Source organism: Ranitomeya imitator, chromosome 4, assembly GCF_032444005.1.
Source record: "Ranitomeya imitator isolate aRanImi1 chromosome 4, aRanImi1.pri, whole genome shotgun sequence".
Lineage (NCBI taxonomy): Eukaryota > Metazoa > Chordata > Amphibia > Anura > Dendrobatidae > Ranitomeya > Ranitomeya imitator.
Genome location: NC_091285.1, coordinates 232,174,237 through 233,022,998, shown reverse-complemented (window position 1 = coordinate 233,022,998; position 848,762 = coordinate 232,174,237). Strand labels below are relative to the sequence as shown.

The following is an 848,762-nucleotide window of genomic DNA, read 5'->3' as shown; positions in this document are numbered from 1 at the left end:
TCTGCCAATTTGCAGACAACAAAAGAACTACTTTTTCCTCGAATCACAATGTTACTTATAATATAAAATCATTTATTAATTGTGATTCTGACCACGTCATATACTGCATAAAATGTAAGGCTTGCAACATTTGCTATATAGGTTACACCACAAGGAAAATCAAAAAAAGAATTTCAGAACACATAGCAAATATAAATAACAATAATTCAGGCTATTCTGGGGCTACGAAACATTTTATTTCTGTACATAAAGGAGACCTATCAGATTTTTCATTTTTTTGGCATAGAAAGGGTTAGTCAGTCACCTAGAGGTGGAGATTGGAAGAAACAATTAGCACTGCGAATTGGTTGACAGTTGCTTCTGTGTGGGAAATTGCCTGAGCTCCTTTCCACTCTCCCACCCCCACTCACCAACACCTCATTCCCACCTTGAGATTTAGGATTTGGATCAGAAAGCTACTACCACTGGCAGAGCCATCAACACAGCTCCATAATAATTTCATGTGTTCCATCTCTTTGTCATCTGGAAAACAAAAACCTGATTCCTCATATTTTTCAATAAATCAACTGGAAGATATTGTTTTGGTGTAGTATATTCCAGAGCCCCCAGGATGCCGTGGGCTAGGAGACTATGAGAAAGAACAGAAACGTGTCATTGACTGAATGGAGGTCCCACTCTGTATAACATTAAGTGTTATGGCGGTGCAGGAGATGGACCGGGCAGAACACGGACTCCAGCTGATGGTGTTGGCTACATCATCCTGCTTTGACTAAGATGAGTGGTTTGAGAGATATTCCATTACGCCCTCCACTTCCTCACCAGTTGCCAAAGGAGACTAAGTGTAAGGCTGCCGTCACACTATCAGTATTTGGTCAGTATTTTACATCAGTATTTGTAAGCCAAAACCAGGAATGGAAGAATTAGAGGAAAAGTATAATAGAAACATATGCACCACTTCTGCATTTATCACCCACTCCTGGTTTTGGCTTACAAATACTGATGTAAAATACTGACCAAATACTGCTAGCGTGACGGCAGCCTAACCTGTGTTTGGTACTACCGTTGGTACAGCTTCTGTCGGCAGTGACCGTAGTGTTGCTGCTGCTAGTGGCTCACGTTTTTTTTTTTGCAAATCATTTTTTTCATCACTCTACCACATCCCATGCCCTACCATAATTTGGTTTAACATATGTTTTTGACACAAGGATAATCTTTAATTTTTGTTCAAAACATTATCAGGCCTCTGTATTCATATAGCATATACAGGTGTACTATTGGAGAACTACAGCCAAATGTGCAAACATTTTTTTTTTTTTTTTATAAATGCGCACAGTTTATGACGTAGCCAGTTATGTTTAAATTTCGGGATTTTGGAGATCTTTCTTTGGATGTCAATGGGTCCGTGAAAAAAAATTGGACCGCACTTGGTTGAAATCCGAATGTGGTCCGATTTTCACATCCTGTCAGAAAGGGAAAGGTGATGAAACTTTCTTAAAAGAAAAGCTCTCCACATACTAGAAAATCAGGTGAGACTCGGACCACACCCTGTTCAACTCTGATCAGAGTGATCTGTCCATTTTTTCATATGTGGAAAAATCAGACCACTGAATGAGCCCTCAGGCTGTGTGCACACGTTGCGTTTTTTTCACGTTTTTTCCCGATATAAACGCTATAAAATCGCATACAATAAGCATCCCATCATTTAGAATGAATTCCGCATGTTTTGTGCATATGATGCGGTTTTGCCAGCGAAAAAAACGCATCGCGGTAAAAACCGCAGCATGTTCATTAATTTTGCGGTTTTTTTTTTCGGATTTCCCACTACAAAATGCATTGGGAAATGTCTGGAAAAAACAGCGACAAAAATGCATGCGGATTTCTTGCAGAAAATGTCCGTTTTTTCTCAGGAATTTTCTGCGAGAAATCCTGAACGTGTGCACATAGCCTTAGTCAAGAAATCCGCAAGAAATCTGCATGCGGTTTTGCCGCATTTTTTTCCGGACACTTCCCAATGCATTTTGTAGTGGGAAATCCGCAAAAAAACCCGCAAAATTAATGAACATGCTGCGGTTTTTACCGCGATGCGTTTTTTTCGCGGAAAAAAAACGTATCATGTGCACAAAACATGTGGAATTCATTCTAAATGATGGGATGCTTATTGTATGCGTTTTTTTGCGGATTATGGCGTTTTTATTGGGAAAAACCACAAAAAAAGCGAAAAAAAAGGCAACGTGTGCACACAGCCTTAATGTTTGTTCTGTTGCAATTTCCAATACAATTTCTGCAAAATTACAGCACTAAAAAACCTTGCATGCGTGACTAAATGTAGCAAACAAATCTACTCAATTAAAGAAAGCCCTCCCATCAGAATTTGTGTCCTCTTAATATATTGCAGTTATCATATTATATAGCACTGTGTATTTACAATTGCTCATTTTGCCTTTACACAGCTAATTTCCTGTTTTCCATTAGGTCTATGAATCACTTGATTAAAAATTGACTAGCAGAATCCTTCTAAACTTTATGTAGAAACAGGAGGTCAGTTTTCTCTGCATGAGTTATGGGTCACTGCAAAAGTCTATGGGGGTGGGGAAGGAGGGAGCAGCTGGGTCAGGAATTGAACAGAGGAAAGAGTCGTACTTGGACAAGAGACTTCCTATTTCTACAAAAAAAGAGAAGAATTAGCTGGGTAGAAAGTCAAAATGAGCAATTGTAAGGGTACAGTGCTATATAATATGATGACTGCAATATATTACGAGGATGAGAACTATGATAAAAGTGATTCTTTTATTTTTTTTGCACATCCGGCATAACAGCCATTTTATTTAGTGATCATTTTTATCGTCTTTACAAGGGGGCGTTGCTTACAGCAGGGGTGTCAAACTGCATTCCTCGAGGGCTGCAATCAGGTCATGTTTTCAGGATTTCCTTGTACTGCATCACACAAATAATGAGTTGGTGATTAAATTATCACCTGTGCACTACAAGGAAATCCTGAAAACATGACCTGTTTGCAGCCCTCGAGGAATGCAGTTTGACACCCCTGGCTTACAGGATTATCTGGGGGCTTTTCTTTAGGCTGCTCGGTATTATAACACTTTGAGCAGCATCCCCTTGATAAAGACCATAACAAATTAGCACTTAATAAAAAGGCCCATATCTCTGGAACCATATGGCAGATTTAAAAAAAAACAAAAAAAAACGGAATACTCAGGGGAGCAGAATGAATAAAATAAGAGCAAAAACTGGTCACTTTTTACGTGGTTACAGTTTCATTGGTAGAGCTCCGCTCCATCTGAAGATGTTTGAGCAGATCTTGGCCGTGTGTACAGCGGATGTCAGTAAGGCATTACGGAAAGTATCAAGAAAAGCTAAAGGCCTCAGCACTGGGATTACAGTTGTAATATGAAACAGGTTCCAAAAATAGTGTCGTTTCAGTATATAAAATGAAAAACATTACAAACCTTCTCCTAGATTTATTGTATGTGTGATCTTTTATGAACAATGTGTTTTATCTAGTGGTCTCGTTTCACCATAGTCATGCCGGTTGGTCAGGTTCATGGGCTATGGAAGATGTCAGCTTTTCATCGTATTTCATAATGTTACTGACAGCCTGTGCTAAACTTTACTATTCTGACAAAAATTCCGAATCTCCATGGAAACTAGTAGAGTGTATTACGAGCCTAGAGCACTCTCCAGTGGCCATCTTGAAGACACCACCTTCTTCATCCAGAAAAATCTTCATTATCAATATGGACATATAAAAACCAAAAAAACAGAATTTAAGATATTTTTTTTCCCTTTTTTTTATTGACAATGGAAGGAAAACAGTTTGTCACCATGAACTTTCAACTTTCATTGGATAAAAATGAGATCTGACAATAAAAGAAATCTTTCATGAACGTGCAGTTTTTTTAACAGAATAACTAAAAGACAGTATTGAAGCGAAAAGTCAAGAAGCTTGAAGTTGGCAAATTGTTTCAAATAATCTTAACTTAGCTTACTTAGAAATGTCCATAGAAACTATTAAGGAAGCAACGGTTGCGACAACAAATAAAGCCACAGCAGGTAATAACATTTCGGATATGCCTATGTATTATACCGGTGGTCAGATATAATATTTAAGCATATGTCACACTGTCTTTCAGTTATGCCCTCTGAATTCCGAGGAAGTCATTACAAAGGCCATCGTGGCTAAGAGTAGAACAGTAAATAGGTTTCCTAACGCTCCGGGCAAATAAAGGGATGAACTCAGGTTTGTACATAGGAAATAGATCTATTAAGACTGCTAGATTGGTTTATCCAGCAGATGCCGGCATCTAAACAGATGAAAGAAAGCAAAAGTCGTTCTCGGTAAAGCAAAGTGTTTTCTTGGTCCATAGGTTACATTAATTCATGACTTTGTTTTACAAAGACTGTTTTGTTTCGGTGATTGCTATTGACTCATGTAAACAGTTCGTTACTCGAAGAGCCTTCACAGTGCTTCTCTGATAGTATGTGACCTATCGGGCGCCTTCGACAGTCCTTTTGGGCTCATCATCCAGATGACATCATACAGAGCCAGAGGCAGGTATTCAGCTGTATGTTTAGAGGTTCTTAGGAGAAACATGTTGAGGCATCTAACTGCTAAACATACTAGATTGACTGTTACAATCCAAAAAACTGTAAAAACAGTGAAATGGAAAGGTACAAACATTAGTGACATTTTTTTTTTTTTAGGTCTTCCCACATAGACTTATTGAACTTTAACTTTTATTTAAAAAAAATCATATTTATAACCATTTACACTTGAGAAAATAAAAAGACTTACACTTCATAAAATAAATACACGTTAAATACTTAAATATTTCTAGTATTTTACAAGGAAAACAGATGTAAAAGAACATAAAAACAATTGGTTCCATCTCAGTAAGTTGTGCACATTGAAGCCTCTAAGGATCATGGAAACCTTCGTACAATTAATAGTTTTTCTTTTCTCTGTCGTCAACTAAGCAAACGATAATGCAGTACATAAAAATATCTTCACATTTTAGTATTGTAAATCAGTGCTCATTCTGCCACCCGGGCACCCGCCAGTTGTTCTCTTGCTGCAGTTCTCCTAGGTAGTGCACTTCAGGTAGATAGTTAAAAGGTGACACCTGCGAGAGCAAATATAGAACACTGATTAGTTCAAGCAAAAAGGGATTTGTTTCTTAAAAACACCTTAAATATTAAATCCACTGTCTAGATAACAAAATAAATTTTTGCAATTCCCATTGTTTAAAAAATAAATAAATAAGAATCCAGTGAAGAATTGTGCTTAAGAAGTCCGACACCATTGGTGTTCAAAGTGTAAAGCAGGGGTGGTGGACCTCAGGCCCCAGGGTCATTTACGGCCCTTGATGACCTATTATCAGGCCCCCGAGCAGATTCTCAGGGACCGCATTCTTGGCAGGGAGGTGTATTTTGATTGCAATCAGCTCATTAATTTCTTCTTGCTCTGTTAGCACACACACTCAGTGTTCACTACTGAACACTGAAGGGCATGCAATGAAAGATTACGTCCTGAAACCAGTGCCAGAGTCAGGATGTACTTTGTGGGTGCAGTTTGTACGGCCCCCTAAGGATGGAATAAATATCCAAATGGCCCTTGGCAGAAAAAAGATTCCCCACCCCTGATGTAAAGCAATGCACGTCGATCTGTCAAGTGCTTACTCCACAGTTAATTGTCTGCATAGTGGCCCCCTGTAACTTCCAAAGAACCAATAGAAAAAGCTTTCTGTCCTGCCTTGTAATTGCTGTTGGCTGTTCTACACAGCATAAAAATTCACTATTAAAAGGGTTGTCCATTGAACAAAGTACAGTTTAATCAATAGATCATGGAGAAATAATAAGTTCCACAATTGGATGTGTTAAAAAAATGTTCATATGCTGAAATAATCTTATTAATGTGCCCCTGCTGTGTCCTGTGTAATAGAGAGCTGGAGGGAGAGACAGAATATCTCTCTGAGAAATGATTGTACAGGCCGTATGCACCAAACCACAAGTATCAGTGGTTGCTGTTTTGTTTGACCGAACTGGGACTAGCTCAGCCGTGAGTAGCCAGGGACTATTTTGTTTAGTTAGCACCTGGACAAGGCTTGGGGTTTTGTGTTTATGGTTTTGTTTTTCGGTGCTGCGCAACCTGTGGAGATAAATGTCACACACCGCCTTCCAGCCAAAGTAAAGGTATCTGTGTGAAGCGAACACTTCGCGTGGCCTTGCACATAATTATTCTGCAGGACGTTGAGGCTTTTCAGACTGTCTTTGAAAGAGTGGCAGATAGGGAGAAACTGCCTCCAGAGAAATTGGCAGAGGTTTAGCTTCCTGGGAAATCGCAGAAAGCATACTATGACCTTGCTATGCAGGATGCCAAGAAGTTTGCCTTGTGCAGGCGTGTACTATGGAGGACAGAGAATGAACTTCAATCCAATATTGCAGCCAGCATGCAGCGAGCGGGTAAGGAAAGGGTGAATCAAACACCCGAAAACCCCGCCTCTATGGCTGAAAATTGTTCCCTCCAAATTCGGGTGACAGAGTCCCTTTAAGCGTCCTCACTAGTGGTGCGCAACAGAAGCCAGTACACGCTTGAAGCCTGTGGTGCTGCAGACGCCGAACAGGAACTTGCGTGACGTAGGCAGTCACGTGACCATCCGGAGTAAGGAACGCTGTGTGGACCAGTTCCCTGACGAAGAAGACCGCGATCTTCGAAACGCGTATTTGGTAACCCTGAAAAGGGCCACACTCCTGCTTGTGCTAGTCCCTGGAAAGGGGGTGAGGATAAGGTGTATCTGTGGAGATGCCAAGAACTATCACATAGCTCAGGTTGACATACAGTGGGGCAAAAAAGTATTTAGTCAGTCAGCAATAGTGCAAGTTCCACCACTTAAAAAGATGAGAGGCGTCTGTAATTTACATCATAGGTAGACCTCAACTATGGGAGACAAACTGAGAAAAAAAAATCCAGAAAATCACATTGTCTGTTTTTTTAACATTTTATTTGCATATTATGGTGGAAAATAAGTATTTGGTCAGAAACAAAATTTAATCTCAATACTTTGTAATATATCCTTTGTTGGCAATGACAGAGGTCAAACGCTTTCTGTAAGTCTTCACAAGGTTGCCACACACTGTTGTTGGTATGTTGGCCCATTCCTCCATGCAGATCTCCTCTAGAGCAGTGATGTTTTTGGTTTTTCGCTTGGCAACACGGACTTTCAACTCCCTCCAAAGGTTTTCTATAGGGTTGAGATCTGGAGACTGGCTAGGCCACTCCAGGACCTTGAAATGCTTCTTACGAAGCCACTCCTTCGTTGCCCTGGCGGTGTGCTTTGGATCATTGTCATGTTGAAAGACCCAGCCACGTTTCATCTTCAATGCCCTTGCTGATGGAAGGAGGTTTGCACTCAAAATCTCACGATACATGGCCCCATTCATTCTTTCATGTACCCGGATCAGTCGTCCTGGCCCCTTTGCAGAGAAACAGCCCCAAAGCATGATGTTTCCACCACCATGCTTTACAGTAGGTATGGTGTTTGATGGATGCAACTCAGTATTCTTTTTCCTCCAAACACGACAAGTTGTGTTTCTACCAAACAGTTCCAGTTTGGTTTCATCAGACCATAGGACATTCTCCCAAAACTCCTCTGGATCATCCAAATGCTCTCTAGCAAACTTCAGACGGGCCCGGACATGTACTGGCTTAAGCAGTGGGACACGTCTGGCACTGCAGGATCTGAGTCCATGGTGGCGTAGTGTGTTACTTATGGTAGGCCTTGTTACATTGGTCCCAGCTCTCTGTAGTTCATTCACTAGGTCCCCCCGCGTGGTTCTGGGATTTTTGCTCACCGTTCTTGTGATCATTCTGCCCCCACGGGGTGGGATTTTGCGTGGAGCCCCTGATCGAGGGAGATTATCAGTGGTCTTGTATGTCTTCCATTTTCTAATTATTGCTACCACTGTTGATTTCTTCACTCCAAGCTGGTTGGCTATTGCAGATTCAGTCTTCCCAGCCTGGTGCAGGGCTACAATTTTGTTTCTGGTGTCCTTTGACAGCTCTTTGGTCTTCACCATAGTGGAGTTTGGAGTCAGACTGTTTGAGGGTGTGCACAGGTGTCTTTTTATACTGATAACAAGTTTAAACAGGTGCCATTACTACAGGTAATGAGTGGAGGAAAGAGGAGACTCTTAAAGAAGAAGTTACAGGTCTGTGAGAGCCAGAAATCTTGATTGTTTGTTTCTGACCAAATACTTATTTTCCACCATAATATGCAAAAAAAATGTTAAAAAAACAGACAATGTGATTTTCTGGATTTTTTTTTCTCAGTTTGTCTCCCATAGTTGAGGTCTACCTATGATGTAAATTACAGACGCCTCTCATCTTTTTAAGTGGTGGAACTTGCACTATTGCTGACTGACTAAATACTTTTTTGCCCCACTGTACGCATGGTTCCGGGTCCCACCAAGTGGGAGTGTTCAAGGACTTGTTGCATGCTATTGTTATTGGTCAAGATTTTCCTTTCTGCTGGGACTTTTAGGCTAAAGTTGCAGTACCCAGTAGTCCAGTATGCCACCAGGAGTTGGTTATGGTTACAAAGTCACATATTGTAAATGGTGAATTTCCGTTCACTGTACTGGCTAGAAAGGAGGATGAGAAAGCATCCATTGAATCCATCTGGAGGAGTTCCTGGACAAATATGGAACTGCCCAGCTGAGGAACTTAACAGCAAATGGTACTCTGGAAAATGTAAGTGAGACAATGATCTGTTTCTGCAAGAGGTCAGGCATAATCATTTGTTGTATCGTGGGACCAAGGTGAAGGAACAGGTAAAGTAAAATAGTGCCTGCTCGAGGCCCAAGAGATAAAATTCAGGGGGGTAATCAGTCAGCTCGAGTGACATAATTTAAGCCAGGGGATCTGGTGCTGTGTTAGTGCCCACAGTGTAGAGCAAGTTCCTAACCCAATGGCAGGGATTCTAAAGGGTGGTGGAAAAGGTGGGAGAGGTCAATTATAAAGTACACTGACCAAGAAAAAAGAAGTCCTTTCTCATATATTATGGCAACATACTAAAACATACTAAAAAGGGTAGGGACCCACTTGTAACTCCTTGTCAGAAATCATCATGGTGGCTATCAAAGAGGCTGGAACTTTGCCACTTTCCCAAAATCAGCACGGCAAAAATTGGTACCCCAAAATAGGGGCAGGTTCTTGGAGGAACTTGGTACTCTCGTGTCCTCAAACATTAACCTCATGTTCTGGTCAATTTAAAACCCTGCAGGTTCTGAGTGTTGGCAGATATCATGGCTCGGTTTGGGGATCTAATTTTTCTATTACCCGTGTGTGAGTTTGTGCTACGTTCATAACAGCTGCTTCGAGTGGTGCGGGTATGTAGTAAAGCAAGGTAGGTTAGGATTAAATCCTAGCTTTACATGTTCTGATTACGTGCATGTGGCTAGCTCTGCATATACCCAAGGTAGGTGAATGACTTAATCAGCTGGGGAAGCTGACCAGAGTGGTTTGTATTAGAGCTGGAGAGACTACACAGGCCGTGTACACCAAACTCCCAATATCAGTGGTTGCTGTGGACAATAGCTTTTTGTTTGATAGAACTGGGACTAGTTCAGTTGTGTATGAAGAGCCAAGGTATATTTTCTTTAGTAAGCGCCTGGACAAGGCTAGGGATTTTGGGTTTATGGTTTTGTACAACCTGTTGAAATAAATATCACATTGTTTTGACACAAGAATCAATTGCCTATGTGATTGCTGCCTACTGGTGAGCGTGAATCGCTACACCATGCAGGAACATCGTTGGCACATACCACAGCTCCTGGCCAAAGAACAAAGCAACAGAAACTGTAAAAACAGGACAGCATGGAATTGCAGCTGATTATTTGGGCTTGTGCACACGACTGAATTTCTCATCCGAATGCTATACATAGTTTTTAAGAATTGCACTTGTACCTATGATATTCTATATGTGCACATGTCAGGTTTTTTTCCTCTGACCAAGTGGTTAAAGAAATTTAAAAAAAAGTGACATTTTAATCCTACTCTTTTGTTTCCTCCCGTACCGAGGAGCTGTGGTGGTTCAGACCATGTCCCTGCATGGTGAGACCCAACCATTACACAGTGCATAGCAGGGTCACATTTATAAGAATATTTCAGCATAGGAATATATATATATATTTTACACATCCCATTGGAAAGCTTAATTTTATTCTAAGATCTATGAATAGGGATGTTCGGGTCGGTCGGATTCAGCTGTACTTTATAAAAAAAGGTTCAGTCCAGGTACCAGAATGGTAACCAAACTTGATCTGGACCTGAACCTCATTCAAGTGAATGGGGGGCCTGAACATCCGTCGATTCCCTCGCTGTCATCTGTGTGATTATGTGGGAAACACCGGCTCTGACCGGTGTAACCTTACTGAAGACACCACCGGTCACAGCCGCTGGATATCACGGATCACTGCAAGTTCCCATGATGTCACGGAGGACAGCGTGTGAGCCAACCGCTGGGACCGGTGGTGACACAGTTACCGCTGGTCAGGTGTCAGCTGATGACTACTACTCTCATCAGCATCGCCTGTTCTCTCCGATAGCATTGTGAGCAGGCGACGCTGATGAGTGTATTCACAAGCTGGTGCCTGTGCATAGTAAGAAATATGTCAGTGAGATATATAATTAGTGCAGTGCGTGTGTAGCTTACTGTACATGTATTTAGCCAACACATAAATAAATGAAAAAAAAGCAGACAGATGGTGTTATTATTCTGGGAAGAGGCCAATATCCATGAAGTTTCCCAGGCTACTAATGTCAGCTCACAGCTGTTTGCATAGCCTTTACTGGTTATTAAAAACATGGGACCCCTCAAAAAATGAAGTGGGGTCCCCCCTCCCCCCTATTTTTAATAACTAGAAAAGGCTAAGCAGCCTTTGGATATTTGCCTCCTCCCAGACTAATGACACCAGCCCCCTAGCCTCCCCAGATAAGGCACACCCTGTAGTCAAAAGAAATAAACACACACACAGAGAAAGATGCTTTAATTGTAAAAAGCATTCCCCAACCCTTTTTTTCCCCCTTTATTACCTTTAAAAAGTAAAATAATCCAAAGAGGTCTGCTGTAAACCATCCCTCATCCCACGATGATCTCCGACTCTGCTACATCCAGATGCAGTGCTGAGCGGTAACATCAGCAATGTGACCACTCAGCACGACAACTGGAACACAGTGACAGCGTGTGAATCCGGCTACTTCGACGAGCGCTGCCATCAGTAAGGTTATCGCAGTTGAACAGCCGATGAACAGCGTTAACCTTACTGACGTCACCGCTCGCAGGGTGAGAACATTTCTTGGCTGGTTATTAAAAATAGGGAGAACCCCACGTAGTTTTTTTACATTATTTATTTAAATATTTTTTTAAAAAAAACAGCGTGTTGGCCCCTCTATTTTTGATAACACAAAATATTTTAATTTTACTTATAGTATGATTCACATCAGACAAATGACATCTTATGGTAGATACCTTGCCGTATATTTTCAGCTACCTGCATAATGTCCAAGCTACTGAGCTGTGGTAGGACTCTTCTCGTCATTTAACTCTTTCTCTCGTGATTTCTAGGAAATTTCTAGCTGAATAGTTGTAACCAGCTTTGACCAGTGTACAGTTTAGATATAAGCTTTATAAATATTTGATTTACTCTATGAAATCACATTAACCCATACTAGAATGGTCCTGAGCATTCATTATTAGATTCACAATTTTTTTTGTCTATTATGGGAATCAATAGTCACCAATCTTAATAACTTGACTGAGCTCATATAACACAGTAAGACCAATAGGTAAACAAGGTCAGTACAAGGTAAGGCCGGTTTCACATTAGCGTTGCGGACGGCTGCGGACTTCCTCCGTGAAGCCCCGCCCTCGGCCACACCTCCGCCGCTAGCTCCGCCTACTTCTGCATGCGGCCGGCATACCTATCTTTAACATTAGGTACGCAGGTCGTGTGCGGCTGTATGCGGATGCTTCCGCATGCGTCGTTTTGACGATGCGGCGACCAGCATAGAATCAGCTTATAGCAATTTTTTTTTTCTCTGCATCGTCAAAACGACGCATGTGGAAGCATCCGCATACAGCGGCACGACCTGCGTACCTAATGTTAAAGATAGGTACGCAGGCCGCATGCAGAAGTAGGCGGTGCTAGCGGCCAAGGGCGGGGCTTCATGGAGGAAATCCGCAGCCCTCCGCAGCTCCTCAAAATGCTAGTGTGAAACTAGCCTAACATGTTCATTTTCTTTAGTACAGTTTAATATACTATTAATCTACAATCATATTCAATAGTTAATATAAAATTCAGTGTAATCAGACAGGTTTACCAGCAATTCTATGGTTAACTCCAGATAGTAGGCTATGACTTGCCAAGAGTTGGGACAAATAACATAAAGAAATCTATTACAACTGGACGAAACTATGAGCAGCTAGATTTTCATTTTTATGAAGAAAACCTTTAAATATCAGAGATAGGTTATAAATATCTAGTTACTGGGGGTTGCATTGCAAGGAGATCCACCATTCATGAAAACATGGGTTCCACATTCCTGTTCCTCCTCTCTGGTGGCTATGAATACAGAAGCACAGTTGTTCATGAGCCATGACCAATCATTGTCTATGGGACTGATGAAGGTAGTAGAGCATAGCATTTTGCCACCTCAGTCGGTTCCATACACACAATCTAGAGCAGCAGGGGTCATGCATGATTATACTGCACAATTCAATTCCTACCACCATGATGAAATGAGGATCAGGAGTGCTGTTCTTGTGATCAGTGGGGGTCCGGCAATCAGACATTATTCACTATGATATGGATAGGTTATGGATGTTTTCTTGCTGGAAACCCCCTTTACATGTGGAACAGTAATCAAATGTAAGATGACTGATTGGTGGTCAAATTACAAGAAAATGTGTGAAAAGTTGAAGTATACTCACTGCAACTCAGTGCTTTGCTCTTTTTAGATTTGTCAACATGAGTATGTCCGGACTGTAGAGCTGTCTAATCTCTGCATTGCTGAAGGGGCAGCAGCTGATAAATACAGAAGAGAAAACCAGACTTAAGTTTATAAAGTAGAAAGTATCATTTCTCCTTGTGGAGACTGACATGCTATCCTAAGTCATGTGACAAGGCTGGTTAAAGGGTCGACATTGACTTGTAGGATTGCTACCTTCCAATAGGTGGCACTAGAGTTCTAATTCTCTTCCTCTCTGAAGAGACTATTTGCATAAAGTAGAAAGTGTAATGCAAGCACAGCAACGATCTGCAGATTGATAAACCAGCTTCAGATGATAAACAGGTTTACTGCAAAAGACAAGCTCTTCAAATAATACAGTTCTTGCCTTACAGCATGCCACCTGGTGCAGAGGATTTCAAGATTCATTCATTATCCAACCATGGAATGAAAATCATATTGTGCTCCACTGTTACACTCAGTAGTGAGTGAAGCAGAGCACTCATTGGTATTAAAGGGGTTGTCCAGTGGATGATAAATAGTTCTAAAAGAGCTCAGACAAGTATAAAATAAGAAAAGAATCAACGCTCACTCAAACATTGCCCAAGGATCCTATTCTACTACTTACCTGGTCCCTGCTGGCCTTGGCTTACTCATCTCATCTCAACACACTGGAAATAGTAGAAAAATCCAAGTCAGCCAGTTGCTTGGCCAATGAATGGCGGAGAGGATATTTCTGCCCATTTTCAGTGTTGATAAATGGGAGAAGATAGCCGAGGCCAGCAGGGACCAAGTAAGCATCAGATCGGAAGTGAAGTGGTGGGAGAAACAGGGTGAGTATAGATTCATTTTTTTTAATTTCATAGTACTCTGACTCCTTTAAATCATATCTAGTAGACAATCCTTGATTGAAATGTACTTTCAGGAATCTTTACATTGACATTTTCCCCACCCTGAACCTCCAGATAAAAAGCAAAGGGAATGAATACTTTCGCCAGCCCCTGTAGGCACCGCGTACAAATGACTGCTGGGGCCCCCCTTCATTATTTTGTTTATGCCAGAGACACATTTACACTAAAGCTGTTCCCCACTGAGGACAGTTATACAAGATAATCATCATGCAGTAAGTTTGTTTTTGCCATTTAATCCAATATGTTTGTTTATTACGGCTTCTCTATGTTGGAATGTGTTAGAAGCTGGAACCATTATTATTCTGTAATGTTTACAGCACGATTGTTATGAAATGATCTTATCCTGGAAAGATACAGCATGTTATTTTGACATAATAATCTATTTAATACAGTTATACACAATAGTATGCCGTCTTGCTGCAAGCGCAGCTAAAAATAAAGAGGTACCATCTGTTGTCATTTTTCGTGAGTGCCCGGATGTTGTTGTTAATCTAAATCCTGCTGGCAGTGTTTCTGAGGAGCCTGGCATCATGCTGATTCCATGGACCTCTCGTGGTGGAAATTGCCTCCTCCAGGAGGGCCCACGTCTGAAGTTTTTGTCATCGCTCTGGAAATACAAAGCATGCCAAATTACATTGGGAAAGTATTTATGTCAAGCTATTACTTTTACATAATGGTTTCCCTTTTCATTTTATATTTCTAACATGCATTTCCTTTTTTACACTATAATCCACAAGCAACTTGTCCTTCATGTTCTTCTTTGAGCGTTTGGATTCAGACAGTAGATAAAAGAATATGTTCATTGTCTGTACCATTGTCTGGGCACTAAACAATTACGGTAGTTATTTTTTTTCTATCTGGCTGTCCCTGTACTATGTCCACAAATTCCAGTTACATTTTATGCAGCTTTTTTCCGCTCCATTTCAGGCTCATGGAGCCTTTTTTGTGGTCTGCTGGTGGTTACATCCTGAACTTCCTGCCAGCTCTCCCTCTATGTCTCTAGACTACATTTCCCAAGACGCTTCCCTGCAAGAGCTCACGCTTTCCCACCCTCTAAGGAATAGTACATCACTTACCGCAGGCCTCCACAACAACATTATTAATAATAATATTATCCAAGCTCTACATCTCTTCTTAATGACATATCTTTCAAAAAGTTAAATTTTCGAGAGGTTTCTGGGCAGTTGGCGTCTGTCTATAGCTCACATATGGAAATATCGAGATTTTCCTGAATTTAAAGCATCACTGCAGTGTTTTTTTTTTTATTTCAGTGCTGGAGTGGTGCTACTAAACTAGGTTCCCTGCCGCCGGTCTTATACTTACCAGCCGCCATCTTCATCTGTTCCCACTGCTGGTCTTGTCGGTCTCCAGCAGATGTGACCTGTCAGATCACTCCAGTGTGTGCTGGGGGATCCAGAAGTCAATCCTCAATGTATGTCTATGAGAGCCAGAAAGACGCCCTTATAGACTTACAATGGGAGCTTGTGGCTGTTATCTCTGACTTAACGTCAGTCAGAATTTGGGGTCACAAGATGACTGCTTGGGACTAGAGTGTCACCGATAAAAGATGGATACTAGATTGTGGCCGTAGTATATGGACAATGATGATTCCAGAATTTGCGGCAGACTGTGCCCGTTGCGGATTGGTCGAGGCAACCTTTATGACATCATCGTCGCCATGGCAACCATTATGACATCATCGTCGCTGTGTCCGTCTCTGATTGGTCGAGGCCTAGCGGCCTCGACCAATCAGAGACGCGGGATGTCTACGTCCTTTATGACATCATCGTCGCTGTGCCCGTCGCTGATTGGTCGAGGCCTGGCGGCCTCGACCAATCAGAGGTGCGGGATTTCTACGTCAATGCTGTGCCCGTCGCTGATTGGTCGAGGCCTGGTGGCCTCGACCAATCAGAGACGTGGGATTTCCAGGACAGACAGACAGAAAGACAGACAGACAGACAGACGGAAAAACCCTTAGGCAATTATATACAGTGGGGCAAAAAAGTATTTAGTCAGTCAGCAATAGTGCAAGTTCCACCACTTAAAAAGATGAGAGGCGTCTGTAATTTACATCATAGGTAGACCTCAACTATGGGAGACAAACTGAGAAAAAAAAATCCAGAAAATCACATTGTCTGTTTTTTTAACAATTTATTTGCATATTATGGTGGAAAATAAGTATTTGGTCAGAAACAAAATTTCATCTCCATACTTTGTAATATATCCTTTGTTGGCAATGACAGAGGTCAAACGTTTTCTGTAAGTCTTCACAAGGTTGCCACACACTGTTGTTGGTATGTTGGCCCATTCCTCCATGCAGATCTCCTCTAGAGCAGTGATGTTTTTGGCTTTTCGCTTGGCAACACGGACTTTCAACTCCCTCCAAAGGTTTTCTATAGGGTTGAGATCTGGAGACTGGCTAGGCCACTCCAGGACCTTGAAATGCTTCTTACGAAGCCACTCCTTCGTTGCCCTGGCGGTGAGCTTTGGATCATTGTCATGTTGAAAGACCCAGCCACGTTTCATCTTCAATGCCCTTGCTGATGGAAGGAGGTTTGCACTCAAAATCTCACGATACATGGCCCCATTCATTCTTTCATGTACCCGGATCAGTCGTCCTGGCCCCTTTGCAGAGAAACAGCCCCAAAGCATGATGTTTCCACCACCATGCTTTACAGTAGGTATGGTGTTTGATGGATGCAACTCAGTATTCTTTTTCCTCCAAACACGACAAGTTGTGTTTCTACCAAACAGTTCCAGTTTGGTTTCATCAGACCATAGGACATTCTCCCAAAACTCCTCTGGATCATCCAAATGCTCTCTAGCAAACTTCAGACGGGCCCGGACATGTACTGGCTTAAGCAGTGGGACACGTCTGGCACTGCAGGATCTGAGTCCATGGTGGCGTAGTGTGTTACTTATGGTAGGCCTTGTTACATTGGTCCCGGCTCTCTGCAATTCATTCACTAGGTCCCCCCGCGTAGTTCTGGGATTTTTGCTCACCGTTCTTGTGATCATTCTGACCCCACGGGGTGGGATTTTGCGTGGAGCCCCAGATCGAGGGAGATTATCAGTGGTCTTGTATGTCTTCCATTTTCTAATTATTGCTCCCACTATTGATTTCTTCACTCCAAGCTGGTTGGCTATTGCAGATTCAGTCTTCCCAGCCTGGTGCAGGGCTACAATTTTGTTTCTGGTGTCCTTTGACAGCTCTTTGGTCTTCACCATAGTGGAGTTTGGAGTCAGACTGTTTGAGGGTGTGCACAGGTGTCTTTTTATACTGATAACAAGTTTAAACAGGTGCCATTACTACAGGTAATGAGTGGAGGAAAGAGGAGACTCTTAAAGAAGAAGTTACAGGTCTGTGAGAGCCAGAAATCTTGATTGTTTGTTTCTGACCAAATACTTATTTTCCACCATAATATGCAAAAAAAATGATAAAAAAACAGACAATGTGATTTTCTGGATTTTTTTTTCTCAGTTTGTCTCCCATAGTTGAGGTCTACCTATGATGTAAATTACAGACGCCTCTCATCTTTTTAAGTGGTGGAACTTGCACTATTGCTGACTGACTAAATACTTTTTTGCCCCACTGTATATAGATGTGAACACAATGCATTTTTGATGCATCTTTGCGGCATTTTATTACGTGCGTAAATGCTCCAAAACCGCAATGGAATACTAAAGCAAGGTAATTCAATGACAATCCTGAAGTGTTGCACACATGATCAGTAAATTTCCATCCGTATTTGCAGTGTTTTATTTTATGCAGCATGTCAATTCTTTTTGTGTTTCTGCAGTGTTTTTACATAGTAACATAGTTATTAAGGTTGAAGGAAGACTTTAAGTCCATCTAGTTCAACCCATAGCCTAACCTAACATGTTGATCCAGAGGAAGGCAAAAAAAACCCATGTGGCAAAGAGTAAGCTCCACATTGGGGAAAAAAATTCCTTCCCGACTCCACATACTGCAATCAGACTAGTTCCCTGGATCAACGCCCTATCAAGGAATCTAGTATATATAACCTGTAACATTATACTTTTCCAGAAAGGTATCCAGTCCCCTCTTAAGTTTAAAGTAAAGAATCACTCATTACAACATCATACGGCAGAGAGTTCCATAGTCTCACTGCTCTTACAGTTAAGAACCCGTGTCTGTTATTATGCCTAAACCTTCTTTCCTCCAGACGTAGAGGATGCCCCCTTGTCCCTGTCTCAGGTCTATGATTATAAAGATCACCAGAAAGGTTTTTGTACTGTCCCCTCATATATTTATACATTAAAATAAGATCACCCCTTAGTCTTCGTTTTTCCAAACTAAATAGCCCCAAGTGTAATAACCTATCTTGGTATTGCAGACCCCCCAGTCCTCTAATAACCTTGGTCGCTCTTCTCTGCACCTGCTCCAGTTCAGAGACCAGAATTGTGCACAGTATTCTAAGTGTGGTCGAACTAGTGACTTGTATAGAGGTAAAATTATGTTCTCCTCATGAGCATCTATGCCTCTTTTAATGCATCCCATTATTTTATTTGCCTTTGTAGCAGATGCCTGACACTGGCCACTAAATGTGAGTTTGTCATCCACCCATACACCCAGGTCTTTTTCATTGACGGCTTTGCCCAGAGTTTTAGAATTAAGCACATAGTTATACATTTTATTACTTCTACCCAAGTGCATGACCTTACATTTATCCCCATTAAGGCTCATTTGCCATTTATCTGCCCAAGCTTCTAGTTTACATAAATCATCCTGTAATATAAAATTGTCCTCCTCTGTATTGATTACCCTGCAGAGTTTATTGTCATCTGCAAATATTGAAATTCTACTCTGAATGCCCCCTACAAGGTCATTAATAAATATGTTAAAAAGAAGAGGGCCCAATACTGACCCCTGTGGTACCCCACTGCTAACCATGACCCAGACCGAGTGTGCTCCATTAATAACCACCCTTTGTTTCCTATCCCTGAGCCAGCTCTTAACCCACTTACACATATTTTCCCCTATCCCCATTATTCTCATTTTATGTATCAACCTTTTGTGTGGCAACGTATTAAAAGCTTTTGAAAAGTCCATATATACTACGTCCACTGGGTTTCATTGGTCAAGTCCGGAACTTACCTCTTCATAGAAATTGATCAGATTAGTCTGACAGGAACGGTCCCTAGTAAACCCGTGCTGATACTGGGTCATGAGGTTATTCCTCTTCAGATACTCCAGTATAGCATCCCTTAGAATGCCCTCCAGGATTTTACCCACAGTAGAGGTTAAGCTTACTGGCCTATAATTTCCGAGTTCAGTTTTTGTCCCCTTTTTGAATATTGGCACCACATTTGCTATACGCCAGTCCTGTGGTACAGACCCTGTTATTATGGAGTCTTTAAAGATTAAAAATAATGGTCTATCAATGACTGTACTTAATACCTGAAGTACTCGGGGGTGTATCCCATCTGGGCCCGGAGATTTGTCAATTTTAGTGATTTTTAGACGCTGCCGTACTTCCTGCTGGGTTAAGCAGGTGACACTTAATGGGGGATTTTTGTTATCACCGATCATATTGTCTGCCATGGAATCTTCTTGTGTAAATACTGATGAAAAAAAGTCATTTAGCATATTGGCTTTTTCCTCATCTTCATCCACTATTTCACCCAGACTATTTTTAAGGGGGCCAACACTATCATTTTTTAGTTTCTTACTATTTACGCAGTTAAAGAATATTTGGGGATTATTTTTTCTCTCTGGCAATGAGTCTCTCTGTCTCAATCTTAGCTGCCTTGATTTTGCTTTTTACAGGATTTATTTAATTTTCTGTATTTATTTAATGCCTCCTCACTACCTACCGTATTTCCCGGCGTATAAGACGACTTTTTAACCCCTAAAAATTGTCCCAGAAGTCGGGGGTCGTCTTATACGCCGGGTACGGCATGTGCAGGGAGCGATCCTGCATTTCGGCGTGTGGTTCCCAGGGTCTGGAGGAGAGGAGACTCTCCTTCAGGCCCTGAGATCAATATTCATGTTAAAAATAAAGAATAAAAATAAAAAACATGGAACCACACGCCGTATAAGATGACTGGGCGTATAAGATGACCCCCGTCTTATACGGCGGGCATATCCCAAATTCCATATTTTATATGGAAAAGTTGGGGGTCGTCTTATACGCCCAGTCGTCTTATACGCCAGAAAATACGGTACTTCCTTTAATTCTCTAAATGCTTTCTTTTTGTCCCTTATTGCACCCCTTACAGCTCTATTTAGCCATACTGGTTTCCTATTTCTAGTATGCTTATTCCCATATGGTATATACTGTGCACAGGTCCTATCCAGGGTGCGAATAAATGTCTCCCATTTTCTTTGTGTATTTTTATGTCTCAGGATATCGTCCCAGTTAATTGCACCAAGATCATCTCTCATCCGTTGGAAATTTGCCCTCCTGAAGTTTAGTGTCCTTGTAACCCCTCTACTACACATCTTATTAAAGGATACATGAAAACTTATTATTTTGTGATCACTATTCCCCAAGTGACCCCTAACCCTTATATTTGATATGCGGTCTGGCCTGTTGGTTAATATTAGGTCTAGCAGTGCCCCCCTTCTTGTTGGGTCCTGAACCAGTTGTGAAAGGTAATTCTCTCATAGTTGTCAAAAACCGATTACCTTTGCTGGAACTGCAGGTTTATGTTCCCCAATCTATTTCAGGGTAGTTGAAGTCCCCCATAATAATGACTTCCCCTTGAATCGCAGCTTCATCTATTTGCTTTATGAGGATATTCTCCTTTGCTTACATTATTTTTGGAGACTTATAACAAACCCCTATCAGTAATTTATTATTTTTTTCCCCCTCCCCTTATCTCCACCCACAGGGACTCGACATTTTCATTAGATTCACCCATATTATCACGCAGGATGGATTATAAGGATGATTTTACATATAGACACAAACCTCGCCCTCGCTTATCCATTCGGTAATTTCTGAACAGACTATAGCCCTGCAAGTTAACAGCTCAGTCATGGCTCTCATCCAGCCACGTTTCAGATATCCCCACCATGTCATAATTATGCTCAAACAACATTAATTCTAATTCCTCCATTTTGTTGGCGTGGCTTCTAGTATTAGTATACACACACTTTATGTATCTCTCTGTACCTCTATTCTTTCTTAAATTATTAACTGTTCTAACCCCACCCCCCATGCCACCGCCACCCCCAACTTCCTTATTTGTGCCCAGGTCTCTATCTGCACTATCTTCCCCTCCTATAAAATGAATACCCTCCCCCCAATCCCTAGTTTAAACACTCCTCCAACCTTTTAGCCATTTTCTCCCTCAGCACAGCTGCACCTTCCCCATTGAGAGGCAGCCCGTCCCTAGCGTAGAGCCTGTTGCCAACTGAGAAGTCGGCCCAGTTCTGCAGGAACCCAAACCCCTCCTTTCTACACCAATTCTTGAGCCACTTATTAACCTCCCTAATCTCTCATTCCTCTCTGGCGTGGCACGTGGTACAGGCAGTATTTTGGAAAATACCACGTTGGAGGTCCTTGCTTTCAGCATGCAGCCTAATTCCCTGAAATCATTTTTAAGGACCTTCCACCTACCTCTAACTTTTTCATTTGTGCCAATGTGCACCATGACCGCTGGGTCCTCACCAGCCCCTCCCAGTGGTCTGTCAACCCAATCAGCGATGTGTCGGACTCGAGCGCCAGGTAGGCAGCACACCGTTCGACTATCCCTGTCTTTGTAACAGATTGCCCTATCTGTTCCCCTAATAATTGAATCCCCAACTACCAGCACCTGTCTGGCCTGCCCTGCTCTCCTATTTCCCTCCTTACTGTAGCAGTAACTCCTCCGGCTTTCAGAGGACATGCCTGGCTGCAGCAGTGCTACCTTTGTACTGGCACCCCCCTCATCTGCCAACTTAGCAAACTTATTGGGGTGTGCCAGATCAGGACTAGCCTCCCTGGCACTCTTCCCTCTACCCTGCTTTCTAACTGTCACCCAGCTTGCTACTTCATCGTCCTGCAGCTCCATCCTACCATCTCCCCCCTCATCTATCCCATTGAGCGTCTGCTCCGTGAGCAGAAGACTCCTCTCCATATTGTCAATGGATCTCAGTGTTGCCAGCTCCACATTTAGATCCAGAAGCTGGGCTTCCAAATTCACAACGTGCTCACATCTCGCACAGCAGTATGCACCCTCGACTGGCTGCTCAAGAATTGCATACATGTGGCAAGATGTGCACTGGATGGCATTAACAAGAGTGGAGCACATTTCCTAATGGAGATTGCACCACACAGAAAAGTTAAATAAAAAATAAATGCAAAGTATTAATAAAATACAGACAGAAATTCAGTAATTCCTCCCTTGGAAACTTCCTGAATCCACAGTCACACACTTACCGCCATTCGCACTTACGCTCAGGTCACACACTTCTCTTTCCACTCAGCAACAATCCACCTTGCTGTTCAATGCACTTCCAAAAAGGACTTGAGCCCCAACCAGCTGCCCCTTATAAACCCCTGATTATGAGCCCGCACCCTAAATTAACCCCTTGTGAATAAAGCTATTCCCAATTCAGCAACTCACACCAATTCACACAGGTATTTGTTAAAGGTTTTCCAAATACCTCTTCACTGAATTACAAGTCACACACACTTACCGCCGTTCGCACTTACGCTCAGATCACACTCAGCTCATTCACACTCGCTATGCTGAAGACTTAAAGTTTTTTTTCTCTTTCCCCTCAGCAGCAATCCACCTTGCTGTTCAATGCACTTCCACTGAGTCAGTCAAATCTGCAGCAAAAATGCAGGTGTAAAAAGGTTTGTGTATTTGCTGCAGATTTGCTGCCAAAAACGCTGCAAATTATCACAGGGAAATGATGTCAGAAGGAGGAAGAGTGTGTGGGTGGAGAATATGTGTGTCTCTGTGTGGGCAGAGAATATATGTGTCTGTCTGTGTGTGTGTCTTTGTGTGTCTGTCAGTCTGTGTGTGTATCTGTGTCTGTCTGTGTTTGTATACCCATGCGACGTGTGTAAGCAGGCGTCATCTGATGGGAATACTACTCCCATCCAGACACGTGTTTTGTCACATACAGCTCTGGCAAAAATTAAGAGACCACCACATCAAAACCCAGTCATGGGCAGCCCAATCTCCAGACCTGAACCCCATTGAAAACCTCTGGAATGTAATCAAGAGGATGATGGATAGTCACAAGCCATCAAACAAAGAACTGCTTACATTTTTGAGCCAGAAGCAGTGAGAAAGACTGGTGGAAAGCATGCCAAGACGCATGAAAGCTGTGATTAAAAATCATGGTTATTCCACAAAATATTGATTTCTGGACTCTTCCTGAGTTAAAACATTAGTATTGTTATTTCTAAATGATTATGAACTTGTTTTCTTTGCATTATTTGAGGTCTGAAAGCACTGATTTTTTTTTACATTTTGACCATTTTTCTTTGTCAGAAAAGAATAAAAAATGTATTGCTTGGAAATTCGGAGACGTTGTCAGAAGTTTATAGAATAAATGAACAATTTACTCAAAAATATACCTATAAAGAGAAAAATCAGACAAACTGAACATTTTGCAGTGGTCTCTTAATTTTTGCCAGAGCTGTATAACAGAGACAGCATAAGCCGATGATGGGATAATAGTCTCATCATCCGGCGCCTGTGTTCAATTGTAAAAAAAATCTAAACATTTACATATTCACATACAAAATACATACTCACTGAATGCCTAATCCCCGATTCCCCTTGTCTCCTGCAAACAATCAAAAATAATAAACCAACATATACTCACCTTTCTGCCGTAGTCCATTTAATACCAAGTGTCCCACATCGATCTCACCCGGCCACCAGCGATACACTGACAGGAGGTAGTCGCTCCCGCAGTGTATCACTGAGCCACTGTGAGAGTTCACCAGAGTTCATCAGCTGATCAGCTCTGGTGCTCTCACTTACGGCACTGCTGCGTGAGAAAGTTCTCACACAGCAGTAGTGCCGTAAGTGCAAGCACCGGAGTTGATCAGCTCATGCACTCCAGTGAACTCTCACAGCAGCTCAGTGAGACTCTGCGGGAGCAATTACCTCCTGTCAGTGTATTGCCGGAGGCCGAGTAGAGCGGTCTCTCCCGATCTGAATGTTCTACATGTGAGATCGCCGTGGGACACTCTGTATTAAATGGACTACATCGGACGTGATAGTATTATATGTTGGTTTATTATTTTTTGATTGTTTGCAGGAGATGAGGGCGTTGGGGATTATGCGTTCAGTAAGTATGGTAAATTTAGATTCAATAAATGAGTGTGTGATTATTTCAAATAAAGGACTTTATTCTGGACGTGTCTTTATTTACCATGTAACTATAGGATTAGTAATGGATAGGTGTCTTATATTATTATTATTATTATTTATACTTATAGATGCCTCTCCATTAATAACCTGTGGGCTTGATGTCACCTGACAATACAAAGGTGACATCAACCCCACAAGTATGAACCCCACTTGCCACCACTACAGGGCAAGTGGGAAGAGCGAGGCTAAGTGCCTGAATTAGCGCATCTATAAGATGCGTAATTTCTGGGGTGGCTCAGAGCTGATGATTTTAGCCTTAGGGGATACCAATATCCATGGCCCCTTCCCAGGCTATTATACCAGCCTGCAGCTGTCTGTCTAGCCTTTGCTGGTTCGATTTTATAGGGGGACCTCATGTCAATTTTTTTCTGGGGTTCCCCTGCAAACTAGCCAGTAAAGGCTAAGCAAACAGCTGTGAGCTGATATTAATAGACTGGGAGCTATTGGCTCCCAGAATATTAACATCAGCCATTGGCTTTCCCTCTGCTGGCTATGAAAATTATGAGGGAGCACACGCAATTTTTTAATAACATTTTTTGAAAAATAAACACATATTGGATTTCACGCAGATTTCTGACAGTTGCTTTTTTGTTACAGCATATGTAGGTTAACTATGTTAAAGCTCCTACATAGGCTAGTGTGTGTGTCTTTATTTAATATTGAGCGTATCTGGCTGAAGAGGTTGAAAAACGAAATTACATCACAATTCTTTTTTTTTTTTTAATACATCTATATTTAGCTTTATGGATTTACAAAAACGCATGAAAAACCAAGAGATGCAGAAACCTTGCAGAAACTTCTGCGAGCAACTACGCAACGTGTGCAGATAGCCTAAGACTAGAAGCAAAAATCTTAAATTAGCAGCACCTTTGCTGCACTGAAATAAAAAAAAATCCTGGAGTGGTGCTTGACTTCATAACATCAAATACATGAACGTGTGGATCAGCATTGAAATTCGAGACTGAATTGTACTGTCTGTGCCCACCATATTATTAATTCCTCATCTTACCTTATTATTACACTATGTATAGAAGGAATTATTTCCTTCCACTACAACTATTACATACAAGTTCAAGAGTTAATTTGCCTCCATGTATCTGAGATGCATGGAGTCTTGTCTGAGCCTAAAAATTGGCGCACCACTGAGACTAAACGCAGTGTTACCTCTTTTGAGTTATACTTTTTCAAACGTATTTTCAAGACATTTAAAATAGTAAACGATATGACTCGCTATCACTGCCATGTATGAGCGGCATCAGAACCCAAACCACCGCAGGACGAGAGGAGAATCTCCCAGGTTAGAACTGACTTGGGAAAAAAGCAGTATTACCTCATCAAGTCTTCTTTCAGTTCCAAGTGCCAATAAATTATTATATTCTCTTTCTAAGATTTGTCTTGCCTGAAAATAAAAAGTTTAGAAATTGTTTATTAACTGACAAATATTCAAGCACTTAAAGTGGTTTCTCCACGAATAAAGTTGATTTTAATGAGTAGATCTTGGAATAATAATAAGTTCCACAATTGGATGTGTTTAAATAAAATGTTCCTGTGCTGAGATAATCTTATAAATGGGCCCCGGCTGTGTCCTCCAGGACAGGGGAGGAAGCAAAAGAGTATACAGACAGGACAGCAGGGGATCACAAATGATTCTTTCTGTGAAGCAAAACATTTCATTGACTGTTTTTAAATATGTTTTACCTCACAGCATGTCTGTTGTAATATCTGCTTTCTCATGTTATATTTTCAGCCACATTGATGTGTTATTTGCTATGTTATAAAGTGCACCAGGTAGAGACGAGCAGGTCTGCCAAGATTTAAATCCAACAAATCACATATATTTTACAGCGAAATTAGATTTGCAGCACAGTCGTTCGATGCAAATTGAATGTAGCTCATTGTGCTCTGGGGACTTTCCAGATGCCAGGGGATGATACAAAGTAAGATGTAGAAAAAAAAATGTCATAATAATAATAGCAAATACCGTAGCTCTAATTATAAATATAGTATAGTTCTCCTGATAACCTATGCCGTTACCTCATGTACAGGGTATTGTAGTAGCTTATATAGCCATGGTTATGATCACTAGCAACTAATTAACTGTCACTATATGAGTGGCTGTATCCATGTATTCCTAAGCTACTGCAATGGCCTGCACATGGGGTAAGTAATATAGTGAATCAGAAGAACTAAACTACATTTCTAATTGTCGGTATTTGCTAATATTATTATTATTTTTATTATTACGCCTACTACATTTTGGGATAGGATCTTGGAGATGGGAATACCCCTTTAAGGTGCGCATAAACGTTAAATGGGTCCTCCGGGAATAGAAAAGAAAAAAATTACTGAAGAAAATATCATAAATAATGTCCTAGATACATTTAATTATCAAATCACTATAATTTTGACATTTTTTCTAGAGAGAGAACCACTATAGAATTAACCCCTTTCTGCCATTGGACGTAATATTCCGTCCATGTGGGGTGGGCCTTAATTCCCAAGGACGGAATATTACGTCCAGCGCGATCAGCCGCGCTCACGGGGGAAGCGCGGCCGATCACGCAGCTGACATCCGGCACTATGTGCCAGGAGCGGTCACGGACCGCCCCCGGCACATTAACCCCTGGCACACCGCGATCAAAGATGATCGCGATGTGGCGGCGGTGCAGGGAAGCATCGCGCAGGGAGGGGGCTCCCTGCGGGCTTCCCTGAGAACCCCGCAGCAACGCGATGTGATCGCGTTGCTCCGGGGGTCTCTTACCTCCTCCCTGCAGCAAGTCCCGGATCCAAGATGGCCGCGGATCCGGGTCCTGCAGGGAGGGAGGTGGCTTACCAAGTGCCTGCTCAGAGCAGGCGCTTGGTAACGCTGCAGCGCTGTTTGACAGATCGGTGATCTGTCAGAGTGCTGTGCAAACTGGCAGATCACCGATCTGTGATGTCCCCCCCGGGACAAAGTAAAAAAGTTAAAAAAAAAATTTCCAAGTGTGTAAAAAAAACAAAAAAAACAAAACCTAAATAATGAAAAAAAAAAAAATATTATTCCCATAAATACATTTCTTTATCTAAATAAAAAAAACAAAACAATAAAAGTACACATATTTAGTATCGTCGCGTCCGTAACAACCCGACCTATAAAGCTGTCCCACTAGTTAACCCCTTCAGTAAACACCGTAAGAAAAAAAAAAAAAACGAGGCAAAAAACAACGCTTTATTATCGTACCGCCGAACAAAAAGTGGAATAACACGCGATCAAAAAGACGGATATAAATAACCATGGTACCTCTGAAAGCGTCATCTTGTCCCGCAAAAAATGAGCCATGATACAGCAACATCAGCAAAAAAATAAAAAAGTTATAGTCCTCAGAATAAAGCAATGCAAAAATAATTATTTTTTCTATAAAATAGTTTTTATCGTATAAAAGTGCCAAAACATAAAAAAATTATATAAATGAGGTGTCGCTGTAATCGTACTGACCCGAAGAATAAAACTGCTTTATCAATTTTACCAAACGCGGAACGGTATAAACCCCTCCCCCAAAAGAAATTCATGAATAGCTGGGTTTTGGTCATTCTGCCTCACAAAAATTGGAATAAAAAGCGATCAAAAAATGTCACGTGCCCGAAAATGTTACCAATAAAAACGTCAACTCGTCCCGCAAAAAACAAGACCTCACATGACTCTATGGACTCAAATATGGAAAAATTATAGCTCTCAAAATGTGGTAACGCAAAAAATATTTTTTGCAATAAAAAGCGTCTTTCAGTGTGTGACGGCTGCCAATCATAAAAATCCGCTAAAAAACCCGCTATAAAAGTAAATCAAACCCCCCTTCATCACCCCCTTAGTTAGGGAAAAATTAAAAAATTAAAAAAAATGTATTTATTTCCATTTTCCCATTAGGGTTAGGGTTAGGGCTAGGGTTAGGGTTAGGGTTAGGGCTAGGGTTAGGGTTAGGGCTAGGGCTAGGGTTAGGGTTAGGGCTAGGGTTAGGGCTAGGGTTGGGGCTAGGGTTAGGGTTGGGGCTAGGGTTAGGGTTAAGGCTACAGTTAGGGTTGGGGCTAAAGTTAGGGTTAGGGTTTGGATTACATTTGCGGTTGGGATTAGGATTAGGGGTGTGTCTGTGTTAGAGGTGTGGTTAGGGTTACCGTTGGGATTAGGGTTAGGGGTGTGTTTGGATTAGGGTTTCAGTTATAATTGGGGAGTTTCCACTGTTTAGACACATCAGGGGCTCTCCAAACGCGACATGGCGACCGATCTCAATTCCATCCAATTCTGCATTGAAAAAGTAAAACAGTGCTCCTTCACTTCCGAGCTCTCCCGTGTGCCCAAACAGGAGTTTACCCCAACATATGGGGTATCAGCGTACTCAGGACAAATTGGACAACAACTTTTGGGGTCCAATTTCTCCTGTTACCCTTGGGAAAATACAAAACTGGGGGCTAAAAAAAGATTTTTTATTTTCACGGCTCTGCGTTATAAACTGTAGTGAAACACTTGGGGGCTCAAAGTTCTCACAACACATCTAGATAAGTTCCTTGGGGGGTCTAGTTTCCAATATGGGGTCACTTGTGGGGGGTTTCTACTGTTTAGGTACATTAGGGGCTCTGCAAACACAATGTGACGCCTGCAGACCATTCCATCTAAGTCTGTATTCCAAATGGCGCTCCTTCCCTTCCGAGCCCTCCCATGCGCCCAAACGCTGGTTCTCCCCCACATATAGGGTATCAGCGCACTCAGGACAAATTGCACAACAACTTTTGGGGTCCAATTTCTCCTGTTACCCTCGGGAAAATACAAAACTGGGGGCTAAAAAATTATTTTTGTGGGAAAAAATTTTTGTTTTATTTTTACGGCTCTGCATTATAAACTTCTGTGAAGCTCTTATTGGGTCAAAGTGCTCACCACACATCTAGATAAGTTCCTTAGGGGGTCTACTTTTCAAAATGGTGTCACTTGTGGGGGGTTTCAATGTTTAGGCACATCAGTGGCTCTCCAAACGCAACATGGCGTCCCATCTCAATTCCAGTCAATTTTGCATTGAAAAGTCAAATGGCGCTCCTTCCCTTCCGAGCTCTCCCATGCGCCCAAACAGTGGTTTACCCCCACATATGGGGTATCAGAGTACTCAGGACAAATTGTGCAACAATGTTTGTCGTCCAATTTCTTCTCTTACCATTGGGAAAATAAAAAATTGGGGGCGAAAAGATAATTTTTGTGAAAAAAAAAGATTTTTTATTTTTACGGTTCTGCATTATAAACTTCTGTGAAGCACTTGGTGGGTCAAAGTGCTCACCACACCTCTAGATAAGTTCCTTAGGGGGTCTACTTTCCAAAATGGTGTCACTTGTGGGGGGTTTCAATGTTTAGGCACATCAGTGGCTCTCCAAACGCAACATGGCGTCCCATCTCAATTCCAGTCAATTTTGCATTGAAAAGTCAAATGGCGCTCCTTCCCTTCCGAGCTCTGCCATGAGCCCAAACTGTGGTTAACCCCCACATATGGGGTATCAGCGTACTCAGGACAAATTGTACAACAACCTTCGGGGTCCATTTTCTCCTGTAACCCTTGGTAAAATAAATCTAATTGGAGCTTAAGTAAATTGTTTGTGAAAAAAAGTTAAATGTTAATTTTTATTTAAACATTCCAAAAATTCCTGTGAAGCACCTGAAGGGTTAATAAACTTCTTGAATGTGGTTTTGAGAACCTTGAGGGGTGCAGTTTTTAGAATGGTGTCACACTTGGGTATTTTCTATCATATAGACCCCTCAAAATGACTTCAAATGAGATGTGGTCCCTAAAATAAAATGGTGTTGTAAAAATGAGAAATTGCTGGTCAACTTTTAACCCTTATAACTCCCTAACAAAAAAAAATTTTGGTTCCAAAATTGTGCTGATGTAAAGTAGACATGTGGGAAATGTTACTTATTAAGTATTTTGTGTGATATATCTCTGTGATTTATTTGTATAAAAATTCAAAGTTGGAAAATTGCGAAATGTTCAAAATTTTCGCCAAATTTCCGTTTTTTTCACAAATAAACGCAGGTAATATCAAAGAAATTTTACCACTATCATGAAGTACAATATGTCACGAGAAAACAATGTCAGAATCACCGGGATCCGTTGAAGCGTTCCAGAGTTATAACCTCATAAAGGGACAGTGGTCAGAATTGTAAAAATTGGCCCGGTCCATAACGTGCAAACCACCCTTGGGGGTAAAGGGGTTAAAATGCCATCACCTTGGTATACTGACATGCCTATGTGCATGTGCAATAAGAAGCCTCTCTGCTGTGACCCGGAGGTTCTTATATTGTTAGTCACATAGACACAGACGTTCGTCGGCATCTTCGGGTATGTTACCACGGTCATTAAACGCTGCGGGTTAGACACTGCGTACAGCCGCAACGTTCAAACTGCAGAGGCCAAATGTAACAGCATAATGGATGGGATTTCAAGAAACCCCATGCCGACTATGCGTGCTGGACGCCTCCGGCTTACCTTCGGAGATGAACATGCGGTACGTCTTTCCAGACCGCAGAATGTCTATTTATGTAGCGGAGACGTTCAATCTCCGCTGTGTAAATTACCCATACACTTTTATTAGATGAGGTAAAACCGCATTATCTTCCTAGACACATGCTTATTAAGTGCGGGAACACAGCTTACTACGTATGTGTACCAATTTAAATAATGGTGTACCTTGTTTAAGCCAGAAGTACACGTACAATGCAGTTCTCATGATCAGCTGATTGTGAGAACTGCAGTGAACATGACCACCAGGGACGGGTTATCTGCGGTCACTAGCCAAGTTCTCATGATCAGTTGATCGCGAGAACCGCAGAGCAGGTGACCGCCAGGGATGGGGTTATCTCCAGTCCTCAGCTTCAAACTCAGCTGTGTTCTCGATGTCAGGTTGAATGGTGGCATAATGTAATCGCTCAGCCAAAGATATCCAGGTGTAGCAGAGCTGGACTCATCATGGGACATTATGTATATTTTCTCGGCAGACAGGTAAGGAATATTGCTGCTTGTTTTTTTAATTCTCTTCCAGGAGACAAGGACGTCGGTGGAATAGGTGATGCAACAAGTATGGTTTAATTAAAATTTATTAAAGGAGTCAGCGTCATTATTTCAATTAAAATACTTTGCTCTTGGTGTCTATGTGTTTGTTTACAGATGCCTCTCCATTACTAAGCCGTGGGCTTGATGTCGTCTGACAACACAAAGGTGACATCAACCCCATAAATATGAACTCCACTTGCCACCGTTACAGGGCATGTGGGAAGAGCTGGATAAAGTACCACAATTGGCACATCTTTGGATGTGCCAATTGTGGGGTGGCTGCAGCTGCTATTTTTAGGCTGGTGAGGAAGGGCCAAAATCCACGGGCCTCACCAGCCTTAGAATACCAGGCTGCCACTGTCTGCTTTTTCCTTGGCTGGTTAACAAAAATAGGGGGCCCCCACGCTATTTTTTTGGGGAGGGCATCCAACTATTTTTGCTAACCATCTAAGGTAAGCAGACTGCTGCGTCCTGGTATTATCAGACTGTTAAGGTTCATGGATATTGTATTCTTACCAGCCTGAAATACCAGTTCCAGCAGTCTGCTTTACTCTGGCTGGTTAACAAATATAGGGAGACCCCACGCCATTTTTTTAATATTATTATTAATTTATTATTAAAGGAGGGGAGGACATAACATTAAACTGACCTCTCTCTGTGCTTTTCTCCATTTCCTGTGTCATGTACTTCTGGCTGTGTCACAAGATTCACCTTTATTTAAATTAGTACACATGCGTTTCCACACTTAATACGCATGTGATTAGGAAGATAATGCAGTTTTACTGCATCTAATGAAAGTGTATTGGTAATTTACGTAGTGGAGACTGAGCGTCTCCACCGCATAAACTGACATGCTGTGGTCTGGAAAGATAAGTAGAGCACTAAAGGCCCCTTCACATTAAGCGACGCTGCAGCGATACCGACAACGATCCGGATCGCTGCAGCGTCGCTGTTTGGTCGCTGGAGAGCTGTCACACAGACAGCTCTCCAGCGACCAACGATCCCGAAGTCCCCGGGTAACCAGGGTAAACATCGGGTTACTAAGCGCAGGGCCGCGCTTAGTAACCCGATGTTTACCCTGGTTACCAGCGTAAAAGTAAAAAAAAAAAAAACACTACATACTTACCTACCGCTGTCTGTCCCCGGCGCTGTGCTCTGCACTCCTCCTGTACTGGCTGTGAGCACAGCGGCCGGAAAGCAGAGCGGTGACGTCACCGCTCTGCTTTCCGGCTGAACCGACGCTCACAGCCAGTACAGGAGGAGTGCAGAGCAGAGCGCCGGGGACAGACAGCGGTAGGTACGTATGTAGTGTTTGTTTTTTTTTACTTTTACGCTGGTACGTTAAGGTACCTGATGGTCGCTGAACAAAGTCCAGAACTTTATTTCGTCGCTGGATCTCCCGTGGACATCGCTTGATCGGCGTGTGTGACACCGATCCAGCGATGTCTTCACTGGTAACCAGGGTAAACATCGGGTAACTAAGCGCAGGGCCGCGCTTAGTAACCCGATGTTTACCCTGGTTACCAGTGAAGACATCGCTGGATCGGTGTCACACACGCCGATCAAGCGATGTCCACGGGAGATCCAGCGACGAAATAAAGTTCTGGACTTTGTTCAGCGACCAACGATCTCCCAGCAGGGGCCTGATCGTTGGTCGCTGTCACACATAACGATTTCCTTAACAATATCGTTGCTACGTCACAAAAAGCAACGATATCGTTAACGATATCGTTATGTGTGAAGGTACCTTAAGGTGGAACAGTGTAAGGTCACCAGCATCGTAATAGAACCCAAATAGGGTATATTCAATCCAGAAAAAATGGGACCAAAGGAAGGACCATATTGGACCACTGCACTCAAATCGACAAAAACCAATAGAAAGGAAGCAGCATAAAGTCCAGATAAATATGTAGAACAAACTTTATTAATAATAATACCAGGTTTAAAAACGACAGGGGGAAATAATCCCCGTGCTGTACCCAGCACGCACCTACATGAACAGGGGACAGGTGCCTACAGTATAAATATATCCACATTGTAACCGAGACACGTATCACAGAAAAATCAAAGTGACTGTGCAAGTAAATAAAGTTCAAACACCTGCATTAAACACACAGGTCCAGAGGATTGTATAAAAGAGCACATACACAATGAGTAAAACTAATATACATACCAGTCAGTGTAGAAAGAATCCCGGCGTGGACTGGCACCTCACCCCTGTCCCCCCCGACACGCGTTTCGGCTATTGCCTTCAAGGGGTGAGAAAGGCAATAGTTCATGTAGGTGCGTGCCGAGTACAGCACGGGGATTATTTCCCCCTGTCGTTTTTAAACCTGTTATTATTGTTAATAAAGTTTGTTCTACATATTTATCTGGACTTTATGCTGCTTCCTTTCTATTGGTTTTTGTCGGTCTGGAAAGATGCCAGGCATGTCCGTCTCTGCGGGTGAGCCACAGGCGTCCGTGCACAAATAGTGGGCATGGGATTTCTTGAAATCCCATCCACTACTGTATGCTGTAACAGCTGGACGCTGCAGGTTGGACGCTGCGGATGCACGCAGCAGCAAACCCACAGCATTTACTGACCGTGTGCACATACCCCAATATATCTGCAACCAGGAAATCACTTTTTTTTTTCATTCCCAAGATCCAACTTTCAATTAGATTCATTTCAAGTGACAAAAAAAAAACACATGCAAAAACGCATCAAAAACGCAGGTGACCTGCCAGTGACCTCAGATGCAGATTTGCTGCAGATTTCACCTGCATCAAATCCTGCACAAACACATTCCAGATCCTGTGCACGTACCCTTCTTAGCTCAGCACATCTGCTTCCCCCAGTAGTATTAGTGGATCACATCTTCCTACATAGAAAGGAGTAGAAAGGAGGACGGACGCTCTTCCTGCACTTGCTCGCAGGCACCTCTCCCAACATTCTAGGACAGGTTTCTCTCAGCGAAAGAAGATGGCGGCCATTTTAATTTTATACTAGTTACCTCTCCCCCCAAAAAACTAATGATTTGCTAATTAAATGTATTTAGAGATTTATAGATACTGATATTTCCTTTAGTTGTTAGGGTTTTCTATTCCCGGAGAACCACAACAGCTTTCTCTCGCAAATTCACTATACTCAGGAACATTCAGCTTGAGCAAACGTTTCTGTGTCTTCAAAGAGGAGAGGGAATACTATAGCGGGCAGACACCAGCTTACCTCCATAGAGAACAAAAGGATTTATAACTCAAATTAACTAATCCTCCCTTCTAACGTCTTCTGTATGAGAAGAATTGGTGCTCCTGTACACACCTCAGATGGCCGGCTGAACGTTTATGCCTTTGGCCACTTTTAGATTCCCCCAACCAGTTACTCAATGTCAAAGGTAATGATGGACACATAATAATTAACTGTTGATTAGCCCATACTGTCTAATATGTACAGATGGGGCGGTCTAACCTACATGCTGAGAATAAGGCCGGTGTCACACTTGCGAGTGCAATGCGAGAAACTCACGCGAGTCTCTCACATCAATTCCTGGCACTGCGGCCGGCACTCGGGACCGGAGTGTGCGACTCCATGTGTTTATATGCAGATGAACGCTCCGGTCCGAACCACCGGTGGCAGTGCCAGGAATTAATGCGAGTTTTTCACATTGCAGTCGCAAGTGTGACACAGGCCTAAGGTGACTTATTTTCCTCTCCCTAGAAAACACTCGTGCATCAGTGGCCAATGTGTGGGCAAATCAAGGAAGATGGTTGTTCAATTAAAGGGAATCTATTACCACATTTATGCTACCCCAGCTGAGAGCAGCATGATGTAGGGACAGAGACCCTGATTTCCAGTGATATGTCACTTATTGGGCGCTTTAGAATGCTGAGCTCTGTGTAACCTCACCCACACCACTGGTTGACAAATTGATGTGTACTCTTTGCATAGGCAGAAAGCTATCAATCAGTGTGAATATATGAGAAGGGGTATATACAGAGCACATAAATACGGAGGACTACATGGCAGTAGGTTTACTATTTCGCTAGTGATAATCTTCTGTTGACAACACAGTGATTTTATTGAAACTACAGCAAGTAGTCCAGTAAGAGACACATTACCAGAATGAGGGTCTCTGCACCTACATTATTCTGCTCTCAGATTAAGTGGCAAAAAAACAGGTGACAGATTCCCTTTAACCAGACAAAAATGTAGTCAACCATCTTATGTGCATTACCAAAGTATGGTAAAATTATCATTCATTGTCAATTAATAAGTATATGGTCCATCTGTCACTCATGCCTGCACAAGGAGACTTACCTGAGTATTTTGTGTTGGAATTTGTAGTAATAGTGCTAAACTTGTGTAATCAAAGTTTTCATCCAAAGCAATGAGAGAACCGTGGACGCCACTTTCTAATATATTGTTTGCATAATCTCGAAGACCTATTGTTTGGATCCAACGGATCACGCGGTCATTGCTCCACACCAACACATCTGCAACCAGAGAAAGCAGGGAAAGCTCATCTTCAATATATCTGCATCTACTTTCATCAAATACTCACACTTCTAATGGACACAGTTTACAATTGCTTTTGACTTGGCATAAAAATGCACAACCTTTTTGGACAAATAGTTGTATCTATACTGATTTGTGCCTGACTTGAAATAGTTGCATGGTTTGCTAAGGTTATGTGCACACGTCAGGATTTCTTGCAGAAATTTTCCTGACAAAAACCGGACATTTCTGCCAGAAATCCGCATGCGTTTTTACCGCGATTTTGACGCGTTTTAACACGTTTTTGGTGCGTTTTTTCCCAAATGCATAGAATTGTGGGAAAAACGCAGAAAATCCGCAAAAATAATGAACATATTTTTACCGCTATGCGTTTTTTTCGCGGAAAAAAACACATCCATGTGCACAAAACATGCAGAATGCATTCTAAATGATAGAATGCATAATGTATGTGTTTTTAATGAGTTTTTATAGCGTTTTTAGCACGAAAAAACACGAAAAAACCTGAACGTGTGCACATGGCCTTAAGGGAAGGGACATGAAGAGATGTGTGGCTTGTCCTTATCGGCTGATTCTTCTCCAGTTTTGCTAGCATCTTTGTAATTACTGATAGCATGAGGCTGTACCTAAAGCCCACTCAGCTTGCTCCTCCCGGGTGACACATCCACACATGCAGTCGCAAGATTCGTGTTGTCTCACGGCTCAGTCTACAGAGCATGGAAACTGGTCATTACCAGGACACAAGCCGTTACACAAGGAGAGCTGCACATAGATGGAAATGAACCCAGCAGCTGTCCGAAAAAGACTCCATGGCAGTGTCATAAGGTCAGAAATCCTATAGTTGGACCTTTAGCTACAGGTCAGGACCATTCGGCTCATTCGGCATTCGGAAAAGAACACTAGGATAGGCAGTTACACCATTAGCTCCTTGTTTTCTTCATAATGGAGGTTTTGTGACTGCAACATCATCTAGCATAAAAAACAAGCTAGGCTTCATAAAAAGAGGCTTTCTCTGGTTCCCTCAGCCAAATCTCAGCTTGATTGACAGGTCTCTTTGTTGCTGACTGTGGAGAAACCAGATGGAGCAGCCCAATATACTCCCCTTGCCATGAACAGCTCATTTTCTGAAGAGGAGATAGTCTAGTTGTTTGTTCCTTTAAAATCTATAATTTATTGAAGCCATACTTAAAAAGTAAGACATCGGATCACAGATATCAAGGTATAATGTTATTCAGCTTCCTAGGACCTACATGCCCATATAGATGGCTTAGGAGGATTGATCCTACTGACAGATTTCCTTCGAAGGAATACCAACAAAAGTTTATAGCACATGAGAGGACTACTGCTGTATCACGTGCATTAATCTTGAAAGCGGTTGTTTAACTTCTTTTCATCAACAGCACATCGCTCCTAGCCTCTGACAGGGGCTTGTAATATGCTCACGAGGAAAGCGCGTCAATAATCCCACCCATCAGCGCCCATGTCAGATGACTGCAAATCTCCAATGGGTTGGCATCTGAGGTCTACAAGAGACCCTTGTGGTTGTCATTGCCGGATACCTATGAGAGCCGCCCAATGGTTGGCACTCATAGCAAGTGAGCATTTCTAGTCTCCCATGGAGACTATCGAAGCAAGTGTAAAGTTAAAAATTAAAAATATATGCGGGGGCGTGGCTATGTAAGCCAAGAGAGAAGACGCACCTTTTGGAGGCTCCCATTATCCTGATCTGAATCCGGCCATTTATCCCCCTGAACTGCAGCTGCACCGGCTGAGGCGGTGCTCTGAAAGCTCGGGAGACCGGCGACCCCCCCGGGTGGCGGCGGTGGAACGCTGGAGAGCCGATATCTGTGGCGGCCTGGAGGAGCGGCGAGGTCCCTGGGCTGCGGCGGCCATCTTTAAGCGCGGCTCCGACGGGCGGGACGCAGTGCCGGCGGCGGCTGAAGCCGGGTGGATCCCCCGGGGGGCACGGCAGGCACTTACATACAGCGGGGACGCTGTGGAACATCGAGGAGCAGGAGACAGGTGCCGGGTCTGGAGCGGCGGGCGGGCCCTGGGAGACGGCGGCCATTACCACAGCGCACTCTCCAGCAGCAAGGAGAGAGGCGCTATATAGCAAGACTGCGGTGCATTCAGGAGGTGAGCTACCGGCCTGAAACACTAAAAGGGGCAGAGCGGTGTGCGCCCTGGAAAATTGGGCCCTGCACTCCCCTTATCAAAACCCCTGCTTGCACCATTACTTTGGAGGGATCGTTCCCCCCTCCCTGCTGTTCTTCCTGGGGAACTGTGGCTGCTCTGGGACACAGTGCCTGGGCAAACTCCTAAATTGATACATTTGCAGATATCTGAGACTCTTTGCTTGGTTTGCTGCCTCTCGGGGGTGCATCCCGGTGTTTGGCCCTGTCCGGTCTGCTAGTGGAGAATAGACTGCCATAATAATAAATTTGGTCATTTGGTGGGGATCTTCTGCCAATCACCATGCATCATCCTAAAGGAGCGGGGGCTGCTGACAAGTTGAGGAAATATGCCAGAGAAGATGCCCCAGATAATACACGCTCTCTCAGAAATAATCCCACGCAGAGTCAACGCAAAAATCGTCTTTCTGACAGCAATGAGGAGGGAGAACAAGACGAACTGACTCTTAAACAAGCATCTGAGCAGTTGATGCAGGCTATATCTCTCACCAGGTCCTCTCTCACTGAGAAAATAGAAGACGTGCATACTGAAGTGGGCCGTCTGCGACAAGATATACAAACTATGAGAGGGCGTATTTCAGAGGTTGAAACAAGGGTGTCTCAGATAGAGGACACCATTGCCCCAATGGAGGCTAAGTTATCAAAGGCCACTGGCTCTGCGAATGCCTGGAAGCAAAAGGCAGATGACCTGGAAAACAGGCTGCGCCGTAATAATATCCGAATTATTGGCCTACCAGAACGCTCGGAGGGTCAGCAACCTGAGCAATTTCTAGAGGACTGGCTTAAAACCTCCCTGGGAGACGGATTCTCCTCAACATTTTCTGTGGAAAGGGCCCATAGGGTCCCAACGAGACCTCTTCCTCCTGGAACTCCGCCCCGACCCTTTCTGGCACGTCTCCTTAACTGCAGAGACAGGGATGCAATTCTTCGCTTGGCAAGGCAGAAGGCCCCTATTAAATTCAATAACGCCACTATATCAATCTTCCCGGACTTCTCTATGGAACTTCAAAAGCAGCGAGTTCGATTTATGGAAGTCAAAAAGCAGCTCAGGGATAAAAACATCATTTACTCCATGCTTTATCCAGCTCGACTCCGTATTGTTCATGAAGGCTCCTCCCTGTTCTTCACTGACCCGGCGGGGGCGGTCGAATGGTTACGGTCATACAAGGGGCCTAGTACCCCGGACTCTTGAGTAGCTCTTTCTATCTGATGGCAACACAATCTAGAGCTCTCTATGTGGGTGCTGAGTTTGTCAACTATACCGGACGCTGATTCCAGTGAGGGTATCCCCTATTCTACTCAACTATAGGAGTGTAGGATTACACTCCTCCACTGTTCAAATGTTGTTTGGTTTGGTATTTTACACCAGTTTCAATTTCAATTGTTTGTTATGTTTATTAGTCGCCAGTGATAACCTTATGCTCTGTATGATGTTCCTGATTCCCGCCCAGGCTGTGGTGTATGTTATGCCTTTTCCCGAACGTAGATATGGGATCTGAGATTGTATGTATGACGTGGAACATACGGGGTATTAAGACTCCTCGAAAGAAAATTAAGGTATTTTCACAAATTAAAAGGTATCATCCACATATTGTAGCACTTGTGGAGACGCATTTGACCAGAGACACAGCTAAGTGTACGCAAAAGCCGTGGGTGCAGTGGTCCCTTCACGCATTTCACACCAGTTACTCCAGAGGGGTCTCCCTGTTGGTACATGGGAATGTCAGGTGGGAGGCTAGAGAGTCACGACGCGATCCCGAGGGTCGCTTTGTTTTTGTTCATGCCTTTATTAATATGAAGGAATATGTGATATTATGTGTTTATAACCCACCCCCGGCCGGCATATCGGTTCTCCGCATGGCACTGGGTTTCTCCCTAAATTATCCTAATGCTAGTGTTATCTGTATGGGAGACTTTAATTTAGTCATGGATAATCTTAAAGACAGACTGAGACTAGACGGCGAGATGTCAAGGGGGTCCCTTTCTCAATCTCCCTCTCAATTGGCATCATTTATGAACGGTAGCGGATGGTTAGACCTATGGAGAATACGTCACCCTGAGATAAAGGAATATACTTGTCATTCTTCAACTAGACAGTCTCTATCCCGTATAGATTACATATTTGGATCTAGCGACCTAGCGCTGTGGGTGAATAGTGTCGAACATGGTAACAGGGGGATATCAGATCACAGCCCAATTGTTCTCAAACTTAAATACGGTCAGTCAAATAATAATATACCTTGGAAATTGAATCCCTTCTGGCTGAAACTAATAGATGCTAGTGATAGAACGGTTGATCAGTTAAACTGCTTTGTCTCTACTCACCCAGACCCCTCGAATCTCAATCTGTTCTGGGACACTCTAAAGGCATATTTGAGGGGATGTCTGTCCTCTACAATCTCCTATATAAAGAGGGTGACGGCGGGGGAAGATGACGAGATTGAGCGACGGCTGAAGGACTCGGAAGCCGCCTATGTGGCCAATCAAACTAACCGCAACAGGGTGGAGTGGCTCACTTCCCAAAGATTATACACCCAAAATATAGACACTAAATCAAAACGTAAATTATTTTTTACCCGTCAGTCTTATTTTGAAATGGGGAATCAGGCCAGTAAACTCCTAGCTTTTTTGGTACGTCAGCATAACACCTCCAACACGGTACTACAGATTCGGACACTCGATGGTTCGTTGGTATCCTCCACCGAGGAAATTCTTCAAAGTTTTTGTAATTACTATAAGTCACTGTACAAATCGGGTAGTGGTCTTGGGGTCCCTGAATGTATAGACTATCTATCAGACATGGCATTCCCCTTACTGAGCCCAACCCAGCAAGCTTTTATGGAAGCCGAGTTTACTCTGGAGGAGGTGGAACAGGCTATAATGGATATGGCCACCGGGAAGGCCCCTGGACCTGACGGGTTTCCCGTTGAGTTCTATAAAAAATATCGGGACCACCTGGCACCACTCTTATTGAAGGTGCTTCAGAATATATGGGAGGGAGAAATTATGCCTGAAACATTTTATGATGCAAATATCATTGTACTTAAGAAGGAGGGAAAGGACCCCTTGGAATGTGGATCATATCGCCCCATATCATTGGTGAACGTAGATTATAAAATCTTCACTAAAATATTGGCCACTAGACTAAATACAATCATATTAGATCTTATACACCCAGATCAAACAGGCTTTATGCCTGGGAAAAGTACCTCTATTAATATTCGGCGGGTCCAATCAGTGATTCAATATAGCTCCCTAGAATTGGATAATAACTGGGCTCTGGCATCCCTAGACACAGCTAAAGCGTTTGACTCCCTTGAATGGCCTTTTCTTTCTGCATGTCTGCAGAAATACGGTTTTGGAGATAAATTTATTAGAGGGATAGATACACTATATAGGAATCCTAGGGCACGGGTAATTGTGAATAATTCTATCTCTGATTCTTTTACTTTACATAGGGGAACCCGTCAGGGATGTCCTCTGTCCCCGGCCCTCTTTGCCCTCGCGATAGAAGCATTGGCAATACGCATAAGGTCTTCCACGGATATCAAGGGAATAAGTATTGCGGATCGTGTAGACACCATCGGTCTATATGCTGATGATATGATCATATTTATGGATAAAACAGAAGAAACACTACCGCGAGTAATAACGACTATAGATAATTTTAGCAAATTCTCTGGTCTCTATATCAATTGGGATAAGTCTGCTCTGATGCCTCTGTCTCATGCGCCGATGCCCCGTCTCGAAAATCTCTCGTCACTACCTGTAGTCTCCAATTTCAAATATCTAGGAATACATATGTCTCAATATAGTCAGCTGGACCTACGACTTAATATTTATCCACTATTGGACCTGGCAAAATCTAAATTCATAGCTTGGAGCAAACTCCCTCTCTCCGTTGCAGGTCGCATTAATTTAGTTAAGATGATATTGCTCCCCAAATTTAATTATTGTCTCCAACATAGTGCTGTGCCAATACCCAAATCTTTTTTTGCAAACTTAAACTCCCTGACCACGTCCTTTATATGGGGGAAGACTAGACCCAAACTCAAGCTATCTACTCTACAGAGACCGACAAGGGGGGGAGGGGCAGCCTTACCAGACTTTTATCTATATTATCTTGCTGGGCAGGCTAGGGCGATAAGCAAATGGATGCCTAGCAACTCCCTACCTAATTCAGAAAGCCATATAATCCATTCTGCCCGTATTGACTGTCCACTGGGTTTTTTGGAAATGGAGAAAGTCAGTGCTCCCCGTTTGCTGCCATTGCTTCGACAAGCGAGATTAATATGGAGACAAATTAAAAAAGTTATTAAATATACAGATATAATAGCCGAAATGCCACTGTGGTATAATAGTTATTTTCCAGAATTACTAAATCACCCGTCTACTGAGTTCTGGATCTCATGTGGTGTTCTCTCGGTAGGTAATTTGTATAACCAAGATGTTTTTGTGTCCTTTGAACAATTGCGGGATACCTGCAATATCCCAAGATCTCAATTCTTCCGTTATTTACAGCTGAGGTCAGCTTTCCAGTCACATATGCGAAATGCAGGTGCAGGTCGAGCAATTTCATCTTTACCCCTTATAGGCATTCTCAAATCACAGGGTCCTCAGGGGCTCATTTCCTCTTTATACACATACCTATTATCCGTGGGAGATGGGCTCACTATTAACACCTTAAAAAAGAAATGGGAGGGACTCCTTCCCGATACACTGGGAGAGGAGTGGGAAGATATTTTGGAATCTCCAACTAAAGTTTCTCCCTCAGTTAACAATAGGATGACCCAGCTATATATTACATATCAGACTTATCTGACTCCGACACGACTTTTTAAAATGGGCCGCCTTCAGACGTCAGACTGCTTACGGTGTCACGCACATGATGCGGATTTTACCCACATGATATGGCGGTGCCCGGTAATCCTTCATTATTGGAAAGAAGTCACGACATTGTTAACGTCTTTATTGTTAATCCCTGTCCCACTTGAACCATTGACTTGCCTATTTGGGGTGTGGGATACAGAGACCTGGGATCACCATACTGGGATCTTCCTTCGAGAAACGCTCTTCTTAGCACGAAAGGTACTGGCATTAAGGTGGATGGGTAGCTCCTCCCCGTCTCTCAGAGCTTGGATTGACCTGGTGAACTCGGTTATCCCATATGAAAGAACACTGTACCATAATAGAGGATGCCCAGGTAAATTCGAAAAAATTTGGGGTAGATGGAACTCATCTCATCATACTCTGTAGTCTGCGTGGATTAGATATATGCACGGGGAGGAGGGCATGGGGTTTGGGGACATCGTTGCAGAGCAAACTTGAATCTGTTTTCTTTTGGCGACTTATTACTAAAGGTTAAAGTTGTTTAAGTTGTATAGTAGGTATTTTGTAGGTACTAGTGATTCAACATGCACAGTCTATTGCCTCTGAACTTTGGATGCGATGATGTTTGTAATCATTTGTATCTGATGGTATGTTTAATAATGATAAATGTAATATGTGCAATGTTTGTCTATTCTGAAATTAATAAACGAATTTAAAAAAAAAAAATTAAAAATATATGTCTAAAAAAACATTTAAAAATAAAAGTTCAAATCACTCCCCCTCCTCATTTGCCCAATTCAGAATAAAATAAAAAAACACCTATTTAGTATCGCCGCGTTCAGAATTGCCCAATCTATCAATGCATAAAAACAATTAATCAGATTGGGAAATGGCGTAACGAGAAAAAAAATCAAAGCACCAGAATTACATTTTTCTGGTCGCGGCAACACTGCATTAAAATGCAATAACGGGCGATCAAAATATTGTATCTGCACCAAAATTGTATAATTAAAAACATCAGGTCAGCACGCAAAAAATAAGCCCTCACCCGATCCCAGATCACGAAAAATGGTGACACTATGGATCTCAGAAAATGGGGACTTATTTTTTTTTAGATAAAAAATAATCTATAAATGTTTGGTGTCTACGAACTTGTAATGACCTGGAGAATCATAATGGCGGGTCAGTTTTAGCATATAGTGAACAAAAAAACAATTGTGGAATTGCACTGTTTTTGCAATTTTACCGCACTTGGAATTTTTTCCCCGTTTTCCAGTATACTATGGCAAAACCAATGATGTCGTTGAAAAGTGCAACTCGTCCCGCAAAAAACAAGCCCCACATGGCCATATTGACAAAAAAATAAAAAAGTTATAGCTCTAGGAAGAAGGGGAGTAAAAAACGAATACTCAAAAATGGAAAAACCCAATGTGGTGAAGGGGTTAAACACAGATTTGAGCAATGCCTCTCTTATCAAGCTCTGTGGTTTTCTTTACCTGCAGTGTTGTTTTAGCACCATGAGATTATCATAGCTCAGACACAGCAGCATGTGCCTGGCAATCTGACATGCCCCCTGCTATGATAATTAGCTCAGGCTCTATAAGGGTACCGTTACACTATACGATTTACCAACGATCATGACCAGCGATACGACCTGGCCGTGATCGTTGGTAAGTCGTTGTGTGGTCGCTGGGGAGCTGTCACACAGACAGCTCTCCAGCGACCAACGATGCCGAGGTCCCCGGGTAACCAGGGCAAACATCGGGTTACTAAGCGCAGGGCCGCGCTTAGTAACCCGATGTTTACCCTGGTTACCAGCGTAAAAAAAAACAAACAGTACATGCTTACACTCCGGTGTCTGTCCCTTGCCGTCTGCTTCCCGCACTCACTGACTGCCGGCCGTAAAGTGAAAGCACAGCACAGCGGTGACGTCACCGCTGTGCTCTGCTTTCACTTTACGGCCGGCAGTCACAGTGCGGGAAGCAGACGGCAAGGGACCTGACGGACACCGGAATGAAAGTATGTACTGTTTGTTTGTTTTTTACATTTACGACGGTAACCAGGATAAACATCGGGTTACTAAGCACGGCCCTGCGCTTAGTAACCCGATGTTTACCCTGGTTACAAGCGAACGCATTGCTGGATCGGTGTCACACACACCGATCCAGCGATGACAGCGGGAGATCCAGCGACGAAAGAAAGTTCCAAACGATCTGCTACGACGTACGATTCTCAGCAGGGTCCCTGATCGCTGCTGCGTGTCAGACACAGCGATATCGTATGGATATCGCTGGAACGTCACGAATCGTACCGTCGTAGCGATCAAAATGGCACTGTGGGACGGTACCCTTAGGCCGGTTTCACACATCAGTGGCTCCGGGACCTGTGGTGACAGTTTCCTCACGTACCGGAGACACTGACTCACGGAGACATATTAAAATAAATGTGTCTCTGCACATGTCAGCGTGTTTTCACGGACCATGTGTCCGTTTGCAAAACACGGAGACATGTCAGTGTTAGTGGGAGAGCATGGATCACACGGACCCATTAAAGTCAATGGGTCCGTGTAAACACGTACCGCACATGGATGCTGTCCTTGTGCCATCCGTGTGCCGCCTGAGGACCACACGGAAGAACGCTACTGTCCCCTGTGTGTGGTGCTGAAGCCGCCATTGATCCCTTCTGTCCTGCTCGGCTGAAAGCAGTGCTCGCAGGAGAGAAGGGATGAAAAGTATTTCTCTGCAAGCGGGCTGGCGCACGGGGGGTGAGAGGCGGGAGGTGACCCCAAACTTTATTTTTAACAAAACAAAACTTGATTTTTCATCCCTTCTGTCCTGCAAGTGCTGCTTTCAGCCCACCAGGACAGAAGGGATGAATGCCGACTTCAGCACCACACACAGGGGACAGCGCAGTCTCTCCTGCACGGTCCGTGTGGTCCTCAGGCGGCACACGGCTGCCGCACGTGTGCCACACTGATGTGCCACGTGAGCAGACGGACACGGATAACTCCGGGTACCAGAATTATCTGGACGTGTGAGACTGGCCTAACTGTGTACACTGAGGGCCTGGTGTGGGCGGGGCTAGCTTTCTTAGCTCTGCAGCAGTGCTAAATCTAAAAACTCTGATTGTGTGAGAACGGCTGCACATAGTAAACTAAGTGATACATTGTTGGATTCAGGTTCTCTATGCCTACATCATGCTGCTTTCAGAAGAGGTAGCAAAAACCTGCTGACGGATTCCCTTTAAGAAAGTGTGTGTGTGCGCTTGTGAATTACATATGAGCCAGTAGATTCTATTCTTCCCATGTAGTCGGTGCTTATGGTAGTATGCCATAGGGTAAAGAAGCTGCTATCTTACTCTACTACGTATATAGGTATGCTGTGAACATTTTGAGCTATGGTAATATATACCTTTGCTTGAATACTGCACAAGTAAAACACATCTAGCAATATTGCTATAAGAACAGTGGATACCTTTGATTTCATGCTGGCTTACTTCTCTTCTTCGTTCCAGTTCTTTTCTGTCATAATTTAACTTTTTTAAGCACATAATTCCATACTGCAAACTTGTTCTGTAATAAGGTAAATAAATGTCATAATCATGCTCCAGTAGCAATCTATAATATACAGTGTATGTTTTTGTATCATTTTAATTGGAACAACTTGTAGAAAAATATTTTTTATTATTTTTAGTCTTCAATTAACTTAACTTACAAAATATTTTTTTCTCAGAATTTGTTTTAATATAGAAATATATTTGTGCTCAATAATTTACATCATATCCTGGCAAAATAAAAAAATAAATAAGGAATCATAGTTATGTGTACAAATGGAAAAGAAGAGGGAAAATCATTGATCAACGAAAAACGCAATTAGTGAGCACCTGTACAGTATAAACATACCGCATATGTTCTGCGGGACACTGTTTAAAATAATAAAGCTATGGGCGCACGTCGAGTATTTGCTTGCAGACATTTCTGCAAGGTTTCTGCATCTCTTGACAGCAAAAATACTGAAGCAAAAACGCGTGTTTTGCTGCTGTTTTTTTGCACGTTTTGAGGCTTTTCTGAGCTAAACAGAGACATTTAAAAAAAAAAATTGTGATGTAATTTCTTGATTCAATCAACACCACTTTTTTTCATTCTGATGCAGTAGCATCAGAATAAGGGGACTAGGGGTTGGTGTCAGGAGCTGTGATTGCCACCAAGCCCTAGGTTTAGTAATGAAAAGGTGTCTTGAGCATTTTTAGGGTATCTTCTTTATTGACATTTTTTGCCCATTTTTTTTTTAAACTCCATTCAGCAATGGCAGTTTTTCAAGGAAAGTTGCTGGCAAAATGCTCAAAAGATGCCGGGGCAACTTCCACATGTCTTTTTAGCCTTTTCATTCACTTTATCGCAAAGCATAGTGATTCTTCAGAGCGGAAAACCCCTGAAGAATGGTCAGGTCACTTCATTTACCCAGGTGGCATCTTTGGAAACCTGAAATGCTAAAGACATTTATAAGACTGAACATATTAACAGCAAATCGTTTTTACATTGCTTTGTGTGTTCATTCTCTTGAATGTTTAATTAGCACTTTTTAAGCAGGTTTCAGAGTGCATTAGCATGAAAATGTGTGTACATATACTCTTAGAATAATTCCTGACTATGTGCTCTTAAACAGCATTTTTTTTCATGTTCTTTTCCTATTCCTGCCTTGTCCGGTCCAAAGTAAGTATTTGTACCTGTAATAAGATGTAAAGAACATTCAAAGAAAGGAAGTTTCTGACTGAATTGATAGCATTAACACCAACAAGGGTGACTAAGCAACTACTTAAAATGGTTTTCTCAACAGCAATCTTCAGGAGCACACCGCTCCCCAGCCTCCTCCGTGCTGGGCCAGTCTGCTACTGCTTGATTGACAGGTCGGGCCAGCGGCATACTTGCTATGCTGTTCCTAATTGTGCACCCTTTGATGTTGCAAAGGCATCGGAGGAGTGCAGGGGCACCGCAGCTGATCAGATCCAAGTTCGATCCAGCCAGCTTCAGAGCAGTGATCCACATGCTATGAAAGGAGATTAAAAGCTCAGTGCTCCTTGCTGAAGAACCTGGCCATTGTTGACAGACTGCAGAGGTGGCCGGTAACTTAAGTAACCAGAAATTGAAATTAAAAATCCTTACATTTATGAGAATTGGAGGGATTTGTTTGTTTTTACCAGCAGTTTCATTTGAACAATTTATTTGGAGGAGAATAACATGTATACCATGTATTCTTTGATGGGTTTGCTTACTTCAATCATTTTGTGCTATGTCTTCTGTATGCCAACAGCATGCATATATGTCTACAGTGTGAAAAGTCGCATACCTATGAAAGCTATCCACCATTTTTAAGTGCACTCGAAGGTCTTTCTTTGTAAGATGATCCAACATCCTAGCGTCTACTAGGCATTCCATGAAATAACTCCGATACTGAGGTAAACCCAAACTAGGCAGCCATTCATTACCGATCCATTCATGATTCATATCCCCATAAGCCAGGGTCTAGTGTGTGCAAAATGTAAAGAGTTATAAAAATGAAGCGTTGTGCAACCAATTAAACATTACATTTTCTCTAACATAACCTTTTTCTATTATGATCAATTAAAAATGTGCAATCCTTACTACTTATAGCGCCCCCTGCTGTTCTTTTGATTTCATATTATAAAGTTCACCTAATGTGTCCAGTGCTTGGGATAGGGGGGATTTTGTGTACCGGTTCTCACTGGCTAGCTGAAACAATAGCAGAAATGAGTCTACCACCAGTTTACAAGAGGATATAGATGGTGGTATAAAAGGGATATTCCCATCCTCATAGATGGATATTGTCAGATAGTGCATGTAAAAACAAGCACTGTTGTAATTTACTGCTTATTACAATTTGTAGCCAATCTTGAAATATTCACACTTTTTTTGTTTACAGATCGGTGCCAAGAAGACCAACCACCGCTATGTATCTTGTAAACACTTAATGGAAGCATGCCATGTGCTTACAAGCTCAATAGAAAAGAGCTTGTAAGCACTGCACATGTTCTGCTGCCTAGCAGTGACGGACGGTCTGCAAGGCAATAGGGTTGTAAACAAAAGTAAAGAAAAATGTTACCAACTCAAGAATGGCTGAAAATTTAAGAAGCATAAATTGCAAAATTGCTTGTATTTACTAGCATTAGCCAATATTATCCATTGATGAAAATGGTAATAGCTATTTATGTAATTAATTATGCTTGTCTTATTATAATAATATAATTGTATAATATGTGGACACTCAAAGAAAGGATCAAGAGAACACCAGGGGGTGCACAATATTTAACACTAGTGGCTAAAGGTGGGAAAAGTCCTCTTTAACAGAAAACATAGTGTGAATGGATTGTTCTCATACTTAATGTTTAAAGGATTAAATACTTTTTGCACCAGGTCAGTTCATACCTGCGCCCAACTTCCTTCTTCTGACTCTTTCTATGTGGTCATAAAAAAGCAATAAAACAATTAATTTGTTAGTTTAAAGACTAGTAGTAATGTAAATTAAGTTAATCTTGCACATATTTACAAAATGCAACATCCAACCCTTATCCTGGGAGACTTCAACATCCCCATAAACATCCCCACTTCTACATCTGCATCCCAGCTTCTATCACTAAGCACTTCCCCAGGCAGCTCTCAACCTCTGAAACACACAAAGACTGTAACACCCTTAATCTGGTCTTCGTCCGGCTCTGTTCAATCTCCTACCTAGATAACTCACCGCTTCCCCTCTCTGACCACAACATTCTCTCCTTCACACTCAATTCCTCGCCCACCCCAGCAAACTCCTACCTACCACACATTCAGAAATCTACATGCTATCAACCCTCACACACTTTCAGACTCCCTACACTCATCATTGTCCCCAATTTCCTCTTTTTCCTGTCCTGATCAGGTTGTAAATCACTACAATGACACTCTTAGAAGCACCCTGGACCAAGCAGCGCCGTACACCCTCAGAACCTCCAAGCACAGAGTAAAACAGCCCTAGCTCACATCGCAAACCCGATTTCTCCAGCAATGCTCTAGGAGTGCTGAACGCTTATGGGGGAAAACTCGCACACCAGAAGACTTCATACACTTCAAATTTATGTTAAAAACCTATAACTCTGCCCTTCGCCTCGCCGATCAGACCTACTTCACCACTCTGATCTCCTCACTATCCAACAACCCCAAGAAACTTTTGACACCTTTCACTCCCTCCTCAGGCCAAAAGCACAAGCCCCTTTCACAGACATTTGTGCTGATGACCTGGCCTCCCACTTTATAGAGAAAATAGATAACACCAAGCGCAGTGACTCCCATCCCTCCCTGCATTTCCCCTGGCTCACACTCCACATTCGATCCTATCACAGAAGAAGAAGTCTCCAGGCTCCTCTCTTCATCTCGTCCGACTACATGCACTACCGACCCCATTCCCTTACATCTCCTCCAGTCTCTCCAGTCGTCACAACTCACCTAACTACAATCTTTAATCTCTCCCTCTCCTCTGGCATTTTCCCCTCCTCCTTCAAACACTCTATCATTATTCCATTTCTAAAGAAACCCGCCCTCCACCCATCCTGCACAAACAACTACATACCATTCTCCAATCTCCCCTTCATCTCTAAACTGTTGCAGCACCTGATCTACTCCCGCCTTACCCGTTACCTCTCCACTCATTCCCTCCTAGACCCTTCACAGTCTGGTTTCCGCCCCCTACATTAGACACTCCTCCATTTGACCAATGACCTTCAGACAGCAAAATGTAACGATGACCACTCTCTGCTCATTCTTCTCGACCTTTCTGCAGCTTTCGACACTGTTGACCACCCTCTACTACACTCTAGGCTCCAGTCACTAGGCATTAAGGACTCTGCTCTCTCCTGGTTATCCTCCTATCTTTCTGACCGCTCCTTCAGTGTTCTGTTTTCTGGCTCCATTTCATCCCCTCTTCCTCTCACTGCTCACTGTCGGGGTACCTCAGGGCTCAGTCCTTGGCCCCCTTTTCTTCTCCTTCTACCCAGCCCCAATTGGACAGATCATCAGCAGATTTGGCTTTCAGTACCATCTTTATGCTGATGACACACAACTATGCACATCATCCCCTGACCTTACTTCCGCTGTACTACAGAACGCCAGTGACTGTCTGTCCGCAGTCTCCAACATCATGTCCGCTCTCTATCTGAAACTCAACCTCTCCAAAACTGAACTTCTTCTGCTCCCGCCATCTACTAACCTCCCTAAACCTGACATTTCCCTCTCCGTGGGTGGCACCATAATAACACCCCGACAGCAGGCGCGCTGTCTGGGTGTTATGTTTGACTCCAATCTCTCCTTCACATCCCATATACAATCTCTTGCCCGCTCGTGCTGCTTACACCTAAAGAACATCTCTAGAATCCGTTCTTTTCTCACCATGGATACAACAAAAACCCTCACTGTCACCTTGATCCACTCCCACCTGGACTACTGCAATGCTCTACTAATTAGCCTCCACCTTACTCGACTTTCCCCTCTCCAGTCTATCCTTAATGCAGCAGCCAGGGTTGTCCATCTAGCTAATCGTTACTCGGACGTGTCCGCTCTTCACCAGTCGTTACATTGGCTGCCTATTCATTACAGGATACAATTCAAAGTACTTGTTCTCACCCACAAGGCTCTCCACAGTGCGACACCCCCTTACATCTCCTCCCTCATTTCTGCCTGTCGGCCTAACCAACCACTGCGCTCTGCAAACGACTTTCGACTAACTTATGCACTAATCCGTACCTCCCACTCCTGACTCCAAGACTTCTCCCGTGCTGCGCCAATCTTCTGGAATGCTCTACCCCAAGATATTAGAACCATCCACAATTTGCATAGTTTTAGGCACTCCCTCAAAACACATTTGTTCAGAGCGGCCTAATACGTTCACTAATCAAAGTCATTTTATGCTTGTGTGTGTAGCCCATTCACAATCTCCATCTATCCCCCACCCCCTGAAGATGGCTGGACCATCATTGTAAATACATCATTGTAATTACACACCTGTACTTTTTATCTCCCCCACCTCATTGTAGATTGTAAGCTCTCATGAGCAGGGTCGTCTTATTTTGCTTTAATTATTGTATTGCTAACGTTGTTACTTATGACTGTTGTGTTTGAAACTGTTGAGCTGTAAAGCGCTGTGGAATATGTTGGCGCTATATAAATAAAGATTATTATTTATTATAATTACATGGCAGGCATTCAAATGAGTTTGTTATAAAATAATCCCACCAAATCCTCCAGAGCTGTAGCAGATCCTACTAACGTGGTTTCTGCCACTCACCCCCCTAGACATACAAGCCTCCCTGACTTACCCTCACCTCCATGATGTCCATATATCTTAGTAAGACATCAGCAAAGGAGATGGTCTGAGGCGACAACAACCCTTTAATAAGTGTCCAAGTTGGCACTTGGTTAGAGGTGCACCTCCCTCTGACCTCACTATAGCTAGAACTAAGTGGTCTGGCACTATATTGATATATAAATGTTTTGATTAAAAATATTTTTATATGCTATGTGTGATACTATTACACAGTGGCATGTAAAAGTTTGGGCACTCCTAGTCAAAATTACTGTTATTGTGAACAGTTAATCAAGCTGAAGTTCAAATGATCTCTAAAAGGGCTAAAGTTAAAGATGCCACATTTCCTTTGTATTTTAGGCAAAAAAAATTGTCATTTTTCCATTTTAAAAATAAAAAAGGAAAATGGGCCAATCCAAAAGTTTGGGCATCGGCATCTTGCATGGATAGTATTTAGTAACACCCCCATTTACAAGTACCACAGATTGTAAACACTTTTTGTAGCCAGCCAAGAGTCTTTCAATTTTTGTTTGAGGGACATTCATCCATTCTTCCTTGGACAATTCTTCCAGTTCTGTGAGATTCCTGGGTCGTCCTGCATGTACAGCTATTTTGAGATCTAGCCACAAATTTTAAATGATGTTCAGATTAGGGGACAGTGAGGGCCATTGTAAAACCTTCAGCTTGCGTCTTTTGAGGTAGTCTATTGTGGATTTTGACTTGGGTTTAGGATCATTATCCATTTGTAGAAGCCATCCTCTTTTCAACTTCAGCTTTTTTTACAGCTTGTGTTGTTTGCATCAAGAATTCGTTAAAATTTAATTGAATCCATTCCTCCCTCTACCTGTGAAATGTTCCCCGAGCCATTGGCTGCAATACAACACCAAACCATGATTGATCCACCCCCATGCTTAATAGTTGGCCAGATGTTCTTTTCCTGAAATTGTGCCCTTTTTTCTCCACACATTCCTTTGATAATTGTGGCCAAAGAGCTCTATTTTAACCTCATAGGTCCACAGGAATCGTTTACAAAATTTATCAGGCTTGTTTAGATGTTCTTCTGCATATTTTTTACGCTAAATTTTATGGTGAGGATGCAGGAGAGGTATTCTTCTTATGAATCTTCCATGAATGCCATGTTTGTGCAGATGTCTCTGAACAGTAGACCAATGTACCACAACTCCAGAGTTTACTAAATCGTTCTGAAAATCTTTTGCAGTCAAGCAGGGATTCTGATGAGCCTCTTTAGCAATCCTAACAGCAGCTCTCACTGAAATTTTGCTTGGTCTTCTAGATCTTACCTTGAACTCCACTGTTCGTGTTAACTGCTATTTCTTAATTACATTTTGAACTGAGGAAAGGGCAACTTGAAAATCCTTTGCTATCTTCTTATAGACTTCTCATACTTTGTGGGCCTCCAACATTTTAATTTTCAAAATGCAAGGGAGCTACTTTGAAACACCCATGCAGTTTTTTGGCACAAGATTACAGGTGGCTAGGTTTTTATAATTCGGGGAAATTTGCATCACCTGGTCTTTCCTAACAATGATAGTGACCAAGCCATAACCCTAAAAGGCTAATTAAGGTCTGAAACCTTGGCCAAAGTTATCTGAGCACACAAATCTCCAAGGGTGCCCAATTTTGCATGAGCCCATTTTCCTTTCAGTAATTTTTAAAAAATTTAAAAAATGGCAATACATGTATATTTTTTGCTTAAAATACAAACGAAATGTATAATCTTTAACTTTAATCCTTTCAGAGATCATTTAATCTTCAACTTGGTTAACTGTTCACAATAACAGTAATTTTGACCAAGGGTGCCCAAACGTTTATATGCCACTGTGTATACACAACAGCTGATGTTATTACAAATGTGCATTTCAGCCAAACTACTGAGTATACAAATGACATAGGTGTAATGGGTCAGATACTATAATTTTATATTTAACATCATCACCACTAAATGGCTCAGTAGTAAAAAAAATGAAAAGTATTGACCAACCGTTTTGGCAGGAGCTGCAAGATTTTCCATTTCTTCATGGGTAAGCCATACATTACCAGATGGCTATTGAGGAGACCCATAAAGTGGGTGGTGACATCCATATTTTGTAAGCAGCATTAAAGAAGAAAGTCAGCACCACTGTAAGTTAATAGTGTAATAACATCACAATCAGCAAATACACATAAAAGTGTCACAGGTGTCCCAAAGCTCCCATCAAAGCTTAGAAAGGAAAACTATTTACAATCAATGAGACATGACTCATACCAGCCAAAGTATATGTACAATAACTTGACTTAAAGGGGTTTTCCAGTATTCGGACAAAAATCTGCAGTTACTCTACATGATTACAGACTTCTGTTTCCTGACAGTGTGTGGTATTGCAATTCGTATACATGAGGTCACATGCCGACCAGACGTTCTCGACGTCTCTCAATTTACTTCTATTGGGAGAAGCTAGGCAAATCTAGTCAGAATGTGGCCAGATGTTTGAAAATCATATAGTTACAGTTACATGACCGCCATCTCTCACTGGCAATACCGGTGAATCTTGACTGTGCACACGGAACACTGTCTGGATTAAAAAGTCTGCAGTCACATACAATGGCTGCAGACGTTTATCAGAAGACTGGACAACTCTTTCAAGATATACAAACTCTATTCCACAGCACTCTGCAAAAATGAATCCATTATAGTCAGATGGGCTCACATAATTTGATCAAATGTCTACAAAGAACATCAAAATTTTATGAGAGCAGTAGAGATGATGGAATAGCTATGTGCATCCTGGCTCCACGCCAGTGTACTCTGGTTGTGGACAGGAGCTGCTCAAATTTCCTGAGCTTACGGGTCCCAAGGCATGACTTTTGATTTGTTGTCCTGGCATGATGTCAAATGTGCGATCCATAGGTGATGGTGCACAAGCCCGGCAAATCATAAGCAGAGCCTGAGATCCTGGAGAGTAATGTCATTCGGGCAGCTCCTGTCAATGGCCAGAGAGCACTGCCCTGGACCATTGACCAGGGTTGCACTAAGTAATCAGCCCATCTCTAGTGTGTAGCAATAGTGGAATTGATGTACATAATATTTGCAGAGTGCTGTTGCATATACAGTGGGTAAGGAAAGTATTCAGACCCCTTTAAATTTTTCACTCTATGTTTCATTGCTGCCATTTTGTAAATTCAAAAAAGTTCATTTTTTTCTCATTAATGTACACTCTGCACCCCATCTTGTCATAAGTATTCAGACCCTTTGCTCAGTATTGAGTAGAAGCACCCTTTTGATCTAGTACAGCCATGAGTCTTCTTGGGAATGATACAATAAGTTTTTCACACCTGGATTTGGGGATCCTCTTCCATACTTCCTTGCAGATCCTATCCGGTTCCGTCAGTTTGGATGGTGAACTTGGTGAACAGGCATTTTCAGGTCTCTCCAGAGATTCTCAATTGGGTTTAGGTCAGGGCTCTGACTGGGCAAGTCAAAAATGGTCACAGAATTGTTCTGAAGCCACTCCTTTGTTATTTTAGCTGTGTGCGTCTTGTTAGAAGGTGAACCTACGGCCAAGTCGGAGGTCCAGAGCACTCTGGAAGAGGTTTTCATCCAGAATTTCTCTGTAATTGGCCGCATTCATGTTTCCTTCAATGACAACTAGTCATCCTGTCCCCACAGCATGATGCTGCCACCATCATGTTTCACAGTTGGGATTGTATTGTGCAGGTAATGAGCAGTGCCAGGTTTTCTCCACACATACCACTTAGAATTATCACCAAAAAGGTCTATCTTCGTCTCATCAGACCAGAGAATCTTATTTCTCATAGTCTGGGAGTCCTTCTTGTGTTTTTAGCAAACTCTATGGGGGCTTTCCTATGTCTTGCACTGAGGATAGGCTTCCGTCGGGTCACTCTGCCATAAAGACCCGACTGGTGGAGGGCTGCAGAGATAGTTGACTTTGTGGAATTTTCTCCCATCTCCCTACTGCATCTCTGGAGCTGGGCCACAGTAATCTTGGGGTTCCTCTATACCACTCTCATGAAGGCTGTTATCCCACGATTGCTCAGTTTGGCTGAATGGCCAGGTCTAGGAAGACTTCTGGTGGTCCCAAATTTCTTCCATTTAAGGATTATGGAGGCCACTGTGCTCTTAGGAACCTTGAGTACTGCAGAAATTCTTTTGTAACCTTGGCCAGATCTGTGCCTAGCCACAATTCTGTCTCTGAGCTCCTTGGCCAGAGACAAGAATCCAGAGCTCCTTTGACCTCATGATTCTCACTTGGTCTGACATCAGTTTCATTAAATACAGCTGGACTCCAATGAAGGAGTAGAACCATCTCAAGGAGGATCACAAGGAAATGGACATCATGTGACTTAAATATGAGTGTCTGAGCAAAGGGTCTGAATACTTATGACCATGTGATATTTCAGTTTTTCTTTTTCAATAAATATGCATAAATTTCTACATTTCAGTTTTTCTCCAGTCAAGATGGGGTGCAGCATGTACATTAATGAGTAGTGTTGAGCATTCCGATACCGCAAGTATCGGGTATCGGCCGATACTTGCGGTATCGGAATTCCGATACCGAGATCCGATATTTTTGTGGTATCGGGTATCGGTATCGGAGGTGTAAAATAAAGAATTAAAATTAAAAATATTGTTATATTCACCTCTCCGGCGGCCCCTGGAACATCACCGTGAGTCACCGGCGTCCGGCAGGCTTCTTTGTTCAAAATGAGCGCCTTTAGGACCTGCGGAATGACGTTGCGGCTTCTGATTGGTCGCGTGCTGCCCATGTGACCGCCACGCGACCAATCAGAAGCCGCGACATCATTCCTCAGATAAATTCCTAGAATGAGCGCCTTTAGGACCTGTGGTATGACGTCGCGGCTTCTGATTGGTCGCGTGGCGGTCACATGGGCGGCACGCGACCAATCAGAAGCCGCGACGTCATTCCGCAGGTCCTAAAGGCGCTCATTTTGAACAAAGAAGCCTGCCGGACGCCGGTTCCTCGCGGTGATGTTCCAGGGGCCGCCGGAGAGGTGAATACAACAATATTTTTTTATTTTAATTCTTTATTTTACACCTCACTATGGATCCCAGGGCCTGAAGGAGAGTTTCCTCTCCTTCAGACCCTGGGATCCATCAGAATACCTTCCGATACTTGATGTCCCATTGACTTGTATTGGTATCGGATATCGGTATCGGCGATATCCGATACTTTTCGGGTATCGGCCGATACTATCCGATACTTTCAAGTATCGGACGGTATCGCTCAACACTATTAATGAGAAAAAAATGAACTTTTTTGAATTTATCAAATGGCGGCAATGAAACAAAAAGTGAAAAATTTCTGTACTTTCCGTACCCACTGTTTATCAGCCATAGTATACTTATGCCTGTGTATTAATTTTACTACAATAAGTAGTCCTCACCAACTCTATTTCTTACATTGTGCATTAGGGGAGTAGCTAAAGCCAGGCCTTGCACCCTATATACCCATATTTCCTAGACTGTTTTTACTTAAAACCAATCATTGCAGAACCGAAGTCACCTTGTCATTGGCAGATGGGCTGACATAATTTGATCAAATATGTACAAAGATCCTAACATTTCTATGTGTGTAGAATTCATCTATATAATGTTTGTAGAGTGCTATTGCATAGTGGTGTTTGTATATTTCTGCCTATATGGTAGCCACTGTGTACTTGCACCGCATATTCATTAACTACTGTAAGGAACGCTAGCGGATTTCTATATTTCTCAACATTGTGCATTGGGAAGAGGGATACTACGTGGCTGGGCAATATACTACGTGACTGGGCAATATACTACGTGGCTGGGCAATATACTACGTCGCTGGGCAATATACTACGTGACTGGGCAATATACTATGTGGCTGGGCAATATACTATGTGGCTGGGCAATATACTACGTGGCTGGGCAATATACTACGTGACTGGGCAATATACTACGTGACTGGGCAATATACTACGTGACTGGGCAATATACTACGTGACTGGGCAATATACTACGTGACTAGGCAATATACTACGTCGCTGGGCAATATACTACGTGACTGGGCAATATACTACGTGACTGGGCAATATACTACGTGACTGGGCAATATACTACGTCGCTGGGCAATATACTACGTGACTGGGCAATATACTACGTCGCTGGGCAATATACTACGTGACTGGGCAATATACTACGTCGCTGGGCAATATACTACGTGACTGGGCAATATACTACGTGACTGGGCAATATACTACGTGACTGGGCAATATACTACGTCGCTGGGCAATATACTTCGTGACTGGGCAATATACTACGTCGCTGGGCAATATACTACGTGACTGGGCAATATACTACGTGACTGGGCAATATACTACGTGACTGGGCAATATACTACGTCGCTGGGCAATATACTACGTGGACATGCATATTCTAGAATACCCGATGCGTTAGAATCGGGCCACCATCTAGTGTATATAATATTTGCAGAGTTCTGGTGCATAGTGCTTGCATATACTGTATAAGAGTATTTTGCAGCCATCGCATACTTACACCTGCTTTTCCATTTAGTACTATATGTAAATGCTGGCAAAGTTGTATGCATATTTTCTGCTCATGAATTTAAATCTGCAAAAATATTACAAATTGTGCCACATTTATTCTAATGCTGCACATAGCATATACATTTTTTTTGCATTTTGCCAAGTATATTGGACACTTATCAAGTTACAAAAGAAAAAGTTAACAAACTCACGGTTCTTGATGTTGGGGGGGCTGACGGACTTGTAAGCGACACCATTTCCTGTATAGCAAGGCGTAGTTTCAAACGATGCAAGGGATTACTGATCCCAATTTCTCTCTGGATTTCTGTGTCTGACAATGCAGACATAATGGCACCACTCTTAACATTGGCACGACAAGCTGCAACATACCAGGCTGGCATTCCTAGCCATAACTGGGAGAATAGGAAGAAGATAAACTTACCAAAGAAATACAATCATTTTCTTTCAAAATGCGATCATTTTCTAAAGTACAGCAAGTTCATTTTAAGGTCACGAGACTTCAAAATTTCACAAACTAAATGTATTTACCATATGTAAGTTTGCATTTAATAAGGCCGTCTATGGGGTCTTATTTATTGCATGTTTTGTTCCCGCGTAATCAATATGGAGCTAGTATGTAGTAACTTTACAATGTTGTATTTTTACACATGTTGGATATTTGCTGAACGTTATATTATTTTACCATTTTCTGCAGAAGTCAAAGGAGCCTAACCAAATGTCCACTTACGGTACATTATTACATACAAATTCATTTATGTAATAACCTATTTTTTTTCAAAGTGCAACATAGCAAGGTATGAAAATGTAAATTAGTCAACTAATACAGACAATATATGGAAATACATTTAAGGTGCAACTCAAGGAAGGGAAAAAACTTTGGATATATTATAGAGACATTGCAGAAGTTTCGATCGGTGGTGGTCCACATGTTGAATTCCCCTATTAATCGAATAAAACGTTAAAGGGAACCTGCATGTCCCCAAACACTATTAACCTGCAGATAAGGGATTAATCTGCGGGTTAATAGTGGTCAAAAGCCATGGGCCATCGCACAGAAAGCCAGGTTGCCGGAAAGGCATTAACTTTATTCCTCCTGGCAGTCTTGGGCTTTCAGTCATAGAGGCATGGCCATCACAGCTTTAGTCACCGCTCAGTACAGTTCTGAATGGTAAATGAAGGTGCACCGCTGCGCTTCTGTGACTGAAAGATGGAGGTTGCTGGGAGGAATGCAGTTCATTTCCTCCTTGTAGCCAGACCTCCAATGCGGAGGCATCAGGGCTTCAGAATGCTGTTAAACTGCAGATTAACCTCATATCCCCAGGTTAATAAATGTTTGGGGATGTGGAAGGATCCCCTTAAGGCTGAAGCATTCAGCTGAGCACCAGGTCTTCCCAATGGAAAGTCTTTGAGACTGTCTTCAGTATTGAAGAAGAGCAGCTCTGAGCTCAGCAATTCTGCCAATTTATTTTAGTGATTAGCTCCCAGACCCACACTGATCACAACTTCAGAAATGCCTCTACAACTTTTCAAAAGGATTCTAAAAGTGCCAATACATTTTAAACTGTAGTGATCTAGAGTGAAAGATCTGAGTGAAATGATATATTCTTCTGGAGAACTGTTGAAGTGGCCCACTGGAGAACCAGGGCATCCTTCTATGGGCCCAAATATGACTTAATAATAGTCCCAAAATTTAGCAGAGCTGACTTGGGAGCCAATCACTTGCCAACAAATTCAGTTTCTTACAATTGATTCACAAATATCATCTTATAGGAGACATAACCTGAGTGCAATTATAACATTTACTCTAATTAAAAAAAGTGTACAAGCTTTTTTGATAGCTTGATAGCATAAAGCAGTATTTAGAGTGTGGCCTGATTTTACCTCAAGCCAAGATACCACAGTTGGCCCATCCCACTGTGCAAATGGTAGCCCTTTCCTTCTGGCCTCTTCTAAAAGTTCATGTCTAAGAAAAAGAAATGAGAGCAAACACGTGCACATTAATTCAATGTCCAGATGCCAAATATCGTCTCTATTTGGACAGTATTAAGTTCAATAATGACAATGCTAAAGTTTCATAAATTTATTAAAAGCTATTCCAAAAAAAAAAATTGTCTCTGGTCTATAAGATAGGGGATAACTTGCTGATCACAGGACCACTGGTAGCCTAGGCAATCCTGAGTTTAGAGCTCTGAAATTTCGAGAACCAGGCTCTGCAGCACAGTCCTCACACATGCACACCTCCGACCTTGAGAACCAGGCTCTGCAGCACAGTCTTCACACATGCACACCTCCGACCTCGAGAACCAGGCTCTGCAGCACAGTCCTTGCACATGCACACCTCCGACCTCGAGAACCAGGCTCTGTAGCACAGTCCTCGCACATGCACACCTCCGACCTCAAGAGCAAGGCTCTGTAGCACAGTCCTCGCACATGCACACCTCCGACCTCAAGAACCAGGCTCTGCAGCACAGTCCTTGCACATGCACACCTCCGACCTCAAGAACAAGGCTCTGCAGCACAGTCCTCGCACATGCACACCTCCGACCTCAAGAGCAAGGCTCTGTAGCACAGTCCTCGCACATGCACACCTCCGACCTCGAGAACCAGGCTCTGCAGCACAGTCCTTGCACATGCACACCTCCGACCTCAAGAACAAGGCTCTGCAGCACAGTCCTTGCACATGCACACCTCCGACCTCAAGAACAAGGCTCTGTAGCACAGTCCTCACACATGCACACCTTCGACCTTGAGAACCAGGCTCTACAGCACAGTCTTCACACATGCACACCTCCGACCTCGAGAACCAGGCTCTGCAGCACAGTCCTTGCACATGCACACCTCCGACCTCGAGAACCAGGCTCTGTAGCACAGTCATCGCACATGCACACCTCCGACCTCAAGAGCAAGGCTCTGTAGCACAGTCCTCGCACATGCACACCTCCGACCTCGAGAACCAGGCTCTGCAGCACAGTCCTTGCACATGCACACCTCCGACCTCAAGAACAAGGCTCTGCAGCACAGTCCTCACACATGCACACCTCCGACCTCGAGAACCAGGCTCTGCAGCACAGTCCTTGCACATGCACACCTCCGACCTCGAGAATAAGGCTCTGTAGCACAGTCCTCGCACATGCACACCTCCGACCTCAAGAGCAAGGCTCTGTAGCACAGTCCTCACACATGCACACCTCTGACCTCAAGAACAAGGCTCTGCAGCACAGTCCTCACACATGCACACCTCCAACCTCAAGAGCAAGGCTCTGCAGCACAGTCCTCACACATGCACACCTCCGACCTCGAGAACCAGGCTCTGCAGCACAGTCCTCACACATGCACACCTCCAACCTCAAGAACAAGGCTCTGCAGCACAGTCCTCACACATGCACACCTCCGACCTCAAGAACAAGGCTCTGCATCACAGTCCTCACACATGCACACCTCCAACCTCAAGAACAAGGCTCTGCAGCACAGTCCTCACACATGCACACCTCCGACCTTGAGAACCAGGCTCTGCAGCACAGTCCTCGCACATGCACACCTCCGACCTCAAAAACAAGGCTCTGCAGCACAGTCCTCACACATACACACCTCTGACCTCAGGAACAAGGCTCTGCAGCACAGTCCTCACACATGCACACCTCCGCTCAATTCTGGATGGGACGCCATAGCCCACGTTCTCCTGAGTTCTCATGTTCAGTTCCTGGTATTTGACATATAAGGGACCACTTGTTTATTGGGAATAACCTTTTAAAGCCTCAGAACTATAACTAATCCATGATTATAATATGTGCTTTTTAAAATTTGTACTGAATACATGGTCAAATAATAAAGCATTTCACCCATGTCACAAAGTCACAATATGATTTATTTAATTGAATTCAGAATATATATGATTTACACAAGGAAGCACAGCAAACAAACAAAGATCCGGTGTGATTGTCTCCTCAAGTGAAAAGACCAAATAGGGCCTTGCCTTACATATGTGATTTAGTAGGTAGCTGTGATTCCTTGTTGTTTTGTTTAGTGTTTCATGTCTTAAAATTCACCTTACCCTTAATGAACACATTTTTTTTATGTACTATATAATAAAATGATTTCCGCCATTCTGCGAAATTGGCTAACACTAAACGTATACAGTCAACAATTTCATACTGGTAAGTTGTATAAGTAGAGATTTATTATTATGATAAATGTCCTTATTACGGTATATTAGAAATAAAGTTATAGGGCTGTTATTTCGTATGTCATTATCACCGAGTTCAATAGTCTTTGAAACACACTCTTCAACATTGATATTGCAGCACCAAAAAGGAAAAGTCAAAGGAAAATCACAGGGTCAATAGGCATATTAAAAATATGGACATTATGAAAAAATGTAACAATATTTTTAAAAGATCTTGATTTATTCCTATAATATATGAGCACCACTTGCAGAATTACACGCACTTATATGCCTTGCCATGCTATCAATAGATATTAATGGCTGCCGGAGGAATGTTCAGCCATTCTGAATGCACTTGGGCTCTGAAATAATCAAGATCCGCTTCTGGCAACTCCCTTTGCAATTTCCGACTAATGATGTCACAGATGTACTAGATATACGTAATTCACATACTCAATAGTGAATAAATCAACAGGTTTTTTAAATTTTGTTTCCATTTTTTTACTATTTGCATATCGTTAACATCCTATGATTTAATGATCCAGTGTATATATGGATCATTAAAAAAACTATTTGACCTTGTCTCTAAAAGATGTCAGGATTCCATGCCATTCTACTGCGACTATAAAGTTACTACACTCTATTCTAACCCCTTATAAAATACTTACCTTTGAATGTGGAAACTAGCTTGCCATGCAACCTCTAATTGTTGGGGCTGGATTTCTGGAAAGTGTTCCCATACAATACTTTTTTCCATTTCTGACATTCATTACATTTTATATGACAAGTTTTATTTATGAAGCAAATAACACGATAACATGATTTGAAATATGTCTAGATCATATCTGGTCAAAGTGAAGAATGGAAACCTGTGGTGCCAATGGTTGTATGAAATCAACAGGAAGGCTACTTGTGCAATTTACAGCTCAATGGGACACGTAGATTATGCAGTAAATCTCATATAAAACAGCTACAACACTACCATATCTCAGAGTGCTGAGGATTAACTACAGCGTGTATCACTTTTAGTTCACCTTGCTCATTTTAGATTGGCTGGTGTATGTTCAAAGTAAGTCAGGCTTTGCACGTTTCTCTTCATCTTCAATTCATTCTAAAGTTTTAATGAGAATATATATATATATATAATATCTTTTTCTTTTCTTTATTTGTATATAGCGCTAACTTATTCCGCAGCGCTTAACAGTTTGCACACAATATCATCGCTGTCCCCATTGGGGCTCACAATCTAAATTCCCTATCAGTATGACTTTGGAATGTGGGTGGAAACTGAAGTATATAAGAATAGCTAGAGCCTATACACAAACTGGCCCCGTCTCTATCCTCAGGAAAAATACAGGAATTAGCTATGGAGGATATCCACTAGATTAAAACATAACCTTTAATAAATGTTGCTAAAAAACTCGGATCCTAATAAGACACATATAACAGCAAAAACAAAAAGTGCTCAGGTGAACCAGTGCTCAAAATAAAAATTGGATCGGTCTTACCAATTCAGACGGACATATGGAAACAGTCCCTCATAGTCCATGAGGCTGGTGGTTCCAGATAAATGAGGGCCAAGGATAGGGAAGGGTACACCGCAGCTATCTTCCCTGTAAACCCTTAAAAGGACTCCTGTCCTAACAAGGACAGGCCCCAAGTGAGCCCTGCTATGGGAATCCACCAACCAACGTGTAGTCCTAAAGATATTTCTTCTCCCTACGCGTTTCAACTCCAATGAGGGAGCATCATCAGGGGAGTTAAATAGTCCGAAGAAGATACCAGTGGGTCCCCTCCGTAGTCCCAGAAGGACAATCCAGAAAGGTCCAAACACATTCGTGTATGTATCAGTCCGTATCGCCTGGGTCCCGCAGTGGCTGGGAAATTCCAGGGAGCTTCAGGAATTCTAGCTGTGTCTAGCTGTGTCTGAAGTTAGAGTAAGTCCTGACCTGCTGACCACACACGTCCCCCTTATATAGGTAACTTACTTTACAGCTGAAGAGAATACCCCTCTAATCGGCAGCAATAGCGTTCCTGCGTGGCGAGCGCGCATAACAGGAAGTGCCGGCCGCCTCGCCCGCAATAGCGTTCCCAAACAGCGAGCGCGCATGACCGGAAGTACCGCCGGCGTGTCCCTTCCGCCCACCATACTCATGGAGCCCCATGTCATAGCGACCAGCAAGAGTGTACTACCGGAAGTAACGCCGCCATGTCCGACGCGTCACTTCCGCCCACCATTTTCCCGGAGCATAGTGTGAGATGAAAATAAACAATGCACGAATTGCCCCGGTCTCCCTTCCGCCCACCATACTCATGGAACCCAGTGTCATAGTAACCACAGGGTGTGTATTGCCGGAGGTGACGCCGCCATGTCCGACGCTCCACCTCCGCCCGCCATTTTACCGGAGCCTAGTGTGAGATAAAAATAGACCCTGCACACATTGTCCCGGTCTCCCCATACGTTAACAAGAAGGTACAGGCGCCGCAAACTTCAATGACACCCACCCAGTACTGTGCCCCAGTAACAATATGTATAAGGCAATGATGATGTATTCTATAGGTTATATATATCCTGGGTAACCGGCGCCATATTAAAGAAATCCAGATTGTATATATTAAATCCCGGCGCCATGATGTATATGCCATGTGTACCAAAGAGATACCCCAATCGCCAAACATGTCAACGGTGTACATGGGGGAGACATCAAGGTCATACGATTCATGGGAATCGATAAAATGGACATGCCTAACAGAGGCGGTGACTTGGATAAGCTGCTACTGCAGAGAGAGGCCAGCTGGATTTTCACGCTGGATACTTGCCACCCTCGAGGCCTGAACGATCAGATTAATTTTGGGTGCTTTCTGTGAGAGCAAAGTCCTCTCTGAAAAAGTTGTTTGGGGTTCTCCCCCTTCTTTTCCTCTTTTCTTCCCCCCGTGTCCCCTGTCTTTCTTCTCTTTTCTTTCCTTATTTGCACCCTCCCAGGGTTAGCTCTCGTACCACTTATAGTCTGAGTATGTGGACATTTCTCTTTTTATTATTTTCTGTAACATTATATTATCTAGACTCTGTCTGATGGTGCCCCTAGCTACAGGGTTGGCCAAGGAAAACAAAACAAGTCTTATTTCATTTTCTATCAAGTAGTAGAGGAGCCACTGTTCCCTACTAGTTGTTCCTTCAGTGGCATATCTAATGGGGACCTGGTTATGGGATGTGAAACCCAGTATTTTGCCCTGAGGGGAATTTTCTTCCTTCTTCGGACCTAATTTTTATTTCACTTAGTTTGTCGTCCACGCTGATTCCCCCCCCTGATTAAGCTGGAGCCCTTTCAGGACATGCTATACTTTTGGGTTATCTCTGCTGTCAGTATGTATATGCCTTAGGGCATTATTTTCCATCTTTCCGCCTATTTTCCTCTCCTTCCCCCCCGTTATGCTATGATGTTGGTACTTACAGTAATTGGTACACATGGCATATACATCATGGCGCCGGGATTTAATATATACAATCTGGATTTCTTTAATATGGCGCCGGTTACCCAGGATATATATAACCTATAGAATACATCATCATTGCCTTATACATATTGTTACTGGGGCACAGTACTGGGTGGGTGTCATTGAAGTTTGCGGCGCCTGTACCTTCTTGTTAACGTATGGGGAGACCGGGACAATGTGTGCAGGGTCTATTTTTATCTCACACTAGGCTCTGGTAAAATGGCGGGCGGAGGTAGCGCGTCGGACATGGCGGCGTCACCTCCGGCAATACACACCCTGTGGTTACTATGACACTGGGTTCCATGAGTATGGTGGGCGGAAGGGAGACCGGGGCAATTCGTGCATTGTTTATTTTCATCTCACACTATGCTCCGGGAAAATGGTGGGCGGAAGTGACGCGTCGGACATGGCGGCGTTACTTCCGGTAGTACACTCTTGCTGGTCCTTATGACATGGGGCTCCATGAGTATGGTGGGCGGAAGGGACACGCCGGCGGTACTTCCGGTCATGCGCGCTCACTGTTTGGGAACGCTATTGCGGGCGAGGCGGCCGGCACTTCCGGTTATGCGCGCTCGCCACGCAGGAACGCTATTGCTGCCGATTAGAGGGGTATTCTCTTCAGCTGTATAGTAAGTACCTATATAAGGGGGACGTGTGTGGTCAGCGGGTCAGGACTTACTCTAACTTCAGACACAGCTAGACACAGCTAGAATTCCTGAAGCTCCCTGGAATTTCCCAGCCACTGCGGGACCCAGGCGATACGGACTGATACGTACACGAATGTGTTTGGACCTTTCTGGATTGTCCTTCTGGGACTACGGAGGGGACCCACTGGTATCTTCTTCGGACTATTTAACTCCCCTGATGATGCTCTCTCATTGGAGTTGAAACGCGTAGGGAGAAGAAATATCTTTAGGACTACACGTTGGTTGGTGGATTCCCATAGCAGGGCTCACTTGGGGCCTGTCCTTGTTAGGACAGGAGTCCTTTTAAGGGTTTACAGGGAAGATAGCTGCGGTGTACCCTTCCCTATCCTTGGCCCTCATTTATCTGGAACCACCACCCTCATGGACTATGAGGGACTGTTTCCATATGTCCGTCTGAATTGGTAAGACCGATCCAATTTTTATTTTGAGCACTGGTTCACCTGAGCACTTTTTGTTTTTGCTGTTATATGTGTCTTATTAGGATCCGAGTTTTTTAGCAACATTTATTAAAGGTTATGTTTTAATCTAGTGGATATCCTCCATAGCTAATTCCTGGAAACTGAAGTACACAGAGGAAACCCACGCAAACACGGGGAGAACATACAAACTCCTTGCAGATGTTGTGCTTGGTGGGAGTTGAACCCAGGACTCGAGCGCTGCAAGGCTGCAGTGCTAACCACTTAGTCCACCATGCTGATTATATATATATATATATATATATATATATATATATATATAAATGCTCAAATCACCCCATAAAAAATAAAACAATAAAAAAATACACATATTCGGTATCGCTCGGCGCACAAAAAATAGACACTCACCCAACCCAAGATCACGAAAATGGAGACGCTACAGGTCTCAGAAAAAGGTGCCTTTTTTTCTTTACAAAATTTGGATTTTTTTACTACCACCTAAATAAAAAACAACCTATACATGTTTGTTATCTGCAAATTTGTAATTACCCGGAGGATCATAAGGGCAGGTCAGTTTTGGCATTTGGTGAACATGGTAAAAAAAAAAAGGAATTGTGGGATTGCACTTTTTTAGCAGTTTTACTGCACTTAGATTTTTTCCCATTTTTCAGTACATTATATGGTAAAATCAATGGTGTTGTTGAAAACTACAACTCGTCCCACAAAAAAACAAGATCTAACACAGCCATAACGACTGAAAAATAAAGTTATGGCTCTGGGAAAGAAGGGGAACAAAAAAATAAAAGCACAAAAACAGACAATCCCAAGGTCATGAAGGATTTAAAGGTGCAAAAAGTTCTGAAACAATTCTTCATGATATAATTTTGCTACATGACAAAAACCTAACATTTGAATAGGGGAGTGTAGACTCTCCACTGTATATTGGAAATGGATACGTCATAGTTGTCATGGATCTATTACGAATATTTATTTTATTAAGCTATCATAACTAATTTTCTACAGCTATTAAAATGCAATAAATAGCCTAAAAGTACTAGTTATGTGTCTGCTAGTGTTGAGCATTCCGATACTGAAATATCGGTTATCGACCGATATTCGCTGCATCAGAGTTCCGATACTTTTAGAATATCGAATACCAGAATCGGAAGTTCCCATAATGCAATGAGCCGTTTGATTTTATTCAGCCAATGAGGATCCTAAGAAGTGTGGGCACATCCTGTTATAATAAATGAAATGTGGATTACATCTGCGCTGCTGCGACAAATAATAGATCCAGATATACTGTTAGGGTGTTCGGGTGGTTTATTCAACGCGTTTCGAAGCTCAAAGGCTTCTTCTTCAGGAAGTTTTCACACAAAGATATGACACATGCTACTATTGCCCCGCTTATATACATTCTGAATTCAAATAACGGCGCCAAGCAGTCTTCTGGCATGTGACAGGCAATGTCAAAGTTCAAATAAAGCCGTATTACATAGAAACAAGTTGTTTTTAACATATATGTAAATCATTACTATTATAATTATAATCGATGAACAATATACTTAAATTGCACCTCTTTTTCAGATTCCAAGGTGGAAGGTATAAAAAATAAAAAATAAAAAAATGTGTGCGAGATCCCGGGACACGGCAACGCCGACCTGTGGATCTGCAGCAGCTGACAACTACACGCTTGTACTGTGTACTACCAGGTAAGCAGTTCTCTCACAATTGATTAAGAACAATCCTGGGGATAAGACCCTATTTGCGCTTTTTTTGTCTCCTATCTTTCAATACTAGTGGCACATCCTGTTAGGCATGTTATCTAATGGCATGGCTGTGATTGGCTGCTGAAATGATGTCATGATGCACTATAAAAGCCACCGCTGCCATTTTGGGTTCACTCTACTGTGAATTTAGTTAGGGACAGGACGCTGCTGTTCTGAGGGACAGTTTGAGCTAGCGATTTGCTTTATTGTGCTTTACCCAGGCTACTTTATCAACCGCTGTGTGAGAAGGGAGAGGATGTGGGGATTCTGTGCCTGCTGCGGGCACCAGTGACTCAGCATCCCCCAGTTTTACCAGGGAACAGTCCTTTATGTGCAGCTTTGTAGGAGCTCGCTGCACACCACTGCTGCGGGAGGACCAAATTGAAGCTGTGGTCGGATAGATGGCAGCTAACACATCGACTTCGATTAGTTCCAGATCCTCTCAGGTCCTGAGCACTGAAGAGCACCCATTTGTCTCTTCACCACCTGCCAAATTGCCCAGCCAGTCAGAGAGCCCTGGACAGGAGCCATCTCTACTTCTGTTCTCTGAATCTCTTGGCCTGGAAAGAGGGGGTCACCCAAGCAGCATTCTAGAATTTGAAGAAGAGGTAGTATGCAGTGATGCGCAACCACTTTGTCTCTCTGAATCTGAAGAGGCGGGTGGGCCAGTGCCTATGGTCAGCACACCTCAGTACGCATCTGATGATGAGACTCAGGTGCCACTTTCTGGTGCATACTGTGCTGTCGAGACTACCCAGGAGAAGCAGTTGTTTGAAGAGGGTAGTGTAGATGATGAGGTCCTTGACCCATCATGGCGTGAGGTACAGGAAGGTGGTGGGAGCAGCTCTGAGGAAGAGATTCCCCGAACGGCCCAAAAAGGAAGGAGAAGGAGGGGGGCAGACTTGGTTGCCTGTAGCCTCCACTTCAGCACCCATTAGGAACATGCATCTTCCTAAACCCAAAACGGGTGCTCCCAAGACTTGCAGTGCCTGGTCCTTTTTTTTACACAGTTGCAGATGACATTTGCTTTGTCAAATGCAAGCTGTGTAATCAGAAAGTGAAAAGCGGGAAAAGAGTCAGCAACCTCAATACCACAAATATGTGGAAACATGTGCGGACCAAGCACGTGGTGGAGTTACAAAGACACACTGAAGATTTAGACCAATCTACAGCGCCACCTACCAGCTCTTCAGCTCATGTTGTAGCCTCTTCCTCCAGCTCACACACAGCTGGTTTGGCTTCCTCATAGGATCGCCATGGAAGAACCTCTGGCACTGTTGTATAGAGACACAGTGTAATTCCACCCACAGCACCACGTTCCCTGTCATCCTCACACTCCCAGGCCAGTCTACAGCCATCAGTAGCACAGGCATGTTAGAAAAGGTGCCCATACTCAGCAAATCATCCCTGAGCACAGGCTCTGAATGTTGGCATTGCAAAACTACTGTCCCTTGAAATGCTATCATTCTGGCTGGTGGAGACTGACACCTTCCGTAACTTCATGGCATTGGCAGTTCCACAATACAACGTGCCCAGCCGCTTTAATTTCAGAAGGCAAGCCATCCCTGCCCTGCAAAAGCATGTGGAGGGAAAAATTAAACATTAATTAAACTAAACGCCGTCAGTAGCAAGGTCCACCTGACCACCGATGCGTGGACCAGTAAGCAAGGACAGGGACGATACATTTCCCTCACTGCCCATTGGGTAAATTTGTGGAGCCGGGTACAGATCTTGAGAGTGGCGCTGTATGTGTTTTGCCAACTCCAAGGATTGCAGGAATCCAGTCCGTACACATTGACTCCTCCTCATACTCCAATTCCTCTGAATCAGCGCTGCAGGAGCCGTCACATCTACCTCCACATGGACCCATGAACGCTTGCCTGTTATGACCGATATGAGCACAGCCATGGCCAAACGTCGACAGGTCGTATTGAAATTAATTTCTTTGGGGAAACAAAGCCACACAGCGCAGGAGCTCTGGAATGCCATCAAGCAGCAGAGCAACGTGTGGTTTGTGCCAGCGAATCTCCAGCCAGGCATGGTAGTGTGTGACAATGTCCGAAATCTGGTGGCAGCTCTGGGCCTAGGCAACCACACTCACATCCCATGTCTGGCACATGTGCTCAACTTGGTCGTGCAGAGTTTTTTCAGGGACTATCCAGATCTTGATGCACTGCTGCACAAGGTCCGCATAGAGTGTGCTCACTTGCGGCGTTCAAGCATGGCAAGATCGCGCATTGCTGCTCTGCAGCACCGATTCCACCTTCCGGAACATCGCATCATATGTGACCTACCCACCAGGTGGAATTCAACGTTACATATGTTTGAGAGGTTGTGTGAGCAGCAGGCAGCAGTAATGAAGTACCAGCTGCATCAGGCGCAAACAAATCGCACTGCGCGCCGGTCACACTTCACCACCACTGAGTGGGCCTCTATGAAGGACATCTGCCACGTTTTGCGTGCCTTCGATGATTCCACGCGGATGGCGAGTGCAGATGATGCACTAGTCAGCATGACTATCCCCCTTATCTGCCTGCTTGAAAAAACACTGCAAGCACTAAGGGAGGAGGTTTTGGAAGAGGTGGAGGATGAGGAGTCACAAATGCCATCTGCTTCTGGACAGTCTGTGCAACATGGTTTCTCACAAAGGCTTAGGCAGGGGACACTTTGTGAGGAGGATGAGGAGAGGATAATGGAGGAGGAAGACATCTGTCCAGAGGAGGGAAGTACACAAAGCTCTAGTAGTCAGTATGTAGAGCGAGGGTGGGGTAATGCAGATCAGGCAGAGATGACGCCTTAAGCAGGGGACAGCATTTCTTGGACAGTTGGCAGTCTGCAGCACATGGTTGATTTCATACTTCAGTGCCTGAAAAACGACCACCGTATCACCCACATTCTCAACACGGCTGATTATTGGGTGTCCACCCTCCTAGATCCTTGCTACCATGACAACTTACAAAGTCTCATAACACCATTGAACCAGGAGCGTAAAATGCGGGAGTACCAAGACACACTGGTGCATTCCATCATGTTCTCCATTCCACCCGAGAGCAGTGCTGCTAGTGCTTTACAAAGCAGCTCAGTGCGTGAAGGCAGTGGAGGAAGCTCTGCACTCTGCACAAAGAAGGAGCAGAAGCAGCGCCTCAGCACAAGGCAAGACCAGTATGGCCCAAATGTGGCAAAGTTTTGTGTCCCCACCACAAATGTCTACACCATCACAGACGGCTCCAGTCAGCAGGAGGCAACGTTTCCGTCAGATGGTGAGAGACTACATGTCTTGCCCTCTCAGTGTACTCCCAGACGGCTCTTCCCCCTTCAGGTTTTGGGTCTCTAAGCTGGATACATGGCTAGAGCTTAGCCAGTATGCATTGGAGGTGCTGGCTTGCTCTGCTGCTAGTGTATTATCGGAACGCGTCTTTAGTGCTGCAGGTGGTGTACTAACAGACCGTCGCATGCGACTATCCTCTGATAGCATTGACTGGCTTACTTTTCTGAAAATGAACAAGGCCTGGATCTTGCAGGAATTTGCCAGTCCTCTTCCAGATTACATAATTGGTTGGCAAAAGTATCCAGGTCTCCTGTTGTGTTCATGTTTCTACCACCTGAACTGTAATCCCTGGGCTCCAACACCGCCAGTTGCTGCTCAGAAGTGCCGTCTGCACAGTCAACACTTGCTCCTGTGTTATTGGGGTTCAGTAACGTCAGCTGATCTCCTGCTGTGTGTCCGGCAATGTTTCCTGCTCTGTCCACATTCACACTACTAATGATTTTAAACTAGCTCCAATTAGGCCTCTGGCTCCACTCAGTTTTTAGTATTTACCCTGGGTTCCAGCACCGCCAGCTGTTTACCTGCAGTGTCTTTGGCACAGGTACACCCTCCTGCCCAGCCTGGTTCCAGCACGCCAGCTGTTTCCGGGTAGTGTCAACGTCACTTTGCCTCCAATACGTTGTCCTGTCGTGTTGCGGTCGGGTTAGCCGACCCTATGGTGCCTGCAGTTTAGGTGCTTCCTATGCAGGCAGCGGGATCTGGCAATGAAGGCTGGTTTTGTAGTGCCAATAGGACAAGCATCCCCTGTAGGACTGTGGGTTTCGGTAACTCCGGCCGGCTCGCGGCCTTGCGTCTTTTTTTTCATGTGTACCTTCTGCTGCCTATCAGTTTTAGTACCATTAGCTGGTTCTTTGGAAGTCAATCTTGAATAGGTCCCCCTGAGTTCCAGTAACATCAGCTGGTTCCAGGCAGTGCCTATGTCTTAGGTGCCTTCTTCTCGGTATCTGAGTTCCACCAACGTCTGCTGGTCCTTGGTAGTGCTTTCTGGCACAGGTACCTCCTGCTTAGTAACTGGGTTAAAGTACCATCAGCTGGTCCTTGGTAGTTCCATTGGCTCTTGTACCTTATACTACCCATCCGGGTTCCAGTACCGTCAGCTGGTTCTTGGCAGTTCCTCAGCCTTCTTGTACCTTCTGCTATATTTCCAAGTTCAAGCTTTTTGAAATGGTTTTTGGTAATCACTCTGGATCTCCCTGACGACGACCCTGAAGATGACGACCCTGAAGACCACCCCGAAGAAGACGACGATCCCGAAGACAACGACCCTGAAGACAACCCCAAAGAAGACCAAGAAGATGACCCTGAAGAAGATGACCAAGAGGACAAAGAACAAGAAGACAACCACCAAGATACAGAAGAACAAGAGACAGAAGACCAAGAAGCAGAAGAACAAGAAGGTGCAGAACAAAAAGCAGAAGAACATTAAGCATAAGACTAAAAATCAGAGCAAAATATATTATCTAAATTATAAGCAGAAGAAGACTAAGCAGTGTATGGGGGTGAGTCCGTTCCTCCTCGTGGTGCCCCTGGAAAATACCTGCTGCTGCAGGCCAAACTGAACGCGGACAAATCCTGTTGTAAATCTTTTGTGACAGGCAGAACGGAAGGTGTAATCTTCAAACTTTTATAGATAACAACTACAGGAATGCCTGTCACACATAAGAATATGATGAAGAAGAAGAATATGAAGAAGATGAGAAGTAGAGTATGAAGAAGAATAATAGTTGAATAAGAAGAATATGAAGAATGTAAAAAAAAGAATGATAGGAAGAAGGTGAAGAAGAAGAAGATGAATAAGGTGAAGAAGAAGTTGATGAAAAAGATGCTGCTGAGGATGATGAAGGAGAAAGTGTGGGAGAAGTAAAAAAGAAGGTGAAGAGCATGGAAGTAGTGAAACATAAATATCTGACAAAATATAAAAAAGCTTAACATAGTCAATAACTCTAACTCCGAACGTCTTAAAAAAAAATTAAATCCAGCTATTCTATTTGATTGGGCTACACCTCTATGCCTTTAATGTCGCCTCTACCTCCCCCAATACATTCTACATTATTCTTAATTGTTTTCCTTCATGTAGAATTAACCTACAAGGAAAGAAAGGGTTTATTTTCATTCCGATATTTGTGTCCTATTGACTTGCATTGGTTTCCGGTTTCGGAATCGGCGATATCCGATATTTTTTTGGGTATCGGTCCAATCCGATCCGATATTTCCCGATATCGGAAGGTATCGCTCAACACTAGTGTCTGCTTGTGTCAATCCATCATGCTGATAGAAGCCTAAAGACTTAAAGATATTCTTCAGAAATGAAGAGCAAACCCTCTGAAACACATGTCCGCAAATAGAGTTTCTGGTTTGTCATCTTATCCTACCTAAGTCATCCAGCAAGGCCCTTTAAAGCAGTCAATAGTGATTTTTAGGATTGCAATTTTCTATAGAGTTCAAGTCCCCTTTTTCTAAGGCTATTTGCGTATTAAAATACCCGAGGGAGCATTGCATGTCTATAAGCCTCCCTAAGCTACTTTATTCCTTGGATTCCAAAAACCCTAAGAAGCATCTTATTTAAGCAAGGGTTTGCTCACAAGAGCTTCTTGTATATTCAGTTGACCAATGGTGCCTGAGATTTTGTACTGGAGTAGTATAGAGGTAGACAATCACATTTCCACTAGTTTTCTGTCACAGGCTTGAACCTAAATCACTTGTATATTTTATAGGTCAGAAGTGATGAAGAAAATCAATCTTTGGCACAGATTACAGATTGACAATCTAGAATTGAGCCCGACCAGCTTTGTTGATCGTTAAAAAATATTTTATTAATCTGTAGAAAACATTGCAGTGCTTTGTTGTTGGCTCTAATCATGTAATATTCATTTTTGGATGCAGTTTCAGAAATATGCTAAATTCCCTACAGGAAAAATGTTAAGAAGTAAATTCAATTTTTAAATGTCTAGTCTTTGATATTTCTTTCAATAGTGACTATGTTCCTTTGATTGTGTATTTTTGATGTATTATTGAGTTATTATCCTCCCCCCCTTCGTAACACACTACTTTAGCCATTTCTGTCCACAACTATATGCTGCTTTATTGCAAATTGCTGATGATTTAGCAGTAAACTTTTTGGCCACACAGACTAAACAGATGAATTCCATGGTTTTTCAGTCTTATGTGGTTGTGCTTTGTGTGTGTGTTTTTTTTACTGTTTATTCAAAAACGTCTCATGTAAATGTATCCTTATGCTTTTCAAAAATATATATCAACCTTCTTGAACATGATGGGGCTGGGGAAAACAAGCGGTCATGGTACACATCGGTACTAATGACAAAATTAGAGGGAGTTGGAAGGTCTTTAAAAATGATTACAGGGAACTAGGGAGATAAATAAGTGGCTTAGAAAATGGTACAGGAAGGAAGGGTTTGGGTTCATGGAGAACTGGGCTACAGGTGCTGGGGGAGAAAATGGTCAGATGGATAGATGATTTTTTTTAAATAGGATCTAGGGGGAGGGGGTAGTTGTGCTAAAAAGGGGATATACAGTATATATATATATATATATACATATATACATATATATATATATATATATATATATATATATATATATATATATATATATATATATATATATATATTAGACAGAGAGAGTGAGACAGTAGGAGTCAATGAGGATTTAGGGGGCTGGGTTATGCAAGGAAAGTAGGGAGGTGAGTAGGAGTAATAAATGTGATAATAGTATTAAATGCCTGCTAGCAAATGCAAGAAGTCTTGCAAACAAAATGAATTAATTGGCAACTCTTATAACAGCCACAGATTACAATGTGGTGGGCATCACAGAAACTTGGCTGGATGAAAGCCATGACTGGGTGACAAATGTAGAGGGTTACACTACATTTACAAAGGACAGGAAAGACAAAAAATGGTGGAGTGATATGTATTTTCGGTACATCTAACTTAAGACCTGTGCTCAATGATAACAGTGGGGGGAGCTGTGACAATGTAGAGTCATGGTGGGTAAATATATATGAGGATGGCAATAATGAAAAAATGCCAATTGGAATTTGTTAGAAGCTTCCTAATATCCAGTGGGGAAAATAGGTATTTGATACACTGCCGATTTTGCAAGTTTTCCCACCTACAAAGAATGAAGAGGTCTGTAATTTTTATTGTAGGTACACTTCAACTGTGAAAGACAGAATCTAAAAATAAAAAAAAACCAGAAAATTACATAGTATGATTTTTAAATACTTAGCTACATTTTATTGCATAAAATAAGCATTTCATCACTTACCAACCAGTAACAATTCAGGCTCTCTTCAGACCCATCAGTTTTCTTTAAGAAACCCTCCTACTCTGCTTTCATTATCTGCATTAATTGCACCTGTTTGAACTCATTACATGTATAATAGACACTTGTCCACACACTCAATCAATCACAATCCAACCTGTCCACTATGGCCAAGACCAAAGAGCTGTCTAACGACACCAGGGACAAGATTGTAGACCTGCACAAGGATGGGATGGGCTACACGACAATAGACAAGCAGCTTGGTGAGAAGGCACAATTATTAGAAAATGGAAGAAACATGGAAGATCTCGCCTCATGGGGTAAGGATGATTCTGAGAAAGGTCAGGAATCAGCCCAGAACTACATGGGAGGACCTGGTCAATGACCTGAAGAGAGCTGGGACCACATTCTCAAACATTACCGTGAGTTACACACTACGCCGTCATGGATTAAAATCCAGCACATGTCCAGGCCTGTTTGAAGTTCACCAATGACCCACTGGATGATCCAGAGGAGGCATGAAGGTCATGTAGTCAGATGAGACCAAAATAAAACCTTTTGGTATCAACTCCACTCGCCGTTTTTGAAGGAAGAAGAAGTATGAGGACGACCCCAAAAACACCATCCCAACCATGAACCATGGTGGGGGAAACATCATACTTTGGGGATGCTTTTCTGCAAAGGGGACAGGGCGACTGCACTGTATTGAAGGGAGGATGGATGGGGTTATGCATCTCAAGTTTTTTCCCAACAACTTCCCTCCATCAGGAACAGCATTGAAGATGGGTCATGGCTGGGTTTTCCAACATGACAATGACACAAAACAGACAGCCAGAGAGGCTAAGGAGTGGCTCTGTAAGAAGCATTTCAAGGTCCTGGAGTGGCCTAGCCAGACTCCAGACCAGAACCAATAGAAAATATTTGGAGGGAGCTGAAACTCAATGTTGCCCAGCAACAGTTACAAAACCTGAAAGATCTGGATATGATCTGTGTGGAGGATTAGGCCAAAATCCCTGCTGCAGTGTGTGCAAACTTGGTCATGAACTACAGGAAACGTCTGACCTCTGCAACTGCAAACAAAGGATTCTGCACCAAATATTAAGTTCTGTTTTTCTATTGTATCAAATACTTATTTCATGCAATAAAATTTAAATTAAGTATGTAAAATCACTGACATGTTGGGTTACTTGGAGGAGGTATGTTCAAATATGAATGTTGGTGATGCGGCTGATGTGATTTATCTGGACTTTGCAAAGGCATTTGATACTGTTCCACATAACAGCCTTATGCTCAAGCTGAAGAAACAAGGATCTGTGCTAGGACCGATTTTTTTTAACCTCTTTATTAATGACCTACTGAATGGGATTGAGAGCAAAGTGTCAGTATTTGCTGACGACACAAAACTACGTAGGATATTAAAATCTGACCATGACATTACAATACTGCAAAACGATCTGGATAAGATGTCAGAATGGGCAAACATTTGGCGAATGAGGTAATGTAGATAAATGTAAAGCAATGCACTCAGGACAAAGTAATCCTATTGCTACATTAATGGAAGTATACTGGGGACTGCAGAACAGGAACAGACTTGGGTATTTTTGATACAAGTAAACTGAGAAGCAGTACTCAATGTCAAGCAGCAGCCGCAAACCCAAACAAGATTTTAGGTTGTATAAAAAGGGAGATAAAATCCCGCTATCCCAACCTCTTCTTAAATCATTTATGAAGCCACATCTAGAATAATGAATCCAGTTTTGGGCTCCACATTTTAAAAAAGATATTCAGTAGTTAGAGTCAGTTCAAAACAGGGCAACTAGATTATTACAAGTGATGGAAGGCCTCTCATATGATGGGAGGATGGAAAAGTTGTCTTGTTTAGCTTAGAAAAAAGATGCCTCAGAGGAGATCTCGTTTATATATATACAGTTGTGCTCAAAAGTTTACATACCCCAGCACAATTTTTGCTTTCTTTGCCTTTTTTCAAAGAATATGTATGATAACACCAAAACTTTTTCTCCACTCATGGTTAGTGGTTGGAGGAAGCCATTTATTGTCAAACTACTGTGTTTTCTCTTTTTAAATCATAATGACAACTCAAAACATCCAAATGATCCTGATCAAAAATTCACATACCCCATTTCTTAATACCGTGCATTGCCCCCTCCAACATCAATGAATGACAGCTTGAAGTGTTTTGTGGTAGTTGTAGATGAGGTTCTTTATTTTCTCAGATTGTAAAGCTGCCCACTCTTCTTGGCAAAAAGCCTCCAGTTTCTGTAAATTCCTGGACTGTCTAGCATGAACTGTGTGTTTGAGATCTCCCCAGAGTGGTTCAATGATATTGAGGTCAGGAGACTGAGATGGCCATTCCAGAACCTTCAGTTTGTTTTGCCATAGCCAATGACAGGTCAACTTGGCCTTGTGTTTTGGATCATTGTCATGTTGGAAAGTCCAAGTACTTCCCATGTGCAGCTTCAGGGCTGATGACTGCAAATTTACCTCCAGTATTTGCTGATACCATACTGCATTCATCTTTCCTTCAACTTTGACGAAGATTCCTGTGCCTTTGTAGCTCACACATCCCCAAAACATCAGCGATCCACCTCCATGCTTTATAGTAGGAATGGTGTTCCTTTCATCATAGACCTTGTTGACCTCTCTTCAAATGCATCTTTTATGGCTGTGGCCAAAAAGTTCAATTTTGGTCTCATTACTCCAAATGACCTTGTTCCAGAAGTTTTGAAGCTTGTCTCGGTGCTGTTGTGCATATTGTAGGCGAGATACATTGTGGCATTTGTGCAGTAATGGCTTTCTTCTGGCGACCTGACCATTCAGCTCATTTTTCTTCATGTGCCTCCTTATTGTGCATCTTGAAACAGCCACAACACTAGCTTATGCGTGCAAATTTACCTCCAGTATTTGCTGATACCATACTTCATTCATCTTTCCTTCAACTTTGACGAAGATTCCTGTGCCTCCTTATTGTACATCTTGAAACAGCCACAACACTAGCTTTCAGAGAGTCCTGCATTTCAGCTGATGTTATTTGTGTTTTTCTTTGCATCCCAAACAATTTTCCTGGCAGTTGTGGACGACATTTTTGTTGGTCTACCTGACCGTGTTATTGTTGTTACAGAGCCCCTGATTTTCCATTTGTTAATCACAGTTTGAACGCTGCTGACTGGCATTATCAATTCCTTGGATATATTTTTTTTTTATCCCTTTCTTGCTTTATACAGTTCAACTAACTTTTCCCATAGATCCGTTGACAATTTTTTTGCTCTCCCTATGACTCACAATCCAGAAATATCAGTGGCTGGATGAAAGATGCAAGAGTCTGTCTGGATCCCAGAAACTCACTCAGGTCTATGCACACACTGATTAAAAGCAAACAGGTCACAGGTGAGGATGTTACCTTTAGTAGCGATTCAAACCCATTTGTGTCAACTTCTGTGCGTGTTATCAGGCCAAAATGACCAGAGTTTGTTAACTTTTGATCAGGGTCATTTGGATGTTTTGGGCTGTCATTATGATTTAAAAAGAGAAAACACAGTAGTCTGACAATAAATGGCTTCACTCAACCACTAACCATGAGTGGAGAACGTTTTGGTGCTATCATTCATATTCTCTGAAAAAAGGCCAAGAAAGCAAAAATTCTGCCGGGGTATGTAAACTTTATCCCTTTCTTGTTTTATACAGTTCAACTAACTTTTCCTGTAGATCCGTTGACAATTCTTTTGCTTTCCCTATGACTCAGAATCCGAAAACATCAGTGGCTTGATGAAAGATGCAAGAGTCTGTCTGGATCCCAGAAACTCACTCAGGTCTATGAACACACTGATTAAAAGCAAACAGGTCACAGGTGAGGATGTCACCTTTAGTAGCCATTCAAACCCATTTGTGTCAACTTCTGTGCATGTTATCAGGCCCAAATCACCAGAGAATGTAAACATTTGATCAGGGTCATTTGGATGTTTTGGGTTGTCAATATGATTTGAAAAGAGAAAACACAGTAGTTTAACAATAAATGGCTTCACCCTACCACTAACCATGAGTAGAGAAAGTGTTGGTGTTATCATTCATATTCTCTGAAAAAAGGCCCAAGAAAGAAACATTTCTGCCAGGGTACGTAAACTTTTGAGCACAACTGTGTGTGTGTGTGTGTGTGTGTGTGTGTGTGTGTGTGTGTGTGTGTGTATATATATATATATATATATATATATATATATATATATATATACATATACATACACATATATATACATATATATATATATATATATATATATATATATATATATATATATATATATACTGTATGGGTATATGTTCTAAATGTATTATATAAATACACATAAATGCACATATTACATTTAATATGTATTAGAAGGTGACCCATACTATAACATTTACTTAATAATGTTACATTTAAATCTTCTACATTGAGATGGAAGTAATTACATTTTAATATCATGACTTTCTAGTCAAAGGGGTTTTATGAAGGAAGTAATAGTCTGTAGGGAATTGTTGGCTTTAATCTGAGACTGATATAATTATGCTCTCAGTGCTCTTAGATTACAGGCTCCCTACTTCCAAGAAATTGATGAAGAAGATAACGAGAAAAATGGTCCTTCTGAGATGAAAAAAATGAGATTGTAACAGAAGCTTTACTGTATTAAGCACATTAAAGGAAAACTCCACTTCCGCACACCATATCTACAACTTTCCACAATTTAAACTTTTGATAGGGATTTAATTTCTTGGACGGTTTTGCTTCTTTTTCTTTCACAGCTATTGTTGATGACAGATAAATCCTGACAAATTCCCAATAATTTGAAAATAAAAAACGCAGATGCTCAAGAAAGAATCGACACTATTGTTGTGAATGGCATTGAAAATTAGATGCAGCTCAAGTGAGCACAGAAAAAGTAACAAAGTTTTCATTTTTGTGTAGATTCTAAAGCGGATCTCTCACTAGATTACACAATATAAACATTGCGGAAAGGAACCTTGGGCAGGAAGAATCAGGGACAGGATCACTAATTGTAAACATTCAAGCTTTTTCCATAATAAGAGATCTATCAAACAAGTAGAGCCAAGCAGAACAAAACCGATGGAACCCTCTCCAGTGACTAGTCCTATCATTACTAGCTCCTGGTTAAAATATGTTTTCTCTAAAATACTGCTCAGTTTATGAGTAAAGTATCAATATTTGTAATTAGACAGCCTGATTGTAATTCATGCTGCCCGTGATTTGTACTGCATGAAAACCAAAGGGTTAAATATAAAATAGATTGTTTTAGACCTGATAAAACTGGTAAACTCACTGTGAGTACCTTTCAGAATAGCCGAATCATTTTTTGTGATTCAAATTTTATGTTTATTTAATTTTTTAAAACATTTCTTTTTACATTCCTATAGGGGACTTGAACCTGTGGTCAATTGTATTGTAGTATACAGTAAAAACCATGGTCTCCACTGGTAGGTCTTTATAAAAGCACCATCAGGGCAGGTACAGGGGTTTTCAGCAGACCCCTGACTGTAACAGCAACCCATTGGCATCCCGCAATCATGTCCCAGGCAAATTAAGCCATATGAAGCCATTACCTGTATAAAAGACATCTGTCCACACACTCAATCACACTCCAACCGCTCCACCATGACCAAATCAAAAGAGCTGACTAAGGACACCAGGGACAAAATTGTAGACCTACACAAGGCTGGGATGGGCTACACGACAATAGGCAAGTGGCTTGGTGAGAAACAACAACTGTTGGCACAATTATTAGAAAATGGAAGAAAAACATGATGACTGTCAATCTACCTTGTACTGGGGCTCCATGCAAGATTTTGCCTCATGGGGTAAGGATGTTTCTGAGAAAGGTCAGGAATCAGATCAGAACTATATGGATGGACCTGGTCAATGACTTGAAGAGAGCTGAGACCCCAGTCTCAAACATTACTGTTAGGAACACACTACACCATCATGGATTAAAATCATGCAGGGCATGCAAAGTCAGCCTGTTCACACCAGCACATGTCCAGGCCTGTTTGAAGATGGCAATGACCAACTGGATAATCCAGAGGAGGCATAGGAGAAGGTCATGTGGCTACACAAGACCAAAATAGGACTTTTTGGTATCAACTCCACTCGGTGTGGAGGAAGAAGAAGGATGAGTACAACTCCAAGAACACCGTCCCAACCATGAAGAATGGTGGGGGAAACCTCATACAGCACAATTGCACTATATTGAAGGAAGTATGGATAGGGTCATGTATCGCCACGAGACTTTGGCCAACAACCTTTTTTCCTCATTTAGAAAATTGAAGATGGGTCATGGATAGGTCTTCAAGCATGACAATGACCTGAAACACACAGCCAGGGACACTAAGGAGGGGCTCCGTAAGAATTATTTCAAGGTCCTGCAGTGGCCTAATCAGTCTCCAGACTTAAACTCAATAGAAAATCATTGGAGGGATCTGAAATTCAACATTGCCCAGCAACAGTCCCAATTCCCGAATGATATGAAGAATAATCTGTATGGAGGAGTGGGCCAAAATCCCTGCTGCATTGTGTGCAAACTTGGTCAAGAACTACAGGAAACGTCTGACCTCTGTAATTGCAAACAAAGGTTTATGTACCAAATATTAAGTTCTGTTTTTCTATTGTATTAAATAGTTATTTCATTCAATAAAATGCAAATTAATTATGTAAAAATCATATAATGTGATTTTCTGTTTTTTATTTTTAGATTCTGTCTCTTACAGTTGAAATGTACCTACGAGAAAAATTACAGATCTCTTCATTCTTTGTAAGTGGGAAAACTTGCAAAATCGGCAGTGTATCAAATACTTATTTTCCCCACTGTATATACGTTAGACTGAAAGCTTGCTTAATTGTCTGAACTCTCCTTCTGTTGTCATTTACTATCCATGTTCGGGGTTTGTTTGTTTTGTTTTTTTGCTTTATTATAGGCCAGGATCTGGTATCTCAATAGTCTTTGGATGGTTTTAATGGTTTTTAGATGTCTATGTACTTGTCTTTGAATTTTTATAAAGATTTATGCTTTTTCATCAGACGTGTAGCCTTAATGTGCATTTTTTTTGTCTCTTATTGTATAGTTGTTCACGTATAATGGCCAGCACTCTTAAGATCTTTTGAGGTGTCCACTTTATATATACTCTTATTACAGGACTAGATGGTGGCCCGATTCTAACGCATCGGGTATTCTAGAATATGTATGGTACAGACCAAAAGTTTGGACACACCTTCTCATTTAAAGATTTTTCTGTATTTTCATGACTATGAAAATTGTACATTCACACTGAAGGCATCAAAACTATGAATTAACACATGTGGAATTATATACTTAACAAAAAAGTGTGAAAAAACTGAAATTATGTCTTATATTCTAGGCTCTTCAAAGTAGCCACCTTTTGCTTTGATGACTGCTTTACACACTCTTGGCATTCTCTTGATGAGCTTCAAGAGGTAGTCATCAGGAATGGCCTTTCAACAATCTTGAAGGAGTTCCCAGAGATGCTTAGCACTTGTTGGCCCTTTTGCCTTCACTCTGCGGTCCAGCTCACCCTAAACCATCTTGATTGGGTTCAGGTCTGGTGACTGTGGAGGCCAGGTTATCTGGCGTAGCATCCCATCACTCTCCTTCTTGGTCAAATAGCCCTTACACAGCCTGGAGGTGTGTTTGCGGTCATTGTCCAGTTGAAAAATAAATGATGGTCCAACTAAGCGCAAACCTGATGGAATAGCATGCCGCTGCAAGATGCTGTGGTAGCCATGCTGGTTCAGTATGCCTCCAATTTTGAATAAATCCCCAACAGTGTCACCAGCAAAGCACCCCCACACCATCATACCTTCTCCTTCATGCTTCACGGTGGGAAGCAGGCATGTAGAGTCCATCCGTTCACCTTTTCTGCATCGCACAAAGACACGATGGTTGGAACTAAAGATCTCAAATTTGGACTTATCAGACTAAAGCATGGATTTCCACTGGTCTAATGTCCATTCCTTGTGTTCTTTAGCCTAAACAAGTCTCTTCTGCTTGTTGCCTGTCCTTAGCAGTGGTTTCCTAGCAGCTATTTTACCATGAAGGCCTGCTGCACAACGTCTCCTCTTAACAGTTGTTGTAGAAATGTGTCTGGTGCTAGAGTTCTGTGTGGCATTGACCTGGTCTCTAATCTGAGCTGCTGCTAACCTGCGATTTCTGAGGCTGGTGACTCGGATAAACTTATCCTCAGAAGCAGAGGTGATTCTTGGTCTTTCTTTCCTGGGGCGGTCCTCATGTGAGCCCGTTTCTTTGTAGCGCTTGGTTTTTGCCACTGCACTTGGGGACACTTTCAAAGTTTTCCCAATTTTTCGGACTGACTGACCTTCATTTCTTAAAGTAATGATCGCCACTCGTTTTCTTTTACTTTGCTGCTTTTTTCTTGCCATACAAATTCTAACAGTCTATTCAGTAGGACTATCAGCTGTGTATCCACCAGACTTCTGCACAACACAACTGATGGTCCCGACTCCCAACCCCATTTATAAGGCAAGAAATCCCGCTTATTAAACCTGACAGGGCACACCTATGAAGTGAAAACCATTCCCGGTGACTACCTCTTGAAGCTCATCAAGAGATTGTCAAGAGTGTGCAAAGCAGTCATCAGAGCAAAAGGTGGCTACTTTGAAGAACCTAGAATATAAGACATAATTTCAGTTGCGCCTCGGCAGACGACGGCATGTGAGAATAGCAGGTTTTTTGTTTTTTTATTATTTTTAACATTAGATCTTTTTACTATTGATGCTGCATAGGCAGTATCAATAGTAAAAAATTGGTCACACAGGATTAATAGCAGCGTTAACGGAGTGCGTTACCGTGGCATAACGCGGTCTGTTAACGCTATCATTAACCCTGTGTGAGCGCTGACTGGAGGGGAGTATAGAGTGGCCGCCGGGCACTGACTGGATGGGAGTAGGGGGGACTAATTCTCGGCCGGGCTGTGCCCGTTGCTGATTGTTCGGCGCAGCCAGGACAGGCAGCTGGTGAGACCAATCAGCGAAGCGGGATTTCCATGACGGAAGTTGCAGACAGACAGAAGGACAGACAGAAAGATGGAAGTACCCCTTAGACAATTATATAGTAGATACTTCTATGTTCCTGTGTATAACGCCAAACCTAAAGTATCAGTAGCTTTATCATTAGCTATATGGCCCTATATTCACCAGATACTCAGTATACTTCACTGAAAACTACCTCTCCTACAGAGGTAGAACTACTTCCCTAGCACTAGTGCCAGCTGTAACAGGACAGGCTATGCCACTGAAAATATACATGCATAATTCAATGCTTGCATGTACAGAACTTATTTAACGTGGGATCTATGGGATAAAAAGGCTTCTTCCAGACAAACAGCACAATGCCAGCATCTTCTGACACTATAAAGTTAATGATTCAACCTACAAATTCTTGCATCTTTTTTACATGGCATTGTATTAAGTGAAGGTCAACCTGCCCGCAGTAACCTGACATATACATTGAGGCATGCTGATAGCGTCTGTAAATGAAATACATGTTTTGCATTACAGGGCAATGTGGAGGACAGTCTCAGTAATTTTGACACTATGATACTGGCTGTATCATGGGACCACTGAAAAGTATGTTCACGGGTTCATTTTCTGCATGTGTACATCTCTACATGTATATACCGTATATATGAATTACCGTAATACAAGTGCAATTGTCAGTATCTTCCTGGGGTTATTGTATTGTCCTGCTATGCATCTGTGCCTGTGGGAAATTTATTCATTATACTCAGGGTTGCCAACTTGAATTTTTTTTTTTTTTTACTGGACGACTTACCAAAAAATTGACTACAGACGATATTTTTTGCTGACACATTGGAAAACCATAAGTGATACATGTCTACATATACAGTAATTTTGATATGAAGACACCAGCTGCATTCACTGCCAACTGTAAAATGATAAATACAGTCAGAATAATCTGTATAAGTTTTTCAGTTTAAAAAAAATTATGGACGTCTTTAAAAAAAATTTACAAACAGGGCAAAAAAGTTACCATTTTTTACAGACGCTCCTCGAATTTCAGGACAGTTGAAATAGACATGGACGTTCACAGTAAGCCAGAGCACTTACTTTTTCAGAGCACTTACTTTTTCAGAGCACTTACTTTTTCAGAGCACTTACTTTTTCAGAGCACTTACTTTTTCAGAGCACTTACTTTTTTAGAGTACGGTACTTACTTTTTCTTAAGTCTCCTGTCTTTTTCTGCTTGAGTTCCAAGTTTACCCAACCCCAGAGAATCTTGTGCTGCAGGATCACTATCCATGAACGCTCCTGTTTTGGGGTAAAACAAAGTCATTTTATCTGGGTAATGAGTGTGTAAATGTCTATAGACAATTTTAAAAATAGACAATATTTGATGTGATTAAGATGCTTTATAGAATTTAGAGTGGAAATACTATTTTACCACTGAAATATATGGTGTAACCATTGGACAACTCAGACATTCCTGATAGCTGAGCTCTTCATTAAAGTATAGTTGTGGGAATGGTCGAGCATAATGGTCACAGTGCCCTCTTTCGGTCAATAGATGACACAATGGAGAAATATACTTTACAGATTTTCAATTTTTTTTTAAAGGCAGTAAAATTGGTACTACATATGCTCAAAAACACTAATCTCTGTTGTGAAACAAGATATTTTATTACAGAAATACAGTAGATTTAGTGCTGAGATGCGGACTGAGAAGTGAGCAAATTAACAACAAACAACCTTTTTCACTCACTCCTGATTTTGGCTTAGGTAAAAAAAAACTCACTAAATACTCAACGTGTGCACAGGTGTACTAAAATGCTTTGTTATTTACATTCTTAATATGTATTTTTAGTGGGGGGTTTTAAACAAAGCTCCAAAACCCAAGCGTAGACATAGACAAGACATAGACATAGACCAAGCATAGACATAGATATAAAGATAACATACGGGCCATAGGTGGACCCTTAGGCCGGCTTCACACTAATGTAGAATACGGGCGAGTGCTATGCGAGAAAACATCGCAAAGCACTCGGCCCAGTGTTAATCTATGGGGCAGCTCACATCAGTGTTTACTTTCTCAGGCGTATTCGGTGTGTGTAAAATTGCAAAATGCTGCGATTGTCACCGAGACTTGGTCGAGACTCGCAAATGCAAGGCTATGTGTTCGGACCATGCAACCGCTGTCAAATTTTTACGTACCAATGTCCTTTGAAAGGCCGACAATTCATGTGCCGCATATAGTAAAATCACACTGACTGGTCAGAATAGAATAGAGAAAAAAGATATATACACATAGAACACATAGATATATAGATGTCAGTGACACACACATATATATATATGTATGCGGGGGAAAAAGTGCGTCTTACAAAGCGAAAAATACGGTATATATCGATGTGTAAAGGACAGAGAACTGCTGTATGTAAAAGCTAATGTTAAAATCGCATTGCAATTGGATAGCAATCGCACTGCATTCGGATGTAAATCGGATGCTAGGTGTGAAAAATCGGATTGTACTCGCATGACACTCGTGCGAATCTTGGCAGAGAGACTCGGACCGATTTTTCATACGCTTAGTGTGCCTCCGTCCTTACAGTCAAAGGCTCCTGTGCAGGAATTGTATCTGGATCCCCTCCATCATACACCACCAGTGTACACGCATGTGTTATACACATACACAAGCTTACAAGCATTTCGCACTTAGATACACACATGTAGAAAATATGCACATGCATTACACACCCATTCACAAATTACAGATGCACATTACATGCATTTACATACTGTATTATGCATAAATATATAAGAGGCTGCAATATAATTTACTTTAATTTTGCAAACAACGCAAACAAAAACTAAAAAAAAGAAGTTGCTTTATGGTGAAAAGCTTGCAATTTTATCTTTCTTTCCTTTACCCATAATATACTGTTTATCTCAGTACAATATACCAATAAAGAAGAAAAGTAACAGTTAAATCTTTAGATTGAAAATAAATCTATCAGAAACAACAGTGCAGCCTGTGGCTCACTATTAGTGTTCCTGCCTCCCAAACTACAAGTTCTGAATTAGAGGCCTGACAAAGATCAGTTACAAAACCAAAGTGTTAATTACATTTCTACAGGTATAAACTTAGAACACAGGAAGAATGATGAAGGCCCCATAGGAGGCCCTCTGCCTACCCCTGTGACACCGGAAGAGATGCCAGAGCAGCGTTTCTGTGTTTTCAAACTTGTACTATGACTGGGCGCCCCTCCCTGAATCAGATGTACACCCTGTATGCCCGTCCCTGATACTGGCTATATGCATTAACCACTTTGAGGTATGGATTTTTTTACTGCACATTATTATACATCAGAACTCAGATTTTATGATAAAAACTCTGTCTGGCTGCTATGAAGATTTGTCAAGTAATAAGCTCAGAACTTTGGAAGCAATTTAATTTAACTGAAAGGGAGAAGATACAGATTAGATATTAGAAAAAACCTTTTGACAGTTAGGGTGATCAATGAGTGGAACAGACTGCCATGAGAGGTGGTGAGTTCTCCTTCAATTGAAGTCTTCATACAGAGGCTGGACAGACATCTGTCTGAGATGAATCCTGAATTGAGCAGTGGGTTGGACACGATGACCCTGGAGGTCCCTTCCAACTCTATCATTCTATGATTCTATGGTAAAGAGCAGTGCCACATATCACTGTGCCACCAGTGTGGTGATTCATTAGATATATAACATATATAACCATGGTATTATAAAGTAACATAATCCTAAGAAAGAACAATGACCTTGGAGGCCAAATTCCTTACTGAGTTGCCCAAGTCTTGCCTTCTCTTTTTTACCAAACAATCTGCCGATGGAGGACTTAATTCCTTTCTTCTTTGGAGCTTTGTGGAGAGAGTCTTGACTGCTGTTGGCACTCACTAAACCGAGGACATCAGGCTCAAGTGTTGCAGTCAAACTTCTGTAAAATAGTTATGGTAATTTTATAACAAAGCAGCATATATAGCAGTAGTATTTATTACACACATCGAAATCCATTATATGTACATTGTTGCAACATTATCGTTCTAAGATACAGAGCACACTATTATCGAGCCTGTAGTAGAGTTCAAGGTTCTTGTGAGGAAGGTATAGATGGCTGCTATTTTAAATAATTAGCAAAAGGGAGAACACATGGAGTTAGTTCTTAAATTGGAAACTTTATTCAATGCTATAGATTATCCAAGTGAAAAATATAGAAAACAATTTAAAAACAGAGGAAAGGTAGCATAATAGGGTCGATCATATTCATTGACAAATGTAATCATGTACAGATATATATAATTACAAGATTGAGTACAATAAGACATTCTCAGTACTGTACATAACATGCACCAATATGGTGTAATCCTCACCGCTAACATAACTAGGTTCTGTGCAGATTATTATGTTTAACGTGCTTATAGTGCTTTAGATTCCAGAGGGAAAGACTAACATACATTTCATAGGTTCATACCCATAGTGCTAGTTCATATAAGTGCCAATGGTCAGATCCACCAAAAGAGGTGCCAACACACGTTTCACAATCTTTCAAGCATAATACTTCATCAGAGGGAGATCCACTGTCTTCGAACCCAACTTGTCCATTTAAATACTTTCAGTGTTACTCACCTAATCAGAGTTCAGCCAATAGAGTCGAGCAGGGCGGTGCATGCTTACGCGAACCCAGCCGCCCTCCAAGCAGCATGCACTCCAGTCCTCAAGAGCCACCAACAGATTGTTTTCAAGATTTCCTTAATATTGGTGGTGGAATTCTTTCTGGCAAGGTGATGCAATTATAACCTGGAGAATGCTAAAGAAATCCTTAAAACATGACCAGTTGGTGGCTCTTGAGGATTGGAATTGAGGAACACTGATCTAGAGGCACGGAACAATAATAATAAATAGTCTTTATACTGCACATTTCTATTCAATCCAAATATGCATGTAATGTTCTTATATGGTATAGATATCTGTTCCAAAAGCATTCATTACACTTTGAAGAATATCTCAGAGGGGAAAGGTTGTTATCACTGCTCTGTTACCACTGCACAAATGTAAGAATACGTACATGTAACCAAACGCCATGCTACAAAATATCAAACAATGAGGGGAGATACTAGTTAGAAATTCAGAGCAAAATAGAAAGAAATATAAAATATCAATCAAAAATTATTACAAACTGTAAATATACAACGGGGAAGATAAAGAACTGGGAGTGGATGCCTACAGAAAGGATGAGAAGCTAAGTGCCTCTATACCCCTGTGGATGACGTCAATTCCTCTAATTTTTAATGACCGGGGGTGGCATCCATGGTGTTTTTTTAAGTGACATAGTTAGGTTTTCAAAAGTGAATTGTCAGTCATTGTCCTGGCCGCACCAATGTCCCTCACACACTCCCTTACAAGAATCTTCAGCTCCCTTGAAGTCAAACCTCCAAAAATCCTGGAAAAAGCCGCACTTTGCATAGTAGATAACATATGGTGTGCCAAAGGAGATATGATGTTTAATATCAAATTTATGCTTTCAACGGAAGCACAGCAAAGCATATTGAAACAGGCGAGACAGTGACAGCAAGGAAAACAGCCCAAAATAGAGCCTCTTGAGGAAAGTTGGTTAGCTAAGTTTGGTACATTGTGGCTATTCACAAGGATATCGTTAAGGTCTTTTTGCCCGTCGTAAGGTCATTAATGGAGATTCAGAGAGTGATTGTGCTAGAGCTGGATCCATCTTTAACACTGACCAATGTTTATCCAAAATGGATCTCATCGTGTGCCACTCATGGTTATATGTTAAAATAAAAGGTATCTTTTAGTCACGGTTTTTCGATTTTACAGGAAATCTTAAATTGGTACTTGGGGACATCTTTGCTTTACTATATCCCTTTTTGATGCACCTACCACCCCATCACCTTAAATCTCAGTTTTGAGATCCTTACTCTGTACTTCAAATCTCTCCTCAGATGAGCAGATCTGCCTCATCCTGGCCAATTGTCCAACCGGGACAGCCTTACTGGTGGACGCATTATGGCCGGACGTTGTGTGCAGCAAGGAATTTACTAACATAGATTTCCTGTATATATAAGTTTGTAGCGACTGATTGTCATCCAAAACAATGCTTATGTCAAGAAAATCATTTTTTTGGTATTATATTTATAGGTCAATTTGATGTTGAAGTGATTTGGCTTGAATTGACCAATGAATGTCTCGAGCTGCTCCGTGGCAATAAATCATCTATATATCTTAGCCAGCACTAGACATGGCCCGTGGTCTCCACGTCCTTGTCACCAAAAACACCCCTTTCCTAGAACCCCAGTAAAAGGATGGCATACGAGGGGGGCCAGGCCCCATCCATGGCAATGCCGCATTTCTGAATATAACAGAAAATCTTCATAATTTTCACTAGTATAATAATATTCACTCATATGCATAAGACAAGGGGGATAGCGTAGATTTCTAACTGGATTGCTGCAATGTGTGCAGCGTACACATGGGGGCAGCAGGATACAGTGAAAATGTACATATACAGGTACATAGATGTGTTCATAAATTGTAGGAGCTAAAGATGAACCATCAAGAGTACCAAAAGTAGGAAGGATGTGGGGAAATTATTTTGTTAAGTGCACAAATTGGGTACAAACCCACCAATAAATACACACCCCAATAATCCTGAAAAGTGCAGTGGCATAGAAATTACCTAAAACATCACTTCCTCATGTTTAAGAAATATTAAAAATACCAAACTACAATATGTATCTGTCCTGGTACCAGGCTTCCGTCACATCCCATGCGTGTTTCGCTTCAAATGCTTCATCCTGGGAATGAAGTAGTTAAAGCAAAATGGGTATCAAGTGATAAATGATAAATGAAGTAGCAAAATGTGCATCAGGTGTTCTGTTTGTTTTGGTATGTGTTTCTGGGTCCCTGTCCAACATCACTGAAGGGGAGCTAAATTGTCTCCTCTCCAAATCGCACCTCACCACTTGTGCACTAGACCCCATCCCATGCCACCTCCTCCCCAGCCTCACCACCACAATTATCCCAATCCTAACCCATCTCTTCAACCTATCACTAACTTCTGGTACCTTCCCTTCTGCTTTCAAACATGCCACAATCACGATTATCTGTAAAAAACAACCCTTGACCTAAACCCTATGTCCAGCTATCGCCCAATATCGCTGCTCCCTTCGCTTCCAAACTCCTGGAGCAGCACATCCACGCTGAACTTTCCTCCCTCCTCTCATCTAACTTGCTCTTTGACAGTCTGCAATCTGGTTTCCATCCCCATCATTCCACTGAGACTGCCCTGACCAAAATTACTAATGACCTAATTACAGCCAAAGCTAAAGGACAAAACTCTATACTCCTCCTCCTAGACCTGTCCTCTGCTTTCGACACAGTTGACCATTGCCTCCTATTGCAGGTCCTCTCCTCTTTTGGCATCAAAGACCTCGCCCTATTCTGGATTTCCTCATCCCTTTCCAACTGCACATTCAGAGTCACCCACTCCCACACTACCTCCTCATCCCACCCTCTCTCTGTTGGAGTCCCCCAAGGCTCTGTTCTAGGACCCCTACTCTTCTCAATCTACACACTTGGCCTGGGACAACTCATGAAGTCCCATGGATTCCTGTACCACCTGTATGCAGATGACACTCAGTTCTACTTCTCTGGCCCAGATGTCACCTCTCTGCTGTCCAGAATCCCGGAGTGTCTATCAGCCATATTACCCTTCTTCTCTTCTCGCTTCCTCAAACTAAATGCGGACAAATCTGAACTCATCATCTTTCCTCCATCTCACAGATCTTCCTTACCTGATCTATCTATCACAATTAATGACATCACGCTTTCCCCCGTTCCGGAAGTCCGCTGCCTCAGAATAATCAGCTCTTTCCACCTCCTGTCGCCTCCAGCTCAAAAATATCTCCAGAATCCGTCCTTTCCTCAACCATCAATCTACTAAAATGCTTGTGCACGCCCTCATCATCTCCCGCCTCGATTACTGCAACATCCTCCTCTGTGGCCTCCTTGCTAACACTCTTGCACCTCTCTAGTCCATCCTTAACTCTGCTGCCCGACTAATATATCTATCTCCTCACTACTCCTCCTCTTCTCCCCTCTGAAAATCTTTTCACAGGCTCCCATTCCCTCAGCATATCAAGTTCAAATTACTAATACTGACCTACAAAGCCATCCATAACCTGTCTTCTCCATATATCTCTGAACTAATCTCCCTATAACTTCCCTCACGTAATCTCCAGTCCTCCCAAGGCCTCCTTCTCTTCTCCACACTTATTAGCTCCTCACCCAACCACCTCCAAGACTTCTCTAGAATATCCCCCATCATCTGGAATTCTGTGTCCAACACATCCAACTATCAACCATATTCGGATCCTTCAGACGGAACCTGAAAACCTACCTCTTCAAGAAAGCCTACAGCCTGCAATGACCCCGCTGCCTCCTCACCACTACGGGAACTACCGCCTCACCAACACCGAAGCTCCTGCAACCAGTGGCGTAACTACCGCGGTCGCAGCAGTCGCCACTGCGATGGGGCCCGGCAGGTCAGGGGCCCGCCGCCCGGCAGGTCAGAGGCACCGGCCGACACCATGTTGTAGTGCAGGAGATCCTTCCCGCACGGCAACAGTCCGAGGCGTATCTAGGGGGGGGCAGGGCGCAGCTGGCGGGGGCGCAGTCGGGCCGCCTAATGTGGCGGCCTGCAGCGTCTCCCCCGGCGGCTGCATTCTGCCGCCCCCGCACTGGGGGTCAGCTGTTCTCTGCGCCGACTGTCAAGCTGACAGCCGGCACAGAGAAGCTGCAGAGCGCCGACTCCCAATGTGAGCAGAGGTGGAGGGGAGCCCCTGCAGAGTGGCTGCGGCAGGCAGGGAGAAATCCCTGCAGCGCCGCTGCCCAGCGATCTGTCTTCCTGCTTCCTCTCACACAGACGCGCCGCTGGATGACGTCATCAGCCAGCGGCCGGCTGTGTCAGAGGAAAGCGATGAGATGCTGCGGTAGAGCGTGAGGAGAGGTTAGGTGTGTGTGTGTGTGTTGCTCTCTGCAGGGGAATGTGCAGAGAAGTAAATGGTGTGTGTGTGTGTGTAGAGGGAGGTGAGGGCATGGATGGGGATGGTGGTGGAGGAGGAAATGATGGAAGTGGTGGAATGGGCAAGGATGGGGATGGTGGTGGAGGAGGAAATGATGGAAGTGGTGGAATGGGCAAGGATGGGGACGGTGGTGGAGGAGGAAATGATGGAAGTTGTGGAATGGGCAAGGATGGGGATGGTGGTGGAGGAGGAAATGATGGAAGTGGTGGAATGGGCAAGGATGGGGATGGTGGTGGAGGAGGAAATGATGGAAGTGGTGGAATGGGCAAGGATGGGGATGGTGGTGGAATGGGCAAGGATGGGGATGGTGGTGGAGGAGGAAATGATGGAAGTGGTGGAATGGACAAGGATGGGGATGGTGGGGGAGGAGGAAATGATGGAAGTGGTGGAATAGGCAAGGAGGCGTATCTAGGGCAGTGGCGTATCTGGGGGGGGGGCAGCCGGGGCATGTAGGGAATTAATTAATAGGGAATTAATTAATAGGGAAAATGTGAATTTGTGTGGAAAATATTTTGGCATGGTGGGGGGGCCCATTTGAAAGTTCGCACCGGGGCCCATAACTTTGTAGTTACGCCACTGCCTGCAACCCTCAACCTATTGTCTCCTTCCCCACCATTCTGTAGAATGTAATCCCGCAAGGGCAGGGTCCTCGCCCCTCTGTATCAGTCTGTCAATGTTAGTTTGTTTACTGTAAGTGATATCTGTAATTTGTATGTAACCCCTTCTCATGTACAGCACCATGGAATCAATGGTGCTATATAAATAAATAAATAATAATAATAATAATAATAATAATAATAATAATGTCACGAGGCTTTGATTTGAGACTTAATGCTTATAGGTGCTTTAACAGATAAACTAATATAAACAAATGGTTAAAAAGTGGTTTATTTTTTACTTCAAATTTCAAGTTATAATTTTTTTATTTATTATAATTTTTTACCACTTTTGCAATGTTGTGATAGTGACCTAATCAAATTTTTGATCATGTCTGGGTATTGATCCCGCTCCAACCCATAGATTACTCAGCTGGGAGCTGCCCTTCTTCAGCTTTGGGTTCGTTCACATTAGCGTATACCACGGTCGAGTGCTATCTGGTGTTTTATCGGATAGCACTGTGACCAATGTTATACTATGGGGCAGTGCGGATCAGCTATTTTTTTTCTCATGGCGATTTCATTATGAGAAAAAAAAAAACTGCAGCATGCTGAGAGTGGCTCAGGAGTTCAGATCACACACAGCCATACAGGTCTATAGATGCGTGTGAAACACTGGACTGCACTCGGATGTCATTTGCGTGCAGTCCGGTGTACGAGGCCACAAAGAATGGAGAAGATGGAGAAATTAGGTTCCCCATCTTCTCCACGCCTGTGCTGCGATTTTTTCATGCGAGAGAATCGGATCACACTAAGATGACACTCTGATCAAACTCTGATAGAGCTTGATCTGAGTTTCATTAGCATTAATCAATCCGATTCTCTCGCAGGATTTTGGCAGATCCTATGCAAGTCTCTATGAGACAACTCAAACAAAGATGATTGTTCTATACATATAACTCTCAGATCTGCTATTCTCCTATTCTGTAAGCGTCTATCAGGTACTTTGACAGTATAAAAGGGTCTGACTGTTGTGATTTTTTTTTTAATCCCTATGGTTTTGTAAATACCATAGATGACAAGTATTGTTACACTATTTAATTCCATATTCCATGGGTACGTTGTTCAATAAAAAACTGTAAAAAAACAAAACAATATAAAAGCATTAAACTTTTCCTTAAATTGTTAAATTTTGATAAATGTGGACTTTTACTTCATATTTGAAAGCAAAAAAGAAAAAGCAACTTATTAAGCCTGAAAATGTCCATATCTCACCCTCTGGCATCATTGTGATATGAAGATGGTAGAGTATGAGTCATCCTGAGAGCACGCGGTGTTGAAGGAGGGGAGGTTTCACATTTTATCGTGGCTTTATCTTCCCGGCCATCTTCCTCTACAATTGCAATCTAGACGAAGAACAAATTCAATAAAGCTTTATTTATGGAACCTTTATTATTCTATCAAAATGTCAGGAGATACATGATCATGTTTCAGTGATAAGGACCTACTGTTCTTGTGTTATAATGATTTCAAATAAATTGTATATATATATATATATATATACACACAAGTGCTAGAATATCATTAAAAAGTTTATTTATTTCATTTCTTCAATGCAAAAAGTGAAACTGATATATTCTATAAAGCCATTACAAACAGAGTGATCTATTTCAAGTGTTTATTTCTGTTAATGTTGATGTTTATGGTTTACAGACAATGAAAACCCAAAAGTCATTATCTCAGTAAATTAGAATACTTTATAACACCAGCTTAAAAAATTATTTTAAAATCCGAAATGTTGGCCTACTGAAATGTATGTTCAGTAAATGCACTCAACACTTGGTCGGGGCTCCTTTTGCATCAATTACTGCATCAACGTGGCGTGGTATGGAGGTGATCAGCCTGTGTCACTGCTGAGGTGTTATGGAAGCTCAGGTTGCTTTGATTGCAGCCTTCAGCTCGTCTGCATTGTTGGGTCTGATGTCTCTCATCTTCCTCTTGACAATACTCCATATATTATCTACTAGATGGTGGCCCGATTCTAACGCATCGGGTATTTTAGAATATGCATGTCCACGTAGTATATTGCCCAGCCACGTAGTATATTGCCCAGCCATGTAGTATATTGCCCAGCCACATAGTATATTGCCCAGCCACATAGTATATTGCCCAGCCACATAGTATATTGCCCAGCCACGTAGTATATTGCCCAGTGACATAGTATATTGCACAGTCACGTATTATATTGTCCAGCCACATAGTATATTGCACAGTCACGTATTATATTGTCCAGCCACGTAGTATATTGCCCAACCACATAATATATTGCCCAGTCACGTAGTATATTGTCCAGTCACGTAGTATATGGTCCAGTCACGTAGTATATTGCCCAGACACGTAGTATATTGCCCAGTGACGTAGTATATTGCCCAGACACGTAATATATTGCCCAGCTACGTAGTATATTGCCCAGTGACGTAGTATATTGCCCAACCACGTAGTATATTGCCCAGTGATGTAGTATATTGCCCAACCACGTAGTATATTGCCCAGTGATGTAGTATATTGCCCAGTCACGTAGCATATTGCCCAGTCACGTAGTATATTGCCTATCCACGTAGTATATTGCCCAGTCATGTAGTATATTGCCCAGTTACGTAGTATATTGCCCAGCCACGTAGTATATTGTCCAGTCACGTAGTATATTGTCCAGTCACGTAGTATATTGCCCAGACACGTAGTATATTGCCCAGTGACGTAGTATATTGCCCAGACACATAATATATTGCCCAGTGATGTAGTATATTGCCCAACCACGTAGTATATTGCCCAGTGATGTAGTATATTGCCCAGTCACGTAGTATATTGCCCAGTCACGTAGTATATTGCCTAGCCACGTAGTATATTGCCCAGTCATGTAGTATATTGCCCAGTCACGTAGTATATTGCCCAACCACGTAGTATATCACCCAGTGACGTAGTATATTGCCCAGCCACGTAGTATATTGCCCAGCCACGTAGTATATTGCGCAGCAACGTAGTATATTGCCCAGTGACGTAGTATATTGTGCAGCCACAGAGTATATTGCCCAGTGACATACTATATTACCCAGTGAAGTAGTATACAGCACAGAGCCACGTAGTATATTGCCCAGTGACGTAGTATATTGCGCAGCCACATAGTATATTGCCCAGCCACGTAGTATATTGCCCAGTGACGTAGTATACAACACAGAGCCACGTAGTATATTGTCCAGTGACGGAGTATATTGCCCAGTGACATAGTATACAGCACAGAGCCGCGTAGTATATCACACAGCGACGTAGTATATCGCCCAGTGACGTAGTATATTGCCCAGTGACGTAGTATATTGTCCAGTGACATAGTATACAGCACAGAGCCGCGTAGTATATTGCCCAGCCACGTAGTATATTGCGCAGCAACGTAGTATATTGCCCAGTGACGTAGTATATTGCGCAGCCACATAGTATATTGCCCAGTGACGTACTATATTGCCCAGTGACGTAGTATACAGCACAGAGCCACGTAGTATATTGCCCAGTGACGTAGTATATTGCGCAGCCACATAGTACATTGCCCAGCCATGTAGTATATTGCCCAGTTACGTTGTATACAGCACAGAGCCACGTAGTATATTGCCCAGTGACGGAGTATATTGCCCAGTGACATAGTATACAGCACAGAGCCGCATAGTATATCGCACAGCGACGTAGTATACAGCACAGAGCCACGTAGTATATTGGCTAGTCACGTAGTATATTGCCCAGTGACGTAGTATATTGCCCAGTGACGTAGTATATTGCCCAGTGACGTAGTATATTGCCCAGTGACGTAGTATATTGCCCAGTGACATAGTATACAGCACAGAGCCACGTAGTATATTGGCTAGTCACGTAGTATATTGCCCAGTGACGTAGTATATTGCCCAGTGACGTAGTATATTGCCCAATTACGTAGTATACAGCACAGAACCACATAGTATATTGCCCAGTTACGTAGTATACAGCACAGAACCACATAGTATATTGCCCAGTGACGTAGTATACAGCACAGAGCCACTCCACTTCCCATTCTCCTGCTGAAGATGCATTAAGCATTGAAATAAGCCTTGGATTTTACAGACCAGTGAGTGCCATCCATTTCTTTTATTTATTTGGACTATTAGTGCTGTTGATTTCTGGCACCCGAGAGTCCAGGTACACATGCCTGCACCGTTATTGATATAAAAGTGGATCTTTATGCCTTGGGTGCATTAGTGGTGCGGATCGCTTTGTTGTTTGTGTAAACACTTGAAATAGTTTGAAATGACTCTATATAATATATGAGTTTTCACTTTTTGTATTGAAGAACTAAAATAAATTAACCTTGTGATGATATTCTAATTTTGTGAGAAGCACCTGTATATTGCTTATTTATAAGTCCATGACAAAAACTAATCATGCCTTTCTAAAATTAGGTAATATAACTTCAGATAAATAACAACGCATGATAAATTTTACCATGTCATTATTTATCAAAATCTAGGCCAAAATGCAAAAGCAGTTTGCGAAATTGAAGTACGCCCCATGAGTAGCGTGCAGAGCCCCCATTAGCAGCAATAACTTAAAGTAATAATTTTCCAGTACTGTAATTTATATTGGTAGCTTTTTAGGGTCCACACAACTTTCTGATCGCTTTTTATTAAAACCTTTTAGGTTAAGTGAATTACATTTACTCGGCCATTTCCATTTTTTTTTTTCATTTCTGCTCAAACAGCTATGCACACAGCGATACCAAATATGCAAATGTATTTGTATTACTTACGTTTACTTATGTTTGGACAAATGGGGAGATTTAAACTTTCACAATTGACACCTAAGGTGTCGCCGAGGGGTTATAGATAACATTAGGGCTGCCTGCATCCACCACTTCAGCTTACTGCATACTATTCAAGTCATGGTCCACTTCAAAACATTTCTTTTGATGTGTTAGCATTATAAATATATAATTTATATATTATATATTTCATGTTCAGCTGACAGTCTAATGTGTATGGGAGCCCTGGAGATTTTATTAACGGGAAGTTAAGGATTTTGCATGTCCAATGTCGGATCGCCAATCCTTTTGTGCTCCCTGAAATATGCCGTCACCAGACATGTCTCATAGAGAACACAGGTGACCGGACAATCAAGTGCTCCTGTATATGGGAGAGACGGCCGAGATAGCTGCAGGCTGAACGATCATCTTCACCATCATTTGGCCTACAGTCATCTAATGTACTGTATATGGGGGACTTTTCAATTTACTCATCGGTGCTGTATGTGAAATGTAAAACAATAATGGCAGATTTCAGCAGCTAGACATCAGATGCATAGACAGAAAAATGGAATTACACCAGTAACTGAAATACGCCAGTCAAGTATTCAACTCCTAAAACAGCACTGGCCAATTGCTGACAATGGAAACTCTCTCCTGTGTCAATCATAGACTGGAAATTGAACTCGAAAACCTCAAATCTTGAGATCAGGGCGCAAATCTTAAAATGATTAAAATATATATATACGGTATATATATATATATATATACTAGATTGTGGCCCGATTCTAACGCATCGGGTACTCTAGATAATGCATGTCCCCATAGTATATGGACAATGATGATTCCAGAATTCGCGGCAGACTGTGCCCGTCGCTGATTGGTCGACGCAACCTTTATGACATCATCGTCGCCATGGCAAACATTATGACATCTACATCGATACTGTGCCCGTCGCTGAATCAGAAACGTGGGATTTCTATGTCCTTTATGACATCATCGTCGCTGTGCCCGTCGCTGATTGGTCGAGGCCTGGTGACCTCGACCAATCAGAGACACGGGATGTCTACGTCCTTTATGACATCATCGTCGCTGTGTCCCGTCGCTGATTGATTGGTCGAGGCCGCAAGGCCTCGACCAGAGACGTGGGATTTTCAGGACAGACAGACAGACAGAAAGACAGACAGACAGACAGACGGAAAAACCCTTAGACAATTATATACATACTAGATTGTGGCCCGATTCTAACGCATCGGGTATTCTAGAATATGCATGTCCCCGTAGTATATGGACAATGATGATTCCAGAATTCGCGGCAGACTGTGCCCGTCGCTGATTGGTTGAGGCAACCTTTATGACATCATCGTCGCCATGCTGTGCCCGTCTCTGGCGGCCTCGACCAATCAGAGACGCGGGATTTCCAGGACAGACAGACAGACAGAAAGACAGACAGACAGACAGACGGAAAAACCCTTAGACAATTATATATATAGATTCTAACGCATCGGGTATTCTAGAATATGCATGTCCCCGTAGTATATGGACAATGATGATTCCAGAATTCGCAGCAGACTGTGCCCGTCGCTGATTGGTCGAGGCAACCTTTATGACATCATCGTCGCCATGGCAACCATTATGACATCTACGTCGATACTGTGCCCGTCGCTGAATCAAAAACGTGGGATTTCTACGTCCTTTAAGACATCATCGTCGCTGTGCCCGTCGCTGATTGGTCGAGGCCTGGCGGCCTCGACCAATCAGAGACGCGGGATTTCCAGGACAGACAGACAGAAAGACAGACAGACAGACAGACGGTTAAACCCTTAGACAATTATATATATATATATATATATATATATATATATATATAGATATTGTATATACCGTTTTTTTTCAAGTGGAGAACCCCTTTTAGAGAAATACCATTATTAAACCTCATTGTGGGAGCAGAGAGCAGCAAGAAAAAGAATTTCTCAGCATATGGGGTCAGGCAAGTATGTTAATTTACACTGCCATCATTCTAAAATCTAACTATGTGGTAACAGAAAATGTAACGCACATACCTTTCTCCGGTGTTTCCGCAAGTCACTAGGCTAAATAGGGAAGAAATAAAAATAAGGTTTAAAAGATCAATAAGGCAAAATGTAAATACGACATATTTAGATTTGTAGATTGTGAGCCCTCGCGGGCAGGGTCCTCACTCCTCCTGTACCAGTCATGACTTGTATTGTTTAAGATTATTGTACTTGTTTTTATTATGTATACCCCTCCTCACATGTAAAGCGCCATGGAATAAATGGCGCTATAATAATAAATAATAATAATAATACAGTCGGGTATTCAAAATTTAAAGATTTCACTCTACAAAAATATTGCACTTCTGCATACATTCCTTAACTCCTTCATGACTGGACAATTTTTTTTTTTTTTCGTCTTAGTTTTTCCTCCAATACTTCCAAGAACCACAACTTTTTTATCTTTCCATCCACATTAATCATAGTTTGCTGTATTGTTGGAGATTTGTGATGTATGATCTGTCCAGTACAGGGCAGCGGCCAGTAGATAGTTTATATAGTTTTTTGTTTTTTTAATTCACCATGTAAATACGGTAAAACCGGACAATATGATTCTCCTGGTAAGTATGATTACGGAGATACCAAACATGCATTTTTTAAAATTAAAATGGGGGGGGGGGGAGGGAATTTGGAAATTTGTGAAACAAAACAAACAAACTTTTTTTGCTTGTGATGACATTTTCTGCCACCCATAACGTTTTAAATTTTCAGGTTATGGAGCTGAGTGAAGGACTTCTGTTTTGCGCCCTGAGCTGACCTTTTTACTGATAACATTTGGGGTAGATACAATGTTTTGCTAATTGCCTCTTATTGCATTTTATTGGGGTCACAAAATCAAAATTCTGGTTCTCAATTTTTTTCTTGTTACGCCATTTACCAATCGGATTAATTTATTTTATACTTTTATAGATCAGACTTTTACAAACACAGCAATTCCAAATATGTGTATTTTTTTTCTTGTAATTATTCTATTTTTAATGGGACAAAAGGGGTGATTAGAAATGTTGTACTTTTATTTTTTTAAACTTTTTTTTTTTACTATTTACTGTACTTAATTGTCCCGTGAGAGGATTTGAAACTGCGATCATCTGATCTCTTGTACTATACATAGCGGTGCACCAGCACCGCTATGTACAGTGAAAATCACGATCTCCCCTATGATCACCAGCTATATATATAGGTAGCCTTTTACAGGAGAATCGTTATGACAAGCAGAGGTCTTCAGCAGACCCTCGGCTGTTATGCAAACCATCAGCGTTCTGTAATCATGTCACGAGCGCGCCAATGGGAGCGTGGAATGACGCGCCAACCTGCCGGCGTGTTAAATGCCGCTGTTAGAGGCACATTATGGCTAATAAAATTAGCAACACAATAGATGATATAAATGTTCATCATATGTATTATGTTGTTAAAGGGAATCAAACAGCAGGATCAACCCTCATACGCTGTCGATAAGGGTATGTAGTTCAAAGAGAGTGGAATAAAATGATACATTTGTATCTGATATCTAATGTGTTATTCTCAAAAAAGCCACATTTTTATTTATTTATAAATCAGCTGGTAAGATCTATGGCTGGACAAAGATCTTCTTGACAATCTGCCTCCAGAGCTTATTTTAAATTAACAGTGGGCATTACTAGTGTGAGACATGTAGAAAGTAGAACAGACTGTCAGTCATTACATGTCTCACTCTGGTAAAGCCCCCTTTCACATACAATAAGCCCTGGTGGCAGATTCTCAGCGAGATCTCGGTCAAGACTGCTCTGCTCAACGGGGTCGTCACTGCAGACGTCGTGCTGATTGACAGCCGGCTCCCCGCAGTTAGGCAGGCAGAAGCAATCCATCAACAAAAATTATATCAGCAGAATCACCCTGTCAACAACGCAGAAGAGAAGATGTTGCTCTGTTGATGTGACATCAGTGGAAGGCGCAGAATCACCAGCATGAGCGGTAGTAACTATCTGCCTATAAGATCATAGCCCCATGCGCAAAAGTAATACAGCCACTGATAACTCCTGTAAATTTGTTTTTGTCTTTTAAGCATTTTTTGTAATAGGGTTTTTATTTAAAATTTTATACTGTTTTGTTTTTACTGCCGGTATACATCACTGTACATTGCAGACTGAAGAAAGAGTTAACAGTCAAACCCATCGATTATTTTGTTCTGACCATATGGTTTGTAACCTCTTATCTCTTAAGGTAAAGTTACTATAAAAAGTGACCTAATATTTCACCCCTTAAGGACCAGAGGTATTTTTGGTTTTGCATTTTCATTTTTTGCTCCACTTCTTCCCAGAGCTTTAACTTTTTTTTTTTTTGCAAAATGGCCATGTGAGGGCTTGTTTTTTTGCGGTACAAGTTGTACTTTTGAACACCACCATTGGTTTTACGATGTCATGCTTTTGAAAGCGGGAAAAAAAATTACAAGTGCTGTAAAATTGAAAAAAAAAACTGCAATCCCACAGTGTTTTTTGGTTTTTCTTTTTTACCGTGTTCACTAAATGGTAAAATTGACCTGCCATTATGATTCTCCATGTCCTTACGAGTTCATAGACACCAAACATGTCTAGGATCTTTTTTATTTAAGTGGTGAAAAAAAATTCCAAATGTTAAAAAAATAAAAAATTGCGCCATTTTCCGATACCTGTAATGTCTCCATTTTTTGTGATCTCAGGTTGGTTATTTTTTTGTCTGATGACCTGAAATTTTTAATTATACAATTTTGGTGCAGGTATGATATTTTGCATGTTATTGCATTTAAATGCAATGTTGCAGCAACCAAAAAAACATAATTCTGCCATAACCAGATCGGCTCTGCTACATACAGATGATGATCAGATCGCCTGTATGTAGCAGAATTGCTCACTTGCTATGCGAGCTGACCACCATGCAGCGTTCATAGCACTTTAGCAGCGATAACCATAAAGGTCTGCTGGAGACCTCTGGTTGTCATGCCAACCAATCGGTGACCCACGATCACGTGACGGGACCACCGATGGGCGGAATTTAGAGGAAGCACGTGTTAAATGCCGAGACATGTGCCTCAAAAGATGTGGGCTCAGCGACGGCGCCCACATCAAAAGGGAAGGAGTCCTACATCGGAGTAATATTATACCCGATGTCAGAAAGGGGTTAAATACGTTTTTGTGCTACAAGTATTTAAAAAAATCTTTTTTTTAAATTTTATTACATACCACAATCTTTATTAATAAAACAAAATTGGTAATATTGAAATTTTCACACTGGCCAATGAGATGAGACCTTTTTATCTCATATTTCCTGTCCTTTCGAGAAGAATGTTCAGCAAGGCTCCATGTTATCTGTGGCAGTATCATTATGGGAGACAACACATATATGCAGCTGATAACACAGGATCCTCTAATTACAATAAGCAATGTCACAGCTGACCATGTTCCCCTTCCTTTCACAATGACCTTTGCACACCTTTATTAGACTCTTTACTACAAAAGATTGGGTTGATATCTGACTACTGTGGCTATGTACATATGTTGTTTCCTGAAACAATAGGATTTTGAAGCCTAAAAAAGCCCCAGTGGCCAGTGTGAAAATTACAAGGTTTCTATTATTTATATTTAATACAGATTGTTATATGTTAAAAAATAAAATATTGCCAATTTATTTTTTTAAAATACAATATGAAACCCCATTCAGCTTTGATATTGCACTTTCATGTTAAAACAAGTAACTTACTAGCGTCATTACTCCCATACGATCCATCTCTCTTGCAGGGCTGCGTGGTGTGAGCTTGGGAGTGGAATGTCCACTTGGAGGTGATGAGCTGGCTAAGGAGGAGGCAGTCACTGAACCAGTAATCGAAGTACCTGGGTGAATTCTTGCCAAGTTAAGACCTTCCAAACTAACGCTGGCCACTCTGTTCTCTATCTCCTCTGCCCTTAGTTCTGTAGATTCCTTTTCTTCCTGAATGAGCCTGGTGGAAATCAGAATGAATCACGATCAAGAAAAGACAAAACCCTGAACTTCACCCCGACATTAACAACAACAGCACAGTCTCATTTCTCTTTCGAGCCGCTTCTTACGAGAGGTTTGTACATAATTCAACATTTTTGTCTTTACTTTAATGTCATCCACGGTCTTTCTACTCCCTCCTCCACTTTCAGTTCAGTATCATAGCATGCCTTGTTCAACTGTGCTAAAGAGATACATGCCAAGATTTCATGCCCACTTATCTCATTACTATCCCTGAGGAGCATGTGTCACTACTGTCTGCCGTCTTCACATTCACTTCACTTACTTTGTATTCAGTGCAACACCTACACGTTATTATCCTAGATCTTCAAATATGATTGGGCAAACTGTTATCTCTGAGGATTTGGAGGGGATATAAACCACACAGATTTTGCTGTCTACTAAAGGTATATTTTATACATATTTTATATATTTATTATTAATCATTTTATATATTATATATTTTACATTTTTTTATTATACAATATGCATATTTTTGCATATGGTACCAAAGCATACCTATTAGAAATATTGGTTGTAACAGATTCCACCCCTTTTTGAGTAGTGCACAATTCAGTTTTGTTCCTAGTCTATCACAATTATATAAAAAGACTTTTTGGCAAGTTCAACTTAGGGTACCGTCACACAGTGGCATTTTGATCGCTACGACGGCACGATCCGTGACGTTCCAGCGATATATCCGTGACGTTCCAGCGATCTCGCAGTGTCTGACACGCTCCTGCGATCAGGGACCCCACTGGGAATCGTACGTCGTAGCAGATCGTTTGAAACTTTCTTTCGTCGTCTAGTGTCCCGCTGTGGCGGCATGATCGCATGGTGTAACATATATCGTATACAATGTGCGCATAGTAACCAACGGCTTCTACATCGCACATACGTCATGAAATTATCGCTCCAGCGTCATACATTGCAAAGTGTGACAGCAGTCTACGACGCTGGAGCGATATTGTTACGATGCTGGAGCGTCACGGATCGTGCCGTCGTAGCGATCAAAATGCCACTGTGTGACGGTACCCTTAGACACAATGACTCATTTTCCCTGATTTCAGGATTTCCTGAAACAATACACTTATGTGAGAACAGCAATTCAGGTTAAAAAGGTCTGAGAACTGTCAGTGCAGTGCCACAATACAGGCGCGAACAACTGCTGTTGAACATTTTTAAAACATCTTGATTATTTAATTTTGAGTATGAGCGCCATTTGCGGAAATACATGCAGTTACACGCCTTGGCATTCTATCATTAAAGTTATTAATGGTTGTCGGAGAAATGTTCTGCCACCCCGAATGCACTTAGGTACACAAATCATCAAGATCTTATGCTGCCAGCTTCATTTACAATTGCTGAGCAATGACTTCCCAGATATGCTCCATGAGAAACACTGCAGGCCATGGGATAGGCCATAAAGGCTCATCATAGTAGCACATGCAACATGGCACAAGCAACCCGGTTCCTGGGACTCTTTGGCAAAATAGCGATACCACTGGTTCCATGACTAAATCAATGTAATACTAAGCTATAAGTGCACCTGAAATAAAGATTAGAAGGGTCTGGCTACTGTACATTATGTGGTCTCACATCATAATCCCAGGAGAAAAACTGGTGTGATGTTCCCTTTTGAAGGCCTCTTCATTGACCTCATATCACTGCCTTCAAGTACTATCATTGTCTACAGCAAAATGGCTCTTATTAATTATTATACTTATTTATTATGACGGCCGGACCACACATAATGGCACATTCTACCTATTGTGTCCCTGCTATTTCCTAATAGACTGTAAGCTTGCAAGCAGGATCCTCACTCCTGTAAATGTTGAAATGTGTTACATTGTATTGTTTTTATTGTCTGTACATGTCCTTGGTTAATTGAAAGTGCTCCGGAATATGTTAGGGGCCAGGGCTATCTAAATAAACATGATTATTATTTATTAAGATGGCAGTAAAAGTTGTACTAGAAGTCGGTATTCTTCAATGATTAGTCCCTTTCTTGGCCTAGATGCAGTGACAGTGGAGATTGGTCTGAAGACCATGTACACAGTGCATTGAAAAGTGTATTTCTGCACATGGTACTCATACTCAAAACTGAATAAATTGAGATATTAAAAAAATGTTGTTTCCATTTAGTTATCATAAACGTGTCTAACGATCCTGTGATTTCCATAACTCCACAACTTTTCGCTCTTGGTGTTGCAATTGCAGTGTTAAAGAGTGTAGCTTGCTTTGGACAAGGCATTTAATTAGGTTGCTGAAAACATCCTTCTGGCCTCTCCATTTTATTGATTGACTAGAGATTTAATAATACATAATAATAAATAAGCATTTGATGTATGGTGCTTTTCACATTTATAATTTTTTCTTATTGTTTACAGGCATTTTTGCATCTAAAAGTTACAGGAAGACTAGCTAAGCAAACATATCTTCACATAACTTCTTGTGTCATGTGTACCTAGCCTCTCTCCGAACAGGACAGAAGCAGGATGTCTTTGCACTGTAGCCACAGGCAAAAGAGCTGAAATGCAATAAATAGAAATGGCTCAGAAACACATCACAGTAGTTTAGCTTTCTGCGGAGAAAAAAGTATAATTTCAGATGTCACCAGCTTGTCTTGCTTCCACATTTGTTTCAGGTTATACTGGTGCTAGCAGACATGACATTTCAGTCACAGTACATGTATTCTGCTAGTCTGCTTCTCATGCCTGCTGAGATCTGGTCTAAGTAGTGCTGTACATAGTACTCATGCCCAGTCTGTCCTATAGTTTTAGGAGTATTGTTTGAAAAGTACATGAAGAACTGCCAAGCCCATGGGGTATAGAGTGATACAAATCCATAACACTGACTGTAGGAAACGTACGCTGACCAGACAGAACAATGAACCACTGACAGGAAACGTTAATAACCTTTATTATCTTGATTCAATAGTATGTATCCAGAAATGGGGTATACTTATTCTATATATCAAGCACCAGGTGAACTGAAACTTTTATAGTTGATGTTTTGGATGCAGAAAAAAATGGCAAGTGTACAGACAAGGCCCAACTGTGATGAGATGGTCAGATCGGGTGTTTCCAGTATTCAGGGATCAAAATTTTTTTTCATGAAGGACAACTGGTAAACAAGCAACAGAATCATAGAATCAAAGAATGTTGGAGTTGGAAGGGACTGAAAGGGTCATCGTGTCCAACCCCCTGCTCAATGCAGAGCAGGATTCACTAAACCATCTCAGACATGTCTGTCCAGCCTATGATTGAAGACTTCCATTGAAGGAGAACTCATCAGCTCTTGTGGCAGCCTGTTCACTCATTGATCAGCCTCACTGTCAAAAAGTTTTTCTAATATCTAATCTGTTTCTTCTCCCTTTCAGTTTCATGCCATTGTTTCTCGTGTTTCCATGTGCAAATGAGAATAAGGATGATTCCTCTACACTGTGACAGCCCTTCAGATATTTGTAGAGTTATTCAATCTCCTCTTAGTCTTCTTTTTTAGAAACTAAACACTCTCAGATTCTTTAATTGTTCCTCATAAAACATACTTTGCAGTCCGCTCACCATCCTGGTAGCTCTTCTCTGAATTTGCTTCAGTTTTTCAATGTATTTTTTTAAATGTTGCGCCCAGAACTGGACACAGTATTCCATATGAGGCTTGATGAAAGAGGAGTAGAGGGACACTCTGTGATTCTCCTAATACTTCTTAGAACTGTGTTTGCCTTTTTTGCTGCTGCATCACACTGTTGACTCATGTGCAGTCTGTGATTAGTATTAGTATACCCAAGTTTTTTCACACATGCTGTTGCTTAGTTCTATTTGTCTCATTCTGCAGATGTAATTTTTGTTTTCTTTTGATACGGTGCCACGCAAAAGGTTGATACATAAAATGAGAATAATGGGGATAGGGGAAAATATGTGTAAGGAGGATAAGAGCTGGCTCAGGGATAGGAAACAAAGGGTGGTTATTAATGGAGCACACTCAGACTGGGTTGCGGTTAGCAGTGGGGTACCACAGGGGTCAGAATTGGGCCCTCTTCTTTTTAACATATGTATTAATGATCTTGTAGGGGGCATACAGAGTGGAATTTCAATATTTGCAGATCACACTAAACTCGGCAGGGTAATCAATAAAGAGGAGGACAATTTTATATTACAGAATGATTTATGTAAACTAGAAGCTTGGGCTGATAAATGGCAAATGAGCTTTAATGGGGATAAATGTAAGGTCATGCACTTGGGTAGAAGTGATAAGATGTATAACTATGTGCTTAATTCTAAAACTCTGGGCAATACCCTCAATGAAATAGACCTGGGAGTATGGGTGGATGACAAACTCACTAAATGCTCATGAGGAAAACATAATTTTACTTTTATACAAGTCACTAGTTCGACCACACTTAGAATACTGTGTACAGTTCTGGTCTCCGGTGTATAAGGAAGACATAGCTGAACTGGAGCGGGTGCAGAGAAGAGCGACCAAGGTTATTAGAGGACTGGGGGGTCTGCAATACCAAGATAGGTTATTACACTTGGGGTTATTTAGTTTGGAAAAACGAAGGCTAAGGGGTGATCTTATGTTAATGTATAATTATATGAGAGGACAGTACAAAGACCTTTCTGATGATCTTTTTAATCATAGACCTGAGACAGGGACAAGGGGGCATCCTCTACGTCTGGAGGAAAGAAGGTTTAAGCATAATCACAGACGCGGATTCTTTACTTTAAGAGCAGTGAGGCTATGGAACTCTCTGCCGTATGATGTTGCAATGAGTGATTCATTACTTAAATTTAAGAGGGGACTGGATGCCTTTGTTGAAAAGTATAATGTTACAGAGTATATATACTAGATTACTTGTTAGGGTGTTGATCCAGGGAACTAGTCTGATTGCCGTATTTGGAGTCGGGAAGGAATTTTTTTCCCCAGTGTGGAGCTTACTCTTTGCCACATTGTTTTTTTTTTTTGCCTTCCTCTGGATCAACATGTTAGGGCATGTTAGGTTAGACTTAAAGTCTTCCTTCAACCTTAAAAACTATGTTACTATGTTACTATATTTTCTTGCCCAGATGAAAAATCTTGCATTTCTCATTGTTAAATATCATTCTATTAGTCGCTGCCCATTGTTCCTTCTGAATTCTTTCTGTCTTCTCTAGCTATCCCTCCTAGCTTAGCATCATGTGCAAATTTGATTTGTTTATCTTCAGTTCCCTTATCATTTTCCCTTATCAGGTATGCGGCGATCTTGTCCCCTCTGGCCCCTGCTGCTCCACCAGACACACAGATCTCCCCAGCTGCTGCAGGAATCCAGTGTTGTGGAAACCATGTGTGTCAGGTGGGCGGGGAAGTAGCTAATGAATACTCACTGCACTTTAATGACCTGGACCATGTGGTTTCCCCAGCGCAGATTCCTGAAGCCTAGCAGGGACATTTTTCTGCCTCCTGCCTTCCAGTGCAATCCCACTCACTGCTGCCCCCTCCCCACATTACATCCCTACCATAAGACGCACCCACACTTTCCTCTCAAATTTGGAGTAAAAAAAGTGCATCTTATGGTCAGAAAAATACGGTATTTTTAATCTGTCATTTGTGGTAAAATTAGGTAAGTCTGATTAATATATGGTATATTTTCAAAACTTTAAGGATCTTCTGCTGATATCTTGATGCAAAGTACTACAATATACCGTTAAAGAACCCGTGAGCTGCATACTTTGGGGACTTACACAATGTTAGATAAGCTTTTTAATGTTATAGCTCATTGGTGCATTCAAGTTTTATTCTGCGTTTCCATTATGCAAAAGGCTCAGGACTAGTCTGGTCGGGTATTGATTTTCCTGGACTAGTCCTGCCTCCAATCTTGTAAGCATGCTTCTCTCAGCACAATCAACATTTAAGGGAGTAACATCGTCGGAGACAGGACTAGTTCTGGGGAATCAACGCCCTACCATAGTAGTCCAGAGACACTTGCATAGAGAACACAGAATAAAACTTGCCTTTGAAAATGTATAGAGATAGCTATGACACAAGAGGGTTGTTGGAGTGCAGAAATAACATGAAGTAGAGACATGCTAGCCATTTAAGGACATTTAAGGAAATTTTGGTAATTGCCAGGTTCCCCTTAAATAATGCTTCAGCATAAAATATATAATACAATAAATTGACAATTAATAAAATAGTACCTTATTTCTTTATTGATAGCATCTAGCTGCTCTTGAAGCATCATGGCTAATGTCTGAGCATCAGAATGTCCTCCTGGTGACAAGAGGTCCATGGAACTGAAAATAGTTTCACGGTCATCGTCATCTATGTCAGACATTTCTGTGTCACTTTCAAAAGGATGACTGCTAAGGACTCCAATTTGCTGCGTTCGATTCCATTCATGATCACCAAGCGACTTTACCTTTATGATTTGAAAGAAAAGGGGAAATTTTAGTCTTAAGTTGGAGTAGCTTGTATTACATTGATCTATTCTTAACTAAATATACAGTTTCTGCTGGATGTGTTATTCATGAAGTGAGTAACGATAATATTGATTACAAAGAGGATTAAGGTAATAATTCTATCCAAGTGGGAATGAGTAGCTGAACAGGTAGATATATAATATCATGGAAAAAGCTTAGAGGTATAATCCCAAATTAGTAAACTATCACCTATCCACAGAATAATAACTTGCTGATCACATGGGGTTGCGTTGTGGTTGCGGTACTTGACTATCCCTGGCAGTTCCATAAACAATAAATGGAGCATTGGTGTGACTGCGCAGCTACGTCAGAGCCCTGTTCTCGGGATTGATGGGTGTCTCAGTGGTGGAATCCCAATTCCCAAATTAAAAACTAATTACATCAATTCATATGGTACATGTACAAACAATATCAGTCATTACATAGTAGAACATAATTCTACAATTCAAACAAAAGGAGTTGGAGCCATGCTCACAAGCTTACAATATAAAAGATGTTGAGCCAAGTGTCATTAGCATAATCGTCTAGATAGTCAGTCATGTGAGAGAATCATCGCTCGTGTTACCCCGGTCAAAGGGGCATTTTCAAGTTGTCTCTTGAGCAGTTTAGAACAATGCAATCTCCTTACAGTTTATTACCTCCTCATTTCTAGCAATAGTTAATAGTACAAATGTAATATTAGTAGACCTATAAGTCCAGCACAAGTTCTGCTATAATGCAGTTAGCTATCAGTGGTTTGTTCTGAGTCTACATTGATATCCCTGTATTTACACATAGAGATAAAACGGCTTGAACAAGCACACAGGTCTCAGAGAAGAGAACTGAGATTAGGAAATCTGCTTTAAAAGTTGTGGACTGGTGACTTATACACCTATCTCTTCAGCAAATGAAAAAGAAACAGGGAGACAGCACGCTGTCCTGCTGTATGAAAATCAATGCACTAGAGAGATGACTGGGATGATCAAAGTTAACCCCTCTCCAGAAATGTATCTACAGTGCACTTTTGGCCTGATGCTAGAGGAAGGCTCCATGGAAATGAGCTGTATACTATCTACTATATAATTGTCTAAGGGGTACTTCCGTCTTTCTGTCTGTCCTTCTGTCTGTCTGTCGGCAACTTCTGTCACGGAAATCCCGCGTCGCTGATTGGTCTCGCCAGATGCCTGTCCTGGCTGCCGCGACCAATCAGCGACAGGCAAAGTCCGGCCGAGAATTAGTCCCTCCCTACTCCCCTGCAGTCAGTGCCCGGCGCCCGCATACTCCCCTCCAGTCAGCGCTCACACAGGGTTAATGCCACCGTTAGCAAACCATGTTATGCCGCGGGTAACGCACTCCGTTAACGCTGCTATTAACTCTGTGTGTCCCCAACTTTTTACTATTGATGCTGCCTATGCAGTATCAATAGTAAAAAGATGTCATGTTAAAAATAATAAAAAAACAAAAAACCTGCTATTCTCACCTTCCGTGGTCCTCTGAGGCGCGCGCAGCTGCCTCCATCTTCCGTTCCCAGAGATGCATTGCAAAATTACCCAGAAGACTTAGCGGTCTCGCGAGACAGGTAAGTCATCTGGGTAATTTCGCAATGCATCCTGGGAACAGAAGATGGCAGCAGCCGCGCACGCATCGGCACAGTTTCGCTGGATCCCGGCGGGTGAGTATATAACTATTTTTTATTTTAATTATTTTTTTAACAGGGATATGGTGCAGACACTGCTATATACTACGTGGGCTGAGTTATATACCGCGTGGCTGCTATATACTACCTGACCAGTGTTAGATACTATGTGGGCTGTGTTATATACTGCGTGGGCTGTGCTATATATTACATGGCCAGTGTTATATACTGCGTGGGCAGTGTTATATACTGTTTGGGCTGTGTTATATACCGCGTGGCTGCTATATACTACCTGGCCAGTGTTAGATACTATGTGGGCTGTGTTATATACTGTGTGGGCTGTGCTATATATTACATGGCCAGTGTTATATACTGCATGGGCAGTGTTATATACTGTTTGGGCTGTGTTATATACTACGTGGGCTGTGTTATATACCACGTGGCTGCTATATACTACCTGGCCAGTGTTAGATACTATGTGGGCTGTGTTATATACTGCATGGGCTGTGCTATATATTACATGGCCAGTGTTATATGCTGCGTGGGCTGTGTTATATACTGTTTTGGCTGTGTTATATACTGTGTGCTATATACATACACACATATTCTAGAATACCCGATGCGTTAGAATCGGGCCACCATCCAGTAAAACATAAAAACTCTCAGTGAAGAAGAATGACATTAGGTAGAAAAAGCAAGTCATTGGCCAAATTATTTATTTTCACACTGTCTAAGTAAAGCAATTTAAGAACTTAAGAACACCTCTTTAAGGTAAAAATTATTATTATTAGTGTCACAACTCACAAAGATCAAAGATTTTGAAAGTATATCTAATGCACAGCAAGAAACCATTTCAAATCCATACCTTAGGCTCTTCCCGTCTTATTCCCATTCTTCCTCTGCGTGGCCTCCTAATAACTTTAGTAGAGCGATAATCTGGCTGTGAATCTACCAGTGAACTCACAGAGTACCTCAAATCTGCTGAAGTGTCTAAGTGAGGCCTAAGAGAAAAACAAACATCCTAAAAAATTGGCTACATTAAGAAAAGAGAAGAAATGGAAATCTGAACTGATTACTGCATGGCTGAATAGTTAAATCAAAGATCAAAATGATTGCCCAATTAAGGGTGCACACTGTTACATAACCGTACTGGTAACCACTATAAATAAACAGATATCTCATTATCCTTTTCTCCAAAAATTACCTTGTTAAAGTTGGTTCTATCAAGGACCCAGTTCGTATCTTCATCTGGTCAAGTTCCACTCTAAGCTTTTCAATTTCTTCTGCTAATCGATCCTTAGAAACAAAAGGTAAAAAAAAAACAAAAAACAAAGTTTAAACATCGCCTACGAGTCTTATATTCTGAATATTAGTCATTGAGGAGATACAAAAATCAACCCAAGAGTAACGCCTAACCCATCTAACCTATCACACGGAAAAAGGGAGGCCTTATACTCCCTGGACAATAATCTAAATATTATCAGCAAACCATCTGATAAGGTGGGAACCTTGTAGTTATGGATAGGAAAGAGTATGTTTATATAGGTAAGGCTGCCGTCACACTAGCAGTATTTGGTCAGTATTTTACATCAGCTCCACCAGAGCTGGTGGTGGAAACAGTGTTGTTCCAGGACAGGGATGTAGTCCATGGTCCCTAAATTCAAATTTGAGAATGCTATATAGATAATATCCTCGTCTTATTGTCGGGATCTAGGGTGTCTTTTGAATCTTTTTTTGGCCCACCTTAACAATAATAACAAGGGTCTTACCTTCACATGTGGGCAGGATCTCTTTTCTGGACCTATTTATTACAAAGGAGGCTGATGGCTCTCTGAAAACTTCTATCTATTGGAAATCTAATAACAGCAATAGCCTGCTAAGATGGGAGAGCCATCACCCTCACTATTTGAAAAGAGCCTGAGGGCCAATTTCTGAGACTCCGACACTGATGGACTTCAACATCCAGGTACGTACTCCCAGAAATGGGTTCTTACAGAAAGGCTACCCACCTCAGACTGTGAATTCGGCTTATAGACATGCTCTAGGAAACAATAGAACCACACTACTTATGTCTAAACAAAAAAAACACTGATGAGTCGATAACTCGCCTAATTGGTGCCATCGTTGACCAGACAATAAAGGTCATGGATATATTGAGGAAACACTGGGGATTCTCCGAAGTGACCCCAATATTTGTGATCTTATTAATTTCACGACAGCCGTAATATTCAGGAGAGAAAAAATAATTTATGACCACGTGGTCGATAGTTTATACACCCCACCCAAAATCATCTGGAACATGGTTGGATTGTAGGGAAGTGGGAATTGTAAATGAGGGTAATGTAGCTTCTGTACAAACAGTGAAGTAAATAATTATTTGATCTCTTGCTGTTTTTTAAGTTTGCTCACTGACATGAACAGTCTATAATTTTAAGGGTTAATTTTAACATTGAGAGATAGAATATGTTATTCCTCTGGCAAACAAGACTTAATACTTGGTGGAAAAACCCTTGTTGGCAAGCACACAGCAGTCAGACGTTTTTTGCAGTTGATGATGAGGCCTGCGCACATATCAGGAGGAATTCTGGTCCACTCCTCTTTGCAGATCATCTCCAAACTGTTAAGATTTTGAGGCTGTCGCTTGGCAATTCAAAGCTTTACATAGTAACATAGTAACATAGTTAGTAAGGCCGAAAAAAGACATTTGTCCATCCAGTTCAGCCTATATTCCATCATAATAAATACCCAGATCTACGTCCTTCTACAGAACCTAATAATTGTATGATACAATATTGTTCTGCTCCAGGAAGACATCCAGGCCTCTCTTGAACCCCTCGACTGAGTTCGCCATCACCACCTCCTCAGGCAAGCAATTCCAGATTCTCACTGCCCTAACAGTAAAGAATCCTCTTCTATGTTGGTGGAAAAACCTTCTCTCCTCCAGACGCAAAGAATGCCCCCTTGTGCCCGTCACCTTCCTTGGTATAAACAGATCCTCAGCGAGATATTTGTATTGTCCCCTTATATACTTATACATGGTTATTAGATCGCCCCTCAGTCGTCTTTTTTCTAGACTAAATAATCCTAATTTCGCTAATCTATCTGGGTATTGTAGTTCTCCCATCCCCTTTATTAATTTTGTTGCCCTCCTTTGTACTCTCTCTAGTTCCATTATATCCTTCCTGAGCACCGGTGCCCAAAACTGGACACAGTACTCCATGTGCGGTCTAACTAGGGATTTGTACAGAGGCAGTATAATGCTCTCATCATGTGTATCCAGACCTCTTTTAATGCAACCCATGATCCTGTTTGCCTTGGCAGCTGCTGCCTGGCACTGGCTGCTCCAGGTAAGTTTATCATTAACTAGGATCCCCAAGTCCTTCTCCCTGTCAGATTTACCCAGTGGTTTCCCGTTCAGTGTGTAATGGTGATATTGATTCCCTCTTCCCATGTGTATAACCTTACATTTATCATTGTTAAACCTCATCTGCCACCTTTCAGCCCAAGTTTCCAACTTATCCAGATCCATCTGTAGCAGAATACTATCTTCTCTTGTATTAACTGCTTTACATAGTTTTGTATCATCTGCAAATATCGATATTTTACTGTGTAAACCTTCTACCAGATCATTAATGAATATGTTGAAGAGAACAGGTCCCAATACTGACCCCTGCGGTACCCCACTGGTCACAGCGACCCAGTTAGAGACTATACCATTTATAACCACCCTCTGCTTTCTATCACTAAGCCAGTTACTAACCCATTTACACACATTTTCCCCCAGACCAAGCATTCTCATTTTGTGTACCAACCTCTTGTGCGGCACGGTATCAAACGCTTTGGAAAAATCGAGATATACCACGTCCAATGACTCACCGTGGTCCAGTCTATAGCTTACCTCTTCATAAAAACTGATTAGATTGGTTTGACAGGAGCGATTTCTCATAAACCCATGCTGATATGGAGTTAAACAGTTATTCTCATTGAGATAATCCAGAATAACATCCCTCAGAAACCCTTCAAATATTTTACCAACAATAGAGGTTAGACTTACTGGCCTATAATTTCCAGGTTCACTTTTAGAGCCCTTTTTGAATATTGGCACCACATTTGCTATGCGCCAGTCCTGCGGAACAGACCCTGTCGCTATAGAGTCACTAAAAATAAGAAATAATGGTTTATCTATTACATTACTTAGTTCTCTTAGTACTCGTGGGTGTATGCCATTCGGACCCGGAGATTTATCTATTTTAATCTTATTTAGCCGGTTTCGCACCTCTTCTTGGGTTAGATTGGTGACCCTTAATATAGGGTTTTCATTGTTTCTTGGGATTTCACCTAGCATTTCATTTTCCACCGTGAATACCGTGGAGAAGAAGGTGTTTAATATGTTAGCTTTTTCCTCGTCATCTACAACCATTCTTTTCTCACTATTTTTTAAGGGGCCTACATTTTCAGTTTTTATTCTTTTACTATTGATATAGTTGAAGAACAGTTTGGGATTAGTTTTACTCTCCTTAGCAATGTGCTTCTCTGTTTCCTTTTTGGCAGCTTTAATTAGTTTTTTAGATAAAGTATTTTTCTCCCTATAGTTTTTTAGAGCTTCAATGGTGCCATCCTGCTTTAGTAGTGCAAATGCTTTCTTTTTACTGTTAATTGCCTGTCTTACTTCTTTGTTTAGCCACATTGGGTTTTTCCTATTTCTAGTCCTTTTATTCCCACAAGGTATAAACCGCTTACACTGCCTATTTAGGATGTTCTTAAACATTTCCCATTTATTATCTGTATTCTCATTTCTGAGGATATTGTCCCAGTCTACCAGATTAAGGGCATCTCTAAGCTGTTCAAACTTTGCCTTCCTAAAGTTCAATGTTTTTGTGACTCCCTGACAAGTCCCCCTAGTGAAAGACAGGTGAAACTGCACAATATTGTGGTCGTTATTTCCTAAATGCCCAACCACCTGCAGATTTGTTATTCTGTCAGGTCTATTAGATAGTATTAGGTCTAAAAGTGCTGCTCCTCTGGTTGGATTCTGCACCAATTGTGAAAGATAATTTTTCTTGGTTATTAGCAGAAACCTGTTGCCTTTATGGGTTTCACAGGTTTCTGTTTCCCAGTTAATATCCGGGTAGTTAAAGTCCCCCATAACCAGGACCTCATTATGGGTTGCAGCTTCATCTATCTGCTTTAGAAGTAGACTTTCCATGCTTTCTGTTATATTTGGGGGTTTGTAACAGACCCCAATGAGAATTTTGTTACCATTTTTCCCTCCATGAATTTCAACCCATATGGACTCGACATCCTCATTCCCTTCGCTAATATCCTCCCTTAAAGTGGACTTTAGACAAGACTTTACATAGAGACAAACCCCTCCTCCTCTCCGATTTTTACGATCCTTTCTAAACAGACTGTAACCCTGTAAGTTAACTGCCCAGTCATAGCTTTCATCTAACCATGTCTCGGTTATTCCCACTATGTCAAAGTTACCTGTAGATATTTCTGCTTCTAGTTCTTCCATCTTGTTTGTCAGGCTTCTGGCGTTTGCGAGCATGCAGTTTAGAGGATTTTGTTTTGTTCCAATCTCCTCACTGTGGATTGTTTTAGAAATGTTCTTACCTCCCTTCTGAGTATGTTTTCCTGGGTCGTCTTTGTTCGAGTCTAATGTTTTTCTTCCCGTCCCCTCTTCTTCTAGTTTAACGCCCTCCTGATGAGTGTAGCGAGTCTTCTGGCGAATGTGTGTTTCCCAGGTTTGTTGAGGTGTAGTCCGTCTCTGGCGAGGAGTCCATCATACCAGTAATTCACACCGTGGTCCAGGAATCCAAATCCTTGTTGTCTGCACCATCGTCTTAGCCAGTTGTTTGCATCAAGGATCCTGTTCCATCTCCTGGTGCCATGCCCGTCTACTGGAAGGATAGAAGAAAAAACTACCTGTGCATCCAGTTCCTTTACTTTCTTCCCCAACTCTTCAAAGTCCTTGCAGATTGTCGGTAGGTCCTTCCTTGCCGTGTCATTGGTGCCAACATGTATCAGAAGAAATGGGTGGACGTCCTTGGAGCTGAAGAGCTTTGGTATCCTATCGGTCACATCCTTGATCATCGCACCTGGAAGGCAGCATACTTCTCTTGCAGTTATGTCCGGTCTGCAGATGGCTGCTTCGGTGCCTCTCAGTAGTGAGTCTCCCACCACCACCACTCTTCGTTGCTTCTTGGCTGTACTTTTTGCTGTCACTTGTTGCTGTGTGCCCTTTTCTTTTTTGCTTGCTGGTATTGCTTCATTCTTAGGTGTGCCATCTTCATCCTCTACAAAGATTTGATATCGGTTCTTCAGTTGTGTGGTTGGTGATTTCTCCATGGTCTTCTTGCTTCTTTTGGTCACATGCTTCCACTCATCTGCTTTTGGAGGTTCTCTGACACTTTTTGCACCTTCTGTGACCAGTAGAGATGCTTCTGTTCTGTCTAGAAAGTCTTCATTCTCTTTGATGAGTTTCAAAGTTGCTATTCTTTCTTCCAGACCCCGCACCTTTTCTTCTAAAAGGGCCACTAGTCTACACTTCTGACAGGTGAAATTGGATTCTTCTTCTGGTCGATCTGTGAACATGTAGCACATGCTGCAGCTCACCATGTAGGTTGTCACATCTGCCATGTTGCTCCTAGATCCTGCTGACTTGCTGTGTGTTTTCCTTCTTGTGTAATCTACTCAGCCAAGCTCTCTTGCAATAATGTCCCACAGGCAAAAATTCGCGCGCCGTACGGCGCGCGGTTTGGTGATGCTTTCGAAGCAGCTGGTCCCGGCTGTACCCAACGATCTTCTAGCTTAGGGAGACTTCGCTTCTCCCAGAAGGCACCTGGAATATGCAAATTAGCCTCCTGAAGCTTGAATCCCTGCTTTAATTCCCTCCATAAGTTTTCTATGGGATTAAGGGAGCGGAAACCTTCACAACCACTAACCGGAGGCCGTTTTGGGTACATATATAGACAGGGCCAGGTGACATGCACACTGCCTGTGTCTACTATGCTTGCAGACTGGAGAGTTGTTGTGCTCATTGAAGCAACGCTCTTGCTCTTTTTCCCCACTGAGGCATACCCCTGAAGAAATCCAGGATGACCATAAGAAAGGAAAAACGTGTCGGGACTAGGCTGCAAAGTTACAAGTGTTACAGCTAAGTACTATTTCATTACAGGCCATTCAGTCTCAATTTAGGCTTTGTTTCTTGTACATATGTTAATCATGTATAAACTATTGAAGTCCACTATCGATGACATACTTATCTACTGGGATGATACTGCAAAGTTAAAAGCCTAGTATCTATTGATAGGTTACCTAGGCCCCATAAAGAACTTGATTAATATTTGATGTCTTTCACGTGTATCATCTTATTGATGTCCAGCAGTTAGGACTTATGCCTTTGTTTCCTTGGGATTCCACACGGTCTTATTGTGCTTATTGAGATCTAATAGTATTACTTATGGATATTTAGTGCTTGTTGTATTCCTCTGCACTAACAACCTAAGCTCACATCAGTACCCAACCAAATGGTTAATTATTGGTTTGTACATCTCCTTGGTGGCCTTATATTAGTTTGCTTGTAAGGATTCCATTCACTTCTTGGGTGAATTTCCCAGATAAGTGGGACATTTTTGGTTTTAGGTATGGTCAAATAGTTACATTCTTCGTTGAGCATTGGTGCCACATTGAATTATTAGGGTGCAACCTCCGTGGTTAGAAAGGGAAAAATGTAGGGCAAATTCAGGCTCTAACACTCTCTCTTCCCTTCCATTGCATTGACCTGAATGAGAAATTCTTTATACTTTTGCATCTACATTTGTTTGTACCTCTTATTAAATTAATATTTAATAAAGCTATGTTTCTAGGTGTTTGTTTTTTGGTTGTATATTTATAAGGGCCCCATATGTATATATACTCCATTGGTTGCTCTCCATTCTCAATATTAGCATTGTGCTTATGATTTAAATTGTGGCATGCAAAATAGAAAGGCGAACTACGCATCCTTGATTAGTCTTACCTTGTCATGTAAACATTCCTCTAATTGTTTTCTATAATTTTCTGAATCCTGAAGTAAAATGTTCTGCAAGAGATCAAAGATGTAGAAATATAATTGTTGATCATAAACATGCTTATCTAGCTTGTCAAACTTGCATATTTCTTTAAAAAAGGAGATGGAGATTACACATTGCCAGGCATTAAAGAGGTTTTCCCACGAACCAATTACATTTTAATGGATAGATCTCGGAATAAAGAAAATTTCCACAAATGGATGTGTTAAAAAATGTTCCTGTGCTGAGAATCTTATATAAAAAAATCAAAACGAAAGAATTACGTTTTTTTGGCCACTGCAACATTTCAATAAAATGCAATTAGAGGCAATTACAACATCGTACATAAAGTATTTTTCGGACTATGAGATGCACTTTTTTCCTCCGAAAATGTAGAGTAAAATGGGAGGTGCATCTTATAGTCCGGAAGTATGACCTCTGGCTGTGGTGGGGAGGTTGGGGAGCGGTCACAGGAGGTTGGAGCTGGTGGCTACGGCTAACTCCTGTGCCCGCTGCTAAAGAGAAATGAATATGCACTGCATTACACGGCCATGGGCATGGATGGCAATGAATACTCATTTCTTTCTAGCATCCTGGTATGATTGGCCCCTTCCTGTTGCAGGTATGATTGGTACCATCAGAAAAGATTAAAAAAAACAAACATTAGACTTACCTTCCTCCGCTCCCTCGCAGTGTACTGCTCCGGTGCCAGCAGCTGCCGGAATACTCACCGGGACCATTCATTGCAGAGAACGGTGAGTATCCATTCCTCTTCAGTAGCGTGCAGTGTCAGCCGGAGCCTTCCTGCTGCTGCCGGCGATCACGTGTGCCAATAAGAGAAATGAGTATTCAGAATATTAAATTTCTCTTAAGTACCAGCACACGTGACCGCCGCAGCAGCAGGAAGCTGCTGGCTGACACTGAGCACTACTGAATAGGAAGGGATACTCACCGCTCTCTGCGATGAACGGTCCCAGTGAGTATTCTGGCAGCTGTGCTCTGCTTGTGAGCAGCACATGACGTCCCTGCCATGTGCTGCCTACAAGCATTAGGCAGCTGCTGGCACTGGAGCAGGACGCTGCGACTGCGAGGGAGCGGAGGAAGGTAAGTGTAATGTTTTTTTTTCTAAATCTTTCATGATGGGGCCATGCATACCAGGAACGGGCCAATTATAAAATAAAAAGGATGGGACCAATCATACCAGGAAAAGGATGGGGACATTTATACCAGAAAAAGGATGGGACCAATCATACCAGGACCTTGATGGGACCAATCATACCAGGACCTTGATGGGGTCAATCATACCAGAATAAGGATGGGACCAATCATACCAGGAACAGGATGGGGCCCATTATACCAGAATAAGGATGGGACCAATCATACCAGGAATGGGATGGGGCCAATTATACCAGAATAAGGATGTGACCAATCTTTCAAGGAATGGGATGGGGCCAATTATACCAGAATACGGATGGGACCAATCATACCAGGAACAGGATGGATCCATTTATACCAGAAAAAGGATGGGACCAATCATACCAGGACCTTGATGGGAACATTCATACCAGGAATGGGATGGGGCCAATTATACCAGAATAAGGATGGGACCAATCAAACCAGGATTGGGATGGGGACAATCATACTAGGACTGGGATGGGTCCATGTATACTAGGACCGGGATGGTGCCAATCATACCAGGATATGGATGGGGCCATGCATACCAGGATAGGGATGAGGGGGGCATGCATACCAGGATAGGGATGATGGAGCCATGCATACCAAGATAGGGATGAGGGGGCATGCATACCAGGATAGGCATGAGGGGGCCATGCATACAGAGATAGGGATGAGGGGGCCATGCATACTAGGATAGGGATGTGGGAGCCATGCATACAAGGATAGGGATGGGGAGCCATGTGTATCAGAATCGGTATGAGTGGACCATATATACTAGGATAGGGGATATTAAGCACAGAAGTGATCATTTTTTTGCTTCAATTTTTTTTCCTAATTTCCTCCTCTAAAACCTAGGTGCGTCTTATGGTCTGGTGCATCTTATCATCCGAAAAATACGGTACCCCAAAATAGTATCAGGAAAAAACATCAGCTCATGGTGCAAAAAATAAACCATCACCCAGCCCCATATCCTGAAAAGTTAAAGTGTCACGGGTCTCAGAAAATGTCGATACAAGCAAAGAGGTTTTATTTTTACAAATTTTGGATTTTTTTCCACCAATAAATAAAAAAAAAACTATACATGTTTGGTATTTGCATAATTGTACTGAACTGGAGAATCATATTGCCCAGTCAGCATTACCGTATAGTGAACATGGTAAATGGAAAAAAAATGTAATTGTGCCCATGGGGTTACAGAAGGGAAGCCTCCTCCATCTGTTAACCTTCTAAATCCTAATGTCACTATTGACAGCAGCAACTACAGGGTTAAATGGCGGTGATCGGAGTCAACACCGGTCGTGCAAAATGCAGCACGGTGTCAGCTATTGTATACAAAAAATTCCAGTTTTATTTTCACCCTTTGAGGGATGCTGTTCTCTTATTTCTGAAGTCAGCGAAGGGGTTGAGGCTCAACCTCGTTCAAGAACAAATCAAGGGAAGAAGTAAACAATCACCCATAGTAAATAGAGATGAGCAAATAGATTCATAAATAATACAATTCATTACGAATTTCCCTCAAACTTTAGATTCTGGTGAATCTGAAATTTTATAGGTTTTGATATTCAGCAAGTACGCATTTTGCCGTCTTCTTTTGAAGGATGGAGAGCTGTCAAAACTATAATAAACACTATATACTCATCTGTCCTATGCACAACCCCCACTATATGTAGTGGCAGCCTCGATTATCCACTTTAGTCTTCAGATCTTCTGGTGCTCCATTCGGGTGTCACAGCCTGGGGTTGTCTTCACAGTCACTTGGTGGTTGAAAGTATATAACTGACGTGTATCGCCCCATGCAATAATGTCAATGACAGACGTTCACGCCCTAGTTATCGCTTGGAGCAATACAAGTCTTTGACATTAATAATGTAAGTTACCACCCGTGTGACTGTGAGGCCAATCGCAGACCTCAGCATTGGAGCAGATCTGAAGACTGGTGTAGTTAATGGGGGAATTGTGATGGCATAAGGATAAATGAACGGTGGGCCTAGGACTGGTGAGTATATAATGTTTATATAACGTGAATTACACTACCTCAGCAATCCTGCATTGCGTTTGGCAGCAAGGAGCTGACTATCAATCAAGATGACGTCAGCAGTGATGTCTGTCAACAACCGAGTGGAAGAGAAGGAATTACACTATCGATGTGACACTATGGGCAATAATAATAATAATAATTTTATTTATATAGCGCCAACATATTCCGCAGCGCTTTACAAATTATAGAGGGGACTTGTACAGACAATAGACATTACAGCATAACAGAAATCACAGTTCAAAATACAAGTCCTTCTCAAAAAATTAGCATATAGTGTTAAATTTCATTATTTACCATAATGTAATGATTACAATTAAACTTTCATATATTATAGATTCATTATCCACCAACTGAAATTTGTCAGGTCTTTTATTGTTTAAATACTGATGATTTTGGAATACAACTCCTGATAACCCAAAAAACCTGTCTCAATAAATTAGCATATCAAGAAAAGGTTCTCTAAACGACCTATTACCCTAATCTTCTGAATCAACTAATTAACTCTAAACACATGCAAAAGATACCTGAGGCTTTTATAAACTCCCTGCCTGGTTCATTACTCAAAACCCCCATCATGGGTAAGACTAGCGACCTGACAGATGTCAAGAAGGCCATCATTGACACCCTCAAGCAAGAGGGTAAGACCCAGAAAGAAATTTCTCAACAAATAGGCTGTTCCCAGAGTGCTGTATCAAGGCACCTCAATGGTAAGTCTGTTGGAAGGAAACAATGTGGCAGAAAACGCTGTACAACGAGAAGAGGAGACCGGACCCTGAGGAAGATTGTGGAGAAGGACCGATTCCAGACCTTGGGGAACCTGAGGAAGCAGTGGACTGAGTCTGGTGTGGAAACATCCAGAGCCACCGTGCACAGGCGTGTGCAGGAAATGGGCTACAGGTGCCGCATTCCCCAGGTAAAGCCACTTTTGAACCATAAACAGCGGCAGAGGCGCCTGACCTGGGCTACAGAGAAGCAGCACTGGACTGTTGCTAAGTGGTCCCAAGTACTTTTTTCTGATGAAAGCAAATTTTGCATGTCATTCGGAAATCAAGGTGCCAGAGTCTGGAGGAAGACTGGGGAGAAGGAAATGCCAAAATGCCTGAAGTCCAGTGTCAAGTACCCACAGTCAGTGATGGTGTGGGGTGCCATGTCAGCTGCTGGTGTTGGTCCACTGTGTTTCATCAAGGGCAGGGTCAATGCAGCTAGCTATCAGGAGATTTTGGAGCACTTCATGCTTCCATCGGCTGAAATGCTTTATGGAGATGAAAATTTCATTTTTCAGCACGACCTGGCACCTGCTCACAGTGCCAAAACCACTGGTAAATCGTTTACTGACCATGGTATTACTGTGCTCAATTGGCCTGCCAACTCTCCTGACCTGAACCCCATAGAGAATCTGTGGGATATTGTGAAGAGAAAGTTGAGAGACGCAAGACCCAACACTCTGGATGAGCTTAAGGCCGCTATTGAAGCATCCTGGGCCTCCATAACATCTCAGCAGTGTCACAGGCTGATTGCCTCCATGCCACGCCGCATTGAAGCAGTCATTTCTGCCAAAGGATTCCCGACCAAGTATTGAGTGCATAACTGAACATTATTATTTGATGGTTTTTTTGTTTGTTATTAAAAAACACTTTTATTTGATTGGATGGGTGAAATATGCTAATTTATTGAGACAGGTTTTTTGGGTTATCAGGAGTTGTATGCCAAAATCATCAGTATTTAAACAATAAAAGACCTGACAAATTTCAGTTGGTGGATAATGAATCTATAATATATGAAAGTTTAATTGTAATCATTACATTATGGTAAATAATGAAATTTAACACTATATGCTAATTTTTTGAGAAGGACCTGTAGATACCAGGAGGAATGAGGGCCCTGCTCGCAAGCTTACAAACTATGAGGAAAAGGGGAGACACGAGAGGTGGATGGTAACAATTGCTTTAGTTAGTCGGACCAGCCATAGTGTAAGGATCGGGTGTTCATGTAGAGCTGCATGAACCAGTTAACTGCCTAAGTATGTAGCAGTACAGACACAGAGGGCTAATGACTGCATAAAGTGTATGAGAACATGTTGCGAGGAACCTGATTATGTTTTTTTTTTTTTTTTTGAATGGGCCACACAGGGATAGTTAGGTTAATGCGTTGAGGCGGTAGGCCAATCTGAACAAATGAGTTTTTAGGGCATGCTTAAAACTGTGGGGATAGGGGATTAATCGTATTAACTTAGGTAGTGCATTCCAAAGAATCGGCGCAGCACGTGTAAAGTCTTGGAGACGGGAATGGGAGGTTCTGATTATTGAGGATGCTAACCTGAGGTCATTAGCGGAGCGGAGGGCACGCGTAGGGTGGTAGACTGAGACCAGAGAGGAGATGTAGGGTGGTGCTGAGCCATGGAGTGCTTTGTAGATGAGGGTAGTAGTTTTGTACTGGATTCTGGAGTGGATGGGTAACCAGTGTAATGACTGGCACAAGGTAGAGGCATCGGTGTAACGGTTGGTGAGGAATATGATCCTGGCTGCAGCATTCAGGACATATTGGAGCGGGGAGAGTTTTGTATGAGGGAGGCTGATTAGTAGAGAGTTACAATAGTCCAGACGAGAATGAATAAGTGAAACAGTAAGAGTTTTTGCAGAGTCGAAAGTAAGAAAAGGGTGAATTCTAGAAATTTTTTTGAGATGCAGATAAGAAGAGCGAGGCAGTGATCGGATGTGGGGGGTGAATGAAAGCTCGGAATCAAGTATGACCCCAAGGCAGTGGGCATGTTTGGGGTAGTGGGAGAATTGGGAAGTAGTAGCTCTAAGCTGGGTGAGATCGTCAGAAAAAGCAGGTATTTGGCAATTACCTTCCATTAAGTGTTGAGTCTCATAGTAAAAAATAGTGATGGATAACCCTTTAACTGAAGCAATATATAAGGCTTAAAACAGGGTAAGGGAAGTTAAACTGCTACAAACTACAAAGGTGAGGTTGTGAAAGACGGTGTAATGTCACAGGTCAGAAGTCATGGCAAGACTGTATACAGCAACAAGAAAGAAGGTAGTTATACTGCATCAGTTAAGTCTCTACTGGGCAAAAACTTCAAAGCAAACTGAGGTTTCAAAATGTGTTGTTCAAGTTCTTTTAACCCCTTAGCGACCACCAATACTCCTTTTTACGGCGACAGTTAAGGATACTTATTACTCAGCGCCGCTTTTTAACATCACTGACAAAAAAGGGTATAGTGCCCCCCCAGTGTTGGAAAATCTTTGGGGTGTCAGCTCCCAGGGGTAGTTGAGACCCCATAGAACATGATCAAGTCCGGTTTTTACAGTTCTGTCATGTGATTGCTGTTATTCACCGAATTAAGGCGATAACATAAAAAAAAAGTCCAATTTAAAAACCATTTCTCTCTCGTCTGACATGATCTAACACAGTGTTCCTCCCAACTCGGGTCCTCAAGAGCCACCAACAGGTCATGTTTTCAGAATTTCCTTAGTATTTCACAGGGGATAATTGCATCACCTGTGCAATACTAGGGAAATCCTGAAAACATGATCTGTTGGTGGCTCTTGAGGACTGGAGTTGGGGAACACTGATCTAACATATCAGAGAGGAGAGAAATTAGGTCCCTGAGCCCCTCACGGTACCTTAGGTACCAGATCCGTGATCCCCCGGTCCCTTTCCTTCTTCTGCAGAATGAGAATGGCATGAGCATGCAAAGTACGCCCGCCAAGATCTGCAACCCTGTACCCAACAACTGCTGTTCATTTTCTGAATGGCTGCTCACTTTTTATTACTGTGATAGACCCTATCACAGTGATCAAAAGCCCCCAATATTAGTAAATATGGCAGCAATTGGGCTGTGCCTCTCTCTTCTCTCCTTGTAGTTGTTTTGGAAGTGAAGATAGAAACACTACATTGGAGTGATGCCCTGTCAAAGAATAGAAAATGAAAAAAAAAATCACATTTCTACCTCCGAGTCTGTAAATCTCCTAAACCGAAATGATCACTCCCCTTTCTGTGTCATCCCCCTTGTCAGATCACATTTTTTTACTTTATATTTTTTTTTTCATTTTTACCAGTTAGGGTTAAGATTAGGATTAGTCAATTTTTTTCAAAAGGAAAAAAAAAATACTAGTGTTAGTTTAAGTTTAGGGCTAGTAGTGTTAGATTAGGGTTAGTTTTTTTCTTAGGCAGGCGAATAAAGCAATGGCCTGCAGAACATTTAGCACAGAGCAAGCGTACAGCCTGCTTTGCTCCTGCAGTGAAATTGATTCTGCCTCTGAATCTGCCTCGGAAGTAGAACAACTTTCAGACAGTGATGGCGATTCTTACTCCATGGAACACCATAGCCTGACGGTAGAGGAGTCAGTCGTCACTGATGAAGCTTCAGAGGCAGGACCAAGTACTGCAGTCCTTTCACTGCTATGGTATCACGACAGACCATCTTCCACTCAAATTCACCCATTTTTTTTAGCAGGCCCTGGAATAAAATTAGATGTCAATTCTACCCATTTTGATTTTTTCCAAATTTTCGTTACCCGGAAGTACTACAATTGATTGCTCACCAAACCAATTTATATGCCTGACAATATATCTCCCAAAAACCCATTGCCTTTCATTGCTGTTCCAGGATCCTCACAAAAAAATGTTGGGGCATGACTCTGAACATAGGATAAGTAAAAAAAGCACATTCCGTTCCTACTGGGCAACAAAATCTGTCCACAGTACCCCTGTATTTGCTGTCATGTTGCAGGTGTGTTTTCAAGCCCTAATAAAATTCCTCCATTTAAGCGATAATTCCCAAAGAACTGACCTCAACTATGATCGGCTAAACAAATTGAGACCCTCAATTTCCCTCCTACAACATTCATTTCTAAATTCCTATACCCCGGAGCAAAATGTGGCAGTTGACGAGTCCTTGATGAGATACAAGGGCCATCTGACGCCAAGATTGCCTTGTGCAGGCATATACTACGGAGGACAGAGAATCAACTTCAATCCAATATTGCAGCCAGCATGCAGCCAGCAGGTAAGGAAAGGGTGAATCAAAAACCCCAAAACCCCGCCTCCATGGCTGAAGATTGTTCCCTCCAAATTCAGGTGACAGTGTCCCTTTAATATGTGCATGTGCACTTTTTGTATTGCATTCTGACCATAAGCAGCGCTGGCTTCTCCCTTTTTATTTTAACAAATTGTGGGGTCCACTTTTTGGTATGATCTCTGGCAAAAGAAAGCAAATTTGAGCTAAAGCAAGATTTTTGTGAAAAAAATTAACTTTTTCAATATTACGACCTAATTTTATCAAATTCTGTGTCGTACCAGTGGGTTCAAAACTTTCACTATACCCATGGATAAAATCCTTGAGGGGTGTAGTTTCCAAAAAGGGGCACTTGTAGGGGGTTTCTACTGTTTAGGGGCTCTCCAAACCAGACATGGCGTCCAGAATCGATTCCAGACAATTTTGTGTTTAAGGCTATGTGCACACGTTCAGGAATTCATGCAGAAAATTCCTGAGAATTCCGGACATTTTCTGCATGAAATCCGCAAGAAAACCGCATGCGTTTTTGCCGCGATTTTGCCGCGGTTTTGACGTGTTTTTGCCGTGGTTTTGATGCGTTTTTGACGCGTTTTTTTCCGGACACTTCCCAATGCATTTTGGAGTGGGAAATCCGCAAAAAAACCGCTAAAAGATGTCCGGATTTTGTGCGGTATGCGTTTTTTTTGCGGAAAAAAAACGCATCATGTGCACAAAACATCCGGAATTCATTCTAAATGATGGGATGCTTATTGTATGCGGTTTTATTGCGTTTTTATCGGGAAAAACCGCGAAAAAACCGCAACGTGTGAACACAGCCTAAAAGTCAAACTGTGTTACTTCCCTTCAGGGCTAAAACACTTCTTGAATGCATTTTTGAGCACCTCGAGGGGTGTAGTTTTTAGAACGGTGTCACTTTTGGGTATTTTCTGTCGTAGTAACCCCTCAAATGTAAGGTGGGCCCTAAAAAATGGTTTTGTATATTTTGTTGAAAAAAATAGAAATTGCTGGTCAACTTTTAATCATAACTTTCTAAAAAAAATGTTGTTTCAAAAATTGTGCTGATGTAAAGTAGACATATGGGAAATGTTATTTATTAACTATTTTTGTGTGACATAACTCTCTGACTTAAGGGCATAAGAATTCAACATTTTGAAAATTGCTAAATTATTATTATTAATAATATGTAAGGAAGAAACTAAAGGGCACTTTATACAGACTTTCTACTTCTGTAACTTGATTGACTGATAATAAGTATATGTAAATACCAGGACCTCTGGGGTAAATAGGCACTTGCACTTTATTTTATTACCATATGTGTGAATGTGAAGTCGGCATGTATCTCGGCTACCACCCCGACGTTTCGACAACAATTAACATTTCTATTTTTTAAAGCATTCTTACTTTGCAGCATTTTTTCCACAACTGCCTAAAACTTTGGCACAGTACTTTATATTTCATGAAATTCATCAGAAACAAATCATGCATCTATAAGGCTATGTGCACACGTTGCGGAATAGGCTTAGGAATTTCTGGTGCGGATTCTGCATCTCTTGGCAGAAAACGCAGGTGCGGATTTGTCGCGTTTTTTGTGCAGATTTTGTGCGTTTTTGTTGCGGATTTGCTGCAGATTTTTTGCGGATTTCTTGAGTTTTTTACCCCTGCGGATTTCTATAATGGAATGGGTACAAAAACGCTGCAGATCCGCAAAAAAGAAGTGACATGCTACTTCTTTTAATCCGCAGAGTTTCCGCAGGGAATTTTCTGCACCATTAGCACAGCATTTTTTTTAGCATTGATTTACATTGTACTGTAAATCACTTGCGGATCTGCAGCGTTTCTGCACCGCAAAAAACGCTGCAGATCCGCAGGAAATCCGCAACGTGTGCACATATCCTTAGGACATGAACACTTTAAATCAATCTGTCAATTCCTTAGTGAATTGATTTTGCATCAGCATGTTTGGCACTAATATATTGGTTCCGGCATCCAGTGGCAACTGGAAAAATGGACCATTATAACATCAGAAAACAATTTCACTTGAAGCTCTTTTGATGAATACTTTACAAACATCTCAATATTTCACTTACTCGCACCGACCTGTTCACATTAATCAGTGTTTCGTGTGATATTTAGCTCGCATGCTTCATCAAATAGCAAAAAATAGATTATTCCAGGTGTATCCACCCAACTGAGTTTGGATTAGATGTGACAAGTACATATTGGCCGGATGTTTTCTGTATACAGCAGTGCACTAATATGTTGCTAATGGATCTCTGAATGCCTCGGCTTTGTGGTTTGTTTTGGCTATTATGAGCCAGGAAAATGTTATCTAAAGTGTAAATGAATGCGCAATGAACAACTGGATACCAAGGGACCAAAACACTCTAGATTTAAAGCAGCAGTCATTGTCTCTGATGTTTGGACAGGTTTTCTTACAACTTCTCTATATATTGTGCCATTGCTCTGTTGATCTTCCTTAAAAGGAATCTGTCACCAGGTGTTTCCTACCTCATCTGAGAGCAGCATAGTGTAGGAAAACAGACCCTAAATCCAATGATGTATAACTTAGTTTACTGGGTGCAGCCGTTCTGACACAATCTGAGTTCTTAGATGCAGGATGAAGCCGAGCTGAAAAAGCTAGCCCCGCCTACAGCAGGCTCTCCATGTACAAAGTCCATACACAGCGAGCTGCTGATCAAAAGAGGAGGTGTGGTTGGCCAATGAGGCACGCCCTAGCTAGTCACAGCAATGATAATGTCCTAGTGATAAAACCTTCACTGTAATTAAACAACAGCACACAGCTTTAAGACACAGTGACACATCCCTGAATTTTGAGTTTCAGCCTCTACCTCATACTGTCTCCAGATTACATAGCAAAAATCTGCTGACAGTTTCCCTTTAATATGTATTAAAATTGAATGCGTGTTGTAGCTCTTCCTCTTTTCAATAAAATGTCAGTATCAGGAGACTCTCCAGGGTCAGAGAAGAATAATGGAGGCATGACACAATGCAAAGTTCCAGCACAGATACTTCAGAATTGTTATTTTATGGGGAATGCAAGTGTATGTACTAAAAAAATGATATGTAAGAAAAGCTGACAGTTTTCCTTAAAGGGAACCCGTCATCCCCAAAATCAAGGGTAAGGTAAGCCCACCAGCATCAGGGGCTTATCTACAGCATTTTGTAATGCAGTAGATAAGCCCCCCGATGTAACCTGAAAGATGAGAAAAAGAGGTTACATTTTACTCACTCAGGGGCAGTCCCGGTTCCGGTCCAGTCCGATGGGTGTTGTGGTCCGGTCCGGCGCCTCTCTTCTTCATAGGATGACGTCCTCTTCTTGTCTTCACACTGCGGCTCCGGCGCAAGCGTACTTTGTCTGCCCTGTTGAGGGCAGAGCAAAGTACTGCAGTGCACAGGCGCTGGGCCTCTCTGACCTTTCCCGGTGCCTGCGCATTGCAGTACTTTGCTCTGCCCTCAACAGGGCAGACAAAGTACGCCTGTGCCAGAGCCGCAGCATGAAGACAAGATGAGGACGTCATTGTAAGAAGATGGGAGGCCCCGGACCGGACCGCGACGCCCATCGGATCGGACCGCCCACCTAGTTGAGTATAATCTAACCTCTTTTTCTCATCTTTTAGGTTACATCGGGGGCTTATCTACAGCATTCCAGAATGCTGTAGATAAGCCCCTGATGCCGGAGGGCTTAGCTTACCGTCGATTTTGGGGGTGACAGGTTCCCTTTAAATACCCATGTAGTATATTCAAATATTGCAACATTGCTCCCACCTTGTCTTCAAGTGCAGCCATTCGTTCCTTCAAGTGCAACTGCAACCGTTCATTGGATTCTGTTAGAAGCCTATCCACTGTATCAGAAAGTCTTTTGTTGTGTTCTTCATTCATTTTTTCTCTTTGGCGAGCCTATGTAATACAAACAATAAAAAAGCAACTTGTAATATCTTGTACCAATTTTTTGTATCCTGGCAAAACTTGAATGGGGTTGTTTGGATTAGAAAGATAAACCTGCCTTTACCCCCGTAAACACTGCCACTCCTGTCTAAGGGCTGAGTCTACTACTGTGCAGCTCAGAAGTGTGAAAGCGGTTAGGCTGCAATACCAGACACAGCCTTTAGACAATAGCGGCACTGTTTCTGTATAGTTAAAAAAAACTACTCATTTTTCCTAACCATGGATAATTATTTTAAATAGGACCGTTTCCAGAGTCAAAAGTGGCCAGTTTTTGCTCCTATTTTATTCCCGTTGCTCCTCTCAGTATTACAGTTTTTTTTTAAATCTGCCATATGGTTCCAGAGATATGGATCTTTTTATTAAGTGTAAATTTTTACCGTCATTGCCATAGAGTCATTACACAAGATTCTCTTGGGCGGGTCTTTAGGCTCTTCTTCATTATTAACTTGTCAGGATCACCCCCTTGGTAAAGACCATACAATTTAGCACTAATTAAAAAGTGCCGTACCATAAAGCGGATTTAAAAAAAAAAGGAATACTCAGAGCAGCAACGAGAATAATTTAAGAGCAACAACTGGCCACTTTTGACCTGGAGATCTCATCAATCACTTGTTATTCCTTGCATAGATATATTATTATTATTTATTGTTATAGCACCATTTGTTCCATGGCGCTTTACATGTGAGGAGGGGTATACATAATAAAAACAGGTACAATAATCTTAAACAATACAAGTCACAACTGGTACAGGAGGAGAGAGGACCCTGCCCGCGAGGGCTCACAATCTACAAGGGATGGGTGAGAATACAGTAGGCGAGGGCAGAGCTGGTCATGCAGCGGTTTGGTCAATCAGTGGTTGCATATATGCTATTTTTACTATTAACATATAAAGATTCTTAGTGTTCTACATGCAGTATTACATTCTGTCTATTGTTGTCACTGGAAGACTTTTGTTATCAAAAGTTGTAGTTTTTCAACAATGGCAGAGCCTATGTTTATTGCTGACAAGGATAATACATTGACAAGCTGAGTGTTCCAGAATGAGAGCTGTTCTACTCAGTGACTAACAAATACTATTGATAAAATAAAATCATCCATATCAGCTTCATACACTCAGATATAAACTTTCTGGAAAGTGAGCCCCAAACTCTGTAAAATAGCTAAAATAACAAAATCGGCATATGCTCACCCTACTTGGATCCAGTGTCAACTCTCCGCTGTTGCTCCAGTGTCAGTCTATTGGCTGCAGCAGTAATGTCATGTCAACATCGTACATCACTCTAACCACTCAATGAGCTCAGCAGCACACTCACTGAGCTCAGCGGCACACTCACTGAGCTCAGCGGCACAGGCTTTCATCCTCATCAGAGCTGCTGAGCTCTGTGACTAGCAAGAGCAGTAATGCGTGCTGTTGAAGTGATGTCACTGCTGCAGCCAAAACATTGAGACCAGATCAATGGGGGGGAGTTGGCACTGGACCCATGTAGGGTGTCTTGGTATTTGACACCCAGGTATCTCTATTGATGACCTATCCTGTCGGGAGGTCATCAAATCTCTATGTCTGGACAACCATTTTAAGTGATGTATTACATACTCCTGTCTTTAAGTGATGTTAAATAGTTAACTGGAGATATAGTGAGAACAATATAAGAAAAACTTCTGCACATACATTTCCATACAGCCATAGTGGGAACAATATAAGCAATGCCTCTGCACATACATTTACATACTGACATAGTGAGAACAATATTAGAGATGCTACTTCACATACATTTACATACAAACATAGTGAGAACAATATAAGAGAAACTTCTGCACATACATTTACATACAAACATAGTGACAACAATATAAGCAATGCCTCTGCACATATATTTACATACAGACATAGTGAGAACAATATAAGAGAAACTTCCGCACATACAGTACAGACCGAAAGTTTGGACACACCTTCTCATTTAAAGATTTTCCTGCATTTTCATGACTATGAAATTTATACATTCACACTGAAGGCATCAAAACTATGAATTAACACATGTGAAATTATATACTTAACAAAACAGTGTGAAACAACTGAAATTATATCTTATATTCTAGGTTCTTCAATGTAGCCACCCTTTGCTTTGATGACTGCTTTGCACACTCTTGGCATTCTCTTGATGAGCTACAAGAGGTAGTCACCGGAAATGGTCTTCCAACAATCTTGAAGGAGTTCCCAGAGATGCTTAGCACTTGTTGGCCCTTTTGTCTTCACTCTTCGGTCCAGCTTACCCCAAACCATCTCGATTGGGTTCAAGTCTGGTGACTGTGGAGGCCAGGTCATTTGGCATAGCACCCCATCACTCTCCTTCTTGGTCAAATAGCCCTTACACAGCCTGGAGGTGTGTTTGGGGTCATTGTCCAGTTGAAAAATAAATGATGGTCCAACTAAACGCAAATCGGATGGAATAGCATGCCGCTGAAAGATGCTGTGGTAGCCATGCTGGTTCAGTATGCCTACAATTATGAATAAATCCCCAACAGTGTCACCAGCAAAGCACCCCAACACCATCACACCTCCTCCTCCATGCTTCACGGTGGGAACCAGGCATGTAGAGTCCATCCGTTCACCTTTTCTGCGTCGCACAAAGACACAGTGGTTGGAACCAAAGATCTCAAATTTGGACTCATCAAACCAAAGCACAGATTTCCACTGGTCTAATGTCCATTCCTTGTGTTCTTTAGCCCAAACAAGTCTCTTCTGCTTGTTGCCTGTCCTTAGCAGTGGTTTCCTAGCAGCTATTCTACCATGAAGGCCTGCTGCACAAAGTCTCCTCTTAACAGTTGTTGTAGAGATGTGTCTGCTGCTAGAACTCTGTGTGGCATTGACCTGGTCTCTAATCTGAGCTGCTGTTAACCTGCGATTTCTGAGGCTGGTGACTTGGATAAACTTATCCTCAGAAGCAGAGGTGACTCTTGGTCTTCCTTTCCTGGGGTGGTCCTCATGTGAGCCAGTTTCTTTGTAGCGTTTGATGGTTTTTGCAACTGTACTTGGGGATACTTTCAAAGTTTTCCCAATTTTTCGGACTGACTGACCTTAATTTCTTAAAGTAATGATGGCCACTCGCTTTTCTTTTCTTAGATGCTTTTTTCTTGCCATAATACAAATTTTAACATTCTATTCAGTAGGACTATCAGCTGTGTATCCACCAGACTTCTGCACAACACAACTGATGGTCCCAACCTCATTTATAAGGCAAGAAATCCCACTTATTAAACCTGACAGGGCACACCTGTGAAGTGAAAACTATTTCCAGTGACTACCTCTTGAAGCTCATCAAGAGAATGCCAAGCGTGTGCAAAGCAGTCATCAAAGCAAAAGGTGGCTACTTTGAAGAACCTAGAATATAAGACATATTTTCAGTTGTTTCACACTTTTTTGTTAAGTATATAATTCCACAAGTGTTAATTCATAGTTTTGATACCTTCAGTGTGAATTTATAATTTTCATAGTCATGAAAGTACAGAAAAATCTTTAAATGAGAAGGTGTGTCCTTACTTATGGTCTGTACTGTACATTTACATACAGACACAGTGAGAAAAATATTAGAGATGCTACTGCACATACATTTACATACAATAAATGATGGTGAGATGTTGCTGCAGAAATAAATGCATGATAAATTATGTTACTCAGTAAACCATTATTAACCTGTTAGATACATGGACAAGGTTACCTGGATACCAGAGGTCTCAAGATATGGGCAGGTCACATGACTGATATGTTACAGTTAGGTCCATAAATATTTGGACAGAGACAACATTTTTCTAATTTTGGTTCTAGATATTACCACAATGAATTTTAAACAAAACAATTCAGATGCAGTTGAAGTTTAGACTTTTAGCTTTCATTTGAGGGTATCCACATTAAAATTGGATGAAGGGTTTAGGAGTTTCAGCTCCTTAACATGTGCCACCCTGTTTTTAAAGGGACCAAAAGTAATTGGACAGATTCAATAATTTTAAATAAAATGCTCATTTTTAGTACTTGGTTGAAAACCCTTTGTTGGCAATGACTGCCTGAAGTCTTGAACTCATGGACATCACCAGACGCTGTGTTTCCTCCTTTTTGATGCTCTGCCAGGCCTTCACTGCGGTGGTTTTCAGTTGCTGTTTGTTTGTGGGCCTTTCTGTCTGAAGTTTAGTCTTTAACAAGTGAAATGCATGCTCAATTGGGTTGAGATCAGGTGACTGACTTGGCCATTCAAGAATATTCCACTTCTTTGCTTTAATAAACTCCTGGGTTGCTTTGGCTTTATGTTTTGGGTCATTGTCCATCTATAGTATGAAACGACGACAATCAGTTTGGCTGCATTAGGCTGGATCTGAGCACACAGTATGTCTCTGAATACCTCAGAATTCATTCGGCTGCTTCTGTCCTGTGTCACATCATCAATAAACACTAGTGACCCAGTGCCACTGGCAGCCATGCATGCCCAAGCCATCACACTGCCTCCGCCGTGTTTTACAGATGATGTGGTATGCTTTGGATCATGAGCTGTACCACGCCTTCGCCATACTCTTCTCTTTCCATCATTCTGGTAGAGGTTGATCTTGTTTCATCTGTCCAAAGAATGTTCTTCCAGAACTGTGCTGGCTTTTTTAGATGTTTTTTAGCAAAGTCCAGTCTAGCCTTTTTATTCTTGATGCTTATGAGTGGCTTGCACCGTGCAGTGAACCCTCTGTATTTACTTTCATGCAGTTTTCTCTTTATGGTAGATTTGGATATTGATACGCCTACCTCCTGGAGAGTGTTGTTCACTTGGTTGGCTGTTGTGAAGCGGTTTCTCTTCACCATGGAGATTATTCTGCGATCATCCACCACTGTTGTCTTCCGTGGGCGCCCAGGTCTTTTTGCATTGATGAGTTCACCAGTGCTTTCTTTCTTTCTCAGGATGAACCAAACTGTAGATTCTGTCACTCCTAATATTGTAGCAATTTCTCAGATGGGTTTTTTCTGTTTTCGCAGCGTAAGGATGGCTTGTTTCACCTGCATGGAGAGCTGCTTTGACCGTATGTTTACTTCACAGCAAAACCTTCCAAATGCAAGCATCACACCTCAATCAACTCTAGGCCTTTTATCTTCTTAATTGAGAATGACATAATGAAGGGATTGCCCACACCTGTCCATGAAATAGCCTTGGAGTCATTTGTCCAATTATTTTGGTCCCTTTAAAAACAGGGTGGCACATGTTAAGGAACTGAAACTCCTAAACCCTTCATCCAATTTTAATGTGGATACCCTCAAATGAAAGCTGAACGTCTGAACTTCAACTGCATCTGAATTGTTTTGTTTAAAATTCATTGTGGCAATGTCTATAACCAAAATTAGAAAAATGTTGTCTCTGTCCAAATATATATGGACCTAACTGTATATGCTATTCAGTTGATGTAATAAAGGTTTGTGAGGAAAACTTTACATCTATGTATATTACTAATGTTTATGATTTCCTACTGTAGAAAAGAATGAGAAAATATAGAAAACACAGTAAGTTTATGAAAGAAATGATCCACACTAACTATTTTTCAGCTTCCATTACCGTCTTCTAACCGTAAAGATTCTTTTAACTAACTTTTCACATGTTTGCAAAAGGTAAAAAAAAAAAGAATATTGTAAAAAGATGTTAAAGCATATCTAGAAACATATTAAGCAGCCAGCGTCTGTGATGACACCCAACAACCAAAGATCTGGAGTCCCTGTCACAATACAGAATGTGCTGTATTGTAGCTGAGTCATGCTGAAGGGACAACAAGCTATAGGGACAATAATGGTTGATGGCTTAAAGGTAATCTGTCACCTCATTTTTGCTAGCAGTATAATGTAGAGATAGTCATCCTGAGTCCAGTGGTGTATAACTTACTGGGCTGGTAGCTGTAGCTGTGATAATCTCCTGCTGATAAAAATGTGATTTTATCACTACTTGTCTAGTAAACCTGCTACTAGGTAGTCCAAGCCCACTCCTACGACTGATTGGCAGCTTTCTGCCTATGCACAGTGTCCACAGAAAGCTTCCAACCAGTGGCATGGGCAGGGTTATACAGCTATACATTCAGAGACCTAGTAGATCTGCAGCAGATTAAAACAGTGATTATATCAAACTGACAGCAGGTAGCCATGTATGTGATACTAAAATCAGGGTCTCTGCACTTTTACTAAGCTGCTCTCAAATGGGGTAGCAAAAGTCTGGTGACGGATTCAGTTTAAATAGAAGCATTTTTTTTTATATAAATTTGGTGGTGATTTGGATCCACAAAATGTTGCAATGGTCACTGCTGAGCATAAAATATATTTGCATGTTCCCTAAATGGCATTTACAGTATATGGTTTTCCTTTAATGCTGAGGGATTGGTGATGAGCGAATATACTCATTGCTCGGGTTTTCCCTAGCACGCTCGGGTGACCTCCGAGTATCTGTAACTGCTCGGAGATTTAGTTTTTGTAGATTTAGCTGAATGATTTACAGCTGCTAGCCAGCCTGAGTACATGTGGGGGTTGTCTGGTTGCTAGGGAATTCCCACATGTATTCAAGCTGTCTAGCAGCTGCAAATCATGCAGCTGCGTCCACAGAAACTAAATCTCCGAGCACTAACAAATACTCGGAGGTCACCCGAGCGTGCTAGGGGAAACCTGAGCAACGGGTACACTCACTGATCACTATGAGGGATCAAAATTCAGAAGTAACTTATGGAGCAACATGTGAATCACTACGTCTTCATTGACAGTTATACGCACCCTCTGAAGTTCTTGGTTCTTTTCTTCAAGCTGTGTTTCCAGGTGCCTCATTCGTTCTTCGATATTCCCATGTCTTTCTTCTGCCTATGAAAAAAAATACAAGAAGCTGATCTGAAATGTGTGCACTCAGGTTAGTGACGTGTTCCTCAAAGAAGGTACAAGACAAAAGCAAGCTACTACTAACCGCAAACTTACTCTACTAAAATAAATAGTATAGAATCAGGCAGCTGGACAGCATTGCTTGAAATGTGTCAGCTAATCGAGGCCTGCTACATCCAAGCGCTAGCAAAACTTCGGGTTTATTTATGAGCAATGAAGTCAGCCAAATGTAACATGCAGTCTGTGCATGGCTTGAAAACAAACCTCATATTGGAAATCATAAGCCCCTGAAGCACTAAACTGCATGATGGTTGATTATCAATAATTAAAGCAACAAAAAAACCAAGAGATTAAAAGAAAATAAAATCAGATGGATTCTAGTCAGCAATAGAAAGTAAAGTCCTGTAGGACTACCTTCCTACGTATGGAGACCATTTCTTGTAGATTAGCTTCCATTACATATTGATAATCATCAGATGAAGTAGAAGAACTTGGATCAGACTAACAAGTCAAGGAAAAGGAGAGGGACAAAGTTGATAAAACCAGAATAAAAGGCCACAAACGGCTAAAGAAAAAACACAAAATGCTTAAAAGTAAAATATGTGACAATGTAAATTTTAGGGACAACAGACTAAAAAAAATAAACAGCAAACTGAACTAATCCAAGGCTAAAATAATGGAATGATGTGTGCTCCTGCTTATGTTGACAGCCAAGTTCCTCAAGCTCTGTTCACACTAGCGTCACAGCTTTCACTTAAGGAGCCTATAATTAAAGGGAACCTGCCAGCTTAATTGCCAGCTTATGTTGTCGACCTAAACCGCCACCATCTAAGCATAGCAACTAGTGATGAGAGAGTGTACTCGTTGCTCAGGTTTTCCAGAGCACGCTCGGGTGACCTCCGAGTATTTGTTAGTGTTCGGAGATTTAGTTTTCATCCCGGCAACTGAATGATTTACAGCTATTAGACAGATTGATTACATGTGGGGATTCCCTAGCAACCAGGCAACCCCCACATGTACTCAGCCTGGCTAATAGCTGTAAATCATTCAGCTGAGGCAATGAAAACTTGATCTCTGAACACTAACAAATACTCGGAGGACACCGGAGCGTGCTCAGGAAAACCCGAGCAACGAGTATACTCGCTCATCACTAATAGCAACCTTTCCCTGAATTCTAAGAAGCCCCTTCATGTGGTTTAGCAATTGCTGAATTTATCTAAAATGAACTTTGAAGCTACACTTGTGCTAAACAAATTAGCGGTTGCCTAGTCGGGGAGGTGTGGGAGGCGTTGATCACCTGGACTAACTCTCCAACTAATCATGTAAGAACGCCCTGGAGGCTGGAGCCACATGATTTGTAAGAACAACATCTACTGTTTTCGAATATCGCACATGGGTGTGAAGTTCTTCCTCCCTGGATTTGCGCAATTAAGCTGGATGTATGTCCCTAGCTTCATCGTTGCCTTCCTTATGCATGCACAGGGAGGCAGCAGTGACACAGAACTTGGAAAACTTCGGAGAAGCTCCACATCTACTGCCCGAAAATGCTCCCGTAAATATAACTATTATTGGTGATTGTTTCGTTGGTGGCATATGAGGTGTGCAGACCGTGACGGTCTTATATTTTTGGTCAGTAGTAGTCTGTTTATTCCTCTTAGTCAAATAGCATGATTTTTTTGTTCTGTTTTTGGCTAAAATGAGAGTAGACCTGTTCCCATGCTACACTTCTCTTACATAGGGCAGCACAGTCTTATGAAAGATTCACTTTAATGGGATTCTTTTGGGCTCCAGTCCTTTTAATGGCAACAGAAGAATTATCATCTAACTAATAAAGATACAAAAAAAAACTGAAGGTAACTTAGAACGAATCCCAAAAATGCAAATGTGAACAGGACCTAAATTAGATTAATTAAATGAAAGATTTTTTTTATAGCAAAAAATGCACATGCTTAGCATGTATTAGCTACTTTAAAGGGCAACCATACTTTCAGTTAACTTTTCAGAATAAGCAGTCCTGTGCGTACACGAGCAATAACACTATTTCTGGCCATTATGTGACTTGTAAGCTGCATATTATATATCACATCACACAGAGATGGATTCCTGCACTTCTTTCTTTTTTTTTAGCACACTGAGAGAAGCAGCAACAACATAGAGGAAATTACACAGCAGTACTAATCAACATAGATATGAATGCCGCTCTGGGATGAGCTAAAATACTTGTTACAGAGCTCCACACAATCTTTCTTTTGCCTGTTTCCTCTCCCTGCTCTTCACCCTTCCTCTCCACTCTGCTCTCCATTGAATATAATGTGCGGTGTCACAGTGAGCTAGTAGTCCTTTTCTTATCTAAGAAAATTGGACTTGAGCTGATTTTTCAGAGTGGATGGTGAGTTCAGGAGGCAGGGTGGAGAGGAAGGAAGCAAATTTCTCTGATAACATATTATAACATTTCGTATAATCACAAGTAGTATTGACGTATAAGGTTTGCGAAAAGTACAGTTCTCATTTCATTGCAAAAGAATATATATCAGCTACAGTTACGGATAAGAATTGAAGTGAAAATTTTGAGAAAAGTTAAAAAGCAAACATAAAGAAGATACTTACAAAACTAAACACTATGGTTTAATGATCAAAAATTAAAAAGCCTGGCCACAATAGGACAATCCCTTCTTAAGGCTTCTTTTACACTTAACGTGTTTTTTGCGAGCCGTTTTTGCACGCCGCATTGCCACAATTTTCATGGCCTGCCGCAATAACGGACCACAAAAAACTTGCGGATCGCCGTTTTTCGAGTTCCCAATACTATAGCAAAAGTATTGGGGAAAAAAACGTCAGTCCACAAAACCGGAAGTCACGGTGCACCGCAAAAACAACCTTCTGTTGTTTTTGCGGCCCCATTTATTTACAATCAATGATTTACAATGAGGGCCGTGTGTGTAAGCCGTGAAAAAGATCAAGAAGACTCGATCATTTTTCACGGCCGTAAATACTGCCCTCACGGCCATACAGCGTACAGCGCTCCGTGGATTTATTGCGGCCCATAGAAATCTATTGGGGCCGCATAAATGGGCCGCAAACACAGTAAGTGTAAAATAAGCCTTATAGTTACAGTCTGCTGCATAAAATAAAAAATAACGCGTACGGACTTCCTGGACCAACGCCACTCCTCTGATCGACACACTGTGTCTCCCGAAGGTCATGTGACATTGTTATAGACTTCTACTCTGAGGGAATACAGAAAGGTTGCGGCTGGAGACACTGCAATAGGAGGAGTGGTGTCTGTCTGAGAAGTAGGGATGCATTTTTTTCTGCTTCAGAATGGATCTATGAAGAAAGGCTTGTCCTGAATGGGATAACCACTTTAGTTTATTTCAATATGATGGTCCTGATAGGAAAGTTTACTATCAGGAATAACGCAACTGACTGATTGTCTCCTATAAACGCCAAGGGAGACATTTTCTCAAGTTCTCTAACTATATCTAGACACTAGGATATACTGTATATTTCTTATTGCACTATTGGTTACATTTGAAAACAGAATGGACTTAGGGAAGCATGACTTTATTTTACAGTGAAAATAATAATAGAATTGATTTTTTGTTTTGCTTTTATGGGTCTTTTATATGAGAAATGTAAAATATCGCCAATACCTCTATAATTCCTTACATTCCATTATATTGATTTCATGCTATTTAGAAAGTGCTTACATTCTTACTCATGACCTTGTCCCCCAGTGGGATTTACATCTAATTTTCCAATTTCATACCATGGCAGGTATGAAATCTGTGGCAAATGCCATCAGCAGTTTTGGAGTTCTATATGGTAATTATCATAGCAATTCTAAATGCCGTATTGGAAATTTTGATCAAATTTCTTTTGGCTCAATAAAAATTAAGATGAGACATCAGAGATCCCAAGTAGGCATTCGGATGCTACTCCAAAAAAAAACTAATTAATACCATCCTAGGTTCTATTTGATTTTTCTACAGCATCCCAGTCTATCTTGATTTGTTGGATTTATTTACCAGTCCAATCTGATATTTCAGTAAGTGGTATGTGGATTGTCCTGGTAATTAAGTGGTTGCCTTGGAGAGCAGTTCTTGGCTCATTCCACAGACTTAGCAATTAGATCTTTACAGGCATAGCATGAGACGCAGCATCGTGACCTTTAAAGGCTTATTGCCTCAATGAACTGCTAGAGTCAAGAAGTTTTTTGCTTTTGTTATATAGCGAAATATGATAAAATACCAAGAAAAAGTTATTGGTAAATTTTTCGGCTTAATTTCTTGTAGTAGTACTGCACTACCGCACCATGTGCCTACCTGGTTCAGTCATAATGACATTAAAGTGAACCTGTCACCGGGTTTGGCCGATTCTATATTGCAAGTAGGAGGGCGGCATCGAAAGAAGAAGGGAGGCACCGGACCAAGAGGAGAGACTCCCCCCGGACTGGACTGCCCAGCAGGTGAGTATAATAAAAGTTATTATTCTACTCATGCAGGTTGGGTTGGGGACAGATATCAAGCATTATAGAATGCTGTATATCAGCCCTGAAAGGTGATGGCCGTATCTCTTATCGGCCAAACCTGGTGACAGGTTCCCTTTAAATATATTGGCAAAATGATACTTCTCTGTACATTTAATTATAGTTGTTTTGAATAGACATCTTTAAGTTTGTATACACAAGTTAAGCATTGGATTAGCCATTCATTTATTAATAGGGATAGTTTAATGCTAAGTTTAAGCTGCTTAATAAAGTATAGAATCCATAACAATAAAAAAAAACAGGGATAGTTATTTACTACGTAAAATGCAGACAAAATTCTTGCACAACTTGATCAAAAAAGTGAAGACCTGTACCAAATGTATTCTTTGGTTTACACACTTTTTAAAATAAAACCTTTTGAACACTTTTAAACATTGCCTAGATAAAGGGTAAAGAGGATTGGTTAAATGCAACAAATTTAGTAATCATTCCATCATGGGTGGCAAAATTATTCCTTCTGTGCCAATTTGATAAAATTGGTGAAAATTTCACCATTAATGCCACCAAATTTGGTTTTGAAAGTAAAACTCCTACTTTTTAACATAGTTTTGTCAAACTTTCACATGCACAACTCAAAATAAAGTAAAATAAAACTAAGAGATAATACATCTCATGTGCAAAGTAGGCAAAAACAAGCAGTCATTGTAAAAATAAAAAAAGCTCAGTGCAGCTTGCAGTCAATGAAATATGTAAAATAGGTAACTAGTATCTTCATATTTAAATCTTTACCCCCATAAAATCCATTTATTAGGACAATGCAAATACTCCAAAGTTCTTATTTGGAACTTTACATCAGTTTAGTACCTTAGTAAGGGCTGCTATTCTCTGAGCCAGCTCTGCTTCCACTTCCGGCAACGTTTCAGCTTTTCTCATAGTCTGCTGCAGTTTCTGTTCAGCCAGTTCCAAACGTTCTTGCAATTGTCTATTTTTCTCTTCCATCTATACTTCAGAAAAGGAAACATTTTCGTTTAAAAAAATGTATCTGTTAAATCAATATACACAAATGCTAGTTTCGTGAAAAGTTGCACACCTCGTAAGTTTAACCAAAAACTTCCTTGCGTATACAATTAAAAGGGTTCTCCGTTATTAGGCTGAGCCATGCAACTAGCTGACAATTCTTTAAAAATGAGAATACAAACATAATTCACCTGTGGAAGCCACGGCTGGAAGTGCTGGAAATGCAGTGGCTTCCAGGTAAGTGATCCTTATGCTATTTTTAACATTACCAGCTTGTGGACCACCTTCACCTTAAGAAGGACAACCACTTTTTTTTCTGAGATTCTACAACATTTTCTCTAGAGTGGGGAATGTTATGAAAAATGTTATAACAAAGAAATAACAATTATTTGTTCTTGAATCTCCTGTTGCTTCAGCGCTTGCACTTCAGTTGCCTTTGCTAAACTTTCAGTAATGACGTCTTAGCCACAAATCACCTATACACTGTGACCAAAGTTTGTCTGAGTTGTCACGTTGCAATTAAAAACTGGCTTCAACAACAGGGTGACTGATGGATGGGAACAAAATATTCAAAACATCTCAATTTATATAGTAATTACAAGTCTTGGTATGATATAAAAAAAATGGCTGGCAGCTCGGTTTACAATTACCAATAAATAAAATCCATAGATGTACTCAATAGGAGAAGTCTACAGACGCTGTGGGCCATGGTAGCACATAGAGGTTATGCAGACTGTTAACAATAGCATGCGCAAGGTGTTATCGTGTTGAAATGGAGCTCCTGGGACACTTTGGAGAAATGAAGGTACAACAAGTTCCATGATAAATTCAACGTAACGACGAGTTGTTATTGTACATGGAATGAAGACTAGAGAGGTCCCATTACCATACGATATGCCACATTCCCTCAAGAAGGCCTCTTCATGGCATGGCCAATGTAATGTCCAGACCAATCTCTAGCCATCATTGCAGACAAGATCAAAACAGGACCCATTGCTGAAGAGGGTAGCCCTCCATTCAATCTTCCATTGCTATGCTCTATGATAGACTTTGAGACCAAAGGCGTGAGAGGTAATGGAAGACTTGTGTCTGAACATCTGGATTGCAGCTCAGTGTAGTGCAAACCCTTTCTGATGGTTCATGTTTGATGCCTTAGTTTTGGCAACATAGTTTTGTGACGTCCAAATTTTCTTGCAGTACAGAATGGATCATTAGTGAAACTATTGGTGCGGCCTGTTCTCCAAAGTTTAACAGGAGCTGGATTTTAGCCGGACAACATGTCAGCCTGCGTGTCCTAACTGTACGGCCATTGTCTTTAGCGTCTTCGGACTTGCCTCACGTCGAGAACATCTAGGACATCATTGGTCGGCAAATGCAAATGCAAAGGACACTGCCAGTAGCAGATTCCGATAATTTGTATGCCAAAGTACATTCACCATGGCAGATCATTCCTCACACAACCATTAATGATTAATGCTCACTAATAGCATGCCAAGCCATGTAAGTGTGAGTATTTCTGCTCATAACACTCACATTTGATATTGAATACATCAGGATGTTTTGAAAATTTTGTTTCCATTTATTCATCATTTGCCTACGAGTAACATGACTATCCACCCTGTGATTTCCATAATTCCACAACTTTTTTCTTCATGGTGCTGCAATTTTGATATTGAAAAATCTATTTAGATACATATACTGTATATTTGTATAAAATCTAAAGTAGTAACTAGTATCATAACTAATTAAAATTTTAGTCTGTGTCATCATCCAATAGTCAGAATCTAAATAACACATATTAAATCATAATTATGTTAAAATATAATGACCCAAAATATGCAATGTCTCAGGCATCATCTGAATAAAAATACTAATTAGCATTTATTCTCCATACATTTTCTTTTCATGTGGAAGAAGTTCTAAAGAATTACAAATGAACTATGCAAAAACAAGACTAATCATAAACAGTCCTTTCACAGAAAACAAAAAAAGCTTTAATAAGCTGAATGCTAGATCAGAAACTCTGAATGTTATTGATGTTTGCGCACACCTGGGACTTAGTTTTCGGCTGCCAGCACAACAAAGGTAATGTGCTATTATTTAGGAAAATCAATTAAAATAATGAGCAAAACTATTACTATACTGTATATAAAGTAAGACAGCCCAAACACCCTGATCATAGACACACCAGAGATTAGCACCACACCAGGAATAATATTAAAAAATCTGCTTTTATTACACAATTCAAGTAGCAACAATTAATTCATTAAAACATGTATCATATAAAATCAAATGCTAGTACGCACCACAGGACATATAGGAATGGTACAATAACAGCAAACCCAATATTACATCAATAGATCCCGAATCAAAATAAAAACTGTACTTTTTAAATGTGCTATATAAATGAAAAAATATATATTTCACAATTCACACAATATAAAGTGCAACATATTAAAAGGATTAGATTGCATATATAAAAAGTGCATGCATGTAACCAGCAATCGTAAGCCCTGCTGAAAAGTGCTATGTGCCAAAAATAAAATACATATGCTCCTAAAGGTGCTTACATGCTCCAACAGTCCTGAGCCCAAAAAGTGCTAAGTGCTATGCATATAACCAGCAATCATAAGCCCGGCTAAAAAAATGCTTTGTGCCAAAAATAAATAACATATGCTCCTAAAGGTGCATTATGTCACCCCCCTGACAAAGGAAATTGTCCGAAACGCGCGTTGGGGTGCGTTACCACAGGACTAAGCTACCCAAAGGTACTTTTTTGGGCTCAGGACTGTTGGAGCATATAAGCACCTTTAGGAGCATATGTTATTTATTTTTGGCAAGGAGTCAGGCACAAGGAAATGAAAGACGATAAAATGTGCAATGAAGGAAAATAGTGAAAGAAAAAGTAGACAGTGAGCTAAAAAAAATAGCAAAAGAACATGATGAATGAAAAGAAAAAAACTAACAGTCAAAAAAAGGAACGCTAAGAAAGTAGAAAAAAAGCATTTAAAAGGTTTTCCAATCTTTACAGAGGATACTGTCAGATAGTATTTGTAAAAACAAGCACTTTTGCAATATACTTCTTAAAATTTGCAGTTGTTCTTGACATATTAAAACTTTATTTCTCTTTTGTTTACAGCTTGTTGCCTATGTAAGGAGGTTGCTTTCCCTGCTCCTTGCCTGGAACCACTTAGTCAGACAGCTGGGTTGTTGGGGGGAAGACTTTCTGCCCTGGACAGAGGGGACCAGGTGACTGCTGGGAAGAGAGAGGGGTGTGGTAAAAAAAAGAGCGGGAGAGGAGAGAGAGGGCAGCGCGCCAGAGAGGGCAGGCTGCAGCGCTGTGCTCCCCTAAAGGTAGTGCTCCCCGTGAGGGCACTGAGGCTGAGAAACCCACCATAGTGAAGGCTGTATGTGAGGGTGTAGAAGCGGAAACCTCCTGAATAAGAGAAGACTCTTCCCCTGACAGCTCAGAGACAGTGACCCGGGCGCAGCCCCGGTGACCGCAGTGACAAGCAAAGATCCCTGAGTGTGATAAGTAACTGCCCAGTGTGTGTGTGACATCCTTACTACAGAGAAACTGCCAGGCTAACATACAGAGGCTCCTGCAGCAGTGACTGAGACTGTGCTACTTCCTGATTTCAGTTTCACTTTGAGGATAAAGGGCTGCAGAGGCTTAATCCCGGAGTCTCCAGTTCCTAGGAGACAGAGAAGAGACTTCAGGATCTTCAAGCGCTGCTGGTGACTGTATCCACGTTGGAATAAGGACCCTCAAGTCAGGACCTCCCTGGATTGATAAGTTACCAGAACATTCGTTAACCGTTTGCGATTCCGCTTAGCTGTTTACTGTTTGCTTTATCTCTATTAACCCCCTGTTTAATCCCTGCGAGGAGAATCTTACTCCTGTTAATAAATTCCCCTCAACAGTTGGTCTGTCTGTCCCGTGGTGACATACTCAACCCTGCACTCTATTACACCTAGGAGACTGACCACCTGTGTTGTGTCGCTTGTAAGCACTGCGCTGAAGCTGGCCAGGATTATGAGGTAACAGCAAGCTCCAGTGATCCTTGCCAGCTTCAAATTAGTACATAAAAGCTCAAAAGAATAGAACAGGAAAGGTCATCACTATCTGATCAGTGGGGTTTCATTTTTGTTGGGGGTGGATCTTCAGTACCAGACGCTGCCACTATAGAAATGACAAAGCTGCTGTGTTCCAGCAGTTTTCGAAAACTTCCCGCTGGTGCCAGTAACAGCTTATTGGCAAGGGTATGGGTGTCGATAAGATTTTGGCTTATCCTATCCCCTTTAATGAGATCACCAATATGATGTAGGGAAACTTATAGTTCAAGCAATGCTCCCTTGGAAAAAAGTATGAAATTACCCAGATGAAGACAACAGGGTATTTAGTGCCTCCTCTAGCAATCCTAGAAGTCATGATTTAGGATATAAAGCCAAACCAGAATCTTCTCCAAAAGAAAATTACTTCTTGAAATCCCAAGTCATATGGCAAAGCCTTTTAAAGGGTTAATATTGACTACAAAGATTGCTACTTCCAGTAGGTGGTACCAGACCTTGTTCAGCCTATGTGAGCAGACTATTTGCATACCTTTTATCCCAGGGACTATTACTTTACCTATAAGTCTCCCTACACCAGCTTGGTGGTCTCATTACTTAGAGCCAGCTTCAGCACAGTGCTTAAGACCTAGACAGAAGTAGTGGTTGGTCTATTGGGCAACAAGCTGTAAATAAAAGGCAATTCACAAATCGTTTTCCTAGGAAGAATTGCATGGTCAGAAGGCCCACTAAGGAAGCGTGGAGGTACCTATAATAAGAAACTTTACCCTTTAAACCCTCTGTCAACAGTCCCTCATCCAGCCAGCAAGTCTCCTATTTGCACTGCTGAGGAACGAGAACCACAAAAAGCAATCTGCAAATGGAGGTCTATTCCTTATACAGAAGATTTTGGTTTGGCTTTATATTCTACATCAGGTGGTAAAGCTCTTGAACAGGTCGATGTTAACTTCTAGGATTACTGCCTCCCACAGGTGGCACTGGAGACCTAGTTATCTTCCCTGTGAAGATGGTACTTGCCCTCCACAGTCAGGATATGTTCACTTCTGTTCCACTAGAAGCAATCGACATTAATAGCTAGAAGTTCCAACAGAGCAATGGTTGAAAAAATATACAAATAAAGGAATATGATTAACCCCTTCCCAACATGACGATTTTCAGCTTTTGTTTTCTCTTCCTCTTCTTGCAAAAACCATAACCAGTTCTTTTATATTTCTGTTGACATTTCTGCATGAGGACTTATAGGTTGTATTGATGACACCATCAATTTTATTATGTGAAGTAATGGAAAGTAGGAAAAAAATTCCAAATCAAGCAAAATTGCGAAAAAAGTGCAATTATGCAAATGTTTTTTGGGTTTTGTTTTTTGAGTTTATTATACAGTAAAAATTACCTAGCAATATGATTCACAAGGTCAAAACAGTGATTACAGTGATACCAAATATGCACAGTTTTCTTTTTTTTAACTTAAGTGGTAAAAAAAATCTGAAATGTGCAAAAAAGAAAATGTGCTTGTGTTGCCACCATCAGAGACCCATAACGTTTTACATTTTTGGTCAATGGAGCTGCGTGAGGGCTTGTTTTTTGTGCCCTGATCTTACTTTTTATTGATAACATTTTGGAGTAGATGCAATGCTTTGATAGTATCTTATTGTCTTTTTTAGGTGTTGCAGCGGCTGAAAAACTGCAGTTCTCATGTTTTATTTTTTTTCTCAATTAAGCATTTACTGATCGGATTAATGAATGTGATATTTTGATAGATCTGACTTACCAAATTTTTATATTTATTTATTTCCATGTATTTATTTCATTTAATTCTCAGCTGTTAGAGGTAAATGATGGCTGAATAATACAGCCATCATCTGCCAGCAAAGATGCGGGCTCTGTTGCTGAGCCTGCATCAGTGAACGGGACCCAACATATGATGTATCCTTACGGCATATGACTCATAGGCGTTATTGGATATTTTATATAAATCTATGCATGTTTTTGACATGTTTATATGATAGGCAAGACATTGTGAAATTTGGATGCATTTCCAGGGTTACTAAAATACATGCAGTAAAATTGTAAAATATACTGAACCTGACGTAAAATAGCTTCTTTATTTGCCAGCTCGTTTTCCAGCTTATCATTCATATCATGGATGGATGTTGATTCCCTCTGGGCACTGAGATATCTCTTCTCAAGTGTTGTGATTCGTTCTTCCATATCTTCTTTCTGAGCCATAGCCTAAAATTCGCAGAAGTACAAAGTAATATTCATAAATGCAGACCAAGCAGTTAAGAGCTTCAGCGTTTTAACGTAAACATATTTTGAAAGACCGACCGGGGACTATGTGTCTTGGCTGACTAGTTCACTGTGGTCCCTGTCCGGCTTCTCTCCGCACTCATCCCCATGGCTGATAGGTCTCTTCCTATGTGTGTGTATAGAGAGAGACCTGATAATCAACTGGAGTGGGAAGGAGAGACGTTGAGTTTTTTAGAGTACAGTCATTTCTGGTTGCAATCGTGAAGCAAATGTTTGATTTAAGCTGCACGTGATTTGGGCAGCATGATAGGTTGTCTTTAAGTTCATCATTCTATGATTAAATAGACATTTTAGGACACTGCATACACCTCTAAGACCCCTAATATGACTAGGAATATTACAGTGAAGTATTCATGGGCTTAATGCTTATTTTCCACCTGCCCTTATTGGAGAGAAGAGAAGAATTCACCCATTCTGCTATTATAGAAGAGGCAATTAAATGGGAGTCCTATCATAGATTTGTATTGGTGCTGAGTAATTGTTTGAGGTCCACTGGACAAAGATGAAGAATCTATTATCATTTTATGTACAAGTAATGTACGAACATGCACAGATACTCATGGGGACTGTGTTATATGATGCAACAATTCAAAAGTACGTAACCTTACCTCCCTAATGTCTCTCTGATATTTTGTATTCATTTCCTCTGTTTTTACAAGGTCTTTTCTTGCAGTTTCTGCTTCCTGTTCAACCTCCCCAACCCGAGCTGACAATGATGATAAGCGTTCTTTCATCTGGGTCATTTCATAATTTTGCTTCTCCAGCAGCTCTTGAAGTTCCACCATCTGACTGGCTTCATCATTCGAATCAATGGAGCCGTTTGATAACCTCTGTTGAGACAGTGGATGACAAATACACTTTTTAGATGAAATATGAGAAACAGATGTCAAATGCAGGTTTAGGTCTCAGTCAAATGTCTGTTTTTCACATATCTGTTCAATCCATGGGTTTTTTTGCAGACCGTGTGACCGCAAACAATATCATGGAGACATGGACTGTATCTCTTTTTTTTCTTAATGGAATCATTGTATAACGAATAGCAAAGTAAGTTTCTTGCTGCTGGTGAATGAAAACATTTTATATTTATACATTTATAGTTCCTATAGGTCATTATACAGTATTTTGCAAAACAAACAAGGGCATAGCTCATAAAAAACAACTCTAATATACTGTACTTAAAGTGGTTGTCTACTACTTGTCCCCTTGTAAAATAAAAATAACATATACTTACTTTTCACATTGGCCATGTTCCAGCGATCTCAGCATCGGGTCTTTGATGCCATTTTTATGCTCTGTGAGCCCTGCAACCAATCAGTGGCCTTACTTCTTCCATTTATCCAAGGTTCCTCCAAAGGAACTAAGAACACAGCAGCCCAATATCGGCCGAAGATTGGGTGCGGGGCTCACATAGCATAACAATGTCACATGAGCCCTGGGAGACCCGCAGTGGGAGATGAGTATACTTAATTATTTTTTAACAAGGTTGATTACTTCATTTAAAAAGGGGTTGTCCAGGCAGTGAAGTACACCTTTAAAGGGAAGTTGTCATCAATAAATGACCTATTGTTACATTTAGGTTTTTGTGTTACATGCAATTTTTTTAAATGTTGGAAACATATTTTTTCATATCACAATCTTTATTAAAAAACAAAGTTAGTATTTTTTCACAGTGGCTACTGCAGCTTGTTTGAAACTCATACTTCCTGTCCTTTCAGGAGATGTTTTTTACAACACCCCTGTGAGCCAGTGACGGGTGTTACATGTGAGGGTCGTAAGTGTTAGTCTTGGGCAAACTATATGTCCAATGTAGATTTAAGAAAACCTGCTCTGGACTTTTGTGTCTTTAAACGGACTACAGGATGGTAGTGGGGCAGTCCATTTCATTCTCGGCCCAGGTTTTCCATGTGGCCCTGGCCACAGATTCCAGTTAAAAGCCCTGCAGTAAAGGGTTTGGGTGTGTTATGGTCAGATTCAGCGTCAGTCCGGTGTCTGCAAGAGTACAGAGCAGAAAGCTCTGCAGTGCTCAACCTGTGTGAGGCAACACAGGCAAGGGGAGCCAAACAGTCGAAGGAGCTGAAAGGCCTAGCAGCCACAGCATACACGGCGGTGCAGTCGCCCACGGCAACCGGTCTTGGAGGTGGACTGTATTGTGCCAGGCTGTGAACCGGAAGTAGACTGTTCCATGTGATGTGAAGGTGGACTCGCGTGGTTATTGACTGCAAACTGGAGGATATGGTTCCCGGCTGCGATCCGGAGAATATTGTGTACTGTGTTTTGCTGTGAGTTGAATGTTAAAGAGACTTTTGTTTTGAACTTTGCTGGGTCACTTGCTCATCACTGCACAGCATGGATACCGCAGCACTACACCCCTTATTAGGATAGTCAGGTTTACAATGGAAGGCGATGGCACAGTTAACCTTGCTCCCTTTTTTTCACAATGGTCTTCACACAGGCTCATTAGACTAAACAAAAGATAGAGTCGGGATATGATCATTAGGCTATGTACATATGTTGTTTCCTTAAACAAATGGAAGTTAGAACCTAAAAAAGTTCCAGTAACCAGTGTCACGCCATACTGATGACCTGTCATTAGAATAAGTGGAGTACAAGACCGGGCACCCCTACCGATCACCTGAAAACACCTTGTGTGGCAGCAGGACGAAAACACATGACACAGAGTTGCAGAGCACATCTCCATTCAATGTGTAGCTGTTTTCAGCTGATCCGTTATTATACTAAATTATAATGCTTTATAAGATGGTTTTGTATATAAAACAAGTACCGTAATACTGTTACTGAGAGAAAGAATAAAAAAAATTAAGATGTTTAGCGATACCTTCTAAGTAACCATGTGAGGATTGGAAACAAACATAACAATATTGTCAGACAGGAGATAAAAAAGGGAAACAGAATGCCAAATAAATAGGACAGGAAACATATCCCAAGGAACTTGGCTGCACTCTGTAATATTGTAGCAGGGGGTAGAGTTATAAAGAATTTTCTGCCCTAGAATAATCTGGCAATAACACCTATACTAGCAGAAGACACAGCTGTCACTCTGTTCAGCATTTTACAGATCTACAGCTATATCAGAATGCTTTTGTGATTATTGTTTTTGTTGCTTTAGAGTGAGGATTTGATATAGGAGTTCAATAAGTTCATTACTATAGCTGTATAGATGTAGCAAACGTAATATGTAAGAAAATATTTTTTTTCTGTCAGTTTCATTGTAAGAAATTCAAAGCTGCTTGCTATCTTAGATTATTTTTGACAGCAACATTAAAAAAGTTTTAATACAATTTCTGTATATCACAAATATGGGATTATTTTTGGATACTTAGGGCTCATTCAGACAATTTTTTTTCTTGCATATGAAAAAATAATCAATTTCCACTTGCATATGGTCAATTTATAAGTTTTTACCATCATTGATTTTCTGAGATGCCACGCTAAAAAATGTTTGCAAAGCTTTTCCTACTACCCATTGCAATGTTAAAAAGGACAGGACACAGATTACTCGCAGGTGGTAATGTATACTCACAGCACCATAGACTACGGTACTTTGCGTAACTTTACATTAATGGCTTTTTGGTCAGTGCGGTCCGTGAAGAAAATCGACAGCACATGGACAGCACTCAGACTTTTGCAGGTGAAACTTACATTAAGGCCAGGTACAGATAAGGACATGTAAAATAGTTTTGAAAAATGAACTATTTTTGTCCATATTATGACATGTCATCTGTCTGTGTGGTTTTTTATACATCCGTATGACATCTGTTTTTTTCATTAACAAGGTGTTAAAAAATTGGAACAATTATAGCCTTGGTATTCTTAACTAAGAGAGAAAAAATGTATTAAAGCGTCACTCTAGCATTCTGTTTTTTTTTTTTTTCATTTTACCACTAATCTACATTTTGTGCCCCTAGTCTAATACTCACCAGCAGCTGCCTTCATCTTTTATCCCCACTGCTCCAGGTTGTCTTCTGCAGGTTGTGACCTGCCAGATCACTTCAGAGTTTGCTGGGTGAGCCAGAGGTCACTTCTCAATGTAAGTCTATGAGAGCCAGAATGAGGCTTCCAGTCACTTAGAAGTTGCGGTGACAAGATGGCGGATCGGGAAAGGCAGAAGGTGTCAGCTGGTAGGTAAATACTAGTCAGGGAACTTAAATTAATAGCACCACTACAGCGCTGAAATAAAATAAAACTCTGGAGTGGTGCTTTAGCATGAAAATACACACTATGTATCCAAGTTTTATCTACATCCTACAAATATTCAAAGTGATTTACAACGATGACACAGCAGATGTCTAGGCGGTGGTCCAGTTCTGTCAAGACGAATGCCAACTTATTCTCTGATATGGATTCCAATGTTTCAGGGATGTGTCGTCTCAGGTTGTTCCTGTCCTGTGGCTGCAGGGGCAGATACAATGAATCCTTGATGTAGCCCCATAAAGATTCATACATCCACATTTTGTGGTCCATACTTGGATTTCGATCCTCAGACCAGCCACAAGTCTCCTGACCAGAACTTAACAGCTTCATTTATGCTGACTACAAAACACAAACATGTGAATCGGGGAACAGAAAGCAGTGATCTGTTGAGATGCCAGTATTGTAAGGCTAGGTTCACACTGCGTTCAGTGTCCCCATTAAACGGACTACGTTACACCGCGGCATAACGCGGTGTAACGTAGTCCATTAACGCCACCATTGAATGCAATGTCGGACACCCACAATACGGCCACATATGCGTTGAATGGACTGCACTAACGCAATGTGAACCTAGCCTAACCGCTTGTGACGGGAAAGGTAGAACCCAATGGTGCTGTGGCTTAATTTTAAATATATGAATAATATGACCTCTATAGATCTTAATGTTTATTTATTCAAGAGTAAAACACTTTTTGTAGTCATGGTAATGCATATGCACCATACATTGTACACAGTGCAAACATAGCTGCTACTTTCAGATACTTGATCCCATCATTATTTCTAGCATGGCTGAGCCAACGTTCCAGTATAGCTTCATCTTGCTGATATAATACGCTTGACAAATCTTCCTATATCAGAGGCATACGTGTCACGACTCTGATGTCGGGTGTCCCAGGACCAGGGTCTCCTCCCCTGTCTGTAACGCTAGGGGTACCCTGGATTTCTTCTGATGCTGACGATGCCACATGCCTTGCCTTAGCTATTGAACTCGCCCTCAGTCTGTACCCTTCCCTCACCCAGTGAAAAGGGGAGTAGTAGTGTAATATACCAATTAGACTAACATGGTAATACAAACAGGACATAAAAGAAAATACTAATCATACAAATATACATAGACAACAGAGGAATGAACCGGGGAGTGGAGAATGGTGTTAAACTAAAATGGAGAAGGAGAAGAATTATCACACACTGAAAACCAAGCAACAGATAAATCTACCAAATGTCTTCTCCAACAACAACCAACAACAACCTCCAGCCATGCAGCATAAGCTACTCTGACAATGAGTGCTAGCCAGGGCCCAAATTATATAGGAGATGGGAGCAGCTAACAGTGTGCAGCTGAGAGCCTTAACACGGGAAAGCTTCCAGGAGCTCTTAACTGATGCAGATCAACACCTGCACTACTATAAGAAAATTACACCATTTAATATGAAGGTGAAGTGCTTCCAATCAGTGGAGGAGTAGGAGAAATCAGATGCAGCAGTCTTCTGGCTCCTCACTGTCACGGTAAACCCATGACAATAAGTAATTCCTTTAAAATGTCCAGCTAGTAGTGGCCAGTGACAGTATCCTCTGCAAAAAAGGCGGCACAGTAGACTTTGCATTATCTCATTCCACTTAACATGTTTATCTTGTCCCTCATGTGCTCAATAAGGACATACGTTTTTTCTGAGCTTCGAATTCTAACGTTGTGGAGATTGCCCTTCATCCTGAGGTGAATGGTGGCTTAATCACTGAACAGCAGCCTGTCAGTAAATTCATCCTCTTTCTTTCTTTCATTCAATTGTCTTTTTATTGAAATTTTTTAAGAATAATAAAACAGCTTCCGGTGAATATAAACAAAACAGGTTACATAGATTTAAATGTAAGATTTGCATAGTAGACATTAAATATCCACTTTAAAAGAAGACATTTTAGAATTATTATTATAATTACATGTATTTTTGGATTCTCTTATTTTAACTAACCAAGGTAACTTTTATTATTAAATAGAAGAGATAAAAAGAGATAAAAGAAGGAGGAGCTTGGGAGAGAGAGTGTGAGAGGATAGAGGGAGGTGAGGAAGGAAGTGAGGAAAGCAGGAGGGGGAGGATCGGCAACCCTCTGGGACAGTTGTTTATTTATGGTGATATTGTAGAGTGGAATGTTGATTGAGTTCTGAATTGGGTCCAGGATCTCCAAATATTATGAAACTTACCAGTGGTATGATTGATTCTCGAGGCCAACTCCTCTATGTGATATAGCTGTTCGATCTTGGAGTATATTTGTTGTGTGGTAGGTATTGTTTTAGAGTTCCAAAATGCCGGTAATAGGGATTTTCCCGCCTCCAGGATAAATTGGGCAAGTTTAGAAGCATTCCCATCTCTTGGCCAGATTGGAAGATTTAGAAGGACAAATTCCAGTTTCAAGATCATATATTTACCCATTATTTTGTGTATAATAGACGTTAACGCTTTCCAGAAAGTGGAAAGAAGTGGGCATGACCACCATATATGTTTGTAGCTACCTTCATCCACTCCACATCTGCAACAATTGGTGGTCGAGGAGCGGCTCCATCTCTGCATTCGTTTGGGTGTCACATACCATCTGGTGATAATTTTAAAGGAGTTTTCTTGAATGCGTACGCATTTAGAGGGACCATGCGAATGTCTATATATATGATTAATTTGTGATTCAGAAAAGGAGGTACTTAAGTCTTTTTCCCATCGGGCTATATAGGCTCGTTTCAGTGATGTGTCCATTTTTAGTATAGATTGGTATATTATTGAAAGAATTCGAGTTGGTGGTTGCGTTCTGGCACATAGTGTTTCATAGGGGGTCAGAGATCTATTGATATCGACCAAGTGGTAATTCTGGCGGGAAAGATGTGAGGGTTTGCCATATTGCAAAAATGTTAGGCCTGAGAGTTCGGGGATTTTGCGTATTTCTTGTAGGGGAAGAAGGGCTCCATCTTTAAATAGCTGCTCCAATGGAGTATGTGCAGCTCGGATAGGAAGTGAGACCAAAATGTCTGTGATTTTAGTTAATGGGGATAGGGAGGGGGTCAGAGCATGGTGAAGGTTACCCCATATCTTTAATGTAGCTAGTGTATGAAGGTTTGTTGATTTAGTTATAGTCGGATTATTGTTTTGCCCTAGTGAAATGGAGCATAGTGGTAAAGTGGACATTGCTTCTTCTATTTTGAGCCACTGTTTGTCTTCTGTGTTTCTGATCCAGTGGATCGTTCTAGATATATGTGTTGCTTGCTAGTATTTTGCAATATCTGGTGCACCCATTCCACCCATGTCCTTTGGCAGTGTGAGAGTTTTAGAATTAATACGCGGTTTACTTTTTTGCCAAATATATCTAAAATATAGGGAGTGTATTTTAGCTAGGAAGGAGTAGGGGATTTGGATAGGGAGCATATTAAACACATAGAGAAATTTTGGTAGAATTAAACTTTTTAAAATGTTTTTCCTTCCTATCCAGAATAAAAAATTGTCTTTCCAGGACCCGAAGCATGTAGTCGTGTCTCCCAATAGATGATTATAATTAAGAGTAAAAAGGTCTTTATCAGAAGCACATATCTGAATGCCCAGAGAGGTGGATTGCATCAAATCTACATATCCCTTTCCCTGGCAACAGAAGTCATCCTCTTTCAATCAGTTCTGCTTTGTCGTCTGTTTTCAACTCCTGAAGAATATGTAGCCTGTATGGCTTACAACGCAGATGTTTTCGTAAGACACACACTGTGGTTTGTGGCACATGTACAGTTAGGTCCAGAAATATTCACTCAATTGACTCAATCTTGGTGATGGGGGCTCTACATGCCACTATTTTTTATTTAAAAATAAACAACTGAGACACAATTGAAGTGTTGACTTTCAGGTTTCATATAAGAGTTAAATAAAAATATGCAACCATATTCTACAAAACCTCCTGATTTCAGGGGCTTAAAAATATTTGGACAAAATAACTTTATAAGAAATAAAATGTTCATTTTTAATACTTTGTAGAGAATCCTTTGCAGGCAATGACTGCCTGAAGTCTGGAAGCCATGGACATCACCAAACGCTGGATTTCCTCTTTTGTGATATTTTGCCAGGACTTTACTGCAGCCGACTTCAGTTGTTGCTTGTTTGTGGGTCTTTGTGCCTTAAGTTTGGGGTTCTGCATAAGAAATGCATGCTTGACGGGGTTGAGATCTGGTATTTGACTCAGTCATTGCAGAATATTACACTTCTTTGCTTTAAAAACTCCTGTATTGCTTTCACAGTATGTTTTGGGCTATTGTTCATCTGTACTGTGAAGCGCCATCCAATCAACCTTGCTGCATTTGGCTGAATCTGAGCAAGAAAGTATAGCCCTGTACACTTCAGAATTCATCCGACTGCTTCTGTCTTCAGTCACATCATCATTAAACACTAGAGACCCAGAGCCATTGGAAACCATGCATGCCCATGCCATAACACTGCCTCCACCATGTTATACACAGGATGTGGTTTGCTTTGGATCATGAGCCGTTCCAACCTACCTCCATACCTCCATATCTTCCCATCACTCTGGTACAAGTTGATCTTAGTTTCATCTGTCCAAAGAATGCTATTGTAGAACTGGGCTTGTTTCTTAGATGTTTTTTGGCAAAGTCTAATATGGCCTTTCTATTTTTAAGGTTGATTAATGGTTTGCATTTTGTGGTGAACCCTGTGTATTTGCTCTCATGAAGTCTACTCTTTATGGCAGACTTAGATACTGAAACTCCTGCTTTCTGGAGAGTGTTCTTCACTTGGATGGATGCTGTAAAGATAATTTAATTCACCATGGAAAGGATTGTATGATAATCCACCACTATTGTCTTCCATGGAGGTCCATGCGTTTTAGTGTTCACAAGCTCTCCAGTGCACTTTTGTTTTTTTGCAGAATGTACTAAATTTGGCCACTTCCACCATTTCTGCTATCTGTCTGATAGATTTCTTCTTTATTTTCAGCTTAATGTTGGCCTGTTTCTCTTCCATTGAGAGCTCCTTTGACCACATGTTGTGGATTTACAGCCAGAGCTTCAAAATGCAAATGTCACACCTGAAATAGGCTCCAGACCCTTTATCTGCTTATTTGATGATGAAATAATTCATGCAGCCCAATAAAGGGTGTTTGGTTCATTTAAAAGGGGCAGCTACATATTAAAGAGAAGTCATTCCTAAAGCCTTACTCCAATTCAATTAGAGTTTATTCATTTATTTTACTCACATATATAGCGCCATTAATTCCACAGCTCTTTACAAACATTATCAGCACTGTCCCACTGGGGCTCACAATCTACAATCCCCCTATCAGTATGTCTTTGGAATGTGGGAGGAAACAGGAGAAGCAGAATTTTTCCAGAAGAGCAACCCAACCATGCCTTGATGGACCTTGGTTTGTGCTCTGTTCACAGTCATTCTGGAACAGAACAGGGCTTTCAACAAACTGTTCCCACGAGTATGGAAGCACACAATTGTCAAAAATGTCTTGGTATGCAGAAATATTATGATTTCTTTCAATAGAGCTAGGGGTTGAGGTCAACCCAATAAAAAGAACCCCATAGTGTTATCTCCTCCACTAATATTTATAGTTGGTACAATTCCATCAGGCAAGTCATTTTCTGGCATTGACTAAACCCTGACTTGTCTATCAGGCTACCAGATAGCGAAGTGCAAGTCATCACTACATAGAATGTTTCCACTGTTCCTAAGTCCAGTGGTGGTGTGCTTTTTAACACTCCATCCATTGTTTGGCATTGTGATTGGTGATCTAAGAATTACATACAGATGCTCAGCCATTGGAACCCATGCTAATAAGCTTGTAGCACACAATTTCTTTAGTGTCAAAGGAAGGTGGGACTCAGTTTCTATTGATTTAGCTTTTACTTCCTCTGCACCTGAGCACTTGACTGCAGCCCCAATATTCTTCCACAGTTGTTTGTAGAATATTTAGAAAGGAAGAAATTACATGAACTGACTTGCTACAAACAGGACCACGCTTGAACTCAGTGAACTCTGTAAAAATACCCATATTTTCACAATTGTTGGAAAATACAGATTGTATGACCAGGGGCTGATTTTATAGGCCTCTGACAATAGTACTGAATGGAAAACCTAAAATTCAATGATTACGAACTCTGCAAAATAGTGAATGTATTCCTCTAGTAAATTAACCTTTTATGCAACTATATTTTCCTATAGTAAATTAACCCTTTCTATGCAGATATGTTCTTCTACACTACATTAACCCTTTAGAAGTTACATTCTATATGTAATACAGTTTAGGCTCCTGGTGAGACGTGAGTAAAATTTATGTGTAAATTGTGTTTCATAAATTCCTATTGGGACTACGTTGATGAACTCACCATGTTTACACTGCAGCTTTGGCTTCTGAAAAATAGGTGCATGGTTTCTCCAAGAGTTGAGGATATCTCTAAAAATTTGATTAATTCACATTTTCTCCTTTTGGGCGGGGAGATTTGATTTACAGTGAAAAAATTTGGTGCAAATCGAATCTGATCGGAAGAGGATGTTAAAACAATAAACTATTATACTCACCTCTCCTTCGCCCTGCTTTACCTGTCCCACTGCCAAAGCTCCTGATTTGATCTTCTGATCATTCCTCTTCAGCCTTCTTATCACTTGGGTCTCCAGAATGGCCAATGACTATGCCCTACATCAGTGGCGGCGAACCTATGGCACGCGTGCCAGACGGGGCACGCAGAGCCCTCCCGGTGGGCACGTGAGCCATCTTCTCAGGACTAGTGCCGCCACCACTCTTTTCAACCCTCTCGCCATCTCTCTCATCAGCATTGTGGACACTCTCCTCTGCATGGGTGCCGTCCCATCAGTTCACAGGAGGCAGGCTGCTGCGGCTAAAGTCTGTGCCTGCTGCTAAAGAGAAATGAATATTCACTGCCAGAGCTCTGGCAGTGAATATTCATTTCTCTTATAGCGCACACTGTTACAGCTGCAGCCACCGGCTACCAGAAGCTGCCGGGCTATCAGGGGTGACCGATCATTAAGGTAATCAATATTCACCTCTCTCCACTCCCATAGGCGTGGAGAAAAGTGAATATTCATTACCTTAATGAGCGGGAACATGAGATCGCTGGGCAGCAGATGCTGCCGGCAAAAGAACAAGATGCTGTGAGGGTGCACAGGGAAGATAAGTATGATTTTTTTATGCTTTTCTCATGGGCGCTATACATACAAGGATAGGGATGAGGAACCATGCATACAAGGATGGGGATAAGGAGCCATTCATACAAGGAGAGGGATAAGGAGCCATGCATACAAGGATAGGGATAAGGAGCCATGCATACAAGGATGCGCATAAGGAACCATGCATACAAGGATGGGGATAAGGAGCCATGCATACAAGGATGGGGATAAGGAGCCATGCATACAAGGATGGAGATAAGGAGCCATGCATACAAGGATGGAGATAAGCAGCCATGCATACAAGGATGGGGATAAGGAGCCATGCATACAAGGATGGAGATAAGGAGCCATGCATACAAGGATGGGGATAAGGAGCCATGCATACAAGGATGGGGATAAGGAGCCATGCATACAAGGATGGGGATAAGGAGCCATGCAGGCAAGGATGGGGATAAGGAGCCATGCATACAAGGATGGGAATAAGGAGCCATGCATACAAGGATGGAGATAAGGAGCCATGCATACAAGGATGGAGATAAGGAGCCATGCATACAAGGATGGAGATAAGGAGCCATGCATACAAGGATGGGGATAAGGAGCAATGCATACAAGGATGGAGATAAGGAGCCATGCATACAAGGATGGGGATAAGGAGCCATGCATACAAGGATGGGGATAAGGAGCCATGCATACAAGGATGGGGATAAGGAGCCATGCATACAAGGATGGGGATAAGGAGCCATGCAGACAAGGATGGGGATAAGGAGCCATACATACAAGGATGGGGATAAGGGGCCATTCACACAACGATGGGAATAAGAAGCAATGCAAACAAGAATGGGGATAAGGAGCCATGCATACATGGATGGGGATAAGGAGCCATGCATACAAGGATGGGGATAAGGAGCCATGCATACAAGAATGGGGATAAGGAGCCATACATACAACGAAGGGGATAAGGGGCCATTCACACAACGATGGGAATAAGAAGCAATGCAAACAAGTATGGGGATAAGGAGCCATGCATACATGGATGGGGATAAGGAACCATGCATACAAAGATAGGGATAAGGAGCCATGCATGCAAGGATGAGGATAAGGAGCCATGCATACCAGAAAATGGATTAGGGGACAATGCATACCTGGCTTATACTTGAGTAAATAACTTTTCCCAGTTTTTTTGTGGCAAAATTAGGTGCATCGGCTTATACTCTGGTCGGCTTATACACGAGTATATATACAGTATTTTTTGTTTTATGTGAGGCCATTATACTGAATTGAGCATTATGCGGGCACATTAAACAGTATGAAAAACTATGCGGGGCCATTATACAGTATGGAGCATTGCGTGGGGCCATTATACAGTATGGAGCATTATGTGAGGCCAATATACTGTATGGAGCATTGTGTGGGGCCATTATACAGCATGAAGCATTGCTTGGAACAATTATACAGCATGGAGCACTGTGCGGGTCCACTTTATAGTATGGAGCATCGTGTGGGGCCATTACACTGCATGGAGCACTATGTGGGACCCATTACATTTTATGCAGAACTATGTGGGGGTCATTACACTGTATGGAGGACTATGTGGAGCCATTATAATTTATGGAGATCTATGTGGAGCCAATGTACTGTATGGAGGACTTTATGTGCCTGTTACACTGTATGGAGGGCTGTATGGGATTTCAGTTGAAGAATCATACTGTGATGGGGTCACCATTCTTTGTTGGGGGAACTGAGTGAGGGGGTAGAGTAAGGTCACTGTGGGGGTATCATACTGTGTTTGGGGGCACTTTTGTTTCCATCATACTTTATTATCTGATTTATACAAGTTTTTTTATCCTTTGTTATTACATATTTAAATTAGGCCATTGGGCCATATGCTTTTACTGCTGTTACATAACATATTATATTATTCCACTATAATTCCAAAAGTTAAGCGTTTTATTTGATAAGGAAAAATTTCCTCAAATGTAGACTTTTTTTTAACAAATATCAAGGTTGACCTGCAACTTTCTGCAAGCTTTTAACTTTAGCCCTTTGTGTATTTGAGCTTGATATGCCTGCCTTAAAGGGTTTGTTCTCATGATAAAGGCCTACAATTGCAAAGAGGTTGTAAAAACAAAAACTTTGCAATTTTACTTTTGATTCGAAATCCTCTCCATTCTCAAAAACAGGCCTCCATTGCAAAAGGTGGCTAGTATCTTAGGCTTGGAGTGCAGCGCTTACAAGCTCTTTGATGCAAAATTGACTCTATAGCGCGCTAATGTGCGAGTTGTCTTTCTAATCTAAAACCGCCGTATTCAGGTAAATTGCCGTGTTGGCACTTTGCGAAAAATAAGTGGGTTATGGATTGCAGTTTGGGCACTTTGTCTCTAAAAGGTTCGCCATCACTGCCCTACACCATCACGTGGGACCTGCCAAGTCATTGACGTCAATTATGTGCATTGCACCTCCATGTGACCTAGTCTGTGGCCATGCTGGCAGAAATAGAAAGAACTAGAGGAAGGCTGAAGAAGAACAATAGAAGGTGCGGTGGTGGGACAGGTGTGAAGAAGGCCGGCAAAAGGCGAGTATTATAATTTATTTTTTTTAACCCTATCCTTCAGAATACAGCAAAATGGCAGCTCTCAGGCCACTATTTGATGTATTCAAACAAACTAAGTCCCCCAAAACTGAATTTTTTTTAGAATTTGGATTCTACCGAATTGCACTTGTTAGAATCCAAATTGTTAGGCAAATTTGTAATGTTACTGCGCTCCTCCGCTGCTCCAGAGGCAATGCTGCTTTTTCCTAGCACCATCTGGAAGAAAACTGTTTGGGTCAGTGACTCAGCCATGCTGCTGGCCCAAACTATCAGTCTTCAGGTGTACACTGCTTCCCAGCAAGTAGGAAATCGGGAGGCAGAGGAAGAGTAGTTCTACAGTAGATAAGATACATGCTAAATACCCACAAAGATGGCGATTAATGACTTAATTACCTTTAGAGAAAATCAAGATGTTGCACATTTATATTATTTGTACCTTACATTGTTTTATATTGAGACTATTACTACTTTAGACAAAAAGGGGAAACTTAAAAAATAAATATAGAAGCTTAAATCGAAATCTATTTCTAATGTCTGGTGTGTTCCAAACACTTTAAACCCTATGCTGGTATCATCCAAAACCTTCCCACAACCCAAGTAAATAATAGGCTTTGTACCATTATTACTACGGTAATTAGAAATAAACCGTTCTCCATATATATATATAAAGCTCTCCCTAAGAAAAACACCTAATATAATAAACAGTAAGAACAAAGAGTTGTAATGTGCCAAGAACAAGAAGAAAAAATGTTATGTATTTGGTTCATGAACTGGATAATCTGTTAGAAGTGTAAAACGAAAGGCTGTGAATAATCTTTTATAGGTATTAATATACGTAGCAGTAACCTACAAAGCGAGCATAATTACAAGGTGTAAATGAAGGAATATTAAAGTGGCGGCTTTCTCTTGAATAATTCCTTTCAATTAACAGCTTGAGCTTGTTGACTCCATAGCTACAATCCACTATTTTGATACATATTTTGGCGCACTTTTAGCATTGTAAAAGAGCTTCTACAGGCCAGCATCTGCCCAGAACTGGAACCATGGTAGTGATTGATAAATGCCGCAGTTAATCTCTGACAGCAGCATTTAAGGTCTGCATTCCCAGGGTTTGTTAGGCATCTTTTCTCTTGCATCTATACATGTGCATCTTGGGAAGATGTCATATAGGTAACATGGACAGTTTTGACGGAATACTTGACCCCCTTACAGAAACTGCCATTACTGCTAAAATATTCAGATGTTTCCAGGCTCAAAAAGACTTTCATACAAGTTATATGGTCAGGCAAAATTGAGTCTAAACTTTCCAAACATTAGATGCTATGACCCGGATAGTTTATTAAGGCATGTCATACACATGGATACATGGCTCAAACACTGAATTGTTGAGGGCCTGAGCAGTCTTCTCCAAATCGCACCTCACCACCTGTGCACTTGACCCCAACCCCTCCCACCTGCTCCCCAACGTCACTAACATGCTCATTCCAGCCCTAACCCATCTCTTCAACTTATTGCTATCTTCTGGTACCTTCCCCTCGGCCTTCAAACATGTCACCATCACACCCATCCTCAAAAAAACTAACCTTGACCCAACTGCTATGCCCAGATACCGCCCCATATCACTGCTCCCGTTTGCTTCAAAACTCCTTGAGCAGCATGTCCATGCTCAAATTTCCTCCCACCTCTCATCTAACTCTCTCCTTGACAACCTCCAATCTGGCTTCCGCCCCCACCACTCCACTGAAACTGCCCTGACAAAAATTACTAATGACTTACTCACAGCCAAAGCTAAAAGACAGTTCTCATCCTCCTCCTTCTTGACCTGTCCTCTGCTTTCGACACAGTCGATCACTGCCTTATGCTACAGATTCTTTCTTCCCTTGGCATCAAAGACCTTGCCTTGTCCTGGATTGCCTCATACCTTTCCGACCGCACATTTAACGTTTCCCACTCCCACACCACCTCCTTATCCCGCCCTCTCTCTGTTGGAGTCCCTCAGGGCTCTGTCCTAGGGCCCCTACTTTTTTCCATCTATACTCTTGGCCTAGGACAACTCATAAAGTCCCACGGCTTCCAGTACCACCTGTATGCGGACGACACTCAGATCTACCTCTCCTGGCCCAGATGTCACCTCTCTGCTGTCCAGAATCCCGAAGTGTCTGTCAGCCATATCCTACTTCTTCACCTCTCGCTTCCTAAAACTTAATGTAGACAAAACCGAACTCATCATCTTTCCCCCATCTCACGTATCCCCCCTACCTGACCTACCCATTATGGTAAACGGCATCATGCTCTCTCCCGCACCTGAAATCCGCTGCCTCGGGGTAACTCTCGACTCTTCCCTGTCCTTCAAACCGCACGTCCAAACTCTTGCCACCTCCTGTCGCCTCCAACTCAAAAATATTGCCAGAATCCGTTCCTTCCTCAGCCCACAATCTACCAAAACTCTTGTGCATGCCCTCATCATCTCCCACCTCGACTACTGCAACACCCTCCTCTGTGGCCTCCCTGCTAACTCTCTTGCACCACCCCAGTCTGTCCTCAACTCTGCTGCCCGGCTAATCCACCTCTCTCCTCACTACTCCCCTGCTTCTCCCCTCTGCAAATCCCTCCACTGGCTCCCCATTCCCCAACGAAACCAGTTCAAACTACTAACACTGATCTACAAAGCCATCCACAACTTGTCCCCTCCCTATATCTCTGAACTAATCTCCCAATATCTTCCCTCACGTAATCTCCGATCCTCCCAAGACCTCCTACTCTCCTCCACACTTATTCGTTCCTCACACAACCGCCTCCAAGATTTCTCCCGAATATCCCCCATCCTCTGGAATTCCATGCCTCAACACGTCCGACTATCCACCACCCTCGGCTCCTTCAGAGGGAACCTGAAAACCCATCTCTTCAAGAAAGCCTACAGCCTGCAATAACCATTCTGCCGCCTCACCATTGCCAGAGCTGCCGCCTGGCCATCGCCAGAGCTGCCGCCTCGCCCCTACCTTCTGTCTCTTCCCCACTTTCCCATAGAATGTAAGTCCGCAAGGACTGGGTCCTCTCCCCTCTGTTCCAGTCTGTCACTGTAAATTTGCTTACTGTAATCGATATCTATAACCCTGTATGTAACCCATTCTCATGTACAGCACCATGGAATTAATGGTGCTATATAAATTAATAATAATAATAATAATAATAATAATAATAACATCATGATGGCACTACTACATAAAAAGGTGACTAGTGGTGTAAGAATTGCAGTTGCAGAGTGTGTGACCGTAACCAGGCCTTTGCGGGAGGCGTGCCTGACGATGCCAGAAGCTATCTCAGATGGATGTGCATCCAAGGACACACATTTAGCTCAAATTATATTGCACTACCGAGACCCATCGGGTCCTTACACTGGCAGCTAATCAGAGGCCAGCAGCTGATCTTGGCATGCAAGTCACTAGTGGCGCATGGTAGTGATGTCATGCACTGACCGCCGCTTGCATGCGGAAGTCCGCTGCCGGCTATGGAAGCGGACGCAGCACATCATGGAAGCAGAGGAAGGTGAGTAGAATTGTTTATTTTTTTAGATTTGTTGGAGCAAGAAAAGAGTTGCAGAACAGTGACATTATTACTGGAAAAAGCCCAGAATAGGGCACAAAATACCAGGATTGGGGACATATATTACTGGAAGTGGCTGAGGATGGGGCACATTATACCAGGATGGGGGACATATATTACTGGAAGTGGCCTAGAATGGGGGACAAATATTATTGGAATAGGACCAGAATGTGGGGCATTATAGAAAGATGGGGGACATATATTACTGGAAGTTGCCCAAGATGGGGGCATTATACCAGAATGGTGGACGTATAGTACTGAAAGATGTCCAGGATGTGGACATTATACCAGGATGGGGGATATATTACTGGAAGCAACCTAGCGTGGAAGGCATTATACCAGGATGGGGAATATATTTTAACCCCTCTGTGACCTTAGACGTACTATCCCGTCGAGGTGCCCTGGGCTTATCTGACCCTGGACGGGATAGTACGTCATAGCCGATCCCCGTGAGCGCGGCCGATCGCGGCCGGGTGTCAGCTGCTTATCGCAGCTGACATCCGGCACTATGTGCCAGGAGCGGTCACGGACCGCCCCCGGCACATTAACCCCTGGCACACCGCGATCAAAGATGATCGCGATGTGCCGGCGGTGCAGGGAAGCACCGCGCAGGGAGGGGGCTCCCTGCGGGCTTCCCTGAGCCCCCCGCAGCAACGCGATGTGATCGCGTTGCTGCGAGGGTCTCCTCACCTCCCTCCCTGCTCGAGCCCCGGATCCAAGATGGCCGCGGATCCGGGTCCTGCAGGGAGGGAGGTGGCTTCACAGAGCCTGCTTAGAGCAGGCACTGTGAAGGCTGCAGCGCTGCATGTCAGATCAGTGATCTGACAGAGTGCTGTGCAAACTGTCAGATCACTGATCTGTGATGTCCCCCCCTGGGACAAAGTAAAAAAGTAAAAAAAAATTTTTCCAAATGTGTAAAAAAAATAAAAAAAAATATTCCAAAATAATGAAAAAAAAATATATTATTCCCATAAATACATTTCTTCATCTAAATAAAAAAAAAAAAACAATAAAAGTACACATATTTAGTATCGCCGCGTCCGTAATGACCCGACCTATAAAACTGTCCCACTAGTTAACCCCTTCAGTAAACACCGTAAGAAAAAAAAAAAAAAAACGAGGCAAAAAACAACGCTTTATTATCATACCGCCGAACAAAAAGTGGAATAACACGCGATCAAAAGGACAGATATAAATAACCATGATACCGCTGAAAGCGTCATATTGTCCCGCAAAAAAAGAGCCGCCATACAGCATCATCAGCAAAAAAATAAAAAAGTTATAGTCCTGAGAATAAAGCGATGCAAAAATAATTATTTTTTCTGTAAAATAGTTTTTATCGTATAAAAGCACCAAACCATAAAAAAATGATATAAATGAGGTATCGCTGTAATCGTACTGACCCGAAGAATAAAACTGATTTATCAATTTTACCAAACGCGGAACGGTATAAACGCCTCCCCCAATAGAAATTCATGAATAGCTGGCTTTTGGTCATTCTTCCTCACAAAAATCGGAATAAAAAGCGATAAAAAAATGTCACGTGCCCAAAAATGTTTTCAATAAAAACGTCAACTCGTCCCGCAAAAAACAAGACCTCACATGACTCTGTGGACCAAAATATGGAAAAATTATAGCTCTCAAAATGTGGTATTGCAAAAAATATTTTTTGCAATAAAAAGGGTCTTTCAGTGTGTGACGGCTGCCAATCATAAAAATCCGCTAAAAAACTCGCTATAAAAGTAAATCAAACCCCCCTTCATCACCCCCTTAGTTAGGGAAAAATAAAAAAAAATGTATTTATTTCCATTTTCCCATTAGGGCTAGGGTTAGGGCTAGGATTAGGGTTAGGGTTAGGGTTAGGGCTAGGGTTAGGGCTAGGGTTAGGGCTAGGGCTAGGGTTAGGGCTAGGGTTAGGGCTAGGGTTAGGGTTAGGGCTAGGGTTAGGGCTAGGGTTAGGGCTAGGGTTAGGGTTAGGGCTAGGGTTAGGGCTAGGGCTAGGGTTAGGGCTAGGGTTAGGGTTAGGGCTAGGGTTAGGGCTAGGGTTAGGGTTAGGGTTAGGGCTAGGGTTAGGGCTAGGGTTAGGGCTAGGGTTAGGGCTAGGGTTAGGGCTAGGGTTGGGGCTACAGTTAGGGTTGGGGCTAAAGTTAGGGTTAGGGTTTAGATTACATTTACAGTTGGGAATAGGGTTGGGATTAGGGTTAGGGGTGTGTCAGGGTTAGAGGTGTGGTTAGGGTTACCGTTGGAATTAGGGTTAGGGGTGTGTTTAGATTAGGGTTTCAGTTATAATTGGGGGGTTTCCACTGTTTCGGCACATCAGGGGCTCTCCAAACACGACATGGCGTCCGATCTCAATTCCAACCAATTCTGCGTTGAAAAAGTAAAACAGTGCTCCTTCCCTTCCGAGCTCTCCTGTGTGCCCAAACAGGGGTTTACCCCAACATATGGGGTATCAGCGTACTCAGGACAAATTGGACAACAACTTTTGTGGACCAATTTCTCCTGTTACCCTTGGGAAAATACAAAACTGGGGGCTAAAAAATAATTTTTGTGGGAAAACAAAAAGATTTTTTATTTTCACGGCTCTGCGTTATAAACTGTAGTGAAACACTTGGGGGTTCAAAGTTCTCACAACACATCTAGATAAGTTCATTGAGGGGTCTAGTTTCCAATATGGGGTCACTTGTGGGGGGTTTCTACTGTTTAGGTACATTAGGGGCTCTGCAAACGCAATGTGACGCCTGAAGACCAATCCATCTAAGTCTGCATTCCAAATGATGCTCCTTCCCTTCCGAGCCCTCCCATGCGCCCAAACGGTGGTTACCCCCCACATATCGGGTATCAGCGTACTCAGGACAAATTGGACAACAACATTTAGGGTCCAATTTCTCCTGCTAACCTTGGAAAAATACAAAACTGGGGGCTAAAATATAATTTTTGTGGAAAAAAAAATATTTTTTATTTGCATGGCTCTGCGTTATAAACTGTAGTGAAATACTTGGGGGTTCAAAGCTCTCACAACACATCAAGATGAGTTCCTTAGGGGGTCTACTTTCCAAAATGGTGTCACTTGTGGGGGGTTTCTACTGTTTAGGTACATTAGGGGCTCTGCAAACGCAATGTGACGCCTGCAGACCATTCCATCTAAGTCTGCATTCCAAATGGCGCTCCTTCCCTTCCGAACCCTCCCATGCGCCCAAACGGTGGTTCCCCCCCACATATGGGGTATCAGCGTACTCAGGACAAATTGGACAACAACTTTTGGGGTCCAATTTCTCCTGTTACCCTAGGGAAAATACAAAACTGGGGGCTAAAAAATAATTTTTGTGGGAAAAAAATTTTGTTTTATTTTTATGGCTCTGCATTATAAACTTCTGTGAAGCCCTTGGTGGGTCAAAGTGCTCACCACACATCCAGATAAGTTCCTTAGGGGGTCTACTTTCCAAAATGGTGTCACTTGTGGGGGGTTTCAATGTTTAGGCACATCAGTGGCTCTCCAAACGCAACATGGCGTCCCATCTCAATTCCTGTCAATTTTGCATTGAAAAGTCAAACGGCGCTCCTTCCCTTCCGAGCTCTCCCATGCGCCCAAACAGTGGTTTACTGCCACATATGGGGTATCAGCGTACTCGGGACAAATTGGACAACAACTTTTGAGGTCCAATTTCTTCTCTTACCCTTGGAAAAATAAAAAATTGGGGGCAAAAATATAATTTTTGTGAAAAAATATGATTTTTTATTTTTACGGTTCTGCATTATAAACTTCTGTGAAGCACTTGGTGGGTCAAAGTGCTCACCACACCTCTAGATAAGTTCCTTAGGGGGTCTACTTTCCAAAATGGTGTCACTTGTGGGGGGTTTCAATGTTTAGGCACATCAGTGGCTCTCCAAACGCAACATGGCGTCCCATCTCAATTTCTGTCAATTTTGCATTGAAAAGTCAAACTGCGCTCCTTCCCTTCCGAGCTCTCCCATGCGCCCAAACAGTGGTTTACTGCCACATATGGGGTATCAGCGTACTCAGGACAAATTGGACAACAACTTTTGAGGTCCAATTTCTTCTCTTACCCTTGGAAAAATAAAAAATTGGGGGCAAAAATATAATTTTTGTGAAAAAATATGATTTTTTATTTTTACGGTTCTGCATTATAAACTTCTGTGAAGCACTTGGTGGGTCAAAGTGCTCACCACACATCCAGATAAGTTCCTTAGGGGGTCTACTTTCCAAAATGGTGTCACTTGTGGGGGGTTTCAATGTTTAGGCACATCAGTGGCTCTCCAAACGCAACATGGCGTCCCATCTCAATTCCTGTCAATTTTGCATTGAAAAGTCAAATAGCGCTCCTTCCCTTCCGAGCTCTCCCATGCGCCCAAACAGTGGTTTACTGCCACATATGGGGTATCAGCGTACTCAGGACAAATTGGACAACAACTTTTTGGGTCCAATTTCTCCTGTTACCCTTGGTAAAATAAAACAAATTGGAGCTGAAGTAAATTTTTTGTGTAAAAAAGTTAAATGTTCATTTTTATTTAAACATTCCAAAAATTCCTATTAAACACCTGAAGGGTTAATAAACTTCTTGAATGTGGTTTTGAGCACCTTGAGGGGTGCAGTTTTTAGAATGGTGTCACACTTGGGCATTTTCTATCATATAGACCCCTCAAAATGACTTCAAATGAGACGTGGTCCCTAAAAAAAAATGGTGTTGTAAAAATGAGAAATTGCTGGTCAACTTTTAACCCTTATAACTCCCTAACAAAAAAAAAAATTGGTTCCAAAATTATGCTGATGTAAAGGAGACATGTGGGAAATGTTACTTATTAAGTATTTTGTGTGACATATCTCTGTGACTTAATTGCATAAAAATTCAAAGTTTGAAAATTGCGAAATTTTCAAAATTTTCGCCAAATTTCCGTTTTTTTCACAAATAAACGCAGGTACTATCAAAGAAATTTTACCACTATCATGAAGTACAATATGTCTCGAGAAAACAATGTCAGAATCACCAGGATCCGTTGAAGCGTTTCGGAGTTATAACCTCATAAAGGGACAGTGGTCAGAATTATAAAAATTGGCCTGGTCATTAACGTGCAAACCACCCTTGGGGGTAAAGGGGTTAAAGGAAGGGGCCCAGTTTAAGAGGCATTATACCAGGATGGTGGATATATATTACTGGAAGAGGCCACGATAGGAGATATTATACCAGGATGAGGGACATTATTACTGGAAGTGACCCAGTATGGCAGACATTATACCACGAAAAGGCCCAGGATGGAGGATATTATACATGATAGTGACCCAGTATGGGGGATATTTTTACATGAAGAGGGACATTATTACATTGGCGTGAACACATATGTCTTTATAGAATCTGGGACACTACAAGGGCCCATACATCTCTCCAACATGCAGGTGGAGACTCCGGTCGAAATTTTGTACTGAGACCGTTGAACTCTGGCACTGGGAGAGAAACAACAGAGCTTTAAAGCCAGGATGGAGGACATTATTATAGGAAGGGACCAGGATGGGGGACATTATTACAGGACAGGGACACAGGATGGGGACATTATTACAGGAAGGGCCAAAATGGGGGACAATACTACCGGTTGGGGGACACTAGTACATGAGAGGGTGAACAGTTATGTTTTCATAGGCTCTAAAATGCTACAAGGGCCCATACATCTGACAAATATGTAGGTGGGGCTCAGGTTCAAATTTTACACCATGGCCCACTGGACTCTTGTTATGTAACTACTAAATGCCCACAATTAGGTAGATGTTTGTCGCTGCTCAGAGACACTATCGTTACAGGGAAAAAAGTCCAGAAAGTATTTAAGATTCCTTTCTCCATTTCAAAATGCATGCAGCTGTGGTCTCGCCCAGAGCTCTCATAGAGTGACGATTCTGGAAGGCTTACTGAGTAGCAAGATAAAGGTATCAGGATAGTAAAAGATATGATTAATGTTAACGAGAAGTGATGGCTTTCTCTTACAGAGAGAAATAATACATTCTTGCTCCCGAACAGCCATTTCTTACATCTCTTATGAGCATACTTCTTTTGTGAGTAAGAATGGAGGCACTGACACACACATTAGATGAGATTGTAGGCCAAAACCTACTGAAAGTATCTTTTATCTACATTATACAATGGCCTGAAGAATTACCTTCTCAAAGTAGATCCTTATACGCTGTGCAAAACCTGGGCAAGATGAACTAGACATCAGGATATTTCTGAACATATATTAGATGGATGGAGCAAGGTCAGGAAATTATTAATAAATGAACACTGGAGGGAAACCTATTTTTAATTAATGCAAAATGCATTTTATGGCTTTAATTTACTTATCTCCCTGGACAAGATCACAGAAGGTCCAAAATGATTGGGATAATTGTGGATGTTCCTGTGGTGTTTCCTAATGAAGGAGTCTTGAACTCTGAAATGCGCAGAATAATAAAGCCACATGTACTAATAATTCTGGAATTCTAGTGATTCAGCAGCACAGAGATTTACCACAATTATCCTAATCTGTATCTAACGGCAGGTTCTTCCTGGACTCGTGGATCTGCTGCAGCGAATCTTTTAAATGCTTTAACTCAGCTAGATCTGGTGAGTGCAATCTTCTGGATTAACCTTTTAACCTTTTAAGACACTATTTGCGCTCTTTCCTTCAACAGTTTTCATAGAATGTCCAAAATGTCAGAGCTGTCTTACTAATCAACGGCATGGCGTTTGGGAGTGTCCACATCCTCAAAGCTATTGGCAGATTGTCACATGATATGTCCACCAGTACAAGAAACTTTGTGTCCCTCTGACTCCACAGGCAATTCTGATATTATAACAGACCTAGTGGGAATGATCTGGAAGGCAAGAATTTGGCTCCTCAGATGATTCACATGATGCAAGACGTGTCTCTAAGATGTTTATTTCATCAGTGTCTTCTACAAGAGAGTCCTGAAATTGCAGCCATCACTGTACAGCTCAAACTATTATTTGGTAGTATAGACCATCTTGATACAGGAACGTACAAAGAGTGAGCTATGGGCAAATTCTTAAAGAAATGGAAGACAGTGAAACCCAATATTCCAGGGAAGAAAGTCAAGATCTTGTTTGCCCATTCACAGACAGAGAGGACTCCACTGACCCATAAGAGCTTACATTATACAGGACAGCGATAAAGAGAACTTTGCTGATCATAAAAACGTACATTCTACAGGAGAGAGAGAACTCTGCTGACCATAAGAGCTTACATACCACAGAAGAGAACGAGGACCCTGCTATTCAAAAGATTTAACACTGCACAAGAGAAAGAGAGGACTCCGCTGACTATAAGAGTTTACACACCACAGAAGAGAACGAGGACCCCGCTTTTCAAAAGATTTAACACTGCACAAGGGAAAGAGAGGACTCCGCTGACTATAAGAGTTTACACACCACAGAAGAGAACGAGGACCCCGCTTTTCAAAAGATTTAACACTGCACAAGAGAAAGAGAGGACTCCGCTGACTATAAGAGTTTACACACCACAGAAGAGAACGAGGACCCTGCTATTCAAAAGATTTAACACTGCACAAGAGAAAGAGAGGACTCCGCTGACTATAAGAGCTTACACACCACAGAAGAGAACGAGGACCCCGCTTTTCAAAAGATTTAACACTGCACAAGAGAAAGAGAGGACTCCGCTGACTATAAGAGCTTACACACCACAGAAGAGAACGAGGACCCCGCTTTTCAAAAGATTTAACACTGCACAAGGGAAAGAGAGGACTCCGCTGACTATAAGAGTTTACACTCTACAGGAGAGAGAAAAGGAGAGAGAACCATGCAGATCATAAGAGCTTACAATCTACAGAAGAGAGAAGGCCCAGCTTTTCATAAGATTTTAGACTCTACAGGAGAAAGGAAAACAACTCTGCTCCACAAACTGTGCTCCTCTGGGAAATGCGGATCTGTGATGGCTCAGGTACTGAACCCCCCATGCACGGTAGGATAATCTGTAAGAGGCCATAGTTGCAGGGCACTATGGGGAAGCCAGCAAGGCCACGCAAAATGACATTAGCCCACTTTGTTGATGCTTCAGCAGTGTGAGAAATTGTACCAGACAAGTTTTTATTTTTTTCCTAAAAAGCAAATTGAATCAAATCTCAAAACGTTTGCATTCAAAAGAAACCGTGAAGTTCACGAAATTCGACTCAAATTCAATTATTTTTGGATAGGACAACTTAGCTGTAATTGCATCATTTTTTCTACATATTTAAAATGTACCATACTACAGTTCATAACAATATTGAAAACTAATAAAAATAAAGTAAAATAAAAGAACTTTTGGTACTGCAGCTTCAGATGTTCACTGAACGATCTGTAATATCTGTCTTTTCAGTGTGCATAGGCTGCTACTGTTCTTGGCAGCAGGAGTTCTGCTTACACAGGGAAGTGTGCTGCCGAAAAATTATCTTTTGTCCAAAGTATCATTTCGCTTGACAAACAAATTTTTATCGTTTGTTGAGTGTTCAGTAGCATGTATAGACTGCACAATTGTACATTCCTAGGAATGCTTGTTCACACTTTAATACACATAGTAAATTCATATAAAGTATTTGTTAACTGAGCTTCCCAGGCCCCACAGGCAATCAAATAGCAACTTTCCCAAGGGGCATCTGTAAATGAAATGTGCATTAACCATCACTACACTTAAGACGCTGCCGGCTCTTACCTACGATATATTGTACATTCATTGCTGTAGAACAGACATAATATTTACCGCTTAACGCAGCATTCCCAATTCAGACAGTTATTATTATCTATAATATAAGGCTGGGAGCGTCACTCCGTCCAAAGCCTTTATAGACTGCGCAAGCGCCGGCGCGGTCTGGACCCCACAGAGTGACGCTCCCAGGAGATCGCGGTATGCGTAAGCACTGAACACACACCGCGATCTCCAACGGATAGCAGGGACGCGCCAGGAGGGTGAGTATGAGCTATATTCACCAGTCCTGTTCCAGCGCTGCCCGCCGCTCTGTCCTCCGGGTCCTCTGCCTGTAACGTTCACAGTTCAGAGGGCGCGATGACGTGCTTAATGCACGCCGCCCTCTGACTGAACAGTCACAGCCAGAGGACCCGGAACACGGAGCGGCACGCAGCGCTGGATCAGGGCCAGGTGAATATAGCAAGTGTCGGGGGCCTGAGCTAGCGGCGACTCCGGCACCTGACCCCCACAGCGCGCCGGTTTTCCCCCATGCTCAGGCCCCCCAGCACTCGGCGCCCAGCGACCATAGGGGAGTATGATATTTTTTTTATATATCGCAGCAGCATACGGGGCATATACTATGGAGAATCTTATGGGGGCCATAAACCTTTATGGAGCAGTGTACGGGGCATATACTATGGAGCATCTTATGGGGCCATAAAGCTTTATGGAGCAGTGTACGGGGGCATATACTATGGAGCATCTTATGGGGGCCATAAACCTTTATTGAGCAGTGTACAGGGCATATAATATGGAGCATCTTATGGGGGCCATAAACCTTTATGGAGCAGTGTACGGGGGCATATACTATGGAGCATCTTATGGGAGCCATAAACCTTTATGGAGCAGCGTATGGGGCATATGGATGGGAGCAGCAAATTACAGAACGGTGGCGCAGGATGGGAGCAGCACATGACAGAACGGGGGCGCAGGATGGGAGCAGCACATGACAGAATAGGGCAGCACATGACAGAATGGGGGTGCAGGATGGCAGCAGCACATGACAGAACGGGGGTGCAGGATAGAAGCAGCACATGACAGAACGGGGGTGCAGGATGGGAGCAGCACATGACAGAACGGGGGCGCAGGATGGCAGCAGCACATGACAGAACAGGGGTGCAGGATGGAAGCAGCACATATCAGAACGGGGGTGCAGGATGGCAGCAGCACATGACAGAACGGGGGCGCAGGATAGAAGCAGCACATGACAGAACGGGGGCGCAGGATGGCAGCAGCGCATGACAGAACGGGGGTGCAGGATGGAAGCAGCACATGACAGAATGGGGGCGCAGGATGGGAGCAGCACATGACAGAACGGGGGCACAGGATGGGAGCAGCAAATGACAGAATGGAGGCGCAGGATGGGTGCAGCACATGTCAGAATGGAGGCGCAGGATGGGTGCAGCACATGACAGGATGGGGACGCAGGATGGAGCAGCACATGACAGGATGGGGGCGCAGGAAGGAGCAGCTCATGACAGGATGGGGACACAGGATGGAGCAGCACATGACAGGATGTGGGCACAGGATGGAGCAGCACATACCAGGATGAAGACCATATACCAATATAAATGCTCGCCACCCGAGTGTAGAACGGGTTCAATAGCTAGTTTATTTATATAGCACCATTGATTCCATGGTGCTGTACATGAGAAGGGGTTACATACAAATTACAAATATCACTTACAGTAAGCAAACTAACAATGACAGACTGATATAGAGGGCGAGGACCCTGCATTCTACAGGATGGTGGGGATGGAGACAATAGGTTGAGGGTTGTAGGAGCACTGGTGTTGGTGAGGTCGTAGCTTCAGTAGTGGTGAGGAGGCAGTGAGGTCAGTGCAGGCTGTAGGCTTTCCTGAAGAAGTGGGATTTCAGGTTACGTCTGAAGGATCCGAATGTGGTTGATAGTCGGACGTGTTGGGGCAAAGAATTCCAGATGATGGGGGATATTCTGGAGAAGTCTTGGAGGCGGTTGGGTGAAGAGCGGATATGTGTGGAAGAGAGAAGGAGGTCTTGGGAGGATCAGAGATTACATGAGGGAAGATATTGGGAGGTTAGTTCAGAGGTATATGGAGGAGACAGGTTATGGATGGCTTTGTAGGTCAGTATTAATAATTTGAACTGGATACGCTGAGGGAATGGGAGCCAGTGAAGAGCTTTGCAGAGTGGGGAAGCGGAGGAGTAGCGAGGAGAGAGATTAATTAGTTGGGCAGCAGAGTTAAGGACGGACTGGAGAGGTGCAAGGGTGTTCGCAGAAAGGCCACAGAAAAGGATGTTGCAGTATTCAAGGCGGGAGATGATGAAGGCATGCACAAGCATTTTAGTAGATTGACGGTTGAGGAAAGAACAGATTCTGGAGATATTTTTGAGCTGGAGGCGACAGGAGGTGGGGAGTGCTTGGATGTGCGGTTTGAAGGACAGGGCAGAGTCAAGGGTTACTCCGAGGCAGCGGACTTCCGGTACAGGGGAAAGCGTGATGTCGTTAATTGCGATAGATAGGTCAGGTATGGAAGATCTATGAGATGGAGGAAAGATGATGAGTTCAGATTTGTCCACATTGAGTTTGAGAAAGCGAGAGGAGAAGAAGGAGGATATGGCTGATAGACACTCTGGGATTCTGGACAGCAGAGAGGTGACGTCTGGTCCAGAAAGATAGATCTGAGTGTCATCAGCATAAAGGCGGTACAGGAATCCATGGGACTTTATGAGTTGTCCCAGGCCAAGTGTGTAGATTGAGAAGAGTAAGGGTCCTAGAACAGAGCCTTGGGGGACTCCAACAGAGAGAGGGTGGGATGAGGAGGTAGTGTGGGAGTGGGAGACGCTGAATGTGCGGTTGGAAAGGTATGAGGAGATCCAGGAAAGGGCGAGGTCTTTGATGCTAAAGGAGGAGAGGATCTGTAGTAGGAGGCAGTGGTCAACTGTGTCAAAAGCAGAGGACAGGTCTAGAAGGAAGAGTACAGAGTATTGTCCATTAGCTTTGGCTGTAAGCAGGTCATTAGTGATTTTGGTCAGGGCAGTCTCAGTCGAGTGATGGGGGCGGAAACCAGATTGTAGATTGTCAAAGAGCAGGGTAGATGAGAGGTGGGAGGAAAGTTCAGTGTGGACGTGCTGCTCCAGGAGTTTGGAAGCGAATGGGAGCAGCGATATTGGGCGATAGCTGGACATAGCTGTTGGGTTGAGGGTTGGAACAGTTTACAAGCATCAATATGAAAGATATAAAAGCATAACACAAAAAAACGCAACATAAGTATAAAGATCAGATTTTCTTTTCCCTTCTTATTTTTTCTTTAAACAATATATCAACAAAGATGAGAGCTATCACCCTGAAGTCCAGGACAGGAGACAGTTCTCCACTCTTGGTGTTTTTAGCTTACATCAAATTGCTTAGGCCGGTTTCACACGTCAGTGGCTCCGGTACGTGAGGTGACAGTTTCCTCACGTACCGGAGACACTGACTCACGTAGACACATTAAAATCAATGTGTCTCTGCACATGTCAGCGTGTTTTCACAGACCGTGTGTCCGTTTGAAAAACACGGAGACATGTCAGTGTTCGTGGGAGCGCACGGATCACACGGACCCATTAAAGTCAATGGGTCCGTGTAAAACACGTACCGCACACGGATGCTGTCCGTGTGCAGTCCGTGTGCCGTGCAGGAGACAGCTCTGTCTCCCCAGCTTGTGGTGCTGAAGCCCCATTCATTTCTTCTCTCCAGCAGCGTTCGCTGGAGCGAAGGAATGAAAAATCTTTTTTTTTTGCGGTGTAAATAAAGTTCCCTGTAACCAACCCCCTCCCAACCCCTGTGCGCCCGCCCGCTGGTATTAAAATACTTACCCAGCTCCCTCGATGCTTCTTCTCAGCGTTGCAGCTCTTCCTGTATGAGCGGTCACGTGGTGCCGCACATTACAGTGATGAATATGAGGCTCCATCTCCCATAGGGGTGGAGCCGCATATTCATCACTGTAATAAGCGGCACCACGTGACCGCTCATACAGGACAAGCAGCGACGCTGAGAGGAAGCATCGAGGGAGCTGGGTAAGTATTTTAATGCCAGCGGGCAGGCGCACAGGGGGTGGGAGGGGGGAGATTACCGGGAACTTTATTTTAACAAAAAAAATAAAAAAAACAATGATTTTTCATTCTTTCTCTCCAGTGAACCTGCTGGGAAGAAGGAATGAATTCCGGATTCAGCACCCAAAGCAGGGGACAGTGCTTACTGTAGCATTGTCTCCTGCACGGTCCGTGTGGTACCCAGTCGGCACACGGCTGCTGCACGTGTGCCACACTGATGTGCCACGTGAGCACACGGACACACGGACAACTCCGGTACCGATTTTTCCGGTACCGGAATTATCTATACGTGTGGGACAGGCCTTAGACTGTAATGGCAGTCACAAATAAAAGGACCGCGTTATTACCAATTTTTCAAATTAAATGCAAATAAGAATATTTTCATTCACAGATAATAAGAAGGAATCATAAACATGTCAATTAGAAAAGCAAAGTATATTAGATGCTATTAAAATGATTACATTTATATACCATCATAGCAACCCCATGTATATGAAATTGATGAATTCCAGATCAGCGGCTAGATGTAAACTCAGTGTGTAGGGGCTGTTGCAGAGAACTGGCGATGTTCACCTATTCAATAGAAAAGGAGCTGATCTACAGTGTGATTATCAGTATGATCATGAGGTATAATTGTCATTTTCTGTCATTTTTTGTCTAACACTGTGGTGAATCATTGTATTATATGTGATATATTGGAAATATAAATATTATGGTGCCAATACTCAAACAATATTCCGATGTAACCTATGAATTAGTTGATTAGTTTACATTGTAAAAAAATATATAAATATATAGTATATATTTATTATGCTGACCTTGTCATGAACCTTTTGTCCTTGCTCCATTGCATCCATAGGCTCCTGATCCGTCGCTTCCCCAGTGACCATCTTTCTCTGAATATGAGCATTTTGTTCCCTTAATGCAACAATCTGTAAATAAACATAAATGGTATTACTAAAAAAAAATAGAAAATACCATTTGATTTGTAAATTGCACGTAGAGAATTAAACTTATCAACTGCATGGATCTGTTGACCCAGACAATATATATATATATATATATATATATATATATATATATATATATATATACAGTGGGGCAAAAAAGTATTTAGTCAGTCAGCAATAGTGCAAGTTCCACCACTTAAAAAGATGAGAGGCGTCTGTAATTTACATCATAGGTAGACCTCAACTATGGGAGACAAACTGAGAAAAAAAAATCCAGAAAATCACATTGTCTGTTTTTTTAACATTTTATTTGCATATTATGGTGGAAAATAAGTATTTGGTCAGAAACAAAATTTCATCTCAATACTTTGTAATATATCCTTTGTTGGCAATGACAGAGGTCAAACGTTTTCTGTAAGTCTTCACAAGGTTGCCACACACTGTTGTTGGTATGTTGGCCCATTCCTCCATGCAGATCTCCGCTAGAGCAGTGATGTTTTTGGCTTTTCGCTTGGCAACACGGACTTTCAACTCCCTCCAAAGGTTTTCTATAGGGTTGAGATCTGGAGACTGGCTAGGCCACTCCAGGACCTTGAAATGCTTCTTACGAAGCCACTCCTTCGTTGCCCTGGCAGTGTGCTTTGGATCATTGTCATGTTGAAAGACCCAGCCACGTTTCATCTTCAATGCCCTTGCTGATGGAAGGAGGTTTGCACTCAAAATCTCACGATACATGGCCCCATTCATTCTTTCATGTACCCGGATCAGTCATCCTGGCCCCTTTGCAGAGAAACAGCCCCAAAGCATGATGTTTCCACCACCATGCTTTACAGTAGGTATGGTGTTTGATGGATGCAACTCAGTATTCTTTTTCCTCCAAACACGACAAGTTGTGTTTCTACCAAACAGTTCCAGTTTGGTTTCATCAGACCATAGGACATTCTCCCAAAACTCCTCTGGATCATGCAAATGCTCTCTAGCAAACTTCAGACGGGCCCGGACATGTACTGGCTTAAGCAGTGGGACACGTCTGGCACTGCAGGATCTGAGTCCATGGTGGCGTAGTGTGTTACTTATGGTAGACCTTGTTACATTGGTCCCAGCTCTCTGCAGTTCATTCACTAGGTCCCCCCGCGTGGTTCTGAGATTTTTGCTCACCGTTCTTGTGATCATTCTGACCCCACGGGGTGGGATTTTGCGTGGAGCCCCAGATCGAGGGAGATTATCAGTGGTCTTGTATGTCTTCCATTTTCTAATTATTGCTCCCACTGTTGATTTCTTCACTCCAAGCTGGTTGGCTATTGCAGATTCAGTCTTCCCAGCCTGGTGCAGGGCTACAATTTTGTTTCTGGTGTCCTTTGACAGCTCTTTGGTCTTCACCATAGTGGAGTTTGGAGTCAGACTGTTTGAGGGTGTGCACAGGTGTCTTTTTATACTGATAACAAGTTTAAACAGGTGCCATTACTACAGGTAATGAGTGGAGGAAAGAGTAGACTCTTAAAGAAGAAGTTACAGGTCTGTGAGAGCCAGAAATCTTGATTGTTTGTTTCTGACCAAATACTTATTTTCCACCATAATATGCAGCGATCCTACAAGTCACTATCAACTCTTTAACGGGCCTTAAAATGTGACTTAGGATAAAGCCAAATAAGAATGTCAATTTGGAGACATGGTGTTTTGTGCTATTGCCCCTCGACAGTGCAATGTATGAGAACTGATTTGGCTAGGTCAAAGGCTCTGGACTCCAGAGCCTCGCACGTAGCCAAATCAGTTCTCATAGGATGTGTATGGACTATTTTGCCTTTTTATGGGTGAAAAAATTGTCCAATGCATGGATCTATAAAAAGACAATAGTCAGGATAAAATGACTATATGTTTATGCATGAGAATGATTCTGTAAGCTAGACCTCTACAGGGTACCTATTTTTCTCTATTTGTACAAGTAAAACACAACCGGCACACCTTCAGGAATCTCACTATTGCATATGGTACTAATACTGGTCTTTCTGCACTTGATATGAAACATTAATGAAAAAGAAACAATCCAACGAAAAGGTTAAACAACATACATTACATTACAATGAGACCACTGTGCCTACCATATGGTAGGCTGACAAAGACAATAACTATGTCAGAGTTGAAAATTTGTTAAGATAACAAAATATATAAAGTACTGAATGTTTTAAGATCAAATCTAGAAAACCCAATGGATGCAAGGCTACATCTGAAATGTAGAAATGATGGCATATACTTCACCAATGTCTTGGTATCGTCAACTTGAAGAATGTTGTTTAAGAGCAAAGCCACAGTAAACACTGCATATCTGGTATGCTTTTATGTAGATACTACCAACGTTACCTACACAGAAATAATTGATTTTTTTTTTTCAATTTATTTCAAGAGAAAAAAAACAGCTCTTTTGCATATACAGAATTACTGTAAATTGGAGTGAAAAAAAATTTTTTTTTCAGCATTACTATAGTATAGTAGAAGGCGTTCGAGAAAGCTTAATGTGGAAGAGTGGATTAAGGCTTAAAGGAACGCTAAATTAATATAATGCCCTAAAAAAATCCCAGCACTTATTCCCTAAATCCAATCTTTTCATTTGATCCTATTTTGCATCATATTGCAATCAAAGCTTTGAGAAATAACCTATATGGCCATAAGCATGTGGACACCTGACTATCGTACCTATAGGCAATTGCTTGATTTCTGATTGCAAGTTGAAAGGCATTAATATGAGGTCGGTTCTCCTTTCGATGCTGCAAAAGCTTCCACACATCCAAGAAGGTCTATCACAAGATATATGAGCATAGCTTTCAAGATTCTATTAACTCTTCCCTAAAAACAATTGTGATGTCAGGCACTGATATTGGAAAAGATATTCGCGATAAGAGTTCACCCCAAATGTGAGTGACGGGGTTGAGGTCAGAACTCTGTGCAGACCACTCCAGCTTCACTATACCAAGTTTGCCAAGCCACGCCTTTGGACTTGCTTTGTGCACTGAGGCACCGTCATGCTGGAACAAAAAAGGACCTTCAATATACTATTCCCACAAAGCTGGAGGTATACACTTCTCTAAAAAAAAACCTTGAGAAAACACTGATAAAAGGCCTATACCACTAATTCTTCCCCAACAAATTTTATAACATGCAACTAGCATTCCCGTAGATAGCATTCTCCAGGCATCTGCCAAACGATTGTCCATCAGACTGGAAACATGTAATTTATTGCTCCAGATATCAAGATTCATTCACTGCTGTGTCCAACGGTGGCGTGCTTGATACTATTTTAGAATATTTTACACAATATTGCCCCCAACTGAGTCAAACTGTTTGGACAGAGAACTCAACTTAATAATAGAACTGCAACCAAAAAAGAACTAAATGCTCAGAGTATAATCCTTAAATATCAAATTTTATTAGACAAAATTAAAAAATTGATAATTAAACTACAGAGGCTGCTAAGCTTCAAACAGACTGACCAAATAAAGTGCAAAATACATGACAATATAAATAATTATTTGTGAAAAATAATACAATAATTCAGTCATACAAAATGCCTGGAAAAAACAAAAATAAAAAATAAAGAAAAGAAAAGAGAAGAAACACCACTTTGTATATACAGCAGGGATGAAAGTCCAGGAAATCACGTGCCCCCCGATGAAGTAGCAACAAATCTGCGTTGGGGTGATGGGGCACACAAAGACTGACTACCACTCTATAAGTATCTTATATACTTTTCTTTCACATGCTCATACTGTTTCATTACTTTAACCCCTTAGCGACTGCCGATACGCCTTTTAACGGCGGCCGCTAAGGGTACTTAAACCACAGCGCCGTTAATTAACGGCGCTGTGGAAAAAGTGAATAGCACCCCCCAGAGTCGGATTTTCTCCAGGGTCTCGGCTGCCGGGGGTAGCCGAGACCCCAGAGAACGTGAATTGGGGGGTTTTTAACCCACCCCGCATTTGCGATCGCCGGTAATTAACCGTTTACCTGCGTTTGCAAAAAAAAAAAAAAAAAACGCGATCTCTTTTTAATTTCTCTGTCCTCCGATGTGATCGCACATCGGAGGACAGAGAAAAGGGGTCCCAGGTAGCCCCCCAATACTCACCTAGCTCCCCCGGTGCTCCTCGTGTCTCCCGGTGGGCGCCGCCATCTTCAAAATGGCGGGTGCATGCGCAGAGCGCCCGCCGGCCGGCCCCGCGAGAATCTTTGGGGTCTCGGCTGCCGGGGGTAGCCGAGACCCCAAAGAGCATGATCGGGGTCAGTTTTACCGACCCCTGTTTTGCGATCGCCGGTAATTAACTGTTTACCGGCGACCGCAAAAAAAAAAAAAAAAAGTAAAGTGTAATTCTCTGTCCTCTGATGTGATCGCACATCAGAGGACAGAGAAATAGGGGGATTTGGGGACCCTATCATACTCACCTGTGTCCCTGGATCCTCTTGCTGCTCCTCCTAGCCGCCGGCAGAAGAAAATGGCGGGCGCATGCGCAGTGCGCCCGCCATCTGTCTCCATCTGCCGGCCGGCAGGAGAACAGCAGTTGGGGCTAAAAGTAGGGTTAGGGTTAGGGGTAGGGTTAGGGGTAGGGTTAGGGGTAGGGTTAGGGGTAGGGTTAGGGGTAGGGCTAGGGCTAGGGTTAGGGGTAGGGTTAGGGGTAGGATTAGGGGTAGGGTTAGGGGTAGGGTTAGGGGTAGGGTTAGGGGTGGGGGTAGGGTTAGGGGTAGGGTTAGGGCTAGGGTTAGGGTTAGGGTTAGGGCTAGGGTTAGGGCTAGGGTTGGGGCTAAATTTAGGGTTAGGGTTGGGGCTAAATTTAGGGTTAGGGTTGGGGCTAAATTTAGGGTTAGGCTTCTTTCACACTTACGTCGGTACGGGGCCGTCGCAATGCGTCGGCCCGACATACCGACGCACGTTGTGAAAATTGTGCACAACGTGGGCAGCAGCTTTAGTTTTTCAACGCATCTGCTGCCTAATCTATGTCCTGGGGAGGAGGGGGCGGAGTTACGGCCATGCATGCGCGGTCAGAAATGGCGGATGCGACGTACAAAAAAAAGTTTCATTGAACGTTTTTTTGTGCCGATGGTCCGCCAAAACACAACTGATCCAGTGCACGACGGACGCGACGTGTGGCCATCCATCACGATCCGTCGGCAACGACGCAAGTGTGAAAGTAGCTTAGGGCTAGGGTTAGGGTTGGGGCTAAAGTTAGGGCTAGGTTTGGGGCTAAAGTTAGGGTTAGAGTTGGGATTAGGGTTAGGGTTTGGATTAGGGTTTGTATTAGGGTTAGGGTTGGCATTAGGGTTACGCTTGGGATTAGGGTTAGGTTTGGGATTAGGGTTGATATTAGGATTAGGGGTGTGTTGGATTTAGGGTTTTGATTAGGGTTATGGTTAGGGTTGACATTAGGGTTGTTTTGGGGTAAGGGTTGTGATTATGGTTAGGGTTAGTGATTAGGATTATGGATCAGGTTGGGATTAGGGTTAGGGGTGTGTTGGGGTTAGGGTTGGAGCTAGAATTGGGGGGTTTCCACTGTTTAGGTACATCAGGGGGTCTCCAAACACGACAGCCAATTTTGCGCTCAAAAAGTCAAATGGTGCTCCCTCCCTTCTGAGCTCTGCCGTGCGCCCAAACAGTGGGTTACCCCAACATATGGGGCATCAGCGTACTCGGGATGAATTGGACAACAACTTTAGTGGTCCAATTTCTCTTGTTACCCTTGTGAAAATAAAAACTTGGGGGCTACAAAATCTTTTTTGTGGAAAAATATATATATATATATATATTTTTATGACTGCATTATAAACTTCTGTGAAGCACTTGGGCATTCAAAGTTCTCACCACACATCTATATAAGTTCCTTGGGGGGTCTAGTTTCCAAAACGGGGTCACTTGTGTGGGGTTACTACTGTTTAGGTACATCAGGGGCTCTGCAATTGCAACATAATGACCACAGACCATTCTATCAAAGTCTGCATTCCAAAAAGGCGCTCCTTCCCTTCCGAGCTCCGCCATGCGCCCAAACAGTGGTTTACCCCCACATATGGCGCATCAGCGTACTCGGGATAAATTGGACAACAACTATTGCAGTCCAATTTCTCCTGTTACCCTTGTGAAAATAAAAACTTGGGGGCTACAATATCTTTTTTGTGGAAAAAAAAATATTTTTTATTTTCACGACTCTGCATTCTAAACTTCTGTGAAGCACTTGGGCTTTCAAAGTTCTCACCACACATCTAGATAAGTTCCTTGGGGGGTGTAGTTTCCAAAATGGGGTCACATGTGGAGGGTTTCTACTGGTTAGGTACATCAGGGGCTCTGCAAACGCAACATAATACCCGCAGACCATTCTATCAAAGTCTGCAGTCCAAAACGGCGCTCCTTCCTTCTGAGCTCTGCCGTGCGCCCAAACAGTGGTTTACCCCACATATGGGGTACCAGCATACTCAGGACAAATTGGACAACAAATTTTGGGGTCCAATTTCTCGTTACCCTTGTGAAAATAAAAACTTGGGGGGCTAAAAAATCTTTTTTGTGGAAAAAAAAAATATTTTTTATTTTCACGACTCTGCATTATAAACTTCTGTGAAGCACTTGGGCATTCAAGGTTCTCACCACACATCTAGATAAGTTCCATGGGGGGTCTAGTTTCCAAAATGGGGTCACTTGTGGGGGATTTCTACTGTTTAGGCACATCAGGGGCTCTCCAAACGCGACATGGCGTCCGATCTCAATTCCAGCCAATTCTACATTGAAAAAGTAAAACGACACTCTTTCTCTTCCAAGCTCTGCGGTGCGCCCAAACAGTGGTTTACCCCCACATATTGGGTATCGACGTACTCAGGAGAAATTTCTCAACAACTTTAGTGGTCTAATTTCTCCTGTTACCCTTGTGAAAATAAAAATTTGTGGGCAAAAAGATCATTTTTGTAGAAAAAATGCAATTTTTTTTTTCACGGCTCTACGTTATAAACTTCTGTGAAGCACACGGGGGTTCAAAGTGCTCGCCACACATCTAGATAAGTTCCTTAAGGGGTCTAGTTTCCAAAATGGTGTCACTTGTGGGGGGTTTCCACTGTTTAGGCACATCAGGGGCTCTCCAAACGCGACATGGCATCCAATCTCAATTCCAGCCAATTCTACATTGAAAAAGTAAAACGGCGCTCCTTCACTTCTAAGTTCTGCGGTGCGCCCAAAAAGTGGTTTACCCCCACATATGGGGTATTGTCGTATTCAGGAGAAATTGCATAACAAATTTATGGTTACATTTCTGTTTTTACACTTGTGAAAATATAAAAAATGGTTCTGAATTAAGATGTTTGCAAAAAAAAGTTAAATGTTCATTTTTTCCTTCCACATTGTTTCAGTTCCTGTGAAGCACGTAAAGGGTTAATAAACTTCTTGAATGTGGTTTTGAGAACCTTGAGGGGTGTAGTTTTTAGAATGGTGTCACACTTCATTATTTTCTATCATATAGACCCCTCAAAATGACTGCAAATGTGATGTGGTCCCTAAAAAAAATGGTGTTGTAAAAATGAGAAATTGCTGGTCAACTTTTAACCCTTATAACTCCCTAACAAAAAAAAATTTTGTTTCCAAAATTGTGCTGATGTAAAGTAGACATGTGGGAAATGTTATTTATTAACTATTTTTCGTGACATATCTCTCTGATTTAAGGGCATAAAAATACAAATTTTGAAAATTGCAAAATTTTAAAAATTTTCGCCATATTTCCGTTTTTTTCATAAATAATCGCAAGTAATATCGAAGAAATGTTACCACTAACATGAAGTACAATATGTCACGAAAAAACAATCTCAGAATCAGCGGGATCCGTTGAAGCGTTCCAGAATTATAACCTCATAAAGTGACAGTGGTCAGAATTGCAAAAATTGGCTCGGTCATTAAGTATCAAATTGGCTCTGTCACGAAGGGGTTAAAACCCTAGTTGATTAAATGTGGCTTTTTACCACAGGCTACATCTTTGTTTGGTTACACTTTTGTTATTTTCTGACATCAGCATTAAAGTGACACAATTTTGATTGGGCATCCTTATTAGCACTTATGAGTCCCCCATCAGTCCAGCTTTTAGCTAAATTCACAATATACTGCAATATTTTAATACTGTTGTATATAGTACAAGAGTTCAAGATTTCTAGGGAGACTAAGAAAAAAAGTAATACAAATGTACTTATTTCTAAAAGAAATAATATAAATTGTTCTAAAAAAAATACAAAACATACAAGGTTGAATCTACCTATTCTCAAAAAAAGAAGAAACATTAAAAAAGAAACAAAGTCTGATCAATCCAAATACACATGTCGTCAAAATTGTTGGTACCCCTCGTTTAATGACAGAAAAACCCACAATGGTCACAGAAATAACTTGAATCTGACAAAAGTAATAATAAATAAAAGACCTATGAAAATGAACAAATGAAAGTCAGATATTGCTTTTCAACCCTGCTTCCAAAAATTTTTAAAAAATAGGCCCGGACAGAAATGATGGTACCCCTGAAAATAATGTGACAAAAGGGACATGTTAAATCAAGGTGTGTCCATAGGGCTACAGAAACTCACTGTGCTGTTTGGTGACATGGTGTGTATCACACTCAACATTGACCAGAGGAAGCAAAGGAAAGAGTTGTCTCAGAAGATTAGAAAGAAAATTATAGACACAAGACACACATGTTAAAGGTAAAAGTTATAAGACCATCTAGAAGCAACTTGTTGTTCCTGTGACTTCTGTTGCACATATTATTCAGAAATTTAAGATCCATGGGACTGTAGCCAACCTCCCTGGACGTGGCCGCAGGAGGAAAATTGATGACAAATCAAAGAGACGGATAATACGAATGGTGACAAAAATGCCCAGAAAAACTTTTAAACAGATTAAAGGTGAACTTCAAGCTCAAGGAACATCAGTGTCAGATCGCACCATCCGTTGTTGTATGAGCCAAAGTGAACTTCATGGGAGATGACCAAGGAGGACACCATTGTTGAAAAAATCATAAAAAAGCCAGACTGGAATTTGACAAACTACATGTTGACAAGCCACAAAGCTTCTGGAAGAATATCCTATGGACAGATGAGATAAAAATGGAACTTTTTGGCAAGTCATATCAGCTATATGTTTACAGATGGAAAAATGAAGCATATCAAGAAAAGAACAGTGTCCCTACTGTGAAGCATGGAGGAGGCTCTGTTATGTTCTGTGGCTCCCTTGCTGCATCTGGCACAGGGTGTCTAGAATCTGTGCAGGGTACTATGAAATCTCAAGACTATCAAGGGATTCTAGAGAAAAATGTGCTGCCCAGTGTCAAAAGCTTGGTCTCAGTCGAAGGTCATGGGTTTGGCAACAGGATAATGACCCAAAACACACAGCTTAAAACAAGAATGGCTAAGAGGAAAACATTGGACTATTCTGAAGTGGCCTTTTATGAGCCCCGACCTAAATCCTATTGAGCATCTTTGGAAAGAGCTGAAACAAGCCGTCTGGAAAAGGCAACCTTCAAACACGAGACAACTGGAGCAGTTTGCTCTTGAGGAGTGGGCCAAAATACCTGTCGAGAGGTGCGGAAGTCTCATTGACAGTTACAGGAATCGTTTGATTGCAGTGATTGCCTCAAAAGGTTGTGCAACAAAATATGAAGTTAAGGGTACCATTATTTCTCTCCAGGTCTATTTCATGAGTTTTTGTTTTTTTTTATTCTGTGGAAACATGGTTGAAAAGCAATGTCTGAATTTCATTTGTTCATTTTCATAGATCTTTTATATATTACTAGATGGCAGCCCGATTCTAAAGAATCGGGAGTCTAGAATCCATATATACTTTATTTATTCAAATGTAAGAATAATACAATTAATAAATAATAGTAAGAAAGAACAAAAATAATAGGCAGTATATGGAGAAAACACCAAACAAAAGTTCAAAATTGGTGTGAAAATGTCACTGAACCACTTCACAACTAAATATATATAGTTTTGGTAAATTGTATTATCATTTTTTTGACAAAATTCGGCAGGAGCTTGAAGAGCAACGTCACTGGGCCCGCCTCCACGCAGTAGAAACTTGCTGTGAGGTAAAAATTCAAAAATCACACCAAAATGGCGGGCGGAGTGTGTCACAGTACGGCACATTTCTGATTGGTCGCTCGCAGCAGGCGGCAGCCAATCAGACACTGGACACTGTTGACGTCACTTATCTCCGGACATTAGCTCCGGACATTAGCTCCGGACATTAGCTCCGGACATTAGCTCCGGACAAAGCCACGGAAGTTGGCACAAATTGCAGGAAGTAGTATTCTAGGCAATTATATATTAGATTACTTTTGTCAGATTCAAGGTATTTCTGTGACCATTGTGGTTTTTTCTGTCATTAAACGAGGGGTACCAACAATTTTGACCATGTGTGTATATAAAAAATACTTAATCCATATGGTAAACATAGCAGGAAAAAAAATAAAAACTGCTGTATTTCAGCAGTTGCACCTTCACCCAAAGATGTGTTAAAATGCAATCAAAACATTGTATACCCTCCAAAATGATACAATTGAAAACAGTAAAAACAAAACCACACACAGCCCCATTGTCAAAAAAATTAAAAAAAAGGTATGGGTCTCAGAAAATGGTAACACGAGTGAAATTTTACTTTCTGACATTTTTTTTTATAGATAAATGAAAAACCATACTAGCTTGGCAATTTTTTTTACTGTATACTGAATGCCATAAACACAAACCCCCCAAAATAATGGATGAATTTTTAACCCATTAAACCCAATTTGGTACTTTCCTTCTTGTTATTCAATTTATTCCACGGTAAACTGAATGGTGAAAGAGGGAAGGATTACCTCGGCACTTCCATCCTATAAACTACAAATAGTCCTTCCAGAATACAAGCCCTCGTATGGTTGTGTCGCTTGGAAAATAGTTATGGCTCTTGGAAGAAGGAGAGGAAAGACAAAGGAGCAAAAATGAAAATTGCCTGTCGTGGGAAGGGTAAGGATATGTGCACATGTTACGTTTTTGGTTCAGAATTTTCAGCACCATTTCTGCATATCTTGACCGGAAAAATACAGCATAAAATGCGCTAATTTTGCATAGTTTATTAAGCTTTTTATATTCAATTTTGGTGCAGATTTTTCCCCACTCATTAGTATTAGCGAAATCTGCCGCAAAAACGGTGAGGGTATGTGCACAAGATCAATAATTGCATCGAACGAGCAGCATCCAGATGTTATAGTATAGTGTATAGCTTACCTGCGGAGACGGACATGTGGTGCGTCTTTCCAGACCGCAGCATGTCTATTTATCTTGCGGAGACGCGAGACTTGGCAAGATAAATGTCACCCGTACAATATATCTTCAATATGATTCAATGAACACATGTGGATTCACCTGGGTTCAATAGCCAGCTGCGCTTTGGACATAGCGGACATGTGCTGCGTCCAAAGCGCTGCCAATTACTGATCGTGTCCACATACCCTAAAAGAATTGACATGCAGCAGCTTTAATTCTGCACAAAATCTGCTAGTCATAAATAAGCAACGTGTCTATGAAACTTCAGTATTGTCATTCACTGTGCTGGCATCAGGAAACCTTTCAGATTTTTTGACAAATCTGTGCACAAAAAAATACGACAAATCTGTGACAAATCCGCAAGGTGTGCACAGGTTCTTAAAGTCACTAAAGCCTTCAGTGTGACCCAAACTACTACTACTTTTTCTATAGAGATTGCTTGGCGGATTTTGGACTCTTTTGACTTCCTGTCTGCCGTACGATTCGGTCTCTGATTCTGTCCTCCTACCATTGACCTTGGCTTCCTCCTGACCTTGTGCCTGACTTTAGATCCTGTTCTCACTCGGCTCCCTCTGCTTCTGACCTGGCACGTCACACACTATCCTTGGCCAACAGCTAATCCTTGGATGAAACCCAATAGGCCCTGTTTAAGCTCAGTACCCTGAATAGGAATTAAAGTGTGAAAGACACGGTGTCTCTGGGACCTACTAAGTGTAGTGGCCTAAGCAAAACTTACAGAAGCCATATTAAGGGATGTGGAGCCACGTGCACACATTGAGCATTTGGTGAGTTTTTTTCAACTTTAGTATTTATAAGCCAAAACCAGGAGTGGATGATAAATCCAGAAGTGCTGATGTGTCTGCTATTTGCGGACATGACTGGCTTCTAGTGATGAGCGAGTATACTTGTTGCTCGGGTTTTCCAGAGCACGCTCGGGGTCCTCCAAGTATTTGTGAGTGCTCGGAGAAATAGTTTTTTCCGCCACAGCTGCATGATTTACGGCTGTTAGACAGCTTGAATACATGTGGGGATTCTTCCCTAGCAACCAGGCAACCCCCACATATACTCAGCCTGTCCAGCAGCCATAAATCATGCAGCTGTGTCAACAAAAACTAAATCTCAGAGCACTTACCAACACTCGGAGACCACCCGAGCAACGAGTACACTCGCTCATCACTACTGGCTTCAGTTTTACTACGGCCATTTGAGCCCAGATTTAAAGGAAATCTGTCACCAGGATTTTTCAACCTCATTTGAAAGCAGCATACTATAGGGCAAAGACCATGACTCCAGTGATTTGTCACTTACTGGGCTACTGTTTTATCTAATGCAGATCTAACTGTTCTTTGAATGCTGAGCTGTGTATAATCCCATTTACAACACTCATTGGCAGCGAATCTAGGGTCACACAACCGTCTTTTCTCTCATTCAAGAAAATTGGCCCGATTATGCTATTTACAATCTGATCATACTGTGATACGATATTCTCAAATGTGGAGAAGACGGACAAAAAACTTCTCCATCTTCTCCATCTTGTCACTCCAAATTCGTTTTCCACTTAGATGTCATCTGAGTACAGCGGGTTGTTTTTTTTTATGGATTCACTGTCTTGCATGGCCCAACATGATCAAATTTACAGATACTAATCATGTACAGTATGCTGCGTTTTTTTTTCCATGGACAGACTCAGTCCAAAGAAATAATCTCACATGTACATGACCCATAGAATGGTATCCGATGTTTTGCACAATTGCAGTCAGACCGAATATACAGTCGTCTGCATGAGCCCTTATGTGTACACTGTGCATAGGCAGAAAGCTGTCAATCAGTGATGGCGCGGAGTTATGCAGACCTCATGAATATGGAGGACTAGATGGCAGTAGGTATACTAGTCCTCTAGTGTTACTCTCCTAATAAAAGGGTGATTTTAACAACATTTCAGTAAGCAGCTGAGTAAGTGACACATCGCTGGGATCAGGGAGTCTGTCTCTACATTATGCTTCTCTCACATTAGGTGACAAAAACCTAGCGACACATTGCTTTTACTTTTCCTGTTCATATGTCCCAGGATATAAGCTACAAGTGCTTCTCACTAATTTAGAATATCATCAAAGATTGTAGGGTTTGCATTGGCTCTAAACTATAATCATCAACATTAACAGAAATAAACATTTGAAATAGATCATTCTGGAAGTCTGTTGCAAAGTTGGAAATTCAGGGAGAAGAGAGAGAATTTTTTCCAGATCCAAAGTTTGGATCTCCATTGTTTCCAGTGGGGTTCGGGTTGGGTACAATTCTGTTACCCGTTCCGAACTTTGGACTAAAGTTCGGGTTGGGTGCCAGCGAGAAGGAGAGAATGGCTAATGAAATCAATTATTAACCTTACATAAGCTAGAAATATAAGTGGTGTGGCAAGATGGCGTCTACATCCTGGAACTAAGTCCTGGAATTCTTGGAATGTGAGGTGGATACACTGAAGACCATATATGGAACAGACCTACCATGGACCTATTACAGACTGACATGATGGCTGCTCAGAAGCTGTGCAGCGCCATCTTCCTGTCTGCTACATGATCTTTTGTTTATACTAATAAAGTTCAGTTCTGGACCAGCTCTTGCCGAGAGAGGAGCGCACATCTGACCCTGCGTCCGTCGTCTTTCTTTTATGCATGCACTTGGCTCATATTTATCAGGTCAGGGGCATGCAATCACTAAGATCTCACCTTAAGAGATCACCCCAGCACCAGAACCCGACCTTCCATGGGTCCACTCATTCCTAATGTTTACCAAAGAGCACCTCAAATTCTGGCAAAGCCTTATAATCTTATTTCTACCATTTGCTGAACTTCACATATTCCAAATAGTCAATATTGGAGAATTCTGCTAAGAATAGCTGACATTTATGACTCTACAAGTATTCCAAAGTGGTATTTGTACGTAAAAATTATGTAAACTAACGGTGAAACATATTATACCCAGTGGGATGGAGTACCCTATAGGCAGCTCTCATGCAATTGAAATTACCATAGCCTACATTTTGACTTGAGGCATGCTGACTGCCTAAGGTCCTATATTAAAATGACGTTTATTCAGATTAATACATTAGGTGGCATTTGCAAAACAACTTGTTACAAATTAAATAGAAATGCAGTTTAAACACTATTTGCCAAAAGTCTCATAACCATGTCTTTAATAATCCAGAATCTGGTGGACTCTGAACTGCTCGTCTACATTTATTGATTACACGGGAAACTGAGTGATGCCTTATTTGCCCTGTAATGATGCTGCTGGGGTACTGAACACTTAATAGTGGGTATCCACACAGATTACTGCTGATAGCTAAGGGTCGCAGTAGCAATAGACTCCGTGATCAATCTGTCATCGAGGGACTCTTCCAAAGAAACTCAAAAACTATTATCCAAGGCAGTCAACCTCTGTAATCCCTTCACCCAGAGACCATTTTACATTTTTAAAAATTTTCGTTTTCCTCCCCTTCTTCCAAGAGGCATAACTTCTTTATTTTTCAGTCAGTAAAGCCATATGAGGACTTGCTTTTGGTGGGACAAGTTATACCAGTGGCGGCCGGCGCGAGCGCATTGTCGGACTACGGAAGGTGAGAATAGCAGGTTTTTTGTTTTGTTATTATTTTTAACATTACATCTTTTTACTATTGATGCTGAATAGGCAGCATCAATAGTAAAAAAGTTGGGGACACACAGGGTTAATAGCAGCGGTAACGGAGTGCGGTACCCACGGCCCGTTACCGCTGGCATTAACCCTGTGTGAGCGGTGACTGGAGGGGATTACAGAGCGGGCGCCAGGCACTGACTGCAGGGGAGTAGGGGAGGGACTAATCGGACTGTGCCCATCGCTGATTGGTCACGGTAGCCATGACAGGCAGCTGTCGAGACCAATCAGCGACGCGGGATTTCCGTTACGGAAGTTGCCGACTGAAAGACGGAAGTAACTCTTAGACAATTATATATATAGATTACATAATGTGTCTGGTATCTGATAGTATACTGCAAATAAAAGTATGGCATAGTGTAGTAGACTGCATTATTCCATACAACAGTATCATGTAAAAGACGTACTACAGGGAGAGCCCCCACACAGCTCTCCCTATATACAATATGTGCCCTCGCAGAGCCCCCTATATAGAGCAGGAGCCCTCATAGAGCCCCCGATGACATCTGGATGCAGGTCAGCTGTATATTGCGACCTGCGGACCTGTGTTTCTGGGTGTTTTGTTATCACAGATAGCCCGGTCCGATTTCCACATTTTGCCCAGGTCTGTGATATATGAGCCATATACTAATCTGTGTACTGAGTGTTATGTACTATACCACTGATGGTGAACATTTTAGAGACCGAGTGCCCAAACTGCAATCTAAAATCCACTTATTTATCGCAAACTGCCAACATAGCAATTTAACCGGAATACTGTGGTTTTAGATTAGAAAATCTCCTACAATAGTGCGCTATAGCGTCAATAGCAAAGAGCTTGTAAGCACTGCACTCCAAGTCAAAGATACTAGCCAACGATTGCAGTGGAGGTCTGTTCTTGAGAATGAAGAGGATTTTTATTCCAAAGTAAAATTGCCAAGTTGTTTGTTTTTTACAACCTCTTTGCAACTGTAACCCTTTATCATGATGAGAATAACCCTTTAAGCCAGGGAAGTTAACCCCTTCCCGATTGCCACCGATTGCAGTGGAGGTCTGTTATTGAGAATGAAGAGGATTTTTATTCCAAAGTAAAATTGCCAAGTTGTTTGTTTTTTACAACCTCTTTGCAACTGTAACCCTTTATCATGATGAGAATAACCCTTTAAGCCAGGGATGTTAACCCCTTCCCGACCTGTGACGCCACGTAGGCGTCATGAAAGTTAGTGCCAATCCGACCTGTGACGCCTACGTGGCGTCATGGAGGGATCGCGTCCCTGCAGATTGGGTGAAAGGGTCAACTCCAATTTCACCCGATCTGCAGGGACAGGGGGAGTAGTACTTCAGCCCGGGGGGGGTCGCTTTGTCCCCCCCCCCACGTGGCTATGATCGCTCTGATTGGCTGTTTCACTTTCAACAGCCAATAAGAGCAATTTGTAATATTTCACCTGTGAAAAGTGGTGAAATATTACAATCCAGCCAGGCCGATGCTGCAATATCATCAGCCATGACTAGAAACCCTGATCTGCCCCCCGCCACCACCACCGATCTCCTGCCCAGTCCTCTGTTCTGTCCCGTACTGTGGTCCGCTCCTGTCTGCTCCCCCATCCTCCTGTCCGCCCCCCGTGCTCCGATCCACCTCCCCATGCTCCGATCCCACCCCCTCATATTTACCGAGCCTCCCGGTGTCCGTCCATCTTCTCCATGGGCGCCGCCATTTTCCAAAATGGCGGGCGCATGCGCAGTGCGCCTGCCGAATATGCCGGCTGGCAGATTCATTCCAGGTACATTTTGATCATTGTTATAAAACCTATCACAGTGATCAAAATAAAAAAAAATAGTAAATGCCCCCCCTTCCCCCTTTATCACCCCCATAGGTAGGGACAATAATAAAATAAAGAAAATATATTTACTTTTATTTTTCCACTGGGGATAGGGTTAGAACTAGGGTTAGGGCTAGGTGTTATAAACTTAGTGCTAAGTGCAGTGGAGATCAGTATCATGGGTCAGAAAAGAAGACCAACAGTTTAAAAGTTCAATAATATTTATGATGGTATGCAGGTAAACAGCTATGACACAGCAAGTTAGTAGCAGACAGAGCTGGATAAGCAGTAAGCACGTGTACAGACCGTGGAAGTCCAAGTATGTCAGATCCAGAGACCTGGAGACAAGGCCAGGCCTCCTAGCAGGGAACAGTCCAGCAGCAGAGAGGGGTGCAGAGCAGATCCAGGGAAACAAGTCTTACGATGAAGAGATGTAGATCCGGAGACAGATGGGGTATCCCAAGGTAATGAAGAAACCAGCAAGATAGCAGTTCTTCCAGCTTGATCACAAGTCCAGGAACAAGATACTCAAGCAATGAGTAATATACAGAGCTCCCTTATATACACCACAGACAGGAACAAGGAAAGTCTGACAGGAAGCAAGATGGCCCCCGTGAGGCCAGTGACTCCATCTTAGGTAAGGGCAAAAGTAACCGAACTGAGGGCTACAGCAGACAGGAACAGATGTACAGTCCAAATCCTTACACTAGGGTTAGGGTTAGGGCTAGGGTTAGAATTAGGGTTAGAACTAGGGTTAGAACTAGGGTTAGGGTTAGAATTAGGCTATGTGCACACGGTGCAGATTTGGCTGCGGATCCGCCGCGGATTGGCCACTGCGGATTTGTAGCAGTTTTCCATCAGGTTTACAGTACCATGTAATCCTATGGAAAACCAAATCCGTTGTGCCCATGGTGCGGAAAATACCGCGCGGAAACGCTGTGTTATATTTTCCGCAGCATGTCAATTCTTTGTGCGGATTCCGCAGCGCTTTACACCTGTTCCTCAACAGGAATCCGCAGGTGAAATCCGCACAAAAAACACTGGAAATCTGTGGTAAATCCGCAGGTAAAACGCAGTGCCTTTTATCTGCGGATTTTTCAAAAATGGTGCGGAAAAATCTCACACGAATCCGCAATGTGGCCACATAGCCTTAGGGTTAGGGTTGGAATTAGAGTTAGGGTTGGAATTAGGGCTAGGGTTGGAAATAATGTTAAGATTAGGCTTGTGGTTAGGGTTATGGTTAGGGGTGTGTTGGGGTTGTGGTTAGGGTTGGGATTAGGATAAGGGTTAGGGTTGGGATTAGGGTTAGGGGTGTGTTGGGGTTAGGGTTATGGTTAGGGGTGTGTTGGGGTTAGGGTTGTGATTAGGGTTATGGCTAGAGTTGGGATTAGGGTTAGGGGTGTGTTGGGGTTAGTGTTGGAGTTAGAATTGAGGGGTTTCCACTGTTTAGGCACATCAGGGGTCTGCAAACGCAACATGGCACCACCATTGATTCCAGCCAATCTTGCGTTCAAAAAGTCAAATGGTGCTCCCTCCCTTCCGAGCCCCGACGTGCACCCAAACAGTGGTTTGCCCCCACATATGGGGTACCAGCATACTCAGGACAAACTGGGCAACAACTATTAGGGTCCAATTTCTCCGGTTACCCTGACAAAAATAAAAAAATGCTTGCTAAAACATAATTTTTGAGGAATTAAAAATTATTTTTTATTTTCACGGCTCTGCGTAATAAACTTCTGTGAAGCACTTGGGGGTTCAAAGTGCTCACCAAATATCTAGATAAGTTCCTTGCGGGGTCTAGTTTCCAAAATGGGGTCACTTGTGGGGGGTTTCAATGTTTAGGCACATCAAGGGCTCTCCAAACGCGGCATGGCGTCCGATTTCAATTCCAGCCAAATCTACATTGATAAAGTAAAATTTCCTTCATCTTGTGATGCAAATGAAAGCGGGAAAAAATTACCAAGTGCGTTGGAATTGCAAAAAAAAGTGCAATTTCCCAATTGTTTTTTGAGGTTTTTTTTATATACGTTATATACAGTATGTTCACTATACGGTTAAACTGACTTAGCAATATGATTATTCAGGTCAGTACAATTACGCAGATACCAAACATGCATAAGCTTTTATTTAACTTAAGTATTAAAAAAAGATTGCTGCGAGTTCTTCCAAAATTCATTGCACAGTCAACTATGCTCCAGACGGACAAATCTGGAAAAGCAGAGTAGCAACATCATAAATACCACCTAACATCACAGGCACCTCAAAGAGAAACAGCTCCAGCCATCACATTAGGGGTAAGTTAATGAAAGGTTTGACCAAATATAGTAGGATAAATTTTAAGTTGATAATTTTGTATGGCCCCCGAGTGATGGTGTAAATATCCAAATGGCCCTTAGCAGAAAAAAGACTCCTCACCCCCCGATTTAAGAGGTGAAAAAAATTAACAAATTTGGAAAACAAATCCCAACTTTTCTTGTGTCGCCATTTTCCCAGACCCGTAACGTTTTCATTTTCTAGGATCTGGCACCTTAAGCTGAAGTTTTTATTGATACGACATTGGTGTAGATACAATATTTTGATCGCCTCTCATGGCATTTTATAGCAATGTTGTGGTGGCCTGTGCGGCATCAATAGTAAAAAATCTAATGTTAAAAATAATAATAATAAAAAAACCTGCTATACTCACCCTCCGTTGTCCGCAGAGCCGGCCATCATCTTCTGTTCCCGCCGATGCATTGCAAAATTACCCAGAAGACTTAGCGGCCTCGCGAGACCGCTAAGTCATCTGGGTAATTTCGCAATGCATCCTGGGAACGGAAGATGGCTGCAGCCACGCGCTACAAGGAGCCCTCAGATCCGAAGGTGAGTATGTTACAACTACAAGGGGCCCTCGGATCCGAAGGTGAGTATGTTTATTTTTTATTTTTTAACCTGTTACATACACGGCTGGGCAATATACTACGTGACTGGGCAATATACTATGTAGCTGGGCAATATACTACGTCACTGTGCAATATACTACGTGGCTGGGCAATATACTACGTGGCTCTGTGCTGTATACTACATCACTGGGCGATATACTACGTGACTGGGCAATATACTACGTGACTGGGCAATATACTACGTGGCTCTGTGCTGTATACTACGTCACTGGGCAATATACTACGTCACTGGGCAACATACTATGTCGCTGTGCAATATACTACGTCACTGGGCAATATACTATGTAACTGGGCAATATACTATGTGACTGGGCAATATACTACGTGGCTGGGCAATATACTACGTGGCTCTGTGCTGTATACTACGTCACTGGGCATTATACTACGTCACTGGGCAATATACTACGTGGCTCAGCAATATACTATGTGGCTGGGCAATATACTACGCCGTGCAATATACTACGTCACTGGGCAATATACTACGTAGCTGGGCAATATACTACGTCACTGGGCAATATACTACGTGACTGGGCAATATACTACGTGGCTCTGTGCTGTATACTACGTCACTGGGCAATATACTACGTCACTGGGCAATATACTACGTGGCTCAGCAATATACTACGTGGCTGGGCAATATACTACGTCACTGGGCAATATACTACGCCGTGCAATATACTACGTCACTGGGCAATATACTACGTAGCTGGGCAATATACTACGTCACTGGGCAATATACTACGTGACTGGGCAATATACTACGTGGCTCTGTGCTGTATACTACGTCACTGGGCAATATACTACGTCACTGGGCAATATACTACGTGGCCATGCAATATACTACGTCACTGGGCAATATACTACGTAGCTGGGCAATATACTACGTCACTGGGCAATATACTACGTGACTGGGCAATATACTACGTCACTGGGCAATATACTACGCCGTGCAATATACTACGTCCCTGGACAATATACTACGTAGCTGGGCAATATACTACGTGACTGGGCAATATACTACGTGGCTGGGCAATATACTACGTGGCTCTGTGCTGTATACTACATCACTGGGCAATATACTATGTGGCTGGGCAATATACTACGTAGCTGGGCAATATACTACGTGGCTGGGCAATGTACTATGTGGCTGGGCAATATACTACGTGACTGGGCAATATACTATGTGGCTGGGCAATATACTACGTGGCTCTGTGCTGTATACTACGTCACTGGGCAATATACTACGTCACTGGGCAATATACTACGTGGCTCAGCAATATACTACGTGGCTGTGCAATATACTACGTCACTGGGCAATATACTATGCCGTGCAATATACTACGTCACTGGGCAATATACTACGTAGTTGGGCAATATACTACGTCACTGGGCAATATACTACGTGACTGGGCAATATACTACGTAGTTGGGCAATATACTACGTCACTGGGCAATATACTATGTGGCTGGGCAATATACTACGTGGCTCTGTGCTGTATACTACGTCACTGGGCAATATACTACGTCACTGGGCAATATACTACGTGGCTCAGCAATATACTACGTGGCTGTGCAATATACTACGTCACTGGGCAATATACTATGCTGTGCAATATACTACGTAACTGGGCAATATACTACGTAGTTGGGCAATATACTACGTCACTGGGCAATATACTACGTGACTGGGCAATATACTACGTCACTGGGCAATATACTACGCCGTGCAATATACTACGTCACTGGGCAATATACTACGTAGCTGGGCAATATACTACGTGACTGGGCAATATACTACGTGACTGGGCAATATACTACGTAGCTGGGCAATATACTACGTGGCTGGGCAATATACTACGTGGCTGGGCAATATACTGCGTGGCTGGGCAATATACTACGTGGACATGCATATTCTAGAATACCTGATGCGTTAGAATCGGGCCACCATCTAGTCTACTATATAATTGTCTAAGGGTCACTTCCGTCTGTCTGTATTTCTTTCTGTTTGTCTTTCTGTCTGTCTGTCACGGATATTCATTGGTCGCGGCCTCTGTCATGGGGGTTAATGCTAATGTTAATGGACCTCGTTATGCTGCGGGTAACGCACTCCGTAACCGCTGCTATTAACCCTGTGTGTTCCCAACTTTTTACTATTGATGCTGCCAATGCGGCATCAATAGTAAAAAAATGTAATGTTAAAAATAATAAAAAAACAAAAACCTGCTATAAACCTCCGTAGTCTGCCGAGCCGCACGCGCCTGCCACCATCTTCCGCTCCCAGTAATGCATTGCGAAATTACCCAGAAGACTTAGTGGTCTCGCGAGACCGCTAAGTCATCTGGGTAATTTCGCTATGCATCCTGGGAATGGAAGATGGCGGCAGCCGCGCGTGTATCGCCGGAGCTTCGGTGGATCCCAGGGGGTTAGTATATAACTATTTTTTATTTTAATTATTTTTTTAACAGGGATATGGTGCCCACGCTGCTGTATACTACGTGGGCTGTGTTAGATACCGCGTGGCTGCTATATACTACATAGGCAGCGTTATATACTATGTGGGCTGTGTTATGTACTGCGTGGGCTGTGCTATATATTAAGTGTCCACTGTTATATACTGCGTGGGCAGTGTTATATACTATGTGGCTGCTATATACTGCGTGGGCAGTGTTATATACTACGTGGCTGCTATATAATGCATAGGCTGTGCTATATATTACGTGGCCAGTGTTATATACTGCATGGCCTGTGTTATATACTACGTCGCCTGTGTTATATACTGCGTGGCTGCTATATACTGCGTGGGCTGTGTTATATAGTACGTGGCTGCTATATACTGCGTGGGCTGTGTTATATAGTACGTGGCTGTTATATACTGCGTGGCCACTGTTATATATTGCGTGGCCTGTATTAACGCATCAGGTATTCTACAATATGTATGTATATAGCAGCCACATAGTATATAGCACAGGCCACGTAGTATTTGTCTGCTATATACTACATGGCTTCTATATACTACGTGGCCTGTGCTATATACTATGTGGCTGCTATATACATACATACATACACACAGACATATTCTAGAATACCCAATGCGTTAGAATCGGGCCACCATCTAGTTTATAATGAAAGCCTTACTGCTATTGCTTACGTCATGAATCCAAGAGAAGAGTGATGGATATTATTGACTTATAATGAAGTCTATTTGGGCTCTATTGCTTTTGTTGCCATGTTGTTATGGATAGCTATGTATGCTGTGCTACTCTTGCCATCAAAGGTGACCCAATTCCTGAATGAACCCTCAATGAAATGCCTAATGAATATACCAGTATACTGTGTGTGTATATATACATACATATACCCGTGTGTGTGTGTATATATATATTTAAATATATATATATATATAGTAGTCAAAATTTTTCACTCTTTGTTTTATTGCAGCAATTTGGTAAATTTAAAAAAGTTCATTTTTTTCTCATTAACGTGCACTCTGCACCCCATCTTGACTGAAAAAAGAAAAAAAGCAGAAATGTAGCAATTTGTGCAAATTTATTAAAAAAGAAAAACAGAAATATCACATGGTCATAAGTATTCAGTCCCTTTGCTCAGTATTGAGTAGAAGCACCCTTTTGAGCTAATACAGCCATGAGTCTTCTTGGGAATGATGCAACAAGTTTTTCACACCTGGATTTGGAGATCCTCTGTCATTCTTCCTTGCAGATCCTTTCCAGTTACGTCAGGTTGAATGGTGAATGTTGGTGGACAGCCATTTTCAGGTCTCTCCAGAGATGCTCAATTGGTTTTACGTCAGGGCTCTGGCTGGGCCAGACAAGAATGATCACAGAGTTGTTCTGAAACCACTCCTTTGTTATTTTAGCTGTGTGCTTAGGGTCATTGTCTTATTGGAAGGTGAACCTTCGGCCAAGTCTGAGGTCCAGAGCACTCTGGAAGAGGTTTTCATCCAGGATATCTCTGTACTTGGCCGCATTCATGTTTCTTTCAATTGCAACCAGTCGTCCTGTCCCTGCAGCTGAAAAACACCCCCATAGCATGATGCTGCCACCACCATGTTTCACTGTTGGGATTGTATTGGGCGGGCAATGAGCAGTGCCTGGTATTCTCCACACATACCACTTAGAATTACCACCAAAAAGTTCTATCTTCAGCTCATCAGACCAGAGAATCTTATTTTTCATAGTCTGGGGGCCCTTGATGTGTTTTTTTTAGCAAATTCTATGCGGGATTTCACATGTCTTGTACTGAGGAGAGGCTTCCATCAGGCCACTCTGCCATAAAGGCCTGACTGGTGGAGGGCTGCAGTGATAAGTTGACTTTGTGGAACTTTCTCCCATCTCTCTACTGCATCTGTGGAGCTCAACCACAGTGATCTTGGGCTTCTTCTTTTTTACCTCTCTCAGTAATGCTCTTCTCCCACGATTGGTCAATTTGACTGGATGGCCAGGTCTACGAAGACTTCTGGTGGTCCCAAACTTCTTCTATTTAAAGATTATGGAGGCCACTGTGCTCTTAGGATCCTTGAGTACTGTAGAAATTCTTTTGTAACCGTGGCCAGATCTGTGCCTTGCCACAATTCAGTCTCTGAGCTCCTTGGCCAGTTCCTTTGACCTCATGATTCTCATTTGGTCTGACATGCACTGTGAGCTGTGAGGTCTTACATGGACAGGTGTATGCCTTTCCAAATCAAGTCCTATCAGTTTAATTAAACACAGCTGGACTCCAATGAAGGAGTAGAACCATCTCAAGGAGGATCACAAGGAAATGGACAGCATGTGAGTTAAATATGAGTGTCTGAGCAAAAGGTCTGAATACTTAGAACCATGTATTATTTCAGTTTTTCTTTTTTAATTAATTTGCAAAAATTTCTACATTTGTTTTTTCAGTCAAAATTGGGTGCAGAGTGTACATTAATACGAAAAAATGAACTGTTTTTGAATTTACCAAATGGCTGCAATGAAACAAAGAGTGAAAAATTTAAAGGGGTTTAAATAAGTTCCGTACCCGGTATATATATATATATATATATATATGTGTGTGTGTGTGTGTGTGTGTGTGTGTGTGTGTGTGTGTGTGTGTGTGTATGTTTAGTCAGCCACCAATTGTGCAAGTTTTCCCTCTTCAAAGGATGAGAGAGGCCTGTAATTGACATCATAGGTAAACCACAACTATGAGAGTCAAAAGTGGAAAACAAATCCAGAAAGTCACCTTGTCTGATTTGGCAAGATTTATTTTGCTAATTATGGTGGAAATAAGTATTTGTTCATTAATAAAAGTTCATCTCAATATTTTGTTATATATCCTTTGCTGGCAATGACAGAGGTCAAACGTTTTCTGTAAGTCCTCACAAGGTTGGCACACACTGTTGGTGGTATGTTGGCCCATACCTCCATGCAGATCTCCTCTAGAGCAGTGATGTTTTGGGCCTGTCGCTGGGCGACACGGACTTTCAACTTCATCCAAAGGTTTTCTATGGGATTGAGATCTGGAGACTGGCTAGGCCACTCCAGGACCTTCATATGCTTCTTATGAAGTCACTCCTTTGTTGCCTGGGCGGTGTGCTTGGGATCATTATCATGCTGAAAGACCCATCCACATTTCACAAATATAAAAAAAGGTTATGTTTCAAAAGTTATGCTGATTGTAAAGTAAACCTGTGGGAATTGTTATTTATTAACTATATTGTGTAACACAGCTCTCTGGTTTATAGGTATAAAAATTAGGCCGGAGTGACACTTGCGAGTATAATGCGAGAAACTCGCACAAATTTCTTGCATCAATACCCGACACTGCTGCTGGCACTTGTTCAGCTGCATATAAATACATAGAGCCGCACACTCTGGTTCAGAGTGCCGGCGGCAGTGCCAGGTATTGATGAGAGAGACTCATGCGAGTTTCTCACATTGCACTCGCTAGTGTGACCCCAGCCTTAAAAGTTTGAAAATGGCAAAATTTTCAAAATTTTCAGATTTTTTTCACAAATATACACAAGTCATATCAAACTCGGAATCAGTGGGATCCGTTGAAGTGCTCCAGAGTTCTTACCACATAAAGTGACAGTCGTCAGAATTGTAAAGTTTGGTCTGGTCATGAATGTAAAAACAGGCTGGGAGATGAATGAGTTAATCCGACACTTGACTCAATATCAGACAAAGCTCTGTGCTTTTGTGATCAGGAAAAAAATCAGACCTGTAAACTTCCCCATAGATTATCATAGAAATGTGTGCTATCCGTGAAAAACACAGATCCGTATGAAAAAGACTTACCGTACATCTGAATGAGCCCTTGCAAAAATATAAAAGCCTAAGCCAATCAATGGCGGATTCAATGTACATTGTTAATAGAAGGCCGAACCCTTGTTTAGAATAGTGAATGGTAAATGAGACACAGTTAATGGTGCGTGAACCTGTTCAATGTTTACTTGGAATATGACGAATACCGCTGCAGGGCAAATCTGTATCACAAACTTCGGGACTGAACATTCTGATTAATAGTGCAAACATAAACATAATACTCTGCTGACCACTGGAATCTTTTAAAATACAAAGGATTAAAATGAATCTAGCTGGAGAAGTCTTTAATACTCAAATGTCCTACATTTCTTCTGCATTCTGTATATTTGGTTTTCAGCCTATTCATTCAGTGATTCTACTAAATTAATGCAATATATTCTGAGGACAATTCAACAAATCAGTAAGAAAAAAAACCCGCACAATTTAAATGTAAGTAAGATGTTATGTACAATTTAGTTATATAATACCAATTATTTAAAGGAGTTTTTTAGGACTCTGATCTAGATGGTCCAATCTTAAAGAATTTTAACCCCTTAAAATCCAATGACAGATATATCCAACATTGGACGCCTCCCCCTGTTTGGTGTGGGCTCCGGCGACAAGCCCACATCTTTTTAGGCACATGACAGCTGATCTGATCAGCTGTCATGTGCCCCTAACAGCCATGGGTGGAGTCTCAATTCACCAGAGGCTGTTAACATGTTAAATGCCGCTGTCAAACTGTGACAGTGGCATTTAACATGCACACGCAGGAAGCGCACCATTAACCCCGGCCATCGGCTCCCGTGTCACATGACCACGAGTCGCCGATGGATTGGCATTATAAGCAGCGGTCGGTGCTCATAGCAAGTGAGCATTTCTGGTACATAGAGCAGGGTTGCAGCTGAAGTTCAATTCACCCCCATTCGTCCAAATCAAAATAAAACAATTTTAACAAAATCAAATATACACATATTTGATGTCACCGTGTTCAGAATCGCCCAATCTATCAATATATAAAAAGAATTAATCCGATCGGTAAATGGTGCAGCGACAAAAAAAAAATCAAAACGCCAGAATTACAGCTTTTTGGTCGCCGCAACATTGCATTAAAATGCAATAACAGGCAATCAAAAGATCATATCTGCACCAAAATGGTAAAATTAAAAACGTCAGCTCAGCACGCAAAAAATAAGCCCTCACCCAAACCGAGATCATGAAAAATGGAGATGCTACAGGTCTGGGAACATGGCAACATTTTTTTTACCACTTAAATAAAAAAGGCCCTATACATGTTTGGTGTCTATGAACTCGTAATGTCCTGGAGAATTATAATGGCAGGACAGTTTTACCATTTAGTGAACAAGGTAAAAAAAAATCTTATCTATTTTCTAATACACGGTACTTTAATTAAAAATTCCTTATCTTTCCCTCACTATGCTATCTAACTGCTTCATTTTTTTTTACTATTTCCTCTTTGATGACATTTTTTGACAATCCCAGTGCATGCTTATATAGTTAAAAGAGTCACCATTAGGGGCAGAGGCTACGGTCACTGTCGCAGTATCTGTCCACTCACTGAAATGAAGTGTCATCAGTGACCACCATTTCAGGGGCTGGGATGTTGTACTGAGCATGTGTCGGTTGTCAATTCCAATGTACGCTGAGTAGATTTGTGTCATAATGCAATATGCACAGTGACAGTGCGCTTGCTCACCAGATCTGATCTCAAGTACAGATCCAGAAAGAGAAGGCACTGTCAGTGCATATTGTTAGAAGAATACAAACCATTCTTAGTCCTTCCTAGCATCAATCAGCTTGAGGCTTATAACTCTTTTGCTGTCTCACCTAGGGTCATTATTTGGGCTACTTTTGGTATGTACTAACCACTGCATACTAGAAACACTCCACGATACCCTTGTTTTGCTCGGTTTCAGTTGTCTATCCTTCACAATTTAGCTCTTGTCAAAGCCGCTCAGATCTTTACGCTTGCTCATTTTTTCTGCTATCAACACATCAACTTTAAGAACTGATTATATCCTTTCACTTGACAGGTGCCATTGTCGTAAAATAAATGTTATTCACTTCACTTGTCAGTAGTTTTGGCTGATTGTTTCATACATTCTTGGTCACTGCCTGTGCAAAAGTTTCAGGCATGTGCAGATAGAATGCTGTAAAGTAAGAATGCTTTCAATATAGAAGTGTTGCTAGATTATTTTTATTAATTAAAATATCCAGGGAATTAAAAAAAGAGAAATCTAAATCTCAAATATTTGATGTAGCCATCCTTTGCCTTCAAAACATCATCAAAGCATCAATTTGTGTAGGAACATATACACAGTGTTTTTGAAGGATCTTGGCAGTATGGTTGGTTCAAACATCTTAGAGATCTACTGTGGTAATTCTTCTGTCTCTTTATGTTACCCCAGACAGACTCGATAATGTTACGATCAGAGCTCTTTGGTGGCCATCTCACTTCCAGGACTCCTTGTTCTATTTTACTCTGAAGATAATTCTTAATTAATAGGAGGACTCCATCTCAATCAGAATGTTTGCCCCTGTAAAAACACTTATCCTCACCCCTAGATGAATTCATTGAGAGGTGGAGTTTGTAAAATAGGGTCATTTATGGGGGGATTCTGCTGTTCTGGCACCTCAGAAGCTTTACCAATGTGACATCAAACTCTCATACCAGTCCAGCAAAATCTTCTTCCCTTCTAAGCTTTGCACTGTGCCTCATAAGTAATTTTCAGCCACATATGGGGTATCGGTGTACTCAGGAGAAATTGCACAACACATTTTGGGGTCCATATTTTAATGGCTATTCTTGTGAAAATAAAAAAAAAAACTTTGGGGATAAAACATTTTGGTTGAAAAAATATGTTTTTCTTCATTTTTACAGATCAAAGTGGTAAAACTTTTTGAAGCACCTGTGAGTTTAAGGTGCTCACCAAAAGTCGAGATAAATTCCTTGAGGGGGGCTAGTTTACAAAAATTGGGTCACTTATGGGGGGTTTCCACTGGTTAAGCACATCAGGGGCTTTCCAAAAACTACATGATACCTGCAGACCATTCCATTAAAATCTAGTTTTCCCCCACATGCGGGGTATGTGCATACTCCGGAGAAATTACACAACCAATTCCGGGGCCAAAATGTTACCCTTGTGAAAATAAAAAAGGCTATATGAACATTTTTGTGAGAAAAATGTGATTTTTTATTTTTGCGGCTTAACGTTATAAACTTCTGTTAAGCACCAGGGGGCTCAAGGTGCTTACCACACATCTAAATAAGTTTGTTGAAGGGTCTAGTTTTCAAAATGGGGTCACTTGTGTTTTGTTTTCACTGTTTCAGTCCATCAGGGGCTCTCTAAACACGTCCGCTAATGATTCCAGCAAACTGTGCATTCAAAAAGTCAAATGGCGCGCCTTCCCTTCCGAGCCCTGACAAGCATCCAAAAAGTAGTTTTCCTCCTCATGCGGGGCATCAGCGTGCTCAGGAGAAATTGCACAACAAATTTTGGGGTCCATATTCCCCTGTAACCCTTGTGAAAATAAAAAAATTGGGGTCTAAAGTAACATTTTTGTGAAAAAAGTTAAATGTTCATTTTTTCCTTTCACATTGCTTCAGTTCCTGTGAAGCACCTACAGAGCTATTAAATTTCCTGAATGTGGTTTTGATCACCTTGACAGGTGCAGTTTTTAGAATGGAGTCACTTTGGGTATTTTCTGTCATATAGGCCCCTCAAAGTCACTTCAAAAGTGATGTGGTGCCTAAAAAAAATGTTGTTTTTAATTTTTTTTTTAAAAATGAGAAATCACTGGTCAAATTTTAACCCTTCTAACTTCCTAACTTAAAAAAAAATGTTTCAAAAATTGTGCTGATGTAAAGTAGACATGTGGGAAATGTTATTTATTAACATATCCCATATCTTTCTGATTTAAGGACGTGAAAATTAAAAGCTTGAAAATTGCAACATTTTTAAAATGTTCAACAAATTTCAGACTTTTTTTCACAAATAAACGCAAGTGATATCGAAAACGTTTTACCACTATCATGAAGTACAATAGGACATGAAAAAACAGTCTCAGAATCAGTGGGATCCGTTCAAGCATTACAGAGTTATTACCACATAAAGTGACATTGGTCGGAATTGTACAATTTGGCCAGGTCGTGAAGGTGAAAACAGGCTCAGCGGTAAAAGAGTTAGTACATATAAACTATCCCTTCTATATTTGAAAGCATTCTTACTTCGCAGCATTTTTCCACAAATGCCTAAAACTTTTGAAGTGTACTTTATGTGTGACCCAATAATTTTCTGGGCCATCAACACCCAATGGACCCAATGATTACACTTTTAGTGCCTATTAGAATAGCTAGTGCTTAGGTCTCATTCATAGAAAAAGAAGGAAAAAATCCCTCATTCCGAGCCTCTTCAGTACTAATGTTTAGAAATGTCTGGATGCCACTTATCTCCTTCCCTGATTAAAATAACGTGACTGTTCTACTCGGCATGTCCATCACTCTGCTATCAGATAATACACGTCTCTGGCTAGCATTAGACACGTACAGTCTGCAGTTTATACTGAAGTGCAGATGTCTTTTTGAACATTTTAATGGAAAGAGAAGAGAATAACTATAAAACAGAGTTACAAGTAGTACCAGATTATAAAGATGAAATCAAACATCATCATTAAAACCGATGAGAGCATAAGAGAAAATAAGCTTAAACATATGCTTTCCAACTGCTGGTTGCTAGCACTTTATTATGCCCACAGCGGTTTATTTCATTTATGTCGGCTTCAGCGCACTGAAAGCTTTATTCAATAGCTTGAGCTCTGCCCACTTGTGAAAGCACCAAAATTCTTTACAGTTCTAGTTTAAAAAAGATGTAATTTCGCAAAAATGAAAGAAGGCTTCAGGTACTGTTAGAACACAATCTTTAGGCTATAACAGAGAAGACAAGTTTGCGTATTGTGCAAGTAAGAATATCTACCGCAAATGCAAAAATTATCACAATTTGGCAGGAGCTAAATAACGTTTCATTAAGATCAGTCATGAAAACCAAAAAATGCCTGTTACAATAAATGGAAACAGCCAACAAGACGATAATTAGCATCATTAGTACCGTGACACTCCCAACTACTCGTTTCATTAACATATATTAAAGGGGTTGTCTACTTTGTCTTAACCCCTTTACCCCCAAGGGTGGTTTGCACGTTAATGACCGGGCCAATTTTTACAATTCTGCCTGTTATGTCTGCTAATGAAAGGTGTAATGAAGGCAATCCAGAGACACAGTGTGCCTAGCGATCAGAGCGCACACAGTGATCTGACAAATACCCAAAAACAAAAGAACGAGCTCTGAGACGTGGAAACTCTGTAGACTGCACACCTGATCCTATCCTAAACACAACTAAAAGTGACTGTGGATTGCGCCTAACCACTACCTATGCAACTCGGCACAGCCTAAGAAACTAGCTAGCCTGAAGATAGAAAAATAGGCCTGACTTGCCCCCAGAGAAATACCCCAAAGGAAAAGGCAGCCCCCCACATATAATGACTGTGAGTAAGATGAAAAGACAAAACGTAGGGATGAAATAGATTCAGCAAAGTGGGGCCCGATATTCTTAGACAGAGCGAGGACAGTAAAGCGAACTTTGCAGTCTACAAAAAACCCTAAAGCAAAACCCACGCAAAGGGGGCAAAAAAGACCCACCGTGCCGGACTAACGGCACGGCGGTACACCCTTTGCGTCTCAGAGCTTCCAGCAAAACAAAAGACAAGCTGGACAGAAAAAAGGCAACAAAATAGCAAAAAAGCACTTAGCTATACAGAGCAGCAGGTCACAGGAACAATCAGGAGAAGCTCAGATCCAACACTGGAACATTGACTAGGAGCAAGGATAGCAGCATCAGGTGGAGTTAAGTAACGAAGCAGCTAATGAGCTCACCAGAACACCTGAGGAAGGAAGCTCAGAAGCTGCAGTACCACTTGTGACCACAGGAGTGAATTCAGCCACAGAATTCACAACAGTACCCCTCCCTTGAGGAGGGGTCACCGAACCCTCACCAGAGCCCCCAGGCCTACCAGGATGAGCCGCATGAAAGGCACGAACAAGATCGGGAGCATGAACATCAGAGGCAAAAACCCAGGAATTATCTTCCTGAGCATAACCCTTCCATTTAACCAGATACTGGAGTTTCCGTCTAGAAACACGAGAATCCAAAATCTTCTCCACAATATACTCCAATTCCCCCTCCACCAAAACCGGGGCAGGAGGCTCAACAGATGGAACCATAGGTGCCACGTATCTCCGCAACAATGACCTATGGAATACATTATGTATGGAAAAGGAGTCTGGGAGGGTCAGACGAAAAGACACAGGATTGAGAACCTCAGAAATCCTATACGGACCAATAAAACGAGGTTTAAATTTAGGAGAGGAAACCTTCATAGGAATATGACGAGAAGATAACCAAACCAGATCCCCAACACGAAGTCGGGGACCCACACGGCGTCTGCGATTAGCGAAAAGTTGAGCCTTCTCCTGGGACAAGGTCAAATTGTCCACTACCTGAGTCCAGATCTGCTGCAACCTGTCCACCACAGAATCCACACCAGGACAGTCCGAAGACTCAACCTGTCCTGAAGAGAAACGAGGATGGAACCCAGAATTGCAGAAAAATGGAGAAACCAAGGTAGCCGAGCTGGCCTGATTATTAAGGGCGAACTCAGCCAACGGCAAAAAGGACACCCAATCATCCTGGTCTGCAGAAACAAAACATCTCAGATATGTTTCCAAGGTCTGATTGGTTCGTTCGGTCTGGCCATTAGTCTGAGGATGGAAAGCCGAGGAAAAGGATAGGTCAATGCCCATCCTACCACAAAAGGCTCGCCAGAACCTTGAAACAAACTGGGAACCTCTGTCAGAAACAATATTCTCAGGAATGCCATGCAACCGAACCACATGCTGAAAGAACAAAGGTACCAAATCAGAGGAGGAAGGCAATTTAGCCAAGGGCACCAGATGGACCATTTTAGAAAAGCGATCACAGACCACCCAAATGACTGACATCTTTTGAGAAACGGGAAGGTCAGAAATGAAATCCATCGAAATATGTGTCCAAGGCCTCTTTGGGACCGGCAAGGGCAAAAGCAACCCACTGGCACGAGAACAGGAGGGCTTAGCCCTAGCACAAATCCCACAGGACTGCACAAAAGTACGTACATCCCGTGACAGAGATGGCCACCAGAAGGATCTAGCCACTAACTCTCTGGTACCAAAGATTCCAGGATGACCAGCCAACACCGAACAATGAAGTTCAGAGATAAGTTTATTAGTCCACCTATCAGGGACGAACAGTTTCTCTGCTGGACAACGATCAGGTTTATTCGCCTGAAATTTTTGCAGCACCCGCCGCAAATCAGGGGAGATGGCAGACACAATGACTCCTTCCTTGAGGATACCCGCTGGCTCAGATAAACCCGGAGAGTCGGGCACAAAACTCCTAGACAGAGCATCCGCCTTCACATTTTTAGAGCCCGGAAGGTACGAAATCACAAAGTCGAAGCGGGCAAAAAATAACGACCAACGGGCCTGTCTAGGATTCAAGCGCTTGGCAGACTCGAGATAAGTCAAGTTCTTATGATCAGTCAATACCACCACGCGATGCTTAGCTCCTTCAAGCCAATGACGCCACTCCTCGAATGCCCACTTCATGGCCAGCAACTCTCGGTGGCCCACATCATAATTACGCTCAGCGGGCGAAAACTTCCTGGAAAAGAAAGCACATGGTTTCATCACTGAGCAATCAGAACCTCTCTGTGACAAAACCGCCCCTGCTCCAATCTCAGAAGCATCAACCTCGACCTGGAACGGAAGAGAAACATCTGGCTGACACAACACAGGGGCAGAACAAAAACGACGCTTCAACTCCTGAAAAGCTTCCACAGCAGCAGAAGACCAATTGACCAAATCAGCACCCTTCTTGGTCAAATCGGTCAATGGTTTGGCAATGCTAGAAAAATTACAGATGAAGCAACGATAAAAATTAGCAAAGCCCAGGAACTTTTGCAGACTTTTCAGAGATGTCGGCTGAATCCAATCCTGGATGGCTTGGACCTTAACTGGATCCATCTCGATAGTAGAAGGGGAAAAGATGAATCCCAAAAATGAAACTTTCTGCACACCGAAGAGACACTTTGATCCCTTCACAAACAAAGAGTTAGCACGCAGGACCTGAAAAACCATTCTGACCTGCTTCACATGAGACTCCCAATCATCTGAGAAGATCAAAATGTCATCCAAGTAAACAATCAGGAATTTATCCAGGTACTCACGGAAGATGTCATGCATAAAGGATTGAAACACTGATGGAGCATTGGCAAGTCTGAACGGCATCACTAGATACTCAAAATGACCCTCGGGCGTATTGAATGCAGTTTTCCATTCATCTCCTTGCCTGATTCTCACCAGATTATACGCACCACGAAGATCTATCTTAGTGAACCAACTAGCCCCCTTAATCCGAGCAAACAAGTCAGATAACAATGGCAAGGGATACTGAAATTTAACAGTGATCTTATTAAGAAGGCGGTAATCAATACACGGTCTCAGCGAACCATCCTTCTTAGCTACAAAGAAGAACCCTGCTCCCAGTGGTGATGACGATGGGCGAATATGTCCCTTCTCTAGGGATTCCTTCACATAACTGCGCATAGCGGCGTGTTCGGGCACGGATAAATTAAATAATCGACCTTTAGGGAATTTACTACCAGGAATCAAATTGATAGCACAATCACAATCCCTATGCGGAGGTAGGGCATCGGACTTGGGCTCTTCAAATACATCCTGATAATCAGACAAGAACTCTGGGACCTCAGAAGGGGTGGATGACGAAATCGACAAAAATGGAACATCACCATGTACCCCCTGACAACCCCAGCTGGATACCGACATGGAATTCCAATCCAATACTGGATTATGGGTTTGTAGCCATGGCAACCCCAACACGACCACATCATGCAGATTATGCAACACCAGAAAGCGAATAACTTCCTGATGTGCAGGAGCCATGCACATGGTCAGCTGGGCCCAGTATTGAGGTTTATTCTTGGCCAAAGGTGTAGCATCAATTCCTCTCAATGGAATAGGACACCGCAAAGGCTCCAAGAAAAACCCACAACGTTTAGCATAATCCAAATCCATCAGATTTAGGGCAGCACCTGAATCCACAAACGCCATGACAGAAAACGACGACAAAGAGCATATCAAGGTAATGGACAGAAGGAATTTGGACTGTACAGTACCAATGACGGCAGACCTAGCGGACCGCTTAGTGCGCTTAGGACAATCAGAAATAGCATGAGTGGAATCACCACAGTAGAAACATAGCCCATTCAGACGTCTGTATTCCTGCCGTTCCACTCTGGTCATAGTCCTATCGCACTGCATAGGCTCAGGTTTAACCTCAGGCAATACCGCCAAATGGTGCACAGATTTACGCTCGCGCAAGCGTCTACCGATCTGAATGGCTAAAGACAAAGACTCATTCAAACCAGCAGGCATAGGAAATCCCACCATGACATCCTTAAGAGCCTCAGAGAGACCCTTTCTGAACAAAGCTGCCAGCGCAGATTCATTCCACTGAGTGAGTACTGACCATTTCCTAAATTTCTGACAATATACTTCTATATCATCCTGACCCTGGCACAAAGCCAGCAAATTTTTCTCAGCCTGATCCACTGAATTAGACTCATCGTACAGTAATCCGAGTGCCAGGAAAAACGCATCGACACTACTCAATGCAGGGTCTCCTGGCGCAAGAGAAAATGCCCAGTCTTGAGGGTCGCCGCGCAAAAAAGAAATAATAATCAAAACCTGTTGAATAGGATTACCAGAAGAATGAGGTTTCAAGGCCAGAAATAGCTTACAATTATTTTTGAAACTTGGAAACTTAGTTCTATCTCCAAAAAACAATTCAGGAATAGGAATTCTTGGTTCTAACATAGATTTCTGATCAATAGTATCTTGAATCTTTTGTACATTTATAACGAGATTATCCATTGAAGAGCACAGACCCTGAAAATCCATGTCCACACCTGTGTCCAGAAACACCCAAATGTCTAGGGGAAAAAAAAAAAAAAAAGTGAACACAGAGCAGAGAAAAAAAAAAAAATGATGTCAGAACTTTTTCTTTCCCTCTATTGAGAATCATTAGTTGGCTCCTAGTACTGTTATGTCTGCTAATGAAAGGTGTAATGAAGGCAATCCAGAGACACAGTGTGCCTAGCGATCAGAGCGCACACAGTGATCTGACAAATACCTAAAAACAAAAGAACGAGCTCTGAGACGTGGAAACTCTGTAGACTGCACACCTGATCCTATCCTAAACACAACTAAAAGTGACTGTGGATTGCGCCTAACCACTACCTATGCAACTCGGCACAGCCTAAGAAACTAGCTAGCCTGAAGATAGAAAAATAGGCCTGACTTGCCCCCAGAGAAATACCCCAAAGGAAAAGGCAGCCCCCCACATATAATGACTGTGAGTAAGATGAAAAGACAAAACGTAGGGATGAAATAGATTCAGCAAAGTGGGGCCCGATATTCTTAGACAGAGCGAGGACAGTAAAGCGAACTTTGCAGTCTACAAAAAACCCTAAAGCAAAACCCACGCAAAGGGGGCAAAAAAGACCCACCGTGCCGGACTAACGGCACGGCGGTACACCCTATGCGTCTCAGAGCTTCCAGCAAAACAAAAGACAAGCTGGACAGAAAAAAGGCAACAAAATAGCAAAAAAGCACTTAGCTATACAGAGCAGCAGGTCACAGGAACAATCAGGAGAAGCTCAGATCCAACACTGGAATATTGACTAGGAGCAAGGATAGCAGCATCAGGTGGAGTTAAGTAACGAAGCAGCTAATGAGCTCACCAGAACACCTGAGGAAGGAAGCTCAGAAGCTGCAGTACCACTTGTGACCACAGGAGTGAATTCAGCCACAGAATTCACAACATCTGCCCTTTGTCCCTTTATGAGGTTATAACTCTGGAACGCTTCAACGGATCCCAGTGAATCTGACATTGTTTTCTCGTGACATATTGTACTTCATGACAATGGTAAAAATTCTTTGATAGTACCTGCGTTTATTTGTGAAAAAAACGGAAATTTCGCGAAAATTATGAAAATTTCGCAATTTTCCAACTTTGAATTTTTATGCAATTAAATCACAGAGATATGTCACACAAAATACTTAATAAGTAACATTTCCCACATGTCTACTTTACATTAGCACAATTTTGGAACCAAAATTTTTTTTTTGTTAGGAAGTTATAAGGGTGAAAAGTTGACCAGCAATTTCTCGTTTCTACAACACCATTTTTTTTAGGGACTACATCTCATTTGAAGTCATTTTGAGGGGTCTATATGATAGAAAATACCCAAGTGTGACACCATTCTAAAAACTACACCCCTCAAGGTGCTCAAAACCACATTCAAGAAGTTTATTAACCCTTCTGGTGCTTCACAGGAATTTTTTGAATGTTTAAATAAAAATGAACATTTAACTTTTTTTCACAAAAAATTTAATTCAGCTCCAATTTGTTTTATTTTACCAAGGGTAACAGGAGAAAATGGACCCCAAACATTGTTGTACAATTTGTCCTGAGTACGCCAATACCCCACATGTGGGGGTAAACCACTGTTTGGGCGCCATTTGACTTTTCAATGCAAAATTGACTGGAATTGAGATGGGACGCCATGTTTCGTTTGGAGAGCCCCTGATGTGCCTAAACATTGAAACCCCCCACAAGTGACACCATTTTGGAAAGTAGACCCCCTAAGTAACTTATCTAGAGGTGTGGTGAGCTCTTTGACCCACCAAGTGCTTCACAGAAGTTTATAATATAGAACCGTAAAAATAAAAAATCATATTTTTTCACAAAAATTATCTTTTCGCCCCCAATTTTTTATTTTTCCAAGGGTAAGAGAAGAAATTGGACCCCAAAAGTTGTTGTACAATTTGTCCTGAGTACGCTGATATCCCATATGTGGGGGTATACCACTGTTTGGGCGGATGGGAGAGCTCGGAAAGGAAGGAGCGCCGTTTGACTTTTCAATGCAAAATTGACAGGAATTGAGATGAGACGCCATGTTGCGTTTGCAGAGCCCCTAATGTACCTAAATAGTAGAAACCCCTCACAAGTGACACCATTTTGGAAAGTAGACCCCCTAAGGAACTTATCTAGATGTGTGGTGAGCGCTTTGACCCGCCAAGGGCTTCACAGAAGTTTATAATGGAGAGCCGTAAAAATAAAACAAACATTTTTTCCCACAAAAATTATTTTTAGCCCCCAGTTTTGTATTTTCCCGAGGGTAACAGGAGAAATTGGACCCCAAAATTTGTTGTCCAATTTGTCCTGAGTGCGCTGATACCCCATATGTGGGGGGAAACCACTGTTTGGGCGCATGGGAGGGCTCGGAAGGGAAGGAGTGCCATTTGAATGCAGACTTAGATGGAATGGTCTGCAGGTGTCACATTGCGTTTGCAGAGCCCCTAATGTACCTAAACAGTAGAAACCCCCCACAAGTGACACCATTTTGGAAAGTAGACCACCTAAGGAACTTATCTAGATGTGTGGTGAGCGCTTTGACCCACCAAGGGCTTCCCAGAAGTTTATAATAGAGAGCCGTAAAAATAAAACATTTTTTTCCCACAAAAATTATTTTTTAGCCCCCAGTTTTGTATTTTCCCAAGGGTAACAGGAGAAATTGGACCCCAAAATTTGTTGTCCAATTTGTCCTGAGTGCACTGATACCCCATATGTGGGGGGGGGACCACTGTTTGGGCGCATGGGAGGGCTCGGAAGGGAAGGAGCTCCATTTGGAATGCAGACTTAGATGGAATGGTCTGCAGGTGTCACATTGCATTTGCAGAGCCCCTAATGTACCTAAACAGTAGAAACCCCCCACAAGTGACACCATTTTGGAAACTAGACCCCCTAAGGAACTCATCTAGATGTGTTGTGAGAGCTTTGAACCCCCAAGTGTTTCACTACAGTTTGTAACGCAGAGCCGTGAAAATTTAAAAAATAAATCTTTCCCCCCAAAATTATTTTTTAGCCACCAGTTTTGTATTTTCCCGAGGGTAAGAGGAGAAATTCGACCCCAAAAGTTGTTGTCCAATTTGTCCTGAGTACGCTGATACCCCATATGTTGGGGGGAGCCACCGTTTGGGTGCATGGGAGGGCTCGGAAGGGAAGGAGTGCCATTTGGAATGCAGACTTAAATGGAATGGTCTGCAGGCGTCACATTGCGTTTGTAGAACCCCTAATGTACCTAAACAGTAGAAACCCCCCACAAGTGACCCCATATTGGAAACTAGACCCCCAGGGAACTTATCTAGATGTGTTGTGAGAACTTTGAACCCCCAAGTGTTTCACTACAGTTTATAACGCAGAGCCGTAAAAATAAAAAATCTTTTTTTTCCCACAAAAATTATTTTTTAGCCCCCAGTTTTGTATTTTCCCAAGGGTAACAGGAGAAATTGGACCCCAACAGTTGTCCTATTTGTCCTGAGTACGCTGATACCCCATATGTGGGAGTAAACCACTGTTTGGGCACACGCAGAATTGGCTGGAATTGAGATCGGACGCCATGTCGCTTTTGGAGAGCCCCTGATGTGCCTAAACAGTGGAAACCCCCCAATTATAACTGAAACCCTAATCCAAACACTCCCCTAACCCTAATTCCAACGGTAACCCTAACCACACCTCTAACCCTGACACACCCCTAACCCTAATCCCAACCCTATTCCCAACTGTAAATGTAATCTAAACCCTAACTGTAACTTTAGCCCCAACCCAAACTGTAGCCCTAGCCCTAACCCTAGCCCTAACCCTAGCCCTAACCCTAGCCCTAGCCCTAACCCTAACCCTAGCCCTAACCCTAGCCCTAACCCTAACCCTAGCCCTAGCCGTAATGGGAAAATGGAAATAAATACATTTTTTTAATTTTTCTCTAACTAAGGGGGTGATGAAGGGGGGTTTGATTTACTTTTATAGTGGGTTTTTTAGCGGATTTTTATGATTGGCAGCCGTCACACACTGAAAGACGCTTTTTATTGCAAAAAATATTTTTTGCGTTGCCACATTTTGAGAGCTATAATTTTTCCATATTTTGGTCCACAGAGTCATGTGAGGTCTTGTTTTTTGCGGGACAAGTTGACGTTTTTATTGGTAACATTTTTGGGCACGTGACATATTTTGATCGCTTTTTATTCCGATTTTTGTGAGACAGAATGACCAAAAACCAGCTATTCATGAATTTCTTTTGGGGGAGGCGTTTATACCTTTCCGCGTTTGGTAAAATTGATAAAGCAGTTTTATTCTTCGGGTCAGTACGATTACAGCGACACCTCATTTATATCATTTTTTTATGTTTTGGCGCTTTTATACGATAAAAACTATTTTATAGAAAAAATAATTATTTTGGCATCGCTTTATTCTCAGGACTATAACTTTTTTATTTTTTTGCTGATGATGCTGTATGGCGGCTCGTTTTTTGCGGGACAAGATGACGCTTTCAGCGGTACCATGGTTATTTATATCAGTCCTTTTGATCGCGTGTTATTCCACTTTTTGTTCGGCGGTATGATAATAAAGCGTCGTTTTTTGCCTCGTTTTATTTTTTTTTTCTTACGGTGTTTACTGAAGGGGTTAACTAGTGGGCCAGTTTTATAGGTCGGGTCGTTACGGACGTGGCGATACCAAATATGTGTACTTTTTTTTTTTTATTATTTATTTAGATAAAGAAATGTATTTATGGGAATAATATATATTTTTTTTTCATTATTTAGGAATATTTTTTTTTATTTTTTTTTACACATTTGGAAAATTTTTTTTTAACTTTTTAACTTTGTCCCAGGGGGGGACATCACAGATCGATGATCTGACAGTTTGCACAGCACTCTGTCAGATCACCGATCTGATAGCAGTGCAGGCTGCTTCACAGTGCCTGCTCTGAGCAGGCTCTGTGAAGCCACCTCCCTCCCTGCAGGACCCTGATCCGCGGCCATCTTGGATCCGGCCCTGGAGCAAGCAGGGAGCATTGCTGCGGGGGGCTCAGGGAAGCCCGCAGGGAGCCCCCTCCCTGCGCGATGCTTCCCTGCACCGCCGGCACATCGCGATCATCTTTGATCGCGGTGTGCCAGAGGTTAATGTGCCGGGGGCGGTCCGTGACCGCTCCTGGCACATAGTGCCGGATGTCAGCTGCGATAGGCAGCTGACACCCGGCCGCGATCGGCCGCGCTCCCCCCGTGAGCGCCGCCGATCGCGCTGGACGTACTATCCCGTCCGTGGTCATGGGGGCCCACCCCACCTCGACGGGATAGTACGTCCGATGTCAGAAAGGGGTTAATATAACAAATGTATTGTGATCAAGACTTTACTAACATATAGGTAACATTGGATTATTTCTGTTCTCCTCATTTGTGAAGCGTCATCCGCTTGTTAGAGCTGCCTGAGTAATGCTCCTTTTCTGAAAATGGAAGGTGATAAAAAGAATATGTGACCAGATGTCAATCATCTTCCTACTGAAAACAGTGCACACGGGAAAACGGTTCTTAAATTCGAGGTCTAGTCACATGCTCCTTTGTCTACTGCCGTTTTGAGAACAGAAAATCTATGGGAAGGCAGCACGAGCCAGCAGGAGGCATTTAAAAAAGAACCTGTCATCACAATTTTGTACAATAAAGCCATGGCTGTAATAGCACAGTAATACAGATGAAATTGACACCTTCAGTGAAGAAAGATACATTGTTGTTCTTCTTTAACCCCTTCAAGACCCAGCCTATTTTGACCTTAAAGACCTTGCCGTTTTTTGCAATTCTGACCAGTGTCCCTTTATGAGGTAATAACTCAGGAACGCTTCAACGGATCCTAGCGGTTCTGAGATTGTTTTTTCGTGACATATTGGGCTTCATGTTAGTGGTAAATTTAGGTCAATAAATTCTGCATTTATTTGTGATAAACACGGAAATTTGGCGAAAATTTTGAAAATTTCGCAATTTTCACATTTTGAATTTTTATTCTGTTAAACCAGAGAGATATGTGACACAAAATAGTTAATAAATAACATTTCCCACATGTTTACTTTACATCAGCACAATTTTGGAAACAAAATTTTTTTTTGTTAGGAAGTTATAAGGGTTAAAATTCGACCAGCGATTTGTCATTTTTACAACAAAATTTACAAAACCATTTTTTTTAGGGACCACCTCACATTTGAAGTCAGTTTGAGGGGTCTATATGGCTGAAAATACCCAAAAGTGACACCATTCTAAAAACTGCACCCCTCAAGGTACTCAAAACCACATTCAAGAAGTTTATTAACCCTTCAGGTGCTTCACAGCAGCAGAAGCAACATGGAAGGAAAAAATGAACATTTAACTTTTTAGTCACAAAAATTATCTTTTAGCAACAATTTTTTTATTTTCCCAATGGTAAAAGGAGAAACTGAACCACGAACGTTGTTGTCCAATTTGTCCTGAGTACGCTGATACCTCATATGTGGGGGTAAACCACTGTTTTGGCGCACGGCAGGGCTTGGAAGGGAAGGAGCGCCATTTGACTTTTTGAATCAAAAATTGGCTCCACTCTTTAGCGGACACCATGTCACGTTTGGAGAGCCCCCGTGTGCCTAAAAATTGGAGCTCCCCCACAAGTGACCCCATTTTGGAAACTAGACGCCCCAAGGAACTTATCTAGATGCATAGTGAGCACTTTGAACCCCCAGGTGCTTCACAAATTGATCCGTAAAAATGAAAAAGTACTTTTTTTTCACAAAAAAATTCTTTTAGCCTCAATTTTTTCATTTTCACATGGGCAACAGGATAAAATGGATCCTAAAATGTGTTGGGCAATTTCTCCTGAGTACACCAATACCTCACATGTGGAGGTAAACCACTGTTTGGGCACATGGTAAGGCTCGGAAGGGAAGGAGCGCCATTTGACTTTTTGAATGAAAAATTATTTCCATCGTTAGCGGACACCATGTCGCGTTTGGATAGCTCCTGTGTGCCTAAACATTGGCGCTCCCCCACAAGTGACCCCATTTTGGAAACTAGACCCCCCAAGGAACTAATTTAGATGCCTAGTGAGCACTTTAAACCCTCAGGTGCTTCACAAATTGATCTGTAAAAATGAAAAAGTAATTTTTTTTCACAAAAAAATTCTTTTCGCCTCAATTTTCTCATTTTCACATGGGCAGTAGGATAAAATGGATCATAAAATTTGTTGGGCAATTTCTCCCGAGTACGCCGATACCTCATATGTGGGGGTAAACCACTGTTTGGGCACTCGGCAGGGCTCGGAAGAAAAGGCGTGCCATTTGACTTTTTGAATGGAAAATTAGCTCCAATTGTTAGCGGACACCATGTCGCGTTTGGAGAGCCCCTGTGTGCCTAAACATTGGAGCTCCCCCACAAGTGACCCCATTTTGGAAACTAGACCCCCCAAGGAACTTATCTAGATGCATATTGAGCACTTTAAACCCCCAGGTGCTTCACAGAAGTTTATAACGCAGAGCCATGAAAATAAAAAATAATTTTTCTTTCCTCAAAAATGATTTTTTAGCCTGGAATTTCCTATTTTGCCAAGGATAATAGGAGAAATTGGACCCCAAATATTGTTGTCTAGTTTGTCCTGAGTACGCTGATACCCCATATGTGGGGGTAAACCACTGTTTGGGCGCACGGCAGGGCTCGGAAGGGATGGCACGCCATTTGGCTTTTTAAATGGAAAATTAGCTCCAATCATTAGCGGACACCATGTCACGTTTGGAGAGCCCCTGTGTGCCTAAACATTGGAGATCCCCCAGAAATGACACCATTTTAGAAACTAGACCCCCAAAGGAACTAATCTAGATGTGTGGTGAGGACTTTGAACCCCCAAGTGCTTCACAGAAGTTTATAACGCAGAGCCATGAAAATAAAAAAAAAAATTATTTTCTCAAAAATGATCTTTTAGCCTGCAATTTTTTATTTTCCCAAGGGTAACAGGAGAAATTGACCCCAAAAGTTGTTGTCCAGTTTCTCCTGAGTACGCTGATACCCCATATGTGGGGGTAAATCACTGTTTGGGCACATGCCAGGGCTCGGAAGTGAAGTAGTGACGTTTTGAAATGCAGACTTTGATGGAATGCTCTGTGGGCGTCACGTTGCGTTTGCAGAGCCCCTGATGTGGCTTAACAGTAGAAACCCCCCACAAGTGACCCCATTTTGGAAACTAGACCCCCAAAGGAACTTATCTAGATGTGTGGTGAGCACTTTGAACCCCCAAGTGCTTCATAGAAGTTTATAATGCAGAGCCCTGAAAATAATAAATACGTTTTCTTTCCTCAAAAATAATTATTTAGCCCAGAATTTTTTAATTTTCCCAAGGGTAACAGGAGAAATTTGACCCCAATATTTGTTGTCCAGTTTCTCCTGAGTACGGTGATACCCCATATGTGGGGGTAAACTACTGTTTGGGCACATGCCGGGGCTTGGAATTGAAGTAGTGACGTTTTGAAATGCAGACTTTGATGGAATGCTCTGCGGGCATCACGTTGCGTTTGCAGAGCCCCTGATGTGCCTAAACAGTAGAAACCCCCCACAAGTGACCCCATTTTGGAAACTAGACCCTGAAAGGAACTTATCTAGATGTGTGGTGAGCACTTTGAACCCCCAAGTGCTTCATAGAAGTTTATAATGCAGAGCCGTGAAAATAATAAATACGTTTTCTTTCCTCAAAAATAATTATTTAGCCCAGAATTTTTTATTTTCCCAAGGGTTACAGGAGAAATTGGACCCCAAAAGTTGTTGTCCAGTTTCTCCTGAGTACGCTGATACCCCATATGTGGGGGTAAACCACTGTTTGGGCACACGTCGGGGCTCAGAAGGGAAGTAGTGACTTTTGAAATGCAGACTTTGATGGAATGGTCTGCGGGTGTCACGTTGCGTTTGCAGAGCCCCTGGTGTGCCTAAACAGTAGAAACCCCCCACAAGTGACCCCATTTTAGAAACTAGACCCCCCAAGGAACTTATCTAGATATGTGGTGAGCACTTTGAACCCCCAAGTGCTTCACAGACGTTTACAACGCAGAGCCGTGAAAATAAAAAATCATTTTTCTTTCCTCAAAAATTATGTTTTAGCAAGCATTTTTTTAGATTCACAAGGGTAACAGGAGAAATTGGACCCCAGTAATTGTTGCGCAGTTTGTCCTGAGTATGCTGGTACCCCATATGTGGGGGTAAACCACTGTTTGGGCACACGTCAGGGCTCGGAAGTGAGGGAGCACCATTTGACTTTTTGAATACGAGATTGGCTGGAATCAATGGTGGCGCCATGTTGCGTTTGGAGACCCCTGATGTGCCTAAACAGTGGTAACCCCTCAATTCTACCTCCAACACTAACCCCAACACACCCCTAACCCTAATCCCAACTGTAGCCATAATCCTAATCACAACCCTAACCCCAACACACCCCTAACCACAACACTAACCCCAACACACCCCTAACCCTAACCACAACCCTAATTCCAACCCTAACCCTAAGGCTATGTGCCCACGTTGCGGATTCGTGTGAGATATTTCCGCACCATTTTTGAAAAATCTGCGGGTAAAAGGCACTGTGTTTTACCTGCGGATTTTCCGCGGATTTCCAGTGTTTTTTGTGCGGATTTCACCTGCGGATTCCTATTGAGGAACAGGTGTAAAACGCTGCGGAATCCGCACAAAGAATTGACATGCTGCGGAAAATACAACGCAGCGTTCCCGCGCGGTATTTTCCGCACCATGGGCACAGCGGATTTGGTTTTTCATATGTTTACATGGTACTGTAAACCTGATGGAACACTGCTGCGAATCCGCAGCCAAATCCGCACCGTGTGCACATAGCCTAATTCTAAAGGTATGTGCACACGCTGCGGAAAACGCTGCGGATCCGCAGCAGTTTCCCATGAGTGTACAGTTCAATGTAAACCTATGGGAAACAAAAATCGCTGTACACATGCTGCGGAAAAACTGCACGGAAACGCAGCGGTTTACATTCCGCAGCATGTCACTTCTTTGTGCGGATTCCGCAGCGGTTTTACAACTGCTCCAATAGAAAATCGCAATTGTAAAACCGCAGTGAAATGCGCAGAAAAAAACGCGGTAAATCCGCCATAAATCCGCAGCGGTTTAGCACTGCGGATTTATCAAATCCGCAGCGGAAAAATCCGCAGAGGACCAGAATACGTGTGCACATTCCTAACCCTAACCCTAGCCCTAACCCTAGCCCTAACCCTAACCCTACCCCTAACCCTACCCCTAACCCTACCCCTAGCCCTACCCCTAACCCTACCCCTAACCCTACCCCTAACCCTACCCCTAACCCTAACCCTAACCCTACCCCTAACCCTAACCCTACCCCTACCCCTAACCCTATTCTAACAGTGGAAAAAAAAAAAATTCTTTATTTTTTTTATTGTCCCTACCTATGGGGGTGACAAAGGGGGGGGGGTAATTTATTATTTTTTTTATTTTGATCACTGAGATAGATTATATCTCAGTGATCAAAATGCACTTTGGAACGAATCTGCCGGCCGGCAGATTCGGCGGGCGCACTGCGCATGCGCCCGCCATTTTGGAAGATGGCGGCGCCCGGGAGAAGACGGACGGGACCACGGCTGGATCGGTAAGTATGATAGGGTGGGGGGGGACCACGGGGGGGGGGATCGGAGCACGGGGGGGGGGAATCGGAGCGCGGGAGGGGTGGAACGGAGCGCGGGGGGCGTGGAACGGAGCACGGGGGGGCTGGAATGGAGCACGGGGGGGTGGAACGGAGCACGGGGGGGTGGATCGGAGTGCAGGGGGGGTGATTGGAGCACGGGGGGTGATTGGAGCACGGGGGGAGCGGGCACGAGCACGGGGGGGAGCGGAGCACTGGACGGAGGGGAGCCGGAGCAGTGTACCGGCCAGATCGGGGGGGTGGGGGGGCGATCGGAGGGGTGGGGTGGGGGCACACTAGTATTTCCAGCCATGGCCGATGATATTTCAGCATCGGCCATGGCTGGATTGTAATATTTCACCCGTTATAATGGGTGAAATATTACAAATCGCTCTGATTGGCAGTTTCACTTTCAACAGCCAATCAGAGCGATCGTAGCCACGAGGGGGTGAAGCCACCCCCCCTGGGCTAAACTACCACTCCCCCTGTCCCTGCAGATCGGGTGAAATGGGAGTTAACCCTTTCACCCGATCTGCAGGGACGCGATCTTTCCATGACGCCGCATAGGCGTCATGGGTCGGAATGGCACCGACTTTCATGACGCCTACGTGGCGTCATGGGTCGGGAAGGGGTTAATCACCATTTGAAGTTTTCTGCTAATTAGATTTCAGTGCACAGGAGCCGGGCTGTGCACTGGGTCTTCTCCTCCTGGTCTGTGGTTCCGATGACAAACAGCTTACATTCCTTGAAAGGCACTATCAATGTTGAGCATTAAATAAAGGTTTTATACTAACATATTCTCCTATCCAGACATTGTCTATTTCAGAGAAGGCCTTGCATATTTCAGGAAGACAATGCTAAGCCACATACTGCATCCATCAGAACGGCATGGCTTCACAGAAGGAGAGTTCGGGTGATGAACTGGCCTCCTGCAGTCCAGACCTTTCATCAATAGAAAACATTTGGTTCATTATGAAACAAAAAAATCTGACAAAGAAGACCAGAATGGGACAACATTCCTCTCCCAAAACTCCAACAATTCATTTCTTCACTTCCCAGACTTTAAGGCTAAGTACCCATGATGAGTTTTTGAAGAGTTTTTTGATGCTGCATATTTAAAAAAAAAAACGCTAGCAACTTATCTTGATTAAGGGATGCAGAAAAGCTGTAGCTAATCTACAACAACGAAAACCCACTAAAAAGCTCATCGTTGGAACTTGGCGTTATAGATTTTAGCAAAAAGAAGAGGGGGATGTTACGCAATGATAGACTTGGCCCTCTGCCTTCAATTTGAAAAATTAGTTCATCTTTTCAAATGAAATGGAAAAATGTCTAACTTTCAAGTTCTGCCCTGTAATCTATGTTCTCTTGTGATTAAAATATGTCTATAAGACATGGCATTCTTGTTTTATTACCTTCATATGTTCTGTGTTCCACCCAGGACTGCATGTTGCCATCATGTGATTTCCGGTCACATGGCATGCATATGACCCCACATCCTGATGATTGCGTTCTATCCTGGAGCGCAACATTAAGCGTGCATCACAGCGTCACTTCCCGTCACATGGTCTCAGCTCATTTCCGGTCACAAGAAACAGGCATGTGAATACCAGATATTGCTCCTAAAGAGGGTTACACCCTGGAGCGCAAGTTCCTAACCCTTTTCTCCAACCCATTCTCTTATTATCCAAGGTTACTGCTTTGTTTACATATTATCATTATTATGTGGACCATCTCCTAACGTCAGCAAATAATTAATAGGTATGGGAAATATTAGAAAATACCTAATCATTTTAGAACATACAGCAATTAAAGCACCTCAAATCACTCTCTGTATATTCTTAAAGTGACCCACACCCTATTTTACATTATCATCATATACTACACAGCAGCTAAGTTAGCTGTGAGTATTTTATGGGTGAGCTTCACGGACAAAAGTGGCTTGGATTATTTTCTGACCCTAGAAGATAGTCTAGCTAATAATGATAATATGTAAACACAGTTGTAACCTTGGATAAAATGATAATAGGTTGTAGACGAAGCGTTAACCATCCCTCATGTTGTTATGAACTTTGTTATCCAGGGTGGAACACTCTGGAGGAGCAATTTCTGGTATTCACATGTTTGTTTCTCGAGACCAGAAAAGAGGTAATGCTGAGACCATGTGTCCAGAAGTGACACTGTGATCAGCAGTCATACTTGCAGAGCCATAGGAAGGGGAGACATACAAACAGCAGCAATATGGTTTTTGCAAGTATGAAGTGCAAGTGTTATGGGTTTTCCATGGCAGAGAGAAGCCTGAAGACCCCATAACCTGATTTGTTCTACTCCTGCACTGATTAGAAGTGCTTCACCTTCATATTAAATGGTGCAAATTTATTTGAGCAGTGCATGGGTTAATCGGCTCAGTTTAAAGTTCCTGGAAGCTTTTCTACATTAAGGCTCTCAGCTGTGCACTGTTAGACACTCCCATCTCCTATATAATCTGAACCCTGGCTAGCACTCATTGTCAGAATTAACTTATGCTGCATGGCTGGAGGTTGTTGGTGGTGGTTATTGGAGAAGGCGTTTGTTGGATTTATCTGTGACTGTTGCTAGGTTTTGAGTGTGTGATAATTCTTCTACTTTGGTTTAGCCCCATCCTCCACTCCCCAATGCATTCCTCTGTTATATGTGTGAGTATATTTGTATGATTGGTATTTTCGTTTATCCCTGCTCATATTACCTTGTTAATCTGGTTGGTGTATTACGGTACACTACTACTCCCTCTTCCCTGGGTGGGAAAAGATACAGACTGAAGGTGGATTCAGGAGCTAAGGCAAGGTATGTGGCCCCAGTGTCTTCACCATCAGAAGTAATCTGGGGAACAGGGTGAGCTAGGACGCCCCTAGCGTTAGGGGCAGAGAAGGAGCCCTTGGTCCCGGGACACCTGACAACAGAGTTGTGACACCAAAAATTCTGCACATAAGGTAATTACATTTTGATCAATAGACATTCAATACACCTGGAGATAATACACATTTATATAAATAGAACCAGTAAGAGGTTGATAATATAAGCATTGATGTAGTTACTGGACTGCTGTTTGAGAGATTCTTTTTCATTATACCCTACAGACTAATCAAGTCATACATGTTATTCCCCTGAGGAATCCAAGATAGAGGAAACGCATCTGGAGGCACATAGGGAATATCAAGATATGAATCGGTAACTGAGGGTGAGGACTGCCTTTGTAAGGGTGGGAGTTATGGGGCACAGGGGCAGACAGCATGAAAAGTATTCCCTGTTTGATACTAGCTACCAGCTACTCCTGTTTCTCTTATCTGTGTAGGTACCAGATAAAGAGTTGAGATCTTTCTATTTTTTGAGTCACCACAATAGGGCTGGTTCAAGTTGAACATACATATTTCACAGGTAAAGTTAAATGTTTATGTGCACATTGATAAAACAGATGAATACATGCACAATACTTGGAGATGTCTATTGACAATTGAGGTCTATTTACAGGTTTGACTATATGGATCTATATGTGATAAGCTGTCCTATTGACCACTGCCAATATGGATTTCTATATGATCCACATGTATCAGTGTTCCTATTGACTACTGTTGATGTGCAGTTCTGCTCAGAATGGATATGTGCATGGACCACTGTTGATACATATACAGTATTTTGTGCTATTTTTTGATCAAAAAACAGTATTACTAAAAACTCTTGTGTTATTTAAATGCACTTTTGCTTTTTTACTTAGTTACATCAGGGTTTTCGTTTACTTTTTTCTCTTGTAGGTTTCAATGTTTTGTGGCCAATGTGAACATGCGTTTAACCTCTGCATGTGTACCAACTCAATTTAAGCTCAATTTTGTGTTTTTTTTCTCTGTATTGTTGCATTCTGTGCAAGCCAGGGTGTGGCCTCCCTGTTTCTGAGCTAGAAACTATATAAGGCTTCCCCAGTCTAGTGTTTCACTGGTTGGGCCTAGTCCTTTTGTCTGCCCTAATTCACACTGAGGTCAACATTGACACAATGTAAGGTTTTAATATTAGACAGTGTAGGACTGTCCCGATCAGAGTTACCGTGACGAGGTGGGATGGCTTTTGTGCTATTTTTTGATAAAAAAAACAGTATTACTAAAAACTCTGTGTTATTTAAATGCACTTTTGCTTTTTTACTTAGTTACATCAGGGTTTTCGTTTACTTTTTTCTCTTGTAGGTTTCTATATACAGTATTTTCGTCTAGTTACCTCAGCCACACCTCTGTTTTTGTTACATAATCTATTAGGGAGGTGTTTAGTAGAAGCTTATTAGCTCCATTTACGTCTCATATTGTAGTAAGTAGGTGGACGGAAATACACACTGTTCAACTTATTATTAGGAGTACGTGTCTTTATAAGAAATCATTACCCCACTTTTTGTCTCTCTAGGTTTTCATATTTTTAAGAATAAAAATTTGCTTTTGAGTCCTCTTGTGGAGCCGGCAGCTGACTTCAGCGTGCAACGGGAGCATGTGACTTCACTGTCATGCGCCCCATCACGTGCATGTCGACATCAGATGCTGTCCTCTGATTGGCTGGAAGGGCGTATTGTGGCACGCGGACCCGATGTGTCTGTGTGCTGCAATACACTTCAACTGGATGTGTGTCCAAGGACACACATCAAGTTGAAGTTCCTCTTGGTGTCGGCGGACCCCTGACCCGTTCGGTTACAGCGGCGACCGCAGTTGTTATGCCACTCCAGGTATACTATACCATAAATAGATTTTTTTTTTAAATATCACTATTTTAAATGTTCTTTGCGTGAATAATGTACTCATGCAATACCAGTTCAGAAGCTGGTGACAGGGTGTCCTGCTGAGACTCACATGGATCACTGGTATTCTGAAGTGGAACTTGAAAGCAAGAGCTCAATTGCCATTAGAATCCATGTCTAAAAAAATGAAGCTTTGCAAAAGACCATTTAAATTAAGGGGCTTTGCAAAAAGTGTATAAATTTATCTTCAAGAGAGAAATGTCTATGAACTCAAAATGCCCTTTCATTTACACCACATGAATGTTTCCACAGGCTTTTACATTACACCCACAAACTTAAATGTTTTTGTTTTTGATTTTATGTGATATATCAACATAAAGTAGCAAGTATTTGTGAAGTATAAAGTAAATGATACACAGTTTTCTACATATTTAAAAAAATATAAACCTGAAAGTTGTGACGAGCATTTGAATTCGGCCTGCCTGAGTCAATACTTTGTAGGATCACCTTTCACAGCAATTACCGCTACAAATCTTTTGAGCTATATCTCTACTAGCTTTGCAGATCTAGAGGCTCAAATTTTTTCTCATTGTTCTTTGCAAACTAGCTGAGTGAGATTAGATAGAGAGTATCTGTGAACATCAATTTCCAAGTCTTGCCACAGATTATCAATGGCATTTAGTCCTGGACATTGACTGGGCCATTCAAACACATTAATATGCTTTGATCTAAACCATTCCATTGTAGCTCTGGCAGTGTGTTTCTGGTTGCTGTCCTGCTGGAAGATTTATCTACGCCCAAGTCTTCTGTCTTTTGCAGCCCCATAACAGGTTTTCCTCTAAGATTGCCCTGTATTTAGCTCCATATATCTTCCCATCAACTCTGACCAGCTTCCCTGTCTCTGCTGAAGAAAAGCATCTCCGCAGCCTGATGCTGCTACCACCATGTTTGATGGTGGAGATGGAGTTTTCTGGGTGATGTAGATCATCACTTTGCAGCCACATATAACATTTTACATTTAGCCCAAAAAGTTCTACTTTGGTCTCAACTGACCGGAGCACCTTCTTCCACATGCTAGCCGATTCTAGTACATGGCTTTTGAGAACTGCAAAAGAGACTTCTTATGGCAGTCATTCTAAACTGGCTTTCTTACCACTTTTGCATAAAGGCCAGATTTCTGGAGTATGCGACTTGTAGTTAAACAGACTCTCCCACCTGAGCTGTGGATCTCTGCAGCTCCTCTAGAGTGACCATGGGCCTCTTGGCTGCTTCTCTAATAAGTGCTGTCCTTGTTTGGGATGTCAGTTTAGGTGGACAGCCATGTCTTAGTAGGTTTGCAGTCGTGCAATAGAACTTCCATTTTTAATGATGGACTGAACAGTGCTCCGTGAGATGTTCAGAGCTTGACCTCATTTTTTTTTTTATAACCTAACCCTGCTTTACTATTCTCCACAACTTAATCCCTAACCTATCTGGTGTGTTTCTTGGTTTTCACAATGCTGTTTGACCCCTAATGTTGTCAAACAATCCTCTGAAGCCTTCACAGAACCGCTGTAGAATAAATTATACACCGGTGAACTCAACTTACTAAATATGTGACTTCTGGAAGCAATTGGTCACTCAAGATTTTATTTAGGGATATCAGACTACAGCAAGCTGAATACAAATGCATGTCACAATTTTCATATTTATATTTTTTTTAATTTAAAAACCATTGTATGATTTCCTTTACACTTTACAAATACTTGAACTATTGTGTTGGTATATTACATAAAATACTAAAAAAAATACAATTAAGACTGTGGGTGTGACGTGAAAAAATGTGGAAAAGTTCACGGGGTATGAATACGTTTTTAATACATTGTATTTTTATTTTATTAATGGAAACCTGATATCTGATATATGCTTCCCAAACTAAGAGCACCATGTATCAGACACTGGCTAAGAACGCAGCTATGTTTGACTCTGCGGCAGTGTCGGACTGGGGTGACAAGGGCCCACCAGTAACACTGACTTTGGGGGGGCCATCTTTTCATCTGCATGCAAATATTATACTACCTTAGTTCCCAAAATTACCTATATCTCTCTATAATAATAAACTGGGTAGCGCGGTTAATGACTGATGAGATGCTGCTTTTTCTGTACAGAGTGAGTCAAGTGAATTATGCCAAGTACTGCCCATACAGTGGGGTTGGGGGCCCAGATCTACACAGGGGCCCACCGGGGGATTCCCCTGTTACCCTGTGGGCCAGTCCAAGCCTGCTCTGCGGTGTTTCAGAGAAAAAAAACCCCAATGGGACAATGATCCAAAGCACACCTCACAATCCACCAATGCTTGATTTCATAAGGGGGCGGCTGTCACAGTAACCTGATTTATGCCCCAAAGAATGGATTTAAAAAAGGTAGTTCTAACATGCAAACCCAAGAATATTAATGAACTCTTCCAAGCATCATGTTTATAACAGGTAATAAGAGCCAGAGAGTGTTCTTCTAAGAATTAAAAGGAACCCGTCACCTGAAAAAATGCATTAACCTACAGATATGGGGTTATTCTGCAGGTTAATAGTGTTATGAACCTGCCCAGCACCGGCACTTAGACCCACGCTGTTGAGAGGAAATTAACTTTAGTCATAATGGCGGTGGTCAGATTTCAGTCAAAGGGGCGGCACCAGCGTGGCTTCAGTCGCTGCTCTGTGTAAAGAGAGCAACGCTTGTATCCACACCCCTGACACTGACTGACAGCAGCTCAGCATTAGGGTCGCCTGTCAGCCAGTGCCGAGGGCGTGGTTACACACAGAGCAGTGAATGGACCCGCGCCGCCGCCCCGTGACTGAAATTAGAACGCTGCAGGGGGAATAAAGTTAATTTCCTCCCGACACCATGGGTCTATGTGTCGGTGCCGGGCAGGCTCACAATGCTATTAACCTGCAGATTAACTCTATAGCAGGAGGTTAACAGCGTTTTTTTCAGGTGACAGGCACTTAAAGATGCTTTGTCATGAAGGGGGTTCAATGACTCTGAGACTGCAGTAATCATTTATAAGTGGCATTTTGTGATGAATTTGGAGAAACCAAGGGGTTTTTTTGCAAAAAAAAAAGTTTGTACATTTTGCTAATAAATCTAATTTGTAATGAGGGGTAAGCTATTTTGATTGTAACCTATCTGTCGTGTCAAAGTAACAGAGACTTCAATAAAGGTACCGTCACATTATGCGATGCTGCAGCGATCTAGACAACGATGCCGATCGCTGCAGCGTCGCTGTGAGGGCCGGCCGTAAAGCAGAGCACGGCGGTGACGTCACCGCTGTGCTTTACGGCCGGCTCTCACAGTCAGTGCGGGAAGCTGATGGCGAGGGACGCGACAGACACCGGAATGTAAGTATGTAGTGTTTTTTTTTTTTTTTTTAGGTAACCAGGGTAAATATCGGGTTACTAAGCGCGGCCCTGCGCTTAGTAACCCGATGTTTACCCTGGTTACCAGTGAAGACATCGCTGGATCGGCGTCACACACGCCGATCCAGCGATGACAGCGGTTGATCCAGCGACGAAATAAGGTGCTGGCCTTCTAGCTCCGACCAGCGATGTCACAGCGGGATCCTGATCGCTGCTGCGTGTCAAACACAACGATATCACTATCCAGGACGCTGCAACGTCACGGATCGCTATCGTTATCGTTGTTAAGTTGTTCAGTGTGAAGGTACCGTAAGCTATGTTAAGGGAGAAAAGCACGTTACAGGTGTGATAACACATATCCGTTAATCTTGTACTTTTACATTACGAATGGAATAGTATTCATTATTCATTGGTGTCTATTTGAAAACTGATTTTTCACAGGTCAAGAGTATTTAAACAAAGCAGGATGTTGGCAACCCATGCAGATAGACAAGTAGGTATTACGTCCCTCAATATAGGTGGTGATGGATGCTTTGGGAACTGTCACACGGCTTCACAGTTTGCTTCCACCTGGTATGATCTAAATGAGGATGAAACTCAGGAAACTGACAATTCTGACATGAAGTTCCAGTGGACTGAGCTCAGTGGTCTATACAGAATGCAATTCATCTATTTGTTGACAGTTTCCAAAAAATCTGTCCATAACCTAATGCCTCAAAAGTTAAATATGGCAAACTTAAATAGGAGAAAGTGTTTGATATTTACCTCCTGGTTGGCAACGACTAGTTCTTCTTCCAGTGCAGACACTCTCTCTAAAGAAACTCTTAACCGTTCCCTTACCTAGAAGAAAAATAAAAATTGGTAGTAATAGGTTTTCTAGTTTCCTTTGGCAAACAACAACGTATATTTAAATTCACTAATATACAAAAAGTTAATAATTAATTATGGATTGTAGATTTAGTAGAAAAAAATTTAAACTGAAAATGAAATTAATAGAAGTCAGCTATGAAGCCATTTTCTAAAGTGGCAAATTTTCTTCTTTTTTAGTTAACTGAAAATAAGTTCCATACATTACAATGGGAATGTCTGTGAGCAAGTACCTAAGATTTCTGCAAGCACAATGAAAAAAAACAAGTCAGCAGCTGAAAAGTTTGCAACAAAAAGGTCGTAATTGAATTCCCCACCAAAAAAGGGTTGTAAAAGCTTTGATAAGTTGTTAGATTTTGGCACAGCTTCTAGTACGTTATTCATTTTTTTTTCTTTTCTCTTTTTTTTGCTATGCCAATATTTGGATTAACTGATACAAATGATTACTAGGATTCCTGCTTTTGAGATCCCCAAGATTCTGGCAACCTGTCTCTCACAACACGCAATCTCGATGAAGAGAGTTTGTATGTTATGGTGGACAAGAATACAGGTTACCTCTCCAAACACATTCTCTAGAAACTATACAGACAGACAATTCTATGCTAGTGATTGCTGGTAGTCCCCTCCCAAAGTTTCTGACTGGAAAACCACACATGGGGTATTGCTTAGAGTGTAATAATGCAAAGCAGTTTAAAGACTTGCCCCCAAAGAATCCTCTGGGTATCACTCCTTTGTAAAGACTATAGAAATTAGCATATTGGGTGCACTAAATAAAAAGGCCCATCCATATCTACGAAACCATATGGCAGATCAAAAAAAGAAACAGTAAACTCACAGGAGCAGTACTGTCTAAATATGCAAGTCAGCTTTGTATCTCTAGCATGTTGCTGCCTGTTTATGATTCCTTAATGGGAATTGTTGAGGGCAGAGCAAAGTACTGCAGTGCGCAGGCGCCGGGAAAGGTCAGAGAGGCCCAGCGCCTGCACACTGCAGTACTTTGCTCTAACCCTCAACATGGCAGACAAAGTACGCCTGCACCGGAGCCGCAGTGTGAAGACAAAAAGAGGACGTCATCGTAAGAAGATGGGAGACCACAGACCGGACCGCGACGCCCATCAGATCGGACCGCCCGCCCAGGTGAGTATAATCTGATCTCTTTTTCTCATCTTTCAGGATACATCGGGGGCTTATCTACACCATTACAGGATGCTGTAGCTAAGTCCCGGATGCTGGTGGGCTTAACTCATCTTCGATTTTGGGGGTGACAGGTTCCTTTAAGAAATGACATGTTGCATTTTTTCCCCCATGAGAAAAAAGCACAATTTGCCTTAGTTAGGTTTTCCTATTAAAATAAACTCATGAACCCTGATATTGCAACACCAATAAGGAAATACACATAAGTATTGAAATCACATGAATAAATAGACATGTTAATGGTATGCAAATAATGAAAAAATTGGAACACAAAATGTATACATCTTGATTTATTTAGCATCACATGAGCGCCACACAAAGAAATACACACACACACACACACACACACACACACACACACACACACACACATACATATATGCCTTTGCATGCTATCTGTGAGGTTACTAATAGTGTAAGGTGGTTATCCTACTCATAGTGGTTGGGAGATAAACTTGAAGTAATGCTTTAGTAGTTATAGGACTCAAAGGGGTTAATTGGTCATGCCAGATTGATTGTGAGGAGCTGATGAGTTAGGAGAGATGGCTGCTCACCCTATCTCCACCCCTGCTGTAAATTGAGAGCTGTTTGTCTTACACATGCCTGTGTGTATGGAAGTGTGCAGATCTCCTGGATTGAGTGCCTTTTCTAAAGGACAAAGAAGCTGAACTCTAAGCCAGGTGGGCTAACCAGCACCATTGTATGGACTTTTTGCTTCATGTAATACTTTGAGCCAGACAAGGGCTGTAAATGAGTTTTCCTGTGATGTGGTTTATGATGAGTGAAATAAACCAGCTGGACTTTTAAATAGAAACAGTTCCTGTAATACCTTATATCGCTTCTAAGTGAGTAGTGTTGTTACATTTGGTGGAGAATGCGTGCAGCATTCCCAGGGAACATGTATGACTGACACAAAAATGCTACATATTGTTGGTACAAGCAGCTATAGGCCAGGGAGCAGCTTCAGAAAGCATGGACGGCCTGATTAAACACCTGGTTCAAGTCCAACAGCTACAGCAACAAAACTTACACCAGCATTAGCTGGCAAAACAGGAGAAAAGTAAGCTGCTTATGCAACAGCTCCAGCAGCAGCACCAGACACAGATCCAGCAGCACTGACAACAGCAGCAGATTAATTTACTCACAGAGGCAGTTCGTGGCTCAGTGGCTGCTACAACTCCAAGGTCAGATGATGTTTTTTCTATCCAGAAAGTGGTGAGGAGAGCTTTGCAGAAAATCATCCAGGGTGATGATATAACCTATAACCATTTTTGAAAGGGTCGCCGATAGAAACTCGTGCCAGAGCAGTGGGCGGAAGTCATGGGACCATACTTAACGGGGCAGCCTCGAAAGGCCTACTATGATTTAGTCTTACAGGAAGCCAAAGAATATACAAAATTGAAAACGGAAATGTTGCCACCCTTGGGGTTGGCAATGTCTGGCAGGGAACAACAGGTCCACCACTGGGCATATCACCGTGACAAACCATGCCAGCTTTACTAGTCCAGTTTGACAACCATACATGCCACCACATTACTGAAGTCTATTGCTGCATTTTTGGCCTTGTCACGAAAAGTTAATAGTGATAAAAAAATAGAAAGTAAAGAAAAAAATCTACACATTTTCATTTTTACACTCATGTTTTACTAGTCCGATTTCACAACTCTACATGCCACTGACACTAGTGCAGGCTGTGGATACATTTTGCTACTGGGGCATTTTCTTAGCAACAGGTCATTTTTTGTTATGGCTTTTTTCACAAGGGGTGCTGTTCCATTTTGCTTTCTGGAAGTATATCTACCTAACATTTTTTGTTATGTCCGTTTTGGGGAGGAAGGGATTACATTTTGTAAAAAAAAAAACAGAAAAAAAAACATTAAACTAATTCTACATATTTAACTGTAGAGGTCTATTTTAGCATCCTTGTTTAGGCAAGCAAATTTGAAAACCGTACATGCCACATCAGTACTACAGATGGGCTGTGGCATTAGTATTTCTGGGTGTTGTGTGTACACTACCTAACATATCTTCTTCATTCACTATTTTTCCAAAACACACATCTGTTGCACTTCTGAAGAACGGGGCGAAAGGGATTCAGAGGCCAAGTACATCTCTGGATTTGAACCCAACCAAAACACTTAAGGGGAATTCTGAAGAGACAAGTTGAGCATCACTCTCCATCCAGCATCAAGGCTATAAAAGAGGTTGTTCTTGAAAAATGGTACAAGATGTTGCAATATGTCATCAATTTGTTAATTTGATGCCTAGAAGCCTTGGTGCTGTCCTTACAAATAATGGAGGCCATACAAAATAATAGATGTAGTGGTTTTTGATGTTGGGTGTATTCCTTTTTTGCATCAACTAATTTGAACAAAACTGAAGATTTTGTGAATAAAGCTATATTATTAACCTTACTTTCAAGTTATTGATAAAAAAGTTCTATGAAAACTCAGTCTTTTTAAAATTTTGGAAATTGTTATTATGTTCAGTAAGATATTGTATAAAATCTTACTTTTCAGTGGGGGTGTATTAATTTATGCTGAGCACTATGTATAATAAACATAGTACATACATACAGTATTTCTCTTGGACAGTCTGATCCTCTCCATTATTCACACTCACACTTTCTAGCATGGTAAGCGGCAGCCTTAGTTGTGAAGCACTGGCTGTGTTGCTGAGATTAGGAGTATTTTCTGTAGCTACTGTACATCTCTACACGCTGGTTTTCTTTATAGGCACGATGGTTGTACTGGTATACGGAGATGGCATTATATGGAGTCCCTTCACTTTAAAAAAAAAAAAAATAGTGCTCTTATTCTTTGCTATGCTTTATTATTGAAAGTCCAAAGGAACAGATATTTTTCAAAAATACCGTAGTTATTCTCAACAAGGCAACTGTTACTAGGAATGTTCTTGGAGATCTGGCAACGCTTAGGAGGGAATCTCCAGAAAGTGTTTGTGTTAGGCATTCCACTTAACAAGTCCTAGGGAACATGTGAAAGGAAAGATGGATGGCACTCACCGGTCTGTAAAATCCAGCAATTATTTCAACGACTAAAACATCTTCAACAGGAGAATGGGAGAAGGAGTGCGAGAGCGATGACGGCCGTTTCGCGCTATTAAAATAAATACTGGATTTTACAGACCGGTGAGTGCCATCCATCTTTCTTTTCACATGGACTATTAGTACTGTTATTTCTGGGCAGGCACCCGAAATTTCAGGTTTTATGCCAACAGCATCTTGGCACACCAATGAATATTATGCCTAAGGTGTATTAGCGGTGCGGATCGCTTTATTGCTTGGAGGACAGTGTGTGTTTGAGAGAATAACATGGAGGACAGTCTGTGAGGGAGAGAATAACATGGAGGACAGTCTGTGAGGGAGAGAATAACATGGAGGACAGTCTGTGAGGGAGAGAATAACATGGAGGACAGTCTGTGAGGGAGAGAATGACATGGAGGACAGTCTGTGAGGGAGAGAATAACATGGAGGACAGTCAGTGAGGGAGAGAATAACATGGAGGACAGTCAGTGAGGGAGAGAATAACATGGAGAACAGTGTGTGAGGGAGAGAATAACATGGAGGACAGTCTGTGAGGGAGAGAATAACATGGAGGACAGTCTGTGAGGGAGAGAATAACATGGAGGAAAGTCTGTGAGGGAGAGAATAACATGGAGGACAGTCTGTGTGGGAGAGGATAACATGGAGGACAGTCTGTGAGGGAGAGAATAACATGGAGGACAGTCTGTGAAGGAGAGAATAACATGGAGGACAGTCTGTGAGGGAGAGAATAACATGGAGGACAGTCTGTGAGGGAGAGAATAATATGGAGAACAGTGTGTGAGGGAGAGAATAACATGGAGGACAGTCTGTGAGGGACAGAATAACATGGACAGTATGTGAGAGAGAGAATAACATGGAGGACAGTCTGTGAGGGAGAGAATAACATGAAGGTCAGTCTGAGGGCGAGAATAACATGAAGGACAGTCTGTGAGGGAGAGAATAATATGGAGAACAGTCTGTGAGGGAGAGAATAACATGGAGGTCAGTCTGTGAGGGACAGAATAACATGGACAGTATGTGAGAGAGAGAATAACATGGAGGACAGTCTGTGAGGGAGAGAATATCATAGAGGACAGTCTGTGAGGGCGAGAATAACATGAAGGACAGTCTGTGAGGGAGAGAATAACATGGAGGACAGTCTGTGAGGGAGAGAATAACATGGAGGACAGTCTGTGAGGTAGAGAATAACATGGAGGACAGTCAGTGAGGGAGAGAATAACATGGAGGACAGTATGTGAGAGATAGAATAACATGGAGGAAAGTCTGTGAGGGAGAGAATAACATGAAGGTCAGTCTGAGGGCGAGAATAACATGAAGGACAGTCTGTAAGGGAGAGAATAATATGGATAACAGTCTGTGAGGGAGAGAATAACATGGAGGTCAGTCTGTGAGGGACAGAATAACATGGACAGTATGTGAGAGAATAACATGGAGGACAGTCTGTGAGGGAGAGAATATCATAGAGGACAGTCTGTGAGGGCGAGAATAACATGAAGGACAGTCTGTGGGGAGAGAATAACATGGAGGACAGTGTGTGAGGGAGAGAATAACATGGAGGACAGTCTGTGAGGGAGAGAATAACATGGAGGACAATCTGTGAGGGAGAGAATAACATGGAGGACAGTCTGTGAGGGAGATAATAACACAGAGGACAGTCTGTGAGGGAGATAATAACACGGAGGACAGTCTGCGAGGGAGAGAATATCATGGAGGACAGTGTGTGAGGGAGAGAATAAGATGGAGGACAGTCTGTGAGGGAAAGAAAAACATGGAGGACAGTGTGTAAGGGAGAGAATAAAATTTTTCCCTGTTTTTAAGTTTATCATATGGTAAAATAAACGGTGTCTTTGAAAACTATAAGTTATCCTGTAGAAAACAAGCAGTCATACAACGATAGATGACTAATAAAGTTTTGACTCTTAAAATAAAGACAGGAGAAAAACAATGGCAGTGTGTCCAATGGGTTAAAACATAAATGTAAGCACCAATGTTTATATGAATACTAGATGGTGGCCTGATCCTAACGCATCGGGTATCTACTATATAATCGTCTAATGTTTGTCTGTCTGGTTGTCTGTAACAGAAATCCCGCGTTGCTGATTGGTCTCGCCAGCTGCCCGCGACCAATCAGCGACAGGTGCAGTCCGGCCGCAAATTTGCCCGAGATTTGAACCACGTTTCACTGATTGGTCGCGCCCGGCCAGCCGCGACGAATCAGTGATATTGGCGCGGGATTCAAATACCGCTTCACTGATAATGTATATATTTTACCCGGAAAATCCTGTGTATTCATTGCATTATTCTTAAATCTTCATAAACAAACTACATACATATTCCAGAATACCCAATGCGTTAGGATCGGGCCACCATCTACTAGAAATATAACTTGCCCCACAAAAAAAATTACTAGAATGTGATTTACCCTGTAGTGAATGCCATTTAAAGAAAAAAAGAAACAATGGTAAAAATTAGCAAATCTTCCCATACCACCAAAAACAAATGACAATACTTTATAAATTAAAATTATGACTCAGTGAAGGTGGGGATGAAATAAAACCGTACATAAGTATCCAAGAGGCGAAAATAGGCCATAGAATTACGTTAAGGCAATGACTAATGATTTTACCACCTTCGTCCTACTACTCTGAGAACTACACTTCCATAGCTTGGTCCCTGGTGCAGTTAGCAAGACACCTCATGGCCACATCAGAATCCCCAATGCCTCTTCAGATTAGGAGACCCAGTATGAAATCATCAGAGTGGTGTGACTCAATATCATGTTGGACCTACTAATTAGAAGAGATGCTGAGATGATGACAGGCAGGAGGTTTGCAGAACTCATGGCTGCTCCACTGTGGTCCTACATATCTATGTGCTCCATTCTACCATTTTAAAGGGGACCTGTCACCCCCAAAATCGAAGATGAGCTAAGCCCACCGGCATCAGGGGCTTATCTACAGCATTCTGTAATGCTGTAGATAAGCCCCCGATGTATCCTGAAAGATGAGAAAAAGAGGTTAGATTATACTCACCCAGGGGCGGTCCCTGCTGCGGTCGGGTCTAATGGGTGTCGCGGTCCGGGGCCTCCCATCTTCTTACAATGATGTCCTCTTCTTGTACTTATGCTGTGGCTCCGGTGCAGGCGTACTTTGTGTGCTCTGTTGAGGGCAGAGCAAAGTACTGCAGTGCGCAGGCGCCGGGAAAGGTCAGAGAGGCCCGGTGCCTGCACACTGCAGTACTTTGCTCTGCCCTCAACAGGGCACACAAAGTACGCCTGCACCGGAGCCGCAGCATGAATACAAGAAGAGGACATCATCGTAAGAAGATGGGAGGCCCCGGACCGCGACACCCATTGTACCGAGACTGCTCGCCCAGGTGAGTATAATCTAACCTCTTTTTCTCATCTTTCAGGATACATCGAGGGCTTATCTACAGAATTAGAGAATGCTGTAGATAAGCCCCTGATGCTGGTGGGCTTAGCTCATCTTTGATTTGGGGGTTGACAGGTGTTAGGTCTCGAGTTCCCGCTTCTGCACAGGGGAAATCTCGAGCCATCTCCACCGGTCAGACTCCATTCCTCCTAAATTACGGCCAGCATCCGCGTGTTCCTGTGCCCATGCCCGTGTCTTCTGCTGACTCCAGGGTGGCAGACTGGGCTGTGGAGGCACGGGACATTTGGGACCGCATGCAGGATGCCATTCGGGCCTCCAAGGAGAGAATGAGGTCCCCCGCTCCGACCTTTGCTCCTGGCGACTTGGTGTGGCTCTCCGCCCGTAACATCAGGCTGCGAGTTGAGTCCACTAAGTTTGCTCCTCGCTACTTGGGTCCCTTCAAGGTTCTCGAACAGGTTAATCCTGTGGTCTACCGTTTGGCTCTTCCTCCACGCTTGGGTATCACCGACACCTTTCATGTGTCCCTCCTGAAACCCGTATACATGTCCCGGTTTTCCGAGTCATCTGCCGGGACATCGGGTTCGTCTACGGACGATTACGAGGTGAACGCTATTTTGGGGTGCAAGGTGGTACGCGGCAAAAAGTTCTATCTGGTGGATTGGAAGGGTTATGGCCCAGAGGACAGGTCATGGGAGCCTGCTGAAAACATTCGGGCCCCACAGCTCATTGCTGCCTTCGAGCGTAGCGAGGCCCAAGGAGGGGGGGGGCCCTAGGAGGGGGGGTAATGTTAGGTCTCGAGTTCCCGCTTCTGCACAGGGGGAATCTCGAGCCATCTCCGCTGCGGTCTCCCGTTCTTATCCAGCCGCAGTGGAGTCTGCTCAGCAGGGACGTCGGTCCCAGCGTCTTGCTCAGTCTCACTCTGTACAGAGAGTTACTGCTGCTTCTTCAGCTTCTGCCATTAAAGCCAGTGCTGGTCAGCAGCGAGCGGACTTCTCTGGGACTAAGTCCTTGTCTGCACACACTGAGCATGCCCAGGGCAAGATCTCCCGTTGGAGATCGAGGGTCATGTGCTCAGGCCCTGCAGCACATTCCATTGGTCCTCTTGGCAGGTCTTGGAAGGGCAAAGTTTCTGTGGCCACTTCCTGTGCTGCAACTATATAAACTGCGCATGACCGCACGGCCATGCGCTAGTGTACATTTGCTTACGTGTGTTTGTTGTGAGTGCAAGTCGTCCTTGGATACCCCTTCCCTATTGAATGTCTGTTCGCGGAAGGTGTATGGTTGCTATCTAGCGCCCGACTTAGCCTACAGCACTAATCACACATTACAGCGTCCAGTTGCTGTGACCGCCAGTACGGCGCCGTGTACTTCCTCTGTGCTTTCCTTACCCAAGCCTGGGTGGTTAGTGGCGTTCGTCAGTGCGGCACCGCATGCACTCTTGTGCCCTAATATTGTTATTGAGCTTCCTTACACACCCAGTTGCGGTGTTGTGCCAGCAAGGGTCTAATCGGACTTCAATCCTAGTTGGGGTTGAGTTCGCTGACTACTTGCTCGCCTTCTATGTGCGGCACCGCGATCCTGTGACGCAACAGGATCGCTTCCTTCACGCTGGGTGAAGTTTAACCCACGTGTGTATACTTATGAGTACCGCCATATAGTCCGTCATTACTTGGCAGCAGGTTCCATCTCTGCACGGTGGACCCCGGGCTGCGAACGCACCATACTCTATCTTTCTTATTATTTGGTGCGTTCCGCTAGCCCTAACAACAGGTTCCCTTTAATATACCCTGGTGTACTCCAAAGCACCTTAATTGAAGTGTTGCCTGTGATGATAATTAAATGATTGCTTAAAGGGAACCTGACAGCTGATACATGCTGCCAGATCCACATGCAGTATGTATGAGGCACTGGATGTCTGATTACAGCCATATCTACCGTAAGTAACTTTGAAACACTGCAGATTATCAGAGAAGAACAAAGCTAAGTCACGGGGGACAGAGCCGAACAGGATATTGGTCAGAAAGGTGGATCCCTGGCGGAGCCTCCCCATGCCTGCTACCCTGGGGTGACATATTATTCCTTACATGCGGAAAGAGAACTGTCAGTCACTGGCAAGGGGGATGTGGAATGCGCCTGAGAAGCAGCCATGCAGGAGTCCAGCCCGTCAGGGGGATGTGCAACACATGTCAAGTTCCCTTTAAAGCTAATCTCTCCCATACAGGGACAGTCAGGTTGTAGATGACGAGGAAAAAGCTAACATATTAAACACCTTCTTCTCCACGGTATTCACGGTGGAAAAGAAATGCTAGGCGAAACCGGCTAAATAAGATTAAAATAGATAAATCTCCGGGTCCGGATGGCATACACCCACGAGTACTAAGAGAACTAAGTAATGTAATAGATAAACCATTATTTCTTATTTTTAGGGACTCTATAGCGACAGGGTCTGTTCTGCAGGACTGGCGCATAGCAAATGTGGTGCCAATATTCAAAAAGCGCTCTAAAAGTGAACCTGGAAACTATAGGCCAGTAAGTCTAACCTCTATTGTTGGTAAAATATTTGAAGGGTTTCTGAGGGATGTTATTCTGGATTATCTCAATGAGAATAACTGTTTAACTCCATATCAGCATGGGTTTATGAGAAATCGCTCCTGTCAAACCAATCTAATCAGTTTTTATGAAGAGGTAAGCTATAGGCTGGACCACGGTGAGTCATTGGACGTGGTATATCTCGATTTTTCCAAAGCGTTTGATACCGTGCCGCACAAGAGGTTGGTACACAAAATGAGAATGCTTGGTCTGGGGGAAAATGTGTGTAAATGGGTTAGTAACTGGCTTAGTGATAGAAAGCAGAGGGTGGTTATAAATGGTATAGTCTCTAACTGGGTCGCTGTGACCAGTGGGGTACCGCAGGGGTCAGTATTGGGACCTGTTCTCTTCAACATATTCATTAATGATCTGGTAGAAGGTTTACACAGTAAAATATCGATATTTGCAGATGATACAAAACTATGTAAAGCAGTTAATACAAGAGAAGATAGTATTCTGCTACAGATGGATCTGGATAAGTTGGAAACTTGGGCTGAAAGGTGGCAGATGAGGTTTAACAATGATAAATGTAAGGTTATACACATGGGAAGAAGGAATCAATATCACCATTACACACTGAATGGGAAACCACTGGGTAAATCTGACAGGGAGAAGGACTTGGGGATCCTAGTTAATGATAAACTTACCTGGAGCAGCCAGTGCCAGGCAGCAGCTGCCAAGGCAAACAGGATCATGGGGTGCATTAAAAGAGGTCTGGATACACATGATGAGAGCATTATACTGCCTCTGTACAAATCCCTAGTTAGACCGCACATGGAGTACTGTGTCCAGTTTTGGGCACCGGTGCTCAGGAAGGATATAATGGAACTAGAGAGAGTACAAAGGAGGGCAACAAAATTAATAAAGGGGATGGGAGAACTACAATACCCAGATAGATTAGCGAAATTAGGATTATTTCGTCTAGAAAAAAGACGACTGAGGGGCGATCTAATAACCATGTATAAGTATATAAGGGGACAATACAAATATCTCGCTGAGGATCTGTTTATACCAAGGAAGGTGACGGGCACAAGGGGGCATTCTTTGCGTCTGGAGGAGAGAAGGTTTTTCCACCAACATAGAAGAGGATTCTTTATTGTTAGGGCAGTGAGAATCTGGAATTGCTTGCCTGAGGAGGTGGTGATGGCGAACTCAGTCGAGGGGTTCAAGAGAGGCCTGGATGTCTTCCTGGAGCAGAACAATATTGTAACATACAATTATTAGGTTCTGTAGAAGGACGTAGATCTGGGGATTTATTATGATGGAATATAGGCTGAACTGGATGGACAAATGTCTTTTTTTGGCCTTACTAACTATGTTACTATGTTACTATGGAATGAGAGTAAGTGGTCAGAGTGAAAACTGCAAAGTTTCAGGATTTGTTATTTATCATATATAATAAAATAGAAATTTTGAAAACATGTTTAATTTTTGAGCAATATGTCATTGACACCAGATCAATGATTATCAGGATACATCAAATGAGTTTATAATCAATGATCTATATATTTACCTCTATGTTACTAAGAAAAATCATGAAGATGGAAGAGTGCTCCGCTGGTCAAAGCATTTGCTGCCTATGCTTCAAAATGTTTCTCATGTATTAGTGGTAAGTACCACAATCATAGTATGTACAATGTTTCCCATGATATGAATAATTTATCATAGAAATATAGGTTTAAATGGTGTTAAAAAACAGTTTTGATGTACAGTATTTTCCTCTTCTCACTTTTCACCACTCCTTCAATGACTCCCATGTGATTTAAACAGTAACCATAGTTTGTTTTTTCATAAATCAATAAAGGAAATGAAAATGAGAAACTATGTAATATTTCTTATCAGAGAAATCTGCTTCTTTCTCCTCCTGGACAGATCTTGCATTCTCAGATTTCTCAATTTATGGGTAAAGCCAATTTTTAACGAAGATAGATTTTCCTGTTACTGAGATAGTTGACGGCAGTTGGTGCCCATAAAGATCTATGGAGAACTATATCTGCAGTTTCAGGAGAACTTGCAGCAGAATGTGTGTATCTGCCTCCAGCTCATCCTCCTTTTTCTCTCTTCATAGAACATTTACAGCACAAACTGCCGTTTCCTTTCTCAGTAATTGGAGAGTCTGTCTTCACTGAATGTCGGTTTTATCCATGAATCCAAGAGGAGAAAGAAGCAGATTTCTCCATTATAAATGTTGACACGTTCAGTGTCTTACATCAGTATTTGTAAGCCATAACCAGGAGTGGAACAATCAGAGGAAAAGTATAATAAAAACACATCAGCACTTCTGGATTTATCACCCACTCCTGGTTTATGAGCATGCAGCAGAGCTCATAAAGCTAACCCGGCCCACATCACAGCTTCCTGTGACCGTTGTCTATTGACAGTAAGCAGCTAATTAGTGGTGTGGTCAGACCAGAAGGCACGTGTGCAGCTAGTCCTGTAGTGTTAATATCCTGCTGATAAAACACTCATTGTATTGAAACAACATTACATGGCCTAATAAGTGACACATCGCTAAAATTTGTGTCTCGGCCCCAATCTCATGCTGTCCTCAGATTATATAGCAAAAACCTGATGACTGATTACCTTTATTAGAAAATCAATGAATACAATATTAGTAAAAATTAGGGTTGCAGAAACCTTTTTTGTCAAACTGTAAAGAAGCCTCACTTTAGTTAGAGACTGGGTCAGATCTTTACTATAAATGTATGGTCTACAAGTGTTTTACAGTTTATATGATGACTAATTGAAGGTAGTTATGGAGAAGGAACAGATTGTTAGGTTGTTGTTAGTGACTGCTGAGCATATGCCCTGGTTTCATAACGCAGCTAAATATATCCTCCCTACCTCCTAATGTTCCCGCCTGTGAAGTGTGATTTCCATAGAGCGCCTTTGTTTCCAGCCAAGCAGAAACGCTTCTTGGATAGTTTGGGTTCAACATTACTAACCACAAAATCACAAAGAATTATGAAAGTTTTCAGGTACGTTCCCGCGTGTGGAAAGTCTTCCGCATTTATCAGTGGCAGCATATTCTAAGAAACCTAATGCACACACTGTGAAAATTATCCACAGCGTAAACTGACAAAAGATGTGGATTTCAGATCCGTAGCTCGTGAATGTCAGTGCGAATTCCATCCTCGGCAATCAAAAGAGTGAAATGTTCACCAAATTACCCTATATTATTTACACGTACTGTTGGTATTTACTTACTACAGAGCATTTGCTTAGTTTGTTTTTATCCTAGGTTTAGTCTGTTAATGGCCACAGTGTGAACGTGCACCTACACACTGCACTTATTCCAACAGGTGTTCCGGCTCATTTCCTTGGTTTTGTATTCATTTTTTCTTAAGCAGTTAAAATTATGAGTGGTTTTACTTTTACACTTGCATGTAATGTCATAGCTTGTTGTGCTTATTTTGCAAACTGGCTACAACAATACTCATGTACACAATATAGATCAGGGGTGTCAAACTGCATTCCTCGAGGGCTGCAAACAGGTCATGTTTTCAGGATTTCCTTGTACTGCACAGGTGATAATTTAATCGCCAACTCATTATTTGTGTAGGTGATTAAATTATCACCTGTGCAGTACAAGGAAATCCTGAAAACATGACCTGTTTGCAGCTCTCGAGGAATGCAGTTTGACACCCCTGATATAGATGAAAAGATAAAATATTATGCTTCAGTTTCTGGTTTTATTAAGTGAAACAAACCTAGGAGATACAAGCTCTGCAACAATAAGTTCCCACAACGCGTTTATGGAGAGTTTTTGACATTGCGTATATTTTCACAGCATCTTACAGATCCAGCAAAGTAGATGGGAATTATAGAAATCTCGTTTTTATATACAGTGTAAACTTATCTGTGCTGCGTTTTTTAAATCTGCAACATGTATATTTCTCCTATGTGCATGCTGAGTTTTGGCTACGGATATTCCCCACAGAATTGCATTAGATATGGAAAAATCTGCAACGCATACGCATTTTTAGCGTGTTTCCGCTGTAACAATAACGTTTTGTTAAAGTCAAATACCATAACGTATCAAAATCAAAGTAGGTTAATTTAAAACATAGTAGAGAGAAAACTGGGAAGCAAAGAAAATGCAATATCTGGTGGTGAGCAATGGTAAGTGTGACAAAACACTTGCAACAGTATTAGATCTTGGAAGTAATCCGCTGCTGCAGATCCACCAATAAAACCAGAAATGCCAAGGGAATGAAACTGGGAAGCAAAGAAAGCACAATAGGGTCTTATCTGGTGGTGAGCAATGCTAAATGATAAAAAAGTTGCTCGCCTGGTACAGTTGTGTATTACACAACAGTATTAGAGATAGGAAGTAATCAGCTGCTGCGATCCACCGGTAAAACCAGAAATGCCAAGGGAAAGAAAGTGGTTTCTCTGCACTGATGGTGAAAATCCACAGGGATGATACAGGAGATTCAATAATTGACATGCACTGTGGTTTTATACCGATGAAGAAGTCGGTGGACTTTGAAACGAGTAAATAATAAAAAATGCATAGCAATTATTGCATCTCCTGGATCATTCAAAAATGCAAAGAAAATATTGCAAGTAACCTACAGTAATTAAGCTAATAGAAATGCTGCAGAAAACCTGCAACATCAAAAATTCATGAAATGGCCATCGTGGGAACTTTAACTTTAAAGTTATTTTGCCCTATGTTTTATTAACATTTATTTTTCTTTATAAATTACCAAAGGTTTAGGACACAAAAGAAACAATCTTGGATTGATCACACTTGTAAGATATGGACAGACAGAAAGACAAACAGATAGGTACCATATTTTTCGGACTATAAGACGCACTTTTTCACAAAAAAAATTGGGAGCAAAATGTGGGGTGCGTCTTATAGCCCGAACGCAGGCTTACCGGGGGGTTGCGGCAGTGGAGTAGCAGTGTCCATTAATCAAGGAACCGGCCATGGCAGAGGTGTGGCGATGCTGATGCTCGGTGTCGGTGGTGGGTGGTGCGGAGAACATCGTTGGTTTCCCTGCGGCCATTTTCCTGAAGCCGTCGGCCGCCGGGGGTGGTGAGTGCGTGGATTGAGATCTCGGCTGACCTCTCGCGTTCCATTTTCCTGAGGCTGTGGGCTTGAGATCTAGGTGGTCCTTGGCTTCAGGAAAATGGCCACCGGAGGCCGTGCATGGGCAAATTGAGATCTCGGCAGCCATTTTCCTGAAGCCGAGGGCTGCCAAGATCTCAATCTGCGCACGCGAGGCCTCAGAAAGATGGCTGCCGAGAAACCGGTGATGCACTCTGCTCTGCTCGCTGTGGACACCGGCCCACGGCATCGCCACATTTCTGCCACCGGCATCCTGAGGAAGGGACCCTGCTCCATGCTCTGTCTCACCGCCGACACCGGACCCACAGCATTGCACCACTGGGATACCTCAGGATTGCAGCATTGCCCCACTTCTGCTGCCACCGGCTTCCTGAGGAAGGGACTATGCCTCCTGTGACCCCTGTTATGAAAGGCAATTCAGTACTACAATGGACATAGCGGTCAGAGCACATACAGTGATCTGACAATAACCCAAAATCATAGAACGAGCTCTGAGACGTGGGAACTCTGCAGACCGCAATCCCTAATCCTCTCCAAACAACACTAGAGGCAGCCGTGGATTGCGCCTAACTCTGCCTATGCAACTCGGCACAGCCTGAGAAACTAACTAGCCTGAAGATAGAAAATAAGCCTACCTTGCCTCAGAGAAATACCCCAAAGGAAAAGGCAGCCCCCCACATATAATGACTGTGAGTTAAGATGAAAAGACAAACGTAGAGATGAAATAGATTCAGCAAAGTGAGTCCCGACTTTCTTAACAGATCGAGGATAGAAAAGGTAACTTTGCGGTCTACACAAAACCCTAAAGAAAACCACGTAAAGGGGGCAAAAAGACCCTCCGTACCGAACTAACGGCACGGAGGTACACCCTTTGCGTCCCAGAGCTTCCAGCAACAAATTAGACAAGCTGGACAGAAAAAATAGCAAACAAATAGCAAAGAAGAACTTAGCTATGCAGAGCAGCAGGCCACAGGAATGATCCAGGGAAAAGCAAGTCCAACACTGGAACATTGACAGGAAGCCAGGATCAAAGCATAAGGTGGAGTTAAGTAGAGAAGCACCTAACGACCTCACCAGATCACCTGAGGGAGGAAACTCAGAAGCCGCAGTACCACTTCCCTCCACCAACAGAAGCTCACAGAGAGAATCAGCTGAAGTACCACTTGTGACCACAGGAGGGAGCTCTGCCACAGAATTCACAACAGACCCCGTTCTACCACCGACGGTCCTCAGGTAAGATACCTTAAACTCGGACAATAAGATGGACCCCTATCTTATAATAAAAATTTCTGCTACTTTCCACCCCAAAATTTGGGGTGCATCTTATAGTCCGGTGCGTCTTATAGTCTGAAAAATCAGGTAATATATAAAGACATCAAACAGCACTCCAAACATTATCCAAAAAATGCATGTGAGATAAGTAAAAAAAGTACCCCCCACTTTTTAGACACTATTTGAAGTGCTGCTTGCTTTTTTATTTTATAAAGTGGATAGCATTGTTTCCAGGTTTTGCAGGTATAGCATTGTTTCCTGGTTCGGCAGGTATAGCATTGTTTCCTGGTTCGGCAGGTATAGCATTGTTTCCTGGTACTTTGCCAAAGAGAGTTGTTATACTGCCTTCCTAACTTCATCTTCACTGGGTAGAACATTGAAGTCCTTATTGATTTCTACCTCAGGCAGCCGAGCAACGGGCTTGTCGTTGATATTAACAGTGCGATTATGGACATTGTTGAAGTGCTCAGTTACCAAATCTGTTTCTTTTCTGTTAGCAGCTTAGTTCTGTCTGCATAGAGGAGAGATGAGGAGTTAGCTGACTGGGGTCCATATACAGCCATTAGGGCATCATAGAAGCACTTGAGGTTGTGGCTTTCTGCATAGCTCTGGATTTCAACAGCCTTCTTGCTAAACCAGTTGTCCTGCATCTCGCGTAGCTTTATATGTACCTTTCTTTTTGTATTGATAAAGGTATCCTTCTTGACTAGCGACGTGGGGTCATTTTGATGTGCTTATACTGCTGATGTTTATCTTTAAGGGGTGCCTCCTATTCGGTCTCCCATGACAGCACTACAAGAGAGGGGAAATCTACATACATAAAAGGGTGGCACCTCTCTCCCGCATCAGTTGGTTTCCCGTCCTTGTCGGACGAACCTCAATCAGACATACCTGCAAGAAGAGGAGTCATTCCTAGGCCCGACCAGTCAGTTCAGACAGCGGGGGTCCCCTGCCTTGGCCGGCGTGGGGTGCCTGGAAGTGCCACAGTGGGTCCAGTGAAACTGCACGATAGTGAGCGGAGCAGGATTAGCAGCTCGGTCATGGTAGCAGGTGCAGGTGAGTAATTTCCAGCTCAAAGCCCTCTGGTTTTTGTGTCGCTATTGCCCCATGGGTCTTTACGAAGGTGGTCGCAGAAGTCATGGCACATCTCCATGAACCAAATGTCATGATTGTCCCTATTTAGATGATTTTCTAACAGTAGGCAACTCAGTTCTTCATTGCACTAGACAGATGGAGAGTATAATGTCCATTCTAGGAGGCTTGGTGTGGCTACTGAACCTTAAAAAGTCACGTTTGCAGCCCCTGAAGGTGCAGGAATTCCTGGGTCTCATGTTGGATTCCGAGACTCAGGAGTGTTGGCTACCAGTGGCTAAATTAGAGAGCATCCAACTTCAGGTGTTGAAGGCAGTAAACAATCCTTAGGGGTGCGATGTCTTTTCTAGGGTCACTCACTTCCTGTATTCCAGCTGCCTGGTGGGCCCAATTCCATATTAGTGCCTTACAGTGGGAGATTTTACATAACAACCATTTGCTTAGGGAGTGCCTGGAAAAAAAGGTTTCTCTGTCCACATTTACGATACAAATCCCTTCTTTGGTGGCTAAATTTGTCAAACTTGTCAAGGGTGGGTCCCTGGGTAAACCATATTTCCCGAATTGTCACTATGGATGCCTGCCCCAGGGGTTGGGGGGTCCAACTTGGTTAGGTGATGGTCCAGGGAACTTGGACAGGGATGGAGATTGGTGGTTCATCTAATGTGAGTTATTGGCGGGGAGCTGGCAGTAGGACGGCTCCTTATGTCCCTACAGGGTCAGCATGTCAGAGTCCTCTCCGACAACAAGGTGATGGTAGCCTACATCAACCACTAAGGGGGGACCCGATCCAGGCCTTTAATGGAGGTGGTGGATTGTATATTCCAAATAGCCGAAGCTCATCGGCTGTCATTAACTGATCTGCACATAAGAGGAAAAGAGCACATCAAGGCAGAGTTTCTAAGCAGCAATCGGCTCGGGCAGCGAGAATGGGTATTAAATCGTTCCATTTTTGACAGGATTGTGCAGATGTGGGGTCATCCAGATATAGACCGCTTCACCACCAGGGGAAACAGAAGAGTGCATCAGTTCTGTTCTTTACACCCCAGAGATGGTCCAATCTTCCATCCACGAGTGACCAGCCTACATCTGACAGCATGGAATTTGATAGGGCACTGTTGATTGTGAGAAAAACCTTTCCCTATCTAGTGGCCACTATACTTCAGAGTAGGAAGGTAGCCACGACAAAGATATATGCCAGAACCTGGAAGAAGTTTCTATCTATCTCAAATGCAGAAATTAGGGGGGAGGTCCCGATAGGGCGAGCTCTGGAATTCCTACAAAAAGGTCTGGACTATCTACCAGCACTCTCAAAGTCCAGGTATCGGCTCTGGGAGCCCTGTATAGTTGTAATCTAACTGGGAATTATTGAGTGGCTAGGTTGATTAGGGCATCGGCTAGGTCTAGGTCCATCCATAAAGAGGGAATAGTGACTTGAGATCTCAACCTAGTTCTAACGGCGTTGACAGAATCTCCCTTTGAGACCATCGATTCAGCCTCAATAAACGTTATTTCCCTTAAGGTGGCCTATCTGGTTGCATTAACATCTGCCTAAAGGGTTAGTAAAATGCAGGCCCTTTCCAGACTTCCACCATATACCCAGTTCCTGGAGGAGAGGGTTATCTTGAAGCTGGATCCGTCTTACCTACCAAAAGTAGCCTCCAAATTTCACAGACTGAAGGAGATAGTTCTTCCTTCCTTCTGCGCCAACCTTGGGAATCAGAAAGAAGAGAAGACTTTGGTCTTGATAAAATACAGTGGACAAACACCAGCAGATGACATGGCTCCTGAAACCATCATTGATTGTGGATACTTCACACTAGACCTTGGAAATCAATGTCTCAGAGTCTGGAGGAAGAGTGGAGAGGCACACAATCCAAGCTAATTAAGGTCTAGTGTGAAGTTTCCAAAATCAGTGATGGTTTGGGGAGCTATGTCATCAGCTGGTGTAGATAGACTGTGTTTTATCAAGATGAAAGTCAGCGCGGCCGTCTACCAGGAAAATTTAGAGCACTTCATGCTTCCCTCTGCCGACAAGCTTTTTGGAGTTGGAAATTTCATTCTCTAGCAGGACTTGGCACCTGTCCACACCTGTCCTGTCCCTGACCTTAACCGCATAGAGAATCTATGGTGTATTGTCAAGAGGAAGATGAGAGACACCAGACCCAACAATGCAGACAAGCTGAGGGCTGCTATCAAAGCAACCTGGGCATCCATAACACCTCAGGAGTGTCACAGGCTGATTGCCTCCATGCCATGCTGTATTGATGCAGTAATTGATCCCAAAGGAGCACCGACCAAGTATTGAGTGCATTTAAAATCATTTTTCAAGCTTGTGTTATAAAGTATTCTAATTTACTGAGATAATGACTTGAAATACATCACTCTGTTTGTAATGACTCTATATAATATATGAGTTTCACTTTTTGTATTAAAGAACTGAAATAAATTACTGTATATACTTGAGTATAAGCCAAATATTTCAGCCCATTTTTTAGGCTGAAATTGCCCCTCGGTTTATACTCGAGTCATTCCCAGGGGTCGGCAGGGGAGGGGGAGCGGCAGCAATCTAGTCATACTCACCTGCTCTTGGCGCGGTCCATGCACGTCCCTGGTTCTCCGGGCGCCGGCAGCTTCTTCCTGTGTTGAGCGGTCACATGGTACCGCTCATTACATTAATGAATATGGACCCGACTCCACTCCCATAGAGGTGGAGCCGCATATTCATTACTGTAATGAGCGGTACCATGTGACTGTTAAACACAGGAAGAAGCTGCCGGTGCCCGGAGAACCAGAGATGTACAGGGACCGCACCAGGAGGAGGTGAGTATAACAGGGGCATTGCGCGATATTCACCTGTCCGCGTTCCACCACCGGGCTCCATCTTCCACGTCCTCTGCAGTGACGCTCAGGTCAGAGGGCGCGATGATGCAATTAGTGTGTGCCGCCCTCTGCCTGAGCTTTAGTGCAGAAGATGCAGCGGCGCCCGGCGGTGGAACGGGGACAGATGACTATAGCAAGTGCCGGGGGCCTGAGTGTCGAGAGGTGAGTATGTGATGTTTTTTTTTAATCTCAGCAACAGCATATGGGGCAAATGTCTATGGAGCATCTTATGAGGCCATAATCAGCATTTGTGCAGCATTATATGGGGCAAATATCTCTATGGAGCATCTTATGAGACCATAATCAGCAATTGTGCAGCATTATTTTATTGGGCAAATGTCTGTATGGAGCATCTTATGGGGCCATAATCAGCATTTGTGCAGCATTATATGAGGCAAATGTCTGTATGGAGCATCTTATGGGGCCATAATCAGCATTTGTGCAACATTGTATGGAGCAAATGTCTGTATGGAGCATCTTATGGGGCCATAATCAGCATTTGTGCAGCATTATATGGGGCAAATGTCTGCATGGAGCATCTTATGGGGTCATAATCAACATTTGTGCAGCATTATATGGGGCATATTTTAATATGGAGCATCTTATGGGGCCCATCATGAACTGTATGGAGCATTATATGGGACTCCTGATTCAATGTGGATATTCAAAAACACTTAACCTACTGATGTCTCAATTAATTTTACTTTTATTGGTATCTATTTTCATTTTTGACATTTACTGGTAGCTGCTGCATTTCCTACCCTAGGCTTATACTCGAGTCATTACGTTTTACCAGTTTTTTTGTCGCATAATAAGGGGTCTCGGCTTATACTCGGGTTGGCTTATACTCAAGTATATACGGTAACTTTTTTATGATATTCTAAATTTGTGATGCACCTGTAGGTTTTAAGATAATAGACTTCACCTCACCCTTGAATTAAATGACCATTAACTCTGTCTTTAAATACAAAGCGGAAATTTTTTTTCATTATAAATACTTTTTAGTTGGATGGATTTTTGCATTTTTTGTTATGAAACTTAACAATCTGTTTTCTTAAATACTATGGTCCCAATTCATCAAGACCGGCCCTATGCACACCACTCTCGGTGAAGGGTATACTGGAATAACATGTTCCTTATACACTATGTAGTGTCCTCTTAATGAATTTGGTGTATCTTTTAACTTGAGTATATTTGTGCTGTAATTTACGCTACATTTGTGTTGTAAATTATGATGAATTTGTCAGCTGAGCCCTGCAGTGCCCCAATCCAGCTAAACTTGGCCAAGTATTAAAAAACTATCTGGGAATGACATAAACACACCGAGTAGAAGTTGGGCAAAAATATTTAGACATTTCAGTTTTAAATAAACTTTTTTGCAAAAACTGTTTAATGAATTAAAGCCTACAAAGAAAAATGTGTTGCAACCGTATGGTGGAAGACCTAAAATGACAAATGTGTACTTACAAGATAAGAACCATGAGATAATAACCATGAACATATATACTTTAAATATGGTTGAACAGTATAGTACACGATCTATAAGGTAAGTAATCGTACCTTTTCATCTAGAGCTTTATGATGCTCAAATAGAGATTTCAGAGCTTTAAGAACTTCTACTTCACTGGAAACACCAGAGGGGGACTGTGCTTGTCGTTTAACCACGGTCATCCTCAACGACCTCTCGTGTCTTGAGACAAGGCACTCCAGATGCTCCAGTAAAAGCTGTTGTAGAAAAAAAAGAAAAATTCTAAGCTACAGCACCGCTACCTCAATACAAAGAACTTCACCCCAAAGGATGCAAGATATTCATTACAACTGCAAGAACTGTATAATTTAAAGGAGTTGTCCAGGACTTTAAAATTGGCCTATACTTAGGATAGGTCATCAATGTCAGATTGGTTGGGGTGTGAAACCCTGCACCCCCACCAATAATCTGCTCCCAGTTTCGGCAGCTGCACAGCTCCGTCATCGGAATAGTGGCCGTGGCCGGGTATTGCAAATCCACCCCCTATTGATTTGAATAGGTGGTGGTTGTGCAGTAGCTGGCCGTGGCCACTTTACAGCCAATGAAACTGTTTTGTGCAGTTCCGTAACAGAGTGATTCCAACCGACACTGGGGACAGCTGATTGGCGGTGGTGCCAGGTGTCGCACCCCCAACGATTAGACAATGACCTATCCTACAGATCAATGTTAAAGTCCCAGACAAACCCTTTAATTATATAATTGTGTTACAATAAGTAGAACCTTTGTAGCTCAGAAACAAAAAAAAAACAGAGCTTGAATACTGTAAAGGTATATTACAAAAAAAAACAGTACAAAATTTTGCAAAGAAAAAAAATCTGATGTAATAATGTGGACTTTTACTTTTATAGGATTTTCAGGCTTACAAATTATTATTGTCCTTAGGTGTAAATACTATCATTACATTATTGCTGTGTCACTCCCTGTCCATGGTCTCCCTAATGTATCCAGTGCTGATAGTTACACTCCCAAAAGCTAAGTCCACCTCTCAGACCTTATTGTAAATGGATGGAGGTGGCATTCCTTCTATTGTATAGACCAGCCATTAGGAACTGGCACACTTAGAAGCGGCTTATCTGGCCCTAAACACTTTAAAGTGGACGTTCCGAGAAGGAATGAAAAGAACACAAGGGGGAGCCAAAACAGTCTGTAATTTTATATTTTAATAGTTCCAATAAAAAAATGGGCACATTATAAAATTGAAGCATTAGTTCTATCCCTTCCAAATATCATGCATTAGAAATAATGGACAAAAATGGCAAGCAGACAGTAATGGGCAGTGTACTTACTCGTGTGTTGTTCCTTTCCGCTTTAAGTTCTGAAATCTCTTCCTCCTTTTCTAGAAGCTGCTCCCTGCAAGCATTCAGTTCTTTTGTCAGTGCAGCAAACTCCTATAGAAAAAGAGGTAGAAATGATTCAGTTATTGCGTTAAAGAGATACGTGAGCTACATTCAGCACAAACTGGAATAATTGAGAGTCATTTTTAAGGACGATATCTTCACTGAAGAGGAGACCTAGCACACCATATGGGGAATGTGAAAATGTTTAACTTGACCAAGAAAAGAATGTCATTATCCCAGAAAAGGTATACATTTCTAAGTCAAAAGCATATCTGTTTGTCAGGGTTTATACACACAGATTTAGGAGGCAATATACGGTAAATAATGGGACTACATTGGTCATACATTCATATTTGGTTAGTATAGAACCAATTTAGATTTTTCCACCAAAAAATGTTCTACTCCTTATTCCTTAAAATTCAGTTATCATTCAGATGTTTTTTGGGTGCTTTTTACAAGCTAAAATTGTATGCATAATATTTATAATCAGACCAAAACTGTAACACAGATAAAAAAGACTCTAACAAATAGCTGTTGGCTGACCAATAGTTCGACTATCTCTCGCAACTCCTGCCAAGCGCTCCTGTGCTCTTTATCAGAGCGCGACTGATGGATTCTCCGCAAGAACAAATGGATGGTCAGTCCAAAATCGGACATTCTGCACTTTTATCTCCCCTGACATCAACTGTCACGCAAGTCGGGAGGCCCCATACACATTAGACTGCTGGCCAAGCCCACTGATCTCAGCAGGTTTGGACAATGTTAGTGTAATTTATATGGGGGCCTTAAAGTACATCTTCAAGATATAGATTTTTATCATATTAAAAGACCTATTGATGACTGGTACCAATACTAATAAAAGTTTATTATCATAATAAATTATGGATAATATTATGGACCACACGTTTAAGAAACAGCGCTATTTATTGTAGACAACATGGCTCTGCAATAGCCATCAGCTCAAGAATGACATCCAAGTACTGTCTGATTTTTTCACGGACCCCTAGACTTGCATTGGCGATTTAGATCCAACACTCGGATCCACTGTCAGACAATGTTGGACATGTCTCAGTGATTTTGCAGGGATCAATCAGTCCAACAAATAAATTGGATATGTGATTAGCCCCATAGACTATCATAAGTGTGAATTATATCCATGAAAAACAAAGTCAGGACTCGTACATAAAAAAACAGACGTCTGAATGATGCCTTATTCTAATCATTATGTATTATTTTCAATATTCCAAACTGGTACATTACACAAATAAAAATTCAAGAGACTATTGATTTAGCCAAGTTACTGCACTTTACAATATGGAAGGTGGGATGGTTGAACTGTCCAGATGAAGACACCGCATTAACTACATGGATAAACAGTATATGTGTATCATATTTCACAGTACAAATTCTCCTCTTATGTAATTATTACACTCAAGAACAGTGCAGTATCACCTTCCCCACCAAACATCAAGGAAGGCTAAATTTTCTTCCTCCTTTCAGATTTTGTCTGGCCCATTTTTAAACTTTTGTGTGAAATCATGCCCAATTTGCCTTTTTTTCAGTTTTTTTTGTGTTGTCCCAATACACGCAAAGGAAATAAAGATATAAACAGTATAACATAAACATGAGTCCACCCCTCACATTTTTGTATTTTATTGTATCTTTTCATGGTGTAACATTGAAGATATGATATGACACTTTGATACAATGTAAAGTAGTAAGTGTACAGCTTGTATAACAGTGTAAATTTGTTGTGTCCTCTATATACCTCAACACACAAGCATTAAGGTATAAACCACTGGCAACAAAAGTGAGTACACCTCTAAGTGAAAATGGCCATACTGTAGCCAAAGTGTGAATATTTTGTGTGGCCAGGATTATTTTCAAGCACTGCCTTAACTCTCTTTGGCATGGAGTACAGTAGAGTTTCACAGGTGGCCATTGGAGTCCTCTTCCACTCCTCCATGGCGACATCACCTTCCATTTGAGGATGGCCAGTCCAGCACCTTTATCCTCAGTCTCTTTAGCAAGGCAGTGGTCATCTTGGAGGTGTGTTTGGGGTCGTTATGTTGAAATACTGCCCTGCAGCCCAATTTACAAAGGGAGGGGACCATGCTTTGCTTCAGTATTTTACAGTACATGTTCCCACAATGAACGCATGTTTCGCCCACGTGCTATCTCAAGGGGAGTGTCCCCTTGAGAAAGCACGTGGGCGAAACGCGTGTCGGGGCGTTCTCTGCAGTGGCACTTTAACTCAGAATGGGAAAGCATTGATTTACTTTTAATATTTTCTAAGATGTCCCTAATGTTAAGTTCTCATCATCTGGGTAACAATACATCATACATCAAATGGTAACATTAAAGGATGTCTTTGTGAGCCTCATATGGGATAAGTATTGATAAATATAAACTTACAATGCTAGGTGATAGGTGCTGATAAGTTACCACTGCTATATATGGAACTTTGATTGAGTCTTTTTGAGATCCTCACTTGGTATGATATGTATTTTAGATGAATTTTCAATAAACTTTATTGATTTTATTTTGTCTGTGTCATAGTGGTCTGTGAGTACTCTGTACTCATTTTTGGTAGTATAGTATATTTTCCCACTATCTTTTTGATTTCTTTTTGAATATTATTGATGGAGAAGTAGGCACAGCAATGCTTCTGGCTGAGATTAGTTATTTATGCTTTTTGAATCTGTATCTTGATTTTTTTTTCTCTTGACAGTAAAGGAGCTGCTTGCAAAAAGCAGGTTTTGCTGCGTATTTCAGGATCCCAAAGTTCAGTTTTGTTTCCACCATAAAACCATGAACATGAACACAGCTCACCAATGCAAGACATACAGTACAGACAAAAAGTCAGTGCGGTGTTATGGTCAGGTGGCCTTGGAGCAGCATGAAATGACCTTCGCTGGAGCAGTGGTAACTTTACTGTCCGCAAACCCTGATCCTATCACTACAACTAGAAGTAGCCGTGGGGTGTGCCTAACCAGACCTAGACACCTCGACACAGCCTAAGGACTAAATATCCCTAAAGATGGAAATAGGAAAACTCTCTTGCCTCAGAGTAGACCCCCAAAGGATAGGTAGCCCCCAACAAATAATGATTATGATTAGGAGAGGAAAAGACACACGCAGACAGAAAACAGGGATAAGCAAAGGAGGCCACTTCTACCTAGATAGGAAAGGAAAGTACAGGATACTATGCGGTCAGCATAAAACACTACAAAATATCCACAGCAGAAAAATACAAAAACTCCACCACCTAACTAAAGATGTGGAGAGTATATCTGCGACTCCAGCAAGTCCAACTAGACTGAGAAAAACATCTGGCACAGTCTAGCAGGAACAAAATAGAAACAAGATAAGCCCAGAAAACAAACACACAGCAGTGTGTCTAAAAAATGAAGCAAAACACTTATCTTTGCTGAATTGGCAGCAAGCAGGGGAGGCCAGGCAGAGGACCAACACTTCCAAAGGAACATTGACTACTGGCAAGGACTAATGAGTCCTGCACAGCTAAATACCCCAGTCAGAATTGCAATTAGCCGAAACACCTGTCCAAGACTGCTGCTCAGGAACAACTGCATTACCATCAACAACCACCGGAGGGAGCCCAAGAGCAGAATTCACAACAGTACCCCCCCCCTTGAGGAGGGGTCACCGAACCCTCACCAGAGCCCCCAGGCCGGTCAGGATGAGCAACATGTAAGGCACGAACCAAATCAGCGGCATGGACATCAGAGGCCGAAACCCAAGAATTATCCTCCTGGCCATAACCCTTCCATTTGACAAGGTACTGAAGCTTCTGCCTCGAAAAACGAGAATCCAAAATCTTCTCAACCACATATTCCAACTCCCCATCGACCAACACAAGGGCCGGAGGATCAACAGAGGGAACAACGGGCTCCACATATTTCCGCAACAAAGATCTATGGAAGACATTATGGATAGCAAAAGAGGCCGGAAGCACCAGACGGAAAGACACCGGATTAATAATCTCAGAAATCCTATAAGGACCAATAAACCAAGGCTTAAACTTAGGAGAAGAAACCTTCATAGGAACATGACGGGAAGATAACCAAACCAGATCCCCAACCCGAAGCCGGGAACCAACACAGCGACGTCGGTTAGCAAAACGTTGAGCCTCCTCCTGAGACAACACCAAATTGTCCACCACCTGAGCCCAAATCTGCTGCAACTTGTCAACCACAGAATCCACACCAGGAAAGTCAGAAGACTCAACCTGCCCAGAAGAAAAACGAGGATGAAAACCAAAATTACAAAAAAAGGCGAAACCAAAGTAGCCGAACTAGCCCGATTATTAAGGGCAAACTCGGCCAATGGCAAAAAAGCCACCCAATCATCCTGATCAGCAGACACAAAGCATCTCAAATAAGTCTCCAAAGTCTGATTAGTACGCTTGGTCTGGCCATTTGTCTGAGGATGAAATGCAGAAGAAAAAAACAAATCAATGCCCAGCCTAGCACAAAAGGCCCGCCAAAACCTAGAAACAAACTGGGAACCTCTGTCGGACACAATATTCTCAGGAATACCATGCAAACGGACCACATGTTGAAAAACAATGGAACCAAGTTAGAAGAAGAAGGCAATTTAGGCAAAGGCACCAAATGAACCATCTTAGAGAATCTGTCACAAACAACCCAGATAACCGACATCCTCTGGGAAACAGGAAGATCGGAAATAAAATCCATAGAAATATGCGTCCAGGGCCTCTCAGGGACCGGCAATGGCAAAAGCAACCCACTAGCACAGGAGCAACAAGGCTTGGCCCGCGCACAAGTCCCACAGGACTGCACAAAAGACCGCACATCACGCGATAAAGAAGGCAACCAAAATGACCTACCAACCAAGACTCTAGTACCAAAAATACTAGGATGACCAGCCAACACAGAACAGTGAACCTCAGAAATCACTCTACTAGTCCATCTGTCAGGAACAAACAGCTTCCCCACAGGACAACAATCAGGTTTGTCAGCCTGAAATTTCTGAAGAATCCGTCGTAAATCAGAAGAAATGGCAGAAAGGACCACCACTTCTTTCAGAATACCGACTGGTTCTAAGACCTCAGGAGAATCAGGCAAAAAACTCCTAGAGAGGGCATCAGCCTTAATATTCTTAGAACCCGGAAGGTACAAGACCACAAAATCAAAACGAGAAAAAAACAAGGACCATCAAGCCTGTCTAGGATTCAACTGTTTGGCAGACTCGAGGTAAATCAGATTCTTATGATCGGTCAAGACCACAATACGGTGCTTAGCTCCCTCAAGCCAATGTCGCCACTCCTCAAACGCCCACTTCATAGCCAACAATTCCCGATTGCCGACATCATAATTGCGTTCAGCAGGCAAAAACTTACGGGAAAAGAAGGCACACGGTTTCATTAAGGAACCAACAGGATCCCTCTGAGACAAAACAGCCCCTGCCCCAATCTCAGAAGCGTCAACCTCAACCTGAAACGAAATAGAAACATCCGGTTGACGCAACACAGGAGCAGAAGTAAAACGATGCTTAAGTTCCTGAAAGGCAGAGACAGCCTCAGGGGACCAATTCGCCACATCAGCGCCCTTCTTCGTCAAATCAATCAAGGGTTTAACCACGCTGGAAAAATTAGCAATGAAGCGGCGATAAAAATTAGCAAAACCCAAAAATTTCTGAAGGCTCTTCACGGATGTGGGCTGAATCCAATCATGAATATCCTGAACCTTAACCGGATCCATCTCTATAGACGAGGGAGAAAAAATAAAGCCCAAAAAGGAAACCTTCTGCACCCCAAAAAGACACTTAGACCCTTTCACAAACAAGGCATTGTCACGAAGGATCTGAAATACCATCCTGACCTGCTGCACATGAGACTCCCAATCATCGGAAAAAATCAAAATATCGTCCAAATATACAATCAGGAATTTATCAAGATAATCCCGGAAGATATCATGCATGAAGGACTGAAAAACAGATGGAGCATTAGAGAGTCCGAATGGCATCACAAGGTATTCAAAATGGCCCTCGGGCGTGTTAAACGCAGTTTTCCATTCATCACCCTGCTTAAAACGAACAAGATTATAAGCCCCCCGAAGGTCAATCTTAGTAAACCAACTAGCTCCCTTAATCCTAGCAAACAAATCGGAAAGCAAAGGTAAAGGATATTGAAACTTGACCGTGATCTTATTCAAGAGGCGATAATCAATACAGGGTCTTAAGGAACCATCTTTTTTAGCAACAAAAAAGAACCCCGCTCCCAACGGTGAAGAAGATGGCCGAATATGCCCTTTCTCCAAAGACTCCTTAATATAGCTCCGCATGGCGGTATGTTCAGGTACAGACAGGTTGAAAAGTCGGCCCTTAGGAAACTTACAGCCTGGAATCAAGTCAATAGCACAATCGCTGTCCCTGTGTGGTGGAAGGAAACTGGACTTGGGCTCATCGAATACATCCTGAAAATCAGACAAAAACTCCGGAATTTCAGAAGAGGGAGAAGGGGCGATAGACATCAGAGGAACATCATTATGAACCCCCTGACAACCCCAACTAGTCACAGTGGACTTCCAATCCAAAACAGGATTATGTACTTGCAACCATGGAAAACCCAGCACGATAGCATCATGCAAATTATGCAACACCAGAAATCGACAATCTTCCTGATGGGCTGGCGCCGTGCGCATGGTCACCTGTGTCCAAAACTGGGGCTTAATTTTAGCCAAGGGTGTAGCATCAATGCCCCTTAAGGGAATAGGGTTCTGCAAAGGCTGCAAGTGAAAACCACAATGCCTGGCAAACTCAAAGTCCATTAAGTTCAAGGCGGCGCCTGAATCCACAAACGCCATGACAGAAAATGATGACAATGAACAGATCAAGGACACAGATAACATAAATTTAGGTTGTACAGTACTGATGGTAAATGAACTGGCGATCCTCTTGGTCTGCTTAGGGCAGATAGAAATGACATGGGAAGCGTCGCCACAATAATAACACAACCTATTCTGACTTCTGAAACCTTGTCGTTCCGTTCTAGACAGAATCCTATCACACTGCATTGGCTCAGGAATTTGCTCTGAGGATAACGCCATAGCGCGCACAGTTCTGCGCTCCCGCAAGCGCCGATCAATCTGAATGGCCAGAGACATAGAATCACTCAGATTGGAGGGTGTGGGAAACCCCACCATAACATCTTTAACGGATTCAGAAAGACCCTTTCTGAAAATTGCCGCCAAAGCATCATTATTCCATTTAGTCAATACAGACCATTTTCTGAATTTCTGACAATACAATTCTGCCGCCTCTTGACCCTGAGACAGGGCCAACAAGGTCTTCTCAGCTTGATCCACCGAATTAGGTTCATCATACAGTATTCCTAACGCCTGAAAGAAGGAGTCTACATTAAGCAAAGCAGGATCCCCAGATTCCAGGGAAAATGCCCAATCCTGTGGATCACTACGCAGCAGGGAAATGATGATTTTAACTTGTTGAATGGAATCACCGGAGGATCGAGGTTTCAATGCAAAAAACAGTTTACAGTTGTTTTTAAAACTCAAAAATTTGGACCTGTCACCAAAAAACAAATCAGGAGTAGGTATCTTAGGTTCTAAAGCAGGAGTCTGAACAATGTAATCAGAAATACCCTGAACTCTAGCAGCAAGCTGTTCTATACGAGAAACTAATTCCTGAACATTCATGCTAGCACAAGTCTCTTCAGCCACCCAGAGATAAAGAGGGAGGAGAAGACAAAACAGACTGGAGAAAAAAAAATTGCTCAAGATCTTTCCTCCCTTCTTCTGAGATGCAATTAACTCATTGTTGGCCAGTAGTACTGTTATGGTCAGGTGGCTTGGAGCAGCATGAAATGACCTTCGCTCCAGCAGTGGTAACTTTACTGACCGCAAACCCTCATCCTATCACGGCAACTAGAAGTAGCCGTGGGGTGTGCCTAACCAGACCTAGACACCTCGACACAGCCTAAGGACTAAATATACCTAAAGATGGAAATAGGAAAACTCTCTTGCCTCAGAGTAGACCCCCAAAGGATAGGTAGCCCCCCACAAATAATGACTATGAGTAGGAGAGGAAAAGACACACGCAGACAGAAAACAGGGATAAGCAAAGGAGGCCACTTCTACCTAGATAGGATAGGAAAGTACAGGATACTATGCGGTCAGCATAAAACACTACAAAATATCCACAGCAGAAAAATACAAAAACTCCACCACCTAACTAAAGATGTGGAGAGTATATCTGCGACTCCAGCAAGTCCAACTAAACTGAGAAAAACATCAGGCACAGTCTAGCAGGAACAAAATAGAAACAAGATAAGCACAGAAAACAAACACACAGCAGTGTGTCTAAAAAATGAAGCAAAACACTTATCTTTGCTGAATTGGCAGCAAGCAGGAGAGGCCAGGCAGAGGACCAACACTTCCAAAGGAACATTGACTACTGGCAAGGACTAATGAGTCCTGCACAGCTAAATACCCCAGTCAGAATTGCAATTAGCCAAAACACCTGTCCAAGACTGCTGCTCAGGAACAACTGCATTACCATCAACAACCACCGGAGGGAGCCCAAGAGCAGAATTCACAACAGTGCGGGAAGCTGAAGGTGAGGGACGTGACCAGACACCGGAATGTAAGTATGTAGTGTTTGTTTTTTTTACATTTACAATGGTAACCAGGGTAAACATTGGGTTACTAAGCACGGCCCTGCGCTTAGTAACCCGATGTTTACCCTGGTTACCAGTGAAGACATCACTGAATCGGCGTCACACACGCCGATCCAGCGATGTCAGCGGGAAGTCCAGCGACGAAATAAAGTCCTGGACTTTCCCCAGCGACCAACGATCTCCCAGCAGGGGCCTGATCGTTGGTCACTGTCATACATAACGATTTCGTTAACGATATCGTTGCTACATTACAAAAAGCAACGATATCGTTAACGATATCGTTATGTGTGACGGTACCTTAACTGCCATTCTCTACTGCCATTAACAAGGAGACAGAAATGCTGAAAGAAGTGACATGCAGCAGTTGTAATAAACACAGTTTTCAAAATCAGTCAGGAAAATAAAACCAACTTTCATGCATGCAATTTCGTAAATCTCATAGGCTTTGCTGGTGCTGTAAAACACAGCTTAAAATTTGCTTTAAAAAATGCAGCAAAAACGCAATGTGTGAACATAGCCTTTTACAAGCTGTACACCGACTATTTTAAATTGTATCAAAGTGTCAGACATTCAGTGGTGTCCCATGAAAAGATATAATAAAATATTTACAAAAATGTGAGGGGTGTACTCACTTTTGTGATACACTGCATAAGAAAACATGTCTAACTTCAATAATTTTCTGGGAGAAATATCTTCTTTTCTGGAACAATTCCAATGGGGCCAACACTTTCGGCCATGAATGTATATCGCATATGACCTGATATTTGTGCTCTGTACCATAAAAATATCTCATGAGTCCCATACAGTATATTTCCAGAACACTACTGGTAAATTAGACTCATTAACCTCTGTTGCTTATATACAATGTTGCTTTATGAATAAACTAATAAAATGTAAAATACTTGTATTTTCAGCTGCACAATAAAAATAATTAAAATGTATAAAAAAATAAAACAAAAAGGTTGCCTGCCTAAATCTATACAGCAAAATATATATATATCCTGGAAAGTTCAATGATGAAATTACATATTAGATTTACATATTAGATGCCAATATGAATTTACAAAACAAATACCATTAAGGTTTCCAAATCAATCCACATGACGACTTGTATTGTTTCACAGAACATACTTTTGACATAAGTGGAAGCATTTTGCCTTCCCCTTTGTACTACTGAGTTATGCAATGGCACTGGATGCTAATTGCCTATGCTCTCATGTTTGCCTTCCAGATGTACATGAACCAGGGGAATTCTGTCATCCACAATCATTGTTTGTAACAGAAATGTTGTATGTTTGGTCATAGTTTACAAGCCCAGAAGTAAAAAAACCCTTTCCATAGTTAATGTAATTTGACAAGCGCAACTGCACTCTTAAAGTTAGTACACAAGTTACTCATCTGGGAAACTGGTGGAGAAGGCAATAAAATCTACCTAAAAATTAAATAGTCTTTTTATTTCAAGCAGCAGCAAGGGAGGGATTGGGATTAACTCCTTCCCACCAAACCTGTTTTTATCATCCTGACATGGTGAAATTTTTCAAATCCGACACATATCACTTTATGTGGTAATAACTTTAGGAATGCGTCCATATATTTCAGTGATTCTGAGTTAGGGACTTTTCATGACACATTGTATTTTATGTCTGTAGTAAATTTTGGTTGATATGACAATTTGAAGAAATTTTTGCAAAAAAAATAGCAATTTTTGAACTTTGAATTTTTATACCCTTAACCCCCTTATGCTGATACCCCATATGTGGGGGTAAACCACTGTTGGGGCGCATGGCAGAGCTCGGAAGGGAAGGATCGCCGTTTGACTTTTCAATGCAAAATTGACAGGAATTAAGATGGGACGCCATGTTGCGTTTGGAGAGCCACTAATGTGCCTAAACATTGAAACCCCCCAAAAGTGACACCATTTTGGAAAGTAGACCCCAGATTAATTACCCATAAATGTCCAAAATGGCCCGTCTGGATTCCAGGATCCAGATGGGCCATTTTGGACACTTATGGGTAATTGTTCCCTTTACCTTTCTACTAACATTTTACATGTTGCAGGGTGTTTGTGTATGATGCGTTATATGGTCAGTGCTATTGTGCTAGCGTAACACTTACTCTAGCTGCCATGCATCAGACCTAATTGCACACATGCAGAGTTTATAAGTACTCGCTGCCGCAACATTCAATTTATTATTGCCCCGTCCTGTGAACCTGTAGCACTGGTTGCACTTACGGATATAGTCACAATTTATTGTTTGTAACATGGTTTTCTATTATATATGATGTGTTTTTAGGTGAAAATTGAATTTTCAATAAACATGTTTCTATGTTACTTTTTTGGCCAGTTTTTGACTCTTGCTTCTCCGATATTAGACAGAAGTTTATAATGCAGAACCGTAAAAATAAAAAATCATATTTTTTCACAAAAATGATCTTTTTGCCCCCAATTTTTTATTTTCCCAAGGGTAAGAGAAAAAATTGGCCGCAAAAGTTGTTGTGCAATTTGTCCTAAGTACGCGGATACCCAATATGTTGGGGTAAACCACTGTTTGGGCGCATGGCAGAGCTCGGAAAGGAAAGGAGCGCTATTTGACTTTTCAATGCAAAATTGACTGGAATTGAGATGGGACATCATGTTGCGTTTGGAGAGCCACTGATGTGCCTGAACATTGAAACCCCCAAAAGTGACACCATTTTGGAAAGTAGACCCCCTAAGGAACTTATCTAGATGTGTTGTGAAAGCTTTGAACCCCCAAGTGTTTGACTACAGTATATAACGCAGAGCCGTGAAAAAAAAAATTATTTTTTTCCCACAAAAAATATTTTTTAGCCCCCAGTTTTGTATTTTCCCAAGGGTAACAGGAGAAATTGGACCCCAAAATTTATTGTCCAATTTGTCCTGAGTACGCTGATACCCCCATATGTGGGGGGAACCACCGTTTGGGCGCATGGCAGAGCTCGGTAGGGAATGAGCATCATTTGGATGTAACTAAACAGTAGAAACCCCCACAAGTGACCACATATTAAAAACTAAACCCCCCAAGGAACTTATCTAGATGTGTTGTGAGAACTTTGAATCCCCAAGTGTTTCAGTACAGTTTATAACGCAGAGCCCTGAAAATAAAAAATCATTTTTTTCACACAAAAATGGTTTTTAGCCCAAATTTTTATTTTCCCAAGGGTAGCAAGAGAAATTGGACCACAAAACTTGATGTCCAATTTGTCCTGAATACGCTGATACCCCATATGTTGGGGTAAACCCCTGTTTGGGTGCACGGGAGAGCTCGGAAAGGAAGGAGCACTGTTTTACTTTTTCAACGCAGAATTGGCTGGAATTGAGATCGGATGCCATGTCGCGTTTGAAGCCCATGATGTGCCTAAACAGTGGAAACCCCCAATTATAACTGAAACCCTAACCCTAGCCCCAACCCTAACCCTAGCCCCATCCCTAAGCCTAGCCCCAACCCTAACTCTAAAGCTAGCCCTAGCGCTAACCCTAACCCTAGCCCTAACCCTAGCCCTAACCCTAGCCCTAGCCTTAACCCTACCCCTAAGCCTACCCCTAACCCTAGCCTAACCCTAGCCCTAACCTTAGCCCTAATCCTAACCCTAGCCCTAATCCTAACCCTAGCCCTAAGCCTAGCCCTAACCCTAATGGGAAAATGGAAATAATTTTTTTAAACTTTATTATTTTTCCCTAACTAAGGGGGTGATGAGGGGGTTTGATTTACTTTTATAGCCTTTTTTAGCAGATTTTTATGATTGACAGCCGTCACAGACTAAAAGACGCTTTTTATTACAAAAAATAGTTTTTGCGTCTCCACATTTTGAGAGCTATAATTTTTCCATATTTTGGTCCACAGAGTCATGTGGGGTCTTGTTTTTGCGGGACAAGTTGACGTTTTTATTGGAACTATTTTCGGGCACGTGACATTTTTTGGTCGCTTTTTATTCCGATTTTTGTTAGGCAGAATGACCAAAAACCAGCTATTCATGAATTCTTTTGTGGGGGGCGTTTATACCAATCCACATTTGGTAAAATTGATAACGCAGTTTTATTGTTCGGGTCAGTACGATTACAGCGATACCTCATTCATATAATTTTTTTAAGTTTTGGCGCTTTTATACTATAAAAACTATTTTATAGAAAAAATTATTATTTTTGTATCGCTTTATTCTGAGGACTATAACTTTTTTATTTTTTCGCTGATGATGCTGTATAGCAGCTCGTTTCTTGCGAGACAAGATGACGTTTTCAGCGGTACCATGCTTATTTATATCTGTCTTTTTGATCGCGTGTTACTCCACTTTTTGTTCAGCGGTATGATAATAAAGCGTTGCTTTTTGCTTCGGTTTTTTTTTACCACATTCACTGAAGGGGTTAACTAGCAGGACAGTTTTATAGGTTGGGTCGTTACTGACGCGACGATACTAAATATGTGTACTTTTATTGTTTTTTTATTATTTAGATAAAGAAATGTATTCATGGGAACAATATACTGTATATATTTTTTCTTTATTTAGGAATTTTTTTTTTTTTACACATGTGAATATATATTTTTTAATTTACAACATTGCCTCAGGGGGGTATCATGTTATAGGATCAGATCGCTGATCTGACACTTTGCACAGCACTGTGTCAGATCAGCGATCTGACATGCAGGGCTGCAGGCTTGCCAGCGCTTGCTCTGAGCAGGTCCGTGACCGCTCCTGGCACATAGTGCCGGATGTCAGCTGCGATAGTCAGAAGGGTAAAAATGTATCAGTATTTTTTCATTTTTTTTGCAAATTGTCTCTTCAGAGAGAAAGAGGACTAGAACTCTAGTGCCACCTATTGGAAGTAGAAATCCTAACAATCAATGTCGACCCTTTAACGAGCCTTATCACATGACTTAGGATAAAAAACAAATCAAAATCTCAGTTTGCAGACACTGTGTTTCGGGGTACTGCCCCTCCTCAGTGCAAAAGTGGAGATCTGGTTTGGCTGAGCGAGAGGCGTCTGATCGGGATCCAAGAAGCATCGTTTCTCCTTGTGAAAAGTGACATGTTAAGCATGTCAAGTTTTTATCCTAAGTCATGTGACAAGGCTCGTTAAAGGGTCGACATTGACTGTTAGGATTGCTACTTCCAATAGGTGGCACTAGAGTTCTAGTCCTCTTCCTCTATAAAGAGACAATTTGCATATTTCCCAGAGGAGCATTGCGGCTTTAAGTCTCCTCATCTTGACATGCTTAACATGTCACTCTCCGCAAGGAGAAACAATACTTCATTTTTTTGTAAACCTATTTTTTAGAGATGACTTCACTTTTGAAGTGGCTTTGAGGGCCCCATGTGCCAGAAATCCTCTAAAAAAGACCCCACTGTAAAAACAGCTATCTTCCAGTTATTCAAAACCAGATTCAGTTAATTTTATAAGAGGTGCTTTACAGAAATTAACGTAAAGTGGAAGCAAAATATTATACATGACATTCTTTTACTAAATTTTCTTTTTCACAAGGACAACAGGAGAAACTTTATTGAGAAATTTCACTTCACCCTATATGTTGACGGAAACTACTATTTGGGCAGAAGGTAGGCTTTCAAGCACAGGAGAGCTATTTGACTTTTGGAGTACAGATTTACCTGGAATTGATTGTGGACGCAATGCCGTTGCTGAAGAGATCCTGTGGTACCACACCAGCATGCATGTGCAATCTGTTGTTCTATGTCTACTTTATTACACCAGTAGCCTATATGCTGTTGGAAACTACTGTTTTGGCACATGGCATGGCTCGGTAGGAGAGGAGCACTATTTGACTTTTATAGCTAAATTTTGGCTAGAATCGATTGCGTGCTCAATGTTGCATTTGTAGAGCCGATGACATGCCAAAACAGCAAAAATTCTACAAAATGTAGCGCTCTGTAGAAATAACACCCCTCAAGGAATTCATCTATGGGTGCAGTAAACATCTTGAATTCACTGGTGCTTCATACACTTTTATAACATTGGGCAATAAAAATTAAAAATATAATTTTTTTCAACAAAAATTTTACTTTTTCCACAAATGTCTTGATTACACCAACACCCTGAAGGTGAAACTACTTTTCAGGTACACTACAAAGATAAGTTGGGAGGAAGAGACATTCTGGGTTCATTGTTTTCTGGAATGGTTTTTGAATAACGTACCACATTGCGAGAGTTTCTAAAGTGCCAAAACAAGAGACTCCAACAAAAGTGACACCATTTTACAAAATACACCCCTCACTGAATATATATAGTGGTGTAGTGAGCATATTGATGACCCAGGAGCTTCACAGATTTTTAGAATGTAAAATAAAGAAAAAAAATACATTTTTACCACTACAATGTAGTTTTAGCCCCAGATTTTTCATTTTCACGTGGGGTAATTGGTGAAAATAGACCCCGTAATTGGTTACGTAACTTTTCCCAAATGCAGCAATACATCATATTTGGTCATACAGTAATGTTTGGTAACAGGGCAGGTGTTGGGATGGAAGGAGTGTTTTTGTTTTCTACTTTTGGGGCACAGATTTTCCTGGAACAGTTTGCAAACGCCATTTACAAAGGCGGCAGAACTTCAAAAATCCCCTTCAAGTGACTCCTTTTTGGAAATTACACCCTTCCTTTAATTCATCCACGGGTGTAGTGATTACTTTGACTCCATGGGTATTTCCAAGAAATAAGCATGCAGTTTGTAATGCAGATTGATATTTGCAAATATTCCACCTCAATACCGATATATAATGCCCAGCTTGTGCTTCTGGAGATACACCAGCCATAAAATTGTTAAGTGGGCTCTCCCTGCTACAAAAATGGCAAGCGTCAATGCTAACTGTGATTCAGGCACACAGGCTCAGCAGGAATGGCAGCATTTAGATTTGGAAGTGCAGCTTTTGCTGGCTTTTTTTTTTTTGAAAGGGGGTATTCATGTAGTTTTGTCCTACCATTAATATTGAAATCCTCTATATTTCCATTGACAGATGGTGGGCCTGAGCAGGGGCTTGTTTTTTGTTGGGTTGAGTTGCAGTTTTTATTGGCATCATTTTGTGATATATAATATGTTGGTGTTGCTGTAATTACGTTACTTGTAATCTAATGTTCCACCGCTGAGAAAGCAAACTTTGAATCTAAGTGAAAGTTAACCTAAATCTTGCCTTGCGCAGGCGTGTACTACAGAGGACACAGCATGAACGTCAACCCAATATTGCGGCCAGCATGCAGCCAGCGGGTAAGGAAAGGGTGAATCAAACACCCGAAAACCCCGCCCATATGACCGCAAACCTGTCCCGCCAAATTTAGGTGACAGGTTCCCTTTAAGATCACCCTTGTATAAATAAATGCAAGTAAAGCCAGTTTCACACCATTACTTTTGCAAAAAAGAAAAAAACTATAGATATTGATCAGTGTTCTTCATCTGAATGTTGTCCCTGTTATTTTTTACTATACAAGCTTCTCCTACCCAATTAACAATCATTGACTTGATCAGGTGATCTTGATCTGAAATTCAGATCAAAATCTGAAGTTTTCTACTGTTTTTGGTCTGAAGATGAAAAAGACATGTGAACTGCACCAAAGTTTATCATGGGTACATGTTCTGTCTGTGTAAACATGCAAAGAACACGTACAAGAAAAGAGTACTAGAAGATCTGTCCCAATCAGTAGTGTAGCTACAGGGGGGGCAGAGTGTGAGGGCGCGCTCCGAGGGGCCCACCTAGAGCTACACTACTGTAACTGTATCGGTGTGCAAAGCACACCTATACAGTTAGATTCTACCTGCTCTGCCACAGAATATATCTCCCTGCACTGCAGCCTGGCCGCTATGGGGCCCCTGAGGAGCAGGGGGGTCCGATGCCAGCAGTGGGCCCCCCTATCATAGCAAGTTCAACTGTATCTGCTGGATGCCGATACAGTTGACTGCACTGATGAGAGTGGGAGTGTTACACTTCCACTCTCATCATCCCCCTCTCAGCGTTTGACATCCCTGATGCAGACACTGACAGAGGTTGCGATGATGTCACTACTCGTCGCCTGCTGTCCAGAGATGTGAGGGCACTCGGAGCAGCAGAGGAACGAGGAGGAAAGGTGAGTGTTGTATTTATTTTTTATGGGGGTGCATTATATTATATAGAGTCTGCCTATGGGGGGTGCATTATATTAGAGTCTGACTATTGGGGGTGCATTATGCAATAGAGTCTGCCTATTGGGGATGCATTATAGTATATAGAGTTTGCCTATAGGGGGTGCATTATACTATATAAAGTCTGCCTACAGGGGTGCATTACACTATAGAGTCTGCCTTTGGGGGGTGCATTATATTAGAGTCTGCCTATTGGAGGTGCATTATAGTATAGAATCTGCCTATGGGGGTGCATTATGCTATATAGCGTTTGCCTATGGGGGGTGCATTATACCATACAGAGTCTGCCTATATGTGGTGTATTATACTATAGAGTGTGTCTATGAGGGGAGCATTAAGGTACCGTCACACTAAGCGACGCTGCAGCGATACCGACAACGATCCGGATCGCTGCAGCGTCGCTGTTTGGTCGCTGGAGAGCTGTCACACAGACAGCTCTCCAGCGACCAACGATGCCGGTAACCAGGGTAAACATTGGGTTACTAAGCGCAGGGCCGCGCTTAGTAACTCGATGTTTACCCTGGTTACAATCGTTAAAGTAAAAAACCAAACACTACATACTTACCTACCGCTGTCTGTCCTCGGCGCTCTGCTTCTCTGGTCTGGCTGTGAGCACAGCGGCCGGAAAGCAGAGCGGTGACGTCACCGCTCTGCTTTCCGGCTGCCCGGCGCTCACAGCCAGAGCAGAGAAGCACAGCGCCGAGGACAGACAGCGGTAGGTAAGTATGTAGTGTTTGTTTTTTTACTTTAACGATGGTAACCAGGGTAAACATCGGGTTACTAAGCGCGGCCCTGCGCTTAGTAACCCGATGTTTACCCTGGTTACCAGCGAAAACATCGCTGAATCGGTGTCACACACACCGATTCAGCGATGTCAGCGGGAGAGCCAGCGACGAAATAAAGTTCTGGCCTTTCTTCCCCGACCAGCGACATCACAGCAGGGGCCTGATCACTGCTGCCTGTCACACTGGACGATATCGCTAGCCAGGACGCTGCAACGTCACAGATCGCTAGCGATATCGTCTAGTGTGACGGTACCTTTATATTAGAGTCTGCTTATGGGGAGTGCATTATACTATAGAGTCTGCCTATAGTGCATTATATTAGAGTCTGCCTAAGGGGGGTGTATTATACTATAGAGTATGCCTATGGGGGGTGCACACACTGCAAACAGGTCACAGGTGAGGACATTACCTTAAGTAGCCACTCATACCCATTTTTGTCAACTTCTGTGCATGTTATCAGGCCAAAATCACCAGGGTATGTGAACTTTTGATCATGGTCATTTGGATGATTTGGGTTATCATTATGATTTAAGAAGACAAATCACAGCAGTCTCACAATAAATGGCTTCAACCAACCACTAACCATGAGTGGAGAAAAAGTTTTGGTACTATCATTCATATTCTCTGAAAAAAGGCCAAGAAAACAAAAATTCTGCCAGGGTATGTAAACTTTTGTGCACAACTGTAGAAACAGTGTACCACCTTTGATTGTCCCACTCCTGGTTTCGGCTTACAAATACTGAGGTAAAAAACTCTCCAATGTGGGCACATGGCCTTATCAATCGGTGGTCGTTTGAATGTCTACTTGTACATTATTATTATTAAAGTAAATTATCTATACTAGTAGCCTCAGTGCACATAGCCTGCCATTGTTCTCAGCAGCGAGAGAACTGGTTATACCAAACTTTTACTTTTAATTAAAGGAAAAAATCATTACCACCCATCGAATAAGTGTTTTGCTCATTCATTGAGCAATCAGAAACCTGTTTAAGCTGCAAGATAATCATGAAACAAGTTTTTTTAGAGACTCATTCACAATTTTCTTGCATTGTAAATGCACCTTTCGATAAACCTATTTACATGCCCCACAATGAGCACCGCTGTGCCAAAATGATGCCCTGTGATGCACCTTTATTTGTGTTTAAAATCTTATTAAAAAAGGTGACATACATAGACATTAAATATTTGTTATAGTTTGCAAAAATTCACATGGTATTAAATATTGTGAATAATCCTCATTTACAAGTACTCTACAGGTCATATCATGGTTTGCTTAATGTGTCCTAATAAGGCTAATTTCACACTAGCGTCGGCGTTGGCCCGTCGCAGTGCGTCGGGTCGAAGGACCGACGCATCCTGTGACAACGCAGCACAACGGGGGCAGCGGATGCATTATTACAACGCATCCGCTGCCCCATTGTGAGTTGCGGGAAGGAGGGGGCGGAGTTCCGGCCGCGCATGCGCGGTCAGAAATGGCAGACACGACGCACCAAAAAACGTTGCAAGCAACTTTTTTTGTTCCGACGGTCCGCCACAACACGACGCAACCGTCGCACGACGGTTGCGACGTGTCGCAATGCGTCGCTAATGTTAGTCTATGGGGAAAAAACGCATCCTGCAGACAACTTTGCAGGATGCGTTTTTTCTCCAAAACGACGCATTGCGACGTGCGTTGTACGACGCTAGTGTGAAAGTAGCCTAAATTGTCTGACATTGTGTTTGCCAATCACCGTCTGAGAGACACCAAAGATTAAAGTACTGTCTTCTCTTAATTATCTTTACAACTGCAGGTTATCTACAAATTCAACAGAATCAAAATCATTTCAGTTTAGAAAACCAGAACAACTCAAGAGTGTACAATGGGCAAGAAAATAGCTCTCTTATGTCAATCTAATTAATGTAATTTTCTGTACTCAATGCGAGCTCCCAAACTGTTTCTATGGAAACAAACTTTAAGAATCTACAAATGTGGGTGGTAAGCTATTGGTACTATTAATACAATCATCAGACATTAGCATCTACTCCAAAAAAAAAAAAAAGTTAAAAATAATTATAGAAAATAATACATTTTTTAATAGAAAATTAAAGTCACAAAACTAAAAATTAACTTTAAAGGGAATCTGTCACCCTCAAAATCGAAGGTGAGCTAAGCCCACCAGCATCAGGGGCTTATCTACAGCTTTCTGGAATGCTGTTGGTAAGTCCCCGATGTAATCTGAAAGATGAAAAAATGAGGTTAGATTATATTCAAACAGGGGCGGTCCCGGTACGATGGGCATTGCGGTCCGGTTCCGGACCTCCCAACTTATTACGATGACGTCTTACGGGCTTCTCTGACCTTTCCCGGCGCCTGCGCACTGCAGTACTTTGTTCTGCCCTCAACAGGGCAGACAAAGTATGCCTGTGCCGGAGCCACAGCGTGAAGATAAGAAGAGGACGTCATCGTAAGAAGATGGGAGGCCCCGAACCGGACCGCGACGCCCATCGGACCGGACAACTCTGGGACCTCCCCTGGGTGAGTAGAATCTAACCTCTTTTTCTCATCTTTCAGGATACATCGGGGGCTTATCTACAGCATTCTGGAATGCTGTAGATAAGCCCCTGATGTTGGTGGCAGCAGCTCACCTTCGATTTTGGGGATGACAGGTTCCCTTTAAGCTGAAATGTTTGTTAAATGTTTCCAATTTCACAAGCCTTATTATTGTTTTTGGATTTGTTTGGGATGACAAAAATGGAAATAAAATGGGGGTGGAAATTTCCTAAAATGTAATCTGTTTGACTGCAATCCAGCTTCAATCTGTTTTCTTTTTAGCTGGATGAAAAAACGTGGTCTATGCAACTTTTGCCCCCCCAAAACAGATCACAACTGGATATTTTTTTTTACATTAAAGTCTATGAGAAATAGATCATGGATGGTTATCTGTTATGTAGTTTGTTAAACAATCCGTTTTTGAGCATTGCGCATGCCGTGAACACAAGAGGTGCCCAGAGACATTTTTCCACCTCTAGTAAAAACAGATCTGCAACAAATGGAACAAAAAAGGCAAATAAAACACAATATGTGCGTCCAATTTCGCTCTATCTGTAACTAATTCAGATTTTTTCATACTCTGTTAAAAAAACGGACGACAACTGGACATAAGAACAGAGCCTCACTTATATTAAGTGCACATTCTGACCAAGCTAACCAAGTTATCATGACTGTCAGAAAAAAGTATTTTACCACATTAGCACTAGGTGCTACCAAGGACATATACTATTTTACATCAGTTCTCTGGCATAAAAAAATTCACAGATATTCAAGTATACCACATTTTCTCTGCAATTTGAGACTTTTGCATTTTTAAACTTTTCTCCCCACTTTTAAAAAGTAATAAGAAAAAGTGGGCTAAGAATAAAGAGTGATCAGTTTATGTTTCCATTCGTTGTTGCACTACTGCCGAAAGATTTATGCTAAACAACAGAAAGGTCCCAATCTGTAGGGTTCCAGCAACATGTGGTACTCACTCAGTGTCAGACTGGAATGCCAAGGGCCCACTTTTCAGCTACACATAAATGTGACATTATCCTCAATCTCAAATGTATATAACAATGAATTGGGTAGATTGTTAAATGAATAAGATGCTGCTTTTATCTGTGCATAGTAATTCACGTATATTTTGACAAATACAGCTCATATAAGAAAGTGATGGTCCATTCTTGAATAGGAGCCCACCGGAGGATTCTCCTGTTCTCCTGTGGGCCAGTCCAAGCCGTAACTCACTTATACTACCATCTAAGCAGGAGATGCCACGAGAATGGTCCAGGAATGGTCGCAACTCTTAAGTGCACCATGTGTTGTCCCTAGAGGAAAGCAAATTCATACGGCACTAGAGTCGCACTCACAAGGTTGCCAAATTATTCTTTTACTTTTTTTTACAGGATAATATTCCAAAAACACACTACTCTGCACAACAATGCACAGGCTAAAAAAATTCACACAATTTTTTTATAGATCTTGGAAAAATGTTCATAGTTTCAGAAAATATATAGGAATTAATGAATCTTAATAACCCTGGTTCTTAATTTCCTTTCTGCTAAATGTTAAACACAGAGCAATTACTCCGAGTTTTCCTGGGCTGTCTTATGCACTATGGCAGTGATGGCGAACCTTTAAGGGCCCAAACTGCAACCCAAAACCACGGCAATTTAACCTCAGCACTGAGGTTGTGGGTTAGAAAAAACAACTCTTACAGAATGCAAGTGGGTCAGCATAGAGCAGCCACATACAGAAGCAGGGGTACCAGACTGCAGATATAAAGGAATATGCTCCCTATCCAGGTATATGCTCCCCATATCCTGGTATATGCCACCACATACTGGTATATGCCCCACATCCTTGTATATGCCCCCACGTACTGGTATATGCCCTCATATCCTGGTATATGTCCCCATCCTGCTGTTGTTAAACGCATAGAAAAAAAAACCAAAAAAAAACACTGCTACTCACCTTCCCTACTCTCCCCTGCTGCGCCACGTCGTCTTCTCAAGCTGGCAGCTGACATCAGTGTCCAAGCAACAGGTATGCAGGACGTCACTGCCATGCGCCCAGTCACGTGTACATTGAAATCAGCTGCTGGCCTCTGAATGGCCAACAGTGTGTATTGTGGCGCATGGACCCGGCAAGTTCGTGTGCCGCAATACACTTCAGCGGGATGTGTGTCGAGGACGCACATCCAGCCAGATGAAGTAGTGGCTAGCGTCGCCGGGCTCCTCACCCTCACTGGTACGAAACTGCGCTATTGCTGAGGTGATGGCGAGCATGCCCACAGGAAGGGCTCTGCGTGCCCCCTCTGGCACATGTACATAGGTTCACCACCACTACATTATGGTATCTTTGACATTTACAATGTTTTTGCTTATGTGAATTTATCTATGCTTAACCCCTTAACGACCGCCGATATGCCTTTTAACGGCGGCAGTTAAGGGTACTTAAACCACAGCGCCGTTAACTAACGGCACTGTGGAAAAAGTGAATAGTGCCCCCCAGAGTCGGATTTTCTCTGGGGTCTTGGTTGCCAAGGGTAGCCGAGACCCCAGAGAACATGATTCGGGAGGTTTTACCGACCCACGGGTTGCGACCACCGGTAATTAACTGTTTACTGGCGGCCACAAAAACCACAAAAACGTGATTTCCCATTTAATTTCTCTGTCCTCCGATGTGATTGCACATCAGAGGGCAGAGAAATGGGGTACCCGATAGCCCCCCGATACTCACCCGTCTCCCCTGATGTTCCTCGTGGCTCCCGATGCGCCCCGCCATCTTTTTCCGGGGAAAAAAATAGCAGGAGCATGCGCAGTGCACCCGCCGGCCGGCACCCAGCAGATCTTTGGGGTCTCGGCTGCCAGGGGTCTGCTGGAGACCTCTGGTTGTCATGCCAACCCATCGGTGACACGCAATCACGTGACAGGGTCACTGATGGGCAGGATTCCTGGCGTGCTTACCGGAAGCGCGTGTTAAATGCAGCTGAGATTGACATCGGCCCTTAGCAGCCGCGGGTGGATCACGATTCCACCCACAGCTGTTAGAGGCACATGTCAGCTATTCAAAACAGCTGACATGTGCTGTGAAAGATGGGGACTCACCGCCGGAGCCCATATTAAAGGGAGGGAGTCCGACGTGGGTGTATTATTACGCCCAACATCGGAAAGGGGTTAACTCATAGTAATAAATGAAAATAAATAAATAAATATCTCTAAATATGTGTATACACATATCAAAATAGAGCTTCAAACTGTATATAGTAAGAACAATTATTGAAGTATAAGCTCTCAGCATGGTTCAGACAATTCTGGGTTTTGATAAAAGATCACACACAGAATGGCAGGGATTAGCAGCATTGTAAATTAAGCTCTTCGGTTATTTCTGTAGAGGTTAAATCAGGCTAAATGTTGACTGTGACTGAATATGTTATGCATAGTAATAGTACAAAACGTAAAGTTTGACAAAATAGACAAACTAGACTAATGCTCAAATTGATGTTATAAGCAAATGTCCTCTAAAAATGCAATTGAGAATGACACTGTAATTCGTACGTAATTGTGGAAAAAAATTCTCACATCTGTATGGACAGTCGAATTGCCTCACATCTAAATCAAGAAAAATAGAAAAGGCACAAGTTAGATATTTCTCATTAGAAAAGCAAAGCTGCAGTAAGCAAAGCTACAGTAGAATGATAATGAGACAGTCAAGAAAGAAAGCTGTTAGGCTGTGTGCACACATTGCAGATTTGGTGCATTTTTGGTGTGTTTTTTCCTTGAAGATTTTCTAGATAAATCTGAAGCATTCCTGATGCCAGCAAAGTGAATGAGAAACCTGTGTCATGCACACGTTAAGTAGTTTTGACTTGCAGATTTGGTGCAGAAAATAATCTACAGCATGTCAATTCTCTGTGCACTTTTGCCCTGTGTTTATCCCCATTGACTTAAATCAGTCAAAAACACAGGACAAAAACACAGGCAAAAATGCAGGGCAAAAATGTATAGAAAAAATGCAGGGCAAAAACGGAGGCAAAAACGCTGCAGACATGGAGCAGAAATTTTACTCAACGTGTACATGTGTAAGTTGGCACCGGTCCGCTAGCCGAAACTGCATGGACCTGGGATCATCCCACAGCACGCCCGAACTCCTTTCACCGTGGGCATAACACTACTCAGACAACACAGGGTGGAGGTAAAACAGTGTGGCAATACTTTATTGAACCACAAAAAAAGCAGATAACACGTAGAACAGTCCCAGAAAAATACCCCAAGATGGTGCACATTAGTCTCACACTTCCGCTGACTCATCATGATAAGAGCAGCTGTTACTTCAGAGCTCCAAGGGTCGACTACCCCACCTGTGACATGCACACAGAGAGGAGGTAATGACAAGCTAAGAAAGATGACAGTACATTCAGGTACAAAGCCAGTTGACTGGAGGGTCACAACCTGGCTTCTCTGGATATCTCCATGGAGCCAGGCGACCAGCAGGTCTCAATCCTGGCTTTCTCCAAATGTATCCATAGGTTCCAGGTGACTGACAGTACCCAACCTGGTTTTCACAAACGTATCCATGATTCAGCGATGGTCAATGGAACAGATCTGTATTCTTCCAGCTGGGGTTGAGGTTCCTTAAGCTGGCATCCTGTAGAATGACAAATCTGTGTCCTTCGCAATGGAGCCATGATGTCTTGGCTGCAATCCTGTAGAGTCTCTGGCTGTTTGGATGTCTTGGCTGAATTTCTGATCCTTTCATACAGAGGCATATAACCTATTTTTAGGATTAACAAGTGTCCTTCAAGCCAGCATTCACAGATAAAGAGAAGAATGGTGAGGACCAGCTCACATTGTTTGATTATGTAATCTATTTGCATAGTTTTCCTCCTCTGTTTTGGAAGACAACAAACTAGCTTGCATGGACAATGTGTAATTAGCATATCAGCAAACATCACTAGTCATCAAGGATAAGAGCACAATATGCTACGTCAAATGTCAACTTACAAATCAATATTACAGGTTTACACAAGCAGAAGTCTGTTTTCCGGACCAACCAGAAAGAAACACATAAATTCAAAAATCCACATATAATTAAGTCTATTCTTACTGGCTTGCTAAAAATAGACGTCTGGTTAATTAAGATACAATGCTGTGTCTTCTCAACTATAGCCACCAAAATGTCTATTTTTGCTCTAGGTTAAGGAGTTATACTACACCCACATCCATTTCCACCCCCCATTCTTCCATTTTTCTTCAATGATCTATTCAAATGTAATAATAATAACAGAAAAATCTACAGATTGAGAAACAATTTTGAAAAGTAAATATGTTGACTGGATCTCTAAAGGACATATACATAATTTTAGAGAAAAAGTCAAAAGAAAATTGATTTTTCAACATGACAGGAATGTTCTTTTACACATTCCTATAACCAAAAGACACACCTACATAATATATCTTTTGAGAATACAGCAGGGCTTGGAAGGGAAGGAACATCATATGACTTCCAGCAAAATTTTTGGTAGAACCATGTCACATTTGGTAAGCGTAAATAGTGTACACCTCCTCACAAGTGACCCATATTGTAAACTGTCCCCCTCTGCCTAATTCATATAGGGTTGAAGAGAAATTTTTGAACCCACGGATGCTATGTAAAATTTTATAATAATGGGCTGTGAAACTGAAATATTATGTTTTCTCCACCATAATGTTGCCCCCAATTTCTCAATTTCACATGGGTAAAAAAGAGAATTTGTTGTGCAACTGGTCCTGAGTACACCGATACCCCATTTGTGGTCAGAAACTACTGCCAGAGAACACAGCAGGACTGATAAGAAGAGGGGCAATATTTGAATTTTTGAACTGAGATTTGGCGAAATAGATTGCAATGCCAAAGTTGCTGAGTCCCTGAGATGCCAAAACAGCAGAAACCCCCTTATGACCCCATTTTAGAATCTACACCTCCAACTAACTCATCTAGTTTGTGATTAATTTCTTGAACCCACTAGTTCTTCATATAATTAAATACTACTATTTCCAAGAAAATGTTGCTTTAGCCATAAATTTCTCATCTCACAAAGGTAAAACTAGAAAATGGACCCCGCAATTTGTTGTACAATTTCTTCTAAGTATGCAGATGCCCCTTATGTTGTCAAAAACTACTATAAGGGCAATAGTTTGCAGACGCCGTATTACATTTAGAGCCCTGTGGTGCCAAAACAGCAAAACAAAACACAAGTGGTCCCATTTTAAAAACTACATTTTTACAAGAATATATACCACACAATTTGTTTCATTTCTTCTGAGTATACGCCGATACCCCATATGTGGTCAAAAAACAACTGTTTGAGCACATGGAAGGCCTTGGAGGGAAGGAGAGTCAATTGACCTTCGGAGCGCATTATTTGCTGGAACAGATTGCAAACAAAATGTTGCTTTAATAGAGCGACCCCCGTGATGTCAAAACTGCAGAAACCTTTTTCCCCACTACACAAATTACCCGTTTAGGAAACTACACCCTCAAGGAAAAGGTATAAGTGACAAGGTCAGCATTATTCTTCAGATCAGTGTGATTACAATGATACCACATCTATATAGGCTTTTTTATATATAGCTATTTTTCCACATCAACCCTTTTTTTACTGAAAAATGTTTTGCATCACCGTATTTTGAGAGCTATAATTTTTAATTTTTCTGCAGCAAAGTCATGTGAGGGCTTTTTTTGTGGGAATAGTTGAAGTTTACATTGGTACCATTTTTTGGGGAATATAGAACTTTTAATCACTTTGTATTCCGATTTATGAGAGGCAGAATAAACAAACAACAGAACTAAGGAAATATTGCATATACCGTATATATTTTTAAACAGTTAAATGACTGTTAATGCCTTTATGTCTCAACTTCACGGGCGTCACTCTCATTCCTCATTTCCGTTGTAGTCTCTATAAACACCTCTGATGGTTACAATGGCCCTAGCAGGTCACCGGTATTTCTGGTTAGGCCGCAAGTCCTAGGTATGTGAGTCACTGGGTATATAGTGTGCTTGTCGCACTGGCCTTCTCCATTCCCTGAGGCACGTCCCCAGCCCACACCCTATAACATACGTCTGTGATGCAATGGTCCTCTACTGCAGTCAGATCGTCTCCTGAGCTACTCGTGGTTTTTTATTGGCGCTGCTTATGAATTTTCTACTGGTGCTGCTTACGGACTTCTACTCTAGCTGGTCACAGACTTTTACTGGCACTGGCCACAGACTTCTACTGGCGTGAGGCACGTATCTTTCTCGTAGCTCAGGTCTTCTCTGGGATCACGAACCCTTCTGTGGTGGTGGCTGTAAGCCCACCTAACAGTCACACAACCTGTCCTGGTACAAGTTTCTGACGCCAACTGCCTCTTCCTGGCCCGGCCTTTCATAATTAGTAACTGCGACACAGGTGTCACCTGGCCTGGAGTCGTCTTGAAGCTCGTGCTATTAGAAAATAGATTCCCACTATTCAGTTCTTACTACTTCCATGATTTTCACTTTCGCCTTTGAACATCAGATAGCGGTGTTCGCTTGCAGTTACTCAGTTAGGTATCAACTATACTCATCTTCTCTCTTGTCCACTTTGTTACACAATCAATATTGATCGACAATTTACAGAATTAAACAGCCAGCTGCGGCCCTGACTGTTACAGCTGTAAATCCGTGTAAGGCAAACCTTTTTACTTGGAGTAATCGCGTTGGGCACAAACTCTGTTGTGCAATGATCACTAGGACATCATGTCAGTATGTCCATTTCTGGAAACTCTTTGCTAAATAGGATATGCCAGTCCAATACATCCAATGTCGGAAAGGGGTTAAAGAGGCACCGTCATTTTCCTTCCCCCACCCCAGAAATCAATAGTACAAGCGAGGATAAGAAACTGTGTAATATAACCACCTTGTCTAATCATTCATCCTCAACTCAACATCTGTCTTCAGTGAACACAGATTTTACCATTACTTAGATAGGAGATGACCATCACAGGCTATAGGAGATGACCGTCACAGGCTGCAGCCAATGAACAGCTCTATGGCTGCAGCTCATCAATATTCTATCAGGGCGGAAGTTCACCCTGTCAAAATAGTAATGGCTGCAGCTGATGAGTTGACATGCATTATTGGCTGCACCCTGCACATGACATAAGTCACATCACTCTTTGGGAACGGATACGTCACCATAGCTGGAATAGCGCCAGGGCCTACTGTTTACATTTTGATTGAGGTCCCAAATTGAGTAAGATGGGGCTCTCAAGTAGTGGACAATCACATTAAGGGTAAGTTCAAATGACTGATGTCTCCTCATCCGAGAAAAGCGGTCTGATTTTTCCGTTCAGAGTGGATTCCGTTTTTCTCAGATGTGGAGAGAGAAAAAAAGTTTCTTCACCATCTCCATTCTGTCAGTTTGTGAAAATCGGACAGATGTCATCTGAGTGGGGTCCAAATTTTTTCACAGACCCATAGACTTGCATGGCTGATTTTGATCTGACACTCAGATCAAAATCATACATGTCTCTGATAAAAAAATCGAATATATGCGCAGACCCATAGAATATTATAGGTTCAAGTGTTATTTGTGAAAACCATGGAGAGCATTCATATAAGAAAACTGGTGTTATGCACATGCCCTAAAACAAAGCAAAGCAATGTGCCATGTTGAAAGAGAAATAAAATTACTATAAAAACAAAAAAACAATAACACAAAAGCACACGTAGACCATTTCCATAACACTTACAGGACAAGGAAAATGTTATACTGTTTATAAGGTTAGGTAGATTATAAAGTATAATTTATATGCATCTACTTCTGATTTATGCAGAATGAATTTTAATGTTATGCCCGCTTATTCCCATTAATAAATATTACATTTTACCATTTGCATATTTAAAAAAAATCTGACTGTGTTGATATTGCTGTTACATACCACTACCCCCATGTTTGATTCCCTCTCAGAAATTGCATCTAATACTATATGTCAAGTGTTAAGGCACGTTCCCAGTGTTTATTCAGGCAATCATGTATCTGAATTTCTGCATAAATCTCACACCTCAGCTCACTTGTGTTTTTCCTTGCGTTTTTGTCTCCCTTTGGTAGATAAATAGATAGCTAGATCGATAGCTAGATAGATAGAAAATAGAAAAGTAGGAGCAGCACTAGTAATGGAGAGGTATCTATCAGACAACCTCATTAATAATCCAGTAATAAAAAATAAAACACACGCACAGAAAAAAAATATGTTACCGGAGAATATGAATATCAGTGAAGTGGCTCACTACCCACTGCCTGTGAATAGTGGTCACTTTACTGCTATTCATATTCGCCAGAGACATTGAGGAATGCTGATTACCTTATATACTTGAGTATAAGCTGAGTTTTTCAGCCTATTTTTTTGTGCTGAAAATGCCCTCCTTGGCTTATACTCGAGTGGGGGGCCCAGAAGACGGAGGGGGAGCGGCAGCAGTGGAGCAGTAAGTCACAGGAGGCAGTAGATGGATGCTGTGGCTAAATCCTGTGCCCACTGCTAAAGAGAAATGAATATTCACTGCGCTGGCCAACTTCCAGCAGCTGCCGGGCAATTCACTTCTCTTCACTCCCATAAGTGTGGAGGGTAGTGAATATTCATTCCCTTAAGTAGCGGGCACATGTAATTCCCCGGCCGCTGCAGCAGCTGGCACTGGAAGAAGATGCTGCGAGGGAGCGCAAGTAGGGTAAGTAGGATTTTTTTTTAATGTTCTTCTGATGGGAGCCAAGCATACCAGGATGGGGATGAGGGAGCCATTCATACCAGGATATGGATGAGAAGCCATGAATACCAGGATATGGATGAAAAGCCATGAATACCAGGATATGGATGAGGTGCCATGCATACCAGGACATGGATGAGGTGCCCATGATACCAGGATGGGGATGAGGGGGCCATGCATACCAGGATGGGGATGAAAGGGCCATGCATACCAGGATGGGGATGAGGAGGCCATGCAGACCAGGATAGGGATGAGGAGCAATGCATACCAGAATAGAGATGAGGGGGCCATGCAGTCCAGGATAGGGATGAGGGGACAATGCATACCAGACTTATACTCGAGTTAATAAGTTTTCTCAGTTGTTTGTGGTAAAATTTGCTTCTGCTTATACTCAAATATATACGGTACTTCGGAGGACCTAACATTTTTTGGAATAAATTGGTGAAAGAGGGAAAATATGGGGGTGTCTTTATTCAAATAAAGTATTTTTTCTGTGTATGTGTGTTTTATTTTATTATTACCGAGTAAGTAATGGGGGTGTCTGATAGACACCTCTCCATTACTAACCCCAGGGGTTGATGGCAGCTATGTGTTTATTGACCTGTCTTTAAGCACAAATACTATTACCCCGATTGCCATTGCACCAGGGCAATCGGGAACAATCTAATGAGATTCACCAATTCTGGAGTGACTGGTGATTTTAGGCTGGGAAGGACACAGTAACAAGGGATAATATAAGCTTGCGGCTGTCTGCCTTACGTTGACTGGTTATCAAAAATAGGGGGGACCCCACGTCATTTTTTTAAAATGATTTATTTATTAAAACCAAGCTAAAAACACCTGCATAAACACACTAACAATTCATGTGCCTTTTTTTGTAAACCACAGACTTACAGCATCTAATGCAAGTCTATGGGGAAACTATACACAGGAGACGGAGCATCTCCTCTACAGAAATTGATGTGCCTTGGCTAGAAAACCTTGCACCGCCAGTGAGTTTATGCAGCATTAAAAAGAAGCATAGTGGACATGGGATTTCTATTAACCCCATCCACTGTGCTTGTACTGTACAACGCAGCATTTTGGAAGCAGCAAAAATATTTTTTGTATAATAAAGTTAACTGGTCATTTTACCGCACAGTGGACATTGTACACACAACCCCCCCCCCCCAAAAAAAAACATTAGTGGAATTGCTGTGTTTATCTTTGTTCAATTCTACATTGCGACCATATATCTTGATTTCCAATAATAAAATGGTGATATAAATAAACAAAACAAGAAAGCAAAATAGAGCTATGGCTCTCGTAACACGGGCAGCAGTGAGAAGGTGTTAAGCTTTAAAACAATCAGTCATATACATTACAGATCAGCAGCCAAAATAGCGCGAGAAGAAGAAACAACACATAAGAAGGTTGTTCCTAATATTCATAACAAAGCTCACATTAGATATACCGGTATATGGTAGAACCATTACATACAGCAGCTTAAACCGTTCATACAAAGCGCATTATTCAACACATCACATTAGTCCCATGTGCACTCCTAAATACAAAAGCGTTACTACTGCTAGGAATGGATGAAAAAGAAGAAAACACTAAGGGGATTGACACTAAATGGATCGCTCTACGGCCTACAGTCTCTTCATAAACAGTAAGAGCACACAGAAGGGAACACATAACTATTTTTTATTTGTATGAATCATTTTCTTGATACTAAATTAACTTGTTTTTAATGATGCCGTTGTTTTGAAATCAGTGTCTTACACCCCATGAAATCCTTCAAAACGTCCTTTTACTTGTTATCCATCTATCTATTGTGGCAGAGTCACTGGTAAAGTGATAGAGGGAAGATACGTATCACTGCGCATGAAGACGTTAGTGATGTAAAACCAGAATCATTTCCTCCAGCACACTATGTGTTGGGTCGGTTCATTGAGAGTTATGTTATGGGCTGGTTTTAGTGGATTTCCATAGTGTGGGTGGGAGAGGGTCCGCCGTATCTCCGCATGCAGAGTCCTGACAGGACCTGTGTGATGTCAGGATCATGTGATCAGTCACATGATGGAGAGTTACATGGTCTGGCTTTAAATAGCTGAACTCCAGGGTTAGTCTGGGCTGTTTAGGGCCTGGAGAGGAAAACTCCAGGAGAGTGTTTGTGCACATAGTGCTTGTGCAAGGACATTGTTAACCCTGAGTGTAAGTACTGCACGAAGTGTTACCATTCTGTTTTGTTGTGCCCAGAGGGCCGTTGTTATTTTTGTGCTTAAAACCTTGGTTTATGATGTACTAATGAACCAAGTGCATCCATAAAGGCACAGTGTTCCATTGACTACGTCCGTGTGTAGCCAAGTGACCCGATCTACCTATATATATATATATATATCTATATACACACACACATTATATATATATATATATATATATATATATATATATGCACACAGTATATATATAAGCTTTTAACTTCTTAACCCATTAGTGAAAAAGTATAAATTGTTTAAAAAGAGGTGGTCACCAGAATGGTAGCTTCAACATTAATAGGTCATGTCCCACCAGGTTTTCCCAATATTAACTACGGTCATCACCCTTTAATGCCTCTTTTATAGTATTCCAGCAAGATGTATATAAGTCCCCAACCACCTCTACTTAGCCCAAAATACCTTTTATAATCCCCCTATATGGCGTGGTTCAGTCAGATGGGCGTCACTGGTCTTGCTTCAGCGCCTTCCCTCTCGTAGTCATTTCCGTCCTGCTTTCTTTATGTGGATGAAGTATCTAATGTCCTCCACAAAGTGTCCTCAGTCGCGCTCCCGTTCAGGCGTACTTCGCTCAGCCCTGCTAAGTACAGTCATTCACATGCACTGGGAGAGGCCATAAGGCACCTGATGACATGGTACTTTGCAGTGCCCTCTGCAGAGCATAGCTAAGTGTGCCTATGCAGTAGTGCAATTGGGGGATACCGTGTGGATGACATTGGATGCTTAATCCGTAAGTAGGTTGACATCGATTGCAACATGAGGAGGTGCCAAAGCAAGGCCAGCGATGCCCATATGCAAGACAGCGCTGTATAGGGGTATTTTGGGATATGCAGAGGAGTTGGGGACTTCTATAAAGTTTGCTAGAATACTGTCTTTACAGCCATTAAATGTTGCGGTTGTAGTTAACATTGGGATAGCCTGGTGACAGGTGACCTTTAAATGAAACCTGTCATTGAGGAAAACTTTATATTCCAGCACATATAGGGTAAATCTGAAGGTAAATGGCATTAAAATCCTGTTAAGTTAAGTTTACATCATGAGTTTTTGGTGAGTTATTAACGCTTCAAATTCTTTTTTCACAAAAATTACAGGGTCTTACAGTTTGAGAAAAGTGGATGGGATTTACAGAGATCTCATGCCCACTGTACTTTTTTTTTACCCAGTGTAAACTGCGGAGCGTGGTTCAAATCCGCAATATGTCAACTTCTATTGTGAGTAAATCTGCAGGTAAAAGAACACATTTTTCCTGTACATGACTATATCAATAAAGTTTTGTGAAATCCAAATAACAGGAAGTATCAAAAACAAAGCAGTTTTATTTAAAACATGACATACTAAAAAGAGACAAAAAAACACAAAGTCAAAAATGCAATAAAAAGGCAAGATAAAAAAAATCGCACTCAAAAACGCAATAAAAAAAGAACATGTAACCTAACTGATGGAATAGGTACAGAAATTATGCAGAAAATCTGCAACATCAAAAAAAATGTTCCAGCATTTTCTTCTATGAAAAAACATAGCATTTTACTGTCATAGCAAAGTGAATGAAATCTCATGCACTTAGTGCTCATTGTTTGGGGGGGAAAAAGCATTAAAATCACAGCAAAAATATGCATATGCTTTTTTCATGCCAATACTCCAGCATTTGCAGTAGAGCTGAAAATACTGAACATTCACATATAGCCTTAGTGAAGATAGTGGCTACAAAGAGGAAGCCACCTTATATCCACCCTGTGATATTCACTTCCAGTTATAGGGCTGTTGCAGGGAGCGGTTACAGTCAGCACTCACTATGCTGTGAACCGTGGGTGAAATCAACGCTCGCTTTGATTGACAGCCCACACTGCAATTGTAGCGCAATTTCTCCTGTATATACCAATACCCCATGTGTTGTCAGAAACTACTGTTTGAGGCGAGCACACGACAGGGCTAAGAAGGGAAAGAGCGCCATTTCATTTTCTGACTGGAAATTTGGCTAGAAAAGGTTGTGGACATGATGTTGCATTTCCAGAGTCCCCTAGGTGCCGAAATAGCAGAAGCTCCTCACAGGTAACTTCATTTTGAAACTAAACCTCTCAAGGAATACATAGACCTTCAGGTACTTCACAGAATTTTACATTAATAGGAAAATTAAATATTATTATTTTTGTTCATGAAAACATGGCATTACCCCTAAATTTCTCATTTTCACAAGTGTAACAATAGAAACTGCACAATAGATTGCAGGTTACATTTTCTCCTGAGTACGCCAATAACCCTTATTGCAAACTACTGTTTGGGCACAAGGCATGGCTAGGAAGGAAGAAGCAACATTTGAATTTTTGAGTGCAATGTTTGGTGGAACACATTGCGGACACCATGTTTCATTTGGAGAACCCAGGACGTGAAAAAACAGCGGGAACCCTCCAAAACTGACCCCGTATTGGGAACTACACTCATCAAGGAATTAATCTGGGGGTATTGTAAGCATTTTAAACCAACAGGTGATTCACGAATTATAACACTGGGCGTCTGTGGAAATGAAATGTGTTCCACAAAATTGTTGCTTTAACTACAAATGTTTCAATTTTCATAAGGGATGAAAGGAAAAAATGAACTACATTATTTGTTACACAATTTCTCCTGAGTAAACCAATAATCTATATGTGGTCGGAAACTACTTTTGAGGCAAAGTGCAAAAGCTCAGAAAGGAAGAAGCGTAATTGTTATAGTGCAGATTTTGCTGTAAGGGTATGTTTCCACATTCAGGAAACCCAGCGCTTTGGATGCAGCGGATACCCCGCTCCGCCCAAAGCGCCGCCTCCTGTTGTACGTGCAGAGATTCCTGATGTGTTCATTGAGGACATGCAGAATCGCCGCATCCTACAAATAGGATGGTGATCTTTATCTTGTGTAGACTGAGCGTCTCCACAAGATAAATAGACATGACGCAGTCTGGAAAGACGCGCCGCATGTCCGGATACGCAGGACCACCGGATGCGGCCATGCGCACATAGTGGAGACGGGATTTCAGAAAATCCCCTCCACTATGCTGTAACATCTGGATGCTGCGGATTGGACACTGCGGCTGTACGCAGTGTCCAATCCGCAGCAAATCCTGATGTAATCTGGCACATGGAAACATACCCTAATGGTTTGAGTGTGCCATGTCACATTGACAGAGCCTCTGAGGTGTCAGAACAGCAGAATCCTCCCATAAGTGACCCCAATTTACAAACTAGACCCCTCAATGAATTCATCTAAGGGTTCAGTAGGCACATAAACACCACAGGTAGGTAACAGAATTTTACACCACTGAGCAATGAAGAAAAAATCATTACAATTTTACTACTAAAATGTCGTTTTAGTCCAAGATTTTACATTTTCACAAGGTGAAATCTGTAAAGATAGACAACTTCCCTAGAATGTGTCAATACTTCATGTGGCTGTAGAGTATGGATTGGCCACATGGCAGGACAAGATAGGGAAGGAGCACTATTTGGCTTTTGAAGCACAGATTTTCCTAGAATAGTTTGGATTCCATTTGCAGAGTCTCTAAGTTTCAGAACAGCAGAAACCCCTTCAAGTGACTCAATTTTACACTTCTCTGGAAATCAGTGTAGAGCGTAGTGACAATTTCAACTCTATGTATGTTCTCCACAAACATGCATAAAGTGGATGTTGCAGAGTGAAAATTGCAAATATGCTATCATAGTGCCTAATACAATGTGCCCAGCTTGTGATTCTGGACATATCCACCCCGTTAATCCCTGCTACAATAATGCCAAATATGAGGGGCTCAAAAGGAAGTGGGGCATTGGATTTAGGAGCACAATTTTCACTGGATTATTTTTGATGGAGGAGCCATGTCATTTTTTAAGAGCCTTCATGCTACCAGTAACGTGGAAAACTCCTATATTTTCATTAACAGATGACAGTCCTGATGTGTTTGTTTGGATCAGTCATTGGAATTGAAACAACTTTCATAAACCCAAATTTTGCATACCTGTGTAATTTTTCTGCTGACATAGTCATATGTGCGCTTGTTTTTGTAAGCTAAGTTACAGATTTCATTTGACGAATTTTCAGGTATTTTACCTTTTTTGATCACTTTCTATTCTGATTTTTGGGAGCAAGAATAATAATAATAATAATAATAAAAAATACAGTTATTCGATATTTTTTTTTTCTGTTTTATTTTTCTTACACTGTTCACCATGTTCTAAAAGTTATTGAACAGCTTTATTTTTCCAGTAAGTGCGATTACAGTGATACCACATTCATATTTTTTTTTTTAGGTTGTGCTGCTTTTACATAATAAAGACAATTTTAAAGGTAAAAAATGATATCTTTGTTATATCCTACACCAATACAAATAAACAGGACCTCATTGTAAAAAGAATAAATATGTGGAGGCAGTGTCGGACTGGGGTGCCTAGGGCCCACCAGTGGAACTGACTCCAGGGGCCCACTCTACATTTCAATGCTCAGGCTAGGTACATTTTTATGTTGTAGTATTGGTTATGAGGCTCAGTAGTAAGTTTCATTTATATTCAATACAAAAACAGATCCAACAAGCACATTTTGTCCTCTAAAAAGATGGACACTGTAACAGAAACAACAAAGACCTGAGTACTGTACAGGGCCGGCTCCAGGTTTTCGAGGGCCCCGGGCGAAAGAGTCTCAGTGGGCCCCCCCCTTTAACACATACCCCGATTTATGATGCACAGATACGGCAGAGAAATGTATAGTACAATGCCAGATTTCACTTCTTACATGAGTGACAGCTATTGTAGATTCTGCAGTGTATATATACAGGAGAGGTGCTGTGCAGAGTATATATACAGGAGGAAAGGTGCTGTGCAGTGTATATATACAGGAGAGGTGCTGTGCAGTGTATATATACAGGAGTAAAGGTGCTGTGCAGTGTATATATACAGGAGAGGTGCTGTGCAGTGTATATATACAGGAGGAAAGGTGCTGTGCAGTGTATATATACAGGAGAGGTGCTTTTCTGTTTTGAGTTTTTCTATGAAACAAAGACTTTTCTACATAAACAACGTTGTTTGGTTTTGCGGCCCCAACAGATCTGTGCTACAAAGTAACAGGCGGCTCGGGCATTAATGAGGGACCTGATGCTGAATCCTTTCCACAAACCTTAATGACCCAATTAGTGCCCTGTCATTAGAAGCTCATTAAACGCCTCCCTGTCCCGAGCAGTCATGTACAGTATGGGGGGATCCTGCAGCCCACCCCCTGACTGCTCCATACCATACACTACCCTCTGTTGCTCTCACTATTATCCTGTGCATTTCTCTGTCATCGTTACCCCATGTTACACTTGTCACCCCCCACTACAGAGTAGCAGGGCAGCCAATGTCACCCCCTCCCGGACCCTAATGGCAGCAGGAAATGTCTGCTCCTCTATTGGGTTGGAACCTGATTTAATCAAGGAATAATGTGGATTTGTTGCCGGTGGCTGCAGGGGAAGGGTTAAGTGATGCCATGTCCTTGGTGGGAGCAGTGGCAGCTGCTGGGACCTGGACAGAGACAACCAATGTTGCTGTGACTGCACAGTGTGATGTGGAGGAGAGAAGCTGAGACTCCGGAGCAGAAATCACCCACATGCCAGCACTGGGCAGAGTCCCTCCAGTCACCAGCCTGGGGTCACGGGGCCCCAACCTACAGCCCACAGCTCAGATTTATCCATGGCAGCAGCTCCCCTTCCTCCTGGCATCTGGTTAACCCCATTTATGCGGGTCGGATTGTTATCTTTAAGGTTCAGCAATAACCTTCATACAGATGGGAAGGGGTTAAGCTTCTTCCTACCCCACTGGTGCAGGTTTGGTGCAGCATGCATGTATTCTGGGTGAGCTGGGCGGCTACAGGCTGCACCCCACCAGCTGCTCCTCCAGACATCACCCACATTTTTAGGCAGTGGAGAAAGACAGCAGCATACTGAGCCACAATTGCAACCACTGCTGGATACCTTTGCACTAGTAGGACGGAGCTCCTCCGGAATCTGCCTGATAAACTTCAGCACTGTCTGCAGCCACCCAGGGGGGAGAGCAGAGAACGTGCTCTCTCCGCCCACAATGTCACACTGGCTGCCTTCTGTTAACCTCTATGTGTGCCTGCCTGGCTGCACTGACTGAGTGAGAAGATGCTTGTGTCAGAGCTGGCACATAGGGGTTAAGAGAACGCAGCCAGCAGTGACTTTGTGGGGGGAGAGAGCATGTTATCTCCTGCTCTGCTCTCCCAGCTGTATCTATGACAGCATGAGTGGGCCCCCCCCTCTCCCCAGGGCCCCGGCATTTGCCCGCTGTGCCGGGTGCTGACGCCGGCCCTGGTACTGTATTTAATTGGTTCTGTCCGTTGCCATTTTTGTCTGTTATGTGACAGATCCATTTCTTTAAGGCCACGTTCACACGTTCAGTGTTTTGTCAGTATTTTACATCAGCATTTGGCAGCCGAAACCAGCAGTGAGTGATAAACACAGAAGTGGTGCCATGTTTCTATTAATACTTCTCCTCTGATTGATCCTTTCCCGATTTTGGCTTACAAATGCTGAGGTAAAATACTGAACGTGTGAACGTGGCCTTTGCTTAATTTTTTTACTACTATTAAAAATTAAAAAAACCTGCATACTGATGTGATCCTAGCTACACCTGTTCACTTTTAGGCCGTCAAGGTTCAGTATTTTTTTTTTAGTTTCCCAGAGACCAATCTTTTTTATTTTTAAGTTTACATAAGGGCTTGATTTTGACAATGCCGTCAACAGAGGATGCATATAATTTAAATGGGTTGTCCTGTATAAGGCCGGTTTCACACGTCAGTGGCTCTGGTACGTGAGGTGACAGTTTCCTCATGTACCGGAGACACTGACTCACGTAGACACATTAAAATAAATGTGTCTCTGCACATGTCAGCGTGTTTTCACGGACCGTGTGTCTGTTTGAAAAACACGGGGACATGTCAGTGTTCGTGGGAGCGTACGTATCACACGGACCCATTAAAGTCAATGGGTCCGTGTAAACACGTTCCGCACACGGATGCTGTCCGTGTGGCGTCCGTGTGCCGACTGGGTACCACACGGACCATGTAGGAGACAGCGCTAGAGTTAAGCGCTGTCCCCTGCTTTGGGTGCTGAATCCAGAATTCAACCCCTATGGGAGGTGGAGCCGCATATTCATCACTGTAATGTGCGGCACCACGTGACCGCTCATACAGGACAAGCTGCGACGCTGAGAGGAAGCATCGAGGGAGCTGGGTAAGTATTTTAATGCCAGCGGGCGGGCGAACAGGGGGAGGGGGCGGGAGCTGACCGGGATATTTATTTTAAACACACACAACCCCCCCCCTGATTTTTCATTCCTTCTCTCCAGCGAACGCTGCTGGGAAGAAGGAATGAATTCTGGATTCAGCACCCAAAGCAGGGGACAGCGCTTAACTCTAGCGCTGTCTCCTGCACGGTCCGTATGGTACCCAGTCGGCACACGGACGGCACACGGCTGCCACACTGATGTGCCACGTGAGCACACGGACACGGATAACTCCGGTACCGATTTTTCCGGTACCGGAATTATCTGGACGTGTGAGACAGGCCTAAAAGAATATATGTATATGTATGTATATATATGTATATATATATATATATATATATATATATATATATATATATATATATATATATATACATACACATACACACACACACATACATACTTACATCAGTATTTGTAAGCCAAAACCAGGAGTGGGTGATAAATGCAGAAGTGGTGCATATGTTTCTATTATACTTTTCCTCTAATTGTTCCTCTCCTGGTTTTGGCTACAAATACTGATGTAAAATACTGACCAAATACTGCTAGTGTGACGGCAGCCTCACATTGCAGATCACTTAGTTTTTTGTTGTTTTTTTTCAGCCGTTTTCCGTTCTCCTGAAAAAGACAGAGACAAAATGTCTACCGTGCTGTAATCTATCACCGAACTCCGTGGATTGTGACGGCTACATCAGACACTGGGTTCAGTGATTGTCTGCAGCGCTGCAGACAATTTCACTGGTGCAGCCAATCAACAAAGCTAAAGAGAGTAAGGGTATGTGCACACGCTGCGGATTTTGCTGCGGATCTGCAGCAATTTTCCATGACTTTACAGTACCATGTCAACCTATGGAAAACAAAATCCGCAGTGCCCATGCTGCGGAAAAAAACACGCGGAAATGCAACGGTTTATATTCCGCAGCATGTCAATTCTTTGTGCGGATTTCGCAGCGGTTTACACCTGCTCCTCAATAGGAATCCGCAGGTGTAAAATTGCAGGTGGAATCCATACAAAAAGCACAGAAAATCCGCTGCAATTCCGTGGTAAATCCGCAGTGCGGATTACCTGCGGATTTACCAAAATCAGTGTGGAAAAATCCGCACACCTTTCCGCAGCGTGTACACATAGGGTATGTGTACACACTGCAGAATGGTGTGCGGATTTTTCCACATTGATTTTAGTAAATCCGCAGGTAAACCGCACTGCGGATTTACCGCAGATTTTCTGCGGTTGTTTGTGCAGATTTCACCTGCGGTTTTACACCTGCTGATTCCTATTGAGGAGCAGGTGTAAAACACTGCGGAATCCGCACAAAGAATTGACATGCTGCGGAATATAAACTGCTGAGTAACCGTGCAGTTTCTTCCACAGCATGTGCACTGTGGATTTTGTTTTCCATAGGTTTACATGGTACTGTAAACTTATGGAAAACTGCTGCGGATCCACAGCAAAATCCGCAGCGTGTGCACATAGCCTCAGTTGTCTGTGGGCTGTTTTTTTTTTATGCCTCGGAGTTTATGGAGGAGTAATTTTTGAAATGGGACAACCCTTTTAATTATCTACTTTTATTAACTTCTTGGGGCATGAGAGGTGGCAATTTTTTTTCCGATTATATTTTTGCTATACATAACATTATAGATATATTATTCATTCTGCATATAAAAATGGCAGGTATTTTTTTTAAAGGTACATTTTTTGTGGCGCTTTTAACTAAACCATGTATGCTTTTTAATGTCTGACTATCACTAGAAATGTCACAAGTATTCACATTCACTTATGCACATAAATGCATTGCAGACATACACTGTACTTAGTTTTATAGTGTATATTTGCGATTTGTACACCTTAGGGTATGTTTCCATGGTCAGGAAATGCTGCGGGTGGGAGGCTGCATACATCCAAAGCCTCTGGATGTTACAGCATAGTGGAGGGGATTTTATGAAATCTCATCTCTACTATGCATGCAGGGACGCCTCCGGCTTCCCTGTGTAAACGGACATGTGGCGCGTCTTTCCAAACCGTAGCATGTCTATTTATCTTGCGGAAATGTGGTGATTCCGCATGAACACATGCGGAATCACCGTGCGTACAAAAGTGCTGCCAATACTGACTGTGGAAACATACCCTTCTACGCACAGAAGATGGATCTCTGGCAGCAAGCGCCATGAAGAAAATGGGACCCCCAGTCACCATCACAGAATAGCAGTGGAGGAAGGTATTGTGATCTCATCAACTACAAGGCAGGGTAGATGGGGCAGGGAGAGCAGCTGTGTGGGGCAAACAGGAAAAAGCAGCTTTTGTTGGGATGGAGGACAGGAGAGAGTCAGGATAGAGACATAAACAGGAAGCTCCAGTAATCACTTCAGGCCAGCGTTCCTCATGAGCCTCCCCTCCCCCTCATGACAGTGCCGACGACAGAGCTTGGCTGACAGCAGTGCCGCAGACAGAGGTCATCATTCACATCCATTAGCACTTTCTTCAGGAGCAGTGATTGCACGCATGCTCCATCAGCCTGACCCAGTCCGTGCTGGTGGTGGGGCTTAATGCTGTGAAGCTCCAGGAACAGCATAGTGAGTACAGATGGGGGAATGGCTGTGCTGAGCATCCCCCTACATCCTAGCTAGCCAGAGAGGGAAGAGATCCAGCCCGCACACTCCTATGCTGTAGCTGAGCCTCTGATTCCCACCCTACGTTATACATGGCAATACAGGGGCTCAGCTTTTCTCTCCTCTTCTGTTGAGCGGGGATGGGCGTGGCTTAAATTGTGCATTCAGCGATGCTGAGAAGCCCTGTTGAGGGCAGAGCAAAGTAATAATAATAATAATCTTTATTTTTATATAGCGCTAACATATTCCACAGCGATTTACAGTTTGCACACATTAACATCGCTGTCCCCGTTGGGGCTCACAATCTACATTCCCTATCAGTATGTCTTTGGAATGTGGGAGGAAACCGGAGAATCCGGCGGAAACCCACGTAAACACAGAGAGAACATACAAACTCCTTGCAGATGTTGTCCAAGGTGGGATTAGAACCCAGGACTCCAGCGCTGCAAGGCTACAGTGCTAGCCACTGCGCCACCGTGCTGCCCAGTGCCCAAAGTACTGCAGTGCGCAGGCACCGGAAAGGTCAGAGAGGCCCGACACCTGCGCACTGCAGTACTTTGCTCTGCCCTCAATAGGGCAGACAAAGTATGCCTGCGCCGGAGCCGCGATGTGAAGACCAGAAGAGGACGTCATGGAATGAAGATAGGAGGCGCCGGAGCGGACCCAAGACACCCATTTGACCGGACCGCAGCGGGACCGCCCCTGGGTGAGTATAATCTAACCTCTTTTTCTCCTCTTTCAGGTTACATTGGGGGCTTATCTACAGCATTACAGAATGCTGTAGATAAGCCCCTGATGACGGTGGGCTTACCTCACCATCGATTTTGTGGGTGACAGGTTCCCTTTAATGTAGAGGAAACTACCCCAAGAGATATTCCTTATTTCTGTTTTCTAGCATACCTGTTGGTAACTACCGGTAATAAAAATGGTATAATGCAAACATATCTGGAATTATGTTAATTATTCTTTATCTGGCAAATTATTTCAACTGGTGGAAAAGTTCATGCTGCACATCCTTGGTGTAGATATGTAATTTTGGCATTTTAATTTTTTTTTACTCTTTACGCCATTTAGCGATCGGATTAATTCTTTTTTTATATTGTTAGATTGGGCGATTCTGAAAACGGCGATACCAAATATGTGTATGTTTGATTTTTTTTATTGGTTTATTTTGAATGGGCCAAAAGGGGGGTGATTTTAACTTTTATATTTTTTAATTTTTTAATATTTGCAAAAACTTTTTTTAACTTTTTGCATAGTGTCTCCATGGGACACTAGAAGCTGCAGTTGTCCAATCGGCTCTGCTACATACAGGCGATGATCAGATCGCCTGTGTGTAACACAAATGCTCACTTGCTATGACAACCATAGAGGTCTGCTGGAGACCTCTGGTTGCATTCCAACCCATCGGTGACCTGCAATTACGTGACTAGGTCACCGATGGGCAGGATTTCTGGCACGCTTCCAATAGCGCGAGTTAAATGCCGCTGTTAGAGATTGATAGCAGCATTTAACAGGTTAACAGCCGTGGGTGGATCACGATTCCACCCGCGGCTATTAGAGGCACATCAGCTGTTCAAGACAGCTGACATGTGCTGGAAAAGATGTGGGCTCAGGGCTGGAGCCCACATCAAAGGAGGGAGTCCGAAGTGGGCATATTATTACGCCCAACGTCGGGAAAGGGGTTAAAGATTTGTCTCAGAGCAATATTTCCTTTCTATATGCCCTATTAGGATTTTTGAGAATCAAAATGAGGCGTTCAAATTGGGGTCCCCCGTATGATATGCTGCCATGTAATGTTATGCGCACACAATATCTTTTTCAGTCCAATTCCGCCTGGAAACTACATGTAAAAACCCAAAAAGAATGACAAAAATAATAAAAATATGCACAGCAATGTAAGGGTAAGTTTAGCAAAACCTGATCATCTTGGCAGGAAAGAAGCTGCGCCAAAAACGCCGGTTTAGGTGCGTTTTTGGTGTGTTTTTCACGCTTTTTTTCTCTTAATGCATGCCAATAAAGTTGAGTGCACAAGGAGAAAAAACAACAACTTCCTATAGATAGATAGAATGAATAGATAGAATAGATAGATTTATAGAATGAATAGATAGATAGAATGAATAGATAGATTAATAGAATAGAGAGATTGATAGAATAGATCGATTGATAGATTAGATCGATAGATTGATAGAATAGATCGATACATTACCTGTGATAACCTCTTTCCTGGCATTTTCCCACGGTGCAGAGGTTACCTCAGGTCAGGCTGTGTGGGAGCGCAGGCTCGGTGACATCACCGCTCATTACTAAGCCTGCACCCGCCCGTCTGATTCACTGCCTAGTAGCTTACAGCCGGGAGCGGTCACATTAGGTTGTAAGCTTTATCGCCCCAGATACTGCGTGGGACACTCGTTATATTGGTCTGCGATGGATCAGGGAGTATTTATGTTGGTTTATTATTTTATTTTTATTTCAGAGGATTGATGGCTTCGCTTGGAATGGCAGAACAATAAAAAGATTGCAAAACTGAGCGGTGTTTTATTTAATTAAAATACTTTTTTCTGCATGTGTGTTTATTTATTCCTTTAATTACTATAGGATTAGTAATGGATAGGTGTCTTATTGACGTCTCTCCATTACTAATCCGGCTTAATGTCACCTTTCAATAGCAAGGTGACATTAACCCCTCATTACCCCGCTTTTCCCTCTTGCACTGTAGCAGTGACAAGTCGGGCAAAGCGCCAGAATTGGCGCATCTAATAGATGTGCCTTTTCTGGGCAGCTGCGGGCTGCTATTGTTAGGCTGGGGAGGCCTATATCAATGGCCCCTTACCAGCCTGAGAACATGAGCCCCCAGCTGTGAGCTTTAGCAAGGCTGGTTGTCAAAAATGGGGGGGACCCAAAGGCGTGTTTTTTTATTATTCATTTAAATAATTTTAAAAAAAGCGTGAGAACCCCTCTATTCTTGATAACTAGCCTTACTGAAGCTGACAGCTAGGGGTTGCAGCCCCCCAGCTGTGAGTTTTGTGTGGAAGGTTATCAAAATTAGAGGGAAACCCACGCCGTTCTTTTTTTAATTATGTATTTATAGTGCAGGAGCGGCAGATGAAAACTCCCATCCGTCGCTCCTGCTGTCACTGTAATTAGTGACTGTAAGTGTCAGATGATGGGAGCAGTAGTCCAATCAGCTGACACCAGTGATCGGAGGTGAAGTTTATACCTCCGATCACAGTTGAGCGGTCCCGCTGTCTTCTGACAGTGTGGGAAGCACGGCTCTCTGACCGACAGGGATGACTTCCCCGCTGATCAGAAGCAGTGTTTGTGGAGCTGTCATGCATATGACCACGTGTCAAACACTGTAATGTCGGACCCGCCATTCAAGTGAATGGGGATTGGGTCCGCTCTGCTGGATGACAGGCTGCATGGACGCACCATGCAGCCTGCCATATAGATGTAGCAGGGCCGAGTGTGACGTCACATTATTATTATTATATTATTATTATTAACAACATACATTTTAAAAGTGCCATTAATTCCATGGTGCTTTACATGTGAAAAGGGGCAAATATAGACAAATAGATTAAACATGAGCAAAAAACAAGGCACTAACAGGTACAGAAGGAGGGAGGACCCTACCTGCGAGGGCTCACAGTCTGTAAGGGATGGGTGAGGATACACTAGGAGAGGGTAGAGCTGGTTGTGTGGTGGTTCAGTAGGTTCAGGATCACTGCAGGCTGTAGGGCTTGTCGGAAGAGGTGAGTCTTCAGGTTCTTTTTGATGGATTTATGGTAGGTGAGAGTCTGATGTCTTGTGGTAGAGAGTTCCAGAGTATGGGGGAAGCACAGGAGAAGTCTTGGATGCAGTTGTGGGAAGAAGAGATGAGAGAGGAGTAGAGAAGGAGATCTTGAGAGGATCGGAGGTTGCGTGTAGGTACATACCGGGAGACCATGTTGCAGATGTATGGAGGAGACAGGTTGTGGATGGCTTTGTATGTCATAGTAAGGGTTTTGAACTGGAGTCTCTGGGTGATAGGAAGCCAGTCAAGGGCTTGGCATAGGGGAGAGGCTGGGGAATAGTGGGGAGACAGGTAGATTAGTCGGGCAGCATAGTGTAGGATGCATTGGAGTGGTGCCAGAGTGCTAGAGGGTACGCCAGGGAGTAGGAGCTTGCAGTAGTCAAGGCGGGAGATGATAGGGGTGTGCACTAGTGTTTTTGTGGTGTCGCGGTCAAGGAATGCGCGGATCTGGGAAATATTTTTGAGTTTGAGATGGCAGGAGGAGGCAAAGGCTTGGATATGTGGCTTGAAAGAGAGGGCAGAGTCGAGGATCACCCCGAGGCACCGGTCGTGTGGGACTGGGGAAAGTGAGCAGCAATTGACATTGATGGATAGGTCTGGTGGAGGGGTAGCATGAGATGGGGAAAGATGATGAATTCTGTTTTGTCCATATTCAGTTTTAGAAAGCGAGCAGAAAAGAAGGCCAAGATAGCAGACAGACAGTGTGGGATTTTGGTAAGTAAGGAGGTGAGGTCAGGTCCGGATAGGTATATCTGCAAGTCATCAGCGTAGAGATGATACTGCATACTGTGGGATTCTATGAGCTGTCCCAGGCCGAAGGTGTAGATGGAGAAGAGTAGGGGTCCTAGAACAGAGCCTTGAGGGACACCAACAGACATGGGGCGAAGTGAGGAGGTGGGGTAGGAGAAGGAGACACTGAATGTTCAGTCTGTTAGGTATGACGAGATCCAGGATAGGGCCAAGTCTGTGATGCCAAGAGATGAGAGGATCTGTAGCAAAAGGGAGTGGTCCACAGTGTCAAAGGCAGAAGACAGGTCCAGGAGAAGGAGGACAGAATAGTATCGATTGGTCTTGGCAGTTAGTAGGTCATTGGTGAGTTTATTTATGGCAGTTTCAGTTGAGTGATGGGGTCGGAAGCCAGATGGTAACCAGTCAAAGAGGGAGCAGGAGGAGAGGTGGGAGGACAGATCAAGATGGACATGTTGTACCAGTAGTTTTGAGGCATAAGGGAGAAGAAATATCGGGCGATAGACACAGAGGATGGGTCAAGGGAGGGCTTTTTGAGGATGGGTATGATTTTGGCATGTTTGAAGGATGAGGGGAAGACACCTGTTGTGAGTGAGAGGATGAGGGGAAGACACCTGTTGTGAGTGAGAGGTTGAAGAGGTGTGTTAGGGTTGGGATGAAGACCGTGTTAAGGTTAGGGATGAGGTGGGACTGGAGCGGGTCAAGCGTTCAAGTGGTGAGGTGTGATCTTGACAGGATGGTGGAGAGCTGATCTTCTGTCATGGTGGAGAAGTTAGTTTTGGAGGAACAGGATTGAGCAGCTAAGAGGGGTATTGGGTGCTGTGGGCCAAAGCTTTCTCTGATTGTATCGATCTTCTGTTTAAAGAAAGAGGCAAAGTCTTCAGCAGAAATGAGAGGGGGGGGAGGAGGTGCAGGGGGATGGAGTAGAGAATTGAAAGTGTTGAAAAGCTGTTTAGGGTTGTGAGACAGGTAGGATATGAGAGATGAGAAGTTTGTTTTGTGGCAGTGAGCATGGACTTGAAGCTGGTGAGGGACTGCTTGTATGCAGTGAAATGATTGATAGAGCGGGATTGCTTCCATCTCCGCTCAGCAATCCTGGAAGCCCGTCTCAGTTCTTTGGTCAGGCTGGTCAGCCAGGGCTGCCTGTTGATTGTACGAGTTTTGCTATGCATGAGCGGGGCGGCCGAATCGAGTGTTGCTGTTATTGTGGTGTTATAAAAAGTGGCAGCAGCATCTGTGTCATGAAGGCAGGCTATGTCTGTAAGAGGGAGAAGGGACTCAGAGAGTGATTGTAAATTGAGGTGTTTGAGATTTCTGCAAGGGTGAATGAGTTTGTGGAGTGGAGAGGCACACTAGGAGAGGAGAGGCAAATACGCTGCAAGAAAAGTCAACCTTGCGTATTTGCAGCGTTTTTTCACCATCCATTCAAGTCAATGGGTGGAAACCGCTGAAAAAATGCTGAAAAAACACTGAAAGAAGTGACATGCCCTATGTAAAAAAAAAACGCTGCAAAATACAAAATACTGATCATACAAAAACCCAATGTGTGTGCATGAGATTTCTGAAATCTCATAGGCTTTGCTCGTCCAGTAAAAAGCAAAAATTTGCATACAAAACAGCAAAAAAAGCAGCAAAAATGCTTTGCTGTACATAAGGTCCGCCTTTTGTAACTTCTTTTAACTACTTCAGAATTTGAAAGTCGTAAAGTGTCTGAAAGAAGTGACTTGTCCATTCTTCTGTTCGCTTTCAAGAAAGATGTCCAAAAAAAAGTCATAAAAATTTCAGGGAAAACACTGTCGGTATTAACCTTGTAACTGTCTGTTCAAGGAAAAAAAACAGACATCTGAATTACTTCATAGAACATCACAGGTACGAGTGCTAGAAAAACAAAGATGGCACTCATATGTGAAAAACGGAAATATTCCAGCTCCTTTCCCATGTCACAGTCTGAGCACAAACTCAGGTTTCCTGATCCACTGTGTACTTATTGAAGATTTTTTACCAACTGGTTTACCACGTGGTGCAGATTTTAAAATCCGCACCATATGAGTTGTGTTAGGGAACTTTATGCACGCACACAATGGCATAGTGTGGGATACAGGCATTTGGGGCTTGGCAAATATTTTGTCCGTCTAAGAGCACATTTAGACAAGCTGGCACAAGCATTCCTAGGGACACTTGTTTCCCAATTATCAACTTTTTAAAGAGGTCACTAGTGATGAGTGAGTGTGCTTGTAAGGCCGGGATCACACACAGCGAGATACGGCCGAGTCTCGCTGGTTAAAACCAAGCTCTGGCACCGGCACTCCGGAGTGGATCGTGCGGCTGCACAGCAATACATGGAGCCGCACGCTCCGCTCCAGAGTGCTGGTGCCAGAGCTTGCTTTTAACCAGCGAGACTCGGCCGTATCTCGCTGTAGTGTGACTCCGGCCTAATCCTCATCCTAGTTAGTGTCTTTAAAAGTATGTAAAAATGAAGCGTTTTATAATATTATTAGTTTGTTAAAAAAAATTGTTTACTATGTTAGGATTTTTTTTTTTAAATTGTTCAGCTTAGGCTTATTTCACACTTCCGTCTTCCAAATCTGCACAGGATCCGTCAAGACGTTGAAATGACGGATCCTGTGCAGATTGTGGACCTGTCGAGGCTATGTGCACCTGTTGTGCATGCGAAAATGCATACACAACACAAACCAGGTTAAAAAAAATAAAAAAAATCGCAGTATTCTCACGTACCGGCATTCCCACTCAGCGATGCTCCCGGCAGCTAGCGTTCCTAGTAATACATTGTGAAATCTTGTGGTCTCGTGAGACCACGACTTCTCGCGAGATTTAATGTATTACTAGGAAGTAACGCTAGCTGCCGGGAGCATCGGTGACACTGCGCGGGTAGGTGAGAATACTGCGATTTTTTTTATTATTATTATTTTTAACATAACAGAGAGCGAGCGAGAGAGAATTTCCCTGATGGGAAATTCTTCCACGCATGCTCTGTTTGAAAAGACGGGACCCGTCGCTGGATTCCTGCTTTTCACAGTCAGCGACGCATCCTGCGCCCATAGGCTTCCATTGTAGCCAGTGACGGGCAGCGCAGGATGCGTCGCTGACCGATTTTCCGACGTGCAGAAAAAACGTTCCTCTGAACGTTTTCTCTGCCCGACGGACCATTTTTTTACGCCGGATCCAGTGCACGACGGATGAAATGGATAGCCACCCGTCACAATCCATCGCTAATACAAGTCTATGGGAAAATGCAGGATCCTGCAAATTTTTTTGCAGGATCCTGCATTCTCAAAAATCGATGGATTGTGACGGGAGCTGAAAGCGCCCTCTGCTGGATGTCCTCATATGAACTCGAGCCTGGGAACTTTTCAGAATATTTTCCCAGGCTCGAGTTCATATGAGGACATCCAGCAGAGGGCGCATCACCGCAAGTCGAGGTAACTGCAAAGTCATTCATCTACATTCCATTCATTCACGGGGTTTTTACAGACAGGGGCGGCTGCATTAGCAGGCTTCTGCTTGTAAAATTAGTTAACCCTTTCAGATGGATTTACAGCGTGGGACTTGACTGATCGCCGGAAGGTATGGAATATTGTTGTTTGTTTTTTTACATTACCAGTATAATAAAATATTACAACAACCTGTGTATTTATTTCATTAAAATACTTTGTAATAATGTGCGTGTGTTTTTTTTAACCATTTCATACTATTGGATTAATAATGGATAGGTGTCATAATTGACGCCTCTCCATTATTAATCTGGCTTAATGTCACTTACAATAGCAAGGTGACATTAACCCTTCATTACCCCATATCCCACCTCTACACGGGAATGGGAAGAGAGTGGCCAAGTGCCAGAATAGGCGCATCTTCCAGATATGCCTTTTCTGGGGTGGCTGGGGGCAGATGTTTTTAGCCAGGGGGGGGGGGGGGGCAATAACCATGGACCCTCTCCAGGCTATTAATATCTGCCCTCAGTCACTGACTTTACCATTCTGGCGGAGAAAATTGCACGGGAGCCCACGCCAATTTTTTCCGCGATTTAACCCTTTAATTTAATAGCTAGAGCGCCCAAATTTTGCACATACACACTACTAACATTAGTAGTGTGGAATATGCAAAAAAAAAGGGATATGAGATGGTTTACTGTATGTAAACCATGTCTCATATCACGTCGGGTTTGGGAAGGAGATAGGAAAAGCCGGCAATTGAATTAGCTATCTAGCGCTGTATGAAATATTAATATATATATACGAGTTGTGTCTCACTGACACATATATATATATATCTAGAGAGAGAGAGAGCGTATATATGTTTTTATGATTATTTGAGCCCATGGATCGGTTTTGCAAGCCTGCGAGAAAATCTCGCAGTACGGATGCCATACGGATTGCATACGGAGGATGCCATGCGCAAAATACGCTGACACACCCTGCCTACGGAGGAGATACGGATCACTATTTTGGGGACTTTTCTGTGTATTACGGCCGTAAATAACGGACCATATTTTCATACACTGAGTGTGAGGCCGGCCTAAAGCAAATTAATTTGGCCTAAAGCAAATTAATTTAAAGCAAATCAGGAAAGCAATTTGTTACCATCTTTTCAGTTAGCCATTAAAAGGTATCAACCACTGAGGACTCTCAATTCTAAATATTTTTTTAAAGCAAATCAGTAATTGCTTTGTCTTCTCAATGGCTGCTGCAAGAGCAGTGAGCAACAGTTGTGTGTGATTTACCATATGATTTCTGCTCTCTGCATAGACAGAAACAGGAGACGATAAAGCTGTAAGTGAAATGAGCTTTGTCATCTCTGTCATTCTCTGTGCAGAGAACAGCAACCAAATACATGACTTTTGGATATGGGATGGACCCCACTCCTTCTTAAAACCACCATAACTACTGTAAACCTAGGTACTAAAATAAATACACAAAACACATTATTTTGGTTGTCAAAATGGCCACAGCTTTTATTCAAATCACAGGATTAAATAATCACAGTAGGAGTCAGGTGGAGTGCTAGTACATTGGGATTCACAAGTACTGCGATATCCCCAGCTGTCTGACATACAGCACCAGGACAGACAGCCATAAAGGGGCGGCACGCACTGGCTTGCCATTCAAGCAGAGCCAGTAAACTTTCAGGGCACCAATGACCCTATTATCCTCACTCCTGTGCTTAACCACTGTGCCCGCCCCTGATTAATGTTACCATTACAACGTCCTTAAGGCTGGCCACCAAAGCCGAGCCTGCTCACCACCATGAGGTTTTACATCCTCTATTAGTTAAAATGAGTCCACCTTAACTTGTCTGCAACTTCCACCTGACTCCTAAACCGCAAAGCCGTGACGGGTTATAAATTCCAAGTCTCATTTGACACCTTTTTTTTTTTTTTTTTTTATAATTAAATCATTTTTGCAAACTTAAAAATTAGGAGTCCCTGCAAAAGCATTAATGGGACTAAACTTGGCAAACCCCCGACTCACAAAGAGTCATCCTACAGCGCTCAGGAGAGGAAAAACCCCCTGTGGAGGAAACCTCCAGGGAACCATGGCTGAAGGATTGCCCTTCCCTTGGGCTTAGAAGGTTACCGCAAATAATAACTCTTTATAGCCAATATACAATTGAACCTGGTACAAGATATACAATGACAAATTCAAAAATACAATAAAGCATTTATCATTATACAAGCAATAATTAAAAAGTTTAAGGACAGAGATTATAAACAGGGCGGGAGGGCGGGTAATGTTTCCTCCTGTCCATCGTGTGAGAGAAAGAGGGAGAGCCAGAGTTGCCTCCCCTATATAAGCCCCACCCTCCTCACAGTAATACACCAGGCACAAACATCTAAACTCCTTCCTCTTAAAGCAACATCACTCTTGTTTAAAATCTACACTGCAATACAAACAAAGGCTGCAGGAGTTCTCAGTCCACCCATCCCCAAGTCATGTCCACCTCCGTCTAGTCTCCGGTGGTTTCTATCTCATCACAACTGTTTCTCTATGCACTGGCAGCAGCCATTGAGAAAACAAAGCAATTACTGAATGCATTACTGATTCAGCTCCCCAAGTGGAAGGGCAGGGAGCAAAGCAGTGGGAAGTAAAGCAGAAAGTATTCTATGTGGAAGGTGTAGGAAGGCTGAGCTGTGGCAAGAAAGGAGGAGATGAATCAGTTAGGCTACGTTCACACTAGCGTTCGGCTAGTGTGCGTCGCACTAGCGTCGGGCGACGCACGCGTCATGCGCCCCTATGTTTAACATGGGGGACGCATGCGTTTTTGCTTGTTGCGTTTTCCGACACGTGCGTCTTTTTTGACGCTAGCGTCGGACCAAGAAAACGCAACAAGTTGCATTTTTCTTGAGTCCGATTTTCGTCAAAAAACGACACACGCGTCGAAAAACGCAGCGTTTTTGCGTGCCGACGCAGCGGCGCACAACGCTAGTGTGAACGTAGCCTAAAGTCATCAGTAAGGCTATGTGCACACGTTGCGGAATGGGGTGCAGAAATTTCTGCACAAAATCCGCATCTCCTGGCAGAAACTACAGGTGCAGATTTGCCGTGGATTTTGTACGTTTTTTATGCCGAATTGATGCGGATTTTGTTCGGTTTTTCTGCGGTTTTTACCCCTGCGGATTTCTATAATGGAAGGGTGCAGAAACGCTGCAGATCCACACAAAAGAAGTGACATGCACTTCTTTTAAATCCGCAGCGTTTCCGCACGGATTTTTCCGCACCATATGCACAGCTTTTTTTTCACTATTGATTTACATTGTACTGTAAATCACAGAGCGGATCTGCAGCGTTTCTGCGCAGAAAAATCCGCTGCGGATCCGCACTAAATCCGCATTGTGTGCACATAGCCTTAGTGTTTTGTCTTCTCCATCACTGCTGCAAGTGCATACAGCAACACATGTGATGCTTTTGGTTGCTGGAGTCTGTAAAGCCAGTGACTGAAATAAACGAGCTCTCAGAATAAGGCCTGTTTCACACGTCAGTGTCTCCGGTACGTGAGGTGACAGTTTCCTCACGTACCGGAGACACTGACACACGTAGACACATAAAAATCAATGCATCTGTGCAGATGTCATTGATTTTTTGCAGACCATGTCTCCGTGTGCCAAACACGGAGACATGTCAGTGTTCGTGGGAGCGCACGTATTACACGGACCCATTAAAGTCAATGGGTCTGTGTAAAACACGTACCGCACACGGACGTTGTCCGTGTGCAGTCCGTGTGCCGTGCAGGAGACAGCGCTACATTATGCGCTGTCCCCCCCACTGGTGCTGAAGCCGTGATTCATATCTTCCCTGCAGCAGCGTTTGCTGCAGAGAAGATATGAATAATAGTGTTTAAAATAAAGATCTATGTGCCAGACCCACCCTCCAACCCCCTGTGCGCCCACCCGCTGTTCTGAAAATACTCACCCAGCTCCCTCGTTGGCTGTCGCTGCTTCCTGTTCTGGCCGCATCTTCTCCTGTATGCGGTCACGTGGGGCCGCTCATTTACAGTAATGAATATGCGGCTCCACCTCCCATAGAGGTGGAGCCGCATATTCATTACTGTAATCGGGTTGGGCACAAAGATCTTTATTTTAAACACTATTATTCATATCTTCTCTGCAGCAAACGCTGCTGCAAGGAAGATATTAATCGCGGCTTCAGCACCAGATGCTGGTACGTGTGGTACCCAGCACGGTGCGTGTGGTACCCAGTGGGCACACGGGCGGCACACGTGTGCTGCACGTGTGCCACACTGATGTGCCACAGAAACGTAGGGGCACACGGACACGGATAATTCCGGTACCACTTTTTTCCGGTACCGGAATTATCTGGACGTGTGAAACCGGCCTAAAAAAACTGTCATCTGGAACACTGGCTATGTACAGAGCAGAAACCAGATGCCTTTCTCCCCACAAATGTTCTGCCCGCATTGGCAGCAGACATTGATAGAACACACACTGAGAGATTTAGCTCCCCTCATGAAGAAGGGGACAGAGGCACAGGGACTTCCTGCCCTAACAGCTTTCAGTCAGCTGAATGAGATCCAGCTGGCTGATGTGCAGAGGGGTCCACCTGCTTTGTTGAGGTGGACTGTTGTGAATTCTGTTGTCAAGCTCCCTTCTGTGGTCGTGAATGGTACTTCGGCGAGTTCCGTCTATGGGCTCCCTCTGGTGGCTATGAGTGAAGCTGCGGCCTCTGAGGTTCCTTACACAGGTGACGTGGTTTATCCTTTGGTTGGCTGTTCTGTTTAACTCCTCTCAGATCGTTACTCTAGGCCAGCTGTCAATGTTTTTGCATTCGTTCAGTTCGCTCCTGGATCTCTCTGGTGACCTGCCTTCTCCTGCAGAAGCTAATTTCCTTATAGTCTTATTTTGTTCTCTGTTTTCTTGTCCAGCTGGTTTTCATGATTTTGTCTTGCCAGCTGGAAGCTCTGGGATGCAGGGTGGCCCCTCCGCACCGTGAGTCGGTGCGGAGGTCTTTTTTGCACACTCTGCGTGGTCTTTGTAGGTTTTTGTGCTGATCGCAAAGTTACCTTTCCTATCCTCTGTCTATTTAGTTAGTCTGGCCTCCCTTTGCTGAAAACCTGTTTTCATTTCTGCGTTTGTGACTTTCATCTTTACTCACAGTCAATATATGTGGGGGTCTTCCTTTACCTTTGGGGAATTTCTCTGAGGCAAGGTAGGCTTTATTTTCCTTCTCTAGGGCTAGATAGCCCTTAGGCTGTGACGAGGTGCCTAGGTCTGGTCAGGAGCGCTCCACGGCTATTTCTAGTGTGTGTGATAGGATTAGGGCTTGCGGTCAGCAGAGTTCCCACATCCCAGAGTTCGTCCTGTATGTGGTTTAACTATCAAGTCAATCCGGGTGCTCCTAACCACCAGGTCATAACAGTACAGCTGGCCCGTAAGTATTAATGCATCTCAATAGAGGGATAAGAAAACTTCTGAGACCATTTTTTTTCTTTGCACTGTGTTTTGTCTTTCTTATCCCCTAGACCTTTGGGTGGTTCAGGACACAGGTGTAGTTATGGACATTCAAGGTTTGTCCTCTTTTGTGGATCATCTCACTGCAAGAGTACAAAACATTCAAGATTTTGTGGTTCAGAATCCTATGTTAGAGCCTAGAATTCCTATTCCTGACTTATTTTCTGGTGATAGATCTAGATTCTTGAATTTCAAAAATAATTGTAAACTGTTTCTAGCTTTGAAACCCCGCTCCTCTGGTGACCCCGCTCAACAAGTAAAAATCATTATTTCTTTGTTACGTGGTGACCCTCAAGACTGGGCATTTTCCCTTGCGCCAGGAGATCTGGCATTGCGTGATGTTGATGCGTTTTTTCTGGCGCTTGGATAGCTTTATGATGAACCAAATTCAGTGGATCAGGCAGAGAAAATCTTGCTGGCTTTGTGTCAGGGTCAGGATGAAGCGGAGGTGTACTGTCAGAGGTTTAGAAAGTGGTCAGTGCTTACTCAGTGGAATGAATGTGCCCTGGCGGCAATTTTCAGAAAGGGTCTTTCTGAAGCCCTTAAGGATGTCATGGTGGGATTTCCCACACCTGCTGGTCTGAATGAGTCTATGTCTTTGGCCATTCAGATCGATCGGCGCATGCGTGAGCGCAAAGCTGTGCACCATCTGGCGGTGTTCTCTGAGCATTGGCCAGAGCCTATGCAATGTGATAGGAATTTGACCAGAGCTGAACGGCAGGAACACAGACGTCGGAATGGGCTGTGTTTTTACTGTGGTGAATCCACTCATGCTATCTCCGATTGTCCTAAGCGCACTAACCGGTTCGCTAGGTCTGCTACCATTGGTACGGTACAGTCTAAATTTCTTTTGTCCGTAACTCTGATTTGCTCTCTGTCGTCCTTTTCTGTAATGGCATTTGTGGATTCAGCGCTGCCCTGAATTTGATGGACTTGGAGTTTGCCAGGCGCTGTGGTTTTTTCTTGGAGCCCTTGCAGTATCCTATTCCATTGAGAGGAATTGATGCTACGCCTTTGGCCAAGAATAAGCCTCAGTACTGGACTCAATTGACCATGTGCATGGCTCCTGCACATCAGGAGGATATTCGTTTTTTGGTCTTGCATAATCTGCATGATGTGGTCGTTTTGGGGTTGCCATGGCTACAGGTCCACAATCCAGTGTTGGATTGGAAATCTATGTCGGTGTCCAGCTGGGGTTGTCAGGGGGTACATGGTGATGTTCCATTGCTGTCAATTTCGCCTTCCACTCCTTCTGAGGTCCCTGGGTTTTTATCAGATTACCGGGATGTATTTGAAGAGCCCAAATCCGGTGCCCTACCTCCTCATAGGGATTGCGACTGTGCTATTAATTTAATTCCTGGTAGTAAGTTTCCTAAGGGCCGTCTGTTTAATTTATCTGTGCCAGAGCACGCCGTTATGCGGAGTTATGTAAAGGAATCCTTGGAGAAGGGTCATATTCGTCCGTCGTCATCACCGTTGGGAGCAGGGTTCTTTTTTGTGGCCAAGAAGGATGGTTCTTTGAGACCTTGTATTGATTACCGCCTTCTTAATAAGATCACAGTCAAATTTCAGTATCCTTTGCCGCTGCTGTCTGATTTATTTGCTCGGATTAAGGGGGCTAGTTGGTTCACCAAGATAGATCTGCGTGGTGCGTATAATCTTGTGCGAATTAAACAGGGTAATGAATGGAAAACGGCATTTAATACGCCCGAGGGCCATTTTGAGTACCTGGTTATGCCATTCGGGCTTTCTAATGCTCCATCTGTGTTTCAGTCCTTTATGCATGACATCTTCCGAGAGTACCTGGATAGATTCATGATTGTATATTTGGATGACATTTTGGTCTTTTCGGATGATTGGGAGTCTCATGTGGAGCAGGTCAGAATGGTGTTCCAGGTCCTTCGTGCGAATTCCTTGTTTGTGAAGGGGTCAAAGTGTCTCTTTGGAGTTCAGAAGGTTTCAATTTTTCCCCTTCTACTATCGAGATGGACCCTGTAAAAGTTCAGGCCATTTACGATTGGACTCAGTCGACATCTGTGAAGAGCTTGCAGAAGTTTCTGGGCTTTGCTAATTTTTATCGTCGCTTCATCGCTAATTTTTCCAGTATTGCTAAACCGTTGACTGATTTGACCAAGAAAGGTGCTGATGTGGTCAATTGGTCCTCTGCGGCTGTAGAGGCTTTTCAGGAGTTGAAGCGACGTTTTGCTTCTGCCCCTGTGTTGTGCCAGCCAGATGTTTCGTTCCCTTTTCAGGTTGAGGTTGATGCTTCTGAAATTGGAGCAGGGGCTGTGTTGTCGCAAAGAAGTTCTGATGGCTCGGTGATGAAACCCTGTGCCTTCTTTTCTAGAAAATTCTCGCCTGCTGAGCGCAATTATGATGTGGGCAATCGGGAGTTGTTGGCCATGAAGTGGGCATTCGAGGAGTGGCGACATTGGCTTGAAGGAGCTAAACATCGCGTGGTGGTCTTGACTGATCACAAGAATTTAACTTATCTCGAGTCTGCCAAACGGTTGAATCCTAGACAGGCTCGATGGTCACTCTTTCTCCCGTTTTGATTTTGTGGTTTCATACGTTCCGGGATCTAAGAATGTGAAGGCTGACACCCTATCAAGGACTTTTGTGCCTGACTCTCCGGGTGTTCCGGAGCCGACGGGTATTCTTAAAGAAGGGGTAATTTTGTCTGCCATTTCCCCTGATTTGCGGCGTGTGCTGCAAAAGTTTCAGGCTGATAGACCGGACCGTTGTCCTACGGAGAAACTGTTTGTCCCTGATAGATGGACTAGTAGAGTTATCTCTGAGATTCATTGTTCAGTGTTGGCTGGTCATCCTGGAATCTTTGATACCAGAGATTTGGTGGCTAGATCCTTTTGGTGGCCTTCTTTGTCACGGGATGTGCGTTCTTTTGTGCAGTCCTGTGGGACTTGTGCTCGGGCTAAGCCCTGCTGTTCTCGTGCCAGTGGGTTGCTTTTGCCCTTGCCGATCCCGAAGAGGCCCTGGACGCATATTTCCATGGATTTTATTTCTGATCTCCCTGTTTCTCAAAGGATGTCGGTCATTTGGGTGGTTTGTGATCGCTTCTCTAAGATGGTCCATTTGGTACCCTTGCCTAAATTGCCTTCCTCCTCTGATTTGGTGCCATTGTTTTTCCAGCATGTGGTTCGTTTGCATGGCATTCCAGAGAACATCGTCTCGGACAGGGGTTCCCAGTTTGTTTCGAGGTTTTGGCGGTCCTTTTGCGCTAAGATGGGCATTGATTTGTCTTTTTCTTCGGCTTTCCATCCTCAGACTAATGGCCAAACCGAACGAACTAATCAGACTTTGGAGACATATCTGAGATGCTTTGTCTCTGCTGATCAGGATGATTGGGTGTCCTTCTTGCCTTTGGCTGAGTTCGCCCTTAATAATCGGGCCAGCTCGGCTACTTTAGTTTCTCCGTTTTTCTGTAATTCTGGTTTCCATCCTCGTTTCTCTTCAGGGCAGGTTGAGCCTTCGGACTGTCCTGGTGTGGATGCGGTGGTGGACAGGTTGCAGCAGATTTGGACTCATGTGGTGAACAATTTGACATTGTCCCAGGAGAAGGCTCAACGTTTCGCTAACCGCCGGCGTTGTGTTGGTCCCCGACTTCGTGTTGGGGATTTGGTTTGGTTGTCATCTCGTCACGTTCCTATGAAGGTTTCCTCTCCTAAGTTTAGGCCTCGGTTCATTGGGCCATATAAGATTTCTGAAGTTCTTAATCCTGTGTCATTTCGTTTGGACCTTCCAACTTCTTTTGCCATCCATAATGTGTTCCATAGGTCGTTGTTGCGGAGATACGTGGCGCCTATGGTTCCCTCCGTTGATCCTCCTGCCCCGGTGTTGGTCGAGGGGGAGTTGGAGTATGTGGTGGAGAAGATTTTGGATTCTCGTGTTTCGAGACGGAAACTCCAGTACCTGGTCAAGTGGAAGGGTTATGGTCAGGAAGATAATTCCTGGGTTTTTGCCTCTGATGTTCATGCTGCCGATCTTGTTCGTGCCTTTCATTTGGTTCATCCTGGTCGGCCTGGGGGCTCTGGTGAGGGTTCGGTGACCCCTCCTCAAGGGGGGGTACTGTTGTGAATTCTGTTGTCAAGCTCCCTCCTGTGGTCGTGAATGGTACTTCGGCGAGTTCCGTCTATGGGCTCCCTCTGGTGGCTATGAGTGAAGCTGCGGCTTCTGAGGTTCCTTACACAGGTGACGTCGTTTATCCTTTGGTTGGCTGTTCTATTTAACTCCTCTCAGATCGTTACCCTAGGCCAGCTGTCAATGTTTTTGCATTCGTTCAGTTCGCTCCTGGATCTCTCTGGTGACCTGCCTTCTCCTGCAGAAGCTAAGTTCCTTATAGTCTTATTTTGTTCTCTGTTTTCTTATCCAGCTGGTTTTCATGATTTTGTCTTGCCAGCTGGAAGCTCTGGGATGCAGGGTGGCCCCTCCGCACCGTGAGTCGGTGCGGAGGTCTTTTTTGCACACTCTGCGTGGTCTTTGTAGGTTTTTGTGCTGATCGCAAAGTTACCTTTCCTATCCTCTGTCTATTTAGTTAGTCTGGCCTCCCTTTGCTGAAAACCTGTTTTCATTTCTGCGTTTGTGACTTTCATCTTTACTCACAGTCAATATATGTGGGGGGCTTCCTTTACCTTTGGGGAATTTCTCTGAGGCAAGGTAGGCTTTATTTTCCTTCTCTAGGGCTAGATAGCCCTTAGGCTGTGACGAGGCGCCTAGGTCTGGTCAGGAGTGCTCCACGGCTATTTCTAGTGTGTGTGATAGGATTAGGGCTTGCGGTCAGCAGAGTTCCCACATCCCAGAGTTCATCCTGTATGTGGTTTAACTATCAGGTCATTCCGGGTGCTCCTAACCACCAGGTCATAACAGTGGCGTTTGAAAGGGAGAAGAAACTGCACATTCTCGGCCTCTAGAAGAAAGAGTTGGATGGATGGACAAAGATACCAGTAATGTCATCACTACAAGGTGCCATACTGAACATCAAAGGGAAATCATTTTTAATAGGTTTAATTTACAAAAGCAATTATTTGCATGATGTCTGCAGCATTATCTATATGTTTAGTGGTGGCACAGCTCCTTTAAGAGGCACATTTCTCTTAATGAATCAGGCGAGGAGCAAAATGTCATGCACCTCTGTGTGCACTTCGCCGTGACCTTACTTCAATTGAGGACAGGCGTAAGATCTGCAGTGTAGCTAACGGTGCTCTTCATCATGAATTTCACAAGCGGGGGTCATCACGCCATGAGCCCATCCAGCCCCAGGTTCGTCCATTTTTGGAGTAGTAGGTGAAACAGGTGTGAAATCACCAAAAGTCACACCCTTTTTGTGCAACTCTACATTGTGCAACCATGTGGTGACTTTTCAATGCTTTTTATGCCAAAATTCTGGTGTAAAAGCTTTGATGAATCGGGTCCTTCATCAGCACCATTTTTTCATTGATATTATTCATGTACTTTATCAATCTACTTGACTTTAAATGATCACTTACAATTACACAACTTATGCATATTAAATGACCAATCTAGACATAATCAAACATTCAAACCCTTCCAACCGTGGCCAATTTCCATTTAGAGCACAGGTTTCCTCCTCAAACTCACAACTTTTTAATTTTTCTGTCCAGCTTGATTTTTGTAGGAAGAGTTGTTGCTTTGAATGATGCCATTCATTGTACTAACAAAATTCCCTGTGCTGTGAACTGGTGAATAGTATGGGATTATCTGTCTGCTGTCTGCAACCTCACCCAACTGAACCTCTCCAAAACGGAACTTCTCATGTTTCCCCTCCTTACTAATCTGTTTTTATGGAGTTCATTATGCAGTAGAAATAACCTGGCAGCATAATTCTCCAGGTTAGATTACAGTTTTGACATGACTCCACAAAAGTAATCATTTTGTTTGTGTCACCATCTACTGAGACCCGGTAACCTACTTCAAACCTAAATCAATGGAGCTCCCTGTGCTCACCTCACACAGGATGGACCTCTGGGTGAGATTCTTCTGCTTCACAGACCTGAGTGAGTGCGGGAAGCATCTGTCTACAATCTCGCTCATACAGGTCTGTGAAGCAGAACGATCAGCAGATGATAGCTTGTTATTTTTTGAATGGAGCATAGTTTTTAATAACTGTAAATTATTTCAATGTATTCTTTATGGTGGCACAACCCCTTTAAGGATTTAACTATACAGTTTAAGATATGTTATATTTTGACAGCTGGGAACATTATGGATGCAGAGATACTAAACATGTTCATTTGTTACATGTGTGTCACACGTTGTGAAGTAGTAAAGATACTTTCATTGAAAAAATAGTCTATTGAGTGAAAATTGCTCTAAACTTATGACCAGTAGGTATCTCCCTTCTGATCAATTTGCTGTCCATTGCCTGTTGTCTAAACTGATGTAGTTACAGACAAACAGGATGAATTGCAGAATGTTGGGGAATGGCCTTACAAGTCTGGTCTGATCCTGACTATAAGGCGATGTTCACATGTTCAGTATTCGGTGAGTTTTTTACCTCAGTATTTGTAAGTCAAAACCAGGAGTGAAAGAATCTGAGGAAAAGTATAATAGAAACACGTCACCACTTCTGTATTTGTCATCCACTCCTGAATTCCCTCCCCTTAGTTAATCTTAGGGGGGGTCGCATGATAACACAACCCCCATAACTCTTTTCAATATACGGGTTTAATTAGTTTGCAGCGAAGGGGTTAATGAATTTAACAAGTATGCTGTGCAGTGCACCAGCAGGTTATAACTGGTTTATGCTAGATCTTCCTCTGTATTCTTCCCGCTCTTTTTTATGCATTTTGATTGGCCACCTGGTTCTGAGCGGGAAGAATTTTTGTGTATAAAAGCAGCTGTTTTGGGACCGTGTCATCAGTCGACCTCAGGAAGATTTGAAGATCCCACCCTCCCTCCCATTTGCTTTGTTAACCCCTTTGTCATGTTGTTTATTTTGTGGGAAAATCGCCTGGATTTGGGTGGATTTGGCCGGTTCATGGTGATTGTTATTCAGTTCATGGAAAGTTTTATAAAGATTTGATGGTTATAATTTATTTAAATTCTTATTTATGTTACTCAAAAATAAACGCCACAGCCAAATTTTTATTCCAAATTAATTCCGGTGTCTTTGTTTTTATTTTATCATTGGGTAAGTGGGGCTTGTGTTACCATGGTTTTGTCTTACAAATTCTGAGGTACAAAACTCACCAACTACTGAACGTGGCCTTATGGAAACACGTCACCACTTCTGTATTTGTCACCCACTCCTCGTTTACAAATACTGAGGTAAAACACTGAACGTGTGAACGTGGCCTTTGGGTAGGTTCACACAAGCCTATAAAAAAAATTGTTCATTTTTGTCCAGAAAAGTAGAATAGCACAGGTATCATGTGTTAGATAGGATTGTGCATTTATTTTTAATTTTCATACAAATGACAGATGCACTTTAACATATTATGTTTCACAGGTACAATTACACCACTGTTATGGGCCACAAAATGGAAAACTACACAGGACAGATGTCCAATCTGGGAGTACAACAAAGGAGAAATTGGCAGAAGGCAAACAATTGTCATCATAAGGATATAAGACGTGAAGACACTAACCGAGTGGACAATGACAAAGGTACTATTCTCTACCACAGTTCCTCCCATAGGAGAACAGGAGGTACGGACATTTTCATCATACCATCACTGGAAAGTCATGCAGAATATTGCTGGTGCGGTACTGTCCCAAATGAAAGTCTATCAGTTTCAGTCAAAGTAGTTTTAGTCTTTTCGAGCGTGGCAACATCAGCACACTACAAGAGCAGAAAACAATGTTTAATGATGTCTATAATGAGGATGGCATAATGAACAGTCATTGTAAATGTAATAGTGGAGATCAATTAAGCAATGAAACATTTACCAACACGATTCATTAACCATCTTACATGACAAAACTTTTTAAACTAGATGCACATAATGCTATTTTATAGACCACACAATTCCATTTTTATTTTCCTATATCCAATGAATAATAGTCATGACATAACGTAATAGAAATAGTCCACTCCTGACGTGACATAACCCTTCCAAAGGGCCTATGACAGGTTTGACCATATTCATCTAAATGATTATTAATATAAAACAGAACAACCCTACGTATCAACATTTGAATTGAAACAGCTCGGACCTATTGCACCCCCCAAAATAATGACTGGAAAATGGATCATGCACATTTGTTAATCCGTTATTCTTATTAAAGACCTGCTTGAAAGTCTGAAAATATCAATAGAAATTACCAAAAATACCTGCAATAGAAAATGTATAGTTTCTATTAAGATACCACAAAGTCCTCTAAGACAGTGCTTAAAATGGCTGTCTGGTATTAATCTACAAGTCTGCAATCAACTTATGCGACTGCAGACTTGTGAATCCTCACATCGCGTGCTGTGGGGATTCTCCTATGCCGGAAGCGGGCAGTCACGTGACTGCAAGTAGGTAATATGATTACTCCTGGGCACATTCCAACTAGACTGTTTCTGGCCTCACTCAATTCACTTGCATTGAGCGAGGCTGCGCCCATCTAGTCAGAATGTCTTGTTTATCCTTGCCCCTGTCAAAGTCTCTCTCTCTCTGTCAATATAACTGGATCCCATTGTGCCCAGTTCCCAAGTGCAGCGGTATAGGTATTTCTCCTGAATTTGCCATTTTTCTTTTGTTCCTGTACCTCACTGTTCCTCAGATATGTACTTCTTCGATGTATGTAAATCTATTTTTTGTGGGCATGACCCTCACCTCTTCTCTATGGGAGGAATATGCCCCAATGGTTAACGCGGTAGAAATTATCAAGTTGATTCAATGAAGATCAAATTTGAGATGAAGTTCATTAAACTTGCAGGTCATAGTAACATAGTAACATAGTAACATAGTTAGTAAGGCCGAAAAAAGACATTTGTCCATCCAGTTCAGCCTATATTCCATCATAATAAATACCCAGATCTACGTCCTTCTACAGAACCTAATAATTGTATGATACAATATTGTTCTGCTCCAGGAAGACATCCAGGCCTCTCTTGAACCCCTCGACTGAGGTCAAATTCAAACAATTTGCGATTTTATTCGCACAAATCGCTCAAAAACATGGAAACAACTTTTTACATATTGCAGAAGATTGCATCAGTTATAGAAAACTGACATGATCTCAGGCGTGGGCGGTCCCATAATACTTTTCAGGTACCACATCACATGTTATAACGCAGTGTATCAGGAAATTTGTGTCGAAATAGCCTGTAAAAATCCCAATGCAACATCCTCTTAGGGTGATTTTAGCATATTGTGAGGACAACAGCTTAGCAATAAAAGAAGAAAAAGCCTTAAAACATTAATAATAATAATAATAATTTTATTTATATAGCGCCAACATATTCCGCAGCGCTTTACAAATTATAGAGGGGACATGTACAGACAATAGACATTACAGCAAAACAGAAATCACAGTTCAAAATAGATACCAAGAGGAATGAGGGCCCTGCTCGCAAGCTTACAAACTATGAGGAAAAGGGGAGACAGGAGAGGTGGATGGTAAGAATTGCTTTAGTTATTCGGACCAGCCATAGTGTAAGGCTCAGGTGTTCATGTAAAGCTGCATGAACCAGTTAACTGTAGCAGTACAGACACAGAGGGCTATTAACTGTATAAAAAGTGTATGAGAACATGTTGCGAGGAACCTGATTATGTTTTTGTTTTGTTTGTTTTTTTTGAATGGGCCACACAGGGATAGTTAGGTTAATGCGTTGAGGTGGTAGGCCAATCTGAACAAATTAGTTTTTAGGGCACGCTTAAAACTGTGGGGATTAATCGTATTAACCTAGGTAGTGCATTCCAAAGAATCGGCGCAGCACGTGTAAAGTCTTGGAGACGGGAATGGGAGGTTTTGATTATTGAGGATGCTAACCTGAGGTCATTAGCGGAGCGGAGGGCACGGGTAGGGTGGTAGACTGAGACCAGAGAGGAGATGTAGGGTGGTGCTGAGCCATGGAGTGCTTTGTGGATGAGGGTAGTAGTTTTCTACTGGATTCTTGAGTGGATGGGTAACCAGTGTAGTGACTGGCACAGGGTAGAGGCATCGGTGTAACGGTTGGTGAGGAATATGATCCTGGCTGCAGCATTCAGGACAGATGGGAGCGGGGAGAGTTTTGTAAGAGGGAGGCCAATTAGTAGAGAGTTACAATAGTCCAGGCGAGAATGAATAAGTGAAACAGTAAGAGTTTTTGCAGAGTCGAAAGTAAGAAAAGGGCGAATTCTAGAAATGTTTTTGAGATGCAGAAAAGAAGAGCGAGCCAGTGATCGGATGTGAGGGGTGAATGAAAGCTCGGAATCAAGTATGACCCCAAGGCAGCGGGCATGTTGCTTTGGAGTAATGGTGGACCCGCACACGGAGATGGCAATGTCAGGCAAAGGTATGTTAATACAGGGAGAAAACACGAGGAGTTCAGTTTTTGACAGGTTCAGTTTCAGATAGAGGGATGACATGATGTTAGAGACAGCGGTAAGACAATCACTGGTGTTAACTAAAAAGGTCGGCGTGATAACAGGAGAAGAAGTGTATAATTGGGTGTCATCAGCATAGAGATGGTACTGGAAACCAAACCTACTGATTGTTTGTCCAATAGGGGCAGTATACAAAGAGAAAAGGAGGGGGCCTAGGACTGATCCTTGAGGAACCCCAACAGAAAGGGGAAGGTGAGAGGAGGAGGAACCAGCAAAAGATACAGTGAAGGAGCGGTCAGAGTGATAGGAGGAGAACCAGGAGAGAACGGTGTCCTTGAGGCCGATGGAGCGGAGCATAGTGAGGAGGAGCTGATGAACCACAGTGTCAAATGCTGCGGAGAGATCCAAGAGAATTAGCATGGAGTAGTGACCATTAGATTTAGCTGTTAGTAGGTCATTAGAGACTTCAGTGAGGGCAGTTTCAGTAGAGTGTAAAGAGCGGAAACCAGATTGAAGAGGGTCGAGAAGAGAGTTTTCTGAGCGATAGCGGGTAAGACGGGAGTGGACCAGGCGTTTGAGGAGTTTAGAGATGAAGGGAAGATTTTCCCTAAAATCTAGACATTTAAATGTGACTATTCACTTAGAAAAGTGTTCAAGTTAAAAGCTTTTTTTTTTTTACTAACAAGACTAAAATTTATATACAAGAAATAAGGACCACATATCGAAAAACAGGAGAGGCACAGAATGAAATACTAACCAAACAAAAAAAAATACCACAGAACAGCAGCTCTTAGGCTGGGTTCACACTTGCGTTTGGCTGGTCTGCGTATGGCTGCATACGTCCTCCCTTAGGGATCATACTCACTTGCGAGCAAAACGGACGAATGCAATCCAATAAAAAATCTGATTGCACTTGGACCAATGTTAGTCAATAGGTGACATCTCATTTGTGAATTTTTTTTTTTCAGCCGAAATCGGACTGAGAAAAAACACAGCCTCGGGCTCCCGGTGCCCGATTCCTGCGCTTCGGCTCTGAGGGTGCCTGGTCACAGTTCCCCTCTAAGTGCCTTTCTTGCTCCTGTGCTTCTTTCCTCAGATGCTCACTACAATTCAATCATTCAGGCTATCTTCCTTTTCCTGGAGCTGCAGCTCAGTCCTGGCTGCACGGCCACACTTTCTGCCCTCAGTCCTTCAGACTTCCTTCTCTCTTTGTCTCCCTGGACCAACTAACTAACTCCTCCTCTAGACCAGAATACTTAAAGCTGGGGAAGCTCCCCTTAATCCGGGTTCAGAGCTCCCCCTTCTGGCCTGGATTCAGAAGGAGTTGTATGTAGATGCATTACCTGATAAAGGGAATCCTCCTTGCCTCCATGCTTGCTATCACCCTCCCCGAAAGGAAGGCAACATCACTGTAACAACCAGTTACCTGGCGTGTTACAGATTCGCTTTTACATAGCCCTATATATTACCGACACAGATGAAAATAGAACCAAGTATGGACAATTCATTTCTCTTTCCATTACTATATGTAGGCAGGAAAAATGAAATCATGGTTAAAAAAAAACAAAAAAAAACAAGACACACAAACGCCCAAGAGACCTATTAAAATACAGGAACAACTGTCTGTCTAGATTGAAGTTCAATTACATTCTGCAGAGCCAATTTTATCTCGAGGATTAACTTATTAAATCAGGTTTTCAGATAAAATTATCTACCAATTGATATAATTCCATTAGATTTCTTGGCACTTGTGATGTTAAACCTGTGACAGATGTGAAATGGAATTGGATGAACTCTCCCAAGATGACTAGAACATTTCATGAACCATGACAGTGAGTTCATTGTCCTTCTCACCAACAGCAGGTGAATGTTCTGTTTGGAAATACTATGTCACCATCATTTCATGAATGCAAATTTCATAAACTGTTAATGAGCTTCTCCCCACCTGGCCAGAACAATCAGAAGAAGTAGTCTTTTTAGTAGTACGATATATACAAAGATCTGCCAGTTCTTTGCAATTAAACAATCAGCAATAAATAATAACAAACATGTGAGCAATAAGTTTCCTGAAGATATTTTACATACAGTCCAAATGCAGATCTATGACCTTGATTCATCAAGACTGCTGTTTTCTATGCCAGACCTGACGAAGTATGCACTGGAGTAAGATGTGACAAATTCATTTAGAGATGTGTCTCTTAATGAGGTTGGCATATTGTCACAAATGCACTGTTCGTGGTCACCTGGTAGCTCCAATATGGCTACTACAAACAGGCTTGGTACTAGCTACTCCATTTTTCAGATTCCAGGGGTTGCCCTGGCCTTCCCGCGTTAACGCCTGGATCTGGACTTACACAGGGACCACTAGGCTGGGCCACGGAGTCAGCTGCTGCTTGATGTTGCAGGCTGGCAACATGAAGAGTCAGGTGGCTGGGTCAGAACCAGTAGGAAGTGGAGGTACAAAATTGTCAGGCAGGAGAAATGTCAATAACCTAGTCAAGATCAGGAACGGGATAGGTCGGGATGAATAAACAGAAGCAATGACTGGCAGTGAGAACGGGCTGTCAGGGATTTAGATAGTGAGCAGCCCCACACAATGCTGGCAGCAGGAAGAACCCCAAACTAACCGGATTAACCCCATAGCTTCTGGACTGGCTAAATAATACAGGGCTGCTGAAAAGTCACCCAGCATCAGCCGCCAAACGAAGCAGGAGTAGTGGAGACAGGCAAACGCACGGATGTCACACATCCTCCAGCTTCAGAGCACTACTGTATAAATTGTAAACCAGAGAAAAAAGACACTGCATAAATGTGTGCACACCTATGTATCAATGAATAACAACTTTATTATCAGGCAAAAAAAACATACAAAATGTAAAAACATTTAAAACCATATCCAATGAGGATACTGTATAAATTGTACTCCACTCATGGGTTAAAAAAAAAGGCCTTGATGCCTTTCGAGATAAATATTACAGGTTATGGGTGCTAGATTCTTTGATGGGACACTGCCTGCCTCTGGATCAACATGTCAGGTTATAGACTGAATTCTAGGGCTTCTGACTTCCTCCAGTACATATCTGTCGTAATTTCACTTTTTTAGTTAAATTATGATGGATTTGTCAGCCGTGTTCAGTTATTCCCACTTGGGCTAAATGTCACCCACTTTATGCCAGGACTGGAGTGAAAATGCCAAGTTTCAAAAATTGTCGCACTAATTACTAGTGCACAAACATTTTGCAACATTGCCCCTATTAATGAAACCATCAGTAAATTAGGTTTCCAGAATCCTCTCTATGCTGATGACACCCAGTTATACACCTCTTCACCTGACATCTCCCCCACTTTAACATAGAATACCAGGGATTGTCTGTCCATTGTCTCTAACATCATGTCCTCTACCTGAAGTTGAATCTCTCCAAAACTGAACTTTATGTTTCCTCTATCTACTAACCTATCTATACACAACTTTCCAGTTTCCTTGGAAGGTACAGTACAGACCAAAAGTTTGGACACACCTTCTCATTTACTAAAGCTCATCAAGAGAATGCCAAGAGTGTGCAAAGAAGTCATCAAAGCAAAAGGTGGCTACTTTGAAGAACCTAGAATACAAGACATATTTTCAGTTGTTTCATACTTTTTTGTTAAGTATATAATTCCACATGTGTTAATTCATAGTTTTGATGCCTTCAGTGTGAATGTACTATTTTCATAGTCATGAAAATACAGAAAAATCTTTAAATGAGAAGGTGTGTCCAAACTTTTGGTCTGTACTGTACGTTCAGAACTCCCAAGCGGCACGCTCGCTGTCTTGGTGTCATATATGACACACAACTTACCTTTATTCCTTATATTCAATCACACTACTTCCTTATACATAAGCTTGTGAGATCGGCCCTCACTCCTTCTGTGACTGTTGAAATGTGTTACATTGCATTGTTTTTAGTGTCTGTCTCGACTTACGGTAATTGTAATGTGCTGTGGAACATGTTGTTGCTATATAAATAAAATAATTATTATTTATTATCATTAAGACAATGGCTCGATTAATAAGGGAAGATGTGTTTCCAAGGAAACCAACAAAAATCAACCTGCATGTAGTGCATAAAACTGAGGCTGTGCCAGTTGTTTAATAGTATGCATATGTGTTTCTTGTGTGTGCACTGTAGATCGTGGGAGTTTAAAGGGAACCTGTCACCCCGTTTTTTGAGATTGAGATATAAATACTGTTAAATAGGGCCTGCGCTGTGTGTTACAATAGTGTATGTAGTGTACCCCAATTCCCCACCTATGCTGAGAAATAACTTACCAAAGTCGCCGTTTTCGCCTGTCAATCAGGCTGGTCAGGTCGGGTGGGCATGGTGACATCGCTGGTTCTTCCTCAGCTTTACGTTGGTGGCGTAGTGGTGTCCGCATGTTGAGGTGACTAATCCACTGTGGGCACGTGAACAAGCAGCGCGCGATCTGCGCTGTCATCCCTTTCGTCGGTGGGGTTTGCATCTCGGCTTCAGGAAAATGGCCGCGGGATGCCGCGCGTGCGCATTAGAGATCGCGGCGGCCATTTTCCCAAAGCCGAGATGCAAACCCCACCGACGAAAGGGATGACAGCGCAGATCGCGCGCTGCTTGTTCACGTGCCCACAGTGGATTAGTCACCTCAACATGCGGACACCACTACGCCACCAACATAAAGCTGAGGAAGAACCAGCGCTGTGAACACGCCCTCCCGACCTGACCAGCCTGATTGACAGGCGAAAACGGCGACTTTGGTAAGTTATTTCTCAGCATAGGTGGGGAATCGGGGTACACTACATACACTATTGTAACACCCAGCGCAGGCCCTATTTAACAGTATTTATATCTCAATCTCAAAAAACGGGGTGACAGGTTCCCTTTAACTGAATTTAATCATTTATAGTATTACTTGCACTTATTTATTTACACTTTTTTTCAATTTATTTACTACTTTGAGCCATTTTATATGAAATTGATATGCTATACTCCACACAATGCCATGATAGATTTGGTGTATAAAGCGATCCTCTACTCTGACGCTGAGAAGTGACCATATATTTGACACTTATAGTCACTCTACCTGTGCTCGCTGTTTGCCTCCTGCTACTTTCTCTGCTTCCATGATGGCAACCTCAGTGGCATGGAAAGGGCGGTGGGAAGTGTAACCCCCATGTCCGTTGCCTTTCTTGTGCCGTGAGACAGATATAACAGAGCGAGGTGTGATCTAGACTTACCACTGCACTCCCCGTGCCACTAAGGCTGCCATCTTGGAATCTGGGGAACAAGAATGCCAGTCTGAGCAGAGGAGGTAACTGGAGGGCACCAGGTAGCGTGACTATTAGTGATGAGCGAATATACGCGTTACTTGAGATTTCCCGATCACGCTCCTCCGAGTATTTTTTAGTGCTCGGAGATTTAGTTTTCTTCGCCTCAGCTGAATAATTTACACCTGTTAGCCAGCATAAGTACATGTGGGGATTTCCTAGCAACCAGGCAACCCCCACATGTACTTATGCTGGCTAACAGATGTAAATCATTCAGCTGCAGCAAGAACAACTAAATCTCCGAGCACTAAAAAATACTTGGATTACCCCCGAGCGTGCTCAAGAATTCTTGAGTAACGAGTATATTTGCTCATCACTAATGATTATACATGACAAATATATTGTATTATTTTTCAGTCCTGGAGTAGTAATAATGCTGCCAAACATAAGATGTGCCAGTTGTCAATAATTTGCAGGTTCCAACTTTACATGTTTCAAAATAAGATGAGAAAAAAATGTAACGTTTTCCCCTTCCAGTATAAATGTACTAATTAGATGGTTGCTAAGAGACCACTGTGGTTACATACAAATAACACGCCTCACACCTCCAAGTGTGAAAGTCACAGCTCTATGCTAAAATTGTAACTTTGTATAATGCAGGAGAAGCTTGTGTTGGGCTTGGCTTGCTCCATGCAGCGATGTTTTCTGCATTTGTGGGTGAAAAACCCAAATTGCCAGAAATATTCGCATACATGATGGAATGTTCCAGTGCGTAAGAAAGAATGCATTATACTGGACATTGCTCTGAATCCTAAGTGTTAAAAATTGTAACTAACCACTGACACAGAATCTGAAGGGATACATGTGGAAATAACTCTTTGGAAGCAGGGGCGGATTATCAGAGGGTCAATATGGGCGGTAGCCCAGTGGTCTGGGGGGGCCCTGGGCTACCGCACAGATTGACCCTCTGATAATCATCTGTGAATGCCGGCGGCCGCCGCCGGCATTTATGTGCCTCCGCCGTACCCGGTGGGCAGAGAGAGGGGGCCCGCATCGGGCCCCTTCTCATCTTTTCACCGGACCCCTTCCGGTGCTGCGGCAGTTTCCTATTGATGTGCGGGCAAGCGCCCGCACGTCAATAGTTAACAACAGCCGCAGGCGCACACGTCGCCGGCGTCTGACGTCATTGTCAGTCGCCGGCGAGTGTGCTCTGTTGGAGGGAGCTCATCGCTGGAGCGCGGACAGGTGAGGAGACTTTGTTTTTTTGTTTTTTTGTTTTTTTTTTATAACGGTGGACACACTGAGGGCAATGCTGGAGGACACTGGGGCAATGCTGGAGGACACTGGGGCAGATTGCTGGAGGACGACACTGGGGCAGATTGCTGGAGGACACTGGGGCAGATTGCTGGAGGACACTGGGCCAGATTGCTGGAGGACACTGGGGCAGATTGCTGGAGGACACTGGGGCAGACTGCTGGAGGACGACACTGGGGCAGATTGCTGGAGGACACTGGGGCAGATTGCTGGAGGACACTGGGGCAATGCTGGAGGACACTGGGGCAGATTGCTGGAGGACACTGGGGCAGATTGCTGGAGGACACTGGGGCAGATTGCTGGAGGACACTGGGGCAGATTGCAGGAGGAAACTGGAGCAATGCTGGAGGACACTGGGGCAATGCTGGAGGACACTGGAGCAGATTGCTGGAGGACACTGGGGCAGATTGCTGGAGGACACTGGGGCAGATTGCTGGAGGACACTGGTGCAGATTGCTGGAGGACACTGGTGCAGATTGCTGGAGGACACTGGGGCAGATTGCTGGAGGACACTGGGGCAGATTGCTGGAAGACACTGGGGCAATGCTGGAGGACACTGGGGCAGATTGCTGGAGGACACTGGGGCAGATTGCTGGAGGACACTGGGGCAGATTGCTGGAGGACACTGGGGCAGATTGCTGGAGGACACTGGGGCAGATTGCTGGAGGACACTGGGGCAATGCTGGAGGACACTGGGGCAGATTGCTGGAGGACACTGGGGCAGATTGCTGGAGGACACTGGGGCAGATTGCTGGAGGACACTGGGCCAATGCTGGAGGACACTGGGGCAATGCTGGAGGACACTGGGGCAGATTGCTGGAGGACACTGGGGCAGATTGCTGGAGGACACTGGGGCAGATTGCTGGAGGACACTGGGGCAGATTGCTGGAGGACACTGGGGCAATGCTGGAGGACACTGGGGCAGATTGCTGGAGGACACTGGGGCAGATTGCTGGAGGACACTGGGGCAATGCTGGAGGACACTGGGGCAATGCTGGAGGACACTGGGGCAATGCTGGAGGACAGTGGGGCAGATTGCTGGAGGACACTGGGGCAATGCTGGACGACACTGGGCCCTGGGGCAATGCTGGAGGACACTGGGGCAATGCTGGAGGACACTGGGGCAGATTGCTGGAGGACACTGGGGCAGATTGCTGGAGGACACTGGGGAAGATTGCTGGAGGACACTGGGGAAGATTGCTGGAGGACACTGGGGCAATGCTGGAGGACACTGGGGCAGATTGCTGGAAGACACTGGGGCAATGCTGGAGGACACTGGGGCAGATTGCTGGAGGACACTGGGGCAGATTGCTGGAGGACACTGGGGCAGATTGCTGGAGGACACTGGGGCAGATTGCTGGAGGACACTGGGGCAGATTGCTGGAGGACACTGGGGCAATGCTGGAGGACACTGGGGCAATGCTGGAGGACACTGGGGCAGATTGCTGGAGGACACTGGGGCAGATTGCTGGAGGACACTGGGGCAGATTGCTGGAGGACACTGGGGCAATGCTGGAGGACACTGGGGCAGATTGCTGGAGGACACTGGGGCAGATTGCTGGAGGACACTGGGGCAGATTGCTGGAGGACACTGGGGCAGATTGCTGGAGGACACTGGGGCAATGCTGGAGGACACTGGGGCAGATTGCTGGAGGACACTGGGGCAGATTGCTGGAGGACACTGGGGCAATGCTGGAGGACACTGGGGCAATGCTGGAGGACACTGGGGCAATGCTGGAGGACACTGGGGCAGATTGCTGGAGGACACTGGAGCAATGCTGGAGGACACTGGGGCAATGCTGGAGGACACTGGGGCAATGCTGGAGGACACTGGGGCAGATTGCTGGAGGACACTGGGGCAGATTGCTGGAGGACACTGGGGAAGATTGCTGGAGGACACTGGGGAAGATTGCTGGAGGACACTGGGGCAATGCTGGAGGACACTGGGGCAGATGGCTGGAGGACACTGGGGCAGATTGCTGGAGGACACTGGGGCAGATTGCTGGAGGACACTGGGGCAATGCTGGAGGACACTGGGGCAGATGGCTGGAGGACACTGGGGCAGATGGCTGGAGGACACTGGGGCAGATGGCTGGAGGACACTGGGGCAGATGGCTGGAGGACACTGGGGCAGATTGCTGGAGGACACTGGGGCAATGCTGGAGGACACTGGGGCAATGCTGGAGGACACTGGGGCAGATTGCTGGAGGACACTGGGGCAATGCTGGAGGACACTGGGGCAATGCTGGAGGACACTGGGGCAGATTGCTGGAGACACTGGGGCAGATTGCTGGAGGACACTGGGGCAGATTGCTGGAGGACACTGGGGCAGATTGCTGGAGGACACTGGGGCAGATTGCTGGAGGACACTGGGGCAGATTGCTGGAGGACACTGGGGCAATGCTGGAGGACACTGGGGCAATGCTGGAGGACACTGGGGCAATTTTGGAGGACACTGGGGCAATGCTGGAGGACACTGGGGCAGATTGCTGGAGGACACTGAGGCAGATTGCTGGAGGACACTGAGGCAATGCTGGAGGACACTGGGGCAGATTGCTGGAGACACTGGGGCAGACTGCTGGAGACACTGGGGCAGACTGCTGGAGACACTGGGGCAGATTGCTGGAGACACTGGGGCAGATTGCTGGAGACACTGGGGCAATGCTGGAGACACTGGGGGAAATGCTGGACATATTGGGGGAAATGCTGGACATACTGGGGCAGATTGCTGGACACACTGAGGGTAATATTCTGGACACACTGTCTGGGGGCAATGCTGGACGCACTGGGGCAGATTGCTGGACACACTGTCTGGGGGCAATATGCTGGACACACTGGGGCAATATGCTGGACATACTGGGGCAGATTGCTGGACACACTGGGGGTAATATGCTGGACACACTGGGGCAGATTGCTGGACACACTGGGGCAGATTGCTGGACACACTGGGGGCAATGCTGGACACACTGGGGGCAATATGCTGGAGACACTGGGGCAGATTGCTGGACACTGGGGCAATAAGCTGGACATACTGGGGCAGATTGCTGGACACACTGGTGGCAGGACTGGAGGCATGGGCAGAATGTAGACACAGGGCATGATTGGAGACACGGGGCAGAATGAAAGACATGGGGCAGGATTGGATCATGGGGCAGGATGGATACGATGGAGACATATGGGGCAGGATGTGGAGATCATATGGGGTAGAATGGATACTCATGAGGGCAGGATGCGAGAACATATGGCTGGAGCCAGGAATGAGACACACGGGGCCAGGATGTGGAATATTATTACCATAGGGGCTAATTAAGGGATATTATTACTGCAGTGATGTATTTATTTTATTTTTTGAGTATACTGTTTTAAATGGGGGTCGGTCCTGTTACTGTGCAGAGTGACACTATATCGCCTTTTTTTCTTCATGTGGTGTAATGTAGAAGTTGTGAAAAATTAAGTAATGTGTTCTGCAAGCGGAGCTCGAGATAACTGTGTTATTTCCTGCAGAAACGAGTCCTGGCTGGAAGAAATGATGGCGGTCTGTGCTGGATGAAAGATTAAGGACTTCACCTAGAGACGTCACTGGTGAGTCAGTGTTACCTATACACTGACACTATACACTGTATACTATATAGAGGTCCTGTGTATAATACCACCAGTGATCTCTGTATTACCTCTACACAGACACTGCATACTAAGTACAGATCTCCTGTGAATACTGGCACTTATGGTGATAGTGATAGTATTGTGTTGTTGTTTTTTACTGATCAGTATTGTAGTATTCAGTCACTATGTGGTGGTAATATGTGGTCTGGAAATGGTGTTGTGATATTTGTCCCTTGTATGTGATATTTGGTCACCAAGTGGTGGTAATATGTGGTCTTGACATGGTGCGGTGGTATTTGTTCCTTGTATGTGATATTATTCGATCACTGTGGTTGTAATTTGTGGGCTGGTCATGGTGCGGTGGTATTTGTTCCTTGTATGTGATATTATTGGTCAAAATATACCTAAATTGTATTGCAGATTCTAACAAATATTTAATAGGTTACAGTAGAGTAGGGCCCGGCCATTTTTCTGGAATAATCTGGTTCGGGTATATCATGACCCCCGTCACATGACCCCTGTCACATGACCCCCGTCACATGACCCCCGTCACATGACCGGGGGGGGGGGGGGGGGCCCACAGTGTCTGAACAGCCCGGGGCCCTGGCTACCCTTAATCCACCCCTGTTTGGAAGCCACAGTAAACAGAAAACCATTCCAACCAAAAAGCACCAAAGAGCAGCACAAGGTAGAGAGAGACATTGGTTCCAGCGATGTGTCACTTACTGGGCTACTTAGTGTAGTTCTTATAAAATCACTGTTTTATCAGCTGGAGATTATCATTAGAGGTCCAGTAATCCTGCTGCCAGGTAGCGCTCCATATTCATGAGCTCGGTATAACCCCGCCCTTACCAGTGATTGGCAGGGTTCCACCTATGCACAGCATACACAGAAAGCTGCCAATCAGTGGTGTGGGTTATACAGAGCTCAGCATTCAGAGAACTGGTAGATCTGCAGCAGATAAAACAAGGATTCTATCAAAACTGCAGTAAGTAAGTGATACATCACTGCAATTGGGGTCTCAGCTCAACAAAGCATGCTGCTCTCAGCTGGACTAACAAAAACCTGGTGACAGATTCCAGTTAAGGCCATTTTCACAGTATTTAACCTTTATCATTTTATTGCATTTTATATTTTTTCACAAATAAGCTAAAATTTAATTTCAATTGAAAAAAAGAGAAAAACCTTTCCTGTAAGAATATATTGATCTAAAATCTGTAAGAAACAATAATGTAAACTCCGGCTTTATTGATTACCTGGTACAGTGGTGTTCAAAATAATAGCAGTGTGTTCAAAAAACATGGAGTTAATCACAAAATCTTTGTACTAGTTGTTATTTCCGTGCATTGGGAACATTGCACACTTTGTTATAATTCAAAATATGAAGAGAAATGTAAATAATTTATAACTACTTTACAGAAAATAACAAAAATGACTATTGGGCTGTTCTAAAAACAATATCAGTGTCTGTATTTGTCTTTACAAGCTCACAATATGTCCTATTTTTTTTGTGGATTTAGCATTCCTATGAATCACTAACCTAATATTTAGTTATATAACCACAGTTTTTCAAACTGCTTCATATCTATGTTGCACAGAGTCAACCGACTTCTGCGCCTGTCACCTGTTATTCCAGCCCACGATGCTTGGACTACATCCCACAATTTTTTGGCATTTGTTGGCCTTGCCTCAAACAGAATTTTTGATGTCACCCCTAGTGTTGAGCATTCCGATACCGCAAGTATCGGGTATCGGCCGATACTTGCGGTATCGGAATTCCGATACCGAGATCCGATATTTTTGTGATATCGGGTATCGGTATCGGAAGTGTAAAATAAAGAATTAAAATAAAAAATATTGTTATATTCACCTCTCCGGCGGCCCCTGGACATCAGCGGGAGGATCCGGCGTCCGGCACGGCTTCTTTCTTCAAAATGCGCGCCTTCAGGACCTGTGGAATGACGTCCCGGCTTCTGATTGGTCGCGTGCCGCCCATGTGACCGCCACGCGACCAATCAGAAGCCGCGACGTCATTCCTCAGCTAAAGTCCTAGAATGAGCGCCTTCTAGGACCTGAGGAATGACGTCGCGGCTTCTGATTGGTCGCGTGGCGGTCACATGGGCGGCACGCGACCAATCAGAAGCCGGGACGTCATTCCACAGGTCCTGAAGGCGCGCATTTTGAAGAAAGAAGCCGTGCCGGACGCCGGATCCTCCCGCTGATGTCCAGGGGCCGCCGGAGAGGTGAATATAACAATATTTTTTATTTTAATTCTTTATTTTACACTTTAATATGGATCCCAGGGCCTGAAGGAGAGTTTCCTCTCCTTCAGACCCTGGGATCCATGAGGATACATTCCGATACTTGATGTCCCATTGACTTGTATTGGTATCGGATATCGGTATCGGCGATATCCGATATTTTTCGGGTATCGGCCGATACTATCCGATACCGATACTTTCAAGTATCGGACGGTATCGCTCAACACTAGTCACCCCACAAGTGTTGTATTGGATTAAGGTCTGGGGATTGGGGCTGGCCACTCAATAACCTCAATTTTGTTTGTGTGTAATCAAGATTTTGCTTGTTTACTGATGTGTTTAGGGTTGTCTTGTTGAAACGCCCATTTCAAGGGCATATCCTCTAAGGTCCCTTCCAAGTTCCAACTCTAGCATTCTATGATTCTATGACCTCTTCAAGTATTTTAATATATGCAAACTGGTCCATGGTCCCTGGTTTGCGGTAAATAGGTACAGCACCATAGAGAAACATGCCCATATCATGAAGCTTGCACCACCATGCTTCACTGTCTTCAGAGTGTACTGTAGCTTGAGTGCAGAGTTTGGGGGTCGTCTGACAGTGTCTGCGGCCCTTAGACCCAAAAAGAACAATTTTACTTTCATCAGTTCACAAAATGTCTCTCCTTTTCTCTTTAGGCCACTTGATGTGTTCTTTGGCAAATTATATCCGCTTCAGTACATGGTTTTTTCTTTATTTGAACAGTGGGATTTTGTGGGGACTTCTCGCTAAGAGATGAGCTTCACACAGGCGTCTTTTGTCACAGTGCTCACGGGTAACATGAGACTGTCTGTGATCATCCTGGAGCTGATCATAAGCTGAACCTTTGCCGTTCTGTCTATTCTTCCATCCATTGGAATGGTAGTCTTCCATTTTCTTCCACGTCTCTCTGGCTTGGCTTTACATTTTAAAGCATTGGAGATCATTTTAGCAGAACAGCCTATCATTGTCTGAACTTCTTTATAAGTTTTACCCTCTCCAATCAATTTTTTAATCAAAGTAGGCTGTTCTTCCGAACAATGTCTCAAATGACCCATATTTCTCAGGCCTTCAAGGGGAAATACATGTACAACATGTCCTGGCTTCCCCCATAAATATGGGCCACAGAATGATTGACCTCACTAATTGACCTCACTAATTGAACTCCACATTGCTATTATTTTGAACACTCCCCTTTCATTAATTATTCTAATACACAGACTCAAAAACATGCAGATCGTGAATGTGGAGTCTGTTGTTTTTTTTTATAGAATCTACTGCAACAACTGGTAAATTGTTTGACATGTGGCAATATAATTTAGATGAAAACCAGTGATTAATCTGGTTAGTCGTATTGGACTGCTATTATTTTGAGCACTACTGCACATGTCTAAAACACATACTACATGCCTTTCCCCACTAAGATATGTACAAGAATGAAAGAATCCAGAGTGCATACATCAGTGGCCCCCAAACTTACTGACCTTGAGAGCCACATTCAGCTCTGAGAGAGGTTCATGAGCCACACCCAGCTGCTGCCCCCTCACAGTAGTGCCAACCAAAACCCCCATGATTGGTTTAATGATGCCCAAAGCTTTTCCACAGAAATAAGCCAGAAACAAAATACCAAGATCCAAGGGTTCCCACAATAACTCCACAATACCTCCATTCAATATTCTCCCATCAAGCATCACATCCAGCTTCATGCACCTCCTCTGACAAGTCATATCATCCTGTTTCCATTGTACCATACTTAAATTACGTCTAGACCCCTAAGACCAGTATATATGCACCCAGATCTGCTCTTCTGTGCGGGCTACTCACAAAAGTCACCATTTTGAGATGTGCTCTTCATACCTGTTTGCTAGACCTGGAGCTAATTCAGAAGCTGGAAGACACCCAAGAGCCACAATTCTTGGGACCATGACCCTCATGTGGCTCCTGAGCTACAGGTTGGGGAACCAAGGTATACATAATGCTCAGTTCAAATATTAACGCTGTCTGATTTGGGGGAATGAGCATTCCTAAGGACATTTATTCGCGATGATTGTGCTGGCAAAATGCTTGTTCATTGGGGAAAATTATCTTTACGCTTTCTTACAAATCATCATTCTTAGCAGCGCATTGTCATGTGTAAACAGGACCTGTCATGTGTAAACAGGACCTGTCATGTGTAAACAGGACCTGTCATGTGTAAACAGGACCTGTAGTGTAAACAGGACCTGTCATGTGTAAACAGGACCTGTGAGAATGACAGCCTATGCACAGATTGGCTATATTACTGATAGTTCTGCGTGCATAAGAAAGGTGGCCTGCCTTTCTAAATAGATATTAACCCCTTCACCCCCGGAGCTTTTTTCAGTTTTGCGTTTTCGTTTTTCCCTCCCCTCCTTACCAGAGCATTAACTTTTTTATTTTTTTGTCAATATGGTCATGTCAGGGCTTATTTTTTGCGGGACGAGTTGTACATTTGAATGACACCATTGGTTTTACCATGTCGTGTAAATGGGAAACAAATTCCAAGTGTGGTGAAATTGCAAAAAAAAGTGAAATCCTACACTTGTGTTTTGTTTGACTTTTTTCCTAGGTTCTCTAAATGCTGAAACTGACCTGCTATTATGATTCTCCAGGTTTTTACGAGTTCATAGACACCAAACATGTCTAGGTTATTTTTTAAGTGGTAAAAAAAAATTCCAAACTGTGCTATAAACAAATTGAGCAATTTTCCGAGACCTTTGGCGTCTCCAATTTTCATGATCTCGGGTTTTGCGTGCCAAGCTGATGTTTTTAACGATACCATTTCGGTGCAGATACGTTCTTTTGATCGCCAGTTATTGCATTTTAATGCAATGTCACGGCAACCAAAAAAAGTCATTCTGGCGTTTTGAATGTTTTTCTCCCTACGGCGTTTAGTGATCAGGTTCATTTTTTTCTATTGATAGATTGGGCGATTCTGAGCATGCCGATACCAAATATGTGTAGGTTGGATTTTTTTATTGTTTTATTTTGAATGGGGCGAAAGGGGGGTGATTTGAACTTTTATACATTTTTTTTATTTTTTTTCATATTTTTAAAACCTTTTTTTTTTTCTTTTGCCATGCTTCAATTGTCTCCATGGGAGGCTAGAAGCTGGCATAGCCTGATCAGCTCTGCTACATAAGGGCGATCATCAGATCGCCTCTATGTAGTAGAATTACAGCATTGCTACGAGAGCCGACCGGTGGTGCTCACAGCAAGCCGGCATCAGCAACCATAGAGGTCTAAACGGGGAGGAAGGAAAGATGCAAAACAATAACCTGAGGTCTATACTTAATACAATTGCTTTATTGTGGAAGGCAAGAGACAGTAACAACTGCAGAAAGTCATCCAAACAGATAAAAAAGGAACACAGTGAACCTCGGATGCCTAAATAAATATAAGATGCTAAAATATTGAACACCAGTTATGGCAATAGTGAATGTAAGAAAGATGTATCAAAGGATCTAAATACAAGAGTAAGATGAAATTGGATAATAGGCAGTGCTATGGTTAATACCGGGTACAAAGTATAAGTATGCTAAAACATACAGAACAAATAGCATGAATACATCACCTAAGGTACAAGCAAGTGCAGGCGAACCGGGGGTCAGCGTGTCCGCCCCAACGCGCGTTTCGGAACACCTATCATCAGAGGGCGCCAGGTTGTTATGCTGACGCACCGCTGACCCCCGATCACGTGAGGGGGTCAGCGGTGCACGCATGTCTGGCCTGATGGCCAGAAGTGCTTGTTAAGTGCCACTGTCAGTTTGACAGCGGCATTTAACTAGTTAACAGGCACGGCCTGTGTGACTATAGAATTGCTATTGATAAACAGAGGAGAATATGTTCTTAAAGGCACAGCTGAAAGAAATACACTACACAACCTACCTAATAAATACAAAATAAATAGGACTCGTTCAATACAGCACATAAAGGACCAAACATTAAAAACAAAAAGAGCGGATAACGTCCAATAATACCCACAGGGCTGGACCCTGATAAGTGCTCTCCCAGACACCCTTCTCCCCACACACATACAATAATAAGCAATCTATGTACCATTAAAGATGTGTATTTAATACGATAGCAAAAAAGAGCATACAAATATACCCAAAGAAATATCAGCAAGTGAATGCAAATATTACTCCAATACAATACAACCAGATCAAGGGTCTCTGGTGATTGTCACGTTCCTTCTCTCTATAATTTATGTATTTAACAACTCTATACATATGAAAATAAGAGCACAACCCATTATTGTAACAGAGTTTTAAATGATTCACTGGGTAAAATGGCATTAATAAGAAATCTAACAATAGTGACACTTTAAATATACAGTAGGTTGACAGGTTATACCATAAAACAATGTCATGTGAAGCTCTCCTAGTATATGGCAATATTAGTATGGGTTACTGAAAATATATAGGCCCTATTATAAGATCATCATAATAACAGTAATAACAATAATAGATATGATCAAAAACATAAAATATATGTAATAGATATAGGAAAAGAGGTGATACGTACAGTATTATTACACACACTTAGGTTGAAAGACATTATTTACTACAAGGAAACTTCATATCAATGTCTGTGCTCCAAAAACTGCGAATATATTCTAGTTATCTAAAACCCCATATGAAGAGAAAGATAAATGTATTGCTTGTTGTGCATATAAAATTACCATACTGAAGAGTGACTGGGAAAAACAAGCACGCTCTTAAGCCCATGAACAGCAACATTCTGCATCAGAATTATAATTGTAATTGTTAAAGGTCCAAATTGTCTCTTCAGACAATTTGTCAAAGATAACAGCCAGTGGGGTCATATCTCAGATCCACCCACTATATCTTTTGAGCAAAAGCTCTCTGCTGCCCCCTATCGTCTGGACAATTACGCGACTGATCGACGATCAACAGAGGAGGCTGCAGGCTGTTTCCACTAATAGGCTGGTTATTGGGAAGCTAATAGTGAGCAGATGGTATTTACACCTCCGATTCCCACGCATTGGAATATATGTATATACCCCCATACAATCACTGTGAACTCCACGATAACCCCAGACTACTCGCTGCCACCACTAGTCATTTATACAGGCTGACTGGAGGCCTGGTTCTGGTTGCGTATGCCTTCAGGGTGCGGGTTACAGAACAAAAGGATCAGAACTATTACATTTTTTATTTAATCCGAAACGAGGCAGTGTTTATAAAAAAAAAAAATACAAAAGATTTTAGAAAGGGGACAAAACAATACAGCATATATGATTACAAAAAACAAAAGGGATTAACAAAAGAACTTGCTTGGCCGCTCACAGGGATGATGTAGCTTAGTGGATGGAAGCAATTTGTTTGAAACCTCTGGTTATGCAATCAAGCCTGCACTGGTATGTATCTTCCTTGGCAATTGTTAAAGGAAACTGGTTACCATGGACAATGCTATTTAGCTCCTGATATGGGGTTAATCTGCAAGTAAATAGTGGTAGAAAGCTGTCGGTCTTACTGAAAGTGTGGCTACCGATAGACAATGAACTTTGTTCCACCCAATAGTCACCAGCTCTGTCATAGAGGCTGTGCCCATAGCGCTTTCAGTCACTGCTCACAGCACTATGAGCGGAGGCCGTAATCATGCCCCGGGACATGAAAAACAGATGGCTCTACACGTATACTCTGCAGACCTGGTGGTCAATCTAAGTGCTGGGTGTGATTAAAGCCTCTGGACTCAATATATTGAGTATAGTGCCACCACACAAGCTTCTAGTAATGGGGGTGTGCACAGATCGGCTATTGTCACTGCTCACAGCACTGTGAGCGGAGGCTTTAATCACATGGCAGCTTACAGGAATAAAGTTAATTTTCTCCCGGAAGTTACACTTTCAGTAAGGCTGCCGAAAGCTTTGTAATGCTATTTACAGGCAGATTAACCCTACAGTATATCTGCAGGTAAATAGTTTTATCCGAGGAGACAGGTTCCCTCTAAGTGAAAAAGCTCTTTGACAAAGACCAAATTGTCATGGTTAGACGACAAAGTGAGAGCAAGTCCCAGTTGGCAGGTCTTGTGAATTGTTCCCAGTATGCAGTGGTTAGTAGCTAAAAAAGTGGTCCAATGAAGGAAAAACTGCTAGCAGGGTCAAGGGTGCTCAAGGCCAAGTGAAGTGCATCTTAATGGAAAGCTAATGCTGTCTGGTCCAATTTCACAAAAGATCTAATGTACCACATATTGATGGAAAAATTAATGCTGACTATGGTAGAAAAATATAAGGAAAGGCATTTCAGCTTGATATATATGGGGCTGCGCAACTGCAGCTCATCCAGAATGCCTATGGCCATCGTCCACTGCTAAAATTGCCTGCAGAGGGCATGTGAGCTTAGGAACTGTACCACGCTATGAAGGAATGGAAAAAGTTATCCTAATGAATTATGTTATGTTTATGGGTGGTCAGTTTATAATATACTAGATGGTGGCCCGATTCTAACGCATCGGGTATTCTAGAATATGCATGTCCACGTAGTATATTGCCCAGCCACGTAGTATATGGCCCAGCCACGTAGTATATTGCCCAGCCACGTAGTATATTGCACAGCGACGGAGTATACAGCACAGAGCCATGTAGTATACAGACTTAAAATAAAAAATAAACATATACTCAGCCTCCGTTGAAGTCCTGGCCCTGTGTGCGGTGCACGCGGCAGCTTCCGGTCCCAGGGTTGGCATGGGCGCAGGACCTGTGATGACGTCGCGATCACATGACCGTGACGTCATGGCAGGTCTTTCTCGCAGGACCAGTGATAACGTCGCGGTCACATGACCGTGACGTCATGGCAGGTCCTTGTCGCATACCATCCTTGCCACCGGAACCTGCCGCTTGCATGGAGCGGTTACCGGAGCGTCGCGAGGAGTGGGAAAGGTGCCGGAATGTGAGTATATGATGATTTTTTATTTTTTTAATTAGGGTACTTTCACACTGGCATTTTTTGTAATATGTCGCAATGCGTCGTTTAGGGGAAAAAACGCATCCTGCAAAGTTGTTTGCAGGATGCGTTTTTGCCCCATAGCGTAACATTACCGACGCATTGCGACGTATTGTGTTATGATCCGGTGACCTTGGAGCTGCATGAGAACTTTCACTGGAGAAAGTGGCCACTACACTGACCGCAAGCCTGAACTTAACACCGCAACTAGAAGTAGCCGTGGAGTGTACCTAAGACACCTAGACACCTCGTCACAGCCGGAGGACTAAATACCCCTAAAGATGGAAATCGGAATACTGTCTTGCCTCAGAGAAAATCCCCAAAGGATAGACAGCCCCCCACAAATATTGGCGGTGAGTCGGAGAGGAAAAAACATACACAGGCAGAAAAAACAGGATTTAGCACAGGAGGACACTCTAGCTAGATAGGACAGAGTTCTGTGCGGTCAGTATTAAAACCCTTCAAAAAATCCACAGCAGAATATACAAAAATCTTCCTACATCTACTAAAAGATGTAGGAGCGTAAATCTGCAACTCCAGTGAAACCAACCAGACTGAGAAAACACAGACAGTCTAATCTGGACAAAAGAAAAACAAACGAACAGTACTGAAAATAAGCACACTGCATGTGTGCCACAGGAAAAGAAACAGACACTTATCTTTGCTGAACTGGCAGATAAGCAGGAGAGGCCAGGCAGAGATCCAACACTTCCAGAGAAACATTGACAACTGGAAGGGTCTAAAGGATCCTGCACACCTAAATATCCCAGTCAGAATTGTAATTATCTGATACACCTGGCCAGGACTGCGAGTCAGAGACAACTGCATTCCCACCAACAACCACTGGAGGGAACCCAAGAGCAGAATTCACAACAGTATTGACACACGTCGCAACCGTCGTGCGATGGTTGCGCCGTGTTGTGGCGGACCGGTGGGAGCAAAAAACGTTAAATGTAAAGTTTTTTGCTCCAGACGGACCGCTTTTTCCGACCGCGCATGCGCGGCCGGAACTCCGTGCCCACCTCCCCGGACCTCACAATGGGCAGCGGATGCGCCGGAGAATGCATCCGCTGCACCCGTTGTGCGGTGCTAACAACGCTAGCGTCGGAATCTCGGCCCGACGCAATGCGACGGGCCGAATTCCGACGCTAGTGTGAAAGTAGCCTTATTTTTAACATTAGATCTTTTTACTATTAAGGCTGCATAGGCAGCCTCAATAGTAAAAAAGTTGGTCACACAAGGTTAATAGCAGCGTTAATGGAGTGCGTTACACCGCGGCATAACGCAGTCCATTAGCGCTGCCATTAACCCTGTGTGAGCGCTGACTGGAGGGGAGTACGGAGCGGGCACTGACTGCGGGGAGGAAGGAGCGGCCATGTTGCCGCCGGATTGCGCCCGTCGCTGACTGGTCATGGCAATGGCTGTGGGTGTTTTGCCACGACCAATCAGCAACTTGGATTCCATGACAGACAGAGGCCGCGACCAATGAATATCTGTGACAGAAAGAAAGACAGAAGGACAGATGGAAGTGACCCTTAGACAATTATATAGTAAATAATCTATCACCAAGATAGGTCATTAATATCAGATTAGTGGGGTTCTGATATCCTACTGATCAGCTGTTACATGGTCGGGCAGGTGCCACATGCAAACACATGGAACAGAGCTACAAAGCTCCTAAAAGAAAAACTGTTTTGCTGTGCAGCTTTATTTCATGTGTTTACATTTAGCCACCTTCAGAGCTTGTGTTATGTGATCTGTGGGGGCCCGGACACCAACCAATCTAATATTGATGACCTTTTACTCGACAAGTCATCATTATCTTCTGAATGGACAACCCCTTTAAGATAGTATGAATGACCAGGTGCATGTGCTTTGTTTTTCTTGAGGAAGAGATGACTATAGTCCTAAAGGAAGATGGTGAAGATGTGATGCCTGGGCAAAGTTCTGCAGGGAATTCTTGAGTTAGGTCCTAGACCTCATGTTGAAGGTACTATGACACAACACCTACAGTACCTAAACATCATTGGAGATCAAAGACAACACTTCCTTAGAAAGGTTTTCCCTAATGACAGTGGCCTTTTTCAGCAGGATAATACATCCTGACAATCTGCAAAAATTGTTTAGGAATTGTTTGAGAAACATGACAAATTCTTCAAGATGTTGACTTATTTTCCAAATTCCTCAGATCTCAGTCCAATCAATTTGTAAAACAAACCTAATCCATGGAGGCCTAACCTCACAACTTATAAGATTTAAAGGATCGGAAGCTCATGATTTTGTGCCTGACACAACAGGTTGTCTTTCTTAACAAGCCTTTCAGAGTATATGCCTTGAAGGGGCAGAGCTACATTGGTGGAACAAGATTTTAATGGCAAGGCTGGTGCATGTCTTTATGAGACAACTCCTTTAGAGAAAGTATTTAAACAACTCAAAATGACTGTTTAGTCCTAGTAGTCTGTCTAGGTTCCCCATGTACTGTATAAAAAAAATTATACAAATGGTGGTCTTTCTGCTACTAAGTTCAGAATGGAACAGCTAGGTAAAAACACAGAATTTTAAATAGGAAACTGTAAATGGTCCTGTAAATGATTAATAGCAGCTGCTGTAAACACCAGGAAGTACACGGACAGCGCATGGATGAAAAGTGAGACAAAAAACATCCTAGTTTTCTGGAAGAAACTGAATGATTTTTTTAATACACCTGTGTATGCACTTTTTATACACTTGTGTGAACCTACCCTATAGGTTAAAATCAGTTTAACTGTTGATTTGAAAATAACTTGCAGCAGTAAGTTCTGAACACCGAAACATATTACTCTGCATGTCTCCTCACAGGGCAAAATCCAAATGTTACATTACCTAACCCAAGCAGTTGGGAGCCTGCAGTATACTCACCACATAGGGGTCTCTGACCCTGCTCTATATACATCATATAGGATACACTGGGGCACACACATCACAGGAGACGCTGGGACATGTATACTGTATATATATCTATCACAGGAGGGGCTGGAGGCATATACATCATAGGAAACACCAAGGCACATACATCACAGGAGGGGCTAGGGACATAAACATCACAGGAGACTCTGGGGCACATACAGCAGAGGAGGGGCTGGGGACATATATATCACATGAGATGCCGGGGCACATACATCACAGGAGGAACTGTGGAGCAGGGATGGACATACCATTGGTACAACCTGTGTGGCTGCACAGGGGGCCAAGACGTAAGGGGCCCATGTCTACCTCCAAAACAAGTAAAATGTTGCCTTTTTTAAGAGTTCTTGGGCTGAAAATGGTTAATTTATTATTATTCTTGCACAGAGGCCCTTTTCTGCCTGTGTCTGTCAGTGGCTGGGGGCATATATATATCACAGAAGGGTCTGTGATCATATACTTTAAACATCACATGGGGAGCTGGGGCAACAACATCACAGGAGAAGCAGGAGCAACTATGTTACAGGCGACGCTGGAGCCACATACATCACAGAAGGGTCTGGGTGCATATACTTTATACATCACATGGGGAGCTCGGGCAACTACATCACAGGAGACTCCGAGGGCACATGCATTACAGGACACGCCGAGGGCACATACATCACAGGAAGGGCTGGGTGCATATACTTTATACATCACATGGGGAGCTCAGGCAACTACATCACAGGAGACTCCGAGGGCACATGCATTACAGGACACGCCGAGGGCACATACATCACAGAAGGGTCTGGGTGCATATACTTTATACATCACATGGGGAGCTCAGGCAACTACATCACAGGAGACTCCGAGGGCACATGCATTACAGGACACGCCGAGGGCACATACATCACAGAAGGGTCTGGGTGCATATACTTTATACATCACATGGGGAGCTCAGGCAACTACATCACAGGAGACTCCGAGGGCACATGCATTACAGGACACGCCGAGGGCACATACATCACAGGAAGGGCTGGGTGCATATACTTTATACATCACATGGGGAGCTCGGGCAACTACATCACAGGAGACTCCGAGGGCACATGCATTACAGGACACGCCGAGGGCACATACATCACAGGAAGGGCTGGGTGCATATACTTTATACATCACATGGGGAGCTCAGGCAACTACATCACAGGAGACTCCGAGGGCACATGCATTACAGGACACGCCGAGGGCACATACATCACAGAAGGGTCTGGGTGCATATACTTTATACATCACATGGGGAGCTCAGGCAACTACATCACAGGAGACTCCGAGGGCACATGCATTACAGGACACGCCGAGGGCACATACATCACAGGAAGGGCTGGGTGCATATACTTTATACATCACATGGGGAGCTCAGGCAACTACATCACAGGAGACTCCGAGGGCACATGCATTACAGGACACGCCGAGGGCACATACATCACAGGAAGGGCTGGGTGCATATACTTTATACATCACATGGGGAGCTCGGGCAACTACATCACAGGAGACTCCGAGGGCACATGCATTACAGGACACGCCGAGGGCACATACATCACAGGAAGGGCTGGGTGCATATACTTTATACATCACATGGGGAGCTCAGGCAACTACATCACAGGAGACTCCGAGGGCACATGCATTACAGGACACGCCGAGGGCACATACATCACAGAAGGGTCTGGGTGCATATACTTTATACATCACATGGGGAGCTCAGGCAACTACATCACAGGAGACTCCGAGGGCACATGCATTACAGGACACGCCGAGGGCACATACATCACAGGAAGGGCTGGGTGCATATACTTTATACATCACATGGGGAGCTCGGGCAACTACATCACAGGAGACTCCGAGGGCACATGCATTACAGGACACGCCGAGGGCACATACATCACAGGAAGGGCTGGGGGCATATATACATTACAGGAGGGGCTGGGTCTGCCACAGCTGTTGTCACTGGTGGGACTGGAGCGCCAAACGCACTGACTCAGCCCACAGAGTAGATCTTGATGCAGGACATAAGCCTTTATTCCATGCGTCCATGTTACTTGAGTTAAATATTTTTTTTACATTTCACAAGACGTGACATCTGGTTTCTTACATCTGAAAGTCATATTTTCTAGAGGAAATATATCGAAATTGATGAATCATCATTTGTCATTAGAGACCAGCCTCCGAGAACTTACTCACAAGTTGGAAGACTTGAATGCAGATCAGACAAATGTAAATAAAACCAGAATTACCCTGTGAGCATAAGGACAAAATAAGTGATAATTTACAGATCTACAGCAAAACGTATTAAAAGGAATCTGTCAGCAGGATTTCACCACCCAAACTATTAATATATGCATGTAGCTCTTTCAAAGACAAGTCTAGCAATATCTTTACAAGACAATCCATAGACCAGAATCCTCTGTCACTCCAGCTCTATTCCCCACTTTACTGCTCGGATTCGTCCATCAATACTCCTTACACCTTACAAGACCTTCTCTTTTGAAGATACTCTGATCTAATTTTCAAGCCATCACAATTTGGTCTATGTCAAAGTCACTCAGATATTTAAGTTTGCCCATTTTTACTTCATCAACCTCAAGAACTTAATGTTCACTTGCTGCTGTGTAATATATCCTACCTCATGACAGGTGCCATTGATATGAGATAATCAATTTTATTCATTTCATCCATCAGTGGTTTTAGGGTCACCCATGGTGAGCAAGTGCGTGTACAATTTGGTTTCACAATTGTTCATCCATTTACCCACCACGGTTGGGCGGAGTCTGATTTGTGGCTAGCCACATCGAGTGTCTGCATCCTAAATGTTATGATGATGCATCATGTATATTTTCCTTTACTTTTTTTAACATCTTACACAAAAGAAACACAGGGTTCAGTGATAGTGAAGGTCTTAAGATTTCATTATTCCGTGTTTTCAATGTAAATTATTGATTTTAATTCTCTTTAAGGCATCTCTTGCATATGAAGAAACAGCAGGTTGTAGTCAGGCCATTCTAAGCACTAACAGTTTATGAAAGTATATTAAGTGCTTATATCATGTAGGTACCTTGCTGAGATGCTCCACAATATATTCCCATAGAGCAAATACAGAAATGCTGATCATTTAAAACATGAGATTAAATTGTGCTTGACTTTCTGTCACTGCATTTAGTAAAAAAAAAAATACATAACATAACATTACTGACATACTGGACAAAAAGTAGAAAAACTGTAGGGAAACAAAAATGCAAAAGACCCGCGGGCAATACCCTTTTAGCTGCAAGGGAAAGTAAAAGGAACGCGCTCATCTGAGTAGGTTCTGTGCAGGCACAATTTCTATGAACACTTGAAGATATCAGTGTCAAGCTTTGACGGTTTTCAGTAAGGAATAGAGGGCCTCAAACTGTCCCTGGAACTGGGTCCCTAACTATCCCTGTCCCAGGGGTACTCTTGAAGGTAGACAGGCCCGAGTCCCCTACCTTACTATGCTCCTATTAAACCCTCATCCAGGGCCGTATTTGCCACTAGGCACTCGAGGGCACGTGCCTAGGGCGGCGACATTGCGGGGGGGCGGCACCTGGGCAAGGATTTTTTTTTTTTTTTAAGTCACAAATGCGACCGACGCAAAACCCCGCCCCCCCCCGCCTGCCTCCCCGTGCCCCTCCCCGCCTCCGCATCCCACCCACCCTCCATGAAGAGAGACGATACTCACCTCCTGCTCCAGCCTCCAGCGATGCCTGTTTTCACCGTCTGTAGCGCGTCCTGAGTGAGCGGTCACATGGTACCGGTCATTAAGGTCATGAATAAGCGCATATTCATGACCTTATTGAGCAGTATCACATGACCGCTCACTCAGTCAGGAAGAAGGCGCTGCGGCGGGACAGAGCGCCAGAGGGATGTCGGCGGCTGCGGCGCGCGCAGTGTGTGGGACAGGCAGCTGAGCTGAGTGACAGGTGAGTATGAGGACAGACGGGGGCGATGTTCTGCAGGGAGGGGGGGCGATGAAGCTCTGCAGGGAGGGAGGGAGGGAGGGAGATGAAGCTCTGCAGGGAGGGAGGGGGGGGCGATGATGAAGCTCTGCAGGTAGGGAGGGGGGGCGATGATGAAGCTCTGCAGGGAGGGAGGGGGGGCGATGATGAAGCTCTGCAGGGAGGGAGGGAGGGGGGGCGATGATGAAGCTCTGCAGGGAGGGAGGGGGGGCGATGATGAAGCTCTGCAGGGAGGGAGGGAGGGGGGGCGATGATGAAGCTCTGCAGGGAGGGAGGGGGGCGATGATGAAGCTCTGCAGGGAGGGAGGGGGGGCGATGATGAAGCTCTGCAGGGAGGGAGGGGGGGCGATGATGAAGCTCTGCAGGGAGGGAGGGGGGGCGATGATGAAGCTCTGCAGGGAGGGAGGGGGGGCGATGAAGCTCTGCAGGGAGGGAGGGGGGGCGATGAAGCTCTGCAGGGAGGGAGGGGGGGGCGATGAAGCTCTGCAGGGAGGGAGGGGGGGCGATGAAGCTCTGCAGGGAGGGAGGGAGGGGGGGCGATGTTCTGCAGCTGTCACGGTCCTGTAGAGTTATCGGACATGTTTGTCTTCTCTGTTGGGCTCAGATGGAGCAGATAACGGCAGACGACCCCCATCCTCCGCGGAGTCCCGTCCACACTGGGAGATCCCGCGTCCGCAGTCGCTTGTGCCGGTGTCACCCGCGCGGATCAGCGCCGTCCTCCCGCGGAAATATCCGGTGATCAGACAGCAAGGCTTCTACTCTGATATTCTGACCTATAGCGCCGCTCCTCTGGTGAAAGTGAGTGCAGGCGTCACATGACCGGCAGCCGCGTGCTATACTGCACGTGTCCACGGCTACAGAGCGCTCTGTCCCCGCCGTTCTCCGGTGTCTCCTTGTGCTGCAGCTTCAGCCGCCATTTCCATTATATTGCAGGATGTCAGCGCCGGACCGAGCGTTCAACCGAATCTCCTGAGACAAGTGGACGAGGAGCGCAACACCCCCGAAAGGTGAGCGGAGGATACTTGTAACAACCACAGGAAGGTAGACCCCGGCAACCAGATCCAACAGTCACAATAGGAGATGTCACAGCTCACCTCCTCCTCCTCCTTAAAGGGAACCTGTCACCGCCAAAATCGCGGGTGAGGTAGGCACATCGGCATCAGGGGCTTATCTACAGCATTCTGGAATGCTGTAGATAAGCCCCTGATGTATCCTAAAACATGAGAAAAAGACGTTATATTATACTCACCCAGGGGCGTTCCCGCTGTTGGTCCGGGTCCGGCGCCTCCCATCTTCATCAGATGACGTCCTCTTCTGGTCTTCACGCCGCAGCTCCGGCGCAGGCGTACTTTGCCTGCCCTGTTGAGGGCAGAGTAAAGTACTGCATTGCGCAGGTGCCGGGAAAGGTCAGAGATTTTGGGGGTGACAGGTTCCCTTTAACACCCTCCCATAGAAGTGAATGGTCCCCACAATACAGTCTGATGTTACTTACATATTACAGTGTCACCCGGGCTCAGTACATGGGGTGTCTCGCCCGTCACTCGGGCTCAGTACAGTCATGGTCAAAAGTATTGACACCCCTGCAATTCTGTCAGATAATACTCAGTTTCTTCCTGAAAATGATTGCAAACACAAATTCTTTGGTATTATTATCTTCATTTAATTTGTCTTAAATGAAGAAACACAAAAGAGAATGAAGCAAAAAGCAAAACATTGATCATTTCACACAAAACTCCAAAATTGGGCCAGACAAAAGTATTGGCACCCTCAGCCTAATACTTGGTTGTACAACCTTTAGCCAAAATAACTGCGACCAACCGCTTCCGGTAACCATCAATGAGTTGCTTCCAATGCTCTGCTGGAATTTTAGACCATTCTTCTTTGGCAAACTGCTCCAGGTCCCTGATATTTGAAGGGTGCCTTCTCCAAACTGCCATTTTTAGATCTCTCCGCAGGTGTCCTATGGGATTCAGGTCTGGACTCATTGCTGGCCACCTTAGAAGTCTCCAGTGCTTCCTCTCAAACCATTTTCTAGTGCTTTTTGAAGTGTGTTTTGGGTCATTGTCCTGCTGGAAGACCCATGACCTTTGAGGGAGACCCAGCTTTCTCACACTGGGCCCTACATTCTGCTGCAAAATTTGTTGGTAGTCTTCAGACTTCAGAATGCCATGCACACGGTCAAGCAGTCCAGTGCCAGAGGCAGCAAAGCACCCCCAAAACATCAGGGAACTTCCGCCATGTTTGACTGTAGGGACCGTGTTCTTCTCTTTGAATGCCTCTTTTTTTCTCCTGTAAACTCTATGTTGATGTCTTTGCCCAAAAAGCTCTACTTTTGTCTCATCTGACCAGAGAACATTCTTCCAAAACGTTTTAGGCTTTTTTAGGTAAGTTTTGGCAAACTCCAGCCTGGCTTTTTTATGTCTCGGGGTAAGAAGTGGGGTCTTCCTGGGTCTCCTACCATACAGTCCCTTTTCATTCAGACGCCGACGGATAGTACGGGTTGACACTGTTGTACCCTCGGACTGCAGGGCAGCTAGAACTTGTTTGGATGTTAGTCGAGGTTCTTTATCCAACATCCGCACAATCTTGCGTTGAAATCTCTTGTCAATTTTTCTTTTCCATCCACATCTAGGGAGGTTAGCCACAGTGCCATGGGCTTTAAACTTCTTGATGACACTGCGCATGGTAGACACAGGAACATTCAGGTCTTTGGAGATGGACTTGTAGCCTTGAGATTGCTCATGCTTCCTCACAATTTGGTTTCTCAAGTCCTCAGACAGTTCTTTGGTCTTCTTTCTTTTCTCCATTCTCAATGTGGTACACACAAGGACACAGGACAGACGTGGCCATTATACAGTATGGAGCACTGTGTGGCCATTATACAGTATGGAACATCATGTAGGGCCATTATACAGTATGTGGAGCACTGCATAGCCATTGTACAGTATGAAGCACTGCGTGGCCATATTTTTTTTTTGTTTTAATGTATATGAAACAGTGTGATCAGCAGTGCTAAATGGGTGTGGTTGGGACTTGGATATGGGTGTGATTAGTTGTGAAATGGGTGTGGTCAGAGGCGTGGCCTAAAATTTGCCGCTGCGCACATAGTGCGCCGCAACCTTTAGACCTTTTTCCCTTCAAAAGTTGGGAGGTATGGCACCGCATTTCCCAGATCACATCAAGTACCACAAATCCCATAAGGAATGAATGAAACCAAACGCAGTGTTGCCGTAAGTGATCCGTTACGTGTCAGATGCAGAAAAACTGCCTGATCTGCTGCAAACGGCAACTTTCACATCAGTGATTCTTCCCAAAGTCACTGCCGATAGTGTCATACTCACCAGAGGGGGAGGCAGCGCTAAAAGTGCCTAGGGCAGCAGAAACTCTAAATACGGCCCTGCCCTCATCTGTCCCTTCTCCCACCCCATGAGGCATGGGACAGAAATATAAGGTAAACAAGACACAAAGGCAAAAGAGGGAAAACAGAAAGCCTCTATCATAGAAAAGCACTAACCAACAATATGGAGGAGCATAGGAATGTACCAACCAAATGGGAATAGGACTATGAGGAAACCATACACCCCAAAACAGCACGCAACAATCTCCAGAAGCAACAACGATCTCCAATTCAGGCCAGTGTCTCCACGGAGCTAGGAAGCAAAGCTTTCACTGGCAAGGAAGAGATGGTCTGACCAAGTTTTACAGAGAGAGGAAATCACCAGGTCAGGAACAGCTGTGAGATGAAGCTGGAAGTGTCTAACCAGAATAGAAAGGGTGGTTAACCACTTCAGTACCAAAAGAAATGGAATCCAAATAATATGAAACACAAACACACCGGCTAAATGGAAGGTCTGCTATTCACAATACATAGTGATTTTATAACCCTAGATCACCAAGGAGGAGGACATGCTACTCTCATGACAATCACCTACTGCTGCCGCCATGTGACTGGGGGGATGATCTCCTCTAGGATAGTTAAACAATCTGGACAATAACACAATGTCAGGTTGTACTGCTGTAACAAGGAATTTTTAGCACTTGAAAAAGACGTTAGTCCAACGTTGAAATGCGTTGTGGAAATAAAAACTATTCAACTCATCTTGGTCTTAAAAATTCTTTATTACAGCAGCACAGCCCGATATAGTGTTATCGTCCAAATTGGTCATACTACACAAAAAGACATGCTAATGTTAGTCAAAACCTAGTCTTTGCTGTATGGCTAGGAGCAATAAATATACATATGTAAATGACAGGTTATCTAATTCCTATGCAAAGTCTATAGAACTTCAATGCTCAATATTGATCAAAACATGGTAATCCTATTTATTTACTCTGCTTTCTGTACTTGGCTATTGTAATTAAAAGGTTGCTCCTATCACAGAATGTCATAGCATGCCCCTTTGATAGGCATTAACAACAACCACCTTGGGGACCCCACTAATTCCGAGAACAGATGGACCAGGCTCCATTTAGCTTTTTAACGTGTACAGTGGTTCTCCCATACACTTGATAAAGGTGTCGTGCGATACATAAAATGCCATGTGTAAATATGTTCTTTTAAGCCATAACCACTATTGTATTTTGCTTTCTATGAAAAAGTTCTTACTGTAATCTCTATACAGCTAATCTCAATAGGTTTTTATTTTACTTTACTTTCTGTGATGTTCCATTTGTCTGGAGTCTTGAATGAAATCTCATCATGATGGCCCTGTAGTACCTTCACCACAGCTTCTATCACCCCCACATAAACAGGACATTTTTATGGAGCAGTGCTGCTGTCACCACCAACCCATGATGACGTCCAGAATCAATTGTGGTGACAGAGGAAGAAAGAAGTGACCGCAGCACCATGTCTATTTTCACCACCACACTTCTTCTGAGATTGAGACGTCATCAGGAGGTGGTGATGGAAGAATGGTGAGTGACAGCAGCGCCACTCCCTGATGACCATTAATTTTAGGGCAGTGACAGAAGCTGTGGGGTGGCAATGCTATCAGTAGACACCCCACAGCTTCTGTCACTTCCCTGCTTCTATCACGATGCCCTTGATGACATCGCATTCCAGTGAAAAACAATGTTAGGTGTCGAGTTCCCGCCTCTGCACGGGGGGGGGGGGGGGGGGGGGGGGAGGGGGAAATCTCGAACCATCTCTGCTGCGGTCTCCCATTCTTCTCCAGCCGCAGTGGAGTCTGCTCAGCGGAGACGTCGGTCCCAGCGTCTTGCTCAGTCTCAGGCTGCCGTCACACTAGCAGTATTTGGTCAGTATTTTACATCAGTATCTGTAAGCCAAAACCAGGAGTGGATGATGAATACAGAAGTGGTGCATATGTTTCTATTATACTTTTCCTCTGATTGTTCCACTCCTGGTTTTGGCTTACAAATACTGATGTAAAATACTGACCAAATACTGCTAGTGTGATGGCAGCCTCACTCTGTGCATAGGGTTACTGCTGCTTTTCCAGCTTCTGCCATTGAAGCCAGTGCTGGGCAGCGGTGAGCAGACGCTTCTGGGGCTAAGTCCTATTTTGCACACACTGAGCATGCCCAGGGCAAGATCTCTCAGTGGAGATCTAGGGTCACATGCTCAGGTACTGCAGCGACTTCCATTGGTCCTTCTCACGGAAGGTCCTGTAGGTACTAGCACTAAGTTCTGCTTTGCACACTGAGCATGCCCAGGGTAAGATCTCTCAGTGGAGATCTAGGATCACATGCTCAGGTACTGCAGCAATTCCATTGGTCCTTCTTTGAAAGGTCCTATACGTGCTGCAGCTATTTAAGGCTCACATGGCCGCACGGCCATGCGCTAGTGTACATTTGTAAACGTGTGTGTGTTGTGAGTGAAAGTCGCTCTTTACAAAACCCTCCCTATTGGATGACTGTTCGCGGAAGGTGTATGATTGCTATCTAGCGCCCGACTTACCCAACAGCATGTTACACACCAATACAGCGTCTAGTTGTTGTGTCCGCCAGTGCGGCGCCGTGCGCTTTCACAGCGCTTTCCTGACCCAAGCCTGGGTGGTTAGTGGCGTCCGCCAGTGCGGCACCGCACGCACTCTCGTGCATTCTTTTGTTATTATTTTGGTTACGCTGACACCCCAGTAGCGGTGTCGACCGCAAGTAGTCTACACAGACTCAGATCCCAAGTCATAGGACTGAGCTTGGAGACTCCTTACTTGTGCTCTTGTGTGCGGTACCACGGCCCTGTGACTTAACAGGGTTCGCTTCCTTCACACAGGGTGAAGTCACATTGTACCGCCATATAGTCCGTCATTACTTGGCAGCAGGTTCCATTTCTGCACGGTGGACCCCGGGCTGTGAACGCACCTTATTCTACCTATCTTATTATTTGGTGCGTTCCGTTAGCCCTAACAGACAGATGTTGTGTTGCAGCGGGGGCACACATTTTGTGGCAGCAAGAACAGAAACTATAAGCAGTCATAGAAAGTGCGTGGTAGTAGAGTAGGAGCACAGAGGCAGAAGATCAGGTGCTGGGTTCAATTCTCTTTGCCTCTAACACCATGATAGATTGTGGACTTCATCAGGGAACGGCGGTGAATAAAGCTGTTGTAAGTGACATCAGTGCCGACCCAACCCACGATAACGTCCTATTTTAGGGGGTTTGAAACTCCTCCCAAACGAAATGTCACATTCAGTAAAGTAAGAAAACAGATTTACGGATTAGATGTATAAGTTTAATTTTCAAATCAAGCAAATTACAAAAGTGGTTAGGGCATACAATATTTATACAGTTACTTTTATGTATCAGGCAACGACTTTAAGCTAAATAATTGTGCTGTATTGTAGTTTTTGCAGTGTGTAGGGACTACTGTGTTAGCTAGAATTATGCTGGTTCTGGCAGGAAAATCTTTCTGATTTTCACTGTCATATCCTAGAAATATGTTATCACTTTAAATCATGGGAAAACCTGTTCCACATTATGTACTGTTTTCATTTTTTGTTCAATTGCACCCAACGACCAGAAAGGAACTTTTCCTCTTTATGCCACTTTGGTCTATGCCAGTTAAGGATGGTTTTTGCACTACTTACTATACAGTGGGGCAAAAAAGTATTTAGTCAGTCAGCAATAGTGCAAGTTCCACCACTTAAAAAGATGAGAGGCGTCTGTAATTTACATCATAGGTAGACCTCAACTATGGGAGACAAACTGAGAAAAAAAAATCCAGAAAATCACATTGTCTGTGTTAGGGCTAGCGGAACGCACCGAGTAGAAATAGATATTTATTATAAATGGTGCGTTCGCAGCCCGGGGTCCACCGTGCAGGGAGAACCTGCTGCTAGTGAATGGTGGCACTGTTTGGCGGTATAGACTAGCTCTGTTACCTCACAGAGCAGCCGCGAGAGGAAAGCACTGCGCCCTGTTAGCCTCACAGGAGCACAAGCTTACTGCCAAGCTGATAGCAGTCTGTGGTTATACAACATGCAATCTCCTCACCGGAGAAGCCGGTATTCTAGGGGCTTATTTCAGCCGGGTCCCTGAACACTCTCATACAATCTCCTCACCGGAGGTGCCGGTATTCTAGGGGCTTATTTCAGCCGGGTCCCTGAACACACTTATGCATAACCACACTGGCGAAAAGCACATATGACTTGATACTAGCGCATGGCCGTGCGGCCATGCGAGCCTTAAATAGTTGCAGCATGTTTAGGACCTTACAAAGAAGGACCAATGGAGTGCTGCAGCACCTGAGCATGTGACCCTGGATCTCCACTGAGAGATCTCGCCCTGGGCATGCTCAGAGTGCAAAGCAGGATTTAGTCCTAGCAGCTACAAGGACCTTAGCTGTAGTATCTGATCATGTGACCCTCGATCTCCACTGAGAGATCTTACTCAGGGCATGCTCAGAATGTGAAAAGCAGGACTTAGCCCCAGAAGCGTCCGCTCACTGCTGCCCAGCACTGACTTCAATGGGAGAAGCAGGAAACGCAGCAGTAACTCTTAGCACAGAGTCAGACTGAGCGAGACGCTGGGATCGACGTCTCCGCTGAGCAGGCTCCACTGTGGCAGGAGAAGAATGGGAGACCGCAGCGGAGATGGCCCGAGATTCCCCCTGTGCAGAGGCAGGAACTCGACCCCTAACATTACCCCCCCCTGCTAGGGCCCCCCCCTCCTTGGGCCTCGCTACGTTCGAAGGCAGCAATGAGCTGCGGAGCCCGAATGTGCTCAGCAGGCTCCCAGGACCTATCCTCAGGGCCGTAACTCTTCCAGTCCACCAAATAAAATTTTTTGCCACGTACCACCTTGCACCCCAAAATAGCGTTTACCTCGTAATCGTCTGTAGACGAACCCGATGTCCCAGCAGATGACTCGGAAAACCGGGACATATACACGGGTTTCAAGAGGGACACATGAAAGGTGTCGGTGATACCCAGGCGTGGCGGAAGGGCCAAACGATAGACCACAGGATTAACCTGTTCGAGGACCTTGAATGGACCCAAGTAGCGAGGAGCAAACTTAGTGGACTCAACTCGCAGCCTGATGTTACGGGCGGAGAGCCACACCAAGTCGCCAGGAGCAAAGGTCGGAGCGGGGCGCCGATGTGCATCGGCGGAAGACCTCATTCTCTCCTTGGAGGCCCGAATGGCATCCTGAGTGCGGTCCCAAATATCCCGTGCCTCCACAGCCCAGTCTGCCACCCTGAAGTCGGCGGAAGACACGGGCATAGGCACAGGTACCCGCGGATGCTGACCATAGTTGAGGAGGAATGGAGTTTGTCCAGTGGAGTCAGCTACGGCATTGTTCAGTGCAAACTCTGCCCACGGTAGCAAGGATGCCCAGTCATCCTGTCTGGCAGAAACAAAATGTCGCAGATATGTGACCAAGGTCTGGTTGGCCCTTTCTACCAACCCATTCGTCTCGGGATGATATGCCGAAGAGAGATTTAACTCAATACTGAGTAGACGACATAGCTCCCTCCAGAACCGAGACGCAAACTGGGGACCCCGGTCACTGACAATTTTGTCTGGCATACCATGTAGGCGGAAGATGTGTTTTATGAACAACGCTGCCAAGGCCCGTGCAGAAGGTAACCGTGGTAGCGGCACCAAATGCACCATTTTTGAGAAATGATCGGTGATGACCCAAATGATGGTACAGCCGCGAGACTTGGGTAAACCCACAACAAAGTCCATCCCGACCATCTCCCAGGGCCTATCTGCCACCGGCAAGGGATAGCGTAACCCAGCTGGCCTTTGACGAGGAGATTTATTTTTGGCGCAGGAGACACACGCTTGAATATAATCTCTGACATCCCGGACCATATGTGGCCACCAGTACGTCCTCGCCAGTAGCTCAGATGTCCTCTTTGTCCCAAAGTGTCCACCCACCCTGGACGAATGAGCCCAAGAGAGAACCTCCGGTCGCAAATTAATGGGCACAAAAGTCTTGCCGGGAGGCACAGACTCAAGCGAAACCGGTGCTACGGTTCTCAGGCTCTCTGAAGGGACAATAAGCCGAGGCTCCTCCTCCTCCTCAGATGACACAACAGAGCGAGAGAGAGCGTCTGCACGAATGTTCTTCTCCCCAGCGAGATAATGAAGGGTGAAGTGGAACCGGGAGAAGAACAAGGACCATCTGGCCTGGCGAGAATTTAGCCGCTGGGCTGTCTGCAGGTATAACAAATTTTTGTGGTCCGTGAAGACCTGAAAGGGAAAATGAGCCCCCTCCAAGAGATGTCTCCACTCCGAGAAAGCCAGCTTCATCGCTAGCAACTCCCTGTCCCCAATGGAATAATTCCTCTCCACAGGTGTGAAGGTCTTGGAGAAGAAGAAGCACGGATGCTTCCGACCTTGAGCATCCTTTTGGAAGAGGACTGCTCCTGCACCAACGGAAGAGGCATCCACCTCCATTATGAACGGCTTATCAACATCGGGACGATGCAAGATGGGAGCGCTAGCAAAACGGGATTTAATAGAAGAAAAGGCCCTGGAGACCTCTTCAGACCACAATTTGGGATTCGCTCCCTTCTTGGTGAGGGCTACCAAGGGAGCTACCAAAGTTGAGAAGTGGGGAATGAACTGGCGGTAATAATTAATGAACCCCATAAAGCGCTGCACCGCTTTAAGAGAATGGGGTTCTTGCCAGTCCATCACAGCCTGTAGTTTGGCAGGATCCATAGCCAATCCCTGGGCGGAGATGATATAGCCCAGGAAAGGTAAAGACTCCTGCTCAAACATACACTTCTCCAACTTTGCGTAGAGAGAATTTGCCCGTAAGAGGTCGAAGACTCTGCCAACATCTCTCCGGTGGGAGTCAATATCTGGAGAAAAGATGAGAATATCATCCAGATAGACTACGACCGAGGTGGAAAGCATATCCCGGAAGATGTCGTTGACAAAGTCTTGGAAAACGGCTGGGGCATTACAGAGCCCGAAGGGCATCACCAGATACTCATAGTGCCCATCTCTGGTGTTAAACGCCGTCTTCCATTCGTCCCCCTCACGGATGCGAATCAGGTTATAAGCACCCCGCAGATCCAATTTGGTAAATACCTTAGCTCCCGTTAGCCTATCAAAAAGCTCAGAAATCAGGGGCAGCGGATACTTATTTTTAACGGTGATGGCGTTAAGACCCCTGTAATCTATGCAAGGACGTAATTCTCCATTCTTCTTCTGCACGAAGAAGAACCCTGCCCCTGCTGGTGACACTGACTTCCTAATGAACCTTCTTGCCAAATTCTCCTGGATGTATTGGGACATGGCCTCCGTTTCCGGAAGAGAGAGGGGATAGACACGTCCCCGAGGAGGTTCTGCTCCAGGCAAGAGGTCTATAGGACAGTCATAGGGGCGGTGAGGTGGAAGGGTCTCCGCAGCCTTTTTGGAAAAGACGTCTGCATAGGACCAATAGTATTTGGGGAGAGAAGAGAGATCTGCGGGTATCTCAGTGGTGGAAACCTGAACGCACTCTTTCACACATCTGCCCTTACAGGATTCACTCCAACCCAATATCCTCCCAGAGGACCACTCAATATGTGGGGAGTGGAAACGGAGCCAGGGTATTCCCAGCAGAATCTCATCCATTCCCTCGGGAAGGACAAGAAGGGAAACTATCTCCTGGTGGGATGGGGACATAGCGAACGTGAAAGGGACAGTCTGGTGTGTGATCTGAGATGGAAGTGTTGACCCGTTCACTACTCTGACAGTCACCGGTTTGGCGAGCATCACCAGAGGTATTGCATGGCGCAGAGCAAAAGCCGAGGACATGAAATTCCCCTCAGCTCCGGAGTCCACGCAAAGCTCGACTGTCAGAGAGTGAGAGCCTAATATGATTGTCCCCTTGAAGGACAGCTTGGAGGAAAAAGCCGCTGTGTCTAGAGAACCTCCTCCAAGGGTCACTAGACACGGTCGTTTACCCAACCGCCGTGGACATTTATTGGCATAATGTCCCTCTTGTTGGCAATTTCTGCAAACCACGGGTACTCGAGCGGTCTGAGACTTAGGTCCCGCTCGAGAGACCTCCATGGCCTCATGGGAGTCGGACGCCTGAACGAAAGATTCTAGAGGTCTGGCAAAGGTGGGAGCCAGCCGAAACCTCTGCCTACACTGGGCCCGCTCCAACCTCCGCTCGTTAAAATGGAGGTCGATGCGGGTAGATAGAGAAATAAGCTCCTCCAGTGTGGCGGGAATCTCCCTGGTGGCCAAGGCGTCCTTCACATGGTCTGCCAGTCCTCTCCAGAACACCGGAATAAGGACTTTATCCGGCAACTCCAGCTCCGAGACCAGAGTCCGGAATTGAACGGTGAACTGGCTGACCATGGACGAACCCTGGGTTGTAGCCAACAATTGGAGCGCGGTATCGTGGGTGACACGAGGTCCCAAAAAGACCTGTTTCAGGGCGTCCAAGAAGAGAGGAGCACTCTGTACCACACGATCATTGCGCTCCCATAGCGGCGTTGCCCACTCCAACGCCCTGCCCGATAAAAGGGATAAAATAAATCCCACTTTCGCCGGTTCCGTAGCAAAACGTGCAGCCAGAAGCTCCAGATGTAAGGAGCACTGACTTACGAATCCCCGACATTGTTTACTGTCACCAGCAAACTTGTCTGGAAGCGGGAGACGGGATAAAGTCGGAGCAGGGGTGGCAGAGGACAAACTGGCTGCAGCTACACTTGCAGCCTGAACAGCGACTGCGGTAACATCCACAGCTGAGGTTGTGCGCTCGAGAGCCGCCAACCTACCCTCCAGCTGCTGGATGTACTGCTGTAAACGCTGACCGTCCGCCATTTACTAGCCAGACCCTGGCGCTAGTATACTGTTAGGGCTAGCGGAACGCACCAAGTAGAAATAGATATTTATTATAAATGGTGCGTTCGCAGCCCGGGGTCCACCGTGCAGGGAGAACCTGCTGCTAGTGAATGGTGGCACTGTTTGGCGGTATAGACTAGCTCTGTTACCTCACAGAGCAGCCGCGAGAGGAAAGCACTGCGCCCTGTTAGCCTCACAGGAGCACAAGCTTACTGCCAAGCTGATAGCAGTCTGTGGTTATACAACATGCAATCTCCTCACCGGAGAAGCCGGTATTCTAGGGGCTTATTTCAGCCGGGTCCCTGAACACTCTCATACAATCTCCTCACTGGAGGTGCCGGTATTCTAGGGGCTTATTTCAGCCGGGTCCCTGAACACACTTATGCATAACCACACTGGCGCAAAGCACATATGACTTGATACTAGCGCATGGCCGTGCGGCCATGTGAGCCTTAAATAGTTGCAGCATGTTTAGGACCTTACAAAGAAGGACCAATGGAGTGCTGCAGCACCTGAGCATGTGACCCTGGATCTCCACTGAGAGATCTCGCCCTGGGCATGCTCAGAGTGCAAAGCAGGATTTAGTGCTAGCAGCTACAAGGACCTTAGCTGCAGTATCTGATCATGTGACCCTCGATCTCCACTGAGAGATCTTACTCAGGGCATGCTCAGAATGTGAAAAGCAGGACTTAGCCCCAGAAGCATCCGCTCGCTGCTGCCCAGCACTGACTTCAATGGGAGAAGCAGGAAACGCAGCAGTAACTCTTAGCACAGAGTCAGACTGAGCGAGACGCTGGGATCGACGTCTCCGCTGAGCAGGCTCCACTGCGGCAGAAGAAGAATGGGAGACCGCAGTGGAGATGGCCCGAGATTCCCCCTGTGCAGAGGCAGGAACTCGACCCCTAACAGTCTGTTTTTTTTAACATTTTATTTGCATATTATGGTGGAAAATAAGTATTTGGTCAAAAACAAAATTTCATCTCAATACTTTGTAATATATCCTTTGTTGGCAATGACAGAGGTCAAACGTTTTCTGTAAGTCTTCACAAGGTTGCCACACACTGTTGTTGGTATGTTGGCCCATTACTCCATGCAGATCTCCTCTAGAGCAGTGATGTTTTTGGCTTTTCGCTTGGCAACACGGACTTTCAACTCCCTCCAAAGGTTTTCTATAGGGTTGAGATCTGGAGACTGGCTAGGCCACTCCAGGACCTTGAAATGCTTCTTACGAAGCCACTCCTTCGTTGCCCTGGCGGTGTGCTTTGGATCATTGTCATGTTGAAAGACCCAGCCACGTTTCATCTTCAATGCCCTTGCTGATGGAAGCCCTCACATGGCCAAATTGACGGAAAAATAAAAAAGTTATGGCTCTGGGAATGAGGGGAGTGAAAAACGAACACGGAAAAATGAAAAATCCCAAGGTCATGAAGGGGTTAATTACTTGCACCATATTTATGATGTGTTATAGGCTTTTCCAACCAGGGGGTGTGATCTCACCAAAAAGGATGTGGATTGTCAGAAAAAGGCATGGTTTAACACGCAACACAATAAGCTTAAAATTGTGTGTGGCACAAAATAAACAAACTAATCATTTTAAAGTTCTAATATACAGTCATAAAAGTAGATTTATCAAAGAGCATGAACCACATGAATAAATCTGGAACATTTGATAACTTTCTAGTCTAATCTGAAAAGTATTAGCAGCAATGTCCACATATAGATTAAGATATGGCACTTTTATCAATATGTTAATAACCAATTTTCCTCAGATATATATGTCTTAACTAAGAAATAGAAGAGATCCATAAAGATTAAAATGTAAATAGTTTATTCGACAAATCCAAAAAGAACTTTAAAATTGTGTATAGGGAATGCCTAAAAAAAGGGACACGCTACATGTCTGACATAAATAATATAATGTAGCATAGTGTAAGGACAGAGGGGATAGTCATATAGTAGACCAAGCATCCATTAATGCTTTAATGCTATAGTTCCCCTTTATAGACACTGTCACAACTTAGGATAAATTACCATCAGCGTCACCAATGACGTACGTGGCGCATGACGCACCTCATCATGTGATATGGAGCTTCCAGGAAGCACATGGTGGCACTCCGAGAAGCTCATTGAGGCTAGAAAGGTGCTCTTCCCAAGGCCGCCCCGCTGAGTCTGCTTCTTGCAGCATTGCTGCTTCTGCATACGACATTCATTTAGCCTTAAGTGAGCATGGCCGGTCTCTGCAGAATTTAACCCTTCTGTGTCCTGCAGAGATTAGCTTCCCCGGTTTATCCAGTGCTAGCAGGGCCTTTATTAGTCAGCTTCTACTATCATGCCCCTCCCAAACGTTGGTTCCTATCCTGATAGCATCCGTTTATGCATTCCTCTGTATTCCGCTTCCAGTTAAGGACCCAGCTTGTTCACCAGTCTTGCCTGACCTCTCTGGTCCTAACATTGGCTACATTTACTGATCCTGTGGTGCCTGCCCTGACCTTGAACTGTCTGACTATACCTCTGTCTCACCCCTATCTTGTATCTGTGTCTCTAACCTTCCGGTCAGCTGTGCATCGTGGTCCGTACTCGTATCATTATATACAGACGTGTGAATACAAAGTAAAGAGGTATGTAGAGGGGTGGTGAAATATCTTTCGCATTAAGGCTTCGTTATGTATAAGACCCCTGAGGAAGCCACATTGTTAGCAGCGAAACGCTTGAGGCTCCTCTTACCCTTCTTCATTGCTGAGTGCTCCTTCTTTATGACTTGATAGCTTATGTTATGCCTTAATAGAAACAATACTTCACCACCTCTATACCTCTAGTATTATGTCATGCTTTATTTGTATATTTTTTGTATTTTCCATAATTTGGTGTAATGTTGGACAACTTCAATATCTGCTTTGCTCTTTTGGACTGTTCTGATACTTTCACAATGTGGGGGGTTTGCTCCGGATCATTTATCAGGGTGACTAGTTTCATGGTTTACTACAAGTGATGAGCGAACATGCTCGGATAATGTGTTATCAGAGCATGCTTGGGTGTTATCCGAGTATCTTGGATGTGCTCGGATAATATGTTCAAGTCCCTGCTGCTGCGGCTGTTTGTTAGTCAGTTGCAACGCACGCGTGGATTGTCTAACAGTCGCCGCAGGAACTCGAACATATTATCTGAGCACAACCAAGATACTATGATAACACCCGAGCACGCCTAGATAACATGTTATCAGAGCACGTTCACTATTTACTACATATATGCTGTATAGTCAAGTTTTAAATGTTTTAACACTTTGTGCCAGTTTGTGTTCTATTTGGCCAATAAAGATGCGTAAGAGTATAGTGTTCTTAACCTATTGAACATAACCTATTTTTCTTCTTTGTTGTTTTGTACCAAAGTTACTTGTAAAGCAAGACTAATACGTAACTTATTATCTATTCCTCTACAGAACAGTTTGAGTAGCTTGTACAAACCATGCCTTTCAGCAGAATGTCGGAAGCTTGTAAGAAGTTTGTGCGCTCTCACTAGGTATTAATCTACTCTATGGGTCCTTTGACAGTTGCCCATCTTCAGAAAACCCTGAAACAAATCAGGACGTCATTAATATGCATGGACTTGGTAATATGTGGAGAAGAACTTCCTGAGTTTGCACTTGCTGATTTTTTTTTTTTTTAATTAAAGTTCTGAAACATTATTTTCTTTTAGTGTCACCAATAGCAGCTAGCACTTCGCACGGTCTGTGTAAGTAGTCATCATTTTTTTTTTAAGGTAATGAATATTGCAGACATGTTCAGTGTGTATTACTAACTGACCAATTTCAAAAATGGACAATTTAGAAAATGGTCATGAATTCATCAATCTTATATTTAAGAGGTGTTTGCTTTGGACAATCTCAAAGTCCCTAACGATAAACTGATCTCCCACTGCTGTGACTCTCAGAAATCATTTATATTCCTGTACCAAGTGTTTCATTTCCCTGCAGCGCCACCGCAGGGGAAATAAAGCATTGTGCACTTCTCATTAAAATCAATGGCAAAGCTAATGAATGAACATTTAAAGGACACTCTTGGTAGGTGTTCTCGCTGGCTAATAAATGAAGGTAATGATTAGTATAAATGTAAAATTCCTTAATGATTTTTTTTTTTTAATAAAACAACCCTTCTTATGATCCTTCTTATTCAGAAGAAACATCAAGCTCAGGTTATTTTAGATTTTTTACGGTTCTATATTTCTCTGCTATATAAACATGGATAGTTTTTATAGAAATGTATTTCTTCATTGCGTGCACATGAGCATTTTTAGCAAAAAATCAATAAGACAAAACAACTTATCAGAAATAGATCTAAGCAATTATACACATTACTTTTTCTTTGTTTCGGAAGGAAATGGCTTATTGTGAGTCAGCCTTGACTGTCATATTGCATTTACTCATTTTGCATAACATTTTCTAAAAAAGAAGTGCTGTATTTTAATTGCTTTGATGAACTATACACAGGGGATTGGAGCTCAGAGACTTGTTCAAGTGATGAGATGCAGCTAAACTGAAGACTGCGGCCTAATTATAGATGTGATATTGTCAGAATTCTAAACCTTGTTAATATATGACATGCATATTCTTGAAGTAATAGAGCTGAGTTATCTATAAAATGTCAGGAAATCGGATAAATGTCATATGCTGCTAAAAACAGCTCTGCGCTCCTGCGGTTTAGCATTACCTGTGACTCCGATTACCCAACTCCTTAACCTCCATATGATTGAATCACGTTCAGTTAACACCTCCTTATCTAAATAAAAATGCTGGAACATGAATACTATGTCCCAGTTTTAGCTAAATAACTGAGATTAAAAGTCAGAGTAGAGAGGGAAGAGTCGGAAGTAGAATTTTTCTGCAACCGGAACCTTCTAGTTATATTCCAATCCCCGTTTCATATTGCAATACCCCCAAAATAAACAGTAGTGACCTTTTTGATGTTAAGAAGGTTGTCCAAGATTTTATTGTTTGTTTTTTTTTGCGATAGGGCTAGGAACTTACCGGCAAGTAGTTGCTAACTTCCTGCCAGTTCTACCCAGGGCTGATCTCTGATGGCTCAGAGCGGTCACTGGCCAATCCTGCCGGGGATTCTGCTGCTTCATTTGACCTCACATACAGAGCAGTTCTTCCTTTTCCGGTCTGCCCTGTTGATGGAGCTTCATCACCGATGTCATGCTGTTCCACCGGAAGACCATTCCAGAAGAGCTGCATTGTTGACGTGAGGTCAAAGGAAGCAGCAGAATCGCCGGCAGGAGTCACCTGTGTCCTCTCTGGGCTGCAGAGATCGGCGCCAGGTAGAACGGTCAGGTAGTTTGCAAATACCTGCCAGTGAGTTCTTTGCCCCAAATGAAAAATGTACAAAAGTCCCGGATAACCACTTTAAGCCCAATCCGCCAACTTTTTCCATTGAAAAATACTGTAAAAATGGCATTGCAACCATTAGCTTAATTCTTGGACATATAGGAAGGTCAAAAAAGTTACTTTTCCCAAACTAATTATGTTTTCTAATAAGAATTTGTATTAAGACCATTAGATACTCACAAGGCGTGCTATGGTTCTAAACATACAACATTAATTACAATAATTCAAAACAAGTGAAATTCTATCGTGGTTATAAGCAAGCAGCACCAGAGCTGAAATCTTTACTGATCAATAAGGGCCATTTTCCCGATTTCCCATCTTGTCTCTACAGACCTATATGGGGCAGCTCGTAGTACTTTTTCTATTCAAACAAAAGTAAAAACAATTGATATAATAAACTCCAAAAGCGGTTATCAGCTACTGGTATAATTACTGCGTTAAGTGTCAGGGTATGTGCACACGTTCAGGTTTTTTCGCGGTTTTTTTCACGATAAAAACGCATTACAAACTGCAGACATATGCATCCTATCATTTAGAATGCATTCTGCAATTTTTGTGCACATGATGTGTTTTTTTCCGCAAAAAAACGCATTGCGGTAAAAAAAGCAGCATGTTCATTAATTTAGCGGATTTTCTGCATTTTCACGCTATTCTATGCATTTGGGAAAAAACACACAAAAACGCATCAAAAACGCATGCGGATTTCTGGCAGAAATGTCTGTTTTTTGTCAGGAAATTTCTGCTAGAAAATCCTGACGTGTGCACATACCCTCAAGATGCTAAATTTTAGATTTTGAGATATATTTTAGGTTTAATCACGTTCTTTAAAATTGGAGCAAGAAAGTAACATAAACTGGTCAAACTGTGGAAGTCTGAAAATGTACTGAAAGAAAGTCAGAAATAGATCCAAATGTCAAATCAAAGGTCAAATTTCTCGCACACACAAAAAAAATGGCTTGATTTTCATCAGTGTGCTAGATTTGTGGGGAAAGAATTGTAGTAGAAGCCAAAATCTATCTATTTCGGGGCACCATAGGCAAAAACTGCAATCAAAACGATCTGGTTTTGGATTTCCACATACCATCTGTGCTGCTTTTTCTATGTTGTGCACTTATACCTTACATTTCCAACACTTGAGTTGTCTGACTGTGGAATTTACAGATGGAGCCTTTCTTAAAATGAGAACAATGTCAGGATGCAGAAACGTGTAACTCAACGCCTAACGACAAAACATCGGAGCACATCTGGAACCAATGTTAGTCTATGGGACCGTCCACGCGTCCGATTTTTATCTCGAACAGAGTCTGTCCGAGGAAAAAGATGCTGCATGTCAGAGTTTGATCCGATATTCAGATGGCACTCGGCTTCTAGTACTTCTGTAACAATGCAGATATGTAGGCTATACCTGGTGTATATAATGAGGGTGACGGCCGAGCTGCGGAGCTCACTGATTGGCTGCAACAGTGATGTGTGCTGTCGATGTGATGTCACATAACAATGCAGATATGTAGGCTATACCGGGTGTATATAATGGGGGTGATGGCCGAGCTATGGAGCTCACTGATTGGCTGCGACAGTGATGTGTGCGGTCGATGTGATGTCACATAACAATGCAGATATGTAGGCTATACCGGGTGTATATAATGGGGGTGATGGCCGAGCTATGGAGCTCACTGATTGGCTGCGACAGTGATGTGTGCGGTCGATGTGATGTCACATAACAATGCAGATATGTAGGCTATACCGGGTGTATATAATGGGGGTGATGGCCGAGCTATGGAGCTCACTGATTGGCTGCGACAGTGATGTGTGCGGTCGATGTGATGTCACATAACAATGCAGATATGTAGGCTATACCGGGTGTATATAATGGGGGTGATGGCCGAGCTATGGAGCTCACTGATTGGCTGCGACAGTGATGTGTGCTGTCGATGTGATGTCACATAATGCAGATATGTAGGCTATACCGGGTGTATATAATGGGGGTGATGGCCGAGCTATGGAGCTCACTGATTGGCTGCGACAGTGATGTGTGCGGTCGATGTGATGTCACATAACAATGCAGATATGTAGGCTATACCGGGTGTATATAATGGGGGTGATGGCCGAGCTATGGAGCTCACTGATTGGCTGCGACAGTGATGTGTGCGGTCGATGTGATGTCACATAACAATGCAGATATGTAGGCTATACCGGGTGTATATAATGGGGGTGATGGCCGAGCTATGGAGCTCACTGATTGGCTGCGACAGTGATGTGTGCTGTCGATGTGATGTCACATAATGCAGATATGTAGGCTATACCTGGTGTATATAATGGGGGTGATGGCCGAGCTGCGGAGCTCACTGATTGGCTGCGACAGTGATGTGTGCTCTTGATGTGATGTCACCCCTGCAGCCAAAATGCAGAGACGGAAGCAGCAGCAAAAAGCCAAAATTGAATCCCGGGAGGGCGAATAACCACTCTGTTTACTATTTTACAAATATAAAAGCATTAGGGGTGCACTTTAATTAAAAAAAACCTTTAAAGACATGTTTGGATTCAGTAAATGTAATCAGAGCTGTAATAAGGCACCCACAGACTTGTATTGGTCACACTGCACCTCTATAGGTCTTTGATTTCTTATAGTTTTTTCCTGACTCACATACTTTGTAGGGAGGAATATTTCTATAACACACCTAAGTATGGAGGCATCACACAGGAATCTATGTGTGAGGCCTAATGGTTGCAATCACCTGGAATTTATTATTAGTGGAAAGTTCAGGGAACAGTACTTAGAAGAGACATGCCTAATTAGATAATATATAATGAGCTCCATCAGGTCTATGATGCTGACTCGTTAACTTCCAGTGTACACATTATTAGACATGCTGACAAATCCACTTTTCTGATAAGTATTGTGTAGTAGTGCGTACCATAATTTACAGAAGTGTATGATTGAGTGTTCTCCCTGTGAATTGCCATTAAATAGATTGTCCACTACTGGACAACCCTTTATTAATGGGCACAGGGAGGTGAAAAACATAAAATAATCTACGGACAAGCGTCGCACTCTCAACGTAAATATTCGCTGGGGGCTTCATGTGAGCTCTGCTGCCAATAAGCAGCTGCTTATGTGTTGCCCCTGCCATAAGACAGTTGGGGTACATAACGCTGAGTACAGAAGAGTGGTGCCAATATGTGGCATTTTTTTTCACCTCCAGTAGTGGACAGCCCCTCTAAATAGCATGAATAAAGCAACAAACATATAAAATCTGAGTAGATACATTAATTTGTCATCAAATTATAACTGAAACAGAACGTCAAAAGGTCAATATTTCTACTTAAGCATGTAGCATGTATTACTTTAAAAAGTGGCACTTTTTATACTTAAAGGGGTATTTCCATCTCCAGGATCCTATCCCAATATGTAGTAGGTGTACTAATAATAATATTGGCCAATACCTCCGATTAGAAATGTAGTATGGTTTTTTTGATTCACTATATCTCTTTCCTCATCTGCAGGGCATTGCAGGACCTTAAAGGGAACCTGTCACCCCGTTTTTTCAGATTGAGCTATAAGTACTGTTAAATAGGGCCTGCGCTGTGCGTTACTATAGTGTATGTAGTGTACCCTGATTCCCCATGTATGCTGAGAAATACATTACCAAAGTCGCCGTTTTCGCCTGTCAATCAGGCTGGTCTGGTCAGGTGGGCGTGTTCACAGCGCTCTTTTCTTCTCCAGCTTTCCGTTGGTGGCGTAGTGGTGTGCGCATGTCCAAGGTCCGAATTCCCTGCGCCCACGTGAAGACACAGCGCGCGATCTGCGCTGTTATCCCTTGCATCGGTGGGGGCGGCCATCTTCCTGGGGCCGCGCGTGCGCAGATGGAGTGCTCTGCTGCACAGGGCTTCAGGAAAATGGCCGCGGGATGCCGCGCGTGCGCATTAGAGATCGCGGCGGCCATTTTTCCAAAGCCGAGATGCAAACTCGGCTTTGGGAAAATGGCCGCCGCGATCTCTAATGCGCACGCGCGGCATCCCGCGGCCATTTTCCTGAAGCCCCGTGCAGCAGAGCACTCCATCTGCGCACGCGCGGCCCCAGGAAGATGGCCGCCCCCACCGATGCAAGGGATTACAGCGCAGATCGCGCGCTGTGTCTTCACGTGGGCGCAGGGAATTCGGACCTTGGACATGCGCACACCACTACGCCACCAACGGAAAGCTGGAGAAGAAAAGAGCGCTGTGAACACGCCCACCTGACCAGACCAGCCTGATTGACAGGCGAAAACGGCGACTTTGGTAATGTATTTCTCAGCATACATGGGGAATCAGGGTACACTACATACACTATAGTAACGCACAGCGCAGGCCCTATTTAACAGTATTTATAGCTCAATCTGAAAAAACGGGGTGACAGGTTCCCTTTAAGTATCCAAGGTGACAGTTGGCTAGCTAGTTGCTAGTGATCGTAACTTGGGTTGAGCGAAACGGATCGGACAAATTAAAAAATCGCCGACTTTCGGCAAAGTCGGGTTTCATGAAACCCGACCCGATCTAGTGTGGGATCGGCCATGAGGTCGGCGATTTGCGCTCAAAAGTCGCGTTTTGTATGATGCTTTCAGCACCATTTTTCAGCCAATGAAGGAGGACGCAGAGTGTGGGCAGCGTGATGACATAGATCTCGGTCCCCACCATCTTAGAGAAGGGCATGACAGTGATTGGCTTGCTTTCTGCGGCATCACAGGGGCTATAAAGGGTCGTGCACGCCGACCACCATCTTACTTCTGCCGATCGTAGCAAAGGGAGATGTTGCTGCAGCTATATCAGAAGAAGGGATATAGTTAGGGAGGGAAGATTAACCCCCAAACTGCTTGTGCTGTAGCGATTTCCACTGTCCAACACCACCATTTTTTTGACTAGTGACTAGTGTCACTTTATGCGGTAATAACTTTGGAACGCTTCAACAAATTCCAGTGATTTTGAGAATGTTTTTTCGTGACACATTATACTTTATAATAATGGTAAATTTAGGTCAATATGTTTTGTGTTTTGTTTTATAAAAAATATCAGAAATGTGACAAAAATGTAAAAAAAAATTAGCTATTTTCAAACTTTGAATGACTATCCCTTTTATTCTGATAGTCATACCATAGCAAAACATCAATAAATAACATTTCCCACTTGTCTGCTTTATATCGGCACCATTTGTAAAATGTTATTTTATTTTGTTAGCATTTTAGGAGGTTTAAAAATGTAGCAGTAATTTTTAATTTTTTCATGGAATTGTACAAAATAAATTTTTTAGGGACCTCTCCAGGTTTGATGTGGCTTTAGGGGTCCTATTTTTTGGAAAACCCCCAAAAGTGATACCATTTTTAAAACCGCACCCCTCGACATTAAAATTAAAATTTGCCATCATGTAGTTTATTAACTCTTCAGGTGATTTTCAGGAATTAATGCAAAGTGACATGACAGGAATGAAAAAGTGTGATTTTAACACCTAAATGTCGCTAACTTTTGAACAGGCCCCTGGTATCGGCAGACTCTAAGGCCACGATTTGCTCTTGAATTGCCATGGCAAACATCAGGACTAGGGTTGAGCGAAACGGATCGGACAATTTCAAAAATCGCTGACAAAGTCGGGTTTCGTGAAACCCGACCTGATCCTAGTGTGGGATCGGCCATGAGGTCGGCGATCTTCGCGCCAAAGTCGCGTTTCGTATGACGCTTTCAGCGCCATTTCTCATCCAATGAAGGTGGACACAGAGTGTGGGCAGCGTGATGACATAGGTCTTGGTCCCCACCATCTTAGAGAAGGGCATTACAGTGATTGGCTTGCTTTCTGCGGCGTCAGAGGGGCTATAAAGGGGCGTGCACGCCGGCCGCCATCTTACTTCTGCCGATCTTAGCATAGGGAGATGTTGCTGCAGCTTCATCAGAAGAAGGGATATAGTTAGGGAGGGAAGATTAACCCCGAAACTGCTTGTGCTGTAGCGATTTCCACTGTCCAACACCACCATTTTTTTGCAGGGACAGTGGAGGCTATTTTTTTGTGCATCAGCTCTGTAGCTTATTAGGCTGCCTTATAAGGCTCCCTGATAGCTGCATTGCTGTTTCTACGCCGCTGTGCAAACCAACTGCTTTTTTAAAAGCAAAAATCCTGTTGCTCCTTCCTTTCTGCACACTTATCTTGTTTATTTGACCACACTTTTGTGTGCAGCAGTCCTTTCTATTGCTGCCATACTTGTCCTGAGATCATTGTAGGGAGATTGAAATTGTACTACAGTCCTTGCATTTTTTCATATATCTTCCAGCCACTTTCTGCCACTTACATTGTGTTGTTTTATGCACAGGGCCTGAGTTTTGGTTCAGTCTCCCCCCCCCCCCCAAAAAAAAAAAAAGAGAGATTTAAATTCTCAACAAGTTTATATACACCTTCTACCTTGCTTTACAGTACCATATAACGGTTGTTATTTTGGTTAGATTTTCCAAAAAATGTCTGGTGCTATGAGGGTCCCTCATAGTACAATGAAGTGTCTCTGACGGTGGTGGTGCACAACCAATGTCAGACACACCGTCGTAATATTTAGGGCCGTGTGCCAGTACCGCCGCCCAGGAGAGAGTGTTCCCCCCAGCTCGAACAGTGCTCTACCACTTGCAATACTTACCTCTCCCTGCTCCACCACTGTGTAGTCTGTGCTGTTAAATCCTTCAATGGCACTGCCAATACAAATTTGTTGAAATGATAGATGATAGTTAAAATATACAGGGGCCCTGGCCTCCATTTAGACCAGTTAATACTTTGCGCCTACTACCACTGTCTGCTACTCAGCAGAGGAGCCCACCCCAGTACCTAGCTATGCCGCCTGTTTATTTATGAACAATTTTTTGGCAGACATTTGGCCCACTTTATTATTTGGGCCTACTAACTGTGTCTGCCACTCATTACAGTTTTCCTCCACTGAACAAAGCAATGCCGCCTGTTTAGTCCTGTTACCAATTTTGAACTGCATTTAGCCTACTTTATAATTTGGGCCTATATCTGTGTTTCCTCCTCATCCTGCCCATTGCCCAGCCACTGATAGATGAGTCTGCTGATACATTGACCCAGACCACTACATTCTCCTTGAACGCTACATAGCCAGAATCTGACCCTGCTGAAAGTCAGGTTCCCCTTCCCGCATACTATACCACCTTACACGGGGACAAAGAGGAAGGTGCAGATGAAAGTGCAGGTTCCTTCAACAGGTGGGGGGAGGAATACTCGTTGGCGACGTCACTGGCACAGGGCCCCTCACAGTACGCAAAAGTGTCTCTGCCAGTGGGAGGCGCCACCTGCCGTCAAACACACCGCCGTACTATGAGGGGCCCTGTGCCAGTGCCAATGAGTGAGCCCCCCCTGCTTGCTCAGGATCACAGCACTTGCAAAGTTGAAATACTTACCTCTCCCTGCTCCACCGCTGTGACGTATTCCACGTTTCCTGGGCCCATGAAAATCTTGAGCCAGCCCTACCCCCCCACAACTTTAGCCAAATGACCCCCAGTTTTCAATGCCTAACTATTGTTATAAAGTAAATTAAGATTGACAAGCTTAAGTAATAAGAATTGATGTTTTGGCATTAAAATGGGCACTGTAGGTGTTTTCCTGTCCTCCACTCACTGCCGACTTTGATTCCCCATTGACTTGCATTGGGTTCCGTGTTTCAGTCGGCCCCCGACTTTTCGCAATAATCGGCCGATTTCACCCGACCCGACTTTTGACAGTCGGGTTTCGCGAAACCCGACTCGATCCGAAAAAAGTAAAAGTCGCTCAACTCTAATCGTAACCATGGATATCTAAGATCCTGCAGTGCCTGCACATGAGGAAAGAGACATCGCAAATTAGAAAAACTATACTACATTTCTAATTGTAGGTGTTTGCTAATATTATTATTATTGCACCTACTACATATTGGGATAGGATCTTGGAGATGGGAATGCCCCTTTAAAGGGTTTAGGTAAGTGAGCCAACTTTCGTCCATATGCTCATTTGGGCCACATAGATGTAAAAAGGAATAGAAAGACTAGATCTCCATTGTTCGTAGAAAGAAATCTACCTGCTGATCTCACATCATCAAGGATGTCAAGAGCTACTGACCTTCATTGTCAATGGTCTCAATCAAAGGTTTAGAGATTTTGCATATTTGCTTTAAGATGAAGATTTTTTTTTCTCTTTTCGACATATGTCTCTTGTCCTACTGTAGCGCTTATCAACAATTCCTCTTTCACAGTTTGTTAAGCTTTTATCTTCAGACTACAGCCGTGTCCTACCTAATGACAATATCTATAATTCATTAGGGATACATAATAAACGTCCATGTAACTTACATTTTACAGATGTTATCGGGAAGTGTGGGCTAAAACGCTTCTACTGATACAGCTGCATACACAAATAAGGTGAACATGCTTTTGGTTTAACCATTTAACTAAGTCAGGACCAAACCAAGAATAACCTGTTAAATGTACTAATTAAAATTAAAAAAAAATTAATTGTTTTATGTGCTGTTAAAGGACCAGGCAGAAGAATATGGGTGGCGGTCCCCAGACACCTATAGCACAAAGCACAAAAACATCCATACAAGTATTCCTGTGCTTAAGACAACACCCCCCCCACACACACACACACACTGCTCAAACCCATTCACGTTAACTGCCTAAGCTATAGCATGAGTGTGAATTAAGTGCCAAGTGTCTTGTGGGCGGTCCAGCCAAGTGCTCTGGGGGGCATCACAAATCCCTCCCAAAATACACACATATGAGGGTGTTGGGCATTGTACCACTGTTTCTTTATTGTGCCAAGTATTGCAGATCCCGATAGTTTTAGAGACTGGCCATTTAATATTATCCTCTTAGAGAGAACCTGTCACCAGAAAAAAAGGCGAATAACATTGAGGTTTCAGTCATGGGCGCGTTGCCGGTCCAGTCACCGCTCTGAGTATACAGACTGCTCCAGACTGACACTGGCTCTGCATTGTGGCCGGCTCTCAGACAGTAACGGGGGCACGGTTACACCCACCACTCTGTAGAGCGATGACTGAAGGCATGACGGTGCTGCCCCCGTGACTGAAACTGGAAAGCTGCTGGGGGAACAAAGTTAATTTTCTCCCTGCAGCGTTCGGGTAAGTGCGGGCGCTGGGCAAGTTAGTAAAGCTATTAACCTACAGATTAACCCCATATTTGCATGTTAATAGCTTTTTCTGGTGACCGGTTCCCTTTAAGAAAACCTCTACCCCATATTCGATCACTCATCATTGTGTAATACTCACAAGAAGGAGAAATAAGAGCGGAGAAATGCAGGGCCTTCACAGAGGAGAGCTTTGTTAGCTGTTCATGTCCCTGCCTGAGACATGAAGGGAACAATGTATGCAATGGTGAATTTATTAACTAAATACCCAGCAGCTCCACAGGGCTATGGCATCGATGGTACATTTTTGCAACTTTGCAGATCTACCCTTTTTGAAGTTTTTGCTACATCATCTGAGAGCAGCATTAAGTAAGGGCAGAGACCCTGATTGCAGCAGTGTGACACTAAGGCCTGCGTCACACTGCCGTATTGCATTCGATGCGAGATAATCGCATGTGATATGCTAATGACACTCGGCTCCTGATCGCAGCAGAGCAGGAGCCGAGTGTCATGCGTCTGTGCTCCGATTCTCTCGCACAGGGAGGATCGGAGCACAGCTGCGGAGGAGGCGGAGAAATTATTTTCTCCATCTCCTCCATTGCTGGGGTCCGCTTATAAAGCACATCACTCAGATGATATCCGAGTGGTGTGCGCTGTTTCACTCGCACCCATAGGTTTATATGGGTGCGAGTGAGCCGAGAGTTTTCCTCTGTCCGAGACAATCGCAGCATGCTGCGATTGTCTCGGACCGAGGAAAACGGCCGACAAAAAGTCGGCTGATGGGAGCTGCCCCATAGCTTAACATTGGTCCGAGTGCAATGCGATTTTTTTATCGCATTGCACTCGGCCGTTTTAAACGCCAGTGTGACGCCGGCCTTACTAGGATGCTTGGTGTAGTTTTGATAAAAATCACTGTTTTATCTGCTGCAGCTCTACAAGTTCTCTGAATCCTGAGCTCTGTATAACCTGGAGGACTATATGGCAGCAGAGTTACTAGTAATAATCTCCTGCTGATAAAAGGGTGATTTTACAAAAATTATGATAAGCAGCCCAGTAAGTGACACATCACTGAAAGCAGGTTCTCTCTGTACATTATACTGCTCTCAGATTAGGTGGCAAAAACCTGGTGACAGATTCCCTTTAAAACCAATATATTTGCACTAGTTCCAAGTATACAGCATCCCATATTATTTTTCCATGGATTTCCACACTACAGTAACCAATGCAAGTTACAATAATTGCATAATCATTAAATTTGGAGATCACACACAGTGACATTCTGCCATAGTACTTTTATTTCTATGCTACTAAACTGTATAGAAATGTAAGAAACAGGACAACAGTCACTTGTTAGCAGCCCTAACGCCTCATTAAGAAGAAGCAGCCAGATGTCCTGCTACTTATGCCGTGAACATAAAACATAAGAAACTGACGCAGATGCCGGAGACAGAAGCGAGCAGCAATACTTACAATTCACATGATATACAACAAAATGGAAACTAGGTGGAAATAAATATTTTTCTGCTCTTTTAGCAAGAATATTTTAATTGACTGTACAAGTTGGAGTTTATTTTTGAGGGCAGAGACAGACTGTCGTATTTCTCGTGCGAGAATCCCATCGCACTGCACGGACTGGCTCGGACCCTCTACTGCCCTGAGCAGGACAGCGTGATGGATTACTATGCAGCTGTCAAGCTCAGGTCATGAGAGCTGACGGCCAGTACGAGTTTACCACACGATTCTCGCACAAGAAATACAGCAGTCTGTCTCTGCCCTAAGTGTTAAATCTTATGATCAAAGTCATGTGATCACTCACTGTAGGATCTGTAAAACCAGTTTACATGTCCCTGCTGGGATTGCCATATCTGATCCTACTGCCTTCTAGGCCTACATGAGGTAGTCAGCGCTGCTACGCACACCGGTGGTTGGACAGGGTATTGCAATCCAAGCACGGTCTGCGTGTTATCAGATATGGTACCGTGGCGCCCCAGGGTCCTGGTCGTTACAGTGACATTGCTTTCCTCACGCGGAAAGTGATGTTACGCTTGGAGGCAAGAAAGGACAACTTTCACCAGGTAAACACAAGCATGCAACATGTTCACACTCCAGGCCACAAGGGGGAGTTTTTGATCCTATTTTCTAGGTGACTCCCCTATATATATTGTGGTTTGGAGAGAAAGTGAGTCAGTTCCTGTCAGAGAGACAGAGGGAAAGGAAGCAGAGGGGACGTGCAGCCACGAGAAAGTGCTGTAGCTCCTGGACAGAGACAATATCGAAAGCAGAACATATTGCAGTGAGCGTGTAGGAGAGAGAGGCACAGGCGGTGACACCAGGGGGAGGACAGCAGCGAGCAGACTGTCTCCCTGGCCAAGCACAAACACCGGTAGCCAGAACACTGAGGTTGTAAGGGACTCTAAGACTTACAGCAGAGACCGGCAGGACAGCTGAATTGCAAGTTACCTATCCGCCACACACACCTGAAGACACAGTAACACATAGAGCCCGGGGCGTGATAGAGTCCTTGTAAAAAGGCTCGAATTACCAGTCATACAGGTATTGTCCTATCCTATATGGGGGACAGAGAAGAACTGTGAGGACCTTATCTGAAGCCATAGGCATTAAGGGACTACAACACCACCGCACTAGATGAAGGCTTTCATCTCTACCTGGTAAAGGGACCTCCCAACTTGCCTTCAAGCCGGACGGACTCTACCTATCCTGTGATCTGGTACCCTGGACTGTGGCTGCCTGAAGTCTTCAATAAACAAGGTAAAGAAACTGCAAACCTGTGTCCTCGTTCTTTACTTCACCATTCACCATCTTCCATCTACACCCGGGGAGCCCTGGGGATACTCTTCACCTGTGGGAAGTTATACCATCTAACTACCATAACATCACCCCAGAGGACCCCTTAAAGCAGCGTCGGTCCTCACTGACCGAATACCACAGGTGGCGTCACGAACACAAACTATACTCAATATCCCTTTTACATGGGCACCCAGGGCCACGGACTGGGTCGCCACCGTGACATCCCCTTGTGAACACCGGACCCGGTACCGAGTACCCCATGGACCTACGGGCGACTCAGTACTGTATCAAAGTATATATGTATTTATAGTTATCAGATCAAAGAGCAGTGGATTATAGCATTCCCCTAGGCACCACCTCAAACGTAATTTCAGGGAGATCTTCCCCCCAGCTACTAATTTAAAAAATCTGCCTGGCAATTAATGACTGAGTGCTGAGCTGCACGTCTCAGTGTGCTTGCTGCCCCTCGGAACGCCATACGATTGTGGAGGACTAGCTGTGTCACGCATCTTCAGCAGAGGTTGCTGCAAAGCGACAGGGAGCTTATTAGCGCACAGCAGGGATAAACGGCTATACAGAGAACCTGTCCGCTGGTTTTTGCTGCCTGAACAATCAGACATAGTTGCAGCATTTCAAAATAAAAGACATTATTGGAATACAGGAACTGGTCTCTGATTCATGCTGCTCCTGGTTTCATCTGCATGAATTAACTGAAAAGTTCACTTTAAAGGGAACCTGTCAGCAGGATTGTGCACAGTAACCTACACACAGTGTCAGGTCGGGGCCATTATACTGATTAAAATGATACCTGGGTTGATTTAATCCGTCTTGCAGTTGTTGTTTAATCTTTATTTTAAATTTTCAGTTATTGATATGCTTGTTCTCCGGGGCGGCCTGTGGGGGATGGGGGGTTATGTGGTGCTCTGCTTAGGTATTCACCAGTATGGCTTATAACAGGTCACTGGTTCCTCAGTCACCTGTCCCCTATTTTACATACTGCATAGAAATGGTGCCAGCAATGGCACCTATGTAGTAGCATCTATCAGAATGTGAGAGATGCTACTGCGCCGGCGGCCAGGCGACTGAGGAAAAAAAGGACAATTTCTGAAACAAAATTCTATGTCTATAAAAAATGAAAATATGCATATTATCCCCCGTATTATGTCACAGTGCAGGGCGCCTGCCTAAAGAATGTGATTTTTCTTCAAACTATATTATTTTCAGTATGTAAAATAGGGGGCAGGTCAGTGAAGGATCAGTAACCTGTCATAAGCAATCCTTCTATATTATTTCAAAACACTCTTTTTCGGTGATTCTTTTGTATCTCCGTTCATACTGCACCCACACACACAAATGATACACCATTTGAAAGGTAAACTTGATACACTATTTGAAAGGTAAACTTGCCCCCTTTAGCAATAAAATAGCCAAACAAACCACACATCCACGATGTTATCACAAAATAGATATAAATCATTCATTTTCATAAAACTGCAGTAAGAAAAAATGACCTGCAGGTGGCACCACAATACCACAAAGCACAATACCACAAAGCTGAAACAAATCCTAACATTTGCCTTGGGGGCTTTCCAGCTTGCCAAACTCCTTGCCCAGCCGATTTCAGGCAGGTAAAAAAATATAGGTATACAGGTATAAAATATTTGCTACATTTGTGGAAGTAGAATAAAAGTAAAACTTTACCTGTTTAAGACTTCAGCTTTAAAACTGAAGATATAAATGAATGCAGCCTAGAAAGGACCGGACAGGTTCTGAACCGTCAGATTTTCCGTATTAGGCCGGTTTCACATTTGCGGGTTTTTTTGCGTTTTTGCGGTAAAAACCTAAACCTAAACACAACCTAAACCTAAACCTAACACAAACCCTAACCCAAACTTTAACCCAAACCCTAACACAAACCCTAACCCTAACCCAAACTCTAACACAAACCCTAACACAAACCCTAACACAAACCCTAACACAAACCCTAACACAAACCCTAACACAAACCCTAACACAAACCCTAACCCTAAGGGATCCTAACCCTAATCCTAAGGGATAGGATCCCTAGGGTTAGGGTTAGGGCTAGGGTTAGGGTTTGTGTTAGAGTTTGTGTTAGGGGTTGTGTTAGGGGTTGTGTTAGGGTTTGTGTTAGGGTTTGTGTTAGGGTTTGTGTTAGGGTTAGAGTTTGTGTTTTAGGGTTAGGGTTAGAGTTTGTGTTTTAGGGTTAGGGTTAGAGTTTGTGTTTTAGGGTTAGGGTTAGAGTTTGTGTTTTAGGGTTAGGGTTAGAGTTTGTGTTAGAGTTTGTTAGAGTTTGTGTTAGAGTTTGTTAGAGTTTGTGTTAGAGTTTGTTAGAGTTTGTGTTAGGGTTAGAGTTTGTGTTAGAGTTTGTTAGAGTTTGTGTTAGGGTTAGAGTTTGTGTTAGAGTTTGTGTTAGGGTTAGAGTTTGTGTTAGAGTTTGTTAGAGTTTGTGTTAGGGTTAGAGTTTGTGTTAGAGTTTGTTAGAGTTTGTGTTAGGGTTAGAGTTTGGGTTTGTGTTTTAGGGTTAGGGTTAGAGTTTGTTAGAGTTTGTGTTAGGGTTAGAGTTTGGGTTTGTGTTTTAGGGTTAGGGTTAGAGTTTGTGTTAGAGTTTGTGTTAGGGTTAGAGTTTGTGTTAGAGTTTGTTAGAGTTTGTGTTAGGGTTAGAGTTTGTGTTAGAGTTTGTTAGAGTTTGTGTTAGGGTTAGAGTTTGTGTTAGAGTTTGTTAGAGTTTGTGTTAGGGTTAGAGTTTGTGTTAGAGTTTGTTAGAGTTTGTGTTAGGGTTAGAGTTTGTGTTAGAGTTTGTTAGAGTTTGTGTTAGTGTTAGAGTTTGTTAGAGTTTGTGTTAGGGTTAGGGTTAGAGTTTGGGTTTGTGTTTTAGGGTTAGGGTTAGAGTTTGTGTTAGGGTTAGAGTTTGGGTTTGTGTTTTAGGGTTAGGGTTAGAGTTTGTGTTAGAGTTTGTTAGAGTTTGTGTTAGGGTTAGAGTTTGTGTTAGAGTTTGTTAGAGTTTGTGTTAGGGTTAGAGTTTGTGTTAGAGTTTGTGTTAGGGTTAGAGTTTGTGTTAGAGTTTGTTAGAGTTTGTTTTAGGGTTAGGGTTAGAGTTTTGGTTTGTGTTTTAGGGTTAGGGTTAGAGTTTGTGTTAGGGTTAGAGTTTGGGTTTGTGTTTTAGGGTTAGGGTTAGAGTTTGTGTTAGAGTTTGTTAGAGTTTGTGTTAGGGTTAGAGTTTGTGTTAGAGTTTGTGTTAGGGTTAGAGTTTGTGTTAGAGTTTGTTAGAGTTTGTGTTAGGGTTAGAGTTTGTGTTAGAGTTTGTGTTAGGGTTAGAGTTTGTGTTAGAGTTTGTTAGAGTTTGTGTTAGTGTTAGAGTTTGTTAGAGTTTGTGTTAGGGTTAGGGTTAGAGTTTGGGTTTGTGTTTTAGGGTTAGGGTTAGAGTTTGTTAGAGTTTGTGTTAGGGTTAGAGTTTGGGTTTGTGTTTTAGGGTTAGGGTTAGAGTTTGTGTTAGAGTTTGTTAGAGTTTGTGTTAGGGTTAGAGTTTGTGTTAGAGTTTGTTAGAGTTTGTGTTAGGGTTAGGGTTTGGGTTAGAGTTTGTGTTTTAGGGTTAGAGTTTGTGTTTTAGGGTTAGGGTTAGAGTTTGTGTTTTAGGGTTAGGGTGTCATGATCTGGTAATTCAGTACCACAATGGACATAGGAGTCAGAGCACATACAGTGACCTGACAATAACCCAAAAACATAGAACGAGCTCTGAGACGTGGAAACTCTGCTGACCGCAATCCCTAATCCTCTCCAACACAACTAGAGGCAGCCGTGGATTGCGCCTAACGCTCCCTATGCAACTCGGCACAGCCTGAGAAACTAGCTAGCCTGAAGATAGAAAATAAGCCTACCTTGCCTCAGAGAAATACCCCAAAGGAAAAGGCAGCCCCCACATATAATGACTGTGAGTTAAGATGAAAAGACCAACGTAGAGATGAAATAGATTTAGCAAAGTGAGGCCCGACTTTCTGAACAGAGCGAGGATAGGAAAGGTAACTTTGCGGTCAACACAAAACCCTACAAACAACCACGCAAAGGGGGCAAAAAGACCCTCCGTACCGAACTAACGGCACGGAGGTACACCCTCTGCGTCTCAGAGCTTCCAGCAAGCATGAGAAAACAAATAAGCAAGCTGGACAGAAAAAAACAGCAAACAAAAAGCAAAAGCGGAACTTAGCTATGCAGAGCAGCAGGCCACAGGAACGATCCAGGAGGAAACAGGTACAATACTAGAACATTGACTGGAAGCCAGGATCAAAGCACTAGGTGGAGTTAAGTAGAGCAGCACCTAACGACTTCACCACATCACCTGAGGAAGGAAACTCAGAAGCCGCAGTACCACTTTCCTCCACCAACGGAAGCTCACAGAGAGAATCAGCCGAAGTACCACTTGTGACCACAGGAGGGAGCTCTGCCACAGAATTCACAACATAGGGTTAGAGTTTGTGTTAGTTTGTTAGAGTTTGTGTTAGGGTTAGAGTTTGGGTTAGGGTTAGAGTTTGTGTTTTAGGGTTAGGGTTAGAGTTTGTGTTTTAGGGTTAGGGTTAGAGTTTGTGTTAGAGTTTGTTAGAGTTTGTGTTAGGGTTAGAGTTTGGGTTAGGGTTAGAGTTTGGGTTAGAGTTTGTGTTTTAGGGCTAGGGTTAGGGTTTGTGTTAGGGTTTGTGTTAGGGTTTGTGTTAGGGTTTGTGTTAGGGTTAGAGTTTGTGTTTTAGGGTTAGGGTTAGAGTTTGTTAGACTTTGTGTTAGGGTTAGAGTTAGAGTTTGGGTTTGTGTTTTAGGGTTAGGGTTAGAGTTTGTGTTAGAGTTTGTTAGAGTTTGTGTTAGGGTTAGAGTTTGTGTTAGAGTTTGTTAGAGTTTGTGTTAGGGTTAGGGTTAGAGTTTGGGTTAGAGTTTGTGTTTTAGGGTTAGAGTTTGTGTTTTAGGGTTAGAGTTTGTGTTTTAGGGTTAGGGTTAGAGTTTGTGTTTTAGGGTTAGGGTTAGAGTTTGTGTTAGTTTGTTAGAGTTTGTGTTAGGGTTAGAGTTTGGGTTAGGGTTAGAGTTTGTGTTTTAGGGTTAGGGTTAGAGTTTGTGTTTTAGGGTTAGGGTTAGAGTTTGTGTTTTAGGGTTAGGGTTAGAGTTTGTGTTTTAGGGCTAGGGTTAGGATCCCTAGGGGTACTAGGGATCCTAACCCTAACCCTAGGTATTTCTGTTTATAGTGAGTTTTCTAGTTGATTTTGATGATTTGCAGCTGTCACACACTTCTCATCATGCATTTCAAAAACGCAAACGCAGGAAAAAACGCTTGTAAACACGTCAAAACACCGCGTTTGCGTTAAAACATGCAAAAACGCATGCGCCTAAAAAAACGCAGCGTTTAAACACGTTTAAACGCGTTTAAACGCGTTTTTGCACCAAATGCGTTTAAATGCGTTTGCGTTAAAAATGCTGCAGATCAAAACGCAAGTGTGAAACCAGCCTTATTGTACAGTGATTGAAAAGTCTATCTTCTTCCTAAGGTTGCAGCTTATTGGTGACCTAGAGTCACCTCTGGTTCCAAGTAAAAAAAACTGCAGCGTTGACATAAATCAGACAGTACATTGTTTCCCAATGGGAGAGATTGGTGGAAACAACTGTTAGGGCAAGCAGAACGCACCAAATAATTAGAGAGAAGGTATGAGGTGCGTTCGCAGCCTGGGGTCCACCGTGCAAAGATGGACCGTGCTGCTGAGTAATGACGGAGGACTATATGGCAGTACAATGTGGATACACACATGGGTTAACTTCACCCTGTATGAAGGAAACGAACACTGTTGCGTCACAGGGCCGCGGTACCGCACAAAGAGCGTAAGCAAGGAATCACAGAACTCTATCCCAGGACACAGGATTAGAGTTCCTGTAGATCTCTTGCGCTTGATACCGCAATTGGGGTATCAGAGTAACTGAGAAAGTAACTTAAATGCACAAGAGTGCGTGCTGTGCCACCCTGGTGGACGCCACTAACCACACAGACTTGGGTAAGGAAAGCGCTCAAATAGCGCACGGCGCCACACTAGTGGTCACAGCAATTAGACACTGTTTTGTGTGTTATTGTGCTGATAGCTCAGCCGGGCGCTAGAGAGCAGACATCCACCTTACCTGAGCAGTCATACACAAGGGAGGGGATGTTTAAAGAATGACTTGCATTCATCAACATACACACGTTTTCAAATGTACACTAGCACATGGCCGAGCGGCCATGCGAACCTTTTATAGCGGCAGTGCTACAAGACCTTCCAGATGGACCAATAGGAGCCGCAACAAGACCTGAGCATGTGACCCCCGACCTCCAATGGGAGGTCGTCCCGTGGGCATGCTCAGTATGAGAAAAGCAGGACTTAGTCCCAGAAAGACCTGCTCACTGCTGATCAGTGCTGGCTACAAAGACAAAGCCTGGAAGGGAAGGGAAACAGTAACCAGACGTCCAGTATCAGCCTGAGCTAGACGCTGGGACTAACGTCTCTGCTGAGCAGGCTCCACTGTGGCTGGAGAAAAATGGGAAACCACAGCGGAGATGGTTTGAGATTTCCTCTCTGCAGAGGTGGGAACTCGACACCTAACATTACCCCCACTCCTAGGGGCCCCCCCCTCCTTGGGCCTCGCTACGCTCGAAGGCAGCAATGAGCTGCAGAACTCAGCAGGCTCCCAGGACTTGTCCTCTGGGTCATACTCCTTCCCATCCACCCCCAAAAAAATGTTACCACGTACCACCTTACACCCCAAGATAGCATTCACCTCATAATCGTCCATAGACGAACCCGATGTCCCGGCAGACGACTTGGAAAACCGGGACATGTGTACGGGCTTTAAGTGGGACACATGAAAGGTGTCGGTGATACCAAGGCGTGGAGGAAGGGCCAGACGGTAGACCACAGGATTAACCTGTTCGAGGACCTTGAAGGGACCCAAGTAGCGAGGTGAAAACTTAGTGGACTCAACTTGCAGCCTGATGTTATGGGCGGAGAGCCACACTAAGTCGCCAGGAGCAAAGTTCGGAGCGGGGCGCCGATGTGCATCGGCAGAGGACCTCATTCTCTCCTTGGAGGCCCGGATGGCATCCTGAGTGGGGTCCCAAATGTCCCGTGACTCCACAGCCCAGTCTGCCACCCTGGAGTCGGCGGAAGACATGGGCATAGGCACAGGAACCCACGGATGCTGTGAGGAATTAAGGAGGAATGGGGTCTGACCAGTGGAGTCGGCTACTTGTTTAGCGCAAACTCCGCCCACGGTAGCAAGGATGCCCAGTCATCCTGCCTGGCTGAAACAAAATGTCGCAGATATGTGACCAGAGTCTGGTTGGCCCTCTCTACCAACCCATTCGTCTTGGGATGATATGTTGAAGAGAGATTCAACTCAATGCTGAGTAGATGACAAAGCTCTCTCCAGAACAGAGACGCAAGCTAGGGACCCCGGTCATTGACAATTTTGTCCGGCATACTGTGTAGGTGAAAGATATGCTTAATAAACAACGCTGCCAGAGCCCATGCAGAAGTTAGCTGTGGAAGAGTCACCAAGTGAACCATTTTGGAAAAATGGTCGGTGATCACCCAAATAATGGTGCAGCTACGTGACTTGGGTAAGCCCACCACAAAATTCATCCAAACCATCTCCCAGGGCCTGTCCACCACCGGCAGGGGGTAAAGTAACCCAGCTGGCCATTGTCAAGGGGACTTGTTCTTGGCGCAGGAGACACACGCCCGAACATTGTCTCTGACATCACGGGTCATATGCGGCCACCAGTATGTCCTCACCAGCAGCTCAGATGTCCCTTTGGTCCCAAAATGTCCACCCACCCTGGACGAGTGAGCCCAAGAGAGAACCCCTGGACGCAAATTAGTTGGTACAAAAGTCTTGCCCGGGGGCACAGACTCTAGCTAAACCGGAGCCATGGTTCTCAGGCTCTTAGAAGGGACAACAAGCTGAAGCTCCTCTTCCTCCTCCTCAGATGATACAACGGAGCGAGAGAGAGCATCGGCATGAATGTTCTTCTCCCCGGGGGGGAAAATGGAGGGTGAAATGGAACTGGGAGAAGAACAGGGACCATCTGGCCTTGCGAGAATTTAGCCGAAATCCCTTCAGTGAATACTTGGAAGGGAAAGCGAGTCCCCTCTAAAAGGTGTCTCCACTCAGAGAAAGCCAACTTCATTGCTAGCAACTCCCTGTCCCCGATGGAATAATTCCTCTCAGCTGGTGTGAAAGTCTTGGAAAAGAAGCAGGGATGCTACCGACCTTGAGCATCCTTTTGGGCGATGTAAGATGGGAACGCTAGCAAAATGAGACTTAATAGAAGTGAAGGCCTTGGAGACCTCCTCAGACCACAATTTGGGATTTGCTCCCTTCTTGGTGAGGGCTACCAAGGGAGCTACCAAAGTTAAGAAATGAGGGATGAACTGGCGATAATGGTTAATGAACCCCATAAAGCGATGCACCGCTTTAAGAGAATGGGGTTCTTTCCAGTCCATCACAGCCTGTAGTTTGGCAGGATCCATAGCCAATCTCTGGGCGGAGATGATATAGCCCAGGAAAGGTAAGGACTCCTGCTCAAACACCTATTTCTCCAACTTGGCGTAGAGGGAATTTGCCTGTAAGAGACTCTGCAAACATCTCTGCGGTGGGAGTCAATATCTGGAGAGTAGATGAGAATATCATCCAGATAGACTACGACCGAGGTGGAGAGCATATCCCGGAAGATATCGTTTACAAAGTCTTGGAAAATGGCTGGGGCATTACCCAAAGGGCATCACTAGGTATTCATAGTGCCCATCCCTTTGTTTTAAAAGCTGTCTTCCATTCGTCCCCCTCACGGATGCGAATCAGGTTGTAAGCACCCCGCAGATCTAGTTTAGTAAAGGGCTATGCAGCCCTTTTGGAGAACACGTCTGCATAGGGCCAATATTGCTTGGGGAGAGGATAGATCTGCGGGTACCTCAGTATTAGCAACCCACAAAAATTATTTTTTATCTATTTATTTATTTTTTAGCCTTATTGACACCTCTCCATTTTTAACCAGGCTTAATGTCACCTTACAATAGCAAGGTGACATTAACCCCTTATTACCCTACATGCCACTGCTACAGGGGAGTGGGAAAAGCGTGGCTAAGTGCCAGACATATAAAAATATAACGGATATGAAATGGCTTACTGTATGTAAACCATGTCTCATATCCTGTCGGGTTCGGTAGTGATTTAGCAAAAGCCGACAATTGAATTACCGGCTTTTCTGCTATCTAGCTCTGTAATAATAAAATATATGTACCTCAGTTACAAATATACACCTACTCTATGTGTAGAGATTTATTTGATCTATTCTATTCTGTGCTGTCAGTGTGATTTTACTGTACATCGCACTGAATTGCCGACTTTTCTAAAGGACACCGGTGCGTATTTCTCACAAGTCACACTGATGGTCCGTGTGGTGTGCAAGTTTTTCTCGCACCCATAGACTTTCATTGGCGATTCTCGGCCGATATACGGTGAAAACCACACCATGCTGTGATTTCTCTCGCACGTATAATATGGCCAAGAAAACAACGGATGATGGGAGCTGCCCCATAGATTAACATTGAGCCGAGTGCTATGCGATTTTTTTTATCACATAGCACTCGTCCATATTACACTCTAGTGTGACTCCGGTCTAATCAATATATCGGCGCCGACCTGACACTGTCTGTAGGTTACTGTGCACAATCCTGCTGACAGGTTCCCTGTAAGTATTTGGAAAAATATTAAACTTTTGGTAAGTAACTTTACAATCAAAACTGTGCTGTAATGATATTATCCATATTTCTTAATACACTCTCACTTCTAGATTTATTGAAAATAAAATCAGGACACTCACTTGAAATTCCCACTTCTGATTGTAGACTGCTATTAATTGTACGGCAGGGTATACACAGGCATCTATAGTGACCCACCTTGCAACACTTACCAGTCTCTTTCTGTACACACAGAAAACTGGCAGCCTAGCTGAGCATGCAGGAGAACCAACAGTGACCTACCTACTGTTATCTCATTCCTGGCCATGCGGTCAACTATGTTTTGAGAGTAAAACAGATATTTAGCCCGCAGGGGCCAGTCTCCGTAGTTCAGGTGGCATGATTCATCTAACAGGATCCCTATAAATGTATTGTAATCTGTAAGGAGCACACAAATCAACGATAGGCAGTTTTTTAGGTCAAGTCAGTTTAAGTTCACATGTCCAGCAATCATCTGTTAGAAATGGATCCATTAGCAATCAGATATCTTAGAAGGAAAAAAAAGTTGTGCAGACACAACTTTTTTTGTCTGGCTAAAAAAACTGATTGCAAATTGATCCATTTTTTACATTGATGTCTATGGAAAATGGATTTATTAAATGGACATTCCTTTTTCTTCCATTTGGAACGGATCGTTTTTTTCCTAACGATATGAACTGTCATCAAGTAAGGCTATGTTCACATGTCCAGTAATCATCAGTTAGAAGGGATCCAGCAGCAATCCATTGACAAAGAATTTGTGCAGACACAACATTTTGTCTGCCTGAAAAAAACTGATTTCAACTGGATCTAAGTTTTTTTCTATCATTAAAGTCTACGGAAAACGTATTCGTTAAATAGTGATCTGTTTTTCTCCTATTTGAATAAAATGGAATTGTGGCTTACTGGATCAGTTTCAAATGAATGATGATTATTTGAAACTTCACGTGTCCTATCGTAGATGTTAAATATTTATTTTTCCACCTCCAGTAAGCTAAAAATGGATCCTTTTTCAAATGGGAGAAAAACAGATCACTAACACATTCGTTTTCCATAGACTTTAATGATAAAAAAAATCCAGTTAAAATCCGTTTTTTCAGGCGGACAAAAAAGTTGTAAAGTTGTGTTTGAACAACATTGTTAATGGATTACTGCTGGATCCGTTCTAACTGATGATTACTGGACATGTGAACTTAGGCTAATCATCCATTTGATTACTGATAACGGATTGCTCCTGGATCCATTTTTATCCGTTCTAACTGATGATTACTGGACATATAAGCTTAGCCTGACATAGGACTGACTTCTGCTGGGACTCAATAGTCTCTGTCATCGATAGACAGCAATATTGTGATAGTATCTAGAACCGAAGTCTGTAGTAGATCACTCTGATTGTAATCTGCAGGGAGAATTATGGTAATTTCTTATTTTTCATTTCCTGGTGAAATAATGGGCATACAATGAAGTATAATAAATATTATATAACACGTACGTCTCCGAACTTAACCACCTCCCAGTTTATGGTGCGTAAAATATTTTGAGTTCAATGGTGTAATGTACAAAGTGTCAGTAATAATGGTGAGCAAAGGGATTGTACTTCACACAGTGCCAAGAATTGTCATTATAATGTATTATTCATAGTCTACGACTGTAGATCACGAGGATAATAAAAGGTTCAGAGAAGAGAAATTGGTTAATTAAATCTGTAAATAAATTAAGTTTGCCTCTCAAATACTATGTTTTAATAGCTCGAAAATTTTAGAAAATAAAGAAAATTAATGCAGCCTACTTTCCTACGTGACCACACAAATCATGTATAAAAAATCCAAGTGAAGTGCCCCGCATTGATTGTACGATAGCACTCTGCCAAAAAGTGACACTCTGCCACTGTCAGCTAATCAAATGTTAGAGCAAATTTGGCACCCGACATTTGACTCCGCTCTTACCCCATAGATTAGCTAATGAGCAGGAACGTTTCTAAAGAGTAATATAGCCAAGCATTAACATAAATAACATGTCAACAAGAGAAATGCAGGTCCACCTGATCTACGGAGCATTAGTTATTTTTATGCTCCGTGCTTACGTCAGATGATAGAATTTGTGACTTCTGCAATTTCACAAAAAATAGTTTTTTTTTCACACCGGTATATTTTTAGAACTGCTTATTCAGAGCCTGTGAACGGCCAGGATTCAGTGGTTGGTTATGTAAAATTAGAGCTATTTCTGGGTTCTCATAGTGACAATACAGGTCCATCCGAGATCATCGTAAGGGGTCGCTAACGAACTTGTTGAAGCACTAGCTGGCCTAGTAAGATGGTGCTGCCCACTGCTGTGCATACACAAAACATCACAAGGGATGGGAGTGTTAACGTTGATTATAAACAGCACTGAACTTAGTTTCCTTATGTGATCCCTTACCTTTAAGATAAAAAAAGCAGACGATTTATCATACATATGATGCAATGAATTGGTTTTAAGTGACAAAGCACCATTCCGGCTGTAACTCCATTAGACCAGTCAGTAAGAAGAAGCGTGGATGGGCTTATTCTACGTACCTGAAAAGTGTAATACCTAGTCCCATTCGGAGGGTGCACTTTCGGAGAAGCAGAAACTGTGTTCATATCCGAGAAAATCATTTCTGATCCCACAGGCAATACAATCCACAAATGATACAGATGCAGGCAAGGGAGTTAAGCTTCTTTATAAATCCTTTCATGCATTACGAGAGGCTACTGTACAAAATAAAATCTGCCCCATCTCTTCATATAGGAGCTCAAGCGTTTAAAAGCTTCCAATGCTGGCATATCTGAGCCGGCACAAAGCATTCGTAGCCCCTGCTCTCATTTGAGCCTTAGAGGGGCTTGGAGAGGCAAAATAAAACCACATAGGGACTCAGCTGTGGGAAAAAGAGAAGAAGAGCCATAGAATGCATGGAGCTTGTACGGAATCTGGCAATGCTTTGGTCCTGCCCATCTGTTCTCAGTGATTACCACCTCCCCTCAACCAGCCTAGCTAAGTGATTATGCTAAGCATCCAGGCTAACCAATAACACTCACTTCATTTACAGCATGAGTGCTTGGAGCAATACAGTCAGGGGACACAGAGACTGCACAAAGTGACACTTTTCCTTCATTCCGGTAGAGTCCCGGTAACCGCACAATCCACCGCAGTCTTACTTAATATCACTTATGACATTCGCCGGTTGCTTTAAATCTATTTTATTTTCAGCACTTATGCTAAAATGCTTCAGAATATAGATATGAAAAAAAGTGAAATTAAAATTCTAGAATTCTATTTTCCAGAATGTCGCAATAACATAGCGGAGGGTGAATATTTTATTAATCGCTACTAAAACTTTACAGCCAAGTATTATAGTGTATTAATCTGGCTGGCAGTAAGAAGGCAGCTGGCAATAAAGTTCTTGGCAAATAAATGCAAGAATTTGTGATTTTTCTTTTTTTATGGGTAGGGGGATTTTGGATGAGTTTAACATTTTGTTCAGTAAATTGCATATTGAAAAAAAGAAGAAAAAAAACAACTTACAGTTCCGAGAACAATCAAACAGAAAAGTGTTCATTATCCGATTTTAAGCAGGACATTTAAGAAAAGTAACCAAACAACCTGACAATTGCTGTTGTCATAATGTGAGGTTGACGGCCATATCCGCCTTCATGTAACTTTGTGATAAACAAGAATTCAGTTAAAATGCATTAAAATATACATTTCTAACATTCACATAAAAGCAAATGTTTTAAAACATAAACGATGTTGAAATAATTCAGAAAGGTGTGAAAGTGCACATGTACCACATTTGTCACATCAATGTTTCCCAAACTCCAGTCCTCACGTCCCCCAACACGCAGGTACGGACTGGGACTGAAATTCAGCCCTGGCATTTAAAATCACACAGGCCCATGCTGTCCCTATCACCCAGCACCAGATGGAATATATTACTAATATTACCCTGGATGGACGAAAGCAAGATTTACTACAAGACCAATATTTCTAAATAGATGGAGGGCGGTAATGTCACGACGGGGGCAGGCATGCAGCCTGTGATAATCTAATGACTTTTGCATCAGGGGACTCATTTGCTTGATGACTACGCTTAAATGCATTGTTTTTGTCCCAGCAATGCTGTGGCTCTTTAAGAGTCTCATTTGCCCTTTGCTGTCTTCGACGTTTTTAGGAGGAGCCATGTTGGCGTTGGTATTTGCTTTTTAAAGGGGTTTTCCCACGAACAAAAGTTAATTTTAAAAATAGTCTGTGTCTGGCCGTGTACAGAACATATCACAGCTCCTGGGCAGGGGGGGAAGCAAAAAACAATACTGACATTACAGCAGGAGATCGCAGAGGATGTAATGTCAGTATTGTCTTTTGCTTCCTTCCCTGCAAAGGAGATGTGGTATGCTCTCTACACGGTCAGAAACCGACAATATTTAAAATGAACTTTCATTCGTGGGAAAATCCCTTTAATGTGACCGGCTTCCTCTGCCTGTAGACACGTCGCGCATCGGCCGCGCAGTAAATCAGACCACCTCCATCTTTGTGCAGACAGATAGCGGCAGTCACATTAAAACTGCGCATGCGCTCCTCCTGTACAAAGATGGCGGTGTTCCGCTGGTGGTATCATGCAAAGACTGCGTGAGTGTGTGAGTGTGAGAGCGTGTGTGTGTGTGTGAGAATGTGTGTGAGAATGTGGTGCGTACGGCGTATAGAGTGTGTGTGTGTGGTGTGACAGTGTTCAACTGGTGGTACTGTGCAATAGGTTGGTACCAGCAGCAGTTTCCATATTGACACTCATCACTTGGGTGTCCCAATATGGCGGTCGGTGAACTTCCTCCGCTTGGAATTCTGAGATACAGTGACATCTGGACAGAACCGGAAACAAAAACATTACAAGTCAATTATATAAATAGATAATTCCCGTGGCCTGCTGGGGTAACTGACAGAGTCAGTGACTTTGTGCAGTAATTCCTTTTATGTAAATTATTAGTGTTTTAAAATGAATCTTGTATTTAATAAAATTGATAAATCTTTAATATATATGGACATTGTACAGTTTTGTCATTCTAATAATAATCTTTATATAGCGCTAACACACTGTGCTAACCACTGCGCCACCGTGCTGCCCATTCCTTGCTTTACAAAAGTGAATAGTGACTGTTTTGGATTTTCAGTATAGAACAATGATAATTGTGGGATTAAAAAGCTGTTTGATTTAATTGCTGTACACTATAGCTGACAACTTGCTGCATCACCCACAATCAGTGTTTGCACTGTCCAAATCTGTTTAACCCCTTAGATGCTGCTGTCAATAGTGACTAGTACATCATATAGATGGTTAACAGAGTGTGGGTGCTTCCTCTTTGTCTCAATTGGTGCCCTCAGATCATGACTTTGTGGTCCAAATGTTTGCTGTGGCAATTCACCACCAAATATCGGCCTTAGATTCTGATTGCTGTAGTAATCTGTTCAGAAGTTAGAGGCATTTAGATGGTAAAAATTCACATTTTCATTTCGGTCACGCCACTTTGCATTAATTCCTAAAAAGCACCTGAAGGGTTAATAAACTACCTGACTTAAGTTTTCAATTTGTCAGGGGGTGCGGTTTTTAAAGTTGCATAACTTTTGGGGGTTTCCCAATATATAGGACTCCTAAAGGCACTTCAAACATGGATAGGTTCCTAAAAAAATAAATTTTGTAAATTTCCTTGAACAAATGAAAAATTGCTGCTACATTTTTAAACCTCCTAAAATGCTAACAAAATAAAATAACATTTTACAAATAGTCCTGATGTAAAGCCGACATGTGGGAAATGTTATTTAGTAATGCTTTGCTATGGTATGACTATCTGGATTAGAGGGATAATCATTCAAAGTTTGAAAATTGCTATTTTTTAACATTTTTCTCAAATTTCTGACATTTTTTAAATATAAACACAAAACATATCGACCTAAATTTACCATTATCGTAAAGTACAATGTGTCATGAAAAAAACAGTCTCAAAATCACTGGGATCTGTTGAAGCGTTCCAGAGTTATCTAATATATAAAGCTGAATGTGTGTGTGTATGTATGTATATATTTATGTATGTCCGGGATTGGCATCTGCACCGTCGCAGCTACAGCTACAAAATTTTGCACAGTCACACGTCTGGACCCCGAGAGCGTCATAGGCTATGTTGTGAGGCGAAATTTTAACCCCGCGCTTTCCAATTCACCAAACAATTTTGCCCCTATCTACATAATGGGGAAAAAAGTGAAAGGAAAAGTGTTGGAGGCGTCGCAGCTACAGCCACAAAATTTTGCACAGTCACACAGCTGGACCCCGAGAGCATCATAGGCTATGTTGTGAGGTGAAATTTTAACCCCGCGCTTTCCAATTCACCAAACAATTTTGCCCCTATCTATATAATGGGGAAAAAGTGAAAGGAAAAGTGTTGGAGGCGTCGCAGCTACAGCCACAAAATTTTGCACAGTCACACGCCTGGACCCCGAAAGCGTCATAGGCTATGTTGTGAGGTGAAATTTTAACCCCGCGCTTTCCAATTCACCAAAAAATTTTGCCCCTATCTACATAATGGGGAAAAGTGAAAGGAAAAGTGTTGGAGGCAAATTGACAGCTGCCAGATGTGAACAAGGGGGACTTAAAGAATGAGAGCAATGGTGCCAAAGAGTATATACCGTACAGTTGCTAAGGTGGGGCCCCGACATGGGATACTCACCACACACTGGGATATGAACACACACACAAAATTTGCTTGAACACATATCACCCTCAGCACACATTTCACCACACATACACCAACCTCGCCACATAAAAGTCGAAACACAAAAGTCGCCGCTCAAAACTCGCCACGCGCAAAACTCGCCACATGCAAAAACTAGGCTCATGCAAAACTCGCCACAAATGCAAAACTCACCTCATGGAAAACTCGCCACACGCAAAACTTGCACACGCGGAAAAATTGCCACATGCACAAAAGTTGCAACACATGCAAAAGTTGCCTCACACAAAACTTGCACATACTCAAAAGGTACTACACATAAAATTCACCACGCGCAAAACTCGCCATGCACAAAACTTGCTGCACACAACTTGCTACACTAACCTGTCACATGCAACTTGACACACAAAAAGTTGCTACACGCATGTTGCCACACGCAACTTAACACACACAACTTGACAAACGAAACTCGCCCTAAAACACACACAAGTCTGGTATTATCCTTCAAAAATAAAAATCTGATTAATAAGCAGACAAACTACAAGAGCAACAAATGTTCCATATAGGAAATACGGCAGCTGTCAGTCACATGACCTGTCTATTATGTGTATGTGTGAGCTAATATATACTGCCAGGGGGAGGGCTTCCTGTTGGCTGGGGATTTATCAGGCTGCCAATTTAGCTTACAAATACTGAGGTAAAAATACTGACCAAATAACGTGTGAATGCGGTCTAATACGGGAGGAGATGACACACAGGTATATACTATATACAGGAGAGATGGCACACAGGTATATACTATATACAGGAGGAGATGACACACAGATATATACTATATACAGGAGGAGATGACACACAGATATATACTATATACAGGAGGAGATGACATACAGGTATATACTATATACAGGGGAGATGACATACAGGTATATACTATATACAGGAGCAGATGACCTACAGGTATATACTATATACAGGAGGAGATGACACACAGGTGTATACTATAAACAGGAGCAGATGACCTACAGGTATATACTATATACATGAGGAGATGACACACAGGTATATACTATACACAGGAGCAGATGACCTACAGGTATATACTATATACAGGAGGAGATGACATACAGGTATATGCTATATAGAAGATGACATACAGGTATATACTATATACAGGAGGAGATGACACAGATATATACTATATACAGGAGGAGATGACATACAGGTATACACTATATATAGAAGGAGAAGACATACAGGTATATACTATATTGTTGTGAATTCTGTGGCAGAGTTCACTCCTGTGGTCACAAGTGGTACTTCGGCTGATTCTCTCTGGGAGCTTCCGTTTGTGGAGGAAAGTGGTACTGCAGCTTCTGAGTTTCCTCCCTCAGGTGATCTGGTGAGGTCGTTAGCTGCTTCTCTACTTAACTCCACCTGATGCTTTGATCCATGCTTCCTGTCAATGTTCCAGTGTTGGACTTGTGTTTCTCTGGATCATTCCTGTGGCCTGCTGCTCTGCATAGCTAAGTGCTTCTCTGCTATTTGTTGCTATTTTTCTGTCCAGCTTGTCTATTTGTTTTGCTGGAAGCTCTGGGACGCAAAGGGTGTACCTCCGTGCCGTTGGTTCGGTACGGAGGGTCTTTTTGCCCCCTTTGCGTGGTTTTCTTTACGGTTTTGTGTAGACCACAAAGTTATCTTTCCTATCCTCGTTCTGTCTAGAATATCGGGCCTCACTTTGCTGAATCTATTTCATCCCTACGTTTGTCTTTTCATCTTACTCACAGTCATTATATGTGGGGGGCTGCCTTTTCCTTTGGGGTATTTCTCTGAGGCAAGGTAGGCTTATTTTTCTATCTTCAGGCTAGTTAGTTTCTCAGGCTGTGCCGAGTTGCATAGGGAGCGTTAGGCGCAATCCACAGCTGCCTTTAGTTGTGTTTGGAGAGGATCAGGAATTGCGGTCTACAGAGTTTCCACGTCTCAGAGCTCGTTCTATTATATTTGGGTTATTGTCAGATGACTGTATGTGCTCTGATCGCTATGTACATTGTGTTACTGAATTGCCTTTCATAACAGTACAGGAAGCCAAAAGTACTAATGATTCTCAATAGAGGGAAAAAAGAAGTTCTGAGACCATTTTTTTTCCTTTGCACTGTGATTTGTCTTTTTTTTTCCCTAGACATTTGGGTGGTTCAGGACACAGGTGTTACAATGGACATTAAAGGTCTGTCTTCATGTGTAGATCAGCTCACGGCAAGAGTTCAAGATATTCAAAATTTTGTGGTTCAGAATTCTTTGTTAGAACCGAGAATTCCTATTCCAGATTTGTTTTTTGGAGATAGAACTAAATTTCTGAGTTTCAAGAATAATTGTAAACTGTTTCTGGCTTTGAAACCTCGCTCCTCTGGTGACTCAGCGCAACAGGTTAGGATCGTCATTTCTTTTTTGCGTGGCGACCCTCAGGACTGGGCATTTTCTCTTGCGTCAGGAGATCCTGCATTGAGTGATCGCTTTCCTGGCGCTTGGATTGCTGTACGATGAGCCTAATTCAGTAGATCAGGCAGAAAAAAATTTGCTGGCTCTTTGTCAGGCTCAGGATGAGATAGAGCTATATTGCCAGAAATTTAGAAAATGGTACGTGCTCACTCAATGGAATGAATCTGCGCTTGCAGCCATTTTCAGAAAGGGTCTCTCTGAAGCCATTAAGGATGTCATGGTGGGATTTCCTATGCCCGCTGGTTTGAATGAGTCTATGTCTTTGGCCATTCAGATCGGTCGACGCTTGTGTGAGCGTAAATCTGTGTACCATTTGGCGGTATTACCTGAGATTAAACCTGAGCCTATGCAGTGCGATAGGACTATGACCAGAGTTGAACGGCAAGAACACAGACGTCTGAATGGGCTGTGTTTCTACTGTGGTGATTCCACTCATGCTATCTCTGATTGTCCTAAGCGCACTAAGCGGTTCGCTAGGTCTGCCGCCATTGGTACTGTACAGTCAAAATTTCTTCTGTCCGTTACCTTGATATGCTCCTTGTCGTCGTATTCTGTCATGGCGTTTGTGGATTCAGGTGCTGCCCTGAATTTGATGGACTTGGATTATGCTAAACGTTGTGGATTTTTATTGGAGCCCTTGCAGTGTCCTATTCCATTGAGAGGAATTGATGCTACACCTTTGGCCAAGAATAAGCCTCAATACTGGACCCAGCTGACCATGCGCATGGCTCCTGCACATCAGGAGGTTATTCGCTTTCTGGTGTTGCATAATCTGCATGATGTGGTCGTGTTGGGGTTGCCATGGCTACAAGCCCATAATCCAGTATTGGATTGGAATTCCATGTTGGTGTCCAGCTGGGGTTGTCAGGGGGTACATGGTGATGTTCCATATCTGTCAATTTCGTCATCCACCCCTTCTGAGGTTCCAGAGTTCTTGTCTGATTACCGGGATGTATTTGATGAGCCCAAGTCCAATGCCCTGCCTCCGCATAGGGATTGTGATTGTGCTATCAATTTGATTCCTGGTAGTAAATTCCCAAAAGGTCGACTGTTTAATTTATCCGTGCCTGAGCACACCGCTATGCGCAGTTATGTGAAGGAATCCCTGGAGAAGGGGCATATTCGCCCGTCATCGTCGCCATTAGGAGCAGGGTTCTTTTTTGTAGCCAAAAAGGATGGTTCGCGGAGACCGTGTATAGATTACCGCCTTCTTAATAAGATCACTGTTAAATTTCAGTACCCCTTGCCATTGTTATCTGATTTGTTTGCTCGGATTAAGGGGGCTAGTTGGTTCACTAAGATAGATCTTCGTGGTGCGTATAATCTGGTGAGAATCAGGCAAGGCGATGAATGGAAAACTGCATTTAATACGCCCGAGGGTCATTTTGAGTATCTAGTGATGCCGTTCGGACTTGCCAACGCTCCATCAGTGTTTCAATCCTTTATGCATGACATCTTCCGTGAGTACCTGGATAAATTCCTGATTGTGTACTTGGATGACATTTTGATCTTCTCGGATGATTGGGAGTCTCATGTGAAGCAGGTCAGAACGGTTTTTCAGGTCCTGCGTGCTAATTCTTTGTTTGTGAAGGGATCAAAGTGTCTCTTTGGTGTGCAGAAGGTTTCATTTTTGGGGTTCATCTTTTCCCCTTCTACTATCGAGATGGATCCGGTTAAGGTCCAAGCCATCCATGATTGGACTCAGCCGACATCTCTGAAAAGTCTGCAAAAGTTCCTGGGCTTTGCTAATTTTTATCGTCGCTTCATCTGCAATTTTTCTAGTGTTGCCAAACCATTGACCGATTTGACCAAGAAGGGTGCTGATTTGGTCAATTGGTCTTCTGCTGCTGTGGAAGCTTTTCAAGAGTTGAAGCGTCGTTTTTCTTCTGCCCCTGTCTTGTGTCAACCAGATGTTTCTCTTCCGTTCCAGGTCGAGGTTGATGCTTCTGAGATTGGAGCAGGGGCTGTTTTGTCACAGAGAGGTTCTGGTTGCTCAGTGATGAAACCATGCGCTTTCTTTTCCAGGAAGTTTTCGCCTGCTGAGCGAAATTATGATGTGGGCAACCGAGAGTTGCTGGCCATGAAGTGGGCATTCGAGGAGTGGCGTCATTGGCTTGAAGGAGCTAAGCATCGCGTGGTGGTATTGACTGATCATAAGAACTTGACTTATCTCGAGTCTGCCAAGCGCTTGAATCCTAGACAAGCTCGTTGGTCGTTGTTTTTTGCCCGTTTTGACTTGGTGATTTCGTACCTTCCGGGCTCTAAAAATGTGAAGGCGGATGCTCTGTCTAGGAGTTTTGTGCCTGACTCTCCGGGTTTATCTGAGCCGACGGGTATCCTCAAGGAAGGAGTAATTGTGTCTGCCATCTCCCCTGATTTGCGGCGGGTGCTGCAAAAATTTCAGGCTAATAAACCTGATCGTTGCCCAGCGGAGAAACTGTTTGTCCCTGATAGGTGGACGAATAGAGTTATCTCTGAACTTCATTGTTCGGTGTTGGCTGGTCATCCTGGAATCTTTGGTACCAGAGAGTTAGTGGCTAGATCCTTTTGGTGGCCCTCTCTGTCGCGGGATGTGCGTACTTTTGTGCAGTCCTGTGGGATTTGTGCTCGGGCTAAGCCCTGCTGTTCTCGTGCCAGTGGGTTGCTTTTGCCCTTGCCGGTCCCGAAGAGGCCTTGGACACATATCTCTATGGATTTTATTTCTGACCTTCCCGTTTCTCAAAAGATGTCAGTCATTTGGGTGGTCTGTGATCGCTTTTCTAAGATGGTCCATCTGGTACCCTTGTCTAAATTGCCTTCCTCCTCTGATTTGGTGCCTTTGTTCTTCCAGCATGTGGTTCGTTTGCATGGCATTCCAGAGAATATTGTTTCTGACAGAGGTTCCCAGTTTGTTTCGAGGTTTTGGCGAGCCTTTTGTGGTAGGATGGGCATTGACTTGTCTTTTTCCTCGGCTTTCCATCCTCAGACTAATGGCCAGACCGAACGAACCAATCAGACCTTGGAAACATATCTGAGATGCTTTGTTTCTGCTGATCAGGATGACTGGGTGTCCTTTTTGCCTTTGGCTGAGTTCGCCCTTAATAATCGGGCCAGCTCGGCTACCTTGGTTTCGCCGTTTTTCTGCAATTCTGGGTTCCATCCTCGTTTCTCTTCAGGACAGGTTGAGTCTTCGGACTGTCCTGGTGTGGATACTGTGGTGGACAGGTTGCAGCAGATTTGGACTCAGGTAGTGGACAATTTGACCTTGTCCCAGGAGACGGCTCAACTTTTCGCTAATCGCAGACGCCGTGTGGGTCCCCGACTTTGTGTTGGGGATCTGGTTTGGTTATCTTCTCGTCATATTCCTATGAAGGTTTCCTCTCCTAAGTTTAAACCTCGTTTTATTGGTCCGTATAGGATTTCTGAGGTTCTTAATCCTGTGTCTTTTCGTCTGACCCTTCCAGATTCTTTTTCCATACATAACGTATTCCATAGGTCATTGTTGCGGAGATACGTGGCACCTATGGTTCCATCTGTTGAGCCTCCTGCCCCGGTTTTGGTGGAGGGGGAATTGGAGTATATTGTGGAGAAGTTTTTGGATTCTCGTGTTTCAAGACGGAAACTCCAGTATCTGGTTAAATGGAAGGGTTATGCTCAGGAAGATAATTCCTGGGTTTTTGCCTCTGATGTCCATGCTCCCGATCTTGTTCGTGCCTTTCATGTGGCTCATCCTGGTCGGCCTGGGGGCTCTGGTGAGGGTTCGGTCACCCCTCCTCAAGGGGGGGGTACTGTTGTGAATTATGTGGCAGAGTTCACTCCTGTGGTCACAAGTGGTACTTCGGCTGATTCTCTCTGGGAGCTTCCGTTTGTGGAGGAAAGTGGTACTGCAGCTTCTGAGTTTCCTCCCTCAGGTGATCTGTTGAGGTCGTTAGCTGCTTCTCTACTTAACTCCACCTGATGCTTTGATCCATGCTTCCTGTCAATGTTCCAGTGTTGGACTTGTGTTTCTCTGGATCATTCCTGTGGCCTGCTGCTCTGCATAGCTAAGTGCTTCTCTGCTATTTGTTGCTATTTTTTCTGTCCAGCTTGTCTATTTGTTTTGCTGGAAGCTCTGGGACGCAAAGGGTGTACCTCCGTGCCGTTAGTTCGGTACGGAGGGTCTTTTTGCCCCCTTTGCGTGGTTTTCTTTAGGGTTTTGTGTAGACCGCAAAGTTATCTTTCCTATCCTCGTTCTGTCTAGAATATCGGGCCTCACTTTGCTGAATCTATTTCATCCCTACGTTTGTCTTTTCATCTTACTCACAGTCATTATATGTGGGGGGCTGCCTTTTCCTTTGGGGTATTTCTCTGAGGCAAGGTAGGCTTATTTTTCTATCTTCAGGCTAGTTAGTTTCTCAGGCTGTGCCGAGTTGCATAGGGAGCGTTAGGCGCAATCCACAGCTGCCTTTAGTTGTGTTTGGAGAGGATCAGGAATTGCGGTCTACAGAGTTTCCACGTCTCAGAGCTCGTTCTATTATATTTGGGTTATTGTCAGATCACTGTATGTGCTCTGATCGCTATGTACATTGTGTTACTGAATTGCCTTTCATAACAGTACAGGAAGCCAAAAGTACTAATGATTCTCAATAGAGGGAAAAAAGAAGTTCTGAGACCATTTTTTTTCCTTTGCACTGTGATTTGTCTTTTTTTTTCCCTAGACATTTGGGTGGTTCAGGACACAGGTGTTACAATGGACATTAAAGGTCTGTCTTCATGTGTAGATCAGCTCACGGCAAGAGTTCAAGATATTCAAAATTTTGTGGTTCAGAATTCTTTGTTAGAACCGAGAATTCCTATTCCAGATTTGTTTTTTGGAGATAGAACTAAATTTCTGAGTTTCAAGAATAATTGTAAACTGTTTCTGGCTTTGAAACCTCGCTCCTCTGGTGACTCAGCGCAACAGGTTAGGATCGTCATTTCTTTTTTGCGTGGCGACCCTCAGGACTGGGCATTTTCTCTTGCGTCAGGAGATCCTGCATTGAGTGATCGCTTTCCTGGCGCTTGGATTGCTGTACGATGAGCCTAATTCAGTAGATCAGGCAGAAAAAAATTTGCTGGCTCTTTGTCAGGCTCAGGATGAGATAGAGCTATATTGCCAGAAATTTAGAAAATGGTACGTGCTCACTCAATGGAATGAATCTGCGCTTGCAGCCATTTTCAGAAAGGGTCTCTCTGAAGCCATTAAGGATGTCATGGTGGGATTTCCTATGCCCGCTGGTTTGAATGAGTCTATGTCTTTGGCCATTCAGATCGGTCGACGCTTGTGTGAGCGTAAATCTGTGTACCATTTGGCGGTATTACCTGAGATTAAACCTGAGCCTATGCAGTGCGATAGGACTATGACCAGAGTTGAACGGCAAGAACACAGACGTCTGAATGGGCTGTGTTTCTACTGTGGTGATTCCACTCATGCTATCTCTGATTGTCCTAAGCGCACTAAGCGGTTCGCTAGGTCTGCCGCCATTGGTACTGTACAGTCAAAATTTCTTCTGTCCGTTACCTTGATATGCTCCTTGTCGTCGTATTCTGTCATGGCGTTTGTGGATTCAGGTGCTGCCCTGAATTTGATGGACTTGGATTATGCTAAACGTTGTGGATTTTTATTGGAGCCCTTGCAGTGTCCTATTCCATTGAGAGGAATTGATGCTACACCTTTGGCCAAGAATAAGCCTCAATACTGGACCCAGCTGACCATGCGCATGGCTCCTGCACATCAGGAGGTTATTCGCTTTCTGGTGTTGCATAATCTGCATGATGTGGTCGTGTTGGGGTTGCCATGGCTACAAGCCCATAATCCAGTATTGGATTGGAATTCCATGTTGGTGTCCAGCTGGGGTTGTCAGGGGGTACATGGTGATGTTCCATTTCTGTCAATTTCGTCATCCACCCCTTCTGAGGTTCCAGAGTTCTTGTCTGATTACCGGGATGTATTTGATGAGCCCAAGTCCAATGCCCTGCCTCCGCATAGGGATTGTGATTGTGCTATCAATTTGATTCCTGGTAGTAAATTCCCAAAAGGTCGACTGTTTAATTTATCCGTGCCTGAGCACACCGCTATGCGCAGTTATGTGAAGGAATCCCTGGAGAAGGGGCATATTCGCCCGTCATCGTCGCCATTAGGAGCAGGGTTCTTTTTTGTAGCCAAAAAGGATGGTTCGCGGAGACCGTGTATAGATTACCGCCTTCTTAATAAGATCACTGTTAAATTTCAGTACCCCTTGCCATTGTTATCTGATTTGTTTGCTCGGATTAAGGGGGCTAGTTGGTTCACTAAGATAGATCTTCGTGGTGCGTATAATCTGGTGAGAATCAGGCAAGGCGATGAATGGAAAACTGCATTTAATACGCCCGAGGGTCATTTTGAGTATCTAGTGATGCCGTTCGGACTTGCCAACGCTCCATCAGTGTTTCAATCCTTTATGCATGACATCTTCCGTGAGTACCTGGATAAATTCCTGATTGTGTACTTGGATGACATTTTGATCTTCTCGGATGATTGGGAGTCTCATGTGAAGCAGGTCAGAACGGTTTTTCAGGTCCTGCGTGCTAATTCTTTGTTTGTGAAGGGATCAAAGTGTCTCTTTGGTGTGCAGAAGGTTTCATTTTTGGGGTTCATCTTTTCCCCTTCTACTATCGAGATGGATCCGGTTAAGGTCCAAGCCATCCATGATTGGACTCAGCCGACATCTCTGAAAAGTCTGCAAAAGTTCCTGGGCTTTGCTAATTTTTATCGTCGCTTCATCTGCAATTTTTCTAGTGTTGCCAAACCATTGACCGATTTGACCAAGAAGGGTGCTGATTTGGTCAATTGGTCTTCTGCTGCTGTGGAAGCTTTTCAAGAGTTGAAGCGTCGTTTTTCTTCTGCCCCTGTCTTGTGTCAACCAGATGTTTCTCTTCCGTTCCAGGTCGAGGTTGATGCTTCTGAGATTGGAGCAGGGGCTGTTTTGTCACAGAGAGGTTCTGGTTGCTCAGTGATGAAACCATGCGCTTTCTTTTCCAGGAAGTTTTCGCCTGCTGAGCGAAATTATGATGTGGGCAACCGAGAGTTGCTGGCCATGAAGTGGGCATTCGAGGAGTGGCGTCATTGGCTTGAAGGAGCTAAGCATCGCGTGGTGGTATTGACTGATCATAAGAACTTGACTTATCTCGAGTCTGCCAAGCGCTTGAATCCTAGACGAGCTCGTTGGTCGTTGTTTTTTGCCCGTTTTGACTTGGTGATTTCGTACCTTCCGGGCTCTAAAAATGTGAAGGCGGATGCTCTGTCTAGGAGTTTTGTGCCCGACTCTCCGGGTTTATCTGAGCCGACGGGTATCCTCAAGGAAGGAGTAATTGTGTCTGCCATCTCCCCTGATTTGCGGCGGGTGCTGCAAAAATTTCAGGCTAATAAACCTGATCGTTGCCCAGCGGAGAAACTGTTTGTCCCTGATAGGTGGACGAATAGAGTTATCTCTGAACTTCATTGTTCGGTGTTGGCTGGTCATCCTGGAATCTTTGGTACCAGAGAGTTAGTGGCTAGATCCTTTTGGTGGCCCTCTCTGTCGCGGGATGTGCGTACTTTTGTGCAGTCCTGTGGGATTTGTGCTCGGGCTAAGCCCTGCTGTTCTCGTGCCAGTGGGTTGCTTTTGCCCTTGCCGGTCCCGAAGAGGCCTTGGACACATATCTCTATGGATTTTATTTCTGACCTTCCCGTTTCTCAAAAGATGTCAGTCATTTGGGTGGTCTGTGATCGCTTTTCTAAGATGGTCCATCTGGTACCCTTGTCTAAATTGCCTTCCTCCTCTGATTTGGTGCCTTTGTTCTTCCAGCATGTGGTTCGTTTGCATGGCATTCCAGAGAATATTGTTTCTGACAGAGGTTCCCAGTTTGTTTCGAGGTTTTGGCGAGCCTTTTGTGGTAGGATGGGCATTGACTTGTCTTTTTCCTCGGCTTTCCATCCTCAGACTAATGGCCAGACCGAACGAACCAATCAGACCTTGGAAACATATCTGAGATGCTTTGTTTCTGCTGATCAGGATGACTGGGTGTCCTTTTTGCCTTTGGCTGAGTTCGCCCTTAATAATCGGGCCAGCTCGGCTACCTTGGTTTCGCCGTTTTTCTGCAATTCTGGGTTCCATCCTCGTTTCTCTTCAGGACAGGTTGAGTCTTCGGACTGTCCTGGTGTGGATACTGTGGTGGACAGGTTGCAGCAGATTTGGACTCAGGTAGTGGACAATTTGACCTTGTCCCAGGAGACGGCTCAACTTTTCGCTAATCGCAGACGCCGTGTGGGTCCCCGACTTCGTGTTGGGGATCTGGTTTGGTTATCTTCTCGTCATATTCCTATGAAGGTTTCCTCTCCTAAGTTTAAACCTCGTTTTATTGGTCCGTATAGGATTTCTGAGGTTCTTAATCCTGTGTCTTTTCGTCTGACCCTTCCAGATTCTTTTTCCATACATAACGTATTCCATAGGTCATTGTTGCGGAGATACGTGGCACCTATGGTTCCATCTGTTGAGCCTCCTGCCCCGGTTTTGGTGGAGGGGGAATTGGAGTATATTGTGGAGAAGTTTTTGGATTCTCGTGTTTCAAGACGGAAACTCCAGTATCTGGTTAAATGGAAGGGTTATGCTCAGGAAGATAATTCCTGGGTTTTTGCCTCTGATGTCCATGCTCCCGATCTTGTTCGTGCCTTTCATGTGGCTCATCCTGGTCGGCCTGGGGGCTCTGGTGAGGGTTCGGTGACCCCTCCTCAAGGGGGGGTACTGTTGTGAATTCTGTGGCAGAGTTCACTCCTGTGGTCACAAGTGGTACTTCGGCTGATTCTCTCTGGGAGCTTCCGTTTGTGGAGGAAAGTGGTACTGCAGCTTCTGAGTTTCCTCCCTCAGGTGATCTGGTGAGGTCGTTAGCTGCTTCTCTACTTAACTCCACCTGATGCTTTGATCCATGCTTCCTGTCAATGTTCCAGTGTTGGACTTGTGTTTCTCTGGATCATTCCTGTGGCCTGCTGCTCTGCATAGCTAAGTGCTTCTCTGCTATTTGTTGCTATTTTTTCTGTCCAGCTTGTCTATTTGTTTTGCTGGAAGCTCTGGGACGCAAAGGGTGTACCTCCGTGCCGTTAGTTCGGTACGGAGGGTCTTTTTGCCCCCTTTGCGTGGTTTTCTTTAGGGTTTTGTGTAGACCGCAAAGTTATCTTTCCTATCCTCGTTCTGTCTAGAATATCGGGCCTCACTTTGCTGAATCTATTTCATCCCTACGTTTGTCTTTTCATCTTACTCACAGTCATTATATGTGGGGGGCTGCCTTTTCCTTTGGGGTATTTCTCTGAGGCAAGGTAGGCTTATTTTTCTATCTTCAGGCTAGTTAGTTTCTCAGGCTGTGCCGAGTTGCATAGGGAGCGTTAGGCGCAATCCACAGCTGCCTTTAGTTGTGTTTGGAGAGGATCAGGAATTGCGGTCTACAGAGTTTCCACGTCTCAGAGCTCGTTCTATTATATTTGGGTTATTGTCAGATCACTGTATGTGCTCTGATCGCTATGTACATTGTGTTACTGAATTGCCTTTCATAACAGTACAGGAAGCCAAAAGTACTAATGATTCTCAATAGAGGGAAAAAAGAAGTTCTGAGACCATTTTTTTTCCTTTGCACTGTGATTTGTCTTTTTTTTTCCCTAGACATTTGGGTGGTTCAGGACACAGGTGTTACAATGGACATTAAAGGTCTGTCTTCATGTGTAGATCAGCTCACGGCAAGAGTTCAAGATATTCAAAATTTTGTGGTTCAGAATTCTTTGTTAGAACCGAGAATTCCTATTCCAGATTTGTTTTTTGGAGATAGAACTAAATTTCTGAGTTTCAAGAATAATTGTAAACTGTTTCTGGCTTTGAAACCTCGCTCCTCTGGTGACTCAGCGCAACAGGTTAGGATCGTCATTTCTTTTTTGCGTGTCGACCCTCAGGACTGGGCATTTTCTCTTGCGTCAGGAGATCCTGCATTGAGTGATCGCTTTCCTGGCGCTTGGATTGCTGTACGATGAGCCTAATTCAGTAGATCAGGCAGAAAAAAATTTGCTGGCTCTTTGTCAGGCTCAGGATGAGATAGAGCTATATTGCCAGAAATTTAGAAAATGGTACGTGCTCACTCAATGGAATGAATCTGCGCTTGCAGCCATTTTCAGAAAGGGTCTCTCTGAAGCCATTAAGGATGTCATGGTGGGATTTCCTATGCCCGCTGGTTTGAATGAGTCTATGTCTTTGGCCATTCAGATCGGTCGACGCTTGTGTGAGCGTAAATCTGTGTACCATTTGGCGGTATTACCTGAGATTAAACCTGAGCCTATGCAGTGCGATAGGACTATGACCAGAGTTGAACGGCAAGAACACAGACGTCTGAATGGGCTGTGTTTCTACTGTGGTGATTCCACTCATGCTATCTCTGATTGTCCTAAGCGCACTAAGCGGTTCGCTAGGTCTGCCGCCATTGGTACTGTACAGTCAAAATTTCTTCTGTCCGTTACCTTGATATGCTCCTTGTCGTCGTATTCTGTCATGGCGTTTGTGGATTCAGGTGCTGCCCTGAATTTGATGGACTTGGATTATGCTAAACGTTGTGGATTTTTATTGGAGCCCTTGCAGTGTCCTATTCCATTGAGAGGAATTGATGCTACACCTTTGGCCAAGAATAAGCCTCAATACTGGACCCAGCTGACCATGCGCATGGCTCCTGCACATCAGGAGGTTATTCGCTTTCTGGTGTTGCATAATCTGCATGATGTGGTCGTGTTGGGGTTGCCATGGCTACAAGCCCATAATCCAGTATTGGATTGGAATTCCATGTTGGTGTCCAGCTGGGGTTGTCAGGGGGTACATGGTGATGTTCCATTTCTGTCAATTTCGTCATCCACCCCTTCTGAGGTTCCAGAGTTCTTGTCTGATTACCGGGATGTATTTGATGAGCCCAAGTCCAATGCCCTGCCTCCGCATAGGGATTGTGATTGTGCTATCAATTTGATTCCTGGTAGTAAATTCCCAAAAGGTCGACTGTTTAATTTATCCGTGCCTGAGCACACCGCTATGCGCAGTTATGTGAAGGAATCCCTGGAGAAGGGGCATATTCGCCCGTCATCGTCGCCATTAGGAGCAGGGTTCTTTTTTGTAGCCAAAAAGGATGGTTCGCGGAGACCGTGTATAGATTACCGCCTTCTTAATAAGATCACTGTTAAATTTCAGTACCCCTTGCCATTGTTATCTGATTTGTTTGCTCGGATTAAGGGGGCTAGTTGGTTCACTAAGATAGATCTTCGTGGTGCGTATAATCTGGTGAGAATCAGGCAAGGCGATGAATGGAAAACTGCATTTAATACGCCCGAGGGTCATTTTGAGTATCTAGTGATGCCGTTCGGACTTGCCAACGCTCCATCAGTGTTTCAATCCTTTATGCATGACATCTTCCGTGAGTACCTGGATAAATTCCTGATTGTGTACTTGGATGACATTTTGATCTTCTCGGATGATTGGGAGTCTCATGTGAAGCAGGTCAGAACGGTTTTTCAGGTCCTGCGTGCTAATTCTTTGTTTGTGAAGGGATCAAAGTGTCTCTTTGGTGTGCAGAAGGTTTCATTTTTGGGGTTCATCTTTTCCCCTTCTACTATCGAGATGGATCCGGTTAAGGTCCAAGCCATCCATGATTGGACTCAGCCGACATCTCTGAAAAGTCTGCAAAAGTTCCTGGGCTTTGCTAATTTTTATCGTCGCTTCATCTGCAATTTTTCTAGTGTTGCCAAACCATTGACCGATTTGACCAAGAAGGGTGCTGATTTGGTCAATTGGTCTTCTGCTGCTGTGGAAGCTTTTCAAGAGTTGAAGCGTCGTTTTTCTTCTGCCCCTGTCTTGTGTCAACCAGATGTTTCTCTTCCGTTCCAGGTCGAGGTTGATGCTTCTGAGATTGGAGCAGGGGCTGTTTTGTCACAGAGAGGTTCTGGTTGCTCAGTGATGAAACCATGCGCTTTCTTTTCCAGGAAGTTTTCGCCTGCTGAGCGAAATTATGATGTGGGCAACCGAGAGTTGCTGGCCATGAAGTGGGCATTCGAGGAGTGGCGTCATTGGCTTGAAGGAGCTAAGCATCGCGTGGTGGTATTGACTGATCATAAGAACTTGACTTATCTCGAGTCTGCCAAGCGCTTGAATCCTAGACAAGCTCGTTGGTCGTTGTTTTTTGCCCGTTTTGACTTGGTGATTTCGTACCTTCCGGGCTCTAAAAATGTGAAGGCGGATGCTCTGTCTAGGAGTTTTGTGCCCGACTCTCCGGGTTTATCTGAGCCGACGGGTATCCTCAAGGAAGGAGTAATTGTGTCTGCCATCTCCCCTGATTTGCGGCGGGTGCTGCAAAAATTTCAGGCTAATAAACCTGATCGTTGCCCAGCGGAGAAACTGTTTGTCCCTGATAGGTGGACGAATAGAGTTATCTCTGAACTTCATTGTTCGGTGTTGGCTGGTCATCCTGGAATCTTTGGTACCAGAGAGTTAGTGGCTAGATCCTTTTGGTGGCCCTCTCTGTCGCGGGATGTGCGTACTTTTGTGCAGTCCTGTGGGATTTGTGCTCGGGCTAAGCCCTGCTGTTCTCGTGCCAGTGGGTTGCTTTTGCCCTTGCCGGTCCCGAAGAGGCCTTGGACACATATCTCTATGGATTTTATTTCTGACCTTCCCGTTTCTCAAAAGATGTCAGTCATTTGGGTGGTCTGTGATCGCTTTTCTAAGATGGTCCATCTGGTACCCTTGTCTAAATTGCCTTCCTCCTCTGATTTGGTGCCTTTGTTCTTCCAGCATGTGGTTCGTTTGCATGGCATTCCAGAGAATATTGTTTCTGACAGAGGTTCCCAGTTTGTTTCGAGGTTTTGGCGAGCCTTTTGTGGTAGGATGGGCATTGACTTGTCTTTTTCCTCGGCTTTCCATCCTCAGACTAATGGCCAGACCGAACGAACCAATCAGACCTTGGAAACATATCTGAGATGCTTTGTTTCTGCTGATCAGGATGACTGGGTGTCCTTTTTGCCTTTGGCTGAGTTCGCCCTTAATAATCGGGCCAGCTCGGCTACCTTGGTTTCGCCGTTTTTCTGCAATTCTGGGTTCCATCCTCGTTTCTCTTCAGGACAGGTTGAGTCTTCGGACTGTCCTGGTGTGGATACTGTGGTGGACAGGTTGCAGCAGATTTGGACTCAGGTAGTGGACAATTTGACCTTGTCCCAGGAGACGGCTCAACTTTTCGCTAATCGCAGACGCCGTGTGGGTCCCCGACTTCGTGTTGGGGATCTGGTTTGGTTATCTTCTCGTCATATTCCTATGAAGGTTTCCTCTCCTAAGTTTAAACCTCGTTTTATTGGTCCGTATAGGATTTCTGAGGTTCTTAATCCTGTGTCTTTTCGTCTGACCCTTCCAGATTCTTTTTCCATACATAACGTATTCCATAGGTCATTGTTGCGGAGATACGTGGCACCTATGGTTCCATCTGTTGAGCCTCCTGCCCCGGTTTTGGTGGAGGGGGAATTGGAGTATATTGTGGAGAAGTTTTTGGATTCTCGTGTTTCAAGACGGAAACTCCAGTATCTGGTTAAATGGAAGGGTTATGCTCAGGAAGATAATTCCTGGGTTTTTGCCTCTGATGTCCATGCTCCCGATCTTGTTCGTGCCTTTCATGTGGCTCATCCTGGTCGGCCTGGGGGCTCTGGTGAGGGTTCGGTGACCCCTCCTCAAGGGGGGGTACTGTTGTGAATTCTGTGGCAGAGTTCACTCCTGTGGTCACAAGTGGTACTTCGGCTGATTCTCTCTGGGAGCTTCCGTTTGTGGAGGAAAGTGGTACTGCAGCTTCTGAGTTTCCTCCCTCAGGTGATCTGGTGAGGTCGTTAGCTGCTTCTCTACTTAACTCCACCTGATGCTTTGATCCATGCTTCCTGTCAATGTTCCAGTGTTGGACTTGTGTTTCTCTGGATCATTCCTGTGGCCTGCTGCTCTGCATAGCTAAGTGCTTCTCTGCTATTTGTTGCTATTTTTTCTGTCCAGCTTGTCTATTTGTTTTGCTGGAAGCTCTGGGACGCAAAGGGTGTACCTCCGTGCCGTTAGTTCGGTACGGAGGGTCTTTTTGCCCCCTTTGCGTGGTTTTCTTTAGGGTTTTGTGTAGACCGCAAAGTTATCTTTCCTATCCTCGTTCTGTCTAGAATATCGGGCCTCACTTTGCTGAATCTATTTCATCCCTACGTTTGTCTTTTCATCTTACTCACAGTCATTATATGTGGGGGGCTGCCTTTTCCTTTGGGGTATTTCTCTGAGGCAAGGTAGGCTTATTTTTCTATCTTCAGGCTAGTTAGTTTCTCAGGCTGTGCCGAGTTGCATAGGGAGCGTTAGGCGCAATCCACAGCTGCCTTTAGTTGTGTTTGGAGAGGATCAGGAATTGCGGTCTACAGAGTTTCCACGTCTCAGAGCTCGTTCTATTATATTTGGGTTATTGTCAGATCACTGTATGTGCTCTGATCGCTATGTACATTGTGTTACTGAATTGCCTTTCATAACAGTACAGGAAGCCAAAAGTACTAATGATTCTCAATAGAGGGAAAAAAGAAGTTCTGAGACCATTTTTTTTCCTTTGCACTGTGATTTGTCTTTTTTTTTCCCTAGACATTTGGGTGGTTCAGGACACAGGTGTTACAATGGACATTAAAGGTCTGTCTTCATGTGTAGATCAGCTCACGGCAAGAGTTCAAGATATTCAAAATTTTGTGGTTCAGAATTCTTTGTTAGAACCGAGAATTCCTATTCCAGATTTGTTTTTTGGAGATAGAACTAAATTTCTGAGTTTCAAGAATAATTGTAAACTGTTTCTGGCTTTGAAACCTCGCTCCTCTGGTGACTCAGCACAACAGGTTAGGATCGTCATTTCTTTTTTGCGTGTCGACCCTCAGGACTGGGCATTTTCTCTTGCGTCAGGAGATCCTGCATTGAGTGATCGCTTTCCTGGCGCTTGGATTGCTGTACGATGAGCCTAATTCAGTAGATCAGGCAGAAAAAAATTTGCTGGCTCTTTGTCAGGCTCAGGATGAGATAGAGCTATATTGCCAGAAATTTAGAAAATGGTACGTGCTCACTCAATGGAATGAATCTGCGCTTGCAGCCATTTTCAGAAAGGGTCTCTCTGAAGCCATTAAGGATGTCATGGTGGGATTTCCTATGCCCGCTGGTTTGAATGAGTCTATGTCTTTGGCCATTCAGATCGGTCGACGCTTGTGTGAGCGTAAATCTGTGTACCATTTGGCGGTATTACCTGAGATTAAACCTGAGCCTATGCAGTGCGATAGGACTATGACCAGAGTTGAACGGCAAGAACACAGACGTCTGAATGGGCTGTGTTTCTACTGTGGTGATTCCACTCATGCTATCTCTGATTGTCCTAAGCGCACTAAGCGGTTCGCTAGGTCTGCCGCCATTGGTACTGTACAGTCAAAATTTCTTCTGTCCGTTACCTTGATATGCTCCTTGTCGTCGTATTCTGTCATGGCGTTTGTGGATTCAGGTGCTGCCCTGAATTTGATGGACTTGGATTATGCTAAACGTTGTGGATTTTTATTGGAGCCCTTGCAGTGTCCTATTCCATTGAGAGGAATTGATGCTACACCTTTGGCCAAGAATAAGCCTCAATACTGGACCCAGCTGACCATGCGCATGGCTCCTGCACATCAGGAGGTTATTCGCTTTCTGGTGTTGCATAATCTGCATGATGTGGTCGTGTTGGGGTTGCCATGGCTACAAGCCCATAATCCAGTATTGGATTGGAATTCCATGTTGGTGTCCAGCTGGGGTTGTCAGGGGGTACATGGTGATGTTCCATTTCTGTCAATTTCGTCATCCACCCCTTCTGAGGTTCCAGAGTTCTTGTCTGATTACCGGGATGTATTTGATGAGCCCAAGTCCAATGCCCTGCCTCCGCATAGGGATTGTGATTGTGCTATCAATTTGATTCCTGGTAGTAAATTCCCAAAAGGTCGACTGTTTAATTTATCCGTGCCTGAGCACACCGCTATGCGCAGTTATGTGAAGGAATCCCTGGAGAAGGGGCATATTCGCCCGTCATCGTCGCCATTAGGAGCAGGGTTCTTTTTTGTAGCCAAAAAGGATGGTTCGCGGAGACCGTGTATAGATTACCGCCTTCTTAATAAGATCACTGTTAAATTTCAGTACCCCTTGCCATTGTTATCTGATTTGTTTGCTCGGATTAAGGGGGCTAGTTGGTTCACTAAGATAGATCTTCGTGGTGCGTATAATCTGGTGAGAATCAGGCAAGGCGATGAATGGAAAACTGCATTTAATACGCCCGAGGGTCATTTTGAGTATCTAGTGATGCCGTTCGGACTTGCCAACGCTCCATCAGTGTTTCAATCCTTTATGCATGACATCTTCCGTGAGTACCTGGATAAATTCCTGATTGTGTACTTGGATGACATTTTGATCTTCTCGGATGATTGGGAGTCTCATGTGAAGCAGGTCAGAACGGTTTTTCAGGTCCTGCGTGCTAATTCTTTGTTTGTGAAGGGATCAAAGTGTCTCTTTGGTGTGCAGAAGGTTTCATTTTTGGGGTTCATCTTTTCCCCTTCTACTATCGAGATGGATCCGGTTAAGGTCCAAGCCATCCATGATTGGACTCAGCCGACATCTCTGAAAAGTCTGCAAAAGTTCCTGGGCTTTGCTAATTTTTATCGTCGCTTCATCTGCAATTTTTCTAGTGTTGCCAAACCATTGACCGATTTGACCAAGAAGGGTGCTGATTTGGTCAATTGGTCTTCTGCTGCTGTGGAAGCTTTTCAAGAGTTGAAGCGTCGTTTTTCTTCTGCCCCTGTCTTGTGTCAACCAGATGTTTCTCTTCCGTTCCAGGTCGAGGTTGATGCTTCTGAGATTGGAGCAGGGGCTGTTTTGTCACAGAGAGGTTCTGGTTGCTCAGTGATGAAACCATGCGCTTTCTTTTCCAGGAAGTTTTCGCCTGCTGAGCGAAATTATGATGTGGACAACCGAGAGTTGCTGGCCATGAAGTGGGCATTCGAGGAGTGGCGTCATTGGCTTGAAGGAGCTAAGCATCGCGTGGTGGTATTGACTGATCATAAGAACTTGACTTATCTCGAGTCTGCCAAGCGCTTGAATCCTAGACAAGCTCGTTGGTCGTTGTTTTTTGCCCGTTTTGACTTGGTGATTTCGTACCTTCCGGGCTCTAAAAATGTGAAGGCGGATGCTCTGTCTAGGAGTTTTGTGCCCGACTCTCCGGGTTTATCTGAGCCGACGGGTATCCTCAAGGAAGGAGTAATTGTGTCTGCCATCTCCCCTGATTTGCGGCGGGTGCTGCAAAAATTTCAGGCTAATAAACCTGATCGTTGCCCAGCGTAGAAACTGTTTGTCCCTGATAGGTGGACGAATAGAGTTATCTCTGAACTTCATTGTTCGGTGTTGGCTGGTCATCCTGGAATCTTTGGTACCAGAGAGTTAGTGGCTAGATCCTTTTGGTGGCCCTCTCTGTCGCGGGATGTGCGTACTTTTGTGCAGTCCTGTGGGATTTGTGCTCGGGCTAAGCCCTGCTGTTCTCGTGCCAGTGGGTTGCTTTTGCCCTTGCCGGTCCCGAAGAGGCCTTGGACACATATCTCTATGGATTTTATTTCTGACCTTCCCGTTTCTCAAAAGATGTCAGTCATTTGGGTGGTCTGTGATCGCTTTTCTAAGATGGTCCATCTGGTACCCTTGTCTAAATTGCCTTCCTCCTCTGATTTGGTGCCTTTGTTCTTCCAGCATGTGGTTCGTTTGCATGGCATTCCAGAGAATATTGTTTCTGACAGAGGTTCCCAGTTTGTTTCGAGGTTTTGGCGAGCCTTTTGTGGTAGGATGGGCATTGACTTGTCTTTTTCCTCGGCTTTCCATCCTCAGACTAATGGCCAGACCGAACGAACCAATCAGACCTTGGAAACATATCTGAGATGCTTTGTTTCTGCTGATCAGGATGACTGGGTGTCCTTTTTGCCTTTGGCTGAGTTCGCCCTTAATAATCGGGCCAGCTCGGCTACCTTGGTTTCGCCGTTTTTCTGCAATTCTGGGTTCCATCCTCGTTTCTCTTCAGGACAGGTTGAGTCTTCGGACTTTCCTGGTGTGGATACTGTGGTGGACAGGTTGCAGCAGATTTGGACTCAGGTAGTGGACAATTTGACCTTGTCCCAGGAGACGGCTCAACTTTTCGCTAATCGCAGACGCCGTGTGGGTCCCCGACTTCGTGTTGGGGATCTGGTTTGGTTATCTTCTCGTCATATTCCTATGAAGGTTTCCTCTCCTAAGTTTAAACCTCGTTTTATTGGTCCGTATAGGATTTCTGAGGTTCTTAATCCTGTGTCTTTTCGTCTGACCCTTCCAGATTCTTTTTCCATACATAACGTATTCCATAGGTCATTGTTGCGGAGATACGTGGCACCTATGGTTCCATCTGTTGAGCCTCCTGCCCCGGTTTTGGTGGAGGGGGAATTGGAGTATATTGTGGAGAAGTTTTTGGATTCTCGTGTTTCAAGACGGAAACTCCAGTATCTGGTTAAATGGAAGGGTTATGCTCAGGAAGATAATTCCTGGGTTTTTGCCTCTGATGTCCATGCTCCCGATCTTGTTCGTGCCTTTCATGTGGCTCATCCTGGTCGGCCTGGGGGCTCTGGTGAGGGTTCGGTGACCCCTCCTCAAGGGGGGGTACTGTTGTGAATTCTGTGGCAGAGTTCACTCCTGTGGTCACAAGTGGTACTTCGGCTGATTCTCTCTGGGAGCTTCCGTTTGTGGAGGAAAGTGGTACTGCAGCTTCTGAGTTTCCTCCCTCAGGTGATCTGGTGAGGTCGTTAGCTGCTTCTCTACTTAACTCCACCTGATGCTTTGATCCATGCTTCCTGTCAATGTTCCAGTGTTGGACTTGTGTTTCTCTGGATCATTCCTGTGGCCTGCTGCTCTGCATAGCTAAGTGCTTCTCTGCTATTTGTTGCTATTTTTTCTGTCCAGCTTGTCTATTTGTTTTGCTGGAAGCTCTGGGACGCAAAGGGTGTACCTCCGTGCCGTTAGTTCGGTACGGAGGGTCTTTTTGCCCCCTTTGCGTGGTTTTCTTTAGGGTTTTGTGTAGACCGCAAAGTTATCTTTCCTATCCTCGTTCTGTCTAGAATATCGGGCCTCACTTTGCTGAATCTATTTCATCCCTACGTTTGTCTTTTCATCTTACTCACAGTCATTATATGTGGGGGGCTGCCTTTTCCTTTGGGGTATTTCTCTGAGGCAAGGTAGGCTTATTTTTCTATCTTCAGGCTAGTTAGTTTCTCAGGCTGTGCCGAGTTGCATAGGGAGCGTTAGGCGCAATCCACAGCTGCCTTTAGTTGTGTTTGGAGAGGATCAGGAATTGCGGTCTACAGAGTTTCCACGTCTCAGAGCTCGTTCTATTATATTTGGGTTATTGTCAGATCACTGTATGTGCTCTGATCGCTATGTACATTGTGTTACTGAATTGCCTTTCATAACACTATATATAGGAGGAGATGACATACAGGTATATACTATATACAGGGGAGATGACACACAGCAGATATATACTATATACAGGGGAGATGACAAACAGGTATATACTATATACAGGAGATGACATACAGGTGTATACTATATATAAGGGAGATGACAAACATGTATATACTGAGGTGAAAATGAGAGGTGTGAGGTGAAAATGAAAAGGTGTGATTGCAAAATGAGAGGAGTGAGGGAAAATAGTGGAGTGATCGGAAAATGACAGATGTGAGGTCGAAATGACAAGTGTTAGGAGGGAATGAGAGGAGTGAGGGAGAAAATGAGAGGTGTGAGGGAGAAAATGAGAGATGTGAGGGGGAAAATGAAAGATGTGATTGGGAAAATGAGAGGCATGATGGGAAAATAAGAGAAGTGAGGTGCTATAACTAACCACAGATATTTACTATGCCCAGGCAACGCCGGGCTCTTCAGCTAGTTAGCACATAAAGTGACACTGATCAGATTTAAAAAATGTGGCTCTGTCACTAAGGGGTTAAACATTTGCTTTTATGTGAATATTGAAATAGAAATGTATGTTTTAATGCATTTTTTAACTAATTCCTGCTTGTCACAAAGTTACATGAGGATGGATGAGGCTGTCAACCTAGGCCTTGTTTCATGGATGTCTGATTTCGGTCTTAAACAGAGGCTGGTATTTCTACCAATATTTCCATTTTTTTGAGATTGTATAACTCAACAAAGCGGTATTCTAAAATTTTGAGCAGTTCACAGGTCTGCAGTCTCCTTACTTCCTGGTTGCATCAGAGTGGATGCTCCTTTTTGAGTGACAGTTCAGTCGAGAGCTTCATCCTGATACAATGGTCTGACAGTGACGAGGCATTTGAACAAGCATACAGCTCAGGAAAGTGAGAGCCATGATTAGGAGAACTGCTGATGCTGGGTGCTAGAGGATTGTGTACTTCCCAAATTTTACAGAATAGAAAAATGGACAAAAACTATTCAGCACGCATAATCAGCCACAGCAAATTTTTAACACGCCCCTAGCCACACCCATTTACCATTTCTTTCTACACTGTCAGGAGGACATATTCGAAGGGGCCAGAAAGCAGTGAGGGTCGTTCAGCGGACTGCCCAGAACTGCAGGGCGTAGACCCAAATCCGTTACTGTCCCGCTGTATCCGAGTCAGTAGGGACTTATGGATATATTTTTTGAATATTCATTCATAATCGTAGCAGCCATAACTTTATTATTTTTATGTAAGCCTCATGATATGAGGTCTTCTTTTTTGCATCTGTAATGCCATATTCACGTGTAGTGTAAATGTTTTTTCTTTCTGTACAGTTTCTGAAGGTGTCTGCACCAAACTATGCAATAAAAATCTTCTCTGGTTACTGTAGTTTTGGAGCGTTTTTTTAATTTGTTTTCCCACTTATTTGATGCTTTTTAGTGCAAATGTTAAGCCACGTTTTTAATGCTTTTTTTATAGCACAGAAAAGCTTTGATACTTCACTTAACCCTTTAACGATCAGAGGTATTTTTGGTTTTGCATTTTCATTTTTTGCTCTCCTTCTTCCCAGAGCCATAATTGTTTAAATTTTTTGTCAAACTGGCCATGTGAGGGCATGGTTTTTGCGGAACGAGTTGTACTTTTGAACGACACCATTGGTTTTACCATATCATGTACTCAAAAATGGGAACAAAATTCCAAGTGCGGTGAAATTGCAAAAAAAAGTGTAATACTACAACTTTTTTGGGGATTTTTTTTACCATGCTCACCAAATGCTAAAACTGACCTGCCATTATCATTCTCCAGGTCATTACGAGTTCATAGACACCAAACATGTCTAGGTTATTTTTTTATCTAAATGGTGAAAAAAAATTACAAAGTTTGCTTAAAAAATAAAAAATTGTGCCATTATCCGAGACCCGCAATGTCTCCATTTTTCGTGATCTGGTGCTGGGTGAGGGCTTATTTTTTGTGTGCCGGACTGACATTTTTTAAATTACCATTTTGGTGCAGATACTATCTTTTGATCACCCGTTATTGCATTTTAATGCACTGTTGCGGCGACCAAAAAAACATAATTCTGCCGTTTTGACTTTCTCTCTTGCTACCCCATTTAGCGATCGAGTTAATTTTTATTTATATTGAGAGAAGGGGCGATTCTGAACGTGGTGATACTAAATATGTGTATGTTTAATTTTTCTTATTTTATTTTGAATGGGGCAAAATGGGGGATGATTTGAACTCTTATATTTTTTTTTTTAAATATTTTTTAAAAACTTTTTTTACTTTTGGCATGCTTCAATAGTCTCCATGGGAGACTAGAAGCTGCCACAACCCGATTTGCCTCTGCTACATACAGGCAATGATCAAGTCGGCTGCATGTAGCAGAATTGCTGACTTGCTATGAGAGCCAACCACTGAGCAGCGCTCATAGCAATCCGGAAGGGACAACCATAGAAGTCTACTGGAGACCTCTGGTTGTCATGCCAACCCATCGGCGACCTGTGGTCATGTGACATGGGTGCCGATGGGTGAGATTTCCAGCGCGCTTGCTGGAAGCGCGTGTTAAATGCCGCTGTCTGAGTTTGACAGCAGCATTTAACAGGTTAACAGCTGAGGGTGGTTCACAATTCCACCCGTGGGTGTTGCGGGCACATGTCTACTATTCAAAACAACTGACATGTGCAGGAAAAGATTTAGGCTCAGCGCCAGAGCCCACATCAAAGGGAGGGTGTCCGACATTGGCGTAATATTACTCCCGATGTCGGAAAGGGGTTAAAAAAGCAAGTGCATTTTTTACATGAGTTTTTTCATACTCCCCTTAGAAGCCTATGAAAAGAAATAAAAGCACCATAACCGCACAGTTCAACAGCGCCTTCAGACGCATAGTGGGTACCAGTTTTCATGAAATCACATTCAATTTGCATGGGCAGTTAAACAGCAGAATTTCAGTGCAAATAAACGCAGCAGAAAAAATGTAGAGTGTGAAAATGGTCTAAATGTCCAAGTAAAGTGGATGAGATGTCATGAGATTGTGCATCTAAAGATGCTGCTGAATTGTATAGTTAACGTGTATTTTTTCTCTATAAGCTTTCATGTGAAGTCTGAAAAAAACACTTGTAAAAAAGAGTTTGTTATTGTGTTGCATGGTGTGCAGAAAGTGGGCAGATAAAATGCAGCATTTAGGTTACGTGCAAATACTGCCACAATGTTACATTTTTTAAATATTTTTATGCTTTTAACCCCTTAGCGACCGCCGATACGCCTTTTAACGGCGGCCGCTAAGGGTACTTAAACCACAGCGCTGTTAATTAACGGCGCTGTGGAAAAAGTGAATAGCGCCCCCCAGAGGCCGATTTTCTCTGGGGTCTCGGCTGCCGGGGGTAGCCGAGACCCCAGAGAACATGATTCGGGTTTTTTTTAACCCACCCCGCATTTGCAATTGAAATCGTAATTAACCGTTTACCGGCGATCGCAAAAAAAAAACAAAAAAACGCGATCTCTTTAATTTCTCTGTCCTCCGATGTGATCGGTCCCAGGTAGCCCCCCAATACTCACCTATCTCCCCCGATGCTCCTCGTGTCTCCCAGTGGGCGCCGCCATCTTCAAAATGGCGGGCGCATGCGCAGTGCGCCCGCCGGCCGGCCACGCGAGAATCTTTGGGGTCTCGGCTGCCGGGGGTAGCCGAGACCCCAAAGAGCATGATCGGGGTCGGTTTTACCGACCCCTGTTTTGCGATCGCCGGTAATTAACTGTTTACCGGCGACCGCACAAAAAAAAAAAAAAGTAAAGTGTAATTCTCTGTCCTCTGATGTGATCGCACATCAGAGGACAGAGAAATAGGGGGATTCGGGGACCCTACAATACTCACCTGTGTCCCTGGATCCTCTTGCTGCTCCTCCTGGCCGCCGGCAGAAGAAAATGGTGGGCGCATGCGCAGTGCGCCCACCATCTGTCTCCATCTGCCGGCCGGCAGGAGAACAGCAGTTGGGGCTAAAATTAGGGTTAGGGGTAGGGTTAGGGGTAGGGTTAGGGGTAGGGTTAGGGGTAGGGTTAGGGGTGGGGTTAGGGGTAGGGGTAGGGTTAGGGTTAGGGCTAGGGTTAGGGCTAGGGTTAGGGCTAAATTTAGGGTTAAGGGTTGGGGCTAAATTTAGGGTTAGGCTTCTTTCACACTTACGTCGGTACGGGGCCGTCGCAATGCGTCGGCCCGACATACCGACGCACGTTGTGAAAATTGTGCACAACGTGGGCAGCAGCTGTAGTTTTTCAACGCATCCGCTGCCCAATCTATGTCCTGGGGAGGAGGGGGCGGAGTTACGGCCACGCATGCGCGGTCAGAAATGGCAGATGCGTTGTACAAAAAAAAAACGTTTCATTGAACTTTTTTTGTGCCGACGGTCCGCCAAAACACAACTGATCCAGTGCACGACGGACGCGACGTGTGGCCATCCGTCACGATCCGTCGGCAATACAAGTCTATGGGCAAAAAACGCATCCTGCGGGCACATTTGCAGGATCCGTTTCTTGTCCAAAACGACGGACTGCGACGGAATGCCAAACAACGCAAGTGTGAAAGTAGCCTTAGGGCTAGGGTTAGGGCTAAAGTTAGGGCTAGGGTTGGGGCTAAAGTTAGGGTTAGAGCTAGGATTAGGGTTAGGGTTTGGATTAGGGTTGGTATTAGGGTTAGGGTTGGCATTAGGGTTACGCTTGGGATTAGGGTTAGGTTTGGGATTAGGGTTAAGGTTAGGGTTGTGATTAGGGGTGTATTGGGATTAGGGTTAGGTTTGAGGTTAGGGTTGAGATTAGGATTAGGGGTGTGTTGGATTTAGGGTTTTGATTAGGGTTATGGTTAGGGTTGACATTAGGGTTGTTTTGGGGTAAGGGTTGTGATTATGGTTAGAGTTAGTGATTAGGATTATGGATCAGGTTGGGATTAGGGTTAGGGGTGTGTTGGGTTTAGGGTTGGAGCTAGAATTGGGGGGTTTCCACTGTTTAGGTACATCAGGGGGTCTCCAAACACGACAGCCAATTTTGCGCTCAAAAAGTCAAATGGTGCTCCCTCCCTTCTGAGCTCTGCCGTGCGCCCAAACAGTGGGTTACCCCCACATATGGGGCATCAGCGTACTCGGGATAAATTGGACAACAACTTCTGGGGTCCAATTTCTCTTGTTACCCTTGTGAAAATAAAAACTTGGCGGCTACAATATCTTTTTTGTGAAAAAAAAAAAAAATTATTTTCACGACTCTGCATTCTAAACTTCTGTGAAGCACTTGGGCATTCAAAGTTCTCACCACATATCTAGATAAGTTCCTTGGGGGGTCTAGTTTCCAAAATGGGGTCACTTGTGGGGGTTTCTACTGTTTAGGCACACCAGGGGCTCTGCAAACGCAACGTGACACCCGTAGACCATTCCATCAAAGTCTGCATTTCAAAAGTCACTACTTCCCTTCTGAGCCCCGACGTGTGCCCAAACAGTGGTTTACCCCCACTCATGGGGTATCAGCGTACTCAGGAGAAACTGGACAACAACTTGTGGGGGGTTACTACAGTTTAGGTACATCAGGGGCTCTGCAATCGCAACATAATGCCCACAGACCATTCTATCAAAGTCTGCATTCCAAAAAGGCGCTCCTTCCCTTCCGAGCTCTGCCGTGCGCCCAAACAGTGGTTTACCCCCACATATGGCGCATCAGCGTACTCGGGATAAATTGGACAACAACTTTTGAAGTCCAATTTCTCCTGTTACCCTTGTGAAAATAAAAACTTGGGGGCTACAATATCTTTTTTGTGGAAAAAAAAATATTTTTTATTTTCACGACTCTGCATTCTAAACTTCTGTGAAGCACTTGGGAATTCAAAGTTCTCACCACACATCTAGATAAGTTCCTTGGGGGGTCTAGTTTCCAAAATGGGGTCACTTGTGGAGGGTTTCTACTGGTTAGGTACATCAGGGGCTCTGCAAACGCAACATAATACCCGCAGACCATTCTATCAAAGTCTGCATTCCAAAACGGCGCTCCTTCCTTCCGAGCTCTGCCGTGCGCCCAAACAGTGGTTTACCCCCACATATGGGGTACCAGCATACTCAGGACTAATTGGACAACAACTTTTGGGGTCCAATTTCTCTTGTTACCCTTGTGAAAATAAAAACTTGGGGGCTACAAAAACTGTTTTGTGGAAAAAAAAAATATTTTTTATTTTCACGGCTCTACATTATAAACTTCTGTGAAGCACATGGGGGTTCAAAGTGCTCACCACACATCTAGATATGTTCCTTAAGGGGTCTAGTTTCCAAAATGGGGTCACTTGTGGGGGGTTTCCACTGTTTAGGCACATCAGAGGCTCTCCAAACGCGACATGGCGTCCAATCTCAATTCCAGACAATTCTACATTGAAAAAGTAAAACGGCGCTCCTTCACTTCCAAGCTCTGCGGTGCGCCCAAACAGTGGTTTACCCTCACATATGGGGTATCGACGTATTCAGGAGAAATCGGACAACAACTTTTGTGGTCTAATTTCTCCTGTTACCCTTGTGAAAATAAGAATTTGTGGGCGAAAAGATCATTTTTGTGTAAACAAAAGCGATTTTTTATTTTCACGGCTCTACGTTATAAACTTCTGTGAAGCACTTGGGGGTTCAAAGTGCTCACCACACATCTAGATAAGTTCCTTAAGGGGTCTAGTTTCCAAAATGGTGTCACTTGTGGGGAGTTTCCACTGTTTAGGCACATCAGGGGCTCTCTAAACGTGACATGGCGTCCGATCTCAATTCCAGCCAATTCTGCATTGAAAAAGTCAAACGGCGCTCCTTCACTTCTAAGTTCTGCGGTGCGCCCAAAAAGTGGTTTACCCCCACATATGGAGTATTGGCGTATTCAGGAGAAATTGCATAACAAAATTTATGGTTACATTTCTGTTTTTACACTTGTGAAAATAAAAAAAATGGTTCTGAATTAAGATGTTTGCAAAAAAAAGTTAAATGTTCATTTTTTCCTTCCACATTGTTTCAGTTCCTGTGAAGCACGTAAAGGGTTAATAAACTTCTTGAATGTGGTTTTGAGAACCTTGAGGGGTGTAGTTTTTAGAATGGTGTCACACTTCATTATTTTCTATCATATAGACCCCTCAAAATGACTTCAAATGTGATGTGGTCCCTAAAAAAAAATGGTGTTGTAAAAATGAGAAATTGCTGGTCAACTTTTAACCCTTATAACTCCCTAACAAAAAAAAAATTTTGTTTCCAAAATTGTGCTGATGTAAAGTAGACATGTGGGAAATGTTATTTATTAACTATTTTTCGTGACATATCTCTCTGATTTAAGGGCATAAAAATACAAAGTTTGAAAATTGCAAAATTTAAAATTTTTTTGCCATGTTTCCATTTTTTTCATAAATAATCGCAAGTAATATCGAAAAAATGTTACCACTAACATGAAGTACAATATGTCACGAAAAAACAATCTCAGAATCAGCGGGATCCGTTGAAGCGTTCCAGAGTTATAACCTCATAAAGTGACAGTGGTCAGAATTGCAAAAATTGGCCTGGTCATTAAGTACCAAATTGGCTCTGTCACTAAGGGCTTAATGGAGAAAAAATACATCACGCCATTTTGTTACACTATTTACCAATTACTGTAATTAATGTGATCACTGTCTAATACTGTTACGATTACAAGAAGACCAAATGTCTGTTATTTGCTGATTTCTGATGCATAATTGTTTAAAGTGCTTTAAAAATGACATTAATTTAATTATCGTCAGTATTTTTGTAAATTTCCTTGTAAGAAAAATCCTCACCTTTATTTTGCCTCTACATTTCAGGGACATAGAAATACACTGGAATATAGAGATGTATCTCTATATATCAGTACCATCAGACTGTAATTTGAGAGCCTTAACTGCATATAAGTATAGAAAATTCTCCAACACTTGTCAGAGTAGGATTTGGACCGCAGTTTTGCTACTGCCTACAATGAGGCAGGTTGTGGGTTTGAATCCCGGTGAGATCAAAATCTCAAGAAAAAAGAGAAGAATTGTTTATTTAATTTAATGGAAGCGAGGGGAGGACAGCCTACTGCCCTGAGATCCCTGGACAGCGGGACAGTGCTGCTTGGTCCAACACCGTTGCAAAATCTATGCGATTGAGATTATGTAGGACTGACATGAGGCCTATCAGGAGCTGAGAAAGAGGGGGAGGGAGTTGAGCTGCTAAATGCTGTATAGAAATCAACCATAAAATATGCAATAAATCATGGTGACATGTCCATTTTTTCTTAGTCATGCATCAAAAGGAGTCATACAAGTTTATGGGTTTACTAAGATCAAGTGTAGTATCTTTTGAAAAGGCGGCTTAGGTCTGGGCGCCCTGGTAATTAAAAAAAGGCACACTGGGGTTTAGCGCTTGTTAGTACATCATATGGCTCATATAATCATCTGGTGGAAAACATGGCCCCCCAGGATCGACGCCATTGGGTCGAGGAAGATCGAAAGTCCAAAGTGTGAAGTGCTCCAGGAGTGGTGACCCTGGGGAGCCTTAACTCACTGGGATTGGGAACCCCACCTGAGTTTTGACCCTTTTGCACAGTAACTTATTTTTCTTTCTCTTGTACATAGCCTTATTCCGGGCATTTTGGCCTTAGGATGGGGAATTTTTTAAATTCCCGCTTTGAAGGTCTGGTCAGTATTATAGTGTAAAACCTTCACTTATTTATATTTATTATATTTTTGACACTCTCTGTCACCTATTCATGTGTGTCCACTTCGTCACTAGGATTTTTGTTGTGATGCGGTTCCCTCACGGGTTCCCTTCTTGACAGGTCTAGGGGAAGGAATGTGTGGCCATTAGATTCTTCTCATGCCCGACTCCCCTGCCTCTCCTCTTCTGGGAGGAGAGCGTTGTTGGCTCCCCTCTTCCGGGAGAGGAGCACAGTCTTAGGCTTCCAGTGTCTTGCTTGGGTGAGAACTCAGGCAGATGCTAGGGGTAAGTGGAATCCCCGCCTGGGCAGTGGGTTACTTGGTACCAGGTCCGGTCTTAAAGGGGATGTTGCAGTGGCTGCGAACCGGTCCATGGCCCTGGGCACCCAATAAAAGGGGAAAAGTCTTTTAAGAGGAATTGTGAATAAAGTCTATTGTTCGTGACGCCACCTGTGGTTCTTGGTCAATAGGGACCGACGCTGCTTAAAGGGGTCCTCTGGGGTAATGTTGCAGCAAGATGGAAACGCTTCCCACAGGTGAAGCAGGGTCCCCAGGGCTCCCAAGGTGTGTGGCAAGGATGGTGTATACCGATGAATAAGTGGAGGACACAGAGTTGTAAAGCCTTTACCTGGTTTACTGGTGGTAGTAGTCCACAGTCCAGGGTACCAGGTACAGGTGTCCTGTGGCACAGCTGGCTCGGAGGCAATGGGAGAATCTCCTTCCAGTTGAGGTCCGTGAGACTTTCCTCTTTGCGCTGTTTTGTGAGGTCCCTGCTGCTTGAAGCTTTCTAACAAGGTCCTCGCTCTTTCCCCCTGTCCTGGGACAGGTACCTGCATGACGGGCAGCTTGAGCTGGTTTATGGGGACTCTATCATGCCCTGGGCTCTTCAGGTGCTGCTGCGTCTCAAGTGTGGTGTGGGCCAATTACATACTGTTCTTGGCCCTCCGGTTCTGCTCTGTGTCTTAGAGTCCCACAAAAGCCTTGGGCTCCCGGTACCTGGCTGCCGCGCTCTGGCTCTGAGGGTGTCCGATCGCAGTTCCCCTCTGAGCCCTTTTTCTCTCCTTTGCTTCTTCCCTCTGTAGCTCCACCACATACAACCCTTCGGGTTATCTCCCATTTCAGAGGCTGCAGCTCTCACGTGGCTGCTCGGCCTGTCTGTCTGCTCTCAGTTCCAGACTTCCTTCTCCTTCAGTGTCTCTATCAGACTGTCATTGTCCACTGTCTCTCTCAGACTGGCTAACTCCTCCTCCAGACCAGGACATATATCCATATTTGAGGGAAGCTCCTTTGAATCCGGGTCCTGAGCTCCCCCTCCTGGCCTGGATTTGGAATGTGTTGTGTGTGGGTGCCTTACCTGGGAAAGAGAACTCTATTGCCTCCAAGCATGATATTACCCTCCCCGAAGGGAAGGCAACATCACTGTAACAACCGGTTACCTGGGGTGTTACATAAGATTGGGTCTCCTCTTGCTTTGGCTGAAGGAAGCTAATTGTCCCTGCAGGGACAGGTAATCACTTGGGAGACCGTTTTCCTTTTGGAGAGGGTTTCAAGATGACCAGCATCCTAGTGCACTTTTTTTGTGGCACTTAGTCACTTTTTAAGCGCACTCGGGTTTAGACACAAATTCTGTGCTGCCTGTGATTAACATAATGGATAACAGTTTTGCAATTTATTTCATTTTCCATATGTGATCAACTCTGATGGAGCACTGTTGGTAAAAACTAAAAGAAAAACTGAAACACTGACCAAATACTGCTGAAAATCTGATACAAAACACTGATGAACAACGTTCTGTGTTTTTAACCATTTGAAAAATCACAGAACTATGATTGAGGACTTAAGCTAGGATTAACCCCATCATTTTTCTTTTTTTTTAAGAAAAACGAGTTTTTAATTTAAAAAACTACAAAAACAAATAAAAGAAAAATTCTATGAGTATAGAAAATCCAACCCTAAGCATTAATGGCATTTACAAAGGATACTGTATGTGCGATCCCACTTCTAGGACCTTTTCCCTGCAGGTACAGACAATACAGTCTTCATAGAGTTCAATTTGTGAGTGGTCTCCGGGAGGGAGGTGGTTTACTTTGAAAATCCATGTTACTATGTATGTAAAATCCTTTTTGAAAGTTTTCATGCTTAATATTAAAACAAACATTTTATGAGTTTAGGTGGCAAAAATTACTGCATGTTTATAATATGACAAAATACGCTTAATAAACTTTAATTATGAGAAATAGATTCTCTAGTTTGGCAGACCCAAGATTGAACTTGTTTGCCCCCGAATGTTAAGCATCATGTCTGGAGCAAAGCAGGCTTAGCTCATCACCCACCTGTATCTCTCCAAAGACATATGGTGGTGATAGCATGTATTATGCTATAAGGATATTTTTCCACTGCATAGACTTGGAGACTACTCAGAATCAAGTCAGATTCAAGGGAAGATTATAATCTATTTTAATTTGGATTTTTGTAACTATTTATTATTTATATTGTTATTATATCACTAGATGGTGGCCCGATTCTAACGCATCTGGTATTCTAGAATGCACAGCCACGTACAGTAGTATATAACACAGCCCATGTAGTATATAGCACAGCCATGTAGTATATAGCACAGCCATGTAGTATATAACACAGCCCACGTAGTATATAGCAAAGCTACGCAGTATATAACACAGCCCACGCAGCATATAACACAGCCTATGCAGTATATAGCAAAGCCCATGTAGTATATAGCACAGCCCACATAGTATATAACACAGCCCACATAGTATATAGCATAGCCACGTAGTATATAGCATAGCCACATAGTATATTGCATAGCCACATAGTATATAACACAGCCCACGCAGTATATAACACAGCCCACGCAGTATATAACACAGCCCACGCAGTATATAACACAGCCCACGCAGTATATAACACAGCCCACGCAGTATATAACACAGGCCACGTAGTATATAACACAGCCCACGCAGTATATAACACAGCCGCATAGTATATAACACAGCCCACGCAGTATATAACACAGCCATGTAGTATATAGCACAGCGATGTAGTATATAACACAGCCCACGCCGTATATAACACAGCCCACGCAGTATATAGCACAGCCCACGCAGTATATTACACAGCCCACGCAAAAAAACAATTAAAATAAAAAATATATGGCTCACCTTCCGTTGGCTCCCGGATCCAGCTGAGGCCTTTACCGATGCTCCTCGCGATGCTCCGTTCCCAGTAATGCCTAGCGGCAATAACCCGTGATCATGTAGTGGTCTCGCAAGACTGCCACGTGATCTCGGGGCATTGCTGCAATGCATTCTTGGGAGCGGAGCGCAAGGAGCGGGAAAGGCTGCGGCGGACTTTGGAAGGTGAGAATATAAATGTTTTTATTTTATTATATCTTTTTACTATTGATGCTGCAAAGGCAGCATCAATAGTAAAAAGTTGGTCCGGGATGGTCGCTGATTGGTCGCACCCGGCCGGCTGCGACCAAATCAATGAAGCGTGGTTTAAATCCCGTGCCCATTCGCGGCCTGACAGAGCCTGTCGCCGATTGGTCGCGTCCAGCCGGCCGCAACCAATCAGAGAAGCAGTGTTCAAATCCCGCGCCAATGTCGCTGATTGGTCGCGGCCGGCCGGGCGCGACCAATGAGCGAAGCGGTGTTTAAATCCCACGCCAATGTCGCTGATTGGTCACAGCCGACCGCGACCAATCACCAAAATGGTGGGACCGGAGCATCGTGAGAAGCAGGAAAAGCTGCTGCGGACGCCGGAAGGTGGGAATATCACGATTTTTTAAATTTATTATTATTTTTAACATTATATCATTTTACTATTGATGCTGCATAGGCAGCAATAATAGTAAAAAATTGGTCTGGGATGGTCGCTGATTGGTCGGGGCCGGCCGGGCGCGACCAATTAGCGAAGCGGTGTTTAAATCCCCTGCCATAACCCGTGATGACTAGTGTTGAGCGATACCGTCCGATACTTGAAAGTATCGGTATCGGATAGTATCGGCCGATACCCGAAAAGTATCGGATATCGCCGATACCGATATCCGATACCAATACAAGTCAATGGGACACCAAGTATCGGAAAGTATTCTGATGGTTCCCAGGGTCTGAAGGAGAGGAAACTCTCCTTCAGGCCCTGGGATCCATATTAATGTGTAAAATAAAGAATTAAAATAAAAAATATTGATATATTCACCTCTCCGGCGGTCCCTGGACATCACCGCGGGTAACCGGCAGGCTTCTTTGTTTAAAATGAGCGCGTTTAGGACCTGAGGAATGACGTCGCGGCTTCTGATTGGTCGCGTGCCACACATGTGACTGCGACGCGACCAATCAGAAGCCGCGACGTCATTCCTCAGGTCCTAAATTCCTAGAATGAGGAGTTTAGTGCCTGAGAATGACGTCGCGGCTTCTGATTGGTCGCGTCGCGGTCACATGAGTGGCACGCGACCAATCAGAATCCGCGACGACATTCCTCAGGTCCTAAACGCGCTCATTCTAGGAATTTAGGACCTGAGGAATGACGTCGCGGCTTCTGATTGGTCCTAAATTCTGATCGCGCTCATTTTAACCCCTTCCCGACCCATGACGCCACGTAGGCGTCATGAAAGTCGGTGCCAATCCGACCCATGACGCCTATGTGGCGTCATGGAAAGATCGCGTCCCTGCAGGCCGGGTGAAAGGGTTAACTCCCATTTCACCCGATCTGCAGGGACAGGGGAGTGGTAGTTTAGCCCAGGGGGGGTGGCTTCACCCCCTCGTGGCTGCGATCGCTCTGATTGGCTGTTGAAAGTGAAACTGCCAATCAGAGCGATTTGTAATATTTCACCTATTATAACGGGTGAAATATTACAATCCAGCCATGGCCGATGCTGCAATATCATCGGCCATGGCTGGAAATACTAATGTGCCCCCACCCCACCCCACCGATCGCCCCCCCAGCCACCCGATCTGTCCGGTACACTGCTCCGGCTCCCCTCTGTCCTGTGCTCCGCTCCCCCCCGTGCTCTTGTCCGCTCCCCCCGTGCTTCAATCACCCCCCCGTGCTCCAATCACCCCCCCTGCACTCTGATCCACCCCCCTCCGTGCTCCGTTCCACCCCCCCGTGCTCCGTTCTACCCCCCCGTGCTCCGTTCCACCCCTCCCGCGCTCCGATTCACCCCCCCATGCTCCGATCCCCCCCCCCCCGTGCTCCCTCCCCCACCCCATCATACTTACCGATCCTGCCGGGGTCCGTCCGTCTTCTCCCCGGGCGCCGCCATCTTCCAAAATGGCGGGCGCATGCGCAGTGCGCCCGCCGAATCTGCCGGCCGGCAGATTCGTTCCAAAGTGCATTTTGAAATAAAGAATTTTTTTTTTTCCACTAATGTTAGAATAGGGTTAGGGGTAGGGTTAGGGTTAGGGTTAGGGGTAGGGTTAGGGTTAGGGTTAGGGGTAGGGTTAGGGCTAGGGCTAGGGGTAGGGTTAGGGGTAGGGTTAGGGGTAGGGTTAGGGGTAGGGTTAGGGCTAGGGTTAGGGGTAGGGTTAGGGGTAGGGCTAGGGTTACGGTATGTGCACACGTATTCTGGTCCTCTGCGGATTTTTCCGCTGCGGATTTGATAAATCCGCAGTGCTAAACCGCTGCGGATTTACCGCGTTTTTTTCTGCGCATTTCACTGCGGTTTTACAACAGCGATTTTCTATTGGAGCAGTTGTAAAACCGCTGCGGAATCCGCAGAAAGAAGTGACATGCTGCGGAATGTAAACCCCTGCGTTTCCGTGCAGTTTTTCCGCAGCATGTGTACAGCGATTTTTGTTTCCCGTAGGTTTACATTGAACTGTAAACTCATGGGAAACTGCTGCGGATCCGCAGCGTTTTACGCAGCGTGTGCACATACCTTTAGAATTAGGCTATGTGCACACTGTGCGGATTTGGCTGCGGATTGGCCGCTGCGGATCCGCAGCAGTGTTCCATCAGGTTTACAGTACCATGTAAACATATGAAAAACCAAATCCGCTGTGCCCATGGTGCGGAAAATACCGCGCGGAAACGCTGCGTTGTATTTTCCGCAGCATGTCAATTCTTTGTGCGGATTCCGCAGCGTTTTACACCTGTTCCTCAATAGGAATCCGCAGGTGAAATCCGCACAGAAAACACTGGAAATCCGCGGAAAATCCGCAGGTAAAACGCAGTGCCTTTTACCCGCGGATTTTTCAAAAATGGTGCGGAAATATCTCACACGAATCCGCAACGTGGGCACATAGCCTTAGGGTTAGGGTTGGAATTAGGGTTGGGGTTAGGGTTGTGATTAGGGTTATGGCTACAGTTGGGATTAGAGTTAGGGGTGTGTTGGGGTTAGTGTTGGACGTAGAATTGAGGGGTTTCCACTGTTAAGCACATCAGGGGTCTCCAAACGCAACATGGCGCCACCATTGATTCCAACCAATCTCGTATTCAAAAAGTCAAATGGTGCTCCCTCACTTCCGAGCCCTGACGTGTGCCCAAACAGTGGTTTACCCCCACATATGGGGTACCAGCATACTCAAGACAAACTGCGCAACAATTACTGGGGTCCAATTTCTCCTGTTACCCTTGTGAATCTAAAAAAATGCTTGCTAAAACATAATTTTTGAGGAAAGAAAAATGATTTTTTATTTTCACGGCTCTGCGTTGTAAACGTCTGTGAAGCACTTGGGGGTTCAAAGTGATCACCACATATCTAGATAAGTTCCTTGGGGGGTCTAGTTTCTAAAATGGGGTCATTTGTGGGGGTTTCTACTGTTTAGGCACACCAGGGGCTCTGCAAACGCAACGTGACACCCGTAGACCATTCCATCAAAGTCTGCATTTCAAAAGTCACTACTTCCCTTCTGAGCCCCGACGTGTGCCCAAACAGTGGTTTACCCCCACTCATGGGGTATCAGCGTACTCAGGAGAAACTGGACAACAACTTTTGGGGTCCAATTTCTCCTGTAACCCTTGGGAAAATAAAAAATTCTGGGCTAAATAATTATTTTTGAGGAAAGAAAACGTATTTATTATTTTCACGGCTCTGCATTATAAACTTCTATGAAGCACTTGGGGGTTCAAAGTGCTCACAACACATCTAGATAAGTTCCTTTGGGGGTCTAGTTTCCAAAATGGGGTCACTTGTGGGGGGTTTCTACTGTTAAGCCACATCAGGGGCTCTGCAAACGCAACGTGACACCCACAGAGCATTCCATCAAAGTCTGCATTTCAAAACGTCACTACTTCACTTCCGAGCCCCGGCATGTGCCCAAACAGTGATTTACCCCCACATATGGGGTATCATCGTACTCAGGAGAAACTGGACAACAACTTTTGGGGTCATATTTCTCCTGTTACCCTTGGGAAAATAAAAAATTGCAGGCTAAAAGATCATTTTTGAGAAAATAATTTTTTTTTTTTTTCATGGCTCTGCATTATAAACTTCTGTGAAGCACTTGGGGGTTCAAAGTCCTCACCACACATCTAGATTAGTTCCTTTGGGGGTCTAGTTTCCAAAATGGTGTCATTTCTGGGGGATCTCCAATGTTTAGGCACACAGGGGCTCTCCAAACGTGACATGGTGTCCGCTAATGATTGGAGCTAATTTTCCATTTAAAAAGCCAAATGGCGTGCCATCCCTTCCGAGCCCTGCCGTGCGCCCAAACAGTGGTTTACCCCCACATATGGGGTATCAGCGTACTCAGGACAAACTGGACAACAATATTTGGGGTCCAATTTCTCCTATTATCCTTGGCAAAATAGGAAATTCCAGGCTAAAAAATCATTTTTGAGGAAAGAAAAATTATTTTTTATTTTCATGGCTCTGCGTTATAAACTTCTGTGAAGCACCTGGGGGTTTAAAGTGCTCAATATGCATCTAGATAAGTTCCTTGGGGGGTCTAGTTTCCAAAATGGGGTCACTTGTGGGGGAGCTCCAATGTTTAGGCACACAGGGGCTCTCCAAACGCGACATGGTGTCCGCTAACAATTGGAGCTAATTTTCCATTCAAAAAGTCAAATGGCGCGCCTTCCCTTCCGAGCCCTGCCGAGTGCCCAAACAGTGGTTTACCCCCACATATGAGGTATCGACGTACTCGGGAGAAAATGCCCAACAAATTTTATGATCCATTTTATCCTACTGCCCATGTGAAAATGAAAAAATTGAGGCGAAAAGAATTTTGTGAAAAAAAAGTACTTTTTCATTTTTACAGATCAATTTGTGAAGCACCTGAGGGTTTAAAGTGCTCACTAGGCATCTAAATAAGTTCCTTGGGGGGTCTAGTTTCCAAAATGGGGTCACTTGTGGGGGAGCGCCAATGTTTAGGCACACAGGAGCTATCCAAACGCGACATGGTGTCCGCTAACGATGGAAATAATTTTTCATTCAAAAAGTCAAATGGCGCTCCTTCCCTTCCGAGCCTTACCATGTGCCCAAACAGTGGTTTACCCCCACATGTGAGGTATTGCTGTACTCAGGAGAAATTGCCCAACACATTTTAGGATCCATTTTATCCTGTTGCCCATGTGAAAATGAAAAAATTGAGGCTAAAAGAATTTTTTTGTGAAAAAAAAGTACTTTTTCATTTTTACGGATCAATTTGTGAAGCACCTGGGGGTTCAAAGTGCTCACTATGCATCTAGATAAGTTCCTTGGGGCGTCTAGTTTCCAAAATGGGGTCACTTGTGGGGGAGCTCCAATTTTTAGGCACACGGGGGCTCTCCAAACGTGACATGGTGTCCGCTAAAGAGGGAAGCCAATTTTTGATTCAAAAAGTCAAATGGCGCTCCTTCCCTTCCATGCCCTGCCGTGCGCCCAAACAGTGGTTTACCCCCACATATGAGGTATCAGCGTACTCAGGATAAATTGGACAACAACTTTCGTGGTTCAGTTTCTCCTTTTACCATTTGGAAAATAAAAAAATTGTTGCTAAAAGATAATTTTTGTGACTAAAAAGTTAAATGTTCATTTTTTCCTTCCATGTTGCTTCTGCTGCTGTGAAGCACCTGAAGGGTTAATAAACTTCTTGAATGTGGTTTTGAGTACCTTGAGGGGTGCAGTTTTTAGAATAGTGTCACTTTGGGTATTTTCAGCCATATAGACCCCTCAAACTGACTTCAAATGTGAGGTGGTCCCTAAAAAAAATGGTTTTGTAAATTTCGTTGTAAAAATGACAAATCGCTGGTCAAATTTTAACCCTTATAACTTCCTAGCAAAAAAAAAATTTTGTTTCCAAAATTGTGCTGATGTAAAGTAAACATGTGGGAAATGTTATTTATTAACTATTTTGTGTCACATAACTCTCTGGTTTAACAGAATAAAAATTCAAAATGTGAAAATTGCGAAATTTTCAAAATTTTCGCCAAATTTCCGTTTTTATCACAAATAAACGCAGAATTTATTGACCTAAATTTACCACTAACATGAAGCCCAATATGTCACGAAAAAACCTCTCAGAACCGCTAGGATCCGTTGAAGCGTTCCTGAGTTATTACCTCATAAAGGGACACTGGTCAGAATTGCAAAAAACGGCAAGGTCTTTAAGGTCAAAATAGGCTGGGTCATGAAGGGGTTAAACAAAGAAGCCTGCCGGTTACCCGCGGTGATGTCCAGGGGCCGCCGGAGAGGTGAATATATCAATATTTTTTATTTTAATTCTTTATTTTACACCTCAATATGGATCCGATACCGATACCCGATACCACAAAAGTATCGGATCTCGGTATCGGAATTCCGATACCGCAAGTATCGGCCGATACCCGATACTTGCGGTATCGGAATGCTCAACACTAGTGATGACGTAGCGGTCTCGCAAGACCACTAAGTCATCTGGGTAATTTCGCAATGCATCACTGGTAACGGAAGCTGCCGAGAGCATAGCGAGGAGTGGGAGAGCTGTGAAGGCGACGGAAGGTGAGAAAAGCATGATTTTTTTTTTATTAGTTTTAACATCTTTTTACTATTGATGCTGCTTAGCCAACATCAATAGTAAAAAGTTGGTCCGGGATGGGGCGACACACTGGCGCTGACTGGAGGAGAGTAGGGAGGGGGCACTGACTGGAGGAGAGTAGGGAGGGGCCAATTCGCCGGACTAAGCCTGTCACTAATTGGGCAATTAAACCGCGACCAATCAGCGACACGGGATTTCTGTTACAGACAGACAGATACACAAACAGACGGGAGCTACCCCTTAGACGATAATACAGATAGATTATTTATTTATGTTTGCACAGCGTATATATGCATATATAAATGTGTGTCTGTGTGTGTGTGTATATATATATATATATATATATATATATATATATATATATATATATATACACATATATATATATATATATACATATACTAGCTATTGAACCCGTTCTACGCCCGGGTGGCGAGCATTTATATTGGTATATGGTCTCCATCATGTGCTGCTGCCATCCTGCGCCCGTTCTGTCATGTGCTGCTGCCATCCTGCGCCCGTTCTGTCATGTGCTGCTGCCATCCTGCGCCCGTTCTGTCATGTGCTGCTGCCATCCTGCGCCCGTTCTGTCATGCGCTGCTGCCATCCTGCGCCCGTTCTGTCATGCGCTGCTGCCATCCTGCGCCCGTTCTGTCATGTGCTGCTCCCATCCTGCGCCCGTTCTGTCATGTGCTGCTCCTATCCTGCGCCCCCGTTCTGTCATGCGCTGCTGCCATCCTGCGCCCGTTCTGTCATGTGCTGCTCCCATCCTGCTGCCATCCTGCGCCCGTTATGTCATGTGCTGCTGCCATCCTGCGTCCATTCTGCCATGTGCTGCTGCCATCCTGCGCCCGTTCTGTCATGTGCTGCTGCCATCCTGCGCCCGTTCTGTCATGTGCTGCTCCCATCCTGCTGCCATCCTGCGCCTGTTATGTCATGCGCTGCTGCCATCCTGCGCCCGTTCTGTTATGTGCTGCTGCCATCCTGCGCCCGTTCTGTCATGTGCTGCTGCCATCCTGCGCCCGTTCTGTCATGTGCTGCTGCCATCCTGCGCCCGTTCTGTCATGTGCTGCTGCCATCCTGCGCCCGTTCTGTCATGCGCTGCTGCCATCCTGCGCCCGTTCTGTCATGTGCTGCTGCCATCCTGCGCCCGTTCTGTCATGTGCTGCTCCCATCCTGCGCCACTATTGTATTATATGCCCCCCATAAGACGCTCCAGTGTGTATGCCCCCGTATGCTGCTGCCATATAAAAAAAAAAAACACCATATTCCCCTATCGTCCGGCTCCACTGCAGGTGTGTCTTCAAGAAAATGGCGCCGGAAAGCGCGGACTGCGCAGGCGCCGATTCCGGCAGCAGGAATCGGCGCCTGCGCAGTCCGCGCTCTCCGGCGCCATTTTCTTGAAGACACACCTGCAGTGGAGCCGGAGTGTGTCTTCAAGAAAATGGCGCCGGAAAGCGCAGACTGCGCAGGCGCCGATTCCGGCAGCAGGAATCGGCGCCTGCGCAGTCTGCGCTTTCCGGCGCCATTTTCTTGAACACACACTCCGGCTCCTCTGCCTGTGACTGGACTCTGTCACAGCAGAGGAGCCGGGAGACGGAGCCGCACGCAGCGCTGGAACGGAGGACAGGTGAATATACTTACCCTCCCTCCTGGCGCGTCCACGGTCCCTGACTCTCCGGTGCAAATCGCGGTATGCGTTCAGTGCTTACGCATACCGCGATCTCCTGGGAGCGTCACTCTGTGGGGGCCAGACTGCGCCGGCGCTTGCGCCTGCGCAGTCTATAAAGGCTTCGGACAGAGTGACGCTCCCAGCGTTATATATATATATATATATATATATATATATATATATATAATGTACAGTACAGACCAAAAGTTTAAACACACCTTCTCATTTAAAGATTTTTCTGTATTTTCATGCCTATGAAAATTGTACATTCACACTGAAGGCATCAGAACTATGAATCAACACATGTGGAATTGTAAACTTAACAAAAAAGTGTGAAACAACTGAAATTATGACTTATATTCTAGGTTCTTCAAAGTAGCCACCCTTTGCTTTGATGACTGCTTTGCACACTCTTGGCATTCTCTTGATGAGCTTCAAGAGGTAGTGACAGGGAATGTTTTTCACTTCACAGGTGTGCCGCGTCAGGTTTAATAAGTGGGATTTCTTGCCTTATAAATGGGGTTGAGACCATCAGTTGTGTTGTGCAGAAGTCTTGTGGATACACAGCTGATAGTCCTACTGAATAGAGTGTTAGAATTTGTATTATGGCAAGAAAAAAGCAGAGAAAAACGAGTGGCCATCATTACTTTAAGAAATGAAGGTCAGTCAGTCAGAAAAATTGGGCAAACTTTGAAAGTGTCCTCAAGTGCAGTGGCAAAAACCATCAAGCGCTACAAAGAAACTGGCCTAACCCCAACACACCCCTAACCCTAATCCCAACCCTAACCCTAATCCTAACCCTAATCCCAACCCTAACCACAACCCTAACCCCAACACACCCCTAACCCTAACCATAACCCAAGCCACAAGCCTAATCTTAACCCTATTTCCAACCCTAGCCCTAATTCCAACCCCAACTCTAATTCCAACCCTAACACTAAGGCTATGTGCTCACGTTGCCTATTCATGTGAGATTTTTATTTTGATCACTGTGGTAGATTTTATCCTGGAATGAATCTGCCGGCTGGCAGATTCGGATGGGCGCACTACGCATGCCCCCGCCAATTTTGGAAGATGGCGGCGCCCATGGACAAGACAGACGGACACCAGAAGGCTCGGTAAGTATGAGGGGGTGGGATCGGAGCACGCGAGGGTGGATTGGAGCATGGGGGGAGCGGACAGGAGGACGGGGAGAGCGGACAGGAGGGGAGCGGTGGCGAGGGCAGATCAGGGTTTCCAGCCATGGCCGATAATATTGCAGCATCGGCCATGGCTGGATTGTAATATTTCACCACTTTTCAAAGGTGAAATATTACAAATTGCTCTGATTGGCTGTTTCACTTTTAACAGCCAATCAGAGGGATCGTAGCCACGTGGGGGCAAAGCCACACCCCCGGGCTGAAGTACCACTCCCCCTGTCCCTGCAGAACGAGTGAAATTGGAGTTAACCCTTTCACCCGATCGGCAGGGACGTGATCCCTCCATGACGCCACATAGGCGTCTGTTATGACCTGGTGGTGAGGACAATAATGGACCTGGTGGTTGAGAGCACACGGAATGACCTGATAGTTACTAATAATACAGGACAAGCTCTGAGACGTGGGAACTCTGCTGACCGCAATCCCTAATCCTATCACACACACTAGAAATAGCCGTGGATTGCTCCTAACGCTCCCTATGCAACTCGTCACAGCCTAAGGAACTAGCTAGCCCTAAAGATAGAAAAATAAAGCCTACCTTGCCTCAGAGAAATTCCCGAAAGGAACAGGCAGCCCCCCACATATAATGACTGTAAGTTAAGATGAAAATTACAAACACAGAGATGAAATAGATTTAGCAAAGTGAGGCCCGACTTACTGAACAGACAGAGGATAGGAAAGGTAACTTTGCGGTCAGCACAAAAAACTACAAAAAGACCACGCAGAGGGCGCAAAAAGACCCTCCGCACCGTGAGTCGCTCCCTCTGCGTCCCAGAGCTTCCAGCAAGCAAGACAAAAATCAAAATAGCAAGCTGGACAGAAAAAATAACAAACAGAGAAAAACAAGCAGGAACTTAGCTTCTGCTGGGAAGACAGGTCACAAGAACGATCCAGGAGCGAACTAGACCAATACTGGAACATTGACAGGTGGCATGGAGCAATGATCTAGGTGGAGTTAAATAGAGCAGCCAGCTAACGAATTAACCTCGTCACCTGTGGAAGGAACCTCAGAAGCCGCAGCCCCACTCACAACCACCAGAGGAAGCCCATGGACAGAACCTGCCGAAGTACCATTCATGACCACAGGAGGGAGCTTAACAACAGAATTCACAACAGTACCCCCCCCCCCCTTGAGGAGGGGTCACCGAACCCTCACCAGAGCCCCCAGGCCGACCAGGACGAGCCAAATGAAAGGCACGAACCAGATCGGCAGCATGAACATCAGAGGCAAAGACCCAGGAATTATCTTCCTGACCATAACCCTTCCACTTGACCAGGTACTGGAGTTTCCGTCTCGAAATACAAGAATCCAAAATCTTCTCCACCACATACTCCAACTTCCCCTCAACCAACACCGGGGCAAGAGGATCAACGGATGGAACCACAGGCGCCACGTATCTCCGCAACAACGACCTATGGAATACATTATGGATGGCAAAAGAAGCTGGAAGGGTCAAACGAAATGACACAGGATTGAGAACCTCAGAAATCTTATACAGACCAATGAAACGAGGCTTAAACTTAGGAGAGGAAACCTTCATAGGAACATAACGAGACGACAACCAAACCAAATCCCCAACACGAAGTCGGGGACCCACACAGCGCCGGCGGTTAGCGAAACGTTGAGCCTTCTCCTGGGACAATGTCAAATTGTCCACCACATGAGTCCAAATCTGCTGCAACCTATCCACCACAGTATCTACACCAGGACAGTCCGAAGACTCAACCTACCCTGAAGAGAAACGAGGATGGAAACCAGAATTGCAGAAAAACGGCGAAACCAAAGTAGCCGAGCTGGCCCGATTATTAAGGGCGAACTCAGCCAAAGGCAAAAAGGACACCCAATCATCCTTATCAGCAGAAACAAAGCATCTCAGATATGTTTCCAAAGTCTGATTAGTACGTTCGGTTTGGCCATTTGTCTGAGGATGGAAAGCCGAGGAAAAAGACAAATCAATGCCCATCCTAGCACAAAAGGATCGCCAAAACCTTGAAACAAACTGGGAACCTCTGTCCGAAACGATGTTCTCCGGAATGCCATGTAAACGAACCACATGCTGGAAAAACAACGGCACCAAATCAGAGGAGGAAGGCAATTTAGACAAGGGTACCAAATGGACCATCTTAGAGAAGCGATCACAAACCACCCAAATGACCGACATCTTTTGAGAGACAGGGAGATCCGAAATAAAATCCATAGAAATATGTGTCCAGGGCCTCTTCGGGACCGGCAAGGGCAAAAGCAACCCACTGGCACGAGAACAGCAGGGCTTAGCCCGAGCACAAGTCCCACAGGACTGCACAAAAGAACGCACATCCCGCGACAAAGACGGCCACCAAAAGGATCTAGCCACCAAATCTCTGGTACCAAAGATTCCAGGATGACCAGCCAACACCGAACAATGAACCTCAGAGATAACTTTATTCGTCCACCTATCAGGGACAAACAGTTTCTCCGCTGGGCAACGGTCAGGTCTATCAGCCTGAAATTTTTGCAGCACCCGCCGCAAATCAGGGGAGATGGCAGACAAAATTACCCCCTCTTTGAGAATACCCGCCGGCTCAGGAACACCCGGAGAGTCGGGCACAAAACTCCTTGACAGGGCATCAGCCTTCACATTCTTAGAGCCCGGAAGGTACGAAACCACAAAATCAAAATGGGAGAAAAATAGCAACCAACGAGCCTGTCTAGGATTCAACCGTTTGGCAGACTCGAGATAAGTCAAATTCTTGTGATCCGTCAAGACCACCACGCGATGCTTGGCTCCTTCAAGCCAATGACGCCACTCCTCGAATGCCCACTTCATGGCCAACAACTCTCGATTGCCAACACCATAATTGTGCTCAGCAGGCAAAAACTTTCTAGAAAAGAAGGCACATGGTTTCATCACCGAGCCATCAGAACTTCTTTGCGACAAAACAGCTCCTGCTCCAATCTCAGAAGCATCAACCTCGACCTGAAACGGGAGCGAAACATCTGGCTGGCACAACACAGGGGCAGAAGAAAAATGACGCTTCAACTCCTGAAAAGCTTCCACAGCCGCAGAAGACCAATTGACCACATCAGCACCCTTCTTGGTCAAATCAGTCAACGGTTTAGCAACACTAGAAAAATTACTGATGAAGCGACGATAAAAATTAGCAAAGCCCAGGAACTTTTGCAGACTCTTCACAGATGTCGGCTGAGTCCAATCATAAATGGCCTGGACTTTAACAGGGTCCATCTCGATAGTAGAAGGGGAAAAAATGAAACCCAAAAATGAAACTTTCTGAACTCCAAAGAGACACTTAGACCCCTTCACAAACAAAGAATTAGCATGAAGGACCTGGAACACCATTCTGACCTGCTTCACGTCAGACTCCCAATCATCCGAGAAGACCAAAATATCATCCAAATATACAATCAGGAATTTATCCAGGTACTCTCGGAAGATATCATGCATAAAGGACTGAAACACAGATGGAGCATTGGAAAGCCCGAATGGCATAACCAGGTACTCAAAATGGCCCTCGGGCGTATTAAATGCTGTTTTCCATTCATCGCCCTGTTTAATACGCACAAGATTATACGCACCATGAAGATCTATCTTGGTGAACCATCTAGCCCCCTTAATCCGAGCAAATAAATCTGACAGCAGCGGCAAAGGGTACTGAAATTTGACTGATCTAATTAAGAAGGCGGTAATCAATACAAGGTCTCAAAGAACCATCCTTCTTGGCCACAAAAAAGAACCCTGCTCCCAATGGTGACGACGATGGGCGAATATGACCCTTCTCCAAGGATTCCTTTATATAACTCCGCATAGCGGCGTGTTCTGGCACAGATAAATTGAACAGTCGTCCCTTAGGAAACTTACTACCAGGAATCAAATTGATAGCACAATCGCAATCCCTATGAGGAGGTAGGGCACTGGATTTGGGCTCATCAAATACATCCCGGTAATCCGACAAAAACTCTGGGACTTCAGAAGGGGTGGATGACGAAATAGACAAAAATGGAACATCACCATGTACCCCCTGACAACCCCAGCTGGACACAGACATAGATTTCCAATCCAATACTGGATTATGGACCTGTAGCCATGGCAACCCCAAAACGACCACATCATGCAGATTATGCAACACCAAAAAGCGAATACCTCCTGATGTGCAGGAGCCATGCACATGGTCAATTGGGTCCAGTACTGGGGCTTATTCTTGGCCAAAGGCGTAGCATCAATTCCTCTCAATGGAATAGGATACTGCAAGGGCTCCAAGAAAAAACCACAGCGCCTAGCAAACTCCAAGTCCATCAAATTCAGGGCAGCTCCTGAATCCACAAATGCCATAACAGAATAGGATGACAAAGAGCAAATCAGAGTAACGGACAAAAGAAATTTTGACTGTACCGTACCAATGGTGGCAGACCTAGCGAAACGCTTAGTGCGCTTAGGACAATCGGAGATAGCATGAGTGGAATCACCACAGTAAAAACACAGCCCATTCCGACGTCTGTGTTCTTGCCGTTCAGCTCTGGTCAAAGTCCTATCACATTGCATAGGCTCAGGTCTATGCTCAGACAATGCCGCCAAATGGTGCACAACTTTACGCTCACGCAAGCATCGATCGATCTGAATGGCCAAAGACATAGACTCATTCAGACCAGCAGGCATGGGAAATCCCACCATGACATCCTTAAGGGCTTCAGAGAGACCCTTTCTGAAAATCACAGCCAGCGCACACTCATTCCACTGAGTGAGCACAGACCACTTCCTAAACTTCTGACAATATATCTCTACCTCATCCTGACCGTGACACAGAGCCAGCAAGATTTTGTCTGCCTGATCCACTGAATTTGGTTCATCATAAAGCATTCCAAGCGCCAGAAAAAATGCATCAACATCACGCAATGCCGGATCTCCTGGCGCAAGGGAAAATGCTCAGTCTTGAGGGTCGCCACGCAACAAAGAAATAATGATTTTCACTTGTTGAACAGGGTCACCTGAGGAGCGAGGTTTCAAAGCAAGAAACAATTTACAATTATTTTTGAAATTCAGAAACTTAGATCTATCCCCAAAAAACAAATCAGGAATTGGAATCCTAGGCTCTAACATCGGATTCTGAACCACAAAATCTTGAATGTTTTGTACCCTTGCAGTGAGATTATCCATACAAGAGAACAGACCTTGAATGTCCATATCTACACCTGTATCCTGAACCACCCAGAGGTAAAGGGGAAAAGAGAGACAAAACACACTGCAAAGAAAAAAAAAATGGTCTCAGAACTTCACTTATCCCTCTATTGAGATGCATTAATACTTTTGGCCACCTGTACTGTTATGACCTGGTGGTGAGGACAATAACCTGGTGGTTAAGAGCACACGGAATGACCTGATAGTTACTAATAATACAGGACAAGCTCTGAGACGTGGGAACTCTGCTGACCGCAATCCCTAATCCTATCACACACACTAGAAATAGCCGTGGATTGTTCCTAACGCTCCCTATGCAACTCGTCACAGCCTAAGGAACTAGCTAGCCCTAAAGATAGAAAAATAAACCTACCTTGCCTCAGAGAAATTCCCCAAAGGAACAGGCAGCCCCCCCACATATAATTACTGTGAGTTAAGATGAAAATTACAAACACAGAGATGAAATAGATTTAGCAAAGTGAGGCCCGACTTACTGAACAGACAGAGGATAGGAAAGGTAACTTTGCGGTCAGCACAAAAAACTACAAAAAGACCACGCAGAGGGCGCAAAAAGACCCTCCGCACCGACTCACGGTGCGGAGGCGCTCCCTCTGCGTCCCAGAGCTTCCAGCAAGCAAGACAAAAATCAAAATAGCAAGCTGGACAGAAAAAATAGCAAATAGAGAAAAACAAGCAGGAACTTAGCTTCTGCTGGGAAGACAGGTCACAAGAACGATCCAGGAGCGAACTAGACCAATACTGGAACATTGACAGGTGGCATGGAGCAATGATCTAGGTGGAGTTAAATAGAGCAGCCAGCTAACGAATTAACCTCGTCACCTGTGGAAGGAACCTCAGAAGCCGCAGCCCCACTCACAACCACCAGAGGAAGCCCATGGACAGAACCAGCCGAAGTACCATTCATGACCACAGGAGGGAGCTTAACAACAGAATTCACAACAGGCGTCACAGGTCGGATTGGCACCGACTTTCATGATGCCTACGTGGCGTCACAGGTCGGGAAGGGGTTAAAACCACATTCAAGAAGTTTATTAGCCCTTTACGTGCTTCACAGGAACTGAAGCAATGTGAAAGGAAAAAATGAACATTTAACTTTCTTTCACAAACATTTTACTTCAGAACCAATTTTTTTTTATTTTCACAAGTGTAAAAATAAAAAATAAACCACAAAAGTAGTTGTGCAATTTCTCCTGAATATGCCGATACCCCATATGTGGGGTAAACCACTGTTTGAGCTCGGAAGGGAAGGAGCGCTGTTTGACTTTTTCAACGCAGAATTGGCTAGAATTGAGATTGGACGCCATGTTGCGTTTGGAGAGCCCTTGATGTGCCTAAACAATGAAAACCCCCCACAAGTGATGCCATTTTGGAAACTAGAACCCCCAAGGAACTTATCTAGATGTGTGGAGAGCACTTTGAAACCCCAAGTGCTTCACAGAAATTTGTAACGTAGAGCCGTGAAAATAAAAAATCATATTTTTTTCACAAAAATGATATTTTGCCCCTAAATTTTTATTTTCCCGAGGGTAAAAGGAGAAAATAGACCCCCATAGTTGTTGTGCAATTTTTCTTGGGTATGCAGATACCCCACATGTAGAGGCAAACCACTGTTTGTATGCATGGCAGGGCTCAGAAGGGAGGGAATTCCATTTGACTTTTTGAACGAAAAATTGGCTGGAATCAATGGTGGTGCCATGTCGCGTTTGAAGTCCCTCTAATGTACCTAAACAGTGGAAACTCCCCAATTCTAACTCCAAAGCTAACCCCAGCACATCCCTAACCCTAATCCCAACCCTATCCATAAGCCTAACCGCAAACCTAACCCTAACACACCCCTAATCCCTACCCTAACCAAAATCCTAACCACAACCTTAACCCTACACATCCCTAACCCTAATCCCAACCCTAACCATAACCCTATTACAACCCTAACCCCAACACACCTCTATACCTAATCCCAACCCTAACCATACCTGCAACCACAATTGTAACCCTTTCACACCTCTAACCTTAATCCCAACCCTAACCACAACCCTAACCCCAACACGCCCCTTATCCTAATCCCAACCCTAACCATAACCCTAACCACAACCCTAACCCCAACACACCCCTAACCCTAATCCCAAACCTAACCCTAACCCTAACCCCAACACACTCCTAACCCTAATACCAACCCTAACCAAAACCCTAACCACAAACCTAACCCCAACACAACCCTAACCCTAATACCAACCCAATACATATATTGCAGAGAATCCATTCTCTTGGGCAGCAGTTAAGGTAAAGTCTCAGAGAAATCTGCTGAAAGGTTGCTGGAACAGTAAAGCCACTTTTTTTACTTTTATTTTTTGGAGTGCTGCCTGTTTTTTTTTCTTCAGATTATCTATCTATCTATCTATCTATCTATCTATCTATCTATCAATCTGTGATTCTGATAGATAACTTGCAAAATCTTTGAAAGGGAATCTGTCACCACATTTGACATATCTAAACTATTAATATGGGCATACAGGTAATAGACTCCTGAAAAAGCCTTACCTACTGCATGTGTCTCATATCAGATGACTTGTTGCTGAGAAATCATCTTTTATCACTTTATATAAATGACCTCTTTCAAGCTGTGGGGAAGATGTTGTCTGGAAGAAAACTCTGCCTCCAGAGATTATTTTACATGATGGGGGGTTACCAGTGTGAGACAAGTAATTAACACAGAACAGGAGAAATTATAGCCCTTTTTAGATGTACTGCCATTTAGTGTTTCACACTTTCCCCCCCCCCCACCTTTGCTGCTGTATCTGTCCCGTTTATGTATTAATATTATATTGTGCATTTAATAAAAAATGTACACATTTTATGGGATTCTATGACTGCGTGGTTGTGGTGTTTGATGATTGTAACACTATTGCAACCCTGTATGCCTGTGAGATAGAAGCTGAAACAACCTGCAGATGTGTTGGGTATAGTTACACACAGCTCTGCAGTGAGATTAGGAGAGCAGAAAGGAGCAATCACGCATCACTTTGGTAATCATTACACATCACACTGGTAATGCCTGTATTTGAAATGATCTCTGGAGGCAGAGTCATCTTCCAGGGAGCATCCTCCCCATAGCCTGCAAGAGGTAATTTACATAAACAGATAAAAGATGATTTCTCCACAAGGCATCTAATATGAGACATACAGACATCGCTCTCCTCAGCAGTTTATAACTTGTATGCACATATTAATAGTTTAGATAGGTCAAATGTGGTGACAGTTTCCATTTAATAGTCATTCACTGTAAGAAATTTGAGTCTTCCCTGTACACAAACAAGGGCAGGGATGACAGACTATGATGGGTAGAATGAGGCAGGTAAAACAAAAAATGACAGCCTGTTATCAGTTTGCCCTTGACATGCTGTATATTAAGTAGATGTCAGTTTAAGGGTAGTGTTAAATCTTGATATTTTTATGTCATTCTGTTGACATTTGTCTTAATATAGCCAATGCCTGCCAGTAAAAATGACTGAGAACCACAGTGTTAGATTCTAATTCTCCGAGGGGACTCGGCCTACAACATCAAACCATTGATGAATATGAAGGAAGTGTCAGTAGTGGAGAATATTGTCAGCATGATTATTTCATATTTAAGGAAAGTGAGATTTCAATAAAGCCAACAAAGAGGAGACAAAAATGTCAAGTAAGAAAGTCGGGCAAACGTAACATGTAGACTGAAACGGTTTTCATCACCAACAGGACTTTTTGTAAATATCTTTCATTTATGCCAGAACAGCTGATCAATAAAAAATCATTGGCTCCATAGTCAGCTATTTGGCAGCTTCTTTTAGATACCAACAGTGTTTATCTCTTTCACTGCCAACGACATATGTAAAACATCATGACTAAACAATTGTCGAGAAGACTACGAGTCAAAATGCTTTGTATGTAGTGTGCTTTATAATCTACTACAGACTTTAAAGTTACATGTGGCAGCACCACTTTTCACCTTAAAAAAATAAATGAAAAAAAATGACAGAATTGGTGGTTGGTGATCAGCGAATATACTCGTTACTCGAGATTTCTCGAGCATGCTAGGTGGTCCTCCGAGTATTTTTTAGTGCTCGGAGATTTAGTTTTTCTTGCCCCAGCTGATTGATTTACATCTGTTAGCCAGCATAAGAACATGTGGGGGTTGCCTGGTTGCTAGGGAATCCCCACATGTACTTCTGCTGGCTAACAGATGTAAATCATTCAGCTGCGGCAAGAAAAACTAAATTTCCAAGCACTAAAAAAATACTCGGAGGACCCCCAAGCATGCTCGAGAAATCTCGAGTAATGAGTATATTCGCTCATCACTATTGGTGGTTTATTCGCATGTCCCATTCCTTTGGCCATGATAGTTGTCTGTGGCCACTGGAATGAGGGACTACCGCCTGTAAATTGACGGCATCCGCCTCCTGACGAGACATCGCTGTTGTGATGAAACACACGTGTTGTTGGTCCAGGTCAGCTAATCAAAGAGACAAAATGCCATCAGGTGAGGGGTTGTGCTCTGTCTCCCATTCCAGCGGCCACAGACCACTGAAATGGGACTTGCGAATTGATTTAAAACCAACTCTAATGACAAACAATAAGGCCCTGATTAATCAAAGCAATTTCATCAAACTGCTTTGTAAAGTTGAAACTTGGAGCTGCAAAAAAAAATTGTCAGTTGGTGCTTTCACTTCAATTTGTCACTTCTGCACCAAAATGGACATAGCTAGGGTGCATGGACAGAGCTAGGGTGCATGGACAGAGCTAGGGTGCATGGACAGAGCTAGGGTGGGATGGTGGTGCAGTACCAAAGCTTGTCTAATTCATTCCAAGCCATGCCATGCCTTAAACTAGGAGTCTTACTCCAGGCCCTGACTGACGTAAGATTTGTGGCTGGGTGCATGGAGGCGCACACCACTTGTAAGAAACTCATGATTCATTGAGAGGCATGCACCTTTTAATAAATCAGGATTTTATTACTCTAACACACCCCATCATCAAGAGCAGCATGTACATCATTCCTTGATGAAACAGGATTTAAGAGTAAATCCAGCCTTAGGTGGTCTTGATTTTCTATTAAAACCAGAAAATTAAAACCAGAAAATGTGCACATAGACATAAGTGGTATATAATTTTAAATTGGCTTTTCCCAAGACTGATAGAAATCCCCTATCCATGTGATAGGGAATAACTTACTGATGGCTGGCGATCCAACCCCTGGGACTCCCACCAATTGTGAGAACAGGACTCTGAGGAGTCTCATCTAAAATGAGCAGAGGTTGATCATGCCAATCTTAGCTGAAATAACTGTCTAAGGGACAGCCGGAGAAAGCCAAACACTATACTCGGTTTCCTTTGGTAGTCCCATAGACAAGTCGCTTCATTCAGATGGTGCTTTGCTGTAATCTGTGATGAATAAATGATCCCCTATTCTGCCTTTAAGTCATGGAAAAAATCCTTTAAGTTTTGTTTTTTTAGCCATGTTACAGTTTTTCAGCGACCTGAGGAAAAACCTGTTGGTGTGGCAAAATTCCGGATCGGGATACATGCCTTGTAGCCTGCCCGAGTCCAACATTGGGGGTTCGTAACGGGTCCGTCGCTTCACGTCACTTATGTTGCTAAACTGACTTGAAGCTTGATGTGATTGATTGTTTGCACTACCTCATTGAAAGACTTGAATGTTATTTGAACCCTTAAAGGGAATGTTGAATCGTTGCACTTTGTTGAACTCACGTTTAGAGTTAGTTTAATATGCTAGTTAGTCAGTATATTTGAAAGTTTATATATTGAAGGGAGCTTGTCATGGAACATCAGCTAGGTGCAGCTGGTACGATAGGAGAATAGCTGAGTAGACGTGGGAGCCTGTAGCTACTAGCTGAAAGAGGAAACTGAGGAGGAAAGAATACCATTCAGTAGTTAGATAGTCTGATATGATAAAGCACTTTGAATAAAATTGAGATTAAGACAGATAATAGAAAATGCTTAATGATGCACTTTTGAATAAAACAAAGAGAAGGAAATGCAGTGAGCCTGTGGGGGTTGATAGACAGTCCTGCATGTGAAGGAGAATGAAGAAAAATGTTGATTTGCACTTTGAAGTTTTGAGATAGTATACCTGTACAGGTAATTGTGTTTCATAGTTAAAATACTGCTTTGCTAAATTGTTCCATTTCCCAATGTAATTATGTTTATTATGCAACGTTCAAGTGTTCTCACCTCCCATAAAGGGAAGGACAGTTTACATTAACTTGTTTTACAGCATTTCAAAAATTTATATGTCTTTTATCAATGTATTGCTGCTTTCTTTTCCCAGTCCGGGAGTACTGGATTTAACGGGGATGGGGGGGGGGATGGCAGCGCCCCAGGGGTCGTTGCAGTAATATCATTCTCCTCTGGGGGGGTGATGTTACGTTTGGAGGCAAAGAAGGACAACTGAAATCCAGGTATCCAGGGGGAGCTATGCTCCTATTTATTAGGGCACTCCTCACACTTAGGTAAAATTGGTTGCCTGGGGAGGAAGTTAGTTAGTTGCTGGCTGAGCTTTGCTCAGGTAGTTGGTCCTGTTATGATTAGGTAATTCAGAACCACAATGGACCTTGAAGTTCAGAGCACACAAAGTGACCTGACAATAACCAAAAGACATAGGACGAGCTCTGAGACGTGGGAACTCTGCTGACCGCAATCCCTAATCCTATCCAACCACACTAGAGGCAGCCGTGGATTCATAGGAATATGACGAGATGACAACCAAACCAAATCCCCAACACGAAGTCGGGGACCCACACAACGTTGAGCCTTCTCCTGGGACAAGGTCAAATTGTCCACTACATGAGTCCAAATCTGCTGTAACCTGTCCACAACCGTATCCACACCAGGACAGTCCGAAGACTCAACCTGCCCTGAAGAGAAATGAGGATGGAACCCAGAGTTGCAGAAAAACGGCGAAACCAAGGTAGCCGAGCTGGCCCGATTATTAAGGGCGAACTCAGCCAAAGGCAAGAAGGACACCCAATCATCCTGATCAGCAGAAACAAAGCATCTCAGATATGTTTCCAAGGTCTGATTGGTTCGTTCGGTCTGGCCATTAGTCTGAGGATGGAAAGCCGAGGAAAAAGACAAATCAATGCCCATCCTAGCACAAAAAGCTCGCCAAAACCTCGAAACAAACTGGGAACCTCTGTCAGAAACGATGTTCTCTGGAATGCCATGTAAACGAACCACATGCTGGAAGAACAATGGCACCAAATCAGAGGAGGAAGGCAATTTAGACAAGGGTACCAAATGGATCATCTTAGAGAAGCGATCACAAACCACCCAAATGACCGACATTTTTTGAGAGACGGGGAGATCCGAAATAAAATCCATAGAGATATGTGTCCAAGGCCTCTTCGGGACCGGCAAGGGCAAAAGCAACCCACTGGCACGAGAACAGCAGGGCTTAGCCCGAGCACAAATCCCACAGGACTGCACAAAAGAACGCACATCCCGCGACAGAGACGGCCACCAAAAGGATCTAGTCACTAAATCTCTGGTACCAAAGATTCCAGGATGACCAGCCAACACCGAACAATGAACCTCAGAGATAACTTTATTCGTCCACCTATCAGGGACAAACAGTCTCTCCGCTGGGCAACGATCAGGTTTATTAGCCTGAAATTTTTGCAGCACCCGCCGCAAATCAGGGGAGATGGCAGACAAAATTACTCCCTCTTTGAGAATACCCGCCGGCTCAGACAAACCCGGAGAGTCGGGCACAAAACTCCTAGACAGGGCATCCGCCTTCACATTTTTAGAGCCCGGAAGGTACGAAACCACAAAGTCAAAACGGGAGAAAAACAGCGACCAACGAGCCGGTCTAGGATTCAACCGTTTGGCAGACTCGAGATAAGTCAAGTTCTTGTGATCAGTCAAGACCACCACGCGATGCTTAGCTCCTTCAAGCCAATGACGCCACTCCTCGAATGCCCACTTCATGGCCAGCAACTCTCGATTGCCAACATCATAATTTCGCTCAGCAGGCGAAAACTTCCTGGAAAAGAAGGCGCATGGTTTCATCACCGAGCAATCAGAACTTCTCTGCGACAAAACAGCCCCCGCTCCAATTTCAGAAGCATCAACCTCGACCTGGAACGGAAGCGAAACATCTGGTTGACACAACACAGGGGCAGAAGAAAAACGACGCTTTAACTCTTGAAAAGCTTCCACAGCAGCAGAATACCAATTGACCACATCAGCACCCTTCTTGGTCAAATCGGTCAATGGTTTAGCAATACTAGAAAAATTACAGATGAAGCGACGATAAAAATTAGCAAAGCCCAGGAACTTTTGCAGACTCTTCAGAGATGTCGGCTGAGTCCAATCATAGATGGCCTGGACCTTAACAGGGTCCATCTCGATAGTAGAAGGGGAAAAAATGAACCCCAAAAATGAAACCTTCTGAACACCAAAGAGACACTTTGATCCCTTCACAAACAAAGAATTAGCACGCAGGACCTGGAACACCATTCTGACCTGCCTCACATGAGACTCCCAATCATCCGAGAAGACCAAAATATCATCCAAGTATACAATCATGAATTTATCCAGGTACTCTCGGAAGATGTCATGCATAAAGGACTGAAACACCGATGGAGCATTGGCAAGTCCGAAAAGCATAACTAGGTACTCAAAATGGCCCTCGGGCGTATTAAATGCAGTTTTCCATTCATCACCCCGCTTAATACGCACAAGATTATACGCACCACGAAGATCTATCTTGGTGAACCAACTAGCCTCCTTGATCCGAGCAAACAAATCAGATAGCAGCGGCAAGGGGTACTGAAATTTGACCGTGATTTTATTTAGAAGGCGATAATCTATACAAGGTCTCAGCGAACCATCCTTCTTGGCCACAAAAAAGAACCCCGCTCCCAATGGCGACGATGACGGGCGAATATGACCTTTCTCCAAGGACTCCTTCACGTAACTCCGCATAGCGGCGTGCTCAGGTACAGATAAATTAAACAGTCGACCTTTAGGAAACTTACTACCAGGAATAAAAATCGATAGCACAATCACAATCCCTATGCGGAGGTAGGGCATTGGACTTGGGCTCATCAAATACATCCCGGTAATCAGACAAGAACTCTGGGACTTCAGAAGGGGTGGATGACGAAATAGACAGAAATGGAACATCACCATGTACCCCCTGATAACCCCAGCTGGACACAGACATTGATTTCCAATCTAATACTGGGTTATGGACTTGTAGCCATGGCAACCCCAACACGACCACATCATGCAGATTATGCAACACCAGAAAGCGAATATCCTCCTGGTGCGCAGGAGCCATGCACATGGTCAGCTGGGTCAAGTACTGAGGCTTATTCTTGGCCAAAGGCGTAGCATCAATTCCTCTCAATGGAATAGGACACTGCAAGGGCTCCAAGAAAAACCCACAACGCCTAGCATACTCCAAGTCCATCAAATTCAGGGCAGCGCCTGAATCCACAAATGCCATGACAGAATAAGATGACAAAGAGCAGATCAAAGTAATGGACAAAAGAAATTTTGACTGTACCGTACCAATGGTGGCAGACCTAGCGAAACGCTTAGTGCGCTTAGGACAATCGGAGATAGCATGAGTGGAATCACCACAGTAGAAACACAGCCCATTCTGACGTCTGTGTTCTTGCCGTTCAACTCTGGTCAAAGTCCTATCGCACTGCATAGGCTCAGGTTTATGCTCGGATAATACCGCCAAATGGTGCACAGATTTACGCTCACGCAAGCGTCGACCGATCTGAATGGCCAAAGACATAGACTCATTCAGATCAGCAGGCATGGGAAATCCCACCATGACATCCTTAAGGGCTTCAGAGATACCCTTTCTGAAAATAGCTGCCAGCGCACCTTCATTCCATTGAGTGAGCACGGACCACTTTCTAAACTTCTGACAATAAATCTCTATCTCATCCTGACCCTGACACAGAGCCAGCAAATTTTTTCCTGCCTGATCCACCGAATTAGGTTCATCGTACAGCAATCCGAGCGCCAGGAAAAACGCATCAATATTACATAATGCAGGATCTCCTGGCGCAAGGGAAAATGCCCAGTCTTGAGGGTCAGCACGTAATAAAGAAATAATGATCCTAACTTGTTGAACTGGGTCACCAGAGGAGCGAGGTTTCAAAGCCAGAAACAGTTTACAATTATTTTTGAAACTCAGAAATTTAGCTCTATCTCATCAAATCAGGAATAGGAATTCTTGGTTCTAACATAGAATTCTGAACCACAAAGTCTTGAATATTTTGTACTCTTGCAGTTAGATGATCCACACATGAAGACAGACCTTTAATGTCCATCACTACACCTGTGTCCTGAACCACCCAAATGTCTAGGGGAAAAAAAAGGCAAAACACAGTGCAAAGAAAAAAAAATGGTCTCAGAACTTCTTTGTTCCCTCTATTGAGAAGCATTAGTACTTTGGGCCTCCAGTACTGTTATGATAAGGTAATTCAGTACCACAATGGACATAGAGGTCAGAGCACATACAGTGACCTGACAATAACCCAAAAACATAGAACGAGCTCTGAGACGTGGGAACTCTGCTGACCGCAATCCCTAATCCTCTCCAACCACACTAGAGGCAGCCGTGGATTGCGCCTAACGCTCCCTATGCAACTCGGCACAGCCTGAGAAACTAGCTAGGCCTAAGATAGAAAAATAAGCCTACCTTGCCTCAGAGAAATACCCCAAAGGAAAAGGCAGCCCCCCCACATATTATGACTGTGAGTAGAGATGAAAATACAAACGCAGAGATGAAATAGATTTAGCAAAGTGAGACCCAACTTACTGAACAGACCGAAGATAGGAAAGATAACTTTGCAGTCAACACAAAACCCTACAAACAACCACGCAGAGGGGCAAAAAGACCCTCCGCACCGACTAACGGTACGGAGGTGCTCCCTCTGCGTCCCACAGCTTCCAGCAAGCCAGAAAAACCAATTAAGCACGCTGGACAGAAAAAATAGCAAACAAAAATAACACAAGCAAAACTTAGCTTATGCAGAGCAGACAGGCCACAGGAACGATCCAGGAGGAAGCAAGACCAATACTAGAACATTGACTGGAGGCCAGGAGCAAAGCACTAGGTGGAGTTAAATAGAGCAGCACCTAACGACTTCACCACATCACCTGAGGAAGGAAACTCAGAAGCCGCAGTACCACTCACCTCCACCAACGGAAGTTCATAGACAGAATCAGCCGAAGTACCACTTGTGACCACAGGAGGGAGCTCTGCCACAGAATTCACAACATGGTCCCTGACATGGGTGGGAGCTTGTCAGAGGCCGAGACAGAAAGACATGGAGCTTTGCCTGCCCTAAGTGCGGCAGTTCCTAAGAAAGGACTCAAAAAGAGTACTGTATTGTAGAGATGGTGAAGAAGTCATAGCAAAGGAGTGGATACCAGGAGGAGTTCTGCCCTACACAGGCTGTCTCCTTCTGAGGCGCAGGATCCTGGCACCACTTAGAGGCTGGGGCATGATACAGTCCCTGTAAAACGCCTCAAGCCACCGATCACACGGGCTTGTCCTATCCATCTGGGGGACAGAGAATAGCATAACATCTACAACATCTGTGAGGACCTTATGAGATGCTTAGCAGTAAGGTACTACAACACCAAGGCGCTAGAGGAAGGCTGATTTCTACCTATACAAGGGGACTCTTGATTTGCCTCCAAACCGGCCGAACCCTGCCTGCTCTGTGATCTGGTGCTCTGGACTGTGGATACTGAAGCCTTCAGTAAAAGGTAATGAGACTGCAACCTTGTGTCCTCATTCTTCACTGCGCCTCGCACCATCCACCATCTACACACTGGGAAGCCCTGGGGACATGCTTCACCTGTGGGAAGGTATATCATCTAGCTGCCATAACATCACCCCAGCGGACCCCTTAGTAGCGTCTGTCACCCTGACCAAATACCACAGGTGGCGTCACTAACATTTCCCCTTTAAAGACCTTTCCCTTTAACTCAGACGTCCCGAGGGCCACGGACCGGGTCAGCCACCATGACATCCCCCTGAGAACCGAAGGACCAGGTACCGAGTACCCCTAGCCCGTGGGGGTGCTCCATTTGTAGCACCTTTTTCCTTTTGATTTATCTTTGTCAGCAGATACTTTTTTGATTTTGAGGAATATTGGTTGATCAGGATAGCTTTGTTTTATGCTGAGAAAATGTTAATGTCCATTATTTTACTAGTCATATACAGTCTGCAGACTTCATAAGATGTTTGCAATCCGACACATTATAAAGGTCACTATTTAGAGGGGCATTTGGAGGTTTCCATAACTCTCGTTCATCATAAAGGACAGCTTTTTATAATCATCCTAAACTACATTATTAGTGGGGTCCTAGCTGTTAAAACCCACCAGACTTTTATAATATATTTCATCACAATTTCCTAAGTTTTGCCCTGAATTTTTTTTAATGTCCAAGTTTAAATAAAAACAGAGAGCTGGTCATTCATGTTCTTTTTATAATGTACCATAATTCTTGAAAATAATAAAAAGTAACAATAGTAAACTGATGAAACAAAATCGTAAGCCTCATGTGTGATGAAATCCATATATGCTATTGAATAGCACAAGACTTCCGTACACAACCTGGATGAGATATCCTAACAGAGGGAACCCATTATACACAAGCCTTGCCCCGGGATCAGTGCTCAAAGGCAGAATCAGGAATGGGTGATTAATAGGCTTTGGGTGCAGTCCAAACTGTAGCTTTATATAAGAGAAAACACTATAGATTATAAATTTAAAATATGAAATAGAATGTTTCCCAATCTGTAGACCAAACTTGACCATGTACAATATGGGTGTCCATTTCTTTGTAGTAGAAGTACTGCAAAGTGACTTCATACAGCTTTCAGTAACAGTTAAGGAACCTATACACACTAGACTAACGTCGGCCATTATTGGCGGGCTCACACACCAGTCTAATGTGGTCTATGAAGGCCTTCTGACTCTCCCGAAAGATGATGTGCTCCCTGAAGATAAGCCGCTGCCACACAAGTCTGAAAGAAGCTCTCTTAGAGAAAAGAAGAGTGCTCACTAGAGCGAGAGCTCCTGTGGATGGAGGTTTCGGGAGAGATGGCTGCTGCCCGAACGACTGACCAAACTGATTTTTATTGTTTATGGGACACCTAACCATTAAGATCAGAAGGTTTCAGGCAATATTTTTTTGAGAAATGAAATAAATTGGATTATGCTTCCCATGCGTCAATTATTTAAAAAATTCTATATGATACTAAATAATGTGATTCATGTACCTAAATACTAAAGAGGCATTTAATATCTTTCACATTTTGTTTTACATGTATTTGAGTAGAATTGTCTCCACTTACAACTGTTAAGAAGGCTACCATAACCAAAAGATATAGAATAAATCATCGCCGTATTACGGCAAGAATGACCTACATTCTGGTAACACAGAGATTGCTTCTTTAGAGTCATCAGCTCCATCACTGTTATTTTTTACTACGGCAGCAGCGTGAGCTTCAGATAAAACACTGGTTACACAGCGTCACTTGGTGGCTTAAGAATGAAAACAATCTAAAAAAATAAATCCTGCAAACAAAAGCATTAACAGCCTGAGAAAGTGAAGGGCTACTGAAAATGATTATTTATATACTGTCAAGGCCGAACATGTTGGCACTCTTGAAATTGTTCCAGAAAATGAAGTATTTCTCCCAGAAAATTATTACAATGTTTTGTTACACGCATGTGTATTTCCTTTGTGTTTATTGGAACAACACAAAAAAGCAGAGAAAAAAAGGTAAATTGAACATATGGTAATTTCCCAAAAAAAAACAAAATAGGCCAGGCCAAATTTCTGGCTCCCTCAACTTAATATTTGGTTGCACACCCTTTGGAATAAATAGCTGCAGTCACTTCCTATAACCATCTACAAGCTTCTTCTTTCACCCCTCAGCTGGAATTTTGAACCACTCTTCTTGGGCAAACTGCTCCCGATCTCTCATATTTGGAGACTGTCTTCTCCCAATAGCAATTTTAAGATCTCTCCTCTGGTGATCAATGGGATTTAGATCCAGGCTCATTGCTGGCCACTGCAGAACTCAAGTTTGAAAAAAGGTTCTCAGTTGAACTGAAGCAACACTGAGCCTCAAAGGCTATTAAATCACGTTTTTCTATTTTTCCAAAAATGGTGTGCTGCCTTCACTTTTTTATTATATTGTGAGGATTGGCCCATGTCTGGAACCTACAGCACCCGACTATTGAAATTTTTTGCTAGTTCTGCTTTCAAATCTATATAAAGTATATACATATAGGCGGATTATAATGAGGGCAATCTGGGTTACTGCCTGAGGCCCGAAGCTCCACAAAAATGTTTTGTGTGCCGCCATTGGCTTTCCTGGTGCTGCGCTGCCGATACAGAATTACAGCATAGCTCCAGGGGAGCTCCCGTCGCATCTGCTGTGACGTGCCAGCATGATGATGTCATCAGCTGGCGCCAGTGCGATGACATCATCACGTTAGCATAAACACACTGGCCAGTAGAAGTGGAGCCTCAGGAACCAGAGCAGAGTGCCAGGGGAACGGAAGCGAGGGGAGTATATGTGTATGTGTTTTTTGTTGTTATTTTTTTATGAATGTGTATGGGATGTGCAGGCTCACAATATGTAGGAGGCTATATAGAGGCTCATACTGTATATAGGCTTTATGGGGCTCATACTGTATATAGGAGGCTATATGGGGGCTCACACAATATAAAGCTCTGGCAAAAATTAAGAGACCACCAAATCAAAACCCTGTCATGGGCAGCCCAATCTCCAGACCTGAACCCCATTGAAAACCTCTGGAATGTAACCAAGAGGATGATGGATAGTCACAAGCCATCAAACAAAGAAGAACTGCTTACATTTTTGCCTCAGAAGCAGTGTGAAAGAGTGGTGGAAAGCATAACAAGACACATGAAAGCTGTGATTAAAAATCATGGTTATTCCACAAAATATTGATTTCTGGACTCTTCCTGAGTTAAAACATTAGTATTGTTGTTTCTAAATGATTATGAACTTGTTTTCTTTGCATTATTTGAGGTCTGAAAGCACTGATTTTTTAAAAACAATTTTGAACATTTCTCATTTTCAGAAAAAAAATACAAAATGTATTGCTTGGAAATTCGAAAACATGTCAGACGTTTATAGACTAAAAGAACAATTTACATTTTACTCAAAAATATACCTATAAAGAGAAAAATCAGATAAACTGAACATTTTGCTGTGGTCTCTTAATTTTCCCCAGAGCTGTATAGGAGGTACATAGGAGGCTATGTGCAGGCCCATACTGTATATAGAAAGCTATATGGGGGCTCAAACTGTATATAGGAGGTTATGTGCAGGCCCATACTGTATATAGGAGGCTATATGGGGCTCATATTATACTTTATAGGAGGCTATGCGCAGGCACATAATGTATTTACAGCATCGGACTGGAGCACCTTGGGCCCACCAGAGAAAATCATTCTTGGGGCCCACTATGTAGCTACATAGAAATAGATACAAGACCACCAATTGTGCGGTAAAAAGCGCTAATATCAGGGTATAATATAAGGTAGTTCACGTCTTAATAATGTAGCAAGGGTTGGGGTAGCCCCCTCACAGAATATAATGTAGCCCCCTCATAATATATAATGCGGTCCCCTCTCATAGAATATAATGCAGCACCCCACAAAATATAATGCAACCCCTTCAGGTATGACAGTCCCCACCATAGAATATAATGTAGCACCCCCATAGGGTATAATGCAGCCCACCTCATATAGTATAGTGCAACCCACCACAGTATATAATGTAGTCCCCTGAGAGAATGCAGTTCCACCACAGAATATAATGCAGCCCCCCCATAGAGTATACTGTAGCCCCCTCATATAGTATGATGTAGCCCCCCATAATATAATGTAGTACCCTGAGTATAATGCAGTCCCCCCACAGAATAGAATGTAGCCCCCAAGGGCATTATTTAGAGTTTCTGCTGCCCTAGGCACTTTTAGTGCTGCCTCCCCCTTTGGTGAGTATCGGCATAGACTTTGGCAAGAATCGCTGATGTGGAAGTCGCCTTTTGCAGTAGATCGGGCAGTTTTTCTGCATCTGCCGCGTAACGGATCACTTACAGCAATACTGCGTTCGGCCTCATTCATTCCCTATGGGATTTGCGGCACTTGCCGTGATGTGGCAAATGTGGTATCATACCTCCCAACTGTTGAAGAAGGGAAGGAGGTATAAAGTTTGCGGCGCGCTTAGTGCGCCGCGGCAAATTTTGGGCCACGCCTCTTACCACACCCATTTCACAACTAGTCACACCCATATCCACGTCCCAACCACACCCATTTAGCACTGCTGATCACACTGTTTTATATACAATAATTATAAACAAAAAAAAATATGGCCACACATAATGCTCAATACTGTATAATGGCCACACACATGATGCTCCATACTGTATAATGGCCACACAGTGCTCCATACTGTATAATGGCCACACATAGCGCTCCATACTGTATAACGGCCACACACAGTTCTCCATATTGTATAATGATCCCACATGATGCTCAATACTGTATAATGGCCACAAATGATGCTCCATACTGTATAATGGCCACAAATGATGCTCCATACTGTATAATGGCCACACATGATGCTCCATACTGTATAATGGCCACAAATGATGCTCCATACTGTATAATGGCCACAAATGACGCTCCATACTGTATAATGGCCACACATGATGCTCCATACTGTATAATGATCCCACATGATGCTCAATACTGTATAATGGCCACAAATGATGCTCCATACTGTATAACGGCCACACATGATGCTCCATACTGTATACCGGCCACACATGATGCTCCATACTGTATAACGGCCACACATGATGCTCCATACTGTATAACGGCCACACATGATGCTCCATACTGTAAAACGGCCACACATGATGCTCCATACTGTATAATGTCCATTGGCCACACATGACGCTCAATACTGTATAACGGCCACACATGATGCTCAATACTGTACAATGGCCCCACATGATGCTCAACACTGTATAATGGCCACACATGATGCTCAATACTGTATAATGGCCACAGATGATGCTCAATACTGTATAATGATCCCACATGATGCTCAATGCTGTATAATGACCCCCCTCCTGTATGCATGGCTCATATTCCCCCTCCTGTATGCATGCTCATATTCCCCCCCCCCTGAATGCATGACTCATATTCCCCCCCCCCCTGAATGCATGGCTCATATTCCCCCCTCTATGCTTGGCTCATATTCCCCCCCTGAATGCATGGCTCGTATTCCCCCCCGAATGCATGGATCTTATCCCCCCCTGTATGCATGGCTTATCTCTCAGCCCCCCCCCCCCCAGCTCCTATCTTGCATGGCGCGCCGGCTTATGTCCTCCTTCAGAACCCCCATGTGTGTGACAGCACCCCCTCCTTCCCCACAGACCCCTCCATGTGTGTGACAGCACCCCCTCCTTCCCCACAGACCCCCCCATGTGTGTGACAGCACCCCCTCCTTCCCCACAGACCCCCCTTGTGTGTGACAGCATCCCCTCCCTCCCCGCAGACCCCCACGTGACAGCACCCCCTCCCTCCCCACAGACCCCTACGTGACACCCCCTCCTTCCCCACAGACCCCCACGTGACAGCACCCCCTCCTTCCCCAGACCCCCACGTGACAGCACCCCCTCCTTCCCCACAGACCCCCACGTGACAGCACCCCCTTCTTCCCCACAGACCCCCACGTGACAGCACCCTCTCCTTCCCCAAAGACCCCCACGTGAAAGCACCCCCTCCTTCCCCAAAGACCCCGACGTGACAGCACCCCCTCCTTCCCCACAGACCCCCATGTGACAGTACCCCCTCCTTCCCCACATTCAAAAGTCACCTGGTTCTCTGTACAGCCCCCATGTAGGAACGTCCGCTTATCTGTGCCCCCACATCCCTCAGATCAGCCCCATGGAGTACGCCTGTCATGTACAGAGCCCCCACCATTGCGCTGCTCCTCAGCCTCTCTCCACAGCACAGGAGATCTCTGTTATGGCTGGCAATCAGGCAACACAGTGTGCAGTAATCAGCGCACATACAGAGATCTGGCAATAACCAAAAACAATAGGACGAGCTCTGAGACGTGGAATCTCTGTAGACTGCAGTACCTGATCTATCCTCACACAACTATAAGCAGCAGTGGATTGCGCCTATCACTACCTATGCAACTCGGCACTGCCTGAGGAGCTGACTAGCCTGAAGATAGAAATACAAGCCTGACTTACCTCAGAGAAATACCCCAAAGGAATAGGCAGCCCCCCACATATAATGACTGTTAGCAAGATGAAAAGACAAACGTAGGAATGAAATAGATTCAGCAAAGTGAGGCCCGATATTCTAGACAGAGCGAGGATAGCAAAGAGAACTATGCAGTCTACAAAAAACCCTAAAACGAAAACCACGCAAAGGGGCAAAAAGACCCACCGTGTCGAACTAACAGCACGGCGGTGCACCCCTTTGCTTCTCAGAGCTTCCAGCAAAAGTTAATAGCAAGCTGGACTGAAAAAACAGAAAACAAACTAGAAGCACTTATCTAGCAGAGCAGCAGGCCCAAGGAAAGATGCAGTAGCTCAGATCCAACACTGGAACATTGACAAGGAGCAAGGAAGACAGACTCAGGTGGAGCTAAATAGCAAGGCAGCCAACGAGCTCACCAAAACACCTGAGGGAGGAAGCCCAGAGACTGCAATACCACTTGTGACCACAGAAGTGAACTCAGCCACAGAATTCACAACAGTACCCCCCCCTTGAGGAGGGGTCACCGAACCCTCACCAGAACCCCCAGGCCGACCAGGATGAGCCACATGAAAGGCACGAACAAGATCTGGGGCATGGACATCAGAGGCAAAAACCCAGGAATTATCTTCCTGAGCATAACCCTTCCATTTGACCAGATACTGGAGTTTCCGTCTAGAGACACGAGAATCCAAAATCTTCTCCACAATATACTCCAATTCCCCCTCCACCAAAACAGGGGCAGGAGGCTCCACAGATGGAACCATAGGTGCCACGTATCTCCTCAACAACGACCTATGGAATAAATTATGTATGGAAAAGGAGTCTGGGAGGGTCAGACGAAAAGACACCGGATTGAGAATCTCAGAAATCCTATACGGACCAATAAAACGAGGTTTAAATTTAGGAGAGGAAACCTTCATAGGAATATGACGAGAAGATAACCAAACCAGATCCCCAACACGAAGTCGGGGTCCCACACGGCGTCTGCGATTAGCGAAAAGCTGAGCCTTCTCCTGGGACAAGGTCAAATTGTCCACTACCTGAGTCCAGATCTGCTGCAACCTGTCCACCACAGAATCCACACCAGGACAGTCCGAAGACTCAACCTGTCCTGAAGAGAAACGAGGATGGAACCCAGAATTGCAGAAAAATGGAGAGACCAAGGTAGCCGAGCTGGCCCGATTATTAAGGGCGAACTCAGCCAACGGCAAAAATGACACCCAATCATCCTTGTCAGCGGAAACAAAACATCTCAGATATGTTTCCAAGGTCTGATTGGTTCGTTCGGTCTGGCCATTAGTCTGAGGATGGAAGGCCGAGGAGAAAGATAGGTCAATGCCCATCCTACCACAAAAGGCTCGCCAGAACCTCGAGACAAACTGGGAACCTCTGTCAGAAACAATATTCTCAGGAATGCCATGTAAACGAACCACATGCTGGAAGAACAAAGGCACCAAATCAGAGGAGGAAGGCAATTTAACCAAGGGCACCAGATGGACCATTTTAGAAAAGCGATCACAGACCACCCAAATGACCGACATTTTTTGAGAAACGGGAAGGTCAGAAATGAAATCCATCGAAATATGTGTCCAAGGCCTCTTCGGGACCGGCAAGGGCAAAAGCAACCCACTGGCACGTGAACAGCAGGGCTTAGCCCTAGCACAAATTCCACAGGACTGCACAAAAGCACGCACATCCCGTGACAGAGATGGCCACCAGAAGGATCTAGCAACCAACTCCCTGGTACCAAAGATTCCTGGATGACCGGCCAGCACCGAACAATGAAGTTCAGAGATAACTTTACTAGTCCACCTATCAGGGACGAACAGTTTCTCGGCCGGACAACGATCAGGTTTATTAGCCTGAAATTTCTGCAACACTCTCCGCAAATCAGGGGAGATGGCAGACACAATGACTCCTTCCTTGAGGATACTCGCCGGCTCAGATAACCCCGGAGAGTCGGGCACAAAACTCCTAGACAGAGCATCCGCCTTCACATTTTTAGAGCCCGGAAGGTATGAAATCACAAAATCAAAACGAGCAAAGAATAACGACCAACGGGCCTGTCTAGGATTCAAGCGCTTGGCAGACTCAAGATAAGTAAGGTTCTTATGATCAGTCAAAACCACCACGCGATGCTTAGCACCCTCAAGCCAATGACGCCACTCCTCGAATGCCCACTTCATGGCCAGCAACTCTCGGTTGCCCACATCATAATTACGCTCAGCAGCAGAAAATTTCCTGGAAAAGAAAGCACATGGTTTGAACACTGAGCAACCAGAACCTCTCTGTGACAAAACCGCCCCTGCACCAATCTCAGAAGCATCAACCTCGACCTGGAACGGAAGAGAAACATCAGGTTGACACAACACAGGGGCACAGCAAAAACGACGCTTCAACTCCTGAAAAGCTTCCACGGCAGCAGAAGACCAATTAACCAAATCAGCACCCTTCTTGGTCAAATCGGTCAATGGTCTGGCAATGCTAGAAAAATTACAGATGAAGCGACGATAAAAATTAGCAAAGCCCAGGAATTTCTGCAGACTTTTTAGAGATGTCGGCTGAGTCCAATCCTGGATGGCCTGAACCTTAACCGGATCCATCTCGATAGTAGAAGGGGAAAAGATGAACCCCAAAAATGAAACTTTCTGCACACCGAAGAGACACTTTGATCCCTTCACGAACAAGGAATTAGCACGCAGTACCTGGAAAACCATTCTGACTTGCTTCACATGAGACTCCCAATCATCTGAGAAGATCAAAATGTCATCCAAGTAAACAATCAAGAATTTATCCAGATACTCACGGAAAATGTCATGCATAAAAGACTGAAAAACAGATGGAGCATTGGCAAGTCCGAACGGCATCACCAGATACTCAAAATGACCCTCGGGCGTATTAAATGCCGTTTTCCATTCATCTCCCTGCCTGATTCTCACAAGATTATACGCACCACGAAGATCAATCTTAGTAAACCAACTAGCCCCCTTAATCCGAGCAAACAAGTCAGAAATCAATGGCAAGGGATACTGAAACTTAACAGTGATCTTATTAAGAAGGCGGTAATCAATACACGGTCTTAGCGAACCATCCTTCTTGGCTACAAAAAAGAACCCTGCTCCCAATGGTGACGACGATGGGCGAATATGTCCCTTCTCCAGGGACTCCTTCACATAACTGCGCATAGCGGTGTGTTCAGGTACGGACAAATTAAATAAACGACCCTTAGGGAATTTACTACCAGGAATCAAATCGATAGCACAATCACAATTCCTATGTGGAGGTAGGGCATCAGACTTGGACTCTTCAAATACATCCTGAAAGTCCGACAAGAACTCTGGGATGTCAGAAGGAATGGATGACGAAATAGACAAAAATGGAACATCACCATGTACTCCCTGACAACCCCAGCTGGTTACCGACATAGAGTTCCAATCCAATACTGGATTATGGGTTTGTAGCCATGGCAACCCCAACACGACCACATCATGCAAATTATGCAGTACCAGAAAGCGAATAACTTCCTGATGTGCAGGAGCCATGCACATGGTCAGCTGGGCCCAGTACTGAGGCTTATTCTTGGCCAAAGGTGTAGCATTAATTCCTCTCAACGGAATAGGACACCGCAAAGGCTCCAAGAAAAATCCACAACGTTTAGCATAATCCAAATCCATCAGATTCAGGGCAGCGCCTGAATCCACAAACGCCATGACAGAATACGATGACAAAGAGCACATTAAGGTAATGGACAAAAGGAATTTGGACTGTACAGTACCAATAACGGCAGAGCTATCGAACCGCCTAGTGCGTTTAGGACAATTAGAAATAGCATGAGTAGAATCACCACAATAGAAACACAGTCTGTTCAGACGTCTGTGTTCTTGCCGTTCTACTTTAGTCATAGTCCTGTCGCACTGCATAGGCTCAGGTTTACTCTCAGACAATACCGCCAGATGGTGCACAGATTTACGCTCGCGCAAGCGACGACCGATCTGAATGGCCAAGGACATAGACTCATTCAAACCAGCAGGCATAGGAAATCCCACCATTACATCCTTAAGAGCTTCAGAGAGACCCTTTCTGAACAAAGCCGCTAGTGCAGATTCATTCCACAGAGTGAGTACTGACCACTTCCTAAATTTCTGACAATATACTTCTACATCATCCTGACCCTGGCATAAAGCCAGCAGATTTTTCTCAGCCTGATCCACTGAATTAGGCTCATCGTAAAGCAATCCCAGCGCCTGGAAAAATGCATCAACATTACTCAATGCAGAATCTCCTGGTGCAAGAGAAAACGCCCAGTCCTGTGGGTCGCCGCGCAAAAAAGAAATAATAATCAAAACCTGTTGAATAGGATTACCAGAAGAATGAGGTTTCAAGGCCAAAAATAGCTTACAATTATTTCTGAAGCTCAGGAACTTAGTTCTGTCACCAAAAAACAAATCAGGAATCGGAATTCTTGGTTCTAGCATCGATTTCTGATCAATAGTATCTTGAATCTTTTGTACATTTACAACGAGATTATCCATTGAGGAGCACAGAGCCTGAATATCCATGTCCACAGCTGTGTCCTGAAGCACTCTAATGTCTAGGGGAAAAAAAAGACTGAAGACAGAGCTAAGAAAAAAAAATGATGTCAGGATTTCTTTTTTCCCTCTATTGGGAATCATTGGTTGGCTCCTTGTACTGTTATGGCTGGCAATCAGGCAACACAGTGTGCAGTAATCAGCGCACATACAGAGATCTGGCAATAACCAAAAACAATAGGACGAGCTCTGAGACGTGGAATCTCTGTAGACTGCAGTACCTGATCTATCCTCACACAACTATAAGCAGCAGTGGATTGCGCCTATCACTACCTATGCAACTCGGCACTGCCTGAGGAGCTGACTAGCCTGAAGATAGAAATACAAGCCTGACTTACCTCAGAGAAATACCCCAAAGGAATAGGCAGCCCCCCACATATAATGACTGTTAGCAAGATGAAAAGACAAACGTAGGAATGAAATAGATTCAGCAAAGTGAGGCCCGATATTCTAGACAGAGCGAGGATAGCAAAGAGAACTATGCAGTCTACAAAAAACCCTAAAACGAAAACCACGCAAAGGGGCAAAAAGACCCACCGTGCCGAACTAACAGCACGGCGGTGCACCCCTTTGCTTCTCAGAGCTTCCAGCAAAAGTTAATAGCAAGCTGGACTGAAAAAACAGAAAACAAACTAGAAGCACTTATCTAGCAGAGCAGCAGGCCCAAGGAAAGATGCAGTAGCTCAGATCCAACACTGGAACATTGACAAGGAGCAAGGAAGACAGACTCAGGTGGAGCTAAATAGCAAGGCAGCCAACGAGCTCACCAAAACACCTGAGGGAGGAAGCCCAGAGACTGCAATACCACTTGTGACCACAGAAGTGAACTCAGCCACAGAATTCACAACAGATCTCCTGCTATCAGCGCCGCACTGGAGGACGCCCCGCCCCCGTCCCTCATACTCACCTGACCTGACCCGTCCCTCAGACTCACCTGTCCTGTCCCACACACCGCGCGGCCACGTAGACATGGCTCCAGGCTCTGTCCCGACTTCCGATGCAGCACCTTCTTCCTGCTTGAGCAGTCATGTGATACCGCTAATTAAGGTCATGAATATGCGCATATTCATGACCTTAATGAGCGGTACCACGTGACCGCTCAAGCAGGAGGAGCTGAGCTGCAGACGCCGAGACCAACCATCGCTGGAGCAGGGTGAGTATCGTCTTCAAGGAAGGAGGGTGGGAGGGAGGGAGGTGGGGGGGGCCCTGGAGCAGTGGGGGCCCACACAGCAGGTGTCAGTGCCTGGGCCCACCGGAGAATCCTCCGGTTCTCCGGTGGGCCAGTCCGAGCCTGTGCATATAGGAGGCTATATGGGGGCTCACACTGTATAAAGGCAGTTACATGGGGGCTCATGCTATATATAGGAGGCTATATGGGGGCTCATACTGTATATACAAGACTATATGGGGCTCATACTGTATATAGGAGGCTATAAAGGGGCTCATACAGCATACAGGAGACCACAGGCTCATGCTGTATATAGGAGGCTATATGGAGGCTCATACTGTATACAGGAGGCTATATGGAGGCTTGTACTGTATATAGGGAGCTATGTGGGCCTTATACGGTATATAGGTAGTTATGTGGTGGCTCATACTGTATGTAGGGACTGTGTGTGGACTCGTATTGTATGTAGAGGGGGGGTGTGGGCGCTCATACTGTATGTATGGTGCTATGTGGGAGCTCATACTGTATATAGGAAGGCTGTGTGGGGCTCATATTTTATGTAGGGGGCTATATGTGGACATATTGCCTGGGCCTATGAGCTGTTATCCTCATTGCAGTACGGCTTATGGTCTCCTTGTGGTGATTGAAGGAATTCCCTGATGAAGCCCTGTGTGAACAGCGCCACATACAAGTCTTTTATGTGCAGTCATATGCCAAGCAGCCACCCCCTCCATTAGTTTGTTAGGTTGTGAGTGGTTGCCTCATCATAATCTTTGCATCTGTGTTGCCGCCATCTTAGCCACATGGGTCCACTGCATCCTGATGCATTTGTTTGGAGGCCTAGGCAGGTATGCATCTCTGCCTTTTTGTTGTTTTTTTCTGAATTTTTGGAAGATCTCTGAATCCTCTTTTTGTGCTATTGCTGTTTAGAATTAGAAGCTCTGAATGACTAAAAAGGAGGGAAACACATCTGAAGAATATGCCATTAAGCTAAATACACAACTGTTCAGGTCATATAGGGTCTATACAGTATATATAGGATAGTCCATGTCCATAGAAACGTGACTATGAGGCATATGGGTGTTTTGTGGTTTTGACTGCACTGCCCCTTGACTGGACAATTATGACCTGAAGGGTTATTGTTTGTTTGACAATGACATCATATACAGTACAGACGAAAAGTTTGGACACACCTTCTCATTTAAAGATTTTTCTGCATTTTCATGACTTTATTATTAAGGGAAAAAGAAATCCAAGCCTACAGGGCCCTGTGTGAGAAAGTGATTGCCCCCCTGCCCTTAAAACATAAATTAACTGTGGTTTATCACATCTTTGGGCAGGGGATATAAAATTTACTAACCACACCCGGGCCTGATTAGTGCTGCACCTGCTCTCAGTCAAGAAATCACTTAAATAGGACCTGCCTGACAAAATGAAGTATACCAAAAGATCCTCAAAAGCTAGACATTATGTCATGATCCAAAAAAATTCAGGAACAAATTAGAAACAAAGTAATTGGTATCTATCAGTCAGTGAAAAGTTTTAAAGAGCCATTATCCACAAATGGCAAAAATATGGAACAGTGATGAACCTTCCCAGCAGTGGCCAGCCAATGAAAATGACCCCAACAGCGGAGCGATAACTCATCCAAGAGGTGCACCTTAATGCGATTGAGATGCACTGGCATGACCTTAAAAAGGTGGTTCATGTTCGTAAACCCTCCATTGTGGTTAAAGTACCATTCTGAAAAGATGATTGGGCCAAAATTAATCCAGAGGGTTGTAAAAGACTCATTGCCAGTTTTTGCAAACATTTAATTGAGGTTGATGTTGCTAAGGGTGGCCCAACCAGTGATTAGGTTTAGGGGCCAATCACTTTTTCATACAAGGCTCTGTAAGTTTGGATTTCTTTTTCCTTTAACCCCTTAATGACTGAGCCAATTTTTACAATCCTGACCACTGTCACTTTATGAGGTTATTGCTTTGGAATGCTTATAATAATAATAATAATAATTTTTATTTATATAGCGCCAACATATTCCGCAGCGCTTTACAAATTATAGAGGGGACTTGTACAGACAATAGACATTACAGCATAACAGAAATACAGTTCAAAACAGATACCAGGAGGAATGAGGGCCCTGCTCGCAAGCTTACAAACTATGAGGAAAAGGGAGTGCTTCAACGTATCCCACTGATTCTGAGACTGTTTTTTCATGACATATTGTACTTCATGTTAGTGGTAAAATTTCTGTGATAAGACATTTATGAAAAAACTGAAATTTGGCAAAACATTTGAAAATTTAGCAATTTTCACACTTAATTTTTGTGCCCTTAAATCACAGAGTGGTCTCACAAAAATAGTTAATAAATAACATTTCCCACGTCTATTTTACATCAGCAAAATTTTGGAAACATTAATTTTTTTAGGGTTTTTTAGGGTTAAAAGTTGAACAGGAATTTCTCACTTTTCCAACAAAATTTCCAAAATTAATTTTTTTAGGGACCACCTCACATTTGAAGTGACTTTGAGGGGTCAATATCAAAGAAAATACCCAAAAGCGATACCATTCTAAACACTGCAATCCTCAAGGTGCTCAAAATCGCAATTTCTACTGAGCACACCGATACCTCATATGTGGGGGAAATCCACTGTTTGGGTGCATGGCAGAGCTCAGAAGGGAGGGAGCACAGTTTGACTTTTTGAACAAAAAATTGGCTGGAATCAATGGTGGCACCATGTCGCGTTTGAAGAACCCCTGATGCACCTAAACAGTGGAAACCCCTCAATTCTAACTCCGCTAACCTCAACACACCCCTAACCCTAATCCCTACCGTGGCCATAACCTTAACCACAACCCTAACCCCAACACACCCCTAACCCTAACCATAAGCCTAACCACAAATCTAACCCCACCACACCTCTAAGCCTAATCCCAACCCTAACCGTAACCGTGAGGATATGTCCACTTACTAAAGACAAAAGGACGAATGGACGTAGAGTGGAGTCCACAGATCTAAGAGATAGAGACTTTTGTCAGCACGGAGCACCGGTTGTGTCGATATTGTTGTCAATTATTAGATATTTTCTTGCCCTGTTTTATTAGTTATTTTCTTGGTCGTCCGTTCATCCTCAGGGATCGATTTTTACATTCAGTGACTGTAAGCAGAGGAAGACTTCCTGAAATCTGACCAGTGTCACTTTATGTGGTAATAGCTCTGGAACATTTCAGCGAACCCACTGATTGTTTTTTTTTCTGACAAATCGTACTTCATGTTACTGGTAAATTTTGGTCAATATGATTTACATATATTTATTAAAATTTCACCAAAAATGTGAAAATTTCGCAATTTTCAAACTTTACATTTTTATACCTTTAAATCAGATACTTAAACTACAGTACACAAAATAATTAATAAATAATGTTTCCCACATGTGTACTTTACATTAGCACAATTTTTGAAACATGATTTTTATTGTTAGAAAGTTAGAAGGGTTCAAAGTTGACCAGCAATTTCTCAACAAAATTTACAAAATGATTTTTTTAGGGACCACATCACATTTGAAGTGACTTTGATGGGTCTAAATGACAGAAAATACCCAAAAGTGACACCATTCTAAAAGCTGCACCTCTCAAATTCCTTAAAACCACATTTAAGAAGGTTATTAACCCTTCAGGTTCTTCGCAGAAATTTGTGGAATGTGGAAGAAAAGAAATGAACATTTTACTTTTTTTTCACAAAAAATTTGCTTTAGCCCTATATTTTTTACTTTTCCAAGGATAACAGGAGAAAATGGACCCCAAAATTGGTTCCACAATTTCTCATGAGTACGTTGATACTCCATATGTGGGGAAAACTAATATTTGGGCACAGAGCAGGGCCCGGAAGGGAAGCAGACCTGTTTGACTTTTTGAATGCGAAAATGGCTGAAATCGAAAGCAGACGCAATGTGCCTAAGAGTGGAAACCCCCCACAAATGACCCCATTATCAAAACTATACACCTCAATGATTTTATCCAGGGGTATAGTGAGGAATTTTAATCCACAGATACTACACAGAATTTGATAACATTATGTTGTCATATTGTATATGTCGTCATTAGTGTTCAGCGCTATTGCTCGCTACTTAGTTTAAATCAGGGTGCTCGGGTATGCACCAAGTATCACAGGTGCTCAAGCCACCCCAATGCAAACTCGAACAGCAAGTACTGGCGCTCAACACTAGTTGTCATATCGTCAGATTTTGTTTTTACTTTTGAAAAAACCCTAACCCCCAATGCCAACCCTAGCCTAACACAAACCTTAACCGTAGCCTAACCCAAACCCTAACGGCGATCACGCGATTGAGGACCATAAAAACTAGCCCCGATCGTGATCTCCAGAGTCTCAGATACCCTCGACGCTGTATAACCTTATTCCCGATTGCTATTTTAAAACAGCAATGAGGGAATAAGGCCCCTTAACAGCCTCTGTTTTAATGTGTATCGGTGGTTGTTAAGGGGTTGAGTCAAAGTTAGAAAGAAAAGAAAAACACATAGGTATACAGTTGTGCTCAAAAGTTTACATACCCCTTTACATAACCATGGCCTTTTTTCGGAGAATATAAATGATAACACCAAAACTTTTTCTCCACTCATGGATAGTGGTTGGATAAAGCCATCTATTGTCAGACTAATGTGTTTCCTCTTTGTAAATCATAATGACAACATCCAAATGACATCTGGTGAGAATTTCATGTCACTAGCACCTTTAGAGATATACTTCGAAAATTGGTGACATGTTCAATATTTCTCTCTCTCTCTCTCTCCTACAACCTGCAGTAACCATCGATCCACCAAACAACTGCATGACCAGCTCTACCCTCACCTACTGTATCCTCACCCATCCCTTGCAGATTGTGAGCCTTCGCGGGCAGGGTCCTCTCTCCTCATGTACCAGTCGTAACTTGTATTGTTTAAGATTATTGTACTTTTTTATTATGTATACCCCTCCTCACATGTAAAGCGCCATGGAATAAATGGCGCTATAACAATAAATAATAACAATATACATACTCTGTATACTATATACTCTATAAATCTATATAATCTGGAAAAACTACTAAACATGTCCTAGATTTATCGACATCATTCTAGATCTTAGAGTTGCCCAGCTTTGGGGACCTGGAAACCTGTAACATAGTAACATAGTAACATAGTTAGTGAGGCCGAAAAAAGACATTTGTCCATCCAGTTCAGCCTATATTCCATCATAATAAATCCCCAGATCTACGTCCTTCTACAGAACCTAATAATTGTATGATACAATATTGTTCTGCTCCAGGAAGACATCCAGGCCTCTCTTGAACCCCTCGACTGAGTTCGCCATCACCACCTCCTCAGGCAAGCAATTCCAGATTCTCACTGCCCTAACAGTAAAGAATCCTCTTCTATGTTGGTGGAAAAACCTTCTCTCCTCCAGACGCAAAGAAGGCCCCCTTGTGCCCGTCACCTTCCTTGGTATAAACAGATCCTCAGCGAGATATTTGTATTGTCCCCTTATATACTTATACATGGTTATTAGATCGCCCCCCAGTCGTCTTTTTTCTAGACTAAATAATCCTAATTTCGCTAATCTATCTGGGTATTGTAGTTCTCCCATCCCCTTTATTAATTTTGTTGCCCTCCTTTGTACTCTCTCTAGTTCCATTATATCCTTCCTGAGCACCGGTGCCCAAAACTGAACACAGTACTCCATGTGCGGTCTAACTAGGGATTTGTACAGAGGCGGTATAATGCTCTCATCATGTGTATCCAGACCTTTTTAATGCACCCCATGATCCTATTTGCCTTGGCAGCTGCTGCCTGGCACTGGCTGCTCCAGGTAAGTTTATCATTAACTAGGATCCCCAAGTCCTTCTCCCTGTCAGATTTACCCAGTGGTTTCCCGTTCAGTGTGTAATGGTGATATTGATTCCTTCTTCCCATGTGTATAACCTTACATTTATCATTGTTAAACCTCATCTGCCACCTTTCAGCCCAAGTTTCCAACTTATCCAGATCCATCTGTAATATCATGAAGCTAAAGAAAAACGAGTAAGTGTGAGTTAAGGCTGGAAAGTCAAATTGCTCGTTCTAACACTATTCTACTAAGTTGATTGCTATATGCAAGGAGCTATTGTCACCTAAGGGTGCCCAAAAATACACATACCCCGCATGTCCAGTATACACATGAACTTGCTGGCCAAGCATTCTCTCTCTCTATGGAAAGCAAACTGCTGGCGGAGGTATCTAGTTGGAGAACAAAAGGATTTGGTGTATGAATACAAACTGCCATATTCATATGAGCTTTTAGAATCAGGATGTCCTCATATTTATAGAATGGTCAGCCGATCCCATCAAAGCAGGCAAGTTTGACGCACTCTAACGGGATTTTCTATGCTTGCGCTAAATTTTGCAGATTGGTAAATCCTGACAATAGAACACTGAGGGAGGCAGTTGAGAATCTAGTCAGCACGTGATGGCCAGTAAGCATATTGCATACTGACAGTCACGTGACTGCCCACTCGATCTGGCGATTAAATCACATACAGTGACTGCAGATGTTTAGCGCAACCCTGAAAAAAACCTTCGTACTGCCCAACGTCTTACAATGTTGAACTGGTCTGATTATGACTCTGCAATGTGATTATCAATATCAGAAGTGACACAGAGCACATACAGTGGCAAGAATGGAGAGATGGCTCTCCGATATGACGCTTATTGCCATCTCCGCCTTCCTCATCACTGTATACACAGTATACAGATTGGGAATCTCTGAAAGTGCTCCCTCCTCCTGGAGAGGCAGAAACTGCTAGGTTTCACAAATCCAAATCATCTCTGCCGTGCAAACAGGGGGATGAATTTGTCCTATTAGGGCTAATTTGGGGCTAACATGCCATCCCTAGTCAAAGGGGAAGTCACTAATAAAAATATATTAAAGGGGTTGCCCCATGAACAAAGTACATTTTAATCAATACATCTTGAATAATAATAACTTCCACAATTTCTGCTGTGTATGACCATACAGGAACATGGTCTGATCATATCATTTTCATATCAATTCTTTATAGTATTCAAGATCTCTGCTTGCTGTTATTCAAGAAAAAAAAAGTGTTTCTACATGAATCAGTGATCTCCTGTGTAAGGACTGTATGTCACATGGCCAGGACAGATCTGTAGTCACTGAGTGGCTGCAAGCAGAGATCTTGACACAGCAAGCATATTGCAACATGGTGTATATTTTCATACGATGAACATTCTTTATTTTCTTTGAGGTTGTATTGTGTTTCTTAACAGCTTCTTAAGCAGCATGTCCAGAAAATTACAGGTTTTCTCAAGATCTAGCTTCCATGCACAATATGTCAGCAAAAGCTCAAAAACAGCATCCTCCTTTGACAGGTGCAACAGTTGCTTCATTTCTACTGTCTTGATATAAATAAAAAAAAATTTTTTTTGCATTTCTTTCAAGAACATAACATACGCATGTGCCGCCATCTAGTGGCCCATATCAATACTGACATTAGGTATAAATGAGAAACGTCATATGTGACCATTGTGATCACATCCCTGTACAACTGACCATAGACCTTTCCATGCTACTTGCCATACTGCAAATTAAAGAGGTTCTCCGCACTCACACTTTTACTGAATGTAACACTGGGAGTGAATAATCCCTCAACCATACAATATTTCCTTCCTTGTAATCCTGTGCTAGTACCATTTATAACAGCCGCAAGAACGCACATGAGCAAGTTCACATATACGAGAAACACTTGGGAGGCTTTTGCAAACCCCACTGCAGTGAAAATATCTTATATAATAACATCTAACAACTCAGTAAAATTAGAAAATATATCAAGTGCAGCCTGATGCACGTTATTATGGGTTTTATGTGTTATTTGCTTATTTCAAACGTTCACCTGGAATAAAAAAGTAAACATGTTTACATGATCCGTCAGCAGGTTTTGCTATATCTGAGAGCAGAATGTTGTAGTGGCTGAGACCCTGAGTCCAGCGATGTGTTACTTACTAGTCTGTGTTTTGGTGTTGCAATAAAATGAGTTTTATCAGCAAGAGATTATCACTACAGGACTAGGTGTCTCATGCCTCCTAGTTCAACCACACCCCCACCACTGATTAGATACATTAAACACATAAAGCTTCCAATCAGTGGTGTGGGCGGGGTTATACAGGGCTCACCTTTTATAGCTGTGGTAGATCTGCAGCAGAGAAAACTGATTCTATCATGAGTGCTAAGTGATACTGTACATTCTCTGGAATCAGGGTCTCTTTCACTACATCATGCTGAGGTCAAATTTCATAGCAAAAACCTGATGACAGATTCACTTTAACCTCTTGCCGACATCGGGCGTAATAGTACGCTGATGTCGGACACCCTCCCTTTGATGAGGGCTCCGGGGGTGAGCCCATATCTTTCCCAGCACATGTCAGCTATTTTGAACAGCTGACATGTGCCCAGAACAGCCGTGGGTGGAATTGCGATCCACCCAAGGCTATTAACCCGTTAAATGCCGCTGTCAAATGTTGACAGCAGCATTTAACATGCACTTACAGCAATATCGCCAGAAATTCAACCATCGGTGACCCCCATCATGTGATCGCGAGTCACCGATGGGTTGGCATGACAACCAGAAGTCTCCTGGAGACCTCTATGGTTGTCACCACTGGATTGCTATGAGCGCCACCCGATGGTTGGCGCTCATAGCGAGTGAGGAGTTCGGCTACATACAGGTGATTTGACCATCGCCTGTATGTAGCAGAGCTGATCAGGTTATGGGAGCTTCTACTCTCCTATAGAGACTATTGAAGCATGCCAAAAGTAAAAAAAAAAAAAAATTTAAACATTAAAAAAAATAAAAAATATCTAAAAGTTCAAATCAAACAAAATAAAACATACACATATTTGGTATCGCCAGGTTCAGAATCGCCTGATCTATCAATAAAAAAAGGGATTAACCTGATCGCTAAATGGCATAACGAGAAAAAAGTCAAAATGCCAGAATTACGTTGTTTTGGTCGCCGCAACATTGCATTAAAATGCAATAACAGGCGATCAAAAGATTGTATCTGCACAAAAATGGTATCATTAAAAATGTCAGCTTGGCAAAAAAAATAAGCCCTCACCCAACCCGAGATCACGAAAAATGGAGACGCTACGGGTATTGGAAAATGGCAATTTTTTTTCTTTAACGAAGTTTGGAATTTTTTTTAACCACTTAGATAAAAAAGAACCTAGACATGTTTGGTGTCTATGAACTCGTAATGACCTGGAGAATCATAATGGCAGGTCATTGTCAGCATTTAGTGAACCTAGTAAAAAAGCAAAAAAAAAGACAACTGTGGGATTGCACTTTTTTTTTGCAATTTCACCGCACTTGGAATTTTTTCCCGTTTTTCAGTACCTGATATATTAAAACCAATGGTGCCGTTCAAAAGTACAACTCGTCCCGCAAAAAAAACAAGCCCTTAAATGGCAATATTAATGGAAAAATAAAAAAGTTATGGCTCTGGGAAAAAGGGGAGCAAAAAATTAAAACGCAAAGACGAAAATATCTCCAGTCATGAAGGAGTTAAAGGAAACCGGTCCTGTTTAACATATTGTCTCATCAAGTTATAGAACTGACCATACATCACCAACACCGGAGCTACCGCCTCACCAACACCGGAGCTCCTGCAACCCTCAACCTACTGTCTCCTTCCCCATAATCCTGTAGAATGTAAGCCCGCAGGGTCCTGGCCCTTCTGTATCAGTCTGTGATTGTTAGTTTGTTTACTGTAAGTGATATCTGTAACTTGTATGTAACCCCTTCTCATGTACAGCACCATGGAATCAATGGTGCTATATAAATAAATAATAATAATAATAACTGACTGATAAATAGTTTTGTGGTAAAAGACCAAGTGTGATTTAAAATCTATTGATAGAAATTCTTGCCTTCCCTAAAAGATAGTGGTTAATGACTTATAGGACCGCCCACTGGACTCATAAGCCCTGAGGGAGAAGGGATAAATGAATAATATGCAAATTGGCCTGAATCTTTTATAACACCACTAAAAATATATTTTCTCATCTCAGTGGCGTATCTGGGGGGGCAGCCGGGGCATATGCCCCGGGCGCAGCCGGCAGGGGGGCGCAGTCATGCCGCCTAATGCGGCAGTCTGCAGTGTCTCCCCCGGTGGCGGCATTCTGCCGCCCCCTGGACTAAGAGTCGGCTGTTCTCTGTGCCGACAGTCAAGCTGACAGCCGGCACAGAGAAGCTGCAGCGCAACGGCTCCCAACATGTGCGAACATACCGCATGTGCAGCCTGTGCAGCTGCAACGGAGCCAGGAGGTGGAGGGGGGCCCCTGCAGGGTGGCTGCGGTGGGCAGGGAGAAATCCCTGCAGCTCCGCTGCCTACAAGAGAAAATAGCAGCGGAGCTGCAGCGATCTGTCTTCCTGCCCACGCTTCTTCTCATGACGTCATCATTCAGCGGCTGGCTGTGTTAGGGGAAGGCTATGGCAGAGCATGTGGAGAGGCGAGAGGTTGTGTGTGTGTGTGTGCATGCATGCGTAGCGCTGCGGGTGAATGTGCAGAATGCAGAGAGGTAAATGGTTTTGTGTTTGCCTGTGTGTGTGTTGACGGGGAGAGGGCAATAATGGCGATGGTGGGGGAGGAGGAAATGATGGATGTGGTGGAATGGGCAATGTGGGGGTGGGAAGGAGGAAATTATGGAGGTGATGGAATGGGCAAAGATGGGGGTGGGGGAGGCAATGATGGAGGTGGAATGGGCAATGATGATGGTGGGGGAGGAGAAAATGATGGAGGTGGTGGAAAGGGCAATAATGGGGGTGGAGGGGGGGAGGAAATGATGGAGGTGGTGGAAAGGGCAATAATGGGGGTTGAGGGGGGGAAGGAAATGATGGAGGTGGTAAAATGTACAAGGATGCTGGTGGTGGAAAGGACAATGATGATGGTGAAGGAGGAGAAAATGATAGTGATGACGGAAAGGAGAATGATGATGGTGGCGGAAAGGGCAATAATGGGGATGGTAGGGGAGGAGAAAATGATTGATGTGGTGGAAAAGGCAAAGGAGGAAATGATGGAGGTGGTGGAATGAACAATGATGGGAGTGGTGGGGAAGGAGGAAATGATGGAGGTTATGGAATGGGCAATTATATGGGGTGGTGGGGGAGAAAGCAATGATAGGGGTGGTGGAGAAGGCAAAGATGGAGGTGGTGAAGAGAGCAATGATGGGGTGGGGTAGAGGACAATAATGGAATGCGGGGGAAGAGGACAATGACAGGTGTTGGGGATTGGGATGGGAGGAAGGGGGCCTTATAATGGACTTAGGAACAGGGGGAGGAAGACATTATTATCGCTTATTATGTCTTACTCAGTCCCTTAGTATAGAGTGTACCACTTATCATGTATAACACAGTTCCTTAGTATATAGTATACTCACTTATATATAGCACAGTCCCTTAGTATATAGTGTACTCACTAATTCTGTATAATGCCATCCTTAGTTACATAGTTTCCTCTTTTATTATGTATAACATCATCCCTTATTATGGACCATTCTCTCTAGTAATATATGGTGCCGTCCCTTATTATATAGCTTCCTCTGCTGTTATGTACAGTGCTGTCTCTTACAGGGGGATTATGTATGGGGAGAATTTGAGTGGGGATGGGGGGATTTATTATGTGTGGGGTGAGATTTGGAGTGGGGATGGGGGGATTTATTATGTGTGGGGTGAGATTTGGAGTAGAGATGGGGTTATTTATTGTGTGCAGGGAGATTTGTAGTGGGGATGGGGATATAATGTGTGGGGGAGATTTGAGGACACAAAATGAAGAGCAAAGGAGGAGATGGGGGGCATATATGAGGAAACCGTAAGGGGAAATTGGGGGCATGTATGAGGAAACAATATGGGGGAATTGGGGGCATGTATGAGGAAACAATATGGGAGAATGAGGGCATTTATGAGGAAACAGTACTGGGGAATGGGAGGCATGTATGAGGAAACAGTATGGGGGAATGGGGGGCATATATGAGGAAACAGTATGGGGGATGGGTGCAGGCAGTATGAGGAGCAAACGGGGGAATGTATGCGGACACAGTATGAGTAGCGATGTGAAAAATGTATGTGGACAGAGTACGGGGAGTGAGGATGATGGGATGTGTGCAGACACAGTATGGGGAATCAGGTGAGCAGGGTGTATAGAAAGTGAGGGGGTAAATATATGAGGAGACAGTATGTCAACAGGGGGATGTGAAAGGAAACAGAATGAGGAGGGAGGGGAATAGTGTGAGGAGACAGTATGGGGGAGAAAAGTGAGTGGGCACAGAATAGAAACTGAGTAGTGGGGGCGTAGCATGGAGGAACAGTGTAAGGGCACAGCCAGGAGGGGACAGTATACCAAGGAGGGGGAGTGTGATGAGAGAGTACAGTATAAATACTGGGCCCTATAGGGGGGACACAGTATGAGAGGATAGTGTGAAGAGTGGGCCTGTATGGAAAGGAGAAGTCAGTGTGAAGAGCATGAACCATAAGAGGGACAGTGTGGGGGTCATATTTTGTGCAGACAATATAGTGAGGGGCAATTTCTTATTCACGAGCATTATAATGACACTTCTATCCTTAAGGGCATCATGTGGAGATTTTCTGCAAAAGAGTGGAGTTGATGGAAGTCTGCAGAGACGAGCTGTGGATGAGAAAACTCGTCATGGGGTCTGGACAAGATGAAGAAAAGGAAAACGGCTCCAGAGACAACGTCATCTATAAGGTACCTGGATGTAAATGTTATTTGTGATATTAACTAATTCTCATGTTTTTATTTATGTTAGGAGCATTAAAAGGGATGTCCAGGTTTGTAATGAGTCTGCAGTCATTCTTTGTAACTGCAGACTTCTGACTTCTCACAGTGCAACTGCACGCTGTCAGGATTCTCTCGTGCTGGCGATTTACATACATGCGGTCACGTGCTGACTAGACGTGTGGCCTCACTCAATGAAAATGAACTGATCGAGGCCGGACACGTCTAGTCGGAATGTGGCCAGAAGTATACAATCACATGCTTGTGCTGACATGACTGTCCCCCGGCCAGAGAGAATCCTAAAAGTGTGCAGTGCATTAGCTGTGAGAATTCAGAAGCTGCGATGTCAGGATTCAGCTCTGCAGGTTCCAGTAGTTGTCACATGGACAATTCACTCATGTGTGATTTTCATACTTATGGTCCTGTGAAAACGAGCTTCTCTTCTGCTTCTCTGTTTTTCATTGATCATTGAGAGCATTAGGGAGAGCGGCTCGTGGGTACATGACTAAGTGTGCAAATCACATATGTGCTGGGGGGGCACCAAAATAAATTCTTGTCCCGGGTGCCAGAAACCCTAGATACACCTCTGCATCTCCTCCAGCTCTATAATGTTCTGTATGAAGACAGGACACCATGTTCAATGTGCTTCCTTTTAAATGTATCAATATTTGTCATGCTTAGTCAAGAAAGTGTGAGACCAAATCTAAGAGGACCTTAAATATTGTAGAAAATTTGACTTTAAAACCATGAAAATCTGGCGGCTGTAACCTACCAGCTATAAGATGGTACTTCACTTCATTCAATGGTGGATGTATAGGTTTCCAATGGAGTTACAGTGGGGCAAAAAAGTATTTAGTCAGTCAGCAATAGTGCAAGTTCCACCACTTAAAAAGATGAGAGGCGTCTGTAATTTACATCATAGGTAGACCTCAACTATGGGAGACAAACTGAGAAAAAAAAATCCAGAAAATCACATTGTCTGTTTTTTTAACATTTTATTTGCAAATTATGGTGGAAAATAAGTATTTGGTCAGAAACAAACAATCAAGATTTCAGGCTCTCACAGACCTGTAACTTCTTCTTTAAGAGTCTCCTCTTTCCTCCACTCATTACCTGTAGTAATGGCACCTGTTTAAACTTGTTATCAGTATAAAAAGACACCTGTGCACACCCTCAAACAGTCTGACTCCAAACTCCACTATGGTGAAGACCAAAGAGCTGTCAAAGGACACCAGAAACAAAATTGTAGCCCTGCACCAGGCTGGGAAGACTGAATCTGCAATAGCCAACCAGCTTGGAGTGAAGAAATCAACAGTGGGAGCAATAATTAGAAAATGGAAGACATACAAGACCATTGATAATCTCCCTCGATCTGGGGCTCCACGCAAAATCCCACCCCGTGGGGTCAGAATGATCACAAGAACGGTGAGCAAAAATCCCAGAACCACGTTGGGGGACCTAGTGAATGAACTGCAGAGAGCTGGGACCAATGTAACAAGGCCTACCATAAGTAACACACTACGCCACCATGGACTCAGATCCTGCAGTGCCAGACGTGTCCCACTGCTTAAGCCAATACATGTCCGGGCCCGTCTGAAGTTTGCTAGAGAGCATTTGGATGATCCAGATGAGTTTTGGGAGAATGTCCTATGATCTGATGAAACCAAACTGGAACTGTTTGGTAGAAACACAACTTGTCGTGTTTGGAGGAAAAAGAATACTGAGTTGCATCCATCAAACACCATACCTACTGTAAAGCATGGTGGTGGAAACATCATGCTTTGGGGCTGTTTCTCTGCAAAGGGGCCAGGACGACTGATCCGGGTACATGAAAGAATGAATGGGGCCATGTATCGTGAGATTTTGAGTGCAAACCTCCTTCCATCAGCAAGGGCATTGAAGATGAAATGTGGCTGGGTCTTTCAACATGACAATGATCCAAAGCACAGCGCCAGGGCAACTAAGGAGTGGCTTTGTAAGAAGCATTTCAAGGTCCTGGAGTGACCTAGCCAGTCTCCAGATCTCAACCCTATAGAAAACCTTTGGAGGGAGTTGAAAGTCCGTGTTGCCAAGCGAAAAGCCAAAAACATCACTGCTCTAGAGGAGATCTGCATGGAGGAATGGGCCAACATACCAACAACAGTGTGTGGCAACCTTGTGAAGACTTACAGAAAACGTTTGACCTCTGTCATTGCCAACAAAGGATATATTACAAAGTATTGAGATTAAATTTTGTTTCTGACCAAATACTTATTTTCCACCATAATATGCAAATAAAATGTTAAAAAAACAGACAATGTGATTTTCTGGATTTTTTTTTCTCAGTTTGTCTCCCATAGTTGAGGTCTACCTATGATGTAAATTACAGACGCCTCTCATCTTTTTAAGTGGTGGAACTTGCACTATTGCTGACTGACTAAATACTTTTTTGCCCCACTGTAGTTAACCAGAGGCAATACATGACTAGTTATTGGAAATGTGATGAAACAACACTTCAAGGAGCATCTAAATCCGGTGAGCGAAACCCTAATGTAATATATGTGGCTCCCTGTTGGGGAGATCTAAGAGAATAAAAGGAGGGAAACTTGTATCTAAAATACCATAATGATGAGCTGATAATGATTCTAAGGGCTCAGTGTAAATAAAATTAGTCCAATATTGTTCCTGAAAAGTAGGAGGAGCTTCAGGCAAGTACAAAGTGACTGTTCTCACCTAGTATCTGCATGACATGCATGTGCAATGCGTTTTCAAGATCCGCTTTTACATACCGTAAATCTCTGTCATTTCAAGCTAGCTCACTGACTGATAAAACAATTTTAGATACAGATATAGATAGATGTAATCGAGATAAACAGTTCAGTGTAGCTTACTGTACATGTATTTAGCTCATAGTTAAATACGTGAAAGAAAAAAACGGCGTGGGGTCCTGCTAATTTATATTAACCAGCTGAGAGAAAGCCGACCGCTGGGGCCTGAAATATATAATCTGGGAAGAGGGTCATACACATGGAGCTTACCAGGCTATTAATATCAGTTCACAGATGTCTACTTAGTCTTTCCTGGTTATTAACAAGGTGTGACCCCCCCCAAAAAAAATGACGTGGCGTCCCCTATAACTAATGCCAAGCAAAGGCTAGGAAGACAGCTGTGGGCTGATATTAATAGCCCAGGAAGGGGCCACGAAAAATCTCACAATGCAAGTGGTCACATGAGTAAGGTGACCGGGGTTCGTCGGCTATTTACACCGGTGACCTTACTCACATCAATGCTAGACACTGGAGAAGCGTAATTATGCCCCTGTTTCAGTGTGTTCTGGCTGGCTTGCGGAGTGGTCGCATCATGCCACCACTCAACAAACCACCCAGATGTAGCAGAGCTAGAGTTACTCATGGGACATAATCACATAGGGATTATCTGTGGACAGGTGAGGAATATGGTGTATTATTATTGTTAATGATATAGTAATAAATGGGAAAAAAGAGAGTCAGGGAGTATGTATTTCAAATAAATGACTTTGAGTGTTTCTTTCAAATAAAGGAATTTACTCGATCTGTGTCTTTATCACATTTTTGATTATGGGGTTAATAATAGGGGTTGTCTTATAGACGCCTTTATATTACTAACCCCTGGGCTCCTGGGCTTGATGTCAGTTGATAATACAAAGTTGACATCAACCCCAATACTATTACCCCACTTGTCAACGCACCAGGGCAAGTGGGAAAAGCAGAGACTAAGTGCTAGAATTGGCGCGTCTAATGGATGCACCATTTCTGGGATGGATGAGGGCTGATGTTTTTAAGCCTATAAAACAAACATGCTGGTAGATGCGCTGATCTTTGGCAGCACAGACAGCTCTTGCCTATGATTAAGCGGCATTGGCTTCTGCTGACGTCACATCAACAAGGTAGAAGCTTTTTTTCCAGCTCTTCTCTGTGGATAGGGCGTGACTTCTGAGGTCATGCTGATTTACAACTGGCTCCCCACTGCCTAACTGCAGGGAGCCAACTGTTAATCAGCATGACTTCGGCAGTTAAGCTCCATTGACATGGAAGCTCTGTTGATGTTGAGCAGCTGAATCACATCAGCAATTTGCAGATGTGACTGGTGCAATAAACTTAGCGTCTGTGTGAACTAACCCTAAGGAATAGGATCTGCTGAATGCTAAAACTAAACAACTTCATTGGTGCAGTCCGGCCAACCATCCCTCTCTTCTCACTCTCTGTGTATCAAGCCTTGTTGCTCTCTGATTGCACATTTGCAGCATCTCTCATACAGTCACAAAGAAAGAAGTGGCTGTTCTGTGTCGATGTATTCATACTGATCTTCTTTCAAACATATAATATGCATTTTCTGTAGCTTTAGGACCCAATAGACATGTAGAGGGATAGATGGTTGACCCATCAGCATCTAGTATGAAAATACTGTAAATACCCCCTGTAAGGGCTCACCAGGTGAGGAGGATCCGCTAAGCCTCTGGTCCGGATGGGCACACGGACCCCAGGCGTTGGTGCAGCTTCCAGAGGACACATGGAATCGTGGGGACTAGGACTAACTGGAAACTCAGGTGCAGACGGACAGACGGAGTGGAACCCAGCAGGGATGGATGCGAGCTGAAACACAGTAGTACAAATAATGGAGCATACCAAACAAGGAACACTAACTAGAGTCAAAATCCCTAGACACAGGTACGTGTGTCAATGGGCCTTAAATAGATCTAGGGAGATTAAATCAGTGATTCACTCTGGGTAACTTGTAAAGCCTGATGTGGAGCACAACAGAGGGCAGTGGACAGAGGAGAAGGAACGGAGCCTGTGGTACCTGGGACAGGTGTGTATCACCCCCACAATGAAACTACACACAGTATTGGACACACTACTCACCCAATTCTCGTCACATCATTTAAAGATAGTTATTATCGATATTAATTTTACAATTAAGCAAGGTAAAAAAAACTGTTGCCTGTCAAGCACTGATTCTGAGCTTATAGGCTTAAAGGGAACCTGTCACCCCGAAAATCGCGGGTGAGGTAATCCCACCGGCATCAGGGGCTTATCTGCAGCATTCTGTAATGCTGTAGATAAGCCCCCGATGTTACCTGAAAAAGGAGAAAAAGACGTTAGATTATACTCACCCAGGGGCAGTCCCGCTGCTGGTCAGGTCGGATGGGCGTTTCCGGTCCGCTCCGGCGCCTCCTATCTTCTTTCCATGACGTCCTCTTCTGATCTTCAGCCACGGCTCCGGCGCAGGCGTACTTTGCTCTGCCCTCTTGAGGGCAGAGGATAGTACTGCAGTGCGCAGGCGCCGGAAAGGTCAGAGGCCCGGCGCCTGCGCACTGCAGTACTTTGTCTGCCCTCAACAGGGCAGAGCAAAGTACGCCTGCGCCGGAGCCGTGGCTGAAGATCAGAAGAGGACGTCATGGAAAGAAGATAGGAGGCGCCGGAGCGGACCGGAGACGCCCATCCGACGTGACCAGCAGCGGGACCGCCCCTGGGTGAGTATAATCTAACGTCTCTTTCTCCTTTTTCAGGTAACATCGGGGGCTTATCTACAGCATTACAGAATGCTGTAGATAAGCCCCTGATGCCGGTGGGCTTAGCTCACCAGCGATTTTCAGGGTGACAGATTCCCTTTAAATTCTGAACATCCCATTAAAAATTTTGCAGCCAATTCTGTTTCTGAATACAACCGTCTCCGAGAATCAATAATCCCAGAGGCACTTGGCATTCTTGTCACAAACACCCAAGTGGATTAGTGCTAAAGCCAAAAACAATTAACCTGGGAGACCTGCGGTACACTGCTAGATGTAATATACAGTATATATACAAAACCTAAGGACAGCACAGCTCATAAACTGCTATTGATATTACTAACGTATCAGAATGAAAGAGGAAGATTGCGAGCCTTACCAAACTAGAATTCAACAGCAATGTTTATAAGCCACATGTAATAGCCTGTAACGATTTTTGTGCAACATTCAGAAGGGTTTGACAATTTGTATCTTGGTCACATACACAACCTTTACTTCATATGACCTGTGACAGTGAGATATGTCTCCCCGAGGCACAGCAAATCACTGGGACAGTCAAATCAATGTTATACTGTCTCACTCAATAACTAAAGGGTGCTATGTACTACTTGTTTAGGGAGTAACTGGTGCAAATAATGTGCTAGGCTTAGGCTTAGATAAATGGGATTCCATTCGTTGTTGACAGTATGGTGTACCTCATTTAAAAAGCATATGCACACTATGCAAGAGTAGAAGAAGATGGCTATAGAGATAATCAATGCAAATGTTGCACAGTAACCCAACATATTTTTATATGGATTTTCAACCAAATAAGTATATAGTGTAAGCGACAAGAACAATTTAGTTTCCTGTGCACATATTTGTAATGGATCCAAAGTAAAAATAAAACAAAATCTGGGTCAGTTGCAAACGGTGAAAAATGAAAATTATGCATTATAATCCAATATCCCCCCACCCCCCTTAAAAAAAAATTGGGGGCTAAACAAAACAAAATTGTACAAACTACTTTTCCGACTGTGGAGCAAATCACTTTGTAAAATTGCTAAATTTGTGCACAACTCTGAATTGTACACAAATTTTGCGATTTTTGGATGGAGTGGAGAGGGAGTGGGGGTGGAAAGGGCCTCTTTCACACATCCGTGTCTCCATTACGTGTGGTGACAGTTTTCACACGTACCGGAAACACTGACACACGTAGACCTATTCAAATGAATGGGTCTGTGCACATGGACCATGTGTCCGTGCGCCCTATACGTAGACATGTTCGTTTTTTACCATCAACATGGGCATCAAAATGTCCCACACATGTACACATGGAGAACACACATTGATGTCATCTGTGTGACACGCATCGGCACCGGGAAAGAAGCGCTACAGTAAGCGCTGTTCCATGGTGGCAGGTGCTGAAGACGGCTCTCATCAGAGCTATATTAAAGTCAGAACGATGACAGCAGGTGAAAGCTATTGGGACTATTACTCCCATCATCTGACATCTGCCGATGTCTAGAACAGTGACAGTAGTAGTGGATGGTCAGGTTGGTTATCAAGAATAGAGGGGTACTCACGCTGTTTTTTAATTAATTAAATAAATAATATAAAAAACAAACGGTGTGGGGTCCCCCCATTTTGACAACCAGCCTTGCTAAAGCTGGTATTCTCAGGCTAGTAAGAGACAATTGATTTAGGCTCCCCCAGCCTAAAAACAGCAGCCCACAGCTGCCTGAAAAGCACATCGATTAGAGGCGCCAATTCAGGAGATTTGCCCGGCTCTTCTGACAATAAAAAGGTGACATCAACCCCACAAATATGAACTCACTTGCCACCACTACAGGGCAGAGCCGGGCAAAGTGCCAGAATAGGCACATCTAATAGATGTGCCGTTTCACGGGCAGCTGCGGGTTGCTGTTTTTAGGCTGGGTGGGCCTGTATCAATGGCCCCTTACCAGCCTGAGAATACCAGCCCCCAGCTGTGAGCTTTAGATAGGTTGGTTGTCAAAAATGGGGGGACCTCATGCCGATTTCTAAACAGCATGGGGACCCTTCTATTCATGATAAGCAACCTTGCAGAAGCTGACAACTGAGGATTGCAGCCCCTAGGTGTGAGTTTTGCCTGGTTGGTTTAAGAAAATAAGGAAGAACACACGCCGGGTTTTTCATTAACTTATTTCGTTATATCGCAGGCGGCGGGTGAGGAATACCCCGATCATTCGCTCCTGCTGTCACTGTTATTAGTGGCAGCAGGTGTCGGATGATGGGAATAATAGTCAAAACAGCCCCCACTTGCTGTCATCATTCTGACTTTAATATACCTCTCATCATTCTCTTCTGCTCGTGCCGATCGCCAGCAGAGCAGGGGGGAATGATGAGAGCCGTCTTCAGCACATGCCGGGGAACAGCGCTTACCGTAGCGCTTCTTCCCCGGCGGCCATCTGTGTGGTACTGATGCGGCACACGGTTGCAACACGTGTACCGCAAGTATTACACACATGGACACGGATATCTCCATTACCGTTTACAGGAAATATTGGTACAGGAAATATCAGGACAGCGAAAGAGGCCTAAAAGCCGGGAAACAAGTTGCACGGGTGATTAGTTGGACAGGCAGGTCCACGGTGGCTTCTCCCAGCCCACTTCCCTGGATAGACAGGTCTATCACAACCAGCACATGCAGGGAGAGACTTGTCAGTCACTGGCTGCGGGGGACCCACCTATCCAACAAGTCTCCCATGCGCCTTTTAACGTATTTTAAAATAATGGTGGAAATCACACAGCCAGAGCCTGATACATGCTGCCCGTGGATCAGTCATCATGTATCAGCTGTCAAATCCTTTAAAAGGCACGTGGCTCTTAATGAATCAGGATGGTTTGACTCCAACATGCCCCCTGCTCAAGACCGGCGCTTTTGTTATTTAACCACAAAACAACAGCAGCTGTAAAGGAGGCAAAGTGAAGGCATTTTATGAGATGTTCAGTGCCATTCAAATGAATGGATCCTGTGCTGAAACATTTAGATACCATTTTTATGATCCCACAACAGAGCCAAAAACAGATATATGGTAACTAATGTGCCTGTGAACATAATTGTAGACCTTTCTTACAAATCTGCCTCAACGTGTACTTCAATAAACCTCATTGTTTCCAAAATTCTTGCATACACCCCTACATTTTATGGTTACATTCCCAAGGTGATATTTGCTGCAATTTAAATATATATATATATATGTATATATATATATATATATATATATATATATATATATATATATATATATATATATATATATATATATATATATATATATATAGCCACTGCATCTTTGGAAAATTGCTGCAAAAAAATCCAAAACAAATACTAATGCATTGTGTCAATGCAGCCTTAGGATGGAAGTGTGGACCTTGCTGTTGTGATATCTACAAAGTAAAGGGAATTGTTATGTTTTATAACTGGCAAATTCCTGTTCCTGAAATATGCAAACGATCAGCATTATGGAAAAGGTCTCAGTGGAGGATACACACCGAAGTACCCCCATATAATTACTGCACTGACCACCGAGTCATGAATTTCTCATGACCCCCATTTCTCATGTATATTCCCAGAAAAGGGACCTGTTTAGTAGATGTGTAAGCAGACACTGGAAATTGTTGCCTAATTTACACACAGGCTTCAACGCATCATTAAGACATTCCATCCCGTTACGAAAGCAATTCTCATTCAGTATTTTCCAGGTTTTCCAGGCTCTCCTGAGCTACTCCACTTGAATTATTGATGTAAAGATGAATCAACCAATGCTGTATTTTTAGATACTCCATACTCCAGAGAATTTGGCAGTTTCCTGCTCTGGGTTTTATCAAGTGATGTACCAGAACGAAGTGCAAACAGAAAGATCAATTCAGAAAACATCAAGGCATAAGAGGAACTGAAAAGTCACGCACAAAAAATGCTCAAATAAAGCAATATTTAATATACCACGTACATTTGAAGTATTACACGTGTTGTACGAGATTAGAAATATCGACTCAGCATTTGTCCCCAGGAATAGCACCACTCTTGTCTATGGCCAGGCTTGGTATTACAGCCCAGTCTTGTTCACATACAGAGTCATGCTTTAAACTGTCTAAATACTCACCTCTCTTCGTTCCCCGCTAGCCGGAGGTCCGGTCTCTTCCGCATCTTCTGACTTTGTTACGTCTCAGGACAGAGGGCGAGATGATGTCACTACAGCACGCCCTCTACTCTGAGCAGTGCAGGACCAGAATAGGCTGAAGACACCGGAGTTGAAGAGACCGGAGATGGAGCCATAGGGGAACAAAGAGAGGTAAGTATTTGATTATTTGTTTTTACGTATGGAGCCCATTCTGTATGAAGCATTGTATGGGACCTATTCTGTATGGAGCATTATATGGGGTCCATTATTCTGTATGGAGCATTATATGAGTCCCATTCTGTATGGAGCATTATATGGGGTCCATTATTCTGTATGGAGCATTATATGGGGCCCATTCTGCATGGAGCATTATGAGGTTCATTATTCTGTATGGAGCATTACATGGGGTCCATTATTCTGTATGGAGCATTATATGGGGCCCATTCTGTATGGAGCATTATATGGGGCCCATTATTCTGTATGGAGCATTATATGGGGCCCATTCTTCTGTATGGAGCATTATGAGGTCCATTATTCTGTTTGGAGCATTACATGGGGTCCATTATTCTGTATGGAGCATTATATGGGGCCCATTCTGTATGGAGCATTATATGGGGTCCATTATTCTGTATGGAGTATTATATGGGGCCCATTCTGTATAGAGCATTATAAGGGGCTCATTTGCATACACAGCAAACTCTCAAGCTTGTGCACACACCGTCCAAGAGATAGCCATGGTTTTCACGATAGCACTAGTACCCATTATATTCTATGAGGCTGTGCACATTTCCGATTTCTTTCCTCGGACTGAGTGGTCAACAGAAGAAGTTGAAGACATGTCTGATTTTTACCTGAGTGTTGGATCAAATGCGGCAATGCAAGTCTACGGGTACGTGAAAAAAATCTTGCATGACATCCAAGTGCGGTCATCAACTCTCATCAAACCCTCATCCAAGTCTGATCAGAATATTAGGATCGTTTTTCTCAGATGTGGATAAATCTGTCATGTGAACACTTAGCAGCGTAGGGAAAAGCAGGGGAAGCGCTCACCTCATGGATACATCAGACTCATAGACTAAGGGGTTGGTTTTCTTTTCCTCCTCATAAAGACCTTCATTTAAAAACTGCATTTTGTGATTATTGTGTTTTCTTTGTCTAATATTTACATTTGTTTGGTGATCTGAAACATATTTGGAATTGAGTGTCCTCAGTGGTTGATACCTTTTAATGGCTAACTGAAAAGATGGTAACAAATTACAAGCTTTCGAGACTACTCAGGTCTCTTCATTAGGCATAGACTAATACAACATCTGAAGAATCACATATTTATACACAACACAGCACAGAATTGTCATTATGGGAGAGTGATAAACAGTTGTGTCCATAAATATTGGAGCAGTTCGTAGATAAGGAGTGAATATTTTGTTGTCCTCTGGTACTGTTATGATGCCCCATGGGGTCTTAAGAGCAAATTCCTTAATTGATGTAAAAAGATATAAATCCATGAGACACATTCATTCCTGCACTAAGTGTGTCAAAGGTTGTCGCAAGTATATCAACCACTGAGGACTCTCAATTCCAAATATTTTTCTATCTACTGGCTAACACGGTACGAAGATATATATATTTCCTGTATCATTTGGTGATCTGAAACATTTAAGTGTGACAAATATGCAAAAGAAATCATGAAGGGGCATCCCTGGTCTAAATTACTGTTATTGTGAACAGCTAAGCAAGTTGAAGATGAAATGGTGTTTAAAAGGCCTAAAGTTAAAAGGTAACACATTTCCTTTGTATTTTTGGCAAAAAAAGTCATTTTTTACATTTACAAAATTACAAAAAGGAAAAATGGGCAGATGCAAAAGTTTGGCACTTTTGGAAAGTTGTGTGCTCACATAACTTTGACCAAGGTTTCGGACCATAACCCCTTAATGACAGAGCCAATTTTTACAATTCTGACCACTGTCACTTTATGAGGTTACAACTCGGGAATGCTTCAACGGATCCCACAGATTCTGAGATTGTTTTTTCATGACATATTGTACTTCATGCTAGTGGTAAAATTTCTTTGATATGACTTGCATTTATTTATGAAAAAAATGTAAATTTGGAAAAAAATAAAAAAAAAATTTCAATTTTCAATCTTTTAATTTTTGTGCCCATAAATCAGAGAGTTATGTCCCACAAAATAGTGAATACATAACATTTCCCACATGTCTACTTTACAACAGCACAATTTTGGAAACATAATTTTTTTGTTAGGATGTTATAAGGGTTAAAAGTTGACCAACGATTTCTAATTTTTTCAACAAAATTTACAAAACCATTTTTTTAGGGACCATCTCACATTTGAAGTGAATTTGAGGGGCCTGTATGACAGAAAATACCCAAAAGTTACACCATTCTAACACTGCACCCCTCAAGGTGCTCAAAACCATATTCAAGAAGTGTATTAACCCTTCAGTTGGGATGCACTGTAGTGCCAGTGTCAGAAAGCTTGGTTTGGGTCATGGCATTTCGAACAGGACAATGAAGCCAAACATACAGGTGCTTCTCCCAAAATTAGTATACCATCAAAAAGTTAATTTATTTCAGTTATTCAATACAAAAAGTGAAACTCATATATTACATAGAGTCATTACAAACAGAGTGATCTATTTCTAGTGTTTATTTCTGTTAATGTTGATGATTATGGCTTACAGCCATTGAAATAGGGTACTTCCATTTCTGGACCAATTTCAAGGGTGCCAACACTTTTGGTCATGACGATATATACAGTTATATGAAAAAGTTTGGGCACCCCTATTAATCTTAAGCTTAATGTTTTCTAAAAATTGTTTTTTTGGCCAACAGCTATTCCAGTTTCATATATCTAATAACTGTTGGACACAGTAATGTTTCTGCCTTGAAATGAGGTTTATTGTACTAACAGAAAATGTGCAATCTGCATTCAAACAAAAAATTTGACAGGTGCATAAGTATGGGCACCTCACCAGAAAAGTGACATTAATATTTAGTAGATGCTCCTTTTGCAAAAATAACAGCCTCTAGTCACTTCCTGTAGCTTTTAATGAGTTCCTGGATCCTGGATGAAGGTATTTTTGACCATTCCTCTTTACAAAACAATTCCAGTTCAGTTAACTTTGATGGTCGCCGAGCATGGACAGCCCTCTTCAAATAATCCCACAGATGTTCAATGATATTCAGGTCTGGGGACTGGGATGGCAAATCCAGAACAGTGTAATTGTTCTTCTGCATGAATGCCTGAGTAGATTTGGAGCGGTGTTTTGGATCATTGTCTTGCCGAAAGATCCATCCCTTGTGTAACTTCAACTTTGTCACTGATTCATGAACATTATTGTCAAGAATCTGCTGATACTGAGAGGAATCCATGTGTCCCTCAACTTTAACAAGATTCCCGGTGCCGACATTGGCCACACAGCTCCAAAGCATGATGGAACCTCCACCGAATTTTACTGTAGGTAGCAAGTGTTTTTCTTGGGATGCTGTGTTTTTTGGCCGCCATGCATACCGCCTTTTTGTATGACCAAACAACTCAATCTTAGTTTCATCAGTCCACAGGACCTTCTTCCAAAAAGAAATTGGCTTCTCCAAATGTGCTCAGCCGACTCTGTTTTGTGACGTGCTTGCAGAAACTTCTTCTTTCGCATCACTCTCCCATACAGCTTCTCCTTGTGCAAAGTGCGTTGTATAGTTGACCGATGCACAGTGACACCATCTGAAGCAAGTTGATGCTGCAGCTCTCTGGAGGTGGTCTGAGGATTGTCCTTGACTGATCTCACCATTCTTCTTCTCTGCCTTTCTGATGTTTTTCTTGGCCTGCCACTTCTGGCCTTAACAAGAACTGTACTTGTGTTCTTCCATTTCCTTACTATGTTCCTCACAGTGGAAATTGACAGGTTAAATCTCTGAGACAGCTTTTTGTATCCTTCCCCTGAACAACTATGTTGAATAATCTTTGTTTTCAGATCATTAGACAGTTGTTTTGAGGAGCCCATGATGCCACTCTTCAGAGGAGATTCAAACAGGAGAACAACTTGTATGAAGTTCAAAGCTCAATGAGGTTAGAAAACCAAAAAAAAGTGCTTTAGTAAGTCAGTAAAAAGTAGGTAGGAGTATTTAAAACAAGAAAATGATAAGGGTGCCCATACTTATGCACCTGTCAAATTTTGTTTGAATGCAGATTGCACATTTTCTGTTAGTACAGTAAACCTCATTTCAAGGCAGAAACATTACTGTGTCCAACAGTTATTAGATATATGAAACTGAAATAGCGGTTGCCAAAAAAACAATTTTTAGAAAACATTAAGCTTAAGATTAATAGGGGTGCCCAAACTTTTTCATATAACTGTATATAAATATGGTGATGTTTGAAATTTAATACATTTTTGGGGGGTTGCGTTATACCATTACATAAATCTATTTAAAACACGATGCCCATCCTATCACGTTACATTTTAAGCATCACTGATTCTAACAAAGCCACAATGTAAAATATATGTAGACATTTTTAGATTCCTAGCAAACGTATTGCTAAAGTGTTTTGGACCACCAAAAGAGAATGAAAAATAGTACTGAATGCTGTGTGCAAAGGCACCCCAAACCAGGGAACATTGGCACGCAGAAGTGATGGTCTTTCTTGTCCATTCCTCAATACTGAAATATCTTGTTAGCGATTAATATGCAAATTATCCACAAATAAGTGTAAAGTTGCCCTTATGCACTCATCCCTTTTTATCCAAATCCCAAAGATAGACGCAGCTTGGCAGTCAATGTGATTGCATTATGTCTAATTGATTCACCCACCACCAGTTGTGGTGTCTTTGTCTGTAAACCGCCGAAGTTGCAAAAACAGATTTCAACTGATTGGAGGGGGGTGCAGGGTGTAAGATCTTCACCAATCCCGTATCAATGACCTACCTTATGAATGGATCATCAATGGTTGGCCCAATGTTATTCAATGGGGCAGTGCAGATAAGTGATTTCTTTACTGACCGAATCTGCAGCTGAAAAAACTCTCAGCGTGCACTAGTTTCTCACGTAAATCACATGAGACTCATCCATTCAAGTCTGTGGGTGCATGAAAAAGATCTGATGCCTTACGGAGAAACAATATATCACCTGCTATTTACAGATACATTGCAATTCTGTAACATAGGAAACTGTAAATGATCCTGTAAATTTTTAATAGCTGTAAAAAAATGGAGTCTATACAGATGACAAACAAATCGTCTGAGTTTTCTGAATGAAACGCTGAACAATTTTTTTACACGCTTGTGTGAACCTACCCTAAGCAGAACACTTAGGCTATGTGCACACGTTGCGGATTAGACTCAAGAATTTTTTTATGTGGATTCTGCATCTCTTGGCAGAAAACGCAGGTGCGGATTTGACGCATTTTCGTGCAGATTTTGTGCAGATTTGCTGCGAATTTACTGTGGATTTTTTGCGTTTTTGTTACCCCTGCAGATTTCTATAATGGAATGGGTACAAAAACGCTGCAGATCCACACAAAAGAAGTGACATGCTACTTCTTTTAATCCGCAGCTTTTCCGTGTGGAATTTTCCGCACCATTAGCACAGCATATTTTTTCCATTGATTTACATTGTACTGTAAATCACTTGCGGATCTGCAGCCTTTCTGCACGGCAAAAAATGCTGCGGATCCGCAGGAAATCCGCAACGTGGGCACATACCCTTAAAGGTGTTGGTGCTTTCCCTGTAATCATATGAACTACAAATGAGTACATTCTGATATCAATGTAGATAACAGCAGGAAACAGACTAAAAAAAGCAGGGTTTGTAAGACACATATGCATTTTTTACTTAACTACAGTCATGGCCAAAAGTATTGACACCCCTGCAATTCTGTCAGATAATACTCATTTTCTTCCTGAAAATGATTGCAAACACAAATTATTTGGTATTATCTTCATTTAATTTGTCTTAAATGAAAAAACACAAAAGAGATTGAAGCAAAAAGGATCATTTCACACAAAACTCCAAAAATGGGCCAGACAAAAGTATTGGCACCCTCAGCCTAATACTTGGTTGCACAACCTTTAGCCAAAATAACTGCGACCAACCGGTTCCGGTAACCATCAATGAGTTTCTTACAATGCTCTGCTGGAATTTTAGACCATTCTTCTTTGGCAAACTGCTCCAGGTCCCTGATATTTGAAGGGTGCCTTCTCCAAACTGCCATTTTTAGATCTCTTCACAGGTTTTTTATGGGATTCAGGTCTGAACTCATTGCTGGCCACCATAGACGTCTCCAGTGCTTTCTCTCAAACCATTTTTTAGTACTTTTTGAAGTGTGTTTTGGGTCATTGTCCTGCTGGAAGACCCATGACCTCTGAGGGAGACCCAGCTTTCTCACATTGGGCCCTACATTATGCTGCAAAATTTGTTGCACATGGTCAAGCAGTCCAGTGCCAGAGGCAGCAAAGCAACCCCAAAACATCAGGGAACCTCCGCCATGTTTGACTGTAGGGACCGTCCGTGTTCTTTTCTTTGAATGCCTCTATTTTTTCTCCTGTAAACTCTATGTTGATGCCTTTGCCCAAAAAGCTCTACTTTTGTCTCATCTGACCAGAGAACATTCTTCCAAAACGTTTTAGGCCTTTTCAGGATAAGTTTTGGCAAACTCCAGCCTGGCTTATTTATGTCTCGGGGTAAGAAGTGGGGTCTTCCTGGGTCTCCTACCATACAGTCCCTTTTCATTCAGATGCCGACGGAGAGTACGGGTTGACACTTTTGTACCCTCGGACTGCAGGGCAGCTTGAACTTGTTTGGATGTTAGTCGAGGTTCTTTATCCAACATCCGCACAATCTTGCGTTGAAATCTCTTGTCCATTTTTCTTTTCCGTCCGCATCTAGGGAGGTTAGCCACAGTGCCATGGGCTTTAAACTTCTTGATGACACTGCGCACGGTAGACACAGGAACATTGAGGTCTTTGGAGATGGACTTGAGATTGCTCATGCTTCCTCACAATTTGGTTTCTCAAGTCCTCAGACAGTTCTTTGGTCTTCTTTCTTTTCTCCATGCTCAATGTGGTACACACAAGGACACAGGTCAGAGGTTGAGTCAACTTTAATCCATGTCAACTGGCTGCAAGTGTGATTTAGTTATTGCCAACACCTGTTAGGTGCCACAGGTAAGTTACAGGTGCTGTTAATTACACAAATTAGAGAAGCATCACATGATTTTTTGAACAGTGTCAATACTTTTGTCCACCCCCTTTTTATGTTTGGTGTGGAATTATATCCAATTTGGCTTTAGGATAATTCTTTTTGTGTTTTTTCATTTAAGACAAATTAAATGAAGATAATGATACCACATAATTTGTGTTTGCAATCATTTTCAGGAAGAAAATGAGTATTATCTGACAGAATTGCAGGGGTGTCAATACTTTTGGCCAGGACTGTAACTTGATTTGCAAAGTTTTATATTTCATGCCGGGTAAAAATGTAAAAAAAAAAAGTTTAGTTACTCTGTAGCAGACAGACAATTTTACAAGAGAGCATCTAGAAATTCATTTCACAATGCTGCAATTAATCTAATTTCGATTTATGCTCATCCAAAATCTCACTGACATGATGCAATAATAGAATCAGGAAGTGTCACATGCGGCACAATACACGCTTGTACACTAGATGGCGCTGGTACAATTAGATATATAGCTACTATCCCTACATGTAATGGCCAATATCACGCTAATAAAGCAGTATTAATAAACAGCAGGACTCCAGGACAACTGGAGCAGAGGTCCACTCACTGAGTCAAAGGCTATCGTTTCTGACAACAAGCATTCTACCTAAGGCACAGCAGAGTCAGTCATAAAAAAAAAACACTGCAAGCTGCAAGGAGGCCACTGGGAATTTAATTTCCCAGCGGCTTCCCTGCTCTATTTTTATATTGCTCCAACTCATAAGGTGAACGATTCCAATACCAGTAAAATACAGTTCTGAGGGACCGAAATTTCCTCATTTGCGACAGTGAACCCCCACTTTAAAGTGAGGCTCCAACGATTAAAATGTGACTTGTCACATGTAATAATGATGTCTGAAGTCATTGTCTCTTGTAGATTTCTGTCAGCCAGAATGTGTCCGAGTCTCTGCATAGCAACAATCCAACAATATACATGGTGGCAGCTGCAAATCTGTCCAGCCCCTTGTGCATATATTGTTGATGTCAGCATCTCCTGTACAGGATATAAGGGTTTTTTTTTTATCTTACTCACATAGCAGCAGACATTATCATCACTGTCCACATCGGGGCTCAAAATCTAAATTCCCTATCAGTATGTCTTTGGAGTGTGGGAGGAAACCGGAGAACCCGGAGGAAACCCACGCAAACACTGGGAGAACATACACACTCCTTGCAGATGTTGTCCTGAGCCACCATGCTGCCCCATGCCTTCTTTTGTGGTACGAAAGCATACACAAGATAGATGAAGGCCAAAAGGACATTATCTTGGCACTTGTTGGACTACTTAGAATCCTAAGTGTTGTACTTTACTGGCATCACACTCGGGGCTGCACCAAGTCGTCAGTAGTATGATGCCACTGATGCCACCAGTGTATTGCTGTGATGGTCAAATGCTTGCTGCCAGTAAACAAAGACTAAGAGAATTACTGGTATGTCAGTGCTTGACTGCAGGTGAAAAAAAGGTTTATTTTTTATTTTAACCACATTTGCATTTTTTCGATTTTTGTTTTTTGCCCAGAAAATTTTTTATTTTTTAATTTTGTACAAATTCACTTAAGGTCATCTTGCAAAAATGAGTACACCGGGCAGAAAGTCTGAGGAGTAAAGATAAAGTTTAGCTACAAAATTCTAATTAAGATTTCAAACACAGGTAAGTTTAATTACTCATTAAACAGGTGTCCAGTAGACAGTTGACTATAACAAGGCATTATTTAACAAAGAAAATCCTGTCCCATTTCATGCTGTCAGCAATAGAACCACACGGACAAGAAATGGGACAAGACCTGAGGAAAAAAAAATTTCTTTACACAAAAAAATGAAGGCAATAATAAAAGCTTTAGTTATCAGTCAGAATATTGTAGCAAACATGGTACAAAAATTAAACAAAGATGGAATTGCAACCATTTCACAGAGAGGTCCATGCCAACCACGGACGTTATCACCTAAACAGGAACAGCTTGTGATGAGAAGGGTTGATGAAATGAACATGCAAGTTCACTGCAGTTAGCTGAAGAAGTAAAAAAGCCAAACTGTAGTGACTGTTTCCTGTGACACAATACAACATAAACTACAGAGGAATGGCACGCAAGGGTGTCGTCCACAAAGGGAGCCTCTCCTAAAGCTTATGAACAAAAATGCCCGCCTACAAATGGCCAGGGCTCAAGCTGAAAAATATGAAGACTATTGAGACTCTGGAGTGATGAGACCAAGATAAATTTTTTATGGAACTGATAGCTTCAAAGATGTACTGAATAACAAAGGTGAGGGATACAAAGAAAATTGCATGGTGCCTACAGGGACACATGGTGGTGGCAGTGTATTTATGTGGGGATGCTTGAATGCTGCTGGTGTCAGGGAGCTACATTTCATTAATGATATCATGAATTCACAGATGTACTGCTGTTGTTACGGATCTGCAACACAGGATTAAGGTAGAAGGGGGAAAACTGACCCTTAACTATGACTAGGCTGAAACCATACGATGGAGTGGGCGACCCATTCCTTGCAAATAGACCCACCGACGATCCTAGGTTAATCTCAAGCGAAGACCTATAGATAAAGGGAAGGGGTTCCCTAAAAGAACTAAGGAGTGGGTACAAAAAACAGGTCACCTCCTAATAGAAAGAGAAAGAGAAGGCTTCAGAAACCAATAGAAAACAGAAAATAAGGCTAGCAGAACCAGAGGTACCAGCACTGATCAAATAACACACAAAGAAGACAAAGCAAAGCACCAAGCTAGAGCTCAAGCAGATAAACACAGTTGTCCAGCAAGGACTGGGAGGCAGGTGCTGGTTAATAAAGAGTGAAACAAACACCTGACCCAAGACAAACCCAGCACCAGAGGAAAAAGACCAGCAGCCAGAACTCCACAAGAAAATGGCGGATAGTCACAAACTAAACAGATTCTATCATAACTCACTGCCCTTGGTAGATGTCCACTTTTCCAACATGACAATGATCTAAAACAAACATGTGTCGCATCTCGGAAGAACCAGGTGAAAGTGATTCAGTGGCCAAGTATATCTCATGATTTGAACTCAACCAAAACACCTCAGGGGAATTTTGAAGAGAAAAGTTGAGTATCACTCTCCATCCAACATCAAGGCTCTAAAAGAGATAGTTCTCGTAGAATGGAAAAAGATAGTTGTTGCAATGTGTCCTTAAATTGTTAATTTCATGACTAGAAGACTTAGCGCTGTCCTTAAAAATCATGTAGGTCATACAAAATATTAAATGTTGTACTTTTTGATATGGGGTGTATTCGTTTTTTGAATCAATGAATTTCAGTAAAACTGAAGATATTGTAATTAAAGATATATTACTAACCTTACTTTCATGTTATGGGTTAAAAAATGTTCTACGAAAATCAGTCTTGGAAATTGTTCTTGTGTTTAGTGAGATATTTATTAGATTGGATACTCATTTATTTATATAAATTTATATACTCACTAGCTGAAGAGCCCGGCGTTGCCTGGGCATAGTAAATATCTGTGGTTAGTTATAGCACCTCACTTCTCTTATTTTCCCATCACGCCTCTCATTTTCCCAATCACATCTTTCATTTTCCCCCTCACATCTCTCATTTTCTCCCTCACACCTCTCATTTTCTCCCTCACTCCTCTCATTCCCCCCTAACACTTGTCATTTCAACCTCACATCTGTCATTTTCTGATCACTCCACTATTTTTCCTCACTTCTCTCATTTTGCACTCACACCTTTTCATTTTCACCTCACACCTCTCATTTTCACCTCATCACCTCAGTATATACATGTTTGTCATCTCCCTTATATATAGTATACATCTGTATGTCATCTCCTGTATATAGTATATACCTGTATGTCATCTCCCCTGTATATAGTATATACCTGCTGTGTGTCATCTCCCCTATATATAGTATATACCTGAATGTCATCTCCTTCTATATATAGTATATACCTGTATGTCATCTCCTCCTGTATATAGTATATACCTGTGTGTCATCTCCCCTGTATATAGTATATATCTGAGTGTCATCTCCTCCTGCATATAGTATATACCTGCATGTCATCTTCTATATATAGCATATACCTGTATGTCATCTCCTCCTGTATATAGTATATACCTGTGTGTCATCTCCCCTGTATACAGTATATATCTGAGTGTCATCTCCTCCTGCATATAGTATATACCTGCATGTCATCTTCTATATATAGCATATACCTGTATGTCATCTCCTCCTGTATATAGTATATACCTGTATGTCATCTCCTCCTGTATATATATGTACCTATATGTCATCTCCTCCTCTATATAGTATATACCTGTGTGTCATCTCTCCTGTATATAGTATATATCTGTGTGTCATCTCCCCTGTATATAGTATATACCTGTGTGTCATCTCCTCCTGTATTAGACCTCGTTCACACGTTATTTGCTCAGTATTTTTACCTCAGTATTTGTAAGCTAAATTGGCAGCCTGATAAATCCCCAGCCAACAGGAAGCCCTCCCCCTGGCAGTATATATTAGCTCACACATGCACATAATAGACAGGTCATGTGACTGACAGCTGCCGTATTTCCTATATGGTGCAATTGTTGTAGTTTGTCTGCTTATTAATCAGATTTTTATTTTTGAAGGATAATACCAGACTTGTGTGTGTTTTAGGGCGAGTTTCGTTTGTCAAGTTGTGTGTGTTGAGTTGCGTGTGGCGACATGCATGTAGCGACTTTTGTGAGATGAGTTTTGTGTAGCAACATGCGTGTAGCAACTTTTTGTGTGTCGAGTTACATGTGACAGGTTAGTGTAGCAAGTTGTGTGCAGCAAGTTTTGCGCATGGCGAGTTTTGCGCGTTGCGAGTATTGTGTGGTGCCTTTTGAGTATGTGCAAGTTTTGTGTGAGGCAACTTTTGCATGTGTTGCAACTTTTGTGCATGTGGCAATTTTTCCGCGTGTGCGAGTTTTGCGTGTGGCGAGTTTTTCATGAGGAGAATTTTGCACTTGTGGCGAGTTTTGCAAGAGCCTAGTTTTTGCATGTGGCGAGTTCTGCGCGTGGCGAGTTTTGAGTGGCAACTTTTGTGTTTTGACTTTTATGTGGCAAGGTTGGTGTATTTGTGGTGAAATGTGTGCTGAGGGTAATATGTGTTCAAGCACGTGGTAGTGTGTGGCGCATTTTGTGTGTGTTCATATCCCCGTGTGTGGTGAGTATCCCATGTCGAGGCCCCACCTTAGCAACTGTACGGTATATACTCTTTGGCGCCATCGCTCTCATTCTTTAAGTCCCCCTTGTTCACATCTGGCAGCTGTCAATTTGCCTCCTACACTTTTCCTTTCATTTTTTCCCATTATGTAGATAGGGGCAAAATTGTTTGGTGAATTGGAAAGCGCGGGGTTAAAATTTCACCTCACAACATAGCCTATGACGCTCTCGGGGTCCAGACGTGTGACTGTGCAAAATTTTGTTGCTGTAGCTGGGACGCTTCCAACACTTTTCCTTTCACTTTTTCCCCATTATGTAGATAGGGGCAAAATTGTTTGGTGAATTGGAACGCGCGGGGTTAAAATTTCACCTCACAACGAAGCCTATGACGCTCTCAGGGTCCCGACGTGTGACTGTGCAAAATTTTGTTTCTGTAGCTGCGACGCCTCCAACACTTTTCCTTTCACTTTTTTCCCCATTATGTAGATAGGGGCAAAATTGTTTGGTGAATTGGAAAGCGCAGGGTTAATATTTCACCTCACAACATAGCCTATGACGCTCTCGGGGTCCAGACGTGTGACTGTGCAAAATTTTGTTGCTGTAGCTGCGACGCTTCCAACACTTTTCCTTTCACTTTTTTCCCCATTATGTAGATAGGGGCAAAATTGTTTGGTGAATTGGAACGCGCGGGGTTAAAATTTCGCCTCACAATATAGCCTATGATGCTCTCGGGGTCCAGACGTGTGACTGTGCAAAATTTTGTGGCTGTAGCTGAGACTCCTCCAACACTTTTCCTTTCACTTTTTCCCCATTATGTAGATAGGGGCAAAATTGTTTGGTGAATTGGAAAGCGCGGGGTTAATATTTCACCTCACAACATAGCCTATGACGCTCTCGGGGTCCAGACGTGTGACTGTGCAAAATTTTGTTGCTGTAGCTGCGACGCTTCCAACACTTTTCCTTTCACTTTTTTCCCCATTATGTAGATAGGGGCAAAATTGTTTGGTGAATTGGAACGCGCGGGGTTAAAATTTCGCCTCACAATATAGCCTATGATGCTCTCGGGGTCCAGACGTGTGACTGTGCAAAATTTTGTGGCTGTAGCTGCGACGGTGCAGATGCCAATCCCGGACATACACACATACACACACACACACACACATTCAGCTTTATATAGTAGATGTTGAGCATTGTATATAAGATTATAATGTTGTCCGATTTTTTTTCACAGATTCAAATACTTGCATTCCCGATTTTTATCCGATACTCGTGCCTGTGCGTACAGAAAGCTGCCAATCAGTGGTGGGGTTCTACAGAGCTCAGCATTCAGAGCTCGCCTAAATTTGCAGCAGATTAAACAGTTTTTAATAAAAACTACAGCAAACAGTAAAAGCTATGATACAGAAAGTATGATTGAACATTTGCACAGGCCATTTATTAGTAACAAGCAGGGATGAGCAGACCCATGGAAGTTCGGGTTCTGGCACCTGACCCGAACTTTAGTCCAAAGTTCAGTTCGGGTACCAGAACAGTACCCAAACCAGAACCGGAACTTTGGAGCAAGAAAATATTCTCTCTCTCTCCCCCCAAAACTCTGAACATTTCAACAGAAGAAGTCCGTGTTCAGCGTTTTTTTACACCCGACACTAACTGTCCGGTACGAACCACAAAGTTTTAAGTTAGGGTTCGTTCATCTCTAGTAACAAGTGTTCCTAGAAATTCTTGTTTCCTGATGATTTGCCAGTTTAAACAGGCTGCCCATCACTTAACAAAGTAGCAAAAGATTGGTTTGTTGGGTGAAATGATTTTTAATCTTTTTTGTTTAATCTTCATTGTCACATCATTCTGTGTAAATAGGACATGTGATGCTGAGATCAATGACAGTCTATGTTGATATAGTAAAGTGATTAGGCTTTATAGGGTGTTTCAATTTATAAGCATTAAAGGGGTAGTCTATTACCTACAAAACCATATGTCAATTACAATATACCCCCACTTAGAAGTAAGACAACTTATACTCATCTTTGGTGCAGACGTCATTCCAGCGTTGCTGTCATTTGGTCTCTTGTTACTTGTGTTACGATATGCCATGTGAGCCCTGCAGCTAATCAGCACCCGCTAATGGGCAACTTCACTCTCACTTCTTTCCAATTAAACTGACATCGGGAAAAAGTGGGAACTGCCTACTCCTGTTTGAGGATCTGTTGTTTTAAGATAATATGTACTATATGTCCACTAGTGATGAGTGAACGTGCTCCAAAAAGATGGTATCCAAGCATGCTCATGTGCTCACCAGGTGTCTTCGGTGTGCTCAAAAAAATATGTTCAGGTCACAGTGGCTGAGTGTTTCTTTGGGCAGGCAATATGGTACCTTGTCACTTGTGTCTGTGTGCTTCTCTGCTTCTCACAGGCTATATGGTACCCTGACACATGTGTCTGGGTGCTTCTCTGCCTCTCACAGGCCATATGGTACCCTGACACTTGTGTCTGTGTACATCTCTGCCTCCCAGAGTTGATGCCTGTCCAATCAGGAACAACTTGTGTGAGTGAATTATGTGTACAACTCAGAACTCACCACTCCAACCATGTGCGCAGAACAATTGTAGTACCAATTGATTTATGTGCATGAGAAATGTGTGTAAGAAAGCTATTAAACAAATATCAACCAGTTTCTATGAAGCTGATCCTCACTGGTTTAATGGCTGTCACTGGCCAGTGAAACACACCATATCACTTTTCTTACAACCATTACTTCTTTTAACACTAATCTTGCAGTGTACTGCACTGACAGCATTGCCGTTAATAAAAGTCAGGATATATATAATATAATAAATAAGAATATTCATCTACAATCTAAATCTGGTTTGCTTCCAAAAATCCCCTTACACTGCCGCCTCCCTGCTGATACCTTCAGAGAAAATATTCACAGAAAAAAATTTTGTTACAAAATTTGGTTATAAAAGGGTTCAAATTAACATTCTGGCAAAAAGCAAGATGCATTATATAAAACCTTATTCCAACTGAACAGCACAAAAAAGTCTTTATATTAGCAGTCAATAATTTGCTATAATTAGCCATGCATACGTTTGTTCAGAAGTGATTTCAATAAAAGGGTTCAATTTCTACAGACCTTGGCGATTTCATACAATGGACTTCCTCCTGCCACCGGTAAATGTGTATTCTAACACATAATGGGTTATTGATTGAATAATTGTGTTCCACTACACTGTCAGGGTCTCAGCTTGAAAGGACAGAATAATTCCGCCTGTACATTGCTAATAGAATGATCAAGGCAATTTCCCTTCAGCAGCCCAGGATCTTATAAAAAGGCATGAAATAATACAAAGTAAATGCAGGAAAATTACTAACATTCAATTTTCCTTATATGTTGTTTGTACTGTAAATGCATCATCTGTAAGCTTTAAGGCTATGTGCACACGTTTCAGATTTGACTGTGGAATTTTCTGCGCAGATTCAGCATTCCTTGGCAGAAAACACAAGTCAGAATCTTCACCTTTTTTTGGTCTGTGCACACGTTGCAGATTTTTGTGCACATTTCTTCCTTTTTTCCCCCTCCAGATTTCTATTATGGAATGGGTGCAGAAACGCAGCAGATCTGCAAAAATAATTGAAATGTTCCTTTTTTTAATCTGCTGCGTTTTCGGTGCAGATTTTTCCGCAAAGTGTGCACAGCATTTTTTTTTTGCCATTGATTTACATTGTACTGTAAATCACTTGCAGATCTGCAGCGTTTCTGGGCGGAAAAAAAAGCTGCAGATCTGCAGAAAATCTGCAACGTGTGCACATACCGTTACTTCTAATGAGTAGTAATATACACTGTATATAAAACACATATCCTTTTCTTGCATTATTAAATGCTCTACTGCTGTGGAATAAAACAAGCTAATAACATCCAAGATTAGTTGTATAGCGCCTTTAAAATACAGTAGTTCACCCTTATTTTGTAATAATCTGGCTGCAAGGAAATATATTATATGCTGGTCATTCAAATGATGTGCCACATCCACCAGAATGGGAGCTTCTCTCCATCTTGGTACAAAAAGGGAGATCTTTGAGATGCCCTCACCCTAAATGATGTCTATATGCCAAAATAGGACATAGGGATAAAGGCTGTCGTACAGAGAATATTCCCTTTAACCCAGGGGTGGGGAATCTTTTTTTTGCTAAGGGCCATTTGAAAATTTAGACCATCCTTCAGAGGCCGTACAAATTGCGCAACAACTCAGCCCAGAAAAGTACGTCATGCTGCTGGCACTGGTGTCAGGATGTAATGTTTCATTGCACGGGTCTCAGCGCTCAGTAGGGAACACTGTGTGAGCTTGCTCACAGAGCAAAAGTAATTAATGGGCCGGCGGCCATCAAAGTACAAATACTAGACCAAGTAGTTCGGTCCCCTGGAATCTGACAGGTAACAGGTCATCAAAGGCCATAAAAGGCCCGAGGACCTGAGGTCATAATGCAGAAGAACCAGCTTTCATTGTGGTGAACTGTCAATTATGGAATTGACCAAAAGTACAATACTAGTGCCAAACGAAATTCTACAAGACTCAACCAATGGCCTGCATAATATATTTCCTTTGTGTTAACTACCAAAAAGGCACAAGTAACATATCTTATAATAAAAAGTCTGAATAGCACACTCAAAATGCTTAGCTTTGTTTTCTAATCTATAGGTTTTAGGGATATAGGAAGGACTTGTCAATGTTGTCAATTAGGCTATGTGTTGAGTTGGAGATGAAAGAAGGAAGACAGGTTCATCGGTTGTGAAACTACAGGGCTCAGCATAGAAATAAGTAAGTTACAGAGATGGCAGGACAAATCAGGCAAGTGGGGATTCCTGCAGAAAGGAAAGCTTAGAAGTCCAGGAAACATACAGTCCAGCAGAAAAGTGGGACCTTACGAAAAGGTAGCGCCCTGCTGTGAGTACTAAAACATTAGTACATTGTCTCAACGAGCAGCCTTTGAGACTGATATAGGCAAAGACTCCGGTTACTGGGATCATAGCGATACATGTGGACCCGTATGACCCTCCCCTTAAGAAAAAAACAGTCAATTCCAACTCCCCCCATGCCCGCTGTGGGACCTGTTGCCGGGAACAAAATGCAAAATGTAACACAGGAATGGAGCCGGTGTATTTAGTGGAAGAGGGAGAAGGAAAATGTATTAAATGTTACCCCTTGTTCACCAGTCTGGTTGTATGTAAAATGAACACTGTTTTTAAAGACTGGTCTGATTTATTGATTGAAAAAGTAAAAGAGAGTGGGATTGCACTAAGTGCATAGGAGACGACAATGGAAGAAGCAGATCCTGGTACAATGTCGCACGCACTCACCAACAACACTCAATTCTCTTTAGTGTGCCAGGGTGTCGGACACTTGACATTCACCTATGGCTACCGTCCAGGACACAATTACAATAGTAGGGATTCTTAAGGAGTCGAAAAAGGAGTAGATAAAGTTAGAGGGTTATTACTGATTTATATTGTGTATTTTTATAATACCATAATGTAGAAAGTTGAGAATACTAAGCACAAGTGTTGTAGACAATATCTAATTCAGTATACTTTTATACATAAAGGGTTATTCCCATCTTTATAATGTATCACCTATCCACCAAATACGTGATAACTTGCCGATCAGTGGGGTCCAACTGCTAAGGCTCCACTCATCCCAAGAGCAGACATGGGCTTCAGGGCTCCATCCATTCTCTATGGCATTGCTGGAGATGAAATGGGGTTCTGTAGAGCCCTGTCTGAATGGAGCAATGTGCACGACTTTTCCATTCAGACAAGACATTGCATAGCACCTTTCTCAGGACCGGTTGGGGTCCCAGCAGTCAAATCTGTTCTGAGCAGCCAATTTTCGGTTCTATGGAAAGTAATAACTTCTAAATATGGAAATTGCCCTTTATTGAAGCTCAAAACCTCATTCAACATCATATGCAATAACCTTGCTCCCTGCAAAAGCAACTTAATTTGATCTAAGCCCAGAAGTGAACTTATGAGTTGTTTCCTTGGAAACAAAATGCCAAAGAACATTTCACTTAGTGTTCTTATATAACTAGAGGAACAAACTGTACCAAGAGCAGTCACATATCTATGAACTTTTACCATATGCCTAATTCCATAAAGGTTACTTAAAATAAAAAGAGGTTTGTCAAACAATAAAGAAAAAAAATGATCAACAAAAGTTAGAGGTGTTGTCCACTACTGGAGCGGCAGGGGCTGAGGATGGCACCGGACTGAGAGGCAAGTATAGATATTTTTTATTTTATGCTGCAACACAGGAACATTAACCCCGATCAGGCCATTTTTCAATTCTGATCACTGTCACTTTATAAGGTAATAACTCTGGAGCGCTTCGATGGATCCTACTGATTCTGAGAATGTTTTCTCAAGACATATTGTACTTTATGATAGTGGTAAAATTTCTTTGATATGAATTGCGTTCATTTGTAAAAAAAAAAAAAAATTGAAAATTTAGTGAAAATTTTGAAAATTTAGCAATTTTTGAACTTTGAATTTTTATGCCCTTAAATCAGAGAGTAAGGTCACACCAAATAGTTAATATATACTATTCCCCACATGTCTACTTTACATCAGCACAATTTTGGAACCAACATTTTTTTTGTTAGGGAGTTAAAAGGGTTAAAAGTTGGGGGCGTTCCCGGAAGTGATGGAGTAGGAGGCATGGTGCTGAGTTCTTCTCCCTGTCAGCCTTAAAATAACGTTTTTTTATCTGAAAAGGCAGCCCCAGGACCATAAATTATGGTCAGAAAGACCGCACAGTGTGCACAGACAAGAATGATGACACTTAGTGCCGGCACCGTGACCCAGGGACCGCTGGATGTTTATTTACAGCCAGACACATCAGCCTCAGTAGCTGCCCACGGAGCAATGGCGCCCAAGGCCACTATACAGGAACAAGAGGGCAGCGGCAAGATCCTTGGAGCATTTGAGGGGAACCAGAGGGAATTATGCACAGCGGTGAGTGAAGCTTCCCCTGAGACACTGGAGGGTTATATGGATGTGAGACAGGAGCAGAAGAGTCCACCCCTGCACCCTTCCCAGAGTTACACATGCAAAAGGAACTTTCCAAGCAGAGCTGTGTACTAGATCAGCCAGCAGCACAGGAGACATCTCCCATCCCAGAGCCAGGTCAGGGCTCTAATTACAGGCAAGATCCATGTGTAGCAGATTCAGAAGGGAATAAGGCTGATGTATCAAGTACTCCCTGCCTGTCTCAATTGGCTAGTAATACAGACCAGGAAGTCTGGTGGAGGTGGAGCCGCATATTCATTACTGTAATGAGCAGTAACGGTGACCGCTCACTACAGGAAGAAAATGTGGCGCCGGGGAACAGACATGCAGCAACGGCGCCGGGAGCAGGTAAGTATGATGGGGGGCAGTGCGCGATACTCACCTGCTCCTCGTTCCACCATCGGCGTCGCTGTGTCTTCCGCAGTGACGCTGTGGTCAGAGGGTGCGGTGACGTGATTAGTGCGCATCTCCCTCTTCCTATACATCGGCGCACAGGATGGGAAGACACAGTGGCAGTCAACGGTGGAACGGGAAAGGTGAGTATAGCAAGTGCCGGGGGCCGGAGAGGCGAGTATGTAATTTTTTTATTTTTTTAATCGCAGCAACAGCATATTGGGCAAATATCTGTATGGAGCACCTTACGTGGCCATGTGCAGCATGGTATGGGGGCAAATATCTGTATGGGGCATCTTATGTGGCCATGTGCAGCATGATATGGGGGCAAATATCTGTATGGGGCATCTTATGTGGCCAGGTGCAGCATGATATGGGGGCAAATATCTGTATGGGGCCATGTGCAGCATTTTATGGGGGCAAATGTCTGTATGTAGCATCTGTATGGCGCCATGTGCAGCATGATATGGGGGCAAATATCTGTATGGGGCATCTGTATGACCTATATTTACCTGCATTTGCGGTGAGGCGCCCTCTACTGGCTGTTCCTAGATCATGGGAACTTTCCTAGAAAGCTCCCTGGCTCGAGTTCATATGAGGACAACTAGCAGAGGGCGCCCTCTTATGTTTTCGAGCCAGGGAGCTTTCTAGGAAAGCAGGTAAATATAGGTCAATGACCTACTTTACCTACATTCTCCGGGGTTTTGCAGACATGAGCAGCTGCATTAGCAAAGCTCGTGGCTGCAAAATATTTTAACCCCTTCAGATGGATTTACATCGTTGAACTTTACAGATCTGCGGAAGGTAAGGATATTGTTGGTTTATTATGTTTTTTTTGTTACAGAACGAGGGTCTTCAGTGATTGGATTGGGCGTTCAATAAAATATTAAAACAACCTTTTATTTCATTAAAATAATTTTTAATAATGTGTTTGTGTATTTTTTTAACCCTTTACTAGTATTGGATTAATAATGGATAGGTGTCATAATTGACGCCTCTCCATTATTAATCTGGCTTAATGTCACCTTACAATAGCAAGGTGGCATTAACCCTTCATTACCCCATATCCCACCGCTACACGGGAATGGGAAGAGAGTGGCCAAGTGCCAGAATAGGCGCATCTTCCAGATGTGCCTTTTCTGGGGTGGCTGGGGCAGATGTTTTTAGCCAGGGGGGGCCAATAACCGTGGACCCTCTCCAGGCTATTAATATCTGCCCTCAGTCACTGGCTTTACTACTCTGGTGGAGAAAATTGTGCGGGAGCCCACGCCAATTTTTTCCGCCATTTAATCCCTTAATTTACTAGCTAGAACGGCCAAATTTTGCATAGACACACTACTAACATTAGTAGTGTGGGATATGCAAAAAAAATGGGGATATGAGATGGTTTACTGTATGTAAACCAGGTCTAATATCATGTCGGGTTTTAGGAAGGAGAAAGCAAAAGCCGGTAATTGAATTACCGGCTTTCTGCTATATCGCGCTGGATGAAATATTAATATATATACATATATGTGTCTACTGACATATATATATATATATATATATATATATATATATATATATATATATATAGACAGTATATATGTTTTTTTGTTTTTTTTTACACATGGATCCCTTGTATAGCCGTATGTCGGTTTTGCAAGCCTGCGATAAAAACACGCAGTACGGATGACATACGGATTACATACGGAGGATGTCATGCGCAAAAAACGCTGAAACACCCTGCCTACGGAGGAGCTACGGACCACTATTTTCGGGACTTTTCAGCGTATTACGGCCGTAATATACGGACCGTATTTTCATACGCTGAGTGTGAAGCCGGCCTTACTCTAAAATGCTACATCGTTTTAACACTGGGATGATACTAAGATCTGGGCTCCGGGAGGAGCATATGTGGGTCATCTTTCCTTGCAATGCTTAGACTTGTTGATAGAACTCTACTTATTTCTGTGGGAAGCCTGAAGAAAGCCATCCAGCAGACATTTCTCTGCATGTCTGGCATTTATTCATTGTAATCAAGGCTCTTATCACTGAATAAAGCTGCCCGTTATGTGATGCTGCCTGATAGGGATAATTCCCTAGAATTATTTTTAATTTTGCCTGTTTAATAATTGACACTAATATAATGTAAATTTTTTTTGTGTTTACGTTGTGCTTACTTTATTTTATTGGGTAATTATAAAAAGCCATTTATGTGTATTTAGGCTATGAATGCTTTCCACTTTTGTATATATTTTTGTTATTCTGCTTTTTTTTTTTTACTTTGGATGTATACTCTTTTCTCTTAATGCACGGTTTTGATGGCTTACCACCAGGACCTATAAACCTAGGGCTTCTTCTCAGATGTTGGTTATTAAATGAGTTATATTAATAACCTATTCATAGGTAAGATGATCAATATGAGATAGGTGTGGATCCGACACTGCACTTTATCACAGCTGTATGGGAAATAAACTGCAGTACCTCGAAGCTACCAATAACCAATGCACGTAACCCCAGATTACGAGGAGTAGAAAGTAGGGTCAACAGAACAAAGGGCTGATTCCCTACAGGTCTGCATTATGGTCCTACAAGCACTTAGCCAGTGGTAACATGGTGACTTTGCACAACAATTTGTTTCTCCCTGGAAGCCATCCATTTAGGTGAGAATATATCTGTAACATGGCACATGCTATGACATGCCCAGTCAAAGCAACCAAGTTACACTACAATCCCACTGTAGACCAAGGCACCAACAATAATAAGTGTGCTCAAGGTTAAAGCCTTTTTTAATATCTTTTTCTGTTATGTTACCCTACGACTTAGTCATCAAGACGAAATATCATAAGGTGATTTTTCATAAGCTACATTCCTTTGCTCACAGACTAGGAAATGTAATCTATTAGTTTGCTTCCTATCAAGAACATCTAGCTTTAAGCAACAATGTCAAGAGTGATCATTTCAAGCCAAGAACACTGAGCAAAACCTGAAGCTGGAACAAAAACGGAGAGGCATTCTACTTTAAAAAAAAAAAAAAATCAATTTTTATTGTACAGAATTTCAGTTGAAAAGAATTCAAGAGTCTGAAATTAAATTGTGCCATCGCGGTTACAAGGTTCGGGAGCACAAAACAGATTGAAGTACAGTACAAGTTTATAATGAAAGCCCTAATGCACATTTTTATCTAATGGAAATTTAATGAACATTTTAGTAAAAGTTTATTGCCAGCGGATGTTGGCAGCTCATTAATTTTAATCAAATGCTGAGGAAACATAGAATATATCATACGAAGAAAAGGTTGGTTTAAAGCAAATCAAGTATGCCAGTTACATGTACATAGATACAGTTTATAAGTAGATTTTTATAGCTTTAGAGCATCGAAAATAGTAGAAAATTGAAGCATATTCAAATTCCACGAGAAAACGATTATAGGACAGAACTCTGCGGTATAATCATTTTTCTATATCGCTCTATTAGCCATTTTTGCAGACAACTCGCAGTATAATCCACCCAATGTCTGTGCTGCGGGCTGCACTAAACTACACAGCGTTCTTCACCTGCTGGTAGCCCACCGTCTTCAGTGTAGGAGTGAGTGTCATAAAATGTTACCGCACTTGCTCCCAAGTGATGAGCGGCCTTGTTTAGGGCAGCCAGCTGTGTTGCCGATTATTGGCAAAAATGGCTAATGGAGTGATTTAGAAAAATGTTTACGCTGCCGAGTCATGCACTATAATCATTTTATGTGAAAGTTGAGGTAGACTTAAAAACATCTATTAAATGATCCTACTGTTTAGTATTTAAAAGGAATCTAATGGCAGGATTTATCCCTAGAATTTATTAGGAGCGCTTCATCAGCCTTCTAGTACCAGTTTTAATTATCCCGGTATCCTCCCTACACATGGCTCCTCTAGGTTTTAAAAAGATGATTGGGTGTGCGTTTAACCAGACTAGTCCACTGTCCATCATCCCAACATCGCTCTTCTTCTCCTCTTCTTTGCTATTCCTCCATATGCTGTGATGTCAATCATACTAATGTTGGCGTGACACCAGCATACTGGTGAAATAGGTGACAGCATTCTTGGACTAGTCCCGGTAAACGCATGCCGGCATTAAATATTTTTTTAAGCATGCTGCAACAACTCTAATGGGAAGTACAGTAATAATTAAGAATGTATTAGGAGGCTGCTGAAGCATTCCAAATGCCTTTTAAGGGAAAATCCTGCTGTCAAATTCCCTTTCAGCATGTTAAACTGACCACATCATGGAATATGGGCTGCAGAGCTGAATAAAACAGTTTTTCTATCTTCATTTTTCATCTCCATTGAAGAGTTATTAGCTTATAAAGTTTAGGTTATAATTCATGTTATAGTTAAATTGGGAATTATCTAAGATTTTTCTCTGGGAGCATGTACTTCTTCTCCTGCATAAGGTTAACCAATCATAAGCAGGCAGCCTCATGCAGGGGAGAAAAGAATGTGCCCTTCTCTCCTCATTGATCTCTGCAACTACTGTATAAAGATAAAGCAGAGGTGAGTACATTTTCATAAACACTTCTAGATCGCATCTAAATAATAGAGTAACAGAACTATGGGTCTTAAAGGGACTCTGTCAGCATAGAATGACTGTTCAAACCAAATACAGGAGCTCGGTACATCATGATGGAGCCAATTATTTAAATACACCTCCCATCTACTTGGTTTCCAACTATCTTCGCCCTTCCCTGGCTTTATGAAGCCTGAGCAGTTAATCAAAGAAGCCTCTTCCTGCCACCGCCAATTTTAGTTATTGTGCTTTAGATATGTCACTCCTTCCATGAACCATAAGCTTTGGCATTATTCTATTGACATATCTGTATCGTGGCTTGTGTTTTGTCAGGCGAGCAGTAATTTGGGATGGCATTATTAATTTTGCCATAAAATGTATTGTAGAATGAGAAAAAGGTACCAAAATTGGTGAAATGGTAAACAAAGTAATTCCAATACTGTTTTTTTGGTTTTATGGTGTTTATTGTGCTGTATATATGACCAGGAAACATGATTCTCCATGCCGTATGATTATAACTATCCCAAACTCGTATAGTTTGTTTTTTACTTCAGTGGAAAAAAAATCAGAAATTAATTTAAAAAAAAATTGTGTCCCTTGACCAGGGGCTCCTTTCCTGTCCCTAAGGCTAGGGTCACATTGCGTTAGTGCAATCCGTTTAGCGCTAGCGGATTGCGCTAACGCAATGTTTTTAAAGGGTCGCGTTTCGGGGTCGCGTTAACGTCCCCGCTCTCGCAGATCCCCGATCTGCGAGAGCGGGGAACGGACCTCGGGCGCGCCGCGGACGCTGCAAGCAGCGTCCGAGGCGCGCTACAAAAGACCGGCGCGTCGCTAGCGCGTGCCGAAAATGACACGCGCTAGCAATGCGCTGGTACATTGCGGGCAATGGGAGCGCTAACGGACGCGTTGCATGGCGTTAATTTCGCCGTGCAACGCTGTCCGTTAGCGCTCTGACCAAAACGCAATGTGACCCCAGCCTAACACTAGGGGCACCCAAGCTCGCTCTGCTCCCCAGTGCAATGCGAGAAACTCGCACGAGTCACTCGCATCGATACCCGGCACTGCCAGTGTATTTCTATGCAGCCGGGTATTGATGTGAGAGTTTCTTGCATTGCACTCGCAAGTGTGACCCCGGCATAAGAGATTTGGCTCCTACAGACCAGTTAGGCGATCCTAATCATCTCGTTACCTTCGTTAACCCCTTCATGACTGGAGCTTTTTTCGGTTTTGCGTTTTCACTCCTCTCCTTCCCAGAGCTATAACTTTTCTATTTTTCAGTCAATATGGCCATGTGAGGGCTTATTTTTTGCGGGACGAGATGAACATTTTAACGACACCATTGGTTTTCCCATGTCGTGTAGTAAAAGACGGGAAAAAAATTACAAGTGTGAAATTGCAAAAAAGTGCAATCCTGCACAAAGAAAAATTGTGCAATTTTCCGATACCCATAGCGTCTCCATTTTTCGTGATCTCAGGTGGGGTGACGGCTTATTTTTTGCGTGCCGAGCTGACGTTTTTACCATTTTGGTGCAGATACGTTCTTTTGATTGCCCATTATTGCATTTTAATGCAATGTCTCGGCGACCAAAAAAACATAATTCTGGCGTTTTGACTTTTTTTATTGATAGGCCATTTAGCAATCAGATTAATGCTTTTTTTATTGATAGATCCGGCAATTCTGAACTCTGTGATACCAAATATGTGTAGGTTTGATTTTTTGTAATTGTTTTATTTTGAATGGGGCAAAAGGGGGGTGATTTAAAATTTATTTCTTTATTTTTTCATATTTTTTAAAACTTTTTTTTACTTTTGCCATGCTTCAATAGCCTTCATGGGAGGCTAGAAGCTGGCACAACTTGATCGGCTCAGCTACATAGAGGTGATGCTCAGATCGCCTCTATGTAGCTGAATTGCTGAGTTGCTATGAGCACCACTGGATGCCGCTCATAGCAATCCGGCACTGTCAACCATAGAGGTCTCCAGGAGACCTCTGGTTGTCACGAACTGATGACCCCCGATCATGTGATGGGGTCACCAGTGTGCGTATTTCAGTCCCGATGGCCAGAAGTGCGATTAAAATGTCGCTATCAGACAGCAGCATTTAACTAGTAAATAGCTGTGGGTGGATTGCGATTCCATCCGCGGCTATTGTGGGCACGTCAGCTGTTCAAAACAGCTGACATGTCCCCAGAAAGATGTGGGCTCACCGCCGGAGCCCACAACAAAGCAGGGAATACTGACATCGGCGCACTAATAAGGAGTTAAATACAGCTGTCTTACATAGTCACCTTTATAAAAGACTCCTGTCCACAGACTCTATTAATCAGTCAGACTCTAACCTCTACAACATGGGCAAGATCAAAGAGATTTATAAGGATGTCAGGGACAAGATCATAGACCTGCACAAAGCTGGAATGGGCTACAAAAGCATACATAAGACGCTGGCTGAGAAGGAGACAACTGTTGGAGCAATAGTAAGAAAATGGAAGAAACACAAAATGACTGTCAGTCCACATTTATTTCTGACAGTGAGTGCTAGCTGAGGACCTAAGTGCTAAAAGAGCTCTCAACAGAGCAGATTAACCCCTGCACTGTCAAAAGAATTCTGCACTGTGTAATATGAAGGTGAAGTGCTTCCAATCAGTGCAGGAGTAGGAGAAATCAGATGATGAGGTCCTCTTGCTCCTCTCGGTCGCAGTAAACTCGTGACAGATTGGTTGGCGTTGCCATTTTCTGTGACCAGTTACATATTTTTCTGTTGATGAACAGGCTTGTTTTTTCTGTGATGACTGTGGCTTTTATTGGTGCCATTTTAGGGTACATTCTGTGTGTTGTTTTTTGATTACTTGTTATTTCATTTTGAGGAAGGGACTTTAAGCCACCAGAAGACAGTAATTCAGGAGTTTCAATGTTTTTACTTTGCACAACTAGAAGGCTGCCTTCACATTATCAGTATTTGGTCAGTATTTTACATCAGTATTTGTAGCCAAAACCAGGAGTGGAACAATTAGAGGAAAAGTATAATAGAAACATATGCACCACTTCTGTATGTATCACCCACTCCTGGTTTTGGCTTATAAATACTGATGTAAAAAACTGACCAAATACTGCTAGTGTGACAACAGCCTAAGAGTTAAATAATTTTATTTTCTGATATATCAGAATTTTGCAGGTATGGCAAGACTGAGTATGTTTTATTTTAATTTCTTCATTTTTAAAATGCAAAAAGAAAAGGGACTACATTTTTAATGGGGGTTTTTTCAGTTTTTTTTTTTTTTTTTTACTTTTCTTTCTCCTTTTTTAAGCCCCCACAGGGAACTTGAACCTACAATTGTTTAATCACTGTTGAGTGTCTGTACAGAAATAGTGAGGTGTGCTCGAATGAAGAAGGTTCAGTCAGAGACTCCCACTCGTCAGCATTAATGCCTCGGAGAACCCCTTATTACTGCAGGGCCAGCACTGGGCTCCGTTTGCAATATCCCTTATTTTTCCTAGGGAAAAAAAAAACACTTTTCTTTTCTAAAGGCAATTAACCAGATAACAAAAGCAATTTCTAGGATTTGCAACTGTCAGGCACAAGGACTGTGAGAATGGAATTAATTTGTGGTTGGCTAATTGGATTCAGTTAATTTCATTATAATCTTCTGCTACCCCACCATAAGCACTGGGCAAAGTAACAGATGGAGGGAAAAATGCACAGATTCACAGTAAGGAAAGTTTGTAAATGTGAAACTGTCCTTCACTGTAGGTCAGCACAGAACAGCAGCTGAGAAGCACATCACTGGTAACTGGGCTGCAAAGACGTGTCCATTAGGACAACTCCATCAGAAACAACTAGAAAGGAAGACTGTGTATGGAGCTTTTTGGTCACTTTTTTAACATGTTCTACAGTAATTCTACTTTTTACTTAATTTAATAGGTCTTCCATGAAAAAACCTACTGCAACCGTTTTAATAGGAATCAGTATTGAAGGGAACCTGTCACCCCCCTAGGCGTTTTTAACTAAAAGAGCCACCTTGTGCAGCACTAATGCTGCATTCTGTCAAGGTGGCTCTTTTAGTTTGGGTCCCTGCAAACGCTGAAATAATCGCTTTTATAATGTGCCCCTCATACCTGAATTTGTCAGGGGGCATGTAATTTCCCCCCTGACACAAACGCCTCCCAACCGTCACTCAGGGCCTCTGTGTGCTGGGCACCGCCTCCATTTCCTTCATAAACGTCCCCGGCGCCTGCGCTGCGAGAATGAGACAGCTCTCATCATTCTCCCCTGCTCGGGCTGCAATCAGCGCTAGCAGGGGAGAATGTTGAGAGTTGTATCACAACGAGAGCAGGCAGCAGCTGATGGAAGTATTCATCAGCCGTTACCTGTGCTATGAATAAATAAATAAACACCGTGGGTTCCCCTGTATTTTTGATAACCAGCCAGGAAAAACTGACAGCGGTGGACTGCAACCCTCAGCTGTCAGCTTCAGCAAGGCTGGTTATCAAGAATAGAGGAGTCCCCACACTGTTTTTTTAATTATTTAAAATGGGTGTCCCCCGATTTTTGACAAGTAGCCAACCAAAATCAGACAGCTTGTGGTTGGTATTCTCAGGCTGGTAAGGAGCCATGGATATTGGCCCCCCAGCCTAAAAATAGCAGCCTGCATCCATCTAGAAAAGGCACATCTATTAGATGCACCAATTCTGGGGCTTTGATCAGCTCTTCCCAATTACCCTGTGGCAGTGGCAAGTGGGGTTCAGATTTGGTGAGGTTGATGTCACCTTTCTATTGTCCGGTGACATATAGATGCCGCTCCATTACTAATCCAGGTTTGATGTCACCGGATAATACAAAGGTGACATCAACCCCACAGGTATGAACCCCACTTGCCACCGCCACAGGGTAATTGGGAAGAGCTGGTCAAAGCCCCAGAATTGTCGCATTTAATAGGTGTGCCTTTTCTGAGCAGCTGTGGGCTGCTATTTTTATGCTGGGAGAACCTGAGAATATCAGCTCCCAGCTGTCTGCTTTAGCAAGGCTGGTTGTCAAAAATGGAGATCCTACTTTTTTAAATTATTTATTTAAATAATTAACAAAACAGCATGGAGACCCCTCTCTTCTTGATAACCAGCCTTGCTGAAGCTGACGGTTTCAGCCCGCAGCATTAGTTTTGCCTGGCTGATTATCAAAAATGCAGGGGAACCCATGGCGTTTTTTAAAATTAATATATTTATAGCGCAAGCGGCGACTGGTGCCTGCTCTCGCTGTTATCAGTTGAATATAATTCTCAACATGCTCCCCTGCTAGCGCTGATCGTAGCGTGAGCAGGGGAGAATAATGATAGCGGTCATCAGCATCCAGCACCAGGGAACAGAGCGAACTTTACCACTGCTGCCGAAGCCCCACTACATGTCACACTGATGACATCCGTGTGCTCATGTCCGGGACGTTCTGCTATTAAAAAACGAACATGTCAGTGTATTTTGCCCACGGACACACGGTTCATGGAAACACACAGACATGTGCAAAGACGCATTCACCTGAATGGGTCTACGTGTGTAAGTGTCTCCAGTATATGTGAAAACTGTCACCACACATACTAGACACACTGACGTATCAAAGAGCCCTTATGGTGATTCCATGATCACTTGTTTTTGGATAAACAAAAATGTAAGGGACAACATATCCCCATCATATCTTTTTCATGGAGTATTTAATAGAGGCAAAAGCAATGATATCTTTCCTCCATATCATCTGGCACTGGCATTTGTGAAAATATGTAATATATGAGTTTAAGAAACAGGTTTTATCCTAACAGAAAATACATCAGATGTAGGTAGTTCTTATAAGCACACTTATCTGCCTCCGGCAACCGTAATCATTCAGACCCCCACACATAGTTCTGCCAATGAGCTCATGTCTTACAATGAATTGCAATCCAGTGTTCTTATTTATAAAGAATTTTTATTTCCTAAATATATCATTTTTACTTTTGCACCCCGTCAGCCAGAAGTTCTTGCTCCTTTTGCTATGCTGTGCTTAGGCTACGTTCAGACTAGCGTTGTGCGCCGCTGCGTCGGCGACGCAACGCGCAACGCACAACGCACCGAAAAACGCGGCAAAACGCATGCAAAAACGCTGCGTTTTGCGACGCGTGCGTCGTTTTTTGCCAAAAATCGGACGCAAGAAAAATGCAACTTGTTGCGTTTTCTTGGTCCGACGCTAGCGGCAAAAAAGACGCACGCGTCGCAAAACGCAACAAACAAAAACGCATGCGTCCCCCATGTTAAACATAGGGGCGCATGACGCGTGCGTCGCCGCTGCGTAGCCCGACGCTAACGCGACGCACACTAGCACAACGCTAGTCTGAACGTAGCCTTAGTGCGTGATTAAATGACGAAAGGGAAGTTTTCTTACCATTTACCAGAGAGAGCAATGCACTACTTCCCCTAACAACTCATCCACCTTATTACAGTAACACTTAAGGAGGGGTCACATTGCAGTCAAACAAATTGGAGCCTGCAATCACTATAAGTGCAGGCATCACTTGAAAATGTATCAAAGAAGTTAAAATCTGATATAGGCTTTGTACGTAAAAAAATGCCCTGAATGAAACACTTCCAATTAAAGCATCAGAAAATCCCTAAGTTAACATCGCCCTGAAAGTACACAACATACTGTACCTGTGGCAGTGCAGAATTCAACTGGCGTTGCAAGGAATCTCTATCGTATATGACATCTTGAAGTCGTTGCTGGGCAAGTCCAAGACTCTCCTGCGTCTCACGTAATGTGTCTAGCAGTCGATCGCGCTCATCAAGCATATTAACCATCAGCTGTTCAAAATGAGAGTCCGAGTCTGAGCCACTGCTTTGGGACCCCCTTTGGCTCATAGGGGTGTCCTCATTTATCGTTGGCATTACTTCACACATCATTTCTAGGAGAGGAAAAATGAGAGTCAGACAGCAGTTTTATTTTTAATAAAAATGAAACAATACAAAAAAGGCAACCACATTTATAAGTATAATAAGACATCAGTGCTTAACATTTTCCACAAACTACTTATGTCCATAATTATTGATATAATGTATTAATTATTATTTACCGCTAGAGTTAATATAAAAGATTTGCAGGACCCTGGTCGAGTAGTCCGGTTAGGAGTCCAGAGCCACCAAACCAGAGCCCTACGAGACTCCTTGTACCTGCAGCCATCGCCTTCCTCCGATAAGTAGGCCCGGCTCGTTGTCATGCATCAGTCACATTTCATTGATGATGGCGCGTTGGGCCTACTGCGCCTGGGATGCTGGAAGATATGGGGGAGACTCGCAGGCCCTGGACAAGCGGCCACAGACTACCGATGTGGCTGATGAACCAAAGATCTAAAAATGTTTTGCTCAACTCTATTCACCACTAGTCTTCTATTAAAAAGATTGTACAGATATTTCTCAATCTTAGTTCTTGGCAACAGTCATTTTCATTTTAACTTGTATTTCCAAAGTCAATACCACACACGAAAATAAGCAACTTTGTAATTTATAGCATGAGAGAGATTTGCTTCTTTCTCTGCCAGAATTGACCAGTCATTATCAAATGTCTCAACTCTGAGGTAAAATCTGTATTCAGTGAAGACAGACTTTCCCAGTAGCAGCTGCCATCTCCTATCTCAGTAATGGGAAAGTGTCTTCACTGAACACAGATTTACCTCAGAATTGAGACTTTTGATAATGACTAGTCAAATCTGGCAGAGAGAGAAGCAATTTTTTTCCGATAAGATCTATTAAACAGTAGTTTATTTCCATGTGTACCGTTAGTTTCTGAAAGAAAAACTAAAACAACGGTTCGAAAAAGTATATCGACTGGATTCAATCATAAGGTTTGTTTAAAGGGAAACTGTGGCATAAAAAAATGCTATTAACCTTGTACATGAGGGGTTAATCTGTAGGATAACAGCATTCTGAAGCTGCCTGGCGCCCACCCTGAGAACTTCACTGCCGGGAGGAAATAAACGTTATACCTTCTGGCAGCCTTGGGCTTTCATTCATAGGGGTGGGCCGACGTGGTTTCAGTCACAGCTCTCTGAGCAGCAGCAGTAACCACACCCCAGCAGTGACTGACAGCCAGCTCTTATACTGAATCAGCTATCAGTCAGTGCCGCGGCGTGGTTAGATCACTGCTCTCTATGCACTGAGAGGAGACTATGACTGAATGAAGTGGCGCTAGTTGCGCCTCCATGACTGGAAGCCTGAGGCTGCCAGGAGGAATAAAGTTAATTTCCTCCCGGCAGTGGAGCTCCCAGTGTCAGTTGCCTGATAGCTTCACATTAACTCCACAAACCTGCAGATTAACTCCACATCTGCTCTCTAATATCGTTTTTTTATACAGTGGGGAAAATAAGTATTTGATACACTGCCGATTTAGCAAGATTTCCCACCTACAGGGCATGGAGAAGTCTGTAATTTTTATCGCAGGTACACTTCAACTATGAGAGACAGAATCTAAAAAAAAAAACTGAAAATCACATTATATGATTTTTAAATACATAAATTGCATTTTATTGCATGAAATAAGTATTTGATCACCTACCAAAACAGCAAGAATTCTGGCTCTCACAGACCTGTTAGTTTTTCTTTAAGAAGCCCTCCTACTCTGCATTCATTACCTGTATTAATTTCACCTGTTTTAAGTTATTACCTATATAAAAGACACCAGTCCACACACTCAATCAATCACACTCCAACCACTCCACCATGGCCAAGACTGAAGAGCTGTCTAATGAAACCAGGGACAAAATTGTAGACCTACACAAGGCTGAGATGGGCTACAGGACAATGGGCAAGCAGCTTGGCGAGAAGGCAACAACTTTTGGCACATTTATTAGAAAATGGTAACACAAGATGTCAATCTTCCTGGATCTGGGGCTTCATGCAAGATCTCGCCTCGTGGGGTAAGGATTATTCTGAGTCTGAATCAGCCCAAAACTGCATGGGAGCATCGGGTCAATGGCTTGAATAGAGCTTGGACCACAGTCTCAAACATTACCATTAGTAACACACCATGCCATCATGGATTAAAATCCTGCAGGGCACGCAAGGACCCTCTGCTCATGCCTGCACATATCCAGGCCCGTTTGAAGTTTGCCAATCACCATCTGTATGATCCAGAGAAGGCAAGGGAGAAGGTCATGTGGTCAGATGACACCAAAATTGAACAACTCCACTCGCAGTGTTTGGAGGAAGAAGAAGGATGAGTACAACCCCAAGAACATCTTCCCAATCGTGAAGCGTGGTGGGGGAAACTTCTTAGTTTGGAGGTGCTTTTCTGCAAAGGGGACAGGACGATGGGACTCATGTATTGCAAGATTTTGGCCAGCAACCTTTTTCCCTCAGTAACAGCATTAAATATAGGTCATGGCTGGGTCTTCCAGCTATGACCCGAAACACATAGCCAGGGCAACTAAGGAGTGGTTCCGTAAGAAGCATTTCAAGGTCCTGGAGTCACTTAGCCAGTCTTCAGACCTGAACCCAATAGAAAATCTTTGAAAGGAGCTGAAACCCAATGTTGCCCAGCGACAGCCTGGAAATCGGAAATATCTGGAGAAGATCTGTATGGAGGAGTGGGCCAAAATCTCTGCTGCAGTGTGTGCAAACTTAGCCAAGAACTACAGGAAACGTCTCACCTCTGTAATTGCAAACAAAGATTTCTGCACCAAATATTAAGTTCTATTTTTCGATTGTATCAAATATGTATTTCATGCAATAAAATGCAAATTAACTATGTAAAATTCTTACAATGTGATTTTCTGTTTTTTATTTTTAGTTTCTGTCTCTCACAGTTGAAGTGTACCTACGATAAAAATGACAGACCCCTGCATTCTATGTAGGTGGGAAAAATTGCAAAATACAAATTTTCCACACTGTGTGTTCTAGTCTATAAAACTGAAGCTAGGCCATCAATAAAGGTAGGGCTCCATCCCTCCACTTGAGGAGGCCACGGCACTCATACGAGTACTGAATCCTTCTCCGTGCACCAGAATTTCATTATTGGTGTCTACCTTGAGTATCACAATTTTGCCCCCCAAAACTTGATTTTGTCTGTAATGCAATATTGGGCACGGTCCACTGACAAGAGCAGTGCAGTTTTCGAGAGAGCTGCCATGTTTTTCTATACACACACTGCAGTTTTTATTAAATTCACACGTCAGTGTAATACTGCAATGTTTAAAATAAGGAATGCTCTAAAAAGAGCAGAGTACGCTGTGAGGTCAACTGGGAAAGTAATGCCATAGAAACGGAATAACTAGTATGGCCAAGAGGAAGAGTCTGCACCGGTAAGAAGAGAGATTTGTTACCTTCCTCCGCTATATTATCCAGGGACCTGCAATGTCTCCTGTTGGGTGAAGCTTAGGTTTTTATCCTTAGGCTTCATTCAGACGTTTGTGAATCACATACGTGATCTGTGATTTTCACAGACAGTACATATACTCATTAAAGGGAACCTGTCAAGTGATAGATGCTGTCCAATCTACATGCAGCATGTACCAGGCACTGGCCGTACGATTTCTGCCAGGTAAGTTTGCTGCGACGTTTCAGAGAAAAGCATATTTTAATTGCCGCCGGGGAAGCAGCTGCACAGGAGACTAGTCTGATAGGCGGGTTCCCGGTAGCTTGCCAATGACTGAAAGGTCTCTCTCCATACAGGGACACAGCGAGAGGCCTGTCACTCAAGGGCAGAGGGCGGGGAGAAGCTGACTAGTTTCCCGTGCAACGTTTAACGTAAGATACATGACTGAAATCATACAGAAAGTGATGCATGCAGTCTGCGGATCAAGAAACATGCATCAGCTGTCAGGTTCCCTTTAAATTCTATGGTGCTAGTCATATGTCTGTGTATTGCTGTGTATGTTTTTGATTGGAGTCAAAATGACCCTCACAAGTGTATGGGTCCATGAAAATCCCAGACAGCACACAAGTGGCAATCTGTGTGCTGTCCATGATTAATATTGTTAGGCTTAGAAGAAGTTTTTTAATGAATTTATTTTTTCATATGTGAAAATCACTGACAAACTAATGTACCGTAATACTGATTGATGACATTTTTTGCCTAAGTGAGAAATCACGGACATCTGAATGAGGCCATAGTGGTATGAAATCTGATCTGCCTTATATAGAAAATATTGTCCTGTGCATTAATATCAAGGACTGTATGGGGAATCCGTCAGACAGGTATGCAGCTTGACAGCTCATGAGAAATCGGATCTGAATACCCTATGTGTGTCACATCAGAGAAGATACATAGACATCATGCTCTGTGACATCTTGCTTTCACAGAGTGCTATTGCCTTAGAGCTAGAAAGCTGACTAGCAGGCCATTTTATAACAAGGTATACTTAATTTCTATATATCAGATTCTCATTTAAAATCAGAACAAATAAGTAGGTTTTCAAAATTCTTATTTTTACTTACAGTACATATAACCAAAGTCAAAATAAAGTAAACATATGAAACATATTCCTAGTTTATGGGAAAACCTGGTTTGGTCCAAAAACATGGTTGGTAGGTAAAACTTAAAACTGCAGTACCACATACCACCTGTGGGCAAGTCTGGCGCTGTTTTTGGAAGAATGTAGCCAAGATTTTCTAGCTTTGTTCAACCCCTTTAAAACATATTGAGTGTTCTAAACGTAACCACCCAAGATAACTGCGAATTAGACCACCATATTTAATAGATAATCACAACTAAAGGAATTAGCCATTACCTGCTAGACTACTCAAGAACACCATGAATATCACAGGAATAGCTTTAAAAGTATGTTAGAAAAGTATATAAAAAATGTAATGGGAACATTAACCCCTTCATGACCCAGCCTATTTTGACCTTAAAGACCTTGCCGCTTTTTGCAATTCTGACCAGTGTCCCTTTATGAGGTAATAACTCAGGAACGCTTCAACGGATCCTAGCGGTTCTGAGAATGTTTTTTCGTGACATATTGGGCTTCATGTTAATGGTAAATTTAGGTCAATAAATTCTGCGTTTATTTGTGATAAAAACGGAAATTTGGCGAAAATTTCGCAATTTTCAAATTTTGAATTTTTATTCTGTTAAACTAGAGAGTTATGTGACACAAAATAGTTAATAAATAACATTTCCCACATATATACTTTACATCAGCACAATTTTGGAAACAAAATTTTTTTTTGCTAGGAAGTTATAAGGGTTAAAATTTGACCAGCGATTTCTCATTTTTACAACGAAATTTACAAAACCATTTTTTTAGGGACCACCTCACATTTGAAGTTAGTTTGAGGGGTCTATATGGCTGAAAATACCCAAAAGTGACACCATTCTAAAAACTACACCCCTCAAGGTACTCAAAACCACATTCAAGAAGTTTATTAACCCTTCAGGTGCTTCACAGCAGCAGAAGCAACATGGAAGGAAAAAATGAACATTTAACTTTTTAGTCACAAAAATTATCTTTTAGCAACAATTTTTTTATTTTCCCAATGGTAAAAGGAGAAACTGAACCACGAAAGAAGTTGTTCAATTTGTCTTGAGTACGTTGATACCTCATATGTGGGGGTAAACCACTGTTTGGGCGCACGGCAGGGCTTGGAAGGGAAGGAGCGCCATTTGACTTTTTGAATAAAAAATTGGCTCCACTCTTTAGCGGACACCATGTCACGTTTGGAGAGCCCCCGTGTGCCTAAAAATTGGAGCTCCCCCACAAGTGACCCCATTTTGGAAGCTAGACGCCCCAAGGAACTTATCTAGATGCATAGTGAGCACTTTGAACCCCCAGGTGCTTCACAAATTGATCCGTAAAAATGAAAAAGTACCTTTTTTTCACAAAAAAATTCTTTTAGCCTCAATTTTTTCATTTTCACATGGGTAACAGGATAAAATGGATCCTAAAATTTGTTGGGCAATTTCTCCTGAGTACACCAATACCTCACATGTGGGGGTAAACCACTGTTTGGGCACATGGTAAGGCTCGGAAGGGAAGGAGCACCATTTGACTTTTTGAATGGAAAATTAGCTCCAATTGTTAGCGGACACAATGTCGCGTTTGGAGAGCCCCTGTGTGCCTAAACATTGGAGATCCCCCACAAGTGACCCCATTTTGGAAACTACACCCCCCCAAGGAACTTATCTAGTTGCATATTGAGCACTTTAAACCCCCTGGTGCTTCACAGAAGTTTATAACGCAGAGCCATGAAAATAAAAAATAATTTTTCTTTCCTCAAAAATGATTTTTTTAGCCTGGAATTTCCTATTTTGCCAAGGGTAATAGGAGAAATTGGACCCCAAATGTTGTTGTCCAGTTTGTCCTGAGTACGCTGATACCCCATATGTGGGGGTAAACCACTGTTTAGGCGCACGGCAGGGCTCGGAAGGGAAGGCACGCCATTTGGCTTTTTAAATGGAAAATTAGCTCCAATCATTAGCGGACACCATGTCACGTTTGGAGAGCCCCTGTGTGCCTAAACATTGGAGATCCCCCAGAAATGACCCCATTTTGGAAACTAGACCCCCAAAGGAACTAATCTAGATGTGTGGTGAGGACTTTGAACCCCCAAGTGCTTCACAGAAGTTTATAACGCAGAGCCATGAAAATAAAAAAAAAATTATTTTCTCAAAAATGATCTTTTAGCATGCAATTTTTTATTTTCCCAAGGGTAACAGGAGAAATTTGACCCCAAAAGTTGTTGTCCAGTTTCTCCTGAGTACGCTGATACCCCATATGTGGGGGTAAACCACTGTTTGGGCACATGCCGGGGCTCGGAAGTGAAGTAGTGACGTTTTGAAATGCAGACTTTGATTTAATGCTCTGTGGGCGTCACGTTGCGTTTGCAGAGCCCCTGATGTGGCTAAACAGTAGAAACCCCCCACAAGTGACCCCATTTTGGAAACTAGACCCCGAAAGGAACTTATCTAGATGTGTGGTGAGCACTTTGAACCCCCAAGTGCTTCATAGATGTTTATAATGCAGAACCGTGAAAATAATAAATACGTTTTCTTTCCTCAAAAATAATTATTTAGCCCAGAATTTTTTATTTTCCCAAGGGTTACAGGAGAAATTGGACCCCAAAAGTTGTTGTCCAGTTTCTCCTGAGTACGCTGATACCCCATGTGTGGAGGTAAACCACTGTTTGGGCACACGTCGGGGCTCAGAAGGGAAGTAGTGACTTTTGAAATGCAGAATTTGATGGAATGGTCTGCGGGCGTCACGTTGCGTTTGCAGAGCCCCTGGTGTTCCTAAACAGTAGAAACCCCCCACAAGTGACCCCATTTTAGAAACTAGACCCCCCAAGGAACTTATCTAGATATGTGGTGAGCACTTTGAACCCCCAAGTGCTTCACAGACGTTTACAACGCAGAGCCGTGAAAATAAAAAATCATTTTTCTTTCCTCAAAAATGATGTTTTAGCAAGCATTTTTTTATTTTCACAAGGGTAACAGGAGAAATTGGACCCCAGTAATTGTTGCGCAGTTTATCCTGAGTATGCTGGTACCCCATATGTGGGGGTAAACCACTGTTTGGGCACACGTCGGGGCTCGGAATTGAGGGAGCACCATTTGACTTTTTGAATACGAGATTGGCTGGAATCAATGGTGGCGCCATGTTGCGTTTGGAGACCCCTCATGTGCCTAAACAGTGGAAACCCCTCAATTCTACCTCCAACACTAACCCCAACACACCCCTAACCCTAATCCCAACTGTAGCCATAACCCTAATCACAACCCTAATTCCAACCCTAACCCTAAGGCTATGTGCCCACGTTGCGGATTCGTGTGAGATTTTTCAGCATCATTTTTGAAAAATCCACGGGTAAAAGGCACTGCGTTTTACCGGCGGATTTTCCGTGGATTTCCAGTGTTTTTTGTGCGGATTTCACCTGCGGATTCCTATTGAGGAACAGGTGTAAAACGCTGCAGAATCCGCACAAAGAATTGACATGCTGCGGAAAATACAACGCAGCGTTTTAGCGCGGTATTTTCCGCACCATGGGCACAGCGGATTTGGTTTTCCATAGGTTTACATGGTACTGTAAACCTGATGGAACACTGCTGCGAATCCGCAGCGGCCAATCCGCAGTGTGGGCACATAGCCTAATTCTATAGGTATGTGCACACGCTGCGGAAAACACAGCGGATCCGCAGCAGTTTCCCATGAGTTTACAGTTCAATGCAAACCCATGGGAAACAAAAATCGCTGTACACATGCTGCGGAAAAACTGCACAGAAACGCAGCGGTTTACATTCCGCAGCATGTCACTTCTTTGTGCGGATTCCGCAGCGGTTTTACAACTGCTCCAATAGAAAATCGCAGTTGTAAAACTGCAGTGAAATGCGCAGAAAAAACGCGGTAAATCCGCCATAAATCCGCAGCGGTTTAGCACTGCGGATTTATCAAATCCGCAGCGGAAAAATCCGCAGAGGACCAGAATACGTGTGCACATACCGAAACCCTAACCCTAGCCCTAACCCTACCCCTAACCCTAGCCCTAACCCTACCCCTAACCCTAACCCTACCCCTAACCCTACCCCTAACCCTACCCCTAGCCCTAACCCTAACATTAGTGGAAAAAAAAAATTCTTTATTTTTTTATTGTCCCTACCTATGGGGGTGACAAAGGGGGGGGGGGGGGTCATTTATTATTTTTTTATTTTGATCACTGAGATATAATCTATCTCAGTGATCAAAATGCACTTTGGAAGGAATCTGCCGGCCGGCAGATTCGGCGGGCGCACTGCGCATGCGCCCGCCATTTTGGAAGATGGCGGCGCCTGGGTAGAAGACGGACGGACCCCGGCAGGATCGGTAAGTATGATGGGGTGGGGGGGGGAAGCACGGGGGGGGGATCGGAGCATGGGGGGGTGAATCGGAGCGCGGGAGGGGTGGAACGGAGCATGGGGAGGGTGGAACGGAGCACGGGGGGGTGGAACGGAGCATGGGGGGGTGGAACGGAGTACGGGGGGGGGGTAGATCGGAGTGCAGGGGGGTGATTGGAGCACGGGAGGGTGATTGGAGCACGGGGGTGAGCGGACAAGAGCACGGGGGGAGCGGAGCACAGGGCGGAGGGGAGTGGGGCAGTGTACCGGACAGATCGGAGGGCTGGGGGGGCGATCGGTGGGGTGGGGTGGGGGCACATTAGTATTTCCAGCCATGGCCGATGATATTTCAGCATCGGCCATGGCTGGATTGTAATATTTCACCCGTTATAATAGGTGAAATATTACAAATCGCTCTGAGTGGCAGTTTCACTTTCAACAGCCAATCAGAGCGATCGTAGCCACGGGGGGGGTGAAGCCACCCCCCCTGGGCTAAACTACCACTCCCCCTGTCGCTGCAGATCGGGTGAAATGGGAGTTAACCCTTTCACCCGATCTGCAGGAACGCGATCTTTCCATGATGCCACATAGGCGTCATGGGTCGGATTGGCACCGACTTTCATGACGCCTACGTGGTGTCATGGGTCGGGAAAGGGTTAAAAAGAGGTGAACAGGAGGAATATGTAGCTGTGGTGGTGTACACTAACGCACTTGGAAACCACCCTTAAAGGGAACCTGTCACCCCCAAAATCGAAGGTGAGCTAAGCCCACCAGCATCAGGGGCTTATCTACAGCATTCTGTAATGCTGTAGATAAGCCCCCGATGTATCCTGAAAGATGAGAAAAAGAGGTTAGATTATACTCACCCAAGGGTGGTCCCGCTGCGGTGGGCGTTGCGGTCTGGTCCCTCCCATCTTCATAGGATGATATCCTCTTCTTGTCTTCACACTGCGGCTCCGGCATACTCTGTCTGCCCTGTTGAGGGCAAAGCAAAGTACTGCAGTGCGCAGGAGCTGGGCCTCGCTGACCTTTCCTGACGCCTGCGCAATGCAGTACTTTGCTCTGCCCTCAACACGGCAGACAAAGTACGCCTGCATCGGAGCCGCAGCATGAATACAAGAAGAGGACGTCATCGTAAGAAGATGGGAGGCGCCGAATCGGACCGCGACGCCCATCGGACCAGACCACAGCGGGACTGCCCCTGGGTGAGTATAATCTAACCTCTTTTTCTCATCATTCAGGATACATCGGGGGCTTATCAACAGCATTACAGAATGCTGTAGATAAGCCACTGATGCTGGTTGCTTAATTTACCTTCGATTTTGTGGGTGACAGGTTCCCTTTAAAATGTCAGTGTTTGTCACTGTACACTGCACTATTCATACAAAAAATGCTTGACCATGGCTCAATGTTGGAGCTGAAACATAGCCCATGAGGCTTGGGAGATTTTTTTTTTTTAAGAGGACCCGTATCCAGGTCAAATGTGGCCAAATTATGCTCTTATTTTATTCTTGCTGCTCCCCTAAATTTATTTTTTTCAGTTCCTGACAGAATGGCATTTTTGTTTAGTGAGCCCAATATGATAATTTTTATGGTCTTCCCCACAGGAGTGTTGCTCACATGATAATAATGCAGAAAACCTAAACATCCTGTGATCAAAACAGGCTTGGTAAATTAAAGACCATACAAATTTTCTTACTGGACCCATAGAAAAAAAAAGGAACAAGATAAAGGGAAAAGGGGCAATTTCTGACCTGGTGGCAGATCCTGTTTAATTTTTGGTATGCTGCTGCTATCTTTTTTCTTGAGTTCTGACAACATGCATCCATTATGCAAGGATAAGATTTCAGTACTTTTCATATAACCTCTTTAAAGGCCTAGACCATATCTTAGAACTATGGCTGCATACCTTCCAAGTTACCCTCTGTCCCATTTTTCTCCCTAAAGAGAACTTGTGTCTGATCTCCTAACAAGTCTGTTACTGCTTCACACACGCCTCTTCATGAATCAGGAGCGTTGGACGAGTCTCGAGCACTTCTGTGTGCGCCTTACCACCAATCCTACTCCAGTCCTGCCACTCATCATGAATTTCACAAACGGTGGTCTCCACGTCCAACTCCCGCCCCAGATCTACCCACTGTGTCAGAGCTGGGAAAAATGGTGTGAGAATGCCAAAAGTCACATAATTGCACCAAAATTATGTGACTTTTCAAAACTTTTTACACCAAAATACTTGCATAAAAGCTTTGATGAATCGGACCCATGGTGTTTCACAAACAATATACTTTGAAAATCTGGATGTGGCTAAGGCAGCATGAATCATCTGCCAGGTTCCCATCAAACAAACATGTTAAAAAGGCCAAAAGATCCAAAGGCAGGGAACTTAGATTAATGACACCCCTCTACTGCTGAAATAATGCTAGAGTGGTGTTTTAATGATTTTATGCAGTTTGCTAAAATGTCTATGCTCAGATTTGGGGGGGCTAATGGGAAAGTGAAAAACATTTTTTTTACTTTTTTCTATTTTTCTTTAGATTTGTGAAATCACGTATGTCTTTTTTAGAGCAGGAAAAAATATGTAAAATGCTAAAAATGGCAAATTTCATATTTGTAGCCTTAAAATTATATTTGTGCCATTGACTCCAAAGTAACATTAAGCCATTGTATAAAGTTTACCAGCAGCCAGAGAACAGTGCTAGTTCTTCAACTGTCTAGTTAGCCTGGTATTTTTATTATTAACTTGATTTCATACTCTTGTCAGTATTTTAACTACAATACCCAAATATTATACAGAATAGCCAGAAGCTGGCAAGGCATCATAAACGCTATGTTCTATGCCGTCCATGGGGAGATGCAGGTTTCACATGTCTGATGCTCACATAATTCTGCATGTTCTATAGTTTATTCTGAAGCTCTTTTCCTCTATGTACAGTAATGTAAATTGGATTCAAATGATGAGAAAAAGCCTTTGGGCTGAATGTGACCTTTAGAGCCATGTCAAGAATCTAAATATACAAAGAACTGACATTTTAATTGAGCTTTGAGGGATTCCATTGTCACACATCTCAAAAGCATTTTCACTGCTCCTACTCAGTCGCACAGCCTTTAGCAGCCCCCCAAAAAGCAGTGTGCGCTGAAATATCTTCCCATTCTGGCATTTAAATCTTTTTATTTATTTTTTCCAATCTCTGTGATGTAAAAGTTATTCACTTAAATGTATCGATGGTGCAGTACCAAGGCTTTAATATGCCCACCATAGTGCCTCTCTCTCTGGCTTGATGGCCTCAGGAACTTGGATTCGTTAGTCAGGCCCTAAAAGGTCCTGTGACCTTGGGCTCAACAAGTAGCTACAACAATTATGTTCCTGCTGTTTGGTACTCAGCTCGTAATGGCATCACAATAGTAGGAGTACTCTAAACCAGGGGTCCCCAACTCCAGTCCTCAAGGCCCACCAACATGTCATGTTTTCAGGATTTCCTTAGTCTTGCCCAGGTAATAATTGCATCACCTGTGCAATGCAAAGAAAATCCTGAAAACATGACCTGTTGGTGGGCCTTGAGGACTGGAGTTGGGGACCCCTGCTCTAAACCCAAGGGATAGGAGTATTCTAAATGGGCAGAGAAGGAGCATTTAATTGGCTGTTAATGATGGGCGAACGTGCATACATAAGGTGATATCCGAGCATGCTCGTGTGCTAACCGAGTGTCTTCGGCATGCTCGAAAAATATGTCTATCGGCTGTTCAACAGCCACAACACATGCAGGGATTGTCTAAACACATGCTAAATAGTAATAATGTACGCATTTTTTTTCCATTGGTATTCATTATACAAGAGTCCTGAAGAAGCCGGAGTTCTGTTCCTAAAGATGTCCAGAAACACTTGTATATGAAATCCTATTGCACAGATAGTCAGATCTCCATTGGTTTTCAGAATAGAAGGGACACAGTGCTGGTTTAGAGTACCCAATTTAATGTGCAGGGTAAAAATAGTGACTGGGATGCATGACTAAACCAGTGCTGTGTACCCTTATAATTCACGATCATTGGGTGTCCCAGAGGTGTAAACCTTCCATATAATAAAGTAATGTCATAGCATTTTGTGCCATATCACTATTACCAAATGTGAACAGTGCTTTTGGCTTTTACCTGGTGTGTAAAATATTGTACTATGAATACAGGCACATTTGAGAAATACTCGCTGGTAGAAATCAAACGCCATGGCTAAAAGAACATAAGGCATAAAGAACTTCTAACCAATCATACCAATGCATACAAAAAATATACTTTTAACAGGCAAATTACAATTATAGTATCTCAATAGAAAAAATAATCAAAGTGATTACTCCAGTTTCCACAGTAAAAACAATTTGAAAAGTTGCAATTTTTTTGCAACGCAGTTGGAACTTTTTGTGTTTTCACTGCAATATTAGGCATGTCTGTCAAAGTCGCTGTTCTTGGGAGGATTAGGGCGGGGCATAGGTACGCCGATCTGTCAAATTCTTCAAGAGTGCTGGAGTTTCCCATACTTGTCATCTTACTCCAGTCCCGTGACAAGTCTTTTTCAAACTTTTTTGCAACTTCTGGTGTTTTCACGCCAGTTTCACGCCAGTTTCATACAGCTCGGCAAAATGGGTGGATCTGAGAGGAGCCAAGGTGGGAGAGGGAGTGGCTAAGATTTATTACCGTCTGTGCCTTCTCCATCGCTGTATACAGATGGCTAAAGAAGCGCTGTGTACACAGGAATAAGAAGCGCTGACTGTGCTTCCTCCTCCACATACAGCGGTCAAGTGATCGCTATGTATAGGGAGAAAGCAGGATTGCGGAGTAGTAGGAGACTCAGACGACTCCAATATAGCCAGGAGGCTGCATTCCCATTGTAACTGGGGCTAATATACCAGTCTCAGGTACAAGGTAAATAAAATGAATATAAAAATATTTAAATGCCCTCCCCTTGCCCTCCAAAGTCTTTTATTAACTTATGGGGGACACAATGTGTGAAATAAATGAAAAATAAAAAGTAACAAAGAAATTAAAAATAAATGCCTCTGTGAATCAAAATTGCTGTTACTAGTCCAGCCCCCATAAAATAAATAAAATGTCCAATATACCAGTATATAAAAATGTTTGTCACAGAATGGGGAACATATTTTTAATTGTAATTTAGTGCTCCTGTGTGGTTAAAAAAATGGAAAAATAAACACTTATTTAGCTAATTTTTCTAACAATATCACCCGATATCAGCAAAAAGAGGGCGAATATAACAGTGACATAAACATTTAGCCCCATGTATGATGAAAAATAGACATAACAATTACTTACTGAAAATATCTAAACTAGAAACTATTTTTTTTAGCTCTATAAACCGAATGTATGAAAATAAATGAAAATGTGTATGGGAAGGAACCGGGGTAAATGGTCTGGGCTAGAACTGGTTATTGATATCTATGGTCACATTATTAGGGCCAATGAGAAAATGAAAAACAAATATACAGTATATACAGTTGAAACCAGAAGTTTATATACACCATATAAAAAGACACATATGCATGTTTTTCTCAATATCAGACATGAGATCAGAATAAACAGTTCCCGTTTTAGGACAATTAGGGTTAATATAATTAATATTATTTGCCAAATGCCAGAATAATGAGAGAGAGCGAATGTTTTAAGGCATGCTTATTACTTACTGCAAAGTCAAAAGTTTACATACACTAAATTACTATGCCTTTAATCAATTATGGACTGCCCATAAGATGATGTCATGTGTTTGGAAGCTTCTGATAGTTTTTTTGGCTACATCTGAGCTAAAGGGAACTTGTCAGCATCATTGTGCACAGTAACCTACACACATGTCAGGTCGGCGCTGTTATACTAATTAAAATGATACCTTGGTTAATGAAATTCGTCATGCTACATATCAGCCCTGAAAGGAGGTAGTCATAACTCATATCATCCAAACATGGTGACAGGTTCACTTTAATCTTTATTTTCAGTTTTTAGTTAATGATATGCCCGTGCTCTGGGGCAGCCAGTGGGGTTCAGGAGAGGGGGGTGTTCAGATGGTGGTCTGATAAGATATTCATAATGCAGACTGCTGACAGGTCACTGATCCCTCACTGACCTGCCCCCTAGTTTACATAATTAATATATATACATATTGAAAAAAAATATGCACCTGGCGCTGCAGCATAATCGCATATGCACAGTGTATATAATTAATATGTTCGATGTTCTCCTGATATTCCAAAAAAATCAATTTGAAATGGCGCCCACCACGCCTGCGCAGTAGCATCTGTACAAACAATTATACGCGAGTACAAACAGGATGGGAATGTCTAGTCATCGTACCGCTCAGGTAGGAGACAGGTTCTGTGTCCCAGAGATGAACGTGCTTAGGTCTGACATGTGCATATCAACCCAAGGACAAAAACATTAAACCTTGCGAAAATGATGGCAGAAGCTGGTAACATTGTGTCAATATTCACAGTGAAAGGAGTACTGTATCAACATGGGCTGAAAGGTCTGCCAGGAATAAGCCTTTACTCTAAAAGAAACATAAAAAAGCCAGATTAATGTTTGCAAATGCACACAGGAACAAAACCTTTCCTGTGGCTTGATAAAACTAAAATTGAACTTTTTGGGCATAATGAGTGACCATCGTTACGTTTGGAGGAAAAAGGGAGAAACTTGGAAGCCTAAGAACACCATCCCAATTGTGAAACACGAGGGTGGCAGCATCATGTTGTGAGGTTGTTTTGTTCAGTATGGACTGGTGAACTTCACAAAATAGATGGCATCATGAGAAATAAGATTATGTAGCAATACTGAAGCAACATCTCAAGACAACAGCCAGAAAGTTAAAGCTTGGGCGGAAATGGGTCTTCCAAATAGACAATGACCAGAAGCATACGGCCAAAATGGTAACAAAGTGGCTTAAGGATAACAAAGTTAATGTTTTGGAGTGGCCATCACAAAGCCCTGATCTCAATCCTCTTGAAAATGTATGGGCAAAGCTGAAAAGGCAATTGTGAGCAAGTCCACCTACAAACCTGGATCAGTTACACCAGTTTTGTCAGCAGGATTAGGCCCAAATTCCAACCAACTATTGTGAGAAGCTTCTGGAAGGATATCCCCAACGTTTGACCCAAGTCATTCAGTTTAAGGGCAATGGTACTAAATAAAAATGAAATGTACGTAAACTTTTGACTTTGGAGTAAGTAATAAAAATGCCTTAAGACATTCTGTTGAGGGCAGAGCAAAGTACTGCAGTGCGCAGGCTCTGGGCCTCTCTGACCTTTCCCGAAGCCTGCGCACTGCAGTACTTTGCCCTGCCCTCAACAAGGCAGACAAAGTATGCCTGCGCCGGAGCCGCAGATGAAGAGAAGAAGAGGATTTCATCTGATGAAGATAGGAGGCACCGGACCGGACCGCGACGCCCATCGGACCAGGACCGGAACGGGACCGCCCCTGGGTGAGTATAATATAACCTCTTTTTATCATCTTTTAGTATACATCGGGGGCTTATCTACCGCATTCCAGAATGCTGTAGATAAGCCCCTGATGCTGGTGGGCTTAGCTCACCTTCGATTTTGGGGGTGACAGGTTCCCTTTAAGGCTACGTGCACATTTTGAGTATTTGGTGAGGTTCTTACCTCAGTATTTGTAAGCCAAAACCAGAAGAGGTACAATCAGAGGAAAAGTATAATAGAAACACATCACCACTTCTGTATTTATCACCCACTCCTGGTTTTCCTTGGCTAGATGAAGAGAATGGGGCATCAGACTGCGCTGCTTGCCTGTCAGGATAATGTACCAGAGAAGTCCAAATACTTTAGATGTAATAGAGAATAGACTTTATTTCTACGCGTTTCGTGGTAATCACACCACTTCCTCAGGACAGTCAGGTATAGACTGTCCTGAGGAAGTGGAGTGATCACCACGAAACGCATAGAAATAAAGTCTATTCTCTATTACCGTATATACTCGAGTATAAGCCGACCCGAGTATAAGCCGACCCCCCTAATTTTGCCACAAAAAACTGGGAAAACTTATTGACTCGAGTATAAGCCTAGGGTGGAAATGCAGCATTTACCGGTGAATTTAAAAAAAAAAAAAAAGATCATTCTTGCCCCATAGCTGTGCCATATAGTGCTCTGCACCATTCATTATTGCCCCATAGCTGTGCCATATAGTGCTCTGCACCGTTCATTATTGCCCTATAGCTGTGCCATATAGTGCTCTGCACCGTTCATATTTCCCCATAGCTGTGCCATATAGTGCTGTGCCATATAGTGCTCTGCACCGTTCATATTTCCCTATAGCTGTGCCATATAGTGCTCTGCACCGTTCATATTTCCCCATAGCTGTGCCATATAGTGCTCTGCACCGTTCATATTTCCCCAGAGCTGTGCCATATAGTGCTCTGGACCGTTCATATTGCCCCATAGCTGTGCCATATAGTGCTCTGCACCGTTCATATTGCCCCATAGCTGTGCCATATAGTGCTCTGCACCGTTCATATTGCCCCATAGCTGTGCCATATAGTGCTCTGGACCGCTCATATTGCCCCATAGCTCTGCCATATAGTGCTCTGCACCATTCATATTTCCCCATAGCTGTGCCATATAGTGCTCTGCACCGTTCATATTTCCCGATAGCTCTGCCATATAGTGCTCTGCACCATTCATATTGCCCCATAGCTGTGCCATATAGTGCTCTGGACCGTTCATATTGCCCCATAGCTCTGCCATATAGTGCTCTGCACCGTTCATATTTCCCCATAGCTGTGCCATATAGTGCTCTGCACCGTTCATATTTCCCCATAGCTCTGCCATATAGTGCTCTGCACCGTTCATATTGCCCCATAGCTGTGCCATATAGTGCTCTGCACCGTTCATATTTCCCCATAGCTATGCCACATAGTGCTCTGCACCGTTCATATTGCCCCATAGCTCTGCCATATAGTGCTCTGCACCGTTCATATTGCCCCATAGCTGTGCCATATAGTGCTCTGCACCGTTCATATTTCCCCATAGCTATGCCACATAGTGCTCTGCACCGTTCATATTGCCCCATAGCTGTGCCCCACATAGTGCTCTGCACCGTTCATATTTCCCCATAGCTGCCATATAGTGCTCTGCACCGTTCATATTTCCCCATAGATGCTCCACATATATCTCTGCCATTGCTGCTGCTGCTGCAATAAAAAAAAAAAATGCCATACTCACTTTTCTTGCTTGCAGCTCCCAGCGTCCGGTCCCGGCATCTCTCCGCTCTGACTGATCAGGCAGAGGGCGCCGCGCACACTGTATGCGTCATCGCGCCCTCTGACCTGCACAGTCAGAGCGCAGAGACGCCGGGAAGATGGAGCGGCGCCCGGCGTGTGGATCGGGGACAGGTAAATATGCGATACTTACCTGCTCCCGGCGTCCGGCTCCTTCTCCCGGACAGCTGGTCTTCGATGCCGCAGCTTCTTCCTCTATCAGCGGTCACCGGCACCGCTGATTAGAGAAATGAATAGGCGGCTCCACCCCTATGGGAGGTGGAGCTGCTTATTCATTTCTCTAATGAGCGGTCCCACGTGACCGCTGAACAGTGGAAGAACTGCAGCACCGAAGACCGTGGGACGGGCAGGGAGCGCCAGGATCGCTGGAAGCAGGTAAGTATGCCTCAGCGCCCTCTCCCCCTCACCCGCCAACCCTGCCACCCACCTTGACTCGAGTATAAGCCGAGAGGGGCACTTTCAGCCCAAAAATTTGGGCTGAAAATCTCGGCTTATACTCGAGTATATACGGTACATCTATTTGGACTTCTCTGGTACATTATCCTGACAGGTGAGCAGCGCAGTCTGATGCCCCATTCTCTTCATCTAGCCAAGGATCATCACATCGGAGCTTGCAGCAGCCGCCAATGCTAAGTGCAGTGGTTGTGTCTTACACAACCATAATAGGTGAGTGAATTTATACTATCTCTCACGAATATTCCCTTTATCTCGGATAAGACCCTATGTGCGCTCTATATTCCTTCTAGCTACCACTCCTGGTTTTGGCTTACAAATACTGAGGTAAAAAAACTGATCAAATACTGAATGTGTGATTGTGGCGTAAGATTATGTTTGTCCAGTCCCTGACTAGAGCACCATTTCTGGCAAAGTGCATGCCACTGATGAGATGTGCCAAGTTCATTAAGTGGCTTAATTACTGATGAAGTTGGCGCGTTTTATCCCTGAACACCCCTCATTAAGATTAGTGTATGAAATAACAATCTTAATGATTCGGGGACATTGTATTTTTAGTTTTTCATACGATCTTTCACAGAGAGTAATTGAAAAAAAGGGTGTTGGTGCTGGAAACATTTTGCACATTTATATGTATAAAATAAAGACCATGCATTTTGGAAATATGGATATCTAAGAATCAAATGCTTTTTGCATACTTTGCCTTACAGCCATGTTGATTTAAAAGAGGTAGATCCGACATAAGGCACACTAGGCCTGTGTCTACAACTGACACACTTATAGTCTGCCAGCTATTAAATGTTTAGCCAACAGTCTGGATAATGTTGATGAAATAGCAACACTCAAGTTGAAATTATACATTTGGAAAAATCATTTTGTGATACGTTTTGGGCAAACTAAAAATCAAAGCGAATTCCTAAAAATAATGTTTGGGAATTTGAATAAACTATGTCTTAAGGTACCGTCACACTTAGCGACGCTGCAGCGATACCGACAACGATCCGGATCGCTGCAGCGTCGCTGTTTGGTCGCTGGAGAGCTGTCACACAGACAGCTCTCCAGCGACCAACGATGCCGGTAACCAGGGTAAACATCGGGTAACTAAGCGCAGGGCCGCGCTTAGTAACCCGATGTTTACCCTGGTTACCATCCTAAAAGTAAAAAAAAACAAACACTACATACTTACCTACCTCTCTCTGTCCTCCAGCGCTGTTCTCTGCACTCCTCCTGCTCTGGCTGTGTGAGCACAGCGGCCGGAAAGCAGAGCGTAAACATCGGGTTACTAAGCGCGGCCCTGCGCTTAGTTACCCGATGTTTACCCTGGTTACCAGTGAAGACATCGCTGGATCGGTGTCACACACGCCGATTCAGTGATGTCTGCGGGGAGTCCAGCGACCAAATAAAGTTCTGGACTTTCTTCCCCGACCAGCGACAGCACAGCAGGGGCCTGATCGCTGCTGCCTGTCACACTGGACGATATCGCTAGCGAGGACGCTGCAACATCACGGATCGCTAGCGATATCGTCTAGTGTGACGGTACCTTTAGACTATATAGTAGCACATGATCTGCCTAATCTATCTCTCATAAGAATTTTGAATCATTTTTTAATTTACGTGAGCAAAAAAAAGTTTTTTTAGACATTTTTTGCTTTTCTGGCACTTACCCCGCAGGATGAATATTTTTATGTTTTATCTTTTTAGCCTGTCATAGTCTTTTGTGAATAAATTTATAGTGAATTTAAATTTGTATCTTGTTTTTTAAATATTTGTACCAGTTTTAAAACGTATTTTTCTTTTTTTAAGTCCTACTGTGGGACTTCAAAATGTGATCATTTAATACACTGCAATAATTCTATGTAGCAGAGTATTGTCCTGTCTTATCCTGTGTTCTCCTGTTAAGCTTCCCCTTTCTTTCAAACCACTTAGTTGCCACAATTGTTATTAATTGACGCATCTAAGGGTTTCCTCTGTTAGGATCACAGAGTCAAATGTATAACACAGCTGGTACCAAGTGCAAAGGTGCAAACACCCTCCATATATGTCCGATTTTTGTCATGCGAGTGCTCTCCTTGCTTTTTAACTGATAACACTTGTACCTCGGATATTCTATCGGGCTGCACACATGTCCGATTCGTTCCTTGCACCGAGTGATCCGCGGAAAATATAGGAGACATATCCGATTGTAATCCGAAGGTCAGGCAAAAATCGGCAATGCAAGTCTCAACATATGAGAAAAATTGATAACATTCAAAACACACTCTGATTAAAGTCTGATCAGAATAATCAGACCATTTTTTTCTTACGTGTAAAATGTGGATGTCTGAATAAGGCCTGAGGGTATGTGCATACTGAGTTTTTTGAGGACTTTTTTAGTAGCGGGTCAGCTCCTAAAAGCACCAAAAAAATCACTTCAAGAACGCTTGAAAGACTTTTCCTATTCACTTCTATTGTATAACTACTTTGCTGTTCATATGTTCAGTCTTTCGAGCATTTTTTTCAGCTTCGGATTTTAAAAAATGCCTGGTGAGAAATAAAAAACGTATGCCAATTCTTTTAACCAGATTGTGATGGAATCTGCTCAAAACTAGGCACTGTCCCATCAAAAGGCTGCAAAAATGCTTCAAGAAAAAATACTTTTCCAAAAACTATTCAAAATTTCTTCAGAAAAGAAAATCTCCAAAACCTCTCCAAAGGAGTATGTCCTCAAGCGCTTTGCACCAAGAAACTCATTATTCATGACCACCACAAAAACTATGAGCACATACCCTTTCATACCATTTCTAGAATTCGCCCTTTTCTTATTTTCGACTCTGCAAAAACTCTTACTGTTTCACTTATTCATTCTCGTCTGGACTTCTGTAACTCTCTACTAATTGGCCTCCCTCTTACCAAACTCTCCCCTCTCCAATCTGTCCTGAATGCTGCAGCCAGGATCATATTCCTCACCAACTGTTACACCAATGCCTCTACCTTGTGCCAGTCATTACACTGGTTACCCATCCACTCAAGGATCCAGTACAAAACTACTACCCTCATCCACAAAGCACTCCATGGCTCAGCACCACCCTACATCTCCTCTCTGGTCTCAGTCTACCACCCTACCCGTGCCCTCCCCATCCTCAATAATCAGAACCTCCCATTCCCGTCTCCAAGACTTTACACGTGTTGCGCTGATTCTTTGGAATGCACTACCTAGGTTAATATGATTAATCCCCAATCCCCACCGTTTTAAGTGTGCCCTAAAAACTCATTTGTTCAGATTGGCCTACCACCTCAACGCATTAACCTAACTATCCCTGTGTGGCCCATTCAAAAAAAACAAAAAAACAAAAACATAATCAGGTTCCTCGCAACATGTTCTCATACACTTTATGCAGTTATTAGCCCTCTGTGTCTGTACTGCTACATACTTAGGCAGTTAACTGGTTCATGCAGCTTTACATGAACACCTGAGCCTTACACTATGGCCGGTCCGAATAACTAAAGCAATTCTTACCATCCACCTATCGTGTCTCCCCTTTTCCTCATAGTTTGTAAGCTTGCGAGCAGGGCCCTCATTCCTCCTGGTATCTATTTTGAACTGTGATTTCTGTTATGCTGTAATGTCTATTGTCTGTACAAGTCCCCTCTATAATTTGTAAAGCGCTGTGGAATATGTTGGCGCTATATAAATACAATTATTATTATTATTATTACTTTATTTACATGAACCACGACCCCCTGGAAGAAGCTACGTTGCGAAACGCGCGTCGGGGTTCATCCTGTCCCACGGCAAGTCCTCCCTCCAGCAGGTATGCATACCACGTTGACATTATGCTCATGACCCGCCTGATTTGGCTCCCATATGGATGTATATGGCCTCTAGCGTTATTTGCACCATGCACTGACACTTTATCCTTTACCTTTTGGCTACTTTAGCACCGTGCATAGGTATAATTATATGGTTCTATATCCAGTTTACTTCAACAAGTCTTCAGGAGGCATATTTCCTCTCATTTGTCACTCATAGACATTTTTGTTGAAATATAATTACATATATTATATTACTTATATGATTCTTTGAGACCAATCCCAGTGGTTACTATTGCACTATTCTGTGGTCATTTTTCTCTGTAATCCAGAGCCTGCTGGTGCATGTGTATTGATTTAGCACATTTTCTTTATTCCCTTATATATATTTACTTGTATGGATTGCTGTGGGTTCACCTTGCCCTGTTTCCCCTTGTTTTGTGTATAATTATATATTTGAATTGCATTTTTGTCTTTTAACTACATTGAATAAAACTTCTTATATTTTAATCTTGGTTTGTTACTTCCCCTCTTTTTTTGGATATATATTCTTTTCGAGGTACACCTCATATACTGTTTGGTCTAATTTTTCGGTACAATGCATGTGAAATAAGTATTGAACATGACACCAATTTTCTAAGTAAATAAATCTCTGATGGTGCTATTGACATGAAATTTGCAACAGATGTTAGTAACAACCCATTTAATCCACACAGGCAAAGAAATCAAACCATAAATGTCCATAAATTAAGTTATGTGTAATAATGACAAATGACAAAGCAAAAAAGTATTGAACTCATGAAGAAAGAGAGGTGCAAAAAAAACATGGAACGTCATGACACCAACTGAAATCTATCAGTAATTTTTTTTAGTCAGATGTGACATCATTTAAAGTGACATCTTTTTAAGTGTATCATCAGAAATATACCACAATGGTAACCCATGGTATACTCTCCTTTATGCTGTCATGCCCTGATCCATCTGCTTTCATCCACAGGTACGTCTGAAATGTCTCCTAATCTGGAATACCCACTGCACCCCAGAATTCCATGTACTTCTCTCCCTCTGTTCTAACTGGTACACTGCTACTTTTTCCCTGACTTATTCCATGTATCATACTTCAAATTTACTGCATGCAGATTGATACAGTATATCCATGCTCTTCACACCTAACACTATCCTTCCATCTAAGGCTATGTGCACACATCAGGATTCTTTGCAGAAAATTCCTGAACAAAACCAGACTTTTTCCTCAGGAAATCCACATGCGTTTTTTGCGCAATTTTTGTGCGGATTTTTCTCGTTTTTTTCCGGAGCTTCTCAAAATCCGCAAAATTAATGAACATGCTGCATTTTTTGCCGAGATGTGTTTTTTTTTCGTGGAAGTGCACAAAAATTGCGGAATGCATTCTATTAATAGGATGCCTAATGGATGCGTTTTTAGCTTAAAAAAAACGCGAAAAATCAGGAACGTGTGCACACAGCCTTATTCTATCTTTCTTCAGCTTTGATGGTAGTCAAATGTTTTTAACTGCAATCTGTTAATTGCTCCCTGCTGTGAACTGTCCTCCACCTCCTTCCTACTCCCCTCCCTCACCTGGCTTCATTTCATGGACACTTGAATGGTATAAGTTGAATGGAGCTGGTCAGATATGACTTTAGTCAGATGTGACATAATTTAAAGTAACATCTTTTTAAGTGTATCATCTGAAATATACCAGAAATAGTCTAGAAATCGGCCAGACGGTAAGACTAATCACTGTATTCTAATTTTACTTGCCTTTCTTTTCTTCCCCTGCTCTTTAACCATGCTCACATTTGCCCTTACTGCTTTTGCTTCAATAATCCTCACTCTCCTTCGCTAACCCAAAACCCCTGTACCCTCGAGCCACATAACTATCTCCCCCTCTCTTTTACCCCCCACCTTGCTTCATCTGCAGACCTGCTCTTTAACCTCAGACCTCTCCTACCAAAACATAATATAAGCCGATCGCTCTCCTTCACCCACCTTCTTTCCCTTTCTCTACTCATTCTCACTGCTGGCGACATACCCCCCAATCCTGCCCCCCGCCTCATGCATCCCACTAATCCTCACCCCTATCCTTCTCACACTAAGAGAAACCACCGCAACCCCTCACACTTAAAATCTGTGCCACTGACCCCCACCCCCCTGCTTCCTCTCTCTGGGGCACTTTGGAATGCTGGCTCCATCTGCAACAAGCTCCACGTGATACACGATCTCTTTACTTCCCTCAACCTTTCCTTCTTGGCCCTCACTGAGACCTGGTTGACGCCCAATGACACAGCCTCCCCTGCTGCACTGAGTTACGGTGGCCTCCACTTTACCCACACTCCTCGTTCTGGCAACAGACATAGCGGAGGAGTGCGTTTCCTTCTTTCTAAAAACTGCTACTTTAACCCTATCCAACCCCCACCCTCTCGTATCCTCCGTTCTTTCGAGGTTATTATTATTATATATTTATATAGCACCATTACTTCCATCGTGCTGTACATGAGAAGGTTTACATCAAAATACAAATATCACTTACAGTAAACAAAACTAACAATGACAGACTGGTACAAAGGGAAGAGGACCCTGCCCTTGCGGGCTTACATGTTACAGGATTATGGGGAAGGAGACAGTAGGTCGAGGGTTGCAGTAGCTCCAATGGTATTGAGGTGGCCGTGTTGTCTTTACAGGCTGTAAGCTTCCTTGAAGAGGTGGGTTTTCAGGTTTCTTTTGAAGGATCCAAAAGTAGTGGATAACCGGATGTGTTGGGGCACTGAATTCTAGAGGATGAGTGATATTCGGGAGAAGTCTTGGAGGCAATTGAGTGAGGAGCGAATAAGCGTGGAGGAAAGGAGGACGTCTTGGGAGGACCGGAGATTACATAAGGGAAAATATTGAGAGATTAGTGTGGAAATATACGGAGGAGAAAGGTTATGGATGGCTTTGTAGGTCAGTGTTAGTAATTTAAACTGGATACGCTGGGAAATTGGGAGCCAGTGAAGAAATTTGCAAAGAGGTGAAGCAGGAGTGTAGCAAGGAGAGAGATTAATTAGTCGGGCAGCAGAGTTAAGGATGTACTGGAGGGGTGCGAGAGTGTTAGAAGGTAGGCCACAGAGGATTATGTTGCAGTAGTCAAGGCGGGAGATGATTAGGGCATGCACGAGCATTTTGGTAGAGTGTGGGTTGAGGAAAGGACAGATTGACCAATTCTCCACCTGGCTTCTTCACTTTCTCTCTTCTGACATCCCCACCATCATCATGGGTGACTTTAATATCCTTACTGACACCCGCCTGCCAGCAGCCTCCAAGCTCCTGGCCCTTACTTCATCCTTTGGACTTGCTCAGTGGTTCTCCATAGCCACCCACACAGATGAACATACACTAGACCTAATCTTCACCTGCCTCTGTTCCTTCTCATCCTTGTCCTACTCACCCACCCCCCATGTCCAGCCACTACCACATCCTCGCTGAAACCTTGCACACCTAGACATTCACAGACTCTCAGACTCTCTTCTACCTCTGTCCTCCATATCTTCACTCCACGACACGGACAGTGCCACCGCTTTCTATAACTCAACCCTCACATCAGCCATGGACTCAATCGCCCCTCTCATGCATGGCAAAGTGTGACAAATCAATAGGCAACCCTGGCATAACAATCTCACCAAAAAACTCCAACAAGCATCCAGGTTTGCGGCGCGGCATTGGAAGAAAACACGCCTGCCAGATGAGTTCACTGCTTTCAAACAAGCTACACTTGCCTTCAAACTAGCCCTCACTTCTGCTAAACATAGCTATTTCACAAACCTTGTATCTTCATTATCCTACAACCCAAAACAACTGTTCAGCACAGTTAACTCTCTCCTCCATCCACCACTGCCACCTCCAACTCCCCTCATCTCTTCCGAGAACTTTTCCACCTACTTCAAAAACAAGATCGACCAAACAAGGCAAACCTTTACTGTTCCAGCACCCTAACCACTCCATATACCAGACCTCTGCCCTTCCCTAATAACCTCCCTCTCCAACATCACTGAAGAGAACTTACCTCCTTTCCAAATCACACCTCACAACCTGTGCACTTGACCCCATCCCTTCCCACTTGCTCCCAACCTCATTAACATGCTCATTCAAGCCCTAACCCATCTCTTCAATCTATCGCTATCTTCTGGTACCTTCCCCTCTGCCTTGACCCAATTGCTATGCCCAGCGATCGCCCCATATCACTGCTCCCGTTTGCTTCCAAACTCCTTGAGCAGCATGTCCATGCTCAACTTTCCTCCCACTTCTCATCTAACTCTCTCTTTGACAACCTCCAATCTGGCTTCCGCCTCCACCACTCCACCGAAACTGCTGTGACCAAAATTACTAATGACTTACAGCCAAAGCTAACAGACAGTTCTCTATCCTCCTCCTTCTCGACCTGTCCTCTGCTTTCGACAGTCGACCACTGTCTACTGCTACAGATCCTTTCTTCCCTTGGCATCAAAGGTCTTGCCCTGTCCTGGACTGCCTCATACCTTTCCGACTGCACATTTAGCGTTTCCCACCCCCACACTATGTGCTCATCCCGCCCTCTCTCTCTGTCTCTCGTCCCATGGCTTCCAGTACCACCTGTATGCGGGCGACACTCAGATCTACCTCTCTGGCCCAGATGTCACCTCTCTGCTGTCCAGAATCCCGGAGTGTCTATCAGACATATCCTCCTTCTTCACCTTTGTTTCCTAAAACTTAATGTAGACAAAACCGAACTCATCATCTTTCCCCCATCTCGCGTATCCTCCCTACCTGATCTATATATACCTGAAATCCACTGCCTCGGTGTAGCTCTCGACTCTGCCCACCCTTCAAACCGCATATCCAAACTCTTGCCACCTCCTGTCGCCTCCAACTCAAAAATATTGCCAGAATCCATCCCTTCCTCAGCCCACAATCTACTAAAACTCTTGTACATACCCTCATCATCTCCCGCCTCGATTACTGCAACACCCTCCTCTGTGGCCTCCCCGGTAACTCTTTTGCACCACTCCAGTCTGTCCTCAACTCTGCTGTCTGACTAATCCTCCTCTCTCCTCGCTACTCCCCTGTTTCTCCCCTCTGCAAATCCCTCCACTGGCTCCCAATTCCCCAACGAATCCAGTTCAAACTACTAACACTGATCTACAAAGCCATCCACAACCTGTCCCCTCCCTATATCTCTGAACTAATCTCCCACTATCTTCCCTCACGTAATCTTCGATCCTCCCAAGACCTCCTACTCTCCTCCACACTTATTCGTTCCTCACACAACCGCCTTCAAGATTTCTCCCAAATATCCCCCATACTCTGGAATTCCACACCTCAACACGTCCGATTATCCACCACCCTCAGATCCTTCAGACGGAACCTGAAATCCCATCTCTTCAGGAAAACCTACAACCTGCAATAACCATTCTGCCGCCTCACCAACCACCTGACCTGCTGCCTCACCACCACCCGAACTGCCACCTCACCACCACCCGAGCTGCCGCCTCACCACCACCAGAGCTGCCGCACCCCTGACCTTTTGTCTCTTCCCCATTATCCCGTAAAATGTTAAGTCCGCAAGGACAGGGTCCTCTCCCCCTGTACCAGTCTGTCATTGTAAATTTGTTTACTGTAAGTGATATCTATAACTCTGTACGTAACCCCTTTTCTCATGTACAGCACCATGGAATTAATGGTACTTTATAAATAAATAATGATAATAATAATAATTAGAAAACAATCCTGCCACTTAGTGAAAAATAATATTAGCTGGTTCAGCTGTTGGCCTATAAAAAGGTGTTTCATTACCAAGGTTTAATGCAAAAAGACAAAATTGCTGCCCACCCAGCTTAGGGCATTAACAATAATTACAATTTGCCAATGAAAGCAACTGATTCCTAACTAAAGATTGTTAAAAATTAACTTTTAGTGAACTATTTAAAGAAAAAGATTAAAAGATATTACAGTCAGTGTGTATAAGGGGACACAGTGATATTACCCCTTTTTCTGCTATGCTCACAATACAATAATTCCCTATTTCCCACACTTGTACATATTGATAAGTATTAGCATTGGTACGGTCGCTAATTAGCACTGGTGAGGCCTTTAAGCCTCTGTCCCCTGATGACGACAGATTACTGGTGAAACATGTTGGGGAGGTTTTAGGCTTTACTTGCTTAAAGGGAACCTGTCACCTGAATTTGGCGGGACTGGTTTTGGGTCATATGGGCGGAGTTTTTGGGTGTTTGAACTTCAATCCAATATTGCAGCCAGCATGCAGCCAGCGGGTAAGGAAAGGGTGAATCAAACACCCGAAAACTCCGCCCATATGACCCAAAACCAGTCCCGCCAAATTCAGGTGACAGAGTCCCTTTAAGTCAGTCTGTGTTATTGGCAACAATCTTAGAGAGCAGTTGGTAGTGGCCACACCAATGCTAATACTTATCAATATGTAGTAGTGTGGGACATATGGAATTATTATATTGTGAGAATGGCGGAAAAGGGTTTATATCCCTGTGTCCCCTTATACACACTGACTGTCGTATCTTTTAATCTTATAGTTTAAATAGTTCATTAAAAGATCATTTCAACCATATTTAGTTAGGGATCAGTTGCCTTCATTGGCAAATTGTAATTAATCATTACTAAGGTTTCACATAAGAAACATGTCATGATAGGTAAAACCAATGAGCTGTCTCAGGACCTTTGCAACCTTATTGTTGCAAAACATACTAATGGCATTGGTTAAAGAAGAATTTCTAAACTGCTGAAGGCTCCAGTGAGCGCTGTTGGGACCATAATCCACAAGTGGAAAGACAGATGAATGAAAATAATAATCAAAAGAGTTATTCAAGGATCACCCGTCGAGAGCTAAAGAAAACCCTGGAATAAGCAGGTACAATTGTTTTAAAGAAAACTATAAGCAACACACTCAACCTCCATGGCCTGTATGCACGCTCACCATGCAAAACTCCATTGCTGAACAAAAAGCATGTTCAAGCACGTTTAAAGTTTGCTCAACAACATATAGACAAGCCTATGAAATACTGTGAGAATATAGTCTGGTCAGATACAACCAAAATTGAACTCTTTGGATGCCATAATGCACACTATGTTTGGAGGCAAAAAGGCACTGCATATCACCCCAGAAACATCATGGTGGGGTGGTACTGTTTTTCAGCATATGTCACTATTAAACTTCCTATAAATGAAGGAAGGATGAATGGACAAATGTAGCGAGCCCGTCTTGAAAAAAATCTGCTGCCATCTACCAGGAAAATGAAGATGAAATGAGAGTGGACACTTCAGCAATATAATGATTCCCAACACACAGCCAAGGAAACTCTCAATTGGTTTCGGAGAAAGAAAATACAGTTGCTAGAATTGCCCAACCAATCACTTGACCTGAATCCAATACAAAATTTATGGAAAAAAAGTAAAGCTCAGAGTTAATAGAATGAGCCCATGGAACCTTCAGGATTTGAAGAGTGTGTGAAAGAATGGGCCAAAATCACACCTGAGCAATGCATGCGACTAGTTTCTCGATTCAGGAGGCGTTGTCATCACCAACAAAGTCTTGTGTACAAAGTATTAATTAAATTTCAGTGGACGTCTAAGGATTGATTTATTTATCTTTGTGGATTGGATGGGTTGTTACTGACATTTGGAGAGAATTTCATCTCAATAGCACCTTTAAAAATATTTTTACTTAGAAAATTGGTGATGTGTTAAATATTTGCTTTACCAGCTGTACCAATTGAAATTAATGTGTACATGTTATGACTGTTAAAAAATGTATAGAACACATGTAACAAAAAGTAATGGGTGACTGAGCCCTAACCATACCCAACCAACTTGTAATTGAAAACACAGACCAATAAAGTGATTATTATATGGATACAATGGCACTCATAAAGATGTGGAACATATTAAGATATAAATGACCTGTCAGTGACATTGATCTATTGGTCACGGCACGATGTTGTGATGTTACTACCTAACAACATGCAGTGACCCCCAAGGCCTAAAGTCCTGGCCTACAGCAAACGACGGAAAGAAGAAAACGAGACAACAGGCAGTGATTGCATTTGTTTTTTTTTGTGGCTGGTTGCCATTTGTCGGCCCTAAATGGTTCACCAAAATAGTTTTTGGTTTTTTTTTATGTGAATCGAATTGGAAAAAGGAAATTTATTTCAAACTTCATCCTTGGCAGATTTATCCACTCATTGCTGGAAAAGATGACACCTTGAAGTACTACAGCTAGGAAACATGCTGGTTTCTTCTGGGAAACTTTGGTCCCTAGCATTATGTGGATGTCATTTTGACAAGCACATTCAATGTAAACATTGTTGCATATAAAATACATCCCTTGCTAGGACTAAAATTCCTAATAGCAGTGGACTCTTTCAGAAGCACAAAGTTCCCTACTAATCTCCAATAATTGTTCTGAGATATAGTGATATAGGAATAGGAACATGACAAATTGCTAAACATTTAAGAGTTCCACTACTGAACAACCCAAGCTTAATCAAATCCATACCTCAATTAAAATAAAAACCGTATATATTCACCTCTTGCAGCGGCCCCATTCCTGCGATATCAGCACCGTTCCTGGAGAGTCACATGCCTTGTTGTAGCCAATGGCCAAAGACCACAGCTTAACATTGCATCAGAAAGGATGACCACTTTGATGGATTGGAAAAGGCTGTAGCTGACAAGTGGGGCCACTCATTGGTTGCAGCCTGCAGGTGACACAAGTCAAGTCACTCACTGTAGACAGTGGCGCCAAAATCACTGTAATGGCACCACTGCAGGAAATGAGTATGCATGGTTTTTATTTTAATTGAGATCTTGAAGTGATTAATCTGGGGTTGTTGAGTAGTGGACAACCCTTTTAGGGTGATGACATAGTTTTTAAATTCCCCATTTTTCAGTCCAGTTGAGCACTTGTGAGATGCCCTTGGAAACCAATTATAAGGCTATCTTCCTCCTATGAGCATTTGGTGAGTTTTTGTTCTTGCGTTTTTTTTTTCATTATTATTTTATTGCATTTTATTTTACATGCGTTTTTGTCGCTGTTGTTTTTGTCTCTATTTAATTATGTCATGTTCCAAATAAAGCTGCTTTGTTTTAGATATTTCCTGGTATTGGGTTTTGACAAAACTTTATTGATTCAATTGTGTGCGGATTACATGCATTTTTAGTGCGTTTCCATAGTGAAAACACATTAATAACACATACAGTTACGTAGGTCCAGAAAAATTTGAACATGCCACTATTGTTTACTTAAAATGAAACAACTGAGATGCAATTGAAGTGGAGACTTTCAGGTGAAATTAAAGGGGTTGTATAAAAATATCCTGTGAAACGTTTAGGAATTGCAACCATTTTTCTACAAAACCTCCTGATTTCAGGAGCTCAAAAGTAATTGAACAAATAATAAAATGTTCATTTGTAAAATTTTGTAGAGAATACTTTGCAGGTAATGCCTTCCTGAAGTGTGGAAGCCATTGGTGTCACCAAACACTGGGTTTCCTCCTTTGTGATGCTTTACCAGGCCTTAACCGCGTATGGCGAATACGGGTTTCCTACCTTGCAACTGCCCCCCTTTCTGCACCCAACCCGTACGACCATTATACCCCTTGAAAATAAAAACATTATTCATCAGTTCTTTGGATAATATTGGCCACAGCGGCCAGTTTATTAACAAACAATAACATATAACAAATATATAGCAATTATTGATATAATCTCTCTGTTCAACATGAGGGGAGGGTTCTTGAAGCTAAGAAATCTGGCTTTTATTTAGTAATAACACCAACGAACTTCAACCACCATGTTACTCTCAGCCGTAAACCACCAGCTCGAGGGCACCAAACAACCCGTTCAGGGAAGACTAACCACCAAAAGCTCCCAGGGTAAAAACCCAGTCCAGAGCCCATAACCAAATGCTAGATCAACCCCACCTCATTTTAACTGTCCGGAATTTACTCACAATTCCTTCCCCGACGAATCAGCGTCAACTCCACGAACCCCACCCCCCACCAACTTAGCCACTGTGACAAGGTGCCACTCTACTCCTTCTTCTAAACCATCCATCATTCATGTGAATGTCCCACCCGGCTCCACTTCGTAAACATTTTTTTTTATATATACTGTATATATATAATAAACAACCCCTAAAAAGATACCTGTAAATAAATTTTTAAAAAACACACGTTAATCCAACCTACCAACAACCAAAATTTGGGAAGGGTGGGTGGGTCTTCACTCTCCGAATGCTTTTTGAAAATGGCAATATTCCCGCACTTTTTCTTCCCAAACTACTCCCTAAGCCCGCCCCTATAACACCCCCTCTTCACCTCCACCAATCCCTATCCATCCTATGAACCATGATAAAACCCCTCCCTTGCCAACTCCAGTCATGGGGGTGCTTCTTCTAGCTATTCCTATTCCAGCCCGCATCTTTACTGCAGCTGACTTCAGTTGTTGCTTGTTTGTGGCTCTTTCTGGTTCAAGTTTTGTCTTAAGCATGTGAAATGTATGCTCGGTGGTGTTGAGATCTGGTGATAGTCTCGGTCGTTGCAGAATATTCCAGTTATTTTCCTTAAAAACTCCTGTGTTGTTTTCGCAGTATGTATCGGGTAATTATACAACTGTACTATTAAGCGCCGTCCAATTAACCTTGCTGCATTTGGTTTAATCTGAGCAGAAAGTATATCCATGTACACTGCAGAATTAGTCCGGCTGCTCCTGTCATCTGTCACATCATCAATAAACACCAGTGACCCAGTGCCATTGGAAGCCATGCATTCCCACGCCATCACATCACCTCCACCATGTTTTACAGAGGATGTGGTTCTTGTAGATTGTAAGCCTTCACAGGCAGGGTCCTCTCTCCTTCTGTACCAGCCGTGACTTGTATTGTTTAAGATTATTATACTTGTTTTTTATTATATATACCCCTTTTAACATGTAAAGCGCCATGGAATAAATGGTGCTATAATAATAATGTGGTGTGCTTTGGATCATGAGTAGTGATGAGCAAATATACTCGTTACTCGAGATCTCTCGAGCACGCTCGGGGGTCCTCTGTTAGCCAGCATAAGTACATGTGGGGGCTGCCTGGTTGCTAGGGAATCCCCACATGTACTTATGCTGGCTAACAGATGTAAATCATTCAGCTGCGACAAGAAAAACTAAATCTCCGAACACAAAAAAAAAACTCGGAGGAGCATGCTCGAGAAATCTTGAGTAACGAGTATATTCGCTCATCACTAATCATGAGCCTTTTCAAGTCTTCTCCATACTTTCTTCTTCCCATGATTCTGGTAATCTTAGTTTGCGGCACTGGGCTGGCTTCTTTAGATGTTTTTTGGCAAAGTCTAATCTGGCCTTTCTATTTTTAGGCTGATTAATGGTTTGTTGCACCTTGTAGTGAACCATCTGTATTTGCCCTCATGAAGTCTTTTCTTTATGGTAGACTTAGATACTGAAACACCTACTTCCTGTTCTGCTCTTGGGTGGATGTTGTGAGGGGGTTTGCAGCACAATGATCAGGCCAATAATTTGCAGCCATAATAAAAGTATACAAATGTGCCAGTATTATGCTTATGTGAAATGGTCTATAAGGCTGTTTCCACAATCAGTAAACGCTGCAGGTTTAATGCGGCGTGCATCCGAGGCGTCAAACCCGCAGCATCCAGATATTACAGCATAGTGGATGGGATTTCATAAAATCCCATCTCCACTATGCGTTCTTTTTACAATGTGAAGACGCTCGGTCGCCGCAGCGTAAACTTCCCATAGACTAACATTGGATGCGGTAAAACCGCACCTAATGATTAGTCACATGCATAATAAATGTGAAAATGCAGCTCACTGCGCATGTCTAATTTAAATAAAATCTTACCTGTCACACCGCCGGAAGTCCGCGTCCACTGCAGTTCTCGCGATAACTTAGCTTACCGCAAGAACTGCCATGCACGTGACCGGGGGTTATCTCAGGTCACCCTGGCTAGTTCTCACGGTCAGCTGACCGCGAAAGCTAGCGTGTAGGTGGATGCCGAAGATCTCCGGTGGTCATCTACATGCTCAGCTATCTCTGGATGTCAGTCATCCAGATGTAGCAGAGCTGGACTTATTGTGGGACACTCGTTATTAAGGACTACATTGGAACAGGGAGTATTTGTGTTTGTTTATTTTTTTTTTCAGGACATCGAGGGCGTTGCATGGATTACCAGTATAATAAAGTGGGAAAAATGTGTGGTGTTTTTTTTTAATTAAAATACTTTATTCTGAATGTGTGTATTTAACCCTTTACAAACTATAGGATTAGTAATGGATAGATGTCTTATTGACACCTCTCCATTACAAAGCTGGCTTAATGTCACCTTACAAAGGTGACATTAACCCCTTTTTACCCCATATGCCAACACTATAGGGCAGTGGGAAGAGGGAGGCTAAGCGCCAGAATTGGTGCATCTTAGAGATGCAGCATTTCTTGGGCGGCTGTGGGCTGGTGTTTGTAGCCAAGAGCGGCCAATATCCATGGCTCCTTTCTAAAGGTATGAATATTAGCCCGCAGCTGTCTGCTTAGCCTTTTCTGGCTATAAATAATAGGGGGACTCCACGTCATTTTTTTTTTGGGGGGGGGGGGTCCCCCTATTTTAATAGCCAGTAAAGGCTAAGCAGACAGCTGCGGGCTGATATTCATAGCCTGGGAAGATCCATGGGTATTACCCGCTTCCCAGGCTATAAATATCAGCCCACAGTCGCTGGTTTTCCCTGTCTGGTGCAGAAAATTGTGCGGGAGCCCACGCCATTTTTTTTTTATTAAAAAGATATTGAATTTAAGGCTGGGATCACACTTGCAAGAAACTCGCACTAGTCTTGCACCTCAGAACCCGGTACTGCCGCCAGCACTCAGACCGGAGCATTCAGCTGCATAGAAATACATGCAGCCGCACGCTCTGATCCTGAGTGGTGGCGGCAGTGCCGGGTATTGAGCTGCCAGACTCATGCGAGTTTTTTGCAAGTGTGACCCCGGCCTAACGCAGATTTCGTGTGTGTGTGTGTCTTTACTTAAGGCTGGGGTAACACATGCAAGAAACTCGGACGGGTCTCACATCTTAATACCTGGCACTGCCGCCGGCACTTGGGAGCGGAGAGTGCGGCTGCATAGATATACATGCAGCCGCATGCTCCGCTCCCGAGTGCAGGTGGCAGTGCCAGGTATTAAGATGCGAGACTCGTCCGAGTTTCTCGCATGTGTGATCCCGGCCTAACTCTTTATGTACCATTTTATTATGTTCATTACTAAACATCGGGCTTGGTATTATCTATAGATAGATGTATCTATATATACATCTATCTATAGATAATACCAAGCCCGATGTTTAGTAATGAACATAATAAAATGGTTAGATACATCTATCTATCTATCTATATATCTACCTATCGATAGATCTATCTAACGATAGATATATCTATCGATAGACAGATATCTATCTATATATATAATTGTCTAAGGGATTTTCCGTCTGTCTTTCTGTCTGTCTGTCTTTCTGTCTGTCTGTCTTGGAAATCCTGTGTCTCTGATTGGTTGAGGCCGCCAGGCCTCGACCAATCAGCGACGGGCACAGCATCGACGTAGAAATCCCGTGCCTCTGATTGGTCGAGGCCGCCAGGCCTCGACCAATCAGCGACGGGCACAGCGACTATGATGTCATAAAGGACGTAGACATCCAACGTCTCTGATTGGTCGAGGCCTGGCGGCCTCGACCAATCAGCAACGGGCACGGCGACGATGATGTCATAATGGTTGCCATGGCGACGATCATGTCATAAAGGTTGCCTCGACCAATCAGCGACGGGCACAATCTGCCGCGAATTCTGGAATCATCATTGTCCATATACTACGGGGACATGCATATTCTAGAATACCCGATGCGTTAGAATCGGGCCACAATCTAGTCTATATATATAATTGTCTAAGGGTTTTTCCGTCTGTCTGTCTGTCCTGGAAATCCAGCGTCTCTGATTGGTCGAGGCCAACAGGCCTCGACCAATCAGCGACGGGCACAGCGACAATGATGTCATAAAGGACGTAGACATCCCGCGTTTCTGATTCAGCGACGGGCACAGTATCGACGGAGATGTCATAATGGTTGCCATGGCGACTATGATGTCATAAAGGTTGCCTCGACCAATCAGCGACAGGCACAGTCTGCCGCGAATTCTGGAATCATCATTGTCCATATACTACTGGGACATGCATATTCTAGAATACCCGATGCGTTAGAATCGGGCCACAATCTAGTCTATAGATACAGTGGGGCAAAAAAGTATTTAGTCAGTCAGCAATAGTGCAAGTTCCACCAATTAAAAAGATGAGAGGCGTCTGTAATTTACATCATAGGTAGACCTCAACTATGGGAGACAAACTGAGAAAAAAAAATCCAGAAAATCACATTGTCTGTTTTTTTAACATTTTATTTGCATATTATGGAGGAAAATAAGTATTTGGTCAGAAACAAAATTTAATCTCAATACTTTGTAATATATCCTTTGTTGGCAATGACAGAGGTCAAACGTTTTCTGTAAGTCTTCACAAGGTTGCCACACACTGTTGTTGGTATGTTGGCCCATTCCTCCATGCAGATCTCCTCTAGAGCAGTGATGTTTTTGGCTTTTCGCTTGGCAACACGGACTTTCAACTCCCTCCAAAGGTTTTCTATAGGGTTGAGATCTGGAGACTGGCTAGGCCACTCCAGGACCTTATAATGCTTCTTACGAAGCCACTCCTTCGTTGCCCTGGCGGTGTGCTTTGGATCATTGTCATGTTGAAAGACCCAGCCACGTTTCATCTTCAATGCTCTTGCTGATGGAAGGAGGTTTGCACTCAAAATCTCACGATACATGGCCCCATTCATTCTTTCATGTACCCGGATCAGTCATCCTGGCCCCTTTGCAGAGAAACAGCCCCAAAGCATGATGTTTCCACCACCATGCTTTACAGTAGGTATGGTGTTTGATGGATGCAACTGAGTATTCTTTTTCCTCCAAACACGACAAGTTGTGTTTCTACCAAACAGTTCCAGTTTGGTTTAATCAGACCATAGGACATTCTCCCAAAACTCCTCTGGATCATCCAAATGCTCTCTAGCAAACTTCAGACGGGCCCGGACATGTACTGGCTTAAGCAGTGGGACACGTCTGGCACTGCAGGATCTGAGTCCATGGTGGCGTAGTGTGTTACTTATGGTAGGCCTTATTACATTGGTCCCAGCTCTCTGCAGTTCATTCACTAGGTCCCCCCGCGTGGTTCTGGGATTTTTGCTCACCGTTCTTGTGATCATTCTGACCCCACAGGGTGGGATTTTGCGTGGAGCCCCAGATCGAGGGAGATTATCAGTGGTCTTGTATGTCTTCCATTTTCTAATTATTGCTCCCACTGTTGATTTCTTCACTCCAAGCTGGTTGGCTAGTGCAGATTCAGTCTTCCCAGCCTGGTGCAGGGCTACAATTTTGTTTCTGGTGTCCTTTGACAGCTCTTTGGTCTTCACCATAGTGGAGTTTGGAGTCAGACTGTTTGAGGGTGTGCACAGGTGTCTTTTTATACTGATAACAAGTTTAAACAGGTGCCATTACTACAGGTAATGAGTGGAGGAAAGAGGAGACTCTTAAAGAAGAAGTTACAGGTCTGTGAGAGCCAGAAATCTTGATTGTTTGTTTCTGACCAAATACTTATTTTCCACCATAATATGCAAATAAAATGTTAAAAAAACAGACAATGTGATTTTCTGGATTTTTTTTTCTCAGTTTGTCTCCCATAGTTGAGGTCTACCTATGATGTAAATTACAGACGCCTCTCATCTTTTTAAGTGGTGGAACTTGCACTATTGCTGACTGACTAAATACTTTTTTGCCCCACTGTATATCTATCTAGATAGATCGATAGATGTAGATTGTGAGCCCTCGTGGGCAGGGTCCTCTCTCCTCCTGTACCAGTTATGACTTGTATTGTTTAAGATTATTGTACCTTGTTTTTATTATGTATACCCCTCCTTACATGTAAAGCACCATGGAATAAATGGCGCTATAACAATAAATAATAATGATAATATATCGATAGATAGATATATAAATATATCGATAGATAAAAGTTAGATAGATAATAGATGCATAGATAGATAGATCTATCTACGGTATATATTATCTATGTATAGATAGATCTATCTATTATCTATCATCTTACTACAGTATCTATTATCTATCTATCTATCTGTTTGTGTAAGCATTATTCTTCAATGGAGTATGTAAAAGAAGAGGTTGGACAAGGAGATTACATCACAATTCTTTTTTTTTTGTATATCTTTATTTAGCTCACAAAACACATACAAATCCGCATGAAAATCTTCATCAAAAAAGGATAAAAAATGAATAAAAAACGCATGTGACCTGCCAGTGACCTCAGATGCAAATTTTACCTGGGTCAAATCCTGAGCAAATACTGAGCGATTCCTGACCATGGAAACATACCCTAAGATAGGAGACAACATTACCTTCATGGCTGCACTGCATACAATAGGAATAAGAAGCTTTTATGGTGATTAAAGTAAGACAAAACCACAACAGTAAAACAAATTCACACCCATCAGGAGAAATAATACAGTACTTTATCAAGGCAAAGACATTTCTGCATAGAGTGAGAAAACAAGTAGTCTGTTACCTAGGCAATTAAACAGTCAAATCACTCCCCCATGATTAAAAACCTATAATTACACAGCAGGCCTCCCACAGTTTAGGGGGATTTTTTTGAGAAACCAAACAATATCATTAACCTTTTAATGTCTTTTTTTCAGGCATAGCACCCGACATGCCGACAACATTTAATGTATTTACAAATTTAGGGCACTTCCAGTATTCATGGTCCGAGTATGGCCTATGACGTTTAGACCAATAGCGGGTATCCAGACCCAAACTCAACATGCAATCTACTTGAAGACATCACTGGTCCATCACCAGTGGATCTTGATGTTAGGTCACACATGGCTATTCTGCTGGCTACAATGCAGAAGTAAAACAAACTGGTTCCTCACAGGCTTGTGCTTGTGTGTCTGTCATCAGCCTACTCTACTAAACTACTTATTGCCTAATCATATAGGGACTTATGAGTCTAGACCAGTTCTATTAGCTTAAAGCTGGATAAAATGTCGATTGTATACTGGAAAATTGTGGCCACTCCTAACATTGGATATACAGTGGGTACGGAAAGTATTCAGACCCCTTTACATTTTTCACTCTTTGTTTCACTGCACCCATTTGGTAAATTCAAAAAAGTTATTTTTTTTCTCATTAATGTATACTCTGCACCCCATCTTGACTGAAAAAAAACAGAAATGTAGTAATTTTTGCAAATTAAAAAAAAAAAGAAAATCTGAAATATCACATAAGTATTCAGACCCTTTGCTCAGTATTGAGTGGAAGAACCCTTTTGAGCTAGTACAGCCATGAGTCTTCTTGGGAATGATGTAACAAGTTTTTCACGCCTAGATTTGGGGATCCTCTGCCATTGTTCCATGCAGATCCTCTCCAGTTCTGTCAGGTTGGATGGTGAACGTTGGTGGACGCCATTTTCAGGTTTCTCCAGAGATGCTCAATTGGGTTTAGGTCAGGGCTCTGGCTGGGCCAGTCAAGAATGGTCACAGAGTTGTTCTGAAGCCACTCCTTTGTTATTTTAGCTGTGTGCTTAGAGTCATTGTCTTGTTCGAAGGTGAACCTTCGGCCAAGTCTGAGGTCCAGTGGACTTTGGAAGAGGTTTTCGTCCAGGATATTTCTGTACTTGGCCACATTCATGTTTCCTTCAATGACATCCAGTCGTCCTGTCCCGGCAGCTGAAAAACACCCCCATAGCATGATGCTGCCACCACCATGTTTCACTGTTGGGATTATATTGGGCAGATGATGAGCAGTGCCAAAAATGTCTATCTTCGTCTCATCAGACCAGAGAATCTTATTTCTCATAGTCTGGGAGTCCTTCATGTGTTTTTTAGCAATCTTAATGCGGGCTTTCATATGTCTTGCACTGAGGAGAGGCTTCCATTGGGCCACTCTGCCATAAAGGCCCAACTGGTGGAGGGCTGCAGTGATAGCTGACTTTGTGGAACTTTCTCCCATCTCCCTACTGCATCTCTGGAGCTCAGCCACAGTGATCTTGGGGTTCTTCTTTACCTCTCTCACCAAGGCTCTTCTCCCACGATGGCTCAGTTTGGCTGGACGGCTAGGTCTAGGAAGACTTTTGGTGGTCCCAAACTTCTTTCATTATGGAGGCCACTGTGCTCTTAGGCACCTTGAGTACTACAGAAATTCTTTTGTAAGGCCGGGTTCACATTGCATCAATGGCAATGCGCTGACGGCATCCGTTACATAGCAGCACAAACGCTATGTAACGGATGCATTAGCGCACCCAGTGACTGCCACTATGGCGTTAGCGATGTGCCGTCATTCTGTGAGTAACCCTCGGACGCGGGCTGCAGCGTTTCCGGGTCTGTCACCGATAGCGTAGGTGGAACATCTGCGCTATCGCGATCGCATAACGCGATATTTAAAAGGCACTAGAATTGGTGCAGTCCGTTTAACGCATGCATTGAACGGACTGCACCAACACAATGTGAACCTTGCCTAACGTTGGCCAGATCTGTGCCTTGCCACAATTCTGTCTCTGAGCTCCGTGTCGAGTTCCTTTGACCTCATGATTCTCATTTGGTCTGACATGCACTGTGAGCTGTGAGGTCTTATATAGACAGATGTGTGCCTTTCCAAATCAAGTCCTATCAGTTTTATTAAACACAGCTGGACTCCAATGAAGGAGTGGAACCATTTCAAGGATGATCAAAAGGAAATGGACAGCATGTGACTTAAATATGAGTGTCTGAGCAAAGGTTCTGAATATGAAAATTTTATGGCACTGAGTCATCTGAATGTGGTCCGATGGATATCATGGCCTCAGAGACTGGCATTGCCAATTTTGATCTGACACAAAATTGGACATGTGCACAGCCCCACAGAATATCATGGGTACGAGAGCTACCCATGAAAACCATGGATAGCACTTGTCCGATTTAATCCGATTTAATTACAGTGTGTGGGTTACACATTGCAAGGATTCAGCAGGCTGAGGGGCTTGCTGAAAAAAATTTCACTGTGCTAAACAACCCCTTTAATCACTGTCTATAGCCTTCAATTGATGCATTATATCTGTAAAACAGGTTAAAATAGCACATGCTGCTTTTTAACAGGAAAAAACGGGAGTGTGAATAGCTATATTGGTTTACACTAGCACCACATTCCATTCTGCAAAAAAGATAAAAAGGATGAAATCTGAATTACATATGTGTAAACGACCTGTATAAAACGGTATAAAAAGTTTTTATTTCTCAAAACCTGATTCAATATGTATATCTAGGAGAAAAATTCCTTTAATTCAGCGTTAATGATATGTGCTGGAGTATCAGGCAGTATAGTGGTATAACACACCGCGCTCAGTAAAGTCAGACTGCCAAAAGGAAAAAAAATGTATACCACATAATATACAGTTAACATCATACAAAAAAAGAGTACACCTTAATACTTCTCTATTCAGTCTTCTGCAATTTGGGAATTCCAGTATTTTGCAGATCTTTGCAGGAAACAAATACTAGGTTACCAGACTCCGGTACTAGGTCACAAAATACTGGTACTATGTCATCAGACTCTGGTATTAGGTCACCATACTCCGGAACTAGGTCACCAGACTCCAGTACTAAGTCACCAGACTCCAGTACTGGATCACCAGACTCCAGTACTGGGTCACCAGACTCCAGTACTAAGTCACCAGACTCCAGTACTAAGTCACCAGACTCCAGTACTGGATCACCAGACTCCAGTACTGGGTCACCAGACTCCAGTACTGGGTCACCAGACTCCGATACTAGGACACAAGATACTTGTACAAGGTCATCAGACTCTGGTACTAGGTCACCAGACTATGGTATTAGGTCACCAGACTCCGGAACTAGGTCACAAGATACAGGTACCATGTCACCAGACTCTGGTATTAGGTCACCAGACTCCGGTACTGGGTCACAAAATACCGGCACTATGTCACCAGACTCTGGTATTAGGTTATCAGACTCTGGTATCAGGTCACCAGACTCCGGTATATAGGTCACCAGACTCCGGTACTGGGTCACAAAATACTGGTACTATGTCGCCAGACTCTGGTATTAAGTCACAAGCCTCGGGTATTAGGTCACCAGACTCCGGTACTGGGTCACAAAATACTGGTACTATGTCACCAGACTCTGGTATTAGGTTATCAGACTCTGGTATTAGATCACCAGACTCTGGTACTAGGTCACCAGACTCTGCTACTTGGTCACAGGATTCTGGTACTAGGTCACCAGACTCTGGTATTAGGTTATCAGACTCTGGTATTAGGTCACCAGACTCCGGTACTAGGTCACCAGACTCCGATACTGGGTCACAAAATACTGGTACTATGTCACCAGACTCTGGTATTAGGTTATCAGACTCTGGTATTAGGTCACCAGACTCCGGTACTGGGTCAACAGACTCCGATACTAGGTCACAAGATACTGGTACTAGGTCATCAGTCTCTGGTACTAGGTCACCAGACTCTTGTACTTTGTCACAGGATTCTGGTACTAGGTCACCAGACTCTGGAACTTGGTAACCAGACTCTGGTACTAGGTCACAAGATACTGGTACTACGTCATCACACTCTGGTACTAGGTCACCAGGCTCTGCTACTTGGTCACAGAATTCTGGTACTAAGTCACCAGACTATGGTACTAGGTCACCAGACTCCGATACTGGGTCACCAGACTCTGGTACTGGGTCACAAGATTCTGGTACTAGGTCACCAGACTCCGGAACTTGGTAACCAGAGTCTGGTACTAGGTCACAAGACACTGGTACTACGTCATCAGACTCTGGTACTAGGTCACCAGACTCTGATACTTGGTCACAAGATTCTGGTACTAGGTCACACAATGAGGACATTAATTGGATTTGTTGGCTTTCTGCTCAAATTAAAAAAATGTTTATTAAAGATAAAAACTAGATCCTAAACAAATCTAGTCCTTGACATCTGCTCTCAGGGATCCGTTTTCTCTTTTCTTACAATCTCTCTCTTGGCAAAACTTATAAAACACTGTTCCCCGTAGCATCGCGCCACGAGTTTTTACATGAGTCTTTTCCATTTCAAAGCTGCTCTTGACAATGCACACTTCATGTGGATATTACAGAAACCAAAACGCAGGGACAAAAGTAAAATAATACCTATTAAGTCCTAGTATCAATAGTGCCGTGGGCAAGGATGCTGGCACCATGTGGCTCAGCGGAGTATTCGGGGGTATCGCTGCCAATCTATAATTGCACATGAAATATTTAGGGTCCGTACCGGACTTTCTGCGTGTGGATTTGGCACTTTTCATCTGCAGCAAGTTAGAGATGAAGTGATGTCTGGGGTGTAATGGCTCCTCTAGGTGGACATGCTGCAGGGGCCAATGCACACACAGCCAGCGACAGGCACTGGTGCCATGACATGGGCAGAGCCCTCCTGCAGATATGGACACTTGATGCCCTGCACCTGGGTAGGAGCCTGGCCAGCCACACCCTCATAGGACACCTATGTGCCACACTGACCAGGGTGACCCTGCCACCCTCCAGCCCACTGCCAGGCTGACAGGTGCCACCTCCTGCAGTGTGTGCCCACCTGCTGCCACAGACCCCCTCTCTGGACACCACCCCACCATTTGCACCTTACAGTAAGAGCCGCACGCTTTTATTCTTGCAGGAAAACGCTTGCCATTGTCTCAATTGCATTACATCATGCACAGTGCTCCTCCCACTTAACTCCTGCCTGCCGGCGCACTCCATGCACTGACGCCAATGACTGTAGTAAGTGGTAGAATGATCCAGCAGAGCACACACCTGACATGCAGTGTGGCCAGTGCTGACCGATGGGCACACATCCATGCCCAGCTGCAGGGAGGGATCTGCAGGCATTGGCCAACTTTCCTGCCTGAGAAGGAGAAGACAATGCCCTTACCTGATCTCCAGCTGCTGCTCCTTCCTCCAAGAAATCAATGAGCTCAGTCTGCAGTCTCACACAGAAGACCCCTCCTGGACCATGTCCCCATCAATCCCAGCACTATATGCTGGCCTCACAGCAGGCACCAGTGTGCAGCCAGAAGCAGCTGGGCACCTGGGCATGTCTGCCTCCCCTCTCAGCACCCAAATGGAAAGGCATCCATGGCAAAAATGGCACATTACAAATTTTGCAATGGGAAGCAGAGCTCGGGTGAAACCATTGTTTAGAGCAGAGGAGGGGAGGAGGTGTCTCTTAAAGCTCCAGCATCATCTGACAGCTGCCTGGGAATGAGAGCTGCTGCCTGGCACTGTGCTGGGGCATCGTGTGTGCAAGGTGCCAGGTGTCATGGATGTGTGGCTCCGAGATGGCTGGCAAGGAACATATGACATGCAATTATCAGCTCAAGAGAAACACTGGCCAACAGCCTTCCTCCAATATGGCTCACTACCCAGCTTTCCCAGACCCCTGATTCCTGAGAGCATGGGATGAATTATTGGAGAACTAAGCAGAATTGCCATTCAGGGGCCAGGAAAAGTTGTGAGGCCAATTACATGGTTGTCATCTATTCTTTTCCAGGCAATAGAAAGATAAGCAGTTGATTATATATATGCAGATATATATACGGTAGATATATAATGTAGTAATAATAATATTAAAACCATTCATGGTCATACCATTATACTCATACACCATTAATATTCAGTGTTAGAAAGCATTTTCCTGTAAGTAAAACAATATTATTATTAAATGTAAATATTGTAATTTTTCACAATCTTTTAAAGAAGTATTATAAAATGTTATGTAAATTGAATTATTTTGATTTCATTGCGTTTTTACTTGCAGGAAAATGCTTTTTGACATTGAATATTAATGGCGTATTATTATTAATGAATAGAATAGGATTATTGCAAAGCACATAAATCTTAATTGACAGAACTATGACCGGGAATGTGGATGATGTGAAGGGTCCGCGGGAAGTTCTTCCACCATCATTCTGCTCCCTGGCTTGACTCAATGGTTTCAACCAGTCCCTAAATAAATTCTGAGGTAATCCCACCCCCTCTTGCGTGCAGATATCCCCAGTTGCCTTGAGATGTTTGTGCCTGTTTGATGTGAGCATTTGCTTCACGCAAGGGTTAACCTTGTCTTACTCTGGGGAGTCAACGCAATATAATTCACAAGGTATCTGAGCCATTTCACTCAGCCTGACTCCATGTGATGTCAAGTGCATGGCCGATGCTCCATTCATGGTGAATGTCCTTCAGGGCTTCATCCTGCAGGCATTCAGGGCCAATAATACGGAGGGTAGTCAGTAATGCCCAGAAACGCTGGCACTACTCATCTGCTCCTCTAAGAGAAGGTCTGTGCTTAGAAGGAGCCTTCCTTAATAGGATTATTGCCCTACACGAATACTGAGAAAGCCTGGTGTGCGTTTGACATTTGGACCATAGTTGGGTTATTAAGATCATTAATCCCAGCACACGGAGAACCGTCATTAGGGCAGGTCCCTCTACATTAAGCTCTATGTTCGCCTTCACAACCTGATTTTTTTATTACCTCATTTCATCTAAAATTGCACAGTTACTTTGAAAAATCCTACTGCTCTGTTCAGTGAATTCTTCTGGCATGCCAAAAACTGTCTGAGAGTCCTCAGTGTCTTTCATCAGTGTTTGGTCATTGTCATTTTGCGCCATCAGTGTGTGGTCAGTGATTTACACATATATGGAAAAATCAATAAATGACAAACCTTCTCCCATCCATTACAGTGTTAATGATAGGCTGCCTGCGATTTGCAGGGACTCGTATACTTGTATGGGTGATTTTGATCCGTGACTTCAATCAAAAACAGATATGTATCTATGATTTTTATAACAGACACATGGTCTACAAAAACACATAAACATGTGATCAGCTCCATATATTATACTGGGTACATGTTCTATTCATGGAAAATGGTGATTGAACACATTCTTCAAAAATAGACGTCTGATTGAGGGCATAGAGCCTGCTCGCCCTGCTCTGAAGATGGTCAGATACCGCCGGAACCCACCAACCTCGGCGCTGGCTTCTGATATGCTGCAGAGGGAAAATTTCCTTTGCTAGCAGCATGGGAGGGCACACAGTTCAGACCGGTGCCCACCCCATGCCATTGGACAAATCTGTCAGCTTTAAATGGGTTGTCCACTACCCCTTCTTGAACTACAGGTTTGGTCCAATAAAATAAAAAACCTATACTCACTTTCAGTGTCGGACTGTGGTGCTAAGGGCCCACCAGTAAAATTGACTTTGGGGGGTCCACATTTCATCTGCATACAGATATTACATTACCCTCATTCACAAATTTACCTATACCTCTATATAATAATAAACTGGGTAGTTGGGTTAAAGGGAACCTGTCACCCCCAAAATCGAAGGTGAGCTAAGCCTACCAGCATCAGGGGCTTATCTACAGCATTCTGTAATGCTGCAGATAAGCCCCCGATGTATCCTGAAAGATGAGAAAAAGAGGTTAGATTTTACTCACCCAGGGGAGGTCCCAGTCTGGTTCTGGTCCGATGGGTGTTGCGGTCCGATCTGGGGCCTCCCATCTTCTTACGATGACGTCCTCTTCTTGTATTCACGCTGAGGCACCGACACAGGCGTACTTGGTCTGCCCTGTTGAGGGCAGAGCAAAGTACTGCAGTGTGCAGACGCTGGGCCTCTCAGACCTTTCCCGGAGCCTGCACACTGCAGTACGGGACCGCCCCTGGGTGAGTATAATCTAACCTCTTTTTCTCATCTTTCAGGATACATCGGGGGCTTATCTACAGCATTCCAGAATGCTGTAGATAAGCCCCGATGCTGGTGGGCTTAGCTCACCTTCCATTTTGGGGGTGACAGGTTCCCTTTAATGAATGATGAGATGCTGCTTTTTTTGTACAGAGTGAATCAAGTGAATTATGCCATATACTGCCCATACAGTGCAGTTGGGGGCCCAGATCTGCACAGGGACCCTCTGGGGGATTCCCCTGTTCCCCTATGGGCCAGTCCGAGCCTGCTCACCTCCCACACTGTCACCTTTCTAGCGGTGTCAGCACCCGCTGTCCCGTGACACATGGTAATCGGCGCCCAATCAGCGCTGGCATCACTCGTCCCGCCTTTGCATGAATTGAACATGAAGAGAAGTCAGAAATCAGCTGCAGCCTGGACCTCCTCTTCATGTCCAATTCGAATGGTGCCGGAGACAGTGACACCAGCACTGATTGGGTGTCGGGCACCACGTGTCACAACAACCACACAAGAGCTCCAGAACTGCGAGTGCTGACACCACTGGAATGGCGCCACCACGGCAGGTGAGTATAATTTTTTCTAAAGCAAACTGTTGTTAAAGGAATTGTTCACTAGTTGGACAACTCAGTCAGCATATTTGCTCTGTGTAAAATAGCAACACCTATACTCTCTTCCAGTGCCAGTGCCATTCCGGTGCTGTGGCACTCACTCTCTCGCCTTTGGACACATTAAACTTTAACCCCTTAATGACTGAAGCTTTTTTCGTTTTTCCGTTTTCATTTTTTTGTTCCCCTTCTTCCCAGACCCATAACTTTTTTATTTTTCCATCAATATGGCCATGTGAGGGCTTGTTTTTTGCGGGATAAGTTGTATTTTTGAATGACATCATCATAGGTTTTAACATATCGTGAACTGAAAAACGGGAAAAAAATTCAAAATGCATTGAAATTGCAAACAAAGTGCAATCCCACACTTGTTTTGTGTTTGGCTTTTTTTACTGTGTTCACTAAATGCTAAAACTGGCCATTATGATTTTCCAGGTCATTACGAGTTCATAGACACCAAACATGTCTAGGTCCTTTTTAATCTAAGTGGTGAAAAAAAATTCCAAACTTTGAAAGAAAAAAAAAATTGTGCCATTTTCCGACACTCGTAGCATCTCCATTTTTTGTGATCTGGAGTTGGGTGAGGGCTTTTTTTTTGCATGCCGAGCTAACATTTTTAATGACAGCATTTTGGTGCGATGTGATCTTTAGATCGCCTGACCAAAAAACATAATTCTGCCGTTTTTACTTTTTTTTTCTTGCTATGCCGTTTAGCGATCAGGTTAATCCTTTTTTTATTTTACCAAATATGTGTATGTTTGATTTTTTTTATTGTTTTATTTTAAGTGGGGTGGTGATTTGAACTTTTATTTTTTTTTATATTTTTAAAAACATTTTTTTTTTCACTCTTGGCATGCTTCAATAAACTCCATGGGAGACTAGACGCTGCCATAACCCGATTGGCTCTGCTACATGCAGGCAATGATCAGATACCTCACTTGCTATGAGTGCCACCGGGTGGTGCTCATAGCAATCTAGCAGTGACAAACAGAGGACTCCAGGAGACCTCTGGTTGTCATGCCAATGCATCGGTGACCCGCGATCATGTGACGGGGTCACCGATGGGCGGATTTCCGGCGCAATTGCCGGAAATGTGTGTTATATGCCACTGTCAGCATTTGATTGCAGCATTTAATGGGTTAAAAGCAGGGGGTGGATCGCGATTCCACCAGCGGCTGTTCCAGGCACATGTCAGCTGTTCAAAACAGCTGACATGTGCTGGGAAAGATGTGGGCTCACCGCCAGAGCCCACATCAAAGGGAGGGAGTCCGATATGGGAGTATTATTACGCCCAATGTTGGACATAACAATATGGCGCAAGTGTCAACACCACCGGAATGGCGCCGGCTCTGGAGGTGAGTACAAGTGTGATTTTACTCGAGGCAAACATGATAATGGAGACAGGGTTGTCAGAGTAGTGGACAACCCCTTTAAAAGGGTTTTCTGGTGAAAACAAGTTTTCATCTATTCACAGAATATATGCTAACTTATGAAAAGGTGGGTGTCCAACCACTGAGATCCACACCAATCAACAGAAAGGGGAACTTTTATCCCAATAGAACAGTCTTATCTCTGTTAGAAAGAAGTGGTTGTGACACCCCAGGAGTTCGGTTGTCACAGTGGTGTTGACTTCCTCACGAGGAGGGTGATGCCATGCTTGGAAACGAGGATCTCTTTAACAAGTAACCAGTATATACAACACTGTTCTGACTCCCGGCCAGAAGGGGGAGCTCGAGACCCGGTTACAGGGGGACTTCCCTAGATATATTCTGGCTGGAGGATGAGTTAGTTATTCTGTGAGAGAAAATCTGAGAGTAAGGAGTGAAGAGTGGAAAGCTGGGGCCGTGCAGACACAAGGTTCTGCAGCTCCTGGAAAGAGAAGAGAGAGACAAAGCAGATTGTAAGAGACTGAGAGGGGAGAAGAGGTGAAGGAGAGAAAAGATACTGGGAGTGGAGCTACGAAAGGACTCACCCCAGAATCAGCGCAGAATACTGGAGGCCGGAATTCTGAGGTTGTGGGTGTAACTGTATGCCCCACAGCAGAAACCGGCGGGCAGGAGATTTCAAGTCGCCTGTCCACCATTACATCCGAAGGTAAAGCAGCATATAGAGCCTGGAGTCGCCGCAAGAAGGGACACCTGTAAAAAGGCTTGAGTTGCCTGCCATATGGATTATTGTCCTGCTAACAGGACAGGGAGAAAGTGAGGACTTTGTGTGAAGCCTTAGGTAGCAAGGGACGACAACACAGCGCATTAAGGAAGGCTTCCAACCCCACCTGGCTAGGGAGATTCCAAATCACTTCTAAGTTGGCTGGCCCTCACCAGCACCTGTGATCTGTACCCTGGACTGTGGCTGCATTACATCAGTAAAAGTTAAAGAGACTGCAACCTTGTGTCCTCTCATTCTTTCCTGCACGTCACCATCTACCATCTTTACCTACTACACTGGGAGCCCTGGGGACTAAGCTTCACTTGTGGGAAGCCATACCATCCCTGCTGCAATAAGATCATCCCCAGTGGACCTCTTTAAGCAGCGTCGGTCATCCCTGACTGAATAACACAGGTGGCGTCACGAACATTCTTTATTCACAACAACCCCTTTAAAGACCTTCCCTTTAACTCGAACGCCCAGGGCCACAGCCTGAGTCACCACCACCGTGACTACCCCTTTAATGACCACCGGTCCTGGCCCGAGTACCCCAGGGTCCTAGCGGGCGCTCCATGGTAAGTCAGATGCTCGAATGCTGATCCATTCATTTTCTTCGGAGTTACTGGAAAAAGCTGAGCGCAACGCTCAGTAGCCACATAGGGATTGAATAGAGTAGCAGTCAATCATACGCATTGTCAATCCATTCTTTAAAGGATAGCCGGAGCCCTGGGCTTGCACAGTGGGCGGAGGCAGGCATGACGAGCATTTGGAGGGAGTGGGGCAAGGGTTAATGGGAGGTGTTAGTGAGGGGGCATTTTTAAAGGGGGTTGGGGGAGTCACAGAGCAAGTCACCCTTGTCACAGAGCGGCACCCTAATAGATCTCGGACACCAATGCGGTTGTCCCCTGACCAGGCTCCATGGGCTGGGTGTCAGTGCAGGAGCCACTCAAGGGACCCTCCAGTCCGAGAGCCACACCCCAGCCTCTCTGCCAGGTCTTGGACCTCGAGGAATCCAGGTGCGTGGCTTAGCTCCGCGGTGGTTAGTAGGCCTCCGCTGTTGATGGGGTGGGGCTTGCTACTGCTGAGACAACAGGAAACACGTCATTAACAGTGGGCCATAGCGGCGATGTGCCTATCGGGCTTCCTGCTTCTGCCACCAATGACGACCTGCTCCAGAACCAGGTCTTGGCGGTATCGGACGGTGGGCTGATTGCCAGAGGCTCCCCCTCCTGGTATCTCAGCCGGTTGGTTCACCCTCTACATTAGTGTAATTCCCTCAGGGCGTTCTGCATTTTTCAGGATCTCAGGGTTATGGCACCCCTCCACCTCCACCTGCTGAGGATCCATTTGTCAGGAGCTCGGGAACCGATGCACATGACAGCCGTCTGAATGCTGGATTTCTGGCAGGTGAGATCACAGCTCACTAGCAGCCTGGTCAGTATTATTCTTTGTCTTGTCTATTTCCTCCTATTATGTCGCAGGGTGTATTCGGTGTGTTAGGCGCACTGTCGGGTACAGGTTTCTCCTTTTCCCCCTTTCATTTTGTCTCGGTGTGTAGTTCTTGGTCATGATGTGTCACAGGGTGGATTTAGTAATCAAGTATGTTGCAGAGTGAAGTCGGTAGTTAAAATGTGAGCGGTAGTTTGACGGGACGGGGTTACAGATATATTAGCTAATGTCAAGGAGCTTTTATAGTGGCTGGAATGTGGGGGATGACCCCCGGCACAATTGTTGGTATGGGTCACGTCGGGTGGGGATGTTAACCCCTTCACGACCAGAGGTATTTCCATTTTTGCGTTTTCGTTTTTTGCTCCCCTTCTTCCCAGAGCCATACCTTTTTTATTTTTCTGTCAGTATAGACATGTGAGGGCTTGTTTTTTACAGGACAAGTTGTACTTTTGAAAAACACCATTGGTGTTAACATATCATGTACTGGAAAATGTAAAAAAAAAATTGGCGGTGAAATTGCAAAAAAGTACAATTCCAATGTTTTTTTTTTTTTTTACCATGTTCACTAAATGCTACAACTAATCTGCCGTTATGATTCTTTTTTTATTTAAGTGGTTAAAAAATCCAAAGTATGGTACAAAAAAAACTGCACCATTGTCCCAGACCTGTAGCGTCTCCTTCTTTCGTGACCTGGGGCTGAGTGAGGGCTTATTTTTTGTGCGCTGAGTTGAGGTTTTTATTGATACCATTTTGCTTCAGACCTCTAGTTGTTTGTCATGCCTACCCATCGTTGACCATGTGTTGGGGTCACTGATGGGCGGGATTTACGACATGCTTCTCGTAAGCGCGATTTAAATGCCGCTGTTAGAATTTGACAGCAGCATTTAACTAGTTAACAGTCGGGGGGTGGATCAAGATTTCACCCACGGCTGTTGCGGGCACATGTCAGCTGTATATATCAACTGACATGTCCCTGGAATGGTGCGGGCTCAGCGCTGGTGCCTGCACCAAACGGGAAGTCTGACATCGGCGTACTATTAAGCCCAATGTCAAAAAGGGGTTAATAGTAGTTTGGATGGGGTGGCACAGGCAGCGGCCCCGGTGTCAGTATCAGTTCAGACAGGAAGTGATAAAGGTGATAAGATTAATTTGGATGATAAAGCACGGGGTAAAGTTTAAGTTTGCTTCGAAGGCAGTTAGGCGCCCACCTTATAAACAGGTAAGGGAAAAGATTAGGAAAGATGAGTACGTCTACATTTTTTCCCTTTTGACTCTTGATAAATTTAATTTGGACAAAAGTGAAAACGGTTGATAGTAAAAAAGGGGATGAGTAAAAGCACAGATGGTGCTTGATTGCTCAAACCTTTACTAATTGGTTGCAAGCATTTGCGATTTTGGTGACTGTTATAGGTGAGAAAACGCCTGAGAATTGTTCCCCTCTTTTTTTATTATTTTGTTTCCATATGTGAAGCATATAGGATTTATGGCGGTCAGGAATGACTGAGATACGACAAACAATTTTGTCAGCAAAAGGCTTTCAGGCCGACCATTAGGTGGGATTAAAAAGATACTGGGATTCGGTTAAGAGTGGTATCCCCATCTAGGTACAGGCATCCTTTTCAAAGCAGAGCTGGTTCGGCTGGTCAATCAGGGAGCCAGGAAATGGGTAGTCAATCTGGAGGGTCAGAAGGGCAGAAGACGGGTTTGTGTTGGCAATTTAATGATGGCCAATGTAAATTTGGATCCAGGTCATCTCTACTCCTATTATAGCAGGTCTTCGCATGGGGCCGGATGATGTTTTAAGAAGGTCTAGGGAAAGGCCCCTGCAAGTAATTCCCAAGGGAGCAACACAGATGAAGTTAACCGCTATGCTTCCCTATCTAAGTAGGTTCCCCGATAGGGAGAAGGCTGATTTATTGATGTCAGATTTTGATGTTGGTTTTCAGTTTCTGCGCCTTCATTTGAGATTCCCTGTCATTTATATAATTTGCGGTCTGCTTATCAGCATACTGCAGTGGTGTCATAAAAACTGGGAAAGGAGGTAGCACTTAGCCAGATAGCGGGGCCTTTTGATAATTTGGCAATTCCTGATTTGTAGGTTTCCCTTCTAGGGATTGTACCTAAAAGATGTCAAATAAGTTTCAGTTAATTTAGCATCTTTCTTACTCCCGAGCTATGTCGGTATCCCACCTGAGCTTTGTTTGGAAGTTTATGCATCTTCTGATGAGGCAGCTAAATGGGTGAGGAAATTTGGTAAAGGTGCGTTGATGCAAAAACAGACATCAAATCTGCCTTTAGGTGTCATGGGTGTGTCAGAGGCTGCATCTGGCTGCAGAAGCTCTCTTTGGTTGACTTTGCAGACGCCTTACTAATCCTTTTAACTCTTGAACCCAGTGGCAACCTCCCCCCAGCTCTAATTAACATACCTGGACTGGGTGTTTATAGACTTCCTGCCTGCTTCTGGGAGTCGATGGTGATATTTACATTTTCCCCTGTTGAGGCTTGGAGCTATAGCAATCAGCTATCTTCCTCTTTGGTGTTTGGACGATGTCTGTTACGTCTCTAAGTCTACTCTAGATAACTGTTCCCCTTGTTTGTCTATCCCATCTGACTTTAGTGGGGATCGTCTAGTGGGCAGAAGACGGGTTTGTGTTGGCAATTTAATGATGGCCAATGTAAATTTGGATCCAGGTCATCTCTACTCCTATTATAGCAGGTCTTTGCATGGGGCCGGATGATGTTTTAAGAAGGTCTAGGGAAAGGCCCCTGCAAGTAATTCCCAAGGGAGCAACACAGATGAAGTTAACCGCTATGCTTCCCTATCTAAGTAGGTTCCCCGATAGGGAGAAGGCTGATTTATTGATGTCAGATTTTGATGTTGGTTTTCAGTTTCTGTGCCTTCATTTGAGATTCCCTGTCATTTATATAATTTGCGGTCTGCTTATCAGCATACTGCAGTGGTGTCATAAAAACTGGGAAAGGAGGTAGCACTTAGCCAGATAGCGGGGCCTTTTGATAATTTGGCAATTCCTGATTTGTAGGTTTCCTGTCATGATCCCAATGGCAGGGGATCACAAAAGGACAAGCACAAAAAACAAACTCTGAGGGAAAAAAAAAAACAAAAAAAAAAAACACTTCCTCAGACTACTTTTCCTCCTACTTCAGCCAATACGATACCACTTTTGGGCCGGCTATACTGTCATTATCCCAATGGCAGGGGATCACAAAAGGACAAGCACAAAAAACAAAACAAGCTCTAGGGTGATGGAAACTGAGCTGACCGCGATCCTGAACCTAAACACACAACTAGCTGTAGCCGGGGAACGTGCCTACGATGATCCTAGACGTCTCGCACCAGCCGAAGGACTAACTTCCCCTATTAGAAGAAACACAGACCTCTCTTGCCTCCAGAGAAACACCCCACAGAAATAGCAGCCCCCCACATGTAATGACGGTGAAATGAGAGGAAATCACATACGTAGTTATGAAAACAGATTCAGCAAAATGAGGCCCGCTAAAGCTAGATAGCAGAGGATACAAAAGTGAACTGCGCGGTCAGCGAAAAACCCTACAAAAAACCATCCTGAAATTACTTGAACTCATGTGCCAACTCATGGAACATGAGGAGTAATATCAGCCCACTAGAGCAACCAGCAAAAAGGAATCACATATCTGCAAGCTGGACTAAGACAAAAATTAAGCAAAACGTGGAACAGGAAAATCAAAAACTTAGCTTGTCCTGAAGATTACAGAAGCGGGAAGCAGAGGTAACAAGACACACTGATTACATTGATAGCCGGCGAGGAAATGACAAGAAAGCCAGGTTAAATAGGAAACTCCCATATCCTGATAGAATAGGTGGACACCAGAGACCGCAGAAAACACAAGTCACCCAGTACCATCAGTAACCACCAGAGGGAGCCCAAAAACAGAATCCACAACAGTACCCCCCCTTGAGGAGGGGTCACCGAACCCTCACGAGAACCACCAGGGCGACCAGGATGAGCCCTATGAAATGCACGAACCAAATCAGCAGCATGAACATCAGAGGCAACCACCCAAGAATTATCCTCCTGACCATAACCCTTCCACTTGACCAAATATTGGAGTTTCCGTCTGGAAACACGAGAATCCAAGATCTTCTCCACAACATACTCCAATTCTCCCTCCACTAGCACCGGAGCAGGAGGTTCAAGCGAAGGAACAACAGGTACCTCATACTTCCGCAACAACGACCGATGGAACACATTATGAATAGCAAACGATGCCGGGAGATCCAAACGAAACGACACAGGGTTAAGAATTTCCAAGATCCTATAGGGACCGATGAACCGAGGCTTGAACTTAGGAGAAGAGACCTTCATAGGAACAAAACGAGAAGACAACCACACCAAGTCCCCAACACGAAGTCGAGGACCCACGCGGCGACGGCGATTAGCAAACTGCTGAGCCCTCTCCTGGGACAACTTCAAATTGTCCACCACATGACTCCAAATCTGATGCAACCTATCCACCACCATGTCCACTCCAGGACAATCAGAAGGCTCCACCTGACCAGAGGAAAAACGAGGATGAAACCCCGAATTACAAAAGAAAGGAGAAACCAAGGTAGCAGAACTAGCCCGATTATTAAGGGCAAATTCGGCAAGCGGCAAAAAGGTAACCCAGTCATCTTGATCAGCAGAAACAAAACACCTTAAATAAGTTTCCAAGGTCTGATTAGTTCGTTCCGTCTGGCCATTCGTCTGAGGACGGAATGCAGACGAAAAGGACAAATCAATGCCCATCTTAGCACAGAACGTACGCCAAAATCTAGACACAAACTGGGATCCCCTGTCAGAAATGATGTTCTCCGGAATCCCATGCAAACGAACCACGTTCTGAAAAAACAGAGGGACCAACTCAGAGGAGGAAGGTAACTTAGGCAAGGGTACCAGATGAACCATCTTAGAAAAGCGGTCGCACACAACCCAGATGACGGACATTTTTTGAGAGACAGGGAGATCCGAAATAAAGTCCATGGAAATGTGCGTCCAAGGCCTCTTCGGGATTGGCAAAGGTGACAACAATCCACTGGCCCGAGAACAGCAAGGCTTAGCCCGAGCGCAAACTTCACAAGACTGCACAAAAGAACGCACATCCCTCGACAAGGAAGGCCACTAAAAAGACCTGGCCACCAAGTCTCTAGTACCAAATATTCCAGGATGACCTGCCAACGCAGAAGAATGGACCTCGGAGATGACTCTACTGGTCCAATTATCCGGAACAAACAGTCTTTCAGGCGGACAACGATCAGGTTTATCCGCCTGAAACTCCTGCAAAGCACGTCGCAAGTCTGGGGAGACAGCCGACAAAATCACCCCATCCCTAAGGATACCAGTGGGCTCAGAATTTCCAGGGGAGTCAGGCACAAAACTCCTAGAAAGAGCATCCGCCTTCACATTCTTTGAACCTGGCAGGTATGAAACCACAAAATCGAAACGGGAGAAAAACAGTGACCAACGAGCCTGTCTAGGATTCAGACGCTTGGCAGACTCAAGGTAAATCAGATTTTTGTGATCAGTCAAGACTACCACACGATGTCTAGCACCCTCAAGCCAATGACGCCACTCCTCAAATGCCCACTTCATGGCCAAAAGTTCCCGATTACCAACATCATAATTCCGCTCAGTGGGCGAAAACTTTCTAGAAAAGAACGCACATGGCTTCATCACTGAGCAATCGGAGCTTCTCTGCGACAAAACCGCCCCCGCACCAATCTCGGAAGCATCAACCTCAACCTGAAAAGGAAGCGAAACATCTGGCTGACGCAACACAGGAGCAGAAGAAAACCGGCGCTTAAGTTCCTGAAAGGCCTCCACAGCCGCAGGAGACCAATCAGCAACATCAGCACCCTTCTTAGTCAAATCCGTCAAAGGCTTAACAACACTAGAAAAATTAGTTATGAAACGACGATAAAAATTAGCAAAGCCCAAGAACTTCTGTAGACTCTTAAGAGATGTAGGCTGCGTCCAGTCACAAATAGCCTGAACCTTGACGGGATCCATCTCAATAGTAGAAGGGGAAAAAATATACCCCAAAAAAGAAATCTTCTGGACTCCAAAGAGACACTTTGAACCTTTTACAAACAAAGAATAGGCCCGCAGGACCTGAAACACCTTCCTGACCTGCTGAACATGGGACTCCCAGTCATCAGAAAAAAACAAAACATCATCCAAATACACAATCATAAATTTATCCAGATATTCACGGAAAATATCGTGCATAAAGGACTGGAAGACAGAAGGAGCATTAGAAAGTCCAAAAGGCATCACCAAATACTCAAAATGGCCCTCAGGCGTATTAAATGCGGTTTTCCACTCATCACCCTGCTTTATCCGCACAAGATTATACGCACCCCGAAGATCAATCTTAGTGAACCATTTAGCCCCCTTAATGCGAGCGAACAAATTAGTCAACAATGGCAAAGGATACTGATATTTGACTGTAATCTTATTCAAAAGACAGTAATCTATACAAGGCATCAAGGAACCATCTTTTTTGGCCACAAAAAAAAACCTGCTCCCAAAGGGGACGAAGATGGACGGATATGTCCCTTTTCCAAGGACTCCTTAACATAATCCCGCATAGCAGTATGCTCTGGCACTGACAGATTGAACAAACGTCCTTTAGGAAATTTACTGCCAGGAATCAAATCTATAGCACAATCGCAATCCCTGTGAGGAGGAAGCGAATTGAGCTTAGACTCCTCAAAAACATCCCGATAATCAGACAAAAATACAGGAACCTCAGAAGGAGTAGATGAAGCGATAGAAATCGGAGGTGCATCATCATGAACCCCCTGACATCCCCAGCTTAACACAGACATCGTTTTCCAGTCCAAGACTGGGTTATGAGTTTGTAACCATGGCAGACCAAGCACTAAGACATCATGTAAATTATACAGTACCAGGAAGCGAATCACCTCCTGATGAACGGGAGTCATACGCATGGTCACTTGTGTCTAGTACTGAGGTTTGTTCATAGCCAAAGGTGTAGAGTCAATTCCTTTCAAAGGAATAGGGACTTCCAGAGGCTCCAGACTAAACCCACAGCGGTTGGCAAATGACCAATCCATAAGACTCAGGGCAGCACCTGAATCCACATAGGCATCGACGGAAATGGCTGATAATGAACAAATCAGAGTCACAGACAGAATGAACTTAGACTGTAAAGTACTAATGGCAACAGACTTATCAACCTTTTTTGTGCGTTTAGAGCATGCTGATATAACATGAGCTGAATCACCACAATAAAAACACAACCCATTTTTCCGCCTATAGTTTTGCCGTTCACTTCTGGACTGAATTCTATCACATTGCATTGTCTCAGGTGCCTGTTCAGAAGACACCGCCAAATGGTGCACAGGTTTGCGCTCCCGTAAACGCCGATCAATCTGAATAGCCATAGTCATAGACTCATTCAGACCTGTAGGCGCAGGGAACCCCACCATAACATCTTTAATGGCCTCAGAAAGGCCATCTCTGAATCTTGCAGCCAGGGCGCACTCATTCCACTGAGTAAGCACCGACCATTTCCGAAATTTCTGACAATATATTTCTGCTTCATCTTGCCCCTGAGAGAGAGCCAATAAAGCTTTTTCAGCCTGAATTTCTAGGTTAGGTTCCTCATAGAGCAAACCCAATGCCAGAAAAAACGCATCCACATTGAGCAACGCAGGATCCCCTGGTGCCAATGCAAATGCCCAATTCTGAGGGTCACCCCGCAGGAAAGATATAACAATTTTGACTTGCTGAGCAGGGTCTCCAGAGGAGCGAGATTTCAAAGAAAGAAACAACTTGCAATTGTTCCTAAAATTCAGAAAACTAGATCTATCTCCAGAAAAAAACTCTGGGATAGGAATTCTAGGTTCAGACATAGGAGCATGTACAACAAAATCTTGTATATTTTGAACCTTAGCAGCAAGATTATTCAGGCTGGAAGCCAAACTCTGGACGTCCATGATAAACAGCTGAGGTCAGAGCCATTCAAGGATTAAGAGGAGGTAAGACGCAGCCAGGCTGCAATTAATGCTAGGCAGCAAACTCTGAGGGAAAAAAACAAACAAAAAAAAAAAACACTTCCTCAGACTACTTTTCCTCCTACTTCAGTCAATACGATACCACTTTTGGGCCGGCTATACTGTCATGATCCCAATGGCAGGGGATCACAAAAGGACAAGCACAAAAAACAAAACAAGCTCTAGGGTGATGGAAACTGAGCTGACCGCGATCCTGAACCTAAACACACAACTAGCTGTAGCCGTGGAACGTGCCTACGATGATCCTAGACGTCTCGCACCAGCCGAAGGACTAACTTCCCCTATTAGAAGAAACACAGACCTTTCTTGCCTCCAGAGAAACACCCCACAGAAATAGCAGCCCCCCACATGTAATGACGGTGAAATGAGAGGAAAGCACATACGTAGTTATGAAAACAGATTCAGCAAAATGAGGCCCGCTAAAGCTAGATAGCAGAGGATACAAAAGTGAACTGCGCGGTCAGCGAAAAACCCTACAAAAAACCATCCTGAAATTACTTGAACTCATGTGCCAATTCATGGAACATGAGGAGTAATATCAGCCCACTAGAGCAACCAGCAAAAAGGAATCACATATCTGCAAGCTGGACTAAGACAAAAATTAAGCAAAACGTGGAACAGGAAAATCAAAAACTTAGCTTGTCCTGAAGATTACAGAAGCGGGAAGCAGAGGTAACAAGACACACTGAATACATTGATAGCCGGTGAGGAAATGACAAGAAAGCCAGGTTAAATAGGAAACTCCCATATCCTGATAGAACAGGTGGACACCAGAGACCGCAGAAAACACAAGTCACCCAGTACCATCAGTAACCACCAGAGGGAGCCCAAAAACAGAATCCACAACAGTTTCCCTTCTATGGATTGTACCTAAAAGATGTCAAATAAGTTTCAGTTAATTTAGCATCTTTCTTACTCCCGAGCTATGTCGGTATTCCACCTGAGCTTTGTTTGGAAGTTTATGCATCTTCTGATGAGGCAGCTAAATGGGTGAGGAAATTTGGTAAAGGTGCGTTGATGCAAAAACAGACATCAAATCTGCCTTTAGGTGTCATGGGTGTGTCAGAGGCTGCATCTGGCTGCAGAAGCTCTCTTTGGTTGACTTTGCAGACTCCTTACTAATCCTTTTAACTCTTGAACCCAGTGGCAACCTCCCCCCAGCTCTAATTGACATACCTGGACTGGGTGTTTATAGACTTCCTACCTGCTTCTGGGAGTCGATGGTGATATTTACATTTTCCCCTGTTGAGGCTTGGAGCTATAGCAATCAGCTATCTTCCTCTTTGGTGTTTGAACGATGTCTGTTACGTCTCTAAGTCTACTCTAGATAACTGTTCCCCTTGTTTGTCTATCCCATCTGACTTTAGTGGGGATCGTCTAGTGGGCACCCTGTCCTTTCCTCAGCAGGGCTTATAGCCAGGGTCAGGCAGGGATTAGGTTCCTGTTCAGCGATAAGTGCAGAACCGATATAGGGACGTTTAGGGCAGACAGGGTGACTTTAGATTAGCCTAGGGGTCTCTAGTCCCCCCTTCCCTAGTGTTGGGCTCCTTTCTTCTCTTTCCTTCATGTTGCACTTAGTCTTCCCACATTGTGTGTGACATTAGGTTGTTATCAGTTTATCTTGACGGTGTTCGGTTACTTGGCTGTTTTTGAAACAGGGCTTACTTTGTTGACCCATGAGTTGTTCACTTTCTTGTTCTTTTGTTTCAGGTGTTTCGTACTTTTTGTAGTGGGTGGTCCATGATGTTTCAGGCGGGGCATCCAACATTCATTATTATGATGATTTTTTGGTTTAAATTTTTTTGATGTGTTGGTCCTAAGGATTCCCCATTGTATGGGTCCATGCTGCATACTATGGAATGGGTTGCTAAGCTTTTTGGAGTTCCTTTTGCCCCAGGTAAAGGTACCTTCACACATAATGATTTCCTTAACGATATCGTTGCAGCGTCACGCTTTTTGTGATGTAGCAACGATCCTGCTAACGATCTCGTTATGTGTGACAGCGACCAACGATCAGGCCCCTGCTGGGAGATCTTTGGTCGCTGGGGAATGATCAGGACCTTTTTTTGGTCGCTGATCACCCGCTGTCATCGCTGGATCGGCGTGTGTGACGATGCCGCGGTGTAACGTAGTCCGTTAAACGGGTTCACACAACGCAGTGTGAACCTAGCCTTATGTTTGCTAGTTTTTCATTGGCTGCAAACCATAATCATCAACTTTAACAGAAATACACACTTGAAATAGATCATTCTGTTTGTAATGACTCTATGGCTATGTGCACACGATGCGGACTTGCTGTAGAACCGCAGCAGATTTTTCTGGCCAGAAACGCTGCAGATCCGCACTGTGATTTACAGTACAATGGAAATCAATGGGTAAAAAAAAAAGTTGTGCAGATGGTGCGGAAAAATCAGTGCGAATAGCTGCGGATTTAAAAGAAGTGCATGTCACTTCTTTTGTGCGGATCAGCAGCGTTTCTGCACCCCTCCATGATAGAATTCCGCAGTGGCAAAAACTGCATAAAATCCGCATCAATTCCGTGGCAAATCCGCACAAAATCCGCATAAAAACCGCGGCAAATCCGCAGCTGTGGATTCTGCCAGGAGATGCGGATTTTGTGCAGAAAATTCTCCACCACATTTCCTACGTGTGCACAGAGCCTATATAACATATGAGTTTCACTTTTTGAATTGAAGAACTGAAATAAATTAACTTTTTGATGATATTCTAGTTTTGTGAGAGGCACCTGTATGTGTACCTAGGGCACATGCATACGATATTCATTTTTTTTTCTTGTAGGCATAATAGCTGTTGGCATAATGTTAATGGATAATTTCCTTGTGTAAGTTATAGTTCTTGTACTATCATTCATACCTATTTACTTAATGTGTAACCTGGCAATCATGTAGCTTTTCTTTGCAGACATTTAGGATGGATTGCAGACAGTTTTCCCGTATTACAGAAATGTAAATTATGCATGTACACAAGAACTTCTAAGATACATAATGCAGAGATGGACAATATAGGGGTTAGGGAACCTTGGAGTCTACCTAGTATCCTGCAGGAAGAAATTGTTTCACTGCCTGCACTAGTAATTTACACTCATTAAATGAATATATTCAAATCCAATCGTGTTCCAGTGCTAATGACGCATCACTTAAAATTAATCTTTCACCAGATTCCACAAGACAAAACTATAGATCCCTTAGACCTAATGAGAGTAGTGTTCTTACTTTGGAGATCTAAGGCTACGTTCACATTTGCGTCTTTCGCCGCAGCGTCGTCGACGCATATGAACGCATGCGTCGTGCGCCCATATCTTTAACATTGGGGACGCAAGGACATGCGTTTGTATGCGTTGTCATGCGTTTGCCGACGCATGCGTCGTTTAGCCACACCTGCCGGGGCGCGGCCGACACTACATGTTGCATTTTTGTAGCGTAAATTTTTTTTCAAAAGACGCATGCATCGCCCTTGCGTCGTCAATGCGTTTTTTAGTCCATAGAAACCAATTGCGACGCAGGCGCGTTTTAATTAAAAAACAAGATAAAGTGTCTAGACAGTGTCTAGACAGTGACAAAAACAACCCAGATATACAGTGGGGCAAAAAAGTATTTAGTCAGTCAGCAATAGTGCAAGTTCCACCACTTAAAAAGATGAGAGGCGTCTGTAATTTACATCATAGGTAGACCTCAACTATGGGAGACAAACTGAGAAAAAAAAATCCAGAAAATCACATTGTCTGTTTTTTTAACATTTTATTTGCTTTTTATGGTGGAAAATAAGTATTTGGTCAGAAACAAAATTTCATCTCAATACTTTGTAATATATCCTTTGTTGGCAATGACAGAGGTCAAACGTTTTCTGTAAGTCTTCACAAGGTTGCCACACACTGTTGTTGGTATGTTGGCCCATTCCTCCATGCAGATCTCCTCTAGAGCAGTGATGTTTTTGGCTTTTCGCTTGGCAACACGGACTTTCAACTCCCTCCAAAGGTTTTCTATAGGGTTGAGATCTGGAGACTGGCTAGGCCACTCCAGGACCTTGAAATGCTTCTTACGAAGCCACTCCTTCGTTGCCCTGGCGGTGTGCTTTGGATCATTGTCATGTTGAAAGACCCAGCCACGTTTCATCTTCAATGCCCTTGCTGATGGAAGGAGGTTTGCACTCAAAATCTCACGATACATGGCCCCATTCATTCTTTCATGTACCCGGATCAGTCGTCCTGGCCCCTTTGCAGAGAAACAGCCCCAAAGCATGATGTTTTCACCACCCTGCTTTGCAGTAGGTATGGTGTTTGATGGATGCAACTCAGTATTCTTTTTCCTCCAAACACGACAAGTTGTGTTTCTACCAAACAGTTCCAGTTTGGTTTCATCAGACCATAGGACATTCTCCCAAAACTCCTCTGGATCATCCAAATGCTCTCTAGCAAACTTCAGACGGGCCCGGACATGTACTGGCTTAAGCAGTGGGACACGTCTGGCACTGCAGGATCTGAGTCCATGGTGGCATAGTGTGTTACTTATGGTAGGCCTTGTTACATTGGTCCCAGCTCTCTGCAGTTCATTCACTAGGTCCCCCCGCGTGGTTCTGGGATTTTTGCTCACCGTTCTTGTGATCATTCTGACCCCACGGGGTGGGATTTTGCGTGGAGCCCCAGATCGAGGGAGATTATCAGTGGTCTTGTATGTCTTCCATTTTCTAATTATTGCTCCCACTGTTGATTTCTTCACTCCAAGCTGGTTGGCTATTGCAGATTCAGTCTTCCCAGCCTGGTGCAGGGCTACAATTTTGTTTCTGGTGTCCTTTGACAGCTCTTTGGTCTTCACCATAGTGGAGTTTGGAGTCAGACTGTTTGAGGGTGTGCACAGGTATCTTTTTATACTGATAACAAGTTTAAACAGGTGCCATTACTACAGGTAATGAGTGGAGGAAAGAGGAGACTCTTAAAGAAGAAGTTACAGGTCTGTGAGAGCCAGAAATCTTGATTGTTTGTTTCTGACTAAATACTTATTTTCCACCATAATATGCAAAAAAAATGATAAAAAAACAGACAATGTGATTTTCTGGATTTTTTTTTCTCAGTTTGTCTCCCATAGTTGAGGTCTACCTATGATGTAAATTACAGACGCCTCTCATCTTTTTAAGTGGTAGAACTTGCACTATTGCTGACTGACTAAATACTTTTTTGCCCCACTGTAAAATAAAGGTTGAAGCATTGTTTCAGTTTGCCTCAAGCATTGAAGACACACCAGACAACACCAGACAAGCTCTTCAAGAGATGTAAGTATAGCATGGAATCTACGCATTTTCTTTGTGTTTTATTTTCTAAAAATGTTCATTGCAATTGGTGGATCTCGTACTGTACTTTATTCCGGATATACTGTTGTTGTTTAATGGAAATGTTTTTTTTTTATTCTTGTTGCGATGTATTTCTGCCGTTATATGGTGGCGTTTCATTGTCTCCGGCCTTGTTGGTTTTATTGTAAAGCATGGTGGTCTATCCAGGATTTACTTTTCTTTTCCCTTTTTAGTTTGTGTGTTTTATTTTGGGTTTTTTCTATGAGTTTGTGGCGCTTAATATTTACAAGAGATGTAGAGTGGATTCTGTACATTTTCTTTGTGTTTTATTATTTAAATATGTTTATTGCAATGTGTGGATGTATTCCTGATACTGTTGTTGTTTAATGGAAATTGGTGTTTTTTTATTCTGGTTGCGATGTATTTCTGCCGTTATATGGTGGCGTTTCATTGTCTCCGGCCTTGTTGGTTTTATTGTAAAGTATGGTGGTCTATCCAGGATTTACTTTTCTTTTCCCTTTTTTTTTGTTAGGTGTTTTATTTTGTGTTTTTCAATGATTATATGGTGCTTAATATTTGTTTGGGGTTGTAATGTATTGCATGCGGTTGTTCCACTGTTTTTTTTTTTTTAATACAAATGTATTTTTTCTTATCAGGTTCAGATGTATTTCTGGGGTTCTTTGTTTACGTTATCTTGGATTTCTTTATTTCAAAGAAAATTGTAAAATATGGTGTACTATTATGGATTGCCTTGGCTTGTGCCTTTTTTTCTTAAAATAAATATCTATATATATATATATTTTTTTTTAATTTGTACATAAGGGCTGTTGTCTGTTTTTTTGGTATCTTTTCTGGGACTGTTGTGTTCTGTTTTTGCTATACTCTGCCATTGTGTCGTCTCTGCCATTGTTTTTTTTTTCAGTGTATGGCAGTGTTGTTTGCTCAGCGTGTGTTCAGTTGGCTTTGTACTATGAGTGCTCTGTTCGTTGTGGTCGTAATGTTTATGTATGGTTTTTTAAATATTTTCTGCTATGTGGCTAAGTATTGTGCATTCTGTTAATGTAATATTTTTTTTAATTTTTCCTTGCAGAATTTATCTTGACCATGGCCAGCGACTCGAACCACTCGAACCACACAACACCGCAGGGGAGTTCGGTGAGTACCTGATCTACTGTTGTTAACTATTTGTTGTATTTGTACACGTGTCAGTATATTTTTTGTAATCTATTTTCTAGGCTTCTTCAAATGAGGAGGAAGAAGAGAACCAGCAGGAGCAGCGACCTCAGGGCCAAGCTGTGGTGGCAAGCCGGCGAGTAAGTATTATTCAAAACAACATAGGAATGTTTTTAATGGTTAAACCTTTTTTTTTTTTGGGTGGTGCGGGGTGAATATTTGTATTTAGCTTGCAAACATTAATGTTTAACAATTATTCTAGGTTCCATGACGGGACCCACAGGAGTCTATAGACATCGACATGATGGTTGCCTGTATCCAGGAGCGAGGCCCGTTGTGGGACAGCCGTAACCCTTGGTACGTGGACCAGGTTGTTTTGAGGCGCCTGTGGAATCAGGTGGCAAAATCGCTGTGGGATGGCTTTGACAGCGCTTCACCCACGGACAAAGGAAACTTTGGTAAGTATTGCTGAAACGCGGCTATGACCCTACAGGCCAGGATACACAACCGTGTGCGATGTGATCAACTCCTGCAAGTTTGTTGCATCGCACACGGTTGTTTGATCCTTTGAAAAGGTACAATCTTTAAATTTTCTTTTGCCTTTTTCACAGTCAAAAAATTGAAGACAAGATGGCGTTCCATGAAGGACCGTTTCAATAAATTCCTGCGGAAGGAGGAGGAACAGGCTCGAAGTGGTGCTGCTGTGGCAAGGACAACAACATATAAGTTCGCAAGACTATTACAGTTCATGAGACCGATCCTTGGCCGCCGAGAGTAAGTATTGACCTATTCAAACACATCGGGTATTGTACAACACATGTTCATGTAGTATATTGTCCATCCATGTAGTATATTGCCCAGCCACTTAGTATATTGCCCAGTGGCGTAGTCTACATCCCAGAGACACATAGTATATTGCCCAGTGACGTAGTCTACATCCCAGAGACACATAGTATATTGCCCAGCCACGTACAATATTTCACAGTGGCGTAGTCTATTGACCGTGACGTCATGGCAGGTCCGGCGATAAGCGTAAACCATGACGACCGTCACAAACGTCTACGGAGGGTGAGTGTACCCAAGTTATTTTGGAAATCTACATTTTTTAATACTGATGCGGTTTAGGCAGCATCAATATTAAAACGTTGGTGACATCTAGGTTTAACGTTGGCAACGGATTTAACCCGCGTGGAGGGGAGTATGCGGGCGACAGGCATTCACTGCGTGGAGTAAAGAGCGGCCATTTTAATCAGGACTGTGCCCGTTGCTGATTGTTCGCATCAGCCATGACAGCCAGCTGTACAGAACAAACAGCGAATAACGGTTAATGAAGGACACACAGACTGACAGACAGACTCGACCCTTTACAATAGTGTTGTGTGATGCTATGTTAACTTTTTCTTACACAGGAGGTGGCGAATGTAAAATTTTAGATTTTGTATGCTAATTTTTGGATTATGTTTTCACAAAACACACAGCAGCACCCTCGAGCATTTTCGTCCACCTGGAGCGGTCCTTCAGGAATCGCCATCAGACCCGTCACAGCCATCCCACAGCGTGAGCAGGCTTGCACCACCATCTGGAGAACCGGCAGCCGGTACATCAGGTGTTCCCCTGGCCAAGGCCTCTGTCGCTCCTTCTTTCGGGTATTCCCGACAGCGTCAGCGGGCCTCGGACAGGCCGCTAATATTTTCACTTAGGCACGGTTTTCCAAACTTGCTTCAAGGTGCTGGGAGATAGGATGGACACTGCTCTGGCCACTATCGACCGGTGCCTTGAATCAATGGAATCCGAGCTCATGAAGCCGGCAAAACATTTTTTTAGCACAATAGCAAGGGGCATGGTGGAACACCTTACGCCGGAACTCCAGATTTCGGTGATGCAGGCCTGCAACAATGCCTATGTGAGTGCTCTGCAGCAGGCTAGGATGATGCAGTCAGCAACTACAATGCCAGTAGTTCCAACGCTGGCAAGCATGACTCCTAGTCCTGCTGCAGAGCCACTCTACCGAGGTCCGGGGGCTGAGGGATGCCGCCACCGACACCATCGCACCGAGCCGCCGAGGCCTGCTCCTGCCAGGCCCTCAAGAACACAAAGACGGCCTGCGGAGGAAGAACAAGAGGGAAACCGAAAAAAGAGAAAAACACGTACAGCTACGGCGGCTCTGGCAGTTCCTACAACAACACCGAGCTCTTGGCTTGGTTCAAGCCGGAGCTGGAGTAGCCAGAGCCTGTCTACCAGAACGCGGACACTGGTTGTGCAACCTCCCCCCCTTCATGAGTTGACAATGTCACCACCAAGGGCCACAACACCGAGGATCACACCACCGACGGCCACAGGGTGGTCGGAGATACCTTCGAGCATCCTCGATTATGGTTCGACCTCCTCCTACTCCACCCCCTCCCTTACATACTCCCAAACCAGTGGTTATGAGTCGCCCTTAGTAGCGGACGTGGATACCCCTTAATCTTTCCCCTTTTTTTCTTTTGTCCCCCAATAAAAAAGTTTATGTTTCAAAATAAATTGATGTTTATTGTTGTTGCCGTGTACACATCTAAGGTTTTTCACACCTCATATCTGCAATGTCCGAGACACTTTTTTATAAATTTTTGAAATTTTTTATTTTTTTTTATTGTCTCTCATTGTACTATGAGGTGTGAAACACAAACAGAGAAAATATTACAATTTTTAGGCTGCCGTCACACTCGCAGTATTTGGTCAGTATTTTACTTCTGTATTTTTAAGCCAAAACCAGGAGTGGAACAAACAGAGGAAAAGTATAGAAACATATGCCCCACTTCTGTATTTATCACCCACTCCTGGTTTTGGCTTACAAATACTGATGATATTTACTGAACAAATACTGCAAGTGTGACGGCAGCCTAAACATACTTCAAGGTAATGGGTCAGGTGAGGTGGTAGCAATTGTCACACTTGGCCACATTTCCTCTGTTTGTTCCAATCCTGGTTTTGGCTTAAAAATACAAAAGTAAAATACTGACCAAATACTGCGAGTGTGATGGTACTATTTGAATCAGGATGTTTTCCATCATCCAGAGTCCAAGAGTGTGAAGTCACTAGAGTAGAGCAAACATGATCGGCTCCCTCCTTAGCAAAAAACACTTGCCAACTACTAGCATATGGAAGCCAGCTTCCTAGGTTGAGGATTTTTTTCATCCACCGCAGCTGCATGTTCCGAGACTGTGTGACAGCCAGAACACATGCACAACCCAAGACTATTTGTTGGCCTCGCCATTCATGTGTATTGCCTGTCACACAGCCGCGGCACATGCAGATGCGGGGGAAGAAAAATGCTTCAACCAGCGCGCTACATGAAGCCGCGTTCCATATGCAACTAGTCTGCAAGCTTGATAGCTTGACAAGGAGGGAGGCGATCATGTTCGCTCAACTATGCAACACACGGATGTGAACATAAGTGGGGTGGTTAGGCAGAGTGTGTTTGGGAAACGGTGATCACCGTAGTAACTTTTTTAGTGGTACACACAGTTGGTATAAAAATGGGCATTGTAATATTTTACAAAAAATTTTATTGACAAAAAAATTTTTGTTACAAAAAAAGTGGAACCGTTTTTATAAAGGAAAGGCACAATAGAAGGTACATTTGTTTAAAAAAAAAAACAGTAGATATTCCAGGTACCATTCAAAAGTAGACGAACATTACATTAGGCACCCAACAGGTTAAATTTTATGGGCACAATTGTGTTAAAATAGTAAAATGTCAGCGTTTTATTTGACTTTAATCACAATAAATGATTGGTGAAATAAAAGCAGGATAAAGTTGAAATGAAACATAAACACTACACCATTTGATCTTGCCATGACACACGGCCAACATCAGAAACAAAATAGGAAGCAAATCGGTCCCTCATCTGCCCAATTTCAACACTTGTCCTCAGAGGATGATTATGGTAGTCGGGCAAAGGGTTTGGTATTGGTTCATCAAGTTCCACGTTCAGTCTCTTTTTAGCAATAACATAATTGTGTAGAACCACACAAGCCTTCACCACCTCATCCACTGTCTCAATTTTCAGATTGATGGCGGATGCTAAAATACGCCATTTGGACACCAGGATCCCAAAGGCGCACTCAACAGTTCTTCTGGCCCTGGACAGTCTGTAATTAAATACACTTTTGGTGTGGTCCAAGCCACAACTGGAGTAGGGTTTCACTAGGTTGGCATTCATTTGAAATGCCTCTTCCCCAACCACAACAAATGACATCGCCGGGCCTTCGGTGTTGGGAAGAGGTTGTGGCTGGGGGAAATTAAAATTGTTCCCATATAATCTTCTGCCCATATCAGACTCTTTAAATGTCCGCGAGTCATTTGTCCGGCCAAAAGCTCCAATGTCCACAGCGAGAAACCGGCAGTCCGCACCTGCAATTGCCATGAGCACGGTGGAAAAGTATTTTTTATAATTAAAAAAGAGAGATCCACTTCTTGCAGGCTTTGTAATCTGAATGTGCTTCCCATCCACTGCTCCAATACAGTTAGGGAAAGAACACACTTGATCAAATTTCTTGGCGTTGGCCTCCCATATTTCACTTGTAGGGAGGGGTAAAAATTCTTCACGGAGATTGTCCCACAAAGCACGGCATGTGTCTGCAATAATTCCCGAAAGTGTTGACACTCCAATCCGGAATTGGAAATGCAGGGATCTCAAGGTATCTCCAGTAGCCAGGAAACTGCCAAGAAGATAAATAAATACATTTAATTGAAGTACATTGTGATTAAAAAAACAAAAAATGCCATACCCACTCACCCAAACAAAAATTTAAAACAAAAAAAAAATGGCAGAACAGATCACAGTCGTTCAAATACAACTACATTACGTACCGTAGAGTCACCAGCAGCCGTTCCTCTGCGGAAATTGATCTCCGGAGCTGTGTGTCCTGCCTGGTAATGGCACCTTCCACCCGACGCAGAAGATAGCGGAAGCTGTCCTGAGACATCCTGGTATATTCATAATATTTTTCCTGGTTCTCATTTAGCTCGCCAAACAAACAATGGTAGGCTCCACGGCTCTCCCAGACTTCCACGATAGGGTGTAGCCAAAAGCGCCGATGACTCCTTCTTCGTTTATCCCTTTTCCTTTGCTCGTAATAGGCAATAGCATAGGCATTAGCCAAGGCAAAATCCATCTCCATATCCATGTAGATACTCTCCATAGGACGCGCCATCATGATGAACCACAGCCAAATCTGAGGAAATCAGCTCTGCCAAGGTATATATACACAGTTACAATCATACCCACCCTCTTCTAGCCATTAGTGGTCTTTAGTGTCTAGACAGTAATTGTGGCTTTGAATGACATCACTTTAAGAAAACGCATGCGTTGAAAAACGCAGCGTTTTTTGACAAAGACGCACCTTATTTTAAAAAAAAACACTGCGTTTTCCGACGCATGCGTTGAACGCATGCATCAAAAAAATCTCTGTTTTACATGCGTTTCACTTGCGTCGTGCGTTGCGTCGACGATGCTGCGGCGAAAGACGCAAATGTGAACGTAGCCTAAGTCAGAATGGCTGCATGATCCTTTGTCAAAGTTTTCAGCTCTAGATGTACTCGTAAAATGCTCATTTTTTTAATAAATGGCCTGAAGCAATGTTACATGTGTGCCTCTGTGCAATGATGAAGTGGTGCCATGCATACTATCAAAAAAATAGTTTGAGAGTGCCGTCAGGTAGGAGGCGTTCACTGGGCTCCCATTTGACATCCACAAATAACTGATATGGCTGCTGGACCAGGTTCTGCCAATTGATTTCCACCGTATCTACTGCTAACATCTCTCCAAGTAGTTATGAGATGACTGTGTAAAGTGACCGAAAGTGGTAGTCATGATGGAGCTGCTGCTTCACATTGCCCCGGCCAGCAGCGCAACGACCGCAGTCACCAGCAGAATCTTCAACTTGATGTGCATCCTCCGACGCCCGTGGTGAGTATAATGGTTTATTTTCTCCAATATATTAACAAACAGCGGCAGAGCGGAGGACATATACCAAGATGGGGTATATATACCAGGATGGGGCCGAGGATAAGGGACATATTTCAGAATAGGTAATATATATATATCAGGATGGGACCAGGATGAGGGACATATAAACCAGGATGAGGACGCATATAATCAGTGGGGAAGATTAGTATTGGTAACACTGCCGATTTTGCAAGTTTCCCCACCTACAAAGTATATATAGGTCTGTAATTTTTATTGTAGGTACACTTCACCTGTGAGAGACAGAACCTAAAAATAAAAAAAAACTGAAAATCACATTGTATAATTTTTAAATAATGAAATTGAATTTTATTGCATGAAATCTACTGTATAATTGTCTAAGGGTCACTTCTGTCGCTCTGTCCTTCTGTCTGTCACGGATATTCATTGGTCGCGGCCTCTGTCTGTCATGGAATCCAAGTCGCTGATTGGTCTCGCCAGCTACCTGTCTTGGCTGCCGCGACTAATCAGCGACAGCCAGAGTCCGATTAGTCCCTCCCTACTCCCCTGCAGTCGGCGCCTGCTCCATACTCCCCGAAGTCACCGCTCACACAGGGTTAATGCTAGAGGTAATGGACCGCGTTATGCCGCGGGTAACTCACTCCGTTACCGCCGCTATTAACCCTGTGTGACCAAGTTTTTACTATTGATGCTGCCTCATCATGTGACCGCGACGTCATCACATGTCCTGCGCGCCTGCGCGAGAAGGACCTGCCATGACGTCACGGTCATGTGACCGCGACGTCATCACAGGCCCTGCGCGACTGCGCGAGAAGGACCTGCCATGACGTCACGGTCATGTGACCGCGACGTCATCACAGTGCCTGCGTGCCTGCGCAAGAACGACCTGCCGTGACATCACGGTCATGTGACCGCGACGTCATCACAGGTCCTGCGCGCCTGCGCGAGAATGACCTGCCATGACATCACGGTCATGTGACCGAACTACAAGGGGACCTCGGAAGGTGAGTATATGTTTATTTTTAATTTTTTAACCTGTTACATACGTGGCTGGGCAATATACTACGTAGCTGGGCAATATACTACATGACTGGCCAATATAATACGTGGCTGGGCAATATACTACGTGGCTCTGTGCTGTATACTACGTCGCTGTACAATATACTACGTGCCTCTGTGCTGTATACTACGTCACTGGGCAATATACTACATAACTGGGCAATATACTACGTCACTGGGCAATATGCTACGTAACTGGGCAATATACTACGCAACTGGGCAATATACTACATGGCTGGGCAATATACTACGTGGCTGGGCAATATACTACGTGGCTGGGCAATATACTACGTGGCCGGGCAATATATTACGTGGCTGGGCAATATACTACGTGACTGGGCAATATGCTACGTGGCTGGGCAATATACTACGTGACTGGGCAATATACTACGTGGCAGGGCAATATACTACGTGACTGGGCAATATACTACGTGGGCTGTGCAATATACTACGTGGCTGTGTAGTATACTATGTGGCTGGGCAATATACTACGTGGGCATGCATATTCTAGAATACCCGATGCGTTAGAATCGGGCCACCATCTAGTAAGTATATAATCACCTACCAACCAGCAAGAAGTCTGAGTTTCACAAACCTGTTAGTTTTTCTTTAAGAAGTCCTCCTACTCTGCACTCATTATCTCTATCAAATATACCAGTTTGCACCTGTTATAAAAGACACCTGTTTACACACTCAGTCACAATCCAATCTCTCCACCATGACCAAGACCAAAGAGCTGTCTAAGGACACCAGGGACAAAATTGTAGATCTGCACAAGGTTGGGATGGGCTACAGGACAATAGGCATGCAGCTTGGTGAGAAGGCATTAACTGTTGGCGCAATTATTAGAAAATGGAAGAAACACAACATAATCTCAGTCTTCCACAGTCTGGTGCTCCATGCAAGATCTTGCGTCGTGAGGTAAGGATGATTCTGAAAAAGGTCAGGGATGAGCCCAGAACTACATGGGAGGACCTGGTCAGTCTTCCGCAGTCTGGTGCTCCATGCAAGATCTTGCGTCGTGAGGTAAGGATGATTCTGAAAAAGGTCAGGGATGAGCCCAGAACTACATGGGAGGACCTGGTCAAGGACCTGTAGAGAGAGCTGAGCTCACAGTCTTAAACATTAAGTAACACACAACGCCGTCATGGATTAAAATTCTGCAGGGCATGCAAAGTCCCCCTGCTCACGCCAGCACATGTCCAGGCCCATTTTGATTTCGCCAATGACAATCTGGATGATCCAGAGGGGGCATGGGAGAAGGTCATGTAGTCAGATGAGACCAAAAAATAACTTTTTGTTATCAACTCCACTCGCTGTGTTTGGAGAAAGGATGAATACAACCCCAACCCCAAGAAGATCGTCCCAACCGTGAAGCATGGTGGGGGAAATTTGATACTTTGGGGGTGCTTTTCTGCAAAGGGAACAAGACGACTGCACTGTATTGAAGGGTGGATGGATGGCATTATCTATCGCGAGATTTTGACCAACAACCTAATTTCCTCAGTAAGAACATTGAAGATGCGCCATGGCAACTAAGGAGTTCTCTAAGAAGCATTCAAAGGTCCTGGATTTGCCTAGCCAGTCTCCAGACCTGAACCCAATAGGAAATCTTTGGAGGGAGATGAAGCACAATGTTGCCCAGCGACAACACTGAAATCTGAAAGATCTAGAGAAGATCTGTATGGAGAAGTGGGCCAAAATCCCTGCTGCAGTGTGTGCAAACTTGGTCAAGAACTACTTATTTCACGCAATAAAATGGTAATTAGATATGTAAAAACCATACAGTGTGATTATCTGGTTTTGACTTTTAGATTCTGTCTCATAGTTGAAGTGTACCTAAGATAAAAATTACACACCTCTCCATTCTGTGTAGGTGGTAAAACTTGCAAAATTGGCTGTGTATGAAATTCTTATTTTCCCCACTGTATATATAATTAATACATTTAATTTATTCAAACTCTAGTTATATCACTGGTCCCAGCACTTTACAGGAAAATCATGTCCCAGTCCCAATGTGCTCCTCAGTGTGGAGTTCATCACACTCACGTGTAGACCACAGGCCTCTGCTGTTTCCAGGATTCCATCTTCCAGAGTCACCACACATAGCTCAGGGGATACACAGTTTGTATTAACCAACAACAGTTTACTGGACAGTTCAAGTTCATCAGCTTGTAACTCTCAGTATCAGGCACAACCTTTCTTGTTCCTTGTTTCCTTAACACAGTACGTTTCCTTAACACAGTTTGTTTCCAGCATTACTATAAGTTCCTCATGGACAATACCTAGATTGGCTATTCCTGTGTGCCACGTGGATTTCTTGTCCAGTATTGCAGTGCACTCGGAATTCATTACCGGCCCTTCTCACGGTTCTGCATCCATCGTCACTTGTACGCCAGAGGATAAGGCACTCTGCCTAGTACATGTACTGAACTCTGAGCTTCGGACATTGTAGGAATGTCTACAATGGATTCTAGTAAGGTCTCCCACTGCCATGAATGATAGTTCCGTGCTGCCATCAAAAGTCCACTGCACTTGAACTTGACCTTGGTTACTACACTTCCCTGTCCGATTAACTATAAGGAAGTAGTCTGTTTTATATTATGCTTTCTACACTTGGAGAGTCTCCCACATGTCTCTTTTCAAACTCAAAACGGGCCTTACAATTGCTGTGTGTAAGTAAAGACTTTTCTGCCCACTCTTCCATAAAAGCCACCTATATTGAGTGTACGGCTTATTGTGGTCACGTGGACAGATACTCCACTTTCCTCTTGGGAACTCTGCAGTTCCTCTAGGGCTACCTTTGGTGTCTGTGCTACCTCTCTGATTAATGCCCTCCTTGGATTTGAAGGTGTTCTGGTGATCATCAGAGATTGGGATATTTTTTATACTTGTGCTTTTCAACAAATTTGTCCCTTTGTCCATATCAAGATAGTGCACCACCACATTTTGGGTGGCAGGGCCGAGCATTTCTACATGAACAGTTTCCTGGAAAGTGGATTGGTCATCGTGGGCCAGTTGAATGGCCACCAAGGTCTCACAATCTGACCCCTTAGACATTTATCTTTGGGGTTCTAAAGGCAATTGTCTGTGGTGTGAAGATATGAGATGTGCAGCATCTGAAACAACGGAGACTGGAAGCCTGTGCTAGCATTTCTTCTATGGTGTTGCTATCAGTGTGTCAAGAGTGGGAGAAGAGGGTTGCATTGACCATATAACACAATGGGCTGCACTTTGAACACATTTTATAAGTGGTCATAAACTTGTAAATAACTCATGAAAGAATAAAGTTACATTAAAACCAAGCACACCATTGCTTTTCTGGTGAAATTCTCAATAAGTGTGATGTGTCACATGACCCTTTTCCCATTGAAAAAAATAAAGTTGGATCCAAAATGGCTGACTTCAAAATGGCCACCTTGGTCATCACCCATCTTGAAAAGTTTTTCCCCTCCCATATACTAATGTGCCACAAACAGGAAGTTGATATCACCAACCATTCCCATTTTATTTAGGTGTACCCATATACAGTGCCTTGCGAAAGTATTCGGCTCCCTGGAACTTTTCAACCTTTTCCCACATTTCATACTTCAAACATAAAGATATCAAATGTAACTTTTGGGTGAAGAATCAACAACAAGTGGAACACAATTGTGAAGTTGAATGAAATTTATTGGTTATTTTACATTTTTGTGGAAAATCAAAAACTGAAAAGTGGGGCGTGCAATATTATTCAGCCCCTTTAACGTAATACTTGGGTGCACCACCTTTTGCTGCAATTACAGCTACAAGTCGCTTGGGGCATGTCTCTATCAGTTTTGTACATCGAGAGACTGAAATTCTTGCCCATTCTACTTTTGCAAACAGCTCGAGCTCAGTGAGGTTTGATGGAGATCATTTGTGAACAGCAGTTTTCAGCTCTTTCCACAGATTCTCGATTGGATTGCGGTCTGGACTTTGACTTGGCCATTCTAACACCTGGATACGTTTATTTGTGAACCATTCCACTGTAGATTTTGCTTTATGTTTGGGATAATTGTCTTGTTGGAAGACAAATCTCCGTTCCGGTCTGAGGTCTTTTGCAGACTCCAACAGGTTTTCTTCAAGATCGGATCATTCAGAGATCCACATTGATCTTCTGGAGTGAGTTTGATGCACTGAAAGTAAAGGGGCCGAATAATATTGCACGCCCCACTTTTCAGTTTTTGAATTTCCACAAAAATTTAAAATAACCAATAAATTTCTTTCAACTTCACAATTGTGTTCCACTTGTTGTTGATTCTTCACCAAAAGTGTACATTTGTTATCTTAATGTTTGAAGCGTGATATGTGGGAAAAGGTTGAAAAGCCTCAGAGAGCCAAATACTTTCACGAGGCACTGGAAATGGCCCACTCTATATAATGCAGCCTCATGGTATAATGCAGTCCCTTTCTCTTTCTCCCCTCACCCCATAGTATAATGCAGCCCCAAAGCGGTATAATATGTCCCATACCGCGGCTTTACAAATAAAAAAATAAGTTTTTCCTTACCTGGCCGAGCTCCAGCAGCGGCCTCTTCTCTGATTCAGATGAGGTGCGCATTGTCGTTACGGCATATAACGTCTTACGTCGGCAACGTAAGCGCTGACATCAGTGTACATGGCAACAGATTTTAACTGATCGTGTTTCGGAGGACGCACGATAAGTTACTGAGCCGGCAGGGGGCCACTGCCGCTGGGGCCTGGTGAGCAGAACAGAGTGGGCTCGCTGTGGGCCCCCTTTGCTCATCGGGCCCCATACGTAAGTATGGCAGCCCTGTGTGATTGCAGAGTAGTGAAGCCCCTAAGCGCACGCACTGTTCGCTGCAGGGATTTGGCGATTTTTGAGTAGGGACCAGAGGGTATATTATTATGAACTGTTGGTTTAGGAGCAACATGGGACGAGCTCTGAAGGAGGTGGTACCTGTACTGACTGCAGTCCCTAAGCTCAACACAACACTAGAAGTAGCCGTGGGATGCTCCTGTCACTCCCTAGGCACCTCGTCACAGCCTGAGAATTAACTACCCCTAAAGATAGAAACAGGAAAACTATCTTGCCTCAGAGAAAATCCCCAAAGGATAGATAGCCCCCCACAAGTAATGACTGTGAGTGGAGAGGGAAAAGACATACACAGAATGAAACCAGGATGTAGCACAGGAGGCCAGTCTAGCTAGATAGATAGGACAGGATAGAATACTGTGCGGTCAGTATTAAAAACTACAAAAATCCACACAGAGTTTACAAAAATCTCCACACCTGACTAAAGGTGTGGAGGGTAAATCTGCTTCCCAGAGCTTCCAGCTTAACTGAATTAATCCATACTGACAAGCTGGACAAAACATAGAATGCACAGAACGAATAAGTCCACAACATGTGGACAGAAAAGAGCAAAGCAAGGACTTATCTTTGCTGAACTGGTCAGGATATCAGTGAAATCCAAGCAAAGATGTGAATCCAACCAGGAACCATTGACAAGTGGCACTGGCTGAAGGGAAGAGCCAGGCATAAATAGCCGAGCAGAAAGACAATCAGTGGAAGCAGCTGCAGACTGCTAAATCCAAGGAGCAGCCATTCCACTTAAAACCACCGGAGGGAGCCCAAGAGCAGAACTTACAAAAGTGCCACTTACAACCACCGGAGGGAGCCCAAGAGCGGAATTCACAACAGTATATATGAGTTATACATATTTGATATCTTAAATGAAATTTATGCCTAAGATTTTGTCATTTCACTTCACCAACTTGAACTTTTTAGTGCTGATGCTGATGCATCAAACATAAATCAGATTAGAAAAATATTTAAACACAGCTTGCAATGTATGGTAGCAAAATAGGTAAAAAGCCAAAGGTGTGAATACTTTGGCAAGCCACTGTATATTATGAAATTATGGCAACACTTTCTTTACAGATTTGGTAAAGCTCTTGGTGGCATATGTAACCTTGCAATTTAGTAATCTGTACTCTGGAATAAGTATTAGGCCGGCGTCACACACAGCGTATGAAAATACGGTCCGTATATTACGGCCGTAATACGCTGAAAAGTCCCGAAAATAGTGGTCCGTAGCTCCTCCATAGGCAGGGTGTGTCACCGTTTTTTGCGGATGGCATCCTCCGAATGTAATCCGTATGGCAGCCGTAATGCGTGTTTTTATCGCAGGCTTGCAAAACCGACATACGGCTATACAAGGAATCCATGTGTTAAAAAAAAAAAAAAACATATATACTGTCTCTCTCTCTCTCTATATATATACAGTGGGGCAAAAAAGTATTTAGTCAGTAAGCAATAGTGCAAGTTCCACCACTTAAAAAGATGAGAGGCGTCTGTAATTTACATCATAGGTAGACCTCAACTATGGGAGACAAACTGAGAAAAAAAAATCCAGAAAATCACATTGTCTGTTTTTTTAACATTTTATTTGCATATTATGGTGGAAAATAAGTATTTGGTCAGAAACAAAATTTCATCTCAATACTTTGTAATATATCCTTTGTTGGCAATGACAGAGGTCAAACGTTTTCTGTAAGTCTTCACAAGGTTGCCACACACTGTTGTTGGTATGTTGGCCCATTCCTCCATGCAGATCTCCTCTAGAGCAGTGATGTTTTTGGCTTTTCGCTTGACAACACGGACTTTCAACTCCCTCCAAAGGTTTTCTATAGGGTTGAGATCTGGAGACTGGCTAGGCCACTCCAGGACCTTGAAATGCTTCTTACGAAGCCACTCCTTCGTTGCCCTGGCGGTGTGCTTTGGATCATTGTCATGTTGAAAGACCCAGCCACGTTTCATCTTCAATGCCCTTGCTGATGGAAGGAGGTTTGCACTCAAAATCTCACGATACATGGCCCCATTCATTCTTTCATGTACCCGGATCAGTCGTCCTGGCCCCTTTGCAGAGAAACAGCCCTAAAGCATGATGTTTCCACCACCATGCTTTACAGTAGGTATGGTGTTTGATGGATGCAACTCAGTATTCTTTTTCCTCCAAACACGACAAGTTGTGTTTCTACCAAACAGTTCCAGTTTGGTTTCATCAGACCATAGGACATTCTCCCAAAACTCCTCTGGATCATCCAAATGCTCTCTAGCAAACTTCAGACGGGCCCGGACATGTACTGGCTTAAGCAGTGGGACACGTCTGGCACTGCAGGATCTGAGTCCATAGTGGCGTAGTGTGTTACTTATGGTAGGCCTTGTTACATTGGTCCCAGCTCTCTGTAGTTCATTCACTAGGTCCCCCCACTTGGTTCTGGGATTTTTGCTCACCGTTCTTGTGATCATTCTGACCCCACAGGGTGGGATTTTGTGTGGAGCCCCAGATCGAGGGAGATTATCAGTGGTCTTGTATGTCTTCCATTTTCTAATTATTGCTCCCACTGTTGATTTCTTCACTCCAAGCTGGTTGGCTATTGCAGATTCAGTCTTCCCAGCCTGGTGCATGGCTACATTTTTGTTTCTGGTGTCCTTTGACAGCTCTTTGGTCTTCACCATAGTGGAGTTTGGAGTCAGACTGTTTGAGGGTGTGCACAGGTGTCTTTTTATACTGATAACAAATTTAAACAGGTGCCATTACTACAGGTAATGAGTGGAGGAAAGAGGAGACTCTTAAAGAAGAAGTTACAGGTCCGTGAGAGCCAGAAATCTTGATTGTTTGTTTCTGACCAAATACTTATTTTCCACCATAATATGCAAATAAAATGTTAAAAAAACAGACAATGTGATTTTCTGGATTTTTTTTTCTCAGTTTGTCTCCCATAGTTGAGGTCTACCTATGATGTAAATTACAGACGCCTCTCATCTTTTTAAGTGGTGGAACTTGCACTATTGCTGACTGACTAAATACTTTTTTGCCCCACTGTATATATATATGTCAGGGAGACACATATATGTATATATATTATTACTTCATACAGCGCGAGATAGCAGAAAGCCGGTAATTCAATTACCGGCTTTTGCTTTCTCCTTCCTAAACCCGACATGATATGAGACCTGGTTTACATACAGTAAACCATCTCATATCCCCATTTTTTTTGCATATTCCACACTACTAATGGCAGTAGTGTGTATATGCAAAATTTGGCCGTTCTAGCAATTAAATTAAAGGGTTAAATGGCGGAAAAAATTGGCTTGGGCTCCCGCACAATTTTCTCCGCCAGAGTAGTAAAGCCAGTGACTGAGGGCAGATATTAATAGCCTGGAGAGGGTCCATGGTTATTGCCCCCCCCCTGGCTAAAAACATCTGCCCCCAGCCACCCCAGAAAAGGCACATCTGGAAGATGCGCCTATTCTGGCACTTGGCCACTCTCTTCCCACTCCCGTGTAGCGGTGGGATATGGGGTAATGAAGGGTTAATGTCACCTTGCTATTGTAAGGTGACATTAAGCCAAATTAGTAATGGAGAGGCGTCAATTATGACACCTATCCATTATTAATCCAATACTAGTAAAGGGTTAAAAAAAAACACACACATTATTAAAAATTAATTTATTGAAAAAATCACAAAGGCTGTTGTATTAATTTATTCTACTCTCAATCCACTCACTGAAGACCCTCGATCTGTAAATTAAAAAAAAATAATAAACCAACAATATACATACCTTCCAAGGATCTGGCACGTCCAACGATGTAGATCCATCTGAAGGGGTTAAAATATTTTGCAGACACGAGCTCCGCTAATGCAGGATGCTCATTTCTGCCAAACCCCGGCGAATGAAGCTAAATATAGGTCAATGATCTATATTTAGCTTCATTTGCGGTGAGGCGCCCCCTGCTGGCTGTTCCTAGATCGTGGGAGCTTTCCTAGAAAGCTCCCAGGCTCGAGATCATAAGAGGCGCCCTCTGCTGGTTGTCCTCATATGAACTCGAGCCTGGGAACTTTCTAGGAAAGTTCCCACGATCTAGGAACAGCCAGCAGAGGGCGCCTCACCGCAAATGAAGCTAAATATAGATCATTGACCTATATTTAGCTTCATTCGCCGGGGTTTGGCAGAAATGAGCTGTGGAGGATATCCACTAATAAAACATAACTTTTAATATTAAATGCTAAAAAATGCACATCCTACAGGACACAAACGAAAAAAAAAACACATACAAAGTGCTCAGGTGAACCAGTGCTCAATTAAAATGAAAGGTTTGATCTCACCCAAGCTGCCGGACACTGTATACTTCCGTACGACACAGTAGAGATCCAATTAGATGAGAAGGGGCAGGGCTAAAGTAGTACAGTCTACCCTGTAACCCCTATGTAACTCCTGTCCTAACAAGGACAGGCCCCAAATGGACCTTGCTCTAAGGAACCAGCCCACCCAATATGTATAAAGGCAGAGTCCCAAAAACCTCTTGAAATGTGGTATCTTCCTCCCTACGCGTTTCAACTCCGATCATGGAGAATCATCAGGGGAGTCATATGGAAAGAAGTGCCAACGGGCACAGAGATGTAAGTCCGTCTAAATTGTGGGGCCTGCAGTGGCTAGGCAACCCAAGCTGGAAACGACCGTCTGTGTCCACAGTCTCTGGTAGAGTACGACCCACCTCTGTCAAGCCTCTCTATATACCCAAAGCCCCTCCCCCTAATTACTGATATACTGGGAATTGGGAAAAATCCGGAACGGATCAAGCTGCCTAATAAACCATGTGCCACAGATATAAATATACACTGTATGCCCCAGATAATAATGGATCGGGTTGGGGCATTCCAAGGGGGCATAATTAATGCCCGTGTGCCCCCATAATTATGAATAAAAAAGTTGTCATAGCCGAACAAGGCCAGAACTAGCCATATGCGGCTGCATGGTTACCAGTTTATAGATAATGACACATAGAGAGCACGAGCACCAGAAGTTACGGCGCCATCTCATGTGCGCTGACGTGCTTACCCGGCGTACATAGTAGGGGGCATGATTAATATCGGTAAAGCCCCACTGTCATAATCGGTGGTAAAGCCCCACTGTCATAAACAGCCATGTGACATAAGTACTCACCATCTATGTCCACATGGATTATATACAATAGCGCATAGTAAAACGCGTGCACCGGAAGTTGCGGCGCACCTTGTGCGCGTCACATACTCCCGGGCGCCTACATAGCGTGACGCCGAGTGCGCTCCAGCGGTGGAACGCAAGCCGACTCACTCGGCGTGGTGAGTGCAAAAACCGGAAGTTGCGGCGCCATCTTGTGCGCGTCATTTCCTGTCCGGCGCCCACCTGTTGCCATAGTAAATGCGTTTCAAGGGTGAAACGCAAGCCGTCTCCCTCATCGGTAACAGTAAAGCGCCGGCCCTTGTAAGTTAAACAGAAGGGAGGGGGGGGAGGCATCCTAGAATGTGTCACAATAATCGAAACGACCCATGATATTGACATATAAGATTCTATACGGTACCCATATCTATGCATAATAGAAAGCAAACTGGCAGAAATAGATTATAAACCCAGACAGGGAGGAGGGTTAGAGGCTAACATAAATGGGCAAAGATAGATTTAACAAAATACCATAAAACAGTTTACGTGAAACGTGAATAAAATTGGATGCACAAAAGCAAAAAACAGAAGCACATACTAGACATACAGATGTCAGTAATTGAGGTCAAAGTGACACCCGCTACATAATAACCTAGATGGCCATACGGAACATAGCTGTGGCTAGTCTCCAAACAGATCCAGAATGGATCATAACATATCTTGCTTCCTTTGGCATGGAAACTGGAGAAGACCCATCAGACAGACAAATAAAAAATAATGAAAAGTAATAAACCAAGGAGGGAGAGAGAAGGGGAGGAGGAAGGACAGAGAGGGAGGGAACAGACAAAGAGACATGGGGGGAGGGGGGGGGGAAAGAAAGAAGAGACTAGGCAAGGAGAGGGGAGAAAGCCACTAATAGGGTGATTCAAGCCTAAAGGAAACAACTATAATTGAGTTGTTCGTTTAAACCATGGGGTTGGCATGTATCCAGAAGAAAGATCCATCTCGCTTCTCTCTGAAGAAGCATTTTATCCAGGTCACCCCCCCTAGGCGGAGGGTGCACCTTGTCAATCCCCATAAATCGCAAGACCTTGGGGTCACCCCCATGTATATCATAGACATGTTTTGCAATCGGGGTGTCCCTTCTATTTCGTACGTCCCCCAAGTGTTCCCCCACTCGTCGTCTGAATTCCCTGATCGTTTTTCCAATATATGTGATTCCGCAGGTACAGCTCACCCTATAGACAATCCCTGTTGTTCTACAATTGATAAAGTCCCTGATGGTATAGGACTGCTGTGTATGCTCATTATGGAATTCCTTCCCAGTAAGGACAAAGTCACACGCCACACAGGCTCCACATTTAAAACATCCTGCTGGTCTTTGAGGGAGCCATGTCTCCTTTCTTGGTGTAGTAAAGTGGCTATGCATGAGTCTGTCCCCCAAGCTCCTACCTCTCCGATAGGTAATCCTTGGTTCCCTACCAATGATATCTTTAACATCCTCGTCCATCCCCAAAATCCCCCAATGTTTTCTCAAAATGTCCCTCACGGGTCCTGCCCCATTATCAAAGGTGCAGATCACCCTAGTCTCCTTAGGGATCTCTTCTTCCCTATTTCGGGGTATTAGCAAGGTCCCCCTCTCACATGCATTCGCATGGCGAAATGCTTCCCTAAGAATCCAATCCGGGTAGCCCCTAGCCTGGAACCTCTGCCGAAGATCATCCGCCTTCATTTTGAAATCCCTTTGATTAGAACAGTTGCGACGCAGCCTAAGGTATTGGCCTTTAGGGATGCCCTTTTTAAGAGAGAAGGGATGATGGCTATCCCACCTTAAAAGGGAATTGGTTGCGGTCGGCTTCCTATACACAGTGGTTTCAAGACACTCCCCATCCCTAGACTTAGAGATGAGGACATCCAGAAACGGTAGTCTCTCCTCCTGTATTTCAAAAGTAAAGCTGAGGCCAATCTCATTGTCGTTAAGTGATGCCACAAACTCAGCAAAGCCCTCCCTGGTGCCCCTCCACAGTATGAAAATATCATCTATATATCTGACCCAAAGGTCCACAAGGGCCAGATAGTTCTCATAAGTCTCGGAAAAGGCAATACTGTCCTCCCACCAGCCCAGGAACAAGTTTGCGTAGGTGGGCGCACAAGGGCTGCCCATGGCAGTGCCCCTGAGCTGGTGGAGGATCTTGCCATCAAAGCAAAAGAAATTGTTGTGAAGTACAAATTCGAGAAGAGATATGATAAGTTCATTGTGAGCCCTGAACTGACACCCCCTTGTGTTCAAAAAGTATTGCACCCCCTGAACCCCACACTGATGCGGGATTGAGGAGTACAGGGACTCAACGTCAATGCTGGCCAGGAGGGTGCCAGGTTCAAGGGAAATACCCTCTAGTCTGCGAAGCAGATCCATGGTATCCCTAACATACGATGGGAGTGCGGTAACAAATGGTCTAAGGACATTGTCGATGTAAATACCCACATTTTGTCCAACACCTCCCATCCCAGAGACAATAGGTCTACCTTTTAGCGGATCCAGGCCCTTGTGGACCTTTGGAAGGGCATAGAATGTGGGCATCACCGGGTGGAGGGGCAACAGGAAGGAGAACTCATCCTCATTAATCAATTTCTCAGTTTTGGCTTTAAGTAAAATGGCCCTAAGTTCTGACACACATTTAGTAGTTGGATTCGTTGTTACATGGGCATAAGTGGTCTGGTCATTAAGTAGCGACAAACACATTTTCCTATAACTGTCGATCCCCATAACCACCACATTGCCACCTTTGTCAGATGGCTTGAAAATAAGGGATTTGTCATTTTCTAAACCCCGGAGAGCCTCCATCTGTACTCTACTGAGATTGTGACGAGACTGGCAGTGTGCTAAATTCTTGATGTCTTGGGTACTCAAATTCAAGAAGACATCAATTGCGGAGAGATCTCCACCTACTGGGGCCAATTTTTTACTAAGATTTTTGAGTTGAGTGAAGGGACCAGTTCCTTCATTTGTGGCTGATGTGGTGTCCAGACCTGCCAGAAGTTGTATATCAGGTAACATATCAAGAGAGATGCCCAATTCATGACAGGTTTTTTTGTCCTTTTGTTTAAAAAATTTATGCCACTTGAGTTTTCTTACAAACAGATTCAAATCCTTAACCATATCAAAAGGGACAAAGTCAGAACTGGGTATAAACGATAATCCTTTTGAGAGGACCGACATTTCAACCTCCGTAAGCTGTCTGTCTGATAGATTCAAAACCTGTGACTGCGGAGCTGGTACGGTCGATCTAAAAAACCAGTCCTCGGTATATTAGTCTGAAATCTATCTCCTCTACGGTAGTTGCTACCCCTCCCCCTCTGTCGGTTTTTAGGAGTGGGCCTTCTACTCTCTGTATCTGACAGATCTGTCTCAGTAGAAGACAGATCTGTCTCTCTATCTCCTCTTTCAGATCTATCCACCACAACTTGATATATTTTGTTGTCCTTGAAGTCCTGCAGGTCCCTGAGATATTGTTTATGTTTTCTTTCTTTGAGATTATACTGAAACTTCTCAATGGAGTTTTGTAACTCAGTCTCCTTCACAATGAAGTCTTTCTCAGACTCAAATTTTTTGGTAATCTCTATCTGTTCTTTGAGTTTAGTATTTAGTCTCTCCAAATTGATCTTTTCTTCATTGACTAGAATCTGCATAAATCTCAGGGAACTGCAGGTAGCTTCCTTCTCCCAAAGACTCATCAACTGGGGGTTTCTGCACCGTGCTGCTGGGGTGAGGGAAATACGTAGTCCTCTTGGAACTATACCATTTTTGATATAGTTCTCAAGGCTCTGTAGTTCCCACCAAGAAACTATTTGTTCCCTGTACACTCTATTCAAATCTTTAAAGACAGAAGCATAAGTGGGTGTATATTTCTTTTGAGAGAAAGCCTTCTCTGAAAAAATGTCTTTGGCCTCAGTAAGCCATAGGTCTGTATCAGGGCCTGCTGCCAGAAACCCAGCCATAGCAAGAACAATCAATAGCAGAAAAAGCTATAGTGTGCAAAAAACACACCATACATGTACCCTCTGGCTAAAGACAGAATCAGCTGTGGAGGATATCCACTAATAAAACATAACTTTTAATATTAAATGCTAAAAAATGCACATCCAACAGGACACAAACGAAAAAAAAAACACATACAAAGTGCTCAGGTGAACCAGTGCTCAATTAAAATGAATGGTTTGATCTCACCCAAGCTGCCGGACACTGTATACTTCCGTACGACACAGTAGAGATTCAATTAGATGAGGAGGGGCAGGGCTAAAGTAGTACAGTCTACCCTGTAACCCCTATGTAACTCCTGTCCTAACAAGGACAGGCCCCAAATGGACCTTGCTCTAAGGAACCAGCCCACCCAATATGTATAAAGGCAGAGTCCCAAAAACCTCTTGAAATGTGGTATCTTCCTCCCTACGCGTTTCAACTCCGATCATGGAGAATCATCAGGGGAGTCATATGGAAAGAAGTGCCAACGGGCACAGAGATGTAAGTCCGTCTAAATTGTGGGGCCTGCAGTGGCTAGGCAACCCAAGCTGGAAACGACCGTCTGGGTTTATAATCTATTTCTGCCAGTTTGCTTTCTATTATGCATAGATATGGGTACCGTATAGAATCTTATATGTCAATATCATGGGTCGTTTCGATTATTGTGACACATTCTAGGATGCCTCCCCCCCCCTCCCTTCTGTTTAACTTACAAGGGCCGGCGCTTTACTGTTACCGATGAGGGAGACGGCTTGCGTTTCACCCTTGAAACGCATTTACTATGGCAACAGGTGGGCGCCGGACAGGAAATGACGCGCACAAGATGGCGCCGCAACTTCCGGTTTTTGCACTCACCACGCCGAGTGAGTCGGCTTGCGTTCCACCGCTGGAGCGCACCCGGCGTCACGCTATGTAGGCGCCCGGGAGTATGTGACGCGCACAAGGTGCGCCGCAACTTCCGGTGCACGCGTTTTACTATGCGCTATTGTATATAATCCATGTGGACATAGATGGTGAGTACTTATGTCACATGGCTGTTTATGACAGTGGGGCTTTACCACCGATTATGACAGTGGGGCTTCACCGATATTAATCATGCCCCCTACTATGTACGCCGGGTAAGCACGTCAGCGCACATGAGATGGCGCCGTAACTTCTGGTGCTCGTGCTCTCTATGTGTCATTATCTATAAACTGGTAACCATGCAGCCGCATATGGCTAGTTCTGGCCTTGTTCGGCTATGACAACTTTTTTATTCATAATTATGGGGGCACACGGGCATTAATTATGCCCCCTTGGAATGCCCCAACCCGATCCATTATTATCTGGGGCATACAGTGTATATTTATATCTGTGGCACATGGTTTATTAGGCAGCTTGATCCGTTCCGGATTTTTCCCAATTCCCAGTATATCAGTAATTAGGGGGAGGGGCTTTGGGTATATAGAGAGGCTTGACAGAGATGGGTCGTACTCTACCAGAGACTGTGGACACAGACGGTCGTTTCCAGCTTGGGTTGCCTAGCCACTGCAGGCCCCACAATTTAGATGGACTTACATCTCTGTGCCCGTTGGCACTTCTTTCCATATGACTCCCCTGATGATTCTCCATGATCAGAGTTGAAACGCGTAGGGAGGAAGATACCACATTTCAAGAGGTTTTTGGGACTCTGCCTTTATACATATTGGGTGGGCTGGTTCCTTAGAGCAAGGTCCATTTGGGGCCTGTCCTTGTTAGGACAGGAGTTACATAGGGGTTACAGGGTAGACTGTACTACTTTAGCCCTGCCCCTCCTCATCTAATTGGATCTCTACTGTGTCGTACGGAAGTATACAGTGTCCGGCAGCTTGGGTGAGATCAAACCTTTCATTTTAATTGAGCACTGGTTCACCTGAGCACTTTGTATGTGTTTTTTTTTTCGTTTGTGTCCTGTAGGATGTGCATTTTTTAGCATTTAATATTAAAAGTTATGTTTTATTAGTGGATATCCTCCACAGCTGATTCTGTCTTTAGCCAGAGGGTACATGTATGGTGTGTTTTTTGCACACTATAGCTTTTTTTGGCAGAAATGAGCATCCTGCATTAGCGGAGCTCGTGTCTGCAAAATATTTTAACCCCTTCAGATGGATCTACATCGTTGGACATGCCAGATCCTCGGAAGGTATGTATATTGTTGGTTTATTATTTTTTTTTCATTTACAGATCGAGGGTCTTCAGTGAGTGGATTGAGAGTAGAATAAATTAATACAACAGCCTTTGTGATTTTTTCAATAAATTAATTTTTAATAATGTGCGTGTGTATTTTTTTTTAACCCTTTACTAGTATTGGATTAATAATGGATAGGTGTCATAATTGACGCCTCTCCATTATTAATTAGGCTTAATGTCACCTTACGATAGCAAGGTGACATTAACCCTTCATTACCCCATATCCCACCGCTACACGGGAGTGGGAAGAGAGTGGCCAAGTGCCAGAATAGGCGCATCTTCCAGATGTGCCTTTTCTGGGGTGGCTGGGGGCAGGTGATTTTAGCCAGGGGGGGGGGCAATAACCATGGACCCTCTCCAGGCTATTAATATCTGCCCTCAGTCACTGGCTTTACTACTCTGGCGGAGAAAATTGTGCGGGAGCCCACGCCAATTTTTTCCGCCATTTAACCCCTTATTTTACTAGCTAGAACGGCCAAATATTGCATATACACACTACTAACATTGGTAGTGTGGAATATGCAAAAAAAATGGTGATATGAGATGGTTTACTGTATGTAAACCAGGTCTCATATCATGTCGGGTTAAGGAAGGAGAAAGCAAAAGCCGGTAATTGAATTACCGGCTTTTCTCTCTAACAGCGCTGCGTATTCCTCGCAAGTCACACTGCTGGTCCGTGTGTAATCCGTATTTTTGGGGCTTCCATAGACTTTCATTGACATTTTATTTGCGCAATACGGTGACAAACGCAGCATGCTGCGATTTTCCACGGCCGTAGAAAGCCGTATAATACTGATCAGTTTAATACGGCAGATAGGAGCAGGGGCATAGAGAATAATTGTGCCGTATTTTTTGCGAGTTTTACGGACGTAGTTTCTGTGCTCTTACGTCCGTAAAACTCGCAAGTGTGACGCCGGCCTTAAAGAGAAACTGTTATGAGGTTGTCAAATAATAGCTTTATTAGTGCAATGGTCATGTCCGGTGAATGTATCATTATAAAATTCAAAAAATAACAAATTATATTACATTCTTATATACTTTTATATTAAATGTTATACTTTTTATTAAACATCATTATAATATACAAGATAATGGTGAAATTGCCTTGTCTCATTTGAAAAGCAGTTTCTGCAATTAGTTCCTGATAAAGTCGTAGCTAGAAGAGTATCATTGCTAAAGCCTAGCTTAGACAGAGCAAAGCAAATTGTGAGAAGAATAAATCAATCATCTAACACCCCACTAAACTGTCCATCAATTCTCATTTCACGGAGCGTGAATCATCATGTTCCTATTTTTTCGCTATATGTGATTCAGAGTAGAGATCACACGTGAGAATAGCAGCTCCAGCATAAGCGATTCTAAAAATGATACTGACAAGTCACACGGTTACTTTATTTTACAGCGCTATGACATTTTTGTAGTTGTTATCCAGACTTGTAATACAATACAATAGACTTATGCAATACAAGGTGCATTTTCTTGTTGGCTATAAGTAATGGTGGCTGTGAAATATGAATGTAATGTATGAAATATTACAAACACAAACATACATTATGAATGCTGCAAATACAATAAATATATAAAAATGTAGAGTAAGTATGAATACCCACGCTTGTCCAAACTTCAAGGACAATATCAAAAAGCGGCAAGAGACAATATATACCTGTGGTGGTGAGATTAATTCATATAGAACACTACTTGATAAATGTCTCTGTGCTGTTTAGATATACAGTATGTGGTAGCTACCTTTAAAACAAAGTATTAGTGACTAGGGTTGAGCGAATTTTACTTTTATAGGATCGGGTCGGGTTTCACGAAACCCGACTTTTTCAAAAGTCGGGTCGAGTGAAATCGGCCGATCCTATAAACAAGTCGGGGTCGGCCGAAACACGAAACCCAATGCAGTGCATTGGGTTTCCAATGGTTCCCAGGGTCTGAAGGAGAGGAAACTCTCCTTCAGGCCCTGGGATCCATATTTAAGTGTAAAATAAAGAATTAAAATAAAAAATATTGCTATACTCACCCTCTGACGCGACCTGGTACTGACTGGCAGCCTTCCTTCCTTAGAATCAGCGCGTGAAGGGCCTTAGATGACGTCACGGCTTGTGATTGGTCGCGCGACCGCCCATGTGACCGCTCGCGCGACCAATCACAAGCCACGACGTCACCGAAGGTCCTTCAAGCGCTGATTCTTAGGAAGGAAGGCTGCCGGAAAGAAGCAGGGCGCGTCCGAGGGTGAGTATATACCTAATATTCCTATTAGGTATATACTCACCTAATATTCCTATTAGGTATATACTCACCCTCGGACGCGCCCTGCTTCTTTCCGGCAGCCTTCCTTCCTAAGAATCAGCGCTTGAAGGACCTTCGGTGACGTCGCGGCTTGTGATTGGCCGCGCGACCAATCACAAGCCGCGACGTCATCTAAGGCCCTTCACGCGCTGATTCTAAGGAAGGAAGGCTGCCGGTCAGTACCAAGGCGCGTCAGACGGTGAGTTTAGCAATATTTTTTATTTTAATTCTTTATTTTACACTTAAATATGGATTCCGATACCGATTTCTGATATTGCAAACATATCGGAACTCGGTATCGGAATTCCGATACCAGATTCAGAAGATCGCCGACCTCATGGCCGACCCCACACAGGGGTCGGGTCGGGTTTCATGAAACCCGACTTTGCCAAAAGTCGGCGACTTCTGAAAATGGCTGACCCGTTTCGCTCAACCCTATTAGTGACAGTTTATTCAAATGAAGCTAGCATTAAATGATTCAGAAATACATTCTGTTAGGTGTCGAGTTCCCGCTTCTGCACAAGGGGAATCTCGAGCCATCTCCGCTGCGGTCTCCCATTCTTATCCAGCCGCAGTGGAGTCTGCTCAGCAGAGACGTCGGTCCCAGCGTCTTGCTCAGTCTCACTCTGTACAAAGAGTTACTGCTGCTTTTCCTGCTTCTGCCATTGAAGTCAGTATTGGGCAGCGGCGAGCAGATGCTTTTGGGGCTAAGTCCTGCTTTTCTCTTTCTGAGCATGCCCAGGGCAAGATCTCCCATCGGAGATCGAGGGTCACATGCTCAGGTACTGCAGCACATCCCATTGGTCCTCCAGGAAGGTCCTGAAAGGGCAAAACTTTGGTAGCAGCTTCCCATTGGTCCTTTATTGGAAGGTCCTGAACGTGCTGCAACTATGTAAGCTGCGCATGACCGCACGGCCATGCGCTAGTGTACATTTGTAAATGTGTGTGTGTTGTGAGTGAAAGTCGCTCTTTAAATAACCCTCCCTATTGGATGACTGTTCGCGGAAGGTGTATGTTTGCTATCTAGCGCCCGACTTAGCCATCAGCACGTAAACACACAATACAGCGTCTTATTGCTGTGACCGCCAGTGCGGCGCCTTGTGCTTTCACAGCACTTTCCTGACCCAAGCCTGGGTGGTTAGTGGCGTTCGCCAGTGCGGCACTGCATGCACTCTCGTGCTTCTATTGCTGTCACTCTGACACCTCAGTAGCGGTGTCGAGCACATGAGGTCTATGTACTCAAATCCTGTGTCTTGGGAATGAGTTCTGAGACTCGTTGCTTGAGCTCTTGGTGCGGTACCACGGCCCTGTGACGTAACAGGGTTCGCATCCTTCACACAGGGTGAGGTTAGCCCATGTGTGTATTCACTTTGTACCGCCATATAGTCCGTCATTACTTGGCAGCAGGTTCCATCTCTGCACGGTGGACCCCGGGCTGCGAACACACCATACTCTATCTGTCTTTGGTGCATTCCGCTAGCCCTAACACATTCTATATATTGATAATGTGGTAAATGACTATTCTAGCTGCAAACGTCTGGTTTGTGATGCAATATCTTCATAGGTGTATAGAGGCCCATTTCCAACAACCATCACTCCAGTGTTCTTATGGTACTTTGTGTTTGCTAACTGTGTAAGAAGGCTAATGGATGGTAAGAATACCCTTGAAAACCCTTGTGCAAGTATGTTAGCACAGCTGAAAGTAGTTTGGCTGATTAGAGAACCTATAAACGTGACCTTCCTATGAGCTAGTTGAGAATCTGGAGCATTACATTTGTTAGCTCCACTAAACTCTCAAAATGGCCAGAAAAAAAGAAATTTCATGTGAAACTCGACACTCTATTCTTGTTCTTAGAAATGAAGGCTATTTCATGTGAAAAATTGCCAAGAAACTGAAGATTTCCTACAATGGTGTGTACTACTCCCTTCAGAGGAGAAAACAAACAGGTTATAACCAGAGTAGAAAGAGAAGTGTGAGGCCCCGCTGCACAACTGAGCAACAAGACAAGTACATTAGAGTCTGTAGTTTGAGAAATGGACACCTCACAGGTCCTCAACTGGCAGCTTCATTAAGTAGTACACACAAAAAGTCAGTGTCAATGTCTATAGTAAAGAGGCGACTCCGGGATGCTGGCCTTCAGGGCAGAGTGGCAAAGAAAAAGGCATATCTGAGACTGGCTAATAAAAGGAAAAGATTAATATATGCAAAAGAACACAGACATTGGACAAAGGAAGATTGAAAAAAGTGTTATCGACAGACGAATCTAAGTTTGAGGTGTTTGGATCACACTGAAGAATATTTGTGAGACGCAGAACAACTGAAAAGATGCTGGAAAAGTGTCTGACGCCATCTGTCAAGCATGGTGGAGGTAATGTGATGGTCTGGGGTTGCTTTGGTGCTGGTAAAGTCTGAGATTTGTACAAGGTAAAAGGGATATTGAATAAGGAAGGCTATCATCCATTTTGCAACACCATGCCACCCTGTGGACAGCGCTTGATTGGAGCCAATTTTATCCTACAACAGGACAATGACCCAAAGCACACCTCCAAATTATGCAAGAACTAGGGAAGAAGCAGGCAGCTGGTATTCTATCTGTAATGGAGTGGCCAGCGCAGTCACCAGATCTCAACCCCATTGAGCTGTTGTGGGAGCAGCTTGACCGTATGGAACGCAAAGAGTGCCCATCAAGCTAAACCAACTTGTGGGAGGGGCTTCTGGAAGCATGGGGTGACATTCCTCCAGATTACCTCAGCAAATTAACTGCTAGAATGCCAAAGGTCTGCAATGCTGTAATTGCTGCAAAGGAAGCATTATTTGACGAAAGTAAAGTCTGACAGAGAAAATTATTATTAAATAAAAATCTTTATTTTGAACCCATTCAATGTCTGGACTAGATGTTAAATTTATTTGGCAACTCATTTGATTAATAAAAGTGTGAGTTTTCATGGAAAACACACCATTGTCTGGGTGACCCTAAACTTTTGAACGGTAGTGTATATTTTTAAGTAAAATGTAAATTGTTCTATTACTCTATAAAGTTCTGACAACAGGTCTCCGAATTTCCATGCAATAAATTTTGTATTTTTTTCTAGCAAAGAAAAATAGTCAAAATAAAAAGCCACATTGCTTTCAGACCTCAAATAATGCAAAGAAATTAATTTCATAATCATTTAGAAACAACAATACTAATTTTTTAACTCAGGAAGAGTCCAGAAATCAATATTTTGTGGAATAACCATGATTTTTAATCACAGCTTTCATGCGTCTTGGCATGCTTTCCACCAGTCTTTCACACTGCTTCTGGCGCAAAAATATAAGCAGTTCTTCTTTGGCCTGTCCCACACGTCCAGATAATTCCGGTACCGGAGAAATCGGTACCGGAGTTATCCGTGTCCGTGTGCTCACGTGTGCCATCCGTGTGCCGACTGGGTACCACACGCACCGTGCAGGAGACAGCGCTAGAGTTATGCGCTGTCCCCTGCTTTGGGTGCTGAATCCAGAATACATTCCTTCTTCCCAGCAGCGTTCGCTGGAGAGAAGGAATGAAAAATCTTTTTTTTTTTTTTGTTAAAATAAAGTTCCCGGTAATCTCGCCCCTCCCACCCCCTGTGCGCCCGCCCGCTGGCATTAAAATACTTACCCAGCTCCCTCGATGCTTCCTCTCAGCGTCGCAGCTCTTCCTGTATGAGCGGTCACGTGGTGCCGCTTATTACAGTGATGAATATGCTCAAGCACTCAAATTATGATATAGTCTTTATGTTTATTTAGTGAAATCCACAGCCGATGTTTATTACAGAAAAAAAAACTTTTCCCAACGTTTCGGCCTGTCATTGGCCTTTTTCAAGGGTATTTTTCTACATTCAAAACATAAAAAATACAGAAATTTACAAAACTAGCAAGAAACACCATTTACAGTGAAAAACTTATAAGTCCATTCTATAGGACATAATGACATCATATTTATAACATAAAAGAAAAATTTCTTTATTATAAGAGAATATTGAACATCAAACCAGCTAGTGAATGGGTTAAACTGCTTTCCAAGAATCTTTAACTAAAAAGACCAGTCATAGATTTTAATTACACACCTTTGGAAAACTATATCCTGTGGCTGTCTATGAAGGGGTAAAAGGCACCACTCAGCAGAAGAATTACATAAACTGAGAAAGGCTAACCAGACTCCAAAAGAAAAAGACATGTCCTAAAAGATCGCCAAGTAAGAAGTATAAAGATTACCAGAATGAAACAAACCAGCCATACCTGTGGGTGAGAAGATCGGCGAGTGTACCGTGTGATAACTCCGGTGTGGAAAGGAGTGTGCGCCATGCTGGAGGGAGCTCCTTCTATGTGCCGTGACTGCTACAACTTCCGGGTGCACCATGTGACCGACGGCAGCTGAGAACTGCCGAAAAAGCACGAGTGAAAAGAGGGTAAGTGCGCAATCGCAAAGAGAGGCACAGTGCGCATGCGCTAACAGTAAGGACCGGACAAAGCCGAATTAAGCCGAGACTAAGGCAGAAAAAAGGGGAATATGCAATCGCGGTGGTAAGAATTAGTGCGTTAATGTGCAAATACGCCGGTAAAGACTGCAAAATACAGCGTGCATACCACTATCCAGTCGCAAAAAATAAAAATAATCCTGCCCTAGTAAAATTAAGATGAGAACAATAAACATAATAAAGAAAGAAAAAGATGAAAAAGATGAAAAAGAAGATGGGGACATTAAGGAGGAGAGCATAGCCAGATTCACTAGGTGACCTAAAATAAGAAAATAAAATTTATTAATATCTCAATGTAACATTGAAAAAAGCACAAAATGTCAGTATATCAATATCCAATATATTTATGAACGGATCACTTCGTATTCTCTTTTGAGACCCCATGGCTCCAGGGTCTGCAACGTATATATCCAAAAAGCCTCCCGTAGCTTCAACCTCCTGATTCTATCACCCCCGCGTCTTAATAAAGGAGTTTGCTCAATCACTTGATACTTTAGCTGGGATATGTTGTGTCCCATTTTTATAAAATGGGCTGGATTGGGTAACATGAGCCTTTGACATCTTATCGTTGACTTGTGTTGTGAAATGCGGTCCCGGATATGCTGGGTGGTTTCCCCAACATACTCGAGACCGCAGGGACATTTTATGAAATAAACAACAAAAGATGAGTCGCATGTAAAATAACCATTGATTGTAAAAATGTTTCCAGAACGTGGATGAGAAAAGGTATTTCCTTTAGAAATATTAGAGCACTGCAAACAATGCAAACATGGAAACGTACCACGTTTCTGTGTTACCAATGTTCTCTGAGTTATTGTCTTACTAGAACCAATATCGGCTCGAACCAAAATGTTCTTGATGTTGGATGGTCTCTTATAGCACATCATAGGTAATGTGTTAAATTCTTCAACCTCTGGGTATGACTGACTGAGAACATGCCAATGTTTGTAAATACAATTCTTTATAATCTGAGTATATGGATGATACGTATTCACAAAAGGAATCCTACATTTTTTCTCAGTTCTAATCGTATCAATATCGGTATTTAATAAAACCTCATCCGGATAGCCACGTTGTTGAAATTTATACGTCATTTCCTTCATGCGTATGGACCGTTTAGACGTATGTGATACAATTCGTGCGACTCTCTTAAACTGAGATTTAGGCAGAGATTTTTTTACATGTTTAGGGTGGCAACTGGAATAAAACAACAGACTATTCTTGTCCGTTGGTTTGGTATACATGTCGATATCCAAAGACCCATTCTCATCAAGACTAATGTATCCAAGAAATGAATCTGGACAGTACTCTTCTGTAAAGAAAAAGTCAGGCCAGGAACACATGAATTGATCTCATTGAAAAACTGTGTTAAAAGAGACTCATGACCATTCCAAATTAAAAAAACATCATCTATATACCTTTTCCATAGAAGTGAATGTGCCTGAAACAGAGGATTAGTGTAAATATACATTTTTTCAAAAACTGACATGAAAATATTGGCATACGGGGGTGCCATGTTAGATCCCACTCGTGCTTTTTCGGCAGTTCTCGGCTGCCGTCGGTCACATGGTGCACCCGGAAGTTGTAGCAGTCACGGCACATAGAAGGAGCTCCCTCCAGCATGGCGCACACTCCTTTCCACACCGGAGTTATCACACGGTCCACTCGCCGATCTTCTCACCCACAGGTATGGCTGGTTTGTTTCATTCTGGTAATCTTTATACTTCTTACTTGGCGATCTTTTAGGACATGTCTTTTTCTTTTGGAGTCTGGTTAGCCTTTCTCAGTTTATGTAATTCTCCTGCTGAGTGGTGCCTTTTACCCCTTCATAGACAGCCACAGGATATAGTTTTTCAAAGGTGTGTAATTAAAATCTATGACTGGTCTTTTTAGTTAAAGATTCTTGGAAAGCAGTTTAACCCATTCACTAGCTGGTTTGATGTTCAATATTCTCTTATAATAAAGAAATTTTTCTTTTATGTTATAAATATGATGTCATTATGTCCTATAGAATGGACTTATAAGTTTTTCACTGTAAATGGTGTTTCTTGCTAGTTTTGTAAATTTCTGTATTTTTTATGTTTTGAATGTAGAAAAATACCCTTGAAAAAGGCCAATGACAGGCCGAAACGTTGGGAAAAGTTTTTTTTCTGTAATAAACATCGGCTGTGGATTTCACTAAATAAACATAAAGACTATATCATAATTGAGTGCTTGAGGTTACATTTTTTCTTGATATTGTTTTTTTCCTCTGAGCACCGTCTTATATTTGATATGTGAGTGCAATTGCAACCTTATTCCATATTATATATATATACACACACACATGCGACCATGTGTGATGGTATGATACACTTCAAATTATTGTGCCTGTAGATCATAATAAAATGTGATCTCATTTATATTTGATAGACACCGTTATAAAATAATGGTCTGATGTCTCTGTATGTAGCTATATAACTTGTATGTTGGCAAAATAACCTGTTTGCAGGTTATAACCAAGGTCTCCTCATACATGGAAATATCCAATAACAAAATTGTCTTTTTCTCCATAGCAATGCATACTCTGTGTGCAGAATAATTTGAATTATTAGTATTTGTATTTTTGAAGCTTAATTTTATTATTGAACAACTACAGAATTGTCGGCAGGATTAGAGAATGCTCTGGGGCCCCGCCTCAGCCCCAACTCCAGCCTCCTTCATTCATGCCTGCCCTGGAACTAATAGCTTGGACCGTGCGGTGCACACTTTAGTCTATAGCCGTCACCGATGGGCAGGCTGCACAAGTGATGTGAAGTGCTGTGCAATCGCCTTCACATCACCTGCTGTCGCTGCTGGCTTCTATTAAAGAGTGGTGTGTGCCAACCGTCATTTCAGCCAGCACAGCTGACTGTGTGAGGCTGAGGCTGAGGCTGAGAGGAGACATGGGCAGTCAACAGCTGACCTGCAAACCACAGTCACCTGTTTCCTGCACTGAGTCCTCAGCTCCTCTTCAACAACACCATGGACAGCGGAGGACTAGAGATGATTGGCTGGAATGCAGCCAATCAGCGTTTGCTTTCTTTGTGTGACCTCACAGCACAACTCCAGCAAGGAGCTGTGTTGTGGTAGGCTGACTGTCCTGCCCAAGCAGCACAGCAGTATTGTATAGAGGAGCAGAGGGACAACGTTGATGGCTGCAGTGTGAGGGTCTGTACATCTATATGTACAGTATAAGAGGCATCGTGATTACTCGCTAATCCCGCCCCCTGCACAGTAGCTCTGCCCCCCACATCACCACACACAATCCTGCCCCCACCACATTACCACACACAATCCCGCCCCCCACCACATTACCACACACAATCCGCACATCACCACACACAATCCCGCCACCACATTACCACACACAATCCGCACATCACCACACACAATCCCGCCACCACATTACCACACACAATCCGCACATCACCACACACAATCCCGCCACCACATTACCACACACAATCCCACCCCCACATTACCACACAATCCCGCCCCCACCACATTACCACACACAATCCACACCACATCACCACACATAATCCCGCCCCTCCACCACATCACCACACATAATCCCGCCCCCACACCACATCACCACACACAATCCCGCCCGCCCCCCACATCACTACACACAATCCCGCCCCCCCACCACATTACCACCCATAATCCCGCCCCCCCACCACATTACCACACATAATCCCGCCCCTCCACCACATCACCACACATAATCCCGCCCCCACCACACATAATCCCACCCCCCACATCAACACACATAATCCCGCCCCCCCACCACATCACCACACATAATCCTGCCCCCCACCACATTACCACCCATAATCCCGCCCCCAACCACATTACCACACATAATCCTGCCCCCCAGCACATTACCACACATAATCCCACCCCCCACATTACCACACACAATCCCACCCACCACATCGCCATATATAATCCTGCCCCCACCACATCACACATAATCCCGCCCCCCCACCACATTACCACACATAATCCCGCCCCATCACATTACCACATAATCCCGCCGCCCACATTACCACATATAATCCTGCCCCCACCACATCACCACACATAATCCCGCCCCCCACATCAACACACATAATCCCGCCCCCCCACCACATTACCACCCATAATCTTGCACCCCCACCACATTACCACACATAATCCTGCCCCCATCACATCACTACACATAATCCCGCCCCTCACCATATCACCACACATAATCCCGCCCCCCCACCACATCACCACACATAATCCTGCCCCCCACCACATCACCACAGATAATCCCGCCCCCCACCACATTACCACCCATAATCCCGCCCCCCACCACATTACCACACATAATCCCGCCCCCCCACCACATAACCACACATAATCCTGCCCCCACACCACATTACCACACACAAACCTGCCTTCCACCACATTACCACACACAATCCGCACCACATCATCACACATAATCCCGCCCCCCACCACATCACCACACACAATTCCGCCCGCCCACCACATCACCACACACAATCCCGCCCCAACACATCACCACACATAATCCTGCCCCCCCACATCACCACACATAATCCCACCCGGCCACCACATCACCACACATAATCCCTCCCCCAACACATCACCACACATAATCCCGCCCCCCAACACATCACCACACATAATCCCGCCCCCCAACACATCACCACACACAATTCCGCCCGCCCACCACATCACCACACACAATCCCGCCCCAACACATTACCACACATAATCCCGCCCCCCCACATCACCACAGATAATCCCACCCGGCCACCACATCACCACACATAATCCCTCCCCCAACACATCACCACACATAATCCCGCCCCCCAACACATCACCACACATAATCCCGCCCCCCAACACATCACCACACATAATCCCGCCCCCCAACACATCACCGCACATAATCCCGCCCCCCACATCACCACACATAATCCCCCCCACCACATCACCACACATAATCCCGCCCCCACCACATTACCACCCATAATCCCGCCCCCACCACATTACCACCTATAATCCCACCCCCCACCATATTACCACACATAATCCCACCCCCCACATCACCCCATCACCACACATAATCCCACCCCCCACCACATTACCACCCATAATCCCGCCCCCCACCACATTACTACACATAATCCCACCCCCATCACATTACCACATAATCCCACCCCCCACCACATTACCACACATAATCCCACCCCCAACATTACCACACACAAACCCACCCACCACATCACCACATATAATCCTGCCCCCCCACAACATCAGCACACATAATCCCGCCCCCACCACATTAACACCCATAATCCCGCCTTCCACCACATTACCACACATAATCCCACCCCCATCACATTACCACACATAATCCCGCCCACCACCACATTACCACCCATAATCCCACCCCCCACTACATTACCACATGTAATCCCGCCCCCACCACATTACCACACATAATCCCACCCCCCACATCAACACACATAATCCCACCCCCCCACCAAATCACCACACATAATTCCGCCTCCCCACCACATTACCACACATAATCCTGCCCCCATAACATTACCACATAATCCCGTTCACCACATCACCACACATAATCCCGCCCCCCAACACATCACCACACATAATCCCACCCCCCCACTTTACCACACGAGGCTCTGTCCCCGCACATTACCACACGAGGCTCCGTCCCCCCACATTACCACACGAGGCTCCGTCCCCACACATTACCACACGAGGCTCCGTCCTGCACATTACCACATGAGGCTCCGTCCCCCCACATTACCACACGAGGCTCCGTCCCCACACATTACCACATGAGGCTCCGTCCCCACACATTACCACACGAGGCTCCGTCCCCACACATTACTACACGAGACTCCATCCCCGCACATTACCACACGAGGCTCCGTCCTCACACACTAACACACGAAGCTCCATCCCTCCACATTAACACACGAGGCTCCGTCCCCACACATTACCACACGAGGCTCCATCCCCAAACATTACCACACGAGGCTCCGTCCCCACACATTATCATACGAGGCTCCGTCCCCACACATTATCATACGAGGCTCCGTCCTCACACATTACCACACGAGGCTCCGTCCCCACATATCCACATGAGGCTTCATCCCCACACATTACCACATGAGGCTCCGTCCCCACACACTAACACACGAGGCTCCATCCCCACACATTACCACACGAGGCTCCATCCACACACACTAACACACGAGGCTCCATCCCTCCACATTAACATACGAGGCTCCGTCCCCACACATGCGTCAAGGAAAGATTTTTGAAAATGATGAAAATTACTATACATTTAATTGTGTTTACAGAGAAATTTTAACTTCATTTATGTTTCGTTATGAAATTTGTTTAGATGCAGGAATGAATAAAAAATGCATATCTTACTGAATCCAGTTTGTTTTTGATTTAACACTGTGAATAAATTGTATTATTAGTATTATTCAGATTTTTAATTATTATTATTGTTATTAACTTCATTTTAAGTTAATTTACCACCTGCATAAGTGCTATTGAATGTTGTCATTATTTACATTAGTTTAATCACCAACAGCGTTAATTAGATACCAATGAGCGTGCCGAGCGTTAGCTGGCTGGAAACAGCTAGTAAAATATATGATGCCTGCAGCCTGACTAGTTCTCCAGCCACTGAGGCAGTCTAATCTAAAGGTGAAACAGGGGAGGGGGCCCTTGTGATGTAGTATATAGAGGATCTGTCAGCTTTCCTGTATGGTGTAGTATATAGAGAATGTGTCCCATATGGTGTAGTATATAGAGGATGTGTCCTGTGTGGTGTACTATATAGAGGATCTGTCCTGTATGGTGTAGTATATAGAGAATGTGTCCCATATGGTGTAGTATATAGAGGATGTGTCCCATGTGGTGTAGTATATAGAGGTTGTGTCCCATGTGGTGTAGTATATATAGGATGTGTCCTGTGTGGTGTAGTATATAGAGGATATATCCTGTGTGGTTTAGTATATAGAGGATGTGTCTTGTGTTGTGTAGAATATAGATGATGTGTCCTGTGTGGTGTAGTACATAGAGGATCTGTCAGCTCTCCTGTGTGATATGGTATATAGAGGATCTGTCGGCTCTCCTGAGTGGTGCAGTATATAGAGGATGTGTCAGCTCTCATGTATGGTGTAGTATATAGAGGATCTGTCAGCTCTCCTGTGTGGTTGTCACAGGTGTGTCAGAGGCTGCAGACAGTTGCACTGCATCTAGCTGCAGAAGGTCTCAGCGGTTGGCTGTGTAGACTCCTTCCTAGTCCTTCTGACTTTAGGACCCAGTGGCTAACTCCCCCGACTCTAGTTGACACACCTAGACCAGGGTGTTTATAACTCCTAGTTGCTGCTGGGAGTTGCCAGTGATATTCCCATTTCCATGTTGAGGCTTGGAGCTATAGCAGTCAGCTATCTTTCTCTTTCGTGTTGGGAGGTTGTCTGCATTTCTCTCTGAGGCTACTCAAGCTAAGTGTTCCACTTGTTTGTGTATCCCATCTGTCTTTAGTGGTAGTGGGGATTGATTAGTGCTCATCCTGTCATTCCCTATGCAGGGCTTATCTCCAGGGTCAGGCAGGGGTTAGGTATCCTGCTCGGCAATAGGTGCGGAATCTATATAGGGAGGCTTAGAGCAGACAGGGTTACATTACATCTACCTAGGGCTCTCCACTTCCGCCTTTCCTAGTGTTGGGTTCCCTTCCCCTTATCCCTTTGTGTTGCACTTAGTCTTTTCTACACTGTGCGTGACATTATCACTGGCCGTGCATAGTTCAGTAAAAAAAAAACCGAGACACATTTTTTGTGTGTGTTTTTTCTCTTTTTCTGGATCTGGTTGCAGGATTAACCGAGCAGCTGCAATGTTTGACTCTGGAAATAAATGATTTCCGCTAGGAGGTTCAGTAGCAGCGACAGCGCTGCAGGTCGCTGATGTTGGAGTCTCTGCAGGTAGGTTGCCTTCCCAGACAAGTTTTTTGTGTTTAAGGAAGCTTGCAAACTTTATTTTAATCTTTGTCCTTACTCCTTCAGAAATGAAGAGCAACGAGTGGGTATCGTGATCTCTCCGCTACAGGGAGATCCAAAGTCCTGGGCGTTCTCTCTTTGCTGAAGGATATAGTTTTTCTCCAGTCTGTGGAGGGATATTTTTGGGCTCTTACCTTTATCTATGATGACCCTGACCGAGTTGCCTTGGCTGAGACCAGGTTGCGTTGCCTTCGGCAGGGGATCGGTCAGTGGAGACGTATAGCTCCGAATTCCGCAGGTGGGCAACTGAAACTAAGTGGAATAACCCGGCTCTCAGAAGCCAATTCCTTCAGGGTTTCACTGGGGTTTTGTACAATGCTAAAGCATCCTTCAACCTTTCAGAGTCCTTGGAGGCCTCTATGTCGTTGGCTATTTGTGTGGATACAGTAGATGTGTTCGGGATAGGTGGGTAAGACCACCTTCTCTGCAGCCTCTTTTCCTTGGTATTGACCCTTTGCCAGGGGAGCAGTCTAGTGGTAAACAAGTACTAAGGAGGAAGGAGGAACCCATGCAGTTAGGGGGTGCCTCTGCATTGGACATTTCACTGGAAGTTCACAAGAAAAAGGGTGTGATTTTTTTGTGGAAAAAAGGGACATTTTATTGGGGCCTGGCCTTTGATGCCTATACAAAGGGAGACTCATTTAGCTCTTGGTTGTCTGGAGTTAAATTAGCAAGGTGTGCATTTTTCATCAACCTGCAGTTCCCGGTTTGTCATGACAGCAGAGGTGGTGCTGGAGAGCAAAATCAAGGAGATTTCAGTGTTTGTTGACAGTTGAGCTGGAGTCAGCATGGTTAATGCTGAGTTTGCCAGAACTCACGGGCTGGTTTGCTGTGCTTTAGCTAAGCCCATTTCCACCTTTGCCATTGATTCAGTGCCACTTGCACATAAAGCTTTCACTCACATTGTACGTAATATAAGACTGAGGGTGGGATCGATTCATTGTGAAATAATTCCTTGCTGTTGCCTGGATGGGCACCCCACTCCAATTGTATTGGGCCTTCCTTGGTTGGTGAAACATAATCCGTTGGTGGATTGGCAAGCAAGGGAGGTTGTAGAGTGAGGGTTTACTGCCAGGAGAACTGTTTAAATGTTTCACTTTCTTCAGTCTCTACAGAAACCTTAACTGCTTTTTTGTCAGGGTTTGAGGACTTTTTCTGAGAGGGGGTGTCAGGATTTGCCTCATCGTAAATATGACTGTCCTGTTAATCTTGTCCCCGCAGCTAAACTTCTGAAGTCCAGATTGTATAAACTTTCCGGTCCAGAGAGACAAGCCATGGGGGATTTCATTGCGGAATATCTGCAGAAGGGACACATCAGACCCTCACCTTTGCTCATGGTGCCATGGTTCATCATGAAAAAGAAAGATGGCGGTCTAGATCCCTGTTTAGATTTCTGGGAATCAAATCAAATTACCATCCGAGATCCATACCCTTGTCCTCTGATTCCTGATATGTTCAACCAGGTTGTGGGAGCTAAGGTGTTCTTCAAGTTGGATGTAAGTGGGGGACAACAACCTGGTTAGAATCAGAGAAGGGGATGAATGGAAAACAGCATTCAATACCCCTGAGGGTCATTTTGAGAGTCTGGTCATGCTTTTCGGTCTGACCAATACACCTGCGGTATTCCAGCATTTCATTAACAATATTTTCCATCATTTGGTGGATAGGTTTGTGGCGGTCTATGTAGATCATATCTTGGTTTACTCAACTGATTTGGAGACATATCAATGGCAAGTTAGAGAGGTGCTGTAAATATTAAAAGATAACAAATTGTATGCCAAACTGGAAAAATGTGTTTTCACCATCCAGGAAGTGCATGTTTTGGGGTACCTGTTGTCATCTTCAGGTTTTTGGATGGATACAGAGAAGATCTGTGCTAGAATCATAAAATCCTAGAATGGTAGAGTTGGAAGGGACCTCCTGGGTCATCTGGTCCAACCCCCTGCTCAAAGCAGGATTCACTAAATCGTCACAGAAAGATGTCTGTCCAGCCTCTGAAGACTTCCATGGAAGGAGAGCTCACCACCTCTCGTGGCAGCCTGTTCCACTTATTGATCATTCTGTTAAAAAGTTTTTTTCTAATATCTAAACTGTCTCTCCTCCAATTCAGTTTCATCCCATTGCTTCTAGTCTTTCCTTGTGCAAATGAGAATAAAGATTATCCTTCTACAATGTGACAGCCCTTGAGATATTTGTAGACAGCTTTTAAGTCTCCTCTCAGTATTCTTTTTTGCAAGCTAAACATTCCCAAATCCTGTAACAGTTCCTTTAGGACATGGTTTGCAGACCGGTCACCATTCTGGTCGCTCTTCTCTGAACTTGCTTGGGTTTGTTGATGTCTTTTTTTAAAATGTGGTGCCCAAACCTGGACACAGTATTCCAGATGAGGTCTGACTAAAGAAGAGTAGAGGGGGGATAATGACTTCACGTGATCTAGACTGTATGCTTCTGTTAATACATCCCAGAATTCCTTTTGCCTTTTTTGCTGCCGCTTCACACTGTTGACTCATGTTCAGTTCATGATATATTAGTATACCCAAGTCTTTTTCACATGTGCTGTTGCTTAGCCCTATTCCTCCCATTCTGTATATGCCTTTTTCATTTTTATTGCCCAGATGTAGTACTTTGCATTTTCCCTGTAAAAAACCATTCTGTTAGTTGCTGCCCACTGTTTATTTATATATTTTTTAATCTTCTCTCTCTCTTCTATGATATTAGCTATCCCTCCTAGCTTTGTGTCATCAGCAAATTTAATCAGTGTACCCTCAATTCCTTTGTCTAAATCATTGATAAAGATGTTGAACTATACAGGGCCCAGGATAGAACACTGTGGTACCCCACTTGAGACATTCTTCCAACTGGATGTGCAGCCATTTATGACCACTCTTTGGGTCCGATCACTAAGCCAATTACAAATCCACCTAACAGTTGCCTTGTCCATTCCACACTTAGTCATTTTTTCAATAAGGATGGTGTGAGATACGTTGTCAAATGTTTTGCTGAAGTCAAGATATACTATATCTACAGCATTTCCTTGATCCACCCAGTCAGTGATTCTGTCATAGAAGGAAATTAAGTTAGTCTGACATGACTTATTAGTTAGAAACCCATGCTGACTCTGGTTAATCACTTCATTCGTATCCAGGTACTTACATACATGTTGTGTAATAATTTGTTCTAAGATCTTCCCTGGTATAGAAGTCAGACTCTCCGGCCTATAGTTCCCTGGGTCCAACTTCTTCCCCTTTTTGAAGATAGGAACAACATTTGATCTTCTTCAGTCTTCTGGGACTTCTCCTGTTCTCCAAGAATTTTCAAAGATTATGGAGAGTGGTTCAAATATTTATTCTGCTATCTCCTTCAGTAGCGGTCCTTGATTGGAATTGTCCCGACAACCTGAAAGCCCTACGTTTTCTGGGTTTTACAAATTTTTACTGAAAATTAATGCGTAATTATTGTGAAACCCTTACTGACAGAAGGTGTCTGACTTTTCCAAATGGTCAAATGCTGTCCTGCGAGCATTTTCATCCCTAAAGAGCTGTTTTGCCATGGCTCCTTTACTTAGTCAACCCAAGGTTTCCTAACCCTTTGCTATAGAGGTTGATGCGTTGGTGGCGAGGGTTGGGGCAGTGTTGTCTCAAGGTCCATCCCCTGGTAAATGGTGTCCATGCGCCTTCTTTTCTAAAAAAAATGATTTGGCTGAGAGAAATTATGATGTGGGCAATAGGGAGTGCAGTGAATATTCATTTCTCTTTAGCAACGGGCACAAGCTTTAGCCACAGGAGCCGGCTCCTGCCTCCTGTGACCCACTGCTCCACCGCTGCCACTCCCCCTCCATCTTCTGGGACTCTCACTTGAGTATAAACTGAAGAGGGTGTTTTCAGCACCAAACAATGCACTGAAAAACTTGGCTTATACTCGCGTATATACGGTACTACGGTACTATATATACGCTTCTCCATTAATAACACCTGGAATTGATGTCAGCTGACATTACAAAGTTTACATCAACCCCACAAATATTACCGCACTTGCCACTGGGCAAGTGGGAAGAGCAAGGCTATGTTCCAGATGTGGCACATATTATGGATGCTTAATTTCTGGTACAGCTCAGGGATGATGTTGGTAGCCTGCAGGGGATCAATATCTCTGGCCCCTTCTCGGGCTATTAATATCAACCCACAGCTGTCTATTTAGCCTTTGCTGGTGTGAATTTATACGGGGACCCTACGTATTGTTTTCCTGGGGTCCCTCGTAAATTCACCAGGAAAGGCCAGGCAAACATCTGTGAGCTGTTATTAATTGCCTGGGAACCTTTTGGGATATTATACCTTTTCCCAGATTATTAATATCAGCCCCCAGCTGTGGGCTTTCCCTGTGCTGTTTATCAAAATTATGTGGGAGCCCATGCCGTTTCTTTAAATTTAATTCTTTATTTTACACAGGAGGTACACAGCGAGTGCTAAATAAAACTCCCATCACCTAGTCATGGTGGTCTCTGGGAGTCCAAATGACAATGACGAGAGCTGCCTTCAGCAGCCAACGCCTGGGAACAGCACGAACTGTACCACTTGTTCCGAGTTGCCGGTACTTGTCATGCTGATGACACATGGATGTCATCCATGTGTCATCAGTGTTCATGTGTGCAGCACACATTTTGTTCTTGCTGCTGACAAAAACTGACATGTCTGCGGGTGCTTCACAGGGACACACGGTCTGTGTGAAAAACCTGACGTGAGCACGACCATTGAATACAATGGGTGTGCATGTGTGTCTGTATTTGCGGCCCTTAAAAACGGACCACATACGGGCACAAAAAATGGGCGTGTGAAGGGGGACTTAGCCAGTAGATAGAAAAATATTAAAATTTAAGAGTCCTCAGTGGTTGATATGGCTAACTGAAAAGATGGTAAAAAATTGTAAGCTTTCGATACTACTCAGGTCTCTTCATAAGGCATAGAATAAAACAAATCAATAAACCTTCAAGTTTATACAGCTTGGAGTTAAAAAATCTGCATAAAAATGATGATGTGGTCAAAATACTCCCTTGCCTAATAATTGTCCACACAGTGTAGAGTAGTGGCCAGTCATTTAAAGCAAATCTATCCCCTGATTTGGCCAATATGAGATACGTCCACCACCTTTCAGTGCTGATATACAGCATTCTATAATGCTGTGCATAAGCCCCCAACCCGAACTGTAAGTGAAGAAAATATAATTTTTATTCTACTCAGCTGCGTGGCGGTCTGGTCCGAGGGGTGTTGATGTTCTTGGTTTGGTGCCTCCCATCATTTACGATTGTCATCCTCCTTCTTGCTTCGTGTGGATGATGTGTCCCTGCATCATCCACACAGTGATCCCCTTCAGGCTCCTGTGCAGGCGTACTTCTTTGCTCTGGTACTGCAGTGCATATGAGCAGGGCTGCCACTAGAAATTTCGGGGCCCCATACTGGCAAAATTTTCGGGGCCCCCTTGAGACTTCGCCCAGGTTCCACCCCAGCCCCGCCTCCACGCTCCACCCCTCGAACTGTCCACAGTCCCACCGCCATCTCTTGGAAAATCTCCACTTCTCACCTATCACACATTAACAGTTCCCATCACCAGATCACACATATAGCCAGCAGCTTTTGTTTTGGCCAAAATATTTTTTAAGCCGCCACCAGAACACGGTAGACACTTTTGTCCGGGCCCTACTCTACTGTAACCTACTAAATATTTGTTAAAATATGCAATACAATTTAGGTATATTTTTATTTTTTTTTCAATTTTTAAAATGACCTATAATACTACATACAAGGAACAAATACCACAGCACTATGACCAGATGACATATTACCACCACAGTGACCGAATAATATCAAACACAAGGAACAAATACCACAACACCATGACCAGACCGCATATTACCACCACATAGTGACTGAATACTACAATACTGATCAGTAATAAAAAAAAAAACCCACAATACTATCACCATCAGTGCCATTATACACAGGAGATCTGTAATTAGTAAGCAGTGTCTACAGGTAATACAGTGATCACCGGTGACATTATACACAGGAGCTCTGTATATAGTATACAGTGTATAGTGTCAGTGTATAGTTAACACTGACTCACCAGTGACGTCTCTAGGTGAAGTCCTTCATCTTTCATCCAGCACAGACCGCCATCATTTCTTCCAGCCAGGACTCGTCTCTGCAGAAATAACACAGTTATCTTGAGTTCCACTTGCAGAATACATTACTTAATTTTCACAGCCTCTACATTACACCACATAAAGAAGGTGACATAGTATCACTCTGCACAGTAACAGGACCTCCCCCCATTTAAAACAGTATACTCAAAAAATAAAATAAATACATCACTGCAATAATAATATCCCTTAATTAGCCCCTATGGTAATATTCGCCATCCTAGCCCCCGCGTGTCTCATTGCAGGCTCCAGCCATATGTTCTCCCATCCTGCCCTCATGAGTATCCATTCTGCCCCATATGATCTCCCCATCCTGCCCCATCTGTCTCCATCGTATCCATCCTGCCCCCTCTGCGTCCAGCACACTCTGCCCCCTCTGCGTCCAGCACACTCTGCCCCCTCTGCGTCCAGCACACTCTGCCCCCTCTGCGTCCAGCACACTCTGCCCCCTCTGCGTCCAGCACACTCTGCCCCCTCTGCGTCCAGCACACTCTGCCCCCTCTGCGTCCAGCACACTCTGCCCCCTCTGCGTCCAGCACACTCTGCCCCCTCTGCGTCCAGCACACTCTGCCCCCTCTGCGTCCAGCACACTCTGTCCCCTCTGCGTCCAGCACACTCTGCCCCCTCTGCGTCCAGCACACTCTGCCCCCTCTGCGTCCAGCACACTCTGCCCCCTCTGCGTCCAGCACACTCTGCCCCCTCTGCGTCCAGCACACTCTGCCCCATCTGCGTCCAGCACACTCTGCCCCCTCTGTGTCCAGCACACTCTGCCCCCTCTGCGTCCAGCACACTCTGCCCCCTCTGCGTCCAGCACACTCTGCCCCCTCTGCGTCCAGCACACTCTGCCCCCTCTGCGTCCAGCACACTCTGCCCCCTCTGCGTCCAGCACACTCTGCCCCCTCTGCGTCCAGCACACTCTGCCCCCTCTGCGTCCAGCACACTCTGCCCCCTCTGCGTCCAGCACACTCTGCCCCAGCGTTCTTCCCTGGGCCCCCGGATCGCCGCTCTCAAGAAAAAAAAAAAAAAAGTTCTTCTTACCTGCCGCGGTCCTGCGGCGGGCGAAGTCTCCACCTGCCGGGGACTGACAATGATGTCAGACGCCGGCGACATGCACGCACGCTGCGGCTGACGTCAGCGCCTGCCAGCCTCAGATTGGCTGGCGGCGCCGCGGCTGTTAACTATTGACGTGCAGGCCTGCGCCCGCACGTCAATAGCTTTAAACAGCTGCAGCGTCGGCGCTAAGGGCCCGGTTCAGCCTGCGGCTGCCGGTAGGGGCCCGGTGAGCAGATAAGACGGGGCCCGATGCGGGCCCCCTCTGCTCACCGGGCCCCATACGCCAGTCACGGCCGTCATGCCCTGATGGCGGCCCTGCATATGAGACCGGGCTCTTTGACCTCTCCCGGCACCTGGGCACTGCAGTACTAAGAAAATGGGAGACGCAAGACCAAGAGCAACGACGCACCTTGGACCACTCCGCAGGTGAGTATGATAAAAGTTCTTTGTCTTCTCTTACAGGCAGGGTTGAGGGCTTATATATAGCATTATAGAATGCTCTATATCAGACTTGAAAGGTGGTGGCCAAATCTCATGACAGGTTCGCCTTAAGGGGCAGTACTGTACTATATTGTTTATAAAAAATAAATAAATACAAAAATAAATAAATGGTCACTGGCTGCATTCCCTCACTCATCTTTTGTAGTACCTGTGATTGTGCCTCCTGTGATATGGTAGCTGCAAAGCATTATAGGGAATCACATGCAGCCATGCCTGACATCATAAAAGCCCAATCTCTTTTCAACAATGTGTGAAAAAGTGCCTAATTTCAAATTGTTCAAATTAGCTTAGACCTGTGAATTTCCGGAAATTTGACTTAAAGTTAATTCTTAGAGGATCTGTCTGCTCAACTTTATTGTTATGTAAGGTCGGCAATCATTCAGCTAGATTCGAATATTTAGTAAAGTAATTTTAACCCCTAACTAACCACCAATTTGTCTTTTGACTGACCTGAGATGTAAACATCCCTTGATAGGTAAAGGTAAGTTCGCACATAACGATATCGTTAACGATATCGTTGCTTTTTGTGACGTAGCAACGATATCGTTAAGGAAATCGTTATGTGTGACAGCGACCAACGATCATGCCCCTGCTGGGAGATCGTTGGTCGCTGAGGAAAGTCCAGAACTTTATTTCGTCGCTGGATCTCCCGCTGACATCGCTGGATCGGCGTGTGTGACGCCGATCCAGCGATGTCTTCACTGGTAACCAGGGTAAACATCGGGTTACTAAGCGCAGGGCCGCGCTTAGTAACCCGATGTTTACCCTGGTTACCAGCGTAAACGTTAAAAAAACAAACACTACATACTTACCTTCAGCTGTCTGTCCCCGGCGCTCTGCTTCTCTGCACTCCTCCTGCATCCTGTGTCAGCGCCGGCCAGCCGGAAAGCACAGCGGTGACATCACCGCTCTGCTTTCCGGCTGACCGGCGCTGACAGTGCAGAGGAAAGCAGAGCGCTGGAGGACAGACAGCTGAAGGTAAGTATGTAGTGTTTGTTTTTTTAACGTTTACGCTAGTAACCATGGTAAACATCGGGTTACTAAGCGCGGCCCTGCGCTTAGTAACCCGATGTTTACCCTGGTTACCGGGGACCTCGGGATCGTTGGTCGCTGGAGAGCTGTCTGTGTGACAGCTCTCCAGCGACCAAACAGCGACGTTGCAGCGATCGACATCGTTGTCGGTATCGCTGCAGCGTCGCTTAGTGTGAAGGTACCTTTAGAATGCAGCAGCTGTCAACTGTACACTATAGCCGACACCCTGCTGCATCAGCTACGATAAGTGTTGGCACCAACTATGGCCGTTTTACCTCTTAGATTCTGCTGTTAAGGCCGGGGACACACACAACGTATAAAAAAAGGTCCGTTTTTGACGGACGAGAATCGCACAAATTTTTACAAAACAGTGATCCGAGTGCAGTGCGAGGATGCGATTTTCTCGCATCAAATGATCCGTTTGACATCCGTGTGACATCCGTATGGCATCCGTATGGCGAGAATTTCTCGCAGGCTTGCAAAATGGACATATAACGGTTTTTCCACCTGAAAAAATTTAAATCATCACCAAGAACATTATTTAATGGCCCAAAACACAGGTGCCACCCACCAATCTATGCAGTAGAGTCCCTGCTTGTGTTGATGCACTTCGGATTGATGAGCAACATGTCTGATCGACTGACTTTCAACACCACAGAGCGTGTGCTTTTCAACTGGGTACTTTCCCAACGTTTTGGCCAGCCATACCCAGTTATTGTAGATCCGAGGAGGCGGAGACGGATGTGGGTACATCCACTTATCAAACAACGTATCAATAAAGGCCATTTCAGCCGTCTGTATGCTGCTCTGAGGACTAATCCGGACAAGTTCTTCAACTATTGTCGGATGAGGATTCAAACCTTTGACATTTTGTTGGAGATTTTGCGTCCAGGGATCACGAAGAAGGACACCAGGATGCGCAAATCTATTTCAGCTGAGGAGCGCCTTATCCTTACCTTGCGGTATGCCTTAATACTAATTGACCCAATATGTTACTCATTTTTTTGTCGATACCCCTTCTTCAAATTATATACTTAAATGGTTAAGTAACTTCAACATAATTTTTACTTATTTTCTTAATGTAATTTTTTTAAAAGATCAAAGCCATAGCTTTTTTTTTTTTTAAATTTAAAAAAAGTGTTTGATTGCCCCATATCACCCTGTATTGTGTTAATTTTATCTTTGATAAAAATATTATTTTGTCTTTTAGCTTCCTTGCCACTGGCCTATCATATGCGGCCCTGCATTTAAAGTTTTTATTGGGCAAATCTACAATTTCTGGGATTGTGCGGGATACATGCACGGAAATCTGGAGAAGACTCCATCAAGAGGTGATGCCTGAACCAAAAATTGCAGACTGGTTACGTATTGCTCAAGGATTTCAGGACACATGCCAGTTTCCGCACTGTATTGGGGCTCTTGACGGAAAGCAAATCCGTGTGCGTAAGCCGCCAGGTTCAAGGACCCAATTCTATAATTATAAACAGTTTTTCTCTGTAGTGCTGTTGGCCCTAGTCGACAGCAACTACAGGTTTATAATTGTAGATATTGGGGCCTATGGGAGAACTGGAGACTCTAGAGTCTTCAGTTCTTCCATTATGGGTCGGCGGCTGCGCAACAATGAATTGGATCTCCCACCCCCAAGTCACATACCAGGTGCTAATTTGGATGTGGTGCCTTACATGATGGTAGCAGATGAGGCCTTTCAATTATCAAGGAACGTCATGAGACCCTATCCACGGAGAGGCCTGGACTACCGGCGCAGAATCTTTAATTTGCGTCTTTCCCGTGCCCGCCGTCTGGTCGAGTGTTCATTTGGCATTCTCAGTGCAAAATGGTGGGTCCTTTAGTCTGCAATCCAACTGAGTGAAGGCAATGTAAATGGTGTGATAAAAGCATGTGTTGTTCTTCACAACTTTACAAGAGACCATGATTGCCCATCATCTGCTGCAGATGACATTGATTATGCAAATACTGTCTTGACAACTACACGTGTTCGTCCTTCACGTCGTCAGCCCTCTGGCCTAAAAGTTCGTGATGTTTTAACCAATTTTTTTGTGTCACCAGAGGGATCAACGGTTTGGCAATACAATGCTGTTTTGCCTTAATTTTTGTTTAGATTCTAAGTTAATAAATCACATAATTTCCTTCAGAAATTGGTGTAATATGTATCTGATGATGAAAAGCTGTAAGTGTGTAAAGCTGACAAATCATGTATGTAGCTGGACCAAGACATAAGACTCTGTTTTCAGAACAAATTTTTACTGCTCTGCGCATATATATATGCATTCCCAAAACATATTTCAATTTTCATATGTAATTTAAACAAAACAAACAACACAGCTTTACATGCCATGGTCACAAAAAACTAAGGCCAACAAAAGGCAAAAATGACAGGCAAAATCTAACATCCAAAACATTACAGGTTATGGTAGGTTGGGGGTGGTGATGGTGATGGCGGGTGTCCAGCATGTGCGGAACTTGGCCTGGGTGGTTGACCAACCACTCTGTCTACCTGTGTTATTGCAGATAGAAATTGCGGGTGTTGCTGCAAGCTGCGATCATGTGTATGACCTAACACTTGATGTGGAGGGTAGAAGGGCATCAAGTCCTGGCTACTGGCTTGACCCATTTGTTCCGAACCCCCAATATGACCATGTCGAGCAGACACATGTTGGGACCAGCCTCCAAACATGTGTCTGTTCAAGTGGTCAGATTGGGGATGTGCTGCAAAATCATAAATACCCCTGTTTTGGCCTTGTTGTGTGGTTTGTGCAGGCGGTTGTTGTGGAGCTATAGGTTGCGGGGGTGGTGCTGACACAGTTTGTGATTGGTCCTGTGGAAGGTCTTGCACCGCCAGAAGGTTGGTAGATGACATTTGCCACCGTTCAAGATAATTAAAGATATTAGTCGGGTTGTTTGGGGGTGTTGCCGCATCTAGCAAAATTTGGATGCAACCTCTGGTCCGCAGCCTGAGCGAGCGGGGAATGGGACGTAAATAGCGGGCAAGACTGCGGAAGTAAGCTTCCTCCCCATCATCATTGGTAGCTCGGGACAAATAGTTCAACACCCCGGTATCAACTTGCCTCCTGGTGCCAATGTTCAAAGCCACCCTTCTGCGACGACCACGGTTTGGTCTGGTAGTAGGCTGTGGTGATGTATCCAGAGCCAATGTTGGACTGCTGCTCTGGCCTCCTTCATCAACCTCAGGATTTGCCTCCTGTGGAGCGGTAGACGCTGCTGCTGGTTGTGGTGGTGGGGGAGGGTGGTTGCTGCCTGTTGCTTGCCCAGATGGTCCAGCCAATTCTGCATCTTCAGCAACAGGGTCAATCAGCAACTCGGAGTCAGATCCAGTCTCTCTTTCAGTCAGATTTGACTCTGTTCTGTATTTCACAAAACATTATTTATATTAAAAAATACATACATATTCACATCATAAAATGTGTTAAATATTTGTACACATGCATGCACTTACGGTCGTAGCTCCATCACCGGGGCAAGAAAATTTAGACGGTCATAATAAAGGTATTTCCTTTTTTTGGGGGCTGCATCACCACTCCGCCCATGAACTTGACGCTCACGCCGGTATTGGTCCCGGCAACTCCGCCAGCGTCTATTTACATCATTGACTGCAAATATACAAAACATTTGAGATAAATATCACACACAAACAGTTACAGGCTTTGCAAAAACACATGGGCTAGGGGGACATAAAATTCCTTTGGCCCTATATTAACGGACTATAGCTAAATTAATTTAAAGCCATATTTGTGTCTCTTGGGAATGTTTTGGCATCTTCAACCAAGAGCATGGATGATTTACTAACATCATAAGCAAAACACATATGATGCTTTCAGGCTTACATGAAAAAAAAAAAATTTTGAAGAATGGTACTTACATATTTCTTGCTGAACCTCTTGAGGTCGCTCATCAAAATCGGGGAACATGTGGCGACATATTGCCCTCCATGCTGCGTCTTTACGTGCACGGTCTGCATAATGTGCGTCGCGTTGGTCCCATAATTCGGGCCTATCATGGACCAGAGTAATGAGCATCTCCACATTAATATGCCTGGCCATGCTGCTACTACAGAACACTCCGTGGAGGCGTGCTTCCTGGTTTGCAATCCAGCGTGGGCCTGAAATTAGCATTCCAAAGCTTCCTGATAATGGATGATTCAATTTCCTGTCACCTGGAGAAGTCTTCCGTATTTCTCGCAATGCACACGCATGGTCCGTATGTAATCCGATGTTTTCTCGCACCCATAGACTTTCATTGGCGAGTCTCGGCCGAGATACGCTGACAATCGCAGCATGCTGCGATTTCACTCGGATCCTGAATACGGCCGAGAAAATATCGGATGATGGGAGCTGCCCCATAGATTAACATTGGGGCGAGTGCTATGCGATTTTTTATCGCATTGCACTCGTCCGTATTACAGTCTAGTGTGACCCCGGCCTAATAATGACTATGGCATCAAGATGATTAAAAGAGCATGGGGGCTCCCTCTTCCACCCCATCCTCATTTTCAGATTGTGATTGTGTGGTCCTGATTGTTGCCATGGCAATCCAAACCCAAGTCATGACCATAAGGTCTGCCAGCTATAGTGACCTGTTCAGATGTTAGCAACATTTTAGTGGTAAAAATACAATTTTTTATTTCTGACATTCTACTATGCACCATTTATTAAAAAGCACCCGAGGGGTTAATAAACTACCTGACAGCAGTTTTGAATTCGTTGAGGGGGGTGCTTTTTTAATCCCTTCATGACCCTGGGATTTTTCATTTTTGAGTTATCGTGTTTTGCTCCCCTTTTTTCCAGAGCTATAACTTTTTTATGTTTTGGTCAATATGGCCGTGAGAGGGCTTGTTTTTTGCGGGATGAGTTGTACTTTTGAATGACATGATTGATTTTACCAGATAGGGTACTGGAAAACGGGAACAAACTTCCAAGTGCACTGAAATTGCAAAAAAAGTGCAATTCCATAATTGTTCTTTTTTTTCTTTTTTTAACCATGTTCACTTAATACTAAAACTGACCAGCCATTATGATACTTCAGGGCATTATGAGTTCGCAGATACCAAATATGCATAGGTTCTTTTTTAATTAAGTGGTGAAAAAAAATTACAAAGTTTGTAAAAAAAAAATGGCGCCATTTTCCAAGACCCGTAGTGAGTCGCCCACCAGGGCAGGGTTCTCCGTACCGGGTTCGGTCGGCTATTACAGGGGATGTCACAGTGGCTGCGACCCGGTCCGTGGCCCTGGGACTCACTGTAAAAGGGAAAGGTCTTTAAAGGGGAATTGTGAATAAGTCTGTCGTGACGCCACATGTGGTGTTCGGTCAATAAGGGGAACCGACGCTGCTTTAAAGGGGTCCTCTGGGGGATGTTGTTGCAGCAACGATGGTCAGGGCCGCCATCAGGGCATTACAGCCGTGACTGGCGTATGGGGCCCGGTGAGCAGAGGGGGCCCGCATCGGGCCCCGTCTCATCTGCTCACCGGGCCCCCCCTGCAGGCGCTGCGGCACACTATTGACGTGCGGGCCCGCGCCTGCACGTCAATAGTTAACAGCCGCCAGCCAGTCTGAGGCTGGCGGCTGAATAGGGCCGCAGTGCGCACTCGCCGGCGTCGCCGGCGTCTGACGTCATTGTCAGCTGCCGGGCCCGGCGAGTGCGTCTGTGTGGAGCCTGGAGGGAGCTTCACCCGGCGCAGGAGCTTGGCCAGGTAAGAACTGTTGTTTTTTTTTTTCTTTGCGAGCTGCGATCCAGGGGGCCCGGGGGGGGGGGGGGGGGCATAAATGCTGGACTCAGTGGGGCAGAAATGCTGGACTCAGTGGGGCATAAATGCTGGACTCAGTGGGGCATAAATGCTGGACTCAGTGGGGCATAAATGCTGGACTCAGTGGGGCATAAATGCTGGACACAGTGGGGCATAAATGCTGGACACAGTGGGGCATAAATGCTAGACTCAGTGGGGCATAAATGCTGGACTCAGTGGGGCATAAATGCTGGACACAGTGGGGCATAAATGCTGGACTCAGTGGGGCATAAATGCTGGACTCAGTGGGGCATAAATGCTGGACTCAGTGGGGCATAAATGCTGGACTCAGTGGGGCATAAATGCTGGACACAGTGGGGCATAAATGCTGGACACAGTGGGGCATAAATGCTGGACTCAGTGGGGCATAAATGCTGGACTCAGTGGGGCATAAATGCTGGACTCAGTGGGGCATAAATGCTGGACACAGTGGGGCATAAATGCTGGACTCAGTGGGGCATAAATGCTGGACTCAGTGGGGCATAAATGCTGGACTCAGTGGGGCATAAATGCTGGACACAGTGGGGCATAAATGCTGGACTCAGTGGGGCAGAAATGCTGGACTCAGTGGGGCAGAAATGCTGGACACAGTGGGGCATAAATGCTATGGACACAGTGGAGCAGAATGCTGGACACACTGGGGCAGAATGCTGGACACAGTGACAGGAGCAGAATGCTGGACACAGTGACAGGGGCAGAATGCTGGACACAGGGGCAGACTGTGAGACCCGGGGGCAGAATGCTGGACATTGGGGCAGAATGCTGGAAATTGGGGCAGAATGCGAGACACAGGGCAGAATGGAGATACAGGGCATGATTGGAGACATGGGGCAGGATGAAAGACATGGGGGCATGACTGGAGACAGATGGGGGAGGATTAGAGACAGATGGGGCAGAATGGAGACACAGGGGGCATGATTGGAGACAAGTGGCTGGATTTCAGACATGGGGGCATGGTTGGAGACATAGGGGGCAGAATGGAGACATGGGGCATGATTGGAGACAGATCGTGCAGGATCATGGGGCAGGATGGATATTATGGAGAAAGATGGGGCAGGATGGAGAGATCACATAGGGCGATCATATGGGGCAGGATGGGGAGATCATATGGGGCAGAATGGATACTCATGAGGGCAGGATGGGAGAACATGTGGCTGACGCCAGGAATGAGACACACGGTGGCCAGGATGGGGAATATTATTACCATAGGGGCTAATTTAGGGATATTATTACTGCAGTGATGTATTTATTTTATTTTTTGAGGACACGGTTTTAAATGGGGGGGCGGTCCTGTTACTGTGTAGAGTGACACTATGTCGCCTCTTTTTCTTCATGTGGTGTAATGTAGAAGGTGGGAAAAATTAAGTAATGTATTCTACAAGCGGAGCTCGAGATAACTGTGTTATTTCCTGCAGAGAGAAGTCCTGGCTGGATTAAATGATGGCGGTCTGTGCTGGATGAAAGATGAAGGACTTCACTTAGAGACGTCACTGGTGAGTCAGTGTGTTACCTATACACTGACACTATACACTGTATACTGTATACAGAGCTCCTGTGTATAATTTCACTAGTGATCACTGTATTATCTGTACACAGACACTGCATACTAAGTACAGATCTCCTGTGTATAATGGCACTTATGGTGATAGTATGGTGCTTTTTTTTAATTACTGATCAGAATTGTAGTATTCAGTCACTATGTGGTGGTAATATGTGGTCTGGTCATGGTGTTGTGGTATTTGTTCCTTGTATGTGATATTATTCGATCACTGTGGTGGTAATATGTCATCTGGTCATGGTGTAGCGGTATTTGTTCCTTGTATGTGATATTATTGGTCATTTTAAAAATTGAAAAATAAATAAAAATATACCTAAATTGTATTGCATATTTTAACAAATATTTAGTAGGTTACAGTAGAGTAGGGCCCGGCCAAAAGTGTCTACCATGTTATGGTGGCGGCTTAAAAAATCTTTTGGCCAAAACAAAAGCTGCTGGCTATATTTATGATCTGGTGATGGGAACTGTTGATGTGTGATAGGTGAGAAGTGGAGATTTTCCAAGAGAGAGCGGTGGGTCTGTGGACAGTTCGAGGGGTGGAGCGTGGAGGCGGGGCTGGGGTGGAGCCTGGGCGGAGTCTCAAGGGGGACCCGAAAATTTTGCCAGTATGGGGCCCCGAAATTTCTAGTGGCAGCCCTGACGATGGTAATGCTTCCCACAGGTGAAGCGGGGTCCCCAGGGGTCCTAGAGTATATGTGATAATGGTGTTTGCCGGTCAATGAGTAAAGGACACAAGTTGTAAAATCTTTACCTAGTTTATTGTAGCTGGCAGACCACAGTCCAGGGTACCGGCAACAGGTACATTAGGAGTCCAGGCAGCCTGGAAACAAGTGGAATCCCCTTGGCAAGTCTGGTTGGGAGCCTTCCACTTTGCGCTTGCTATAGTCCCTTGCTTTCTGTAATGTCCTAACAAGGTCCTGGTTCTTTCCCCTGTCCTGGGACAGGTACCTGTATGGTAGATAGCTTGAGCCATTCCTTCTGGGGTCTCTGCACGGTGACTCCAGGCTCCAGGGTGCTGCTGTACCACAGGCTTAGTTTGGGCAGTGTACGTGTAGTTCTGTGCCCTCTGGATCTGCTAGGTGTCCTACATTTCCACTCTAGCCTCGGGCTCGGGGTACCCGGTTTCTGCACTTTGGCTCCTCAGAGGCCCATTTATAGCCTCCTTGAGCCCTTAAATCTCTCCTCTGCTCCTTTCCTGTCTGTTCTCCAGACTGTCTGATCCAGACTAAACTGACTCCTCCTCCAAACCAGGATCTTTATCCAGGGAAGCTGCCCTAAAACAGTTTTGAGCTCCCCCTCCTAGATTCAGAACGTGTTGTGTGTGTGTGTGATTTACCTGCCAAAGAGATCCCTCTTGTTTCCAGGCATAGCACTACCCTCCTGAGAGGAAGGCAGCACTACTCTGTTTTTTGGGATCTGTGGCTGGGTGAGGGCGTATTTTTGCATGCCGAGCTGACATTTCTGTTGTTACCATTTTGGGGTAAATACAATGTTTTGATAGTCTGTTATTGCAAAGTTGCAGCGAGCAAAAAAACTTAATTCTGGCATTTTGATTCTTTTTGCTCATTATGCCGTTTACCGATCGGATTAACTTAGTTTATATTTTGATAGATCGGGCAATTCTGAACACAGTGAATAAAAAAAATACAAAAATTTTTGTTTTATTTTGAATGGAGCAAAAGGGGATTTGAACTTTTATATTTTTTTTTAACTTTTTTAACCCCTTTACCCCCAAGGGTGGTTTGCACGTTAATGACCAGGCCAATTTTTACCATTTTGACCACAATCCTTTTATGAGGTTATAACTATGGAATGCTTCAACGGATCTCGGTGATTCTGACAATGTTTTCTAATGACATATTGTACTTCATGTTAGTGATAAAATTTCCTTGATATTACTTGTGTTTATTTGTGAAAAAAATGAAAATTTGGCGAAAATTTTGAAAATTTCGCAATTTTCCAACTTTGAATTTTCATGCCCATAAATCACAGAGATATGCCACATAAAATACTTAATAAAATAACATTTCCCACATGTTTTCTTTACATCAGCACAATTTTGGAACCAAGTTTTTTTTGTTAGGAAGTTATAAGGGTTAAAAATTGACCAGCAAACACCATTTATTGGGGGGACCACATCTGTTGTGAATTCTGTTGTCGAACTCCCTCCTGTGGTCGTGAATGGTACTTCGGCGAGTTCTGTCTATGGGCTCCCTCTGGTGGCTATGAGTGAAGCTGCTGCTTCTGAGGTTCCTTACACAGGTGACATGGTTTATCCTTTGGTTTGCTGCTCTATTTAACTCCTCTCAGATCGTTACTCCATGCCAGCTGTCAATGTTTTTGCATTGGTTCAGTTCGCTCCTGGATCTCTCTGGTGACCTGCCTTCTCCTGCAGAAGCTAAGTTCCTGATAGTCATTATTTGTTCTCTGTTTTCTTGTCCAGCTGGTTATCATGATTTTGTTTTGCTAGCTGGAAGCTCTGGGATGCAGAGTGGCCGCTCCGCACCGTGAGTCGGTGCGGAGGTCTATTTTGCACACTCTGCGTGGTCTTTTGTAGGTTTTTGTACTGATCGCAAAGTTACCTTTCCTATCTTCTGTCTATTTAGTAAGTCTGGTCTCCCTTTGCTGAAACCTGTTTCATTTCTGCGTTTGTGACTTTCATCTTTACTCACAGTCAATATATGTGGGGGGGCTTCCTTTACCTTTGGGGAATTTCTCTGAGGCAAGGTAGGCTTTATTTTCTATCTCTAGGGCTAGATAGCTCTTAGGCTGTGACGAGGCGCCTAGGTCTGGTCAGGAGCGCTCCACGGCTATTTTTAGTGTGTGTGATAGGATTAGGGCTTGCGGTCAGCAGAGCTCCCACATCCCAGAGCTCGTCCTGTATGAGGTTTAACTATCAGGTCATTCCGGGTGCTCCTAACCACCAGGTCATAACAGTACAGCTGGCCCAAAGTATTAATGCATCTCAATAGAGGGATAAGAGAATTTCTGAGACCATTTTTTTTCTTTGCACTGTGTTTTGTCTTTCTTTTCCCCTAGACCTTTGGGTGGTTCAGGACACAGGTGTAGATATGGACATTCAAGGTCTGTCCTCTTGTGTGGATCATCTCACTGCAAGGGTACAAAACATTCAAGATTTTGTGGTTCAGAATCCTATGTTAGAGCCTAGAATTCCTATTCCTGACTTCTTTCTGGGGATAGATCTAGGTACTTGAATTTCAAAAATAATTGTAAACTGTTTCTAGCTTTGAAACCCCGCTCCTCTGGTGACCCCGTTCAACAGGTAAAAATCATTATTTCTTTGTTGCGTGGTGACCCTCAAGACTGGGCATTTTCCCTTGCGCCAGGAGATCCTGCATTGCGTGATGTTGATGCATTTTTTCTGGCGCTTGGATTGCTTTATGATGAACCAAATTCAGTGGATCAGGCAGAGAAAATCTTGCTGGCTTTGTGTCAGGGTCAGGATGAAGCGGAGGTGTACTGTCAGAAGTTTAGAAAGTGGTCTGTGCTTACTCAGTGGAATGAATGTGCCCTGGCGGCAATTTTCAGAAAGGGTCTTTCTGAAGCCCTTAAAGGGGTTGTCCACTACTTTCAATTAACCCCCCAATGTACCCCCCCGGGGCCCCTAATTAATTGTGCCATTACCTTCTGTTGACGTTTTCGCCTGTGAGCGGCGCTATGGCTGCAGCTGGGTACGGGTCACATGACCCCCAGACTGCAGCCGCCGCTCATTTCCGCCGACGTCACGTCAATTTCCAGGCTCTAGAAATTGACGTGACGTCAGCAGCAGGCGTGACCAGCCCCCACAGTCTGCAGTCACTCAGCAAGAGTGACTGGGCTGGGGGCGGGGCTGGGGGCTGCCTGCAGGGCTGTGCTGAGGGCGGGCGGGGCTCTGTGTGTGCTCACTGCTCAGTGGCATGCTGTGATCTGAGGACGGGGCTGTGCTGCGGTCGCCGGGGGTCTGCCCGCCGGCGCTGGTGTTTCTGCCCGCCGTGCTTGTGCCCGCCGGCGCCGGTGTTTCTGCCCCCGGTGCCCGCCGGTGCTTGTGCCCGCCGGTGTTTCTGCCCGCCGGTGCTTGTGCTGTGCCTGTGTGTGTGTGTGTGTGCCGGCGCTGTGCCTGTGTGTGTGTGTGCCGGCGCTGTGCCTGTGCCTGTGTGTGTGCCGGCGCTGTGCATGTGTGTGTGTGTGCCGGCGCTGTGCGTGTGTGTGTGTGTGTGCCGGCGCTGTGCGTGTGTGTGTGTGCCGACGCTGTGCGTGTGTGTGTGCCGGCGCTGTGCGTGTGTGTGTGTGTGCCGGCGCTGTGCGTGTGTGTGTGCGCTGGCGCTGTGCGTGTGTGTGTGTGTGTGTGCCGGCGCTGTGCGTGTGTGTGTGTGCGCCGACGCTGTGCCTGTGTGTGTGTGCCGGCGCTGTGCGTGTGTGTGCCGGCACTGTGCGTGTGTGTGCCGGCGCTGTGCGTGTGTGTGTGCGCCGACGCTGTGTGTGTGTGTGTGCGCCGACGCTGTGCGTGTGTGTGTGTGTGCCGACGCTGTGCGTGTGTGTGCAGGCATCGTCCGATGGGATTACAAGTCCCATCGGGCTCTGCCTGCTACACTGACAGTGAGTGACACATTAGCCAATGATGGGACAGTAGTAGTCCCATCATCCGGCTAATGTGTTGAATGTAAAAAAAAAAAACACAGTACATACACACATACATACAACACACACCATGCGACTACATGCACCATGCGACGACATGCACCATGCGACATGCTGCATGCACCATGCGACGACATGCACCATGTGACGACATGCACCATGCGACGACATGCACCATGCGACAACATGCACCATGCGACGACATGCGACATGACCATGCGACATGCACCATGCTACATGCACCATGCGACGACATGCACCATGCGACGACATGCACCATGCGACGACATGCGACATGCACCATGCGACGCATGCGCCATGCGACGACATGCGCCATGCGACGACTTGCACCATGCGACAACATGTGACATGCACCAAGCGGCTACATGCACCATGCACCGACATGCACCATGCGACGACATGCACCATGCGACGACATGCGACATGCACCATGCGATGACATGCACCATGCGGCGACATGCTACATGCACCATGCGCCGACATGCGACATGCACCATGCGACGACATGCGCCATGCGACGACTTGCACCATGTGACGACATGCACCATGCGGCGACATGCACCATGCGGCGACATGCTACATGCACCATGCGACGACATGCACCATGTGACATGCACCATGCGACGACATGCGACGACATGCACCATGCGGCGACATGCTACATGCACCATGGGCCGACATGCGACATGCACCATGCGGCAACATGCGACATGCTACATGCACCATGCGCCGACATGCACCATGCGCCGACATGCACCATGCGACGACATGCACCATGCGACGACATGCACCATGCGACGACATGCGACATACAGTACATACATACTACAGACATACAGTACATATAACATAGAGTACATACTCACCATCACTTGTCACTTTGTTCCCCGAAGCCATTGTCACCTGTAAAAAATATTAAAATAATAAACAAACAATATACTCCCTGTCCGCAGAAATCCAATTAAAACGAGTGTCCCACGACGATCTCCCGTGGAGAGCAGGAGCATCAGTTGATGCGACCACTCTCCAGAGGCTCCAGGAACACAATGATGGAAGGTATCCTTCCATCATGTATTCCTCACAAGGTATTCCTACGCCCCTGTGAGAAAATAGTCCCTAGTCTCACTATTGGCATTGCTGGGTGAGACATTTTCCCACGCAGCAATTGCCATAAAGTGAGACCAGTGAACTAGAGTAACCTCAGTGATGCACTGCAGGAGCCATTGTCTCCTGTCAGTGTGTCACTGAAGGTCCTATAGAGCAGTGACATCACCCGATGTCACTGTTCTATAGGGGAGATCGTCGTGGGACACTCATTATTAATTGGACTGCGTCGGACAGGGAGTATACGGTTTATTATTTCACTTTTTTTTGCAGGCGCTGAAGTATGGTAAGTATGGTTTAATGAAGAATATTAAAATACTTTTTCCAAATGTGTGTGTGTTTTATTAAACCTTTCTTACTATTGGATTAGTAATGGATAGGCGTCTTATTGACGCCTCTCCGTTATTAACCCGGCTTAATGTCACCTTACAATAGCAAGGTGACATTAACCCCTTATTACCCCATATCCCAGCGCTACTCGGGAGTGGGAAGAGAGGGGCTAAGTGCCGGAATTGGCGCATCTTACAGATGCGCCATTTCTGGGATGGCTGCGGACTGGTATTTGTAGCCGGGGGGGGGGGGGGGGGCAATATCCATGGCCCCTCTCTAGGCTATGAATATAAGCCCGCAGCTGTCTGCGTAGCCTTTCTAACTATAAAATATAGGGGGACCCCACGTCATTTTTTTGGGGGGTCCCCCTATTTTAATAGCCAGTAAAGGCTACGCAGACAGCTGCGGGCTGATATTCATAGCAGGCTACAAATATTGGCCCCCGGCCGTCGGCTTTCCCCCTCTGGCGCAGAGAATTGCACGGGAGCCCACGCCGTTTTTTTCTTTATTTTTAAAGAATTCAACGCTCATTAAGGCCTCTTTCACTCTAGTGTCGGTACAGGTCCGTCGCTATGCGTCGGGCCGACGTACCAACGCACGTTGTGAAATTTGTGTACGAAGTGGGCAGCGGATGCAGTTTTTCAACGCATCCGCTGCCCATTCTGAAGTGCGGGGAGGAGGGGGCGGAGTTTCTGCAGCGCATGCGCGGTAGAAAATAGCGGGCGCAACGGCCAAAAAAACGTTCACTTGAACGTTTTTTTGTGCCGACAGTATTCCAAAACACGACTGATCCGTAGCACGACGGACGCGACTTGTGGCCATCTGTCGCTAATACAAGTCTATGGGTGAAACGCATCCTGCGAGCACATTTGCAGGATCCGTTTTTTTCCACCGGAACGTTTTTTTTTCCCGCCGGATCCGTTTTTTTCCGCCGGATGTTTTTTTTTCCACCGGATCCGTTTATTTTCGCCGAATCCTTTTTTTTACGCCAGATCCGTTTTTTCTCATAGAGTTGTATTAGCGCCGGATTACACCTGATGCCCACACGTTTCATCCGTTTTTTGCAGGATACGTCAAAAAAGCTGTTTCCGCTGGACGGAAAACACATACAGAGAAACGGTTTTTCGGTACGTCGAAAAAATGCACAGCGACGGATCTAGCAAAAAACGGATGAAACGTGTGGCCATCAGGCGCACTCCGGCGCTAATACAACTCTGAGAAAAAAACGGACACGGCAGAAAAAAAAAGATCCGGCGAAAAAAACCGTATCCTGCAAATGTGCTCGCATATAGTATATAAGACAGCCTCCCCCATAGAATATAATATACCCCCCATAGTATATAAGACAGCCTCCCCCATAGAATAGAATATACCCCCGCAGTAGTATATAACACAGCCACATCTATAATATAACACTAGGAGCGTCACTCTGTCCGAAGCCTTTATAGACTGCGCAAGCGCCGGCGCAGTCTGGACCCCACAGAGTGACGCTCCCAGGAGATCGAGGTATGCGTAAACACTGAACGCACACCGCGATCTCCAACGGAGAGGCAGGGACGCGCCAGGAGGGTAAGTATAAGCTATATTCACCTGTCCCCCGTTCCAGCGCTGTGTGCGGCTCCGTCTCCCGGGTTCTCTGCCTGTGATTTTCACAGTTCAGAGGGCGCGATGACGCGCTTAATGCGCGCCGCCCTCTGACTGAACAGTCACAGCCAGAGGACCCGGAAGAAGTGGCGTGCTGCGCTGGAACAGGGGACAGGTGAATATAGCAGGTGTCGGGGGCCTGAGCTAGCGGCAATACCGGTACCTGACCCCCACAGCGCGCCGGTGTCCCCGCCTGCTAAGGCCCCCCAGCACTCGGCGCCCAGCGACGATAGGTGAGTATGTTATTTTTTTTTTATATATATCGCAGCAGCATACGGGGCATATAATACTATGGAGCATCTTATGGGGGTCATCAACATTTATGGAGCAGTGTACGGGGCATATACTATGGAGCATGTTATGGGGGCCATGAACCATAATGGAGCAGTGTACCGGCCATATCCATGGGAGCAGCAAATTACAGAACGGTGGCGCAGGATGGGAGCACATGACAGAACGGGGGCACAGGATGGGAGCAGCGCATGTCAGAATGGGGCTGCAGGATGGAGCAGCACATGACAGGATGGAGACCATATACCAATATAAATGCTCGCCACCTGGGCGTAGAACGGGTTCAATAGCTAGTAGTATATAACACGGCCTCCCCCATAGAATATAATATACCTCCCATAGTATATATCAAAGCCCGCATATAATATAGCACAACTTGCATAGTATATAGCACAGCCCGCATAGTAGTATACAGCACAGCCCATGTAGTAGTAAACAGCATAGCGCGGGTCGTAGTATATACAGCACAGCCCGCATAGTAGTATACAGCACAGCCCGTGTAGTAGTATACAGCACAGCCCGTGTAGTAGTATACAGCACAGTCCGGGTCGTAGTATATACAGCACAGCCCGCGTAGTAGTATACACAGCACAGCCCGCGTAGTAGTATATACAGCACAGCCCGCGTAGTAGTATACACAACACAGCCCACACAGTGGTATATACACAGCACAGCCCACACAGTGATATATACACAGCACAGCCCACACAGTGATATATACACAGCACAGCCCACACAGTGGTATATACACAGCACAGCCCACACAGTGGTATATACACAGCACAGCCCACATCTCATCCCCCCGATAATGGCTCCACACTCTCCTCACCTTTCCTCTTGCCCGCGCTGCTCCTGTCTCGGCGTCTGCAGTCTGCCCGGGACACAGCAGGTCTGTGATGATATGACATCATCGCGCACCCGCAGTGTCAGAGGCAGAGCGGGGAATGATGGGAGAGGGAGCGTCAGCAGACGCTCTCTCCTCCATCATTGCATTGAACTATACCGGCGTCATAGACGCCGGTATAGTTGAATGCGGCGGCGGCACTGGCGGAAGGAGGGGGAAAGAGTGCAGCGGCCCACTACTGGCACCGGCCCTTCTGGCATTTGCCAGAAGTGCCCGATGGCCAGTTCGGCCCTGGTCACCACCCACACACTTCCCTCCTCCTGAACTGCAGCGTTTCTCGGACCCACATCCGCAGCAAAACTACAGATATGTTTTACATCTCAATGAAAGTGTAAGGCCGGAGTCACACTACAGCGAGATACGGCCGAGTCTCGCAGGTTAAATACAAGCTCTGGCACCGGCACTCCGGAGCGGAGCGTGCGGCTCCATGTATTGCTATGCGGCCACACGCTCCGCTCCAGAGTGCCGGTGCCAGAGCTTGATTTTAACCTGCGAGACTCGGCCGTATCTCGTTGTGTGTGATCCCGGCCTAAGCGTGCAGAAACGCTGCAGTTCGGCACAAAAGAAGTGACATGCTGCGGAGAAAAAAAAAAGCTGCGTTTCGGTGCGGCCTTTTCCGCAGCATGTGCACAATAAGTCTGAGGCTCCCATAGACTTGCATTGGTTGTGCACAACACTGTGGATTTAATGCAATTCCGTACTGCAAAAAACGCTGCGGATCTGCAATCAAATCGGCAACGTGTGCACACAGCCTTAGCATTTAGTGAGCCTAGCAAAAAGGCAAGCAAAAAACAAGTGTGGGATTGCACTTTTTTTGCAATTTCATCGCACTTTGAATTTTTTTCACATTTTCTGTTACACGACATGGTAAAACCAATGGTGTCGTTCAAAAGTAGAACTTGTCCCGCAAAAGATAAGCCCCCACATGGCCATATTGACGGAAACATTATGGCTCTGGAAAGAAGGGGAGCGATAAACGAAAAAAGCTCCAGGGGTGAAGGGGTTTAGAAACATGGATATGGACATATCTATGGAAATAGATATATAGATATATAGATCTATCTGTATGTATTTATCTCATATCTATCTAATTCTATCTATCTGTCTGTCTGTGTCTATCTATCTATCTATCTATCTATCTATCTATCTATCTATCTATCTATTATCTATCTATTATCTATCTATCTATCCCATATCTATCTATCTATCTATTTATCTATCTATTATCTATCTATCTATCCCATATCTATCTATCTATCTATCTATTTATCTATCTATCTATCTATCTATCTATTATCTATCTATCTATCCCATATCTATCTATCTATCTATCTATCTATCTATTATCTATCTATCTATCTATCCCATATCTCTCTCTCTCTATCTAATATCTATCCATCTATCTATCCATCTTATATCTATCTATCTATCCCACATCTATCTATCATCTATCTATCTATCATCTATCTATCTATCTATCTATCTATCTATCTATCTATCTATCTATCTATCTATCTATCTATCTATCTATCTCTGTGTGTAATGGAGTGTGGGTTGGACAAATGTAAAAGAGGAGTTGGACAGAAATGACATCACAAATCTTTTTGAAGAGAGAGGAGGGAGGGGTTTGGGTGTGTTTTTGGAGTGGGTGTGCTAGGTTCGGGCTTAGTGGCAGTGCAAAGCATCATGGAACTTGTAGTATTAGGTCACAATAAGGAAGTTGTCGATTAACCCCATGAGAGCTGAATCCAGCACTGAAGATGTGCTGCTACAGCATGATAACAGCTAATATTGCTAAAATAAACACAGTAGATGTTTTCAGTGGCACATAATAGCAAGATTTATGAAAAAAAAAAAAACTTTATAGTAGTGGATAACTTCTTTAACCCCTTTCTGCCATTAGACGTACTATTGTGTCCATGTGGGGTGGGCTTTACTTCCCAAGGACGCAATAGTACGTCATATGCGATCGGCAGCGCTCACGGGGGGAGCGCCGCCGATCGCGGCCGGGTGTCAGCTGTTTATCGCAGCTGACATCCGGCACTATGTGCCAGGAGCGGTCACGGACCGCCCCCGGCACATTAACCCCCGGCACACCGCGATCAAAGATGATCGCGATGTGCCGGCGGTACAGGGAAGCACCGCGCAGGGAGGGGGCTCCCTGCGGGCTTCCCTGAGCCCCCCGCAGCAACGTGTGATCGCGTTGCTGCGAGGGTCTCACCTCCCTCCCTGCTCCCTCCAGCCCTGGATCCAAGATGGCCGCGGATCCGGGTCCTGCAGGGAGGGAGGTGGCTTCACAGAGCCTGCTCAGAGCAGGCACTGTGAAGCAGCCTGCACTCCTATCAGATCAGTGATCTGACAGAGTGCTGTGCAAACTGTCAGATCACTGATCTGTGATGTCCCCCCCGGGACAAAGTAAAAAAGTAAAAAAAAAAAATTTCAAATGTGTAAAAAAAAATAAAAAAAAATATTCCAAAATAATGAAAAAAAAATAAAAATATTATTCCCATAAATACATTTCTTTATCTAAATAAAAAAAAAAAACAATAAAAGTACACATATTTAGTATCGCCGCGTCCGTAACGGCCCGACCTATAAAACTGGCCCACTAGTTAACCCCTTCAGTAAACACCGTAAGAAAAAAAAAAAAAAAACGAGGCAAAAAACAACGCTTTATTATCATACCGCCGAACAAAAAGTGGAATAACACGCGATCAAAAAGACAGATATAACTAACCATGATACCGCTGAAAACGTCATCTTGTCCCGCAAAAAACGAGCTGCCATACAGCATCATCAGCAAAAAAATAAAAAAGTTATAGTCCTGAGAATAAAGCGATGCAAAAATAATTATTTTTTCTATAAAATAGTTTTTATCGTATAAAAGCGCCAAAACATAAAAAAATGATATAAATGAGGTGTCGCTGTAATCGTACTGACCCGAAGAATAAAACTGCTTCATCAATTTTACTAAACGCGGAACGGTATAAACGCCTCCCCCAATAGAAATTCATGAATAGCTGGTTTTTGGTCATTCTGCCTCACAAAAATCGGAATAAAAAGCGATCAAAAAATGTCACGTGCCCGAAAATGTTACCAATAAAAACATCAACTCGTCCCGCAAAAAACAAGACCTCACATGACTCTGTGGACTAGAATATAGAAAAATTATAGCTCTCAAAAGGTGGTAACGCAAAAAATATTTTTTGCAATAAAAAGCGTCTTTCAGTGTGTGACGGCTGCCAATCATAAAAATCCGCTAAAAAACCCGCTATAAAAGTAAATCAAACCCCCCTTCATCACCCCCTTAGTTAGGGAAAAATTAAAAAAATTTATTTATTTCCATTTTCCCATTAGGGCTAGGGTTAGAGTTAGGGCTAGGGTTAGAGCTAGGGTTAGGGCTAGGGTTAGGGCTAGGGTTAGGGCTAGGGTTAGGGTTAGGGCTAGGGTTAGGGCTAGGGTTAGGGCTAGGGTTAGGGCTAGGGTTAGGGCTAGGGTTAGGGCTAGGGTTAGGATTAGGGCTAGGGTTAGGGCTAGGGCTACAGTTTGGGTTGGGGCTAAAGTTACAGTTAGGGTTTAGATTACATTTACGGTTGGGAATAGGGTTGGGATTAGGGTTAGGGGTGTGTCAGGGTTAGAGGTGTGGTTAGGGTTACTGTTGGGATTAGGGTTAGGGATGTGTTTGGATTAGGGTTTCAGTTATAATTGGGGGGTTTCCACTGTTTAGGCACATCAGGGGCTCTCCAAACGCGACATGGCGTCCGATCTCAATTCCAGCCAATTCTGCGTTGAAAAAGTAAAACAGTGCTTCTTCCCTTCCGAGCTCTCCCGTGTGCCCAAACAGGGGTTTACCCCAACATATGGGGTATCAGCGTACTCAGGACAAATAGGACAACAACTTTTGGGGTCCAATTTCTCCTGCTACCCTTGGGAAAATACAAAACTCGGGGCTAAAACATATTTTTTGTGGGAAAAAAAAAGATTTTTTATTTTCACGGCTCTGCGTTATAAACTGTAGTGAAACACTTGGGGGTTCAAAGTTCTCACAACACATCTAGATTAGTTCCCTGGGGGGTCTAGTTTCCAATATGGGGTCACTTGTGGGGGGTTTCTACTGTTTAGGTACATTAGGGGTTCTGCAAACGCAATGTGACGTCTGCAGACCATTCCATCTAAGTCTGCATTCCAAATGGCGCTCCTTCCCTTCCGAGCTCTGCCATGCGCTCAAACGTTGGTTTCCCCCAACATACGGGGTATCAGCGTACTCAGGACAAATTGGACAACAACTTTTGGGGTCGAATTTCTCCTCTTACCCTCGGGAAAATACAAAACTGGGGGCTAAAAAATAATTTTGGGGGGAAAGATTTTTTTTTTTAATTTTCACGGCTCTGCGTTACAAACTGTAGTGAAACACTTGGGGGTTCAAAGCTATCACAACACATCTAGATAAGTTCCTAAGGGGGTCTACTTTCCAAAATGGTGTCACTTGTGCGGGGTTTCTACTGTTTAGGTACATTAGGGGCTCTGCAAACGCAATGTGACACCTGCAGACCATTCCATCTAAGTCTGCATTCAAATGGCACTCCTTCCCTTCTGAGCCCTCCCATGTGCCCAAACAGTGGTTCCCCCCACATATGGTGTATCATCGCACTCAGGACAAATTGGGCAACAAATTTTGGGGTCCAATTTCTCCTGTTACCCTCAGGAAAATACAAAACTGGGGGCTAAAAAAATAATTTTTGTGGGAAAAAAATTTTGTTTTATTTTTACGGCTCTGCATTATAAACTTCTGTGAAGCACTTGGTGGGTCAAAGTGCTCACCACACCTCTAGATAAGTTCCTTAGGGGGTCTACTTTCCAAAATGGTGTCATTTGTGGGGGGTTTCAATGTTTAGGCACATCAGTGGCTCTTCAAACGCAACATGGCGTCCCATCTCAATTCCTGTCAATTTTGCTTTGAAAAGTCAAACGGCGCTCCTTCCCTTCCGAGCTCTCCCATCCACCCAAACAGTGGTTTACCCCCACATATGGGGTATCCGCGTACTCAGGACAAATTGTACAACAACTTTTGGGGTCCAATTTCTTCTCTTACCCTTGGGAAAATAAAAAATTGGGGGCAAAAAGATAATTTTTGTGAAAAAATATGATTTTTTATTTTTACGGTTCTACATTATAAACATCTGTGAAGCACTTGGTGGGTCAAAGTGCTCACCACACCTCTAGATAAGTTCCTTAGGGGGTCTACTTTCCAAAATGGTGTCACTTGTGGGGGGTTTCAATGTTTAGGCACATCAGTGGCTCTTCAAACGCAACATGGCGTCCCATCTCAATTCCTGTCAATTTTGCATTGAAAAGTCAAACGGCGCTCCTTCCCTTCCGAGCTCTCCCATCCGCCCAAACAGTGGTTTACCCCCACATATGGGCTATCAGCGTACTCAGGACAAATTGTACAACAACTTTTGGGGTCCAATTTCTTCTCTTACCCTTGGGAAAATAAAAAATTGGGGGCGAAAAGATAATTTTTGTGAAAAAATATGATTTTTTATTTTTACGGTTCTACATTATAAACTTCTGTGAAGCACTTGTTGGGTCAAAGTGCTCACCACACCTCTAGATAAGTTCCTTAGGGGGTCTACTTTCCAAAATGGTGTCACTTGTGGGGGGTTTCAATGTTTAGCCACATCAGGGGCTCTCCAAACGAAACATGGCGTCCCATCTCAATTCCAGTCAATTTTGCATTGAAAAGTCAAATGGCACTCCTTCGCTTCCGAGCTCTGCCATGCGCCCAAACAGTGGTTTACCCCCACATGTGGGGTATTGGCATACTCAGGACAAATTGTACAACAATGTTTGTGGTCCATTTTCTCCTGTTACCCTTGGTAAAATAAAACAAATTGGAGCTGAATTAAATTTTTTGTGAAAAAAAGTTAAATGTTCATTTTTATTTAAACATTCAAAAAATTCCTGTGAAGCACCAGAAGGGTTAATAAACTTCTTGAATATGGTTTTGAGCACCTTGAGGGGTGTAGTTTTTAGAATGGTGTCACACTTGGGTATTTTCTATCATATAGACCCCTCAAAATGACTTCAAATGAGATGTGGTCCCTAAAATAAAATGGTGTTGTAGAAATGAGAAATTGCTGGTCAACTTTTAACCCTTATAACTCCCTAACAAAAAAAAATTTTGGTTCCAAAATTGTGCTGATGTAAAGTAGACATGTGGGAAATGTTACTTATTAAGTATTTTGTGTGACATATCTCTGTGATTTAATTGCATAAAAATTCAAAGTTGGAAAATTGCGAAATTTTCATAATTTTCGCCAAATTTCCGTTTTTTTCACAAATAAACGCAGGTACTATCAAATAATTTTTACCATTGTCATGAAGTACAATATGTCACGAGAAAACAATGTCAGAATCACCAGGATCCATTGAAGCGTTCCAGAGTTATAACCTCATAAAGGGACAGTGGTCAGAATTGTAAAAATTGGCCCGGTCATTAACGTGCAAACCACCCTTGGGGGTAAAGGGGTTAAGGATGTCATGGTGGGATTTCCCACGCCTGCTGGTCTGAATAAGTCTATGTCTTTGGCCATTCAGATCGATCGGCGCATGCGTGAGCGCAAAGCTGTGCACCATCTGGCGGTATTCTCTGAGCATAGGCCTGAGCCTATGCAGTGCGATAGGACTTTGACCAGAGCTGAACGGCAAGAACACAGACGTCGGAATGGGCTGTGTTTTTACTGTGGTGAATCCACTCATGCTATCTCCGATTGTCCTAAGCGCACTAAGCGGTTCGTTAGGTCTGCCACCATTGGTACGGTACAGTCTAAATTTCTTTTGTCCGTTACTCTGATTTGCTCTCTGTCGTCCTATTCTGTAATGGCATTTGTGGATTCAGGCGCTGCCCTGAATTTGATGGACTTGGAGTTTGCCAGGCGCTGTGGTTTTTTCTTGGAGCACTTGCAGTATCCTATTCCATTGAGAGGAATTGATGCTACGCCTTTGGCCAAGAATAAGCCTCAGTACTGGACTCAATTGACCATGTGCATGGCTCCTGCACATCAGGAGGATATTCGCTTTTTGGTGTTGCATAATCTGCATGATGTGGTCATTTTGGGGTTGCCATGGCTACAGGTCCATAATCCAGTGTTGGATTGGAAATCTATGTCTGTGTCCAGCTGGGGTTGTCAGGGGGTACATGGTGATGTTCCATTGCTGTCAATTTCGCCTTCCACTCCTTCTGAAGTCCCTGAGTTTTTATCAGATTACCGGGATGTATTTGAAGAGCCCAAATCTGGTGCCCTACCTCCTCATAGGGATTGCGACTGTGCTATTAATTTGATTCCTGGTAGTAAGTTTCCTAAGGGCCGTCTGTTTAATTTATCTGTGCCAGAGCACGCCGCTATGCGGAGTTATATAAAGGAATCCTTGGAGAAGGGTCATATTCGTCCGTCGTCGTCACCATTGGGAGCAGGGTTCTTTTTTGTGGCCAAGAAGGATGGTTCTTTGAGACCTTGTATTGATTACCGCCTTCTTAATAAGATCACAGTCAAATTTCAGTATCCTTTGCCACTGCTGTCTGATTTATTTGCTCGGATTAAGGGGGCTAGTTGGTTCACCAAGATAGATCTTCGTGGTGCGTATAATCTTGTGCGAATTAAACAGGGTGATGAATGGAAAACGGCACTTAATACGCCCGAGCGCCATTTTGAGTACCTGGTTATGCCATTCGGGCTTTCTAATGCTCCATCTGTGTTTCAGTCCTTTATGCATGACATCTTCCGAGAGTACCTGGATAGATTCATGATTGTATATTTGGATGACATTTTGGTCTTTTCGGATGATTGGGAGTCTCATGTGAAGCAGGTCAGAATGGTGTTCCAGGTCCTTCGTGCGAATTCCTTGTTTGTGAAGGGGTCAAAGTGTCTCTTTGGAGTTCAGAAGGTTTCATTTTTGGGTTTCATTTTTTCCCCTTCTACTATCGAGATGGACCCTGTTAAAGTTCAGGCCATTTACGATTGGACTCAGCCGACATCTGTGAAGAGCTTGCAGAAATTCCTGGGCTTTGCTAATTTTTATCGTCGCTTCATCGCTAATTTTTCCAGTATTGCTAAACCATTGACTGATTTGACCAAGAAAGGTGCTGATGTGGTCAATTGGTCCTCTGCGGCTGTAGAGGCTTTTCAGGAGTTGAAGCGTCGTTTTGCTTCTGCCCCTGTGTTGTGCCAGCCAGATGTTTCGCTCCCTTTTCAGGTTGAGGTTGATGCTTCTGAAATTGGAGCAGGGGCTGTTTTGTCGCAAAGAAGTTCTGATGGCTCGGTGATGAAACCCTGTGCCTTATTTTCTAGAAAATTCTCGCCTGCTGAGCGCAATTATGATCTGGGCTATTGGGAGTTGTTGGCCATGAAGTGGGCATTTGAGGAGTGGCGACATTGGCTTGAAGGAGCTAAACATCGCGTGGTGGTCTTGACGGATCACAAGAATTTGACTTATCTCGAGTCTGCCAGACGGTTGAATCCTAGGTCGCTCTTTCTCTCCCGTTTTGATTTTGTGGTTTCATACTTTCCGGGATCTAAGAATGTGAAGGCTGACGCCCTGTCAAGGAGTTTTGTGCCTGACTCTCCGGGTGTTCCGGAGCCGGCGGGTATTCTTAAAGAAGGGGTAATTTTGTCTGCCATTTCCCCTGATTTGCGGCGTGTGCTGCAAAAGTTTCAGGCTGATAGACCTGACGGTTGTCCTACGGAGAAACTGTTTGTCCCTGATAGATGGACTAGTAGAGTTATCTCTGAGATTCATTGTTCAGTGTTGGCTGGTCACCCTGGAATCTTTGGTACCAGAGATTTGGTGGCTAGATCCTTTTGGTGGCCTTCTTTGTCACGGGATGTGCGTTCTTTTGTGCAGTCCTGTGGGACTTGTGCTCGGGCTAAGCCCTGCTGTTCTCGTGCCAGTGGGTTGCTTTTGCCCTTGCCGATCCCGAAGAGGCCCTGGACGCATATTTCCATGGATTTTATTTCTGATCTCCCTGTTTCTCAAAAGATGTCGGTCATTTGGGTGGTTTGTGATCGCTTCTCTAAGATGGTCCATTTGGTACCCTTATCTAAATTGCCTTCCTCCTCTGATTTGGTGCCATTGTTTTTCCAGCATGTGGTTCGTTTGCATGGCATTCCAGAGAGCATCGTCTCGGACAGAGGTTCCCAGTTTGTTTCGAGGTTTTGGCGATCCTTTTGCGCTAAGATGGGCATTGATTTGTCTTTTTCTTTGGCTTTCCATCCTCAGACTAATGGCCAAACTGAACAAACTAATCAGACTTTGGAGACATATCTGAGAAGCTTTGTTTCTGCTGATCAGGATGATTGGGTGTCCTTCTTGCCTTTGGCTGAGTTCGCCCTTAATAATCGGGCCAGCTCGGCTACTTTAGTTTCTCCTTTTTTCTGTAATTCTGGTTTCCATCCTCGTTTCTCTTCAGGGCAGGTTGAGCCTTTGGACTGTCCTGGTGTGGATGTGGTGGTGGACAGGTTGCAGCAGATTTGGACTCATGTGGTGGACAATTTGACATTGTCCCAGGAGAAGGCTCAACGTTTCGCTAACCGCCGGCATTGTGTTGGTCCCCGACTTCGTGTTGAGGATTTGGTTTGGTTGTCATCTTGTCACGTTCCTCTGAAGGTTTCCTCTCCTAAGTTTAAGCCTCGTTTCATTGGGCCATATAAGATTTCTGAAGTTCTTAATCCTGTGTCATTTCGTTTGGACCTTCCAGCTTCTTTTGCCATCCATAATGTGTTCCATAGGTCGTTGTTGCGGAGATACGTGGCGCCTATGGTTCCCTCCGTTGATCCTCCTGCCCCGGTGTTGGTCGAGGGGGAGTTGTAGTATGTGGTGGAGAAGATTTTGGATTCTCGTGTTTCGAGACGGAAACTCCAGTACCTGGTCAAGTGGAAGGGTTATGGTCAGGAAGATAATTCCTGGGTTTTTGCCTCTGATGTTCATGCTGCCGATCTTGTTCGTGCCTTTCATTTGGCTCATCCTGATCGGCCTGGGGGCTCTGGTGAGGGTTCGGTGACCCCTCCTCAAGGGGGGGTACTGTTGTGAATTCTGTTGTCGAACTCCCTCCTGTGGTCGTGAATGGTACTTCGGCGAGTTCTGTCTATGGGCTCCCTCTGGTGGCTATGAGTGAAGCTGCTGCTTCTGAGGTTCCTTACACAGGTGACGTGGTTTATCCTTTGGTTTGCTGCTCTATTTAACTCCACTCAGATCGTTACTCCATGCCAGCTGTCAATGTTTTTGCATTGGTTCAGTTCGCTCCTGGATCTCTCTGGTGACCTGCCTTCTCCTGCAGAAGCTAAGTTCCTGATAGTCATTATTTGTTCTCTGTTTTCTTGTCCAGCTGGTTATCATGATTTTGTTTTGCTAGCTGGAAGCTCTGGGATGCAGAGTGGCCCCTCCGCACCGTGAGTCGGTGCGGAGGTCTTTTTTGCACACTCTGCGTGGTCTTTTGTAGGTTTTTGTGCTGATCGCAAAGTTACCTTTCCTATCTTCTGTCTATTTAGTAAGTCTGGCCTCCCTTTGCTGAAACCTGTTTCATTTCTGTGTTTGTGACTTTCATCTTTACTCACAGTCAATATATGTGGGGGGCTTCCTTTACCTTTGGGGAATTTCTCTGAGGCAAGGTAGGCTTTATTTTCTATCTCTAGGGCTAGATAGCTCTTAGGCTGTGACGAGGCACCTAGGTCTGGTCAGGAGCGCTCCACGGCTATTTTTAGTGTGTGTGATAGGATTAGGGCTTGCGGTCTGCAGAGCTCCCACATCCCAGAGCTCGTCCTGTATGAGGTTTAACTTTCAGGTCATTCCGGGTGCTCCTAACCACCAGGTCATAACACACATCACATTTGAAGTCACTTTGAGGGGTCTATATGATAGAAAATGCCCAAAAGTGACACCATTCTAAAAAGTGTACCCCTCAAGGTGCTCAAAACCACATTCAAGAAGTTTACAAACCCTTCAGGTGCTTCACAGGAATTTTTGGAATGTTTAAAAAAAATGAACATTTCACTTTTTTCACAAAAAATTTAGTTCAGATCCAATTTGTTTTATTTTACCAAGGGTAACAGGAGAAATTGGACCCCAAAAGTTGTTGTACAATTTGTCCTGAGTACGTAGATACCCCATATGTGAGGGTGAACCACTGTTTAGGCGCATGGCAGACCTCGGAAGGGAAGGAGCACCATTTGACTATTCAATGCAAAATTGGCTGGAATTGAGATAGGATGCCATGTCGCGATTGGAGAGCCCTTGATATGCCTAAACAGTGTAAACCCCCCTATAAGTGACCCCATATTGGAAACTAGACCCCCCAAGGAACTTATCTAGATGTATTATGAGAACTTTGAACCCCCAAGTGTTTCACTACAGTTTATAATGCAGAGCCGTGAAAATAAATAATCTTATTTCCACAAAAATGAATTTTAGCCTCAGTTTTGTTTTTTTCCCAAGGGTAAAAGGAGAAATTGGACCACTAAAGTTGTTGTCCAATTTGTTCTGAGTACGTTGGTACCCCATATGTGGGGGTAAACCACTGTTTGGGCGCATGGCAGAGCTCGGAAGGGAAGGAGCACTGTTTTACTTTTTCAACGCAGAATTCGCTAGAATTGAGATCGGGCGCCATGTCACGTTTGGAGAGCCCCTGGTGTGCCTAAACAGTGGAAATCCCTCAATTCTATCTCCAACCCTAACCCGAACACACCCCTAACCCTAATCCCAACACTAACCATAACCCTAACCACACCCCTAATGCAAATACGCCCCTAACCTGAATACACCCCTAAACCTAATCCAAACCATAACCCTAACCACACCTCTAACCCCAACACACCTCTAATCCCAGCACACCTCTAACCCCAACACACCCCTAACCATAATCCCAACCCTAACTGTAACCACACCCCTAACCCTGACACACCCCTAACCCTAATCCCAACCGTAATCCCTACCGTAAATGTAATCCAAACCTTACCCCCATCTCTAGCCCCAACCCTAACCTTAGCCTCAACCCTAACCCTAACTTTAGCCCCAACCCTAACCCTAACTTTAGCCCCAACCCTAACCCTAATGGGAAAATAGAAATAAATACATTTTTTAAATGTTATTATTTTTCCCTAACCAAGGGGGTGATGAAGGAGGGTTTGATTTACTATTTATAGCGGGTTTTTTAGTGGGTTTTTGGTTTGGCAGCTGTCACACGCTAAAAGATGCTTTTTATCACAAAAAATAGTTTTTGCATCACCACATTTTAAGAGTTATAATTTTTCCATATTTTGGTCCACAGAGTCATGTGAGGTCTTGTTTTTTGCGGGACGAGTTGCCATTTTTATTGGTACCATTTTTGGGCATATGACATTTTTGATCGCTTTTTATTCTGATTTTTGTGAGTCAGAATGAGCAAAAACCAGCAATTCATGAATTTCTTTTGGGCGGGGCGTTTATACCGTTCCGTGTGTGGAAAAATTGATTTTTATTCTTTGGGTTAGTACGATTACAGCAACATCTCATTTATATTTTTTTTATGTTTTGGCACTTTTATACACTAAAAACTATTTTATATAAAAAATAATTGTTTTTGCATCGCTTTATTCTGAGGGCTATAACCTTTTTAATTTTTTGCTGATAACGCTGTATGGCAGCTTGATTTTTGCGAGACAAGATGACGTTTTCAGCGGTACCATGTTTATTTATATCAATCTTTTTGATCGCGTGTGATTCCACTTTTTGTTTGGCGGTATGATGATAAAGCATTGTTTTTTGCCTCGTTTTTTATTTTTTTACGGTGTTAACTGAAGGGGTTAACTAGTGGGACAGTTTTATAGAACGGGTCGTTACGGATGCGTCGATACTAAATATGTGTACTTTTATTGTTTTTTTTTACTCAAAGAAATTTATTTATTGGAACAATATTTATTTATTTATTTTTTTCTTTATTCAAGAATTTTTAAAAAATATTTTTACATCAGATTTTTTTTTTTTTTACATTTTTACTTAGTCCCAGGGTGGGAAATCACTATATATTGTCAGATTGCTGATCTGACACTGTGCACAGCACAGTGTCAGATCAGCGATCTGACAGGCAGTGCTGCAGGCTTGCCGGAGCCTGCTCTCAGCAGGCGCTGGCAAGCCACCTCCCTGCAGGACCCAGAAGGAGCCCCGTGGCCATCTTGGATCCAGGGCCTGCAGGGAGGAGGAGGTAGGAGACCCTCTGAACAACTCAATCACATCACGTTGTTCTGAGGGTCTCAGGGAAGCAAGCAGGGAGCCCCTTCCTGCGCAATGCTTCCCTATGCCGCCAGAACACTGCGATCATGTTTGACCGCTCTGTCTCGGGGGTAAATGTGCCGGGAGCGGTCCGTGACCGCTCCTGGCACATAGTGCTGGATGTCAGCTGTGATAATCAGCTGACACCCGGCCGCGATCAGCCGCGCTTCCCCCACGAGCGCGGCTGATCTCGTATGACATACTATTCCGTCCATGGGAATTAGGGCCCAGGTCACATGAACGGAACAGTATGTCTGATGGCAGAAAGGGGTTATTTTTAAAAAATATTTTTTAAAACTTTTTACTTGCTTCAATAGTCTCCTTAGAAGACTTGAAGCTGCGATCATCGCTTGTGCTACACATAACAGGGCTTCATCATTAGAGCTATGCTTGCCGAATAAGCTGCAGATGGAACCCAGATACATGGAGTGCAACTCTATTCATCATATCCTATCAATGCCAGTCATGGGCTGACCTGCAATGACAAGCACAGGGGTCTTCTGCAGACCCCCCGGCTGTGATGTCAACCCATCGGCGCCCCATGATCATGTGACAGGGGTGCTGATGGGTGGGGTTTGAGACCCGCTTCCAGTAAGCGCAAGTTAAATGCCGTTGTCAGAGATTGACAGTGTAATTTAACATGTTAACAGCTGAGGATGGATTGCAATCCCACCAGTAGCTGTTAGAGGGATATAACACCTGATCAAATCAGCTGTCACGTGCCAGGAAGATGCGGGCTCATCAAATGCCGGAACACAACATCTATTGTCTGATATTAATAGGCTCGTAAGAGCCATGGGTATTGGCCAGCCACTTCCTAGCCTAATAAAACCAACCTTCAGCTGCCTCAGATGCGCCAATTCTGGTGCTTAGCCTCAGCTCTTTCCAATTACCCTGGTGTGGTGGCAATCAGTGTAAAGGGATTGCGGGATTGATGTCAGCAGCTGGCGTTGACATCATTTCCAGGGGTTAGTAACACACACCAGTCCGCCGTAGCCCACATGGAGGTCCCATGACTATCCCAGTCTCAGAAAACAGGGCTCCATAGACTGGAGCAGCAAGCACTGCTGGGTTTCACACTGTACTCGTTCTTGAGGCTCTATAGGTCGCTCGCGGTCATTTTTCAAGTGCGATGACATCAGTAACATCCTCGCCCGTGAGACATGACCTATGGAGATATTAATAGGCTGAGAAGGTCCATGGATATTAGTTCCTTCCCAACATAATAAGACCAGCTCATGACTGTCTTCTTTCCCTGGTTATTAAAAATAGGGAGGACCCCACATTTTTTAAAATGACTTATTTTTCACTGTTCCTCACTTGAGCAGTGTTGCCAACTGTGATCCGGCAGTTATACAGGCTTGGTCACAGGTGGTGCCGGTCAATCACAGTCATACTTGGCATGGCTGTGAAGGCTCTGGAAGTAACCACAGCTTAGAAGCTTGATGACTGGCTGCACTGCTGCCTTTCAACAAGCTTTATTAAGCATCCGAACTCCAAACAGTAACATGGAATTTCGGGTTTGCTCATCCCTAATTACCACATAAGGTGACATGTTAGATTTGAAAAATTTGGTTTGGTCACTAATGAGTTAAGGTACTATATTACATTACATTTTAGAGTTGGGCAAAAATATTTGTATGAATAGCTGACGCATCAGTAGTCTGTGGCTTCGGGAACAGAGCTCTGTGCACCTCCTCCTACATGAAAGCTTCCCTGGTGTTTCATGCATTGTGGCACAATGCAAACATAATGTTAACCTGGGCTTACTGCTCAGGAGAGGCAGTGAAGTAGGAGAAGGTTCACAGGGCTCTGGTCTACTGGTTACTGATGTGTCTGCTTTGCTTAAAGGGAATCTGTCACCTGAATTTGGCGGGCTATGTAAAGGCCATGTTTTTGGTCCGATGGGTGGTGTTTCTTCTTTTTTCCTCCACCCCATCCTTCCCCGCTGTCCGCAATATTTTCCAGAATTGGAGTAGGTGTCCTCCATAGTTCGCGTGTGTGCAATGCAATCTTGCCTCGCGCACGTGAGTCACCCGCCAGGGCCGTGGGGTGCCCAGTACCGGGTCTAGTGTTCACAGGGTATGTCACGGTGGCTACACGGTCCGTGGCCCTGCGCGCCCATGTAAAAGGGGAAAGTCTTTAAAGAGAATTGGAGAAGGGAGTTTATGTTTGTGACACCACCTGTGATATTCGGTCAGTGTGGACAGATGCTGCTTTAAGGGGTCCTCTGGGGTGATGTTATGGCAGTTAGATGGTATAGCTTCCCACAGGTGAAGTATATCCCCAGGGCTCCCGGGGTGTAGATGGAGGATGGTGGAAGCTGCAGCAAAGAACAAGGACATAGGTTTGTTTACTGAAGACTTCAGACAGCCACAGTCCAGGGCACCAGATCACAGGGCAGGCAGGGTCCGGCCGGCTTAGAGGCAAGTTGGGAGTCACCTTATCCAGGTGAAGATTAAAGCCTTCCTCTAGCGCGGTGGTGTTGTACTTCCTTACTGCCTATGGCTTCAGATAAGGTCCTCACAGATCGTCACTGTCCCCCATATAGGATAGGACAATACCTGAATGACAGGTAACTCGAGCCTTTTTACAGGGACTCTAGCATGCCCCGGGCTCTATGTGTTACTGTGTCTCAGGTGTGTGTGGGAGACAGGTAACTTGCAGTTCAGCTATCCTGCTGGTCTCTGATGTAAGTCTTGGAGTTCCTTACAACTTCGGTGTTCCGGCTAACGGTGTCTGCGCCTCAGAAGGAGGCAGCCTGCTCGTGGCTGGTCTCCCACTGGTCTCCTCACCTGTGATCCTCTCTCCTACATGCTCACTGCAATATATTCGGCTTTCGTATAATCTCTTCCCAGGAGCTGCAGCACTGCGGCTACACAGCTCCGTACACCTTCTTCTGCCTCAGACTGCTCCAGTCTGCTTCCTGGCACAAACTTCCTAACTTTCCCTCCAAACTGCAATGAGGAGTCACCTAGTAAATAGGTTCAAAAGCTCCCCCTGATGGCGTGTGAACATTTTGAATGCTTGTGTTTACCTGGTGACAGTTATACTTCCTTGCCGCCAAACGTAACATCGCTCTCCCCGTATGGAAAGCAATGTTACTGTGATGACCAGGACCCTGGGGCGCCACACATGCGCAGTATGCTTTGCCATCTGCAGGCAAAGCCAAAAACCTTTACTGCGCATGAGCCGGCGCACTATGTTTTGGAAGTATTTATCTGTGTTCCGGGACACAGTGCGCCGGCGCATGCGCAGTAATGCTTTTCGGCTTTGCCGGCAGATGGGCAAAGCAAACTGCGCGTGTGCGAGGCAAGATTGCATTGCGAATGCGCGAACTATGGAGCACACCTACTCCAATTCCGGAAAATATTGTGGACAGCGGGGAAGGATGGGGTGGAGGAAAAAAGAAGAAACACCGCCCCTTGGACCGAAAACAGGGCATTTACATAGCCAGCCAAATTCAAGTGACAGACTCCCTTTAATTCTCTAACATTTATATAAAAACCAACATAAGTTGCCTAGTAACTGAACGTTAGTTCTGAGATAAATGTGCTGAAAAAATGTACTCCTACCTTCCAGTAATTCATTTACGAGGTATATCACCACTAAAAAATTCCACATGTGATCCAGTCATCAATATTCTTCAGATGGTCAAAGGCAGTAAGCCCTCTTTTATCTTGGTACTCTAAGTTTGCTCCTGAGAAAAAGTAACATTACAATCATTCGACACATACAGTTGAAACCAGAAGTTTACATATATATATAAAAAGACACATATACATGTTTTCTCAATATCTGACATGAAATCAGAATTAACCTTTCCCATTTAGGTCAATTAGGAATGCCATAATTATTAATATTTGCCAAATGCCAGAATAATGAACTTACAAACACATGACATCATCACATGGGCAGTTCAGAATTGTTCAAAGGCATAGTCATCTTAGTGTAAACTTTGCTGTAAGTAATAAAATTGCCTTAAAACATTCTCCCTCTCTCATTATTCTGGCATTTGGCGAATATTAACAATTATGGTAATCCTAATTGACCTAAAACGGGAAAGGTTTATTCTGATTTCTCATCAGATATTGAGAAAAACATGCATATGTGTCTTTGTATAGTGCATGTAAAATTCTGGTTTCAACTGTATGTCTGTGGCAATTGCCAACATTACATCCATTTGTGAGCATGCATCTGTAATAATTGTATTGTCTGTATAGTTACTAAAGGAAGAGCAGACAGTGGCAGTGGCATTTCCATAGTCAAATCATTTCTAATCTTTGGAGGATACTTTGTTACTTTTAGTTGGCTACAGAAATATAGCTTTATACCGAGCAAACATTCCTTTGGCTTTTAGTTTTAATGCTGTTTTAGGACAAGCATTGCTATTACTGTAATACATAACTATAAAAAGGCTTATTTTACCCTAGAGCATTTATTGTTAATTATGGAAGAACACAACTAATTTTCTTTACATAGTATTATAAAACATTACACTCAGTAGTATTGCTAGCGAGGGTAGGGGCACTACCACTCTCCATCTTATAGGTCGCAGGTTGCATGAACAAGACATTAGCGTCTTTGGTGCAAGCAAAGCAATTATTTCACTGCATCACTCAGCCATGCTTGGATGTTAACGGCGCAGTTGGGCTTCTCAGGAACTTGGGATAACGTAAGTATATATGTCTTTTTTCTGGGCCGTTATTATTTTTAAGCACGCACTCATGGGGATATATTACTTTTTGAGTGGTACTTCGGGTACTATTACTTTTAAAATGGCACTTAGGGCATTATTAATTTTTAGGGCTAATTAATGGATTAGAATAAATCATGCATGCATAACATTTTTTCAAGACTAAAACCAGTTCACCATGTTTGGAGTTCTTTATTTCCTCATAAAAAGTGGTGTACCTTTTATTGTCAAAATTTCATTTAAAATTAATCACCTTAGCATAAAAGTGAACTCAACAGGAGATTGTTGCTGCCCAAACTATTGGCAGCATGAATCAGATACTTGGCTATGGTGTTTTCTTGAGCACATACAATTGTGCTCAAAAGTTTACCTACCCCGGCATAATTTTAGCTTTCTTGGCCATTTTTCAGAGAATATGAATGATAACACCAAAACTTTTTCTCCACTCATGGATAGTGGTTGGGTGAATCCATTTATTGTCAAACTACTGTGCTTTCTCTTTTTAAATCATAATGACAACCCAAAACATCCAAATGATCCTGATCAAAAATTTACATACCCTGGTGATTTTGGCCTGACAACATGTACAGAAGTTGAGAAAAATGGGTTTGTATGGCTACTAAAGGTAACATCCTCACCTGTGACCTGTTTGCTTGTAATCAGTGTGTGTACATAAAAGCTGAGTGAGTTTCTGGGATCCAGACAACCTCTTGCATCTTTCATCCAGCCACTGATGTTTCTGGATTGTGAGTCATGGGGAAAGCAAAAGAATTGTCACCGGATCTATGGAAAAAGGTAGTTGAACTGTATAAAACAGGAAAGATATCCAAGGAATTGATAATGCCAGTCAGCAGCGTTCAAACTGTGATTAACAAATGGAAAATCAGGGGTTCTGTAAAAACAAAATTACGGTCAGGCAGACCAACAAAAATTTCATCCACAGCTACCAGGAAAATTGTGTGAGATGCAAAGAAAAACCCACAAATAACATCAGCTGGAATACTGGACTATCTGAAAACTATTGGTGTGGCTGTTTCAAGAAGCACAATAAGGAGGCACTTGAAGAAAAATGGGCTGCATGGTGGAGTTGTCAGAAGAAAGCCATTACTGTGCAAATGCCGCAAAGTATCTCGCCTACAATACAGAAAACAGCACAGAGACAAGCCTCAAAACTTCTGGAGCAAGGTAATTTGGAGTGATGAGAACAAAATTGAACTTTTTGGCCACAACCATAAACATTACATTTGGAGAGAGGTCATCAAGGCCTATGATGAAAGGAACACCATTCCTACTGTAATACACAGAGGCGGATCGCTGATGTTTTGGGGATGTGTGAGCTACAAAGTCACAGGAAACTCTGTCAAAGTTGAAGGAAAGATGAATGCAGCACGTTATCATTAAATACTGAAGGCAAATTTGCACTCATCAGCCCGGAAGCTACGTATGGGATGTACTTGGACGTTCCATCATGACAACAATCCAAAACACAAGACCAAGTCGACCTGTCATTGGCAAAAGCAGAAGAGTGGGCAGCTTTACCATCTGAGAAAATTAAGAACCTCATCCACAACTACCACAAAAGACTTCAAGCTGTCATTAATTTTTGAGGAGGCAATACACAGTATTAGGAAATGGGGTATGTAAACTTTTGATCAAGGTCATTTGTTTTTTGGGTTGTCATTATCATGTAAAAAGAGAAAACACAGTAGTTTGGCAATAAATGGCTTCACTCAACCACCAACTATGAGTGGAGAAAAAGTTTTGGTATTATCTTACATATTCTCTGAAAATAGGCCAACAAAGCAAAAACTCTGCCGGGGTGTGTAAACTTTTAAGTACAACTGTACTTTGAAAACTAGCTGAGGATGATGAATTTCAGATGACTAAACCAAGAGGCAGGTCCACAGCAGCTACCCCCTGCCTTACTACCCTACACCAACATGTCTCTTCCTATGCACTCACATAGGGAGAGAACTTTCTGTCTTGGAAATCTGGCTGGAAGAACCTGTGGGGACCTACATCAGACCAGTCATTTGAGGCTCATTGCCTCCTAGGTTTTCAAAGTATGTGTTCTCTGAAACCATGCAGCGTTTCAGAGTAAAATGTTCATGGTTGCATTACCGCAGCCAGTGTCTCATTCATTTTGCCTGCGGTTTGGGAACAATGAATCTCCTTTTATTATTATTATTATTATTTTTGTTATAGCGCCATTTATTCCATGGCGCTTTACATGTGAGGAGGGGTATACATAATAAAAACAAGTACAATAATCTTAAACAATACAAGTCATAACTGGTACAGGAGGAGTGAGGACCCTGCCCGCGAAGGCTCACAATCTACAAGGGATGGGTGAGAATACAGTAGGTGAGGATAGAGCTGGTCATGCAGTGGTTTGGTCGATCGGTGGTTACTGCAGGTTGTAGGCTTGTCGGAAGAGGTGGGTCTTCAGGTTCCTTTTGAAGGTTTCGATGGTAGGCGAGAGTCTGATGTGTTGTGGTAGAGGGTTCCAGAGTAGGGGTGATACGAGAGAGAAATCTTGTATACGATTGTGGGAAGAGGAGATAAGAGGGGAGTAGAGAAGGAGATCTTGTGAGAATCGGAGATTGCGTGTAGGTAAGTACCGGGAGACGAGGTCACAGATGTATGGAGGAGACAGGTTGTGGATGGCTTTGTACGTCATGGTTAGGGTTTTGTAGTCGAGTCTCTGGGCAATGGGGAGCCAGTGAAGAGGGATTGACAGAGGGGAGAGGCCGGGGAATAGCGGGGGAACAGGTGGATTAGTCGGGCAGCAGAGTTTAGAATAGATTGGATGGGTGCGAGAGTGTTAGAGGGGAGGCCACAGAGCAGGAGGTTGCAGTAGTCAAGGCTACTTCTCCACCTTCTCCTCTTCTCTATGCATATTTTGTTACCAACAACTTGGACATATCCTTGAACTTGGGAAGACATAAAACATTTCCAAATCACTCTTTCCTACAAGGTCAAGTATCCATGTCAATTTATCACACTCAGGAAAAAATATTGAAGTGTTGCATGAAAAGTATTTGTTGTGATGGCCTGTGTAATCTTGCATCTAGAATCACTCACTTTCTTATATGTAAAATAGTTTACTCCAGCAGCAATGTAATAATATTTTGGTAGCCCGCTTGAGGGACATGAAACATAGTAGACAATACTCACTGGGTGCCGATTGTTTGGAATACATTTACACTTCACTGTTTAAATGTACTACATGTTCACACATCTATAATAAATTAAATTATATAATAAATAAGGGACTCTGTACCATTGTCACTCAACAGCTTTGCTCCATAAAAGTTTGATGAAATCATGGCATTAAACAGTGGAGGAATAAAATCCTTATTTAGTGCATTGACTTCAGTATTGTGTGACAGCAACAATTTCAAGATCTCATAATCTTCAATATGGAGAGCAGCAAGATGTAACAGGCTGTCAATAAACGAAAACAGATTTATAAAGTGACTGCATAACATCCCTAAGAACATCTTTTTTATAGGTGACATTTTAAATGGATTGTTTCCTTGTGAATCATTATCCTTTTATATGCCATAAACTGGATGTAAATAATGCAAGACAGAAAGGTAATACATTTTCTGCGTGTGAAAGTGTGGATGCATATGGCTTACAACCGCTAAATTAGACAATGGGGGAATATTATCTCCCTTGTAACAATTTTTTGGCATGCCAATTCGCAACAAAAAGTTGAGAATTGGCATGCCATATTTGGACAATAATGTGGCCCTTTTTCAACTTTTCTTAAAGTGACCCACAACTTAGGACTGAAAAGTGTCTACACAGTCATGACCACAATTTTTGAGTCTGACACTAAATTCGGTTTTCACAAAGCTTGCTTTGTCAATGTTTTTTTACTTTTTTAGTCAGATGTTTCAATGGTTACTGAAGTACAATAAGCATTTCCTAAGTTTTAGAATTTTATTGCCAAATGCATCAGGTTTAAGAAGTAAAGTCAATAGTTACAGTGTTGACCTTTATTTTTCAAGACTTCTGCAATTTGTCTGGGTACACTGGAAATCAGCATCTGGACCAAATCCTGACTGATGGCAACCCATTTTTTCCTAACCAGTGCTTAGAGTTTATCACAATTTCTGTGTTTTGTTTGAAAGGCCTGTTTTTGAGGATTGGCAACAAGTTCTCAATGGGATTGAGATCTGGGGGCTTTCTTGACTATGGAACCAAAATTTCAGTGTTTTGTCCACCACTTAACGATTACTTTTGCCTTGTTACATGATTCTCCATCATGTTAGAAAAAGCATTGATAATCACCAAATTGCTCCTGGATCATTAGGAGAAGTTGCTCTTGGAGGATGTTTCGATACAATTATTTACTCTTGGCAGCATTCTTATCAAAATTATGAGTGCTTTACTGTTGGCATTACACTGGACTCACGGTGGCGTTCACCATTTTTTCTCTAGACAATCATTCTTCGAGATGTCTCAAACAGTCTGAAGGGGGCTTCATCAGAGAAAAATACCTTTACCCTGGTCTTTTGCAATCCAATCCTTGTACTTTCTGCAAAGTTGGTGAAGGATTGAGGCTTTTGTAGGTTGGCCAAATATCATAAATGGCAGTGTCACGCTGCAGCTTTGCAGGTAAATGCAAACTCCACTAGGTGGCAGCAGAGTGGAGAGAGGACTGAAATCCTGTTCAGAGCAGACCAGCACAACTGCAGCGAGGCTACCACCAGTTGGCAGCAGAATAGTCAAACTAGCCGGATCGATACCAGAGAGTAGCTTAGTACCAAGGGGAAATCACACATGGAGTCAGAGGAACGCCAAGAGGTCAGTACCAGTCCGAAACGAAAATACCCGAAGGAAGAGACAGTCAGGTCAGAGCCAAAACCGAGTTGAGTACCGGGGAATCCAGATATGAAGGGAAAACACAGAGTCGGGCGGGAAGAGAGGAATGAACACACACGGGCAAAGTCAGCAAAACACAGCAGGACAAATCAGGGTTTCACCAGAGTTAGCTACTCATGCCATAGGCAGGAAGTATATCTGACACTGCCTGCAGTATGCAGGGCAGAGAAATAGCAGACCTGAAACCAAAATGAGGCAGAAAGTTAACCCCTGACATGAGTATGATTAAAAAAAAATAATAATAATTAGATGTAGATGATATATGCTGTAGGATTTCTACTAACTCAGTTGCATTTTGAGGTAGGCTGGTTTCAGTAAGAGGCCCAGGCTGGTTTATTAAAGGGTATCTGCTACCACATTTTGAGCATTCTTAGTTAATAATATGGGCATACAGGTTGTATAAAGCAGAAACTAGTCATACCTGTATGCCTCCGTGATGATGCCTTGTCCATTAAAAGTCATCTCCTTTCGTTTTGATCTTTCAGGCTATGGGGCATATGCTGCTTGGAAGACATTATACTATTATACTAGATTTCTCATCCCCCCTCCTCCATGCCTGCTTTTGACGTTAGATGCGCAGACGGAAATCCTATATCTGTGCATTCTGCCTGCTGTCTCTCCTGTGCACTGTAACATCTGTCTCAGGGTAGTGACTTCAGTTCTCTTGTGTGCAAGCGCCAAAGCATAGTTCTGTGTGGTAGCCTTGTTGCACTTTTTTTTATTTTAAAAATTCCCCAAAACCCCCCTAAAATTGAATACAGTCTGTTAGGCTGGTTTCACATTGGCGTTTTTTCGGGTGCGTTTTTGTGGTAAAAAACGCAAAAAAAACGCATGGTGAAAAAACGCATGTAAACGCGTGTAAACGCTGCGTTTTTTTGACGCATGCATTTTTGCATGTGGTGAAAAAAACGCGGCTTTTTGACGCATTTACATGCGTTTTTACATGCATTTGCGTTTTTTACACGCATGCTGAGAAATGTGTGACAGCTGCCAATCATCAAAATAAAGTAAAAAACCCACTATAAACAGAAATAGTTAGGGTTAGGGTTTGGGGTAGGGGTAGGGTTAGGGGTAGGGATCATAACCCTAACCCTAACGGGATCCTACCCCTAACCCTACCCCTAAACCTAACCCTAAGGGATCCTAACCCTAACCCTAACCCTACCCCTAACCCTAACCCTAAGGGATCCTAACCCTAACCCTACCCCTAACCCTACCCCTAACCCTACCCCTAACCCTAACCCTACCCCTAACCCTAAGGGATCCTAACCCTAACCCTAACCCTAACCCTAATCCCTTTATGGTTAGGGTTAGGGTTAGGGGTAGGGTTAGGATCCCTTAGGGTTAGGGGTAGGGTTAGGGTTAGGGGTAGGGTTAGGGGTAGGGTTAGGGGTAGGGTTAGGATCCCTTAGGGTTAGGGTTAGGGTTAGGGGTAGGGTTAGGGGTAGGGTTAGGTTCCCTTTATCACCTTTATGTTGGGGGGTGGCATATCAGTGTGCTTTCTGGTTTTTTAATAAAAAAAATGCATGCGTTTTTTACCGCAAAAAACGCATGCACCAAAAAACGCATGCGTCCCCATTGACTCCAATGTATTTTTTGACCCAAAAAAAACGCATGAAAACGCATGCGTTTTTTTTTGGTCCAAAAAACGCTTCTAAAAATACTACAAGTAGCATTTCAGAAAATGAACGCATGCAGTAAAAAAACGCATGCGTCAAAAAACGCGACCAAACGCGTACACAAAAAAACGCATGCGTTTTCAATGTTAAATATAGGGAAAAAAAACGCATGCGTTTTTTTGAAAAAAAACGCTGCAGACAAAAACGCAAGTGTGAAACCACCCTTATGTCAGGCTGAGGCTGAGGCTGAGTATCTGTGGTGTAAAAATCATAGCTTCGTAGGCATAAGTTTCTTAGTTCTGTCTGCTAGCCTTATTCCATGCTTTTTTTTATCTTAAAAATTCTCCAAACCCCCCCAAAAATTTAATACAGTCTGTTATGTCAGGCTGAGGCCTGTTGTATCTGTGGTGGAAAAATCGTAGCTTCCCAGGCATAAGTTTCTTAGTTCTGTCTGCTAGCCTTGTTGTACTCATTTTACATTTTTTGCCAAATTTCACATACAAGAGAAAAAAATAATATAGTCTGTTATCTGTGTCTGGGGCCTGTTGTGTCTGTTTTAGAAAAATCGTAGCTTTGAAGGCATACTGATTAGATATAATTTAACTCCAAATAAATACATTTGTGTTGAGCTTTTGAAATAGTTTGGTACTCCATTTAAAATGGGCACGTCAAGGGGCAAGGGACGGGGAAGTGAACGTTATGCTGATGGTGCATGCAGAGGACGAGGCCGTGGCCAAGGTGAAAGTGTGCCACAACAAAGACCCACATCTTTTCGCTCGACCTTCCTGTCCCAGTTTCTAGGGGATCGCAGCACACCACTATTGAAGCCAGAGCAGTGTGAAACGGTTGTTGGTTGGATAGCGGATAATGCTTACAGTCACTTAGCCACCACCACCACGTCTTCCACACGGTCAAGTCTGAGTAGCCATAAGAGTGGACCGGATATTCCTCACCTTGATCCTCTTTCCTCCCACCATGCCGAGTGCCCTGAGACAACTGATCCCACAATTGGACACGCCGAAGAGCTGTTCAGTTTTCCCTTTCAAGATTCCAGACTCTCGGCCGGTCAACTTGAAGTGGGGCCAGATGAGATCGCATGTAGTGATGCCCAAAGCTTTGAACATCCACGGTCACACAAAGGCGATGGTGGTAAAGTGTCACAAGAGGTGGACGATGATGAGACACAATTGCCAGAAAGTCAGGAGGAGGAGCAGGGTGCGGATGTGGAAAACGAGGTGGTGGATGACATAGTGACTGACCCAACCAGGCAGGAGGACATGCAGAGCGAGGACAGCAGCACACATGGGGAAGGAGGCATATCACCCCAACAGGCAAGAAGAAACAGTGTGGTAGCCACAGACAGAAGATGTGCATCCGTTCCCCGTAACACCAACATGAGGGAAGTTGCCATTCCAACTGTTAGATCTTCCCGAGTCTGGTTATTTTTTAAAGACTCTGCCGATAACCCCAAACAGGCCATTTTCAGCACCTGCCACGCATCAGCAGGGGTAGCAAAACTACCAGCCTGACCACGACCAGCATGAGCAGGCACATGGCAGCAAAGCATCTGACTTTGTGGGCCGAACCCCAGGCTCCAGGAACACTGTCTGAAGGGGACACCACTGCTGCTTCCACTATTTTGCATAGAAGCCAATCCTCAGTCCATCCTGCATGTGATGATGCCTATAGCCCTGCACCTGTTGTTGCCCAAAGTCTTGCAGCACCATCATCAAGCCCATCCACATCCTTGTCCCAGCACAGCCTTCAGTTGTCTATACCCAGTCATTGTAACACAAGCAGAAATACCTAGCCAATGCCCCACAGGCCACAGCCCTAAATTCTAACATTTCTCTTCTGCTTGTGCTTGAAATGTTGCCTTTTAGGCTCATTGAGATGGAAGCTTTCCGAAACCTGATGCGTCGGCCATCCCAAGGTACTCGGTCCCCATTTGCCACTATTTCTCCTGATGTGCCATACCGGCATTACACCAGCATGTGTCCCATAACATTACCCATGCCCTCAACAATGCTGTTACTGGGAAAAACCACCTAACCACAGACACATGGACAAGTGCTTGTGGGCAGGGACAGTACATCTGACGGCACACTGGGTTAACATAGTGGAAGTCGGGACCCAGTCGGACCTTGGGATGGAACACATCCACGCCATGCAGAGGATTGTGGGCCCTACGTCAATCAAGGTTGCCCCCAGAGTCTACAGCTCCTGCTCCTCCTCCTCTTCAACCTCCATCTCTGAAATCAACACATCAGCCATATGCTGATCTGCATAGGTTACAAACCGCACAATGCTGAAGAGTTGTGGACAGTGCTGAAAGAGCAGTCAGATATTTGGATGACACACTGCTGAACCTACATCCAGGCATGGTTGTGTGTGACAATGGCCGGAACCTGGTGGCGGCTCTGAGGCAAGGTGAGCTCACACACATACCTTGGTTGGCCCATGTGCCTAACCTTGTGGTTCAACGTTTTCTGAAAAGCTACCCGGAGCTGCTGGATCTTCTAGTGAAAGTACGCCGTCTGTCTGCCCATTTTAGAAAGTCAGCTACAGGTTCCGCCGCCCTTGCCGTGCTTCAGCAGCGTTTGCAGCTTCCGACTCACCGACTGGTTTGTGATGTCCCCACATGCTGGCACTCTACGCTGCATATTTTGGAAACGATTTGTGAGCAGAAGAGGGCAGTTGTTGATTACCAACATCAACAAGGCCATCGATATTCAGTTCAGACTCCACACATAAGACCTCAGGAGTGGACATGGATGTCAGACATATGTACCATCCTACAAAACTTTGGGGACTGCACCAACATGGTGAGCTGCGATGACGCCATAATAAGCATCACCATCCCGCTTCTCGGCATTCTGAAAACCTCTCTGCTCACAAAGAGGATGCATAGCAGGCAGAGCACGAGGACATGGATCAAGGAACCATACAGAGGGATTACACTCAGCCCAACCTCATGTCTTCCCAACATGGATTGGTAGGCAATGAGGAGAAGGAGGAAGAATAGGAGCTACTTTCATGCACTATAGACAGTACTACAAGCACAGCTGTCATACCGTCTGATCAGCGGGGATGACATGAGGACAGGGAGGAGGAGGATGAGGATGAGGAGGACTGCATAGTCAATTGTCCGGTTGGTGAGGACATGGAAGTCTTGCCTGTTAGCAGTCTGGGACGCATGGCTGACTTTATGTTGTTCTGTGTTTCACGTGACCCTTGCATTATAAAATATTTTAGTGACACTCATTACTGGTTGGTGACACTTCTAGACCCACGCTACAAGGAGAACTTTCAATCTCTTCTGCCAGATGGCAGAGAGGTGTACTAAAATGTTGCAGTACCAGACGGCCCTTGTAGCGGAATTATTTAGAAAATTCCCATGTGAGAACGCTGGCAGCAGATGTCAGAGTTGGTAGTACAACCAAGGAGTCCAAGCGAGAGAGACAGAAGTACAATCCAGCTCAGGCAGGGGAACAATGGCAAAGTTCTGGGACAGTTTTCTCAGACTCTCCCATCCTGCTGAGACAGAGGCAAAGGGTGCTGTCACAAGAAGTGCAATGTTTGGGAAGATGCTTAGGGAGTACCTTGCAGATTGTACAAATGTCCTCCGAGATTCCTCTGTGCCTTTTAATTATTGGGTATCCAAGCTGGACACGTGGCATGAACTGGCTCTCTACGCCTTGGAGGTCCTGGCCTGCCCTGCTGCTAGCGTTCTTGCAGAGCGGGGTTTTAGTGCCGCTGGTGGAATTATAACAGATAAGCGCATCCGCCTGTCAACTGAAAATGCTGACAGGCTGACTCTTATAAAAATGAACAAGGGCTGGATTGGGAAAGACTTCTGTACACCACCAAGTGAAAACAGTGAAACATAACCTCTAATACATTCTCTTTTTTGGGGGAGGTGTATTCTCATGCACCTCTTCACAACCACACATGGGTATACACTTCCAGATTTGGTCTGTTTACTGTTATCCTCTTCCTTATCCTCGTCCTCATCATCCACAACCAGTAGAACACCAGGGTGAACGGATTCCGAGATGCCAAAGTCACAATTTTTTTGTGCAAGGGTGTTTTTATGATGCCAGTTACTAATTGGAAACCAAAACAATTGTTACTCCCACAGGGGGAAATGTCACAAAAAAGAGATGTATGTCTATTATTCACATTTATTCCTATATTTTCCAGTTTCCCTATCTCTGGACAGTCCCCTAATGAGGTAGTGTATACCTCTACAATAGAAAATAACTCAAATACTTTTATATTATATTTTTATCTACATCCCTGTCTCTGAGTTGTTGCTAGGGACAAACATATCTCGTTGGACACATTCTGGCTTCAAATCTATGAACCTGTGTTCGCCCCTCCCTTTTGTTATTTACTTTCATCGGTGGATTCACATTATTGATGTATTTGTTTTATTTCATTATGACTTATCTTTATGTCTCCTCATTCTCCACCACTAGATCACCAGGCTTAACGTCTTCTGTGCTGCTACAGACAGTCAATTTTTGGGCAAGGGTGTCTATGATGCCCATAGAATTTTTTAAAAAAATTTACCCCCCATGGAGAAATGTTTGTCAGCCCATACACTTAGTCTATGGGCATTACAAGTCTAGGAGACCTCATTTAAATTGGGCCTAGTTTTCAATGAGGCCTTCAGCAATGTCTCCTCATTCTCCACCACTAGATCACCAGACATAACGTCTTCTGTGCTGCTATAGGCAGTCCAATTTTTGGGCAAGGGTGTCTATGATCCCCATTAAATATTTTTAACAAATTTACCCCCATGGGCAAATGCTTGTCAGGCCATGCACTCCATTACAAGTTTCAGAGACCCACACCCCTAAATTGGACCTACTTCTTAGCTCAGTTTCCTGCAATGTCTCTTCCTTACCTGCCACTAGATGACTAGGGTTAACGTGCTCTCTACTGTTATAGGCCACTGAATATTGGGCAAGGGGGGCTGTGATGTCACTAGTTTATTTATTAAAAAAGGTACCCGCATTGGGGAATTGTTTGTCAGCTCATGCACTCCAATACAAGTCTCAGAGACCTACACCCCTACATTGGGCCTACTTCTTAACTCGGTTTCCTGCAATGTCTCTTCCTTATCTCCAACTACATGACCTGGGTGAATATGTTCTGTACTGTTATAGTCCGGTGAATGTTGGGCAAGAGGGGCTGTGATGGCAATAGCATATTTTTAAAAAAGGTACCCTCATTGGGGAATTGTTTGTCAGCTCATGCACTCCATTACAACTCTCAGAGAGCCACACCCCTACATTGGGCCTACTTCTTAACACGGTTTCCTGCAATGTCTCTTCCTTATCACCGACTACATGACCTGGGTGAACGTGTTCTGTACTGCTATAGGCCGGTGAATCTTGGGCAAGAGGGGCTGTGCTGGCAATAGTATATTTTTAAAAAGGTATCCTTATTGGAGAATTGTTTGTCGGCTCATGCACTCCATTACAAGTCTCAGACCCACACACCTACACTGGGCCTACTTCTTAACTCGGTTTCCTGCAATGACTCCTCCTTATCTCCGACTATATGACCTGGGTGAATGTGTTCTGTACTGTTATAGGCCGGTGAATGTTGAGCAAGAGGGGCTGTGATGGCAATAGTATATTTTTAAAAAAGGTACCCCCCATTGGGGAATTGTTTGTCAGCTCATGCACTCCATTACAAGTCTCAGAGACCCACCACCCTACATTGGGCCTACTTCTTAACTTGGTTTCCTGCAATGTCTCTATATTTTTAAAAAAGGTACCCCCCATTGGTGAAACCACATCCTTGTTGGCAAAGACTTCACATCATAACATTTGTGTACCTTAAAGAGCTCACTTGAAAAACTCCTTTTTGTGTAGCCTGGTTGCTCACATTGGACACAATACACTTCATATACATTTCATAAAGCAATGCTGTTAGTTTGGCTCAGTAGTTCATTACAAATATTTCTTTGTCCACTATATTAGTTTCTTTCCTTGAGAGCCATAACTTTGGCTGAATCAAATGGTAAGAGTTCAATACAAAAAAGTGATGGCTGAATGCTTGTGGATGCAGAGGACTTAATCAATTTTGGCTGAGATAACTTGTATGAGGGAGACTGCATGTTCTTTCTTTCTTTCTAGGATAATAAACAGGAATAATAATAAATGCACTTTTTATCTATAAAGTAATTATTTGAAAGGATGTCAGATCATCTATTTTGTCTCCAATATTTACTACACAGCCGAATGGAACAGTTATGGAAAATTGAGCATGGTCACAGTTATTTTTTAGAACATCTTCACATTCTTGCAGTTTTCACTTATTTCCAGTATACATAGTAGCAGCTATTTTTAACATTACTTACCTATAGATACTGGTCAAGAAGATTGTCATGATTATCCAGAGTACTCAATGGGTTAAGCTTAAGTTTTTCTAGAAAGGCTGAATATAGATATGATTGCTGTTAATAGTGTAGTGCGAATATTCAAATGGCGATTTTGAATCCAGACTTAAATATACCGAATGCATTCAAACAATTACATAGCTGCATTTCTTGTAAAACATTTACAGATGTGACAGACAATGCTCATAGTGACCCAATCTTGAGAAATGTTTGTTTATTCACCTCACAAACAGTTCTAAGCTTCTATGTGTCTGTTTGGCATTGTAAAATATTAAGGTTTATTGAACCTCTGCCTGTGGTGGTTTTATCTAAATCCTTGTGGCTTTTATATTCTAAGGGTTTATGGCCCCTCGTCTGATGACTCCATGATATCTCAGTTTCATCCGACCTTGAAAGCTGGCCACTTGAAGGGCTGGGTGAAACTAGAGTCACTACATAGTGTAAATCACTATATAAGACCAGAGAAACATGACTAAGACAGATGCCAAAACTGGGGTGCCTGTACATGTACAGTGTGCTGATACCTGCATAATTGGGGATGGCCATGCAGTGTAGGTAATCTCCCAAGGGTTTTCTGTCTTGGTGTTGCTTCTCTGATATTCCAGACGGATGATGTTTAAAAGCCTCTTGGTCATGATGTAAGTATACTGTAAGTAGTTGCTCTTTATACATACTTAATGATTATATGTATTTAATTCAAATATATACTTAACCTTTGTATGTTAACATATACAAAAGTGTACGCACTCATACTATTCAATCACACTATTCCTTGAATTTTGTACTTTGAAATAAAATTGCGTTGGATTGCAATTATTAGCCTTCTTTAAAGCCATATCTGAACCTTAGTGTTAAAAAGTTGGCAAATAAAATTGCCAAATTCTCCTTTAAATCATTCTACAAAGAGGGAACCATCATACCATTAAAAAAGACAAAAAGTTGAACATCCTTCAATGTAGTGCATCCTGCTCTCAACATATTGTCGGGATTCCATAACCATTTGAAAACCAAGAAAGGGTTTGACAGTTTGAGGTTTCATGGTACACAATTTTTTTTTTCAAAGTAACAGTCTTCTGTCTCCAATAACGTCAGACTGCATTGTTGGGTATTCTGAAAAGCTTAACTGAAAACAGACATTATTTTGTGTCACATTAGTAAACTTTATAGTCTTGCAAGGATTTAAAGTAATCTGTTTTACTCGCTTTTGGACTGATTGGTGATAGTTTTATCAGCCACAACTCTGAAGTGTTAGCAAGTTTTGATGGAAGAGATACAGATTCTTTCCTTTTTTTTCCTTGCAGTCAGTTCTCCTTAACTTTGTGTGTTTTTATATGTGATTTTTATGGGAACATTGAGAAAAGGATTTGGTAGGGGAAGAAGGCACTTTTCTGACATTTGAAAAAAAAACTTTTGAAACCATGCCTTGTTTATCGTCCACCATCTTGCAATGTACGATCTTTGCCTACAGTTTAACAGTTCACTGAATGCTTTTCTTTTCCATCAGAAAACGATTTCAGGGCAACAACATTATTTTCTTTATCTGATACAATAACAGTCGAAAAAAAATATCATGATCTTCATGTGTTTCTGTGGAGAAAACGCACACTTTGTATGGAGGTCTAATTAATTTTTTGGCGTGGAAATGCCTTTTACTTTTATATGTTGGAAATCTTGCACTGAAGCCCCATTAATAATCACTTGGGTAGATTAAGTTAGACATTTTATGTCTATCATTGGTGACTTATGGATGTACATAATGCATATTGTGGGGTGCATATGACTGACTATGTAGCAGGGCAGACATTGCTGTCACTGTGTAAACAAAGGAGTATGGGAGTACAAAATGCATATTGTGAAGTGGATTTTCATGGGCGTATCCAGTATGTGGGTTCCAAGGCATAATGGGGTGCATATGACTGACTATGCAGCAGGGCTGGCCTTGCCGCCAATGTGTAAAACAAAGGAGTACGGGAGTACAAAATGAATATTGTGAAGTGGATTTTCATGGGCCCATCCAGTATGTGGGTTCAAAGGCTTATTGGGGTGCATATGAATTGGTAGCAGGGCAGGCCTTGCATTCAGTGCAATGTTTTTTCAGGAGGCCCTCCTGGACAGCTTATGAAAGGGGTATTGTGGTGCGTCGTAATTCTTGGCAGCCCATCCACTCACATCACAGCATAGGCTACAACAGTTTAGGAGACCCACTGTTTAATAATGGCCCTTTAAGAAGATTAATGCCGCCTGATGCACCTGTGGCGTCTCAGGGTCCTGGTCATCATAGTAGCATTGCTTTTCTCATGGGGAGAGTGATGTTACGTTTGGAAGCGATGAAAGGTAACCCTCACCAGGTAATCACCATACACACAACATGTTCACACTGCAGGCCACAAGGGGGAGCTTTTGATCCTATTACTAGGTGACTCTCCTATATATTATGGTTTGGAGGGAAAGTGAGTCAGAAAGTGCCAGGAAGCAGACTGGAGCAGTCTGAGGCAGTGAGAACGCATGAGGGGCCGTGCAGCCACGAGAAAGTGCTGCAGCCCCTGGAAAGAGATATACAGAAGGAAAGAACATCGTTCAGTGAGCGTGCAGGAGAGCAAAGCACAGGAGAGGGATATCAGGGGAGACCAGCTGTGAACAGGCTGCCTCCCTCTGAGACGCAGATAACCGGTAGCCGGACCACCGAGGTTGTAAGGGACTCTAGGACTTACAGCAGAGTCCAGCAGGGCAGCTGAACTGCCAGTTACCTGTCCGCCACACACACCAGAGACACAGTAACATATAGATCCCGGGGCATGCTAGAGTCCCTGTAAAAAAGCTCGAGTTACCTGTCATGCAGGTATTGTCATATCCTATATGGGGGACTGAGAGAAGAACTGTGAGGACCTTATCTGAAGCCATAGGCAGTAAGGGACTACAACACCACCGCGCTAGAGGAAGGCTTTTAACTCCACCTGGTAAAGGGGACTCTGGATTCGCTTCCAAGCCGGCCGGACCCTGCCTTACCTGTGATCTGGTACCCTGGACAGTGGCTGCCTGAAGTCTTCAGTAAACCAGATAAAGAGACTGCAAACCTGTGTCCTCGTTCTTTACTGTGTCATTAACCATCTTCCATGTACACACTGGGAGCCCTGGGGATACACTTCACCTGTGGGAAGTTATACCATCTAGCTGCCATAACATCACCCCAGAGGACCCCTTAAAGCAGCGCCAGTCCCCACTGACCGAATACCACAGGTGGTGTCACGAACATAAACTTTATTCAATTTCCCCTTTTACATGGTCGCCCAGGGCCACGGACCGGGTCACCACCGTGACATCCCTCTGTGAACACCAGACTTGGTACCGGGTACCCCACAGCCCTGGCGGGCGACTCACACCAGTAAAAACAGGCTCTGTGACTTTACGAGTCCCTCCTTCATAAATGAAACAAGATGGGTCTGCCTATGTGTCACACACCACATGGCCAGCTAGGGTTGTTAAATTTTACAATGACATTTCCCAGTGAATGCATTTGTAGTGGTTGAAGGCAATGTTAAAGTTGAAAACCGCTTCAAAAACGCTGCGTCTGAACTAAGCCCAAGTGGTGGAGAAAATTTTTGGTCTGGGGTTAATTATTTGGCCTTACAGGCAAGTCATTAACCTGCAAAGGATGTACTTTAACATATTTCGCAGCAAAATCCGTTTTGGTTTCGTTTTAGTGTGTTTTTTGTGACACAGGGAAAAATGGCATGAATCTCGGAAAAAATTGTTTACAGCTGTGAACTAGGAGTCAGGAATGCTTCCAGGGGCGATCCCCATGATGTCCCCATGTCATTTGAGCAGTGTTTCTATCATTTTCAGACGTTTTTAGACCTTAAAAGGACCCCGGGTGAGATCGCGGTAAAAATACTCGGGTCTCCAATAGACTTACATAGGGCTCGGTGCTCGGGTTGAGTACCCGAGTATTCCAATCTGCTCGACCCGAGCATTTTAGTGCTCGCTCACCAGTAGTCTGGAACACATATATTCCACATTTCAGATTTTCCTTGCCACAGTTTCTTTTGATTGACCCCCATCCTTTAAAGGGATTTCAAACTATCGATATTTGAATGTAGTTATTTCAAAGACAAGTCCAACAATACCTTTACATGGCCAGTCCTTTCCTCCCTTACTGAGAAATGAATTGCTATGCAAGTGAAGCTGAAGAATTATTTGTAGATCTGAAACCTCCATCACTACAGCTCTATTCCACTCTCAGAGCCACCTCTTCCTGCTCGACTAACAGCCTATCACTGCTTCCAGAGCTTATTTTAAATGAAAGGGGGTATTACTCATGTGAGACATGTCAAGCATTACATGTCTGACACTGGTAATGTCACCTTTCATTTAATATAAGTTCTGGAGGCAGGTTCTCGGGGAGATCTATCTGCAGCTCATAGATCTTAACATCTCATTTACATATAAAAAAAATGGATTACTCTGTAATAAAACATTTGATGGCAGATATCAAGGTATATGTTTATTCAACTTTCTATTACCTACATAGCCATTTAAATGACCTAGGATGGTTGATTCCACTGACAAATTTCCCTTTAAATGTGAAGCAAAAGGAGTATTGCTTAGCCAAAAATTACAGCAAGTAAGGGGGTATCATTGAAAAATGTTCTTACTTGTTATCCTTATTGCAATGCCACATCTTCACCAGCTGTAAAATTAAACTCATTTGAAATCAATATGCAAATAGAAATGTTTTTTTTTGTATTTTTAAGCAAATTGCAAACTGATCTTGCTCAGTCTGTGCAGACCTATGAAATGAGCATGATAATGTACTAAAAGTTACTACTTAACTATTCCTCATATATTTTATTACTTCCAGTCTATACAGCAAAACTGACAAGCGAGCTGCAGAAAAGAAAATTAGGTGGCTTATTGTGTCTGCTCTAGAAGCCACTCTAACAAAAAATATAATAAGGACAATACCAAACATTTTAAAAGATATATATAATAATGCATAAAAAACCCTGAATTAAAATCATGTCCTTTAACTGACTATACATTCGCTAAGGAACCTGTGTATTATTCGGTATATAAAACAACCTTAAAGAAAGAGAACCCTCAAAGAAGAGCGCAAAAAGACAAAGCAGGCAATTCAGGAAATTTTGGTACTGTATAAAACGCTTTGAAAAATGGAAAAAATTTGTGCAATGGCAGTTTGAAGCTGCTCCATCAAAATGGGCAGAACTTGGGATGAGCCAGGGCGGGAAGGAGCATGGCTATACTTATCCATTAAACTCAGCAAAATTACCAGAGTTTTATTTTACATCAGAAATGCAGCTTGTGATCACTCTGACGCTGCACACAAGTCGTATAACGCTGGAGGAAAGAGGCGGAGGGAGATGGGGACAGCCGCAGAGACTAACTGTGCATGCGCCAGATTCCCAGCCCCACAGTGTGAATAAATCATAACACACTGCAGGGCGGGATCTCGGGCCTCTGCTACACGCAGGCGTGATATCAGTGCATCAGCTGATGTGAGTTCCAGGGCAGCACGCAGTGTGCCCAAGAAATGAGAGCACAGCACAGGTGCCGGTGACGTGAGGAAACACAGAGGAGGCGGTGCCCAGTGCACTGAGGGGATGATGGGCGGCTGTGAGGCGGCTGAGTCAGGGGGAAAAACGTACCCACCGGACTCAATACAGGTATGGCGCACAATTTTTAAAACTCATTATTTCAGCGTTATTAGGGAGCAAAAACATAAGAGCCACCTTCACAGAATGCAGCCCTATTGCTGCTGAAGGTGGCTCTTTTACCTTAATAGGCCCTGGGGAGGTGACAGGTTCCCTTCAACATTTTTTCATCAAAAAAATGCGAAAGACTATCTTTGTTTTTTCTGTTTAGTGACTAGTGTGAACATGCGCTTACGTGCTGAATGTACACCAGTTTATATCCCAGTTTATACCTTTGGTTAATAACCGGGCAAATATACAGTAGTCGGTCCATATTTACAATCCCCTCTATATACAGAGGTCTAAACTTTGCAAAAACAACATTTTATGAGTTCTAAATATATTTGAAAATGCATACTTCTTGACCGTTCTTCATAATTCAGCCCCCCGTTCAGCCTGATATGTACTGATATGACTTATTGTCTTTATAACAATGCTATATGATGATCACATAATAGTTTTAATGTTATTTGATTATTTTTGTAAGCTTAGAATTAAATTTCATACTCAGATCCAATGGTTCAATTTTGACAAGATAATCGCATTTATTTTAATGAACCATCTGCTTTAACATACAGGATCTGATTATTCTCTTAGATTTGATGGTTTGGATTATGTACTTACGCAGCATATTAAAACTTGACAGATATTTTTTACAGTGTAGTTTTTCAATTTAAAAAGCAGTGTTAAATTTAAACCCAGAGATTAAACATAAATCTTAGCTATTAAACAATTTTAGGACCTTGTCTTTTCTCCTTTATCATTTTTAATTTAATGTTTTTAATGATTTAAAGAAGCACTCCCATTCATTTTTTTAAAGGCTGCATCTGTTTATTCGCCTCTTGTAGGTGTGAACTCCCAAAAATAGTGCACGTCAGAGAGCATGTTCGCTCTGCCGTCACCATTACAGTTTATGACTCCATTGGTGCTCACGTCCAAACCCTGTTTTGCGGTGGGATTCAGATGTATACCTCAACAAGACCCACCAATTCAAAGTTTTCTCATCAATCTTCATAAGCACACCCCTTCTTGTATCCTGGCTTCTGCTTGCTGGGGTCTTGATTCATAGTTTGGACCAGTGTCATGTGTGGTATCCTGAAGCCCATTCTATAGCTGCTGAATGAGACAGTTGTTGTGTGGCAGTAGACTGGTACCAGTGTGTCAAAATTAGTTTGGGCTCTGAGAGTTAGGAGATGTAACATATTGCATTGTATACTGACGATTCATAATTGTGCTTTGCTGCCATCTACTGGCCAATGTGTATATGAAAGTTAGGTGATTATTCTCCTCACAACAAGCTGCCAAAGAAATGGCTGGGAGGAGCCTCCTAGCTCAGGGCTCAGTGCTCACACACTTCCTGAACACTGGTACAAACCAGTTCAGGATGGATCAAGCAGCCTAGGAAGGGAGAGGAAGCAGACACTACTGCTCCCAGTATTGCTTTTGTCCATGCTAGTCTACACTGGGGGAACATCTTTCTCCACATAATCTCCACAAAGGGAGTGAAGCCTCATCCTGTCAGGAGAGATAAAGCTGCACATGTGCTCTCCTGCATGCTGGTTTTCCTGTTTGCTTCTAGCCAGGACCAGACCCACGGGGCTGCTACCACCGACTTTGTTTAGCCTACCCCTTGCGAAAGGGAACTGTAGGCTCAAAACTATGAGTACTTGCACATTTTGTTGTGTTTCCACAGAGAGCCAATCTGTGAAGGTCCCTCCATCAGTGTAATATTTCTTGAATTGTGCATAGCATTTCCTCTAATAGCAAGTGAAGAGAACTTTGCTCCAACCACCTTGAGAGGCCATAACCTCGCTTGTCTCATGAGGAGAGAACCATTACTTCCACATGCACAATATATCCTGTGAACTTTGCCTTTAACCCCTTAAGCCCCGAGGGTGGTTTGCACGTTAATGACCGGGCAAATTTTTACAATTCTGACCACTGTCCCTTTATGAGGTTATAATTCTGGAACGCTTCAACGGATCATGGCGATTCTGACATTATTTTCTCGCGATATATGGTACTTCATGATAGTGGTAAAATTTCTTCGATATAACGTGCGTTTATTTGTGAAAAAAATGGAAATTTGGCGAAAATGTTGAAAATTTTGCAATTTTCCAGCTTTGAATTTTTATGCCCTTAAATCACAGAGATGTCACACAAAATAATTAATAATTAACATTTCCCACATGTCTACTTTACATCAGCACAATTTTGGAGCCAAACTTTTTTTTTGTTAGGGAGTTATAAGGGTTAAAAGTTGACCAGCAATTTCTCATTTTTACAACACCAATATTTTTTAGGGACTACATCACATTTGAAGTAATTTTGAGGGGTATATATGATAGAAAATAACCAAGTGTGACACCATTCTAAAAACTGCACCCCTCAAGGTGCTCAAAACCACATTCAAGAAGTTTATTAACCCTTCAGGTGTTTTACAAGTGACACCATTTTGGAAAGTAGACCCCTTAAGGAACTTATCTAGATGTGTGGTGAGCATTTTGACCCAACAAGTGCTTCACAGAAGTTTATAATGCAGAACCATAAAAATAAAAAATCATATTTTTTCACAAAAATGATCTTTCGCCCCCAATTTTTTATTTTCCCAAGGGTAAGAAAAGAAATTAGGCCACAAAAGTTGTTGTGCAATTTGTTCTGAGTACGCCGATACCCCATATGTGGGTGTAAACCACTGATTGGGTGCATAGCAGAGCTCGGAAGGGAAGGAGCGCCATTTGACTTTTCAATGCAAAATTGACTGGAATTAAGATGGGACGCCATGTTGCGTTTCGAGAGCCCCTGATGTGCCTAAACATTGAAACCCCCCATAAGTGACACCATTTTGGACAGTAGACCCCTTAAGGAACTTATCTAGATGTGTGGTGAGCATTTTGACCCAACAAGTGCTTCACAGAAGTTTATAATGCAGAGCCATAAAAATAAAAGATCATATTTTTTCACAAAAATGATCTTTTCGCCCCCCATTTTTTATTTTCCCAAGGGTAAGAGAAGAAATTGGACCCAAAACGTTGTTGTGCAATTTATCCTGAGTACGCTGATACCCCATATGTGGGGGTAAACCACTGTTTGGGCACATGGCAGAGCTCGGAAGGGAAGGAGCGCCATTTGGAATGCAGACTTAGATGGATTGGTCTGCAAGCGTCACGTTGCATTTGCAGAGCCCCTGATGTACCCAAACAGTAGAAACCCCCACAAGTGACCCCATATTGGAAACTAGACCTCTCAAGGAACTTATCTAGATGTGTTGTGAGAACTTTGAACCTCCAAGTGTTTCACTACAGTTTACAACGCAGAGAAGTGAAAATAAAAAATCTTTTTTTCCCCACAAAAATGATTTTTAGCCCCCCAAATTTTTATTTTCCCAAGGGTAACAAGAGAACTTGGATCCCAAAAGTTGTTGTCCAATTTGTCCCGAGTACGCTGATACCCCATATGTGGGGGTAAACCCCTGTTTGGGCACACGGGAGAGCTCGGAAGGGAAGGAGCACTGTTTTACTTTTTCAACGCAGAATTGGCTGGAATTGAGATCGGACGCCATGTCACGTTTGGAGAGCCCCTGATGTGCCTAAACAGTGGAAACCCCCAATTCTAACTGAAACCCTTATCCAAACATACCCCTAAGCCTAATCCAAACAGTAACCCTAACCACACCCCTAACCCTGACACACCCCTAACTCTAATCCAAACCCTAATCCCAACCGTAAATGTAATCCAAACCCTAACCCTAACTTTAGCTCCAACCCTAACCCCAACGTTAGCCCCAACCCTAACTTTAGCCCCAACCCTAACCCTAACTTTAGCTCCAACCCTAACCCTAACTTTAGCCCCAACCCTAACTTTAGGCCCAACCCTAACCCTAACTTTAGCCCCAACCCTAACTCTAACTTTAGCCCCAACCCTAACCCTAACTTTAGCCCTAACCCTAACCCTAACTTTAGCCCCAACCCTAACCCTGACTTTAGCTCCAACCCTAACCCTAGCCCTAACCCTAACCCTAGCCCTAACCCTAGCCCTAACCCTAGCCCTAACCCTAGCCCTAACCCTAGCCCTAACCCTAACCCTAACCCTAAACCTAGCCCTAACCCTAACCCTAGCCCTAAACCTAACCCTAGCCCTAACCCTAGCCCTAACCCTAATGGGAAAATGGAAATAAATACATTTTTTTTAATTTTATTATTTTTCCCTAACTAAGGGGGTGATAAAGGGGGTTTGTTTTATTTTTATAGCGTTTTTTGTAGCGGATTTTTATGATTGGCAGCTGTCACACACTAAAAGATGCTTTTTATAGCAAAAAAGTTTTTGCATCTCCACATTTTGAGACCTATAATTTTTCCTTATTTTGGTCCACAAAGTCATGTGAGGTCTTGTTTTTTGCGGGACGAGTTGAAATTTTTATTGGTAACATTTTCGGACACGTGACAGTTTTTGATCGCTTTTTATTCCGATTTTTGTGAGGCAGAATGACCAAAAACCAGCTATTCATGAATTTCTTTTGGGGGAGGCATTTATACCGTTCCGCATTTGGTAAAATGGATAAAGCAGTTTTATTCTTCGGGTCAGTACGTTTACAGCGATACCTCATTTATATAATTAGTTTATGGTTTGGCGCTTTTTTACGATAAAAACTATTTTATAGAAAAAATAATTATTTTGGCATCGTTTTATTCTCAGGACTATAACTTTTTTTATTTTTTTGCTGATGATGGTGTATGGCAGCTCGTTTTTTGTGGGACAAGATGATGTTTTCAGAGGTACCATGGTTATTTATATCTGTCTTTTTGATCGCGTGTTATTCCACTTTTTGTTTGGCGGTATGATAATAAAGCGTTGTTTTTTGCCTCGTTTTCTTTTCTCTTATGGTGTTTACTGAAGGGGTTAACTAGTGGGACAGTTTTATAGGTTGGGTCGTTACGGACGCGGCGATACTAAATATGTGTACTTTTATTGTTTGCTTTTTTATTTAGATAAAGAAATGTATTTATGGGAATAATATATTTTTTTCTTTATTTAGGTTTTTTTTTTTAACTTTTTTACTTTGCCCCAGGAAGGGGACATCACAGATCGCTGATCTGACAGTTTGCACAGCACTCTGTCAGATCAGCGATCTGACTTACAGCACTGCAGGCTTACCAAGCGCCTGCTCTGAGCAGGCACTTGGTAAGCCACCTTCCTCCCTGCAGGACCCGAATGCCGTGGCCATTTTGGATCCGGGCCTGCTGCAGGAAGGAGAGGTAAGAGACCCTCGCAGCAATGCGATCACATCGCGTTGCTGCGGGGGTTTCAGGGAAGCCCACAGGGAGCCCCCTCCCTGCGTGATGCTTCCCTATACCGCCGGCACACCGCGATCATGTTTGATCGCGGTGTGCCGGGGGTTAATGTGACGGGAGCGGTCCGTGAGCGCTCCTGGCACATAGTGCCGGATGTCAGCTGCGATAATCAGCTGACACCAGGCCGCGATCGGTCGTGCTCCCCCAGTGAGCGCGGCCGATCGCATATGACGTACTATCCCGTCACTAGGAATTAAGTCCCAGGTCACCTTGGCGGGATAGTACGTCATATGGGATTAAGGGGTTAGAAGAGAGACTGTACCCCATTACCTCTTTCAGTAAAATTATTATGTTTACAAGTTAACCTGTTTGTCTGGCTGCTTGAGATTGCACAAACGCCATGGGTGCTCCAAACCTGCACCCAGACTCCACCACTACAGGAGTGCCCCTGGGAGGTCCTTTTGCAACATCTGGCGCCTTCCCAGTGGCTCACCTCATATGCTTGTGACAATGGCCTGAACTATGCCCTTTCTGATGCTGCATTTATAAAGCTTGCTTCAGAGCAAAACTTGCAAACTTTATAGCAAAGAGCTCGCGTGCACTGTGCTTCCTCTCTAGGAGCCAGCACTGATAAACTTCAGAGATGGCCGGTAACCTAAACTGGCCTATGAGCAGCAACAATACAGTTAAAAAAAACCCTGCATTCTTGAAAACAGAAGATATTTAATAACAAGTACATTATAAAGTTGTTTGTTTTTTGCAATTTTAACCAGCTTATGAAGTTGACACAATGATGGAAGATGTGAGGTAACGGCTTTCTATAGAACAATGTAGAACAACGCTCAAGTGCAATTTAAAGTCTAAAACAATTCTAAAGTAAAGTTCAACTATAAAGGTCAATTTGTTTTAAGTCATTTTATAAGTCACAGATTCATTTCATGATATACTGTAACTTTATTGAGGCTGGAACTTTTTAATGCTGAAACATAGCTGATGTTAACATTTTAAGAAATTTCAACCACAATTGAAAATATTGTATATCTTTTATTTATTGAAGAAACAGAGGAGACTATTGCCTATTGGATTATGGGTAACAGACAAGCACTGTACTTGGCTTTTTTAGGCACTCCCATAGACAAAGAATGGAGGGAATGTGCCATCACTTGAACTCTGCTCAATTCAGACGGGCCTCTGTAGAACCCTCTACTCCAGATCGCTGGTGGTCCAATCCCCAGTGATTAGTAAGTTATACTGCATTCTGAGGATTCATGATAATTTTTCCTTGTGGGAAAAAATCTTTAAAATCTACAGATTTCCATGTAACATAGTTAGTAAGGCCGAAAAAAGACATTTGTCCATCCAGTTCAGCCTATATTCCATCATAATAAATCCCCAGATCTACGTCCTTCTACAGAACCTAATAATTGTATGATACAATATTGTTCTGCTCCAGGAAGACATCCAGGCCTCTCTTGAACCCCTCGACTGAGTTCGCCATCACCACCTCCTCAGGCAAGCAATTCCAGATTCTCACTGCCCTAACAGTAAAGAATCCTCTTCTATGTTGGTGGAAAAACCTTCTCTCCTCCAGACGCAAAGAATGCCCCCTTGTGCCCGTCACCTTCCTTGGTATAAACAGATCCTCAGCGAGATATTTGTATTGTCCCCTTATATACTTATACATGGTTATTAGATCGCCCCTCAGTCGTCTTTTTTCTAGACTAAATAATCCTAATTTCGCTAATCTATCTGGGTATTGTAGTTCTCCCATCCCCTTTATTAATTTTGTTGCCCTCCTTTGTACTCTCTCTAGTTCCATTATATCCTTCCTGAGCACCGGTGCCCAAAACTGGACACAGTACTCCATGTGCGGTCTAACTAGGGATTTGTACAGAGGCAGTATAATGCTCTCATCATGTGTATCCAGACCTCTTTTAATGCACCCCAAGATCCTGTTTGCCTTGGCAGCTGCTGCCTGGCACTGGCTGCTCCAGGTAAGTTTATCATTAACTAGGATCCCCAAGTCCTTCTCCCTGTCAGATTTACCCAGTGGTTTCCCGTTCAGTGTGTAATGGTGATATTGATTCCCTCTTCCCATGTGTATAACCTTACATTTATCATTGTTAAACCTCATCTGCCACCTTTCAGCCCAAGTTTCCAACTTATCCAGATCCATCTGTAGCAGAATACTATCTTCTCTTGTATTAACTGCTTTACATAGTTTTGTATCATCTGCAAATATCGATATTTTACTGTGTAAACCTTCTACCAGATCATTAATGAATATGTTGAAGAGAACAGGTCCCAATACTGACCCCTGCGGTACCCCACTGGTCACAGCGACCCAGTTAGAGACTATACCATTTATAACCACCCTCTGCTTTCTATCACTAAGCCAGTTACTAACCCATTTACACACATTTTCCCCCAGACCAAGCATTCTCATTTTGTGTACCAACCTCTTGTGCGGCACGGTATCAAACGCTTTGGAAAAATCGAGATATACCACGTCCAATAACTCACCGTGGTCCAGTCTATAGCTTACCTCTTCATAAAAACTGATTAGATTGGTTTGACAGGAGCGATTTCTCATAAACCCATGCTGATATGGAGTTAAACAGTTATTCTCATTGAGATAATCCAGAATAACATCCCTCAGAAACCCTTCAAATATTTTACCAACAATAGAGGTTAGACTTACTGGCCTATAATTTCCAGGTTCACTTTTAGAGCCCTTTTTGAATATTGGCACCACATTTGCTATGCGCCAGTCCTGCGGAACAGACCCTGTCGCTATAGAGTCACTAAAAATAAGAAATAATGGTTTATCTATTACATTACTTAGTTCTCTTAGTACTCGTGGGTGTATGCCATCCGGACCCGGAGATTTATCTATTTTAATCTTATTTAGCCGGTTTCGCACCTCTTCTTGGGTTAGATTGGTGACCCTTAATATAGGATTTTCATTGTTTCTTGGGATTTCACCTAGCATTTCATTTTCCACCGTGAATACCGTGGAGAAGAAGGTGTTTAATATGTTAGCTTTTTCCTCGTCATCTACAACCATTCTTTCCTCACTATTTTTTAAGGGGCCTACATTTTCAGTTTTTATTCTTTTACTATTGATATAGTTGAAGAACAGTTTGGGATTAGTTTTACTCTCCTTAGCAATGTGCTTCTCTGTTTCCTTTTTGGCAGCTTTAATTAGTTTTTTAGATAAAGTATTTTTCTCCCTATAGTTTTTTAGAGCTTCAATGGTGCCATCCTGCTTTAGTAGTGCAAATGCTTTCTTTTTACTGTTAATTGCCTGTCTTACTTCTTTGTTTAGCCACATTGGGTTTTTCCTATTTCTAGTCCTTTTATTCCCACAAGGTATAAACCGCTTACACTGCCTATTTAGGATGTTCTTAAACATTTCCCATTTATTATCTGTATTCTCATTTCTGAGGATATTGTCCCAGTCTACCAGATTAAGGGCATCTCTAAGCTGTTCAAACTTTGCCTTCCTAAAGTTCAATGTTTTTGTGACTCCCTGACAAGTCCCCCTAGTGAAAGACAGGTGAAACTGCACAATATTGTGGTCGCTATTTCCTAAATGCCCAACCACCTGCAGATTTGTTATTCTGTCAGGTCTATTAGATAGTATTAGGTCTAAAAGTGCTGCTCCTCTGGTTGGATTCTGCACCAATTGTGAAAGATAATTTTTCTTGGTTATTAGCAGAAACCTGTTGCCTTTATGGGTTTCACAGGTTTCTGTTTCCCAGTTAATATCCGGGTAGTTAAAGTCCCCCATAACCAGGACCTCATTATGGGTTGCAGCTTCATCTATCTGCTTTAGAAGTAGACTTTCCATGCTTTCTGTTATATTTGGGGGTTTGTAACAGACCCCAATGAGAATTTTGTTACCATTTTTCCCTCCATGAATTTCAACCCATATGGACTCGACATCCTCATTCCCTTCGCTAATATCCTCCCTTAAAGTGGACTTTAGACAAGACTTTACATAGAGACAAACCCCTCCTCCTCTCCGATTTTTACGATCCTTTCTAAACAGACTGTAACCCTGTAAGTTAACTGCCCAGTCATAGCTTTCATCTAACCATGTCTCGGTTATTCCCACTATGTCAAAGTTACCTGTAGATATTTCTGCTTCTAGTTCTTCCATCTTGTTTGTCAGGCTTCTGGCGTTTGCGAGCATGCAGTTTAGAGGATTTTGTTTTGTTCCAATCTCCTCACTGTGAATTGTTTTAGAAATGTTCTTACCTCCCTTCTGAGTATGTTTTCCTGGGTCGTCTTTGTTCGAGTCTAATGTTTTTCTTCCCGTCCCCTCTTCTTCTAGTTTAATGTAATGACCTCCAGAACTTCCACAGGTGGGCAGCTATAGCACAGATGAACCTGTAGTCTTTTCAGGACTAAAGTCTCAACTAATTGCCAGTACACAAATTAGAATGTGACACCACAGAAGGTAACACAGGAATAAAATCAAGAGGAAAACAGGAGTCAGTACCAGCAGTAAGACAACTAGACAAGCAAATCAAAGAACTAAACAGAAGGAACAGTAGGCAGGAACAAGGTTGAGGTCAGGATACGGATCAAACATTACTGGTAATATACAGTCATGGCCAGAAGTTTTGAGAATGACACCAAAATTATATTTTCACATGATCTGCTGCCCTCTGGTTTTTATTAGTGTTTGTCTGATGTTTATATCACATACAGAAATATAATTGCAATCATATTATGAGTACCAATAGGTTATATTGACAGTTAGAATGAGTTAATGCAGCAAGTCAATATTTGCAGTGTTGACCCTTGTTCTTCAAGACCTCTGCAATTCTCCCTGGCATGCTTTCCATCAACTTCTGGACCAAATCCTGACTGATAGCAGTCCATTCTTGCATAATCAATGCTTGCATTTTGCCAGAATTTGTTGGTTTTTGTTTGTCCACCCGTCTCTTGATGATTGACCACAAGTTCTCAATGGGATTAAGATCTGGGGAGTTTCCAGGCCATGGACCCAAAATCTCTATGTTTTGTTCCATGAGCCATTTAGTTATCACCTTTGCTTTATGGCAAGGTGCTCCATCATGCTGGAAAAGGCATTGTTGAGCGCCAAACTGCTCTTGGACGGTTGGGAGAAGTTGCTCTTGGAGGACATTCTGGTACCATTCTTTATTCATGGCTGTGTTTTTTGGCAAGACTGTGAGTGAGCCGGTTCCCTTGGCTGAGAAGCAACCCCACACATGAATGGTTTCAGGATGCTTTACAGTTGGCATGAGACAAGACTGGTGGGAGCGCTCACCTCTTCTTCTCCGAATAAGCTGTTTTCCAGATGTCCCAAACAATTGAAAAGGGGATTCATCAGAGAAAATGACTTTGCCCCAGTCCTCAGCAGTCCACTCCCTGTACCTTTTGCAGAATATCTGTCGGTCCCTGATGTTTTTTCTGGAGAGAAGTGGCTTCTTTGCTGCCCTCCTTGAAACCAGGCCTTGCTCAAAGAGTCTCCGCCTCACAGTGCGTGCAGAAGCACTCACACCAGCCTGCTGCCATTCCTGAGCAAGCTCAGCACTGCTGGTAGTCCGATCCCGCAGCTGAAACAGTTTTAAGATACGTCCTGGCGCTTGCTGGTCTTTCTTGGGCGCCCTGGAGCCTTTTTGACAACAATGGAAGCTCTCTCCTTGAAGTTCTTGATGATGCGATAGATTGTTGACTGAGGTGCAATCTTTGTAGCTGCGATACTCTTCCCTGTTAGGCCATTTTTGTGCAGTGCAATGATGGCTGCATGTGTTTCTTTAGAGATAACCATGGTTAACTGAAGAGAAACAATGATACCAAGCACCAGCCTCCTTTTAAAGTGTCCAGTGATGTCATTTTTACTTAATCATGACTGATTGATCGCCAGGCCCTGTCCTCATCAACACTCACACCTGTGCTAATGGATCAATCACTAAAATGATGTTAGCTGCTCCTTTTAAGGCAGGACTGCAATGATGTTGAAATGTGTTTTGGGGGTTAAAGTTAATTTTCTGGGCAAATATTGACTTTGCAAGTACAGTAATTGCTGTTAAGCTGATCACTCTGACATTCAGGAGTATATGCAAATTGCCATTAGAAAAAATGAAGCAGTAGACTTTGGAAAAATTAATATTTGTCTCATTCTCAAAACTTTTGGCCATGACTGTACACAGCCGCAAGAAACACCAGGCAAGTCATGGTAGGGTGTGTCCCCTTTCATAGGCCACTAGGCCTGAGAAGAACTGTAAGCCCTGGTTGCCACAGCAATCCAACACCACAATTCATCAAAAACAAGAACTCTATAGACTAAACCAGCAGAGCCAAGTTTAAGAATGAGAGCGGACACAGAAGTGAAGGAATGGTAAAGTTCCCGAGTACTCCCCAGCTCTTTAGAATTTAAAAGGGACATGCACAGACAATAAAGACATTGCAGAATAACACATAAAATATACAGATACAATGAGGAGTGAGAGCCCTGCTCACAAGCTAACAATCTATGAGGAAATAGGAGAGACACAAAAGGAGATTGGTAAAAAATGCTTGTATTGTATGGTACTGACACAAAGAGCTAATAAATGAGTGGAGGGTGTGTGAACAGATGTCAAGTAGGTCCTGATTTGGAAGAAAATTATGTGTGGGCAAAACAGGAATAGTTAGATGTACACTGTGTGCAGAATTATTAGGCAAGTTGTATTTTGATCACATGATACTTTTTATACATGTTGTCCTATTCCAAGCTGTTCAGATTTAACCCCTTCCCGACCTGTGACACAGCGTATGCGTCATGAAAGTCGGTGCCAATCCGACCTGTGACGCATATGCTGTGTCACAGAAAGATCGCGTCCCTGCAGGCCGGGTGAAAGGGTTAACTCCCATTTCACCCGATCTGCAGGGACAGGGGGAGTGGTAGTTTAGCCCAGGGGGGGTGGCTTCACCCCCTCGTGGCTACGATCGCTCTGATTGGCTGTTGAAAGTGAAACTGCCAATCAGAGCGATTTGTAATATTTCACCTAAAAAAATGGTGAAATATTACAATCCAGCCATGGCCGATGCTGCAATATCATCGGCCATGGCTGGAAATACTAATGTGCCCCCACCCCACCCCACCGATCGCCCCCCCAGCCCCCCGATCTGTGGCCCGCTCCCCTCCGTCCTGTGCTCCGCTCCCCCGTCCTCCTGCCCGCTCCCCCCGTGCTCCAATCACACCCCCCCGTGCTCCAATCAAACCCCCCCGCACTCCGATCCCCCCCCCGTGCTCCGAACCACCCCCCCTGCACACCGATCCACCCTCCCTGCACACCGATCCACCCGCCCGCACACCGATCACTCTCCCCCATGCTCCGATCCCTCCCCCCCCGTGCTCCGACGCCCCCCCGTGCCCTGATCTCCCCCCCCTGTGCCCTGATCTCCCCCCCTTATACTTACCGATCCTGGCGGGGTCCCGTCCGTCTTCTTCCCCGAGCGCCGCCATGTTCCAAAATGGCGGGCGCATGCGCAGTGCGCCCGCCGAATCTGCCTGCCGGCAGATTCGTTCCAATGTGAATTTTGATCACTGTGATATAATCTATCACAGTGGTCAAAATAAAAAAACAGTAAATGACCCCCCCCATTTGTCCCCCATAGATAGGGACAATAATAAAATAAAGAATTTTTTTTTTTTTTCACTAAGGTTGGAGTTAGAACTAGGGTTAGGGGTAGGGTTAGGGGTAGGGTTAGGGGTAGGGTTAGGGGTAGGGTTAGGGGTAGGGTTAGGGGTAGGGGTAGGGGTAGGGTTAGGGGTAGGGGTAGGGTTAGGGGTAGGGTTAGGGGTAGGGTTTCGGTATGTGCACACGTATTCTGGTCCTCTGCGGATTTTTCCGCAGCGGATTTGATAAATCCGCAGTGCTAAACCGCTGCGGATTTATGGCAGATTTACCGCGGTTTTTCTGCGCATTTCACTGCGGTTTTACAACTGCGATTTTCTATTGGAGCAGTTGTAAAACCGCTGTGGAATCCGCAGAAAGAAGTGATATGCTGCGGAATGTAAACCGCTGCGTTTCCGTGCAGTTTTTCCGCAGCATGTGTACAGCGATTTTTGTTTCCCATAGGTTTACATTGAAATGTAAACTCATGGGAAACTGCTGCGGATCCGCAGCGTTTTCCGAAGCGTGTGCACATACCTTTAGAATTAGGCTATGTGCACACGGTGCGGATTTGGCTGCGGATCCGCAGCGGATTGGCCGCTGCGGATCCGCAGCAGTGTTCCATCAGGTTTACAGTACCATGTAAACCTATGGAAAACCAAATCCGCTGTGCCCATGGTGCGGAAAATACCGCACGGAAACGCTGCGTTGTATTTTCCGCAGCATGTCAATTCTTTGTGCGGATTCCGCAGCGTTTTACACCTATTCCTCAATAGGAATCCGCAGGTGAAATCCGCAGTAAATCCGCAGGTAAAACGCAGTGCCTTTTACCCGCGGATTTTTCAAAAATGGTGCGGAAAAATCTCACACGAATCCGCAACGTGGGTACATAGCCTTAGGGTTAGGGTTGGGTTGGAATTAGGGTTGTGGTTAGGGTTAGGGGTGTGTTGGGGTTAGGGTTGTGGTTAGGGGTGTGTTGCGGTTAGGGTTGTGGTTAGGGTTACGGCTACAGTTGGGATAAGGGTTAGGGGTGTGTTGGCGTTAGAATTGAGGGGTTTCCACTGTTTAGGCACATCAGGGGGTCTCCAAACGTAACATGGCGCCACCATTGATTCCAGCCAATCTTTTATTCAAAAAGTCAAATGGTGCTCCTTCCCTTCCGAGCCCCGACGTGTGCCCAAACAGTGGTTTACCCCCACATATGGGGTATCAGTGTACTCAGGACAAACTGGGCAACAATTACTGGGGTCCAATTTCTCCTGTTACCCTTGAGAAAATAATAAATTGCTTGCTAAAACATCATTTTTGAGGAAAGAAAAATGATTTTTTATTTTCACGGCTCTGCGTTGTAAACGTCTGTGAAGCACTTGGGGGTTCAAAGTGCTCACCACATATCTAGATAAGTTCCTTGGGGGGTCTAGTTTCCAAAATGGGGTCACTTGTGGGGGGTTTCTACTGTTTAGGCACACCAGGGGCTCTGCAAACGCAACGTGACGCCCGCAGACCTTTCCATCAAAGTCTGCATTTCAAAACGTCACTACTTGACTTCCGAGCCCCGACATGTGCCCAAACAGTGGTTTACCCCCACATATGGGGTATCAGCGTACTCAGGACAAACTGGGCAACAATTACTGGGGTCCAATTTCTCCTGTTACCCTTGAGAAAATAAAAAATTGCTTGCTAAAACATCATTTTTGAGGAAAGAAAAATGATTTTTTATTTTCACGGCTCTGCGTTGTAAACGTCTGTGAAGCACTTGGGGGTTCAAAGTGCTCACCACATATCTAGATAAGTTCCTTGGGGGGTCTAGTTTCCAAAATGGGGTCACTTGTGGGGGGTTTCTACTGTTTAGGCACACCAGGGGCTCTGCAAACGCAACGTGACGCCCGCAGACCATTCCATCAAAGTCTGCATTTCAAAAGTCACTACTTCCCTTCTGAGCCCCGACGTGTGCCCAAACAGTGGTTTACCCCCACATATGGGGTATCAGCGTACTCAGGAGAAACTGGACAACAACTTTTGGGGTCCAATTTCTCCTGTAACCCTTGGGAAAATAAAAAATTCTGGGCTAAAAAATTATTTTTGAGGAAAGAAAACGTATTTATTATTTTCACTGCTCTGTGTTATAAACTTCTGTGAAGCACTTGGGGGTTCAAAGTGCTCACCTCACATCTAGATAAGTTCCTTTCGGGGTCTAGTTTCTAAAATGGGGTCACTTGTGGGGGGTTTCTACTGTTTAGCCACATCAGGGGCTCTGCAAACGCAACGTAACGCCCGCAGAGCATTCCATCAAAGTCTGCATTTCAAAATGTCACTACTTGACTTCCGAGCCCCGACATGTGCCCAAACTGTGGTTTACCCCCACATATGGGGTATCAGCGTACTCAGGAGAAACTGTACAACAACTTTTGGGGTCAAATTTCTCCTGTTACCCTTGGGAAAATAATAAATTGCAGGCTAAAAAATCATTTTAGAGAAAATAAAATTTTTATTTTATTTTCATGGCTCTGCGTTATAAACTTCTGTGAAGCACTTGGAAGTTCAAAGTCCTCACCACACATCTAGATTAGTTCCTTTGGGGGTCTAGTTTCCAAAATGGGGTCATATGTGGGGGATCTCCAATGTTTAGGCACACAGGGGCTCTCCAAACGTGACATGGTGTCCGCTAATGATTGGAGCTAATTTTCCATTTAAAAAGCCAATTGGCGTGCCTTCCCTTCTGAGCCCTGCCGTGCGCCCAAACAGTGGTTTACCCCCACATATGGGGTATCAGCGTACTCAGGACAAACTGGACAACAACATTTGCGGTCCAATTTCTCCTATTACCCTTGGCAAAATAGGAAATTCCAGGCTAAAAATCATTTTTGAGGAAAGAAAAATTATTTTTTATTTTCATGGCTCTGCATTATAAACTTCTGTGAAGCACCTGGGGGTTTAAAGTGCTCAATATGCATCTAGATAAGTTCCTTGGGGGGTCTAGTTTCCAAAATGGGGTCACTTGTGGGGGAGCTCCAATGCATAGGCACACAGGGGCTCTCTAAACGCGACATGGTGTCCGCCAACAATTGGAGCTAATTTTCCATTCAAAAAGTCAAATGGCGCGCCTTCCCTTCCGAGCCCTGCCGTGTGCCCAAACAGTGGTTTACCCCCACATATGAGGTATCGGCGTACTCGGGAGAAATTGCCCAACAAATTTTAGGATTCATTTTATCCTATTGCCCATGTGAAAATGAAAAACTGAGGCGAAAAGAATTTTTTTGTGAAAAAAAAAGTACTTTTTCATTTTTAGAGATCAATTTGTGAAGCACCTGAGGGTTTAAAGTGCTCAATATGCATCTAGATAAGTTCCTTGGGGGGTCTAGTTTCCAAAATGGGGTCATTTGTGGGGGAGCTCCAATGTTTAGGCACACGGGGGCTCTCCAAACACGACATGGTGTCCGCTAACGATGGAGATAATTTTTCATTCAAAAAGTCAAATGGCGCTCCTTCCCTTCCGAACCTTACCATGTGCCCAAACAGTGGTTTACCCCCACATGTGAGGTATCGGTGTACTCATGAGAAATTGCCCAACAAATTTTAGGATCCATTTTATCCTGTTGCCCATGTGAAAATGAAAAAAATTGAGGCTAAAAGAATTTTTTTGTGAAAAAAAAGTACTTTTTCATTTTTACGGATCAATTTGTGAAGCCCCCGGGGGTTCAAAGTTCTCACTATGCATCTAGATAAGTTCCTTGGGGCGTCTAGTTTCCAAAATGGGGTCACGTGTGGGGGAGCTCCAATTTTTAGGCACACGGGGGCTCTCCAAACGTGACATGGTGTCCGCTAAAGAGTGGAGCCAATTTTTCATTCAAAAAGTCAAATGGCGCTCCTTCCCTTCCAAGCCCTGCCGTGCGCCCAAACAGTGGTTTACCCCCACATATGAGGTATCAGCGTACTCAGGACAAATTGGACAACAACTTTCGTGGTTCAGTTTCTCCTTGTACCATTGGGAAAATAAAAAAAATGTTGCTAAAAGATAATTTTTGTGACTAAAAAGTTAAATGTTCATTTTTTCCTTCCATGTTGCTTCTGCTGCTGTGAAGCACCTGAAGGGTTAAAAAACTTCTTGAATGTGGTTTTGAGCACCTTGAGGGGTGCATTTTTTAGAATGGTGTCACTTTTGGGTATTTTCAGCCATATAGACCCCTCAAACTGACTTCAAATGTGAGGTGGTCCCTAAAAAAAATGGTTTTGTAAATTTCGTTGTAAAAATGAGAAATCGCTGGTCAAATTTTAACTCTTATAACTTCCTAGCAAAAAAAAATTTTGTTTCCAAAATTGTGCTGGTGTAAAGTAGACATGTGGGAAATGTTATTTATTAACTATTTTGTGTCACATAACTCTCTGGTTTAACAGAATAAAAATTCAAAATGTGAAAATTGCGAAATTTTCAAAATTTTCGCCAAATTTCCGTTTTTATCACAAATAAACGCAGAATTTATTGACCTAAATTTACCACTAACATGAAGCCCAATATGTCACGAAAAAACAATCTCAGAACCGCTAGGATCCGTTGAAGCGTTCCTGAGTTATTACCTCATAAAGGGACACTGGTCAGAATTGCAAAAAACGGCCAGGTCATTAAGGTCAAAATAGGCTGGGTCATGAAGGGGTTAAGAGTCAACTACCAATTAAGTAAATCAGGTGATGTGCATCTCTGTAATGAGGAGGGGTGTTATCTAATTACATCAAAACCCTATATGAGGTGTGCTTAATTATTAGGCAATTATCAGGCAACTTCCTTTCCTTTGACAAAATGGGTCAGAAGAGAGATTTGACAAGCTCTGAAAAGTCAAAAACTGTGAGATGTTTTCAAGAGGGATGCAGCAGTCTTGAAATTGCCAAACTTTTGAAGCATGATCACTGAACAATCAAGCATTTCATGGCAAATAGCCAACAGGGTCGCAAGAAGCGTGCTGGGCAAAAAAGGCGCAAAATGACTGCCCATGAATTGAGGAAAATCAAGCGTGAAGCTGCCAAGATGCCATTTGCCACCAGTTTTGCCTTATTTCAGAGCTGCAACATTACTGGAGTAACAAAAAGCACAAGGTGTGTGATACTCAGGGTCATGGCCAAGGTAAGGAAGGCTGAAAAACGACCACCTTTGAACAAGAAACATAAGATAAAACGTCAAGACTGGGCCAAGAAATATCTTAAGACTGACTTTTCAAAGGTTTTATGGACTGATGAAATGAGAGTGACTCTTGATGGGCCAGATGGATGGGCCAAAGGCTGGATCAGTAAAGGGCAGAGAGCTCCACTCCGACTCAGACGCCAGCAAGGTGGATTTGGGGTACTGGTATGGGCTGGTATCATCAAAGATGAACTTGTGGAACCTTTTCAGGTTGAGGATGGAGTGAAGCTAAACTCCCAGACCTACTGCCAGTTTCTGGAAGACAACTTCTTTAAGCAGTGGTACAGGAAGAAGTCAGTATCGTTCAAGAAAAACATGATTTTCATACAGGACAATGCTCCATCACATGCTTCCAACTCCTCAACAGCGTGGCTGGCCAGTAAAGGTGTCAAAGAAGAAAAAATAATGACATGGCCCCTTTGTTCACCTGATCTGAACCCCATAGAGAACCTGTGGTCCTTCATAAAATGTGAGATCTACAGGGAGGGAAACCAGTACACCTCTCAGAACAGTGTCTGGGAGGCTGTGGTGGCTGCTGCACGCAATGTTGATCGTAAACAGATCAAGCAACTGACAGAATCTATGGATGGAAGGCTGTTGAGTGTCATCATAAAGAAAGGTGGCTACATTGGTCACTAATTTCTTGAGGTTTTGTTCTTGCATTTCACAAATGTTTTTCTCAATTTTGTGCAGTTATAGTGGTTTACCTGGTGAAAATAAACAAGTGAGATGGGAATATATTTGTTTTTTTTTTAAGTTGCCTAATAATTCCGCACAGTAATAGTTACCTGAACAGATATCCTCCTAAGATAGCCAAATCTAAAAAAAAAAAAAAACACTCCAATTTCCAAAAATATTAAGCTTTGATATTTATGAGTCTTTTGGGTTGATTGAGAACATAGTTGTTGATCAATAAATAAAAATAATCCTCTAAAATACAACTTGCTTAATAATTCTGCACACAGTGTAGTAAGATGATAGGCCAGTCTAAACAAGTGTGTTTTTAGGGCACTCTTAAAACTGGATATTGGGGACTAATTGAATTGTCCTGGGTAGTGCATTCCAAAGAATTGGAGCAGCACATGAGAAGCTGGGAGTGGGAGGTTCTGATTATTGAAGATGTTAGCCTTAGGTCATTAGCAGAACGGAGGGCACGGGTAGGGTAGTAGATTGAGATGAGGGAGGAGATGTAGGGTGGTATTGAACCATGGAGCACATTGTGGGTGAGAGTGATAAGGTTATATTGAACTTTGTAGTGGATGGGCAGCAAGTGTAGTGACTGGCACAGGGCAGAGGCATTGGGGTAACGGTTGGTGAGGAATATTATCCTGGCTGCTGCATTCAGGATGGATTGGAGAAGGGAGAGCTTAGTGAGAGATACTGTAGACAGATCAGTAGAGAGTTGCAATAGTCCAGACGAGAATGGATAAGAGTTACTGTAAGAGTTTTTGTTCAAGTCAAAGGTAACAAAAGGTCACATTCTACAAATATATTTGAGGTGTAGGTGAGTGATTGGATGTAGGGGTGAAGGAAAGATCTGAATCAAGAGTAACACCAAGATAGCGGGCATTTTGCTGGGTAGTAATGGTAGAACCACACACGGACGTTATCATATATACGATAAGAAAATTAAAAATCAGCACTTGTAAGGATAATCTAGTATGGCAATATAAGTATGGTTTGATTTATACAGTATAATAATAAATAATAATCTTTATTTTTATATAGCGCTAACATATTCCACAGCGCTTTACAGGTTGCACACATTATCATCGCTGTCCCCATTGGGGCTCACAATCTAGGTTCCCTATCAGTATGTCTTTGGAATGTGGGAGGAAATCGGAGTACCCGGAGGAAACCCACGCAAACACGGAGAGAACATACAAACTCTTTGCACATGTTGTCCTTGGTGGGGTTTGAACCCAGGACTCCAGCGCTGCAAGGCTGCTGTGCTAACCAGTATGAGGTTTGGTGTATCATCCAACTCCACTAAAAGAACTATTCTTGCGCTTTGTGCGGGCAATCGCTGCCAGTTCTTAGCTGATTCTGACAGCTGGCACCCGGCACTAAGTACCAGGAGCTGTCATGCACCACTCCCGGCACTTTAACCCCCTAAATACTGCGATTGAATGTGATCACAGCATTCCAGGAGCAGGCACAGGAATGACAGACCCTCTGCCCTTGGATTGGAGACCCCACGGTGTGACATGGGGTCCCTATGGTTGCCATGGTGACTCAATGTCATCATGACGACATCCGGGACACCAGAGCTAGGAAAGTTGCTTGATCATGCGCAGTGCATGATGAGCAGTTTATACAAGACAGGAATGCTGCTGCATCCCCATGCTGTACAAGCAACCAGCCTGCAAAAAATGATAGTCCCATAGTGGGACAAAGTAATATAGTTACAAAAAGTAAAAACATTTTTTTTAATTATTGTAAAAATATTTTTTAGAAATCTAAAATAATAATTAAAAAAATCAAAAGACATTGTATCCATAAATAAATATTTGCATGAAAAAATAATATAAACAATAAAAGTACACATATTTGGTATTGCTGCATCCACAACAACCTGACCTATAAAACTGTCCCACTAGTTAACCCCTTTAGTGAACACCATAAAAAATAAGTAAAAAGCAAGGGAAAAAACAATGCTTTATCACTATACTGCCGAACAAAGAGTAGAATAAAACACAATACAAAAGACGGCTATAAATAAACATGGTACCGCTGAAAATGTCATTTTGTCCCCCCCCCCCCCAAAGAGCCACCATACAGCTCGATCAACGGAAAAATAAAAAAAGTTATAGCTTTCAGAATGAAGCGATGCAAAAATATTTATTTTTTCTATAAAATGGTTTTTCTTGTGTAAAAGTGCCAAAATATAAAAAATGTATATAAGGTATCGCTGTGATCGTACTTACCCGAAGAGTAAAACTGCCTTATCAATTTTACCACACACGGAACGGCATAAACCACCCCCAAAAAAATTCCTGAATTGTTGCTTTTTGTACATCCTGCCTCACAAAAATCTGAATACAAAGCAATCAAAAAATGTCATGTACCCTAAAATGGTACCAATAAAAATGTCAACTCCTCCCACAAAAAACAAACCCTAATGACTCTGTGGGCCAAAATATGGAAAAATTATAGCTTTCAAAATATGGTGATGCAAAAACTATTTTTTTGCAATAAAAAGCGTCTTTCAGTGTATGACAGCAGCCAAACATAAAGACATGATATAAGTCTGGTATCGCTGTAATCACACCGACCCGAATAATAAAGTCGGTTTGTCACTTGTACCGCATGAGGAATGGAGTAAAAAATAAATAAAACCAATTCTTCACCTGCTGTTGCCTCCCAAAGATCGCAGTAAGGTTCGGCGCACATTTATCCTGCACTCTGCACTGAGTGCTTGCACTGGGGTTTCCATGTAAATCTCTGAAACACGTGATTCAGATGGAACCCCTAGAGGAATATTCCCTATAATGAGGAAGATGGAGGCAATGTGGACACCATCGGACCTGTGATCTGGCGGTGTCTGTCAATTTAGGATTGCATAAAAGTGCCGTTGGCCACAGTTTTGTGCACTTCTGAAAAGAAGGACACCGCTGAACAGAGGCCATACGGAGTCCAGAATTACCCTGCTGCCTCATTATAGTGAATGGATCCCTCGGGGTTTCATCTGAATCACGTCACTCAGAGATTTTAGATGAAAACCCCACAGTAAGTGCTCAGCGTAGAGCGCCGGAAAATGTGATCCCAAACGTTATGTTAAATGTTCCCAATAAAAGCTTCAACTCAATCCACAAATAAATCAAGCCCTCACTCAGGCCTGTCATCTGTTAACGGAAATATAGGGGGCTTCCAGGTTACTGGTAGCACAAAGGCTCTGAAAAAGCAAAATTTCTCCTCACCCGCCAAAAGAAATTCAGCAAATTCTACACTCCAAAATGCAAATACCCCTTCCCTTCTGAGCCCCACAGTGTACCTAAACCACATATGATGTCCATGTTTGGCATTTCTGAAGCGATGAGATCCCGCCTAACTTACGGTTGCATTCCTCCAGAAGAATGAGCTGGGCATAATTTACTGGTGACTGCAACATACTGGTCACTATAGCGTACTGGTCACTACAACGGCAGTTTGCAATTTTCACTTGGCTACATTCATTGCTGCTTGTTTCTGGAAAATATACATGGAGTCAAAATCGTCACTATACTTGTAGATAAATTCCACAAGAGGTATAATTTCCAAAATGGGGTCACTTGAGGGGGGATTCTGCTCTTCTAGCGATTAGGAGTTCTGTATATGGAGTCTGCAAACTGTTCTAGGAACAATTGCGCTCCAGGAGGCAAATTGCGCTCCGTTCCTCCTGAGTCTCTCCATATGACTAAGTATTACTGTACAGCCACATATGGGGTATTGTCGCGTTCAGTAGAAATTGTGGGACAAATTTTGGAGCCATTTTTACCCACTTCTTGTGTGATAATGTAAAATCTGGGGCTAAAACAAAATTTGGGTTGTAAAAATGTACCGGTAGTTATTTTTTCTTCACTCCCCAATGGTATAAAATTCTGTGACACACCCGTGGTGTCAATATGATCACTGCACCCCTAGATAAATTCATTTGAGAGGTGTAGCTTGTAAAATAGGGTCACTTATGGGGGGTTCTGTGTTGGCATCTCATAGGCTCTCCCAGTGGGTCATGGCACCTGCAAACCATAACAGTGAAATCTGGCGCTCCTTGCCTCCTGAGTTTTGCACTGTGCCTGAAAAATATTTCCTGATTACATGTCGGGTATTAGCGCATGACAGAAAAAATGGACCTCAGTTTGTTGCAGAAAAAAAATCATATTAGCACTTAGAAAAATGTAAAAATTTGGGGCTAATACAACATTTTAGTGGTAACAATGTAATTTATTCTTTCTTCACCGCTCAATGGTATAAAATTCTGTGAAACACATGTGGTGTCAATGTGCTCACTGCACCCCTAGATTAATTCATTGGGGAATGTAGTTTGTAAAATGCATCCACATATAGGGTTTTTTTTTATTGTTCTGGCACCTCAGGGGCTCTGCCTATGAGACATGGCACCGTCAAACCATTACAGCAAAATCGGAACTTCAATATGGTGCCTCTTCCCTTTTGAGTTTTGCACTGTGCCTCAAAAGTAGTATTCCCCCACATATGGGGTTTCGGTGTACTCAGGAGAAATTGCACAACAAATTGGATGGTTCAATTTCTCCTGTACCCCTTATGAAAATGCAAAATTTGGGGCTAAAATAACAAATAATAAATATTTTCACGGCTCAAAGTTATAAACTTCTGTGACGCACCTGTGAAGCAAAATGGGGTAATTTGTGGGAGGTTTCCATTGTTTAGGCTCATCAGGGGCTCTCAAAATGGGACGTGGTGTCTCACAATTGTTCCAGCAAATTTTACATTAAAAAAGTCAAGTGGCGCTCCCTCCCTTCTGAGCTCTTATATGCACCCAAACAATAGTTTTCTCCCTCATATGGGGTATCGGCCATCTCAGGAGAAATTACACAACAAATTTTGGGGTCCATTTTTTCTTGTTACAATTTTTTTTATTTTGACAAAAGTATCTGAAGTAATTTTTTGTGAAAAAAGTTAAATGTTGATTTTTTACCACATTCCAAAAATTCCTGTGAAGTTCCTGCAGGGTTAATAAACTTCTTAAAAGTGTTTTTAAGCACCTTTAGTGGTGCAGTTTTTAGAATGGTGTCACTTTTTGGTATTTTCTGTAGCATATCTCTGTGATTTAAGGGTTTAAAAATTAAAAGTTGGAAAATTGCAAAATATTCAAGGTTTTTGCCAAATTTCCATTTTTTTCACAAATAAACGCAAGTCATAACAAATACATTTTACCACTATCATGAAGTACAATATGTCTCAAAAAAACCGTCTCAGAATCAGTGGGGTCCGTTGAAGCGTTCCAGAGTTATTACCTCATAATAAAGTGACAGTGGTCAGAATTTTAAAAATTGGCTTGGTCATCAAGGGAAAAATTGTCTCGGTCACTAAGGGGTTAAAGGGAACCTGTCACCCCCCCAGGCGTTAGTAACTAAAAGAGCCATCTTGTACAGCACTAATGCTGCATTCTGACAAGGTGGCTCTTTTAGTTCTTGTTCGTTGCACTGCAGAAATAATCGCTTTTTAAATTTGTCCCTCATACCTTCAAATCGTCCGGGGGGCAGGTCTTTCCCCCCTAATCCAGACGCACCACATCCATCACTCTGCGAGCCTGGCGCCGCCTCTTCGGCGTTATTCAATTCTCCAGGTGCCTGCATTGTCATATTCTTCCTTGGTCATGCGCAGTTTGCGCTGCCCGACCACTGACATCACTTGATGTCTTGCTTACTGCGGCTGTGGGCATGCGCGGCCCAAGAATCCCAGCCCTGCAGTGTGAATAAATCATAAGAGAGTGCGGGGTGGGATCTCGGGCCGCGCGTGCGCGCAGGCGCAGTAAGCAAGACATCAAGTGACGTCAGTGGTCGGGCAGCGCGAACTGCGCATGCCCAAGGCAGAATATGACAGCGCAGGCGCCTGGAGAATTGAATAACGCCAAGGAGGCAGCTCCCGGCTCGCAGAGTGATGGATGTGGTGCGTCTAGATTAGGGGGAAAGACCTGGCCCCCGGACGATTTTAAGGTATGAGGGACAAATTTAAAAAGCGATTATTTCTGCAGTGCAACGAAACAAGAACTAAAAGAGCCACTTTGTCAGAATGCAGCATTAGTGCTGCACAAGATGGCAAGGCATAGAGAACTGTTGCTCACTTGGTGTTGCGGCTACCGGTCCTGCGCCTCAGAAGGAGGCAGTCTGTGCAGGGCTGAACGCCTTCTGGTTTCCTCTCCTTTTGCTATGACTTCTTCTCACTCTCTACAATACAGTTCTCTGTTCGTGTCTCTTTCTTAGGGGCTGCCGCACGTGGGGCAGGCAAAGCTCCGTGTCCTTCTGTCTAGGCCTAATCAAAAACAGAAGAAGGCGGGCACAGCACACAATATAGGAGAAGGGATCAGCCACGTGCATATAAAAGATACCAGAAAAAAACAGAGAAAAAGATATGCACACAATGGGATCAACCATACGTAATAAATTTTATTTTAACATATCGCTACAAACAGAGGCAATAAAGGAGACAAACGATTAAAAACATTTAAAAACTAGATGGACCAACCCACATCCCCCAGGACACTATAATGGGGATCAATGTGACAGTACACACAATATGTGCAGATGGTACAGAGGACATCAAATCAGACAGCAAGTTCAGACAATAACAGTAGAAATCACCAAATGCGAGGTAAATGGGCCTCCGTCCCCCTCTTGGACCTTTCCTCGGCAATCCCCCTACACACCCCAGCTGTGCTAAGGGGCACATGATTTTGTGTGTTTGCTACTTTGGCAACCATTTTTGAGGGTATATCCACATACTCTCACCATTAGGATATCGGCTCTTCAGTGGCCAGGATCTTAACTCGCATTTGGAGACGTATGGTATGGGGTGTTAGCATTAAGAAGGGATGTAGGCATATTATACCATTCATTTGTGTGGTTCAGTATTTGATTGATTGTTTGGTCATATATGCACATCTATTTCATGTCTGCTTTATTGTTAGGGATTGCCGGGCGTATTTGGATCTGTGGCATTAGGGGTCTGGTCAGCTGGCAGCACGGGACATTAAGTATTTCTACTGTTATTGTCTGAACTTGCTGTCTAATTTGATGTCCTCTGTACCATCTGCACATATTGTGTGTACTGTCACATTAATCCCCATTATTGTGTCCTCGGGGATGTGGGTTGGTCCGTCTAGTTTTTAAATGTTTTTAATCGTTTGTCTCCTTTATTGCCTCTGTTTGTAGCGATATGTTAAAATAAAATTTATTACGTATGGTTGATCCCATTGTGTGCATATCTTTTTCTCTGTTTTTTTCTTCTGTCTAGGCCTCTGACAGGATCTCACCCCTGTCAGGGACCAACTACCTGAGCGGCGCTCAGAAAGCAGCTGCCTGAGCAAAGCTCAGATCGCTTCTGTCTCACTTCCTATCCAGACCACCAGTTTTACCTAATTGTGAAGAGTGCCTATGCAGCATCAATAATAAAAAGCTCTAATGTTAAAAATAATAAAAAAATAAAAAATCATTATATACTCACCCTCCATTGGCCCCCAGTCCAGCCGAGGCCTTTCCCGCTCCTCGCGACGCTCCGGTGACTGGTCCATGCATTGCGGTTTCGCGAGATGATGACGTAGCGGTCTCGCAATGCACTCTTGGGACCGGATCGTCGTGAGGAGCAGCGGTAAATGCCTCGGCTGGATCCAGAGGTGCCGACAGAGTGTGAGTATATAACTATTTTTTATTTTAATTCTTTTTTTTTAACAGGGATATGGTGCCAACATTGCTATATACTATGTGGGCTGTGTTAGATACTGCGTGGGCTGTGTTATATACTACATCTCTGTGCTATATACTATGTGGGCTGTGCTATATACTACGTGGCTGTGGTATTTATTACGTGGCTGGGCAATATACTACATCGCTGTGCTATATACTACGTGGCCTGTATTATATACTGCATGGGCTGTTATATACTATGTCTCTGTGCTATATACTACGTGTCTGTGCTATATAGTATGTGTCTGTGCTATATACTACGTGGCTGGGCAATATACTACATGGCTGGGCAATATACTATGTGGCAGAGCAATATACTACGTGGCTGGGTAATATACTACGTGGCTGGGCAATATACTACGTGGCTGGGCAATATACTACGTGGCTGGGCAATGTACTACGTGGCTGGGCAATATACTACGTCGCTGGGCAATATACTATGTGTCTGTGCTATTTACTATGTGGACTGTGCTATATACTATGTGGCTGGCAATATACTACGTGGCTGTGCTGTATACTACGTGGCTGTGCTATATACTACGTGGCTGTGGTATATTTCTCTGCTGTATCTGTGCATCATGAATCGTGGTATGTGTTAAGAAGGGGGGGTCCACTGAGAATCTTTCGCCCGGGGCCCTCAAAAACCTGGAGCAGGCCCTGGCTTCACTGATTAGTCACGCCCGGCCGTGAACAATCAGCGACAGTCGCTGTCCGCCCGCGAATTGGCGCGGAATTTGAACCACGCTTCGCTAATTGGTCGCGGCCGGCCGAATCCTGTGTATAAATTGCATTATTCTGAAAACTTCATAAATAAACTATATACATATTCTAGAATATCCGATGCGCTAGAATCGGGCCACCATCTAGTACTATCTACTATATAATTGTCCAAGGGTCACTTCCATCTTTCTGTCTGTCTGTCTGTCCTGCTGTCTGTCACGGATATTCATTGGTCGCGGCCTCTGTCTGTCATGGAATCCAAGTCGCTGATTGGTCTCGCCAGCTGCCTATCATGGCTGCCACGACCAATCAGCGACGGCCACAGTCCGATTAGTCCCTGCAGTCAGCGCCCGGTGCCCGCTCCATACTCCCCACAGTCACCGCTCACACAGGGTTAATGCCAGCGGTAACGGACCACGTTATGCCATGGGTAACTCACTCCATTGCTGCCGCTTTTAACCTGTGACAAACGTGGATGGGCAATATACTACGTAGCTGGGCAATATACTACGTAACTGGGCAATATACTAAGTGGCTCTGTGCTGTATACTACGTCGCTGTGCAATATACTACGTGGGTCTGTGCTGTATACTACGTGACTGGGCAATATACTACGTAGCTGGGCAATATACTACGTGACTGGGCAATATACTATGTAACTGGGCAATATACAGGTCCTTCTCAAAAAATTAGCATATAGTGTTAAATTTCATTATTTACCATAATGTAATGATTACAATTAAACTTTCATATATTATAGATTCATTATCCACCAACTGAAATTTGTCAGGTCTTTTATTGTTTTAATACTGATGATTTTGGCATACAACTCCTGATAACCCAAAAAACCTGTCTCAATAAATTAGCATATCAAGAAAAGGTTCTCTAAACGACCTATTACCCTAATCTTCTGAATCAACTAATTAACTCTAAACACATGCAAAAGATACCTGAGGCTTTTATAAACTCCCTGCCTGGTTCATTACTCAAAACCCCCATCATGGGTAAGACTAGCGACCTGACAGATGTCAAGAAGGCCATCATTAACACCCTCAAGCAAGAGGGTAAGACCCAGAAAGAAATTTCTCAACAAATAGGCTGTTCCCAGAGTGCTGTATCAAGGCACCTCAATGGTAAGTCTGTTGGAAGGAAACAATGTGGCAGAAAACGCTGTACAACGAGAAGAGGAGACCGGACCCTGAGGAAGATTGTGGAGAAGGACCGATTCCAGACCTTGGGGAACCTGAGGAAGCAGTGGACTGAGTCTGGTGTGGAAACATCCAGAGCCACCGTGCACAGGCGTGTGCAGGAAATGGGCTACAGGTGCCGCATTCCCCAGGTAAAGCCACTTTTGAGCTACAGAGAAGCAGCACTGGACTGTTGCTAAGTGGTCCCAAGTACTTTTTTCTGATGAAAGCAAATTTTGCATGTCATTCGGAAATCAAGGTGCCAGAGTCTGGAGGAAGACTGGGGAGAAGGAAATGCCAAGATGCCTGAAGTCCAGTGTCAAGTACCCACAGTCAGTGATGGTGTGGGGTGCCATGTCAGCTGCTGGTGTTGGTCCACTGTGTTTCATCAAGGGCAGGGTCAATGCAGCTAGCTATCAGGAGATTTTCGAGCACTTCATGCTTCCATCGGCTGAAATGCTTTATGGAGATGAAGATTTCATTTTTCAGCACGACCTGGCACCTGCTCACAGTGCCAAAACCACTGGTAAATGGTTTACTGACCATGGTATTACTGTGCTCAATTGGCCTGCCAACTCTCCTGACCTGAACCCCATAGAGAATCTGTGGGATATTGTGAAGAGAAAGTTGAGAGACGCAAGACCCAACACTCTGGATGAGCTTAAGGCCGCTATTGAAGCATCCTGGGCCTCCATAACATCTCAGCAGTGTCACAGGCTGATTGCCTCCATGCCACGCCGCATTGAAGCAGTCATTTCTGCCAAAGGATTCCCGACCAAGTATTGAGTGCATAACTGAACATTATTATTTGTTGGTTTTTTTGTTTGTTATTAAAAAACACTTTTATTTGATTGGATGGGTGAAATATGCTAATTTATTGAGACAGGTTTTTTGGGTTATCAGGAGTTGTATGCCAAAATCATCAGTATTAAAACAATAAAAGACCTGACAAATTTCAGTTGGTGGATAATGAATCTATAATATATGAAAGTTTAATTGTAATCATTACATTATGGTAAATAATGAAATTTAACACTATATGCTAATTTTTTGAGAAGGACCTGTACTATGTGGCTCTGTGCTGTATACTACGTCACTGGGCAATATACTACGTCACTGGGCAATATACTACCTAGCTGGGCAATATACCACGTGGCTGGGAAATATACTACGTGGCTGGGAAATATACAATGTGACTGGGCAATATACTATGTGACTGGGCAATATACTATGTGACTGGGCAAAATACTATGTGACTGGGCAAAATACTACGTGACTGGGCAATATACTACGTGACTGGGCAATATACTACATGGCTGGGCAATATACTACGTGACTGGGAAATATACTATGTGATTGGGCAATATACTATGTGACTGGGCAAAATACTACGTGACTGGGCAATATACTGTGTGACTGGGCAATATACTACGTGGCTGGGCAATATACTACGTGACTGGGCAATATACTACATGGGCTGTGCAATATACTACGTGGCTGGGCAATATACTATGTGGCTGGGCAATATACTACGTGGGCTGTGCAATATACTACGTGGACATGCATATTCTAGAATACCCGATGCGTTAGAATCGAGCCACAAACAAGAGTATAACTTCCATCATGTCTTACTGATCCTCCCCACCCAGTTTATATTAATTACATGTCCTTTCCCTGAATTCAATAAAATTACATGTCCTCTCGCCAAATTCATTATAATTACTTGTCCTTTCCCCAAATTCATTATAATTACATGTTCTTTACCCTGAATTCATCCTATTAAAAAAAATATAAACAAGAAATCACTTACCTCTCCAGACAAATGACACATTCGGCACGATCATTACACTTTAGATAAAGCGCCAGGCAGGAAACAGAGAATGTCACAGAGTAGCTACAGTAAGATTGGTGCCACCAATAGCAATTGGCATCACCAATGGTGATGGAAAGGTTATAAAGATTGCAATCTGGCCATGTGTTTCCTCCTGAGTTTTGAACCCCCGGTGGTAGCCCACATTGCTCTCCTTAAAATTCGGCCCTGGTTATTCCCAGGTGGATGACAGTAACTACTTGTCTACTTTTTTTTATTATACTGAAAACAGAGAGTGGTTGTTTATGACAAATACAACATTTTGTATTCTTTTAAGTCTTGTTGAATTAATAAGTGGCAATAAATGGGCATATTAGATAATGTTATATGGAGATTCACCTTGTTAACGGCATCAAACAAGACTTGGCATAATAAGGTAATAATAAATCTACATGGCAATACTGGCAATGAAATTTATTGAAATGCATACTGAGATGAAAATGTATGCTACCTATTGCTAAAAGCTGATTTTCACCAGTTATTGCTCTAAGCCACTACATTAGTACACATTTGGTTCATCACTTTCCCTGTAAATATCCTAGTGGTATCGCCAGTACAAAGCCTGCTGTTATATAGCAAATCTTGCTGGTACAGACACCGTGGATGTTTCTTTACTTCATTTCCCTTTTTTTTTGTGGCAGAACATTGCTTTTAATTTTTAAATACCAAAATTATTCATCATAATTCAGGAAAGCAATATATTCTGCAATCTAATCTAGTAGGTGGTAGGCTAATAACCACAGCATGTCCTTGGACTTCATTCCTGCTAATTAAGTGGTACAAAGAAAATACTGACAAGAAACGGTTTTGGAAGTCTAACTTGCATTTTTGTTCTCTCATGTAACTCTTATACTGGAGAGATTCCTCCCTATGTATAGGTTGCCCCAGAATTAGAAAGAGAATCTGCCTTTTCCCCAAAATGCTCTTGCTCTTGAGTAGGGTTGAGCGAAACGGGTCGTTCATTTTCAAAAGTCGCCGACTTTTGGCAAAGTCGGGTTTCATGAAACCCGATCCGACCCCTGTGCGGGGTCGGCCATGCGGTACGCGACTTTCGCGCCAAAGTCGCATTTCAATGACGCGAAAAGCGCCATTTCTCAGCCAATGAAGGTAAACGCAGAGTGTGGGCAGCGTGATGACATAGGTCCTGGTCCCCACCATCTTAGAGAAGGGCATTGCAGTGATTGGCTTGCTGTCTGCGGCGTCACAGGGGCTATAAAGGGGCGTTCCCGCCGACCGCCATGTTACTGCTGCTGATCTGAGCTTAGGGAGAGGTTGCTGCCGCTTCGTCAGAAGCAGGGATAGCGTTAGGCAGGGTCCATTAACCACCAAACCGCTTGTGCTGTAGCGATTTCCACTGCCCAACACCACCTTCGGTGTGCAGGGACAGTGGAAGCTACATTTTTTTTTTTTTTTCCCCTCAGCGCTGTAGCTCATTGGGCTGCCCTAGAAGGCTCCCTGATAGCTGCATTGCAGTGTGTACGCCGCTGTGCAAACCAACTGCTTTTTTCAAAGCACAAATCCTCTTGTTCCTTCCTTTCTGCACAGCTATCTTTTTTGTTTGTCCACACTTTTTATTTAATTTGTGCATCAGTCCACTCCTTATTGCTGCCTGCCATACCTGGCTGAGATTACTGCAGGGAGATAGTAATTGTTGGACACTCCCTGTTTTTTTTTTTTTTGTGGGAGATTAAGATTGACATTTCTGCTAGAGTGCCATCCCTGTGTGTGCCATCTCTCACTCAGTGGGCCATAGAAAGCCTATTTATTTTTTTGCTTGATTTGGGTTATAAAATCTACCTGAAAAAATCACTACATCAATCAGTGGGAGAAAAATATTGGCCTCAGGGCTTGTGTGCCACTCTTGACTCCTGTGTGTGCCATCTCTCAGTCAGTGGGCCATAGAAAGCCTATTTATTTTTTTGCTTGATTTGGGTTCTAAAATCTACCTGAAAAAATCACTACATCAATCAGTGGGAGAAAAATATTGGCCTCAGGGCTTGTGTGCCACTCCTGACTCCTGTGTGCATCATCACTCACTCAGTGGGCCATAGAAAGCCCATTTTTTTTTTTTTGCTTTATTTGGGTTCTAAATTCTACCTGAAAAAATCAATAAATCAATCAGTGGGAGATTAATATTGGCCTTTGGGCTTGTGTGCCAGTCCTAAGCGTGCCATCTCTCTCTCTCAGATAGTGGGCCATAGAAAGCCTATTTATTATTTTTTTTATTGGGTTTATAAATTTTCCCTGGAACAAAAAAAAAAAAAGTGGGAGATTAATATTGGCCTCTGGGCTTGTGTGCCAGTCCTGAGCGTGCCATCTCTCTCACAAATAGTGGGCCATAGAAAGCCTATTTATTTTTTTGCTTGATTTGGGTTCTAAAATCTACCTGAAAAAATCACTACATCAATCAGTGGGAGAAAAATATTGGCCTCAGGGCTTGTGTGCCACTCCTGACTCCTGTGTGCATCATCACTCACTCAGTGGGCCATAGAAAGCCCTTTTTTTTTTTTTTGCTTTATTTCGGTTCTAAATTCTACCTGAAAAAATCAATAAATCAATCAGTGGGAGATTAATATTGGCCTTTGGGCTTGTGTGCCAGTCCTAAGCGTGCCATCTCTCTCTCTCAGATAGTGGGCCATAGAAAGCCTATTTATTATTTTTTTTATTGGGTTTATAAATTTTCCCTGGAACAAAAAAAAAAAAAGTGGGAGATTAATATTGGCCTCTGGGCTTGTGTGCCAGTCCTGAGCGTGCCATCTCTCTCACAAATAGTGGGCCATAGAAAGCCTATTTATTTTTTTTTTTTTGGTTTTATAAATTCTCCCTGAAAAAAAAAAGGGAGATTAATATTGGCCTTTGGGCTTGTGTGCCAGTCCTAAGCGTGCCATCTCTCTCTCTCAGATAGTGGGCCATAGAAAGCCTATTTATTATTTTTTTTATTGGGTTTATAAATTTTCCCTGGAACAAAAAAAAAAATGTGGGAGATTAATATTGGCCTGTGGGCTTGTGTGCCAGTCCTGAGCGTGTCATCTCTCTCACAAATAGTGGGCCATAGAAAGCCTATTTATTTATTTTTTTTTGGTTTTATAAATTCTCCCTGAAAAAAAAAAGGGAGATTAATATTGGCCTTTGGGCTTGTGTGCCAGTCCTAAGCGTGCCATCTCTCTCTCTCAGATAGTGGGCCATAGAAAGCCTATTTATTATTTTTTTTATTGGGTTTATAAATTTTCCCTGAAAAAAAATAAAAAGTGGGAGATTAATATTGGCCTCTGGGCTTGTGTGCCAGTCCTGAGCGTGCCATCTCTCTCACAAATAGTGGGCCATAGAAAGCCTATTTATGTTTTTGGTTGATTTGGGTTCTAAATTCTACCTGAAAAAATCAATAAATCAATCAGTGGGAGATAAATATTGGCCTCTGGGCTTGTGTGCCACTCCTGACTCCTGTGTGCGTCATCTCTCACTCAGTGGGCCATAGAAAGCCTTTTTTTGTTTTATTTGTTTTCTAAATTCTCCCTGAAAAAATCATTTTATTTTATTTGGTTTCTAAATTCTTCCTGAAAAAATCATTTTATTCTATTATTTTTTTTTCCTAAAGTCTCCCTGAAAAAACAAAAAAAAACAAATCAGTGGGAGATTAATATTGCCCTTTCTGCTTGTGTGCCAGTCTTGACTCCTGGGTGTGCCATCTCTCTCTCTCTCTCCAATTGTGGGCCATAGAAAGCCTATTATTTTTTTAGCTTGATTTGGGTTCCAAAATCTACCTGAAAAAATCACTACATCAATCAGTGGGAGATAAATATTGGCCTCTGGGCTTGTGTGCCACTCCTGACTCCTGTGTGCGTCATCTCTCACTCAGTGGGCCATAGAAAGCCTTTTTTTGTTTTATTTGTTTTCTAAATTCTCCCTGAAAAAATCATTTTATTTTATTTGGTTTCTAAATTCTTCCTGAAAAAATCATTTTATTCTATTATTTTTTTTTCCTAAAGTCTCCCTGAAAAAAAAAAAAAAATCAAATCAGTGGGAGATTAATATTTACATTTGTGCTTCAGTGACAGTCCTGCGTGTGTGGCATCTCTCTCATATGTTGCCACCAACAACAGAGTGTGTAACATTGTGCCTGATTTTCGTTGTGGTCTCACTCACCTGTAAAGGGGTAGCTAAATCATACTGAAGTTATAGCTCACCGTGTAAGTTGTGTGACAGCAACAAATACCGTTAGTTTGTTTACGTTTTTAAAACAATGAGGAAGTCTGGTGGAAGAGGTCGTGGCCGGGGGCGTTCATTGTCAGCTGGTAATGAGGGTAGTGGTAGTGGTGGAGCATCAGCTGGTCGTGGGAAAAAAAATATTGCACCTAAGTCTGGAGCTGTGGAGCCAGGTTCGTCGTCTGGCTACACAAGGCCTCGAACGCTCCCTTTTCTGGGAGTAGGAAAACCGCTTTTAAAGCCGGAGCAGCAAGAGCAAGTTTTGGCTTATCTTGCTGACTCAGCCTCTAGCTCTTTTGCCTCCTCTCGTGAAACTGGTAAATGTCAAAGCAACGCGTCATTAGTGGATGTTCACGGTCAGGGACAAGTCGCTTCCTTGTCCTCTTCAGCAAAAACAACAACAGAGAAGAATGCAGCAGGCGACACAACGGGTTACTCCATGGAGCTCTTTACACATACCGTCCCTGGCTTAGAAAGTGAAGCAGTTAACAGTCCATGCCCATTACAAGTTGAATCTGACATGGAGTGCACTGATGCACAGCCACAGCCAGACTACTATGCTGGTCCTTTGACTCAGACCACAACATTGCCCTCGCAGGGTAATGATCAAGAATCAGACCCTGATGAGACTATGTTGCCCCATCACGAACGCTATACCACCGACCGACACGGTGACACAGACGAAGTTGCACACGAGCTACAAGAAGAGGTAATAGATGACCCAGCTCTTGACCCCGATTGGCAGCCATTGGGGGAACAGGGTGCAGGCGGCAGCAGTTCTGAAGCGGAGGAGGAGGGGCCGCAGCAGGCATCAACATCGCAACAGGTTCCATCTGCCGGGCCCATATCTTGCCCAAAATGCGTGGCAAAGCCAAAACCAGTTGGAGGACAGCATGGCCATCCGGTTAAAGCTCAGTCTGCAATGCCTGAAAAGGTATCCGATGCTAGAAAGAGTGCAGTCTGGCATTTTTTTAAACAACATCCAATTGATCAGCGCAAAGTCATCTGTCAAAAATGTTCAACTACCTTAAGCAGAGGACAGAATCTGAAAAGTCTGAATACAAGTTGCATGCATAGACATTTAACCACCATGCATTTGCAAGCCTGGACTAACTACCAAACGTCCCTTAAGGTTGTAGCACCCTCGGCCAATGAAGCTAGTCATCAACGCAACATCCCTTCCGGCAGTGTAGGGCCACCATTTTCCGCACCACCTGCAGTATCTGTGCAGGTTTCTTTGCCAGGCCAAAGCAGTCAGGGTCAGGGAATCACCAGTTTCGTAGTAGGAAACACTGCATCTAGGGCACCGACGGCAACAATACCATCTCCCACCGTCTCTCAGTCTGCCATGTCCACCGGCACCCCCGCTAGTTCCACGATCTCCAGCTCTCCAGTCCAGCTCACCCTACATGAGACTATGGTTAGAAAAAGGAAGTACTTAGCCTCGCATCCGCGTACACAGGGTTTGAACGCCCACATAGCTAGACTAATCTCGTTAGAGATGATGCCCTACCGGTTAGTTGAAAGCGAAGCTTTCAAAGCCCTGATGGACTACGCTGTACCACGCTACGAGCTACCCAGTCGACACTTTTTTTCCAGAAAAGCCATCCCAGCCCTCCACCAGCATGTTAAAGAGCGCATCATCCATGCACTCAGGCAATCTGTGAGCACAAAGGTGCACCTGACAACAGATGCATGGACCAGTAGGCATGGCCAGGGACGTTACGTGTCCATCACGGCACACTGGGTGAATGTTGTGGATGCAGGGTCCACAGGGGACAGCAAGTTTGGGACAGTTCTGCCTAGCCCACGGTCTAGGAAACAGTTGGCTGTAGCCGTTCGCACCCCCTCCTCCTCCTCTTCGTCCTCCTGCAGAAGCGAGAGCTCGTCCACAGACCGCAGTCGCACAACCACTCCATCCGCAGCTGCCACTGTTGCACACCAGGTCTCCCATTATGGGGCAGCTACTGGCAAACGTCAGCAGGCTGTATTGGCTATGAAGTGTTTGGGCGACAACAGACACACCGCGGAAGTTCTGTCCGAGTTCTTGCAGAAAGAAACGCAGTCGTGGCTGGGCACTGTAGATCTTGAGGCAGGCAAGGTAGTGAGTGATAACGGAAGGAATTTCATGGCTGCCATCTCCCTTTCCCAACTGAAACACATTCCTTGCCTGGCTCACACCTTAAACCTGGTGGTGCAGTGCTTCCTGAAAAGTTATCCGGGGTTATCCGACCTGCTCCTCAAAGTGCGTGGACTTTGCTCACATATCCGCTGTTCACCCGTACACTCCAGCCGTATGCAGACCTATCAGCGTTCTTTGAACCTACCCCAGCATCGCCTAATCATAGACGTTGCAACAAGGTGGAACTCAACACTGCACATGCTTCAGAGACTGTGCGAACAGAGGCGGGCTGTTATGTTTTTGTGGGAGGATACACATACACGGGCAGGCAGTAGGATGGCAGACATGGAGTTGTCAGGTGTGCAGTGGTCGAAGATTCAAGACATGTGTCAAGTCCTTCAGTGTTTTGAGGAATGCACACGGCTGGTTAGTGCAGACAACGCCATAATAAGCATGAGCATCCCCCTAATGCGTCTGCTGATGCAAAGTTTGACGCACATAAAGGATCAGGCGTCTGCAGCTGAGGAAGAGGAAAGCCTTGATGACAGTCAGCCATTGTCTGGCCAGGGCAGTGTACAGGACGAGTTAGCGGGCGAAGAGGAGGAGGAGGACGAGGAGGATGATGGGGATGATTATATTTTTAATGAGGAAGCTTTTCCGGGGCCACTGGAAATTGGTGGCGCGGCAAGGCCGGGTTCTGGTTTTTGGAGGGACACAAGTGACGTGGATTTGCCTGAAACTGCCCCTCAACCAAGCACAACCGCAGATTTGAGAACTGGAACTTTGGCCCACATGGCGGATTATGCCTTACGTATCCTCAAAAGGGACACACGCATAGCTAAAATGATGAACGATGACGATTACTGGTTGGCCTGCCTCCTTGATCCTCGCTATAAAGGCAAATTGCAAAATATAATGCCACATGAGAACTTGGAACTAATATTAGCAACCAAACAATCAACTCTTGTTGACCGTTTGCTTCTGGCATTCCCTGCACACAGCGCCCGTGATCGTTCTCACACGAGCTGCAGGGGCCAGCAGACCAGAGGAGTTAGAGGGGCAGAAATCAGAAGTGGCGTTGGCCAGAGGGGTTTTCTGACCAGGTTGTGGAGTGATTTTGCTATGACCGCAGACAGGACAGGTACTGCAGCATCAATTCAAAGTGACAGGAGACAACATTTGTCCAGTATGGTTACAAACTATTTTTCATCCCTTATCGATGTTCTCCCTCAACCGTCATTCCCATTTGATTACTGGGCATCAAAATTAGACACCTGGCCAGAATTGGCAGAATATGCATTGCAGGAGCTTGCTTGCCCGGCAGCTAGTGTCCTATCAGAAAGAGTATTCAGTGCTGCAGGTTCAATACTAACAGAAAAAAGGACTCGTCTGGCTACCCAAAATGTAGATGATCTAACCTTCATTAAAATGAACCACAACTGGATTTCGAAATCTTTTGCCCCACCTTGCCCGGCTGACACCTAGCTTTCCTATGAAAAGGTCTTGCCTGTGGACTATTCTGAATGCCTTTTCCAATCTCGTAATTTTCTGCACCTGATTGTCCAGCATACGACATGTTTACACCTCACTAAATGGCCAAACTCCCCACACGGGGCCGTGGTATCGACACTTGGCGACAGCACCCGTGAGAGTGCTGTTTGTCTGAAGAGGTGGGTGTGCCCGCTTTTGGTCGACGGCACTGCCACTGGGTCCCTCCTAGTACAATAAAGTGTCTCTGGCGGTGGTGGTGCGCACCCAACGTCAGACACACCGTTGTAATATGAGGGGCCCTGGGCCTGTACCGCCGGCCACAAGACAGTTCCCCCCCCCCAGCTCAAACAGTGCTCTACCACTTGCAAAATTATCTCACAGCTCCACCAATGTTTAGTCTATGCGCTGACATCCTTCAATGCCTGCCACTGACAATACCATTGTATTGACATTTTTGTTATGTTAGGCCTTCGAAGCCTGTCTGCGGTCACTCCTTCCACTAGGCCTCCACTGACCACACCACTGCTGCCCGTGTACCCCTGGAACCAATTTAAAATTGCCTACAGCCATGTGTTATTATTTTAGGCCTTCGATGCCTGTCTGCGGTCACTCCTTACAATATGCCTCCACTGACCTCACCACTGCTGCCCGTGTACCCCTGGAACCAATTTAAAATTGCCTACAGCCATGTGTTATTATTTTAGGCCTTCGATGCCTGTCTGCGGTCACTCCTTCCACTAGGCCTCCACTGACCACACCACTGCTGCCCGTGTACCCCTGGAACCAATTTAAAATTGCCTACAGCCAGCCCAATTTTTTTATTTTAGGCCTTCGATGCCTGTCTGCGGTCACTCCTTCCACTAGGCCTCCACTGACCACACCACTGCTGCCCGTGTACCCCTGGAACCAATTTAAAATTGCCTACAGCCATGTGTTATTATTTTAGGCCTTCGATGCCTGTCTGCGGTCACTCCTTCCACTAGGCCTCCACTGACCACACCACTGCTGCCCGTGTACCCCTGGAACCAATTTAAAATTGCCTACAGCCATGTGTTATTATTTTAGGCCTTCGATGCCTGTCTGCGGTCACTCCTTACAATATGCCTCCACTGACCACACCACTGCTGCCCGTGTACCCCTGGAACCAATTTAAAATTGCCTACAGCCATGTGTTATTATTTTAGGCCTTCGATGCCTGTCTGCGGTCACTCCTTCCACTAGGCCTCCACTGACCACACCACTGCTGCCCGTGTACCCCTGGAACCAATTTAAAATTGCCTACAGCCATGTGTTATTATTTTAGGCCTTCGATGCCTGTCTGCGGTCACTCCTTACAATATGCCTCCATTGACCACACCACTGCTGCCCGTGTACCCCTGGAACCAATTTAAAATTGCCTACAGCCAGCCCAATTTTTTTATTTTAGGCCTTCGATGCCTGTCTGCGGTCACTCCTTCCACTAGGCCTCCACTGACCACACCACTGCTGCCCGTGTACCCCTGGAACCAATTTAAAATTGCCTACAGCCATGTGTTATTATTTTAGGCCTTCGATGCCTGTCTGCGGTCACTCCTTCCACTAGGCCTCCACTGACCACACCACTGCTGCCCGTGTACCCCTGGAACCAATTTAAAATTGCCTACAGCCATGTGTTATTATTTTAGGCCTTCGATGCCTCTCTGCGGTCACTCCTTACAATATGCCTCCACTGACCACACCACTGCTGCCCGTGTACCCCTGGAACCAATTTAAAATTGCCTACAGCCATGTGTTATTATTTTTGGCCTTCGATGCCTGTCTGCGGTCACTCCTTCCACTAGGCCTCCACTGACCACACCACTGCTGCCCGTATACCCCTGGAACCAATTTAAAATTGCCTACAGCCATGTGTTATTATGTTAGGCCTTCGATGCCGGTCTGCGGTCACTCCTTCCACTAGGCCTCCACTGACCACACCACTGCTGCCCGTGTACCCCTGGAACCAATTTAAAATTGCCTACAGCCAGCCCAATTTTTTTATTTTAGGCCTTCGATGCCTGTCTGCGGTCCGTTCTTTCTACTACTACTACACTGACCAGGCCACTGCTGCCCGTGTTCCCCTGGAACCAATTTAAAATTGCCAACAGCAATGTGTTATTATTGTTAGGCCTTCGATGCCTGTCTGCGGTCACTCCTTCCAATAGGCCTCCACTGACCACACCACTGCTGCCCGTATACCCCTGGAACCAATTTAAAATTGCCTACAGCCAGCCCAATTTTTTTATTTTAGGCCTTCGATGCCTGTCTGCGGTCCGTTCTTTCTACTACTACTACACTGACCAGGCCACTGCTGCCCGTGTTCCCCTGGAACCAATTTAAAATTGCCAACAGCAATGTGTTATTATGTTAGGCCTTCGATGCCTGTTTGCGGTCACTCCTTCCAATAGTTCTCCACTGACCAGACCAATGCTGGCCGTGTACCCCTGGAACCCAGCTGAAAGTGCATGTAGCCTCCCTTTTTTCTTTGTTTTATATTTAGAAAGCCCAGATGAACTACGCTGTGCAACGGTTCAAGCTACCCAGTCGACATTTCTTTTGCGAGAAAAGCCATCCCAGCCCTCCACCGGCATGAAAAAGTTTGCATTGTCATAGCACTCAGGCAATCAAACAGTAGAAAGGTGCACCTGACAAGAGACGCATGGACCAGTAGGCATGTCCACAAAAAGTTACGTGTCCATTACGGCGCACTGGGTTAATGTGTTGGATGCATGGTCCACAGGGGACAGCCTACAAAGTCTGTCTGCAGTCCCTAATTCCAATTTTCCTCCGCTGACCACACCACTGCTGCCCGTGTACCCCTGGAACCAATTTTACAGTGTCTACAGCCTAATTTTGTTATGTTAGGCCTACTACGCCTGTCTGTGGTCCCTCCTTCCAATACTCGTCCACTGACCACACCACTGCTGCCCGTGGACCCCTGGAACCTATTTTTAATTGCATAGAGCATCCTTTTTTTAATAGTAGGCGTACAAAGTCTGTCTGCGGTCCACTATTGAAATTGTCCTCCACTGCCCAGAGCACTGCTGCTTGTGTACCCCTGTAACTTTTTTAAGCTGCAGTGAGCCACATTTTTGGGTTAAGTCCTACTACCTGTGTCTGTCTGCGCCACTCAATTCAGCTGTGTTCCTTTGAAAAAAGCTGAGCGTCAATAGTCTTGTTTTCAGCCTCTAGGAATTTTAAAACTGCATTGGGGGTACAACTTTGGTAGGGCCTACTAACGGTGTCTGCCTCCCCAAGGCGTGCCCCAGGTTTCCTCGCCATTGCTTCGATCTTAATGCTCTCGTTTAGTAGTTGTTGGAAACTACACTGCATTAGGCCTACAAATTGGGTATGGGGTGTAGAGAGATGGTGTGTTCCACTCCAAGGTGTTCTCCAGGTTACCTTTCCTGAGCTCCGATCTTCCGGCTCTCGTTTAGTAGTTCTTGGAAACTACACTGCATTAGGCCTACAAATTGGGTATGGGGTGTAGAGAGATGGTGTGTTCCACTCCAAGGTGTTCTCCAGTTTGCCTTTCCTGAGCTTCGATCTTCCGGCTCTCGTTTAGTAGTTCTTGGAAACTACACTGCATTAGGCCTACAAATTGGGTATGGGGTGTAGAGAGATGGTGTGTTCCACTCCAAGGTGTTCTCCAGGTTGCCTTTCCTGAGCTTCGATCTTCCGGCTCTCGTTTAGTAGTTCTTGGAAACTACACTGCATTAGGCCTACAAATTGGGTATGGGGTGTAGAGAGATGGTGTGTTCCACTCCAAGGTGTTCTCCAGCTTGCCTTTCCTGAGCTTCGATCTTCCGGCTCTCGTTTAGTAGTTGTTGGAAACTACGCTGCATTAGGCCTACAAATTGGGTATGGGGTGTAGAGAGATGGTGTGTTCCACTCCAAGGTGTTCCCCAGGTTTCCTCGCCAATGCTTCGATCTTCATGCTCTCGTTTAGTAGTTGTTGGAAACTACACTGCATTAGGCCTACAAATTGGGTATGGGGTGTAGAGAGATGGTGTGTTCCACTCCAAGGTGTTCTCCAGGTTGCCTTTCCTGAGCTTCGATCTTCCGGCTCTCGTTTAGTAGTTGTTGGAAACTACGCTGCATTAGGCCTACAAATTGGGTATGGGGTGTAGAGAGATGGTGTGTTACACTCCAAGGTGTTCTCCAGGTTGCCTTTCCTGAACTTCTATCTTCAGGCTCTCATTAAATTGTGGTTAAACGGAACAACTGCATTTGGCGTACTAGTTGGTTTGGGGCCTACTATCGGTGTCTGCCACTCCTTGCTGTTCTCCTGGTTTCCTGTCCTGAAATTCCATTTTCAGGCTCGTTAAGTAGTTGTTAATGTTAGACTGCATTTGGCCTACTAGTTGGGTTGGGGCCTACTATCGGTGTCTGCCACTCCTTGCTGTTCTCCTCCACTGAACAAAGCTGTGCCGCCTGTTTACTACGGTTGCCAATTTTGAACTGCATTTCGACTACTTACTGATTTGGGCCTACTCTCTGTGTCAGCCTCTCATTCCAGTTGTCCTCCACTGCAATGCCCCCTGGTTAGTCCTGTGTTACCAATTTTGAACTGCATTTAGCCAACTTTATTCTTTGGGCCTATATCTGTGTTTCCTCCTCATCCTGCCCATTGCCCAGCCAGTGATAGATGAGTCTGCTGGTACATTGACCCATAACGCAAAATTCCCCGTGCACGCTACACAGCAAGATTGTGACCCTGCTGAAAGTCAGGTTCCTCTTCCCGCATACCATACCACCTTACGCGGGGACAAAGAGGAAGGTGCAGATGAAAGTGCAGGTTCCTTCATCAGGTGGGGGGAGGAATACTAGTTGGCGACGTCACTGGCACAGGGCCTCTCATAGTACGCAAAAGTGTTGCTGCCGGTGGGAGGCGCCCCCGTCATGCAAACACACCGCTGTACTTTGAGGGGCCTTGTGCCAGTGCCAATGCCAACGAGTGGGCCCCCCCTGCTTGCTCAGGATCACAGCACTTGCAAAGTTGAAATACTTACCTCTCCCTGCTCCACTGCCGTGACGTGGTCCAGATTTACTGGGCCCACTAATTACTTGAACCAGCCCTACCCCCCACAACTTTAGCCAAATGACCCCCAATTTCAAATGCCTTCCAATTATTATAAGGTAAATTACGATTGACAAGCTTCTTTAACAAGAATGGATGTTTTTGCCATTAAAATGGGCAGTGTAGGTGTTTTCCTGGCCTCCACTCACTGCCGACTATGCTCCCCCATTGACTTGCATTGGGTTTCGTGTTTCGGGCGATACCCGACTTTTCGCGATAATCGGCCGATTCCACTCGACTCGACTTCTAAGATAGTCGGGTTTCGCGAAACACGGCTCGACTCTAAAAAGGTCAAGGTCGCTCAACCCTACTCTTGAGTTGTATGGGGACCAGTGCCTGTTATACCAGGTTCAACCCATGGGCAAAAGGGGTGATGTGTCATAATACTGTAGCAGGATTTCTCTAGGCAATGGGCTCCTTCCCTGTCTCTCAAGCTAAGAGGACCCTAGGCTATCCCTGTTCCCCTGATTACCCTGATGGTGGAGATGCTGGGGTCTCATACCTTGCTATGCTCCTATATGCATATTAATCTGTTTCTTCCCCAACCCAGGAAGCTATGGGACAGAAGTGTATCACATATCACAAGCCTGATAAACGAGGGAAACAGACAGGATGAAAGAAAACTACAATCATGCAAATACACTCACGAAACAACCAAATGGGAATCAAGAAAACAATATTTGAGACAAACCAAATGGGCAAACGCTTAGGGTAACACACAATACCAAATCCATACAGATATCTCCTGAAACAAAACCAACTGACTAATTCAGACTACTCCTTCACCATCTAAGCAAGAAGCGGAAAACTATCACCAGCAATTCCTTATTGCAAGAGGTGAGCATATATACCTGTGAGAAGTGGCAAACACAGAACAGCTGAGACAATTCAGGACTTTACAGAGCTTTCTTTTTCTGCAATTACAACTGTAAGTTGCTTTGGATAAGTCTCTGCGCTTTCCACATCTTGCCACTGGGATTTTTGCCCATTCCACTGGTGAACTGTAAAGTTGTCAAGAGTGGTAATCGCAGCTTCTGTTCCTTCACTCTCTGGCACTTATTACAGGAAAATTGCGTGGGTCCTGACTGGGTGTTGATTTTGATGTTGTGTAGGCCTTGTGCCCCTGCAGGCTGCCCTTAGCTGATGGTATTAGCTGGCCAGGATCACGACTTCCACAGATCAATGAAGGAGACATCTCTGCAAATATGGGAACTTTACTGAACTTAATAAGCATTATGTACAAGCAATAGCTAGTTCGCATCTCCTTCTAGGTATAGATCACATTTTGGCAACGCTGCACACTTGTTGCTCTCCAACTTCTCACTCACTCTATTCAGGAAGTAATTTGCTTTCCCAAGTACTAGCACCTCCCACTGTGGGCTATTCCCAAACATTAACTGTATCGCAACTCTCCCTGTCAGCTTCCTGTGGCTGGGCAGACTACAGCTTCACACTAATAATATAAAACAGCTCTGTACACTAAGCCTATTTCACTTATAATGCTTATTCTATACTATTACATCCTGTTCTGCACATTGCTTACATTACTACATACATTGCATAGGCAAACATAGTACACTTCACATGACACAATACAGTGGGGCAAAAAAGTATTTAGTCAGTCAGCAATAGTGCAAGTTCCACCACTTAAAAAGATGAGAGGCGTCTGTAATTTACATCATAGGTAGACCTCAACTATGGGAGACAAACTGAGAAAAAAAAAATCCAGAAAATCACATTGTCTGTTTTTTTAACATTTTATTTGCATATTATGGTGGAAAATAAGTATTTGGTCAGAAACAAACAATCAAGATTTCTGGCTCTCACAGACCTGTAACTTCTTCTTTAAGAGTCTCCTCTTTCCTCCACTCATTACCTGTAGTAATGGCACCTGTTTAAACTTGTTATCAGTATAAAAAGACACCTGTGCACACCCTCAAACAGTCTGACTCCAAACTCCACTATGGTAAAGACCAAAGAGCTGTCAAAGGACACCAGAAACAAAATTGTAGCCCTGCACCAGGCTGGGAAGACTGAATCTGCAATAGCCAACCAGCTTGGAGTGAAGAAATCAACAGTGGGAGCAATAAATAGAAAATGGAAGACATACAAGACCACTGATAATCTCCCTCCATCTGGGGCTCCACGCAAAATCCCACCCCGTGGGGTCAGAATGATCACAAGAACGGTGAGCAAAAATCCCAGAACCACACGGGGGGACCTAGTGAATGAACTGCAGAGAGCTGGGACCAATGTAACAAGGCCTACTATAAGTAACACACTACGCCACCATGGACTCAGATCCTGCAGTGCCAGACGTGTCCCACTGCTTAAGCCAGTACATGTCCGGGCCCATCTGAAGTTTGCTAGAGAGCATTTGGATGATCCAGAGGAGTTTTGGGAGAATGTCCTATGGTCTGATGAAACCAAACTGGAACTGTTTGGTAGAAACACAACTTGTCGTGTTTGGAGGAAAAAGAATACTGAGTTGCATCCATCAAACACTATACCTACTGTAAAGCATGGTGGTGGAAACATCATGCTTTGGGGCTGTTTCTCTGCAAAGGGGCCAGGACGACTGATCCGGGTACATGAAAGAATGAATGGGGCCATGTATCGTGAGATTTTGAGTGCAAACCTCCTTCCATCAGCAAGGGCATTGAAGATGAAACGTGGCTGGGTCTTTCAACATGACAATGATCCAAAGCACACCGCCAGGGCAACGAAGGAGTGGCTTCGTAAGAAGCATTTCAAGGTCCTGGAGTGGCCTAGCCAGTCTCCAGATCTCAACCCTATAGAAAACCTTTGGAGGGAGTTGAAAGTCCGTGTTGCCAAGCGAAAAGCCAAAAACATCACTGCTCTAGAGGAGATCTGCATGGAGGAATGGGCCAACATATCAACAACAGTGTGTGGCAACCTTGTGAAGACTTACAGAAAACGTTTGACCTCTGTCATTGCCAACAAAGGATATATTACAAAGTATTGAGATGAAATTTTGTTTCTGACCAAATACTTATTTTCCACCATAATATGCAAATAAAATGTTAAAAATACAGACAATGTGATTTTCTGGATTTTTTTTTCTCAGTTTGTCTCCCATAGTTGAGGTCTACCTATGATGTAAATTACAGACGCCTCTCATCTTTTTAAGTGGTGGAACTTGCACTATTGCTGACTGACTAAATACTTTTTTGCCCCACTGTATGTACACAAGACACATTATTCAGATTACACATCACATTACACACAGCACTGATGTTATCAAGGGGTGCAGCAGAACAATCTGTCCATTTGCTTAAAGAACAGCAATCTTCAAGTCTGACCACAGATTCTCAGTTGTATTAAGCAGAGGCGTAGCTAAGGTTTTAGTTCAGGGGGTGCGAAATGTCTGAGTGGGCTCTTAACGAGGTAACCTTGATTATAACTGGGTGACGCACCCTAAGTGGAGGAGAACCTCAGCAGGTGACCGCGCTGTTACTGAAGATAATCTCTATATAAAGACCGCTATTGATATTACCGCTATATGGTCGGTGGTAGATACCAGCCCTGCAGAACATATAAGAGATCACAGCACAGTTAAAGATAATGACTTACCGCTGCTGTTCTTTCTGATGGAATCGTTCACTTTTCACGCCTTTTCCATCTGGCCCAGACCGACATGACAACTCCTCCAGCCAGGACTCTACAGAGAATGCAACAAAGGCACATTTTACATCTCACATTTTCAGCATGTCACCATCTATTCCCAACCTGCACAAACTCCTCATCTTTCTGGTACCCCAATGCTGCTGCCGTATGTGTTCCTATTATTGCACCTGCTGTGTGGTTCTCTGTACCCTCTAAATCCTAAAGCAACCCTCTAGAATATAGTATTGCCGGGTACAAGTGCCCTAGAAAACAGTGCCCACATTTTGTCCCCTAAAAAGTAATATTGCCCTGTGTGTGACCCTTTGACAGTCACAGTAACATGAATTGCCCTATAACAATAAGTGCCCACTTTACATTTAATAATGTCCTGAGTCTCCCCCCTTACAGATCTCCTATACACAATATGATGCTCTCTTATACACAGTACAATGCCCCCCTCACTGTATATACAGTATACTGACCCCTTAATATTCCCCAAACCCCAAACTGTTTAATGGCTCCAACTCTGTGTGATGGCCCCCTCACTGTAATTGCCACACTGTATGATGGTCCCTTAAAATGCCTCCATATAGCATAATACACCAGATAGTCCTCAATATAGTATAATGCACTACCCATAGGTCTCCACATAGTATAATGCACTCCCCATAGGGCCACCGTGTCCATATAGTTTAATGCACTCCTCATACGTCCACCGTTTCCATATAGTATAATGCATTCCTCATAGGCAGACTCTATATAGTATAAAGCACTCCCCATAGGCCTCCATATTGTATAATGCACTCCCAATAGGCAGACTCTATATAAAGTATAATGCATTCCCCATTGGGCTCCATATAGTATAATGCACTCCCCATAGGCCTCCATATAGTATAATGCACTGCACTGCACATAGGCATCCTCTATAATGTAATGCTCCCCATAGGCATCCTCTATAATGTAATGCACCCCCATAGACAATCTCCATAGTGTAATGCAGTCCCATAGCCACCCTTTGTAGTATAATACACCCCCATAGGCATCCTTTACAATGTAATGCAGTCCCTTAAACTAAATACTCACCTCTCTTCCTCCTGGTTCCTGCACTGTGCCCTGCTCCCGCTCATCTCCGACTGCAGGCGCCAAGTAGTGACGTTATTGAGCCCGCTGTCAGTGTCGGCATCAGTGACGTCAGACGCTGACAGGGGGATGATGGGAGAGGGAGCGTAGCACTCCCTCTCTCATCACTGTGGTTAGCTGGGTTGGCATCTAGCCAATACAGGTGACCCTGCAATGATGGGTGGGAGGCCCACTGCTGGCACAGGGTCCCCCGCCTGCTTTGGGGCCCCATAGCGGTCTGGTGGCAGAGCAGTGAGATCGATTCTCCCTGCTCTGCTCCAGAATATAAATGTATTGGCGCAATATGCACACGCCGGTACAGTTGCAGTAGGATAGCTCTGGGTGGGCCCCCTCAGACTGCGGGGCCCTGGGCGACCGCCCCCTCTGCCCCCCTGGTACCTACGCTAGTGGTATTATGGTCTGGTCTTTAATTAGGCCACTCCAAAATATTTACACCTTTGCCCTTAAACTACTCGAGTTTTGCTTTAGAAGTATGCTTTAGATCATTGTATTGTTGGAAAGTGAACATCTGTCCCAGTCTCAAATCACTGACAGAATAAAGCAGGTGTTAATAAAAAAAAATATCCCTGTATTTCACACATCCATCATCCCCTCAACTTGGGCCATTTTCCCTGTCCATGCTGCCCACAGCATGATGCTGCCCACAGCATGATGCTGCCACTACCAAGTTCCACTTGTGGGGATGGTATTCTTGGGGTGATGAGCTGTATTGGTTTGGCACCAGACATAACATTTACCTTGGTGGCCAAAATGTTCAATTTCGGTCTCATCTGACCACAGCACCTTCCTCCATACATTTGGGGAGTCTCCTAAATGTCTTTTGTCAAATTCAAAAAGAGCCTTTCGATTTGTGTGTAAGTAAAGGATTTTTTTGCCCACTCTTCCATAAAGGCCACCTCTATGTCGTATATAGCTTATTGTGGTTATATGGACAAATACTCCAGTCTCTGATTGGGAACTTGCAGCTCCTTCAGGGTTACTTTAGGTCTCTGCTGCCTCTCTGATTAATGCCCTCCTTGATTGGGCTGGGACTTTTGCTGGGTGGCCTCCTCTAGGCAGGTTTGTTGTGGTACCACGTTCTTTCCATTTGATGACAATGAATTTCATGGTGCTCTGGGGGATCATCAGAGATTTTGATATTTTGTCCCTGACTTGTTTGGACATCTTCTTGGTCTTCATAGTATTGTTTGGTTAGTGGTGCATCTTGCTTAATGGTGTCGCACCCTCCGTGGCCTTTTGGAAAAGTTGTGTATATACTGACAGACCATGAGGCACTTAGATTGCACAAAGGAGGACTTCCTTTCACTAAGAATGTGACTTATGAAGGGAATTGCTTGCACCAGAGATTTTAGGTGCTTCATAGCAAAAGGGGTGAACTGAATACATATGCGCATGCCTTTTTTTAATCCAAGAAAAAGTGAAAAGCAGTCACCAGGTATGCGACTAAAAGTTCTTTATTCCTTAGTCCATAGAACAAATACAAGCAAAGTAGAGGGCAGGGAGTGTGTGGGAGAGAGGGAGAGGACGACAGCCTGTGCTTCGACGAGTCCAGCTTCTATATGCACATGCCAATTTTTAGTTATTCTATCCCATAAATTTAATTTATGCCTACATTTTCTCACTTCACTTCATCAACTTAGACTTTTTAGTGCTGATATATCACACACAAAAAAGATTGCAAAAATATTTGAACACAGGTTGAAATGTAACAAAATAGGTAAAAAGACAATGGGGTGAATACAATCCATTGTAAATATTGGGCAAAAATACAATACATACATGTAAGTACTCGGGAAGAAATCCGAGAGTGGACCCTCTGGGTCGTGACTCTAGAGCCCCCGGGGTCGAGCGGACCAGATGGAATCACCCCCTATACAGGGAGCGTTAGGAGCAGGACCTCGGGGGAATGGAGACACGACAGCTAGAGCCAAAGAGGCGACCCAAGACAAAGAAGGAAACCACAGGCTACGGGGATGGCAGGGAATAAAAGGAAAACAAGACTTAACTGAAAATGACTGGAACCCGGAATGGCAGAACACAGCAGGAACACGGACTGGCAGGACTCAGCAGGAACACGGACCGGTAGGACTCAGCGGGAATCACGGACTGGCAGAACACAGCAGGAACACGGGCTGGCAGGATACAGCAGGAACACGGACTGGCAGGATACAGCAGGAACACGGACAGGCAGGACACAGCAGGAACACGGACCGGTAGGACTCAGCGGGAATCACGGACTGGCAGAACACAGCAGGAACACGGGCTGGCAGGATACAGCAGGAACACGGACTGGCAGGATACAGCAGGAACACGGACTGGCAGGATACAGCAGGAACACGGACTGGCAGGATACAGCAGGAACACGGACTGGCAGGATACAGCAGGAACACGGACAGGCAGGACACAGCAGGAACACGGACAGGCAAGACACAGCAGGAACACGGACACTAAGACAAAGTAAAGACTGGGCTGAGAGAAGACTCTGGAGCAGGGGAGCCTAGGGCATAGGGACACTGACAACAGGCAGTGCACCTACAAAGCAAAGGCGTCTTACCTAGGGAGACGCCGGGAAGAAATACCCGATGGGCGCCGCCATGTTGGGGCGGAGCCACCGGGTCGCGACCTCCCAGAAGGCTCTGCGATGGAGGAGACGCGACCGCGCATGCGCAGAGGGACCGGACGCCGTGAGCAGGAGAAGGAGGAAGCAGAGCGGCGCTGGACAGGATCGCGAGTGCGCCGAGGGATGTTCTCTTGGGGCTCCCAGGACCTCTCCTCAGGACCAAATCCCTCCCAATCAATCAAAAAATAGGTTTTACCCCTAACTACCCTTTTGGCAAGAATGTCTTTAACATTAAAGATTCCATCAGAAGTACAGAGCTGAGGAGAGGGAGAGGTAGCGGAGTGAAAACGATTAAAGACTGCAGGCTTGAGAAGAGACACATGGAAGGCATTCGGAATGCGTAAAGAGGCAGGCAACTTCAACTTATAAGAAACATCATTAATGCGACTCAAGATAGGAAAAGGACCAATATAGCGGGGACCCAGTTTGCAAGAGGGAATTTTAAGCTTGATATAGCGAGAGGAAAGCCAAACTTTATCACCCGGAGAATATGGCGGAGCATCCAAACGCCTTTTGTCAGCAAACTTTTTCATATTATGGCTAGCTCTCTCAAGCGCCACTTTGGTCTCACTCCAAATCGTAGAGAATTCCCGGGACAAGAAATCCGCTGCCGGTACCCCCGAGGAAAGAGAAACAGGAAGAGGAATGTTCGGATGTTGACCATAGACTACAAAAAAGGGAGATTTGGAGGAAGACTCGCTGGGAAGATTGTTGTAAGAGAATTCAGCCCAGGGGAGAAGAGAGACCCAGTCATCTTGGTGTGCATTGGAGAAATGTCGCAGATATGTATTTAGGACTTGATTAACTCGCTCCACTTGTCCGTTGGACTGAGGGTGATAGGCGGAAGAGAAGTCCAGGTTAACCTTTAATAGACTGCAGAGAGCTCTCCAAAAACGTGAGGTAAATTGTACTCCACGGTCTGAGACGATATGATGAGGAAAACCATGAAGACGGAAGACTTGGTGTAGACAGATCTTTGCCAACTCAGGAGCGGAAGGCAGACCAGGCAATGCGATGAAGTGAGCCATCTTGGAGAACCGATCTACAACAACCAAGATGACAGAGCAATTCGAGGAACAAGGTAGATCAGTGATGAAGTCCATAGCTATATGACTCCAAGGGACGGAAGGCACAGGCAGAGGATGCAGGAGACCGGAAGGAAGCTGCCTAGGGACTTTATTTTTTGCACAAGAAGGACAAGAAGCGATGAATTTGGTAACGTCTTGTCGGAGAGATGGCCACCAATAATGCCGAGAGATAAGAGAAAGTGTCTTCTTGACTCCTACGTGACCTGCAATTTTGGAGGAGTGACCCCAACGCAAAACTCTCTCCTTGTCTTGGTTAGCCACAAGAGTCTTGCCAGGAGGAGTTGAAATCACTCTTAAAGGAGCAAGAGTGACGATCTTCGCAGGATCAATGATGTGAGCCGGAGAATCCTCTAGGTCCAGAGGCTGAAAGGATCTTGAAAGAGCATCAGCTTTGACATTCTTATTTCCGGGTCGGAAATGAAGTTCAAATTCAAATCGTCCGAAGAATAAAGACCATCTGGCCTGTCGTGGATTTAGTCTTTGGGCAGACTGGATATAGGCCAGATTCTTGTGGTCTGTGTAAATGGTGAATGGATGAAGAGCCCCCTCAAGGAGATAACGCCATTCCTCCAAAGCTAGCTTGATAGCCAAAAGTTCTTTATCTCCAATAGAGTAGTTACGCTCAGGAGCGGAAAAGGTTTTAGAAAAAAAACCACAGGTCACCAAACGTCCGGACGAGGATCTTTGCAAAAGTACAGCACCAGCTCCAATAGAGGATGCGTCGACCTCAAGGACAAACGGTCTATTGGCATCAGGACGATGAAGCACAGGGGCCGTAGCGAAGCTTTGTTTAAGAGACAGAAAGGACTCTTCAGCCTCAGGGGTCCAAAAACTGGAGTTGACTCCCTTGCGAACTAGAGCAGAGATAGGCTTGGTCATGGAAGAAAAATGAGGAATAAATTGTCTATAGTAGTTGGCAAAGCCAAGAAATCGTTGGATTGCTTTTGTTCCAAGAGGACGAGGCCAATTCAGGACAGCAGAAACCTTCTCTGGATCCATCTCTAAGCCAGACCTTGAGACAATATATCCCAGGAAGGGAAGAGAAGATTGTTCAAAGACGCACTTCTCAATCTTAGCGAACAGATGATTCTCTCTTAGCCTTTGCAGAACACGACGGACATCTCGCCTGTGAGTGGAGAGATCCGGAGAAAAGATGAGAATGTCGTCAAGGTAAACCACAACCGAGGAGTAGAGAAGATCCCGAAATACGTCATTCACAAATTCCTGGAAAACCGCGGGGGCGTTGCAGAGACCAAACGGCATAACCAAGTACTCATAGTGACCGTCACGAGTATTGAAGGCAGTCTTCCACTCATCGCCTGCACGAATACGAACCAGATTATATGCGCCACGTAGATCTAATTTGGTAAAAATTTGCGCACCCCGAAGACGGTCGAAGAGTTCCGGAATGAGTGGTAGAGGATATTTGTTCTTCACCGTGATATTGTTTAGGCCTCGATAATCAATGCAGGGACGAAGAGAACCGTCTTTCTTCTTCACGAAAAAAAACCCTGCTCCGGCCGGAGAAGAAGACTTGCGAATGAATCCTTTAGCAAGATTTTCTTGAATGTACTCAGACATAGCTTGAGTCTCGGCAGGAGAGAGAGGATAGATCCTGCCCCTGGGCGGGTTCGTTCCAGGCACGAGATCTATGGGACAATCATAGAGCCGGTGAGGCGGAAGACCCTCAGTCTCCTTCTTGTTGAAGACATCAGAATAAGCGCTGTAGACACAGGGTAAGGCAGGAAAAGAAGAGGAAGGAGAAGAATTAGAAGAAGATCCCACAGGACGCACCGGCAGCAGACAACGTTCCCGACAAAACTCACCCCAGCGCAAGATATTACCATTGCGCCAATCTAAAATGGGCTCGTGGTTCCGTAACCAAGGAAGACCTAAGAGTATAGGATGAGACAGACCCGCTAAAACATAAAATGCGATTCTCTCTTTGTGTAGAGCCCCAACCTGAAGTTCCACCTCAAGTGTTACTTGAGTAATGGTCTCCTGTAACGGTTTACCATCCACAGATGCAAGAATCACAGGAGCCTCTAAGGTTTTGACTGGAACGGAGAATTTCAAAACCTCCTCCAACCTAATAAAATTCCCTGCTGCGCCCGAATCCACATACGCATCCAGAGAAATGCCTTTGCCCGCAATGTGCAAAAGAACGGACAAAGTAAGGGGTTGAGAGGGATCACACACACCTAGGGAGGCCTCTCTTACCTGACCTAGGCGGAGGAGTTTTCCGGACGCTCAGGGCAAGAGCGTAATAAATGAGCAGCACTCCCGCAGTAAAAGCATAACCCCTGAGTGCGCCTCTCTTTACGACGTTGTTCAGACATCTTAAGACGGTCCACCTGCATAGGTTCCGGTGCGGATGCCTGAGAGGAGGTTCTAGGCTGAGGACTGAGTGGCTTACGGGTGGCAGAAGAAGGACAGAGAGACCTCCGCTCACGGGCGCGTTCTTGGAACCGAAGGTCAATACGGGTAGCTAAGGAAATTAATTCCTCCAAAACAGTAGGGGTGTCCCGACCGGCTAACTCATCTTTTATGCGCCCAGAGAGACCGCGCCAAAAAGCACCCACCAACGCCTCATTGTTCCAACCTAAGTCAGAGGAGAGTGTGCGGAACTGAATAGCGTACTGGCCTACGGATAACGACCCCTGATGGAGAGAAAATAGAGCTTCAGTTGTAGAGGCCAGACGTCCAGGTTCGTCAAAGACAAGACGGAAAGTCTCCAAAAATTCAGACAACCGGGAGACTAGGGGATCGTCTCGCTCCCAGAGTGGATTAACCCATGCCAAGGCGTCACCCTCCAGATGGGAAATCAAAAACGCAATTTTGGACCGATCCGTCGGGTAATGCTGAGGCAGAAGCTCAAAGTGAAGACGGCATTGGTTTAGAAATCCTCGGCAGGATTTAGGATCCCCATTGTACCGAGGCGGTTTAGCCAAGCGGGGTGGAGGATGGGACGCAGGAGCAGACGTAGAAGCGGCTGTCTGGATGGAGAGCAGCCGATCGTCAATAGAAGACATATAACTAAGTATATGGGCCTGGGTGTCACGCTGCTGCGCTAACTCTTGCTGTAAGCCAACAAGTAGAGCGGCGTTGCCAGGATCGGTGGACTGGAGCGTGGACAAACGGGAATCCATAGCTTTCATGAAAGACATCATGCGGGACTGATTCTCTCGCAAAAAGAGTAGCTCTTTCTGCGCAGCAGAGGCCCCAGCGGGGTCCATGGCCTTTGCTTACTGTAAGTACTCGGGAAGAAATCCGAGAGTGGACCCTCTGGGTCGTGACTCTAGAGCCCCCGGGGTCGAGCGGACCAGATGGAATCACCCCCTATACAGGGAGCGTTAGGAGCAGGACCTCGGGGGAATGGAGACACGACAGCTAGAGCCAAAGGGGCGACCCAAGACAAAGAAGGAAACCACAGGCTACGGGGATGGCAGGGAATAAAAGGAAAACAAGACTTAACTGAAAATGACTGGAACCCGGAATGGCAGAACACAGCAGGAACACGGACTGGCAGGACTCAGCAGGAACACGGACCGGTAGGACTCAGCGGGAATCACGGACTGGCAGAACACAGCAGGAACACGGGCTGGCAGGATACAGCAGGAACACGGACTGGCAGGATACAGCAGGAACACGGACAGGCAGGACACAGCAGGAACACGGACCGGTAGGACTCAGCGGGAATCACGGACTGGCAGAACACAGCAGGAACACGGGCTGGCAGGATACAGCAGGAACACGGACTGGCAGGATACAGCAGGAACACGGACTGGCAGGATACAGCAGGAACACGGACTGGCAGGATACAGCAGGAACACGGACTGGCAGGATACAGCAGGAACACGGACTGGCAGGATACAGCAGGAACACGGACAGGCAGGACACAGCAGGAACACGGACAGGCAAGACACAGCAGGAACACGGACACTAAGACAAAGTAAAGACTGGGCTGAGAGAAGACTCTGGAGCAGGGGAGCCTAGGGCATAGGGACACTGACAACAGGCAGTGCACCTACAAAGCAAAGGCGTCTTACCTAGGGAGACGCCGGGAAGAAATACCCGATGGGCGCCGCCATGTTGGGGCGGAGCCACCGGGTCGCGACCTCCCAGAAGGCTCTGCGATGGAGGAGACGCGACCGCGCATGCGCAGAGGGACCGGACGCCGTGAGCAGGAGAAGGAGGAAGCAGAGCGGCGCTGGACAGGATCGCGAGTGCGCCGAGGGATGGGAGAAGCCAGGTAAGTATGCGCAGCGTACGTAACAATACAGTTACGTCCATATATATTTGGACAGAGACAACATTTTTCTAATTTTGGTTATAGACATTACCGCAATTAATTTTTTTTAAAAAAACAATTCAGATGCAGTTGAAGTTCAGACTTTCGGCTTTCATTTGAGGGCATCCACATTAAAATTGGATGAAGGGTTTAGGAGTTTCAGCTCCTTAACATGTGCCACCCTGTTTTTAAAGGGACCAAAAGTAATTGGACAATTGACTCCAAGGCTATTTCATGGACAGGTGTGGGCAATCCCTTCGTTATGTTATTCTCAATTAAGCAGATAAAAGGCCTGGAGTTGATTTGAGGTGTGGTGCATGCATTTGGAAGCTTTTGCTGTGAAGTAAACATGCGGTCAAAGGAGCTCTCCATGCAGGTGAAACAAGCCATCCTTAAGCTGCGAAAACCCATCCGAGAAATTGCTACAATATTAGGAGTTGCAAAATCTACAGTTTGGTACATCCTGAGAAAGAAAGAAAGCACTGGTGAACTCATCAATGCAAAAAGACCTGGGCGCCCACGGAAGACAACAGTGGTGGATGATCGCAGAATAATCTCCATGGTGAAGAGAAACCGCTTCACAACAGCCAACTAAGTGAACAACACTCTCCAGGAGGTCGGCGTATCAATATCCAAATCTACTTTAAAGAGAAGACTGCATGAAAGTAAATACAGAGGGTTCACTGCACGGTGCAAGCCACTCATAAGCATCTAAAATAAAAAGGCTAGACTGGACTTTGCTAAAAAACATCTTGTTAGGACTGGCGGAACGCACCAAGAAAGATGTAATAGATGCGTTCGCATTCCGGGGTCCACCGTGCAGGTAATAACCTGCTGCTAGTAAATGGCAGCGTAATATGGCGGTGGAAGCGAACCCGGTAAAACCACAGGTCCGCAATACCGCACTAAAGAGTGCAAGCAAGGAGTCAGCGAACACAACCCCAAGACACAGGATTGAAGTCCGATTAGACCACTTGCTGACACAACACCGCAACAGGGTGTGTTAGGCAACTCTTATAATTAGAGCACCGAAGTGCGAACTGTGCCGTGCTGGCAGGCACCACTAAGCACCCAGACGTGGGTCAGGAAGCGCACTACTGGCGCGTGGCGCCGCACTGGCGGTCACAGCAATAGACGCTGATACGTGTGTGACACGTTGAGTGATTAGTCGGGCGCTAGATAGCAGCCATACTCCATACGCGAACAGTCATACAATAGGGTAGGGGTATTTAATGAACGACTTGCACTCACAACAAACACACGTATTCAATTGTAAGACAATACTAGCGCATGGCCGTGCGGTCATGCGCTGTTTATATAGCAGCAGCACAGGAAGTGGCTACAGTACCTTTGCCCTTCCAAGACCTGCCAAAAGGACCAATGGAATGTGCTGCAGAGCCTGAGCACATGACCCTCGATCTCCAACGGAAGATCTTACCCTGGACATGCTCAGTACGTGCAGACAAGGACTTAGTCCCAGAGAAGTCCGCTCGCTGCTGACCAGCACTGACTTTAATGGCAGAGGCTGGAGAAGCAGCAGTAACTCTCAGAACAGAGTGAGAATGAGCAAGACGCTGGGACCGACGTCTTTGCTGAGCAGACTCCACTGCGGCTGGACAAGAATGGGAGACCGCAGCGGAGGTGGCTCGAGATTCCCCCTGTGCAGAAGCGGGAACTCGACCCCTAACATTACCCCCATCCTAGGGCCCCCCCCTCCTTGGGCCTCGCTACGTTCGAAGGCAGCAATGAGCTGCGGAGCCTGAATGTGCTCAGCAGGCTCCCAGGATCTATCCTCAGGACCGTAACCCCTCCAATCCACCAAATAAAATTTTTTGCCACGAACCACCTTGTACCCCAAGATAGCGTTCACCTCGTAATCGTCCGTAGACGAATCCGACGTCCCAGTAGATGACTCAGAAAACCGGGACATGTAGACGGGCTTAAGGAGGGACACGTGAAAGGTGTCGGTGATACCTAGGTGTGGAGGAAGGGCAAGACGGTAAACCACAGGATTAACCTGTTCGAGGACCTTAAATGGACCTAAGTAGCGAGGTGCAAACTTGGTAGACTCAACTCGCAGCCTGATGTTACGGGCGGAGAGCCACACTAAGTCGCCAGGAGCAAAGGTTGGAGCGGGGCGCCAATGTGCGTCGGCGGAGGACCTCATTCTCTCCTTGGAAGCCTGAATGGCATCCTGAGTGCGATCCCAAATGTCCCGTGCCTCCACAGCCCAGTCTGCCACCCTGGAATCGGCGGAAGACACGGGCATGGGCACAGGTACCCGCGGATGCTGGCCATAGTTAAGGAGGAATGGAGTCTGTCCAGTGGAATCAGCGACGGCATTGTTAAGAGCAAACTCCGCCCACGGTAGCAAAGATGCCAAGTCATCCTGCTTAACCGAAACAAAATGTCGCAGATATGTGACCAAGGTCTGGTTGGCTCTCTCTACCAACCCATTCGTCTCGGGATGATAAGCCGAAGAGAGATTCAACTCGATACTGAGAAGAAGACAAAGCTCTCTCCAGAACCGAGACGCAAACTGGGGACCTCGGTCACTGACAATTTTGTCTGGCATACCGTGAAGACGAAAGATGTGTTTGACAAACAACGCTGCCAAGGCCCGTGCAGAAGGTAACCGGGGAAGCGGCACCAAATGCACCATTTTAGAAAAATGGTCGGTGATTACCCAAATAATGGTACAGCCACGAGACTTGGGCAGACCCACAACAAAATCCATCCCGACCATCTCCCAGGGCCTGTCTGCCACCGGCAGAGGGTATAACAAACCAGCTGGCCGTTGTCGGGAAGACTTATTCTTGGCACAAGAGACACATGCCTGAACGTAGTCTCCGACATCACGAACCATATGTGGCCACCAGTACGTCCTCGCCAGTAGCTCAGATGTCCTTTTTGCCCCAAAGTGTCCACCCACTCTGGATGAATGAGCCAAAGCGAGAACCTCCGGACGCAAATTGATGGGAACAAAAGTCTTGCCCGGGGGCACAGACTCCAGCGAAACCGGAGCTACAGTTCTCAGACTCTCCGAAGGGACAATGAGCCGAGGCTCGTCCTCCTCCTCCTCAGCTGACACGAAGGAGCGAGAGAGAGCGTCAGCACGAATGTTCATCTCCCTGGCAAGATAATGTAGGGTAAAGTGGAACCGGGAGAAAAACAAGGACCATCTGGCCTGACGAGAATTCAGCCGCTGGGCTGTTTGTAAATAGACCAAATTCTTGTGATCCGTGAAAACTTGGAATGGGAACCGAGCACCCTCCAAGAGATGTCTCCCCTCCGAAAAGGCCAACTTCATTGCCAGCAACTCTCTATCCCCGATGGAGTAATTTCTCTCCGCTGGTGTGAAGGTCTTTGAGAAAAAGAAGCATGGGTGCTTCCGACCCTGAGCATCCTTTTGATAGAGGACTGCTCCAGCACCAACGGATGAGGCATCCACTTCCAAAAGGAATGGCTTACCCACATCGGGACGATGTAAGATAGGAGCACTGGCAAAATGGGACTTTATAGAAGAGAAGGCCTTGGAGACCCCTTCGGACCACGATTTGGGATTCGCTCCCTTCTTGGTGAGGGATACCAAGGGAGCTACCAAAGTTGAGAAGTGGGGAATGAACTGGCGATAGTAATTTATGAACCCCATAAAGCGCTGCACCGCTTTAAGAGAATGGGGTTCCTGCCAGTCCATCACTGCTTGTAGTTTGGCAGGATCCATAGCCAATCCCTGGGCCGAGATGATATAGCCCAGGAAAGGCAAGGACTCCTGCTCAAACACACACTTCTCCAACTTTGCATATAAGGAATTCGCCCGTAAGAGTTCGAAGACTCTGCCAACATCTCTCCGGTGGGAGTCAATATCTGGAGAGAAGATGAGAATATCATCCAGATAGACTACAACCGAGGTGGAAAGCATATCCCGGAAGATATCGTTGACAAAGTCCTGAAAAACGGCTGGGGCATTACAGAGCCCGAAGGGCATCACCAGGTACTCATAGTGCCCATCCCTGGTATTGAAAGCCGTTTTCCATTCGTCCCCCTCACGGATGCGAATTAAGTTGTAGGCACCCCGCAGATCTAGTTTGGTGAATATCTTTGCTCCCCTTAGCCTGTCAAAGAGCTCCGATATCAGGGGCAATGGGTACTTATTTTTAATGGTGATAGCATTGAGACCCCTGTAATCAATGCAAGGACGTAATTCCCCATTCTTCTTCTGTACGAAGAAGAATCCCGCCCCTGCAGGAGACACTGACTTCCTAATGAATCCTCTTGCCAAATTCTCCTGGATGTATTGAGACATAGCCTCCGTCTCAGGGAGAGAGAGGGGATATACCCTTCCCCGAGGAGGTTCAGCTCCAGGCAAGAGGTCAATAGGACAGTCATAGGGGCGATGAGGCGGTAGAGTCTCTGCTGCCTTTTTAGAGAATACATCTGCATAGCACCAATAGTACCTTGGAAGAGATGAAAGGTCTGTGGGTACCTCGGTAGTAGAGACCTGTACACACTCACTCACACACCTGCCCATACAAGACTTACTCCAACCCAATATTCTCCCAGAGGACCACTCAATATGTGGGGAGTGGTAACGGAGCCAGGGTATTCCCAGTAAAATCTCATCCATTCCCTCGGGTAGGACTAGAAGGGAAATAATCTCCTGGTGGGAAGGGGACATGGACAATGAGAATGGAACAGTCTGGTGTGTGATTTGTTGTGGAAGTGTCGACCCATTCACAACTCTAACAGTTACAGATTTGGCGAGCATAACAAGTGGTACAGCGTGGCGCAGAGCAAAAGCAGAGGACATGAAATTTCCCTCTGCTCCTGAATCCACACAAAGCTCGACTGGTAGAGTGGATGAGTCAAACAAGATTGTCCCTTTAAAGGACAGTTTGGAGGAAAAAGCCGCTGTGTCTAGTGAACCTCCCCCTAAGGTTACTAGACGCGATCGTTTTCCCGACCGCCGTGGACATTTATTAGTGTAATGTCCTCGTTGGTGACAATTTTTACAAACCATGGGTACTCGAGCGGCGTGAGACTTAGGTCCCGCTCGAGAAACCTCCATGGGCTCATGGGAGTCGGACGCCAAAACGGAAGATTCAAGAGGTCTGGCGAAGGTGGGAGCCAGTTTAAACCTCTGCCTACACTGGGTCTGCTCTAACCTTCATTCGTGAAAACGGAGGTCGATGCGGGTAGATAGAGAAATAAGCTCCTCCAGTTTGGCGGGTATCTCCCTGGTGGCTAAGGCGTCCTTCACGTGGTCTGCCAGTCCCCTCCAGAACACCGGAATTAGAACTTTATCCGACCACTCTAACTCCGAGGCTAGAGTCCGGAACTAGATGGCAAACTGACTGACCACGGACGAACCCTGAGTGATTGTCAATAACTGGAGCGCAGTATCGTGTGTAATACGGGGTCCCAAAAAGACCTGCTTCAGAGCGTCCAGAAAGAGCGGAGCACTCTGTACCACACGGTCATCACGCTCCCAAAGTGGCGTTGCCCACTCCAACGCCCTGCCCGACAAGAGAGATAAAATAAATCCCACTTTCGCCCGTTCCGTAGGGAAACGCGCCGCCAGGAGCTCAAGGTGTATGGAGCACTGACTTACGAATCCGCGACATTGTTTACTGTCACCAGCAAACTTGTCAGGAAGCGGGAGACGGGATAAAGTCGGGGCAGAGGTGGCAGCGGACAAACTGGCTGCGGCTACACTTGCAGCCTGAACAGCGACAGCAGTGACATCAACAGCTGAGGTTGAACGCTCTAGAGCCGCCAACCTTCCCTCCAGCTGCTGGATGTACCGCTGTAAACGCTGATCGTCTGCCATTTACTAGCCAGACCCGGGCGCTAGTATTCTGTTAGGACTGGCGGAACGCACCAAGAAAGATGTAATAGATGCGTTCGCAGTCCGGGGTCCACCGTGGAGGTAAAAACCTGCTGCTAGTAAATGGCAGCGTAATATGGCGGTGGAAGCGAACCCTCGTTAAAACCACAGGTCCGCAATACCGCACTAAAGAGTGCAAGCAAGGAGTCAGCGAACACAACCCCAAGACACAGGATTGAAGTCCGATTAGACCACTTGCTGACACAACACCGCAACAGGGTGTGTTAGGCAACTCTTATAATTAGAGCACCGAAGTGCGAACTGTGCCGTGCTGGCAGGCACCACTAAGCACCCAGACGTGGGTCAGGAAGCGCACTACTGGCGCGTGGCGCCGCACTGGCGGTCACAGCAATAGATGCTGATACGTGTGTGACACGTTGAGTGATTAGTCGGGCGCTAGATAGCAGCCATACTCCATACGCGAACAGTCATACAATAGGGTAGGGGTATTTAAAGGGAACCTGTCACCTGAATTTTGCGGGAACGGTTTTCGGTCATATGGGCGGAGTTTTCGGGTGTTTGATTCACCCTTTCCTTACCCGCTGGCTGCATGCTGGCTGCAATATTGGATTGAAGTTCATTCTCTGTCCTCCGTAGTACACGCCTGCACAAGGCAAGATTGCCTTGCGCAGGCGTGTACTATGGAGGACAGATAATTAACTTCAATCCAATATTGTGGCCAGCATGCAGCCAGCGGGTAAGGAAAGGGTGAATCAAACACCCGAAAACTCCGCCCATATGACCGAAAACCGGTCCCGCCAAATTCAGGTGACAGGTTCCCTTTAATGAACGACTTGCACTCACAACAAACACACGTATTCAATTGTAAGACAATACTAGCGCATGGCCGTGCGGTCATGCGCAGTTTATATAGCAGCAGCACAGGAAGTGGCTACAGTACCTTTGCCCTTCCAAGACCTGCCAAAAGGACCAATGGAATGTGCTGCAGAGCCTGAGCACATGACCCTCGATCTCCAACGGAAGAACTTACCCTGGACATGCTCAGTACGTGCAGACAAGGACTTAGTCCCAGAGAAGTCCGCTCGCTGCTGACCAGCACTGACTTTAATGGCAGAGGCTGGAGAAGCAGCAGTAACTCTCAGAACAGAGTGAGAATGAGCAAGACGCTGGGACCGACGTCTTTGCTGAGCAGACTCCACTGCGGCTGGACAAGAATGGGAGACCGCAGTGGAGGTTGCTCGAGATTCCCCCTGTGCAGAAGCGGGAACTCGACCCCTAACACATCTAAGGCTGGTTTCACACTTGCGTGTAAAAAGAAACGCATGGTGAAAAAACGCTTGCAAACGCTGCATTTTTTTGACGCATGCGTTTTTGCATGTGGTGAAAAAACGCAGCGTTTTGACGCGTTTACATGCGTTTTTTCATGCATTTGCGTTTTTAAAACGCATGCAGATAAATGTGTGACAGCTGCCAATCATCAAAATAAAGTAAAAACCCACTATAAACAGAAAGAGCTGGGGTTAGGGTTAGGGGTAGGGTTAGGGATCCTAACCCTAACCCTAAAGGGATCCTAACCCTAACCCTAACCCTACCCCTAACCCTAAAGGGATCCTAACCCTAACCCTACCCCTAACCCTAACCCTACCCCTAACCCTAACCCTAACCCTAACCCTACCCTTGCGTTTACATAGACAGCAATGCATTTTTTGCCGCAAAAAAACGCATGCTTTTTTGCGGCAAAAAAAACGCAGCTACAAATACTACATGTTGCATTTCTGCAACACAACGCATGCAGAAAAAAATGCATGCATTGCAAAAACGCGTCAAAATGCATGCAAAAATAACGCATGCGTTTTTAATGTTAAATATAGGGGGAAAAAACACATGCTTTTTTTTGCGATTTTTTAACCAAAAAAACGCAAATGTGAAACCACCCTAAAAAAGCCAGCACAGTTCTGGAAGAACATTCTTTGGACAGATGAAACCAAGATCAACCTGTACCAGAATGATGGAAAGAGAAAAGTATGGTGAAGGCGTGGTACAGCTCATGATCTAAGGCATAGTACATCATCTGTAAAACCCAGCGGAGGCCGTGTGATGGCTTGGGCATGCATGGCTGCCAGTGGCACTGGGTCACTAGTGTTTATTGATGATGTGACACAGGACAGAAACAGCCGAATGAATTTTGAGGTATTCAGAGACATACTGTGTGCTCAGATCCAGCCAAATGCAGCCAAACTGATTGGTCGTTGTTTCATACTACAGATGAACAATGACCCAAAACATAAAGCCAAAGCAACCCAGGAGTTTATTAAAGCAAAGAAGTAGAATATTCTTGAATGGCCAAGTCAGTCACCTGATCTCAACCCAATTGAGCATGCATTTCACTTGTTATAGACTAAACTTCAGACAGAAAGGCCCACAAACATACAGCAACTGAAAACCACCGCAGTGAAGGCCTGGCAGAGCATCAAAAAGGAGGAAACACAGCGTCTGGTGATGTCCATGAGTTCAAGACTTCAGGCAGTCATTGCCAACAAAGGGTTTTCAACCAAGTGTACTAAAAATGACCATTTTATTTAAAATTATTTAATATGTCCAATTACTTTTGGTCCCTTTAAAAAACAGGGGGGCACATGTTAAGGGGCTGAAATTCCTAAACCCTTCATCCAATTTTAATGTGGATACCCTCAAATGAAAGCTGAAAGTCTGAACTTCAACTGCATTTGAATTGTTTTGTTTAAAATTCATTGTGGTCTATAACCAAAATTAGAAAAATGTTGTCTCTGTCCAAATATATATGGACCGAACTGTAGCTCTGTGCAATGCATAGTGAGCAGCAGCTCATCAATGTGGGTGCATGTTGTTGGTTGGAGACCCTTCAATCTGATATTGATGACCTATTTTAGTATAAGTCTTCAATATTACACGACCGCAGAATGGCTTTAAATTTAAAACTGGAAATAAACAAATGAATAAAGAATATATCTTTCATACAGCTTGTATGGTATGGAGAGGACTATGGTACCCTGTGTTTATTAAGGAAAAGTGTTCTTGGCTATAAAATTTAGCTAAATAGGATTTTTTCCCAAGAAGGGAATCTGCCAGTAGGATCAACCAGGGCCCTAATCAAGGTATTACTGCCCTTAGTGCTGTACGAGGCCGAATGAACAGAAGTAAAGAGCGTAAAGAAGTAAAGATCACTGGATGCCCATAAACACGAAGCAGCAGGGTTGATGGTATGACAGATTCCCTTTAAAATTTCACATCAAAGCCCATGTTCGTTTATACACTTTCATTTCTTCAACTCTTCATTGATGAGCCATGATTTTCTTTTATACAAAATGGCATGTGAGGGTTTGTTTTTTGCAAGACGAGCTGCAATAATTTTACCATACAAATGTACTGGAAAAAGTTAAATTGGGTTGAAATAGTGGAAAAGAAACAATTCAGCAATTGTTTGTAGGGTTTCATTTTTTTCACGGCATTTATTGTGTGATAAAAAACTTTTGGGTAACTTGATTTGGCAGGTAAGTATAATTACAACAATAACAAATTTATAGACTTTTTTACTTTTACAAAATTCAGAACTTTGAAAATAAATTGTTTTGTGTCTTAGTGTCACCATTTCTGTGAGACTTAACTGTTTTTTTTTCATTTTATTCACATTAATGTACAATCTGCACCCCATCTTGACTGAAAAAAACAGAAATGTAGTAATTTTTGCAAATTTAATAAAAAATAAAAACTGAAATATCACATGGTCATAAGTATTCACACCCTTTGCTCAGACACTCACATTTTAGTCACATGCTGTCCATTTCCTTGCAAACCTCCTTGAGATGGTCTTACTTTTTCATTGGAGTCCAGCTGTGTTTAATTAAACTGATAGGACTTGATTTGGAAAGGCACACACCTGTCTATATAAGACCTCACAGATCACAGTGCATGTCAGACCAAATGAGAATCATGAGGTCAAAGGAGCTGGCCAAGGAGCTCAGAGACAGAATTGTGGGAAGGCAAAGATCTGGCCAAGGTTACAACAGAATTTCTACAGTACTCAAGGTTCCTAAGAGCATGGTGGCCTCCATAATCCTTAAATGGAAGATATTTGGGACCACCAGAAGTCTTCCTAGACCTGGCCATCCAGCCAAACATAGCAATTATGGGAGGAGAGCCTTGGTGAGAGAGGTTAAGAAAAACCCCAAAATCACCGTGGCTGAGCTCCAGAGATGCAGTAGGGAAATGGGAGAAAGTTCCACAAGTCATCTATCACTGCAGCCCAACAGTGAAACATGGTGGTGGCAGCATCATACTCTGGGGTGTTTTTCAGCTGCAGGGGCAGGATGACTGATTGTCATTGAAGGAAACATGAATGCGGCCAAGTACAGAGATATCCTGGATGAAAACCTCTTCCAGAGTTCTCTGGACCTCAGACTTGACCGAAGGTTCACCTTCCAACAAGACAATAACCCTAAGCACACAGCTAAAATAACAAAGGAGCGGCTTCAGAACAACTCTGTGACCATTCTTGATTAGCCCAGCCAGAGCTCTGACCTAAACCCAATTGAGCATCTCTGTAGAGACCTGAAAATGGCTGTCCACCAGCATTCACCATCCAACCTGACGGAACTGGAGAGGATCTGCAAGGAAGAATGACAGAGGATCCCCAATTCCAGGTGTGAAAAACTTGTTGCATTATTCCCAAGAAGACTCAAAAGGGTGTTTCTACTCAATACTAAGCCAAGGGTCTGAATACTTATGACCATGTGATATTTCAGTTTTTTAAATAAATTTGCAAAAAATACTACATTTGTTTTTTTCAGTAAGGATGGGATGCAGAGCATACATTACATTAATGTGAAAAAAATGAACATTTTTTAATTTACCAAATTGCTACAATGAAACAAAGAGTGAAAAATTTAAAGGGGTCTGAATACTTTCCGTACCCACTGTAAAAGTTATTGTGAAGAATTAAGATGACAGTTTTTAAGGAAGAAATGAGATGACCAAAGGATGGCAATTCTGGAAGTTTGATTTTTGTTCTACAGCTTTTACCAGATGGTTATTGTTTTCTGATAGACTGGACTTTTGGGGACACAATTATACAAAATACACTTATTCTTGTAGTTTCCTGAAGGTTTGGTCCTGGAGATTTGTGCAACGTATGCCTTGCCACATTGACACTTCAGTAAATAGATAATGCTATTACTGTTATATGCAACAAAATCCCTTTGTAGGCATTTTAGTGCCACTTGTAGGATGGAGAACGTGGTCTCCCTTAATAATAGTTGCAATATTTTGGCAACTCAAGCACGGGAAGGCACTACATTTCTGAAAAACAAAAACATCTGCTTTGAGATCTTAGATTTTATTACATTGGCACAAATGAAATAATTTGCTAAAGACTTCAGGTGGAATGGCCTACATAGTACAAATCTCCAGGAGCATTACGAGTAGAGCGAAAAAAAAAGGAAAGGATAGAATGCAAAAATATTCATGAAGATGAAGAATAAATCCACATTTACACGTTCAGTATTTAGTCAGTAATTTTCATCAGTATCTGTAAGCCAAAACCAGGAGTGGGTGATAAATACAGAAGTGGTAACATGTTTCTATTATACTTTTCCCCTGTTCCTCTCCAGGTTTTTGCTTACGAATACTGATGTAAAATATTGACCAAATACTGAATGTGTGAAAATGGCCTTAGATAGAAAGTATGGTAAGACAACAGTAGCCAGACATTTCGTTGAATATAGGCATCACAAACTGTGATTTAGAATTGATGGTATTGGAAGAAATAGTGGGGAGTGATCAGGAAGAAATAGAAGTCTGATTACCAAGAAGGAAAATATACTAGATGTACTGTATACATTTGACACGTTCAGTCCAAAATGACTAAAGGGAATCGGTCAGCAAGATTTCACACTCCAAATTATTTAATGTGCAATATGCTGAAAAAGAGAATGGACAGCACCTCCAAAAATCATACATTGATCTAATGCTGCTAGGCAGAAACATACATAACTAAACATGAGGTTCTTAGTTTATCATTCGGATCAGACTGTATGAAGCCCACTGCCACGTCACTGGAAACTTCTTAGTGGGCCCCTGTTGCCCTAATGGAGTGGAGCCGTGCGCCGACCACTGCCGCAGCAACAATCCACTAGTCAGACGGATGGCATGGTGCCTCACAGCACCCATGCTGCAAGACTGAGTCCCCATGACTCCAGACCATGCCACCCCACTAGCACAAAACCGCAGCAACAGTGGCCCCTGTTGGTGTTGGTGCTGAGGGGCGGCTTTGTACCATCACATGTCCAGATCATCAGTGGTGTCCTTACTAACACAGTTACTGGGATGGTCCACTAAGTGACGCGCCCACAGCACCGTGGGGTACTTGATACGGGTCCTGTGTTCAGAGGGGGATGTGTTATGGACCTGGTGGTTAGGAGCACCCGGAAAGACCTGATGGTTAAACTCACGCAGGACAAGCTCTGGGAAGTGGGAGCTCTGCTGACCGCAACCCCTAATCCTAACACGCAACTAGAAATAGCCGTGGAGCGTACCTAACTCTACCTAGACGCCTCTTCACAGCCTAAGAGCTAACTAGCCCTAGAGATAGAAAATAAAGCCTACCTTGCCTCAGAGAAATTCCCCAAAGGAAAAGGCAGCCCCCCACATATATTGACTGTGAGTAAAGATGAAAGTCACAAACACAGAAATGAAACAGGTTTCAGCAAAGGGAGGCCAGACTTACTAAACAGACTGAGGATAGGAAAGGTATCTTTGCGGTCAGCACAAAAAACTACAAAAAGACCACGCAGAGTGTGCAAAAAGACCTCCGCACCGACTCACGGTGCGGAGGTGCCACTCTGCATCCCAGAGCTTCCAGCTAGCAAGGCAAAATCATGATAGCAAGCTGGACAAAGAAACAATGAACAAATAATTAACAAGCAGGGACTTAGCTTCTGCTGGAGTAGACAGGTCACCAGAAAGATCCAAGAGCGAACTGAACCAGTACATGAACATTGACAGCTGGCATAGAGTAACGATCTGAGTGGAGTTAAATAGAGCAGCCAGCCAAAGAATAAACTACGTCACCTGTGGAAGGAACCTCAGAAGCAGCAGCTCCACTCACAGCCACCAGAGGGAGTCCATGGACAGAACTCGCCGAAGTACCATTCATGACCACAGGAGGGAGTTCGATAACAGAATTCACAACAGTACCCCCCTTGAGGAGGGGTCACCGAACCCTCACCAGAGCTCCCATGCCGATCAGGACGAGCCAAATGAAAGGCACGAACTAGATCGGCAGCATGAACATCAGAGGCAAAAACCCAGGAATAATCTTCCTGACCAAAACCCTTCCACTTGACCAGGTACTGGAGTCTCCGTCTCGAAATACGAGAATCCAAAATCTTCTCCACCACATACTCCAACTCCCCCTCGACCAACACCGGGGCAGGAGGATCAACGGAGGGAACCATAGGCGCCACGTATCTCCGCAATAACGACCTATGGAACATATTATGGATGGCAAGAGAAGCTGGAAGGGCCAAACGAAATGACACAGGATTGAGAACTTCAGAAATCTTATACGGACCAATGAAACGAGGCTTAAACTTAGGAGAGGAAACCTTCATAGGAACATAACGAGACGACAACCAAACCAAATCACCAACACGAAGTCGGGGACCAACACAGCGCCGGCGGTTAGCGAAACGTTGAGCCTTCTCCTGGGACAATGTCAAATTGTCCACCACATGAGTCCAAATCTGCTGCAACCTGTCCACCACAGTATCCACACCAGGACAGTCCGAAGGCTCAACCTGCCCTGAAGAGAAACAAGGATGGAAACCAGAATTACAGTAAAAAGGTGAAACCAAAGTAGCTGAGCTGGCCCGATTATTAAGGGCGAACTCAGCCAAAGGCAAGAAGGACACCCAATCATCCTGATCAGCAGAAACAAAGCATCTCAGATATGTTTCCAAAGTCTGATTAGTTCGTTCGGTTTGGCCATTTGTCTGAGGATGGAAAGCCAAAGAAAAAGACAAATCAATGCCCATCTTAGCACAAAAGGACCGCCAAAACCTCGAAACAAACTGGGAACCCCTGTCCGAGACGATGTTCTCCGGAATGCCATGCAAGCGAACCACATGCTGGAAAAACAATGGCACCAAATCAGAGGAGGAAGACAATTTAGACAAGGGTACCAAATGGACCATCTTAGAGAAGCGATCACAAACCACCCAAATGACCGACATCCTTTGAGAGACAGGGAGATCTGAAATAAAATCCATGGAAATATTCGTCCATGGCCTCTTTGGGACCGGCAAGGGCAAAAGCAACCCACTGGCACGAGAACAGCAGGGCTTAGCCCGAGCACAAGTCCCACAGGACTGCACAAAAGAACGCACATCCCGTGACAAAGAAGGCCACCAAAAGGATCTAGCCACCAAATCTCTGGTACCAAATATTCCAGGATGACCCGCCAACACCGAACAATGAACCTCAGAGATAACTCTACTAGTCCATCTATCAGGGACAAACAGTTTCTCCACTGGACAACGGTCAGGTATATCAGCCTGAAACTTCTGCAGCAGGCACCGCAAATCAGGGGAGATGGCAGACAAAATTACCCCCTCTTTGAGAATACCCGCCGGCTCAGGAACACCCGGAGAGTCAGGCACAAAACTCCTTGACAGGGCATCAGCCTTCACATTCTTAGAGCCCGGAAGGTACGAAACCACAAAATCAAAACGGGAGAAAAAGAGCGACCATCGAGCCTGTCTAGGATTCAACCATTTGGCAGACTCGAGATAAGTCAAATTCTTGTGATCTGTCAAGACCACCACGCGATGCTTGGCTCCTTCAAGCCAATGTCGCCACTCCTCGAATGCCCACTTCATGGCCAACAACTCTCGATTGCCAACATCATAATTGCGCTCAGCAGGCGAGAATTTTCTAGAAAAGAAGGCACATGGTTTCATCACCGAGCCATCAGAACTTCTTTGCGACAAAACAGCCCCTGCTCCAATCTCAGAAGCATCAACCTCGACCTGAAACGGGAGCGAAACATCTGGCTGGCACAACACAGGGGCAGAAGAAAAACAACGCTTCAACTCCTGAAAAGCCTCTACAGCCGCAGAGGACCAATTGACCACATCAGCACCTTTCTTGGTCAAATCAGTCAACGGTTTAGCAACACTAGAAAAATTAGCGATGAAGCGACGGTAAAAATTAGCAAAGCCCAGGAACTTCTGCAGGCTCTTCACAGATGTCGGCTGAGTCCAATCATAAATGGCCTGAACTTTAACAGGGTCCATCTCGATAGTAGAAGGGGAAAAAATGAAACCAAAAAATGAAACTTTCTGAACTCCAAAGAGACATTTTGACCCCTTCACAAACAAGGAATTCGCACGAAGGACCTGGAACACCATTCTGACCTGCTTCACATGAGACTCCCAATCATCCGAAAAGACCAAAATATCATCCAAATATACAATCATGAATCTATCCAGGTACTTTCGGAAGATGTCATGCATAAAGGACTGAAACACAGATGGAGCATTAGAAAGCCCGAATGGCATAACCAGGTACTCAAAATCGCCCTCAGGCGTATTAAATGCTGTTTTCCATTCATCGCCCTGTTTAATTCGCACAAGATTATACGCCCCTCGAAGATCTATCTTGGTGAACCAACTAGCCCCCTTAATCCGAGCAAACAAATCAGACAGCAGCGGCAAAGGGTACTGAAATGTGACTGTGATCTTATTAAGAAGGCGGTAATCAATACAAGGTCTCAAAGAGCCATCCTTCTTGGCCACAAAAAAGAACCCTGCTCCCAACGGTGATGACGACGGGCGAATATGACCTTTCTCCAAGGATTCCTTTATATAACTCCGCATAGCGGCGTGCTCTGGCACAGATAAATTAAACAGTCGGCCCTTAGGAAACTTACTACCAGGAATCAAATTAATAGCACAATCGCAATCCCTATGAGGAGGTAGGGCACCGGATTTGGGCTCTTCAAATACATCCCGGTAATCTGACAAAAACTCAGGGACTTTAGAAGGAGTGGAAGGCGAAATTGACAGCAATGGAACATCACCATGTACCCCCTGACAACCCCAGCCGGACACAGACATAGATTTCCAATCAAATACTGGATTATGGACCTGTAGCCATGGCAACCCCAAAACGACCACATCATGCAGATTATGCAACACCAAAAAGTGAATATCCTCCTGATGTGCAGGAGCCATGCACATGGTCAATTGAGTCCAGTACTGAGGCTTATTCTTGGCCAAAGGCGTAGCATCAATTCCTCTCAATGGAATAGGATACTGCAAGGGCTCCAAGAAAAAAACCACAGCGCCTGGCAAACTCCAAGTCCATCAAATTCAGGGCAGCGCCCGAATCCACAAATGCCATAACAGAATAGGACGACAGAGAGCAAATCAGAGTAACGGACAAAAGAAATTTAGACTGTACCGTACCAATGGTGGCAGACCTAGCGAACTGCTTAGTGCGCTTAGGACAATCGGAGATAGCATGAGTAGAATCACCACAGTAAAAACACAGCCCATTCCGACGTCTGTGTTCTTGCCGTTCAGCTCTGGTCAAAGTCCTATCACATTGCATAGGCTCAGGCCTATGCTCAGAGAATACCGTCAAATGGTGCACAGCTTTGCGATCATGCAAGCGCCGATCGATCTGAATGGCCAAGGACATAGACTCATTCAGACCAGCAGGCGTGGGAAATCCCACCATGACATCCTTAAGGGCTTCAGAAAGACCCTTTCTGAAAATTGCCGCCAGGGCACACTCATTCCACTGAGTAAGCACAGACCACTTTCTAAACTTCTGACAGTACACCTCCGCTTCATCCTGACCCTGACACAAAGCCAGCAAGATTTTCTCTGCCTGATCCACTGAATTTGGTTCATCATAAAGCAATCCAAGCGCCAGAAAAAACGCATCTACATCACGCAATGCAGGATCTCCTTGTGCAAGGGAAAATGCCCAGTCTTGAGGGTCACCACGCAACAAAGAAATAATGATTTTTACTTGTTGAACGGGGTCACCAGAGGAGCTGGGTTTCAAAGCTAGAAACAGTTTACAATTATTTTTGAAATTCAGGAACTTAGATCTATCCCCAGAAAACAAATCAGGAATTGGAATTCTAGGCTCTAACATCGGATTCTGAACCACAAAATCTTGAATGTTTTGTACCCTTGCAGTGAGATGATCCACACAAGAGGACAGACCTTGAATGTTCATATCTACACCTGTGTCCTGAACCACCCAGAGGTTAAGGAGAAAAGAAAGACAAAACACACTGCAGAGAAAAAAAAATGGTCTCAGAACTTCTCTTATCCCTCTATTGAGATGCATTAATACTTTGGGCCAGCTGTACTGTTATGGACCTGGTGGTTAAGAGCACCCGGAACGACCTGATGGTTAAACTCACACAGGACAAGCTCTGGGAAGTGGGAGCTCTGCTGACCGCAACCCCTAATCCTAACACACAACTAGAAATAGCCGTGGAGCGTACCTAACTCTACCTAGATGCCTCTTCACAGCCTAAGAGCTAACTAGCCCTAGAGATAGAAAATAATGCCTACCTTGCCTCAGAGAAATTCCCCAAAGGAAAAGGCAGCCCCCCACATATATTGACTGTGAGTAAAGATGAAAGTCACAAACACAGAAATGAAACAGGTTTCAGCAAAGGGAGGCCAGACTTACTAAACAGACTGAGGATAGGAAAGGTATCTTTGCGGTCAGCACAAAAAACTACAAAAAGACCACGCAGAGTGTGCAAAAAGACCTCCGCACCAACTCACGGTGCGGAGGTGCCACTCTGCATCCCAGAGCTTCCAGCTAGCAAGGCAAAATCATGATAGCAAGCTGGACAAGGAAACAATGAACAAATAATTAACAAGCAGGGACTTAGCTTCTGCTGGAGTAGACAGGTCACCAGAAAGATCCAAGATCGAACTGAACCAGTACAAGAACATTGACAGCTGGCATGGAGTAACAATCTGAGTGGAGTTAAATAGAGCAGCCAGCCAAAGAATAAACTACGTCACCTGTGGAAGGAACCTCAGAAGCAGCAGCTCCACTCACAGCCACCAGAGGGAGTCCATGGACAGAACTCACCGAAGTACCATTCATGACACAGGAGGGAGTTCGAAAACAGAATTCACAACAGGTTATGCAATTTGGTTTCAGCTGTAGCACAACAATTTTGATCATCAAACACTTGGACCATAGCAGTGATGAAAGAAACTAAGTGATTTAGGAGGTCAGCTTTCTTCTCCACATAATAAGGAGATTAATGATAAGCAGAACCCTTTTCCTGTCACTAGTAAACGGAAAAGTTTGCATCTAGAAATAAAAACGGCATTGATTTGGAAATCCTTGATAATTATAGTGTGCGTGCATTTGATTCTGGGCCAGAGTTCCGCAAATCCAGAATTTGCCTCTGCAACTCAATAATTTCCTTTTGCTCACCCAACACTGGTGTTTGCAACTTAGAAATTTTTTCTTGGTATGTGGTTCCAAAATTCTGAAGTTCAGCAACTTGTTGCCTCAGTTGGGCTGCAACAGATTCCAGTTTGTGTGCGTGATTATTCTGATATGAACTGACCTGGTTTGGAATAGTGATATTGCAACCACTAGGGGCAGCACAGGCAGGTACCATAATCAAAGATAACCAGAGGTTGTTATCAAGAGCAGCAATGTCGTTTGAACCAATAAGCAAAAATTGTAGTCAGGGAAGCCAGAGGACGATATCAGGAGCAGCAATGTCGTTTGAAGAAGCAACAGGTGGAAGGAAGCTTCACTAGGGGCTGGTAGCTCAATAATCTCGCAAGGTAGGAGTGCAAGGCCAGGGTTAAATAGGGTGTACAATCAGAGTGAGCCAATCAAGAACTCAGGGTGGTGACCAACAGGAGCTTAGGGTGAAGACCATCAGCAACAACATAGGTACAAGTATTTGGCTTAGCACAGAACTGTCCAGCGAGCTGAATAGCGGGAATAGCTGCCTTCTGGTGCACAAGAGCTGCAGGGTTCGAATCCTGACAATTGCGTACATTCATCTTGGCCAAAAAAGAGTACTGGTTGTTCATCTTGCTAGACCCTGGCTATAATGTATTTATGTATGCTTTGTCGCTGTAAATCTGTGAAATTGTTACATTTGTCACTTCCAGCCCAGGATTACCCCCTTCTTTTGGATATTTTACCCTTTATCTATGGATCTGCATTTATGTGAATCATCCTTTGAGGATTTTTAATTGTTTTTATGTGTGCTCCTTGTTGTTCTATAATAAAGCTTTTTTGACACTCTTATCGGTTTGGGTGATCCCTGTTATATGCATGTACTTTTTCTTCATGTTTAGGGTTAGAATCCTGACAATTACGTCCATTCATCTTGGCCAAAAAAGAGTACTGGTTGTTCATCTTGCTAGACCCCTGGCTATAAGGAGAACCTTGCATCTCTCCTTCCTGAGGCGGAGAGATCTACTAAAATGGTGCTAGGGCAGAAGGCCATTGTGGAAAATATGGTGGAAAAATTCCCATCAAACAATGCTAGGGTCATGGGGCAATATTTCTTGCCCAACCAGGGAGAAGAGGCGAGGGAGACACACAGCAAAGGCATGGGTACACTGTCAAAGGCCTGAGACAATTTCATGACACCATCCCAGTGTCTAGGCTCCAATAACTGGATATTTTTAATGAGAGAAAAGTTTTTAAGGATACTCAATCAATACCTGACAGACAAAACAATAATTCCTCTGTGACCTTCAGCTATTGGGTCTCAAAGCCGGACACCTGGCATGAGCTGTCCCTCTATGCCTTGGAGGTGTTTGTCTGCTCTGCCTTTAGCGTCTTGTCTGAGCGTGTCTTTAGTGCTGCCGGGGGAGGGCTCAAAACAAGACAGGCTCTTCTGCCTGTCAACAGTAAGTGCTGACAGACTCGCTCTGAAAAATGAACAAAGCTTGGATTAGCCCCAATTTTTCCACACCACCAGATAATAGAAGCACATAAAGTGTTTTTAACTTAGATTTTTTCTTGGCTTTGTAATTTGTGTACCTTCAAAATATTTTAATGAGGGTCTATGGATGACTGTATTAGCCTCTTTATGATTTTTTCATGACTTAGCACTTAGTTCAGAGCCTTAATGAGTGTAAGATCACATCATCTACATTTTCTTAATATTATAATGAGGCCCCCTAGTTAGTAACATAGTAACATAGTTATTAAGGTTGAAGGAAGACATTAAGTCCATCTAGTTCAACCAATAGCCTAACCTAACATGCCCTAACATACGGCAATCAGACTAGTTCCCTGGATCAATGATCTATCAAGGAATCGAATATATATAACCTGTAACATTATACTTTTCATCAAAGGCATCCAGTCCCCTCTTAAATTTGAGTAATGAATCACTCATTACAACATCATACAGCAGAGAGTTCCATAGTCTCACTGCTCTTACAGTAAAGAATCCGCGTCTGTTATTATGCTTAAACCTTCTTTCCTCCAGACGTAGAGGATGCCCCCTTGTCCCTGTCTCAGGTCTATGATTAAAAAGATCACCAGAAAGGATTTTGTACTGTCCCCTCATATATTTATACATTAAAATAAGATCACCCCTTAGCCTTCGTTTTTCCAAACTAAATAACCCCAAGTGTAATAACCTATCTTGGTATTGCAGACCCCCCAGTCCTCTAATAACCTTGGTCGCTCTTCTCTGCACCCGCTTTAGTTCAGCTATGTCTTTCTTATACACCGGAGACCAGAACTGTACACAGTATTCTAAGTGTGGTCAAACTAGTGACTTGTATAGAGGTAAAATTATGTTCTCCTCATGAGCTTCTATGCCTCCTTTATTGCATCCCATTATTTTGTTTGCCTTTGTAGCAGCTGCCTGACACTGGCCACTAAATGTGAGTTTGTCATCCACCCAGGTCTTTTTCATTGACAGTTTTGCCCAGAGTTTTAGAATTAAGCAAATAGTTATACATCTTATTACTTCTACCCAAGTGCATGACCTTACATTTATCCCCATTAAAGGTCATTTGCCATTTGTCAGCCCAAGCTTCTAGTTTACATAAATAATCCTGTAATATAAAATTGTCCTCCTCTGTATTGATTACCCTGCAGAGTTTAGTGTCATCTGCAAATATTGAAATTCTGCTCTGTATGCCCCCTACAAGGTCATTAATAAATATGTTAAAAAGAAGAGTGCCCAATAATGACCCCTGTGGTAACCCTCTGCTAACCGTGACCCAGTCCGAGTGTGCTCCATTAATAACCATCCTTTGTTTCCTATCCCTGAGCCAGCTCTTATCCCACTTACACATATTCTCCCCTATCCCCATTATTCTCACTTTATGTATCAACCTTTTGTGTGGCACCACATGAAAAGCTTTAGAAAAGACCATATACACTACATCCACTGGGTTCCCTTGGTCCAGTCCGGAACTTACCTCTTCATAGAAATAGATCAGATTAGTTTTACAGGAACAGTCCCTAGTAAACCCATGCTGATATTGGGTCATGAGGTTATTCCTCTTCAGGGTCACTTCCATCTTTCTGTCTGTCTGTTCTTCTCTCTGTCACGGATATTCATTGGTCGCGGCCTCTGTCTGTCATGGAATCCAAGTCGCTGATTGGTCGCGGCAAAACAGCCATGACCAATCAGCAATGGGCACAGTCCGGCAGAAAAATGGCCGCTCCTTCCTCCCCACAGTCAGTTCCCGCTCCATACTCCCCTCCAGTCAGCGCTCACACAGGGTTAATGGCTGCATTTCACCGAGTTATGCTGTGGTGTAACGCACTCCCTTAATGCTGCTATTAACCCTGTGTGACCAACTTTTTACTATTGAGGCTGCCTATGCAGCCTCAATAGTAAAAAGATCTAATGTTAAAAATAATAAAAAATAGTTATATACTCACCGTCCGTCGGCTCCTGCATCCAGAACTGGCCTTTACCGCTCCTCGCGACGCTCCGGTGACCGACCCATGCATTGCGGTCTCGCGAGACCACTACGTCATCATCTCGCGAGACCGCATTACACTGCGCGACCAATCAGCGACATTGGCGCAGGATTTAAATCCCGCTTCGCTGATTGGTCACACCCAGCCAACATTGGCGCGGAATTTAAATCCTGCTTCGCTGAATGTTCGCGCCCAGCCGGCGCGACCAATCACCGACAGTGGCGTGGTATTTAAATCCCACTTCACTGATTGGTAGCGCCCTGCCAGCGCGACCAATCAGCGACATTTGTGCGGGATTTAAATCCCGCTTCGCTGATTGGTGGCACCCAGCCAGCGCGACCAATCAGCGGCATTGCCGCGGGATTTAAATCCCGCTTCGCTGATTGGTAGCGCCCAGCCGACATTGGCGTGGGATTTAAATCTCGCTTCGCTGACTGGTCGCGCCCAGCCGACAATGGCGCAGGATTTAAATCCCGCTTCGCTGATTGGTCACGCCCAGCCGACATTGGCGCAGGATTTAAATCCCGCTTCGCTGATTGGTAGCGCCCAGCCAGCGCGACCAATCAGCGACATTGACGCGGGATTTAAATCCTGCTTCGCTGATTGGTGGCACCCAGCCAGCACGACCAATCAGCGGCATTGCCACGGGATTTAAATCCCGCTTCGCTGATTGGTATCCTCCCAGCCGACATTGGCGTGGGATTTAAATCCCGCTTCGCTGATTGGTAGCGCTCAGCCGGTGCGACCAATCAGTGATATTGGCGCGGGATTTAAATTTTGCTTCGCTGATTGGTCGCACCCAATCAGCGACATTGCCGCGGGATTTAAATCTTGCTTCCCTGATTGGTCGCGCCCAGCTGGCGCGACCAATCAGCGACATTGGCGCGGGACTTTTTACTATTGAGGCTGCCTATGCAGCCTCAATAGTAAACAGATGCAATGTTAAAAATAATAAAAAAACAAAAAACCTGCTTTTCTCACCTTCCGTAGTCTGATGACGAGAAGCGCGGCTGCTGCCATCTTCCGTTCCCAGAGATGCATTGTGAACTTACCCAGAAGACTTAGCAGTCTCACAAGACCGCTAAGTCATCTGGGTAATTTCGTAATACATCCTGGGAACGGAAGATGGCGGCAGCCGCGCTTCTCGGCACAGCTTCGTTGGATCTCAGGGGGTGAGTATATAACTATTTGTTATTTTATTTTTTTTTTTAACAGGGATATGGTGCCCACACTGCTAAATACTGCTTGGGCTGCGATATATACTACATGGCTGCTATATACTACATGGGCAGTGTTATATACTCCGTGGGCTGTGTGATATACTGCGTGGGCTGTGCTATATACTACGTGCCCTGTGTTATATACTGCGTGGGCAGTGTTATATACCACATGGCTGCTATATACTACATGGGCAGTGTTATATACACCATGGGCTGTGTGATATACTGCATGGCCTGTGTTATATACAACGTCGCCTGTGTTATATACTGTGTGGCTGCTATATACTGTGTGGGCTGTGTTATATAGTACGTGGGCTGTGTTATATACTGCATGGGCTGTGTTATATACTGCGTGGGCAGTGTTATATACTGTGTGGGTTGTGTTATATAGTACGTGGGCTGTGTTATATAGTACGTGGGTTGTGTTATATACTGCGTGGGCTGTGTTATATACTATGTCGCCTGTGTTATATACTGCGTGGCTGCTATATACTGCATGGGCTGTGTTATATAGTACGTGGGCTGTGTTATACTCTGTGGGCTGTGTGTTGTGAATTCTGTGGCTGAGTTCACTTCTGTGGTCACAAGTGGTATTGCAGTCTCTGGGCTTCCTCCCTCAGGTGTTTTGGTGAGCTCGTTGGCTGCCTTGCTATTTAGCTCCACCTGAGTCTGTCTTCCTTGCTCCTTGTCAATGTTCCAGTGTTGGATCTGAGCTACTGCATCTTTCCTTGGGCCTGCTGCTCTGCTAGATAAGTGCTTCTAGTTTGTTTTCTGTTTTTTCTGTCCAGCTTGTTATTATCTTTTGCTGGAAGCTCTGAGAAGCAAAGGGGTGCACCGCCGTGCTGTTAGTTCGGCACGGTGGGTCTTTTTGCCCCTTTTGCGTGGTTTTCGTTTTAGGGTTTTTTGTAGACTGCATAGTTCTCTTTGCTATCCTCGCTCTGTCTAGAATATCGGGCCTCACTTTGCTGAATCTATTTCATTCCTACGTTTGTCTTTTCATCTTGCTAACAGTCATTATATGTGGGGGCTGCCTATTCCTTTGGGGTATTTCTCTGAGGTGAGTCAGGCTTGTATTTCTATCTTCAGGCTAGTCAGCTCCTCAGGCAGTGCCGAGTTGCATAGGTAGTTGATAGGCGCAATCCACTGCTGCTTCCAGTTGTGTGAGGATAGATCAGGTACTGCAGTCTACAGAGATTCCACGTCTCAGAGCTCGTCCTATTGTTTTGGGTTATTGCCAGATCTCTGTATGTGCGCTGATTACTGCACGCTGTGTTGCCTGATTGCCAGCCATAACAGTACAAGGAGCCATTCAATGATTTCCAATAGAGGGAAAAAAGAAATCCTGACATCATTTTTTTTTCTTAGCTTTGTCTTCAGTCTTTTTTTTCCCCTAGACATTAGAGTGCTTCAGGACACAGCTGTGGACATGGATATTCAGGCTCTGTGCTCCTCAATGGATAATCTCGTTGTAAATGTACAAAAGATTCAAGATACTATTGATCAGAAATCGATGCTAGAACCAAGAATTCCGATTCCTGATTTGTTTTTTGGTGACAGAACTAAGTTCCTGAGCTTCAGAAATAATTGTAAGCTATTTTTGGCCTTGAAACCTCATTCTTCTGGTAATCCTATTCAACAGGTTTTGATTATTATTTCTTTTTTGCGCGGCGACCCACAGGACTGGGCGTTTTCTCTTGCACCAGGAGATTCTGCATTGAGTAATGTTGATGCATTTTTCCAGGCGCTGGGATTGCTTTACGATGAGCCTAATTCAGTGGATCAAGCTGAGAAAAATCTGCTGGCTTTATGCCAGGGTCAGGATGATGTAGAAGTATATTGTCAGAAATTTAGAAAATGGTCAGTACTCACTCTGTGGAATGAATCTGCACTAGCGGCTTTGTTCAGAAAGGGTCTCTCTGAAGCTCTTAAGGATGTAATGGTGGGATTTCCTATGCCTGCTGGTTTGAATGAGTCTATGTCCTTGGCCATTCAGATCGGTCGTCGCTTGCGCGAGCGTAAATCTGTGCACCATCTGGCGGTATTGTCTGAGAGTAAGCCTGAGCCTATGCAGTGCGACAGGACTATGACTAAAGTAGAACGGCACGAACACAGACGTCTGAACAGACTGTGTTTCTATTGTGGTGATTCTACTCATGCTATTTCTAATTGTCCTAAACGCACTAGGCGGTTCGATAGCTCTGCCGTTATTGGTACTGTACAGTCCAAATTCCTTTTGTCCATTACCTTAATGTGCTCTTTGTCATCATATTCTGTCATGGCGTTTGTGGATTCAGGCGCTGCCCTGAATCTGATGGATTTGGATTATGCTAAACGTTGTGGATTTTTCTTGGAGCCTTTGCGGTGTCCTATTCCGTTGAGAGGAATTGATGTTACACCTCTGGCCAAGAATAAGCCTCAGTACTGGGCCCAGCTGACCATGTGCATGGCTCCTGCACATCAGGAAGTTATTCGCTTTTTGGTACTGCATAATTTGCATGATGTGGTCGTGTTGGGGTTGCCATGGCTACAAACCCATAATCCAGTATTGGATTGGAACTCTATGTCGGTAACCAGCTGGGGTTGTCAGGGAGTACATGGTGATGTTCCATTTTTGTCTATTTCGTCATCCATTCCTTCTGACATCCCAGAGTTCTTGTCGGACTTTCAGGATGTATTTGAAGAGTCCAAGTCTGATGCCCTTCCTCCGCATAGGAATTGTGATTGTGCTATCGATTTGATTCCTGGTAGTAAATTCCCTAAGGGTCGTTTATTTAATTTGTCCGTACCTGAACACACCGCTATGCGCAGTTATGTGAAGGAGTCCCTGGAGAAGGGACATATTCGCCCATCGTCGTCACCATTGGGAGCAGGGTTCTTTTTTGTAGCCAAGAAGGATGGTTCGCTAAGACCGTGTATTGATTACCGCCTTCTTAATAAGATCACTGTTAAGTTTCAGTATCCCTTGCCATTGATTTCTGACTTGTTTGCTCGGATTAAGGGGGCTAGTTGGTTTACTAAGATTGATCTTCGTGGTGCGTATAATCTGGTGAGAATCAGGCAGGGAGATGAATGGAAAACGGCATTTAATACGCCCGAGGGTCATTTTGAGTATCTGGTGATGCCGTTCGGACTTGCCAATGCTCCATCTGTTTTTCAGTCTTTTATGCATGACATTTTCCGTGAGTATCTGGATAAATTCTTGATTGTTTACTTGGATGACATTTTGATCTTCTCAGATGATTGGGAGTCTCATGTGAAGCAAGTCAGAATGGTTTTCCAGGTACTGCGTGCTAATTCCTTGTTCGTGAAGGGATCAAAGTGTCTCTTCGGTGTGCAGAAAGTTTCATTTTTGGGGTTCATCTTTTCCCCTTCTACTATCGAGATGGATCCGGTTAAGGTTCAGGCCATCCAGGATTGGACTCAGCCGACATCTCTAAAAAGTTTGCAGAAATTCCTGGGCTTTGCTAATTTTTATCGTCGCTTCATCTGTAATTTTTCTAGCATTGCCAGACCATTGACCGATTTGACCAAGAAGGGTGCTGATTTGGTTAATTGGTCTTCTGCTGCCGTGGAAGCTTTTCAGGAGTTGAAGCGTCGTTTTTGCTGTGCCCCTGTGTTGTGTCAACCTGATGTTTCTCTTCCGTTCCAGGTCGAGGTTGATGCTTCTGAGATTGGTGCAGGGGCGGTTTTGTCACAGAGAGGTTCTGGTTGCTCAGTGTTCAAACCATGTGCTTTCTTTTCCAGGAAATTTTCTGCTGCTGAGCGTAATTATGATGTGGGCAACCGAGAGTTGCTGGCCATAAGGTGGGCATTCGAGGAGTGGCGTCATTGGCTTGAGGGTGCTAAGCATCGCGTGGTGGTTTTGACTGATCATAAGAACCTTACTTATCTTGAGTCTGCCAAGCGCTTGAATCCTAGACAGGCCGTTGGTCGTTATTTTTTGCTCGTTTTGATTTTGTGATTTCATACCTTCCGGGCTCTAAAAATGTGAAGGCGGATGCTCTGTCTAGGAGTTTTGTGCCCGACTCTCCGGGGTTATCTGAGCCGGCGAGTATCCTCAAGGAAGGAGTCATTGTGTCTGCCATCTCCCCTGATTTGCGGAGAGTGTTGCAGAAATTTCAGGCTAATAAACCTGATCGTTGTCCGGCCGAGAAACTGTTCGTCCCTGATAGGTGGACTAGTAAAGTTATCTCTGAACTTCATTGTTCGGTGCTGGCCGGTCATCCAGGAATCTTTGGTACCAGGGAGTTGGTTGCTAGATCCTTCTGGTGGCCATCTCTGTCACGGGATGTGCGTGCTTTTGTGCAGTCCTGTGGAATTTGTGCTAGGGCTAAGCCCTGCTGTTCACGTGCCAGTGGGTTGCTTTTGCCCTTGCCGGTCCCGAAGAGGCCTTGGACACATATTTCGATGGATTTCATTTCTGACCTTCCCGTTTCTCAAAAGATGTCTGTCATTTGGGTGGTCTGTGATCGCTTTTCTAAAATGGTCCATCTGGTGCCCTTGGTTAAATTGCCTTCCTCCTCTGATTTGGTGCCTTTGTTCTTCCAGCATGTGGTTCGTTTACATGGCATTCCTGAGAATATTGTTTCTGACAGAGGTTCCCAGTTTGTCTCGAGGTTCTGGCGAGCCTTTTGTGGTAGGATGGGCATTGACCTATCTTTTTCCTCGGCCTTCCATCCTCAGACTAATGGCCAGACCGAACGAACCAATCAGACCTTGGAAACATATCTGAGATGTTTTGTTTCCGCTGACCAGGATGATTGGGTGTCATTTTTGCCGTTGGCTGAGTTCGCCCTTAATAATCGGGCCAGCTCGGCTACCTTGGTCTCTCCATTTTTCTGCAATTCTGGGTTCCATCCTCGTTTCTCTTCAGGACAGGTTGAGTCTTCGGACTGTCCTGGTGTGGATTCTGTGGTGGACAGGTTGCAGCAGATCTGGACTCAGGTAGTGGACAATTTGACCTTGTCCCAGGAGAAGGCTCAGCTTTTCGCTAATCGCAGACGCCGTGTGGGACCCCGACTTCGTGTTGGGGATCTGGTTTGGTTATCTTCTCGTCATATTCCTATGAAGGTTTCCTCTCCTAAATTTAAACCTCGTTTTATTGGTCCGTATAGGATTTCTGAGATTCTCAATCCGGTGTCTTTTCGTCTGACCCTCCCAGACTCCTTTTCCATACATAATGTATTCCATAGGTCGTTGTTGAGGAGATACGTGGCACCTATGGTTCCATCTGTGGAGCCTCCTGCCCCTGTTTTGGTGGAGGGGGAATTGGAGTATATTGTGGAGAAGATTTTGGATTCTCGTGTCTCTAGACGGAAACTCCAGTATCTGGTCAAATGGAAGGGTTATGCTCAGGAAGATAATTCCTGGGTTTTTGCCTCTGATGTCCATGCCCCAGATCTTGTTCGTGCCTTTCATGTGGCTCATCCTGGTCGGCCTGGGGGTTCTGGTGAGGGTTCGGTGACCCCTCCTCAAGGGGGGGGTACTGTTGTGAATTCTGTGGCTGAGTTCACTTCTGTGGTCACAAGTGGTATTGCAGTCTCTGGGCTTCCTCCCTCAGGTGTTTTGGTGAGCTCGTTGGCTGCCTTGCTATTTAGCTCCACCTGAGTCTGTCTTCCTTGCTCCTTGTCAATGTTCCAGTGTTGGATCTGAGCTACTGCATCTTTCCTTGGGCCTGCTGCTCTGCTAGATAAGTGCTTCTAGTTTGTTTTCTGTTTTTTCTGTCCAGCTTGTTATTATCTTTTGCTGGAAGCTCTGAGAAGCAAAGGGGTGCACCGCCGTGCTGTTAGTTCGGCACGGTGGGTCTTTTTGCCCCTTTTGCGTGGTTTTCGTTTTAGGGTTTTTTGTAGACTGCATAGTTCTCTTTGCTATCCTCGCTCTGTCTAGAATATCGGGCCTCACTTTGCTGAATCTATTTCATTCCTACGTTTGTCTTTTCATCTTGCTAACAGTCATTATATGTGGGGGCTGCCTATTCCTTTGGGGTATTTCTCTGAGGTGAGTCAGGCTTGTATTTCTATCTTCAGGCTAGTCAGCTCCTCAGGCAGTGCCGAGTTGCATAGGTAGTTGATAGGCGCAATCCACTGCTGCTTCCAGTTGTGTGAGGATAGATCAGGTACTGCAGTCTACAGAGATTCCACGTCTCAGAGCTCGTCCTATTGTTTTGGGTTATTGCCAGATCTCTGTATGTGCGCTGATTACTGCACGCTGTGTTGCCTGATTGCCAGCCATAACAGCTGTGTTATATACTCCGTGGGCTGTGTGATATACTGCGTGGGCTGTGTTATATACTACGTGGCCTGTGTTATATACTGTGTGGCTGCTATATACTGCGTGGGCTGTGTTATATAGTACGTGGGCTGTGTTATATACTCCGTGGGCTGTGTGATATACTGTGTGGCCTGTGTTATATACTGCGTGGCCTGTGTTATATACTGCATGGCTGCCATATACTGCGTGGGCTGTGTTATATAGTACGTGAGCTGTGTTATATACTCCGTGGGCTGTGTAATATACTGCGTGGCCTGTGTTCTATACTATGTGACCTGTGTTATATACTGCGTGGCTGCTATATACCACGTGGCCTGTGTTATATACTGTTTGGGCTGTGTTATATACTGCGTGGCCACTGTTATATACTGCGTGGCCTGTATTAACGCATCGGGTATTCTACAATATGTATGTATGTATATAGCAGCCACATAGTATATAGCACAGGCCACGTAATATGTGCTATATACGTACATACATACATATTCTAGAATACCCGATGCATTAGAATCGGGCCACCATCTAGTTAAAAATAATGGTCTATCAATGACTGTACTTAATTCCTGCAGTACTCGGGGGTGTATCCCATCCGGGCCCAGAGATTTGTCAATTTTAGTGATTTTTAGACACCGCCATACTTCCTGCTGGGTTAAGCAGGTGACATTTAATGGGGAATTTTTGTTATCACTGATCATATTGTCTGCCATGGAATTTTCTTGCGTAAATTCTGATGAAAAAAAGTCATTTAGCATAATGGCTTTTTCCTCATCCTCATCCACCATTTCACCCAGACTATTTTTAAGGGGGCCAACACTATCATTTTTTAGTTTCTTACTATTTACGTAGTTAAAGAATATTTTGGGATTATTTTTACTCTCTCTGACAATGAGTCTCTCTGTCTCAATCTTTGCTGCCTTGATTTGCTTTTTACAGGATTTATTTAATTTTCTATATTTACTTAATGCCTCATCACTACCTGCTTCCTTTAATTCTCTAAATGCTTTCTTTTTGTCACTTATTGCGCCCCTTACAGCTCTATTTAGCCATATTGGTTTCCTCCTATTTCTAGTATGTTTATTCCCATACGGTATATACTGTGCACAGGTCCTATCCAGGATGCTAATAAACGTCTCCCATTTTCTTTGTGTATTTTTATGTCTCAGGATATCGTCCCAGTTAATTGCACCAAGATCATCTCTCATCCATTGGAAATTTGCCCTCCTGAAGTTTAGTGTCCTTGTAAACCCTCTACCACACATCTTATTAAAGGATACATGAAAACTTATTATTTTGTGATCACTATTCCCCAAGTGACCCCCAACCCTTATATTTGATATGCGGTCTGGCCTGTTGGTTAATATTAGGTCTAGCAGTGCCCCCCCTTCTTGTTGGGTCCTGAACCAGTTGTGAAAGGTAATTGTCTCTCATAGTTGTCAAAAACCGATTACCTTTGCTGGAACTGCAGGTTTCTGTTCCCCAATCTATTTCAGGGTAGTTGAAGTCCCCCATAATAATGACTTCTCCTTGAGTCGCAGCTTCATCTATTTGCCTATACTATATATATGAGGATATTCTCCGTGGCTTCCATTATTTTTGGAGACTTATAACAAACCCCTATCAGTAATTTATTATTCTTTCCCCCTCCCCTTATCTTCACCCACAGGGACTCTACATTTTCATTAGATTCACCTATATTATCACGCAGGATGGGTTTTAAGGATGATTTTACATATAGACACAAACCTCCCCCTCACTTATCCGTTCGGTCATTTCTGAACAGACAATAACCCTGTAAGTTAACAGCCCAGTCATGGCTCTCATCGAGCCATGTCTCAGATATTCCCACCATGTCATAATTATGCTCCAACAACATTAATTCTAATTTGTCCATTTTGTTGGCGAGGCTTCTGGCATTAGTATACATACACTTTATGTATCTCTCTGTACCTATATTCTTACTTAAATTATTAATTGTTCTAACCCCACCCCCATGCCACCACCAACTTCCTTATTTGTGCCCAGGTCTCTATCTGCACTATCTTCCCCTCCTATAAAATGAATACCCTCCCCCCCAATCCCTAGTTTAAACACTCCTCCAACCTTCTAGCCATTTTCTCCCCCAGCACAGCTGCACCTTTCCCATTGAGGTGCAAAGTTGTTTCACTCAAGGGTCTATGAGCCTGCTTATAATTTTTTTCCTTAGCCTTTATGAGTGTAGAAGTACCACAACTACACTTTATTCACAATATTTGAATATTTGTTCATAATATTTGAACTACAGTTGGTGCCTTCAAGGGTGTATGGATGACCATGCTTGTAAGTTTTGGCAGGCTGTGCACTGTGCCAAACTATTATTAGTGTAGGAGAACCACAACTATATTTTGTTCAGAATATTTGAATGAGGTACAACAGCTGGTGCCTTCAAAGGTGTATGGATGACTCTGCTTGTAATTTTTGGCAGGCTTTGCACTGTGCAGAACTATCGAGTGCAGGATTACCACAACTATACTTTGTTCACAATATTTGAATGATGTACTACAGTTGGTGCCTTCATAGGCGTATGGATGTCCCTGCTTGTAAGTTTTTGCAGGCTTTGCACTTATTGACCAAAATGTGCATGGAGCCCTCATTTACGTACAAGAATCCCTCTTTCATCACATTTTTGGCAGTTCTTGCTTCCTTCATAAATTACACTGAAATTTCCAATTTTTTAAATCAAGGGGTCTTCCCCACGCTATTCTCCATCCATTCAGCACTTTTCCATCCATTTCAACATTTTCACTGACCCCCAGACCTCCTTGTAGGGTCTTCCAGAAAAATGCTTTGATTTCCCTTTGACTCCCATTATACTTGCTACTGGAAACGAGCATCCGAGTATTAGGAATTGCTCCATTTGAGTAACGAATATCCGAGCATTTTAGTGCTCGCTCATTTCTACTGATTTTATCACTTATTGAACTGTTTACGATGTTATGTGAAGAAAATTCATGTTTGAAGGCCAAAAATGTTTAAATTCCATATAAATAAATATTGAAGAGAATTATGTGTGCTCCTGGTTTGTTTTTTGTTTTCTTTGGAATTGGTTGTTGAGGCTTTTGGGGAGAGCTTTTCCAAAGCATTAGCTTCATGTTCATCGTTATTGATTGAGTCGTGCAGAAAGTGGTATAGCACAGCCTGCAACCATCATGTATGGAGTAGGACCTAGGCACCTGTGCCATGTAAGTCACATGTTGGGAAGTGGTTAATGTTCTACTGTGTGTTCGAGTACAATTTCTAAAGGAAGCAAAAGTGACCAGTTTCTATTTTAAGACACAACTTTGACTCTCTGCTGTAATCCTGGAGGAATAAACTGTCTGACATTAGGTTTTCTAAATTTAGTTTCCTGTACAATTTTCTTTACAGCTACTTAGGAGCTCAACAGCCGTTACTCTGTAACCCACTGAACTATTGTACTGTTTTGTAATGAAAAAGATTAGAATTAAATCAGTCAAAGAATCTCGACTATAGCGCTACTTACTGGAACAGCAAGGCTAACATTTCCCATAAGATTTTCATTTAAACACATAATTTCATGCAAAATTTAATCTTTTAAATTTTTTTTTTGTCCCCTATATACTAGACTTGTGGCATATATTTGACTATGAAGAGGAGAAAATAATACTCATGCTGTCAAACTAACAGTATCTTAAAACATCCATTAAGCATGTCGGAATGTTATATGGCTGCAGTACGGACACCCTTCCTGTGCAACATATGGAGAAAAAAATCAGTAAAATAGGAGTGAGGAAGTGAGTTTATCTAAACACAGTTAATTCAAAAGCTTTCTTATTTTTACTTAGTAAGGTTAGGTCCACACCTGCATTGGAGCTTCTGATCCACTGTAACGCCATGGGTCTTTGAAAGGCTAGTCTCTGCCACAGACTGATCTGCTAATACTGAACTGGTGGGGCGGAATCTCCAGGCCCTTCCAGCATTACGTTGCCACCATCCACCAAATCTTGGCTACACTCAACTGTGAGTGTGTAACAGGCACATAACATTATACTCATGTATATGTGCACTCTGGAAGAGGTTTTTATCTAGGATACCTCTGTACTTGGCAGTATTCATGTTTCCTTCAATGACAATGAGTCGTCCTGTCCCTGCTGCTGAAAAACACTCCCATAGTATGATGTTTCCACCACCATGTTTCACTGTTGGGATTGTGTTGAGCAGGTGATGAGCAGTGCCTGGTTTTCTCCACAAATACCGCTTAGATTTATCACCAAAAAGGTCTATCTTCATCTCATCAGACCAGAGAATCTTATTTCTCATAGTCTGGGAGTCCTTCAGGTGTTTTTTAGCAAACTCTATGCGGGCTTTCATATGTCTTGCACTGAGGAGAAGCTTCCGACGGACCACTCTGCCATAAAGGCCCGACTGGTGGAGGGCTGCAGTGATACTTTGCTTTGTGGAACTTTCTCCCATTTCCCTACTGCATCTCTAGAGCTCAGCCACAGTGATCTTGGAGTACTTCTTTACCTCTCTCACCAAGGCTCTTTTCCCATGATTGCTCAGTTTAGCTGGACAGCCAGGTCTAGTAAGACTTCTGGTGGTCCCAAACTTCTTCCATTTAAGTATTATGGAGACCACTGTGCTTTTAGGAACCATGAGTACTGTAGAAATTCTGTTCTAATCTTGGCCAGATCTGTGGCTTGCCACACTTCTGTCTCTGAGCTCCTTGACCAGTTCCTTTGACCTCATGATTCTCATTTGGTCTGACATGCAGTGTGAGCTGTGAGGTCTTATATAGACAGGTGTGTGCCTTTCCAAATCAAGTCCTATCAGTTTAATTAAACATAGCTGGACTCCAATGAAGAAGTAGAACCATCTCAAGGAGGATCACAAGTAAATGGACAGCATGTGACTTAAATATGAGTGTCTGAGCAAAGGGTCTGAATACTTATGACCATGTGATATTTCAGCTTTTCTTTTTTATTAAATTTACAAAAATGTCTACATTTCTGTTTTTTTCACTCAAGATGGGATGCAGAGTGTACATTAATGAGAAAAAAATGAACTTTTTTGAATTTATCAAATGGCTGCAATGAAACAAAGAGTGAAAAATGTCAAGGGCTCTGAATACTTTCGTACCCACTGTATACTGAAGGTCATATGTACAATGTCACTTAAAGGGAATCTGTCACCAGGTTTTTTCTACCTCATCTGAGTGCAGCATAATGTAGGAAAAGAGACCCTGAATCCAACGATGTGTCACTTAGTTTACTGGGAACAGCAGTTGTTACTAGGGATGTGCGACTAGCTTCGGATAACTCCTTTTTCGAATATCTATAGCGCTTACAGAATAGCTGTATCGGTAGCCTGGATACCTGGAACGCTCCCGATAATCAGCTATCCAAAGCCGCCAAATGCATGTGTCACGGCTGTGTGACAGTCACAAAACATGCATGGAGAGCCCAACAAACAGGATTTCCATGCATGTGTTATGACTGTCACACAGCCGGGGCACATGCAGCTGTGGAGCCGAACAGCTGATCAGCCGGAGCGAACCAAGTATCCAGGTTACAGATTCAGCTATTCAGTCAGCGCTATAGCTATTCGGATAAGGAGTTATCCGAAGCTATTTGCTCATCCTTAGTTCTGACACAATCAGAGTTCTTAGATTTAGCATGAAGCAGAGCTCAAAAGCTATCCACGCCCACAGCTTTCTATGTACATTGTCTATCTATATATATAATTGTCTAAGGGTTTTTCCGTCTGTCTGTCTGTCTGTCTGTCTGTCTGTCCTGGAAATCCCACGTCCCTGGTCGATGCCGCCAGGCCTCGACCAATCAGCGACGGGCACAGTATCGACGTAGAAATCCCGCGTCTCTGATTGGTCGAGGCCGCCAGGCCTCGACCAATCAGCAACGGACACAGCGACGATGATGTCATAATGGTTGCCATGGCAACGATGATGTCATAAAGGTTGCCTTGACCAATCAGCGACGGGCGCAGCATGGCGACGATGATGTCATAAAGGCTGCCTCGGCCAATCAGCGACGGGCACAGTCTGCCGCGAATTCGCCTCGACCAATCAGCGATGGGCACAGTATCGACGTAGATGTCATAATGGTTGCCATGGCGACGATGATGTCATGAAGGTTGCCTCGACCAATCAGCGACGGGCACAGTCTGCCGCGAATTCTGGAATCATCATTGTCCATATACTACGGGGACATGCATATTCTAGAATACCCGATGCGTTAGAATCGGGCCACAATCTGGCGGCCTCGACCAATCAGAGACGAGCACAGCGACGATGATGTCATAAAGGACGTAGACATCCCGCGTCTCTGATTGGTCGAGGCTGCCAGGCCTCGACCAATCAGCAACGGGCACAGCGATGATGATGTCATAATGGTTGCCATGGCGACAATGATGTCATAAAGGTTGCCTCGATCAAGCAGCGACGGGCACAGTCTGCCGTGAATTCTGGAATCATCATTGTCCATATACTACGGGGACATGCATATTCTAGAATACCCGATGCGTTAGAGTCGGGCCACAATCTAGTTGACAATAAGCTGCTTGTCAGAGGAAGGGGCAGACTTTGGCCACTTGGCATGAGGGAGGAGCTTGTATGGGCAGTGATGACCTCAGGGCGATAAAACATTCACTGTACGGAAGCAAAGACTCGGAGCCTAATAAGTGACACATCACTGAAATCTGTGTCTCAGCTGCTATCTGTTGCTGTGTACAGATTACATAGCAAAAACTTGCTCACAGATTCCCTTTACATTACATGGTGAATTGTAAGGCTCCTTCTTTACTTTAGTGCATTCTTCTTCCCCAGTGTAGGCTGCCACATGTAGCACTGTGCTTCCTGTAAAGGAAACTAATCTTAACCGGATATTTCCATCTTATGCATTTTTTAGCATATTCTCAGCTCTTGGACTCGCTCACACTCCAATTCTAATGGCATTCTGAAAACAGCTGAGCAAGGAGGTGAAGGGGGATGTCTTAGAATCAGATCTTTCCCCAAACTGTCAAATAACCTATAAATATATTAATATCATACTAATAAAATGATCTGCCTGTTCCAGACTAATGTCTGCCTCCAGTGCCCACTGTGGATGTGCATCCTAGCCCTTAGCTACATTCTACATTACATCTACAATGTGTTGAGCCTAGCCTAGATGACCTTTCCTCTGAACGGCCGCCAACACTACCACTTAATTTCCCTCAACCCAGGCTCAACTTTCCAATCTTGTTTTAGGTGACTACCCTGATGGTTGCCTTTTAAAAGTATCCCAGTATGATCATCCATAATGTTAATTACTATTAATGAGATGAAAAGTACAAGAATTGTCCATAAATTCCCCAAAGCTTTGGCTTTCAGAAGCTTTGTATGTTTTGTCCTCTTTCTGTCTACACATGTTTTTATGGATAAGAAGAGAGCTGCTGTCAAATGAATAGGTGCTTTGTTTTCTGTGACATGGCCACCCCGTTTATTAGTTGTTGTGCCCCCTCAGTGTAGTGAGGCATCCATTAATATATAATCTATCTCTTCCCCTCTAGTCTTCATCAACCTCTCAATATTGGAAAATCATTAAATCTATTAATGTATTTTGTACTATCTTCATTAATTGATGAACCGGTGCCGTTAAGGAAAAGTAGACAATAAAACATTGAAAACTGTACATACCGTAATTCTATTCCTTTGTACTATAATATTGAGCTTTTATTATATGACTCCTAGTTCTGTATTTATTTTTATCGTAAACCAGTAATTGAAACAGTTGAGATTTTCACTGACATGTTATTACTGTTGCTTGCAGGGAAGCCGAATAAAGGCATGTTATATTGTATGTATAGCCATGCTCAGCATCTTATAAATATAAATTTGTTTTCGGTGACAAGTCAGTTGCCATAGCGATGAAAGTCTTAATAAAATAAACTGCACAGTGATATTCTTCTAAATTCCCATTGCTCACTGCACCTCCATCTAAAGGACCCGCAACTAATGCTATATGAAGTGAAGAACAATAGAGTGAGCGGTGTGGCTGTCATGACCTGCTAGATTTTCCATGGACTGTATCTTGAATGGCTTCAAAAAGTGTATGACCAGCAATGATTTTCATTTTGTGTAGTTGGAAAAACATATTTCACGGTTATGTAGTGAGCTTGGTAACGCGTATTGCTCAACATTAGCCCTTGAACTGTTGAACAGTAAAGGTTGATTTTCTAACCTAAAAGACATGGAGCAAATCATGGTAAAGTATCATTTAATAGAAAACTAGAAAACAGAAATTACTACCACAACACTGAGAGCACGCAACCGTTGTATGGCAGAACCATCATAATGTGGCAATGGATCTCTTCTGCACCTCGTATAAATCAACGATGGGCTATTATATAGTTTAATATAGAGACATAAGTCTCATTTAGATGCCTGGAAAAGCCAGGAATGGTCTTTGTCCAGCACCGGATAATCTAAAGTGCTAACAAATATGTATACCTTATCTAACTAACAATTTGGGAAGAGATATATATGTTCACAAGGGACAACTGAACGCTTTGCTGGGGCAACTGGAGGTGGTTGCTGACTGTCTTGTCTGTGCAACTGCAGGTTGTGGGCAAGAGGCAAATTCGGTGGACAGCAAATTGGGAAGGATGTAATGCAGGGGAAGGGCCAGTGGTTTCACCCTCAGACACAGATTTTGCACCCAGATGTTCCCCCCACCTACTGGGGTGCTGCGTATGTCAGAAGTATATGTTGTATGCTAACAGAGGTGTTTTGTTGAATTTCCCTTTATAAAGGGATGTGTGGGCTCCTTTTACACCGATTACTGCATCAATGTGGCATGTCATGGAGGCGATCAGCCTGTGGCACTGCAGAGATGTTATGGAAGCCCACGTTGCTTTGATAGCAGCCTTCAGCTCATCTGCATTGCTGGGTTTGGTGTCTCTCATCTTCCTTTTGACAATACCTCATAAATTATGTATCATGTTAAGATCAGGTGAGTTTTCTGGCCAATCAAGCACAGTGATACCTTTGTTTTTAAACCAGGTATTTGTACTTTTGGCAGTGTGGACAGGTGCTAAGTCCTGCTGGAGAATGAAATTTCCATCTCCAAAAAGCTTGTCAGCAGAGGGAAGCATGAAGTGCTCTAAAATCTCCTGGTAGATGGTTGTGTTGATTTCAGTCTTGATAAAACACAGTGGACCTACATGAGGACTTGACATGGCTCCCCAAACCATCACTGATTGTGGAAACTTCACACTAGACCTCAAGCAGCTTGGATTGTGTGCCTCACCACTCTTCCTCCAGACTCTGGGACCTTGATTTCCAAATGAAATGCAAAATTTACTTTCTTCTGAAAACAACACCTTGAACCACTGAGAAACAGTCCAGTTATTTTTCTACTTGGCCTAGGTAAGACCCTTCTGGTGTTGTCTGTTTGTCATGTGTGGCTTGATACAAGGAATGTGACACTTGTAGCTCATGTCCTGAATATGTCTTTGTGTGGTGGCTCTTGAAGCAATTACTCCAGCAGCAGTCCACCCCTTGTGAATCTCCCCCAAATTTTTGTATGGCCTTTTCTTAACAATCATGTCAAGGCTGCGGTAATCATGACTGCTTGTGTACCTTTTTCAGTAACACTTTTTTGTTCCACTAAACTCTCCACTTATGTGCTTGGATACAGCACTCTGTGAACAGCCAGCTTCTTCAGCAATGAGCTTTTGTGGCTTACCCTCCTTGTGGAGTGTGTCAATGACTGCCTTTTGGACATCTGTCAAATCACCCGTCTTGCCCATGATTGTGGAGCCTACTGAAACAGGAAGCCTTTGCAGGTGTTTTTTGCCAATTTTTCTAATTTACTGAGAAAATGATTTTGTAGTTTTCATTGGCTGTAAGCCATAATCATCAATATTAGCAGAAATAAACACTTGAAATAGATCACTCTGTTTGTAATGACTCTATATAATATATGAGTTTCACTTTTTGTATTGAAGAACTGAAATAAATAAACTTTTTGATGACATTCTAATTTTGGGAGAAGCACCTGTATATGACCACTAAGTACTTGCAGCAGAAGCAGGAGGACTGGGACTAGATTTCCAGAACAAGAACATTTGGCTGGAATTTACATTGGGTTTCTGTCATCTGTAGGGCTTACAAAGTCAGAGGAAATCCAGACATTGTTCAATTTTAGACAAGTCAGCCTGTCTGCATTTTCTGTTGACAGGCGTGTGCGCCTATCCGTTATGATTGCACCTGCAGAATGAAAAACCCGCTCAGACAGCACACTTGCGGCAGGGCATGGCAGTATCTCCAAGGCCAACCACTAGTTAAAGGGCACCGAAGAATCCGGAAGGATGCTAGTATGGTCACTTAAGTATTCCTTTACCATCTTGGTCAACTTCTCCCTCCTTGTCATAGTTACACCCACAGATATCCCTTGCTGATGTAACGTCTCATGAAAATGGCCCAGTTGGTGGACATTCCACCTCCCCTGAGTTGCACTTGGTGTGCATGTCCCTCCCCTGTAATCTTTGTGGGTGAAAAGAGCCGGTAGCTCTGCCAACAGCATTGTCTGAGGGTAATCTTTTCAGCAACTCTTTAACAATTGCTCTCTGGCATGCGTGTGTAACACCCCAGGTAACCGATTGTTACAGTGATGTTGCCTTCCTTTCGGGAGGGCGATATCATGCTTGGAGGCAAAGAGGATTTCCTTTACCAGGTAACGCACCTACATACAACACATTCTGAATCCAGACCAGAAGGGTGAGCTTTGAACCCAGATTTAGCGGAGCTTCCCCAGCTTTAAGTATTCTGGTCTGGAGGAGGAGTTAGACAGTCTGGAGCAGACAGTGGAAGAGAAAGGAAGGAGAGGAGAGAGAGGGGGCCGTGCAGTGAGGACTGAGCTGCAGCTCCAGGAAAGGAAGATAGCCTGAAGGGTTGGATTGTAGTGAGCATCAGAGGAAAGAAGCACAGTAGAAGGAAAAGGCTCAGAGGGGAACTGTGACCGGGCACCCTCAGAGCCGAAGCGCAGGAATCGGGCACCAGGAGCCCGAGGCTGTGTTGTACTCCAGGTCGCATGGCAGAACTGGAGGGCATAGGATTTTATGTAATTTGCCTGCACCCACAACTGAAGGTACAGCAGTACACTAATAGCCCGGGTCATGATAGTGACCCTATAAAAAGGCTCACACTGCCCACCATGGGTAACTGTCCAAGGACAGGAGAGAGAGGACTTTGCCAGCAAGCTACAGGCAGCAGGGACCTCGCATACTAGCGCGATTAGGAAGGCTTATGGACCTGACCTGGGAGAAGGGTCACCTTTGCCTCCAAGCCGGCCGGACCATATCACCACCTGTTCCTGGTAACTTGGACTGTGGCTGCTTACAACCAGTAAACCAGGTAAAGACATTACAACTCTGTGTCCTCCATTTATTTGCCGGCATACACCATCTCTGCCCAGCACACTGGGAGCCCTTCGGACCCCGCTTCCCCTGTGGTAAGAGTCACCATCTTTAATGCAGTAACATTGTCCCAGAGGACCCCTTTAAGCAGCATCAGTCCCCTCTGACCGAGAACCACAGGTGGCGTCACAAACACAAACTTTATTAAACCCTTTAAAGACCTTTCCCCTTTTAATTTGGTGTCCAGGGCCACGGACCGGGTCGCTGCCACTGTGACCACCCCTTTAACTGTTACCAGACCCAGTACCGAGTACCCCATGGCCCTGGCGGGCGACTCACATGCACTGAAAATGACATGTCTGACTCCGACATGAGAGAAGGAAATTTCTCCTTGTACCGTGGGTCAAGAAAGGTGCACAGCAATATTTCATGGTGGACAAAATGTCTTTCATGCAAGGGTCTTGGGAAAGACATCTGGACATGAATTGTGCCATGTGTGACAGACTACAAAGAGTCAAATGTTCAATTTTTTTATATCGCCTTAATGACACGCGCCAACAGCAGAGTAAGGAAAATTATTGCCACTGGTAAATAGTGACATTTGCATATCTCTGCAGGCTTTGCGCAAGTCGCACAACTGTAAAATAAATATACGCTATTTATTTAACCAATAGAATTTTTTTGTATCGCCTTTATGACATGCTACAACAGCAGACTCAGGGAAATTACTGGTAAATAGTGACGTTTGCATATCTCTGCAGGTTTTGCACCAGCTAGAAAAGTATTAGCTATTTCAGCAATAGGTGAGGAATATTATTTAGCAATTAGCTTTTAAAAAAATATGTTTAGTATATGCTAGCACTGAGGAATATTATTTAGCTGTAAAAAAAAGCAGTTTAGTGTATGCTGGTATGCAGGAATATTGTGTAGCTCCAAAAGAATTTGCTTAGTATATGCTGGTACTGAGTAATATTATTTGGCTCTAAAAAGAGCTGTTTTGTATATTATGGTACAAAATATGACACCCTGCCTCTCTCCCTAATCCCACTGTCTGTTCCTACACTATACAACACAATGCAAATTAACAGAGATCTGCAGCATGTACTTGAACTGATAACACCCAGGTGCCTGCATTTCCCTCTCCCTTATTAAATCTCTCCCTACGCTATCTCCACCTAACATATAATTAATCTTCACTCTGAGTAGCTCTTAAAAGAGCTTTTTGTAGTCACAAACTCTCCCTGTATGCTGCTTTCATTCTCCCTATGCTCACACAACGATCACACTATGCTGTTTCCAGCTGTAATGTGCGCACGATGATGTCGGCAGGGATTAAATGTCCTCTATAGCGCTGTAAGGCCTGTCAATCACAGTAATACTACACCAAAGATGGCGCCAGCATTACTGTGATTTGCAAGCAAGCCCAGCATGTTCAATGGCTGCAAATAAAGTGGCAAACATGCTGGGCGAGTCACTCGAATATACCGAGGCGAATAGCTAATTACTCGCCGAGTAACGAATAGCCCAAATACCGTACTATTTGAGCGAGTAACGAATAGTGCCGAATGTATTCGCTCATCACTAGGCAGGACTAGAGTTGAGCGACCTTGACCTTTTTAGAGTCGAGCCGGGTTTTGCGAAACCCGACTATGTCCAAAGTCGGGTCGAGTGAAATCGGCCGATTATGACGTAAAGTCGGGATCGACCGAAACACGAAACCCAATGCAAGTCAATGGGGCAGCATAGTCGGCAGTGAGTGGGGGCCAGGAAAACACCTAGAGTACACATTTTAATGTCAATACCATCCATTCTTCTTAATGAAGCTTGTCAAGCGTAATTTACCTTATAATAATTGGAAGGCATTTGAAATTGGGGGTCATTTGGCTAAAGTTGTGGGGGGTAGGGCTGGTTCAAGTAATTAGTGGGCCCAGGAAATCTGGACCACGTCACGGCAGTGGAGCAGGGAGAGGTAAGTATTTCAACTTTGCAAGTGCTGTGAACCTGAGCAAGCAGGGGGGGCCCACTCGTTGGCATTGGCACTGGCACAGGGCCCCTCAAAGTACAGCGGTGTGTTTGCACGGCGGGGGCGCCTCCCACCGGCAGCAACACTTTTGCGTACTATGAGAGGCCCTGTGCCAGTGACGTCGCCAACTAGTATTCCTCCCCCCACCTGATGAAGGAACCTGCACTTTCATCTGCACCTTCCTCTTTGTCCCCGTGTAAGGTGGTATGGTATGCGGGAAGAGCAACCTGACTTTCAGCAGGGTCACAATGTTGTTGTGTAGCGTGCACGGGGAATGTTGCGTTATGGGTCAATGTACCAGCAGACTCATCTATCACTGGCTGGGCAATGGGCACGATGAAGTGGAAACACAGATATAGGCCCAAAGAAGAAAGTGGGCTAAATGCAGTTCAAAATTGGTAACACAGGAATAACCAGGGGGCATTGCAGTGGAGGACAACTGGAATGAGAGGCTGACACAGAGAGTAGGGCCAAATCAGTAAGTAGTCGAAATGCAGTTCAAAATTGGCAACCGTAGTAAACAGGCGGCACAGCTTTGTTCAGTGGAGGAGAACAGCAAGGAGTGGCAGACACCGATAGTAGGCCCCAACCCAACAAGTAGGCCAAATGCAGTCTAACATTAACAACTACTTAACGAGAGGCTGAAAATGGAATTTCAGGACAGGAAACCAGGAGAACAGCAAGGAGTGGCAGACACCGATAGTAGGCCCCAAACCAACTAGTACGCCAAATGCAGTTGTTCCATTTAACCACAATTTAATGAGAGCCTGAAGATAGAAGCTCAGGAAAGGCAACCTGGGGAACACCTTGGAGTGTAACACACCATCTCTCTCCACCCCATACCCATTTTTTAGGCCTAATGCAGTGTACTTTTCTACAACTACTAAACGAGAGTCGGAAGACCGAAGCAATGGCAAGGAAACCTGGGGAACACCTTGGAGTGTAACACACCATCTCTCTCCACCCCATTCCCCATTTTTTAGGCCTAATGCAGCCTACTTTCCGACACCTACTAAACGAGGGCATGAAGATTGAAGCTCAGGAAAGGCAACCTGGGGAACACCTTGGAGTGTAACACACCATCTCTCTCCACCCCATACCCATTTTGTAGGCCTAATGCAGCGTACTTTTCTACAACTACTAAACGAGAGCATGAAGATCGAAGCTCAGGAAAGGCAACCTGGTGAAAACCTTGGAGTGTAACACAACCTGTCTCTACACCCCATACCAAATTTGTAGGCCTAATGCAGCGTAGTTTCCACCAACTACTAAACGAGAGCCGGAAGATCGAAGCTCATGAAAGGCAACCCGGGGAACACCTTAGTGTAACACAACCTCTCTCTACACCACGAAAGGGCTGATTCTTAGGAAGGAAGGCTGTTGTAAATAAGCATTGCGCGTCCGAGGGTGATTATATTCTTATTCGGTATCTACTCACCCTTGGACGCGCCATGCTTCTTGATTTGTAATTAATGTTTATTTGCAATGTGCTTTTGACTTACTCAATTAATTTTTTAATTATTGATTTTATTAAATTAATAGTTTAACATCTTATTGGAAATAATTTAAAGGAGACGCGACAGGACAACACTCGGTGGATGCCATATCTGTGTTAACAACTCCAAAAAACTTTCAGTTAACTTCTTGCAGGAGAAAGAAATTGTAGCTGTTGGACCTTTGTAGTACAGTTCCAGATATTTGTTGTGTGTTTGTTTTGATTGTTAAAATGTCTGCATTTGAGATCTCAACACGATCTTATTTTTTATAATCAAATTAATTTTTAAAATATTTTATTAGGTTGGTTCAAGGGGTACACGGGCCGCAGTAGACAGGTCAGAGGAGGCCTAGTGGAAGGAGGGACCGCAGATGCGCCACTGTTTCACCCATACACAATTAGTAGGCCTAATGCAGCGTAGTTTCCAACAGCTACTAAACGAGAGCCGGAAGATCGAAGCTCAGGAAAGGCAACCTGGGGAACACCTTGGAGTGTAACACAACCTCTCTCTACACCACGGAAGGGCTGATTCTTAGGAAGGAAGGCTGTTTTAAATAAGCATTGCGCGTCCGAAGGTGATTATATTCTTATTCGGTATCTACTCACCCTTGGAAGCGCCATGCTTCTTGATTTGTAATTAATGTTTATTTGCAATGTGCTTTTGACTTACTCAATTAATTTTTTAATTATTGATTTTATTAAATTAATAGTTTAACATCTTATTGGAAATAATTTAAAGGAGACGCGACAGGACAACACTCGGTGGATGCCATATCTGTGTTAACAACTCCAAAAAACTTTCAGTTAACTTCTTGCAGGAGAAAGAAATTGTAGCTGTTGGACCTTTGTAGTACAGTTCCAGATATTTGTTGTGTGTTTGTTTTGATTGTTAAAATGTCTGCATTTGAGATCTCAACACGATCTTATTTTTTATAATCAAATTAATTTTTAAAATATTTTATTAGGTTGGTTCAAGGGGTACACGGGCCGCAGTAGACAGGTCAGTGGAGGCCTAGTGGAAGGAGGGACCGCAGATGTGCCACTGTTTCACCCATACACAATTAGTAGGCCTAATGCAGCGTAGTTTCCAACAGCTACTAAACGAGAGCCGGAAGATCGAAGCTCAGGAAAGGCAACCTGGGGAACACCTTGGAGTGTAACACAACCTCTCTCTACACCACGGAAGGGCTGATTCTTAGGAAGGAAGGCTGTTTTAAATAAGCATTGCGCGTCCGAGGGTGATTATATTCTTATTCGGTATCTACTCACCCTCGGACGCGCCATGCTTCTTGATTTGTAATTAATGTTTATTTGCAATGTGCTTTTGACTTACTCAATTAATTTTTTAATTATTGATTTTATTAAATTAATAGTTTAACATCTTATTGGAAATAATTTAAAGGAGACGCGACAGGACAACACTCGGTGGATGCCATATCTGTGTTAACAACTCCAAAAAACTTTCAGTTAACTTCTTGCAGGAGAAAGAAATTGTAGCTGTTGGACCTTTGTAGTACAGTTCCAGATATTTGTTGTGTGTTTGTTTTGATTGTTAAAATGTCTGCATTTGAAATCTCAACACGATCTTATTTTTTATAATCAAATTAATTTTTAAAATATTTTATTAGGTTGGTTCAAGGGGTACACGGGCAGCAATAGACAGGTCAGTGGAGGCCTAGTGGAAGGAGTGACGGCAGACAGGCATCAAAGGCCTAACATTGGGCTGGCTGTAGGCAAGTTAAAATTGGTTCCAGGGGAACACGGCCATCAGTGGCCTGGTCAGTGTAGTTGTAGTTGAAAGAATGGGACGCAGACAGGCTTCGAAGGCCTAACATAATAACATAGGGCTGGCTGTAGGCAAGTTAAAATTGGTTCCAGGGGAACACGGCCATCAGTGGCCTGGTCAGTGTAGTTGTAGTTGAAAGAACGGGACGCAGACAGGCTTCGAAGGCCTAACATAACAAACTTGGGCTGGCTGTAGGCACTTTTAAATTGGTTCCAGGGGTACACGGGCAGCAGTGGTCTGGTCAGTGGAAGTCTAGTGGAAGGAGTGACCGCAGACAGGCTTCCAAGGCCTAACATAACAAACTTGGGCTGGCTGTAGGCACTTTTAAATTGGTTCCAGGGGTACATGGGCAGCAGTGGTCTGGTCAGTGGAAGTCTAGTGGAAGGAGTGACCGCAGACAGGCTTCCAAGGCCTAACATAACAAACTTGTGCTGGCTGTAGGCACTTTTAAATTGGTTCCAGGGGTACATGGGCAGCAGTGGTCTGGTCAGTGGAAGTCTAGTGGAAGGAGTGACCGCAGACAGGCTTCCAAGGCCTAACATAACAAACTTGGGCTGGCTGTAGGCACTTTTAAATTGGTTCCAGGGGTACACGGGCAGCAGTGGTCTGGTCAGTGGAAGTCTAGTGGAAGGAGTGACCGCAGACAGGCTTCCAAGGCCTAACATAACAAACTTGGGCTGGCTGTAGGCACTTTTAAATTGGTTCCAGGGGTACATGGGCAGCAGTGGTCTGGTCAGTGGAAGTCTAGTGGAAGGAGTGACCGCAGACAGGCTTCCAAGGCCTAACATAACAAACTTGTGCTGGCTGTAGGCACTTTTAAATTGGTTCCAGGGGTACATGGGCAGCAGTGGTCTGGTCAGTGGAAGTCTAGTGGAAGGAGTGACCGCAGACAGGCTTCCAAGGCCTAACATAACAAAATTGGGCTGACTGTAGGCACTTTTAAATTGGTTCCAGGGTAACACGGCCAGCAGTGGCCTGGTCAGTGTAGTAGTTGTAGAAAGAAGGGACCGCAGACAGGCTTCGAAGGCCTAACATAACAAAAATGTCAAAACAATGGTATTGTCAGTGCCAGGCATTGAAGGATGTCAGCGCCTAGACTACACATTGGTGAAGCTGTGAGAGATAATTTTGCTAGTGGTAGAGCACTGTTTGAGCTGGGGGGGGGAACTGTCTTGTGGCCGGCGGTACAGGCACAGGGCCCCTCATATTACAACGGTGTGTCTGACGTTGGGTGCGCACCACCACCGCCAGAGACACTTTATTGTACTATGAGGGACCCAGTGGCAGTGCCGTCGACCAAAAGCGGCCACACCCACCTCTTCAGACAAACAGCACTCTCAAGGGTCCAAGCGCAAAGTGTCGATAGCACGGCCCCGTGTGGGGAGTTTGGCCATTTCGTGAGGTGGAAACATGTCGTATGCTGGACAATCAGGTGAAGAAAATTACGAGATTGGAAAAGTCATTCAGAATAGTCCACAGGCAAGACCTTTTCATAGGAAAGCTAGGTGTCAGCCGGGCAGGGTGGGGCAAAAGATTTTGAAATCCAGTTGTGGTTCATTTTAATGAAGGTTAGATCATCTACATTTTGGGTAGCCAGACGAGTCCTTTTTTCGGTTAGTATTGAACCTGCAGCACTGAATACTCTTTCTGATAGGACACTAGCTGCCGGGCAAGCAAGCTCCTGCAATGCATATTCTGCCAATTCTGGCCAGGTGTCTAATTTGGATGCCCAGTAATCAAATGGGAATGACGGTTGAGGGAGAACGTCGATAAGGGATGAAAAATAGTTTGTAACCATACTGGACAAATGTTGTCTCCTGTCACTTTGAATTGATGCTGCAGTACCTGTCCTGTCTGCGGTCATAGAAAAATCACTCCACAACCTGGTCAGAAAACCCCTCTGGCCAACGCCACTTCTGATTTCTGCCCCTCTAACACCTCTGGTCTGCTGGCCCCTGGAGCTCGTGTGAGAACGATCACGGGCGCTGTGTGCAGGGAATGCCAGAAGCAAACGGTCAACAAGAGTTGATTGTTTTGTTGCTAATATTAGTTCCAAGTTCTCATGTGGCATAATATTTTGCAATTTGCCTTTATAGCGAGGATCAAGGAGGCAGGCCAACCAGTAATCGTCATCGTTCATCATTTTTGTAATGCGTGTGTCCCTTTTGAGGATACGCAAGGCATAATCCGCCATGTGGGCCAAAGTTCCCGTTGTCAAATCTGCGGTTGTGCTTGGTTGAGGGGCAGTTGCAGGCAAATCTACGTCACTTGTGTCCCTCAAAAAACCAGAACCCGGCCTTGCCACGCCACCAATTTCCCGTGCCCCCGGGAAAGCTTCCTCATTAAAAATATACTCATCCCCATCATCCTCCTCATCCTCCACCTCCTCTTCGCCCGGTACCTCGTCATGTACACTGCCCTGACCAGACAATCGCTGACTGTCATCAAGGCTTTCCTCTTCCTCTGGTGCAGACGCCTGATCCTTTATGTGCGTCAAACTTTGCATCAGCAGACGCATTAGGGGGATGCTCATGCTTATTATGGCGTTGTCTGCACTAACCAGCCGTGTGCATTCCTCAAAACACTGAAGGACTTGACACATGTCTTGAATCTTCGACCACTGCACACCTGACAACTCCATGTCTGCCATCCTACTGCCTGCCCGTGTATGTGTATCCTCCCACAAAAACATAACAGCCCGCCTCTGTTCGCACAGTCTCTGAAGCATGTGCAGTGTTGAGTTCCACCTTGTTGCAACGTCTATGATTAGGCGATGCTGGGGAAGGTTCAAAGAACGCTGATAGGTCTGCATACGGCTGGAGTGTACAGGCGAACGGCGGATATGTGCGCAAAGTCCACGCACTTTGAGGAGCAGGTCGGATAACCACGGATAACTTTTCAGGAAGCACTGCACCACCAGGTTTAAGGTGTGAGCCAGGCAAGGAATGTGTTTCAGTTGGGAAAGGGAGATGGCAGCCATGAAATTCCTTCCGTTATCACTCACTACCTTGCCTGCCTCAAGATCTACAGTGCCCAGCCACGACTGCGTTTCTTGCTGCAAGAACTCGGACAGAACTTCCGCGGTGTGTCTATTGTCGCCCAAACACTTCATAGCCAATACAGCCTGCTGACGTATGCCAGTAGCTGCCCCATAATGGGAGACCTGGTGTGCAACTGTGGCAGGTGCGGATGGAGTGTTTGTGCGACTGCGGTCTGTGGACGAGCTCTTGCTTCTGCAGGAGGACGAGGAGGAGGAGGAGGGGGTGCGAACGGCTACAGACAACTGTTTACTAGACCGTGGGCTAGGCAGAACTGTCCCAAACTTGCTGTCCCCTGTGGACCCTGAATCCACCACATTTACCCAGTGTGCCGTGATGGACACGTAACGTCCCTGGCCATGCCTACTGGTCCATGCATCTGTTGTCAGGTGCACCTTTGTGCTCACAGATTGCCTGAGTGCATGGACGATGCGCTCTTTAACATGCTGGTGGAGGGCTGGGATGGCTTTTCTGGAAAAAAAGTGTCGACTGGGTAGCTCGTAGCGTGGTACAGCGTAGTCCATCAGGTCTTTGAAAGCTTCGCTTTCAACTAACCGGTAGGGCATCATCTCTAACGAGATTAGTCTAGCTATGTGGGCGTTCAAACCCTGTGTACGCGGATGCGAGGCTAAGTATTTCCTTTTTCTAACCATAGTCTCATGTAGGGTGAGCTGGACTGGAGAGCTGGAGATCGTGGAACTAGCGGGGGTGCCGGTGGACATGGCAGACTGAGAGACGGTGGGAGATGGTATTGTTGCCGCCGGTGCCCTAGATGCAGTGTTTCCTACTACGAAACTGGTGATTCCCTGACCCTGACTGCTTTGGCCTGGCAAAGATACCTGCACAGATACAGCAGGTGGTGCGCTAAATGGTGGTCCTACACTGCCGGAAGGGATGTTGCGTTGATGACTAGCTTCATTGGCCGAGGGTGCAACAACCTTAAGGGACGTTTGGTAGTTAGTCCAAGCTTTCAAATGCATGGTGGTTAAATGTCTATGCATGCAACTAGTATTGAGACTTTTCAGATTCTGACCTCTGCTTAAGGAAGTAGAACATTTTTGACAGATGACTTTGCGCTGATCAATTGGATGTTGTTTAAAAAAATGCCAGACTGCACTCTTTCTAGCATCGGATACCTTTTCAGGCATTGCAGACTGAGCTTTAACCGGATGGCCACGCTGTCCTCCACCAGGTTTTGGCTTTGCCACGCGTTTTGGGCAAGATACGGGCCCGGCAGATGGAACCTGTGGCGATGTTGATGCCTGCTGCGGCCCCTCCTCCTCCTCTGCTTCAGAACTGCTGCCGCCTGCACCCTGTTCCCCCAATGGCTGCCAATCGGGGTCAAGAACTGGGTCATCTAATAACTCTTCTTGTACCTCCTGCGCAACTTCGTCTGTGTCACCGTGTCGTTCGGTGGTATAGCGTTCGTGATGGGGCAACATAGTCTCATCAGGGTCTGATTCTTGATCACCACCCTGCGAGGGCAATGTTGTGGTCTGAGTCAAAGGACCAGCATAGTAGTCTGGCTGTGGCTGTGCGTCAGTGCACTCCATGTCAGATTCAATTTGTAATGGGCATGGACTGTTAACTGCTTCACTTTCTAAGCCAGGGACGGTATGTGTAAAGAGCTCCATGGAGTAACCCGTTGTGTCGCCTGCTGCATTCTTCTCTGTTGTTGTTTTTGCTGAAGAGGACAAGGAAGTGACTTGTCCCTGACCGTGAACATCCACTAACGACGCGCTGCTTTTACTTTTACCAGTTTCACGAGAGGAGGCAAAAGAGCTAGAGGCTGAGTCAGCAAGATAAGCCAAAACTTGCTCTTGCTGCTCCGGCTTTAAAAGCGGTTTTCCTAATCCCAGAAAAGGGAGCGTTCGAGGCCTTGTGTAGCCGGACGACAAACCTGGCTCCACAGCTCCAGACTTAGGTGCAATATTTTTTTCCCCACGACCACCTGATGCTCCACCACTACCACTACCCTCATTACCAGCTGACAATGACGCCCCCGGCCACGACCTCTTCCACTAGACTTCCTCATTGTTTTAAAAACGTAACCAAACTAACGTTATTTGTTGCAGTCACACAACTTACACGGTGAGCTATAACTTCAGTATGATTTAGCTACCCCTTTACAGGTTGGTGAGACCACAGCGAAAATCAGGGCCAATGTTACACACTCTTTTTTTGGTGGCTGCAAATTAGAGAGATGCCCCACACGCAGGACTGTCACTGAAGCACAAATGTTAATATTAATGTCACACTATTATTTTTTTTTTTTTTTTATTTTTTTCAGGAACACTTTAGAAACCGCAAAAAAAAAAAAAAAATAGATTTTTGCAGGGAGAATTTAGAAAACAAATGTAACAAACTATATGCTTTCTATGGGCCACTGAGTGAGAGATGACGCACACAGGAATCAGGAGTGGCACACAAGCCCAGAGGCCAATATTTTTCTACCAATGATTGATGGAGTTATTTTCTCTGGTAGATTTTTGAACCCAAATCAAGGAAAAAAAATATAGGCTTTCTATGGACCACAATTGGAGAGAGAGAGAGAGAGAGAGAGAGAGAGAGAGAGAGAGAGAGAGAGATGGCACACCCAGGAGTCAAGACTGGCACACAAGCAGAAAGGCCAATATTAATCTCCCAATTTTTTTTGGGGTTTGTTTTTTTTTTTTTTTTTTTCAGGGAGACTTTAGAAAAAAAAATAATAAAAAAAATATGATTTTATCAGGAAGAATTTAGAAACCAAATAAAATAAAATGATTTTTTCAGGGAGAATTTATAAAACAAATAAAAACAAAAATAGGCGTTCTATGGCCCACTGACTGAGAGATGACGCACACAGGAGTCAGGAGTGGCACACAAGCCCAGAGGCCAATATTTTTCTACCAATGATTGATGTAGTTATTTTCTCTGGTAGATTTTTGAACCCAAATCAAGGAAAAAAAATATAGGCTTTCTATGGACCACAATTGGAGAGAGAGAGAGAGAGAGACAGATGGCACACCCAGGAGTCAAGACTGGCACACAAGCAGAAAGGCCAATATTAATCTCCCACTGTTTTTTTTGGTTGTTTTTTTTTTTTTTTTTTCAGGGAGACTTTAGAAAAAAAAATAATAAAAAAAAATGATTTTATCAGGAAGAATTTAGAAACAAAATAAAATAAAATGATTTTTTCAGGGAGAATTTATAAAACAAATAAAAACAAAAATAGGCGTTCTATGGCCCACTGACTGAGAGATGACGCACACAGGAGTCAGGAGTGGCACACAAGCCCAGAGGCCAATATTTTTCTACCAATGATTGATGTAGTTATTTTCTCTGGTAGATTTTTGAACCCAAATCAAGGAAAAAAAATATAGGCTTTCTATGGACCACAATTGGAGAGAGAGAGAGAGAGAGAGAGAGAGAGAGAGAGAGAGAGAGAGAGACAGATGGCACACCCAGGAGTCAAGACTGGCACACAAGCAGAAAGGCCAATATTAATCTCCCACTGTTTTTTTTGGTTGTTTTTTTTTTTTTTTTTCAGGGAGACTTTAGAAAAAAAAATAATAAAAAAAATATGATTTTATCAGGAAGAATTTAGAAACCAAATAAAATAAAATGATTTTTTCAGGGAGAATTTATAAAACAAATAAAAACAAAAATAGGCGTTCTATGGCCCACTGACTGAGAGATGACGCACACAGGAGTCAGGAGTGGCACACAAGCCCAGAGGCCAATATTTTTCTACCAATGATTGATGTAGTTATTTTCTCTGGTAGATTTTTGAACCCAAATCAAGGAAAAAAAATATAGGCTTTCTATGGACCACAATTGGAGAGAGAGAGAGAGAGAGAGAGACAGATGGCACACCCAGGAGTCAAGACTGGCACACAAGCAGAAAGGCCAATATTAATCTCCCACTGTTTTTTTTGGTTGTTTTTTTTTTTTTTTTTTCAGGGAGACTTTAGAAAAAAAATAATAAAAAAAATATGATTTTATCAGGAAGAATTTAGAAACCAAATAAAATAAAATGATTTTTTCAGGGAGAATTTAGAAAACAAATAAAACCAAAAATAGGCGTTCTATGGCCCACTGACTGAGAGAGAGAGAGAGATGGAACGCTTAGTACTGGCACACAAGCCCAAAGGGCAATATTAATCTCCCTTTTTTTTCAGGGAGAATTTCTAAAACCCAAAAAAAAAAAAAAATAGGCTTTCTATGGCCCACTATTTGTGAGAGAGATGGGACGCTCAGGACTGGCACAGATGGCACGCTCAGGACTGGCACAGAAGCCCAGAGGCCAATATTAATCTCCCTTTTTTTCTGGGAGAATTTATAAAACCAAAAAAATATTTAAATAGGCTTTCTATGGCCCACTATTTGTGAGAGAGATGGCACGCTCAGGACTGGCACAGATGGCACGCTCACAACTGGCACACAAGCCCAGAGGCCAATATTAATCTCCCTTTTTTCAGGGAAAATTTATAAAACCAAAAAAAAAATTAAATAGGCTTTCTATGGCCCACTATTTGTGAGAGAGATGGCACGCTCAGGACTGGCACAGATGGCACGCTCACAACTGGCACACAAGCCCAGAGGCCAATATTAATCTCCCTTTTTTCAGGGAAAATTTATGAAAACCAAAAAAAAAATTAAATAGGCTTTCTATGGCCCACTATTTGTGAGAGAGATGGCACGCTCAGGACTGGCACAGATGGCACGCTCACAACTGGCACACAACCCCAGAGGCCAATATTAATCTCCCTTTTTTTCAGGGAGAATTTATAAAACCAAAAAAAAAAATTAAATAGGCTTTCTATGGCCCACTATTTGTGAGAGAGATGGCACGCTCAGGGCTGGCACAGATGGCACGCTCACAACTGGCACACAAGCCCAGAGGCCAATATTAATCTCCCTTTTTTCAGGGAAAATTTATAAAACCAAAAAAAAAATTAAATAGGCTTTCTATGGCCCACTATTTGTGAGAGAGATGGCACGCTCAGGACTGGCACAGATGGCACGCTCACAACTGGCACACAAGCCCAGAGGCCAATATTAATCTCCCTTTTTTCAGGGAAAATTTATAAAACCAAAAAAAAAATTAAATAGGCTTTCTATGGCCCACTATTTGTGAGAGAGATGGCACGCTCAGGACTGGCACAGATGGCACGCTCACAACTGGCACACAACCCCAGAGGCCAATATTAATCTCCCTTTTTTTCAGGGAGAATTTATAAAACCAAAAAAAAAAATTAAATAGGCTTTCTATGGCCCACTATTTGTGAGAGAGATGGCACGCTCAGGGCTGGCACAGATGGCACGCTCACAACTGGCACACAAGCCCAGAGGCCAATATTAATCTCCCTTTTTTCAGGGAAAATTTATAAAACCAAAAAAAAAATTAAATAGGCTTTCTATGGCCCACTATTTGTGAGAGAGATGGCACGCTCACAACTGGCACACAAGCCCAGAGGCCAATATTAATCTCCCTTTTTTCAGGGAGAATTTATAAAACCCCAAAAAAAATAAAATAGGCTTTCTATGGCCCACTATTTGTGAGAGAGATGGCACACTCAGGACTGGCACACAAGCCCAAAGGCCAATATTAATCTCCCACTGTATTTTTATCAGGGAGAATTTATACACCCCACAAAAAAAAATACAGAAAAATGAAAAGGCTTTCTATGGCCCACTATGTGAGAGAGATGGCACACACAGGGATGGCACTCTAGCAGAAATGCCAAATTGCCAATCTTAATCTCCCACCAAAAAAAAAAAAACAGGGAATGTCCTACAATTACTATCTCCCTGCCTGCAGTAATCTCAGCCAGGTATGGCAGGCAGCTACTATCTCCCTGCCTGCAGTAATCTCAGCCAGGTATGGCAGGCAGCAATAAGGAGTGGACTGATGCACAAATGAAATAAAAAGTGTGGACAAACAAAAAAGATAGCTGTGCAGAAAGGAAGGAACAAGAGGATTTGTGCTTTGAAAAAAGCAGTTGGTTTGCACAGCGGCGTACACACAGCAATGCAGCTATCAGGGAGCCTTCTAGGGCAGCCCAATGAGCTACAGCGCTGAGGGGAAAAAAAAAAAAAAAAAAACTTCCACTGTCCCTGCACACCGAGGGTGGTGTTGGACAGTGCAAATCGCTGCAGCACAAGCGGTTTTGTGGTTAATGGACCCTGCCTAACGCTATCCCTGCTTCTGACAAAGCGGCAGCAACCTCTCCCTAAGCTCAGATCAGCAGCAGTAAGATGGCGGTCGGCGGGAACGCCTCTTTATAGCCCCTGTGACGTCGCAGACAGCAAGCCAATCACTGCAATGCCCTTCTCTAAGATGGTGGGGACCAGGACCTATGTCATCACGCTGCCCACACTCTGCGTTTACCTTCATTGGCTGAGAAATGGCGCTTTTCGCGTCATTGAAACGCGACTTTGGCGCGAAAGTCGCGTACCGCATGGCCGACCCCGCACAGGGGTCGGATCGGGTTTCATGAAACCCCGACTTAGCCAAAAGTCGGCGACTTTTGAAAATGTTCGACCCGTTTCGCTCAACCCTAGGCAGGACCCTTGAGGTTCAGAAAACTGTGACAAAACACATGGAAAAAGAGGGACAGTGGCAGAGGGGTTGACAAGACCGAAGAAAACAGAGACTTGGAGGACATTTATCATTGCTTATACTGCAAATTTTTGTGCAATTCATGACATTTCCTTGCTGTCAATTATCAATGTTTAAGCCATATATTATATGATATTTATAAAATACAACAAAACCTAAAAATAATAAGAAAAGGAGGCATGGGTAAAATTTTGTATCCATGTGAAGAAAATGAGGAATTCAATATAAGGGCTCCTAAATTTTAAGTAATACAGACACTAAAGAGTGAGTTGATATATTTATTAGGGTGCAAATTGAATACTATATGTTTTTTGGGGGATGAATCATCCACTTTGTCGGGTAAGTTGCACCAGAAGCAATCATAAAACTCTAGTAGTAATTTTTATCCTTTTTGAAAATCCCGCTCAAAGTTCAAAGGACACCAGATATGGTGTCAAATAGCATAGTGAGGCATGGTCTAAATGACTCAAAAAGCAATGTGTACACTGTTGTCTTTTCAGTTATTTTTTACATTTCCTTATTTTATCAGAATGATGAATATTTACCTTTTTTCTGTTAGACAAACTGCACATAATGTGTCCAAAATCATTATCAACGCTACTCACGTAACAGACATAGCCTGGTAAAACATGTCAAATAGCATAACTCTACACTGAGTTTCAAACCCTTAGGCACACTGATGCTAGTTTTACCAAGTGCAACTGCAAACACAGCAAAAATCTTAACATATTGTTCTCTTTTTACTTTGCTGTTAAACTCGGATGAAATGGAATTACAAAAATTGCTTAAAAAACTATTGCTTGATCAGTTTACAGTGGTGTGAAAAAGTGTTTGCCCCTTCCTGATTTCCTATTCTTTTGCATGTTTGTCACACTTAAATGTTTCAGATCGCCAAACAAATTTAAATATTAGACAAAGTTAACACAAGTAAACACAAGATGCAGTTTTTAAATGAAGGTCTTTATTATTAAGGGAAAAATAAATCCAAACCTACAGGGCCCTGTGTGAAAAAGTTACATGCCATGCTCCTGCTGTTATTGTTGAGACTGGACATAGTCCAATCTTGCCTTGTGCAGGCGTGTACTATGGAGGACAGAGAATGAATTTCAATCCAATATTGCAGCCAGCATGCAGCCAGTGGGTAAGGAAAGGGTGAATCAAACACCCGAAAACTCCGCCCATATGACCCAAAACCAGTCCCGCCAAATTCAGGTGACAGGTTCCCTTTAACTCTTCCAATGTCACTGACACTAGTGACAATGTCATGTGAAGAATCACAAAAAGGGAGTTTGCACCCTTGGTCAGCCCATTGGCACCCCTGCAGTACAATCGCAGGGTGTTGATTGTTTCTATTGAAACAGAGAGTCCTGACAATGGCTTTCCTGTCTTCTATATCCCTCAACAAATCAGATCTCACCAGGGACAGGGCCTGATTGGCTAACTATTAAGCAAACACTGACAAGGGACATAAGTACTACAGTGTATTATCAATGCGATCAAAGCATTTCAGGTCCAAGTCCCCTTGTGGGATAGAAAGTATTGTACAAAGAAAAAGGGGTTAATAGCAGCGGTAATGGAGTGCGTTCAACGACGGGCACAGTCCAGAAGAAAATGGCCGCTCCTTACTCCCCGCAGTCAGTGCCCAGCGCCCGCATACTCCCCTCCAGTCACCGCTCACACAGGGTTAATGCCGGCGGTAACGGACCATGTTATGCCGCGGGTAACGCACTCCGTAACCGCTGCTATTAACCCTGTGTGTTCCCAACTTTTTACTATTGATGCTGCCTATGCGGAATCAATAGTAAAAAAAATGTAATGTTAAAAATAATAAAAAACAAAAAACCTGCTATGTTCACCCTCCATAGTCCGCCGAGCCGCTCGCGCCTGACGCCATCTTCTGTTCCCAGCGATGCATTGCGAAATTACCCAGAAGACTTAGCGGGAACAGAAGATGGCGGCAGCCGCGCGCACATCGGGACAGCTTCGCTGGATTGGATCCCGCCGAGTGAGTATAGAACTTTTTTTTTTTTTTAACAGGGATATGGTGCCCACACTGCTATATACTACGTGGGCTGTATTATATACCGTGTGGCTCTGTGCTGTATACTACCTGGCCAGTATTACATACTATGTGGGCTGTGTTATGTACTGCATGGGCTGTGCTAGATATTATGTGTCCAGTGTTATATACTGTGTGGGCAGTGATATATACTACGTGACTGGACAATATACTACGGGACTGGGCAATATACTACGTGGGTCTGTGCTGTATACTACGTGGCTCTGTGCTGTATACTACGTCGCTGGGCAATATACTACGTGACTGGGCAATATACTACGTAACTGGGCAATATACTACATGACTGGGCAATATGCTACGTGACTGGGCAATATACTACGTGGCTGGGCAATATACTACGTGTCTGTGATGTGTTACTACGTGCCTCTGTGCTGTATACTACGTCGCTGTGCAATATACTATGTGGCTGGGCAATATTCTACGTGACTGGGCAATATACTACGTGACTGGGCAATATACTACGTCGCTGTGCAATATACTACATAGCTGGGCAATATACTACGTGACTGGCCAGTATACTACATAACTGGACAATATACTACGTGGCTGGGCAATATACTATATGGCTAGGCAATATACTATGTGGCTGGGCAATATACTACGTGGCTGGGCATTATACTATGTAGCTGGGCAATATACTACGTGGGCTGTGCAATATACTACGTGGACATGCATATTCTAGAATACCCGATGCGTTAGAATCGGGCCACCATCTAGTATATATATATATATATATATATATATATATTCAAATCACCCCCATTTGCCTCATCTACTATATAATTGTCTAAGGGTCACTTCTGTCTGTCCTTCTGTCTGTCTGTCACGGTTATTCATTCGCTGATTGGTCTAGGCAGCTGCCTGTCATGGCTGCCGCGACCAATCAGCGACGGCCACAGTCCGGAAGAAAATGACCGCTCCTTACTCCCCGCAGTCAGTGCCTGTCGCCCGCATACTCCGCACCGGTCACTGCTAACACAGGGTTAATGTCGGCGGTAACGGACCGCGTTATGCCACGGGTAACGCACTCCGTTACCGCCGCTATTAACCCTGTGTGTCCCCAACGTTTTACTATTAACGCTGCCTATGCGGCATCAATAGTAAAAAATGTAATGTTAAAAATAATAAAAAATAAAAAAAACCTGCTATACTCACCCTCCGTAGCAGCTCACACCGGCCGCCATCTTCCGTTGCAGGTTCCGGTGGCAGAAGGACCTGCCATGACGTCACGGTCATGTGACCGCGACGTCATCACAGGCCCTGCGCTTTAAAGACCTGCCATGACGTCACAGTCATGTGACCGCGACGTCATCACAGGTCCTGCACTCATACCAACCCTGGGACCTGAAGCTGCCGTGGACTACAAGGGCTCCCTCGGAAAGGTGAGTATATGTTTGTTTGTTTTTTTTTAACCTGTGACAAAACTGGCTGGGTTATATACTACGTAGCTGGGCAATATACTACGTGACTGGCCAATATAATACGTAGCTGGGCAATATACTACGTGGCTCTGTGCTGTATACTACTTTGCTGCGAAATATACTACGTGACTGGGCAATATACTACGTCGCTGTGCAATATACTACGTGGCTCTGTGCTGTATACTATGTCACTGGGCAATATACTACGTCACTGGGCAATATACTATGTGGCTGGGCAATATACTACGTGGCTGGGCAATATACTACGTCACTGGGCAACATACTACGTGGATGGACAATATACTACATGGCTGGGCAATATACTATGTGGGCTGTGCAATATACTACGTCGATGGACAATATACTACGTGGCTGGGCAATATACTGTGTGGGCTGTGCAATATACTACGTGGACATGCATATTCTAAAATACCCAATGCGTTAGAATCGGGCCACTATCTAGTTCAAAATAAAACAACTAAAAAAATCTAATAAACACATATTTGGTATTGCAGCATTCAGAACCGTCTGCTCTGTCAATATAAAAAAGATTGAACCCGATTGCTAAATGGCGTAACAAGAAAAAAATTTCAAAACGTCAGAATTACGTTTTTTGGGGGCGCCGCTACATTGCAATAAAATTCAATAACGGGCAATCAAAAGATCGTATCTGCACCAAAATGGTATCAATAAAACAAAAAATGAGCTCTCACCCTTAGGCTAGGTTCCCATTGCGTTAATGGGAACACGCTAACGGACAGCGTTGCACAGCAAAATTAACGCCGTGCAACGCGTCCGTTAGCGCGCCCATTCACGGCAATGGGAACGCGCAGCACTAGCGTGTGCCATGTTCGGCACGCGCTAGCGATGCGCCGGTGTTTCCTGGCGCGCCGCGGACGCTGCTTGCAGCGTCCGAGGCGCGCCCGCGGTCCGTTCCCCGCTCTCGCAGATCGGGCATCTGCGCGAGCGGGGACGTTACCGCGACCCCAGGACGCGGCCCCGTTAAAAACATTGCGTTAGCGCAATCCGCTAGCGCTAGCGCTAAACGGATTGCACTAACGCAATGTGACCCTAGTCTTAGGGATCCTTCTAAATGATTTAGTTAACATATAATCCTTCGAAACAATCATCAGTCTGGGGCTGTCTACTGTTCTAGTAAATAAAAGTGGCAACCCCAGGTGAGTGGTAGCTACTCTTTAGGTTCTTTTGGCCTATGACATTAAAGTGATTTTCCTCTAAGAGCTTTCAGGCATATAATGGGCCGTGCTGAGTTAAAATAATAAAATGAGATGTTATTCCCCCTCCGGCGGCTCAGCACTACATCTCCGCTACTGATCCAGTCTCTATTTAGTGGCTACTAAGTGAAGTCATGAGTGTTCCAATGTTGAGCAAGGATGGGTCTTAAAAGTGTAAGAGTATGTTTCAGGGGTGAGGTTTTCAGTCAGAAGCTCACTTCCAATCAGTGATGCAAATAGACTATGCTCCCATGATAATAATTAGTGGAGATCAAATTCTTTTGCTAATTTCCTACTGATCTATTTGTCTACATAATTTAATTTGGGAATACGTGATTTTCATACAGACCCGTCAGTGTCTGCTCACTCATAAGCAAGCACCATGTCATTCACGGTGTCTTACGGAGCTGCAGACTGGTCTCCTACTCGGCTACAAGCCAGCATGATTATGTCAGCATGTTCTCCGCAGTCTTCCTGTCTCCACTCAAGTCTTTGTCAGGTAGTGTGATTGTCTTTCCATCATGATACTCATACTGCTTCCTAATGCACAACCCCCAATCATCTTTTAATGTAAACGTTTTGCACCAATACTAACGCTCAGCGTACCTGCTTTTCAAACTGGCCATAGTGTTTCTCCAAGTTTCATGATCTTGTACAATTTTCTTCAATGCTGCAGTATATCCTTCAAGAATATTAGAAACCGAGTTTACTGTATTCTAAGAGAAATAACTGAAGTTATCATATCATTATTGCATTACAGGTCTTAGGCTACTTTCACACTAGCGTCGTACGACGCACGTCGCTATGCGTAGTTTTGCAGAAAAAACGCATCCTGCAAAGTTGTCTGCAGGATGCTTTTTTTTCTCCATAGGCTTGTATTAGCGATGCATTGCGACGCATTGCCACACGTCGCAACCGTCGTGCGACGGTTGCGTCGTGTTGTGGCGGACCGTCGGCACCAAAAAACGTTGCATGTAACGTTTTTTGGTGCGTTGTGTCCGCCATTTCTGACCGCGCATGCGCGGCCGGAACTCCGCCCCCTTCTCGCCGGAGCTCACAATGGGGCAGCGGATGCATTGTAAAACTGCATCCGCTGCCCCCATTGTGCTGCGCTTTCACAGAATGCGTCGGTACATCGCCACAACACATTGCGTCGTGCGTCGTACGACGCTAGTGTGAAAGTAGCCTTACCCAGCATTTAGAGGTGATTGGGAAATAAAGCAAATAACTCCCATGATTCCCCAATACTCATCAGATGGAGACAGCTGAACCCACCAATTTCTGATGTATATGGGGGCTTCTTGACTCTCTCCCAGCAGATGATGTTCAGGAAGGACGGGTTGGGTAGTTGCAGTTTCAATGGCCAATCCGTTTGATTTCAGAAGAGATAAGCTACTGCCAGAAGTGTCTGCCAGGGGCTTTCTCCTCTCTTCCCAATGATAACACATGAACATTCAGTAGTGGAATCACCCCAACACCCAAAGTGATTTTTGTCTATGCTTCATCCAATGAGTGGACCTGGGGCGTGGGGATGATTCAGCTACCTCTCTGAGTTGGTATATTGGTATATTTACTTTTAAGCCATATTTATGACATATATTTATTTGCAAATACATCTGTCCCCTACTAAAAGACACTGTGCACTTTACAACTGCATCATGAACTGTATGTAGACTGTACTTTGGAGTATCAAATGGGCTCTTTAATGCACTATATACGTATATTATATGAAATAACATGGATTTATTAGCATTATGCACATTGCATAATATCTTCGTTTTTAAAAGGGAAGGATTTGATTAATTTGCCTAAACTTTGATCATTTATATCAATATCTTATCAGTTGACTATGGGAATTCTCTGTTAGAGGCCATCTATACACTAACACTAACACTATTGTCACTGGTATACATGACGTATGCTTTTGACCAATTCATTTGCCATCTCCTTATAAAACATGGATGATCACATTTCTTTTAATTTAATTATTTGATATATTGTATTGCAATTATTATATGAATAAATAAAAAGTTTTTCATAATATTTCAAATGTAGTCATTATTATAGGTTTAAATATGTTGTCTTTATGATTGCAATTATGCAGTATATATGTAATTTAAAATGTATTGGTACACATATGGCACAATAGGTGTTAGCCAATCATTATGGGTACAAAATTAAAACCCCTTAGTGACCGGGTCACATTTTTAAAATCTGATCAATGTCACTTTATGTGGTAATAACTATCGAACGTTTCAACATATCCCAGTGATTTTGAGATTGTTTTTTCGCGGCACATTATAATTTATGATAATGGTAAATTTAGGTCGATATGTTTTGCGTTTATTTACAAACAATATCAGAAATTTGAGAAAAATGTAAAAAAAATTGCAATTTTCAAACTTTGAATAATTATCCCTTTTATCCAGATAATCATACCACAGCAAAACATTAATAAATAACATTTCCCTCATGTCGGCTTTACATCAGCACTATTTGTAAAATGTTTTTATTTTGTTAGCATTTTAGGAGGTTTAAAAATGTAGCAGTCATTTTTTATTTTTCCAAGAAAATTACAAAATTTATTTTTTAGGGAAGCATCCAGGTTTGAAGTGACTTTACTGGTCCTATATATTGGGAAACCCCCAAAAGTGATACCATGTTAAAAACAGCACCCCCTGACATATTGAAAACTGCGCTCAGGTAGTTTATTAACCCTTCAGGTAATTTTCAGGAATTAATGCAAAATGACATGACAGGAATGCAAAAGTGTATTTTTACTACATAAATGCCTCTAATTTCTGAGCAGGCCGCTATAGTCGGCAGACACTAAGGCCGCTATTTGGCCGTGAATTGCCATGGCAAATATCAGGATTACAGAATCATGATGTCAGGGTGCCCATGGGGATAAAGAGGAAGTCCCCACTCTCTGTTAACCATTTATATGATGTAGTCACTATTGACAGCAGTATATAAGGGGTTAAACAGATATGGACGGTGCCAACACTGATCTTGGCTGATGCAGCAAGTTGTCAGACATAGTGGACAGCTGACAGCTGCTGGATTGTCAGCTGTATGGGGTGCTATTCTCTTATATCTCATTGTCATTAAGGTGTTAATGACAAACCCTTAGAGTAGGCCAATAATATCAGGTTGGTGGAGGTCGACACTTAGCTTTCTCAGTCATAAGATAGTCTATACTCTGGTGTAGGCCGTCTAAAAACAGTGTATGTATAGAACCAGAACAGCACAGTTCAGTTCACTGGGTAGTGTTGAAGTGAATATGAGCTGAGCTGCAGTACCCCGGAATGGCCACTACCCAGTGCTTGGTGTTGTGCTCTTTTGGATTCATACATTTTTACATCGGTCAATCCCTGGAGTTGTTAAGAGTTGATCTATGGGGGTGCTGGGTGCAAAATCTCCACAGATGTGATACTAATAACCAATCAGAAGGACGGGTCATCAATAAAATGATGCTGTAAACCCAATTGAACCTGACGAGTGAGCCTGGACTACCATCTGATGTGTGTGGGGCCCAGAGGCGTATCTAGGATTTCTGGCACCTGGGGCTAGAATTCATTTTGGCGCCCCTCCTTCCCCAGGACATTTGCGATTTGCACACTTAGTCATGTACCGACGAGCCGCTTTCCCTAATGCTCTCAATATTCAGTGAAAAACTGAGAGAAGCAGAAGAGAAGCTCGATGTCACAGGACCATAAGTATGAAAATCGCATATGAGTGACGTGTCTATGTGACAACTACTTGAACCTGCAGAGATGAATCCTGGCATCGCCAGCTTCTGAATTCTCACAACTAATGCACTGCACACTTTTAGGATTCTCCCTGGCCGGTGGACAGTCATGTCAGCACAAGCATGTGATTTGTATACTTCACCACACTTTTCATTGAGTGAGGCCACACATGTCTAGTCGGCACATGACCGCATGTATGTAAATCGCCAGCACGACAGTTTCCTGACAGCATGCAGTGCGCACTGGACATCCCCTTTAATGCTCCTAACATAAATAAAAACATGAGTTAGTTAGTATCACAAATAACATTTACATCCAGGTACCTTATAGATGACGTCGTCTCTGGAGTCGTTCTCCTTTTCTTCATCTTGTCCAGACCCCATGATGAGTTTTCTCATCCACAGCCGTCTCTGCAGACTTCCATCTTCTCCGTTCTTTTGAAGACAATCTCCACACGATACCCTTAAAGATAGAAGTGTCATTATAATGCTCCTGAATAAAAAATTGCCCCTCACTATATTGTCTGCACAAAATATGACCCCCACACTGTCCCTCTTATGGTACATACTCTTCACTCTGACCTCTCCTTTCCATACCGGCCCCCTCTTCACACTGTCCTCTCATACTGTGTCCCCTATAGGGCCCAGTATTTTAACTGTACTCTCTCATCACACTCCCCCTCCTTAGCATACTGTCCCCTCCTGGCTGTGCCCTCTCACTGTTCCTCCATGCTACGCCCCACTACTCAGTTTCTATTCTGTGCCCAATCACTTTTCTCCCCCCGTACTGTCTCCTCACACTATTCCCCTCCCTCCTCATTCTGTCTCCTCTCATATCCCCCTGTTCACTATACTGTCTCCTTATATATTTACCCCTCACTTTTTACACTGCCTGCTTACCTGACTCCCCATACTGTGTCTGCACACATCCCATCACCCTCACTCCCCGTACTCTGTCCACATACATTTTTCACATCGCTACTCATACTGTGTCCACATACATTCCCCCGTTCGCTCCTCATACTGTCTACACCCATCCCCCATACTGTTTCTTCAGATATGCCCCTATTCCCCCATACAGTTTCCTCAGATATGCCCCCCATTCCCCAAAACTGTTTCCTCATACATGCCCCCTATTCCCCAGTACTGTTTCCTCCTACATACCCCCAATTCCCCTGTATTGTTTCCTCATACATGACCCGCATTCTCCTGTACTGTTTCCTCATATATGCCAATTATTTTCCGCTACCCTACCCCATTATTGCTCTCTTCATCACCTCCATCTTTGCCTTCTCCACGACCACTATCATTGCTTTCTCCCCCACAACCCCATAATTTCCCATTCCACAGCCTCCATCATTTCCTCCTTCCCCAGCACTCCCATCATTGCCCATTCCACAACCTCCATCATTTCCTCCTTTGCCTTTTCCACCACATCCATCATTTTCTCTTCCCCCACCATCCCCATCATTGCCCTTTCCACCACCATCATCATTATCCTTTCCGCCACCATCACCATACTTGCCCATTCCACCACCTCCATCATTTTTCCCCCTTCCCCTTTCTGTTGTGATAAGATATCACCAACTTCATGTGCGGTACATGTGGTCCGTAACAAGGAGTGCTCTGTGTCACTAGGGGAAGATTGGCTCACGCTGTGTGCGGTGTGCGGCTCCAGCGCTGTTAGCGTGCTGAGACACTGTGGGAAATGCGCTAACAGTGCTGGAGCCGTACACCGCACACAGCGTGAGCCAATCTTCCCCTAGCGACACAGAGTGCTTCTTGTTACGGACCACATGTACCGCACATAAAGTTGGTGATATATTATCACAACAGAAAGGCTCTTTACCAGGTTATACACACTGACCTATCATTCCAGATAAAGTCAAAAATTGCTCTGAGGAAGGTCCTGATAGGATCGAAAATGTTCAGCAATTGACTAATTTCTCTGGATATTAAATAAAAACTTTAGAAAATATTATAAAACTTTTGAGTGCCAAGTTTTTCTACGAATTCAACCCTAACTTTAGCCCAACCCAAACATTAGCCCCAACCCTAACTTTAGCCCAACTCTAACTTTATCCCAACCTTAACCCTAGCCCCAACTCTAACCCTAGCCCAACCCTAACCCTAACTTTAGCCCAACCCCCTAACTTTAGTTCAACTTTAGCCCAACTCTAACCCTAAAGGAAAAATGGAAATAAATATTTTTTTTTAACTTTATTCTTTTTACCTAACTAAGGGGGTGATAAGGAGGGGTTAGATTTACTATTTTTTTATTTTGATCACTGTGATAGGGTCACTGTGCATGCGCTCGCCATTTTCTTCCCAGAAGAAGACGCTGGTGGCCCGGGGGACCTCATGGGGGGTTGCAGGGACACAGGAGGTACCTGCGGAAATCGGAGGACCCCATTTCTCTCTCCTCTAATTGTGCGATCACATCAGAGGAGAGAGAAATTAAATGGAAAACTGGACTTTTTTTTGCAGTTGCTGTTATTCAGTTAATAATGATGATCCCTGGGGTCTCAGCTTCCCCCGGTAGCTGAGACCCCTGAGAAATTCTGACTCTGGGGAGCTCTATACACTTATTTCTCAGCATCGTTAAAAAGCGGCGCTGAGGCATAAGTACCCTTAAGGCTGGTTTCACATTTGCGTTTTTTGATGCTGCATTTTAGCGCAAAGAAACGCATGTTTTTTTTTCCCTATACTTAACATTAAAAACGCATGCGTTTTTTTGCATGTGTTTTGCCGCGTTTTGACGATGCAAGCGTCGTTTCTATGCATGCGTTTTGTTGCAGAAATGCAACATGTAGTAATTTCTAGCGGTGTTTTTTTGCGGCAAAAAAACACATGCGTTTTTTTGCGGCAAAAAAACCTATTGCTGTCTATGTAAATGCATGCGTTTTTAAGCACATGCGTTTATATGCGTTTTTAAACGCATGCGTTTTAATAGAAAAACACAAGAATACACACTGATAAGCCAACCTCCAACCCTAACTCTAACCCTAAGGGATCCTAACCCTAACCCTAACCCTAAGGGTTAGGGTTAGGATTCCTTAGGGTTAGGGTTAGGATCCCTTAGGGTTAGGGTTAGGGTTAGGATCCCTAGGGTTAGGGTTAGGGTTAGGATCCCTTAGGGTTAGGGTTAGGATCCCTTAGGGTTAGGGTTAGGGTTAGGATCCCTAGGGTTACTAGCTATTTCTGTTTATAGTGGGTTTTCTTGTTGATTTTGATGATTGGCAGCTGTCACACACTTCTCATCATGCATTTCAAAAACGCAAACGCAGGTAAAAATGCATGTAAATGCGTCAAAACGCAGCGTTTGTATTAAAACAGGCAAAAACGCATGCGTCTAAAAAACGCAGCGTTTAAACGCGTTTACATGCGTTTTTTCACCAAATGCGTTTGCGTTTAAAACGCTGCGTTTTTAAACGCAAATGTGAAACCAGCCTAACTGTCGCCGTTAAAAGGCATATTAGCGGTCATTAAGGGGTTAACACAGCAATTGCCTGATCCTAATAAAACTGTTATAGCTGTTTTCATTCTGACCAATGTCAGCTGACAGATCACCAGTGAGGGCCAAATTGTAGAATTACGCCCGTCATTTTACAAGCGCATTTGGAGACAAAAAGACACCTCACACATATCCTGTGAGCAAGTCACTTTTATCTGATGTAATGCAGAGAGGCAATATTTTATACCATTTACAACAAATGCATTTCAATGTAAGTCATGTAGCCCCCACCATCACCCAGGGTCATACTTTATTTACCATAACCCAGAACATGTTGTGACTAACTATTAAGAACATACATTGATAAGAAGTATGGTCTCCTTGAAAGGAGGCCATCAGACTACTGCGTCAACAGATTCTAGTAATTCTAACAATTAAAGGCAAAAGGCACTTAAAGGCAAACTATTAACCCTTCTATATCAATTTCCCCCTTTTGTAAATGGTATAACCTCTGCTATGGGGGTCAGCTGATGTCCACAAAGGAGCTACTGTCTCATGGGTCTAGTACCCACAAGGGGACTTCCTACCTGCTTCACCCATCCACCCTCAGTGTGGACACTCACCTCCCCCGTCAGCAGTGGCTACACGGGGCCTATGATACACTACAGAAGGTTCAGCCTTAGATTTTTTTCTACATCTACATTATTCCATAGCTTAGGTAATATATATATTAGCGCTTTTTTTACGGCTACATAAAACAATAAGCAAAGCAACAAAATTTGCATACAAGTCTGTAAAATACCAAAAATAATCCATCCCGCTAGGCCGCTAAGCCAATTGGCTGGATTTAAAAAGGAGTCTCTATATTGTATTAGTCTCATTAAGAGCCTTAAGGAACCAAGAAAATCTGAGTCCAAGTCTCATTGTATATGTGGTGTGGTGTTAATACCTTCCTTGGCTCCAGGGGTAAGGCTAAGTACAGCATAGTCCTTGCAGATACTGGGCTGTGTATGCAGATCCAACAGTCCAGCAGTTTTTGTCCTTCCGCGTCTTTTATAAGAAAATCAAGATGTTGAATAACTTTGTTTATCCAGTGTCTCTGTAAGGTGCAAACATCCTACCACTGCCAGCAAGGTGATTAGGACAACAGTCATTCTGCTGGTAAAAAGATCTTTTTGCAGTGACTGGCATGGATCCAGGTGGGCTTTCCCTCAAGTTTCCCTGAGGTGAATGTGACTGACATGAGTGCAAGACACAAGCACTCTACCCCGCTCTTTCCTGTGTCTGCCATGGCCTTTGATTTTTCAGTTTAAGTGTCCCAATTAGTCTCTCCACTTTCCCACTACTTTGTGGTCTATATGGTGCATGATATGCTTGCTATACTCCCAGGACCTGCATGACTTCCCTCATTATTTCTCCCGTGAAGTGTGTACCCCTATCGCTCTCTATGGTTTCTAGGACACCATACCTGCAGATCAGTTCTTTCATCAGTTTGTCTGCAGTCACTTTAGTATTTGCACATTTTACCAGATAGGCTTCCAGCCAACCAGAGAAGAGATCTACACATACTAGGACATTTTCCACACACTCCTACCTTGGGTAGCTGTATGTAGCCAGTCTGCAGTCTCTGAAACGGGTAGAGAGGCCTGGGTGTCGCTTTCTTAGGGATTTTTACTGTTTTTCCTGGGTTGCGCTGTGCACAGATGAGGCATGACTGTACGAGCTTTGCGGCTGCGTAACTGAAACCAGGAGCGATCCAGAAGGCATCTTGTGTTGCTTGCGCCATGATTGGGAGCAGGGATCTTGGTATATACGATTTATCCTTATTCTCCCATACTCTTTCTGAGTTCAGCTCAGCTCCCATTCTCTCCCAGTGTTCCTTTTCTGTTTGGGCAGCTGGAGGGATTTCAGGACATCTAGGCTCAATGTGGCTGGAATACTCTGACTCCCCGCCACCGTCCACTGCTCCCTAGGCCGCCTTGCTGCTACTTTAGCAGCCTCGTCCGCCCTTTTGTTGCCCTCTACCTCCACAGAGTCACCGTCCGTGTGTGCTTTTACCTTGCCAACCTGGACTGATAACGTCAATGCCTCCACTAATTGTTTCACCAGCTCTGCATTTTTAATGGGCTTACCGGCTGATGTAAGAAACGCTCTGCTTCTCCAGATAGGGCAATAATCATGGGATATTCCCCATGCACAATTTGAATCTGTGTAACTGTTAGCGACTTTACCTGCAGCAGCTCTACACGCCTCAGTGAGTGCCTTCAACTCTGCCTCCTGCACCGACATGTGAGGAGCCAGTGGTTCAGCTCGGATTACCTCATGTGAGAATACTACTGCATATCCAATGTAGAGTCGCCCATTCTGGTGGTATCTGGAGCCATCTACAAAAATAAAAAACCTCAAAATATGCATTAGGAACAGGTTTTTTTTTTCTTCCCACGAACATATGTAAAACCCACTGTCTCCTGACTCATCAGTTCCTATGCAGTCATGTTCATGCATCATGTCAACGTCATGTCAAGTTCTCTTTCCCATCTGCCAATGCTGTCACCAATTCCCCCTTTTCTGAATCCACAGGCAAATGAGTGGCTGGATTCAGAACATTATGTCTTTTGAGGGTGACATATTCAGGAATTAGTATTAGAGCACATTCAAGTCTGATCTGTCTCTCCTTAGGCAGGTGTTTTGGTTGAACTTGTATGAGTATGGCATTAATGTCACGTGGGGAACAAATTGTCAAAAAGAAAAAGTCAGTGTGATCTCACATGCCTTTCAGTAATACAGCAGCTCCTACAGCACAGACTCATGTAGGAGACCCTCTAATCACTGGGTCTAATTGTGCTAAGTAGTAAGCTATCGGTCTCTGTTTCTTTCCATGTTGTAGTGTCAGTGAAAAATAAGAAAAATGGCTGATCATAGTTTGGAATGTCTGACACAATGAGCAGCTTGAGAGAGTGGAAGGAGTCAATTGCTTCTTGAGTGAGATTGTAGGGGTCTGATGGCAAACAGTCATAGAGTGGGTGCATCATTTGTGAAGCAGACCTTATCCAAGGCCTACAGTAGGTCACCAAACCTAGAAAAGTGCGTAGATGCTGGTGTGACCTGGGTAAAGGGAGATTTGTATTGCCTGTTTTCTGTCTTCAGTCAGGTGTCTTGTACCTTCAGCAATACAATGTCCTAAAAATGTCACCTTTTGTTTGCATCACGTGAGACTCTGCAACCCTTTTCTGCCAAAAAACACAGCAAGGAAACTGTAGTTTCCTTGCAGGACATCTGGTCCGGGCAGCAGAGCAAGAGGTCATCCACGTACTGTAGTAGTACAATCTGTGGATGAGGTGGTTGCCACTGCTCAAGAATCCCTGCCATCGCTGTTGAATAGATGGTTGGGGAGTTCTTTCCCCCTTTGTGGGAGGACCGTCCAACAGTATTGTTTACCTTCGTGAGTGAAAGACAAAAGATACTGACAGTCAGAGTGCAGTGGTACAGAGAAGAATGCATTTGCCAAATCAATAACTGTGAAACATTTTGACGTCGCTGGGATTTGTGACAGTAAGGTGTGTGGGTTAGGGACAATTAAGGTCATACTCTCTGTAACTTCATTAATAGCCCTTAAGTCATGAACTATTCTGCAAGTACTAGGGGAACCCTTGGGTCCTTTTTTTCTTACTGGGATACAAAGGGGTGTTGCAGGGGGAATATCTCTGCACTAGAACCCCTGCCTTAACATACTCTTTAATATCCCTGCTCAGGGCCATTGATTTGACTAGACTTAAGGGGTATTGCCTTAACCAAAGAGGAGTGATTCCTTCTCTTGATTTATCATGACAGGGGGAATGGGCAGCCGACCCATATCAGATTTTCCCCTTGCCCAAACGGTGTCTGGTACCTGACTCTTTTCCCTGTCCTCAGACATTCTGGTGTCAGGTGTTATTTTCACTACTCTTGCCATATACACCATTTCTGCAATACTACACAAGTGTTTATATAAGTCACACATTAATGTCCAAATATTATTTATACCCGTATTTGATTGGGTAGAGTACCCCTTAAAAAAAACTAAATTTGATTCACAAAATATGTTCCCAAAAGAAAATTATATATATGAATATATATATATATATATATATATATATATATATATATATATATATATATATATATATATATATATATATTACGAAAGATACTGAGTCATAAAACGGGGGAGCACAATGCCATAGGCCACAGCAATGTACAATTCTAAGAAAGTGACAGCCCTATATAAATCCATAACTAACAGTTTCAAATACAAAAAGAAGGGATTTGAAAAATACCAAATATCAATGCCAGTTGCCTGCGATAAGGTATAGGAAGTGGAAAAGACAAATAAACAGTGACTATGGTTTGAGCCAATATAATGAATGGCTAAAAAACTATGTACCATATGAAGACAACCTAGAAATACACCACGGTAACTATACCATCTTGTGTAAGGAAACTACTAAACTGCAAAATTAATGGAATTAAGTGCAACTATAATAGGGCATGATTTATCTGTGGTATAATGTGCACATGGAAGACCCTGGCGTCCCTCTGCCACAAGTGTTTATATGAAAAGGGGACTTGTGACTGTAATACCCTCAGGAGAGTACTGTATAGTGCCTAGACAGCACTCAACTCTGCTCCCAGCAAATTCATAGGGGTATTGTCACTAACAATAAGTTTGTAAGCACCTCTTGGCTGTCTCGTGACTCTAGTCTTTTCTTGTTTAGTCATAGGGGCTTCAGTCGCTTGTCCCCCTACCCTCACGTATTCCACAGTCTCGTCAGTAATCATGTCTGGCATTATCAAGTCTTTGTGTACCACAGTTCCGGCTGCCCCAGTGTCGGTCAAGAATTCTGTCTATTTCCCTCCCAGCATTGGTATGGTGGTCATCAAGGCAGGACTAGGTCCGGAGGGGACAAGAACAGGGCACACATTTGTCACTGGGTTGTCAGTTTCCTAGTCTGAAGGTGAAGGAGGTGGAAGATTGGTCTGAGTGTCCATTTTCTCCACAATTCCAGCACTTCACTGTTTCTAAGTCCTTAGGTCCCTTACTACGTCTCTACTGTTTTCCTTGTGCTCCAGCATACATGACACGTCGTCTTATTGTCCTAGTTTCTTCAACTCCTGAGCAACCTTCAGGAGGTCTTTGGATCTACATTTCTCCATTTAGGTCTGGCTGTCTGTACTGCGTCTCGTAAGCCTTTTGTCATACCGTCAATGAATGTATTTACAAATATTTTAACATCGAGTGGGTTTACTGGACTGTACCCCATGTCTGCCCATTTCAGCTGTAACCGTCCAGAGTACATCTCTACACTCTCTCCTTTTGCCACATCTGTAAAAGTCTTAATTTGCATCCTAGTACGTCACCTGCTTTGGTGCTCACCAACTCTCTAGGTCTGCTTAGGTGCACTTATAGGTCCATCATATTGTCTTTGTCTGTAAAATGGGAAAGGTTTGTTCTCAGGGTCAGCCAATTATTTTAGCGTAGCTAGCTAGTCAGAGGGCTTCCAGAGATAATACTCCGAGTCCTGTATCTGTCTTACCCTACCTGATGTGGTTGGTTCTCTGGTGGTGGGGGTGACTAGATGACCGGTTGGGGGTGACATGACATGCTGGTCTACAGCTCCTTCCCAAAAGGATTACTGTCAGCTTACTCCCAAAAGTTAATGTCCCCACTACCCACTAACCACAATCCTGTGTCAGCTTCTTATGTCACTACATGTGATCTTGTCTGGACAGGATTCAGTGTAATTAACTTAGGTTGGGTTGCAGCACAGATCATACAAGTATTTCTCCAGTCTGGGTTTGTCTGACCGCAATGTTTACAAGTCCATCTGTCTTGTCTTGGTCTCTGGTTATACAAAGGTATGACCATAGCAGTAATGTGCCGGTCATAGTCGGACTTTTGAGCATCAAAACATTCATAATACACCTTACTTCCGTCCTGCTGCACTCTCTCAGATGCCATTTATTCACATGCTATTTTCCTCCTTTGTCTGTGCCTTTTTGAACATCCAAACATCCATCCACTCACTGGCATTTTTGCCTGTTTCAATATTGGTCTCACATCTTTCACTGCTTCTTTTTTCCAATCTGTACAGCGGTTTTTGGATTCCATTGGGGGCCCTGACTGCACACAGAATAAGCTGCCCATGGCTTCAACTTATCCGCTCAGACAACTCACCTCTAAAAATGCCCTTTTTAGTGTGCCTTGCCTTAAACCAGGGTTGCAACACGTGGCAAGTCAGAGCGAGTGTCAAGGTTTAGCGGGCAGGTTACACCACCTACCACCCGGTAGACCTAAAGGATTCTAGCGGGCAGGTTAAACCACCTACCACCCTGTAGATCAGCTGGCTAGCACAGCTCCATTGAACGGCAAGGTTACACCACCTATTTGCCGTAGGCTGACTGTAGCAGGTTACACCACCTACTACATCAGCCGTGCAGTTGGCTACCTCCTCTGTTGATCCTCAATTTGCTATATATACTTATCAATTACTCAACTTGAAGCAGGTGAATCTTTTACCAATCTTTCAATCACTTACAAGTTTCCTCTAAAATAGGCACAATTCTTTCACTTTCAAATTCCAACTTGAACTTACGATATTTCTTTCTACTTCAATACATACAGTACTATTGCTTTAAACACAAATCTCTCAGTGCGTACTAAACCAAGGACAGAATATGCACAGCTCCATATTCTTCAGCGCAGCTGCATGGCCCCCCTTTCTCTGGCCCGCAGCACAGAGAGGAGAAATAACAAACAATTCGCGCAGTGATTTGCTTCCCTCCTCCCATCAGGTATAAACACAGATAAGAGCTTGTCTTACACACAGAAACGGAATGCAGCAGTTTTCAGACTTAATCTCTGCAAACCATTCATCCTCTTGGAATTAAAAACAGTTTCTCTATACAGGCAGATCACTGCACAACTTGAATAAGCTGATTCTGACCGCGTCCGGCCAAAACACATATAGAAACCTATCCAATGTCAAACCATATATAACACGGGTTTCACTGAATCTCAGATGTAAATTAAATGTACATTAAAAATATCCACAACTCATTCATCCTGGACAATTAACAACAGTTAGATAAGTAATGATACTTATGTGATCACTCATACATACATGCTCATTCAGGGATTGTTGTTTCTTTTCCTTTCACTTTTCAGTTGATTTTTACAAGAAGAAAATCCCTTATCTCAATCACTCCACCTAATTCAGCTCAAACTGCGTTGAATAATGTCTTCTGTCACATACAGAGGACCACACCTAACGGAACCCCTAATCAATCAGGGATTTATGTTTATTCCTTATACTCATTTACTCACCTGTCATCTCATTCAGAGTTCTCATAGACATACATACATACAAGGTTCACACAGCCTGCCTATTTTGCACTTTGGAATTAACACAACTCTATATAACAAAAACTGCAACAGTGTCCACTGACACTCTGAAAGCACTTTAAGGCCAAACAACAAAAACCACGGCCCTAATACAAAATACAGCTTCATATAATGTACTGCCAATCCAAAATGACCAAAATAACAACACTGCACAGAGTCTATCCCAGCTCTGTATTACACACACTAAACAAATACACAACCAATTAGGATATTGACAGAAAATACAGATAACAATTATCATCTTATAACTCTATTATTCAACTCTCATACGGACATAAACAGAAAACAAACACAAAACTCACTGGTGATGTGGATTTTTTGAACCATGTTCGCAGCCTTTTACCCAGAGGTATGGAGAGATCCAGATGAGAGATTGCAAGTGCAAAACAGGTTTGTAAGAATAACATTTCTCACCTTGCTGCAGCTGGTGTTTTGCATGTCCAATTTCTCAGAAAGCTCCCCCATACGGATTCCGAATAGTGCTGGTTACATGGCCCCGGTCGGGTGCCAAAACTGTTATAGCTGTTTTCGTTCTGACCAATGTCAGCTGACAGATCACCAGTGAGGGCCAAATTGTAGAATTACGCCCGTCATTTTACAAGTGCGCTTGGAGACAAAAAGACACCTCACACATATCCTGTGAGCAAGTCACTTTTGTCTGATGTAATGCAGCAAGAGGCAATATTTTATACCATTTACAACAAATGCATTTCAATGTAAGTCATGTAGCCCCAACCATCACCCAGGGTCATACTTTATTTACCATAACCCAGAACATGTTGTGACTAACTATTAAGAACATACATTGATAAGAAGTATGGTCTCCTTGAGAGGAGACCATCAGACTACTGCGTCAACAGATTCTAGTAATTCTAACATTTAAAGGCAAAAGGCACTTAAAGGCAAACTATTAACCCTTCTATATCAACAGCTTCTTCTTTTGTATGTTCTGTATGAAAGGAATCTGTCAGCAGGTTTTTGCTATACAATCTGAGAGCAGTGTAATGTAGGGGCAGAGAAGAGGTGGGATTGTATTTTTTAACAACAGTTTACCTGTTTGTTAGGAAACCACGCCCATGTTAGAAGTTATGCCCAAGTAAAGGACACACCTATTTTGCTAGCCACACTCATTTTCACATACACTTTCCTCAACCACAAAATATAAGTAATGGCTACTAAAAGTGCTTTCCTCTTCTTACCTCACCTGTAGCTTCATTTAACACTGTCTCCTGTTAAGTGCACGTTAATCCATTTACACTGTCAATGACTTCTTAGACTACCGTGCTAGTATTTAATGGGTTTTCTACAAGTGGTGAAAATCAGTACTAAAGGAACCCTGCTCAAATTGGAGAGGACTACCTCCTGTCCGTCTGTAACCTCCACAGGCCACTGCACCTAATCTCTGGCCTCAGCAACTAAAGGCGAAATATGTGCAAAATACCTTCACACCATGATGAGACCATATATTACCACCACATAGTTGCTGAATAATACCATACAAGGGAGAAATACCTCCACATTGTGACCAGACTACTTTATATTGCTATATAGTGACCAAGTAATACCATATACAAGGGACAAATACTGCAACACCATGACCAGACAACATATTATGAGGACATAGTGACAGAACACTACAAAACTAATCATTAATAAAAAATGCAATACTAATAACACTAATATTACCATCAGTACCATTATATGCAGGAGCTCTTAATGTAGTGTACAGTGTACAGGTAATACAGTGATCACCGGTACACACAGTAACAGGACCCCCCATTGAAAACAGCATCCTCAAAAGTAAAATATATTACAGCAGTAATAATGTCCCTTAATTGACCCATACAGTAATTATGTCCCCCACTTGGTCCTTCCTGAAATGTCCTGTCCTGAAATGTCCCTCCTCCTGGTCCCCATATGTCTTCCATCCTGGTCTCCATATGTGTTTCATCCTTGTCCCCATATATGACCCATCCTGGTCCCCATATGTTCTCCCATCCTGTGTCCTATATGTACTCCCATTATGGTCCCCATACGTTCTTCCATTCTGGTCCCTATATGCTCTCCAATCCTGGTCCCCATATGTTCTCCCATCTTGTGTCCTGTATGTACTCCTATTATGGTCCCCATATGTTCTTCCATTCTGGTCCCTATATGCTCTCCAATCCTGGTCCCCATATGTTCTCCCATACTGGCACCATATGTTCTCCCATCCTGGCCCCATATGTTCTCCCATCCTGGCATCATATGTTCTCCCATCCTGGGCTCCATATGTTCTCCCGTCCTGGGCCCCACATGTCATTTTCCCATATTGCATCTCTTCTTTAACAAAATAATGAAATAAATTAGATTCTTCTTATCTGTCTGCTGTCCATAGGCTTCCTCTTAGGCTACTTTCACACTAGCATCGGAACGGGCCGTCGCCATGCGTCGGCCTGACGTACCGACGCAGGTTGTGAAAAAAATGAACAACGGGGGCAGCGGATGGAGTTTTTCAATGCATCCGCTGCCCCATTGTAATGTCCGGGGAGGAGGGGGCGGAGTTCCGGCCACGCATGCGCGGTCGGAAATAGCAGACTCGACGCACAAAAAAACGTTACATGTAACGTTTTTTGTGCCGAGGGTCCGCCAAAACATGATGCATCTGTCACATGATGAATGCGACGTGTGGCCATACGTCACAATGCGTCGGCTAATGCAAGTCTATGGAGAAAAAACGCATCCTGCGGGCAACTTTACAGGATGCGTTTTTTTCCCAAAACGACGCATTTCGACGTACGTCACACAACGCAAGTATGAAAGTTTCCTTACGGCGCTAAGAGCAGTGCGGATGGGCCAGTGCATGGCAGTGACGTCATACGCCGGCGACAAGGATGCCAACGTAAGCTGCTGGCCTTTGATAGACTGGCTGCTGTTAACTATTGCGGTGCAGGAAGTCAGTGGCAACACGAGGATGCACATTTAGTTGAAAACGGCAGGCACACAGAACTAGATTGAGGCGTTGCTTCTTGCATGTTTCGGGAACCAGCTGGACTTTGAACAATTTAGCTCCCTCAAACCAGTGAGAAGGGGCCAAATGCCACCCCTGTGGCAGAGCGGTGTTTTATCAGCGAGACATTATGACTGCCTGACTAGATCTCACAAGCAGGCAGTCAAGCTTTTCTGTGGCCCCGCCCTCAACACTGATTGGTAGCTTGATGACAATGTACAGTGTACACAGGAAGCTGTCAATCAGTGGTGTGGGCGGGGTTATACAGGGCTTAGTATTCTGACTACTGCTACATCTACAACAGAGGTAACAGGGATTCTATCAAAACTACATCAAGCAATCCAGTATGGGATACATCACTGGAATCAGGCTCTCTGTCCTAATATCAAGCAGCTCTCAGACTATATAGCAAAAATCTACTGATAGATTCCCTTTATTATATTTATGGATTTAACTAGTTTCTTAAAATAGTGTTAAAAGTTTTTTTTATCACTTAAAGGGAACCTGTCACCCCGTTTTTTCAGATTGAGCTATAAATACTGTTAAATAGGGCCTGCGCTGTGTGTTACTATAGTGTATGTAGTGTACCCTGATTCCCCATGTATGCTGAGAAATACATTACCAAAGTCGCCGTTTTCGCCTGTCAATCAGGCTGGTCTGGTCAGGTGGGCGTGTTCACAGCGCTCTTTTCTTCCCCAGCTTTCCGTTGGTGGCGTGGTGGTGTGCGCATGTCCAAGGTCCGAATTCCCTGCGCCCACGTGAAGACACAGCGCGCGATCTGCGCTGTAATCCCTTTCGTCGGTGGGGGCGGCCATCTTCCTGGGGCTGCGCGTGCGCAGATCGAGTGCTCTGCTGCACGGGGCTTCAGGAAAATGGCTGCGGGATGCCGCGCGTGCGCATTAGAGATCGCGGCGGCCATTTTCCCAAAGCCAAGTTTGCATCTCGCGGCGGCCCCAGGAAGATGGCCGCCCCCACCGATGCAAGGGATTACAGCGCAGATCGCGCGCTGTGTCTTCACGTGGGCGCAGGGAATTCGGACCTTGGACATGCGCACACCACTACGCCACTAACGGAAAGCTGGGGAAGAAAAGAGCGCTGTGAACACGCCCACCTGACCAGACCAGCCTGATTGACAGGCGAAAACGGCGACTTTGGTAATGTATTTCTCAGCATACATGGGGAATCAGGGTACACTACATACACTATAGTAACGCACAGCGCAGGCCCTATTTAACAGTATTTATAGCTCAATCTGAAAAAACGGGGTGACAGGTTCCCTTTAAGATAGTCTGCTCTTACCTTACTGATCCATCAAACTATAGATAATAGATGATTATACCAGTCTATAGTCCGGATCCCATTCACTAAAGTAAACTGCAGGCTATCAAATATATCTGCTCTATAATCAGAAAGAATCCATTATTACAACTAAATTAGGATATTTCTATTTAAACCGATTTCTAATCTATGCTGTAAGATGCCTCCGGAGCTGGGGAAGCAGAACAGAAGTAGTAACGTTTAATAAACATTGATTAGAAATATTTAAAATGTAAAATGTGTTTTAATCAAATTTGGTAAACATGACATGATGGGAATTGTAACAGTCCACGGAGACAGTTTTGTGCGTAACATGGTTGGATGCACTAGCTCAGCAGCTGTGTGTCCCTGGAAGCTATTTTGAAATGTTAAATGCATATTTTAACTTGAATGTTAAATCACAGGAGATGTTTTTTTTCCTTGTTTATTTTTTTATTAACGGCCTATGGTTACTGGAAGAAAAATTAGATAGGTATTACATTTTAACTGATTTAAGGCTAATAATTTTAGTTTATGTTTTATATCCTTCTTTATTTTTTATATAGCGCTAACATATTCCGCAGCGCTTTACAGTTTTGCACACATTATCATCACTGTCCCTCATGGGGCTCACAATCTAGATTCCCTATCAGTATGTCTTTGGAATGTGGGAGGAAACCGGAGTGCCCGGAGGAAACCCACGCAAACTCTTTGCAGATGTTGTCCTGGGTGGGATTCGAACCCAGGACCCCAGCGCTGCAAGGCTGCTGTGCTAACCACTGCGCCACCGTGCTGCCCATATATCCTTTAAATATGTATTTGTCAAAAGGTTACTGTTCTTTAATAGGAGTCAAATTCAGTTCTTCTACATTGTACATCTGGGAGTGTGTGAGTAATGTGGCATAATTTGCTCAATCTCAATGTGAAATTTCACCTATTTGCAATATGTCCTTTTTAGGTACTGAATTATGAGCTGATTAAGTCGCTAATACATTTTTGTAGAAATCGGGTATCAGAAAAAAAAGTTGCGAGACAGAGAAGCTTTCTGGATTTATTTATTAAATACACGCACACCTATGGGCTTAAATCTTAGAAAAGAAATTATGTTGCATAACTGATTATTATTACTTTTTGTCCAGGTCATATCTTTATGTTCATTTGTTCATTTTATTTAACTATTATTTTTCAAATTTTTTTTTTTATAATTGTATTGTTATATATATTTTTTTCATTATATATTTTGTGATTATATACGTGTATGAATGTTCCTTTGTGATCTAAACTTCTGCCTCATAGATTGAAAGGCTTTGCATCAAGTGTGGAACATTTCTAATCATGTCACAAGCAGTTTCTTGATCACCTGCTATACTTACTTCACCTGGCAAAGAATGTTTTTATGCACGAACTTCTCATCTGGATCACTTGCTGTGGACTAAGAACATCGAGAGTGTTCGAAACGCGTTCAGCTATTTCATGGATGTCCCTCTGTAAATTTGCTTTTTGCTGATTTTGACATGCAGTGTTTCCATTTTTAAAATATTTTTGGAATCCATTTTTTTTTAATCTTTAATACTTTCTGAGCTGGATTTTCTCTTCAATTCCATTACATCAGTATTTCTAACACAGAGGTCCAAAATAGACATATTGTAAATTTAAAGGGAACACCTTCCAGGTAATTCACACTGACCAAACCATGAATCAAGGACAGGATTCCTCATTGGAGACATGTGCTTAAGGGCTCATTCAGATGTTAGTTTCTTTTACACGTACGAGAAAAATAGACTGAGTTTGGTCTAACTTTCATTAGTTTTTCTTATATGTAAAAATAAATGTTTTTCTTCCTTCTCCTATTTCACATTCCGTGAAAATATTTTTTTTTCATGGACTTCCAGACTCGCATTGCTAAGTTTGATCCAACAATTGGATTAATATCTGACATGTCTCTCCAATTTTCCATGAATCAGTCAATCCACAATAAATCATGGACATGTGAACAGGCCTATAAATTTTCATAGGTATGAGTGCTACCGGTGAAAAACATGGATAGCACTCGTATGCAAAAAAATGTTGTCTGAATGAGGCCTTACTTGAAATGCTGCGGTGTTTCAGAGAGAGTTTTGGTGCCTATTCATTAAGACTAGCGCTTCTTATGCCAGTATTATTTCAGGCTTAAGATGCGCCAAATTCATTAAGAGGTGCACCATTTAACCCCTTTACCCCCAAGGGTGGTTTGCACGTTAATGACCGGGCCAATTTTTACAATTCTGACCACTGTCCCTTTATGAGGTTATAACTCTGGAAAGCTTCAACGGATCCCGGTGATTCTGACACTGTCTTCTCGCAACATATTGTACTTCATGATAGTAATAAAATTTCTTTGATATTATCTGCGTTTATTTGTGAAAAAGATGGAAATTTGGCAAAAATGTTGAAAATTTCGCAATTTTCGAAATTTGAATTTTTATGCAATTAAATCACAGAGATATGTCACACAAAGTAACATTTCCCGCATGTCTACTTTACATCAGCACAATTTTGGAACCAACATTTTTTTTTGTTAGGGAGTTTTAAGGGTGAAAAGATGACCAGCAATTTCTCATTTTTACAACACCATTTTTTTTAGGGACCACATCTCATTTGAAGTCATTTTTAGGGGTCTACATGATACAAAATAACCAAGTGTGACACCATTCTAAAAACTGCACCCCTCAAGGTGCTCAAAACCATATTCAAGAAGTTTATTAATCCTTCAGGTGTTTCACAGGAATTTTTGGAATGTTTAAATAAAAATGAACATTTAACTTTTTTTCACAAAAAAATAACTTCAGCTCCAATTTGTTTTATTTTACCAAGGGTAACAGGAGAAAATGGACCCTAAAAGTTGTTGTACAATTTGTCCTGAGTACGATGATACCCCATATGTGGGAGTAAACCACTGTTTGGGCGCAAGGGAGAGCTCGGAAGGGAAGGAGCGCCGTTTGACTTTTCAATTCAAAATTGACAGGAATTGAGATGGGACGCCATGTTGCGTTTGGAGAGCCACTGATGTGCCTAAACATTGAAACCCCCCACAATTGACACCATTTTGGAAAGTAGACCCCCTAAGGAACTTATCTAGATGTGTGGTGAGCACTTTGACCCATTAAGTGATTCACAGAAGTTTATAATGCAGAGCCGTAAAAATAAAAAATTATATTTTTTCACAAAAATGATCTTTTCGCCCCCAATTTTTTATTTTCCCAAGTGTAAGAGAATATATTGGACCCCAAAAGTTATTGTACAATTTGTCCTAAGTATGCTGATACCCCATATGTGGGGGTAAACCACTGTTTGGGCGCGAGAGAGAGCTCGGAAGGGAAAGAGCGCCATTTCACTTTTCAATACAAAATTGACAGGAATTGAGATGGGATGCCATGTTGCGTTTGGAGAGCCACTGATGTGCCTAAACATTGAAACCCCCCACAAGTGACACCAATTTGGAAAGTAGACCACCTAAGGAACTTATCTAGATGTGTGGTGAGAACTTTGACCCACCAAGTGCTTCACAGAGGTTTATAATGCAGAGCAGTAAAAATAAAAAATCATATTTTTTCACAAAAGTGATCTTTTCGCCCCCAATTTTTTATTTTCCCAAGGGTAAGAGAAGAAATTGGACCCCAAAAGTTGTTGTACAATTTGTCCTGAGTATGTTGATACCCCATGTGTTGGGGTAAACCACTGATTTGGGCGCATGGCAGTGCTCGGAAGGGAAGGAGCACCATTTGACTTTTCAATGCAAAATTGACAGGAATTGAGATGGGACGCCATGTTGGGTTTGGAGAGACACTGATGTGCCTAAACATTGAAACCCCCCACAAGTGACACCATTTTAGAAAGTAGACGCCCTAAGGAACTCATCTAGATGTGTTGTAAGAGCTTTGAACCCTCAAGTGTTTCACTACAGTTTATAACGCAGAGCCGTGAAAATAATTTTTTTTCCCACAAAAATTATTTTTTAGCCCCCAGTTTTGTATTTTCCCAAGGGTAACAAGAGAAATTGGACCCCAAAAGTTGTTGTCCAATTTGTCCTGAGTACGCGGATACCTAATATGTGGGAAAGAACCACCGTTTAGGCGCATGGCAGAGCTCGGAAGGGATGGAGCGCCATTTGGAATGCAGACTTAGATGGATTGGTCTGCAGGCGTCACATTGCATTTGCAGAGCCCCTGATGTAACTAAACAGTAGAAACCCCCCACAAGTGACCCCATATTGGAAACTAGACCCCCCACGGAACTTATCTAGATGTGTTTGAGAACTTTGAACCCCCAAGTGTTTCACTACAGTTTATAACGCAGAGCCGTGAAAATAATTTTTTTTCCCACAAAAATTATTTTTTAGCCCCCAGTTTTGTATTTTCAGGAGAAATTGGACCCCAAAAGTTGTTGCCCAATTTGTCCTGAGTACGCTGATACCCCATATGTTGGGGTAAACCCCTATTTGGGCGCACGGGAGAGCTCGGAAGGGAAGGAGCACTGTTTTACTTTTTCAACGCAAAATTGGCTGGAATTGAGATCGGATACCATATCGCGTTTGGAGAGCCCCTGATGTGCCTAAACAGTGGCAACCCCCCCAATTATAACTGTAACCCAAACACACCCCTAACCCTAATCTCAACGGTAACCCTAACCACACCCCTAACCCTGACAAACCCCTAATCCTAATCCCAACCCTATTCCCAACCGTAAATGTAATCCAAACCCTAACCCTAACTTTAGCCCCAACCCTAACCCTAACTTTAGCCCCAACCCTAACTGTAGCCCCAACCCTAACCCTACCCCTAAACCTAACCCTAGCCCTATTCCAAGCCCTAACCCTAACCCTAGCCCTAACCCTAGCCCTAACCTTAGCCCTACCCCTAACCCTAGCCCCAACCCTAAGGAAAAAATAGAAATAAATACATTTTTTATTTTTCCCTTACTAAGGGGGTGATGAACGGGGGTTTGATTTACTTTTATAGCGGGTTTTTTATCTGCTTTTTATGACTGACAGCCGTCACACACTAAAAGACGCTTTTTATTGCAAAAAAATTTTTTTTTTTTGCGTTACCACATTTTGAGAGTTATAATTTTTCCATATTTTGGTCCACAGAGTCTTGTGAGGTTTTGTTTTTTGCGGGACAAGTTGACGTTTTTATTTGTAACATTTTCGGGCACGTGACATTTTTTGATTGCTTTTTATTCCGATTTTTGTGAGGCAGAATGACCAAAAACCAGCTATTCATGAAATGAATAAAGCAGTTTAATTCTTCGGGTCAGTGTGATTACAACGACATCTCTTTTATATCATTTTTTTATGTTTTGGCGCTTTTATATGATAAAAACTATTTTATAGAAAAAATAATTATTTTTGCATTGCTTTATTCTGAGGACTATATCTTCTTTATTTTTTCGCTGATTATGGTGTATGGCAGCTTGTTTTTTGCGGGACAAGATGACGTTTTCAGCGGTACCATGGTTATTTATATCTGTCTTTTTGATCGCGTTGCTTTTTGCCTTGTTTTTTTTTTACTGTGTTCACTGAAGGGGTTAACTAGTGGGAAAGTTTTATAGGACGGGTCGTTACGGACGCGGTTATACTAAATATGTGTATTTTTATTGTTTTTTTTATTTAGATAAAGGAATGTATTTATTGGAACAATATTGTTTTTTTTTATTATTTATTTAGGATTTTTTTTTTCCACACATGTAAAAAAATTTTTTTTACTTTTTTACTTTGCCCCAAGGGGGGCATCACATTTTATTGACAGGTCGCTGATCTGACACTTTGCTGTGCACTGTCAGATCAGCGATCACACAGGCACAGCAGGGACGCTTACCAGCGCTTGCTCTGAACAGGCGCTGGTAAGCCACCTCCCTGCAGGACCTGGATGCAGCCCCGTGGCCATTTTGGATCCGGGCCTGCAGGGAGGAGGAGGTAAGAGTCCCTCGCAGCAACTCGATCACATCGCGTTGCTCCGAGGGTCTCAGGGAAGCACGCAGGGAGCCCCCTCCCTACGCAATGCTTCCCTATACCGCCGGAACACTGCGATCATGTTAGATCGCAGTGTGCCGGGGGTTAATGTGCCGGGGGCGGTCCGTGACCGCTCGTGGCACATAGTGCCAGATGTCAGCTGCGATAGTCAGCTGACACCCGGCCGCGATCGGCCGCGCTCCCCCCGTGAGCACGGCTGATCGCGCTGGACATACTATTCAGTCCTTGGGAAGTAGGGCCCACCCCACATGGACGGAATAGTGCGTCCAATGGCAGAAAGAGGTCAATGAGTTTGATGTGTCTTCGCAGTGTGTCTTGCTAGAATTGTAACTCCACTCTAGGACTCTAGGAAAATATGTGGTGTAAGAAACATCACCACTATTGTTGAATCTGATGAACGGCCTAGCCCAGCTGCTAAAACAAGTGTGAAAACACCAAAAGCTGCAAAATTCTTATGCATCTCGACGTTGCACAAAAAACTTGTGACTTTTCCAAGTGAAATGGAGCCATAATTTTCTAAAGAGCCAAGAATGGGTAGACTACTCATCTGGGTGGAACCTTATGTGTGCTATCCTTAAATTTAAAGAAAAACCGTATACAGTAAAAGGCCTCTCTAATGGAGACTGTAGGAAGAATGGTAAAATGGGCTATGAAATAAGGCAATTCCGTATAAAGATCCTGATTCCTTATTCCTGCTTTCATGTCTGCTTTCTAGTGAATTGATGACTTGTATATTATGAATATTGCATGCAGTGCAATGTTGTACACCGCTATATAGGTGAAAGGTGGTTCTATTGCTGTATATCTACATAACAATGACAGCGAGATTCTGCAATATATGCATACATTGGTCTTTTCCGTGGCATATTATACAATAGAGGTTGTTATGTTACCAAGCAGGAGAAAGACAGGCATGTAACATTATGATGTGCGCTCTATTAAAATAGATTTTAAAAGAACACTACCAAATGTATTTTTCTAAGCTACAAGTTTTGAGGTCTAGAGAATGAATAGGCGATTTTCCTTATTCAAGTAAATACTATTTGATACACTGCCGATTTTGCAAGTTTTCCCACCTACAAAGTATGGAGAGGTCTGTAACTTTTATTGTAGGTACATTTCAACTGTGAGAGGCAGAACCTACAAATAAAAAAAAAAATCACATTGTATGATTTTTACATAATAAATTTACATTGTATTGCTTTAAATAAGTATTTGACACAATAGAAAAACAGAGGTCAGACTTTTCCTGAAGTTCTTGAACAAGTTAGCCCACTCCTCCATACAGATGTTCTCCAGATCTTTCAGGTTTTGAGGCTGTCGCTGGGCAACACTGAGTTTCAGCTCCCACCAAAGATTTTCTGTGGAGTTCAGATCTGGAGACTGGCTAGGCCACTCCAGGACCTTCAATTGCTTCTTATAGAGTCAATCTCAGTTGCCCTGGCTGTGTATTTTGGGTCATTATCATGCTGGAAGACCCAGCCATGACCCATTTTCAATGGTATTACTGAGGGAAAGATCTGACGATACCCCATTCATCCTCTCTTAAATATGGTGCAGTCGTCCTGTCCCCATTGTAGAAAAGCACCACCAAAGTATGTTTCCCCCACCATGCTTGACTCAACCCCAAGAACCCAGTGTTCTTGGGGTTGTACTCATTCTTTTTCTTCCTTCAAACACGGCAAGTGGAGTTGATATCAAAAAGTTTTATTTTGGTCTCATCTGACCACTTGACCTTCTCCCATGCCTCCGCTGGATCATCCAGATAGTCATTGGCAAACTTCATGAGGGCTTGGACATGTGCTAGCATGAGCAGGAGGACCTTGCATGCCCTGCAGGATTTAAACTTTGGTCCCAGCTATCTTCAGGTTATTCACCAGGTCCTCTCTTGTAATTCTGGGCTGTTTCTTGACCTTTCTTAGAATCATCCTTACCCCACGAGGTGAGATCTTGCATGGAGCCCCAGACCAAGGAAGATTGACTGTTATCTTGTCATGCACATGACAGAGTGGCAAACATAGGATGTTCTGGACCCCCATACACGTGAATGGTGTCCGGCTTCGGGATAGGGTCCGGGTGCTGTTCTGGTACCTGAACCCGAACGTTTTTGCCTGTCCCATCTTTGGAGTTTTGTGTGAAATTATGTCTAATTTGCCTTTTTTCTCTGTTCTTTTGTGTTGTTCCAATACAGACAAAGGAAATAAATGTGTAAAACACAGCAGTGCACAGGGCTTCTGTCATTGGCTGCTGAAGTCACATCTCCCACTCTATATAAAAAACGGACATGTTGTTTTGGTGGCATTATTTTCTCAGTGTAACCAGGCCCCATATCCTAATCCAAATCATTTGGTATAATAATCTGGAGCAGGTACCAGGCCTCATTTCATAATCCAAATTGTTTTTGATAATACTCTGGTGTAGGCACCAGAACTCATTTCAGAATCCAAGTCGTTTGGGATAATACCCTGGTTTCGGCACCAGGCCCCATTTCATAATCCAAATAATTTGGTATAACTCTCTGGTGCAAGCCCCAGCCCACATTTTATAATAAAAATCAATTGTGCTAATAATGTGTTGCAGGCACCATGCTTTATTTCATAATTCAAATCGATTGAGATAATACTCTGCTGCAGGCACCAGACCTCATTTCATAATCCAAATTGTTTGGGATAATACAATGGTGCTAGCACCGGGCCTCATTTCATAATCCAAATAGTTTGGGATAATACTCTGGTGCAGGTACCAGACCTCATTTCATAATCCAAATCATTTGGGATAATACTCTGGTGCAGGCACCAGGCCTCATTTCACAATCCAAGTCGCTTGGGAAAATACTCTGGTGCAGGCACAAGGCCTCATTTGATAATCAAAATCTTTTTTGCTAATTCTGTGGTCCCGCCACAGTCCACATTTCAACATATAAATCTTTTTTGCTAAGTCTGTGGTCTAGCCACAATATCTCAGCCAATAAATACTGATTATTAATTTAGTGACAGGTGACTGACAGGTCTGTGCCTAGGTTTGTGAAACACCTGTTTAAAAGAGGGGAAGGGTACATCTAACATGAGTGGGAAAAGCAAGGTTGTGGTGGAAAGGCGAATAGACTTGGTGTTCGAGGTGTATGTGGGGTAGGTGATAATGTTACTGAACGCTTTACTTTGTCCTATCCAAAGACAACTGATAACTTCTGATACTGGATGGGCTATTCGACTCCCTTTCTTTGACAGCCGCACAGCAGTATGTCTTCTAGATGAGGGTCAGAAAGAGCATGTGCTCCAGTAGATGGCAAGCGCTGCATCAAGTGCCTCCACCTTAATATTATACACAGTACAGTCCTCAGAGGTGGCACCATAATTACCCTTAGTTCCCTCCGCGTTACAAATCTCCAACTGCCCAACTGACCCAGAGTCCAAATCATATAATTGCACAGCATGGATGCATGGGTGTTATGATCAGGTGACCTTGGAGCAGCATGAAAACTTTCACTGGAGTAGGTGGTAACTATACTGACCGCAAATCCTGATCTTAACACTGCAACTAGAAGTAGCCGTGGGGTGTGCCTAACAAAACCTAGACACCTCGTCACAGCCGGAGGACTAAATACCCCTATAGATGGAAATAGGAAATCTACCTTGCCTCAGAGCAGAATCCCAAAGGATAGACAGCCCCCCACAAATATTGACTGTGAGCAGTAGAGGAAAAGACACACATAGGCAGGAAACAGGATTTAGCAAAAGAGGCCAGTCTAGCTAAAATAGGAAAGTATAGGACAGGATACTAAGCGGTCAGTATTAAAATCCTTCCAAAAATATCCACAGCAGAAAATACTAAAACTCCACCATCTAACTAAAGATGTGGAGCATATATCTGCAACTCCAGATAATCCAACAAGACTGACAAAATACTGACACAGTCTAAGCTGGACAAGAAAAAACAAATGAATAGCACAAAATATAAGCACACAGCTTGTGTGCCACAGAAAAAGAAACAGACACTTATCTTTGCTGAATTGGCAGCTAAGCAGGAGAAGCCAGAAAGTGATCCAACACTTCACAAGAAACATTGACAACTGGCAAGGACTAATGAATCCTGCACACCTAAATATCCCAGTCAGAATTGCAATCAGCAGATACACCTGGCCAGGACTGTGACTCAGAGACAACTGCATTCCCACCTTCAACCACTGGAGGGAACCCAAAAGCAGAATTCACAACACATGGGGAAGGGTCTGGGACAGGGCTTGGATTAGCATTGGTGGATAAGTGAAAGGTGTAGGCCTGGTGCTCTGAGAGCCCTTGCAAAATTCACGCAACAAACATGAAGGAGACCCAACTTGGAGTCCAAACATTTCCAAATATTAGGGGCAGACAACATTAAAGAGTTATCATCAATTTCCCCAGAGTAGAAATTGTATAATGTCATGTCATGAAGAATGTCATGACAATGTCATGAATAGAGAATGGTAATGTGGATGAGGATAGTAGACCCATGGGAGCCATCACCACAGGATGTCTCACATGCAATTACAGGTGATGGGTTCCTGGAATATTCTTCATTCTTTGAGCTAAAAGCAAATGTCTAATGAGGAGGGTGTGAACACTTCTGCCCCTTCAGGGGGCTCACCCGTGTGAGGGAAGAAAAGGCCACATGTTTAGTCAGGGAGTTGGAGAGAGTGCCGTCGAAGGGAGAGGATCCAAGATGAGGTTCTGGAGCAAATGGATGGATGGTCTATGGATTTTGGAGATCGGTTGCCAGCTTGGAGAACAATGAGTTGAGGACCCTGAGATACTGATGAGATTAATAGAATGATTGCTTTACATTTACTGTACCTTTAGCAATCTCCTGTTTGGCCTTATGTATACATAAGATCCAACCAGAACATCTTCCTCTGCTTGCTGTCACTGAATTGAAACATTGATTCCTGAGGAATAACTGACGAGCAAGCAAATTTCTAGTAAAACACAACAATAATATTGACGTAACCAGTGCTCCGTGCTGGAAAAAGTCTGCATCCCTTAAAGACGAGGACTCTGCTCTACGTGTATTAGTCCAATAGTCTTTAGTGAGTGACCAGCAAATCACAGGCAACATCCCCCAATAGCAACTTCTCCCAACATTCTAGGAGCAATTTGGTGACGAGCAATGCTTTTTCCAGCACAATGGAGCATCATGTCACAAGTAGTGATGAGCAAGCATTTCCGGGGTTGTTCGGCAGGAGTTTGAGTCACCACCCTGCATGTTTGGCCGTCTTTAGAGCTCCAACCAACATGCAGGGATTATCTGCCACGTAGTGTAATACCCCAGCCATGTTGGTTGTGGCATTACAGTGATTGGTTGGACGCACAGCATCATCAGGTCTATATCAGACTCATCCCACTCAGCTCCGGACTTAGGCAGTGTAGGGAGAGGTGCTGCAGAGATAGGGACAAATTTGGTAGTGTATAAGTTAGTGTGGGTATATCATTATTGAATACACAAATCTACAATAGCTAAACCAACAGTCCTTCTAAGGACTAATTACGGGGTAAATAGATATCAGTGCTAGGTAGGCAGGCAGCGTATGTGGCTATATACACTACCATTAAAAAGTTTAGGGTCACCCAGACAATTTTGTGTTTTCCATGAAAACTCATACTTTTATTAATCAAGTGAGTTGCCGAATGAATTGAAAATCTAGTTCAGAAATTGACAAGGTTTAAAAAAAAAAGATTTTTATTTGAAATAATAATTTTCCCCTTCAAACTTTGCGTTCGTCAAAGAATGCTTCCTTTACAGCAATTACAGCATTGCAGACCTTTGGCATTCGAGCAGTTAATTTGCTGAGGTAATCTGGAGAAATTTCACCCCATGCTTCCAGAAGCCCCTCCCACAAAGTAAACCCAAACCATCACATTACCTCCACCATGCTTGACAGATTTCGTCAGACACTCTTACAGCATCTTTTCAGTTGTTCTGCGTCTCACAAATGTTCTTCTGTGTGATCCAAACACCTCAAACTTGGATTCGTCTGTGCATAACACTTTTTTTTCCAATCTTCCTCTGTCCAATGTCTGTGTTCTTTTGCCCAATTAATCTTTTCCTTTTATTAGCCAGTCTTAGATATGGCTTTTTCTTTGCCACTCTGCCCTGAAGGCCAGCATCCCTGAGTCGCCTCTTCACTGTAGACGTTGACACTGGTGTTTTGCATGTAATATTTAATGAAGCTGCCAGTTGATGACCTGTGAGGCGTCGATTTCTCAAACTATAGACTGTAATGTACTTGTCTTGTCTACTCTGGTTAGAGCCTGTTTGTGCTCTCCTCTGAAGGGAGTAGTACACGCCGTTGTTAGGAAATCTTCAGTTTCTTGGCAATTTCTTGCATGGAATAGACTTCATTTCTAAGAACAAGAATAGACTGTCAAGTTTCACATGAAACTTCTTTTTTTCTGGCTATTTTGAGAGTTTAATAGAACCAACAAATGTAATGCTCCAGATTCTCAACTAGCTCGAAGGAAGGTCAGGTTTACAGGTTCTCTAATCAGCCTCAACTGTTGTTTTCAGTTGTGCTAACACATTTGCACAAGGGTTTTCAAGGGTATTCTAACCATCCATTAGTCTGGAGTGATGGTTGTTGGAAATTGGCCTCTATACACCTATGAAGATATTGCATTATAAACCAGACGTTTGCAGCTAGAATAGTCATTTACCACATTAACAATGTATAGAGTGTATTTCTGAATCATTTAATGTTAAATTTAAAAAATAACGACATTTCTAAGTGACCCTAAACTTTTGAACGGTAGTGTATGTATCAGTGCTAGGCATGCAGGCAGTGTATGTGGGTATATAAATATCAGTTCTAGGCAGGCAGGCATTGTATGTGGCATACTTAATGCATACAGCAAGAGGGTCCATTCCATTACTGTCTGCTGCTGCCTATTACAGATATTTACTGTATATACATAGCCCCAGGTATCAGTGGCCAGGAATAATTTTTTTGCATCTTAATCCTGATCCATTTTTGTGGTACTGTAAAATTTTGTTGGAGTGTCTTATAGAAGTTCTTGACACCAGTTTGCTGAAAAAAATATATTTGCCTACAGGGCAAATATTTTACACTGGGTTTTGTCCACCACACGGATCGCATATCATTGCGCTCAAAATTGTGCCTTTTCAGGCCTCTATTTAATTTTTTTTACTGTGTCTTAGCCTAGTTATTGACACCATTTTGCTGCAAAAAAAAAAAAATACAGGACAGGTATTTTAAAGAGGGGTATCTGCGTCACAGGCATCACATAACATTGCACTCAAAATAGTGGCATTTCATCCCTCCGTTGAATTTTTTTTGCTGTGTCTTAGCCTAGTTATGGACACCAGTTTGCTGCCCCCCCAAAATAAAAAAAAAAATACAGGCAAGATATTTTAAAGTGGGGTATCTCCATCACACGCCTCACATATCTATGTGCTCAAAATTGTGACATTTGAGGGCTCTATTGAATTTTTTTTTGCTGTGTCTTAGCCTAGTTATTGACACAAGTTTGCTGGAAAAAAATACAGGCCAGATGTTTTAAAGTGGGGTGTCTCCGTCACATGCCTCACATATCTGTGGGCTCAAAATTGTGGCATTTGAGGCCTCCTTTGAACTGTTTTTGCGGTGTGTCTTAGCCTAGTTATTGACACAAGTTTGCTGGAAAAAAAATGCAGGCCAGATATATTAAAGTCGGGTATCTCCATCACACGCCTCACCTATCAGTCGGCTACAAATTGTGGATTTTGAGGCCTCCATTGAACTGTTTTTGCTGTGTCTTAGCCTAGTTATTGACACAAGTTTGCTGGAAAAAAATACAGGCCAGATATTTTAAAGTAAGGAATCTCTGCCACACGCCTCACCTATCTGTGCGCTAAAAATTGTGGCATTTGAGAGCTCCATTGAATTTTTTTTGCTGTGTCTTAGCCTAGTTATTGAAACCAGTTTGCTGAAAAAAAAAATTGTTAGCTACAGGCCAGATATTTTAAACTGTGGTTTTTCGCACACAGATCAAATATAAGTTCTCTTCAAATTCAGCCATTTCTAGTGTGCGTGGAAAATCTAGTACTCCATTTAAAATGGGCAATGCACGTGGCAAGGGACGGGGATGTGGACGTGATGGTGATGGTGCATGCAGAGGCCGAGGCCATGGGCAAGCTGAAATTGGGCCACAGCAAACACCCACATCTTGTCGCTCGACCTTCCTGTCTCAACACCACTATTAAACCCAGAGCAGTGTCAAAAGGTTGTTGGTTGGATAGAGGATAATTCTTCTAGTCACTTTGCCACCACCACCCTGTCCTCCACAAGGTCAACTCTGAGTGGCCGTGAGTTTGGACTGCATATTCCTCACCCTGATCCTCCTTCCTCCCACCATGCCAAGTGCCCGGAGACAAATGATCCCACACTTGAACACTCCGAAGAGCTGTTCACTTTTCCATTTAAAGATTCGGTCCTCTCTCCCAGTCCATTTGAAACGGGGCAAGAGGAGATTGCATGTAGCGATACCCAAATATTTGAGCAGCCACGGTCACACAAAGACGACGGTGGGACTTTGTCACAAGAAGTGGACGATGATGAGACATAATTGTTAGAAAGTCAGGAGGAGGATAAGGGTGCGGAAGTGGAAGACAAGGTGGTGGATGATATAGTAACTGACCCAGCCTGGCAGGAGGACATGCAGAGTGAGGACAGTAGCACACAGAGAGAGGGGGCATAGCACCCCCAACAGGCACGATGAAGTGTGGTGGCTGTTGTGAATTCTGTGGCTGAGTTCACTTCTGTGGTCACAAGTGGTATTGCAGTCTCTGGGCTTCCTCCCTCAGGTGTTTTGGTGAGCTCGTTGGCTGCCTTGCTATTTAGCTCCACCTGAGTCTGTCTTCCTTGCTCCTTGTCAATGTTCCAGTGTTGGATCTGAGCTACTGCATCTTTCCTTGGGCCTGCTGCTCTGCTAGATAAGTGCTTTTAGTTTGTTTTCTGTTTTTTCTGTCCAGCTTGCTATTAACTTTTGCTGGAAGCTCTGAGAAGCAAAGGGGTGCACCGCCGTGCTGTTAGTTCGGCACGGTGGGTCTTTTTGCCCCTTTGCGTGGTTTTCGTTTTAGGGTTTTTTGTAGACTGCATAGTTCTCTTTGCTATCCTCGCTCTGTCTAGAATATCGGGCCTCACTTTGCTGAATCTATTTCATTCCTACGTTTGTCTTTTCATCTTGCTAACAGTCATTATATGTGGGGGCTGCCTATTCCTTTGGGGTATTTCTCTGAGGTAAGTCAGGCTTGTATTTCTATCTTCAGGCTAGTCAGCTCCTCAGGCAGTGCCGAGTTGCATAGGTAGTTGATAGGCGCAATCCACTGCTGCTTTCAGTTGTGTGAGGATAGATCAGGTACTGCAGTCTACAGAGATTCCACGTCTCAGAGCTCGTCCTATTGTTTTGGGTTATTGCCAGATCTCTGTATGTGCGCTGATTACTGCACGCTGTGTTGCCTGATTGCCAGCCATAACAGTACAAGGAGCCATTCAATGATTTCCAATAGAGGGAAAAAAGAAATCCTGACATCATTTTTTTTTCTTAGCTCTGTCTTCAGTCTTTTTTTTCCCCTAGACATTAGAGTGCTTCAGGACACAGCTGTGGACATGGATATTCAGGCTCTGTGCTCCTCAATGGATAATCTCGTTGTAAATGTACAAAAGATTCAAGATACTATTGATCAGAAATCGATGCTAGAACCAAGAATTCCGATTCCTGATTTGTTTTTTGGTGACAGAACTAAGTTCCTGAGCTTCAGAAATAATTGTAAGCTATTTTTGGCCTTGAAACCTCATTCTTCTGGTAATCCTATTCAACAGGTTTTGATTATTATTTCTTTTTTGCGCGGCGACCCACAGGACTGGGCGTTTTCTCTTGCACCAGGAGATTCTGCATTGAGTAATGTTGATGCATTTTTCCAGGCGCTGGGATTGCTTTACGATGAGCCTAATTCAGTGGATCAAGCTGAGAAAAATCTGCTGGCTTTATGCCAGGGTCAGGATGATGTAGAAGTATATTGTCAGAAATTTAGAAAATGGTCAGTACTCACTCTGTGGAATGAATCTGCACTAGCAGCTTTGTTCAGAAAGGGTCTCTCTGAAGCTCTTAAGGATGTAATGGTGGGATTTCCTATGCCTGCTGGTTTGAATGAGTCTATGTCCTTGGCCATTCAGATCGGTCGTCGCTTGCGCGAGCGTAAATCTGTGCACCATCTGGCGGTATTGTCTGAGAGTAAGCCTGAGCCTATGCAGTGCGACAGGACTATGACTAAAGTAGAACGGCACGAACACAGACGTCTGAACAGACTGTGTTTCTATTGTGGTGATTCTACTCATGCTATTTCTAATTGTCCTAAACGCACTAGGCGGTTCGATAGCTCTGCCGTTATTGGTACTGTACAGTCCAAATTCCTTTTGTCCATTACCTTAATGTGCTCTTTGTCATCATATTCTGTCATGGCGTTTGTGGATTCAGGCGCTGCCCTGAATCTGATGGATTTGGATTATGCTAAACGTTGTGGATTTTTCTTGGAGCCTTTGCGGTGTCCTATTCCGTTGAGAGGAATTGATGCTACACCTTTGGCCAAGAATAAGCCTCAGTACTGGGCCCAGCTGACCATGTGCATGGCTCCTGCACATCAGGAAGTTATTCGCTTTTTGGTACTGCATAATTTGCATGATGTGGTCGTGTTGGGGTTGCCATGGCTACAAACCCATAATCCAGTATTGGATTGGAACTCTATGTCGGTAACCAGCTGGGGTTGTCAGGGAGTACATGGTGATGTTCCATTTTTGTCTATTTCGTCATCCATTCCTTCTGACATCCCAGAGTTCTTGTCGGACTTTCAGGATGTATTTGAAGAGTCCAAGTCTGATGCCCTACCTCCGCATAGGAATTGTGATTGTGCTATCGATTTGATTCCTGGTAGTAAATTCCCTAAGGGTCGTTTATTTAATTTGTCCGTACCTGAACACACCGCTATGCGCAGTTATGTGAAGGAGTCCCTGGAGAAGGGACATATTCGCCCATCGTCGTCACCATTGGGAGCAGGGTTCTTTTTTGTAGCCAAGAAGGATGGTTCGCTAAGACCGTGTATTGATTACCGCCTTCTTAATAAGATCACTGTTAAGTTTCAGTATCCCTTGCCATTGATTTCTGACTTGTTTGCTCGGATTAAGGGGGCTAGTTGGTTTACTAAGATTGATCTTCGTGGTGCGTATAATCTGGTGAGAATCAGGCAGGGAGATGAATGGAAAACGGCATTTAATACGCCCGAGGGTCATTTTGAGTATCTGGTGATGCCGTTCGGACTTGCCAATGCTCCATCTGTTTTTCAGTCTTTTATGCATGACATTTTCCGTGAGTATCTGGATAAATTCTTGATTGTTTACTTGGATGACATTTTGATCTTCTCAGATGATTGGGAGTCTCATGTGAAGCAAGTCAGAATGGTTTTCCAGGTACTGCGTGCTAATTCCTTGTTCGTGAAGGGATCAAAGTGTCTCTTCGGTGTGCAGAAAGTTTCATTTTTGGGGTTCATCTTTTCCCCTTCTACTATCGAGATGGATCCGGTTAAGGTTCAGGCCATCCAGGATTGGACTCAGCCGACATCTCTAAAAAGTTTGCAGAAATTCCTGGGCTTTGCTAATTTTTATCGTCGCTTCATCTGTAATTTTTCTAGCATTGCCAGACCATTGACCGATTTGACCAAGAAGGGTGCTGATTTGGTTAATTGGTCTTCTGCTGCCGTGGAAGCTTTTCAGGAGTTGAAGCGTCGTTTTTGCTGTGCCCCTGTGTTGTGTCAACCTGATGTTTCTCTTCCGTTCCAGGTCGAGGTTGATGCTTCTG

General features: G+C 43.6%; 1 protein-coding gene across 11 annotated transcripts; it reads right to left on the bottom strand.

The window, feature by feature from the left end:
• Positions 1-3,788: 3,788 nt before the first annotated feature.
• PPFIA2 (PTPRF interacting protein alpha 2) lies at positions 3,789-574,425 on the bottom strand. Of its 11 annotated transcripts, none has more exons than XM_069764410.1 (33): positions 574,076-574,165; positions 529,270-529,520; positions 492,994-493,155; positions 264,165-264,266; positions 262,911-263,075; positions 240,686-240,760; positions 184,889-185,002; positions 154,292-154,513; positions 153,459-153,605; positions 147,153-147,287; positions 142,214-142,300; positions 141,701-141,784; positions 134,749-134,880; positions 122,695-122,757; positions 115,876-115,967; positions 115,537-115,672; positions 112,775-112,995; positions 106,320-106,557; positions 102,597-102,626; positions 96,993-97,123; positions 89,785-89,960; positions 87,208-87,301; positions 60,659-60,740; positions 58,969-59,169; positions 54,210-54,272; positions 49,303-49,332; positions 48,206-48,381; positions 46,334-46,431; positions 35,644-35,819; positions 25,613-25,681; positions 14,380-14,539; positions 13,005-13,098; positions 3,789-5,138 (listed from the first exon to the last, which is right to left on the bottom strand). In XM_069764410.1, the coding sequence occupies exons 2-32, from the start codon at positions 529,516-529,518 to the stop codon at positions 13,037-13,039; spliced, it is 3,972 nt and encodes a 1,323-aa protein (XP_069620511.1). In that variant the 5' UTR covers positions 529,519-529,520; positions 574,076-574,165; the 3' UTR covers positions 3,789-5,138; positions 13,005-13,036. The 11 variants fall into 11 exon arrangements, with proteins under 11 accessions (XP_069620511.1, XP_069620512.1, XP_069620513.1 ...); XM_069764411.1 differs by having other exon boundaries at positions 89,806-89,960; XM_069764412.1 differs by lacking the exon at positions 142,214-142,300 and having other exon boundaries at positions 574,076-574,262.
• Between the last annotated feature and the right edge of the window lie 274,337 nt (positions 574,426-848,762).

Excerpts from the sequence above, each read along its gene's own strand:
- PPFIA2 (XM_069764410.1), bottom strand. The coding sequence starts at position 529,518 with ATGATGTGTGAAGTAATGCCAACGATAAATGAGGACACCCCTATGAGC. Across the intron at positions 142,301-147,152 it reads GAATAGCAGCCCTTACTAAG|TCTGATCCAAGTTCTTCTAC; the intron begins GTACTAAACTGA and ends TTGACTTGTTAG. Across the intron at positions 25,682-35,643 it reads TTCCAACACAAAATACTCAG|GCAAGACAAATCTTAGAAAG; the intron begins GTAAGTCTCCTT and ends TTTTATTTTCAG.